A 1,140,253-nucleotide genomic window follows, 5' to 3' on the forward strand; every position below is an offset into this window, starting at 1 on the left:
TGAGTCCACACCAGCGACAAATCAGGCAAGGATCCTGGGCCCTGAGACACAGCCAACATTTATTGAGCGCTACTGTGTGCTCGGGACCCGAGCTCAGCATTTTCCTTGCGTGGCCTCATTTAACCCCTGAACGGCCTGCGGTGCAGGTACCACCTGCCAGCTTGTTTATCTGTTGAGGAAACAGAGACCCCAAATGAAGAAACGAGTTATTCCTTTTCTTCTTGCTCTTCACCTGTCGCGGGACAGCCACCTGTGGGGCTTCTCTCCGTCACGGGGAGAGATGGGGACACAGCTCGTCACTTGCAGGGTTGGGGCAATGTCCAAGGAGGTGATCTGCGCTGAGCGCCTGGCACAGCGTGGGAAACAGAGGAGGCGCTGAGGGAATGGTGGTCTGAAGGGACTGTCCCCAGTGTGGGCTGTAAAATGGGACCGCTCTCCTCCTGTGGCCCTGACTTTTCAGAGCCGAAGCCATGTGGATGAAGGGAGACAGGTCCCTGGGTGCGGACCTCCCCTTGAGCAGACAACCAGGCCAAGGTGGGCCCCGATGCGGAGGGTCTCCCAGGACCACGGCCAAGGCTGAGGCCAAGCCCGAGGGTCCCTTGGGATCCCAGGGAAGTGTCTGTGTGTTAATGATTAACCCACGATCGACACCTGGCTGCCAGCCCTCTTGCCCGCTGACTCATTTTGCAAACCCTGCTCACCCTTGGGAGTGGCTTCTGCCACCTTGCCTGAGATCCCAGCCCAGAGGGGCCATGCAGCCCTGGCGTCCCCACCCGCCGCCGGGATCGGCACCCATGAGAGGCGAGCACGTGGAGGGCGCTCAGATGGAGGAGACAGCGCTGGACCCTCTGCTGACAAGTAAGGAGTGGTGGGATTTGCAGGGGTGTCGAAGGGATGGGGGTCCGGGCACCTGGTCTGCGCTCCAAATCCCCATGCGTGTGGCTTCTGGGCAGTGCCCAAGCCAGCCAGCGAGGAAAGCACCCCCAGGACAGCAGGCCCGACCTAGGTAGGTGGGTAGGTGATGCAAGGTGCCCTCCGGAGGCAGGCCCCTCCTGAGAGTAATAATGAGCACCCCAGTTTCTCCACTTGGGCACTGCTGACATTTGGGGCTGTATTGTTGCTCGTCGTGGGGGCTGTCCCGTGCACGGTGCGATGTTTGCCAGCATCCCTGGCCCCCACCCACCAGAGGCCAGTAGCACCCCACCCTTGCTTGTGACAACCCAGCTACGTCTCCAGACGCTGCCCTGCGTCCCCTGAGGGCAAGTCTCCCCGTCCCTTGGGAACCCCCGTACTGCCTGGACGGAGTGCTGAGTCAGGACGTCTAGTGAGGCCTTCAGGCTGTGATGTGCTGGAGCCTCAAGGGCCCCAAGACGGCGTCTCTGATGCCAAGGCTTTGGAGCCAGACCCCAGCGTTCGACTGGACTCTCGTTCACCCACTGGGCCACCCAGAGGAAGCTGCCTCACCTTTCTGTGCCCTGGTACCCTCATTGGTAAAGTGGGACAAGTAACAGTGTCCAGCCCAAAGGACGGGTAGGGAAGCACCTAGTGGGGGTGTATGGAGGGCTCTCGGCTCGGGGTCTGGTTTCCATCCCACTTTATGCACAGCCAAGGCCGGCTAGAGGAAGCCACCCACCAGGGGCTCTGGCGGCTGGTAGGGGCAGGGCTGTTGGGGAGCCTCCTCGCCCAACCCCTGAGCCACTCGCCGCCACCGCTGCCACCGCAGGAAGAGGGGACGTTGTGCCCGGGCTGAGAATTAGGAGGCCAGCCCGCCCCTGCCTCCAGGCCTGGCCCCCTGTACCACAGGGAGTTTCCGTCCTGAGCAACAGCACTGAGCAATCCCCTCTGCCTCACGAGACAAGCAGGGACCCTCATGGGGGTCCTGGCCTCCTGGCCGGCTGGCCCAGACCCCAGACGCTCAGGGACGGTGAATAACTAGCTCCATGTTCCTAGATCATGCGCGTCCTGCCTGTGATTCCTAGAGGGGGCCTACGGGGGGTGGGGGAGCGGGGCCCTCTGAGGGCCTTCCTGGCAGCGGGGCCGGCTGGGGACGCTGGGGGCAGGGCAGAGGTCCTTTCTGGGGCAGAGTCGACCTCTTGACTCACAGGAATTCAGCCACCAAGTCTGACTTGGATCCGTCTGCCAGCCCCACCCTCTGTCCTCTGTTTAGTACACGAATGAATGAATGAATGAATGAATGAATGAATGAATGACATCACTCCATCGGCAGTGAATGGGTGGGTGGGTGAATGAGGGACAAAGCTGAAAAGCGTCCCCTGGCTCCCGGAGGAAGCTCCAGGACAGGAACACAGGCGTCCTCCCCTGCGTGACAGGAGGGGGCCCCATGCCATGCTTCCCCTTAGGGGTCAGAGGTCAGAGCCCACTGGGGTCAGCCTTGGTCCAAGCCAGAACACCCCCAGGACTGACCCTCCATCTTCAGGGTCCCCTGGGGCTCCCTTCAGGAGGTAACCTCCAAGGGCAGAGGGGGACAGAGTGAGCATTTTGCAAAAGTGAGTAAATTAGCTGGAAAAGGACTAATTTTTATTTTTGGTTTGTTCTCAAAGTGTCTGAGATTCAAGGCAGAGGGAGGAGGCATGTGAATTAGGCAATCAGATGTTTGCAGAAAAGTTCTCACTCAGCTACACGGTGTTGCCAAGTGTTTGAGATCCCCACGAGACCGGCCGAGGACCTATCTCCCGTGAGGTAGCCCTCGGGCGGCCAGGCCGGGGACACGGGGACAGTGCTTGTCACGGGGAGGCAGCCTCCCCGGAGGTCAGAGAACGGGCGGCTCCATGCACACAGAGGAGGAGGGTGGATTCCAGGAAGCACTGATTCTCAGGGCAAAGGCACGAATGCACGAGCCGTTTCACCAGGACGGTGAAGGCTGAAGGGGGGGCGACCAGAGAGGCTGCCCGGAGGAGGGGTCACGCTGGGGAAGGCCCGGGGCGCCGCTGGCTGCACCATGTACATCTGCAGGGGAGGAGCATGCAGACCTCTAGTTCAGCTCTGGGGGTTCAGACAGCAGCCTCCAGCTCTCCCGGGAGCACTCTTCAGGAGTGGGATTTCTGTCCAGCAGCTGCATAGTGAGCGATACTCCTCTGCTCACTGCACAGCCCGTGGGCTTCCATCCTGGCCCGAAGTGCCTCCCTGGCATGGCCCGGGGCTGTAATTTGAGGGATCCCCTGGGAAGACCCCTGCTTGCTGTTGGCAGCTGTACCCTTCACTAAACTCTAGGAACAGTCCCCTTGATTGTGACACTGACATCTGCAGTGGGGGAGCCGTTAGACAGACAAGGGTCAGTCACACTCTCGTGTAAATGAGGTTACACCACCCTTTGCTGGTGACTCCAGGATGAATGGAAACCAGCTCCTCTGCAGGATGTCGGACAGCTGTGGTACAGCAAGGGCTGTGGGTCCAGGGGGAGGGCCCCTGACCAGGGGTAGGGGTGCATAGCTGGCAGTGGGAGGCCACTCCCCTTCTCCAGCTGTTACCCTTTCAGGGTCAGTGTGTGGAGACTGCCTCCTAAGGTGGAGGCTGGGAAGGGGGTAGAGGGGCCGTGGGGTCTGTCCGGGGCAGGGGCTAGATCCCGGTGCTGGGTCTGCCTAGCTGGAGTGGCCTGGGACACATCAACCTTTCAACTCCGGCTTCCACTTCTGTAAAATGGGCATGTCCCCCCCACAGAGAACCGGAAGGACAGGTGCACATGCCGTGTCTTCCCGGTGAGGCTCATTGTCTGACGTCGGGCTGGGAAGGGTCTCTCTCTGGCTACAGCCCTATTTTGTCATCAGGGTGACATCCGACTCTCTACTGAGAAATTGTCTCTCTTGTAGCCAAGAGAAGTCCATGAAATGCCACCGCAGGCTCTCAGGACAAGGAGGAAGGGGCAGCTAGGAGTCTGGGGAGACCCAATGGCAAGGCGGTAGCCAGAATAAGCTGTGTCACCCCTCATCAATCAGAGGAGGGGTCCCCGACAGGAGGTTGCGGGGGCAGGGCTGCCATGGTCTCTGCCAACAGGAAATGCAGACAAATAGGAGCAGGGGTGCGGAGAGCCTGTGGGAGCTTCTATCTGCCGAGAGGAACCCAGCACAGGGGTGTCACATCAAAAAGTGTGACGAGACACGATGGATCCACACACCCAACTGTCCCAGAGCCTCAGGGGAGCGATTTCTCTGAGTCAGATGGAGGAACCAGGTTCTGCACGCGGCGTCGGGGAAGATGGGGCAAACCTGGGCTGATGGCCACCATGGTGGTGGGTGGCGGGTGGCGAAGGCCTTCAAAGTGTCCCCAGCCCCATCGATTAGTCCTCCCGTGAACTTGCCGAGCCACGGTCTTGGCTGGCCCTTGAGAGGCAAGCGCTGTTTGCTCCGACAATTATTTCATGCAGGCTTGAAATGAAATGCTTATGTAAGAGGAGCTCTGCGACCTTGGGCAGATCACGCCCCCTCTCTGGGGCTCTTTCTTCATCTCTGTCGTGATGAGGGACTTGCACAAACAGCCACAGTGAAGGGAAAGCCTCTGTTGGTTCAGCAGCAAGGGACAGAAAAGTTATCTTTGAAAAGGTGAAAGTGATTTTCTCTCACATAAGACAAATCCAGAGGTAGGCATGTCAGGATCCCAGGACTGGTCGGGGGCTTCGTGAAGTCGTCAGAGACCCGGGGTCCTTCTCTCAGGCTGCTCTGCTGTGCTCAGCAAAGGCATCCACCTCGTGACCCAAGATGGTTGCATGAGCTCAAGCCATCAGAACGGCATTCCAGCACCGGAGAGAGGAAAGGCATAGAAAGGCACTCTTCTCCCCTGGAGGTTGTTCACATACTTTCATTTGTTCCCACTGGCCCGAGTCTAGTTCCCCGGCCACAATGAGCTGCAAAGGAAGCCGGAAACATGCAGTCTTTGTTCTGGGTGGTTACATGCCAGCTAAAAATTAGGTTTTTTTTTAAAGGAAAGGCAAAGAAGAAATACTGGGGGACAACTGGCAGTCTGTGGCACAGGTACAGGAGGTTCCCCAGCCCTCGTCCCGCCAGGCTACCAACCGGGCAGGTGCAGGAGCACCGTGCCACTGTGGTCTAACACAGACAGAGAGAGCCACTGCACCCAGACTTTTCTGTTAGGCGTGTGCATGGTCATGTGGGTACAAATCTGGCAGCCCCCACAGAACGTGGGTGTCACCGCGGGTGCATTCGGTTACCCGGCAAGTGCCTCACAGACAGCTGAACGGCCTCCTCTCCTGGCGAGACCCTGCACGCACCCCCGTGAAGCCCACCCTCCCCGCCTGCAGAGTCTGTGAAACCCTGCGATTCCCATGACATGTGTCATTTTCCTGGAGCCGTAAAACAATTCCTGACCAACTGGCTCTCATCGCTTTCACACTGCATCCTGATAAGATATTTCTGTGCAAATATGCTGTATCAACATTTACCCGCAATTATGCCTCCAGGCACGGTTCATAAATCCAAGAGGATTCCCTACCCCTCACCGGCATCCCTGAGAGCGCTGTGCATGGTGCCGACGCAACAGCCGGCTGTCCTCAGGGCCTTTGCATGGCTGCCCCCTGGGCCCAGAACGTTCCTCCCCGGATGCCTGCACTACGCCCTGCCCTCCCTCCCTAAGCCTATGCACACACGTCCCTTCCTGACCTCTGTCTGTGGGAGCCCACTCTGTGTCCTCGCAGGCTGCTTCGTTCTTCCTCAAAAATCCTTGCTCTCCAACACGGTATTGCCGCCTATCTTCTTCCTCCCGTGCAGGAATATCATTTCCACTGTGGCAAAGATTTTTACAAAGCCCTGCGCCCTCAGTATCTGAACCGGTGCCAGGGCGGTGCTCAATAAATATTTATTGCCTGAAGTCTTCCATGTTTCTAAGTATTTTCTATTGGTCCTTAAAGACTCTCTTAAAGATGAAAAATACTTTTAATTCTCTGATCTAACAGCTCCAGGGAGATGTTCCCGAGGGGTGTAGGGCATCGGTGCGCGTGTTCTACTGGAGAGGCTGCTTTCTGGATTCCACCTCGTTCCAACAGGGTTTTAGGGTAGCTTGTTGAGATTTTTTTTTTAAGACTTACTTATTTACTTTAGGGGCTGGGGAGAAAGAAAGAGAGAGCATGGGAGAGCAGGGGTGGGTGGGCAGAAGGAGAGAGAGAATCCCAAGCAGATCCCACACTGAGCATGGAGCCCCATGTGGGGCTCAATCTCACGATGCTGAGATCATGACCTGAGCTGAAACCAAGAGTTGGACGCCCAACTGACTGAGCCATGCGGGTGTCCCCATAGCTTGCTAAGATATTTTAAATTCCACAAGAAGCATAATAATTTGGGAGGTCATACAAACAATAAGGCACAGGAAAAAATAAGATTCTGGAAGTGGGGTGGCTGCAGGTAACACCCAGCGCCCACAGAATGGCTGCTGCGGGACAGACATGGAGGGTTTGACCTCATTGTGCTCACTGCCCTCCAGGACAATGTGGGGGGAGGTGCTACGTGGATCTCCATCCCACAAGAGGAGACAGAAAAGAGCAGTGGCCCAAGATCGCCGAGTGGGCAAAGGACAAGCGGGAGCGAGTCAGCAATTTCTCTTAGCAGGTGGACCCTCCACCCCCCATGCATTTGGCCAGGCACTGGATCAAAGAATGTAGGGCTCACCTGGGGGGCACGTCATCCTGACCACCTGCCCCAGGCACCACCCCAGAGTTGTCCCTGAGACTCCCGGCAGCCAATCCCAAGAGGGAAAGAAGAATTGCTATGTGTCATCCACAAAATGAGACCACACCAGTGGCTCAGAAGGAAGATGCCTGAGACCAGTGGGCTCCTGGGCCTGACGGCAGAGGTCGCTTTCCCTGAGTTGGGATCCCTGGCTGCAAGCAACAGAAATCCACTGTGGTTCCCCCTCTGGAAAAGAACGGGATGGATGGCCCTATGAGAGGCAGGAATGAAGGAAAGGTGAGCGTCCTCTCTCCTACTATCCCAAGATCTCAGCCGCTGCGCACGGCTGCCCTGCTGTCCTGAGACCATCCTCCCGCTGCCCTCCCTGGACCCAAGGCCCGGTGCTCAAGGGCCAAGCAGAATCACATGTCCTTGGCCCGACTGCCCGGGAGTCAGAGCTTCCCACCACCTCATGGAAGAGTGGGCTCTGCACCCACCAGGATCACACCCAGGGGGACCCCCAAGTGGGAAAAGGAGCTAGTCTTGAGGCAGCCCTCTTCCCAAAATGTCCAAAGCCCAGTCCTGAGGCCCCCTGGGAGCCGCGGGCTGTCTACCAGGGGGGGTAACTTGCATCGCAGAACGGTTCGCTCGAAACCTACTGGCTGGAGGAGCATAGTGGCCGATCAGTTTGTTTGTTTTAGTTTGTTCTCTGTTTAGTTTATCAATTAGTCCTCATGGATGAGTCCAAGCAGTGATCTGCTGTGCGGTGCTTGGAGCCTCCACCTTCCCCAGCTCTCTCACCCCCTGCTCTGCTCTGCGCCCCAGGGAGATGGCCTTTGTGGACTGTGCCTACTTGTCACTCTCTGGATTCCAACACCTGTGGCTATCAGAACAGAGGACTGGGGGGGTCTGTCCTCTGGTCTCCCCTGTAAGCAGGGGTCCCTGCCCCAAAGGCCACAGCCATCTCCTCCAGCCCAGCCTCCAGGGGTCCTGGCCTGACTCCCCCTGTTACTAGCACAGGGCCGCCTTATCTCCCCCTGCTGATCCTGCAGCCAGATCCAAGCCTCCATAAACTGTCCTTTCATTAAAACCAGTAGGGGGTGAATCATGCCCCCAAATTCCTGTGTTTGGGTCCTACCCCCCAGTACCTGGGTCAGAATGTGGCTGTGTCTGGAGCTGGGCCTTTACGGAGGTGATCAAGGTAACATGAGGTCTCTGGGGAGGCCCTGATCCCATGTGACCGGAGTCCTTATAAAGAGAGGGGAGGTCAGGACACAGACACACATGGAGGGATGACCCCGTGAGGACCCAGGGAGAGCACAGCCGTCCACACACAGGCAGAGAGGCCCCAGGGGGACCCCACCTGCCTGTGCCTGGACCTCAAGCTTCAGCCTCCAGGATGGGGGAACCATGAGTCTCAGCTGTGGGAGCCCTGCCTATGGTGTTTGCTAGAGCAGCCTGAGCAGACTCATACAAGCCCCTGTCCTAGGAGCCATCTGCTTGCTGCCAGGCCCCACGGCACCGACCACAGTAATCTCACAGCTCAAGATGGAAAGACGCTGGGCCAGGTGCTCCCTGCGTGGGCCCACCTCATCCTCATCCCCGCCCCAGAGATGGGCGCTTTGGGGCTGCTGCTTCTCCCAGGCCGTGGATGAGACAGGGAGGCTGTGCTGGAGAAGGCCGCAGAGGTGCCATCGTGAACCGCCACACCCACTATGCCAGCCAGCCCCATCTGCAGCCCACTCTCCCCTGCTTCTCCAGGTCTGAGCAGAGCCATCATCCAGAGCAAGAAGGCAGCCTCCCAGCTCACTCAAAATGCTATTAAATCCTTCGGGTTGAAGATCCAGGAGGGGGCTTGGGTGTCACCTGAACTGTCGAACTGACCCGGGCACAGGTGATGATGCCAGAGCCCTTCCCTGTGCACATGCCCCATGTGCCAAGACCACAGATGTAGTAAACATGCAGCAGAGGCCGAGCCGTGGCTGGGAGGAGCTTGTTGTGCAGGAGCCTCCCCATGCCCAGTTCTGAGGGCCCAGGCTTGTGCTAGCAGCAGGATGCCCACCCAATGGCAAGCAGGGGGTGGCAGAGTTACCATTGCAGACTGGGATCTGCCACAGCCCTCCGGCCTGCACAGGACCAGCAGCAGGCCTGCCCACCGCCCCCAGCCCCCGGCCAGCACAGCCCCCAGGCCTCAGGCCAGGGTTGCCTGATTCTCTGAGCAGGAGACTTTTAAAGCAAATGCATCACAGGGGAAGCTGAAGGGTGACCTGGGGATATGCACTTACCCTCCGCTTTTCAGGGATGCTGGAAGCCGACTCCTCATCAGAAGAGTCCCCTGAGACGACGGTGGCTTTGTGTACTGCACTGCCCAGGGCACGGTGGGCACAATGTCCTCCCAGCACTGAGCCCTTTGGAGATAACTGAGCCAGACTTTAAGTTCTCAGATTCCCTCCGAATGTCTGGGAATGCCTTATCGCGAGCGCCAGGGAGAGGAGGCTTTGTCAACAGTCCTGTCTCAGAACGCTTGTCATTTGCATTCTGTGGCCCAAGGAGGGAGGGAAGGTCGCCCAGGGAGGCTCAAAGAGCTCAGCTGAGGACATTGGGAGGGAGGGCCGGGCAGGCAGGTGTCCCCAAGGGCCGTGTGACCTGGTGTTCTCTTTCCCTGGGAATTCTGATCCCCCAACCATACCGCAGAAGAGAGTGAGGCCTGAGGACAAAACCACTCTCCCCAGCAAAAGACCCTGAGGGCCCTGGGGCCTGCCTGCCCGTTCGGAGGGCCTGGCGCTCCAAGCCTTCTGATGGGCCGGGCCATCGGGCAGGGCAAGCACCCTGATCAGATGGCGACGTCTCAAGTTTTTGTTGGCAAAACACCTGAAAAACGCCCCAGCCTGGAGAAGCACAGGCTCCCCCAGTGACGGCAGCCTGCCTTCTTGACTGTTCTGTCTTCATGCTACCCCCAGGTGAAGAGGCATTTCGCCATCAACTCCTGAGTGGAAGCCTAATCATTCCACCAAGGAAAGCCTGCTCACCTTTCGCCTTTTGGGGAGGGGGAGGAAGAGCCACCAGATGTGTTGAATTAGGGTCTTTGTATATAAATCTACCATCTTTGAACCGATTGAAAACATACCTGGAGCCCATAATCTCACCCCTGATTTATGGCCAAGAGCCTTGGCATCAGTGTTATTTACTCTGAAAGAAAAAAAAAAAAAAAAAAAACCAGGCTGTGTATCCTTTGATGGGGCATCGAGCGTAAATATTTGCACCATTAATTAGAGTCTGTTTAATTCAAAAAATTCAAGCAATATGAGCAGCCTCTGAGGGTAAACAGGCCGCAGGATGTTAGTCATACCTGGAAGGCTGTGAGATGAGCGTCTCCCTGAGGCCCTCCGCCTACCTCATCCCGCAAACAAACAGGCAGAAGGTTGAGGAGAGGCCACGGAGCCCCAGCCGGATTCTGGACACAGCACATCAAAAGGCCTAAATAGGATGCTTCCTCTGTTGTTTCCATAGCCTTCTTATTGTTCTGGTAACAACCTGTTGAGTGAAAACAGAAGGTTGGCATGGGGTGGTGGAAAGCATTCTGGAATCAACTAGAAAGTTCTAGAATCCAATGGACTGGATTTGACAGCAGCTGTGTGGACTCGGCGAGCAGTTCGCCCAACCCTGGTATCAGTTCCTCAGCTGTAAGCGGGGACAGGATCCCATGCCTCATATGGTTGAGGTCGTACAGATGACAAATAGAGCAGATGTGTGGGTCTGGCGTGGCTGTGGTGCCCAAGAGCTCTGTGCCCGCTGCTGCCCCCCTGCAGCTGGAAGAGAGCACAGCCAACAGGCTGGGTCCACGGTGGCAGCTCACAGAACCCCATCGTGCGCAGAAGCGGTGGCTGCTATTTCTGGCATCTCCCTGGATGCAGCATGCCACCACTGGTGTTCTGCAAACCTACTTTCCGCTCAAAGGGAACCAGTTTTAGGTGGCACGAGGACTTGGGCAGCAGGGCCATGCAGCACACGGTGCAGACACGGCTCAGGCTTCTCCTCTCTTGGTCTTTTGGAGTGTGCCAAAGAGGACGTCTCGGCTTGGTGCCAGGAGGCCTGTCACCTCCACCGGGGGCAGGGTGGGGGGCACCACTGGTGGGGTTTAGGGTCCCCAAAACATCCAGGTCCACCTGAACATCACTGCATTTCTATTATGCTTTACTGAAGTGCCACCTTCTGCTCACGGCCAATGCTTCATCCACAGGAGCGATACTGATGAGGCTTAGGATGGGAGGACATTCTGACACATGTGGCACAAATGGCTGAACCTTGAGGACATGCTGCCAAGTGAAGTCGGTCCATCACAAAAGGACAAAACCTGTGTGATTCTGCTCGTTGGAGGTCCCTAGGGTTGTCCCAGAGGCGCAGGGCAGATGGAGGGTGCTGGGCAGGAGGCGGTGGGGATGGGAAGAGTTGGTGTCTGATGGGCAGAGAGGTTCGGCTTGGGAGGATGGAAAGTTCTGGAGATAGACGGTGGTGATGGCCACACAACAGTGTGCACGCACTTAACGCCACTGAACTGCGCGCTCAAACACGGCCGATGGTAGATGTCATGTGTATTTGACTAGAATTAAAAAATAAAAGCAACAGTGAAAAGGTTGCTGAAATGTGAAATGTGAGCTGGGTTAAAGAGAAATAGGAAGGAAATCTCCGTCTAGGAGGATCACGGCTCGGGTTCATATCGGGACGTGGGTCGTGGACGGAGGAGGTCTGGGAACATGGGGTTTCCAGCCCAGAGCGCAGGGCTCAGCAGAGGCTGCAAGTCCCCGGTCCCCACTCACTACAGTGTGGCTTCTCCTCTCTGAGCGTCAGGCTCCTCATCTGTAAGGTGGGGATGCAGTGCCGAGGGCTGATATTTATTAAGTACTTGGAACAGGGCCTGGCACCCAGTAAGTGCTTCTTAGTGCTAGTTAAATAAACAGACTCCCGAGGGGAGCAGAGGCAGGCGGCTCGCCCAGTCTGGGGGCCCCTCTGCTAGTCAAGCCCGAGGACATAGACCCCCTTCGGGTGCAGGCCCTCTGTGTCCACTGTCGGGAGCCCCTGCTGTCCACAGTGAGCAGCTGCTGGGAAGGCTGCGCTTGGGTTGCCCCAGCTCACGCTGCTTCCTCCTGGGCCGCTGAGCTCTCTGCCCAGCTTTGCTGGGGACCCTCGGACATCGTGAGAGCCTCTGCGCCCACAGGAGCTTTGGGGGGCCCCCTGGAAGCAGCCCAAATGTCCATCATTAGGTGCACTAAACAACTGTGGCGGAGCCATCCCGTAGAATAGTTATTCCATCACAAAAGGAAACAACGTTCTGATCTGCAACACAGAGGAACCTCAGAAACATTACCAAAAAAATCATGTATGAAGAGGACCAAGAAAAAAGGAACAGTGTAAGAGGAGCAGTCACAAAAGACCATATACTGTGTGGCTGCATGGATATGAAGTGTCCAGGTCAGGACAATCCAGAGAGGGAGAGCCCCAGACAGGCGGTTGCTGGGGCTGGGGGACCCGAAGCCGGGAGAGCTTTCATGGGGCGTGGGGCTTTACTTGGACCAATGGAAATGTTCTGGAACCTGATGGTGGCAAAGGTCTCATGACATCAAGAATGTACTAAATTGTCCGCTTTGAAATAGTTAATTTTGTGTTATGTGAATTTCGCCTTCATACAATTGTATTTTTTTCTTTATATTTTATGGGAAGATACTCTGTCCTGCTGAGAGCAGCAGCCCAGAGTCTGGTCTGATCTGGCCATGCCTTCTGGCTCAACCCCCACTGGACCCCCGATACCTGCCACCCTGGCCTGTTTCCACTCGCTCCCCCAGCTCCCTGTCTCCTCCCAGCCTCTGCCCAAAAGCCACCCCCCCGCCCCTCTGCTGGCGTACAGGTCAGGGGCCACGGCCGGCCCTGTGCTCTGTTGGGAGCGGACTCCCTGCGTGTCAGCGTCCCACTACACAACCCTGCCTTCCTCACCTAAGGATGGTACGAATAGCAACGCCCCTCTAAACCAGCCCTACGACTCGCTAGGTTCTGGGCTGGAAGTTGGAGTCTCTTTCAAGGTTTGCAAAACCCAGAGAAGCAGCCTCTGCCGAGGCCCTTGGTACAGATGCACAGACTGAGATGCCAAGAAGTAATTATCTGAGGCTGGGCCCCAGCCCCTTCGCGACCCACTGCCAGGCCCCAGGCTTGTCTCTCCAGCCTCTCACTGACTCTGGGGGACTGGGGCCTCCTCTTGCTCATTCTGCACCCCACTCCCTCCCAATGCTGAGTCGGGACCTACCCACAGCAGGTGCTCCAAGAACCAGGTTGAATTGAAAACAGACTTCCTGAGATTACAAGAAGCATTGAAACATCCCACGACCATGTAGGTGTTCAGCGGATGAATGACGGTGGGGGCAGAGTGTATGTGACCTTTGGGCATCTCCTGGCTTATCTGAGGGTCCTCCTGGGTAACTGCAGGGGGTACACGGAGGTCTGCAGAGGGAGTGGCTTTAGGTACCGTGACACTCAGCTGGTCGAGTGAGTTCTGGCCTCTGAACCACTCCTGAGCAGCGTTTGGGAGCAATGGAGACCCCAAGTGCTATTGACTCATGCATGAGGTTGTTTAGAGTCTCTATCTATGGAGGCCTCCAGCAGCTCTAGGAGGCCCCCAGAGTCTCTAAGGGGGCCCCAGAGTCTTAAAGAGGCCCCAGAGTCTCTAGGAGGCCCCCATGTGTGATAAGCCCCAGGCGTCAGGGAGAATGAGCCTGTCCCAGCGGGCTGAGCCTCACCCTGCAAAGCCTATTTTAAAAGCAGGCCAACCCCAGGGCATGAGCACTGGCCCCAGCCTCGCCAGGGTCAGCCTTCTCTCCCTCCCTCGCCACCTCACTGAAAAGGGAAACCATGTCCCATAATTACAAGGATGGTGTGGCATGATTACCACCGTATCCTGTAATGATGGCTGTGACAAAGGCGTGCCACCTCCCCAAGCCAGTCCACTTGCCCAGCTCTGCTTTTGACATAAACATCTTCCTGACACATGGAGGGGGCTCCTGACTGCTGCATGGGGCTCCCACAAAATGGGCTGGGGAGGGGCCCTCGGTGCCCCTTCTTCCGGGACACGCTCTCCCCGCTCAGGCCACACGGGAGTCCCCCTCTCCCCAGCCTGCCATCCTTCTGGCGCAGCAACATTTACCAAAATCCCAGCCAAAGTCATTCTTTGTAAAAATGAGCTGGTTCAGGTATTTACTAAAATATCTTTTTAAACTGGGTTGGCTTAAACATCATTTTAAACAGTCTGGATCTACGACCGGCTCTTCTGCATATGTTGGACTCGGCTGAAGGGTTTCACATCAGAACACAACTTAACTGGAGCCAAGGGGATGAAAAGAAGAAAAATAGCCTCAATTGGAATGAATCAACATCTATTAATGGCTGTTTAACATATTTCTGCTAATAATAATGCATTAAATAATGTGCATTTTAAGGCTGGCTAAATATATAATAGCCCATCCCTGCCCCCCAAAAGGTAAACAATGATGGTTAAAAATAGCCCTGGTACCTATTTACATTTTTTTTCCCCTGAGCCTTTTTGGTTTATAGTTCATCCTTCCAGGGGTTAGAACTCTAACATTTTCTCTGTGTATTTATACAACTGAGCTATTGCTATGTATCACATTGGCTATCAGAGTCTTCCAAGAAAAATGAGTTTTTATCTCCACTCCTGCACAACCATGGTTTGGGTCAGATGGAAAAGCTCTGTGAAATTCATGTGGCCCCAGCGAGGGCCCACAGTTCACTTGATTTCCATCCAGTTTCCTCCGCCCTCCAGGGGCAGGCATCTGGGGCACACAGCCCATGCCCCGCGGGCCTTCTGCAGACTCTTCACAGGGTGAGCCTTCGTCCACCTTGAAGAAGAAACCCCACTGGGTGCCTCCTCTCCCTAGTCCTTAGTCCAGACTGAAAACAAGATAAACACTAAAGATGACAGCAGGTGACCTTTCTCCCTCCCTGGCTGGGAGGAGGAAGGCTTGAATCTCCACTCTGGGCATTGCACTCTGGGTAGGGGGCAGGGAAGAATGTTTGGCTGGAGACATTTCTTTGTGCTTTTGCTGCTACTACCAGTGAGCATCACGCATGGGTACCAATTGCTAGCAGGCTGCCGGGGCTCAGGGAGGGCCAGTCATCCTCAAGGATGCATAGATTCCTTTCCTGTGCACAAAGTCTGGCCCCAGGGGGTGGCTGAGTCTGTCTCCACCTGGGGCAAGCACAGCCGGTGGCTTGTGGGGCATTGTGGGCCAGGTCCCTGGCACACAGGGGAGGTCCTGGCACCAGCCTTGCTCCTCCTCTAGGTTGCACAAAGTATGAGGTGACCTTCAAAAGGCCAGGCAGGCTGCCCCTGTCCCCCCAGCACCCAGGCCGTGGTCAGGGAGCAGCTTTAGCCTTTTGCCTGGGGCAGTTCTGTCTCAGGGTTTATTGTGTTTACCCGGAGGTGTCAGGGATGTGGGGTTTGTAGCCGCAGGAGGCGCCTTGCCTGCCTCTCCTGGCTCTCCCTGGTGCCTGCATCCATGCGGCCGGCGGGAGGACACTGAAGTGCTCAGACCTTGCTTTCTAAACAGGAGCAGGGCTGGAGAGTGGCCCCCTCCAGCCCCCCAGCCCTGAGCTGGCCTGGGGCCGCGGGTCAGAGGCCCCCTGGCATTTGCCTCTGGCCAGCTTCTCTTTGCCTAACAGGAGTCCTCAACTGTCCTTCCTACTGGGAACAGTTCACACTTTCCCGGGAGATGTCTAATCTGCAGAGGCTGGAGTTCAGGTTCAGGCCAGGCACTTGCCGGGCAACCTCGTACCTCCTTCCCACCCCTGGGCTTCCCTCCTCCTCTTGGGACAATGGCTAGAGCGCGGCACTAGGGTCCCCCTGGGGAGGGAGCTGAGCCCTGTCCCCGACGCGGGACCCGGGCCACCCAGCCATCCGGGGCGCGGTGCCCCCCGCCCCTCCCGGCCGGGTCCCTGGCCCTCCCCCCGCGCCCTTCCCGGGGTGGCTGGGGCCCCCCGCTGGCCGCCCCGACTGATAAGGCGGCCGGGCGGGTGGAGGCGGCCCCGCGGAGCCGAGGCGGGGGCGGGCCGGGCCCTCCGTCTCCAGCGTCCCGCGCCCGCGGTGTCCGGGGTGTCCGGGCCGGGGCGTCGCGCGGGGCGGCGCGGGGCGGGGCGGGGCGAGGGCGGCGTCGGCAGGTACCCCGGGGGCGGGAGGCCGGCCGGGACCCCAGCCCTAAAGGCCCAGGGGGAGGAGCGGCGCGGCGGAGCGCGAGGGCGGCCGAGCTGGGCTCCGCGCGCGGCTTCGCGTCCTGCGCCTGGAGCAGGCGGCGGGGCTGGTCCCCTCCCCGGCTGGGCTCGACCCCGGCCCCGACCCGGCCCCGCAGACGACCTCGGGGTGGCCGCGTCGCCCCTCGCCTGGACGCCGCCGGGGGCGCCCCGAGCCGGGCAGCGAGCCACGCCATGCTGGAGGGCGACATCGACCTCGAGGGGCTGTCGCCCAGGGAAGCCCCTGCGGCCCGTGAGTACCGGGGGCCCTGAACGCGGGGCCCTGAGCGCGGGGCGCGGGGCGCGGGGCGCGGGCGCCGGGGACAGCCGCCTGCCCTGCCCTGCCCGGGACCGAGGGGCGCGCGAGGCGCAGGGGACCGGGACCCGTGTGTCCGGTGGCGGGGACCTGGCCCCGGGCTGCGCCCCGCTGAGGGACGAGGGGGCGGCTTGGGCGGCGGCAGGTCGCCGGGGTCACCCGCAGACAAACAGACGGCAGACAGACCACCGGGGGCCGGGCCGGCAGCGCGTCCCCAGTCCCGGGAGAGCATCTCCCAGCCGCGCGGCGTCCGTGGCCCGGCGGATGGAAGCTTTTCGGATGTTTTTACAGGCGCTATTAATACACATAATATTTCCGTGCTATTCTGGAGATTTATTTGCGATATAAAGTAACTCCTAGGACTTGAAGTCATCATGGAAACTGCGGAGGGACTGTGGGGGGTGGGCAGGGAGGGGGGAGACATTTGATTGGAGTTGGGAGGGGGAGTCCCTGACTTCCTGGGCCCCTCCCTGCACATAAATCACGACCCTGGATATTTTTATACCAATAATTTTAAAATAAATGACCCAAGCAGTGTTTCCTGGATGCTTTTCCCTCCCAGTTCAGAGGTTATTAAATAAAGCCCAGAGCCAGCAGGACAGCGGCAGGGGCTGCAGCGCGCTCAGTTTTATTTAATTATACAGCTCAGCTCCACCCTCCCCGAGCGCCCTGGGTAGGATTGTGTGCCCTGCAATCAGAATGCCACCTCGGAACTGGGAGCTGCTAACTATAGCATGGGAAGCTCTCCTTCTTACTCCTTCTCCCTGCCTCTCCTCCCCCACCCTCGGTTTTTTCTTTTCGGATTCCCATGGAGAAACTTATCCTGACGTCTGCTCCTTAAACAGCCCAATCTGGTTTCTCTCTAGAAGTGACACTGTATACTCATCAAAGTAAGGGCTCACGAGGAAGAGAGAGGGGCTCTGCAGGGTGCAGGAGAGGGGTGCAGGGGTGCAGGAGAGGGGGGGGAAGGGGTGCCTGGCCGGGCTGGCCTGCCTTCTGGAGCAGCCTCCTTGAGCTGGCGTGGAGGCAGCTGGTCACATGAGCCCCAAACTCAGCATTTGTAGACATCTAACCGAGTTCTTACCTCCACCTGGGCACAGAATTCAGCACTTCACACATTTACTCCTCCATCCGACCCTGTAAGGTGGGCACAGAATTGTCCTCATGATATAGATAAGGAAACTGAGACCACAGAGTCCGTGCCTGGTGGTTCCAAGCCCAGAGCCCGCTCCTGGGAGGCTTTGGCTGGCCCCTTCCCCATCGCAGGCAGATGCACCCACGAGAGGGTACTAGCTGAGGGCCTGCACTTTGGTCTTTATAGTTGTTAAATGGGGGAATGGGCTGCATCTCAGATGTGAGGCTGGGGGGAGCGCTGATGGATCAGCTCTGAGGCAAAACGATGGACACGTGGACTCAACAGACTCCTCCCCTGCATCGGGGCTAGTTGTGGAGAGGGGGTCTCCCTGCTTCCTCTGTGCTGTGCTCCAGGGCTCACAGGTGTAAGACTTTATTAGGACTGCTGCCCCAACCTCCACTCCCGGATTGGTCCCAGGGTGCTTTGTCAAGAAATCCCGTGTAGGGATCCCTGGGTGGCGCAGCGGTTTAGCGCCTGCCTTTGGCCCAGGGCGCGATCCTGGAGACCCGGGATCAAATCCCACGTCGGGCTCCCGGTGCTTGGAGCCTGCTTCTCCCTCTGCCTGTGTCTCTGCCTCTCTCACTCTCTCTCTCTCTGTGACTATCATGAATAAATAAAAATTTAAAAAAAAAAAAAAGAAATTCCGTGTAAACCCTTCTAGCAGCATGCCACTCTTTAGCTCTTCCGGTGTGATGAAGACCCAGAGGCCGCCACTGGCACTTGCAGGTAAACCCCACTTTGGCCTGGAAGCTCTTGCAGTGAGTGCGGTGCAGCCAGAGTGCCCAACCCCGAGCCCCTGCTCTGCTCCCTGCAGCTGTGTGACTTTGGCCAATGTACATAGCCACTCTGGGCCTTATCTGTAAATCCAGAGGGCTGTTGTGAGGATGACTTTGAGCCTGTAGCCTTTCTGCCAGGTGTCTCCACTCCAAATGAGTACTGGCTCATTGTTGCACTCCTGCTCACCACCATCATCATTGCTATAAGCTCCAGTCCCTACAAGCCAGGTGTGAAGTCGTACCTGGCATTCTGTGACTTATCCTGGGACCTGCTCGTTCACACTTCCCTGGAGCGATTGATTGTTACAGATGCCACTTCCCACTCTGCCTTCTTTAGCAGCTCCCTCATTACTTATTCATACACTATTTATTCATAAGCCCCTGGTCTGCAAGTCCCGCAAGGGCAGGTGGAGTTAAGGTGAGGTGGAAGGGGGGCATCCCTCCATGAGGGCCTGTCTACCCAGCTCACTCCTGGGCATACCTCAGAACTCTGCTGGGATGTCCCATGAGCCTGTCTACACTGGTAAAGGGAGCAAGGGAGGAAAGAAGGAGAGGAGGAAGGAAAAGTGGAGGGAGGACAAAGATCGTTAAGGTTTGCTGAGCAATCTGTGGGTGCCAGGTACGTGGAAGTCCTGTTACAGCATCTTCACTGCATCACTCTTTATGTGCACTGGACCCACTTATGGAAGAGGAAACTGAGGCACAGAGAGACTGCTGGAGGGTAAATGGCTGATACATGCCAGAGGCAGGATCTGAATCCCAGGCAGCCCGGCTGTGCGCCAAATCTCTACTCGGATGGGGAGAGTTGTCTCCTTCAGCTTGCACTCCCTTGCTCAATAGACAGTTGTAGAGCACCTCCTGGGTGCCGAGCACTGTGTCCTGGGGATTTGGGGGATGGAGGAGACAAAGACATCGCCCTTGTGAAGTTTTCTTGATCATGGAGGAGAATTAAATATCCACCGTGTTGGCTGGCAATACGTCTCATGAAGACAAGTAGAGTAGGAAAGAGCCAGATGAGGGGGCAGTGGGGGGTTGGGGGGGACATGGTTGGATAAACAGGGCAGCCAGGGAAGCCCTCATTGATGAACACGTGGGAACATCTACCCGAAGGAGGTGGGGGAAGAGCATTTTGGCAGTGGGAACAGCAGGTGCAAAGTCTCTGGAGCTGCCAGGGTCCCTGGAGGGAGAGACAATCCAGACTGTGATGGGCCTCTGGCCACCCTGACCCCAAGGAGTCTTAAGCAGGGTGGGCGGAGGACAGGGGATGACTTAGGTGTAGGCAGGGTCCCTCTGGCTGCCCCGTGGAGAACAGGCCTGGGGGGTTGGGGAGGGGGCAAGGGCAGACGCTGGTCCCGAGGCTCTTGCAGTAACATGGGTACCAGGTGCTGGAGACATGGGCTGGGAAAGAGCTGAGGATCAGACTCTGGTGTACATTGTACACAGAGCTAACTGGAATCGCTCACACGTCACATCAGATGGGGCTGAGGGTGAGAGAAGCTCCATGATTTTTGGAACAGGAAAAACAGGAGGTTTTTTTTCCGGGGTAGGGGAGGAGTAGGTGAGGGAATTGCATTTGGGTTTTTTTTGTTTGTTTGTTTTTGTTCTTTTAAACTGAGGCTAAATGTACATAAGGTAACATTTTAATCATCCTAAGTGTACAGTTCAGTGGCATCAAATTGCATTCAGTGTTGTGCAAGCATCGCCACCACTTCTAAAACTTGGCTCTCTCTCATCCCAAACAGAAACTGAGTACCCGTTCAACAAGAGGTCCCATCTTCCCCCAACCCAGCCCCTAGTCACCTCTAGTCTCATCTGGCCTCTGTGAATTTGACTATTCTAGATTCTTCCTGGGTGAAATGATGCCATATTTTTGCCCTTCAGTATCTGGCATGTTATACTTTGCGTGTATTTCAAGGTTTGTCCAGGTCATAGCAGGTGTCAGAGCTGTAATATTCCGTTGTGTGGAAGCACCACAGTTTGTATATCCATTTGTCTGTCCATCGTGGACACTTGAATTATTTCCACCATTTGGTTGTTTTGAATGGTACCGCAGTGAGAATTTGCATGCAAGTCCCTGTTTGTGTCCCTGTTTTCAGTTCTTTTGGAGATATACCTAGAAGTGGGAGAGCTGGATCATGTCTTTAGCTATTTGAGGAACCCCTTATCGATTTCCTCGGGGGCTGTACCATTTTACATTCCCACCAGCAATGCACGAGGAAGTCCAATTTCTCCACATCCTCACCAACACTTGTTATTTCGCATTTTTAAAATTTTTTAAAAATTTAAAAAAGATTTTATTTATTTATTTGAGAGAGAGAGAGAGCAGGGGCAGGAGGAAGGGTGGTGGTGGTGGGGAATCAGATTCCCTGCTAAGCAGGGAGCCTGACCTGGGGCTCAATCCCGGGACCCCAGGATCATGACCTGAGCCGAAGGCAGACACTTAACTGAGCCACCCAGGTGCCCCTTGCATTTCTTTAAAATTGCAGCCATCCTAGTAGGTATGAAATGGTATCTCATTGTACTTTTGATTTGCATTGGCCTAATGACTAATGATGTTGTGTATCTTTTTGTTGGTTATTTAGTATATATTCTTCGTTTATTCAGTTCCCTTGCTTGTTTTTTTATGGGTTGTCATTTTTGTTGTTGAATTGTAGGAACTTTTTATATAGCCTGGATGTTAAACCCTTACCAGTTACATAATCTGCAAATATTTTCTCACATCCTATAGATTGTCTCTACTTTCTCAGTAATGTCCTCTGATTCATTTGTACATAGTTTCTTTTCTGTGTTGTGATGTGGCTAATTAAGGAAACTGTCTTGTGCCACTGCAATTTGATGCATAGTTCACTTTGATTTGACAGACATAGATGATCCTCCTTTGGGCTAGTTACAGTGCCAGAGGCTGGATAGCAGAATAGCCAGTACTCCCTTCCATAGAGTTTACAGCCCATGTAGGTTTACATTGTGATTTACATTGTGGAAGCTTTTTGTCTAAGTAAGCTGTGTGTGCAGAGAATGGTCCATACTGGCAGCTCTCCCCACTTCACCTCTGAGCTGCTGCCTTGAGGGGTAGGAAAGATTCAGCTCTCATTTCCCTTAGAGCACATACTAGATCAGGCTCGATGGATGATTAGGTGTGTGGATACATGGATAGATTGATGTATGGATGGGTGGATGGATGGATGGATGGATGGGTGGATGGATGGATGGGTGGATGGGTGGGTCAATGGGTGGATAGATGAATGAGTGGGTGGATGGGTGGATGGGTAGGTGGATGGGTGGGTGGATGAATGGTTGGATGGACATGTGTGTGGGTAGATGGATGGATGGTTGGGTAGGTAGGTGGGTGGATGGGTGAGTGGATAGATGGTAGCTGACAGGTTTTGCCGGCATGTCTTCTTTGAGGCACTATTGCAAGTCCTTTATGCATGTCACCTCCTTACATACTCATTAAGATGGGAATAATAGTATGAGTCCCTTTTGAAAGATGAGGGGACTAAGGGAAGGGAGAGCAAGTAATGTGCCCACACATGGCCAAGAATGCCCGGCTGTGCAGGAAGAACCCTGAGACTCAGACAAAGTTAGGGGCAGCTGGTTGAAGACTGGACCCGGGTCCCACCCATCGGAGCTGCTCCTCCCCAGTTCACAGGGGAGAAGGCATTCCTCTGTGGGAGCCATGCTGTACGGCTCGAGAGATCTTCATCTCTCCAGCCTGCCATGCACCACTCAGCGGCTGTCTCAGCCCTCAGCCTTCCACACTAGGAGCATTGTCAAGGTTGTCATGCTGCGTGATGAAGTATTATAAAAGCCTTCCAACCCTCAAAAATCCATTTGACAAGGGTCACATGGCTATTAGGTAGACAAATTACTAGTTTCATGCATTTAGCCCTTGGAGGGGCCTGTGTGTGCTGCTCAAGATTTGCCTGGTGATTCAGCTTGCTTTCTTGTCACAGCCCGGGGGACACCTCGCTCCCCTTGGGGCCTGTCATCGCCCTTTGGCAGGGCTCTGGGTTCCTACACATGGCCATACCCACTAGGCCCCAGTGGGTCAGAATAGGTGGGTGGATGGATGGATCCCTCCTCCACCCCCACAGGTCAGCAGAGAAAGCCCCTGTCTCCAGTTGCACCCCTGTTTGCCTCTGGGTGTGGTGTGCAAACATTACCCTCGACACTCAAGATTTAATCCTTTCCCTTTTACTCTCAACCGGAATTATTTCTGCCCACGTACAGCCTCTGGTGTCTAATGACTTTTAATGCTTTTACGTGGCACTTTAGTGTGAACGTCTGAACGCCCCAGTGGTGGTGGTGGAAATGGAGCTTTTGACATGAGCTGTTGGAGAGGAGGCGTGATTGGGCATAATTTTGATCGCATTGTGTTTCCTGGACAGTGAGCGACAGAGCCAGAGCTGAGCAGCGGTGCAGGGTGAGGCTCCGGGGGGAGGCTTGGGCTGTGCTCCACCGGCTGCAGACGCTGTAGCCTCAGCCCAAGCCCGATGTTGGCGCCCGGACCCTGGCTCTGCCCCACATCCAGGCTCAGGTCCGTTCCCGCCTACATGCCTGCGGAGGTTGCAAAGCTGGACGTGGTGTCTCACCCCCATGTCGGCTCTTTGCCTGGGCCACTCTGTGCCAGTTCTTACACACATCTCAGAGCTACCCACGGCTCTCTGGGCCCAGGCCACCCTCCCCTGTTCCACTGTGGCCTCCACGCCCCCTGGCCAGATCCATCTCACCCCTTTGGGTGGCCTCCCCACCCAGGCCCCGTGGTGGGACCCACATGCCTCCGGAGCCCTGCTCACACCTAGCTTTTGACCCGCAGCCTCACTGGCCTTCCTGTGGTGCTTTATCCCCTACTCCCTGTGGTCTTGGCACACACAACCTCTGGGACTGGAGCACCCTCTCCCCCTTCATGCTCTGCTTTGAGGAGGACTATGCAGTTCTTTTGTGGAATGTGCTTTAATTGTTTTTTTTTTTTTTTTTCTCGTGCTCAGACTGGGGTTGTGTGTTTGGGAGGAAGGCCATAGGGAGAAGTGTATGCCGTGGCTTCGGGGCACCTGCTATCCACATGCCCTGTCTCTGGGACATCGACCTGGCTCGTGGGGCCCAGATGAGTATTGTCAGGCTTCTCCACTGTACAGTCCCTGGCTTCTCCTTTAACATTGGTGTTAGAAGCACCAGAGACATATTCGTGGGCCACAGTGGGTTTTAGATCAGAACCTCAGCCTGTGAAGCCATCCTGGCTGGATTTCCTGAATTATCCTACGTGGGTTCTTCTCTAACGAGCGTTCCCACATCAACATGCCTTGCCCTGCCAGCACCACCAACAGTTTGCTGTGGCTGTAAATTCAACAATCTATGACTAAGAATACAAACAATTTAAACTTTCACTTGGCCAAACCTCCAGGACTGGTTAGAAGTGGAGCAATAAATTGAGTCTTGACCTCAACTGACCACCTACCTCATTTATACACAGAGACTCCCCAACTTCTGCAGCAAAGGGGAAGTCGTTAAGAAATTATATCATTGATTTAATAAGTGGGCATTGGAACAGGTGTTTTCTGCCCTTAATAAATGTCCCAGATCCCCTCCAGAGATCCCTGCATGAGGAAGCCAGGGTCAACACCCCCACTTTCCTGGTGACAGAAGGAAACTGGCTCAGAGAGGTTGAGCGATATTCCTAAGGTCACATAGCAGGTTGTGGCAGAGGAGGGACCAGAGCTCATGTGCGCTTTTACTCCAAGCCCACCTCTCTCCCTTCCTCCTGAATATAAGGAGGAAGTTAGCATCAAAGGTTGATGAGCCTTGAAAGTCCCTGCAGAAGGCCCTGTGGGAGACCAAACTTTAAGACTAGTCTAGCGCCACCCATGTTTCCTACCACCTTGGAAGAGACCCGTCTCTTCAGCAGACTGTCTGATGAAGTTCTTGGCTGGGGGTTAGAGGGTAGCTAGTGCGGAAAACACTCAGCTCCTCGAAGCCTGGGGTCCAGGGGAGATGGTGGTGCCCACGTGCTGGCAGGCAGATGAGGCATGAGACTCAAACCAGGAACAGTGGGTTCACCCCCCTCTGCACCCCGGGAGGAGGGCGGGAAGTGGAACCACGTGCAGAGTTTAAGTGTTTGTTCTTATCAGGGGCCCTTCCTTGGAGGGAGAGGCCGACCATGTGGTTGAATCTACGTGACTTCGCTGTGCCCACGAGAACGTGGAACGTCTCCAAAGCACACCCGGGCTGGCTCCCATGTCATACTTAATTCGCTTTTTATTGTTAAAAAATACCATGCTTTGTCCTCCCATTCCCCAAATAAGAGATTACAGTCCATTTATATGTGTACATAAAAATAAGAAAAATAGCATAAATGAACACCAGGGTACAAGAATAAAATAAAGGAAACCAAGAATGGAGCCAGGGAGGAGCCAGAGGTGAGCCTAGGGCCTGGCACGCAGAGAAGCCAGACCTGCTGGTCACCCAGACCACAGGGCTATGAAATGGAAACTGGCTCAGGAGAGGCTCTCCCCAGACACCCCTAGAGAGCAGCCACAGTGCCTTTGCACAGGCAGTGCCCTGCCCTAGAGCACTCTCCCTCTGCCTGCTTCTCATCTTCTTACCTTAGATGTCCTCCAACAGAAAAACCATCCTAATCCACCCCCCCCTCACTGGGAGTGCCCACTCCCCACACTCCCCATGTGGGTCCCTGTCCTTTGCAGCTCCGTTATACTTCCTAATCTGGTGTTTGAAATGGAGGTATAATTGAAATACAGTAAAATGCCCAGGTTTAGGGCAGCCTTCCACCAGTTTTCACACAGATTTATATATCTCACAAAGGTATGGGATGTTCCTGTCACCCCCAGAAGGTGACCGCATGCCTGACCCCCCTCAATCCCCCACCCCGTCACCATGGAATAATTCTAAATGTCTTATCGTGAAAACATATGGCGTGAACTCTTCCTGAGTGCAGCTTCTGGTGCTGGGCAGAAGGTTTTGTGCATGCCAGCAGTGGGTGTGTGGCTGAGTCTATCCCATTGTGTGGCTGGGCCACAGTCTGTGTATCCATCCTCCAGGAAAGATTGGCTGTTTCCAGTTTGGGGCGTTGTGAAGGAAGCTGCAAGAAACAAAGCTTTTTGTGGATGTCTGGAATAGTGGGTCATAGGATAGAAGTGTGTTTGTTTAGGAAACTGCCAAGCAGTTGGCGCAAGTGTTCCCACATTTTCCATCTGCCACCAACAGTGTCTGAGCATCGTCGTGGGGCTTTTCTTTATTGGGCTTATTTGCTGTGTGCGCATCCCCCACTGATGAAACGCCAGGTGGTCAAGGATCATGTCTCTCGTGTATCGTGAATCCTTAGCACCTGGCACAGGGCACAGAGGAGGGCCCAGGAAACATTTGATTTCTTTTCTGCGGCCGATTGGCCAGGGGTCCGCGTGCCTCACTGAGCATCACGTGGCTGGAGTCCTTGCCCTGCTGTGACAGTGGTACACAGCGATCCCATGTCTGCTCGGAGACAGCCTAGCGGGTGTCTGATAAGAAGGGCCAAGGGTTCCGTTGAGGACAGGGCAAGGAGCCCCACGTGCCCTCCATACAACATAACCTGTATTGCTGCCTTCTGGAAAGATTCTGAGCCAGCTGTCACCAGACACTCACCTCTGCCAAAATAAAGTCCCAGGAAGGCACTTACGGAGAAACCTCTCCCTGCTCCCCGGGAGGTGGGAATCTTCAAGGGAAAACCTGTAAATATAACTCCAGGAACTGACTGTTTGGATGGGGTTATTAAAGCGGGTTGTAGCCATGCAAAGTGCTCCTGTGGAGAAGCAATCAACCTGTAGGTCTTCTGTCTACTTATAATTAGCTAGAAGTTTCATTTGTGTGTTTGGACTCCTCTCAGAGGAAGGAAATGAAATGTCACCTGCTTGTTGGAGGCAGCTCATCAGTGTATCCTCAAGAGAGAGAGGCCTCTCCCATTAGTCTAAAAGCATTTTATTTCATTTCTTAAAAGATTTTCTTTGTTTGAGGGAGAGAGCACATGCACACAAACGGGAGGGGCAGAGGGAGAAGCAGACTCCCTGCTGAGCAGGGAGCCCGCCAGGCCAGCCCGATGTGGGGCTCGATCCCAGGACGCTGAGATCATGACCTGAGCTAAAGGCAGACGCTTCACCAACTGAGCCACCCAGGTGCCCCCATCCAAAAACATTTTGAAAGAAGGAGCCCAGTAAATGTATGAAAAGGCACTCATTCATTCCCTATTGGGAAATGCGAGGTGAAACCTTGGTTCACAGCTCTCACACACACACCCAAGGGGCAAAATTCTTAAAATACCAAGCGCTGGCAAGAGCAGAGAACCTGGAACCCTCCTCCACTGCTCCTGGGGGTGTGAGCTGGTCCTCTGGGGAGTCGATGGGTGGTAGTTACTATTGTTGAACAAATGTGCACCTGGTAGCCCAGCAAAGCCCCTCGACTGAATACCTCTGCTTGTTCATCCAGCCATGCATGGGCATTCCCGGGTCATACTAGCCCCGGACTGGAAGCTCCCCACCAGCCCAGCCCACCAGCACGGCCACTGTGGAGCTCTGCACGACATGGGGGGTGTCACCTGTACCTACTCCCAGGGCCAGGGAGAAATCGCAAAGACTATGATGAACAAGGAAGGCCGGACACAAAAGGGCGCACACTATATGATCCCGTTTATAGAACAGACAAAAATGCACCTCATGCATCTGTGGAGACAGGAATCCAGAGAATTCCTTTACCCCTTTGGGGTAAGAAAGAGGGTGGGGCCTGGCCACATGCATATTCAGTTAGAGGAAACTAATGGAACTGCTCACATATCCTGTGTGTGTGTTGGGAGGATGTATTTAGGAAGCCAGGAGGGGGCGGAGCCAGCACCCACCCCTGCTCAAAACCACCTGAGCAGTCCTGTGGGAAAGCATCCCTGATGATGCCGATGCCCACTGTGGAATTAGGACGTGGCCTCTTCTCCCCTGGGGCCCCAGGCTCCCTGTTGAGCTTTGCCTATTGCCAACCCCTGCCCAAGGGTGAGGGGCCAGTGCAAGGGTGGTTGGAATGGATATTGGGCATCTTCTGGGGAGCTTCTCCCACAGTAGTCTGCAGGAGGACGTGGTCAGAGACCTCCTGCTTTTCACGCACAACCCTGGTCTGCGGAACCCAGGTTTGCTCCCAGACAAGGGACTCGCTGGCGTACATTTTAAGCAGGGTGTCCAGGAAACAAAGAAATCTGGACTAGCGAGAGATGGGAATTCATGAAAGACAGCAATTCGGAAGGATGAGCTCTCACTGTAACACATGTATTAGTTATCTTGTGCTGTGTAACAAATTATCTCAAAATCTAGTCGCTTAAAAAAAAAGCCACATTTATTATGTGAGTTTCCTTCTGTGATATTCTGGAATGGCTAGCTGGGTGGTCCTGAAGTGGGGTCTCTCATGAGGTTGAGGCTGAGGCGTGAAGGCTTGCCCGGGACGAGAGGATCCACGCCACGCTGGCGCATTTGCATGGCTGCTGGTGGGAGGCCCCCATTCCTCGCCCTGTGGCCCTCTCTGCCAGGTGGACTGGCTTCCTCTGGAGCGGGTGGTCTGGGAGAAAATGGAGAAGACCCTGGAAAGCCTTTTACAACCTAGCTTCAATCATCACACACCGGCATGTCCATCCACTCTACTTGTCAGAAGTGAGGACAGAATCCAGCCCACATCCTTTCTGAAGAGCAGAGTCTCGAAGAATCTGTGGGCATATTCTGAAACCACAGAGAAAAGCTCCAGAGACAGCAGTGTCCTGGGGCGGGGGGTGGGGGTGGGCTTCATTCGGCTCAGATTCTGTGAGCAGCTGTAGAGTGGAACCCACTGTCCCTGGGCCCCACCTGGTCACAAAGTGGCTTCAGCTGGCCTGTGGGGCCCTGAGACCCCTGGGGCATCAGCCACCATGTCCGTACTCAGAACATTATGCTCATTCTCCTCCAACCATTGCATACCCACAACGCAGGCAGACAGAGATCACACCCATCCTCTCCCACAAGTTATCGTGGTATCTTTTTTTGAGGCAATCAGACATTTATAAGCAAGCCTTGAATTTTATAAGGCCTCAGGTAGCTCTCTTTGACAGAACCCTAGTCACATCTGAGATTTTGGCAACTGAGCAGGATGGCAGAAGGATTGGCCACTAATGTGGGCTCATTCTGTGATTGTCAGGGTGGCTCTGTAAGAACCGACTCGTGTTCAATAGGAGAAACGAGAGAAGCCTTCGTGTTGTTACCTATTGCTGCACAATACACCACCCAGAACTTGGTGGCTTTAAATCACAACCATCTGTTATTGCTCATCAGGCTGGGGGTCAGGGGGCTGACTTGGGCCAGCTTTGACTCATCTCAATGGGTCTACAGCCTGCTGGCAGCTCAGCTGGGTTTGGCTGGTGGAGGGTGGCCATACTTAATGGCAGTAAGCAGGCTATGGGCAGGGGCGATCGCAGTGAGGTGCTTCTTGTCCTCCAGCAGGCTGGGCCAGGCTTGTTCCCAGACCAGTGAGGTCCGCAAAGGAGAGCTGAAGTATGCAAGGCCTCATGAGGTCTCTCACTTTGCCACATTCTATTGACCAACTCAAGTGTGAGGCCAGTCCAGACAGACTCAAGGCATGAAAGTACCTTCTACCTGTCAGTGGGAAGTGCTGCAGAGTGACCTGGCAAAGTACATATAGGCAGGGGTGAGTGAATCGTGGCCTTTCTGGGATCCACAACATGTATGATTTTTTTGACTTGATGCTAAAATATGCATTTGATAACCCTCAACATCTCTGTCTACTCAAACATATATATATATAAAAGGACACCTTTGTAACAGGATTAAAATATCTGCTTTGAGGGACACCTGGGTGGCTCAGTGGTTGAGCATCTGCCTTCGGCTCAGGGCATGATCCCGGAGTCCTGGGATCGAGTCCCACATTGGGCTCCCCACAGGGAGCCTGCTTCTCCCTCTGCCTGTATCTCTCCCTCTCTCTCTGTGTGTGTCTCTCATTAATAAATAAATAAAATCTTTTTTTAAAAAATAAAATATCTGCTTTGAGCCAAGAGCCAACATTACCATGTTAAAGAGTGATGCATTAAAAGTGGTGTCACTAAAATTGGGGATAAGTCAAGAGCGCCATGATCAGCTCACCAATATGCTGATAAGAAAACTGGCTGAGACCAAAATAGGTAATTTACCCCAAAAAAGGCTAAATACCTAGAAAAGACACCTTTATTTTATTAGTAATCAGAGAAATATAGACCACAGCATCATGAGATGCCATTTTCCCCATCAAATCAACCATGGTGATCAACACTCTAATGGCTGAGCCCGTGGAAGGTAAGCTCTTTCACAAACAGGTCTTGACTCTAACACATCCTGGCCACCTGCACCTCGGGGAAGCTTGGCCGCATGTGATCATTCATTCTCCATAGATTTATTGTGAACCTATTGTGTGCATGGTACTCTTGTATGAAAAGCCTTCCCGTCTGTAGCCCTCCCCAGGCTTGCTACACACTGGAAGGGCAGTGGCCAGTTTCTCTCTCTCTCTCACCTTCTTTCTCCGGAGTTTACAGAATGGAGGCTTAATAAGTAGATGGTGGGTGGATGGATGGATGCTTGGATGAGTAGATGGATAAATATTTAGATGAATGGATGCTTGGATGAGTAGATGGATGAATGGATGAATGAATGGATGGATGAACAATGGATGGATGGATAGATGGACGATATTAGGATGAATGGATGGATCATGGATGATGGATTTACAGGTAATAGAGTGAATGAAACAGATATTTACATGTGATCCAATCACTCCAATTCCAGAAACATATCCTAAGCAAAGGTGATCATGAGAGGGAAAGAAAGCGAGGTTGGCAACTGGGCCATGTGCATGGGTGGGAGGAAGTTCAGGAACCTGCTGCATGCTAGGCTAGGGGTACAGGTGGGAAGTTAGCTGCAGGGAGAGGCGAGATGGCTCAGGGACTGGTGGACATGGTTAGGGCCCACAGCTTGCCCCCATGTAAGAAACGAAAATGCCAAGTGTAAATCACCTCAAGAGGGTTCTCCTCCCATAAACATCACCTTTGGCTTCCTGTTTGGTGGCAGTGCCAGCCAAGAGCTACTGGAAATGTCCCCACTAACATGCATTGGGAGTTTACACAGGGTCTTCCGTGGTTGAAGTTTCAAGGGGGCTTGAGTGCCCGGCATGGGAGGGGAAGGTGTTCTGGGCCAGAGGCCAGAAGCAGAAATCTTGGGGTAGGGGAGGGGGGCGCTTTATGGCCCTGCCTTGGTGCAAACCATTTTACGAACTGAAAGATGGAAATGGGGTTGCCCCTCAGTTTACAACTGTCTCCAATTCAGAAAATGGATTGCTTGGCACTAGAAGAGAAACAGTCCTTAACTGGTAGCCCCTTCACATAAGTATCATTAAAAACGATCAAAATGAGCTCCGGGAAAGGACGGATGCGTGTAAAGCCTCCTGCAGGTGCTGCAGATGGAGAGGCTCTTTAAAGACACAGACTGTCCTTCCTCTCACTCACGGGAACTTTCCATTGTGAAGTTTTTGGAGCTGGTAAACTCATTTGATTGGTCAACTCACTTGTGAATCGTGCACAAAATGAGAGGGGGAAAAAGCCATGGCTTTATTTATAGAAACCTCATGTTTGCTATTCATCAAAAAAATAAACACAACCCACCTCACACTAAAAATATGCATCTGAAGATCAACAATGAGGCCATGTTTGGCTGACTCCATAGAGAAGTAGAGATTTCAAACCATAGGAATTTCTCACAGACGTTCTTAGAATAATCCAGGACGCTGTGCCAACAAGCATTTTTTTCATTAACATTTTAAGCAACATGCCATCTCCCCCTTGACTCTCAAACTGGTAAAGAAAAGCTTCATGCTCTGATATATTAGTACAAGCTGTGTGACCTTTGCCAAGTCACCTACCTTCTCTGAACTGCAGTTTCTTTATCGAATGAGCATCTACTTTCAGGGATGCTGTGAGGAGTAGATGAGGCAATAAATGCACGATAAAGTTCTGAATACAAAAGAGATGCTCAGTAACCAGCAGTAGCAATGATTATAGTGCACCCAGAGTGAGAATCTTTCTGTCACTGATACTAATTCCATAAGTCAAGGGCTGTTCACAGATGTGCTGGTAAAAATCTGCCTCACTTGGGACCACCAGGTTGAACCTCTTCTAGTAGCACTAAAAGATTGTTTGCCAAGATTAAAAGAAAGCCAGAGCAGAGACACCTGGGTGGCTCAGTGGTTAAGCATCTGCCTTTGGGTCAGGCCGTGATCCCGGGATCCTGGGATCGAGTCCTGCATCGGGCTCCCCACAGGGAGCCTGCTTCTCCCTCTGCCTATGTCTCTGCCCCTCTCTCTCTCTCTGTCTATGTCTCTCATGAATAAATAAATAAAATCTTAAAAATAAAAATAAAAGAAGCCAGGGCAGTCACGAAAAGGAGGGCCCTGTTGCTCCATGATGTGTTTTAGAGGCAAATCCTAGCCAGTATAATTATCAATAGTGATTGTATTTTATAATCCGTTCCTTTCTCTCCTTCCACTTAGCTGTGTTCCCAGACCACGTCTGTTTTATTTACCACCGCCAACTTATTCCCACTCTTGGAAGAGCCTTCAGCTCTTCTTATTATGGTAAAAAACACATAACGTGGAATCCGCCATCTCGGCCGCTGTTATTATGTGTGTGGTAGCAGCAACCGTGTGCACATTACTGTGCACCACGTTTCTAGAACTTTTCATCTTGCAAAACAAAGTCTGCACCCACTGAACAGTGACACTCCCTCTCTCTCCTGCCTCCCAACCCCTGGAACCACGATTCTAATTTTTTGTTTCTAATAGTTTGCTAACTTTAGGTACCGCCTATAAGTGGAATCCTGTCATATTTGTCTTTTTGCGTCTGGCTCCTTTCACTGAGCATCACGCCCTCAAGGCTCACCTGTGTGGTAGCAAGGTGTCAGAATGTCCTTCCTCTTCAAGGCTGAATAATATTCCATTATATGGATAGGCCACATATTCTTTATCCGTTCCACCAGTGGTCACTGGGATGACATCCAGTATCCTTGGCTTGGCTATTGTGAATCATGCTGCAATGAGAGTGGGTGTGCGAATATGTCTTTGGGATCCTGCTCTCAGTTCTCTTGGGGATATCCCACAAGTGGATCATAGGGCAATTCTATTTTTAACTTTTTGAGGAACTGCTGTGCTGTGTTCCCCAGCGGGTGCACCATTCTGCATCCCCACCAACCGTGCACCAGGACTCTATTTTGTCCACATCCTCACCAACACTTGATATTTTCTGGTGTCTTGACAATAGCCATCCTCATGGATGTGAGGTGGTATTTGGCTGTGCTCCCATATGATATGTGAGATGATATATAAATGCTTGCTGGCCATTTGGATCGCTAGTGTGGAGAAATGTCTAATCAAGTCTTTTGTCTATTTTTAAGCAGATTTTTTTAGTTTTTTTTTATTGACTTGTAGGTGTTCTTTATATAACCTGGATACTAATCCTCTGTCAGACACTTGGGGTGCACACACTTTCCCCCATCATGTAGCTTGCCTTTCACTCTGTCGATGGTTTCTTTGGTTACACAAAAGCTTTTAAATTTTGATGTAGTTCCACGTGTTTATTTCGCACTTGTAGCCTCTGCTTTTGGTGTCATGTCCTAGAAATCATTACAAATTCTGCATCATGAAGTTTTGCCCCTACATTTTCTTCCAGGAGATTTATAGTTTCAAGTCTTGCATTTAGGTCTTTGATCCAGTTTGAGTTAATCTTTGTATATGGTGGTAAAGTTAGAGTCCGAGTTTACTCTGTCAGGTCAGGATGTTTAGTTTTCCGACCCATTTGTTGGAAATGCTGTCCTTGCCCTGCTGACTGGTCTCGGCTCCACTGTCAAAGTTCGTTTGACTGCCTACATGAGGGTCATTTCTGGGCTCTCTGTTGTCTCAGTGGCCCACGTGTCCAACTTTCTGCCATTACCACGCTGCTTGTGAGCTTTAGCTGTTTCTAAAAGGTGTGGAATTTGGCTTCATGTTTGGCAATATGCACCTTAAGCTGCTTCCACTTGTTCTCCAACCTTGGGCGAAGCCAGTGCCCTTTAGATTTGGTGGCAGGTGGTGGCCACAGAGACCTGAGGAAGGGAGACAGTGCCAGTTCCAAGTGCTGTCGTAAGCACTGTCTGGGTTGCTGTTCGTGGTGGAACCTGTCCCAGCCACCCACCCTTTGGGAGCAGAGACACCGCCTCTAGGAAGCCCACGTGGTTGCAGCACTTGGCAGCCCATGTCCCACACATCTCAGTGGGGGAATGTCAAGGAACTGAGGAATGAGCGTGGCCCAGCCAGCATCCATGGTGAGACAAAGTCACGTTCCACAGGAGATTAGCCATGGGTGCAGGCGCCCAGACAGTCCCCTTGGGGCCAGATGCCACAGGCGTGCCCCACACGTGCCCCCACGCGTCTGGAAATGATGACGCAGCCTTGGCAGGTTTTATTAGTTCCTTCTCTTAACACCCAGCAGAATTCATGCCAGCTGGGGACCAAAGGGCAGACAGCACGGTGGAACGGCTTCCCTGTGTCACTGAGTAGGAGTTGTGTCAAGCTGGGAGCCTGCTTGTGGGTAGGTGGGTGGGGTCAGGGTGTGCTAGGGCCCTTGAGGGCAGGGATGCCATCGCAGTGAACTCCAAGCAGCCCTGGACATAGTGATGATGCCCAGCGGCCCTCTCTCAGGACATAGTAACGTCTCTGCACCTGCCAGCAGAGCTCTAGGAGGGACACAGATGACGCGTAGGAAAGTGGCAGCATCCGAGGTGGAGACATGCGAGGATGGGCAATCATGCAGCCTCCTCGGCATGAGGCAGGGCCAGGGAGTGCCCCTCTTGGGGGGACTTTCTGAGGAAGCCTGTGTAGGTGTGCCAACCCCATAAATCCCAGCACAGAGGAGAGCCCTGCTTGCCTGCAAGCCATCTGGAAGATCCAGGAACAATGACCACAGCTTGTGTCCCCAAAGGTTCAAGTGTTAAGAGTCTTCCTCAGAATGGCAGCCATTTGGGAGCACCACCTCATGCACCTGCTTTTCCTTTAGAGGGAAATGTGTGTTTGCTGGGGCTGCCATAGCAGGCACCACAGACGGGGCTCTCAGGAGGGATGCTCATGGTCCCCCTGTCCTGGAGGCTGAAGCCTGAAGTCCAGGCGTGGGCAGGCAGGGTCCTCCTGAGGCCTTGCTGCATGTGTGTGGATGGCTGCGCTCTCCCTGGGTCCTCTTGGGGTCCGTCCTTCATGTGTGTCTGTGTCCTGATCCCCTCTTCTTGTAAGGACTCCATTTTAACTAGTTTCCTTCTGCAGAGACCTTATCTCTAAACATCATGTTCCAAGGTTCTGGGGGTCTGGACTCCAATACAAGAGTTTGAGGGACACAGTTCAGCCATAGCAAGGAGCTGCCATGTCATCTGTGTCACCTGGGCACCCCGACTGCTCACCTGCTAACCCAGCGTCCTCACACCCACTCACCAGGGACTGCTTCTTGATGCGCGTGGGTTCAAGAAGGCTGCAGAGCTCATTGCACGTTGCACATCCTCAGACGCTGTGCAGCCTCTGCTTCTCTGTGTCCCAGGCCTGTTTGACTGTTGCCTGCATTTCTAATGGGTGTCCATGTTCCCCCCGCTTAGGGTGAAAGATCCCCCTGGGGGCACAGGCAGTCAGTCCTGCTCACAGCCACACCCCCAGTGCCTCGACGTGCATCTGCATGCAGTAGGTGCTCTGTGAGTGTGGACTGTATGTACAGGGAAGGTCCCAGGTGCCACAGAGCCATGTTAGCAGCATCTGGTGTGATATGATGAATCTCAGGAAGACCTCCTGGAGGGAGTGACCTTTCTGCTGACAGCTCACAGGATAAGCAGGAGTTAGTCGGGCAGAAATGTACGGGAAGGGTATTTCAAGCAGAGGGAACAGCATGTGCAGAGGCCTGGAGTAAGGAGACCAGATGGAGAAGCTGAAAGGTATGAAGTCTGGCTGGAAGACAGCCAATGAGGGAGGGTAGCCGGATGGAACATGACCTTCAGGAGTCGCTCGGGGTCAGAACGTTCAGAGCCTAGTAAGCTAGGGGTGCTGTCCAGGTCCCACCGCTGCTTCTGCCTGTCTGACCTCAGAGCTTACAGAGGAGCAAGTGCTGGCTGCCCACACACCCATGATCCCAATCCCCCACCCCCCTGGTGCTGGGGACATGTCCTTCATCCATTTCCAAAAAGTTCTTTTTTTTCCCCTTTTCATGTAGCTGGAAGACCTCGAGTAGGCCTTCTAAGGCAATGCATCACGGTTAGCAGTATTTTTTAGGTGTTTCCAAACTTTAGCACTTTAAAAACATAAATATTTAAAGAAGTCCACCATTTGCCTCATCGATGAAAGCCTCAGAAATGTATTCTTAGATCATTTCCTAAAAATCAGCAGACCACAGAATGCTGACTCATTCCTGCAGTGTTCACACACCTCAAAGTTTCAGTAGATGGCTACAATAACACGGTTGTAAGCAGAATTGTTGCTGTGGGAGATATTTTTACTAGGGATTGATATCCAGACATCCATCCATTTGTTCATAAATTTATCCATTTATCTGTCATTTGTCTATTCACCCATCCACTGATTTGCCCACACACACATCCATCCAACTGTCCATCAACTATCCATCTCTCGAACCATCCACCCATCTATCCATCCATCCTTTCATTCACAATAGGCACTGTGGTCCCACTGAAGAACAAGACAAGCCCTTGCCCTCAGGAAGTTCACAATCTAGTGGGGAAGATAGATGGTAGGCAGCAATATTTCATTTATTTCAATATTTCATTTATGGGTGTAGGGAAGGAAGAGAAAGGTGCTTTGAGTTTACCAGCTTGGGATTAGGAAAACCTTTGCAAGGAAAAAAACATGGCTAAGCTGGAACCTGAAGGACCGGTAGAAGTTTCCAGGCAAAAAGGTGAGAAGGTATTTTAGGCAGAGGGACCAACAAATGCAAAGGCCCTGAGGCAGAAAGGTGTTTGGTGTGTTCAAGCAGCTGAAACAAAGTATCTGTGGCCATGTGGTCTAAGGCCGGTGAGGCCAACGGGGGCTCCATCGTGCTGGGTCTTCAAGACCACACTGTGAATTTGATCTTAAGAGCAGATGGGGAGCCAGAGAAGAATTGCAAACAGAAGAGGACTGTAACCAGATTTGCCTTTTTAAATCAAGTTTGAATCAAATGTGCCACACATGGAGAAAAGTACACATGACCAGGTGCACGCAGTGGGTCAGCTTGAGCCGCCATAACAAAACACCGTCAACCAGGCCCCCTGAACAACACACGTTTTTTTGTCTCTGAGTCCTGGAGGCTGGAGGCTGAGATCCAGGTCCACAGGGTCCTGTGTCTGGTGAGGCCAATCTGGCGGAGGGCTGCCTTCCTGGGGGGTCCTCACATGTCTCCCTCCACGCATGAGTGGACAGGGAACTCTGGCGTTGGTCTCTCTTCCTAAAAGGACGGCTGTGCTTAGGACAAGGGCCCAATGCTATTCACTCATTCAGACTTAACTTCTTCCCCAAACACTTTTATCTCCAAATGCAGTCCCCTTGGCGTCGGCGCTTCGGCATGTGAATCTGGGGGTCCACGATTCAGTCCATAGCAGTACCACGCAGTGGATTTTCACAAAGTGAACAGGCCCCTGTAACTAGTGTGAAACCTTTCTGGCAGGTGCATGCCCTGGGGTAGAACAGCCGGGTCACAGGTGAGCCCAGAGATCTAGTGGATCACGCTTTTCTGCTTGCCAAAGTCGTGGCATCGGGTGATGCTCTGACCTAAGCGAGTTCCGGGCACTCTACGTTCTCACCACCTATTTACCTTCTTAAGGATCACTCTGGCTACCATGCGGAGAACAGGTGGCCAGGGTGGGGAGGCCAGAGTCCGAGCTGATCTGGGAATCCAGAGGAGAGGGGTGGTGGCCGAGGGGTCCCAGACATGTGGGCCGCTGGCAGTTTGCAAGCCCCGCGTCCCGGCTCTGTGTGCCTGATTGCATGAGCAGCCCCGCTGCCACGGAGGACACGTGAGCTTCTCTCTGTTTCTTGTACATTTTCGCTGTGTGCTCCTGGGGGAGCCGTTTGTGCGGTTTTTGTCGTTGTTGTTGAGACTATTTTCCGAAAAGTCTTAAAAATCCTCAAGCCAAGGAGAAAAAGCAGGATAAATGCCAGTGAGTTAGTTTCTTGGAAATTTTTTCCTGTCCTGTTTGGCCCAATTGCTAGATACTGGTTTATTGAGGATTTACAAAGTGCAGGGCTTTTTTCTGCGAATCCAGGGAACTAAAATGTGCTCCCTGCCCTTAGGGGCCCTACGATCTGGGGTGGGAAGGTGCTCCAGGACGTGGCCCCTCACAAGTTCAGAAGCATTTCTGCCTGTGCTTACCTACTGACCCGAGGAGAAGACTGTGTTCTCGGTGCCTGCGAGGATGGATGGGACCTCCCTCTGTGCCCCTTGTGCTGAGCTCCCCGCGACTCTGGCTCCTGGCAGGGCCTGGCCGCAGCTCCCCCACGCGGCTCACCGGGCCACCCATACGGCAATCGTCCTCGCTCAAGCCCGTCTCCCCAGCTCTGCTGACCTGCATCAGCCCTCACGACCTCCACCACTGGCTTTAGCACCAGGGAAGGTTGGAGCGTCAGTGGCTTACGATGCTCCTGAGCAGCAGGACGCAGAAGGACATGGCAAGGGAATGAGGCAGGGGCCACACAACCCCACATAGCTCAGGAGGTGGGTCCACAGCTGCACCGCTGTGAGGACCCTTCGAGGACAGTTCTTGTGAGGTGGCAGGAGGGTGACAGGATGTCACCTTGGAGCTATCTGCTCCGATCATAACGGTGCAGAGGATGCATGGCTCTATTTCACAGCCTCTCCAATTTGCATTTCGGCCAAAACCAGATGAGGTTGAGGAGAGAGCGCTCCGGGGGGAGCAATGAGTGATGGAAAATTGTAATCGTCTGGATTTGGAGCCCCCCTGGATTGGGAGATGGGGAGAGGAGGAGGTGGTCTGAGTCCCGCCCCGCTGCCCTACTTCGGTGACTTGATTTCACATGAAGGGTGGAGGCGGGCCCAGGATGCTGAGGACGGAAAGTGGTGCGAGAGGAAACTAGGACGCTCTCAGGCCCCAGCCTGCTACCTGCGCCCGGAACTCCGGGGGGGAGCAGAGGGGCCTGTAGACGGCAGCCTCGTTTGTCTTCCTGGACGATTTTCTGCCTATGTGGCTGGTCCTACAGAAGAATTGAGGGTGGGGGGAGGCTGGCTGAGCCAGGACACCCAGGCAAAGGAGAAATGGAAGGAGCCGGCCTCTGGCTTCTGGCATGTTCTCTTAGCAATCAGGGCACGTCCTGGCCGCCCACCCCGGCCGCCCTGCATCCCCGAAGCACCGGCCCTGCTTTCTTGCTGCCCCTCACACTCCTACATCTTACTCCCCGCCTTTCTCCCCCGCTGGGAGGCAAGCCACTGTGCCTTGGGTTCACTGCCTGCTTCCCCAGAAAGATGCCTGGCCCGTGGAAGAGCTCACCCGGCCCACCTCCAACGCGAGCCCACGTATCCACACTGCGTCCTGGGCCCTGACGGAGGCCGAAGGGGCCTCGCCGGCCGTCCCAAGGCCAAGTCCTCTCTGCTGTTCTTCTCCCCTGCCCCCGCCGCACAGCTCGGCGCCCACACGCTGAACCATGAGAGCAAACCCCCGGGGCCGAAGGACGTTCTCTGAGAGCTCCGAGTCTGTTCCATTTTAATGAAAGCTTTTCCACCTACGAGTGCATGCCTGTGCCCAGCGGCCCCGGTGCTCGCCAGGCGCCCTCCTCCGCTTCCCTCCTGAGACGCCAGCTCCAGGACCCAGGCCCCGCTCCAGCGCCAGCCACACAGTGTGTGGGTCCGTTCCAAAGTGAGGATGCGGGGTACTGCCCGCAGAATTGTTCGGTGCTGTTGCGTGAAGTGCTGCTTCTGCGGCATGGTGCGAGTGTGTGGCGGGGAGCCCTGGTCACCTCCCTGGGAGCCGGGAGGGCTTCCTGGAGGAGGTGTGTCACTGCCATTCACGCATTGATTCATTCACGTGACAAATACTGAGACCCTGTTCAGAGACAGACCTATGCAGGCTTGTGCAACAGACGTTAAGCAGGGATTGAGACAGTGTGCCCGTTCTCATGCACCTTGAGGTGCAGAGGACAAGAAGACTCCTCCCCACCCACCTGCCCACATGCATGAAATGCGAGGAGTGCCTTGAGGGAAGATAAAGCACGGAGGCCATTACGTTCAAGGAGCAGAACTCCAGCAAGTCCAGCGGGAAAGGGCTCATACTATCCTGCTGCTGCTGCTTTAGACCTGCTCTGGGTGTGCTGCAGCCAGCTCACACCTGCTCACATCCCCTCATACCCCTCGCACCTGCTCACAGCTGCTCACATCCCCTCATACCTCTCACAGCTGCTCACATCCCCTCATACCTCTCACAGCTGCTCACATCCCCTCATACCCCTCACACCTGCTCACAGCTGCTTACATCCCCTCATACCCACTGACATTCCTCACACCTGCCCACACCTGCTCACACTCCTATATCCCCTTACACCTGCTCCTACCCATATATCCCCTTACACCTGCTCACACAGCCCCATACCCACTCACCTCCCTCACACCTGCTCACACCGGGTCACTTGAGCCAGAGGTGTGTATCTCTTTCTGATTCGTGTTCGGCGAATTGCAGTCAGCCGTGGTGGGTGGGAGTATGTGCCCCACAGCAAGCAGCAAACACTGTAGATTCAGTCTGATTTGTTGTGTCCAAGAGCCGGTTCCCGCAGCCTCCACTAGCCGGAGCTGGTGCCTCCCAGCCCCCTGGGTAATTGTAGAGCAGGCCCCATGACTTTCTGGTCATTGTCATAATAAAAGCTTTCCCAGCCACGTTTAGTCACAAAAACCAGTCTCATGAGGATAACTCAAATGTCCAGTCCCATGTAAACTTCGCTTAAAGGCATGTTTTTCTTCCATGGGCCAGCCAGCCTCGGGCTGGAGGCCTGGGTGTGGGGAGGCGGTGCAGCTGCCTCTCTCCCTTCCTTGCCCTGCTTCTCCCCCTCTCCCCACAGCACCCTCCAGGGGTCCCGGGACCCTCTAGGGCTGGGGCAAGTGGCGGGGCGTCACCCAGCTGAGTTTGTATCTCCAGGCCAGGGTGTGTGTTTGAAGCTGATTCTTTTGAAGAGACTTTTGTGGGTTTTTTTAGACTCAGTTGTAATGAAAACATTCCACTTGGACCCCCACCCCTCCCCCTGCCCCGAGCATCTGCAGCTGATGGTAACACACAGGATCCCTTCACCCCGGGCAGGCTCCCTCCCAAGGGTCCATTCCCATCCCCGGGAACCTGACCCCTTGTCCCCTCCACTCCCGTGTTCCCACTATTAGTGGGGGATGGTCCTCACTTAGCAAAGCCAATTTCGAAGTACAAGTTGGTCACCCCAACCCCCCGCCCCCAGAATCCTTGAGTCTCCCCTGAGCCTCAGGCCAGGAGAGGCAGCCCTCACTGGGACAACTTTCTCCCAAGAAACGTTCTCTCCTTGTTCACTGTTAGTTCATGCCTGTTACAGCCTGTGGTTGGTGTCCAGCTCAGGGTCACCAGACTGGTGCCAGTCACCCTCTCAGCAGGTGCTGTCTGAGCAAGGGTCATTAGCCTACACCAGAACTAGCCACCAAAGCAAATGATTCTCCACACAGAAAAGGCAAGAGCTGCCTCTACTAGAAAAACATGCTAGCTCATTAATACTCTTGGGGCACAATTCTTGCGAATGATAATAGCTGCTCTTTTTTTAAAATTTTTAAAAGATTTTATTTATTTGAGAGAGAGCACAAGGGGGTAAGGAGCAGAGGGAGAAGCAGGCTTCCCACTGAGCAGGGAGCCCAATGTGGGACTCAATCCCAGGACCCTAGGATCATGACCTGAGCCGAAAGCAGATGCTTCATCAACTGAGCCACCCAGGTGTCCCCTGGTAATAGCTGTTCTTTTTAAGAGTTATTCCCCCAAGTGGGGCATCGCACTGAGTGCGCCCATTACAAACATGCCATGCATTAGCACCAGGGGATCCACACCCGTGGGAATTAGTATTTATTTTTCAGAGAAGTAAGATGACTCATCCAAGCTCACTCAGCTGCTAAGAGGGAACAGGATTCGAACCCTGATCTTTCTGATTCCAAGTCAGTGCTTACCCTCACTGCATCACCATAGAATTAGGTAGAAAAGAGAGAAAAACCACCAATCTGGGAAAAAGGTCAGGAAAGATGATGGCACTTTCAAGTGTGCCAAATGCTATTGTCCCACTTGGAGCCAGGGCTCTGGGCTTCCTTGGGCATTTCAAGTGTCCATGTGGCTTATCAGGCACAGCCATGGGCCAGGCTCTGCCAGGTGCTATTTTGACCTATATTTTAGCTCCCCCCCCCCATTTCTTTTTTAAGCTGTAAATAAATTTCAGTTTTGAGAATAAGGAGGGTTATTATTTTTTTTTAGCTCTATCAGAAGAGATTAAACAGAGGCAGAATGGAAAATAAAGTATATTTTAAAATAAACCAAAAGCTCAGTTCACATTCTCCTCCGGAACCTCTGTCCATTTAAAGCAGCCTCATTATTTTTAATGCGTCCACTTCCTTCACCCGCTCCCTTGGTTTTCCCATGTTAATCAGCTGAGAAATCCCAGTGGTGAGATTTATTAAGTGTGGGCCAGTGGCTGGGTGAGGCCTCAGGAGCAGGGCTCTTGCCCAGGAAGGCTCCAGGGACGCAGGGTGAGAGCCCTTAAAATCGTGACCCTGTGCCCTGCGGGCCGTCCTGCACCGGCCGAGTAGTGGAGCCCCACTGCTTCCCACCGTGTTGACATGGAAAGGCAGGAGCGTGTGAACTGAATCCCAAAGAATGCTGGGAGTGTTTTAAAACCGAGCTGCCATCACATGAGAGCTTATTGCCCCAAAGACGGGAATGTCAAATAACAACGAAACAGACCAAGAGCAGGTGTGCTGCTCTGTGTTCTTAACCCAAACTGAGAGCGCTGCTGCTCCCCAGAAAAAAATCTCCTCCCCCTCCTCCTTCTCCTCCTCCTCCTCCTCCGCCTCTGTCCACTTCCTGGCCCTTTGACATTTCGTTTCACAGCAGAACATCCAGAGAAAAACAAGATTTGCGGAGAGTGGCTGTGGATAGTCTGGTGAGGAGTGGGGGCGAGACACCAGCTTGCCCTTTGGGACCCATGCAGATGGGCTCATCATCTACTTTTAGCTTGTTTTACCTAAAAGACTATTCTTCAGTTATAAAACAAAACAAAACAATAAACCCCAGGAGGGTAAGGGACTTCGTCTGGCCTCCTAGGAGGCTGCTCCTGTGTCCCCGGCACCCATAACACAGCCTGGCACAGAGTAGGTGCTCAATAAACATTGAGTGAGTGCCCAAATGTGTGAGTGCATGAATGGCAGGATCCTTTCTCCAATCCTTTGCCCCCACACTGGGACCCGTTCACACTTAGAGGGTACAGCGGGCAGAAGAGTGGCCTCCCAAAGAGGCCCACGTCCTAATCTGTAGAACCTGTGAAAGTCCTGTGTCTACATGTCAAGGAGAAATTAAGGTTGCAAATGGAATAAAGGTAGCTCACAGCTGACCTTGAGAGGAAGAGATTATTCTGGATGATGCAGGTGGCCTCGTAGGGTCCTTAACTGTGGAAAAGGGAGGCAGGGAGGTCTAAGCCAGAGAAGACAGGAGGCAGAGGTGGCAGTGGCCACGGGGAAGGGGCCCCAAGCAGAGAGCTGCAGGAGGCCTCTAGAAGCTGGAAAAGGCAAGGCGACAGTTTCCCTAGAGCCCCCAGAAAGAACACGGCCCTGCCACCACCTTGACTTTGCCCAGCGAGACCCGTTGTGCACTTGTGACTTCCAGAATTGTAAGATATTAAATGTGTGTTTTTTTTGGCCATGCAGTTTCTGGTGACTTCTTAGAGCAGTCCCAGGAAACTCAGTGGGGTGGGGAAAGGTGTTTCAAGCTCTGTAGTCCTGCGTCTTTGGCACTGATTTCCTGCATGAAGAATACAGCAGCCCCAGCCCCTGGCCTCTGGAGCCCCCGGCTTGGGGGGCCTGGATTAAACCAAGTGGGAGTCAGTTTCTTCATAACCCGTCTTCCTGGATGCTGTGATATGTGAGGGGTGCCCAGACGGAAGGGGCACAGTGCAGCCTTTCCCAAACTTCGGATTGCGAGGAGCAGGGGTCACTTTGCTTTCCCCCGGGTGCGGGACTGGACCCAGCCCTGAGACAGCCCCGTCACTGCCAGCATCCAGGCTTAGGGAGGTTGGCTTTTGTTCTGTTCCGGTTTCAGAGTCACAGACTCACACCCAGACTGCAAGACGACCCATCTGGGAAGATCTGTTTATTTTAAGAAATGCCAAATATTTAAACCATCACTAAATGGCTTAAAATAATAAAGGCTCTGTTAATGAACTCATGTAGAACTTTCCTTCCCAGAATCTGCATAGGAGTATGTGTCTATCCCAGACCATCCAGAGGGCATCTGAGAGGAAGACAAGGAAGAGAACTGGCCTGCAATGAAAACTTGTGCTTTAAATTTGTGAGACAGACTCTGAACAAGAGAATGCAGGTGGTTCAGTGTAACCCATTCAGGAGCATTTGGGTTATAAGTGACAGAAAACCCAACCAGCTTCAGGCATAGCTGGATCCAGGCTTAATGTCTCCAGAGTTCCATCTTTCTCCATCTCGTAGCTCAGACAAAGTCTCTCTTAATGACCAGATGGCAGGTATACCATCTAGTCTCCAACCACTGCAGCCCCTGAGGATGGAGAGTACTTGTCCCCTGGGCTCTCCAACCAAGAGTTCCAAGGTTAGCTCTGATTGTCCTGACATGGGTTTGTGACCTTCTGAAGTGAGTCTCTATGGCCTAGGGCATGCTAAGCTGTGACCTACCACCAGCAGACCCTGTGGCCACTTCTAGAGCCAAGAGGGATCCAATGCTCCTGAACCATGTGGCCTAAGAGAGGATGCTTGGTCGTTCCTTAAGGAAAACTGATGTGTGAGGACAAACGTCAGGAATAGAAGCTGGGCAGAGGATCTTCATGCTATGGGCTGGCCCAGGCCCATAGAGAGTAGCTCCTCTTCAAGGGGTTCCTCAGACATAATGAAAAAAACACAGTGGCCAAGACTTGTCACACCTGACAGGTTTGGCACTGTGCCGAAAGCAGCATCTGCTTTCATTCTTGCAACACTGCTGGGAAGTCAGGGCTCATGGCCCTCTTCCCAGTTCATGGAAGAGGAAACTGAGGCTCAGAAACCTTAGTTCTGACCCAGGGCCCCAAGTTCTTAGCCACCACCACTGCCAGCATCTCGTTGGAGCTGCATCTGTCCAGGATGGAGTGCAGAAACCCAGGCTGAGCTGACAGCAGTGTCAGGGTTGGGTGTGTCCATGGCCAGAGCTGCTTCCACTGGCGAGGAGGACCTAAAATGAGCAGGTTCTCAGATTCACATATGGTGGGACCTGTCTGCTTTTCCCGCTGACTATGAGCTCTCGAAGCAGAGACCATGAGCCACCGGCAGCAACTTACACAGTGCACACAGCACTGCAACGCTTGGCTCCCATGACAGTGAAAAAGCATCAGACAGTCTTGTTGGAGGGAAAGAGACAGATAGCTGAAATAAAGTATTCTTCAGGGCTGGCCAGGGAACCAGACAGGCCAGAGTGGTATTTCAGAGCCCAGCTTTGACTTCAGATTGGAATAACAAGCCCAGCTCTTTTCCTCCTCAGCTGGATGGCCTTAAGCAAGTGACTCCATCTCTCTGAGTCTCAGGCTCTTCATCCAAACAAGGGCATGTGATAGAATATGCAGCCTGTAAGGTGGTGGCAAGGATTAAACAACATCCAAAATCTTAGCACCGTTTCTTTTTTTTTCTTTTATTTATCATTTATGATAGTCACAGAGAGAGAGAGAGAGAGGCAGAGACATAGGCAGAGGGAGAAGCAGGCTCCAAGCACCGGGAGCCCGATGTGGGATTCGATCCCGGGTCTCCAGGATCGCGCCCTGGGCCAAAAGCAGGCGCCAAACCGCTGTGCCACCCAGGGATCCCAGCACCGTTTCTGACATGCAGGAAGGACGTAATATCCACTGGGGTGATGGTACAGGTTATGGTGTTGGTGCTGATGGTGGTAATGATGGTGCTGATGGTGATGGTGATGATGATAGTGAGGACAGTGGTGATGTGATGATGATGGTGATAAAGATGGTGATGGTGGTGATGATAGTGGGATGATGGTGATGATGGTGGTGATGATGGTGAGGATAGTGATGGTGATAGTGAAGGTGGGACACCCTGACATCCCCACGTGTGATAGCAACACCCCTGATTGCACCCCCATTGGACACTGTCTATGTGCTTTTCCTGCTTTATATTTCTCCACAGTATTCATCATTCCCAGACAAATCATATAGTGAGTGGTTTACTGTATGTCTCCACCACTGACTCATAAGCCACAAGGATGTGGGAACTCTTTCTTCAGCACATAGAATGGCGCTTTGCACATAGTAGGACCACAGCTTATACTGAATAAATAGGAGTTGCCATTTCTGTGTCTGGAAGTAATGATGTAGACAGATCTGGGCAGGATGTACTAGAAAGGCCAACCTGCAGGGGATGGGCCATTCCTAGGGAGCCTTTGGTTGCAGATGAACTTCTCATTAGTGAAAGATGTGAATGAATGCTCACCTTTAATTGAAAATGGTGAATTTTTAAAGTGTTGTTGTAAGTGCACCATGAAAATCTTCATCTCTGAGTAATGTCATTTTGGCATTTGTGTTATTTTAGGTCATCTGTGTTTGAACCTCTGTGTTTTTCATTTATGTTTAAAATAATTAAGTTAAACACACCCATGGAGTTTTAAAAAAAAAGGTAGAAAGTATTTTTGCTTTCTTAAAAAAATAGATTATTTAATTATAAGTTAGGGTACTACCAATTGCCCTCAGAAGAAACGTGTCTAAATCAACAACAACCCCGTTTACCAAAGGCAGACTGGTATGTTTTAAAACCTGTTGGGTGTAAAAATGAAGTGTCTTTAAAAGACAGATCTGTCACATTTAAACTGTAATGACCTTTGAAAACTAACAGGCTGTGCCTGCAATTTTAGTGTTTATCTTATGGGTGCCTTGTAGGTCCTTTCTCCTCCCACTCCAGCCATGATCCTTCTCTTTTCTCATTTTCAAAATGCTGAGCTAAGGTTAAGGGCAGGTGTGTGTGCCCAGAGTCCACATGCATGTGGGGGTGTGTGTGCAGGTGGCACATGTGTATGCAGAGGTTCCGTGTCTCCGGGCCACTGGAACCCAGCAGGGTGTCCCCACTCCTCGGCCTTAGTTTAGATTGTTCTGAAAGTTTGCAAGACACACTAGGACCCAGAATTTCATCAAGTTGAAAATCCTTAATTGGTACGTGATGTTTAAAGAAGAGGTTGGTTGTGGGGCATTTCATTTCATTTCCCCACCAAAGGAGCAAATGCTGAGGGCCAGGGGCTTCCTGTCCCTGCAGGCTCTGAGTTTTGCAAACGCAGGCAGATGCTGCCTCTCCCGTCAGCCCCTCGGGTTGCCGTACTATGGGGCATAGACAGCAGCGGTGCCAGATCCTGCAGCTGGGTGTGAGCCAGAGGAGCACATCTTGTGAGGTTTGCGTCCCCTCCAAATTCAAAGGTGGGGTGCTCCTCCCGCTGCACGCAGACTGCTGGCTCATAAAGTTAAGTCAACACCATGAGCTGCACCCAGGTGGTCAGCCTCCACTTGAAGGTAGGAAGAGGGATCACCCAGTGGCCCGTGAATGGGGAAAAGTGCATATCCGCAGCCCTCAGCATCCCCTTCCATGGCTCAGCACCTGTGGCTGGCTTCCTAGAGCCAAGAACGTGCTGGAGCTGTGGCCGGGCAGGGCTTCCAGTGCAGACGGCCTCCCCCATCTCTCCCAGCACACTGTCCCAACCGTCCCAACCGTGTCAGTGACCTGTGACTCGGCTGACAAGGGGCAAAGCTGTGAAGATCACAGCTTATGGCACAGGCTTCTGAGAGTGTCTCCTGGTGCTCTTGCTGGGACTACGTCCTGGCTTCCTGTGGCCACCAGGAAAAATGACCACAAATGGATGGCTTCAGCCATCAGAAAACTATTCTCTCACTGATTTAGAGCCCGGAGTCCAAAATCAAGGTGTCTGCTCCCTCGGGGCCTCAGAGCGCAGAGAAGTCCCTCCTCGCTGAAGGACCCAGAAAGTTTCATGGGCCCTTTGGTGTCTGTGGCGTCCAGAGGCTGGCTGGGGGAGGCAGGCGTGCACAGAACCCAGGGTCAGCTCGGGCACCACCATGCCAGGAGGGAGAGTCCACTTTCCTCCTCTCCTGATCAATGCAATGTACAAAACCAGCATAAATTATTCATCGTAAAAGGAAAGGGGAGGAATCATGCTGTGGGATCTGCCCACCCTGCCTGGCATTTATTTTGTCGTCTCAGCCACAAGATGGGGTGGCCTCCGCTGCAGGAGTGGGGCTGCCAAAGCACTGCTTTTAAGTCCAGACCTGGACAAAGGTTGCACATCAGAAGGAGAGAAACCTTGAGAAGATGAGCTGGGGCAAAGGGATTCTTTCTGAACTGTATGCAGAAAAATGTCGAGTTTTGGCACAGCAACTGTTTCAAATATTGCAGCTTTTGCCTCTAACAGGGTATACATTCAAAGAGGTGGAGATAGAGGCAGGGAAGTCCAAGCAGTGGGTGGTGGCTCCAGGTCGCAGCAGAGAATGGGACCGCTGGGGTCAGTACCTGCTGACTCAGCAACTGGATCATTCTCACCGTATCCCAAAGCAGAAGGGCCAGGGCAGCACCTTTCTTTCTCACCTGGGTGGCCTGATGTGGGGCCTCTGGGGGACTCGGATGCTCTCAGAAGTTCTGATGGCCAGGGATCCGGCAGGGCTGGACCTCATGGGTGAGGCTCCCCACTCTCCCTGTTCCTGAGCAAGCCGTGGATGGAGTGGTCCCGCTTATCAGGCAGCAGGGCTGTGCCTGCTGCGGAGCTGCTTGGCAAAGGGATGGGAGCAAGCATGTTAGGTCCAGGAAAATGTGAGGCCGTGTCCGCTTCCTGTAGACTTTGTCACCGGCTAACGGCCGACCCAAAGTTATAACACCCAAGGGCTGAGTGTGGGAAGGGAAGAACGAGGACTCAAGTCCTTCTGCCACTTGGGACATATGTATGGATTATGACCCTGCTGTGTGTCCTGGTGCCCATGACAAAAGACCAACAGAGATTTGTTCTCTTGTGGTTCTGGAGGCCAGAAGTCCAAAATCAGGGTATTGATAGAGACAGGTTGTCTCCAAAGGCTCCAGGAGAGGATCCTTCCTGCCTCTTCCAGTTTCTGGGGGCTCCAAGCATCCTTGAGCTGGTGGGCTCACCCCCCCCCCCACCGCTGACCTCTGCCTCTGTGGCCACATGGCCTTCTCTTCTTCTGGCTCTGTCCTCTGGGTTTCCCTTATATGGACACCTGTCACTGGATTAGAGCACACCTGAATAATCCAAGATGATATTATCTAGAGATCTGTCACTTAATTATATCCCTAAATTGTATCCCTTGTTTCAAATACATCCAGATTCACAAGTTGCAGGGGTTAGGATGTGGACATAGCTTTTTGAACCACCATACAAGTCCCCGCCCCTGCCTGCTGGTATATGATGCGCCATTGATGACTCTTCCTCTTGGGGATGAACACAGAAAGGGCTGAGGACCCAGCCCAGCTGGGCTTCTGCACCAGCTCTGACATTTGAATGCATTTCATGTCTGACATGTTTTCTTTCCTGGAGGCTGGGAGCCATGTCTTAGGCATGTTTGTGTCCCAGCTTCTAAGATAGCAATTGGTGATTTGCTGGCATTAAATAAATGTCTCTTCAGTGAATAAGTGAATGAGCCAATGAACAGCTCGTAAGACTCCTTCTCTCCCTCATCCTTCACCTTTCATCCTGCCACCACAGGTGTCCTGAGGATGGCACTGGGCATCCTATCATGACTTCCATCCAGTGTAGGCATCTGGGCGTATGTGGCTCCCACTGATGGATATGTGCATGACTAGGGCAGGGGGTGGGGGAGGAAGGCTGGGAGAGGTGCCTGTGGGACACTTGGGTGGAGCTGTTGGGGGAGGTCTTGGGAAGGAGAGGTGTGGAGCTGGACAAGGATTTGGATGTAGGGGTGATTAACATACAGGGGTGTTTATGAGAATGGGTGAGACATGGTTACTCAGAAAGAACGTGCAAAATGAGGGGGTAGAGGGCCCGTCCTGGGAACACCCACACTTGGAAAACAGGCAGGAGAGAAGGAGCCACGCTCGTTTGACCGGGTGGCCCAGTGGAAACAGTATGTCTTCCAGGATCGCACAAGCGTGGGTGAAACGTGCCTCCACTGCATGTTAGCCGTGGGACTTCGGAAAGTTACCCAGCCTCTCTGAGCCTCAGTTTTGACTTCTGAAAAGGCTTTTTAAAGACTTGGAATAATATACCCAAAGCGTGTAGTAAAGCAGTTGCCAGATAGCACAGCAATACTAACTAATGTCTGCTGAGTACTCATGAGGACCTGGGCGCCGTGCATGGTAATTTGACACTCACATCACATTGACCCTGGGGTGAACACATTCCTTCCACTGACTGGTGAGGAAACTGGGAAGTTAAGAGTGGTTAAGAAACTTGTCTACAGCCACAGAGCTCATTCTGTGGCAAAGCGTCAGATGCCAGCCTTGGGAGAAAGCAGGGGGCTGTTCTCGTGTGCAAAAGCAGAAGCAGGTAAGAACAAGGACTTAAATGCACCTGCTGGTACAGCTGCTCAGAGTCTGGCTAAAGGCCTTCCACTGTGGGAGCATTTTCTGGTGACAGCGAGACATGCAAGGACTCAGAACCATGTTCCGTCCAGGCCAGTCAGTGAAGTGAGCAGAGCCACCTTGAAAAGCTGTGAACAGGGCTAAGAACAAGTTGTGAGATTTTACAGGGTCGCAGAGAGCAGAACACAACAGAGCAGGCAAGAGCTATAAAGAAGCAGTCAGCAAATATTTAATTGTACAGAGAAAGAACTTTCTAAACGCCACACGCCAGGGGCTCTGTTGGTGGAGGAGGGACATCTACAGAGTACATGCGAGTCTCCCAAGTGCTGATCTGCCCAGACACAAGATAAAACTACCCAAGGCTGGTGCAAAAACTACCAGAAAGTCCTTCTGAGCACTCACAGGTGTTGGGAATAGCTCACATTCCCACCAGCTGAAGTGGGGGATCCCATGATACACGGGGCATCACATAGCAGGGTCATCTGAAGGGTGTCACCTGGGTTCAAGGCTGCTTTGCACCTGGGGTATCAAAGCATAGGAGCAAACCTTGAAAATATTAAAGTGATTCTGAGCAACTTAACTACATGCCAGGACAGAGTCTAACACTAACAAAAGGAATAAACAACAAAATCCAGCATCCAATAACATACAAATGCAAAGTTACCAAGCAAGCAGAGAAGCAGGAAAAGACCCCATAACTAGGAGGAAAAAAGTCGATCAACAGAAAAGACCCAGGAATGGTAAAATGATGGGGTAAGAGTATTGGAATGTTAAAACAGCAATGAACAATATGCTGTGTGTACTCAAGAAAGTAGACAGAATCATCAATAGATGAGGAATAGAACGAAAGATTTTTAAAAAACCCCAGTGGAACTTCTGTGGTCGAAAAACACAGAGAATGGGATTAACAATAATTAAGATACCATGGAAGAAAAGATCAGTGATGTTGAAGATATACCAACAGGAGCTCTTTAAAGCACAGAGGGAAAAGATGGAGAAAAATACAGGGAACATCCATGACTCGGGGGGGGTGTGTGAGATCAGGTAATTCCCACACACATGTAATAGAAGTCCAAGAAATAGAGTATTAGAGAAAAAGTGTTTGAAGAAATAATGACCAGGAAGTTCCCACTATGGGTGTAAACTCCAAGCCAGCAGATCTACAAAGTTAATACACCTCAAGCAGAAAAAGCATGAAGGAAGTACACAAAGGCATATCATCATCAAACCTCTGAAGACAAGTAGTAAAGAGAAAATCTTAAAAGCAGCCAGAGAAGGAGATGGTGTATGTAAAGAGGAACAAAGTTAAGAGTTAGTAGACATGTCACCAAAACATATGCTTTCAGGAGACAGTGGAGCAGCATCTTTAAAGTATTGAAAGTAATTACCAACCTACAACCTATACCCTGCACCAGTATATTTCAAAATGAAGTTAAAGACATTTTCAGAGTAACAAAAGCAGAGAGTGTTTACTAACAAAACCTGTACTGCAAGAAATGGTAGAGAAAGTTCTTTGAGCAAAAGGAGAGTGAACATGGATGAAGTTCAGAAGCACATGCAGGGATGAAGAGCATCATGATTTACAAATAATAACCAGTATGTGGATTAATATAAGGAAATCTTCTTATTTTTAAAATCTCCTTGGGAGATAATTGACTATTATAGTAATGGATTATCGGGTTTGTGATATACACAGGAGTAGAGTTGGACAAAGAAGCACAAAGGATGAGGGGAAGATGTGGAAGGATGTTGCTAAGAGTTTTTTTTTAATTTTTTTTTTTTGAGACACAGAGACATAGGCAGAGGGAGAAACAGGCTCCCTGTGCGGAGCCCAATGTGGGATTCAATCCCAGGACCTCGGGATCATGCCCTGAGCCAAGGGCAGATGTCCAACCACTGAGCCACCCAGGTGCCCCGCTAAGAGGTTCTTTTTTTTTTTTTTATTCATGAGAGAGAGAGAGAGAGAGAGAGAAAGAGAGAGAGAGAGAGAGAGGCAGAGACACAGGAGGAGGAAGAGGCAGGCTCCATGCCGGGAGCCCGATGTGGGACTCAATCCTGGGATTCCAGGATTGCGCCCTGGGCCAAAGGCAGGTGCTAAACCGCTGAGCCACCCAGGGATCCCCTGCTAAGAGGTTCTTAAACTGTACATGAAGTGGCAAAATAGTATTGAGGGGAGACTATTCTGATTAAAATGCATATTGTGAACCTAAGAACAACCACTAGAAAAAGTGAAATAAAGTGATATGAATAGTAATTCACTAGTAGAGGTAAAATGGCATTATACAGACACCCAATTAATCTGGAAGAAAGTGTACGCATGCAAACATGTAACAAGACGGTAGATTTGTACCCCACTTTGATAATTAACGCTGAATATAAATAAATGATCTATGCCCTCCATTTAAAAGGCAGAGATTATTTGAGTCAAAAACAAGACCTAATTAAATGTAATCACTGAAGGGACAGAGACGTAGCTTGAATTGCAGGGTTCTCACTGGCTAAGTCCAGAGTGACTGGAGCATCAAATAAATAGTATAGTAACATCATAATTCATTGAGTGACGGAAAGAGCCATCCATCCATGGAGAGGGAAGAGAGAAAGGGAAAGAGAGAGAGACCTTCTTTGCAATTGAATACCAAACCCTTAATACAGAAGTAGCTAATGCTAGTGTTGATAGAGTTTAATGAGGAACGGAGCATTTACACAGTCATAGATATCTTCCCACAAATTTCCCACTGATGAGCGAGAAAAAGTAGTGGCTGCTCTGTATTCTTCAGAACTGTAAAGATCAAGAATGCCAAAGAAAGGCTGGGGAACAGTCTCAGATCAGAAGAGGCTAAAGAGGGCCTCCTGGGTGGCTCAGTCGGTTAGGCGTCTGACTCTTGGTTTCGGCTTGGGTCATGATCTCAAAGTCGTGGGATTGAGCCCTGCATTGGACTCTGCACTCTGCGTGGTTCTGCTTGTTCTGCTTGAGATTCTCTCTTTCTCTCTCTCTCTCTCTCTCTCTCTCTCTCTCTCTCAGATAGATGGATGGATGGATGGATGGATGGATGGATGGATGGATGGATGAAAGAGAAGTGGCATCTCAGTGCAGTGCTTGGTTGGGAATTGATTCTGGCTCTGCGGGGAAGGCCCTAGAGACGGGCATGGAACGGGACGGACTAGGTAGCGATGTCATCCGTGTAGAGTGCCTGAATTCGGGAAGAGCATCGTGGTGATCTAAGAGCGTGTCTTTATTCTTAGGAAATACACACGTAAGCATTTGGTTCCCAATTTACTTTCACATGGTTCGGGAAAGAAGTCATTTGCAGACATGTATGGATGGAAATAGATGTAGGAATGGACGCTAGTGGAGGTGGGATGACAGAGCAAATGGGGAGACGTTAATGACCAGTGACTCTGGCTAAAGGGTGGACAGGTGACCCTTGTGCCAGCCTTGCAGCTTCTCTGTGTCTTTGAAATTACTCAGTATTAGTATTTTCATAGTGAAAAAGGTAAAAAAAAAAAAAAAAAAAACTCCAACACTTTGGAACAGACCCTTCCTTTCTCATAAGTGACCATTCCTCCCAAATGTGCTTTGAAAGCAGAATTTCTGGAACTGGCTGGATGTTAAGAACCTGTGTTCCTGTAGAAAGAAAGCAAATTTGAGGAATGAGGCTATTTTTAGAGCGAAGGGTTCAATAGTGCTCCCCCGGTCCTAAAATTTTGTGATGGGGACACTAAAGAACACCAGCAAAAAGAACCGCAAACATTGGGCACCTGGGTGGCTCAGCAGTTGAGCTTCTGCTTTTGGCTCACGGTGATCCCGGGGTCCTGGGATCGAGTCCCACATCAGGCTCCCAGTGGAGCTGCCTCTGCCTATGTCTCTGCCTCTCTGTGTTTCTCATGAATAAATAAATAAAATCTTAAAAAAAAAAAAAAAAAGAACCACAAACATTCCAGGCTAGGCTGTCAGGGCAGATGTTCAAATGCTGGTTAATTGAAGGGGCTTCTAATTCACCTGGATGTGAGGGTGAACAGGATTCACACAATGGATTTTTTTTTTCAATATCATGAGTGGTATTTTCAAGAGAAGATCGTTGCTGTCCACATTGCTCTCCCTTCCCACTCCCATCGATGCAATAAGCTCTCTGCAGCAGTAGAGGTGCAGAGCCAGACACCACTGGCTTCAGATGGGGAGGAGGACTCCTACGGAGGTGCTACAGCAATCTGGACATACAGGGTTCCGAGATGGCAAGGCTTTGTTCATTTAGGGATTGGCCTTTGGAGAGAAAGGAATACTCCTTACCTCGCCATCCAGTCTTTTCTTGCTCTGAACGTTGTGATGTCTACTGAGATGACTTTTCGGAGACCAGGTTCAGGAGAGGCAGGATGAGTTCAGTTCCCAGATCACTGAGATCTGATCTTTGAGTGAGATTGGCCATGATGCCAGCTAATGCGGCCATGCAGGGAAGAGCAAAAAAAAGCTGAATGCATGAGAAAAGTGTGGTGAACAACCATGAAAACAAGGTGGTGCTCACTGGGTTCTACAGACAAAGCCCAGCACTGGCCAGGCTGCTATGCCAGCTTTCTTTTAAATGAGATGTGAAAGCACCTGGGGTACCCTGGGGTGCCCTGGGGTCCCTTGTGGAGCAGTTTACAAGGTGCTGCTTTTTTTTTTTTTTTAAGATTTTATTTATTCATGAGAGAGAGAGAGAGGCAGAGACACAGGCAGAGGGAGAAGCAGGCTCCATGCAGGGAGCCTGACGTGAGACTTGATCCCAGGTCTCCAGGATCACACCCCTGGCCGAAGGCGGCACCAAACCGCTGGGCCAATCGGGGCTGCCCCAAGCTGCTGCTTTTTGGTTCAAGCACTGGTATACAAAGTGTCAGTGTGGCACACACAATAGCTGGTTGTCACCTGACATCCACCCCAGAGGCCATCACCAGGAGCACTTTAACAAAATGTGCAGCTTGGGACCTCTGGATTCCAGAGAGCCTAGCAGAACCTACCTGGGCAAAAGAACACAAAGGGAAGGCTATGAATATTACAAAAGCGGGTCAGACATTTGGAAGATAGAAACACAAGGTGACTTATTGTGATTTCCAGCTTTTCCAGGAATATGGCAAATTAAGGTGAAGGAGGCCACCTGGGATCCTGTAAGAAATGGTTGACTCCAGGGCCTAGGGTAGGAAAGGACCAAACTGAACCTGGAGCATCCGGCTGTGCAGTGGCGGAGAAGTGCTCAGAGCTCAGTGGGCCTGCCAGCAAGACACAGGGGCTGCCACTGGCCACAGATGACGCCACTAGAGCCTCCAAAAGAGTGATGATGTCATGCAGTGTCCTGGATGGTATTCTGGAACAGAAAACGGACATTAAGTGAAAACTAAGAAAATCTGAATCAAGTGTGGACTCTGTTTAATAATAATGTATCAAAATGGGTTCATTAATTGTAACAAAATGTATCTGCTAGTATAAGATGTGCCTAAGTGGGGAGACTAGGTGCTGGGCTTCTGGGAACTCTGTGCTACCTTCTCGATTTTTCTGTGAATCTGAAGCTATCCTAGAAACAATGACAACAACAAATTAATATGTGGAAACACAAGAATGCTGGCCTCAGTAGGTTGAGACACGTCAAAGATGCGAGAATCCCTGAGTGGTGAGAAAGGGAGAGAAAGCTAGCGGGGGAGGCCGGGCTGTCACGGCAGATAAAGGCAGAAAAACAGACCAAAGGACTCCTTCTCTGCGCTCGGGGCAGAGGAAGTGGACCAAGGATGGACTTTCTGCTAAGAATAACTTCTGTTTGCCTTTTGGGGTCTCTGAAGACGTTCTTCTCCCCTAAAAACGAAGAGAGAAGACATTTCCTGTCCAATAGTTTGAATTATAACGACCCTTCTTTGTAATTCAGCATTCCCGTGACACCCTAAAATAATTTTGATGATTGAGTGTGAAATCGTCATAAGTAAATAAAAGCCCCAGAAAAAGCCCGGGCCATGGAGGAGTGGGTGCGATTAGAGCTGCACCCTAGGTGTGAGGACTCAGAAGGGTTGCACTTCTTCACCTGAGCCGCAGCCAGCTGAAAGCGAGGGAGCAGGGATTTGCCCCTGGAGTTGCTGGGATTTTACAAGCTGTGCGTTTACAGGCGGTTTCTGGCTGGTATGACACTTTCTGAAATAAACTGTATCTTTGTGGAATGAACGTTTTAAATAATAACCAAAGCCAATCTCCAGATACTCCAGCTCACAGGATTCAACTGAAAACCTCCCCAGCAGAAGTTACATTGACTCTAGGTATCCACATTAAAAATAAAATAACTTTTCCAAATATTTTGGTGAAAATAGAAACTTTCCGTTTTATGAGCTATTATTTTTGCCTTCCATCTGTACTCAAAGTAAAACAAAATATTAGCGCTTAATTCCATTTTATTTCAACTGTTTAACTTTGCCCCTGAACTTTTAAATAAACATTTACCCAATGGATGAACTGGTGGATTTGGATTTTTGAAACATAGTAAACATTTTCCTATTTAATAATCTATCTAGTTTCTATAAACTGTATCAATTTATTAGATGTTTTAGCTTCTTTTAAGGTTGGATAAAGTTTAAGGTCGGTGCAGAATGGTTTTTTTTTTTTTTTTTTAAGATGCTCGTTTCTATTCTATTTTTCCCCATCTTGCTTCCAAAGTGGTTATGGGAGTGTTATCTTGCATTAAAAAAAAAAAAAAAAAAAAACACAACTTGTGTATAATCAAGTTTTTGAGATGAGGCAATGAGCTGGGTGTGGCTTATTGATTACATGTAAGATTGAAGGTCAGGAAATCCAAGCCTTGAAATAAACTTTGCCCTGGGCTCTCGTCCCCTCCCACTCCTGCCCTTCCCCCCCACCCCCACCCCCACCCCCACCCCCAGAGGTGGGCACAGACAGACGCAGTTGCCTCTCCGACCACTAGGGGCTGTGCTGCACCTGCTGGAGATCTCCAAATTGGCAGCTGTTTCTGCTCATCAGGAAATGATATACCTGGGGGCCTTGCTGCCACCAGAAAGTGGACAGACGGGATTCTGGGCACCAGGTTTGCCAGCGGAAACAGGTTCTACTTGAATGTCGAGGGCTATGCCTTGTTTCTTCGTGTTTTTGTGTGTGTCCTGTGAACACCCGGGCATATGCTTCCCGGACAAGCAGGATGTTTTCTTCCTGAACCATGACTATTCTTCACAGCAATCGCCACTGGTGATGGCTCCTGATTGATTCCCGGTGGCTCATGTTGAGAGTTGGCTGCGATACCTGGGAGGTGGAAATGCAAGGTCCAAAATGTGCCAAAAGCCCAGCTCAGCAGTAAGCCATGACCCGGCATGAAATAAGATCAGGACCTCGGCTTGTACTGCCTACACCTTCCCGGTGCTCCCTGTGTCACCAGCGGAGGCAGCGGGCATCCTGGGGGCCTCACACCTTGGAACTCAGGCTTGGCAGTTTCGAGCTCTGATGACTCGGCTCTTTACAGCCAGGTGAACCTGGTCAAGTCACTTCGCCTGTCTGCCTTGGTTTCCTCATCCATCAAATGGGGATAATAGTCCCTGTCTAAAGGTTTTCTTGAAGATGACCAAAATAGTTGGTGTAACGTGCAACACCTGCACATAGTTGATGTTGAATGAATGGGGACCTTCTCTCCCCCATCTGGAACATTAGGAATGGTGCACCTCGAAGGTACCTTATAGATGATAAGTGCTTAAGTGAACATAATGCCTGAGGTTCACAGCTCTGCTTCCCCTCGGGGGTGGCTAACTGTGGAAAGGCAGGAAGGGCATGGTGTTTGTAGGTAGGAGACCTGGGCTCGAATCCTCCTCCACCATTCACTGCTGGGTGACCCCCAGTGAGTTCATTCACTTCTCTGATCTCCAGCAGGATCTCTTTTGGCTTTAATTTGCATTTCTCTGAGGAGCGGTGGTGGCTATCACCATGTCCTGTGCATACGGACCATTGGGAGTAACTCTCTTACGGAAGTGGCTTTGAATTGTGTTGTCTTTTTCTATTCGTTCATGAGAGTACTGTATGTGTTTTGGATACAAGTCCTTTGGGGTAATATATGCATTCCAAGTGTCTCCCCACGCTGAGGTCCACCATGTCACCAGCTTTGTGATGTCTTTTCACCAACATGAGTTCTCAGTTGTAATGGAACTCAACATGTCCATCCTTTCATTCTGGGGGACAGTTTTCTGGGTCTCATCTAAGAAACGTGTTTCCACCCTGAAGTCATGAAGATCACCTCTCACGGTACCTTCTAGGAGCCTTGTTTTACTTTCCACATCTGGAGTTGGCCCCGTGTGAGGCCGGAGATCATGGCCCACCTCTCTTCCTGCGGTGGTCCACACCCTTTGTTGGCTCCATACCATTTACTGGAAAAATGCCGCTTTCTCCCAGCGGCGACAGTCAATCAAATAACTGTGTATTTGTAGGTCTGTCCCTAGACCCCTGTTTGTCCCATGTGTCTGTTTATCTCTCCTTGAATAATCCCCTGCTGTGCCCATGGTTGTAGTTTGAGGCCTTCTTATCATATAGAATACATCCCCTCACCTGAACTCCAAACGGTCATTACCGTTTTCAGCTCTTTGCATTTGCAGGTAAATTTTAGTATCAGCTTCCAGTCTTCTCTGCCATACACACCCACCTCCTGACCACTGATTGGGATCACACTGAACCTTCAGATCCATCGGAGAAGAACCAACAGGTGTACCCTAGGGAGCCTTCCAATCCCTAGGGTACACTGAATGTTACTCCACTCACATACTCGTCCATGGTTTTCTTTGTCCAAAACATGCACATCTTTTGTTTGTTCCTAGCTATCTAACTTTTTGATGCTATTTCATCTTTTTAAAGATTTTATTTATTCATTCATGAGAGACACACAGAGAGAGAGAAGCAGAGACACAGGCAGAGGGAGAAGCAAGCTCCGTGCAGGGAGCCCGACATGGGACTCGATCCCGGGACTCCAGGATCGCGCCCTGGGCCGAAGGCAGGCGCTAAACCACTGAGCCACCCAGGGATCCCCCTTGATGCTATTTCAAAAGGCATAAGTTTTTCAGCTTCTGTTTGTTCCTAGATTGTAGAAGAGTGTATGACTTTTGAATGTTAATCTTGTGTTCAGTGACCTTGCCAGATCTACTTATTAATTCTGATCATCTTCATGTTGATACTTCGGGATTTTCTCCGTGCCAAGTTACACTGCGTGGGTAAGGTCAATCCAATTTCATCCTTTCCATAGCTTCTTACCTATTGTTCTAGCCTCCCTGCATTCCCGGGACCTCCAGGAGGAGGTTGAATAGGAGGGGGATGCAGACATCCATGCTTCCATACCAGTGTCCGTGTTTCACCTGTTTGCACGCAATTCAGAGTAGGTTCAGCCGTTTACCTAGAGTTTGCTAAGAGCCTTTCTCATAAACAGGTGTTACGTTTTACCAAAGGCTTTTCCAACACCTTTGGAGATGATCACTTGTTTTTTTCTTTTTTTTTTCTTTATTTCATTAACTTTAAAATATTTCACCAAACTTACATCCCTGCAATATTGGTTGTAATATATGAGCTTTGTGAGTGGAATTAATGTGATATTCAATTAGGGTTTTGTGTTTGGGTTTAGGAGGATTAGAGTCCCTTCCGGTAATGTCTTTTTTCCAGTTAAAATGAATTGGACAGAAGTCCCTCTTTATTCTTGGAAGAGTTTGTGGTGTTATTTCTTCCTGAAATGTTTAGAAAGATTCACCAGTGGAGCCCTATGGATCTAGAATTATCTTTGTGGAAAGGATTATAATCACGCATCAAGTTTATTTTACAGAGGACTATTTGGATTATTTCTTCTTAGGACAATTTTGGGAAGTCGTGTTCCTCTAGAAAACTATTTCATCTAAAGGTTTCCATTTATTTGCATAAAATTATTCATGATGTGCTCATGTTATCTTTCTAACATTGATGGGAACAGAAATGTCGCCTCCGTATTCCTGCTGCTGACCATTTGTGTCTTCTTTCTCTTCCCCCAAAAGAGGAGCCCTGCTCACAACCCTGCCCTGGCCTTCCTCCTTCTCATCCCTCATCATGGGTGAGATCTGTGGGGCCTTGGGACTGTTCACCTGAGACCTCTCTCAAAGGCAGACTATGGGCACGCTTCCTGGGCCCCATGGGCAGCTGCAGGGCAGCTGTGGGTGGTGTGGTCAGGGCTTGGATGTACAGGCTGCTCATGGTATGGGGTGGTGCCGAGGTGGTGGACAGGCACTATGTTCCCATTACCCCATCTTCTGGCACAGATGTGCATGGAGTTTGTGACTTCTAAATTTGAACCTCACCTTCTTTCTTGTGAAAAGTTACATTTTTCTAAGTAGAAGGATAGAGTATCCTTATTTAATAGTTTGTTAGCTTGATTTGTAACATAAATATTAGATATATGGTGCACAGTCTACTCTTGTTAGGGGCAGGCCAGCGTCTTGATAGAGGTTCATCGAAATTATTAGTCTTTTCAAAGAGCTGACTTTTAGGTTTGTTAATTTCTTGATGACACATTAGTTTTCTAAATCACTGATGTCCATGCTTATCTGTATTATTCACCTCCTTTTACATTATGTTGATTTGCTGGGGGGGGGGTTCTAGCTTCTTGGTATGGGCACTCAGATCATGGATTTTCAAACTTCTTTCTGATTATGTGCATTTTAGGGCTGTCCAGATGCCTTCACGCGCAGGCTCAGCTGCATATGATGGTACAGCAAGATGGTGTGGGACATCGTATCTTCATATCCCAGTCTTCCCCGGGATGTCGTCTTTGGTTGCAGATTATCTAGAAGAGTATCACTAAATTTCCAAACATTGGGGCATTGTTTTTTAGCTGTGTTTTTATTGGTTTCTATTTGCTTCCACTGCCCTCAGAGTACAAGAGCTCAGTACTCCAGAACGTGTGGAGACTGTCTTTATGGCCCAGCATGGGCCACCGAGGCACAAGGTCTGTGTGCAAGTTGACATTCTCATAGACTCTTCTGTCTGCAGTCCTACCATTTGACGAAAGCGTTTAAGTTTCACAATGATTGAGGATTTATTTCTTATTTCAGGTCTGTCAGGTTTGGTTTCATGAAGTGTGAGATAAATATGATGTACAACTACTCTATCTTTCTGCTGAGTTGATGCGCCATTACAAAACTCCCCTTTCCATCTCTTGGGAAGTTTCTTGCTTAGAAATCTACCTTATTCCGTATTAGGACAGCTGCACCAGCTTTCTTTAATTGTACTTACATGATCTATGCTTCATCCATCTTTCAACCTGTGAGCATTTGGAGGTCTTTATATTAAAGTGTGTCCCCTGTAAATAGCTGAAGTTGTGTTTTTTTTTTTTTTTTAAGATCTTACCTGGTAATGGAGTATTTAGCCCATTTATACTTAATATAATCATTAGTAAACATCTGAATTTACACCTGCCACTTATTCTTTGTTTTTTATTTGTCCCATTTGGCTTTCACACATTTTTTTTTTACCACCTTCTCTTTGATTAATAGATTCTTATTTAATTCCAGTTGCTCTTCGATTAGCTAGTTTGCTGTACATTCTTTATCCTTCTTCTAATGGTTGCATCAGAAATTATGAAATGCATCCCTGGCTTTTTAGACTCTGTCTTAAAATCGTGTTTTTACCACTTTTGAACATGATAGAACATTAAATGCCTTCCACTTCATTTACCCCTCTTCCCTTTTGTTTCATTTTTATCATGTATTAAATCTATTTATATCTTAATCCCACAGGACGTCGTTATTGCTGGTTTAAGCAATGGTTTGCCCACATGTTTGCTCTTTCCAGCATCCGTCCATACTGCTTCCATTTGGGGTTCTCTCCTGTCTGAAAAAAATCCCTTTGCCATCATTTCTTTTAGTGTAGGCCTGCCGGCTGTAAATCCTCTTAGATGTTCATCTGAAAACACCTTTATTTCACCTTCAGTTTTGAAAGATATTTTCTCTCCACACAGAATTCTAAGGGGGTGGTTGTTTTTTCCAGTGATTTAAATATGCCCTTTTATTGTCTTTGGCTTCCACTGTTTCTTGGGAAAGTCAGCCATTAGCCTTATGATTGATCTTTTGAAAACATGCTTTTTTTTTTTCCTCTGGCTGCTTTTAAGCATTTTTTCCCCTGTCCTTCATTTTCACCAGTTTCCCTGTGAAGTGCCTGCATGTGGTTGTCTCTGTACCTCCCCACTTGAGGATGGGAGAGCTCCTGGTATCCATGAGGAATGAGTCCTCCCCTCCCTCTCTTCCTCCAGAACTCTGCCTGCACCTACAGGAGACATGGTCCCCAAAACTTGAGTCTTCTCTGTGCCCCAACTCAAGGATTTTTTCCTGGCCTCTCACCCACTCTCCAGTTTGCTGCCCTGTCCACCTTCCAAATTCTCATATGGGGCTCTGGAATTTCCATCTGACACCCTCTGCAGAGTCCAGCTCTCCTACTGAAATTCTCCTTGTTTTCATTTAGATTCTCCAGCAGGTTCATGTACGAGTCTTATAACCCCCAACACCTGGGCCTGCTGTTGGTCTGTTTCTCTTGTCATTTGTTTGTGTGTTTGTTTTGCTTGAGTGTTAATTATTAGACTCTGCTTCCTGCCACTTGCTGTAATTTTTCATGGAAACTTGGATGTTCTGTGTGTTAAAGAGGATGCTCACCTCTTCCAGAGAGGATTTTCATGTCTGCGGCAGGCAGAAAGGTCCACGTGTTTCTCTAGGGACTAGAGACAAGTTGAGGCTAGACTTCAAATCTGGGGAGGCTGGGCTCCTGAAATGGAGCCTCTCAGGGCTCTCAATTGAGAGCTGGCAAGTTTACAAGGACTCCAGCTTCCCAGTGGCCCCAGACTCCGGACTTGGCGTCGCCAGCATCAGAGGGCTGCTGGCGTCTCTGAGAGCCACATATCCACCTGGCTGCTGGATCTACTCTTCTCAGCCCATCCGTCTCTGCATAAGTAGCTGTACGACCAGCTCAGCTGAGTGTTGAACCCATTTCTCTGTGGGTCTCTCTGGGGTCTCAGCCGCTGAGTCCTATCTGCCTTGGCCATCCTTTAAGTCTACCCAACACCTAGGTTCTTCTGTTTTTGTCTTTGCTTTTATAGTTGCTGTCGGCAGAAAGACTTCTCCTATGTAGTCATGCTCTGCCATGGCCCAAGCGGGCCTCCCCGCTCTGCACCGTAGCAGCTAGCTCCTGCAAACCCTGTGCGCCTTCACGGGGTGTATGCACACAGCGGCTGGCAGAGGTGGGACTACAGACCATCAGCACAGGAAAAGCCTGCCTAGGGTCAGGTAGTTAGGGGAGGGCCCTACCTCCGTTGCTTCTGACTACATGACCCCAAGCAAGGCCCTGCATCTGTCCTGGCTTTGGTTTTCTTACCTGAAAAATGGTCTACTGATGCTTCTGCTGAGTATGTCCTAGATTCTGTGGGAAGATGAGCCATAGGGAATGCAGCCACAGATACTTTGAGAATAGAGGAATATTTTTTTTCCCCCTTCATAAGGAAGATGCAATGGGCACCAAATACGGGCACAAAGTCAGGACAAGGGCTCTTTGCTGTGTGAGGACATCTACAGAGCCTGCAAGGGATGCTGTGCTCTCCAGGGAGCCCTACCCTGGAGCCGACTGCCACCCAGCAGAAGCAGAGCGCCCGAGAGCTACATACGATGTACATACTCTGGTGCCATGCGCCCTGGGAGGACCAGGCCAGGGTGAGGCGGGGTGGACGGTCCAGAAGTGGCCGTCTCTCTGCAGCCTCATCCAGCATTCCTTCCTCGAGGCTTCCCAGGACCCTATGCCAGGATTGATTGGGGTTCACCAGTCCAGCGTCATCACAGTCACCTGTGCACATGTCTGCCCTCCTGAGATCAGGGGACCCCAAACCCAGCTGCCCTCCAAGCCCCTCATGGTTGAAATAAATCTCTTAACGTGAAGGCCTACATCGGTGTTGTGTAAGAGCTCCCCAGGGAAGGCAGGGACTATCTCAACCTTTACTTTATGAATATTGGCCAAGACACTGAACGTTGCTGGGGTAGGAACGTGCCATGCGCTCAAGGGCACCTGGTATGGACCCTGCACTGGATGACAGAAGGCAGGAGGGAGGGAGGCGTTCTGCAGGAAAGCGGATCCCAGCTCCTGGGGCCCAAGCCCTGACCCCATGCGAGGCAGCCCAGCTCCCGCCACGCTCCGATGACCAGCGGCCTTGCAGCAAGAGCGGGCATTTTAGCTGAATGCTGTCTGCCTTTCCTCAAGATAAGAGTAAATTTATGTTAATGCAGGTCTTATCTCTGGGGCATTACCCTTTGCCTGGAAGCCCGGCCTTGCCTTGCCGATGCCTCACACTGTTTTCCTGGTGTCTCATTACACTCGATAAGGAGAATGCCTTCACCCCATTGTGACTCCGCACCCCACCCACCCACTTCCCCAGAACCCTGTTTGTTCTGGGGAAATATGACCTGGTCGTATCAGGTCACTTTCCCCTCTTTAGGTCATTTTTGGTTGAATCAGAATCGGGCCACCGCGGGGATGAAGGTGTGACCTCGCCTGGCTCTGGGCCGGCCCTTGGGTTTTCCCAGCCTCTGTTCCCCCTGTGAGCAGGCTCTGATTACTCTCCTCCCTCTCTGGTTTCTTTCTCTTCTCTTCCCTTCTTGGATTCCTCTTTTTTCTCAATCTGGAAGCAAAAGCCTTCCCACTTAGGAAGAGGATAGATGAATACAGTGGGGGCATCACCTTTTTTCACCCCTGCCCTGTGCAGAGGCTGTTTCTACGGTGAGCATGGCTGGGGGGTGGTGGTGGGGTCTCCTGCCACACAACAGGTTCATGGCTCATCTGCAAGGGGCACTTAAGATATAGCACCCAGAGTCCCCCCTGCTGCCTTGCAGGCTCCCCACATCAGGTTGATGGGGCTGGAGCCCCAGCCACAGGGGCAGGTCTGGGCACTCTATGGAGCTGGGGCAGGGCCGGGGTTGGGGGAGAGGTTATACTCAGGCTCCGACTGCCCAGGAGAACCCCACGACCCCCCACCCCCCAGGGCTGGCTCCCCGGCCTCAGCACATGAGAAGCAAATCTTCTCCAGAGGCCAGATGCTTATCTGAGAAACAGGTTTCTCCATCCCCATGTCTCCAGTTGTTGCTCTAAACCATTCTTCCTCCTTTGTTCTTGGTTCTATTTTTGCATTGGGTGAATTTTTCACATGGACAGCCTGGACTGGGATGAACTTTAAAATTGCCCCCAGGGATCAGACAGATGTTGGTCCCCTTCCCTGGCTGTGTGGCAGCCAAAACCAAGGCATTGGGCAGTGAAGGGTTGGCCCCATCCCACCCGGCCCAGCAGGAAATAAAGGTTTTCCTTGTCCTCTTCCCTCCAACCCCTTCCTCCTTCCCTTTGCCTTTGCTGTGGAAAGTTCTTTCCATTTCTCTACATCCCTCATCCCCTCAAGTCTGTAGGCTCGATGCCAGTTGCCCTGTTTGCCTATTGAAATTATTTGGGAAAGAAAAGTCCTTTACACCATAGTATGAATTTGATCTGTAGTTTGCCTTTTCTCAGGATGTTTGCTTTCTGGGTCAGTGAAAAGCTTAGCGCCACAGTGTAGACATTCGGGGTAGTTACAGGAAACAGGGGTTAGTGGTGGAGGGCCTCCCCAGAGCCCAGACACTCATGCTCGCGAGCTGTCAACCCTGAGTCCCGGCCAAGTCTGCATACTGCCCGTGCTCCAGAATGAAGGACGTGGTGGAGAGTGATCTGTGGCATGACCAGGACAGGGCGTGGAGAGGGCGACGCGCAGAGCTTCCCAGGACAGCTGACTCTAGTCTGCGATGTGGTTGCTGCGAAGGGGTCACCGTGTGGGGCCCAAGCCTGGAAATGGCTGGTTTTGTGGAGCAGGTTCCCTCTGACACGGGCAGGGCTGCCCCAGGGACAGTCAGCAGCCCCTGGAGTCCTCGAGAGCTCTGTGCTCAGCATCATTCAAGGAGGCTTTGCACGTTGGGGGGCCCTGGCTGAAACAGCCTGAACCCCTCCTTCTAAGCTTCTCTCCAACTGCAGGCTTAGACCCCCTGCAGCTGGCCCACCCCTCAGAGCTCCTCCCAGCCTCAGGGCTGCCACCTGGCCATGGCCTCCACTGGAATGTTCCTCCTTGGACCTTCTCAGGGCTGCCTCTTCTCATCATATGGACCTCTGCTCACTTGTCCTCTCTGCAGAGGGGCCTTCACAATCACCCCTACCCCCCATCCCTTGTCATTGCCACCACTGCCCACTGATAGTCTTGTTTGTTCTCTGTCTGCCTCCCCCACTGGCATATACGTCCCGTGGGAGCAGGGGCTTGTTTGCCTGCACCTGGCACTCAGAGAAGCTCGGTGAATGAACGAAGGTGCGTGGTGCAAATGAATGCACAGCCCAGAGGCCAGTTGCAGGCCCAGATGGTGGGACGCTCTAGGAAGAGCATGGGTGAAGCCGTGACAATCATGATGATAAGCAGCTATCAGAAGCAGATAGCCAGGTGCTGAGCTCCACCCAGGCCGTCACAGCGGTGATCAGTGGGGTCCCGGCACTGAGCTTGCGTTCCGTGTGGGACCCATGCTGTGTGTCCTGGGTCCACTCCCACCACCCCAGCAGCCTGTCTGATGTGTCCAACATCCAAGGCCCCCCTGCAGGTGTACAGGAACTTGGAAGGAAGTATCCTCTGGAAAGTTCCATTCCAGTAGATGAGTTAATAACACTTTTAAAAGTCTTCTGGGACAGTCTCTCCCACAGGCCTTTATTGAGCACCTGCTATGCGTCAGACACGTTGTATCTTCCTGTCCTTGGTGACTCAGGCGGGGCAGGCAGGGGTGTCCTGACATTGCCCGTTCCCCTGGTTGTAGCATACAGACTTCTGCCCTCCTGGGGAGATTAAAATTCCTCCAGATGCAGAGACGCAGGCCACCATTGTGATATTCCACTCCACAGAGGGTCAAGGGACCCTGGAGCCCCCCCGTGGCACAGCCTCACCACAGTCAGCCGTGAGGAGGCACTGACCTGCAGTGGCCGGGTCAGCCCTGTAGTCAAGCAGGCAAACACCCCCTCACTCCACTGAACATGCAAAAGAGCCCAGAAGCAAGGAAAGGCCATCCGATACCCAAGCAAGTCTCTCTGCTGCTGGTGCTCGGGCTAACAACCAGCACTGCCCACATCGGCCACCCTGGTCTGCCAGGAGGTTGCTATGCAGGGATGCCCCTTACTCGTGAAAAGAAAGCCCCAATGCACATCATTACAGACCCTTGTGTTTGTATAAAATGGAGACCCCAGTGCCAGCACCGCCGCCCCCCCCACCCTGCACCACCACAAGGTCTCTCCTGAATGGCTGTGAATGCCCCCTCGCAGTGAGGCTCACCCTGGCCACCTGTGGGAAAGTGCCCACCCTACTCTCTGGGCACTCTTGAGCCCCCCACGGCCTGCTCTGGGCACCTGTTGTGACCTCCCTGCCCCCACCAGCTCTGGGTCGGGGGCGCCAGAGGCAGCCATCTGAAGGATGAACCAGCAGCCCGGCCCTCCCCACTCCTCTGGCCACCCCACTCACACCTCCTCTGGCTCCTGCGAGTCTTCCCCTGCTTGGAGCAGCTGCCCCCTCCCCTGCAAGACTTCCCCTGCTTGGAGCAGCTGCCCCCTCCCCTGCAGCTTCCTGGCTCCCCAGGACTTCCTAGGGCTCAGCTGAGAAGCCACGCCCTCTGCAGAACCTTCCCGACTTTCCTTTCCCAGACCCACCCCTACCTCTGTAGCCCATAGTTTTTTGGGTTTGTTTGTTGTTTGTTTTCTACCTTGTCTGTGTCCCTTTCTGTCTGTGGCTCACAGCTGAGTGGCAGCTCTTAGTAGGACTATCGTGAAGCTGCTGATGGCTCCAGCCCACGGGGGAGGGTGTGCTGTCCTGCCCCAAGAGCCCAGCCCTGCACCTCCCCTGCCCAGGGCTTGTCAATGGTGCTTTTGTGACAGTTGGACCAGTGGCCTCCAGAACTTTCCCTCACTGCTCCATCAGCTTGAAAATGTTAAGACAACAAGTCTGTCCCACTGGCGCCCAGGAAGCAGCTGCGTGTGGAGCTCTCGCTCATGTGACAAAGTCAGGCTGCACAGGGTTGGGTCAGTACCGTTCCTGCCCCACCTGCCACTGGAATCTGTGGACCCCGGTGCAGTACACGTTATTCATTCATTTATGCTTTTGACAAATATTTTTGCCACCTGCCAAGTGCCAGGCTCCATGTGGTGCTGAGAATATGGCAGAGGAAGCCAGACAAAAGCCCCCTCTCCTGGTGCAGGGAGGAGATACTCAGCCAGGTGACAAGGGACAGAAACAAAAGGAGGGGCTCGGGAGCAAGGGCCGGGGGGCTCTCTGGAAAGGCGATCTGGCCTCCCTCCTGCGAGGCCGTTAGCAGGTGTCTGCTCCATGCTGAGGGGTCCCAGCAGCCCCCTTTGTCTGGTGCCCAGGGCTGTGACCTCGAGCCCTAGGAAGGGAAGCGCCGTGGCTCCACTTGGAAGCTGGCCCACGTGTCACAGACAGCGGTCCAGCTCTGGGGCCCAGAGGCCATGCTTGTCCTTTCTGTGGTGGGGCAGGGCCTGCCCTGGGTCCGCGGGACAGCAAAATGTCCCCCGACAGACTTGCCTTATGAAATGATTTAAGTGCATCTGCTCACACAGGACCCACTCCATCTCTGGGCACGATCCAGAGTTTCTCTTTCCCTTTGCCTTCCTTCTGGAAGGAACAGGGCACTCCAGATTAGTATGGGCTTTCTTCTCTGAAAGGTGGCAGGAAGGAGCCTGGGTTTTAAACCCAGTGTTGGGGTCAAAGGTCAGGCTTCCACCAAATGGGGAGGAAGGCAGAGACTAGGAGCAATGCTTAAGAAAATCTCAAGGATGGGGCACCTGGGGGGCTCAGGTCATGATCTCAGGGTCCTGGGATCGAGCCCCACATCAGGCTCCCTGCTCAGCGAGGAGTCTGCTTTTCCCTCTTCCTCTGCTGTTGCCCCAGCTTGTGTTCTCTCTCTCTCAAATAAAGAGATGAAATCTTAAAAAAGAAAAAAAGGAAAAAATAGGAAAATCTCAAGGTGCTTGCACTGAGAATCAAATCATGGAATAAAAAATAAATATATTTCCCATCCAAGGGCTTCCCTTGCTGCTTAGGGGTGAGTGGAAGGGGCAAGGGAAAGAAAAACAAAACAGAGACATTGGGTTTTCCAGAAAGCCTGATTTCAGAAGTAGCTGTCCACACACAGGAGCAGGGGAGCTGAACTGCACTGGAGACAGGTCCGTGGGCACCTCAGAGGGGGTGGCCCTGGGATGACCGCAGATCCTGGGGGGTCTGGGCAGTGCCGGGGTGTGGCCACTCATCAAGTCCACATGAGGGAGGAGGTCACACACTTTGGGTCCGTCTTTAACCCTGTAGGGAACACTTGGTCCCTGCTTGTCCATGTATGAGTGTGAGTGCACATGTGAGTGCATGTGTGCGCACGTGTGTGTCCTTACTGACTCCACAGGATGCAGAACCTAGAGCAGAAGGATCGATTGCCAGTATGAATGCATTTCACCAGACAGACCTCCGTCCAGAGGGGACTCTTGCTCTCTGCTCCAGCTTAAGAAGTAAAATGCTTGGACGCCCAGACTCCTCAAATAGCTGGCTCCAGTCTGTGCCTTTTCCTGAGGTCCCTACAGCTACTTCTGGTGTTATTTTCAGGCAGGAAAATCTAGAGCCGGTGACTCATGACAAGGTAGCCTGGCACTGACACCCTAGCCAGGGGGTGGGGGGGACAGACAGCATATAAGATAATGGGGTGAATTGTGCAGTTGATAGAAGCGATAAAATCTGGGGAGGGAAACAAAGCTGGGAAAGGCAAGAGCAGGGTGGAGGTAACAGGAGATGGGGGTGGGAGGATACATGAACACATGACGAGCAAAAGTGCACATGAGAGAATGAATGAAGACAAATGAATGAGTAAATGAGTGAATAAATTAATGTTTACCCTAAAAATCATGGGTAAACAAATGAATGAACCCCCCACTCCCCAAGCAGCTGACGAACGTGGTGCTGGCACAGGAGCCGCAGGAACGAGCCTGGGACACCTCCTCCAGGGCGCCCACCTCCTGGAGCGCTGGTCTGTGTCCAGGAGTCCTGAGGGGAGGCAGCTGGGTCGGACACCCCTGTCCCCAAGCACAAGGCCCAGCCTGCAGCCTGTCTCTCCCTGTGCGCCGCGGTGAGGCTGACACGGAGGACCCTGGGAGGTTGCCCTTGGGTGGGCCAAGTGGACTTCTTTTGGGTCAAAGTAGAGAGCTCTCCCCTCCCTGCACGTAAAGCCTGCGTGACCAGCTGTTCAGCAGGTACATTTTGTAAGTAAAGACTCCCTGTCAAGACCTTTAGGAATATACCTCCCACTGGCTGGTAGGTAAGGGTGGCCTTCCCTAAACTGGTGCCGGAGGGATAAAGATCCAAGAAGTCAACCACTTTTCCTTAAACATTAGAGGAGCCCTACCTAAGCCTGTAGGCCACAGGGTGGGTCAGTGTCCTCTGTAATAGTTATGCTTTTCCTGCTGTAGAAATTCATTCGGGTACATTGCAGAAACCTCAGAAAACACAGAAAAACGTAGAGCAGAAAGGAACAGCCATGCAACACAGTTGTTCCTAAGCAGGAATAACAGGCTTTGTAGCTAGGTGTCCAGAACATTGTCCCCAACCCGGCGCAGCTCTGAGCCCTGGGAAATGCACCCCAGATTTCAAACACTTAGGGGGGGAAATATCTCGTTAGTAATTTTTGTACTGATTATGTGCTGAAAACATAATTTTTTTGTATAATGGACTATGTTAAATCTGTTATTCACACTACCTCATTATTTTACTCTTGCGATGTGGCTACTAAGATGTCTCAGGTTACCTGTGTGGCTCACGTGGGGCTCCTACTGGCCAACACTGTTCTGTAGGGCCCAGGACCTCCCTTCTTTCAAACAGAGAAGTTCCTTCAGGACTATGAGCTCTGAAGTCCAAACCTGGGGGAGATTTAGGCTCTGATCCCCAGTGTTGGGTCCGGGAGACCTGTTGACCTCTTGGTGAGGGCCCTGCCTCATGTGCTCATTTGTGTGTCCCACATCAGGCCATCGCGCCCAGCCGGGCAGACCCTGTCCACCCGAGAGAAGCTTGCAGCCCAGCAGCCCCGCTGCAGGATGGAGACCCAGGCTTAGGAGAGGCCCAGACCCAAATAGAAGCTGGCATCGAGTCATGCACACACGAAGGCACAACCAAACAGCAAACTTCCCAAGGAAAGGCCATTCACAGAGACACAAAAACCTGCAAGATCTTTTATTCCTGCTGGAGATGCAGTCTCGCAGGAAAGCCTCAGGATCATCCCAGAGAGATACCTAAGCCTTGTCATCTGTCCAGGGAGCTCCAGCTCTGCTTGATCCTTGGGGGAACCGTGTGAAGCCACGTTGTGTCCAAGAGGCTTCTCTCCAGCCATAGCCAGGGCTGTGACATCAGACTCCAGCCTCCCTGGAGATGGGTCTTTGGGGAAATTATGGGCAGCGTGTGGTCACTGACCCCAGGGGAGCAGCAGGGCAGATGTGATGTGCTCACACTCCCAACACCCACACACACCCACACACACAGAGGATGCAGGGCCGTTGAGCTGCATGGGGGAGACATTCACACACTCTCAACAGGGCAGGGACCCCAACTCCCATCCCAGCTCCGCAGCCTGCGGCCTTGCCGCCTTCACCCCCAGCACTGCATCCTCGTCTGTCAGAGGCGCCCTCCACACAGTCAGGAGGAAACCAGCAGTTCAGTTCAGCTCAGGGAGACAGGCATCCTCTGTCCTCGCGGGGAGCTTGGATGCAAGGGAATCACTACTTCTCTGGGCAGGGCGGCCTGAAGCTCGTTTCTTCTCTCGAGCCCCTGGAAGAGGAGTGAAAGCAGCAAAGGAGGTTTCGAGGCTTTCCTTTTGAGAAGCAGGAGCCATGACGTGGACTTTCCACACTGCTGGGCAGGGTGGTCTGGCGGCTGGCTCGGCCTGGCCTGCGGCAGGGGCGGGGTGGGGGGCTGTCTCTGTTCCAACCCCCACCCCCAGCTGGGTTTCTGCTGCCCAGGCATCTATCATGGGGGTTCATGTGGTGATTCCCAAAGGGGCGCTGGGGAGGAGGGAGCGAGCCTTTTGAGACTCAGGCGAGACTCCCCACCCCAACACTTTCGAAGAAAGGACCCTGGGACTGGGGGACATCTGTGTGAATCCGCTTGCAGGCTTGCAGACGGTTGGTCGTTGGTCGTAATCACCATAAGAACTCGAGTTAATATTTGTAGAGACTTAGCACGGTGCTGGCTCTGGCTCGTAGCAAGCGCTGTACCACTGCTCCTTAAATAAATAAACACAAACAGGGAAATCTGTGGTGTGCCAAGGACCGGAAGGGGGTGAAGGGTAGAAATAAGGCAGAAGACAGGACCACGGAGCAGAAATGAGCCTGAGTGCCGGGTCGGAGCCAGGAGCGGGGCCCCCAGAACAGAGCCGAGGAACGCCAACCGAGCCGGGCCAGAGAGGCTTCCGGGAGGAGGTGACGAGCGGCTGAGCTGGCCCGGGGGTGCGCTTCGGCTTCTTAGGAATTCTCAGAAGGCAAGCAGGGGTTAGCAAAACACATGAAGCGTCTGAAAATGCTCTGAAGGAAATAACGTCCAGGGATTCCGTTTGGGGGAAAAAAAAATCCCCCAGACAGAACTTCATGCTTTGGCTGCGCTCCAGAAGGTCGGGCTGGTGGTTTCCATGCCCACGGAGTCTCCCTGTCCGCTGCTCTGGGTTCTGACATCATGCGACGGAAGGAAGTAACAGTAGTCCTGTCTCCCGCCCACCCTATCTCAGTTACAAACTGCCCCCCAGGCACGTCTTCCCCCGGGGGAAGTTACACCCCAAGGCGCTTTTAGCACATTAGGTCATATACCTGTTTGGCATCGTGGCTTTCCCACACGGGATCCCCACCAGACACTCAAAGGGGTGCAGAGCCAGCACGGGAGCAGGACGGGGCCGTTGAGCTCACAATAGCCCTGACTCATGAGCGGCTCACTCCTTCCATGCTGCCTTCCCCACCCGGCTGCCTGTGTGAGTCAACAGCGTTACTTAGCATCTCGTTACTTAGCATCCCGGAGTGCAGAGATGTGTGTTGGGGAGAAAGCAGCCCTGTTGTAGGGATGGCCAGAGTCCGGGGACAGCAGCCTAGTTGTGCCCAGTATGAGCCTCTCCACCAACAGAGGACAGCCAGGGACAGGGGCATCTGTGCTTTTTATTATTATTTTTTTAAGATTTAATTTATTTATTCATGAGAGATGGAGAGAGAGGCAGAGATACAGGCAGAGGGAGAAGCAGGCTCCCTCTGGGGAGCCCGATGTGGGACTCGATCCTAGGACCCCAGGATCACGATCTGGGCCGAAGGCAGACAGACACTCAACCACTGAGCCACCCAGGTGCCCCTGTGCATTTTGTAAAAACCGATCTCCTACCTTGTATCCCTCCAGTTCCCTGTGTGTGTGTGTGTGTGTGTGTGCATGCATGTGCATGCCTGCATGTGTGTGCTCAACTCATGGACTGAGCCTTGGAAGGGACAGTCAGGAGACCCAGATCTGCCTCTTGGCTGTGGCCTGAAGCCAAGCACATCACCTCTCTGGGCCTCTGCCCTCCCATCTGAGGACTTGGGTGATAAGATCAGCCTCCCAGGTCTTCCCTGAGAACAGTGGTTCTCAACTGGGGGTGATTTTGCCACCCGCCCCAGGGACATCTGACGATGTCCGGAGACATTTGTAACTGTCACATCGGGAGGGACAGATGCTACTGGCATCGAGTGGGTAGACACCAGCGATGCTGCTAACCATCCTACAGGGTACAGCCTGGCCCCCAGGACAAACAGTGATCCAGCCCCAAACATCAGCAGTGTCCTGGAAGAAGCCCAGCTCCAGGGCACCAGATTAGAAAAGGCCATTGCTTGAATGATCCCTGACCCGGGGCTCACCACGGCCTGACCAGGTGGAGGGCCTCGTCCTGCCTCGGTGTCTAAAGCTTGGTTTGTTCACTTCTTCACTAGGCTGCTGACAACCCCAGGGAGGGCTCAGGCACACACAGCTGGGCAGGGCACAGAGCAAGACGTTCCTCCTCGTGGGCAAGGGCAAGGAGGGCAAATTGTTGTGTGGGAAAGAGCCCTCAGAGCCTCTTACAAGGGACACTTTCTTGTAGCTCAGTCCCCTGTCCCAGCATCCCTTGTCACCCCATGCTTGTACTCCTGGCGATTATTAAAATGTCAGCAAAGAGGAAGGGCCTGACGGTGGCTGACATCACAACAGCACGAGAGGACTGCACAGTGGCAAAGTAGGGTGAGCTGTGAAGCCCAGAACTTCCCATAATCAAATGCCCCATTTAGACTAATGAGACTGGTTTTTACTAATTCACGAGCGCAGAATTAATCCTGCTGCTGAGATCTGTCCCTTTGGGTTTTTAATGATGAGATTCCCTGAGTCAAAAAGCAGAAAGTGCAGAGCTAATGCAACACTATTTCTAGAGGGCCAGTTTAGAAGCAATTAGCGGCTCCGAGTAGAGACGCAGTCCCAACAGGGTGATCCGCGTGAGACAGCGTGAGGCAGGAAACCAGTGGCTGAAACCATCACCAGAAGAGGGAGGCTTTAAAGTCCCAACTTGGAGGGGAGCCTGACATAGAAGAATCCCATTGTCCTCCCTGGTTCAGGGGAATGTTGTTTTTACTTTTTTAGTCTCTGTAATCCCAAGACCCATGCAGCCTCAGCCCAGGCCACAAGTGACCCCAGGGACAGAGTCGATCCCTGCTGCCCTGTCCTTTCTGCTCTGCACAGAGGCCACCCTGCATGTCCCCTCTGCCTGCCTAAGCATTTCCATGCTGTACACCTGGGAGCCTGGGGGAGCCAGGAGGATGCAGAATGGGGAGCGGGACAGAGCAAAGAAATGTACTGACACGTAGCAGGGGAAATGATGCTTTACAAGCAGGCAGGACTCGGCTAAGTCATCAATCACAGAAGCAGGTGAAAGCAGGCTTCTTGGGGAAAGCCATAGTGGGGAGCTGGGCACCGCCCTGCCTGCGAGGTTGTCCCTCACCCTGAAGCAGCTCCCAGTAGGGCTCAGGCACCGCACCCCAGAGCCCTCTCCATCAGCAGTCCAGAGTCACCTCCCAGGAGTTCAGGGATGTCAGTGTACCCAGAATTGAGGAATTACAGTTTTGCTCCTTCTTCCAGAAACCATACCTTGTAGACTCTTCTGTAAGATCCTTCACCACTTGAAAATAAATTTAGAAAGTCAGTATGTTAAGGTTACACAATCTTGGTTGTTTACCAACAAGGATAAGAGAATGAAGTTACATAATCCTGTGTGTGTGTGTGTGTGTATGTGTGTGTGTGTGTGTGTGAAAGAGAGAGAGAGAGAGAGATTCTTCCCAGCATTGAAAGCTCAAACTGGCCTCGGCGTGGCGAGGCCATGGAGGGCTATTCGTGATGAGCACTTGGCCAGCCTGGCACACTTCTCCAAGTCTGGGCTCGCTGCCTGAGATGCAGACAAAGGGCCCTGGAGGGCCACTCAGCGCCCCCAACAAGGCTCGCCTGAGGACAGAGGAACCTTCCTCCACCTCTCCAAGTTGAGCCTATGTGGGGGTGACACATGGTGGGGAGAAGGGAAGGTCATGACAATGACAAGATGACGGCAGTAGTAACAGTGGCTCCCACTGCCCAGCCTCCCCCTGTGCCAGGTGCCGCGCCACAGCCTCACACACACTTGATGCTCAACTGGGGGTGATTTTGCCAGGAGGAGGCAGTGGGGAGGAGACGCAGGCTCTGTGGGGCTAAGGAGGCCTGACCAAGGTCACAGGGCTGGAAGATGCCAGAGCTGGAGCCAGACCCCACCCTATCTCCCTGGCCCCAACCTGTCTGATTCCAGAATCCACCCTTGGACCCAAGGTGTGCCTCGATGGCATTAGCACCTTGGAAGAGAGCTTTATGATCACTTCTGTAGGCCCAGAATGTTCCTCAGTGGCCTTTTGACAAGCAGCCATTGGGCATCAAGTGTATGAACCCAGTGGAATATGAGGTGGGGGAAAGGAAGTGCTATAGTCGAGGTACAGACCGGTTCTTGGGCTTGAGTGCTTGGGTGACGGGCAATCTCAGATCACTTCCTGGAGGAGGTAGCATCCCATGTACACCCTGAAGAACTAACAAGATGTAGGGAGGCAGAGGAAAAGGAGAGTCTATTCCCATTGGGCAGGGTTGCCAGGGTGGCCCCTGGGAGCTAAACCTGAGCATGGCTGCTCCTGGAGGACCTGGGTCATCCTCCTGCTGGGTCGGTGGATTCAAAGCACATCCTGGGAAGCTCCTACCATGTAGGTCCCTGCCGATCTGGGATGAAAGTGATCAAAGTCACTGTCCCTCCTTCGGGGAGGCAGTAAAGCCTCCTGCAAGGAGTGCGGGCAACTCTGCAGGAACCCCAGTCCCCAGTGTCAGCCTTCTGAAGCCCTCCTGCACCTCTGCAAAGAGGCCCGGGCTGTGGGGTAAAATGGGTCGAGCCCCGGTGAGGGACTGCTAGTGCCTGGTCACCGAAGGGTAAGCCTTCCCTAAAGGGTGGCTCGGAGAGATGCTTACCATGGGCGGGGAGAGGGGGGTGACGCCAGTGAGCAGGGCCAGGAGGAGAAGAAGCAGGGGAGGCAGGGGAGGCTCCCCGGAGGGAGAAGTCTCTAGGAGCCTCTCTCCCTTGCAAGGTGCCCCGACGCCAAGCGCCAGGTTTGGAGGCTTTGATTAAAGGTGAGGGGCTGTTGGAAGTTTCCTCCCGGGTCTGAGCGCTCAGCCACCCTCAGAAACTCCAAGGGGCACGTCCGGGGGTAAAAATAAACTTGGAGGGGCCGCCGGAGTGAGCGCTGCCCCCCCCACCCCCCCACCCCCGGGGCTCCGCGTCTTCGGAAAGTCTGAGCGCAGAGCAGCGCGGGCGCCCCGGGACCGCAGGGGGGCGGCCGCAGCGCCCTGGGCCGGGCGGGGCGGGGCGGGGCGGGAGGGGCGGGAGGGGCGGCGGGAGGGGCGGCAGGCCCGGCCCCCAGCGAGCGCGCCAACGCCGCCCGGTCCGCCCGCAGAGGCCGCCGCGGCCGTGGATGCGGAGGGCGCGCCGCCCTGCCGGCCCGGCGCCCAGGCGGCCGCGATGAGGGTCAACGAGAAGTACTCGACGCTCCCGGCCGAGGACCGCAGCGTCCACATCATCAACATCTGCGCCATCGAGGACATCGGCTACCTGCCGTCCGAGGGCACGGTGAGTGCGGGCGGCCGCGCGGGGGCGGGGGGGGGGCTCACCTGTGCCGCGCGGACGGCGGGGCGGGGGGCGCGGGGCGCGGGGCGCGGGGGGACACCTGCGGCCGCAGCGCCCCCCCAGCCCACTAGCCGAGCGAAGCGCATGGCTGGGCCCCGCGGGGGACACCCCTGGGGGGGTTGCCGGACGGCCCGGACAGTGGGGGTGGGAGGAGCCGCGACAGAGTGGCCGCCTCCGCCCCCCCCCCAAGGCAGCCTCCTGAGGTTGGACCCTCGGGCGACTCCCTCACCTGCCCGGTGCCCGGGGCGCACGGAGTCCGGGGACTCGGTGTCCCGCAGGGGAGCGCCCAACGCCCCCGGCAGCGGGGAGGCGCTGCTGGGTCCAGACTTCTTTCTTCACTGGTCCCGTCTCCAACGTGTGCCCGCTGCTAGTGGAAGCCAGTGCCCGTTGGCCAGGTGCTTGGGGACCTCCATGCAGGTCTGCTATCCCACCATTCCCTATGGGGCCAGATCCAGAGGTCGGAGGGATCCTTGGAGGGCAGACCTCACCAGTGAGGGATTTGGCTTAAAGTTAGAACAAAGTCTACCCCAAGAGGGAAGGGCTGAGAAGGGCCCTGGGCTGCAGAAGCAGAGGGGACCCCAGGGTGCTCACTCTGGACCACAGAACAGACTCCCCTTCCTTCCCTCCCCTCCCCTTAAGCAGCTGTCTGAGGCCCCAGCCTTCTTTCTTTGCTCTAACCTCACCAGGATCCAGGCCTGCCTCTAGCGTCAGGACTGGAGAGCTAGGCCTTTAGGGGAGGTGCCTGGAGGATGGGATCCTGGCAGGGCCGTGGCGGTGTTCCAGGGAAGGCAGAGACCCTCAGGTCTTGCACTGTTTTGCAGCTGAGCTTGCGCAGAGATGCAGGAGGGCATTGGGCATGTGCATGGGTTGAGAGGGGAGTCTGTCTGTGATAAATACCATTGGCCTTAGGAGCTCAGAGCCATCATTTCAACAAACACCGTGTGCCTGCTGTGGGCCAGGCCATGGGCACCCACAGCAAATGAGACAGGGAAGCATGCCCATCTGGGGCTTGAGGAGTGGTGATGGAACGTGGCCCAGGACAGCCGCAGAAGGACACTTGTGTAGCAGCAGGCCTGCAGCTGAAGATTAGCTCATTTAATTTTCACAACTCTATGGGGCCAGTGCTCTTACTACCAGTGAGGATACTGAGGCCAAGAGGGGAGTCATGCGCCCACCAGCTGGGAGGAGGAGGAGAGCTAGCAAGAGCCAAGACACAGAAGCAGGTGGCCATGGGCAGCCTGTAGAGGAGCAGACATCCTGGAGGAGAAGGCTGGTTATACCCGTAATGGGGGTGGGTGGGGCCTGTCAGACAAAGAAATCTCACATGGGAAGACCCAGAGTTGGGAATGTGGGGCCACTAGTTAGAAGCCACGGGAGGCGGTGACACCCAAAGAGATGGAGAGGAGTGGCCATTCCAGAGGTAGACCGCATTCGTCTTGAGGATGGGTTAGATCTGAAATGAACCCTAGAGCCCTATCAATGGCCCTGGGTTCTCGACTTGTAGTTCAGGGACCTGTTGCTTATGTGGATCCAGATATCCTCTGTCTTCCACTTACCGTGGCGAGGGCCATGAGGTCTGTAAACACTTGGCCCTCCATTCAAGGTCTTCATGGTCTAGAAACAACATAGACAAGCCCCGATGAGGCGGTTGACTCTTATTCTGCACGCAACTCTTACGGCAGGCAGGTTTCCGGTATTGTGGGCCTGGAGTGCTATGAATCGGGGTTGGGGCGGGGGGTCCCTGACCACAAGAAGGAGAGGTGGCCAAGTGCTGTCCTGCTGGTGACATGTCTACAGGCAGGCTGCAAGCAGCAGCTCTAGGAGCGGGAGGCCTACGGGGGATCAGGAGAGCCTCCACGGGCATCCTCGGCACCTCTCAGGCCAATAATTGTTGCTCAGTCATCACCCTGAGTCACCCAAGGAAGGCAGCTCTGTGCAGGCAGAGGCCAGAGGGCGTGGGCTGCATTTCAAAGAGTTCCCAGACAGGTGGCCATACGTGCGACGTAGTGTCAACGGAGTTTAAGTTGGCCGTCAGAACTCCCATCCCATGCATGCTGCACTTCCAGCCAGTGCCCGGGGGCCTCTCCTCTCCCTGTCATTCCCAAGTTCAAGGATAAAAATCACCTCATTGTTTCTATACAAAAAAAAGGTAGAAGAAATGACTCAAAAGCCAGATGCCAGGTTGATTGCAATGTATTTCACTAAGTTTTCTTTGTGTTTATCTTTGAGAGTTTCTTCTTTCTTCCTGCTGGCTGCCAGTGGCCCTAGATCTCTATGCCCCAACAAGCCCAGACACCCCAGGGAGATGTACCTAGTGTTGGCATCGCCTGCCTGCAAAATAAGAGTGCTGCTCTGTTTATCAGCGTTGAGAGATGACCTGTTTATAGATTGTGGGGTGTGCTTGACAATCCTAAATTGATTTGTAGAGCTGGTGATTTAATTTTGAAAATTTGGGGAATGAGAGCAAAGTTCAAAAGTGAATTCAAAGAGTCCCCAGAACTGAAAGAAATTTTGCAGGTTACTGGTTTCATTTTAGGAACAAGGGAATGTGGCAGGTTCTCCTAGCATGATCGTGTAGACTTGTCCCGGCTTTGGCTATTCCACACCAACGTGTGACCTCAGCTCCTAGAGCTCCATCTCCGAGTGAGAAGCCAAATAAACAAATTCTGGTCCCAGTCCAGGATCCGTGGTGTGGACTCAGGCTTCCACACTCCTCTTCTGCCTTCTTCTCAGAGTTTGGGAAGGGAGTCTGGGGAGGCAGATGTGGGCCAGATGTCGACCACCCTCTTGATGCCCGTGGTTCTGGGGGCAGTCCCGCTGTGGAGGGGACCTCCGTCCCCTGATGTCCTCCGATGTGACCTCAGGAAGACATTTCTCTTCCACCATGTTTACCGTCTTCCTCGGGGAAGCTCCTTCTGGGATCACTTCCTGCCAAATACCCCCGAGGATGATCTTCAAAATACTTTGCGATCTCCCATGACTCGCGTCCACACAGGAATTCTGCGACCTAAGTGGTGGAGATGATTTGGTCTCCACCCTACAGATGGAACACCTGAGACCCACTCAGAGCCAGGGAGCGTGTGTTTCAGCTGCCGGCTTGGCTGGGTCTGGGCTTCGGTGTCCTTGATCTGCTGGCCCCTGCCGGTCACTGTGCAGAGCCCAAGCTTCTGTCATTCATTTATTTGTGGATTCATCTGTTCCATAACCACGTCAGAAAGATGACTGGAGGTCCCCTACCTTCAAGAAAGGTGTGCCGAGGGGCCACCTGCCCCTTTCTTATGGGGAATGGAGAGGAGAACATTGTGAAGCTTTTCCCAAGCTTTTGAATGGGAAAGTTATGCAAAGAGCCTAACCTGAACCTTCCTGCTGTAAGTTAAATCTTTACCTCTTTGTCCCGTCCTACACAAGAAGAGCACCCACTCTGCTGCTCCGTGGAAGGGCCCTGGAGAGACCCACAGCCACCACGGCAGGCTCTGTGGCCCTCGCTCTATGGCTACACCTCCAGCTCCCTCGAAACCCAGCTCAGAATCATCCTGCAGACCCTGGAGTCGGCCTCGCCCATGTACAGTGTAGTAGAAAGGGAACCCACTCTCTGTCTAAAGGTTGCTAACCCCTGACACTTACTTAGATAGGATCACCCTTCCCCACCCCAGTTTTTATAAAATTAAGACCCAAACAGAGAAGTAACTTGTCCAGAATCACACAACCACATCAGTGACAGGACCAGGCCTGGGAGGACCATCTGGGACTCTCACACCAGTGCACTGGTGCTTTCATGCTGCCTCCTGCTGGTCCCAGCAGCACATCCAGCTCCCTTGGTAACAAAGCAGTCTGGATTTGGCACTGCCACCATCTTCGACTTGTGGTCCACTCTGACCATGAGATTGGTTTGCCCTGTCCTCCCCTAGTCCTTTATTTGTGCTTGTCTGAATTCCCAGTTACAGCAGGTTTCTGTTGGGGGTTCATCATAGACCAGGCCCTCTTGTAAACTCTTTACACGCAGAACATGTTTTATCCTTCCAATAACCCTTGGAGGGAAGTCTTGTTGTATAAGGGGGGTCTGGTTTACTCCCCTGACCCTCGTTTTACAAGGACAGCTTGTAAAGGACAGGATGAAGAGAGGACAGTGCGTCCTGCCACTGTTCCCCCAGGGGGGAAGGAGATGTCTAGGGGATATTTCTGTTCTCCCCCAGGCTGTCAGGCCCTAAAGGTTCTCGATCATCATCGATCGGGCCCCAGCAGACAGTTATTGTTTAGGTTTAGAACCTGGTAACCTTTCCCTGCGTTCTGATGGTGGGGAGTCTCTGGCTATCCTGCTCTCTGATCTGATGGGCTCCCTCCAGATTTCCTTCCCTCCGCTATGGGGTTTTTGTCCACTCTGTTCCTATTAGCTATGATTCCAGCCAGCCAGGGGCATGTATGGGCCCCCCACCAGGTGCCAAACCCTCCCTCCATGTGTCACAGGTTCTACATGGAGGTGTGCTAGGGCCAATCCCTGGCCCGGCTTTGGGGATCCCGCCACCCTGCTTAGGGGCCCCTGTGAGTGAAGAGCTTGTGAATAGATGTTTTCAAGGTGGCCCTGGCCCAAGAGATCCTGCCTGACTGACGGGGGGGTCAGGGTTGTCCAGAGCACTGAGCAGGGAATCTGCCCCCTGCCTGGGAAGCTAGGTAGATTTACAAAGCACAGAGAAGGGAGGCAGGGCATGCAGGTAGGGAGCACAGCATGTGCATGTGAGGAGCAGGGAGTGAGGATGTCCTGACTCCAGGTGGCCTCCAGGGGAGTGGGGAGAGGAAGCTGAGAAGGAGGTCCAGGCAGGAGCCGTGTACGGGCACCAGGCTCATCCTAGAAGATCGAAGTTCCTGTTTGGAAATAGAGGTGAGCCCCTCGCAGAGGCACTGAGACCAGAGTGCCCGGATGCTGACAGCAGACAGGTGTGTCCTTGCACGCTGCCTGCCTAGACACCACGCATCCATCTTGGTGTGACCGCCTCCCAAGCCTGAGCCCTGCCCAGCAGCGGCTTCTTTCCATGAGTGCTGGCAGCATCTTCCACAGGCACCCTCCCATCCCAAACCCCCGGTCCTGCATTTCTGCCCACTACCCACCTCAAGGAGGGAAACCATTCTTAGCCACGGGCTCACAGGGCGCCCTTTCTCTGGCCTTCCTGTGGTATTGAGGAGAGTCAGCGTTTGTTGGCACTGGGATTGAAGGGAGGTGTTGGTCCTGGGAATTAATTAGAGGGAGAGTCCAGCCAGTGTGGGCCAGTGCTGCTGGCTGCCAGCAGGTGCAGCCCGTAGTGCCCTCCCACCTTACAGGGGCGGACACGTGGACAGAGCAGATAGACAGTCGGTCCCAGGGTGCATGTGTGGAGCAGGACCAACCCAGACTTCTCTGAGGCCTCCCACTGCCCCACACGTCCCTGCTACCCTGACCTGACCTCCTGGCTCCAGGGACAGGCAGGGCAGGACCCAGGCCCGGCTGATGGTGGCACCCTCCCTGGCTGTGTCCCTGGGCACAGGGTTGCAGAGGGCTCTTGGGGTCCTCTGGGGGGAATTTGGCCCTGGCAGCAGGGGCTGACTGCCTCAGATGTGTGAGCTCCACTCTCCCCAGGTCAAGTAGACCTGACCATAGTAAAGCCCCCTTGGCAGGTCAGGACTCAGGGAGAGGACGTGCCCCATGCTGAGGAAGAATGTTGCCTACGTCCCTGTTACTACACGGCGCGGGGTGGGCAGCACCCTGGGTATGCAGACCAGGCTCAGGGCTGGGCCCAGCCTCCTCCCGTGCTGGCACCTGCCTCACCTCACCTCCGTTTCCTCCCTGACAAGCTGAGAAGAACTGCTCTTTCCCACCTCTCCTGCATCATGACCTGCGAAAGGCAGGGGTCACTGTCCTGGGCTGGGCGGGGCCTCCTCTCCCCTTCCCGCACCCTGCCTGCGCAGGTGTGGTCCTGGCCCTCACACACCCGGGGTCTCTGGATGGACACCTGTCAGAGCAGGCCAACTGGGCGTCTACACTACGGGTCCCGTGAAGGCCGCCAGGGCGGCCCTGGATTCCGTGCTACCGCGGACGGGGGTTGATGCCAGATACTGGCCTTACCCCGTCAGGCTGGGCATGTCCTGGGACCTCCCCAGGGAGACTGAGATTCAGGGGTGTGACTCCCCACTCCCCAGCATGGGGTGAAGGGGTCCAGACCCCACAGAAGGCCCTTCCAGAACACCCCTCTCCCTCCTTCCCTGTGTAGCTGCCACACTGCAGGCACCCCTCACTCTGATTCTTCCCCTCTCTCTCCCCCCGCCCCTGAGCCGGACATTGGGAAAGAAACCTGTTGACACGGGGCCCCCCACCCTCTAGATGACCTTGGTCCTAACGCAGATGGCCAGTCCCAGGGTGAGGGACTCTTGCTGTTTCTCCTGACCATGTGCAGCCGCCCCAGGGCTCCAGGCCATCCTGGGGGGAGACCTTCTGGGCACAGCTCTGTCCTCCAGCCCCGGAGCTCGGGGGCCCTTCAGTCGCAGGCCGGCCTGGCGCTCCTTTGGGGAGGGCCTCACTCTGATGACGGTGCGTCTCTGGGGCTGAGAGCAGGAGCAGGCGGGAGCCAGATCAGGTGCAGGACATGAGGCTCGGCCCTGAAGCCCATCGGTGGTGTGGGGTTGCTCTTGAGGATTCTTCCAACATGATGTTATTTATTTTCTCTTATTTCTGAAGACCAGCTAGCTGATTAACCTCTTTGCCCTCGGTAACCAGCAAAATCCCACAGGAGTTCTAGAAATTTGGGTTACGCGTTAGCAGCAGCCATGCATGATTGCAGCTGCGCAGAGGTTCCAGTTTCTATTCTGCAGTGCCACATTTCTGTCTCATTGGCCCCCTGGAGCCCCTCAGGCAGATAAGGAAACTGGGGCCCTGCCCCCACCTCTCAGCCCACGCCCCATGGCACCCTCTGGGCATCAGCAGGTGGGAGCCCAGCTGCCCAAGGCAGTGGCCCTCTCTGCAGCCCAGCTCCGTCGGCCCCTCCCTCCGTGCCTACCCATCCCCCACCCTCACTCTGGCCCCTGGGACCACCTCTCAGGTAAACCATTGAACCCAAACACTCAACTCAGGATCTGCTTTTGGGGGAACCCAAACTAACACGCACCTAGCTAGTGGCAGAGCTGCTGGCGGGCACTAGGCCAGCTGAGGGCCATCATGCGGTCATAGCTGCTTTGACATGAACTTGCTGTGCACGCTGGCCACCCGAGGTTGAGATTTGCAGGTGCAGAAACTGCGCTCGGCTCTGCACTGCCCACGACCCTGTGGAAGTGGGTAGGAGCACTTCTAGGAGGGCATGAGGGGGCCTTGCAGCTTTTCCCACTGTCTTTGCAAGCAGCCTGGTCCACCCCAGCAAGCCTGCTCTAGCTCCACAGAACCAGGGGTCCTTCCAAGCACTGAGGGTCCACTTTGGCCTTCATGCGTGATTACGGCACGTGTCTCCTGCTCACGTGTCAGCTCCACAGAGACAGGGCCACTGCGTGCACAGTTGTCCCGGCCACAGGACAGTGCTCACTCGGGTGGGCATTGGGCACAGCTCTGCTGGGTGCAGGAGGGGTGGGCGGACGAAGCGGTCCAGTTTGGACCTGGCTCCCCCACCGTGCCCCTGGGCCCATCCCCAAGACCTGACAGCCGGCGATCTCTCTCTCTCACCCCAGTTGCTGAACTCACTGTCCGTGGACCCTGACGCCGAGTGCAAGCATGGCCTGTACTTCCGGGACGGCAGGCGCAAGGTGGACTACATCCTGGTGTACCACCCCAAGAGGCCCTCGGGCAGCAGGACCCTGGCCCGGAGGGTGCAGCATAGCGACGCCGCCCCGGCCGCCCGCGGCGCCCGGCAGGATCAGCCCCTGCCCGGCAAGGGGAGTGTGGGGGCGGTGGGCAGCCCCGAGCCCCCGATGGACTACCACGAGGACGACAAGCGTTTCCGCCGGGAGGAGTACGAGGGGAACCTCCTGGAGGCCGGCCTGGAGCTGGAGCGAGATGAAGACGTAACTATCCCGCTTCTTGTGGGCTTGTGGGGTGGGCGCGCCGGCCGGGCCCGTGCACTGTTTCCAGAAGGCGGTGTGGGGAAGGGCCCTCTGGCTTTAGCTGGTACCCCGAGAAGTGCTGATGTAAAGGCTGCTCCTGTTAAGCTTGGGTACCAATCACTTGTTAAGGTTTGGGGTTTGGGGGAGCCCCAAACCAGCACCCCCCGACCACACCTGCTCTTGGGGAGGGGCTGGCCTTCTCGGTGATGATCCTTGGGGTCTCTGCACTTCCTGCTCTGGTCAGTTCCTTTCCCGGGAAGATGTGCCCCTCCAGAGGGACGGAGGACCAAGGACTCCTCGGAGTCCTCCTAGGGGCTGACCTTGGTCTCCTTCTCCGGGCCTCAGTTCTTCAATCTGGCAAGTGGGGAGGTTGGTCTGGTTTGATGCCTAGGGGGACCTGGTGCTCTGAAATCCCTGGACTATCACTCACACTGTTCTGGAGCACCTGTCCCTGGCCAAACCAGAGAATCTTTTGAAGGAAAGTTTTCTGGGGAGAGTAAAAGGTTGGCTCCCCCAGAACTGAGTGCTGCACTGGTGGCAGGAGGCGGGGCAGCGCAGGAGAGGTACCTGGGCATCCGGGGGGACGAGGGTGCTTCTCTCAGCATCTCAGCAAGTTTGCTGCGTGCTTCCCTGCCAGCAACTAAGCCTCTGTGCACAGGGGCAGGGGCAAGCATTGCAGGACAGGGGAGCCCGCCACGCTGTCCCTGTACAGACTGAGAACCGGGGAGTCTCTGCACCATCGCAGGAGTGGCAGGAGGGGCCGGCAGGCTGCCTGGGGGAGCCATGAGCCAACTGCAGGCATTTAAAGTGAAAATTGACTTCAGTTTGCCGTTTCCTTAAATAATGAACACTTTGGTTCCCGCGATAATGATGCCTCTGTGGTGGTTTGACCAGCGAGCTCGTAGATGAAGGAGCTGATGGGAGCTCTTTCTCATGCCAAGTGGATAGTACTGACCCAAAAATGCCCAGTGGAGCCTCCTTCTCCCCAGAGCTAGCGGTGGAGGGATCTTGTGTTGCACACGGAGTGTTTCCCTGCGTGGCCTTCCCCTTCCAAGGCTGGGCTACCCGGCAGGTGTGGATTTCTGCCGCGGGAGTGGTTCCATTCCCATGAGAGTCTTGAGGGCGTGTGAGCTTCAAGGGTCAGGCCACAGAGATTCGGGCCTGGTGAGGTTGCAGTGTTTCTCCTGGGAGAGACAGAGGTGCCGGTCCTTCAGCGTTTCCTGTGACCTGAGCCCGGGGCCTCTCAGTTCTCTGATTTCGAGCATCATTCCTCCCCACCAGCCCCCTGCTGTTTGTGCACACAGTGTGGCCACAGTGCAGACCCTGCCCGGTCACGGCAGCTCCTGGCTGGAGGAGTCAGGACAGGCAGCAGCGGGCCGCGTGCGGAGCTGGGCCTTTGGGCCCCGGTCTGCATGTACCTGGTCCCTTCCCAGGACCGAGTGCACTCTGTGCTCCCCTCGTCCTTTCCCCACGACAGCTTCAGAGCCTTCTGCTCAGAAGGAACCCCTCCCCCGCAAAGTCTGTAGCATCCACCAACCCTGGACAGATCCCAGAGCCTCTCTGCCTGTCATTCCCGAGACCCACTGGCTACTTGGGCCTCAGTTTCCCCATCTATAAAATGGAGATAACAGTAGTATTTCCATCACTGGATGATCTTTGAACAGAAGGCAAGGTGCTTAGCTCAGGTCTGGCATGCAGCAGATTCTCACGGGGCAGTATTAACGTCAAATCGTGTATTCCGGTTCCTGCAGAGGGGGAGAGAGAAGCTTTTCCAAGCCAACTGCTACATCACACGTACCTTTCTCGAAACTCCATATTCTCAATCATGACTTTGAAATAAAAAGCAAACATAGAGACCGTGGTTACTGTCACCAGAAAAAAGATTCAGTTTTCCCAATAAGTGACCCATGAATGTCATTGAGAGTTTGGCTCTGTAGCTAAAAGAGGCTTTTCCAGCAGTGGATTGGGGCCATTTTAAAAAGGAAAGTGGTACCATGCACAGTTCCCGTCTCCAAGGTGGCTGAAGCCAGGGCCATGCCGTCTGGCTGCTGGAGTCTCTCGAGTCATAAACTATATTTTACGAGGACCCCATAATCCCTGAGCTTTCGTCCAAGATGAACGAGGCCCAAGGCTGTTGGAAAAACCCTCCGTCCGCTGCATCCTGGTGCTCTCCCCCACCCTCCGCAAGACAGGCCACATCAGAACCTGTCTGGAGGCGGCCTCCGAGGTGTGCAAGGGCCGCTGCCAGCGTGATTAACAGCTAGTGGCTATCGTCTTTATTTTGGGGAGATGCCCTGGCTCGTGAATCATTCCCGAGGGCATGCTCCGATTACAAGGAGTGAAGGGTTTGCAGTTTTGGAAATAGAATAGCCCCCAGGAGAACCCAGTTGCATCATCTTACCCGATTTGAAGCAGAATTGGGGCTTGTGTGCACTTTCTGGGGAGAGAAGCCCATGCGTTCCATCAGATACTCAAACCCTGGATGAAGGTGAAGACTCTTGCTTGAGAGCAGATGTCTCTGCCTTGGCACTGTTGTCGCTTGAAATGTCACAGCACCCCCAGGTCATGATAACCAGAAATGCTCCCAGACATTGCCAAATGTCCCTGGGAGCCAATACGCTCCTGGTGGAGAAAGCCTGCTTCAGAGGCTGGCCAGGGAGGCAGGGGCAAAGAGGGGGAGACAACTGGGGGAGAACAGATAAACCATAAGGCCTCCTGGGTGGACGGGGGCCCCTCTTGAACTCTGCTGGCCCAGCCTTCTGCGGCCTTGACCAGGCAGTTGCCCGCAGGTCACAGGGGCACAGAGGTGACCTGCCTTTGCTCCTCAAGAGGCCAGCAGGTGTGTGGGGCTGCGCTGCTCCTGGGCAGAGCCAGCCACCAGCCCCATATAGACAGGGCTCCTCTGTGCTTGCCTTTCCCCCATGTCAGGAGGTTTATTGTTGTGAAGACATCCTGTGATGACATGTGGGAGACCCACCGGGCACTGGGCGCACAGTGGGCCGGCTCCTAGGGACACGTAGCAGGTAGTGCCCTGGGGCAGACGTAACGAGTGACAAGTCAGGAGCTTAAAGCAACTCAAACTGGGTCTCTCACAGTTCAGGAGACCAGAAGTCCAAAATCAAGGTGTTGGCAGGGCTGTGTTCCCTCTGACAGTTTCTAGACCAAAGTCCTTCCTATGTCTCTGTTTCTGGGGGCTTCAGGGGTCTCGGGGCTGTGGCCACGCCCCTCCAGCCTCTGTCTCCATGCAGGTGCCTTCCGTATGGACTTCTGTGTCTCCCCTCTTCTTGTGAGGACCCCAGATGTTGGACTCAGAGCCTGCCCTATTCCCGTGTGACCACGTCTTAACTTGGTTACACCTACAAAGTCCTATATCCAAATAAAGTCCCGTTCTGAGGTTGTGGGGTTAGGACATGGATGTCTCTTTAGGGGAACACCATTCCCCCCACCACAGCAGCTGAGAGTGCACCAGAGTGGTTCTCTCGGGGGCAGAGTGGCTCACGCCGGGGCCCCTGGAGATGCCAGCAGTGGTGCAAGTGGTGACTCGTGGTTGGGGGCAGATCGGCGCAGGTGGTCTGGACTGTGGGGTCCAGCCTTGGGCAGGCTGCTCCGCTGCAGGGCCCGGATATGCATAGGAAGCCACAGGGGGCAGTGGGGTCCTGCCAAAATGCAGGCTCTGACCTAGCAGGCCTGGGGTGGGCTCGACCCAACTTGGGTTCCTAACCAGCTCTCCAGGGGTGTGGTGGCTGCTGAGCCTGAACCATCCTTGGAGGGGTGAAGAACGTGCAGGCCCTTCTGCCCACGAGCCAGCAGAAGCGTCCACACAGATGGGCCCCCCAAGATCCACACAAGCCCTGATCAACTGTTTGGTACCCTAGAGGCAGTCCCAGACAGAGACCCCACCACTGGCTGTGCTGGACCAAGAGCCCACGGAACAGGGGAGACACACTCTCACTCATAATCCCCCGGTACAGGACATGTAGAGGCTGACGTGTGACCATGGGTCCCCCATCCCGCCTCCTCTCCCCTCCCCTTCCCAGGGACTGTGGGGTCAGAGGAACCCAATCTGAAAACTGCTTCCCAGTCTCCCTGAGGAGAGAGACGCTGGGGTGTCAAGACTGGCTCCGTGCCTCCATCCAGAGGGCAGCCCTGAACATCGATTTCATGCATGAGGGTCCCCGAGGGTCCCGTGTCCGAGACCCCAGGACAGCATAACAGGAAGTGGCAGGAAGGGTGGGGGCGTCTCTCCGACACAGTGGAGTCAGCTTCCAGGCTTCCCATTAGAAGGAGGAGAACTTGTTTCCTTGCAACTGAAACCCATCAGCATTCTTCAAGTCTGGCCTCAAAGCCTGCTGGACATTATTTATGTGCGTGGGTCACTGCCGAGAAGGCCACACACCAGAATCCCGGCTGTGTGCTGGGGTGGCCTGGCCCACCCTGCCCCAGGGTTGAACTCGACCCTGGCTTTGTTGGGGCCGTGGACTCTGGAGCCCCATAAAGTCTGCATTCCTGCTGCTGCTCTGGGCTCACCTGGGCGGCCAGGTTGGCTAGCTGGCGTTTCTCTGCCTTCCTGCCCCGTAGCCGGGAGGTCCTTCTGTGGCAAGCGTTCCTAACTTTGTTAGTGTGGATGTTGCTTTTCAAAAGCCAGGGAGGAGGAGCAGCTGCTGTTCCAGACCTGGGTTCGGGGCTCGCAGCAGGGCTGTGAGGTCGGCCTCAGACCCCCTCAGCCACCTCCTAGCGGGACAGCCCAGGAATGAGTGGCTTCCCCTCTCTGGGCCTCAGTTTTCCCACCTGTGAAATGGGCGTGATGGTACGTCCCTCCTCCTGGAGTGCTGGGCAGATCTAGGAAAGTGACTGCCTCCCTGCCTGCAGCCGTCGGCTGCGCACAGGCTGCGGTTCCCAGCTTACCTCCTGCCGGACGGGAATCAGAAAGCACATTGAGCAGGGCAGGGTCCCCCAGTGTGTGAGACCCCCCGCACACCACCCTGACGCCACATGACCGTGGCCGATGGTGGGAAGGGGTGCCACAGTCATGAGGGGGAGAGGGAGGGAGCCAGGCTTCTTGCAGATTCCAGCAGGTGTCCAAGGTGGGTGTCTGAGATGGCTCTGAGGCTTGGCTAACCGGGGCGAGAGGCACGGCCCTCAGCACTGGGGGGACTGGGGACAGACCCCCCTCACTGCCATGGGGATTAGGTGTGGAGGTCCTCCACTTGAGAACCCTGAGATCCCCAATCCTGGCTTCTCCATGTGTCAGAACAGATGGCAGGTGGCCCTCAGGGGACCTGTTGGTTTGGAGGCAAATGCCCACCCCACGCTGCGTGGGCCCCCTGCCCCCTCCATGGGAGGTGGTCCAGCCGTGACGCCCCCTGCCTAAGTGGGAAGAATGGGCCTGAGGCTCTGAGCAGTGGAGCAAGGAGACCAAGGCCACAGGACCCAGCAGGGGCGGGTACTGGCCCCTGACCCCAGGTCCTGCCTCGTGTTCTTTGCCCTGAACCACGTGCTGTGAGCCAGCCCCCACCCTGGGACTGAGCGCCCCCCCTGGGGCCCGGCCGTTCACAGCCTGGGATGTTAGGGATCCTCGTCTAGTCCTGAAGCTATTATTTCTCTGTTCATAATTTCATAATTACGCATTCACATCTTTGGTCTTAAAGGTTTTATGCCTCGTACATCTTCTCTTAAGGCTTGTCTTGGTTTTGTGGAAGCAGACTTTTAAAGTGAATTCTGGACATTCTTCTCAAAGCCACGTCTTTGGGACTCCTGGGTGGCTCAGTGGTTGAGCGTCTACCTTCGGCCCAGGGTGTGATCCTGGAGACCCGGGATCGAGTCCCACATTGGGCTCCCTGCAAGGAGCCTGCTTCTCTCTGCCTGTGTCTCTGCCTCTCTCTCTCCGTGTCTCTCATGAATAAATAAATAAAATCTTTTAAAAAAAAAAAAGCCAGGTCTTTAAGCACCCCAAAGACCTTTGCATGGCCCGGGTGCCAGGGGGCCGGGGGGGCCGGTGGAAGGTCTGCCACTCAGGCTGCAGGTGTGATGTCCCGGGTCTCCTGGCCTGTGGTGTGTCTGAGCCGGCTCGTCCTGGCACCTCGGGGAACCCTGCTGGCTGGTTGTGAACCCTTCGGTGACTTGAAACAAGCCCCGGCAGACTGTGCCACGGAGGTCGGCAGATGCTCCAACCGCAGTTCAGGCCAGATTTGACCCTTCCCGGGGGGCCCGGGGCAGATCTTGCCAGCATCCGGGCTCCTGCCCTCAGAGGGGCGGAGGATCCTCAAACACACTCGTTGAGTTTTTAATTACGACAGTTTTTTATTTCTGGAAGTCCTGTTTGGTTCTTTTCCAGATTGGCTGTGTCATTTTTTTTTTTTTTTAGTGGCTTCCTGTCCTTTGCGGGACCTTTCCGTCCTGACATTTATTTCTCTAAACAAGGTGAGCATGGCTGGTTGTGATCCGTGCCATCTGTCCAGAGTCCACAGGCTGGTGGGGGCCCTTTGTGCTGGTTTTCCCCCTGGTGGGCCTGGCCCTGCTGCCCTATTTGTTGTGGAGACCATGAGCCCTCCCATAGAGCAGCCCCGACATCCCCAGGTCAGGGTCCAGAGGGGGCCCCATGCCGTCCTCCTCATGACACCTGCCGGGGGTGGTGGGGTCCTTGTCAGAAGTTGAGGCCTGGTGATGTCAGGGGCGGGGCCCAAGCCCCTCCTGGGCTTCCCCTTCTGGACTGAGCTCAGGGAGGGTCCTTGTGTCCCTGTGACGCTCAGGACCTGGAGCCGGGCAGGGTCATTCACACGAGGCAGGGCTGCGGAGGCCCTCATGGTGGTACCACACCAGGGGACACCTGCTTCCCTCCATCAGGACATCGCAGTGACCGAGAGGTGCCCCGGGGCATGAGGCGGCCTGTGGGTCAGGTGGGCTCAGGGGACAGTGCTGCCAGGAGCTCTCTGGGGAGCCAGGGGCAACCAGAGATGGCTCGTGGGTGGTCCTCACCAAAGCCAACCTTGCAGCAATCCCCAGCCCATGCCTCAACCACCACAAGTGAGCCGTGGCCAGGTGGTGGAAGCACGTGGTCCAGCCTAGGGGTGGCCTCAGAAGGTCCAAGGCGGCCGTGGGGAGGCGGAGGGGAGCCCCAGGGGTGCTCAGCCACCACGAATCCCCTTTGGGGATGTAAGGGTTGTTTCGTTTGTGACTTTCTTCTTCCTTCTGAAATGAAAATGCCAGAAACAGTTCTGGTCAGGTCACAGATTTTATGAGTTGGGCTCAGAATGGAGGCTTGAACACACTCGGTTTGCCCCAGGAGAAGCTTCTGGCCAGGTGAGCATGGTGTCCATCTGGGGGGCGCCCGGGGGCCCTGCCCCTGCCCTTGCCCACACTCCCGCCTGTCACCCCATCGGGTCTGCGGCCTCCCAGGTGATTCCACGTCAGGAGGGTAGCAGTCGGCCAGACTCGCTGCTCTGGGTGCCTGGCTGGGGAAGGGGGGACCCGGCTGTCTCACGCTTTCTTCCCACTGGGGGCGGGCCACGGTCAGGCCGGGCACCACATTTGAGAACATCCCATGTGTGTGTTTTCCAAACTGGTCCCACGACCCCTTTCCCAAATCCCGCCAGATGTTTCCTGGGAGAGACCTCGTTGCTCACGTAAACAGAGGAGCGTGTTTTCCCAGGGAGGCCGGCCGCAGGCACCAGCTCCGTGACCACTGGCGAGAGAAATCTCCATGAGACTAGGAAGAATATATTTTGGGTCTTTGTGTGTGGGTGAGCAGTGCCCAGAAATAGACCCGGGTCTGTAACGGGGAGAGACGGGCTCTGCGGTCAGCGGTCATTTCTCCCTGCTCCGGGGCACCCCCTGAGATCGGCCTGGCACCCATGAGTCACCTGGGTGGGGCGCTGCTGCCTCTCAGATTGTGGTCCCTTCCAGGGCTTCCCCGAGCTGGGGAGGCGGCCTCAAGCTTGTTGGCCAAGGGTGTTCATGCACATAAGCCTGCGTGGCCTCAACTGCCCAGTGGCCAAGGAGAGGTGATCCGGAGCGGGAGCCACACATCCCTTCTTTGCACTGACGCCTCCTGCCAGCTGGGGGGCTGGGCAGGGATGCTAAGAGCACCAAGGCCTCCCCTGAGTATGAAGCAAGTCTTAACACTGCAGAGAACTCCAAGTGAGGAAATGGGCTCAGAGAGGTTGAATCACTTGCCAGAGATACACAGGGGTGGGGTGCAATGCTGACTCAGGCCACTCGATCTCAAGGCCTTATCTTGGTGCTTCCTGGACATGCCCCTGGAGGGCAGCAGGAGATCTGGACTCCCCTCCCTGCAACCCCCAGGCTGGGTCCTCCAGCTCTTGCTGGCATATGTCCGTTCACGGGTCTGTGTGCTGTGGGCCCAGCCTGGGCCATGCCAGGACTCCAGGCTCCCTGCAGGCTGCCCCGCGCTGGCACACCTCTGAGCCCTCACCCATCGGGTCTCTGTGCTGAGTGCCCTGGTCCTGGTGTGTTCCTCTGAGGCGGCCTCAGGCCCCAGCTCCTGGGCCCATGCTTCTTGGAAGCTCTCTCACCATATAGACAGGTTCACTGTGCAAAGCCCTACAGGGCTCTGGGCTGCAGATTCATGGCAAGCATGGCGGCAAAGCTGTGTCCACCTGGCATCTGCAAACATGACCTTATTTGGAAGACCCACATCAAGGATATCTGGGTGAGATCACCTGGGATTTAAGGTGAGCCTTCAATCCAGTGATAGGCGGCCTTAGAAGAGAAAGGAGACAGAGATTTGAAACAGAGACCCACAGGGGAGAGGCCATGTGGTGGCAGAGGTGTGTGAGGTGCGTGGCCACAGCCCAGGGACCTCCTGGAGCCTCCAGCAGCTGGATGAGCCCGGAAGGACCCTCCCTCTTGAGCCTCCAGAGGGAGTGTGACCTAAGGACACCTTGATTTAGGACTCCCAGCCCCAGACCATGAGACAGCGAATCTGCATCATTTTAAGCCATGTACTGTGTGGTCACTTGTTACAGCTGAACTAGGACACGGAGCCAGGATGCTGATGTTGCATGTGCCTCGTATTACCTCAGTACTGCTCTTCGCTCCATCCAGGGAATCTCCTAAACATGAAATTTGGCTGGGGGCGGGGGGCATGCAGAGAAGAGTAGAGGGTCATTGGGGCGTTGTGCATTGTTGCGCTTGAACGCGGGCCCCACACCTGCCAGTGCAAGCTGCTGGCCCGCGCCGCCCCAACTTTGTGCAGGAGTAATTGAACACCGAGGGCGCCTGTGCAAGTGTGACTTGATGTGCCCATATGTCCTGAAACGGTTACCCGGATGAGGTCACGAATGTGGCCACCAGGCCTGAGTCAGCTTTTCTTTTGTTGCTGATATATCAGAAACATTTATATCTGTGAAATCGGTCTTTTTAAACAGATGTACAAGGTTCCACCTATAAGGGATGCCGCATGGTCTTTGTCTTTCTTTCCTTTTTTTTTTTTTTTTTTTGGTCTTTGTCTTTCTATGTCTGGCTTATTTCGTGTGGCGGAAGCCCCAGGTCCACCACGTTGCGGCTTTTCGTCCTTTAGCGCAGCTGGGTGCTCCTCCATCGTGTGCACACACCACGTCTTTATCCGTCCTTCCGTCAATGGACGCGGGCTGTTGCTGTCTTGGTGGGTGCGAGTGGCATTGCATGAACAGTGGACACACATGTCTCTCCAGGGTCCAGACTTCCTGTGGATACAGACCCAGGGCTGGGAATGCTGTGTCATGTACTGCTTTTAATTCTGGGGAGAACTTGGGCTGTGACTCAATCTCCCCAAGGCCAGTGAGCCCGTTGGTGAAGCCAGGGCACAGCCACTGGCTGTGAAAGGCCGTGGCATCCATACTGATGAAGCCCGTGGCCACACAGCTCGCAGCCAACCAGTGCCCAGCAGCCCCAAGCCGTTTGTCACTGTCATCCAACACACTGGCCCAGGGGGAAGCACCTCATCCAAGCTCTCAGCTGTTCAGGGGGTGTCAGGCTTGAACAGGCCCACCCCTGAGCCCCTACGCTGGGGCTGCCCACTCATGTGAGTATGAAGACAGTGCCGACATCAGGGCCCCAGGGATCAGCCGGGTGCAGGTGCAGGTGCAGGTGCAGGTGTGGTCTGACCCCACAGAGGGAATGTCCAGAGGGAGTTGCCTCCCTTCTTCCTCTCTGCTAAGGGACGGGGGGCACCCACCTGCAGCCAGGAGTCAAAGGGACCTTTCTCTACTGTGAAAGGTCCTCTTTTTTTGGCCGAGCTGCTCGCAGTCCCTGAAAATTCCCCAGGCATCTTAGATTATGGGACCCCATCCAGGCCCTTCCGGCTCCACACCCCCTCTGGGTGGTGCCGGGAGGAGTGAGTGAGGGGCTGCTGATAGCAGCCACGCAGAGCCGCAGCCCCGTAAACCTCAGGTGTGCGATGGTTTCCAACCCGGAGCTTCCCACGCTGATCGAAGACTTCTCTCCTTTCTAGACTAAAATTCACGGGGTCGGATTTGTAAAGATCCACGCGCCCTGGAACGTGCTATGCAGAGAGGCCGAGTTCTTGAAACTGAAGATGCCCACGAAGAAGGTGGGTGCTGATGTTTGTACTCCGAGGCCTGTGTTGGCGCCGGTGCTGGGTGGGAGAAGGTTGCCGGGAGGGGCTCGGTGGTGAGAGGCCAAGTGAGTGTCCGTGCCACCCCCGGGGAGGGCAGCGGGCTCCCGGGTCTTGATTATGGAGGATACGGCACAGCCCTGGGAGGGTCTTCGGAGACCCCAGACCAAACCCAGCAAGAGACGGCACAGAGAGAGCAGTTGGGAGCCTGTTGCAAATACCCACTTAGACTTCCCGCCCCTGCTTTTCCTACTTGTGGTGTCTTGGCTAATTCATCAGACTCCTTCTAATTACATTTCCTAGCTTGCTGGGCTTTTGCTTTTTAATCTCTGCACATTTCTGGCTGAGAAGCAATCTAACAGTATGTTCCTGGAGTTTAGTGAGGCGTCGGGATTTTATTTCGTGCTTGGAAAGGAAAGCAGGGGGCAGGGGGAGCTATTCTGGGGGCAGATCGGCCCCTGGCTCCTGAAATCCGCTGAGACCCTGTGGGTTACCTCTTGAAACAAAGCAAAGTTCAGAGGCAGGTTTTCTGGAATGTGTTGCAATTGTACTTTGGTGGGGTCTCTCTTCAAACTTGGAGTTTGCAGGGTTTATCTGGAAACCGAGCGTGGCTGGGGTGGGGGGGGAGGCACTCGGCCCCATCCTAGAGCTCGGTTCCCAGGACATGCATCGCGGTGGGGTGGGACAGTCCTGGGACCTTCTGAGAATAGATTCCAAGGGTCACAGCTCAGCAGATGACGCGGGCTCCCCCCTCCCGATCTGGTCTGCAGCTCTACCACATTAACGAGACCCGTGGCCTCCTGAAAAAGATCAACTCGGTGCTCCAGAAAATCACGGACCCCATCCAGCCCAAGGTGGCAGAGCACAGACCCCAGACCACAAAGAGACTCTCCTACCCCTTCTCCCGGGAGAAGCAGCACTTGTAAGTGAGGACACCCCGCCCCTAACCCCACCCGTTTGCCCGTTCCCCAAGGCCCTGATGGGCAGACCCCACAGCCTGGTACATGACACGAGAGATACAAGCTGTAGGGCAGTCCCCTAAGGCCAGAGAAGTGGGGAGTTTCCGCCCCTGCAGCACATTCTCAGAAGAGCTTTGGTTCTTGAGAAACAGAAAAGGTTCAAGAATGATTTCCAAAATGACCATTAATTAAGGAATTAAGGGACCAAGAGTCCTGTTCTGCTGAGGGACACTTAGGAACACTGCACAGGCCTGGGTGAGGGTGTGCACATGCCTTGGCTTACAGCCCCACAGCAGTGACTTGGGCATCTCCTCCCTTATGCCCGGCGCCGCCCCTCTGGGGCTGTGTTCCAGTGAGAGGGTCTGGTTAACCTGCCACCTGAAGCCTGCCCAGCTCTGCGAGGCAGGAACTAAAGAGCAGCCCCAGCTGGAGTCCTGAGGCCCCAGGGACTCGCAGCCAGCATGGTTGCCTGGCAGTTCTGTACCTGTTCTGGAACCTTCCCTCCTGCCCTGCTCCCAGGGGACAGTGGGGCAGAGCCCTCTGGGCCCGTGGTGGCCTCGCTGGATAGATCCGGAGTGTGGGCAGTGGTGGGAACAGAGAGGGCTTGGGCTCTGGGGCCCAGAGGGACATTGATGACAAGCAGGGGGAGAGGGGGGGTCTCCAGGATGCCACTGGTCTCACGGGACGTGGAGAACGGTTTCTCAGCTCAGCACTGGGGCTTCTGCTCTGGCAAACATATTAGTCACAGGGCAGGGGCCATGTACTGCACTCCACTGCGATTTCTTGATCCTCCTGGGGATTAGAAATAAGACATTTTTACAAAGCAGCCCCTAGCCCGGCTCCTTACACCAGCCCCAGGATGGGGGTGCCCTCCTTCTAGGACCTCCCAGCACCCCGGCCTGCCTTGGCTCTGCCCTGGCTGACTCCCTGGGCACCCCTTTGCCAGGCCTGGCTTGCCTCCAGGCCCATGGGTTGGAGCCCCCTCCCCGGCTGTACCCCAAGTACCTTGGGGAGTGGTAGCACTCCCGGAGGGATCCCTCTGCCCTCAGGAAGCCTTAGGAAACCTCTGCGGGAGCCAAGACCTCAGGACCGGTTGTGAAGTATAGGGACACTGTCTTCAGTATTGGCAGTGTCTGATGGGAGGGGCGGCATGGTCCCCACCCCCGGCAGCGTTGAAGAAGAGACCCAGGGCATCATCAGAGGAAAGCCCATGCTTGGGAGGGAGGCGTGGGTGTCCAAGCCTCCCGGAGGGGCCAGGGGAATGACACGGACCGCTGCAGATGCCCAGGGTCAGGGCACACCTGGTCTTTACAGGGAGTTTGCCCAATTTCACAGTCACGGCTCATGGGCACAGCATGCTTTCCCAGGGCCTTGGAGACCAGGAGGGCCGACTCCGATGAACTGTGTCTTTTCCTTCCCAATTTTTCAACAGATTTGACCTGTCTGACAAGGATTCCTTTTTCGACAGCAAAACCCGGAGCACGATAGTGAGTATTGCTCGTGGGAGTCGCTGGCTCCCCAGCAAGGTGGCCCCGGGGAGAAGCGGATGATAATTTCATTTCAGCAGAACTCCTCCAGGTGGAAGCGGGCTCTAATTGCCTGTGACAGCAATAATGAGAATAATAGAACAGAGAGGCTGCGGGAGCCCAGGGGGAGCCCCCACCCCTCCGCCCCGCGTGGGAGGAGGAGAGCCAGGTGGAGCAGCAGAAAGGGGGCAGAGGGACTCCAGACCCCTCAGTGCCTGTACCCCAGCCCCCCTGCCCTGGCCCTTCACCGAGTTACCGGGGCCCCGGACCCAGCGCTTCCAAGCGGGCAGGCCTGGCAGGAGTGATGGGGCGGTGCAGGCAAAGCTGCGTGGTTGGGGTAGGCTGCCAGGCCTGTGCCAGAGGAGCAAATTCAAGTCTGAAACCTGCCCAGGCCACCCTGCCCCCTTCAAGGTATTGGTTCAGTGTGTCTCCTTCAGCCGCCAACTTGTCCACCAGCCAGGCTGGACCACGCACGGCTCAGGACCCAACATTTATCTGCACAAGAAATTAACCTCGCAGCAGACAGCCTGCTGCTCTGTCTCCCTCCCTCCCCTCCTAGAAAGCCCAGCCTGGAGGGGAGAGATGCAGGGTGGGGTGGGGGGAAGCCACCTGACTTTGAGCAGGTAACTGCCCCTCACGGCCACATCCCCAGGCTGGCAGGAGGCCAGATGCAGGGACGGTGGTACAGGTCGCATTGGTGAGGGGCCTTGGGCCGCTGCCAGTGGGAAGGCAGATCCGGGTCCCACCTGCCTGCCCTCTGACCGCTCCCAGCCTCGTGACCTCAGGAGGCACCGAGCCTGCACCAGAACAAGAATGGCTCTGGCTTCCTGCTCAGCGGGCAGTGGTGCCTGTCCACACAGGGTGACCTGGACACAGCACCATGATTTATATTAACCGTGTTACTGACTGATCTTAGCAATTGCATCTCATTATAGTAAATGAGAAGGAACTCGTGTGTGTGCAAACATTGGCCAGCTGGTGTAGCTCGGGGCTGACAGGTGTCCGTGAGGGGGAACACCTCGGACATCGGCCACTTGGGAGAACCAGCCAGTCTTACTTTTTCTTCATCGTTAGGAAATAGAGAATTGGAGGAATGGCCAGCTAAGGAAACCGAGTCACGTGTCGGTTTCAACATGCATGTGTGCCCCAGCCTTTTACGATGTCCGGGGCTGCCACCGTGCTCCCTAGAAGCACAGGGCAGAGTGCAAAGTCACGAATTCGCTCTTGCTGTTGGGGCTGGGGGGCATATGTGAATGGGAAGCTCTAGACCCCATCTCGTTGGGAATCTGCCAAAAGAATAGAGTTCAGTCTGTGACCCCAAGTCACAGAAAGGGGCTCTGTCTATAGGTACTAACTGAACAATCTGCTTTACCTCTGGGATGCGGGGTGCTCTCTCCCAAAGACCTCGAAGGCCAGTTTGTAAAGTGCCGCTGCTCCAGAGACACTGGCAGCTCAGAACTTGGCCCTTGGTTAGCCAGGCCCCATGGTCTTTGAGATCTGATAGTATCCGGTGTTGGGGAGACATCATCCTAGGCGAAGGTGTGGAGATGGACAGCCCTTCCTGCCTCCTTCCCCCTGCTCCTGGCATCAGGGTCACCCAGTGTGCAGGGGGGTAGGAGTCAGGATCAGCGGGAAGGGCTGGATGTGCTGGTCTTGGGACTCAGATCTTCAGCCTGTGGAGACTAGGGAGCCATAGAAGGTTGCAGGGCAAGGTTTATGATGTGGTCAGATCTGTTCTAAAAAGATCATGGCCGGGTGTTTGGATGACAGGCACTGAGGGGGCACTTGACGGGATGAGCACTGGGTGTTATACTATATGTTGGCAAATCTAACTCCAATAAAAAATATACAAAAAAATAATAATAAATAAAAATTTAAAAAAGACCATGGCCAGTGGCCAGCTGCGGGATGGCAGGTGCAGGCAGATGTGGGCTTGCAGGTGGCCATGAATGGGGCCGTCACCACAGCTGAGTGGGAGGCTGTATTTATAGATGGTTCAGCAAGGTCAGGATGGGGCCAGCAGTTAAATTCGGCGGTAAGCGGGACAGGGCCAGCTGACTGAGTGGTTCGTTCGTGCAATTATTGGCAGTTATTGAGCACCTACTGTGGGTGGGAGGGAGGTGGCATGTTTAGGGCAGGTGGAAGGGAGCACTCCAGGACACGAGCAGAGCAAGAAGGCAGAGCCGTGGCCCTCGCAGCCACTTAGATCTCAGGGACCACATGCTTCTGGCAGAAGGGAGAGCACAGGTGAAGGCCCCGGGCCTCGGGGGAGGGTTTGTGAGTGAGAGGACAGCCGGAGGCCGGGTCCCTGGGCGAGGGCCGGGACAGATGGGGGTGTGCAGGAGGAGGTTCAGGACCTGGGGGCCACTGGCAGCCTGTGGGGGAGCCCTGGGCTTGGAGGAAGGATGGCTGCTTTCACTGTCACGTCTGTGGCAGAGGACCAGTCATGTTCACCCCATTTTGCAAGCGGGGACACTAAGGCACAGGGTGGTAAGGTAGTTTGCCCAGGACCACACACCTGTGTGTGGTGCAGCCAGGGCCAGAGGCAAGCAGACGCCCAGGCCTAGGCCCCTGAGGCCACCAAGTGAGATGTTTTGTTAGTAAAGGGGGCACGGGGCTGGGATGGTATGCAACCTTTCGGGTGGTCTGTCATCTCCTGACGCAGGGTAGGATGAATTCCCAAGACCCGCCCCCACCTCAGGCTCCCAGAACATCCAGGGCTACACCCGGGAGGGATCCCATTGGTGGGGTCCCCGTGGCTCTGAACCCCAACTCCCTTCCCAGCCAAAAGGGAGAGTGGCCTGTCCCACAGGGCATAGGGGACAGCGCTCAACCCTGAACAGCACAACGTGCACTGTGCCTCCTGGAGGGACGTGAAAAATGCAGAACAGCACACCCTTGGCGCTGGTGATGCGCATCCTTAGGAAGGCTTGCCATCTGTCCTTAGAGAAAAGTGGGTGGCTGTCGCTGGTAACGCTCGACCACGTCGCTTCTTGGCCGTCCTGTGACAGCTTCTGCGTGCCAGTGCTGCGTCAAGTAACTGTCCGCCCCTCCTCCTTGTCTCTGCAACAGGTCTACGAGATCCTGAAAAGAACAACGTGTACCAAGGCCAAATACAGCATGGGTGAGGACATTGCTGGGGCCTGAGCTCAGCACTCCCCTCCCAGCCCTAATCTTGCCTCCAATCATCTCCGTGGGAGGCGGGGAGCTGTTTGGGGGGTTTTAGAAGGTTTTGATTTAAGCCGGTGTAAGCGTTTCAGACAGGAGAGCTGTTCCAGGAGCACAGGGCTGGTTTATGACCTGGTGCTCTAGGCACCAGGGTGCCCTTCCCTCCTGCCTGTGGCCTTCATGGCGGTGTACGGAGCCTCTCCCTGCAGAGGTGGTAAATCCTGGCTGCTGGAAGCTGTAGGGGTGACCAAGGTGCCGTCACCCTCTGTTGACCTTCACAGCCCAGGGGCGAACATAATTGGGGTTCCGGGGGGGGTGATGGCCCAAAGCAGCACCCCATGGCTGGAAGCAGCCAGACATGCACCCAGCGTGGAGAGGAAGGCACCCCACCTGGGACCCACACGGCTCCACCCTGGGCCTTGCTGAAAGGCACGTCCTCGACATACATCCCGATTCTAGAACCTACCACGAAACCATCCCAGCTGGGCACCTTGCATACCGTACGGCTTATAGTTCACCCCAAGCCACAGATGCAGAATTGTCCAGACCCAAGTGTGTAGAGTCGAACCCCCACCCCCACCCCAGCATGGGTCCCTCACCCACAGCTGCAGGCTGAGGTCACCAAAACCAGACACTTCAGAGCAAAGGAATGCCTCTGGCCAGCATTCCTCCTTCCTCTTCAGCCCTTGTCCACCCCGCTGAGAGCTGTACGTCACACACGCCCTCCAGGGGCACAGGGCTGCGCTGGTAGGCGCAGGGTCTCTGCATCCAGGACAGAGAATCCTTGCACACTTGGCTCCCTGAAGAGGAAGGGATGCCGGGAAGTAAGCAGAGAATCGCATGGGGACAGGGGGGCAGGGGTGAGCTGCAGGCCCGGCCCAGGACACAGGAGGAGAGGAGGGACCCTAGGGTCAGGTGGGCTGCGTGTGCTGTGGCCAGGATGGCCAGTCACAGGGCCGCTTTCTCTGAGCCCATGTCCTAGGTCAATGGAATGGGGGTCCTGTCCAGGGGTCGAGAGGAGCCCAGGAAAACTGTCTACTGTAGGCCTGCCCACAGACGGAGCGAGAGCCTCTAGAGTGGCCAGGTCACCAGAGGTGGGAGGAAGTATGGCTCCCGTACGGCACAGTGTCCCAGACCTTAATGTGCCTACGAGGCCCCTGTAGGGTCCCTTCCAGGGCAAACCTGCATGGCTGCCGAGGAGGTCTGCCAAGAGCCCAGGGCCGGCCCCAGGGGCAGCCATCTGTGAGTGGCCCCACCAGCCTGTCCCTGGCAAACCTGCTGACAGAGTGGATAGACCAAGGGCCCTCATCTGCACCCCATTTCACTCGGTGCCTTGTCTGAAAGCCCTCCTGACCTCCAAACTCAGTTGTTCAACTTGAGCAAGTACTGATGTCTGTCACCGTCGGGGGATCTATATTCTGGAGGAGGAAAGAGATAATCATCAGAAAAGCCAGAATGTCATCTTGTGGGGGCTGGGAGGGCTGGGAGGATTTAGAAACAATGATCAGAAAAGTCCTTTCTGATGAGATGACACGTGAGCAGAGGTCTGAAGAAAATGAGGGGTCCAGACAGAGGGAGCCACCTGTGCAAAGGCCCTGTGGCCATGCCATGCTGAGAGAGCCAATGAAGCTGAATCAAACCCATGTCCACTATTATTACAGATTAATTTTCACGCATGTGGGTTTTCGCTGTGTGCTTCCACTTCTCTCTGGTTTGAATTTCTAAGCATCCCTGGGGTTCCCTGATCATTCCAGATCACTAACAGAGGAGATGGTCTATTTTTAAATGGATTTCAGGAAGACACTTTCCCACCGTTTCCCAGTGGAGTAGTAAAGGTCCAGCCGGCTGGGCCACTGAAAAAGCCGACCCACTTATCACCTACAAAGCCCCCCTGGCCATGCCGAGGGTTCTGTGACCAGCAAAGGACTTCTGGAGACTCTCGAGCAGCACTGCCCACCCGCCCCCGGGTGTGAGCAAGATCAGATTTCCCAGGAGCCCCCCTCCCCTCTCTGCCTTTCCCTCCGCAGCACCATCTCCTGGGGCCGGGCACTGAAGGCACACCTGCGGGCTGCGGAGGTGCAGGTGTGGTGACTTGTGTAAGGCGCCCAGCGCAGGGCCCCGGGCCGCCGTCGAGGCCTGGCCCCCGCCCCACTGCCCCACCGCCCCCAGGTGTGCGGACCGCCGCAAGCGAACGCTTTCTCCCCCAAATGCAGTTTTGGTCCTTTCAGTCGTTTTCATGTAACTAATAGCCCGATGTACAAACAGGGCAAGGAGAGGGAAGAAAGAAGGACTCTGCCCTTTTAAGTAAAAGGCGAAAATGTAGTAAATACGGTAAGTGCCTCCGCCCCCCTGTGGGGCCCGCAGGCCTCCCCTTCGGCTTTCCCAATCAACCTCAAATCTAATTCCAAATTGTATGTGTGTTTTCCAACACCATCAATTTTCCCATCCGTATTTTTCTCGTGATTCAGCTTTTCTAACCACTTAAAATCCACCTTTCTCATCTGTAGGCTTGCCCTCCAGCAGGTGTGGGTAGTTGGTGAATTGCAGGTTCGGGGGTACCTTCTTCCTCCCAGGCGTAACTGTCTCTTGGGGTTTCCTCTGTGTCTTCCTAATTCTGCCGATAGAGCATGTTTTTACCGTCTCCTAGTTGAACCCGGGGAGGAAACACCAGAAAAGTGGCCTGGCTCTGTGTAGCCAGCTGGCTTTGAGAACATTCTGGGCGACTGAGACAGTCCTGGGACTGCTCTGTTTGCAAAGAGAGCGGCGGGAGACGTACCTGGGTCCGTAATCCTCTCTCTGCCTTTATTTTTAAGGTATCACAAGCCTCCTGGCCAACGGCGTTTACTCGGCCGCCTACCCCCTGCACGACGTGAGTAACCTTGACAAAGGGTTTGCGTCTGCGTCATCGGACGCCCCAAATCCCTGCGGGCCACACCCCCAGGGAGCTCTAATTATCCTGCGGTCTGGGCTTCCTGCTTTGGCTCTCCTGTAAATGTCAGCCGCACACAGGCCTTGCCCGCTACGCCGGTGGGGACCGAGCACTTACACCCAGGACATCGTTTCTTGCAGAACGAGCCCACCGAGGCAGGGGCGTTGGTGGCATGAGCCCTTCGGCCAGCTGGTTCAGGAAATGTTTCCCTGCCCGAGTCTCCCCGGCCGCCCTGCCCCCGCTCTGGCAGAGTGACCGGGGCTCTGTATCTATTTCTGCAGAGCCAGTGGCCCGGCTTCCTGAGCTGGATCCACAAATCCCTCTGGTATCCCCCGACAAATATAGCCTGTGGCCACTGCCGCGCGCTGGCTCGGGGGCTGGGGTGGAGAGGGATGATTCTCCTCTTGTCGTCTCCATGGCAGCAGGGGCTAGGGTTCAGCGGGGCACCGTGAATGCGCTGTGGGGCCCGAGCAGTGTGGGAACCCTGGACAGAGGGCCCTAGAACTTTCCACATGTGTGTTGCCACAAGGACTGGGAGCCACGAAGCAGGAGAGAGCAGTGAAGGGCGGGGCTGGGAGTCAGGGAGCCCAGAGTCTAGTCCTGGCCCCCTTCCTCCAAGGCCCTGGGTGGGGGCAGCCCCTGTCCTCTCTGGGCCTCATGTCCCCATCTGCAAGCGGGGGATCATTCCCAGCGGGCATCAGAGGGAACACGGAAGCGAGAGGGCTTCCCGTAAGAGTCTGGATTGGGCAAACCCAATCGCCAGAAGAGCAAAGGGCCATCCCCCGCCCCGGACCCCTGACTCAGGGTCAGATGCTCAGCTGACCTGCTGCCCCTCATCATTCACGGCAGGAGATGGGGTCGACTGACTGAGCTTCCTGTCTTTGTACCTTCGTGCAAGCTGTTCCTTCTGCCTGCATGCTCTTCCCCACCTCCTCTGCCGGCAGCTCCTCCCCTGCTTCCCAGGGAGGGCAAAGCATCCACACAAAGCTGTCCTTTTCTCCCCCACCCCTGCACCTGCACGGCTGGTCTCTCCCTACCCCCTGGCTTCTGATGCTCCCTATCCCACAAAAATACCACCGTTTGGCCATCATTCCTTGGGCACATGTCTCATGAAAGCCCTGGCACTGGGCACTTTGTAGGTGCTCACTGAACGCAGCACTGATTTGGGTTGGTGTGGAGGAAGTTGCCTTGGCCGGTGACCTGCTGCATGTTTCAGGGGCAGGGCTCAGACCCCACAGGTCCCGGCCAAAGGGGCCTTGGTCACCACCCATCATGGTCCCAGCAGCAGGTGCTCACCTGCCCCACTGCCTCCAGGAAAACGGTGCCTCCCCATCCCAAACTGGGTCTTTCAGCTGCTAAGCCCTGCTGAGCTATTAGGGCCCTTCTGGCCTCCTGCCTGTTTGGAGTCAGCCCTTTAAGGCTTGAAAGGGAAAAAGGGAGAAATTGACATTTCTGAACACCTGTTGCAGGCAAAAAGCTATGTTTCCTAGGAGCTATTTCTCATCTGACCTGGTGTAGACGGAGCCGCAGGGAGGTCTAATAACTGGCTCCAGGTCACACGGCCGCTGTAGGGGAGCTGGGGCGAGAGCCGGCCCTGGTGGACACGAGGCTACTCCATCCCCTGGCTGTGCCACTGCCTCTTCCTTCCCTGGGGGCCACATGCACCCTCTTCCTGGTCTCCGCCGCCACATTTGTCTGGGGAATCGATTCTTCCAGGAGCCTGACCCATTGGGCCTGTCTGTGTCCAACAGTTTATCCCAGGAAAAGCAGCTCCGAGATCCACATCCCAGAAACTCCTCCTGTACCATCAGCCTTGAACCTTATACAGCAGTGGAGAGGCCCTCTGTGTGGGGTCTGGTTCCACCCAACCGACAGGGAAACTGAGGCTGCAGTTGCCCCAGAGGCTTGCCCGGGGTGGGGAGCACACGGCCAGCATCACTCCCAGATTCTTTCCAGCCAGAGTCAGGCCTTTGGGCGTCTAGAGAGAATGCAGAATTTTACCCCTCTGCAGCCGAAGGGTACCTGCCCCGTTCAGTACAAAGCTGATGTTCAAACCTTCGGGAAGATAAGTGGCCCCAAAGCGGTCAGAGTGCAGTTGCACAGCCAGGCTCTGGCACCGAGCTCTTCACTGCCTGCTGTGTGATTCTTGCTTTCAGTCTGTCCTCATCCATCTCATGGCTGAGCTGTCCTACGTTGGGGCTTGCTGCCCTCAGTGCGTGGCCCATGGCATCCCTCCCCCTTCCATGGCCGTGCTTACTGTGTCTAATCGTCCTCCGAGAACATCCGTGAGGCACGGTGCTGGGTGCCGTGTGCGGAGTAGGAGTCTGCCCCTAAGGAGTTTCCTGGAATTAGTGCATCGAGCACAGGGAAAGGACTGACATTTCAGCGGACCGCTTGGCGGCTTGGGAGCCTCCATCCTGGTTGGCGTCTGCCACCCTCGAGGTCCCGGGTAGACCAGGTACTGCAGGAATGGTGTGGCTGCCCCGGCCGGGGGAGGACTCGCCAGGAAGGCCTCAGAGGTTGTGCTGGGGGTGGGGGAATCGTAGTGACCCTGGTCTCAGAGCACCTGTGTTCAGAGAGCACGGGGGGCTGGCCTGGTGGCCAAGTGCTCCTGCCTGGAGAAGGCGGAGGGTCCTAGAACGAGCCGGGGGCTGGAACATGCCCCTGCTGGACTCCAGGGGCCCCAAGAGCTATTGGTGCCCAGTGATCCTCGAGGCCGTTGGCCAGGCCAGGCCAGCACCCCCGGGGCCACACGGGGCCTCTCTGTGGCTGCTCCCACTGGGCCCTCAGTACCAGCTGTTGGCCGGACTGGGTGGACTTCTGACTTTCAGGCCCTCCTTCTCTTCCACTGGATTCGAAGACTTGGATCCAAGTCCCAGGTCTGACCAGTTTAGCTGTCTGTCCCAGAAAAGCCGCTTTGCTCCTCTGAACCTCAGTGTTGCCCTAAGTGGGGTTCTCTAGGCACAGTGACTGTCAAACTTCCTGCCCTGTTGGAGCCCTTGGGAGTAAAAGGGCGCACTGGCTGGCAGGGAGAGCCTCAAGGACCTCCTGACGGGGGGATGCACATTCACCCTATTGAAACAATCCTAACAGCCCCCTGGGACCCCCGTCTTTCGTGCTGCCAGTTTCTGGAAGAGCCAGGGGGGTCCTTTCCCGGACGTGGTGGCTGCCCAGCCATGGGGGTGGTGGTGGGTGGGCGCTGGGCTGGGGCCGTGACACCTGCGGAGCCTCCCCGCCAGCCTTCCCTGCCTGGCCTGCGACCTGCTGCCCGGGGTTCTATGTGCGTGAGTGCAGCTGGTGCTTATGTTTGGAAGCCTTGTGGATTTGAGCTCCTCGCCAGCTCCATCAGGCAGTGACGGTTTTCCTTTTCTCCTTTCTCCTGAACAGGGAGACTACGAAGGTGAAAACGTGGATTTCAACGACAGAAAGGTGAGTGGATGCGGAGCGGAGGGCCGCGGGCGGCACAGGGCTACAAGGTGGCCCGTGGGCAGCAGCACTGCCAGTGCCGTCTGGGGGACTGGGCTGAAGTCCGGCCCACCAGGTTGTGTCCCTCTCTGGGTCTAAGAGGTATGGGGGCAGGTTACGGGGCATGTGTGAGGGAGAGGGTGTGCTCCCCGCCAGCCCCAAAACCTGTGTGTCCCTGGGGTGATCGACCTGCTGCACCCACGCCTGCGGACACCCGGCCTGATCCTGCGTGGCCCCCACAGTGGCCAGCCACATGGAGCCACGGCCCCTCCGCACGCCGGGGAGACCTGTGGACGGGGTTCAACGTGGTGTTTCTCAGCTCATTTGACCTGGAACTTTTTCTAATGACCGTGGTGTTCCTGGGGTTACTCTTTGGAGACACAGAGCGAACTGTTTATTCTTCCGTGTTCTGGCTGTTTCTGCATGCCCGGGCTCCCTGCGTCCCCGCCGCCAGCGCGACCACTTCCCCTCCGTCCTCCACGGTGGGTGGAGATGCTTCCCCGAGGACCTCACAATGGTGGCCTTGTCCCAGGTCTCGGGGTGGGAACCTCTGTGTATGGAATGTTCTCCGTCCCTGCCTCCCTCCAGCCCCCCATACGTGTTTTTAAACCTTTGGTACTGGATGCAACTTGCCCGCCCAGGAATCCAGCTGAAGATACTATCAGATTTAGCTCGAAAATGACATATTTGGTTATTTTTAGTGGAACATCTGGCATTCATCTGAGACCCAGCGACTTGCAGAACCCCCATAGAAAGATCCTGCTGGAGAAGCACCGTCCCCTCCCCAGGCCTGTCTGGGCCAACTCTGGCCTCAGAGTCCATCCTCTTCCATCCCTTTGTGGCCACGTGTCTGGCCTCCTTCACCTACATATGCTTCCTCCTTGGGCACCAGCAACCCCCTTTCAGGCCTAATTCAGTCCTCCTGGTCACAGGCCACTGAGGCCTTCTCCTCACCTGCCTCCCTGGCCACCTGACTAACCTGAGACGACTCAGCCAGTAGTCACCTGCTGCCAAAACTATCTCTGATTCAGTTGCTTATTCAGGAGCTACTTACTGAGCACCACTGGGCTCCAGACCCAGCAAACATGACTCTGGGTTTATCCAGACCCACCTGTTCCCTCTGCCTGGAACGCTGCCCACCCTCCACCACCCCCACCCCCAGCCCCACTGAATTTAATGTCCCAGCTGTGTGTACCAGGCCTGGTCCATGGGGGAAGTCCAGGAATATTGGATGGATGGATGGATGGATGGATGGATGGATGGATGGATAGTTGGATGGGTAGTTGGATGGATAGATGATGAGTGGGAATAGATGGGTGGATGGATGGATGATGGGTGGATGGGTGGATAGATGGATGGATGGATGGTTGGATGATGGATGATAGATGGGTGGTGGACAGATGGACGCATGGATGAGTAGTTGGATAGATGGATGAGTGGGGATGAATAGGTGGATGGTTGGATGATGGGTAGATGATTTGATGATGGGTAGATAATGGGTTGGTGGATAAGATAGAACAGATGGAGAAGGGAGGAAGGAGGAATGTCCCAGATAGGTGTTTGGGTCCTAACTCAGAGCTTTGGAGAACTTCTCATTCTCTCATGTGGCTCCATCTTAAGTGACCTGGTTCTGAGTACTTTGTTTTTCCCAGGGACAAAATCCATGGCTCCCCCATGATTGGTCCCATCAGTGGTGGGGTTCCCTCAAGTGCCTGGTCCTGCATACATCACAGAATGGAAAGAGGGCTGCAGCCGAGCCAACGCCACTTTCCTGTGCTGAGCGGGAGGAACAAGGGCATAAGTGGGAAGGCTTAAGCAAGAGGCAGGCCGAGGCCAAGGCTGAGCCCTGGTCACAATAGTCAGCTTGGTCCTTGGGTCATAGACACTCGGGGCCCTTGGGAGTGAGCATTCCATCGTCCAGGGACGTGGAGCGGGGGAGTTACTCCAGATGTGGATTGTCTCCCTCCCTGTGGGGACCCTGACCTGTCATTACTTCTTCCCTTTCCTCTCTCCCTCCTTCCTCCCATAGTTATGTACTGGGGCCCTGTTTGAGGCTCTGGGGATAACACGGACCAGGTGAACCTGGGCCTCCATTCCAGAGGGAGACGGCAAGGGGCACATACACACATAGTAATTCATGATGCCGTCCGTGCCGTAGCGGGCCTGCCCAGCCGTGTGGGCTCAGCTGGGAGGTTTGGGCCAGAGAAACCCCAGTGGACCCCTCTGCGGTCCAGGGTCACTGTGGCTGGAGCCACCAGCCCCCCGTTGGCCACCTCCCACCCTGCTTGCGAGGCTGAGGTGCACCCTCGGAGCTCTGCCAACCGTAACAGGGAAATCTTAAGTTTGATTTCTTTACACTGCCAGCTGCAGGGTGATTGATGTTTCCTTCTTGGCAGGAGGAACCTTCCACGGATGTAAAGCAGTTGTGTAGAAAGCCAGGGTGTACCCCCAGCTGTCACATCTCCCCCGTGAATGGTGGCCGGCCCGCCGCAGGCCTGGGAACACAGGGACCAGTGTGACGTGGCTGTGCCTTTGAGGGGGCCTTCCATCCCCCGGCACTGCCTCTGTCTCCCTCTTTCCCTCCCTCCTCCGCCCCCACCTCTGGTGCGCCTCCCAGCCTGTGTGTGGTCTGCACCAGCAGCTTGATTTCAGCAGCGGGGAGGAAGCTGCCCAGGTCAGCGATGGCCGCTCTGCTTTTCCAGAGGTGCTGTGCATGCTCATCAAAGCTTGCCGCTTACAGAGTGAAACGGGAGGGGGAGGGGGGCTTTTCATTGTCCTCTGCATAACCAGGCCTGACCAGATGTGGCAAGCTCCAGCTCTGTGGCTTTCTCAAGGGCATGAGCCCTGGGGACCCCCCCCTTGGATCTGGGAGGAGGGACAGCTTCCACCAGAGTAATGGAAGCCACGGGCTCAGAGGGAAGGGTCTGCCCTGAATGCCCAGCAGGGCTCAGAGGCAGGGGGCCTGACCAGACCCCACCCAGGACCCCCACTAGAGGCCCAGTAGAGCCCACATCCCTGCACAGGAGTGGCACCTTGAACTCCTGTCTGTCTCCTCCAAGACGGGGCGGGGCAGGGGGCATGCTCCCTGCTTCCTCAGGAGGCCGCAGAGGCCACCTACCAGCAGCCAGCCTTGCTGTTCATCCTTCAGAATGTGGGCCTTGCTCAGTAATCCTATCGTAGCACTTGCAGAAAGACCTAAAACCTAGAGAACTCCTCTTACCGCGATCAGAGCAGGGAACACCCAGGCTCCTGATAGCAAGGTACACTTACACTCTCCTAAGGATGTGTCTTGCTTCTCTAACGCTTCCCTCCTTTGCTGAAGACACGTTGTGTGTTGGCTTTTAAGGAAGCACAGCACTTGTGTTTTCCTGCGTGTTATTTCTCAGAGCTGACAGCCTGGTCTGCGAAAGCAGGACCCCTCCCGGTGAGCCTCTTGTTAATTTTCAGAGAATTATGTAAAGATCTCTGTGTGCACATAATGCCACGCCATCGGCTCCGGACCGTGGAGAGGTGGGGGGCAGGTGCATCCGTCAGCGCAGGCTGCTACAACAGAAGACGCAGGCCAGGGCTGAAGCCTCAGACGTTCATTGTCTCCCGCTTCTGGAGGTTGGAAATCTATGGGTCAGCAGGGTTGCGTTCAGGGAAGGGCCCTCTCCCTGGCTTGCAGACGGCTGCCTTCTTGCCTTCTTGCTGGGTCCTCCGTGGATACGTGGAAAAGAAGCGCTAGCATCTCTCATTTTATAAGGACCCCTGTCCTGTCAGGTCAAAACCTCACCTATGCATCTTCATTCAGCTGTAATTGTGTCTGCAAAGACCCCGTCTCCAAATACAGTCCCATTAGGATTAGGACTTCATGGTGATGAATTCTGGGGGGATACACACATTCAGTCCAGAGTGTAGATCGTTTGGGGTGATGATATGAAACGGTGTGTTGTCAGGGGGCCAGAGCAGAACATGAGTATAGGAGATGCCCCCCCCCCCACCGCCCCAAGTTTTAAGTTTAAGTGTTAAGAGAAAAGAAGAGGATGCAAGGCAGGCTGCAGGACACCTGCAGCCCAGGGAGCCCGTGGGGCCTTCTCTCACCTGCCTCCCACCCATTCCCAGTCTGATGCCAGCAGGGCCGGGTGGCCAGGCACAGGGGGTCCTAGCTGTGTGGCTTAGGCTTTGAGTTAAGGCTGGTAGAGCACCAGCAACCCACACAGGTGGGGTTTCTTTTTTAACACCCCCAATCCCAACGTGCCGTCTTACTTAGGATACTACTCTCTGCGTGTTCATACAAGGCTTTCCATCCATCAGGCTCATTACCATCCCTGCCCAGAGCCTGGGGGGTAATGGGGTGTGTGTCGACTTCATTTATTTCACTAAGCCGTGTTAATCAGACAGCCCATCTCAGGAGAGAAACGTCAAGCTCTCTTTGCACCCCATGAGAGCTTTTAAAATTCTAGCCCCTGGTAATTCTCTGCTGCAGAGCCTGGTGGTCTCTGTCCTTTATAAAGAATGCCATGGCATCTGACAGGGACAACCGGGATCCCTAAGTGGAAAAGTCTCACAGAGTCAGGCCATTTTAGATCAATTCCAGATCAGATCATGAAGAGTGGGGCTTCCATAATGATTCCAGAAGCTTCTGTCCCATGTAGCCTGTTCTTGCTCAGGGAGCCTCCCGCCGGCCTCCAGCCCCAGCTCAGCTGCCCCGTGGGTGGGTTCTTTGAGACCCTTACTGGAGCTGAAAGTTTCATGTGGGTTTGTCCTGCCAGGCAGGGTGGGAGCCCCGGAGCTCCAGGCCGTGTCACCATGCTCCCCTCTGAAAGCCCAGTGCCCAGCACGGTACCAGGCACACGGCCGGCTCTCAAGAAGTGTTTGTTGACTAAATGGGTGCTGTAGCCGGGAGCTGACCACACCAGCCCTGGGAGGCTCAGCCCCATCTTCACGAGCTCTTACCACTTGCTCTCCCCCAGCTCCTGTACCAAGAGTGGGCGAGCTACGGGGTCTTCTATAAGTACCAGCCCATCGACCTGGTCAGGTAAGAGGGGATGCCAGGTAAGAGGGAGTGGGCCTGGCTGCTCAGAGGCTGTGGGAGGCAAGTCCCTGGTTTGGCGTCTGTTGGTTTTGACCTCACTGAATACTTGGCACCTGGGAACCTGTCTGAGGTTAAGGAGCCCTGGTCACCCATAGATTTGCTGGAGAAAGGGCTCTGGGTGGCCGATGGGGCTTGAGAGGAAGGAGAAAGCTGTCCTCTCTCCAGGGGCAGGAAGAGGAGCAGATGTGTGTCCTGTAGGGACTTGTAAACCCGAGTCCAGCCCATGAAAATTATTAAGCTCCTGAAGGCACCAGAGGCACGTAATGTGAGGAGGGTTGGTTCTCATGGCACCTCCAGGCCAGAGTTCTTTCCCACTCCTACGCTGAGTGGGGTTTGGGACGGAGCCCTCCACGCCCCCAGCCTGCATGTCACACATGGGATGGCCCACCTTCCCAAGGACGCCGAGGACAGGGGCACCCCGCACCTGCCGGCAGGGCCCAGAGCCCCCACCCACACCCTCTGAGCCCTGCTCTGAAGAACCCTGGGCCCTGTTGGAGCTGTTCCTTGCTGGGCAGGGGGGTGCTGTGCTTCCCACACTGGTGTGCAGTGAGCATCAGCTTGTCTCTCTTTGGCTTTGGCCTGTGGTGCAGGAAGTACTTTGGGGAGAAGATTGGTCTATACTTCGCCTGGCTGGGTGTGTACACCCAGATGCTCATCCCTGCGTCTGTTGTCGGCATCATCGTCTTCCTGTACGGATGCGCCACCGTCGATGACAACATCCCCAGGTAGGCACATCCCTCCTGCACACACGTTCTGCTCTCGGAGAAGCTGCATTCCCCTTTGCGGGCCCTGTGTCCCTACACTGGGCCCCCAGCAACCCCCAGACCCCCAGGAGAGTGTGGGGGCCTTTCTGAGCACAGACGCCCCCGGAGACTCTCTCTCGTCTGGGGGAAGATGTAAAATAACCGTCCAACTGCTTTTCCTCCTTGGAAGGTTTTTTTGCCCTCTTTTAAGAGGTTTTAGTTAAGTGACAGGGAAATGTGCTGCTTCCTAGTGAGCCCAGGCGATGAGACAAAGGGCTCTGCCCAGGTCCCTCCGTGGACTCAGCCCCCTGGGTCCCCCATCTCAGCGCTGGCTTCCCTCATCCCTGGGGAAGGGTGGGGGGGCCCGGGAGGTTTTGCATGGACAGAACTAGAACTGACTCTCCTGCTGCTGCTCACCACAGGTTACGTCAGGCATGGGGAGCTCCTGGAGGAAGGCCGGGGGCCCCCAGACGGCCTGGCCTTGTGCTGGGGTGTGGTTCTCCCAAAGTGGCAGCCAGAACATGAGTCAAGCGGTGGGAGGCCGGGGGCCACGGTCCCCCGTGTGCAGGGGAGTGTCCTGTCTCCCAGCTGTGTGCCCGAGCCCGAGCCCTGAACCAGAGGCGACTGCATGGTGTGTCCAGCACGACAGCCCCCCCACCTCCATCAGGGACCCTGCTGACAGGCCCTGCCTTCCAGGCGCGTGCATCTCTCAGGGACCAAGTCCGAGGACTTCAGTCCCATTGTATTTCTTACAACTCAGCCCAGCGTCTCCAAAGCAGCGCTGTGGCTTGGAAAATTCATCTGTGGTTCCAGTCTGTAAAGATCAAACGGGTCCCTTACCTGGCCAAGAGACTGGCTCATTATGGCTCAGCGGCACAGAAGGGCCATATCCGGCAAATTTTTGTGTAAATGATGCTTTGATGCATGAGTAACACCTAAAATATTCCACCCACCCAGGATCAAAACGTCAAAGGAATCTGGCTTCCGTCCCCTCCAGGGCTATTTTGGGCATAGACAGGCCAGAGGAAGCCTGTCCCTCTGTTGGCTAATGTGACATGAGGCCGCGGCACTTGGGTCGGACAGTGACTATAGGTGTGATGGGTCTTCAGCTCCAAAGCTCCAAGGGACATGGCCCGTAGAAGGGCCCCTGGGGGCTTCACCAGCCCCCCTGCCTCCCTTCCCTGGAGGCTCCACGCAGCCAGCGGGGCCTCGGCCAGGAGGCTCTGCCCGGGCAGGCCTGCCCTCCCCAACCAGGGCTCCGAGGTCCCCTAGGCCAGGCCGTCGCCACCTCCCGACACACGGCCAGGGATGCAGACCACCTTGGCCACTGCCTCGTTGGTGCCTCGGGCGAAGTGGGAGGTGTGCGTCCCCTTTGGAGTCTGATCCACCGGGTCTGCAGGGAAGCCAGCAGCCGGCCACCCCCGCCCTGCCCATCCCCTCCACAGCAGACCTTCCCGTTCCTTGTCTTTATTTTGGCTGTGGGTCGTGAAGGGCGAGGCGGAGGGTGTCAAACCAGCCGAAAAAGGCTTTTTGTCTGGCTAGCCTTGTTTATGCCAACAGGGAGGAGGGCTGGGCGGCGGGCAGTACCCCCCGCAGGCAGAGCTGCAGGGCCTGGCCCCCGCCCCCTCTGGGCTCTGGGCCCTGCACACATACACCCTGGCCAGGTCACCAGGGCCCCAGGAGGCCCAGCGACAGTGGGGGCTTTTGTCAGCACCTCCCCCCGCCCCACAGCAGCTGTGCTCGGTTACCCCCGGGATAGTAACGGTGAGCACCACTGTTCCGGGGGCTTCCTGTGTGTTCCCTGGTTTAATCCTCCCGACAGCATGGATGTTCTTCATTCCCAGCACCCCCATTCTACAGATGAGCAAACCGAGGCCCGAGGAGTCTGTATGACCTGCCCTAAGCCACACAGATCACACAGGGTAGAGCCCAGCACTGAACCCAGAGCTGGCTGGCGCCCCCGCCCGTGTGTGCCGGCCCCTCTTCCACGCATGCACACACTCCCACATGCATGCACATGCACGCTCACTTCCCCAGGCGCTCCGAGGCAGCAGCCTCCTCACCATGATCATCTTTCCATCTCCATGCCTGACACAGTGCCTGGTACACACGCATGTACACAGTGTTTTCACAGCGTAACTGAGAAGTGAGCCCGAATGCCCACCGCGCCGGCATGGGGGTCCCCGAGAGCCTTTCAGCAGGTGTTCCGCTATGGGCCAGGTCTGATCGTGTGTGTAAGTTCACCGTGCATCCAGAAATAAGGAACAAAAACACCCCCTGCTTCAGCCCCCGGGAACGAGCACTCCTGCCTTGTGTCTATTATAGCTCGGTGTCTTATCCAAGTCAGCAGACAGGAGGAAGTTCAGGGCAGGCCAGAGCTGGAAGGGCCTTACTCTGGTCCCTCTCCTCATCTTCCAGAAGGAGAAACTGAGTCTGAGGCTCAGGGGCCTGGCCAGGGGCACAGAGGGCAGGAATAGCCACAGAAGGACCCAGGAGCAGTGTGTGAGAGCCATGCAGGGCTTGGGCTTTACAGATAGAGAACAGGGCCCAGTCCCCACTCTGCTGTATGACCCTAAGCACGTTACTTCCCCTCTCTGGGCTTATTTCTTCATTGATGAATATGGGGTCATAGTAGCCCCCAAAGCTGGTCTGGGCCAGGTGGATGCTCTTGCAGGCTCCTGCTCACACAGCTGATGGCCTTTGAGTGTTGGTATCTTTGAGTATCAACAAGAGAGGGCCTGTGTGCCAGGGTGCTGGTGGAGGAGGGAAGCCACTGGGCATCGTACAGCCCCCCTCTCGTCTCTCTGCAGCAGCTGGGCTCTGGCCCCAGACTTTATGTTTGCCCAGCAGGCTAACAACCTGTGTTGAATGGGACCCACCATCCCAGCCAGGCACCCCTTGGCTCCTGAGCGAGCCCTGCACAGTGGTGTCCCTTGCCTGGACCACCCGTCGGTGCATTCCTTCCAACCCAGCTATCTGTCTCCTCTGTGCATCCCAAGCGTCCCCTGAGGCAGATGCCCGGGCCTCACCCGAGGCCAGCTGCCCCATGGCATCCCTGCCAGGACGACTGAGCCTATATGAACGGCAGTCTGCATAGTGCCTGAGATGTGCAGGGACACGGGAGGGGCACAGCGTGTCTATGGCTTCACCTGTTCCTCTTGCTATCCTCCGGGGCCTTACAGCATGAGCACCCAGACAGCACCCGCTGTTAGCACAAGCCCGGACAGTGCCCAGCTAAGAGAGGATGCTGGCCATGGGCCCCTGGCTTCTCCTAGAGGTGGCTCCCATACAGGCTGTGGGTCCTGCTGCCTCAGGTTCCCCCATGAAGTGAGCACTCAGCAAGTCCGGACAGGCCCACACCCAGAGTCAGCTGCAGAAATTGCAGGCCTCATGCAAAATGAAAATGCAAGAGCCTTGTTCAAAATCATTAAGAATTTTAAGGTGGTAACAGAGACAGGAAGTCAAGCTCAGGCCCTTCTGAGCTCAGGGATCCTTGGGATTGCATGTGTCACCTGTGTCCGAAGCTGGTCCTGGAGAGAGAAGGGACATGGACACCAGCTGCAGCTGGCCGGCGTGCCTTATCGGTGTCACCTCACCAACCCGCTGCTCAGGACCGGCACTCTGTCCCACCCCCGCGTGGCTCCCAGCACAGAGTTCCTACGTGTCCTCACCTGGGGACTTACAGGCTGATCCCTGTCTTGCAGCATGGAGATGTGTGACCAGAGACACAACATCACCATGTGCCCGCTGTGTGACAAGACCTGTAGCTACTGGAAGATGAGCTCAGCGTGCGCCACGGCCCGGGCCAGCCACCTCTTCGACAACCCCGCCACTGTCTTCTTCTCCGTATTCATGGCCCTCTGGGGTAAGCAGAGCACGGCTGCCCCGGGTCTGTGGGCAGAAAGCAACTTCGGATGGGTTCCTACATTCCCTTCCTTCCTCCTTGTTTGCACAGGCAGCAAACATTCACCAGGAACGAACGCGGGAGGGAGGGTCGGGGGAAAGGACACCCTGTTGTATCTGCAGGTGAGCAGGTCTGTGCTGTGTTCCAGATGCAGACTGGTCCTTCTGACCCACGTCTTATGAACAGCAGAGAAGGGTGCTTTGCTCTGAGAAATGGGCCCTCTTTCCTGGGACAAGGATCATTGCCCAGGAAGGCAGCTGCTTGAGCGCCGAGAGGGCCTGGTGGTGCTGGGAAGGCCCTGGGGCACATCTCTCATTGGGTCTGCGCAGCCCCCCTGCAGGCTCCACATGCCCACTTTACGGGGAAGGACGTGGAGGCACAGAGATAGTTGATGTGAGTTTCCCAGGGTCACTCGGCTCCTGGGTGTCCAAGACCAGGATCAAACGTGCGGTTTCCAGAGCCCATAGCCTTAAACCCTAGACTCCACTGCCGCCCCAAGTCCAAGGCACCCAGCTCCTCCTCTGGGGACGCTTCCCTACTTCCGTACCTGACTCAGACTCTGGGGGCCTGGGAGGCTGGTGATGGAGGTGGCTAGATGCATTTCTGCAGGTGTTTTTTGATCAGGAGACTGGTCCGTTCCCTCCTCTGTAGCCCTGTTAGAGCTTTGCCAAGGGGGCATTCAGGGTTCGGCCCCCCAGCAGCAGCGTGCTGAGCTGTCCCCTGGATGCCAGAGTCTGATCCTTGCCTCCAGAGACTCCCATCTAGAGGAGATGGAGCTGGACACAGAGAGGCCAAGATGCCTGCAGGAGTAAGTCAGGACAGCCTTCCTGGAAGAGGTGTGAGCCCCTCCAGCATGTTCTGAAGATGTCGAGGGCAGAGGTGCTGGGCATGTGAGGTGCGGGGACTCAGTGTAGAAACAGAGGGGCCTGGCAGCAGCCGGGCTGGCACCTCATGGAGCCTCACTTCGCTGCCGAGGGGCCTGTGCCTGGCTCTGCACACTCAGCATCGTCCCCGTGCACGGTGGGTGTGCCAGGGGCGGCGGCGGCGGGCTCAGGAGCCAGTCACAGAGGCTTTGGTTCAGGTACTCCATTGCTGAGTGCAGTGGGTCGTCAGTGACATGCCAAAGCCCTGGACTGGGGAGAATTTTTCAGAATCTCGGAATCCTCGAGGTTAGGACATGAGCTTCTCACCTCGGCAGCCACCCCAGGGAGGCTGGCAGCTCGGGGAGTCTCACTGCAGGAAAGGAGGGACCGTGGAGGCAGAACCAGCTTCCCTGCGCCGCTGGCAGCCTCCCTCCCCGCCCAAGAGGGTCTGTTCAGCCCGAGGTATCAGCAGGGGACATGTCAGCGAGGAAGGGAGCTGCAGGCGTCCCAGGGCCCGAGGGTGCCGCCTGGCCCCGTCTCCCTGGAGCGGGGAGGCTCAGGGTTGGCTGAGCCTGAGGTCTGGAGGTAGAGAGTGCAGGCAGAGGAGGGGAGGGCTGAGCAGCCAGGCTGGCTCCTCGGTCACATGTCCACACTCACTGGAAGCTGAGTGGGGGGTGACTGGCAGTGGCCGCCAGCTCTGGGACGGGTCCTGGCGAAACTGTGAGCTGGAGCATCTCGCCTCGCATGCTGGGCACCCACCTCCCCACCTGGGATCTAGAGCACAGCCTGGTGTCCTTAGCAGGAGCGCCCACCCAGGAGTCTCCCTCCCCGAAGCCTCGGCTGCGACCCCATCCTTGCTGCTTGGGTGGGGGTGGTTCCCCACAAGCACCCTCCGGTGGGCCCCTGAGCCCATGTGGCTGCCAAGCCAACATCCACCAGTGGTCCATGGGGTGACCGTGACCTGACCTGCTAAATGGTTCGGTGCCCCTCTGACTGTCCAGGCCACCCAGTGGGCATTTATACCCTTGGGACTCAGGCTTCAACTATGCCCCCTCCCTGCCTCATCCCTGGAAATGTCAGCCTCCTCGTCTGTGAAGCAGCATGGCAGGGATCAGAGGTCCTGGCCGCAGAGCATCCACCAAGCTGAGCACGTGGCTGACTCACTAGGGGTCCTGTGCCATCATCACACCCACGGTGGCACTGCCTACACGTGGGGCGATGTGAGAAGTAAAGATGTTCGTGACAGTGCCTGGCTGGAAGAGGGTTGATCAGTTTTATGAGGTGCCTGTGTTTGGGGAAGCCAGGAGGCAAAACTGATGTGTCTGCTGTCCTTGGAAGATGACAATCCAGGATTCAAGCAGGAGCAGCATGTGCAAAGGCCTGGTGGTAGGGGTGCAGGGCCTGGTGAGGCAGCCTCTGGGGGCAGAGAGCAAGGGGAAGGGTGCAGGGGGAATCCCAGAGTCCCAGCAAGGGCCTACCGTAAAGAGCTCAGTGTTCTCACTGAGGAATCAAGAGCCAGTTGGCCTGCAGTATTGAAGGTGTTTTTGTGTCTTATCCTTGAGTCAAAGACAGCAAATGTAAGGAGCAGCTTGGGAAGAAGTGGAAGGAGGGCTGACCCAGCTCCGACAGGGACAGTGGCCAGCGCTCTTCCTCAAGACCAGAGGGAGCTCCTTGGCAGGTGCTTGGGCCAATGGTGAGAAGCCAGGTTATCCCCAGGGGCCACAGTGTGGCCGGTCGGGGAAGGGGGCCCATGGGAAGGACTAGAGCAGCAGTCAGGAGACCTTGTCAGCCCCTCCCCAGCCCCAGGCTCCCCAGTTTTGTCCCACCTATCCCCACATTCCCCATGGGAAACCCTAAAAGGAACCCAGCCCCCAAGCCCCAGGTGATTGTCTTTCCAAAGGTTTCCCCGACAGAGAAGGACACTTTGGTCGTGGCAAAGGTGCTTTGTTTCCGCTCTCCTGCGGGCCTTTCCCGGGGTTGAGGAGAAGGTGGCAGGCATGGCTGGGCCAGCTTCGTGTGAAGCACGTGGGGTACAGTTGCAGCCCCCACCCCACGACGAATGGGGCATCGGCCTCAGGGGTCCTGCCTGTCCGGCTGTAGCCTCAGGGTGGGGAGGAAACTGGCCCCCTGAGTCCCCGCACACACACGTCCTCCTGGGGACAGAACATAAGTCGCAGGTGCACAGGTGCAAGGCACCGCTGTGGGCCACTTCCTCGCTGTGGTGAGAGGCCAAGGGAGGCCGGGAACGGGGCACAGGCTGGGATCCCGAGCTTTCAGCTGAAAGACATCAGTCGCAAGCGTTCCGCGCCAGGCGCCAGGCCAGCTCGTGCTGCAGGAGCCCTGAGAGCTCCATTGGCTTCTGGCCATCGCAAGCTTCATCTCAGAAGTACGAGCACCCTCTTCGTCACCTGCAGAAACACACACGGGACGTACGTGGGGGGCTGCACTTCCTTCTTGGGCCATCGTCATCCCCGTGCGGATGCGGGTTGTGCCCGAGCCTCAGAAAGGTGGGTCCGTGACCCCCCAGCTGTCAGGAGGAGGCTGGCCAGTCTTGTCCCTCTCCCCCCAGGCTCAGAATGGCTCTGAGCGCCCGCAGCCTGCGCACACTCGGATGATAGAGAGTATCCAGGACTATGTCCCCACCCCAGCTCCCAGAAGCTCCTGCCCCGACCCGGCCCAGCCCTGCCTCCCGACTAGGCTGGGGCTCTGGGCTCATCGGTCCCACTTGTTGGAGCGAACAGCCTGGACCTAAATGCATAAAATCCCACAGTCTCCCTGTAGTTCTCACCCTGGGGCCCCCACAAGACAGGATGGTTACCCCAGGATGAGGGCGCAGCGAGGGAGGTGCCTGGACACAGCACCCTTGCTGGAGGACCCTCCCTCGGGTGCCCACCCCACGCTTGCCTGGCCCTGAGCCGGTCTGCAGGTTTTGCACAGTGCACGCCTCCCCTGCCTCCCTTAGGCTTGCCTTAGCTTTAAAAAGACAGCAGGTCTTTTACAGATTTTTACATTTGGAGATTCATCTGTGGGATTTGGGGAACACGGGAGTTCTGCTGGAAAGATTTGACACTTGTTTTGTGCAGTGAGGACTGGGGAGCCAAGAGAGGGACTTTCCAGCCAGCACCACGGGTGTGTGACCGGCATCAGCAGGCTCGTGTTGGCAAAGACAGGCGCTTGGGAGCACGGACTGTGCTAGACTCTGCCTTGCAAGGTACAGGCACAGAGCAATGAGGTGGCGCCTGCGTCCCAGGACGTCTGCTCAGAGTGGGAGCCAGGAATGTGCAGAAATAAGCATAGCCTCATGATAAATCCCATCACGTCTCTTGGTGGACAAAGGCAGTCTTCCAAACAAGACCATCAATAAAATCCTAGGTCACCAGCTCAGCACAGGGAGAGATTTCCAGCGGTGAGCACTGTGTGAGCCAGCCAGGGAGGTAGTGAGCACCCTGCTCCAGGAGGCATTCAAGCTGTGTTGGAAGACCCTTTGCTGTGGTTATTGCAGAGCTTGGGGAGGTGGTAGCTATGTGTGGTTCCGCTGCCCACCCTCGTCTCTCTGGACCCTGGGTCCGCCGGGAAACACCTCCGAGCCACCCCCACACCACCCTCTGCTCCTCATTTTCAGCCTCCCTGGCCTTCCTCAAGACCTCAGCACTGGTGTGCGCTCTCCTCCCCACTGCCTCTCTGGTCTGGGCCTGGGAAGCTCCAGGCGGAAGCTGGAACACCTGCTGGCCGGGCGCACAGGCCTGGGTCCCTGCCCTGAGCTGGGAAGGTTCACTGGGCAGCGCATTCGAGCCCCCGGGGGAGCTCAGCTTGCACAGACTGTCAGCTTGACGCTTGGGTCCGATCGATACCCAGCAGGGTGGGCTCTCTCCCAGGAAGATGCAGTGAAGTGGTTAATGGTGCCGCAGATCCCAGGCCAGACTCAGGTTCGGATCTTTTAGCTCTGTCACCTAGCAGCTGTGTGACCTCAGGCAAGTTGCTTCTGCTCTCTGAATCCCCAGGCGTAAAATGGGGGTAATAATATAAGCCACTCTGAGGGGTGTTGGGAGCCTCAAATTTGTCATTCCTTGTGACATCCTCGGGGCTGTGCCTGGTGCCAGGTGTCATATTGTGTTCACTGGTACGTGGGTTCGGTGAACACTTGCTTATTGAATATGAGAGAAGAGCCTGGACCCTGGGAGGCTGGAGCCCAATATAACCCTGTGCTTGGGGATGTCTGTCCGTGATGTGGCTTCACCCCATCCAAAGGAGAAGACCCACTTCCATTAGGCTCTCTGCCAGGCACCGTGCTGAGCATCGTGCGTGGGGTGACTCACTGATGCCCTGGTTGCCATAGGAGGTGGGTAGCTTTATTGCCCCATTTGACAGATGAGCAAATGGAGGCAGCTTTCCCAGGCTTACACCAGAGATGAGAGGCAGAGGCAAGAGTGGAGTCCAGCACTCTGGTTCCCCGGCCCCGGGCATGGGCACCTGTCCCTCCTCCCTCTGCCTGTGGGGTTAACCTGCTCTCGCCGACATGCCCGCTCGACACAGGCCTTCCTCCTCCTGACGAGATTATCTCAGATTTATCCTCACCTGGACAGCTCCCCCATCTGTCCCCAGACGCGCCTCCGTCCCCCTGAGAACCTGCATTGAGGGCTGACTGTGTGCCAGACCCTGGGCAGGAGCCCTGCATACAGTGACCTCAGTGGTGACCCAGGAGCCCTGGAGGGAGGGTCAGTTGTTATCCTCGGATGAGGACCCCGCAGCCCAGAGAGGGAGCGCGGCTGCCCGAGACCACACAGCTAACAGCTCTAACGGACATAACACGCCCCGCCAGGCCCGTCGGCTCTCCAGCTCTAAACCAGTGCCCGGTCACCTGTCTCCATGCAGACCTGCTCCAGGCTCCGTCCTGTGCCCTCCTGGGGGAGCAGAGGGTCTCCCAGAGGCGGCCGTGAGGGGTGGGCAGGCAGGGAGGCTCACCCGGCCAGGACCGAGCGATCTCGTCCGATTCTGGGCACCTGCTCAGGGCAGCCAGCGTGCGGGGTTCACACTTCTTTATCGAGCACCTGCTGTGTGCAGAGCAGGGCCACGTAATGGCCTCAACGGTGTTGGCCGGCCCTTACCAGCTCCCCATCCTTGAGAGCAAAACGTGATTCCCTCCCCGCAGGTTGTAGGGAAGGGGGCGAATCTGTGCTTCTGCTGGTTGCCTCTCCCCGTACACACACACACACACACACACACACACACACACACACACACGCCTCTTCAGCTTCACCTCCACCTCGGGACACAGCAACGTGCCCGTCTGTCAAGTGCATGTTCGGTCTGCATGCTCTCTTTGGGGGGAAAAGATAACAAAAAAGCCACACCACTCCTGGGAAGCGCTCACTTTAGGAAGAAAGGAGCTTATTATAAATCAAGACAGAAGTAACAGGAAAGAGCCTGCGGGCTTGGGAGGTGGTGGTGCCATCAGCCCCAGCCAGAGGTGGAGGGAGAGGGAGCGGGAGACGCCCCCCATCAGTTCCCCGCCCCCCCCCCCCCCCCCCCCCCGCCTGCACAATCACTGTCTAGCGTAATTAGCAGAGACCTCGAGGTTAGTTCCCTTTTAAATCCCTTATTCAATTATTTGTTTGTTGCCCTCCAGGGGCTCGTCTTCCCATTGGTGTGTCTGCTTCCCTGTGTCCTTTCTTCTCCTGTCCTCCAGCTGCTAACATTTCTGCTGGCTCGATGACAGATCCCGGACCTGCCGCTGCCCGCAGCAGGAGCCGGCCGTGTCGCCGTCCCCTGCACAGTGGGGCCCGCTGGCCCAGGCGCTGAAGCACCGGTCCTAGAGACGCCAGCTTGCTGCCGCCTGGGATTTATGACATTTCAAAGCCTCCAAGAAGGTGTCACACAAAGCAACTTTGAGCCCCATTTAGCTATTTGCTAGGATCAATTTTCTGAAATTATGGCATAATAATGGGGTTTTAACTGCTTGTCAGTTCCACGCAGAACAAAGGAGGTTGTTTGGTTTGAGTCCGGCTGCAAGAAGCTGCAGGAGGGTAGCCCCCATCTTAATGAAATGGTGGAGGTGTGGTTGAAACCCCTCCAGGGCTGTGCCCAGCCAAGCACCCCGAGCCAGATGGGGGTGTAGACACAGCTCCTTTGTGATTCTTGCTGGAATTAAATGGCCAGAGGGGACTCGGGAGTTAATTAAGTCTCTTTGGGGGGCGGGTAAATAAATGGGGTGCCTGGTGGCTCAGGGAGCCCCGTCTCTACTGCTTGCTCAGAGAGCTCCTGCTGGTCCTGCAGCTCCCAGGGGAGGCATCTCTGGTCCCCACCCGGAGGAGGAGAGGTGTGCGGCTAGCAGACACTTGGGGCATTGGGAGCCAGAGGTTCACAAAGCCGGTCTCTGCCCTTGGGGGTCACATTGTAAGGAGGACGCCCCCTGGCCTGTGGAGCGAGCATCTGAGCCCTGCCTGTCCCCAGGGGTAGTAGAGATGAGACAAGAGGTGGATGGAGGAAAGTAGGCCAGACGACCGGGAGGTCAGGGCTTCAGACCCTTGCGTGCTTACCACTGGCCTGCCCGGGAATCTGAATTTTGGCAAGCTCCCCGTCTACTGCCTCTTGTCCCCGGCCCTTGGCAACCATCAGTCTGCTTTCCTTCTCAGTGGGTTTACTAATAACCATCCTGGGTGTTTCACGTCAACGGAACCATACCAAGCGTGGCCTTTTATCCCGTGGTCACCCTCTTAGCCAGACACAGTGGGGCTCCTTCCTCATGGGCCAGGTCGGAAGATGTGTAGATGGGGGTGGGGGGGGTGGCTGGGGCAGGGCGGGCAGTAACGCACCAGGCTCCCAGCTGGTTGTGGTCCAGGGCAGACCAGGCCCTGCGCTCACCTGCTGCCTCTGGGCTGCCCTGCAAGAATGTTTGTCTAACATTGTATCATTATGGCAGATGTTTAAAGAAAGAAGAATTATAGCGCAGCCACCTGCTGCCACCCTGCCCGGGACTCCCCCTTGGGTTGTCTGTGTCTTTGTGCTCTGCTGCCCTCGGGGCTCTGGATTTCGGGGACCTTGTCTTGTCTCTTGGGCCCCCTGTGTGGTCACTGAGGCCACTTATTTTGGACACTGACCAGGCTCGGCACACAGCTTGCCCTCAGACAGGTGCCAAGCCACCCCCACACCCTGGCCCCAGCCCCAGCCCTGGCCAATCTTGGCATCAGAAGTTCCCAGTCCAGGTTTCTGCCACCTGTTAACCGATCACAAGATTGCTCAGAGCCTCACTTTATGCATCTGTAAAAAGGAGTGTGTTACCCCTGCATGGAGGGCCTGAGGGCGGGGTGGAAAGAGGTGGGGCGTGCGGAAGCAGTACGCTGGCAAGACCTCCCCGGGGAGCAGGGAACCCGGCAGGACCCTCCACTGTCCACGAGGTTGGGATGGGGGCGGGGGCGCAGGAGCACAGTTGGGGAGAACAGACACTCGGGCTTCTTCCTGCCGTTACCCAGCCCCCTTCTAACAATGCCTTTTGAGCTGAGAGGCCGGGCCTGCCCCCTGGGCTCCGTGTGAGCCTTCACGTCACCCCTCCTGCCAGTCAAGCCTGAGCTCCGCACCTGTACCCCTTTGCTTCAGGGCAGGTGTGCAAACTCTGCCACGGGGTCCAGCACCGGGGAGTGGCGGGGTCTGTGGCCAAGAGGAGAAGGTACACCTGAACTTTGACAAACGGATGGTCTCACCTTGGCTCTAGCCTTTTGGTGCCAATGCTTCCAATTTTTAAAGAAGCTGAAAAGTAATTATTCTATAGAACGTGTCTTTATTTCTTCAACATAACCAAGCCCACCAAGGCTTAACTAGGTACCACTGCCACCCCTGGCTACCAGGCTCCAGCCTTGGTCCTGGGCACAGGGACCTCTGGAAGAGGGTCCTCGTATCTGTCTTAAGATCTCACAGCACAGGTCCTAAGCTAGAGTGCCTGGGGTCAAGTACCAGCTGCCTCGCTGTGCGACCTTGGACAAAGTAGTTAAGCTCTCTGAGCCCTCATCTCCTGGTCCATAAAATGGCAATGCAGTTTGCTCTAATAATCAGGCTACTTATTATGACTGTGGTTATTATTCCCTTAAAGAATATCAGGTGTCCAGAGGACCAGTCAGGTAGGGTGGTTAAGTATAGACTCTGGGGTCAAATGGAATTAGATTCAAATCCCAGTCCTGCTGTGAACCTGCAGTTGACCTCAGGCCTGGCGTTCAACCCTCTGCATCTCTGGGGTCGCTTGTAAATCCATGAATGGAAATAGCATCGTGGCAAGGGTCGGGTTACCGGCAACCGTGAATCCCCTACATACACAGAGAGTCCTCCTTACAAGGTAGTTGTGTTATGACACTGTGGCCAGGGGAGGGGAGGGCAGGTGGCCGGGGAGGTGGTGGTGGAGATGGGCCAACCGGCAATAGGGAGGATACAGGAAGCCTGGATGGAGCCCTCGGTGTGAGCACCAGCGCTCCTGCATTGTCACACTCCCGCTCAGCACCAGGACAGAGAGAAGAGGCAAGGTGCCTTTCAGAACAGGTGTCATGGGTGTGAGGCAGGCTGGACCCCCTCCACTGCAGAGGCTGGAGGACGTGTGGGAAGAGGCAGAGGAAAGCCCCTTGTGTCCTCCTCGTTGGCCAGATGCCTGCAGGGAGCATCCATCCTGCAGGAGGCATCTGGCCCCCACTCCCCCTGCCGTGCTCCCCACGATGCTGCTGCTCAGTGTCTGCATCCCATGGAGCTGCCTGCTCAGCCCAGTGCTTTCCCGATTCCCTGTGGGTCCTGCCCATGGGAGGTCAGAGGGCAGCTGAAGGGAGGGCCCGGGCACCTCTCCCTACTTCCCCTGCCTCCCCAGTGTCGCTGGCTGGAGGAGGCAGCTCTGACACCCACGGGAAGGCCCTCCCTCTGTGACCGGACTCTGGCTGCTTCTGGCTCCACAGCAGCAGCGCCTCCCCCTGTCCCCAATCCCTGCCCGCTCTCCATCCACTCTCTCTATCCCCTGCTTGTCTTCTCTCCTCCGCTGCCTGCCTGGCCAGTGCCCAGGATTAAGTCATCCCCATTCGAAAGACCTAGAGAGGTTGCTGTTTCCTGGCCAGCCCGGCTGGTCGGGCGACTCAGACTTCAGGGGTGCCAGCTACACACAAAATCGGGTGATCTCGGGGCCCTGTGGCCACCTCTCCTTCACGTGGAGGAGCAATTTGGACAGGCAAAAGCTCTCTAGCCTGGAGATGAGCCAGACTCAAACCCACTTCTTGCCAGTTCTAAAGCTGCACCCTCTCCTGGCCACGGACCTCGCTGCCAGGCGGGCGCCAGACCTCACTTATTTCCATCTTGATGCCACCGCTTGTCAGACAAGCGTTGGATTTCTCCTCAGGGAAACTGGGGGAAAGGCTAGTCTACACACCCAGGGGCCTGAGCTCTCGCTAATGATACAACCGCACTTGTCCTTGCTCCCTTCCTCCTCCTCCGCCGATTGTCCCACGAGGAGGGGGAGCTTTAATAACTAGCAATTCAGCCAGTTGCATCTCTATGGCTGTGTGCTCACGAGAGCCATTCGTTCATCCATTGAGCCCTCCTGAGCACCTGTCTGTGCCGGGAATCCAGATGGACGAGGCGGCGTCCCCGCCCCACACACCAGAAAGGCCCCTGAACCGGGATGAGAGTCAGAGTAGAAGACGGTGTGGTCACCGTGAGCGAGAGAGTTCCCAAGAGGAGTTGGGGTCTTTTCCCGACACGGAGGGGGATGACCAGGGGCTTCCTGGAGGAGGCAGCATTTGAACTATGCTGAGTCTACTAGGACAAATACAAAGTAGGACATAGCAGCTAAGAGGGCAGCTAAGCAGCCAGAGTGTGGAGGTTTGAATCTTGAGTGAGTGGCCTTGGCCCACACCTCACCCTGGTGACCTCAGGACCCCCACCTGTGACCTGGGGTCCTCAAGAATGCTGGAGCAGGATGTTAGGAGCATAGGCTCTGGGGCCAGCCGGCCTGGCCCTTCCCTGGCTGGCTGAGGAACCTTGGCCGGGACTCAATGTCCTTTTGCCTCAGTTTCTTCATCTGTAAAACAGGGAAGTGAGTGCCCCTGTCCCGTGGGGAACAGAGGACACCAGCTCACCTGTCCTTGGTCCAGCCTGTCGGTACCTCGCTGACCACACTGTGTGGGTGACCAGAGTGCCCTCTGTCCTGGATGACCTTGTTCTTCCTCCCACCCACAGCCGCCACCTTCATGGAGCACTGGAAGCGAAAACAGATGCGGCTCAGGTACCACTGGGACCTCACGGGCTTCGAGGAGGAGGAGGTGAGCAGTCTGGCCCCCGTGCCCCCTGCGCCCCTCCCTGCCCCCGCCGCATCTCCCCGGCACCAAGTCAGCCGCCAATGTGACCTTTTGGGGTCTGCTGGAGTCTCAGATCTCAGAGCTCCCGTGGACGTGCACCCAGGCTCCCATGCCGACCCAGCACAACTGGGTCCACCGCTCCTCCCCATGAACCCAAGGCCCAAGGGGACTGTCAGCCTTTGCCCGGGTGCCACACTCACGCCCCTTGGAGCCCCCTCTCCACCTGCAGTCGGGCCTGGCTGGGGAGTGGGAATGAGGACTTCCCAGAGGAGGGACCAGCAAAAAATGCCCCCCTCCCACAGCCACAGCACAGAGCAGAGCCTTCAGGGCTGGCCCCCCAGTGACCAGTACTTTTATAAAGTACATGCTTATTTTTTATTAATTTTTAAAAGCAAACCCTACCCCCAACATGGGACTCAAACCCACAACCTCAAGATCGAGAGTCGCACACTGTGCTGATGGAGCCAGCCAGGCGCCCCTCCGTGCTTTTAGTTTATTTTTCAAGAAAGCTCTGGTGCACTTATGTCGTGACCTGTAAATCTCTTCCACTGACTTTTTTCACATTCCTCACGTGTGCCCCTGCACAACACGCTCCTTCCCAGGACGGAAGGGCCGGGTACTCGTCAGCCAGGGAAGCCCCGTAGACGGTAGAGTCTGCAGGAGAGGCACAGCGGCTGCAGAGTCCCATTCCAAGCTCCTACTACCCTTGCCATGTGACCCGGGGCGAGCCTCTGTGCCTCAGCGTCCTTGCCTCTCCTGGGCCTCACTCGATGGACTTTGCAGGGGTCGTAAAGTGTCTGTAGGTCTGGAGCAGGGCACAGAGCAGTAAATGCTCCAGAATGGGTCACCTGACTTGCCGTCTCCAGGCACAACCTCTTCCACGGCAGGTCCCATTATCCCACGTCACAAGTGGCTGCATCTGTCCCAGTCCCCAGCAGGCAGCTCTTTAGCACACAGCCACGCCCGGACCCTGGTGCTCTGCCCCCACAGCCCACTCAGCCATCCACCTGGCGAGGCACCTTCCCTGCAACTGTTTCTATTAGAAAGACTCGAGTAGGACAAAAAACTGTCACATCTTCTTATTATTTTAGATTTAGGATGTTCTTTCCAGGATGTGCCTGTGGTTGGGAGAAGGAAAGGGCGGTCCCCATTGTTCAACCCCTTGGGGATCCATCTGTGATCCCCTCACCCTGATGGCTTGGGCACTTGGTTCTGGGGTGGCGATCAGAACCATTGGACAGGGGTCCCAGCGGGCCCCAGTGAGTCCCCCAAGTGAGTGTCCCATCCCCTGTGGCTGCTCAGGGCCTCCTCGGGGAGGTGGTGATGGAAGGGAAGCCTGTGTCGAGTTGACTGGCCTGCGGGCCCTTTCCCGGAGTCTCACACATACAGCCCTTGGGGGCTTCCGCAACCCCATGAGCCGCAGATGTGACCGGGCAGCAGTGGCTTGCTGGCCCCGGTTCCCCGCACCCCTCTTGTCCCGTGTGTCCATCCACCTTCTTTCTGGTTCTCAAGAAAATGATCTCTAGAGGATGCGGCCTATTTCTTAAAAAACAAAACAAAACAAAACACAAAGTAATGAAATCTTTTTGTTTTTGTTTTTACGTCCTGGTTCCCCGAAGGAGGCTGTCAAGGTTTGGATTTTTTGTCACTCCTCTGTCTTCCCCGTAGCCTGTCTCCTTGGGAGTGGGACCTCCCTGCACACTGATCCGTCTGTCTGTGCCGCGCGGCTCTCCGCAGCTCTTCCACCGCGGGCAGGGGTCTCTGCTTCCTCCCCCACTCTGCGGCTCTCATACCCCTCATTCTTCTGTTCCAGCGCCCTTTGCTGACCTGCTCTGGGCTCCCCCGAGGCCTGGCGCCTCCGGTCTGCCCGCGCTCGCTGACACTTCCTGCAGTCTCTTCGACCCCCACAGCTCCTGATAGAACATTCTCGGGGGCCAGTTCATGGCTGGGTGTTCACGATGAGCAAGTGGGCGGCAGGGGGGGCGGCAGCACAGACCACCTGCCTCCAGGACACGGACGCCGGTGGGCTGGGGTTCCCAACCAGGGGGAGAATCCTGGTCGGGCCATGGGTGGGGCAGTCTAAATTGGATATGGTGCAAGCAGCCAGCTACGAACTGCCCCCAGAGGGTGCCCGAGACCAATGTAAGGACTGAATTTGTCATGTGTGCTCATGTTGAAGGTCTCAAACTCAGTTAACAGGCTTCTCGTTGATTTGGTTTCTTCCACAGGACCATCCCAGAGCCGAATATGAAGCCAGAGTCTTGGAAAAGTCACTTAGGAAAGAATCCAAAAGCAAAGAGGTACGGTGGCCACCGCTGTTTGGCTTTCCTGGCCATAACACAGTGTACGCCCACAGCAGCATAGACCAGGGCTCAGCAAACACTGCGTGCACATCAACAGACCCGGGGCCGGCCCCCAGACATGGGCCAGATCATAAATATCTGACCCCACAAGGCCTCTGTCACAACTACTCAATGCTTTCCGTAGCTCGAGAGCAGCCACAGACATAAAACGAGTAAGGGGCCCGATCTGGTCCACAGGCCGATGTTTGTCAGCCTCTGCTCTGGGTCTCTCTTCTTGACCTGTCCTGAGGGTATCTCAAACCTCAGCCAACATTTCAACGTGAAGAACCAGGCAGCTTTGCAGCTTTTTCACAGGACACTTGACATTTTATTATGTCTGCTTCTTGTGCTCGATGTTGAATTATGAAACAGGACGGTTTGCCCCAGCAGGTCCCTGAGCAGACAGCCAATTCCTTGTTTCCCTCAGAGACGTGGGAATGAGAGGGAAGTGTTTCATGATGTTCTGAAGATCACCATCTTTTTACAAGTGACTTTTTCCCCCCTAAACATCTCATTCAAATTGGCTGTCATGTTCACAGCCTAAATTCTAGCAAACCTCTAGAGCAGTGTGGCTGGTTTTTAACGAAGGTGTTTTGTATGCCTGGGGACAAGTGGGGAGCACCCTGGCCCCTGGCACCCCCTGCCTGTGGCTGGGGAAGTGTGTGTCCGTCCTTGATGGGTGGGAAACAGACGCTCCCCAAGCACCCCCCTGCCCCCTGCGTTCACATCCACACCACAAGCCCCTGGGTTCATCTTCCCTTATTACTGTGGTGCATGGACAAGGTTTGCTGGTTCCAAGTGTCCAGCGGTTGCAATTGCCAAAATCTCATCTGGGGGGTAAAGTGGGTGCACCAAAAACCCCCTCTCGGGCCCCAGCTCCTGGAACACGGCAAAAATCCAGCTTCATCCTGTTTCAGCCAGGAAGTGGGTGCAGCTCCCTGAACACTGTCTTGGAGTCCTAGCAAGGCTGCAGATAACCATAAAGCACGAATGTGTGCACATCTCCATGCACACTGCCTCCAGAGCCTGCCTTGCCCGGCCTTGACTGGCCCCCTTAGACCCTCTGGACTTTATGTTGTCCTCCGGAAGGGAGCAGCCTGGACACCACAGCCTCGGAAGCCCCATAGGCCTCCACTACAGGCCCCAAAGACCTGTGTTCTATGTGGCACCCTTTGCCCTCAGCTAGGGTCAGGACTGTTCACCCCGTGCCTTTACGGTGGCACCTTTTAGCATGAGCACAGATGAGTATTTGGTTCTTCCCTAAGGAGAAAAAGGCTCTATGGCTCACGTCAATCCATGTAAAGTCAAGGGACATAACCAAATCCAAACGGTGGACCTGGGCAGCCGTGCCAGGTGTGCCTCTCAGCTGTGATCTCCAGAGCAACAAGTGTACAGGGTTCCTTTTCACCAGGGCTCTGGGGGCCTCCCGGGCCCTGTATGCTTCTGGCGGGCCGTACCCCTCATTTTCCCCTCTGTGTCTCATGGCTCCCAGCAGCTCCTTTATGGTTGTCATTCCCGCCCCCCCCCCCCCCCCCAGCTATGGCACCAAATCCAGCTGCGAATAAAAGAGACCTACCTGTTAACTGGCACATGAACCTATGCTCCTGGGCGTGGCTCTGTGGAAATCATGGTGACCCCCTCACGGAGGGCGGCTCAGAGCCCCACCAGGTCTTTCCTGGGGAGTCCATCTCCAAAGCCCCATCTCCCATTCCCAGAGCTTTGCTGCCCCCCTGCCCTTAGAACATGGGGATCTGCCATCTGTTACTGGTTTCAAACGCTCGGGCCCCGCGTCAGCCTTGGCAGCCAGCACACCCCGCAGGCAAGGGGACGCTAGGCCCTGTGCCCTGCGGCTCCAGAGCCTCATCACACTTCACCCCACGGTGCTCTCTTGTTCCCTCCACCACCCTCAGAAGCGCCGGCATATTCCAGAGGAGTCAACAAACAAATGGAAGCAGAGGGTTAAGACAGCCATGGCGGGGGTGAAATTGGTACTCTTCTGTTTCGGGGGCAACGCAAGTCTTGACTGTTTTGCAGACGATCAAAGTCTGTTGTGTTGTCCTCAACAAACTCTGTATTTTTTTTTTCTTTAACATCCACACCCACATTTCTGTGCCTTCCCTCCACACCCATCGGGCTGTGATGTGTGTCGAGATGTCACTGCATGGCTACCATGGGTCTGTGTTGGGGGGAGTCCTGGCTTCTCTTGGAGCCCATGGAGCGCGCTCGTCACGGATGCTTGTGCCTGCTTCCTGCACTGCCCGCCAACACGCATGCCACCCGCCCCTGGAATGAGTGGCATTCCCTGTCCTAATACATGCATTCCCCCCCGACCAGGCCCCCATCATTTAAAAATCCACCCCCGTTCTCGAAAGATCGCGGGTTGACATCAAGCTGCTAGTCAAGGGCCCACCAGCCCAGGCCATCCCGGAGCCAGAGAGCCTTCAGGGCCCCATGTCACCACGGTGCCCCGTTGCTACGCGGCAATCGGCGTTTCAACTCGTAATGCTAGTTACCTGTTTTAGCTTGCCCTGCGCAGGAAAAATAACTATTATGGTCTGGGTGGCAGAGGGCAAGACATCCTTAAGATCTTCTAGCCTTAAAGTGAGGCTTCAGCCAGACTCAGGCTGCTCCCAGACACGGGGCTGACAGTCTAATTTAGAAAAGCATGTGGCGCTGTGATGCCCCGGACGCAGAGGAGTCACGTTTCCCAACACTAGTATTGCTGCTCTTACGTGGCATCATTCGGTAGATAATGAGACCCCAGACCCTTCCTTGGATGCTACTGTTTGCTTTCACTTGTCACCTGTGGGCGTGTTTCCGTAAAGATGTTTATGAGTATTTCCGTTGTCCGTGTTCACCCACACACCCGCGCGCGCGCGCACAGAGTTCTCTCCACCGCGGCAGGCCCCACACCAGATGACCAAGCATTGTTTCATGTTGCAGACGGACAAGGTGAAGCTGACCTGGAGAGACCGGTTCCCAGCCTACTTCACCAACTTGGTCTCCATTGTCTTCATGGTGAGTTCCGGAAGGCTGAGGTGGGGAGAGATCTGGGAAGCCCATGGGGAGATGGCGTGGGGCTCACCTGGACCAGAGTCAGGCCTCAACATGACATTTGCTCTCATCCTGGGATGTGGTGTGGGGTCAGGTTTCCATAAAACAGGAAGGGGCTTGGGTTCCATGGGGACCCCAAGGGGACCCGTGTGCTCTCAGGTACGGGAGGTAACTTCGCCTGGTCCCTGAGTTACAGCTTTCACTCTGAGAGGGACTCGTTGTTCAAACCTGAAACTTCATACATGTTATTTCAGACAAAACTGAAGAGTTTTGGGGTGGTTTGGTGGTTTTTTTTGTTGCTGTTGTTGTTGTTGTTGTTAAAGAAAACCATGAAATAAAAATGCACAGGCAGGACACAAGTCAGGACAGTGCTACTCAGGTGGCTAAGGGCCCGTGACTCTAGTCTTGTCGATGCTGCTGGTGTAATCAGCCAACACCCTGGCTCTCTGTGGGGATTTTAATCCCAGATTGACTGGATCTCAGCCCTGGAAGGCCTTGGCCATGTGCTAGCTGCGCTTCTGTCCTCCTCAAGAGGGCAGGGCACTGGCGGACACTGTGAAAATCACCAGCCCCTTGTCCAGCCCAAGTTAGAGTCCTGCATGGCTCCCAGCCCGGGGCCTGGTACCCAGGGGCCTGACACCTGGGGGCCTGGTGTCAGCCACCGTGAGCCAGGGCTTGAGCCGTGTCCAGCGGCCTGGGGGCCTTGCAGGGAGTCTCCCTGAGGTCTCATAATCCCGATGCCACCCCTCCTGCTGATGAGGAAACAGGCCACAGGTCAAGCCCTTCTCTCCAGGCCACCAGCCCAGACATGCTGGGCCCCGGTGGCAGTCGGCACTCTGCCCCCGGAGCCCCGCTGCTCCGTGCAAACTCCACGGGAGGTGGGGGCTTGTCTTTCTTTGCCCTCATGGATGAATGGGCCACAGCTCTGTCTTCCACCCACCCCAGGAGGTTCATTCACTGAGCACATATTGGTTGAGCACCTGCTATGCGCTGTCCCCTCCGTGGTCCTGGTCTTGGGACCACCAGGTGAACCCACCAGCCAGAGCCCCACAGCCCTTTTAACCCAGAAGGGGCTTTGCCCGCAGGAGACAGGACTGCCAGAGGTCTTGCCCCTCGTGGGGACCCACCCGCCCTCTGGCAGGAGGCAGGGGTCACCCTCCTCCCTGAGTCACCCTGCGGGCCGGCCGCCCGTCTGCACCTCCACGCGCTGGCACAAGGCTGCCTTGGAGGCCAGGGCGGTGCCTTCCCCTGGGAGGGGCCACTTGGCAGCAGCGAGGGAGTTTCCAAGGAAAGCCCTCATTCCCGGAGCTGGCCAGGGAGTGTGGTCAGGGTGTGGCGTGGGCTGCCGGAGCTTCCTGAGCGGGGTGTGGTCCCCGTCGGGCACCCACAGATGTGTGCAGAAGTGGAACTACCAGCCCAAAGTAGAAAATAGGAGCTTTCCTAGATTTCTGACAGCTGCAGACTCCCCAGGGGCTGAGCCAGCCACAGCCTTTCCAAGCTGTGACCTGAGACATACAGCGCAGCCCGCGCCACTGCAGGAGTGTCCTGGGAGCCGTGAGGGACCATCCTAGCAGGGCACGGCCTGCCCTCCGCACCCCGAGTGGGAGGAAGGGACATGGGTCACACAGGGGAATGGAAGGGCACGGAGCGTGGCCCGCAGGTGGAGTCAGGCGTGGGTGACAGCCGGGCACAGCCCCCCTCCCTCCTCAGTGCATCCTGGGGGTTGGGATCTCCCTACATCCACACGCAGTGCAGGACAGCGTGAGGACAGGGTCGTCTCCGGTGAGTTAGGGCCTTTGAGGAAAAGGAAGAGAAACCCAAGCAGACAGACCACCCCACACAGAATAAACTCACTATCCTAGCCAGCGCCCACCCCAGTCTCCCAGGCAGCCAGCGGCCCGAGTTTTATGGAATGTTCTGGTCCCTCAGAGGGTTTGCCCAGATGACCCACAAGCCAGGTGTGTGAGTGGCTCATGGAGATGTTGAGAGAAGCATCCCAAACTGTCCCAGCCAGGCCTGCAGCACTGCCCGCCCGTGGGTCGGACTGCCCCCCGCCCACCCTCCTCTGGGCAGCACTGCTTCCACTCAGGCCACCCACGTTATGGGGAGAAGCCCTCTCCCCCAGAGTTGGCCTGGCTCACACCAGCCAGGCCAGCCCTTTGGGTTTCAGCCCCCTTGTGCCCTGTTGGGGTCAATGGGCAGGAAAGAAGGTGTGGTGCCCTGGGGCAGGTGGCAGCAGAGATCTCCTGAGTGTCAGGCTCAGTGGGCTCACCTGGACAATCTCAGCTCCTGAGCTGGGTGACCTGGCCTGGTGAGTTAACCTCTCTGAACTTCAGCGTCCTCTTCCATAAAACAGAAACCAACCTCTCATTCATCCATCTATGAGGATTTAGCACCACAGATCCCTGACGTTGAGGGAGTGACAAGAGCTCAGCTGTGTTGAAGCCAAACTGCTGCAGGCTGGGCAGGAGCTGGGCTGGGGAGATGGAGGGGCTGGGGTCTGATGGGACCTGACGGCCCTCCTCGCTCTGCAGATTGCAGTGACCTTTGCCATCGTCCTGGGAGTCATCATCTACAGGATCTCCACGGCCGCTGCCTTAGCCATGAACTCCTCCCCGTCCGTGCGGTCCAACATCCGGGTCACTGTCACAGCCACTGCTGTCATCATCAACCTGGTGGTCATCATCCTGCTGGACGAGGTCTACGGGTGCATAGCCCGGTGGCTCACCAAGATCGGTGAGTGCGCATCCCAGGGAGACCATGGCCACCTTCCTGCTGCAGGGCCCTGGGCTGGTCACTTACCTCCTCTGAGCTTCATCCCATGAGAGTGGAGTAAAGGGTCACGTGCATCTTGCTCTTCTAGAGGTTCCAAAGACGGAGAAGAGCTTCGAGGAGAGGCTGATCTTCAAAGCTTTCCTGCTAAAGTTCGTGAATTCCTACACTCCTATCTTTTACGTGGCTTTCTTCAAAGGCAGGTAGGGATGTCAGTTACTGAAACTCACTGCCTTTCCCACCGTGTTCCTTCGGTTCCATAGAAGGCTCTCCACCCGTCTCCCTGCAGGTGGGAGGCCCTGGGCCCAGGGCAGAGCTTGTGGTATGGATCCCACTGCCCCTGAGTTCATGGAGAGGCCTGGCATCTATGGTGGGACCAGAGCAATGGGGACCCCGGACAGTGGGGACCCAGGGCAGCAGGACTTCAAACAGTGGGGACCCAAGGCAGCAGGGCCCCTGACTGTGGGGACCCCAGGGCAGCAGGACCCAGGGCAGCAGGACCCCGGACAGTGGGAACGCAGAGCAGCAGGACCCTGGACAATGGAGACCTCAGACAATAGGACCTCAGACAGCAGGACCCTAGACAACAAGGACTCCAGACAGCAGGGCCACAGGCAGAAGGGACCCCAGACAGCAAGGACCCCAAACAGCAAGGTTCCGGGCAGCAGGGGCCCCAGAAGCAGGGACCCCAGGCAACAGGGACCCCAGACAGCAGGGACCCCAGACAGCAGGGCCCCAGGCAGTAGGGCCCCAGACAACAGGGACCCCAGACAGCAGGGCCCCAGGCAGCAGGGGCCTCAGGCAGCAGGGACCCCAGACAGCAGGGCCTCAGGGCAGCAGGGACCCCAGACAGCAGGGCCTCAGGGCAGCAGGGACCCCAGACAGCAGGGCCCCAGGCAGCAGGGACCCCAGACAGCAGGGCCCCAGGCAGTAGGGCCCCAGACAGCAGGGACCCCAGACAGCAGGGCCTCAGGGCAGCAGGGACCCCAGACAGCAAGGACCTCAGACAGCAGGGACCCAGACAGCAGGGACCCCAGACAGCAGGGCCCCAGGCAGTAGGGCCCCAGACAGCAAGGACCTCAGACAGCAGGGACCCAGACAGCAGGGACCCCAGACAGCAGGGCCCCGGGCAGCAGGGCCCCAGACAGCAGGGACCCCAGACAGCAAGGCCCCGGGCAGCAGGGGCCCCAGAAGCAGGGACCCCAGGCAACAGGGACCCCAGACAGCAGGGACCCCAGACCGCAGGGCCCCAGGCAGTAGGGCCACAGGGCAGCAGGGACCCCAGACAGCAGGGCCCCGGGCAGCAGGGCCCCAGACAGCAGAGACCCCAGACAGCAGGGCCCCAGGCAGCGAGCTCCAGGAGCTCCCACAGTAGGGCAAGGTGGCTCACGGGGGTCGGGGCCACAGGTGCAGGTGGAAAGAGCACAGCCACAGCCAGCTTGGTGCTTCCCGGCTGGTGCAGGGGTACACTCCACGCCTGGACCTCCTATAACGCCTCTGGAGTTTGAGAGTCTGTGGAAGGTGCTACCACAGCACACCCCAGGGGTCGTGGCTCAGCTGCCAGAGCCTGTGGGCCACTCGAGGCGGGCTGCAGCCCTGCCCCAGTCTCCCCGCGCCGACCCTTCCCTGCCACTGCCCCCACTCGTTGCAGGTTCGTCGGGCGCCCAGGCGACTATGTCTACATTTTCCGTTCTTTCCGGATGGAGGAGGTAAGCGCGTGTCCTGTGCTGCTTTCCCAGTCCGTCCACACAGCAGACCCGGTGCAAGCAGATGTTATTGAGCAGCATTTCCCTCCTTTTCTGCTGCCCCGCCGCTGGGGCTCTGATCTTATTTGATGCATCCACATAGGGTCAACCTAAAAGAAGAAAGTCTTTTCAGAGTCCCCAAAGCAAAAGAATAATACCCGTTTGGAGTTTTTTCCTTTTTCTATGAGATGCCGAATGTTTTTCTCTTTGGTTAACGTGGATTAATGAGGACTAAACAGAGCTCAGCTTCATTCTGTGACCTTAACGTAGAAATGCCCACCTCTCTCCCCCTGAATCGGTGCTGGTGAGTTTTGGCTTCTGCTCAGCTCCTCCAGCCACTGTGGGGCTGGTGAGCGTGCCGGCCCCTGGACCTGCTCCAGCAGCTCCGTTGGAGCAAGCGGAGCTTCAAGGCTGCCGGGGGCTCAGGTCTCAGGAGCAGGGACCCTGGTCAGCGTTTCCAACAGCCAGGATGAATCAGCTTACTAGAAAACAAGGGGTGGGTCTTCTGATAAAGACCATGTGAAATGGGGTAGAGAGGATTGGAGTGGGCTTCAGGTACAAGGTGATCTGGCTGCCTGGAGCACAGCCAAGGGGTTCAAGCCCCTGAGTACCGGCCCCCGAACATCCCAAGTCATGGGCCTCACCCACAGTGACAGATGTTTGCAAAAAGCCCATGAAGTGCTCTTGCGTTGTAGGATTTTGGCCTTTCCGTAAATGATGCCATGCCAAATTCTTTAATGGTTGGAGAAATTGGAGAAATGCCTTTGTAAAAAGGAATAAAGCAAAGGAAATCATTTTTTTTTAATGAAATGATGGCCCTCCGACATATGACCTGTGATAACAGTATAAAAAGTCTTGTTCTGGGCCCGTAGAGGGGTCAGCTATGCCCCAGAGGGTCACCTGGAGCCCCTTGAGCTCCCTTCATTTGGGCAGGTTACACTTCTGGTCTATCACATGCCTGCCCATCACCAGCCTCAGGCAGGGGGTGCAAGCCCACTGAGGACAGGGACATTAGGCCTCAGAGGGGTGGCCAGCTGCCTCACCACGTGTTTTCCCCAACAGCACAGGCCACAGGCTGCCACGGCCGTGCAGGGCCTGCAGATAGGCAGCAGTGCATGGGAACGGTCCTGGCCCTGGGGGATGAGGAGGTGGAGGAGGAGGAGCCCCTAAGTCCAGCCCCATCAGTGCCCACTCCCTGACAGTGCGTCCCTCCCCACGCCATATTCCAGCCCTGACAGCCTGGAGACAAGGTGCATTAGCTTCCTGGGCCCGCTGTAACAAAATAGTCTAGAGACAGGTATCCTGGGATGGTTCTGAGGCCAGAAGTCCAAAACCAAGAAGCCAGCAGGGCTGTGCTCCCCTCGAAGTCTCAGGGGAGGGTCCTTCAGGCCTGGCTCCTGGCTTCTGGGGGCTCCCGGCATCCTGGTGTGCCTTGCTTCTGACCGGATCCCTCCAGCCTCTGCCTCTGTCCTTATATGGCCTCCTCTCCTCTGTGTCTTGTGTGTCTTCTCTTCTTATGAGGACATCGGCCACTCCCTCGGGGCCCACCCTGTTCCAATATGACCTCAGCTTAACTTGGCCACACCTGCAAAGACCCTTTTCCGACTAAGGTCATGTCCTGTAGTACCGGGGGTTAGGATGGAGATGTGTCTTTGTGGGGGACGCATTCAGCCCACAGCACAAGGGCTGAGCTCCCCTTGCCAGGGGCTAGGGTCACCTCTCCAGACGTCCACAATGGGCGGGGCAGGGGTTTGATATACCTGTTGTCTATCCCACAGTGCGCCCCGGGGGGCTGCCTGATGGAGCTCTGTATCCAGCTCAGCATCATCATGCTGGGCAAGCAGCTCATCCAGAACAACCTGTTTGAGATTGGCATCCCGTGAGTAACGTCCGGCCTGGGGGCCAAGGGGAGCAAGGGGGAGATGGGGCCCTGGGGCGCCCGGAGAGTGGTACTCTGGGTGACAGGTGTTGTGGGACCTGGGCCAGATGGGGCACAGGAGCAGAGACGGGGTGAGGACAGAGGGGAAGGCAGGGCATAGCCACCCCATGGTGGACAAGGAGAGGATGGGGGCCCAGATGTGGCCCTGCTCCGCCACAGGCTGAGGCCTCGGGGTGCTGACAGGTACCCTCGAACACGCATGCCGGCCCCTGTGGCCAGTAGATGGAGCATCTAGAGGTTCAGCGTCCTTACCTTGTGCCCTTTGAGGTCCATGTCATGTTCCCCCTGCAAGGCAGCCCTCCCTCTGGAATCAGGGACGTGTGGGATGATTTTCTGTGATCTGCTCCCTGCCTCCTGCCCACAGCGTCTGCTGGGGCACAGCTCAGCCCTGACCCTGTTTGCCCTCCCTGCACCTGTCTCCTTGTGTCAAAAACCAAGATAACACTTGACCCCTGACCCTGCAGGGGAAGGGCTCAGGCAATCAGTGACAGAGAAGCCCTGGCTTGGCTCAGAGAATTAGAAACACCAGTTTGGGGATCCCTGGGTGGCGCAGCGGTTTGGCGCCTGCCTTTGGCCCAGGGCGCGATCCTGGAGACCCGGGATCGAATCCCACGTCGGGCTCCCGGTGCTTGGAGCCTGCTTCTCCCTCTGCCTGTGTCTCTGCCTCTCTCTCTCTCTCCGTGTGACTATCATGAATAAATAAATTTAAAAAAAAAAAAAAAAAAAAAGAAACACCAGTTTGGAGGTGACAGTCCTTAGCGCCCAAACCCATCTTCCCGACACCTAACTGAAGCGACCTCATGTTTCCCTCAGGAAAATGAAGAAGTTCATCCGCTATCTGAGGCTGAGGCGCCAGAGTCCCTCTGACCATGATGAGTACGTGAAGCGGAAGCAGCGCTACGAGGTGGACTACACGCTGGAGCCCTTTGCGGGCCTCACCCCAGAGTACATGGAGATGAGTGAGTGGTGGTCGGTGGGGTCCCGTCCTCGGGGCTGGTGCACAGGGCAGGTGCTCGGGAGGTACCCAGGAATGGAGCCTTGTCTCCAGCAGCTGTGTCACTGGGCAGGAGGATGCCCAGAGGTGGCATGTGACTCTCAGTGGGGTGCACTAGTGAAGCAGAGGAAAAAACAGGTGCAGCTCACACGGCCCCCTGGAGCCCCCCAACCCCACCTCCTCCCTCTCCTCACCTCCTCCTGCCATTCCAGCCACACTGGCCTCCGTGCTGTTACCCAAACACCCAGAGTTCATACCTGCCACAGGGCCTTTGCACTAGCTGTGCCCTGCCTGGAATGCTCTCCTCCTAATACCTGCATGACTCACTCTCTCCCTTTCTCCAGAGCTGTGCTCAGGATGTCCTCCACCGCGGGGTCTCCCTGACCACAGCGTTTCAAAGGAGCAGCCCCTCCCCTGTACCACTGTGACCCTCTGCTCTTCCCCCTGCTCCGATTCTCATCACCAGCCACCATCTATAGAACGTAGAATAGATCCAAGTGTATCGTGGGTTCTCAGTACATGTTTGCAGAGTGAACAGACACGTGAATAGACACGTGCAGAGGGATCCCAACATGTAGGGCTCCCCAGCCTCCAGGGACAGCGCATTTTAAATGCCAGCTCTGGAGCCCACTCCTGGTCTGTGCAGGGTGGGACCTGGGACCTTGCACTTTTAGCAAACACTTGAGCAAACCACGGACAGCTCTGAGTGTCGAGGGGCAGGGTGGCCCCATGAGCACGTCCCTCCTGCTGGCCCAGCAGGTCCGTAGAAGTCACAGCGTCCCAGATAATTGTTCCAGAGCACCTTGCTGTTGACTCAGGAGGAAAAAACTCTTAAGGCCTTGAGAAATGGAAACAGTGCTGTGTTCAGATGACATTGTTTTCTCCTGGGATAAAATCCAAGGTGAATGGGAGGTGGGCGGGTAGCCCCCTCACCCCCGTGGACCCCCGAGGACCTGCTCCCTCCCAGGCTGTGTGGTGTCACCCTGGGATCCAGGAGGAGGGCCCCCCCACCCCGCCTGCCTGAGGCCAGTGGGACGACAGGCACCCAGATGGATGCTTCCCCAGACGACCATTTCTGCAGCAGCTGGAGGCTGTGCCCACATTCCTGCTGGGCGTGGTGAGACCCCTGGGACAGGCCCCTGCCCACGCAGGGCATAGCCCACCCTGTGATGCACGCTGCACCCTGCCGCTAGCACGTTCTCCGCCGCGCCCACTGCTGGTCTCCTCCTTGAGGACCGACTCTACTGGGCGCCTGGAGCACACAGTGCCTGAGACTGAAGAGGAGGGTAGCTGTGGAGCCCCCCGCCCTGCCTCTGAGCCTGTCCACACAAGAGTCAGCGTCACTCGATGTGAGGACCCCACAGCCTCAGGCCTCAGTGGCCCCCGAGGAGCCCACAGCCGAGCTTATCCGAATCTCCGTCCCCCCACAAAGCCGTCTTCAGACAAGACTGTGTCCATGGAAGCAGCCCCCGGAGGCCCACGAGGCCCGCGGGGCGAGCGGGAAGCCAGCATCCCCGCTCCCACATGGAGGCTCCCACGGAGCCCCACTGGCGGCTCTAACAATGGCCACACTCAGCCTGCCAGGCACACGGTGACATTCTGTCCGCTTCCTTGTTTACCACCTGGCAGCGGGAGCCCCGGGACAGACTGTACGGTTCCTGAACCAGCCTCCCCCATGTGGTTCTGCTCAGCAACCTTTACCTGACCTCTCCCGGGAGCCGGCTCTGTGCTTCCCGCAGCATCCAAGGCCCGAGCCCCGGTGCCAGCCTGGTGATGATGAGAATTGTCCAAGAGGGGACAGGTTGTTCTGGACAGTGGGCCCCGCATGGCTCCGAGGAGCCCGACAGAAGGGGTCGATGGGGGCTCTTGGACACCCAGTGAGGCTGGCGGGATCCCTGCATCCCAGGAACCTCCAACTGCTCGGGCACAGGAGCCCCACCCAGGGCCCTTGCCGGCCCCACGTGGGGTCGCCGAGGCTGAGGCTTCGTGCTCACGGGGGCCGTCTCCCCACCTCTGATGATGGTCTAAGATTAGATGTATGATAAGTGACTACATGCTCATTGTTCAGGAGTCAATGCTGGGGTTGAGAACAAAATTTGGAACCTTCCCCACAGCCCCCCTTTGGCCCTGGGTCACCTGGTGTCTCGGCAGGTGCATCCCGGGGCTACTCTTATAAAGGTGCAGAGGGCGTGTCAGATGCAGGAAGCCAGCCAGACCCCACCCGGCTCGTGTGTTCAGCTTATGGTGGGGTGTGGGGTCCCCGCCATGGGGTCTCGCCCTGGGTCCTACTGTGGGGCCTCGCCCTGGGGCACAGCGGCGTCCTGACCATCCCACTCTCCTTGCAGTCATCCAGTTTGGCTTTGTCACCTTGTTCGTCGCGTCCTTCCCCCTGGCCCCGCTGTTCGCACTGCTGAATAACATCATCGAGATCCGCCTGGACGCCAAAAAGTTCATCACCGAGCTCCGAAGGCCAGTGGCTGTCAGAGCCAAAGACATCGGTGAGTGAGTCTCAGGAACGGGCTCTGAGCACACACTGGGTTCGATGGGGGTGTCCTGCTCCCCAGAAGCTCAATCCAGAGCCAGCAGACTGAGATCGGGCACGGGATCCCCACGGGCTCCTTCACACCCCCACCCCAACATCTCCATCCTGAGAGAACATTCTGGAAAGCATCAGTGTCATAGGTATCTGAATATCTCAACAGCCACCTACACGAGGGGTCCCCGAGGTGCACGTGCTCTCAGAGGTCCTCAGCACCCCACCCCGGCCTGTCCGGGTGGCCCAAGAGCTCTCAGAGCTGACGTCTGGGAGGCCAGTGTTCGAGACTGAGCGGGTTCCTTTCCATGCGCATATCACGCAGTCATTCAACGTCCATGAACAGGAAAGGGAGGAGAAAGGAGCCCTCCCAGCAGCGCAGGATGAGCGCAGTGTGGCTTGGCCGGAGGGTCGGGGCCAAGGGGGTTCCAGCCCCCATGAGTGAGGGCTTCCTCATCATCCCGCAGGTGAGGTGGGGATGAGGGTCAGTGCACTCACGGGGAGCGTGACCGCTAACCTTCTGGTAGTCAGAGGTGTCCCCAGAGAGGATGAGCATCTCAAAGTGAGTCCACTTACTTAAACCAGGACCCAGTTTTCCAGGTGAAAGCAAAAAAGTTTCTATTTTATCCCGAAATGAGATGGGGAAATACGTCGGTTTGAAGTCCTACTTGACACGATTTTAGTTAGAACAGCCCATCCCCACTCGTCGGTGGAAGAAACAAAGATGGAATGACGTGTTAGGCGCATTATTTGTCCTCCTCCCAAGACGCGGACAGGATGCCAGGGTGATAGGGCGTCAGCAGGGCAGATGTCATCTGGCTGAGAGGTGGGGGCTTCTCCCACCCTTGGCGCTGGCTCCTCCTCATCAGAAATGCCCCTCGGCCATCCCTCCCCGCCTGTGATCGTGGGGCTGCTCAGGCCATGCCTGCCCTGGCCCCTGGTGGCCCTGGTGGCCCGGCCCTGCTCACCACCCTCCAGCGCCGCCTCCAGAGAGCATGGGCTCCAGTGTCTCCCAGTTGTGCACTCTCCAGGGTTAAAACTGTCTGAAAGTGTCATTGGCCACGTGTCGCACGTGTCTGTGCTTCTCTCTGGCTCCCTGCAGCCAGGGTTTGCATCGTGGCATCTGTGGGGACTCCTTCAGGGCCTGGCTTTAGGGCGGGCCAGAAACCTTGGGGCTCCCTAGGGAGAGGTCAGAGCTGGGGCTCAAATATACAGGTCCGTCTGTCTCCTGTCTGTCACCCGTCTGGACAGCCCAGACAGTCGGCAGAGACTCAGCCAACAGATGCCCTCCCAGCTGAACATCCCCGTAAGATTTTGCTTGTGATAAAGCCCCCGAACTAATTGGCCTCTGATATCCCTTCTAGCCGGGTCCTACTCAGCCCTGGCTGTGGGGTGAGCCCCTTGCCCCGCACACCACACTCCAGGGTTTGCTGCTGTCCCAGGTCAGAGCTCAGCTCGGGGTCTCTGTGCAGGACCGTAATAAACATCATGGTTTCCGTGGGCCGGGAGGATCCTTCTCACCATCACTCTCAGGCTGAGTGTCCTGAGTTTGGGCCACAGGCCACATTCACAAATCCTCTCTCCAGGTGAAGATGGCATTGCACGCAGCTCCTGTAAGCTTGTCACTCCCTGCTCTCAGGGTGAACCCCAGAGGACCGTGGCTGGCCTCAGTCACTTCCTGGGACTTTCAAAGTCAAGCCCTCCGAAGTCCTCCGAAGAAGGAGGAGGAGGACTTGACTCTAGAGGAGGTTTAGGCAAATCCTCGCTCCCATTTTCCCAATGGGAAGACCGAGGCCCGGTGGTGACCAGGGCTGAGCTGGACCCGGAGACCCCAAGCAGCCCCCCACCGCCCACTCGGGGTCACCCATTCCTGCAACACCTCCACGACGAGAGGGTTTGCCCAGAAAAGCTTACAGTGCACACCAGAGACCCGACAGGAAGCGGGTGGCCGGGGCAGCCGGCCAGGCACTCCCCGGACAGCCCTTGGGGATTCTGGAACCCCGTGCCCAGTGGCAGTAAAGACGAGAGTGTGTCACTTCTCCTTGACAAAGGCCTGATTCTCCGGCGCCCAGAGGCCCTAGGCGAGTCCGCCGTGGGTGGGTGTTTGCTTTGGCATCCTTTGCTTGGCAGAGACCTGCTTCCCCTGCGCCTCGTCCTGAAACCAGCAAACGCCCCCCCAGGGCAGAGGGGAGCGCCCCAGGCACCTCCCAGCCCCCTGCACCTGTCACGGGCGTCGTCCTTCCTAACCCGGTGAGGCCGGGACGCGCATCTGCCCGCATCTGCCTTCTTCTGCCCATGGCGCCCCTTCTTTCCCGGTTCTTGTGGGTCAGCTGCATGCTTCCTGGTTCCTGTCTGGTTGGTTGGAGGCATAATCTGCCTTTCTTTCACTGTAACCTTTCCTTGAACAGGCCTTTGTATTGCTCCCATGATCCGTGTGGCCCCAAGGGGACACAGGGCCCCCGTGGCTGCACCCAGGGCGCCAGGGGCAGCTGGGAGGGGAGGAGTGGCGGGTCACAGCGGGGACCCAGCTCCTTGCCAGTGGGAACCGGGCTGCCGCTTCCCAGCCCTGACCTCTGACAGCAGATGAACCTGCTTCCTGCTCTCAGGCCTACGCTTCTGAGCCTTCACGGTGAGCTGCCTCTGCCTGCGTGCAGCTCCTGCACATTGCGGTGGTCGGGCGAGATGAAATACCTTCCTGTCTCGTTCTTGGAAATGGAGCTTGGCATCCCCTGGGACAGCAGGGATGTCTTGAAGAGGAACACAGGTCCCCCTGCCTTCAAGATTCTCCTAAAGGAAGCCTGAAGGTTTTCCTCTTGTACCTGGGGTTCATCGGCACATGACGTGCTCTGCAGTGTGCATCCTAACAACCCAGCGAGAGTCAAGACCCCGAAAGAGGCTGAGCCTGTGGGCTGGGGCTGGGGTCCTGGTTTTGCATTTTTCGAACAAGACCCCATGATTCTGGGGTGCAGTGCCACAGGGGATCTCGGGCCCTGGACATATGGACCTCCTGGGACCTGTATGTTGGGCTCCGTCCACGGCTCTGGAAAGCTCTCCAGCCCAGACCCCTTCCCGACCTGGTCCTCTCACTTCACAGGCTCACCTCCCTCAACCCATTGGCCTGTTACCTGGGCAGGCTGAAGACCCGTTTTATTTCCTCGAGCTGTGCTCAAGGGGGCACTGCCTCCCCCAGAGCTCCCTCTGCCCTGACACTTGACCTTCAGTGGGCTTACCCATTCCTTGGGCCCCAACTCGGAGATGTCACACTCAGACCCCGCAGGGCCAGGCAGGCCAGGTGATGAGTGAGTGGGATGCCCAAGGACTGCTCTCATGCCACAGGCCATGTGGACCCCCCATCCTCCTGGACACATCCTCCCCTGTGTGCAGGGATCTGGACTGGGATCTTTCTCTAGTGGCTCCATCCCAGTTGCAGAGAACAGAACTGCAGTGCACAGCACGGCCTGGAGAGGGTATCACCATAGCCATGGAGTCACGCCAGCCCTGTCAACGGGAGTGAGGCTCTTTCTGAAGCACCAAGTCCAGATTTTAAAAAATACATCATCCTGATTTGTAGACCAGTCAGTATTTCTAAGCAGCAAGCAGCCAAGCTCTACAAACACCCAGGACCTCGGATGTGGCCCAAGGGCTGTCATCTTGCAACCCCTGCTCTGGTGCAAACAGTCTGGTTGGAAAGGGCTTTTTACGCTCTCACAGTAGCTTAGCAAATGTCGACCCAGCAGTGCCAAGCCCCAGGGGCCAGACCACACAAGACCCAGGAGAGAAGCAAGGATGTGCAGTTCACAGCCTTCCAGGGAGCTTGGAGGCCGCAGAGAGGCTCCCAGCCCTGAGCAGCCCAATAGGAAGCGCAGAAAAGCCGACCTTGTAAGGAAGCATCCCCCCTGCTAGGGCCATCGCCAACTCTCTTGCATCCCCAATGGCTCTCTTGAGGGGAGCCAGACGGAGTGAGTGGACCCGGTGCCAGAGTGACTGCCCACACTCTTGCAGCAGGATAGAGGATTGAGAACCACTGCTCTTGTGGGGAAGGTCGAACAGAACCGGTGGCTCAGGTCCTGGCTCCATCGGGTGGCAGGGCTGCCCATGGGAGGAGGCAGGGAGGCCACTCTTGCTTCCTGCACATCCTGGCAGAGATGGGGAGGCTGCGGCCTCCACTTTCGGGCCTCGTGGGCCTGTACTCTTGCTGTCTTTGCAGATTCAGTCCCCAGTAGCTCCCCAGGGCTCCCTGCCAGGGCAGAAGTGCCCATATGTAGCCCCCCCTCCCCTGCGGTGGTCTCCATCCTGATAGAGGAACCCCACCCTGCCACACTCTTCCATAAAGACACTAATAACAGGCCTTTGTTGCTGCCCACCCTTTCTGGGAAGTGCTGGTTATCCCCACCTCAGATGGGCCCAGGGCAGAGAGAGACCACCCAGGGCAGGGCTCTGAGCCCAACTACTGCCCAGGACATGTGGCTGGCCTGATAGGGCCCAGCCAGGCTGGACGGGGTCAGGCAGGGGCCCTAACAGGCCAGGCCTGCTCTGGACCTCAGATAAGGCACTTCCTCCCTGGGCCCTGCTACCCTCGTTCTGCTGGGGAGGCCAGGGGAGGGCCACACATTTGTCTGGGTGCCGTGTGGTGAGCCTTCTGCTCATGGTAATTAGGTGCAGTGCTAGACCTCGGGGCAGCATACATGGGGTCACCCCATAGGAAGTGTTTTGCACCTCATCACTGTCAGGTCATTATACTCAGGTTGTGACCTCAGCCTCACAGCCAGGCATCCTGGCAATGCTCTTTGACCCCAACCCTACATTTTAGGGCCTGTCCTTCTGGCACCGGAGCTATGTAGCAGGTTATAAGACACGGAAACTTCATGGGTTTGGTCTCCATTTACCCTTACGTGGACCCTCTTGGTTAGGAGCTGCATCCAAATTGAATCTTTGTCTCTCCAGAGGGAAAGGTTCCATCTAAGCCAGCTAGTAGCGCGAACAGGTTCACGGGAGAGGGTTCAGGACCACTCAGGGAGCCGCTGATGTAAAACACCTCCTTTAGAAGCTACAGTTTGCCTACAAACTGCTGCTGAGCTGGTACAAGCCGAGGCCCTGTCATCACCCAGGACCCACCCACCCCCAACCCCGAGCTCCAGAACATCTCCTTATTACCTTGTATCTGACCCCCAGGGAGGGGACCAAACTGGCCCTGCTCACCTGAGAGCCAGGTGCAAGAGCCGTCTTGAAACTGTGCTTCTCTTCTCCCCCAGGAATCTGGTACAATATTCTCAGAGGCGTCGGGAAGCTCGCGGTCATCATCAACGTAAGTGACATCGGGGGAGTGGGCCTCTGCTGGATGGATGTGCTGGCTGGGCTGCCACATGGTTGGGCTGCGCCTTCCAGGGAAGCTTCTGTGCAGCCCCAGGCTGGTGGAAGCATCCCCTGTTCAGACATGTCCCTTGGTCCTATGGAAGGGTTGGGACGAGCTGTGGGTGGGAACAGCAAATTCTCCTTGACCTTCTGTAACCTTGAGTAAAATTCTCCACCACACCGGCCCTGGGCCCTAAGTCCACTTCCTCTCTAGAGTCCTGAGAATATACAAGAAAGAGCAAGAGAGAGGGAAAGAGACAGAAACTCCCCCCTTGCAATCATTCTGCTGTTATTTTTTAAAAGTTAGCTTTCTCCCTTTATATAAAATGCACACCTATTCCTTAAAGGTTCAGGAAGTGCAGAAACAGAGACAAGAGAGGGGAGTCTGCCAGCCTCCTCCTACGCACACGCACACGCACACGTAGCTTCCCCCACCTGCCTCCTGCCCCGGCAGCCCTCCTCCCCAGCACCTCATCCACACCTTCCTGCCACGTGGTGCCACTCTCCTGGCCTCTCCTACCCCTGAGCCTGCAGGTTTAGAGGGCAGTGGTCCCTCCGTCAGGAGAACTACCCTCTGGCTCCCTTGCAGCCCCCATCCAGGCCCATGTGACTCATCCAGGGCCTGGATCGCCCTGGGCTTAGCTGTCTAGTGGTCCCCAACACATGTTTCAAAGCCAAGGCTGAACTGCAGGCATGCGAACATTAGACAGCCCCGGAGGGCCGCAGCGCCACCGCCCTGTGACCCTCTCCCCTCCACCTGCAGGCCTTCAGGGAAGGAACTGTCATTGCCCATCGTACAGGTGAGACCACCAAGGCACAGGGAGGTTGGGTGACCTGCCCCACACCACAGGCTGCTGGGCTCCCAGTCCCAGCTCCGGTATTGACACCACACCGACTGTCCCCAAAGATGGCTCTGGAATAGGATGAGCGGAGTCAGAGCATCACCATTTACAAAGCTCTTTCCATTCCCACATTCTCTTTCAAGTACACCAGGCACACAAAGAGGTTAAGTGACTTGCCCAAGGCAACGCAGCCAGTGAGAGACAGCATTTGTCCCGTGCCTTCCTGCCCAGGGTGTCCTGTTCCCTGTACCCAGAGAACCCTCGGGCTGCCAGGAGTATCTCCACCTTTCATTTCTTCACTCAGCATTCTGCTCACCTTGGCAACTCGTGTGCAGAGTATCACATAGCCAGGGCTGCCCTGGCTCACTCGGGGTGTGTCGCCCCACCCACCCAGTTGGGGGTCTGCACTCACCCCACTGTCCCCTGATCCAGGCATTTGTCATCTCCTTCACATCCGACTTCATCCCTCGCCTGGTGTACCTCTACATGTACAGCGAGAACGGGACCATGCATGGCTTCGTCAACCACACCCTCTCCTCCTTCAACGTCAGCGACTTCCAGAATGGCACGGCCCCCAATGACCCCCTGGACCTGGGCTACGAGGTACAGATCTGCAGGTATGGCTCTCAGTTTCTCTTTTTGGAAGACACATTTGGTGGGTTCCTGGGAACACCCCAGTTCACACAAGGATTCTTTCAGGGGCAAGTCAGAGAATAGCTCAGTCTTGCTTCAAGAAAAAAAAAGTTGGGGTGGCAGTAGGACATGATTTAATAGTTCTTTTAATTAAGAAGCCATGATAGCTTCAGGCATGGCTGGACCAGGGGCCACAGTTTGCCATCAGGCCCCCGTCTGGTGCTGCCTCCCAGCCCTGAATTCCTCCGTGGTGGCATTGCGTTCTGACAGGCAGTGAGGGAATGTCTTTCTCAAGAGTCAGCCAAAGTCGGGTTGACTCTCCCTGGCCTGTCATGGCCCATGTGCCCATCCCTAAATGAAGCACTGTTACCACGGTGTAAAGGCTAGACCTGGGTCATGTGCCAGGTTGTGGGGTCATGGTCAGAAAACTAAGAGGTTCTAAGGGAGACTGGGTGCTCTGACTCGGGGAAGGGGTACTAGACGCTGGGCAGACCAACTGAGATGGTCAGATGCTCAGGGTATGCAAGGAGCACCCCAGGAAAGATGGAGGCAGAGCTGTGACCTGGCCGTTCCCTATGCATCCTCCACATATGCCAGCCTGGGTCGGGGTCTAGGAACCCAGGAGTGGCATGGTCCCTGCTGTCCAGGGCCCTGGGTGCAGATCAGTGTAAAGGGGTGATAGTAGTGGAGGGTGGGCCCCATGGGGCCGCTGAGGGGGCGGGACGAGGTAGGCAAGAGCACAGAAGTGGGAATCAGCGTGAGCTGCCCCCATCCGGCTGAGATTCAGGACACAAAGACCCCAGAGCCCGGGCAGTAACGCCCTGTGTGCGGGGAGGCCTGGTTGCTCCTACTTTACACATAGTTCCCTTAGACTTGCTTGTATGCAGCTGTCACCTTGACCAAGTAATGGGGAGTGGGGGCACCTGCTAGTGTCTGGGGTGCCACGGCAACAACAAGCAGCTTGTGGTGACAAAACAGGCCCAAAAAGTGGGGGAACGGGCCACCCAGAGCCGCTGGAAAAGTGGAGCAGACCTGCCTGGCTCAGGTGCCCCTGACACCACCGCTGGCCCTGAGTGACCCCAGCATGGTCACATGATGTTCTGTTCTGCACCAGGGCAGGGACAGCACCTGCTCTGGGACCAGGTACGGTGGGGGAAGGAATGGGTTAGAGCAGGTGCTGCAGGTAGACAGGGCGCATAACGCGGCAGGGCCTGCACCACAACCGGTTTTCCAGATCCCGCCCACCCACACGCTTCAACACGCACTTCAGTGGGCCCCCAAATCCCAGGGGAGGCCCGGAGTGATCTGCTCCCAGCTTCCATGTGGTCACCTCAGAGAGGGGACAGTGTGGGGAGCTGGAAGCGCAGGGAGGGAGCTCCAGACACCCTCCCCTGTCCTTCAGCAGATGCACTCACACCCCAAGCTGACGCAGACAGGCAGCCCCCCCCCCCCACCGCTGGGCGCCCTCCCAGGACCCTCTTTCCTGCCACAGCGCCAATGCTTTCCTGCATTGTCTCCACGGTCCACGCGGAGTGCACAGGCTTGACCTACTTTGCTAAAGGTCCATTTTAGAGGAAGAATAATTACAAACAAGGCAGGAGATATGTGGTCATTTGATTATAAATTCCCTCTGAAACGTCAGTGTTGGTAGTTACAGGGTCAGCCTCAGTTTCCAAGAACTGTTCGTTGGCTAAGGAAGCGGCTCCATCTCATGCATCAGCCCAGGGTCCTGGCCACTCATGGGGAGAGGCCAGGGAGACAGGGCCGACATTTTTAAAAACATTTTTAAAGTGTCTACTCGCTCCCCCCACCCCTGCCCTGGAGTCAGCAGACTGTGGGTCAGACCACTCCGCTCCCTGGGATCCGGGCTCCAGCCAGGCAAGATCCTGCAGGGCAGGTCTGGGAGCTCCAGGCCCTCGACAGCCGCACCCACACGAGCTGCCTCTCTCAGGAATTGGCGGCGGGAGGTGCAGCACCCAGCCCAGCCTGCGGCTGTGGGTGTGGGGAGATGCAAAACTGAGAGCTGCCGTGGCTGCTGGCTACCATTTATGCTCGTGCTGAGACGGGCACCCTCTCATCTGATCCCCAGAGCTGCCCCCAGGCAGGCGTTATCCCCAGGAGAGCTGGCAGGCTGGGTACCAGGGATAAGCAAGGAAAGAGTGAGATCATCTCTAACAGAGGTTAGTGCAGATGGTAGGAGTGGCCTCTGGGCAGGTCTGTAAGTGGGCTTTGAGGGATGCCTAGGAGTTTGCCAGCTGACCCAAACATATCTAGCATCCCAACACAGCTGGGTGTGAGCAGAGAGAAAAGGGAGGAGCCAGCGTGAATGCCCGTTTGATGCTGGGAGAACAGGGGCTGCTTGTTCCCATCAGAGAGCAGGTTGTACAAGTCCTGTGTCACTCTGCAGCTGGCACCCAAGCATGTGTCCCCAGCCCGATCCTATCTCTGGGTCTGGCAGCATAGCACCCAGTGGCTCCCTGGAGACTCCCATGCAGCTCTCTCCAGAAGTAAAGCTCTGTGGGTGAGGGGTCCTGTCTGTTGTGTGTTCCTGAGTGACCGCCCCTGAAATGGGAGCTGGAATGTAGTAGCTGCTCATTAAATGCCGCTAAAAGGACTGAGGGGATGCCAGACTGAGGCCCAGAGGGGCCAAACCACTGCACGAGAACACACAGCAGTGGTCACTGGTGCTGGGGCCAGGCCAGGGCTGTGCCCCCAGAGCCAGGTGCCTCCTCTTCTGGTCCCTGGCACTGGACCTCGGCTTCCCAGTGAACAGAAGGGGTGTGCTTACAGCCCTGCACCCGGAAACTGCCCCCACCTCAGGCTTTCTCTGACGGCTTTGGGGAAGCTTTTCCCACACATAGCATAGACCAGCCCCATTAATGCCAACAGCATACCCTGAATTTGGGGAGCAGTCAGAGGGCCTAGGTGGAGACAGGACCCTGGCTTGTCATCCTCATCCCGCTCCCACAGACTGGGCGTATCAGGACCTCTGAGAAGGAGAGGACGGGATCGGGTACACTGAGGCAGGGCAGTGGATGGGCGAGCAGTGAGGACCATGTTCCATAGAAGCAGGGTTGGTAGGAGGGCCTTGGGGGAAGGTGTCTGTCTCGGTAGGAGGTCAGGGGGCATCGTCTATGACTGATAACTAGGGCAGGGGGGATGAGTGTGGTGTACAGATCAGGAGGGAAGAACCAAGAAGCTGGAAGACAGGAAGGAGGTGCCTCGAGGCGCCAGGTTCCATGGGGCAGGGCAGGCAGGGGGACAGGTGACTGGTGGGCCCTGTCCTCACCGATTGTATGTGTAACCCTCATACTTGGGCTACTTTCAGAGAGTGCATTGTTTTGTTTTGTTTCCAAAAGTCTCCTCCAAAAAGAGAAGAGAGGTGGTTTTCAAACCTGGGCTTCATGGAACCCCGCTGGGGGTCTGTGGACAGTGGACATCAGGTTAAGGTTAGAGGGATCTAGGCCTAGGACACCAGGGAGTCCCCGCTTGCTTTGTCACCCCACTAGGGTCTCAGGTGACATTCCTTTTTGAAAAAAAGCTCCACTGCCTTTAAAAGTCTGGAACCCCAGGACCAGATGGTTCCAAAGCTGACTTCAGTGAGCTCATGGTTGGGCCTGTAGGGACACTCCTGGTGCCTGCATTTTCCACGAAGCTGCTCAGGCCCTGCGCAGACCTCAGGGGTCCTGCCACCCCCTCCAACATGGATGGAGACTCAGCAGCCTGTGGACGGCAGGTGCCCGCCAGGAGGTGGCACAGCAGCCAGTGGAGGCTTTCCTGATGCCTGCTCAGAGCTGCGGGGCGCCGGCCAGAATCCCCAGTTCTGCTGGAAGACCGTGGTTGATCCCTGTCCGTCTCTGCAGGTACAAAGATTACCGGGAGCCGCCGTGGTCAGAGCACAAGTACGACATCTCCAAGGACTTTTGGGCAGTGCTGGCAGCCCGGCTGGCTTTCGTCATTGTCTTCCAGGTGCGGCAGGCTCTCGTTTCTGGAAGGTTTGAGAATTGGGTCCTGAGGAGGCACTCCGAGCCCAGCACAGGGTCAGAAGGCAGCAGCTGGCCCACGTCAGGGGCATTTGGAGGGCTGGAGGCCTGGCCACCCCAGGCCCTGTGCAGGAACAGGCCCCAGGAAGGCAAAGGGAGGCCCCGGGGCCAGCACAGATGGTGGGATTTGGACATCCTCAGGAAGGCAGAATTAATTCCATACAAGTGGTCTTTTTGGAAGGAGACAGGGTAGGAGACCCAGCTCGGTTTCTCACTATCTCTGTGTAGCAGGAAACGTCCCCAGAGGACAGGACCAGTACAGGCAGGAGGGCAGGGGATTCCCAGCAGATCCAGCCCCCAGCCAGGAGCCAGAGGACCCAGTCTTGCCTGGTCTCTGCAGAAGGGACAGGCTGTGAAGCCAGAGTGATTCCCAGTGAACAGGACCCGAGACTGGGGACTGCATGCAGCAGCTATGGTCTCAGAGATGAGGAGAATCCTTAGCCACATGAGCCCAGCCAAAGTCCCATTCACTGAGTTCAAGCCCCAGCTGGGTCCAAGCCCTAGCTCTACCCTTTACAGAGAGTGTGGCAGCTGCAGGCAGGACTTCCACCCCCCTTGAGGCTCTGCTGCCAGGTCAGCTGTCCATAACACTCCGCAGTGGGAACAAGTATCTGGGGCCAAATTTACTGGAAGCAGAGCCTGAGACAAGGATTCTGTGCAAGTGGGTTATTGAAGGAAGCTCCCCAGGAAAGGGGAGGGAGTGCAGCAGAGGAGTCTCAGCTGGAGGCAGCCTCGCCTGATCCTGCGGGGAGCTCCAGAGCATGAATCCCAGCACACACGGGCCTGCCTTTTGTCTGCCTGTGTTGGCTGGTCCTTGGCTGTAGTCAGAACCAGGAAGAGGCAGATGGGAGGGGCAGTTCCCTGGAAAGGAGGCAGGTGTGATCATCAGCAGCCAGCACTGACTACAGCTGGGGAGCACCAACCAGGAAAGGCAGCCTGTGGGTCACCGGCACTGTCTACAAGGTGACTGACAGCCAGATGTGCTAACAAGTGATCACTGGACAGAAGTTTTAAAAACAGATTTCAGTGTTTCTATAAAAGCCGATCATTTGCTTTCTACACACCAGAAGTTTCTCCAGGGAGAGAGCAGACTTTCAGGGTGGCCTTGGGAGGCTTTGTGAACTGCAGAAGGCCTGTGGAGCATCAGACGCTAAATTCCATCCGGTTTTTGTGCTACTTCTATTTTCCTTAAAGCCTGATACTTGTTATATTTGGTGATACATGACCGATCAGATCGTTTAAGTGTCCCACCCTAGGGATTCAGAATTATTCAGAAACTTGCTATTTACTGAGCTCAGATTCTTTATAGAAGTCAGCAAACATTTCTGGAGTGAAACCAGTCTGCTGGCTGATTCCCTGCCTCATTTATACCTTGGGGGAAACCGAGGCCAAGGGAGGCCAAAGTATGTGTCTCATGTCATGGGCTGGGAGTGACAGGGTGTGGGGTAGAGGCAGATGCAGGGGAGGTGGGTGGGGGTGGAGGCCAGTGGGGGGTAGAAGCAGGTGCAGGGGAGGTGATTGGGGGTGGAGGTGGGTGTGGGTGGAGGTGGGTGCAGGTAGAGGTGGGTAGGGCAGAGGCAGGTGCAGGGGGAGGTGATAGAGGGGATAGAGATTGGTGTAGGTAGAGATGGGTGCAGGTGGAGGTGGGTGGGGGCAGAGGTGGGTACGGCGTGGCCGGGAGCATCTCCTGCCATCCTCCTCCCCACCCTCACACACTGGCTCTCCTTCCAGAACCTGGTCATGTTCATGAGCGACTTTGTGGACTGGGTCATCCCAGACATCCCCAAGGACATCAGCCAGCAGGTGCACAAGGAGAAAGTACTCATGGTAGAGCTGTTCATGCGGGAGGAGCAGGGCAAGCAGCAGCTGCTGGACACGTGGATGGAAAAGGACCGGCAGCAGGACGAGCCATGCAACAACCATGGCCCCAAGGCCTGCCTGGACAGCCCCGAGTACCCTGGGGGTGCCCTGTAGCTGCCCTGGGCCTCCTGGCCGATGGGCACCCTCTCCTGGGGCAGGTGCACTCCCCAGCGAGGCCCGGTGGCGAACCTGAAAGACCACCTTCTGATAGGACATTTTTCTGTCTTTTTTCTGTTGTTGTTGTTTTTTTTCCTCCTTGTTTTTGCACAAAACCATATGCAGGGAATTTTTTTATCTTTAGTATTCAAGGTTAATCAAAACGATTGCTGGGGATAGGGTGATAACACACGGGAATGCGGGCGCTTTGCAGAAACAGTTCTTGGGAACCGTGGGTCTCCTTTGCGGTGAAAGGCAAGCAGAGGCCTCCAGAAAGCGTCTTTTCTAATCCGCCTGGTGCCTTCGGAGAGATTCGAGATGCTGTTCCGGAGCATTGGGCAAACGTCGTCGTGCAGTATTGGAGAGAGAATGGAGAAACAAGGTTGACGCCGGTTCCAGGCCTCACCTGCCGCCAGGTCGGGGAAAGTCAGACGGCTTTTCATCTCCTGTTTTCTGATACTTCAGAAACCGAGACACCCTGGCCAGAGAGGTGCTCTGGCCCTGTCCACTCAGAGGGCCTGTGAGCTTAGAATTTGCTCTTGGAGAACCACAGGGCCGCAGGTGTCCCTGGGGCGGCAGGTGACCCCACTGGTGGGATCCCCACCATCAGCCACACAGCTGCCCCTCCCGCCGTTAGCCGGCCTCAGAATTGTTTATCTTCTGGCGGGCCAGGAAAACAAAAGAAAAGAAAACCAAGTGGACAGAAATGAGACAGGACCTCGGAGGCATTTCTAAAGATGGCTTCAGGTTCCAAGGAGTCTTAAGGCATCAGGAGAACATTGACAGCTTTAGAATATTTATTGGGTTTTTTTTTACAAAATCAACTCTATGGTGGATTTGAGGGGTTTTCTCTGTAGCTCAAAGGTGGAAGGAGTTTATTAGTTAACCAAATATCATCACGAGGAATTTAAAACACTGTTACTACCAAAGATTTTTATTAATAAAGGCTTCTATTTTGGTACTACTTCTCTATATTTTTACTTAGAGGAATGTGACTTTAGGACAGTTACCATTTTAAAGCTTGTAAACAACAAGTCTCCTAGATGGCAGGCGTGATCTAAATTTGCAGCCGTTATACTAACCAATTATCTGACATTTCTCAAGCCCCAAGAGAAACATAAAGAGAAATGTTTCATCGGAGGGAGGGAAGAAAACAAATGTGTTTGCCCTGAACGTGTGGTCGGTGAGGGTGTGAGGTCATCCCCTGCAGCTGCCAGCTCTGACCCACGTCCCTAAGTGTCGTCCGTTTCCGCTGTTTGCTACGGCCGCACAGTCCGGCGCTTCTAGTTTCTCTTGTACAGTAAGTAGTTTGAGATGGGGTTTTTGTATATAAATATTGTATTAAACATTAGGTGATTACCAAAAATCCTTTTATGGACACCATTTTTTTTTTAAAAAGTGAATGTATGCAAATTCACAGAGGACCGTGGCTGAACATTCATTCAACTAAATAAATTTGGATACACAACCACTTTCTTCACTGGAACGCTGTCCGTGTGAGCTTCACCCCAGGAGGCTGGAGAGGTCCCCAGAGCGCCCTGGCTGAGTTGCAAGTTCGGGAGGGAGGATAGGCATCCACTTGCTCCAGTGCCAGACACACAGATTGTTCTAGATGCTCCTGGGACTTCATCTCTTTCTGAGTGTGTGTGTGTGTGTGTGTGTGCAGTTTTGTATGTGCTCGTGTCTGTGTGTGCACATGGACACGTGTGTTCGTGCATGTGCTAGTTTCCTGCTGGTGTGCTTGTGTGTTTGCATGAGCTGTGTGCACACATGTGTGCATCCATATATTTTGCATTAGGTGTGTGTGAGTGCGTATGTGCATCTATGTGTTTTCATGGGCACGTGTGTGCAGTTTTATACGTGCTTGTGTCTGTGTGCACACGTGGACACGTATTTGTGGTTTCATGCGTGTGTGCTTGTATGTTTGCATGGGCTGTGCACACACATGCATGCACAGTATGTATCTGTGTGTTTGCATGGGAACATGTGTGTGCACACACACGTGCCTGCGTTTATTTTTTTTTTAAGATTTTATTTATCCATGAGAGACACAGAGAGAGGCAGAGGGAGAAGCAGGCTCCATGCAGGGAGCCCGACACGGGACTTGATCCAGGATCTCCAGGATCATGCCCTGGGCTGCAGGCAGTGCTAAACTGCTAACCCACTGGGGCTGCCCGTACCTGTGTTTATGCTGGGATGGGAGTCATGCTCACACCTTCCCAGCATCCTCTTCCATGATCCTCAAATTCCCACCCCTGGTCCCGCCAATCCAACACAGTAGCACTTAGGATTCCTTGCACGTAAAATGTCCCCGGCCCTCTGGGGGACCCACCTGGGGTTGCCAGTGTTTTCATTTGGGCAAGTGGGGTCGCTTTTTCAAACTACCACCTCTATCACCACCATTTCATGGAAGAAAGATACTTTTCACAACGCCAGCAAAGCCACAGCCCCCCTACCTGGGGACATTCCTTAGGAGCCTCCCAGCCTGGCGTCCACCGCACACCTCCGGGGCCAGGGAGAGCTTCAGGCGCCCCCTAGTGCTCGTCTTCCTGCGTCCCCAAGAAAATCTCAGCAAAGCACAAGCTCCCAATGGCCGGCTACCTGCCTTCAAGACAGTCCTTCCAAAGTTTTGAGACCACTTCCCTAGTTCAGACATGAAGGCAACACCCAGGGACAGCATCGCAGGGACCCTGCCCTCTCAGTGGGTCCTCCCAGAAGCCTCAAGGACCCATCTGACAGATGAGGAGCAGCTCAGAGTCATAGGGCTCTTAGCACGTAAGCCAAGACTGGAACCCAGACCTTGTAGACATTCATTCATGCAACGTTTAAGCAGAAGCAGTGGACAAAGCAGACCCGTCCCTCCCCTCAGGCAAAGACTTTTTGTAGAGGGTGTGAGATGCTTAACCAGAAAATGGACCCCAGAACCAGATAGTTTCAGAGAAAGAAAAAGATGCTGAAAAATAGACCAGGGAGTGACAGGGTTGGTCAGCGAAGCCCCTGAAGGCTTGAGCAACAAGGATCCAGAATGGAGGAAGGCAGGACAGTTCAGGCAGCAGAAGGGCCTGAGGTAGCAGCGTGCAGACAACTGACCGAAGGGGAGGGGCTTGGAAGTGGCAGGAGACACAGAAGCCAGGACCAACTCACACAGGGCTCCCTGCACACGTGAGGACTGCGAGCTTGGTAGATGCCACAGCGGGGGGCTGAGTGGTTTTAACTAGCCCAGTGATGGGATCTGATTCACATTCTGAAGTCATGGCAGCTGTGTGTGTGTGGGGGGGGGGGGGGATCGCAGTGGGATGGGAAGCCAGAGAGAGGTGTTGTGGAAATTCAGAAGGGTGATGTTAGGGCTTAGATGAGGGTGGTAGAGGTGGGTGGGGAAAACCAGGAGATGGTGTCACAAAGGCCTAGAATCTAGCCGTGGAAGGACACCCAGAGATCAGCTGGTACTGTTCTTTCAAACAGGAGCAAGGAGGCCCAGAGAGGGTCAGGGCTCTGCTGCAGTACACAGCAAACCAGCAGCATAGCCATCTCTCGAAGCCAGACCCCTGGCCCCCAATACTGAACCTTGTCTGCTGGAGACAAGGTCCTGGAGTGAGGTCTGGGGTTGGGGGGCACTCATGCTGGCATCTGCTTTGGGGATCCTGCTTCCCTCCCCAGGTGGAGGCTGCCTTGAGCTGCATCCAGCCAAACATAATCTCCATTTGATAGGTTCAGTGTTTGCTAATTTTTTTAGTTGACTTACTATATAAAAAATGGTAAATCTACATAAAAACCCAGATTTGAATGTTCTCTTAAAATTCAAGCCATCTGACAACACAGCCCCATTTTTTTAAATAAATTTATTTTTTATTGGTGTTCAATTTACCAACATACAGAATAACCCCATTTTTCAGTATGTCACATTCTCACACGTGACAGGAACCAGTGGTGACTGCTCTGCTTTAGATGGTGCATGTACTCTACAGCCTACCGTATGCCCCCACTGCTCCCCCCAGTGTGCCTACCCACTGGCTAAGGGGACTGTGACAACTGTGGCTCATAGGGTCACTTGCCTCAAGCCAGGTCCAGTCCTGGGATTCAGAACCAGCTGTGACATTCCCCGGACCAGAGTTTAGCCAGGGTGTGTGCCTGAGACAGGCCTGTCCCCACCCTAAGGCCAGATTCAGAGCCCCTACTCCAGGATGCCCACATCCCCGATCCCCACACATGTTTGTGTACAGGTTCCCAGGAGTCATTCGTGTGCCCCTTAAAATAATTCTCTACCACAGGTGGTGTGTGTCTCCATACTCAGGCAACACTCATTTACCTGTTCATGTTTTGTAAGAGCCACAGCAAAGTAAAGGAGTGCTAACTCTTGCCAGAAAACAGATTGGCAAAAAGCACTGGTACAGTGTCAGGCACAGAGGAGGCACCAGAAAGTGCTGAGTGAATGAATAAATGAATGATGGAGAGATGGATGAGTGGATGATGGGTGGGTGGGTGGGTGGGTGGGTGGTTGGGTATGTGGATGAATGGGTGGGATGGATGGATGAATGGATGAGTAGTAAATGGATAGATGGATGATGGGTGGATGTGTGGATGTGTAAATGGATGGATGGATGGATGGATGGGTGGAATGCATAGATGGATGGGTGGATGGGTAGGGTGGATGGATGGATGGATGGATGGGTGGATGATGGATGGCTGCAGAAGGATGGATAGTTGGATGGAATCACGGATATCTGGATGCATGGCTGGATGGACAGATGGATGGGGATGGCAAATAGACTGACAACTTGACAACTGGGCCTTCCTGCCTTTGAGCTGAGTGGATCGTGGAATCAAAGTGGCAGGGATTGGTGGAGGAGGTAAGGGGGTGTGTGGAAGGTGAGCTCTGTTGTCTCTGGACCACAGATACGTCCATGGCAAGCAGCCCACCCACTGCTCACTCATGCAGCTCTTGGCACCCGAAGCACTAACTTGGACCAGCCCAGGCATTTTAACATGGTTTCCTCAGATGGGCTGGTGTCTGCTGCCCCCACCAGGAGCCTGCCAGGGATGCACCCTGGGGAAAAGGCAACCCTGTAGACACTGAGGTCTGCTTTCCTCCTCCTGATTTCCTCTGCCAAGTAATTGATCTGCTGTGTTCCATCCTCATCCCCCTCCCTCCACATCCCTATCCCTCCCCCCCCTTGGCTCCCCCTCCCATTTTGACTACAGTACCACATACAGAAAACTATCCATCTTATATGTGCAATCAACTTCCACACGCAGCTGTACCCAGGAATCAGGATGTCACGACAGCTCAGCAGCCTCTGGTCATTCCTCCTCATTAGGTGGTGACGGGTCATGACCTGCGGTCCTGGCTTCCAGCCTCAGAAAGAGGAGCCTGGTTCTGCCTGTCAGTGGCTGCTGCCCTCTTCTGGCTGCCTGTGGGAGCTGCATCGGGGAAAGAAAGCCACCCGTGGGGTCTGTGCTAGTGTTCCCGTTGCTTCCGGGCAAAGAACCACAAACTCAAGGATTGAAAACAACACAAATCTATTATCTTACATTTCCATAAATTGAACATCCAACACAGGCCTCACTGGGCTGACAGCGAGGTGTTCTCAGGGCTGGACTCCTCCACCACCTTTAAGCCAGTCGTAAGGGTGAGTCCTTCCCTATTTATGAGGACTCATGGTTAGACTGGGTCCCCAGGATAATCCTCCACCCCAAGATCTCAATCTTTACCACGTCTTCTGCTGTGTAAACTAGCGTATTCACAGGGCTGGGAATTAGAATGTGGACATCGTGGGGGGTATTCTTTGCCCTACCACGTGCCCCTTTCCCATCATCAGCAAAGGGTCTTTTTCTTCAGAAAAGACTAAGTACACCAAGCAAAGCCCACAGTCCCTGGATATTTGAGGAAAGGCTTCATCATAAATAATAAATCATAAATAAGATCAAAACAAGAATACCCAGAAGAAACCAGAGTAATACAAGGAGACAGGGAAAGGAAGTGATCCTTTCACTGTCCTCACAAAGATGAGGTTGCATCCGTGAAACCAACAAAGGCTTTTTCTTTAGGAAAAAAGAAAAAGGACACAACGTTAAGTGAAACAAAATACATTAAATAGCCTTGATCAAAATTTTAAACTTTTGTGCATGGATCAACAGAGCATCAACTCACAAAATGGGAGAAAATATTTGCAAATTGTATTTCTGATAAGGGACTCATATCCAGGGACGCCTGGATGGCTCAGTGGTTGAGTGTCTGCCTTTAGCTCAGGGCGTGATCCCAAGGTCACGGGATGGAGCCCCGCATTGGGCTCCCCACATGGAGCCTGCTTCTCCCTCTGCCTGTGTCTCTGCTTCTCTCTGTGTCTCTCATGAATAAATAAAATATTTTTAAAGGGATTCATATCTAGAATATATAAAGAGTCTCCTCAACTCAACAACAAAAATACAAGCAACTCAGTGGAAAATGGGAAGAGAACTTGAACAGACATTTCCCCAGAGAAGATATACGAATGGCCAATGGCACATGAAAAGATGCTCAGCAACATGAGTCATCAGAGAAATGCAAATCAAAACCACAATGAGATACCACCTCACACCCATCCCATTAGGATGTCTATTATCCAAAAACAGAAAATAATCAGAGTTAGCAAGGATGTGGAAGATGGAACCCTCGTGCATTTCTGGTGAGACTGTAAAATGGTGCAGCCACAGTGGAAAACACCTGGTGGTTTCTCAAACACTTAAAAATAGAATTACCATATGACCCAGCAACTCCACTTCTAGATGGATACACAGAAGAATTGGAATCAGGGACTCAAAGAGATATTTGTACAACCATGTACACCTGTGGACTCCATGGGGCGTCCCCACCGGCCAGCTGACAGGGCAAGAGGGGTTGGGCCGGGTTTCCAGATGGAGCTGCCCGGTGCCCAGGAGCCGCCACCCAGCGTGGACAGCTGCCACACTACAGCCCCCTCCCCGGGACGTCCCTGAAGGACATGAAGGACAATCCTCCAGGGGCAGAACTCTGGGCAGGGCACCTGCCTGGGCCCTGGGCTCCAAAGGAGAAACAGCCAGACATGAGATTACACGCTGATTCCCAGGCTGCGGCCAGTGCTCCGGCTGGATGGTCAGGGACTTGGAAGGACCATGACCGGGAAACTGATGACAAGGGAGTTCGGGGAAGAGGTGTGTGCACAGGCAAGAACTGGGTATTTGTGCCCTGTGTGAACGCCCACCAAAGGGAGAGTCGGCAGAGGACTTCTATCATCCGGCAGGCAGGATGGCCCGTCCCGTGGGTACCAGGCAGCCCCCGCTCCAGGCACCCGGCCATCGCCCACGGGGCTCAGGCACAAAGTGGCCATGGAGGCAGGGTGGGGGTCATGCGTGGCTCAGCTCGTGGACTTCACGCACCGAGGCCGACCCAGCTGTGACCACCGCCGTGTGCCCCATCTGCCCGCAGCAGAGACCCGCAAGGAGCCCTCACCCAGCGCCCTTCTTGAGGCGACCGGCAGCCACCTGCTAGCAGGTGACCACGCTGGAAGCTTCCGCCATCGAGGGCCGGGCTCAGTTCCTACTGGAATAGACACTTACTCAGGATATAGATTTGCCGTCCCCACACACCGCATTTCCACCAAAACACCACCATGGACTTCCAGAATGCCTCATCCGCCGTCAGATGTCCCACTGGCAGGCCTTTGGCGCAGGAGCTCGCTGCACAGCAAATGAAGGCAGCCGTGGGTCATGCTCACGAACTCCCTGGTCTCACCGCAGTCCCCACCCTCCTGTAGCAGCTGCTCCAGAGGACAGTGGAGGCTGGGTTTCAGTCCTAGCGAGGTGGTGGTACCCTGCAGGGCTGGGACAGGGGCTCCTGAAGGCCGTACACACTCTGAGGCAGCGTCTGACATTCTGTGCCGCATTCCCCCAAGCCAGGATTCGGGGGCCCAGGAATCAGGGGCTGGAAATGGCAGGGGCACCTCCGGTATTACCTCTACTGCCCTGCTAGCAAAGCGTTTGCCTCCCATCCCCACGACCTTATGGTCTGCTGCCCTGAAGTCTCAGGTACAGAGGGAGGGATGCTTCTGTCAGAAGACACAGCAGTGACTCCCCTGAACTGGAAGTTCGACCTGCCATCTGGTTACTCTGGGCCTTTAGGGCCCCTCGATCCACAGGCAGAGGGAGGTACAGTGTTGGCGGGAAACTGGTCCTGACTGCCCAGGGGACGTGGGACCGCTGCTGCACAGTGGGTTAAGGGAGGAAGAGTGTCTGGAATGCAGCGGGTCCATAGGGCGTCTTGCAGTTGTACCATCCTGGGTTGATGGGAAACCACAATGACCTAAGCCAGGCAGGACTATGAATGGCCCAGACCCTCCAGGAAAGAAGGGTTTAAGTCACTCCATCAGGTGAGGAACCACAAGCTGCTGGGGTGCTCCCTGAGGCCCAAGGGGCTGGCTGGCAGGGCAGGTGTGCTAGTGGGGAGAAGAAGAAGGTGATTATAAACACCAGCTCCGATCGCAGGACCTAGTGCCCAGATACAAAAATGAGGGCTGTATTTGTGTCATGAGTATTTCCTCCTGATTTTCCTATGAATCTACATGTGTGTGTGTGTCTGTTTTCTTTCCTCTCTTATCCCCTTATCATGTAACCTAAGATATATTGACTTTATATCATGAGAGCTAAATACTATTAATTTTACATCATAGTGTTTAAGTTACGTGGTATCAGGAGAAGAGTAAACATCCCTCCAGGCCTTTATTTCCTGTTCTGAGGAAGGTGTTAACGTGTTTCAGGTGTATGCAGGGTACATTTTATCACGTTAGGTGAAATGAGGACCTTGTCATTGTCTCTATTTGGAGACTCAAGTATGATTTAAGTAAATGTGTATGGCTGCCCAAACTAAGGCACATAACAAGGGAATAATACAAATAACTTTATGCTCATAAATGTCTGCAGCTTAGGCTAAAAAGAACCTAGCTTTCAAAAGCTATACCAACTACTAAAACTCAAAGTAAAATAGACAATTTCTAAAAGGATTTTATTTATTTATTTGACATAGAGAGCACAAGCAGGGGGAGCAGCAGGCAGAGGGAGAGAGAGAGAATCAGGCTCCCCAGTGAGCAGGGAGCCTGATATGTGGCTCTATCTCAGGACCCTGGGACCATGACCTGAGCCGAAAGCAGACGCTTAGTCAACTGAGCCACCCAGGTGCCTGGAAATAGACAATTGCCCTATAAGCATCAAATAAATTAAATTCATAATTTAAAAGTTTCCAAAAAAGGAATCTCCAGGCCCAGATACTTTTGCTGGAAAAATCTGCCAAACATCTGAAGAAGAATTAACAATAATTTTTCATAATCTCTTCCAGAAAAGAGGGAACACTTCTCAAATTATTTTATGAGGCCAGTACTACTCTGATACCAGAAATAAACCAAAACAGTTGGAGGACGGGGGAAACTATTCTCATGACCTGAAATGCAAAAATCCACAACAAAATATTAGCAAGCAAATCCAACAACATTTATAAAAAGAATTATACAGGGCAGCCCCGGTGGCTCAGCGGTTTAGTGCCACCTGCAGCCCAGGGTGTGATCCTGGAGACCCTGGATCGAGTCCCACGTCAGGATCCCTGCATGGGGCCTGCTTCTCCCTCTGCCTGTGTCTCTGCCTCTCTCTCCTCTCTGTGTATTCTCATGAATAAATAAATAAAATCTTTAAAAAAAAGTATACATCTTGAACAAATGGGATTTATTCCAGGTATAAGAGGATGGTTAGACATGCAAAGATAAATCCATGCAGGGGCACCTGGGTGGCTCAGTTGGTTAAACATCTGACTCTTGATTTTGGCTCAGGTCTTGATCTCAGGGTCATGAGATAGAGCCTCATGTCAGGCTCTGTGCTCAGTGAGGAGTCTGCTGGAGATTCTCTCCTTCTCTCTCTGCCCCTCCCCTGCTCGAGCTCTCTCTCTCTGCCTCTTTCTCTATCTCTCTCTAATAAGTAAATGAATCTTTAAAAAGAGAGAAAGAAACAAAGAAAGAAAGATTCATGCAATCCACCACATCAGTAAGCTGAAGAAGGAAAATCATGTGATCATATCAATTGCTGCAGAAAAAGCATTTGACAAAATTCTGCAACCATTTATGATTTCAACAGCAACAACTAAAGCTCTGAGCAAGTTAGGAGTAAAGGAGCATTACCTAAATTTGATAAAGAGAGAAAGAGAGAAAGAAAGAGAGAAAGAAAGAGAGAAAGAAAGAAAGAAAGAAAGAAAGCAAGCCCACAGCTAATATCCCGTATAATCCTGAAAGACAAAATGCTACCCGCCCCCCACCGCAATCAAGAACAAGACAAGGATGTCTGTTCCCTTTGTGTTTATTCAACATAGTATGGGAAGTTCCAGCCCCTGCAATATGGTAAGGGAGAGAAATAGAAGGCGTACAGATTGGAGAGTTAAAAAAAACTGTCCTTGTTTGCAGATGACATGATTGTCTGCATAGAAAAATCCCAAAGACACAAACAAACACAAAAAACACTTCTGAACTAACAAATGAACTCAGCAAGGCAGAAGGATATAAAATCAACATACAAAAATCAATCACATTTCTATATACTAAGAATGAACATGCAGGAATCAAAACTTAAAATAGAATAGCAAAAAAAAAAAAAAAAAAAAAAAAAAATAAAATAGAATAGCATTTATTTTTTTAAGATTTCATTTATTTATTCATGAGAGAGGCAGAGACATAGCCACAGGGAGAACCAGGCTCCCTGCAGGGAGTCTTGATGCCAGACTCAATCCCAGGATCCCAGGTTTAAGACCTGAGTTGAAGACAGCTGCTCAACCACTGAGCCACCCAGGCGTCCCAAAATAGAATACCATTTAAAATGACTCCAAAGGAAACCAAATGCTTATTCTATGCATTTAACAAACCATGCACAGGATCTCAAAGCTGAAAATTATAATTTGCTGATGAAAGCAATCAAAGAAGGACCCAAATAAATAGACATATCGGTGTCACAGATTGGAGGATTCACTGTGGTAAAGATGTTGATTCTCCCCAAATTGATCTAGATTTAATGCAATTCCTATTAAAAATCCCAGCAAGCTTTTCTGGACATAGACAAGCTTATTTTTGAGTTTATGTGGAAAGACAGAGCCTAGAACAGCTAAGACAGTCTTAACAATGCAGAATAAAGTCAGAGGAGATGCTCTACACAAAATTAAGTTTTCCTATATAGCATCAACAAAAGGTGGTGTGTGGGGATGGATAGACTCATAGATCAATGGAGCAGAATAGGGAACATAGAAGAAAGTCAAATGTGTGCAACAAATTTTTGGCAAAGGCGTAAAAGCATTCCACTAGGAGAAGGATGGCTTTCCAACACATAGTGCTGGAGTGAGTAGACACCTATGGGCAAGACAAAGCAAAACTCCACCTAAACCTTACACTTTGTACAAAAATTAACCCCAAACAGATCACAGAATGAAACAGAAAACTATAAAACTTTTAGATAAAAATACAGGAGAAAATCTTTGGGACTCAGAGGTAGGCAAAAGGATCTTACACTCTATACTAAAAGCATAAACTATAAAAGGAAAATTGGATAAAAGTGAAAACTTGCTTTGTGAAAGATCACGTAGAGAAGATAAATGGACAAGGTACTTGCGTGGTGCCGTCGGTTAGATGTCTGACTCTTGGTTTTGGCTCATGTCATGATCTCGAGGTCCTGAGATGGAGCCCCATACCAAGCTCTGCACTCAGGTTGGAGTCTGCTTGAGATTCTCTCTCCCTCTCCCTCTCCCTCTGCCCATCCTGCTCTCTATCTCTATCTCTCTCACAAATAAATAAATAAATCTTTAAAAAAAAAAAAGATGGTTAAATACACAAACCTCAGACAGCAAGGCAGTAGGTCAGACTTGGGTACAGTTATGTCAGCGGAGGTCCAAATTAACCACACCTTATATAAGATTTGTCCATTCAGAAACATTTTGTGAGTACCTATTACGCACTGGCTAGTGTTCTGGGTGCTCGGCATCCCTGCCTCAAAGTATCACATTCTGGCAGGAGAAATGGATGAAAAATGCAGAGCAGGAAGCCAAGTATATGATGACTCAGGAGACAAGGGATGTGCAAGAGACAAAGAAGCAGGGTCTACCAGCAAGGGTGAGGTCTGACAATCCTTGGTTGAACTCCTGCTGCGAGGGGCTCTTTCTCAGCCTTCCTCATGGGCTTCCCCACTTCTCCCGCACAGCTGGACCCGCAGGGCTCAATTCTTGACCTTCTTTTCTGTCTTCTCTCTCCACATGGTTGACTTCATCTTGCAAGTGCTCCAAATACTAGACCAGTGAGGACTCTCCAGAGAAACAGATCAACAGGATATACAGAGATCCATACAAGAGATGATTTAGAATAGGAATTGGCTCGAGCGGTCATGGAGGCCAATGTGCAAGCCAGAGACTTAGGAGAGCCAGGGGTGTAGTTCAGTCTGAATGTGAACCCCTGAAAATGGGGTGGGTATGGTGCTCTAGCACAGAGGGTAAATTCTCCCTTCCTCTGCCTTTTTGTTCTATCTGGACCCGTAACGGATTGGATGATGCTGACCCGCACTGGGGACAGCCATCTGCTTCACTCAGTGCACCGATTCAAATGCTCCTCTCTTGCAGAAGCACCCTCAGACACACCTAAGATCTGTCTGACCAGCTACCGGGCAGGCCTTAGTCCAATCAAGTTGACACATAAAATTAACCATCACAAACACCATCTAGCTGCCGAATTCTCCCCAATTCACATCTCCTGCCCTGGTCTCTGCTCCAAACCCTTGTCCTCAGCATATCACTGTCCAATTAACATCTCTAGCAGGTCCTACCCAACTCCCCCACCCACCCAACCCAAACCTCACCTGGATCAATCAAGGAACCTCCTCCATCCCTTAAACTTTACAAGCATCCTTGGTCTCCCTCCATTATGTACACCCCCAAATCGAAAGAAAGCTGTCCCCTTCTCATCGCCACCCTTGCTCTTCATTCAAATACCCTCATTTGCCATCAGGCTTATTCAGCTTCTACCCAGTGGCAGAGGGACCTCTAAAAATGTAACTCCAAGTTAATAGCAGCATTATTCATAACACCCAAAAAGTGCTGTTAAAAAAAGAACAACAGGGGGTGGGGGGCACCTGAGTGGCGCAGTGGTTGAGCATCTGCCTTTGGCTCAGGTTGTGATCCCAGGGTCCTGGGATGGAGTCCCACATTGGGCTCCATGTAGGGAGCCTGCTTCTCCCTCTGCGCCTCTCTCTGTCTCTCACGAATAAATAAAATCTTAAAAGAAAAACTATCTTTAAAAAGGGGGGGAGGGAAATGGACCCAAAATTGAGTCACTTTTCCCCACAACAGCAAACCAAGACTCAACTGCCAGGACCAGCTTCTCCCAGGCATGTAACCTCAAACCAGACAATCTGGGATTCCCTGTTGAGCATTTGTGAGGTGATCTGCATGATGGACCCTCATCTTCCCCCACAGAATATGACTTTGCCAGAATAATCCATACTTCCTTAGAAAACTTCCTTTTCTTCCCCTCCTGCCTATACAAACCTCATTTTGTACACTCAGCTCCCCGGAACTCCTTTCTACTTGCGACATGGGACGCTGTCTGGTTCGTGAACTATTGAATACAGCAATTGGATGTTCAAATTTACTCAGCTGAATTTTGATTTTTAACAGTGGAAACAATGGAAATGTTCATCAGCAGATGACAGGACATATTCAAATGTCATCTTTCGGTACAATGGAGTTCTACTGACCAGTTCAAAATGGGCAGAGCCACATCATATGCTACAACACGCACGAACCCTGGAAACATTTTGCCCAGTGAAAGAAACGAGGCAGAAAAGGCCACATCGTATATGGTTTCATTGATGTGAAATGTCCAGAAGAGTCATATCCGAAGAGGCAGAAAATAAAGTAGTCATCAGGGGCTGAGCAGAGGAGGAAGGAAAGGAAGTAATTGCTAAGAGGTAGCAGGTTTCTACTGCCAGTGATGGCAATGTTCTAAAATTACCTAATGGCGGGGCTTGCCCAACCTTATGAATGAATATAGTAAAATCCACTGAAAGGTACACTTTAAACAGGTAATTTATATGGGTTGCAAATTCTGTCTCAATTATATATATATATATATATATATATAAATATATACATAAATGTATAGAAGTATATATAAATACTATATATATATATATATATATATATATTTTTTTTTTTTTTTTTAAGCTAACTTGGAAGGCCTCACTTCCCTGCTCACCCTCTGCAGACGCTCCATCTCAAGGGCAGTAAAGCCGGGTCTGCACCTGGCCCGGACTGCACCCTCCTAATTCACCCCTGCCCTCTCTTCTGTGGCTCCCTCTGCACCCCCGGCTCTGCTCCAGACCCTTCGGTCCGCGAGCTGTTCCCGGAAGCTCCGCTTTCACGTGCCTCTGCTGTGGCTTGCCCCCGGCCCGCACCCTTCCCCCCACGCCCACACACGGGGGCCCCTGGAGCCCGCGCCTGCACCTGCCGCGCACCTGCACCTGCCGCGCACCTGCACCTGCGCGCTGAAGCCCGCTCTGATCGCCCCTCTAACCGCGCCCCCACCTCCACACCCCGCATCCCCTCATCCTCTCTGCCCGGGCTCCCGTTCATTGGGGCATACTGTAGGACTTACTTATCTGCATTACGTAAGCTTAGGTACTGATGACGTAACTCCCGGCAGGCGGGCACTTCTGCTCTTGGCGCCCAAATGTGTCCCCAGCACCTACGGCCTGGCACGCAGTAGGCGCTCCATAAATACTAAAAGCATTCAAACGCATAAGTGACTACGACTTTAAAGATGAAATAATGAAATCAAACTTCAAAACCTCAATAAACCTCTGAACAGATTTTTCCGCACAGAGAGATACGGGCCGTGAGCGTTAAAACACCTTCTGCACTTTCACAAATGGTAATAACAGACGCACTTGTTTGCGGCGTCCGCAGGGCGAGGCGGCCCGGGAGCCGCAGCCCACGCTCTGGGCCCGCCCGCGCGTCTCGGGACTGGGGGGGCGGAGGTCCGCAGGGCGCAGGCGCGGAGGCCCTGCAGGCGGGGGCCGCACGCTCTCCGGGGACGCTCCCTGGTGGCGGCCGCGCGCCTTCCGGGCGGAAACGGCTACAGTCGAGCCGGGGACGCATGCGCGGGTCCCGGAGTTCTCGCGAGATCCGGAGCTGGGGCATGAGTGCAGGCGTGGTCTTCCGGTAGTGGGGCCCGGGCCGGAGGCCGGAGGCCGGGGCCGGGGACGGGGACGGGGCGCGGGGCGCGGGGCGCGGCCGGGGCCGGTGGCGCAGCCGCGTGACGGGGAAGCTGGGCCTCCGGGGGCCGCGGGGCCGCCGAGCGGAGGGCCGGGCCGCGCTGGGCTGGGCTGGGCTGGGCCGGGCTGGGCCCCGCCGCCATGGACCCGTTCCTGGTGCTGCTGCACTCGGTGTCGACCGGCCTGTCAAGCGACGAGCTGACGGAGCTCAAGTTCCTGTGCCAGGGCCGCGTGGGCAAGAGGAAGCTGGAGCGCGTGCACAGCGGCCTCGACCTCTTCAACGTGCTGCTCGAGCAGAACGAGCTGGACGCCGAGCGCACCGGGCTGCTTCGCGAGCTGCTGGCCTCGCTGCGGCGCCAGGACCTGCTGCGGCTCCTGGACGACTTCGAGGCGGGCGCGGCGGGCGGGGCCCCTCCGGAGGAGCGAGGTAGGCGGGGGGGGGGGGGGGGCACGGGGAGGTGGGAGCGGGGGTGGGTGGGGGAGGGGCACGGGGAGGTGGGAGCGCGGGGACCCGGGGGCTAGGGGACCGACCGAGCCAGCCCGGGGCGGGGACACGGCCCCTTCGCCCAGCTGTCGTTGTGACCCGCCAGCAGCGCGCTAACCTTTCCCGGGTCTGATTGGAGCAGGTTTTCTCCTAGACGCTCCTGGGAGGCGGGTGAGCTGCCCCCTTTGCAGACGGGAGAGCCAAAACTCCTAAAAGTTAACTTACTTTGGGTTGGAAAACATGAACACACACGCGCGCACACACACACCCAGTTCAGTGTTTTCTCGGTGACTCCGCTTCTTCCGGCTGCGGTGGAAGCTACTCCACAGGACAGGGCGTGGCTCCCCTCTGGGCGGAGCTGGGTGGGCCTGCCCCGCCGCTTCCCTGGGCTTTCTGCCTCTGGGAATACCCGCTGGCGCCCTTGACCCCGAGCAGTACTGAAACCAGCTCCGCCGCCGCGTTCTGGTTTTCACTAGCCCCGTCGTAGGTTCTGCAGTCCCCCTCCCCTCTGACCGAGTCCGAGCTGTGTGGCTTCCTACCCCGTGCTCTCCACCCTTCTCTAGGGTTTGCAGAGGCTTCGAGGGGTAAATGAGACCTGAGTAGAGCAGGGCTTCTCAGCGGGGCCTGTGTTCTCAGAGCCCGGGAAGGGGGACGGGGAGGGGGAGCGCTTTGGGGAAACCCCATGTAGTCCCGAAGCTCTGCCCTGGCATCAGTCCTTCCATCACCAAATCAAACAGGACAGACCTGTCGCAGCACAGGTGTTACTCCGTAAAGACTTGTGCTTCCTGGTGCAGATTGGGGCAAATTCAGATTTCTTGTCTGACACACACACGCACCCATATATGTACATAAACTCTCGGCTGTGCAAACAAAACAGGACTTATAAGAGTTACATCTTAAAGGACACTCAACGGAGGGGAGATTGTGGACGTAATACGTTTAAAAGGTAGTCCACAAAACACAGATAATAACATTTTAGATTTACATGTGTGTAGATCCTGTATGATGCAGGAGAGTACACCAGAGGTGAGCAGGTGTGGGTGGGGTGATGAGGGCCCGTCCTGTATGACTCTCGCACAGAAGACAGGATAGCATCATGGTTAAGAGTGGACCCGCATGAGACAGTCAACGGTTTCACTCCCTGGCTGTGCCATTGTCTAGCTGTATGACATCAGGAAAATCACTTGGCTTCTCTGTGCCTCGGCTTCCCCCTCTGCACCAATGATCACAGTAAGACAAGTGCCCACCTGCCTACCTCCAGGGGCTGGAACGCAGAGTTGTCACACTGGCTGACGGTGTCGTGGGGGTTTGTAACTGAAGATGCACATCTGCTGGGGCCTCTAAGCAGCATTTTGTCCTCTGCTCGCCCACCATTCTAGACATAGCCTGTTAGGGTCTGTAGTGCCCCACCTGCTGATCTCAGGGGTGGCTTTTCAGGAAGTGAGGACGTCCTAGCCCCGGACCAAAGACTGATGGTCAGTCCAGGCAGCTTCCAAAATAAGAATTGGGTTATTTTAGCACCCTGGGGCTGCCATACAGAGGACCCCCAACATGGGGCCTTGGAGCAACATGGACTTGACTCTTTCCCAATCCTGGAGCCAGAAGCCAGAAGTCAAACTGTCAGCAGAGCCAGGCTTTGTTTGGAGGCTCTAGGACAGCATCCTTCCCCCACCTCCAGATTCTGGGGGCTCCAGGCATTTTGCCACATCCTTCCAGTTTCTGGCTCTGTGGTCATGTGGCCTCTTCTGTGTGTCCTATAAGGCTGCTGGTCACTGTGTTTAGGGCCCACCTGGACAGTCCAGGATGATCTCATCCCAGATCCTCCACTTCGTCACATCTGCAAAGACCCTTTTCCAGATAAATTAATGTGCATAGTTCCAGGGATATGAGGTGGACATAACTTCTTAGAGGCCACCATTTAACCCACTACAGGGTGGGATGGGGGAGCAATTCCATTTCCTTCCTTTAGACATCTCACAGGCCCTCCCTCAGTTTCCCCCATCTAAGTGGTTACCTGCACTACCACCCACCCCAGCCCAGTCACGTCTTCAGCAGGCCACACCTTTTGGATAGTGTTTTGAGAGTGGGCTTAGGGCAGGACGGGAGGCCATCCTTGGGCTTTCTATGACCTCCTGACGTCTCTACTGCTGGGTGACTCCAGCCTCTGCAAGTGGACCTCCTATATACCCAGCATTTAGGTCAGCCCTGAGAAGCCCACTGGGAATGTGGGATTACTTGTCTCTGAAGAGCTCCTCAAGCTTCTGGTAAATCCTTTTCTTTCCGCAGATCTGCGTGCAGCATTTGACATCATATGTGATAACGTGGGGAAGGACTGGAGGAGACTGGCTCGTTACCTTAAAGTGACCGATGCTAAGATTGATGCCATCGAGGAGAAGTACCCCCGCAACCTGACTGAGCAGGTGAGGGAGTCGCTGAGAGTCTGGAAGAGCTCCAGGAGGGAGGACGCAGCAGTGTCCCACCTGGTGAGGGCGCTCAGGGCCTGCCAGCTGAACCTGGTGGCCGACCTCATTGAGGAGGAACAGCAGGCCCGAGGCCTGGAGAATGAGAGCAAGAGCAGTAGAGGTGGCGGTGGTGGCACTACTATGTCCTTGAGGTCATGGGACTCAGACAGGCCTGCCTTGGGGACCCCTTGGTGACCCAGGGGCCCCTCCAAGGGCCCAAAGGCATCCACACAGCTTGAACTTTGGTTCCCCCACCAAGGTTAACTAAGTACTTCCATACCAGTGCCTCGAAGACCTGGCAGTGAGCTATGACAAGACACCTCGGCACTCGAGCCACAAGCCACAGCTGGCTTCTCAATCAGTGGGCATCCATCGAGTGCATACTTTGTGCCAGCTGGGGCTTGGGGCACCGTGCAGATGCCTTCATTTATTCCTCATGATCGCTCTTGAAACAGCCTCTTGTGCCATTAAATCAGTGCCTGCAGGAGGACGTTTTGGATCTATGTCCAGCACAGAAAGAGTGTAAAAATCAGCAGTTATCTGTGTCATTTATCTGGGAGTGGAGCCAAAGCTGTCAGGCTCCGGAGTCCACACTGTGACCACCGGGCTATTCTGCTGCTGCCACAGTTGGTCAGAGGCTTGGAGGCCATCAGTATAGCCCCATACGCCAGAGCCAGTGGCATAGGGAGACCTGTTGGGGTCATGGCCCTTGAGGGTGTTAGGAGACAGGAAGGTTTGTGAGGACGGCCTGCTGTAGGACCGTTAAGTGCCTGAGGTGATTGAAACACAGTCAGTGCCCTATAAATGTGAGTCCTTAGAAATATTGTGCCTTCTGTGATGCTATAGTGTGTTAACTATTTTGTATCAAAATCAGTGTTCTGATAACAGATTTATAAAGGGAGCTGGCTCCTGTCATTTTAAAAATGTCCCTACTTGGTCTTCTTGCTTCTAAGATAATTCTATTGAGGCATAAACAGGTCTGCTAGAGGCCCACTTTTCACCAGCTTCGGACCCACCTGTCTCTGAGATGCATCAGAGAGCCACGTGGCCATCCCTGGTTCAGGCCTTTTGGCTATTAACTTGGGAAAGCCTCATGTGATGTCATGCCACACCATCTTGGCCTTAGGTTGTTGAGATCCTGAGCACACTGTCCTGCTAAGCCATGGACCAGCCTTTGAGCCCCTGCACACCTTCAGCAAGGACGTAATGATGCCAGGCACTGAGGGTCTGGGGCCACGGCAGGAAATGAGAGAGAAGTGGCCTTGCTCTGTAGACCCCAATTGCCTGTGTTCCTGGCCGGCTCACAAGCAGGGTGCTACCGAGGAGCTGAGCCAGTCTCGGGCGCATTCCAGTGTGCCTGGCCCTGTGTCATGCACTGTTATGTTTCCACCACCTGCCCGCGCACCTGCCTCTTCAGGCCTTTGGTCAGAGCGAGTTCTGTGGATGATAGACACGTCAGCACTGTCAATAAATGTCAGCGGCTTGGCTAATGGGTAGCTTTTGGAAGTAGGTTTGTTGAAAAATGTGTCCCTGTTTCTTGAACAGAAGCTGATTTCATAGGTTTTAACATTCATGATTTATGAGATAAGCTGCTGAAAGGGTAAATGCCAAACATCCTGACCTCTGCCCTATATCCCCCTGCATGCCTCTCACACCCGAGAGGAGCCCCAACCTTCCATCATACCATGTGTTTGATAGAAACTTCAAAGACCTGTGATTTCTGCACTTGAAATTTTCCCCAGCCACAAGCAGACAGGCCTTGGTCCCCAGCTCTGTCATGGCTCTGTCACTGGCTTGCTCCTGTAGCCCATCTCTCAGTCCCACATGCTGTGAAGGCACTGGATTTTTCCCACCACTCATACCCCAAGACCTCCATGGAGAGCAGCTCCAGTCCATGTGGTGAGAAGAAGGAGCATGCTCTGGAGCAGCCTGACCTCTTGAGGATGAGATCTGAGTTCTGAGGCTCGGAAAAAATGGTGGGCGAAGAGTCTCCATCCTGCACCACTGGGCCGTGCAGTGCAGAGCTGTACAGCCTGGTGACACCGGGTGGACTTGCCCAGGAAGCTGCCCCCAGAAGACAGTGGCTCAGAGCCCCCATTTGTTCAACCGGTTTACACGTGAACAGTCAGGAGGCTTCTGCCATAAGGAGCACCGTGGCCGGCATTGATGCGAGCCGACAGGACAAGCAGCCTGCCCTCGGGAAGCATACAGGTTCCCCTACCTTGTGAGGTAAAAGGACAGATGCTTACTTAAGCACTGGAAATGGAAAGATAAGCAAGCACCAAGCGTTTGAAATTGATGATTTTTTGAATGATAATATTTATACTTTCTGTAATGTGTTTTAATTGTCTACCACATATAAGAATGAATGTAAGCTGGACTATTTGGTGGGAGTGTCCCCAGAGACCACTAGAGTCAGACCCTCTGCCCCTGGTGGCTTCCCCCTAGAAAGGGGCAATTAGATAAATACCAAGTGCTTGCCCAAATCTGTAGCCACTTGTTCATCAGGTATCTTGGAAATAAGCAGTAACATTTCACCCAGAGCCCCAGAGGTTCTATTCCTTATGATTTCACTTCACTTGAACCCAGCTCATGGCCGCAGGTCCTGAGGTGTCACTTGTCACCTTCACGTCTGAGCCTGTCCCCACCATGGATTTCAACCACCACTTTGAAGTGGAAGGTGTTCTGGGACAGGTCTACCGACGTCTGGCTAGAACTATCACCTTTGTGACAGGACCAATTACACATTCACAGGTCCAGGGATTAGGCCACAGGCATCAGGGGCTCAGGCATTCCGCCCATTGCACACAGACTCTGCAGCTCCCCCTGCTTGTGTCTCTAGGCCTGGCACCACAATCTACCCTGTTGCCCAAGGTACAGATGGGGTCCCCTACCCCCCCCCACACACACACACACACCGAGCCCCATCCCTTCTCTCCAGAGCCCTGCCTCTCCTCTTCCCCACCCTCCGTCAGCCCCCAGACACAGCAGTACCATACTCCAGAACCTTGACCTAGCAACGGCAAGCTCTCCATGCATCTTATCTTTTACTTTTGTATTTGTACTTCCGTGATAAGGCCCCTGACTCATCTTGCGGACTGCTTTCTAACCACGTGATTCTGTGCGTTATGTTTGGAGCCAGCCAACAAGCATGACTTGGAGCAGCATGTGCTCACGTGACGATGGCTAGTCACTGGACATATTTCAACAGAAAGGCAGAACTTCCCTTCCATGGGGAAAACTTGCAGCTGAGATCCTCTTTCATCAAAGAAGCCCTGTTTCTTAAGTCACCGACCGAGTGACAGTATGGCAAGAGTCACACGTGTATGCCAACTACGTTCATGTCAACAAGGAACAGAATCCCATTTCACTGAGCCAGAGCACGTGACCTGTGGATGAAGCTTTCGTGGTATGGCTTGAATAGAAAAACATTGTGGGCCTTTGGGTCACCCCAAGCATCAGGCAGGCATGAGGCCTCCCGATCTCCCAAACCTGCCTGTCAACAGTCTAGACACCAGGTGACAATATTTTGTTTCAGCAAAATGTGTTTCATGGCGCAGAGCCGTTTAGGATGGCAAAGTTCTGGACTGGGGTGGTGGGAATGTTTGTACAACACTGTGAATGTGCTCGGTGGCACTTTAAAAATGGTTCAAAGGGGCCCCTGGTGGCTCAGTGGTTGAGCATCTCCCTTCTGCTCAGGTTGTGATCCCGGGGTCCTGGAATTGAGTCCCACATCAGGCTCCCCGCAGGGAGCCTGCTTCTCTTGCCTCTCTCTCCGTCTCTCATGAATAAATGAAATCTGTAAAACAACAAAAATTAAAATTAAATAAAAATGGTTCAAAGGATAGATTTTTTATCTACATTTTACCACACACAAAAAAATCCTACATCATATTAACTATGCATTTAACTGTGATATTAACCTAAATTGTGTCTTGAGGGTTTTCTCTCCTTGGTTTGTAGTTTTACTGGCATTTTATAATTCATGAGGGCCAGAAGCATAAGCTTCTATCTGACCTTGTGTTTGTAGGTATTGAAGTAACATGATCAATAAAACCTTGCTCATCACTGGGAGACTGGGTCCCTGTTATCTGCCCAAAGGGGTTTCTAGCTGGAGAAACCCAGCTCCAAGGGTCCCCAGACCCCTTGGGATCAGCCTGACAGGCAGCATCATGATGCACAGTAGGGCCGCCCAGCCCTGCACACCTCGTCCCTGAACTCCCACCCTGCTGTTCTCTCCGTCCGGACCCCCGGTCCCTACTGGACCTACAGCCCTGCTCAGACAGCCAGTCTTAGGGCAGCCTTGTCTGACCGCCCCCCGCCCCCCCTCACCTGGGTGCACACAGGGGCGGTCAGGCTGTGACTGCCTGCTTGGGCAGATGCAGGCAGGCCACCCCTCCATCCGTCACCAATGCCAGTGCCCCTGGCCATTGTGTCCTCATGGTACCTAGTCCCAGCAAGGTCCCTCCAGGGACCCCAGGAGGGTGTCTCTCACCCCCTGAATCCCCGCAGGCCATCCCAAGGGTCCCTCTCTCCAGGCAGGGTTGATGCCATGTGCATTTAAGAGTGTACACCCCTTTGCTGTGGGCTGCCCATGAATTCATGAAGCAACTTGACCTGGCTGGGTGACCCCCCACAGCAGAACACAACCTCCAACCCCCCTTGCTCACCTGATGAGACCCTCTCAGTGGGTTATTGTGGGGTTCAAAGAGATGAGGTGTGTCTGGGAATGATTGGCACGTTGTAAAGGTCGCTAAATGTCCTCATTTTAATGGTTTCTGAGTGACGGTTTTAAAAGGACTTGGCTTTACACTGGCTTGGCTAAGTCCTAACACTCAAATCACAGTTTCAATTCCAGAGGTCTTTGGAGGCAGTGATGCCACCTGGGGAAGCAGTCCCAGTGCCTCTTAGATGACCACCGAATCCTGTGGAGGAGTGGGGGGGAGGAAGCCTATGTCGTCCAGCCCCACTAACACCCCAGATTGTAAACCAGAGACTTGTAGGAAATAGATACATGTGTGTAGATGGGCAAGACTAGGAGGCTACATCATCTTTCACCTTTCAGGGAGGCTGGCCTCCGAGTCCACTGCCCAGGTTCGAGTGCCCACTGTGCTATGTGGCCGGGGCACAGGGCAAGCCCTGAAGGAGGGTCCTGGACCCCAGCCACAGCATGGCACAGAGACAGCACAGACACGCAGCCCACAAAGCCCCTGAACCCACTGGCTCTGCCCCGAGCTCCTTGTCTGCAGAGCCAACACTTGGTTTTCAAAAATTTTAAGATTTGCTTGGATCTGGTATTTGCAGCGAAGATGGTCGCGTGGGAATTTAGAATATGATAAAGATAGTGTTTCAGATTGGGTTGGGGGGAAGGGGGTACTGAGCCATCGCAGGGGGGTCACTTGCCTCGCCCCTCCCATGCAGAGGTCCTGGGCCTGCTGGGTGTGCAGGAGGAAGCCAGGAGGCCAGATGGGAGCAGGAAGGAGAGTGCTGTCAGATTAAAGACTGGGCTCTGACCACTTCGAGAACTGGCTACGTCTGCTTGTAGGGACAACACGACCGTCACCCCCCACCCCTAACCCGCAGGCTCACTTCCCGCTGGCCCAGTTACTCCTCACCAGCAGCTGGCCTGCCCAGGTGATCCCTGATCCTGGTGATGGCACAACACATAGCAGCAGCTGCTGCCCCGTCCCCCTCATCCGCATTGCCCGAGGAGCAGGGTGAGGTTAGTGCAAGGTATTCTGAGAGAGGGGCTGTGCTCACCTAACTTCCACCCACCCTACATTGTTGTAATCATCCCTTTTCATTTGTAGTGTCATCCATCTCTGCACCGCATTTAGAAATGAAAATGTATCCTAGGCGCATGTGTATGGGAAACAGTATGTGGGGTTCAGTACCGTCCACAGTCTCAGGCACCCACGGAGCATCTTAGACGGTCCCCTCACCCCTCTCCTGCCAGATCGATAGACAGGTTTGAAAGGCAGGCAGGCGTTCATAGGTGAAAGAATGCAAGTTTAGGGTTAAAGAGCCTGTTGGTTTTTCAACAAGCGTATGCTGAACACTTAGGTGCGGCAGACACTGCAAGGACAGGGGCTTTCAGGGAACTTTCTGTTCCAGACAGACATCGGCAATCACAAGAACAGACATGGGATCCCTGACGGAAGGCCCAGGGAGCTCTGGGGGACTGCCCAGGGCTGGGTGGACCAGGCAGCCTCTGTGAGGGACGAGGGACAGGTAGCAGTGAAGCAGCTGGGAAGGGCAGGGCAAGGCAGTCTCTTGGGGCGCATGGTGCAGACTAAGCAGCATGACAAAGGTCTGGTGATGGTTTTGGTGGCAGTGCCAGCTCCACGATCCCCTGGAGCGGCTCCGCAAGAGACCCGGGCCCCCCACCCCCAACTGCCCTTGAACGCCTAGCTGGGTGGCGTCAACCACTCCGAGCTCTGTTCCCTTTTGTTTGCCATTTCTGTGTTGCAGCGACAGCCTCCCTTGAGTTTGACTTACGCCCTGAGAGCCCAGGAAGGCCAGTAGAGGCCGTGTGATCAGATTTGCATTTTTCCAGCCTTGGCTGTCGACTGGACTGGAGGGCGCTAGAGGGACCATGGGAGCCCTGTTCGAAGGCCACTGGATGGGGGCTTGGGGTCGCAGGTGCTGCTGGAGGGACCGGCAGGAGCAGTTTCCAATCTGGGGTCTGGCATCTGTGTGGGGCATGAGAGAGGGAGGTGCCCTGGAGGTTCGAGGGGGCGTCCAGCGGGCAAGGTAGTGAGGACTTGGTGAGGGCGGGAGCCGACTTCCAGACGGGCAGAGCCCAGACCCTGGAAAGGGAGGACAGGGAGAAGCCAGGGCCGAGGTGGCAGGTGGGAGGGAACTCCGCACCTGCCCACCACCCCCCACGCCTCCAAGAATCTTCTGAAAGTGTGTTCCAACTCTGATGCCAGGGCCCCACCCCCAGAGAGTCTGACTCAGCCCTGGGTGGGGCCGTGCATTGCCTCACCACTGCCTGGGGCACAGTGATGGTTTCATCACCCTGAAGAGTAGCAGGAACTGCCCTAGCTCTAACCTCTGCCCAGGCCAGGACCCCCAGGGCCACGGGGGGGTTGGGGGGCATCCGCCGCAAGCCCCAAGCCAGAGCCAGAGCTGCAGGGGACAGGGAGGGGGTGTGTCCCCGGGAGGCAGGCGGTCACCTCCGGGCGCCCGGGCTGCTGAGTCTGGAGTTTCAGGTCCGCTGTCCACCCAGCTGGCAATGGCACTCACGGATTTGGTTTTGGTTTGGGTTTCAGGTGAATCTGCGAGGCTCTGCCACCCAATGTGCCAAACAAACGGGGTGATTCACCCTCTTCCCTCCCTGCCTGGGCTCCAGCCTCCTCCAGGGGGCAGGGGGAGGGGGCACTGGATGCTTCTGACACCCACAGAGTCCCCTGCAGCTGGGCCCTCCAGTCCCCATGACGTTGCATTCAGTGCTGGGCCCCACTGGGGGAGGGAGCGGGCCTTTGCCTGTAAGCACCTACCATCTCCTGCTGTTGAGCCCCCAACCCTGCACTTCCTGTGAGTAAAGTTGGGGCACTCCCACCTTCCCCTAGGGCTGCTGTGGGGCAACACTGAGTTGTGATCATCAAGAGGTGGTGACTGCCTTAGGCACTGGGGATGGAGGCGAGGACTCAGGGATGAACAAAGTGTGGGGCCCAATGTTGAGGGCTTCCAGGTATAACGGGAGACACAGAAACAATGACAAGATGCCAGTCCCAAGAGCTGAAGTGATTTGTCAGGTCACAAGGTGAAGCTCAGACTGGAACCCGAGGCTCATGCCAGTTCCAAGCCCCTAAGTGTGTTTCCAGGAAGGGGCTTTTGGAGTTGGGTTTCATAGGATACATAGGAGTTCTCCAGATGGTGAGCAGGTCAGGCATGGGGAAAACAAGAAGTGCAAAGGCCAGGAGGTGAGAAATTGGAGGGCTCCTTGTGGAGGCAGCCAGAGGATGGAGTCATGGGGCTGGTTCCTGGCAGGCTGAGGGGGCTGTTTGCAGCCCAAGAGCAAAGGAAAGGCCTGAATTTAGCTTCTAGACAAAAAGGAGCCGGTAGCATCTTTGAAGCAGGACAATGACATGATTGTGAGCCTCAGTTTCCCAGCGATCCGGGGAGTGCATTTGTTCATCAGAAAATGAGAAGACAAAACAACAACTAGATGGCCAAGCGCTGTACTGCAGCGTGGGCTGAGTCAGGAGGGGAAACAGCACACGCAGAAAGAGAGGTACAGTCGCTTCTAAAGGACTCAGTGCCTTCCTTACGGCCGTCTAGCAGCTTCGGCTGCTTTTGAGGTGCTTGGAGGGCTTGCCTCTGGCTTCAGCTTCACGGGTGCCTGGGGCTGTGGTTGAGGGAGGCAGTTTTCCCCCTGAGACAGGTGAGCAGTGCAGGTGCATGGGTGGGGGGGTTGTGGCAGTAGGAGGTGGGAGAGTGGGGGCTTCCCGGGCTCTGCCACACCAAGCACCTTCCTGCCCTGCAGCACTTTCTAGCTCCCTGAGCAGCCCTGCAGGCCCAGAAAGCGCCGGGTCCAGGGTGGGGGCGAAGCCCATCCCAGCCTGTGTCCTGTCCGGGGCTTCCCTGGGCGGTGTCACCGCAGGCTGTCACTGGGGAGCATCTCTGCCCCGCGTGGGAGCACCCACAAAACTGAAACAAGGCTGGTGTGTGCTCCAGAAACACTCTGCTGAAAGCGCAGCCAGCCAGCCCTGGAAATAACCCCGTCGACTGGCTTCCCGCCCAGAGAAGTCAGGGTGGAGACAGGGAGCCACACTTCCGGTCCCCACACCCTTTTATTTTGGGAAAGTCAAGGCTCCCCAACAGAGGCTGCCTGCCTGCCACAGAGTCCAGGGCAGCTTCTGCTGGAGAGCCCTGGGGCTGGAGGCAGGAGACTGGCCCTCCCTCCCCCGACTCGCTCCTTGACCAGCGCGTGTGCTCAGTCACCCTCACACTGGGCACTGTTGTGGGCCTTGGGAGCAGCTGGGCCCCGGACCCCAGACCCTGGACCTGCATGCTGTGACGCCACAGGCACCAGCGTCCTTTGCTGTGCAACAGGGACAGAACAGTGGCAAGTCTACTGTGCCCTGAGGACACAAGGGGACAATGCAGACAAGGTCGGTGCCGTGCACACATGCACCTGGCCCCACGTACTGCCCCCACTGGGCTCTGGTCACACACTTCTTCCTGACCGCGAGGAACCAGCTTACCAGGCCCCTGGGCTCCTCTCAGCAGCCTCCCACCTGCTGACCCCTGACCTATCCCCCTGTAGGGTCCAGAGGCCTGCTCCAAGTTACACCGCCCCGCCCCCACCGCACCAACAGCCTTGGCTCCTATTTCCAGAGTGAAGAGAGGCAGGCCTCCCCACCCCTGCGGGCAGGGGCCCCTTCTTCCCCCTGACCCCCACTTCTGGCCTCCCAGCTCCTGTGCCTGGCTCGATGCTTGATGCTCAGATGCTCTCTGCCTCTCCTGGAACAGGCACCTGCCTCCTCCCCATGCCCCTGCCTCCATCTCTTCTGCGCCAGGCCCCTCCTCCTGAGCATGGAACCTGACCCCCTTGTATTTCCGGGGTCCCAGCACCTTCCCGCCTTTCCCGAGGCACAGTGCCCCCAGGGCCAGCTTGGCTGTTTTTACCTTAGCCTCGTAACCACCTGCTCTTCTGCTTCCTTAGCTTTTTTCTTTAAGGTGACTCTCAGGACACCGGGGTGGCTCAGTGACTGAGCGTCGCCTTTGGCTCGGGTCATGATCCTGCGGTCCTGGGATGGAGTCCCATGTCGAGCTCCCCGAAGAGAGCTTGCCTCTCCCTCTGCCTGTGTCTCTGCCCCTCTCTCTGTGTCTCTCACGAATAAATAAATAAAATCTTTACAAAAAAAAAAGAAATCAAGATGTCTTTAAAAAATAAAATAAAAAAATAAGTTGACTCTTTTGCACAAATGGGGCGCATGGCTCACAGATCTTAATTATAAATTAAAGAGAGAGCTTGATGTCTCCATCACAAAAGGAAAGCCTTCTGCAGGCGGGCAGTGCTAGGGTCTGTTCACACCTTCCTTACGAGAGGCCCCTGATGTTCAGCTGAGGCACAGCTGCCCAGAACTCAGGCTCATTTCCCAGCTCACCTTGCAGTGAAGTGCAGACATCCTCCGGAGTTCTGCATGTGAGCAGGAGCAGCAGGTGGATGCATGCTGCAGCATCCCCTTCTTCCTTCTGGAACACAGGCGTAATAACTGGAGCACTGGCAGCTCCGTTGGGCCATGAGAGGAAACACAAGAAGACAGAAGGAGCCAGGGCCCCTGGTGAAACTTGGAGCCTCTCCACCAGCTCTCGAGGTTTTATCTCAGGCCTGCATTTGTTTGAGAGAAATAAACTTCTCTCCCTGAAGCCGCTGTGGTTTGGGGATTTCAGAAACACAGTATCGGTTGGGTTAAGCAGACAGTGACTGTAAAAAGGAATGAAGAAATAATATTCTGAAATTGTCAATAAAACCGGCTGCCCTTTCAGGCTCTGGACGCGAGGGCTACTGTTTTTGTTAAAGAAGACATTAGTCATCATTGGCCCAAGACTGTCTCCATGCATTCAGGACTGGCCAGTCACTGACATGGGAGCGACTTTCTTACCACGTGACTCAGAGCAAGTTAGTGCCAGGTCCCTTACCTCACTGCTCCCTAAAATCAGCGGGCTGGACATGCCCTGTGGGCCCAAAGCGCAGCTTGGCAGGAGAGAGCGTGCTTCCCGCAGCACCCCATCGACCGCCCCCACTTGTGGCCTGGGACCACCTGGCCATCCACGCTCCCCGGGGCCCCGTGCACTCGGCCACAATGAGCAGCCCAGCTCCAAGCAGCCGGCGTGTTCATCGCCCTCCGGAGCTCCATGTCCCGAATCTCCCGCAGCTGCATGCCTCCTCCTCACACTCCACTCAGAGATGACACTGGCTCATCATCTCACACCCACTTCTCATGCATCTTGTTGTGGTTATGAGCACCGGCTCCAGAGCCAGACCACCAGGCCTGCACCTGCTGAGTGGGACACGGGGGAGTTACATTGCTTTTCTCTGCCTCGTCCTGCTGGTCTGTAAAATGGTCGTGAAGGGTTAGATCACTCAATACCTATCAAGCCCTTAGAAAAAGAGCCCAGTACCAGCCCCCAGGACATGCTAGCTGTCACTGTTAGACCGCAAGAGAGGGGAGCATGGCAACATGCCAGGAGCCAGGCATACAGCAGGTGCTCAGAAACAGGATCAACAAAGCGGTGAGCCACCCCCGCGCCCACCATGAGACATAGGTGTGCCAAGAGAGCGAGGCTGAGGGCAAGGTGGCCCAGACCCTCAGCAGCCAGGTCCCCAACCTGAGCCCAGCACTGTTCCTTCCGTACCTGCAAGAAAGACTTCCAGCGGCATTCTTCCCGGCCAGGCAACAGCGCCACAGACCCATACTGGTGGGTAAGTTGGCCATGCAGCCGGGGCCTGGAGGTCTGACCCCACCCCGACTTTGGGTTCAGACTCTCCCTTCTGTTTGCTGTACAGCCCTGGGCAAGTTTGTCTCCACTCTCGGGCCTCATTTTCCTCACCTCACCTCAGAGAAGTGGGCTGATGGCCCCATGATCTGTTCGTGCAAACAAACCACTGTAAGACTCCGTGGCTTGAGACACCCATCGCGCTCCAGTCTCCTGGGTTCTGGCTGCGGGTCTCCAGCCCAGGCCTCCTCCCAACCTGGCAAGCCTAGTATGAGTCACTCGGGCTCCAGGCAAGGGCGGGGGTCAAGGAGAGGGAAATGAGAGTCCGCTCTTCGATGGAGCCGTGGGAACATTCCAGAAGAGCGTGTGGGAAAGTACACTCATGCTGGCCTCCGAGGGCTCGTGGGTGGAAAACACCTGAACGTCTTGCCACCTGCCCACTAAGTGGTGTCTGCGGCAAAGGCAGCCCCGTTATTATCAGCTCACTCCTGGAACCTGCCCCGCTCCTCCTCCCCCTGCCTGGTCAGGCTGCATCCTGCTTGCAGCCCACAGGAATCAGGTTCTCGGGAGACAGACACCTGTTGGCTCACTCGGGGTGGCCGTCCCCAGGGCAGAGGCTGGCGTGGGGCACCTCACTCAGGCCAGGCGAGCAGCTGAGGCCCCTCATGGGAGCCGGGCATTCCCATCAGGTGGGCAGGTGAGCTCACCCAACACCCCCAGTGTGGCAGCCTCTCCCCGGGCAGATCCTGGCAGAGCCTGGCAGCATGAATCACCTGCCCACCAGCAGAGCGGCACGGAGGTAAGAATTCCTGCCGAAGGTAAAGCGAGCAGCGTTCCTGGCGTCCACCTGGCCCATCCTCTCGGTCCCTGATCACAGAGAATGTGAACGGCCACAGAGGCAGGGAACCCAACTTGGGGTCCCTTCCACGTCCCCCCCTCATTGGGTTGAACAGTGTTCCACCAAAATTCATCCCCTGCACCGTGACCTGGGAACCAAATTTGGAAATAGGGTCTATGCAGCGTAACCGAGATGAGGTCACAGTGGATTCGAGTGGACCCTAAACCCGGTGACCAGAGTCCTCATAAGAAGATGAAATTTGGACAGATCAACACGCAGGGGAGGATGTCATAGGATGACGGAGGCAGAGGCCAGGTCCACGCAGCCACACGCCAAGGAACGCCAAGGATTTTCAGCACCCGCCAGAAGCTGGGACAGAGGAGCCTCCCCAAGAGCCTCCGGAAGGAGCCAGCCCAGCTGACGCGCGGTTTTGAGGACCCCTGGCCTGCAGACCAGGGGAGGATACACTTCCGTTGCTCTAAGCAGCCAAGTCTGGGGGCCACGTGCTCCAGCGACCAGAGGACACCACACAGCCCGCCCAGGCTTCCATCCCCTGCGAGGGAGACCACCTGCTCAGCTGCTCCCTCAGCTCGCCAACCCCGGCAGGAAGAAAGAAAAAGCCTTTAGTCTTTTTATAAAAAGCACTTGGAAGACCAGATGCCTACCAAGTGTGACTGTGTCCAGCACGTGATGGTCTACGTAGGTCACAACTGCATTTGCTCGCACAGCCAGGAAGACTTGCCTCGTGCATTGCCTGTCTACGCTGCCTCGTGCAGTGGGATCACCCCCAGGAAAGCGCCCGGGGGCACGCACTCCACATCTGTCCCCGTCTTTAGTGACCCACGCCTGGGAGGAAATCGGTGGTCTTCTCACCGACAAAGTGGGACCCTTTGCAGGACATATTCCAAGATGGATTCACTGTTGGGGGGTCAGTGAGCCCTGGGTCGCTGGTTCACCTCCACCTTCTCAGGGAACAAGAATCGGGGCACAGATTCCTCCTTTGAGCATAAAGGGGAGGGACAGGTACGGGGGGGGATACCTCGCTGTCCACCTCCCCACCCTACCCCCCAGCCATCTGGACCCACCAGACATTTCTTTACGGTCCTGTCGCCCAGAACCACGAGGTTCTCCACGTTCTCCTGCAGGCTCTGGCATGTGGGTCAGGAGCAGTGGCTCTGAACCTATGCCCCCCTTTTGTATTCTGGGAAAATGCGCAGGACGTAGAATGTACCATCTAAACCATTTCCAGGGACGCCTGGATGGCTCAGTGGTTGAGCATCTGCCTTTGGCTCAGGTTGTGATCCTGGGGTCCTGGGATCGAGTCCCACATCGGGCTCCCCGCAGGGATCCTACTTCTCCCTCTGTCTGTGTCTCTGCCTCTCTCTGTGTGTCTCTCATGAATAAATAAATACAATCTTAAAAAAAAAACAAAACATTTCCAGGTGGCCTTAAGCACGCTCACACTGTTGTGCGGCCACCGCACCATCTGTCTTCAGAATCATGTCTCCCCACCCAGAGACTCTGTCCCCATTACACACTAACCCCTGGCCCCTGGCGCCCACCATCCCAACCCTGTGTCCACGAGTCCAACTGCTCCAGGGACCAGGGACCCCTGTGATGGATCCTACAGCATGTTCTGGCATCTGGCCCGTTTCCCAGCCCGGTGTCCTCGGGGTCCACCCGTGCTGCCGCGGGGGCCAGAATCCCAGTGCCTCCCTTTTATGACAGTCATCCTGTGCCACCCTTTCTACCCTCCTGAAATGGGATACTGGTGTCATCTAGCACGCTGCCCCAACCTACCCACTAAATGTCAAGTAGCAACCACGCTCTCCTCAACAACCAACCCCCACTCCGCATTTCCAAATGCCCCCCCAGGGACGGACGCCCCCCAGCAGCCACCCTGGGCACTGCTGTCCTGTATGGCCTTTCCTGAGGGGCCAGGGCTCCTTGCTCATCTCCTCCCCAGGTCTCAGGCCCCTGACACCCCCATAAAGTCTCCTCCTTGGGGACTTCTTCCCTGTAAGCAAATCCCATGTGCAAAAGGCTGCAGAGGGCAGAAGCAGGCCCTCATCCCATCTCAGCAGAGGATCAACCTGGAGCACCCCATGGATTTCCCACCACCCTTAGCAATCACCTTTACTTCTGAGGTGTGGGAATTGAGGCCCAGAGAAAAGGAGGCAATGGGGCTAGTGTTCACTGCATGCTTCCCGGGTGCCACAAACAGTGTGTCCTCATTGCTCCCAGCGTCCCTGAAGAGACACGTTATCCCATTTTACAGAAGGAAACACTGAGGCTCAGAGAGGCAGGCTCACATCACAGAGCTCCTTGGTGGCCAAGCCAAATCAGGAGCGAGGACTGCTAATTCTAAGTCGCTACAGCCCCCCAACCTTTGGGAGGAAGAACCCCGGGGCTCAGATGCCCCTCGCTCCCGCCAGCAGCTGCAGGGCCCCCGCCAGCCTCAGACACCGAGCTCTGCGCCCTGGTCCCACGCTAGAGCTGGCAGAGGCGGCGGCCCTGTCTGGCCCAGCTGGCGGCTGTGTGGGCAGGACGGCGGGTTAATAAGACACCCTCCATGGGGAAGCACAGGGAGCACCAGGTGCAGACATCCCCGCCGAGGCCTCGAGACCATGTCCGGCTCTGCAGCTCCTGCCTTCACCCCACTTTGGAACGTCGGCCTCCCAGTCTCATCCAGGACTCCCCACTTCCTAACACCAAAAAGATTGCACTTGCCCCTTTCCTCTGCCCGGCTCTGCTCCTGCCCCCAGCACTGCTCTTCAGAGCCCGGCAGGGCAGTGCCCCCTCTCCAGCCTTGATGCCAATGTCAGCATCCCCTCCGGGGTTGTGTTTTTTTTTTAAGATTTATTTATTCATTCATGAGAGACAGACTGAGAAGAGAGAGGCAGAGACACAGGCGGAAGGAGAAGCAGGCTCCACGCGGGGAGTCGATGTGGGACTTGATCCCGGGACTCCAGGGTCACTACCTGAGTCGAAGGCAGGCGCCCAACCACTGAGCCACCCAGGTGTCGCATCCTCCCTGTTTCTTACACAACCCTCTGCTCTGGCGAAATTCCTCTCTACCCCTGGAACGTGCCATGGCTTTGCTGACTCTGAGCCTCTGTCTCTGACCCGCACCATACCCATGCTCCCTACCCCATTTGTCCTCCTGGGCAGACAAGGCAGGTCCGGAGTTGGAGGAACCTCACTACAAATCCTAATCACGCACCCTGAGGTTGCTGACTTAGCAAGCTGCGGGATGTTGGGCAAGCTCCTGAACTTCTCTGAGCTTCAATTTCTTTCACGTGTAAAACGTCATTCTATTCAATACGTGCTTATCAAGGTCTACTATGCCCACAACATTCGGGGGATTCAGCAGTGGGGACAGTGCGTTTTTTTACCGTCTATCCCTTTCTACCTTTTAAATGCTGTGTCAGATGCTAGTGATCCTTATTTAAATTTTTATTAAAATAGCAATAACCAATGAAAAGGGACCTAAGAGAAGGGAACACATCTCACTCCAAGGGAGGGCTGCCATGAGGTTGAAGGGAGGTATCACCCATACAGTGCCAGGAGGAAATGGTCATTAAATTGTAGCTGTCACCAAAATGCTGCCCTCAAGTCCTCTAGTCTGCCTCCTCCAGTTAGATCTGACCCCCACCTCCTCTGAGGACTCCTGGCACCTTTGTACTATTTCATCCACCCACCCACCCATCCAACCATTCACCCATCTGCTCATTCAGCCACTTATTCATCCATCCATCCATCCACTCATTCACCCACCTATCCACCCACCTATCCATCTATATCCATCATCCATCCATCCATCCATCCACCCAGCCCCACTACATTCACCCACTCATTAGTTATTTATGACATACAGTGTGCCAAGTCCTCTGCCTGGTGGGTAGAAGATAAAGACAATATAGTCTCAGCCCTTCCCCTCATGGAGATAGCTGTCAAGTGGAAAAGAAATACCATCAGAAAGTATTGACAGCATTTGAGCTTTGATCAATCATGTACAGAGTAAATGTGTCTCATAGAGCACAGGGTGCAGACACATGACTTGCAGAAAGGGGGCATCTTAGTTGACACCTGGAGGTTACAGGCAGGTGAAATTGGGGCGGGAGGGGGGATGAGGACATCCCTGTGAAGGGTAGGAGGTGAGAAGGTAGCTGGAGAATAGTGCGGGTCTGGAGAGGTAACATAGGACCTTGTAGGCCATTTAAGGAATTTGAATCTTGTCCCAAGAGCAGGCTTGGAGGTCTGCAAGCAAGGAAGGGCATGATAGACTCTGGTTTTGGAGAGATCGGTGCTGCAATGTGAACAATGGGTTAGAATGGCTGGGAGGGAGGGCCAGCAGGAATGGTGCAAGGGAGCCAGCTGGAAGGCTGGGGCAGAGATGGCCCAGGCAGCGAGGGGTGGGAATCTGGAGCAGGGCATGGGCAGTGGGGTCAGGAGAACAAGCTGAGCTCTCCCGTCCTACTTTTTATTACATAGATTATCACCCTCTGCTGCAAGATGAAAGAACAGTTGACAGGGACACCTGGGCGGCTCAGTGGTTGAGCATCTGTCTTTGGCTCAGGGCGTGATCCTGGGGTCGTGGGATCGAGTCCCACATTGGGCTGCCCACAGGGTCCTGCTTCTCCCTCTGCCTGTGTCTCTGCCTCTCCCTCTGTGTCTCTCATGAATAAATAAATAAAATCTTAAAGAGAAAAAAGAACAGTTGACAAACGCAGTCTCCACTTAGATTCAGCAATCATTAACATGTTTCCTGTTCTTTTGCTTTCTCTCAATAAGCAACTGGCAGGACAGGCAGATTTCCTTTTTCTGAACATTTGAAAGTAAGTTGTAGCATGATGATGCTCTGTCCCCAGGCCCTTTGGCTGCGGCTCCTGGTGTAAGGGCACTTTCCTCCTTAACCACAGACCAGTGTCACGCTGGAAATTCAACAGCAACAGCATCCACTGTCCGGTCTGTGGCAGCCCGGTCACTTCAGAGATGTCGTTTACAGTTGGGTTTTGTTTTGAAAGCCAAGCACCATCCAGTTTCCAGGGTTGCATTTGATCACATCTCTCTGATCTCCAAGAAAGATTTGATGAGTCACGGGAGGTCAGGAGGAGGGCAAGGTGGGGTCTGACGATGGCTGGGCTCTGGCGTGGGTGGTCGGTGGTGCCAACTCCCAGAGGAGGAGTTCCAGATAGGGAACAGATCTCCAGAGAGAGGAATTGTCTGGCAGGCAAGTGGGAATGCAGGTGTGAAGTTCAGGAGACAGGTTGGGTGGTGCCGGGGTACAGACTGGGGGCTGCTTTAGTGTCCCAGGGTGGCTGTAACAAATGGCCACAAACTAGGTGCCGTAAGATGACTTCTGGAGACCAGAAGTCCTAAAGCAAAGTGACGGCAGGACTGTGCTTCCCTCTAAAGGCTCCAAGGAGGAATCCTTCCTTGCCTCTTCGAGCTCCTGCTGGCTTTGGGAAATCCGGGGTGTTCCCTGGCTTGCAGCTGCGTCCCTCGGGCCTCTGCCTCTGCAGGGGCACGTGGCCTTCCTCCCTGTGTGTCTTCGCATGGTCCTCTTGCGAGGACATAAGTCACAGATCTAGAACACGCCCTCCCGCAGCGTGACCTCGTCTTAACCAATTACATCTGTAAACAACTATTTCTAAATAAGCTCGTATCCTGAGGTTCCCTGTGGGTATGAACTTGGGCAGTGGAGAGTGGGGGGGACGGCGGACGCTGTTCAATCCTGTACAGAGACCACTGGCATCTAAATGGTAACCGAAGCCCCAGGAAAGATGCCATTGCCCAGGAGTACGGAGGACAGGCGAGGTGGCTCAGGACCCGGAGCAGACACGGAGTGCATGTGTGTGAACAAGCAGGTGCTGGACTGTCATCTGTCCCAGGTGCCCATCGTGGGCACCCATCATCCGTTCCTGCCCATCACTCACCCTGTTACTTACCACCTTCACTCTGTCCCCGGGACAGGGCCACATGTGCAGAGTACTCAGGGGACACTTCACTACAGGGACCCTCCTCTTAGGACCTGGCCCTGTAGTGTCGCCCAAAGGGTGCCACCCACTCCTCTCCTGTCCCCAAGGCCCCCCTTTGACTTCGGCAACTCCCAGGCCAGGCCTGTGGGGCGTGAAGCCTCTGGAGATGTCTGTGCTCGCAGCCCTGGCAGCCCAAGAGCACCCTCCTCAGCAAGGGCTGGAAGGAGCCACCTTCAATGGGCCACTGTGGACTCCTGGCCGCGGGCGGGGCACCACGTGCCCACTTCCCTTGCATGGGTTGGCTCATCAAATCCCGACGGGACCTCTAAGCGCATTGGAGTGCTGTAGCCCTAACAGTGCTGTGGGAGTGCCACTGCGACTCCTGCACAGCCACGGAGGAGACCAAGGCACAGAGAGGCAGAGTCACCACCCACGGTCACACAGGAGGAGGGATAAGCTGGGATCCAGGCTCAGACCCAGTGCCTCCCGGAGCCACAGAGAACATGGCCTTGGACTGACCCCGGCACGCGTCCTCATCTAATGGGCTGGAACATCATCGGCCCGTCTCAGGGGGACCGAGGAAGCAGTCTTGCCCCAGGCTGTGGACCTGCTCCGAGGCTCCTCGGGGCTGTCAGGGCCTGGCCTGACCTGGGGCTCTGCCCTGTGCCCGACACAGGGGGACAGGACAGGGGCCTGGGCTCTGGGCTCTGAAGGGCAGGTGCAGACCTGAAGCCAGGTGGTTCCCGGCCTCCGTGTGGCTGCAATTTGGGGATCCAGGACTTGAGCCCTGCCGCTCTGCCTACTTTTCTCTTCCTTCCTTCACCTTCTGCGCTAGATGAGCTTCGTCCAGTGAAGGTCCTGGAGGAACCTCTCCTGGCTTTTCCCGGTTTACCTGTGCCGTAGCGGTGAGGGTTTCTGATCTGGGTTTCTCAGTCTTTATTAGAGGGCTTTGGTGTCTTTCCCACGAGTGACTGAAGCCGGTTATCCCCAGCAAGTTGCTGCAGGGCCAGCGGGAGGGAGCCCTCCCACATCCCCGGGGGCGAGCTGGCAGCTGGGGTGGGGTGGGGCCCGCGCGGGCCGTGGGAAAGGGGGCCCCAGAGGGGGGCTGGCTGGAAGGAGCCCCTTCTCCCTCTTGTGGGATTTCTCTTCCCCAGATCTTTGGGAAGAGGAGACGGAGGGTGGAGTAGACTCCGCAGCCTGGGAGAATGCTGGCCTCCCAGTCTTCGGGCTGGCTTCTCTCTCCGCCCAGACCGCATGTCTCCCTTCCTCACAGGACTAAGTCTTACTCATCCGTCCTGTCCTGCCTTCAGTGTTGCTTCTTCCAGGAAGACCGCCCTGCTTCCCTGGACCTGAGGTGGTACCTTCCCCTCTGCTCCTGGAATACCCTCTACCCCTGCCTCCCGACCCTGCTGTCTATCTCTGCCAATGGGATTTAGGTTCCCTAAGGGCTGGGGTCATGTCTTCTTGCCCACCTGGTGTCCTCGGCACCTGGCCTCACAGAACATCATAGGCTTGCGATAGATGGGACAGGAGTCAGCCTGTTATCTCTCTGTCTCCTTCCCCTGTGTGGACAGAGCTCACCGCCTCACCGCCTGAGGCTCTCGGCCTCTCCCTCCCCCTCTGGGACCACATCCAGCCAGGAGCAGAGGCAGGGTGGACCAAGGGGCTCCATGGCAGGGCAGGAGGACCTCCTGAAGGAGGTGACCTTACAGTGTGGGCACTCAGTGACTAGAAGTTGTCAGTCATGCAAAGGGCCCACTCAGAGTGTTCTGGGCAAGGAGGAGCAACAAGTGCAAAGGCCCTGGGGCAGGAACCAGCTTGGCAGGTTTGAGGGCCCCACAGGCCAGTAGGAGTGGAGCTGAATGAGCTACGGGTTTTAGTCCAAATGTGTCGGAAGCCAGGGAAGAACATGCTGTGACTCGGACAGCATTGCCGTGGGCAGGCTTTCCTGGCACCAGGGTGGCTTGTCAAGCTAAGGCTGAGCGACAGGGCTTGGGGGATTCCCGAGGGTCCCAGGGTCTCCCCTGCCCCAGTCACTTTTGCCAGCCTGCAGGTGCTGGCCATTGTTTGGAAATATACACGGAAGGCACAGGAGGAGGGGAGCCTCCTGCAGGGGCGGTGGACGGGGGCCTTCCGGTTCCCAGAGTTGATACCAACTGACCTGGCAAGAAATAGGTCAGGGGCAGAGAGAACCTGTTTTGCAGCCACCCACAGGGATGCAGACGTGGCTCAATGAGCATTTTAGCCTTTAAGCAAAAGCAAGTGGGGAGGCCGTCTCTAAGTTCCTATTTACACAAAGGTATGAGTTCTATGGTGAAAAGGCATTAAGTTATAAGGACTAAGAGGGCCTTTCATGTTTCTTCTCATTAGGAAGAATCTACCCCTCCCCACAGGGGTCTCATCCTGACCCTGGGGGACCCACAAGGCACACCCGCCTCTCCACATCCCCCACATGACCTGTGACCTGCAAGAAAAGAACATGAGGCTCAGAAGGTGCTGGAGGCCTCCCCAAGGCATGGGCCAGAACCTGCAGAGACTGAGCTTAGTACCTGACTCCACCACGTCCTGCACCGTTGAAAATAATCACTCATGATATAGTTAGTGGTTCATCCGCACAGGAGAACAGAGAGGAATTGATCATCAGGTGCACAGGCAGCACACATCACCTGATACCTGACACAGAAGTGAGATGCACCAGGACCAAGCGCCCCTGCTGCTGCTGCTCTGCCCCCCCAGGAACCACCACCCAGATTTTACATTTATCTTCCCCTCCTTTCTTGTTGTTTTTTTTTTTTTTTTAAGATTTTTATTTATTCACGAGAGACCCAGAGAGAGAGGCAGAGACACAGGCAGAGAGAGAAGCAGGCTCCCTGTGGGAAACCTGATGTGGGAAACCCAATGTGGGACTTGATCCCAGGACCCTGAGATCACAACCTAAGCCAAAGGCAGATGCTTAACCACTGAGTCACCCAGGCGGCCCATCTCCCCCCGACCTGTGCCCCTGTCCCTTCTGCTTTCTGGTTTCACAGTGCGTGGGATATTATTAATGTACAAACACACAAATAGACCCATATTCGGGTGTTTTACTCCCTCTAATGAACCACCACACCCTGGACAGCTTGAAATAGCACAGACTGTGAGGCCAGGGGCCTGAAATCCAGGTGTGGACAGGCTTGGCTCCCTGTGGAGGTGCTGGGGGAGAGTGTGTCCCGGCCTCCCTCCCGGCTGCTTGGGCTGGCCAGCTACCCCTGCGCTCCTGGGCTGTGGCCTTGCGGCTCTGGCCTCTGCTTCTGTCCTCGTGTGACCTTCCTGCCATGTCTCTGTTCTCTCTCTCTCTTTTTTTTTTTTTAAGATTCATTTCTTTATTTGAGAGAGCAAGCAGAGGAAGAGGGAGAGGGAGAAAGTTCAGCAGACTTGGTACTGAGCACGAAGCCCGACTTGGGGCTCCATCTCTCCACCCTGAGATCACGACCTGAACTGAAATCAAGAGTCAGATGTTCAGCCAACTGAGCCACCCACCTAGGCATCCCTCTTGTCTTTTTCTAAGGGCACAGCCATTCCAGGTAGGACCTACTCTAAGTCCAGGATGGTCTCACCTTGACATCCTTAACTCCATCACCTCTGCAAAGACCTGTATTCTAAATAAGATTACATTCACAGGGACTAGGACTAAATAAGACTGCACTCAGGACATGGACGTATCTTCAAGGGGCCTCTGTTCACCTGCTACATAGCGGAGGGCACTCAAAAGGTCCTTAGTTATTGGGGTGCTTGATCAGTTTAGGGCCCCTAGGAAGTGAGATGATCCTGGCACTGCCTTCCTCAGGGCGGGGGCCACATCTTGTACCCCTCCATCCCCTGGCTGCTCAGTGAGGGGGAGGAGGAGAGATGTGGTCCAGGCTACTGAGAGGTTCCTCGAGAGCTGCTCAGGTTTAGGATGTGGAGGAGCATGGAGAGGTCTGCACCTGCCGTCCATAACACCCTGTTCTGCCAACCACTCTCTCCCCTCAGACTAGCCCAGAGCATCCAGTGCAGTTTGCCACTGCCATCGGTTCTCCTTGCACCCTGTCCTGGCCTCTGGGGCGAGTCTCTCCTTGTAGCTAAAGAAACAAGGAGGATAATTACTTGTTTAGGGCTTGTCTCCTCTGGGATCCTGACTGTTCGATTCTTTCCTGCCTGTAAGGCTCTCCAGAGGTCACTGTAGACAGAATGCATGAGATCCAGTATGGATGATTGAGACCCTTCTTAATCTGCTCCAAAGGAGACCTCATGGTGGGCAGGGTGGGGTGCCCCACCAGCACAGGAGGAAGGGATTACTCCAGATGGTCTTGCTGGGACCTCCTATACAGCAGCCGAGAGCACCAGGCTAGCCACCATCACTGTCATCCACCCTACCCCTTAGACTGGGCGGCCACGAAGCTTCCACAGGCACCAACGACACCACAAATTAGCACCTGCTCCATACTGGGGATCGAGATGGAGGGACATAGGGACAGAGGGACAGACTGCTGCCTGGCCTTGCCTGCAGCTGGGGTTAGGGACCCTGCCCCTTGGACCCTTCCCTGCCTGCTAGAGTCTTCTCTATGTTCAGACTTGGAGAAGGGCCTTCTGTGGGGAGTGCAAACGCTCCTCTGCTCTTCAGCCTCCCACGTTCAGAAAAGTCCTGCAAATCCTCATAGAGACCCCTTCTGTCTCTATGTAGGTCCTCCTTCTGTCTAATGCAAAAAGCCCAAGCCAGTGAGTGCTGTGAATTTTCGTGAACGGATCCTTGGGAGCGAAGCTGCTGTAACGCTGGGGAGGCAGTGCCCAGCCTGTGCATTCCCAGGCCCCGGGCGGCCAGCCTGCCTGCTTCTCTGGGAATCTGGGAGTCCGCTCATGGAAATCCATTGGCATGCCCCCTCCCCCGCCCCGCCCCGCACAACCCTGGGGTTGTTTGTGTTGAGTTGGAGCCATCTAGGTGTCAGCTGGTTGATTGGGAAGATGAGGCCCTCACTTCTTCCAGGAGCTCGGCAGCCCCTTCCCTCAGCCCTGCTTCCCACAGCTGCTCCTGGTGCCAGTGCCAGGTTCATCAGGACCCCCGGGGCCTCTGTCGCCTCCTCTGGCTCAGGGGTAGCACTCCAAAGAGGTGGAGATTTCCATCCTAATAACAATAATAATAATAATAATAATACATCCCCACCCCCACTCCTTCCCTTCCTGTGTTCTGAACCCCAGCCAGCGGGTTCTGAGAATGTTCTCCGTCAGCCTCAGCCAAGGTGGGGGCCCTCACTTCCTCCTCCTGGGGCCAGGAGAAGGTGGGGGAGCAGCAGGCAGCAGGAAAGGCTGGAATCCAAGGCAGGGGCAGGGGCGGGGGCAGCAGGGAGAGGCACCTGTGTGGGGTGGCTGGACCAGGCTGTCGAAGCTCCATTCCTGGGAAACACATCTGCCTCACTCGTGAGGACATTCTTCTTCTCACATCCGACCTGACCCACCAACTATTTGGATCTGAAGTCACGTGCTACCCAAAGAGGTGGTGTGGAGTAAACAACAGATGTGGGAACATCTATAAAGCACAAGAAAATCACAGGATCCTCCCTAAACAGGTTGTGAAGGTGCACAGTAGCCAGGATAAAGACGTCACCTGCCCGCTACATGTTAAAGCAAATGGTTACTAACTTCCCTCTCCACAGTGTTGTGTAAAGAACATAGAGGGGCGCCTGGGTGACTCAGTGGATTGAGCGTCCGACTCTTGATTTCGGCTCAGGTCATGATCCCGGGGTCCTGGGATCCAGCCCCACATTGGGCTCCAAGCTCGGTGGAGTCTACTTGGAATTCTGCTTCTCTCTCTGCCTCTGCCCTTCCCCCTGTTAGCTCTCTGTCTCTCTCTCCAGAATCAATCAATAAATCTAATTTGAAAAAATTAATGACTAGATATTCTTCAGGGGTGAGACTGAAAAATACAATTTACTAATGAGGATTCAAGAATCTGGTCCCAGGGGCACCTGGGTGGCTCAATGGTTGAGCATCTGCCTTTGGCTCAGGGCGTGATCCTGGGGTTCTGAGATGGAGTCTCACATCAGGCTCCCTGTAGGGAGCCTGCTTCTCTTTCTGCCTATGTCTCTGCCGCTCTCTGTGTCTCTCATGAATAAATAAATAAAATCTTAAAAAGAAAAAAAAGAATCTGCCTCCAGCTTGAGTGTTTCTAGATCCATCTTTACAGCTCTCTGGAAGCAGGAGAGTGCATCCTGCAGCCCTCGAGTGCCACCCTGGTTGGTCCAGTTCACACTAGCCAGCTGTCACCCAATGACAAAGGGAGAGTGAGGGGCAAGAAGGCAGGGCTGCAGGTGCATGAAGGTTACCAGCCTGTCTGCACTGTTCATAGCCAAGGGCATTGGGGAAGCAGGCTGTTGGGGGCTGAACTGTGTCCCCCAAAATTCCTATGTTGGAGTCCTCTAGCACTTCATAATGCAACTATATTTGAAATTGGGGTCTTTAAAGAGATGGTTTAAGGTAAGATGATCTAAGGTCACTGGGGTGGACCCTGTCCACCATTACTAGGGTCCTTAGAAAAAGAGGGGTCAGGACACAGACATGCATGGAGGAATCACCCTATGAGGCCCCAGGGAGAGCATGGCCATCTACACACATGCAGAGAGGCCACAGGAGGACCCCACCTGCCTGCCCCTGGACCTTGGGCTTCGGCCTCCAGGCGGGGGGCAGTGAGCATCTGTTGTGTAAAGTGCCCAGACCGAGGGAGTTTGACTAACACACAGGAGTCAATCTAAAGCAAAAAGTTTTTCAACTTTTCCCATTTGTTGTTACATAAAATGCTAAGTCTTTGGTTCTAAATTAACTTGGTATTAGTGGTGAAGATTGACAAGCAGGCTCTCCAAGACCAAGATCCAAGATGCACAGAAGAGCTCTTAGCTTGACAGATGGATTCATGGGTCAATCGACCGAGTTCACGTCTGTCTGCCACTCTGGCTTCTCCCCGGAAGCCCATTTACTCCTCCACATAATGGGAGATGCAGAGGCTGCCAAGCCGCTAGGCAGCCTCAGCTCCACTTCTTTGACTTGGGTTCTGCGGATGTGAGCCTGTCTCTAGAGCTGTCACTGGCCCAAACACACACTATTTTCAAAGCAGATGAAGATTTTTTCTTTTTTTTTTTTTTTCTCATTCATCCCTTTCTCCACCTAGACACTGAGTTCTGACGTCTTGATTCATTGATGTATTTCCAGTGCCTGGCCTGATGCCCGGCATAAAGTGGCTCAACATGATCATGTCTGCCAAGTAAATGAGTGAAATGTATAAATGCCACAATGTCTGGTGGTTCACAGCATCTATAAAAGTTAAAGTGATTTTTTTTTAAGGAAAGGTTTTATTTTTAAGCTATCTCTGCACCCAACGTGGGGCTTGAACTCATAACCCTCAGATCAAGAGTAACTCGCTCCACTGACAGAGCCGGCCAGGTGCCCCAAAAGTTGAAGTGATCTTGAGGAAGTGTCCGGGAGAAAGGGATAAAAGCTGGTTGTACTGCTGATGCCTTCATGCACCAGATCATTCTCCTGAAGGTGCTGGAAGGTCATGCTCAGTTACTGTTTCACCAAGTGAGGCCAGGGCAGGGTGGGTGCCACATGGCACAGGCTCTCAGAGTGCTCTTCTTTCCCTGGTATGGCAACAATCATGGTTTCCAAATCCCCAACACGTACTCACCTATAAGGTTGGAAACCTTAGTTATTCTGTAGTTTTCAGAACATTATATTTACGTGCTTTTAAGTGATGAGTGACCAGAATGCACAGGTTCGGAGGTTTTCAAAAAAAAAAAAAATCATAAACATACAGCTTTTTTTACAAAAAGATTTTATTTATTTATTTGACAGAGGGTGAGAGAGCAGAAGCAAGGAGAGCTCCGGCAGACAAAGGGAGAGGGAGAAGCAGGCTCCCCCACTGAGCAGGGAGCCCGATGTGGGGCTCGATCCCAAGATTGTGACCTGAGCTGAAGGCAGACACTCAACCATTGAGCCCTCCAGACACCCCCATATGGCTTCTTGCTTGTACAATCCATTATTTTGACAATATTACATATTTTAATAACATGTGCAAATGACCTCCATCTGATACAGACATTTGATAATAGCAAACATTTAAAGAAAGAATTAACAAAAAAATAATAATAATTGCCCAATACTGGGCAATTGCCAAATCACTAAATAAACACTTAAAGATAATTCTACAAATATCTAATATTTAAAAGGTTAGTTGTTGCCCTATCTTATAATTTTGATCCTTCGTTTCATGACAAATATTTCAGTCGTGAAAAGATTTCCTTCATTGGGCATCAATACTGGTCAAATCTTTAGGCATCTGCACAAAGGATCATCAAAGTGAGCGAGAGGAGGCGTACTGATTGTTTTTGTTTTATTGCTGTAAAAATATATATAACACAAAATTTACCATCTCAACTATTTTTAACTGTGGAGCTCAGCGGCCCTAAGCATATTCACTTTGCATAACCGTCTCCACCACCCACCTTAAGAACTTTCCGTCATCCCAAACTGAACCTCTGTCCTGTGAGACACTGACTCTGTCTGTCCCCCAGCCCTGTGACCACTGTCCACTCTCTGTCCTCAGGAGACACTGACCCCTTCCCTCCCCTGGCCCTGTGACCACCATTCACTCTCTGACCCTGTGAAGCTGACCACACCAGGGACCTCTTCTGGGTGAAATGTGTCCTTTTGAGAAAGGCATATTTTACTCAGTGTAATGTCCTCAACTCTTACCCACAAGGTGATTTCTTTAGTGATAAAACTATTTAGGGTCACCTGGGTGGCTCAGTCAGTTAGGTGTATGCCTTTGGCTCAGGTCATGATCTCAGGGTCCTGGGATCAAGTCCCATGTTGGGCTCCCTGCTCAGCAGGGAGTCTGTTTCCCCCTCTCCCTTGGCCTGCTGCCCCACCCTCTTGTGGGCTCGCTCTCTCACGCGCGCTCTCTCTCTCTCATAAATAAATAAAATCTTAAAAAAAAATACATACAACTATTTCATCTGCTTGACCAGAAACCATAGCATACGGTAAATATTCAAACACTGGGAAATGCCAGCAAGTACTATCCAGAGGGATGCAGATCCTGTACCGTTTGGATCCTCAGCAAGCTCACAGAAACAGGCACCGACGTTGCCAATTGAAGTACTTGATCTGCTTATTCCTGAAAACACCATCATGGCTTTGTTTGAAGTAGACTGTATGTATAAACTCATTAATATTTATTTTATTTGCAAGAATGAGTCACCAGTGGCAGAGGCCAGGCCGAGCAACGGCACTCACCCTGTGCCGCACTCCCAAGCAAAAGAGACTGGAGCCGGCTCACGTGCCAGGAACCCCACTTCTCTGCGGCTCCCAGGCTCCCACCTCGTCCTGCCAGGTGACTCCATGTGGCAGCATTTCCTGTCCTCGCTTTTTTTTTTTTTTTTTCCTGTCCTCGCTTTGATGGGATCAACCACTAGCCCCTTTTTGGTGATCAAGTTTAACTCTACAAAGAGACTTACCATACTATTCCCTTTATCTGGATTTCTTTTCCTTCTTTCTTTTTTAAAAAAGATTTTATTTATTTATTCATGAGAGACACAGAGAGCAGCAGAGACATAGACAGAGAGAGAAGCAAGCTCCCTCCAGGGAGCCCGATGTGAGACTTGATCCCAGGACCCCAGGATCATGCCCTGAGCCAAAGGCAGACACTCAATCACTGAGCCACCAAAGTGCCCCTTTTTCTTTCTTTCTCTTTCTTTCTTTCTTTCTTTCTTTCTTTCTTTCTTAAACCAGGCTATATGCCCAGCATAGAGCCCGACGTGGGGCTTGAACTCACAACCCTGATATCAAGACCTGAGCTGAGATCAGGAGTCTGATGCCCAGCTGACCAAGTCACCCAGGTGCCCCCTCTCTTTATAGATTTTTTTGACCAGTCTTCCTGGCTATTTGGGGTCTGGAAATACATAATCCTCCTCAGAGATGGTGGGAAGAAATTCCTGTCTGGAAACACGCTGGGCAGTGTCTCAGGATATCTCATGGCCTCAAGATGGCTGTCACAGGGCATGCTGCAAACAGGAGAGGGTGGTGACCTTGAGGCTTTCTCATTTACCATGGAGGGAAGCCCCAGAAGACCCTGCACACTGTCCTTTATGTGGCACTGGTGAGAACAGGTGCCCAGGCCCTCTGTCAGCCTATCTGGGACAAGGGGGAATGAGAGGCCAGTGGATGCAGACCGATCCTGCTTCCCTCCAGGGGGTGCCGGCAAGACCCAGATACAAGGGACTTCCGCTGATGATGATCTCCCAGAGAGCCTATCCAGACTCACGTCCCCCTCACAGCCACCCTCCGAGACGGCGTTATCATCATCACTTTAGGAATGAGGAAACTGAGCCCAGAGAGGTCAAGCAACTTATCTATGAGAACACAGCCAAGGCAAAAAGAATCAGAGCCAAGGTTTGAACCAGACACCGGGCTCCGGAGTCTATGTTTATAACTGCTGTGTGAAAGCATCGTTCAAAGAGGGAAAAGGTGACCAGACAGGGAGGTCACCCCTGATGGGGGTCCAGGGCCGTCAGCTCTTATTTCCAGCCATGAGTCTCCCAAAGTCCCATCGTGGTGGTTCCTGTGACTGTTATCATCCCTGTCTGACAGATGAGGATATTGAAGCTTAGTACAGGTTACAACGTACATTGCCTGAGGTCAAGATAAAGGTAAGGAAGGGCTGGGGCTCCATCCTGGCCCTGGGGGATTTTGAACTACCTCTCTGGGCCCTTCTCCCTACGATAGCCGGACATCGTTATGAATGGCTCCATTTGAGGAGCACAATGAAGTTGTCAAGAGAAACAAGTTGCAAGAGCTTTATGACTTGATTTAAAAACATAATTATAAAGAAGGAGGGCACAGAAGTCTTCATGCCTGTGTGTGGGAAGTCTTGGGATGCTCCCTGAGCTGGTGACTCCCTGTGCCTGGCACTCTGCTGGGATGAGGCGGCTGAGAGGCCCATAGACCCTCAGTGGCACTGGGGTCGGTGTCTTGGTGGCCCAGCACATGGGGTTTGTCCCCTGCTTTGGGGGCCTGGGGACACTTTTTGATGTAGCTTCAAGAAAACTGTCTTTGTTTTTGTTTTGTTTTTAAGATTTTATTTATTTATTTATGAGAGACACAGAGAGAGAGGCAGAGACATAGGCAGAGGGAAAAGCAGGCTCCATACAAGGAGCCCGATGTGAGACTGAGTCCTGGAAATCCGGATCACGCCTTGAGCAAAGGCAGATGCTCAACCACTGAGCCACCCAGGCGTCCCAGGAAAACTGTCTTTGGAGCCAGTCTTAGGTTCAAACCCAGCTTCAGTGAAATGAGAAACACCCCACATCTGTGGGGTCTCAGTGTGTTCATGGTAAACGGATATATAAAACACCTATGAAGGTCAAGTGAGTTTACATGAAGAGGTCTCCACAAATGTTCTGCAAGTGTGATTTTCCCATCTGTGCTCTCAGAGATGGACACTCATCAACCCACCTCCCAGTTGCCTCACCCATGGATCAAAATTCCAGTGTTGCCTCACAATGAGAATTAGAACTGCCATGGCAACTAAAACAGTTGGTTGGTGAGCTCCCCAGCTTACTGACCACTTGGATCTCCATTTCCTTCCCGGATCGTAGGTAGGATACAGGAACAGCCAAGTGGTACGAATTTCTTTGAATAGGAAATTGGAAATGTAAGTACTCTTTCAAAGGTTCTCGTTCTTTCCCTCTCTCCTTCTTTACTGATTGCTTACCTTCTCGGGGACACACAGGAAACTTCAACAGGGTTGACGCTAGTGGCTGAAGTCACCCAGTCCAGGGCCCCCACCTCTTTCCTCAGGGGACCGACCGGACTACTTGGGCAGCCCTGGAGCCTCACTGATAGAAATCTTACTCTTTGGTTGTCCCTTAAAGAGACAACTCCTTGGTCACAACAGCATAGTGACTGGGTCAGGGATCAAAAGCTCCCATTCATTCGTGGCTCCAGTTCCAACGCTAAACTAACTGGGTGCCTGTGGGCAAGTCCTTTTGGGGATTCGAAAGGAAATGAGGCCTTAGTTTCTCCTTTTGAACAGAGGAGGAAGAGGGCCACATCTTCTGCCACCCACCCCCAGCTCAGGCCTTCCCCGAACTGTACGGTCACACTATTCATTAGGTTGTTTTCCATAGTCTTGATAGACCTGGGACACATCCAGATCTCTAGGACAGAGGCTAGGTCACACTCCGATCTTAGAGGAACACTCCTCCCTAGCTGCTTAGAAAGGAGCTCTAGAAAGCCATCTCTAGAAACTAGGAGAGGTGGCTCGGCCCATGCTTATGGTTGACAACCAACCACATCATGAGAGAGCTGAGGCTGGTGGGCACATTTGTAAAAACACGACCCTGGCCATAGTACTGGTCTATCTATCCCCTCCCCTCCCACATTCCTGGGTTTTCTTTATCAAGCCTTCGACGGGAGAGTTGGAGCAAAACCATTTTAGGGAAAATGGCTCGTTTTCTTGACTAAGCCTTACAAGGGTGCCACTCCATCTCTAAAACAGGTTTTGGATAAATACTTTGGGGAAATAGTTTAGTTGGGTGGTATAGGTACACAGAAAAGGCATTTTAGCTTCCCAAAAGCTATTTTCCATGATTTATGTTTGCCTAGGTTTTACTAAAGGAACATTTATTGGGGGGGTGGGGGAGGGAGGGGGCTTCCCTAATGATAAAAATAATGTGCATTCATGATGTAGTACCTGGAAAGCACAAAGTAGCCCAAAGAAGGAAATGAATGAGTGAGTATGAATAAGGACGTGAATGGAGCCGCCCCCCGTGGGATCCCACTTGCTCTAGCAGCCCAGGAGTAAGGCCGTGTCGTTTTCACATCATACAGGTGGGGCGCTGAGCGCCGCGGGCTCCGCTGACCTGCCCAGGCCACCGCGCAGGGGCGAGCCTGCACTCCCCACGCCGCGCCCAGGAATCTCCGCATCAAACGGTGCCCACTGGGCATCCGCAGGAATCGCAGGTAAGGGCCCCGCGTAGACGCCGCGACCTTCTGAGTCCTGGAACGGTCGGTCCCGAGGAGGGTCCGACCCCGAGGAGGCAGCCAGCAGGTGTCTCGCGCCGGGGCGCACCCGCCTCGAGGAAGGCGCTGGCTCAGAACCCGACGCACGGTAGCCGTTGCCAACGGCCTCTGGGCGGCCGGAGCCGCGGTAGGTGAGCTCCGGCTCGGTGGAGAAGGCCCCTACCTGGGGGGCGGGGCCGGGGGCGGGGCTCCGCCCGCACCTGGCCAATGGGCGCCGGGGGGCCCGCCCCGCCCCTCGAGTGGGCGGGGCTTGCGCGCCCGGCCTCCGCGGCGCTCCCCAACCCCCGGGGGGCGGGGCCGGCCGGCGGCGCTCGGCGCTGACGCTGCGCCGACGCGCCCGACGTCGGGCACGTTGACGCCGGCGACGCGCAGCCGGGCCCGCTCCTCCTGCGCTCAGGCAGTGTCCGGCCGCGGGCCGGCCTTGGTGACTGGGGGCTGCGGGCCCGGGGCCGGCGGGCGCGGGCGCGGGCCGCTTTCGTCGGGCCCCGAGCTCGCCCGGAGCGAGCAGCCGCCCGCACGGCGCCGCGGAGCCTCCTCGCCCGCTCCCGCCGGCGAGCAAGGTAAGGAGCGGGAGACTGAGGCAGGCTGGGGCGGAGCGGGGCGGAGCGGGGCGGAGCGGGGCCGCGGGCGCCCGGGCGCCGGCCCCTCCCCGCGGCGGCCCCCTCCCCGCGGCGGCGCTCGCTGTCAGCCCCCGGGCGCGGAGGCGGTGGGCCCCGGCGGGGCGCCCCGAGGCCGGGCTCCTGGGGCCGCGGCGCCCCGGGGGCCCCGGGTCAGCCCCGGGTCAGCCCCGGGTCAGCCCCGCGCCGGGCTCGGGGGCCGAGGACCTGTGGCCGGGGAAGCCGCGGCCCGGGCTGCGCTCCAGCTGTCAGCGGTGCCCCGCGGTCCGGGGTCCGGGGTCCGGGGCCCGGGGCCCTGCAGCGCGGCGCTGGGCGAGGGGCGAGGAGGTCGCGGCGGTCGCGGCGTCGCCGCCCCCGGGGCTCCAGCCTCCTCCCGCGGCGCCCGCCTGCTGTGGGCCTCGCTGGCGGCGTCTCCTTCTCCCCTTTCCCTTCTCCTCCGTCCTCCTCCCTGTCCTTTCTTCCGTCTTGCTTCCTCCTCCGCTCCCTCCTAGCCGTCCGCGGCCGCACCGACCTGCTCCATGCCCGGTGTGCAAGTTTCCTTTCTAATACTCTTTTCTTTTTTTCCCTCCGGCCGTAAACTTACGTAAGTTGGGTTGCCTGACCGTCACACCTTTTGCAGCCACTGACAAACACCTTTCCCGGCCCTTAACGAATCCGGTGCCTTTGAGCGCTCACCCAGTCCGGCCCGAAGCCGAGGGAGCCGCCAGTCCTCCTCGGGAGCTGACTGCACACATTCCTCCAAGATGCCTGATGCATTTTGTACTTGTCAGTTTTACTGGCTGTATGCTCCTTCTGTGCTTTTCCCGAAACATGATTGGGTGGCATGTGTTTTGACTTTCTCTCCCCGAACCGGGAAATAAAGGGGAAAAAGTAAGTTGCAGAAGCACACTTGTTTTCAACAACCAGAAAGTACAGCTTTGCAGACAAAACGCCCCAGGGTTGGTTCTGTACTCCAGGGGTAGTCTGTGAGGTCTCTACCCTGCCCTGCACTATCCCACGTATTAATCTGTTCCCACACTCAGGATTCGCCTGTGTATGTTTTTTTCCGCTTACTTATACTCAGAGTGTAACAGTCGGATCTGAGAATAACGAGGCTGTCAACCTTCATTTTATGAGCAGCACGGAGAGCTAATAAAGTTGCAGGTTTGTGGGAGCCTTTATTTTGCACTTAATGACTGGAGTCTGGGTGTTTTATTTCAAGATGATGTGCGAGGTGATGCCGACCATCAGTGAAGCAGAAGGCCTGCCAGGAGGAAGTGGGAGCCGTGGGTCCAGCTCTCCTTCGCAGCCAGATGCAGATTCACATTTCGAACAGTTGATGGTGTCCATGCTGGAGGAGAGGGACCGTCTTCTGGACACGCTGAGAGAGACTCAGGAAACGCTGGCATTAACCCAGGGGAAGTTACATGAGGTCGGGCATGAAAGAGATTCCTTGCAGAGGCAGCTCAATACTGCACTTCCACAGGTATGGATGCCTTTCACCTGGAACTTTACAGATCTTTCTTTCCCCTTCTAAATTATGGTGTCACCTTTCATGGTGTTCATGTTTTACATGAGTCTGTGAAATGGTGGTTCTGGTTTTTTTTTTTAATTATTAAAGATTTAATTTCTTTATTCATGAGAGACAGAGAGAAAGAGAGAGAGAGAGAGAGAAGCAGGCTCCATGCAGGGAGCCCGAAGTGGGACTCGATCCCAGGTCTCCAGGATCACACCCTGGGCCGAAGGTGGCACTGAACTGCTGAGCCACCTGGGCTGCTTGTGGTTCTGGTGTCTGTAAGTCATGTGCAGAGAGGGTTCCCGAGGGTTGAACCTCTGAGGGAAGACAAGCTGTGGTGCACTATACTTAAACACCTCGTAACTCTTGTTCCTTTCTTCTGCCTTAATTTGGGACAGTGCTCCGAAGTTTTTGGACAAGGGCCATGAGGCATCCAAGCTGCGTGCTGCCTTCCATTCTGTCGTCTTAGGCCTTTCTTGCTCAACCTGTGTTTCTTATGGATTTTATCGCATTTCCCATTTTCTAATGAAATTTAATGGATAGATAGGATTGATTTCACAGGAAAGATAAAGATATTTTTACAGTCCACTTTTCTAAGAACACCTGTGTTTTATAAATGAAGTTTGTTGTGGAGGATATGAGACAGAGATTAATTCCTTCGGAACTTTCTTCTTGGCCGATGAGAATTGTAAGCTTGAAGTGACGCCGAAGCCATTAATCTTAGTATATGACATTTGGACTAGTTTCAAAGCCTCTTCTTGTGGAGCTGAGTGAGGACGTCATGATAGGTGAGGGTAGAGGGTAGAGGAAAGTGTAAGGCGAGTGGCACAGAGCATGCCGGAGACACAGAGGTTACTTGGGTGTTCACAGCCGCCTAGGTGCCACTTGAGTTACCCGTAATAGGCGCCTTTGTGGTCCTTTCAGGTAGGCCTGCATAAGCACATGCTTGTGCTCCCACCGTCGGTCTGCAGTGCTAAATTAGTAAATGAGTAATTGCCAGCCTGAATGCATTTCTTGGCTGTAGCTGGTTCTCCTGAAAGATTGATAAGCCAGACGTTTGCATTTCCTTTTTAGCAATAATAATCTGCCGTTAGTGCTGTAGTGCTCCTTTTCTGTTGGATCGGGGAGCCATCACGGTTTTTCTCGGGCAAGCGTCACGAATTGTGTACTTTGTGTAGGTCTGGTTTTATTACCACGAGCTCGAAAGCATGGGCCAAATGATGCTCCACCAGGATTTTAGTGTACTTGTAAATTTTTCAGTAGTTTTTGTTTTTTTGATTTGTGATTGTATTTGTTTTAATGTAATTTGAGACAGTGCATTGAAGCGCATGTCAAATACTTATGTATTTGATCAGGTGGACTTTTGAAAGAATGAGCACACACAACAGCCTAACAGAAGGGACAGCAGTTTTGTGCAGTACAGTCTAGTGCAGTGAAGGTTGTCCCACCAGCGGGGTGGCACAGTCGCTCAGTGATTTGTTTTTAGCTACTGCTTAGTATTGTGGAAGCTCTTCGTTGAGTGGAGAGTACAATGCTGGCCACACCCGCCTCCCTGCCTTCCTGGGCTCCCTGACTCGCCTCTTCCCCACCTGAGCACCTCCCTGCCTCCCCACCAGAGTGCCTTCTTGCCTTCTCTCCTCTCTGCCTCCCCTTTTCCCTGCCTCCCAGCCTGAGCACCTGAGATTTGTATTTCGGAAACATTTCAGAACAATTAAGTAAACTGTTTTTGGACCTTTCCTTTCCCCAATATTTGACTCATGTTTGGTGGCTGGTAGTGTGGCCAGATAGGTATATGAATAAATGCATTTGTACTACTAGCACACTGTGTAAGCAAGTAATGATCTACATTAACAAATTTTAACTCTCATCAGAAAAATTCACAATCGTAAGTGTATATTTCAGTGACTTTTTTCACTCAGTGAACACATACTTTTAACTACCACCTAGATGAAGAAATAGAACATTACCAAACTTCCCAGAAGCCCCCTCCTACCCATTCCCAGTAATTGTGCCCCAAAGCTACCCATGGTCTTGATTTTTTACCATTGATTGCTTTGGTATGTTCTTTTTTTTTTTAATATTTTATTTATTTATTCATGAGAAACACACACACAGAGAGAGAGAGAGAGAGAGGTAGAGACACAGGCAGAGGGAGAAGCAGGCTCCGTTCAGGGAGACGGAGTGTAGGACTCGATCCCAGGTCTCTAGGATCAGACCCTGGGCTGAAGGCGGTGCTAAACCGCTGAACCACCTGGGCTGTCCGTTTTGGTGTATTCTTGACTTCATATAAATGAAATAGTCATTCAGCATTGTTTGTGGGTCACATCTATTTCACCTCAAGTCATTTTGTCCATTTTCATTGCTGTCTATTACTCAGTGTGTGAATATACGGTAGTTTATTCTTTGTACTGAGCATAAGTATTTATAAATGCTGCCCCTGACTATTCTTGCTTATTTTAGTACAGATACATATATATTTCTTTTGGGTGTGCTCAAAGGAGCAGCATTGCTGAGTGATAGTGTGTGTGTTTGTTCACCCACCACCCACAGTATGTGAACACTCAGTGGCTGTCTGATGCTTGGTATTGTCGGTTCTTGGATTTTAGCTATCTGGTGGGTGTCAAGTGGTAGGAAGCCTAGTGTGGTGTGAGCTTGCTGCTCCCTGATGACCAGTAAGCAGGGGTGGAATGTCTCTGTGTGTGTTTATTTGCCACTTGGATGACTTCTTTCATGAAATTATTGTCTCGTCCGTTTTTTTTATTGGGTGTCTGTTTTGGTTTTTATTGATTTGAAGGAGTTCTTTTTATGTATTTTGAATACATATATAAATGGCAGATGTTTTTTACATTCTTGTGTGTGTTTGCCTTTCTCTAAGTGGTGTCTTTAGATAAGTTTCTCTTTTTCCTTTCCAAGTGCAATAACCATTTTCATTTTTCCTGCTTTGTTGTACTGTCTAGGATCTTTAGTACAGTGTTGAGTAGAAGTGGTGAAAATAGGTGTCCTTTTTCACTCCCAATACCAGAAAGACAACTTTCAGTATTTTACCATTTTACCATCACATATGATACCAGCTGTGGCTTTATTGGTGGATATTTTTTAATCAAAATATAAAAATTCTATTTTTAGTTTGCCAAGAGTTTTTGTTTTGTTTTTTTTTTTATCATGAATTAAATTATTAAATTTTCTTAAATGTATTTTTTGTATCTCTTGGGACAAGTGATTTTTTTTTTCTTAATGTGGTGATTTAACTGTAAAAAAATTTTGCCATGCTACAGTAATCCCAAACTTGATATCTGTGTATTCTCTTTTCACAGGATTTTATTTGTTAATATTTTGGTTAGGATTCTTGCATCTGTATTCATGAGAGAGGTTGGTCTGTGATTGTACTTTTTTGTATTGTCCTTGTTGGGTTTTTGGTATTAAAGTTGTGTTGACCTCATAAAACAAGGTAGGAAGTGTTCCTTGTGTATTCCCAGAAGAGTTTGTGTGAGCCTTATGTTCCCTTCCTTCAATTTTTGGAAGAATTGATTGGCAAAACCAGCTGGTTGTAGGGTTTTCCTTGTGGGAAGATTTTTAGTTTCAGATTCATTTTTTTCTACATGGAAATAGGATTTTTCTGATTTTTTATTTCTTCTTGTGTTTATTTAGATAAGGCATTGTTTTTCCTAGGAATTTGTTCAGACCACTCAAACTTTCCAAGTAATAAGTGTAAAGTGGTTCATAATATCCTTGTCATCTGCAGGATCAATTGTGATACCTCCTTTAAAAAATCTTGATATGATAATTTGTGCTTTGTCTCTTTTTCTTAATCAGTCTTGCTAGGGGATTATTTTATTAGTCTTTCCAAAGAACCAACTTTGGGCTTTATTGATTTTTTTTTTCTATTTAGTATTTGTTTCCTATTTCATTAATTTCTGCTCTTTTTTTTTCTTCCATCTATTTTGTGTTTTGTTTGTTCTTTTTTCTAGTTTTTGAGCTAAATACTTAATTTGATTTTTAGCCTTTCTTCTTTTCCAGTATATGTATTTTAAAGCTGTAAGTTCCCTTGAGCACATCTTTATTGATCCCACAAGCTTTGTGTTTTTTTAAAGATTTATTTATTTATTCATGAGAGACAGAGAGAGAGGCAGAGGCAGAGACATAGGCAGAGGGAGAAGCAAGGCTCCTCACAGGGAGCCTGATGTGGGACTCGATCCTGGATCCTAGGATCCCACAAGTTTTGGTAAGCCAAATTTTCATTTTCTTTTTTTTTTTTTTTTTTTTTTTTTTCATTTTCTTTTATGTAAAAATATTTCATAGTTTTCATTGTGGTAACTTTTTTTTTTTTTAATTCACAAAGTTTTTTATAAGTAAACTTCTTAATGTTTAGGGGGATTTTCTAGTTACCTTTTTGCTGATTTGTAGCTTAATTCCATGAAGGTATCTGTCTTAGTCTTTTGAGGTTGCTATCACAAAATACCATAAACTGGCTGGCTAATAGGCAGCAGATGTTTATTTCTCATAGTTCTGAAGACTAGAAGTCCTCAAGATCAAGGCATGGGTAGATTCAGTGTCTAGTGAGAGTCCATATCCTGGCTCATAGACAGCCCGCTTCTCACTGTCCTCAGTGCAGCAGCAGGGGTGAGGGAGTTCTCTCTACTCATGACCTGGTCACTTCCTGAGTCTCCATGTCCTGGTACTATCACCTTGGAGGTGATGAACTTGAGGAAAGGGAGGCTATAAACTGTTCATCTATTGCAGTCCCTAAATATGCCCTGCATTGTTTCAATCCTTTGAAATGAATCGAGTTTTCCTAACAGCTCAGCGTATGTTCATTTTCTTTTTTTTTTTTTTTTTTAAGATTTTATTTATTTATTCATGAGACACACACACAGAGAGAGAGAGGCAGAGACACGGGGAGAGGGAGAAGCAGGCTCCATGCAGGGAGCCTGATGTGGGACTCGATGCCGGGTCTGCAGGATCACGCCCTGGGCCGAAGGGAGGTGCCAAACTGCTCAGCCACCCAGGGATCCCACATACGTTCATTTTCATTAAGTGTTCCTTGGGCTCTGAAAATAATGTGTATTGGCAGGAATGCAGTGTTCTGTGTTTATCAGTTAGGTAAAGTTTGTTAGTCATGTAATTCAGATTCTAGTAGCCACATTAAAGTAAGAGAGGTATAAATAATTTCAAGAATATATTTTATCTAACACAAATATTCAAAATATCATTTCAGTGTATAATCAACATGAGAAGAACATAATGAAATATTTTTCATTCTTTTTTATCATATTAAGTCTTTAAAAACCTGGTGTGTGTTTTATACTTTGAGCACATCTCAATTTGGAGTAGCCACATTTCAGGTACTTAACTAGCCATGTGTGAATACAGATTGGGCAGCCCAGCCCTCCACCCTGGCTTTGTTGTTGTCCTTGTTGTCTGTTCTGTCAGTTACTCAGAGCTGTATCTGAGGTCTTCCTCTATGATTGTGGCATTGGCTCTTTCTCCACTTCTATATTCATCATTTTTCATGTATTTTGAGACTGTGTTATTAGGTCTATTCAAATTTAGAACTCTTGTTTTCTTGGTAGATAAAACTTAATCATGAAACATTCCTCTTTGTCTCTAGTAATGGTTTTGGCTCTAGAGGTTACTTTATTTGATAGTTGTGTTTGCCATGTCAGTTTTCTGTTCATTAGAGTTTACCTGGGAATCTTTTACTTTCCCTTGTCTTTGAGCTTACATTTTAAGCTTATCAGATTGTGAATATAATTTTATAAATGCCAGTCCATCTTCTTTTGGCTTCCTTTCTTTTTTTTGAAAAGTCAGCCTGCAGTGTTACTGTTATCCCATTGAAGGCAGGCAGTATCTTTTTTCCTCTCATTACTTTTAACATTTTCTTTTTGCCTGAGACATTCTTTCTGAGTCAATAGCTTGGCTAATCAGTTTCGGGAAAGTTTTGACTGTTATCTTTGTAGATGTTCATTATTCCTCATTCTGTCTTTTCTCTACTTTGAGGATCCCCATTGGAACTTTTTACCATGTCCCATGTGTCTTTTGGGCTCCTCTGTTTCCTAGACTTTCCTCCAACTTTTATCTAGATGTATATATATTTTTTATCAACCTGTCTTCCAGGTCACTGATTCTCTCTTCATCTGTGTCTGTCTATTCTGATGTGAAGCCCACAGATTGGGTTAATTTTAGCTACTATGTTTTTCAGTTTTAGGATTTGTTTTGATTATCTGAAAATTTCCTATCTGTCAAGTAGGTTTTCAAAAAGTAGATGTGTGCATCTGGTAACTCCAGTGGGTCGCCTCTTGGTCTGTTTCTGTTCTTTTTTCTTTTGGTCTATATGTTGTTACGTCTGTTTTTTCTTTCTTTCCTCTTTTTTTCTTTTTTCTTTTTTTAATTGAGTGTTGGACACTGTATATGAAGAGCTGTAGAGGCTCTTTGTGAGACTGTCTTCCTTTAGTATCTCCTCCAACACACCCCATGTGGGGCAGTTCCTTGGCCTAGTCAGGTGTGATTGACTTAACACTGGGGTTCAAGCTTTGTAAGCTGCCTTCCCAGGGCCCTTCCATCTTGGCAGGTCCTGAAGCCCAGTTCTTGTCTGCTGAGCACCAGGAGATCATTGAAGGGTCAGCTCTCAGGGAGTGCTTGCAGAATGCTGGGCTCATTTTCTATGTCTCCCTGCTCTGAGGGATCTTGGCCTTTTAAGACCTGGCTGGTTCATCAGGCCTGCACTTAAATTTTGTCTTCCTGTACCCATGGAGCTGTCCAGAGTTCTGTTAGCCAGGACTTTCTTCTTGACTTTCTGCTATGTTTTCTTTCTGACTTATTGGTATATTGCACCCCCATCCCTGAGGAAAATGAGAATTGTCCAATGCCATGAGTGAGAGGTGGCACTCTGAATATGAGTCATCTCAGTGGGCTCCCTTTTGTTTGGAACCTCCCTGCAGTTACGGCTGCCTCAGTGTCTCTTTGATGCCTTCAGACAGACTTAAAATTGTCTTCACTTTTTCTGGTTCTTGGTGGGTTGACTTAGAGACTATTTATGTATGTAACTGGAAGTGGGGAGACATTGGTATGTTCTGTGTATAAGTCATGGTAAATATGTCAGTTGTCATTATTTGGTCCAGGAGAAAACAAATCCCACTAGTCCTTGTGTAGTACCCATTGTTCTTTTCCTAATCTGTCTCCAGTTTGCTCATGCTCAGCCACCGTGCATGGAAAGATGTGGGGTTGGTGGCCCAGCCCACTGGGTACCGTCCTCCTCCCTTGCTTGGTGCCCACCGAGGGCAGGCTTTGTAATGACAGGCTGGCTGTGGCAGAGAAGGCTGATCTCAGCGAAGAGGGGGTGCATGGAATGGATTGAGTGACACTTATCATGTGACTTGATCACAGTGTTTGATCAGCATTTTTAGAAATTATTGCTCATTTAGTCTTCCCTCCAATTTCATATAAAGTTGAAAATGCAGATTTTATTCTTCCAAGTTGAGTGCAGTGATTTCACACTCTTCTTGTAAGCAGCAAATGAGTTCCTTAAAAGACATCTCACCCAGAGAATTCCAAGAAAAGAGAATATGTTTGGCTTGAATCATGAGTGGGACCCAAGTTTTGCCCATGTCTCTCCCAGAGTCTGTGAATCCCTGGGAGAGCTTTCATGTAGGACTCAGTATCCTGAAGGATGAGGTCTGGAAAGCACAACTTGGTGGCAAATAAACCAATCTTGTGGGTGCATTGATTGTCACCACATCGATATCAGTGAGCTGGCAGCAGTGTGAAGCGTGCTGGGCGGGTTGGCAAGACAGGAAGGTAGAAGCAGAGCCTGGTCGGGGGGATGAGGGAGGGGAGAGGATGAGCCAGGGCCAGGCTCTGTAGCTGGGGGAATATTGGAAGATGCTGACACTGGCTGTCATACTAGGGGAGGGATGCCCCTACATACTCCTTCCTGCAGCCCCCACGACAAAGATTTGCCTGACGACCAGGTGCCGAACTTGAGAAGCTCTGGGGTAAAGAATCTCAGACTTTTCTCAAGCACTGCTGTAATGCATAGTGGGGTGCAACACTCCATTATAATTTGTTAGTGCTCTAACAAATTATTATATAATATATATAATATAATTAGAGCTAACAAAGCTCAAGCTTCGATGACTTGCCGAGCTTAAGTTAGTACATTAGCGAGACTTGACCTCATAATCCAAATGAGGTGAAATTAGCTAAAAGACTCTTCAGTAAGGGTAGATTCTAGTGATAACCTTGAGTTTCGGTAGTGACTGCCAGGATACCTTCCACCTGAAATAGGAGTGGTTGGCAAAACCCCTCTTGGAAGGCTGTGCTTACTTCCATTGTTTCTGGTTTATGAAACAGATCAGCAGATCCTTCAGAATATTTGGCCATTCGCCTCTTGTCAGTGGCACAACTCAGTTTGCCCTTTTTTGCAAGCACCCCTGTCTTGTCTTTCTGTGTTGCTGCACCTGTGATCCTCTGCGCAAGACAGGGCCGTCCACTCTTGTTGGGCGCCTCCATGACTGCACCGTTCTGGGCTCTGGGTTCCGTGCCCCTTCTCAAGATGAGCACTGGCTGTCAGATGTGACTGAAAGCATGAAGTCATCGAAAGGAAGAGCTGTCTACTGGCACAGTGTGATCTAGGAGGGGCCTCAAGAGGAGGGGTCACGTCTGTACTAAGGCTGAGAGTACTCTCCCAGCACTGTGACTGCAGGGGCAGGAATAAACTTGGCCTTTGAGCCAAGGTGATGTGCTTGTCAGCTGGTGGTTGGACAGAGCCTGGCCATGGCAAGAGATGGGTTTCTGTTCTATTTTTTAAGTTTGTTGAGGGCCCAGGGGTATTATAGCCTCAGGAGGTGGAGGGTTGGCATGATTTTGTTGAATTTTTTAAGTAGGTTTCACACCCAGTGTAGAGCCCAACATGGGTCTTGAACTCACGACCCTGAGATCAAGCCCTGAGCTTACATTAAGGGTCAGACAGTTAGCCCACTAAGCCACCCAGGCACCCCAGTTTGAATTTTTTAAAAGCATGTGCTGATGCTGCATGGATAGCAGACTGGGGGATGGAGATAAGAGTGGACACAGGGTAGACCCCATTGGTTAGAGTAGTCCTTTCTAATGCATGGATTGAGCTGTAAGGTTAGTGTGTTAGGCAAAAATTAAAACCTTTTAATGTCACCCATCTCTTAAAGCTCAGAACAGTGGATGTTTTTATATAATATACAGAAATAGGCAATGTTTAGACGTAGCATGCATGATATTTACTTGTGTGTAAGGTATACATTAAAGTTTTCAGGTATGAGGACGCCTGGGTGGCTCAGTGGTTGATGTCTGCCTTTGGCTCAGGACTTGATCCCAAAGTACTGGGATTGAGTCCCACATTGGGCTCCCTGCATGGAGCCTACTTCTCCCTCTGCCTGTGTCTCTGTCTCTCTCTCTCCATGTCTCTCATGAAAAAATAAATAAAATCTTTAAAAAAAAAAAAAAAGGTTTTCAGGTATGTATTGGGTGCCTGCCAGGCACTGTTCCAGATGCTGAATATTCAGTACGTAGTAAACGTTACCTAGCCCAAATATTCTTGTGGTTGCACCAAGAAATATAGGAGAGCTTGAGAATATAGAGCTCTGTTTGAGCAAATTAAACTCGTGGATGGTGCAGCTACAGGATGGCCATTTTTTCATGTGTCCGTGTGGCCAGACTTGGGGAGGTGGTTTTCTCTGGGAGGTTCAGCTGTACTCTGTTCTCCTGCAGCTCCCCACCCTGTGCTTTATTTAGATGCCTTGCTTGAGTGCCTGTGGTCTACCTCCATTTGGATGAACTTTGGGCTCCTTCAGTTCAGTGTCGACCAGAACCATCTCTTCCAACATGTGCACCTCTTCCCCTGAACAAAACTGTTTTCTACCTGGTCGGGCAGTCTGAAACTAGGGGGATGGCTTTGCCTCTTTCCTACCCCTCCCTTCCCTCCCGGTCCCCAGGTCCCATGGCTGGAGTGTACATCTCCTGGGGTTCTGGACCCTGTCTTCCATTGGGTGGAGTCAACCAGGGGCCAACTTAGATGCTCCATCCCTGTGGCTCCTGGCCCTGTGGCCGCCCTGGCCCCGTGCCAGCCAGGCTGCATCAGGGGTGGCTCGTCATGCACAGATCAGTGTTCTGCACCTTCTCTATAAATCCTGCTATTCTCTCCCAGAGGAAGGCCTTTCTTACCCTGTCTTCTGCTGGATACCACTAAGTCATTTGGTAACCGACTCTTTTGGGGAACCAGTTTTGCCCTCTGTGTATGAAGATCCTCAGAAATGCTCGTATTCTGACTGAGCAGCTTTCCTTGTGCTAAGGAAAGGGTTCTTACCTGGAAGAAACCATGCTTACTTACAATATTTACATTTCTGATCAGTTAGGACATTGTAAGAGTGACATGTGAGTTATAGACTCACATGTGAAAGTGTAACACTGTAACCTCCTTCCATGGGGGCTTTATACCTCTCACTTTGCTCCCAGCCTTCCATCATTCCCCCTGTGCTTGGCACTACTTGGGGAGGCTCATGGTTTCTGGTGGCCCGTTCTTGTGTCCAGAGATAGGAGTGGGCTGCAGGGTGACCACGGACCCCTCTGACCTGTGGGGAGCCACAGGGAGCCGAGCCCCCAGGGGACTTCCTGGAGGCTGCATCGTCCATCACATCCTGCCCAGAGCCATTCCTGTGTAGAAGCTGCAGAGGGGATTGCCCAGCCCTCAGTCCTCCTTCCTGAACTGACTGACCCTCTTCCATGAAGAGCACTCCTTGTCGTCCTTCTCTCCTGTGTAATCGCTGTGCACACTTGCATTTGTGTTTATTCAGTGATCACACTCAATTATCATCATCATTCCTTAGATGCTGTGTTGTCCCCTAAGATTGGCTCCTGTGTCCTTTTGCCAAGGCCCTATTATTAGTCTTTGAACATTTCACTGTTTTCTGGCACAAGAATTTGTCCCAGGCTCACTTTGTGTTTTTCCTGCCTCGGATCTGAAATCATTCCTCTGAGGAGCCCTGGTTCCTTTTAGTGGGTGAAATGATGTTCAGAAATCTAAATGAGCTAGGTGTGCTCATTGTTGCTGGGGTCATTCTTTTAGGTCCTTTTTGGAGACAGAGCTAGACAAAAATCTTTATAAAAAGAGAAACCTGGATTTCATACTGATTTTCTGTTCTCAAAACTTAATTTTCCCCTTGATCATTTTATATTTATGTCTCTTGTCTTATACTAACAATTTTGATTTCTAGTGATGTCAGCATTATTTTCTTTATTCTATGATGTACATGAAGCAGTTTCAGCCTTCTAATGCCGTATTGGTATAATCCTTGAGTGAAATTTTAGAATGTCTTTGCAGTTCTTCTGGGTCAAAGAATAAATGTCATTTAAAAAAAAAAGAATAGGGATCCCTGGGTGGCGCAGCGGTTTGGCGCCTGCCTTTGGCCCAGGGTGCGATCCTGGAGACCCGGGATCGAATCCCACGTCGGGCTCCCGGTGCATGGAACCTGCTTCTCCCTCTGTCTGTGTCTCTGCCTCTCTCTCTCTCTCTCTGTGACTATCATAAATAAATAAAAATTGAAAAAAAAATTAAAAAAAAAGGAATAAATATGTTTTAAAATTATATAGTTAGAATAACGGATTCTAAAGCAATGTGATTGGTCACATAACCGTACAAAATTTGATATACCATTAGGTTAATTTGTTTCTGCTTATTTCTAATTTTAGGGCTTGAATTTTTTTTTTAAGTTGTTTTCAAATACCTAAAGCATTTACATGGTTTAACAGGACTATAGAAACAGGTGGTCTCAGGAGTCTTGATCCCCCTGTCCCTGAGTCACCCACTTCTAACTGGTGGGGTGCCACATAACCTGGTTTGCATGAGCTAGTCCTGGGTTTTGCCTGTTCTCTTGGAGCCATTAGTAATTGTGCCCGTTTCACCCTCAGAAATGAGGCACAGCTAAAGCTTTGTTGGCACTTGCTAATGCTCATTTAGAGATGTGGACAGAATGTTTCCACTTTGTAGGTTTTTTCCCCCTGTAGCTAGAAGCAAGCTCTTGGCTGAATTCTGCAGACTGGGATTGTGGTTCACTTGGCAGGCAAGGTCCACCCATGGAGTTTTTACTCTGGCTGTCAGGGTCTCATTCTTATTCTGAGGAGGAAATGTCATTTTGCTCTGAAAATAAATTTGGGAGCTTGAAATATATCTTGCATTTCCAAGTTTTTCTGCTTTGCAAATGGGCTAATTATCCCTCCTGCTTATGTAGTTTGAAACTTTTGCCAACAGTAATATAAAAATTGATTTCGCAAATCGTGTGCAAGAAGAAAGTTAAGGTTCTCCTTGAGGATCATCAATATTTCTGAGCCATTGATCTCTCTTGAAATCTTAAGGTGCTGTTACGAAGCTAGGGCACACTCTTCCCTGTCTGCAAAATACTTTATGGGGAAACGTGGATGACAGATCAGGTCATGGTATCCTGTGTGCCCTGAAATAGAAAAATGGCAAGGAAGGAAGATGGTTTTGATGAGTCTCAGTGTAATTTGAGCAGTCTGATGTGCTGCAAAGGGCTTCATTGGTGACATCTGTGGATGGGAAAGGTTGAGAAACTGCAGTTTCTCCTGCTGTCCATGGCTCCGCCCCCTTACCTCACCGCCCACACGCACTGCAGGGAGGCTATGGGCAAGCTGGCATTCCAGTCTTCCTGCTGTTGGGTGGCATTTTAGAGGAGCAAGTGCATCTCTCTCCTTAAGCAGACAGTTGAAAGCAGGCATGCAAGTTCGCACCACCGATCTCTTTCAGTGTGGCCTGAGTCTGCGGGCTGATCCCACATGTTCCCCCCACACATTGTGAGCTCAGGGTGGCTCAGCAGTGTGTTCAGCAGAGCCCAGGACTCACGTGCAGTCTTTCCCTCATTACCTCATCCCCAAACCTCCAGTGTCCTTATCAGTACTGGAGAGGCAACAGCTTTTTATTTTTATTTTAATTTTTTTTACTTTTTTATGATTATTTAAGAGAGCATGAGGGGGAGAGAGAGAAGGAGCAAGGGGGGAGGAACAGAAACAGAATGCCTGCCCAGCAGGGAGCCCCATATGGGGGCTCTGGGGCTCAATCCTGGGACTCTGGGATTATAACCTGAGCCGAAGGCAGGCACTTCACCGACTGAGCCACCCAGGTGCCAGCTTCATTTTTATTTAGCAGACATTTATGAGTATCTGCCACGTGCCAGGCACTGTCCAAGGGCCGGGTAAATGGGTGTCTGGGAGATTCAGTGGGATGATAGCCCACTTTGATGGCCTTGAAGCCTCTGGATAGGGATCACCTCACTGGAGCCTCTCCGCAATCCTGTAAAGTATACTTCAGACTGTAAACAATACTGGGAGGCAGGGCACTGTAAGGGCATAGAGAGGCTTCAGCATCTCGCATGCTTTACCCTGGCTTTTTTTTTTTTTTAATTTTTATTTATTTTTGATAGTCACAGAGAGAGAGAGAGAGAGGCAGAGACATAGGCAGAGGGAGAAGCAGGCTCCATGCACCGGGAGCCCTATGTGGGATTCGATCCCGGGTCTCCAGGATCGCGCCCTGGGCCAAAGGCAGGCGCTAAACTGCTGCGCCACCCAGGGATCCCCCTACCCTGGCTTTGAGGTGGTCCTGGGCTAGGGTGTCTACACTGCGGGAGGGCACCAGCCTCATGAGCTTCTGGCACCCCCTGCACATGGGGCTGGGGTGCCTGGAGTGCAGCCTGCTTCTGGCCTGCTCCTCCTTGGCCTTGGTCTTGAGTGGAGGTTTTGGGGGAAGGGAAAGGGCAGGGATTTTTGTCAGGTACACCTGCATTTGCGATGCACACAGAACTGCTCTCGTGTGCTGTGATCTATAGGTTGTGCTCAGAGCCCGGGCTCTGGCGAGGCTCTCCCTCTGCCCCTTGCCATCAGAACAGCCTCGTGGGCTATGGGGATGGTGACGTGAGTTCCCCTGTGATGGCCTCACTGCAGTGAAGGTGAGCCCCTGTTGTGCTAGTCACCCCTGAGCCACAGAAGGACGTTTGATTATGAGAAGTACTTCTCTTCCTGATTCCCAAAGGTGGCTGTGACCAGGAGGGGAGAGAGTGCACACACTAGGGACAAGTGCGGTGTATGCAATTGTCTGCCTCCCCCCGTGCCCACAGTGTGGGCTCCTGTTATAGATGCAGTGTGTGCTGATGCACTTGACACATCAACTGAGAGCCTTGAGTGAAGTTCCACGTTGTGAAGATAGAAAGCATAGTAGAACAAGCATGCTGAGTCGGGGTCAGTGTGATGGAGAGGAGAGGAGAGCACTGTGAGGACTGAGTAGCTGACCGTGTTTCTGGGAAGGTGGGAGAGCCCAGTCCTGCCATGGGAGGCTCTGGTAAAGCTACATGGCCGCCCTGTGCATGTTCCCTCCAATTCGCAGGTGGGCTCTGAGTGTGGAACTGGGGGCCTGGGGCTGCCCTGCACTCTTCCTGCCTTCAGGAGAGGCTGGGTGAGTCAGAGCCAGGTGCTCCGAGCTGCCCTGGGTCATGTGCAGCTCCTGAAGGGCTGGAAAGGGCATGGAGGCTGGGGTGCCCAAGTTGGTGACAGGTGGCATCAGCAAGACTAATGGTATTGATGGCTGTGCCAGTAAAGCTGAAGGATGTGGCTGAAGGATGCGGTTACCCGTGTGGCGAGTGTTCATGTGTTCCCTGGCTGGGAGCATCAGGGACAAGTGCCGTGGCCATCTCCCTTCTGCCCCAACTGCCTGCAGGAAGAAAGAGAAGACATTTCTCAAATAAGGACTGGAATTGGCAGTTTGGAGTTTCTTCCTTTATCATCTCTTCTGTTCCATCTCTGCCCTTTGTTATCTTTTACTCCCCTTCCCCATGACCTTCACAGCACTTGGAGGAGAAAGTACAAGAAAGATTTGCAGATGGCAGTGCTGCCTCTGTGGTGTAGGTGTGTAGGACCTGACGCAGTGAGGCCCACGAAGGCCAGAGTAGGCAGTGCTCAGGATGGGGCGGCCAGATCAGAAGGAATTTCTTTCCATGGTGGTTTTCTTGTGCAAGCTATAGAAATACCTGATCCCAACAAGGTCTGGCGGTGAGTTGAGAGATTGCTGAAAGCACATTCCCGAGGACAGGCTCGTGCGTGTTGCCTGAATTGTGAGTGGCCAGCGCTGTCCTCCCTGTGTGTCACTACAGGGTCACTGTGTCGTCACCGTGTGGGACTGCTGCTTTAAGGGCAAGGTGCTCTCAGGAGGTGAGGCGTGTCCCAGCGAGCCTGCAGGTGTCAGCAAGACAGCCTGTGGAGGAAGCTGCCCCCAGGCTGCTGCAGCCATGGAGCTGGCCCAGAGGCCTCAGCTGGCCGCTCCCAGGGCTGCGGGGCGACTTCACTCCCCATGGTGCCTCATCCTCTGTTCTCCTGGAGGTTCTCTTCTTGCCAGTTTTCAGTTTCAGGTCAGGATCTCGGTCGTGGGATCAAGCCTCACGTTGGGCTCCCGGCTCAGTGAGGAGTCTGCTTCCCTCACCCCGCTTGTGCTCACTTTCTCTGAAACAATGAATAAATGTATATATACACACACATTTTTATTAAAAGAACCTGCTCATCGTTTAGAGGGAGCTCAGATTGCCTGGTGCTTGTGTCTACTCTTTGTGGGCTTACTGTGCCTACACGGTTTTCATGTTAGGGGGCCTCTGTGGAAAGAATTGAGGGAGAGGAAGCACTTGCTGTGCAGAGACATTTGGAGAATTGTTTTCATTTGACAAGAGTATCGCACCCAGGACTAGGAAATACATATTATCCCTTCCACTCTCTTCTGTAGCTGTTACCTTGGAAATATGTCCACTTTGTGAAGTCAGCCTCCCTTTTGGAAGAGGAAACTTCATCTGTGCCTTCAGCCCCATGTTTATGATGTTCCTTCTACACTCCAGCCCCGCCTTTGTCATGGCCTCTGCACACAGCCTGGAGGTGCCCTGCTGCGTGTCGTCATATTGTTCAGAGCTGGGATCCTCGTCCTTCCTCTCAGCACCCTACATAGCCCCCCGGCCCCCCACAGCACGATTTCTGTCCCTCTTTTCTTTTCCAGTGTTATTTTTAGTTCCTTTTGTATTCCAGTATCCCAGCTTGGGTCCTCTGTGCCTCAGGCTAATATGGTAAGGCTCTGCTTGCACCTTCTTCCTTCTCCAGTCCACCCAGCACACTTTCTGCTGCCCTGACTGAACCTAGACCTTGCCCTGCAGTGTCCATCCGTGGCTGCAGGGACAAGATCCAGACTCTTTAAATTTGTCACTCACAGCTCCATGTTCTGCTGCAACTCAACTTTCTCACCCCATTTCTTCTCCAGAACCTCTTGTTCTGGCCAAACCAGTCTGTTCTCTGTGTGTCGTGTCCCCCCTGCCCTGGGCCTACACATTTCCTTCTCTGGAAGTGCCTCTCCACCTTCCCTGTGGCACTCCCCACCTGTCTCTCCAGTCTTGTTGTGAGCACTCATGCTGAGATTCAGGGTCTGTTGTACCTCGTGGAGAGGATAAGATACGATGCCCGGGGCTGCCTTTACTCTCTGTATTCTTTTATTTTTTTCTCCATTGGTTAAAAATGCCATCAGTTTTAAGAAAAACACAGATGAAATAGTATTGAGCGTGGGACTCCTGGGTAGCTGTTGATTAAGCGTCTGCCTTCAGCTCAGGTTATGATCTCAGGGTCCTGGGATCAAGGTCCTGGGATCAGGGTCCTGGATCAACCCCATGTTGGGTTCCTGGCTCAGCTGGGAGCCTGCTTCTCCCTCTCCCTACTGCTCGTGTTCTGTCTCTCATTATCTCTCTCTCTCAAATAAATAAGATTTTCAAAAAGAAAAAAAAGCAAAAGTATTGTGTATCCAGGTCATCCTTGAAGGGCTGAAGAAGTCACAGAGAGCTCTCTGGAGTCTATGGCCACCTATTTGTTTCTGAGTGAGGATGGTGGTGGGTCATAGTGGGGGATCACAACTGGCCCTTCTGTACCCCTCACTACTGAGTGTGCTTTCCTCCTCACCCCCACTTCTTGCGTACTGACCTTTTGATCTTGGCCACAGTGTTTTACTTCTGAGACTGTTTCGTCATGTGTAAACTAGAGAATACTATTGATTTTTCAGTAGCAAATGCAGATTTAGTGAGAGCTAAAATGACCCGACCACAAAACCCTGCAACACTTGGGCACTCAAGTGTGAGGCGTCTGTGTGCAAACCCCTTAGCAAACCCCTTAGCACCGCACACACAGTCGGGGCTGGGGTGACTTGGCCTGCATGAGGTCTTGGTTAGGGTGCCTACCATCCTCTCATCCCCTGAAAATAACATCTGTATTAGATTCTGAATCCCAAGCCACTTATTAACCCAGTGACCTTTGCTCATCACTGACTTGCCTGGGCCTGTGTTCTGATTTGTAAAATGAGATAATTATGTGTGCCTTACAGGGTGACTGAGAATAACATGTGGTAAAAGATCAGAAACAGTTTTGAAAACCATAAAACATTAAGCAAGTATAAAGTTATTAAAATGAATATTTGTATCTTATAAGGACTTGGCATAGTACTTGAGACATCTTGATTTTGTTCAGTAAGTTATTTGTCCAGGTTAAAAGGGCTGCTCATTCATAAGCTTATGTATTTCTATCTACTAAGCTTAACAGAGCCACAGAGAAATTCCCCAGTAAGGTACCCTCAGTTATAGTTTTGTGCCTAGATGTTTGATTCACTCCAAGAGACCTTCTTGATAAATTAGAGAGTAAAGCTGTTTATAACAGAGGCTTTTGTCAGACTGGTTTGCAGGATGTGAGTGTACAGGACCATGGAAGTCCAAGAAGCTTGACAAGAAGTAATGTCTGCTGTCAAAGGTGTAGTATATTACTGACTCAGTCCGTGTGTACCTGTTGTTGGGACACCTACAACAGGCTGCTGGCTGCTTTGCCAGGGTGTGGGGAGCAGATCTTTCCCCTGAGCAGACGTAGGTAGGTGCAGTGAGGGGCGCTGGGGAAACTGAGCATGCTGTAGCACTGTGGTGTGCAGGGATTGCAGAGCCTGGGGAGCCTTTCTGTACAGGAGGGGTGGCTGAGCTCAGCCTGGGATGTTGCAGTCCATGCTCAGGAGGCCGTGGGGCCACAGCGTGCGGGAGCGGGTGTGCACTCAGGTGTGAGCTCAGTGGAGAGTGGCTGCCGCGTGCTGGAGTTGGTGCTCTGATAGTTCTGGTTGAGGGGGATTGTGGTGGGCCAAGTGCAGCTGGGATGGGGACAGGTGTGGAGGGGCAGGTGCCACAAGCGGCAGAGAGGCTTCTTTCTTTGACCGTAAACCCTTCTTTTTGATCATTTCCAGCCGTCCAGCTATGTGGTTTTCTTGGAAACAGTGTCATTCTTATGAAAACTGCACACGAGAGTCAGACAGAAACTGGTTTCAGGCTCAGTTGTGCTTGTTACCGCCACCTGGGCTCCTGCCCTGAACCCCTCAGCACTTGTCCCTCCAGCATGCCAGCTGGGTCTGGGGCGCTGCTGCTAGCATTGCAGAGTCGCAGGAGAAGGTCCCTGGGAAGCCCTCACAGTTAAAGTTTTGCGCCCGGGCCTCGCTGTGTCTGCAGAGTCCGTCTTCCATGGGCGGACTCAGAAACCGCGGCTGGGACAGAGAGGGGAGCAGGCAGCTTGCCTGGCTGCCCTGGGCCTTCTGCACATGCTGGGGTCGGGCTTTCTGCCGTCACCTCCCACTCCTGTGGGATGCTTGCCAGGAGTCTATCTGGTCTATCTCTTGACTTCTTTCAGAAGGGCCCCCGCAGTCATGTGCAGTGTTAGGTGACCCTGTCACATGCAGAGTGCTTGCTGCCTGCTCCAGTGGGTCAGAATTCCTGATCCCATCAACTGCAGCCTCAGGGCGCCACTACGTGGGTCCTGTCTTACGGCCCTTCCTGGGCAGCTGTGCCTGCCTATCCCTTGAGGGCCTGGAAGGCCGTGTCCGAACATTCCCACTCACCTAGGATGTTCTAATTTAATGAAGGTCGCCAAGTCACGTCAGAGTGCCCGATCACATGTAGGAGAGTTGGTTATGGCTTTCTTCGCAGAACTGAAGTACTTATGGGAACTGATGGCATGCCTGCAGTGTGCTGGGAGTATAGCTAACTAACTAAGTATAGCAGGCACCCTGTGCACACACTAACCCTCCTCGGACGACTAGCGTGTACACCGTAAGGCAGTCCCTGAGTGGCGCGGGGGGCCACCGTGACACCATGTGACTGGAAGAGGAGGGGAAGGGCCCTTCCCATCCCTTCCATACATTTATTTGGTCCATGTTTTGATGGTGCTGCTGTAGCCAGGAGAGGAATGTCCAGCATCTGTGGGCAGACCCTAGTGGTTCTAGAGCCTGGCTACATGAGGCCAGGATCTCCTGGTGTCCTGTAGTGAGGGTACTCAGTAGGCATGAGAGGATGCCCACATGGTGCTTGGTGTCCTAAGGTTCCCAGTTGGCTCAACAAAAGGTGAACAACTGTTGTCAGAGCAAAGAAGAGTGGAGAACATAGTTGAAGGATCTCTTGAAGATGTTTTAAATCCATGTGCTGTAAGTGGAGATAGAAAATAAACATATTAGATGTAGAAACTTAGCCTGCAACTAGAATAAACAGTTTCACCTGTTTATTTTAATAAATATATAGGGTTGAGTCTGAGTAAGAGCTGCCTGTTTAATTCCACATTCCTAGTAGCATATATTAAAGTAGCTAAGATTTTGGCAGTTGTCCTTTTTTTTTTTTTTTAAGATTTATTTATTTATTTTAGAGAGACGGGCCACAGGAGGCCATTCTTTTTTTTTTTTTTTTTTAAAGATTTTATTTATTTATTCATGATAATCACAGAGAGAGAGAGAGAGAGGCAGAGACATGGGCAGAGGGAGAAGCAGGCTCCATGCAGGGAGCCCGACGTGGGATCCGATCCCAGGTCTCCAGGATCACGCCCCGGGCCAAAGGCAGGTGCCAAACCGCTGCACCACCCAGGGATCCCAACACAAGAGGCCATTCTAAGATTTTGTCTGGCAGATAGAATAAGCTCAGGTTCAAAATGATACATAAACAGAGTTACTTGTTGCTATGTTGTTGTAAGAGTAGAAAATGGACAGCATAAACATAGGTATCCCTCAGCAGGGGAGAATAAATGAGACTTTGTATTCATTCATATATGCCATCAAAGCAGCTGTAAACAGGAGGGCAGCCTTATGAACCAACTCAAAATATCTTCAGTTATGTATATCCTTAACTGAAGAAAAGCAAGGGGAAGGGAATATATGCATAAAAAAACCCTGAATAAGCAAGGAACCCATAACTTTAGCACCTGCTTTGTGGGAGAGAGGACAGGGCTGGAAGAGAGACTCTGTGTGGCTGTTTCTTATTGGATCCAAAGACAGTAGTTTTAAAAACTCTGTGTAAAAAAAGCTCTGTCCCAAGCCCCCTCCCAGTGCTGCTGCTGTGACTGGTCTTTCAGAAGTTTATTATGACCAAAATATCTCTTTGGATACTGTTCCTAATTTTGGCTTTAGACGTCGAGGTCAGACAGGCCATTTCTGGTCTCATACTTTAAAGACAGTTGCTTTATGTAACTAATTTCTTGGCATGTGCATAGATCTATGAAATTAAATATCTGATGCTGAAAACTATTTCATACTCCATTGAGCAAAAGCAGGACCAAAAAGCACATACTCATTTGTTGGGAAGTTTGAAACATAACATAAATATAGTGGACATTAATGTACTACATATTGTTTTCATTTTATTATTTTTGGGTGTTTTTAATTTTTTTAAAGATTTTATTTCAGAGAGAGAGCTCCAGCATGCACGAGTGGGGGGAGGGGCAGAGGGAGAAGCAGACTCCCTGCTGAGCAGGAGCGGATCTCAGGACTCTGGGATCATGACCTGAGCTAAAGTCAGATGGACTGAGCCACCAAGGTGCTCTTTGGGTGTTTTTAATTTATCTGAAACTCTTTTAAGCTAATAATGTAATGTTAAAAAAGAAAAAAAAAAACCTACCTAGAATTTCCGGAAGGCGCTCATTCCTATTTGAATGAAGGATTTCTGTGCTAGCTTTTTTATTTCATGGATTTGATTCCCGCCACCCCCCTGCTCAGTTTTTAAAATGTAATTGTAATGTTTTTGCTCATGAATAATTCACTAATGTTATATACTTGTTTCTAAAATACATGAAGAATACATTTATAGTACTACATGTGTGCATTCATATTTCAAATCGTCCTAATATAAGAAATTTTTTTGTGTTCAAATATAGAAATGCTAACAACCAAAAATAGTTTGGTTTGCTCTTTAGCAGAAAGATTAAAATATGTGAAGCAAGACTTATACCTACTGCCCGTGAGGAGATAGCACCTTTTGCCTAAAAGACCTGCCTTCCAGGGCACCTGGGTGGCTCAGTGGTTGAGTGTCTGCCTTCAGCTCAGGGTGTGATTCCAGGGTCCTGGGATCAAGTCCTGCATTGGGCTCCCTACAGGGAGCCTGCTTCCCCTCTGTATATGTCTCTGCCTCTCTCTGTGTGTCTCTCATGAATAAATAAATAAAATCTTAAAAAAAAAAAAAAAAAAAGACATGCCTTCCAAAGAAGAAAGGAGCAGTGGCTTATACAGCTGGAAGTCCAAGACAGAAATGGAGAATGCACTCAGTTACCTTGTGAGGAGATGTCTCTCCTCCTAGGTGCAACCGAGAGGAAAGAAAGCTTAAGTCCACATAAAACCTCATACAAGAGGGTTCACAGCAGTCAGTGTTCTACATGACAGCTAGAAAGTGGAAGGGACCTAGATGTCCTTCAGCAGGCGAAGGGATGAGCAAATGTTCTCTGTCCACACAGCCATAAACATGAATGGAGCACTGACACACACTGCATCATGGACAAACCTGGAAAGTGTACTGCTGAGTGAAAAAAGCCAGACAGGTTATTGAACATGATCAAATTTAAGTGCAGGCAAGCCAGATGAGCTGGCAGGTATGTTTATGTTCTCACCGCCCGGCATTGCCTCTGTAGCCAGTGAACTGACTCCAGCAAGATTTTCAAGTTAGGCCTTACACGAAGGCTGTTTGGAATTAGTGACTGCAGCATGCACCCTCCCTAGTTGCTAGGCCAAAGGTAGAAAAACAGGCACATGTTATTAGTTCTTAAACAGACTTTTTTGGAGCAGCTTTAGGTTCACAGCAAAATTGAGGGGAAGGTACAAAGATTGCCCATATGCCCCTTCCCCCTTCTAGCCCCCCCCAACTGTGCAAATCCCCAGCAGGGTGCCCCACCTGTCACAGTTGTGAATGTACACGGACAAGACATGTTATCATCACCCACAGTCAATAGTTTACTCTGGGGTGCACTCTTAGGTAGTGCACATTCTGTGGGTGTAGACCATTACAGAGTCATACAGGATAGTTTCACTGCCCTAAAAATCCTTGGGCTCCTCCCATTCATTCTTCCTGACCCATGGTCGTCCCTGATCTCTTCACTGTCTCCATAGTGTTGCCTTTTCCAGAATGTCATAGAGTTGGAATCCTACAGTATGGAGGCTTACTGTAGGATTATTTCTTTCACTTAGTAAGGTGCATTTTAGGTTCCTCCATGTCTTTTCTGGCTCGACAGCTCATTTCTCTTCACCGAATACTACTCCATCGTCTGGATGTCCCACAGCTTCTTCATCCTTCTACCTGCAGAAGGATATCTCGGTTGCCTCCGGGTTTCAGCAATTTTGGTTAAAGCTGCTGTTAACATTTGATACAGTGTGTTTTTAACCCAGTCAGTCCACAAATTTGAAAAACCACTACGGTGGTGGTTTGTATTTTGTTTTGCTTTTCTCTCTCTCTCTCTCTCTTTCTCTCAATCTTTCTTTCAGATTTTATTTGAGAGAGAGAGAGAGCACAAGCAGGGGGAACAGCAGAGGAAGAGGGAGAAACAGATTCCTTACTGAGCAGGGAACCTGACTTGGGGCTTGATCCTAGGACCTTGAGATCATGACCTGAGCCTAAGGCAGACACTTAACCAACAGCCACCCCAGCGCCCCTATATTTTGTTTTTCTTCTCCAAATGAAAATCACACTCACTTTTTTGACAGAACAAGTTCCAGCTGCCATTGGTAGCAGTGGCGTCTCAGTATTCAGCAAAGACTAGTTCGGGAAGACAAGACCAGGCCCAGGGCCTAATGCTGGCCTAATGACCAGGCACAGGATCCAGCGTTGTCCAAGCCAGATACCTGGGTACACACTGCCTTCCTCTCGCCCATGTTAACTGACTGCTGGGTACTGCTAACTCTACTTCACACCAGTATCTTCTGAAATGTCTCTGCTGCCTCCTCCTTTGCCTAGGCCACCATGTCTCCTTCGTCTGGAAGGCTGATTCTGGGAGTCAGCTCTGCAACTCCTCCCCTACTTCTCTCTCCACCCTCCTTATCACTTTGTGCCTCATGCACAACGTATGGTCCTACCTCATCCATAGTTCCTTGAACACATTTTGTCCTGTGCTGCTCCTTTATACATTATTGACTCCTCTGCCTCAGACCTATGAATCGGCCAGTCTTCCTGTGACCAGCTCCCCCAGCTACCCTCATTGTGGCCCAGAGGCCGTTTATAAACAGACATCTGCCATGGAGCTTTTGAGATCAGGCAGGCACAGTGTGTATGGAGGACAGGGGACCTCAGAGGAGCTGTGGGAGCATCAGCAGGTACGGGATGAGCAGAGAGCATGGGAACAGGATGAGGTGGAGAGAGTGGGAGAGAGGAGGCCAGGGGCTCCCCGATCAGGCAGAGTGTTGGGGGTGTCCTGAAACGGGCCTGGGATCAGCAAAGATGAAGACATTGCTGGGGTCTCAGTGACTGGTGAGAGAACAGGAAAAAGAATTGGTGACTTCAGGGGAAAGCTGTGTGTCCACAACAGGCTGTGAGCATCATGCTAGTGTCCTGTAGTTTTGACATCTTTAGGAAGAACAAGGAAAGGAGGATTGGTATATTTTTTTAAAATACAAAGAAAATGCATACTTAGAATTGAATTTAAAAGGAGTATAGACTGAGAGGCTCATTTCCAGCCGTCTTTCCCAGCTACAGTGAGTATCCTTCATTAGCTGTTTGGTGGGTGTCTGCCTGCATTCTGTCTCATGTGCACCCAGAGAGAGTACGGGTGTGTGTTTGCTTTTACGCAAAGGAAGATCACCTTGAAATACTGCCCTGCACCATATATTTTTGGATTCAGATTATACAATCTTGGTTATTTTATCTCTAAATACTCAGTGTGAGCACACATTTTGTCAGTGTCAGTTGCTTAACGAAAGTGACAAGAAAAATAAATTATATATATTGAAATTTCTTAACAGTTTATGAATTTTACTTTGATGCTTACAAATACTAGTCAGTGTTTGAAAACCCAGAGCCACTGCATTCACAGCAGCTGTCAGTAAGTCCAGAGACCCTTTGGATAGGTGTGCTGTTTTCTCTGGATGTCCCCCACCATCTCCTCCTATGAGTGAGTTATATTAACATATCCATAGATAGCTGTGCATGACCTTCCTTTTTTTTAAGATTTATTTTAGAGAGAGAGAGTGAGCAAGAGAAGGGGCAGAGGAATAAGGAGAAGCAGACTCCCCACTGAGCATGGAGCCTGACTCAGGGCTCGGTCTCGTGACCCTGAGTTGAGTTCATGACCTGAGCCAAAATCAAGGGTTGGATGCTCAACCAACTGAGCCACCAGGGTGCCCCTATACATGACCTTTCTGAGCATACTTTTAATCAAGACACTGGGGCTTCAGAACTTAATGATGTGCTCATTCATTTTGGTATATAAACTTCCAGTTTTCTTTTCAAAATTTGGCATGCTTTTAAACCTCAGGCTGAGACACATAACTTCTACTGACAGGAAGTAATCCAAGCCCATTCAGCAAGTCAGTTTTTCAGGTGTTCTTTCTGTTTGCTGAAAGCTAGAGTCTGTTTCTGTCTGTGGCACTCTGTGTCCCTACACGGAGAGGGCATATGTTATCTGCCTTCTGTGAAGCTTTATTCCTGTTTCAGCAGGTTAGCAGAATAGTAAAAAGTCAGTAAGAAATTAAATGGAGCCAATGATAGAGATTATCAAAACCAAAAGCTGTGGAAATGTAACCCCGGGGTGATCAGGGGACCAGGGCAGGAGAAGGGAGGGGTCAGAACCTTGTGGGGTGGGGCAAGGCACCACGCCTGCTTTCCACCCAGAGTCCTCCTGCTGGAACCACTGGGACAATTGTGTTCGTCACTTTGGGAGCTGAGTGTTGCATCAGAGCCATGGGACTTAATTTAAAATTGGCCCGAGTGTGGATTTTAATCAATAGTGCCTGGTTTGTATGGTCTGAACCTGTTACCCAGATCTGAGCCTCTTGTCCAGAAATGATAAATATCAACCATTTCAAGCACTATGTGAAACTGAGTTCTTAAAACTGATTTTAATGGTTAAGTATTGCTTTTCTTGTTCTAAGTCCTAGGAATATCAAACAGAAACACAAATCTGCTCTGTTCAGACTTATGTTTTATTAAAATGAGAATATGCCAGTGATTGTTGTATCTATTCAGTTTCAAAAAGTACTTCAAACTTTGATTACAGTAAATAGAATGTCACTACTAGTATGTTTGGCTTACCGTGTTTCTTAAACATTTTTTATCTAAAGAAGAGAAAGTGTAGTTGTGCTGGCTCTTCAGTGCTGACCTGGTTGGTCCCTCATTGCACGTATTTGGGGCTGGTTCCACTGCATTCAGTTTTCTCTGCAGCAAGAATACAAACACAGTGCACATTCGTGAACATGCCTTGGAATCTTAAACTTTGGAATTTCCTGTCGAATGTTTATCTGAACTCATAAGTTTAAATTTGTTTTTTTCTTTTTCACTTGAATTCTTTTGTCCAAAGAGAACAGTTTTTCTTTAAGGAATAAGCATAATTGTCAAGTTTTAGAAATTCATCTTCTATCATAGCCAAAGCAGTGTATCAGAATGGTTTGGGCTGTTGAATTTATTGAAGAAATACTTCTATTTAACCAAAATGATGGGAAGTAAATATATTCTCTTCATAGATGAACAGAGATAGCTTGGGCTTTATGAAAAACGTAAGGGACTTTAGACTCAGACTTGCTTTGATGATGGAAGAATTACAAGAAAAGTGAGCCGATGAGGGGTGGAGTGAGGGGCTTGTAGCTGAGTGCAGATGGGGCAAGGCAGTGATCCATCCATTGCCAGGAACCCCTTGCCATGATCCAGGAGGCTGTGCGGTAACGGGATCCTCCTAACTGGGAGACATGGGAGTGATCGACTCCTCCCAGCTTGGGGGTGTGGGACTGACCAAGCTCCTCCTAGTTAGGGGAGGACACAGGAGTGACCTGGGAGACTTTGCAGTGGCCAGCTCCTTGCAGCTGGAGCTTACTGGAATTTTGGAGCATCATCTTATTCCTTCCAAGTTCCTGATGTCCACTTGTTATGTTTTGAATAGTTTTTCTTTTAAAGCCAATGAGATTTGTTTATAATAGAAAGTAAGACTTAAAAATAAAACACTAATACCCAACCCTCCTGGACCTACAGATACCCCTACCAGGGTATCTATGTTGTGGCCCTTTGCTTTTCTCATGGCTCCCCTTTCTTCACCACCTGAAATCCAACAGCGCATTTTCACCACAGCCTGGTCACCCCTCACTGCGTTTATTTCATTGTCCTCGGTGGGCAGAATGCTGTTCCATCCATGCTGTGCCTTCCCCGTGCACATCCATGGCTAGTGGCCTGGGCCCCTCTCACATAGGGCAGCTCTCCTCCTCCCCAGTACTCCTCACCCATCTTTAGGCTCCATGCAGAGCTGTTTGCATTTCACTTCTGGTGAGGCTGGGAGAAATCAGAGGAGGACTCCCATAAATACCTGCCACATGTCTCCCGATTGGTCTGGGTCTGTGCCCCACTCTGGATAGCCTTTCCTCTCCCAGTGGATGAGCTGTGTGCCCTCAGCACAGGCCGCCCGCTGTGCCGCCCCAGGGCTCTGCTCTCAGCTGCTCCAAGTGGTCAGTCGGTCAGTCCCCTCTGCCCTGGGTTCTCCCCACCAGTGTGCAGGCATCTGGCTCAGCATAGAGGGTGTTTCTCCATCCTGGATGTTCCTCTTTCTCTTCTCCTTGTGCATGGCTTGTTGCTCCTCCTCCCATGCTCTGCTGGACAGCCAGGCCTCCAGCAGCACTGCTGCTCCAGAACTGCTATGCCCATGGCCCCCCTCTCAGTGATCAGTCAGCTGACTTGTCTGCCAGCATCAGCTGACCCGGGTGACTGTCCTCCTGGGAGCATTTGACTCCCGAGATGGTCCCTTCCTGCTTTCCTCCTGCTTGCTGACCACTCCCACTTTGTTCCTCATTCCCCAACTGTTCGGTGTCGAATAGGCACACGCTTGAACCTCACCTCTTCTTATCTGCAGCACTCAGTGCCTTGTGATTTTCTTGAAATGAGATTGCTCTTCCACCTCTGCTGACATTTCCAAGAAGTCTGGGCTGGGAGCCGCGCTCCCCACTTGATTACTGCCTCTGACTATCCTATAATATCCCACACGGAGCACATCCCAGACTGAACTGTTAGAATTCCCTTCCAGACATGCTCTGCCCAGAGTCCCTCCTTTCTCAGAAAATGCTGACTCCGTCCTTCAGTCGCTCCTGACAGAACCCTTGGAGTCGTCCTGGGCCTTGCTCTCTCAGATCTGTTAAATGGCGCTAAGTAAAACCTGTCGGGAACCTGCCCACCTCCTACGGCCCAGCCTGCCTGCATCATGGCAGCTCCTGACTGGTCTCCTGACTCCTGCCCCCCTCTCCCATACAGGGGATCCTTTAAAAGTGATGAAGGGCACAGCAAGTGGTATGTTGGTTACATGTGTTCCATTCTGAGCATTCTCTCTTGGTCTCAGGCTAACACGGATCTTGATTCAGACCCTCGTGTCTCCTGGGTCATGACAGTTCTCCAGCTGTGGGTTCTGAGCTGGCCTCTCACCTGTTCCTCCGGCTCCGCTGTAAGCACTGCTCCCAGGGGCTTCTGTTGACTCAGCAAACCCTTCTGAGCATGCCCTTTGTGTCAGGCACCTCCAAGTCCATAGATGGATGACTCCTTGAGCCTTGGGGATAAAATCCAGACTTCTCACTGTAATGTGCCGGGGCCTTCAGTCCAGCCTCTGGCCACGCCCAGCTACCCTCACCCCTTCCTGCACACTGCCCAGGCCACAGCCCACCAATGCCCTTCTCCTCTACCAGGTGCCTTCATGCTTTTGTGCACCTACCAGATCACTGTTTCCTCTTCTGAATTCAGCTGCAGCACCTCTCCTTCCTCAGACCTTAGGAGCAGCATGTCTGGCCTCCCATTATAGATGATCTCCGCCCTGGCCCCATGGTAGCCTGAGTCTTTCTCCCTTGGAGCACTGACCACACTGGGGTTTCTGCTAGCTGATTTGTGTGTCCTGCGGCAGCTCCCTGATCTGAGGAGGGGCCAGGCTCGCCTGTCTGGTGTTCAGCTGGAGTGGGTGTGCAGTTGTCTCTGGAGTGAACTGAAACTTCCAGTCAGGATGGCAGCATAAACTCACGCTTTGACATAGCTCGTCTCCAAACAGCAGTCCAGAGGTAAAATTTAAGTAGAGAAACAAATAAACCAAAATAGCCAGGCCCCCACAAGAGAAAAATACCCTTCAGTATAGAAACAGAATAGAAACCCAGTGTGGTAAGTGTGAGTTGGCTAGGTTCCCTGGCCTGCCATGCTCCAAGCGCCAAGCCTGCTGCAGCAGTAGGAAACTTGGCTCCTGCAAGGTGGGGTAACAGGGACTAACGTGTCCAGAGGAATTAGAACTAAAATCAGACTCACTGTTTGGAGCTGGATTTAGATGAAGCTTCCCTACATAAGGTCACTGTCCCTGGCACACTGGGGCTTTATAGGAAGTTGTGGGCCTCAGGAGGATGGGGAGCCATGCCTGGGCTGGGCTATACTGTCCCCCGGTGACTCACCCTGGATCCGCACCATCCGTAAAGAAGAGGCAGCAGGAACCCTCAGTCACCATGTAAAAACCTAGTTCTGGCCTGAGACCCTGAGAGGCTTGGAGGGGCAGTTGTTGGACACTAGGCAGGGAGGGAAGTGCCAGCAAGAGATCCTCCCCAGACTGAGCTGGAACCCAGGTTCTACAGCTCCCAGGGTCAGCACCTTCCCCAAGTATGCATTTAGTCCGTCTGCAGTGTGGCAAAACTGTCAAAGCAAGTCTGTTTAAATGCTTAAAAAGAGAAATTAGCATCCCTGAAGAGAAACAAGAAATTATAAAACAGAAGTGAAACAAGGGAAGGAGGGCACAACAGAAAATGATTTAGAATCTAGTAATTGAGGAAGGTATCAGCTAGCATGATAAAATTCAGAGACCGAACTAGGAAATTGACCCAGATTGCTGCACCGGGGGTGAAGTGATCAAATAAAAATCTGTGGCTCTGGACCAGCAAGCCGGCAGCCAGCCCCCTGGGATTTGCCCGCCATATGAGTGTTTGTGGATCTCACCTTGGCTAGTTTGGGTCAGGTTCTCTTTCACCTGCATCACAAACAGTATTTTCTGATAGAAGATCTCGATGATTAGATGCAAATCTCTCAATGTTAGGCATTGAATGACCTGATGGTCAGCTTGCTAGTTATTTACCAGAGGAGATGAAAACCAGAGTATTTGGTCCCATTACTTAGGCACATAGAAAAGGGGTCTCTGCAGTTCAAGAAAGAGCAGGACCCTGCTGGGAGAATGGGGCTCCCTGCCCCACGGCTTCCCTGCCACAAGCCCTCTTCCCAGTGTTTCCTGCTGGGTTTCTGAGATGTCCCAGCACCAGACAGGACCTTTGTCAGGTTTGAGGACACATTTGGATTATTCTTATTTTGTTTTCCTATACTTTCTTTGTGTTTGCAGCTCTGCCTTGGCAATACACCGGAGTTGTCTGTGTTCTGTAGCAGGAGCAGCCTTGTCTGCAGAGAGCTGTGTGTGTGTGTGTGTGTGTGTGTGTGTGTGTGTGTGTGTGTGTGTGGACTTGGGGGCCGGAAGACATGGGAGTGTCAGGGAATCGTGAAATATATCTAAAATAAATTTCACATTGTAACCAGTTAATTGAATAGTTGGATGATTTCAGTGAAGGCCCCCTTGCTCCCTCACTTGGTCTCCCTCAGTGACAGTGGCCCAATAGGGCTGTCCTGCTCATTCCCAGACTACACTCAGCTATGAGATGCTCCCTCGTTGCCAGCCAATTGCTTCGTTGTTCTCAACAACGATCTGGGGTATAAATGTCTCTACAAACTAAACCAGTCAAATTCTGGCTCCTTCCTAGGAATTGTACCTGAAGTTAGTGTTTGGTGTGTGTCCTGATCCTGAGAGGGCTTCTCCTGCAGCCTTCACCTTCTCTTCTTTCCTACACATGTGCCAGCCTGCCCTCTAGGCTGGCTCTCTGCCCACTTGCCTTACAGGAGTACCTCTGCTCTCCAGAGCACCTGCGTTTAAGCTTGGCCTGTGAAGTCCGTTTCCTTTGGGAAGAGATTAGGAGCCATCTCTTTTGCTTCCTCCCTCCCCCAAATCTCTAAACCAGGCCTAGGGACAGCTGCAGGCTTGTCTGAGTGACACCCCTGCTCCAGAAGGTGAGCACTTGATGAAGGGTGGGCAGTAGCCCAGGGTCCTTTCCAGCCTTGAAACCACCATCTCTGAGACCAGGGGCAAAAATGAACAGGACCCAGGCTTCTCAGGCTGCCCCTTCCAGCCAGGGTTCCAACCTCTATTTCCTGAGTGGGGCTGAGCAGAACCAGGGAGCCCAGCATGTGGCCTTTGTACCAGACAGGCAGCTAGGGCACAATGAGAAATGCTGAGGTCCCCTGAAAGCCCTTGAACTTGGGGGCTGGATGACATGGGAGCCCTGTGATCTTGTTCCTGGGTGTGTGTGTGTGTGTGTGAGTCCCATGCTCTTCTTCCTGTGGTGGTATGTGTGTGTGAGGGAGCCTCATGTTCTTGTTCCTGGAGGGCAGGTGAGGGGATATCATTCTTTTGTTCATGGGGCATGTGAGGGAGCCTCATGCTCTTGGCTACAGCCTCTGGAGGGGAATCAACACCTTCCTGAGCTGGGAGGAAGTTGTTGGGAGCTCAATTTGGGTTTACATATTGCAGACTCGTCTTTCTTACTAAATCTTTGTAGATTTTTTTGGGAATAGATGTTTCTTCATTTGTTTTGTGCCATTGAATGGTTTTGGAGACTTTGAATAGTTGTTTTTATGTATAATTCTTCCCAGGTTTCCTGGGGAGTAGGTATGTAAGGTTTCTCATGCTGTGAGGCTGGAAGCTGATCACCCACAGATGTGGGTTCTTGAAGAAGAAACAAGTTTAGAAGGGAAATTAGATAAAATGGCCATTAGCTTATGATACCCATGAAAACGCCCACAGTCTCTCTAAATTACCCACCTCCCCACCGCCTTCCATTTGTCGCCCTAAAATAACCGCATCCAAGAGAAAATATTTCAGTTTTACTCATCTGTTTTGATTATAACAGTACTGCTTGGTTCTTTTCATTTGCTGTGGATGAGTACAGGTGACCCTTGAACAGCTTAGGTGAGGGATGCCCACCTGCCCACGATCGAAAATCTGAGTAACTTCTTGGTAACATGAACAGTCATTTAACACTTACATTCTATGTCATATGTATTGTGTACTGTATTCTAAGAGTGAAGTACGTTAGAGGAAAATCTGAAGAAGACTGTAAGGAAAATAAATTGATAGCACTGAGCTGCATTGACACCAAAGTGTGTTGTCCGTTTACAAGATGACTTGTCAGTGCCTGCATCAGCAATATCTTTTGTGACATGAAGCACTGCAGATGTTATAGTATTACTAACACCAAACCCCAGAAATGAGAAGGTGGTATGAAAGGTTCATATTTACTTACAGGTGTAATGATCATACGTTCACACTGAGGAGGCCCCAGTGCAGTTGCTTTAGGGTGGCCTAGTGTCTTCAGTACAGTTGCTTCATCATAGCCTAGCCTATACACTGACAAATTCTTTTTGTTGTTGTTGTTAAAGATTTTATTTAGGGCAGCCCAGGTGGCTCAGTGGTTTAGCACCGCCTTCAGCCCAGGGCCTGATCCTGGAGACCCGAGATCAAGTCCCACATCAGGCTCCCTGCATGGAGCCTGCTTCTCCCTCTGCCTGTGTCTCTGTCTCTCTCTCTCTCTCTCTCTGTGTGTGTGTGTGTGTGTGTGTGTGTGTCTCCGTCACATCTTCCTCTGCTAACTCTTCTGGGGTGTCTGTGAGCCCTTGAATTTTTCCAAGATACACCTATCAAAACCCTTCATTCCCAGGGGTTTTTTTTTGCCATATCCACCATCTCTTTCATGATTTCCCTCATTGGCTGTGTTGTAAGTCCCGTGAGATCATGCGCAACATTTGGACAATTTTCTCCAGGAATTTATTGTTCTGGGTGTGATGGCTTTCACAGCATTTTCTATCACATCAGCGGCATCTTCAGTGATGTGACCCTTCCAGATTTCCCAGGTGTTCTCTCTGTTGTGGTTTGCTTTCATAGCACTGACCATCCTTTTTCATGAAGTATCGTGTGTCATGAGCCTTGCAGGTCCTCATGTCCCCTGATCCACAGCCTGCATTAGAGACATTGTGCTCCAGGGCACATGGACCACTTTGACACGTTCAGTATCGAGCTCACGGGGTTCTGGGTGGCCAGGATATCATCCAATATCAGAAGAACATTAAAAGGCAGTCCTTTATTGTCAGGGTACTTCCTGAATTGAGGGATAAAGTGTCAATGGAACTAATCCAGAAAAAAGGTTCTACTCATTCAGGCCTTCTTGTTATACATCCAAAGGACAGACTGCTGGTGCTTGTCTCTTCCCATCAAGCCCTGGGGCTTAGCTCCATAGATACGGCTGGCCTGATCATAAACCCAACTGCCCCACACAACTACTAGCTAGTTTACCCCTTCCTGCCTTAGGTCTTGGCACTCACTTTTCTTCCTCACGAATAAATGTCCTTTGTGGCATTTCCCCCAAAAAAATCTGCTTGAAAAACCTGTGCAGGCAGATGTCCTGTCCTCAATGATACTCTTTTCTCTTCTCGGTTGAAGTATATTTGGTGCAGTGTTATGTTGGTTCCAGCATCCCGGTGATTCTCTCAGTGGTGTCTAGGGGATCGTCTGCTTCCTCTTGGTGACAGAAGCTGCTTCTCCTGTTACCTCAACATGTTTTAAAGCCAAACTTCTTTCTAAAATTACCAAACCATCTTTCGCTGGCATTGAAATTCTCCAGCTTTAGATCTGTCACTCTCCTTTGGCTTTAAGATGTCATGTAATGACTTCCCCTTTTTTTAATATTCATACTGGAGTCAGTAGGTATACCTTTCTATAGCCATCCTGCATCCACATAAAGGCTGCATCTTCAACACGAGACGAAAGGTAACTCACAAGAAGTGCAAGGTTTTTGTGTCTGCCAGTATAGCTGCAATGACAACTTCATGAATTTCCTTTCTTTTTGTATCATGGTCCTCACCTGGATTCATTTGTCTTGAGATCGTGGGCAGGTGCAGCTGCAGACCTCACTCTACGGTCCATGACAAACAGTTCACCTTGTTCTTGGAATGCCTTGACTTTTTTCTGCTTCTTGGGAATGCTCCCAGCAGCCTAGTGAGTGGCACTTCATAAGGGTCCCAAGGTGTTATTCAGGGTTTACAGTGTTGCAGTAAACACAACAGAAAATATGTAAGAACTGCAAGAAATCACTTTTTACTGTAGATACATGGTTTACTGGAGATAGGAACTGCTTACGGGAAATGATTAGCACCACAGTGTTTTTAGTGGATTCTTGCCACATTTGAGTACACCGCAATAGCAAAAGGAGGTGGCACAAAATTGTCACAGTAGTACAGCATGTACCACAGGTAATTTTGTGCAGTATAATTTAATACTGCATCTTCACATTTGTTTACGTTTCTATTGGCTGCAAATGGCACCATGTATGGGTCTGTGTTTGCATGTATATATTTTGATAAATTTTAACTTTTTATATTAGATTTGTATGTTTTATGGCAGCAAATGATAAAATAGGCTAGTACCTATATATATTTTGTGCATTCATGACATGCCTTTTTTCTTACTTTTTTTGACATTCCTAGACTACTCCATTCATCTGCCAGTTTTTTCAAAATGTTGCAAATCTCCAGGAAATTTTCCAGCGTATTTATTGAAAAAATCCAGATAGAACTGGACCTGCACAATTCAAGCCTGTATTGTTCATGGGTCAGCTCTGTTTCAGCTCTGTGTCATGGCTCAGTAGGCTTCTGTGGGCCAGCCTGTGAAGTCCAGTTGCAGGAATGCTGTACATTCTGTGGTCAAGTTCCTTTTGAGTTGCATAGGGTTAATTTATGAGTGAACTTTAAGTAGCCACTTGTTTGTAAATTGATTTTTAGAATTGCTTAAGTCAACCACTTTCTGTATTTTGAATTTCAGATTAAGTGAATCTTTATCTCCTTCTTTGTCCTTTAAGGAGAAAACTCTTAAAATACTGAGATTCATTGGCAGAAGATGTTACTTATTTCAGAGGAGTTTTGCTTGTTGAAAAACTGACCAGAATGTGTGTCCACTTCTTCGGACCCTGCCCATGTGTCATGTCCCAGCGCAGTGTCCAGTATTGCGGGGAGAGCGACCACACAGCAGGGTGGGGGGGCCCTGGCGTCACAGTGTCACTTCCTCTGGAATGTTCTTTGACTACAGAAAGAAATCTTCAGCTGTCCCTTTCCTCAAGAGGCCTACCAACATTTGTGAAAAGTCCATTTTATATGGTTGATGTTGGGCAAGTTATTTGGGCTAACAGACCAGCTTTTGGGTGCTATCAGCCTCTTGCCAGGGCTGCTCTAAGCCCTGTGGTCCTCACAGGCAGGAGCTGGCTTAGGCAGGAGGCTGGGGGTGGGCGGGGACCTTCTTGATCTGGTGTTCCCTGCTCAGCAGAGATTCTGAGTTGCATATTTGCAAGGCCCCTGAAAATGTGTCCCCTTGGATGTCAGGCCCCTTGCTTAGAAAAACACCTGGGGCTCAGGTGGGTCGTGAGGAGGGGGTCTGTGTGTGAGGGGCTCTGGAGCGGTGGTTGAATGTGGTGGCAGGGCCGTCTGTGTGGTCTGGGGAGGACCATGGAGGCTAAAGACCCCCCCTGTCTCCCTCTGTTTATATTGTACTCCCTCCTCCCCCCCCCGCCCCCAGGAGTTTGCAGCACTGACTAAGGAGCTGAACGTCTGCAGGGAGCAGCTCCTGGAGAGAGAGGAAGAGATCGCAGAACTGAAGGCAGAAAGAAACAACACCAGGGTGAGTGAGTAGGTGCCTCCTCATGCTGGAACACTGGGGGTCGTCCAAGGAGCAGGGTGCCATCCGCTCCATCTGCTTTTAGACACCTTGTTGACATTTCCCGTGGAGTCAACCCTGACTAAGGAGCTCAGCGTTCTCACACCTTGTCTGATTCCTGCCAGGAATTAATGCTATTTTAACTCATTCAAGGAGGGTGGCTCTCTAATGTTACACTGAATTGAAGAGATTCAAACCTGGTCTACCATGCGATTAAAACGTTTTGCCCCAAATTGAGGTATGAAATTTAAACGCTCTTTGAACATGGTTTTGCCTTGGCCTGTCTCGCCAGCTGCTGCTTGAGCATTTGGAGTGCCTAGTGTCCAGGCACGAGAGGTCTCTGCGGATGACAGTGGTGAAGCGACAGGCGCAATCCCCAGCGGGTGTGTCCAGCGAAGTGGAGGTGCTCAAAGCTCTGAAGTCCTTGTTTGAGCACCACAAAGCCCTGGATGAAAAGGTGCCTTCAGCCACAGCAGTTCTGGGTGTGCACATGTGATGTGTTAGCAGGCATGCACCATGTGTTTATGTGACTGTGGTTCACTTTTAGCTTCTCGAGTTCCTGTAAACATTTTTTCTGCAAGAAGACACACTTCTGTATGGTTAAAAAGGAGCAGTTGGTGTAAATGTCTTAAGCTTTATTGTATTATGTATATTGATTTGCCTTAAGGATTGGGTAATGTAACTTACTTAGGGGAAGACTCTTCTGAATTAAAATTTAAAGCTGTTAAGTTTTTTAAAAAATTGTTTATTTATTTGAGAGAGTGAGCGAGCAAGTATGTGGGGAGGGAGAGCAGAGGGAGAGGGAGAAACAGACTGCGCACTGAACAGGGAGCCCAGAGCAGGGCTCAATCCCAGGACTCTGAGATCATGACCTGAGCCAAAGACAGATGCTTCACCGACTGAGCCACCCAGGTGCCCCAACAAGCCAGTTTTCTTGACATTAACATCAGTGAGAGACGTTGAAGCCATTCTGTCATGTTACCTTACACTAATGGGACCCGAGGGTGACTGTACATTAAGAAGCAACTAAACAAACACTCAACCCCTGTGTCTCCAGGTGAGGGAGCGGCTCCGAGTTGCACTGGAAAGGTGTAGTTTATTAGAAGAAGAACTGGGAGCCACTCACAAAGAGGTAAGCTCTGTAAATCACCAGAGGATTTCATTTGAGGGGTTCTGATTTTTATCCCTTGTTTTTGTAAAGAGTATGAAGCCTACAGTGCCAGCCATCAGGCATCACTGGTCTTTCTGACCAGTGAGCCACCCTCCAGGTCACTCCAGTGACCAACGCACTGGGGTCTTACTGCCAGGTCGCACAGTCCTTTATGTTCCCATCATCCAGTTGATAGCACTGATCTAGCTGTTGTGACCTAGTTGTATTCAGGCTGGACGGCATCGACGTGTATACTTCCCTGTCTTGTGTTTACAGTTTATAGTTGCGTCTTTCTGAGAGACATTTCTCTTTATCTCCTCACCCTCATATTCCATTCTTTGGTTTTAGCTAATGATTCTCAAAGAACAAAATAATCAGAAAAAAACACTAACAGATGGAGTGCTTGACGTAAACCACGAGCAAGAAAATACACCGAGCACGAATGGAAAGGCAAGTCCTTAGGCTTTCCCTCTGCCCTTTCCTGATGTCTCCCACCCATGGATGTGGGGGCACTCACAGAAACATTGGCAGAGCTGTGGGGAAGGTGCTGTGGTGGCTGCACACTCCTGAAAGTGGTGGGAGCCGACAGCCGGCATAGATCATGGGACTTGACTCCTTCCCGGAAGTGCTCTGTTCCCTAGCTCACCAAACAAGGCTATTTAAGGATTTTTCCCCCACCAGAGATCTTCTGATGGTTCTCTAAGCCATGAGGAAGACCTTGCCAAAGTCATCGAGCTCCAGGAAATCATTGATAAGCAATCAAAGGAGCAGAGCCAGATGAAGGAGCGCCTGGTCGCCCTCTCCAGTCATGTGGCAGAGCTGGAGGAGGACCTGGACACTGCCAGGAAGGACCTCATCAAGTCTGAGGAAGTGAACACAAAACTGCAGCGGGATGTTCGTGAAGTGAGTGACAGTAGATGTCATCGCGCTGTCACCAAGCTGAGTGTGGCATATTTGGCATCACCATTGCCCATTGTGTCCTTTCTCTCCCACATAGTTTGAACCTTTGGATTTTTATATAAGTAGTGACGAGACAGAACCATGCTCCAAGCCTGTGATGGGCTGCCTCCCTGATGGGTGGTAGGATCCCCTCTCCCCGGGGGTGCCCTGCGCAGCCCCATCACAGGCGCTGGTGTGTGCACGCCCCCCTCTGCAGGGTATATTCTTCGTCACGCTCATGTTTCGTTCTGGTGCACACGTAAGCAGGTAAATGTCGCTGTCTTTTGTGCTGCTCATTCACGTACAGTGATGTGGGCCTCTCCTGTCGGCTCCACTAAGGGAGCATCTTCTAGTTTTCTGACCTCCTGCTTCCAGGAGGGTTATGTGCTGTTAAACACCAGTGGTCAGGCACATACATAGTGAGAGTGGAACTTGTTCACACTTGGCTCATCAGGGTCATGCTGTAAAAACATGTAGACGTATACTCATTTCTGACAAATGTTTCTGCATGTGCAGTGATTTATGAGAATCTAATCATGTTTACAAACACAAGGGCAGGATACTTTGTCTGGCGGCCCTCCTGTCACTCACTGTACACTGTCCTTTGTAGACAGTCTCCCGTCTCCCGCCCGCCTGCCACCACCCCCCCCCCCCCCACCGCCCCAGGAAGAGACTCTTTCTATGAGTGTAGATGTATAGGTTTACTTTCTGTGGAGTAGCATAGTGTGGCTAATTTCATCTAAGAGTTTAAAATAAAAAATTTGCAGGAATTAATCTATTTAGTTATATCCTTTTTTGGCAAGGGTCGGAGATTCTGTAGCAGAGTTTAATATGCAGAGAATTTTGAAATTCTTTTTTAAAAAACTCATCATTTTTAATATTAAGACTTTGCTGACATAAGTTCCTTAGTAAACAGGGAGGAATGTAAGATGAATCTTTAGGGCAGGGGACAGGCAGGACAGAGCAGAGTTCTGGGCCCACTTTAGCGTTAGATACCATGTAATATAATTTTGCTACAGAATTAGGCTTCAGAAGGTTCCAATTATATGAAACTTTGGGTTTTGTTTCCATTTGTTAATAGTATTGCTTTAATTTTGTGGTGATTGGATGAGATTCCATCCAGCTTTTTCCCAGGGAGATAAGAGTTGTGTCTCACTGTTAGGTCTATTGAGAGGTGACCCCCTGCTCTATAGAAAGCCTGCTCTCGTATTAGGGGCCAACGGAGGTTATGCCTTCATTGCCCACACCTTTAATTCCAAACATTCTTGCAGTGTTGGGATGTTTTATTCCTTGTTTCTTTGTAACATCTTGTAGGAAAGAGTAAGCTTGCTAAACTGAGTGGCCAGTCATAGTATTAAGACAGGTGAGTCTTTGTTGGTCACGTAGGGGAATACTTAGGATATTTGAGGTAAGTATATTTTCATTCATATTGGAGACAGTTGGCATCTCTCTCAATTTTGAGGACACTAATTTTATATTTGATGTGAAAATTAGGATTTAGTCCAATTTTTGTGTCTGGAGTATATTAATGTGTCATACGTTAATAATTTGCCTTTCTTCCCTCTGCAATCACCTGATGTAGGCCATGGCCCAGAAGGAAGATATGGAAGAGAGAATCACTACTCTTGAGAAACGCTACCTCGCGGCACAGCGCGAAGCCACCTCTGTGCATGACCTTAACGATAAACTTGAAAATGAGATTGCAAATAAAGACTCTATGCATCGACAGGTAGTAGCTTTAGTTGAACTTCATTTGGCTTTTTTTTTTTTTTTTTTTTTTAAGATTTATTTATTTATGATAGAGAGAGAGGCAGAGGCACAGGAGGAGGTAGAAGCAGGCTCCATGCCGGGAGCCCAACGTGGGACTCGATCCCAGGACTCCAGGTTCGCGCCGTGGGCCAAAGGCAGGCGCTAAACCACTGAGCCACCCAGGGATCCCTTCCTTTGGCTTTTATTAGCTACTAATGAAATTTAAAGGCCTTTTCCCTGAGACTTTCATGTTAGAAATCAAGTCTCAAAAGTAAAGTTTTTATGGTCTTAGAAAATGATGTTCAGGAATGTGAGTTACTTCAACTTACAAGTTTTAATTATTTGAGGTTTTATGTAACCACTTGATTCTTTCTTCTGTTTTGTTTTCATTGTACACTAATCTGTTGCCTGTTGAGATTTTTAACAAAGGAGGAGGGAGTGGCCAGGAATGTGAAGGCGGTTGGCTACTTTGTTGGTACCTGAGATGAGGGTGAATGGCAGGTGCAGAACCACAGTCTGTCCTGTGGATGGGAGTCTCCTGTGGTCTGGGAAGCCACGTTGGCTTCTCTGCCTAGGTAGTCTCAGGTCATCCAGAGTTAAATAGGAAAACCAAATCCAGCCTCTTGGAAACAAAGCAAGTTTGGTATGTTATAAAGTGTATTAGGCCCAAGATAATAATAAAAAGTAAAAATCTAGGAAAATTAATAATTACGTTGTGGAATGCTATTTAAGAGCATGAAGAAGAAGAAGAAGAAGAAGAAGAGAAAAAAAAGAGCATTAAGATGTTCCAAATAATGACCGTAAAAGGCAGATCACAAAATACCATGTATAGGGTGATGTATTTTCTGAGGGTTTTAAGGTGTAACATGTGGTGTGTGCACATGGAGGTAGGTGCACACAGAAGAACATGCGGATGTTCTTCTGTGTGCACCGCATTCTTAACATCTGTTAACCTCTTGAAAACTTCAACTGATACACGACTTTAGAATTTCTTTTAAAAAAATCAGTCTTGGGCAGCCCCCGTGGCGCAGCGGTTTAGCGCCGCCTGCAGCCTGGGATGTGATCCTGGAGACCAGGGATCGAGTCCCACGTCAGCCTTCCTGCATGGAGCCTGCTTCTCCCTCTGCCTGTGTCTCTGCCTCTCTCTCTCTGTGTCTCCATGAATAAATAAATAAAATCTTTAAAAAAACTCTCTTAATTTTCTTCATTCAAAAAAATTTTTTATAGAGAAGTTGTTTTTAAAGAATAATTACACATTTACAGAAATAAGTTGACTAGCATTTCATTAAGTGTACTCTCAGAAGGTCTGTATTTCAGAGGAAGTGTGAGCTCTATTGTGACACCAATGCCCATGGACTATGAGGGTAGTTCCCTCACTCAAACAAGGAGTCTGATTGTTTTTCAGGCATTAGGACTGAACCCTTCTTTCCTTAACTTGTCAAGAAGAATGAGTGAGCTTCTACAGACTATGGTTTTCTTTAATGCATAGGAACTTTTTTCTTTCTAAAGACTTCTTAGAAGATATTTAAGAAGAGCAGTACTTTGGCAAGAGGTGTTTGGTACGTTGAAATCAAGCCCAAGAAAGTGGGTGTATATTCCTTACAGAAAGAAAAATTTTACTCTCAAGCAGCTACCAAAACAGTTGGCTTCTATCAGAACTAATTTAGTAGATCTCTGCATTTAGATTTTGTTTCATTTTATTAAAAATAGAAACAGAAGATTTGCTACATTTTGATGCTATGCCTTCTTTTCCTAGACTGAGGATAAAAATCGCCAGTTACAGGAACGCCTGGAGTTGGCAGAGCAAAAGCTGCAGCAGACTTTGAGGAAGGCAGAGACACTCCCCGAGGTGGAAGCAGAGCTGGCCCAGAGAGTGGCGGCACTCTCCAAGGTGGTGCCTGGGTTTCATTCTGGGTTGGGTGGCAGGACCTTGTGGTGGTGGTGGTGGTGGTTGGTTCATGCGCCTTATTTATCATGGTTCTTAGTGTCAATGTGTCTAAATCTGTGATAGAGGTCAGATCTGGTTTTAGTGCTGTTTTGTCTGAGATTGGAATGCTTTTTAAGTGTCAGGAATCATCCTCTTTTTTGTTATCCCTGAATTAATTCCCTTCCAGTTTTGTCAGATGTGTACTGTCTGTTTCCATTGTGCTTGATCTCAGATTCACTACTTCAAAGAGTTATTTTTCTTTTTAAGATTTTATTTACTTATTCATGAGAGACAGAGAGAGAAAGAGGCAGAGACACAGGCAGAGGGAGTAGCAGGCTCCATGCAGGGAGCCCGATGTGGGACTTCATCCCAGGTCTCCAGGTTCAGGCCCTGGGCTGAAGGCAGGCATTAAACCGCTGAGCCACCCAGGCTGCCCTCAAAGAGTTATTTAAGTCAACAACTCAAAGCTCAAGACAGAAGCTTTGGATGAAATAAGGTTAAGGGCGTCTGGCTGACTCAGCCCATGGAGTTTATGACCCTTGATCTCACTGCTGCGAGGTGAAGACCCATGTTGGGCGTGAGGATTACTTTAAAAAAAAAAAGAGAGAGAAAGGATAGAATTTTCCCAGAAATAGGAAAATCCTATTCTCTTTTAAAGATAATCAAATTTTATTTATTTATTTTTAAAGATTTTATTTATTTATTCATGAGAGACAGAGAAAGAGAGATAGAGATACAGGCAGACGGAGAAGGGGGCTGTGGGACTGGATCCCTGGACTCAGGATCAGGCCCTGAGCCGAAGGCAGACATTCAACTACTGAGCCACCCAGGTGTCCGTCCCCAAAATAAATTTGTAATACACAAATTTTTAAGTAATTCATTCATTGATTCAACAAATACGGGCTAAGCATGTGGACTACACAGCCCCTGCCTTCATAGTCCTCACATCCAATGTGGAGGGTGGGGGGTGAGAGCCAGCAGGTGAAGAGGCAGTTTCAAGATGTGACGTGGTAGGTGCTGGGTCCACATGGGGGGAGGAAACACACAACCCAGCCAACAGGCCAGCCTTCCGGGTCCAGGCACCCAGCAGGCTGGGAGAGGTGGCGTATGTCCCACTGAGGGAGCCTGTAGGGGAGCACCCCCGTCAGTACTTCCACCTCACTTGGCTCTAGTGTAGTGAGGGCGCCAGTGGGGGGAGGGGGGGACAGGCATGGGTGCTGTTCTTGAAGGCTGCTGGGGCGTTGGTCAGATGGTTATTGGGTACTCACAGACCATTCGTAAAGCGAGTCCTTTGCTAACATTTGTAACAGAGCCTCTCCTCTCCTTTGTGATCTGCGTGTAAAGTCTCCATTTCTTTTCTCCCCTGTCATCTCTCCTGTCCCTGGTCGGCCTTGTAGTCTGACCTTTTGTCTTCTGGAAACTCTGCAGCTAAGGAAGCTAAACTGTTCGAACTCACTTCCCAGCTTAGGAAGGTAGCATGTGTGCATTGCTCTGTTGTGCTTGCTGCTTCCCGCTGTCTCTGCCGACTGAGTGCTGGCTGCCTGAGGGTAGGGACAGAGCCCCACCCCCAGAGCAGGGCTCGGGCCGGGGAGAAGCACATCTTCTCTGTCAGCATCTGGCACCAGCGCCAGCCGGGCCGCAGTCACTGGCACGAGGAGGCCGGCTGCTTCACACCTGCCGCACGAGGCCGCGCAGGGTGTGTTTGGGGCGGGAGGAAGTGAGCCCCACACACCCCAGTGGGAGAGGCCCACACAGCATGCTGTGCTTGTCGCTCCTGTAGTTGTGCCCAGTGTGCCGGTGCTGAGAGGGCCTCCCGCTGAAACTAAGAGTGTTTTTGCCAACAGGCCGAGGAGAGGCATGGCAACATCGAGGAGCGTCTCCGCCAGATGGAGGCACAGCTGGAGGAGAAGAACCAGGAGCTGCAGCGGGTATGTGTCCCAGGAAAACAGCTGCGTGGGGTGGAGCCTGAGGACGGGGCGCAGGCAGGGGGAGCTGGTGCCTCATTCCCCACTGGGCCCCTTCCCGACTGTCAGGTGTAGTTAGTGGCCTCATCTGCGAGCTGTCTGCTGCTGAGTGTGCCCCCCCCACATAGACGATGTTGTCAACATCAGTAGCAGGGGGGGAAGATACAGGTGCCCCATGGTCAGTGCTGCTGGGGAGGAGGGACCCCCACATCTCACTGCTCTGCCAACAGAACTGCTCTGTGTACAAGAGGATCTCACAGGTACCCCTCAGCCAGGCTGGTGCTGCCTGGGGTCCCCTGAAACTTAGAGTAAGGCACATTGTCCTGGAGAATTAGTCTGTTTCCTGAGGACACAAGATTTAGGTCTTGAATTCAGGTCATGGGCCTGGCCTCTATCCCAAAATACCAAATTATAACTCAAGACATAAAGGCATAGGTCAAAATGGTTATTCCTAAGAAGAGGACAACCATAATTGAGCTATGATAAAGAGGTTTGTGTCAGTTGAATCCCCAGAGAGTTTTCCTTGGAGGACTCAAATGTCAATGTGGAACAAATAGGAAACAGACTGGGCAGTGGCCCCAGGGAGCTAGCACCCAGCTTTACTACATCAATTCAAGGCCATCAGATTTTGTTTTCACCAGAAACTGATGTGCTTGGCCATGGGCTGCAGAGTATCACACTCTAGCTCTATCCAATCCTTGCAAATGGCAAGATTTCATTCTTTTTGATGGCTGAGTGATACTCCGTTATATGTGTATATATCCCCCCACATCTTTATCCATTCATCTGTCGATGTTGGGAATGCAAACTGGTGTAGCCATTCTGGAAAACAGTTTGGAGGTTCCTCAGAAATTGAAAATGGAGCTACCCTATGACCCAGCAATTGCACTACTAGGGACTTACCCCAAAGGATACAAACATAGTGATTCAAAGGGGCACATGTACCCCAATACTTAAGCATTATCTAGGATAGCCAAAATATGGATCATCCCTTTTCTTAGAGTTTATAAGCTTTTGGTTCTTCTATTTCAGGCAAGGCAAAGAGAAAAAATGAATGAAGAACATAACAAGCGTTTATCAGACACTGTTGACAAGCTTCTCTCTGAATCCAATGAGAGGCTTCAGCTTCATCTTAAAGAGAGAATGGCTGCTCTGGAAGACAAGGTGGGACATTGCGGACATCCTTGGGGGACTCCAACCCTCTACAAAGAGAGCTTCAAGCGCTCTGCCCCTGAGGACTAATGCAGAACAGCGGGTGACAAGCATGGCAAAAAGTAGAAATTATTCTTTGATGTGGAAGCAGGACAGACTGTTACCCATTCACCCAGTGGATAATTACCAGTGTCCTGTCCTTGCCCAATGTGTGTGAATTACTCTCACTCTAGAGTAGGAGTCTATAAACTGGGTCTATAAAGGGCCAGACATAAGTATTGTAGGCTTTTTACTAATTGTGAATAGTTGTGTAGAATAACTTCATGCTAGTCAGTAATTAGCACAAAAGCGGATATAGACCATAAATAACATGTGGGCAATGGCCCTTGATTTACAGCACGGAGCAGTGGCTGGATGTGCCCGGAGGGCCTCATTTGCCAGTCTGGCAGGAGACTGTGTGTTAGGTCCAGCCCTCAGGTGTGGTGCCCTTGCTTCAGGGCCTACTTTCTGTCCTGCTTATGAAGATGACACTGTAGGAGCATGGTGTTACTTAACGGATTTAATCAGCTGAAAAAAGACATTCTCCTATTGCATCTCCTGCCGTCTCTCTTTTCATCTGGTTTGGAAAAAGTCTGAGCCTAGGCTCTTAATGCTATCATCATGGAAATACTTCAGCTGTAACCGGAGTGAAGGAGTGTCCTAGAATCTGTGTCGGAGAAGCTCTGACAGCGATAGTTGGATTCAGGCTTGATAAAACCTATTCTGGCTACACCTGTATCCCTTAAGATGAGCCCAGAATCTTCCCTAAGATTGGCACTTGGGGTCATGCTCATTTCAGAGACACCAGTGATCACTGCTGATTATATGACACATTTGTTTGTTGTTGTTGTTTTTTTTTTTTTTGTAATTTTATTTATTCATGAGAAACACAGAGAGAGGCAGAGACACAGGCAGAGGGAGAAGCAGGCTCTATGCATGAACCCCGATGTGAGACTCAATCCCAGAACTCCACGATGAAACCCTGAGCCAAAGGCAGATACTCAACCGCTGAGCCACCCAAGTGTCCCCTGACACATTTGTTTTACATAAAACCCACTATGATATGCATTATTACAGACCACATAGGGTGGTTACCTCGCTTCCTCCTTGATCAGTGGGACAAGCTTTAATGTAGTAGTATTTTTATCTTAGATTTGAATTATACATTTGAAACTTATGTCTAGATTTCCAAGTGACTGATGAATTACAGTCTGAAAGCTAGTACAAACCATTTTAACTGATTAAAATAAACTTACACCATGAACCTGTCAAACTTGTTTAAAAAATCAGTGAGGAAATTTTACATGGATATGTCATTAACAGCTATTACATGATGTCGTTGTTACCATTCACTACATGGACGTGTGGTGTGGTCCTTGTGGTCCATTCCTCTTCTGTGGTACCATATTATTCTACACAGAAGTGTAGCTGTACTGTATTGTGCAGAACATTTTCAAGAGTCAACACTAACGTACCATCTCTGTCTTTTTCAGAATTCTCTGTTGCGAGAAGTTGAAACTGCGAAAAAGCAGTTGGAAGAAGCGCAACATGATAAGGTACCGATGTCTAAATCCTTCAGAGATCCGCTGAGACATGAGTAGTGTAGAGTTCAGGACTGTTAGAGTTGCTGCAGAGGTTTGCTTGGGGTCACACTTCCCCCAAGGTAGTCTGCTGCCATGAGCTTTACTGTGGCCCTACACTCGTTTGTCCACTGTGCTCGCATCGGATGGAGCTGGAGCTGAGCAGTGAGCTTGGTTATGAATTCAAGTCCTTTCTGGTTCATTCAAAAGCTGAAATGATCCCATAAACCTGTCATCTAATGTAGTGTTGTCCAGTAGGAGGTTAATATAGACACACGTGTAATGTCAAGTATTCTTGCAGCCGCATTTAAAAGGGTAAAGAGAAGCAGGTGAAGTTAATGCTTATTTAACACGATACATTCATGCACATATGGCTGCTGCATGGGACAGCTCCGGCTCCAGGCTATTGAGTGACCTAAGAGTTTTGTCAGTTTTGCTTACTGTTTTGCTATACAGAAGTGAAGCTGGGCTATGGATGCTCAGTGCAAGACAAACAAAACAAGTTCTTGCAGTAGAGCGTGAGCACTGTTCACCCTACTACCCAGAAAGTTCTGCTTCTGGCTACAAAATCAATACTTGTTAATGGCTTGGTGTCTATCCTCTAAAAGCTGGCTGTGACTGAGATATAATAACTCTTTGTCCACTAGGGTGTATGAAGTTAATTCGGTGATCTGAGTGTTTAAGTTTACTGTAGGACTCTTAGAGAAAACTTGCTTGACATTAAATGTTGGGTATTTGTAACTGCTGAATTTATCCTGTTGTGGTGATGGTCAACATTAGAGCACATGTGGCACAAATAATTTTTCCGTATTTTTTAATTGACTCATAATTAACCTACAGCGTTCTACCAGTTTTGGGTATACAGCATGCTGACCCACAAATCTGTACATAACTCAGTGCTCACCACCACTGTGGTGATCGTCTGTCCCCACATGGCATTGCTGCAGTGTTGTTGGCTCTGTGTCCTATGCCACACTTTTCATGCCTATGACTCACTGCTTTACAACTGGAAACTTACACGCCTTTGTCCCCTTCATCTCTACCGCCTACCCGCAACCGCCTCCCCTCTGGCGGCCACCAGTGTGTGCTATGTGTTTAAGAGTCTGTGGATGCAAATCATTGTGAATCTTGAAAGAGAAAGCCACAGTGGATGTCCTTTACTGTTTTATAGGATCAGCTCGTACTAAGCATGGAAGCACTGAGAGCTGAGTTAGACCAGACGAGACCAAGAGGCACTTCCCTTCACCATGGGTATGACATTTACCAGTTTATAGATATGTTGCAGAGGAGGCTGAGGGTTGCTTCTGTTTGCCATGTGTATGACCAGAACCCGTTCATGGATACAGACTAGACGGATCATGAGTCTGGTGTGAACCAGCTCACACATACATGTTTTAGCACCTGATGTATATCTACAAGAGTCCAGGGCAGTAGCTCAAGGAACCTGTAACTAGCTTAGTGACAGGCAAGAGGAAAAGGCTGGATTTGGGCACCTAGGGGACTGGGAGTCCTGTCACTGACAGAGCTCACAGCTGCAGGAAGAGGTTTGGAAGATAGGAAATGGTCAGTTCGTGTGGGCTCCAGAGTGTGGCACTGATGGTGTGGGGCCAGAAGAATGGAGCCCGGCATGCCAGGTGAGGAGCAGTGGTCGAGACCACAAGGCCAGAGAGGTCGCCAAGGAGTGGCTGCACAGCCAGAATTGTGAAGGATCCATTGACATTCGTGGGGTTAGCACAGTGTTTTTTGTGTTTTACATGTTTTAAGAGACTAGAGGAGAATGACATGTAGTCGCCTTAAATCTCTTGGGACAGCTCTGGGTCAGGTGCTGTGGAAGTGGCTCAGCCGGCCTGTGAGCCTGGCAGGTCGCCCTGCATCCTGCAGGCAATAATTCTCATGAAGGTGTTGAAAGCTTTCTTTGCCCCATTGTAGGAAGTAATCATTGTGTGAGTCACACTTGTGAGAGTCATTGGAGTAGCTGATTGACTGTCCCAGGTCTGCAGGAAGCAGGCTCCTCAGAATGCAGGCCGACCTGGTTGCACAGGTGTCTCTGCGATTGCACCCAGAGACTCTTGGGAAGGTGGAGGGTGTCTTGCAGCTGACCCTGTTGAGCCTGCTGGTAGGAAGGAGGAGAGCTTCAGGGAAGGCCAAGTTACAGAGAGAGCCAGGAGTGTTCCTGTATGTGGAACCACCCGAGGGAGAATTTGGGAGGAGACTGTGTGTGTCCAGAACGGGAAGAGTGCAAGAGGAGCAGGACATTGAGCATTCTCTTTGTGCTGATCGAGAGCCTCGCTGGTGAGAGGCCAGGATTGTGAGTGCCACTGCTTAAGGGCTTGAAGACCTGTGTGAGGAGGTCTGAGTGACCAAACAGGGTGAGGAAGTAGACATGATGCACAGCACTCTTGTGGAAGCTTAAGTGATGACAGGAAGGGGCCATGCCACAACCTGGAGGGGTGACAGAGAAGTCTGCATACATCTGCTTGTCCTGAGTATGCTAGCAATGTGACGGAGAGAGGGGGCGGGTGGAGCAGCCATGGTCATGGGTGGCTGTGTGGTCTAAAGTCCGTGGGCAGGAGCAGGCATAAAGGAGGGGGTTTGTTTCAAGCAGTTTCATGTGGAGGTCTCACATCCAGTGGCAGAAGAATGGCTGGTAGGAGCTGTAGGACAGAAGAAGAAGTGTCTTGGTCAGCACAGGCGGGTCATGGGGGATGAGACTTGAAAGATGGCCAGCAGGCCAGCAACTCAGCCCACTTGACATGACCCCATGGCACAGTCGTGACCTCCAGCAGGAAGAGATGGTCCAGGTTGTACAGTAGAAGAGAGATGACAGACGGGCTTCCACACACAGGGCAGATAGGATGGAGCTTGGGACACGACTGGATGCAGGGTGGTGGGTTGGGGAGGGGTCAGAATTAAGTGATGCTTGTGACCTTCAGAGGATCTGTGAACCTTCCCACATCATGTGCAGGGGTTCGTGTGTGTAGCTCTCACTGATTGTGTGGTGTGCTGCGGCCCCAAAGTGGTTGTGCTAGAACTCCTGCTGAGTACAGGTGGGCGGTTTCATCAGGATGTGAGAAGAGGAAGGGAAGGCAGTTATGGCCGGCAGCACCCGCAAGCAGCACTAAACAAAGATGTTCTTTTAAAAAACGTAGAGAGGTGTGTGAAGCACAAGTAGAAGAGGCAGTCTGTCAGACGGGCTCCATCTGCAGAACGTTGTGGAGGGGCACAACAGGCCCCCTATTTAATTACCCTAATCAGAGGAGTGGAATCTGCCTCCCAAGATCCTAAGGATTTCTGAAAACAAAGGCAGCCACTCAGGGTCAGGGCACAGGGCTGGAGCCTGCAGCCGAGCCGGGCATGTGGGCTGGTGGCTGCCGTGCTCCTTCATCTCTGCAAAGTGGTTCCTCTCTGGAGCCTCTGCTGAAGGAAGCAGCTAATGGCCGACTTCAGCATCTCCATCCTAGGTGCCCAGGGCTCCATGTACCTTTTCTGGGGACTTCTCCAGCCAAGAGTATCAGTTGCCTGTCTAACTACACACGGGTCTGTGCTTTTGACCTGGAAACACGTTAAGTGGGCTGCCAGACCCCGTTCACAAGAGATGAGAGCTATGGTTCAGAAGGCTTCTGCTGCCAGGGCTCCTAAGGCACCTGTTGGTGGCAGGTAGAAGAATATCTGTGGTCGCTAGGCCTTGCACCGTGGGCCTTGGCACAAGTGGGACGTTGGCAGTTGAAGGCTAGCGTGATGTGTCAGTGTACTTCCTGGTCATTCGGGGAGAAGGGAGCACAGAAATGCAGGACAGCTGCCCTGGGGGTGGTTTCTGAGCTGAAGAGCATATCCCTCCTCTGGATCCCAGACAGCCGGGTCATGGTGTGTTCACCTTCCTGTGCAGCGCATCTGCCCTGCTTTTCCTGGGTATCCAGGTGTTGCACCTGCTGGGGCAGAAAGACTCCACAGGGCATGGGCAGTAGACTGTTATAAGAGCAAGGGGAACAGGTGCCCTCCTTGAAGACCTTTTCTGTGAAATCATTTTCCAAATTGACCAGTTCTGGCTTGGCTAACAAAGCTCACAGTTCACTTTTCTTCTAGTAACAACCTTTTCTTTTTTTCCCCCCATGTTTCAGCCGACCACACTTGGGCAGTGTCCCGGATTTCCGGTTCCCTGTGGCAGATGGTCCCACAGACTCCTACAGCAGCAGTGCGGTGTTGCGGCGCCCCCAGAAGGGCCGTCTGGCTGCTCTGCGAGATGAGCCATCTAAGGCAAGGGCCTCTGTCCTCTGGGCTCTCGGGGGATCCCCCTCACTCCCACCTCCTTGAAAGTCACCTGACTTTGAGGCTGTTCTGGAGTTACACTGCCAATAGGTCACTTTCTCTCTCCCCTCCCCCCATTCTTCTTTTGCTGCCTAAGAATTTACTTTTAGGACCTTCTTTCTTTTTAAAGAGTAGAAATGTGGATGAAACATGACCTACCATTACATACAGCCCAGTGCTATTAGTAGTTTTGAAATATTAAGACTAAACAAATACGTGTTCATCCTTAAGCAAAAAGAATTTACATTTAGAAGTTGACATATGTTCATATGTTTGGTTGACAGCTTGTGTCTTTTTTTTTTTTTTTTTTTTTTTAAGATTTTATTTATTTATTCATGAGAGACAGAGCGAGAGGCAGAGACACAGGCAGGGAGCCCGACGTGGGACTTGATCCCAGGTCTCCAGGATCACACCCCGGGCTGAAGGCAGCGCTAAACCCCTGGGCCACCAGGGCTGCCCGACAGCTTGTGTCTTTATAGACTTATCTGTACTCTGAGTGTCCATTCTCATTGAATGAGTCTGGCCAGGCATCACCATAGACCCAGGGCTGCAGCCTTGAGTGAGAATAGACAAGAGGCTGAGCCCTCTATGTACACAATGTAGGAGGAGAGACCAGCAGTCCATGGAAAGTCAGTTATCTGTTGCTGTTCAAATTGCTGTGAAGCTTAGTGGCTTAGGATGAACATGTCGTAGGTCACAGTGTCTGTGAACTTAGGAGGGTCTTAGCATGATGCTTATGGCTCAGGGTCTCCTGAGGCAGTACCACCAGAAGGCCCACCTGGTGCTGGAGGGTGCATTCCTGCTCCCTTGCGTGGCTGTGAGGGAAGGCCTCACTTCTTCACCACGTGACCTCTGCACAAGCCTCTTGGTTGTCCTCACAACATGGCAGACGCCTTCCCCCAGGACTCATGCTGAGAGAAGCAGGGTGAGAGCCCTAGAGCTTTTTCCACCCTAGTCTTGGAAGCTGCACACCTTCACTTCTCCTGCATTGGGTTTGTTAGAGGGAGGTACAAGTCCTACGGACATGTGGGGTTGGAGGGGAGAATTGCCCTCCATCTCCTGAAGGAAGGAAGTGTTAAAGAATTTGTAGAGGTATTTTTAAACCACTACAGTGTCAGATGATAGTACATAAGGAAAGGAAATCGGATACCCTGAGTTGTGGAATGAGGAAGGGAATAATATTTTAAGTGGACTGGCCAGGGAGGTATCACCAGGAGGTGACATTTGAGCAAAAACCTGAAGGAGGGAGAGAAGTAGCTGTGTGGATATTTCACAAGGTCATGCCAGTAAGATACGGTGATGGATTGGATAGAAAGCACGAGAGAAAGTGACAGGCATGGGGCTCCTAAGGGTTGGGCCTGAGCATCTGAGGGAAGAAGCCTGTCTCCTGAATTGAGGAAGACTGCAGCGTTGTGGAGGTCGGCGCGGGGCCTCTGCCCAGCACACAGGTCAGCAGGCCCATCAGACCCCCAAGGGAACATGCCGGGTGGGCAGTTGGATATTCCAACGTAGGCCTGAGGAGGCCTTGACTAGAGAGAAAGATTGGAGCCGGGATACACTTGTATATCTAGAGGCACGGGCAGGATAAAGTCACCAGGTGGGCTCCTATGAAGAAACTCAAGGTCCAAGGATAGAGCTCCAGGCACTCTCCACTGCGTAGGCTGGGAAGATTGAGACTGAATGGCGGAGCGGAGCAGTGACAGTGAAGCAGGAGGAACCCAGGGACCAAGGTGCTCCGGGGAGGGGGAGCAGCAGCCCTGGTCCCGCTGCTGGGTCGGGCAAGGTGGAGGTCAAGGACAATTGTGTATGAATGGTGAAGGGCTTGCTGTTGTGCCAGGGAGCAGTTGTGGGGGAGCCCACTTGTGACAAGTTTCAGAATCTGGGATGAACAGATGTCTAAACAGAAGAGGGGCAGTGTTCTGGAGAGCCTATACTCTGGTTGGTAGCTGAGTCCTGGAGTAAAAGTTCTGTGGTTTCTGTTTTCTTATTTTGGAGGGAGAAGGGAGAAAACATTTTTAGGGTGATGTGAATGAACTGGTAGAAAGTTGATTATGCAGAGAGAGGGCAGAAAGATGTTCCTGAGTATGCAGAGGGCCAGCCCTCATGCCTACAGGTGGGGCTGTAGGGGGTGGGGTGGGGGTGGGCAGTGCCCCACTGAGAGTGAGAAAGGGGAATGGGAATGGGTTGTTGAGGGGGGAGGGCAGGAAAGGCCTGGGGAGCCTTTGCTCCCACACACAGTTCCGTGTGCGGTCCCATGTGCGATGTTGGCGAGCGCCCACTTGCTCTGGGGGGAGAGTTTGGGCTCAGCACAGAGGTGCCTCTCAGCCTCAGGAGGGAAGTGCAGGAACTTTGGCAGCTCCAGGGCCTTGGAGGTGTACTCACCTGCCATGGATTTCTTGGGTTTTTTACTTCTTATTAGGGTGGCTGACTGGCACCAAGGAATTGTTTTAAATTTCAGATTTTGTTTTGGAGCTATCATCCCACCCTCTGAAAGATGTCACGGAAATGCCCCATGTCCACGTAGTGTGTGAGCATTGCAGGCACTCTCGGCGCTAGGCCACCCACCTCGCCCCGCACCTTGTATACTGCTTGTTGCTTCACGAAGTGTCAGCCACTTGGAAGGACAGCTCATTTTCGGTTTCTTTGAGGCTTCCGTTTGGAAACTTTGAAAGTTTCTGTCACCGCTATTGTTACTTTCGTCCTTTGCTGAGATCCAGGTTTCTTATTTACAGGTACAGACTCTTAATGAACAAGATTGGGAACGTGCCCAGCAAGCTAGTGTCCTGGCAAACGTGGCACAAGCGTTCGAGAGTGATGTTGACATGTCTGATGGCGAAGATGACAGGGACACTCTCTTCAGTTCAGCTGCTCTGCTGTCACCCAGTGGGCAGGCAGATGCTCAGACACTAGCCATGATGCTTCAGGAACAGCTGGACGCCATCAATAAAGAGATCAGGTACCCAAGATTGTACACAGCACTGCAGAGACATGAGTGTCTCTGAGGAGTGGTGTCATACTCAGGAAAGTCTGGAACAAATACTGTGAACACTTTGTAAGTGTCCCATTCTAACAATTCTACGTTAAGAATTAAGTTTTGAGATTATGCTTGATTATAAAATGCATTTAACCAGGGCGTTCTCTCCACAACTGTGGTATTGGTGTGTTTGTGTAAGATGTGGGGGAAGAGCGAAAGGTGTTGAATCCTTTCTCCCAAAAGCTGACCGCACAGCCAGAGAGGACCGCAGGGGTGCAAGTGTGTGCCTGCAATGCTCCTCAGTGCCAGACAGGGCTCCAGGGTTGGCTAGGGTGCTGAGAGCTGAGGACGGATCAGGGAGGCCTCCCTAATCCAGGATGCAGAGGGATGCTGTGTGGCAGGGCACCATCCAGAGTGGGAAGAAGTGGACTGGCCTGGTGCACTTGGGGATAAGAAGAAGCCGAGGTCTTTGACGGGGCAGAAGACAGGGTGACTTAGGAGGAGAAATGTCAGCTCAGTGCAGACAATGGAAGGGGAAGCATGCAGCATCAGGGGAGGAGGGAGCTGCTCATCCACCCCCTTCTAGCCAAGTGTCCCCTTAGGTTTTATGAGTACATGTGGGCAAGGTGCCGAGGTGATGTCTGCCCACTGCTCGTGCATTCCCAGCCCCGGAGAGGGCCAGCTGTGTTGAGTGACACAGAAAAGAGAAAAGCTCAAGTGTTTGAGTTGGCAGGTTCCCACTCATGGTTACGTTTTGCTACGTTAAATTAACATGATATGTCAAAATTGGTCCATCGTAGAACAGTGAGAGGTCAGAGGATGGATGTGACTCTTAGTCTCATCAGTATTTCAAAGATATTTTCTTTAGAAATCCTCTTCCCAGTTACAGTAATGACTTTACAAAGCACGAGGCCCATGGGGGAAGGGAAACCAGAGACTGACCCCTGTAATGATGGAGGCCGGGGTGGGTGGAAGGCATGGCAGTGTGCCCAGGCAGCCCTGAGAGCCACTCTGTCTGTGTGTCCTGCAGTCACATACTAGGGACCCTGCAGTGACTCTGGGTAGAGTTGCTGCCTGGATTTTCTTCTTATAAAGTCAGCATGGGCAGACACGCTTGTTCCTTCCTGCAGAGAGCAGGAGGGTAGAGACAAACATTAGCAGGAGAAACAGGGAAGGCCTTGTGCCAGCTCAGTGCAGATGCCTCAGCTCCGAAGACTTTCACCATCTGCATGGGACGTGAGAGAGGGTCACATAGCTTTTTGTATTTTGTAGCGTGGGGCTACAAAATATAGTTGACTGGATATCAGTTGACTGGATGCTAATGGTCAAGTCTGTCCACTGACTTGTTATCCAAGTAGAACTGTAATTGGATCCATGGTTACTACATGGATCCTGTGTGTTAATGTTAGAATAATATTCACATAGTCAAATATTGAAACTGCTGCTTACTGATGCACTGTACATTAGGGGAGAAGAGTGTTCACCTTAAATTCCAAATTAGTGGAGAATGGTTGATGTGATTCCAGAAATTCAGAGGAAGCTGGTCGAAAATCCCATCAATTAAGACTTTTGTTTGAATTCAGCCTTTAAAAAAGAAAAATCAATTCAACCTTTTCATCTAATCCAGACACTTTAGTGTTTGGGAACTTTCAATTGCTTTATGGATCAGTTCTTCAGTTATATCAAAGTTCCTGATTTCCAGTTGAAAATTTGATCCATGAACTTGCAGCTTTGCTCTAAGAATTATAAGGTTCATGTAGCCCATTGCACAGGAAAAGAGTTGCCAGCAAGCCCCCATCAGAATTTTAGTGTGCATAAGTAAAACCAGACACAAGTGATAGGAAGCAACTTTGTAGGACTCAGTAGAAGATTCACTTTGTGGTAGTCTAAAATTGATTATACTGAAAAGATAAAAAGTAGGACTTGTTTGCTAAAGTATTGTTGGAGCAACTGTTAACTGGCGTCTGATCGTAATACAGGTGGAAGCAAGCACAGGTTTGTTGGGCAGAGGCCTTCATCTGTTTGCTGGTGAAGCAAAGCTGACTATGTGCTTTTGTTTTAGGCTGATACAAGAAGAAAAGGAGAGCACGGAGCAGCGGGCAGAGGAGATTGAGAGCCGAGTGGGCAGTGGCAGTTTAGACAGCCCGGGTCGGTTCAGATCCCTGGGCGATGCCCCCCCACACCCCACATCTGTGCTCACGGGCCCCTCCCCTCCGCACAGTGGGCGCTCCACCCCACGAAGGGGCCCGCACAGCCCAGCCAGGGAGGTGGACAGACTGGGGGTCATGACTCTAGTAAGTATTTGCCTCTTGTGCCTGCTGCACCCCTCACCCCCAGCCCCTGATTTCAGTCTCAGGCTTGAAGAGTATGGTTTATTTTGGTTTTTTACTCAGAAGGAAATCAGGTTCATTTGTTATGTTTAGAGGTTCAAGATTTATTAAACCAGCTAGCATTTAATCACTCAGCAATAGCACAGGGACAAATTAATCATGGCATTTGAATGACTGGTTTACCATGTCATCATGGACTCATCAAAGTTTTTATTGGTGGGACTTTTGATGACACGGGCCTGTGCCAGGCACAGCAGTGATGGTGCCACAGAATTGAACACAGATAGTCTTCCTAGTGGGTGGAAGACATACAGAGGGAGCCAGTGCTGTCCTTCTTTGCATTAGGGCTGCCTAACTAGGGGTACAAGACATGCAGTCAAAAACATGAAGCGTCGATCTGTTTTATCTGTGATGTGCTTGACTGCATGCTTGATGCTAGTTCTGTGTGTGAGGCCAGGATGGCACCAGCACAAGCCACTCGCCTGCATGGCTTCCTGGGGGAGGTACAGGGGCATCTTCGCTTGTCTGGGTCTGGAAACACAGTGACCATGTGGTTTTTCGGGATAAGTATGCAGTTCTAAAGAATGTTTTATAAACTTCTTGTGTATGTAGCTTGGGTTTGATGAGCACTTTGCCGATTTCCTACGTTAAAATCATGTTTACAGCATTCTGCTTTTCAACCACACTTCTGTCGGTTAGAATCTCTTCTGTCCATTTTTATTTTTAGCTACATTGTGAGCTTGTAATTAAATGAGCTCTGAATCATTGTAGTGGCATATGGAGTGGTAACAAGTCCATTTTGTGGTATTTTGACATACTATTTTTATAATTCATATCATTAGCTAATTAGCTAATATTTTAAACTCTTTGATGGTTTTATTTGTGGTTTCATGCTTACTTCCTTTCAGAGAATTTGTAAGAGTGGTTATAAAAAATAGTTCTATTTGTTTTTTCCCCTATTTTTGTAATTCTTTACGCTGGCTGACAGTGTGTCTGCTTCCATGGCTGGTTTCGATTTCCTGTCTCATCCTTTTGTGTGGTTTATCACAGTTCATACAGGCCTCAACCTCCCGCCCCCAGCTGGTGTTTTGATCATCAGCCCCACGCCGTAACATCCTCTGCAGCATGCTCAGAGGGCAGTGACTCTGTGGTCCATAGTATGTGTGTGCTCAGTTATGGCTCATTAGTGTGGTTTCCACTTTATATTCATTTCTCATCAAGTAGTGAGGCTTTTCTTTCCTGCAATAGTGATACATTTTAATTTGTGTGTTACTATATCATGGATGTGGATAGGGGCATGATACAGATGAATCAGGAGTGTTTTTACTGAGAACCATGTGTAGGAGATATGTAATTCATAAATGAAGTGTTTTTTATATAAAAAAATAAGGTACTGAGCATAGAATTAATGGAAGCCTGACACGGACAGCATGCTTTCTGGTCTTGATGCTTATATTTAACTGTAAATCTCATTAACTTACTGAACTTGTATAATTACTGCCTTCATAGACTGAATCATAGAAGGTAAATGTGCCACCTGCTGTTATGCCAGTTTTTATTCGTACAAATCATCACAGGGCACCCTGCTTTAAATAATGCATTTATTTTTTAGAAGTTTCAAACATTAATGTCCAGTGGGTCATTAACCAGAGTTGGTTTGTTGGATGTCACAGTGGGTGTCCAGGAATTTCTGCATCATGAGATTGATATTGTAAAAGTGCAATGTGGTTTTCAATAAGGAAAGCGGACTCATAGAAGAATTTCAAACAGACAGCTGTCTGGTCCCTGTGTCACACACAATGCCGTGTTTTAATATGTTTTGTTTGTTTATGTTATAATAGAATTTTATCTTCCTGAGTCATAATTTATATAGCCTTTCTGTAGTAAATCTCGAATAACCTATTATATTTCAATTTGTGGAAAAAATTTCCAGTTACATTGTTTCTAAGTCTTACCTTGCTTACATCTGTCCTGTTACTCTCTTTTTAATAATTTGCTTCTTCTGGACCTTGAATTTTTTACTTCAGAGTGTGCAGTAAATCTGATTTTTCTTCATTTCTTTGCATGCCTCTATCAGCCTAGTGATTTAAGGAAACATCGTAGAAAGGTAAAAATTTTTAGCAGTTGAACATACGTCTGTTTGTCTGTGACCCATTGAAGAGAGTGCCCCTCACTCCACAAGAGCGTTGCACCCTCAACATGTGCCCGTGAGTGGTGGGCGCATCCAAGGAAGGACTGGGGCCCACAGCACTCTAGCAGGGTGGTCATGCTCCTGCAGCAGAGCCACTGGTTTTTACAGAGCACCACAATGGGTGGGAGAGCTTGCCTTTCTCTCATATTTGTCTTCTGCTCATGGCATACCTCATTATACTGGACATAATAGTTCGGGGTTTTTTTTTTTAAAGGTTTTTGTTTGTTTACTTTAGAGAGACACAGCGCAAGCACAAGCTGGGAAAAGGCAGAGGGAGCAAGAAGCCTGACATGGGTCTCGAACCCAGGACTCTGGGATCTGAAGGGTCCTGAACTGAAGGCAGATGCTTAACCAACTGAGCCACCCAGGCGCCCTGGACATAATAGTTTTTAAAACGAGAAATTTCTGAAGCAGAGCCATAGATTTTAGACGTGGGCACAACCAGCTTGGGTAATCATGGCTAGCAGCATTCGTTGAGCCCTTGCTGTTTGCCAGGCATTGTGCTGAGTGTTTTATGAGCCTGTTACTGACCCTCACACACATCCCTGCAAGGCACAAGTTGTGTTGTGACCCTATTTCCAAGATGCGAAGACCAGGGCTGAGCACCAGGTGCTGTGCCAGGGGCCAAGGTGTGGTACAGATTTGTCTGCTCACCACCCAGCCCGCCTCTGCTCAGGTGCTCTCATCTCCTTTATAGCATCCCGCACAGGGCTCAGGGCTCCTCCTCTGTATAGATGACCATGAGGTGGGTCTCCCCATTTTCAGAGGAACTACAGCATATCAGGGGCCATATCTCTTGACCAGAGTGTCTTGTAACTGTCAGGCTTTGCTCCCTGGACCATAGGTACCCCCCCCCCCAGACCTGCCTGGTCAGGCAGTCCGGTGGTGCTGGGAGTGGGGTGGTAGCTGCGGGAGCCCCTCCATTATGCAGACCAGAATCCTGTTCATCGGGGTGACCACAATTTGTACCTGTCTGTGCACAGTCTGCAGACAGCTTGGGCACCTGCACCAGCAGCCAGGTGCGTAGCACGCCCTGAGTCTGCTGGCTTGCATTTACATTTTTCTTGGTAGCAAGACTTTCCCAGTGAAGGAAGAGATGTGCTAACAAACACCCAGGCAGGATGGCTGCTCTTGTTGCTTGTGGTCATTTGAGCTCCCTGATTGCTTCTTGGAGGGCCTTGTTCTGAGGTTTGGGGATGTGAAACCAGGTGTGTGTGCAGCGCTGGGCGGGGTACTCTTCCCTGGCAGTGCAGAGGCGGGGCAGGCCGAGCTAGGGCTTGTCATGCGGACCAGGCTTACACTTGGAGCTGTGTCTCCACTGACCTCATGGTCAGCACAGTCCCGCGTATCACTCCCCCATCCTGTTTTTTTGTTTTCTGTTTTTCTTACAAATCATTGAATCATTGCTTTAACCTGAATTTGAAATCTATCCCTGTCATTGAAATCTGTCCCTGTGAAGTTTTATGTTGGTAATTTCTAGCCAGTTAAGATAGCCTTTCATTGTCTGATGATTATGCTGGGATGTCAGAAGAGGATGTAGGACTTATCCAGCTGTCGGTTACGGTTGTGTCTTACCTGAGCTCAGCTCCACCTGGCACTGATGCATGTGGCTGTCACCGAGCCCCTGCACGGCTGCAGCAGTCCTGTTACAAAGCACAGCCAGCTGCCCAGTCTCGCTGTTTATACAGATGCTTGCCATGCGTGTCTCCTAGACCCACCCCTGTCTTAGCCAGCCGCAAAGCCTAGGTCTGTAAGCAAGACCTGCCAGGACCCTGTGAGGGGTTAAAGCGCTGGTTAGACAGTGGCCCCACCTTCCTTCCATGGCCGCAGAGACGCAGCACAGACTCAAGCTCCATGACAGAAACACGGGGAGTCTGAAGGGGGTCATCATGTTACGATGGCAGCCTAGGGTCACTTTGTCCATGAGGTATGGAACAACAGGCTCTCTAAGCCGCACAAGTCCTCAGGTTATAACATTACTGAGAAACATGAGCCAGACACGTGTGTGGGATGGAGGGGGCATGCCTGTTCACTTTGAACTTGTCCTTAGGGACTCCATGGTTTCATCATTACTAGAAATGATGGATTATGGTTACAGGCTATTTCCTCCCCTGCCCTAAACAAAAAACTCTAGAGAGTTTTGCATGGAAGGGTTCTGTGCTTGCCAGTGCTTGTTGTGAATGGCATGTTCCTCCTGAGCAGTCTACCAGGAAAAGCTCATGCCATCCGTGGTTTCTAGTGACATGGTTTGAGGTGTGGCCCTGATCTCTGTCATCCCCTTCAGTGGCCATCCTCATGGCAGCACAGAGTTCCAGGAAGAGTTACCCATGGGCTGTGTGGAGGCTCCGGGAGGGGAGTGCTCCAGGTCGTGCGCCAGGCCCTACACTCATGTGCAGGCAGCAGGGAGTCTCCTCCAGCTGCTTCTCGTAAACAGGACCACTCCTCCGTAGCATGGCCTTAGGCTAAACCCAAGGCATTTTATAGCCCCCTGAGTTTTTAAGTAAGTGTATGGCTACAATTTAAAGCCTACCCAATTGTTCTGTGGTGACATCTCACTAGCTGCTCTCACTCTGTCTCCCTCACAGTTGCCGGCTTCCCGGGAAGAGGTACGAGATGACAAGGCAACGATAAAATGTGAAACATCCCCCCCTTCCTCCCCAAGATCGCTCCGCTTAGACAGGCTGCACAAAGGAGCACTGCACACAGTCAGCCACGAAGACATCAGGGATGTCAGAAAGTAAGGCGCGTGCGGGCACTGCTCACCCTCCTGGGAAACACTATCAGATGTTAGTGTGCAGTTTTAAGAAATCTTTTATCTTTTTTGGGGGCAGGAAAAAAGGTCAGAACGATGACTTTAAAGAAAGACCAGTGAATCAAGTTGAATTTATTTAAATGATGTTGTCGGGATGCCTGTGGGAGCTCAGGGAGCTGCATGGCAATCTGGCAAGAGACGAGTAGCTATTTGCACAAAAGTCAGTTTGGAAAGAAGGGGGCTAAATGGTGTCGGCACTTTTAGGACAACTTCATTTCTTGAGTCTGCATATTGACTATAGAGAACTTTCTATTCCTGCTGGAGCCTGTGCCAGCACATGGCACGCTCCTGAGGGTTCCTTCTGGTGGCCGCACTGTGTGCCCTTCTGGGCTGTCCAGAGCCCCTCACCGTCTGCACCCCCAGGCCTCTCCAGTAGTCACTCTGTTGCTTGTGCACCCCATTCCCGACTAGCACTGGTTGTTTTGCTGTTCACACCAGGCGGTGCTCAGTGAGGGCTGTGTGCACCCCTGTGCAGTGGCTCTACCACCAGCTCCCCCTGCTCCCAATTTGCTGCCAGGAAGGGCTTACTTGAGGAGGTGCTCAGGGCTCCTGAGGGACGGCAGGACCAGCATCTTAGTGACCACTTTCCCAAGTGGTTGGCTACCTGGGGCTTTTTTGTCGCAGCCTTCCAGGGAAGGAGAGAGGGGCAACCCTCCCGGGGAATGTTGCTGGGAGCTTGAGCTTCTCACGCACTTTGTGAGGGTGACAACTTAAGTGCTAGCTCTGAAGTTTGAAGGCATATTAAAAACTCCAAGTGTTCCAGGTCATGTGCATGGGACGGTGTGCTGTGCTGAATACTTGTTAAAGATCCTTTCCTCTCCCCAAGCTCCACAGGCTCACAGGATGGCCCCGTGAGCAACCCCAGCAGCAGTAACAGTAGCCAGGACTCGCTGCACAAAGCCCCCAAGAAGAAGGGCATCAAGTCCTCCATCGGCCGCTTATTCGGCAAGAAAGAGAAAGGTCGTCCCGGCCACACTGGCAAGGAGCCCGCAGGACCAGGTTGGTGTCCCGTGTGCGTGCTGTGGCCCAGGTGCTCTGTGTGGCCCCTGTCACAGGAGCTGACTGCTGTCGTGCGGCACGATCCCCGACAGTGTAGGTGCATCCGTGTACTGGCCATCCCCTTGGAGGTGCCCTCAGAACTCTAATGCTCTGCCTGCAGACACACTTCCACCTGTCAGGAGGACCCCACGCATGGCCCTGTCAGTGCATCTCATTATTTCAGTCTCTGTGCTTCCCCACAGCTGCTGCTTCAGAGACAGAAAACTCCTCTCAGGATGCCCTGGGACTCAGCAAATTGGGAGGACAGGCTGAAAAAAATCGTAAACTTCAAAAAAAGTAAGCTATTTTTAATTTGCCATCTCACTGAGCAGCTTTCGCTTGTACCTGATTTTTAACCAACAGTTATTTATAAGTGTACTATGTAACTGTGTAGATGTATTCTGTCCAGAAAGATGAAGCCAAGGCCTTTATTAAATGATACTTCTTGGAGATTTTAGAGCATTTACAAAATTTTGAAAGGACTCACGTGGATTCCAGCCAACCTTGTAAAGTTGGCTAGGGAGGACGTGTCAGGGTTTGCACGTGGGGCTCGGCCTCACAGCACTTGACTCTGAATCCTGGCTCTGGCTCAGATTGGCTCTGGACCTCTGGGAGAGCTTTGTCCTAGCACTCCTGTGCTCCCACTTGGTCATCTGTACGTGGGAACAAGGGGCACACTTACATCATGTGGTTTTTAGCAGTATGAAATATATGTCTCTGTAAATACACATGAGGTGGTTTGAATATAAGATGCACATAACCATATGTATGACTACAGCCACTGTGATGACTCAGCTGCCAGCATTCAGAGTTTGCTCTTCATACTGGGGATCTGTCAAGAAATCTTCTACTATGTTGTCCTTCTTTCCTTCCCAAGGAAATTCTGAATTTGTACCTTCACAGACCCTCAGTTTTGTAGACTATTTATTACATTTTAATTGTAAACTGTCTCAATTCTGAAGATGACCAATAATAGTGGGAATAGCTTCTTGGGGAGCAGCTTGGGCATCATGATGCCTCAGGAGAGGGTGCAGGTGGGCACGTTTCTCTGGGACTTTCCAACCCAGAGCAGGTTGTGTGCTGATTCACCATATTCCAAACCAGAGTTACATGGATGAATTGGAGAGGTTGGCACCATGTCCCAGTGATCTGACAGCTGAAAGACAAAATTGATGTTCTCAAACAGAAGAGGCAGCATGTAGTGTAGTGGGGAGGAGCAAGATGTGAGCCCAGGGAGGAAGATGGAGCCCGTAGTGAGAGGCAGGAGTCGGCAGGCTCTGAGAGAAACCCGACAATGGGAAAGTCATCCTGCCGCCCTCGGGTTCCCTGAGAGCCAGCACTGTCCTGGAGCCTGGGGCCGCAGGTCTCACCGGAGCCCACAGGGACCCCCTCCACTAGAGGCTGGCTTCCCTTTAGTCCCAGGAGCTGCCAGTTGGTTTCTTTTTGGTGAAATGTGCCTCCTTTTAGTTTTCTTCTCAGGAGTCATAATGATGATTTTGACTGACATACCATAGATTCTATTTCAGGTGAAATGCTCTTATTTCTGTTATTGTCACAATACCATAGGCATCCTCAGTCTTTTGGTTCTCTGGGAATGGAGATTTGTAGAAACTGCTTCACAGTGGTCTGAATGTTGCTGTCTTTGAACTGTATAAAAATGTTTTAAAATAACTTGGGTAGTTGCCATTTGGCTGTGTGAAATTTAATATTGAAACTAGGCCTTTTGCTCCTGGAACCATGCTAGGAAAATTCTGTCCCTTGGATTTTGCTGATGTGTTTTATTTCATATCCTTACATTCCGTAATGAAAACAGTAGATTTGTGGCAGTGCCCGCTGGCTCTCCCACCCCACTGCTCCCATAAATGTGCATTTCACATAGGATCAAAAGTAGCATAAATTGGCCAAAACGTTTCCTGTTTCCTACATTTATTTTGTCACTCTTAGGAGGTATGCTTAAGCACTTGGCCATATGAGGACAGCCTTTATTGAGTTATTTGCCCCAGCATGTGATTAAATTTCATACTGCGTGTGTGTGTGTGTGTGTGTGGTGTATGTGCGTTCATGCACATGTAAGTTTCTCTACAGCTGAGATGTTCAAATTGATGGCTTTAGTTCTGTGTCACCATAGCTATAACTGAGTATCTAAGAGCATGTAATTCTCTGTACTCTATTGTCATGCATGGCAAGTTCTAGAACATACAGTTGACACTTGAACAACATGGGTTTGAATCGTGCAGGTCTACTTATATGCATTTTTTATAACTACAATGTAGCGCTGTAGATGTGTTTTTCTCTTTATGATTTTCTTAACCTTTTCTTTAGCTTAGTTTATTAAAGAATGCAGCCTATAAATGCATATAACGTGTAAAATATGTGTTACTGGTAAGCCTTCTGGTTAGAAGTAGGTTATGAGTAGTTTTTAGGGAGTCAGAAGTTATCCTCGGATTTTCAAGAGTATGCATTCCGTGGCTGGCAGAGCTGTGATTTGTGAGATAGAGTCCTATACACCTGCATACGAGGTGCCATAGTGTTAGGGTGCAGGTCTCAGAAAGATGAGGCACGATGCCTGTTGTCATAGTATTGCATGAGCAAAGGCTCACACACATTTTGTTGCAAAAAGGCGACTTTCCCATCAGTCACAGGTTGCATCACCTCTTTCATATGCATGCCTGCTCTCTGTATAATTTAGCAAATTTTGAAATGTCTTTTACCTGCAACTCTCATTGTAAGGCTGGGATGCATCCCACATCTGTGTACTATTAGAGCAGGTGTTTGGAAAATTAGGCATAGGTCTAGAATTTGGTCCCTAACGGAACTCAGGTCCGTGGCTTCTGTCTTCTTAGCAGAGGGTGCAGCCCCTTTGGTGGGGTCCCCGAGCAGTAAACAGAAGGCACAGCCATGGCAGGGAATGCAGTGTCCAAAAGCAGAGGAAGAAGTCAGTGCCAGCAAAAGCCAGACAGGTCTTCTCACTCCTCCAGGAGACTGGCTAGTAACTGAGGTTCTTCAGGACAGAGTTAGGTGCTGGGGGCTGGTTTAAGGTGCAGAGAAGCACTGGGCATTTCAGAGTCCTAACCACCTCAAGTGTCAAGTTTGAGGCTTTGGAACTCATGGCAGAAGAGTTCTGTTTTCTGGGAAATTAACCTGTGTAAGAATACCTCATTTTGTTACAGTAAACTGTTATCTGCCATGCTTATTATCATCTTAGTAAAGGAGAAAACTGAATGGTTCTGTTGCTTGTTAGAGCAACTATATGAGTAAATGAGCAAGTTCGTAAGTTCTACATAGCCGCTTAACAGCCGTCACAAATGAAGGAAACTGGCCGTGTTCAGCCGGCCATCCTCCATGGCCTAGATCAGGCAGGAGTGTGTGCTTGTTTGCGGAGACAAGTGACAGGGTGGGAGTGGGGCTGGCCTGGGTGGCTGGGGCGTGCCCTCCCTGGTGGCATAGTGTCCATGTGCCCTGTGTCGTCATCCTGCAGGTGGGAGGCCTACTTCACATGATGGGCCTTCTACTCCCTGGTAGAAGGAAGGGATGCAAGTGTTCCCACCTGGATCCAGTTGGTGTTTAGTCTCCTGGGCTCTGCACCAGCCTGATCAGGGAGGCAGTTGAGTGCAGAGACTTGGCCCAGCCACCGGCTGGGCCTCTACCTTCCTGCTGGCTCCTGCACTTCTTTGCATCATGGTCCTGTCTCTACCGCCTCATCTCAGTTTCAGCAGGACCGTGGGCCTGAGCTTGAAACCCACGAGCACATCCATACCAGAAAAGGCTTTGCATGCACAAATGGGCGCTGCCAAGAGGAAGCTGCCAGTAAAGTCAGAATCATGTGTCATGAGGTTAATGGACTATCTTTAACCCTATATTCCTTGTTTATAATGAATATCTACTTCAGATTTTTTTTTTCTGAAGTGGGCTCCACGTCCAGTATGGGGCTTGAACTCACCACCCTGAGCTCAAGGGTCGCAGGCTGTACCGTATGAACCAACCAGATGCTCCCAAATATCCATTTCATATTAAAAGTTGAAGTATGGCAGCAATTCAGTTGCTGTTTGGCACACTTTGAGAGTCCAGCATCTGAAAGCTCTCCTAGTCTAGCGGCACAGCTCCTCCTCGGCTGGGCTGAGCCATGTAGAACTTAGCACCTGACCACACTTCCGCAGCTTAGGCCTTTCCCCAGCCTGTCAGCTAAGGGATTGTTTGTACTATTCATAAGGTTCAAGGGGCTTAGGTAAGTGTTCCCGTAAAACATAGCCACTGTCTTTGAGAATTTGTCCTTAGGACACAGAAATCGGCATTTCATTGATCACATTCATGATTTATTCCACCTGGTGAAGACTTCACCTTCCTATTCCCTCCAGTATTGCTGCCCCGTGGCAGGACGACCACAACCCTGGGGGGGACTCCCTTTCTTTTTCATTTATGAAAAGCTTTGCTTATTTTAATGAGGAAAATTTGCCCTTTTTTCCCCTCAGGCTATTAAGATTTGTTGCATTTTGGGGCGCCAGGCTGTCTTAGTAGATCTCAGGGTGGTGAGTTCAAACCCCACACTGGGCATAGAGCTTACTTTAAAGAAAGAAAAAAAAGATTTGTTGCATTCTCTGGTATAATCATATCTGCATAATTAAAATATTTATTACTCAAGGAAACCTAAGATTGATTTAAGAAACACTTGAAATTTTATGTGAAACATTTTGAGCTTTAATTTTACATAGATTTCACAGTCTCAGGAAAAATCTAATACCACTTAAATATATTAAAGAGCCCATGTGTATCTGATGTGTTCTGCAGAAATTATTAAAGAAAAATAACACTAAAACATAACCTAAGGATTGAAAAATGCCTCGGTATGCCCAGGCACTCAAGGTACACCTCCCCCAGTACAACCCCATCTTCTCTGCAAGCTTTTTCATAGTCAGGAAGAATTAGTGTCTTTCAGAAAGCCTTGAAGTACAACACAAAAAAGTAAGATAAGATTCATAAAAATTGTTATGTTGTCTCTTACCTGTTATTTGTAGACAGTCATTTTTAAAAGATGTTAATACGGTAAAATCATGGTTTGGGAATTTTAGAACCAGGCATATAGAATATTTCTGATCCTATAAGGATGCCAGGACTGTTTCCTGCTTGCCGCTCAACGGGTGTTGGCTTGTGATAACATTGGAGTTTCACGGTCTGTCCTGTGTGCAGTGATACAAGCGGTCAGGATGAACCCTGTGGGTTAAACCATAGGATGACCCAGTGTCTTAATTTACACATACCTAATGAGGCTAAATAGCAGTGTAGACTAGAAGTAGCTAGCACCCGGTCCATGACTTACTGGCCACATTAAACCATTACTGGTACAAAACTCTGATGTTGTCAATGCTAGATGCTTGAGGCCCTCCCAGAGGCTCCTTCACTCAGACCCAGCTGCAGCTTCTTCTACCTGGTTTTCCTAGATACTCAGGTATTCCCTTGACTATCCTTCCTTGGACATAAAGACTGCTGAGATTGTTAATGTTGGCAATTAAGTCTTTAATTCTGCCAGGAGATGACTCAAGGATACTTTTAGAAATGTCTAAAGAGAATAGCTCTGTTCAACTTGCTTAATACATGCATGCACTGGTGATTCTTTCACACTAAATCTCTTGTTATTTGTAGGCATGAATTGCTCGAGGAAGCCCGGAGACAAGGTTTGCCTTTTGCACAGTGGGATGGGCCGACCGTTGTTGTTTGGCTAGAGGTATATCTTTCTTTTAATCTTGGGTGGAGTACATTCCATATGTGGCAGTGTATTCATCCAACTGTATGCAGTGCATAACCTTGAGGCCTTCTTGTCTCCAGCTGTGGGTTGGGATGCCTGCCTGGTACGTGGCTGCCTGCCGAGCCAATGTGAAGAGTGGGGCCATCATGTCTGCCCTGTCAGACACAGAGATCCAGCGTGAGATTGGCATCAGCAACCCTCTGCATCGGCTGAAGCTGAGGCTGGCGATTCAGGAGATCATGTCTCTGACAAGTCCATCAGCCCCTCCAACTTCAAGAACGGTACGTGTCTGTAAAACCCATATACCTGCTGATTTTTCTTGACTATCTAGTGCTTGCACACACATCCGGTGTTCCAACTTAAAGTTCTGGCATTCATAAACATTATGACTTTTAAGTGGTGACGGTTGGGTGGTTCACGGGTCCCTTACTGAATGTTCTTACAACTGCTTGGCTGCAGTGGCTTTGCAGTATAGAAGTGAGAGTTTTTAAAGGCATAGAAAAGTAATAAATATCTCTAATTTAATAATGTATTTATCAAAAGCAAAGGGGGAAAGGCTTACATTCCCCACTTGCACTGTGACCAGTGTTTTCCTGTTCAACTTGTTCTGCTTAGCAGTCCTTACAGAAGATCCTGGAGGATCTGATGTTGAACGGTAAACACGAACCTAATGAAAACATGGTTATTGGGAGACAGAGCAGGCCAACTCCTCATGCGTAAAGTGTGGGTTCTTTACGTTGGCTCAGTCCCTGCTCTACTCTTGGTCTGCTCTGAGGGAAAACCTGACGGAGAGACCTAAGAGCCTCACAGATGGACTTCTCTGAGTAGCAGGTTAGGGGGTCAGGGCCCAATCCGGGGCTTGTGGTTACTCGACACAAGGAGGAGTTGCCTGCTGGCTTGTCTTACTTTGTTTCTTAGGGAAGGGGTCGTAATGAGCAGTCAGCCTGTGCTCTGACCCATGGCCCAGAGAGCTGTGCCAGGAATATTCTGACCGGGTCCCCATTGCCCAGCTGTTTCCAGTTAGAGTGGCCTTTCTAGAAATGAAGGTGTAGAGTGGTTTTCCCAAAGTCTTTATGAACTGTCCAGTGAAGGCTGCTCAGGAGCTGAGTTGGTGCACAGTGATGATGAGCCATCTCAATTGGGAACCTTCCTAAGAGGACAGGGTGCAATCTATTCCCAAAGGGGCCCAGGGGCCTGCAGGTTACTTTTTGGGCCTTGGGTCTGCCGTGGTACTCCCGTGGTGCTGGTATTTTGGCTCCTCGAAGTCACTGGACATTCTCTTGGACACACTCAGACCTGTGCCCTGCCTCTTGGGTTCCCCAGGCAAGGTGGTCTATCCCCATGGCCCAGTCACTGTGGAGCACCTGCTGGGACCTTGTCTCATAGCCCAAAGCTAGACCTGGGGACTGTGCGCTTCATGGTGCTTGGTTCGGGTTACGACTGTAAGCCTTTTGAATAAGTTACTTGAGAATCACTCATAATAGTCAGAAGTACAGAACGTGTTGTTTTTATATTTCACCTACTCAGGTGATAAGCATGGCAAATAGAGCTCTAGGGATTGCGGGCTGCTCATGGGTTACTGACAGCAGTGTTAGTCAGATGTGGTTATTCTTTGTAAAGGGGGGGAGCTTGTTTTAATGTTCTGTCGTTTTCCACACGGGCATCTAAAATGAAAAGGTGAGAAGAATGGCCTCGGCCTCCACCTGCTCCTTTTATTTGCCTGAGGCTTACGTGTCTGCCACCTTTCCTCTTTGTCACTGCTTCCCTTGCCCTGGATGTGCTTGGTCACTGGGGTCACCCTAGACCACAGGAAATGTCTGGTTAACGCATGAAGAGATGGAAACACTCACGGCCACGCCACAAACGGTCAGTCACAGCCCCGGGCTCACCTTCCCCCGTGCTCCCCACCCAAGAGCGGCACGATTCTTGGCTTTTCCTTGGGAAACAAAAATGTCATTTCACATTAAATTGTTCCGATAAGTATTTCCATTAGGTATTAGTTAAATGTGTGAAATGGAATTCTATTTTAGATTTTTCTTTGGGACCTTAAAATTGGTAGACTCGCTCTACTTAGAATAGATTTAACTCCTATCTCCTTCTGGAGAGACCTCAGTTTGGTGCTTGGTTTTCATGTTCTGGCCTTAGTTTTCTCCTTATATGGACATGCTTGCCATGGGAAATTGGCTCTTTGCATGAGAAATTGGAATTGTTGGTTTTGCATGAGTTTTGCATGATGCATTCTTTTATTTATTTATTTTTACTCTTTCACTCAATCACTGCACCTTCCCTACAACATTAATTTGCTTGCATCACTCAGCTCACCAATACTAATAGTTATGTTCTTTTGCATTCCTAACCTCGTAACACCAGGAGGATGAGGAGGGAAGCTGGGCTCAGGTTGGAGACTCTCTATAATATACTCTTCACTATATGTACCGCAGCAAAAGAGCTGGAGTATGAAAGCTTGTAATTGACTTTTCTTGACATTTTTAACATCTTAATTTGTGCAGAATATTGTTGATGATTTAAAGCATTAGTCAGAGCGAAGCATAGGATTAAAGAGTACGTCTCATGGACAATTTTGAACCTTTCTCACGTGGCACCATGGCGGTTTATTCTGTTTAACATAGATTACTTCTTTAGCACACGACTGTCCTGCAGAGTGCCATGGCTTTGGCAGCTCTCAGGATAAGGACCCAGCACAATAGTTGGCACAGGGGCTTTCCCTCCCTGTCTGCGTATCAGGGTGTGACTAAGTGCTGCCCTGGTGCTGTGTTGATCGAGACGTTTTCTCACTCATGGGATTCTCAGGAATCAAGCCTCTCTCCTTAAAAACGTACATTCAAATTTTCAGCTTCCGGGTTCTTCAACTCACCAAAAGCTCTGTCATGACTGTTTTGCAGCCGTGATTTGAGACAGCTTGATTAAAAGGAGTGGTTTCCTACTTGTGATTCTAGCAACCTTGCTGCCTGACTTGCTATTCTGTTTTAGTGCCAAGTCGGAGGCTGTGAGGGCGCGGCCAGGCGGTTCGTCCTGAGGCTGTTACTAATGGCATCATGTTCAAGGATCTCAAAAGGATATGGTATATCTGAAAAAAATCAAACTAATCTTAAATCTGATGTTCCTCATTTCTGGTCAGTGGTGGAAACAGCTCTTCTCCTCTATCTGTACTCCTAAATTATAGCCAATATTATCACTTTTTTAAAAAGCAGAAGAGGAGAGTGGCTGTAACATTCTGTGAGCACCCTCTCAACCCCTTTGATTTCAGCACTCTGTGCCACTACTCCAGATACATATCCTCATTGATCATTTCGCCTGCTCAGAATCAGGGCCTAACCATCAGTGAATCAAAAAGGGTGCATTTTGTAATTGCTTAAACATCAGTGTGTTGGACGCTAAGAAGGAGAACTTTGGCAGCACCTCCATATGAAACTCCTTATATTGGGGCGAGACTTGTAAACTAAACAAGCTGAATGTTTGCTCTTTGCAGTGGAAACATAAACAAGGACGAGCTGTGCCAATGACGTCAGAATTAGCTTGCATTGATGGTTTCCACTCCATCCCTCTTCTAGAGGAGAGGAGAATGAAGAGGCATCATGGTCTCTGTGCAGCTGCTAACCTGCTGCCAAGGGTGGAAGTCCTACAGTGCACCTTCCATGTGCTGTTACATAGTGACCAGCTCTTAAGCCAAGGGAGAGTTTGAGATGCCCTTGGGCACTCAGGGGAGGAAAACATCAAGGTGTGGTCAATTCATGGATGCCTTCACTTAGCAGGTAGCATCAGTGTGTTCTTTGCAAAACGGAGCTGCCTGTTGGTGCCACCTACCATCATCCCTCACATTTCACAGAGGTTACAAAGCTGAATTGTATTTGTGTTCTCATTTCATTGCTGGAAAAAATAGAGCCCATGCAGTGGCAGTCTCTTGCAGTCCAGGTGTTCTCTGACCATGAGATATCCCTGTTGTGTCCTCCCTTCAGAAGGCTGTGACCATAGTCCAGGAGGTGTGGATCTCCCTGGCTTTGAGCCTGGTTCCCCTGGAGCTCACATTACAGATCACTTAAGAAGTGGGACTAGAGTATGTAATGAATAAACAACATTAAGGAGAGCTCTGCTCCCATGGAATTGTCTGTTGAGAAATTTCTTTGCATTTTATGTTCAAGGATACATAAACAGAGGGAAGAAAGCAGTGACATATTCACACACTTAAGTGTCTGTCAGGTCTATGATATTGAGAGTGAGGTTTGAAAGAGTGAAAAAACATGACCCTGTGACAATTTTCCAAAAATGTTTGCTGCTTTTCTCACTCATGGTTATTTAGAGAAAGTAGTGAAACAGTTTCTTTTTCTATTGAATTTGAGCATTCTTGTTGAAATTTTGACTCATTTCTTTTAGCTTGTTTGGTGTAAATAGTAGATCAGAGGCTGTGTTTTCAACCCTCACCTTGTGGCTAGCTGAGAGTTACTGTTTCCAAGGATTCCGCAAGGCAACTACAGAATTCCTGTGACTATAGCTTAGGCTTCTTGGACTGAAGAACATCCAGTACCTTTGTTTGATGCTATTCATTTACTTCTCATCGCAGAAATCTTGCACATATTCTGTCAGATTTATCCCCAAGGATTTCATGGTTTTTGATGATATTACAAATGGTATTTTTTTAAATCTCCATTTCAGGCTCATTTCTAAAAGTATTTAGAAATACAGTTCACTTTTGTTTGTATATAGACCTTGTATCCTGCTACCAGGTTAAACTCACTTGAGTCCGGACAGCTGCTCTATATCCCATTTTCTAATAATGATGATCAGGTCATCTGCAAACAAAGAGAGTTTTACTTCTTTTCCAACCTATACGGATTTGACTTCTTTTTCTTGCCTTGTTACAATGGCTGGGGATTCCAGTCAGGGTTGAATGAAAGTGGTGGGAGCAGACATCCTTCATTTTCTTTGTTCCTGAGTTTAGGAAAAATGCATTCAGTCTTTCACCACAAAGTGTGCCATCAGCGCTACATTTTTTTGTAGACCCTTTATCAGGCTGAGGCAGTTGTCTTCTGTGTCTAGATTGCCCAGATTTCCATGAATGAGTGATGATTTGATCACACACCTTTTTCACATGTCTGTCATTTTTCTTTTTTAGTCCTTTGATACAGGGAATTTCTCTGATTTTCAAATATTGACCCAACTTATGTTCCTGGAGTAAACCCCACTTGTCATGATATCTTACTCTTAATTTATTACTGATTTGATTTGCTAATATTTTGTTAAGGAAAATTTGCATCTGTGTCTATGAGAGCTGCTCATTGGTCTGTAGTTTTCTTGTAATATGTCCAGTTTTCTTATCAGGATAATGATGCTCTTGGAGAATGAGTAAGATATTTCTTCTGCTTCATTTTTTTTGTAATAGTTTGCATAGAATTGGTACTTTTTAAATAAACGTTTGGTAGAGTTCAACAGTGAAGGCATGCAGTGTAGAGTTTGCACCTCTGTGTGTGTGTGTGTGTGTGTGTGTGTGTGTGTGTGGTTTACAGCTACAAATTCAAGTTCAGGTATGGGTAATCTGAGTGGTTCTCATACATTATGTCTATCATGAAATTTACCCATTTTATCCAGGTTGCTTATAGCTGTCCACAGTTTTCCCATATTACCCTTTCAGTGTCTGTAGGGTCTGTGCCAATGCCCCCTCTTTCATTCTTGATGTTGGTGTTTTGTATCTTTCTTCTTGATCACTCTGGGTAGGGGTCTGTCGAGTTTAGTGATGTTTATGAAAATCCAGGTTTTACTTTCATCGTTTTATTTTCTACCATTTTTCTGGTTTCTGTTTCACAGATTTCTGCTCTTTTATTTCCTTCCTTCTACTTGCTGTGAATTTCATTTTTTTTCAAGTTTTTAAAGGTAAAATCTTAGATTATTGACTTACAATCTTTCCTCATTTATAACATAAGCACTTAATACTGTAAACTGCCCTCAGGACACTGCTCCAGCTGTGTCTCACAATTTTATGAATGTATTGTTTGTGCACTTACTTTTTTTTTTAAGGTTTTATTTATAAGTAATCTCTGCACTAGTGTGGGGCTCAAACTCAACCCCGTGATCAAGTCACACACTCCACTGACTGAGCCAGCCAGGTGTCGCTTGCATATTCACTTTCATTCAGTTCCAAATGTTTTCCCATTTCCCTTGTGATTCCTTTTTTTTGACACATAGGTTATTTGGAAGTGTGCTAATTCCAAATACTTGGGAGTTTTCTGAATGTCTTTTTATTATGAGTTTCTAATTTAATTTCTCTTAAGGTTAGAGGAGATATACTTGGTATGATTTCAGTCTCTTTAAATACATGGAGATTTGTCTGTGTTGGAGAATGTTCTGTGTGCACTCCTTTTGGGTGGAGTGCTGTCTCGTATCAGTTGGGTCGGGTTGGTTGACACTGCGGCTTCAGTGCTTCTCCATCTGTGCAAGCCTGTTGTTTGGCCCAGTTGCTCAGTCAGTTACCAAACTATGGATGGTGGTGGGGAGGGATGTCTCCTGTGTCCTCTCCATCTTACCATGTTCATCTCTTCTTTTAAATCTGTGTTTTAACTCACTTTTTTAAAATCTGATTTTGAAATTAACAGATGTTTTATTAATGAAATATAGAAAACAAAGTGTTAAAAATAAAATGAAAGCCAGCCAGAGGTATTTTTAATGAGTAGACTTGGATGATTCTTCAAACTTGTTCATGAGCCGTGATTGTTCTTTGTTGATCATTATACATGAAAACTAGCTCAGAAAGACAGTGCATAACCAGTCAGTTTTACTGTGCTTTGTTTGGTAAATACGTTAAATTCATAAGCACAAATGAGTCGTAAATTTGTAATGGTATAATTCCTTTTGTGCAAAATTTTACTGACAATATAAGAGTAAATGGGAGATCAAATTATTTTGAAATTATAAAAAATGATGTTATTAATTTAGCCTTTGAGAATATGGAACAGATTGAAAATCTAGTTTAAAGATAATTTAAATGACCCTTGTGACCTCTTCCATGACTTTTCTTCTGAACTGATGTGCTTAATTATTGCAACCAGACCCTTGCCTATGGGGACATGAACCATGAGTGGATTGGCAATGAGTGGCTGCCCAGCCTGGGCCTGGCGCAGTACCGCAGCTACTTCATGGAGTGCCTGGTAGACGCACGCATGCTGGACCACCTGACCAAAAAGGATCTGCGGGGCCAGCTGAAGATGGTCGACAGTTTCCACAGGTACGCCCTGCATGGTGCCCCTTGTTGGTTCACTCCAGGGGCTCACACCGCTGCCATGGCTAACTGGGTTTTTTTTTTTTTTTTTTGGTTTGTTGGTTTTATTAATAGAAACAGTTTCCAGTGTGGAATTATGTGCCTACGGAGATTAAATTATGACCGAAAAGAACTGGAGAGAAAGAGAGAAGAAAGCCAGAATGAAATCAAAGGCAAGTACATTATGTGCCATGGATGCACTATGTTTCTGCTTCCCATGATGCTGACAGCTCAGTGACTGCCTCCTTTTAAAAAAATCAGGAGGAGGGACGCCTGGGTGGCTCAGCGGTTGAGCGTCTGCCTTTGGCTCAGGGTGTGATCCCGGGATCCTGGGATCAAGTCCCACATCGGGCTCCCTGCAGGGAGCCTGCTTCTCCCTCTGCCTGTGTCTCTGTCTCTGTCTCTCTTTCTCTCTGTTTCTCTCATGAATAAATAAATAAAATCTTTAATAAAAATTTAAGAAAAAGTTAAAAATCAAGAGGAAAAAAAAAGAAGCTAAATAAATTTAAAATAAATTTAAAAATCACAAGGGGTGCCCACCTGGCTCTATCCATGGAGCACGTGACTCATGATCTTGGGGTTGTGGATTTGAGCCCCGTGTTGGGTGTAGAGATGACTTCAAAATAAAATTTTAAAAAATTAAAATTAAACAAACACGATAAAATAATGAGGAAAGGCTTTAGTGGAGAAAACCAGTCTGGCATCATTACAGAGGAGAGAGGGATTGGGTGCCTCTCAGACCCTCTTCTGTGACTGGAGACCCTGTGCCTGGTTGTCTGTGCTTGTGGCAGTCTGTAGGGTCTGGGTCTCAGGGTGAGCATTTTCCTGTGACCTCAGACACTTCCTGTTGTAAGGATACATGTCCTCTTTTGTTGAGAATTGCTGCCACACGCCACTAGATAGCAACAGAGCAGAGCTGAACAGGCCCCTGCATTCTTGGCATCAGCATGAAAAATACTGCTCTCTATCCAAGGCCCTGAGCCCACAGTAAAAGAGTGTGGCTCTGCTCCCATGGCTGAGGGAATGGCACAGGGTTAACGTGGCAGCTGGGCCCTGAAGGTGATGGGAGCCTCTTATTGGGGTGGGGGTGCCAGCAGAGGCATTTTAGGTAAAGGGATGAGGGTGCTCAGCCAGGAGATGGCAGATGCTTCTCTCTGTTGGGAGCTACCCACCCAGGGCACATCTGAGTGAGCGGGTGTAGTAGTTTGCTTTGAAATAAGACATTAACAATTAAGCTCAAAGTACAGTCTCCCCCAATTTTCAGTATAAAGAAATCACTAAGAATGGTTATAGCAAACGAGGCCTATTGACCAACTCTAAGCATATAGGTTAATTTATGGAATCCTTACTACCATGGTCCTGTATGTGCTATTTTCATACCTTATCCTTACGAGGCCAGAAGTTAAAGATAAAAATATGGTTGGGGAGACGGCCCACTTGAAGGATAGTCTAATCATGATTGAGTTAGTGTGAATCACAAGAAAAACCATAAGCAAACATTTGTGATATGTATTCTATACACATATAAAATAATACATTTAACATATAAATATGGTAACAATCTCTAAATATTTTATGTGTGTGTGCACCCGTGTCTGTACATCTCTTCTTTTTTTTTTTCTAGAAAAGGACGTGGGAAATGAGATACATAAATCTGTTTCATTTGTTTTGTATTTCTGTCTTAAATCTTTCACAGTTGACAAAAGCTGTTTTTGAAAGTAACTGGCGATCATCTGGATATATTTTTACAGGGTGGCTATTTTTAGATCTCTACTAAAGCAAATTTAATAATTTATTAGTTTGCATAAATATAAGATCTTCCCCTACCGTGTCTAATACACTGGAGAATATATTCAAGTTTTTCTGTTTTTAAAATGCAACAACAGAAAAGTCCTTGGGATTGTAAGGGAGGGGTTTGTGTTTAATTGACAACATGCCCAGCTACGGTGCCAGCGCCTCTCTTTAAGGGGAAGAAGGTATTTCAGAAGAGCTGAAGTCATACCCGGTGTGTCCCTGGTGTGTCCTTATGGCTTCTGAAGCCGGGTCCCCCTCGCTTTCTCTTTCCTAGAAACTCGGTGTGTGGTAACTTCCTTGCTCCAGGCTTTGCTGGGAGAGTGAGTTCCAATAGGACGGTCTCCATCAGACAAAAAAGAGCCAGGGCGGCAGTGTGCACGTGCCCTAGAGGTCATCTGCCCACTGGGCCTTTGCCCCCTGTGCCTGTGCGGCTCATGTCAGGAACTGGAGGTTCAGGCCTGCGGAAGGAATCTTTATCCTGCATTACAAGGCGTACGTGATGAAAAGAGCTGTCTGCAGCCACTCTGAGATTGTTTTCCTTCATCTGCAGATGTACTGGTTTGGAGCAACGATCGAGTGATTAACTGGATCCTATCAATCGGCCTTAAAGATTATGCCAGCAATCTCATCGAGAGCGGCGTTCACGGCGCGCTCATGGCCTTAGATGAAACCTTCGATGCCAACGCCCTGGCACTTCTGCTGCAGATCCCGACACAGAACACGCAGGTGATGCCAGCTGCGCCTGCACCCCACCGTCTGGCCAGACACGGCACCCCATGCTTGAATGGAGGCAGAGAGAGCATAACTAGACCCTAGCCAGCCAGCCCTCTCTTCCCTTCCCCACCCACTGTGCAGTGGCTCAGAGCCCACAGTGCTTATCAACTCCTCCTCTTCGCTGCCTGTCATCTTTGTATCTCCTGGTAAATGCAAAAGTCATGGAATTAGCAGTATGGGAGACTTGCGTCCACATCAGGTGCTCCTAGAGTGGCGCATAAGAGAGAACACTCTTACTTAGGGGTGCCAGACGGGGGTCTCATGAAGTTTGTGCTTTTCCCTGTGTCATTCTTTTTGACTCATGGGCTCATTGGAGAATCAGGAATTTCTTTATTCTTCTATGAAACACTGTATATCTTTTTCCAGTACCTTCAACCTCCCACCAGCAGCGACCCACAGGCACACCTATTATACAGTGTCCAAGAGCTTGTGGACCCCTACTCCAAAAGCCCAGTAATGGACTCCATGCTAAAACTCCCGACTTAAAATACACCGTGAAGGTTGAAGGCATTTGTCCCTTACATTTCTGGTTTTTATTCTTTTTTTAAAGTCTTGGTTTAAAAACAATTGTGATATGCTAACATCCTTCAGATTTGATTGATGGAGGTTCTGGGGGGGATGTTTTGTTATGATTTCAGGCTCGTGCTGTCTTGGAAAGAGAGTTTAACAGCCTTTTGGTCATGGGGACTGACAGAAGGTTCGATGAAGTAAGTTTTCAACCTCAGGATTTGTAAATTTGTGTAAAATGTGAAGTATTTTATTTGGGAGCGCCTGGCAGGCTTAGTTTGGTGGAGCAAGTGACTCTTGACTTCAAGGTTGTGGATTTAAGCCCTACATTAGATTTATAGATGACTTAAGTGTAAAGCCTTTTAAAAAAAGAAAAAGTAAATTGGTATATTTGTAGGAGCCATGTAGTCTGGATAAACTCTTCCAAGTGTGAAGATAATTTTACTTTACAAGTCCAGCTTTGCTCTGAATTTATGAACAAATGAACTTTTAAGAAAGCAGTATTTTTACTAAGATTTTTTTTTTTTTTTTTTTTTTTTTTTTTTTGCTATGTAGCTTTTGATATCCATCAAAAATGTTTTTCATGTCATAAAGCGTTGGTTGCAGCCTAGGAGTAGAGTCTGTAAGTTGTGTTTGGGGGATGGCTGGATACCTCACCCCCATCCGAGGCCTTTACTTGTTTAAAAACATGACATGTTCATTTCTTCTCTCACAAAACCATAACTCATTTACTCCCACTCCATTACATATTACTGTCTCCTGTACGAGTACCTGAGTGTGGCAGAAACAGGACACATGACAAAGCACTGCTGGCCTATCCAGGCATGCAGAATATTGTTCAGGCCTGAAGATAGAAACATAGTATCTTATATAGCAGGAAGATAATTTCTGCAGGATAAGAAGCAGCTGTGATGGCAGGCAGCGGGGCACAGCCACGTGCCCCGGGACTGTCGATGTGTGCCCAGTTGGGTCCCAGCACAAGGGTGGCCCTGCCTCCTTTGCTCCCACAAATTCCCAGTCTGGGCAGTAAGTCCGATGGTTACCAAGAGCAGGGTTAGATACACGTGAATAAAAATGCAGTGACAAGGTCATTTTAAAGGGGTGGGAACTTTATATTTCTGTCCTTTATTTAAAAATGTCTTGTTTTCTGTCCTTTAATTTACCAGGACGATGACAAAAGCTTCAGGAGGGCACCTTCTTGGAGAAAAAAGTTTAGACCAAAGGACATCCGTGGCTTAGCTGCTGGGTCAGCAGAGACTCTCCCTGCGAACTTCCGGGTCACTTCCTCTCTGTCCTCACCCTCTATGCAGCCAAAGAAAATGCAGCTGGATGGTATGTGAGGCATAGCACTGCCCCGGGCACTTGTTGACACAAACAGCTCTCTGGCTGGCATGTTAATAATGGTCTAAGATAGCCTCTTTAATATATAACAAGGCATTTGGGTGCTGCTGCATGCCCAGGTTTAAATGCTTTAAAATTAATCCTAACATCTGTATAAAAGTTTAACAATTATACAGATAGGTTTGAAGTTCTTATCTGGTTGAATATTAGCATATTCTTCCAACTAATAAAGCTAAGCAGCGTGAGTGTCCTCAGAGTGTTGGACTGACACCCACGCTTGCAAAGATGTGGATGTGGCAGGCGGCACTCGGATGCTCTTCCCTAGGATGGCAGCGCCAGAGCTCTCAGCACGGTGTGTGCTGCTGGGACCTCTCCCCTCGCAAGAGGAGGGACTGAGTCCATTTTCATTAGCACAGTTTCCACCTCTATCCTCACTGTTACTTGTCTGTGTCATTGCACGTTGTAAGAGGACGGGAGAAGGCAGAAGGTGAGCCTGGGACGTCCTCACAGAGTGCAGCCGGTTGGGTGCAGTAGTCTAGCCACATAGTCGCTGTGTCAGATGCAGCTCGCAATTACCCCTAGATAGTCCCTCTGCCTCGAGAGCACAGCTAGTTCAGAGTTGGCCATAGTGGGCAGAGGGACCTCTCCGCTCCGACTGTGTCCCACTCAGTGGCAGGGCCAGGGGCCAGACTGCCTGGGTTGGAATCTGGATCTGCCATGTAGGAGGTGCATGATCTTGAGCACTGTGCCTCAGTGTCCCCATCTGTAGAATGGTTGTCACACTAGTGTCTTCCTCACTGATGGGCTGTGACGGCTAAGTGAGTCCTTCATGAGAAGCTGTTGGAAAGTGTCGGGCATGTCCTGAGTGCCATGTGGTAGCAGCTCAGGCCCCTGCAGCTGTAGGGCCGTGATGGATGACTGTGTGCTTGCTCTCGATAGAGACATGTTGTAGGGAAGGGTGTGCTGGTAGAAATCGTATGGTGTGGTCTTCACAGTTTTCCTGCTGTTAGCTCTGCCCATAGATAGGATTGTGAGTTTTGCTCTCACTTATCTGTATAAAAACCAGAGAAAAGTAAGTTCCATGAAGCCCTGGCTGAGCTTTGAGTGAGAGCAGCTTATGGGGCAGCTTTTTAATTTAAAAACTGCATTTCTTTGCCAGACTTCAATAATATGCTTAGTGAGGGAAGACCCCAACTTTTAAAAAATAGCATTTTTCCTCAAGAAGTCAGTGGGTAATTTTTATAGATTTTAGTTATAACTCGGCCTTTGACTTCTTGGGCAGTCTGCTCTCCTCACAGCTTCCATTTCACAAATCACATTTTCCTTGTTAAATGTTAACAGCAATGTTTGGATTAGGTTCAGGTAAATGAAACGTAACCCTAGAAGAAAGTAAAGGGAGTGCATCTCACAGAAGGTGACTTTTCACTCATGTTGATAATGGAGGCATAAACCCAGCCCAGTGGGTGTTCTCCTGGCTTCTCCAACATGAGGTGTATGGGAGCAGCGCGGGCCTCTTGGGCCCCTGGCGCTGGCCACTCTTGCCAGCAGCATCTGCTCCCCAGAACCTGTGCTCCCGGAGTACCTATGGGGAAACAAAACATCATGGGGAGCAGAGGACTAATACTACAGATTTTGGAATGCCTGCTGAGCCATGCAGTGGCAGGGAGGGACCAGTGTTCCTCGATAGAACAGAAGCGTCTGTGGTACGCACTGTTTCTGGCAGGAAGGGAGGCCGGGCTTTGATTTCCTTAGCTCATCGTCCCGCACCCACTGCCAAGAAGATAAGGCCGTCCTATCTCTCAGACAGACAGCAAGCGCCGGGACAGGTCCTGGACTCCTCTCAGCAGGCTGCGAGCTCTTCACATCCTATTCGGAAAAATAGATGGTCAAGGCTGAAACAAATGTTTACAAATCCAAAGGCTTTAAGGAGAGGCAGAGCTGTCAAAGTCACAGTTACTACTAATGCAGGTGTGTGTAGCAAAGTTAAGGTGTCACCTGCTGCCCCCTGGCTGTTTTAGAATGAAGCCCCAGGGACCCCCGGCTGCTTGGGGGATGGGGACAACCCACTCAGTGACTCTCAACTCCCGTCCTCCAGCTCCTCCAGTCCCATTTGGAAGCCCCCCCCCCGGGGCCCCTCAGTAGGTGCTGCCATGGGCGTGTGTGTGTGTGTGTGTGTGTCTGTCTGTCTGTCTGTCTGTAATTGTGCTGTCAGGTGATGTTCTGAGACTAACCGCACGCTGTATTTGCACGCCTCCCTGTGGTTGTCGGAGCAGGCAGCGTGTCAGGACCGCAGAGGCTGGATTCTGCTACAGTCAGGACTTACTCCTGCTGACGTCTCCTGTAGGTGAGTAGCCAGGAGAGCCAGCTCCAGTTAACTCAGCAGCTATACAGAGTAGACACGCACGAGCCTCTCTGCACCCAGGGAGACTGTTCTGGTGTTCCGTGTGCTCATGCTTCATACATAGAAGCTACTGTGTCCCTGATCTTTAAGGGGAAAAATGTATTTCTGTTCTTAACATAAACAGAACGATGCTGGCTTACCCGTCTGCTACTGTCTTCCTGGCGTGGAGAGGCAGGAGGGAGCGTCACCCAGCTCCTAGCTGCCTGCCCCCAGCGTCCAGGAGCGCGGTGCACGGTCTCCTGCGCCTCAGTGTCTGCCTGTACCCTGGCGTCACTCCCAAGTCAGCTGCCACTAGCCAGCTTGGTGTTAAAGACACATTCCTGAATGAAACAGGCCCCAAAGTATAAATTTTATGAGGCAGTACCACCACGTGACCCTGATAGCCCTTCAGTGGAGAGATGGGCTTTTTTTTTTTTTTAAGATGTATTTATTTGAAAGAGAGAGAGAAAGCACATGTGCACACCTGTGCTAGCAGTAGGGGAGGGTGGGGGGAGAATCTCAAGCACACTGAGCACCAAGCTCCGAGCCCCATGCAGGGTTTGATCTCATGACACTGAGATAACGACCTGAGCCGAAACCCAGAGTCAGATACTCAACTCACTGAGCCACCCAGGCGCCCTGAGAGGTTGGCTTAAAAACAAACAACCCCCCCACCCCCCCAAAAAAAAAAAAAAAAAAAAAACCTGCATTGCCATGAGAAGGGCTAGACTTGTGGATTAAGATTTTGGGTCCTGGCCCAGGAGCCAGGCCCTCTCCTGCCTGCTCTGAGGGCCCTGGGGGAGCTTTGTTTGCTCTTACTCTGCTTTCCTGTCTCGGCCAGAATATTGGCCTGGTGGGGGCGCTTGGGCTTAGTCGGAGGAGCATCCGACTCTGGACCTCAGGCTTGTGAGTTCCAGCCCCACGCTGGGTATAGAGATTACTTAAAAATAAAATTTAAAAAAAAATTTTGGTTTCTTTATTATTTATTAAAATTGGTAACTTTTAGACATAGGCCAAGATGAACTCAATCAAAGAATTATCATTAATAAGCAAAATGCTGGATGTTTTCTCTAAACCCACAAGGGGCTGAAGCCTCCTGGGCCTGGGAGTCCCCATTCAGCTGGCTCGTCTGGAGACTAACTCTTTTGTTCGCTTCTGTTTTCCAGTTTACCCACACTACTTCTACAGATGAGTGTGCAGCATTTTGAACCCAACAAAGACTACGTTTTAAAATTCAACGGAATCTTTAATCTGTTAATACTTGTTATATGGACCCTGAGATATTTTATTACAGAGTTTTTAATTAGCAAAAAATTCATGAATACCATAGAGAAAATATTTTAGAATTTAATGTTTCTTATATTTATGTAAACTTATGACTTCATTTATATAGTTACTTACTTTTTCATGTATATCCAGGCTATAAATATCCTTTGAAATCCATGTTCTTATATCTAATTTTAGTCTTTCAAATGAATGTACTGTAATGCTTGTATGTATAAATCTTATGAACAGATATAGGGCTTTTGTAAATTGTGCATTTATTGTAATTATCATTACTTAATTTGTTAATAATATAATCTGTCAGAGAAGGATTTTACGATTGTAAAATCATAAATACATGATACAGCGTGTATTATCCTTTACAAACAAAATCTAGCTCTACAACAATCATTTTGAAATAAGCAGACTTAATTTTGAGCAATTGTTGTATTTTAATGACTGACCTTAACTATACTTTTTCTAGCAAGAAATGCTTTATTCTGCAGTGTGAACAGATTAAAAACACTTGGTGTTAAATATCAGCTTATAAAAATTTGGACTGGAAAGATTATCAGAACACTATGAAAATCCCTTAGGACTGGTGAACTCTTTCACAGCCTCATCCCGGTGGGCTCAGGCAACTTGTCTTTAGTGACTGGCAGACGCCGGAGCTGAGGACCCGAAAGCCCGGGCGGGGGGCCTGGGCGCCCTCCTGGTGCGGAGCTCGCTGGCGAGAACTCTCAGAGGACCAATTAGGAAGCTGTCTGCGCACCGAAGGGTGGGCGCCGCCTTGGAAATAATGTGCGACTCTAACAAAGGCCTTACTGTTCTCCTGTAAATCCTCTTTTTACATTTGTTTGTAAACTTGTTTAAAGAATGGACCTAGTCGTACATTTTTAGATTTTGATGAGATAGCCATTTTGGATTGTATAAGTAGCAAATGTAACTCTTCCTTTTTACTTGGCATATTAAAAAGCCAGCAAGAAATGTGTTCAGTTCATGGTGCGTTATTTATTATGCAGCTGATACATAGATAGAAACGGCACGGCATGTCTTTTTACGTTTGGTTTCTGCTTTTAATTTACTTGTACAATTCACTGTACCATTCTGTTTTTCTATTAATCTTTTGTGAACTTCCTGATTGTGTAACAAAGTATGTACAGTCTACTTTTGAACTATTTTTATCACAGTATTATTTATTGCTGTCTTTCAATACAGTACTGAAGCATTTTCCACTGCCAATAAAGAATACTGAAAACAAGCTGCTTTGGCTCCTCTGTGCTGTGGGGGCCCCATCTGTGGGGGGAGCGGCTAGTGTGGAAATCAGCTGATGCCCCAAGCAGCTGGGAGGTAGAAGGATGACCCAGGGTCTATGCCCTCCGTTCTGGAGGCCCAGAGACTCCATCTCCCTCTCTCTGCCTAAGAGAAGCCAGCCCTTCCTCCCTGGCCCAGGTGAGGAAGCCTGTACGTGTACACACGTGTGTGTGCACGTGTGCCTGTGTGCCACTGTGTCTCATCTCTGCGTCCACCCTCCGTGTAGGCTGTACGCTCCTGCCCCTCTGCTCACATAGTCATAAGACAGTGCCCAGGGCTGCATCCTTCCACGTGATCTTGGCCCCTGGCAACCAGTGAGGCTGCTCCTCCGAGAGCTCAGACCAGTCCTGAGTGGCAGAGGGGAGGGGACAGGCGCACCTGCTCAGGCGGGGCCCAGCCGGACCTCAGGCCTCCAAACAGTTTCCCTAGGGGAGGGGGGGGCAGCCCACAGGTGGCCACTGCCAGCAGCTCTAGCACGAGAGCTCCTCCCCCAGCACCCCAGGAGACCGTCCTGTCGGGGTGGGGGTGGCTGACACCACCCTGGGCCCTGGGGTGCGGGTGCCGAGGAAGAGGGCCTGGCCCTCGCGGCCCCGTGGAGGTGGGCACAACCCGCTGACCCGCTGCCGCCCTGAGAGAGGCGGGTTTGCTTTACTTGGATGAACACGTTCCCGGGTCGCTTCTGTCAGCGCACAGTTGGGTGGTTCTGTGTCTTCCCGTTCAGAACCGGTACCGGCTGATCTTCTAAGCCTTTTTTCTCTGCATCTCCGAGTTCTTCCTTGCTTTTCTAGTCTCACACGGTGTTTTCCCTGACCACGGCCAGGCAAGCCTTGGGCCTCTGAAAGTTTCCGGAAACAAACCCAAATCATCACAGATTCATGAAGGTGCAGGTGTTTTATTAAAACTTGCTGATTCCAGGGGTTCTGGGGGGGCTCCATCGGTGAAGCGTTCGCCTTGGGCTCAGGCGATGATCCCGGGGTCCTGGGATCGAGTCCCACATCGGGCTCCCTGCTCGGTGGGTGGCTGCTTCTCCCTCTCCTCCCCCTGCTTATGCTTTCTCTCTCTGTCAAATACAGATAAATAAAATCTTCAAAACAAAACAAAACAGAACCTTGCTGATGCCATTTATGCCTAAAAAACAAATGTCAGTTGAGAAAGAGCAGCAAGCAGATGTTTGAGAAGCTGTGCACGTCTCGGGTCTGCGCATCCCACGCTGAGTGTCCCAGGGCTGGCCTGCCACTCCCAGCCCCGTGGGATCCCACCGAGGACGCTTGGCTCTCCCCACCGCTCCCGCCGTGCCTCCCAGCTGCTGTCCTGAACTCCCAGTGTGTGTGCTCACAGTGATCGTGGGTTTGGGTTTTACTCCTCCCTCTGCGCCAAGTCCTGTGGGTGTGGATGGCTTCTCCGGGGAGCAGGGGGCCGTCGGCCTGATGCTTGGGCCTCGGGCAGACAGCGGGACGCGCCAGTGCCGAAGTGCTGCTCTCCGGACCCCCGCACTGCATCTACGGCATTTCTACGTATCTCAGACACTCTTGTTCCTCTAACGTCAGCTTAATTCCGGTGATTCTGCTATTTTCCGTCCGTGTCTTGGTGATGCTGCTCCTCCAGCCCTGTTGCTCGAGGCCAGCGCTGTGTGCACCCACCTGGCACGGGGGGAGTGGAGGCGGAGGGGGGGGTGTCCCTGGGAGAGGGGGCTCCAGGGGAGGCTGCACCTTGAGCCCCTGCCCGCCTTTGCCGCTGCCCCCTCAGTGAATCTTACCCTCTCCCTCTGCACCTGTCGGTGGCCCACCCGGCTCATCCGGGGCGCTCTCAGGATCCCTCACATAGTTGCATCTACAAAGACCCCTTTTCCCAGTGAAGTCACATTCACAGGCTCCAGAGGTCTGGACATCAGTGGATCTGTGGGGAGTGGGGTGGGGACACGGTCGACCTCACCCTTGGACGTTTCTTCTGCAGAAGACCCGCCCTGCCTTGTCCTGCCCTGGGGACATCGGGGTGGGGAGGGTGGGCCCCAGGGTCCCCGGGAACAGGATTCTGCGGTCACAGAAAGGGCACTGTGGGTGGATGGCTCAGAGAGTGGCCAGGAAGGAACGGAGGCCTGTGAAACAATCCAGAGCACCTGGGGTGGCACAGTGTGCTTCTGCTTGATCTTTGAGCGTGAGTGTGCCTCGCAGCGCCTGCCCACGAACGGCGGGGGGCGGGGGGACTGGGGTAAGGGGAGGGCTCGGCTCCATTAAAAAGCAATTCCAGTAACCGCTAGTTGAGGACCTGATCTGGACAGGCCCTTGGAGGTGCCGGTGACACAGTGATGCGACAGCTAAGGGCCCCCAGACAGGTTTGGGGGCACAGCCGTGCAGACACAGCTGCACGAGGGCACCCTGACTTCTTCCCCGTGGCCGCTGTCCTGAGGCCCGGCCCGAGGTGTGGCTCATCTAGAATATTTTAAGTGGGTCTCCACGGCCGTCTGCGGAGGAAGCCAACAGAGCACAGCTCTCCCCTCGCAATGAGGGGAGGCCAACAGCCGTGCCTTCCCGGCTTTGGCTCCATCGTCCAGGATGCTCTCCTGAAATCAAACAAAAGCAATTTTAAATTTTTAAAATTAAAATAAAAACAACCTAAACTAATTTGAAATTTTTTTGTTGTTGTTAAACAAAAGCAATGTCACCGAGGAATTGTGACATGACATAACCTATAGGGCTGAAGAGATTTGAGTCATCAGCTCTCCAACACCCTATTTCCCTTTTAATTTTTATTTTTTTAAGATGTTAAGCAATGTCTACCCCCAACGTGGTGCTGGAACTCACGACCCCGAGACTGAGCAGTCACGTTACCCCAATGGAACCTGCCGGCCAGGTGCTCCTCTTTCTTTAATGTTTTCATCAAAGTAACAGCATGCACATTGTTTCAAGGAAAACAGCAGTGGCCGCTGTCCCTGCTCCCCCAGGATTTACGAATGAAATAGTACAGTGCCTGGGACTTGCTTTAAAATAACACTGGGATAGGGCAGCCCGGGTGGCTCAGCGGTTTAGTGCCTGCCTTCAGCCCAGGGTGTGATCCTGGAGACCCGGGAGTCCCACGTCAGGCTCCCTGCATGGAGCCTACTCCTCCCTCTGCCTGTGTCTCTGCCTCTCTCTCTCTCTCAATAATAAATAAAATCTTTTTTAAAAATTAAATAAAATAACACTGGGATAAAAAGAAAAAAAAATTTTAATTAAAATTAATTAAAAGGGCAGCCCAGGTGGCTCAGCGGTTTGGCGCCTGCCTTCAGCCCAGGGCCTGATCCTGGGGTCTCGGGATCGAGTCCCACATTGGGCTCCCTGCATGGAGCCTGCTTCTCCCTCTGTATCTCTGCCTCTCTCTCTCTCTCTCTCTCTCTCTTTCTCTCTCTCTCTCTCTCTCTCTCTGTGTCTCTCATGAATAAATAAATAAAATCTTTTAAAAATACAATTAATTAAATTAAATTAAAACCAGAAAAATAAATAAATAAAATAAAATAACACTGAGGGGGCAGCCCAGGTGGCTCAGTGGTTTAGCACCACCTTCAGCCCAGGGCCTGATCCTGAAGACCTTGGATCTAGTCCCACATCAGGCTCCCTGCATGGATCCTGCTTCTCCTCTGCCTGTGTCTCAGAGCCTCTCTCTCTCTGTGTCTCTCGTGAATAAATAAAATCTTTTTAAAAAAATAAAATAAAATAACACTGGGCAAGGGGCACCTGGGAGGCTCCATCAGAGAAGCGTCTGCCTTTAGTTCAGGTCATGATCTCAGGGTCCTGGAATCAATCCCACATCGAGCTCCGTGCTCCGTGGGGAGCTGCTTCTCCCTCTCCCTCTGCCTGCTGCTCCCCCTGCTCGTGCGCTCTTGCTCGCTCTCTCAAATAAATTCAAGCTTTAAAAATATAATATCGGGGAAGGGTTGGATCAGGGTATAGATCAAACAAAATTGACCTTGACCCCGTGGGTTAATAACTGTTGAAAATGGGTGAGGGGTTTGTGAGGGTTTGGTGTATGTTCTACTTTTGCATTTGTGTGCAATATTCTGGAATAAACGCTGTTAGCAGTTATGTAGGGAGCCCCTGCAGGTGACAGACTGTCTCGGTCTGCAGATGTCTGGAAGGATTCCTTCCTGACCTTCGTTTGCAATGTAATTCAGGCCGGGTTTGAACTTCCAGCTGCACCCACAGCAGAAAGATCTCTCACACCACGACTCCGCATGCATGCGCACACAGACGTTCAGCCAATCCCATCTCCACCGTGCCTTCGCATGCCAATAGGCGTGAGGTCAGGATGCGTCCTCAAAGCAGTGACATCTTAGACTTGGGGAAACGCAGCATCTGACAGTGTCACAGTTAACGATGGCTGCAGATCCTTTGCTACAACTCCCATCGGGAGGTAGAGTCTAAGTCCTCCCCTGAAGCCAGCCCGGTCTCACTGGTGTGGTTAACCACATGGACGTGCAGATGTGACACTCGGGGACCCCTGAAGTGAGGCCATCAGAAGTCAGCCTTACAGAAACCAGCCCCCAAGTAAGAAGCCCAACTCCCCAGAGACCACCATGCTGTAAGGGAGCCCAACTGAGCCACCTGGGGGGCGGGCGGGGAGAGCGAGACCCCAGAGGTTCCTCCCATCCTGTCGCATGTGGCCAGCACGTGAGTGAAGACACCACATGTGTCCCCTAAGACAGGCCAGGGAGAAGAAATGAGACTCTCCCCCAACAGTGAGAACTGGGCACCTGACTTATGGCCCCAAACACTTCATGGCCTTGGCCAACCACCTGAGCCACCCCAGCGGAGGTCCACTGGAAACAGAATGAGCCCTTGCCCTGTGCCCTGTCCAAACTGGCGGTCTGTGACACTTGAGCATGGTGAAATGGTTGTTTTTTTTATTGTGGACTTCTGGGGTGGCTCCTTACATGGCAGCAGATGATTGGAACTCGTGTCTGACATGAACTGTTATATTTTCTATTCTGCTGTCTTCTATTTTGTGTGCTGTCATTTCCCCCCCAAAATTGATTTCATAATCCACTAAAAGATCACCATCTGCTGTGGTTTCTTATCTGCTATGTAAAAATCCACCCCAAAACTTAGTGGTAAAAAACAATGGGTTCTTGTTTCTCATGATTTGGTGGATTGCCAACCTGGGTGGACCTTATGCTGGTCTTTCCTGAGTTCTTGTTCATGTGGTTTACACTCCCCTGGGCTGCTGCTTCTTTTGTTTCTTTTTTTCTTTTTAAGATTTTATTTATTTATTTAAGAGAGAGAGCACACAAGCAGAGGAAGAGGGAGAAGCAGACTCCCTGCTGAGCAGGGTGCACGATGTGGGGCTCAATCCCAGGACTCTGGGATCATGACCTGAGCCACAGGCAGATGCTCAACCACTGAGCCCCCCAGGGGCCCCTCCCCTGGGCTTTTTCACAGCAGCCTCAGGCTCCGGAGGAGCAAGATCAAAGATGGTGTTCTGGGAAAAAAAAAAAAAAAGATGGTGTTCTGGGACACCTGGATGGCTCAGCGGTTGAGCCTGTGTCTCCCTCTGCCTATGTCTCTGCCTCTCTCTGTGTGTCTCTCATGAATAAAGAAATAAAACCTTTAAAAAGAAAGAGAGAGAGATGAAGGTGTCCTAAGTGCTCTAGACCTGTTGACGTTGTCCACAGAACTCACACAATGTCATTTCTGCCACATTGGTCAGAAGCCACAAACAAGCCCAACCAAGATTCAAGAGGTTGAAGAAATTGAGTAGGGATCTCAGGGTGGTGCAGCGGTTTGGCGCCTGCCTTTGGCCCAGGGCGTGATCCTGGAGACCCGGGATCGAATCCCACGTCGGGCTCCCGGTGCATGGAGCCCGCTTCTCCCTCTGCCTGTGTCTCTGCCTCTCTCTCTCTCTCTGTGTGACTATCATAAATAAATAAATAATTTAAAAAAAAGAAATGGAGTACACCCATCTATGGACAGGAGGCACAGTGAGGTCACTGCTATGGACCAGGTGCTTGCATCTTCCCCAAATTCATATATTGAACCTAATGCTAGATGTGATGGATTTTGGTGGTAGGACTTTTGGGAGGTGTTTAGGTCCTGCAGGTGGAGAACTCATGCAAGTGCCCTCTTAAAAGGGACCCCAGAGAGCTCCCTTGCTCCTTCTGCCATGTGAGGACACAACGGGAAGGTGGCCATCTATGAATGAGGAAGCCGGCTCTCCCCTGACACCAATTCTGCTGTCGCCTTGATCTTGGGCTTCCAGCCTCTAGAACTGTTGAGAAGTTTGTATTGTTTATAACTCGGCCCTTCTGTGCTTTTCTGTCACAGCGACCCAGACACATTAGGACAGTCCCATTGCAAAGAGGTGTGGACACAGATGCATGGTTCCCAGGGGGCTACAGTAGTCAGCTTCAGCTGTTAACCAGCTGGGTCCTAAATGTGATCACAGCTGTCCCTGGAACAGGGGGACCTCAACACGAGGAGGGACCTTACCACGAGGAGGTAAATGTCACAGAAAAGACATAGACCTGAGTGAGGCAAGGAGTGCATGTGGCCTTCAGAGAGTAAGAGGGCCCTAAATGGGCTCTTCCCTGCTCGGGTCTCCAGAAGGAACCAGCTCCATTAGCACCTTGGCCCAGTGAAATGGATTTCAGACCTCTGGCCTCCAGGACTCTGGGAAGAAATTGGTGTTTTTTTGTTTGTTTGTTTTAGCTGCTACATTTGTGGTAATTTATTACAGCAGCAACAAGAAACTGACCCACCTTTGTGGTCACTTCGACCCACAAGAAAGGGGAATGTATAGGGATCTTTAGGGGCCAGGCTCAGAAAGCTCTGCACACCATCTCCTCTTATTGTCCCAACCAGTGAGCAGCTGCTTACATGGCTGCACCCACTCCAAGCGAAGCTGAGAGCCGTCCTGTAGCTGGGCGGCCACAGGCCCTGTGAGTAGAGAAGACAAGCAGGGGACCCGGGGACAGCTCAGCCTCCGCTACACGCTCCAGCATTCAGCGTGGGTGGTGATGCAGTCACTGGGTGCTCTTCCCCTTTGGCTGAGTGACCCTGTAGCCTTCTTGTGCAGGCCTGGGGGGCCTGGGCCCAGCAGGTACATGGCTCTGGCTCAGCACTTCACACTCCTCACTACAGAGATACTCAACTTGTTCTTGAGCACAGCTGTACATTCTGCTTTTAAGTTGTATCTGTCACTGCCACGTGGCCAGCTAGTCCCTGCCACACATGCTCCTGAGAGATGGTAACTGCATCAGAGGGGGAATGTGCCACATCTTTTCACCCAGAGCTCTCCTGGAAGCATGCTCTGTTCTCCATCTAGCAACCAGAGTTGGCTTTGAGCGTCACAAACGCTCATGCCGCCTTCCTCCTGAGAAGTCTCCAGGAAGCTCTGGTTGTCCTCATTGGAAAAATGGAAGCAATAGTATCTACCTCACTGGAGAAAGAAGTAAGTAGTTGCTTAAGGGGATGGTGGCAGGGGAATAGGGAATGACTAATGAGTAGAGTTTCTTTTGGGGGATGAAAACGTTCTAAAATTCTGGTGTGGTCATGGTTGTACCACTCTGTGACTATATTAAAAAGCACTGAATGATAGCAAAACTAAAGTGTTGGGACTTCATCAGAATAAAAAGCTTCTGCACCGCAAAGGAAACAAAACTAAAAGGCAACTTACAGAATGGGAGAAGATATTTGCAAATGACATATGATAAAGGGTTAGAATGCAAAATACATAAAGAACATATACAACTCAACATCCAAAAAGCAACCCAATTAAAAAATGGACAGAAGACATGAACAGACATTTCTCCAAAGAAGACATCCAGATGGCTCAACATCACTCATTATCAGGGAAATGCAAATCAAAACCACCATGAGATACCACCTCTGACCTGTCAGAATGATGTAAGTTAAATCAGGAAACAACAGGTGTTAGCGAGGATGCGGAGAAAGGGGAACCCCCTGACTCTGGTGGGAATGCAAGCTGGTGCAGCCACTCTGGAAAACAGTATGGAGTTTCCTAAAAAATACAGAGCTGCCCTATGACCCAGCAATTGCACTATGAGGTATTCACCCAAAGGATACAAAAATACAGATCCAAAAGGGAACGTACACCCCTATATTTATAGCAATATTATCAACAATAGCCAAACTATGGAAAGAGCCCAAATGTCCACCAACTTATGACTGGATAAAGATGTTAGATATATACCATGGAATATTACTCAGCCATCAAAAAGAATGAGATCTTGCCATTTGCAGCAACATGGATGGAACCAGAGGGTATTATGCCAAGTGAAATGAGTCAGAGAAAGACAAAAACCATATGATCTCACTCAAATGTGGGATTTAAGAAACAAAACAGATGAGCAAAGGGGGAAAAAAGAGAGGCAAAGAAGCAGAATCTTAATTATAGAGAACAGACTAATGGTTACCAGAGGGGAGGTGGACGGGAGATGGGGATGAAGATGTGTACCTGTTGTGATGAGCACCAGGTGATGTCTGGATTACTGAGTCACTCTCTCATACACCTGAAACTAATATTATGCTGTATGTTAACTAATTGGAATTTAAATAAAAAAGTAAAATAAAAAAATCTCATCATACATTTTAAGTATTTTATGCAATCGTCTATCAATAAAACTGCTCTTGGGGCATTTGGGTGTCTCAGTCAATTAATCCTCCAATGCTTGATTTTGGCTCAGGTCATGACCTCAGGGTGCTGAGATCCAGCCCTGTGTTGGCGTCAAGCTGGGCAGGGAGTCTGCTTAAGATTCTCTTTCTTGGTGTCCTTTGTGGACTGAGCTGGGGACCACGTGGCGATGCCATAGGAAGACGGGACCCTGGCATCCCTCCCAGGGCCTCTCCATGGGTCATCCCACCAGCCACCCAGGGGCAGGAGCAGGAACCCCACAGGTGCCACCCCGGAGCCTCAAGAAGAGGCCATTGCCGGCGGCTCCAGGTCCCTGGCCACCAGCTGGGGTAGGGCCCCTGGCCGTGTCCCCTCTGGGGTGGGAGCAAGGTAAGGAAGGGGCTGTCGGGTGGGGTGGCTCCCGGAGCAGGCCCTGGAGGTCACACCTGGCCGGTCCCTTGCTGCCCCCTCCTCACTGAGCCCCCGGAGGAAGATTCTCTTTCTCCTGCCTCAATTTAATTAAAGAACTCTCTTCTTAAAAAATAATTTTCAGCTCAGAAAGCTCTTCTGAGGGAAAAAGATGAAACACTCTATATTTTTAAAATCTCACAATGGTGCCTGATAAAGCCAGGCTGTTGCCAAATGGCAGGCCCCTACTGCCAGTTCCGACTTCCTACTTAGCCTACAATACCCTTCTCCTTCCAAGTTACTCAGACAAGATATCTCCTACCGGATCCTTCAATTATCTGGCTTTTTAATCTTTTTAATCACCTGGCTGTCGGATTTGGGCTCCTTGTGAGCTAGTTGGAACTCTGATTTCCAGAGGCCCTGTGCACTTTATGGGCTCCTTCCTCTGGGAAAAAGTTACATTTTTACTAGTATCAAGATGAACACAGTAATTACGTATATTCAATCTCAACATTCCTTTTTTATTCCTTCTGATTTTAAAATAAAACATTTTCAGCACGCCTGCGTGGCTCAGTGGGTTAAGCCTCTGACTTGCTTTCAGCTCAGGTCATGACCTTCGAGATCCTGAGATGGGAGCTCTGCTAGGGCTCTGGCTCAGCTTCTCTCCCTCTGAGTCTCCACATACTCTCTCTTCAATACCTAAATCTTTAAAATAAAATGTTTTCGTGCGCCTTTGTGGTGAGCTGAATGGTGGCCTCCAAAAACCTAAGCCCGGGGGCGGCTGGGCGGCTCCGCCGTTGAGCACGCGCCTCTGGATCTGAGGGTTGTGAGTTCAAGCCCCACCTGAGGCACAGAGATCACTTAAAACCTTCAGAAGAAAGAAAAATGTAAGTCCAAATCGCAATCCCCTATACCTGGATATTCCCTCATAGGGCAAAGACGGGATTCGGTAAGGGCTGGAAGGGCTTACCCCGGGCTGCAATTAATCCCAGGCCTCCCTGCAAGAGACGGCAGCTCGGGGACAGCTCGGGGACAGGTCTCGTGGAGCCGTGGGAAGCCAAGGGCGCCCTGCAGCCACGGGGCTGGCAGCTGCAAGGAGGGCTTCTCCTCCAGCGCCGCCACGAGGGGTGCGGGCGGGTTCCCACCTCGCCTCCCCTCGTGGCCGAGAGGGGCAGCGAGGTCCTGGGTCCTGGCGCAGCAGCCGCAGCAGGTGCACGGGCTCCGGGCTTCCCGCGCCTCCTCGGCCCCGCTCGGCCCCGCGACAGGAGGCCGGGAGCCCGTGGGCTCGCAACGCCGCGGGACGAGGGGGCCCGGCCGCCGGAGGGCCGCCCCCGCCCGGGTACCAGGCTGCCCGCGTCTGCACCTCACTAGCGCAGGAACGGCGCCCGGATGCTTCCTTCCCATCGGGCCAGGTGAGAGCACCTGCCCACGCCTGAGCCAATCAGCGCCAGAGGATTGCGGCGTGCTGATTGGCCGGGGCCTGGGCGGTGGGCGGCACCGGGCGCTAGGTGAGCTGGCGTGCGAGGTCGGTCGGACTACCCGTAGGAGCAGGACAGGTACGGGGAGCCTGGGCGCAGAGTCCAGGTATCTGCGCTAGGGAACGAGGGTGCCCCGAGTAGTCTCCGCAGGCCCCGCAGGCGCCCACGGTTGTGTGGCTCAGGAGGCGGGGTGCTCGGCAGCCCCTCGCAGCTCCATCTCTGCCTAAGGAAAACGGAGCTATCCGACCTGGCCTGCCTGCGCCACCAGCTTTCTCCCCCCCGTCACTGCACTCCCTGCGTGCCCGGCCTGCGGCTAATAAAACGACATTCGGTCTTCACATCACCACCCCATCCCGGGATGCAGGTGTTAGCTGCACGGGAGACAGGCATGGGAATGCACGCACCTGGGACTGTCCACTGTCATACCGCTCGTAGGCGGTGGAGCTAGGATTGTGATCGGGGCTGCACACCCCCTGCACCGTCCGTGGTAACGGTGGGCGGGAAAACACGTTCTTTTTCTCCAAACTCCCCACCCCCACCCCGCTGTTCCCCATGCATACCTGGTTCTTTACCACCTCTATGTCTCTGCTTGAATTTCTCCCTGCTCCAGGGACCCCTTTCCTACCTTTTACATCCTTTTCCTGCTTACTTTTTTTTTTTTTTAAGATTTTATTTATTTATTCATAAGAGACACACAGAGAGAGGCAGAGACACAGACAGAGGGAGAAGCAGGCTCCATGCAGGGACTCTGATGTGGGACTTGATCCCAGGACCCGGGGATCACGACCTGATCTCAAGGCAGATGGTCCACCACTGAGCCACCCAGGTGCCCCCTTCTCCTGTTTACTTTGAAAGTTCCAGCTGGAAACCCATCTGACTGGCTTCACCTCTTGAGCCCCTCACTTTGTGCCTCAAATGTACCAAGTCCAAAACTGTATTCTCACGCTGACCCCTCAATCTGGGTGCTTCTCTCTCCCCTTTTCCCCCCTCCCCACCTCCCTCCATTTTCCTTGTCTGAGCATCTTCACAGGGGCGAGGGTCATCTCTTTGTAAGGAGAGATTTCAGATTTTAGAATGACAAAAGTGATTATTGGATATTCTTTAAGCAGAATTCAGGGGACCTTGATAATCATTTGATTCCATGGGATGTGTGTCTTTGCACCATATCCTACTTCTGAAGAAGACAGACAGCAGGGAGCATCTGGGTGGCTCAGTGGTTGAGCGTCTGTCTGCCTTTGGCTCAGGGCGTGATCCCGGGGCCCTGGGATTGAGTCCCACGTCAGGCTCCCTCCAGGGAGCCTGCTTCTCCCTCTGCTTATGTCTCTGCCACTCTCTGTGTGTCTCTCATGAATAAATAAATAAATCTTTAAAAAGAAAAAGAAAACAGACAGCAGTGCAAATAATTCTTGTCCGTAAATAATGCAAATTAGCTGAGTTTTGTGAAATACAGTTGACTATTGCCCGATGGATAGACTGGTTTTTGCAAACTCATGTCAGCATTCCCCTGGCTTCTCCTTTGAAAAGCTGGAACATCTTATTGCTTCATTCATTATTAAGTTATATAAAATCTTTGACATGCATTCATTTTACAGGTAGATGTTTATGAAAATCACTTTATTCAAAAAAATTATCCTTTAACACCTGACATCTCCTTCCCCACTCGTAATCCATCCTTGAACCTGTAATCTAAGTTTCTAAATGTCTCTTGTATCTGCTCACGTCTCTCCATCTTACCTACTGTCACCAATTTGCTTGCACTGGCTGTCCTAGGCTCCTACTTGGCTGTCTTCCCATCTATTCCCCACACAGCAGCCAGAAGAATCTCATTGCAATCCAAACTTTATGATGTCTCTTCTCTGCTCGACTTCCTCTAAAGACTCCCCATTTAGTATTTATTTAGATCAAAGTCCTTGCTGTGTTCTGCTGACCTCTACATGACCCGGCCCCATCTTACCCCGCTGCCCTGCTTCATCACCATGCTTCTGCTACACTGATCTTTTTTTCAGTTCCCCTGCCTCAGGACCTTTGCACGCTATTTCCGCTGCCTGGAAAATTCTTCCCTCCTGACCTCCTTACTTCTACTTGGCTTTTAGATCTCGGTGCAGATGTTAATTGCCCAGAGAATCCGTCTCTGATCTCCTTGGTGAGGCAAGGCCCCACCTCCTTCCCAGTACAATTCCAGAATTGACTTCCTTATAACATTTATCTTGTTTCCTACTTATATGTCTGTGTGATTATGCCTGACTTCCCTTCTAAGCTGGAAGGTCCCTGAGGATAAGGTGCATGTTAATTTGCTTTCTGTTCTTGATACATATACGGTCTTCTCTGGATGAGTAAATGGGTGGGTGGGTGTATTATGTACGCTGGTTGGGTAGAGGAGTGGAGAGCGGATGGATGGCCGGAGAGGGTGGGTGGAAGAAGAGAGGATGCGTAGATGGAAGACGTGGGTGAAGATGGGGGTGGGCGGACAGATGGGTAGAGGAGTGGAGAGCGGATGGATGGCCGGGGAGGGTGGAGGATGCGTGGATGGGGGAAGAACGGGGGGTGGGAGGGTGGACGATGAAGCTGCTGGGCCCCCCCCCCGGGCCCCCCCCCCGGGCAGCGTCCGCCCCGCGCGGCCTCCATCTCGGGTGGGCTCCGCGGCCGCTCCGAGCGGGGCTCGCGCCTGCGCGGACCGAGGGCGCGGCGGTGCCACGTGGGCGCGGGAGCAGCTGGGGCGCGGGCGGGGCGGGGCGGGGCCTCGCGGGGACCCGGATGGAGCCCCGCCCCCGCCGCGGAACCGGAAGTGCAGGGGGCGCCGGAGCCGCAGGCGCGGCGGGGCCGGGCGGCGGGAGCGAGTCGGGGCGGCGGTGAGCGAGCGCGGCGTCCTCTCGGGGAGGGAGGGGAAGGGAGGGGAGGGGGGAGGGGGCGGCTCCCCGCGGGGCCCTGGGCGCCGCCGGCCTCGGAACGGGAAGGAAGCCGCGGTCGCTGCGGTCTCGCCGCTCTTCCGCTCGCGGTTGCGGGCGCGGGGGGCGGGGGGCGGGGCGCGAGCGGGGGCTGGGCTCGGGGGGGAGGGGCGGCCGGGGTCTCGGGGTCTGGGGGCGCACCTGCCGGAGGTCCTGCATCGGGGCGGCGGGAAGGAGACCAGGGCTCTGGATCTGGAGCAGCCCGTCCTCCGGGCGTGTGGGAAGTCAGCAGGAAGGTCTTTCTGGGCTGTTTTACGTGTTTGCGTGTCCGGACTATCACGGGAGCTTAACCCCCCCCGGGGGGTCGGGAGGAGAGGGGACGGGGCCTCCGGGGGAGGAATCCCATCTCCCGCTGACCGCAGCGCCGGAGCAGCCGAGGCGCCCCCCCCCCGCCCCCCTTCCCCCGCCCCCCCCCCCCCCCCCCGTTTGGGCTGAGTCGACTTGGCCCCGCGGCGCTGGGTCCGGGGTAACCCCTTGGGTTCTGGCGGCGGGTCCGGCCCAGGGAAGGGCTGCCCTGCCGGGTCTGGCCGCCCCGCGGGTCAGGGCCCGGTGCGGTGCGGGGAGGCAGCCTCTCTTACAGGAGCACGCCCAGAGCCCCGAGCAGCAGGAAGAGCCCTAAAGGTCACTCCCCAAGGCCCCGGAATGAGAGTAGAGGCAGGGGCTGCAGACTGGTCCCCCGTACCCTGTGTCCCAGTGGTACAGCTGGCTTCTGGCCGGACCGTTGTGATAGGCAGATCTCTCAAGCACTTGGAAGTGGTTATAATCTGTGATTCTGATTTGTTGGGCGCCCGCAGCACAGGTAGGTGCTCAGAAAGGGTGTGGTGGAGCGCCTGAGTCACTGGGCGCGCCCGGACAGCCTGGCGTTGCAGGATGGCAGTGTGTCCCAGCACCCACCTGTCACACGCTCACACTGCGTGTATGTGACTGTGCAGCCTGGTGCTCAGAGCCCGCCCAGCTGCACGCCCAAGCTTGGGGTGGGGGCTCTCCCCTGTGGAAGGGTGGTGTGAGGGGTGGGCCTCGGGGCAGCTGTTTGGCTGCTCCAAAGCCGCCTTTTTCTGCCTGCGTCTCTGCTGCACTGGAGATAGTGACTTTAATGGGAAGCTACAACTATCCTGTAGAGTTTTCTACTCGGTTTCTGTGGCTGTACCCGGTGACATCACACTCGTGCAGACTCGAAGAATATGTGTGCCGTTTGCAAGGAAGGTCTCTTGATGGTGAGAAGTAGTTTTTGGTAATGGTTTCATTGAGATGCAATTCACACACTGTATAATTCACCCATTTAAAGGATATGGGGGGATCCCTGGGTGGCCCAGCGGTTTAGCGCCTGCCTTTGGCCCAGGGCGCGATCTTGGAGACCCGGGATCGAGTCCCATGTCGGGCTCCTGGTGCATGGAGCCTGCTTCTCCCTCTGCCTATGTCTCTGCCTCTCTCTCTCTCTCTCTCTCTCTCTGTGACTATCATAAATAAAAAAAAAAATAAAATAAAAAAAAATTAAAGGATATGGGTAAGTAGTTTTGTAGTATACTTGCGGAATTGCGCAACCATCATCACAATCAATTTGAGAATGATTTTATCACCTCAGAGGGAGGGAATCCCTATTACCTCTCCTTCCAACACGAGGCAACCAGTAATCTCTTTGTCTCTCTAGGTTTGCCAGTTCTGGATACTTCATGTAAATGATGCTGTAATATTTGAGTTTTTGTGTCTGGCTTCTTTCCCTTAGTTTGTTTTCTAGAGTCATTCATGTTGTAGAGTCTGTCAGGCCTTCACTCCTATTTATGGCCAAATAATATTTCATTGCATGAATGGATCACATGTACCCACGTGGTGTGGGCATCTGCGTTGGTTTTGCTTTCTGGCTATTATGACTAATATTGCTGTGAGCATTCCTGGGCAAGGTTTCGTGTGCACATAAATTTTCCTTTCTCTTGGGTGAGTCTCTGTGGTTGGAGATTGGTTGGGGATTGGGATCCCCGGGCCAAGTGGTAACTGTGTTTAACCTTTTGAGGACCTGCCACACTGTTAACTCATTCTTTGGTCCCACCAGCACTGTGGTTGGGATTTCTGGTACCCTCCTCCAAGACTTGTTACAGTCTGATTTTTTATTTTAGCCATCCTGGGATGAGTGCTGTGGTAGCTCACTTGTGGCTTTGATTTGCATTTCTTTCATGCTTCATGATACTGAGTGTCTTTTCATGAGCTTAGTAGCCATTATTTATCTTCCGAGAAATGTCTACTCAGAGGCCTGCCCCCCCCGCCCCCAGATCCCTGTTCTTAAGTTTTCTGGCTTGTGCTTTTGGAGGCCTAGCTAAGAACTGTTGGCAGATTGAAGGTGATGAAAATCTATACTTAGGTTTTCTTGTGAGAGTTTAATGGTTTAAGTTTAGCTTTGAGATCTTTGACCTGTTTTTCTGAGTTAATTTTTGTGTGTGGTGTGAGGTAGGGTGCCAAAGGCCTTATCTTTAGGTCCAAGAAAATCCCAACTATTTACATTTTCAGTTATTTCTGTGATTTTTTTTTTAAATTTAAAACTTTGGGGGGGGCAATAAAATTTTGGGGGGGTAATACATTGTAGATTTGAGGCTCTCACTAGCTGCCCTTGGATAGACTTCTGTAGATGCTTGCTGTTTACAACACTAATCTCAGTACCTAGCATAAGCGGAGCAGCCTACAGAAGTTAGAGTTCTCAGGGGACTGAGGAGAGAGGAGTGATATAGTAGGGTCAGGAAATTGAGTGTAGGGAAGGCTAGCAGAGCACCAATCCTCCAGTTCCTAACGTGTGATGAGGCTGCATGCTGACGTAAGCGGCTTGGGCTTGTGTCTGGCTTGTTCCTAGGGAACGAGGGGACTATTCGTCTGCTCTGTAATGTCTAGCAGTACAGTGCCGGTGGAGGCTGTTATCTCGAGTTGGGGGTGGGGAGGTGGTCGTCGGTGCCTTGGGGGAATTGGGAGTCTGGATCTCTGTGTGATAACCGTGTCTGCTCATTAGAGGCGCTACTCGCTTCTGCCCTGCTCCCCGAGTCGGGCCACTTCTCATCTAGATAGCCATCACTGTGCTGCTTTTGTCTCCTGGCCACTTCATGATCCCATCAGTTTTCCTTTTATTTTTTTTAGGCTCACAGTAATATAATTTTATTATTTTTAGCAAAGTCATAATTTAGAATGAGCAAAAAATGGAGACATGTAAGAATCATAGCCAACAGAAGACGGCTGCTAACGATTGCAGCAATAATTTCCGTTTGCACGAAGAAGAAAGTTTATACAGCTATAAATCTTCTGAAACTTATTATTTTCCGTAGTTCCTCAATGTGTCTGAAAATCGTTTGAGTTTTTAGGTTAGTAAAATGCAAATCTTGTCATTCTCCCTTCAGATTTCTTTACAAAGCCTTGTGAAGCGTAGGAGGATGTCGGTTTCCTGAAAGGACCTGCACACAGAAGCATTTGCCCAGAGTGTCTGTCAATAGACTTCCTTCTGAGCTTTTTATTCTTCATTTTTTTTACAGACAGAATCACTCCCAAATGCCTGGAAATTCCTCACCGGATCCCTGGGCTTTACACAGAAATTCGTGAGCAGCCTTTCGTCTTCACCGGAAAGAAAGGTTTGTGCATTTGGAGCGTTCTAATCTTCTCTCCCCTCAGACTGTGAGGGTAGGTCCCTGAGGAAGGAGAGGAGTGAGTGTCTTCCCTCTGGGTCTGCGGAGCTAGGGACAGTAATTTTCTGGGAGGAAATTTCATGGTTTAAAAAGTAAAATCAAGGGGCACCTGGCTGGGTCAGTCAGAAGAGCATGCGACTGTTGATCTTGGGATTGTGAGTTTGACCACTACGCTGGGTGTAGAGATTACTTAGAAATAAGTGAGTCAGTCCCGTTTGCAGTGTTGCCTGTGGTTTAAAAAGAGAAAGGGATCCCAGAAAACTCTGGAGTGAGGGAATAGGAAGCATCTCTGTCCTGGGAGGAACCACCTGGTCCCTTGTGCGTGTGCTGTGGAAGGTGGGAGGAGCTGCCAGTCATGATGGTAGGAAGCAGGTGCCAATGCTCACCCTGTCCTCTGAGGAGGCTGGCTTCCAGAAGGACCAGTGAAAATCGGCTCTGCTGTGTCCTAATGAGTCTACGAAAGCAACAGGCAACGATCTCTTTCACCTTTGCCTTCGGGGGACACATAGCCTCTCTGGCCCTCCCCAGAGACCCTGTTCTCAGCAGTTGGGACCTCAGTGGCTTGATGTGTGGGCAGCCGAAGTCGTGCAGTTGGGTGGCCTCATTCTAGTGTGGTGCCAGGGACAGACTTGACTCCGAGAGGCAGGGACTGTGGGCAAATCACTTGACTTTCTAGCAGCTGTTTGTTCTTTTTTTTTTTAAGATTTATTTTTTTATTTTATTCATGAAAGACACAGAGAGGCAGAGTCACAGGCAGAGGGAGAAGCAGACTCATGGAGGCAGCCTGATGTGGAACTCAATCCCAGGACTCCAGGATCATGCCTGGGTCAAAGGCAGGCGCTAAATCGCTGAGCCACCTAGGTGTCCCGGTTATTTCATTTGTAAATGGGCATGTGCTCCTCCCAGGGCTGAGAGTTTAGTCTGTTTGCTCTTTAAAATTGTGTCAAAAGCGGATTACACCTGGGAAATTCTTGCTGTGCTTGGGACAGCTGCACAGAGGGAAGCAAGGTTTGAGGTGGCCTTGGAGAGACAGTTGATGCTGCCTTACACCCTGGCAAACTGCTCCTGCCCAGGTGACAGTGGCAGGAGTCACATCTGGGAACTTGAGAATGCTGTGCACTGATTCACTCCTCGCTACCACCTGGAATCTGGACTTGAGGCCCAGCAGAGCTGGAGGCGGCGGGGGGGGGGGGGGGGGGGGGGGGGCAGTGCGCATATCTAGATAGGTTCTTGGGCTCATGGGGTCTTTTGTCCTGTGTGATTTCAAGCCACGGAAGCACCAGTGTGGCACCACAGAAAGCATCCATTGGATGTTCTCAGTTCACACACATGGACAGAGCTTCGGAGTTAGAATAATTTTCCAATTGCTTCCTGGCCTAGGTGAAATTGTATTAATACTTCTGGGGAAAAGAAGTCCATTCTCATAGTCTAGTTCTCTTAGGAGAAGGCTTGTGGTGTTCAGCTGTGAAGCAACTGTCCTTGTTCTGCGTGCCAGGTAAAACCTTCTAGCCGGGGCAGAAAGGCACAGCCCGTCCTCAGGGCTGCCTGGTATGGGGAAAAGTTTGCATTTCATGTACTGGGTTCTTCCCTGGATAGATGGTGAAGCGAATCTCTAATATCTAATATCTAATATCTAATATCTAATATCACATCACTTGAAACATTTATTCAGTTGTCAGAGTCTAAGTTAAGGAAGTCACTGTTACATGTCCAGTAAGTACTTGAATTCAGAATGGGTACCTTTTGTTTTTTTAAAGTTGTGGTAAGTTAGGTTTTACACTCACAATGTTGGGTGCTTTCAACTGTTTGGACAAAGCTGTTTTCGTGACTCAGTGAAGGAGGGATGTATTCTTAATGAAGTAAGCGCGCATGTGGCTTTTTTATTTTCCAGAAAATTTTCTCATTTGAATTGAAGCCAGGGTCGGTCTGTCCTCTTTTCTTTTCTTTTCTTTTCTTTTCTTTCCTTTCCTTTCCTTTCCTTTTCTTTTTCTTTTTCTTTTTCTTTTTCTTTTTCTTTTTCTTTCTTTTTCTTTTTCTTTTCTTTCTTTTCTTTTCTTTCTTTTTTTCTTTCTTTCTTTTTAAGATTTTATTTATTTGACATAGAGATAGAGCACAAGCAGGGGGAGTGGCAGGGAGAGGAAAAAGCATACAGGGGCTGAGCAGGGAGCCCAATGGGGGGCTCAACCCCAGGACCCTGAGATCGTGACCTGAGCCGAAGGCAGATGCTTCTTCACCAACTGGGCCACCAGGTGCCTGAAGCTGGAGTGTTTCTCACACACGTTTTGCATGCCATTTGAAAACAGTGTTAGAAATGCAATCTTCTGTTTCTTTTTTTTGTGCTTTTGTGGTCGGCGTGGGGATGATGCATGCTCCCTCGCTGGCCTAGCTACACGGCCCCCGAGCTGGGTCGAAGTTGGGGAGCCAGGGGCTGGGAGCCATTGGGTCAGCCTCCGTGACCCTGTACTCTGCTCTTTCAGATGTGGAAGGCTTCGGCAGGCCATGCTGTGTCCATCACCCAGGACGACGGCGGCGCCGATGACTGGGAGACTGACCCTGACTTTGTGGTACGAGTCACCAGCCCACCCTTGCTGTACTTGTCCTGAAAGTGGCTTTCCTCTGGTGCTCATGTGGGCTGTGTGGACTCTGCTGATTGTTCTTCTTTTCAGAACGATGTGAGCGAGAAGGAGCAGAGGTGGGGAGCGAAAACCGTGACGGGGTCTGGGCACCAGGAGCACATCAAGTAAGACTCTCTCCATGACGATGTGAAAATGGTGCCCTGAAAGGCAGAGGGCTGGTTGGGTGGGGTGCTGGCCCATGTTGCTCACGTGGTCCCCTGCTTGCCACGGGTATGTCATTGTGTCCAGTGCAGTGCCGCTGCCACACAAGGCGAGTGAGACGCAGTGACCTCCACCTGCACATGCATGTGCTCATGTGCGCAGTGACATCTGAGTCCCTGTTGCAGACGAGTCTCGTGGTTACCGTTCTAGGGTCCATTCTATGGGTAGTGGAGGTCTCCTCATGGGTTGTTGTTCCCTGCACTTGCCGTGCTGGGGGCACGTTCCTAACACACACCATGTCTCTGAATGCCTGAGACCTGAAACATCCTCCTCCTGTTATTTTGTTATAATTTTACTGTTTTATCTCTGTCCTCTGGGTCCTGGGAGCCAGATTCTAAGCGCCGTGTTCCTGCAGAAAGCCCCAGAGAACTGGATGATAGCCCTTGTAGGGGAACGTGGCCTTGCTCTCGACTTGGTCCTATCATGAGCTGTCACATCTGCGGGTGGTGTTTCCTTGTCTGGAAGTGTAGATAAAAGCTCAGACTTATGTTTAGGTCGCACTGGCAGCAGAAGGTATCCTTCCGTCCCTGCTTATGAAGGACTGTCCCTGACCCATTGGCCTGTTGGGGCTGTTGGCAGAGTCTGTCTTACTTGGCCCCACTGTCTTTCAGGAAAGTGAAGCTGTTCTTGGCTGAGAAAGAGTCAGTAAATCATGAAAGAGGGTGAGGTCTGGAGTGTGAGCATTTTAGACTCCAGAGTCCGTTCCTCCCTGACTTGCTGAGCCCACACCCTCCACAGAAGCCCCCAGAGGATGTAGAGAGAGGGCCTTGGGCCTGCCAGGAGGGGAGCTAGCCTCATTGTGGCTCAGGCTGCCTCCCAAACGGGTTAAGTCACCTATTCCTCTCCTCATTTCCTCCATTTCCGTGGCTTTGAGACATGTCGTGTTGTGCAAGCTCTGGTAGAGCAGCCTTTGGGAATGTTCCAGGTGCCCTGTGGTCCTTCCGGGTGTCCTTCCTCCTCCTGCTCCAAAGAGGGTCCGGCAGTGGCCAAGCCTGGTTTGCTTTCTCGCTACTCTTCTGAGATTGTTGTCCAGATGTTGAAGGTGCGGATGTGGTGTCCCCTGGACATCCCAGAAGGGTGACCTTGTGCTACTCTGGCCTCCTGATGGTAACAGCTGTAGAGGCTCCCTCACCGGTCAGGTTGTGACCACGCCTTGTGATCTCTTTGACAGTTCCCAGTGTTTGAAGTAAAAAACGGCTTTGAATGATAAATTCTGAAAGTCTTTGATTTCACCTTTGAATATTCAGAAAGTTGGGGTAGTTGAAGTAAAGGGACACTGTCTAAGTGTTTGGCTTCGCTGCCCTCCACCAGTGTCCCCAGGGTGTCTGGGGTAAGGAGCTGCTGACTTGGTTTCCCCTTCTGCTTTGGGGTGGCGCTCACAGAACTGGTTCTTCTAGTCCCATTACCTAATGATTGATCACCTTTTCTCCGTTTGAGAGAATGTCCACATTTCAGGTTAATGCCTGCAGGGGGTTGGGATGTGTCCCTGGGATATGCAGATTAGTTTCTTTTTCCCCTTGAACGTGACTGGTTGCTGTTGGAGTAGGTGGGCCAGCTGGCAGAGGGGTCAGGAGAGCGTGATGAGGGCGGGGACTTGGGAGCACGGAGTCACAAGCCCTGCAGGCTTACAGGGATGGCCCTGGTCCTCTTGTGTCCTCCTGAAGGCGAGGGTGCGCTTCTGTTCTGTCAGTTTTGTTTTTCTCTCTTCCCTTCAAGCATACACAAGCTTAGAGAGAATGTTTTTCAAGAACACCAGACCCTCAAGGAAAAGGAGCTTGAAACGGGACCAAAGGCCTCTCATGGTTATGGCGGGAAGTTTGGCGTGGAGCAGGACAGGATGGACAAGGTGAGTGGGCGGCAGCGCCAGCTCTTGACGTGCACGTGGTTGGCAGAGTCGGTGCTCAGACCTCCTCGGACTAAACCTTTTTGGTCATTTGGGGGAGATGAGATTTGCCAAAAGGAGTCCTGTGTTGACCTCACTCATAAAGTGCTCCCGCTTTTAGAAGCTCTGAGGATTCTCACGGCTGCCGGGGTGTGGGTGACGCATAGGGAGGCCAGCTCTGTGATCAGGACGGAAGCCCTGCAGCCTCTTGACCATAGGCGTGGACAAGACCACTGCCTATAGCTGAGCTTGAAGCCTAACCTGGGCCAGTCTGTGGATTGGAACCAAATCCAGGGGCTCCCTGGAGCTCCCTGGAGCTGGATGTCACAGCTGAACATTGAGCCAGCAGATGTGCTGGCGTCCTTCATACATTAATGACCTTCAGACAGGAGTCTGGCACAATGGATGACACAGTCTCCACGCACAAGACAGGAGAGAGCCCTCACTCGGAGGACTCGGCTCCCATGAGCCGTTACCAGTAGAGTTTAGACATCTTGCTGCACAGCGGCAACATTGTTGACCGGATGCTTCGGCCTTTCATGGCACAGCATTGTGTGTCTTCTCCGTCCGGAGAGACAGGGAGCAGATGAGCTCTGGAGGGCTGATCCCTGCCCCCTGCAAGAGAATACAGAGTAGGGGGCAGTGTGTTGAGTGCTTCTCCATTAAGGCAATTTTCTGTCTTTTTTTGTTTTTCTTAAAGATTTACTTATTTATTTATTCATGATAGAGAGAGAGAGAGAGGCAGAGACAGGCAGAGGGAGAAGCAGGCTCCATGCCGGGAGCCCAACGCGGGACTCATCCCGGGACTCCAGGATTGCACCCTGGGCCAAAGGCAGGCGCCAAACCGCTGAGCCACCCAGGGTTCCCCTCCTTTTTTTTTTTTTTAAATCTTATTTATTTATTTGAGAGAGAGTAAGGGAGATAGTGACAGAGATAGCAAGAGAGGGCAGGAACCCAGAGGAGAGGAGGAAGCAGACCCCCTGCTGAGCAGGGAGCCCAATGTGGGACTCAATCCCAGGACCCATGACCATGACCCTGAGTTGAGCCCAGCTCAACCACTGAGCCACCCAGGCACCCCTCCACTAAGGCAGTTCTTTATGTTCTCCAGACATCCTTGTAGACATGAATTTCCCAGTCTGACCCAGCAGATGCCTGCCTTTATTCTTTGTAGAAGGAAAACTGTCAGCTGATACTGAGTTCTGGTTTGTAATTCCAGACCTGTACCCCGACTCCCCGCCCGCATGCACAGATCGGATTCAGTGTCTGAGTGTAGAATGGCACTGCCGTGTCACAGTTTGCCATGCTGCACTGTGTTACTGCTGAGTGGATTGGGAGGGGTGCTATGGGCACCCCAAACCAGGTCTGCAATTTGCCTAAGCTGGAATTGGACCAGGGAAAGACACAGCTACAGGAAAGACACAGGGACATTTCCTCGTGGGACTGTCATTCCCAAAGAGGTCTTGACAGGGAAAGTGGGGAGCAGAATAATCTTTGGATTCTTAAAAAAAAAAAAAAAAAAAAAAAAGCCTGGTAGCTTTTCACAGTGCAAACAGACAAAAACACCCATGTGCTCAGGACAGTGAAAGAATCAAGTAGGTAGAAGCTTTTCCCATCCCAAACAGCCTGTGGGACTGTGGGCAAGTAAAGCAGAAAGAAGTTGGTTTTCAGTCTGGGTCCCCAGGTCTGGGTTGGACATATGACATATTGGGGAAAATAGTATCGAGGAGGAGCCTGATGACAGTAAGATCTGGTGTTGACTTCTGGCTTCCCTGCTGCTCATGGGACTGCCCCTCTCACCCTCCTAGCACCTTGGCTCAGGCCTTTCTAGTCCCAGAAGCTGCTCTGAGGAGCCCCTTCCTGTTAGCCCACTTGCAGCGTGCATATGTGCGTGCACACGTACACCCACAGACACACACACGTGCCTTCTCCCTGTTGTCCTCCGTTCGGTGTCCACGTTGCTGCCTCTCCATGCAGGCTCTTCGGGGTCGGGGCTGGAACTGTCGTCCTCACCTGTGCCTGGCCAGACACCGCGAAGGTGCTTAGTGACGTCTTATGAGGGCCCAGGCTGCACATCTGGCTGATGCATCCACAAAGGCCAGGCGACTCAGCAAAGCGCTCTCATGCCTCTTGGGCTGATGGAGTGGATAGCGTCCCTTCTAGAAGAATCTAGGGATGCTGATGTGGGCTCGTGGTTCCACCCTCTGTGCTTTCACTAGCTCACAGTTCCTGGGGACACAATTGGACCAGCTATCAGAAATAACTGTGATTCCCAGACCATGTAACTTTGAAGTTATTATTCCAGTTCTTCCCGGAAGTTGGAAAAAGCCCTGAGATCTCTGTGTTAAGACTTGAGGACAGTGTGATGGAGACTTTCACAAGACCTGTGTCTCAGGCAGACACATACCATCCAGAGGAGTGTGGTCTGGGCAGGCGTGACAGCTGCGGCCCCTGTCTGCATGGTTGTCAGGCTCCCTGCCTTTCGGCTTAGGCTCCAGCGGGCCATGGCCTAGGAAGTCGGCCTCGTTCCTGGTCTCAGCCGCACCCGGAACTGGAGCGTGCATCCAGGCCTCAGATGATGCTCTGCCCAGGGCTGACCTTTGGTTACAAACATAACTTTGTCAATCAGGTAGATCTGTTTTGATTAAAAAAAAAAAAAAATCTAGAAAATTGCGAAGCTGTCATTCTGGCTACATTTTTAGAAAAGTTTTCTTAAAACTTTTCTGTTGAGATTGATGTTGGGGGGCTCCTTGGGCAGGCTGCCCCTCAGGGTTGCTCTGTCACACTTTCTGGGTGGAACCCTGGAGGCCATGGGTGCTCCATCAATCCTGACATGGAGCAGACTCGGGGAGAAGAGGGAGTAATGCAGCCCCGGAGTTCCCAGTAAAACTCCACTGCTTTTTTCCCTGGAGTATGATGAGAATAGACTCCTGGGTTGCTTGCGGAGGGTTGACAGTGACACTCACCCTGCTTTAATTGAGCCGGAACCCCGGTGTCCCGTGAAGCTCTGGAGAGACAAGTGGTGGGGCATTTGTCGGGTGCTTTCCAGGACGTGTGACTGTTGGGAGCAAGAAGGAGGGTTTGGAGGTGCCATCCCCATGCCCACACTGTCATAGGGCCCCACCGTCTGTGGTCGCTGTCCACTCTGGGGGCAGAGCTGGCTGCTGGGAGGCTGGACAGGGCTGGGGGCTGCTCAGAGTTTGGTAGTAAACATGTTCAGGTTCATGGGCTGTGGGATCTCTGGCACTTTCCTGAATTTGGTGGCTGTATCTCAGAGGCGGTCTTGCTGGGTGTGTGATGACTGAAGGATACCCCGTCTGTGCCTCTGTTAGGAAGGGATTTCTGGAGAAAAAAAAAAAAAAAAAAAAAAGGAAGGGATTTCTGGTACTTGTTTCCAAGTCACAAACATGCCTCCCTTTAGCAGAGCAGTAACTGTGTTGTCACCAGTCTCTGAGGGCAGGCCAGGTGTCAAGGGCCGGGTTCAGGCAGTAATTGGCCTCGGGGTTCTTGACTTATGTCCATCATGTCCAAAGTCCCGGCTGGCAGGGTTTCTGGCAGCTCTAGGGACCCCATCTGTCAGCGTTCACACTGCCTGTGTCGTGGGGAGGAGCCAAGCCTGGGCCACTGGGGGCCAGTGTCGTGGGGTCTCTGCCTGGGGGTGGCGGGTACAGCTGTGGCACCAGCACCTAACACATTCACTCCTCACCATTTCAGTCAGCTGTCGGCCATGAGTATCAGTCGAAGCTCTCCAAGCACTGCTCCCAGGTGGACTCCGTCCGGGGCTTTGGAGGCAAGTTTGGTGTCCAGGTGGACAGAGTTGATCAGGTGAGTGAGGAGTCGTGGGAGCCAGTGCCCGGGCGATCAGGCTGCTCTCTCCAGACTAGGCAGTCTGCGGAGACTCTCATCTCAAGGTAGCTAGAGGTGCCTCAGACATGGCACTGCAGGGTGGGCGTCCTGACCTCGGAACTCCTAGAAGCCCCCCGACGGGGCTCAGGTGATGGACTGGCTGTTCTAGGAGTGGAGACAGGAACGTGGAAGGATCTTTTTTTGCTATTTGCTGTAGAAAGCCTTTGTGTTGGTATCTACTCATCAGGTGGACCAGGGACAGTCTTAGATTTGCCTGAGAATGTGCCCCTGGGGACCACTTCTAGCCACCCTCCCTGACAGATGTCCCTGCGACAGGGCAGTGTTCTGGGCAAATTCAGCAGAGTGCCATCCCCATTCCCGTTTCCAGGACCAGGATCTGGTGTCCAGTTGCTCTTTGGCACCTCTGGGCCTCAGCCTTTCCTCTGATTCACTGATGGAGGGCTGTCAGCACCTTTGTTTTCTGTCCTAGCAGTTGAGGACCTGGACTGTGCAGTTGCAGCCCAGTCTACATTCAGGCTTTGCTATTTATTAGTTGTGGTTTTCTATTAGCGTCTGTTAAACAGGGTGGTGAAGCCCTGTCTCCCCGGGCTGAGCACGCAGAGGCCCCCACTGCACCTGTTCTCATTCCTGATGTCAGCATTGCTCTTGGAAGAGCTCATGTGAAAAGGTTGCCTGTGGCCGTGGGGAGTCGTCCCAGGCTGGCATCGTGGGGCTAAAACCCATAAACAGAACTTGCTGTGCAGCTTGGCCTGCGCAGCCCATGGGGCTCTGGCGAATGTTTTATGGCCCGAAAGTGTCAGATGCTGGAGCTTGGGGCATCAGTTAGACTTGCAGCTGCCTTAGGAAATCAGAGATCAAAAAATAACGTGGCTGGTGTTCTTAAAAATGTCTCATGTATTGTGGGCTCAGATGAACTGATTTGGAGGCACTTAACATGTTTCCTTTTTTTGGTAACTACAGTCTGCTGTAGGCTTTGAATACCAGGGGAAGACCGAGAAGCACGCCTCACAGAGAGGTAAGCTGTGCTGCAGACAGGAGGGCAGCCCTGCCCCGCTGCGCCGGGCCAGAGAGAACACTGTCATCAGAGGCGGTTTCCTGGGGAGGACCATATCACTATGGGGCTCCCCAGGCTGTGGCAGAGGCTGCCTTTTCTTCCTCTGAGCATCGTTGTACCAGGAGAGTCCACTCTCGGGTTCGGCTGGCAACAAGCTCACTTTCCCCCCAGCCTTGGAAACCAGAGCCTGAGATCACTGTTGCTTTACTGTGCGTGTGGTCCTCACATGGTGCTGGCTAACCTTCAAGTCGTGCCAGTCTTTTAAAGCCTTTTTTTTTCTTTCTTTCTTTCTTTCTTTTTTTTTTTTTTTTAAATGGAAGCATGTTATTTTTTCAAAGTGCTTGGTGTACTTTTTGTGAGCTGGTTTACGCCTGTGTCTTGCGTGTCATCGGATGCCCTGGGGGTGGGCGCTCTGTCCATCTGGCCTGGCATGGACCTCTCTAGTCCCTTCGGCAAGGGGTTTGAGCTGCACAACTTGCTTTATTTGGACAGTTAATTTCTGCAGTGGGACCACAGCTTCTTGTGCCATTGTGAGAGGCTCCCCTCTTGGGGTTGCAAGGGATTGCGCTCTGAATGGAGTCTGGGTTCACTCCTGTATGACCATGGGGGGACTTTTAAACTATGCGCTTGATCTCTTGCTGTGTCCTGACTCCAAAATGTTTTTGTCTTGCTCAGTCGAAGAACCGAGGTGACAGTTGAGCCTGTCATCGAGCTTCTTTACTGACTGCCGCCCTGTCTCCTCAGACTACTCAAGTGGGTTCGGTGGCAAGTATGGCGTGCAGGCTGACCGGGTGGACAAGAGTGCCGTGGGCTTCGACTACCAGGGCAAGACGGAAAAGCACGAGTCACAGAAAGGTCAGGCCACTGGGAGCACCACTTCTCCCTGTGTGGGGCCTGCCTCCTCCCTGCTGCGCACTCACAGGTCCACACCAGGGATTTCTCTCCCCATGCCAGCTGGCTTGTGTGGCATTTCTGCTGTTTTTGTTTTGTTTTGTTTTTTTAACATTTTATTTATTTATTCATGAGAGAGAGAGGCAGAGACACGGGCAGAGGGAGAAGAAGCAGGCTCCTCACTGGGAGCCCAATGGAGGAGTCGATCCCAGGACCCCAGGATCATGACCTGGGCTATTAATCCACCCAAGCGTCCCTTCTGCAGTCTTTTTAACTGAAATTGTCAGAGGGCTCTTGTTCTGTTCAGGTCAGCATACATCTGCCTTTTCTGTCCCCATCTTGCAAGGAGGCTGTCAACATTTAACCATTCCTCTTTGGAATGTGAAATTTTGGTTATTTGCAATCTTTGAAGCTAAAAATCAACTACAGTGAATATTCTTGTTCCCTGAGTCTCATAGATTTTTAAAAAATGATTTTTTAGAAGAGTAAATTTCCAGAAGTAGAACTGTTAGGTCAAAGGACGTTGAGTTTGAAATTTTGGTGGCTACTGCAGATTGTCCTCACCAGCTGTGCTGATTTTTCCCTCCATCATTGGAAACCCTGCCTGGCGAGGGATGTCTCCATGAAGGGTTTATAGATGTGGTCCCCTCTTGCAGTGGCCCTGGATTGTTGGTTCTTCTGCATTATTTGTTTCATATGGGCTTCACGTTTAAATTTTTTTTTTTTAAATACCTCTACACCCAACATGGGGCTTGAGCTTACAACCCTGAGATCCGCTGACTGAGCCAGCCAAGCGCCCTTGTGCATTTACATTTTTAAAAATAGTTGCCAACATATAAAAACAGAATTCACATCTTGTTTAAAAACCCAGATTTCTTTAAAAGACAAATATAGGGATGCCTGGGTGGCTCAGTGGTTGAGTGTCTGTCTTCGGCTTAGGTCATGATCCTTGGGTCCCGGGATCAAGTCCCACAGTGGGCTCCCTGCAGGGAGCCTGCTTCTTCATCTGCCTATGTCTCTGTCTCTCTGTCTGTCGTGAATAAATAAGTAAATCTTTAAAAATACATAAATAAAAGACAAAAATGAAAATGCCCATTGGAAACACCATGGGCGTGTCAGTTGCCTGGGAAGTGGCAGTGAGGCCTTTGGGGCAGCTGACTTGGCTGTGGGTGTCACTTCCTGTCATACCTGGCCTGCCCACCCACCCTGAGGCCACAGTCCTGGCACACAGTGTGCCCCACAGGGTCTCTTTAGACTGCCTCTTCTACTTGGAGCAAACTTGTGCTCCTCTGCCCAGTATGGTACGCACGGTGCTCATCCGGGCCTGCACTTAGATCCTGCACACTGCTATTCAGATTTTCTCCTGGACATGCCATTGAGGAGGAATGAAAACCGTTTCTGAGAAGTCAGAGAGCAGAAGCCAAAGGGCATGGGGCAGACAGGGTTTCTCTGCAGCCTTGGGCCTTCCCCCAAAGGGTTTGATCTTTGTGGTCTGCTCTGGGAATGTGGCCCTGGTAGAGCCATGCTTTAGTATGGAGGTATGTCGGTGACTTAGCTCTGGGTGGAAGTGATGGTTTCTGGAAGATGCTCCACATCTGTCCTCTTTCTTTGAGGGTACTCCCAGCACACCTCTGCGGCTTTTGTTTATGAAGCAGAGTGACCTTTTATGTATTTATTTATATTTTTTTAAAGCTTTATTTAAGGACATAGCAAGAGAGAGCACAAGCAGGGGCAGAGGCAGTGGGAGAGGGAGAAGCAGACTCTGCTGAGTAGGGAGCCTGATGTGGGGCTCGATCCTAGGACCCTGAGATTATGACTTGAGCCAAGGGCAGACACTTAACCGACTGAGCCACACAAGTGCCCATAGTGTGACCTTTTAAAAGCTTGCCTCTATGGCTCTGGTGGCTCCTCTCAGTCCCAGAAGCTTTATTTATTTTTATTTTATTATTTTTTAAAGATTTGATTTATTTATTTATGAGAGACAGGCAGAGGGAGAAGCAGGCTTCCTGTGGGAAGCCTGATGTGAGACTCGATCTCAGGACCCTGGGATCACGCCCTGAGCGGAAGGCAGACAGTTAACCACTGAGTCACCCAGATGCCCCTCCCAAAAGCTTTATAACATGCTTGTTTTGTGATCTCTTTTGGAATGAAGGAAAGATAGTACAGTTGTGAAAATCTGCTGCACTTGCTATTCTTCGTGTTTTTGTTGCTACACACACAATAACACTCTGGAGCGCTCTGTATTAGTGATCTTACAGTGTACCTGAAAGAGTTTTGGCCTGTGTGTTTTGTTTTTAACTGGGTGATAAAAGTACTTTCTCAAAGAATCCACGGCCTGCTCACTGGTTTTGTTGCTGGTGTGTAAACAGTACTTTTCTCGTTTGCAGATTACTCGAAGGGTTTTGGTGGCAAGTACGGCATTGACAAGGATAAGGTAGACAAGAGTGCTGTCGGCTTTGAATACCAGGGCAAGACAGAGAAACACGAGTCCCAGAAAGGTGCCTCCCGTTCTCTCCTCTTCTCTCACCCGCAGCTGGTAATGGGATGATTGTTGGCCGCAACAGAAATGGAAAGCGTAACCAGGAACCCCTAAAGTAGATGCCTCTTTTTAATTACGTTCCAAACTTTGAAATAGCAAGTCCAGAAACACAGCCACCAGATTAAGAAACCGTATCTTGACATGGCTCTGTCCTCAGTACCCCAGCGATGGCTTGTCATAAATAATGGCCATGTGTTGTGCGTCTGTGTTGCAGATAAATTGTGGTGGCTCACTGGCTGCTTTAGGCCGTGTGCCTTGGAGCTTCTCAGGTGAGGTCCAGTCTGTGTTCACAGTCCTGAGGCTGTAGATCAGGCTGTGGTCCAGATGTTTTCATGGAGGTGCTCTTCGTGAAGGATGAGAGAGGGTGGATTCAGTGAGCCGTGTGTGTGTGACTACATGGGGAACATGCCCACTCCCTGCCACCTGAGCTCCCCACTGACGTACGGTTGTGGCCTTTTCTTGTGCACATAGACTACGTGAAAGGATTTGGAGGAAAATTTGGTGTACAGACAGACAGACAAGACAAATGTGCTCTTGGCTGGGATCACCAGGAGAAATTGCAGCTGCACGAATCCCAAAAAGGTACATTTGTTTTGCTTACTCCTACCAGAAATCGTTCTGAATTTTGTCTGTTCTCGTCCACAGGCCTATCAATGTGCTGTGTTTTTGCTACCTTTCTGTAGTGTGTCGTTTTCTCTCCACCGTTTGGGGTTGTCCTGTGCCTGCCATGTTTTTGAATAACTCCTCAGCCAATGTAGCGATTAGCCCCCTCCGGGAGCTGCTGGCCCAGAGGCTCTGTGCTCCCCTGTGCTCCTGAAACACCTGGTGGTGCCCAGGCATCCTGGGGAGCGCTGCTTTCAGCCCACTGATGAATTCTTGTTGATGAAGTGTGCAGGACGCTGCCTCCACTCAGAAGCGTGTTTGTGACAGGATGGATACCGTCCAGGGGACATAGGCTCTGCGGGGTTGGGTGGGGGGCACCACCAGGGTTGACCCGGGCTTGTACCTGCCCTTGTAGCTGGCACACTGGGAAGTGGGGCTGACCCGCAGGGCCCCCATGATACTGGTGTACAACATGTCTCTTTCTTCACACGCACAGAGATGCCTTCTCGTGTCTGCAGCACGGGTAGGACCCCAGAAGGAAACTTCAAAGCATGGAGTGCTTTATCTGAACTATTTCAGATGCAGTTCCTAACCTGTTTCCAGGTTTTGGCTGAAGTATTAAGAGTTTCAGTTTGTCCTGTAACCTCGGAACTGACTTTGGACTGTCCACAAGCCCGGGAGCTGGCTCCAGCCCCTGAGCTCAGCAGGGCTCTGCTTTCTTTAAATGATGTGTTTGATTCTTGCCCTTGCTCACACGATTCTAACCAAACTGTGTTTCCTTTCTTGGTTTTCTCCACTGTTGCTTGTGGATTTTCAGATTATAAGGCTGGTTTCGGAGGCAGATTTGGTGTTCAGTCCGAGAGGCAGGACTCCTGTGCTGTGGGGTTTGATTACAAGGAGAGACTGGCCAAGCACGAGTCCCAGCAAGGCATAGTCGCTCATCAGCCCCGCCCCCTGCCCCCTGCCTCCCCTCCCGGTGCAGCCACTTCTAGCACAGACTTCATGGGCTCAGCCTTCTCAGTTGCCCGCGCTCACTTGTCAGGGCACGTGGGTGTTTTAAACCCATTTTTATGAGGCAGTGGTGCTAACTTGCACCCCTTCTCGCTCCCTTCCCCTTTTTGCCCCTATGCCCTTTAGAACTTGTGTTTGGTAAGCTGAGGCGGCAGTTTGCAGGTTAATGTCAGTCTGACCCCGTAATGTGACTCGTTTCTGGGGTGAGGTGTCTTTGGTCTCCCAGCAACCTTGTCCAGGAGCTCTTGCTGCTGACCTTGACCACTGTGAGTCACTGAGTGAGCTGCCCCATTGCCCCCGGGACAGGGGAGCATCTTTGGTTCAGCCTGGCCACGGGCCGTAGACCCAAGGTGAGGTGGCAGTGAGAGGCCCGAGGCAGGTGTGGTCTGTGTGGTTTCTGTGTTTCCCTGTAGTGGTGTCTTTTCCCTGGGGTGGGGATGTTTTTTGTTTTTCTTTTTTGGGTGACACCATCTATGTGTAACTTATTCACACAGAGCCAACAGTATGTGCGCAAAGCTGAAAAGAGGGCATTTCTAGGTGTATGATATATTGGGACTCTGGCAGATGCCTTTTTCCTTCTTTAATTACCGTCAAAATTTGGACTGAGTTGGTAGAATGGGGAGCACAGCTGGAAAAGGAGTGATGATGGCCTGAGTTCCTCGGCAGAGTTCAGGCTCCTAGTGCCAGCAGTAGCCACACATGCCAGGATCCCGGTGGGGCAGGAGCACCCACTTGGGTCGATCCAGCAGACTGCATGGACACGGCCTTGCTCTACGTGGCATCAGTGCTGCATGGCGGTGTGACTGTCACGTAGATCTGTGTTGCTGTGACATAAGTGTTTGGCTGGTAGAATTTTCCCATGGAATTGTTTTTTCTCTTAAAAAGCAAGAGAAGCCTGCGGTTGAGCCTCCTTTTAGCGCTCAGTAGAGCAGGACGTGGGAAGGGATGCGGATGGTCAGCTGTTGCTGGGCGGAAGACTGTGCTCTTGAAGCGGTGCATTCCCCGGCCCATGCTGTGGCCTCCTCGCCCTCACCGCCTGCCAGCCCGTGCCCGGCACCCTTTCTGTCCCTCGGGAGAATGCGGAAAGCATGCACACGCCTCTTTCCTGCCTCACGCCTGCCTGTCTACTGAATACCATTGGTAGAAACAAAACTCACCTTGCAAGTAAAGACCCATTGTGTGGCGGTTCTTGTTTCTTTTTGCGCTGGGTGCATTTTCTTGGGCTGTTTCTGGATCTGTCTGCATGCCTCTGCTGGCGGTACTGTGCTGGTCCTTGACCTAAGAGTAAGTGTTGTGTTGTGCCATATTTCAGACTACTCTAAAGGATTCGGTGGAAAATATGGGGTGCAGAAGGATCGGATGGATAAGGTGAGTATTTCTGACCCAGGGATGAATGTTTTTTCCTGAAAGGTTTGGGGATTTACAGAGCTCTTGGTATGTGCTGCTGCTCTGTGGGTGGCCTCGGGGCTGTTGGCTCATGTTTTCAGTAGTATGGGCACTTGGATGGTGCTTCCTGTGTGCCAGGGCTGTCCTCTCCCAGTATCTGCTGTGAGGCAGATACTATCCCTGCCTGTTTTCTAGTTGGGCCCCGGCCAGGCAGGCTCCGTGCTTAGCCACAACACCAAGGCATGTGGCTGGTCCACCGTTGGAACCGGGGCATTTAGCCTTTAGGCCAGCACAACAGCCCAAGAATGTGTGTTTGTCTGAATTCAAATTAGTAGTAAACCAGATTGGAAATTGAGTTCCTTGGTAGCAGAGGCCATGGTAGGAGAACTCATTGGCCACATTTGGGTGGTGGCTCCCATGTTGGAGCATGCAGATCCAGAACATCTGCCTTGCTGCAGAAGGCCCATGGGACGGGTTGTCTAGGGCTAGAGCTTAACTGCTGGGCTTTTCTTACTGCCTTCCCCTGGGGATACATTTATTCCTCTCCCCAGGGACTTTGTCCATTCCAGTGGCTTCAGAGTCTCAGCAAGTCAGTCTTAAACATCTGTTGGATGATGGTTCGCATTTATAGTCCAGCTCTGTCAAGAGTGTTGGGTTTATGGGCAGTGTGCAGCTGCTCCACTTGGAACTGGGAGGCCTCTATCCCTTCAGTTCAGCTCAGCAAAGGCCATCCCACCCAGGCCTGTGCCTGGCTCACGGTCACCGATGACAGGGCTGGTCCTTCTGGAGTCCTTCCATTGGGCTCACAGCTGACCATATAGATGTTGACACCCGGGGGGCTCCATTACGTGACTACATATAGGCCCTGGGAGCTTGTGGCAGGGTACAGGCTTGGAAAGGTATGGTGACTACCCAGGTTCTGATAAATGTGTACAGGAGATTCACAGTCAGGCGGTGACTTGAGGTCATACCTGAGAGAGGTGGGGTTGCTGGGACTTGTGTCTACATAGTTACTGGGACTGATGGAAATGGGTGAGGGGTGCCTGGCAGGCTGGACTGAGGAATGGGGAGCAGAATCTGCGCTGAGGAGGAGCAGCAGAGGGAGAGAGTTCTGGTCAGTAAGGAGGAGGTAGGGGTGTTGGAGAGACAGCACAACTAGGACAGAAGCCCCCAGGGACGATTCCAGGGAGTATGCTGGAGAATTGGAGACAAGGCAGGCTGTGGTGCAGCTGGAGCCTGGCAGTCACCCCTGAGAGCAGCAGGGATGGCTTGGTGACCCCCGGACTGGGGCACAGCTGGGTTGGAAGGGCTTGTGTATGTGGAGGGTGGGGGGCAGGTAGGGTCTCGTACCCTCGTGCCACCTGTGCTGCACTCCAGGGAGGCACGCACTCCTCAGAGCACTGCTTACCCTCAGCTTCATGCAGCCAGGTGAGCTTCAGCTACTTGCCTCCTCCAGGCCCTTTTCCTTCTCATGTTGTGAGTCCGAAAAGCAGCAGTGTCCTGAGCCCCTGTTGTGTTTTTCCAGGAGGTGTTTACTCACAGGGAAACTGAGGATGGCCGGTGGGGCCTGTGAACCTGTCTGTGTGCATCTGGGTGGACAGTCTGCTTTGCTCTGGCAGTTGGATCCCCTGCAGGACGGGAATAGGGGATCTCCCACATTGGGAAATGTGGACGGTTGGGCCCCGTGAGGCTCCAGCATGGCCCAGGGTGTCGTCCCCAGCAGAGTGGAGGCATTGGGGCTCCCTGCAAACACTCAAGCCTCTCTTGGTGGCCAGGGAGAGGGGGTTTGAGAAGAGTACATACTTGGGTCATGATTGCACGAATGCCAACCTGCATTTTTGGGGTGGGGGGGTTTGTTGACCGCCTTTCAGAGCAGGTTTAGCAAATACGGGACGAAGTGACTGGTTTCCCGTACACCCATGCTTTCGCCCATGCACAAACTCCCACAACCAGTTACCAGCATCCCCTAGGGTGATGTGCTTGTTACAGCCCACAAGTCTGTGTACACATGTTTGTTGCCCAGAGTCCTTAGCTGACATCGGGGTTTGCTCTTGGCATTGTACCTTGTGTGCGTCAGGACAGATGCTTGTACCCTCCCGTGCAGTGTCATATAGGGTAGTCTTACTGCCCTAGCCCTTCCATGCAACGGCAGAGAGGTGGATATGAGACGCTGGGCTCCCTCCATGATTCTTTTGGAAGCTCTGGGGGAGGCAGAAACCCTTTCAGGGTATGGAGAGTAAGAAAAGTGCTCCCCTGATTTCTTGCTTCTGTCTTGGTAGAATGCTTCCACATTCGAGGATGTCGCCCAGGTGGCCCCTGCTTATCAGAAGACTGTCCCTGTCGAGGCAGGTAAGTTGTGGCAGACACCAGGACGAGCTCCTATGCCATGTAGTGTTACCATGGTGGGTACCATGCAAGCTGGGAGCAGCTGGAGAGCACCCTCGTTCTGTTCACTTTGAGGAAGGGATTTTGCTACACCTTGATGAAAGGCCTGGGTGTCCCTGCAGATGCAGCATGTTGCAGCGCTCTGGCAGCGGGGGATTGGTTTGGTGGGGTGCCTCCCAAAGCAGAGCTGGGCTAAGCGCCCATCCACAATGGCCCTCCTCACTGCTGGGGACAAGGTTCTGGGAGGTTCTTGAGGCCACAGACCCCCCCTGCCCCCAGCTGGCCAGTTGGGCCAGTCAGCTATGGCTGTGATGTGAGGAGTGTGTTACTCACCTGTGTGGAAGCTGAAGTAGATGCTCTTGCCTTTTCTCTCTGCGGGCCCTGTGCAAGGCTGCTGCCATGAGAGAACGCGCCCTATACCTGCTTCAGCCCATGAGCCACACTCTAGGAGTATTCCTGAGTCGGGGGAAACATAGAAAGTGGTAAACGGACAATGGGCAGGGCATGCTTTTTGTTTCCTGTGGACGCCCTGGGTCAGTGGTTCCCAGACTTGGGGGTGTCAGAACACTTCAGCACTCATAGGGATCGTTTGTGGGGCTTGTGTCTCCTGATCGTTGTTGTAGTGAGATTAAAACAGAAGAATTTGAGATGTTATTAATTCGCTTAAAAACAACGAAACATCACATGTTAACGGTAATACTATTAATGGAAGAAGTAACTACATTCTCAAAACAAAACCCTTGCAGAAGCGTGGCATTGCTTTGCTGTCCATAAATCTCCTTAGTAAAAGATCTTTGTTGTTAGAGCTGGTTCTGCATCTGATCTGTTACGGTGAATTATGTTTTGGAAGAAAATCTGGACTCCCCCAGACACGCTGTTGGAAAAGAGAAGGGCATTACTGTAGCTTCTCCGGTCACCACGGATGTGCCTATGTGATCCTGCACTGGGACAGGCAGTGCTTTCCTGCTTCTCTTAGAGGGTAGACTCCCTTATAAACTGCGTGGTTCTCGAACACGCACTGGACATTTGCAAAGTACTAGACTGTTGAGCTACGCCAAACTTCCAAATGTGTCTTTTCAGTCTTTGGTACCCCCAATTACATTCATTAATGTTATCAGTCGTATTTAAGTCCTCAAGTGAAACTAGGAAATTGTCAAGTTTTCCACAATTCTGACTTTTCTTGAAAACTTGATTTTTTTTCCCCCATGACAACAGATACTGCCGTTTTCTTGACATGATAGATTGAGTTTATTCATTTTAGAGAGAGTGTCTGCCAAGTACCAAAAGGCACATACCCATAGTTTGTCAGTTACTTGTGTTCCATGAAAAATCAGCATAACTTGCAGCTCAGCACACAAATGGTTTTCCTCAAGCCACCACAGAACTTGTGTGTATGCCCCCCTCCCGTCCACCACAGGAGATTGGCAGGTGTATGCTCAGGGCTTGAGATTTATAGAATATCAATGCTTCGTACAGTGTCCTCAAAGGGCATTGTTAGGGAAAATGTCCTTTTTCCCCTCCTAAATATGTGCTGGTGAAGTACTGTTTGGAATATAACAGTATTCCAGATACCAGACTTCGATGTCCGGCAGTCCTGCAGAGTGTGCAGTAGATGGAGGCACAGCGGCCAGTCTGGGACTTGGGGAGGTGACCAAGCTGGGGGACGCCTCCCTGCCAGGCTGGACCCCGAGGGGCAGGCCACCCTGGTGCAGGGTTTTGGTTGTGGGAGAGACAGTGCCACTCTGACACCAGGCGTGCATCTTTCCTCCCCGCTGCAGTGAACAGCAGAACAAGTAACATCAGAGCCAACTTTGAAAACCTGGCTAAGGAGAAGGAGCAGGAGGACAGACGGAAGGCAGAAGCGGAGAAGGCCCAGAGGATGGCAAAGGAGAGACAGGAGCAGGAGGAGGCCCGGAGGCAGCTGCATGTGAGTGTGTGTCGTCCTGGGCCTGTGGTCTAGAAGGTTCTCAGTGGAAAACGTTTTGAAGCCTCGTTCGAGGCTTGGCTCCTAGGAACTGTAACTCTCAGCCACATGTACTAGCTGGTCAGCCTTGCTGCTCCAGTGCCCTGGTGACCTGCAAGCCCACTGGCCTCTGAAATTCTCCCTCCTCTGAGACCCAGGCCAGATGTGTCCCTGACAGTCTCTCTTCTGTCCTGTCACCCTCTGGAGCCCCTGTCTTGTGGAGAGAAGGCTGAGATACAGAAGGAACTCTGTGTAGGGCATCAGACCCGCTTTCTGCTTTCTTTTTCAACTCTTGGTGCTTTCTGTACCTGGGTCTCTTGCATTTATTTGTGTGTGCTTCTTTGCCCTGCCTGTCTGCCGGAGGGGGTTGGCGCGGGGGCTGCGGGCGGTGAGCGGGAGGGCCTGTGCGCCTGCCTTCCCCAGGCTTCTCTCTGAGCCTGGGTGTCCACATTACCCCCTGCGGACCAGGCAGCCTGCGCCCAGCAGCTCCCCGTGCTGTGGCCTCGGGTTCTGGAGCAGGATGAACTCCCACCTGCTCTCAGATAGTTACGAAGTGAATCAGAGAAGAAAGCCCATGGAGTTCTTTCATACCCAGAAAGCTTTGTTCCACCCTATAGACCTCTCCTCCCCAAAATCAGTAGTTAGGGCTCGGAGAACCCCCGTCGGGCGGAAGGGGGGAATGGATGGTTGAGGTGGATGGTGCGGTGGGCACCAGAGATGTGAATTAAATACGCCCTGATGGTTGTTTCATCACACACAGAAGAAGAACAAATTTGTAGAATTACCTCTTTTTACCGTTCCATAATCACTAGAAACTTTGGAAGAAGCCTAGAAGTTTGGTTTTCTTTATTCAACACATGAGTATTTACTCTAGAAGGCGCTTTTCTTGATGTGTCTCGGTCTTTTCAAATGATTAACAACGCCTTGCTCATGTTATGTCTTCAGGTTGTAACTGCTGGGTCCCGTCAGCAGGAGCAGGCGGCTTGCAGAGGGGGAGGGCATCGCCGCGGTTCTGTCCTCGCACCTTTCTCTGGCGCTTGCCTCGGCAGCACATGTACTGGCGCCTTTTCCTGCCCTGTCTTACTGTCCCTTCTGTGGCGTTGTCCTCCGCTTCCAGCCCCCGCCCTTGCCTGCTTGTCCCTGTGAACCAGTACCCCCTCAGTCCTCACTCCAGAGTCCTCTTGGCTGGGGGTGGGGCTCCCTCCGTTGGCGGGTGGGGCTCCCTCCGTTGGCGGGTGGGCAGGACGTCCGCGTGGGTCCAGGTGTGCTGGACTCTCATGTCTTGGCTCCTGGTGAGAAGGAACTCTTTGTAGCCAGCCAGCTATGAGAGGGGCCGTCACAGACCTCTGTACGGTGATTCAGGTGTGAACAGCAGCCCGGGTCTCCCCAGACCTGGGTGTTTTGGGCTGTGGGTGGGTCTAAGTAGTGTGTGAACTGGACTGTCTGGCTGGTGCAGTCGGGGCCAAGGATGGTCCGTTCCTGCTTCTGTGGCTCCCCGGCACGTGCCCCTCATGGTCCTCCCTCTTCTGCTGTCTGCAGGGGTTTTCTGGGGCTACCATCCCACATGCCCCTAGGCTCTGGCTTAGAGAACACTTGTGTACCCTCTCAGTTCTGGAGGCTCCAGAGGAGACCTGTCTCGTGGCCTTTCCCAGCTTCTGGAGGCGCCCGCGTTTTCCTTGGCTTGGGACCCTTCTCAGCCTTTGCTTTCGTGGTCATATCTTCTGATGTGTCTCTCTTGTGCCTCCCTCCCTCTGAGAGGGAAGGGCCTGTGGTTACGTTGGGACCACCAAGAACCTGAGACGTCTCCTGCCTCCTGTCCGTGACTCCTTCCAGCCTCAGTCCCTTTGACCCTGATGCCACCTCTTCCCAGGACCTGGGGTCTGGGGTGTCTACGTCTTTGAGCTGCCATTATTCTGTCTACTACAGCCCACTACCTGGCCCCTAATGATTCCTATCTGTCCTACATGCAGCACACACCCATTCGTAGGTCCCCAGAAATCTGTCACTACAGCAGCAGCTCAGCCTCCAGGTCCTCATCTGGTTACTGTGCGGTCTGGGCGGCTCACGGGGCAGCAGCCTGCCTGTTGCCACATAGCTGCATGTACCCTGTGGTTTATGTGGTGGCAGCAGGAGGACAGGGGCCCCTGAGGTCCTGTGTTCTGTTCTTGTGGTCATGGGTGCTGAGTCTCCATGCTTAGTACCCCCCCCCGCACTCTGCTCCAGCAGTGATCTGCTGTAATGTGAGCCCGGGTGGACCTTTTTCTGAAACTGTGTTGTTGAGGCAACCTGGTAACATTCTGCCACCTGTCTTTGTTTTCAGGAGCAAGCCCAAGCCCAGGCCCAAAAGCCAACGCCCCCTGCATCCCCGACTCCTCAGCCAGCTCAGGAGAAGCCGCCTCCAAGCCCTGTCTATGAGGTTGGTGTTTTCGTTCAGTTTGCAAATGAGTCTGACTCCCCATAGACTCCCTTCCCAGGTCGATGCCATTGTGCATGGGGCAGCAACCCTACCCCACTCTGCCCAGTGCCACAGCTGGGAGGGCGGCCTAAGGAGTAGCCCTCCTGAGCACTAGAGGGTGCATGCCACATGCTCAGTCTCTCCCCGTGTGCAGGGGCCCCTCCTCACCCAGCCTGCTGCCTCCCAGTCGGGTCTCTTATTGCCATGTAGACCATTTCTAGTCTTTATCTTACTCTCTGTTACGTTTGATATTGACGATACTCCATCCTGGAAACCCATTTCCTGGCACCCGGCTGCCGTCCTCCTACATGACCTGACTTCTCCAGTCGCCCTCACCAGCTGTCCTTCCCTCAGCCCCTCCTGAGTATTCCCCAGCGACTGTCCTTGGCCCTTACCCTCATTCCCATCATCAGTGCCTTGTGACTACCTGCCTGTGTTCCTAGGACCTGTATCCTCTCCTGGGCTCTGAGTTACTGGGCTGCCTGCCTCACCATTCCTCGCTTGCTCTCAGGAGCACCTCCTAGGTGTGGTCACTGCCTCCGTGACCACACCTAGCTGAGCCCTGCATCCTGTCCCCTCTGTCCCCATGGCCACTGTCCTGGTTCCCATGCCCTTCCTCTCTCACCGGGACATCCTCAGAGGCCATTGGGTTGTAAGGAATAGAACCTACCTCTGCTTTGCTGACACTGAAAGGGGTGAGCCCTCTGGGTAGCTCATGATCCAGGAGAGCTCTGGGCAGCAAGCCTGGGTCTCTGGGGTTGTCCAGGGTCCCATTGGCACCAGGGCCCTCTCCGAGCTGCCGCTCCCTATGCATGGTGGCTGTGTCCTCCTGGACTCGTAGACATTGTGGCACGGCCTTGTGGCTCATACCTAGTGGCAGGAGGAGCCTTGAGCCATCTCCCCTTGTCCTGTTCCACTGCTAGGCCAGTCACTGAGGAGTTGGTCCTTTGAAAAGGTTGGCATGATGTGCTGTCCTTAACGGGAGTACAGGTGGGTCCGTTGACCAGAAGCTCTGCCAGAACCGTGTGGTACACCAGGGGCAGAGGTACTTAGGCCAGAATACAGGGAAAAGGGACCCCACACACACACCCCCAACTTGCTCAGGATCCGCTAGGCAGCCAGCATGGTGCCCCCACACTCATCACCCAGCCTCTAACCCTCTAGGGCACCACCTGCACATCCACGGAGACACACCCAGAGGAGGCTCTGGGTCTGTCCCTCCCTTGCAGTGTGACCCTTGTGTGGCTCCATGCCTGTCCTGGATGCTGAGTCCCCTCTCCGTGGCCTCCCTAGTAGCTCTCACGGGCTGCCTGAGCCACGATAGTCATCTGCCGTTGAAAGCCAGTGCCTGACCCTGCTGGTTCTTCTGTATGTCCCTTGCTCATCTGACCCCCAAGGGTGCCTTTAGATGGAGCCTGTTTGGAATCACAGACTAAAGCCACTTCTGTTAGGGTTACAAGTCATGATGACTGAACAGCCTGGTGTTGATTCTCTGAGCATATGTGCTAGCTCGTGGCTTGCTGATTACTCTTCCCTTCCCTTCCCCCAGAGGATTTGGGGAGACTTGAACCCCACTGGCTGGGGATGGGGCTGCTCTGGGCGGTGCAGTGGGTGACATTGTGACATTGCCATTAGAGGCATGGCTGGCTGGCTGGTCCTCGGGCACATCAGGCAGCCTCCACGGCCTGGGCCTTTACACATGGGCCAGACCTGCCCCGAGTCAGCCACAGGCCGTGTGGTTTAATCACTGTAGGACTTTAGAGTGACAGTGGGGTTACTCAGCAGGAAATGGCACGTGGTCCTCCTATTGGTGCCATGGCATGATTAGAACCCGAGCATTCTCAAAATGTTAGCAGGTAATGCCTCCTTATCCACATATCCACGTTGCGGATCCCCTGGAACTAAGAAGTAGTCGCGTATTGGTGACCTGGCATGGGCCACAGGAAATGTCTCCTGACCCTTCCCTTCCCCAGGACGCAGCTTCATTCAAGGCTGAGCCTGAGCCCGTGTACAGCATGGAAGCCGCCGACTACCAAGATGCCAGCAGCCAGCAGGGCCTGGCCTATGCCCCTGATGCAGTCTATGAGGCCACAGAGACCTCGGGCCACTATCAAGCAGGTAGGGGGCAGGGCATCCCACCAAATCCCCCTCTGCTCCTCTGTGCGAGTGACATCCAGCTCTCTGACGTGCCCTGCCTTGCCTGTGCTTGATGCGGGGTCCTCACCTCTCTGCTGAGAGGGTGCCAGACGCCCTGGGGCTTGGCATGGACTCCCATGGAGGCTCCAGGAAGGCCCTGGCTGCTCTGGGGTGGCGGGTGGGGTGACTGAAGGAAGGGGCCTCCACTGCTCCTCAAAGTAGGAGCTTGGGGCAAGCCCAGCTCCATGAAGACAGCAACTTGATGTTCTTAGAGATGATTTCTGTAAACTTAGAAAATTCCATAGATGTTTCAGTGGGACAAACACTGAAATCAGTTTCTTATCTTTAAAGATAAGGTTTCCTTCAACATATTTGGGCAGATTTAACCTTAATTCATTAGAGAACACAGCTCAGGACAGTGTCTTAGCTTTTCCCTGAGTGTGATGTGAGGCATTTGGGCAGTGCAGCCTCCTTGCCCCGCTGGCCATGGTCTTGCCACCATGTGATCCCTCCTTGAAGTACTAAACCTGTAAAATTTAAGAACCCGTCCTCTGAAGCTGCCCCAGTACCCACTCAGATTGTCCTACTCACCGGCTGGTGTCGGCGTTGGAAGCAAGGGGTTTGCTCCCTAAACCTGGGGTCCCTCTTCCTGGTTTGCTCACGGCCCCATCCCCCTCCCTCCCCAGCAGCTTTTCTTCTGTCCCAGGAGGGCTGGCTGACAATGTTGAGATGGCTCAGTGCACCTGTGGCACTTTGGCTGACCCTCAGCTCATCTTGTTTTATTTTTAGAGGAAAACACCTATGACGAATATGAAAATGACCTTGGGATCACGGCCGTCGCCCTATATGACTACCAGGCTGGTGAGACTACCCGCGTTCCATTTTGGTGTTCATTTTCTAGTGGTTCCACTCAGGAATTAGACTCCTAGAGCTTTATTACAACTTTTAAGAAGTAACTTATTTTGAAATAATCTCAGAGTTACAGAAATTCCGTTTTTCTCTCCATTTTTACACATCCCTGAACCTCATGGGTGCCCCAATCCCCCTAGGGATCCCAGTGTGAGCTCTCCAAAACCAAGGACACTGGCCACCCTCAAAGCCCCAAGTGGGAAAGTTAGCCCTGAAACGTCATGATGTCTGCAGGCTGCTCACGTGTTTGCCAGCTGTCCCAAGCCCCCCTTGTTTGGTTGGGCCAGGTCCCTCCAATCCGCCTGTGGCCTCCCATCCTGGGAGGCCCTGCAGTTCCCCTGAGGCTGTGCTGTGAGGACAGGGCGGACCCGGGAGAGCTTCCTTCTCTTTACCATGTACCCTGTTGGGCACACAACATGTTCCCCTGTGTGTCTCACAGCGGTGTCCCCACCACCTCTGGTCCAGTGTGGGACAGTCTCCACCGCAAAGCCATTTCTCCCTTTGCTACTAGAGGGCCGTTTTGTGGACCTTCCAAGATCATACTCCTCATCCTCAGGCTGCCAGCCGTAGCACCGGACAGGAGCTTTCACCTCCTATTTACTTACATATATTCCACGTATTTGTTTACACGGGTGTGGAATTTGTGAAATTTGGCATCTGTAATTATTACAATGTAGTGAGTTTATCTTTGTACCTGCTGCCCCAGTCCGTGTCCTTGGGCTCCTTCCTAGGCTCCCCTTTGAGCTTCATAGGTACCCTCTCCAGTGGGAGAATGGGGGAAGCCTGGTGTTGGGGAGCCTGGGTACATTCTGTGTGTCAGGTGCTCAGGGCAGGTGTGTGGAGCGGGGGGAGGGCAGGGCAGGTGGAAAGAAAGTTGTGCTCTGCCTCCCGGCTAGGGGCCACCAGTCCCTCCAGCAGCTGCCAGAGCACGCTCCTTCCAGCAGATCGGCCACACCGAGTGTCAGGGTGTCACCGTCCTCTTTTCCTGTCCTCTCTCCTAGCGGGTGATGACGAAATCTCCTTTGACCCTGACGACATCATCACCAACATAGAGATGATCGATGATGGCTGGTGGCGCGGGTTGTGCAAGGGCAGGTATGGGCTCTTCCCAGCCAACTATGTGGAGCTGCGGCCGTAGGGCTCTCGGGGACGGAGGCCGGAGTGCAGAGCCCAGGCAGGAGGCCGCTGTACATACTGCTTTTATACGTCATGCTTCTGCTGACGCTTTGGAAATGCTCATGCCACAGAATTTGCTAATATATTGTAATCATGCTCCTTAGGAGGACTCCGGTAATCGATTTTATGCGTTTAAGGCATTGTCTTTGTTTTTGCCAAATGGATTGTCGTGTGGAGTCACTTGAGGGACCCTTAGGTGTCCTGAGTGCATGCTGGCCTTGCCCCCGTTGGCAGCAGGCGGGACCCTGACACATGCTGCCTGTCCTCGGACCGGCTGTGTGGTGTTGGGTGGAGTCCCCGTCCTTGGAAGAGGGAAGCCTGATGGGAGGTTAGGACGATGGGCAGGGGTGCAACGGGCGGCAGCTTTAACTCCAGGTGGGACAGCCTTCATGTTTTCCCAGACCGCTCTCCCCTCCCTCTTCACCCTCCCGGTCGCCTGATGCCAGGAGGGCTCGCTCCTGTCCCTGCTCCCACCTCCGAAGTGGTGTCACCCAGTGCCACACACACTGCCCTCCCGGCGTGGCCCGTTGTGTGGGTTTGAGGACCTCGGGTCGCCTGCACGTGGCCCCCTGCAGCTGGGCCCTGTGTTTGCTGTGTGAGAAGTGGCCCTTTGTTGCGGGCAGGCAGGTGCCTTCTTTGCCGTAAACGCCAGAAACATTTTTCCATCAAGGCAGTCATGTTCTCTGTGCTAAAATACCACGTCAGGTGAGAGGAAAATGTGCCTGATTGACTGGGCTGAAGCGTGAAGCAGAGAGTGATTCTCCCCCCAGGATGCACCCTGTGGATGCTGCATGGGAGTGCATTGCCTTCCTGAGAGCTGGGGAGGCCAGGTCGGCACCTGCGACAGTCAGGGGTGGTGTCTTTCTGGAAGATTCTGTGTCTCGGGTGTCTGGGACATTAGCGTCTACTTCCTGAAGCGCATTTCTGCATAATCCTTGCTTTATCACAATTAGGTTGGGTTTTATATGCAATTACTGTATCTAAGTTTCTGTAGCACACATCATAGGTATGATTTTTTTTAAATTAAATATTCAAAATAAACTTTTTTTGATCCACTTGCTTCGTGATGTCCCTTTGGTATTGGTCACTTTGTTCTACGTGGAAGATGGCTTCCTGACTCTTGACTTTTATCAGCTTCAGACAAACTAAAGATTCCATTTGGAGGAGGCATGCTCCTTAAAAGACACTTTTTATGAGGAGAAATGTATTTATGCTCTGATAGTACTGATTTTTTATTTTTTATTTTTTATTTTTTTTAAAGATTTTATTTATTTATTCATAAGAGACACAGAGAGAGAGAGAGGCAGAGACACAGGCAGAGGGAGAAGCAGGCTCCATGCAGGGAGCCCGACGTGGGCTGGATCCCAGGTCTCCAGGATCACGCCCCAGGCTGAAGGGGGCACTAAACTGCTGAGCCACCCAGGCTGCCCTGATAGTACTGATTTTTTGGACAAGGATTCCAAGTAAAATAGAAAACGGTCTATTTAAAAATTATTTGGAATTACGATTCTCAGCATAAATCCAGAGGTGATTGTGGGGTGACAAAGGGCAGTGTTCTCCCTTGGGCTGCGGGAAACAGCTCTGAGGGGGAGCAAGCAGCATTCATGAGCAGAGGAGCTGGCAGGGGTGCAGCTGACCACTGGACAGGTTCGCCTAGAAGCAGCCCGCGAACATAGGGCGTGCGGAGGCTGGCGTGGGTGTGAGGGGATGGACAGCTGAGCTGCCACCCCTCCTGGTCCTGCCAGTCCTGCTTCACCCCACCCCCGCCACCGTGGTGGTGGAGGAGCCACGGGCGCAGTCCCAGCTCCCCAGAGGCTGTGGCAATGGGCGGGCCTCTCCTCGTGGACGTCCGTCTGCTGTGGCAGAGCAGGGCTTGGATGCGTGGGAGTGCCGCCCTCACCGTCCCTGGAGGACTTGGGGGAATCCAAAGTGATGCCATCTTCGGTTCCCGGGAGCTGGGGGTCACTGCACGGACCTCATACAGGTGGAATCCTGCAGGATCTGTTTGACTCGACGTCACGTCCTCCAGGTCCGTCCCTGCCGTGGTAGGCGTCTGCCTGTCCCAGTTCATGGCTGCGTGACAGTCCACGGTGCAGGTGGACCCGCCTCATCCATTCATCTGTCGACGGGCAGTCGACTTGCTCCACCTTCCGCCATCATGTCTCTCGCTTCCTCTTGTACCTGCCCGATCCAGCTGCCCACCCCGCTGCCCCACCGCAGCCCCTCGGGGCTGCTGTGGATGGAGCTGCCCTCATACCTGCCTTCGTGCCCCCTATGCTTCCACCACACCTGTCCTAGGAATGTCCTCAGCAGCCACTCCCAGGACCCCTTGGTGCCCGTCCCTTCTTGAGGTCTTGGTGCCCTCTCCTCCTGACCTCCAAATGTCAGGGTGCCCAGGGCTTTGTCCTCAGACATGTTCCTGGTCTACAGGCACCCATGCTCGAAGATGGCCTCATAGACTCTGATGTTGCCCCAAGCCTGCACCTCCCGCGGACCCTAGTCGCCACAAAAAGGCAGCTTCATCCTTCCCTTGCTGATGCCCACAGCCTTCGAGTCACCTGGTTCCTTCCTCTCTGCTCTGTCCGTCTGCTAGCAAGTCCTGATGGCCAAGTCAGTGAAGCATGGCCCACCTTCGTGCCCTCATGCTGTACCTCAGCTCTTGCCTGGGTTGTCCAGGTAGCTCCCAACTGGGTTTCCTACCTCCTCTGTCCTCTCAGGATGTTTCTGACACGAATCTCGGCCCCTCCTGGGCTGTGAACTATGAAGCAGCTCCTGTTTCCCTGGGAGCCAGGCTGTGTTACCACCATGCTCCCTGACTCAGGGCCTTTGCACTGAGTCTTCCTTCTGCCCAGAGGCCTACAGGCTTAACTCCCTCACCGCCAGCCAGTGTTCTCCCAAGGTCTACCCTGACCTCTCCTTAAAGCTGTGGATCTCCCCCGAACCTAGCCCCCATCTCTTTTATCTTGTTCTCTTTCCTGTAGTGCACATCACTTACATCACGTTGCATGATTTTTATTTTATGTTTTAAAGATTTTGTTTATTTATTCATGAGAGACACACAGAGAGGCAGAGACACAGGCAGAGGGAGAAGCAGGCTCCATGCAGGGAGCCCAACGCGGGACTCGACCCCGGGTCCCTGGGGTCATGCCCTGGGCTGAAGGTGGCGCTAAACTGCTGAGCCACCTGGGCTGCCCTTGTTTTATGATTTTTAAAACTGCTTTATTGAGATATGATTCACACATCACACAAGCGACCCATGTGAAGCGTATAATTCACTGGTTTCCGGTGCGTTCAGAGGCGTGCACCGTCACCACATCTCAGAAACCCTGTGTTCCTTGGCTGTCACTCCCCGGCCCCCTGCTGCCAGCCCCAGGCTCTCGATCACCTGCCCTCTGGATGTGCCGACTCTGGACACCCTGAGTAAATGGAACATGGGCCGTATTTTCTGAAGGGGATCCGCGAGCTGCCTCCTGTCTGGACTGTGAGCTCTGTGAGGACAGAGTCCTGTGTCGTGGACACAGCGGCTGGCGCCCCCCAGGTCCTCGTGCGTTCTGTGCGGAGGCCGTTCGCGGAAGGCTGCCGGCTGCTGCCCACAAAGCAGCGCCCCTTCCCTGCAAAGAGCGTCCTGAACCTCAGCGGAAGCTCGGGACTCCGTCTCTCAGAAGCGACGTCACAGAGTGCGGCTCGGTTTCCAGACTGACTCACTGAGACCTGTTTAACTCGTTGTTCAGGGACGCCTGGGTGGCCCTGTGGTCTAGTTCAGGTGGTGACCCCGGGGTCCTGGGATCGAGTCCTGCATCGGCCTCCCAGCAAGGAGCCTGCTTCTCCCTCTGCCTCTCTCTCTCTGTGTCTTTCATGAAGAAATAAAATCAGTCTTAAAAAAAAGATTCATTGTTCAATACGGGCACCATACATTTTTAATCCAAAATATTTTTTAAATACATCTTTCTAGCTCTCCCCTGCCCCTCCAAATCCATCACTTTTATCTTGAGTATTGTCGCCTGAGAAGCGGGTTCCTGTGGATCAGGGTGGAGGGACGGGGAGCTGGAGGGTCCTAAGAGGCCTGCACCCAAATGCCGGGCCTTTGCAGTATTTGACTGTTACTATGTTTGACTTACATACCTTGTATTACAAAAGCATTGAGTTCACATCGAAAACAATGCAGATGACGCCACAAGGCCCGCCGTGAAGAGGGAAACCTCTACCCTTGTGTCCTCCCCCTCAGTCCCCGATGATGACTTTGCCGATGATTTATGGGGCTTTTAAGGAAAAATGTCTCTACGTACAAGCATATGACACATCAGTCTTTTTTATACACAGAGGTTCGTACAGTGCTTTGCCTTTTGCAACCTTCTAAAAGATGGATTTTGTCCATCTTTATCACATCCTTTTTGTGTCCTCTGTGCAAAATTTCACTTGGAAGTGTGACGATGAGTTGAACCCCATGGATAGACGCTGGTTTTGCTGTCGCGGATGGCGCCCCGTCTCGCTGCACGTTCAGGCACAAACATGTGGAGAGGACCACTCAGAAGGGGACAGCTGAGTGCGCAGAGGCTACTGGTCGTCTTTCCCTACCTCCCGCGTAGTTAGTGACCTCAGTTGTCCTCGGAGTTGCAGCCCAGCTGTGGCTGTGTGACTGGGTCGGAAGCGAAACTCCATCGTGGAGGATTTCCAGCTCTTTTGGAATATGAGGCACTTTGTGATGGTACCTTCTGAGGATAGTGGAACAGCAAGATAGGGCCTGGGTTTGTGACAACGTCAAGGAGCTGACACGCTAGTCTTCTGTGCTTCAGTATTTTTTTTTTTTAATGAGGCAGAGACAGACACTTATCCTATCTAAGCCTTTGTTATTTCTAGTGTCTGCTCTAAGTACAGTTTCCAACTGATTGACCGTGTCAGTGAGTATTCCAGCATTAGATACAGGTGGTGGTTGTAGGACATCGTGAAGGCATAGAATGTTGTTGGGTCGTACACTAAAATGATAAATGGTTTGAAGAACAGGAGAGGGTCCCAATCCTGCGGTTTGTGGGTGTAGGGACAATCTTGATACCATGAAAGGCAGGGGTACCACGGGCAACCAGAGGAAGGCAGCAGGGCAGAGTCAGGGACAGATTCTGGGACGAGGTGAGGCTTGGGCTGAGTCTTGGACAAGTACAAGACAGCCAGGGGAGGCACGGCGTCCTGAGCAGGAGCCGCCGGGCTGACGGTGTGCGAGCAAGGGCCTTGATGTTGCTGAAAGCTCAGGGGCAGGTGCGTAAGGATAGACACCAGAGCTAGTGACTCAGGCAGGGCAGGGCCTTTAAAGGGCTTTATAGGACAATTAAGAGGATTGGACTTTATTCTGAGTACACACGGGAATTATTGAAGACTTTTAAGCTCTGAAGTGATCCCATCTGTTTTCTGGAAGGATCATTTCAGTATCTGATATGTCAGCATGATACTCCATAGCATCAAAGTCCTTGAAGATAAATGTCATAAATAAAACTAAAGTTTTATAATTTAACCCTTTGTATTTCTGGGTTATTGTTACCTTTTGCCCTGTGTACTTGCAAAGAAAAAAAAAAGCCTCATTTAATTTACTGAAAAACAAAGAAAATGCAGTATTACTTAGTATTTGTTTAAATTTTCTTTTTCATCCTGTGAGAATGTGGGATTAGAGTTGATGCCGGGTTCTCTACTCTGTTCCATTGGTCTATTTATCATTCCACCACACAGTCTTGATGACTGTGGCTACGCAAGTGAGTCTTGAAATTGGGTAGACTGATTTCTCTCCCTTTATTCTTCTTTTCAAAATTGCCTTAGCTATTATAGTTCTTTGCTTTTCCATATAAATTTAGAATAATCTTGTTTATAGCTATGAAAAGTCTTGCTGGGATTTTGATGGGAATTATATTACCCTTACGTGTCATCTGCCATGTAGAGAGACTTCCAATATAGAAACATGGTATTTCCACCCATTTATTTACATCTTCTTTCACTTATTGCATTAGCATTTTGTGGTTTTTAGTATGTAGATCTTTTTTTTTTTAATTTTTATTTATTTATGATAGTCACAGAGAGAGAGAGAGGCAGAGACACAGGCAGAGGGAGAAGCAGGCTCCATGCACCGGGAGCCCGACGTGGGATTCGATCCCGGGTCTCCAGGATCGCGCCCTGGGCCAAAGGCAGGCGCCAAACCACTGCGCCACCCAGGGATCCCTTAGTATGTAGATCTTATGTATTTTATCAGATCTACATCTAAGTATTTCATCTATTTTTGGCAGCTATGAACTGTATTTCTGTTTTCAGCATACACACATCCATTGCTAGTCTGCGGAAGTTCAATGGATTTTTGTATGTTTATCCTGTATCTTGTAACCTTGCTGAGTTACCTTATAAATTCTAGAAAGGTGTTGTTTTTTTTTGTTTTGTTTTGTTTTTAGATTCCTTGGGATTTTCTTTATTGACAGTCCTATCACCTGCAAGATGAGAGCATTTTCTCTCTTCTTTCCAATCTATTTGCCTTTTCTGGCCGTATTGCCTTGGCTAGAGGTCCAGCACTGTGTTGAGAGTGGTGACAGGAGACATCCTTGTTCACGGTCTTTGAAGGAAAGCGCTCAATCCTTCCCCATTAGGTGGGGTGTTACCTGTGGGATTTTTGTAGGTGCTCTTTACTCCTTTTTAAGAGTATTGACTACGTGTATCTTCTGGTCCTACCTTCATCCATAAACTGCAATGATGCCGTCACAGCCAGCCACCAGGGTGGCCCCTGTGCAGCCCCTCCCCATGGAACGATAGGACGTTGTGAAGCTCAGACAGCCCTCTGGAGAGGTCAGGCTGGCAAAGAGCTACGGCCTCCTGGCCTCCTGCCCACAGACACGGGAGTGCATCACCTTGGAAACGAATCCTCTGTCCCCAGAAAATCTCGGTCAACACCCCAGCTGAAGCGTCACAAGAGCTGCTGAACCACAACCACCTCACTAAGCTGCTCCCAAGTTCCTGGCCTGCAGAAACAGTAGGAGATAATCAATGTTTACTGCTGCTGAAGCAACATGTAGCCAGGGGGACTTTGGAGTTTCTTACTTGAATCCGGCAAAGGACAGGAATGGGCTCCTCCTAGAATATGCTGCTCTGCTGAGGGGCAGACCCTGTACCCTCTGTGAGGGGGCAGCAGTCAGGCCCTTCCAGGACTTAGGGAAATGTATGACACCCTCTCTGCCCCCACAGAATCCTGGCTGTATGTGCTCCTGTGCATGAAGGAGACACCCTGCAGGCCTGTCCGCAGGGCTGGTGAGAGTGGAACATCTGTGCTGAGGCGCTGGGCAGCTGAGAAAAAGCAGCCACCTTGGGGAACCGTCAGCAACACGCATGTGCACTGACAGAGTGTCTCTCCTGGGTGCAGCGGGTTGGTGACTTCCAGTAGTTTGGAGATGCCAGCAAGTCCAGTCCTCAGGGAGCACCCAAGAGACGCTCCCACACGAGCACTGGGTATATTCACAGCAGTGCTGCTTGTTTGGGTTCATTTTTGGTTATTTAAAAAAATATTTATGGATATTTGGTGGGAGGAGGCACAGAGGGAGGGGCAAGGAGAGTCTTTTTTTTTAAGATTTTATTTATTTACTCATGAGAGAGGCAGAAACACAGGCAGAGGGAGAAGCAGGCTCCCTGCGGGGAGCCCAATGCAGGACTCGATCCCAGCATCACAACCTGAGCCAAAGGCAGACGCTCTACCACTGAGCCACCCAGGTGTCTGTTTAAAATACACTTCATTTTGGAATAATTATATATTTAGAGAAAAGTTGTAAATTTAATGTGGGGCACTTCTTATGTACTCCCTACCAATTTCCCTCACAATTAACCTCTTACTCAACCATGGTCCATCCACTTATTCAAACTAAGAAATTAATGTTGAGACAGCACCGTTAACTAAATGACAGACTTTTTTTTTTCAGACTTTGTATTTTAAACTTTTTCCTTGAATGTCCTTTTCCTGTTCTAAGATCCAATGTAGGATCCCACATTACATTTAGAAAAGCATTTTTTTTTCTTGAAAAGATTTATTGAGACATAGTTTGCTTACCATATAATTCACCTAGCTAGTGTACCGTTTAACGGCTCTGAGTGTATTCACAGAGTTATGGAAATACCACCACTGTCTAATTCCGGAAAGTTTTCATCACCTGAAAAACAACCCCATGCCTCACCCCCCAGTCCCCTCCCCTACCCCTGCTCCTACTCATCTGCTACCTTTGTCTGTGGATCTGCCTTTTCCAGACATTTCATGGAAACGGAATCACACGATAGGTGGTAATTTGTGACAGGATTCTTTCACTTAGCATGATGTTGGAAAGCTTTGTTTTCATAGCAAAGAGAAAAAAAAAAAGAATATCTAAAGATCAACAGATGAATGGATAAATCAAATTCAATATATTCATGTAATGAAATGTATTCCACTGTGAACATGAATGATTTAGAGCTACATCTGTCATGTTTAATGAGTCTCAAAAGTCATATTGAGTAAGCCAGCTGCAGGATTCATGATTGCCAATAATTATAATATCGATGATGATGGCGGCCACAGCTTAAGTGAGTCGTGGCTAGGCGCCAGGCACTGTTCTCTTTATGAGGAGGATTGCTAATTGTGCATGATGTAGAGATCATTTCTACAAGCTTTTAAAATGTACATAAGAGGGGCACCTGGGTGGGGTGGTACCATCGCTTGAGCATCTGACTCTTGGTTTTGGCCTAGGTTGTGATCTCGGGGTCATGAACTCGAGGCCCACATTGGGCTCTGCTCACAGCTCGGAGTCTGCTTGGGATTCTCTCTCCTTCTCTCTGACCCTCCCACTCGTGCTTGTTCTCTCTCTCTCTCTAAAATAAATCAATAAATCTTAAATAAAAATGCGTGTTACTACTACATATTGTTTATGGACACACACATAAGTGATAAACATGACAACATGCATAGAGACGATCAACACCAAGTTCAGGGCAGTGGTTACCTCTGAGGTAGAGGGAAGGAGGCACAATCAGGAGGGGATGAGAGGCTTCGAGCCTCTCTGCAATGTTTGCTGTTGTCAGGCTGGGTGGTAGATATGGGTGTTCATTATTCCCTATCCTTTCAATGTGCCTGGCATACTTAATAACTTTTTTTTTAATATTTATTTATTTATTTATTTATTTATTTATTTATTTATTTATTTATGATAGTCACAGAGAGAGAGAGAAAGAAGCAGAGACATAGGCAGAGGGAGAAGCAGGCTCCATGCACCGGGAGCCCGACGTGGGATTCGATCCCGGGTCTCCAGGATCGCGCCCTGGGCCAAAGGCAGGTGCCAAACCGCTGCGCTACCCAGGGATCCCCTTAATAACTTTTTAAAAAAGATTTTTATTTATTCATGAGCGACAGAGAGAGAGAGAGGCAGAGATGTAGGCAGAGGGAGAAGCAGGCTCCATGCAGGGAGCCCGATGCAGGACTCGATCCTGGGACCCTGGGATCATGACCTGAGCAGAAGGCAGATGTTCAACCACTGAGCCACCCAAGTGCCCCATGCTTAATAATTTTAAAAAGAGCAAGACTAGTACAGAGCAGCGTGTAGAGTGAGCTATTTTAGGTTTTAAAAATGATTCATACGCATATGCTCGCAGATGTATGCACCAGGCCAGGAAAGAATCACAAGGATTCCTTAATAGGCACAAGCCTTGGGGAGGTACCCCGGGGTCTAGGGAGCCAGTGGAGAAGGGAGAGATGCTTTCTCCTAACGACTTTTTGAATTTCATATCATATGTATTTTTACCGCTTGATTAAAAAGATAACCCAGCCTGTATCATTTATTCCCTTTGGCTTGGGCAAGCCATTCCCATGGAAGACCTCATTTGCCCCCATGAGTCTTAGGGCCAAGGGATTGTCAAACTGCATTTCAGATGAGGATACTGAGGAGCCCAGAGGTTGTGTGGTTCTTGGTCTGGTGGTTGTTGCAGGGGGGGCCTGGGTGGCTGGTTCCCAGGGGAGGTCATCCAGGGAAAGTGTGCCCAGCTCTTTGGTACAGGACAGAAATGGCCTCAGGCCCATGCTGCCCTCCCGGGCATTCACTGCTAGATGAGCTGTTCTCAGAGGTGTCCCCATGCAGATCTCGGCGACCCGAGGCCCACAGCCCTTGGGAGAGTGGGGCATGTTACACACACAGTGCCACACAGCCACATGGGACATGGCAGAGCATCAGCAGTCCCCTGGTGTTGCATCACTGGAGGGTTTGGGGCAGCAGGTTTATGTTGCAGGGGTTGCTTTGGAGAAGGGGCTCTCAAACTCTAGCAGGCACGGGGGTCACCTGAAGGGCTTGTTAACCGGGGTTGCTGGGCCCTGCTTCTGATTCTGCAGATGGGGGAGGAGCAAGAATTTGCATTTCTATCCAGGTCCCAGGTGACCCTGCTGCTGCATGTCCAGGGACCAGATCTTGAGAACCACCACCTTAGAGCCTCCTCTGTGTACATTGTAGACAATAGAGCCATGGACAGTTCAGGTGCTGGCAATTCCAGATAGCAGGTGTACAAACTCCCCATCCTACAGAGGTCACCTGTGCAGCAGGCTAGACTCCAGAGAGCTGCAGCTTCTGCACCAACATCTCTCACTGAATGTGGGTAGCAGATGCAAGGGGCAGTTTCTCACACTTCCCTTAAGGCCCACCCAAGGAGAACATCAACCACCCAGATTCTGGGGCTTCCTCTTGTTTAAAATACAAAGATCCAGAGCAGACAGAGCCAGTTAACCTTATGTGAGCCAAACTTAATCTATACCTAATCTCAGGAATAAGAAAGCAGGTTATTTATTACGAATGCCTCTGATAATCATAAATGAAACCTAAGTTGTCTTCCCCAACTGGTGTAAGATACCCATATTTAACCAATTCCCTGCCATCTGGAAACCCCCCTCCTAGCAGCCATTCTGGCGTTATAAGCTATCCTGTAACGACCTGCCCCTGAGCTTCCTACCACTTTCAAATTTGAAATCTCCCTGTTTGAGAACAGTTTGTTTTTCCCTCAAAGAAGTATTCATAGAGTAAAAGCTCTCTGAATTTTGACACTTCCTACTGAAACCGGATGCCTGGGAGGAGGCCTGGTAATCTTCTGCTCACAGATACTCCCTGGGAGCCGCAGATCAGTCTCCCCCAGCAGTGCCTGGTGCTTGCTGGAAATGCAGAGTCTTTGTGGCCCAACCTGTTCCTGGGGCCTGGGCTGTATCTGGAAGCCTGAGATGGAGCTCAGCCTCCATGAGGTACGGCCTCAGAAGTCTCCAGGGAGGAGCCCTCACCCACCGCCGGTGGGAATGGAAGTGGTTTGACCTTTGCAGGAAACAGTCTGGCAGTTCCTCAACAGGTTCAACCTGGAGTGACCACACGACCAAGCAATTCCAGCTTCCAGCACGTAGGCCCCTAAAGAACAGAAAATAAACGTACATGCATGTTCACAGCAGCACTATTCGCAACAGCCAGAAGGTGGAGACAACCCACATGTCCATCAACTGACGAAGGGGAAAAACCTGAGTGCCGTCTATCCCTCCGATGGAATACTCTTTAGCCAAAAGAGGTATGAAGCGGTCTCACACGCGACACCATGGATGACCCTTGGAAAAAATCATGCTCAGTGGGAGAAACCAGACCCCAAAGACTACATATTGTGTGATTCCATTTACATGAAATGTCCAGAAAAGGCAAATCCAGAGACAGAAAGATAACCAGTTGCGTGGGCCAGTGACCCTGGGGCCAAGGGGATCAACAGGCAGAGGCTTTCTCTTTGGCAGGATGGAACTGGACAGTGCTGATGGCCATACGGCGTTGCCAATGTATTTAATGCCACTGGGCTGTTTTCTTTCTTCTTTTCTTTTCTCTTTTCTTTTTTTTCTTTTCTTTCTCTCTCCCTCCCTCCCTTCCTTTCTTTCTTTTTTTTCTTTCTCTCTTTCTTCTTTCTGTAGGTTCCAGGCCCAGTGTGGAGCCCAATGCCGGGCTCAAACTCATGACCCTGAGATCAAGACCTGAGCTGAGATCAAGACTTAGATGCTTAACCAACTGAGCCAGCCAGGCGCCCCTGGATTTCATACTTTCAAATGCTCAGTGAGGAAAACCTACCCGGCCACTCTTGCAACCCCATCTAGCACCTGTCCACACATTCTCCATTCAGTCTTCTGCCTTTTAAGACAGCTCTGTTCCTGGCAGCGCTGTGCCATGCTGAGTACTCCCTTTCCCCATCTGCCTGGCTTCCGGGGATGGCTTTAGATGACATGGGGGAGGCACTTCTGGGAAAGCACTGGCTCCCCTGGTAGCGGGGAGCAGATACAGTTGACATGGTCTTCCCCTCTTCTTCCTGACTTGGGATGGAAAGTGATGTGTAGAGCGGCAGCGCCTTTTGTTGTTGTGAGGCTGCGAAGTTAGAGGGAGAGGCTCACTCAGTCTGACTTGGCCATGTTGAGCTGTCTGACCAAATCCAGGGATCACCAAGGACTGTCCATGCCTCCAACACACCCTTATTGGGAACATCCTGCTGTCCACATAGGGCAGTGAAAAAGACTTAAGATTCCTGCCCTCGTGGAGCTTACATTTTTGTGCCCTATGGAAAGAATGAAGCACTTTTGGTATAAGCCACTTTTAATGCAAGTTTCTGTTATTTGCAGCCAAATGTTGTCTCTTATCATTACTGATCTGCTTGTAGGGACAGGGGTGAAGCTGCTCCCAGCTGCGCAGCATCGCCCTGAGCCTCCCAGGCAGTGCCAGCCCAGTCCCCGACCCCTGTGGGCGGGGCGCCTCGCCCACAGCCCGCCTCCTGGCCCCTGGGATTGGCCGAAAGTCGTCCCTCCTCCAGCTGGGCCAATCACAATCCCCTTCCTTTGCCGATCCTGGTTGGTCCTCGTAGGCACGTGCTCAGCGGTCCCTCTGCGAGTCTCGATTGGCCCATGCAGAGCACGTGACTGGCAGGGCACGTGACTTCCGGGCCCAGTGTCCCTTGCGGCGGAAGCGGCGCCCCGGGGCGGTGGGCGGGAGGCGGGAGGCGGCTCGGTGTCCCGGTCGTTGGGGGGGTGAGGGCCGAGCAGGTGCGCCCCCCTCGTGCCGTGTGTGCGCGCTCGGCCCGCCCGAGGTGTGGCAGAGGCGCCCCGGGCCCGCGCAGCTGCCCCCTCCAGAAGCCGGAGCTGAGGTAGGCGCCCCGGAGCCCCGTGCTGGGAGCTTGGCAGGTCCGCGGCTGAGCCCCTGCTCCCCGCCCGGCCGCCCGCCCCCCGCCCCCCGCCGCCCCGCGCGGCTCCCCCTGCTTCTCCCGCAGCGGCCCGCCCCCGGGAGCTAGGTGCCCTAGAGAGCGCGGGTGCCTCGCGTCGCGGGGCGGGGCGGGGCGGGGGTCAGAGGTCATGGTGGGTGCGGGGCGCCGGGCCCCGCCCTGTAGTCCCTGGGGGCCCGCGGGGGGTGCGTCTTCCGCACGCGGTCGGAGCTGCAGGCTGGGGCGCAGCTGCCGGGGGCAGCAGTGGCCGCTGGGACAGGGCGGTCGGCGCCCTCCTGGGGCATCTCCTGCAGCGGGGGGCGTGTGGCGGCCGGCGGAGGGGGAGCAGCAAGCGCATCAACAGGCCCGCCGGAGGTGGTGACAGGGGCGGCAGGTGGGATTGGCACGAGCCTTTCTCGAGTCTGGTGGTCCGGGAAGCTGTGCAGACCCGGGGAAGAGTATTCCAGCTGCCAGGAGGATCCAGGGCCCAGCAGAGAGGAGGCCCTGCTGTGGGAGCCTGGCGGAGCAGCTGGGGCGGGTGTCAGGTGGCCCGGAGGACGTGGGCCCCCGACTGGACGGCGGAGTCGGGGCCACGTGGCTGTTTCTCTGTCGCTGCTGTGAGTCCATGGCAGCCTGCGCTTCAGGCTGTATGCAGCCCCCTCTTCTCATGGCTTCCCTCCCTCCCAGCCAGAGAGAGCCATCACACCCTCTGCTCTCCCTCCTGGCTGCTGCCAGGAGACGCTGGCCCCCGGCCTGTGGGGGAGGCGGGGGCTGGGCCTTCCTGGCCATCCTGCGGCGCTAAAGGTTTCAGGCCATGCGGTTCCCCTAGAGCCTTGATGTCTTTACCAGGACCTCTGTAGTCACATGTATAAACTCTTGCTTCAAAACGGAGCCTTTATTTTTAGCTTGCCCAGATGGCAGGCTCCAAGACCAAGGGAGGAAGCTGCTGCTCCGCGCCGTTGGCTTTATGTAAAGCTTCAAAGCCGTGTGGGCCTGTCGGACTCATTTTCAAACTCATTCCGTAGCCATGTGACTGACTCCTTGTCTGTCATCCGCTTGGCCTTTCTCCTCTGCCAGTGAGGGTGATGGTGAAAGGGGAGGAAGGGGCTGCCCCAGTTCTAACTGGCGGAGGGAGGCCATGGGGTGTGGAAAAGAGCACCCTGGCATCAGGATGGGAGCTGTGTCTGCAAGCAGTCTGCGGTTGTAAGCAACAGAAACAGGCTCTCGTGGCTGTAGGCCACAAAGGAACATGTTTGGAGGATGCTGGGTGGCTCAGGGCCGTGGGAGGAAGAGTTGCGGGGGGAGGGCCTGGGAAGGACGGGACCCAGGGCAGCTCTGCTCCCTTGATAGGACTGTCAGTCTTCAGGATGAATCATCCCACCTGCCTGTAGACTGTGGCTGAGAACATCCGTTTCCTTACAAGTAGAAGAGACGGTCATCTTTTTCCTCACTGGCCTCATGGGTTCTTGAGATAATTAAAGCAGATGCCACATGTCACACATCTCCAAGCTGTGGGCCTTTTACAAATATCAAGTCTTTGAGAAAGCTTGTGATCCCGAGGTCCTGGCTTCCCCAATCTTAGTCGAGGGCAGTGGCATAAGCAGAATCAAATCTCCTTTTTTCACATCCCTGAGGTGATTGAATAGGAAGGAACCCCCATCTTGCCCACCCTCCTGGACCCCTGGCCCTGCACAAATGACTTTGTAGGAGCAGAAAGGAAAGTTTGTTCATGTCATCCGTGGTAGACCCCGACACGGCCAGGAGTTCTCTGGGTGCCTGATGGGGGTTCTTTTTCTTAGAGTTGGACTTAGTCATGGAGGTTCTATAGCAAATCCTGGTTCTGTCCTTACCTCACCATGGACCTTGGCAAGACTTTGTTTCCTCATCTGTAAAATGGGGCTATTGGCTGCTGGACACCCAATGGGTGCAGCACTCTGGATGGTGCCTGGTGCAGAGTGCACCCAGGAGACTTACTATTATTTCCAGCCTATGCCTACCTCTTGGGACCATACTTGAAAATAAACTGAGCTCTGCCTTGTGCTGTGGTCGCTTCTCTAGCAGTTCAAAGGCTCTGTTCTCCTCCTCTCTGGGCCCTGGGATTTGAAGAACACATTTAAGTCTGTGTAAGCCCCTTGGCAAGAAAGACTGAGTAGGCAGGAAGGCTTGATGGCTAGAACACAGAACAGGTATGCTGCCACCAGATGCAGCTGGGATCAGCTGTCTTCACACCCAGACCTGCTCACCTGGCTGCCCTGAAGGCCAACCTGAGATTTCTCTGACCCTCATCTCCTATGGGGCCTAGGGCTTGCCTGTCTGTCCACCTTGCCTGGTGGCTGTGGCACACCCCTTTGACGTGGGATACATACATGCTTCTGGTGGAGGCAGCAGCAGCATGTGGAATGGGAATCCCTAAGAAACCCCATCTCTCCCAAACCACCTCTTTCAGATTCTCAGACTACATTTGTGGCCTAAAATGAATAAATTTGGATCTCCATTTGACTTTGGCCTGGTAAACAGCAGCACTGATGCTAGTTTCGTGAGATAAACAGGCACAGCCTGTGGAGGTCCTTGCTCCCTTCCTTGAGACACGTGTTTGGCGGAGAGCCCAAAGACATGGCGGTGGACACAGCACGTGGTGTGTACCTGCCTCTGACCTGGCTGGGCCACCCTCCGTGCGCTCTGGCAATGAGGACTATAGCCCCACAGGCAGGACGGCGGCTCCCGACACTCTCACTACACCCAGACAACTTCTAGGATGACAGGCCCTCGAGTGTAGTGCCATTAGACCAGAATTCGTGTACTTCCTACGTCATTTTTTTTTTTTAAAGAAAAACAGACCATGTACTGCCACTTCTTTTGCTTGTGAACATTAGTAGTAGTTCTGTGATGAGTGGCCTGTCACTATCAACAAATATTTTGTTAATTTTTAACAAAATCTGAAAACAATCAATACTGATAACTTCGATAAGCCGCCAACAAAGTGCTGCCGGGGTGACACGCCACCGGGGAAGGCGGGCGGGAGTCCAGGACTCCTGCCAGGACACCTTTCTCTTCCATGGGGACTCTCATACATGCTCTTTTGTGTGTTAAGTAAGTGAAAATACTGAAAGTGATAGAGCAGAGAGCACTTTTAATGGAAAATTAACTGATAACACGATCTTATTTCAATTTTCTTTTTATTTTTTAATTTAAATGACTGTGTATATTCCACAGTCTTAGGTTGAAGGCTCCAGAATCACGTCTACGTCTTCTCAACATTTCAGTTCTCGAATCGGTTTTTACTTTACGTTGTGCATTGATATGGGCTTCTCAGTTCAGAAAACAAGGCACTAGAACTATTTTATCAGCTACATTAATACAGTGAAGATATATTTATCCTTTCATTTAATATACAGCATTTGAATACAATATGGTTTTATGCAGATCAGGTTCAAAACACCCAAGGCACACACTTTATTTTTTTCCTTTTTTTTTCTCGTTTCTGTATTTATTTGAAGGCTCATATTAAGTTTCAGAATTGCTATAAACAGAGTTCCCGAGTAGAAGCAATGGACAGTGATTGTTGTAATTTTAAACACAGAACGGTAAAGACTGAAATGCAGAGACATGTTAAACAGGAACAGTAAAGAAAGAAAATCACTGATACAGCGCGGATTGGAAACTGAAGCGGTCAGGCCTGCTGGCATCGGAGGGACAGGTTGAGTCCCCATGGAGCGTGGCTGCCCTGATGCAGCTTGGGCTCTGTTCCCCAGGCGCTGTGGGATTTCCACCTTCTCGGAGTGAACGCGGAGACCTACAAGCACAGACACTCCAGTGCCCTGGTTGGTAAAATGCCTCAAATAAAGTACAAGTAAAAGAAAGTCTTCCAATTTTTTTTTTCCTTAAGACAAACTGATACATTTACCTAAAAGAGGTTTGGAAGAAACCATTGGAGGTGAAGGGGGTGGTTAAGGTGTGGGAGAAACCACCAGACAGTGAAGTGGAAGGCTTAATGGAGGGTGAACTGCGAAAGATAAGAGGATTCGAATTTTTCATAAACATAGAAACATAGTGGCTGCTGTTCAAATGGAGAAATGTGCCAACATAGAAGAAACTGTCCAGGAACTAAAGACACCAGGTATTCATTGATGAGGCCAAAGATGAGGTTCAGTGTTTAAAACATACTTCCCTACAGACAAAGGGACAGCCCATGTCTTCCCAGCTCCGTTCTTCACCAAAAGACACAAATTCTCTTGCCCCAAGCGTCAGTGCCTGCTTGCTTACCGCTGAAACATGGCTGGCTTCACGTTAACCAGAGAGGCCACCTGGTTCTGCAACCCCACGGCCTGGAGGGAAGAAGATGAGCAGGTGGGGGCGCGGGGGACCCCCTCGGCGCCACCCCCCACTTCCGTCCCCGACCAAAGGAAGGCCAGGCCTCAGCTGGGCTTCTAAGCAGAGCTTACAGATGTGCCCGCCAATACGCACATGGCTCTGAGATCCTGTGTGTCTCCGTCTGTGCCGTGAGGGTACTGTCAGGGGATGGAGCCCAGGCAGATTAGCTCTGTGCAGGGACGGCTCTTACTCTTTGAAGAAACATGGCACCTGGTCAATCTTACGGAGGAACAGTGGCGATGATGTTCAAAGAGCCTATGCTAGATTGCAAGTTGGCAACTCCTGGTTCACCCAGACAGCTTTCACTGTGTGCAATCAGAGCCACAACCTTAGTGCAATCGTATATTTATTTCTCTTACAGTAATTTTGGTTGCCATACAAGAGATTGAAGGATTGGGAGGAAGTGCAAATTACAGGAGCTTGTTTTTTGTTTTGTTTTGTTTTTTTTTTTAAAATAAAGTTTAAAAGGAATAAAAGCACAAAAGTAACAGCAACACAGATAATGCGAACACAAGTTACACAAACCATAGTGTGAAACATAATTAGTTTCTAAAAAAAACAAAAAAAATTCGTTAATGGGAAAAATCAATATTTGTGGCCCACACACACAAAGTCATTGCCAGATCACCTGGGTAATGCTTGCTTGTTCAGTAACTCAGAAAAAAATAAAATAAAATCACCATTTTACTAACTAAAGTACCACAAATAATCCACTTTGTGATATGTAAAGTTCAGCAAATCAACAGTCACATTGAGTCATTTTATATTATATGAATTAACTTAAAATGTGCACAGACACCCTGGAGCAGCAGGTGTCTTGGCAGGTATACATAATTTACATCTTGAGAGATTTTGGTTTTGTATACACAATGTTACAGAGACTAGGCATGTAAATGCAATTTATTTAAATTACAGTAGATAACAAAAGTTGATCTTAAAACCCAGAATAGTATTAACATGATTCTTATATGAGCAGTTTGACTTGTGTCCCACCATTGAAGAGGTCATGGAATAGGGCCTGGTCCTAACGTGTCCAAGGGGCAGGGGGAGAACAGTGGGCGGCGATTTCAGTGAGGAACTATTGCTTTCTGTAGCAAAACCATCGAATAGGGCTAGAGATGGATTCACCTTGGCCACATGGGTTACTCAGTGCAGGTTCTGCGGGGTCCTGTGATTTTTTTTTTTTTTTTTAGAATAAGACAAGGCAAAAATAAATGACTGCCCAGCTCTTTTGTTTCTTGCAGTCTGCTTGCTTCTGGTTAGTTGCCCATGGGTCGAAGTCTCTCTAAGAAAGGGAGTGGCAGCCAAAGTCCAGTGAACCTCAAGCCACCAGGTGGCAACCTAGCAGCGCCTTCCCTTCCTGTCCTCTCTCGTTCTGGCGTGTCGCCTGGCACTGAGCATGGAGGTAAATGCCAACAGTAGACAGAGGAGGGAAGAGCCAGGGTGAAGCAGTGCACTGACTGAATTTTGCCAATATCACCAAATGGAAGACAGTGGCCCAACCACCACCTTTATGTTTTCTGAACACTCGCAGGTGGCCTCAGCAGGCCACCTGTAGCGTCCCGGCACACCCCACGACGGAGAGACAGAAGGTGGGCGGGACAGAAGCGCCTTCATGTTCAATTGATTTCAAGTCAGATCGGGGCATTCAGATACAGATTGCCCTGCGGAAGGGTTCAGAACAGAGGAAGGTCCAAAACTCAGTTTCCAATTCAGGGGCATTGTGGTTGGAAAAATTGTGTGTGTGCGCGCATGTGTGTGTGTGTGGTGCGTGTTTGTTTTTGGAGAAACTGCTGCATTGTGAATTGTAACCACTTTTGAAGAAATAATTGTCCTTCGATGACGAAGTTCTAGCAAAGATAGAAAATATAACACAGCTCTGCTGGTTCAGATGCATCCAAATAAGGTTGATTTAAAAAGGTCATACTTTTATAATTCCACAGAAATAGTATTATTAAATCACAAAAGTTTTTTTTTTTCTTTAACTTTCTAGCACTGAAGTGGCACAAAGGCTGCCTAGTAGACCAGCCACTTTTTTTTTCTTAAAATATTGTGCTTATAAACTATCTGTACAACTATTTAAACTTGCAGTAAAGAAAGAGATTTTAAATTGCTAAATTTTATGTGTTCATTCTAGAGCTGTTCCAGACCTAATCAGACACTTGATTGTGAGCGTAAAGAAAAGAAAGGAAAAAAAAATCATGTTTTTATAATTAGAGATGGGCTAAGCTAGTTCTGAAATCATAAGAAAAGCCAAAACCTGCTGTTCGAATTTCTTCCAAGTGTGGGCGAATGTGCTGGAAGCCTGGCTGGGTGTCCGGTGGCTCCTGTGCAGGTGGCAACCTCCCTTGGAAACTGGAGGTATTGTTACAGGGGAGGGGACTCCAGGGAGGAGGAGATCGGGCAGGCTCAAGAAAGCCTTGCGAGAGGGGCCTGGTGCAGCCCGGGAAACCTCCCTGTCTCTCTTCGTTTGTCTGCCTCTACCCTCACCCTGTGGCCCACCTTGTGTTCTCAACCCTGGGTCCGGCCTAGATGCCATACCCACTGGGTTCTCAAGAAACCTGTTGTCCTTGTAAGATAAACTGGTGGGGGTGCCCGGACAGTTGGAGACAAAGGGGGAAAGCCCCCAAGTACCATCTCCTAGGCCTCAGAGAGCAGAGGGGCTGTCTCAGCAGAGATGCTTAGCCTTGGCCGGGTTCAGAACTGACGTCACGGCACCTGCTGGCTCCCGGGGAAGATGCTGTCTCCCTGGCAGCAGCATATGCCCACCAATGACCTTGTGTCCCACCCTCGTGTTAAAGTGGACGCTCACCTGCTCTGATTTTTGCAGAATACAACACTTTCAATTAAAAAAAAAAATTGCGAAAGGCAGAGAATCCCCTTCTCACCGTCCTGGAGACACTCCTGGCAGATGACTAAATGCTTTTCCCCTGGAGGAGACTTTGGACCTGGGCAGCTGCACACTGGCTGGTTCCCATGGCCAGGTCTCCCCTCCTCCTTGGAATCGTGACTTTGTGCTTTGACTAACTCCATGTGACATCTGTTTGGCCACTCTGGAATTATGCTAATAGATTTGCAGAAAGAAAGAAAGAAAGCTAAGCAAAGCTGGGCACGATCCCATTCAGACTCCCCACCACTGCCAAGAACTTCATGGCCAAAGAACCACGGATGCACATCGCAGGAGGAGATGGGATAAAGAATCCAGAGGAAAAAAAAGATTCTCTACCTTTCGGGCCCAAGAAGGGGCACCAGACAAACAGGTCTGAGGTGTCTTACCACAAGCAAAGTAGAGGAAAGAAAGGAGCAAGTGAGCATTGAGTGCCCTCCCGGAGGCCACAGACTGAGGCGGGCCTGGGGTGGTGAGAGCTGCCCAGAAAGCAGAGGAGGGAGGTCTCAGGAGGTATCTAGAGTACACTGGTGTCTGCCTGCAAGAGCAAGGGTCCCGTACTCAATCGACGGGGGCGTCCCTGGGACCTGGCAAAGTGAGGTCACCTGCATGCTGGGAGGCAAGCTGAGCCTCTCTCTCCGTGGTGGCAGGACTCCCTCCCCGTGTCCCCTGCTGCACAGAAACAGCCTGTGAAGCCCACGTGGAGAGGGGGAGTTGCAAGGCCTTCGCTCAGCCACACCTGGACACACTCGGCATCTCTTTGGGTACCAGGAGACAAACCCATGGAATGGGGTTGGTGCTCACAGACCGTGCTTGGCCGCACAAATATTTCAGTAGAAGCCCATCTCTACTTATAACAAGAAGTCTGTAAAGGTAAAGAGCAGCCACCCTTATCTGTCCAGCAGCTGTTTCAAAGCCCTTTCTATGTTCATCCTGTGCCCGACCCGAGTCACCCCAAGATCTATTAGGTCTTCCTTCTGAAGGTTTGGTAGGTGACTGCCATCAATCTCATTGTCCATGAAGGTCTCTTTATGCTCACCCAAGTTTAGACTTTCCAGCCAATCTGCCACATCTGGTTTAGTCCACAGGTGCACAGGCTTAGTCGTAAAAGGCTTATTTGAGATTGGCTGTTGCAGTATCGAGGGGGACGGCGACCTGCTGCGTCCCGCCGGGTTCAAGCCAAACAGGTCCCCAGATGGGGGCTGGCTTGGAAGGCTAAAGACCTCTGAGAGAGTGGGAGAAGGAGCGGCGGCGGCGGCAGCAGCGGAGAGGGGGGCAGGCAGGATCTCTTTGTTCATCTCTGTTGGCGACACCACCGGGCTCGGGGCACGTCTCGTTCCTGAGGTCCTACTCTCAAAGTCTGCGGGCCGGCTCTGCAGAGTGATGGGCTGCGAGGTCCCCGGACGAACCGTGAAGGTGACCGTCGTGCTCCGCGTACCTGAGACGGTGCTCATGACCTCTGGACTTCTGAAATGGCAACAACAGAGACAAGCATCACAAGCTGGGTCGCTGTGTGGGTCAGCAGGACGTAGACCGCCAAGGGGGTGGGGTGTGGGAGACACTCTTGACGGCAGCCGCGCTGGCAGTGAGCAGATGACTTGCCATGCCAGGGCCGGGGCAGGGAGGAAAGAACCAGGAAGCAGAGTTCTGAGAAGACACCACAGCACACCAAGGCTGCCCACTCACCTGGCCCCACGCGGCGGTGGCTGCCGGGTGGGTACACCTGCACCTGCGCCGTGTGAGCAGGGAGGCCCAGACCAGCACGGCTAGGGAGATGCTTTTAAGGGCTCACTCGAAGACATGAGGATGGGGCCTGAACGGGGTCTTGCTCCCTTGGTGGGATGTGTCTGGTGATACGTCACCAGAACGTCACCGATAAGAAAAGACCTCTTTTGCCTCCATTTCGGCACGTAGAAGGAAGCGTGCCCTTGGGGAGAGACCCTCCCTCTTCACTGCCTGTCAGGCCTTCAGCTTTTTTGGCTTCAAGGGACAAGTGCCGCGAAGGGCCCCTTGCAGGCTGGCCCTGCTGCAGTGAGTGGGAAGCCCCACGCCTATTTGGGGGCACGCAGGGTTTGAAGAAACCATCCATGGACCCTGAGAACAAGGAGTAATTTGCCAAGTGCAGTCTGTACTGATCCAGAGGGCTAAAACAGGGCTGCTTCGACTTTGTCCAGTGTCGACGGGGCCATTTTATTGTGGAGTGGAGTGGGTGCGATCATGTGTTTTCAGCCCCACAGGAAGGCAGTGTGGGAAGCTCACTAGTGGTATATATGATCCTTACCAAAAAGCAGAAATCTGAAAGGAACCCCATTCTCCCAAGTGGCCAGGGGAGTCTCTGAGAGTCCCCTGTGTCCTCCTTGCCCTGGCCGGGGGGTTGGAGTGGAGTACACTGGCGTCTCTGAGGTTCGGCCTTTACTGGCCCCGAGGAGATGTCCAGATGACTCGAGGGGAGGAGCCTGCATCTGAGTCTGGTCTTTGTGCTCACCTGCACGTGGCCTTCTTAGGTACGGCCCCCTCACTGGTTCTGGCCAAGGCCCACAGTGGGCTTTCCAGCCACACATGGAGGAGGACAGCGGAGGACAAGCCATGCCTGTCCCCTGCTGTCCCCAAACTGAAGGCGCATCCATGCTACCACCCTGACAAAGCTACATCCAACTGGGGAGGTAGCAAGAGTAGGTGAGTGTTCTTGCCTTTTGGACTCATTCACGTGACTGTGGATCGACCGCCCACCCCCTTCTGTAAGGATCCCTCCTACCATGGATTCTTCCTCAGGATTTGGACTTGAGATGTACGAACCCTGGCTTGGCCAAACACCAGTGTAGGCACATTTTAGCCTATGAGCCTCCATGTCTAAATATGGGAGATGGGCTCCTCTCCCTCCCAAGTGGTCAGAGTTGGGGGTAGCATGTGCTCAGGAGCACATGAGAAGCCACATGGTTGCTGACATGGTGGCGATGAAAACGGAGGACAGGGATGGAGGGGCCTCTAAATGGAGGGGTGAACTGGGCATGAGGCCAATCTGCCCATTCTCTGCCCTAGCTTTTCTTTGCTATTTTCTCTGCCACTGGTATTTGGGTGAAACCAATCGGCTGTCTAGGTGTCTCCAGGCTTGTGACACTTCCTAACCTGATGGTAGTCTCTGCTGCTTCGAGGATGGAATGCTGAAGCAGCAATGGAGACGAACCTGGGTGGACTCAAGTTTTGATCCTGCCTCACTCCCAGGGGCAGGTGGATACAAACGGGGCCAGGGCCAGCCACCCCCAGAGTTTTCCCATGTGGCTTTCTGAGGGGCTGGGTGCCCCAGATGAGATCTGGTATAAACAGGAGACCTGGGCCAGGAACCTCCAGGGGCTGTGGGTGCTGGTTGCTGGTGTACTGGCTCTACTGCAGGTAAAGGCAGCCCCTCCATTACTGCCAGGCTGTTACTCAAAATCAGAACATCCGCATGTAGGGAGAGAGAGCTAGCACCTCGGTGTCTAGATCCAGGTTCCTGAGAGAGAGGGGTGGACACAGCAAGGATTTAAGGAGAGACCTGCCAAGTTCTGCTGCTCACGTAGGATTGAAAGACCCACTTGAGTTCCAGCTTGGGCTGAAGTGAACGCTGGCAGGGAGTGCCGTGGGAGGTCTTTCAAGGTGGCCCTGGCCCATGTCCTCTCTGAGCCTGCCCCACAGCGGTGGGTAGATTCATTTGTTCTGCTTTGATACAATTAGGCTCAGGTGGTTGAACTAAGATCCTGAGTAGGCGCCAAGCCACGCCATCCGGAGGGGATCTGAGTTGTTAATTAGGACCCAGGAAGGACCCTTGGGAAAGAGACGAGATTTTTGCTCAGTGCTGCCTTGAGGTCACAGTCTGGAGGGGACACTGTCCAGCGACAGTGCCCAGCCCCTGCTCTGGGGAGACCTGCCATGGCAGTACCGTCGGGGAGGAGATCCCCCCAGGCCTGGGCTGTCAGCTCTGTGCTCCCACTGCAAACATCCCAACGGTTCCCAGGTAGCGGTTTTTTTTTTTTTTTTTTAAGGAAAGCCTTGCAGGCAGCTGTGTTTATTGTCAGAAACAAAGAAAAGGCTCTCCAAACAGACGGTGGGCAGTGGGGAGGGGCAGCACACAGCAGAGATCAAGGCATTTTTGCAGGTGGCACTTACTTTTGTTCAGCATGACCCTCTTCTGTGAACACCCATCACGAGAGCACATGAAAATGACAGAACGGAATGGCTTGAGACAACACTGCAAAATTAATTAAAATTAAAAAAGAAGCTTTTGTCGATGGATGAAGTGAAAGCAGCGGTACAGACGTCAGCTGAGAATCTACTGGTGCTGTTCCCTTTTTGGCCGAGGAGACAGGCAGAGTGGGCAGTCCACTTAGCTGGACTGAAGAACGAAGCTGAATATGGGCCTCGGTTTCATATTTCATATTTAGAATGGGAAATTCACGACCCTGCCTCCTCTGGCTTGGTATAGTACGAATATGGAGAAAGGAAACTATCCAGGGAAAGCCTGCTAAGAAAGAGGAGAGCAGAATCAGAGTGACATGAGCCTGAGCCTGATGTCCTCCCAGGACCAGCTCGTTGCTGGGACCCTGACGAGGGCTCCTGAGCTGTTCTTTGTCTTCTGCAATGTGGCAAGTCTCAGTCAACATTCCTGGTGCGGGGAGGCACCCCATGGGTACCTGTGCCCTGCTTCAAGTCTGTGCCATGAGACTGGAGCCCGGCAGCTCATAATGGGGGAATGCCACATCCAGCCGTGTGCTTGGGGCTGGCGGAAAGTCGCTGTGGAAAAGAGTAACCCAGAGAGGCTGAGAAACGGAGCAAAAGGCCCTCCCTGGGCCGGCCCATCCTGCCCTTCTCAGCAGCTTGATTACTCGAGGTTCATCACGCTGACATTATTCACTGGATCCTCCTGGTTGCAGAGATCGTTGTGTTGCTAAGCAACCACTGGGTTCCCGGGTTGAACACGCAGGAATCTGTCGCCCTGATTTAGAACACAGACACATGCACGCGCACACACCCTCTCTTGGATCAGTGCTCTCTATGCTGCCTTTTAAATCAAATCCATATGGAAACAGAATTAAAACAAGAATTGAGAGCTAACTGACACTCTCAGAGACGCGCTGTTATTTCATTAGCCAGAACCAGTTAACCAGGGTGGGGGAAGGCAGATTCAAGGGGCTTTTTCAGTGTGTTTACAGATTCCATCTGGCTCTTGGACAATCACTGAATGTGGGCCAGAGGCTGCTCAGTGACGCCAGTAGGTGTGTCTGTTGTTCTGCTCATGAGCTGGGGCAGCGGCTCTGGACCCGTTTGGCACCAGACTGTCCCAGTGTGCCCGGTCACACTTCTGCATTTCAGTTACCAGAGGCTTCTCGTGAGGAACCTGTCTCATGTGGATGTGGCACTTATTTCCGGAGTGCTGTAATGAAGTGGCCCTGGGCCAGGGGAGGTGGGAAGGGAGCCATGTCATTCCCACGCCTGCCCCAGGCCCGAGTGCTGTGTGTCTCCCTGGCTCCACGGCTGGGGTGTTGTGTCTCTGATACCCAGTCCTCATGGCCCCCAGTCAGTGTGCAATATCATTGTTGTCTGGATGGTGGGTGGATGCTGTTTAGCTCGTGGCCCAACCAGCATATTAAATAACTGGGTGTGTAGGTGGGGACCTTGGGTCATCCATCAGGAACCCAGGTCCTCCTGCCAGAATGTGCACATCCAAGCAGGTCAGGAAGGTGCCCCGTTTTCAGGGAGCAGCATTCACCCCCTGATGTGCTCCTGCCAACCTAATGTCCAGACCAGGAAGTGAGAACCTAAGAACCACACTTGCGATTGGCTGTTGGGTGAGCACAGGGAAAGGCTGGCTGGACTGGAATAACCCTCCTCAAATACAGTCTACGAGAAAACACACCAAGAGCAAATTTCACATCCCCTGTGCTTAGCACTCACCCAATTACCTACACTTCCATTCACTGACATCCCCTTCCCATTTCAGCCAGGGGCTGGGAAACCCCCCACTGTGACGGATGAGGTTACAGACATGCTCTTTGGCAGCTTCTATTACTGAGTCGGCTTTGAAGTCCATGCTCTGGGACCAGCTGGGTGGAGGTAATTTTTTAACAACCCAAATTGATTTATTTTAAAGCCAGGAGGCTCTCAGGATAATACTGCAGAGCTGGTGAGAAGCTGGAGGCAGTGGCCAGGCCAGGGCAGGTGCAGGGGGCCAGCAGTGTGGGGCCTCGGGAGGATGGCTTTCTTCCCTGGAGCCAGTTTGTGCCTTGGGGAGGTGGAGGCCAGACCCATTTTACCCCCGGACCCGCTGAGAAGAGCTGGGTGACCTAGGGGGGCCTTGGGATCCAGCTGATGCCACACCCTCTGGACAGAAGCCGAAGGGGGACCCCCCCCATAAGCTTACATCTCCTGCTTTCTACTTGCCCGGCCCCCACCACTCACCACCACTCTGGGACACACAAGACGGACTCTGTGGCCACAGAGAGCAGCATGTCTGTTTTGCTTTGAAAAAGATGTCTAGGTTGTCGGAATCAGGCAAACGGAGCTGCCATCCTGGGTTCCCAAGGCCCTTTGTCTGCAGAGCGCTGGCCCCCTGGCCTCGCATGTGGACCTACCACAGCCAGTGAAGGGCACCTGTGCCATGGTGAGAGCTACCTCCCTGGTTGGGCGGCTGGTAACCATGACATGGAGGTCAGGTCATGCTAAACCTGGGATGGCCACTGTCACTCAGGACACATGCAGTCCTGCTTTCCCCCAAGGCCCCCAGCCCTCCCTCGGTGGGCCTCTGTTTCCTTGGCACTGAAAGTACTTTCTGGCCTCCAGGCTTTGTGCCCGCTGTCCCGTGCCTGGGATGCTCTGCTCCTTGGTTTCCACACAGCTGGCTCCTATTCCTATTTCAGGTCACTCAAAGGTCACATCCGTAAGGACCATCAGCTCCTTCCTGCCTGTGCTCACTCAGACTTGTGAATACACTCCCGTTCCTTTGTAGCACTTGGTACAAGTGCTTTGGGTTGTGTTTCTTTACTTTTTGCCCATTTTTCCCCTTGAGAGTGCAGCTCCCCCAGGGGGAATACTTGGAATGGCTTCCGGTTTGGGATGAGTCCCGAGGCTCCCAGTCCTCTCTGGCGCCTAGCGCAGGAGAGGTCGTCCGTAACTCTGTGTCTGCTGCCCAGCTTCCAAGGGCCCAGGTCACTGCGGGTGTATATTCCACTACTGTCCACCCACAGGCCTGCCACTGGGCTCCTACAAAACAGCAGCTCGGGGAGTCCCGGCCAATGGACTCAGGAGGCCTGAGTGGGATGGAGTATGCCGTCAGCTTCCCAGCTCTGCCCTGGGGGAGCCTGCACTTGGCCATGTGACTTCGAGCAAAACACCAAATGCCCCAGAATGGGGAGACTACCACTCCAGTGGAGCCTTCCATCGCCAGGAAATCCTCGTGGGTCGTACACCACCAAAGCACCTTGAAAAGGAAAAAGGATGCACAGGGGAAGCATATCCTTGCTGCCATTGGCAATGCTCTCGCCTCTGCCCGAGGGGAGAGTGGCCAGCCGTCTCGGGACTGAGCTTCCTGGGAAGGGCTGGGGCTTTGCACACTGCTTGCAGATTCTCTCAAACCACAGCTTCCTTCACATTGGTCCAGGTCAACACTCTCTTCAAAGATGGTTACTTCCTGGAAAAATCAGGCTGGGCCTTGGAAGGAACAGTTCTCCAGAACTGCCTGGTTGCTCCATCCTTAGTAGGGTGTTTGCAAATCGGGCCGAGGAGGCGCCTCCGACCTTGGTACTAAGGAAAGCTACTTGATCGTGTTTTCGCCAGCATATTTGTGATCAAGATATCTCCAGATCCTGTATCCTCTCTGGTTTTGGGGAACAGACATGAGCTGCGTGGCTCAGGTCAAATCTCATGTTCCTGGATGAGCTAGGGCCTCAACCCACCCTGGGCTCTAGCAAGAAGTGAAGGGTCTCACCTCAGTCGCTAAGAGGCAGGTAGCCCCAAAAGGGTGAGCTCCAAAACTCCATCCTCTCTCAGGCAATGGAATCCATTTCTGTGGAGATGGGATTTGTGCACGTGGTCGCTTTTCAGCCTCCCTAGAAAAACCTCTTTGCTTCTTAGGAGGACCCCTGAGTGCAGGTCCACGCCTCATACTGCCCAGGGCCACTCCTAGCCTGAGTTTCTAGATGCACTTAAAAATGGCAGGGAGCCACTCTTGCACGTGATCTCTAAATGGGCAAATACCCAGGCTTTTCAACCAAGGCAAAACCCAGGAAAGGAGAGGTTTACCTCTAGGGCATATGCATATACGAGGGGGCAGCCCGGCCTCACCTCTCCTCGTTGCCCAGCAGCTGTCACCCACCTCACCCTTGTCGGCAGCCTCATAGCTGCAGCTCACATCCACTCAGGGCTTTGTCCAGTGAGGCTGTGAGATCAGCCGAGTATCTGGTGGAGTGCCCAGTGTAGCGCCTGAAGGCGATGACCTTCCTCTTTGTCCTTGGGCCTCAGGGCCATCTGGTGCTCAGTGCAACTCAGTGTCACCCTTGGCTGAGAGCAGAGAATAGATGCTGCCTCTGGGTGCTCAGCAGTGCTGGGGCCGCCTGGTGACTGGCCTGGCCTGGCCTGCTGTCAGTCACCAGGTAACTGAGGAAAAGGGCTCAGGCAGGCAGCTGGGCTCAGGTTCCTGCGAGGGGCTGGGAACGGCCCGCCTTTGGTGACCTCAGCTCTTTGGACAGCTTGGGCATCCACCCCTTCCTTCCCGGCTGTTCCCTGGCTCCAGCAGCAGCTCAGGAGTGGAACCCTGAGCTGCTCCCTGGCTCAGAGGTTGGGGCTTTGCCTTCTGGCGGGGTACCCCTAAGTGCAGGCCCTGCATCAGCTGTGCCCATGGGGCAGGATGCCCAGCCTTTGGGGAGGCCTTGGTAGATGTCGGCTGATGTTCTCATTGTAAGTGAATTGGGTTATAAATAACAGAACAGACCGGAGGTGGCTGTTCTTGGCATCTGAGCATCGCTTGGAGGTGGTCCTGCAGCTGCTCTTGAGAAATCCAGCATGATTCTGCCAAGTGACGTCTGCTCTGAGGCCCCTCCCACGGAGGGCAATGCAGGTGGGGAAGCCCGAGGGACACTGCGCAGCTTGACACATGCTTTCGCTATGCCCCCAGGAGCTCACCTGGTTGGTAAGGGAGTGGAAATGGTGAACAATCTAGAGGCCCCTGGACCGGGGTAGCAGAGCCCAGGTGCTGAGCAGCCCTGGAGTCATTCCTTCAGACTCTCCTGAGCTCAGACTCTGCTGACGAGGGGAAGTGCCAGGCTAGGACCTCAGCCTGAGTTCTGGCTCCGTGTCCTGCTGCGCAGGGGGGCAGGGGGAAGGGGCAGCCACTCAGCGTCGCACTTCTGGTTTCTCCTGGAGAATGGGTACAATCACTACCTGCTTCCCTGCACTCAGGTGCCAGTATTCTGGAAGATGTGAACACTGGGATAAAGCATCTAATTCTTGTGCTTTCATGTAATGTAGCAACAAAGGACTGTATTACCACATAACAGGGAAAGGATGAAACTGGCCAATTTTAAGATTTTTCTTTCAGATTTTCAAGGAGATGATATTTGTAGTTATGTATGTATGGATGTCCACCAGAGATGGGGATGTTTCGCAGCGTTTCTCTTCGACTGGAGGTAGTATTTGAACATCATAGTTAGTGGTAGATTCTTTATTAAAAGACCGTGTCACCCTGCTTCTCTCTACCAAGGCTGGCCAATCAGTATTTCTCCGAGCGTAATGGGACCCATCCGAACAATTTATTTACGTCCACACTGAAGGATAACTGGGAAAATTGTGGCTCTCAGCCCGCCTCTGCAGGCCCAACTGTAGGGGTTTCACTGGTTAACGGGCTGAGACGTTGGAGTCAAATGCCTGTCCGGAGGCAGCACGAAGAAAGACTTGTTAGTCAAAGTGATGAGATCTGGGAGCGGACGTCGGTGGGGGAAGCCAAGGAACAGTGGCCCGGAACAGTGAACGGAGGATGTCACGGGGAACGCCCAGCACCGTGAGGGCCCGGGGGAGCTAACCGCTCTAGTTGAGAATCACCCCAAAGCTCTAGGCAGAGAGCCAGGGGCCCTCTAGAGCATGGCGTGCCTTGGCAGAGCCTCATGGCTGCGTTTAGAAGTGACCCCTCATATTCTAACCCCGCACCGCAAAGCAGCACCTTGAACTGTGTGTGAAACCATGCATGGCCACCCTGGGGGAAGCATGGATGCCTTCTTCTGTGGTCCCTGCCTCGTGGGCTGGGCTGGTGGGGTGTTTCCCTCTGTGCTCACTAGTGAAGCCACAACCCGGCACCTCCCCAGCTCTCCAACCAACCTATCAGTGACGGGAGGAAGCGAGGAGCATCCACTCACACTTAATCACACGTGCACGCACGCCACCCCGCCCGCTCTCCTTTGGCATGGCTACTCCCCTGCAGCCAGCTTGGCGGAGCTCGGTTCTGGCTTCTGATCTTACGGGGGTCCTGGCAAAGATGTGGAAGACATAGAACGACAGGGACCAGAGCCCTGTCTGGAAGCCACGGTGGGGATGGCCTTGTGCGGCTGCATTTTATTACAGGTCTGTACTTGGGGGTGCCACATTCTGCCAGGATGGCTGCGGTGTGCACTCTGCTGTGCCGGAGTCCAGGAGAGTGGGGTGAGCGGTGTGTAACACATGCGGCCAGCACAGTGGCGTTATGGATTCCCCTCTTGACGTCCGCTCTGGCTGCTCCCGGAGGGCCCTTCCTGGTCGGCAGTGACTGGACGAGACAGGAAGGCCGGCACGGGGCAGTCTGTGTCTAAGCCAACTGTAGGACTTACCTTGGAGCGAGGCTGGCAGGCTTGGTTCCTGTGGGTGAATCCAATCCTTCCCCCGGCTTTGCCGATTTCTCTCGGTTCATTTGCTGCAGGATTGAGTTCAATTCACTGATAACGTTTGCCTTTGGGCCTGAGCGAATCGGGCTCCTGACCTCTGAGACGTCCCCCCACAGCTTGGAGGTCCTTGGTGGTGTCACCTTGGTGGCAGGCTGGGCACTGCCTGGCGGTGGTGGGGGGGCCGGGGGAGGAATGACGAAGCTATCCACGTCCTCCTCCACGAGCGCGTCCTGATAAAGTGCATTGCTTTTGGGAATTATGGGCTTCACTTTTGGCTTCGGAGGTACTGGGGGCTTGTCCACCGTAAATGCTTGCCCATCTGCATAGACTGTGCAGGTGTCCACGTTCTCCCCGCCCTCAGAGGACAGGGTGGACATGCTGGACACCGTGGAGATGGTGCTGGTCGTCTCGAGATGGTGGTCGCTGCTGCTCCGGCTGTCCACCTCCTCGATCCCAGAGTCCGTGACTGCGTCAAAGTTCTCAGGGGGCGGCAGGAAGGAGGCAGGCAGGCAGTTGGAAAGGCCAGCCGGCTTCTTACTGTCTGCACAGTTGGCTGGTTGGCTGGGGTTCAACGAGGGGGACTGGGAGGCGTCGTGTTTCTTCTGCTTGACCAGGTCCGTGAGAGCGGGGACAGAAGCAATGCGGTCGTCGGGAATATCAAAACTATTTGCGAATTCCAGGGGGGGAGGCAATGGCTCTGTAAAAATAAAATCCTCATCCAGATCCACGGATGCCAGAGGGGGAGGAGGGATGCGGAATGGCAAAATCACCGCCTCTTCCACGGAGCCCGCTGCCACAATGGTCCTGCCGGGCGCGGCGGCGGCGGGCTCGGGGCTGGCGGAGATCTGTAAAGCACCTTCGGTTTCGGGAGCGCCTTCTGGCACCTCGGACAGCGAGTGGTCTGGCTTCGCCTCCATGTCGGCTTTCTCTTCCTCTTCCTGCAGCAGGTGGTCGGTCGTGGCAGCGTCCACGGTGTGGACCATCAGCAGGCCGGCCGACCGCTGCTGGGACGTGTCCACGATGTTGATGAGCATGTGCTTCTTGTCCTCGCCCTTGCGGTCCTTGCCCAGCTCCGTCTCATACTTGTTCTCTGTCTCCTGCCGCCTCAGGGGTCCCCGCGTGTTCTGCCTGGTGACCGGGGGGAAGCCTGCCTCCACGCTGGGCCGCATTTTGGTATCAATGTAGAGAGGTTTGTGGAGGTCGGCCTTGGGGGCCTCCCCCTTGGGGCCCTGCTGGGACTCCTTCATGGCTCGGTCCCTTGCGGACAGCGCCAGGGCCAGCGGGGAGCTGGGGTCCAGCAGCCTGCCCGTGAGCGGGTGGACGTAATTCTCAGGGCTGGCTGCGCTGCCGCTCTTGGGGGGCACCGCGGGGCTGCTCTCGGGGCCCTTGGCTTTGGATGTGGAATTCAGCGGCCTGCCGGCTTCCCCCTGAGCTGCGGCCTCACCACCACCCACAAAGTGGTTCTCGGGCTCCCTGGGCACTGCCCCCGGCGTGGGCAACGACAGTGGCTCGGCGCTGTCCTCCTCGCCGAAGCCGGCCTCCTCGGGGAAGTTGGAGGAATGCACCCGGGGGGCGGGCGGCCCCAGGCCCACGTCCTCGTCTCCCAGGTCTGTGGAGAGGAAGGCCGGGGAGTTCCTCCTGGCTTCCAGCCGCTTCTCCCGGTCACGGACGGCCCCGGCGATGGCGGCGGCAAAGGGGCTGCTGACGGTCAGGCTGTCGTCGGGCCGCAACTGGCCTGGCTGCTCGGGGGCCTGCGGGTCGATCTCCGTGCTGCTGCCCTGGCTGCTCTTCCCGCTGCTGCTGGTGGAGGGCTCCTTCACGATGATGGTCGGGATGGGAATGGAGCACGTCTTCTCGGGGCTGTCCTCCACGTTGGACTGCTTCACCAGCATGCCCTTCCGCCGGGCGGGCTTGGCGGGGACGTACACGGCTTTGCTCGCGATCCTCCCCACCTCCGAGTAGGGGTTTTCGGGCATCTGGCCTCTCTTGTTGCGGAAGTTGGCCTGGGCGGCGGCGCTGCGGTTGTAGAGGTCCTCGGAGTCCAGGGAGTAGCGGTCCAGCTCCCGCCGGTAGTACAGCCCCTTGTCCCTCATCACCGTGGCCACCGTGTCCGAGCGAGCCGCGGGCGGCACCTTGGCAACAGCGTTCTGATTGAACGCCGGCTTGATGGTCCCGTAGACTCTCGGGGTTGGGGACTTGGGGCAGTTGTAGGTGGTGGGGGACGGGGGCGGTGGGGATGGGGGCACGGACTGCGGTGGGGGAGGGATGTCCTCGGAGGTGTCCGGCATGGACAGGCTTCTGGTGAACTTCAGCATCGGAGGGGCCAGAAATTGCCGCTCTTCCTCCGTTATTCCTGCAAGGAGAAGGCAGGCTAAGTTTTAAACCGTGACAGTGACGCCCCACCAAACTCCTAGGTTTGTGCAACACACTACATCTGCACACTCACAAGGAACCAGGGTGCACACTTGTTCACAGAACAGAGCACAAGCCACAACGCCAAGAGCTTACGTGGCCCATCTGAGCCCCCCAAGGAAAAGAAAGGATACAGGGAAAGAAAAGAAAAAAGAGAAGGGTGCTGGGAGGCATCGAGTGCGTGCTGTTGAGGTGTTCTGTGTGCAGTGCCCAGAGCAGGGGGAGGGAAGGATGTGCGAGGCCGGGGCGGGTGCCCAGGGCCACGAGCTGCGTGCGAGCATGTGGGTGTGCATGAACACGCGCTGGGGATGGCTGGGTCCGGATGCAGCTGTCCTGTTGGTGTGGCCAGGCTCCGGGGCAGTCTGTGGGTCGAGACTGTTGTGCTGCCCATCGGAGGCCAGACCCGTGTGATGTGGTGCCACTGCTGGGGGGTGTCAGAGCTGGCCTTGCCCTCGTGACAGGAGCCCGTTTTGTTGCCTGACTTCTCTGGGCCACCTGAGGACTCGAAGGCATTGGCACTCCCTTGGGAGGATGGCTGTGAGGTGAAGAAGGCCCTTCAGCTCCTCAACACGTCCTTGAGGGGAGGGGGCCCAGACCCCTCCTGAAGCATCCAGAGCAAACCCTGGGCCACTGGCCTCAGAGCCCCTCTGGGTCCTCCTGAGACCCTCTGGGCCGGGCTAGCTGGTGGGCGTCCGGCCTCACTGGGCCTGGGTCCTTTGTGTGGGCTTTAAAGACTCTCTTTCCAATAGTCCGAGATATTGAAACATCAACAGAATGCACTCCAGGAGACGGGGGCAGAACACAGACACAGACACCCACGGATGGGAGGTTCCAGGGTCTCACGCGGGGGGCATGCAGGTGCTCAGAGAGGTCACGAAATGAATTACTTCAAATCAAAACAACTTTTAGGACAAACTACAATAACTTATTCCAATGAAGATTTCCATTCGATAAGGGTATTCCCAATTTAAGGTACTCCTGTGGGAGGGTATTTTGGCATCAAACAGACGAATTGCTAAAAGGCCTTCTAGACCATTGGCTAGGTGGGTTGCCTGACAGTGATGTTCCCAAGGAGTAATAATTTAAGAATACACCTTATGAAGTCAGTATAGGGGTTGCATTCAGATCACAGATTGCAAACTGTAAGGTTCACTAACCTGATAGAAAGATTCTGCTGTCTGACAGGAGGAAATCGATTGTTATTAGCCAGGTACAGAGCTGGGGCACAAGATGCCATCTATGCTACTCTGTGGTGGCCTGCGCTCCTGGGAAGGGCGGGTTTAAGGAGCGCCAGACGCCACCTCCACCATGCTCACTACTGTCATTGCCAGTGTGAGCCACCTTGCACTAGTGACAAAGGAGTCAGGCCCCCAAACAGCAGCGCAGGAGACATCGCCCCACGGTGTCCCCAAGGGCTGGCCCGGGCTGGCCGGATCCACCAGTGTCCGGCAGTGGCCCGGCCTCTCTGAGAATTTACATGGTAAGGACAGTGCTAGATTATCTCACAGAGGAGCTGTCTGGCAGGGCCACATTCACTTTGCCTGGAAGTGTCTGGGGGTGTCACTGGGACATTAACAAGGAGGTATGCGGCTTTCTACGACACACAGTACGTTAAGTCTGTCAGAGTTCCGGAACCTGGCCCAACCACCCCTGGAAAGTGTGTCCACCGCGCTCACCCTGTGAAACATGGCAGTTTCATTCTGGGCGATGCAGGGAACGTGGGGATCGCACGGAGCATGGGACCCCCTCCACTGGCCATTCTGATCCCCACAGGGCAATGGAGGGGGCTTGCTGGTCACCCCGGCCTGCCCTCTGCCTCCATCCTGACACGTGTTCCCTCACTCTGTGGGTAGTAGCGCAGATAATGTGGCTTGCAAGGCTGCATTTTGTTCCAGCAGGAGTTTCAGTCTGCGGGGGCATTCAGGGGTGAGTCTTGCGGGGGGGGGGGGGGCGGTAGGGCGGGCCCAGTGGGCATCTCTGTCCAGGGGCTCTGAGGGCTTCTCTGAGAGCCAGGGGCAACGTCTGTGCGTGTAGGCCGTGCTTCTTACCTATTGATTTCTGCCTTCGCATCGTACCTCGGGGGAGGCCCAAAAATGGGCCTTTTGGGCTCCCGGGAACAGTGGGCGTCATCACGGCGATCCCCTGTCGTTCGTACACAGACTGCAAACCAGAGAGCCCGGAGTAAGATAGGCCCCGTCCAGCCCCACCATGGCCACCAGGCCCAGAGGGTGACACAGCAGCCCTGGGCAGTGGGCCCATAACATGGCTTCCCATAATGCTCCCAGGAGCAAGCTGTATGCAGCCGAGCCTGACAGGACGCAGCAGCCTCAGGGACCCTGGAAAGGTTCTCCCTGAACACTGCACCCTGAGCGCCGGTGTGCTTGGTGGAGCTGTGGTCTGGCCAACAAGCCTGGGAGAAGGGGTCGGGGCGGATGCTGTAGGGAGTGCGCACCCGGCAGGAGCCTCTGTCTCCCTCCACAGCATGGGACAGGGCAGGCCAGGTGCCAGTGTCAGGGAGCCGGCCGCTGGACTGCTCACAGCGCCAAGGCTGCCCAGCCACAGAGCCCGCAGCAGGTGTGCTGGCCCGCCAGGAGCCTAGAGCTTACCTCCTTCACTTGGGAAGCAGATTCCCTGTCTGTAAAGCCAGGGCTGCCAGGGGCCCCCCACCCTGTGCCTCGGAGGGTGACTTGGAGCCTGGTGGAAACATGTGCAAGCTCCTGTGCATCTTGTACTCAGGCCCCCAGACAGTCTTCCTACCAGAACAGTCTCCCTTGGGCTCAGGGCATATGCCTGGCTTTCTGGGGCCAGAGGCTGGGCTGGAAAGCTTTGGGGCCGCTGTGGGTGAGGGGTACTTGAAGTGCAGCCAGAGGCTGCAAACTGGGCAGGCAGTGAGGATGGGGAGGCGGGACCTGGGGGAGGGCTAACTGCAGGGGGAGGTTGTCCGGAGCTTGTGGAAGCCCCCCCCTGGAGTTCTGGAGATGATGGGGGGTCCAGAGTGAGAATGTCCCCGTGGTCATTGCTAGCCGCTCTGTGTTCTAATGTGCAGCACACCAAGCTATCCTGTCCGGTGGGCGACGCTTATGGGTGTTACCGTCTAAGGTAAAACCAGGGGAAACCAAGCGTGTTAGTCTAAGCCGGATTCTACGAAGGTACTATGTAGTCGTGACAGGGGGCACTCAGACCTGCCACCAGGAGACAGAACACGGGTGGCCCAATTTGGGCGATGGTGAGGAGCACCCTGTCCACATGGCCCGCCCATCACCCCACAGGGCATGGCCAATGACTCACGTTCATGTCCGAGACGGACGGGAAGCACCGGCTGGTGGGCCGCTGCTTGATGGTGGCCACCCTGGACTCCATGGCCACGTTATCAGCAGCACGGGATGGCTTGGAGGCCGGGACGATCTCCTCGGGTTTATCTGCAATGTGAACACGATGGTGGGAACAGGTGTCAGTGGCTGAAGCCCCTGAAACACAACCAGGGGCCTGCCTTTGGCAAGATGCCCTCCACACGTGTGCAGCTATTTGCCTGCTCCGGCCTCGACCATGCAAGCGGGTGCACGGCACTGCAGAATGGAGCAGGCATGCATGTCTCTGCCACATGCATTCACAAGGACACCAGTCTATTCCCACCCTGTCACCCCGGGGAGGCGCACGTAGACAAGACAGGGAACAAGGCCCTGGGTGACACAGCCTGGGCCCTGGCAGCCCCAAACTCTCCAAAAGTCAGATCTACCCTGTAGCCATTTGATTTGTGCTGATGGGACTTACTCCACTGTGTTAACTAAACCAACGTTTGTTCTTTATAAGAGCTCAGAGGCTCCTTTGTAATGACGTACAGTTGCCAGGGTATAAGGCCCTAAGGCCCAGGGCTGGGGGCAGTGGGTGCAGCCAGCCGGGGAGCCAGCTGGGAGCCAGCTCCGGAGGCCAGACCCATGCTGCCTGGGCAATTTCCCAACAGTTCTACAGTCTCATTTCTTTGTGAAAAGGAAATCGAGGGTTAGTTATAAGTGATTCTTACAAATTAAAAACTTAAAAAAAATTTAACTGAAACATTAAATTTGTTGGAAAACTCAAAAACTTCAGCACATCCCAGAATTGCCCTGATGCCTTGGCTTTGGAGGATTCCCGAGACCCTGTAGAGCAAGGGTCCTTGGTGGGGCACACCTGAGTCCCCTTCCAGAAAGACTGTGGCCAAGTTAGCACGAAGCCAGCGTGAGGCTGGTGAGGCACAGCACCCTCCTTGCTCCCCAACGGCCATCTGGCCCAGGCCCTGAGCTGTGAGGTCAGCATGTGAGGGTTGGAGCAGATGGGAGCTCTGGATGTCAAGTCATTCCCACTGGGTGGGACAGCCATTTGTACTGGGGCTTCCCAAGAACAGTTAGCCCCCTGGAAAAGCTCCCCAGGAACCCGACACCCTCAGAGCCACCCAGACCAGAGGTGCCAAGGAGAAGACCCGCAGGAGGGAGGGTGTGTGTGGGCAGGGAGACTGGAGGACCTGGCAGGCAGCCACCTGGGCCACTCCAGCCCCCCAGAGCACCCAGAGCACCCAGGTAGGACTCTGACATGTGCAAGTATTTGCTTACAAGGCTCCTGCTCCGAGCTGTGTCCTGGGCCAGGGGTCGGCCAACCATAGCCCTGGGGTCAAGTCCTACCTGCCATTCTCCATCTACACAGACTGTTCACATTTCCCAGAGGCTGTTGAAAGCAGGGGAAGGAGAATGTGCCAGAGAGCCTGTGGCCTGCAAAGCCTGAAACTGTCTGGAAGATGCCTGCCGTGGCCTGGACCCTGTCCCAGTTCACCTGCCAGCGAGCTAAGGTCAAGGGGTTCAGGCAGAGGAGCCTCAGGGAGGCCCTCTCTCATGACACACATGCTCTCCCATCTCTCTCGTGAAGAGAAGACCCGCTCTTCCCCCTGCCCAGAAAGCTGCTTCCTCTGGGCTGGGGTTCCTTCCGTGGCTGGAGTCTAATTTGCTTCTGTGCAATACTCCCAAGCCTGTCCTACCAGCCAGGCCGCACCCTTGATGTGGCTTAGAGTTCTCTCGTGGTGGTGCTTCAGGGGCACTTGCTTAGCCTCCCTGGTCCTCGTGGCCTATGCCTGGAAGCCCGGCCCCTCACGGTGGTGGTCGGTTTGCTTCCGCTTAGGTGTGGAGAGAGTCTAGTGTCCTCGGAGCTGGGAGCCTCTGTGGGCTCTGGCTCTTTCCAGGTCCCACTCTAGCTGTGGCAGCTCAGTGAGGCTTCCCCCCGTGGCTCCGGGATGCAGAGAGTAGTGAGTGGAGCCCAGCACCTGTCCTGTGGGAGTCACCGCAGGTGGAGCACTGTCTGTGCTGCCGGCCACGTCGGGCATGGTTTGGGGCAGGGACCCCAGGGCAGGACACTGTCCTGTGATGCAGAGCTAACCTGTAGCATCTTGGAGAGCCTCCTGTTTCTAGCTGTTGCTTTGGTTTCAACCCCCTTCCCCCTGGCATGCCCCGGGTCTGCAGCCTGGCATCGGATACCGCCTGGGGTCTTCACGTGCCTGTAATAAGCAATGGCAGACTGGGATTGGAGCCCCTGAGAAGATGGCCGGCACCCTAAAAATACGCCTTGAATGCTGGGAGTGCACAGGTGAGGTGAAGGTCCCGTGTTAGGAGCAGCAGTTCCTGGTGGAAATTCTAAATGCCTTCCTTCTCCCCCTGATGAGAACCTGGAACAGTCCGGATCTGAGATGCTGAAGGTCATGAACGCAAAACCGGGCCCCAGTCGGGGTCATCCAGCCTCAGCACCCCACGTCGGGCCAGAGATTGAGGATTGCCATCAGAACGGTCTGCCTAGTCCAGCTGGTTGAGAAGCCAGGGCACTGTCCACACCACACTCACCCTGCATCGAGAGGGTACGTGGCCTGGAGCCATAGCCACCTTGAGGGATAACCTCGTCTTCGTCTTACACCTCGGCCCTCCTGCCTCCACCCAAATGTTTGAGCCAGAATAGCAGAGCTCTTGGGTTGTGGGGGGTGAGGTTGGGAGTTACCACTGCTCCGGTGACAGCCACTTAGCGTGGTTTGTGTGATTCGCATGGAGACGCTTCCCTGGGGGCCTGGGTCCCCTCCTGGCTGCTGTCTCAGAGGGAGCCTACCGGCCTCACCCAGGACCATGAAGCCCCGGTCTCTGAGGGCTGCTTTGCCAGAACATGAGCCATGGCTGCGAGGCTCTAAGGATTATAGTGCTTCATGTACGAAAGCTGGGGCTTGGGTCTCTATTAAGGGGCTCTGGGTGAAGAGTCCAGCCCTCTGCAGTCCTAAAACCACGTCCTCAGTGGCTGAAAGCAGTCCTGCAGACACAGCTGAAAACTAGCAATTCATAAAAAACCTGCTAGTAGAGACTTGATGAGGGGGCTCCAGAAGCAGCCCTGTATTTTAATTTTCTAAGCAAACTGGCCATCTCCCAGACAGGTGTGATGCTCACTGTCCTTCAAGTGCAAGCTTTCTGGTGATACTCTAGGCAGGAAGGTGGCAGATTTGGCAGCTCGGCGAGGTAACCCATGGGAATCAGAGCAGTGAGGACGGAGCATCAGGAGTCCCCACCACCCCACCCAGGGGCACACCCTTGGCCACAGGCAGGCTTCAACATGAGTCATCCAGTGTGCCCTGAGCCCTCCTGCTGCGGAAACCCATGCCCTACGAACCAGACCTCAGGGTGAGGCCTGGACAGGAGTTTCCCCACAAGATGACAACACAACCACCAGCCCCCGAGGCTAAGACCAGCGGCAGGCTCTGGGAGCAGCGGGTGCGGCCAGAAGGGTCCCTCTGGCTCAGTCTCCCCAGGAGGTGTGGACACATGGGGACGTCCGCTTGGACTCCAGTGGGCTGTTCCTGGCCTGAGAAGTCTCCCACCTTCCAAGGAACAGGCCTGTGGGTGTGGCCGGATGGCCCGTTGTCCCCCGAGGTGCCTGGGGCCAGTGGCTCTCCCAGGAACCCATTCACCCTTGTGCCCATGAACATGCTGTCTAGGGACTAGGGCAGGTCCTAGAAAGAAAGACTGGAAGATGAGGAGCTGTAAACCCACTGCCTGTAGCCAGAGCAGGTGTCAGCGCAGAGGGGCCGGGGCTGGGGTCCTCTCACTGCTGTGACAGTTTCCTAAAACCGCCATGGCAGGTTCAGGACAAAGAAGCTTATTCTCCATCAGTCTGGAAGCCAGAATGCCCAAATCAAGGTGTTGGCAGGATGGTTCCTCCTGGAGGCTCCCGGGGAGGATCCTTCTCACCTCTTCCAGGTTCAGGGGCGCCAAGCATTCATTCCTGGCCCCTTGCACCCCTCCCTATGTGGCCTCTTCTGTGCGTGTCTGACTCTTTCCCTGCTCCCTGCTGCGTGATGAAGCTGGACTCCTCCCTCACTGCAGCGAGGGGCTGGGCCTCTCTGCTGGCACGGGCCACTGGAGCCCTGCACTGCACCCCACGGCTGCTGGGTGGGCCATGGCTGCTGGGCCCTTTGGGGTCTTGGCCGCACACTTGCCTCCTGCTCTCGCTGGGCGTCAGGAAATATGAGGGAGGGGCCTTCAGTCTCAAATCGCATCCAGGCTTCTCGGCTGTTCAGAGCAAGGTGGGTCTCTTGCCTGTCCTCTGTGTAGATTCTGCTCTGGGCCATGCCAGCCATAGGACTGTGACTTGTCTTTTCCCACAGGCTGGGGTGTCTGGCTGATGGAGGTGCCAGTAAGGGAGGAGGGCGGAGTGGATGGGGCCTGGGGGTGCAGCCCACGGGACTTCTTTGGCCCGCTCTGTTAGGCAGTGCACCTCCTGGGTGCTGGCTTGGATTGAAGGCATGTTCAGGCCCGGGAAGCGGTGTCCTGGGTACCCACCACATGGCTGACTCGGTGGCCGACCCTGGAGAGGCCACTGGGAGTTTCCCGGGCAGCCCCCGGGGTTGGGGGTGGAGGCCGGGGATGGGGAGAAAGGAGGCACTCTGTCCTGGTGCTCCAGGACCGTGATCCTGTCCTTGCTGCCTTGCCAGATTCGAAGACCTACCGCCCGATTTCAGCATTCAGGATTCTGCTTTGCGCCTTCCCCTCAGTGCCTGGGGTCACATGGTGGGGTCCACTCCATGCTCCTCCCACCCCCAAAAGCAGCTTTGAAGTCACTATGCTTCTTCTTTCAGTTGTTGGGGTTAGCTGTCTCCAGCAGCTAACTGAGAAACACCCCGGAATGTGGATGCTGGGGAAGGAGGGACATGTGTCTTTGTTCACGGCATGGCGACCATCCTCCCTGCCAGCTCAGAGGCAGCAGGCATGTACAGGCCTCTGGGAGAGCCAGGGGCCTTCCAGGAGCTCACGGGCAGGGTGGGGGGGAGCAGCCCCTGGCCCCATGGCAAAGGTGGCCAGCAGTCAGAGCTCCAGCCCTCCATCCAGTGCCAGGGGCTCTGCTGGCCTGCACCCTGACCACCTGCTGCATGTGGCCTGGACATGGGTAGAGGCCGTCCCCTGGTAGGGCAGGCCTGGCTGTGACAGCCCGAGGGTCCTGGGCCTTAACAGTCATGACAATGAGGACACAATTCTGGGGGGATGCACAACAGGTTGGGGGGGACCACGATGGGAAAACCAAAGCAGACGGGACAGACTGACAGGACGTGGTCTGGAGGGGGCCCTCCGCAGGCCTCAGAACAGGGAGGAGACAACGCAAGGTCATGGCATCTGGACGCCACGCCGACAGCCACAGAGGGTGTGCGGGCGGGGGCTAGGAACAGACACAGGCTCGCCCCTTACCCTTCTTCTTCCGGATGGAGGCTTGCAAACAGAAAGGGGAGCGTGAGTCCCATGAGGGCAGCGCTCCCCCAGGGCCTGGCTCGGGGGCCGGGACGCCTAACCCTCCCTGCAGCTCTTGGGGGTTTCCCAGGAACCTGGCTTTCCCAGGAACCCAATGACCCACACGTCCAGCTGGTAAACCTGCTTCCTGGCTATGGATGAGGCACTGTCCCGGAGCGTCCTTCCTGCTGAGCCCCTGCCCCCCCAGCACTGTGCCAACGTGGTGAGAATGGAAGCCAACTCCAGGAGGAGCCCCGAGACCCCACACGCGGGAGAGATGGGCCACAGCTAAGTCAGGGTGGCACATGCCGTCCATTCTGTCGTCATCCCCACCTGGTGCCAGGCCAGGTGTGCGGGGATGGTCAGGCTTTCCTGGCCAGCCTTGCGTGGAGGGACAGGATGCGGTCAGAGAGGGGGCCAGAAGAGGGGCTTGTGGGAGCTACAGGTTCTGGGTGGGGGGTGGGCAGTGCTGCAGCAGGGGTGCCGACTTCTAGAAGGCTAGGCCTGGGTGCTAGAACACAGTGAGTGGTGAGGGTTGCTAGCTGGGAGGTGGCTAGGTCCTGGAGAAGGACCCTCTGGTTGCAGCAGTGGAGACCCTCTGCAGTTGCAGAGGAGACCCTCCCTCCCCAGAGGAGCTGCAAGGAAGAAGGGCTGCTCTGTGCTTTCTGGGGAGAGGGTCCAGATGCTCTCACAGTGAAGGCTGGGATCAAGTGGGAGTGACGTCCAGTTAAACATGAGTGAGGGGTGCTCAGACGTTCCCCCGCTGGGCCAGCTGGGTGACATCCTTCACTCTCCATCACCTAGTGAACCCCTCTCCATGTTCTCCGCAGAGTGAGCATGTCAGCCTGCTCCCCACTTCTGTGTGGTCAGAGCCAGCTTCCTTCCAAATATGTCCCTAGGCTGCAGGGTGACGCCCCAGCATGATGTTGAACCAGCATCCGGGTGGCCCGCACAGCTCTGGGGTCCTCCCTCCCCAACAGTCCCCAGTGCTGCTGGACCCAGGGCCCCTGTTGTTCTGCAAGCTCTTCCCTGTCTATCTGGGGGGTGGGGGGTGGGAGCAAGGGCTAGAGCCCTTTGGTTCCTTGCAGACCTTCTAGAAGACACCAGGAGTCCTTAGTGTGCAGCCTGCTGGGCCTGCCAGCCCCGCCCCTATCTACACCAAACCCCAGGGACAGAGTTTTCTGGTCTGAGGTGTGCACAGAGCACCAGTGAGGCGGACTTTGGGGGGCCCTAGACAGCAGGGGAGCTGTTTAGGGGACACTGTGGGGCAACTTACCTTTATCCACTAGTGAGAGGCCCAAAAATTCAAAACAAAACAATGTTAGATGAGCCGAAAAGAGGAAAAGGCAAAACTAGTAACCACCCCCGAAGCCAGCAGGATTCCCACAGAGATGCCAATGTGGGTGCCGCCCGCACGCAGGGTTCCCGGCACCATTCCTGGGGTTCGGGGGCAGGGACTGGGGCAAGCAAGCGAGCAAAGGCCATGCATGGCCTGAGGCTGCACCGAGGCGGGTCCCACTGCATCACAGGTGCTGGCGACAGCGCGGGGCTGGGCGGGCCAGACGGGCGACTCTTACCGAGCTCCTCCAGCTCTGAGGTCATGGACTTGGAGCGCAGCGTGAGGGCCGTGGTCGGAGCGCGCTTCGGAGGCGGGGGAGCTTGAGGAGCAGACGGGAAAGACAGGTGTGGGAACGTGGCCAATATGTCACCCCCCCCCACCGCCCTGTGCTTCCAGAACAAGCTGGGAGCAGGTGGCCCTGAGCCCACAGGGAAGGTGGACAGGTGGGCGTCCCCCAAGGGGGAGGAGCAGCAGTGGTCACCCACCTCCACTGGGGCCGTGATGGGTTGGACCACCCTGTCCTCTGTGCTGAGCCCCGAAGCACACCTGGCACTCGGGAGCCCTGCCCTCCCTGAGCAGAAATCTGCAGAGGGGAGTCTGGTCCAGCTGTATCTGAGCTGTGTGGGCCGGTGACTAAGGGGACCCCTGGCTGCCACCCACATCAGAGCAAGGTCCTCTCACGTGGACCTCGGGGCTGCCTGGCAGCCAGGCCCGCATCCTCTCCCAACCTCCTTTTGTGGTTTATTTTCCTCCTATTGGGGGACCACCCCCCACCCCAGTGGAGGAGATGTGGGCGGGAGACTGGAGGGCATGGGTGGGGCGGGGTGGGCACCTTTCTTCCTGGCGGTGTCGTCCGGGTCGAGATTCCTGGTCACGGTGACCACCTTGAGGACCAGGTGGTTCCCTCCCTGGCGGATCATGTTCACCACCTGCCGATGGCCAACTTTCACGACGTTCTCATTGTTGACCTGCGGGAAGACGGGCTGTGGTGAGGGGGCCCACATGGGCGGGAGGGATCAGCACCCTCCCGGGGCAGCGAGAGCCCAGGGATCAGCACCCTCCTGGGGCAGCGAGAGCCCAGCCTCCGACAGACGAACGGACGGGCAGATGGGGGTCTGCAGGCCCCTTGCTCGCAGCCGGGGCGGCCAGGTCGGACTCCCAGCTCATCCCGGCGCCCAGGTGCTCACTGCGGCAGGCCTAGGGCCAAGTCCCTGGCCACCAGCCACGTGGGAAAAGCCAGACAGGAGACTTCCAGGGTCCCGGGGTGTAGCCCTAACACCTTCCATTTTCACACTTAAGAGGAAAGACTAATTGCTTCTCACATATTCTGGGAACACACATCACACGGAAGCAGCCCATTTCCTCTAGGCGATCCCTGGTTTTTCCTCTCCTGCTGGGAGGCTGGAAAAGGCATCAAACTTGGCTGACAAGGTGCTAAGGGCCACAGGTCCGCCGGCCTGCTCATCCAGGTACCCTAGGCAAGGTCCCCTCACCGCGGCCACTCTGGTGTTGGCTGAGCTCCTGGCAGCCTCCTGGTGGCTCCTGGCCGCGGCCTGTCCCTGACTTCCGTCTGTCCCCGTGGCACTGGCACGCAGGCAGGGGCGGGACTGCATCTCCTGGGGCTCAGCTCACGGCCGACCTGCTCTGACCACCCCCACCACCACTGCTGGGTCAGGGAACGAAGACAGGATGGACTGGGTGTGTGAGAGCCCAGGAAGTGGGGGGATCTTGGGTGCTGGGGCTCCATGCCTCCAGCCCACTGAATGGGACCTCGCTGGGGGGGGCTCTGGCACCTACCATCCCCACCGCTCCAGGGGTGAGCACCCCGCACTGAGGGGCGGCAGAGGGAGTGAACCCACAGATGGTGGAGTCCATAACCACCCCTGTGCCCTGTTGAAAAGCCCCAGGTTGTAAAGAACAAGTGAGAAGCACCCAAGCTCTGCCCACCCCACAGCCCACATCCCTATTTGCTGTACTTTGTCCTGCTCTGGATTCCCTAGAAACCTTTCTGTGCAAGGTGGCCTTGAACAGAGAAGCTGACAGGCTTGGTGACTTCTCAGTTCCCATGGCCGAGCAACCAGGTCCCCACACTGACTACAGGCACACTCTCCCAGGAGAGCCTCGGAGTGCCGGCGGGGTACTCCGTGTGGGACCCATGGTGGGAGATGTCGCAGCTGCCCCGGGAAATGACATCCCGTTCGTGCACCAGAGAAGTAACTCTTGCTCAAAGATTCACTCTTCCATGGGGCGCCTGGTGGCTCAGCCGGTTAAGGGTCTGACTTTTGGTTTTGGTTCAGGTCACAGTCTGAGGGTCCTGGGATCGAGCCCCACATTGGGCTCTCTGCTCAGCGGGGAGTTCACTTCTCCCTCTATCCCTGCCCTTTCCCCTGCTCTCCCCCGCCTCTCAAATAAATACATCTTTTTTAAAAAAAGAATTCACTCATTCATGCACTCATCCACCACTTTTGCTCAGAGCACCCACTAAAAGCCAGGACATCAGGAGTGCTCCTGCTGGGCGGTCCATCTGTGCCCTTTGGAGCTCATGTTCTCATGGGCGGCAGCGGGGGGGGGGGGGTGGTTTGACCACACACAAGTCAGTGCACAAATGTAACTCCAGGTGTGCTGAGTGCCACCTGAGACAACAGGCCCAGGCAGGAGGGGCCAGGGAAGCTCGGGCCCAGGCACGGGCCGAGGGAGCCCCTCTGTAGGAGGATGGGTGGTGGCGGTGCCCCGGGCCTGGCCTCCTTCCACCTGCAGGGGGGCAGCTTCACCTCTGGCAGTCCCAGCTGGCAAGTCCCAGGGGTTCCTCCTCGGGCTAGGCACCCAAAGGTGGGAACTGCACTCCCAGCTGCCTCTGCTCCCCAGTGAGGACAAGTGTGATGGCTGCTCCTGGACAGAAGGACCAGCTTCTCAAATCTGCTCTGACTGTGGGACCCTCATGCTCTCCTTTCCCTGTGCATGCTCCCCTTCACCAGCCCCATCTCAAATTCTCATCCTGCTCTGGATGGAGTCCTCTCCTCAGAGTGAGACACACACCAAGGTCAGAGCCGTGGGCTGGGTGGCTCTGGCTTTTGTGGATCAGCCACCAGTGTGCAGGTGAGCACTCTGACAGCGAGGGCACAGGGGTGCCACATGGCATGTGCTGTGATGCCTACAAATACCCTCCTGTGAGAAGAGCAGGCAAAGGTGCAAGGCAGCACCGTTCAACTTGGAAGCCACAGACCAGGACCGAAGGCAGGACGGGACACTCAGCTACATTCTCTTGCCCAGCACCAGGCACCCAGAAGAGCAAGTGCAGAGCCTTGCTTTAGGATTTCCCAGCCTTTAAACAAACTCAAAATTCACTGTAACCCACAACAGGACTTTGGAACCAGCTACTGGCCCTAAAACAGATGCTCTGAACTATGTCTATGGTGACAGAGCCTCAGAGACTGAGCGTGTGAAATGCTTGCTGTTTCCTCAGATGCTCTGGTTGGTGTGTTGAGCTTCCACGGCTCCAGTGTCCCTCAAAAACACCCGGGCCTGCGATCCTGGCACACTGTCACCAGGAGGAGGTGTGTGCCACAGTCACCTGCCACACGTGTAGAAGGTTAACCCAAATCCGGAGGCTCCTGGGATTACAGCCTCTAAGAAAGAAATGGATTACAAGTCATGCATCCAGTTAACCGGAGGGAAGAGCAGCACACCTCTCCATTCATTGTTCTCGTGTACGGACATGGAGCCACCTGAGGAGGGAGTACACCGTGGCTGCATCCTGATGGAGGGCAGGAACCCGAGTCTGGCACCCACCACAGTGCAGAGAACCTCTGTGAAGAACAGGAAGACAGGCCTTCCTCTGCACTTTGATACTTCTCTTCTTTCACTCAAATTGTCACTCAAAATATAAGACTCACACGCATATGCAGTTTAAAGAGACAGAGCTCTACAAGGCTTGTTACAAAACTCAGAGGACGCCCCACCCAGGGCCCACTTCTCACTATCCCTGTGTCTCTAAACATGCTTACGTAGTTGCTACTTGATGTTTGTTTAGATGTTGTCTGCTGACACACCACTATGGCAAATGATGGTTCAGCTCAGGGTTTCTGAATGGTGGCACAGTTGCAATCATGGACGACCAACGAATTCTCTGTTGCGTGTGTACAGGAGACAGTGTCGAACAGCATCCCTGGATTCTATACTCTAGCTGCTAGCAACATCCCCTTCTCCCCAAATGTGACAGCTGAAAGTGTTTCCAGACATGGCCACATGTCCATGGGAGGTCAGAGTCGCCCTCAGTTGAGAATCACTAGTATTCAGGTCTTTTCTCTCATACCCCGCAGCCCCCTCCCAGGACTTCCACCCTAAGGTTAGAGTTCTATCATCATTCCAACTAGATCGACACTCAGGATTTAACATCACGACTGCATAATATCTACTCATAGCTAAGCCATAGAGTATATTATGATTACTTTGTCTTTTCCCATACATTATGTTTTCCCTGCGGTGAAATAATTTTCTATTGTTTGTTTGTTGGTTTAATTTTCTATGTACTTAACAGTAATTCTAATCCAAATGCTTCCTAATTATGTAAATCTCTTTTCAAAATCTTCAAATATGCTGAGTATTTTGCTAAGTTTATCTTGTTGAAGAAATTGCTCCCGAAGACTTCTGCTCTTCTCTGCGAATTGTGGGCTCAGTGTTCTCTATGCCTGTGTTCCCAGGATTCCTTTCAATTTGTTCTTGTGTTGGGTCACCTGAATCCCAGACCTCTTGTACATATTGGTTGTTCTTTGGCATAAAGCCTAATTTTTGGTAAAGGACCTTTTCTAATAGCTTCCCGAGAAAAGGAGTTTGGGAGAAGTTTGTTTGTTTGTTTTTGAAACATTGTTTATCAGAAAATGACTTTTTAAAAAATATTTATTTGAGAGGGAAAGAGAGAGAGAGAGAGAGTGAGCCAGTGGGGGGGAGTGAGAGAGAGAGAGAGAATCTTAAGCAGACTCCATGTCCAGGATGGAGCCCAATGTGAGGCTCAATCTCATGACCCTGAGATCATGACCTGAGCTGAAACCAAGAGTCAGATGCTTAACTGACTGAGCCACCTAGGCACCTCCAACAAAATGGTTTTATCTGAACACTTAACTGGTATTCTGACTGGGTAGAAAATTCAAGGTTGGTGGGTAAGGTAAAGAAAGTTCCTAAGATCATCTCCTCTACAGGTAACACAAAGTCTGGACAAAATAATCCCCCTACCCCCAAACTCAAATAAGAACAACTCCTTAAAAGCTCTGCAGTGTGAACCAAGGTAGGCAGATTTTTGGGTCATGGACAGCGTGATGCAGGTCATCAGAAACTCTAATGTAAAACTGCAGCCTTTCTGGCTTAGGAGATCAGAGGACAGAACTTGGAGTGTCCACAGCTGCCAAAATGAGGACAGAATCCCAGAAAAGAGAGAGCAAGAGAATGGCAGCTCCATGTTCTGTGTGTAAACTTTCCTCAGATCTCTGATGAATGTATGAACTGTGCCTGCATAGGCCTGACCAATGCAGCTTGCAGATGAGGCCAAAGTGCCTGAACCTGAATTTGAGCTGCTGATACTGTAGGCTAGACACTTTGCAGTTTGAGACTAACAAGAGAATTACCAGCTAGAGCGCAAATATCAACACTCATCCAAGGAATGTAACAGAATCGATTGTCACAACATAACCTTCACAAAATTCAGGATACAATGAAAACTTACTTGAGGAACCCAGACATGACTAAGACAAGGACTTTAAAGCAGCTATTATAATAATACTCATCTTGGTATGGGAAAACATATTGCATAAAATGCAGAATATATCATTAAAGAAATAAAAACTGTAAAAAGTGAGAATGTTAAAGCTGAAAGATACAACATTGTAAGTTAAAAAAAATGGCACTGGGTGGGCTTAATAGAGAGATGGGTATGGCAGGACAAAGTGAACCTGAAGAAACATCTGTAGGATTTATCTAATGTGAAGAAAAGAGGGAAAGGATTTTCAAAGGTGAACAGAATCTTAAGGACTGTGGGACAGTGTCAAGAGGTCTAATATTTTGAGTGCAAGAAGGGGAGAAAATTGGAATCCAGGAACAAAGAGAAAATATTGTCAGAAAAAATATTTTTAAAAAATGATGACTGAAAACTTCCCCAATCAATTGAAGGACATAAATCTACAGATTTAAGAAACTCTGTAAGTCCCAAACAGGATAAATATAAAGAGAATCATGCCCAGGAACATTATAGCCAATTGGTTGAAAGCCAAAGGTAAAATGAGAGAATCTAAAGCAGCCAGAGAAGCATAACATATTCCTTATAAAAGAACAATAATGTCAATGACTGTGGACTTCACATCAGAAACTGTGGAGGCAAGAATGTGGATCATTTTTAAACTGTGGAAGTAAAATAACTGCCAATCTAGAATTCTATATCCAGTGAACATATCTTTAAAGAATGAAGATAAAATGAAAAGAAAAAAAAAGAATGAAGGTAAAATAAAAATATTTGTAGATAAATGAAAACCATGAGAATTTGTTGACAGCAGACCTGCCGTTAAAGGCAGTTCTTCAAGCTAGAGGGGAATCATACTAGGTCTTAGAGGCATGAGGATATCAGAAATGGTAAAATATTAAAGATTATTTTCCCTCTTATTTAAAAAATAGGTGTGACTGAGGAAAAATAATATTTTCTTGTGGGCTTTACAATGTCAGTAGATGTGATGCCTGTGACACTGTAGTGTACACGAAAGCAGGGGCAAGGCAGACATACCTATATGGTTGTAAGGTTATTATATTTTCATGTGAATTGTGCAGTATGAATTCTAAGTGCACTGAAAAGTCAAGGATATATACTATAATCCCAGAGTCCACTAGTAAAAAGAATGTAAAGTACAGCAAAAAGCCAGTATATTAAAATGGAGTTCCAAAAGTAGTCAAATAGGGGTGGTATCTGGGTGGCTCAGTCGGTGGAAAGTCTCCCTTTGGCTCAGAGCATAATCTCAGGGTCCTGGGATCAGGTCCTGCACTGTGCTCCCTGCTCAGCAGGGAGTCTGCTTCTTCCTCTCCCTCTGCCCGCCCCCTGCCCTCTCGCACTCTCAAATAAGTAAATAAACAAAAGTAGTCAAATAATACAAGAAAAGCAGAAAAGGGAGAGCAGAGGAAAAGAGAACAGATAGAAACAAATAAACTGGTGGACCTACACTGAATGGCACCAATAAGTACATTAAATGTTAATGGGATAAAACTCCAGGAAAAAGGCAGATATTACAAAAATATCTGATTATAGAGAAAGACCTACTATGCTGTGTGTGCACAAAGACATAGAGCAGTTGAAAGCAAATTAACACAAGATTTCCCATGGGTGGAATGGCTATATTAATATCAGAAAAGAGAGACCAACCACTTTGAACAACAGTTTGGAAATTCCTCAAAAAGTTCAACAGAGAGATATGAGATGATCCAGAAACTCCACTCCCAGGCGCATTCCCAAGAGAACTGAAGTCAGGTTCACACAAGTACCTGCACACAAAATTTCATGGTGGGATTAGTTATAGCAGCAAAGAGAAGGGGATGGGTGATGGGACATGACTGTCAATGGGCGTGAGATCTCTTTCTGTGACAATTGTTCTAAAATAAACTCCTCATGGTTTTAAAGTTCTGTAAATACACTGAAATCCACTGGATTGGGTGCCTTAAAGGGCTGAATTTTATGCATATGAATTATATCTCAATAAAACTGTTATTAAAAAGATAGACTCCAGGCAGAGTATTATCAGAAACAAAGAGGGATGCTTTGTAATTCTATAAGTGCTACAGGAGGGAATTCATAACGGGGACATAACAGTCAAACATTTATGCACCTGTTCACAGGCCCTCAATATACTGAAGCAAAATTTGACAGAATAAAAGAAACTCAAGGGGGAAAGCAATGTGTTTCTTGGAAGAATAGCACCTTCTTACAATGTTGTATCAGAGCATCCCTGCAAATACAACAGAAACACCAAATACCCCTTTGTCAAACTGATAGAACAGCTGAACAAGAAAATCAGTAGAGACGTAGATGATCTGAACAAACATCTTGAACTGATATTTATGGAATAGTAACTACAGAATGCACATTCCTGTCGGGCGTGTTTGGAACATTCACCAAGCCAGATGAGGTGCTGGGCCACACAGTTCTAGTCTGGAAATAGTTTTCCTTCAGGAGTCTGAAGGGTATGCTTCACTTGCTTTAGTTTCCAGGTTTGTTCTGGAGGGTTCTGAGACCAATCATGTCCGTGTAACCTGTGTCTGCTCCCTGCCACCCCCACCCCCAGGCTGGGGAGCCCTGAAAGATCGCCTCTCTGCTCCACTCCAGGCTGTCTGAGGTGCACTGACGGGTGCCATGTGTGCCCCCCTCCCATGCTGAGTCCTTTGTGTGTGTGGGGGGGGTCTCTTCCACTGGGACACTCAAGCCCTTCAGTTCTGGAATACTTCCTCCGACTAAGTCCTGGCCATTCGTTTCCTTGCTTTCCTTTTCTCTTTGAGGCAACCTGATGCCTTCTGGACACATCCTCCAATTTGACTATCTTTCCTCTTTAATTTCCCACATCTTCTCTTTCTGGAAGATTCCTGTCAGTTTTATCTTGTCATCCACCTGTCAGAACTTTCATATCTCCTAGAGTACTTTTAAATTCAAAAGCTCTGATTTTGTTTTGTGAATGTGATTTTAAAATATTTTTTGTTCTAACTTCAAAGATGCAATACCTCCTCTTATCTCAATGAGTTCACTCATAATACTTTTCATACACCTCCCTGTGTGATCTGTGTCCCCATCTCTTCCATGGCATGTTTATTTGGGGCTCTGTCTTTCATATTAATTCTATTTTTTTTTCTTAGGAGGCAGGAAAATACTTTATTCCAAAAGATGGCAGAAATAAGAAAGTTTTCCTGAAAATACACTTTGGTGTAATTCCATTGGGACAGATATTCCCTGCAAACATGCCCTTCTACTGACAGTGCCTCTGGAGTCTCACAGACTCCTGACTGTTTTTAGATACTTTGCCAATTCCTGTGTTGTGGGCAGGCTGGAGTCATCTATAAAGCCCCAGGTCTCAAGGGGGAAAGCAATGTGTTTCTTGGAAGAATAGCACCTTCTTACAATGTTGTATCAGAAGAGCACACAAACATTTTACAGAGTCAGCACACTTTGGGTTAAGCAGGCGCATAATTCATCAAAATATAAAAAAGGTGACAGGAAGAAATACTATGTTGTAGAATAAGATATCCGAAAAGTGGTGTGGATGTTTAAGGCAGCTGATGGCCAGAAGAGGTGAGTCAAAGAAGGTGTTCTGGGTTTGGAGGTGACTTTGCAACTTGAAGAATTCTTTGTGGCCCCAATGAGCAAGTGCTGGGGAGTGGGACTTCCTCCTTAGGGCTGGTGATACCAGAAGGTCCAAAGGGGTGGAGTTGGGCCAGTACTGCAATCAGCCGAAGGAGCCGAAGCAGCCCCCCTTCTCTCAAATAAATAATAAAATGAAATCTTTAAAAAAAAGCGGGGGTGGGGAGCCTAAGGGGCTCAGCTGGTTAAGTATCTGACTCTTGATTTCAGCTCAAGTCATGATCTCAGGGTGGTGGGATCAAATCCTGTGTTGGGCCCTGTGCTCAGTGTGGAATCTGCTTGAGATTCTCTCTCCTTCTGCCCCTCCCTCCCTCCCTCCCTCCCTCCCTCCCTCCCTCCCTCCCTCTCTCTTTCAATAAATAATAAAGTAAATCTTAAAAAAAAACAAAACAAAGAGAGATCAGCAAATGAAACAGGTCACCAGCGTGGTGATAACTCCCCGGGTGGGACTCTTAGTGATGAACCAAGACACCAAGAAACCGACAAGGCCCCAGAACACATTCATCATGACAGGAGACACTGCGAGGCCCTTTACATCACCACAGGTGCCACTGGAGCTGCCGGTCTTGCCCTGCCGTCTCACTTTCTGTAGTAATTCCTTCATCAGTGCACGATACTCCCTGTCAGGCAATGCATATTTAAGAGCGGCCCCTAAGGAGCGGATTTGTGTCCCAGCCAGTTATTTTGTGGATACTGACCAGCTAACCCTAAAGTTTCTATGGAGGCAAAAGACCCAGAAAAGCCAACTCAATATTGAAGGAGAAGAGGACTGGCACCACCCGACGTTAATACTTAGTTATAAAACTATGATAATCAGGTACTGGTGCAGGAACAGGCAAGTCGATCAGCAGAACAGAAGACAAAGCCCAGGAACAGATCCACAGACATACAGTCATTCGATCTTTGACAGATGAGCAAAAGCCATTCAGTGGACAAGAGACAGACTTTTCAACAAAGGCTGCTGGAACAATGGGACACCTGCCTGAAAAAAAAAAAAAAATCTAGACCTGGACCTTACACCCTTTTGTAAAAACTTAACCCCAAATGGTCACTGACCTAAGTGTGAGACGCAAAACTATGAACCTCCCAGGCGATAATGTGAGGGTATCTGCGTGACTTGAGCCTGGCAAGGACTACCCATTGAAGAAAACATTGTAAGTAAGACTTCAGTAAAATGAAAGCCTCAGCTCTGCAAGACACTAAGACCAGCCACAGAGTGGGAGATGTTCTTTGCAGCACACCTATCAGATAAAGGACTGGCAGCCAAACACGAAAGAACTCTTAAAAGTCAACAATAAGGAAATAGGCAATCCAATTAAAGAATAGGCAAAGCATCTGGACACCTCCCCAAAGAAGACACGTAGATGGGAAATAAGCACATAAAAAGATGCTCCACATCATATGTCATTAGGGAATCGCCAATTAAAATGATGACATACCAGTGCACATCTATCAGAGTGGCCCAAATCTGGAACCCTGATGCCAAATGCTGGCGAGGATGTGGAGCACCGAGAACTCTCGCTCAGTGTTGCCGGGAATGCAAGATGGTGTGGTCACTCTGGAAGACGGACGGGCCATTTCTTACCAAATGAAACGTGGTCTTACCCACACAGTCCAGCCATCGCACATCTTCATATTTACCCCAAATAAGCTAAAAACATACATCCCCACAAAAACCTGCACACATATGTTTATAGAGGCTTTATCCCCAATTGCCAAAACCTGAACACAACCAAGGTGTCCTTCAGCGGGTAGATGGGTTAACAAGACGTGGGACATCCAGCCCAAAAAATATGATTTGGGATAAAAGAAAGAGGCTCCCAAGCCACAAAAAGACACAAAGGAGCCTTACATGCATCTTGCAGAGTGAAAGAAGCCAATCTGAAAAGGCTCCATACTGGGTGATGCCAACTACAGGAAATGCTGGAAAAGTCAAAACCGTGGAGACAGTCTGGATCAGGGGCTGCCAGAGGATGCGGGAGGGAGGGATGACCAGGTGGGGCATGGAGGAATTTGAGGGCAGTGAACTTGTCATTCTGGCAGTGCTGTCATACAGTGGTGCTGGACATACGTCATTTGTCCAAACCCAGATTGTACAAAGCAGAGTGAACCCAAAGGTCAGCTGCGGACTTTACTTAATAATAACGTATCCATACTGGTTCATTAATTGCCCCCGGTGCATCACACCAGAACAAGGTGTCACAGGTAGAGGAAATGGGTGGGTGGGTGGGTGGGTGGGGTAACGGGGGCTCTCGGCTTTTCACTCTATTCTTTTCTGTAAATTAAAGCTGCCAACACAAAGTTTCTCCCATTTCTTTTTAAAAAAATTTTATTTGAGAGCGAGCGAGCGAGAGTGAGCACAAGCAGGGGTAGAAGCAGAGGGAGAGGGAGAAGCTGACTCCCCACCGAACAGGGAGCCTGATGTGGGGCTTGATCCCAGGACCCCAGGATCATGACCTGAGCTGCAGGCAGACGCTTCGTCGACTGAGCCACCCAGGTGCCCTCTCCCATTTCTATTATGGAAAAACGTCCCTCAGATTCGCAAAAGCAGTTACACTGGACCACTGACCGCCGCCGTCTCGTCCTCCAGCGCCAGCAAGGATGAGCTCGTGATGTGCGGTGCCTCCCTCGCCCACACGCCCCCGCCTTCCGCAGATTCTTGTGCAGCGAATGCCAGCTTCCTATCCCCTCACCTGAGCATGCTTTTTATTTAAAGACCCAGCCCTGGTTAAGAACACAGCCCCAATACCACGGTCACCCCAAAAGGCAACTCAGATTGCTCGGATCATCACATAAATGCCCTCTCGTGGTTGAGGTCATCTCATGCCTGCACCTGCGTGAGCAGCGGCTTAGGGGAGTCATGACATGCATCTGGCCGGCATGTCACTTGTCTCATCTAATCCACGGGCTTCCCAGGCCTCTCTTGGTCCCTTGGGACTCATATGCTAGAGGAACGAAGACGTCGTGCCCTCTGTCCTGCCCATCACGCTCCTGTGTCCTCTGTGGCCGTCGGCCGGAGGCTGGATGCTGGACCACGTCCAGGTTTGGTCAGGGTGGGTGGACATCTCGGGTGGTGCCGTGCACCCGAGCGTGTTTTGTGTGATGTTAATATTTAGTGGGGGCTTCGGGTCAGGAGTGGCCAGCCAGATCCGTCGCCCGTTTGTAGCAGCCCGTGATGCCCGCTGCCTGGAATGATGCCTCTGGGGGCCATGGAACGGTGGTACTCTTCTTCTGCTGTTCCTTCTCCAGGTATTAGCTGGAATGATTTTAAAAGAGAAACTTGCCTTTCTCGACAGTTTGACTGCCCCCAGGTACCGTCTGTGTAAGAAGGGCGAGACACATGCTTGCTTTTTTAAAAACCAGCTTTCAGATTAATGAATTGGTTCCTTCCAAAGCGGCCGTTCTTTTAAGAAGCGTCATTATGAATTCAGGGATGTTTGAAAACTGTTTTTGATATATTGGAATCCACCGCAATTGCTGTACTTTGTTTTTAAACAAGGCTTCTTATTTTAGAACAGCTTCAGATGCACACAGAACTTGTCGGGAAGGCAGCAGGGAGGGGCTCCACGGACCCCACACGCGGTTTCCCCTGCGTGTACACCTTACACTAGTGTGACGTCTGTCACAACCAACAACCCAGTATCAATGTGTTACTTTATTAACGGAAGCCCACATTTATTCAGATCTCTTTAATTGTTACCCAGCGTGCCTTTTCTGTAGAGGACCCCATCCGGGACCCCATCCGGGACCCCACATTACCATCAGTCACATCTCCTTAGACTCCTCTTGGCAGTGGCAGTTCTCGACTTTCTTTGGTTTTGAGGACCTTGATGGTTCTGAGTGCCCGTCAGGAATTCTGTGGACGACCTCTTAACCACGGCTTCCCCCTCACGGTCAGATGGGCTTGGGGTTGTGGGCTTGGGAGGAGGGCCCCAGGGTGAAGCGCCCTCCCACCCCATCACGTCCAGGCCCGTGCTCCCCACCTGACTGGTCTCCGCGATGCGGGCTCCGCTCACCTGGCTCTTTCCTCTTCCCACGCTGTCCCCTACGGAAGGAAGTCACTGTGCTCAGCCACACCTCGGGGTGGGCGGTGAAGGCCTGTGTCGCTGAGAACACAGTAGTCTCATAAAGTTTGGGGATTCTTCTGCAGGGAAGAATCTGTCTCTCCTCTGCTTTCCTTTACGCATTCAGCTGTCTATTCAGATCAGCAGGACTCACGGATATTCCTCGTGCTTTGGGTTATAACCCAGAACTACTGGGTTTATTCCGTTGCTCACAGCTTTGGCCCTGGCGTGCCGGGTCCCAGGGCCCTGCCCTATGCTCCGTCTTTACCACTTTCCTCCTGGCCCCCACCCTGGGTGCGCGGGGCTACTCTTGCCTTTATGCCCCATTGTCCCGTGTTTGCTCGGGCAGCCTCTTCACGGGACTTCGTGCGGCGTCCGTCCCTTCCTGCTTGCTGGTGAGACCGGGTGCTGGGGCTCTCCGCGTGCGGATGCCAACAACCTCAACTGCAATTTAGAACAGCAGGATTCAGAGGTCTCTGATTTTATACACTTTTCTCTCTTTACTAAAAATCTGGGTTCCTAATGACTGACGTGCCAGTAACAGTTTGTTTGCTTGCCGTGCACACTCAGTGTGCACATCGTCTATTAATCGGCCACCCGTCATTACGATCGTTAGTGTCAGGATAACCACACGGCGCCAGGACCAACGGTCTCATTACTGAACACAGCTGAAGACTTCGTGTCTTTCTTTCACAGCCGGATGCAAACTGTCACTTGAAATCGTTTCTTCTGAATGTCGTTAGTTTGACTAGCAGTTATGTTCGTTTTTACTGTTTTGTTTTTGACTTTTAAAACATTGACTTGTGTTCTAGAATCAGGTGCAAACTTTACCCAATTCCATAACCTAATCTGTAGAACAATTCGTACTCAGGACGCTTGGTCTTTCTCACCCCGCCTCAGAGGCAGCACGAAATTGGAAAACACTGTGTGTGTGGATTATCCTTCCAGTAAAAAGAAGGAAGGAGCAGATACCTGTGTATGCATCTGTATGTGTGAGTGTGTGCGTGTGTGTGTGTGTGTGTGTGGCTGTATGAGTGTGTGGGCGTGTGGGCACATATGCCTGGGTTTGAATGTGTGCAGGGCATGTGCATGTCTGTTCCCAATCTTCCCTGCACAGGTGTAGCACCCTGGTCACACTTTCCTCACCCTTGCCTTTTCCACCTAAACAGCACATCCTGGAGACAGCACCAGGGCAGCACCCAGAGACCTCCCCCTCTCCTGATGACACGAGGCGTGTCTGTGGTGTGTGAGCCGTGCGCCGTATCAGCATGTCCCTGGGATGTCTGTGCGGGGTCTGGGGTTGCAGGCTTGAAGGGCTCCATAGGCAGGTGTCCTGTCGGCCCTTCTGTGCTGGGCCCCCGCTCGCCCTGCACCGCCAGAGGAACCTGGTGCTGTGAGTCCAAAGCCTGTTGGGAGCTTCCCCTCCTGCAGCCTCAGCTCCAACTTGACATCAGGCCTCCAGAAACCGTGTTGCTGCTGTGTCCCGCTCTTTGGGGTGGTTGATGCCCCTTAGCGATGGCTCTCCCGGGGCCTTGGTCAGTGGGCTCTGGGGGAGAGTCGACCCAAACATGTGGCTGCAAACCGCTGTCTCACTGGATGCCTCTAATCAAATCTGAAAACTCTCATATGGGAAACAGTGCACGGGGGAGGTGATTTACAAGGTACCGAATGGCCAGACTCCCACCCTGCTACCCAGTCACTCCTGCCTTCCCAGGAAACCATGGCGGGTGCATTCTTGTGGGCACTTTACGAATTGTGTGAATGGATGCAGGACTTCAGGTTGTGATGCTCAGCCTGTTTGTGAGGGACGTGCGGCCCTCTGGACACAGATCTTTGACCAGTCCAAACCCCTCACCCAGCTCAGGCTCCAGGCCCAACCCAGCCTCGGACATGGGCTGGCCGGCCACCTGCTCACACTAAGTGCTTCGAGGATGCTCTCAGCCCACCCTGTCTTGTGAGCATGTTATTCCCTCAGCTAGGACAGCATTGGAGGAGGGAGGAGAGAGGAGAAAGTCACCATCCCCTTTTCCCAAGTTACCCGCCTCTGCTTGAGCCCAGCCAGGCAACCTCAACCCTGGGGCTGGTGCGGAGGAAGCGAAGCCGCCCCGGGGTTGGCCAGGCGTTCTGGCCCCAAATGCCACACTCCTCTCTGGGCAGCCAGTGTGCAGCCATGGGTGGGCTGCCTTGCCCGGGACTTCCTCAGCCCGGAGCTCCACTGGACACCCCCCCACCCACAGAGGCTTCCGTGCACCCGCCAGCCGTGGGCACACCTCCCTGGTGTGGGCTCAGAGTGTGGCCGCCTTCTTCCTGGGCCGCCTGACCTGTGGGGCCCGTGCAGGCACCGTGGGATGCGTTTCTGCATTCAGTCGGTTTAGTCGTGTAGCCGTGTGCGTGCACGGGTGACGGGTCCCGTGCTCAGCACATGGTGGCTGGCCTCACATGTCAGCATGTATCATGATGCCATGATGCCGGGGCCCATTGCAGATGCAGATTTCAGATCCCGAACAACAGCAGGTGCTCAATAAATATTTGGGAATGTGGAAACACGCTGGGTTCAGGGCCAGGCTCCCTGTTCCCCAAGGGAGCAAGTGACCTGGGACCCAGGCTTTGAGACCCAGGGGCTCCATCTGCAGGACGGATGGTCTCCACCAATCCCGCAGCCAAACATGAGGATGAGTGAGAGACGTCCATGCAGGCAAAACTAGAGACCCCCAACCCCGCTTCCCCGTAAGCTTTGTTGCAGGCAGGCCGGCCTCTCTGACTTTCTGACTTGAGTGGGCTTTGGGGGCTCTCAGCCCTTTACCCTGTCATTCTCCAGGTGAATACCTATTATTTCGGTTCACAGCAGCTTACAAGTGTCACATGGACGCCGCCTGAGTGTCACCCGGCCTGGCTGACCTGGAAAGCTGGGTGACCTTCCACGACAGCATCCCCCTCCCGCACCCACCCCTGTCTCCTAGAGCTGCACCCCCCGCATTGCTCCCGCTCAGCATGGCTGCTGTGGCCAGCTCCAAGGCCCCATGTGGGGTCTTAGGGTCCAGAGGCGCAGGCTCACCACTGGAATAGTGCAGGGGGCCTGGCCATGTCTGCAGCGTGACTAACAAAGCAAGACCAAGAGGGAACATTACGTGAGCAGCTCCAATGTGTCCTTGTGCTTATGTCATCAAATCCTACAACTGGCCAGCAGGACTCCCGCACGGCCTGGAAATCTCCGGCTGCAAATCTCCGGCTCTGCCAAGAGATATGCTGCTGACATGGGCCGGCCTGACTGCCCATGGAACGCCTCGCTGGTGCCCTACACCAATGACACCGGTGCCTGTGTCTGACGGGCAGGAAGCACGTGTATGACAGGCCTCTTCTACGTAAGGGAGGGAGGTCAGTGAGGCTTCTGGGGGCTCAGGGCCTAGAACGTGTCAGGGGGTCCCCTCCACCGTGAAGACAAGCGGCTGCCCCCACCCCACCCCACTCCACCACACAGGCATGTGTGCACCTGGCACAGTGCTCGCTGGGCCCTCGTGGGACTTGGAGGCAACACGTGCCACATCCGAGCACATTCTTCCAGCCGCCCTCAAGGCCTCTGTGAAGCTGCCCCCGCAGCTTGGGGACCACGCGCAGCCACTCGCCGTGCAGCAGACCCAACGGTGATAAAGGTGTCCAGGGTGGACAGGGTGCCGTGTGGAGCCGCTGGCCAGCACCACGGGCAGTCGAGGTGCAGACCTCTGGGATTCTGGAACACACCTATGCCCTTCTCCGCGGGTCACTGCCCGTCTCTGAGAGCCACCTGCTACGGGCCACGGTGGTGGACAACCTGCCGACACGCAGCCAGCGACATTCGCCCACAATGGTCTGCCCTGGCTAGCCCCGCACGCCGGCCCCTCAGGCACTGAAGGCACGGACCGCGGACGCGGCCGGATGCCCCAAGACACCTGGAACAGCCTGCCCCCCTCCATGACCCCCAAGCTGGCAGGTATTTCACCTCCTCTTTTCCACTTTCTGCCGGGAGCATCCGAGGTACCGAGACGAGGCAAGAACACAGCCTTTGGTGAAATGAAGGAGCAAAAGCAAAAAGGCTCTGGGAGGGAGACAGGGCCTGTTGCAGGACACACATGCGCCAAGGCCAGGGCAGGACAAGGCGGGGGGCTCCTCTGCTCCCCAGCACCCCTCCCCGGCCCCGGGGAGGCTCCTTTAGTTTTGTTGAGGTGGAAGTGGGACGCCACCCTCCCAGCCGCCCCCAAGGGCTCCCTGTCCCCCCTGATGGAGCCCCCACCTCACCTCGTGGCCTGGGCAGTGGGCCCACTGGTCCCTCAGGAAGGGGCCCAGCCACCCTGGTTCTTGTGCTCAGTGCTTCCCTATCTGTCCAACTCGGGGGCTTTATGGAATCAATGTCCATGCTCTGAGCCTCAGTAGCTGCTGGCCTCAGGTGGGGCACTGCAGGGGGGAGGTGGGGAGAAATAGGGGCGAGTGGACAGGTAGCTGCCCAGGTACTGGCTGCGGCCCCCCGGGGAGGCAGACCCTCAGAGGGCAGCTGGTGCAGCCTGGGGTGGGCAGAGGGGCCAAGGCACCGGGTGTGTGTGTGGCACAACAGCCCCCAGGTCTGCGGAGGGGACAGTCCTAAAAGAGCAGGTTCTGGGGTCAACTGGTGGAGCCTGCCTTCCCACTGATGGAGGAGATGCATCGGTTAGGAACCTGGTTTCAGGGCTAATATTTGTGGGGTTGGCAGTGCCATTCCTGCTGAGACTTGGGGGAACTCTGAGATGACAGGAGCCACGTGTTTAGCTACCGGGACCCTGTGGTACACCCTGTGGCTGAGGTGGTCCTGCATTTCTTTTCTTTTCTTTTTTTTTTTAAGATTCTATTTATTTTTTCATGAGAGACACAGAGAGAGAGGGAGGCAGAGACATAGGCAGAGACATAGGCTCCATGCAGGGAGCCCGACGTGGGACTCGATCCGGGACCCAGGATCACACCCTGAGCCGATGCAGATGCTCAACCGCTGAGCCACCCAGGGGTCCCTGGCCCTGCATTTCTGGCAGGAATTAGTGGCCTGGGGCCTGGACTGGGCTCAGTTGTGGGCGGGGCTCAGGGTGGGAGGCGGTTTGCTCACGAAGGGTGACAGGCCCCACAGGAGGAGCCGCAGGAGGCTCACCGGGCATCTGGCCTCCTCCCCAGGGAAGACTCACCAGCCACGTTTCTTGATGCTCGCCCTCACCTAATAGCAGGGAGACCCCTTCCCTCCTCCCTGTGATGGGGATTTCATCCTTCCTGGGGCATGGTGTCTGTGGGAGCCCAACCATTTCCCAGGTCACCGTTGTGCACCTGCTGGTTCCGCTCTCTACCCTGGGAGCACCCTGACCCCTCCCAGGATATGCCTGCCACCCAGTCTCCTCGCTGCAGACACGATGCCCCCATGCTTCTCTGCATGATGTTCTGGACCCTTCCTCCTGCCTGGCCTGGCTCCTCCACCACAGCCTTGGACTCTGCAGGTTGGGGTGGGTAGGCCCCATGCAGGGCAGAGTGCCCCTGAGGTCTGGTCTTGGACATAAGCACTGCCTTGCCCAGACCACATTCTCCGGAAAGTTCTGCTGCTCCCAGGACCCCTTGATTTAAGCCCTCTCAAGAGGGTGTTGGTGGTGGCCCGTGGAGTGATGAGGGCCTGCGGGCTGGATGGAGGCTGGCGGGGTGGACGGGGGCCTGCGGACAGAGAGGGCTGCCCTCTTCCTCTGGGGCAGAGCCTAGACCATTCTGGAACAGCCCCCAAGGGCCTGGGGAGTGGTGTGAGCTCAGGCAGGCCTGATTCGGGCCGGGGAGTCCTAAAGCAGCTGACTTCCTAGTATGTTTAAAGTAGTTGTTTGCTCTTCACTCAGAAGGCCAGTCACTAAAACAGGATTCCAGGAGCTTCGCCCGACCACAGCACTAATGCATGTGGTTACAGTCAGCCCGGGCTCGCGAGGGGGCATCTCCTTGCTGGAGACCCTACGCGGCTGTGAAAGGAGCAGGGGCCCCTGGGCCAGAACCTCGTGGCCTCCTGAGTCCCCACCACCAGCCAGGCCACCTCACCAGGGAGAGGCAGCCCCGTTCTGGGCCCTCGGTGACCCAGACCCGGACACCGTGGGGGGAGCCCTGGGGCAGTGTGGACATGCCTGGCCCCTCCTGCTGGTGGCACCCAGGGACGGACAGTGGCTGCGCAGTGCAGAGCGTAGGCTGTTGGGGCAAGGCCAGGCGGCCATCCTGGGGTCCTGTCCTGCTCCATCCTGAGCATGGAGCCCCCCGGAGCTTCACCTCTGAGCCTCAGGCTCCTTGTCTCCAAAATGGGAAAGTCATGGAACTGCAGGGGTCAGAGACCTCAGCCTGGTGCCGGACATGCCACACACATACATGACCGTCACCTCTTAGCAAACTAGCTGGACAGTCTGACGCAGGAGGGGACAGACACACAGAGACAGCGGCAGGACACTGTTGCGGTGTCTGTGTGTGTGGAACCCAGTCTCAGCAGAGGGTTCCAGAGGCAGCCCCTGCTGCCCCCCAGAACCCGTCTCCCAGGGGGACCCCGTGCCCTGGGTACTGGAGGGCCAGACCGCCAGTGGGGAGGAGCATGGCAGGGGCAGGGGTGCTGCAGGAGCAGGGAGGGGCCGTCTGTCCCCTCCAGGTGGTCACAGAGGGCCTGGCAGGGGCTGGGAGCCGGCACAGGGCCCGTGTGTCACGTGTGGCACCTCCCATCACCCAGACGGGAGACCAGGCCCCAGGGAAGGTGAGCAGTTCGCCGACGGCCACACAGCCTACCACGGTGGCCATGCGCACGGGGGGACCGGGCAGTCAGGACACGCCCGAGAGTGGAACGGTTGGGTCACACCGTAACGGAGTCCCGAGCTCCCGCCAAGTTCTCCCGGCTTACGTTCCCACCGGCCGGGTATGAGGCTCCGGTTTCTGTGTGTCCTCCCCAACCCTGGCCACCGTCCTCTCCTCAGAGCTGTCCTGTTGGGTGTGAGGTGGCATTGCACTGTGGCTTCGGTTTGCGTTTCCCTGATGACTACAGATGTGGAGCATAGTATACAGGCCTTGCTCTTAATATTTGTGTCAGAAGTGGTGGCCTTTGGGGGTGAAAGTTCACACCAACATTCCCAGGTCCCAGGCCAGAGATACACCTTCAGGGCATGTCCCCCTGTCCTTCCGTGGATGACTCGCCCTGCACCCAGTCCTCGTGAAAACGTGCGCTTTCAACACCTCCAGATCTGGCCGTGAACATGGGACTTCGGTACCGTAAGGGACAGGCTTGGTGGGAAGGCCCACGGTGCAGCGCTGTGGGGAACAGCATGGTGTGTGCCCAACAAGCACACCCGGAGTGACCATGTGATGTGGGGCTTCCCGCTCTGGGTGCATCCCTCGGGGACCCAAGAGCAGACACTAGTACTGGTTCTCGCACCCCTGCGTCCCCAAAAGCCAGAAGGTGGAAACAATCCGTGTTCACGGACTGGTCGGTAGACAGGACGTGGCCCATCCATATGATGGGACAGTGTCCAGTCTTAAAAAGGACATTCTGACACCTGCCACGACATGACGTCACGCAGAGTGAAGACGCCAGTCACCAAAGGACGATCCTGTAGGATTCCACTTATACGAGGTCCCCGGAGTCACCAAATTCATAGAGACGGAGCGTAGGTGGTGGGCGTGGGGCACTGGGCAAGGCGACGGGGGACAGAGTTCCCATCGGGAAGGCGAGGCCGAGCACCTGAACGTGGCCAACACGGTCAATTTCACATCAGGTGTATTTGCCACAATTAAAAAAAATATATACATATTAAAAAAAACCCCAGAAAGTTGTGGCTCGAGGGCCGGCCTGGGCGGGGGGGCAGACCGTGGGCTGCCCTGGGGGGTTCCTTCTCCCACACGCGGAGACCCCAGAAGGGGCACCCGCTCCCTGACTCGGCCGCCGGGCACCGACGGGAACGTGCCATGGAACTGTTCGCTTTAAAATGGTGAATTTTATCCGATGTGAATTTCACCTCAACTTAAGAAAAAAGTATCCTTGACACCGGAGGGGCGGCCTGTCTTCTGCGAGGCTCACTGGTGGGGAGGCCCCGGGGGGGCAGGCGTAGCTTCGGGCCCGTGAGGATCTCACCCCGGAAGCCGCCAGGAAGACGCGGCCCGTTGGCAGGTGGTTGCCACGGCCTCCCTCAAACCCCGCTGTATCACCGTGACTTCACACCGTGTGTGGACGTGGAGGGGGCTCGGCGACAGCGAGGGCACAGGGACGCTCCCCCGTGGGTCCTTCCGTGAGGCCCAGGAAACCAGAGCCGGCTCGCCGGGGTGGTCAGGGCCCCGGGCCGACACAGGGGCTGGGCTAGCCTCCTTTCTGGGACTCGCGTCAGAAGTTGGGGTTCCAGGCCTTTGCGTGAGTCAGTGCGGGTGGCCATGACACAGTCCCACAGACGGGGCTCCCACAGCAGAGGCTCACCGCGTCCCCCGTCCTGGAGGCTGAGGCCCGAGGACCAGGCGCGGGCAGGTGAGGTCCTCCTGGGGCCTCTCTGCGTGTGTGTGGACGGCCGTGCTCTCCCTGGGACTCATGGGGTCATCCCTCTGTGTGTGTCTGTGTCCTGATCCCCTTTTCTCGTGAGGACCCCGGCCACATGGGATCAGGGCCACCCCGGTGACCCTGTGTTACCTTGATCACCTATTGAGAGACCCCATCTCCAGATACAGCCACATTCAGGGGGTCAGGCCTTCAACATTTTTTGGGGACACAGCTTGCCCCATAAGAACCTGTTTTTAGGGGATCCCTGGGTGGCTCAGTGGTTTGGCGCCTGCCTTCAGCCCAGGGCGCGATCCTGGAGTCCTGGGATCGAGTCCCGCATCGGGCTCCCTGCATGGAGCCTGCTTCTCCCTCTGCCTGTGTCTCTGCCTCTCTCTCTCTCTCTCTCTCTCTGTTTATCATAAATAAATAAATAAATCTTTTTTTTTAAAAAAAAAGAACCCGTTTTTATCCCATTCTCCCTAGGTCTCTGAAAGTGCCCGCTGGGTGGGATTTTGTGTGCCGACCTGCACTTGGCGGTCCCGTGACCCCTTCGCAGGGCGTCTGGGCAGGTGCTCTGCAGCTGAGAGGTGCAGAACCAACGCGAGGCCCCGTGAGCGCGGGCAGCGGCGGTGCACCTGCTGTGGCCGGGCCCCCCCGAGGGCACTTGGAGGGCCTTGGCCGGAGGGCACCAGGCCCGCCTTCCTGGAGCGTCCCGAGGAGTCTTCGCAGACAATGAAAAAGAAAGACAAACTGCATTGAAATGAGCAAGCTCCCCGGAGCTCTGCAAGTGCTTTCTTGGGCGCTTTTTTTTTTTTTTTTTTTTAAATAAAACGTGCGCTTTCAACACCTCCAGATCTGGCCGCCTCCATCAGGTGGTAGGAGGGGGCGCTCCTGGTCCCCAGAGCCGCAGCAGCTGGCCACCGCATCTCGGCCACGGCCACCTGCTGTCATCTGCTGCCCCCCAAGGCAGGCCTGGACCCCACAGGGCAGCCACCACCAACCCAAACGCCTTTTACACCAGCACGTGGCCTGGGGCGGCCCGCGGGGGGCCAGTGTGGCCGGGGAGCAGCCTGCCAGGGACTGGTCCACGTGCCGCCGTCACACACGGGACGAGCTGCCCGGGGGAGACCTTGAGAGAAGAAGCCACCTTCTCCACGAAGCCAGACTGAACGGAAGGAATGGCCCGGGGCACGCCGCCCCCCCACCCGCCCCCTCTCCCAGCATTCTCTGCCTCAGCCATGCTGGCGCCTTCCTGTTCCCAACGACCTGCTCCCACAAGCTAGTTTTTTGGTTCATGTGTATTTTTTTTTTCATGTGTATTTTTTTAAAAATTAAGGTGAAATTCACATAATGAAAAACGTAGCCTTTTCAAGTGCACAGTCAGTGGCATTTAGCACCTCACAGTGCCATGCAACCACCACCTCCATCTAGCTCCAGAACATTCTCACTGTCCCAGAGGAAACCTTGATCCCACTGGCTGCCACTCCCCGTCCCCTTCCCTCCCCGAGCTCTGGCAGCTGCTCCACTTTCCATCCCTGTGGACTTGGGTGTTCTGGGCAATGACGTCATGCAACATGTGGTCTCCTTTTCACTCAGCATCATGTTTTCGAGGCCGCTCCATGTGGCGCGGGTCAGTGGCTCGCTCCTCTATGGGTCGGTACTGGTCCCTTGCATGGCTTCCCTCGGGCTTTCTGAGGGAGTCCCAGGGCGGGCCTGCTCTGCCTCCGGACTTGTGGGAAGGAAGAGGAAGGGCCAGCATCTGTCGGGCGCCGCACCAGGAGGGCAGCAGCTCAGTGAATCCTCATGGGACTGGGAGGCAGGTCCTGTCACCGGCCCCCTGCACGTACTGGAGCCACATGGAGGGGCCAGGGCAGGACTGGACCTGGCCTCCGGCTGCGGGGCCCACGCTCCTCCTGCCTCTGTGCCGGTTGGACAAGAGAAGGACCACGTCCTGGGGTTCTGGGGGTCCCGGGTTTGTGGTGGCCGCTCTGTGTGTCATCTGCCCCCCCCGCCCCCCCCCCCCCCGCCACTGTACATTAGAGCAGCAGGTGGCTCGGCAGTGCGCCGATGCTCCGACCACTCCCCAGACTCAGGCTGAGTCGGGTGAACTGGGGGCTGGAGCTCCCTAGCTGCTCTGAGCTCACCCGGGCCGGGCTGCCAGGTTCGCACCTGTCCAGAGGGGTGCTGGCCCGTGCGCCAGGGAGCACAGCGGCATGCAGATGCCAGCCTTGGCTGGGACACGGACTCGCTGAACAGGGCAGGGCTGACACTGGGGGCGGGGGGAGATCGGCTTCCCAGCACAAATGGCAGGCACACAGGCCATGCTTGTGTCAGAGGAAGTCCCTACAAATATGATTCCTGCCTTCCTCACACCCATTATCCATCCGTCGTCCATCCATCCTCCATTGGTTGACCTGTCCATCCATCCAACCCATTATCCACCATCCATCCGCCCATCCTTTGCTCCCAGCTCCCCACCTATTCATCAACCCCAGCTCTCATCCATCCATCCATCCATCCACTCGTCCATCCATCCATCCACCCATCCATCCATCCACCCGTCCATCCATCCACCCGCCCATCCATCCTTCCACCCTTCCTACCATCCACTGGTTTCTCCCTTGTCTGTTAGGCCATCTCTGTTAAATCAAGCACTGTGTAACGTAAGCACCCTGCCTTTGACCGTCATGCAGTTCAGCACGAGGATGGCCAGCGGGGGGAGCCTGGGCCAGTACTGTGACAGAGTGGCCCACCCAGCCGGGGTCAGGGAGCCTGAGCAGCGGGTCAGAGGCCTCAGGCCATGGGGCACCATGGGAGGACGTGGGGACAGCCTGGGGATCCGGGGAAAGGGGTGTGGCCCTGCATGATGGAGATGGGCAGGGTGGGGCCTGGGCCGACTGCGCACACACTCTCTCTAGGGCCACGGGGCCACGCCTGGCACCCCCAGGTTCAGGCCATCAGACGTCACCATGCCCGCCCCCTCCCAGGGCGGTCCCCCTAGGCTGTGTCGTGCCCACGCCGGCTGGAGCTGGAGGACAGCGGCTCAGGAGACCCCTGTGGTCGGTCATCCCCCCTCCGCCCTGTGCCTCTGCCCGGCTCCCTGCAGAGATGTCCCCACGTGGCCGGAAGCCAGGGGGCTGGGCCAGCTGTAAATGACAGGGTGCGGCTGGGCTTGTCATGCTTCTTCTTTTTTTGTTAAAGTTCAAGTCTGTTGGACTGCGCTGAGCATGAGGTTTGGTCTAAAATAAACCCGGAGGTGCGTCAGTGTGTGGGCTGGCTCTGCAGGCTGGAGGCCGGCTCCACAGCGGGTGGGGGTGGGGGCCGGGGGCCACCTGCTGCTGTGTGGTCCCTGGACTGTCACCTCCCAGGACCCGAGGGCAGAGAGGCCGGCCCTGCTCAGAGGCACCGTGCCCGGGGGGGGCTGCAGGACCCCTGCCTGGCACGGGGTGGCCGTCCGTTTCCCCCACAAGCACTGGGGGTTCTCAGCTTGGCTGGGGAGTCAGGCACCCCCGATTTGGCTCTGACTTCTTGTGCCAGGGAACTGTGGGGGCAGCACACAGCAGAGGAGCTTTCTCCCCCAGCATTTCCTGAGCGCCTTTGAGTGGCTGGCGGGCTCCGTACTGCACCCAGCTAGAAGAGGCACTACCCAGGGAGGCCGGGGAGGCGCGGGAGCATGGCCTGCTCATTCTCTTCTCTTCTCTTCTCCTTCCCTGGGGGCCCCCAGGCACAGGGGTTCCAGGTTCTGGTTTGACCATGTCTGGCCTGCGGGGGCCTGGTGGGGCAGAGACTGCCAGGATCCCGGCCGATAGCCATCCTCCCATTCTTCCGTGCTGCTGTCATCCTGAGATTGTTTGGGGCAGCAACACCCCCGGGTTCTAAAATGAATAATTTCCTGGCTTCCCTTGAAGCTGTGGGGAGATGCATAGCACAGTTCTAGCCAATAAGATGCAGGTGCAGATCTGCTGGGAATTTCCAGGAAAGTTTGGCTTTTCTAATATAGGTGCCAATCTGTCACTTCCTTTGGCCTTCCTGCCTGGAATGTGGATGTTATGGCTGGACCTTCAGCAGCCGTCTTTTGACAGTGAGGTAATGGTCAAGAGAATTTAAGCTATTAAATCCGTGACCTGTTGAATTAATGCCTTTAGCTATCGACCTCCAGATTTAAAGACCAAATAATCTCCAATTTGTTTCGCTACCGCTGTTTACTTTTGATTATCTTTACTCCCTGATAAAATTGGCAAAGTGATTGTCCAACTCAGAGGTTCCATAACCCTATTGGGTGCTGCTGTCTTGTATCGTTATGCTCACAGCCCTGATAAGAAATTGGAAGGATCAATCACTAACAAACCCCAGCTCCTCAGGAAGGTTGGGCCCTCTCCCATCCTTAGCCAAGAGAAGAAACCCAGGCCTCTCCGTCCAAATCTCTCCCATGCCAGCAGGTGGCAGAGCCTGCCCTGTGTGTTCCCTGAGCACCCCTCCCTGGAGCCCCTGCAGGGGCCTCCCCAGGGACACCCACAATCTAGGTCTGATGGACTGGGGAGGGCTCAAATCCATGTCCATGCCCTAACCCTGGAACCTGTAAATATGACCTCATTTGGAAGAACAGTCTTTGCAGATGTGACTTAGGTAAGGATCTCGACACGAGAGGACCCAGGATTTAGGGTGTGCCCCGAATCCAAAGACGAGTGCCCTAACGAGAAACGGAAGAGGAGGGGACGCACAGAGGGCGGAGGCCACGTGAAGGTGGGTGCAGAGACCTGAGGGACACGCCGCCAGCCAGGAATGAACGCTCGGAGCCCCAGCGCGCGGCCCTGCTCACACTCTGATTTCAGCCTGGCGATGCCAGGTCTGGACTTCCGACTTCCGGAACCACAAGAGAATAAATTTGTGTTGTTCTAAGCCCCCCGGTCTGCGGTGCTGTCGTGGCCACCCCAGGACACTCTCACGCTCCTACTGCTGAATGCGGTGAAGCGCCAGGCGCCTGGCTGGCCTGGCCTCTCTCCCCAGGAGCCCCTCGGCAGCCGGGACTGGGTGGGCGCAGAGCTGGGTGGGCATCCTCAGCCCTGCCTCTAGGATCCACTGCAGGGGGCACCCAGATCCGTCGCCTGCCCGGCTGGATTGTGAATTTATGGGCACTGGACGGCTCAGGGAGGCCCTGAGGACGGGTTCTCAGTCTCCAACTCACCTTGGATTGCACCGAACCCAACCTCACTCAGCTACCCGGTCCTGGTCAGTGCACCCACGTCAGGAGAGCAAGGACCCTGAGTGTGGGGGTCATGCAGCCAGCAGGCCCCATGGGGCCCCTGGGAACGTGCATCGTCCAGACAGCCTCTCCGCTCCTTCCCCAGACAGCTTGGCTGCTTCCTGTTTGTCCCGAGGGGCTGACCCAGCAGAGCAGAGCCACCCACCCAGGCCCCTGTGGGTGGCATGTGGGGGCCTGTGCCGGGCTCAGGACAGGGCAGGTCAGAGTGGACAGCTCACGTGGGGTTCTGGGGGAGCTGTCCTGGCCCTGAGCTGATGCTAGGGAAGTGGCCCCTTTACTGTCCCACAAAATGATCAGGGTCCCGGCCTTGGTCAGCACGGAGTCAGGATAGAAGATGGGAGCTAGGGTGACTTTTCTTTTCCTTTCTTTCTTTCTGATTTTATTTATTCATGAGAGACACAAAGAGAGGCAGAGACACAGGCAGAGGGACAAGCAGGCTCCATGCAGGGAGCCCTATGCAGGACTCACACCCTGAGCCAAAGGCAGATGCTCAACCGCTGAGCCACCCAGGTGCCCCTGGAGTGACATTTCTAAAACAAGAAACAAACAGGGGAGCAGAAAGCCGGGTCACTTGTGTTCTGTTGATGGAGAGGCCCCTTGTGGATGAGACCCAGCAGCCCCTCGTCAGAACCACCCCACAGGCAGAACCAGTCTCCAGGGAAAAGCCCAACTCTGGAGCAGAAAGGCGGAGCTCAGGACGGCAGTGACCATCTGTCCAAGGGTGGGGGCGACCCAGGGTGCCGTCTCAGGGACCCCTCCCCCTGCAGCAAACCATTCGTCCCTCAGTCAAGACGAGCCCATCCGTGAGGAAGTTCCTGAGCCAGCCGGCCGGTGCCACAGACCGGGCACCATAGCTGTGCCAGCAGGACAACCTGTCTCTCCCTCGGAGCCTCTGTGCTCTTGTTCTACACACAGTGTTAACAGCGTGGCTGCCGGGGTCCCTCCCAGCTCACAGGGGACAGAGGCAGGAGTCAGGGCGGAGGAGCGGCTGCACAGACAAGCACACGGATGGCAGACAGAGGGGCAAGGACAGAGACGACCTGGCGACATGGAGCACGGAATGGGGGAGCCACAGAGGGCTGAGCCCCCACCACGGCTGGAGCCAGAACCTCGCGAGTGTGGCCCCGAGGCAGGGCCCTGTTCTGGCTCCAGGCGTTGAGCCCTGGCCCAGCAGGCCAGTTTCCAGGGAGCACCGGCTTTCCTGGGGCCACTGTAACAGATGCACTGTCTCAGTCTGCAGGCCAGGTGACCAAAATCCGGGTGTCGGCAGGGCTGGCTCTCCTGGCGGCGGAGGGAAATCCTGCTCCAGGTCCTCCCCCGGCCTCCTCTGCGGGGCTCTCTGGTTTGTGGACGCCTCCCCCATCTCTGCCTCGGTGTTCACACGCGTCTCCCTGCCTGCACGACTGTGTCCAAACTCTGTTTCACAGGAACACCGGTCACAGCCTCGGGCCCTACCCTGCTCCCAGGTGACCTCACCTTCACTGTCACACCTGCAGAGACCCCACTTCCAAATAAGGCCATGTTCTGAGGTCCTGGGGCGTTAGGACTTCAAGGTACAAATCTTGGGGGAACACGATTCAGCTCACAACGGTGCGTGGTTTGTCTCACAGCCGCCCCTGCGGGGACAGGGCCGTCTCCTGTGCCTTGGCCCTCGGGGAAGGGCTGTGCCAGGTGGGGTTCTGGCACCGGAGGGGCCGACTCAGATCCCGCCCTGTGGCTTTCGGACCGTGCACCCCACTCTCCAGTGAAGTTGGGGTGAGGAGGAGGATGCCAATCCGCATGCCCCATCATCCCTCTGGAAACACTTCGGGGCTGGCCCTTTGACATCTTTTATTTTTAATGGTGGCAAAATGCACGTAACATAAAATTGCCCACCGAAGACATTTTTAAACATATCATTCCAAGGCGTTAAGTATATTCACATTGTGGGGAAACTGGTCTCCAAAATGCTCCATCTTCCCAACCTGACACCCTAAGAAACACTAATGACCCCCCATCCCCTGGCCCTAGTGCTGCCATCCGGCTGTCTGTGGAAGGGTCCCCCTCCAGGGACCTCACGAAAGTGGGATTGTGCAGGACGTGTCCCTTTGTGTCCGGCCTGTGTCACTCAGCATCATGTCCTGCAGGTCCACCCACGAGGAAGCAGGTGCCAGCGCGCCCTTCCTCTTACAGGCTGAATAATATTCCGAGGTGTGTGGATGGATGGCCTTTTGTTTAGCCGCCCACCCTCCGCGGGGGCTGGCTCCTCATCGGAGAGCATCTCTCCTCCCGTTCCGCAGCCTCTACGTCTCCTGTGCTGCATTGGCCGAGGGCAAAGGGCAGATTCAGCGTCCACTTGTCCCAGACCAACCATCCTCAGCTTCATGAAAAGCAAAACCCCAAAACAGGTGGCCGCCGGGGTCAGCCTGGTGACTCCCTGGAGGGCCCCCCTGCCCTGGCTGCCTCTGCACTCAGGGGTGGGGGGAGGGTGGGCCTGAGGGCGAGCAGTAATGGGGTCAGCAGGCGGGTCTGCGGGGTGGATGGGCCCTGGTGGCTGTAGCCAGGCTTTGGGTTTGCCGTGCAGAGTGGCTCCGAGAGCCCAGTTCACAGTCCACGGTACTGGTTTTCAGCGGGTGATGCGCCTCCACCCCCAGAGCCATCGAGCGGCGTCTGGGGACCTTCTGGTCGTCACAGCTGGAGGGGACCTACTGGCCTCCAGTGGGTAGTGGCCAGGGATGTGGCTTAACATCCCACGGTGCACGCGGCAGCCCCACAACACAGAACGGCCTGGCCCCAGCGGTCACCGTGCTGAGGCTGACCGTGCTCGAGGTCAAGGGCGGCGCGGTGGAAGCCACCAACAGTCCCCCCAGGGGATGCCACCAGCAGTCCCCCCCGGGGGACGCGCTTCTCCCTCACTCAGAGGCCCTCGCACCCCCGGGGTGACAGTGGCTAGAGGGGATTTACTGCCCAGGAGCCGTCCATCCCTCTCCTCTGGGCAAAGGCCACTGAGTCCCCATCAGTGTCACAGGAGCCTACTGGATGAATGTGAGCACCGACTGTATGCCTTGTCTGGGGTCAGTGGCGGAGGCAGGGAGGTTAGGAACTGGACCCGGCAGTCAGCTCAACTGTGGACTGGGGAAGCGCGTCCTAACCCCTGTGACCCTGTGACCTGTGGATGTGACCTGACCTGGAAACGGGGTCTCTGCAGATGTGATCATGTTCAAAATCTCAAGATAAGATCATTCTGGCTCATCCGGGTGGGCCCTGTTCCACTGGCAGGTGTCGCCGTAGGGGACAAGAGAAGAAGACAGCGGGAGGGGGCTGTGTGAGGACAGAGGAGCCCTCGGGGGTCAGAGGGGGCGAGGCCAGGTCCTCCTGCAGAGCCTCTGGAGGGACGGACACCTTGGTCTCAGACTTCCAGCTCCACAACTGGGAGAGAAGGCGTTTCTGGTCTGTAAAGCTGCCCAGGTGGTGGCCCCTTGTCATAGCAGCCCCAGGAGACTCAGGCAGACTGCCCGCTGCCCTGTCTCTGGGGTCACCATGGCTTCCGGGGCCTCAGGCCACCAGGGCTCCTGACCCTCCCCCTCTGCCAGCGTCTGGACAGCCTCTCCATGGCCAGGGCGAGCCCGAGATGCTCCCTGGGGCCTCTCCGGAATCTCCCCAGGAGGAGGATCAATTCATTCCCAGAACAGGAGCCATGCTAGTGGATGGGGCGGCAGGGAGGGCAGGGCAGCCTGTGCCGGAGGTGACCCGAGCAGAGCTTCCAGAACCCACGGCATCCCAGCCGGGGTGCCAGCTGGGCCGCTGTTAGGTCACAGGCTGCCCTGTTTGGGAAAGGCACGAACTGCACGCCCAGTCGAGTGTCAACGGGAGGTGATTACCAGACAAGTCTCTGCTTGGCAGGACCACTCCCTGGAAGGGGCCAAGAAGCAAGCCCGTCGGGAGCGCTGGCTCGCCACCCACACCCACTCTGTACCTCTTCCAGGTGGGGCGCCCGGGCTGGGGACGACAGTACTGTCCAGTGCCTCAGTGTCCTCATCTGTAAAATGGGGCGATCCAGGTGCCCAGCTCAGAGCTGCATGAGGATAAAAGGCCCCTAGAGGTGGGGTCCTCATGTGTGGGACCCTCTTGTGCCAGCCCGGAGCGACTGCCGTTTGTTATGCGCTGAATGTCTGTGACCCCTCAAATTCCAATGTTGAGGCCTAATACCCCAATGGGATGGTATTTAGAGGAGTAGCTTTGGGAGGTGGTGGGGGTCAGATGAGGTCATGGGGTGGGGGCCCCCACCTGATGGGATGGACATCCTTGTAGAGAGACACCGGAGGGCTTGCTGCCTCTCTGCCGCGTGGACACACAGCCCGAGGCCGCCGTCTGCAAGCCCGGAGGGGCTCTGAGCAGAGCAAGGGCAGGAGGGAGCCTCTGTGTGCAGGGCGATCCTGGGAGCAGGAGCAGGGCCGCCACTCCCCGGTGACCTGGAACCCTGTCTCCCCAGCACGGGACAGGACAACCTCGACCTGCCCTTAGCTTGTCTGGCAATAAAGGCATGAATGTGCCAGAGGCCACCCCAAGACTCTACCAGATTCTGAGTAGAGAGGGGAGCCCACAAGGTGCAAGGTGGGGGGGCACCAGCTTGGGCCCCCTTGTCCGTGTCCCTGCCCCAGAGCTTTCAGGGACTGGGTCCTTTGAAGCCAGTGGACACCCAGGAACAAGGTCACGGTGCTGCAGACACTGTGGGGCCTTCCGTGCGGAGGGAAGGAGGCCCCTGCCCTGGGGAGGCTTCTCCTGCACACGCTCAGTGCAAGCAGGGCCTGCGAGCGACGGGTGCCACCGCGCCTGCCGCACTGTGCTCTGGTTCCAGCCCGGGCTGCCGCATCTCTCTGCCCCGGACAAGGATGAAAGTGGCCTCCGAGGCCCCGGAGCGCCCACCGTCTGAACCTCGAGTCTGGCTGGTGTCAGGTCGCCTGGCGTGGCTGACCAGCTTCCGTGTGTGTGCGGCTCCCACTGCCCGGTCCCCCGCCGCTCACCCACAGCCTACGCACCCCGCGCCCCCTGCCCCCCCGGCCCCGCAGAAACGAGAGTCTGACCGCGGTGCCTCAGCTTCTGACCTGAGCGTGGTCTAGTGACTGGGTGAACTTCTCAGGGCTGTCGCCGTGATTAGGTGGGTGGCCCACACGCCCCGTTAGCACGGTGCCTGGCGTGCAGCAGGTGCTCCAGAACAGTGGGCATTAGGTCGGTTGTGAATACGTCATTCCGACACTGGCCTTGGGTCCTACAGTCCACTCTGTAGCGAGCCCTGGAGGGGCCCCGCGCAGTGAGACGAGGTTGGTTTAAGCGCAGACCCACAGGGCAGGGGCTTGGCGTCATGCGATGCACCCCCCTCCCCAGGCTTCTGCTGCCCAGAGTCCAGGCCACCCGTACTTCTGACCAGCTATGAATCACAGGTTCCTATGATCCCCTTCTCCGGCTGGGTAATTTGCCAGAAGGGCTCACAAAACTCAGCAAAGTGCTTTCCTTATGCTTATCAGCTTATTACCAAGGGTACAGCTCACGAGCAGCCCAAGGGAAGCGGGGGCAGAGCATGGGGGAGCAGAGGCCTCCTGCCCTCGGTAGCCATACCCCCTCCCCATACCTTATTTCCCGCCTTCAGGAACGGACAGAGCCCTTGGGAAAAGAAAACTCCCAGGGGACCCCAGTGTCCACAACTGACTTGAAAGACTGAGTGCTGTGTCCATCGAAAGATGAATGGATGAAGAAGCTGTGGTCTACGTACACGATGGGACATCGCTCAGCCATTAGAAATGACAAATACCCACCATTTGCTTCGACGTGGATGGACCTGGAGGGTATTATGCCGAGTGAAGTAAGTCAATCAGAGAAGGACAAACATTATATGGTCTCATTCATTTGGGGAATATAAAAAATAGTGAAGGGGAATAAAGGGGAAAGGAGAGAAAATGAGTGAAAATATCAGTGAGGGAGACAGAACATGAGAGAATCCTAACTCTGGGAAACGAACAAGGGGGAGTGGAAGGGGAGGTGGGTGACGGGCACTGAGGGGGGCACTTAATGGGATGAGCACTGGGTGTTATGCTATATGTTGGCAAATTGAACTTCAATTAAAAATTTAAAAAAATTTAAAAAAAATAGTAAAAAAAAAAAAAAAGACTGAGCGCTTGCTGCAGGCAGCTGGTCCGCAGCGCAGATTCCTCTGCGGATGGCAGGGGTGTTGTTCCCATAAGGGTGTCGGCAGACAATCAGACGAAGGTCATTCAGAAGGGAGAGCCCTAGGATGGGTGTCCTTATAAACAGAGGCACTTTGTGTAGATGGAGGCGGAGACGGCAGGGGTGCAGCTGCCTGCCCAGGAGCACTGGGGGCCAGTAGCCGGAGAAGGCAGGAGGGGGCCCCCATGCCCCCCAGTACCTTCAAGGGAGCACAGCCCTGCCCATGCCCTGACTGATGACTCTGGGCCTCCAGATGTTGGGAGGATAAATTTCTGTGTTAGTGGTGCTTCATCGCAGTCGGCCCCAGAGTGGAACAGTGGTCCCCCTGTGCACCAGGAGACACCCCGATGGGTGAACATCCACACCTACCCAACAGGCGTCGGGGGCCACCGCCCGACTTACAGAAATACTTATCTCGGACCTTAAACCAGCGAGCCCTGGAGGGGCCCCGCGCAGTGAGACGAGCAACTTGGTTTAAGGCATCGACACAGGGATCCCTGAGTGGCGCAGCGGTTTGGCGCCTGCCTTTGGCCCAGGGCGCGATCCTGGAGACCCGGGATCGAGTCCCACGTCGGGCTCCCGGTGCATGGAGCCTGCTTCTCCCTCCTCCTGTGTCTCTGCCTCTCTCTCTCTCTCACTCTCTGTGTGACTATCATAAATAAATAAAATTAAAAAAAAAAAAAAAAGGCATCGACACAAAGGTGGGGCAGGCCTGGCAGCTTCGGGGGCAGTGGCTGGTGGATGCCGGAGCCACACCCCTTATTTCTCCTTTATTGGGGTTCTCTTGTACCCCGTCAGGTGCAAGCTTGGGGACCTGATGGCTGTGATTCACTTAGGAAATGGAAGTTGCCCACCCACGCTGAGATGACCAGCGGCAGGTGACAGAGAGCCCTGCCGACGTTTCAAAGCCAATCCACTGCCGTGGCCTCGTTGGGTGCTCGGGGCTGGGGGGTGAGGGCACCATGGGGTCGTTGCCCCCTCTCAGGGCTGGAGGCCCAGTGGGGACACGATCTGCCCGAGGGTAGTGGCCGTGGCGAAGGGGAGCCCAGGGTGGGGGTACTCCAAGGCTGCGGACTCTGGCACGGGGCTCTGTCCCCAAGCTGGGGCTGCTGCTCAGGCCAGTGAAGAGGAGAGGACACTCTCAGCATGGACAGGGACTCTCAGAAGGCCACTTCACACCGACATGTACGGGTCGGGGAAGCAGAACGGCACGTCCTGTGCCGCCCTAGGGACGGGTCTGCGGACACAGAAGCCCGATCCACCCCTCAGCCAGTTCTGGCCTAGCGGCAGAGCCTGCCACCTCCCAATGGGGCCCGCAGGTGACACAGGCTGGCAACCTGCCACCAAGACTCCAGGACACAGGTTCATGAAATCGCACAGGATCGTGGCCAGGGAGGCGGTGGACGATCACAGACAGGAGCTGCAGCAGTGGAAGGACCCCACCAAGGCGTGGAAAAATGGGCATCACCGATGGGAAGTGCATCCTGCCCAAGGCCGAGGCTCCCCCCGGCCCCCCTGCCGGGCGGTGCCACCTCCTACAGCTCACCCTCCCCACCTCAGAGGGTCTCGGGCCACCCCACTTCTCTGGGCCTTCTTCAGTTTAAGTGGCACGGGTGGGGGTTCTAGGAAGGGCTCATATGTTCCCAGAGGCACTGCGTGGAGAGGCTCCATGGTGGGGCGGCCTGGCTGTGGGGAGGTGGGGGTTAGGGGGGCTGCTCCATCACCCCCATCCCGTCCCTCACCAAGAGGGACCCCGGGAGAGCAGTGCAATTCCTGTGTGGCTGGTCCAGGGCCCAGGGTGGCTATAGGACAGAGCACTTATGGAGGCCTTGCTGGTGGGACAGAGACCCCGGCGGACCTGGCGGGGGGGTTCCCAGGGAAACAGGCCCCACAAAGAAGACTGTGACCTGCCTCAGGTGTTCTGGAGAGGCCCAGCAGGTGCCATGGGGCAAAACCCATTCAGTCCTGTGCACTTGGCTGACCCAGGTGCTCTGAACACTGTCCTCAGGCCCAAAGGGGATACAGATGGGGGGGCCTGGCACCAGCACCCGCCCCCATGACCCAGCCCTAATGGGCAGAGCCGCTGTGGGCAGGACCTGGCAGGCCGGCGGTACCCGGGGAACATCTGTGGAGTGGACGGTGAATGAGAGTCGGGTCAGTACTTAGTCCCATAAGGACATGCACGTGGACACAGATCAGTGCACTGGGGGGCCCTGGGAAGGGTGACACTGCCCGGGAGGGTCCTGGAGGGCCTGGGGCCCAGGGAGGAGAGGGCCGCAGCGCCAGCTCCTCCTCCTGCCACCCCCCCCCCCCCCCCCGACCTCAGCCTCCAAGGGCATCACAGTGTCTCCAAATGCCTCATTAGCTGGGGGCTCCAGCTGCAGACCGGCGGAGCAGCTGGTGGCCCTTCTGACTCGTACCAAGCCTGGTGTTGGCCAGACCAAGTGTTGTCACGGGGAGAAGCCCATGAAGAAACCTTCCCTCCCGAGGGGGCCGTGCCTCTTCCTTTGCTGGTGTTCTCAAGTGCACGAGCCCCAGTCGGCTCCCTCATTCGAGCGTGTGGTTCACATTCAAGCCTGAGTCCATTGTCACCTTCAGCCCCTCCCCACCCTCACCAGACAGCCAGTGTGACCCCAAGGAACACGGATGATCCCATGGGGGCATGGCCTCTTATTTTAGACTAGGAGACAGAGTTCTCAAAAAATCATAACCCACCCAGATATTGTGCCCAAAATTTGTTCCAAACACCTGGGTCCTGATGGTAATCACGTCTGCACAATATAACTTCCCCAACCCTTCTCATTTGGGTATGATCGTGGTTCTGACCCCGTCACTTGGGTTCCATAAATGGGATTATTTCTTTAGGTTGACTCAGGGTTTCTGTACTCAATACTTTCCCCAAAGTGCCAGGAGAAATAGAGCCACAGCTGTGTGATGACGTGTGAAGGTGAACCTGTGCCATCAAAGTGGAGAAGTGGCCCCTTCCCTTCCTGCATCACCTGCCAGCCGCAGGGGCATGTGGGCCCCACCAGGGCATGTCAACTTTGCTCCTCCCCATGACCTCTGGCATGAGGGGATGTGAGGTCCCCAGGGGGCACTGGACTCCTGCTAAAAAATGTGAACGCGTGGGAGCACAGGCCTGGGGCCTGGGGGTTGGTGCTGCCTGGAGGCTGGCGGGGTGACCCTCCACTCGCCACACCTGCGCTGCACACCTTCCCAGTGGGTAGCTGAGGGTGTGTGGGCTTCTTCACCCAGGGTCTGCAGGCTTTATCAGAGAGGGCGTGCACACCTAGAGAGCACTGACTGTTCCCACGAAGCGTCTGAGGTCATATGAGCCGCTGAAGGCCCACGACAGGGAGACTGCGGGGTGGGGGGGTCCTCTGAGGCGGGCCTTGACTTGGGTTTTGAAGGATATCATAACCTGGATGCGTGACTGTGGGGGGACAGAAGGCCTTTCCAGGGTGCAGCGCTTCTGGCTGGAAAAGACACACAGACAAGCAAGCAGTGGGCTGGCCTTGCTGGGAGGAGGGAACGCAGGAGAACCCGCTGGGGAGTCTCCGATCCAGGCCAGGCCCAGGCAGCCCTGAGAAGGCAACACGATGGGCCAGTCTCCAGCCGAGCGCACGTGTGAGGCCCTCCTGGAGGCAGCGTGGCTTGAGGCTCAGGCTTTAACACCCAGCTTCGGAGATTTATAGCTGCATTTAGCTCCAGTGCGTCCCACATCATGAAGAGTGATTTACGGAGTGCTTTAACTCAAATACAGCAACTGAAAAATTAATCCCCAAGGCAAATGATTAAGTCTCAAAGGGGGATAAGATGCCTCATTTCTGAGGCCCTGGCTGCCCCCCAGGTTCTCCTCCTGGCAGGTGGTCTGCTACTCTCTGCCTGGGCCCCTGCAGGTGGAGGCTGCCCTTGGGCAGGCGGTGCGTCACCTTGGACAGCCATCAGGGCTCATCCTAGTTGTTAACGAAGCCTGTGGCCCAAAGGTTCTCCCCTGGAAGGGGGCCCAGAGACTGGACGCTGCCCATAATACAGTATGAGCAAGGGGCCAGCCAAGACCGGCGGGACTGCGACGTCCCTCTCCTGGGACCCAGGTCCAACGACCTCTATGTGAGTCTGCTCTGGCAGCTGTAACAAAGTCCCACAGATGGGGCTTAAACACACACACTCGCTGTCCCCTGGTCCTGGAGGATGAAGCCTGAGATGCAGACGTGGGCAGGGCAGGTCCTCCTGGGGCCTCTCTGCATGTGTATGGACGGCCGTGCTCTCCTTGGGTCCTCATGGGGTCATCCCTCCATGCAGGTCTGTGTCCCGATCCCCTCTTCTTTTAAGGACCCTGGTCACACTGGATCAGGGCCACCCCAGTGACCTCCTGTTACCTTAATCACCAAAGGCCCCATCTCCAGATACAGCCACATTCTGAGGTGCTGGGGGGTCAGGACTCCAATATATGAATTCTGGGCCCCAACTCAGCCCATAACAGTCTGCAACACTTTCTCATCCTAGATGTTTGCCCAAACTCCTCTCCTGACTTTTTTTTGCTCGACATGATGTGTAGGGAGGGGCAGTGAGCCAAGGTCAGGACCCCCAGTGCCCCAGTCCTTTTATAAATCGCTTTGGGATCTTTGGCAAGACACGTCTCCTCTCTGTGCTGCCCCAGGCACTGTCAAAGGTCCCTTCTGCCCCTACACTCTTGGGTTTCAAGTCATCAGGTGGCTTTTGTGGGGTCCAAAGTTAGCATATGTGATGTGTCCCTGTGTTAGTGAAACAGACGCCTAGAACTGATGCCCCTAATGAGTGGGAGCTCAGCCCCAGGGGAGGTTATTTCTCATCCAGGAGAGATCCTGAGAAGTGGCAGCTCGCTTCCATGGGCTGATTCAGGGTCCCAGGTGCTGCCTTTTTCAACACGGAGCTTTCCAGTTTGGGCTCATCTGGTTTGGGCTCATCTGCATGCAAGTGCTGGATGGATGGAGGATGTGGATGCGGCTCTTGAAGGTTTAGAATGGGCCACGCTCCCTTCCGCGGCCAGAGCTCAGGCACACGGGCCAACGTGACCGGAGGGCATAGGCACCCGGGCCACGGTGTCCCGCTGTGTGCTGCAGAAGTGGAGGCAGCAGGCCTGGTGGACAGCAAGCCGGTGTGTGCAGGGAAGGTGCAATCTGAATAATGTGAAGGTGGCCCCTGAGAGGTTGGGGACACCGGCAGTGCAAAGTCCCCAGTTGGGTGACGGCCTCAACATGACCTCTCTGGGGCAGAAGCAGAGGGCATTAGTGGTCCGGGCTTGGACGCCACGACTCCTGGGTCCACGGGTGCCCCCCAGATGTGCGGCAGGAGGACAGAGCACCACGTCCACGACCGTCCCCTCAAGTCCTCCCAATCAGAGTCGCTCCTCCCCAACCCACCAGCCACTTGTGTGACACCTCCCATTCCTCCCGGGACCTCATCTCTGATGGCGTCCAAAGGGATTCCTCCTCACGCAGGCTCAAAGGTCAGCAGCCCAATCTCACAGCTACTTGCGTGTGGGTTTACAGAAGGTTCTAGAGCTGCTTCTCTCCTGTACTCTTTGGGTGCCGGGTTCCCTAAGACTCCCACTCTTGGCAATGAGTAAGAACTTTATTTTAATTAAGACTTTATATTTTGGAACGTTTTTAGGTTGACAGACAGAACAACAGGGCAGACAGTAGAGCGGATTCCCATATACACCCCCCCCCCCCCCCCGCCCCGACCACGATTACCATTTCGCATTGCTGAGCTGCGTGTGGCGCAAGGGATGAGCCAGTGCTGATACGTCATCACGAACCGAAGGCCGCAGTTTACCCCAGGGTAACTGATGGTCACGCATTGAGCTGTACCTTCTGTAGGTTTTGCCTCACGCGTGACGACACATATCCAACATTACAGAGACACACAGAATAGCCTCACTGCCCTTAAACAGCCCCTGCGCTCCACCCGTTCATCCCTCCCTCCCCGCCCCCACCCTGACAACCGCTGATCATTTTACTATTTCTGTGCTTTTGCCTTTTCCAGAATGTCAGAGATGGAATCACACAGCTTTCTCAGATTGGCTTCTTGCACTAAGCAATACGCGTTTAGGGTTACTTCGTGTCTTTTTGTGGGTTGCTAGCTCATTTCCTTTTATAGCTGAATAATATTCTATTGAATGGATGTACCACAGTTTGTTTGAGGGGCATCTTGGTTGCTCCCAAGTTTTAGCAATTATGAATAAAAGCCGCCATAAACACGTATGGGGAACTGATCGTATCTTTACCGAGCCACGGCCATAAACATCTTGGCACCTGTTATGACTCATAAAGACCTAACAGCTTCTGTATTTCAAGGGCTCAGCTCAGTAGATACCAGGCAAGGCACCAAAAGCTTTATTCATTCACTCTACGTTTACGGAGTGCCTCCTGCATGCAGGTCCGTCCCAGGGGCTGCAGACAGAGCAGCTGATTGGTCTCAGGCTTGCATGAATTACATATTATCATAGAGTGAGTCCCTAGATAAGGGTTAAACCCAGGCCCATCCACCCTAAAATCCTTGCTACTAATGCCGAGAGGGGAGATTGGGTATAGGGGCTCCACATGGAGACTTCTGGAAGCATGGCAGAGCAGTGGAGAGGGAGCCTTGGGTCCAATTAGCAGCCCTGCCTTTGTGGCCCAACGTGGCACCAGGAGGGTCCTCAAGCCCATCCAGAGAAGCCAGGCCAGTAGCACTGAGGGTGAGGGCAGGGTGGCAATGAGGAACCTCTGCTTTCATGGTCATGCCTCCCCAAGATCCCATGTGCTTGGCCACCTCGCATTCATAGTCCCAAAAGATAAGAAGAAAGCCCCAATTGGCTCGAAGCACGGGTCCCTCTGGTCCCTAGATCCCAAAGGGGGCTGAGCCCGGGCCTGAGTCACTGCTACTATTTGAACATTCTCCCCCTTCAAAATGACAGTCTTGGCAAATATATTAAATGCCAATTGAGAATAAATGCCACCAGGAAATCTGATCATACTTCATCTTTTAAGCAAAGAAATGCTCCATGGAGCCAGGAATAAGGTGAAAGCAGGAGGGCAGACTCTGGGTCCAGTCTCTCTGGAACTCATATTGTTAGGGCACAGCTGTCCACCAAGAAGGCAAACGTCTTTCTGGGGGTTGGTTCAGAGGCATCTTCCATCCAGAGACGTGTTGAGGAGCAGCCCCTCTGGCCCCAGCAGGAGGCTCCCGAGGGTGGCTCCTCACTGCACACCTGGGCCTGCCAGCTTGGTACCACGGGGGATGCTCATATCTGCCCTCTGGATGGTGGCACAGGGGGCTCCCGGCCAGCAGGTGCGGCAGGCGCCCCCTGTAGATGCCCAGCCCAGCGCGGTGGAGGCCTGGCACTGTTGCAGAGATGCTGACTGGGCAGGGTTCAGAGCTCAGGCTTGAGCGGGAATATCTGCGGGAATATCTGAGTTCAAATCCCAGCCCTGCCACCCTCAGCTGGGAAACCTTAAACAAATGACTCTCCCTCTCTGTGCCTTGGGTCCCTCATCTGTAGCATGTGGACAGTATCAAGTGCCCCACTCAGGGGGATTTGAGGAGGGTCCACAAGAACATTCCAGGAAGAAGGCAGCCCAGGGCTGGGTGCTCTGTGTGTCTCTCAGTCCACGGCCTCCCTCCCGGAGACCCCTGTAGTTCTGCAGAGAGACGGGCTCGATGCTAGGCCTGGAGTAAGCAAGCCGGATGAAATGGCTTGTCTGTCACTGTCCTGAGCAGGAAGTGAACAATAAGTCACAAGGTCAACAGGGAGGCACATGGTTTCATGGAGGACGTGAAAGAAACAGTAACATGGGTACACAGCCTCCCCTCCAAACTTGGCCTCCACGGTGGGTCTGCCCATCTCAGCACAGATGAGATGAGCCCGGGCATGCCTCTTGTGTCCCTTCCGTAAATTTCATGGGCTCTGTTTTTAAAATCAGGTTTAAGTTCACAGCCCACAGAGAAGCTGAACAAGTAGAGATCCCATACTCAGCACCTCTTTTTTCTTTTTTTTTTTTTTTTTAAATTTTTTATTTATTCATGATAATCACAGAGAGAGAGACAGAGGCAGAGACACAGGCAGAGGGAGAAGCAGGCTCCATGCACCAGGAGCCCAATGTGGGATTCGATCCTGGGTCTCCAGGATCGCGCCCTGGGCCAAAGACAGGCGCCAAACCGCTGCGCCACCCAGGGATCCCATCACCTCTTTTTTCTTATACTGAGAGTAACACAATCAACCTACTGCTCTGCTTCTGGCTCCTTCCACTTAGAAGCACTTACATGCGATCGTCCCCTAGCAGGACACCAGAGCCACCTCATCTCTGCCACAGAGCCCCTGCACATGCCGGCATGGATGCTCCAGGGTTTATTGGACTCATGTCCTCCTGGGGGTGCGTGGGCTGTTTCCACGAGCTTGAACCTAGGCAAGCAGAGCTGCTGGGTGCAGTCCTGGCAGGGCAGAGGCTGGGGCAAAGGGCACTCACATAATGTTCAGTAGGAAGTGATGAGTTGTCCTCCAAAAAAGATGCGTCAGGACAGCCTCTCCCCAAAACGTAAGGGAGCCCCCACTGCCCACTCCACTTCTGCCCAAAAACAGACAGTCAGATGGAAAAAAGGAGAGATACTTGAGACAAAAGGGCCCTTCCTCGGGCCATCCACATGGCAGGATTTCACACCAAGTGGACTGGAACATCCAGCATCCTCATGGAGACCACTGGCCCCACCTCCCTTGTCGTTCTGTGTTAACAGCAACAGACGATCACAAACAGAAAAATTTAAATACCTTCACTGTATCTTCAAAAAATATGAAATAGCTAGGGATAAGTTTGACAAAAGACTGGCAAGACATGTACACAGAAAACATCCAAACATGGTTGAGATGAGTGGATGAGCCAACGCCACGGAATGATTCCCATGACTTTGGGGCAATGGCTCTTTCCTGGCTGGGTCAGATGTCCATCCTCTTGCACATCACCTATGGACTCAGTGTGATCCCAGCAGGCTCTTTACAGAACATGACAAGCTGAACTGTTAAGTTCATCGGGAAATGTAAGCTATCTTGAATAGTTAAAATTTTTATTTTGACAAAGAACAAAGTTGGGGGACTGCCTCAAATTGTTTCTAGAACAATCATGGAGATGCAGCAATCAAGACAGTGGATGATAGGACAGAAAAGCAAGCTCAGGACTAGAGCTACATGCACCTGTGAACAACTGGTTTTTGACAGAGCGCAAAGGCAACTGACTGGTGGTGATGTCAGGGCTCTCACTTCCCCTGGGGGAGGCTGTGCCTGCCCCACCCCACTGTGACTCCTGGAGAAGCCTGGTTAGAAGTTTATCAATTTTATTGCTGCTCTCACAAACCAGATTTAGATGTCATTAAGTCTCTATTATTACTATTTTTTTTTTTTACTTTCTATTTCATCAGTTGCTGTGATCTTCATTATTTTGTTCTGCTTATGTTGGATTTGCTCTTTTTCTTCCAGCTTCTCCAAGTGGAAGCTGAGGCCATTGATTTGAGCAATTTCTCTTCTAAGCCAGGCATTCAGTGCTATAAATTTCCCTTAAGGACTACTTTTGTGGTGCTCTACACATGTTGGTGGGTTGTGTTTTCATTTTCATTCAGTTCAAATACTACTAATTTCCCATTTGATTTTTAGTTTGACCCATGAATTATTTAGAGAGTATTATTTAGTTTCCCAGTACTTGGAGGATTTTCCAGAGTTCTTTCTTTTATTGGTTTCTAATACAATTCTACCAGGGAACAAATTTGTAGGACTTGAGTACTTTTGAGTTTACTGACACTTATTTTATGACTCAAAACACGGTCTATCTTGATAATTGTGCCAAGTGCACTTATAAACAAAGTGCAGAGTTCTATAAATGCCAGTTAAGTCAAATTGGTTGATGGTGGTGTTCACATTTTCTATATCTTAACTGATTTTCTGTGTACTTGCTCTATTGGTTATTGAAAGAGGGATGTTGAAGTAGCTGATTATAATTGTGGATCTGTTTCTCCTTATAGGTCTACCAATTTTTGCTTTGTGTATTTTGAAGCTCTGTTATTAGATGCATACATGTTTATGGTTCTTATGTCCTTCTATAGAACTCTTATAACTCTGTTAACATTTTATTCTGAAATACACTTTAATACTAATATGCCCATTGTAGTTTTCTTTTGACTAGTGTTGATGTGGTACAACCTTTCCACACTCTGGCTTTTAACATATCTGTGTCTTTATAATTAAGGTGTGTTCCTTGGAGGCAAGCATCTTGCTTTTTCATCCAACCTGATAATTCTGCCTTTTAGTTAGGGCGTGTTTGTACCATTTACATTTAATGTGATTACTGATATGGGTAGGTTTCACTCCATCTTCTATTTATTTTTAATTTGTCCTTTATGTGTTTTGCCTCCCTTTTAAAAAGAGTTTATTTATTTGACAAAGAGAGAGGAAGAGAGAGCATACAAGTAGGCAGAATGTCAGAGGGAGAGGGAGAAGCAGACTCCTCACTGAGCAGGGAGCCCAACGCGGCACTTGATCCTAGGACCCTGGAATCATGACCTGAGCCAAAGGCAGACACTTAACCAACTGAGCCACTCAGGTGCCCTTTGCCTCCCTTTCTTTCCCTCTTTTCCTGCCTGTGTTTGGGCTGAGTTTTTTCACAATTTCATTTTATCTCCTCTGTCCCCTTATCAGCTATATTTTTAAAAAGATTAACTTATTTGAGAGAGAGAGAGAGAGAGAGAGAGAGAGAAGCAATCATTGGAGGAGGGGCAGAGAGAGAGAAGAATCTCAGACTCCCCACTCAGTGAAGAGCACAACTTGGGCCTTGATCCCATGACCCCGAGATCATGAAAATCATGACCTGAGCCAAAACCAAGAGTCAGATGCTCAATCGATGAGCCACCAAGGTGCCCCATTAGCTATATTTTTTTGTTCTGTTATTTTAGTAGTTGCTCTAGGAGTACACATCCTTAACTTATAATCAAGTGATGGTCTATTGCCTCTTACATAGTATAAGAATCTCACAGTAGGATATGTTCATCCCTCTCCTCCCAGCTTTTGTGCTATGGTTAGCATGCACATTACCTTCTCCTACATTATGATTCCCAAACTACATTGTTATTTCTCTTTAAAGCAAATCACTTTTAAAGAGATTTAAACAGTAAGAAATGTCTTTACACAGTCTTGTAGCTACCATTTATGATGCCCTCCTTCCTCTGAGTATTTCCATCTGGTGTCATTCTCCTTTTAGCTGAAGGAAGCCCTTTGACGTTTCTTATAGTGCGGCCTGCCAGTGATGAAGTCTTCCAACTTTTGCATTTCGAAGAAGTCTTTATTTTACCTTTGTTTCTGAAGTAGCTCTGTTTTTCTTCCCTGTTAGTACTTTAAAGACACGTCTCTGTGCCTTCCCACTTGCACTGTTTCTAACGCTGGATCTGCTGTCATTCTTGTCTTTGTTCTTCAAATGGAATGTGTCTTTTCCCTCTCTGGTGGCTTTTAAGATTTTTATCCTTATCACGGATTTTGAGCAACTTGAAAACTGTGTGCCTTGGTGTATTTTTTTCCTTCTAATATGTCTTGAGTTTCTTGCATCTGTGAGTTCATAGTTCACTTGCAGTTTGGAAATACTGTCATTATTTCTTTAAATATTTTGTCTTTCTCCCTACATGATTATCTCCACTTTAGGAACTTATACTTACATGTTAGGCTGCCTGAAGTCCTACAGCTTGCTGATGCTGTTCTTTTTTTATTTTCTTAAGAAATGATTCTTTTTTTCTGTGTCTCCCTTAGATAATTAGTGTTTGTTTTCTTAAGACTTGTTTATTTGAGAGAGTATGTACAAGCAGACAGAGGGACAGAGGGAGAGCAAGAAAAAGAATCCTCAAGCAGATTTCCTACTGAGTGCAGAGCCTGACATGGGGCCTGATCTCACAATTGTGAGATCATGACCTGAACCAAAACCAAGAGTTGGACATTCAAATGATCGAGCCACCCAGGCACCCCTCCCTTGGGATAGTTTCTGATATTACTTCTTTAAGTTCATTGTCCTGTTCTTCTGCCAATGTCTGATCTGTCATCAATCTCATGGTGTGTATTTTTCATTTCACTGTAGTTTACATTTCTGGAAGTTTGAGTTTTAAAATTAAACATTTTTAAATTGCGGTAAAATACACATAACAAAATTTCTCATCTTAATCATTGTAAGTGTGTTAGTTCAGTGAGTTTTTTAAAAAAATTCATGTCTCTATTCACCAATGGAATACAGTTATAATGATTATTTAATATCTTTATTTGCTAACTCTAATGTCTGTGTCAATCCCTGGTCAGTTTTCATTCATGATTTCACTCCTGACTACGAGTTGTGTTTTCTGCTTCTTTGCATCCCCGGGAATTTCTGAATGGATGCCAGACATTGCAAATTCCACTTTCTGGGTACTGGATATTTTTGTAATTTCATAAATATTCCTGAGCTTTGTTTTGGGTGCAGTTAAGTTACCTGGAAATGATTAGATGTTTCATGTCTTGCTTTTAAGATCTGTAAGGTGAGATCAGAGCTATGATTAGTCTAAGACTGAAGGCTCCCAAGTGAAGGCAAGGCCCTTCTGAGTACCCTTCCCAAACTGCATGAATCACAAGGTTTTTTTTGGTCTGGTTAGGTAGGAAGAGGCACTACCTATCCATCTTGTATGGACACTGAGTGAGGAAGGCTGGGGCAATCACAGGGCTTGTCTCCTCTGTCTTTCACTGTTATTGTCACCCAATGCCGAGTCTTCACATTCTTGCTTTTAAAGATTTACTTACTTATTTCAGAGAGAGAGAATTCGTGCATGCATGTGATCAAGCAGAGGGAGGGGCAGAAGGATAGAGAGAGAGCGTATCCTGAAACAGACTCCACGCCCAGCACAAAGCCAACACAGGGCTCGATCTCACAACCTGAGCTGAAATCAAGAGCTGGACACTTAATCAACTGAGCCACTCAGGCACCCCTACTTTTACAAGTTCACACATTTTGTCTGACTTTTGGTTGTTTCCTGTGGAAAGGCAAATGCAGCCTCTGTTTTCCCATTATGGCCACAAGCAGAAGTAGGCATTCTTTTTAATTTTTAATTTTATTTTTTATGGAAAATTTCAAACATAAACAAAAGTAAAGAGAAGCACCATCACCATAAACCCCATGGCCCTTCCTGAAATTTCCACTATCATCCATTTTGTGGCATTATTCTTCTTAGACCAAAATCACACTTCCTTATTTTTAATTCACACTACCTTGTTTCTCATGGTGCTGACCCCAGATGGGAATAGAGAAGCACCACCATCCCAGGAGAGTGACGATTCACTCCTGCGTGCCCTCCAACCCTGCCTCAGGATCACTGGGAGTGAGGTGGCCCCTACAGCCTGAATGCCAAGACTGTTCACTTGGACTTATTGTGAAGTCTGTAATCACAGTTCACAAAGACACAGGTGATCACTGATCTTGAAAAAGGAAGAAGAAATGATTGTTATTCTCGACAGACTGAGCCTTGCCCCACCCCCTCCTCCCACTCCTGCATTCATGGACAGCATGTACCTGGCGAGACACCAGCTCACGTGGATGCTGTGAGATCAGATGTGGGCCATTAACAAGTAATTCATTTACTCTCCATCATACCCACTTAGCAATCTCTTCTCTATTTCCTGTTTGGAGACCTTTGGCTCCATCAATCTGAATAATTGATTTGAGCAGAAAACCTTAAACTTTCGAAGCTTTTGAAGTCCCTCATTAATTACCTGGACAGAAAGAATCTTTACTCGGCTACACGGCTGCTGAACACGATCAAAGAAACCCAGTAGAGGTGCTCCTTGGTTAGCCAGATGTACCATTTTCCTTCACGGATGGCAGTATGCTTCTGGAACTTTCTCAGAAGCTGCTGAGTACCACTACCATTTTCAAGGGGGAGGGAGGGTGCTGCCCTCCCACCCATCAAGCACACTTGGCTACAACTGATGGAAAGTTGTCTGTGAAGCATCTTTTATTGGGACGCTGTTATGGGCTGGACCTTGTGCCTCCACCTTGCCTCACTGAAATCATGCTGATGCCCTACCTTCAGCACCTCAGAATGTGACTGTATTTGGGCCAAAGCCTTCAAAGAGGTTGTCTAAAGCCTAACATGAGGCTGGGCCCTAACCCAGTCTGACTGGTGTCCTTACAAGAGGAAATTGAGACGCTCATGGAGACAGTAGGGGTGCGCATGCACAAGAGAAGACCACCTGCAAGACAAGGGAGAGAAGCCTTGGAGGAAACCCTCCAGCCTCCAGGACTGTGAGAAATGACTTTCAGCCACATAGTCTGGGATGTTTAGCTATAGCAGCCTGAGCTGATAGGACAGGGGCTAAGCTCCGTGCCCACCGTGGGGATGGCAACAAGGCTACAGTCACTGGGTGTGTATCTTCCTGCCAAGCATTTTAAAACGAGCCAAACTATTCAAACCAAAACACTGTGAGGAGACAGGCCAGTGAAAAGTGAGCAATGACTCTAGACTAGTGAGATGGGTCCAGGTAGTTCATTCCTGGGAACGGAAGCACATGCATGAGGGCCTGTGAGGCCAGGGGGAGGCGGCTGCAGTAGGATATCCATCCTGGCTGGGATGGTTTCTGCTAAGGGGTCCGAGAGATCTCCCAGCAGGAAAAACCTAGAAATCAGCTCCCCCCCACCCCCTGCAGCTGTGGCCTCTTGCTGGGAGGTTTGCAACCCCGGAGGCTGGAGGTGGGGATCCTCCGGATGGAGATGCTGTCTCCAGCCCCAGGGCAGACCCTACTCCCTCTTTGAAAACCCCGACCCTGAGGTTAAGGAGAGGAGTCAGGAAAAGGCAGGGCTGTGAAAGAAACTGAGAGCTGAACTTCCTTCCCTCTGCCTCATCTCCCTGAAAGTGCCGTGCAAGGAACTCCTGTTTAATAACCTAGGAAAAACACTAAAGGCGATTTACTGGGTCCTGGGAGGTGGCTGCGATCCCGAGCTCCGCGCAGTCGGGAGAGCGCCTCATTACCGGGAGCCCCTCCAGCGACGGAGGAAGCTCCTGCGTTTGCCCAGAGCCGGCTCGGGTGGGGGTGGGGGCGGGGACGGGGTGGGGGCTCGGGTGGGGGCGGGGTGGGGGCTCGGGTGGGGGCTCGGGTGGGGGCGGGGGTGGGGGCCACCACGGCTCCTTCCAGGGCGACCCTCGCAGCCCCGCCTGCCCGCTTCCCCCGGGTGTGACCTCCAGGGCCTGCTCCGGGCACCACCCCACCAGACAGCCCCTCCTTACCTTGCTCCCGCCCCGGAGGGGACACGGCCAGGGGCCCTACCCCAGCTGGTGGCCAGGGACCCGGAGCCGCGGGCGAGGGCCTCTTCTCGGGGCTCCGGGTGGCGCCTGTGGGGTTCCTGCTCCTCCCCTGGGTGGCTGCCGGGATGACCCACGGAGGGGCCCCGGGTCCAGCAGCGCCGCGGCTCGGGGGCTCCGGCTTCCTAGGGCCTCGCCACGTGGTCCCCGGCTCGGTGCGCAAAGGACACGCCCTCTCTGGCCACAGGACTCCCACGTGACCGAGCCCCGACCAGTCAGAGCTCCCCATTTCCCAGACCACAAGGACACGCCTTCTCCAGTCACGGGAACGCCCACGTGACACAGCCCTGGCCCATCCGAGGCTCCGGTTTCCCAGGCCACAGTGATTGGTTTGCGGTGCTCATGTGACCCACGCCAGGCCAATCAGGACGCTGCCTGGCTTTTTTGGCTAGATCCCGGGACAGGTGGTCCTGGTTTTTGGGGGAGTTGGGGTGTGGGATGCCACGTGGACGCCGGGCAGGGTCCCGGCTCTGGGGGGGGGGGTCGGGCTGCGTCTGGAAGGGGAGCCAGTCAATGAAAGGAGGGACAGAGCCACACTCCGGGACCCCCTGCAACCAGCCTGCCCCCCCACCCCCCGGACCCCTGCAACCAGCCTGCCCCCCCCACTCCCCGGACCGCTGCAACCAGCCTGCCCTCGGGGACCCACCCCTAATTGTTGGGTCCCCGGCATGTTACCCACTAATTAAGCGTCGGCTGTTGAGTCGGCCCTGACAGCCGTGCTGTTTCCTGACCTATAAAAGTAGCAGCGTCATGTGGCTTCCTTGAATGCTGAGGGGACTTCTGTCACTGGCTGCTGAAAGGCCTGATCGAAAGCAGATCCCGTGGGATGCTGCGCTGAGCCGCTGTGCCCCCAGACTTTGAAGCCCTTCCTTCCTTTAGATCTTGACGGGGTTTGCCAGAGGCTCGGTGCTCCTGTCCTAAAATTATGTCAGCTCCCTGACAGGGAGGCTGAGGCCCCAGCACCACCCCCAGGTGGGCAGCTGCCTGGCTCTCTGTAGGAGAGGAGGTCATGGGCACCCTGTGTCTGCTCCCATCAGCGCGCCCCCCCCCCCCCTCCCCGGAGCGGTCCTGAGCAGCCTGCACCTGCATTTCTCTGAGCTGTGCCGAAGGCCGCAGGCTGTGCGGCGTCCTTCCCAGCCACTGCAGCTGGCCGGCTTCTCAACGGGGAGCCCCAAGGGGTGTCCCTCCAAAAGGGCCAGAGAGCACTGGAGACCCCCACAACTGGTGCTCACTCACTCACTCTCCCCACCCAGGGCCTCCAGTGTGGTCCTCTTTCGGAGCTATCAGTGTGGTCCCAGGGATGCAGACCCTGTTTGTGGCACATAACCGAAGACAGAGACCAGTGACTGGATCCCAAGTAGGGGATGGGGGGGTGGGAGGGAGGGAGAGACTGCAGGACAAGACACCCCCCCCACCCCGCGAACCGTGTGTTCCCCACAACTCTCTAGTTCTGCACGCAGGAAGACATGCCGATGGCCAATAAGCACAGGGGTAGGTATTCTGAATACTGAGTTGTAAGATAAATCCACATTAGAGTCCCAGGAGACACCACTGCACGGTGGTCAGCATGCCCACAGTGAAAAGATGGACCATATGGGGCATTGTAGGGGTGTGGGGGAGCTGGAACCAGGGACACCCCACTGGGGAAATGCAACATGGTGCAGCTGCTTTGGAAGACATGGTTGCAGCGCGTTAAAAAGTTACACATTTATCGGGCAGCCCGGGTGGCTCAGCGGTTTAGTGCCGCCTTCGGCCCAGGGTGTGATCCTGAGGATCCGGGATCGAGTCCCGTGTCCGGCTCCTTGTGTGGAGCCTGCTTCTCCCTCTGCCTGTGTCTCTGCCTCTCTCTCTCTCTCTGTGTCTCTCATGAATAAATAAATAAAATCTTAAAAAAGAAAGTTACACATTTATCTACCATATGACCCAGTTCCCCTTTGAAATATTTATCCAAGAGAGACAAAAACATATGAGCTGAACACGGGCATTTACAGCACCTTTCCGCAGCGCCCCGAGGGGACACTGTCGAATGCCCATCAGCGGGAGGGTAGTTAACCAAATCGTGGCACGTCCATGCAATGGAACATTGCTCCGAAATACCGAGGAATGATCAGAATACTCAATTCTCAAAACAATTACTCTGAGTGAAAGAAATCAAATCAAAACAAAGCCTAGACCATATGATTCCGTTTATGTAAAATTCCTGAAAATGTAGACTATAGTCCCAGAAAGCTGAAGAATGGTTGCCAAGGAAACGGGGAGGGGGGGAGCAGGAGGTGGTGTCACAGGAGTGCAGCAAACCTTTGGGGCAGTGGATTTATTACCTTGAACTTGGTGATGGTTTCGTGAGGGCACGTGTATGTCAAAACTTTTAATATTGTACAATTTAAATATGTGAAGTTTATTGTATGTCGATTATACTTCAATAATGTCTTTGAAAAAAATACATCCTCACACTGGGTCACAGAAGCCACTGGAGAGGCAGCCCCACGTGGGGGCAGGTGGTGTGAGTATGAAGAGGATACAAGAGAGTGGGACCAGGATATGGAGAATGACCTCTCAGTGGCCCCTCCAGTGTTGACCAGATCACATTTCAAAGTTCCACGTCCCCTGCCAGCCCCCTACTCCTGGGGGAGGGAGGACGGGAAGCATTGCTGCTCCTGCCCTACACCCATCACACAAGAAGAACCCATTCTGCGTTCCATCTTAGCATCTGCAAAGTGCTTCTTACTCCGGGGACTTGGGGGCATGCCCTCTCCCCTGCTAGCAGCACTCCCCACCACTCTGCAGTGCCTGGGCCGACATCCTAGGGCATCCCGCTCAAGCCCTGATCTCTGCACCCTCCCTGGGGCTGACCCCACTGTGCCAGGCTTGCTCTCACCACCAACTGTAACACGTTTCTTGGCTCCAAGGTCTGCCTTGTCTTGTACCTCTGCTCTCAACCCAGATTTCCAAATTCCCACGTCTGGTCTCCTAAAGCCGGGACCCAGGTGCAGCCGAACCCCCCCTCCCCCTGCCCACTCCAGATTAGCACTGATGGAGACCTCAGGCAGCACCTTCTTGTCCATGACCCCACGGCCCACAGTGCTCATGGGGGCTCCCTGCCCAATCCCGCTAGATCCTGCCTCAGTTTACCGCGGCTGACCAGTCTCCACCACACACTTTGTCTGGGGTCTTCTCACTGGCCCCAGGCTGTTCTGGTCCTTAGGAATGCCTTGGTGTACAGTGCTGGGCACTCCACACCCATCATGCTAGGGAGCTAATGTCACAGGCTATAAATCCCTATTTCCCCACATGGGGTGGCATGTGGGGGGCGCAGGGGGCTTTGGAGGCAGGAGAACAGGCCAGCTTCATGCCCACCTCTGCCCCATTCCTGAAACTGCAGCTTTGACTCCTGGCCCCTAGTTCCTCCCACATTCACAGGTTTTCAGTCTGAGAGGGGACTTCTGACCATCATTCCTCTGCTTACGAGGGGCGCCTGGCTCTCTTCAATAAATGGTGCTGCGAAAATTGGACAGCCACGTGCAGAAGAATGAAACTAGAATTCTCCTACACCATACACAAAGATAAACTCAAAATGGATGAAAGATCTAAATGTGAAGCAAGATTCCATCAAAATCCTAGAGGAGAACACAGGCAACACCCTTTTTGAACTTGGCCACAGCAACTTCTTGCAAGATACATCTATGAAGGGAAACAAAAGCAAAAATGAACTATTGGGACTCAGTCAAGATAAAAAGCTTCTGCACAGCAAAAGAAACAGTCAACAAAACTAAAAGACAACCCACAGAAAGGGAGAAGATATTTGCAAATGACATATCAGATAAAGGGCTAGTATCCAAGATCTACAAAGAATTTATTAAACTCAACACCCAAGAAACAAACCATCCAATCATGAAGTGGGCACAAGACATGAACAGAAATTTCACCAAAGAAGACACAGACATGGCCAACAAGCACATGAGGAAATGCTCCGCATCACTTGCCATCAGGGAAATACAAATCAAAGCCACAATGAGATCCCACCTCACACCAGTGAGAATGGGGAAAATTAACAAGGCAGGAAACAACAAATGTGGGAGAGGATGTGGAGAGAGGGGAACCCTCTTACACTGTTGGTGGGAATGTGAACTGGTGCAGCCACTCTGGAAAACTGAGTGGAGGTTCCTCAAAGAGTTAAAAATAGATCTACCCTAGACCCAGCAATTGCACTGCTGAGAATTTACTCCAAAGATACAGATGCAGTGAAACGCCGGGACACCTGCACCCCGATGTTTCTAGCAACAATGTCCACAATAGCCAAACTGTGGAAGGAGCCTCAGTGTCCATCAAAAGATGCTGAAGAAGCTGTGGTCTATGTATACAATGGGACATCGCTCAGCCATTAGAAATGATGAATACCCACCATTTGCTTCAAGGTGGATGGAACCGGAGGGTATTATGCTGAGTGAAGTAAGTCAGTTGGAGGAGGACAAACATCATATGGTCTCATTCATTCGGAGAATATAAAAAATAGTGAAAGGGATTAAAGGAAAGGAGAGAAAATGAATGGGAAATATCAGAGAGGGAGACAATATGAGACACTCCTAACTCTGGGAAACAAACAAGGGGTAGTGGAAGGGGAGGTGGGTGGGAGGATGGGGTGACTGGGTGACGGGCACTGAGGGGGGCACTTGACGGGATGAGCACTGGGTGTTATACTATATGTTGGCAAATCAAACTCCAATAAAAAATATACAAAAACAAAAACAACCCAAGGGGGGGCCTGGCTTGAAGGGTTTCTGAGCCCCTCCCCCACTCGGTAGGCAGACCTGCCCCCACCCCAGGGCAGGGAGGAGGGGCTTTATCGAGCTGGGTTTTAGAACATGAGCACATGTTACAGTACATAAATATACACAGATGTTGGAGGGCGGGTGAGATCAGAGAAGGGCAGACACTCTGGGGGGCTGCACCTTGTTTCCTGACCTGTGCCCCGGGGTGCTACGGCCGGGGCTGGGCAGGGTGAAGGGAGGGGAGTTCCTGCAGGTTCCTCGGAGCTGGGCCTGAGGCTGGCTTCTCAGCATCTACGGTGAGTCCCTGGGGCTTTGCTGCCCGCGGCCGGGTAACCACTGCCCGAGTCAGCGGAGCACTGAGTCGTTGAGAGCCAACGCGGGACCTGTGCTCCGTCAGCTCGTGAACGCAGCCGTGCGGCAGAGGGGCCTGTGGGGCGGTTCTGGAAAAGACTCACGGAGCTGTGTGCCCTGAAGAGCCTGCCGGCGCCCCTGGGGCCCTTTGTTACCCTAAGTGCTTTGACCGCAAGGGGCGGGTGGGACGGCGCAGCATCAGGCACGTCTGGGAGGAGGGCGGCCAGCGCAAGAGCTGTGACCTGGGAGCCCGGAACCCACACTCCCTGCCCCAGCTCTGCCCCCAGAACTCACCACCATGGTCCTGAGACACTGTGTGGGGCACATCGGGTGCCTGGGACGCGCGTCCTGCACCTGTCAGGCAGAGGCCCCGGACCCCAGCCCCACCTACCCCCTTCTTTCCCAGGGGCGAGCATGGGCTGCGAGTGTACCCCCTGCCCAGCCCTGTTCCCCTTCCCACATTACCAAGAACCCTCTTACCTCAGTCTGGGAAACCAAGACCCTGGTGTGACCCCGCAGAGCCCAGAAACCTCTAGAAGACTTGCAGTCCCCACTCTGTTGGTCAAGAGAGTGACACAAAAGCACGCCTTTGGGGAATGCCGACTCTTGGAGCAGAACAAGGGTGTCATCACCACCTGAGACCCCAGAGCTCCGGGCTGTGTGGTGAAGGTCTAGCACATGGAGGACTACGGGAGGGAGGAATCTGAGCGTGCTGAGTGAGGGGACCTTGGTGGCCCGTGTTGCCAGCAGGACAGTCCCCGGTGGCCCGCTACAGGCTGAGTCTCTGGGGTGGCACTGCTGGGGTCAGGGGAGGGGGTGTCACACCAGTGCCTTAGTTTCACCATAAATAGGCCCCCAGGAGCACAGGCTACAGCCAGGTAAAGGTATGGGGCACCGGAAGTGATGCTCAGCAAACACAGGCCACCCCGACATCCAGGAAACGTGAGGCAGCAGCAGCCCCTGGCCCCTGGTTCCCCGCCCGTCAGATGAGGTGGCACCGAGCACGCAGAAACCAGAACCTGTGCTCCTCACCCTGTTGTGATCCCCCTGCAGCCCAGCTGGTCCCCTACCCTGCCCACTTGCAGCCTCCAAGGGGCCTTGGCCAATGTCCACAGCATGTGGCGGTAGCTTGTGAGGACAGTGATGTGGCCCCGGGGCCCAGCTCCCCTCAGTGGCCTTGCTCATCACCTCTCTGCTCTGGAACATTCCATTTCTCAGAATGCTCTCTTTACAACCCACAGCCTAAAGCTTTGTGGGATCTGCTGCTTTAGTGGCCACCCCAGACACAGCTGAGGCTGTGTCACCGGGATCCTCCCCATGACGCCAGCAAAGACCCAGACCAAAAGGAAGAGAAATGCAGAGCGTGGCGGGAAACAGAGCACTCACCACAGTGCCCATTTAATCAACCACTGGGACTGAGCCTCGAGCTGCGCCAGGCCTACAGGGTGCTGGGGGTGGACGCCGGGGGTGGACGGCACACACCAGGTACTGGTAAGTGGGGGTCGAAAGCAGCCGCTATTAGGGGATTAGAATTCTGAGCTCCAGCAAGGGTCACAATTGTTCGTGTGGGTCCCAAGGCCGGCAGATGTAACCACATTGGGGCGTCCAGTCCAGGGGTGGGGAAGATATGGGGGGATTAGAGGAAATGTCTCAGGGCACAAAGGGACGAGATCGTTAGGAGGGTGAATGTGCTCAGGATGGTGTGGGAAAGACCAGGCGGTGGGTTCAGGACCGGCCCCTCCCAGTGGGAGGAGAGTGAACAGGTGTAGGGGTCTGGTCCAGGAATTCGATGAGAAGAGGTCAGAGGGGATCAGCTGTCCAGGGCCTTCGCTACTGCCACAGGGTTCACCCTGCTGGGGGGGGTGGGGCGGGGGCAGGGGTTCAAGGCCAGTATAGGGAGTGCTTGAATGGCGCCCAGGACACAGTCACATGCTGTGCCATGTCCCTGAAGGTCATGTGTTGACACCTGACCCCCTGCACCTCAGAATGTGATCGTATCTGGAAATGGGGCCTTTACAGAGGTGACTAAAGTAACAGGAGGTCACTGGGGAGGCCCTGATCCATGTGACGGGGGTCCTTCTATGGAGAGGGGATCAGGACACAGACACACATGGAGGGCCGACCCCACGAGGACCCAGGGAGAGCATGGCCTTCCACACACAGGCAGAGAGGCCTCAGGAGGACCCCGCCTGCCTGTGCCTGGACCTCGGGCTTCCAGCCTCCAGGATGGGGGGAGGATGAATGTTTAAGCCCCCCTGGCTGTGGGACTTTGCAGCTGGCAGCCTGAGTGAGCACGCGCGCGTGCACACACACAAACACACAAGTACAGCATCACGTCAGCTCCTATACAACACATTCCCATTTCACAGACAAGGAAATGGGTGCACACAGGTGTGTGGCACCTGGCCAAGGTGGGCAGGCTGACGCCCCAGAGTCCCTGCTGGCTCCCCAGTCTCTGCTGGCCCACAGGGCTCTTCCTCTCTTGGCCCGCGGGGTGTGCTGGTGCTTCCAGAACTGCAACAGGACGAAGAAGCCGGGACCCCTCCCTCCCGAAGGAAGTAGGTGGGAATCGATACTGCTTTTGAACTTTTATTCTAGCAGCACTGGAAGTGGTTTCAGGAAGGACACGGTGCCTGCTCACCTGAGGACGGTGAGGTGTCCGGTAGGATGCTCCCATCCTCTTCTGCAGAGGGCGGGGGAGACTCACAGCTTGGACCTTCCCAAAGGGCTACGGAGACCAGACGGGGGCGGGATGGCAATGCGTGCGGATGGGTGCGTGTGGGGCCACAGCCAGAGGGCCCAGGATAGGGCAGAGGAGGAACCTTCACTCCTCGCACCATCGCTTATCAGCCAAGGGGCGGCCTTGGGCCCAAAGGCAAGTGATGTGGTCACAAACATCCAGCTGCTAATTTACGGGACAGGGAGCCATCGCAGGAGCCAGGGGGAGGATTCTCATCCAGCTCAGGGATAACTAAGGAGTTGATTTCACAAGAATGTTCCTCATCTGTGATGCTTTAGATCTCTGGGACGCCATGAGCTCAGAGGTCAACTGCTGGGGTGATGCTTAGCCCTTTTCTTGCCTCAACACAGGACAGGCAACTTTCCCATCTGCCCTTGAACGCGGGTGAGCGTGACCCTAAATGCAGGTGAGTATGAACACAAGACTAAATTTCCCTCTTATTCTGATTTATTAAAAGTAGATTCCTCTCACACTTCCACACCCGCCCGTTCCCGGTGGGTGAGGACTCTCGGGGTCCTTGGTCACCCAACCCGACCCCGCTCTGTGCTGGTCGTGGTGGACTCCTCATACCTGTGAGTGTCATTTCCAACACGTGAACTCAATCAGTGTGACTGAGCGAATGAATGAAGAACAGAAGTCCACTGGGAAACACAAGGGTAGGGCTTCTTGCTAACGTGGAGGGAGGGCCTGGTGTGGGGTCCCTGGGACTGGGCAGGTGCTGGGACCCGGGCTCAGGGCGGCCCCCATCAGTGGCAGGGGCTGCTAGGACAGGCCTGGAGAGGACAGACTGGCAGGACCCACTGCCCGCGTGTGTCCATGGCTGGGGTCAGGGTGCAAAGAGCTTTTACTTAAAAGAGGCCCCAAAAGACCCAGGCCCAAGCACAATGACAGGAAACGCCCCTGGGCGGAGGCCTGGGGGGAAGAGGCTTGTCCGTAGGGGTCGCCCACAGGGTGCAGCCTCGGCGCTGGGCCTGGGGCCGTAAACTCAAACATGACTAGTCCTGCTCGCTGCCTAGAAATGGGCCATCTGTGGGGGCAGACCCACCTCTGCTATAGGGCTGCGGAACTGCCTGGGCCAGGCCTTAGCTGGTGGGTGGCTGTGACCAGAGACCACCTGCTGAGCCAATGGTCCTGTGGAGGGCGGCATGTGGGTGACCCCTCGCGTTCTGCGGGCAAAGGTTTGCACCTGGGTACCTGGCTCTGTCAGCAAAATCTTACAATAAGCTCCAGACTGGGCCAGGTAGAGGAGACCCCAAGGGTTGTCTGAAGTGCGACACAGTCTCCCCAGTCTCCCCAGCCTGTCCTGTGGCCCAGGACCCTCTGACATCGACCTGCATCGCACACCTTTTCCATGAGCCCCTCTGTACCAGCCTTGTACCCAAGCTGGAGAAGGAGACAGACTGCCACACTGGTGCAGGAAGGACAGCCATGTGCACATGGTGATGAACAGTGGGTGTCCAGGGATGGACACAGGGCCCAGAGCAGAGGAGCCTGCCCTGGAGAGTGGGAGGTGGGGGCCTCGGCGCTAATGAAGGAGGAGAAGATGCACCAGGCTGGAGGAACAGCCCAGGCAAAGGCCTGGTGGCAGGTGGGAGCCAGAGTCATGGGGAGGCTCCCCTTGGTTTTTGTGGGCAGCATCTGGGGTTGGAAGAGCAATCTTCCCCTGATGAAACCTACCGGGTGTGGCCTATGCTGATGGTCCCCTCCACATGTCCCCTCTCCAGAGACATGAAGGTTTCCCTGGACAGGAGGAGAAATGCCTCATCGAGGTTTGACTTGGCCACTGGGAGAGCTCTAGCCCAGCAGTGTCTCCAGGGCCTGTGCTGGACCCCAGGACCACAGGCGGTCACCCCCAGATCCTGCCCTCTTCCAGGTCAGTACAACAAGGGCCCCCAAAGACGTCCACATCCTCACCCCTGGCAGGTGTGACTGAGTAAAGGGTGTGAGGTGGCCGGTGATCCTGGATGACCCAGGTGGGCTCACCGTGACCACAGAGTCCTTTGGAGAAGACAGGCCGGAGGGTCAGAGTCAGAGAGGGAGATGTGACGAGGGAAGTGGGGACTAAGGCCACAGGCCAGGGAGTATAGGCACCTCTAGAAGGTGAAGGCCAGGAATGGATGCTTCCCTGGAGCCTCCAGAAGGAAGGCAGCCCTGCCAAAGCCTTGATTTTAGTCCCTTGAGACCCATTCTGGGCTCCTGACCTTCAGAGCTCCAAGCTAACACCTGTGTGCTGTTTTATTTTTTTATTTTTATTTTTAAAGGTTTTATTTATTTATTCATGAAAGACACAGAGAGAGAGGCAGAAACACAAGGCAGAGGGAGAAGCAGGCTCCATGCAGGGAGCCTGACGTGGGACTCGATCCGGGGTCTCCAGGATCACACCCTGGGCTGAAGGTGGCGCTAAACTGCTGAGCCCCTGCGTGCTATTTTAAGCCACTACACGTGTGGTCGTCTGTCACAGCAGCCATAGGGAAGTCCTACGCTGGCTTTACAAAGGCCAAGAGGAGAGCCAACGCGGGGAGGCACAGCTGAGGGCCTTCGTGGACCAGCTCCTCCCCTAGCAAACGGTGAATCAATAGGCTCCCTTTGTGCTTGAAAACCTCCCCATGGGCACAAGGCGGCACACAGCCCTGCACCCAGAAAGGGACCAGGTGCCCAAGCAGCCACCAGCACATCCTTTCTGAGTGCCCCCTAGTTTTCACAGAACCCATGGCCTCCAGAACACTCAACCACATCCACTGTCCAACCGGGGTGCCTGCTGAGAGAGGAGGGAGCCCGAGCTCTGCCAAGACCAAGGATGTCTCCTGGGTGGTGGCGCGGTGGGGCCTGACCCAAAGCCCCTCTGTCTGCTTCCATCTTTGTGGGGATGAGAGGCTGCGGGGCCTGTGCTCCCTTGGAGGACCTGGGGATGGTCTCCTGGCCCCCTTGTCACAGAGCCCACCATGTCCAGGGGACCCTCAGAGCTCCAGCCCTTGCAGCCATCAACATGCACCTGTCCTGCGGGAGGCTGTCTCTGTGATGTAACTGGGGACGGAACATGCTCCACTGGAGGCAAGAGAGGCTGGAATTAAGGATCAACAGGCTCCTAATGTTCGCTTCCCACAGAGGAGTCATCCATGGGGACCTGGTGGGGAAAAGCAATTCTTTTTTGGAGGGTGTGGGAAGAAAAGCTTTTGTGGTCACTGAATTAAAACCACAAACAGGATTGGTTATCCCGCTAAATTGAGAAAGGCCCGTTGTCTTCCCCAGAGAGGTCAGCATATCCTGCATTACTTAGAGTTGTTTGCTTTATTTTTATTTTCATTTCTCACTTCTAACCGATACTATCTGCAGTGTTTTTACACTAATTGAGAACAGACGTGAGGACTGGCGCCCAGGGCCATACTTGGGATATAAAGGTGGGTTCACGGGAGGAACCTGCCTCAATGTCCACTCTCCCATCTCTCAGCTGTGTGACTCTGGGAAGCCACTCGACCTCTCTGGGCTTCTGTTTAACCTCCAGTACAGAGAAGGTCCTAAAACCATCTGTCAGGCTAAGGCAGGCATGTCTTGTCTTCCCCAGATGCCCACAAAGATCCGCCCTGCCTCTCCCTGGGAGCTGCTGGTCAGGGAGTAGCGAGTAGAGAGAGCTCCCTGGCCAGGCCTGGCCTCACCTCCCAGCTGAGGGCCGGGATGGGGAGGGCTCGGCCTTAGCGAGAGCAGAGGGAGACGGGATGTGGGGTCAAGGGTGGCCAGTGCCTGCTTTGTGAGATGTCCGGAGAGCTTCAGCAGAACACAAAGGAGACACCACCAGAGCAGTGTGATGGGAACGGGCCTGGGGGAGAGGCCAGCGGGGAGGAGCACCTACCTCCCCCAGTGGCGTCGTCAACATCCCGTCCCTCCAAGCCCCTTAACTCCATTAGCGCCTACTGAGCACGTGGAGCCCGCCAAGTCTGGCCCCAGATCCAATTAGCTTAGGAACGTATGTCTGAACATGATGACGAGCGTTGGGTGAGACCGTGTCTGCTCAGAATGTCCAGCACGGGGGACCCATTCAGCTTCTCATTCCCCTTGTCTTGGATTCCCATGTGCCCTGGGGTAAGCAGCAGATAACACAGAGACACTATATATAGGAACCCACTTTGGTCTGAGGGGCAGGGGGGTTGGAGGCTTGGCTTGGTTGTCTCTGAGTTCCTAGGTAGTCAGGGGGCGGGGAGCAGCCCTGAGAGACGCTGGTCGCACTGGACACCAGCCTGGTGTTGGATGCAGCATGGGTCCCCGAAGAGGCTTCGCTTACACCTGCCACTGTGTATTCTGTGCAGGACTCTGGTGGATCTTCAGAGCCAGCTGGGGGGCTTTGGAAAAATGTGGAGCCCTGGCCCTATCCCCAGACAAGCTGAGTGGGTGGGTCTGGGCTGCCTGAGTGGGGTCTGCATGTTGAATGAGCAGAAGATGCCCCAGGAACCATTTACAGAGCTCGCTCACAGGAGAGCGTACTCTTCCCATTGTCAATGGCAGTCCTGTGAGGCTCAAGGTGCTGCCATATTGATGGAGGGACACTGAACACCGAGAAATGACCTGCTGCTGGGTGTGAAACCAAGTGGCTGGCTGATGGGGAGAGAGCAGGAGATTTGGGGTGGGTTCAGATACTGCCTGGTCCTGGAGGAGGGGTGTATGGGAGCTGTAGAGGCTCCATGGAGGAGGGGATCCCCAGGTGGGCTCCAGGTGGCCTGAAGGTCAGCAGAGAGGAGGAGGTTGGAGGGTTGGAGGACGAACCCCCCAAGCCACACTGCCATAACCCCGAGGGGCAGCATCAAAGCCTGAGGCTTGAGCTGGGTGTTGCGGACGTTGTACTGGATTTTGTCCGGGAGGCATGGCGAATGCCACCTCGTAGCCCCTCCATGCTGGAACTGCCCAGGCCACAGCCAGCCCCTCCCAGCTTGGAAAAACGCAGCACGCTTTGTGCTCTGGCAGCCCGACCGACCCACAAGTGGGCACCTGATTCAGAGGCAGGGCATCCATTGGCTGGTCAGTGGCCAGTGCTGGGATCTGATGCAAAGGGCATTGCCCCATAAGCAGGGATGATTGGTAGAGCCAGATGGACTGGCTGCTTCTAGAATCAGAGAATTAGGAGCCAGTCATAATAGAACAATTAGCAGAGAGGAGCTGGCACAGCCTTAGGGAGGGACAGAGACAGTAGCCAGTCTATAGGGCTGCCCTGAGTCCTCATAGCTCTGATTCTCAGGCCACAGTCCCCAACTCCAACTGTCATTTTTAAAAAATTGGCCAGAATTTGTCCTTGTTTTTTGTTCCTAGTAAGTGCAGGCTTGCATCCATCCCGCCTTCCCTCCATCCACTAACTTGCCCATCCATCAATCCCTCTCTCTCTCCATCCATTATGGATCCATTCATCCATTCATGCATCCCTCCTTCCTTTCCTCCATCCATCCCTCCATCCATTTACCTGCCCATCCATCAATCCCTTTCTCCATCCATCATAGATGCATGCATGCATGCATGCATCCATCCATCCATCCATCCATGCATCTATGCATCCATCTATCCATCTAACGGCAATTTGAACTATCAAGTGAGCCCTCCCCCCATCTCAGGAGATAGCAAGGAACAAAAGATTTTACCCTGGGCCCATAGAAGGCCCAGCCTGTGGAAACAATGACTAGACAAGTAACTCCAGTGTGGTGAAAGTTCTTGGAGGATCACACAGTGGGTAAGGAAGTGGGGGTATTCTAATAAAGGGGGGAGGTCAGGGAAGGCTTCTCTGAGCACATGACTATCAGGCCTGGCCAGTGCCCACATCAGCCAGGAAAGGCAGGATCCCAAAGGCAAGAGAGCTAAGGGGTGGCGGTGGCACCCATCCTCAGGGTGAGCCTCGGGGCATATTTGAAAGCCAGGATATACTGTAAGTTTTGCATCTTAGAGAGATCCCTGCAGTAGTGGGGTGCTGGGTGGGTGTGAGGGAGGCACCTGGGGGTGGGGGACCCCTTAGGAGGCCACCGTGTTCCTCTATTGCTTTTGCTTCTTTTAAGGCAGAGCTGGAACCAACAGCACAGGTGGTCCAGGGCTCAGCCGGTCACCCAGAGCTGCACAGTGTGGGTACACACATCTCCACGGGGATCCTGGTGGCTACCTCTGAGGCAGCACCTGTTTGGCTGACAGAGCAGCAAATAGAGGGGACATGCATCTCCACAGAAACCAGGGGGTAAGACTAGTTATAAAGACCTAAAAAAGTGGAAAAAATGATTTCCTTCCTCAAATTTATTTCTCTAGACCCCTTTTTTCCAGGAGAAAGGCTATCGAAGCACAGCTTTCAGGCAGCGCCAAGTATGAGAAAAAGGCGTCCTGCAGGTGGCTGCTCCCTGGGACAGGTGAGAGCCTTGCCTTCCAGAGTGGGTGGTGCTTACAGAGCCTTCCCAGAATGCACTGCTGCTGATGCATAAAGAATACGGGAAGGTAAAAGTCCCTTTTTCCCTCCTCCAGTGTCACCCTCCTTCCCAGAGGCAACTGCAAACATCAGCTTGAGGGGTATTGTTCCAGACTTTTTTCTTTTCTTTTTTTAAAAAAGATTTTATCTATTTATTCATGAGAGACACACACACAGAGGCAGAGACACAGGTAGAGGGAGAAGCAGGTTCCCTGCAGGGAGCCCGATGGAGGACTCGATCCCAGGACCCCGGGATCATGACCTGAGCCAAGACAGATGCTCAACCACTGAGCCACCCAGGTGCCCCTATTCCAGACTTTTCTTTATGTATCTTTGAGTATATGGATAAACACGGAAACATGTAGGTGTTCTTTCTGATAAAATGAGGTCACTCTGGAGTCTCTGACTCCTTCTGTCGCTTGCTCTTGTCACCCAGGACCTACCTTGGCTGTCTTGGCCTGGACACCTGGATTTCTAGCATCTTTTACAGCAGCCACACAGTATTCCATGCAGAACCATACTGGGGTTTCTGAAGGCCATTCTGCCTGGGGACACCCTGCCACACATCACCGAGAAAGTAAAACAACAGGCTCCTGGTCCCTCCTCTACACTCTCTCTCTGAAGGTAGCCTGGCCACTGAGAACTCCAATTAGGCAGGCCCAGCAGAGCCAGAGCCACAGGGCGAGGAGGGGACCCAGGGTAAGGGCTGTGAACAGCAGCCACACCGAGGAACCGAGGGTAAGGGTAGAGCCAGGGAGAGACCAGATTCAATCTGGGAATTCTGTACAGCGATCAAATCACGGGCAGCAGCACTAACTGATAAAAAATGGTCTCCACGTGTTGTTTCAAAGAAAGCAGGTTATGAAAGAACACAAGACAATAAGTCTGATTTTCAGAGAGAAAAGGTGTTTATAGGAAAGATCTTCAGAAAAAACTTTTTCCTGGGGCGCCCGGGGGCTGGTGGGCTTCTCCCCAGGGCAAGACTGGTGCCCTCTGCAGACTCACTGCCGTGGTAAGTGGTGTGCCTGCCCCGACAGATGTTAGTTTTTGGAAAGGGAAAGACGAAGAGACAGAGAGAGGGGGTCCAGGGCTTGGTGGGATGGAAGAAGGAAACCGGGAGAAGAAAAAGGAGGAAGCCCAGATGGGCAAAGGGGCCCCGGCCCCCAGGGCAGGCAGGCACGGGCGAGTTACAGTGATGCGCTCAGCATCCTCCACGATTCCGGAGATGCGAGTCCGGAGATGCGTTTGCTTTTCTTTCCCGCAAACAAACAGGATCTCAGAGCTCTGCAGTTGTCTTCTCAAAGGAAGTGTTAATGTTTGAACACCTTACAAAAGAGGAGGAAGATCCTGCTAAGACTCCCTGTGACGGTCCTTTCTCTGGAGGGCAGACCTGGGCAGCAGCAATCTCCCCAGAATTTTTCTTTTAAATCCAGAGATAATGAGACTAAATTTATACAGGAGAAGGAGGAAGGCCCCTTTCCCTGTAAAGGGTCAGATATTCTCAAAGTATCTCCTGCTGAGTGATGGTGTGTTGCCTCAGTTTCCCCTGTGATGAAGCTGACAGCTTTGCCCCGGGCTCCGTCTTCCCTCTGCCACCTGCCCCCCAGGGGAGGGGTGATCACGGGTTCCTGTCCTGGAAGGTGGGAGCTCTGGGTCCATTGGAGAGGGTGCACTGTGCCCAGTTCCCACCCACAGTGAGGTGGCTCTCAGCTGCCTCGGGGCTTCCGTGGGGGATTCGGGGCCTGAGGTGGTTGGCCATCTGTGGAGCCAACACAGAGTCAGAGACAGGCCAACTCCACACCCCGGAGGCCACAGGGCACACAGCCGTAGTTTAGAGTCTCTGAAGGCCACTCCATCCCTTGGCACTTGTGCCACTGTCCCCTTCCTCTGGACTCCCACCTGCCTAAGGGGGTCAGGACCTAGCAGAGCTGGGATTTGAACCTGGTTCTGCTAAGCCATGCATCAGTCAGCTCGGGGCCATGGGAAAGTGACAGACCAGAGGCCGGAAGTCCAGCAGTGAGGGCCCTCTTCCGGACTCGCAGGTGGTCACCGTCTCCCTATGTCCTCATACGGCAGAGACAGGGCTCCAGTGCCTCTTCTTCTAAGGGCACTGATCCCACCACAGGGGCCCCCACCCTCAGGACCTCATCTGACCTTGGTTACGTCCCAAAGGCCCACCCCTACCTGCCGTCCCATCAAGAGCTAGGGCTTCAGCACAGGAATCCCAGGGGATACAATGCAACTCATAGAGACCTCGAAGCTCGCCTCCCAACACCTCACACATTCTCTCCCAAAGACACTGGCCTGTGCTCATTGGCTCGTCTCTCTGCGCCCCTGCTGGCAGTGAGCTGCAGCTCTGGGCACTGACCTGGCCACCGGACAGCAATCAACACCTGCTAAGAAGTCACTGGGCAACCTCCCTGGTTATCCCCACACCACCCGGCTCTGCTGATGCCTTGGGAAGGCTGGGCTGTGGGGCCTTGGTCTCTGCCTGCCTCAAACTGGGGTAAGGCCTGAGGTGGACAACGATGCGGGGGGGGGAGTATCTGTGCTCCGTGGGGGGGTGACCAAGTCCTGTGGGCACAGCCCAAATCGGCCACCAAGTGGTGGCAGCCAGGGTGACTGGGAATCGATTCTGTGCAGCAGAAAGCGATGTGCTGTCGGACGAGGCTGCTGGACAAGCTCCTCACACTGTTCCTCTGGGCCCCAGAGCTCCCTCCACATACCCTCCAACACTCCCACCCAGTGCCTCATGTCTGCCAAATGCTCCCTATGAGCCTGCAGGGACGACATGGAGGTCACACACGTGGTCGCTCAGTCCTGTGGCCACACCTTCTGAAACCTTCTGGGCCCCCGCGTCCCCCTAGGTGAAGCCCAGACATCTCTGCCCTGTGTGTGCTAACGATCAAGGGATCAAGGCTCCCAGCCACTGCCTACCCACGCCGCCAAGAGTAGGTGCTCAGTAAATCCTCATGGTGCAGGGAAGGGGGCTCACACCAGAAGCCAGGGGGCGATCTTGGGCGTGGACGTGCGTGGGGCTGGGGGCTCTCACCCCATAGCTGGGGGAGGGGGCGCAGAGGCACCTCGGCTGACTTTTCAAGGCTCTCTCATGCCTCTTCAAACACAAACATACACGTCCCAGCAGGTATACTTGTTTGGCTGTATGATATTTGGAAGACATTTGTACACTTTTGCTTCTGCAATTGTTTGGCCAGATGTGGTCCCTTCTCCTGGGATGGACTGTCCCTTCCTGGTCATCAGCCTGCAGACAAGTGGGAAAACCTAACCTGCAAATGGTTGGTTTTTAAAATTTTATTTCTTTTAGAGAGAGAGCGAGAGTGCGTGTGCACTCATGTGTGGGCGTGTGCACGAGCTGGGGGAGGGGCAGAAAGAGACAGAGAATCTCATGCAGACTCCCTGATGGGGAGTGGGGCTCGATCCCAGGACCCTGAGTTCATGACCTGAGCCAAAATCAAGAGCCAGATGTTTAATGGACTGGGCACCCCGGGCGCTCCAACCTAATCTGTCAACGGTGCTACAATGAACACTCGGTTGAGCAGTGGATGAAGTCGGGACATGGTAATTAAATGTTTACTAATTTAGATGGTCCATTACCTTTTCTTATTTTGGATGCTTAAAATGTCCTTTCTAGATCTCTTTGGCTCTTGGGAAGTTTATGAGCTCTTAGCCCAGAAGGGTTCTGCAAGGCGGGGTGTCGTTTTGACAACCTGGCCTGTTTCCCTCCCACCCTGGACTGGGGTCGTGGGGGCTTGTCCCCCCTGCCTGCCCCTTGGGACTTCCAAGGAGGAAAGTCGGCAAAGACCCATGGGCTCCAGGATGGCCCGTGCACAGCCTCACAGCCCCCTGGTGGTGTCAAGCGGGACTGGGATCTGTGCCCGAAGCTGAAGGAGGCTGTCACGACTACTGCTCATATTGCTCATTCATTCATTCATTCATTCATTCATGTACATGCCAGACACGCATCTGACACAATGATGAGCGGCAAGTGCACGGGGCCTATAGTGTCAGGTGTCGTGTGGACCCACGCAGTAGAGTGAGGAATGGCAGTCACCAGGCCCAGGGCTTCCAGGCAAGGAGAGGTCGGGACATGGGTGACACCTTCCAGGGCTCCCAGGGGGGCATAGGCCACACCCTGGCCTACCTGGGCCACCCTGGCCACATCCACAGACCCAGCACATACACCCACACCCAGCCCCAGGCGGTCAGCAGGTCAAGATGTGGTGGGGAGGCCCTGTGACCTCGTCCCACTCGAATCCCTTTGTCCTCATAGGCCTGGTCCCACCTCCTTTTCCACCAAGAGAGGAAGAAGGCTTCAGGGCCATAGGCAGTTTGTGTCAATAGGATATCAGTCCTTTAAAAAAAAGTGAGCGTGATGTGCACCCGATGCCCATCGACAGACAAGTGAATGAACACATACTCCATCCACACCATGGAATATCACGCGGCCACGAACAGCAGCGGGGCACTGAGCCCGGCCACAGCACGCTGGCTCTCCACCTGCTGCTGAGCCAAGGAGGCCAGCCTGAACAGACCACAGGTCCCATGATCCTGTCGATGTGAAGTATCCAGGAGAGGCGACTCCATGGAGAAGGAGAACAGATAGGTGGTTGCCAGGAGGCGCAGCGGGGAAAGGAGTGACTACTAATGGGCACAGGGTTTCCTGAGGGGTGGCAAGAACATTCTAGAACTACACAGAGGCAGCAGTTGTACAGAACCGTGGACGCACAAAAGGCCACTGCACCGCATCATAAAATGGGTTACTCTTTGCCTCACTAGAATCTTAAAGTCAATTGAGCACATGATGAGCCAGGAAAGGGCTTCAGGCCTGGGGAGGTGGTTGTCATTGGGGGCCCATTTCCTGTGGGTCTCACACTTCCCATTCCCTGGGCGGCTGGGGAAGCGGCCAGCAGCCCCACGGCCCCCCAGGAGGAGCTGTGTGCTTGGGAGCAGCGAGATGTGAGCGGGAGGGAGGCCCCTAGCCAAGCTGCCACCGCCCAACCCCACCCTCTGCTCGCCCAGGCCGTCCAGACACCGGCTCTTGGGTGCCTGCCACAGGCCACACTGCAGGCCAGTCCTCGTGCCCCCTCCTGGGGCCCAGGGGGCCGGGCCTGAAGCCTCCCCCTCCCTGCGCTCCCTAGCAGCCAGCTGAGTCTGCCCGCGTTTGTTAAAAATACACGGCACCATCTGCAGCAACATGTAATTTAATAAATTTATTTATAATGTGACTGAGCTTGTTTTAAAGACGAGCTTTTATCTCTGAGATGGGGCTTTGGGGGCCGCCGCTCACCTGGCACGGAGCGGTCTCGGCCCGAGGCCACTTGCTCTGGAGACCAACAGCCCTGGAATGACCCCCCGGGAAGGCGGAGCAGAAGCGCCGGGGCCCTGGGCGCAGCCTACACCCTGTCCAAGGAGAGGTGGGACCCAGAGGCTCATCCAGGTCAAGGATCCTCACCGGGCTAGGTTACCTGGTAGCCCTCCCCCACTTCATGCCCCCCAGATCCTCAGAATGTGACCTTATTTGGAAACAGGTCTCTGCAGAAGTGAAGGTTAGGATGAGATCATAGTGGAGTCGGTGGGTGCCAATCTGATGACCGGCATCCTGTACGAAGGTGGGAGGTGGCCGGGGGAGTGGAGGCTGGAGGGGTGAGGGGTGAGGGGCACAGCCACAGCCCAGGGGCGCCTGGTGTTACCGGAGCCTGAAGAGGCTGATGGATCGTCCCCTGACCCCGGGGGAGAAACCAACCCTCCTGACACCTTCATTTTGGAATTCTGGCCTCCAGAAATGTGAGAGCATAAATCTGTGTTGTTTTGGGCTGCCCCAGGGCACTGACCACCCCCCTCCATACGGTGAGCTTTTGTCCTGTGCAGAAACACCTGGCACATAGTAGGTACTTGTGCAAAGGTGTGGAAGCCTGGGGGGGTGCATGACTGTGCCCGGACCCTTTGCTGTCATGAGGGCCGGTCATTCTCATTGCATCCCCCTGGTGTCTGGGACTGGTCGACCTGGTGTCTGGGAATCAAAGGGAAGGGGCGCGTCTGGGTGGTGGTTCCAGAAGAATCCACACGCCACAGAGCGGGATACTGTCCAGTGCTTCTGAGGGGCAGGCTGGGGCTGGGCAGCACGAGGGGTTCCCGGGCCTGGGGGCAGGAGCAACATCCAGAGACCGGGCCCTGTCCCGGCCTAGGACCCCAGGCCCTGCTCTGCCCAGGACTGTGGGACTTAATGGAAATGAAAAATGCCAGGAGCAGAATCCGGGGGGTCCCACAGGCGCTGCCTGGGACGGGGGAGGGGTGTCGGAGGGCCGGCTGCTGCTGTCCCTCTACTGCTCTCTTTTGTCATTCCCTCAGCCTGTGTTTGCTGAGTGCCTCCTGCCACGGTGCGGCTGTTAACAGGAGAGATGCGGCCCCCTGCCCACACCCCACGGTTTGCTTTTACTCGGGGTCGTGGGTGCTCTGATGGGGCATGTGTGGGGACTGGGGTGTCCGGACCTGAGGCCTTACTCGAGCTCATGAAATCATGGGGGCTTCTCGGAGGAGGCAGTGGTGTGCATGCAGCAACCTGAAGGCTGAGGGAAGCACTCTGGCGAGACCCGGGGCAGTGTGGCCGAGAGAAGACCAGGGAATAGATGTGGGGCAGGCACGGGCTCACGGGGGCAGGGGGCAGGGCGTGTTGCCCCCACAGGCGGGCAGGCTGAGCAGCCAGTGCCCATGCCCCACTCCCCACCCCGCCCGGGCCTGGCCACAACCGACACCTGACCGCTGACCTCTGCTCTTTGCTGAGGCTGCCACAGACGGACGGTGTGACTTAGGAGTGAGTGACAAGAGGTCTGACCAGGACAGGGGGCTCAGAAGTCACCATGACCCTGGTGCCATTACCCCGGCTGCTCCAGGAATCCCGCCACGATCAGACTGCCTTGGATTCAAATCCTCGCCCCACCACTGCCTCGCCACAACTCTGCTCACCTAAAAGTGCTCTGAGCTTCAGTTTCCTCACCTGTAAAATTGGGGAAAGCACAGCACCCCGCCCCGCCCTGAGGAAGGCTGATCATAAGCCTCATGGGAACACCCGGCAGTCTCCTGGGCAGTGGTAGTCCTGCTTCACAGGACAGGAACCCAAGTCACATAATCCCAGCACCATGCCTGCACTGCAGCGACCCAGGGTGGCCCTAACAAAGTACTCTAAGCTGGTGGCTTTACAACAGGACGTCCAGAATCAAGGTGCGGGCAGAGCTGCGTGCCCCCTGAAGGCACTGGGGGAGGCCCCTTCCCACGACTCCCCATTCCCGGGGCTCTAGGCGTCCCCCAGCCTCTGCCTCCATGGTCATACACCCCATCCCTCCGTGTCTGTGCCTCTCTCTTCCATGTCTTACAAGGACACCGAGGACTGAATCAGGGCCTCAGCCACGGAGTCCAGTTTGGCCTTGTCTTAAGATCTTGACACATGTGCAAAGACTTTTTTTCCAAATAAGGTCCTATTCGCAGGTTCCGAGTGGACAGGAGCCGTAGGGACGTGACTCTTCAGCCACCATGCCCTGCTCAGAGGCCCTGGGAAGAAAGCTGATGACCACATGCACCAAGTAGTCAGGAGTGTGCGTTCCCGCCAGGCTTAGGTGGGCAGCAGCGGTGGCCTCAGGGATGGGCGTGTCCCCTGCCCTGTCTCCTGATCTGTCACTATGGTCTGAGCTTGCTTCTTTCCACAGCATAAGTGCCCTCAAGTCCCCACAACTCCAGAGACTGCAGCCTAAAAAATGAGGCACTTGCACATCCTCAGCAGACACAGGAAGCAGGCGGCCGAGGACCCGTTCTCTATCAATGACACCGTGTGTTTGGAGCTTATTGGAAAAGTCACGCGAGTGGCAGCCTGTGCGGCTGGTCACAGTCAGGACGAGTGACCTTCCTTTACCTGGGAAGGTCCCACCTGAGATGCCGCCTCCCGAGAGAGGCCCTCCTGGCACCCCATCTGGGAGGGCCTGGGACCATGTCTCCCAGAACCCCATGCTTTCCCTCTGCACAACACATGCCCTTCCAGACTCCTGAATCCCTCTGCTGCTGGTGGAGATGTGCTGTGTACGGGGTCCTGGGGAGGGTCCAGCAGAGCCCACTTCCAGCTGTGGGTGTCAGAGCGGGCAGGCTGTGTCGGGCATCCACGTGGGCATGACGGGTGAGTGAGGAGCACACATGTAGAAATCTGTGTAATTTTGTTAGGCCAGGGTGTAGGGTGTGTGATGGTGGAGAGGCACAGAAGAGTCTGGAAATGCAGGCGTTGAATGCCTGGGGAAAGAGGTGTCCAGGACGGATCCACATTTAGCACAAACGAGTCAAGAAGAAATAAAGACCCAAACAGTCCCATAACCATGAAAGAAACGGCACCAGAAGCTACAAATCTTTTCAGAAGGCAAATATGAGGCCCAGATGGCTTTCAGAGTAGGGCCGACCCATCGTGGGGGGAGCAAATAATTCCAATCTGAGCTATGTATTCAAAGGAAAGAAAGAGATACTCTCCAGTTTTGGTGAGCCTGGCATAAGCTTGATCCTAAAATCAAGAGAAGGAAAGTATTATATGGGAAATTTATAGCAAATCCTACTCATGACCTTGGATGCAAAACCCCTAACTGAAACGTTCATGTTAGTATTAAAAAGCTTCATGCGTCGTGACAGGTGAGGTTGTCCTGGGAACCTGAAGCTTGTCTACTAGAAAATCAGTTAATGTAATTAATTAGCAAAGGAGAAAAGCCACACAATTTTTTTAAGTGATGCACAAAAGCCCTTGATAAAATTCAATATTCATTTGCAATTAAACTGAAATCTCTTGGCACGCTAGGAAGGGAATGAAATGCTTTAACCTGATACACTGCATGTCCAAAAAAATCTAGAGTCAACAGAAATTTTGAAAGCATTTCTTTTAAGATCAGGAATGAGACACATACTCCTGCTATCATTGCTTCTAGTGAACGCTTTATTAGCAGGTCCTACCCAGCAGAGAGAGAAAGGCGTAAGAGATACAACCAACAGATAAAAGATGGGAATTAATAAGAGAATTCTGCAAGCTGGCTGAATAAAAAAAAAAAAATCGATATGTCGAAGTCAGCTGCATTTCTAGCCACGATCAGCAGATGTAATGTTGAAAAATACACCACGAAACGACAAAAATTCAACCACCTAGGAACGAATCTAAAAACGTCGCAGAAGCTCTTTATGGAGACAATTATAAAATCCGTTTGAAAGACATTAAAGATGACCCAAATAAGGGGAGAGATAGATCACGTTCTTGGGTGGGAAGACTACTGTAAAGAAGTCAGATCTCGGGCTGCCCGGGTGGCTCAGTGGTGGAGCATCTGCCTTTGGCTCAGGTCATGATCCTGGGGTCCTGGAATTTAGTCCTGCATCGGGCCCCCCGCAGGGAGCCTGCTTCTCCCTCTACCTATGTCTCTGGCTCTCTCTGTGTCTCTTATGAATAAATTAGAAAAAAAAAAAAAAAGAAAAGAAGTCAGATCTCTCCAGTTTGGTCTATTCTGGGTCAATGCACGTCTAATAAAAATCCCAACAGGGTTTATGTGTGTGCATGTGTGTAACTTGGTAAACTGAATGAAAAAATATATACGGAAGAGTAAAGATCTTAGAATTGCTAAAACAACCCTGAAGAGGCAGAGGGGGGATGGGACGATGGGACTTATTCAAACAAACTTGAGGCAGTGCTGGGATACACAAAGGCACCCATGACCGCCCAGGACCAGGCTGCACCCATGTGCACGAACAGCTCATGACTGCGCCAGCACTGTAGGTCTCGGAGACGTGCGTCTTATCCCACAAATGATGCCGGGAGAACAGGCTCTCCACATGGGGACAGAGAGACTGGATCCCAACCTCACACCGTACACATACACAGAAATGAATTCCTGGATTAAAGACCGACATGTGCGAAAGGCAAGCTGATTAGGTTCCCACAAAGTGAGGCTGGAACATATCTTTATGAACTCTTGGGAGAAAATAATTTTTTAAAAAGATCTTATTTATTTGAGAGAGAGTGAGAGAGCGTTAAGAGTATGTGCAAGTAGGGGGAGGGTCAGAGGGCGACAGAGGGCGAGAAATCCTCAAGCAGACTCTCCACTGAGTGCAGAGCCTGATGCAGGGATTGATCCTGCGACCCTGAGATCGCGACCTGAGCCAAAATCAAGAGTCGGACGCTCACCTGACTGGGCCACCCGGGTGCTCCTGTAGTTCCTTAAATATGGCACAACAGGTGTATAATTTTCCCCAGAGGAAAAATTTGATAGATTTATCTACCAAGGACTTCTCGTCATGAACAGAGTGAAAGGGCAAGCTGACGGAAGTAAACAGCACATATAATAAGCACAAATCACCAAGAAAACGATAAACAACCTACAGAAAACTAAGGCAAAACATGAGAGCAAGCACTACAACGAAAAGGGGCTCTGAGGGATCCACGTTTGGAAAGATGCTCGAGTGCACGAATCCTCAGGCAACGCAAACCGTGGCACCCCCAGTGGATGGCCACACGGTGCCCCCGGCCTGGCCTCAAAGCAGAAGGGCGCCTGGAGGGACTGTCGGGACAGCTGTCTGCCACCACCTGGGAAAGCGGGACGCGCAGACCCCCCGTGATGCAGCAGCATTCTAGCAGGTGGACACCCGCACACACGTGCAGGAGTGCTCGGGGCTGCCCCGTCTGTGGCCACAATGCCCCGGAGGCCGCCGACCGTCCGCCAGCAGGAGAACGGACACTCGCAACGGTCGACATCCACAGTACCAAGCCCCAAACTCCCAAATCACAAAAGCTCGGAAAACAAAATGCATTTTTGTGGGTAATTCGATTGGCGGCACAACGTGGTGTGAACAGACCAGGGGGCACCGCTCATCTGTGTTTATCCCAGGTAGCGTGAACACCCACGCGGCTGGGATTGCACAAAATACACAGCCTCTTATATTTTTATGAAATTTACTTTCTAGCGTAAAATGAATATATGCATGATGTTATCATCTTTGTTCTGAAATGCACTGGGCCCCGCGGGCTCTGGGTGAGGGACTAAGGACCTGTCTCTTCCCACGGTGGAGCCTTCTGTGGCTGGGAAAACAAACACACACCAACTACACACACCTATGAGAACAGACCTCAAAAGAATAACGACGAGCCGCAGGGGCAAGCAAGCTGCCGCAGAATCCAGATGGCAAAATCCCATCTGTATGACGTCGGGAGCAGGCAAAGGTGGGCTCTGTGTGGTGATGGAGACACAGGTAGGAGAGGCAGCGGCGGGGGGGTAACCCACAGGCAAGGGCCCTGCTGTCTCCCCAGCGTGGCCCTTGGGACAGAACCCGTCACCGACCAGCAACGACCACTCAACCTCCACCAGTCCAGGCCTGGTCAGCCGGTGAACCCCAGCTGTCAGCTAGGAGCAAGCAGGGGGCTGTGGAGGTCACCCCGGGGTCGCTCCTGAGGCCCACCCTGCACTGCTCCTCAGCTGCTTCTCCCAGCACAGGTGCAGGGTCCCCCCGACTGCCCCGTGCACGAGGCCAGGCCCCCAGATCCACTCCGGTGGCTGGTCGGCCCATCCATGGCTGCGGTGCCTCCTGACCCAACACCTTCCTTCCGTCCCCTCTCCCCATGGCAGCCACGGGGTCTCTCAGGACCGAGGGCCAGCCCAAGGCACAGGGGCCCAGGCCCTTCCCTCATCCCTGCAGGCTCCTCTTCTGGGGCTCACGCCTTCTCAGACCTTTCCCGGGTCACGGAGGAAGTGTCACCTCCTCCAGGAAGCTCCCTAGGCTCACCTCCCCAAATCGCCCAGGGCCCCCCATTACCGTCTCCATGCCCTGTCTGCTGCCTTCCTGGCCTTCTCACAATGCGTGCTGTTTTCCTTCCTTATTTGTTTTCTGCCTCCTTAATCGACGAGCTAACTTTTTGAGAACTATTTCTGTTTTTGTCACTGCTGTAAACCCAGAGCGCACCAAAGCCTTCACTTAGTAGGAACGCATATGACTCTTGAGCAGACGAACCACTAATGATGAGAACGACACCAAGGAACAGAGAGGTTGTATGTTGCCTAAGGTCACACAGCTCGTACGGTCCTAGAAGTGGGATCCAGGGCAGGCGCTTCCTCCATGCTGTGCAGCATGTCCTGGGCGAGTCCTGCCCCCACCTGCACCCCCAAAGTTTTGTGTTTTCACAAAAGTCCAAGAGGCACTGGGAAAACAGGGCAGCTGGGGGGGTTCCCTGGAATGTCCACCCCATCTTCCGTCCTCACAGCCTGCCTGGCAGGTGAGGACACATGCTCAGGGCCTTCTGCTCATAGGGAGGCCTCCTCCATCCCCGGGGAGATGCCATGCCCACCCCCAAGACGCTGGCGGCTGCAGAAATGCCGAGCAGATGGTCGTCAGTGCCCCATGGAGAGGGTCAGAGAAGCACATCAACCCAGTAATATTACTTATGCAAATATTTAAGCTGCGACGCACAAGTAAAATCGAAGGGCACGGGAGGGATGCTCGCTGCTGCTGGCCAGCTGGGGTGTGCAGGGAGGAGGGGGAAGGCGGCCAGCAGGGAGGCTGCCCCTGCAGCTGCCACCGCAGCTGGATGGACCTCCCGCCATCTCCCCGCTGCGATGAGCACCACGGAGCGGCAGTCCCACTCAGGCGGGGGCCTGGGTGCTGATGGACTTGAAACTGGACCCCCGTGAAGCCGGCGAGTGCACACCTGTGACCTCGGCCACCAAGCACTGGGGAGGCGGGTGCGGTGCCCTGGGCACTCACGACAGGGCTGTTGGCCCGACCCCAGGGCAGCAGTTACCTCCCAAGAAGGAACAGGGCTGACGGACACGCAGGGGAGGGGATGCTGCTCCCAGGGCGGAGAGCAGGTGGCCTGACGTGGCCTGGTGAGCACGGTCCACAGGCTGGTGTCAACCCCCAGCCCCACCTACGTACCCCCTGGCCCCTGGAGGCTTCCCATGCTTGCCTGCACATAGACACGGGGGATCCCTGGCAGGCACAACTGCCAGAGGGGTCTGGGGACCCTCTGCCCTCTGAACAGTTTGGACAGCGAATCCAGTAGTGTCTTTGGGTCCGGGGTCACCTGGAAGAGGTGTTGCTGGCATTCTGGGGCGGGGTGGGCACCCAGATCACAGCCGCTTCATGGACGGGGCCATTCAGCTCGGGAGGTGGAGGCGATGGGCTTGAGGGCCCGGGCGGCGGTCGCTGTGTACGGTGAGGATGAAGGTGCCGGAGGCGGTGGCGAGAGCTTCTCCTACACCGTGTGTGACGTACTAGCTGCTACATGTGCGTATCTACATGGATGCTGAATACATCAACGTCCGTGCGCCTCTATGGCCAGGCCCCCTGGATTCTCTCAACAGCCGCCCGCTGGGCCATCATCCCCATTCCACAGATGACAAACTGAGGCCGAGATGTGCCGGCACGGGTCGAGGAGGGATTCAAAGCCCAGAGGTCTAGCTCTGGCCGCTCGCCTCATCCCTGCCTGCCTGCAGGGTGGCGGGCCCGGGGAGGCACGTGTGTGTACACATGCACACGCGCGTGGCAGGCACGAGGGCGACGGGGCGGGCCCGGCGGGGGCGGCTCCCAGTGGGGGTGCGTGCTGGAGGGCCCGCGGGATGAAGAACGGCGCTCTGCCCGGAGGCCCCTTCCAACCAGCCACACCCTCATGGACACGCCAAGTCCCAAAGTAAGAGCAATTATTATTCCGGAAGGTGTTCGTGCTCCGAGAGGCGGGGTCACAGTCCCGTGTGCCATGGGGTGGGGACAGCCCCGTGGGCGAGCTGTGTGCGCGCCAGGCTCGGGGCTCGGATGTGGCCTGAAAGCTCCCGCTCGGGATGCACCCCCCTCCTGGGGCCACTTATTTTTAGGTCAGACAGTCGACACCTGAGCTTCCCTAACGCCGCCAGCCTGTCACCTCCTGGCGCTGGGCGAGCACGCGGGGACCAAAGAGCGGTGCCGGGCGGAGCTCCCGCGGAGCTGTTCGTGGCCGGCAGCCTCCGGCGACTTTATTTTTAGCAATTTCCACTCCAGCGACTGCTCGGGGAAAGCGCAGACGTATCGGGAACCCTTCCACATCATACTTTCTTCCAAGGAGGCGGACGGAGGCGCAGAATACAGAGTGGCTCCCCGGCCCCCCGGGTGCAGGGCACGAGCACCAGTTACGGACGCAGGTTTTCTGACCCATCCTGGAGCCAGAGCAGGGGGAGCCCGGCTAACGGGATGGCGCTGGGCCCAGGCCGGCAGGCAGGCTGGCTCCGGCCCGCGGTCCCCGGGGCGGCCAGGCTGTGAGCCTGGCACCAAAGTGACGCTCCTGTCTGGACCGGATCCCCGAGAAATGTGGCACTTGCTCTGGTGACGTCCCCCCGCCCACTCCCTCTGCAGGAAGCACGGAGCCGTCAGGAGGGATCGCAAGATCTAAGCCGTCCCTCTGAGACAATCCACGGTCTCCTCCCTCCCTGGGAGAGATGGGGCGGTGAAATGTCATCACTCAGGAACTCGGGGGGAAAGAACCGCCGGTGGGCTGGGGGTCCCCGAACGGGCTGCTTCTGAGGGCCCCAGTGAGAAGGGGGATGGCTGGCCCGGGGAGCCACCCCGATGCCCTCACGCACCCAGCGGGAAACCGGCCCATCCCATGTTGGAAACCGCCTCCCTCTCCTCTCTAGGCACCGGCACTGAGGACGGCCTCGGAAGCCCAGTGCCGAGCTGCCACAGTGCTTTTGCAGGTGCTGTTCTGACTCCTCTGAACACCCTTCCCCCACCGCTCCCATCGAAGATACTCCTGCCCACTGTCTACAAATCCTAGCTTGCATGTACGACCTTCATGTGCAAGTTGCCTGGGATCTTGTTAGAATCCAGAGTCTGACTCAGCAGGTGCTGGGTGCAGCCAAGCCTGCATTTCTAACAGGTTCCTGGGCCACATCTGGAGTTCAAGGTTCTGGAGCCCTGGCTACGTCATTCTTCCAGCACCCTGCCTGCAGACATCCTCATGCATCGTGGGTCACACTGCCCCATACTGACCCCCGGCCATGCAGGACCTCCTGGACTCCCGTGCCCCTGGGGGCCAGACCCGAGTCCTGGCCATCTCCATGGCCCCCAGGACCCAGCCCAGGGCTGAGTGGCGCCCAGGTGCAGCGCCAGGAGGAGGGGGGAGCAGACCTCATCTGTTCGCAGCACCCGGAGTGCCCCCCTCCCAGCCCTGTCCCCATTACTGGGTCAGGCAGCAGCAGGAAGATGCTGGAGGGGAGGAGGGACGGGCAGCATCTCGCAGTGGCTTTGTTCCTGGAATATTCTCATTCCCGGTCTCGGCCCTGGAAAGGGGGAGGCTCAGCCTCTGGCTCACTACGTCTCGTGCCATGCCCATGATACCCACACTGCCATGCACAGGTGAGGCGTCCAGGTGGGGCTGGGGCCAGCGGGGCCACGTGTTCCTGCTCTCACCTCCCCACAGAACTGGGGTCACTGGGAATCTGATCCACACGAAGATCTGAGGCATCTCAGAGGAAGGTCACCTGCCAGGAAATATGGGGTCTCATCTCCCAGCACCAACGGGACATGTGCCCAATTTGAACCAGAAAAGAAGTAACCTCAGCCTCTGGGCACTGGCAACTTGCCCAGGACACAGACCATGGGCCCCGCAGAGGTTTTATTGAATGAACTCGTTTCTGGGCTACACTCTGTACTGGGCCCCTCTGGAAGGTCAGAGGCGGTCAACTGGCAGAGGCCCAGGACCCGTGGGCCTGTTCGCTCGGGTACCCCTCTGGGGCCTGGCTCCCCCACACCCAGTTCCAGGACCTGCTGGCCAGGGTTTGCTCCCTGTACCCACTGGTTCAAGGACTTCTCAGAAGAAGCCTGCGGCCACCAGGGGACCCAGTGGATGGGCCTAGGGAGGGGCTGGTATCCTTGCACACTCCTGGCCTGTTCAAGGGGAACAGGGCAACCACTGACCCCCTGTGCCACGGGCTTGTGGGCCCACACCACTGACCCCCTGCCCCATGGGCCTGCAGATCGGACCACCGACCCCCTGTGCCACGAGTCTCCACCACTGACCCCCTGCACCATAGGCCTGCAGATTGGACCACTAACCCCCTGCGCCACAGACCTGTGGGGCTGCACCACTGACTCCCTGCGCCATGGGCCTGCAGATCGGACCACTGACCCCTGTACCACGAACCTGCAGATCGGACCATTGACCCCTTGTGTCATGGGCTGGCACCACTGACCCACCCTGAGCCACTGGTTGCACCACTGACCCCCTGCACCATAGGCCTGAAGATCGGACCACTGACCCCCTGCGTCACAGGCTGGCACCACTGACCCCCTGCACCATGGGCCTGGACCACTGACCCCCTGCAGCCAGGTGGTGGCCAGTTTGCTTTGTTTTGAAGCAGCAGCACTGCCTGACCCCAGGCTGCCTGGGTGTGTGGTCGTGGAGATCGAGGGTCAGGATAGGGATGAGAGGTCCCCCCCATCCCCGCCCCTCCAGCCATACTCAGTGGCCAGGAGGAGGTTGTGGGGCATTCTTTGTGCTGGCAGCATTTTAACACTTCCCACTCCCCCCCCGCTTTGAAAGAAGAGCCTATTTCTAGTTCTGTCCTTGTGGCGGGGGGTGAGCAGCTGCTTGCTCTCCAGTTAACTCTGAACCAGAGAGGCTGACTGACTAGCCCAGGGTCATACAGGAAAGGCAGTGCCAGGGCTCCTGAACCTCCTGCCCTGTTTTCTGTAGAAACAAAGGTAAACTTCCTCACATGCTGGCACTGGAAATCATGCTAACACGGGAGGGCCTTTCTTTTGCCTCTCTGTGAAAGGGGCCAGTTTTTCAGCCACTGGTTGGGCTGCATGAGGAGCTCCTTGGTTGGACAGGTAGGGGGCCTCTCAAGGCCATCTTGGGATGCTGACCCTTGGAGAGCTGAGCTCCTGGGGAAGGGTCCCTGGGCCTGAGAGACAGGCTGGGTTCAAGCACAGCTCTGCATGCTTGGCCCTGGGAGCTTGGGCAAGCCATCCAGCCTTCCTCTGAGCCCCACTTCCTTGTCTGCACAAGGGGGTAGCGTAGGGCCCCTTGTGATGGGTGCCTGGCCCATACCTGGCAGCAGGGAGCCCCCGAGGGCTGCTCTCAGAGGCATCACTCTGCCCCCGTCCCTCTCTGCAGGACTCGGCTTCCCACACAACCCACCTGGCCACAGGCCACGGCGCGCAGACACCCATTCATAGCGGAAGGCCGATCCTACTTCGTATGGTCTATTTACAGCAGATGATAAAACTTGATCTCAAATTACAAACCTCTCAGCTAAAAGCGGTCTATTACCCAAAACCTCACTCCCATGGCTATAAATAACCCTCACAATGCAGTCCCCAGGAATTCTCTGGAAGGATGCTGCATGGTTTGAATAACAAGAGAACGGAAACGCAAACTGATGCTAATTAATTTCAGTACTCCGGAGAGAGTACAATCCTTGCTAGGCAGGGTCAGTGGGGGCTCGGGGTGTGGGGGGACTGTCCGGGAAAGAGGGGCCCCTGCTGGCGTGAAGTCTTGGCACACTGAGGCCACGAGGTGTGGAAAACCCAGCTGCTGGCCATGGAAATAGCCTGGTGGCCCCTCGGTAAGGCAGCTGGAGTGACCTCATGGCCTGTGATTCTACTTCCAGGGTACAGACCCCAAAGCACCGAAAATGGGCATCCAAATACTTAGATTTCCTAGATGCCCTGTTCACAACAGCCCAAAGGGGGAGACAGCCCAGTGCCATCAGCGGAAAGGATGGCACCGTGGAACGGATCTGGTGCAACAGGGAGGGAGGAGGCACCACTAATTGCTACAAGCGCAGAGAAACCCCGGAGAGCATTGTGCTCGGTGACAGACCAGACGCAAGGGGGCACACACGACATGACCCCATTCCTATGTCTAGAATAGGGCAGCCCACAGAGATGAAGCAGAGAGGAGGCAGCCAGCGGCTGGGGAAGGGGGCCAGCGTGACTGCTTGAGGGGTATGGGATTCCCTTTCCGGGGACGAAGGTGTTCTGGAACTAAAACGTGGTGGACGTTGCACGGCACTGAGACATACTTTGTACCACTGGGCTGTTTGTGTTGTATGTATTTTATCAGGATTGAAAAAGATAGTGATGGGACCAGCAGAGGGGACTCCGGGGCGGTGGAGGGGAGGGCTGCGGTTCTGACACTCATGTCCTTCTTACTCCCTGATTTTGAAAACTAAACAGCCCTTTAAAGATAAACACCGCTCCCGCCCAGCTCTGGCACCCCAAGAAGGGTGCTGACCCCGGTGCCATAGTGACTACGAGGCAAGCGTAGAGCTTGCAGGCTCCTACAGCCCAAGACCTGGCCTCCCGCAAATGCCGAGGCTTCAGAAGGTGGGAGAAGAAACATCTTCTGAGAAAGGGCTCCGGGGTTCTCAGGTGAAAGCAGAAATGCTGCTTTCCGGGCTGGTGCTCCAGCGGCTCAGGTGGTGCCGCCCCAGGCCTGGATGGGAGTCCGCTCACCGATGGTGCAAAGCGCAGGTTCACAGGAGCTGCTGTGCTTTGGTCCTGCTTTCCCTGGGGACAGTGAGGCAGGCCAGGGGGGGTCCTCCATGCCCATGCCCATGCCTCCCCAGTCCCTGGCCCACCGCCCCACCACCTACATCCTGTCCTTCACGGACCCCTTCAACCCTGTGCTGTATCCCAGGGCAGAGTGACGCGAGAGAGGGACAGAGGGCGTCCTGTCCCAGAGTCATTTCTGCACAAGCTTATATTCTTGCTCTTTCCTTCGGCTCCACATCACATCATGGTTTGGAGAAGGCTAAAAACACATGGGGGGGGGCGGATCCCTGGGTGGCCCAGCAGTTTAGTGCCTGCCTTTGCCCCAGGGCATGATCCTGGAGACCCAGGATCGAGTCCCACATCAGGCTCCCTGCATGGAGCCTGCTTCTCCCTCAGCTTGTGTTTCTGCCTCTCTCTCTGTGCATCTGTCATGAATAAATAAATAAAATCTTTTTAAAAAAAAAACCACACAGGGGGAGCAGGCAATCCTGGAGGGCACCCTGGGGAGGTGTCATATATGAGCATCCTTCATTCCTTTAGCCACTGATGGAGAACTTCTAGGTAGCTGGGCCCTTAGGATGGGCCTTCCAGGAGGAAGAGGGGAGTGGAGAAAGTTGTCTTCATTTCTACTGGAAATGGGAGAAAAAAAAAAAAAAAAAGCCCAGTTCTTCTCCTGGGCATTTAAGGAGCATGAACCCAGGCTGCTGGTAATAGATGACCAAAAACTTTGCTCCAAATTGACCTGCGCGCTGCTAACGACGGCAGCGCACCGTGAACTCTGCATTGTAGACAGAGAGCATCCTGCTCAAACTCTGAGGACCCGGGCGTGGGGCAGACTGAGTGTCACCTGTGTGGTGTTTGGGGGGTGTTTTCTTGGCGAGCCCGCAGGTAAGGGCCACGGAGGCGCCCTGCTCCCAGCTCTGAGTGAGGGAACACGCAAGCCCAGGCTGATGGAGAGACCGTGGCTGCGTCTCCAGCTGGGGCTTGGGTGGGGGCAGGAGGCTTGCGCGATGTGCCTCCTCATCCACCGGGGTGGCAGCAAGGAGAGCGCAGTGGAGAGCAGCCCAGGGCAGCGGGTCATAGAGCGCACCCCGCTCCCCCCATGCCTCGGAGCGCACCCCGCCCCCCCCATGCCTCGCAGCAGGACGGGTACCCTCTATGGATGTTACCAAGTAATCGTGCCAAGTGGGTTCAGGACCCCGGCTCCCGGGCCCCTGCTGGCCTCCTCACCACCGGGGACAGGCCCATCCACTCCGCTCCTGGGTACGCAGGGGCAGGCCAGCCTGGCCTTTGTTCTGGGCCCTGCAGGCCACTGAATTTTCTCCTTTCGCCCACACGTGCACCTGTACTCTGGGAGACCCTTCCTCTTCGTGTGATTATACGTGTACTTACACAAATGCATGCTTTGAACAAGGCATCACTCCAGGAGTATATAGTTCACACCCAGGAGATGACACCAAAGTCTGTTGCAGGGACGTCTCCACGGAAACAGCCGAGACCCTGGCCGCCCCTCTGCACCCCCCACCCAGGAGGCTGGGATTCTGCATTTGGTCCCTTCATGCTCTGGCTTTTCTTTCTAGTGTCAGTACCTGTTCATTTCCCAAAACAATAAATGAATTCGCCTGCCTTCTTTTTTTTTGGGGTGGGGGGTGATCTTTACATAGATGGTTTCATCCTTTATTATGTCCTTCTCCATGGCTCACATTTTTCATTCCACTGCTTCCGAGATTTATCTGCATTACTGTGTGTGGCTGCCATTCATTCATCTTTCCGTGGCTGGCTCGTATTCCTCGTGTGAACACGTCGCAATTTCCTGATCATTTGTCTTGTTAATAGATAACTTGCATCGCTTCCAATTTCTTGCTCCCATGAACAGAGCCGCCCAGAACCTTCCTGCTTGTGTCTGCTGTTTGGTGCACGTGTGTGACAGCCTATCTGCGGGGCGTGTGCTTCAATTTTCTTGAACGGGGACAAATGCTTTCCAAAGAGGTTGCAATTCTGGGTTGTTTTCATGTATCTTTTCTTTCTTAAAAACAAAGCGTACCAATCCGGGGCTGCTCTGACAGGCCTGGTTACGTGTGGGCGTGTTAGGGGTTGAGATGCGTCCCTGAGAAGGTATGCTGAAGTCCTAACCCTAGGACCTGTGAACGTGACCTTGCTCGGAAACAGGGTCACTGCAGGTGTAATTAAGGCATAAATTAGGGTGAGGTCATGCTGGTTTAGGATGGGCCCTTAATCCAACACGCCCGTATTTGTGTAAGAAGGAAACAGGGACACAGACAGACGGTGAGAAATACCACGTGACGACAGGCAGAGACAGTAGGGACGTGGCTACAAGCCAAGGATCACCAACAGCCACCAGGACCTGGAGGGGCAAAGAAGGATCCCCTGCTGGAGCCTTGGAGGGAGGCGGGTCCCAGGACTCCTTAATCTCAGATCCCAGCTTCCAGAACAAGGACGCCACAAATCTCTGCTGTTTTGAGGCTCCTGGTGTGTGGTCCTTTGTGACAGCCGCCTTGACAAATGAATACAGCAGCATCCCTGGGCCCTCCCCTGGCCCGGCCCCCGGCACAGGCTTTGTCTGGGTGCCCAGGCGGGTGTCGGGTCGGCTGCCACGAGCGCACGGGTGACCAAACCCTTCCGCACGTGCCAACCCCTCCAGGCTCTGCACGCCCCCCTGAGCGCGGGGTGAGCGTCAGAACCCTCCCCAACGCAGAAGGGCAGGCTTCCTACGCTCCGCGTTTAACTTGAGCAGGAGAGAGCTTGCATTTCGCATCCCTGTGTCGGAGGCTCCGAGAGCGGAGGCAGAATGGGCAGCTGTTCTGCCCCCGGCCGGGCACTGAGCTCCGGAGGTGGAAGGAAGGAAGGGGAAGCAACCTGCTTCCTTTCCCCCGGGCACGGCGCCCGACCGCGGATGTGCCACCGGCAGCGCATCACGGAAGAGGTCTTCAGCCGGTGGAGGTGGAGAGGCTCACCCCTGGGTGGGCCTGGGGGGGAAACAGCCCGAGTGGCTCTGCCTCGGGCACCCCCTTCTCTCCCCGCAGGCTCCGTGCTGGGGGCCAGCTCCACTGGTGGCAGCTGCCCGCCCGCCCGCCCTCGGGTCGAGCTACCTGGACGGCGCCGGCTGCGTCCGCAGGGAGGGAGGTGTCTGCCCTCTGCCCCCCGGCCCCTCGCGCTGTCTCCCTGTCTGGTGGCGAGGGGACGGTGAGCGAACCTTAGCGGTGCCTCCTCAGGCCCCAACACACACCTCAGGGCCGAGGAGGAATAAAGGACAGGTGAGAAGGTGCCAGGACCCGTCCACAGGGAGCACCGTGCCGCCACCTCTGGTCCCCTCCCCGGTCGGCCCCAGCCGCGAGCCCGTCAGCTTCTCACTGGGTGCAGCCACATGAAAACACCATGTTTGCAGGTTTAAGTGTTGGCAATTTGCTGAGCGTCACACTAACGTCTTGCTCCTCCTCCAGGAAGTATTTCCTGGGGGCCCTGGGAGGCTGCACCCTGGCCTGCTGGTAGGCCGGCCCTCGGTGACCCCACAGGGGGCTAAGCACTGCCAGAGGCTCGGCGAACCTGAGAGGCCGTCCCAGCCAGGGAAGGGGGAGCCAACTGGAGGCCAAGGAGAGGCTGGGAGGTGCCCGGGAGGCAGAGGTGCTTCCAAGGGGCCAAGATGGGGGTGGGAGGGTGAGGGGGAAGGGGACGGGGAGCAGGCCCAGGCCACCAGGGTGGTGCAGGGGTGCTGGGTCCCACAGGCCCAGGACCGGAGCCCTGCATTCAGCCCGGGTCCTGAAAATCCTTCTAGACATTACAGTTCACCAGAGGAGGCGGGTGGGACTGGCAGGAGGGGCAGAGGCTGCGGGACGAGGCTGGCATATACTTCCAGGACGGGGAGGCCCAGAGTCACCTAGCAGGGTCCCCAGGTGAGTGCCCTTGTCCAGGGAAACGGGAGGCCACACCCGGAGAGCAGGCTGGCAGGTGTCCCCTGCTCAGAGGACCACGAGGTCCGCGCTCATGAACCCAGCAACACCCAGAGCAACATCAAATTGTGGGTCAGATTAGCCGACACCGAGATGCTGGCGTCACAAGGCACCTTATAATGGCCCACGGTGGAAATAAACCCAGCCCAGAAAACCAGCAGGTGACCCTCGGGAAGGCCCGGAAGGCCCGGGGGCCCCTCTCAGGCCTTCCAGTGAAAACACACCAGAAGTGCTCCATCCCCAGAGGTTCACCAGGACCGGTGAGCTTCGTGGGGACCAGGGACCTGCAGCACACAACCGTGGCGTGGACGGGGGCGCGCCTCTGCCACCTGCTGTCGGCCATCCTGCCCGAGGCCCATTCCCCCTGGATCCCCGGGGCTGTCCTAAGTGTCCCTGCACATCAGTCACTTAAGTCTCGCAACCCGAATGGGAGGGAACTAGATCATCCCAGGTGCAGTGGCTTAAAACAACACGAGGTTACTCCTGTGAGGTGGTTCGTCAGGCTCGGGTCTCGCTGGGCTGACATGAGGGTGTGGGCAGGGCTGGCTCCCCCCGGAGGCTGAGGGGAAGCTTCTTGCTCTCTCAGCATCCCTGGGCTCGTGGCTGCGTCACCCCAGTATCTGCCTGCAGCTCGTTCCCATTCGCTCGTTCCCTCTCCTCTGCTTACAAGGTCACCTGTGATGACACGGGGCACTCGGATAATCCTAAAGCCACCTCGTCACAGGTCTGCGGAGACCAGGGCAGGAATGGGGATCGTTATTCAGCTGACGGCAGGGAGGCACTAAGCTTGGCGGGGGACATAGCACGGGGACCCCACAGGCTGGCACAGCCAGGCCTCGGGGCCTCTCCATGCACACGGCCCCCCTCATCTTTTAGGCACTCCCCTCCTGTCCAGTACAGCCTCAAATGCCCTCATTGTAAGTTTTGGGTCATTTCTATGCTCTTCATTTTTATTTATTATTATTATTATTACTTTTTAAAAAAGATTTTATTCATTCACTAGAGATGTAGAGAAAGAGGCAGAGACACAGGCAGAGGGAGAAGCAGGCTCCATGCAGGGAGCCTGATGCGGAACTCGATCCCAGGACCCTGTGATCATGACCTGAGCCAAAGGCAGATGCTCAACCACTGAGCCACCCAGGTGCCCCTTTTATTACTTTTTTTAAAGAGAGAGAGAGAATGAGGACATGAGCGGGGAAGGGGAGAGGAAGAGAGATCTTAAGCAGACTCCATACTCAGCCTGGAGCCTGACCTGGGGGCTCAGTCCCACGATCCTGAGGTCAGGACCTGAGCTGAAATCCAGAGTCTGATGCTTAACCAATTGAGCCACCCCAGCGCTCCTTGTGGCTCTTTAAAAATTCTCCCCTCCAATCCCCTCGGCCTGAGTGAGCAGGGCTAAACCCTGGGTACAACCCCAAACTAGGGCTTGTCCCAACACTGCAGCAGCCAGGACCAGCCCTGAGCCAGCATGTCTGGGCCTCTCTCCTGCCTGTTGTCACCATGGGACCTGGCCTCGTCACTCTCGCAGGAAGGCTGCTCTCCCTAAAGATGCCGGCACTCATTCACACTCAAATGTGAGTGACTGAATGGCAGATGGTGCATCCTCTCACGTTTGCCACTCAGGTTTGCCAGGGTCCAGGGGTCAGGGCCTTCGGCTAACCAGGACGGGCAATCCATGCATCTGCTCTCAAGCCTGGGTGGTCACCTGGTTTGTCCACTTGTAAAGCCACCCTGGGCACTGCTTGACCTCAGGGCACCTTCAGGTCTCAGAGCGATGGGAACGCTGTGGTTAAAATGGAGCTATCTGGGGGCCTGGGGGCAGCAGGAATGCCTGATGGTTTGGATCTTCAGGAACCCGCTGCTCAGGGACTGGGGGAGGCGGCGGGGGTGGGGGGGGTCTGCTGGATCGGCTGGAATGTGGGCTCCAGGAGCCTGTGGCCCCACCTCCATTATCACTCCCCTACATGGCAGGGGAAGGAAGGATGCTGAAACCCTCTGGGCCACAGGGGGCTTTTGTGCTGATACCTCCTCCGGGGGCGCCAACATGCCCCACCCCAAACACCTGCCCCCGTGTGCCCCAAGCACGTCTGGCTTCACTGCCTTGTGCTCTGGTCTCCAGGCCTGGGTGGGAACAGGCCACAGCTCTGGCACTTACAGGCCATGGGGTCACAGGGGCACCCAGTCGGGATGTGTCTTGCCGTGCCTCAGTTTCTCCATATGTAAAATGGGGGGGTTGTTTGTGGGGTTTCAGGATGAGAAACAAGTTAAGCTCTTTGCATGTCCTAAGGCTGGGGCCCTGGTCCCACGGGGTTCACGTCCTTGTAAGAGGAGCCACCAGAGCCCTTGTTCTGTCTCCACCCTGTGGAGACATAGTGAGAAGGAAGGCGCCGTCTGCAAGCCAGGGGGAGGGCCCTCGCCCGGAGCCCAGTCCACCAGCACCTTCCTCCAGTGTCCAAGCCATGAGTGTAAATATGTGTTGGTGTTGCCCCCCATATGGGATTTCGCCAGACATCTGTGGGTGCAGGCATGTCACCCCCTGGGCCTCTGTGTCCCCACCTGTAAACAGATGACAGTAGCACCTGCCCCGAAGGCTGCGGGGGGTTAATGTCTGCTTCCCCTCAGGACATACAGAGGTGGTGGGGAGCTCGCCCCCATGACCTCTGGGGCTCCGTGCACCTGAGGGGCGTTCTGGATATCCTCCTACCCACACTGGGATGTCTACCCCTGCCACCGTCCCCTGTCCCAATCCCTGTTGTATGGGCGAGGAAACCGAGGCAGGAGCTTGCCCAAGGTCGAGGCAGAAATAAGGAGTGGAATTCGAACCCGGGCCCTCTGGCTCCAGACACCCTGCTGCCAGCTGGGCCGTCTCGGGGTTCGATGTCCTGGGATAGCCCAGGGGCCCTGACCGGCAGGGAGGGAGGATACTCAGCCAGAGCCCATGGGGTACGGGGACTGGAGAGGCACACGGATGGTGGGGACCCCGCCATGAATCTTTCCCAGCAGCAGCATCTGTAAAATACCCGAGAAACACCTGATTTATGGCTGACGGCACAATTGGACCAAGTGTGACTAGACAGACATCGCCAGCGGAGGTGAATTTGTGCCCCGCTGAACCCTTGTGCCTGGTGGGGAGGCTGCAGGTCCCCCGGGAGGGGAGATGGGACGGAAGGGGCGGGACACCATGTCCCAGGCCACCTGCTGCCCCACCCCTCAACACGAGAGAACAGGGACGTCAGAGCTCTGACTTGTGTGGGCCGCAACCCACGTCCTGGGCCTGTCCGGACCGTGTGGGAGCTTCCAGAGCTGAGCCTCGGGCCTGGGACCACCCTGCCGGGCTGCCCCGAGGTGTGAACGGGTGAAGGTGGGCCGCTGGGGCGGCAGGTGAGCCTCAGAGGAACGGCTGGCACTTTCTGGCACCACCCGGACCAGCACCACGTCTAATGGGCGTCTCCACCTGGCAGGGCACAGGGGGCCTGTCCACCTCCCACTGCCGACCCCGACTCCCCCAGCCTGGGTCCCCAAATAGGGCCCGACGGCCGCCCAGCTGTGTGTGAGGAAAACCAGGGGCTCCTTCTGTGGGTTCCACACTGAGAACGGACCCCAGCCCGACTCTCTCTCCACCCCAATGTGTGGTGTGGAAACAGCCCCCAGCGGGTCTCCCGCTCCCCTGCAGGAGGGTCCTGGCGCTGCCATAGCGAATCCCACAAGTCCCACCCGAGGTCGGCGGGGGGCTTTGAACCACAGAAACCCACTGTCTCACAGTTGAGGAGGCCAGAGGTCTGAGATTGAAGGCCCTGGTGGCTGTGGCGAGGGCCAGCGGGCCACGGCTCCTACATGCATCCCTGCTGCCTCCACGTGGTCTCCTGCCCTGTGTCTTCCTCTAAGGACACCTGTCCCTGGATTTAGGGACACCCCACTCTGGGATGATTTCACCCCAAGGTCCTTAACTGATTACATCTGCAAAGATTCTATTTCCAAACAAGGTTCCTGGTGGACATGAGTTTTGGGGGGATGCTCTCGAACCCACCACACCCTCTGATCCATCGTCCCCTGGGAAGCCAGCATGGAGACACGCACACCCACCCGTATGTTAGCGCCAACCCCACGGCCTCCTCTCCCTGGAAGGAAACCTGACTTCCTCAGCACAGCCCACCCGCGGGGTCTGTGCCTGCCTCTCCGTCCCCACCTCTGTCCTGTCCCTATAGTCCCTTTACCCAGACCTTCTGCCCCCACCCTCGGCCGCTAGTCTACACCCTGGGCCCCCCACAGCGGCGGCTGCAGGCTGGAAGGGCCTGCTGGCTCCAGGTTCCCGGCGACCCCCCAGACCTGCCCACGGGCCTCTGCCTCTCCTCTGGCCTTCCCAGAGCCTGCCTCCACCACCCGCCACCCAGACACCCCACCGCGGCCGGCCCAGGCGTGGGTGCTCAGGACGGGCTCTCGGGAGACGCCGTGGCTGCAGGGAAAGAAGGAAGGAGGTGCCTGGAATTCTTAGCACCTCTGGTACCTAAGTGGAAGGTGCCCTCCCCAAACAGGACGTCTGTGACCGTAGCCCTGGCCACCTGTGGCTACTCACATCTAGGTTACCCACACTTAGAGAAGATGAAAAATTCTGTACCTAGGTCACACCAGCCACGTTTTAAATGGTCAATAGCTACACATGGCCAGTGGTGCCAGATTGGGGCATTTCCAGAAAGTTCTACTGGACAGTGTTACTCCAGGTCAACAAACCAGAGAGAGTTAGAGGCTGTCAGTGTTACTGGGGGCCCGGGACCTCCCTCTACCCGTCCCCCCAACCCGGGAGTGTGGGAGCCAGGCTGGGTATGGGGAGATAGCCCTGGGCTGTGCTGGGGGGCCCCCTGCCTCGGTCCCGAGGGGCTGTGCAACAGGACCTGCTGCCAAGACAGGGCAAGACCCCTGGAAGGGGGGACCACCGGGGCCTTTGCCCCCCTGTGGGGAGGGGCAGTTTCCAGCAGGAAGCCCAGGGTGCCCTTGGGGGGTGGAGACGGGAAGGCCAGCCCTGTTTGCCCAGAGCCTCCAGGGCCATCCCTGGATCCCCCAGGATCAGCAGGTGCCATCGCCAGCGTCCTTCCAGGCCTCAGGAGGGGTGAAGCCGGGGGTGTCTGCAGGGGGATGGTAGGGGCAGGGACAGGCAACCACTCCTTCCCCCAGAGTCTCAGGGAGGCAGATGCGTATCCTACTGGGTTCTCAGTGGGACAGATGGGGGTGGAGCCCCACGCCCACCAGCCTTGCCCCCACCTGAGCACCCCCCCCCCCACAGAGAGCCACTGTGGTCCCCTCCCTCCTCGGCCAAGATGCGTCCCTTCTGCTTGCCCTGCTATCCCTTCCTGTCTTTCACATGAACGCTCCTACGGCCAGCGAGCCTCCTGGCAAAGAAAACAGGACATGGAGCCACCTTTCTCTTAATGCAGCAGGCCTCCACCCCAGGGGACGTTTGGCACGATCAGGGGACCTGTGGGCTGTCAGGACCGGGAGATGCTCCTGGCACCGGGTGGGTGGCGGCCAGGGCTGTGGCCCAAAGCCCCACAACGTGCAGGGCGGCCCATATATCGGGAGACCCACGCCGACTGTACCCCTCTTCCCAGAAGCTGCCCCGTCCAGCGGTGGCCCATCTCCTCGGCAGGCGGCCCTGCCCGCCTGGCTGCTCGAGGCCAAACCCCCACAACGCAGTCACCGGCAAATGCTGTGTTCTCCCGGCCAGCTGTCTCCCCGCCCACCAGCACCCCTCGCGGTCCGCCTGTCAGTGGCTCTCCACCCACAGCTAGCGTGGCCTGCCAGGACGTGGGGCCTCAGGCCACCCCTTCCCCTGTGCCACCGCCTTGGCCCAGCACGGCATGCTGGCTTCCTGGAGTTCCCTGGGCTCCAAGAACACGCCCAGTGCTTCGGGGCCTCGGGGCCTCTGCACTGGCTGTTCCCTCTGCCTGGGATGCCTTTCCTGCGCTGCAGGGGCTGCCCCATCCGGGCACCCACACCCAGTGGGTCAGTTACGGAAAATCTCACCACCTGGGGTATCATCTCTACTTGCTTGAGGCCTGGTGGCCTGCAGATCCCTGTGTCTTGATGGGGACTTCCTGTGCCGGCCCTGACACCAGGCCTTGTGGGAGTCTAGCTACTTGATGCTCAAACAGCACCTCACTTCTGCAACCAGCTGCACGTGTGAGGGCCCCCAAGGTATCGTCAGGCTCAATGATCCAACCAGGGCCCGTAGGACTCCCTGAGAGTGTCATCACAGTCATGCCAGGGAAAGGATACGGGTCTCAGTCACCAAGGGCCAGGTGTACGCAGCAGGGAGGGCCCCCACGTGGAGCACCGTGGTCTCTGTGGCATCGGGATGTGTTACCCCAGCATCAGTACGTGACGACACACAAGGTTACCCGTACCCCCAGGCAGGGAGGCCTGAGCCTCCTATTTGGGGTTTGTCCTGGGGCCCTGTCACAGCCCGCCTGGAGGCTGACCTTTAGTGTCCTGCCTCACCTGACGTTTGGGTGAATCCGGGTACCTCCAGGCCTTTCTGGAGGCCAGAACTGGCGTGGCGTGTCCCAAGCCCCCATCACAAACCACACTGCTACACTGTCTGGAGGCTGAAGCTCCAGGCAAATAGAGATGCTGTCCTTGGGCGGGATGTCCCACGACCCACAGATCCCCGCCCCCCACAGATCCCCGCCCTTGAGCTGAAGGCGAAGACCAGGCCCCCTCCTTGGGTCAGGTGAGCTCTCCCCCACATGGGCCTTCCTCCACTTTACAAACCAGGAAACGGAGGCCCTCTGGGGGACGTGGGCTGTGCTGGGCTCAGCCCCACTGCTGCTTCGCCCCGGGCCCCAAAGCTTCCAGAGGTCATTCGCACCCAAGCCGGGAGAGACACTGCCCCCCCCCCCCGCCCCCGCTTGCCAACAGATCCAGGAAGCGGAATAAAAGATCTCTGTACGAAAATGTAGAAGTAGGGCATGCTCATGTGTGAAATGCACACGATGGGGGGATGAGCAAGGGGGGGAAGAGCCGTCCGCACCCCGTCTCCCCCATGGAGACCATGGGGCGGCAGGGATTTGGCTCTTAGTGGACCCCTGCCCGCTCGTAGAGCAGAGACCTTCAGGCCTCATGGGCCTCCCCACCCTCCTGCTCCCCGACAGCCTCCGTCCCAGCTTCCCATCCAGGAGGAGCTTGGTACCCCGCACCCACGGTTGCTAGGAGACGGTTGCCGGGAGTCACAACTCAGCTGGCAACGGAAAACACACCCAGCAACAGTTTGCCAGGGCCCCTTTAGAGAGACCTGTTCTTGTCCCTTCGATGCCACAACCCCCCTGTAAACATTTCTCTTCTTTTTTCCACGGGTTCTGGAGAGCGCTAAGCATGCACTCTGCACCTAGCAGCGGTTACGAAGCAAGCGTATCAGCCACTATATCTGCATTGGATGTGGCACGAAGCCTGGGACCGAGGCCGGGAGAGCCCTGGGCTGAACACCTCGCTGCTCATCACAGGAAGCTGAGTGCTCCTGGCTGATTCAGGACTTTGTCTCATCTGGTCAAACCCCAAACCCCCAGGCAGCTGTCTTTATGCCACTAAGCCCAAGGCCCCACAGGTTCATGAACAAGCAGAAGTGGCTGACAGCTGCACCTCGGCAGGGGTCTCTGCTGCTGTGGTGGAGAAACATCACACCTCAGACCACGTCCTGGATGCCACAGGCCCAGAGTGGCCACAGACAGAGGGCTGAACCCTGCCAGCACGGACCAAGATGCTCATCCCCAGTATATCAGTCCACGCATGCTGTGTTTTGGGAACCCCCTGCCAGGGACCCCAGGAGGCTCTATGGTTGCCTCAGCACAGCTACTTGGGTCAGACAGCCACCTGGAAGGCAGGAGAGTAGCATGGCCGAGGGGAGGCACTTTGTCCCCATGCAACTCCTTACCAACCCTCCTCTGGTCAGGAATTCTAGCACTAAAAGCTCTTGCTTTTGGGTTCTGCAGTGTTAGGGCTGGACACCAGAACCCCAATTTTCCTGTCTGCAGGGTCGCAGTGACAGGGGAGCAGAGGTTGACAAGTGGCACTCCAGGCAGAGCTTAGGGAGCTATCCGCCATCCACCCTGTTCTCTTGCAGCCTGTCCTGGTCGCTGGTGACTGCTGACTGTCAGGGGAGGGGACTGATCCCTCCACCCAGGTTTGTAAGTGAGGATGACATGAGATAGAACACCACAGAGCCATGTGGATGTGGGAGCGAGCGGGGAATTCACCACTGAGACCTGGGGACTGTTTATCTCTGCACCTGACCTAGGCTGTGCTGACTGCTACAGGCTAGGCAGGTGGCACACTCCAAGATGCCATTTCAAATGCAAGGGGGTGAAGGTTTCACCATGTAAGCCCACGTTTAGGTGGGAGGCTCCACAGGCTGCGCTGACAGGAGCTAGATGAATGGAGCTCGGGGCCCGATGCTGATGGGGTCAGTGGGTGTCCCTGGGAGGAGGGGGCCCAGGCGGGGGCTGCATGAGGACTCTGGGGGTGTGTACATGGTTAGCCCAGGCTCTGGGCATGGGAGCTGAGGTTGGGGGTGTTTGCTCTGTGATGGGAGGAGGGTGGGGCGGGGTAGCAAATGCACACAGCCCCTCCTTCTCTTTCTGACCCAGGCCCATACCTGTCACACTTTTCTGGGCCTCAGTAGTCCTGGCATTCCTGCTCTGCACACAGCGTGGGAAGGCTCTTTGTACTGTAGGGTGCCATGGACGCAGCAGTGGGGTAGCGCCTTGCTTTATAGAACACTGCTACTGGGGTCTCGTTCAGCCCTGGGAGCAGCCCCGAGAGGCAGGTATCCAGCTCCGTATTTTGCAGAGGAGAGAATGGGGGTCAGGAGACTTGCCTGGTGCCAGCATAGCTCAGACTGCGCCCAGCCTCATGCTGCCGGCCCTGTACCGATTTCCTGAGCCACGGGCTACTCGGCCTTCCTGCTGGCTGTGGCTGCAGCCCACATCTTGGGCCCCTGCACCCCCAGGATGGGTTCTGGGGGGAGCCACTTGACCAGCAGGGTGAACAGGTGTGGAAGGAGCACTGGAGACTCCAGCCAGGTAGTAAATAGGCCCTGTTCCAGGGCTCCGGGCCCCCAGCATAACAAGGCAGAGTGTGCTCTGCGCCATCAGAGACAGGATGTTCTTGAGAGAGGCTGCACAATTGTTGTTGTGAAGCGGAAGAGAAATTAATTTTAATCCTGCAGTCGATTCCAGCCTGGGCGGGAAGTGCCAGGGCTCGGTGAGGGTTGGCTGCAGGCAGCCACTGTTGCCCACGTGCCCACCGCAGCCTGGATCAGGCAGGGGAACGCAGCCCCGTGGGCTCATCTGGGGGATGCATGGCCTTCCTGGGGACACTCCCCCATCCACATTCCAAACTCATGTCTACGTCCTGGCACAGCCAGAGATCCCTGCCCCTCATCCTGCCCAGGAGGCCTTGGACTGCTTCCCATCAGCCATTTCTTCTCCCTGGACCCCTCCCCCTGCGCCCCTGCAAAGGGGCAGGGAGATGGGCAACAGCCACACAGAAACCACCTGTTGCAAAAGTCCTGGACACTCTGATCTGTCATTGCATTCTGAAGGCGGTAACAGGGTGCAGAGTCGGGCGGCCACCTGACGGGTAAGCCCTGCCCCATCTCCAGGCCCGTTTCCCCAGATGAACCACAAGGGCCCTGGTGGTCAGCTCCCCGGCAGACCCAGTCTACTGACCCCCATTCTATTCCCCTCTTTCTCCTTACTATGGGGACTAGGCCTCACTGGTCGGAGGCTTATTGCTAATCAGAAAGGAGAGAGGCTCACCAGGGGCTTCTGGAAAGATGTCTACAAGGGGATGGCTCAGCCTGCACCCCCTCTTGTTCCTGGCACGGGCTCTGAATGGGAGCAACACAACTATGTGTCGGGATCACATGCATATCTGTTCATTGTCCCCGGGGTCACGCGCATACCTGTCATCATCCCACCCCACGATCTCACCCTGTGGCCATCAACTATTGTGTCCGTCCAAGTCATAGCCAGGCTCAGCAACAGTGAATAGATTGCCCCAATCTGGGGAGGGGGCTTCACGTGAGGGCAAAAGGCAACAACTCTAAGTGGAAGAAGCCAGACACAGAAGACTACAGATTGTATGATTCCATTCATGTGAAATGGGCACAAAAGGCACATGGGGCGGGGGGACGGGAGTGAATGCTAATGGGTACGGAGCTTCTTTTTGGAGTGATGGTTGCATGGCACTGTAAGGTGCTTTAAGAATAGAGCCCCCCAGGGGCGCCTGGGGGGCTCCGTTGGTTAACCAGGCCCTGATTTCCGAGTCCTAGGATTGTGTTCCACGTTGGCTCCCTGCTCAGTGAGCTCTGCTTCTCCCTCTGCCTCTCCCCCGTTCCTGCTCTCTCTCTCTCTCTCTCTCTCTCTCTCTCTTTCTGTTTCTCAAATAAATAAATAAAAAATCTTTACAAAGATTAGGGCCTCCTGGTCTCCACCCCCAGAGGGCAGGACGTGGGGTCCCTGGCTCTGCGGACCCCACCCTCAGGAGAAATGAAGCGCTGGCCCCAGCCTGGTGCAGTAGATGACGAGGGGACTGTGGTTGTCTCTCCAGGGAATGGGGTGATGGGGGGCGTAGGGGCGGACGAGCAGCCCTGAGGCCTCCCGAGGGATCCCTTAGGGTAGGGAATAGGCACTCACAATAAGGGTTTTACTTGTGTGGAGTTCATAAAAATTTCACAGTTGCTCAGGAAGAAAGGTGGAAGTTGTGTGTTATTTCAAGCAAAGTGGGTATAGTGGGTTGAAGAGTGTCCCCCCTCAGATTCACATCTACCCTGAACCTCAGAACATGACCTTATTTAGAAACGGGGTCTTTGCAGAGGTAGTTCATGAAGATGAGCTCACAGTGGAGTGGGGTGGGCCCTGCCCCAATCACTGGTGTCCCTGTAAGAAGAGGAGAGACACAGGGGAGGATGGGTGCCCAGGGAGGGATGCCTGGGGCCCCAGACGCTGCAAGAGGAGGAGGGACCCTCCCCTCGCACCTGGATTTGGGATTTCCAGCCTCTGGCCTGAGTGAACAGGCCTCTGCCCTTTGAACCCTGCAGCATGGCGTTTCCTAACAGCAGCCCTGCAAGCTACCACAGAGGGAAGGAAGCGCCCTGACAGGGCAGCACAGTGATCGCGCCTGTGTGTTGGGCACACGATGCTTCTCCAGCACTGGCTGTGCCTGGGGGGCTGCACGAGGTGGGGGTGGTGGCAGAGGGAGGCGGGGAGGCCTGAACTCCAGAGCGAGACCCTTACGGACCCTGTTGTGAATGGGAGAAGCAGCTGAGGACACGGGGCTAGATTTAGGAGCAGCTAAGCTTCAAATTCGCGGTGAGGGAGCAAACTGTAGGCACCCCAGCCGACCGTCAAGAGAGGCAGGTGGGTCTACTACTCTGGGACCTTTAGAAAGAGAAGAATTGATTTTTCTTTTTAAAAAGATTTTATTTAGTTATTCATGAGAGACATGGAGAGAGAGGCAGAGACACAGGCAGAGGGAGAAGCAGGCTCCTCAGAGGGCGCCTGATGTGGGACTCGATCCCGGAACCCCGGGATCACGCCCTGAGCCAAAGGCAGAGACTCAACCACTGAACCACCCAGAGGTCCTGATTTTTCTAGAATAAATTAAGGCCTGGTTGCCTACAAGGAGGAGGACACTCTACACCTTTCTTGGACTCTTAGATTTTTGTGCAAATGGCACCCGATTCGGGTGAAATCTGAGAGGAGCTGGTTGGTGCTGTGCCATCGAATGTTCCCAGGGTCATGTGTTCACACACCCTCTCCCCACAAACAAAACCGGGTCCTGGTCCATTTTCTCAGTGCTGACCTCTCCATCATGGGGAGGGCAACCCAAGGCCTTGGCTCCTAATCAACTCAGCAAAGTCTCTGGATGGACCTTGACTCAGGAGCCTTGAGAGCTAGGCATGTAGGCTGAGCTCTGGGCAAGAATGGCGACATAGTGACATAGGACGCGGTGGCGTGGGCGCCCCTAGCAGTGGACGGGTGGGTGGGCGTCTGTCCTGACCTGGAGGGTGGGACACTTCCTGCCTGGGCAGATGGGGCAGGTGGGGGGCAGTGTCCTCTGATCTGACCCACTGGGCCGGGCCCACTGTCCTGGATGCTAGGCCTCCCAAGCACGCATCTCAGGGGGCTGGCATCTGCAGTGTAATAACTGGATCACCCTCAGCTCGTTCTGTCCCCTGATTGCCTGCGGCCCCACTTGGCAAACACATCTCAGAAAAGGAGAGCATTTTCCAAAGGTTTCTCAGAACCACATGGGGAGATGAACTAATTAGATTTCCTCTTGTTTTTGAAAATAAATACATTATGACTTTGAAGACTTAACGTTTTCAAAGTACAATGACCATGCTTACTTACTCTTTTCCAAGAAATGCTACATTTAGGTGCTAGGCATAGTAATGTGATTTGTCCTTCCAGCCAAGCAAGTGGACCACACCAGATCCTGATGCAGCACCCACACAGGGTGTCCTGGGTCCGAACAGATGCAGGTGTGCGAAGGTAGTGGGTACAGAGCCTCTGAGCCAGACCCACGTTCTCTGTCCTTTCTTGATAAAAATCTAAATTTTGACTATTTCATAGAATCTCTTTTTATAGCAAAATACTCCCCCGACCCCCATTAACAGCTGATGCTGCCTGGAGACCCTTGTCTCCTGGGGTAGGTGGTGAACACATGCCAAGGGTCTGGTGTCATGCCAGCACATGGCGAGTGCTCAATAAATACAGTAAGTGTGATGATCATTCTACAAAAAGAAGAAAAAAAAGAAAGTGAAAGGAGTCTATTCAAAGTCCCCCCATCTCCACTACCACCCCTGCCAGCCAGGCTTACAGATAAAACTCACAGGTGTCTGCACTTGGCCCTAACTCTTTGGTTTTCTAGGTCATGGTGCCCTACATTCAGAAAGTAGACCCCAACTACAAAACATATTCTTCTCTAGCCTGAGCACAAACCACATCCCAGACAGAACCTCTTGAGAAACCTGCCACCTCTTGCTCTACCTGGCTGAGAGCTGGTCCCCTCCCCATACCCTCTGGCCCCCCTGACAGAGGGAAGGAAGGAGGAAGGGAAGAAGGGAAGAAAGGAGGGATGGGGGGGGGGAAGAAGGCGGGTAAAGTGTACAGTACGGCTTCAGGAAAAAATGACTGATTTTTAAATTTCTTGAAATAAGATACTGTTGATTTGGAAGGCAGCCCAGAGGGGCAGAGTGGACCGAGGTCCTGCAGTCCCCACACCCGGGCACCTGCACCATGAAATAATCTGGACATCAAATAGAATAATGTCTGCAACTGATTTTGACACACTGAATATATAAAATCCCCTGAGTCTGTCGTGATGTTAAGACAGAGTGACAGTGGGACGCCTGGGTGGCTCAGCAGTTGAGCGTCTGCCTTGGGCTCAGGTTGTGATCCTGGAGTCCTAGGGATCGAGTCCCACATTGGGCTCCCCTAGGGAGCCTACATCTCCCTCTGCCTATGTCTCTGCCTCTCTGTGTCTCTCATGAATAAATAAGAGAAAGAGACAATAGAGAGCTGGAGACAGAGAAAGATACACCTGCTGCTCTCCTAAAAAGAGCACTATCAAACCAATTCCTCGGACACGAGTGGAGTTCAGGAGCACCAGCTTCTTGCAGAAAAATTTGATAATGAAGAGGAAAGAATTGGGTGTTTATTTTGCCTTCTTATACAAATAGTGTTTCAGTCAAATAACTGTATTTGATAAGAGAATGCTCTTCATGATTGGGGAGCCCCTGCTAATGACTGTGGAGGGAGCGTCAGGATCAGGAAAGCACCATCTGCCAGCCTTGGTGAACTCATCAGTGCCTGCAGAGACCATCCTGAAGAGAGGTCCCTTGGGTGGAAGGCCAGAGAGGCTTCTGGGTGGAGAAGCCAGCCACTGCTGCCCCATCTCAGGGCCCCCAATGCTGTGAGGCATGGAGCACGTGGTCTCCTCACCCCTGTGCTGGGGGACCCAGCATATGGGTGCTGCTGGGCTCACCTCCTCTTACCAGAAGAAGGAGGGATTGAGCAACAGGAGAGTGACACACAAAGAGGCAGAGATACATCCAGGGTGTGGGCAGCCTAGCCCAGCCCCCTAACATGCCAATGGCAGGAGACAGAGGGGAGATGGAAGAGACCAAAGGAGAACAGGAGGCACCAAGCTAGCAAATGCCACACTGGGTCCCGAGACAGCCACTGCTATGACCAGACATTTCCGAAGGACTATGCTGGATGCTTAGGTGGGAGGGACAGTGGCATGGGGTCTCCTGAGAAAGAGGGAAGTGATGTGATATCTGGGATTTTCTGAGAAAAAAAAAAGAGAGAGAAAAGGAATAGCTAGATAGCCATTATTTCTTAGCTATGACACCAAAGGCACAGGCAACAAAAGAAAAAATAGATAAATCAGATTTCATCAAAATGAAAAATCAAAGGACATGATTGTATCAAAAGACACGGTTGACAGAAGTAAAAAGGACCCAGGGAACAGGAGAAAATACTTGCAAACCATGTGTCTGAGAAGGGATTAATATCCAACATAAATAAAGAACTCCTACAACTCAACAAAAACAGACTGTTCAATTAAAAAACAGCCAGAGGACTTGAATATATGTTTCTCCAAAGCTGACATACAAATGTCCAATAAGCACATGGAAAGCTGCCCAACGTCGCTAGTCATTGTACAAATCAACACCCTAATGAGACACGACCTCACACCCATTAGGATGGTTACTCTCAGAATAATAACATGACAAGAGTTGGCAAGGATGTGGAAATATTGGATCCTTATTCACCGCTGGCGGGGATGTAAATGGTACAGCTGCTGCCGAAATCAGTATGGCAGCTCCTCAAAAAATTAAACACAGAATTACCATTTGATCCAGCAGTCCCACTTCTGGGTATATATCCAAAAGAACTGAAAGCAGGGACTCCGACAGATATTTGCACACCCACGTTCACAGCAGCATTGTTCGAAATGGCGAAAGGGAGGAAAACCCAAGCGTCCGTGATAACTGGATCCAAGTGTTAATGGATTAAAAAAATGTGGCATATCCACACAATGCCATATTATTCAGCCTTAAAAAGGAGGGAAATCGTGACACCTGCTACAACATGGATGAGCTCTGACAACATGATTCTTGGCAAAATAAGCCAGACATACAGAGATGAATGTTGGAAAATTCCAGTGACATGAGGGACTAAGCATGGTCGGATTCACGGAGACAGTATATAGAGGGTGGGCACCAGGGCTGGGGGAGGGGCTGGGGGTCAGTTTGAGGACAGAGTTTCAATTTGGGATGATAGAAAGTTCTGGAGATGGATGGTGGGGATAGGTGCACAAAAATGCTGCAGAGCTATACATCTAAAAATGGTCAAGATTGAAATTTTGTTATATGTGCATTACCTCAATTTAAAAAGTGATTAAAAAGATGTCATTGTAAAAAAAGGAGAGAGAGGGGAGCAAACATAGGCTGCAACTTCCTGAAGCCCAGCTCTCCGTGTGGATCTTCCTAAATCCTTAAATTTGGCCCAATCTTGCCCCCAAATGCCAATGGCTCTCCATTGCCTTGGGCCCTCCTGCAGTTTAAAAGGCCCAGTAGGACCTGGGCGCCCCATTCCCCCCACCATCTCTGCCTTCCCCCACCCACCCCACCTCCACACAGGGTGCTCTAGAACAGGTGGAACCCATTCCTGGTCTGGGCAGGGCCTCGCACTTACCACCCTCTCTGCTTGGCCCACCGTTCCCCAAGCAGGCAGGTTTTAGCCTAGATCTCACCCCTCTGGGGCTCTGTCCTGACCCCCCCAGGGCTAAAAGCCCTGTCCCTGCTGTCACTCTCATAGCACCCTGGCAGGCACATGTGTGTGGAAGCGTCCTGGGGCAGCCCTGACAAATGACCACAGACTGGCCGGCTTAAAACAGCAATTTATTCTCTCTCAGTTCTGGAGACCAGAAGTCAGAAACCAAGGTGTAAGCGGGTCCACACTCCAGAAGGCTTGAGGGGAAGATCCTTCTGCCTCTTGCCACCTCTGGTGGCTGCCAGTACCCTGGGCTTGTGGCCACATCCCTCCACGTTCCACCCCTGACTTCCCAGGGCCTCTCCACCACGTCTGTGTGTGTTAAGCTTCCTTCCCAGTCTCTGATGATGACGTGCGTGTTAGCACTTAGGGTCTCCCTGGATAACCCAGGCTCGTCCCCATGTCACAATCCTTAACCATGTCTGCAAAGACCCTTTTTCCATATAAGGTGACAGATGGAAGTCCCAGGGGCTAGGATCTTCGGATGGCTGTTATTTGACCGCCTGCAGTGTGTGCATGTATGTGTGTGCACACGCGTGCATGCGTGCACCTGTTTCCCTCTACACCATCCCTTCCGTGTCACCCACCACAGTTCTTTGCTGACTTGTTTAGAGCATGCGGGCTCCAGGCGATGTCCCCATCCCTAAGCGAGCCCCAACAGCACTCAGATTTGATGCTCAATAGAAGTTTTCCACATGAACACACATCACTTGAACCTGGTAGCAAGAATCCTGCCCTTTCAGATAAACAAGAACATCCACAGTTAGCTGGACCAGATGCTGGTGTGCCTGCAGGGGAACAAGGCCCTCAGCCCTCATTTTTTATTCACAGACCAGAAGCAGGTGGGGTCTGGGCTTCCAGTTCAGTCCCACCTCTGAGGATCTAGCAGGCCTGGCCAGGTGAGTGGACAAGGCTTTCTGGGAGCAGAATCCTGGTTTGAAAGACAAAAGAGCAGCAGGGCAGCCAGAGCGGGAGAGTGGGAGGGAGGGAGGGAGGGAGGGAGGGAGAGAGAGTGCTCCTGAGCAAGTTCGGGCATGTCAAGCCTCCCTCCAGGCCAGCAAACACCACACAGAGGACACACACTCACATGGATGCCACTTCCACTCATAGGGCCAGGACAAAGAGGAAGACAGGGCGCTGGGAGTGCACTGTCACCCTAGTGAGGGGGCCTGCATCCCCAGAATGCTGGGAGCCCTGTAACCCAGGACCCTCACCCCTACCCCTCCAAACTCCAGGCACCCCAGGGAAATCCAAGGAGAGGCTGCCTTGGCACCCAGGACAGCCCTGAGAGTGTGACAGGCCCAGCTCTGCGTGGGGTCTGGGAGCCACCAGTGCACTTCAGCTGCAGAGCCAGTGCACCTGGGGTTCTCGGGGCCTCCCAGGAGGTCTGGGTGGGCAGGTCCATTTGCAGCAGCGCTCCCTGGCCAGCAAGCAAGAGGAAGCTGGAAGGCACCTGTGGTAGGCTCCGGTGGGCTGCAAGGCACGTGGTGATTTGGGGCTGAGGTTCTCCTGCAAAAAGGTTGACCCCATAGTCTGCCAAGTGCACTAATCATCGCTGCACTGCTGAGCTGGGTGTGCTGGGTGTGCGTGCTCCCGGGGCCAAGGGGAATGGACCGGTGCGGGGCTGGCCTGCTGGCTGCGGGTGTGACTGCCTGAAGGAAGCTCCCCAGGCAGAGGCCAGAGCAGAAACCCCTTGATCCCTAAGGATCCGCCAAGGACCCGTCTCTGCTGCAGACCTGCCATCGCGTGGTCACTGAGTCCTGCACCTGCACACTTGCCTAACCTCACTTAGAGATGAGGACACTGGGGTGGAATGTCCCCCCAGGGGGAGGAGCCTGACCCTCTCTTCCCTGACCTTGCCTCTTTCTACTGGAGTAAAGAAGGGGTCTTGGGGGGCTCAGAACAAAGGGCCACGCACCATGCTGGCAGAGGCTCCACGAGGAGGCCCGTTTTGTTAAGTCTGCTTAGACTTTCTCGTACAATAATAATAAAACCAGAATAATTACCAACATATGCAATGGGAACATTTACTAGAAAAATCTTGATTTCTGGCTGCTTTAGAGCACGTGTTCGTGGCCTCCCTACGTGATGGTATCGGAGATGGGGCCCAGGGGAGGTGATTAGGTCCGGAGATGGAGGCAGAACTTCTTTGCTCGGCCTGCTGAAATCACACAAGCTGCTGCTTGGCCCCCTTCCCTAATGGAGATAAGGACAGAAGGGGCACAGGAGTCATGGTAAGGTTTCTACGATGCGTTTCTCTTACAAGTCTCTAACTTTGTCCACCAGGATGAGAACAAGGGGCTTGTAGGTCAGTGGTGGGGACTGGCCATTTGCTCTCCTGGACTCACGGTGAGCCACAGCCCCTGCCACCCTCCACCCCGCAGTGAGGACGACCCTTCCACGACAAGTGGAAGTGACGTGAACGCTTCCGTGTGCTGCCCTTCTGCCCACTGGACGCGGCGGAGCTCATGACCTGGGCCTCCCCATGTAGACAGTGGAGGAGCCAGGGAAAGGGAATGTCTGGCTCTCTGAACCGCCACGTGGAGGGCAGCTGGCTGCCCGTTTGGAACTTGGGAATAGTGAGGAATAAACTTCCATCATTCAAAGTACAGTCACCATCCATCTTGGGGCCTGTTTGTTATGAAGCCTTTCCTGGGCTTGAAGTTCTACAGAGGAGACCCCAACACTGGCACGTGGCAGCTGAGGGGTGAGGAGCCCCTACCTTGGCCTGTGGCTTCACTGGCCAGGGTGGCAGGTGGTCCTGGGGGAGGGCCCAGGACCTGGGATGGTCATGGGTCTGCCTCTTCTGGGTGACTGAGCTGAGACCCATTCTTGGGAGTTCCTGGGCTGGGGAGAAAGTCACAGGGGACTGGGCACCAGGATGACACAGGGTGGCGGCTGCCCTCTGGTGCCAGTACTCCTCAGGGCGGGTTTACGAGGCTTTGCCATTAGGGCCTCTTTATTTTTTTTTTTTATTTCTATTTTTATTTTTTTAAAGATTTTATTTATTTATTAATGAGAGACACACAGAGAGAGGCAGAGACATAGAGAGAGAAGAAGGCTCCCTGTGGGCGCCTGATGTAGGACTCCATCCCAGGACCCCCGAGATCATGACCTAAGGAGAAGGCAGATGCTCAACCCCTGAGGCACCCAGTGCCCATCAGGGTGTCTTTAACAGGAGACCAGACAAAGCCATCCCAATGCTTCCTGGTGCAGGGCCACAAACCGCTCCAGGGAACAACAGGCCATCGGTCTGGCTTCCAGGTAGATTTTCATGGCTGGAAATGCCAGGGGCCTTAAAACTTTGATTTTCCATTTGCTTCAAATTTAAATCGCTAACTGCAGCGCTGGGGGAAGAGTCCAGGCCACAGGCAGTCAATAAGGCACAGAGGAGGTGACAAAGGAGCCACTTGGTGAGGAAGGTGACACACGGATCCTCACCTGTGAGCCACTTTGGGGAATGGAGTCCGTGTGACTTACGGGGACAGCCCTCTGACTGCAACCAAGGTGGGGCCGAGCAGAGCAGCGTCCCCTGGCACCCACGCCAGTTCCCTTCCCCAGCACTTCCCTGGGCCTTCTGGGAAATAGCAAGTGACACAAGCGGGACACGGATTTCCTGGAGATTTGTATCCGGCTTGGGAGCCACTGGCTGAGGGTGGTAGGAGTGACACGGGTCCTCTGAGAGACCAGGAATTATGCAGCGGCCGCTCCCCATGCGAGAGGCATAACCTCGCCCTTTATTCTGCTTTAATGAGGCAACCAATGCAAGTGTCAAAAAAAAGTTACATTCCAAAAGAGCCGAATCCCCTCTGACTCGCCCTCCCCGTGCTGTCTCCTCCTCTGAGGTCACCCCACTATCACGGAGGGATGCAGCCTTCCAGCTTTTGCACACATCTGTGCTCCCTGAGAAAATTTACAGCATGGAGAATAAACGGGATTTGGGGTGTTTTTAGAGAAGGCACATATATGACCTACTACTGCAATTGTTCTACATCCTGTGCTGGTCACTCAGGAACACGCTCTGGGATGGCTTTGTGTCCTGCATACACGCTTCCCTCTCTCTGACTCCTGTGCTTTTTGCTCCTGGACAAGGACTTCCTGAGCACCTGCCCTGCCAGGTGCCTCGGCTGCAGGTGAGCTTCGAGTCCCATGGGGGCAGGGGGGAATGACCAACAAGGACACAATGTGAGTATGACATGTGACCCCCGTGTGAGTGAGGGCCCCCAGTAAACAGGAAGCAGGTTGGGGGACTGGGGGTGGGGAAGGGACATCATCCAGCCTGTTTCAGGGCTAAGGAAAGAGGCCGAGACTAGCCCAAGCTCCAACGGTAAAGCCTTATTGTTCAAAAAGCTTTTTTTTTTTTTTTTTTTAAAGTCAGGAACATTGTTTTCCTTTAGAGAGTTTTTTAAAATTGTGGTAAAGATACAAATAATACAAAATTTGCATTTTAATCGTCTTTAAGCGTACAGGTCAGTGACATTAAGTATATTCACATTGTTGTGCAGCTGTCCCCACCATCCATGTCCAGAACTTCCCATGTTCCCAGGAGACACTGACCCTGTCCCTCTCCCAGCCCTGTGACACCGTCCACTCTCTGTCCCCAGGAGACATGGACCCTGTGCCTCCCCCGGCCCTGTGACCCCTGTCTACTCTCTGTCCCCAGGAGACACTGACCCCATCCCTCCCCCAGCCCTGTGACCACCATCCACTCTCTGTCCCCAGGAGACACTGGCCCCGTCCCTCCCCCGACACTGTGGTCATTGTCCACCCACTGTCTCTGTGAGTCTAATGACTCCAGAGCCCTTATCTACGTGGAATCATAGTGTCCTTTTTTCCCAGGGCTTCCCTGCTGTAAAAGTGCAAAGATGACCCTCCCTAAAGGGTGTCCCCAGACTGCCATAATGCAAGCAAAGCTGCAGAGAGGGTGGCATCAGAGTCCAGGCCCCGACCCGCTGGCCAGAGCTCACAGGGTCACAGAGCCCCACGGTCACCATATCGGTCACTGAACCCCTCCTCCATCCACAGAACAACAACCTGTACCTTGTGCCAAGACCTGCATCTGGACCAATGAGGGAGAGGTGACGCTCCCTACAGGCTGACCCCAGCCTAGCAGGGACAACAGGCAAGCAGGCAGTTAATTGGAAGGCTGTGCCAGGGCACCGTATGGGGAGGACACGGTGGACAAGCCTATTCCACTGGGCCCTGGATTTCCGGTGGTGCACCGAGGTGGGAGCGTGCAGAGAGGGCCACAGGCTGGGACAGGCCCAGCCAGGGGATGCTGCTGGGCACACAGCCTGTTCTCAAAACAAAAACAAAAACCAAACCAAACTGAAAAAACAAAAACCCCAAAACAAAACCCCATCAAACCAAATCAGGCCACTCTATCCAGAAGGCTCATTGAAAAGCACTCCTGGAAAATTAAATGACGACAGCAAACAAAATTTCTTCCTGGAACAGATGAGACCAGGCCAGATCCGGGGATGGAGACCAATCACCACTGTCCCCACGTGGGCGCTCAGGGGCCAGGCTGCTGTCTTCATGGCAAGGTCACAATGCGCGTGCTGCCACCAAGCCCCGGGCTGAGTCACCTCCTGCTCAGTGACCGCCACGTCCCAGGAAGAGGAAAGAGAGCCCTGGGGTGGGGGGCGGGGCTGGAGCCCAGGGCCAGGCGGCCACCTTCCCTGCGCCCAGAGAACAGTGTTCAAGAGCTACCCACTGAGCACCAGCCTTGGGTTCAAGTCCTGCCCCGACTCTCCCTCTTAATGCTGGCATGCGCAGTTGTCTAGTGTGCAAAAGGGCACTACTGCCACCTCTCTCGGGAGGCTGCTGCGTGTGCAAGGAGGTCCTGGCACACACGAGTGTTACTATCCCCAGGGCTGTGTGGCCCCCAGCACCACAGCTGGGATCCCACTGCCGAGATGGTAGCTCTCTGGTCACCTGTGCTGCTGTGCCCTCCTGGGCCACTCAGTGCAACCGGCCGAGGGTCTCAGGCAGGAAAGACTGCTTCCCTGCTGGCTGGCGAGGAGCCCATCAGGTTCTCCAGACACCCCTGGCCTTGCACGGGAGGCCAGGGGCCCCGGGGGCTCATTTCCCCAGCATGCCCTTGTGGACACTAACTGTCTGAGATCCCCTGACCCGTTGCCATGTTGAAGCCCTAACTCCCGGTGTGATGGCATCTGGGAGGCCCTCAGGGTCAGATGAAGTCAGGAGAAGCACCAGAGAGATGATGTCCTGCCCTCTCAGCCATGTGGGGATGTCAAGAACGCGGCCGTCTGCAAACCAGGAAGAGTCAGGACTCAAAGACCGTGCTCTGTACAGGAGCTGCGGCCCCAAGGCTCCCCGGGCAGAGGAGGGGCGTGCTCACCCCTGGACACGGGGACCCTGGGGAGGGGGGTGGTAGGGACCTGGAGGGCCTTACAAGGCACCAGATGGCCATGCAGCCCAGCCTGTGCTTGGGACCACAGAGCAGGAAATTCAGGGCTCCAGTGCCTCGACTTACCACAGAGTCTGTGCCACCTGCCGGGGGTATGAGAGGACCTGTGTGTCCACACACAACACACAGCCCTGCCTGAGGGTCAGGGCCGAATGGGCCCACGGACAACATGCATGGTGAGCTCAGGGAGGCAGAAACCTGCCGCAGGCGCCCTGCGCATCAGGCAGGGGGTGGCTGGCTGCTAAATCTGCCCCCCATACATTTGTCTTCCTCCTTCCCAGACCCGGGACTCACCCTTCCTTCGGGAGCCAGCCACCCCCACCGGGGAGGGCATGTGACCCCGCCTGGCCAGACAGCACCTCCCAGAGGTCCAGTGTCGCTGGCTCAGCGATGGTCATGTGACCCAAGGCGGGCCAGGGAGATACTCTTTTCTGCCGGGGCTCCTCCACCGATGGGATGAAAACCTGGAGCTCCTATGGACTGAGTCTGCCACCACCTCTGTAGGGAGAACCTGCTCGGGTATGAAGTCAACACCAAGGAACTCAGAGCTGGGAGAGAGAGCAAGATTCTGGGGACGCTGCTGAGCACCTGGATCCAGCTGGGCCTGAAGCCAAACATCTCTGGAATTTTCACTTACTCAAACTAGTCAATTCCCTCTATGTGCTGAGCCAGTCTGAATCCAGATCTGTCCGATGTACAGAAAGTTCTAGAATAACACAATTAGGGAGCATGGAGGAGATGGGGTGCTCTTGCTTTGCTTCCATCCTTAACCAATTCCCCTTGATGCTGAAGGACCCTGCTCCCCTCACCTCCTCCAGGAAGCCCTCCAGGGATCTTCCAATCGGTTATGACCTCCTCCTTCATGGACTTTCCATCTGCTTAGTCCGGGTCTCCCCTCAGGCCCTGAATTACTTTGCTGTCATCCCGGAAAGACATGGCAGGGCCCTGCAGCACTCTGGCCCCCTGAGCCTGGGCTTCCTTGCTGGTGAATGGGACTATCGCTGACCTGCCCTTCTGGGGATGCAGGGCTCCCACAAGAGGCACCCACACAGACTGTCAGGGAGCAGCAGACAGGGCGGCTCCTGTGGGCAACCACGGCATTGACCCTCGCAGCACATACGACTCTGGGCAGCTGGCTGTGAGTCATGGGGCTTGAGTGACCGTCCCTCCCCTGGAGCTGCTCCTGCCCCCACGGCCCCCCGTCCCTCTAGGATGCCGTGACCCACATCACCTGAGGTGTCCCGCCCAGGTGTCTCCATTCCTCACACCTCGAGCCCCCTTGGGAGCTACCCACCAACAGTCTCCGAACGGTCAGCCACCAAAACCCAGGTGTCTGCCCGTTGGCACATCCTGTCCTATAGTTCTTCTGGCCATGCCACCAGCGGTCACCTGGCTCCTCTGGTCTCACCCTCCTTGGCCCTACTTCTTCCTGCCTCAGCCTCTGCAAATCCAGGGTCAACGGGCCTAAGTGCCTCCTTAGCAAAAATCACCCCCTTGAGAAAGTGCACTGCGAGGCATGTCCTGTCCCCTCCAGACCAGCTCAGATGATACCATCGTCCTGGGGGATGCTCCCAGCCCACGTCTCAGGCCCTACCCCTTGGTCAGGTGCATGCTGGACACTGTGCAAGATGCTCCATGAGGACGTCTCATTTCATGCTCACACAGCACTGCTTCTGTTCTGTCCCCCACCTCAGGAATACTTCCCCACCCTCCAGCCCACCATGCTCCTTCCCTGGCCGGCCCCTGCATGCTGCCTCTTATTCCAGGCCTCGTGGCAGAGAAGCTCACAGCGTGGCCTCCGAAAGAGTCACCTGCCTGGACCACAGCCTGGCTCTGCCACTTGCTTGCTATGTGTCTGTGGGCAAGTGAATTCCCCTCTCAGTGCTCCAGGCTCCTCGTACAGAAAAATGACCTGACAGGAATATTCAAATGAAACTGAGCTCTAAGTGAGCTTGCGCATGTGAAATCCCCCCAAACGGAGCCTGGCACACAGGAAGTGCTCAAGAAATGGTACCATTTCCCAGGATTACTGTCATTGTCGTGGCTGAGGCTGCAAATAACACAAGCCACGGCGACGAGGGTAACAGTGGGACCTGCTCCCCGGTAGTGGAGTTGCTAGTGGCCTTGAGCTCTGTCTCCGTGGGCCGGGGCTGCCCTCCCTCTGCTCTCCCACTTCTCCTGCCAGGCCGAGCGCAAAGACGGCCACTTACCAGGGGCTCACTGAACGCCCGTTGCGTCCGCCCAAGGCTGGGTCAGCAGTTTCGATAAACACAGAGCTGCCATCTGACCCAGCAAGTCCACTCGGAGGTGTACACCCCAAAGAACTGAAAACACAGGTGACAGCCAAAGGTAGAAACGACCGGACTGTCCATCAGTGGACAAATGGATACACAAAATGTGGTTTTATCCACACACTGAAATGTTATTTGGCCGTAGAAGGAATGAAGTACGGACACACGCTCCCCCACGGGTGAACCTCGGAAACGTTCTCAGTGAGAGGAGCCGGTCGCAAACCGCCACGTGTCGTAGGTTCCACACCTAAGGAGTGTGTGGAGCAGACAAAGCCACTGAGACAGAAAGTGGATCGGTGGTTGCCTGAGGCGGAGGGTGGTGGGGGGATGGGAAGTGGCTGCTGGTGGGGACAGGGTGTGTTTTAGGGGATGAAAACATTCTGGAACTAGAGCCAGGTGATGGTGGCACAACACTGCGAGTGCACGAAATGCCATGGGGTTGTGCACTTAAAAATGCCTAATGGGTGAATCTTATGGTATGTGTGTTTTACCACAATGCCAGAGACCTGTACATTGAGAACAGTACGTGTGTATAGGGAGGAGACAAAATGTGTCTCTGACAGACACACATAACGAAATAAAAATCTGAGAAGATAAACATTACAACAACCCTGTCTCCTGGCAGCATCACCTGACTTTTCCCTTTGGCTCGTCCATATTCCTAATTTTACCTAAGTGGGCGTGACTTACGCCAACCGTAAAGGAATAACACGCATGTAAAAACCAGTCATCAGGCATACATGGGGGCAGAGTTTATTCCAAATCCCTAATGGTTTCTGAGAGCAGAGGCACACATCCCCCTAGAAAGTCTGTGGGATTTGAGTGGGCATTGGGAGAGGGTTCCGGAACTTCAGGAGAAGGACTGGCTTAGTGTGGTTCTCTCCGTCCCCTGTGTCTGTGCTTTTTGAGGTGCTGGCCCTGGCTGGGGGGTTGGGAGTATGAGGGAGGTGGTCTAGGAGAGACGAGCCACCCCTCCAGCATGGATGTTTCCTGCATGTGCTCTCAGGGCTTCTAGATGTCCTCAGTGGAGTCAGCTAGCCTCTGGGCCAGGCCCCAACTTCACCAGGAGCTCACTCATTCCATCAACATAAACCAGGCTCCTGCTCTGCACCAGACTGCTCTCCTGGGTGCTGGGAAGACCCCAGGCTCACGATGAGGGCTCTGCCCTCGGAGGGCACTCAGGCTCTGGAGGGGAGATGTTCAGCCAACACATCCCATATTACATAAACTTAACACATGGCAAAGCCGAGAAGAGAAACGTCCCTCAGCAGAGGCATGCAGTTTGTGGAGGTTTGTGCCATTCAGATGGGGTTGGTCAGGGAAGGTCTGGAAGAGGTGGTGTGGGCAAAGACCAGGCACAAGAGCAGGCATGGGCAGAGGGAGTGGAGAGGGAGAGAAGGGATGTGCAGGGGGCTGGAGATGGGAGGCTGGGGGCCACAGGGCCTCAGGGCCACAGTAAGAACTGGATTTTACTGAAGAGTGATGATGGGAAAGCCTCCCTAGAGATGTAAATGGAGCACAGGCTGGAGACTCAGGAGAGGACCTGGGACAGCAGTCCAGGCAGGGGCTGGACTCTCAAGTGACTTCTCACCTGAGCATGAGCATGAGCAGAAAAGCAGGGAGCTCGGGGTGTGGCCCTAGGCCACGTGGGGGCTTTGCGACTCTGAGCTGCTATTTGACTTCTCTGTGCTTCACCTTCTCCACCTAAGAAATGAGGATGGTGTTAGAACCCACCTCCCAGGGTTCTGGTGAGTCTTTGGGGAAGTAGCATGCACAGAGCACAGTGGTGTGGGTTTAGCTGTGGGAGGACGCTGGTAAAAGCACAGCAGGAATGGCACAGGGTTGGGGGAGGGGACGTCGGTCTAATGCCCTTGCCTGGGAGAAAACCAGAAACACTAGTTCTGTATCACGAGCTACAGGGCATTGGCCTATCCGGCACCACCCTGTTTGGGCCCAGGGGTAACTGTGAATGGCGCTGGTTCCTGGAGATTAGCACTCCCCTGCCTCCTCCCCCTCTTACCACACCCTGTCCCTCCTGAGCCCATACCGGGCACCAGGATCCTCATGGGGCTCACACCTGACCTCAGTGTGGCAGGTTCCATGGGGGAGAGGTTCCTGGGTGGGAACACACTGCCTTGGCAGGGAAGGGGGCCTGGCTGGGTTGGGAAGGCTCTGCATCCCTCCCAAGGGCAGCAAAAACAGCAACATAATAGTAATGGTCCTTCTTGCGTGTACTACTTAGCTTATGCCCCACATTTTCTATGTGTCTTACACTTACAAACTCACTTAACCCTCAGGAGGCTCTATGAGATAGATATTTTTCTTCTTTTTTTTTTTTTAAGAAATTTTATTTATTTATTCATGAGAGACCCAGAGAGAGGGACAGAGACACAGACAGAGGGAGAAGCAGGCTCCCTGAGGGGAGCCTGATGTGGGACTTGATCCCAGGACCCCAGGATCACGCCCCAAGCCAAAGGCAGAGGCTCAACCACTGAGCCACCCAGGGGTGCTCTTCTATTCCCATGATGCTCTACTTATTCCCATGTTGCAGATGAGAAAATCGAGGCACAGAGGGATTGTATGACTTGCCCGAGGCTACACAGTGTGTAGGTGGGGTAGTTGGATCCAGGAGGGCTGTCTCCTAGGACAATACCTCTAATCCCTGCTCTGACCTGCTTCTTGAGGACAGAGGCTTCCAGCCTGCCTCCATCTCCTGTCGCCAGCCACAGAGTCCCTGGTAAAACCCCCGAGTGAGCTTGCCTCCAGTGCAGAGTGAGGCCCCATGAGTCAGCTCTGCATTTAAGGCCCTTCCTGACTTGGAGGTCCCATCCTCTTCATCCTTCCTGGGTCTCCTGACACTTCCTACACATTGCTACGTGCTCCTGCCTCTGCGCCCTTTGTGGTCTCCCTCTGTAGTGCCTTCCATCACTTAACAGATTCTGACTATGTGCCTGCCATGAGCTGGGCTCTAGCTGGCCCTTTAGGTCAGGTCAGGCAGAGACAGTACATGTGTTGTGAACGGATGTCTCAGAGACTGTCTGGGAGGCTTCCCTTTGGAGGGGCCACTGAACAGAGATCTGAGGGTGAGCCAGTTATGCAGGTGGAGGAGGAGGAGGTAGGAGAGGGATAATGAAGAGCATGGGTGAGCAGCGTGAGCAAGTGCTGGGGGTGGGAGGAGGTGTGGCACGTTCAGCAGACCAGGGAGAGAGGGCCAGGGTCAAGCCCATTTGTCTTTCCAGGTTGGATGTGTGTGTCACAACCCCAACTCATCTGAATAACCCATCCCTTCCTCTCACATCCCTGATCTCACATCCACATCCCCAACTCATCTGAATAACTCACCCCTTCCTCTGTGTTCCAGCCCTAAGTCTCAACAGAGGTGTTCAGGCTTCTCTTTCCACTCCACTTTGCCTCTCAAGGGCAAAGATGGCCTCTATTCATCTCCAAAACTGAGGGCTGAGCACAGAGGAGGTGTGCTGAAAAGTCTTATATGAAACCAAAGGTCCCAGGTAAAGGGGACTGGAAACTCTCTGTGGCTGGTTGGTCTCACGGCACCAAAGCAAGGAGACCACTCAGGACTTTCCAGCATCAGATTGTAACCATGACCTTATACTCCTCCTTCTCTGGCCCTTCTCTTTTTAACTCTTCTTACTGTTGGCATGCACACACTCTAATTCTCAGGACTGACAAACTCCATCAATTAGAAGATCCGATAGGGCATTTAGCATGAGGCCTTCCTTCAGTTCATTTGCCAACCTAACCGCTTGTATCATGAAATGCCCCACAAAAGGGCGCGCAGACAGAGACAAATCAATGCTAACGAGAGCCCGCTGAGCATACTGGGAGGTAAGTGAGTGGGAGGAAGGGAGGGAGGGCAGGTGGAGAGGACCCAGGAGGGATTCTTTCAGGGGAGTGAAGAGGCCCATCAGAGAACTCTGAACCAGAAGCTTCCAGTGTGGAACTCTCTGCTCACCATGCCTCCTGCAGACCCCAAAGCATGTGGACTGAGGCTGGGTCTACAGCATCCTCCTCAGGTTGAGGAAGATAGTTATAAGATTATGTTTCAGTGACTTGAGACTTGAACAGTGCATCAAAGAGATGCAAGCTTGGGAGTCAGCACTCCTTGTGAGGCCCTTAGTATCCATCTAATCTCTCAGTTCTATCACCTGCAAAAAAGGCATAAATGCCTACTTCCCAGGAGTGTCCATCACCGAACACAGGTTTTGGGTCCTCTACTAAGCATAAGGCATGTACTGGGTGCTGGAAACACAGTAGGGACCAGGTCAGCAAGCTCTCCAGCCTGCAGGGAGCAGGTAGTTTTATGAGGGAGGTGGACAGTAAGTTGATCTCTCAACACATATAATGATTCTGATGGTGGAAGGAGCACACAGTGGAGTGACAGAGTCAGGGGCAATCAGAGGGTGCCCAGGGAGGCCCTCTGGGAAGGTGATGTGTAACCCCAGAGCTCAGTGATGAAGTGAAGGTTGGCTGAGAGCACAGGACGCTGCAGACACTCAACCCATATTGGTCCCTTCACCACCATCCCCCCTACCCCTGCCTCACGGGAGAGATTTCCCCACCAAGCAGACAAGTACACTCACTGAATAAGAAGCTGTGGCGCCCAGGAAGGCCAAGGACTCAGGATGCAGGGGTGGGAGGGGCCAGGGAATGAGAGAGGAAGCACCAAGGCCTCTCACCAGGCTGCTGCTTCTCCTTTGGCTGGGCCACCATCCTCCGAGCTCTCAGGTTCAGCACCGCGGAGAGCTCCCCCACATTGGGGAGAGATTCAGCACCGCGGAGAGCTCCTTCTGACTTTCTCCCCCTACTGCTCCCTGCCACTGCCCAGCCACACTGTTGCCCTCGTGTCAACTGACATTCCACACCCTCTGTGGACTGGACCCAGTCACTCCCAGCTCCAGAACACTTGGCCACTCCCCAAATCCACCTTGAATGTTCCTGAACCCTAAGCTTTCCCTGGGATCCTTCCTTCCTGAGTTCTGCCTATAGAAACCCCATGCACCCAACTAAGCATGGTGCCAACGCCATCTCTTTCACAAAGTCCTTTTTCAGATTTATCTTGGGGCCTTCACCATATTCTGCGTTTGCCCCCTTCCAGTTCCCAGAGGATCTGAATCTGATTCATATCTTTTCTCCCCACATACCAGTCCAGCACCTGAATGAATGAAATTGCAAAAGTGATTTGTACAATTGCTACCAATTTTTGAGATCTCACTCTGCCAGGAACCATGCTACATGCTTCAAATACATTTTTGTTTACACTTTAAGAAACTGAGGACAAGGGATGAGAGATGAGCCCAAGTTCGCATTCAAATAGTCAGGTGACAGAGGCTGGATTCAAACCCAGATCATACTGCACGGCCGGTGCCCTTGACCATGGCTCCTTTTTGTCTCTATCCAACCCAGTGCACTGCCATCTGCCAGGCCTACAGAGCCTTGAGCACAGCAGCCGTGGTCCCCTGAAGTGATTCTGAATCTTTTTTTAGCCTGAAATTGAAATCACTGATGCTTCAAATTAGAACCCCAAAATGAATGAGCCAAGATTTCAGATTTGCAATAGCTAAGATGCCCGCATCTACCTTCTCAGCAGGATTCTGGGCTGCTCCTCAGCCTGGACCACCTGTTCCCAGTCAATATGGAGGGTGAAGTGAACCATTCTCTGGGCACAGAAGGGACTATGGCTATGTGTAGGAAATGGTTCCAGGTTCCCAGGCTCTGCCAAGAGCCTTTAGAGTCTTGGAGAACAAGACCCCAGGGTTAAGAGGCCCAGATTATGAAGACCCCAATGCTATGAGCCTCAAAGGGCCAAGATTGTAATGACAATTATTTGCCATAGGCACTGGCATTGTCTGAAGGCAAGCAACAAAAGCAGCTGTGCCCCTCTGTGCTGACTTTTATTTGCTGCTAAAGGAATGTTTTTCAGTCCTCACTGAGAAATTAGAGCCCAGCAAGCTGGGCAGGGGAATAGAGAGACAGATCAAGATGGCCATGCTTACCCCCTGCATTGACCCAGGTGCTGGCAACCCAGAAGCAGGGGAGCTGGAGTGGAGGGTTGGCCGGGCGGCCCAGGCCTTTTCCAAAATGTGTACACAGACCTTCAGAAGAGAAATGCTTCACACTTGGAGAGATCACAGACAGCCACTGGGCCCTGCTTGCCTTTGACCTGAAATCAAACTTCAGGACTGAAGTATCAATGTGATTCAAAGTCAGGAGTTCACCAGTCTCCCTAGCTTCCTGATAATATCAGCTGGCATTTGGTCTTAACTTACTTACTGAATTAAATACTCATTTAAAATTACTTAAATAAGATGTTACAGAATTTGAGAGGTGGGGTGGGTAGAGTTCCCAGCTTGGCCATGTGGGCATTAGCGGGACATGTGATGAAGCCTTTCATGCTATCCTGAAAGGCAAAACAGAGAAATGTGAGCTGGGTATTGTGGCTGAACAGCTGGATGGAAGGGATGCTGGCACCGGGGAAACCGCAACAGGGCTCTGGCCTCAGCCCTGGGATTCGTGGCTAGAGGGCAAAATGGGAATCATGAAGAGAAATTCCAAGATTACCCAAAAGCCAGACTTGTGCCAGAACAGAACTGAGCAAGGCAATGAAGGAGTGTCCTGGGAGCAGAGGTTCAAGCCAAATCTGGAGGTGTGCCTGCCAGGGATACTTGGGGCCGGGGGGTGGGGTGGAGCAGGTGCCTGCATAGCTAATAAGTCATCCACAGAGAGGTACCAAGAAGGTATGGCCAATGCACTCTTGGCGACACTATGAGCTTGGCACAGGGCTCTGCAATGGCTCCATGCTTGAGATGGTAGTGGTAACAAGTCAGTGGTAAAGGCAGTGGTAACGAGTGCCATCTGTGACTTACTATTATTAATTGTTCAACTAACAGTCATTGGTTCCCTCTTCTCAGGCATCATGAATGACGATGAAGGGACAGGATAATCATCAACAGCAAATGCTGATGGAATGCCAACTCCGTGCCCAGCACTGCTGGCCCTCAGCCTTCTCCTAACTAACACGACCATCACTCACAGCAGCCCACATGTCCAGAGGTCATGGCACATAGCTCATCTTGGTGACTGAACAACCCCATTTTGCTGATGGGGACACTGAGACCCAGGAAGCATGTGCTGATCAATGACGTGTGAAGCCACCAATTGGGCCTAACCTGAACTCTGTCTCCTCTCGTTCCCACAAATTAATTTTGGAGCTGGGAGAGGCTGGCTGGTAACTGCCAGGCTTTACAACTGTTCATAGCTCCAGCCTAGTTAAAAGTAATGGTTTAGGCAAATGTGTGCTAGAACTTGTGTTATGTGTTTTAAGTCCCATTCTCAAGTGCCAGCCAAAGAAACATTTTATAAGATACTCAAACGGTCTCTCAGGAAAACACCGGGGCATCCCTCTTAGCGTCCTCACTTCAGTGCAAACTGAGATTATAAAACAGTTGTAGGCCATCACTAGTGCAAGCATTTAATACGAGGAAAAGTAATTAGCAAACTCAAGCATCACTTTTCAAGGATGAAGGATATTGCTGCCTGCTTTAATTGCAAGGGAAAACCTATTTAGGGAATTAACACAAAAACGAGATTGGCCACTTCAGGGCTAAGAAAACAATCACAAAAACCATAGGAGCCTCCAGCACGGCATCAGGTTGGTGAGCAATGGCCCCAGGAAAATAATTAATGCCCAGGAAAGTGTTCTCATCCCGAAAGCAAACAGCAACACCTTGGCCAGGGAGGCTGAGACACCACTCAGCTGTGTGCGACAGCTTTGCCTAAAGAATTACTTTATATTTATGAAATTAATACCTGTCAAAAAAATTAATGCTGTCATTCTGGAAAATCTGAGAAATAGACAAAAGTCTGAAAAAAGAGAAAATTACCACACATGATCCCATCACCCCATAGGTTAACATTTCCTTTCTTTTTTTTTTTTTTTTTTTTTTTACTTTCTAGGCCTATTTTGGGGAGAGGTGGTATAATTTAGATGGCATTGTGCAGATAATTTCGGTTCTGCCCTTTTCACCTAATACAAGGTGATCAGTTCTCATTAGTACCAGCACCTCCTTGCAAGCGTGATTTTTACTGCTTTCTTTCAAATCCACTACGGATGTGTGATGTCCCCTTCACAATTTCCTCACAGCCCCATCCCCTTATTTTGTTTTTGCTGGTCTGCACTCTGCCTGTTTTTAGATCATTCCCTTAGAATGGATTCCTAGATGTAAAATTCCTGATTCAGCTTTATGGCTCTTATTATATACTGTCACATTGACTTCTAAAAAGTTTATGGTAATTTATTCTTTCACATAGCAACATATGAGTGCTGTCACCAGCGATGGATATAGTAATAATAATAATAAAAAAAGCGTTTGCTAATTTGAAAATAAGAATTGGCAGCTCATCATCTGTTTTTCTTCTTACCCTCTGCCCATTTATACGTCAAGCACATCAAAGCATCTCTCACGAATCTCTGAGCTGTGGCATTATTGTGTGAGGCAGCCCTGGTCGGAATCCCAGTGTCTCCAGGCATCTGCTCTGTGACTGTGGGCAAGTGATTGAACATCTCTGTGTTCAGTTTCCTCTTCCGCAATGTGAGGATGACAACAGATGCCATGCTATGGGCTCATGGTGAGGGTCAGATGGGATTGTGGAGTGCCTGGCAGGTACAGCCACAGTGACTATAAATGAGGACATGGGGCTTGGTCGTGTTTGTCACAAATGTTGTTTGCCTCTTTGATGTTTACTGTTTAGTTGTATTATGAACAATTCTTGAGATAGAGGATGTTTAAGAAAGTGAGGCAAGAAACAAAACTTGGGTTTCCAAATGGGGAACTTGGGGAGGGAAGGCAGCCCTGGTGTCGCAGCAAGGAGATGAGTGCGGGACCCGCTGATATACTTGTTAGAAGGTTCAGAAAGCCAACATGATCAGGCCAGCTAGCCATCACTCTGCCTGACACCAGAACCCCTGGCAGCATCACCAAGTGTCCTAAAGATGTCACGCCCAAGCTCCTGCCTTGAGACACTGACTCTGAAGAGGTGTGGGCTGGCAACCAGGTCTCTCTAGAAATAAGGCCGGTGGCCCTGATGCCCAGCCAGGTGTGACTGGATGCGGCTGACCGACCATCCAGTGTGGGGAGTCCTTTGCAGGACACCAAAGGGACATCCCCAAACCTCTATGTCCCTTTAATTACTGCATGCAAACTGTCATGTGAGCCATCTATGTCTCTTTATGATTCCATCAAAGTGGCCTCTCCTGCCCCATCTCGTAGGGGTGGAGACACCTAACCAAGACAAGACAATCTCAAGGAAAAAGCAGATGAAGTCTTCAACAATCTGTGCCTGACGGCTGCTTCTACCTCTAAATACATTGCTTTCAGTTCTCTGGCAAGCTTCTCTCTTTTATTTTTTTTCTCTCTTTATTAAGCCCAGCTTGAACTGGTTTCCTATTGTAACCAAAAGGGATGCAGGCCTTTATCATTCCTGGCTGGTGGAGTCCCTATGGAAAGAAAACCTTGCCCTGACTCCCCTGCTCGTGTGTCTCCCTGGCCTGTCACTGCTGCCCGGACCCATTTCTCTGCAAGCATGGCTCCCCGGAAGGACTCCTCCTCCACTGCCCTGCCCACTCCCACTGCCTCCTAAAGCTCTCTGGGAAAGCTCCAGCAGCACCAGCAATCCAGAGGCTTCCAGCACATCAAGCTGATCTGAAAGTGATAAATACACATAGTCTATGGATCCCCCACATTCAAATGCCCCCTCAGTGGGGCCCATATTCCTCCTTCTCCACTTCCAAAATGAATTTGCCTGGCAACCCACTGGCACACTAGGACCCATATATCTCACTGTATTGCTTGGTTTCATGATGGCCTTTTACATGGAACTCTACTTGAAGCTTTTGCTTTTTGGCAGAAGGGTGGAGGGCATGGTCAGCAAAGAAACAGTCCCAGTGACAATGGAGCAAATTCCTCCCAAATGCTAAGGAAGGAGGGACATAAATTCTGGAGGATAATCACCCAAGAAAAGCACACACAATAGGAAACTCTTCATGACAGGCACTGGTGATGCCAGCAAGATGACCGAGTCCAAGAAGGAAGAAGGAAGTTCTGCAGATGCCTGGGACTTTGAAGAGGGAACATTCCTATCAAAAGTTGCCCCTTGGTCTCCACATTCAAACTGCGGCATGTGTTTTTAAAGAGAATATAAACAACTGACATGCCATGAGTTCCCTTCCAAGAGCAGAGAGATAAAGAAGCTGACCCAGGGGAATATGGGGCAAGAAGGACAATTTGCCCCCACTCGCAATCCTCGCACATGGGACCCTGAGCATCACCAAGGCTCAGAAACCCTATTGACTCTAGGAAGGGCTTCTGGCCAAAATCAAGATTCACCTGAGACATATGAATTCATTTAGAATGATCCCTCCAAGGTTGAAGCCTTTCAATGGAAAGTGTAGAAAACTGTTGGAAAACGCTCGTACCTATAAGGCTTTAAGTGATTTTACCATTCCAGGGGTGAAATCCAGTGGCTAGGAAAACACCTCAATGGATATTCTCAGTCTTTTTAATCTACCACCTAAAGGAGACTTTCTGAGTCCCATGAGTAGGTTGAAAATGCACTGGGTGGGGGCAAGTTTCCAAGAGTTCAGCCCCCTGATCCTTCCATTACCATATGACCCTCAAAGACCCTCCAGTTCCCCCCCACCATTAGCATATGACCCTTAGTAAGATCCCCTGGTCTTCCATTAGCATATGACCCTCAGAAAACCCTCTGGACCCCCATTAGCATATGACCCTCAGTAAGATCCCCTGGTCTCCCATTAGCATATGACCCTCATTAAGCATCCAGGTCCCCCTATTAACATATGACCCTTAGTAAGATCCCCTGGTCTTCCATTAGCATATGACCCTCAGAAGACCCTCTAGACCCCTACCCTGGTCTTCCATTAGCATATGACCCTCAGAAGACCCTCTGGACCCCTACCCTGGTCTTCCATTAGCATATGATCCTCAGAAGACCCTCTGGACCCCATTAGCATATGACCCTCAGTAAGATCTCCTGGTCTCCCATTAACATATGACCCTCATTAAGCCTCCTGGTCCCTCCATTAGCATATGACCCTTAGTAAGACCCCTTGGTCCTCCATTAGCATATGACCCTCAGTAAGACCTCTTGGTCCCCCTATTAGCATATGACTCTTAGTAAGACCCCCTGGAACCCCACTAGCATATGACCCTCAGTAAGACCCCCTGGTCTTCCATTAGCATATGACCCTCAGTAAGACCCCCTGGAACCCCACTAGCATATGACCCTCAGTAAGACCCCCTGGTCTCCCATTAGCATATGACCCTCAGTAAGACCCCCTGGTCTCCCATTAGCTCTGTGACCCTCAGTAAGACCCCCTGGTCTCCCATTAGCATATGACCCTCAGTGAGTAGGCCCTGGTGCTGTGGAGGGCTTACTCCTCCTTCAGGTCCTTGTGACATAATAACACCAACAAACATTAATGCACCACAGGGCCAGTCATTCCTAGAATCTTGGAATTCAGAGATTATCTAGAATATAAACCTATTTCAAAATGGCAAATATATGTCCTTATCAGAGGTTAAAAGAATGTCCAAGGAAGGGCTTTGACAACAGAAGTGCAGAAACCCTTCATGCCCCAACTTCCACGGAGGCTTCAATCTGACCAGGTGGCTTGCCTTCTCTGCCCAGGCTAGGCACACGCTGCAGATGCGTCGGCCAACCAGGTGCAGCTCTGCTTTACCCTGAAAGGGATGGGCCCTGCACATGCTCTGAGGCGCTCCCACGTTTCCTTTATTGACTAGTTTATCAAGGAAGCAGTCCAATGAGCCTAACAACGGGGCACACGCTTGTATCTGCAGCCTTCATTTATTATTTAAAACCAAGAACCAGCACTGGCTGTGTCAACCTATTGGAGCCTCTGTTTCCGGGTCTCTTTGTCACACACACACACACACACACACACGCACACGCACACGCGCGCGCACACACACACACACACACACGGTGAGGAGACTTACATCACAACTACATCCTACAGAAGATGATTCAACCAGTCTCTGCATTTTTGTGAGGTTACAAATCGAGTTAACCCATGAGAGCACAGCAGGATCCGGTCTCCACCATTCTGGATATGCACCCAAGGTCTCATCCAAGCTAGGTTCTGATTGGTCAACAATAATTTAAATTCATCTTTCAGCAAATAAAATGAGACCAACCCAAGATACCTGGAAGAAGGTAAAGCACCTTCTCCATTTTCCTTGGCTCTCTCTCCTCCACAGAATCTTTCCTTCTGGACTTCCTTCAGTTCACCAGCTTTGAGAAGTACTAAAGAGATCAGGAGCAAACCTGAGCTTGGAAGCACCCCAGAAAGCTCAGGCATAATGAGGAGAACTGCTCTTAGTGGCCATCTCGCCATGGTCTGGGTCTCCCTTGTACAACAAGCAAGTGTCTGGCTGGCCTGGTGTCAGGCCACCTGGTGTCAGGATACCAGGCCTGGTATCCACCCCTTCCACTTGCATGTGGATTTCCAGTGTGGATGAGACAGGGGTCAGGGTTAGCGCCGAGGAATGGTTTTTCAAGAAATGTGAACTCCCAAGGAGGGCCACTGAAGTGAACCCAACCCCTTAGAAATAATTTTCCCAAGGTACAACATACTCTTTTATTCTTTATATTTCGAAAGAGTAACACATTCCTTTGCACAACAAGATTGAAAGTAACACCTAAACCCGCAAAAGGCAAGGAGCTCAGATGTACTGGCAACTCGGACACCTCACACACAGCAAGGTGCTAGCTCCAGCAAGAGCCCTCAAACCATAGGCACTCTTGTCTAGTGAGACTCTTTAAATGAAGAGAATGTTCCCTCCTTTTACCTACTAGCAAAAGCTTGTTGTCCAAGCATCTGAATTTAAAAATTTCCTTTTTGTGGCAGCTACCCCTCTTGCTCATGCTCCCTGGTCTTTGAAGGCCATCATCTGACAGGCTAGTTGCTGCAACTTGAAATCAACGATCTCTCAGCCACTAAAGTTACAGACCTCAGGCACGCAAGAGCCACAGCACAGCACTCCCCATCCTGCCCTTAGGGCACAAGAATGGGCAATAGGCCCTCGTGGTGTGTATTCATACAGCTACAACTGGAGCATACATAGATCCATGAGCATCCCCAACATCATAGCAACCATGTGTATCTTCCTTCTATCTTCTCCTTCAAGACCAATGGCCAACTTCCACAAACATTTCCACCCTCCACAGAGTTATAGCCAAGGCCTTAAAGACAGTTCAAACACACAGGTCCACAGGAAATGGCATCCACAATGGATGGACCAGAAAATAACCAGTCAACATGAGTCCACGGCAGTCTCTACAAGTACTTCTAGATCTGGCCCAATGGCCATGCTGCCAACACCATGGGCCCCAATCCTAAGAGAGCCGGCGCTCTCCCCAAGCAGAAAGATACAAACACCTGTGTCCCTACCTCAATCAGGAAGTCTCCAGTCCTCAGTCCGGCTTGCCATGCCACCCCTCCTTCATCCACGGACTCCAGGTACTGCAGGGCTGGGAACGCCGGCGTTGGCGTGAATTCTTCAATGGGTGTATCCGCTGGGAAGACAAGGAATGCCTCAGTACAAGCCTGGGTGATGTTTCAGGTTGACAGCCCTGGCCCCTCAGGGGAGCCTGAGAGAAAGGGGTGTGCATGTCCCCCACTGGAAGGCCTTGACACTCACAGTCATGGGTCAACACCAACTTGAGCAACGAAGCGAACTGCATTTTGGTGCCACCACATCTCTTGGCCTTTCTGTTGAAAACACTGAACAATGTGCCCTGCTGTACATGTCTATATGTACATGCCTGTCATTTTCTTTAAAAGCATCAGTGACTAAACATTTTCAGTTCTAAAAATGGAAAAGTTCCCCCCCATAACCACACAGAGCTACAGAAACACCACACCAAACCATTTGCCAAATTTATATCTACGTAGACTCGCAACCAAGGGAATTCAAGTTGGAGCCTGGACGGATCATAATGCTGACCCAGTGGGTGGCTGTGGATTTGGAAACTGCTTATGAATTCTTTCTACAGGGAGCCTGGCTCTCTGTGACCACTCTGCGGCCAGCACCCACGGGAAGGCTGGGCCCCTGCTCCTCAGCAGAGTGAGCCTTGGTTTCTGGGCCCCACAGAGCTGCTGAGCAAAATTCCAGGGCAAGAGATGGACTTCCCTGGGTAGTTATGAGCGGCCGGGGGTGGGTGGGTGGGTGGGAAGATGAAGATGACCCCAGCAGGGAGAGGGGACACAATATCACTCAGTCATGGACACACACACACACACACACACACACACACACACTCACACACGGGGACACGGATTCGTCTTTTCTTTCACTCTCTGGACAGGCTGCTTCTGGGCAGCCAGAGCTTTGGGCGTGTGGGGCTGCCACCCGGGGAAGGAGGCCTTTCCCAGAACAGGTGCTGGACCCTGGCGCAGCCCAGAGGCTCTCAGATGAAACTTCCACATGGCTTACCCACACACGCGGTGGACAGATGTCTCCTCTCACGGGGAGCTGATGCCATTTTGTTTTCTTTTGAAAGGGAAGCCCCCATGTGAAGGGCTAGTGGGGGGTACCCTGCCATGGAATGCATCCCCAGAGCCCCCCACCCCAGGCCACATGGCGTGTATGCTGACGGTTCAGTCCACGACAGAGGGGGACCATCTTGCCACATTTCCTTTGCAAAGTCACCTTAGGGGCGGGCACACACAGACGCCTGCCGCACTTGGAGCTGAAGCCCACTCCCAGAATGGGGCAGTTTCTAGATATCCGAAACTCAGCGCTGGGTAATTTTGGATATCTGAGCCCAGGAGCACCAAATCCAGCCACCGTTGGGCTGAATGAAACCACAAAATATAAGATTAAACCCATGATTTTTTTTTTTCCTTAAAAGGGTGGGGGGAGGGAAGGAGGGAGGGCGAGCAAGCAAGAGCTCGTTCAGAGCAATATTGTGCACAGAAAATTGAAAATATTCCTAAAGGAAGCCCCGATGTTTTCTGAGTAAGGGAGAATGTTAAAGAACACGGTTGTCTAGCAACCAAGTGCCCCCAGGAAGAAGGCTTCTTTCTGAGCCGGGGAGAATTTTCATACGGCGTGCACACACACACACACACACACTCACACACTCACACACTCACACAACATGGGAATGCACCCAGGCTGGGAGCAGCTGCTCTTACCTTTTGCCCCTCGGAGCACGAATCCAAAACCCTCATTGTCCTTCTTCTGCAGGACCACCGTCTTCTCCTCGATGATGCAGTCACTGTAGAGAGAATTCCGGGGATAGCGACCATTATTGTAACCCGTCATCATCACCGTGGCTGATCCTCCGCCGGGGACGTTCATCATCATAGCCAATTAATCACCCAGCTCGCCGGATCCAGGCAGCATGGAGGAAACTGAGCGGCACAGGGCGCAGGAGGAGCGGAGGCAGCTGGGGGGCCGGCTAACGGGATAGGCGGGCACGGCACAATGGGGCTCGGAGGGGGGGCAGGCAGAGGCAGAGGCAGAGCCGGAGCGGAGCCGAGCGAGCGGGAGGAAGGAGTCAGGCATGGTGGGGAGGCCGCCGAGCCATGGCAGCGCGGGCTGGCTCCGGGCACCCAAAGGCAAAGAAAGTAAGTGGCCCGGAGGCAGCGAGGGCAGCGGCGCTAGGGCGTCCAGGCCGATGCATCTTCCAGGGGAGCTGAAATCAGCCAGAGGAGAAATGAGGCAGCAGGTTTTTTTTTTTTTTTCTTCTTCTTCTTCCTGAAGGGGTTTTCAAAAATCAAATTCTATTTGCTCTCCGCACGAGCCGGTGCCGAGACGCAGCGACCCCTCCCTCTCGGTCCAAATGAATGTGGTGTCCCCACAATCACCAAGGAGCCCACAATGCCACGGCGGCAGCTGCTCGGCGTCATCCCGCACAGAGAAACCGCAGGCTGGCGGAGGGGGCGGCCGGGGCGCTGCCGATGGGTGGGGGCTCCTAGCGGGAGGAGGCAGGTCACTCCAGCGACACTGAAGCCACTGATGGCATGGCCTCCTTTAGGGGACGATGAGTTGTGGGGATGGGGAGAACAGGGCTCATGGGCTTCCTCCTTTGAGAGACGACCTAAAGCCACACCGCCTGCCTCTTGGCACGGCATTTTTTTTTTTTTTTAAAGGAAAGAAACCCGAAAGCTTCAACTTTGCTTCAGCTGCCAAAGCCTCCCATCATTTACAGTAAGGGCACTTAGCCACATGATTGTCCACCCCCGGCAGCGCCCGGGGGCGCGGGACGGAAGTGAACTTCCTGGTGGGCCACACAGCCTGGGCTAAACAGTGGTCCCCCCTCCGCTCCACCTTCCAGGGGCTGCATTCCCCCCAGGACTCTGCTGCCCCGGAAGTAAGTCGGCAGCTGCAAGGCTAGGCCCACAGTGCAGGGAAGGAGGAGGGGCGGAGGCAACATGGAGAGGCTTTCTCCAGGGTCCTAAGGGGCTGGCCATGGAAGGGCTGCATGCCAGAGGTCCTGAAGAATCCAGCAGGCCCCTATCTCTGAGGGGAAGACGGCAAACAGTGGGAGCAGCGTGCTGACAGGCTCGGAGTCACAGACAAGTGAAGGTCAGCTTTGTCCGGCACTGGATTCAGGGCCGGCAGGAAGCAGGGGCCCCAGCATGCAGACCACTGGGAGCAGCTCGGCCAACCCAGATCAGGTGGCCCGGGGGGTAGGAGTGCTTGGTCGGAGGAGTGATGGGCTGCCGAGAGCTTCCCGTTGCATAGATGAGGCAGGGGAACTTCAGAGGGGCTGAGGGACACAGCTGGAGAATGCACACATGTCCCGAGCCACTCCCGAGCTCCTGCCCTTGCATCGGACAAGCCTGCAACAGAACTTGCCAGGGTGACCCTGCCTTCCAAAAAAGGGCTGGTATCCTGCAGACACTTACTTTCACACTGACAGACAGACCACGCAACTCAGGATGACTGGCCTAGGGTCTCATACTAGAGGAGGGGTTCTGTTCCTGTGCTCTTGCTCTGCCTCCTACCCTGGGCACAGAGAACCTCAGCTTTGGGAGCAGGGCCGTGACTATGAGCCCCCTGGCTCAGCCCCTGAAGCCCAGCTGATGCAGAGCCGGGAGTCCAGGGCCCTGGGAGCCCATGGGCAGGGTCACACGGCTGGCCTGGCCTTTCATAGATGATGGGGCTCCCTAAGCCTCTGAACTTTGCCCTCATGTTACAAGGCAATGAGAAGAAGCCATGGGCCTCCCAGGGTAACTGTGAGGTCAGATGGGCAATACCCACGATGGTGCGGGGGGTGGGGGTGCCCGGGGGACCCTAGGGAGCCATCAGTTGCCATCAGATATGGCAGCAGGCTGGGGCTTAGCTAGGACCCAGGAAACCACAGGAGTCAAGGCAGGAGAACCGGGCACGGGTGCAGGCTCCGTGGTAAGCAGACTCTCTGCCAGGCCCGGCTGCCCTTCTGTCTCCCTGGTGTCCCCCAACCAAGGCACAGACATGTCCTGCCTTCCCACCCACCTCACTTCTCGCTGAGCTCCTCAATGTGGCCCGGTGGCTACCTCAGGCGCCAGGCAGGTGCAAGCTCTGTGACCCGCTTCTCCAGGGAAAGGCTCACCAAGGCCCGGGCCGCTAAGCCACCGCATTGGCCCTACACTTCCCTCTGCATGAGGAACTGCTGGCAAGCAGCCCCCAGAAGCCCGGGAAAGACGGTGCCGGCCCTGCGAGTCCTCAGCCATACCTCCCCTGGGGACACAGGTGGCCCTCGACGCCTGCCTCTGCCCAGCTCTGAGGCGAACCTGTCTTGCAGTTCAGGCGGCGGCCCTACTGTGGGCCAACTCTGCCGGCAGGACCAAATGCTGCCTCGGGCTATGTGTGCCTCACAGCCGTCCCCCCTCACCCCACGATGGGGGACCTTGTTAGGGCCAGTGCAACACTTGTTGGCTACCCCAGTGACCGCACAGGGACGGTCTGCTGTGGTGGGTGAGGGGCAGCACTGGTATCATACACAACTCAGCTCAAGCCCCAGCTATGCTCTGGCTCAGGTCACTCTGAGCTTCACAGCTTCAGTGTCCTGCTCTGCAAAATGGGATTAAGAGCAAAACATGCCCTGTGGGCTGAGAAAGAGTTAATGAAATAACCCGCCGTGGCCCAGGGGTGCAGCATGTGTTGGTAACACAACCCTCCTGAGCAGGGTCACTGTTGCGTGTGCCGACCCCTCCTCCTCCCAGGGACCCCCTCCGGGCCTAAAGACGGAGCCCCTCTCCGAGCCCTCGGAGTCTTCTCAGCGATTCCTCATTCAATGAACTTTCTGACTCCCACTTATGGCCGCAACCGTCTTGCCCCTAAAACATGTGGCTCTGTCCTGCTTGCTGAGCAAGCATTAAACCCCTTTAGTCTCTGATATGAAGGACTCCTATCACTTCTGTCCTGCTTTACTTCAGGATCTAAATAGCCCCCAGCTCCTGCTCATCGTGACCCTGTCTTATTTTTATTCACAGACAGACCCGGGTTTGAATCCCAACCCAGGCATTTACCAGCTTAGCGGCTCAGAGCCTGTCCCGCCTACAAAGTGGTGGCAGTAATATTTGACTCATAGGCATTTTGAGGAGCCACTGAGATAAGGCCCCTGTTATGGCGCCTCAATCCCCCAGGAGATTTGGGTCCTGGACGGCCGACACCCACAGTACCCAGCCAAGGGCCACACACCCATCACGTCTGTAGGCTGCCGCAGAACGGGTGTGAACACAAGATAGGGGTGGATCTTGGGTGCGTCAGTGCAGGTGGGCAAAGGAACATTGAAGAGTCTTGAGTGAATAAGCCTCCAATTGGGACAATCCCTGGATCCTGGGTCGCACCCAGAGGGCAGGAGCAGCTCGGCGTGGTGGAGCGCCCAGGAAGCCCGAGATGCAAGTGGAAGGGAAGTCCCAGGCTGCTAGAAGTGTACAGTCTTTGTAGCAAACCGTGAAAAGCAGTGGGAGCTCTGAATGGAAGCATCGTTCCCTTAGAACAGTTCACGTCTAGTTTCCTCTGAATGGCACAACCATACAGCGTTCCCTCTACCCCCACGAATCAGACTGGGCATTTCCACCCCTGGGTCCTAAGGAGGAACCTGCCTGGAGATGAGAAACTCTCAGAGGGCTCCTTATCCTGGTTTATGAATCTAAAAGCTGCCTCAGGATGATGGCTGTGGCCACATGCGGAAGCTGCGGTATGCAGATGGGGCCTGTGCAAGATGCCTCGGGAGCTGTGCCGAAGCCCCAGAAAACAGAGGCCACCCGGCCTCCTCTGGCCGGCCTGGCCGTGCATCAGCAGACCTGCTCCCCAGATGCACCCCAAACGTACTGGCAGCTGCCTTCACGGGGACACTGCCCCAGCGCCCACGAGGGCCCCAGGCGGCCGACCTTGGTGTGGACCCAGAGGCCAACACCACCTGGGCCTGGGGACACGGTCTGGTGAAACCAGCAGCCCAGCCCTGCTGACTACACTGCACCCCTGCTTTGCATCTGCCCCCTGGCCTGGACCACAGTCACTGCCCTGCCTTCCTGCAGGGGCCCCTGGCTCGTTTTCACTCCTGAAACGCTCTATCATTGAGATATATCATGTCTCTCACCAAGCACTCACACACAGACCCTTCACACCTCACTGCCTTATGCTCTGTGTCCCCTCTGCCTGCCATGCCCTCCCCAACACTCCTTACCTCACAGGCTCCCGCACGGGGCGGAAGCCGTCCTAAACCCTCCCGATGATGGTCAATGTCACACATTCTCTCCTCAAGGATGCCTTTGAGCCTGGCCCAAGCCTGGTCCTTCTTCTCACCCACTAACCCATCAACTATGCAGCCCTTGGGAGCAAACATCAATGCCTTGTTCCTCTCTGATGCTCCCTAAGTGGCACAGTGTCTGTTCTTGGTAAGATTCTACTTGGGTGTGTTGGCTAAACCAAAAAAACGTAATCTAGCTGTGCTGTCTTCAAATGCGTTTTCTGAGTAGGGTGGGAAGGCTCTTCAATGAACACAAAATGTACCCTTCTTTGCCAGTTTCCTGTAGCAGGAGCTGTGGAAGGCAAAGGGGGCAGGCACCTAGCCCCACCCGTACAGCTGTGCAGATTGTACACAGTGCAACCACAGAGGATACTAGTCACATGATGGCCATCATAGAACCCTATATTTATGATGGTTATTTTGGCAGAGGTGGAAGTAAAGTGCCTTGAAGGGTCAGGCAACTTTTCCTAAGTGCATGCAAAGATGGAATACAGGCCATTGGCTTTCTCAGAGAATGTGAGAGGTGTCCATACAGAACCACATCAACACTGGGAGATGGCTTTGTGTTGAAACTCTCCCGGAAGCCACATGGTTGAGGTTTCCATGTTCCCATTCACCCAACAGTCCCAATGCACACCACAGTAAAGGGTTTACTCAGTGCACTTGGAACGAGACAAGAGGATCATGGAAATCAGGGCTCGCACAGAGGGCCCCAGAGACCCCATCCCACTGGCAGGCCTGAACACACTCCTGGCCCTGCCTCACAGCACCATAGGTGTCCAGGCATCAAGTGGCTTTTAACTAAGGCCCAAGGTCCCCTTTCTCCCAGCAAGGTCCCACAATGGGCCTACAGGGAAGGCTGCTGTTTAGCTGGTCTAGGAGGTAGCAGGTGCCAGTGATGACCATTGGCATTTAGGATTCGTTAGTTCTGAACAAGCTCCCGTGGCAGCGGGGCCTGATCCTGGAGGAGGTATACACATAGAGCCACAGGAAGAGGAGCCTGGAGTGACAGAGATGTGTGAGCATGCAGGGCCCTGGGTTGGCTCTGTCTGCCCTGTCTCACATGGGAAGGATCATAGTGGGCATTTTAACCTTGAACACAAGGACTGTTGGGGTAGACTAGATGGCTTCACCTGGAGCTCTCCAGATCTGGACTAGGATGGGACCATCAAGTCAAATAGCTGCATCTCTCCCTTGCTCCACTGGGACTGGGTTTTGGTGTAGGGCTGAAGTTCAGGGGCGGCTGGGACCAGTGGCTAAGCTATGTTCGTTAGCACATTAATGCAGCCATAGCACACTGAATACCTACTGAGTGCCAGAGAATGGACTAGTTACTTGGCACTTTGCAGAGATCAAACCAGGCCCAGTCTGGCCCTGATGGAGTTGTCAGGTGTGGTGTGTTGAATGGTGGCCCCACCGAAGATGAGCTCAAGTTGTAACTCCCTGGACCTGGGCATGTGCCCTTGTTTGGAAACAGGGCCTTTGCAGATGTGTTTAGTTAAGGATCTCAAGATGATAGCACCCTGGATTTAGTGAGGGCCCTAAAACCAACGACTGGTCCTCATCTGAGAAAAGAGAAGGAGATTTGGGGGCATAGAGGCACCTGGGTCAGAGAAGCCAGGTGAAGACAGAGGCAGAGACTAGAGGGACGGGGCTGTACACCAATGCACACCATGGATTTCCAGCAAACAGTGGAAGCTGGAAGAGCTGGGGAAGGACCCTTCCTGGAGCTCTTGGAGGGACGCAGCCCTGCTGACACCTTGTGCTCAGACCTCAAGCCTCCAGAACTGGGAATAACACACTTTTGTATTCTCAGCCCATGGTCATTTGATACAGGAACCTTGGGAAAAGCTTACACCGGGCAAGTGGAAAGCCAAGTACTATTCCGAGAGTCACACGAGTGCTGGATATGGTGCTGTGAGAACCAGAAGGGGGCTGGGGGGCTTCCTGTAGGAGGAGGGCTGATGCAGGAGCATGAGTGAAAGGATCAGGAGGCTGGAGAGGTAAGAGCAAGAGGAGAACATTCCAGAAGGAGGTGGAACCACAAGATAAAGGTTCTGAGGCATATCAGAGAAGCCAGAGGGGCCGATCACACAGGGCCCTGGTCTCAGCTGGGTGCACACCCAGGGCAAGGTCTAGGGGATGCAGCTGGGAGGTAAGAGGCTGGGGTGCAGGCCCAGGACATCCCTGCTCCGAGTCACCCAAGCAGACTAAGATGACAGAACACAACAGTTGCACCTGCTTCCACTAGCCAGGCTGGAATCTCACTCAACGACCCAGGGTTGACTCGCACACGTGGCAGGAACTTGTCCAACAACCACGTTCCATGGAAACAATTCACACAATGTCTGCTGCTGCTGGTGACAACTGTCCCAAGCCACCAGTGTGAAGGTAAGGTGGTACACAGGTGGACAAGATGCCTGGCACCGTGGCACGAGCCAGATGCCAGATGAGGCACCAACATGGGGAGGGTGCTATGCCCAGAGTCAGCAGGAGAGGCACACGCGCAGACGCAGGGAGGTGCCTTGAATCCGACAGGTTGACCCCCTTTGGGGTTGTAGAACTGCTGGGGTGGGGGGTGGGGGGAGGTGGGAGGCAGTGGGGACATCGAGGCCATCAGGCTCTACAACCCAGCCCCCAGTGGCCTCAAAGCTTTGTGGGGTCCCAGAGACATGCCTGTGACCTGAAAAACAAAATCCCCGGGCTGTGAAATCTGAAGAGCAAACAGCCACATGCAAACTGGTCTATGCTTAATTGTCTCTGAAATCTAACGTGGGGTCAGCCTCATTACTCACTAAATTTTGTATCCACAAACATATCATTGTATGCACAAAACCAAGGGCAAGTCGGATCTTCTCAGCTTGAAAGAATTTTTGGGTACGCGGCCAAGGGCAAGAACTCGCAGGAGCCTCGGGGGAATTCTCGCAGGGAGCTACTCACAGGCACATGGGTTCAAAGGCAAAATTCCCCAGATCATTGCAGAGCTTTTCCCTGGCGAGGTCCATGGAACATGGGCCGTGCATACAGGGGTGGGTCTGGGTGGGGGTCGCTGGGGGCGGGGGCGGCGGAGCCTGGGGGCCCCTCCTTGGAGGACTCCCATTAGGGAGGCTGGTGCGTTTATCCTAAGAAGAGGTGTGTGTGTGTGTGTGTGGGGGGGGGGTCTCCACCCTCCCCAGGGCAGCAAAACGCAAGCCTGAGAGAAGCCTCGTCTCGGTCACTCTCCTGGTGAACGCATTCCGGTGACAGGCGAACGCAGGCAGGAACTGGGACACTATTAGAAAGAGGGACCTCCAGGGATCGGGAATGACAGCGGCTGTCCTAGAAATTTCCGGGCTCTGCCAATCAGGAAGGACGAGGCTTCTCTGAGGGGGGTGCCGGTGGCCTCAACAGGTGTCCCAGCTGGGCAGAGATGCCAGGCGTGGGCAGGCGGCCCAGATCGCTGCGGCGGTGCTGGCTGTAGGGCGGCACAGAGGGCCACTCCACGGGCGGCCAGGGCAGGGCCCGGCCTCATCCTTGGGAAGCCTGGCAGCCGCGAGCAAGCAGGGAGGGGGAGGGTTCCCCTGTGTCATCTGTCACTGGCTGCTGAGCTGGAGCCTCCCAGCCCTGTCTACACACACCGCCACTCCCCGTATCCTGCTTCCTGCTTCCTGGTCGGGAAGTACTGGGTGATCGATCGGTGTGGCCCTCCTGCCCCCCTCCCCACCCTCGTCCCCGGCGAGATGCAGCCCTGCGTTCACTGCCATCTTGGTGTTCGGAGGCACAAGCTGTGCAGGAAGTCGGGGTGTGGGCAATTCATTCACAAATGACGCCGCTCCTGGCTCGGGGGAGCCCACCTTGCTCCCGGGCAGGGCGGCAGCGTCATCTCATGGCGCACCGGTGAGGATGCGGGCTCTGGCCCCCGGAGCCCGCTCGCCCACTCAGCAGAGGCGCGCTCTTACAGGTGGATCCGCGTCTCGGGTGGGCAATTGTGACAACACCCTGCCCGGTGCTCCTCCTCATCGCTAACGTGATAAGCAATACACGGTTTTCCTAATAGAAGCAATAATGTGCAAAGAACTTGATTCAAATTAAATTGTCTCATTACTTTGTAATAAATCACGCAAAAGCATTTCCTAAGTACTACCAGGCGTGTTACCTGCCAGCGGTGGCTGGTGGAGGAGACAAAGACACGGCCGGGATGCGTTCGAAATCCCGACGGGAGGCGAGCATCGCTCCCCGCGGAGAGCAAAGGATGTGAGGTCTGAAAGGGAAGACAGCCGCCTTGGAGCAGGAAAGGCTCGGGGTGGGGGGGACCCCCAGCCTCACCAAAAACCCTCACCCACAGGATACAGAGCTCCAGCGCGGCTGCAGGACCTCACAGGGTGTGGGCAGAGGTTTGGAGAGGTCCCCGGAGCAGGGCGCGGCGGGGTTGGAAGACTCGGCTGCCGCTGTGAATAAGTAGCGTGGACACCGAGTATCTGCAGTGCGGCCCCAGGCAAAGCACCCCCTGGTGACATCGGTCGGGTGCCCCAGTGTTTCCTGCCACTTGACGGAACGTCCTGCACCTGCACTTATGTACAGCAGGACGTGCCTGTGTGGGCAAAGCAGGAAGTACTGTCTGCTCAGTCTCCTGTGCACCTGGACCTGATGCCGGAGCCGTAAGCAGAAGGGAGGCCCACGAGGGACCGACGCCCTGGCACCCCGCTCTGCTTTCGGAGTTAGCAGGAGCCCCTGGGGTGCTCCCATTGTGAGCCACGGCTCAAAAAGGGTCACAGGAGGGGCCCTCAAGGCGCCGTGGGAAACGGTGTTCCCAGCTCCAGGAACAGAGGAGAAAACCTCGGTACTTGTGCCAACGGGACGCGGAACACCAAGGGGTAGCCCCAAAGGGAGGCGTCTTCCTGGCGCCCTCCATCCTCTCCCCAGCCGGCCTGCAAGTGCCCTCAGCTGGAGTCCCGAGACAGAGCCAGCATCCGCACATCTATCCACAGCCTCCCCCACTTAGGAGGCCCCGTCACTTTTCATCTGAGGACCACAAAAGGTTGCTGAAGAGTCTCTCCTGAATTCACCCTTTATTATAAAAATATTAAATCGGATCACATCTGCCAGTCAAAATACCACAGCTTCCCATTAGAACTGGGGATGAAAATCCAAGCTCCCCACCATGGCTGAGACCCTCTGTGAGCTGACCCAAGCCCCATCTCCTCATTCGACTTGCTCCAGCCAAGGGCTGTCTTCTCTTCCTCCAGCAGGCCAACCTCAGCTACCACAGTGCCCTTGCACTGCCTGGGCTCTCCCAGGATGCTGCTGCAGGTCTGCATGAGCCAGTCCCTGAGCTCACTGATGCAGAGGGGCCTCTGCTGCTGCTCAGAGATGCCCTCCATGTCCCAATTCTCAGCCCTTTCTTCTGCTTTATTTTCTTCCAGTTCCTCACTGTATTTGAATTTATGATTTGTTTGCACATTTGCTTACTGTCTGAGTCTCCCAGTAGCATCTGAGCGTCTCTAGAGCAGGCCCTGGTCTGCTCATGGAGCTTTTAGCTGGAGAAGGCCCACTTTGTAGTGTTGGCTCTGGCCAGAGTTGGAAGTGGGACCTTGGACAGGACTCACCCACACTGGGCTTGGGTTTTCCTGTCTGTAAGATGGAAAATTGGAACATTCCAGTAGGTTCTTGACTGATGCTTACTGACTCAGGATGAAGCCTGAACCAGGGACTCTCACATATGATCTGCAATGCAGATGGGCTGCACAGGACACAGGGGGCCTCTCAAGTTTTAAAACTGGGCTGGACCTGGGCAAGGCAGGAAGAAGGGTCACTGAGTGCAGAAAGGCACGGCACCCACAGCACCACGAAATCTTCTCCCATGGCTTCCACCTGCCATCCTCCTGGCCCTCCAGGCTGGTGGGGTCATTCATGTTGGATAGTCTATGAAGCCTGTGGGGAAGGTCTGCCCAGGGCCATATGGCTCAGCCAGTGGCAGGTCCAACTTGTAAACCTTTGCCTTTGATCCTGAACTGAATATTCTCTCTTTTTAAAAAAAGATTTTATTTACTTATTCATGAGACACACACAGAGAGAAGCAGAGATACAGGCAGAGGGAGAAGCAGGCTCCCTATGGGGAGCCCAATGTGGGACTCGATCCCAGGACCCCGGGATCATACCCTGAGCCAAAGGCAGATGCTCAACCACTGAGATACCCAGGAATCCATTGAACTGAATCTTCTTTAAAAAAAAAAAAAAAAAAAAAAAGCAAAAAATCAGAGGAACAGTATAACTGCTTGACATTTTGCTAGGAGTGTGGAAAGGGGCTGTCTGTGACTTTTCTTCCTGCAGTAATAGCAGCAAGAGGCTAGGCCTCCCCCATCTGTTGGTCTTGAAACTCACCCAGGAAGACCACGCTGAGTGGGTAGTGGGGCAGACCGTTCCCCAGTCTCTCGGGGAGCAGCAGCTGTGGTTCAAGCTGTAACACTGGAAGCTGTGTCCTTTCGTGAGAGCCAGACTGCACGCAGGCATCACCTGGTGCTCCTGGCTTTGGAGAGGGGGCCGGATGCGGCTGGGTACAGGCCTTGGGGGCTCACCCTGAAACCCCACAGAGCCCACCTAGCCCACCGATGGCACCGTCCTCTAAGGTGAGAGGTCATGAGAAACCCCGGCCAGGCCCCAGCTGGAGGGTAGGGTCTGGCCATTGTGACTGCCCACCCCTTGATCGCCAGCCTCTTCCCACAGAATATAGTTTCTGTTCCTGGTGCTAATGCTGTACAAGAGGTCGCCTTCACCAAACGGGCAGTTCTGAAAGTTGCTCAGAGCATGAAGTAGACACATTTTCATGTGGGGCACCTGGTGAAGTCCTTCAAAAGGGGGCTGCAAACATTTTAGATCAGGGGTTGTCAAACTCTTTCTGTAAAGGGCCAGAGAGTAAATATTTCAAGCTTTGCGGGCTATGTGGGTCCTGCTGCAGCTCCTTACTCTGCGTTACTTGTGGCTCTGCCGCAGCCATTACATTTACAGTATGTAAATGAATGTGTGGGGCTGTGTTCCAATAAAACTTTATTGACGCCAAGAGGCAGTGGGCCGGGTTTGGTCCTTGGGCCACAGGCTCTAAAGTCACGTTCCTGGTGTTCTAAAGACACTTGACACTAATATGTGTTATGTGAGTGCCTCAAAATAACTCCCCTGCAACCGCGTATCATAAAAGCGAGGAAATGTCTTAATCCTCCTACACAAGCAATACTTGCATTGCTGCACACGGGTACCTAGTTTGACACAACATCTGAGCTTCAGAAAAGACCCAAGGAAAACACTTTTTAGAAATGAGGTCATCTACCAGATGCCCTAGAAAGATTCAGAAAGATCCCAGGGAGAATCCTTCCTGAAACACAAAGAAACACGCCCGTCCTTTCGAGTAGAGCCAAAGGTAAGGAGGCCCAGCATCGAAGAGTCAGTGCAGGAACACGTGTGTCACCAAACAGTGTGTTTAGTTAGGTAAGTGCCATACTTTCCAATTCCCATTTCCACTAAGGGGCCATCTGCCAGATGAGGTGGTCTTCTGGGGCATGGCAGAGGGGTGCTGCTCTTGGGCTCAGACCGTACTTCGACCTGGAACACACTATGGATGCGTGCTATGTGCCAAACTCCTATTCATCTGTCAAAGCCCACTTCAGCAGCCACCACTTCTGGGAGAGCTGGGTCCCTGTCACAAGCCCAGCTCCTGGTGCTTCCCCTGTCACCTCCCACTGCAGAGGCAGGAAGACTCAGAGACTTGCTTTCTCAGCCTCCCCTGCAGTTATGGGTGGTCACAGGACATGGGTTAGGCCCAGGAAACTCGAAGGCAAGTCTCCAGGGCCCTCTGGGAAAGATTTTACTTGTGGGAGAGATTTAGACGGGGGGAGGGGGCTTCCTAGGGTCTCTCCTTCCCCTATTGAGTTCTGAGGGCATGGTACCTGGAGCTGTGGCCACTGTCTTGCAGCTGTGGGGGAGAGGCTAAGTGGCTTGTGGAGCCACTGCTGAGCCATGGAGCGGACCCTAGACGTGCCCTCCTTCAGGCTTGCTGCCTCCGCCTCCACCACTGGGAGTGGGTTTCTGTTCTTTGCAGCCAGAAGCTTCCTAATGGACAGCCAGAGGCAGGTGCAGGGAGGGTGAGGAGGTCATAAATGAGAAGACACGGGCAGATGACCACAATCTAGGTGCTAAGACTTTCCGATAAATCAAGTGACCTTCAAGCTCTGTTCTGGGTTGGGAAAGGCTCATCCAGACCCTGTCTTCTCCGAGGACTGCTCATTAAGCAGCGAGGACTCAGGAGCTCTGGTGACACAGACCTGGGGCCCCACACCAGCTTCTATTTCCTGGGAAAGATTTGATTAAAGCTCCTCCTCTCAAATCAACTCAGTCTGGAAAGTAGACTCTAAATATCAGTGGTTTTGTTGACTCTAGCCAAGACTGGTGTGCTGTCAACCATGCAAGGACTCCAGAAGCACCCCAGCTACTCCTAAGTCCTGCAGCAAAGCTAGTGTACCGTGTGGGAAGGGACAGACAGACACAGCGGAGGGGGGAAATTTTGGGAGCTCCAGCTAAAGTAAAGGATGTTAAGACAGGTAGGAACGTCGCCATGGTGTGGACCAGCTCCTCTGATCAACAGAAGGGAAAGCTGAGGCCTGTCCCTGCAATGGCAGGGCCAGGGCTCTGCATCTTCCGATGCATCATGCCTCTATGGTCAAAGTCACCAGGTGATGGGGTTTCGGTTCTGGAAAAGCGACAGAAGCGTGTGCAGTCCAGCTGGTCCAGTGGAGCGGCGTGCGTCCTCCTCTTGAAATCAGCAAGGGCCACCGAGCTTTCCCGCCCCTCCAAGTCCAAGGATGTTGGCTGCTTCCCATGGGACCGCTGTGCATGACCACGGGAGTCCATGTGGCTTCCATCCAGCCCCACATGCCCTCCGACCTCCAGGACTGGCCCGAGCTGGGCCCTCCTACCCTCACAAACACCCCGACTCAGGCCCTGTAAGTCGCTGTTGCTTGCACTCACTTCTGCCCGTGAGCTGCTCCCCAAGGAAGACGCTGTCTTACGGTGCAGGTGCTTGTCCCCAGCTGTGTGTCCCTCTTGTGTGCAGGACGGCCCCCTCCATCTGCTCCCTGCCATGCCTCCGCCTGAATTATCAGGGCCATTTCCCACGGCATCTGGATAGAGCTGTCGGAGCTGCACGCTGGCGAATCCTCCTGAGACGTAAGTCGGCCCGGCCGCCAGGCTGCAGATGGTCTGTGTTTGCAGGGGCTTCCCGGTGTCTTCCCTCAACTTTCCCTGTTGTTTGGGATTTCCTGGTTCCCCCACTGCTTTCCTCATTACTCTTCATTAAACCTGGAGTTGCAGCACATGGCCGGCCACCCCAGCCAGTCGTCTTGTCCTCCTTTGTGCTGGGGCTACCAAACTGCTCCTCGCGGCTCTGGCGATGGTTCGCTGCTTTCCAGCCGGCCCTGAACCAATCCTTTTCCAGCCACAATCTGTTCCAGGTGCCTGCCTACAAGGCCAGGCTACATCTGTATTTGTTTTCCTCCCTCCTTCCCTTCCTGTCTTCAGATAACCAGCCTGGCTTCCGTTCCCCATTTACTCTCCAGTTTTCCCCCAAATGCCCAAACGCTGACTCTCATCAGCCTGAGGATCTTACGATGTCTGAGCAACGTCCCATCACTGAGAAGAACGCCGTGGCAGTCCAGCAGCAGGTGCCGGCACACACTGATCAGCGCAAGCGTAGATCACACAATGGTCCCATGTTCACAACACGCCAGGCGCCGTGTGAAGCCCACAGCATCCTGTGTCTCACATAACAAACTTAGGAGGGAGGCACTGTCTTCTTCCCCACTTTACAGGTGAGCTCAGGGAGGTTCGGTGTCTAGCTAAGGTCACACAGCTGACACAGGGCACAGCTGGGAGTCCAGTTGAGGTGCTTGGCTGCAGAGTCCTGCCTTTGCCTGCAAGGAGCCACGCCTGTCCCTTGCTCATGGAGGGAGGACTTGGGGCTCCTCCTGGGCCTCAGCACCCACTTTTGAAATGCACACAGCCCGGAGCAGCTCCTCCATGCCCAACCACACTTGGAGCCTGAGGCCCACCTCCTGTCTTTGCACAAACTCATCTAACAACCCTTGTGCCTGGTGAGAAGTGGGACAGAGCCTTATTCCTGGAGCAAAGAGGGAGTTTGGATGGGATACCGCCTCCCCACCTGTTCCAGCCACCTGCCCCAGGCCATTAGCTGTTCATCCCACAGCATCAATGAGCAACTGAGATGATGTCCTTGTTTTTCCACACGTCCCTGAAGCACCCCCTTGCCCCCCCCACCACTGGAACTGGAGCCTTGGGAGGGCAAGGTGCTGTCTGTCCTGCTGGCCATGCACCCCTGCTGCTGCCTGGAGTGGTGCTGGCCCCTGGTGGGCACACAGATTTCTTCTGCTGGTGACCTCGATGAGACCCCTGTCAGAGCCCAGGCCTGGCCCCAGAGCTCCTCTCTGTGGCGGGTATCAGGTCCACTGCTGCCTGCCACCCCACCCTGCTGCCTTGTGCATATCAGAGCAGGTGCCCCAGGTACCCCTCCCGCAGGCACTGACCTCTGCCTGCCAATGTGCAGGAGATCCATTTCTGCATCCACAGGGACCAGGGTGTGCCCTGTGGGCCACACCCCCACCACCCTGCACCAGAGCCTTGTGGTTTAGGCCTTAGCTTGAGGCCTGCAGGTGAAGAGGCTGAAAGCATATGAGTGGGAGCAGTTGGCTGGTCTCAGCCCTGGGTGCTCTGGTGCCTGAATGAAGACACACGCGTCGGGAGCCATGGCTGGACAGCCTTCCCCCAGATGCATGTCCACTCTGAACGTGGAATGTAATTTCTTTGGAAATAGGTCTTTTAGATGTAGTTAAGGGAAGGATTGAGGACAGGTCACCCTGGATCTGGGGAGGGGGCCCTAAATCCAATGATAGGTGTCCTTACAAGAGACAGAAGAGGAGAGAGAGAAGAGGAGAAAATATGACGAAAAGCCAGAGGCAGAAGTGGAGGGACGTGGCCACAGCCCAGGGACACGGGAAGGACCCTCCCCCAAGGCCTCCAGGGTCAGGAGGGGACAAATCTGTGTTGTCCAAGCTGCCCAGTGTGGTCACGTGCAGGGCACCCTGGGCACTCATTAGACACTGTTGTAACGCTGAGGTCCTGAGCTCCATCTGCACAAACCTCTGTGCAGGTGTGGGGGGCCCTGTCCACAGAGAACGTCTCACAGACCGGGGCTGCGAGAGGTTCCCGGGGTGGCCAGCACCGTGGCCTGTTGTGGCCGACTCCCCCAGCAGGGCAGCCAGGAGGAGGGGCCCCTGCCTGAGCAAAGGGCAGGCGGGGCATCACCCTGACCTCAAGCTGGCCAAGGGAGACCTTGCTCCTGGCGCCATGTGGGTTCAGTCTCAGGGGGCCAGCGCTGCCCTCTGTGTCCTGGACATGCAATGGGCTCTGGGCTGCTCTGATGGCAGCAAACCCTTACCCTCCTTAGCTTCTCCATCTGGGGAGTGGGCTGTCACTCCCGACCCTGGGGGAAGGGCACGGGGGGTGATGCACTCAAGGCTGACCCTGATGAAAACTCCCTGTCCCAGCGTCTGTTCTCACGTCCCCAAGTCTCAGCACGTGTAAAGCTCACAAATGCCCTGTATTGGCTTTTGCTGTGGCAGCAACTGAATATGAGCCTGGTGGCTTCCACGGTGTACTTGCTCCCGCTGTGCACCAAGGGTTGTAGCCTCTCGGGCTAACTCAGGCTGTTGTAGGGAGGCCCTGGGTGTGAAGGGGGAGAACCTGTTCCTTGTCCTTCCAGGTTTCCGGGGCCGGCCTGCATTCCTTGGCTCATGGTCCCTCCTCCATCGCTCTGACCCCTGGTCCTTTATCACGTCTTCCCTTCCCCTGCTCCCAACCTTCCTTCATCCTAACGAGGGCCCTTGTGATCCTGTTGGGCCCACCCAATGTGCTAGGAGCATTTTACAATCTTTTTTTTTTTTTTCATTTTACAATCTTGAGGTCAGCTGATTCCCTGCAAGGTCCCCTGTGCAAACCTAAATCCCCTTGGGCATGCATCCTGTTCATATCCTGGGATTCAGATGTGGGCATCTACCAGGGGGACTGTTATTCGGCGACCACACCACCTAAGTCCCTCCATCCCGCCCAGCCCCCTGTGAGACAGCGAGATAGACCAGGCTTGTAGTGTAGGCTGGGGGTGTCTTCATCAAACCTCGCTGATGAGGGGGTGACTCATCACATCCCAGGCACTGCCCCGGTGGCGCTGCTGAGGGCGGAGGCCCCCGTTGGCATGGGTACCGCGGGCCGAGCAGACAGGTACGGCGGCGGGAATGTTCGTGCGCTCTCCGGTGCGTGGAGGAACAAAGCCTGGTCAATAAGGAGACCCCGCGCAACTCCCACCGACAGGCTGGGGCTCCGCCCACAGGTGCCCCGAGTGGAAGGGAACCGAGCGGTGGTGTCAGCTGCTCAGGGGCATTTTGGTTTTTCTCTCCTGGAGATGCCAGGGGCTCAGCCTATGCCCTGCGGGCACCCTCATGCTGGCGGCCTCCCCTCTCGGCAGACTTTGATCCCCGAAAGCCCCAAGTAAAAAACTTCGGCGTGGAGGCGTTTCTCTGCCTTCCCGGTTCGCGTGGAGGAGTCAGGGCACACTGTGTGTAAGGCCCGGCTCAAATCCAACGCGCGATGCTGACGAATCCAGCAGGGCTGGCAGGAGCCTCATCTTGCAAAGTTAGAGTCCATCAGATTCTCGGGGCAGAAACTAATCACATAAAGATGAAATTCGGACCCTGGGGAGTTATCTCCACGACGGCCGAGAGGGGCTCACGCTGCACGTCCATCCCGCGACCGTGCTGGGGCCGCACCTGCCGGCAGCCAGGCCAGGCTACGATGTGTCAGGCTCCACTGCGGCCCCACCGGCCTCTCCCGGGAGATGAGGTCATTACCTGGGAGCAGTGAAGGGGTTTCCAGGATCCTTCTATCTCTGCTGGTATAGACCTTTTTGGCTTAAGAAGTGGTCCCTAACACCATGACCTGGGTGGGGGCAGGAAGAGCAGACCTGTGCCCCTTAAGAAAACCCATCTTTCCTTGGTGTGTGTCTCCGGGTTCTTGGATTTCCTACAGAACCCCCTCTCGGTGTCCTGTGCACGCAGGGCTCTGCTGGCTGCAGGGTGCCGGTGCTGATGGCCAAACATCACCCTGATTTATAAAAACAGATTCTGGGCATGGTTGGGCTGACCCGTACAGGGCGTGCTCCTGGATATGGCAACACTGCCCCACGGGCGGTGGGGGGTAGGGGGGTGTGGTCACTTTTCCGTGTGGCAGAAAAGGGAAACAGCTCAATGACCTTGGGACGGTGTGAGCCCAAACCTCCCCAAGGGCGAATGAATGGGTGAGAGCATTTGGCCCAGCAACTATGGCTGCAGGACCCCAGCCGATGGTAGGACGCCCTCAAGGGCACTGCAAGGTGTCAGGGGATGGCCAAAGTATCCGGGGAAAAGGAAGGAGGGAGGAGGAGGTCATCCCCATACGCTGATGGGGCCTGGACACCACGTGGCAAGTGGGGAGGCAGGACCACACTTGTGGGATGGGTGGTGTGGGGTGTCCACTGTGGCCTCACATTCACAGGAAAGGTCACCAGGGCATTGTAAGAGGGCTGGCGGGCACACCCGGCCCCAGGAGAGGCCGCTTCTGGGCAGCAGGATGGTGGGAGATGTACTTCACACATTGCTGCTTTCTCTGAAGGTCTCAGGATGGTCACATGGGCACCAACAGTTTTCTAGAAAGTCCCTGACAGTAGGAGGAGAGGGCAAGAGGTGGGCAGGAGGAAGTGAGGAGCCCTTGTCCCACAGGTGGGACATTGGTCCGGAGAGGCGAAGGGTGGAAGAGGAAGGAGAAAAGGAGAGCTCTCAAGTCTCGGAAAGATGGGAGGACGTGCCTTTGCCGGAAGGCGGGGTCAGTCCAGGGGCTTGGCAGCCTCACCTGGCCTAAGGGTCAGGGGTCGGGGGTCGCAGCACAGGTGAGAACACAGAATTCCAGGCGGACACAACAGAGGGGGTGAGGCCAGGTGTCAGAAGATGAGGGAACGAGGCGGCCTCAGGCTTGGTCCTGACCCTCCACCCCAGTGCCCCTGCATCATGCCTTAGCTCCCCATCTTTGGTGAACCTTAGTGGGGTCCACTCGACGCAGCATCCTGCCCTCCCCACCGATCTGCCCCCACGTTTCTGCATCTGCCATCGAAACGGTCACCTGTCACCCTCCATCCGTGGTGTGTTTTCCTGCTCATCCACGCATGTGTGCTGCAGGGGTGGGTTGGCGGCTGGGGGGGCGGCCGGCGCGAACAACCACACACAGGGCGGCTCCAGACAACAGAATGATTTTCTCACAGTCCCAGGGCCAGAAGTCCGATACCCGTTGTCCCTGGACCCAAATCAAAGCAATGGCAGGCACTCCTTCCAGGAGCCCTGGGGAGGCTCCTCCCAGCCTCTCCGGGCCTCTGAGGCACAGGTACTCCTCCGCCTTCTCTGCCTCCACGATCACCACCGCCCCCCCCCACTCCCTCCCTTTGCCTCTCTCTTGTAAGGACAGCTGGGCTGGCAGGGAGGGCCCACCTGCTTGAGCCAAGATAATCTCCCTATCCTGAGATCTGTAACTTAATCATGTCTGCAAAGGTTTCCCCACTTTTTTTTTTTTTTTTTTTTTTTTACCATATAAGCTGATGCTCATGGGTTCCAGGGCATCTTTGGGAGCCTACCAGACATGCCAATCAATCACAACAGAATCTTCCAACACTTGACACATAGTTTCTGAATGAATGCTTGAGAAGAGAGGCGTGAAGTCCTGTCCTTGCTCCTCCTTCTTGGTACCCATGCCCCCTCTCCCAGGGTATTTACCCATCACCCCTGAAATGTGGCAAGTCCAGGAGCCTGAAGCCACATGTGGTCAAAGACCCGCACCCTGGTTTTCTGAGACAGTCTTACTCATTACGTCATACGGTCCCCTTCCTGGGAGGTGTAGACCGGGGCAGGAGACAGGCACATCCCAACCCCCGGTGCACGGCGAGTGCCTCCACAGGGTCCTTCCAGGAGGCCACATGTCCCCATCAAGACCAAGCAGCTCTAAATGCTCGGATGGGAAGAGGTGGGAAGAGGTAAGCATGTGTGCATTTCATGAGCGGTGACACTGTGTGGAAAGTGGAAGCCAAAGAGCCCAGCCCTTTCTTTTTTTTTTTTTTCCAGCCCTTTCTCAGTACGCAACTCGCACACCTGTCCTTGATCCTAGCCATGCCCCGAGGTGGTGCTGCCAAGGGATCCCCGCCTTCCTACACAAGAGGCCTGGACATTTGGCAAAAAAAAAATTTGAAAAGTGATTCATGCACAGAAAGAAGCCACACTTTTAAAGCACGGGGTGAGAAAGGCTGCCGACCTCCAGCAGGATCCCGGCTACACAAGCCCGCCGCCAACCTCTGGAGCTCACTTCCCCTGCCTCTGGGCCCTGCTCCAGAACAGAGCTCTGCCCACCCCAGCTCGTCCCTGGGCCCCTGCTCATCCCTCCTCCGTGGGCCAACTGCAGGCCAGGAACCTGGGGACATGATGGCACCATCTGTCATGCCAGGCTTCTGGCCGCCGCGCCAGCCTCCACCTTGACCTTGAGTAGTGGAGTCGGGCTGGAGTCAGCACATACCACGAGGGGCAGAGACCCGCGTGCTGGCTGGCAGCCACCCAGCAGTGCACCCAGGCCTGGAGCTGCCGTGACCACCTCCCAGGGTGGCAGGGAGTGCAGGCGCAGGTTTCTCTAAGCTGCACCTCCCTGAAGCCCCAGATGGGTCACGTCCATGCCGACCTATGGGCACCTGGCCTTCCCTTTTGTCCCTGTCCTCCTGCCCTGTGCCGCTGCCCCCAGCTGCCTGTGGCCTGCTTCTCAGACCAAATAGACCTTTAGGGAAAGGTGTGTTACTTCCTTTTTTAAGAACCTGAGTTACAATTGACATAGATAAAATTAACCATTTTCAAGTGAACGCTTCAGTGGCATTTAGTGCATTCATAGCGTTGTGCTACTACCCTGTCTACCTAGTTCCGGAACATTCTTCCCACCCCAGGAGGAGACCTCACAGCTCTTAAACAAGCACTCCCCAGCGGGATAATTCTTGAAGATGCAAAAGAAGAACAGGCCCTCACTGAATGTAATACATAAAACGTGGTCAGAATACGCCTCAAAATCAGGAGAGTCCCTTGAACCCCAGTAAGACAGAGGCTGAGAGCACCTGGCCTGGGTTCAAATCTCAACCCCCCCCCTCTCTGTATAGCTTTTTCTTCTGTAAAGTGGAGGTCATGAATATTCCCCTGCTCATAGGGCTGAGAAGAACATGTGGAACGGGTCATGGAGTACGATGATGTACCAGGCCTCAGTTTCCCCATCTCTGAATGGAGACAACAGTCACCTCACAGGAGGTATGAGGTCCAGAAGTAAGAGCCACTGCAAAGTGCTGTGCATGCAGTAGATGCTCAGTGTGTTGGTCCCGTGTGGGGGCAGGAGCTCAAGCAGAGGGTGCCCAGGTGCCACAGGGACTAGACAGGGGAGGGAGGACTCGAGAGATGGCCCACATCAACCGCTGTGATGTGGAGTCCAAGGGTGAGAGCCAGGAGGAAGGAGAGAGCTGCCACTGCAGACCTACTGTGTGCGGGGCCCTGACGGGTGCTTTGTGTGCGGCGATCACGGCACCCCCTGGCAGGGGCACTGCCTCGGCGCCCAGTATATGGATGAGGAGCCTGAGGTCAAGGCCGTGAGGTTGTCCACATCTCAAAGCCAGAGGAGCCAGCGGCACCAGAGCCCAGACCCGGGAAGCTCTCTGGGGCATCGTGGCCTGCTCTCTACCATGGTCTCCAGTCCATGCCCGCTCACAGGGTGACACAGGTGGAACCAGACCAGCGCCCCAGACAGGCCTTCCGACTTCCCGTCCAGGGCTTCCTCCTCCAGCCTGGCTCTTGCTGTGGGATTTCGCTGTGGGGCTGTGCTGTGGGTACAGGGGTGCCTCTCAAGACCCAGTGTTCATGAACTGCTGTCTTCTTGAGTGCTCCTGCGCTGGTGCCCTGGTAAGCCTGGTGCGGGCCTGGGGGCACCTGGCATAGGACAGGGGCTGGGGCAGGGGTGAATGCAGGGACACAGTGTGCTAGCAAATGACCCAGCATGGGCAGGGGCATGAGAGTGTGGTCACAGTGACAGGCGAACACTGGGGCCTGGACCCAGAAGGTGGGAGTGAGGGGAGGCTCGTACACCATGTACAAAGGCCTAGATTGTTCTGTGCCCAGGGCAGGTGGTGAGCACGAGAAATTCGTATTTCAGAAATGTCACTCGGTTGGGAGGACTGTGAAGAGATGAAGCCACTGGCAGCCGAGAGATGAGTCAGAGGGCTGAGCCCAGTCCAGGTGAGAAATATGGGAGCTTCTGCCTATGGCCTTGGCTGCAGTGATGGGGGAAGGTGTAATGAAGAGGAAGGGCAAAGGGAGCTCATGGCACTTGGGACTGACTGGCTGCCAGGAGAGGCTGCTGGCTGACATCTAATACCTGGCTGTGTCTGCTTTGGAAATGCCTATGATCCACATGAGGAGGTCAGAGTCCTGGCCTGCCTTACTCTTCTTTACCCTTCCCTCCCTTCCTCCCATCATCCACCCATCTATCCACCATTCACCTACCTATTCATTCACTCAGACAACCACCCATCCACCCATCTATGTATCCATCCACCCATCCATCCATCCATCCATCCATCCATCCATCCATCCATCCATCCACTCACTTACCTACCCGTTCACTCAAACAACCACCCATCCATCCACCCATCTATCTATCTATCTATCCATCCTCTATCCATTCCCCTCACCCATGACTCCCCAACCCTGTATTCTCTGAGGCTTGAGCATTTGCCAAGTTCATGACAGATGCCAAGGAAGAGGAGATAAGTCAGAGTCAGCTCTGTTCTACCCTGGAGGAGACAGACATAGGAAGTAAGGGGTAGAAGGGTCCACCCCTCTTGAACCAGGCAACATTGAGTTGGGGGATCTGCTCGCCTCTCCCTCTGGCTTCTCCCAAGTCAGGCACCAAACTGCCTTCCTGCTTTCTGGAGGAAGAGGAGGGCTCATAAGACCATGTCTTTGGCCAGAGGTGGGGAATCAGCATAAGCATCTTCTGAGAGTCCACTAACAGCCTTGGGAACACTTCCAGAACTGACCTCCTCATATTCTCCTGAAACAGTACCCCCTTGGCATGGCACTCAGTTGGGATCCTGAGCCTAAACTCTGAATTTCAGGGTCTACAGTTTTTTTGAAAGTATGTTCATTCACAGGTGAGCATAGGTTGGTGGTTTTGGTGGTTTTAAGCAGAACGTATATAATTCTGTAACCACAGGAGACCTTGGGGATGATATAGCCATTTTACAGGTGGGGAAACTGAGGCCCATGCAGGTGGCTCATGTCAGAACTGGGACAGGGCCCCTGGCATCTGAACTCACAGGCTTGGGCCTCATCAGGCTCAAAGCTGGTCCTGAGGACTTCAGATTAGTACACCTAATTACATATTTAGGACTGGCCCCATGTAGACTGAGCCAGTGCTGTGGAGTTGGGAGAAGGCAGGAGGAGGGGGCTGGGCTGGCTCAGGTCATCTCCTCCTGGCTCTGCATGCAGTGGCTCCTGCTGGCAACTTGAAATCAGCCATGGTGGGAATATTCACACTGTGGACCCTGGCAAAGGCTACGAGCCAAGTTGGAGATAAGCAAGGGTACGAGGGAGGGCAGACACAGAGTTGGGGGCATGAGGGCAGAGGTTGCTTTTGGCAGGTAGCATCATGGAAAATTTCATGGAGCCGTGTAAACCCTGTCCTTTGGCTGCAAGTGGCTAGGGCATTTGGGGAGACAGCAGACCCATGTGCAGCTCTGGTGATGCCGGCGCTCTCCTGGTGGGGTACGAGTCAGTCTGAGGGCCGTGCAGGGGCTCGGCTGGTCCCAACCTGGAGTGTGCCTGGAATGCCAGCCTCCTTGTGCTCCTCTGCTGCTTCATTGCCATCCCCACCCATCCGCCTGCACTCCCAGCAACCCACACACCCAGTCGCCACCTGGGCATATACTAAATGTGGTCTGAGGGCGCTCTGAGCCAGGATCCTCCCTTGTAGTGAGGGACTTTGCTCCCAGCCTCCAAGAAGGGGCCATTGGGTCCGAAAAAAGAAAAGCACCAGGGTCTCCTGCCTAGTCCCACCAAAAAGGGTGAAATGAGAGTGAGTGCTCTTTGAGAATTTCAGCTTCTGCCGTAGAGTCAGGTGGTCCTGGGGTGCCTCCACTAGCTAGGCTCAGCAGCTCCAGTAAAGAGCCCCTTCTCCAACCCAGAAGATCTAGGGCTCCCTATGCAGGGGTTTTGAGCTAGATCCCCAGGAGACTACTCCCATCTGTGAAACTCCCTGTGGTTTCATTGGGTCTAAGCTGACCTCCAGTTATAGTAATGTGCTCTAACTCCAGGGTGGGAACACCAGCAAGGTCCAAAGCCCCCTAGTCAATTGCTTCACACCATGAAAGTGCTGGGGAACAATGGCTGTGGTGAAGCCAGAGTACACTTAATGTCTCATTGACCAAGCCCTGGAGAAGGAGGAGCCCTCCCTTGACCCAGCCAAGCCAGCTGCCCCTGTGTCCTGAGGGGCTCAGAACCAGGGTATACCCACAAAGTGCCAGGAGTCTGCAAAATCATCTATTAAACCTGATTCTCAATGCTCCATGATGGAGGCTGAATCACAGATCTTGATTTTCAGATGACACCAGGGGCAGAGTGAATGATCTTGTCTGCATCCCCCTCACCCATTACTCCACCAGTCAGCATTCTCCATTTTCTCCACTCAAACTGGCTCTGGCATCCCTAGGAACTGTTCCTCTCACCATTGTTTCATCACCTCGTCATCTGTGCATACTCACCACAAAACAAGAACACCCGAACCCCTCAAGTTTCAATTTGGATCCTACAACTTGTCCTGTGATTTGAATAAGAACCTGCATCAGTCTGATATTGAATTTCTGGGATAAATGGGGCAGAAACATGACTCTGGGCTTCTCTTGTTTTGGCCTTTGACCTGAAGGAACATGCAATCAGCTTGGACTTTGCTTTGAGAGCATCTCTTTGCAGAGAACTGCCCATTCACAGCTGCCTGCTTATGACCAAAGATATCCAGAAACCACTTCTCAGCTTTAGAAGCTTACCCATCATTGAAAGGAAAGGCTCTTCGAACATAATGATGTGATTGTCAAAATAATAACTTACACAGACAGGTTGAAATTTGAGTGAATCTCCCAGAATACAGAGCAAAAAGGCAAAAAGACAGAGAACATGAGAAAGAATGGGGGCAGGTGGGATGAACTCACATGGGCTGATAGGAAATCTAGAAAGATGGAACTGAGACAGGAAGTGAGGGTGTTTTCAAGGGAATAATAAAAGCATATTCTTAAAGCCAAAGCTGCTTCACTTTGAAAGAGCCCCTGGGATAGTGAACACAATGAATAAAGAAGAGACTTATACCCAGACCCATCATCATGACATTTCAGAATATTCAAGAAAAGTAGATACAATGAAGTTCTTACAAAGTTTTGGAGAGGTAAACAAAGGATCACCTACATGCAGTGAGTATCCGACAGCATCATAACCTCTCAGCAGAATGAGCAGAAGCAAGATGACAATGAAGCAGTGCCTTCATAGATTAGAAGGAAAACTATTTTGAATCTAGAATTCTACAACACTGAGCACATTTCAAAACCAGAGCCTTTCAGACATGGAAGTTGACATTCTAGGTACCTTTTACTGAGGTTGTTACTTGAGTATGTATCCTAGTAGAACAAGGCTAAAGAAATACCTCAATTACCAAGTAGCTCAATGAAGCTAAATCTCAGAATGATAATTATACATTGGGAACTGGGGGATGGCGTCCAAATGGGAGGACAGAGAGCTCCAGTAAGAATGAGATGGGTTCCAGTGATATAGAAGAAACAGGAAGATATTTAGTAGCATACTAGAGAAATAATTTCTCTTCCACAAGAAAAAAAGAGAGGCAATCAGAAACTCCAGGAAAAAAATAAGAACTTCATGCGACAATCATGATCCTAATATTAAGCTACACTGCGGCATTACTTTGAACAACTGATGGAGTAGAAGAATAAAAAAATCCAGTGGGTTCTGGTTATTAGAAAGCTCCTTTTCACGGGTTTATAAAGAGGAACTGCAGTCCTAGCCTTATACTTGGAAATGATATAAACATTTATAGTATCAAGATTAATGCTTTCCACTGGTTTTTAACTTTTGAAACCAACTATAGACAGAACCTAGAAGACTTTCACAGCAAAGAATTAATGATGCTTTCTGTTGTTAAATTTAGAAATAAAGTGTTAGGGAGGTAACCATCAGAAGAACAAAGCAAAACAAATCAAAAGATACTACCTCACACCTGAATGAGTCTGGATGGCTACTGTCAAAATACATAAAAGATGATCTAACTAATCTAACAATAGATAATCTAGCTAGAGGTACTTCTAACAAGATAACTAGTTAGAATGGCTATTGTCGAGAACACAAGATAACTACTATTGGTAAGGACATGAAGAAATTGGAATCGGCACTGTTGGTGGGAATGTAGTGTTACTATAGAAAACAGAATGGAGGCTCCTCAAGAAACTAAAAATAGAGCTACCACAGGATACAACAATGGTACTCCTGGCATTAACCAAAGATAAATGAAAACACTAACTCAAAAAGATATCTGCACCCAATGTTCGATGCAGCATTATTGACAACAGCCAAGATATGGAAACAACCTAAGTGTCCACTGACAGATGAATGGATAAAGAAGAAGTGTTATACATACACAATGGAATATGATTCAGTCATAAAACGAAATAAAATCTCACCATTTACAGCAACATGAATAAACTTCGAAAGCATTCTATTAAATGAAATAAGTCAGGTAGAGAATGACAAATACTGTATGATTTCACTTAAATGTAGAAGAAAGCAGAATAAATAAACAAGAGAAAAAAAAACCCATAAATATAGAGAACGTAGATACAAAGATTGGTGGTTGCCAGGAGGTGGGGATGAGGGAGTGGATAAAATAGGGGAAGGTGTCAAGAGGTATAAGCTCTCAGGTATAAGATAAATAAATCCCAGGGATGTAATGGACAGCATGGTGCCCACGGTTAAAAATCCTGTGTCGTATATTTGAAAGTTGCTGGGATACCACATCTGAACAGTTCTCATCACAAGGCAAAAATTGTAACGATGTGAGGTGACAGATGTTAACTAGACTTCTCACGGTGATCATTTTGCAATTTGTACAAATATCAAATCATTATGTTCTATACCGGAAACTAATATAATGTCATATGTTAATTATGTCTCAATAAAAAAAAAAGAAAAAAGAGACATAAGGGGTAATCACAGAGGTAGGAAGGTAATCCTCAGGCGAATGAAGCAAGACAAGTAAAAAATGGTCCCTCCTCCGAGCAGAGTTGCATAGAGGAAGCTGGGTAGGGGTGGGAGATGAGGTTTCTTTCCATTCCTAGCCCCGTGTCATTGGTTAGATTAATAACTTATTTTATTCTGTAATGGATGCTGTATCTGTCTCAAAATTTGTGGAAGGAAGAAAACTCTTACCCTGAGAATGGAGGAGGGGCAGGTGCCCTGGGGCAGTCAGGGGAAGTGGATACTTCGCTGAGGGCTGATGTCAGGAAGCAGCAAGAGGATCGGCAGAGGGTGAGCAGAGGGGCAGGAGTCCTGGACCCTTGTGATGGGTCATGTGGGAGGGGAGCAGACCCAGGTCTCCCACTTGGGCACTGGATGTGCTGTTTATCACGATGGTGATGGCAGAGGAAAACATTTTTTAGGGGAAACCATTGGGATGCACTCTCTGGGGCCATGACTCATCCCACTGGAGACCTGGCTCCAGCTGCCATATGCGTGCATATGGTCCCACTGGGAGAGCCAGCTGGAAGAGCTGTTGTGGTGACTTCTTATGTTGCCTGTGCCCAGAGATTCACCCCTCTCCTTCTTGGTCTCAAGAAAGTTACAAATTGATATATACTTGTAAAAAAATAAAAATACAGATATGGGGGGGAGGAAGATATCACAAAATTGCCTCATTCCCTATCCCAAAGGAGCTGCCTTGAGAGCTTCATTATTCATCACTAGGCCTAGCCATAAATTAACAGAGAGGAAAAAAAAAAAAAGCCCAGAGTATACTTCCTGGTGAATCCAGCAAGTGAACATACTTTGGGGATTAATGCCTCTCTTTTAAGTCTAAGGAATAATAAAAAACATAGAAATATAAAATAATGATGGAGGGAGAGTGGGGGAAATCAGTGTTTCTTGTCATTCAGTTCTTACTACCTACACGCCGAGGCAGTCTTCTGGAACACAAAGTTAGGGTTTCAAAGGAAAGCCAGCTACCCACACACGCTGTCCACAATTCAGCATCCCTCTGGATTTATATAGCGCATGCCTCTAAGCTGCAAGCACTAAGCATACATTTCCCCATTCATCCTGTCAGGAACACCACCGCGGATGTGGCCTGAGCTGGAAGTATGATCTCTACTTTGCAAACAGGGCTAGGGATCAGGGAATGGCGCACAGAGAGGGACAGCGAGTTGTCCAAGGTCACGCAGCATGTTAGCTGGAAAGTCAGATGAAAAAAACAAAAAAAAAATTTTTTTCAAGGGCTTCACAAGGCTTCAGATAATGTGCACATATAGTTCCATATTCAGAGTCTGTCTCTGGGGAGATCCTCAGGAAACCAGCAGTGGGGGTTTTCTCTGGGGAGGAGTGGGGGCCGGGAGAGGTAAGGATGAGAGGGGACCTGCTCTGATGCTGCACCTGCACATTTTGAATTTTTTATTGGTGTGTCTATATTTCCAATCGCCAATTTAAAAAAACGCATAGGGATCCCTGGGTGGCGCAGCGGTTTGGCGCCTGCCTTTGGCCCAGGGCGCGATCCTGGAGACCCGGGATCGAATCCCACATCAGGCTCCCGGTGCATGGAGCCTGCTTCTCCCTCTGCCTGTGTCTCTGCCTCCCTCTCTCTCTCTGTGTGACTATCATAAATAAATAAATAAAAAAAAATTAAAAAAAAAATAAAAAAAAAATAAAAAAATAAAAAAACGCATAAAATTGGATGATGAGGTCAGAAAGCCATGAAAGCATGCAGCTATGGCTCGTGGACGTTCGCCTGGAGAGCAGGCACGATTTGCCACCCTTCTCATTCAACTGGTCTCACTAAGGAAGAGGAATGGCAGCCCGTCACATTCTTAGATGCTTTCCCCGCGTGGTACTTCTGAACGCAGCCCTTCCAGGCAGGTCCGAAGCTGCAAGTGCAGCTTTGAATGTGTAAGGAGAGGTTCCACGAGGGATTTGCTGACAACAGGGAGCAGGTCCAGTGCCCGCACGCACCTCTGGTGCTCCTCCCTGTAAGACCCCAAAGAAGGTGGAGAGTCCTCCTCACCCTGCACTCACCCCACGTGCAGTGCCGTGGCGGGTCCTGGCCCTTCTTGCTACACCTTGCACCTGGAAGCCATCCACCTGTCTATCCCTAACCCTCCACTGGCCCGAGCTGCCACCATCACCATCATCTGGCCACCATCACCATCGTCTGGCCAGGAAGACAGCAATGGACTCACAACTGGTCTCCGTTCTTCCTTCCGTCTGTTTAACTCCTGCAAAGTTACCTGGATCATGTCACTCTTTTGCATAAAGCCATCTAGCATCCCCATGGTGTGAGTGGGAAGAAATCCACTCGTCTTCCACAGAGCAAAAGTCCTTCTGTGGCATCGTCCTTTCTACTCCCTTCCAGGCCACTGCTGTTTCTGTATGGCAGCTTCTCTTTTCACCTCAGGACCTTTGTACATGCTGGGCTTTCTGAAGACGGCTGTTTCTCACCAACTGCCAGGTTTCAAATCAAAAGTCACTTTGTCACAGAAACTTCCCTTGGCCCCTTATATAAAGCTAGCTGGCTCCAACCTGCCCAAGAGACTACATGGTGAAACTGTTGATTTGGTGCATAGCATTAACCACTCTGTGGGATTCCCTAGTTTATTTATGTACAAACTTCGCTATTTTCACCAATTAAGTTTTAATCTACATGAGGTCAGAGACTGTGCTCATCTTATTTACCTTTATATCCTTAGCTCCCTGAATATTTGGCTTTTGATGAATATTGGTTAGACAGACAAGAGGAATGGATGGGTGCATGGGCAGATGGATGGGTACATATGGATGGGTGGATGGGTAGATGGATGGTTGGGCAGATGGTTAAATGGATAGATGGTTGGATGGATGAGTCGGTAGATGACTGAATGGCTGGCTGATGGATGAGTGGATAGGTAACTGGATGGCTGGATGAGTGGATAGATGGATGGGGTACATTCAGCCTACAGTGAGAGCCTAAGGTCTCCTTTTCCTCTCTCACGTAGACTTCTCCTGGGTGCCCCATGCTAATGAGGCTGGAGATCTGATTTAAAATGAATGGGAACCTGAGACTCCCAAACTCTGTATTGAGAAGTGTTTTTAAAAACAAGATTGAAATATCTGTAAGGTCCTGTGTAGAAATGGTCCCAGGTTCTCTGCTTTCTGATCTTGATCATGTGCCTGCATTTCTAGACACTTCTGCTGTGTGCAAATAGGGGGAGTGGAAGGGAATCCTCAGAAGAGAACTGGTCAGAGTAACTGTACACATTCAACAATGGATGGGGGTGTTTTTGTCAGACGACCCTTAAGCTCAAAAGAGGGGGTGAAGAGGGGAGAGCCACCTCCTGACTGATTCAGAAACCGTCTACGTTGAGTCTCGCTTCCTACAGCATTTTTCTTCAATTACATCTGCATCTGCAACGGGGCGGCCTCCGCCGTGACTGCCTGCCCAGACCGTCGCCCCGCCGCCTACGGTGGGTAATTGGCCCGGGTGCTGGCGCACCACCCAGATCTCTGTGGCTCACCAGGCCGTGTCTGACGGAATTTGGAAGAGCGCTAATGAACTGCTGGCTGGCCTGCCCAGTGACACGTACGCCCCTCAGACGCCTTCTGCCCGTTTAGCCAGGGCCCGGCCTCACCCCAGCACCCGCTGGAGAGCTACGCATGCTGCCGCTGGGGTTGGGATGGCCAGTGAGAGCCACGAGCTCCCTCGCCCCTGCCAAGAGTGCAGTCTGGAAGGGGTCAGTTCTGGGAGGCAGTGGCCCCCCCCTACACTAACCCCTACCGCCCGTGTGGAAATGTCCAGACCTGATAACCCGGGTGCTATCATCATTCCATCTGCCCCACACACTTCATCAAATGATGGTTCCGTGTCTGCCAATTTCTCTCAAGCCCAGGCCAGGTCTGTGGTCAGCTTTGGGCAGTAACATCTCCACCGTGGGACGGACGGGGCTGTGGGCGAGGGTCCCGGATTCCAGGCGCAGGAACCCGTGCAGCCCAGGGCCAGGTCCTGATGTGACCTTCCTTCCTGCACTTCAGTGTTCTCTGTGAAGTGTTACCCACTGACTTCCAAGGTCACTGGAGGGTGGGCAGCAGCAGCTGTGATCGAGGAAAGGCATGGGCATGCGGCAGGAGGTTAATAAATGGCACGATGATTACTCGTGTGTCTTTCTGGGCAACTGAGCCCACAGTGGGTCTGATGCCCCCTCCCTGGGAGAGTGGGGGCGGACTCCTGAAACATGGTCAAGGGCACAGCTTTCATCATTTGCTCAGAAGCTACCAGGTGGCCCGGGTGTGGCTGGATGTCTTTCTTCTCTATGGTTCCAGACCTCGGACAGTAACATGTAAGACAAAAGTCTTTATCTGGGCACCCAAGAACAGGGAGGCATAGCTGGCAGGGATCTCACAGTCACCTGGTCTAACCTTCTATGACATTCTGGCAAGAGAATGCCTACCCTGCTTGACTCCCTGCAATGGTGGGGGGCTCATCACCTCTTGACACTGCTCTGTTCTACCTCTGAACAGCTACGACGGTTCTGCACACCTGCTGTTGGCCACGTGGCAGGTAGTATGTGTCCCTGGTGCGTTCCAGTCCTGTTGTCAGCCACGTGACATGCTACCAGCCAGCCTGGCCCCAGAGTCTTCTCTTCCAGACTCAGCCAACTCAGGTCCTTTGATGGTTCCTCTGTGGGGACTCCGCCTGTTTCAAATGCAGAGTTTGTGCATATGCACCTTCATGCACACATATGCATCAGGGGTGGCCTCTTGGTGGTTCTCTGCCAGCAACAGGCCTTGGGGGGACCGGGCCCTGCAGAAGCCATTGCCTGCAGGCAAGTCATGGCTGTCACAGGCTCTTCCCCAAAGCTGCACTCCTGGGCTGGATGGCCCTCCACATAACCATGGCGACAGCTCTAGGCCTTTCTTGGAGCTTCAGGCACCCTCCTTCACAAAGCATGACAGGCACATGGGCTGTGACCATGTGTCCAGGCTCCATTTCAACAGGCAGTCTCTTGCTGCGGCAGAAAAAATTCATCTGACCCAAACAGAGACTCCTCAGGAGAAGCCGGGGTCAGGCGTAGCTCCCTGGAAGTCACCAGCCTGGAGCATTCTCTCCCTCGGCTGTGCTGTTGGCCAGGCCAGGATCGCAACTTGAACATTCAAGGTCAACAAGTAGGCAACATTAGCAGGATCTGGACAGTTGGCCAAGCCCCTTAGGAGGCGGATGACCCAGTTCCTCTGCTGGGCGTGGGATTCTTGTCCTAACACATTTTGTTTATGACGGAAAGGTGGTTGGGACAGGTCAGCATGAAAACCACGTCCTATCTGCAATTTCACTGCTAGATGCGAGCCCCAAAGAACTGGAAACAGGTGTTCAAACATACTTGTGTGAGAACGTCCACAGCGGCACCATTCACAAGAGCCAAAAGGTGGAAGCAACCCAGATGCCCAACCACAGAGGAATGGCAAGCAAAATATGGTGCACATGCACAATGGAATATTCTTTGGCCTCAAAAAGGCAGGACATTCTAACACCTGCTACAACACGGATGGGCCTGGAAGACGCTACATGGAGTAAAATATGCCAGCCATAAAAAAAAAAAAACAAATTCTGTATGATTCTACTCCTATAATGTCCTGGAGTTCAGAGAGGGTGGAGAGTGGTCACAGGGGGGAGGGACGGGGTCAGTGTCCCCTGGGGACAGAGAGTGGCCGGTGCTCACAGGGCTGGAGGAGGGACGGGGTCAGTGTCTCTTGGGGACAGAGAGTGGCCGGTGGTCACAGGGCTGGGGGAGGGACGGGGTCAGTGTCTCTTGGGGCAGAGATTCAGTCTGAGAAGATAGAAAGTCCTAGAGATGGATGGAGGGATGTCCACACAACAACGTGAATACACCTAATGCTTCTGAGCTGTGCATTTAAAAATTATTGAGATCATAAATTTTACATTATGTGTATTTTATCACAATGAAGAAGTTTAGAAAGAAGGATGTACTGATCCCTCTAAACATGGATGAATCTCGTGGACGTTATTCTAAGCAGGGAAGCCCCACAGGAAAGGTCACACAATGAATGCCTGCCTCCCTTTACATGAAACTCCCAGAGAGTAGGTCGGTGGGGGCTAGTGCTGTGGGCAGGGGGGGTCATGGCTAGGCGCTCCCTTTTGGGGGGATGGAAATGTTCTAGAACTAGATGGCATGGTGGTTGCAAGATACTATGAATGTACTAAGGCCACAACGTACGTTTGGAAATGGCAGTTAGATTATGTGAATTTTATCCCAGTGAAAGAGAAACAGATGAAAGTAGGTTTGATCCCTCATAGGATCATAGTCTATGCTGCTCATCACAGACCCACCGGGGGCCCCAGGGTATGAGGCAGGGCCCAGGGCAGGGTGTTCAGACTCTTCTGCAGCCTGGGCCTTCGGGAGGAGATGGTTTGGTGGGCTTCTCTGAGGGGGCCCCAGGGATGGCCTGTCGGGTCACACAGCCTGCATCCCCCACGTTCTCTGTGTCACATGCTAACTCTCATTGAGGCCACCGTCCACGAAAAGCCCTCTGTCTGGGTCAGGGGACAGGATTTATTCTCCACACCCTCCCGGCCCCCAATGTAGGGAGTCTGGTGTTTGTGACAGGAATGAGGGGTAGAGAGACGTGGTGCTTGGGGACAGTGAGAGCCGGAGAAGCAGAAGTGACAGCAGGGCAGTGGCTGTCGGTGAGGCTCACCTGGCAGGACCCCAGCCTGCCTCGGCCTCCCCCAGAGTTACAGGGAAGAGGCACACAGACACCCATGGACATCTCGTGCCTGTATCGTTTCTGTGGGGAAGTTCGAACCTGTGCCCCATGTTGCATCACCAAAGGTGCACTGCTCTCTGCATGAACCAAACACTGCCCCCAACCGGCCTTTTAACAGACGTCAGAAAGCAAACCTGCCAGGCTCCAAGGCTCTGCCTGCTTGGGGCCACACTGTTCAAGGGGGATGAGTCTTTCTTGTACAAAAACCTCAACTCAGAGGCAGAAAGAAGCGTAAAATGTATCTGAGGTGGAAGCCCAGAGTGATGGCATCCTAAAGATTCCTGGTGGCCAGTGCCTGTCATCTCTGACATCTGTGCTGATCCCCACGTAATGCTTAGTCTTCCTCCTCCTGGTTAGGCAGCCCTCTCCTCCTCTGAGCCACCCCACAGGTACACCCAGCCCCGACCCCAAACCTCGGGCAGTACCGAGACCACATCTTGGGGAGGTTCTCCAGAAGACAGTGGCTTCAATGCAGCCCATGTACAGGGGGTCACAGCAGACCCACTGAGGGAAAAAGCCAAGGGGGCGCGAGTGCCCCATGCAAGCTGGTCCAGCGTTTTCATGGCACAGGTGAGCATCTTTGACCAGAGTGGGCCTGGCAGAGAAAGAGCCACATCTTACCTGGTAGCATCGAAGCTGTCATAGGAACCGACCGTGTAGTGCCTGAAGAGTTTCTTGCTGCGGTCTGCACGAGTTTCTGCACAGAGAGGGAAGAGAAACACGGTTTAGAAAAGTCACAGTCCCTGGACGCAGAAATCAGGCCAGCTGGGCCTTTCATTTATCTGACCTACGAAGCGCCAAGACTTGCTCTCCTGTGGAAAGATCTGGGAGGAAGTGAAGGCCTCGTTCTGGGACCTGACTTTGCAAAATTGGAGGAGCCCATATGAACCCCAAGGTCGGCTTTTGCAGAGTCAATACTCTGCCTTGTGGTTTAAGCTGGAATAACAGTGCGCCTTGGGCTCACGGAGCCCGCCAGCATGGTTTTCTCAAGTGCTGCTGGGTCTTCCAGCAGATCCGAGGGTGACTGCCTTTTGGGAAGAGAATGCTTATTGTTACTTTTCTGGTGATAGATGCTCTTTCCTAAAAAACAAACAAACAAAACCACAACCGTGATTCACATTCCTCATTAAGTCCTCTGCTTGCTTTTCTGACTCAGCAGATTTCGACATAAACTTCGGGGGACGTGGTATGAGCGCTGTCATTAGATTTAACGCATAGCTCAAGGCGGGACGGAGAAAACCCACCACCACACAAAAACAAGATTTGGCGGCTCAGTGATTTGCTGTTCAGATATTTCCCCCACAAATAAAATCTCCTGCACAACCTCCTTCCTAAGCCCTGGGAAAAAAACACAGAGGAATTATGGGACTGACCTCAGGAAAACAGCTTAAAATCTCACGATAACTTCTGTAACCCTCTCTGTGGCCAATCCACATTCTAAGCTGAACCAGCACACATATTCAAACCCCAAACATATACCTTCAGTTAAAAAATGAGTGCACGGGGATCCCTGGGTGGCGCAGCGGTTTAGCGCCTGCCTTTGGCCCAGGGCGCGATCCTGGAGACCCAGGATCAAATCCCACGTCGGGCTCCCGGTGCATGGAGCCTGCTTCTCCCTTTGCCTGTGTCTCTGCCTCTCTCTCTCTCTCACTGTGTGCCTATCATAAATAAATAAAAATTTTAAAAAAAAATGAGTGCACGTAAGCGTACTGAGGAAATTCAGGTAGCATCATTTGGCTCCTTTTATGCGGGAGGCAGGTGGTTCAGCAAACACGCAGGCTCATTTTCTGTACAGAATGGAGTTGCCTTTGGGGGATGGGAGGAGCAGATGTCCAGTCCAGGACTACATTTCCCAGCTGCCCTTGCATCCTGGTAGGGCCACATGACCACTTTCCACCAATTGAATGTGAGCAACGGAATGGCATATTTCATTACAAGGATGGGGTGGTGGTGGTGGGGTGTCTCTTGTGCCTCCCTACCCTCTCTTGCCACTTTGCCCAGCTCAGAGTTAGGACTGCTGGGCCCTAAAGGATGGTAGACTCTTCTAGGGTCCCCACAAGATGCCTGGGTCTCTGTATGTTGAACTGTTGAAGTGAGCAACAATTAGACGTCTACCACATCATGCTACACGAGAAGGACTTACTTGGTACAGCAGCTAACACTGTCTTAACCAATGTGCAGGCCAGGTCCTCTGGGACTTGACTCCCACCTGCCTTTCCACCCCTTTCCCATCACTAACCCTGAGGCTCCAACAACACAAAATGTACGATTCCATGAACAACAACATCATTATCGTCGCCAACACTAATTGAGTACCTGCTGTATACCAGGTCCTGTTCCAAGTGCCATTCCTATATTCACTTCCTGGACCCTCATGACCCCTGCTGATGGGGCATGTTCTGCTTTGTAGGCCACCTTTCAAATCCTGCTCAGGACCTTGGGGGTCCTCCTCATGGAGTTGAGCCCTCTGTCTCTGCTTTATGTGTCCTTGCTGCATCATCACTGACAATTTTTGGAGTCCTTTCCCTGCACTTCGGTCTGGTCATCTGGGCTCAGCCATTCACTGGTCACAGCAGCCCAGCAAAGGAGATGGGACTGCAGCCATTTTATGGATGGAGATGGTAAAGCTGCCAAGGCAAAGTCACATGTTCACTAATGGCAAGGTCAGGATGAGTCTCTCGGCTGGTAAATGGGCCCCAGGCTCAGGCACAGACCACCAGACCACACTAACTGACCCCTGGAGGCGGTCCAAGTCCCCTTGCTCTCTACAGTGCTCAAGGGTGGGGACTGGCCTTTCTCTCTATCCCCCCACCCCCCGCCCATACCTAACCCCTGCTGGATACCCACTCCAAGTGCTTGTCCACCTCATCTAAGTGACCTATTGTGTAATTAGCAAAGAAAGCAAACCGCACACCATCGGAGTAGCTTGAGTACATGGGACCCTTGCTGGGCTGGGCACTGGTCCAGCTAAGCTGCATGTACCTCTTCTGTGTTTGGCACCTGGATGAAATGTGCCCACATGTTTTGTGTCTTCCTCCCCTCCTCTTTGGCTTCTGTAGCATGCATATGTGCAATCTGAGTCATTTATTAAGCCTACAGGGGAGACAGGTCCTGTGCCTCGCATGCAGGGACTAGGAGACTCACAGAGTGTGGGGCCTTAGCTCTGCCATCAGGGGCTCATAAACCTGAGGATGGGGTGAAGACAGAGCATGAGGACATGGACCTTCTGTGGTCTAGGCTAAGGGCACCAGCAATCAGATGACTGGAGGAAGTACATGGGCCAGGCAATACATCTGGCCAGCTCAGCCCTGTGACATCTGTGTGGGAGCCCCATATGTGCCAGGCCCTGAAGGGATATGTAGGATTTGAACCTCATTGTGTTAAGCAGAGTAGCTCACAAAGCCACTGAACAACCATGGGGAACTCTCTGTAAGCTGCTATTATTACTCATAATTACCTTGCTTGCTTAAGCCCTATGTAGGCAGCTCTAAGCTGGTCGTCTAGGGAAGTGTTGGGCACTGAGAGATGACTGGTGTAGGCCTTTGGCTAAAGTCAGAGGTTGTGGGTTCCAGCAGCAGAGAGAGTGTGCAGCAAATGTGTGTGTGTGTGTATGTGTGTGTATGTGTATGTGTTTTCTAGAAGAAACATTTCAGAAAGGGAGCCATTTCTAGCCTAGGTCAGTTAGCCAGTGGTTCCTAGACTTTGGGATTACACGGACCAATAAAATCTTAAACAAAAGAGGGAAGAATGTAGACTGACATAAAATTTACCAAGTTTTTATTTTGGTTCAGTAAGAACATTGAGAATAATAGGTTCCCTTCTGCTACCTCAATTATCTTATTAGAGAAAGGAGACCCATAGAAATGAGACCTGCCTGATGAAAACCTCCCACTGCAGAGGTCTTTCCTGTCCTCTGGCTCCTGGACACAGTCATACTTCTGCTTTGGATATGGCCCCAAAGATCAGTGAAGAGGTACTGAGGGAGACATCATTGCCACCATCAGGGTCATTACCATCGTCATCACCATAGTCATCATTGCTGCTGCCATCATCACCATTGCCACCATCACCGTCATCACCACCATCACCACCATTACCTCCATCATCACTACCATCAACTTCCTCACTTCATCATCACCATCACCACCATCACCACCACCATCTGCTGCATGGCACATTCCGATGAGAGACAAAATGATTTCGTAGAGTCCAATATCTTGGAACAAAGAGACCCGAAGGGGCTACACCATCAGGTGCTGCTGAGACATGAAGATGCTGAGGTGAAGCCCCAAGTCCGGGTTGGCTTTTGGTTCTATTATCGTAGAATGTAAAGTGTGTGGAAACAAGGAAGGAGAAACAACTCAAGAAACCAATCATGGGAGGCACAGCAGGAAACTGTGTATGTGACTGTCTGCATGGGTCTCAGGGGGGCATTAACTAGGGGGCTGTGGGGGATTGGAGAACTGACATCAGCAGGCTTGGCTGTCTGTCCACCATCATTGCTGTTTTCAGTATGGGCTGATGACAGGAATAACTGGCTTCTGCCACACGCATAAAGCTATTGCCATTCATCCGTGTCCCTGTTCTTATTGTTTCTTTTACTCTCTGAGATCTTGCTCTCCCATAATCATCACCATTACCTCCCTCATCACCATCACTGCCATCATCATTGTCCTCATCACCATCATCACTATCACCACCTCCCTCATCACCATCATCACCACCTCCCTCATCACCCATCGCTGTCACCACCTCCCTCATCATCATCATCATCATCATCATCATCATCATCATCACTGTCATCATCATCCCCATCACCACCCTGATCATTATTATCATCACAGGAGCTCTGCTAAGTCATCTCTTCACTTCATCAAAATGAAGTTTTCCACCTTATTTGGTCTTCACACAGAACTCGTGGTAAGTGGCTATCTTGCTCCTGTTTTCAGTTTCTGACCTGGGGAGAGAGAAGGTAGGCTAGATTGCTCTCAGGACACTTCCCCTCTGTCACCGTGTACACCTCATGTCACCACCAGGGTTGGCCTTTGTTGGCAGCCTGGGACCTGCTGTCATTGTGCAGAGAGCCGGGGGCTGCTGGCTGCCTGGGCTGACCGCTTCCCAGGACTCACTGATGCAAATGTGAATCACAGATAGAACACTTTGGACTGGGCAAAGGGGAGAAGCATGCATTTGAGGACAGGTGAGCATTCCTGTGGGTGGATGACAGCAAGACACAGAGCTTTTCAGAGAGGCATCTTGGCCTCAGCTGGAACCTCCACCACCAAGTCAACTTCCCAGGTCACTGGCCTCTGGGCCCCTGTTCAACCAGCAGTGGCTGCAGCCCCTGACACTCCTTACTTTATAACTAGGAGCAGGGGCATCTAGGCCTCTGCTGCAGCAGAGCCAATGATGCACACTGCTGCACCCAGCCCAGCAGGCCTTATGTGGGACACTGCATGGTGGAGGGATGCTGCACCTCTTCCCCACCATTTGCCTCTGGGTCTGCCCGGCACTTGCCCAGCACCGGGAGTAGGAAAGGAGGCATCACATGCCAAGCTGGGGGCTGAAATTCCTGTGCTGCTGTCACAAACCTCCCAGAATGTCTCAGACCTGCAGGATTGTGGTAAGTGAGGTCGGTCTTGAAACCCCAGCTACTGTCAAGGGCAGACACTGGGGGTTTCCTGTGCCCATCTCAATCCTGAACAAAAGGACAGACCTGGGGCTCTGAGTGGAGGCAAGGGGCACAGACCCCATGACTGTCAGCAGGTCCTGGGCAACTGTCTGTCATTCTGTTATTCAGATGTGGACACACACATTCGAAGACTGCAGTTGGCTGACTTGGTCACTTACACACCCAACACAGCCCACTCCAGGCTCTTGGGTGTGGTCAGAAATCCACGCGTCCTTCAGAGGGTCCTAACAAGAGCCCTCAGAGCCCCCATATCTGCCTCCACTCTCCATCCTGCACTATCACTCTTCATCTTCTATTTGCATCGAAATTACCGACCAGCCATACCTTTCACAGTCCCTGTGCAGAAGACATTCCCCTTCTCCTGGGCTGTGCCTCCCTTGTTCTTTGGGGTCAGTCCTTTCTAAGGCCAGCCTGGTGATCGAGTGAGGCTGCCCAGCCCCTCCCCATCCCCACTGCCCAGCCCCGGACTCCAGTGTTTGGCAAGGGAGCCTGGCAGGCTACGCTGTCCTTTGACCACAGCAGGTGCCTGGCACAGGGGCGGGGCATGTGACCCTGGTGGGGACAATGGATCCTACTCTTACTGCTGCTATTTCTACTTTTGAGGCCACTGTGGGGGAGACGCTGCCTGGGAATGAGTCACACCAAGGACAGTGGAGCAGCTGGCAGGGAGGAACTGACCAACTGCCCTGGTGACATGGTCTGAAGCCCGGCACACAATCCACAGCTATGCCTGACTGTTTAGTTACACACACCAAATACATTTCTTTTTCAGTTTAAGACAATGTCGTTTACGTTGTTTTTAGCCAAAAAAAGTTCAGAAGGATGCAGTAATGCACTTAATGGTTTGCAAGTTTGCACTGACAGCCAGGAAAACAGCCACCCAAGGTATGGTGCTCACACTGAGTCTGGGCGCCTGCATCCCTTCCTCGGGGAAAGGACTGCTCCCTTCACCACATGGGCATCCTGGAGGAGCTACCTCTCTAGAGGCTTGGCACCCTGATCACCACAAGCACAGCTGTGCCGCAGGCTGCTCCAGGCATCATGTGGGACTCTCCTGGACCCCATCATTAGTATTAAGGGACCATGACACACACAGGACCCAACTGGCATTTTCTGAGATGTCCTGAGGGCTTGATGCTGCAGGAGGTGACCTTGCCTCGGCTGGATATCCTTAAAACTAGTCTGGGTCAATGAGTTTTGAGAAGTGACTTATATAACTTCTTGGATGTTTGGAGCATTCAGTCCCCAGTGTGAGCCTGTCCCTTGGTCCCAGCATTGATCTTTGCCCAGGGGCATGGTGATCAAAATATGAGATGATGATTGCTCTGTCAGCCTGGGCCTCCCAAGAAGCCCCCTGGGGTACATGACAGACATGTGGCATGAGAAATAAACCTTTGTGGTTTATTAAGATTAGGGACCTGTTTTGTTACTGCAGCTTTACCTAAGCTGACTGATGCAGACCGTGCATGGTCTTCTCTCTCAAGGGAGCCAGAACATTCCACGTTTTGCTCAAGCCTGGCAGAGCTGACTTTCTGTCACCAGCAACCAAGAGTCCTGGTGAGTATAGGGGAAAAAAAAAAAAAAGACTAGACATGATCAAGGCAAGGTCAGAGCTTGGCCCCTTGTCTGGGAGGTTGTCCATACTTTCCAGAAGAAGGTGGAAAACCACCCAACAAACAACAGGAATGTATCTCAGTAAACATGGACGGAGCCCAGCACAGTAGCACATGCCTTTACGTGTCTTGGGGGAGCACAAGGACGCCTCTCTGCTTATGATCAAGGAAGCAGATAATCTAACCAACCCAGAGGGAACTATTTACTTTTTTGTTTCCCTAACACTGAAGAAGCTTCTCGAAGCCAAGAACCAAGTACTTTGTAACCAGGCTCATCTCCTTGGCCACCGCCAGGCCAGTGCTTCATGCAGCAGATACTCAGCAGCAATGTCCACAGTCCCACACAGCAGTCCCCTGCCCTCATCTGAGTGACCATCAGCTTTGCTTGGACTGGTGCAGTAGTCTCTGGTCTCCCTGCTTCCATGCTTGTCCCTCCCCTCACTGATCTACTCTCTGTAGAGCAGAGGGAGCTTGAAGAAATGTAAAAATTAAGTGGATGCCACTGTGCTGCTTACTATTTTTCCAACAACTTCCCATGGAATTAGAGGCACATCCAAGTGCCCTTGGGTGACACCAGCCTAACACGGTATGGCCTCAGCTCTCACTGCTCTCTCTTCTCAATCACCCCACTCCTGCCACATTAAGTGTCTCCTTGTTCCTTGCAAATGACGAGCTTGTCTGTACCTAAGGCCCCTGTACTTGCTGATCTCTCTGTGGGATGCACTCTCCTCAGCTTACATCCTACTGTTCCCCTGGAGCCCCGGCTCCTACAACATGGCCTGGGGCACAGAAGTGCACAGTGACTGCACATTCAGTGCATGAGGGGATGAAACCCCATGCATGTCCTTGGACTCTTTGCTGCTATTCACTGATGGCAGATTCGAGTCCTTGGGTCGGACTGTGACAGGTTGAGGCTAGAACACAGTGCACGGGACCTTGCTCTTCCTGGGGTCAGCTGGGGTGGAAGCAGCCCGCCCTGCAAATTGAGACACCAGATCTTGATGGTGAAGATGTGGGCCCTCCTCAGCGGCAGCTCTGGGCCTCAGCTTCTCACCTACAAAGCCAACCACTGGATGAAATGACCCGAGTCTCTGACTTCTTGACCTGACACCTCTCCTCTGCTAATGATGCGGCTGGGGGCTAACCCTTAGCCAGGAGATGGCCAAGTACCCGGTTCCCCACACAGGCAGCGTTTAAGTGGATGCACCCTGGAAGCTTCTTTCTGAGTGTGGCCTAGAAAAATCTACACTGAAAGAAAAAAAGTCTAGAAATCCCATTCCATATACCTCCTGCAACTCGTGAAAGGGAGTGACAGATTGCATGACAAGCCTCAGACCGTTTGCATTTAAAATAGCCCTTTACGCAGAGCTGCTGGGAAGAGGATCCCATGTAGCTCGGCAAGGAAGCCAGGAGGAGGCATCTAGGGAGATTCTAATGGCCTCAGGTCCTCAAGGGTGACTGGTTCCGGAAACAGAAACCAGGAAAATAAATGTTCTCAAAAAAAAAAAAAAAAAAAAAGTACAGTACTCTGATGGACCAACAAGGTAGTTCAGAGGACAGCGTGGCAGGCAGGAGGGCTCTCGGGTCAGGAGACACCCTCATGGGGAGGGTGAGGAAGCTGGGTGGGGTTCCTCCTGCCCAGCCAGGTCGGTGGAGTGGGGGGGAGCCCTCGCTCACAGCTGCCCATATGTGGGAGAGGCATGCAAGCAAGGGTGCAGAGGCCTGCATTTAACATGGCAACTGTAAGCCCACCCCCCGCCCGCTGCACAGCCGGGCTGGAAAGTGCTTCTCTGGGCCTTGGCTTCCTCATCTGATGGGGGCCAGTAGCAGGGTGCAACAGCCCTGTGGGGACACGAGTACTTGTAAAGGGACCCCATGTGGGCTATCTGGGACTCTGTGCACGTTTTGCCCCAGGAGTCCCCCTTGAGCTTGGGTTTTCCCGTCCGGCCTTCCCCGAAGGCATCCTGCCACCCCCAGGATGGAGGAAGACCCCAACCGTATCTGTCCAGGGGACCCCAGGAGCTGCCCTTCAGATCCCCTCTTGGCCTGGGAATCGGGAATGGGCATGAGATGGCCTTGGCTTCCTGTCTGAAGTGAGCACATCCCGATGCAGACACTGAGGCCATGGCCATGGGGAACAGAGGGGACCAGTGGCCAGAGCCCGTGCGGCCCTGCAGAGAGCTGGCTGAGCTGTCCTGGCTCCCGGCGAGGCCCACACTGCCTCCAGAACCAGGTGAGGCTGGGCCCTGCATTCTGCCCTTGGGGTCAAACAGAAGCCCTGCATCCCTGTAGTGGTATTTACAGTGATAGTCCCCCCTATGTGGCTCCAAATACCCTCAGGGACAGCGTGCCCCTTGACGGCCCTTGCTGCATGCCGACACCCTTCAATCCCCCTCAGCCAAAGAGCAGCTAAAATGGCCAAGTGGGGGACGCTGGACCCACCAGGGGAGGGGTTCCCTTCCCCTCTCCGTGAGAAAGCCTGGGACTGGCCACAGGCAGGAGACTAAGCGTAAGGATAAGAAACGCTTCTGGGCTGTGCTGCCTCAGTTCATCCGTCATGATGGGGGGTCACGCGGGATTATACACCGAGCTTTCCATCTTGTTCCCCACATGCGGTGCCCCAAATTTACTCGGTTTATCGACGACCAGCTCAGAAGCCAAGAAACGGCTGCGAGAGCACGTGCGCATCTTCAAGGGGAGATGAAAGGAAAGTTGCCTGCGGTTTTCTCCTTGGGGACAGAAGAAACACTGACTGACAGCTCCTTTGTGGATGGCCGGGGCAGGGATTTAAGATGAGAAAGACGAATTCAAATTCGTGTGAGTCCTGAACAGGCCAGTGCAGAGGTGGATGCGAAGAGCTGGACTGTGTCGGCAAGTGCAGCTCCAGCCCTGAGAACACAGGGCAGCTTGGTGCGCGGCTGACTTTCTAGACTAAGCCCTGAAGGCAAGGCTGAGCGATCGCCACTGGCCACTTAGGAACCAGGAAGGGTCACTCTGGAGGCTGCACAGAGCTGTCCCCTCCGGGCCGCAGAACGGAGCAGGAGAGGAGGCCACCGGAGAGAGCCCTGCTTGGAGGGAAATACTGCCAGGGGCACAGTGGGCTGCCGTGGTCCGCGACCTTCACCCTGGCCTTCCTCCCCGGGACACCATCAGGTTCTATGGCAAGGGGACACCATCCAGGTGTGGACTAACCCAATCCTAGGAGAAGACCATTTCCCCCTGTGGTTCGACCCCGAGAAGAACCAGAGGTGCCCTCACCAGTGTGAGATGGAGTAGCCACAGGAGCAGGGCTGTGGGTGACCCACGGGGGCCGAGAGTGGCCCCTGGAGGGCGGTCAGCAAGGACTTGAGGTCCCCCGTCTTGCGGCTGCCAACTCAGAGCACGGGGGGCAGAGTCTCTCCAGAGCGCCGGCTAATGCCCATCTGGGCCAACACCCCGACATGGGCCCAAGATTGGGCACAGAAGCCCGGCGAGCTCGCCTGCGCAGCTGACCCCTAGTGGGTTCATCGACAGGTGGTATCGGGAGCCGTGAAGCCTGCGGCCACTTATATCATCACAGAAATCAGACAGAGCTGGGGTTTTGTTTATTTAGCTGCTGTTTTCTATTTCTCTGAAGATTTAGTTTCAATCCCACCAAAAGGAGGGGGAGAGACAGAGAGATAAGAAGAAGGGACCGTGAAATCCCTGACGCTCCCCGTGTCCCTCCTTCCCCTGGAATCCAGGTCCTCTCTTGCCCTCATTCCTGGCCCCTCATCTAAAGAGGCAAAAGCTGCAGCAGTGGACACCTGGAGCCCCTGGCCCACCCCTCACTGCAGTTCTGGGTGCTGGGCACCTCCTCTGGGCCGGCACCGAGTCAGATGCGGCCCGGCAGCCTCCTGCCACGTTGCAGGGCCCCGGCCGCCCGGCGGTGTAAGGTGGCCGGGCCGTCCCACTCTGAGCCCCCTGCGCTGCGCAGCCACACGCCTCCCTCCCACAGCTCCTGTGATCTCCAGCGGGTTTTAAATCAGACACCACTCAGGCTACACCCCAGGCTGGCGAGCCAAATGCAGAATCAGAACCACAAGGAGGAGAGAGATTACCGATGAGGATGAAGACAGAAATAACTTTTCTTTTTTAAAACCAAAGATGCCGACGGGCTCCTTGCAGAGCAGAGAAGCAGGCGGACAGTAACACGGGGAGAAGCCGGAAGTGGGCACAAAGGCAGGCAGGGTGGGTGCTGGTGTGTGGGGCTGGGTCTGTGGGGCTGTCGGGGGGCTGGCAGGGGTCACCTCGCACCCTGGCTGGACTCCAGCTGGAGCAGGAGAGGCTGGCCGGGGCAGTGGGTGGGGCGGGGTGGGGGCGCACAGCCCACTCCCGGGCCCAGCCCCACCCTGTTCCCCGGCCCTTGGGGCTCTGCCAACAGGTCAATCCCACTGCGGGGCCTGGAGATCAGGCCCCACGCGTGAGACAGTCACGGGCGTGCAGACCGGTGATGTGAAAGTACACCTGCCCCACCCGGATCAGGGGCTAGCACAGCCGCAGATCATTTCCAGACCTCGCGTGCCGCGGTGTTGGCCGAGCCACGGACGGACGAGAAAGCAAGGACGCGGTTCTTAAAGCAGACCCTGTGCCACGGCGGAGCGTGTGCGCCTTTCCTGCGCCTGTTGCAATGAACTGCCACAAACCTAGTGGCCTGCCAGGGCAGACACGTGTTCCCGTAGAGGCCCGTGGGTTGGGAATCCGGCTCGGATCTGACCGGGCTGGGATACAAGTGTGGGCAGGGCTGTGTTCCCTCCGGGGGCGCTCCCGGGAGAGTCCGTCCCTTGGCCTCTTCCAGCTTCCAGAGGCGCGTGCACTCCTTGGCTCGGGGCCCCGTCCTCCATCTGCAAAACCAGCCAGCCGCGCCAGGTTGAGTCCTCAGATGCCACCACTCTCATTTGAACCGTGTGCCTCCCTCCTCCGCATAGAGGCGGCTGGGATTGCGTGGCGCCCTCCTGGATAATCCCGGATAATCTCCCGGTCCTAACGTCAGCAGCTAGCTTCACTCCATCTGTGACCTCACTTCCCCTCTGCCATGTATCCTAACATAGTCCCAGGTTCCAGGGATCAGGACGTCAACACGTTTGGGGGCCATGACGCTGCCCCCCCCCCACAACCAGGAAGAGACTGTACCTAGCACAGCTGGGCCAGACTTGCTCAGATTCTGTAAAGCTCTATTAGTTGAGGGACTCAGAATCTTGCTTCCAGGTCAGAAAACCCGAGCAACAGACATGGTTTGCCAGAAAGTGCATGTCTCTGCAGGAACAAAACGCAGTGCGTTCAGGTTGCGACTCTGAATCATGGCAAGAGCCGAGGCCAGGGCTCAGCTCCTGGGACGTCCTGCCTTCTCTGTGCAAGTTGGGGAAATGGTCCTCATCTCCATGTGAGGTGTTTGCTCTGTGCCTGGCAGCCTCCTGCATAAGTCCTCCTTCAGCTGGAGTCCTCCTTCAGAACTGAGCTCTGCCGGACTGGCCGGCCCTTCTCCCAGAGGCATGCTCTTCCCCTCCCCCACACCTGGTTTCCAGTAGCTGAAGCCACTTACATGGTGGGTTATGGCCAACAAGCAACTGAGTCATTGATTCTATTTATTCCCAGCTGCTCGAGCACTGGTCTGTCCATCCCTGGTGTGTGTGCACATGTGTACGACATATGTCACCCGCTCCACTCGCCCCTCCTGCCCAGGTCTGGGTGCGCCAGCCCAGTGCCCCTATGGTCGGGCAAGGACCCAGTGGCAAGAGGCCACACTAGGGTTTCTACAATACCCACATGCCTTGACTTCTCTTAAAGTTGGCACAGGTGTCCGTGGGTGTGGGGAATGCCAGCCACCTCCTACCCTCCAGGGCACACATCAATGGGTCCTGAACACTCAGGCACCGTGCGTTCACCAAATCCATGAACCCCAAAAGCCAGAGGCAGAAGGGGTGGATGGGGGCTGATTTTCCTTCCCTCATAAATTGCAGCCATGTCAGAAAGCTGGACCCCAGGGGACTCTTGGTCACACGTAGGCTCACAGAAGACATCGCAGGAATTATGCAGTGGTTGTGGCACTGGGTGAGCCCAGAGCTCCTTTTGTAATTGTAACTTTATGAGATGGTCTTTTTGTCCCATGGGGCCTGCTGAGGCCACAGGGTTTGTGCACCCACATGCCGAGGCCCGCTGGCGCTGGCTCCATCCACTAAGCCACAGGAGAGGGGGATTCCCTCTCCAGGCAGCCAAGGGTGCCCGAGGGTGAGGGCTGTGGCTTGGCTGAGAGGCTCAGCAAATGGTCAGAATGTGGAGGGCCTGAGTAGGGCTCCAGAAAGGGGAAAGGAGGGAGGTGACCTCAGGCATGGGCACATTGCACTGCCACCACTGTCCCCTCTATCAATGGCTGTCACCTGTCATTGCACTCTTGGGGATGTTTACTTGGCCTTTCCCAGGTGCCATGCGCTGGTTCTAAGCACAAAACACTTCCGCTCCTTCTGGTGGTCCCGGCCAGCCCGCGTGAGAAATAGTGTCCTCTACTACAGGTGAGGAAGTGAGAGACAGGGAGGCTGAGTTGGACGGGCGCTCCAGCACAGGTGGCCCAGCCCCGCCCGCCCTTCCCACCCAGGCATAGAGCGCTCACTCTGCCCCGTGCAGGGCACCTTCCTCCTCAGACACACCCCCAGAGCCGGCTCACTCAGCAGCACCTTCACAGGCACTGGGAGGCCAAGAACTCCGTCTTCCCAGCCTCCGTCCAGGACCGGACTTCCCCACCCCAACCAGCCCTCCCCAGGGCACGTCCCCCTTTCCATTCTGGATGTGGCATGTCAGCCTCACTGCCACCTTGGAATGGCAAAGAGATGGGGCAGGATAGAGTGGGCAGGCGTGTTTAGGCAACAGGCTCCGGGGTTTGTCTCTGGAAGCTGACCCAGTGCCACCCCAGCTACAAAGTCATGTCTCGTGTTTGGTTCCTGATAGCCCCACGAAGCAGGACACAGAGGAGGAAACCGAGGCACAGAAGAGTGAATGGAGTCCCCTAGGGCACAGCTCACGAGTGATGGAACTGTTTTTTTTAGGCGTTCCCTTAGCGCCTCTGCTACAACCACACAGCAGCACCACGAGGCGAGTCTGTTCTGCCCAGAACATCAGGTGCACCAGACACTTTCCAAGGTCGCCGGGCTGGCGGGCGGCGGAGCTGGTCCCAATCCTGGATCTGAGACTCAAGGTCAGGACACTGCACTTGACCACACCACCCCTGCAGCAGTTTTTAAAGGACAAATGTGAGGGAGGAAGGGTTCTCTGTGGACAATGCCTTTTATGATGCTATAGTCGAGAATCATTTGGGGATGCAGGACGCGCCTGGAATCTCAGGCTTTCTGGCTAAGGACCTCCATCTGAGGAGTGGCCAGGGCTTGCCATCACACGGTACGGACCCACCTCCAGACCCTCTGCTCCCCTGTGCTTGCAAGCTCAAGGTACCCCCCGCCAGCGCTCATGATGGGGGGTCTGCAGTCCTGTCTTGCCCACCTGATCCTGTCTTACAACCCCCCAGGCCAAGGGAGGCTGGGACACTGGATGGGAAGCTAAGCCCCGTTCCTGGCACTGTTGACTGATCCCCACCTCCCAAATTGGCTGTCAATGAGCTGGTTTCTACTCTGTAGTAATTAGAATGTTTGTGTGTGTGTGTGTGTGTGTGTGTGTGTGTGTGTGTGTGTGTGTGTGTTTAAATCGGCCCAGGCGGCTAAGTGGAAGCGTTTATACCCATACACAGAACCAGAGTGGCTTTTTCAGTGGAAATTACAGTAAATGAAGGACTGGGCGCCTGTGTGGCATGTTGTTGCCGAGCTCAGTCGGAGTGTCCATGCCAAGGACGTCCCGTTTCCCTCCCTTTCTGTTCAGACAAACCCTCGCTGGCCAGGGGAGGTTGGGGGAGGCCGATACACCTCTGGCCTCGGGGCTGTGGTGACCATGGCCGAGAGGCAGAGTGTCTGAACACAGGCAAGGATCTCCAAAAGACTTTTCTGGCATCACATCCACCGGTCAGGGCACAGAGGGCACAGAGGCCTGGTCTCTGTGTTCTGCCAGGATATGTGGATGGATGCTCAGCACAATCCTTTGAGTCTCTCGCTCACTGCCTCCACCCAGGACCTGACCCCACAGAATGCCTGGCTTTAGGCCCCACAGCACGGCTGGCCTCTCTGCCGAGCCCAGCACAGTGGCTGGGCTGCCACTTGTGGGAGGGTGACCCAGAGCGGGTCAGGACACCCCACCCCCACAGGCGGGGCCTTCCCAACCCCCCAGCGCCCCCGCCCCCTCATGTGGCCCAGGGAGGTGAAGTACAAGGCCAAGGGCACGGCACTGCAAGCTTGAGCAGCAGCAGAGCTGGATTTAAACCCAGGAACGGACTGGGGGCGGGAGGATTCTTTTTAGTTCTTTAAAATCTTTTTTGGGGATGCTGGCAGCTGAGGTTTAAGAATTAGGACACGGAGAAGAAAGACCTGTGGAGCTCAAGGAAACCGCCCTATCGTGCGGAAGGGCGGCTTGGGGCCTTGCTGGCTTGGCGCTGCGCTGCCAGGTGGGCAGACCGCAGCCCGAGGTCACAGGAACAAGCACATTCACCCCTGGAAGGGTCAGGGTGGATGGGGGAGAGGGACCCCAATGGCGCTAACAGACCACACAGAGAGGAGAGCCCCCCTGGGAAGGACCATACTATGGTGGCCAGCCCCTGGGGTCCACACACCCTGCTCAGAAGTAGGCTCGGCCCCTCCCAAGAGGCTACAGGTCCCCGACAGACACTAGGACTGGGAGGGGGAGTCCAACAGGTCATGGCTCAGTTTCTCCTGGCTCCTGTGCCAGTGCCACCTGGGAGGGGGCTCCATCAAGGAGAGGCGTCTTATCTGAGTAGGTGGCTGAGGCCCTGGCCGGACACTCGCAAGCTAAGCGGTCTCCCCTCTGCTCTGCTTCCATGAGCGACAGGGGAGCCATTGGCCTCGACTGTCTGTAGAAGTTGAAGAAAGGAATGCAATCTGTAAATACATATGGTGCCTTGTCCCCCATGCTACAATGCCGACGGAGCGCACAGTCCATTTGATTTAAACACACACACACACACACACACACACACACACACACACACACAAACTAAGACCCAAACTAGCCATGTTTCTTTGAAGGAGGGCAGGCAGGGCTGGTTGTGAGGCACCCTGCCCTGTGCCGGCTTGGGGGACTTCCCATACAGTATGTCGGGTCAGAAGAGACACAGGATTCCCGGAGCATCTATGCATTTAGGTTGAAACGACTCACAAAGCAGGTGCCCTCCCTCAGAGTTCACAGCACTGCTTCCGAGGCAGAGACGCCCGAATTGGTCTGAAAAACCCACCGGCCTCTCCACGGGGCTCTTGAGAACACGGGGAAGCCACGGGGACTCTAAGAGCATCCGAGACGCCTGAGCCCTCTGGCTTGATCTGACGGCTACTCTGATTTTTCCTGCTGCACCGGGAGCAGGAGACAGCCGTTTGGGAGACAATAGCCTTCTGCGGGAAAGCACAACCAGAGACACAGTCATTCTACAACACACCAAGTGCAGAGCGATCGCCTACACAGCAAGCCGCCCCGTCTGAGCAAGTGCCCGCGGGACTGCCAGCACCGCGATTCTGGCAGAGAACAAAGACTCAGCACACCAACCCGAAGCGGGTTCGGGAGGCGGCACCGTACCTCCGAAATGAACTTTCTTCTTGAATCGTGAATTCTCAGCCATCATCTGCAGCCTGGGTGTGACCATCTCACTCAGGCCGGTCCCGCTGCCGCGCTAGGTCCACGCGGGGACCGCGTCCCCGAGGCCGGCCTCATCTACTATTGTCTGGTAATCCAAGAGGGGGGAAAGGAAAAGTTGCGGCCCTCCGGGGTCGAAATTGCAGAAGAAAAGGAAAAATGACTCAGAAGGAGAAGAAAGATGGCTCCGGAGCGTTTAATCCACAGGGAGGCTCACAAAATTGACTTTTTGAGACCGCACATTGGATCGGCGGAAAATTCAGTTCTTTGACACAAGTTGTAAGCTCCAGATTGGAGCCTGCATCCTTCCACTTCCCACTGTACCAGGGATGGTTCTTTTTCCTAGTGCCGGTTTCCATGGCAATGCATCAGTCACTAGTCTAAATACGTACGGGTGAAGGACGCCAGGAAAGCCAGCGCAATTATGCATGCCATTAGCGGGTAGAAGAAAATGGTTCAACCCGGCTATTAGCACGGGGCCGAGGTAATACTTAGCGGCTTTGTCATCCTCATCCCGGGTAATTGCCTTCTCATTTATAACACTCGGTGTGTCCTCTGTCTCGGCACACCCAGAGCCCCGTGTGCCGTGGGGGACTGCGGGCAGCCAAGTCCATCTTGGCCACACGACCCCGCCGAGCCAGCGGCACGGGGAAGGGCCAGCATCGCAGGGAAGTGGGTCCTGGTCGTGCCTCCTGCCGGACCCTGCATCCCTGGGGATGGGGATGGGGAACTCGGGGCTTCAGGAGGTGTGGAGGGATGTGGGGAGAAATCCAGGGACACGCCGTGGATTGGGTTTGAAGGCTGTGAGCAGCTGCAGCAGGAGAGCCAGGGCCGCGTCCTGGGGCTGGGGGCTGAGCCCGCCTCCCTCCCGGCGAGGTCCTCCTCCTCTTCTGGCTTTCAAAGTGCTCCCCGGCCCCGTTACCCTGCTTAAGGGAGGTGTCAGTGTGGAGAACAGAGGCTCTCACTCCTTTTGGCCACTTGTCATCACTTTCTTTTCCTAAATGGCCACCATGGGCTTGCTGTGCGGCCTCGGATGAGACCCCTCATCTTTCTGAACCGGTTAGAAAAGGGTCTGAAGGGCGATAATTCTCAATGAATGTTCTCTATACCCCTGGGGACTGCCAGGAGCCAGATCCCGGCTTTGCTGCTCACTGGCCTCGCGACCTGGGACACATTCCAGTTCTGTTTGTCGGATGGAGATAACAATGAGTTATTGGTAAAACGGGATGCGATTTTCACTGCTCAGGGGAAGAGCACAGACACCCCGTTACCTGTGCACTTATGGTGGCGCGGTGGTTTGTGGTCTAACTTACCCATCACAACCTACACAACAATCCTCGCTGGAATAATTGCCCTGTGAAGAATCCGAGATGAGAAATCTGGGCCCAGAGAAGTTAAGTGACTGAGCCAAGGCCACACAGCCAGGTGAGGGTGGACCTGGCCCTGGACCCCAGGTCTCTGGGCCCAGCTCTGTGTCACCATCCCATACCTCCCTCCTCAGCACTCCTGGGAGTGCTCCTGAGAGCATAGAGGACCCAGGTCAGCTGTGCTTGTGTGAGACACTGGCTCCAACCCCGGGACATTGGACGTGGGTCTCTCCTGGGGCGTCCTAGCAAGTCTTGAACCATCCGTTCCTCCTGGTGGCTTGCAGCTCAGCGGGAGGCTATGGGCCCTTCGACCTAAGTGGGTGCCTGCCTTTCTGCAGCCTTTCCTTCCATCCTTGGTCTGATGGGTCTCTGGGCAAACCAGGAGGTCACAGAAACAGCCTGTGCCTGGCGCGAGAGGCCCAGGGGGCTGCTGCTGCCGCTCACCGGGAGGGATTTCAGTGGGAGGCAGAAGCGGAGAGACAGAGACGGAGGGTAAAAATAGCACGGGTTTTCCACAACAGCACCGGCCCCCTTTCTCCAGCACTCCATGCAGCGCGCACGAGCCCCGCTCAGCCCCACGTCCCACGTCCCTCTGCACTTGGCATCTCAGAGGCTCATGTCCTTGGAGGCACCCTGTGCCCCAGGACGGTGAGGAGCCCCTGGCTGCCCACGAGAGGGGACCTCCACCTGCTTTCACATCTCCACATCAGGCCGCGCTGCCAGGGGGTAAGGGGAGCGGCCACAGGCAAACAGAGTGTTGGTGGGGGACTCGCCTTCCTGATCTGTGACCTCGGCTTGTTTCTCACCCTCTTGTGGATGCGGCTTCACCATCGGGAACACTGGGCAGGCGAGCGAGCGCGTATTGCCTTGAGAGAACTAACCAAACCCACAGGATATTAGCCGGTCCACTGGCCAGGGGTGTGTGTGACCCGACATGTCATGGGGCCTGGTCCCCATATGTCCTCACAGCCGCAGGGTGTGCCAACGTGCCGTGTAAACTGTAAAGTACTGTGCAAATGCCATCACGTGGGGGTGACCGTCTGCCTAACTGGTCCATCACAAAGGTGGACGTGAAGTCACACACAGATGTGGGGTGTCATATTCTCCTTCCTGTCACCACCCCCAGAGATAGCAAAGGATTAGTGCCAGGTCGTGTAGTCATGGAGTCCCTGGTCTGTGTCCTGCCCTGATGCCCACTGGTTGTACTGAAACCCTGCGTCATGTTATGGATGGAATGGTGTCTCCTCTGTGCCCTGATCCATATCCTGAAGCCCTAACCCCCCATGGGACAGCATTTGGATGTGGGGACTTCAGGATGAGGTCAGGGTTAGATGAGGTCATGCAGGAGGGAGGGGCCCCGTGATGGGATTACTGTCCCTGTAGAAGCAGAGCACACCAGAGCTCATGTTCTCCGGCCTGTGAGGACAGCGAAACCAGGAACATGCCCTTCCCAGAAACAAACCCTGGATGCCCAGCCCCCAGAATCACAAGGACAAACGTCATCTGAGCCCCTGGTCTGTGGTGCTCTGTTACCTGGCCCACAATGATGGGGGATGAAGAAAGTGCCATGTCCGTGGGTTGCAGGGACAACCCAGGGGGCACAGGTGCAGCACCGAGGGCCACCAGTCTGCCGTTGACAGGACAGCCATCGGGCCTACGTCGCTTCCCAGGAGGGAAAGGACCACAGGGTGAGGGCCACACACCTGTGTCTAGCTACTGGGAAACCAGGCAGGACTGGCGTTTGCATGTGAGGCCTGTGGGCTTGCACGTCCCCGTATACACGCCACTGCGGGGGATGGACCGCAGGCTGAGATTTAGAATTCCCTTTGGAAAAAAAAAAAAAAGAATTCCCTTTGGAGGAAAACATCTCATATTTGAAGGTTCTTCCTTCCAGTGCCCATGGGAGCCCCATCCTCACTCTGACACTGCAGGCCCAGGCTTCTGCCCATGCCGCTTCTCTCAGCCACCCCCCTGAGCTCCAGGTCCCTGGGTTCCCCTCTCCCAGGCTCATGGAGACAGCTCCAGTGACAAAGGCCCAGGCATTCGCTGCTCTACCTCCCCAGGAGGCCAGCTCCCTCTCCCACCTCAGGTGCTTCCTCCCTGGTATCCAGCACGGGCGTCTAGAGGTCAGTTCTCAGGGACTGTTATTGGGATTTAATAGATGAACCAGAGTTACACATGGAAGTCACAGACCCACATGTCTCCAGGAGGCCGCGGATGAGGCAGCAGGCATAATAAGCAGGTGGGCAGCTGTGAGGTTGGGGTTGACCGGATCTTACACGCAGTGCAAATCTCACTTTGCAGGAAGGCTGTGCTCCCTTCGAGTGCAGCTGCAGGTGGAATTGGGTTCAGGGCCCGGCTCTGCGAGCAGCGACGCCTCCAGCGGGGTCTCCTGGGGCATCCTCAAGGGCCATGGGGCTGAGCAAGGTTGTCCCGTGCCAGGAGGGCACTGCTCTTGTGCCGAGGGGCGCACCATGCACCTCCCACCATGCACCTCCCAAGGTCCCCAGGCGCATCCCCTCCAGGGCATGGAAGGCCTCTTTAAAACAGTCTGAGCATGATCCTAAATCCTTGTCACATGTCCTTGCTGAAAAGCAGGACTCAGGACGTGTAAGAAGTGTCAGCAGGACACGGTGGGCTCTGGAGGAGTCTCAGCCTCCTGACAAAGAGGTTTGGAATAACCCAAGCATTCTGAAGGAAGCCACCAGCTAGATGAAGATCCCCATGGCCAACTGTGAGGAGGCTACGACTTCACTTTTCTGCCTTGTCCCTACTTTCCTTCCTGTTGTAGGACTTTTTACAAAATGCCATCAGACCCCATTTTGAATTAAAAAAAACCATGCCAATGGTCCCTGTGGAGGACAGACCTGGGAGTGCAGCTGCCTGGTAAGCTCCACGTGAGCATGACTTGCTTCTACCAACAGAATATAGCAAAGAGGATGGGACATACGTGGTGACACGACTGTGTCATACGTGAGATTTTAGCACCTTTCCTTCTGGAGGCTCTCTCTCACTGGCAGGTGCCCATCTTAGGAAATCCCACCAGGGAGCAACTATGGGCGGTGTCTGCTTGCTGAGGGTGGCTGCAGCCTCCAGCCAGCAAGAAACACAAGCCCTTGGGCCTGCAAACACAGAACTGAGTTCTGCTGACAGCCCGACACAGCTTTGAAGCAACCCCTGCCCAGTGGGGCTTCCTGACGGGAACGCAGTCCCGTGGCCACACAGAGTGAAGCTTGCAGAGGGCCCAGCCACACCATGCCCACTCTTACCCAGATAAACTGAGGTCATAGCACACATTCCCGTCACTGTGGCGATGCTGTCATGAAGCAGGAGGGGGCTCTGAGGGCCCAAATGGTTTAGCCTTAAGAGCCAGAGCAAGTATCCCTACCTGCTGTTACATGCTACAGCTATCTTGTGGGTCAGATGCACTCCTGCAGGCTCCAGGAGGTGCAGAGACAAAAAGGGTGTGGAGAGACAGTGTGAGAGACACAAATCTAGGAGAGACACACGGGGCAGGACCACCACCTTGAGATTCCCTGAGCCAGCATTCTCTAAGACACTATTGTGAGCACCCTGAGGGCAGATTAAGACACAGTGTCTTCTCACGGCTTAACCCCTGGCCCCACCAATGCATGAAAGGGAGAAAAGCCCTAAACCCACATCAAACCACGGACTCCTTGAGAGAGTTGTATCCTGGAGCCCCGAAGTTCATGCTTATATTTGATCAGGAAAGAACGAATGGTGGAGCAGTTTTCACTATGCATGTGTCTGTGTGCATGCACAGACATGCATGTGTGTGCACTGGAAGACACATGTGCATGGGCTCATGTGCATGGCTGTGAGCTAGAAAACACATGAGCGCATGGGCTCACAAGCACAGCTGTTGTGTATATATGTGGGCTAGAAAATGCATAGGCGCATGGGCCCATGTGCATGTATGTGAGCTAGAAAACGTGTGCATGGGTTCATGTGCATGTGTGTGAGCTAGAAAACATGTATGCCTTGGCTCATGTGTATACATGTGAGCTAGAAAATGGGTGTGGCCATGAGCCCATGTGCATGTGTGTGAGCTAGAAAACGTATGTGCATGGGCTCATGTGTAGACATATGAGCTATAAAACGTGTGTGTGTGCCCATGTGTGTACATGTGAGCTAGAAAATGCTTATGTGCATGGGCTCACGTGCATACATGTAAGCTAGACAATGTGTGCATGTGGGCTCATGTGCATGTGTATGAGCTAGAAAACACATGTGTGCGTGGGCTCATGTGTATACATGTGAGCTAGAAAATGCATGTAGGTGTGGGCCCATGTGAATACATGTGAGCTAGAAAACGTGTGCATGGGCTCATGTGTATACATGTGAGCTTTCTAGAAAATGTGTGTGTGCACGGGCTCATGTGCACATATGTATGCATATGTGCATGTGCGCACACTCACGTAGGAACAACTGTTCAAGGAAATTGCAGAGGCTGAGCAGAATCCTTTGGGGTCTCTGCAGGGCTGTTTTCTTCTTTGATCTTGTATCGTGTTGTGTTTTAGAAACAGCAGAGAACGTACCATGCAGAGGGTGTGGGAGGCCCCGAATTCTCTGAGAGATCCTGTTGACCCCACCTGCATGGAGTGGTGCCAGCGCACCTGTGCTCGGGTCGAGCCCGGGCAGGAATGCACACTACCCCTGTGCTCCAAGAGCGCCACGCACTCAGTGCTCGGGAATGGAGACTTCTCTCAAGATCTAAACAGCTGATGAGGTGGCGAACACCCGTCAGGAGGAGGTGGCTTTGTATTTATGCCCTGACTGACCCTACAGGGGGTGGGGGGCAGGCATTTGAAGATAACAGAGACAAGTCTTCAAGATGATAAATACCAAACCCAACCCAAATTTCAGAGGAAAAGGAAGGAAACCAAGGCTTGCTGAGTGCCTACTATGTGCCATGAGCTCTCATAGATTAAAAAAAGTAAAAAAAAAAGATTATTATGTGTTTGGAAAACGGTGCTTCAAAGCTCAATTCTTTGGGGGAAAATCCCGACAGTAAGACCATTATGAGACTGTCATTAGCCTAAATAACACAGGCAAAAACAAGCCTACTGCGGAGCGTACTAAAAGAGCTGGTGGGTTTTTTTTTTTTTTCTGTGAGGAATTTTAGTGAGTAAATGTTTTCCTACAATATTCATAAATGCCACTAACACCCTAACCGCACCGTTTAACTCATTTGCAGCTGGTTTTGTGTCATATTCAAAATGAATCATTTTTCGACATTTGGGGGCTATACCAAGTGGAGTGTGGGGGGGAAGAGCTTCCTTGGGTGTCAGGGTGGGGACACAGAGAGGAGGCTTGCCAGGGCCCTGGGCCCAGATGGTGCCCTCAAGGCTAGCTGCCTTGTCTCAGCTACCACCAGCTGGCTGGAGTGCCGGGCTGATGGGGTCCTCATGGACCAATTGCTCAGACCTGTGGGCATCACTCGCACAACCTCGCCCCGAATCGGGTCTCTGTCCCAGAGGGTTCAGAGAGAGGAGAAATGCCAGCATCAGCAACGCTGGGTGCAGCCAATCACATGGCTGGGGGCCCCCCTGTTGGCTAGTGCACGGTGGTGCTCACACTTCCAGTCTTCATGGACCCCCTGGTGCTGTCTGCAGACAGCTGAGAAGCCGTGCATGATGGATGGAAACGTCCTTTGGGAAGGGAAGCCTGGGGAGGAGTGAAGGACCTCCTCAGCGGCATCATCTGTGCCACCTTCACAAGCGCCCAAGGCAGGCGTGCTCTTGTAACCCATCCCGTCATCAGCAAGGCCACTTCCAAGGGCCACATGGCCAGTGGTCCTTGGGGCTGCAGCCCAGCTCGGCGGTGCCAATCTCAGCTCCACACTCAGCCAGCTCCTCAGACCTGCGCTGCTTTCAAGCCTTACAGGAGGCTTTTAAACCCCATTTCCCATTTCCACTTATAGTAATGGTGAGCCTGCTTCAGCGAAATCTCAAGTCTAACCAAAGAGTCCAATGCAAAAGGCAGGTGGAAGCAGAAGCCCCTCCCTCTTGCCTCCTCCCAGAATGTTGGAGGGACGTGGGCTCCCAGGGAGCTGGAGACACAGGGTCTTTGCTCCAAGCAGCTCCCTCCTGGCATCTGCATCCATGCCCCTTGCCACGTGGACTGAATTCCGCCCGCTGACACGAAGTTTGCTTGTCCAGCCTGGGAGTCTGGGTGGACCCAGCGATGCTGAACAGCAGGTACAGCGTTGATGACACTGTGGCAGCCCGAGTCTGGATTTCAGGAGGCCTCGCTCTGGAACAGTGCATGGCTGCCTTGTCCACAGGCCCCAACTAGACGATGTGAGGCCCAGGCATCCCCACCAACCTGAGGGTTGTTTGCCCACCAACCACCACTGGAGACAGAAGATGGAGTCTGGCTTTGAAGAACAGAGACTCCCAGTGGAGCCTGGCCCATCCCGCTCCTCTACACGATTGTGATACAGGTGGTTTCATGCCAGCCACGGAGAGGGGCCACTGGTCATGCAGCAAACTGTCCCATGAGTTCCATCAGTACCATGACTTTGGGGAGGTCACTTGACCCCGTGGCAGTGGTCTCACCATCTGTGAGATGCACACAATGGGACCTGCCCTTTCCCAGGGCTGTTGCAAGTGTCCTACGGGTGACCATGAACAAATGCATTGTGAACTTCATAGCACAAGGCAACGGGTGGAAATGTCAGGCTTGAAAGGCGGTCTGGAAAATGGGGTGTCTTTTCCCAGAAGACAGCAGAGCTTCCTGTGGGGTTCCCTGTGGGGACACGGAGTCTCCCCAGCTTCTGTGTACTTCTTGAGGTTCCTTGGGGCTGAGGTGGGGCCGTATGCTCTGTGATGTAAGAGGCACCACCGTCCGGCAGTGAGAATTGTGAGACCTGGCACCATAGAGAAGGTGCTGGAATTCTGGCTCTACAGTCGGGCCCAGGGCCATGATGCAGTGCCTACCCTCAGGCAAGACTTCTGTCCTCATAAGCTGCTTCCTTGTTTGTAAACTGGATGCTGCACCCCAGCTCTGGAGCTCATGAGGGAGGCAAGAAGCGGAAAGGAGTCAGAGAAGGTTGAACTTTGGAACCGCCCTGAGTTATGGCTCCGCATAAAACACCCCTTCCTCCTAGGGTGGTGGGCTGTGCCCAAAACCATTGAGCTGCAGGCTGGGCACAGGAAGTTCTTCTTTTGCACCACGACATCCTACGAGGGCCGTGGGCTGCGTACGTCTCTCTGTGCCCTGACGTTATTACAAGGGAACCGACAAAGCAACAGCGCAGTTCTCCTCTCGTAGGAAGTGGAGGCCGAGGGGTCTCCTGACCATTCTGTTGGCTGTATTCTTCCAAAGTTACTCACAGGGTTTGACAAAGGCATTTCTGTGTTTATCATTCTGCGCTGTGAATGCTTTAAATAAGGAGAATAAAGCAATCCACAAGTGCAGGTGCGGCAGGAGCCTGCCCCTCCCTCCCGCTCCCTGTTTACTATCACCATAGAGACTGAGTCACGGATAAAACCAGCCAGCAGGGAGGGCAGAGCCTGGTTCCTAATACAGGGGAGGTGCCTCCCCCTGTCAGGCACCCCCACCTGCCTGCTGAGGACATGGGGGCGTCCCACCCCTCCACGGAAGCAGAGGGGCTCTGGAGCATTCAGAGGTGGTGCAGGGCCTCCTCCGGTGATGAGCAGGGAGGCCATCCCCTCCCAGCCAGCGGGTGGCCCAGGATGCTGTGGTTCCAAATGACTGCACTCAGCCCATCTGGTGGACCGAAGCCCTCCTGACGGCCACTTAACTCATGACACCCTGGCAGCCGGCCCCTTCCTGTTTGCCAGGCAGACTTGGGACACATTAGAAGTAGGGCCAAATCCTAGAGCTCCAAGAAATCCGAAATGCAAACCACAGCTCCAGGGCGTCTGGGAGGAACAAGGCCAGGCTCCTTAGCTTGATGGGCCGAGAACATTTTTTGCCACCCAATCAACAACCAAACTCAGCTTTCTTCAAAGAACAACGAAAGGAAGTTCCAAACCACTTTTAATCACACTCACACACTCCCTTGTGCACAGCCCCTGCCCATGTAAGGGGGCTGCAGCCAGCCATGTCCCCAAGGGGCTTGGGAAGATGACCCTCCAGGTGTGGGATGGATGGGCAGGGGCTCAGTGCTGGTGCCACTGGAGGAACAGAGTACTGACATCTGCTGCGCCGTGGAAGGGTCCCCAAAACACTGCTCGGTGACAGAAGCCAGACCCAAGTGGCCTCAGATTGTGGGACTCCACTTGTACACAATGTCCAGAATGGGTAAACCCACAGAGGCAGAAAGTCGTGGCTGCTGGAGCTGGGTTGGGGGCAGGGGTGTGCCTGCTAATGGGGCAGCGTTTCCTGCAAGGGCAATGAGCCCACTCTGGAACCAGATAGCGGTGGTGGTTGCACAACTGTGTGAATGTGCCAAATGCCACTGATTGTGCACTTTCAACGGATGACTATTATGGTATTCAAATTATGTCTCAATACAGTGTTACAAAATAGCAACAAGGTGCGTGGGTGTGCCCGTGCCAGATGGCCTAGGTTCCAATCCCGCTCCACCACGTACGGCTTCGAGACTCCCGGGCGAGCCATGAGCCTCTCCGGGCCCTGGTTTCCTCGCTGGTCACGGCGTCCACTCCATGCACAGGTGCGGGGCCGCAGACGCGCAGGGAACCTACCGCCGGCTGCCATTGGCTTCATTACTTCTTACCTGCTGTTTGCAGCACGAGGCCCCTGGACCTGGGGTGAATGGTCTCCCTCCCCATGGAGCCTCCTAAACACTCCAGAGCCCACGCGCTGGGCGTGCACCTGTTCAACGAACCCCCATGCCCTGCATTTCTCGGCTCATAGTCGCCCCTTCCCTGCGCCTTGCCGAGCCCTCTCAGATCTCCCGTTTCACCAACTCTTCTTCCAAGAACGGCCTCTGTCTACTGCTGTGCCCAGGACCTCCCTTACTTCGGTTTGTTGTTTTATTGAGGTGAGAATCACAGAATATACAAAACTAGACATTTCAGAGTACAGTTCAGTGGCATGTGGTGCAATCACAGAATTGTGCAATGACCACCACTACCTGTGTCCGGAGTATTGTTATCCCCCCAAAAGGAGACTTTGGACCCATTAGCAGCCACTCTCTGCTGTGGATTGAATCGTATCCCCCTATATTCATGTCAAAACCCCCCACTCCCAGTGTGTCAGCGGCTGGAGATGAGCCTTTATGGAGGTTGAGTTAGTTAATTAATTTAATTAATTAAGTTAAATAATTGAATTAAGGTTAAATGAGTCATGAGGATGGGACCCTGGTCCTTATGAGGAGAGGAAGGGATATGGAGCTCTCTCCAGGTGCCCACAGAGGAAGGGCCACATGAAGACATAGTGACGGGGCCGCCTGAATGGGAAGAGGGTCCTCACCAGGACTGAATTTTCCGATACCTCGATCTTGGCCTCCCAACCTCCAGAACCGCGACAAAATTATTGTTTAGACCCATGGTCCGTGGTATTTTGTTATGCAGCCTGTGCTGACCATGATGCTCCCCACTCGCTCCTCCTCCCCAGCCCTGGCACCTCATGAGCTGTTTCCTGTCTCCATGGACCTGCCTGTTCTGGATGTTTCACATCAGTGGGCTCACACAATACATGGCTTTCTGTGTCTGGCTGCTTCCACTCTGTGTAATGATTTTGAGGGTCACCCACATTGTAGCAGGTGTCTATGCTTCGGTTCCCTTCATGGCTGAGTGCCACTCCATGGTCTATATGGACCACATTTGCGTATCCATCACCTGTTGGTGGACACTTGGATTATTTCTGCCTGTGGCTGTCATGAATAGTGCTGCTATGAGCATGGGCATCCATGTACCTATCTGAGCACCTGTCTTAAATCCTCCGGGGGTCTCTTCTTTCTTGAACCCTCCAAATGAGAATTCATGCCTCTCTCGTCAAGGTGCCCAGGGGTGTGCACACGGCAGGGCTGGGCAGCATGCAGTCTTGACTGAAGACTATCCCCCCACACCCTGCTATCCCTTCTTCCTCCTGGACGCATCCTCAGGGTACCCTCTGGCTTCACTCCAGTGGAAGCCTCGGAGCCTCCCTGGAAACCCTGACCCCTCACACCTCTTCTCTGCTGAAACCTTTGAAAGGCCCAGCGTCAGAACAGAGCCCAGAGTCTCACGGCAGCCCAGAGGCCCCCCTGACCGCTCCGCGATCTTCTCCGCAGCATGCTGCAGTCACAACGCCCCCTACCAGGGACGCCCTCGCCCCAAGTCCACACAGCTCGCTCCCTCATTTCCTTCAGGCTCCACACCACATACAGCCTACTCAGCCCTCCCCTCCCCAGTGCTCCCACCCCCGACTCCCTGCTTATCTCCCAGCAGTTCCCTGCAGGTCAGGCAGGTGCAGGTGGCAGGAGGGCAGGGCCTCTCCCTTCCGCTCACCACAGCTCCCTGCCATAACCCTGGCTCCAGGAACAGCGTCTGGCACACACAGCCTGCGCGAGCACATCTTTGCCGAATGAATGAATCTGAGTGAACGTCTTCTGCGTGTCAGATGCTGCCGATGGAGACATGACTAAGCCCAGATGAGGGCACGGGCTGGTGGAGAGACAGACGCGGAACAGATCATCACAACAGAGTGGGCTCGGCTGTGACAGAGAGACGTGTCACGCGCTACGGGAGCAGCCGAGAGAGAGCTGGCAGTGACGAGGGCTGGGCCGGAAGTGCACACAGGAGGGGCTAGCCCCACTGGGTCTTGCAGGATGAGTAGGAGTTTGGCAGACGGACAAGTAAGGGAAGGGCATCCCGGCAGGAGGAACAGCATGGAGACCCAGAGTATGAGAAAAGTTGGCATTTTTTCACAGAGGCAAGGCGTTGAAGGGCTGGTATTATTGACAATAACAATTCTTAGTTACAATGCTTCACACAGATGGTCTTGTCAAGTACTCGCTCTGGCCCTGTGGGATGGTCTAAGGATGGTCTTCAATTGAGGGACTGGGAGAGTGAGAACTTGAGAGGATCTACCCTTTTCCAGAAGCTTCACAACTATTTGAAGCAGAGCCAGGATTGGATCAGGGGCTCAAACTGGCCACTACAGGCTCCTGGGGAGTGGGTGGCTGTGTGGGCCCAGGGCAGGAGTCTGCACACTAGGGCTGCCACCTGCTTGGTCAGGAAGGTTATTGGGACATGGGCACCTCTGCTGGCGGCGAACTGTTTGGGGCTGCTTTTGTGTTTTAATGCAGCGGGGGGAAGGGGGGCTGTGGCAGAGAGTGCGATGCCCCAATAGACAGATTTGCTCTCTGGCCCATCAAGGCACTGTTTGTGGAGGCCTGGTCTAGGGGAAGGTGATGAAGCTGGGCAGGTAAGCCGGGGGCAGGTGGTGCCCACTGGGAGTGGGGCTCAGGAAATGGGCTGGTGTATGGCTGGGGAGGAGGGAGGTGCAGAAGGGGGTCAGGCAGCGCCAGGCTTGGCTCCCCTGCAGGAAATGATGAGGAGGGGAAACAGGGCGACCCCCCTAACAGTTGTACCCCCAGGCACCTCTGCTGGGTCCAGCTTGAGTCTGGCCAAGGGGACACCGAGAAACAGAGCAGAGCTGTGTCTCACCCTTGACAAGCTCCCGGCAGAAGGCAGGAGCATAGGGACGGGGGGCAGAGGAAGACCAGCCAGAGCCAGGAGGTCAGTCAGAAGGAGGAGGGCAGGAGGAGGACAGGCGCCATCCAAGCTGTTGGTAGGGAGGAATGCCAGGCAGGAGGCACAGCCCAGGCAAAGGTATGAAGGCCTGACCCCTCCGGGGCCCTAAGAATGCCATCTTCTCTAAGCAAGAAGGTAGCTGAGCTGGGCTGCTGGGAAGGTTTTACCTGACACTTCTGAGCAGGTGTTGAAGAATCACAATAATCAAAATCTGAGAGCTGTTGAAGGAACGGGTGAAGGCCGCACTTGAACGATGTGCCTAGAAGCAGCCCATGGCGAGATGAGTGGTGGGGAGCAAGGAAGGACTGCCTGGCTCTCCTTGCCCAGCGTGGCCATGTCTGAGGTTGGCTGGCCGGATCTGGTCAAGCTGAAGTCCATGTTCCCCAAGGACGGGGAGGCCTTCAGCCGTGTCCTTGCTAAGGAGCCGGTGGGCCAGGAACAAGCAGGGCTGGGGGGTTAGTGGGCACGCCCATGTGCCTGCCAGCCAGAGGCCCTGGGACTGTGGTCTGGGTCCCGGGGGCCAAAGGGGCAGCTGCCAGCCCTGCCTCTTGGAGGCCAGAGGCCAGCCTGAGACCCACTGGGTCAGACAGCAGAGAAGAGGGTTGGGCCTGGGCCTTCCCAGGGACCGCCTGGGAGAAGAGGACCCCTAGGGAAGGCCTTTCTGCCACCGCTCTCCTCAGGGCTCCCTGCCTCCCCAGGGGGCGGCCCTGACATGAACAGAGCGCATGCCCACCATGTGGCTGGGAATGGCAGGATATTTTAAGCAGTGCATGGGGAGTTCTGCGTTACCCTGGAGATGGGGTGGATGCAGGCTTCAGCGGCCATGGCGCATCTGTGCTCAGCAAGAGGCCTGTACCGAGTCTGGGCCAGAGGAGCCACCGGTCCCTTCCGTCATGGAGGCCAGCCTGAGTGTAGAAGTGGTTGTGGCCACCCCGGGGAGGGAAGCAGGACCCAAGCCTGGCCTGGGTCTGAGGCTCAGGGGTAAAGGACCCAGCTGAAGCCAACGGCAGAGGAATGGTGGCCGCCCCCCGGCCAGGATGGATGAATTCCAAAACCACACACCTGCGTTCACCTGCAGGCCCCGCGCGACCAGCTGGTGGCTGCAGGCAGGTGCAGAGGCTCATTCTTGCATCTGGGAAATAGCTCCTGGGGGCTTCTCCCTGAGCCAGTGAATGTGACATTATCTGGAGGAGGGATCTTTGCAAATGTGATTAATTTGAAGATCCTGGGTTACCCAGTTGGGCCCTAAATCTAATGACAAGTGTCCTTGCAAGAGAAAGAAGAGAGACACATAAACGGGGAAGCCATGGGGCCATGGAGGCAGAGGTTGGAGGGATAGGGCCATAAGCCCAGGGACGCCTAGGATCCCCAGAAGCTCAGGAGGCAGAAAGGGTCATCCCCTAGAGCCTCTGGAGGGACCTGGCCCTGCTGTCACTGGAGTCTAGACTTTTGGCCTCCAGACTATGTGGTAGGTGCCCCACATGCGGTCCTTTGTCATGGCTGCCCCAGGATGCTGATGGTAAGTAAGCAACGTTCATTGAGGACATCCTTGGTGCCAGGCACACTCCGGGGACTTTGCAGGAGGCCTGCTCGATGCCACAAAGCCCTCTGGGCTCAGGGGTTGTCTTTCCCACCCAGCCCATTCTACAGATGAAGACAGAGGCTCCGGGGCTCCAGTGACCAGGACACTCCCCTAGGAAGAAGGGGACCTGGGACCTGCAGCCTGACTGCAAGTTACGCCCAGATAGGCAAGACATGTGCTTGATGCCTGGATGTCATAAGACCCCTGTGCACACAGGGCTCTGGGGAGGGGAGGGGTGTTATCAGAGGATGTGGCCCGTTGATGGAGGTGTACCTGGGCAGGTGCGGCAGGAGCAGGCATGGGGCGGGCATCCCAGGGTGAGTCTCACAGAGGGACGGTGTAAGCTGCTGTACTGCCTCACCTTCCAGAAGGTTTCAAAACCTCCACCGGTTTTACTTCACACTGTCCTTAGGCCTCAGTGATTGAGGCCATAGAAGCTGCCACTCAACCTGATGCTGGTTCAGCCCCTCATTCTCCACCCATCCTGGTCCCACCTGTGCTCCTCTGAGAGCTCCTGCTCTTCCGCTCTCGTCTATGCTGTTCCCACTTGTGCTTTGGCACTCAGCTCCAAGGCTGCATCCCCGGAGACAACGGCCCTGGGCAGAGACCTGTGACACCCACGGTGTTCCCAGCTCCTCCCAACTCATCCTCGACACAGCCCCCACCCCACCCAGACCCCAATGATTTGTCACTGACTGCTAAGGGCCAAATGTCTCTGTCTCCCCAATTTTCTGTGAATACCCCTCAGAGTGGGGCCTCTGGGAGGTGCTCAAGGGTCAGATGAGGTCATGGCAAGGGGCAAGTGATGGGATTAGTGCCCTTATAAGAAGAGAAGACTTCAGAACTCTCACCCTCTGTCCTGCAGACACACAGTGAGACCCGGCTTCCCAGACACCCCAGCTGAAACCAGGTGTCTGCCAACATGGTCTCCCCTGCCCCCCTGCCCCATGCTGGGGGCTGCATCTCATGCTCCAGTGTTAACTTTTCTGTGCCTCCCAGCAGCCCTGTGAAGGAGATGGGAAGGTGCCCCCAATGCACAGATGGGAGGACCCCACTTAGGTGACTGGGGCACAGGTGGTGACCTACACATCACTGACCCTCAGTGAAGTCCTAGTGATGGCCACGGTACATCTGGGGGAGGGTGAGCCTAAGGGCTCTTCAGAAGGTGATCAGGGAGGACTAGGGTCCCTAAACTGTGGTTAGACACTTGCCCTCTCTGGGGTCTCGGGAACAGAGTGAACTTGCAGTGGAACCTCTCCCCTAGACCACACCTCTAGGCTTGGCTGCTTACAGGATGGTGGCCATGTCCCTGAAGGATGGGGTGGCGCCATGTGCCAGGGAGTGCCTAGGGCAGCCCCCAGAGCTGCCGACACCCATATATCAGAGGACGCCCCACCCTCCCTGCCACAACGGCTGCCTGAGCTGATTGGCCAGAGAGGCAGCCGGGCCCCAGATGGTGGGCCTGTGCGGGACAGCCAGCCCGGGTGGGGCCGTGGCCACTCCACCCACAGACTCGTACATCTCGAATGTTCAGAGGATGGATGCCTCCAGAATACAGGCTCCGTGGGGCCGGTCTTCCTGCACACAGATGGCGAGAAGGCCTATCATTTGCTCCTTGTCAGTAGAAAAGTTGGCACACGAATGAAAAAAACAACAAAAAAAAATACACTTGATAATACAGCTCCATGGGGGAAGTGTACAATAGAGACAGAGTGACAGCAAGGTGCGCGGGAGCCGAGGGCCGGCTCTGCTCTGGACGAAGTGGGGATGCCCAGGTGGAAGGGGGCTCCGGCCTCTCTGTGCCACGTGCCACATGCCACATGCCACATGCCAGATGCGGGGCTCAACGTGATACTTCCAGTTACAAAGTCCTGGAAGGACGGTGTGGTCCCTCCAACAGGATGGGTCCCTGAGGCCCAGAGGGGGAATGACCTGCCTGAGATCACATGAAGAGTGAGCTGCTGCTTCTCTAGGATCCTCCACTAGGCTGACTCTCAGAGCCATTGGCCTAGCTCCCTTTGACATGTTATGTCCAGATGGAGGATGAGGGACCATCTGGAGCCACCCAGAACCTTGGGCTCAGTCTGGAGGAGCGGCCGGGCCTCTGTAGAGAGCTCATGTCTCGGGCTCATTCCTCCCACCCATGGAGAAGAGCCCTATCTTCTTGTAAAATGAAGCCATGTGATCTAAGGGTACATGACAAAAGAAAGGGTTCCTTGTAATAGTGGATAAGAGCAATGCATGGCGGGCCTTGCCAGGCCACAGAAGCCTCGGTGGTGAGGGCGGCTTCACACATCATGTGGTTGGACGAAAGGTCTGAGTGTGTCTAGACTCCAGAGCAGCCATGGCATGCGTTCCTGGAGAGGCCTGGTGGAAATGCCACAGGCTTCAGAAATGCTGGGAGACTTGGCAGATCCTCAAATCGTATAACCACCAAAGCTTCGGAGGGACACAGAAAAATCCTGAGCCTGCTCTGAGTATTAACACTTGACCTGTTCAGTCTCTACAGTGGAGGTGCTTTCGTGCAGGTTAAGGGGCAGGGTGGGTATGCAGTGCAGGCTGGAGACCCAGGAAGAGGCGGCCTGTGTGGGGACTGGGATTGAGGGGAGCACCGGCTTTCCCAGGGACTCTCCATGGGGAAGGCCATGCAAGGCTCAACTGAAGGCCCAGGAATCTACAAACCTGCCTCTTTTGCTCTGCTCACTTTAGGTCTAAACTACTTCAAGTAATCGAGCCAGATGGAGGGACAGCTACCAGGTGTGCCGCCACATCTTCCCGCAGTGGGCTGCTTCACAAGCCCCCAATCCTGCCCACAGACCATCTCAAGACTGTGTGCATGGGGGACGGAGCTGAGGAACCAAATGCCCACCTTGCCAGAAAACACAGTGCTCACAGTCATGGTAAATCGTGGCGAAAGCTGTGGAAGAGCCACGACATGCCTTGCAGTGATGTCCAAGGTCACACAGCTGAGCTGATGGGAGGCTCCAAGGTACAGGCCCTTACTGTCCATCAGTCTGTTCCAGCCCCTGAGAGGGCCCCGCTGCCGCCCCAAATGGCGATCCAGAACCAAGGAGAAACAGAATAGACTCTACTTTCCAAGGGGTGTATGGCCTGATAGAAGGCATTTGGAGAAAGTAATGAGATCAAACAGTGTTGGACCAGCCCTCAGGATTCCCATGAACAAGGCTCTTGAGTTCCTCCAGCCAAGTCAGTGGCTTCTCTGCCATCTTGGTTCTGGAGCCTGGTGGTGGGCCATGTCCTACATGGCTTATTAGCCAATGACCTGGTGTGGCAGGTATGTCCATGTCTGTTAAAGGACCTGACTAACCAACGACTAAGCCTCGGGGCAAGTGATTCTGGGGCCCACTCAACCCCACACCTACAGCGGGCATGTCCTCCCACCCTCTTCTCTCTCCTTTCCAGAGGAGATTAGAAAGACAATAGGGCCAGCCTCTCTTCTCTCTTCACTTGCTCCTCACCTCGGGAGGAACTGCCATTAGGGCAAGGGTATAAACCCAAGCCTTTAACCACCTTGCACACACGCCCTTAACCCACTAGCCTTTGCGCCAACGTGGAGAAATGGAGTATTCTGTTCTGTTTTGGTTCTGCATTCTAAGCTCATGAGGGTGATGCCAGCCAGGGTTAAGTGGGTCTCATGGGGGCTGTGGTAGGATGAACTGAGTACCCCAAACCCCTATGTTGAAGCCCCAACTCCCGTATCCTAGAACCTAACTGCATCTGGAGACGGGGCCTTTACAGAAGTGGTTAAGGTAACACAAGGTCACTGGGGTGGCCCTGATCCAGTGTGACTGGTGTCCTTACAGGAGGAGGGATCAGGACATAGACATGTAAAGAGAGACGACCCTGTAAGGACCCAGGGTGAGCACGGCTGTCCACACACATGCAGACAGGCCCCAGGAGGACCCCGCCTGCCCGCGCCTGCATCTCAGATTTCCAGCCTCCAGGACCAGGACAGTGAGTGTCTGTCATTTACGGCCTCTGTCTGTGGTGTCTTGTTATAGTAGCCCAAGCCGACGGATGCAGAGCCCACTCAATGTAAAGATGCACCGTGCCTCAAAGTCCATTTACTTGATTTAATTTTTAATCTTTAGCTGTTATTGTAACTTGATTTGCACATACCACGTAGCAAGCATTTTACATACATCCCTTTATGCCTTCTGATACTTTTTCAAAGGAGCACGTCTGCATCTTACAGACGAAGAAGTGAACTCAGAGACCACAGAACAATGGAACCGAAATAGGAACCCAGGTGAATCCTACACGAGGGCCCCAACCTCTCGGCTTTCCCATAGTGATTCCCCAGAGCCTAGGGAAAGTCCCCTTTTGATCTTGGGCACTGTTGGTGGGAATGCAAACTGGTACAGCCACTCTGGAAAACAGTATGGAAGTTCCTCAAGAAGTTAAAAATAGAACTGCCATATGATCCAGCAATCCCACTTCTGGGAATATATCCAAAGGAAACGAAATCATTATGTCGTGGAGAAATTTTGCACTCCCCTGTTCACTGCAGCCTTATTCACAACAGCCAAGGTATGGAAACTATCTCAGTGTCAATGGATGGATGAAGAAGATGTGGCGTGTACACACAACGGAATATTACTCAGCCTTTGCAACAACATGGATGGACCTGGGGTGCTGTGTGAAATCAGCCAGACACAGAAAAAACAAATACCAAATGGTATCATTTATATGTTGAATCCAAAAAAAAAAAAAAAAAAGAAGTGGAGCTTGTAGAAACAGTAGAAAAGCAATTGGTTGCCGAGGGTGGTGGTGGGGTGGGGGTGGGGGGGTAGGTGGGAAGGGCTGGAAAATTGGGAGAGGCTGGCCCAAGGATACAAACCTTCAGTTATAAGATGAATAGGGTCTGCAGGTCTAAATGTAACAAGGTGACTATAGTTGATAACATTGTATTGAAATTTGCTGTATCCCTTTCCAGGAGACAACTGTCAAGGAGGGGAACAAGGATTCTGGAGCTGGGATTCCTACTACCCCTAGCGGCCCCATGAGAAGAAGTCCTTGTGGTGGTGGTCTCTGAAAAGTCTCAAAGACAGATGCAGCATCCAAAGTTCCAGATTCCCACGCTGCTTCCCACACTGTCCTAGCTGAGGGATGGACCTCACTAGGTCTCCTCTTCCTCCTCTGTAAGATGGGATAAGACTATTCCTCTCTTAGGGTCAAAGGTTGCCTGCTGCTACTTCACCATCCACTCAGGTAGCTGCACATTCTGACCACTTCCAGCCACTGGAGGCAATTGTGCCATCCCTAAGTCATGTCCTCTGTGGCCTCGTGGGCTGGGGAAGCAGACAGCTTCAGGTCTCCCTGCCGCCGAGTCCCTGTCCCCTTCTTCTAGAGGTCTGCTTATCCCTCCAAACCCCAGCTCTGAGGGGTCACAGCTCTCTGGGCTCTACTCCCTCCTGGGGTCCACAGTCAGGCCTTCAGCCCACAGGGCTGGAGGAGGGGACCAAGGGGGTCCCTGCCCCTTGAGTAAACGCACAAAGTAGAAGCTTTTCTAAGGGAGGAATATGGACTCTCTGCCCAAATCTGGGACTTTGTTTGGCAGATTTCTTTCACTAGGAACCACCTAAGACAACATGTGTATGGAGCCTGGGGTCCCAATCGCAGAGACTGCACTCCGCTCCAGGCCACGCAAGGGCTTTGTCACCCCACGTTGCAGAATGGCTAGCATGAGAGAGAGGCAGGGGGATGATGTTAGCACCGATCTGTTCTGGCTCAAAACTGGAGCAGTCCTGCCAGGGTCACCCCACTGGGCAGCACTGCTCACTGGCCACCAGAGATAAGCAGTGGGGGGAGCCAGCATGGAGAAGGCTCGACTCACGGCCACTCTCTGTCTCCTGGCACAGGTGTGACTGGTGCTGATAAGAGAAAAGAAGTTGGCCTCAGGCTGGAAGTGGAAAATTGGCACCTGATGACTTGCGTGTGTTTTATGAGTCCCATTCCCAACCTGGAGTCCCTGGCCTTCTGGCATCTGTGATTCTCCAGAAGCTTCAGGCACATTTTCCTGAATGTTCATTCATGGCTGCAGAACTGACCAGATGTGAGAGGGAATCAGAACCTGGGAGGGGGAGGAGAGACTCCCAGAAAGCCGTGTGCACCTGCCTGGCACAGCAGGGTACAGATACAAAAGGTGGGGCGGGCAGGGATGAGGGGGCCCCCAGAGCAACGGGTCACTCCACAAGACGAGGGACACAGACTGGGAGACAGATTTGTGGGGTGCTATGGAACGTGTAGGTCTGTGCTCCCTGAATTCATATGTGGAAACTCTAGTCCTCGGTGTGAGGACTAACCTCTAGTCCTGACAGTGTCAGGAGGTGGTGAGGTCCTGAGAGTGCGGCCCCCGGGGTGGATCAGGGCCCTCACAAGGAAGGACATGGAAGGGCTTTCTCTCTCTCTACCCCCTGACGACACAGCGAGAAGGCGGCTGTGTACACATTGGGAGCTACCCGGTAAGCCGGGTCTCATCAGAAACCACATCGGCCAGGGCTTTGATCTTGGATATCTGGCCTCCGAGGCCCTAAGAATAAATGTCCCCAGCCTGGTGTTTTGTTACGGCATCTGGGGCTGACTGATACAGAGGAGCTGTGACTAGGAGCCAGCGCCGCGTCTGTCAAACGTTGAACTCTGGGATAAGCACAGACCAGGGCGGAATCAGAGGCACGTGACTCTGGGCAGGCAGACAGCAGCCCGGCCCGCAGGAGCGGCAGGTGCCACTCCACCTTCTCCACCTCCTTCCAGGCGGGAAGCTCAGATCCCCACCGGTTCTGCCTAGTACCCCCTCCCCCGGCCACCAAGCCCAGTGGGTTCTGGCTCTGGAGTGTCTGTGTGTGCCTGCCTCCTGCCCTCCTTTCTGACAGGGCCATAGGCTGTTCTCCGTGGCTCCCCGAGGCCCTGCACAAGCCCTGCTCCACCTTCTCCTGAGTCATCCTCCTAAAACGCCCATCAGACCACCACCTTCTGCCAGGAGAGTGTTTGCGGAGCCCCCTGGCCCATAGCACCTGCAAGAGCCACACCAGCACCCACCAACGTGCTCCCTCGGAAGGGGAAAGAGATTGGAGAAGCCAAGAGTCATGGTCCCGGCCAGCCTCTCTCATGTAGCTGCCACATGCACCCCCTTCCATGCTGTCTGGGGGCCAGGCTCAGTGGAGCCATCTACCACCCCCAGGAAGGCCTTGCTCCCATGGACCCCCACATGGAGATTTCTGGACACTGGGACCCCTTGTCCAGGAAACCTGCTCAGCCTGGTCCCTTACCAAACTAGAAGCCACCTTCTATCTCTGTTCTGGGAGCCTGTGGCTGGCACCAGGCTCCTCACCCTCCTTGCAGGGTTCCTGCTAGGACCTCTGACAGGAGGTTGGGGAAGGGGAATAAAGCTCTTTCCCGTCTTCCTGCTCTTTTCCATGTCCCTAACATCCAAAGGGCCACAGCAGAAGGGCTGCAGCCCCTGGCACCCTTCAGCACCCAGCGCCCGTCTGGCCATACCCTGCAGGGGGGCCTGTGGTGGTGGTGTGGTTGTGATGGCTGGGGGAGGTGCTGGCTCAAATCTCATGGAGCCAGATGCCCCCACACCGTTGGAATACCTGCCAGGCCACATCCTTTCCTGCCAGGTCAGAGCTCCCTGGGCCACATGCCTGTAGGGAGTGCCAAGCACTACCATACACCCCATCCAGGCTGGGTTCTTGGTAGCCTGCTTCCCTCTGTACCCAAATCTCAGTGTGCTTCAGGGGCCTGAGGGAGAGACCAAGCACATGGGGGTGGGAGGCAGCCAGACCAGGTGTGACAACAGAACTCTGGCCAGAGATCTGCAGCACCCAGTCTGGGAAGCCAAACAGAAACTTCTGTACAGTGAGTCCCCACTTCTGTACACTGAGTCCCCACTCCGGGACTTAACCAATCATGAATTGCTAACTTTCCTAATGTTCACCCTGTTTCCAACTCAGGACCACCCAGAGAAGGTCCAGCATGCTCCTGAGTTGTCACCTGGGCCTGCTCCTAGACGTCCTCCATCAGCATGCATCTGGGCCTCTCTTTGCCCATAAAGCTCTCCTATTCCTCTGCCAGCCTTTGAGTCTCTGCAGACGAAGTGGCAGCGGCTGACCCCTTGCTAGCAAGCGCTGAGTACCCAGCGCTGCTTGCTCTCATCCAGGTGTTCTTCGTGTGTCTCCACACTAACCCTGGGTACTACTCCTGCCCCCTACTGAAGCACTTGGTTTCTGGTGCCCGATGGAATCTTGCCAGGGCACTGGCAGATGAGTCACCCCTTTGGGGGTGGGGGTGGAGGGAAGAAAGGTGAGCAGAAAGAGTGGCCTGCATGACAGACTGGGGCACCAGACAGGTCAGGACAGGGAGCTCCCTACAGAGGGCCACTGTCAGCTAGACCTGACGGATGAGTGTTTTGTAATGCTACCCCACTGTATCCTGAAAAAACCCCTCATAGGTCAAATACCCTTCCTGTATACATAATCCCGATATAACATCTTCCAACTGTAAGATGCCAGCAGACTAGAAAGAAGTAGTTCACAATAAAATCATCTGCATTTCAAACGAAATGCTTATACCTATATATAGATAGAGTCTCCATGAATGTGAAAGCCACAAATGAAGAAGAAGCAGGTGACTCCTGCCCTGCCAGCAATGAAGTGCAGGAAAGCTCTTGGTCAAGTTCCAGATCAAATCCCACCCGGGAAAGTTCTGCTCTCAGCTCGAAGGTGTCACCGGCCACAAGGCTGTCATCACACTGCTGACAATCATAACCCTCTGCATAAGAAGAACAATATCCATTCCTCCCAATAACCATCACCTTGGAATTATTCTGAAAACAAAACAGGAGTGGTCAGGTTGGCACAGGGTTGAATCTCCACCTCATGGGGCTTTGCCCCAAGGGCACGGGGCAGGCACAAAGCAGGGCAGCACAGCAGACAGAACCCCATGGAAGCTGTCCTTCTTCTGGCTGGAGAAATCTGGGAACAGAGCTCAGCAGGCATGTCTGGTACTAGAACATGCAAGGAGAGTTTGGAGAGTTTGGAGGGAAGACATCCAGAGAAAGGAAGTCCCTAATTCTGGGTATATCTGCAGAAGTTTGGGAAGTTTTGGGCTGACATTGAACCATGTGTGCGTGACACACTCAAGTAAGTGAAGCAAGAGGTTATTGACCTTGTCATGGACCCACCGAAGGTGAGACGCAGCTTATAGTTCAAATCCAACCAGAGCAACCATCAGCTGAAACGACACATGAAGATTCCTCAGAGAAATAGAACACAGCAGCATACTCACAAATGTCAAGCAAGCAATCCAAGACTGCTAGGAAAATGGGATTCATTCTTAAGTGAAAAAGACCAATAGGCACCAAACAAGATGATGCTGATGTTGGAATTAGTAGACAATGGCTTTAAAGCTGTTATTAATTATAACTATTATAACTATTTTGCGGAGGCAAGGGAGATATGGCTGACATGTTCATAACATAGAACGAAGTGGAAGTTTTAGAAATAAAACATATCTGAAAAAAGTTCAGCAGGTAGTCTTAATAGTAAAATGGAGGTGACAGAGAAGAGTCCAAAGAGTCCATAAACTTGAAGACAGATCAATGAATTTATCCAACCTGAAGAGAGAGGGAAAAAGATTGGGGAAAAAAAGAGCATCAGGGTTTCAAAGGACAATATAAAAAGATATGCAAGAATTGAGTAATCAGAGTCCCAGAGAATGAAGCAAAAAACAAACAAATAAACAAAACAAAACAAAACAAACAAAACAAACAAAACAAACAAAACAAAACAAAACAAAAAAACCAACTTTAAAGGAACAATGTTCTCATCACACATAAAATGTTTTTGGCTATGTGACGTGATGGATATTGATTAGACTTATTGTGGTGATCATTTCATGATATACACAAATATCAAATCATCATGCTGTACAGCTGAAACTAACATAATGTTATATGTCAATTACACCTCAATAAAAGAAAATGAAAAAAAAAATGGATGCAAACTTCCCAGATTTGATGAAAGAAATAAACGTATGGTTTCAGGAAGGCCAGCAAGGGATTCTGGTTCCTGGAAGCTACTGCAGTATGCACACTCCATTGCGTCTCTCCCATAAATGCAGTTATAAAGTGCAGACAGATGCAGGAACAATGATCTGAGGACTAAAGGGAACAGCAGGAAGCAGATTGGGGGGAGGAGAGCAGACTTCAAAGCACCATTGAACGAATGGTGAGCTTCCCACATATTTTTCTTCGGGTACAACTTGGCTGGACTCAGAGGCAGCCAGAAGACCAGGGATGCACACCAAGTGTGGATTAAAAGAGCTTCAAGAGGAGCCTTTGTTTTGCAATCTGAGGAGTGGAACAAGGGAATTCTCATGTTCAGAGTATGTGTGTGTGCGGGGGGGATGTCCTCCCTTATATTCTTTATTGTATTTCTTCCCAAATGCGGCCCCAGGACACCCTGCAGTGGCTTGGTGGCAATGGACAATAGCACCAAAGCTATGTGTAAGAGGAAACTTCTCCCTGGCCATAGGAGCTGTGGTCCCAAGGACACAGGACCAACCTCCACTGCTTTCTTCCCTTCTGTTCTCTTATCATTTGGCCTTTGGGTAAAGATGTGTGCTGTAAGTCATGCAAGGCAGGGGAGTTAAGGCCCCGGCTTTTCATCTGGAGGACTGTGACAGGGGTCCAGGGAACTGGAAAGTGGCAGGAGGACTGTGGTGAGGAGGGACAGGGAGTGTTCAGATAAAGTGGCACCTGCACTTCTGGGCTCAATTCCAACTGGTGTGTGTAATCAGACCTCACACAGAGTGCCAAGGATACTGAGGATGGCCACCCATCTGCAGGACTGGCTATGCTGGGTGCACAGGTGGGGCAGATCTGAATAGCAAGCAAAGGCTTTGAAAAATAAACTGACCTTGGAACCACAATCCATGGGAGGTTGGTTGGAACTTGGGGTCTTATCCTAACCCAGTCAACCTTTTCCACAGGATTCAAATAAGACTCAGAGTATTGTAATGAAATATTCAAAATGTCCAGGATACCAGTTGACCTCAGGTGGCATATGAAGGACTATAGATATGCAAACTCTCAAAGGAAATGATAAAAATAAAAATAATTACTGGATGGACTCAAAAGTAGAAGAAGACAAAGGAAAAAATTCATGAACTTGAAACTACATCAATAGAAAATTTTCAGAAGAGTATCACACAAATGGGCAGATTCAAGAAGCTCATTGCATCCCAACTGGAATAACACAAGAAATCCATGCCAAGATATGCCATCCTCAGACTGCTGAAAAGAAAAAACAAAGAAAATATCCTACAGACCAGCTAGAGGAACAGGAGTCACTTCATAGAAAGAACAACCATTTGAACAACTGCAGGCTTCTCACAGAAAGTGTGGAGGCAAGAAGGAAGTGGAACAACATTTTAGAAGCGCTGCTAACCCAGAATTCTATATCCAGTAAATAAACTCTTCAAGAACTAAGCTTAAATCCAGACAATCTCAGATGAAGAAAAACCAAGAGAATTTGTCATCAGCAAACCAGCTCTGATAGAAATCCTGAAAGAATTTCTCACAACGGGATAGAAGAGATACCAGACAGAAAGTTGAAAATCAGAAACAAAAAAGGCAGGACAGTAACAGAGCACTCTTCACCTCGTACGTTCTTTCAGGAATTTCTGATTGTCAAAAGTAAAAATTATTACATTGTATGATAGGGTTTTTAATACACGCAGATTTACTACATAGGACAACAGGGGAGGAGAAAAAAAGAACTAAACAATGGCCAGGCTTTCACACGTGCAATGAAATATTAACTATAAGTAAACAGAGGAAGCTAACTATGTGTGTTGCAACCCAGAGCAACAGTACACACACAAAAAGCTGGACAAGTAGAGGCACAACTGCAATAAAGTAAATAAGAGTGGAGAAATAAAATATTCAAATCATTTAAAAAAATCAGGAGAGAAAAAAAAAGAATGAGAGAGAATAAAAAACAGGAAGTAAGCTGGGGGCTACAAATACATATGCATTAAAAATTGGTTAGATCATCTAAACACGAATAAAAGGGACGGTCAGAATGGATGTGAAGAAAAACACCCAACGGTAGGCAGGCTGTCAGGAATCAGCCTAATGGGCAGTGACACAGCTAAGTGAAAACCAAGCGAAGAAGATTTATTGAGCAAACATGAGTGACTGGGGATAAACAGAAATGCTAAATCATTCAATAATGACAAGAATACCAGTTTACCAAGAGGACATGGCGTCCAGGGTGAGTGCGCACCCAATACCAGAACTTCAAAAATACGTCTGGCACAACCTGATGGGACAGAAAGGGGAAAACGGACAAGCAGAGTTACACTGACAATGCCAACATTCCCCTCTTAGCGATCAGCAGGACTGGTGGAGAGCAAGTCAGCAAAGCTATAAGTGCCCCAAAATACCATCAGGAGGATCTAGCCGACACTGAACAGAAGTCACACTGCTCTCAATGCACATGGAATATTCACCAGGGGAGACCAGAGTCTCCTGAGCCATAAAACCAGAAAAAGAGCAAAATAAATTCAAAGCACACAGAAGTAAGGAAATAAAACAAGAAGAGAAATCAATGAACTGGAAAACTGAAGGAGGAAGAAACACTGATGAAACCAAAGCTCGTTCTTTGAAAAGGTCAATAGAATTGATAATAGTTTAGCAGGACTAACAAAGGGAAAAAGAGAAGAGGACCCAAATTACCCACCTTGGGAACGAAGGAGGTGATATCACCACAGAAGAGACCGCAAAGAGATAATGGGGGATGACGGATGAGTCTCCGTAGATAAGATTGACAGTTGAAAGTGGATTGTTTGAACGTCACAAACTACCCAAACTCACCCAAGAACAAACAGGTAGTCTAACTTACATTGATTAAAAGTTTCGAATTGGTGGTTTAAAAGAGAAAAATATCCAAAAAAAAAAAAGCCACCTTCAGACGCAAATGGTCTCACTGGTGAATGGTACCCACCATTTCAGGAGGAAACAATACCGATTCTACACAATCTTTCAAAAACATTTTCTACAATAACTTATGTGGGCTGCATTACCCTGAAGCCCAGACTGGACAAAGACAGCACGAAAACCCAGACCAGCGTCACTCACAACATCCCCAGCAGCACGTCGCGAACCTGAGCCCAGCAATGCATAAAGGGAAGAACGCACCATGACCTGGGAATGCAAGGCTGGCTGGATATCTTCAAAGATCAGCTGACGTAAACGACCATGTAAACTAATCAAAGAAGAAAAACATAATCCAGATGACAAAACTCGGCGTGGCCCCAGGGAGAGGCGTGCCCCGCTGCAGGCCTCGCCGCGGGACGCAGGTACAGATGCAGGTACAGCGCCGCCACACCTGGGCTCCTGCAGGTGAGCAAGGGTGAGGCGGGACGTGGAAACGTGGGCTCTCTGGCTCCCCGTGGCCTCTGCTGTTGCTCGATCAGCGTGGACCAGCGAGGTTCCACGGAGACCTCGCTGGCAGGACAGGGAAAATAAAGATTAGAAAAATCAAGGTGCACCAGGCAACGCCGAACACCTCAGAGACACAGCATGTTCCTGTAAACGCGGACCGAACCGAGGGGCTGGCAGGGGCCGCGTCAAACACTCGGATTTAAGAGCGCCTGGAGCATCGAGGGACGCCAGTGGAGGCGGCCGGCCCCAAGAGGATGTTAACAACGGCTAGACAGCAATTACTGCTATGAAATAATAGTAACGATGAGCAGTAATAACGGCGACACACCTGAGGTACTTGGAAATGTCCTGCATGACCCCTCTTGCGGTGAAACCCTGGAGTCCAGCCCCTTTCACATATAAAAAATACACGATCACAATAATTAACAACAGCAATGGAGTGTCCAACAGTGGTAACAACACTCTCACCTGCCTGCCCTGTGCCAGGCACCTCGCGGACCCCACCAGCTAAATGGGGCGAGGTCTCTGGGAGTCAGAGCACCCACTGCGGCCCGGAGGGGCTGCATAACCGGCCTGCGTGACGTCGTGCGGCCAGGAGGGCTGGGGCTGGCGTCGGAGGGCCAGCTCTGGGCTCACCCACCCACGATGCCCATCTAGGATGAGAACCTGAGGCCGCTATGGTCCTGGCCTCACTGGCCGGAGATCGCAGGGTGTCTAGAATAAAGGGCACACCCACATGCAGCCTTCTGGTCGCGATGTCCACCCTGCCGTGGCCGCCTTGGGGACGAGTGTGTGCAGAGGGCTGCCCGTCCGTCCCTCCCCGTGGGGTCCTGGTGCTCAGGCCTCCGCAGGGCTGGGGACTCTCGCAGTGACCTCAGCCCCGCTGGCCCTGCCGAGGCTGCCCGGTGACTTCAGGCGTCCGAGTCAGCTGACAGGGCCAGGCGGGCTCTGCTCAGAGTCAACAGTGAGAACACGTTCCCCGCCAGGTTTCCAAGCAGAGGGGCATCCGCTTCCCTGGAAGACCTTCTCCCCAACACCCCGGCTGGAGACAGACTCCCATCAGCCCAGGCCCCGACCCGCGGCTTCTGCGCCCAGCGGCTGCCATCTAGTGGCCGACACGGGGAACGCAGGGCTGGAACTGCTCTCCGAAAGGCCCCGCAAGGGACACTGACCAGGAGGCCACACGCTGGGGCCTCCTGATGGGGTTCTGGGAGCGGAGGTGGCATCGCGGCAGCACAACATCGCATTGTGCTCCAGTTCTCGGAGACTGGACATTTATCTCCACCACAAAATGGCTTTCGTGATCCAGTTTAGAACAGCTCGCCATCCTGGGCCAGCGCAGAAGACAAAGGGCTGACCCGCCACCCTGGGGTGCGGCCTCGGTCCCCAGCTGACTTGGTGGGGGCCAAGGGTCCGTGTGACCTTGGGGAAGTGGCCTAACCTCTCGGAGCTCCGGATTCCTCACGGGTCACACCCATGTTGCTCCCAGGAGCCGGTTCAGGGCGGGGGCTGACAACCCTCCAGACCCCAGGCCGCCTGCTTCCCCTGCGGAGCAGCCCGAAGCCCGAAGCCGAGCGCGGACACTCTCCACCGGAAATGCTTGAGTGGCTGCCTGGGGTTCTGAGCTGCGAAAGCCCATTCGGTAAATCAGGGATGATGAGGCTCCCCAGAGCGCTCGGGGGCCATTCTGCAAAGACATGCTGAGCCCTCCCAGGGGCCAGGCGCCGTGCTGTGCCTGAGGAACGAAGGGGGCCTCGAAAGCAGGTAGCGCCCCCACCCCCCCATCCCTCACCCCCGACTGGCGGCTCCTTGTGAGCCTGTCTGTTGCAGAAGCAGGCTATCGCTCCTGCACGTGGGCAGGCCGCCACGGCTACCTCTCGATGCATCTCCCACCCCTGGGTCCGCTTTGAGGTCTGGGCAGAGTCCGTGGGGGCAGATGGGCCCCACCTCCCACTGCTAGGACAGGAAGGGGTGATGGCTCAGAGCTGCCGAGGGTAGGGCTGGGCTGCACACTCTCTTCATGGATCAGCGTGGCACATGCACAAGAGGTACAGTAGACCCTGGATCCGACCCAGGCTCCGGGCCCCCACGCTGCGTGTCAGGGGCAGATGCTCAGCCCTCTAGCCTCTGCGTCCCCATCTGTAGAACGAGACCCTAATAATAGCGGGGCATATGGGATGTCAGTGAGGGTTCAGAGTATCTGTGCAGCTGTAAGGCTGGCATATAAAAATGCCTAATAAACGTGATTGTCCTCATCTTTACCCTCCGTCCATCACTTTGTTGAACGAGCCGCCGTGCCCAAGGGACAGGAGGGGACGCCGGAGTTAAGATTCCCCAGCTTAGAATCCGGCTCTGCTACTTCTGAGCTGCGTGATCTTGAGCAAGTCCCTTTCTCTCCTGGGAGCCAGTTCCTGACCTGTGGCCACCCCTATCCACCCACGCAGGAAAGAATGAAGCCAGGGGGTCCCAGCTGCCGCCCCCAGAGGCCTGCTGGGCAGGCTGGACCCAGGACACCCAGGTTGCCACCCCACCCCCCAGGTCGTCTGTGCAAATGGCATGGCATGTGTGGCCCGTGCACCTGCTGTCTCCTGGCATTGGAGCTGTGGTGGTGCCAGGCGGAGCCGCCTACGTGACAGCACCTGATGAAGCCCTGGGCGCTGAGGGTCCCACGGGCTCCCCGCACACAAACATCTCCCAGAGGGGGTCGCCTGTTCTCTGGTGGGGGGACAGCGTGCTGCATGTCCCCTGTGCATGGAAGCCCCAGACGTGGCCCGAGCCTCCCCCGGTTGTGTCCCCGTGAGACCCCTTAGATGTGAGGACAACTCTACGCCGAGTGCCATGCACCCTTCCGGAGAATCACTGGCTGCGTGGGTGGTGCTGGGGACCCGACATCCCACCACGGGGACTGCATGAGTGTCCTGTGGCTGTCATCACAAGTGCTCACACACGGAGGGGCTTACACAGCAGACACTGACTCCCTCCCAGTCTGGAAGCTGGAACTCTGAAGTGAGGTCAGGGGCAGGGCACCCTCCTGAGTGCTCACAGGGTGCCAGGACCGTCAGCCTGCAGGTGCTCCTTCGGTATGTCCTGGACTACTTGGGATTCTGCATTCGTCTCAGGCAGGCGCCCTGACAGCCAGACTTATGCTGCTGGTCCAGGGATTTGGAGTAAAAAAGACCTTCACAGATGGCCTTGACGTTGTGACCCCTAGTGCAAGGTTCTCAGACTCTGGCTGTGCCGAGACCCCCACACGGCTGGTGTGGACAGGACTTCCTGATTCTGGAGCCTGAGCGTGGGTGACGAGTACCCAGGTGATGCTGCCACAGCTCTACCAGTACAGGGCACCCACGTGGACAGCCGTGGCCATCTGTGAGGGTCCCCACGGAGCTTCCCACAGTTAGAAGACCCCCACCCCGCAGGACAACTCAGTCAGAATCCAGGGGTGGGAGAGTCCCCGGGGGACTCTGAGAGCCTGGTTGTTGTCCTCCATCCTCCCAGGGCTGTTCTCACGAATAACTCTTCTTCGAAGCAGACAGACTAGAGCAAAACTCCAACAAAGTGAGACCCAAGCCATCACGTCAGTTATCAAGATGCTGCAACTTTACAAACACCACCTGACATCGGGGTATTTTTAAGGCGGGATTAAGGGAAGGCCCATAGTAATCACTGTCTTCCCAAGCGCCCGGGGGAGGTGGGAGCAGTTCTCTGCGCAGTTACTACTGGGGTCCCGGGGGCCCAGGGTCCCGTCAGATGTAGGTGCAGCGAAGGACACATGCAGACCACCCCAGGGCGCCCCCATTTTGGTTCAAGCAGTCACTGTACGGTAAGGCTGGTGGTCCCACTATGACCCCTGGCGCAGTCCATAGGCCCCAAGGAAGCAGAGGGCATGGCTTTGTGGAACCTGCCATTCTGGATGGCCTGGCACTCTGACCATTATGGGAGCAGGTGCCCCCGGGTCCTCCAGGTAAGCCTCACTCACTCAGAGAGGCAGGAGGTGAGGGCACTTGAGGTCGCCCTGGCCCTTCACACAGGTCACCTGAGTCTCACGCGCTCTCATTTTTGCCTGGAAGGAGGAACGAAGGACAGACAGGTGGTGGCCTCGTTCAGGAAGCTCAGACGGAGTTGGGAAAAACAGAATCTTTCCGAAGACATGGCCCATGGCCAGGCCACGTGACTGCCACCTGCATACCGCCAGGAGGCTCAGCCGGGCCACGTTTCCCCAGGTAAGGGAAGACTCCGCTCAGGTCAGGCGTGAGGCCCCAGGGCACATCCCGTCCCAACTACAACGAAGCCGAACAATCCAGCAGTGAAGCACCTTCCTCCCGGCCACCAATGCTGGGGGCAGGCGCAGGACCTGACAGGGCAGGTGCCGTGACATGGGAATTCTTTACCAAGCCCTGCCTCTGCCAGTCACTGGCTGTGTGGCCCGGGGCATGTCATCTAACCTCTCTGAGACTCTCTGAGTTTCTTTATGCAGAAAAGAGAGAGAAAACTGATGACCTTCAAGGAGGAGTCTAAGTTATAACAGTTGCAACCAAAATAATAAATCTTAACAGAGGCTCCTTCTCGAGCGCCTCTAGGTGCAGAGGCCATAAGAGCTTTATAGTTACTGGGTCATTAATCATCCTTGAAGAGAGGCTGTGTGATCGGACTGTTGTCCACATGGCACAGGAGAAACTGAGGCACAGAAGGTCAAGAGGCAGGGGTCAAGCCGGCACGGAGCCCGGCTGTCTGGACAGAGTCCCCTAAGCACTGGGTGAGGTGACATGGCCAAGCCCCCACCCCCGCCCTGACACATGGAGTAGAGGCCACACATTCTCACGACTCCACCTGCCTCCCGGTGCCCTGGGAGGTCCAGGTGAGGCTGAGTAGGGGATCTGAGTCAGGCCCAGGGAGCAGCAAAAGCACAGCCCAGCTCCAGTACATGCCTGCTTACTCAGCTGGCCTGGACTCCTGCCACTCTCTCCGAATGGGTGTGGCTTAGTGTCACCCACACACACTACTAAACTGCTTTGTAAAAGGGCTGGATGTATAAAAGTCCACACTGGCAGGAAATGGTATCCCCACATTAAACTGCACGTAGTTAATCAGGGCTGTGTGACCCGTAAGCACATTTTTCCATTCCTCAGTGAGCCATCTGGTTATTAACGCATGTTCACATCTACCCACCCACCCACCCACCCATCCATCCATTCATCCATCTACCCACCTACCCACCCATCCACCCATCCATTCATCCATCCATTCATCCCCCACCCACCCATCCATCCATCTACTCATCCATCCACCCACTCATGCATTTATCCATCTACCGAAACACACACACGTTTACCTACCCACCCACCCACCCATTCATCCATCTACCCATCCATTCATCCATCTACCCATTCATGTATTTATCCGTCTACCCAAACACACACATATCCATCTATCTACCCACCCACCCATCCATCCACCCATACATTCATCCATCCAACCATCCAACCACCCACTAACCTATCCATCCATTTATTCATCTATCTACTCACCTACCCACCCATCTACCCACTCATGCATTTATCCATCCACCCAAACACACACATCCATCCATCTACCCACCCATCCATCCATTTATCTATCCATCCACCCATCCTTCTTCTGTCCATCACTCTGGCCATCCATCTTTTCTTCCATCCAACTGGCCACCAGATCTTTTTGCACTGTTGTGGGCCGGGTTTTGTGCTGGGAGGTATTGAGGATTCAGTTCTCCTCCTTCCTAACAGATCCTGAAGTGCTGGGAAAAAGAGACTTACCATCTAAAGAAAAGCTCGTGAACAAGGCTCCCAGGGAATGAGGCCAGGGCAGCTCTGTTTGGTAGGGGAGAGGAGAGTCAGGGCAGGAATCCTGGGGCATTGGGGCAGTGGTGGGAGGTAAGTGTGCAGCCTGCCTAATGTCCACTTGCTGCTTCTGGGGCGCACCTTGGGCTATTTTGGTGTATGTTCTGTGACCAGTTCCCTCTGAGGATGGGTATGTGATCCAGGTCTGGTCGACGGTCCCCCCTGCTATCCTTGCCTACTGCAACTAGGTTAAGAATGGGCACACGATATAACTCAGTCCAGCAAAACTCAGTCCTGAGCCTTCTCTTATAATTTGGGAAAAAAGTACTCTCCTCTTTTCACAATTGCTAAACCTGGTGTTTAACCTGGAGCTTCTGTTGCCTTCCCCAAAGGGCACGGGGAGAACCTGCCTGAGAACAGAGTTCAAACAGAGGAAACACGAGAACCTCCCAATGCTCTCGGGGCACCTGGATCCAGCCATCCCTGAAGCTATCACTCTTGAGCTTTAAAGTCCTTAAATTCCCCCTTTGGCTTTAGCCAGTTTGACCTTGAATTTTATCATTTGTAACTCAGAGGTCAGATTGACACAGGTAATGTTCCTTGCTTCAGGACACAGGCTCTGATCCAGCGTAAGGTCCAGGAGCTCAGACGAAGGTGACAATTCTGATGGGACTCTGGAACCCCCTGTCTGCTGGTATCACCATGTGCAGGTGCAGATTCTCCTCGGGCAGGTCTCTTCCCCTCTACAGGGTTCGGTTTCTCCACGCAAGAAATAAATGACGTGCTTTTGCTTAAAGCATCCCAAACCTTTACCTGAAGGCCACCTCACACCTTACATCCCGAGCTGTCCTGGATGAGGTGGGGGCTGGGTGGGGGAAGCCTGTGCAGATGGGGTGGGCACCACGGAAATGAGAAGATGGTGCTGTGTTAGAGAGGCCACCTGCCCACCCCAACGTCTGTCCCCCAACCTCTCCTCCACAGCAGGTTGTCTGAAATGAAGGCTATATAGGCTTCCTTGAGATTGCATCACAGCCACGAGTTGGGAGCAGAGCGGACACACTGCTGTCCCTAAAAGGAGGGAGTGTGGTTTGTTTTCTTTCCCCCTTTTGCTACTGGAATGTGGATGCGATGGGTGGACTCTAAGCAGCTGCCTTGAGCCACCTGTCAAGGGACCACCTGTCAAGGGACCAGCAAGAAAGGCAAAGCTCAGATCCCTCCACCGAGAGCCTGGAGCCCCCATCCTGGCCCTGGGCTGCCTTCCTCTGCTTCCAACAAGGCACAGAAACCAACCTCCATCTCATCAACACCATGGCTCTTTGGTGTTTTTCCCGTTATGTGTGGCTGAAACAAACCTGAGCAGGTGCTAGCATTTTGGAGAAGCAAAGGAACAGAAAGTCTGAGATGCTCCAGCTGAGGTGAGGGAGATGGTAAAGGGAAGGACGGGTCTCTCCTCTCAAGACAGGAATATGCCTGGATTTTCATGCTAATGTGAAGGCAGCTTAGTTATCAGAATTTTCCAGCCAGGTTTTCCTGGCACAGGTCAACCCCTGGCTTCAGTCACTCCAACGGTAACCACTCCTAAGCAGCCACTCCATCTCAGATGGGCCTCATCCTGAGTGTAACCCGGCAGCGGAGCCACACGCGTGGCCGTGGATGCCCTTGGAGTGCGTGTGGGCACACTGCCAGGCGCCACTCCCACGGGTGGGGGCCGTCCTCACTGGTGAACATGTACCTGCCGATTTTCCTTTTGTTCCATAACAACTCCATTTTGTCACGCTAATTTTAGTGGCAATGTTTTTGTTCCAATCAGCAATCATTTTGGAAAAGTAGGCTGCTGGAAGAGTTCTTGGCATACAAAATGACAAGCAATTTTTAAACGGCATAAGACTGATGATTTTTAACCACATTGAATTCTAAATCTGTTTCGGGCTGGTTAACGCTTGTTACAAAATAACGAGCTGTCTTGAAGCGACGGCCGTGCCCCTAGCTCCGACACAGCAAGTGTCCACGGTGGGTGCACTGTGTGGCGGGCCAGGTCATGGGGAGGCGACAGGCAGGCAGGGTCGCTGCCCTGAGGAGCGCGTGGTTGGGGGACAGGGACACAGACGCAGGGAAGCATCGGGGTGATGCCCACCACAGATAGGTTTTGTGCATCGAATGCTGGCTGCAGAGCTGCCCACCTGCCCCTGATCCAGGAGGCAACTGGCCACATGGACCACACTCTGCAGCATCAGGATGCTCGAATGGGGAAAAGTCCAGCAGATGCTCACAAACAAAAACACAGAATCGCATATGACCCAGCGATCCATCTCCCAGTGCGTATCCTCAAGAACAACTGGTCAACTGATCCTTACGTGAGACTAGCGACAGCAGCACCATCCACAGCGGCCAACAGGGTGGAAACAACCCGAAAGTCCGAAAGTCCGTCAACAGACCAATGGATAAGCAGCATGTGGTCCATCCACAAACGAGATAGGAGTCGGCCTTAAAAGGGCTTGAGGCACTGACGCTCTACTACACAGATGGACCATGTAGATGGTTCCGCTCAGTGAAAGAAGCCACATGTTACATGATTCCCATTTATACGAGACGTACAGAAGAGGGGAATTTATAGAGGCAGGAGGTAGATCTGTGGTGGCTGCGTGCTGGCGGAGGGGATGAGGCTCCCGGGGACAGGGTCCCTTTTAGGGTGACAGAAACATTCTCAAGTTATACGGTGGTGGTGGCTGCATAACTATTATTTTTATTCATTTATTTTTAAAGATTGTATTTATTTATTCATGGGGGACACCAAGAGAGAGGCAGAGACACAGGCAGAGGCAGAAGCAGGCTCCCTGCGGGGAGCTCGATGTGGGACTTGATCCCAGGACCCCGGGATCATGCCCTGAGCCAAAGGCAGACGCTCAACCATTGAGCTACCCAAGTTCCCCGGTATTCTAAATTTAAGAGTGAACAATAAAATGATTACTTTTATGTTATATGAATTTCACCTCCGTTAAAAAAAAAATCTCAATTAAAAAAAGATTCCAGAACATTCTGTTGGGGGCTCCAATTGGCCACCATGGCCTTCCCTCCATGCCTCCACTCTTGGGGTCACTGCTGCCAGTCATGTGGGGCTCTCCTGCCCAACTGCACAGGGCTGAGACCCGGGGTGGGCCACCTTCTGGCGGGGGTCCCAGGAAAGCTGCTGAGCTTGAATCCTCAGTTCCCTCCTTAGTAAAATGGAGACAGTCACACATGCTGTGGCTTGTCACATCTGTCAGGCAGGGGCCACCCTACCAGGGACACTCATTCAGGGAGCTGGCCCTGCTCTAAAGCCTGGTCGATGGATGGAGGTGTGAGGCCCCTGGTACCTCTGGAGTCAGCGCTCCTGATTTCATCAACGTGCCAAGGAAAGGAGTGGCCACGGTTGGGGTGGCATCCTGGTCGGTTGGGCCCCTGGTGTCAGGAAAAACAAGGCAGCAGGAGGTCAGAGGTGTAGGGGGAAGCGCCCAGGGGCATTGTGATGGTGAGGTGGTGGGCTTGGGCTCACACCTACTTTCCAAGGATCTTGCCTCGTCCATGGGAGTGCCTGCTCCGAGCCTCCCCAGGGCACCGCTCGGCCTGGGAGGGCCTTCCCTTCCGCCTCCTTCGGCTTCTCTGAACTTGCCATCCTGGACTCATGAACATCTGTGCCTGGCCCTGCATACGGGGCTCCCAGACTGCAAAGAGCAGACAGCCAGATGCACTGTGAGTGTTGCTACAATGGAGACATGTCCAGTGGGTGCCAGGGAGGGGGGAAGGAGGAAGGGAGAGCTTCCAGGAGGTGGTGGCCCCTAGGCTGATGGTCAGTGGAGGAGCAGAGTTTGCCACGAGGAAGGGCATGCACGGAGGAGTGGAGCCCTTGACACCGGGCCCTGGTGTTGGCCGCACAGGTCTGGGGGAAGAACCGTTGCGTTCCCATATCACACACGATGCCAACCCGGCTGTAGGGCCATTGCTAGTCCCAGGCTGGCCGGCCCTGAGCTTTCCCAGGCCTGTAGCTTCTCTGAGGCCCTGGCCCCACTGTGGGGGATGCAGCGGGCACCCCACACTCTCAGCGGGTCACTCTGGCCCACGAGGCCACGCAACGGACTAGGACTGGTACTGTTCTTGCAGCAGGTGTGCTGGGGTCACCCACCCCATGAGGAGATGCCGGCTGCCTCTGTGGGGGTCATCTGAATTTGCACCAGAGGCCAGTGCAGTGGCTGGGAGCGCTGTCTGCAGGAGAGGGAACTGAATATGGAGAGGACAAATGCCTTCCCCGGTCCCTTGTCCCTTGTCCCATGCCAGGATCCCCGCCAGTGCAGAGGCATGGATATCTAAACAGCTCTATCTCTGTGAAGAGGCCCCTGTAAGTGGGCATCAGGGGTAGGGGCGTCACTGGCGTGGACCCTCAGGCGCAAAGGGTTCTTTGTCTAAATGTTATGGACCTGCCCACTGAGCTGAGGGAGGTCCCAGAATCTCAGCCTCATCAGGGGTCAGGCCCCTACCAGCCATCTCTGTCTTCAGGCAGGCCTCCAGGGGGGCCTCCCTCCCTCCACCGATGTGGGAGCTGAGAGCACCATGCTGAGCACCCACAGAGTGGGCCAAGGTATGGCCCGGAGATCTGCTCTGAGGACAAAGTGGGATCTCCCCTTTCCCCCAAAGCTGCTTCTGTACAGACAGCCAGAAGCTTCCCAAGCAGCCAGCCACCAGCATCCGGGGCTTCATTCGCAACGAGATAAGGCATTTCTCTTTCCTCACCCGTCACTCGGCAATGGGCTCTCCTCCATGGAACCCAGTTTCCTACTAATAAAAGGGCATCAGGGTGAAGGAAGGAGGGCTGGCCATGATGCCTCAGCCCTGGCCTCCTTACAGGGGAGCGTGAGCCAGCCCCGGCAGCAGGACCACCAGGCCCCGGCTGCTAGCGGTAAGTAGGGCAACCCTGACTCACCTGGCAGCCCAGCAGTGCTGCCAGCTGCCCTCCTTTGCTCTCAGAACTGTCCCCGTTTGGATGACAAATGAGACGGTCACCCTGGCAATCGGACTCCTTCTAGGAGCGTCCGCAAGCAAAGTGCGGAGCTTCAGGAACGGGAAGTAGGTCAGATCATCACTGGGGTTTTGTATCTGTGCCAGGGCTCGAGGGCGGCATATCCCAAAGCAACGCTGGAGCAGTACATTTACCTGAGCTAGTGCTCACAGGGCAGGGGCTCCCCGAAATAGCATGTGCACACGTGTGTGTGTGTATGTGTGCACCGTGTGCGCCTCTGTCCACATGTACACAGGTGTGTAGCCTGGCATGTGTCCGTGTGCACATGTGTACTCCTCAGGCCTCCATGGCTGCCTGTGTGTTCCTATGTCTGCATGAGTGCGTGCACAGCTTTCATGTGACCCTCAGTGTGGTCTGTGACTCTGTGTGCCAGTGGGAGGGGCCAACACGCACGGCGTTGTGCAGACACAGGAGACAGTATCTCCTCCTCCCCTCCATCTCCCACTCTGGTGCAGGCCAAGGAGGGGGATCGGCTGCGAGGGGGTGACTCTCAGCAGTGGCACAGCCACTGGATGGCAGGACGTGGGCCCCCCTGGCCCCATCCGGTCCTGGCTCATGGGAAGGAAGGTATGTGGGCCTTCTCGGATAGGCACTAGGGGAGGTAAATACTCCTCTTAGCCAGGTATCCGGGTCAGATAAAGCTCTGGTCAAAGGGAGGGAGAAAGTGTACTGGATGTATACTGTACTGGATGTGGACTCGGAGCCTGGTCGTCTGTCCTATTCTGCTCCTGGTGTCCTTCTGGGAGATGGACCTGCCAGCCCAGCCCCATCTTGAACAACAGAAATCTTGTAACACACAGCGTGGGCTCAGGGAGGCTGTGGGGCAGCTGCTGACATGGCTGGGAGCCTGTGCTCCTTAGGCCTCTGCTGAACATCTGGAGCCCGTCAAGGTCATGGTTAGTCATTTGAAGTTAGATGTCCAGCTACATGAGCCCTGAGGCCCCCGCTGGCCCTGTAAGACCCACTGGGACAGACATCACTGTGCACAAGAAGCCATGAGCCTGGGCCCCAGTGTGACAGCTTCCAGAGCTCTGATCTATGAAATGGACCCACGGGGGTGGGGTGCTTGTGCTGGGAAGATGACCCGGGACTTGGAGAAGCTGTAGTTGCTTGCAAACCGAAGCTCTGCAGTGATGATGGGGGACCCCAATTTCAGTTTCCGTAGAACCAATCAGAACGTGGGCCTTCTCTGCTTAGACAAAGGATTTGGCACTGTTCTCCCTGCTGGGACTCAGCTCCTTCTCTGTACGCAGTGAGCCAAGGCCAACAGGCTTGTTCTCTCCCACCATGAGACCCTCCACTGGTCGGAGGCTGGGAGCACGTTGCGGCCAGCTCACCCTCTGGGCGCCTGATGAAGGATGCGGCCAGTCGGGGAAATGTGGGCTCCATTGAGATGTGTGGGCTCAGTGAAGCCCAGCGGTGGCTCGATTGCACACATGTGGAATGCAATTTCCAGATTCGAGTGAAGGGCACATTTGCATCTTGGCTGAATAAACAGGGCGGCCAGGGGGACCTTCACAGTGGTTAGCAGCTGTGCCAGGATGGACCATGCTCCTGGGGGATCTGGCTGCATTCAGCAATTATTTCTCAAGCAAATCTGATCTCAACAACCCAGAGGAAGGGGGGCACAGGAGCCAGTGCTGAGGCCTGGACAGGGAGAGGAGAGGCAGCCCCCCACCAGTCCCTGCAGGTGGCCTGGGGTGCTGGCCAGGTGCAAGCCACGGCAGTTTAGACTCTGTCCTTGGGGTTTGCAGGTTGAATAAACAGTGTATACTCCCTGGAGACAAATCTTTGCTCCCCGCTAAGCTGTAGCAAGCACTCTGGACTCCACCAGTCTGTACCTGCACGGAGGGGGTGGCCATGGGACTTTTCAAAACAAAGCGCCTCTGATGAAAGGTTATACTCTGGAGATGAAGGTCTCCAAGTGCGAGCACAAGATGTAGGACTCCCAGGGCACGATGGAGGTTTGTGGGTACATTTCCAAGTGCACAGGGTGTGCCCGCCATGCAAGCCATGGGATCCAGAGTGTAAGGAAGCTGGGGGTCCCATGCAGCGGTGGGGTCACTGCCCCATGAACGAATCCCTGCTGATTTGAGAAAGAGCATATTCCAGGTGCCCGAGGCCTGGCCCTGAGGGCCTAGGTAGCCCTTATGCGTAGGAGGCCACGGTGGGGGGGGGGGGGGCTGAACCGTGAGAGGGAGGCTCGACCACTCTTGGAGAGAGAGAGAAGAGAGGCTGTCACGCTGCTGCCTGGGCCTCAGCACATTCCTAGGGTGGCCTCGTGCTGCACAGAGTCTCTGTGCTAGTGGATTCAGGGCGAGCACCCCAAGGAGAGGCACACAGCACTTCAACGGCTCATGGCAGTGCTACTTGCAAAAGCAATGCTTGTGGACAATGTCACGAAGCAGAAGAGGGCTAAACAGACAGCCACAGCCACGTCAACGACAGCAGGAGTGGATGGTGACTCGTCAATGCCCTTCCAACGACAATGTGGAAAGCCACCGGGAATGGTGTTTGGGAAGAATGTTTCCAACCCAGGACATGATGTCCTTGGTTGTTTGGGAAAGAAAGAAAGCAGGATCTATAATTTAAAAGGATGCGCTCGATTTGGTGTATTTGTTTAGACTCACTGAAGGAACAGCATCTCTGTGGTGATTATCAATGTGGCGTAGGGTTACGAGGGACTTTTATTTTTTCCTTGTATTCCTCTCTGTACTTTCCAGACTCGCTACAGGACCAGACACAATGTGGATCATAAGCCTTGGCTTAAAAAGTGAGTCTCGGGACTCCTGTGTGGCTCAGTGGTTGAGCATCTACCTTTGGCTCAGGTCATGATCCCAGGGTCCTGGGATCGAGTCCCACATGGGGCTCCCCATAGGGAGCCTGCTTCTCTCTCTGCCTGTGTCTCTGCTTTTTTCTCTGTCTCTCATGAATAAATAAATAAAATCTTAAAAAAAAAAAAGTGAGTCTCTCCAGAGAAGTTACATACGTGGCCAGTGAGTGCAGAGGAGTGCCTGGCATCCCTGGTATCAGGGAAACATGGGTGAAATCCACAGGGAGATGCTAGCTCATGCCCACCTGATGGCTATTATCCAGAAATGAAAAGGAAGAGCTGACAAGGGTGTGTGTGTGTGGGGGGGGGGGGGCGGTCAGAGCCCTTTCACAGTGCTGGTGGGAATGGACAGGCAAAACCGTCTGGGAGGCCCTTGAAAGGGTCAATGTGGCGTTTAGGTACGTGCCCACGAGAACCCAGAGCAGGTGTTTGGACAAAACGTCACATGAAAATGCTCACAGCAGCACTATTGACAGAAGCCCTCAAGTAGAAACTCAAATGTCCAAGTGATGAGCACATAAACAAAATGTGGGTCTATGTAAAGGAGTGTTATGCAGCCTCAGAAAGAAATGACGTTCTGATACATGCTCCCACTTGGAGGAAGCTCGAGAACCCAAACTGCTCAAATAAACCAGCCGCCAGAGAGTACACACTGTGAGGTTACATTCACATGAAGCATCCACGACAAGCAAACCCAAGTGGGCAGAAGGTGGAGCACGCTGGCCCAGGCTGGGGGCGCGGGACGGGAGTGACAGACATGCTCCGGGATGAGACGCTGGTGGTGATGTTTGCGAAACCTTGTGAATATGCTAAAAACCACGGAACCACCCACCCTCGCAGGGGAGATTTGATGGTATGGGAACTCTGTCTCAGTTTACAAGAACAGAAGGGTAGGTGCCATGTCTGAAGATCTTCAGATTTTACAGTTATGCAAAGCAAGGCAAGAGAGAGGTCGCCCCCAAGAACTGATCAGATGATTCGATTGGATTAGGCACACCGAAGCTGCGGGAAGCTGTTTGCCAGGCGTGAGCAGGGATTCTCGATCCATGCCTGGGTGCTGCCCAGGAGGCCACTTCCTGCTCGGTCTCCTAGGAGCCCAGGCTCCTCCTCACCCTGGTTCTCTCAGACCCCGACTGGCTGGGGACAGGGGACATACAGAGTGTCCTCCCAGATGCTCTCCTTGGCTACATGGCTTACTGGAGCAGGAGCCTGGCCCTTACATATCTACTTTACATATGCATGTCTTAAATTTCATCTGCCAGTGTGAGATTTCATCGTTCCCAGCATGCAGCCCCCATAAGCCAATGTTTATTCATTACCCCCGGATCTGTTTCCTATCGTCTATTTCAGAGGAGCCAAAAACAACATCTTAACTCAATACAGAGCACCATATGATGGCTTTCGTTTTCCAAAATGAGCCACGGTGCACTCTGGGTGGGGGCGGGAGGGCAGCCCTTGGTTTCTCCTGCACCCCAGCTAGAGGGGGGCTCCTGGCTCTGGTGAGCCATCCTCAAACTGGGTGCCCAGGTGTTGAGGGAGAGGCCTCAGGGTTGTCCTCACCAGCCTGCCTGACAGATGGAGGGTCCACAGCCTCCTGCACGTACTAGGAGGAGCTCATTCATTCTACTGTTTATAGGGCACAACAGCATCTGTCTTCTCACGTCCCCAAGAGCCCACCCATATCGTTCCTGGCAGGGCAAGAAGGATAGGTCAGCCACCTGGCCAAACCCCACCGTCCCAACCCCACTGCCTCTGCACTAGCTCTGAAAGGGCAGGGAGAGGCCCTGCTTGCTGAACTCAGGGGACAGAGCAGGCAGACAGAGTCCGATGCTACTGCACATCATGTTGGCTGAAGGGAACTTCTCCCCGAACAATCTCCAGTATCTGAAAACCCAAAGAAACCCTGACCTGAGATGCCAGCCAACATGCTGGCATGTTGCAGTGGGTCTCATAATAGCCCACTGCATTCCCTGCTGTTTAGATGCAACAGTTTTGAAGAAATCTCAGTGTTGGAGAGGTTTAAAGGTAGGAGGGCTACACAACCGAATTAGGTGAGATGTGAACGGGACACAGAACAGGTATCTAGAACCACCCCCAATGCACAGTGCAACCATCCACTCATTCATCCATCCTGCCACCCACCCACCCACCCACCCATCCACTCATCTATTCATCCATTATCCATCCCTCCATCTGCCAGTCTACCCACTCATCCATCCATCCAACTACCCACCCACCTACTCATCCATCCATCCATCCTTCCACCCACGCATTCACTCACTCATCCTCCCACGTGTCCATCCATCATCCATCATCTATCCTTCCACTCACCCACCTACTCATCCATCCATCATCTATCATTTATCCATCCATCCATCCTTCTACACACCCACTCAACCATCCACCCATCTATTCTTCCATTATCCATCCTTACACCCACCAGTCTACCCACTCATCCAACCACCCATCTACCTACCCACCTACTCATCCATCCTCCCACCTATCCATCTGTCATCCATCATCTGTCCTTCCACCCACCCACTCACCCACCCATCCAGGAAGTACTTTCTCAGCACGGCCTCCATTCCAGGCACCATGCTAGGTGTGGAGAACAGCAATGTGAGCATCTGTATTCTGAGATTTTTCCCTCGAGGAGGGTAATACACAGTGACCAACTCACCTGACAAACATGCATTTACATACTAACTTACAGGCCTTCTCCTTCCACCCCCTTAGCTCATACCATTTGCACCAACTAAACCCACTCCATCTTAGGGCTCAGATCCCAACTCATCTAACATCCCACCTGGAAAGCCACTGAAACATACAGATCTCCAGGTCCAACCCACACATTCTGGCCTCACTGGGCAGGGCTGGAGCCCAATTACTTTTTGAACCACTTGGTTTAGGGCCACAATCCATGGGTATGTGCAGATGTGTTATGCAGGATGATAAAGATCCAAGAGCCAATGTTCAATGAGCATGCCTGCAAGCCAGACCAGGCCAGGTGCTTTCCACCATGAACTCACCACCCCCTTCCAGCAATGCTGCAGTAAACACATTGCCGCCACCGCTATCTCACAGAGCAGGACCTTGAGGTCACAGAGGCCAAGTAACTTGCCCAAGGCCACACAGAAGCAAGTTGATGGTGAGGCTCTGGCTCTAGGCTCATGGCCTTAAGTCAGAGCCAGGGACTCTAATGTTTCTGTATTCTGTGGACCTGGCTCAAAGCCCTGTCTCCAGAACAGAGGATCCTAAGAGGCCTCTGAATGCTGGTGGATCAGCGTGCAGCCTGGTCAGATAGGAGCCTTGGGATAGAGAGGACAGCCATGGCCCTTTACTCATAAAATGCAATGGCCCCACTGGGGATGGGGCTGTGTGGTGGGAAGGGTACGGCAGGAAGTACCATAGGGGATTGGGCTCAGTTCACAGCTATCACTCTTCAGCATGTTGTAGTGTGAATTGTGTCCCCTTCCCAAACTCGTATGTTGAAGCCCTAACCCCAATATGACTGCATGCATGGGACTTTAGGAACATAGTGAGGGTTAAGTGAGGTCATAAAGGTGGGGCCCTAATCCCACAGGACTTATGTCCTCCTAAGAGAACAGGATATATAGATGTTCATGGTGGAAAGTCATGTGAGGACACCGCTTGCCATCTGCAAGCCAAGGAGAGAGTCCTCACCAGGAACTGACTCTGGTGACACCCCGACTTAGGACTCCTAGGATCCAGAATTGGGAGTAATAAACATCTCACTGTTTAAGCTTCCCTGGCTGTCGTATTTTGTCATGGCAGACCTGGCAGGATAATAGAGACCTCTTTCCTGCCCACACCATCCATACAGTCGTCCAGCATGGAAATAAGAAGGTCCCCCTGCCCTGTGAGAGCCTGTCCAGAACCCTGGCCCGGGGCAATGGCTGTGCAAGGTGACTTTTTGAGAGGAGCCGCAGACACACACCCCGTAGTGGCAGGAGGGCCGTGGGGAAGGAGGGCAGGGCTGGTACCAGCGTCACCAGGTTGCCATGGTAACCCAGGGCAGGCCACCACCACCGCTGGGAGGGAGGGAAGGAGGGCCTGGGACCCAGAGCGATGCCAAAGACCAAGTCCTCTCGACAGAACCGGAAACGACAGACAGACCTGGCAGGACCTTAGTTCGGGGGCGAGCCCGAACGTGGAAACTGGTATTTAAAACACAGAGCAGCTGCTCAGAGACAACAGCACGCACACACCAAGGAGGCGAGGCTCCAAGTGTATTTTAGTAAAATGGCGTAAAAGAAAGAAGAAGGGGGGAGCCGGCATGATTCCGCCACAGTTGTTTAACAAAAACATAATCATTAGCAACCAGGACAATGAGTCCTCATATTTATTTTATGTTCTGTTAGGGAACAGCTAGTAACTCCTTTGGAAGCTGGCTCTTTTGTTGCTTATTAATATTACAGATTACAATTGTGTTAATAGAGTCATTTGCCTATATTTTTAAATGTTCTAAAGATAACAAAATACAGTCTATTTTGGAAGAACCGACCATGCCTGTTGTGATATCTTGCAGAGGCTTCGTATGCACTGTGACAAACGGACCTTCTGTTTAATAGTGGGACTCCACGAGCTCCTGTCCCGATGGCTCTAACCGGAGCCACCCAGAGCCCGGGGTGACAGCTCCCACCCCTCCTTTGTCTCCCAGGGAACTTGCTCCCAGCTGGGTGAAAGCAGGTCACAGCAGTGGCCTCCTCTCCTGTTCAAAGAGCCCAGAGGTTCTGCTGATCCCTCCTTCTGCTGGACACAGCACCCCAACTGTCCTTAGGAGACTATCTGTGCATACTTACCTGCCCAAAGCCCAGCAAGTCACACTTCCGAAGCACATCCCCCTCACCCCCCTCACCCCGGTTTACCAATTGGTTCTGGGGTGCGCCTACAATGACTCAGGTCAACCCAACCTGAGCCAATCCCCGATGTTTGCCAAGCAGGCAGGAAAGACATGTTCTCTCTATGCTGGACTTGGGCTCAGGAGGATGTAAGCCCAGAGCCATGAGGGACCATCCTGAGAAGTGAGCTGGCCAAAGAATAAAGCTGTCATGGAGTAGTCAGTGCCTGAAGATGGAAAGTTAGTTGCCAGTGGGGGGGGGGGGGGCGCCATCGTTTGAACACCTGGATCCAGCTATGCCTGAAGTCAGAACCCTGGGCTTTTCAATTATGTAAGATAATAATTCCCTTTTTGGGGGGAAGAGGGTGTTAGAGGAAGCTCTGGGGTTTATCACCTCCAATTAAAAGAGTGATCTTGAACAGAGCATGCCCTGAGCTGGGATGGGACATGGAGAAGCCCTAGGTTACTAGTTCAAAATCAGGTTTCCACCCCAACTCTGCCACGAGCCCGGTGTTCAATTCTCAGCAACCAGGAGCCTAGACTTTCTTCTGCAGAGAGAGGTCTGAACCCTGAACCTGGGTTTTCCCAAACTGGGCCTAGAGACCCCAAGTCTTCCCGGGGGCAGCTCAAGTCTTAGAGGAACCTTTCATTCTGTCCTTCCATTTAGGTGATGCCCTAAAAATGACCCTATGCTTATTTCTGAGAACAAAGCTGCTCTACTCCAGTTGTCCACATTTTCATAGACAATTGCAGTTTTTATAATCTGATTTTTTTTTAATGTGAGATTCTCCCTCTTTTAAGTCACCCACACGTTGCTGAAGCAGGAGAGACCCTGGTCCAAAGCCTGTGGCTACAACTCATAGGCTGTGTGACCCTGGACACGTTGCTCAATGTCTCTGGGTCCATGTTCCCTTACGTGCTAACTAGGAATGATGGCATTTAGCTTGTGGGACTGTTTTGAGGTTAGAAATGTCCAGTCCAGGGGCTGGAGTAAGGTCAGTGTCACGGTGTTCCTTGGTGGACCTCCTGTATGGACCAAGCCCACAAACCCCATGATGCCCACCTCCAGCACACATGTGTGAAATCCCCCCACCCAGTCACCCTGAAGGAATTGGGTGACTTGGGCTTTTTAACTAGGTTAAGCTAGGTTAACTAAGTTAGGGGGATTATGCAGACAAAGGGTCACTGCTACCCCAAATCAGCAAGGCAGGGTTTTCCAAGTGTAGGTGTCCCTATACATTTATTTCTATAAGAAGCTCTTCAAATCACCCTTTAAATGGGAAGCCAGCATTCCCTGTCAGAGGCAGAAGGTGCATTTGCATTAAATAAGGCAGAAAGAGGGTGATGGGTCACAGTTGAGTTGGTGTGCTGCCTGCAGGAGGCCCTGTGCCCATGCCTGCCTTTTCCATGGTGAGGAGACGACTACTGACCAGGAGAGCCATGTGGAAAGGTCCCTGGCCTCCCAGGGAAAAGCTTGGCCATGGTCTAGGAACAGACACGGCAAATGTGTATTGCTGAGAATGCTTTCTTTTTTTTTAAATTTTTATTTATTTATGATAGTCACAGAGAGAGAGAGAGAGAGAGAGAGAGAGAGAGAGAGGCAGAGACACAGGAAGAGGGAGAAGCAGGCTCCATGCACCGGGAGCCCGACGTGGGATTTGATCCTGGATCTCCAGGATCACGCCCTGGGCCAAAGGCAGGCGTTAAACCGCTGCGCCACCCAGGGATCCCTGAGAATGCTTTCTTATAGAATATATAAAGAGTGACCACAAATCAATAAGAAACAAACAACCCTGAAGAAAAATAGGCAAAAGACCTAAGCTGACACTTGACCAAAGAATGCAAATAAATGGCCAATAAACATACAGAAAGGGTTCTCACACTCGGAATTAATGAGGGAAACACAAACTAAGTCCGGTGTTGATGGGGCATGGGCCCCAGACCCACAGCAGAAACAGTCTGCCATTAGCATCACCACCACCACCACCACCATCAACACAACACCACTGTCAGCAGATGTGGACACACCACTGCCAGGGACTAGAAGTCCATGCTCCCTAATGCATCTGTCAAAGCCCTACCCTCAATGGGATAGTATTTGGAGGTGGGGCATTTGGGAGGTAATTTGGGTCAGAGGAGGTCCTGAGGGTGGGGGCTCCATGATGGATTAATGCCCTCATGAGAAAGGAGACCAGAGAGCTCAACCATGTGAGGACACAGCAAGAAGGTGGCCATCTGCAAGCCAGGAGGCTAACCATGCGGCACCATGACCTCAGACTTCCAGCCTCCAGAACTGGAAGAAATTAATGTCTGCTGTTTAAGCTGCCCCATTTGTGGTACTTGTTACAGCAGCACACGCAGACTAATATGGCCACTTAGGACATGGCTGAAGCATCTAGAAAGACAGAGGACACACCTACGCCTAAGCACCATCCTTCCCGTGATACAAGGAAAAAAAGTGCAAACATGTTTAGCCCAGGGGACAGGGACTGCATCAACTCTGTTCATGACAGCCCCAGGCTGTAGATGACCCACGTGGCCACCCATGGCAGGACAGATGGACAAAACCAAATGAACAAACTAATAGTGAAATGGTACCCTGAGCTCCTCATACAACGCATACATCACAAACAGACGTTAGGAGAGAAACCAGACACCACACAACACACATATTGTTTGATTCCATTTATGAATGGTTCAAAAAAGGTCAAAACTAAGCTACAATATTTAGGGACGCAAGGTAAGCAAGAAGAACTATTACGAAATAAGGAATCGAATGGCATGCAAGTCAGGGTGGGGCTAGCAGTGGGGAGAGATGGTTCTGTTGAGAAGAGGCACATGGGGGGCTTCGGGGATGCTGGTTTCATGGGGTGGGGGTGTTGTTTTACAGCCATTTGCTAAGCGACACATTATGGTTTGTGAGCTCCTCTCTGTGTTTGCTATATTTCATGCACAAAAATTAGAAACACAAAGATCATGCAAGCACCAGACCGAAAACTGAGACATACAGAGGCGAAATAATTTTTCTCAAGGGTACCCAGTGTTAAGTGTCTCTGCACCAGGAGGAGAACTTGAGGAAAGAAGTGAAATCTCAGGAAATGGAAGAGGCAGTCCAGGAGCTTCCCAGGAAGGAGGGTGAAGCTGGGCAGTGGAGTAAGTGAGCACATTCCATCTGTGGCCAGAGCAGTAGGATTCATCAAGCCGGACCATCAGATCTGATGACTATCATTCCTTTGTCACTTCCTTACAGCTTCTATCACCACCACCATCAACTGCATCACCATTATCCTCATTGCTACCACCATCAGCAATGTCACTACCACTATCACCACCATCAACACAACACCAGCGTCAGCAGCATCACCACCACCACCACCACCACCACCACCATCAACAAACCACTTTCAGCAGGAGCAGCAGCACCACCACCAACACCACCATCAACAGCATCACCGCCACTATCACCACGAATACCAACATCAGTGTCAGCAACATCATCACCGTCACCACCACCAGCATTGCCATTATAACCACATCACCATCACCAGCATTGCTACCATTATCAGCAGTACCACCACCATCAGCAAGATCATCACCATTGGGAGGGAATATAATCGTCACTATGATCACTACTATCCCCACCACTACCATTACCATCATCACCACCACTACCACTAGCATCAACCTAAGGGCATCATCACCATGATCACCACAGCCACCAGCTTTACCACCACCCATGACCACCAAATCTCAACACCTCAGGGGGTGGCTGATACCTTGGAAACACTCCAGCCTGATGGATGAAGGGAACAGACTCTCAGGTCGGCCACTTAGTAACTGTGCACCTCTGAGCAAGTCACTCACCGTCTCCATCCTTCACCTGTAAAATGGGGGAGGGACACTAACATGTCCCCACTTCCTGAGTGTACTGTGAAGATCACATGCATTACCTGCAAAAGCTAAGCTGAGAGGTGAGGGGATGGTCCTGGGGACAGGGGTCAGGACATGTGCTCTCAAAGGCTGGAACAATGCTGCCTGGCTCTGCAGTGTACAGGTGTGACTAGCACCAGCACAGTCTCAGGAAATGCTGGGTGAGCTGAGCGCAGCTGCCCGAAGAATGCAGAGGGATCCTAGCAGTGGATTAGTGTTAGGCCTTAAGGATGCATCAGGAATTAAGAACACGCTGTCCTACACCCGAGGTATAGACCACCCAGCTCCGTGGCCTTCAGGTGACCAGAATCTAGCTCTCTCGAGAGGCTGGGGACAGTGGTTGTTCATGCCACTTTGTCATCTTATTCTAAATGAGTGGGCCTGTCAGACCATCCAGGCCTTTGAGCAGCTAGGACACCATTTGTTTGGTAGTGACTTGGTTTTGTCATTTTCACAAACAGGGGGTCCTGGCTTCACAGTTTCTGCTTACACATGAGTTGTGTCACTGAAAATTACACAAGCATGCATTTGCTTTCCATAAACTGACTCATCAAACAGCTCCAGGTGATGATTTTGAACACATCGGTTTCGTACTCGAGATCTGCCATGGGGGGCATGCCTTATCACCACTCATGTGTGGAATTCTGCGGAGAAAAGACCAGGCCACTGTCCAACCTGGCAGCCTGGATTTATGGATGGGGATGTGATGTGAGTGGAGGGGCAGCCATGGTCCCTGCTGTCCTTCCCTCCGTCCACAGTGTGGGTGGGTCATGGTGACGATCAGTGTTGACCTGGCCAGACTGCAGCACCCAGCTATCGTCATGCCCTCGCCCAGGTGTTGCTGGAAAGGTGTTCTATAGCCACGGCTCACAGAACTTAAACTAGCTGACTCTGAGTACAGGAGATTTTCCTGGACAGTGTGGGTGAGCCTCCTCCAATCAGTTGATGGCAAACAGGCTTCATGAAGAAATCCTGCCTCATGACTACAGCCTGAGCTCCTGCCCAAGGCTCCAGCCTGCCAGCCTGCCCTGGGGATCTCAGACGTGCCAGCACCCACAATCACTGGAGCCAATTCCTTACAAAGAATCTGTTAATATGTACATATATCTGTATCTGTGCCCACATCCATGTCCCTCTGTCCCTATCCTACTGAGGTGTCAGTCGCTAGCAGTGGCTCCTGGCCAGGGACCATAAGGCTGACGTGTCCAGGTCACAGGACTGGTCCTTGACACTGGGAACAGAGATGTAATGCTGTGTGTCCCTTCTGAGCCAGAGGCCCCTAAGGCCCTTGAAAATAGTGAAGTCACAGCAGGACGGAAAAGACATGTAGCTGGCATGAAGCTGCTGAAGTTATGGGCTTATTTGTTACAGCAGCTGACCTCACCCCAACTAACACATCTGGCTGGAAAGTCTCTATCCTTAAGAGGCCTGCATGCTAGGAGCACAAGGGAGGGACCTGCACATAATCCCGGAATCACCATGTCCATCACTCCAACAGGAAGGGTGGCACCGTGCACAGTGTTAGGAGTTCCAAAGAGCAGGTCACAGCCCAGCCTGGTGCACTCCTGGGTGCTGAGGTGGGGGCATTTGTGTGTAAATTGAAGAAGATGGCCCCAGGAAGGAAAGCCTATTGGAAACTGCGACGTCCCCAAAAACACATGGTCCTAAGACATGAGAACCAAGTTTCAAAGAGCAAGGATTTCCGGCACTGAAGACACAGCTCCCAACCTCTCCATGCCACTGAGTGAACCATGTCATCAGCAAACTTGTGACCCCGGGGCCACCATCTCATTCAACTGCCGGCTGCCTGTGGCCCCTAACGTTTGTCACTAGGTGATGGAAAATCACTTAGCAGTGCCCCGAGCTGCCTTCTGTGTGCTGTGAGCATCTTGAATCATTCACCTATTTCATTTAATGCACAAGAGTGGGATTTGCTGGCTAAATACTACTTTGCGATGTAGAGACCTGGGGCTCCCCAGAGAGAGGGAGTTTGCGAGGCCCACACCAGGCTGACTTTGTGCAGAGCGAGCTTCCTGGATGGAAATGCGTGGAATGGATTTTGTACCATCTCTGGATTCTAAGCATATTCTAGGTCTGCCAACTTCTGACCTTTAAAAATGGGGGGGGGGGGGGATGTGCTCTACAAAAAGTGCTGATCATGAAAACAAATAGGTAATAACTGGAAATTTATTTAAAACTTTAAAAACTGGGATGCCTGGGTGGCTCAGTGGTTGAGTGCTTGCGTTTGGCTCAGGGCATGATCCGGGGTCCTGGGTTTGAGTCCTGCTTCGGGATCCCTACTCAGGGGGGAGCCTGCTTCTCCCTCTGCCTGTGTCTCTGCCTCTCTCTCTATGTCTCTCATGAATAAATAAAATAAAATCTTAAAAAAAATTTTTTTTTAACTTCCTACTCGTTCAAGATGCGGTTGGAAAACGGAAAGTCAAGTCACAAGACTCGGGAAAGTAGCTGTAACCTGTAGCCGACAAAGGGCTGACAGCAGAGTGCACTGGGAACCCCCAAAACCAGGAGCAGCAAGAAAAGCAGCCCAAATAAAGATGGATAAAGATGTGCCCAGATACTCTGAGAGCCACTGACCACATGGAAGCCATGCACGATGATCCTCCTCAGAAGCACGCAGGTGACGCCCACAGGTGACGTCCACAGGGCGACATCGGCCACACCCACAGGGTGGCTGCCCATTAAGAGACTGGTGACAGCAGACATCGGCCAGGACGGGGGCCGCTAGAGTCCCCACACACCAGCAGAGCTCCCGGGATGGCCGAACGGATGCTTCCTACAAAATGAGACGCACTCCTCCTGCCCTGTGACTTTGCAGGCACGCACCCAGCAACGTCCCCAGGATGAATGAAACCACATTTTGCCAAAAATGCACTGAACTGTGCTCACAATGGGTGCATTTTACCGCATGTAAGTCATACCTCTACAAAAGATCTGTAAACACGGCCCCATGGTGCTAAGTCACAATCTGAGGATGCCCGAGGCAAGCAGAGCCTGGGAGCCAGGCCAGAATGTCTCTCACCCTAAAATCCAGCTCCAGGTCTGCTCCCTGCATCCCCCCACTGCCCTCTAGCATGGGTCACATGGATGCCACCTCCTCTGACCCGCAGCCTAAGTCATAGCAGAGCTATTGTGTTCATAATTTACCATCTCTGGTGGAGGGAGGATAGCCCCCCAAAAGGTACCCACATCTTAATGCCCAGCACCTCACAGAGAAAACGGGAATAAGGTGGTAAATCAGCCCACCTTTACCCGGCTTATCCAGGCGGCCCAGCCTGACACACGCATCCTAACATGTGGGGAAGGGGCGGGAGGCACTCCAAGAAATGCAGCATAACAGACCCAGCCCCCACTCTGACATTGGCCACAAGGGCCACAAGCCTAGCATGTTGTAGCATCCAAAACCCGGAGAAAAGAGCTTCCAGAAAGGACCGCAGCCCTGCAGACACTGGGACCCACGAGACCCACACCAGGGTCCTGATCTCAGGACCACAAGGTAATGATTTTGTGAGGTTGAAGCCACCGATTTTGTGGCCATTTGTTACAGCACAAGTAACTCCAGCTCCCAAGATCCTTACGGGCAGCACGAAACTATGCTGTCTCGGGCTCAGGCCCCGCGAGCTGCCAGGGGCCAGGAGGTACTCGGGAAACGTGCGCAGGGTGATCACACAGTGTGCCATGTTCTAGGGCCTGGCACAGTCGCTTGGGGTCAGGGACTGGCCTGCTTGTTCCCACGTCCCCCAGGACGCACGGGGAGCCCCCAGATCTGGCTGGGAGTGTTGAACTCTGGGCTGAGCACCACCCTGGGTAGCAGACGCCAACTTTATGAAAAGGACACCATCCTGCAGTGTTGCAGGAGCAAGGAGATCCTTCTAGGAATGTCTGACACAGCCGGCGGCTTCCCCAGGATAAACACACTCAAGCCGCTGCCCCTGGGAAGCCCCTCCAGAGGGGACCATCAGCCTGGATGAGATGCGCTGTGCCCACCTGCTGCCTGGAGGTCTTCCCTGGGTGAGTGGGGCAGCGCTGGCAGGTGGGTGGGGAGGGCCCGCAGCGGGAGACGGGAGGAGGGGGGCCAAGTGCTCCTGCCTTTTGCTACCTCTCTCCAGGAAGCCAGGACTTTCTGGAGGATGCAGGGAGCAGGAAGGCCCAGGTGACCCGTGCATGAAGTCACCCTGGGCTGCCGCAGCCAGGCATGACAATGCCTGCAATGCCTGGTACCCATGTGCCTGAGTCTTTCTAAGGAAAGAGTGTGTGTCAGGAAGCCAGGGGCACTGAAGCCATATAGCAGGGGAGGGAGGCAGGGATGGCGGGATTTCTCTCCCCATCAGGAGGACGGAGGATGAGGATGCGGGTGGGCCAGGCAGGCACTGCGGGCCAGCAGGTCCCGCTTGTACCAGGAGCTCAGGATATGCATCGCCACACCCAGGAAAGCACACTTCCACCTACCGGCTGCCCACTGACCCGCTCAGCCGCCTTCCCCAGAGGAGCACATTCCGACCTTCCCTTTCAAACCTAAGTTTACGACGTCTCTTACCTCAACGCCCCTACCATACAAGGAACGTCATGGTTTCCCTCTGGTGTTTGAAGCTGAGCCGAGATTGAACAGTGGGAAGCTTAGCACAAACTGACACCCCTCGGAAATCAAGTTCTCAGAAAGGGAACCAGCTGAGCATCCCTGATAGTCTGCAAAGTCAGCGGTGTGGGGGGGTGGGGGGTACCCAGCCGACTGGGAGACACTACCATGCTTTCCAGAGCACGTGTCTTCACGACACCTCATCTCCCGGCCGTGCTGACCCTGGCAGACCTGACCACGGGGCCATGGGGCCACCAGTCCGCACAGGCAGATGCAGCAAAGCCACGGGCTGCAAGTGAGCATGGCCGCTCCTGACATGGGCACCTCCTGTCTGGGGTCCTGCCCAACGCCGGCAGAGAGCACACACCGACCCGGTTCCTCGTGGAGGACAGTTAGTGCTTCGCTTTTCCCCGGGCGTCCTATTTTCTCTCAGTGCCATTTTGTATAAATGATCTCCTCTTAACATTTTAATCAATTCACTTTTTTGGCAATCAACTTTAAAGCGGTTTTCAGCAAAGGCTATATTTGGAGTTCTGAGAGACGCCGAAATGATTTTCCTTCGCGAACACCAACCTCTTCTGGGCAGTGTTTATCGACACATCGAACTGTGTGGTTCGGAGGGAGGGCACGGGAAGGCCCTCTGATGACCTCATGTATGACATCGCGATGGGCGATTGATAACCAGGCTTCCAGATTTAATCGGCCCACAAGAGGCCTTTTCTGATGGCTAGAACGAACGATCTGAGTTTTCTGGAACGTGTACTGAGCAGCCCCTTAACTAAAAGCTTCCGCACCGTCTTGCAACCTATTTCTGGTTTGGATAAGACCCAGAGGAACTGAATCAACCTGTTTCGATGACAGAGAGAAAGAAGTCCCTGCTTTGAAGCGTGGACTCTCTGCAGCCAGGCACACCGGGCCCGGAGGACATGGAGACGCGAGGCCCGCCTCTCCGCCTTACCTGCCTGGCTGTCCTTGGGCCTGCACTGCACCTCCTCCACGCACTCGGCCGGGAACCACCCGATGTGGCCGCGGGCACTGCCTTCCCAGAAGCCTCCTTCACCGATGCTCAGCACTAGAGAGAAGAAGGGAAGCTGTTAGCGGGCGGGCTCATGGGGTCCGGGGTTGAGCGTGAGGAGAGCAGGCCCGGCACTGTCCACCAAGCCTGCACAGCTGGAGGCTCTGGGCCGTCTGCCGGCTGTCCACGCTTCCTTCAGCTGTGGACGAGCAGACCTGGTACAGGGTCCCTTGGAGAGGACAGTGCCCAGGACGTGGACACCAGAATCGCCGGGTCCCTTCTCTCCTTACAATGCAAGTGCTGGCGTCCTGGCATCTTTCTCTGACACCACAAGCCATGCGACTACTTTGCCCCTCTCTTGGTGTCTCGGCTGAGACAGGAGAGGGGAACCCTAAGTCCCCACCGTCAATTATGTCAAGTGTCTACAAGTAGGGGACAGGTCACCTCTATGGACATAAGGAACGATGAGGTCATGTCTGCCTCCTCCAAGCTGGGGAAGGGGTCTGCACTGTCCCTAGTGAGAGGCTATCTGCTGAGCCCACAGTCTGTCTGGCCCTGAGGCCAGGAGCCCTGGAGAGAGGCCAGCAGCTGGAGCCCTGTGCCTTTGGTGAGTCAACCTACTGGTGAAGGGCCTATAGATCACTCAGGTGCTGGCAGGGGACAGGGGCTTGCCAATCCCCCGAGAGAGAAGGGTGGCAGCCTGTCTATGGGGCGGAGGGACACTGCAGAGTAGAAATGTGAAGACAGGCAGTTTCAAGCACGGCTGGCAGTATTTCCTCCAAAAACTGCTGTTGCCCCTTACACTCCAAGCAGCCCAGGTGGCAAGGATGCACCTCAGTTTCCCCAAAAGAATTGGGATCTGAGAGGGTCATCTCAGATGGAGCACTGCCTTGCAGCAAAAGGAGGCTGGGTACCTGCCCGTATGCTGGACAGGCCAAAGCCACACGTCTGGGTCACACCTCATCTATGGGACATGCAGGAAAGCTTCTGGTTCCCTCATATGTCAGAGATCGGTACTATTCACAGAGCTTCCATGTGTGAGGCAGAGGCACGCAGCTCCGTGTGGAGCTCTGCCCCTGCTCACGGCTTCTCTCCAGGTGGCCCACCAGGGAGTCAGAGAAGACACACTACAGTTTTGTGTGTAATGGGTACCAGGTGACACTTCTGAGCAAGTTCTTGTTATCCTAAGACCAGCAGAGGAGAGGAAAGGCTGAGAGGCCCTGCATGCTGGGGCAGTTTCACCTCTGTGAGGAGAGGGGGACACAGGAGGACATGCCCCGGATGCTGGGAAGAGGCCAGGGAGGGCCCGAGGACACCCTCTGTGCCTCGTGAGTGAGCGCTAGCTGGTGGTCCTCTTGGCACAGGTGGGAGGAGCAGGGGTGCACAGGAGGGGGTGCAGGGAGGACTCTGGGTCCCATTTGGGACATATTAGGCTGCCAGCAGGATAAGCCCCCTCTGCCCTTAAGGAGCTGCGAGCGAGTCCTGCAGCCATGTATGCCGGGGCCACTGGCTGCACATCTGGGCTTACATGCTTGGGTTTTTGTCTGCCCCCCTGCTCAGGGCACACCTGTGACCAGGTGAGAAAGGGTGTTCCTTGGGAGAGAAGGGGGAGCTAGGTTGGGCTTACTCATAAATTGCTGATTAAAGGCCCTGAGTAGTAGACATTCTGCACGGAGGATCTCGCCCTCTACAAGCCCACACACTTGCTGAGGCCACAACTGAGGCAAAGCGGTTGGAGAAGGTACCTGTCCAGCTGTCCACTAACTGGCCGCTATGCCAGGCCTCTCCCCTCCAGAGACACACGGCCCTGCCTTGTACGTGGGAACCCAGTAGCTGCTGGTGGCTGGATGAGCTGTGCAGTCACCAGGCTTGGGCTGGACGGTCACTGCAGAAGGCCCCACCCCCTGTGCCAAGCTCCGCCCCACCCCTATCTGGGTCACTGAGGAAGGACCCTACCCGAGTGCCCAGTGAGAGTTAGGGCCCACCCAGGGAGCTGGTGGTTATTGGCAGGACCCCAGGGCCTTCCTGCCTGCAGCCAGGACTCCACTCCCCTGGAAGAGGTGAGCTTGGGTTCCCCAGAAATCCTGCTAGATTTCCTGCCCCTACCAGCCAGGCACCCAGGCCTCCTGCTTCTGCTGTGCACCCTGTGAGGTCCAGGGGAGACAATTCCCTTAGCTCACAGCCGGCTGCTTGTCTCCAAGAGCCGCTGGCCAGGCAGCCAGGATGCCAGGGGCTGCACAGCACAGCCGGGAGGAAGGGGACACTGGCCAGTGTAATGGGCTGGACGGCAACTGCCAGGGGCCTGCATGGCCCACCCGGCAATCTTCAGGACAGAAGCCCTTTGCAGCCATCCTTTGAGGTGCAAGTCGGGGAGCTGGCCTCCATCATTTCTGCTCTCGGTGGGAGACAGGCCCAGCTCCCTGCAGTCCCGGCCCTCCTGCAGTGAGGGGTGGCTTTCAGGCTGGGGCGACACCTGGGGACAATAGTGGGAGGGGATCTGTCCCTCTCTGCATATGTCCACAGGCCCGATCCCTCCTTGGCCTGGGTCCACACTCCTGCCTTGAGCACTTGCTCCTGCCCCTGAGCTGTGGGGCCCCTCCCCTTCCCAGCCTCCCCTCATCCAGGCCGCAGACGTGGGGTCTCCTATGGTTCTGCCTTTCACTGGCCACCTCCGTGGCCCCCAAATCCCCTGGCCTGTAGCTCCCTGCTCTTCTTGCACTTGTTTCCCATCCACATCCAAGGAGACATGGGCTGGGAAGGAGAAGGCGGCCCAGGGCTTGGCTCGCAGTGTCCTTCTCTCCAAGAGTGGTCGATCTGTCTGCCTGTGTTGACTCCCATCAGAAACCTGCCCCTGCAGACTTGCTGGGGGGGGCCTGACAAGACCTCTGGGAGCCTTCTACCCCCACCCCCCACCCCAGAATACCCTCCTTGGGCCTCCAAGGAGCTCAGAAAGGGACTCTGTGCAGGTACAAATCACCAGTGCTGGCCGCCCTGGGCCTCTGGTTTCTGCTCTCCACCACAGGGACCTCAGTCCCAGCCACCTGGCCCTGTGGGCTCAGCTCATCACCCTACAGCTCAGGACCAGCCATGGCAGCCAGTCCATGGTCAGTCCCATGGGGCCCATGCTGGGCTTCTCTTCACTGGGCCAGGTGTGGCTGGAAGGAAGGGGGTGCATGTGGCATCTGTAGCCCAGATCACAGACCCTGATTGTGATACGGTCACATGGGAGGCAGGAATGCTGGTGCCTTGATGGAGACCCAGCCAGAGACCCCTACCTTTCAACTGTCTTGCAGTAGAGAGACCCATGCACTCACTCCCATGCAGGCAGATGCGCACACACGCGCACACACGCACTCACACCAGCACACCCCAGCAGTCTGGCTGCCTCTCTGAGTATGGACACTGAGATGACCCTTTCCACTTTCTGGTTTCTTCCTTGAGCAAGCCTGATCTGCGGACCCCCCAAAGCTCCTCTACCAGCAGCTCCCACAGTACACGTGGGCAGAAGTGGGGAGCATTAAGCATCGAATGACCCCACACTTGGAAGTTTTGAGTGCAGGCAGTGAGGGGCTGCGTGACTTGGCCCTCGCTCATCTGTCCCTTTCTCACGGCACCAGCGTAGGGGACACTGTTGGTACACCTACTTGGGATGCCTTTCCCAGGAGAGGCACATCCCTCAGTTGCTGTGGAAAAGGCTGCCAGTAGTGCCTCATTGCTCACACCTCTCTGCTGAACCTCCTTCCAGAATTGGGAGCCATCTAGCCGGGGAGGTTATGCCTCACCTCCCAGGGACCCAAGGACATGTGGCACCCTTGCTTCACACCTGGGTCTGTGCACCTGCTCATTTACCTGCCTCTGGTGCTGCTTTGGGAACACCCAATACTCCATGAGAGGGAGCTGGGGGGAATGAGTGATCTCCTCCTTCCAGAACAGAGCCCAGCAGGCTGGCCGACCACCAAGTGTCCAGGCTGGAACACGTTGGGGAGACAGTAAATCTGCATCTTGTCTCTCCAGCACATGTCAAGACCACAAATGTGGGCACAGCTGAATAAAGCTGGCAGCAAGCGGAATACAGAGAGAGTAGTTGGGACAAAGCGGGGAGAGGTGGGACCAGTGTGGGCTCGGGGTCCAGACCAACTAGATCTGTAGCCCCAAGCCCCCTGTAATCAGCTGTGGGAGACTGGGAGTTCTTCACCACAGGTATTGCATCTGCAAGACAGGTGCTCGGGCTGAATTATGGCCCAAATTCCTGTGTTGGAGCCCTGACCCTGAGCACCTCCGAATAGGGTTCTACTTGGAGATCAGGTCTTTGAAGAGGTGATTAAGGTAACACGAGGTCACCAAGGAGGTCCTGATCCAGTGTGACTGGGGTCCCTACAGGAAGAGAGCATCAGGACACAGACACACATGGAGAGACGACCCCGTGAGGACCCAGGGAGAGCACGGCTGTCCACACACATGCAGAGAGGCTCCAGGAGGACACGCCTGCCCACACCTGGACCTCGGGCATTGGCCTCCAGGACTGGTGGACGGTGAATCCTGTCATTCAAGCTGCCCAGACTAAGAGACTTTGTGACATCTGAGCAAACTGATGCCTTTGGCCCACAGTTTCTACGAAGGTCACACGTAAAACCATATATGACACACCCAGGAGTCTGCACAGTAAACAGTAGGTGCTCACTGATGGAGTTTCCACTCCTCTGTTACTGTCACTGACATATGGAGCTCCCATATATGAAGTGACCGGCCAGTGTCACTAGACAGGCTCCTCAGGTACCTGCCAGGCTGGCCTGAAGCCCCTCATGGGTCTGGGGATACAGGGCACAGTGGGCCTCCAAGGAATCAAAGTCCAGGGCTGTGGGCCGAGACTTAGCCCATTTCAGAGTTGGGCCATGCAGGGAGCCCCAGGTGGTGTGTTGGGGGCCACAGGGTGGGCCTCTGACTTCACATAAGCCACTGGCCTCCCTGGGCTTGGGCTGACTGCGCGTCACCACCCAGCGGTACTCATTCGAGAGCTCCTGGATGCAGCAGGTCTGGGGGGGCCTGCTCTTCCCAGCTTTCTCAGAATAGTGGCTGTTCCTAGAGGTGGGTCTCTTGGGGGGCTGGGGGAAGGTGGCCTGGCCCCTCAGCTCTGCCAGGAGCCAGGTGTCCCCGGGGCACCTCCAGCACGCCCTCCACAGCCATGGCACAGGGGATGCGCCAGGAAGATGCATGGCCGTGGCGGCAGCACAAGCACAGACCACAGCCCGGGGGCCCCAGGCTCTCAGCAACACATTTCTGTCGCCGGCTGCCTGGGGCCCTGTGTGAGGGCCAGGGCGAAGCCGCCAGCCAACCCGTCTGCAGAGGCAGCATCCTTGTCGCGGGGACACCTGGAAACCGCTCACATGCAGGGGAGAAAGCCTACCCTGTGATGCATTCTGGGGCTAAAATTAAAGTTGCAGGTCATGCGAATGTCTACATTTGTAACTTGAATGTTTATGATTTGAAAGTTGACAAGAATATCGCAGCAAAATAGGGACAGCACGGGGGCTTCTGCTTATAGGTGTGATGGGCATGGCCCCGCCGGACACCAGGGAAGGCAGCTGTGAACCCCGAGTGCAGTGGGAAACGGGCCGGAATGTGCGGAGGGGCGGACAGGCCTGGTGGGATGCCTGCTGGCCTGCAAGAGGGGAGGTGGGGCGGAGAACTCCTGTCCATGGCCTGGAACCAGCACTTGGTCCACAAAGCAGGGCTGCCGGTGGAGGGAGGGGCCCGCAGGGAAGACCATCAGTCTGAGCGGTTTGAGGGACAAAGTCGGGAACACATGTACCCTGGAGGGTGTCCCCACAGGGGGAAGGAGGCCGAGAGGGGCCAGCAGACAGCCTCACCACGTCCCTCATGGACCGTGTGCCTCTAGAGCAGACACGGAGCAGCTCAGCTGGGCTCCAGATCTCAGCTGGCCCGGAACTGTCACCCAGGCAACCCACCAAAATGGAAGAAAACTAACCGAGACCAGGATGGCCACAAAATAACCTGCCCAATGTCCAGGATGCAATAGAGGATCACCAGACACATGAAGACCCAGGAGGATGGAGCCCGTTCTCACAAGAGGGGAGAAAAACGAACAAGCCCAGTCCAAGGTGGCCCTGACAGTGGGCTAGCAGACGGGGGCCTCGGTGTGCTGACCCCACATGCCAGAGACCTAGCCCGGCACAGGCTCTCAGGGAGCAAGAAACCACAACAGACAAGTGGGAAGTCTAACCAAAAAGAGAAATGATTAAAAAGAAAAAAAAAAAAAACATGGAAACTCTTAAGAGTTTAAACACGTGACTTCTCGGATCCCTGGGTGGCTCAGCGGTTTAGCGCCTGCCTTCAGCTCAGGGAGTGATCCTGGAGTCCCGGGATCGAGTCCCACATCGGGCTCCCTGCGTGGAGCCTGCTTCTTCCTCTGCCTGTGTCTCTGCCTCTCTGTGTCTCTCATAAATAAATAAATAAAATCTTTTTAAAAATAAATAAGCAAACACATGACTTCTGAAATTAAAACATTTGCAAAATGGACTTAATAAGTGAAGGAAACATTGTGCAGGAAAGAGTATTGGAAATAGATCAATAGAGGTGATCTAAGGTGAAGACAAACACCAGAAAGAACAGGAACAGAGCCTCTGGGACTGGCGCATGCTACCAGATGGCCAAGTATGCGTGCGGCTGGACGACCAAGAGCAGCCGCGAGAGAACAGGGCTCCACTTGTCATCAGAAACTTGCAAAGCCCAGCAGGGTAGCACGGGGCACAGGGAAGGGCTCTGGGTTACACACCAGCCCAGGCCCGGTGGTGACAGGTGGGGCAGGCAGCATGTGGCCCTGGCCTGCCGACCTCCAAGGGGCATACCGTTCATCGCCTGCCATGCATCTTCTGGAAGCCTGTCCTCCAGGGACAGGGCCCTTGCATGGCCGATCACGCGTGCTGCGCGCTTTCTTGCCCTAGCTGGTGGGTTCAGATGCCCCCATGCCACCTGCAGCCCACGCCTGGGGCTCTCCTGTGTCCTCACAGGGCCTCAACACCACAGGGCCAGGCTACACCACTGCACACCTCCTGTACATGCCCTACCTACACCCATCTTCCCTAACGGCCTCGCATCCCTGAACTCCCTGCTCAGAAACCACCACTGGCTCCCCAGGACCCTGGGAACAAAGTCTAGCTCCGTGGCCTGGTGTGCACGGAGCCCTTCAAAGCTTTTCAAGCACATTTCCCACGATTCTGCTTTGGGAACCCTTCCATCCGACCCAGTGGACCTCCGTCCCAGGAGCGCTGCAGGCTCCAGGCTGTGCTGGACAGTCCACCCAGACACCCCTCCCGACTCCCAACAAGACAGGCCCAGATCCGACCTGTGTCAGGTGCCCTCCCCGTATCACTTCTTCCAGGGGCCCTCCATGCCTTCCTGGGGATAAAGGAGCTCCGCCTCTCTCCCCTGCACTTTCTGCGACGGACTCTCATTCCAGATGGGTGTGCTCCTTCCCTAGCAGACACGGCGATGGCTGCCGAGCCCAGTCTGCTCCCAGTTCTGCCCGCCTGGGCTCCGGGTGTCCCGCAGGGGCCCTGGGAAGCAGTGCCTCAGACGCCAACACCCCAACAGGGCTGGTCAACTGGGGCCCTGGCCCCAGAAGCAGAGTGGACACTGACCTTTGACCCTGTCACCACGGTGAAGGGGGATCTCGCCGTCGACCTGAGGGTGGTATGGCTTGACGACGACGAAGAGCCTCCCTGGCACCGCGCTGTACAACTTCCGCTTGGGCTCCGGGTACTCGAAGGCCGACAGCGCATCCCTGCTGGCGCCAGGCGGGAAAGCCGGCCTGAAAGGGAGGGGCAGACAGAGGGAGAGGGTCACAGCCTGAGACGGGGCACGTCACACCCCGGCCCGCAGCCCACCCCACCCCACCACACTGGGCTGCGAGCAGACCCCGTGGGAGCCCCTGATTCCAGACGGGGTAAGACATGAAGATGCGCCGGGACAGCGTCCAGGGATACGAGACTCAGGGAGCTCCAGCACCTCACTTCTGGGAGCCCTCCCGGGAGAACAGATAGAGCAGAGGCTCCAACACGTTCGCACACCCTGTCCACAGCAGCACTGCTCCCAACAGCCGAGACAGACACGACCCAAGGATCCAGCCAAGGACAAATGGATAAACACAGGGTGGTCCATCCCCACAGTGGACTACGATCCAGCCTTAAAGAGAAGGACATTCTGACACCTGCCATAACATGGATGAATCCTGAGGACATCAACTCAGTGAAAGAAGCCAGTCAGCCAAGGGAGGTGTTCCTGGTGTGATTCCACTGATGGCAGAGACCTGGAGTCACATTCCTAAGTAGGACGGTGTACGGTGGTCACAGGGCCGGGGGAGGGCTGGGGTCAGTGTCCCCTGGGGACAGAGAGTGGACGGTGGTCACAGGGGGAGGGACAGGGTCCATGTCTCAGGAGGATGGAGTCTCTGGGATGATGGACAGTACTGGAGATGCATGGTGGGGATGGCTGCACAACAGGGGGAATGTGCTTTAGTAACACAGAACTGTGTGCTCAAACACAGTCAAATTTATAATTGTATGCTATGTGTACTTTAGCACAACTCTTAGAAAAATAAAAATCAGTGGGCGCCTGGGTGGCTCAGTGGGTCGAGCGTCTGACTCTTGGTTTCGGCTCAGGTGGTGATCTCAGGGTCCTGGCATGGAGCCCCGCGTTGGGCTCTGTGCTGAGCAAGGAGCCTGCCTAGGACTCTCTCCCCTCTGCCTCTCTTCCCCGTGCACCTGCAGACCTGTGTGTATTCTCTCTCTAATAAATCTATTAATCTTTAAAAAAGACCCCAGTGATGCAGAAATTGGGGCATACCCCGGGTCTCTGGCATTTTACTGGCTCTGCTGTGCCTCCCAGCCCCTCTGGGTGAGAAAATTGCACCATCGTGAAGAGGTCTGGTGATCACAGGAGTGGCTGCCCCAGCCGCCCTGGCCTTGCTAACTTCTCACCAGAAGTGGGTCCGCCTTCTTGTTTTACGTTATTTCACAAAGAGCAAATGTCCCCATGCCAAGGTCCAAGACACACCCCAGCCGGCCCTACAAGGGCTATGCGTGCGCCAGGGCACATTCACAAAGGGGTCACGCGGTTTCCATGAGGACATCCCTGCACCATTGTGACAGGTGACCAGAGCCCGCCATGTCTGGGCAGGGGAAAGAGAGCACGCCCACCCTCGTCCTAACCAGGGACAGTCCCGGGTGTCACGCTGGCTTGTCTTCCTGTGTTGGGAGCTGCAGAGAAAGTACGTGGACGGCTCTGGCCATGGATTTCAATCTGGGGAATGACACCTGGGTCTCAGGAGGGGCCTGCTCGAGTCGGAAACTCATGTCCATGGAGGGTAGGGTCCCCAGGTAAGGCTCTCCTCTCGACCGCAGATACTGTGGCCCGGAAGTCTGCGGACGGGCCCTTGAGGTTTCTGTGAGGAAGAAGTTTTCACCTGTGGGCAGGGGCTGCTTCGGAACAGGCCTGTAGGGAGGATTTTGGAAGCTGACACAACCACTTGCTCGTGGGAGTTGATGTGAACGCTCCGTGTTCCCTTTGTCCCATGCTCTACCCATATCTGTACCCTCGGTAAATGATACCTGCTGTTGCCTGGGCTTGGACAAGCTCACAGAGTGTGACGGTGCCGTGTTGTGTACCTCCCACTTTCCAGTTCGCCGTCACGATTGTGGGAGTTAGCCAGGAGGGCCCGTGTCTACACATGTGGAGCTGGAGGCCATGACACGGGCCATGTCTACCCTGACCTCTACAAGCATGATGTGGACGAACACTGACCTGACCCCAGGGGCCAGAGCCCACCCTAATGCACATAGGACACTGGGTGGGCAGGACACTGGGCTGGTCACATGAGATTTTCTGGGTACCCACTTGGGCTCCAAAAGAGAGAGGTCATCTTCTGTCCTCATGCTCTGCTCTTTCCTCCCCCCCAGAGACTTCTACAACCATGTTCAAGCCACAGATGGAGGTCACAGGTGGCCTTGCTCAGTGGCCCTACATTACCTCCTTGCCCAGAAGCTACAAATCGATGTGCACAGACAAGAAAATCCACTTTGGGCCTCGTCCCAAAGAGCCAGATGTTCCCTGGGATGGATGTCATGCATCTTCAGGCAAGCCAGGATGACATCTGGAGCAGGTGACATCTGCCAGAGGCATGCTGTGTGACCGCTGTGGTCTAAGGTAACATCCTGGCAAGCCAGTGGACTCACAGAGAGGAAGGGCAGTCTGGGTCACCTGCCTGTCGTGGGAAAGAAGGCAGGAAAAGCAGAAGAGCCCGCCAGGTTCCCGCCTGAGAGGACACCGCCAGCCTCCTGTGGCACCTGCCTATGCTCAGGGATGATTCATTCATTCAATCTATCCCTCATTTCAGCCAAACTCAGGGCTGGTTTGGCCCAGGGTTGAGAGCTAAGAGGAGAGTAGTGGGTTGGGCATGGGGGCGGGGGGGCTCCTCTTTGACTTCTGGGCAGGGGAAGTGGGCCTTGAGGACCAAGGGGACCCAATTTCTCTGCAATAGGCAAACTGGCCCTGGGGCCACTCCACCTGGACCCACACAAAGTAAAAGAGGCTTGGGGTAGGCAGCAAGGAGTGGGCTTGGAAAAGATACCACACACCAGGGTCCTCAGTGGTGGAATAGTCCTTGATGCACGGGCCGTGTCTACAGTGTGTGATAGCGGGGTAGGACCCCAAGCTGGGGCTGCAGGAGGATATGAGGGGATAGAGGTGAAGAGCTCCCTGCAGGTACTCCTCCCTGGCTTTCTCCCCCTGTTCTGGATTCTTCCCAGAAAGCAGGTCCCCACCCGCTGCCCCTTTCTCTCCTGAATTGGTTCTGGTTTGGGCAGCATCGGAATGCTTGGGACCCGATGCAGAGCCACTACACCTCCTGCAGGGTCTTGGAGAATCCTGGTGGGGAGTCTCTTCCCGGGGACCCCACCTCCCATCAGGCGCACTGGGGAGGATTCAGATCACTCTGGGCTATACGCTCCCATTTCCCATCTGTGGTTCACATAGGGAGATGCTCATCTGGCCTCGGCTTTCCTGAATGCCAGCTCCCAGCACCTGCTCTTTGGAGTGAGCCAGGGTGAGGGCGTGAGAGGGAGCTCCAGTGGGGTCCCTGACGGGCCCTCCTCCCCTACTTAGAGAGGTCTCCGGGCTGTCCTCCCACAGCGCCCTGTCCTGGGGACTGGGGGACAGGACTGCCACCTGTGCTGTGTCCCCCTGTGCTGTGGGAGGGCCATGGTCCCAAGGACCACCTCTGAAAAGGTTTCCCTGAGGAAGCACCACTGGGTCCTTGCCAGGAACACATCCTGGCCCCACAGTGGGGTTAGCATCGAGGCCAGACTCCTGGCCTGTGAGATCCTGCATGACAGGCTCCGCCCAGCGCCCCACTTCATCTCCTGCTCTCCCCAAGCTGCTCTCTGAATTTCAGCTCTACTCATGTCCCTTCATCCAAACTGGACTCTGGCCAGTTCTTTGTGGCCACGGCTGCCTGTTGATCATGATTCTCTTCCAGAATAGATCATTCATGTAATGATCTATTACACGTGCTTATTTTATTATCTGATTTTAAGATAAGGACGGGGACCACATCCGGCTTGTTCCCTGCCAGGAATCCCGTGCCCAGCACACAGTAGGCCCTCAGCTGACTGCACCTGTGTTGCCACTCACAGACCTTTTTGCTTTGGGTCTCCACCTACTGGGTCACCATGGGGTGCGGCCCATGCCTTGCACCCAGCTGTAGGCATCCACGACTGGCACCCCTGCCCCCGAGCTCTGGAGCTGAGTTGACAATGTAGAAACGGCGCCTGGGTGCAGACACTCCCGGAACGGGCATCTGCCCAGGGTCCTCCTTAAACACCGGTTGCCATCTCAAAAGCCTGCTTTCCATCCAATAAGACCATTGATGAGAATGTTGGTTGAAATCCTCAGATGTTTGGACGTGAGTTCAGGGGCAGGTTGGGCTGGGAGTGTTTCCTTAGAAGGCACGACTGTACCACCTCCAGCTCCGGAGCCTTTCAACGTGGTACGCGGTGCAGGAAAACAGAAATTTCCATCTTAGCACGCTTTTGAGGCATCAGAGCCATTGAGATCTCGTGTTCAGATATTCTTAAAGCATTAGTCCTTCACAACCCATTTTGAAAGGCCAGTTGGAGGAGGAAAACCATTAGTAGGTTTGGTACCTATTTATTTTTGGGTGGAAACAAAGGCCGCCAGCAGAGCTGCTGTTAAACGCGACATTCCCACAGCAGGGCTGGAACGTTAAAAGGGTGAGCGGCAGGATTTATTAACCTGGGCCTGATTCGAATGCCTGGCGGTATTCACCACCTTAGCCTTGCGGTGCTTGTGGACTTAGCACATCAGCGCCTTCCCCTCCGTGCTGTGGACCTCGGGGGCCAGCACTTCCCTCCCATGTGCAGCCAGCAGGTTGAGGGACCGTGATGTGTCATCACCCTGGGACTTGGGGAGAGAGCGTCACCTGAGCCACACTTTGGGACCCTGGAGAAAAGGGAGTTTATAGTAGGATTTGTAGACCCTTTTTCTTCATTGGCTTTCACTCCCCATCCCCGACTTGAATACAAGCTCCTCAAAGGCTGTGTTGTTTGAGGCTTTATCCCAAGTGCCTAACGGTGCTTGACACAAACCAGGTGCTCATTCACCATCTGTTGGATGCATGAAGGAAAAGTTGGATGGGTAGGTGGGTGGCTGGGTTGATTGGGGGATGGAGTGAAGCATGGGTGGGTGAAGAAGGGGTGGATGGATGGATGGTTATATAGAAGGGATGAATGGATAGAAGGGATGGAGAGGGAGAGGAGGAAGGACGTGCTGTTGATATTTCAACTGGGTTGAAAAGTTGGGTTAGAGCACAGCTTCTTCTACCCAAAGTTATGATGACAGGAAGGAGACGAATGAGCTATGAAAAGTGAGAACAGTTAAAGCACCCGGCGAAGCACCTCCCCCCTCACATGTGTGCATACACTCGCACACACCACATACCACATATGCTTGTTCCTTGTCACGGAACAGAGTTATACACTCATGACCTTGTCTATATGCTGAGGACCTTGTATGTCCTCCTAAAACTATTATATATGATTTCATGTCAATTTTCTATTTTTAGCTTAACTTTGTGTTGGGGATAATGGTATCTATCCATCTACTGCTCCATTCACCCATCCATCCATTCATTAACGCACCCACCCACCTATACATCTATCCACCTAACCATCCACCCATCCACCTATCCACCCATCCACTCAATCACCTACTCTTATCCATCCATCCATTTAACCATCCTACATTTATCCATCTATCCACCCACATCCAGATACTCATCCATCCATCCATCCACCCATCTAGCCTCATCCACCTGCTTACCCACATCTATTTATCCATCTTTCCATTTATCCATCCATCTGTCCATCCATCCATCTATTAATTTTACCACTTATCCAAACTTCATATTCACTTATTCACCCAAATTTCACAAGGACCCCACCAGATGCCCAGCTAACCACTTACTACAGATGTTAGACAAGTGAATTAACCTCTTGCAGCCTATTTCTCCATCTTTTAAGAGGGGACGATCCACAGTGACTGGAGAATGAGTCAACAGGAACTACTCTTCGCAGGTGTTAAGTGGACATTAGCACCATTGCCAGTCCTTGCTTTTACTGGAACGGGTAACAGGCTGCCTGTGTGAGCCAGCTGTTTCCAGCTGGCACCAGAGTGTGTGTTACTGGGCAGAGAAGTCAAAGTGAACACAGCTCCAATCTGGGGAGCTGTGTTTCTTGAGACATTTTGCAGATGGTCAGTTCCCTAACCCATCAATCCATGCCTGGAAAGGCTTTGCCAAAGAACAGGAGAAAATTAGCTCCTGTAGACCAGAGCGCACGCATGGTTCTAAGCACCAGCAGTGATGTGCAATCCCCCACAACAGCTAAAGCATCTTCTCATTCTATGTTAATTTGAACCTCCCCAAAGCCCCATTTTACAGATGAGAAAATGGAGGTTCCACAAAGAGTGATCTAGACAGAAATACAGAGCTGATCTCATATCCCAGCTCCTTGACTCTAGCACTGGGCTCCCTGTGGGCTCCCTGCTCCATGCAGTGACGAGCCCTGAGAGGGAAGGTGTCTTATCCTCACAATGTCCTGTTTTATGCACTGTGTCCCATAGCACCAGGAGCCAGCACCCCACCATGGCTCAAGGTTGGGAGTGCCAACCCCTCTCGGGAAAGGAAGCACAGGGGGCCATGCTGGGGCGCCTCCATCCTGCCAGCACAGTGAGGATGGTCTGAAGTTCCCTACCCCAAACTGTCAACATTTCCCTTGTGTTCCATCCAAGAACAGCCAGATGGAATTCCAACCACGTTGTTTTGGTATGAGAGCTAAATCACTGAATTCTCAATATCAGAAAATTGGTGGCTGGTTGTGGGGTGACGTGGATGAGTGAACTGAGCCATTTCCTAGCTATTCTGGGTAGGCAGGAACCTGCCAGACCTGGGGACCTACTAAAATTGGGCTGTCCCCAGGTTCCTGGCTCACTCGGGATGGGTGGGAGGACAGTGTTGCCCGCTTGGTGCTCTGGTGAGGAGGGTAGCACGCCCAACCCAAGAGCTCCCAAGATCTTGTCATTCGCAGACTGTTGTCTCTTCAGTGTTAAAGCTCAGACCCTACCTCACCCCCAGTACTGTCAGCATCGTCCCTCTCTCTGCCCTGGAGCCAGGAAGATGGGCATGAAGCCACAGCGTCCACCGCTCTCTGCGCTGTGGCCCCAGCATGGACTCTGGGCTCTGTCCTGCTTCTGATGCTCCAGAAATAGCACCCCACACTCCACAGCTGCCCGCCCCCATGGGGTCCTGAGAAGAGATCTGGGAATGGATGGTCATCAGGATGTCCCCTCCCACTGGCCACAGTGACACTAGCTGGGGCACCAGCATGAGCCAGGACGTTTGTGGACTGGACAAGTGAGAGGTACCAAGCACCAGCTTCGTGCAGTTGCTCCAACACTCCCTATGGAGACCCAAAGAAACCAACTGGAGTTGGGTTTCTGCCCATTTGCAAGCCTAAGACCACCCCTGGCTCCAAGAGGAAGAAGGTGGGGATGGGGAAAACACCAGGAACTCCTGAGTGATGGGTAACAGCTCTGTGTCTCCTTGCTCATACTTCCCACTGTCCGCTCCAGTCACACGGGACCCCTTGACCCCACCCTGATGTCCAGCCAGCCCACCTCCTTCCCCACTTCGGAATCTTTGCTTCTCTATGGAAACCCCCACATGCCCTACGGAGGTTTAGAGGCTCTGTTGGGGGTGCCTGTGGCTCCGTGTCCCCAACTACACCAACCCTGGGAGCTCTCATCCCTCCTATCCTCACTTCTGGGTGGGGACATAGCATTTGCTTCCGCATGGTGAGCACCCAGCACACAGGAGACTGGTAATACATGACCTTGTGCAACCAATGAGAGAGCAGAGTCTGAATGTCCCCAAACATGGAAGGAGAGAGAGCGCCAGGTGAGGAGTGACCTGTGAAGTGCCAGGAGATTGATTCGTCAGCAGCCAAGATGCACCTGCTCCCCCAGGGTGGGTTCCCCTGGCCTGGCCCTACCTCCCCACCAGGTGACAAACATAAACCCAGGAGTCCCACTGCTCCTTGATCCCTACTCCTGACATCCTGGTGACCTGCCATTAGCTCCCCAGGTCAGGCAGCAGCAGGCCAGCCAGAGAACCACCCCGACTCTGAGCCTGGGCCTGGGCCTGGCAGTGCCCCCCTGACCCTGACTGTACCCCTGCCCTGCCCCCACTGTGAGCTGCAGCCCACCCTACTCCCTCTGGGTCATCACAGGCACAGGAAGGGATCAGCCATTGCACTGAGTTCTTACTGCGGAAACCAGTCCCTGCTCCTCTAGGAAAGCAAAGCTTTGGTTGGCATGTCCCCAGGAAGCAGGGAGAGCGCTTGCACAGGCGGGCAGAGACTCAAGCCAGAGTGCCCCACGGTGCCCCTTCACACCCACAACCTGAAAAGATGGGAGCTCTGTCCCCGGGAAGGGGTGTGCAGAGCCAGGTGGATTCCCACCACCCCAGAACCTCCCAGGACCCCCACCCGGAAGGGGGTGCGGTCTCTAATTTCTTAAGTTTGTGGCTCCATTCCAAAGGTTCCATTCTGTGAGCAAACCTGCTCCGGGATTTGAGGCCCTTGTCCCGGGCTGGCATTCCTCACCAGGGACTATTCAAGGGGCAGATTGGTCATACTGATGTCACCTTCCACCAGAGGGGCCATGGCACAGGCTTAAAGCTGGCCCACTGCCCCAACACCTGGAACCCCCTCAAATGTCTGAATCCCCCACGCGGGGGGCTGCTGGCCAATCTACCATCTTATCTACCAAACCCCCAGCACCTGCATCGCCTCAGCTTCCCGTGGCCAGGTTTAGGGAAATGAAGGTAACCTTCGTACAAGACATTGCCGAGCCCCCGCCAGGTTCTGCCCAACAGCTCAGGCTCAGGGGGACGCCGTCAGCCTGCCACGGGTTGCGTGAATCTCTCCTGCACCCAAAAGCACGGGTCTTCCCCATCAAGCTGAGCTAAATCCACCCAAGAGATGCACCCTTGATAAGAGGACGGCTAGAATGCTTTCTCGTGCTGGGGCCAGGGCAGCCTGCTGGGTCACTGGAGGGGTCCTGGCAAGACTCAGGCTTTCCTCTCTGCATTCAGCTGCTGGGCAGCAGGGCAGCGGGGCAGCGGTCCTGGGGTCCTTTGAGACCTGGACCAGCTACGCCAGTGGGCCACAAGGGGGTGCCATCGCAGGCAGGTGCTGCAAGTACCTGGGCTCTGACCTCTTCGGACCTTGCACCTCTTTGCCTGGCACTCGGGTCAGCTGGCGATGGCAGACCAGCTTCACGGAGGAGGCTGACCATGCCCACAGCACAGAGCCCAGCCAGGGAGGGAGCCAGGCAGGGACTTGGGCAGCTGGGGACCCCTGGTGCCCCCCAACCCCAGTCATCAAGTTGGCCACACTCATGTGCCCATCCTGTTCCTGGCTGGGGTTTCTGGGGCCTCAGCTCAGCACTTAGGTGAACAAGCTTTGCCTGATTGTGGTGCTAAGTGTCCAGCACTCCCTGCCAGGAGCGACAGGGAGAAGAGGGGTTGGGGTGGGTGTGTTGAGCCAGAGGACAAATCCTCCTTGTGTCAGGACGCTGAGTCTCCCTCTACTGCACCAACATGGCTCTGCTTCTCTTGCCTTCTTAGCTGGAGCTGTTGCCTGGACAGTGACACCTGACGCCCCACCATGGCCAAAGGGTCCTTCTCAGTGGTCCTGACAACCAAGGGCCGCTACTGGGAAGCCCACTGTGAGCCAGGCACAGCCTTAGAACCTGAGGTTGACGGTTATTGAATTCAACTCAATCCTCCTCCCAAACTATCCGCTCCATTCCACATAGGAGAAAACATGGCGCAGAATGGTCAGGTGTCTTGTGTAGCCACACTGCAGGTAGGAGTGGAGCTGAATACAACCTGGAGGTTTGGCATGGGGTCTACCTGGGTGCGGGGCTGTTGGGACAGCTATCTGCAGAGATAGCATCTGTAGGAGGAGGGGTGTGTGGGGGCAGGGCTGGGGCCTCCTAACCCTACCCCGGGTTCTGAGAAACCAAGGGAGGGCTCTCAGGGCACCCTGGGCCATACAGAGGCTGGCAGCCACTGTCATCCTTGCAAGGACCCCACACGTAGTGCCCAGCCAGGGTCCGTCTGCCTTGGGAAGGGGTTAAGCTCTGAGCTACAAAGACAAAGACAGCGTGGAAAGCTTTAGCCGCCTCCTTGAACCCATAGCAAGGCCCAGAGGCTATGCTGTGGGCCCTGTATCTGGTCTCTCCCACCCTCTGGGTTGGCTCATATGGTCAGTTCTATGGCTAGGCGTAGTTCGAAAGGCCAGACCATGGTCTCCCGGCCAAGAGGCATAGAGCCAGTGGTGACCATTCCCTCTCATCCCAGGAGTTGCCTGGTGTACCTGGTAGGTCCCTGTTAGGACTCTCCTGTCACAGAGTGGCTACTGTCACCAGCAAGGGAGCTGGATCCTGAGCAGATAGACCAGGAACAGGCAGGCTTGTTGGGGTGCGGTAGGGGAGGAAGGCTGGATGAGGCAGAGAAGGCATGGCTTCTATCAGGGGCACCGCTCGGCAAGGCGGGGTGGTGGCCAGGGAGGACCTAACAGCCCCACAGCTGAGGGCAATCCTGTGGTCCTGGGAAAACCTGGATGGTTGGTCACTCAGCCCACAACTCCAGGTGGCAAAGGCAACAGGCCTGGCCAAGCACCTGGTTTGGGATTGGACTTAGATCTGAGCTTCATCTAAGGGCCAGCATGGATTGAGCACTTACTGTGTGCAAGACACGAACACAAATTCATTCACTGAGTGTTAAAAACAATCCCAGGGAGCCAGTCTTTTCATGATCCCCACTGTGTAGACGAGGCATGAAGTGTTAAGTAAACTGGCCCAGGGAGGAGTCCAGAATATGCACCGTGAAGTCCCGGTAGCAAGCGTTCAGGACAGGCCGCAGTGATGACCTCACACACCCGCACAGGACACTGGGGACAGCCAGGCAGGGCCCTGGCAAGGCGCCCCAGTGGCATGTCTCCCTTCACAAGCACTATCTTGTTTGCCGTGTCGAGGTCCCTGGCCACACTGCCTCCAGTATCTTATTAGATTTCACATTGGAGGAAGGGGACGCACTCTTCTCAAAATTGTAGTCATAATTCTAGTGAACGGTGCAAAGTGGAATTTGCCGCCTCGGGGGAAGCCTTTAATTTAGTTTTAAACTGTTCTTAGCACCTGGGACTTCTCCCTTGAGGCGACTCAGAGTGAGAATGTAGACCAGAGCCAGAAACTGGATCTCACTGCTTGCAGCACGAGACTGGTGGGCAGTGGCTGGGGCCGAGGTGCTGATGTGGGCTCAGGGCGAGCTGGCCTGCAGAGCCTCAGCCCCGAGACCCCCACCCAGGGGCCAGGAGACCGGGTTCCCATAGGCATGTTCTCCCGATCCAGAAACCTGGTCCATGGCTGCTTATGCACACAGTGCTCCCCCCACCCCTAGGCTCCCTGCCTGCACCCCATTCTGAATGCACGGAACCTGCAGGACAGGGCCCCCAGGTAGCATGGCGCCTGCCTCCCCAGCCTTGCAGACCGTAGCCAGGGCCACATGGCAGGCTTGGTGCACCCAAGTGCCTTGGTGGAATGGAGAATGTGGTGACATGCTGGACCAAAGGGGACACCAGTACCTCACCAGAGCCCTGTGCCGGCCAGGAAAGCAGGCCATCCTGGGCCACCGTGGGCACGGACAGAGCTCAAGAGGACAAACAGCTGAGAACCCTACAGCACAGGCGCAGGAACCAGGAGGGAAGGTACCAGCAAGCAAGAGCCTGAGGACCAGGGCCTGGGCCCAGGTGGGAGGAGCACACGGTGTGGCTGGCAGGGCCAGATGCGTGGCTGCTTTGATTGCTCAAGCCACCCCAAGCCCAGCGCCCTGGGCCCCCCTCCTCGAAGTCCCATCCTCATGAGAACAATTCTGAAGGGGCATGTAGAGTGGGCCAGGTGGAACGTGTGACAAGCAGGGAGGGCCCAGAGCCCCATGTGTGAGCACGAATTCCAGATCAGGTGTGTCTGCATTAAGCGAGCAGGCTGCCGGCCTTGGCTCCCTCTCTGTGCACATTTCACTTTTAGAAGCCGGAATCCAACACACAGGGAAAGAAAACGCAGCCCCCGACGCCCGCCCCAGCCCCAAGCCACCTCAGGAGGCTCAGCCCCGCCTCCTACACCTGCCCCGGGCAGTCATCATGATCACACGTTCGTGCAGGTGACCCAACATCCAGGCTGGAATGGAACAGGTGTTCTGGCCGACCCCAGGGTGTGCCCTGTGCCCCACACACCAGGAGCCATGGTGCAGGGAGGGCTTCCAGTCGGGGCCCCCCGGGCTCCTCACCTCCCCACCCCGGCCACTCCTTACCCGACGTGCCAGGGCTGCTGGGGCCTCTTGCCATCCTCGCCAGCACCGCCCAGCCTGTTGAGCGACGGGGACCGGCTGCGGGGCCCGGGGGTGTAGCTCCCGAGGGTCCTGGCGGCCCCGTCGGGCTTGCCCGGCACCTGCTGCAGCAGCTGGGGTGACAGACTACGGTGGGAGGTGGCGGAGCAGACGGCCCAGTCGGGCGCGCTGGCGTTGAGGTTGTTGTCACTGTTGGAGCGCAGCAGGACCCGGGGGGCGGCCAGCGTGTTGGGGGGCCGCCGCCGGCGGTTGGAGTACGCCGGAGCCTCTCGGAAGGGCACTGGGTCAGAGAGAACAGGAGAGGTGGGTGAGTGCACGCACGGCACGGTCGGTGCGGGGTGGAGGGGTGCGCGGAGCCCCTGCCGGCCCCGTGTGCAGAGCCCCCGCTGCGTGTGCAGAGCCTGCCCCGACACAGAAGCAGAGACGAGGTGGACACCGAGAATGTCTCCATTTCATGGAGGCTCAAGCTCACGCTTGAGATGGAAGGGGCCCGGGGTCCGACTTCCATCCGGGCCAGCACCCGCTCTCTCAGCACCGAGACACACGTGGGGGCCTCAGGACACAGTCAGGACACAGAATTCCTCCTCGCCATGACCTGAATGTGGCCCCTGGTGGGGGCTGATCTGGGTCTCCCTGAATTCATGTGTCAGAGCCTAACCCTTGATGCCTGAAATCATATCTGGAGCTGGAGCTTTACAGAGGTGGCTAAGGTAACATGAGGTCACCGGGGTGGCCCTGATCCAGTGTGACCACGGTCTTTATGAAAAGAGAGGTCAGGACACAGACACACACGGAGGGATGACCCCGTGAAGACCCAGGGAGAGCACAGCCATCCACACACAAGCAGAGAGGCCTCAGGAGGACCCCACCTGCCTGCACCTGGACCTCGGGTATCATCCAGGACCCAGGGACAATGAGTCTCTGCCGTGTGAGCCCCCATCTCTGGGGCCTTGCTGCGGCTGCCCCAGGACACGCACACGGCCCTCTGAGTACAGTTTAGAGATGGTCTGCTTCAGGACAAAGTATGCTTCTTTCCCCACCCATCAAACCAGGGCCCAGCTGCATGAAACAGGAAGTGGTGAGCACGCCTCATCTGTCATCCTACAAAGTTCTAGACCACAGGCAAGGCCCTTACCCTGCCAAGTTCTGTGTGCCCAGGGACTCAGAATGAGGACACTGCCCACAGGGACCGTGAGGGCAGGCATCCACACAGCACCCACTCTGGGTTGCTCCAAGGGCTGGAGCCAGAAATAGAAAGTGTCCTTTCTAAGAAGACCCATGTGAAGAAGAGTAGCCTTCCAGGCTGTCAGAGAAGACACTGCTACCCCTAGAAGCAAGGGACGCGGGTTTCCTTCGAGTGCCTGACACCCAGGCAGCTTCCCGCTCACCATGGGATCTGCATGCTTTGGAATGAGGCTGAGCGAGCTCTCAGGTCCAAACTGCCTGAGGCCAGGGCTGCCACCGCACAGACCAGTGCTGTGGGGCAGCAGGAAGCAGGCGCCTTCCTGGGTGGGCTGGGCTGGAGGGAGAGTCTTAGTGCCTCGAAGGAAAAGAACGTCACAGTTAGTCCAAGACAGAGCCCTGGACGGTCCACTATCCCTCTGCCCAAGGTCAGAGGCTGTGGTGAATTATTACTTCATGAAACCTAAGGAGAGGTGTGCGCTTCACAGAGCCTGGGCCCAACATCAACCCCTGCTACCAGCCTATGACCATACTGGGCAGCAGAGTTCGCAAGGGACAGAGTAGCACAGGCAGAGATCCTGGGGACAGAGGTGGGCCAAAAGGGAGCACTGGGGAAGAGGTGGTGCAGGTGGAGATCCTGGGGACAGAAGTGTCCTGGCCTGGCTCACAAGGGACAGAGGTGGTCCTGGAAGAATGCCCAGGGGATAGTGGTGCTGGCAGGGCTCCTGGGGACGGAGGTGGTGCTGGCAGGGCCCCACTGAGACAGCTGTGACCCAGTGCACCCCTTCACCGCCCGGCCAGCATGCAGGCGGTCCTGGGAAGGCAGAGATGGAGCCAAGCGGGAGAAGCCGTGCAGAAATGGCACGAAGCTCAGGACGCACACTGGGAATCCACATTCTGAACAGTTGGTGAGATTTTGGAACTGGCATGTAGGGAGGTCATATTTTTCAACACGCGCAGCCTGTGCCCATTCTGACCAGCTCCCTCTGTGACGCCTCCCTGTTGGGGCAGGATGCAGCCAGGGCTCTTCAGCTGGGGCTGGCATCCTATTTTGAATTCCTCAAAGGACATGGACTCACAAGCGCCAGCCCAGCTGGGAAAGAGGCGGGTGACGGGAAAGGCCAGAGGCGTCCTCCGTGGAGCCCTGGCTCTAGAGCTCCAGAGGCTGCCCTCTTAAGGGGCTCAGCCCACTGGGGAAGCAGCATGGCCTGGCCCCACCTGCTAGGAAAAAAAAAATCTCACTTTGGGGAACATCCCTGGGTTTGCATTTTGCTGGTCGTGAGGGAGAACCACATTAGTCACTTCCTCTGGGCAGACGGAGGCCAGAAAGACCCCGGGGAGGGCTGAGCACTCATCCTTCAGGGTTTAAAAAATGCACCTGCTGGGTGGGTGCTCTGGGGGCACCCGATACCTGCCTGATGACAGGGTGGGGGGACTGAGAGACCTCACAGAGGGCAGACGGCCACACAGTCCAAGAGGGTGGATACCTTCCCTGCATAGAGACTGTCAGCCGGAGGACCAAATCACAGCAAGAAAGCCAACCCCTCCAGCAGACACATCAAGCACAATGGGTGATGGGGCCCTGGGCCTCGTGGGCCATCTTCACCGCCCCCCACCCCCCACATCCGAGGAGAGGTCAGGGCTCATGCTACGCACGGGGAGGGCACACCCCAGCTCCGTGGGGACACTCCCGGACAAGGAAACGCGTGCATTCTGTGACATGAACTCCTGCCGAGCCTCCAGCTTTCCCTGACAGTGCGGTTGGGTCTCCTTTTCTGACTGGAACAACTGTAAAGTACTCATGCCCTTAACAGAAATTGTGGGGGGTGGGGGGTGGGGAGTCCTGCCGATGCCTAAGACAGATGCAGAGGACAGAAAGGTCTGTGAAAGAACAGAACAGACACCGAACGATCCCCAACGAACCTTTCCCTGCTGTGTCCGGGTTACAGAAATTGAAATACCAGAACATGAATCTGGGTTAGTAATGCAAGAAAATGAGCATGGACAGAGGCTGATTTTTCACATAAATTCCCAAGACACAGGCTAAGGCCGGCTTTCCGAGTGGGGGCTTGGGCAGTGGCTGGAATGCAGAACTGCTGCCCTGGGAAGACAGAGGGACAGATGAGCCAGGGTGCTTCCATATACACCCTGCCCTGGGGACCGGGGAGGGTACTGAGCCGGGATCACACGGGTAACGTTAGGGCGAGCATTCCAATGGCAATTATCTCGCTGAATTATCAAGACTTGCATTCAATTAGTTCTCCGTGTAAGGTAATTGGACATTTTTTTCTGTGTTTGTTTTACGGCTTGGGCGGGCAAGTACCTTTCTAATTCCTCCAAAGTCACGTCCCCATAAACCCAATCATCTCACAAAGCGAGAGTTCTCTGTCTGACAAACGAACTGGAGCCATCCGTGGAAATGTTGATTTTTTTTTTTTTTTTTTTTTTTGGTGAAAAGGGTAAAAATAACTCTTTTCCTGTCTGAAAATGATTAATATTCCACCCAACTGTTTCCTTCTTTCAGGCAATCTGCAAACTCGAAGTGGGTGGATATTTTCTTAGCTGTCTTACATGTATTTATTTATACATTTTTTTTTCCACAATAGAAATCACACAAGGTATGACAAAAACACATGCACTCTCAAAGTCTGCCACACTGCATCTGCATCCACTCCAGGAAGCTGCCGCCCGGGCATGGCCAGCGAGAGCCGAGGAGGGGCTGCCAGAGCGCCCGCCCTGCCCTGCCCGCGCGGCCAGCAGCGTGTCCTGACCTTCCCCGCTCCCGAGCAAGTGCTCCCCAGTCTCCAGGTAGCGGCCAGACGAGTCAAAACTTCCTTTATTCTCGATAGGACTTAGTTCCCCACATGTCCTCTGGCACAGTCACCATGGATGCACGTTCCGGGAATGCAATTGTGCAAGGGGCTGGGGACTTGGGAGGACCGTAGAATAAAAACGCACCTTGGAGTGGGTGAAAATCCCAGACCAACTACAACAAAGCCCGATCGTGCACCAGAAGTAATTATCCCCTTCCGTGATGAGAAGGGACAACCGGCAATTTTGGGAGGGACTGGAGTCCCCCCTCCGGCCCGCTCCCCCGGAGAATCAGTAAGAAACTGCTAATTCCCATGCACCGCGCTCCCGACAGCTCTTTCTTACCTTCCTTCTTGGTGAAGGCATTTAACAAAGACTTCATTTTCCCTCCGACTTTGGCAGCAGTCCGCTCATTATATAACCTTCTCGGATGGGAGGAAGGAGAGGAGGGCTGCCCGGCCCCTCGGCGCTGGAGCGGCTCGGACCCGGGGAGCGGCGGCGGGCGTCTGGGCACTGCGTGCTTCCGAGCATAGCTGGGCATGCCAGACCCAGCGTGCTGGTGACAAAGCCCACCCCATATTCTGTCTGTCAGCTGGGAACCAACCGTGCGTAGACTGGGGCTGCTCTCAAACCCTGCTGCCTCTGCCGGCGCCCGTCATGTGAGCAGTGCTACTCTGCTTTTGTGATCAGTGCATCTGGGAGGAGGGTGAGCACCAGTCAGGCATCCTCGAGCCGGCGGCCGGGGAACACCAGAGGCATCCGCGAGCCCGAGCCCCCACCATCCGAGCCAACTCGGGCTCGGTGTGCTCCGGGCCACTTCTGCTCAGACGTGCCGGGCGCTAAATATAACGCTCCGTGCTTTCCCGATTTTATTTTTAAAGAAAAAAAAAATGCCAAGTTTTCTTTGACGCCGTTTGTTTGTCCGCTGGCGGATGCGGCGAGCAAGTCAAGATGAAACGCCCAGCTCCAGATAAGCCTCACACCAGACCCACATTAACTGGGCAGCCCTCGCCGGCATTGTGGAATTTCTGAGCGTGACCCAGATTTCCGTTGGAAGGAATCAGACACAAGTACCTATCCCTTCTCCGGCTCACCCCATCGTGGTAATTACCCTGGAGAAAACAGGATTTCCTCCCCCCCCCCTTTCTTTTTTAAAGAGAGAGCACACAAACTGCCACCAAGCTCTGGCTCGCCCTGATTCCAGGCGGCTGATCAAAATGAGTGTCTTCGGAGCCCCGTTACACGTGTCCCGATCATGTCCACCCCGAGAGAAGTCTGGGAGACTCCCGGAAAGTCCTATCTGAGGAGCGCCCAGAGAAGGGGCCCCATGCTCGCGTGCTCCGCGGCAGGTGCGCGGGGCTGTTTCTAGACAAGGACAGAGGGCTTCCTGAAAATGAAATGGAGCATCCCGGGGAGCCGGTTCTGTCGCCCGATGCACCTGCTGCTCGGCTGTAATTAAGTGTGCGTGTTCTCCGTTGCCAAGAGAACTGCTTCCGAAATTAAAGAGAGAGAGAGAGAGAGAGAGAGAGAGAGATGAGACGGGATGAGGAAAAAGCAACGGGGAAACGTGTAAGTGGAATGTGGTCGACATACTTTGGGTCGACAAAAACAGCAGCTTTAGGAGCGGCAGGCATCTGCCTTGGAAGGACAGGCCGAGGGGTCGGAGGCCTGGCCCAGTGCCCTCTCTGTGCGGCGGGAAAGGACGGCCAGGGCAAGACCTAAAGTAGCTGCTCATTTAACCGTTGTCTCCCACTTAACGCCCACAGCACCCCGGATCACTCGGTTGCACCCAAACTCAGTCCTAGGTAACACCCTGACACCCCACGCTGGGTTGTAAATCCATATGACAGAACATAAGCCATTTCTGAGATGTGTCCTAGGAAATGCATCTGCCGCTGGCACTTTTTATCATCAGAGACCCCCAGTAACTTGCTCTCGTAATTCATGTCCTTCGGGGCAGAGGGGTTGCTGGCAGAGCTCAGTGTCCGTAGACACGTGGGGTAAGATGCATCTTCCTTGGGTGCAGAGTGTCACCAAGAAGGACACACACGGGGAGACCACTGCCGTGCCCCTGGGGCGGATGCGCCAGGGTCTGCAAGGTGGCCGTGTCTGATTCATGGGGCTGGGCTGGCTGCTGGCCAGGTGTGCGCCCTGGCCAGGCCGGGAGGCCACGGGGAAGGCACAGCAAGGGAGCCCCTCTGCAGAGGCTGGGCCCTGCCACGTGAGCCCTGAGAGCTCGCCAAAGCTCAGGGAACCCTCTGGGAGAGTGGGAGGCTCGGCGCTGCTCAACCCTCCTCCATCTGTCTCTGGTCGATACCCTCCCAGAAGCACGGAGCCGCATCCTGAGCCAAGTTCCCTCGCCAATCCTCACTGCCAGCAGCAGAGCGGAGGGGCATGTGTGCCAGGGCCGGTGGAGGTGGAACCTCGCCCAAGACCAGGGCTGCCTCTGGAGACCTCCTCTGCACCCCTGATGTTGACCTTGGGTGAAGGGTGTGGGGAAGACGTAGCTTCCTGGGGCGTGAGTGTGAAAACCCACATCTCTTCTGCCTCGAGAAGGCAGGGAACAAGACAGAGCCCTTTCCCCGTGCTGGGGAGCAGAGCACGATCCCCAGATAACATGTGGCCAGACGGGGAAGCCCCAGTGGAGACTCCCTTAGTGCTTGCATATGGAACAACTGCTCCTCACAGACTCGGGGAACGGTACGGCCCTGGGGCCAGCGTCGAGAAGGGAGCCCCGCTCAGACGAGGCCCAGAGGCCTACGACAGGGACACAGCGGGTCAGCGGGGACACGGGGACAGATGGGTTCTCCAGACCATTGCTACCCCTGTCCCACCTGGGCTGGTGAATTGCAGGCTCTGTGTGACCATGGAGGGACACAGCAGTGCACAGGACTGCCTCCTTCTCACACTGCACAGGGGGCCAGTCAGGGGAGCAAGACCAGACTTTAGACATAACAGGACCTGAGGAACTGCAGGAAACACCCCTTTGCCCCAGGATTCCTTTCTACATGCCTCCCATTCCTTTAATGCACTGCCAGGAATCTGAGTAAAACCCTCACAGAAACGAGAAGTGGTAGCTGTCAGACTCACATGCAGGCCTGCTGGGTAGGCTTAGCTCTGCCCGACGGAAATCCTGCTTCCTGACCCCACCTACCCGGACTCTGTGAGGCCTCCTCAGCCCTGCAGGCATGCTCTCCTTGAATACTTCCAGCAATGGGAAGCTCACTACCTGTATGCAGTGGTTCTCTCAGACACAGGCTGCAGCAACCCCACCATGGTGGCGAATGCCAGCGCTAGGCCCACATGAATGAGTCTCCTTTCCCTTCACACAGGAACAGGCTCGTCCCTGCCACATACTCCCTAGGAGGAAAAGCCATGCCACTAAAGACACAGATGTTGCCCCGACAAACACAGGGCCATGTGCATCCTTAGTGGCAATTTTCATTCTACGCTCTGGGCCATGCTTTTCCATGCAAACCATTACTGGAGATTGACAAGCTGAGGCCACTGGATCCTTGACCCATCTTGTATTTGTATGAACACGCGTACCTAAAACCCGCCTGCCTGCAGGAATCGCGTGTAGTGGTCGTGCTTTGGGTCTGGACCCTCGCACTGTGACCCAGGGCAGTGTGAGAAGAGAGAGCACGGCCCCGCACGTCGCCTGCGTGGAGCACTCCTGCTGCCAGCCACATGCCTGTCCACATCAACGCTCCCTCCAGGAGTGACAGACGTCCCACCTTCCATGCCCAAACCACGAGGCCTCAACACCCAGCGCCGGCCCCAGCTGCTCTGGAAAGGTGGCGCAGCAGAGGTGGAGGGAGGCACACGCATTCTGTGTCTGCTGCAGGAATCCGCTAAGACTGTCTCCACCTCCCAACAAGCAGGTGGAGGGCATGTGAGCTGCAGGTCCAAGATTAAAAACTGAAAGGAAGATGGAGGATGGGATTTGAACCCTCATTTCTCCCTGAGGCTTCCAGAGATCCTGTGATGGGTCTCAGACACCTGGGACCTCTTTGTGGGGTCTGCCATCTTCCAGACAGCCTGGTCAGCCAGGCTTCCAGACACCAGCTGGTTGAGAAGTGTCCCCAGATGAGATGGGTGACGTCCCCAGGGCTCAGACGCCCCTGCTCCATGGCCTCAGCTGTACAGATGCCCCAAGATGGCTGAGCTTTCCCTCTGTGTATTCACAGACCCCTTGTTTCTGTACAGGGTCCCCCACGGAGGAGTGGAAGGACCACTAGAGCCTGTGCCCGACACATAACCTGCTCACTGAGCACAGGTGAGGCTTGGCTTCAGATGGACTTCATTCTAGATGCTCTGGAGGAGGCAGACACGGGAGAGCATGAGCTTCTGGGCAGGTGGCAGGGAGAGGGATGCTTCGTGGTGACTCCATCCACCTGCTTGCCCACCCACCCCAAACAGCAAGTGAGCGTCTTTTGAGTTGGGTGTGTTAGATCTCCATGGAAGGATGAAAAAGCATAAGAACATCATATGGAGGCCCTTGAACCATACAGATTCCTGGAGGAAGAGGGTCACCCCAAAATGAACCCCAAACTGTCTGCCTCCTAGCCAGGTCCGTCGGCCATCCTCCTGTCCCACCCAGCCCAACTCCAATCTACTAGCTCCTTGGTAAGAAGTACAAAATAATAAATACGTAAATAAATGATACCCCCCCCCAGCCAGTCCCCTCCAGACCCCAGACCCCTAGCCCCATGGGCCCTGCCTGGCTTCAGCCTCAGTACCCCCACAAACCCGCCTCGAGCTCTGATCCACCCTCCCAAACCCTCCTGCTCAAAGCCCTTTATTTGCCATGTCTTTTGACAACTGCCTGACAACAGGCTGAAAATAATTTCATTTCTTGTATAAAAAAAGGCTCTTCGCACATCAGAACATTTCAAGGCGCTCTGAAGTCCTGGCGGGGAGGACGCGCCAGGTGTGATAAACACGCCTCTCATGAAGAGGCTGGTGCGCCGGTGGGTCTTGGGAGCAGTGCCCGTCCGGCGCCCACAATAAGCCTGCCTCCCCTTGCCATGGTCCCACGCCGGGAGCAGGGAAGAGCCAGACATGGGGCCCTAGCCATCTGATGTAGGGGCTTAGCTCTGCATCTTAGCCCCTCGGCGGCTGTGGGTTGCCCGGGCACCCCTGGCCTCAGTTCCCCCATCGGTAGGTGGGAGTAACGCAACTTGTTCCCAGTGTTGGCTGTGATCAGCTGAGCTCACATCTGAAATGCACGGGCTGGGGGTGGTGCGGTTTGATCATCCAGGGGCGAGGCCCAGCCTGACCACTTCCCACCTTCCACGCGCCCGGGAAGGTCACCTCTCACGCGTCCAACGGGGTGTGCATGATGCCACCTCCCAGGGAGGTCATGAGGATCAAGCCATGTGGTATCTGTAACAGGGCCTGGACTTAAGGACCATCTGCAGTCACTAAATAAATGCATTTGACTTCGAAACTCCGCCTGCAGATAGGAAGGCCCTCTCCCCACCCCCACCCTCCCCGAGTTGGTAATGGGCCCTGATCCAGCTGTGGACAGACCCCTCCTTGGGGCACTCCCTGGTTTCCAGGGACCTCAAGCTCTCCGAATGCAGGCTCGATGTGCAGCTCCCCCATCACCCTGCAAACCGGAGGTGCTCCCTGCAGCTCCGGATGTGAATGAACAGATGCATGAATGAACCCACTGAGAGAGGTGGTGACTCCCAGCTTCTATTTTGTTCTGAGTGTCCTGAGGCGCGTTTACCAGGCTGGTCTCCTGGGTTGTGCCAAAGCCTCCTGGGGCCTGAAGCCATCTCTCCTCTGTGTCCCGTCCTGCCACCTGCTGCCTGCCCCTGCCCCCGGAGGCTGAGCTGCCCTGCCACAGCGCCTGGGCGCCAGAGGAGGCCTGCATTCGCCTGCACCCCAAGGGACAGGTCCACCGGGCATCGGTCAGGCCGGTGTGTCCTCAGTGTCCTCGCTGTGTCTGCACGTCCCTGCTCTGAGTCCTGCCTGCCTGGTGGGTTGTGGAGACCCCTGGCTCATTCCTTCAGCTTTCCCTGATGCCGGGGCCAGGGTACCCAGATGCACACATAGTGCTCTGGTTCAGGAGGACAGAGCCGGTGGGTGTGGATGAGCATCCCGTCGGGGAGATGCTGGCTCCCCAGAGCAGCCAGGGGCAGCTGGACACCAGGCTGGCCTTCTGGGTGTGCTGTGACCATCCTTCCCTGTATCAACAAGTCGGATTGGTCCCTTACTTGCCACCGAGACCCTGGCCGATGGAGCCTGCGAGGCTGGGGCCTGGGAGTGAGGTCTCTAAGACCCTCAAATTCCAGAGGGTGGGCGTTTCCCTTTCCTTTTCAAGTGGCCTGGCCTCACCTCTTATTTGGGGGGGCGGGGAGGAGGGAGAGGAGGCTGGTGTGGAGACGGGGCTGGGTAAACGGAGGGAGGAACGAAGTCTATTTCTCCTTAACAGAAACTCACGGAAGTGACTCTTACCTCTCTCCTTGGAGAGGGGGCCCATGGGGGGCTGAGATGGAAAAAACAGAAGCGCAGAGAATCTCGGGGGCCCACCAGCCACCCTCGCCATCTTACAGAAGCTAAAACCAAATGCCGACAGTGAGAGCGTGCGGCCGAGCCAGGAGCTGGGAGGCGGCGGGTCCGGGCAGGTGTGGGCTGGACCCGGATCTTCCTGCCCACCCCCACCTCATCCCCAACAGCAGACCCTGCTTCCTTCCCGAGTAGCTTTAGATAACTGCAACCTTTCTCCATCTCACAATAATTGTTAAATGAATCATACTTTTATAAATAACGCAAGATATAAAAAGGCATCTCGGCAATAATGCGGGGTTATCTTTGAACAAAGATGTAGGTGTCTGCAGTGTTTGTAGCATTCCCGGCAGCCGGGGCCATTGAGGGAAGCTGAGCTCCTGGAGGATCCATTGAGCCCCGTGCATAATCCGGGCAAAGGGCTCCCGATGCGGGGTCTACTCCCGGGGCCGGGTCAGGCTCAGGGCTGGTGGTGGCTGGGGTCAGGTGCTCAGCAGGTGCTACTCAGGGTCTGGACACAGTGACTCGGGCTAAGGTTCAGGGGGCAGGAGAAGGGCTTGGCAGTGCTGAATTGGGGCTGACCACAGCGGGGGGACAGTCCCTCTGCCCCAGGCAAGGGTCACCCATCCAAACGGTGCCCTCCTACCCTTCTGTCTATGCAGCTTGGCCTCCACCACGTGCCCAACAAGCTGCTCTGACCGGGAGGTGTAGGGACAAGGGCAGTGCTATGGATCAAGGGAAGCGCCAGCCACCTCTTAGGCAGCCCACTTGACAGTGGAACAGCTGAGGACCCTGGCTTCTCACAGGGGAAACTGAGGCTCAGAGCCCTGAGACAAGCCACCTTTGCCCACTCAGCCCTGTCTGTCCAGCAGAATCACCCTCAGCCCCCACGGCAGGTCACACAACCACCTTTCTCCTCCGCAGGGCTGCGAAAGACTTGGGTACATCTCTGAGACCTTGTGGCAGATCCGGGGAGGCTGCAATGGACCAGATGTATGAGCGTGCGAGCGGAGTGCAGGAACCCGGTATCCTCACCCCATCTCTGAAGACCCTGGCATAGTAGCTGCCGTGCCCCCGTCCCTCAGACGCAGCCCTGATCCCCATGAAGGACAATAAACTACCACCACCCCCCGATTGGCAGGACGTCCAAAGGCTCTAGTGAAAGTCTCAAAGTCTGCAGGGAAGATGCCAATCGCCATCAGAGCCAATTAGAAAGGCCACTGTCGCCGCTGTCATGAGGCTGGGCCACCCCCTTTCTGCAGGAGTTGACTCTGACCGGCTCATTTTTCCTAGCCTGTTACCAAATGATGGAATCTGAGGTGAGCCCTGGGTCAGCCTCTGACTCAAGGTGGGATTGTTTCCCATCTTTAAAATGGGGAGACTAGCCCCCACCTTGCTGGGCTCGTGAGGTATCTGAGAGCGCCCCACAGATGTGGGCTGCCTGCCAACTTCCCTCCACTACAGAAGGGTGGAGGAGGGACTCCCCAAGACTCAGGTAGGAGCTCTGCTTGATATCCTGCTGTAGAGTGAGGTGCCCAGGGTTCCAGAGGCTGTAGGCAAGCCCTGGGTGGCAGCAGGCGGCCCGTTCACAGATGGCCTGCTTGCCCAAAGGGGGCCCACAGGAAGCCTGGGTCTTAGTCCTTAGGGGAAGTGGTGGGGAACACAGCTGCCTCCTGAGGTACCACGAGGAGCGGCAGAGCTTAGGTCTAGGGTATCAGGACTGTGTCCTGTGTCTGCCCCCTACCACCTATGACCTCAGGCACATTGCCTTGCCTCTCTGGGCCCGAGCACCCACCCCGAAGGGAGCTAGAGCTGAGGAGCCCAGTGTTCACAGGTGTGCAGAGCAAAGTCCTTTCCGTGGAGGATCCAGTGGGTTCGAATCACAGGAGAGCCCAGGGACCTGACACTTCTACTGTGCTCCTGGCTTTCCCATGAGTCACTGGGGCAGGTACTGTCTGCAGGGTCCCTGCCTCCATCCCACCTGGCTGATCTGTACATTGGGGACTGGACTGCAGATGCCAGGTCCACACAGAGAGAGCCACTGCAGACACAGATCGCCCATGGGTCTTGGAACATGCTGGAGAGCTGGCCGCACACAGCAGTGCCCCCCAACACAGAGGGATCTGTTTAAAGGCAGCTCCTGAGATGGTCAGAGAGTGGCCAGAGTGACCACATGCCATGGACGGAGCATCTGTGTCCCCACCAAATCCCTAGGTTAAAGCCCTAACCCCAGGGGGGAGGCATTGGGAGGTGGGCCTTTCGGCCATGGGGGTGGAGCCCTCATGCTGGGATCAGTGCCCCTACAGGAAGAGCCACGGGGAGAGGATTTCTCCCTGCCACGAGAGGACACTGCGAGAAAGGGGCCATCCACAAACCAGGATAAGTCCCTACCAGGAACTGAATTGGCCAGGACCGTGACCTCCAGAAATGTGAAAATAAATGCCTGGTGGTTAAGCCACCAGCCTGTGGCGCCGTGTTAGAGCAGCCCAAACTGATAAGACATCACACAGGCAGGTCATGTCACTCTGCCCTGCGGGCCCCCAGGGGACCTGAGGACATCACAGATGCTGCCCCTGCCCCTCCCTGCTGCCCTCACCTGCACAGGACCCTGACAGTCCCTCCTGACACCCTGAACAAACCTTGCTGGGCCTCCACTGGATGGGGTCACTCACCCTTCCACGCTGGCTCCGTCCACCCCCCACCCCTCACTCTCCAGGTCACCTCATGAGAGGTGTGCCTCAGCCATCCTTCTTCTCATTCTCTGCCTTAGCCCCTCTGTATATTCCCTTCGTTGCATTGATCAAAACTTGAAATAACATTATTTATGAGTTTGCTTGAGTTGTCTTTTTCCCTCCAGTAAAATGTTGGCAGGAGCTGCATCTGTCATATCTGCCCTTCATCACCGGCACCAAGCTCAGACCCTTGCAAGTATGTTTGTTCCCTATCTTCATTCAACAGAGCAATAAAGAAACGGAGGCTAACTTCCCACCTCCCTCCCTCCCGGAGGGACTTGGTGGCTGAGTCATTCACTCGGCCACACTGCATGAAAGGTCTGCTTCTGGAACTCTTCCTACTGCCGACACCCTCTCTGCACAACTGGACCTTTCTAGAAGGCATATGACAGGAAAGGGGATTCACCTTTCTATCTTCAGCTCCAGCCCAAGACCTAGCACAGAGTGGGGGCTCATAAATACAGGTGCTAGCTATGGTAGGTCCCTGACTGGCCATTTCAATGCCCGGGTTGTCTGTGGGTCTGCTTCTGCTAACTGCGGTTTTCCCTGATTGCACATCACATTCTCCTGCTTCTTTGCATGTCTAGTAATCTTTGATTCTGTGTCAGCCATTGTCCTTGAAATGTTATAGAGGTTCCGGATTCTGTTACTTTTCTCTGAAGAGTGCTGAATTTTTCTAGCGGGGAATAAAATTACCGGCGGGACACTCAATTCTATGACAATGTGGCTTTAGATTTTTGGGGGGGCAATCCGTTGGTTTGGTCCTGGGATAAGATTCTGACATCACAAGCCCTTCTGGGTTTCTGGCAAAAAAAAAAAAAACCCCAAAGTATTTGCCAAGCTCTGCGAATGAGGCAGGGCTCATTTGACAGGCTCAACCCTCAGCTGTCTGAGATTTAAGCTGCTGTGTTTCACTAGGACCCTTGGACTCTCATCCTGCACATGCTGGTTCAGAAATCAGTGCAGGACTCGAGGTGAGTTTATATGCAGATTTTAGGCTCTTTCCTTTCTAGGATTTCTCCCCTCTATTTCCAGCTGCTCAGGCATCCCTAACCACTGAACCATCTCTAACCACTGAAATCTCCACTCCGTGAAACTCACTTTCTGTCAGGTGGATACCTCATTAATATGCATCTCATCCGGCAGACAAGGGCCCCAAGTTCTGTCTGCCTTTGGTTTCCCGCTAAAGCCTACAAACAGTAGTTTCTGTTTTGTTTCATCCAGAGTCTGCCACTGTTATCAGCAGGAGAGTATACCTGACATTGTTGGAAGGCAGAAGTCACAGGCCCATAAGCATATATTAAGCAAAGAAGTGTTCCCCTCAATTGCACTCCTGCGTGTGCACACACAGTATCTAGCAGTGAGCACCCAATCTCCATGTCTGGAGGCAGGAGGTGTGCCCAGTGGGGAGATGGTGCACGTGTCAAAGCAGAGAGAGGCCCAGAGTGAGGAGGCCTGGAGGTCGTGGCCATGGACCATATCAGCAGAGAGACCTGGGGCTGGTGTCCCTACAGCCTGACTGGGAGGCATCGTAGCCCCCAAGATGGTTTACTTCAGCACAACAATCTGACTTTTGCAAATTTTGAGCACCTCCAGCTGGCTGGAGGGACGGGCAGCTGCAAAAGCAGGTCCCCACCTTTTAGGTCAAGATGTTACCTGGTCGGCACCTGTACAGGTGCCAGGACTCCCTGGAAAGTAAAGTGCTAGTAACAATGCTGAGTGAGCGGTGGGTCGGTCCCCACCTGGTTCATCGCCTTGTTAGCAGATCCTGCTGCAGGTTTGTATTTTAGGAACTAATTAAGCCTTGGTGACCGATTTAACCTCCAAATGAATGCCTTCCAGGGCTGAGCTGGCAGCCGAGTTCCTATTAGGCACCATCATCAGGAAATCTCCAAATCCAGGAACGACCCCCAAAGGGCAGGAGCAGACCTTGGGCGGGCTGGCAAGTGGGCAAGTAGCCACAGAATACAGGGTGGGGAGGGCACAGATTCCCAGTGGCTTCCCGATACAAGCAATCAGGGATAGACACAGTGAGGGGCTCTGAGGACAAAGGCGGTGTGGTTGTTCCTCTGATGTGAACCCCAGGCCGTCACCATGGCCTCCAGTTGCTGAAATGCCCACCCACCACTGGGCCTCTTACACACATTTCTTTCTCTCTACATACAGCCCAGTGAGGTGGGTGCATTCACACTCACCTTACAGACTTGAAGGCTGAGAGTCAGAGAGATCCCAGAGCTCGCTCCCCTAGGCCTATCACTCCAGGGCAGTGCTGGCCTCACCATCATGTCACCTCAGCATCACAGCCAGCCAGAGGTCCAGAGGTGCCCCAACCCATGGGCAGAGGGCAGGTGGCTCACCTGGGAGCCCAGCACATGGCCCGGGGAGGGGGAGCGCAAGGGATGCTGAATGAACAGGCTGACACATCTGTCTGTGAGCCCCTGCCTCTCTGGACCATGGTTTCCCTATATGTGAAGTAGGGATCCAAGTAGAAAGCCCTTGAATGCTTCTGCTGGTGAAAAATCCTTGGACCTAGTCCAATCTGAGGACCATCCTTCTCTGAGAGGAGCAAAGGGTCCCCAGGGCTGACTGTCAGGTCTCAGGGGCACTGACATCCCCTGCCATACATGGTCTCTCCCTCCATGCTTCCTGCAGACAAGAGGCCCAGGAGGGCAACCCCTCCTGTGGCTGGATGGCCCACCAGGGCTCCTGGACCCTCAGCCATTAGGGCCGTCTCCTCAGGCAGAGGGGACGGAGCTAAGGATGGGAAGCTACCCAGGCAGGCTGAGGGCAGGGCCACAGGGTCTCCCCAGGGTCTCCCCCGGCCCCCCAGACACTGGAGCACTTCTGAGACTCAGGTCAGCCCAGTCCAGGCAGAGGGACTAGCGCGTGTTTCACTGGGGCCTCGCAAACTCCCTGGCTCACTCTGCTCTTGCTCGGGGATGCAGAAAAGACATGGGATCTAGGAATTAAACATGAAATGACCGCAACAGCCAGCAACACGGCAGGTAACGTCCACCTCTCTCCTCCGCAGCACAGTGGGCACCAACTCCTTCCCTTGTGAGGCTTGGGAGCACCGTGGGGCACAGAGCGGATCAGGGACTTGCCTGTGGTCACTCACCAGCCAGAGCAGGGCTGGCTCGGGAGCCACGGGGTCTGCCCTTGTGCCATCACCGACCAGTGCTGATGCCACACCCCGGGCCCTGCAAGAAGTGCTGGGGACTCCAGCCCTGCCCCTTGGTGCCTGCCTGGCCCCCTCTCCTCCCTCTTCCTGCGGACGCGGGGTCTGTGTGGCCCAGGGCGGTCTGTGTCACCTCCCCCCTTCCTCCTCGGTAGTGTCCAGCCCATGCATGGTGCAGCTTCTTGCACACCTTTCCATGCCTCAGCCTGACCAAGCCATGTGGGGTGAGGCCTCGGGTACTGTCACGGTCCGAGCCTGCGCCATCGCCAACCATTCGTCACCCCCAGAGGTGATGGCCACCCACCCTCATGAGGGGCCTTGTGCGTTTCCCGTGTCCTCCCTGGCATGGCACTGTCCCTGCACCATGCCACATGGTCTGCACATCTCCCCCATGACGCAGGAGCCCCTGGGGGACAGGGGGACCCCATTTGGCTCTCTGCCCTCTGCTCTGCAGCCCACTAGCACGGACACCACAGGTGGACAAGGAGTGATGCGCACGTCACTCTGGGTGACTCATACGCACGGCCCTGGCCCATCTCCGACAGCAACGTATATCCAGAAAAAACTTGGAACTCTCTCTCTCTCTTGTTCCTTTTTAACAACATTGGAAGACAGTCTTGCCCTCACTTGAGTTGGGGCCAAAACACAAGCTGGAAAGAGAAAGCCATTCTAGGGGCAAAAGCATAGTCCTGCATGGGGGCAGCCTGTGCTGTCCACTAGACCTTTCAGGGACACCGTGAGTGAGCCCGAGGTGGCCAAAATACAAGCCACGGAGCCCCGAGGTCACACTGGTTACCACAAGGGCCCTACAACCTGTCAGGCATGGGTTAGTCTGTGCCAAGGTTTGGATGTGCAACCTCGGACAGGCTGCACGACCTCTCTGGGCCTGTTAGTGAGGCTCCTGTGGTGCCCTTTGCACATGGCCCTTTCAGGGGCCTCTTCAGGGGGAGAGAAGAGGGCAGGGAGGGAGAGGGTCTGCGGCCCTGCCCCAGCAAGCACCTGCCTGCAGCCAGTGCGAGCCCAGGGCACCTCTGACACTCTGCTGAGCACAGTCCAAGATTCAAAGGCACACGGGCCTCTGTTCCATAGAACCTGTAGAACCTGGCTCCTCTAGGGGCTAAGGGCTCATTTCACACTCATGGAAGAAGTGCGTCCTGTCTGAAAGTGAAGGAGAGCTGCTGTGAGACTCACGGGGAGAGCAAGCAGGGCCCCGCTGCCCAGCTGACCCCAGAGGCCCCGGGTCCCTCCTCACGGCCCTCGCCCGAGGCTTTTCCTTCGCACCCTGGCCTGGGAACCATCCCTAGCCAGGATCGGGGCACTAGACAAGATGGGATGAGGGCCCATGGCTAATTAGCAGCAGGTCCAGGAGTCATGTTTTCGAGAAAGGTGGCGCCACAGGGAATGATTTCCAAATGCACACCAGCAGGGCGCTTCTCCCCTCAATGGGACATCTTCAGAGGAGTCCCTGGCCTGGGGCATGTGCGCACAAGTGAGGTCACCAGGTGAAGGGTCAGAGTACTCTGAGTCAGACTTACACCCAAAACCCCAGGACCAGATCTGGGAGCGGGGTCCTGTTTGTCTGCATCTGGGATGGTGAGAGGTGGCGAGACCCCCAGTGTCAAAGGGGAACAGTCACCATGCATGGAATCACACAGTCCCTCTGTGTCCCTCTGACCGAGCAATTTACACAAAGGCTGAGGAGAAGCCACAGAGGTGGGTGGAGGGGCAGGTGTAGCTCTGGAAGTTTCCGGCCCACCAGCGCAACCCCCCTCTGCTGTGCAGGCTCAGAGGGGCTGGCCAGGCTGGCAAACTGTCCCTGATGTCATATATGACTCAGAGGGTCAGCTCTTGCATCTGCACAGATGGGTGTGGTTGGCACAGGTGCTCGGGACCTCCGACCCTGTGTGCTTCCTCCTCCAGGACTGGGAGACGGCGGGTTTCTGCTGTGTGAGCCCCTGTCGGTGCTGTTTGTTACAGCAGCCGGGGCAGGCACACACGACCTCCACAAATCCTCATGGGGCCTGTGAGTCCATGCTTCTGGCGCAGAACTTCCCCAGCCACCCTGGTGGGTGCCTACGGACTTTACAAATTTCCCAGGCGCTGCACTCGAGTCTACAGGCTCTCCCTCCTCCTTGGATGAATGGCTGGTCTACCGTCATCATGCCCACAACTGGGAGAACCCTCCCTCAAAGACCCCTGAGCCTTCTCGGGGAGGGGCAGTGACGCAATGCACCTGAAGTCAGCCCAGGGAGCAGCACCGAGCCAGCAGCACCCACTACCGACCCTAACTCATGTCTCTGCACAGAGAGAATCTTCTAGCACCTTGGTCCCAATCACTGGAGGTGCCTGCATGGCACTGATTCAACTCATGAATACTCAGTTTAAAAAAACCCAGCCATGTCCTATTTCCTAACTGGGTCAGCAGAGCACTCCCTTGAATAAAAGTTGAGCTGTTTGGAGTTACCACCACGCTGCTCAGTTCATCCTGGAGACGGTCACACGGTTTTCCATCTGGGCAAGAAAAGTGGCTCTTCCAACACTCAGCCAAGCCCCCGCAGCCGACCTTCCCAACAGGGAGACCGTTTCAGGGGGCCACACACACGTCCCCACCTGGGCCCACAGTCCCAAGTCACAGGGATCCGGACACCCTCGGGAATCGACACCAGGCTTGTGCCCTTGCACTGTGCTTTTCCAGGCGTTTACACCACTGTCCCAGCTTTCTGAGCGCTCCTGCTCCGTGTTGGGGCGCTGGCAGAGCCAGCGTGCAGTTTGCGGGCACGCGTTTCATAAGTCACGTGTCCTAAGTTGCCGCCGCCAACATCTTTGCACACGTGGTGCCTTTCTTCTCGCTGATCGCTCCCTCGGCCTCTACTCCCGGGACCTGCCAGGTGGGAAGTTCTGAACATTTTTGGGGCTCATTTTAGAAATTGCTTTCCCCGAAGAGTTCTACCCATTTCTACGACCCGGCGATTGCAACCGAATTTTTTTCTTAAGAGAAAAAAATCCTATTCTGGAGTGAGAAACAAAGACAATGTGTTTCAACCAGGGAACAATACGTGCAGAATAGCGAGGATATCTGCTTGTGCACCGAATGGATTATTCAGGGGGATAGAATTCCACTTAAGACCCATCAAAACCAGAATGGCTCCTTGCAGAGGCAGCGAGCATACGGCAGCAACATCAGCCCCTTCCAGGCCTCCAAGCCGGTAGGGGATCGTTCTCGTGTCCCGCTGCGGGAGCCTCGGAGCGAGGCCACAGGCCACAGGCAGGTTTATCATCCCCAGGCACCAAGGTGGGACTGGGGGGGGGGGGAACCCATGAAATGTGATCCCCATGAGAAACGGGATGAATGTGACAGAGAGAGAAGGGCTCATTTCCATGAAATGAGGAATCGGACTAGGGCCTCAGTGAATAGGCACCTGCTATAATGACAGAGAGACAACACACGTCCCACTGGTTTGCAGTTGAAGGTGGACACCGTGCGAGGTGAGACAAACCTGCCAGAGTTTGTCTCAGGCTCCTTGCAGTCAGACAGCAGGCAGCGCGCAGTAGGGCAGGAAAGGGGACATGTCGTGGATGGTCCTCGTCTCCTTGGGAAAGTGTGTGGCCAAAGGCAGCCCCAGTGAGTCAGGAGGCTCATCTGTGGTAACAGCGAGATGACCGCTGGCCAGCACTGACCGGCTGGGGAGGAGGCCCGTGCCCTGCCTCAGCAAGCCTGCAAGAGTGGTGGTGAGTCTGACAGCCGCACGGCCCAACAAGGCATAGAACCCCCATCCCACGAGACCACGGAGGGGACTTCAGCTCAGAGAGATTCAGTAACCCACCCAAGGGCACACAGCTCGGATGCAGGCCAAGGCCCCGGAGTCTGTGTTCTAATTTAAACCAGCACTCTGCTGTCCCTGGAGGACCTGCCTCCAGTTGGTGCCACGAGGACTGAACAGGGTAATCCAAACGTGGAGCAGGCTTTGGCACATGGGACATGCTCAGTGTGCACGATGTCATTTGGGGATTTATCTGTGTTCACACAAGAACACCCTGCCATCCGGCCAGCTCTCCCTTCTCTGCTCTGACAAGAGAGGACAAGATAGCTGTACCCTTCATTTCCTAGATGAGGGGTGCAGGTCCATGCAGGGGGAAGGGCCCCCACCAGCGCAGCGTCCAGGAAGGGTCTTAGGGAGACTGAGGCACAGGCTTTTGCCCTGCCAAGTCGGGGCACCCTATGGGAGGCCGTTCCTCCTGCTGACTTGGTGGCAATGTGCACACCTGTGTTGGCACCATTCTGATGATGACGGGGTTCCCCAAATGCAGCATTATCATTTGGGGCAAGAAAGCAATGCCAAGAAGTATAGCGAGTGCCCAGCCCAGAAGCTGCTGTCAGTGTTAAAAATGGGGAGGGGGGAGGGCATGCTTGGCTTCCAGATCATTTACCATGGGGAGGGGATCACCCCCTGCCCCAACAAAGTGCCTTGGAAAGAGGAACGGCCCCAGAGCCTGCTCAGGCGTCTCTGAGCACTTAGCATCAGCCCCCAGCAGGCGTCGGTCTGGCCCCCAAGCCCCGAGTCCCAGTTCATCCGTTGCAGCCACAGGTTCATAGATGGAGCCTCGATGCCACAGAAACACATCGCAGCCTTCAGAGGGATGGACTGACTTGGCTCTGCCTGTGGGGGAGCCCCCACCCCCAAACCCCGAGAGCCAGGCCAGGGCCCACCAGGAGGGGTAAGAGGAGTGGGACTAGGGGGCTGTGCCCAGGGGCACCTGGGGACCCCAGGGCCGTGAGGCTGGGCAACCTAGGGGACCCAGCCAGCGTGGGGTATATGTTCTCTGCAGGGAGCTGGGAGGCCTGCACGCATGGGGTGGGGGCACCTATTCGTCCACTGTCAGCTGTTGGGAAGGGCGTGAGGCCCCCTGCTCTTCGCCTTACAGCCCACGGACCAGAAGGAGGGGTGCCTCTCCCAGGACGCAGTTCCTTCCCGAGGCTCAAGCTACAGCAGTATTATTCCTACTTCCCAAAAAAGAAGCCAGAACCCTGGATTTCTACATGAAATCTCCTGATTTTAAATGCCGACTAGTTGCTATTTTATCAAAATGTGTCTTACAGGATGGGTGAGAGCATCTGCCCGTGAGCCGCCTGGATTTGAGGGCTGGGGGTGGGAAAGAGCGGCTCCTTCTCTGAGCACCCCTGCAGGGGAGAGTGGGCACTGGCCACCCACCCCGGCCCCCGCCAGGCCCAGCAGTCCTCTGGCGGCCCTGGGCTCACTCAGTGTGGCTTTCCCAAACTGTTCCATGGGACCCTGGAGGCAGATGGGAGTACAGTCGAGTTTGGGAAACATCAGATCATACACAGTTAGGGGGCTCCTTTATTGCAGGATGTACCAGGGCCACTAATGTTCTAAAGTGCATCCTGAGGGTCCAAGAAGGGAATAAAGCATGTAGCATTTCCAATGGGATTGGCCCCCAGAGCAACCACGGAACCCACTAGAACCTAGCACCTGTGTGTGCCCAGCGTCCAAAGGCTGAGGGAAGCAATGCGGGCATGCATGCCATTGTGACGCAGGCCACCTGTGATAGTACCTTGGGTCGGAGCCCGTGTTCAGAATCAGCTCCAGTCTGGTGCCCCCAGTGGGAGCCTGACCCCAGCATGGTTCGGGCTGCCAGGGATGCACACTGTGACTCTGGGAGAGCAGCCAGGTGCAGGGACCCAGGGCACACAGACACTCAGGCCCTCCGACCCGTAGACCTGGTGCAGGGCTCGGTGTGTGTGTGGGGGGGTTAATGCCACGTCTTGAGGGCCTGAGCTGCATGCACAGGGCGGCTGCGGCAGGTGGTGGTGCCCAGAGCCCACTGGCACCCCTCTGGAGCCGTCTGCACAGGCCTGTGAGGTCATTCCCCATCCCGCCCCCAGGGCCGGAGCTGGAGGCAGGCCCTCCAGGGAGGGAAGGGGCTGGGCTGGGTGAACTGCAGCGTCCGTGGGAGATGACCCTGGGTGAGCAGCAGCCCCTGGGCTCAGGATCGTCCTCTGTCCAGTGAGACCCACACCCACCGCGCGAGGCTGCAGCGCTGACACAGCTGTCAGCTATCCCAGGCTGTTCCACGAGCATCTGGCGGAGAAGGAGACTCAGTGAACAACACACGGGCAGAGATGTCACGTCACACTCACCCTGACACTTATCAAGTCTTCCTGCCTAGTGATGGGGTGAATGTTCCCCTATATCATCTTCTTTTTTAAAGAACTATTTTTAATTATAGTAAAATACACATAACATAAAATTTGCTGTTTTAGCTCAAAGTACAGCTCAGGGGCATTACATACATTCACACTGTTGTGCAGCCATTCCCACCATCCGTCTCCAGAACAGTCCACTCTCTGTCCCCAGGAGACACTGCCCCCATCCCTCCCCCGGCCTTGTGACCACCATCCACTCTCTGTCCCCAGGAGACACGGACCCCGTCCCTCCCCTGGCCCTGTGACCACTGTCCACTCTCTGTCCCCAGGAGACACTGACCCTATCCCTCCCCCCACCCTGTGACCACCGTTGGCTTGCTGCCCCCAGGAGACACTGATCCTGGCCCCATGACCACCGTCCACTCTCTGTCTCCAGGAGACACTGATCCCATCCATCCCCCAGCCCTGTGACCACTGTCCACTCTGTCCCCAGGAAATATTGACCCTGTCCCTCCTCAGCCCCGGTACCCACCACCCTACTCCCTTGTCTCCATGAATCTGACGACTTCAAGGACCTCATGAGTAGAATCATATGGTCTCTGTCTTTAGTGTTTGCATTGTTCACTCAGCACCATGTCCCTAACCCCGCGCATGCTGTAGCAGGTGTCAGAATGTCCTCCCTTATCTCTTGGAGTACTCAGGACAGCATCAGGAGATTGACACTCAGATGGCCAGACAGACTCAGAGAAGTCAAGCAAGGCACCGAAGGTCACACACCTCCACCTGGACTTGGCCCTAGAGAGGTCTGCTTCCAAAGCCCCCAGTTCAGCATGCTGCAGCCCCAGGGACCAAGGAGGAGAAGGCAGGAGGTGAGGGTAGTGGTTGAGGTCCTTTCTGGATCAGTGATCTCTGAGTTTCTGGGGTGACCACGGCAGAAGACCACACACTGGGCCTCTCTAAACAGCAGAGATGCATTCTCCCACAGGGTGGAGGCCAGAAGGGCCTCGGCATCGGCAGGACTGTGCTCTCTCCAGGGCCTGAGTGTCCCTGGGCTGTGGCGGGTCCCTCTAGTGTCTGCCCTGCCTGCCCTCCTAGTATCTGTGGGTCTCTCTGCCTGCAGCTCCCACCCCCCATTTCCATGCAGACACCAGCCACTGGACTTAGAGCCCATCCTAATCCAGTATGACCTAATTTTAACTGAACTAATTAAATCTGCAAAGTCCTTATTTCCAAATAAGGTCATGTTTGGAGGTTCTGGATGGACGTGAATTTGGGGGGTGGGTAGGTGGGTGGGGACATTATTCAACCCAGAGATATCTCCCAGGAGGCAGACATCTCAACGTTAACAGCAGTTACCTCAGGGGGATTGGGGGGATGGGGTCTGGGCAATTTTCATACACGTGCACATTTCTCAGTTGCTTTTGTATAATTTCTGTGAAGATCAATTATTACCTCTCTGTTAAGAAAAATCAAATAAACAATAAATGAATAATATATTCTTGATAGAAAGCAAAATTATATAAAGTCCCAAAGGCCCTTCTGACCACCGTCAAGAATGTTGACATAAACCCCAGTGAGTCTACCTGGGAGAAGGTGACCAGCCGTGGTTTGAGAATGCTTGATGTCTTTTTACCGTGGCCACCACGGCTACCCAGATCACCCTACCTTGGCAAGCATAAAATAAGATCAATACAGAGGACTGCGGTGGCTCTCAGGGGCCCAAATCCAGCCTTACACCCCAAGTGTGCACACTTCTGGCTGGAGGAAGGGAGGGAGAGAGGCACAGACTCCAAGGTCACGGTTCGGGCATGGGTGAGGCAGGGCCCCTGCTGGGAAAGGAGCTGTGCAAGTGCACTGGACGGATCGACTCACACCCCAGATGGTTAAGCCACAGGCTGGTAACCACAGAAAGGTCAGGCTGAGACAGCTCTCATGCTCCCGAGTAGGGAGCCCAGGGGAACCCCCTCGGCCGAGAGCAGCTACGCAGGCAGCAAAACTGCCTCATGGGGGGCCCATTTTGGAAGGGGCCAGCAGCTCAGGCCACTCAGTTTTGGTTTTGTAGAACCGAGTCCTAGATGTTCTAATTATCTGGGCCTGGGCCTGACATACCAGAAATCTGGGTGTTCTTGGTGACCCGTTACAGAGAAAGAATGGCCATCTGGTTGGACACCAGCAGGCGTCCCTGTGGCCCCGGCCGTCTGCACAGCAGACTTGACCGCTTGCCACCAACTCCAGCATGAGGGATAATTAAAAGCTGCTTGCCCTGCTCAGTCCTCCTCCCTGATCCAAACTGGGTGCACCTGGACAGCTCACAGGAAACAGGCAGGTAGTGGGAGCCCATGGGACCAGGCCTCAGTGTTTGAGCAGGGGCACCAGGTCTCTGGATGCTGCAGGTGTGGGAGCTGGGACAACTAAGGGGTTCTGAGTAAGTCCCCCATGGCTGCAGCCTAACCTGGTCACAGAGGATTGCAGGGCCCTCCCCTCTGGCCCCTGTGTCCCTTGCTCAGCTCTTATCCTCTCCATAATCTGAACCACCTCTGGACACCTCTTCCTTTAGCCAGCCTCTCCTCCTCTCATCCAACCAAGGTCAGACAGATTCCCTGGAAACCAAGGCTCCCAAGAGGGCATCTGTTGGAAATCTTCTGTGACTCCCTCTGCCTGGAGGGACTCCAAGGCCCTGCAAGCCTGGCCCTGCCCACCTGCCAACTGTGCCACCCCCATGCCCAGCAGTCCTATCCTGTCCCCAGACCAGCCAGGACCAACAGACCCACCACCCAGGGCCTGCCCCTGACTCCTCCAGCTGCAGACAATCCCAGACTCCCGTGAGTGATGATGGCAAGAGAATGGTACTATGCACTTAGCACTGTGGTGGGTCAGATGCATTTCTAATTACCAGGCTTGTACTGACACTCATGAGGACCTATGAGATTGAGGATGTACCTTACCACTCCACGAGGCAGTCCAGGTAGATGGTACCTAACTATGTCCCCACAGGCCCTCCCTCTATGTACACAGGCTCAGCGGGCTTTTTGGTCGGCAGCCCTGAGAGGCCCAGGATGGGACTGCATTGGGTGCATCCTTGTGGCTCTGGCAGTGGGCACAGTGCCTGGCCCTCAGAACACACAGCCTGTGGAACTGACCAATAAAACCCAAGTGCCCTCATCCTGTGGGCTTCTCTTTCTGTCTTTCATGTCCACACTGATTTACTGGCGCAATGAACAGAACATTCTGATCACCAGGAATATTTCAGTCGTTAAAATGTTCTGGGAAATCATCTGCTTGACATCTCATCTGTGGATCAAATCAAAGACTGGCCAGAAGATGTGAGAGGGCTCAGCTTATGCAGAAAGCAGCGACTGTGGTTAAGGAGCTGTGGTCCCTGACCAGCCAGAGAACCCAGGGGCTTATCATCTTACTCCCTTGAGCATGGACACAGTGGTAACGAAAGGAAGAGTGAAGGAATCTCCAGGTTCAAATCCTCAGCCCTCAATTTCATAGGAGACAGTAGGGGAAGAATAATAGCAGGAAGTCTTCCTTCTGTGTACATGGCACATCCTCAGCATTGAGCACAGAGCCTGGCATGTGGTAAGCCTGCAATGAGTATGGAACGAATGCGTGGGTAGATGGATGTGTGGATGAGAGGAAAAATGAAGGAAAGAAGGAAAGGAAGATTGGGGGGATGAATGGATGGAAGGATGGATGGGTAGATGATACCTGGATGACGGATGGATGGATGGATGGATGGACGGATGAAAAGACAAATGGATGATGGATGAGTCGATAGATGGATGGATAGACAGGTAAACAGGTGTGTGGGTAGATGGATAGATGGATTATGGATAGATGATAGATGGATCGATGATGGACAGGTGAATGGATAAGTGATGGATGGATGGATAGATGGATGAGTGGATGAATTATAGATAGATATATGATTGGCCAGCTGGTTGGCTGGATAATGGATAAATGGATAAATGGATGATGGATGGATGGTAGATGGGTGGTATGAATGGTATGAATGGATGGGTGGTATGAATGGATGGGTGGTTGGGTAGATGGATGGATAATGGATGGATGACTGGTAGATAGATGGATGGGTAGATGAGTGAGTGGGCCAAAAATGGGTGGGTGTGTATATGAGAGGATAGAGGGATGAAATGGATAGACGGATGGGCAGCTGGACAGACGAGTACTTGAAAATGGCAGTGTTATTTATGTCAGGCTCTATGTTAATTTCTTTAAGAGAGGCTGCCAATAGGTGGCCTGAGGCCAAATCAAACAGCATTTTTTAATTAGTCACCAACATATACAAGTTTAAATATTTCATATACAAAGCCTGTACCTTTAGCCACACTTGCACAACTAGAGAACATGATGGCACCCTGCCCACATTCGTGCATGGCAAGTGCCAGCTACAGCTGAGCCCAGTTACCCTCCAAAAAGAGTGAGCTCTCCAGGTCCTCATGGCTCCCCTGAAATTTGTAGGGTGGAAGGAAGTATTCCTTTTTTCCATGTCTCTCTCAAAAGAGTAAAGATATAGAGTAGGTGTGTTTTAAAAGACAATACCACCCTCTGTGTGGCTGGCTTCACCCATATCCCTGCCTCTGCAGGGTGTGTCCGTGACCTTTCTTGATGTTTTATTTCTTTTAAAGCAATCTTACAAGGAGGTATCTGATTCCCATGCAGTTATATCGCAGAGCTTCAAAGAGTTTACAAAATCCCACCCGATAAGCCATGGGGGCACTGGGATCCAAACACTTACAACGTGTCTCTCTGTGCGCAGAGCCCCTGGCCCCAGCATTACTGGGACTTCCAGACACCCCCTGCTTCACTAGTGGTTGACTCATCACTCCTGTGACCCCCTCTGGCATCCCCAGCACACCAGTCCATGCCTTGGAGCCCGTGCTCGGTGCTCAGACTCCCAAGGAGCAGGACAGGGAGATAGGTGAGTCCCAGAGGCGTGGGACCTGCTGGAGGAACCCTAAGAGCCCAGGGCACACAATGGCCTCAGCACATGGCAGGAGTGAGGAATCTGAATCCTCGTGCTTCCCCAAAAAGATGCCAGGACATAGTTTCACAGCATGCTCAGAGGTCCTGTTACAATTCTGCTAAAGGTGGGGCAAGGGGTGCACCAGCAGGTGTCAGTGACTCGGCACTTCCATGGACCAGGCACCGTGTAACACGCATCAATCAGCTCATAGAGCTGCCACCCAGGGAGCCCTGTCTGACCCAACCCACCTGCTGCGGGGCTTCACTGCGGGCCCCAGCGGCCCCATCTTGGAATCTCTGCTCTGCAGCTTGAGTTCTCAGGGCTCGTGGCAAGTCGCAAGGCACCATGCGGAGACGGAATTATTCAAATCATAGCACACCCGTGACCTGTGCTTCTCAGCTTTCCTCCCAGCCCAAATGTGCTGGGAGCTAAAATTAGGGTAAGGCTTGTACCCAGGCTGTGCTCTGTCAAGAAAGAGTGGAGTTCTGCTCAGAAGCCACCCCAGAGCATCTGCTTCCCATCCTCTGCTCATAATGCATTTTAAATGGAACCATCAAAATTCACTGCCACATTCATGTAAAATAACGGCAGCAATGGCCACTACATTTGCATATGCTGTATAGTTGGGCTGCTTCTTCATTTAGTCCTTAACACAACCACGTCTGGTAGGCAGGGCAGCCAATATTGGACCTAAAACCATACACGTGACCATGGCTTTCCTCAGTGATCACTGGCCACCCAGCTGGTCTAGCCTGAAACCCAGGCATCACCCTGCATGCCCCATTCCAAACAGCAAGGTGGATTCCCAGCCAGGCTATGGCTCTCCATCTCCATGCTCACTGCTGTGTCTTTCTGGGCACTTCCCTGTGCTTCCATGCTTCCCTCATCTTCATAAAGGCAACTGTCCACACAGCAGTGAATGAGCTCTTCTTATAAATACAAATCACAGTGGCTCCTACTAAAACCCATCAAAGGTTTTTTAACCATGTTCAGAACAAAATCCAGACTGCTGATTTTGGATCATGAGGCCCTGGGGACCCAGCTCCTGTGTTCAGCATAACATTCCCACCACTTCCTTGGGACTATGCACTCATCCTGCTCACACTACCATCTAGGGAGCCCAGGATATTCCAAACAAGCTTTGCCCCACCACAGGGTGTTGGCAGACCTTCTTTTCAGTAATAAGCCACCTGCACACCTCTGCACAACTGAGCCTTCCATCACACACATTTAAGCCCAAATGCCACTCTCAATAAAGCTTTCCTTGAGAATTCTTTTTTTACTGGGGGGCAATCCATCTCCCCCTGTGATTTCAGTTGTCCTTTCCCCCACTGTAGCATCAATGCCAAGCAACAGGGTCAGGAAAATCTTAGTATATACTCCTGTGGATGGATGGATGGATAGATGGATGGATGGATGGAAGAAAGGATGAGTCAATGGATGAGTAGAGGATGGGAAATGCATTGGTGGATGGATGGATTGATACGTGGAGGATAGAAAAATGGATGAAGATGGATAAGAGGGTAGGTGGTTGAGTGGATAAATGGATGGATGGATGAAGGGATGAATGAGTAAATGGGTGGATGGATAAGAAGGTAGATGATTGAGTGGATGGATGTGTGAATGGATGGATGGATATGCAGGTGGGTGGATAAGAGGGTGGGTGCATTAGTGAATGGATGGATGGGTGAATGGAGCAGTAGATGGATAGATACCATTATCCCCAACACAAAGTTAAGCTAAAAATAGAAAATTGACATGAAATCATATATTACAGTTTTAGGAGGACATACAAGGTCCTCAGCATATAGACAAGATCGTGAGTGTATAACTCTGTTCCGTGACAAGGAACAAGCATATGTGGTATGTGGTGTGTGCGAGTGTATGCACACATGTGAGGGGGGAGGTGCTTCGCCGGGTGCTTTAACTGTTCTCACTTTTCATAGCTCATTCGTCTCCTTCCTGTCATCATAACTTTGGGTAGAAGAAGCTGTGCTCTAACCCAACTTTTCAACCCAGTTGAAATATCAACAGCACGTCCTTCCTCCTCTCCCTCTCCATCCCTTCTATCCATTCATCCCTTCTATATAACCATCCATCCATCCACCCCTTCTTCACCCACCCATGCTTCACTCCATCCCCCAATCAACCCAGCCACCCACCTACCCATCCAACTTTTCCTTCATGCATCCAACAGATGGTGAATGAGCACCTGGTTTGTGTCAAGCACCGTTAGGCACTTGGGATAAAGCCTCAAACAACACAGCCTTCGAGGAGCTTGTATTCAAGTCGGGGATGGGGAGTGAAAGCCAATGAAGAAAAAAGGTCTGTGAATCCTACTATAAACTCCTTTTTCTTCAGGAGCCCAAAGTGTGGCTCAGGTGATGCTCTCTCCCCCAAGTCCCAGGGTGATGACACATCATGGTTCTTCAACCTGCTGGCTGCACATGGGAGGGAAGTGCTGGCCCCCGAGGTCCACAGCACGGAGGGGAAGGCGCTGATGTGCTAAGTCCACAAGCACCGCAAGGCTAAGGTGGTGAATACCGCCAGGCATTCGAATCAGGCCCAGGTTAATAAATCCTGCCGCTCACCCTTTTAACGTTCCAGCCCTGCTGTGGGAATGTCGCGTTTAACAGCAGCTCTGCTGGCGGCCTTTGTTTCCACCCAAAAATAAATAGGTACCAAACCAACTAATGGTTTTCCTCCTCCAACTGGCCTTTCAAAATGGGTTGTGAAGGACTAATGCTTTAAGAATATCTGAACACGAGATCTCAATGGCTCTGATGCCTCAAAAGCGTGCTAAGATGGAAATTTCTGTTTTCCTGCACCACGTACCACGTTGAAAACAGGCTCCGGAGCTGGAGGTGGTACAGTCGTGCCTTCTAAGGAAACACTCCCAGCCCAACCTGCCCCTGAACTCACGTCCAAACATCTGAGGATTTCAACCAACATTCTCATCAATGGTCTTATTGGATGGAAAGCAGGCTTTTGAGATGACGACTGGTGTATAAGGAGCCTGGGCAGATGCCTGTTCTGGGAGCATCTGTACTGAGGCGCTGTTTCTATATTGTCAGCTCAACTCCAGAGCTTGGGGGCAGGGGTGTCAGTCGTGGATGCCTACACGTGGGTGCAAAGGCAGCAGCCACCATTGGAGCCGCACCCCATGGTGACCCAGTAGGTGGAGACCCGAAGCAAAAAGGTCTGTGAGTGGCAACACAGGTGCAGTCAGCTGAGGGCCTACTGTGTGCTGGGCACGGGATTCCTGGCAGGGAACAAGCCGGATGTAGTCCCTGTCCTTATCTTAGAATCAGATAATAAAATAAGCACGTGTAATAGATCATTACATGAATGATCTAATCTGGAGGAGAATCCTGATCAACAGGCAGCCGTGGCCACAAAGAACTGGCCAGAGTCCAGTTTGGATGAAGGGACATGGGTAGAGCTGAAATTCAGAGAGCAGCTTGGGGAGAGCAGGAGATGAAGTGGGGTGCTGGGTGGAGCCTCTCATGCAGGGTCTCATAGGCCAGGAGTCTGGCCTCGATGCTAACCCCACTGTGGGGCCAGGATATGTTCCAGGCATGAATAGGATAGGTAATAGGGGCAATAGGATTGATATTTGGGGTCTTTTGAAAGACCCGCTTCCATCTAGCTGCTGGGGTAGAAACGGAATTGTAGATGGAAGAAGCAGAAGCAAAGACGCCCACTGGGAGGCTACTGTACTAGTCCATGAACACGATGATGGAATGTGAGCCTGAGTGGAGACAGTGGAAATGGAGAGAAGTGGGGTAGAGATATCAGTTGGATTTTGGAAACTAGAGATTGGACATGACTGGCTGATGGCTTGGAAATGGGGTATCAGAATAGGAACAATTGCAGTTGACACTTGGTGTTTCTGGTTGGGACCCTGGGTAGATCATGGAAAAGGATAGAAATCCTGTGCTTGGGAAGTTGGGGGCTCTGGTATTAGACACACAGCATAAGAAGAGGCCTGTGGGACCCCCTGGGAGTGGCGGCTAGGCAGCTGGATGCAGAGGCTAGGGTCTAATGAATCAGAGGTAAGAATGTGGAGGTGAGCACACACAGCCTCACAGTCCAAGAGTAACAGGGCCAGCGGCCAGTCCCAGGTGTGGTACTCAGGTGAGAAACAGGAACATGGAACCGACTCTGCTGAGACCCCACCTATAGGACCCCAGATGCAGCAGGAGATGAGCCACCAGCCTGTGATCATGACGGGTGAGCAGAGGCTGCTCTGCAGGACTCACAGAGGTCGGGGACACATGTACAATGGACAGAGGCACTCGAGTGGGGCTTTTTCATCCCAGAACCCTGAATGCTATCACACCCCAGTGATAAATCTGACAAGAGCACACAAGGTAGATGTGAAAGGCAACACTTTTTACCCCAAAGCAAAAAGATCTTTTGGGGACATGCAGTAGTGATGAGGCCTTGGGTCAGGAGGGGATGGCCTGTGGTCACCGATGCCCTTCCTGGTCACTGTCTCAGCTGGCCCAGGCCCTGACTCCGCTGATGCCACTCACCCAGGTACCCCACACACAGTGTGGCCTCAGCCTGACCAATCAAGTGCCAGGAGGTCCTGCACCAGCCATGAGCATCCTCTACCTGGTCCCCTCAGATACCAGTGAACTCCCACCCCCACCAACATACGAGCTATAAAAGCATGTACTCTTGGGGGGTTTCCTTTTCTCTGAGGCTCAGCCACCTGCTCCTAGAACCACAGCTTCCTTTTCGGGATCCCAACAAGTCTTGAGTTTGACTGAAGCTGGTGTAAACACGTGGTGGCCTCCAGACACCAGCCTGCTCCGTCTCTGGCACTTCGGGCAGGAGACACAGGGAAAAGGCACCAAACACCCCATTTTAGCTTCTCAGTACCAACCATCAGGAGTTCTGTGGATCAAACTATGCTTCCCCAAATTTAAATGTTGGAGTCCTAACCCCCAGCACCTCAGGATGTGACCTTATCTGTAAATAGGGTCCCGTAGGGAGGCTATCAAGTTAAAATGCAGTCACAAAGGCGGGCCTTAGTCCAGCATGGCTGGTGCCCTTGCAAAGAAAGGAGACCTGGACATGGACAGATATACAGACAGAATGTCATGTGAACATGAGGACAGCCGTTGTAAGCCAAGGTAAAAAGTAAGCCAAGGACCAGCCTGGAAGAGGCCCTTCCCCACCAGCCTCAGAAGGACACATGCTGCCAACACCTGCATCATGGACTTCCAGCTTTCAAGACTGATGGACACTCAGTTTCTGCTGTTTAAAGACCTCGGTCTGCGGTACTTTGCTAGGGCAGCCCTAACAACTAACATAAGGAACCACAGGGAAGAGGTGCAGCCGCCTCCCTGCAACCTCAGCGCCCCATCCTGACACCCTGGCAAGGGTAAGATTATGCCCAGACATCACACTGTCCTCGAGCTTGCATCACAGAGATGGCTGAGGGAACAGGTGCTTCCAAATGGCCCACCCCGTGGGGAGAGCAAAACCCAGCTCTGTTGCTGTGGCAACCCCGCTGGGACTCCTGCCATTTGCACAATGGAACTGGGGGTGTGGGGTGTGGACAAAGAAAATGGGGAGGAAGATGAGGAAGATAGGCGCGTTGGGGCAAAAACCAAAAAAAGCAAAAAAGAAGGTTAAATAAAAACCCGGCTTCAGATTGTCTTGTGCCCATGCATGTCTGCAGAGCTCCGTGGACAGCCGCTGTGTGCTCAGCAACGTCCACAGTGAAGTGATGGTGGCTCAGGCCCTGGTCCCTCACGTCAGATGGGCCAGCTGAGGCCCCGACGAGACAGGTGTCCTGGGCAAGGTAGCCCGGTGACCTGGAGAAATCTCAGCATAAAGCCAGCTGCTCAGGAGAGGGCCTTAGTCCCTGCAATGAACTGAGTGTGCCCCCCTGAGTTCTTAGCTTGAAGCCCCAACCCCATTATGATGGTATTCAGAGGTGGGGTTTCTGGACGCGATTAGGTTGGGAGGGTAGAGCCCTAATGAATGGGCATAGCGCCCTTATAAAGAGGCCGGCTAGCCAGCTCACTTCCCTCCCGCCACGGGAGGCACTAGAAGTGGGCTCTGGGCACGTCAGGAAGCTGGCTGGACCATGCCCACACTCTGAGCCCGGACCCCCAGCCTCCAGAGCTAGAGAAGTACATTTCTGTTATTTATGAGCCACCTCGTCCGTGGTACTTTGTCATGGCAGCCGTTAAGACAACCTTCCTTTGAGGCCCCTGGAGGGCATTCGAGAGGTCCCTGAGAGGCTGGGGAGGGCTGGGGGAGTCAGACCACAGCCCCACCAAGGGCACCCCAACAGATGGAATTTCTAACCCCAGGTCTGGCTCACGGTACACGGAGAAACAATGATACGGGAACGATGGTGCAGAACTGGACATCTAAATTTAGCCTGACAAAGAGTCTCCCGCGTGTGAACATAGAATGTCCCTATTCTGAAGGGACACAGAGAAAGGACCACAGGCCTGCATGACTAATTTATCTGCAAGTACGTAAACTCAGGCAGTGAGTGATGAACTCAGGCACAGTTAAGTAGACTCAGGCAGCAGGTAAATGAACACAGGCGGCGGGTGAGTGAACTTGGGCAGTGGGTTAAGTGAACATAGGTAGCGGGTAAGTGAACTCGGGCAGGGAGTAATGAACTCAGCAGGTAAGTGAACTCAAGCAGCAGGTAATGTGAGCTCGGGCAGCAGCTAAGTGGGCTCGGCAGCACGTAAGTGAACTCAGGCCGCTGGTAAGTGAATTCGGGCAGGGGGTAATGAACACAGGCAGCAGGTAAGTGGGCTCGGTTGCGGGAAAGTGAACTTGGGCGCCGGGTAAATGAATTCGAGCAGTGGGTAAGTGGGCTTGGGCGGCGGGTAAGTGGGCTTGGGGAGCAGGTAACTGAACTCGGGCAGCTGGCAGGTGAACTCGAGCAGCAGGTAGGTGAACTCGAGCAGCGGGTAAGTGGGCTTGGGCAGTGGGTAAATGAGCTCGGGCAGTCCTCCCTGAGAAAGCACAAAAGTTGTCAGCAGGACACCTGCATCGAGCCCAGCATGATGAGAAGTGGCTTCCTCACCCCAGCAACCCTGCAGAGTTTGGATTTTCAACATTTAGAGAGACGTAGCACCTGGCCACCCAGCAAAGATGAGGCCTTCAGTGCGATCCCCACCTTTTCCTAAAGTCTGACATTTCTACCCCAACCTGCTTTCCCTGTCCATACATTCTCTATGATAATGTGATAACATCTCAGTTCACTCATCTGCAGACTTTCTGCTTTTTATTTTAAATTTCAATGAAAATAAATTTTCTTATTGAAATAATTCAAGCACACTTAACAGAAAAGATTAATTCATGTAAATACAATAAGTACATTCCAATTAACCTGCCATTTTAGTATGCACAAAATAGGAACCAGTAAGAAAATTAAAATACCACTTAAAAAAAGGACGTTCCACCCACACGTGGAGCTGTCCAAGCAGAAAGCACACCCGGAAGCTGCTGGAGCAGGAAACCCTGTGGCTTCTACTCAGCCTCATGTGTCTGCGGAATACGGGGCGCTCCCAAATGGCCTGGCGTGCCCAGGCCTGCGCCTCGCTGGCCACCTGCAACTTGGGGGGGCTTGCTGTTCCCCCATGGCTCCGCCTGCCTTGGCCACAGGTGGGGACCCCTGGGTGGGCAGGAGGCAGGCTCCAAAGACAGAAGCACGCGTCTTTGGGTTTGCCCTGGAGGCCCCTGGAGATGGCTGGCACGGCCCCAACACAGCGGGGCAAGAAGCGGTCTTCCGACACCGAGCCCTATCACAGTCTCTGGTGAGCCCGACTGTTCATTCCTTTGCTCACACATTCCCAGAACCTGAATACCTGCCCTGGGTCAGGTGCCACCCTGCCCCGAGTTTCTGTGGTCCCCATCTCAGCGTGGGCTTCACCCCGGCTCTGTCCCTATGGCTACAGTGATGTGGGATGCGGGACACAGGGTTGGAAGGGGGTGGTCCTCCACTGTCCTTGAGCCCCTGCAGCCATCAGCACGTCTGAGATGAATCCCCTGCCCTGTCTGAAAGGCCCGGGGTGGACTCCATTTCCTGGATGAGCCTCTCCCACCCCGAACACGAGGGATTGGTCTGGGCACACGAAGCTCTCAGGTCTACACCCTCCTGGTAAAACACTGGCACCAACGTCAGATGGCACAGCCGGTTGCTTCCTGCCAACTGGAGAGCCGGAGCAGACGACAACTCGGAGAACACATCCCGTTGCTTCATTTTGGCACCAAATGGGGAGAGATGGCTTTAGAGGAGTGGAGACACAGAGAAGGGAAGGCAGGAGCCCCAATGCACCTCTGGGTAACTGGGTAATTAGCCTTGAAGGCCGAGGCTGCGCCAGAGCCACCAGAGCCGAGGCCAAACCAAGACAGGAAACGGGACGAGCGAGCAGATGAGACCAGGAGTCATTTAGGGGGGAGCATTTGGCCACAAAGAGTTCTGAAGTGTTCCCGGCTGATTTCCCAGGAAGTCAAGATGACAACTGGTCACGTTCCCCAGCGCACGCACCCCTGGCTAGCCTTGGCTGCACCATGGATCTGGGGAGCCCAGCGGGCGCGCGGGGAGCAGAAACTCCTAAGTAGTAGCTCAGCAGGAATGTCTTTCTTTATCCGTTCATGAAAGGAACCAGAGACAAGCCAGCAAACCAGCAGGAGATTCGGGCCATCGCTAAAGGTCTGTCTGCGCTTAGGTTTTTCTGTGTCTAGCTGGCAAAGTATCAGCTCCACCACTGGGCACACCCAGCACCCGCTCTCACACGAGGACCCCTTACGAAGGGAGAACGGAGCCCCACTTCCACGTGGGCGTGCAGGCCGAGAGCAGGTCCAGGGGCCGGGCCAAGATTCCAGCAACGGAGGGACCAGAGGGCACCTGCCGGAGGGGTGCGGGCAGGCCGCTGAGGTCGGAACAGGACACGCAGCCACCCAGGCTGCTCATTCCTGGCCCACGGGCCATAAACGCCTCCGGAGGCCACTGGCCCAGGAGTGAGGGGCATACACAGCCACGTGGCCTCCGGAGAACAGAGCCTGGAGATCTGCGGTCACTGCCACCGAGCTCAGAGCCCACCGGACACCCACACCCGACATCTGCTCAGATGCAGGGTCACTGTTCCGTGACCCCTTCTCCCACTCGGACTTCATCGCCGACACCTCCGTGACATTTCCTGGGAAGGGCACTGAGTATCGAGCACCGGGCGCCCCAGGGACACAGCTGGTGGGCTTTGGGGCAGCGCCTGCCCCTCCTGCAATGGCTGGACCCCGTCCTGCCACCCCACCTGGTTTCCCGTACCACCAGCGGACATGTCACCACTGAGTTCCACAGCGACCACTGCCTCCCCTGGAACCGGTCGGTGTCACTGCTGGGCGGTCAGTGGGGTGGAATTAGCTCACGTGGGCCACCCTTGCTGCTCATGGGGGCCACCACACATGCCCTCTCCATCCTGGGCATCTGGCGGCCTCACTGAGAAGTCACACAGAAAGCAGGGTAGGGAGCGCTCTCCTTGCCTGGCAAACACTCTGGTTTCTCACTCTCAGCAGTGTATACGGTCAAGGGCTTCCAGATGAGGGGGTGCCTCACGCAAGGACCCCACCTGCTCAGGGTCAGGGCGATGCACACACATGACCAGAAGTTGTACAGTCAGCCCCCGCCCTGTACCGTCTACAATAATTCAGCCAAGTTATGGGAAAAAATCCCAAGACTCGGTTTCTCCATCTGTAAAGTGGGAGTAAAACTGTAACAATGATGAGTCTTTCCAGCACCACTACCTCAAGCCAGGCAGGAAATCCTCGCCTGTCTGCAACCGATTGACTGATTGTTATTTATCCCTGTGATACAGAAAAGGCAGCTACAACACAGAGAGGTTAAACAACTTGTCTAAGGTCACACAGCCCATAAATGGCAGGGTCAGGATGCAAACCGAGAGAATGGGCTCCAGGGTCCGTGCACGCAGCCTGTGTGTAGAGCTGTGCTATGCGCACTCCCAGCTGTGTGTACAATCAACGCATCAGAGGACAGGAACAACCTCACAGCAACCACCTGTGCCAGGTCTAGGTCGTCACATCAGGATGGGGACTCCAGGGCAGAAAGTCTTATCCTTAGCAGGCCCCTTCCACAGAGCTGCCCGACTCTTACCCGGGATGCCAGTGTCCAGGGACCGCGGGCAGGGGGCTCCCAAGGGCAGAGGCTGAGTCCAGGTGGGCATCAAGTATTATTGGCTGAGCTGTGTCCCCCTGTAATGGATCTGTTTAAGCCTGAATCCCCAGAAGCTACAAATGTGGCTGTATTTGGAGACGGGGCCTTTAAACAGGTGGTTAAGGTAACATGAGGTCACGGGGGAGGCCCTGAGCCAGTGTGAGTGGGGTCCTTAAAGGAAAAGGGGATCAGGACAAAGACACATACAGAGGGAAGACCCCGTGAGGACCCAGGGAGAGCATAGCCGTCCACACACACCGGCAGAGAGGCCCCAGGGGGACCCCGCCTGCCGCAGCTGGACCTCGGGCTTCAGCCTCCAGGACCAGGAGAAAGAATAAATGTCTGTGGTTTCAGTCTCTGCCCACCCCCCAGCCCCTCGGGTGTGGGATGGCAGCCCAAGCTACCAACACACTGCAGAACCCCACAACCTAGACCATCCTCCAGACCAGCAGCAATCCACAGGGACCTGTGCCTGCAGGTCAGGGGCAGGGGATGCATCAGCCTGCAATTATTCACCCTCCGGGGCTGCAGACTTCAGGGGGCTCACCGCAGAGACGATCAACGCTTCCAGACCACCCTGGCACTAGGAAGGGCTGCAGTGGGCCTGCCACCTGGGTGCCCAGCCCAGCCACAGGGTGCCTCGTGGTGCGTGGGCGTCCTGCCTGCCCTGCCCTCAGCCTGTCCCAGGGCGCCCTCCTCACACTAAGTCCACATGTCTCTCTAGTGGAGGCCATGAGTCCCAGCAGCCTCACCCTTGTGCCCCCAGCCTCACCCCACAGAGCGCCCAACACATTTGCTGAACAAGCTCCGGCATGAAAAGACAGGACACAGGGATCTAAGAGTAAATACAACAGTGTGCCCGATAGGAAGAGAAGAAACCCCAAAGATGGCAAAGTCCAGACACTCTCACCACTCTTGGGGTCCTGCGGGCCTTAGTAGGAACCGGGGAGCGTGGGGGACAGGAGAGGGCTGGGGAGGGTTGGGGATGCGCAGTCGGAGAGGCAAAGTCCTCACCTGAACTTGACTGGGAGATTCTTTGAAGGCACCTGTGATTCTATATAAGATTTCCATTAATATTTAAAGCGAAGATAGACCCCATCCTACATGGCAACACCATCTTGAAAGGAGCCTTCAAAACACTTAAAAGGTAGACACGGGGTTATTTTTAGATTAAGAGCCCCCCCCCCCTTTTTTTTTTAAAGATTTTATTTATTCATTCATGAGAGACACAGAGAGAGAGAGAGAGGCAGAGGCACAGGCAGAGGGAGAAGGAGGCTCCATGCAGGGAGCCCGATGTGGGACTCGATCCCGGGACTCCAGGACCACGCCCTGGGCCAAAGGCAGGCACTTAACTGCTGAGCCATCCAGGGATCCCCAAGAACCCTTTTGTTCATTCAACAAATGCAGATTCACAGCACCACCTCGGAAAGCCAAGGGGCCAGGGCTGTTTTGGTGTTTTGGAGTTGCGCGGCTTTGTACCCGGAACACGGGGCAGGGGCTGTACGTGATGTCCCACGGCTGGTGGGCCAGGGGCCCTGTAACTAGTGTTGGGAGCATTCCTGCTGCGGATGCACGCATGATCCTACTAAGTAGATAAATAAAGACTATAAATAGATTCAAATCGGTTCAGGTCACATCCGACTGCCAATGAATTATGAAAAAGCTTTCACTTTTGAAATCCTTTTTCGAATAAAGGGTATATGGATCCTGCATCTATCTGCTGGCCGTCAAGTTGGCTGATGTGCTTGGCATGCATGTGGGGAAAGGAGGGGACCAGGGGAGTGGTGACAGTTTGTGGCAGGGACGGGATATACAGAGGGAAGAACAAACCTGTGGGTGCTGAGGAGAGACATAGGGGAGAGGCTGTGAGGTGGGGGTCCATATGGGGGAGGAGAGGGGACCACAGTCCTTCTTGGAAGGGCATGCAGGCCACTGGTGTGCCACGTGGCTCCACGGAGAGAGGAGACACACCTGCACACATGGGTGCCCTCCACAGACCATGGTGCATGGGGCCACAAGCCACCTGGAATGATGACCTGTCCCCGGGCCACATCCACACCAACTTTGTGGTGTGTCTCCTCGGAGCCCTGACACCTGTGGACCACTTCTTCCATTCCCAGCTTGGCCAATTAAAGGTTGATGGGTAGCAACTCTCACCACTTGCTGTCCTAATAGTCATAGGGCTCCTTTGCTTGGTGCTGAAATCTGAGGCTATGCATGAACCTGGCAAAGTGCTTGGGATCTCACAGTTTACCCAAAAGAAGGGAGCAGTAGAAGACACCCTGAAGAACCCCATTCCTAAGGCCAGGATGGGCACGTTTCTACTGCTTATCCCCTCTCCATAGGCCTACTTCCATGACCCCATTCAGTCCAAGGCATTAGAAAGGTTGAAGGTGGTCACAGGCGTCTACAGAAAGGGGAGACATGGAGACCACCCTGCAGTCCATGGGGTACACCCGCCTTCCAGAATGCGGAGCCTCCAAGGAAGGTGAAACCTGCAGTGCGGACCAACCTCCTTTACAGGATAATGCCTGTGTCTCCCCCAAACAAAGAACCATTGCCATGACAACCGCGGCATCCCACAACTCCACCACTATTCTGAGACACTAAGCCACGAGCTTTACTTTTAAACGAATTTGATAAAATTTGCCTGGAAAATGTTAACATTCCCTGACAAAAGTGGTGAGCACCAGAAGGAGGAACGTGTTCCAACAGCTGACACAAAGCTCCCGGGGACGGTCTCTGCTCAGAGGCAAGAGGACGCGATGGCCGGAGACACTTCTAACGGGAGCAAAACACGGAAAGGGACATGCGGGGTTTGGGCCAGAAGCGGACAGGGTCCCCAGCCCCTTGGCCAGCGGTTCGGGGCAGGTGGAAGACGCTGCCAGCATCTGGGGCTCTTCCAGAGAGACGCCAGGCACATCCGCCCGGGGCACTTCTCTTCTCCGGAGTCACTGCCAAGAACCTGACGGAGGGCAGTGCCTCCAGCTGCCACCTGAACCAACCTCCTCGCTTTCTGTAAAGGAGAAAGCCCAACGCAGAGATGCTCTCAATTGCCCCCACCCTCTGCCGGTTCATGAGCAACTTCGCTGTTGTTCATCAGTATCTCACAGGATTAGGATGCTCCACGGTGACACCAGGGAGGAGACGGACTTGGGTTTGTTCCCAGGACAAGCGGCCTGAGCCAGCCTGCTCAGTGACAGGGGCCGGCCAGCCACTAGAGAGACGGCGTGGCCTAGGGAGGGGGCGGGAGGCGAGGCTTCCATACAAAGCTTGCTTTTGGCACAACGAGGAACATATATACACCTGTATGTCTCGCTCAGCCTGCAGCAAGCTCTGCTGGGCAGTTCGCACCCGGGACGCAGCCATCCCCACATCTGGGTGGCAGCAATGACATTCTGAGACAATCCAACAAAGGCTGTGTGTAGAGGCGGGCCATCCCATCCTGGAGGCCACCCCAACACCCTGACTGCCTCTTGGCCTGAGACACCTAGACGCTGACCAAGGCCCTCGCCACCCAGGCCTTGGAGGATCCCAGAAGGACTCAGCCCCCTCTGTGCCAGCTCCGGGGGCAAGAAGGAGGGTTGTCCACCTGCAAGCCATCCAGCCGGGTGAGCGGCTCAGAACCCCATGAGGTTCTAGCAGTTGGCACAAGCCTGGCCCCCAGGAGAAACCAGCAAATGCTGCGTGCCTGCCCCCCGCCACACAGTCTTGTCTTCTCTCTTCCTCAGCAATATTTTAATTCCTGTCACGCGCCCCAAAAGGAATACTGATAATTCATGACAAAAGGAGCAAAACATGGTGTCTTTACACTGTTTCCCCTCCTGGAGCACATCCCCATCAAATCTGTCCTCCATGAGCTGGATGGACGAGGAGAGGCAGAGGCAGGACACCTGTGCCTGAACCCCGACCTCACACCGGCGAGCAGTACGTGACCTTGGCTCAGCTGCTGAGACTCCCGAGCTGAATTTCTATAGTAACCGCCTACCGTGTCCGCCAGCGTGTGTCACCCGCCCTTCGGTTCCCTCCTGCCACCTGCAGGATGGCCAGAACTGAAGCAAGGCCCCACTGCAAAGGGGAGGGTCCGGCTGCTTGCCAGGCTCGGGCGTGGTTCTGCACCTCCGGGTCACGTGGTTTGCCCTGTTTTGTCTTTCCAGCTCTGCCTCGGAGGACCCCAAAGGACCCCCCCAAAGGCCTGGGGCTCTTCCCTGTGGTTCCCTTGGAGATGCCCCATCCTTGGTGGCCTCGCGGGTCCCAGCCGATGGCCTCAAGGACAGGAGCATACGTATATCGGAATCTACGTTTTGTGCCTGGACCCGGCTGGGGAGGACCTACACTCATCACCCCGTGAGCCCAGATGAGATAGATGGCTTCCTCTTCTTCTGCCTCATTTCTGCCACCCGCTGCTGCTTCATTAGCTCCCCGATGTGTCCCTTCTGGCTTGGCTAAAATCGGCAGCACTCGTGTGCACACATGTACGAATTCTCCTTCCTCTGACGAAAACCCTCCGAAAGTCTCTCCACGTATGCGTATTGGAAACCAGAATAGAAACCTTTTCTGCATTCCACTGAATTCCACCCTACAGAGTCTTCCAAGTCCTCAGCTCTGGTTATGAGGCTCAGACACTCAAACCCCGTGAAGAACTTCAGGTGGGGGAGGGGGTGCTGGCTTCCCTCTGGGCTCAGCCCCAATCAAAAAAGAATCCCAAATTCAGCAGCGGCTCACGTCTGTAGGGCTGCTGGGACCCGGACAGACGCTGGGCTGGCCCAAGATCACATAGGAGATTGGAACGCAGGGTCCTTCTGGCACTTGGTGAAATGTTTTTTTTGTTTTGTTTTGTTTTTTTGTTTTTTGGGGGGTTTTTTGTTTTTTTGTTTTTTTGTTTCTTTTTTTTCGAGGTTCTATGAGCCGGCTGCCTTTGCAAGTTAACGAAAATTAAGATTTCTACCACTATTCCTGGACACTGCTACTGTGGCTCTACGCAACAAAGACCAGAAATTCTGGGGTGAGTGACTTTCTCAGGCTCCCTGAGCAAATGGGGTCCTGAACAGGACTCCAGGGTCCAGGGGAGGGACCTCCCTCCTGGCGTTATGACGCTGGCCGAATCCAGGCCCTGTGTGGGGTCCTTCGACGGTACCAAGCCTGGTGGGTCAGAGACACTGCTGCGGAAGGTCATAGGTGGCAGGGTCATAGCTGAGCCCAAAGGCATCCCAGCACCATCGCCGTAATGTAAAGGACCCTTCTGGCATCCGAGAGTAGCCAGATGTTTGGGATGCTGCCGCCCACCGGAGTTTCACCGCGGGGCAGTCCATCTGCTCTATTCCTCATTAGTAAGTATTCATCACATAGCCCTCCAACAAAATTTAAGGCCCCAGAGCTGAGTGCGCCGGGTGCCAAGGACAGGGGACCCCAGAACCTGGTATCTGGAGCTCCCCATCCCGCCCAGGGGATAAAATCTGCACCCCCATTTCTGTGAAATGAGCCACTACTCTGATTGACAAAAGGTGCGTCCAGCAAATGGGTGTCAGGGCCCAGGGACAACTGCAGGTACCATGGGGGTGGGGGTGGGGGGAACCAGTGGACGAACTGCAAGGGTCTCTAAGGAAAGGTGGGGAGATGGGCAAAGCTGCTCTGGGAAGGGGGCAGCTTAAACACAAGATGGGTGAGCAGGTGGGACCGCGGCTGTCTGGCCCGCACGGAAGGGGCTGGAAAAAGAGAAAGCTGGCTGGACTGGTAAGTGGGGGCCCCAGAGGATCAGGGGCTTCTGTGGGCTCCACACTGGTCACCCGACATGGACATGGTCTCAGAGTGGCCCAGGGGCACACACCTGGGTGAACAGGGGCCATTCTGCTCTGGGTTTGGTTCTTTGCCCCCACGAGGTGGGAGGAACCGCCTAGGAAAAGCCCCTGCCTGCCCCTCTGGTGCATGGACTTCCCGCCCACCCAGCATGGGGACTCGATGACAGGCACCTGGCTCAGCAGCATGCTTCCCAGCACTGCTCTCACTCAGGCAGGTGCAGGATCCACAGGGGCAGCCTGGGTTTCCGGGGGATCTGGGAGGAAATGCTGGACTCTATCACATTGAGTCCATCACCCCTAGAAAACGACGACTCCTGAAAACACCTTCAGAGTCTATTGCTTTCACCGAGAAGACCGGGGCTGGGGGCACATCTTACAGACAGCAGCTAACGTCCACGGAGTGGACTGTCCTCTCCTGAGGAGGCCCCACCAGGCTCTCTGTCCAGAGCAGGGAGGTGGAAGGCGAGGAGAGTTCCAGAACTCTAGACCTTCAGCTCTACTGGGTCCTTTGTAAAAAATGCACCGAATTCCTCATGGCGAAGTAGAAGTTTAAAACCTCACACCAAACCCCTCACCCCCAGAGGGACATACCAAGGACCGGAGTTCAGGAACATGTCAGGGGCATGCAGGAGGGCGAGGAGGGGGAGGAAAGGCGAGCTCCAGTGCACATGGAAGAAGGGGCAGCTTCCATGGGCAGGTGGGAAGCCCAGGGGACAGGCCTGTGCAGGGGAGCCAGGGGAGCCCTCCTATTCACATCCTACAAGCAGCGGATTGCTCTCCTCTCGGAGCATAGGGACGCTGGTTTTCCTGGATGAAACAGCTCCGAGATAAAGACCACTGTGGCCGTGGCCCAGGGCTGCCCTCTTCAGAGGGTCCCGGTGCCACTGCTGCGGACTCAGATGGGAGCCGGAGATGGAGCATCAACGGGACGCAGAACAAGGCTGGGGCGACCGAGGTCGTCAGTGCGGATGTGGGTTTGGGCAGGTGGGCAGACCCCGGAACCTGCTGATGAAGTCAGCCGAGGGCGCTGGGGTGGACTGCGGACAGACACCCCCCAGGGCCTCGTACATGGCGGCGGTGGCTCATCCACAGAAGGGCCTCCTCTGGGCTGGGGGCCGATGGCCCAGTTCTGGGGAGCACGGGAGGGGAGCTGCCTGTCTGACCCCCACGAGGCGGAAGTGCAAACAGGTGGGGGAAGCCCACTCTGACCGCTCCGACAGGGACGGGAGACCTGGGGGGGACGGGCTGTTGGAGGCCTCGCGAGGACCTAGGAACTCGGGCAGCTGGTGGTGCACAGGGTTAAGGATGGCATCACACACAGCAAGGGTGGCTCTGAAGCCAGGGGCCTGGGTCCAAACCCCAGCCCTGTTACTGCCCTCTGACCCGACGTGTGACATGTGCCAGGGCTCTGGAAACCTCATTCGCCTCATCTGTAAACAGGGGACAGTGACCGTGCCACCCTCCTCTGGGGCTGGCACCGTGGGCCCGTAAGAGGCACGAGTGCAACATGGGCACGAACGGGCCCTGAACTGCATTAGCTGTTTTTGTTGTCTGGATCAAGATAGCCTGTTGCCTCCTCCTCCAGGAAGCCATCCAGACTCTTGGTCCATTGGGATTTGGGATCCCCATAACTTGGACTTCTGCCTCACCCCATCCGTCTCACAGTCACAGACCTTCTCCATCAGCAGGGAGCCAATGGCTGCAAGTCCAGCTCCTCAGCTAGGACAGTGTCCTGTCCCCGCTCACCCCAGGGCCTCCATCAGGAGTGTAGTCCGGGCAGGAGGAGAATGACATGGTGTGGTAAAAAGCTGAATCCAAGCCAAGAGGCCAAGGGGGCGGGAAGGGGGGCAGGAGGAGGGCTGCAGGAGGCAGGACGGAGCCACAAGGCCAGGGAACCCGGGACACACCTCACCTCCCCCTGGGACACATAGCAGCGGCACAGCTGCAGGTGGAGGATACAGTGGGCAACCGGAACCGCCTGGACGTGGGCTGAGGCGTGACCCTGGGTGGTGTGGTAAGGTCAGAGGGAGGACCGGGGGCCCCGAGAGGACAAGCAGGGCAGGTGCAGGACAGCGGGCACAGCGAGCAGAAGGGAGCCCACACCTGTCTTGGTGCACGGCTGGACCATGGTGGTCCTCATCACAGGCTAGGGCCCCGGCAGGAGTCAGAGGCACACGAGGCCAGAGGCGAGCAATCAGAAGCAAAACTCGGAGCCAGAGCCCTTGTATCGTGCCCAGTGAGTACTGGGGAGCCAGGGAGGGGCCTCCCACCTATGGCCAGGCACACCCCAGTTCCTACAGGAGGCCGCAGGGGCTCGTCAGGTCCGCAAGACGTTCACTCAGATGCAAGGCCTGTTTACCTTTGCGCGTGAGCTCTTCCAAGGGACTCCCATGCACAAACACTTCCGTGTGGCTTTCATACCTGCTGGATGTGGTGGGAGCAGAACCACCACCCAAACGGGAGAAAACATGCTTTGCATTTTCTCCAGAACTTTGTCCGGAGGCCTCCCCACTTCGGAAAACCTGGCTGCTGATGGCGGAGCACACTTCGTGCCGCAGCTGCCGGAGGGGCTCTCGGATTTGACGGGACCCAGCAGGACGCAGTGTGTCCTCCAGGCAGGACACCTGCTCACACTCACGGGAGCACAGACCACGGCATCACCCATTCTGCTCTCCCCACCACCCCGCTCCTTTACGGGATGACGAGGGGTGTCATGCCGATCTTTACAGACGATGTGGGCATGTGTTAGATCCCATGATCTACAAATTTCACACGACGCTACATGCTATTTTGTATCAAAAGAGCTGGGGGTCTGATGTGGTCGGAGGTCAGTGGACAAGGACATGCTCACACTGAAAGGGATTCTTCAGTGCCTATGTGGCTGAGGATCTGGGACAGACAGTGGGTCTCTGGGGCTTCCACCGTGCTGCTGGGGACAGAGTGGGGTAGGGCTCTTCCCTAGGGGCTCAAGCTGCCCCAAAACAGGAGGCAAAGAACCAGGAGAGGCTCAGGTTTGGGGAACGGTTCCACCCAGAGGATGGAAGGAGCAGACATGTGGGCAGGTGGGAGGATTTGCTGGGCATCTCTCATAGGACCCACTCTCCAGCAGCCACATGTGTCTACTGCATGCGGGACAGCGGGGCCAGGGCCTCTGTGGGCCCATTGCCAGCCCTAGCCTCCCTCGGGCACCATTCAGAGGCCCACAGCATGCCTGAGCGGGCCAAGAGGCTGCAGGGGGGCGGATGCCGGTGAACTCCAAGACAGAACACGGGAAAGGAAGACAGGACATGTGGAAACATGCAGGCCTGGGAGGTCAAGGCTTCGTGCCCCTGCCACAGCTCTTAGGACAAAGACTAGTGTCCCTGGGAGGGCACAGAACACAGCATTTGGAATGGGCCAGAGACCTCGGGGGATTCCCACGTCCACCTCCCTGGACAGCGGTGCCAGAAGACGGCCGCACGAGAAACCCCATCCCAACAGAACGCATGTGCAACTTGTGGCTGTCCCAAACAGGGTGTCACCTTAGCTCATGTCCCGGCAGGTCCACTCTGGGTTTGGATCTGGGGATAAAAGTGCTACAGCGATAGGTACACAGAAGGCGGTGGGGGGGGGTGGAGCAGGGGGGAGGTGCAGGGGGTACCACAGCCACAAGCACTCCACCAGCAGGCAGGAGAAGAGGGACGGGGATGAGCCCAGAGCAGGACGGACGCAGCCCACAGCTCCCGCGCAGGGAGGGCGTCCCGCTCGTGCAGGCGGGGACCTCGGAGCACAGCCCGCACATACTGCACGGCGCCTGCAGCCCGGCGGAGGCCAGAGACACGGGAACAGAGTCACCATGACGGGTGACGGCAGTGGGCTGCTCACATCCGCTCTGGCTGCAGTCCGCTGGGGCTTTATCATGTCTCCCTCCCCTGCAGCTTGCTCTGGGGATCCAGACAGCAGCTGTGTGATTGCCACCCCATATTCTAGCGAAAGCACCAGCCTGGCTTTCCTTGACCAGGCACCTCCTTAATGGCTCGTAAAGGGGAGACTCGGCACTGCCGACCCCAGCCGATCCGATCTGATGAAAAAGCTGGGAATGGGGGGGGGGTTCCCCAGGACCTGCTGGCCCCACATGAAAACACACAGGGTCCCCCGTGTCTCATGGTAAGTGGCACCTTTTACAGTCAAAATGCCAGGAAAACGGAATGCTGCTTTCAAATCAGATCTGGTTTATTTCACAGCAGGTGAGATCTACCGAACAGGTTATTTAAAAGAAAAAAAAAATAAGAATCGCCGCTCAAGATCAGCATGGGTCTTACTTACCTCCTCTCTCTCGCACACCGCCCCCCACCCACACACAAATATTACATTCAGAAATCTGTTTGAAAACACCACCCCCTATCCATCATCTGTACATACCGGACGCGCAATTATACGGGCACGCGGTCTCGAAACCTAGCAACGGTAACCACGTCGTCCTGAGTCGGCTACCCAGACACCCAGACTCACACATCAGCTCAATGTGCTTCATCTCGAAACACAAAACCCCCTCGCTCCTCTCTCCATAGCTGCGGAAGGACAAGATGTATGAAAACAAACCTTGTTCAGCTGAAGAAGAACAACCCATGCCATTCAGCGCATCTGACAGTGCATCTCCCCACCAAGCCGGGCAAAACACAAAAATAACAAACACTGGAAAAAATGGGTTATCCCAGTGCAAAGCTTATCAGCTTGCAACATGCTTAATGATTGCACGACTGTTTCGGACACAAGCTCCCCAGCCTCCCCGGCAGCCTTGCTACGGGGACCTCCGTCCTACAGAAGCCATCGCGAACGCCCCATGGCAAAGCCTGGAAGACCCCGTGGGCTCGTGGGCTCGGCCACAGCTAAACCCTGCAGGACAGCAAGCGGGGATTAACGTCGGTGCTGGCGGTGGCTTTTAAACCATCGCTTTCTCCGAGCTGGCAGATAAAATCACCAAATGGAAATCACATTTAATTTTTTAAAGAGGAAGGGAGTTCAGGAAAAAAAAAAAAAGAAAGAAAGAAAGAGCCACAGCATCACAGTAGCAGCATGCACGCCGGCCGGTTGTGAGCAGAACGTTTCACGACAAGATGTAATCTCCCTTTTAAAGGGATAGACTTGCATCCACACGGCACGCTGGATCCATTTCCTGATGCTGCAGACCTCGGAATACCCGTTAATCACCTTACTGCTTTTCAACATGATTCCTGTCTTCCCCGAGAGCCACATTGGAGCATCCTAAGTGCCCTGACTTCTTGGTGGTGTGCTTCTGTGTCCGGAAAATAAAGGACCTGTCGCTCTGAGTCGGGGTGGGGGGGGGGGGGTCCTGCTATTTGATGGTTTAAAGGAGCTTTTGAGAAAGGCATCGCCGACTAGGTAAGTCAGGAAAATGTTTTGTGCTGCAGTTTGCTCGCTCTGAAGCATCGACACCGACCCCACGTCCCCCCACTCCCAGCCTGGAATTTTGGGGATCCTTCCACCATATTTATATTCAGAAATGCAGACAAAGGGGAGTCTTACCCTCAGTTCTTCTGTCTGAAGTCCTGACCTGTGAGGCTTGTTCTCCAAAAGGGTGTCCCAGCCCCACTAAGTGTCTAAAAAACAAAACTCTGCGGCCTGGTCCTGATGCCTGGGAGGCAAGGGTCACCAGCCTCGAGTTCAGGACACACGTCCCCATCTCCCACATTTCTCCAATGCTATTGGAGAGCAGTAAGTCAAGATTTAATGTAGATCATAAAATAGAAACAGCCCCATCCCAGCCCCTCCAGCACCCTTGCCACGGTTCTGGAGGTGGACAGGAACAGACAAAGGACACATGGGGACAAGTTGAAGCCCTCCAGCAATCACACTGGACACCTACCACCCAAGAGTCCAGAGCAGATGGGAGAGTGGCCTTGATCTGGACAGATTGTGACAGCACCCTCACAGGTCTAGAGGATGAGGGTCAGGGAGCTGAGCCACAGGAGCTGGAATTGGAGAGCCATGTGGCCACGGAGCCTCACCAACAGCACCTGAGACACCTTCACTCTAACACGGCTCCAGAACTAGCTAGTGGAAAGGCCGAGAACACTGCCCCAGTGCAACCCACTGCCCACGCATCCTCTCCCCATGCCTCCGTGAGCTCTGTGCCCCCAGACTCGGAGCATGCTCGAGAGGGATAAGACATCACTACTCAGGCAAACACGTCCAATCCAGGGGCCCATCTGCCCATAACATGTGCTCTGCTCCTTGACAACTGTGACCAGGTGTGGGGAAAGCAGGTTGTTGTTTCAAGAAGAGAGGGGGAGAGGAGGAGCTTGGAGTGGGAACACAGGCAGTTCGTGTGCTCATTCACCCAACAGGCATTTACTGAGGGCCTACTATGTGCGGGCACTGCAGGGAAGGCAGACACCACCTGTCTTTGCAGAGATGACAGCCTCAGGAAGACAATCCTATGGCAACGTGAGTGTCCACAGTAGTGGTTGACGTGAACCCAAAAACACATGCCTGGATCCTAATCCCTGGATCAATTTAGGAATCCCAAGATGAGAGCATCCTGGATTTAGGGTAGGCGCTAAATACAAAGATGTGCATCCTTATCAGAGAAAGCAGAAGGCATCTGAGAATGGACGCAGAGAGCAGGCTATGCAGCCACGGCAGGGACAGGAGCCACACCAACAACCCCAGGCCACCATCAGAACCGGCGAGAGGCCATGATGGACCAACCCTGCCAACACCTCGCCTCTGCACATCTGACTTCCAGAATGGTGGCAGGATAAATCTTGCTTGTTTCGTGCCGCCTAGCTAGTGGCATCTCTCTACAGCAGCCCCAGGACACTAGCCGTGGCGTATCCTCACATTCTGAACCAGCCCGCTGGAGGTGAGGGGTTCTGAGAAGCAGAGATGGGGCTGGTACTTGGATGCCCAGCCTCAGAATGCGGGAAGGACATACAACGGTGGCCACAGATGCCACCCCAGGCTCCCAGGTCAGGGTCCCTCGGGGGCGGCCCTGGGTGTCTGTGCTCTAGGAAGTTTGGCACATGCTGCTGGGCAATGGGGAGGTTTGAGTGGACAACTCAGAGTCAGGAACAGGAATGGGGTCCCAAGCTCTGTCTTGGGGATCGACTGCCAGCAGCCCAGAATGAGCACCGGGGGACAGGTGAGGGTAGAAAAGCAGCCAAGGTGGCCGGGGGCCAGGACATGGGGAAACGGGTGGATGAAACAATCCAAGAGGAAAAGTGAAGGGAAGAGTGTACCCTTCTGAAGTCATGTGCCTTCTCCTGAAGGAGGCAACTGATCAGTAGCCTGTCCTGTCTGAGAGGGGCCACAGGGTCTGCAGGGGACTTTTGCTCTGGAACCCGGGGCAGGGCAACAAGGAGGGCATCGCCCCTGTGGTCCACACCTCCTAATGCGCCAGGCCTCGGATGCATGAAGGTCTCTCAATTCCAAAATTGGCACAGGGCCTGCACAGGAGAAGGTGCTCGATGAACAGTTGTCCTGAAAAGTGCTTATGGAGGGTGACAGCCCTGGCACCTGGTACCAGCTAGTTAAGGCAGCCCAAGGGCCTCTCTCAGGAGGTTCCAGCACATCAGACTGTGTTAAACCACAGAGCGAAGGAAAAGGATGTTCCCTCCGGTAGCCAGCAGCAGACGGCTTTGCTCAGGACGCGTGACTTCTCCAGATGGGAAGCACCGGAGCACCTCTGCTGGAGTCCTGGGCTGACAACGTCTCAGGTATCCGAGCCAGGACTTCCCCAGGGCGACCTCAGAGAGGGGACTCTGTACCCCATGTGTCCTCTTCCTTCCTGCTCTGGGTACCCCCCACGAGAGCCACACAGAGACGGCATCCTTGATCTGCAAGCTCCCTCCATGATCCTGGGGTGCAGGGGTGCAGCCAGGGGATGGCGTGAGGTGGTGGAGTGGAGTGTGGACATCAAGGAAGAGTCAGGATGTGGGGTGGACACCATCCTTAGGCGGGAGATCACCTGGGCTGAGGGTGAGGCCATGGGCCTTCAGGAACTCCGTCTAAAAGGGAACGCCCCCTGAATGAGGACGAGCAGCTGGCATGCCCCCTGCTGTAAGCCTTCTCAGGCACGGCGTGGGGGGCTGGCCCTCCTAGACTCTACCACACAGGGCATCCATCCTCCTGCATGGGATCCGCCCTCCTGCACAGGATCTGCTCTCCTGCACAGGATCACCATCATACACAGGACCCACCCTCCTGCATGGGATCCTCCCCTCCTGCACAGGATCCACTGTCATGCACAAGATCTACCCTCCTGCATGGAATCACCATCATATACAAGATCTACCCTCCTCACGGCACAGGGTGCTGTCCCTCCTAGACTCTACCACAGATGGAGAAGGGCATCTGTCCTTCTGCATGGGATCCACTCCCCTGCATGGGATCCACTCTCCTGCATAGGATCCACCCTCATGTACGGGATCTACCCTCCTGTCCAGCGCCGAGTGCCCAGGCTCCCCACCATACATGGCATCTGCCCTCCTGCCCAGGATGCGCCCTCCTGCCCAGTATGCACCCTCCTGCATGGGATCCTCCCCTCCTACACAGGATCTACTTTCATGCACAAGATCTACCTTCATGCACGGGATCTGCCCTCCTACATGGGATCCACCCTTGTGCACAGGATCCACTCTCCTCACGGCCCGGGGTGCCATCCTGCCCAGGCTCCCCACCACACATATGATATCTGCTCCCCTCCAGGAACGAGGGCAGATGCAGGTAACGGTGACCACAGGGCAAAGGTTCAGTGAGCACAGGGCTGAACAGGGGTTTTATGCTGGACTGACAGCTCCAGTGCATCAGTGCACCGAGGGATAACTCTGCCCACAAAGGACCCAGAGGCTCCGTGCGCCCTGGTGCCAATTTGCTAGTTCAGCCAGACCCTTCATCAGAAGACTCACAGGAAAGGAGAGGTCTCTTTTTTCCCTTCCTGGGAGATGCTGAAGGGAACCTGCAGGAAGCACAGATTTCCGTACCATCCCTGCCCTGGGGAGCACACAGTGGAAAGCCCATGGTGTAGGTAACAAGAGGTGCTGACTCCTGCCTCGGTTCATCGTAAAAGCAGGCCCTGTGTCTTCACGGAGCTCCCAGTAGGCTTGCAAAGGTACAGAGCCAAAGGTGTCAGGCCTTGTCCCCATGCCAAGAGACATGGAAGCTGCACCAGCCACGTGTCAGCAGGGGCTGCCCTTTGTAGTTTAAATAAGCCACGGGCCAGGATGGGTGAGTCGTGATGAAAACCTATTCACCCTACAGACAGGCACTCCTTTCGTAATAAGAAAAACAAGTGGCTCAACTAGTATGGAGCTGTCTGCATCCCTTACAGGGAAGCTCGGTACATCTCCAAATGGAGGAGACAGGAATCTCCCTCCTCTTTGTTTTAAAATCAACTTGGTACCTCAAGGCACTTGGCAGTTAGCAAGGATGACAGCGCAGTGGCTGGTGCTCATACTGGTAGTGGGGCAGGCAGGGTCCCAGGGGTCTCTCGGCCCCCTTCCCGGAGCCAGGGCAGGGTGCGGCCCCATCAAGGCCAGCGCTCAGAGCAGTCAGGAGGGCAACCCCGGGCTTGCTGCCCCCACAACCAGCTCCCCTCAGGAGGCGCTGCGGTGGTGGGTGGGGCCTGCACATGCTCCCTGCCCCTCCTGGGCGGCGTGCCCTGCTCTAGATTCCACTTCCCAGCACAGCAGCCGATCCCCTCAGACCTCAAGCTAACCCCATCCCACTGTGCTACTCTGTTGTGCTGGGGATATGGCAGGAAGGGAGCTGCTGGCACCCCATGGGCTCAGCCCATTCCCTAAATTGCGTGGCGGACACGAAGTCAGCAATCTTTAGGACGTGCTCACAGAGGTGCTGATGCAGCCTAGCTGGAGGCCCAGGTCTCAGAGCAATGCAGCCCTTTGCCTGGTTCACAGGAGGGACCCGTGTTGGCATCAGACGCGGCCCCCGGGAGGCCCTGATGTACTGCACAGGGTGCTGGATGACGCAAGCAAAGCATCTGCCTCCGCATCCTTGCACAATTCTCAGACCCAAGAAGGGTACCAGCCATACACTGAACATGGTAAAGACTCGATAAAGACTTGACAACCAGACAGGTAGTTTCCCTCACCCCCAACACCAAACACGGGGTGAGGGCCACAAGCAGTAAGACACAGATGCCATCCAGCCACCTTTCCAGGTGCATTCGAGCCTGCCGCCCACCCCATCAACGGATTGGCACCGACTTCGAAAGCTCACCACTGCTGGTCCACTGGGACTGCTCCCCGCTGCAGGTCCTGTGCAGGCCCGGGGCCGGAGGAAACAGGCCAGCGGGCTCTTCGGAGATGCAAGACTGGGCCCAGCCGCCCGCAGGGCGATGGGACAGAGGAGGAGCCCCAGACACGGTCCTCCTGGATGGCATAAGGGGTACTAGAAAGGGGAATGGTCATGAGCGCCACTGCGGGGGCAGAGGAATGGCCTCAGAGCCGGAGGTCAGGGGTCCCACCGGGTCTCTGCTCTGCCTCACATGGCCACCTCTTAGTTTAAATGAGAGTGTGTACTGTACAGAATCTTCCAACAGACCCGCCTAGGCTAGCCGCAGATTCGTCCCACACACCAGGTGGACGACAGTGACCGACATGCACCGCGTGCCATGAGTCACGGACACATGAGCACGAAGATGGAAACGCGGCTAGGACCACGCTTCCGTGAGGTTCTGTTAAACACGGGCCCCGGGCCAGTCTCGTGAGGATGCGAGGAGGCGGGGAGCGTCCGCCCACCCGACGGAGCCCTGCGTCCCCGAGCCCACTCACCAATGTCCGTCTCCTTGTGGTTCTTGATGTACTCCGCCAGTTCGAAGTTGCCGGCTATGATCGCCACCTGCAAGAGCGGACACGGCGTTAAGGTGGCAGCCACACGGCACGGCCGTTCGCACCCGTCCACACCCCCGATGGCCTCGCCGCAGCAGGGCACACTCACGGCCCCCTGGTTTTGAAGCAAGAGATGTTCGGTTTTATTCAGATACAAGGGACACACGACGCTGTGTGAGTTTCAAGAGCACGACATTAACGACTCAACATACAAAGAAGGCGGGAAGATCGCCGTGAGGTTACGCAACACGTCACCTCTTGTAGATACAAGAACCTTCTTTCCCTGTGATGACAACGTTTGGGATCAATCACCTCAGCAATTTCCCAGTGCACAGCAGGGTCCGCGCCAATCACCATCCGTGTTGCCTCAAATGGCAGGAACAGTCACGGCTCTTTAAACGGCAGCCACAGAATCCATCAGCCCTCAAACCCGCAGAGTCAAACACCACGTTGGACCCCCTGTGGCCCCCCCCGCTGTGTCATGAGAAGAACCTACAGGAGAACGTGCCTCTGCCCAGAAGCCCGCCGCAGGGGCCACCTGCACAGCAGCGGGGCGCTCAGTGACCTGTACGCCCACCAGGCACACCCGGGAGCCCCATCCTCCCCATAGCAAGAAGGGAATCCTCCAAAAAGTACCTAAAGCTCTTCATCAGATTTCAGTTCAGCGGGAAAGACTCCAGCCCTGCATGCGTGCAGAACACTAGGGCAACACTGTGGGAAATGGTCCCAACCCGGGCCCGACAGACCCATGAGCTAAAGCAATAAGGCCTGCCGGGGGACCCCAGGGAGACCGGTGCCAGAACCCACATGGGCAGGGCTCCCGGCACCATCAGTCTACACCCGCGGGGGAGTCAGCCTGCACACACACACACATCTATGGTCGGGTGACTTTCAGGGACAGTCGGGGCAGGGGAGGCCTTATTCGAAAAACCTGGTTTCCCAGAGAAGACATCCGGCCTCAAGCCTGCAGCCTCCCCTGCCAGTCTCCCCCCTGCCCTACAGATTTCAAACTTGCAGCCCCCATGGCCACGTGAGCCAGCTCCTCACAAGAAGCTGCTTGAATGTATGTCTCTGCCCATCTGGCCCACTGCCCTGGAGTGCCCTGGACCAATGCCACTCAGCGCAGAGGCCGGGGGGCCACACGGCTACAGGCACCACGGATCCCAGACCCTTGCCCTGGGGAGTGATGTTGGCTTCCACTCCTGGGCACCACCTCCTACTGCCCTCCAATGATGCCTCCCGACAGGAGCAGAAGCAGCCAAGGCTGGCCCCTGCCTGACTTGCTAGTGGAAGAGGAGCTGTGGCAGCCCGTCTACACCAGCTGGGGGTAGGGTGGGCAAAAGGTGGGAGGCAAAGACCATTTGGGGGGCAGCCGCTGGGTCTGCAAAGACAGAAGCAGAGCTGGAACCGTTGTCAGGTAGAATGATGCTCCTATGGGGACCGCCCACCTGGCGAGGACCCTGGAGACAGGACAGGGAGCCCAGCTGGGGGGTCCACGCAGCCCCCTGAGGAGCTGGAGACAGAGCTGCTGGCACATAGGGGCTCAGAAGGAAGGGTCTGCAGGGCTGATGTAGCATAGAACCCAGTGACACCGCTGCGGGGAATGCCAGTGGGTGCAGGCACAGTGGGAAACAGTTTGGAGGGCCTCAGAAAGCTTGACGGCATTACTGTACGATCCAGGAGTCCCACATCTGGCTTTAGACCCAAAGGGACCCAGAGCAAGTACAATGGTTAATTTTATGTGTCACCTTGACTGAGCCACAGGGGCGCCCAGGTGTGTGCGTCTGTGAGGGTGTTTCTGGATGAGATTAACGTGTGACTCAGCAGACTCAGTAAAGCATCTGTTCTCGAGCTACAAGACCTTGCGGAGCAGGCGGCCAGGTACGTGGCTGCCGGGGACCCAACGTCCTTCCCTTCTGCTCACTTTCTCCTTTGGAAGGGAAATGTCTCCCGCGCGCCTGTCTCGCTGCTGCACGCTGGAGCTCACACAGCTTGTCACGTTTCGCGGCTTTGCGGCTGGGGGATGAACCATACCTTGATTCTCACTCACACCCAAGCTGGATAATATTTAAATAGGACCTTGGACTTTAGAGATGGTGCTGGGATGACATGAGACATTTGGGGCTGTTAGGTGACATCAACATATTTCACATGCAAGAAGACCCAGGTTTGGGGGCTTCCGGGGTGGAGCGTTGCACACAGAATGTCTCTGTCCTCCCCCCACCCAAATTCCTACACTGAAGCCTAACCCCTGGGGTATATGGAGGTGGGGTCTTTGGGAGGTGGTTAGGATCAGGTGAGGTCATGAGGGTGGGGCCCCTGCCATGGGATTTGTGCCCTCATAAGGACAGGATACCAGAGATGCTCTCCCCATGCCCCCACCTCTGTGAGGATGCAACGGGAAGGCCAGTAAGAAAGGCCTCCCCAGAACCCAACCATGCTGGCACCCTGACCTTGGGATTCCAGCCGCCAGAACCGTGAGGAATAAATTGTTTGAGCCATCTGGTCTGTGGTATTTCATCACAGCAGCCCAAGCAGATGAAGACAGCGGGGACTCGAGGTATCTGCACACCCATGTTCTCGGCAGCCTGACTCACAACAGCCAAAGGTGGAACCACCCCTGTGCCCGTCAATAGAGGAACAGACGAGCAAAATGCTGTCATACGGTGGAACATTATCCAGCCTTAGAAAGGACGGGATTCCTGACACCTGCTACCACAGGGATGCACCTGCCCCGTGAAACAGGCCAGACACGAACGGACAGATCCTGTAGGCCCTCATTCACACGAGGTCCCTAGAACCATCAGATCTACAAAGACACGCGGCAGGACAGCAGGCGCTGGGGCTGGCAGAGGGGATGCGGGCTAGTGTTTCCTGGGGATGGAGTTTTGGTTTCTCAAGATGGAAAGAGTTCTAGAGATGGATGGTGGCGAGGATTTCAGAACAATGTATGGAATGCCACAAAACAGGTGAAGATAATAGAATTTAGGGTTTTTATATATTTTGCCACAATTAAATGAAAAAGGCAAAATGCACCTGTGTGGACCAGCTGGCCAGAAGGTCAAATAAATATGGAACATGATCCATCTGCAAGGGCCAGCAGGTGTTGGAGAGATGCCTGAAGTTTGGGATAGCCATCTCCCACCAAGGCATGGGGGAGCCGGGATGACGGGGGTTGGTGGGGGGAAGGGAAAGGCCTCAGACAACACACACAGGGGCAGGGCAGCCCTGGCATACGCACCCCTCTCTGACCTCTCACCTCTGGGTAACACCAGTCCCCAGAGCTCTGCCTCTGTCGGGGGGCAATGGAAGGCAGGGAGGTGTTGAAGGAGAAACTGTGTCCAGACAGTTTCAGTCAGGTAGTCGGCCACCCGAGGTGCCCCCTCCCGCGATGAGAATCAGCCCCCCCCGCCCCCCGCTCACCTATCCATCCAGGATAGCCCCAGCCCAGTGGCCCACATGCGACAGGCAGACAGGTGCTTAGAGGTGAAAGGCTCTGACCCCAGGCTGCCAGACCGATACTGTGTGACCTTTGGCATGACAGTTAATCCATGGGCCTCAGCTTTGTTATCTGCAAAGTGGGTTCGGTGAGAGGATTCGATAAGACACACATAAATAGGGCTACAGCAGGGCCTGGCAGGTGGGAAGCCCCTAAAAAGGCTCACCGTCACTACTGCCACTGATTACTACTGACTACTTTGGTGTGAGTGGCACACAGCTCCTTGCAAAGGCCCTCTGTGCACAATCAGACACACACAAGTGCACACCCACATCTGCCCCACATGGCACACCCGGGATGGCTGCTAAAAATAACTCTGGAAAGGACCAGAAACCAGCAAGTCCAAGTTTATACTTCCCTGAAAAAAGATTTAGGAGCTGCAAACTGAGGTACTGTGCAGCCATGAAGCCTGCTTGACCGTCCCTCCTGGATGACTTCAGGGCCAGGAAAGCCCTCTCCTGTAGGAAGGGGCCACCTGCCTGTCCTGCTCCATTGCAACATCCCTGCTACCCACCCCGGGCTTGGCATGGTAAATGCTTTACGGAAGGATGGAGAGGGGACCGGGTCTGATGGCAGTGTCTCAGGGCCATCCAGCCAGCGTGTCGCTGCTGGCTTGGTTGCATAAATAAAGTAAGATGTTGGGGTCAGTTTTCCTTAGTTACAGGTATACACATCATATTAATAATAAAAATCATAACACACAGATATCAAGTGCTTACACGGACACAGTTGGCTCCAAGGGCTTTATAAGGATAGCCCCCCTCTGATCCTAACTACTCTATGAAGTGGGCCCCCTTATCTCTACTTGACATTTAAGAACCCTGAGGCACAGAGAGGTTAAGTAACTTGCCTGACACCCCACAGCTGAAGCCTAGACGTTAACTCACATCGTTCAAGTCCAGAATCTTTACCTAATTATCATGGCACAGAGTAAGGCTATAAATATCTTTCACTGACTAAGGCATTTAAAAAGAAGTTGTAATGGAATCACACAGGTCAGTCACTTTAGCAGAATGCAGTAGCACAAGGACGAGGATATGACACATTGCCCCCAAGGGTGTATGACCAGCCACACTGGGCAGGCTGCCTCAGCTGGGGGGCCACAGAAAGCCATGCAGCAATAGTGTTCTGGGAGTGTAAACGCACTCTCCAGGAGGATGGATGCTGCCCTGCAGTCGGAGGGGACAGTGTGAAGACAGGAGAACCTTTGCCTTCTGACTCACCTGCCCCACCTCCTCCTCCCTCCCTGCACCTGCCCCCCCACCCTTGTCTCCCCCCTCCCCCCCACCCCGTCTGAAGAACAACTCAACAGCACAGAATAGGGCCAGCCATCTGGGAGCCTCCCTCGTGAGATGTAGGCATCCACCCTGTGGCAGGTGTTTGGATCTGGGGAGACCGGAGATGCAGGGGCTCCTCTGGACTCAGAGAGGCATGTACTGACCCCTCCTTTCTTAAGCCACAGACCTGCTTCCTTCCTCACTTGGGAACACACAGAGGGTGCTGGCAGGTGCACTGGGAGAAGGTGCCCTGGCAGGGGCTGCAGGGGATTTGGCGGACAGTTGGTGATGCAGTGTACATGCCAGTCTGGCCCCATAACAGGCAGGATGGAGATGGCAGAGGGGGAAGGCTGGAGCTGGGGCCCTTGCAGGGGTGAGGAAGAGAAAGTCCTGGAGCTGGGATGCCCATGTGTGTGGGAAGAGTCCTGAAGGCAGGTGGGCAGCCAGTTCTGGGCTGTGACCCGAGACTATCGGGCATCAGACAGCCACCTCTGGAGCACACCGGGCATTCACACCAGACCGGTCCCCTCCATTCTGGCCCCAGTTCCACACCCGCCGTTGGGAAGGAGTCAAGACCTTCTACAGACACGAGGCATAGGGGACTTTATTTCTCCCATTTAGGCTCCCAGGGAAGCCATAGGGAACACTTCCTGTCCCTGCTGGCATCAGTTATGACGTCCGAGATAGGGACCTCTGTCCATGCCAAGGAGGCCCTCCTGGAGCCTGGTGTTGAGACCAGTGTGGGGAAGAGAGCTCATCACACCCACTTCCCAGCGCCCCCAGGGGTCTCTGCCATGGGGACCAGGCCACTGGGGTCCCGAGGGTGCAGGAAGGCTGGCAGGTGCCGGTGGGGCTGGTTGGATGCATGAGGGGGTGGGTACATGGATGATGAGTGAGTGCATGGAAGGGTGGTGATTGAGTGGACGGGTGGATGGATGGCTTGAGCCCATAGAGGGTATTATGTACTTCCTGGGGTCTTCCAGGGAGCCCTTTAGAAGGGCTGCCTGATACAGACAAAGGTCTCCCCCTGCTGAGACTCCTAGGGTCTCCTTGCTCTGGGGGCTGCATGATGCCCCTGCTGCCACAGCTCAGACTGTTTGAAAGCAGGGCACTGATATCTGCAAGGTAACCCTCCGGGAGCTGAGATTCGCACCTCAATTATTCCCTGGTCATAAGGGAGACACTGAACCCTGTGGTAGGCTCTGAGAGCTCACACTTTGGAAGAAAAGCCATCTTCAACATCTAGAGGTTTGTGATCCAATCAACAGGCAAAGACAGACTACGATCCAGCTCATCTACTTTCATCATCTAAGTTGCTGAGCCCAGCTGTGCAAGGAAACCACCAACCGGGTGAGCGAGCCCCCAGCTCCACGGAGGGGCCATGACCCCCAGGCCCTCTTATGTAGGAGAGTCTTCTGCGCAGCATTATCCAGACCTCTGTTATATAAAATATTTATGGTAGTCGAGGTGAAAAGAAGTCATAAAAAACATCTGAGAGAGGCATAAAAGTTTAGCATTGCACACACACAGAAACGGGAGGTAATTATTTCACATCCACCAAGTACATCATCCCCCTCCCAGACCGATTTGCCAATAAAATGCAAATTTCCCCTCTGAAATAGCACCAGCTTTGAAGGACACTGTTTGCTCCCGGAAATCTTGTTAAAGAGCAAATGGTTCTTCTGTGTTTGCAGAGAAACAGCCTTCAAGAGAGCAGCTGGTGTGGGGACTCTCAGGTTGGAGAGGCATGAGCAGGCAGAGAAGCAGGGAGATGCCTCTAGAGCCTCTCAGTCCTGGAGGCCCAGGCTGGGGACGCAATCTCAGGGGTTAAGGCTGCTCCTGGGCTGGCTTCCAGGACACCGCGGTAACAACTATGGTGCTGCAGTTAACGGCGGGGACAGCGCAGTGCTTAGCACCTATGCTCCCCAGGCTCCTAACTGCAGCATCTGACTTAACCCTCACGCACCCCTAAGTAGCGCTGCTGTGATTCCTGCCTCACCAATGAGGAGGTGGGCTGTAGGACTCAAGGATACTGGATTTCTACCTTACATTTGGGTAGACCTCAAATGCTGGACCCCAAAGCCTGGGGGCTCACAGCCAGCGCGCTATGCACGTGTCCTCTGATCACAGGAGAGCTCTGGCTCCTCGGTTGGGGCAGAGCCACCTTGCTCACAAAGAGGTATATGAGAGAGATCAGTACGAGATGTGATTTGGGAGCAGAAATCCAGTGGCATTTTCTGCAGGACAGTAAGCAAAGAAAGAAGTGACAGCTGAGACCACCACACACATGCGGAGGAGCCAGCTCAGGCCAGCCACCACAACAAATATGACAGACGGGGCAACTTCAAGGGTATAAGTGTATATGGTCTCCTGGTCCTGGAGGCTGGAAGTCAGTAGGATGGGGTCCTCCTGAGGCCTCCCTGCATGTGTGTGGGCGGCTGTGCTCTCCCTGGGTCCTCATGGGGTCATTCCTCCATGCATGTCTGTGTCGGATCCCTTCTTCTTACAGAAACCCCAGGCACACTGGATCAGGGCCAGCCCAATGGCCCCATACCTCTTTGAAGACCCCATTTCCAGATATAGACCCATTCTGAGGTGCTGAGGGTCAGAGCTTCAACACAGGAATTTCAGGACACAGCTCAGCCCAAGACACCTTGCTTATTCACACAAGAGGAGAACGTCCTCATGTCCCTCTCGGACATGCCTTCTCCCAGCCCACATCCAGTCACACATGATGGCTTGAGAACCTGTCCCATCAACATCTTATCTGTCTACAGAGCTCATGAGGTGGGGGCCGGGAGCCACGGAGAGAGAATTGTCAGGGGGCGGAAACACAGGAGCAGAAATTGCTTCCTGAGTCTTATCTTTACACAGAGCCTTTATTTCTGCCACCCCCATGATTTATTATAAAAATTCTCAAATGCACCCCCAAAACTGAAAGAAGAGCGCAGTGAAAAGCAATACACTAGTCACCTTAGTCCCCTGGTCGTTTTCATGCTGCTTGGTGGGGTGCAGGCATGCACCTGCTCTTGCCAAACCACTGTGGTGCTTCCCTGTTTTAGCATCCAGAGAAAAGAAGGGCTTTCTCTGACATGTAATGACCCAACTGGACCAGCATTCATCCCCAAACAGCCTCTCATCAACTCTCCAAGTGCCTCTCCTGCCCCTCCCAGTCATTAGACTGTTTTTATTTAGGTGACAGTATATACAGTGACACGCACAGACTGGAACCCACCATCGGATGAGCATGCGGTATAGACCCATGCAGCACCACTCCAACCAAGAACCAGAGTGCTCCATCACCCCAAAAGGCTCCCGCACCCCTGCTGGACAATTTCCCCCTCCCTCTTCGGACAACCTCAGAATGCCCTAGCTCCTCTCACCATATATTAGTCATGTCTCTGTGTGGTGGAAGGTCATGCCTGGAATCACAAGCTACATGTGCTCGTGGGTCCGGCCTCTCTTAGTGCCATGTTTTGGAGGCTCATCTACATGGCGTCAGGGTTCCAGAATGTCCTCGTCTCTATAGCTGAGGAATATCCCATTGACGGACACACCAAATGGATGCACCTGTTCATGGGGACACTTGGCTGTGTATGGTGTATGAAGCTGCTGTGACATCTTCCTACATGGACTCTGGTGGCCACGTGTTTTTGGTTTCTTTTGGCCACTCTTGACGTGTGCAGTGGCTGAGTAATGGGGGCACATGTCTCACTGCCTGAGAAACTGCCTTCCTTCCAGACGGGAGCCGTTGTGCATTCCTGCCAGCTGCGAGCCGGGGTTCCAGCTGCTCCGTGTCCTCACTCACACTTGGTCCATCTTCTTAATTCTTGAGGGTGTGTGTGAAATGGGTGGGGTTTTTCTTAAGATTTAATCTATTTTATTTGAGAGAGAGAGAGAGAGAATGCAAGCAGAGGGAGGGCAGAGGGAGAAGGAGAGAGAAGTCTCTTCTCAAGAAGACTCCCCACTCAGCATGGAACCCCACACGGGCTTGAGCCCATGACCCCGAGATCATGACCTGCACTGAAACCAAGAGTCAGATACTTAACCTACCGAGCCACCCCGGCACCCCAAAATGGGCAGTTTTAAGTTACATTTGCTCCTAAAAACACTCACTCTTTTTTTTAACCTCATCATTGTTCTCTTTAAAATAAAATCAATTCTCTGCTTTCCCAGAAGTCTGAAAGAGCAAAGGTTGCAAAACTCGGACCAAGAACCAAATACACCACCTCACTGGAGCCCTTGCTGATGGACCCACAGTGGCAGTGTCCATGGAGCCACAGTCCAAGACTGCATTTACCCAAAAGTGCCATTTCTTATCCCAAAATCAGCAGAGCAAGAATGGCGGTGGTGGTGATTGCTCACAAAGGCGGCCACAGCAGATTCAGGCTTACCTTTCCACACACAAAAGACCTCACTTTATTCAGCGATGCAAAGACACTTAAGTAAAGTGAAAGATGTGCGTGAAAACCTGTTCACGTAGGGTCATAAAAGCGGGACCTGATTTGGTGCTTCCACCAAAGAATTTTCTTTGATGAGCTTCCATAAGAAACCAAATCCACAATTTCATTAAAACCACTGCCACATGTCACACTGGGGGATGATTTCTGACCTACAGACTGGAGCTATCGCATCAAAAAGCAAAGCTCCCCTGCAGAACTCACTGTGGCCCTGTGCCTGCTGCCCAGTGTCACCTCTTGGTCTTGGGGACAAGCTGTGAGCCATGGAGGCCTGAGCCTGGGGAGCTGACACCACTCACTGTCCCTGCTTCTCTGGGAGGAAAAAGAAGAGGAAATGCAAAACCCCCTCTCCTCCTCCCGTCCTGTCCTGGCACCAACCTCCTAAGTGTGCTTATTAAGAAATTCAGGCTAGGTTGTGTCCCTTAGAAAAAAAAGACATCCAGCTTGTAATTAATCCCAATGCCACAGAAGAAACTTATTACATAAAGAGATATTTCTTCCTTCTTTTCCCTTCATACACATAAAATCACAGATCCTATTGTGGGAACGCTGACCACTCAGGAAACATAATGAATACCCAGTGGGTTCTAGCTGCGAAAATGCAAGGGGAGGTTCGTGAATTACATTCAACACAACGAAATAACATAAAATTGCTTTTTAATACCTTTAGGAATAAAAAAAAAAATTCCAGAGGCATTTACTTTCTTAGGAAAAACCCGGGGAGAGTGCTTTGGCTCTCCGTAACCTGCTAGTAAACCTTGGCACGAAGAGGGGGCTGTTTTCCTAAACGAGTTTTTAAGATCCTTGAAAATAATTCAAACCGCTAAAACTATATGCCTTGGGCACAGAGGTCCCCTTTTGGGGCTTGGGGGCTGAAAGAGAAGATTTTGTGCTAAGATGCTGGCTCTAAATCGTGCCCCAGACCTGAACAAAAGATGCCGCAGAACGATCTTGTCCTGGGACGGGGGAGCTTCACGCACATGGGACCCTGGCCCAACTGGCGCATCTGTGCTCCGACAGAGCGTTCCCTACACCTCCATCCTGGAAACACGGCTCCGTGTACCTCCAATCCCCTAATTACTCAGGTAATGCTTATCACGCTTCATCAGGGAAAACAGCTGCCGTCAGGATGCGTTCATTAGAGCGGCTATGTGGATGTTTATTGCTCTTAAATTAATCCACTTTTTGATTTAGCGTATTTACCCTGGCACAGCCAGCAGGGGAAACCCTGGCTGTGGAGGATTTATGCTGGAGCCCTCAGGCCACCCAGGGAGTGACCACGCTTGCTCCGCTGCCCCCTCAACCCCAAGCAGGACCTTGAGAAGACACAGGCGCCTGCTTCTGATGGCAGCCAGGGCCGGGGGCGGGGGAGAGGGGGCTCACTGGGAGCTCAAAAGAACCAAGAGGAAGATTGGGAATTCCAAGCTGGCACAGAAAGGCACAACAACAACAATAAAAAAAACAATGCATCTTCGAAGCATGTGTGAGATGCCAAGTATACGAAGAGCAAGACAATTACAACCTTCAAAGCCTCTGACTGCAACCTCAGGAACCTTCTAGGTAATGGGAACTTTGGCAATGACCTCTACTCACTGCAAGGCTGCATTTGGGCTTCTGTCCCCCCTGGTCTCAGCAATGCCCCTTGGGGGTTAAGCTGACTGCTCTCGCCTACCAGCTTGTGATCATGATTATCACCCTACGGATGATTTCTGGGTACTGCCTGCTTGCATGACAAGTTTGTCCTTGGTCTCGATATTACAGATCAAAATACCGATGTCTTCTTTTAAACACAGAACTTGGTCCCTTTGAGGCACTCACTGCCACTGGGACTCTCCTCTCCGCTGTGAGTGGCAGCTGTTCCAAGATCCGCCGACGTGTGTTAGCGCACTGTACACCTCCCCCCTCCCCCCAAATTCCTTAGCAACTGCGTCCTGATGCCTAACATTTTAATTCTTCCAGTTATGATTCATGGTGCCGTCTGTAGACAGATAATGAGAGACAATAATCCCCAAAATAGCTATTGCTGAGCAGAGTAGCAGTGCTGTATCCCACTTATGGGAAGGCCCAGAGCCACACCAGGGGTGCCTCACACCTGCCTGGGCAACACTGGGACCCTGCTGACTGGATCAGAGACCTTCATCGCTGAGCCCACCCTGTGATGTCACTGCCCCAGCTGTCTGAGGATCCTTGAGCACCCCCAGGGTGTGACCTCTCTGTCGGGGAGGAAGAGGGAACTGGCCCCTGCAAGCCTAGGGATAGGCAGAGGCATGGCCCCCAGAAGGGAAGATGTATCTTTTAGCTGCAAAATCAAGGTCATGTTTTGAAGCTTTCTGGTTTTTGATGAAAATACAATCAACTAAAACCTTAATTTCTACAAATCAACTCCATTAACACACCTGGTCCAGCAGACACCTGAGTGTGTCTCTGTGTTTCGTGGGCCTCCCCACCACCCTCTCTCCCGGGCAGTAACCCGCTTCCTACTAGGAGTCAGGGAGTCCCCCTGTTCTCTGCAGCAGAGGATCAAAGAGGAGGCAACGCTGCCCACGCCCTCTGTCCTGGTTCCCCAAAGCCACTGTGATCCAGGTCGGGGATGTCCCGTGAGTCCTGCAGGGCAGGTGACCCCCTCAGCCACCAGTCACATCTTGGGCAGGGAGCAGACCAGAGCTAGTTGTCTAGCTTGCTCTGGAACATTCCTGGGGGAGGGGGCCAGCAGGTAGGACTCAGGGGTGCTGTTCTGGGTCAGGTCAGAGGGCATGGGAAACCCGGAAAGGATGATGGGAGTCTCAACAGAGGTGCCCTGCTGACCTGTCACGTGCTCAGAGTGGATGGAGGAAGAAAATCCCCTGGTGCTTCCAGAATGCAAAGCTGGCAGAGACCAGAAATGCTAAATCCTGCCTCAGCTGCGCACACACACACACACACACACACACACACTCACGGCTGCCCAGTCCCTCCCCAGCCAGCTTTCACGAGGTGGCACAGCAAGCGCAGACATCACCTCCAGAACCGTAATGGGGCCCGATCCACAGAGAAGAGGGTGATGGTATAATTGTCCCCCTGTGTCACTGAACCACCCCAAGGCCCCTGCCCTTCCTGCAGCAAGCACACCATGTGCTGTCTCCCAGGGTCTGAGCAGAGAACGGGGGGCTCCCTGCCGAGTGTGCCTGTGTGCACGGTGGGGCCAGCAGCAGGGGTGAGGTGAGCGGGACACCCTGAGTCCACAGGCAGGCTCCATGCGCACCTGCACACCTGCTCCCTGAGCAGCAGACACTCCCCTGCTACACCTCACAGGCCTGAGGTCCCAGGCATTGTGCCTGCGGTGTCGGGGCTCCGGACACCAGGGCTAAGTTCCTCGGGGTTGCTGTGCTTCATTGTTATTAGGAAACAGAACCTGGGAACCTGGGAAGGCAAGGGGAGGGGTGGGGACCCAGAAAGGTGGCCTGCGGTGGAGCCACCAGCAGGGTCCCGGGAGAGGGAACGGGTCCCTGTCCATCCGGCCCGGCTTGCTTCTCATGACACGTGGGCTAAGGCTGTACCTGGTGTCAGAAAGCGACCAGGGGAGCATCTCCAACCAGCCCACGTCTTACACTGTTTCACTGTCGGAGCCGGGAAAGAAAGGCAGTTGCTACAACGCGGGCACCCACTCACCTGCCGTGACAAGAGCTGAGGCAACAGGAGAACTCAATCCCCGGGGCCTGCTGCTCCGGGCGCCGGCTCGGGTCCGAGGACAGAAGTCATACGCCGCTCCTAACAAGCGCTCATGGCTCTCCCGCCCTGGGGACAGGGGCCAAAGGCTCCAGTCCCACGGAGACAACCGCGTCCTGAGTCACAGGCCACCGCCCACTCCCGGCTTCTTGTCCGAGCCACGCACAACCCGGGGGCTTGTCAGCTCAGGAGTAAAACGTGCAGAAGTCTATGTGGGTATTTTTAAAAATTATTCATCAAAAGCAACCAATCAGCACTTGGTACCTGATGGTTTCCAAAGCTACAGAGAACAGAGCAGAGTGGCCAGGCTTCTAGTGCCAGCGTAGAGCACACGCGCTGTGTGGCTTTGGCTGTGTCACTTCACATCTCTGAGCCTCAGCTTCCTCACCTGCGGCGGTAATAATGACCCTCCCTCACAGGTAACCTGCCAATCCCAGTGAGATCGTGTGTGCAGAGTAATTAGCACCGCCTGATACACAAGCACGTGATAAATGGCAGGTTCTACTATAATAATTATTATTTTTGAAAAGCATGTTCTATAAAGAATAGAAGAAAATGTTTAAAAACATTAGTCCTTATGGGAAAGAAAGAAGAGACTGAGGGGGCGCCTGGGTGGCTCAGTTGATTAAGCCTCTGACTCTTGGTTTCAGCTCAGGTCATGATCTCAAGGTCACGGGGTTGAGCCCCGCATCATGAGATCAAGCCCTGTGTTGGGCTTCACATTCAGCAGGGAGTCTGCCTGAGGATTCTCTCTCCCTCTGCTCTTCCTGCTGTGTGCACGAGCACGCACGCTCTCTCTAAAATAAATGAGTGAATATTAAAAAAAAAAAGAGAGAGAGAGAGAGAGACTATAAAGGAGAAGGAGAAATGGCGACTTCATGTTTCCCTTGTTATATAGATTTGACTTTGGAATGATGCAGATATTTTACATATCATTAAAATTTTAAAAACCTGAAAACCAGTTGTTAACAATCAAAAGTAAAATTAAACAAAACGAATCTAAATGCATATAGAGCTGGTGGCATAAACAAATAGAGAAAAATTATTCCAAATGACTTTCAAACACAGACTTCATTGCACATCCTGATGGGATCTATTCCGACGACAAACAGAACTTAAACCATCCCAGCATCACATTACTGGTGGAGGTGTCACCATTATTACCAGGAGATTTTTGCATGAGTATGATAGAATAAACCAGCACTGCTGATGGAGACCTGAGGGTTCAGCATGTTTGAAAGGGGACACAGATGCAGGATCAAGGTTAGGGGAAAAACCTTGTCCTGAATTACTAACAATACCGAGATGACTTATGATGTAAATAAGCACGCCCCTTACACTTAGAATGTGGCCCCTAAACACCACTTGGTGCTAAAAGGAATGAGGCTTCCCTGGAAAAATGACTGCTTCCAAGTCTGAGCAAGAAATTTGCTCCAGGAGCATGCAAATTCTTGTCACCGTCACTGATGGCAGTCATGCTCAAAAGGCTTAGGAAATGATCTGAAAAAGCCTCCATTTGAGCATGGATAGGCGTGAAGAAAGGGCTAGAGGCAGGTGATCCGCTAGAGGCAGGTGATCATGTCCCCAAGAAGAACAGAGTAGAATGAACAAAGACAACACAGCAGGCACCTCTGTTGAGCTACCACAACTGTCACTGTGCAGGGCCATAGTGAGGAGGGAAGCTCACATCCCACAGCTGCTTTTCCCTGGGGCCATATGCCCATTTCCAACTCTGGAAAAGGGCTGGGAATCCTAGGCTGACCCCTGCTGGGTGCAGGGAATTCAGTGCAGTGTTCAGCATTAGGCAGGGTTAGTGAACAGTCAAAACTGCAAACCCAAAGGGCCAAAGTCTAGGTGGGAAGGAAGAGCGGAAAACTGAATGAGAAACACTTAGCTGCTTTTCCTTTCAAGACAAATATTTTTAGGGGACTCTGAACCTCAGAGGGACAGAAGGCAAAGGAGCAAGGCATGAGCACTGGGGTGTAGGGCCTACCAGGCAGAAGGGAGCAGTGGGCACAGCAGGTGCTTAGCTGAGAGCATCTTAGGGCCCCACTCTGGGAGGAGGAGCAAGCTGGGCTTGAACGCATCATTGCAAAACCAACCCAGTCTTGCTTCAGCCCCATCTGGGACCAGATTAGGGTAAAAAGCCCCCATTCTGTCTACCTAGTGCAAGACAGGGTGATCCTCTTTGAAAGCAAAGAACATTATCTGGAGTCTCTATAATTTTTCAAATATACACAATGCCTGACATTCTATAAATAATTACTAATCATTCCCAGGGATAGTGACAGGGGTTAGAAATAAAGAGAAAACTCAGTCAACAGAAACAGATCCATGGATGGTGCAGACACTTGCATGAGTGGCTAAGAACTTTAAGATAATTAATATCTTACAGACAATAAAGGAAAAATATGAGAAAATAGCTGATGAATAATTTGAACGGAGAATTGGAACACCTAAAAAAAGAATTAATTAAAAACCTAAACATGAGGCCTGAAACCATAAAACTCCTAAGAGAAAATACAGCCAGTACTCTCTTGGACGTCAGTCTTAGCAACACATTCATGGATCTGTCCCCTGAGGCAAGGGAAACTAAAGCAAAAATAAACTGTTGGGACTACACTAAAATAAGAAGCTTTTTACAGGGAAGGAAACCATTAACAAAACAAAAAGACAATGTACTGAATGGGAGAAGATAGTTACTAGTATATAATCAATTAGGGATTAATGTTCAAAATATATGAAGAACTTAAACAAATAAACACCAACTCCCCCACCCCCCAATTGGAGCCACCCTCCAATTAAAATGGGCAGAGGACCTTGATAGACATTTCTGTAGAAAAGACATACAGACGGCCAACAGACACATGAGAAGATGCTCAACATCACTGATTATCAGGGAAATACAAATCAAAACTACCATGAGATACCATCTCACACTTGTCAGAATGGCTAAGCTCAACAACACAGGAAACAAAAGATGTTGGTGAGGATTTGGAGAAAACAGAACCCTCATTCACTGTTGGTGGAAATGCAAATTGATGCAGCCACTGTGGAAAACAGTATGGAGGTCCCCCCAAAAATTTACAATAGAAATACCCTATGAGCCAGTAATTGCACTACTGGGTATTTACCCAAAGAAAATGAAAACACTAATCCAAAAAGATATATGCACCCCTATGTTTATTATAGCAGTATTTAAAATAACCAAGATATGGAAGCAACTCAGTGTCCGTTGATGGATAAGTGAATATATATATTCACGTGTCAGTGTACGTAATGGAATATTACTCAGCCATAAAAAGGATGAGATCTTGCCATTTGCAACAACATGAATGGACCTAGTGAAACAAGTTAATCAGAGAAAAACAAATACTGTACGATTTTACCCATATGTGGAATCTATGAGACAGAACAGATGAACAAACAGCAACAACAAAAAAACAAACAAACTCAATATAGAAAACAACCTGGGGGCAGCCCGGGTGGCTCAGCGGTTTAGCGCCTTCGGCCCAGAGTGTGGTCCTAGAGACCCAGGATCAAGTCCCACGTCGGGCTCCCTGTGTGGAGCCTGCTTCTCCCTCTGTGGGAGGGAGTGTATCTCTGTGTCTCTGCCCCCCCCCCCCCGTGTGTGTGTGTGTGTGTGTGTGTGTGTGTGTGTCTCATGAATAAATAAATAAAATCTCTTAACAAAAAGAAAGAAAGAAGAAAGAAAGAGAAAGAGAAAGAGAAAGAAAGAAAGGAAGGAAGGAAGGAGGAAGGAAGGAAGGAAGGAAGGAAGGAAGGAAGGAAGGAAGGAAGAAAGAAAGAAAGAAAGAAAAGAAAGAAAACAACCTAGCAGTTGCCAGAGGGGAGCAAAATAGATACAGGGGATTAAGAGACACAGACTTCTAGCTCTAAGATAAATAAGTCACAAGGATGACAAGTGCCACAAAGGGACTACAGTCGGTAATACTGTAAGAGTGTATCGTGATAGATGAAGCCCATGCTTGCTGTGGTGAACAGTGGTCAAGTCGGTGTGCGGAACCCTTGAATCTCACATAACACTGTATGCCTATTATACTTCAAGAACTAAAAAAGAAAAGAATCAACCATGAACTCCAGACCTGAAAACACAGTATCTATAATTCAGGACCTAGAGGGTGAGTTGAGGATCTGATTGCAGAGAAGATGGGCAAGAACATTGCTAACAGGTCAGTAGAAAGCACACAAGCTAAAGCACAGAGGGAAGAAAGAAGAGACCCTGAAAGGGAGAGATGGAGACACAGTGCAAAGCGCTGACTTGTGTGACCGGATGCCTGTGAGAGAAGACCAGAAGTGCATGGACATGCTGTCTGGTGTCCAGCTCCAATGCATGAGACACGTGGCTCCAAATATTGAAAATGGCATGTGGACCTCAGACAAGCTAAATGCAGGAGACATCTAGGCAGACACACACTGAACACAGACCAAGGGATCCCTTGTAAGGTGGACCACCCTTTCCTAAGCTTACGTCAACTGCGTTGTGTTCAGAAGACAAAGGAGGAGTCGGAGCAGAAGGAAGGACCAACGGGAAGTCAGGCCAATCTAGAACCTGCACCTGACAAGGATATGCTGATAAGACTGAGTAAATTGTCTGCAGAAAAATCAAAGCAGATAATCCATCGCCAGCACAAAATCTTAAAGGGACTCTAGCAAAAGAAAAATGGTCCCATGGAGGAAAAATAAAAACAAGGAAATTTGGGATGGAATGTAAAGCAAACGAGAAACAGAGGAGCCAGGGATGGTTTGTACCCCGCTAAAATGTGTGGGTACAAATTTCTAAATGTGTCATCGAAGCTGGGGGAAAAAGAGGAGAAAGCTGAGCTAGTGGCGTAAAAATAAACAAATGACAATGAAGTCTTCTTACACTTTCAAGATTATAAGCAAAACTGAAAGGATGAATTTGAAAAAGAAATCTGAACTCTAGAGCTGCTAAGAGTTACAATAATTATTATATTAGTATAAACTGACACCAAGAGGCCCAAACGCAAACCCCAAAACAAGGCTAAACCTAACGGTCAATAATCTTCATACCAAGGAGTCAACAGGTGCCAGCAGGTGGTAAGAACCATCAGATGTCGGAAGGAGAAAGGTGGCAGGAGGAGTTGAGGGCTGAGGGTCCCCCGAGCTCCTAGGCTAAGTTTGTGTGTATGACAGTGAGGACATATCAGGTGTCAGAGTGTTTCTTCCATCCATTCGGTGACTGCCTGGACCCCAGGCGTGCACCCGCATCCTCGAGCTCCTGATCATCGTGTTTGAAACCTGACTGACTTCATTTGGTAGCTCCTCTTTCCTCTCAGCCTTGGGCACCCAGCCTATGAGGAGGAGCCAGACCCACCTGTCACTGGCTGGTGACCATTCAGCAGGTGCCTGGAGATGCAGCAAGGAGCCCTGTGTCCACCTGCAATGGGGCTGCTGGTTATCCAGACACCACAAACCACAGGGAAGGAACGCCATGTCCCACGTGCTGCTGGGAAATGCTTGCTTTCAGATGTGCTGGGCTCAGCATCCCTCCCATCCCCGCCTCTAGAACAGTGCAGCGGAGACCGCACTTCATGTTTGAAGGGTTTTCCATCCACCCAGAGGCTTCAATGAGCAGCCAGGCCAGAAAGTTATATCTGAGAAGGTGTCAGTACAGACCAGCTTTTCAGTGAGGTTCTGGTGAGGACCCTGGACATCACCCTCTCTTTCATGATCTTTCTACCCTTCTGGTCGGACCCTTCTATGTAGGACTGCCTTTCAGGGAGGCCAGTCTCCTTTGAAACATGGCACCTGTAACAAACAACACTGGAGTCGGGCTTATGTCTCCCCCAAACCTCAATGTTTTGAGGACACAGTGTCTTCTATGGCTCCTGCTCTCTGGCCATTGCTCACCCCCAATCGTACAAGGTCAGCTGGACCCTCCGCCCTATCACCATCCTGGCTCACAGGAGGGCAGCTTCTCGGCAAATGGGATCAGACACCCTGCCCACTCCAGTGGTTACTCCAAGTGTCGTTCCATCAACCGGCAAGGAAATGTACGAAGCCCGGTACAGTGTGACAGTTTGCGCCACGGAGGGAAGGTATGTGGGGTTTCGCAGTGGGCCACTATTTATATCTGCATGAATCAGCAGCTGAAGCTGTTTCTGTAAAAGAAGGCAATGGGTAAATACATGCCGCATTTCATCAGCGACTTTTTGGAATAAATATTTCAAAGGTATCCTGCTGCATGGACTGAGCTAAGAAACACATGCATTTTGTTAAAGACTGCCTGCCAAAGTGAAGAAAAGTCTTTTAGATGAGATGAGATGTAGATGAGATGCCTGATAGCTGTGGATACCACCTGGAAATTTTTAGGGTGCATAGTAAGGAAACTGGATGTTCATAGAACGTGTCCTTGAGTCTCTTCTAGGATCCGAGCCCCACCCCATGCACCTGCAGTCAACACAAGCAGAAACCTTGCAATGTGCCTTGCTAGGGCCAGATACTTAGAACCTAGTAGAAAAAAAAAAAAAACATCTAAGGGAGGTCATTTCTCCCTCAGAGCATCATGCCCATATTAGGGTTCACATGTAAAAGCAAACCTACCACCTGAGGGGCACCTGGGTGGTACAGTCAATGAGGCATTCAACTTTGAGTTTTGGCTCAGGTTTCAGGGTCATGAGATTGAGCCCCTTGTCAGGCTCTATGCTCAGTGAGGAGTCTGCTGTGGATTCTATCTCCCTTTCCCTCTGCCCTTCCTGCTCATGTGTCTGCTCTCTGTCTCTCTCTCTCTAAAAATAAACAAATCTTTAAAAAAAAAAAAAAGGCAAACCCACCATCCTCAGATGGGTCTGGCCTAGTAGGCAGACAGCCTGGTGGAGGTGTCGTCAGCATGAACCTGGGGGCACCTGGCTTGCCCTGCTTCCCCTGCAGTACACACACAGCACCAGCCTCTTGCCACCTGGTGTATATCTGGTCCACCCACCTGTCTGCAGAAGCTTTGTCCTATAAAGTCACTGGGAACGTTGATTTAGAGAATATGAAACAGGTGCTCCTAGGGGAGACAAGGGCTAGGACCCTGCAAGCCTCTGCTCACATTTTGACCAAGTGATCGACACACAGCTGGCTGGATGGGTGTTTCTGTGTAAGGACACCTGGTTTAATACATACAGTTTCCTCACCAACACCGACCTCACCGAAGCTGGGCTACAGCTTGTGCCTGGACGGAGCCTGGCAGACACACGCATTTTTTCCCCAAGGCATGTTCTTGTGCTCAGCATCACTATGCAGCTTTTCAGCACTATGCCTGAGGGCTGTTTTAAGCAATAAAACACCAACAAAGAACACAGAAATGCAAAAAAACAAAAACAAAAACAAAACAAAACAAAAAAACAAAATAAAAAATCCAAACAAAACAAAAGACAAAACAAATCTTGCTGTAAGATTTTACTTTGGGGTTACAGATTAACTTGTGAGCAGGCAAACTGACAAACATATACAGCACCTACAAATAATGAGATGGGCTACAGGGGTTCTCAGAATCCCCTGGTCTGGCCACATCAGCAAAAAAGAGGCAATTCTCACTTTCTACCACTAATCACTGGTCCCTCTTCTGTCTCCTGGCTGGTCCCTCCCCACCTGCTGGAGACAGAAAGGCGAGCCAGGGGTTAGAATCTTCTGCTGCCGGGTCCGGAGGCAGGGAGGACCGACCGCAGGCAGGCACACATCATATGCTTGTGAAGACATCTCAATATGTTAGCTTCTCCGTTTAAAAAAAATAAGAGCCCACACTCCGAAACAGACTCGGAGGAGACACATGGAGACAAAAGAGTCTTTGTCCCTATTTTATAAACAGTAATACTTCCCACAGTGTTAAAATGAGTAAGAATCCGGGAGCACTGACTCTGCATTCCATTTAAATATTCATGAAGATTCTGAACTCCATTGTCAGAAGAGATCTCACCCTGAAATGCCCCGGGTAGGCCTTCCCTCCTCCTCCATACCCTGGGTCATTCCACTGCCATTGCCGAGCTTGACAGTCGTCAGACCTGAAGGAGTGGGCGTGTCCTGTGGGGCTGATGGATTTGGGCCAAAGTGGGAGGGTGGGGGCCACAGGGTGGGTCGGGGGCATGCAAGTCAATGCATGGAAGGGAACCTCAGGAAGTGATGAGTTCCCCATCTCTGAAGGGGTTCAAGCAAGGGAAGCCAAGTTCATGAGGACATGATAATTGCCGTAAGACACAGGCAGGGTCCAGGTGGCCTTTGACACCTTTCAGCACCATGGATCACATGTCCAGATTCTCAGATGTTATGATACCTGTTGCCTCCTATGAAGATGGCTTAGATGCTACTATTCCTTAGTCACTTAGGAGAGACTCCACAGAATCACACAACTCTCCCTTCCACCCTGTGTCCCTCTGGAGATGTCTAGAAGGAAAGGCTGGTCTGTTTGAAGGGAGAACAGTTGAGGCTAGAGGTCTGAGACAGCTGGTCGACCCACCAGAAGCCTTATTCAGTGAAGAACCAGCTCTCAGGACTGACCAAGCATTGATCAAGGGCTTGTGCTTGGCAGTCCTTAGGTACTTTTGCTGAGATGGGAAGTGGAGTGTGGTTGTCAGGGCAACCTCACCCCCAAAAGGGCCTTCTTGCAGAATGATTCTGCAAAGTCTCCTGCTGGCTTTCATCTGGATCATGAGATGAGGTCCCAGGGCCTTGGAACAGAGAGACAGTGCATGGTGTAAAGTGAGGGCATTTGTTTCAAGGCTGACGGCCGTGATGGGGGGGGGGGGGTGTGTCAGAGGTGCTCTTTTCTCCGGGAGAATCAAATTCCCCCAAAAAGCACTCATGGAGCAGAACTGGGATCAAGGAAGGGAAACGTCACATGACTGGTAAGACAGGAACACTGCCAAAGGTGGGTGGTGCTGGCAGGTAAGCTTCAGCCCATGAACCTGAACCCAGATCGGCAGGAGGTCCGTCTGCCTGTGCCAGAGGAAGGAGGGGAAAGACATGCTGATGGACGGTGCGAGTGACCCAAGAGCGACAGCTGGTACCTCCTGGGTGGCTGGGGCTGGTGAAAGCATGAACAGTCAATTCTAACAAGATTCTGAGAATGACACAGGCCTGCAGAAGCTCACAGATGTCAAGCAGAGTGAGAGCTCAGGGTAAGAGTGACACCCATGAGAATGCAGTATGCCCAAGACCTGCCATTTCTGTAATCTTCTCTGTGTGCCTTCCAGCATTTGTACCCATGGTTGTCATTCATTAGCACATATCCTATTAAGGAAGTATGTTTTTGTGGAAAAGTCTAAGAACACGATGGAGGGCAGGACACTAGGCTCAGCCCCAAGGTGGGTGCTCAGCATTGCTGTGGCCTCATCTGTGATGCGGGGTAAAGCCAGGCTTTGTCTCAGGGGCTGCTGCGAGGATTCCGTGGCTGAGGAAGTACAAGTGTCCTATGGCCCCTGTAATGAGGGCCAGATGTGGCAGCTTAACACAACACACATTTAGTATCTGATGGTTCCAGAGCCAGAAGTCCTAAAATCAAGGTGACCTTGGCTGGTTCCTTGTGAAGCCTTGGGGGAGAAAATCGGTTTCCTAGCTTTCTCTGGTCTCCTGCAGCACTGTGTTCCTTGGCATGCAGCCCCTCCTTGGTCCAGGAGGCCGACAGCCCAGCACCTTCCATCATTCTGCCTGACTTACGCTTTCTTTGTCACGTCTCCTCTCCCTTTGCCCCTCCTGGCTCCTCTTTTAAGGCTGCCTCTGATGACACGAGACCACCTAGCGAGCCCAGGACCATCTCCCATTTCAAGACTCTCATCTGAGTCACACCTGCAAAGTGCCTGCTGCCACGTAAGGTAACATATTCATGGGTTTGGGCGATCGGGATGTAGACATCACCGGGGGACCCTCTCCTTGGGTTCCCACAACAAAGAAAGCAGTTGACCCTGCTCACTACAGAAAAGCAAGCTGTCCGTGCCACCTAACAGGCACTGTGATGATGACAGTGACAAGGATGGAGAGCGGAAGTGAGCGCCAGAGAGTAAAGATCTCCAGTGTCGTGGGCCACACAGTCTCTAAGGCATCTATTCATCTCTGCTACCCTGGCTGGAGAGCTACCACAGAGAAAATGCAAACAAACAGGTGCAGCTGTGTTCCAATAAAACTTTATTTACAGAGATAAGGCAATGGACCAGATGCGGTCCTAACCTGCCGGCCTCTGATGTAGTGTTTTCTGGGTATCAGTCATTCTACCTCTGCCTGGATGAGGCTTAGACAGCCCTGCCCATGGCCTGTGAGTAGTGGGGCCTCACAGTGGGAGGGAAGCCGGCCTTTCCCTGCCCCCACCCCCAACTCCGGCTCCACCTGTTCCCTGTCATCTCAGCCTAAAGAAGAGCTATGTCTCCTCAACCTGGATCCTGGGACAGAGACGAAACTGGGGCCAGTTTTTCTGGTGTTGCCACCAGATGGTTGGAAGCCACAGAGAGCGTGGGGATGTTTGTTACCACACAGAACCTAGTCTGGGCCGACTAATACACATAACAAGTGCTCATCATTATTATTTTATGTTATTTCAGCTCCTTTGCGGGGACCCCACCTGGCTAGTGTGGGATGCCACACTGGAAACACTCCCAAATGACCACCATGTGTGGAAAGAGATGATTGGCCACGGGGGCTGATTTCGCTGCTCTAAATGCATTCTGAAACAGCAAGGAAGCACAGGAGCCAACAACTGATTCCGCACGATAGAAAGGCAGGAAGTACTGCCACCTGCTACAAGGTAGATGAGCCTCAAAAACAGTGTGCTGAGAGAAGCCAGTCACTAAAGGCCACATGGTGTAGGACTCCATTTATACAAAATAGAGAAATCCACGGAGACAGGGAGTAGGGCCATGGGTGCCAGGTCCCGGGGGGGGCAAGACGATTGTGGAAGGGTTTCTCTTGGGGGATGAAAGGGTTCTAAGCTTGACTGTGGTGGTGGTTGCTCATATCTATGAATATACCCCAAACCAGCGAACTGTACATGTTCAATGGGGGAGTTGTATGGTAGGTGAATTATTTCTTGATAAAGCTGTTTTAAAAAAAATAATTAGGCACAGAGCCCTGGGAAATTGAGGCCAGGTGCCACTGCTGGTCTGTTCCCACTGCCCTGAGGGGCAGCATAAGGGCTGCGTGGATGGGATGCCAGTCAGAGCTGTTGGCTTGGCCACAGCAGGTCAAGACAAGGTGACAAGAGGCAGAATGATCATCTGGTTTGCAGGCTTTTTCCAGGTGGTGGCATTGTCACCAATCACCAGGGTCAGTGTCTTCTGAATCATCTTTAAGACCTCACCTAGCCCTTTTGAAGGAATAAGAGACGGTGCCCTGACATGTTCCTAAGTCAGGGGTCATCTGTTGGCCCGCAGAGCACGAGCAAGGATCTACAAGCTAACAGTGTCACTGCAACGAGTCCCTATTTTGACAGCCACCGTCTGTTGGTGGGCCCACCTCATCTGCCCAGCTACACACTCTCAACTACTCCGATTACTTTTCCAAAGTGAGAATCATCCTGCTAACATTTTAAAGGAAGAACGAAAAACATCATCCATTTTCGTTCAAGTCTGTAGAAATTCTGGCAAGTAACAATCAGCATAACAAATATTGCTTTTTTAAAAACTCTGAGTCTCTGTGTGCAATATTTATTAGCCATCTCCAAGAGCCCACTCTAAACTTAAAATTACCATGATCTCTGTATGACACCATATCTTCCCCCCGGAAATGTCTTTTTCTAGGGGAAACTGTAATGTTCTTGGGAGACAAGAAAACATCATGGGGACATGTGGTTCTCAGAAGCACTGGTTCTGCCTTGCTGATGGACATCTTCATGATGAAGACAAAGTTCCTTGAGGAAACAGAGTCGTTATCTCTCAGAAGGGCCACAGGAAATACTTAATTACAGATGTACACGTTCTTGTCTTAAACCCTGCCCTGTGGAAGGCAAAGCCCCATCTCAAACTCTCCAGAAACAGGATAAATAAGGTAGCATCAAACTCACTGAGTGACAGAAGCAACAGGGTCCTGCTGGGTCCCACACCTGTGCCGTCCTGGCCGGGGGGGACCACGGAAACAGAGAAATGTGCCACGTCAAGCAGGACCTCCCCCCATCGCTGACTCTGGGCCAATTTCCAGGAAACTGGTTCTGTTTTCCACTAGTTCGAGCCACTTTTCCAAGTAAGGCTACCAGCCACCCCTTCCCAAGGTGTGAGCAGGACCCTCTCCTGAGTGTTCAGTCTTGTGCTCAGTCAGAGGCAGCTGAGAGTCAGGCCCTCAAAGACCCCACAGGGTGCCCATGCCTCCTTAAAATGTTGTCCTGGTGGTTGCCACACAAATTAAACTATTCAAAAATACAGTGCGCCACCACCTCAGGCCCACTAGGTTGGCAACTATAGACACAAAAGCAGAAACAAGTGCCAGTGAGGACATGGAGAGCCCCGTACACGGCTCCCGGGAACATAACATAGTGTAGCCACTGTGGAAGACAGCACACGGGTCCTCAGGAAATGATCTACAGACTGTCCGGGGGCCCAGCAAGCCCACTGCCAGGTGTGTCCACAGAAAGGCAAAGGCAAGGAGAACCATTTGCTCACCCACGTTCCCAGCAGGGTTATTCAAAACAGCCAAAGGGTGGGAGCACCCAAGAGTCCATCCGTGGACAAACGGAAAAACAGGACGTGGTCCATCCACACACTGACAGTCACTCAGCCTTAGAAAGTATGGACATTTTGACAACTGCTACAACAGGGATGGACTCTGGGGACATGAAATAAGCCAGACATGAAAAGATAAATTTTGTAAGATTTCACTCATAAGAAGTGTCTAGGGTCTCCAGATTCACAGGGATAGAGACTGGATGGTGGTCATGGAGGGGGGAGGGCACGGAGGAATGGAGTTAGTGTCTCCAGGGGACAGAGAATGGACGGTGGTCACAGGGGGGAGGGACGGGGTCAGTGTCTCCTAGGGACAGAGAGTGGACGGTGGTCACAGCAGTAGGGAGGGATGGGGGTCAGAGCCTGGGGGTCTGTCGCCTGGGCACAGAGCCTCCATCTGGGATGATGGACAGTCCTGGAGATGGACAGTGGGGACAGCTGCAAAACAGTGTGAATCTATTTCATGCCACTGAACTCTGCACCTAAAGACAATTAAGGTAGTAATTTCTACATTATGCAAATTTTATGATGGAAAAAAAACCTGAATTTCTAAATTCTCTTGAGAAGCAAGAAGATCTGGCAACATTGGATATGTGTCTTTTACCACGATTTGCAAAAAGCAAACCTGAAACAACACACACCACATTAAAATCAGGTGCTCACTCCTTATTGCAGATCCAGAGCCTGCTGGTGGCCCCCCTGCCGCGTGTGGCCAGGACCCCGAGCATCGAGCATCAGGCCAGCCTCCCCTCCTGCTTCTCTTCCTGCTTCCCACATGGACTCACCTGCTCGCTGTGAGCCCTTCCAGCACACGGTGCCACCCGTCCACCCACCTTCATGCCTCTGAGTGAACTGACTCAGCATTCAGATGTCAGGTGAGGTGCTGCTCCCAGGGAAGCCTGGTGGGCTCCAGACGACATGACCCCCAAATAGCCTCACCTGGCGCTTAGCAGCACTGTTACAACCATATCTGATCAAATATAAGACAGCACGCGCTGCTGATGCTCGCTGTTTTATGTGCCCAATGACGGGAGAGGCTGCAGACACACTTTCCCCGACATGACGGGTTTCAAACACCATTGGTGACAACTGTGACAGGTGGGCAGGGAGCCCCTGAGAACAGGTGAGACACAGCCATAACTAAGTGGTCGGCAGAAAGACCCTTCTTACGGAGCCGCCGTGGGTGCCTAGTGAGAGCGGGGACTGGTCCCGCGGCGTGTCCTGTCCTTGGGACTCACAGACACCACGAAGGCTTGGGTAGGTAGGTAGTCACTGAATGACAAATGAACCTGGAATGTCAGGTAAGTGTCAGGGGCGAACAGGCCAGAAGGGGAACCCTCACACGTATCACCCGCATAAAAGTTGGCTCCCAGGAGTAAGAATCTCAGTGTGGGGCCGGCTGCCTGCCTGGGGACACACGGCATTTGCGGGAAGTCTGTGTTGCACAGGTGGGCCTAAGAGGTCACCTGTGCTTTCCAGAGAGCCCATGGGGGTCCCAGGAGAGCCCACTGCTCTAGAGAACCAGGAGCGGAGCAGGAGCTGAGCTCCCGGCCAAGCTGATTATACAGTAATCTACTCTCATCGCTGATGGGTAAGCTGTCAGCCGTGGTCTGTCCCCAGATAAGCGATGTGAGGCTTGGAGAGGCGACGTCACTAAGGAGACCAGGACCAGTCATTTTAACAAGTGGGCTTAACTTCTAGAACTTTCCATTCTTGAGCTGCCTGCATCGTGCCAGGGACTGAGCTATAAAATGAAGCAATGGGGTCACAGTGTGGACATGGGAGGAGGTCGGAGCAGCCTGTGCCAGCCACCTTGCTACCTGTCCCCTGTATTCTCCAGTCAAACGGTGGGACACATCCCAGTTCACAGATGGACAAAAAGAGTCTTAAATTAGTACGCAGCCCCTATTGCGTGGTTAGCTGGGAGTGAAAGCAAAAATCAGAGCCAGGCCCCTGGGCTCAGAGGCCCCAGAGAGCCATCCAGAACCCAGCCCAGAAGGTCACCCATGTTTCTAATACCCTAAAATCTATGGCCACGACTGGTTCTGTTCCGTCTCGCCATGAGGATGCCAACTCACTCTTTCTTTACTCTTTCATTTCATTAACAAGCACACCAACTTTGTGCCAGGCCCTGAGCTGGGTACCTAGCTTCAGGTGAGAGACGACTGACACACGGACTCTGCCCTAAAAGATAGTTTTCCAAGACAAGAAAGCGCGCCGAGAGGAGGAGACCTGAGGATGCTTGGGAAACTCCAGGTTCTGAAAAGCACAACAAAACGTGGTCCTGAGGTCTTCCTTTGTAATGCTAAGACGCATCTTATCCTGGACCCTGATGTGGATTGTTCCCAATAAAGCACAGATTTGGAGAGCCCGCCATGGAAAGCTTGGGGTGTCCACCCACTTGGGCCCACAACCCATCCCAGCAGCACTGGCTGACCCACCCGTGGCCTCACTCCTGGACCCCGAGGGGGGAAGTCTTGCACTGATTGAGACCAACATGGTCTTACTAATGTCACAGCAGGCTGAGACTTCTCTCTCATGAATAAATAGCATCTTAAAAAATGCCAAGTCTTTGGAGCTTATTCTTAAATGTTTAAAAAAAAAAAAAAAAAAAAAGGATGGAAAAGAATCCTGGTACTAACACCCACTTGAGAGCCTCCGACTACCTTTAAAGCAAGAGACAAAACCAGTACAACCATAACATGCTTATCTTTGCTATAGATTTCTCTATTTTGTTATCTTGTGGCTTCTAAGGACCACGTTGGCAGGTAAAAGCAACAGTGGAAACAGTTCTCAGCATGAGACAGAGAGAGAGAGAGAGAGAGAGAGAGAGAGCGCATACTGGCGAGGTCAGCAATGGCAGGGCAGGGACCTGTGTCTTATCCATCCCCACCTGCATGGACCCACCTGCCCTGCACATGTTCTCCTACAGAAAAGGGACCGAGACTGTGAGCAAGTGGACATAGTAAAGATCCCAAATGGTGGGAAAATTACACTGGCATCCACTGCAGGTCCCTGACATGACTCAAGTCAGCCCTGAACTTCCCAGAAGAAATGTCATTCCTCGGTAGAACCAGCTCCTCGGGGTCCCTGTCCTTCCCTGGGATTTCTCCATTGGCCTGACCTTTCTGGAAAAGCTGTTGGTAGCTACAGTATTTAAATTGGGAGCCTGGGGGATGCCTGGGTGGCTAAAGTGGTTAAAGCGTCAGCCTTTAGCTCAGGGCGTGATCCTGGAGTCCCAGGATCCAGTCCCACGTCGGGCTCCCTGCATGGAGCCTGCTTCTCCCTCTGCCTGTGTCTCTGCTTCTCTCTCTCTGTGTGTGTTTCATGAATAAAGAAATAAAACCTTAAAAAAAAATCAGGAGTCTGGGATGTGTAGCACAAGACATTCACCCATGCTGCCCAAACACCACTTCTCTGCTTGGCCCTGGAAGGTGACGCTTGTCAGCCCCGGACCACCTGAGACACTGTGAGGAGGGACTCTGGGCTTTAATAAAGTCATGGGATCAATGTTGCTTATGCCCGGAAGGAAAGCTGAAAGTCCCTCACCCAACAGCAGATACCTAGATGCATCCAAATTGAGAGGAGGTACCGCTTGGGAGAACGAGTGATGGAGAGCACATTGTACACAAGTCCCAAAGTCGAGCGGCAATTAGAAAACATGTCCAATAAATCAGAACCAAACAGAAACCCCAAAGCCTTTCACTGACTGAGATCTGCCCACTGGCTCTACTGAGGACCCACCCGAGCGGCCCCTGCTTGGCGCGTCAGCGCCTGAGTGAGGCGGGCCTCCCACCCAGATGGGCTTCGGATGGGGACAGGAGGCCGCGTCACCACCGGGCCTCTGCTGTGTCTCTGACCTACGACCTCCCCAGGGCCCAGGGAGCTAGGTCAACCTGCCTGCCAGGGACGACCGGGAACCGGCACCTTCTTGCAAACAGCTTCCTTTTGGTCATGCGGACTTGGGCCTGGGACTGGGTGTGACCCGAGCTCTGTCCCTGTGCTGTGGGTGGGGCCATTACTGACTGGCATCCACAGGGACCGGGTGGCGAGCTCAGCGAGCCTGATGCTGGGAGGGGCTCAGAGATTGTGGCACCAACAATGTCCGTGTGGAGAAGCGGGCAAGCATGATGGGGAAGGCAGGACTCGGGGAAACAAAGTCTGGGCCGAGACGCAGTGTTGTCCCCATTCCACTCAGGAATTGACTGTATTTGAGGCACACAAACCCACTTGTCGGTTCAACCAAAGAGGCAGTTTTTGTGGGGGATTCTCATGAAAACCTAGTGCAGGATGTAGGGCCACACCTCTCAGAAGCCAAGGGGTCTTTGGGAGCCACACTCTACGTGGGCAGGTGTGTGTGTGTACATGTGCATGCATGTGCATGTGTGCATCTGTGTGCACATGAACGTGTGTTCATGTGTGTTGCTGTGTGTGCATGTGCACATGTTTGCTTATGTATACATGCATGTGGGTGGGTGCATGTATGCGTGCCGTGTGTATGCATGTGCGTGTGTGCATACACACGCAGGTGTGTGCACGTGCATAGATGTGCATGTGTGTCCGTCCCTCTTCCTGTCTCCTGATTCACATCACTTCCTCACTCCTCTTCTCCATTCAGTGTGCCCTGCCCTGGCTCCCCGCTGCTCCCCTGGGGTCTGGTTGCCAGAGGGTTCCTCACGACCCTGCTGGAAGGCCTTGGCTCATTCCCAACTTCCTAGCGGGCACAGTCTAATTGGTCCAGAATCAGCCTTTCTATAGAGGCTCAGGTGGGACCATAGCTTGGGGGTGTTAGGACAGGGTCCCAGCATCACGGGGGGCTGTCCCAGGTATGTCTCTAACCCCTGTAAGCCTGGAGGGGAGGCTCAGAGGCTGAACCACACGGAGCGGGTGGTTGGAGGCAGGTGGATTTCATGAATGTCATCCGTGCAGTCACTGCTCTGAGGTTTGTGGGAACAGCATTCCCTCCCCAAGGAAGGGCACGTTTCTAAAACTAACACTCACATTAGCTCAAGGGGTCACAGAATCAAAGGCTTCGGGTGGGGGTGAGGGGAAATGGATGGAGACCACGGGAGACGATGATGACATGGGGTGAGGGTGTCCTCTGGGCACCCCCTTTAGGGTGGGGCAGGAGTGACGCTCCTGGCACAGGGGAGACGGCTCCAGACAGAGGGAACAGCACCTGCGAGCACTACCCAGAACCTTCTCTGCTTGGCTACTGTCTTGCCCTCTTGAGGTGGACAGAATAACTGCCCCAAAAAGACATCACGACTGAATCCCTGGAGCATGTGAATATGTGACCTTGTGTGGCAAAGAAGGTGTTTGCAGATGTGAAGTTAAGGATCTAGAGATGGGGACACTGTCCAGGAACAGGTGTTTGCAGAAGAAAGAGGGAGGGAGATTTAACCACAGAGCGGGGGCCACGCAACCGCGGAGGCTGGAGGGGCCACAGCCCAGGGCCCCCTGCAGCCCCAGAGGCTGGACGGGCAGGTCCTCCAGGAGGGGGTGCGGCCCTGCTCACACCTGGGTTTCAGGGTTGTGGCCTCCAGACCGCCAGGGGATACCTTTGTGTTGTTTTAAGCCACTGTTGGTTCTCCCCTGTGATGATCCCCGTAGAAGAGACTCGATTATGCAAAGGCTGGCTGCTTCCCACACACAGAAAGCTCAAATGCCTTACGTCTTTCCTAAGAGGGTGATACCACCCCACCCCTGGGGGAAGAGTTCCTGGGGAACAAAAACATCTCGCTGTTTTCATGCATAAAGCACAGAGACACAGGCCATTCCTGAAAAACTTCGGTGCATCTGCGGTATTCAAGGTTCTCAGAAAGAACAGTGAGAAAGGCCAGTTGGAGCAAACCAGCAGCAAGCAGGGGTCGCGGGGGCCAGGTCTGGGGAGGGCTGACAGGTGCCACCTGTGGGAGTGCCACGATGGCAGCAGGGGCCCTGTCTGTGCCCTCCCGGAGCCAGCTCACCCTGGCAGAGGGGGATGACCTGCAAATAGGGCGGGATCGCGGGAACCCAGCAGGCATAGGGGCTGAGATGGGATACAAGGTTGGACCATGTATCCATGTACAAGGTTGGACCCAAATTTCAGGTCGGCCTTCCTGGCTGATCTTAGTACAAATTCATGATGCTTAAACATCATCCTTGTCTCCTGCCATCTCCATCCGTCTCCCCTCACCCCAACTCAAAGCCTGGGTTTCTGGGACCCCTTGAGGTAACATAAGCATTAGTTTTAGGAACATGCCCTTCCTCGGGGAGAGAATGCTGTTCCCACAAAAACCTTTGTCTCCCTGGGTCCGAAACGCAGCTCCCTCCCCTGTCATCGGGGTTCGCTAAGGGAGGAATGTCTGGGTTCCCTGCAAGTGCCCATGTTGAAAGACCCCCACCCCCACCCCATGTGTGGCATTGGGAAGTGGGGCCTTTGGAAGGCAGGCAGGGTCGGACAAGGTCGTGAGGGTGGTCCTCACAATGGGATTCATGCCCCTGGAGGAGGAGGGTCAGAGCTCTCTGTCCCTACACCCACACGCAGAGGCAAGGCCCCAAGGGGACTCGGGGTGGGCTGTGGCACCTGCAAGCCAGGAGGAGGACCCTGGCTGGCCACTGAATGCCGGGCACCTGGGCCTTGGACCTCCAGCCTCCAGAACCATGAGTGTGAATGTCAAGGTGCCCGTCTGTGGGATTCTGGGTGGGCAGCCAGAGCCCCCGCCATGCCTCAAGTCTTCAGCTTGGGTTTCTAAGGAGCCCACCTCAGCTGATCCACCTTGATTTCTTTCTATTAAATATCACAGACAGGTGTCCTCTCCAGGGGCACACACATCGGGGGGACCATTTCCTTTGTTTCCAGGTAACACCCGGCCTGGTGCCGCCCCCAGCCCTGCGCCCACTGGGCTGCTGATCCAAGCTCGAGCTTGGAACTCAAGCTCGCCCCAGGGCCGGGGTCTTTCCGACCTTGCTGACCCCCCTGGGTGGAGCGCATCGCACCCTCGAGCTGGTTTCCTGGGACACAGGCTTGCAAGGCTCTTCGCTCGCAGTTTCAAAGGAAGAACTAAATTTGTGATCTTGGACAAGCATCCCATGCTGCTGCTGGAGTGTCTGACCCTCCCCTCATCTTTTATGCGGAAACTGGCTTTTCTCTCTTGAAACTTAAGGATCACATTTTTATTTTTATTCCCAAAGTTCTGGGTTCTCATGCCCCCTGTCTTGGCCATGGGCCTCTGCTCACGTGTCACCCTGGATGCTCAGGGGCCCTTTGTGTTGGGAATCTTGCGTCCTGGTGGGTGGCACGGTCTCAAATGGCCTCTCTGCTAATTTCTTCTTTTTCCTGCTTCTCCTGGAAATTCCATTATTCAGATGTTGGGCCCACATGCTGACTCCTTGAATTTTCTCACATCCCAATTCCCTTGCAATGTTTGCTGTCATGAATAACTTTCAAGAGCTCCTCGAACACCCCATGGCACCCATGCCATCTCCTCCCTTCTTGCACTGGGGATGTTAGGTGTATTTTTTCAGTTTCTTTCTGGGCTTTAAGATTCTCAGGTCCTGTCCAGCATCTCTATTAACGCTGGTTCAGTGTCTCCCTTTCACGTTGCGGTTTCCCTGAGCTGGCCCTATTTTCCACCTGAAGCACCTGCACACAGAGTGGAGGCTCTGGGTATGGGCTGCTCTGTCAGGAGGAGGGCAGGCATGGTGCTTTCCAGGAGGGATGGAACACAGCACACTCTGGGTAATGGTTCTGTTCCCAGTGGTGACCACAAGTGCAAAGGCCCTGGGGTAGGGATGTGTTTGGTGTGCTTAAGAAAAAGCAGGAGGTGTGGGTATCTGGAGCAGAGCGAGCAAGCCAAGAGAGGGATTCCAGAGGTGTAAGGTCAGCGAGGTCTCCATAAGTTGGGTCATACGGGCCCAGCAGGTCATGGCGCATTTAACCAGTGTTCCCAACTTCCAGCCCCATCTGCATCCTCAACACGGGAGCCTGGCCTCCATGACCCGGCTTTCTGGGGTCCTGACACGTGATCTGGTTGCCCCTCTCCTTCCCCTGAAGGCAGGCAGGGGGTTTCACTCATGCTGTCAGGGCAGTTGCCATGAGCCCACCTGGTTCTGGTTTCCCTAATTCTCTCGACCTCTTCCTTCTCTACTTCCCAGTCCTGAGGTCTGCTGACCACTGCTCCTTTGTGTTTACAAACTGGCTGGAGGAGGTCATGTACCTTCCTGACCCTCACCCATGTCAGCCTGGGGGTGACCGTGCCTTCCTCAGCTCACGGAGAGCAGCGCCTGCAGACAGACTGCTCTGGGTCCCACCCCGGCCTTGCCCCTCCCGCCAGGTGCCGGCAGTGTACTCTCGGGGGCATCCTTGGGGTTCCAGGAGTCTGACCTTCCCAGCCTTGCTCCACATCACAATCCCTTCTGCAATCTTGCTCAATTAACCAATGAATCAGGAAACTCTCCATCCTGACCCCAAGCTGCTCCCGTTCACGGGGCACCCCTCCCCTGCACTCCCACTGGTGTCATTTAAAGGGTAAAGGTCAGCCCTGTGGTGCAGGGACATAAAGAAATAGCGCTGCCCTTCCGGGCGGAGCACCCATCACTTCCAGAACAGCATAGTCCAACACGATGGGTGCTGAGCCCCTGGAGTACAAGAGACCAAACTTTAAATTTTATTTAATTGTAATTAAATTTATGGAGCCACATGCGCCCTGTGGCCACCATATTGGTCAATGCAGCTCTAGAATATTTTGCTGAATCCAGAATCCTCACTAATAATACCCGCAAGGGTTCATCCATGTTGCTCACCCCCCGGAAGGGCAACATCTGATTTTTACACAGCACCATGACCGTGGTTGGTTGGATGGGTTAGTTTGCATGTTAGAGTTTCCTTCTGCCCTGTTGGTCCTGTGCATATGACTCAGTCAAACCCGAAGTCCTTGCATGGCCTGTGGCTCCTCTTCAGCCTGACTTCCTGGCGTGGGTGGTGGTCTCTGCCCATCCCTGCTTCCTGGCCTGCTGGCTTTCTTGCTGCTGCTCAAATACACCAGGCACGCTCTGACTCCAGGACCTTTGCATGTGCTGGTTCTGGACCCTGGAAGGCTCCCCCCAGAGGTGTGCATGGCCCACTTCCTCCCTGCCTCTTCCCTGGTCCCTGCTCAGGGTCTGAGGCCAGGTGAGGTTCCCATCATGGGACGAGGTAGGATGGGGTGAGCAGGAAAGGGGTGTGGGAACCATGGCAGCTGGAAAGACCCTCCCCCATTTCTGTCCACGCGTCACTATTCTTCACGTCATGTACCAACCCTTCACGTCATGTACCAACCCTGACGTGTTACATGTTTCTCTTTCCTTGTTAATCATCAGCCTAGGGGTGTTTTGCTCAGTGACGTATTTCCCAGCACCCAGAAGACATGTGGCTCTCACTGGGAACTCAGTGTGTGCTGCTTGAAATAATGAACTTGAAACTCGGTTATTCTCATCACAGACACGCACACTGTTTCAGCCCAAATGTTTCCATTTACCCAGGTCTCTGGGCCCTAATCTGGAAATACAACTTCCATATCCTTGTTTCTGTGGAACAGAGTCTGAATCCCAGATCAGACTCTAAGAGAAAGTGTGTGTGAATGAACGGCTTGGCCAACTGCTCCTCCAATGCAGGCGTGACAGGCTGCGGGGCATTGGGGGCAGGGGGCAGCCAGGCCATAGAGTTCACAAGGTGGGCCGGGGTGAGCAGAGTGGGGTGTGGGGACCGCAGCCGCTGGGAAACACCCACCTTCCCCAAGGGGCAGGGTCCCGCAGCCCTGATCAGATGCCAACTCACACAAAGGCTGCCTTTCCTAATTTTTAAGGGAAGCTGGGAGTCTGAATTTTTTAATGAAATTCCGGGATATTTAAATGTTAGCAAAGCATTTAATTTTTTAAAAGCTCTGGGCAGGCCACAGTCAAACACTCTGGGGTCAGATCCACCCTCTGGATGGCACATGGTGAATAGGAAAACAGTAGCTTTAACCCATCCGTGGGGTAAAGTGAGAACGGGTGGAGAAATAAAAATATGAGCTGACTGGACAGAAATAAAAGTTGTTCATTGCTTCCTGTGGCCAGGGCTGAGATGAAAGCAACAAACCCTCCGTCCCCTGTGAGGGTCTCCCTGGTGCTTCTCCCAGAACACGCATGGTGGGGGTGAGGAATGAGAGGGGAGCCTCGAGCATCCCTAGGTGGGGCCCCCTGTCTCCCCGGAGGCCTCCGGAGGCATCCCCTGGGCAGGTCTCCCGGGAACCCTCAGAACCCCACGACCTGCTCCCCAGGCTCCCAAGGCCAGCCTGACCTTGATCCTGCACAGGGGGCCTCTGGTGACAGCAGGCTGCACCCACAGCACCATCAGACCTGCCTCATGGAGCCCTGCTCCCCACCATCCTGTGCCCTGTAACTGCTATAATTATCCCCATTTCAAAGGTGTAGAAAGGGGCTGCACGAGGGTCCTGAGGTGAGTGGCTCACACCAACTGGAGCTGAGTCTCTCCCCATCTGGAGGCTAGACGTCTAAAATCCAGGTGTGGGCAGGGCCACGCTGGCTCCAGAGGCCTGGGGGAGGGTCCTTCCTGTTCCTCCAGTACTGGGGACCCCAGGTGTATCGGGGCTGTGGCCGGGGGCCCTCAGTGCTGCCTCCATGGTCACATGGCCCCTCCGATGTGTGTTTGATGCCATCCTCTGCTAACTTTGCAATTTCCCACTGTCCACTCCTACCACCTGGAGCATAAAAGACAGCACAACAGGAAAAATAAATAATAAATAAAACAAAATAAAAGCACAATGGGAGAGACGCTGGGATCGTGCTCACGATGCTAGCACATGGTGTGAGGTCACGGAGCAACAAAACTGACCTTACTCTAAAACCCACGTGGATTTCAATGACCTGAGGCTCCAGCACATAGTTTGGGTTTGGAGGGAATAAGGAACAGAGGTGCCCACCGAGTGCATTTCCTCAGTTTCCTGGAAAATGTGCAAAACTAGACCAGACGTCCTAAAATGTCAGCCTGCCTCTGCTGCTGGCCTGGCCACCACCCCAGAGTGGCTGCCTCACTGGCTGCATGATCAGCACCGAGAGCACATGGTCTTCTGAAAAGTGCTCACCACACCATCGTGAATTGTGCACAACTGAAAGGAGGTGTCCACCCTTCTGTCTACACTGCTGAGTGAGCGAGCTCGGCAGGAGCTCCATGCAGAGTCCACGGGGGCGGGGTCTGAAGGGCAACAGCGGAGACACAAGGTCACTTTCCTGAGCGGAGTGCTCCCCCAGGGGATGTGCAAGGACACAGGCTGGGAGCCGTAGGGTGACTCATGGAGCAAAGAGCTTGAAGACACAGAGAACCGTCCCAAGACGGGACTTACGGGCATCCACCTGCGGGGCGGCCACAACCCAGCAGTTTAAAACTCATTCCTCCTTTTCTGCTTTGGCCTTCGTCCTGCTGGAATGTCCAGCGTGGTGACTAGGGAGGGGGAGTGGGGTCCAGAGGCCGTGGGAGGAGCCCCAGAAGGGAGGCTCTGAGGTGGGCAGGGCAAAGAGCTGCACCCCCTGAAAGGGAGCCCACCCACCACCACGCCCCAGCCTCACCAGGGGACTCCTGACCCCCACTCTGTCTCTGCCACCTACCCTGCCTTAGCTGGATGCCAGACCTTCAGAAGGCCTCACCCTCCAGACCCTCCACTCCTTATCCCCTCCATTCTCTCTACATTTGGCTGGATGTAGCCTGGGGACAAGGCACCCATGACACACATAGGGAGAAAGGCCGCCTCCCCAAATACGCATGCCAGGTTGGGGAAGCCCTGCCCACAGAGCCCCACGGGAGCCCCTTTCAGGAGGGAGCTGCCATCAGTTCTTCCCTGTGTCAGCCTGAGGTCTGCAGGGAACAGACCAAAAAGGAGATGTGTGTGCATGTGCATTTGTATGTGTACACACAATTAAGAGATTATTTTAAGGGACTGGCTTGTGCGATTGTGAGGACTGGCCAGTCACAATTTGTAGGACAGGCCAGCAAAGTGGAAACTCGGGCAGGTTTTCTGTTTCAGACTTGAGGTAGAATTTTGTCTTCTCTGATAAACCGTTTCTTTCTTTTTTTTTTTTCTTTAAAGGCTTCCCACTGATTAGATGTGGCCCACTCACATTACAGAGGATCAATCTCCTTTACTCTATCAACTGGCTGTAGATGTTAACACATCTGCACAACACCGTCCCCGCAACACCCACACTGGGGTTTGATTAGATAGCTGGGTGCGAGTGCCCAGCCAAGGTCAACAGCAAAGTAGCCACACAGCTGTTCTACTCTCCCTGGCTGCCTGCACTCCTTCACATCGACCTTCCACGTCTTCAGATTTCTTTCCATTTTGTTTTCAGAATCAAGATACACGGGGCACCTGGGTGGCTCAGTGGTTGAGCATCTGCCTTTGGCTCAGGGTGTGATCCTGGGGTTCCAGGATCGAGTCCCACATCAGGCTCCCCTCAGGGAAAAGCAGGGTCTCTCCCTCTGCCTATGTCTCTGCCTCTCTCTATCTCTCATGAATAAATAAAATCCTTAAGAAAAAAAAAAGTATCAAGATCCATTTGATTTTTTTCTTTGTTCCCTGGGGCTGAGCAATCCAAAGCGCAAAGGATACCTGGTGTTGTTCACTCTATGCCAGGATGCAAGATACGCTACGTGCCAAAGGGAAGTGTCTCCTTCACTCCAGATCTCAGAGGGGCTGGAAGTCAGGAGGCTGGAGATCACAGACTTGGCCACTAACTCATTTTGCATTCCCATACAACCATTTCTCCATAATTCCACTTTGACTATAAATTAGAAATAAAAATGCTGACCTCATAGGGTTTTTGAACATCAAATGAGAACATTCAGAAGAGCGTTTGTGGGCTTAAAAATTCTGTGCAACAGAGAAGATTCATCATCGCCACCATCATCAGTATTATCATCATCACCATCATCACCATCATCACCATCACCACTGCCATCATCACCATCACTATCATCATCACCATCATCATCTTCATCACTATCACCATCATCACTTTATAGGTTGAATTTTGTTCCCCCAAAATTCAAATGGTGAAATATTAACCGCTTATATGTTGGTATTTGGAGATACGGCTTTTAGGGAATAATTAAGGTTAAATGTGGTTATAAGAGTGGGGCCCCAACAGATGGAACTGTTGTTTCTACAAGGAGAGGATGAGACAGCAGAAACCGCCCCCTCTCTCCATGTATGCACAGAGGAAAGGCCAGTGAGTAGTTTGCCATCTATCAGCCAGGAAGAGAGGCCTCACCAGAAACTACATCTGTTGGTACCCTGACCTTAGACTTCTAGCCTCCAAAACTTTGAGAAATAAATGTCTGTTGTTTACATGGCTCAGCCCATGGTGTTCTGCTGTGGCTGTGCGAGCTGACCGAGGCAATCCCCACCATCAGCATCACTGTCACAATGTAAGTGCTTCTCCTCCTCCTCTTCCTTCCTCTCCTTAAAGAATCATCTCTCTTGGGATTCTCAAACCCACGCAGGCACCAGGATCTCAAGAGGGCTTCTCAGAACCCAGAGCGCCAAGCCCTGCCCTTGAGCTCCTGACAGTGGGTTAGGATGGGTGGGGGCTGTGTATCTGCATTTTCTCCCAAGCCTTCAAGTGTTGCTGTTGCTGCTGGTTCAGCATTTGGATGAAATCATTAAGCAAATGTTTGGCCAGATGAACTCATGAAACGGTCCAAGATTTCTTAGAACAGCAGCCGAGGATCATGAGCGTTTTGCATGGAGCACATCTGATCCTCTTAAACAACACAGCAAGCCACCCCCCCCCCACCCGCCCCACTCAACAGAAAGGGACTCCTCTTCCATAACTGGGAGGCGGGCGCTGTGAATGAGAAAGAGAGCCGGGCACTTTGCAGGCGGGGATCCGCCGGCTGACTCACATCTCCATTTCACCACAGCATGAGGAGGCGGGAGACACGAGGGAGGGAAACCAGCTCTGAAAAGCAGTGGAGCCCATCAGGGCATGCGGGGCAGGCACCCCAGCCTCTGATTCCGCCGGTTACATGAGCAACATTCACAGGGTGCACAGTCCTGTCATTCAACTGCATTCTGCATAGCTGTCTTCCAGAACCATGTGGGCACTTGATTGATCATCAAAATAGAGACAGATGGCCTTGCATTTGAGCTGGTACGGCACCTCTGCCAGGAGTGTGTATGAAGCATCCTGCCAGGACTCCCGTAGAAGGAGCGCCCCATGCCAGGGGAGTGCTGCCTGTGGGGATGGGTTAGCAGTGGGGACAGGCAGGGAGGCCACCTCCATGCCTTCTGTCCTGGATGCTGTGCACGGCTACTTCCCTGTAACACCAGTTACAAGGTGCTGCCCTGAAGAGTCAGACATTGCTCTTTTATATCCAGGGGCTTACCATGAATCAAAGGGCATTCGCTGTCATTTTCAAGCAATTTAAACAATGCTTTGACTTAAAAAGAATAAAAGGAACAAAGAAATGTATTATTTAATGACAAAAAAAAAATCTTTAAACCAAGACAAACACCGAGCCACAGCAGAGCCTAAAGGGGCAGAAGTGGCCACCAAGGAATGGAAGGTGCCAGAGCTCCCCCTAATCATCACTGGCATGAGGACGTCTCCCCAGATATTAACTACAGTCTTTACAGACCCATTAGCAAACCAGAAAGTCACATCCATGTCCATTTTGCTCTAAACGCCTGAAAGCCATGAGATGCGAAACCACAATCCAGGCCCACCACTATGAACGAAATAAGTGAACTTTTAATGGTGGTTATTAGACATACAGCTCAGTGTTTAGATTAAACTGGCTCATTTTCAAGACATCAAACCTGTACTTATTAGTAATGCCTAAGAGGAATATTAGTAAAACCATCCGTGCGCAGCAGTTCTAAATTAAAGGCCTCTCTTGGCTCAGTAAGATGTAAAAATTACTTCCAAATATAAATGACAGTCGCTTAGATTTTCAATCAACTGGAGATACCTGACAGTGTTTAGGGTCAAAAAGCATTGCCACAACTTAAAGCGTTAGCCAAAAAAAGAATTTGTTTCCACCCGAAACGACATGGTCAGCTGCATTGAAATCAAATGAGCCCCATCTCCACACAATAGGATTCACACGGAGCCTCGACCGGCATGTGCCACCCCCTGTTGACCCTTGACACCAGTCTGCTGCGAGAAGCCAGACAGAGAAGGTCACTATTGTGTGGTTCCTCTTCTATGAAATGTCTGGAACAGGCAAAGCCATGGACATAAAATAGATTAGTGGTTCCAGGGGGCCTGGGAATGGGGAGAGATAGTAGGGAGGGACTGCGGATGAGTGTGGGGGCACGGGGTTTTTTTTGGGGGTGATGAAATGCACACAGTACTGATGCTTGCCCAACATCGGGAACGTTCTATGGCCACTGAAATGCACCCTTGGAAGCGGTCAAAACGGTCCACATTGTGTGATACATACTCTACCACAGTTTAAACATAATTAGGCCAGCAGCTTTGCCCTCCATGTGGAGCACCACAGCCGACGCCAGGCCAGGTTACTGCCCTCCACTAGGGGACAGCAAGCCCCAGAGGGATGCCAGATGATGACAGGCCACCTCCGCAAGACAGAGACGGAAAGGACTTTCTGGAGCTGCCTCCTGCAACACCCTGTAAGGATGAATCACGGCAGGGTTCGTGTTGTTCAGGCCCCAGAAAGAAGGTCAGCAAACAGCAAACGAACGTGACCACAGCCCCAGCGCGAAGGGATGGATGGGGCCACGGGCGTGCAACGTCCCCCACCTCGTGTGGAACACATGGGTCTGTGCGGAAACCCACGTGGCCTCCCGCAAGCGTGCGCTCTGAGAACTCTTCTTACCTGGAATGGAGTCTGGCTGTGGTAGTTCTTCTGCTCCTTATTCCCGCCTCGGAAAAGCAGCACCCTGGCACAGCTGTCCTGCAGGTGGACAAAGAGAAGCCTGTTTGTGGCTCGGTGGCACACACGTGCTCCAAAGGACCTGCTCAGAGGCTAAGCTCACGGGAAATTGGGGATGTGCACATGTGAGGTTCCCAGGGGGCCACTCTGGGCATCAGGGTGGCGAGGGTGACGGGGAACAGCCTGCCCCCTATCAGGTGAGGCTTAACTTCTGCAAACACCTTGGATGACTTGTCAGAATCATTATAAATATTTAGTATGTGCACCCGGGGGCCAGACAACTGTACTTTTTAAGAATGCGTTCTGCAAGGCGTCTCACATGTGTGCATAACATACATAATAGGAAAAATACCGTAACAAAAACCCAAAAAGAAAGAGAAAACGTGAAGATACCTTAAATGTTCTAAAATAAGAGACGGAGGCGCCTAGACGGTTTAGTCAGTAAAGCATCTGCCTTTGGCTCAGGTCATGATCCCAGGGTCCTGGGATCAAGACCTGCGTTGGGCTTCCTGCTCAGTGGGGAGTCTGCTTCTCTCTCTCTCTCTCTCTCTCTCTCTCAAATAAATAAATAAATAAATAAATAAATATCTTTAAAAAATAAATAAAATGAGGGACAGTGAGAATGTATTCTAGAATATTCTTCGCCTAGAAAGTTGTAGGAAAAAACAAGGTAGACCCACAGAACCAATGGAGAAATACACCTAAGAACTTCCAAGTAGAAAATGCAAGTCCCAGAACTATAATAAAGCTTAATTTCTTTTATGTTTTAAAAGCCTCTACATTGTAGAAAAGAAAAGAGCATGTCTGGGAGTGAGCGTACCAGTGACCCGAATATGCTTTCCTGCAAAGGGGAAAGTGTTAGGGACTCAATGTGAGGACAGCATTGGTCATTATTTCTTATACTTCTGGGGGTTTTTTTATGCTTTTTAAAGACAGTATTCATTTTTTCTGTATTTTTACAGTGAAATTCAGACTGCCTCTGTCCATGTAGTGAGCACCTGCTATTTGCACACCAGTGTCCGTGCACCCTGCAGCAGGGGGCCCACCGGTGGCATGGGGGGTGGCGGCAACAGGTGCAGTGTACGTCGGCATCTCCAGCTCTCCCCGCGGAGCCCGGAGCAGACCCAGCAGGTGTGACCACCCCAGATGCAGCTATACCTGACCACTCGCAGTGCCCCTGCCCCAGACTGGAAGGGGACCATGACCCAGAGAAAGCTGGGCACAACCTGTGGGGTCACGGGCCCTCGAGAACAGGAGAGTAGAGATGAAGCTGGAACCCACAGACAGAATGGGGCCCTCTGCCTGGGGCTGGAGGGGCTCCACGGGGCTCTGTGTGGGGTGACTGAGGGTCCTAGTACTGAGTGCTGATGCCTGCAGGACCAGAGGTGGGTGGAAATCCACAGAATCCTCTATTTCAAATGGAAATCCCGCATCCTAGGGAATGTATGGTGTATGAACTCTGCCTCCATCAAGGTCCTGAATTAGAACAGTGGGACATGAGAACAAGGGACAGAGACAGAGACTGAGATGGAGAAAGAGTCATAGAGATAGACACACAGAGACAGATAGAGAGAAAGACAGAGATGGAAGACACAGACACAGAGACAGAGATAGAGAAACAAACAGAGGCAGAGAAAGAGACAGAGAAACAGAGATAGAGAGAGACAGAGGGACAGAGAGAGAGAAATAGAGGCGGAGAGACAGAGACACGGAGACTGAGAGACAGAGATGGAGAGACACAGAAACAGAAACAGAGAGAAGAGGACAGAGACTGAGGCAGAGAGACAGATATAGACACAGAGACAGAGAGAGACAGACACAGAGAGACACAGAGAGACAGGGCTCCACAGGGGGAAGGATCTCGTTCCAGGGCTCTGACACCAAGCCAAGAGCACGGCTGGGTCTGGAGGAGCAGCCCGAGCTCTGGGGAGCCAGCTGGGGCTCCGCCCACTCCATGACCTAGCCACGGGCCCCGGAGCCTCCACTGTGGACGTCAGGAGGAGGCCACCTGTGAACGGAGCAGACACGAGGGCATAGGGACCCCTGTTCCATGCTCCAGGCCGAGGGAGCAGTGGAGTGCGCAGGCCACTCCTTTAGCAGGGAGGGTGCACCTGAGGTCTGCAGGGAAGGGCTTCCCGGCTTCTCGGCCTCAGGCTGCTGGGGTCCCGGGGGCACCTTGGGGCTGACATCAGCAGCTCTGTGTTGAGCGCCTGTGTGCAGCGTGCACACTCTGCCACACTATTTGCATTTTATCCCCCGGCAGGTGCTCGTGTAATGCTTTGAAGAACTGAAAAAGCTTAAGAAAACTGGAAAAGATGTATCTGTGTTCAGGAAACAAAATCTTTCATAGGTGGGATGCGATTTCATCCAGGGTTAAAAGAAAAAAAAAAGAGAGCCGGCATTAGCTCAGGTGGTGACAAGCTCGGGACACCCTGCCTGAGGTCACAAGCCCAGGACAGACATAGGTCATAGCCCTGCCGGGCTCTTGCCATTTCATTCCAGAACCTCAAACTGCACCCTGGAGGCCAAATCCTGGCCAGCTGGCTTTGTACATGAAGTTTTATCCCCAGCTCCCGGGCTGCTCCTGCCAGGGCTGCCAGCGCTACCCGGCACCCACCTCTCCCCAAGTTCCCCTAGTTGGGTCCTCCTGCTTACAACCCAAAGGAAATCAGTTAAATCACTTCTACAAGAGCATCATCATGCCAGAGTGAGCAAAATGTCTGTGCTGAGAGAGAGGAGAGGGTATTTGAAGAGACTGAAGCTGAGAAAGGAGCTGGGACAGGAGAACAGGAGGCTACGACATTGGGGGTGGGGGGGTGGGGGATCGGGTGACCCAGGGGTCTCATCTGAACCGTGTCTGCACAGGGCCCCCGTGTGCCCAGGCCCAGCTCAAGGGGGTGAGTGAGCAGCCTGGGAGGCCCAGTGGCCGACAGTTCCGAGCCGGAGTGACCAGGCCTCCAGAGCCCGGCAGGACCCCCGAGTCTGCAATCCCTCACAAATGCCCCAGGGTGCCCAACAAGGATGCTCACTGAGAAGTCCCATCATAAACACTGAGAATAAATCCTCACCAGGCACTGCCTTTCACGCCCTCCCACGTGGGGCCCAGCCAGGGACCCCTCCCACCAAGGAAGACTGTGAGTCAGTATTAATCAACCTGACACACAGCCCATCACTCTCATATTTACCAGACTTCCGTGTGAGCTCACATCCCAGAGATACCTCAAAATTAAAGGGCAAATGGTTTGCTTGGCTTTGTAAGAATTACACTGTGTGTGTGCGTGCACACATGTACACACACACATGCCTGTGAGCATATGTATGTACATGTGTGTGCAGAAGTGTTGGGATGTGTGCACAACCCTACATGGATGTGTGGGAGGTGTGCATGGGTGCACAGGTGGGCAGGCTTTGAGTATGCACAGAGGGTGGGCACGTGTGCATGCACATGTGTGTTGGCATATGTGCATATACACATCTACATGGGCATGTGTGCAGGTGTGTGTGGGTGCAGATGTTTGTGCTGGCATGTGTGTGCATGCACGTCTGGGCGCACATGTATGCAGGCATGTGTGTAAACACATCTACATAGGCATGTATGCAGGTGTGTATGGGTGCACGTTTGTGCTGGATGTGTGTGCATGCACGTCTATGCAGGCGTGTGTGGGCGCACATGTATGCAGGCATGTGTACTGTGTCCACGCATGTGGCTTGAGTGCACGCCTGTGTGCTCTGTCATCCAGCATCCTTGCGAGGGGCCGACAGGAGGCCCGTTTCACAGACGAGGCAGCGGAGGCCCAGAAAGCTTAAATGAAAGGCCGCGGCTTCAGAAAGGGAGCAAAAGAGCAAGCTGTGACCCAGTGGAGTGGCTCTGGGGGCGCTGGCTGTCCCCCCAACCCCGCTCGGCAGCTGAGGTACCCCCTGAGGAACCTCTTATGGGATCTGCCGAGGTGCATCTCCATCCCCTTACACAAGTCAATCGTGTGTAGACGGAGAAGCAGTCTACATTTTTTTTCTTTGAGAGCCAAAGCATTGGGAAGAATATTGTTTCCACTGCCGATTATCTTCTTGGCAAGGCTTTCCATAGACACTGAACAAAACCACCCCAGCCTCCTCCCCTCCGCGAGGATCTCCAGGCTTGCCTGTCCCCAGCCAGGCGGGCCACCCCTCTGGGCCACCACCTCCTGCAGGAGCCCAGACGCCACCATGTTCATTTTGTGAAAACAACATGAAGAAGAAACAGACCCAGAAAGCACATTCACTCATGCACGCAACCAGTAGACACTGCCAGCCAGGCCAGGTACGGCTCCGGCCCCCAGCAGACACTGCACCAAGCAAACATGTGATGGAGTCAGTGAGGGCAGGTGGTCAGGGAGGCCCCCCCTCGCAGGAGTGGGTCCCTAAGCTAGCCCGAGACAAGGGAAGAGCCGGGTAACAATCAGGGAAGTGTTCCCAGCAGAGGGAGCAGCAAGTGCAAAGGCCCTGCTCTGGGCCGCAGGCAGCTGGAGTGAGGCGGCAGGAGACGAGCGCCCAGGAGCAGGGGCCTTCGGGGTGGTGTCAGGGGGCGCTCCCGTTCCCGGGACACCAGCTCGTCTGGGTGGGGCCACGTCACCCTGGTGTCTGCAGAAAGTGCATCAGAGAGATGCAAGCCCGGAGGGACGGCCAGTCGGGGGCAGGGGTGGCCATCTGGGGGAGGATGCCAGCGGCCTGGGCGAGGGTGGGAGGGGCCGCAGGGAGCTGAGGGTGCCCGGGATGTTAGGGGCTGCGGAGCAGGAGGGCAGCCTGGACCGCAGGAAGCCGCGGAGGGAAGGGGCTATTTACACAGTGGGGAGGAGCCACCTACGCGGTTTCCACAAGGCAGTGGACCGCGCCTGTGCCCTTGGGAGCCCCATCCCCAACCCAGGCAAGGGTCACAGGAATGCATCCCCATAACCTCAGGGCGAAGAAATACATGGGGTTTGGAAGCCCTGCTTTGCCGCTTACTGGCCGAGCTGCTGCGGGCCGAGCCTCCATCTCCTGTCCCGGATGAGAGGATGTCAACCAACAGCAGCCACCGAGGGCTCACTGGGGGATATAAAGGGAAAGACGATGTGGACGCCATCCTGCAGCAACATGCACCCCACCCCTGGGGTCCCCGAGGGTGACCACCCCCGCGATGGCCCTGAGGAGGCAGCCACCAGGCTGACAGGTGCTCCACTGCCACCAGAAGGGTCAAAGAGATGCGGCCCGTCTCTCCTCACTTGGCTCTCGCTGGAAGCAGAGGCAGGGTTTACCTCTCATGCTCCACACAAATTGGTCTGGCCCAGTCACCTTCGATATTTAAGACTCCCTCCCTTATTTCATTATCCAAGCCAGGAAAACAAACACCCTCCCTCTGGGTCTCCAGAAAAGCCAGCAAGAGGCTGAGGGACTTGGCAGATTAGACACAATTTGCTGCTTACAATCAAAGCCCTAATTAGCTGATTTCATAAGAGAAGAGAATATTCTGATCAGTGTGTTTTATTAGAAGTGTGCAGATGAGGCCTGCCTAAAATTGATAAAACACACACATCAAATCCATAAACCTGGACGCTTATAGATTTAATAAGGAGAGGCTTGGCAAGAGAATTAGCAGCAGCAGCAGGACTGTCAGCGCCAACACCACCATCACCATCACCATTGTCATCATCATCACCATCACCATCATCACCATCACCACCATCATCACCACCATCACCATTATCATCACCACCATCACCACCACCATCACGACCACCATCAACACCATCATGACCACCATCATCATCATCACCATCACCACTGTCACCATCATCACCATTACCACCGTTATCACCATCACCACCAACATCACCATCACCATTATCGTCACCTCCATCAACACCATCACCATCACCACCATCGTCACCATCATCACCATCACCACCATCATCACCATCATCACCATCATCACCATCACCACCATCATCACCATCACCACCATTACAGCTACCATTTACCAAGCATCCACTATGTGGCAGACACACCATATGTTTGTTTTCTATTTTAAGCCTCTTAGCAACCCTGACAGTTAGGTAGAATTATTCCCACATTACATTATGAGAATTCATTGCCCAAGAGAGACATGAGTTTGCCCCAGACAACACAGCAAGGTCATGGTCTAGGCCACACGGAGCCCAGACTGCCATGTCTCCTTGCACTGCAACTCCACTTCACTGTGGCTGCTTCTTAATTCCTCTCCCTGAACCCTATTCTAATGTTACCACACTGTGCCTCACCCCTGGAACAGTCTATTTCTCAGCATTATTTCCCCGACTGCTCTGTATGTGTGCCCTCTGACACCCCTTACTGCTTAAGGTTGCAAAGTGATTCCCCTTTGTCTGTACTGAGCCTGGCCTGATGCCACCATGTGAAGGACACACATGTAGAAAGGAGGAGCTCAAGACACTGGTGACACGGGAGGGCAGGGCTCTGGCCAGGTTCAGCGTGCGGTGCGCATCGGACGATGGCTAGGAGCCTCCACTGCTCCTGGCAGCTCACATTACAGATTCCTGGCAGACATGCAGATGGAGCTGTGCCTCTCTGAATCACACTGAGATCCAGTTTGGACCACTTCCTGCTGCATTTGTGAGACACTCTAATGGTTAGCGGAGGGACTAAAGGAGATTAAAGACCATGCTAACATCCCAGAAGGGTGTGAAGGATTCTTGAGGCTTGAGCCCAGAGCACTCACTGACTTCCCAACTGGACTCAATGTCCGGGGGCTGTGGAGCCACCGGGCTCCAAACCTGTGACCCTCCACAATAGCCTCTGGGAGGTAACTCAAGACAAGGGGTTCAATGCACCTCAGCATCTCTACCCATGCTGCAGAGGAGGATCACACAGCCCAGAGCAGCAGCAGGCTGACCCCAGGACCCTGGAGAGGAGACAGCTCTCACACCCAGGCTCCCTGGCACATTGGGAGGAAGTCGTTCAGCCCTGGAGCAGGAAGTCCATCCACACAGGTGTCTGGGGAGGGTGCAGATGCCGTCTTCCCCACCCAGGCTTAGCAAACGATGGCCCACAGCCCAACTCAGCTTACTGCCTGTTTTACAAATAAAGTTTGATTGGCACACAGCCACATTGTCACCTCTGCGTTGTCTGTGGCTGAGCTCACACTGCAATGGCAGAGTAGAGGACCGAGACAAAGTCCCTGTGGCCCACAAAGCCAAAAATATTTACTCAGCAGCCCTTTACAGGAAATGTTACCTCCTAAAAGAAAATACCTAAGAGAAAAACACTCCTAAGCTACATGGGGGAGAGTCTCCCTGAAGCCATCGGCCGAGGGGCAGGGACACCCGTGGGGCCTGTAGAGCAATGCCATTCACCCAGCCCATCAACAAGTCAGAACACAGATCACCACAATGTTTGAACCTTACCTAATAAAATACCACCAACGCTTTCAAAGACCATCTTGTCCACAATTATTTCAAGTGACAGAAAAAAAATTTCCTGTTTTTCTTTTTTTCATTCATGATAAATTATGCTTGAAATCTACTGGGGAATATTAAGGAACATTTTTTCCCTCTAAGGCAGCAATTAAGACGCACATGTCGGCACAGATGTTTTACCAGCCAAAGCCAAGCCTCACAATGTGTGTTTTCCTAACGTGGCCCAGCTAGGAATCTCCATGCTCACAAAGCCATCCCGACATCCCAACGCTGTGTAGCCCCTACTACCCCAGCTGCACGCAAATCCCACCGATATGTTTCCATGAAGGAGGAAGCCGGCAGCTCTGCAAAGTGCTCCTTGAAGCCCAGCTGAAACGCTACCCCAACTCCCTCTTGCTGAGCTGCTCTGCGTCCCAGACACAGGAGAGACCCAGAAAGGTGGCAATTTATGCTTCTGAGAAGGTGGGTCTGAGGGGGACGAGGTGTCAGTGGGGAAAACAGGCAAGGCAGGATAACAGCCTGGGCCGGGGCAGCTCCTTCTGGTTCTCTTGCAAAGGGCTGCAGGGCAGATAATACAACGAATGCTCTTGGGGGCTCATTAGGAGAAGGCTCGGCTAAGGGTGGGATATCTGAGTTGGGTCTAGAAGGATGCATAGGGGCTTTCCAGGGCAGAGAATCTAGGAGGGTTTCACAGTTGGAAGTAAAGTGGCTGGAGGGATCTGGTCTGGGAGGAGACAGGGAAAGGACGTAGGTGAAGATTTTACCCAAAAAGGTAGCGTTGGTACTTTGTTCTGTGAGGTTGATGACAGAGAAGATGAGCAAAGTACACACTGCCTGGGGGCCCCCAGAAGATCTCCCCTCTGCTCCTCCAGCTGGTGGAGCACCCCCACATTCTGCTCAGCTGCTCATTCTAGTGTCCAGGCCACACAACCCATCAGACTCACAGCTCCTCAACATCAGAGAGACAGGAAAGAAAAAAAGTTGGAGCAGAGAACATTTTCTATACTGGCGCTCAGGAGTTATCCTGATCTTGAGCCTCAAGGACACTGACCCTCACCCCCACCCCACCCCTGGTCCCGTGCATGTCCCTGAAGCAGTGGCTGCAACCCTTAGCTTCCTGGGAGCCTGGGCGCCTTCCCACCGTCTTCTGCCCACTGCCGTGTCTCTGGGTGGGATCAGCAAGGTGCTCACATGGTATAGGGCGCTGCTCTGAGCCATTCAAGATTCACATGCCTGGAGGGCGGGGGTCGTGTCCCACCCCTCAGGGCACTGAACAAGCTCATCTCCAGCTTCCCTTGGTTTTCGAACTACAGAAGAATAGGTGTTTTTTTTGTTCACATGAGGGATCCACTTACAGGTACAGCCCCCATAAGAATGAAAGCCACGTTCACGGCAGCATCATTCACAACAGCCGAGAGGTGGAAGCAACCCGAGAGCTCATCAAGGGGTGAGAGGATAAACCAAATGTGGTCCATCCACATAATGAAATATTACTGAGCCATAAAAAAGGACATTCTGACACCTGTGACACACGGATGAACCCTGGGAACACGACGCTCAGTGAAATACACCAGCATCAGAGGACAAATGCTGCAGGATTCCATTCATACGCAGTCCCCAGGGGAGTCAGAGTCACCGAGACAGAAGGTAGAGGGTGGGTGCCAGGGGCCAGAGTTTCCATGGAAAAGATGGAAAGTCCTAGAGATGGACAGTGCTGATGGTTGCACACCAACATGAATGCGCTTCATACCACCAGACGACATATTTACAAGTGGTTAAAATCGCCGATGCTTTCATCATGTACCTCTTACCACAGTTAAAAAGAAAAAGCGCATCAGGAGCGTGTTGTACACGCAAGGGTGGTAATTCACTTTGCTGTATGGGGGTCCCGGGGAGGTCTGGCGGGCTCCACAACTATCTCGGGAGCTCTATCAGCCACACCTTCCCCGGTGCACAGCTCCTCACCTCTGCATATCCCAGCAGACACCCACCCTGGGTGGGAGTTGGGGGGAGGTACGGGCAGACTTTACACCTTCAGCCAGGGAGGATGGAAACTAAGGATCCCCAGCTCCCCAGGTCTCTTTTGGAAAGAGGACAGTGTGGGGGCATGGCCTCTGGGGGGGGAGCAGACCTGTGCTTCAATCCCAGCTCTGGCTCTGTGACCACTCCCTCCTCTTCCCCACGACTCGGCTTCCTCTTTGCTATAACAGGGTAACCAACTCTCATGGCAGCCGGTGAAGACAGCACCTGTAGGGGCTGGTGGTGTCCCCCGCAATTCCTCTATGAAGCCATAACCCCAATGCGAGGGATTTGGGAAATGGGTGTTGGGGAGGTGTGGCGGGTTCGGGGAGGTCCTGACCTGACCAGATAGCCCCTGTCCGAAGAGACACCAGAGAGCTCCTGTTCTCTCCCCAGCAAATGAGGACACAGATAGATGGTGGCCGTCTGCACCCAAGAAAGAGCTCTCGGTAGGAACAGAATCTGCCGGCACCCTGATCTGGGACCTCCAGCCCCCAGGATGGTGAAAGTAACTGTTAGTTGATCCCCATCTGTGGGGCTGGGTTCTGGCACCTGTGCTGACCCGGACATCACCCTGCAGGGCACCCAGCATGCGGCCGTGCAGGGTGTATGGGGGAGAGTGTGCCCACGCGTGAGCCCCCACTGACCTGGTTGTAGAGGGCACAGATGTGCAGGGCCGTGTTTCCCGAGGCGTTCTGGGCCGCCATGTCCGCCCCGTAGAACAGCAGGTGCTCCAGGTGCTGCACGTGGCCATACCTGCAGGCCTGAAACAAGAGTCCACCTGTCAGTCGGAACAATACATTCGCATCTCTGAGGTCTGATACATGCTTGGCCACATCCCCCAAACCCCCAGGGTGGCCAAACACAGCCCACCCACCATTTTGGACCAGTGTCCCAAACACGGGGACACCCAGTGTCCTGAACCTCGTGGGGGGGCGTCCACCAGACCCCTGGCTGGGGATCAGGGTGGGGGAGCTCATCACAGGACCGAGGACTTATGCTGGGCTTCTGGCAGCAGGTCTGCGAGGATCCCTAATGCTCTTTTCACTTGGACCTGGGGACATGAAGCCCAGACACTCGGGGGGTCTTTCCCTGCCTTGGTGGCCAGCCCCACGAAATCCAAACCAGGATGCTCCATCCCTGGCCCTGCTCATCCCATCTACCTCACCCAGAGAGGGGGCATTGAAATAGTCAGAGAGGCACTGCTGTGTCCAGGGAGGGAGCTCATGCCGGCCTCCAGGCAACAGGCAGCCCCACTACTGCTCCAAATGTAATCCCACCCCATGGAACATTCAGGAGGAGGGGGCAGGCAGCCCAATAGTGAATTATCTCTCTCCCAGAGCCCTGCAAGGGGGTGACATGTGTTCTCCATGAACCAACACAGCTCTGGGATCAAACAGATCTGCACCCAAGTCATGGACTTTCCATTTTCTAGAACTTTTCCCCATGAGTCTATGTCATCACATGGAGACATAAACCCTACATTCTTACAAGAATGTTCCTATGAGAATCGCATAGGACAAGGGACCCCAAAGGGCCCCCACAATGCTCAGCACCAGGCAAGCCCCCGCCCATCGCAGCTCACGGGGCACCAGGAGGCCCTGAGCTGTGACCGCTCGGGCAGGGGGTTCAGGGCACGCTGCATGATACCAGGGCAGCCCATGACCCGGGGCGGGAAGTCAGTTCCAAGCAGCCCCCCGCCCCATCCACTCTACTTCCCAGCACCTCAAGAAAGGCCAGCATGTGGCCAGCGATGAGCAGCACTGAAGCACCCAGCACCACTGGGAGAGCCACTGTCCCTGTGAGCAGTGACAACGTGGATGGGAGACGAGAAGGCCAGGGAGCAGTGTATGACCTACACTTCCCAGGCCAACTGTGGCCACTGAGGCACACGGCAGGAAGGGCAGGAAGGAAACAGGCCTGGCGGGGTGGGGTGGGCAGCTCTCACCACTGCACATCCCGGATAACTGGGGCAGACTGCGAGGTCTGTACCGTGCAGGGTCGGCGGGAAAGAGCAACACCTCGCCAAGTAGCGGTGAGGAAAGGTGACGGAAAAGATGCTGGAAATCTTACTGGGATGAAGTTAAAGAGAAAACCCGAGAAACATCCACTTATGACACTACGCCTCCCGTGGAGCGAGCTCACCAGTGTTCATGAAGCAGGTGGTTCCCTGGATACCACTGCTTCGACCTGCCTGCCCTCCCCTCCTGTGGCAACAGCACCTGCACTTCTTGGGGGGGCCCACAGCCCCACTATCAGAGGTTGGGGGGCCTGCCCCGCCCCACTGCTGCCACAGGCATGGCCCATGGGCCTGGACAACCAGCACCAGGGATCCTGTCAGTATAAGGGATATTATTGGGACAATGGGCTGGGGGCGCACAGGGTTCCTGTGAGGACCCAAAGCTGGAACATGGGTCGGAATTCCTAGGAAGCTCCCATTCTTCTAGGAAGGCCAGCAGAAAACCTGTAGGACCCCAGAGCTACTGGGGGCCCCAGCAAAGAAACAGGGGTACAAGGGAGAGAAAGGGAGAAGGAAGGCCAGACGTGAAGCCAAGGACAGACACACAGCCCGTGACAGAGCCCTCCGAGCTCCAGCCACGCATGCACTTCTCAGGATATAAAGCTTGAGCAGAACTTTGATTTTCCCTTATACCAGTTTGAGCTGAGATTTCTGTTCTTTAAATCCAAGGAGCCCGGGCTCATTGGCTCTCCCCAGAGGATGAGTGGGGGAAACCCCCTTTAGTGGCCGTGACAGCGAAATACCAAAGGATGCTAAGACTATTCATGAATGGGGGAGGCGGAAGGGGACCCTACATAGTCTCACAGGCCCCACAAAATCCTAGATTACAGAAGGAAAGAGAGAAAACTGGCAAACTCCACCTGGGAGGGCGGTCAGATTGGACGTCGCCGGTAATGGACAGTGGTCACCACTGTCGTTCACCACGTGCCTCCCGTCATCCCCGCCAGCAGGATGAATGCCAGGAACATGATATCACTCCCATGACGTTCCTGCCAAAATGCACTCCCTGGACCTCATCGTGAAGAAACAGGAACTCAGCCCAAGTTGGGAGGCAATCTCCAAACTGACTGCCCTACAGTCTTCGCAGGGGTCCCAGAAGGAAGGCTTCCATGCGGGGTCCCCGACGGGATCCTTTCAGGATCAGGGACGTTATTGGGATGACCGGCAAAACTCAAACATGGTCTCTGCGTGAAGGTACGTGGGGTTCTCTAGAACTCTAGCACCTCTTTCCTGAGTTTGAAACTGATATAATCCTTTACAATTTAGAAAAAGAAACAGGCACTTGTTTGACAGAAGTACCTCAAAGCTCATCAAAGCAAGAAATTCATGCAGCCCCAAGATAAAGCTATGCTAACTCTTCCCCTCACCACCCCTTTTCTTTGAAAAGAGTGTTGTGGCCTCTGGCTTCAAGAGATGGCTTCCAAGGGTGCCAGGGACACCTGGGTGGCTCAGCTGTTGAGCGTCTGCCTTTGGCTCAGGGTGCAATCCTGGGGTCCTGGGATCGAGTCCCACGTCAGGCTCCCTGCATGGAGCCTGCTTCTCCCTCTGCCTGTGTCTCTGCCTGCCTCTCTCTCTCTCAGGAATGGATAAATAAAATCTTTAAAAAAAAAAAAAAAGACCTGGGGCTCATCCCAGCTACACCAAACACCTGCCCCATCAGTAGCCAACCACAGAATTTGGTGGAAGTTAAGAAACAGGGCGCTCCTTCCTTCAAGCGCTTTACTGCCATCTGCTGGACACCTGCTGTGACACATCCACCACCCCAAGGGCAACAGCAGATGCAGAGGCGCAGACCCCACCCCACCCCGCTCCCCAGTCTGAGTTGTGCAATGCACTTGGAACGCAGCAGAGTTCATTGCATTGCAGACGAGCAGCAAATGCTTCCGTTTGGTTCTGTGCCACCAACAAATTTATTTAAACCCACACCACACGTAGGCATTCCTCCTATCTGTAGCACGTGCCTATAACGTGAGCAGGAGACGTCACCACCAAACGGTTAGAAAACAATACTCCCATCCGTTCAGCCCATTTTTGGTCAGGAAGTGAGGTGCCCAGCAGGACAGACACATGCTCTTCCCCCAAACACATGCACGCATGGCTTGTGCAAATGAGTGTGTGGATTACAGGCCAACCAGAGAGTGGCCATTTCTGGGTTGGCCAGGTTAGGAGCTGAACTGTGTCCTCCCAGATGTCTATGTTGGAGCCCTGACTCCCAGCACCCCAGGATGTGACTGGATCTGGAGTTGGGGACTTTACAGAGGTGGTTAAGATTACATGAGGTCACTGGAGTGGCCCTGATCCAGTGTGACCAGGATCCTCACAGGTGGAGCCATCAGGACACAGACACGTATGGAGGGATGACCCTGTGAGGACCCAGGGAGAGCGCACACACACAGACCTCAGGAGGACCCTGCCTGCCTGCGCCTGCATGTCAGGCGCAGTGTCTGTTATATAAGCCTCTTGTGTGTGGTTCCTTGTTACAACTTCCCTAACAAACAAATGCAATCAGTTCAGATCAACTAATCTGTAAGTTTCAGCCTGAAATGATGACAGACAAAATGTGTCATGCTAAGAGTTCCAAAAGGAAAGAGGTATTTTGACATCTATGGTGCCTGTCCACTTGCCCCATGGAGTCCACTGCTCTTATAACATGATTTCTGGACATAAGACATTTCTTGCAGACTTACTTCCATCTGGGGTATAACACGGGATCTGACCAAGGGGAGAAGGTGGTGCCCCTGCCATCCTGGTCTGGGGTCTTCACCCATGCCTTCCCTCGTGGTGCCTTCTCTCCTCTCATCCCCAAGAATCAGGGCTGGTCGGAAAGACAATTGCTTAGTGGGCCACAATCCCTCTGCAGGTCGACGACAAACGGATGCATCGATCACTTCTCAGGAATCCTTGCTCATCTGGGTCAGGGTAGGGACATGAGATACGGATCTGATGCCCCAGGTCCATATGTAGCAGACCCCCAAAGCAAGGTGAGGCACCTTCCTGCAGCTCCATTTCTCAGGAATCCTTGCTCATCTGGGGCAGGGTAGGGACATGAGATACCGATCTGATGCCCCAGGTCCATATGTAGCAGACCCCCAAAGCAAGGTGAGGCACCTTCCTGCAGCTCCAATGGCTGAGGCCCTGGGGGCTCGGCCACTTGAAGTGTGGAGTGGGAGCTGGAGCAGCAGCCTGGGCCAAGTGGGTGTGCTATTAAGTTGATTCCTCCACCTAGCAGCTGGGGGACCCCACTCACTCATGCCCTCCTCCATAAAGATGCAGGTAACTGTGGCCTTCTGCATCCAGGAACAGGCTTCGATCAAGGTTCTGCAGTCCCCACCTCAATGGTTGGACATGGGTGTGCTAAGCCCAAGCATCATGGGAATGTCATTTCCAGGCCCACTTATGATGCAGCAACACCACCTCCCCAGGCCGCGGACAGCATGTGCCCATCACTGCAGCCGAGCTTGGATGCCCCCACTCGACATGAAGCCCTCCTATCTGCTCTGGTTAGAACTGGCCCCTCCCTGTGGGGGCTCCCTGTTTAGACCTGTTCTCACGTGAGTCCCAGGTGCCCCTGGACATGATAGTGCACAAATAAGGCCCCAACTTTAAAGATGACCAGAGTCCACGCCACCTAAAGGCTAACTCCTTCAGCCAACACATATTCAGTATGTGTGTGATGCACGGGTGCAGAGCCACCATGCATGGCTGGGAGCTGGTGACATGGCACCCTTACAAACAGACCTGGCACTCCAGCATGCCACGAGTGCCCTCGGGAACCTCCCCCGGGGCCTGTCCCCCTTCCATGGGGACTCCAAGGACTTGGAACGGAGAGCTGGGGAGGCGTGGGGATGAGCCTGGTGAGGGAGGGAAGCCATGGCTAAAAATAGTTAAATTTCTTTAAGATGAAAATTCCTAATTTAAAATGATGATAATAAACAGCAACCAATACAAAATTAGGATGACAAATACGTCCTTCAAATAACTACCGAGGACATCAGATGAGATCTAGAGCAAGGCCTGTGAGCAAAGTAGTTAAGTGCTCTCTGACACCTAGTTTTTCTTGTGACAACGGTGGGGGCGTGGCCAAGAGAGGATGACATCGGTGGGGGCGTGGCCGGGCAAGGGGGATGCTGATGAGGGCGTGGCCAGGTGAGGAGGACACTGGCAGGGGCGTGGCCAGGAGAGGGTGACAATGATGGGGGCGTGGCCGGGCAGGGTTGATGATGAGGATGAGGACAAGGATAGTGCACTTAGGGGACAGCAGGCACTGTAGGAAGTGCTTCAGGTGAATCTTTCCTTTAACTGTCTGGAGATGCTCAGGTGACCCAGGCAATGTTGAGGGGCTGCTAACTCGCAGGCTAGAATATGCAGGATTGCCTGCAGGAGAAGGGAACCCCCCTCCTCCCTGAACAGTCAGAGGACCTCAGGGAGGGAGGGCAGGAGGAACGGAGGACCCTTAGGGGCCAGTCACACAGCAAGGCCAGCGAGAAGGCGGGTGGAAGCCAGGGCAGCTCCTCCACGGAGCTGCTGTCCCTGTAATGGGGGCGGCCACCCTCTCCAGAGCCCCCAGCTTGCTATAACATCCTGGAGTCCCGACACAGCTTAACCCACAGGTGCAGGCCACGCCAGGGTGCGGGGAAGACGCACAGGGGGGCAGGAGCCAGCCCCACCCCACCCCAGACTCTTGATGTTCTTGGGTTCTGGAAATGCATTTGGGTGTTTTTCATTTTCTTCTTTCCGCTTCTTGGCACATTTTCCACTACTTTCGTGTTGAGCCCTTAGGATCCTCTGAGTAAGAACTCAAGAGTTTGCAGACGAGCCTTACACAAGAACTCACGCTTCCGGAGTAGGCCTGCAGAGGGCGGGCTCCCCAGGCGCGGCAGGTGCGGGATCCCACTGGCCTCCCTTCACAAGCAGGTCTGCCCCTGCCCTTGGCCACGGTGGCAGGCAGACAGCGTCACCACAGGGGACCCTGCATGGCCACAGCCAGTTATGCTGCAGGGTCCCCCACGGGTGCGGAGCCAGGCGGTGGGGAGGGAGCCGACCCCACTCCAGGGCACGAGGCAGACGGTCTTCAAACACAGGACCGGAGACCCCAGAACTCCAAGGTGCTGCTGCTCACTGTGCAACACTCGCCTCCTGTTTCCTCCAGCCATGAACACGCTGTCACATACAGGCAGTTCTGTGTGCAAGTCTAGAGGCTGTGACGAGAGAAGGGCCGGGAGTGGACTCAGCTCAGGAAACTGCTCACCCTGTGGCCTTGGGCAGGTTGCTCACGGTCTCTGGGCCTGTTACCTGGTCTGAGTAGTGGAGGCCAGCAGGTGTCTGCTGGGGCTGCTCCAGGGTGTGAAAGATGGGCCAGTAGAGCTGATCAGGACGGCGTGGGAGCCGACCAGGTGGTGAGGGTCTCCGAGGAGGACTGCCTGGGGTGCTGCTCTCTGCTTAGCCTCTGGCGTCCACCACCTCACTGCCAGTCCCGGCAGCGCAGATGAAGCATCAGGGCTCAGGAGGCAGGCCGTGACTTGGGTCACTTCACCCAGATAATTGAGAAGCTCTAGGAGCAAACTGTCCTTCCTGGATGGCATGGGAAAGAGCTCCCAGCCAGAGGGCAATGCTCGATCCTAGAGGTCTGGTGGCTTCCATGCTGGCCCGCTCTGAATCCACGGTCAGGGATGGACCCTGGCCCACGTGGGGGCCAGAAATCAGGGCTGCGGCCTGCACTGCAGGAAGCGACAGTCAGGAACCACCCCCCCCCCAACACAGTGATGCTTCATGAGGGCGGCTGGGGGCCAGACCATCACATGCACTGGAGAGGAAGTGGCCCTCAGACTTGTAGAGGGTGAACCCTCCAAAGTTGTGGCCCTGCCGCAGGGTTCAAGCTGTAGCGACTCCATTTTTGTATCCTCTGCATTTCTGATGCCCTGGCATCTGGGGCCTTGCTGACGCTGGCCGGCCTGTCCTCCCCAGGCAAGTGCATTCTGACAGCACAGGACTCGCCCAGAGGGCAACTCTCAGAGGCAAACCAGCCCACGCACAGCCCTGACCCCCACCTGCCCTACTGGGTGGTTGCCCGCAGGGCCAGAACTCACCTGCCCTGGTCAGCCCAGGGCGGGTCCCAGATGGCCAGGGTCGGCCCCGTGCACGAGAGCCCCTGAAGTTATCCAGACCAGCCAAGCCTCAGCCTGTTCATCCTGCCCCACCTGTTCTATCCTGCAGGCACCACAGTGAAGGCTCTTGGGCCCATTTCTCTCTGGCTCTTCCTGCCTCTTGACCCAGCTTGGGGCTTCCCCATGGCCTCCATCGCACGTCTGCCCCCCTCTCAGTATCTGTAAGGAACACACCCTCTTTCCAATGGCAGCCGAATGGTACATGAATGGTATTAAAGCTACATTTTTATTTTATTTTATTTTTAAAGATTTTATTTATTTATTCATGAGAGAAACAGAGAGGCAGAGACAGAGGCAGAGGGAGAAGCAGGCTCCATGCAGGGAGCCCGATGTGGGACTCGATCCCAGGTCTCCAGGATCAGGCCCTGGGCTGAAGGTGGCGCTAAACCACTGAACCACCCGGGCTGCCCCAAAGCTACATTTTTAAAACAGGGTTTGGGACAGGGCAGGAAATGACCCTAGAACTACCTGAAAGCACTCAGACGTGCTTTCTCACTCAGCCACGGGGGCCAGAGTGAGAATGGGGCAGGATGGGCAGAGAGAAGGCTCAGCACTCCACTTACATTATTAGATCCTTCCCATGGCCGAGGGCACGGTGGGCTCTGCTGACACCTACTTTACAGGTGAACTAATAGAGGGTGCTCATTGCTTCTCCCTCCTCCAAGGTCCCATCCTGGGTGTGGGCTGCCGGGGGCGGCTTCCCGGAGATGCAGCTCACACCACAGGAGGGAACTGGATGCCTCTCCAGGCTGCAAGGATGCTGAAGAGCCAGCGCTGGCACAGCACACAAAAGGCCAAGCAGGGTGGACCTGCCTGCACCCCACAGCCTGCATGTGATACCTCAGCACTCCTCAGCCCTGTGACACAGGGTAGTGGGCAGCGGGACATGGTCCCACCCAGACTGGGTCAGCGTGTAAGGCCCCGGTGGCTGAGAGAGGTGGACAGGTGGCCTGAAAGGTGATAAAAGTCTCTGCCCATCTGGAGAACAGTTCAGAGCCTCCCCTGTTCCAGCCCTTTCCCCTCGCCTTCCCGGCCCACGCTCCCTGTGTGCTCTCCCAGACCCACTGTCCACCCTCCTCTGCCCGGAGACTCTGACCGAGAGACTCTGACCTCTGGGCCCTCTGGTTGGCCGGCACACACAGGGCTCAGCCAATGGAGGGCAGGAGAAGAGGGCCAGGGCACCCCCTGCCTGCGTCCTCTCCACCACCTCGGCTGTCCCTGCTTCTGAGACCACAATTTCCTCCCCTGCCTTCCATCCATTAAAGACTCTTCATCCGAGCAATCAGGGGGATTCTGTTTCTTTAAAAGACTGCAGCTGACACAAGCCCTGGTCCCACTGTTGCGAGGTGGGATCAGGGACATTTGTGCCCTGTGCATGGAAATTGGGCATCGCACCAGATCACCTGTATCAGAAATCAGGCATCACACTGGTCTCCTGTATTAGAAATCACGTAGGGTAATCACACCGGGTTACCTGTACGCAGAAAGCACCTGGTGCCACACTCTATCGGGACACCCAAGATGCTAGACACGCAGAGAGCTCACAGCTCCTGTGAAGGGCATGTTCACCCCACAACACCAGATGACTCCTCCCCTACTGAATGCAAGATGGTTGCCTATCTTTCCAATTTCAATAAAGAGCTCAGCAATGTGTATTTCTAGGTAAATATCCCCATTTTTAAATGCTGGTGACTAACCCAAATATTTTAGAAACTGCATGGGTCAAACAAAATCCTGGGAGGGTGGGTGTGAGCTGCGGGCTGCCCTGCCAGATTTGGGGGGTAAAAGGTTAAGGGGAGGTCTGTTACGGGTCAGACAGGTGAAGAGCAACCGTGTACCCACCTGGTGGATCTCGTGCCAGCCATTCTCGTCCCTGCAGCACACGGCGGCGTGCTCATGGAGCAGGAGCTCACAGCAGTAGGGATCACCCCCAACGATGGCGGTGTGGTACAGGGGTGTGAGGCCATAGCTGTCTTTGTAATCTGGGGATGCTCCCAGCTCCAAAAGGGTCTAGGAGGAAAAAAAAGCATCAAATATAGGTATCATGACCATTTCTGCAGGAAGTGAGTCCAGAAAGAAGCATGAGGGTCACTGTCCCCCAGACCAAGGCGAAGGAGGGTCCTGGGTTCCGGCACTTTTCCCTGGCCTCCCAGAATCAAGCAGGTGCCAACGTCATATAGTGAGGTTTCTGGCCTCTGCAGGATGTGTGTGCATCCGGGAGGCCAGGAGACACTCTGCAGACACACACCTGTGGTGCCCCGCTGACCCCTTTGTACCAGCGGAGAGCAACACATGAGGTGGCCTTAGTAGAAAATAGAAAAGGTGTACTATACAAGCCAGAATTACAGCATAAAGGCATCCCCGCGTGCATCCTGAGGGCAGCAGCACTACGGAGGGCTGTCAGGAACGCTAGATTCCAGACAGAGCCAGCTGACAAGGTGCAGCCGACGTGAACTCAAGAAATCCGTGCCTTCCGAGAGAAGCGTCGGCTTGGGGGTCAGGCCCCAACAGTGGGTCCCCCTCCCTCCCTACTGGGGCTCTTAGAGGCCCTACACATGCAGGGCCAGGGCACGTAGAGGCACACAGGGCAGTGGGGCGGGATGGGGGTAAAACTACACCCCGATCGGCTTCCAGAGAAAGGCTTCCAGCAGCAAGGCTGGCTCGGGGCCCCTCGGGCTGGATGCACAGCCTCCTCCTTGGGATGGGGGGTGGCGTCAGTGCTGCCCTTCCTGGCTGAAAACACAAGCCTCTGTCTGAACCAGAGGGACAGGAAAACTTATATAAACACCAAATTCTAAACATCCCAAGAAGAGAGGGTAAGGGGCGCAGACTAAACTTCTCAACCCCAGTGGGGACACCACTCAGGGTCAGCTCGGTGGCCGTTGTGGGACGGGAACAGGGAACTGGTGGGGATGTGGGGGATCGGATGGTGAGGGGGCGTCCCTCGTGTGAGACGGGCTCCAGAATGTACCTTCAGGGCCACTTGATTCCTGGCTCGGGCGGCTTTGTGCAGGGCGGTCATCCCATCTCTGGCGCGGAAGTCCAGGTGAGCCCCGCCGTTTCGGAGAGCTTTGATCACCTCTGTGGGGTCATCCAGCTGAGCAGCTAAGGTCAGCGGGGTCTCTGTGGGGCCCAAACACACACACTTCAGCACCAGCATGAGAAGATGGCCAAGGCACCGGGCTCACCAAGCCACGTTGAAAGTTTGAGCTGGAAATACCCAGTGGGGCATTCGGGCTCCCACATGCCCGTTACCCCAGTATCTGCGCAGTTAGCCTGGCTCAGGCAACCCCGGTGACAATGGTGGTGACACCTGGGATCATGTACAAATCAAAATGAGGGCAGAGACAAGAGTTTCCACATTATTGCTTTGGGGGCAGTGAGTCAGAAGCTGCCCACTGCCCTCGCCCCCAGGACCCTGAATCCCGCAGCACCGGGCAGGTGCTTCTCTTTGGGACCGGTGACCTTCTTCCACCCAGGGATGTACTTAAAGGTCTGAAAGGCAGATGCCCGCCTTTCTTCGTCTCAATGTCACATTTATGGGCATCTTGGAGGACACTGAGACTCAAGCTGCAGGCACACGAAGGTAGGCGAGGTGCAGAGTCTGTGACCCGGGGAGGTGCGGGTCTGGGTGGGCAGAGACCTGAACGGGGTCAGCACAACAAACAACCAACGACCTGCAGGAGGACTGGGGCCGAAGACCTGGGGACAGAATGATGGAGCCCACCCCCATGGGAACAAAGTGAGGAAGGGTTCCCCGCCACCCGTGCAGCCAACCCTGGACCGTCTGTCACTGGCCGTGACGGGGATGTCAGTATCTCATTAAATCCACCTTCTCGGGGCACCTGGATGGCTCAGCGGTTGAGCATCTGCCTTTGGCTCAGGTCATGATCCTGGGGTCCTGGGATCGAGTCCCACATCGGGCTCCCCACACGGAGCCTGCCTCTCCCTCTGCCTGCGTCTCTGCCTCTCACTCTCTCTGTCTCTCATGAATAAATAAATAAAATCTTTTAAAAAATCCATCTTTCCTCCCACTTGGGCTCCCGAATGCCTGCCATCACCACTGCTAAGCAAGTCACACTGTCCTGATGGTGTTCATCTGAGAGGCTTTTACCTTCTAGAAAAGTGCCAAGAGCGCTACAACAACATGCATGTCCCAGGACCCAGAAACACTACTGGCTGATGATGAGTTGTTCTGACTTCAGGCTTTTGAGAATAAAATAACCAGGGCATCTGACCTGAAACTGAACTCCCTTCTGGTTGTACCTCTGTCATGTTCCTGCGGTCCCCAGGAAGGGCAACTGCGTTGTGAATTCAGCTCCACGACCCCCACCTAGCCTTAATTCCTGGGCTTATTATCCACAAATGAGCACTGTTTTGAATGCTCTTTAAACTCGCCATGGGAGAGGCACCTGGGTGGCACAGTGGTTGAGCAACTGCCTTTGGCTCAGGACACGATCCTGGGGTCCTGGGATCGAGTCCTGCACTGGGCACCATGCAGGGAGCCTGCTTCTCCCTCTGTCTACGTCTCTGTATCTCTCATGAAAAAATAAAGTGTAAAATAAAATAAAATAAAACTCGCCGTGAGAATCACCCTGCACCTGGATGTGCCATGGTGAGGGGCAGAGTATTGGGGGTCGAGAAGGCATGGAGTCAGGCAAGAGCTCCACGTGTGGGCACAGACATGGAAATGGGGCTGATGTGCAGACAGATGCAAATTTGTGTAGAGACTAGACTCCCACCCTCTAGAGAGGAGAGAGGGAACTGTTAGGCCTTCACCACTTTGGCCCAGGTGGCATCGCAGCCACAGGTGTTGGAGGGCAACAGTGAGGTCTTGGGTCCTGGGGTGGCTGGTAAAGGCGGTGAAGGCATGGAAGGCCTGATCCTTGGGAGCCACCAGCATCTATGCCTCAAAGTCAAATTTCTTACAGCAACGAGAGGAAGAAGTCAGCCCCTCAAGTGTAAGATACATTTAGGACTGATGCTCATCTGGCACAAGGTCAACCCTCAAAATGATTAGGATTCTTCTTTCTTATTTGGTCTTCCACACACGGCCAATGCAAAAGGTAGGTGCTCCAGAGGAGATTTTAACTTTATACCATGATGTTTCATAGCCAACAACCTCAGCATCATTTTATAACGGGGACATCGTCTCAGAGAGGGTGGTGGCAAACATAAAACTGGAACCAAGGCTGGGGTCATACCTCTGACTCCAAATTACAGACCCCTTGGGCAGAGCCACGCGCTGGGATGGTGCTAGGCACGTAAGTGCTGATGAGTAGATACACGGGTAAAGAACGAGGCACCCCACTAATGGTAATGTGTCTTAATGTCCAAGAGGGGGACCTCCAGCCCTTGGACAACACCCATGACAGGTGGTACCTTCCTCAAAGAGCTCTCCCCTAAGGACGTGTTGCAGACTTACCATGTTCAAACCTGACCAGGACCCACTCCAGGGAGGTGAGGAGATCCCTCCACCTTACATGCTCCTCAGGAAGGGGACATCGAATGAGACTCCACATGAGGCTGATGGAACCATCCCAAGAAGACGCTTATCCATCACCTGCAAACCTGTGACCATTAGGGGCTTACTCTGTGTGACTGATGACCATGTGACCACTCCTCTAAACCAGCCTGGGACCTGCATCATAATTCTTGGAAAACATTCCTCGGATTTAGCATTTTGAAATTACTTCTATTTTAATAAATATACTGGAACCTCAGCAAGTATAACCTCAAGATGGCCCCAGTCTCTCAACCTCAATGCCCAGTGGAGTAGAAACTACTCTGATCTTTTCAGAAAGTCTTGAACACATAATACTTTCTCCCCTAGAAATGGCCTGGTGGCATTTTTGCCCTAGGGAACAACCAGCCATGCTTTGAAAGGCACTAGCAGGAAGGTTTGCAGGTAGGAGATGTGGGAAATACCTGGACGCATAGCACAAGGACACCTGCTACTGGCTTCCAGTCTGTCCAGAGCGGGGAACAAGGTTCAGCAGCAAGAAGCACGCGGCAGGAGAGGTGTGGAAGCACAGAATGGCTGTCCACGCCTGCAGGCTCAGCGTGCTGCTGGCTGGAGTGTGCACACCCCATGCCCTCTTGTGTTCCTGGGAGCATCTAAGTGCCAGACAAAGACCTCAGAAACCAAATGTGTGGGTGGGCAGCTCCTCCTAGAGAGGCAGGGACTACAGGCAGCAAAACCCAGCTCTGCTCCTGGAAGGCTGGATGGCCTGAGCAGGTCTCCAAAACCCTCTGGGCCTGTTTCCTCCCCTGCAAGGTGAGGGTTAAAGCAGGACCCACACCTCACGGGACCTTGTGAAGACTGAATGCATGCATCCTGTGCAGGATGGCGCCCACCCCAGGGAGCACCCTCAGACTGGCAGCCAGAGCAGTTAGTCTCAGGAAGAGACACAAATTTTGCTCTCTTCGCTACATCTTTTTTCTCTATTTTGACAAGCCTGTGCAATGACTTGATTACTTTACAATAAAAAAAAGTAATTTCTAAAATGAACCATGAAGCCAATACTTATTAGCATTCCCACCCCCACTGCAACCTGGACCGGCACAATCCCATGTGACTTTCTCAGCAAGAGACAGTCCCGATTCTCCTAAAATGTGGAGCAAACGAGACAAATATTCACACACCTACTAAGTGCTCCACTCTGTACTGGGGACTGTGGCTGTCCCAGGAGGACAATAAGGTACAGTATTCTTGAGCTTTTATAAGATAATGGATAGGTAAATAGATTGCTGGATGAGGGGGTGGGTAGATGGTTGGATAAGTGGATGAGTGGACAGATGGTTAGAGGAGTAGGTAGATGGATGGATAGAATGTGTGGGTGGGTGGGTAGATGGTGAATGTAGGTGTATGGATGGATGAGATGGGTAGGTGGATAGATGGATGGATTGATGGACAGACAGATGGGTAGATGGGTGGATGGATGGATGGATAGATGGGCATATGGTGGGTGGATGACCGGATGGATGGAATGGGTGGGTGGGTGGGTGGGTGGATGGCTGGCTGGACAGACAGACAGATGGGTGGATAGATGGATGAGCATATGGTGGGCGGATGGCTAGCTGGCTGGGTGGGTGGATGGATGGTGAATGGGTAAGTGTATGGATGGATGAGTGAATGGATGAATGGATAGGTGGATGGATGGATGAGTGGGTGAATGGGTGGATTGATAGATAGATGGATGAGTAGGTGGGTAGATACAGGGTAGGAGAAACAGGGAAGGAGAAAGGGAGAAAGAAAATGAGATGTGTGAGTGAAAAGATGGACAAGAGGGTACGTAGATGGAGATCATACATACGCATAGATAATTAAAAATGAATAAAACGGAAGATTACTATTTGGACTCATAAGTGACAGAGAGAGCGCAAACTGTGCACTCAATTACCTTAGTGTTGTTTTCTAACATAAAATTCATCATTAAGTTATTCATAGTTGAGAGATGATAGACTCCATACCCTCTGCCTGAATGCCTCATGCAAAATATCGCAAGTGGGAAAAGCCTGGCCTTGCATCTGAACCTTCGAGCTTCAGTGTAGGCTCAGCTATGACTTTGACAGAGACTTCCAACCCCACAGGACCTGATTCCCCATCTGTGGTGCAAACACCACCCTGTCCAGCCCAAAGTGAGGGGAAACAGGGGGTCACGGCTTTGAAAGTGCGTCCTAATGAGAAAGCTCTCACCAGTGTGAGGACCAACAGGATCTACAGTGACAGCACAGGTAAGACTCACAGCACCAGCTTAACATGGAGATAGATACCCTCCCCCACCCCAAGACATAAAAGGGACAATATTCCGGTGGGGTCAGGCTTCTGCCATCACTCACATTAAGCTCACTTTCCTAACACGATCCATTTTATGAAAACCTGTATCTCTAAAAACATGAAACATCCCTTCTGCGTCAGACTGAAATTTTGCCATCCAAAATGCAAAACTGTGGACACATTCCTTGACCAGAAGTTTCAGGAAAAGCCATTCGTGGTTGTGTTTGCTAACCCTCTAGGGGAGAAGTGGCCTCCAGCTGGAATATTCTAAAAGTCCACATGATGGGGATGTCTCCTTCTAAGGGGACACTTGAGAAGTGGAAGCAAAGCTAGAGAGGTGAGGCTACATCCCTGTCCCATCTTCTGCCCTTCTCTCCTCTCGGTCAGCAGAAATCTGACATGTCCCCAAACACCATAGTCTCAACAGCAAGAAGCCTCACTACAGCACCATGGTGTGCTCATCCCCATCTGTGACAAATCCAGTGACCTGAGATCAAATCTCAACATTCGCAAGGACCAGAGAGAGAGGAGATTCAGAGATTCCTTCCTCATGACCTAGATCTGTGGTTCTCACATTTGGGCAGGAAATAAGAATCATCCAAAGAGCTGGTTAATACAAAGAATGTGGACTTCATTCCCAGAAGTGATTCAATGGGACTTATCACTCTGCACCTTTAATAGGCTGTGGTCCACAGGACGTGCTTGGCAGAAGAAGGCTAGTTCACAGTGGCATCACCTGGCCCTACGCCCAGATACTACTTTAATCAGTGTTGGTATGACCCAAGTATTAGGACTGGTAAAATCTCCTTATGTGGTTTTTAACATGAGAATCATGGCTCTGAACACCTGCTAACTCCAATGTTAGCAGCATGGACACGACCTGGGAGCTGGTTAGAAATGCAAAATCTCAGGGTGCTGGGTGGCTCAGTCAGTTAAGCGTCTGCCTTCAGCTCAGGTCACGATCCTGGGGTCCTGGGATCGAGCTGCATGTTGGGCTTCTTGCTTAGTAGGGAGTCTGCTTCTTCCTCTGCCCCTTCCCCAGCTCATGCTTTCTCTCATGTGCTCACTCTCTAAAATAAATAAAATCTTAAACAGAAATGCAAAATATCAAAAGGAAAGAACGAATGAATGAAAGAAAGGGAAGAAAGGAAAAGCAAAGTAAGGCAAGGCAAAATCTCAGGCCCCCTCCCGATTTTCGGAACCAGAATTGGCATTTTAGCAAGATTCCCAGGTCACAAATGGACATCAAGTCTGAGATACATGGGCTTAGGGCACAGTTCTCCCACCTGATCAGGTATGTGATGAGTAAACAAGCAAATCCCCCAAAATGGTGCTGTCCCTCATGTGAGTTTACCACTGTGTTTATAAATTATACGTGACCATGGGGAAGTAATGGTCTGTTTAACAAATGGTGCTGGGACCACTAGATTTCCACATGCAAATGAATGAAGCAGAGACCTACCTCACGCCATATACAAAACTCCACTCATTAATGGCTTATAAATGTAAGAACTACAACTATCAAATTGTAGGAAAGAACAGAGATTTACTCCTATCTCTGTAACCCCGAGTTAGGCATTATTTTTATTTACCTTAAAAAATATGACACCAAAAGCACAAGTGACAAAAAAAAAATAAACAAATTGGACTTTATAAAATTAAAAACTTTTGGCCATCAAAGGGCACCATCAAAGAAGTGAAAAGACAACCCAGAGAGTGGGAGAAGATACTAGCAAACCACATATCTGATTAGGGATTTGTATCCAGAATGTATAAAGATCTTTCATAACTCAACAAGAACAGACAAATAACCCAATCAAAACAGGAGCAAAGAACCAAACAGATATTTCCCCAAAGATATACATATGGCCAATAAGTGCATGAAAAGATGCTCAGTATCACTGGTCATTAGGAAATGCAAATAAAACCAGAGAGAGCAGTGACTTCATACTAAGACAGCTGTCATAAAAAGGAGAGGTGACGGCAAGTGTTGGCAAGGCCGTGGAGGACTTGGACCTCCCGCACACTGTTAGTGGGACGTCAAATGATGTAGAGACGTTGGAAAACAATCTGGCAGCTTCTCAAAAGGTTTAACAGAGTTACCATGCAGTCCAGCAGTTCCCCAGATATGTGCATGAGACGGATGAAAACACGTGTCCACATGCTCTGTACAAGGATGTCCACAGCAGCCAAGAAGTGTCAACGACCCAAATGGCCGCAACTGATGACTGGATAAGCAAAAGTGGCCCATTCAGAGGAATACCACTTGGCCACGAAAAGGAACACAGCACCATCACACACTACCACCTAAATAGAACTTGACACCGTGATGCTGAGTGAGAAACCAGTCACAAGGGACCTCGTAGTGTGTGACTCGATTTCTATACAACATCCAGAACAGGCAAATCTCTAGAGATATAAAGAAAAACTGGTGGCTTCCAAGGATGGTGATTGGGGATGCGGAGTGATGGCAGAAGGGCACAGCCTCTCCTGTTTGGGTGTTCTAAAGATCGTGGCGATCGTACAACTCTGAATATATTTTTAAAAACCACTGAACTGTACACTGTTAATGGCTAAATTTAATAGTATGTGAAATGTATCTCAATAAAGCCTTACAAAACACAAAAATTGAATTTAATTATATGTAAGTTATATCTTACTAAAATTTTTAATAAAAAATCATACATGGCGTATGTTACTAACATATTGAATGTGTTACAAAATACACACAGACAAATGTTTTTAAAAGGAAGACAAAGTTTGCTGTTTCTGCACCGCCTGATGGACCATCTGCACCTCCTTTGTGAGATAAAAGGACAGGAAGACAATCCCAGGGCATCCTCTGGGTTAAGAATCTTTGACTATTCAGAAGTTCACTGGTTGGCACATGTCCACAGCCACCCTGCCACCTGTCATATCTGCTGATGTGTCCATGTATGTGTTCCTGCAAATGCCAACCAGGGGCAGTAGCTCAGCCCTCTCCTTGTCCTAGCACCTGCCTATGGGGTGCACAGGACATGAACTACTCGGTGTCCAGTTACCAAAGACAGTGGGGCAGGTGGGGACTGTGGGCATGGAAGTCACTTTGCAGGATGGACAACCACTCCTGTTTGGATTCACCAGCGCCTCTGGCATTAATCTGCATTCAATGTTTCAGTGTTAAATTATGCGAAATCGCAGACTCTTCCAGTATGTTAGACTAGTCTAGTTAGACTAGAATATTTGATTAACGCCCCATCCCCACCATGAAAGAGAATGGGATCTGCAGCATCTTCTGTGGTACATGGTCCTCGACAAGGGGGACACATTCTCGTGATGTGATCCCAGGTGAGCACATGAGACTCATCCAAACAACCCACAGGCCTTGACATGAGCGAGCAAGTATGGAGGGTGGCAGCAGTTTTCCCCAAACTGTCGGCCTCTCTAAAGATTCTGGCAACTGCTTCTCACATGAGCCCACGAACCAGGGGGCTGGGGGGTGGAGGTGGGCATCATTCTTGTACTTCCTGCCACTTCCCACAAATGGAAGAATCACGATTGTCCTCACATTCTCTGGAGATGCTAGTTCCGGCGGCCAAATGTGCTAGAGAGGAGACAGTCCCAAGCAGGTGCTGGCAATGCAGATTTGTGAACAGAAGCAGGCACGAATCACTTTTGTGTGAGGACATCTTTGATAATGGGGAACACACAGGAGGGAGGCAGGTATAGAGAAGCCAAAAACAGAACTGTGGCCTGTGGCCTCCTATTCCAGACAAAATCCTGTTTCCAGAAGGAGGTGTGGCCAGTTTCAGGGAGAGCCATCAGACCTGGCCTGAGGGACCTAACAGCCAGGGCTTCCAAAGACACCAGGGAAAGTCTTGCAGCCAGGTTCCTGACTCCCATGCAAGGGTTATGTCATTCACACAGGCCTGTGGAGGCAGGAAGTCCATGGGCATTGCTTCAAGGTCAGACACTCTAAAAGTGCATGGTTCTTGCTCCCAGACAGTGGTGTGTGGCTGGGGATTCTCTCACAAGGAAGGCGTGGACTAATGTGGTCTGAAGCGGGCACACAGGACCAACCAGATCAGGAGCTGGAAAAGTATATGACCTTTTGAGCAAGCAAAACCTGAAGCCTCACAACAGGGAGAACAGGTTTGTAGCACTACAAACCTACTAGAAGGGATAAAATCCAGAACATTGGTAGCACCGATTTCTGGCAAGGATGGGCAGCCCAGGAGCCCCCAATCACCACTGGTGAGAATGCAAAACAGTGCACGACTTTGGAAGGCAGTTTGGCAGTTTCTTACAAAACTATAAAAATATTTTACCATATGTTCCAACAATTGCACGCCTTGGTATTCACCCAGCTGATTTGAAAACTTCTGTCCACACCACACCCTGCACACCAAAGTTTATAGCAGCTTAATTCATAATAGCCTCAAACTGGAAGCAACCAAGGTGCCCTTCCGCAGGGACGGGTAAACAAAACTGGAACATCCAATATAGTAGATGGCTATGAAGCAAGATAAAGAAAAGCCATGCAAAAAAATAAAAAATTATATATATATATATATATATATATATATATATATATATATACACATATATAGCCAAATCTTAAATACATATTGTTAAATGAAAGAAGCCACCCCAGGGGAGCCTGGGGGGCTCAGTTGCTTAAGTAGCCAACTCTCGATTTCAGCTCAGGCCATGATCTCAGGGTTGTGAGATGGAGCCCCACATCGGGCTCTGTGCTTAGTGTAGACTCTGCTTGTCCCTCTCCCTCTGCTCCTCCTCCTGCTCATGCATTCAGTCTCTCTCTCTCAAATGAATGAATGAATGAATGCATTCAGTCTCTCTCTCTCAAATGAATGAATGAATGAATGCCTGAATGAATAAGTAAAATCTTAAAAAAAAAAAAAAAAGCCAGTCTGAAAAACCAGTGCTTGATTCTAATTATATGACATTCCAGAAAAGGCAAAACTATGGAGGAAGTAAACAATCAGTGGTCCCAGGGGCTCCAGAGAGGGGCAGGGTGGAATAGGTAAAAAGCACAGAGGATTGTTTTAAGTGATGAAAGTATTCTGTATGACCCTGTAATGGTGAACACAAGACTCAAACATCTGTCAAAATCATAAACTCCGCAGCACACGGAGCGAACCTCAATGCATGCAAATTTTTAAATGAAGTTGAAAAATTCATAGAGGAGATGTGGTGGGGGCGTCCTGGTTTGGAATGCAGAATGTGACAAAAGAGTTGAACTGTATTACAAATGTAAAAAATAGCCTTGCCGGAGGGAGTTGGGGAACTACATGCCAGACCATAGAATAGGAACTCAAGGGAGTGGTTTGCAAGACGGACAGCAAAGCAAACCCAGGTAAGTGCCATGCTCAAGCAACTCACAAAGCTGCCTCCATTGTGGGGTGCAGGTCAGCAACTCAGAAACCACTATTCACGGATCCTGTGATTGAGCAATTAGATAAACAGATGGCAGAGGGAGGAAGCCCGGTTTCTCACTATTACTGGGCAGGTTATGGATGAGCAAAGGGAAGGGACTGCATTGATCCATGTGGCCACAGATCAGAGTCGGAGACATTAGCAAGAACTCATATTCAGCTTAATACATATACAGAAGCATTTATAGATATGCACATATTTGTGAGTTAGCATACACATACACACAGTTTGTTGCTCCACATTCGAGGGCCAGGAATCAAGTGCACCCCAGCAGCAGTGAGCACATTCAGCACCCAGATTTTGGTTCCTAAAACCATTCTCCAGTAAGAGGCAGCGGGCTCCTGGAAGACCAGCGGGCTCTAGGTCTGGGCAGGAAACATACAGGGTGAACCTGGGGCAAATAATAATGACCCACAGGGTCTGTCCAAGGGACACAGGAGCCAGCTGAAAGAGCTCCCAGTGCCCAGAGCTGGGAGCAATGAAATACAGCCCTGGGCCATAATCCAGATTATGAATTAAATACCCAAAAGGTAAATGAATGTAAGAGTAAATAAATAAATGGGGGAGAAAAGACAAACCTCCGTCAAACATGCAGATATTCCATCCTTGAGGACGTGGCACATAACTCCCCACTTGTCAGGTGGGGGCTTCGCTTAGTGGCTTCCTTCAGAAGAGGACAATCCGTAAATGAAAAAAAGAGGGACTGTATAGCCAGGACCTGATGTGCGCCTCACCCAGGTGAGCAGGGCTAGCATCACAGGGACAAGTCTGGTGGGGAAACGAGTCCAGACGTGATGGGGTAGGAGGATACTTCACCCTGGGGTCCTCCTCCCAAACCCACATCCCACTCTGACGATGATGCACACACACCAGACAAACCCCAATAAGGGGGACATTCCAAAATATGCCCGCCCAGGTCCCAAAAGAGCCAAGGTCAGTAAAAACAAGGAAAACGCAAGAAACGGTCACAACCAAAAGATGCCTACAGAGACAAGACAACTACGTGCCATGAGGACTCCTGGGGCAAAAAAGGGACGTTACCTACTAATAAGATATGAAGAAAGCATGCACTTTAGTTAATAGCAACATATCAGGATTGGCTCGTTGGTTATAAAATGCACCCTCCTCTGGTAGGATGGTAATCAGGGCAAATGGGCTCTGGGTACAGGTGGAACATTCTGTACCATCTTTATAACAATTCTGTAAACCCCAAACTTCTCTAACATAGTCACTGCTCTTATTTAGGTATTAAAGAACAGGTGATGGTGTGATGTGACAATGCTGCTGCTCACTCACCCCCAGCAGGCCCCGTAAGGAGACGCTCTGGACCACAGGGTCTTTGCCCCTGGCCATGTGTGCATGCCATGACATGGGTCACTGTGACAAGCGCCCAGACTGACCTCCTCTCCCCCTGGCCAGTTGTGGCAGATGGCCCAATGCCAAGGCCCCCTCCTGCAGCCCTCGTCCCTGCCCCCACCCAAACTCCTTACTTGCTTGACATACTGCATCTCTCCCTACCATACGCACCTTATAAGTCACCTGTCACCCTCGCTGAAACATAGTGTGGTGTACAAAAGAAAACCCTGAAGTAACTGCATGTTCTACTCGAGCTTGCATTTGAAGACAGGCTCCTTTGTACCAGGAAGTGCACCTGACCAGCCATATGCACCAGAACCCGATCCGTGGCGGCACAGTCTTCCAGCAGTATCTCCGACTCTCTGCAGATTGACATTTATGAGGTTCTGGAACCCTGTCTGCTCAAAATGCACCCCCCCTTCTGTGTACCCAGTGTTATTATTTCTGGAGAATCTAATTCCAGGATTCTCATAGGGGCTCCAGTGAGGCAACCACATGTGGACCATTGTTCATCATCTGCATCCAAGAAGCCCCTTCTGTCCTCAAAGGCAGCGCTGGGAGGAGGCACTGCTCGGCGTATGGGGAGCCAGAGTGTCCGAGAAAGCTTCTAATTGGGCCACGTGGGAGCCAGGAGGGACTCCCAGGAGCCGGGCTGTGGCGACACGTGGTGGAGCCAGGCACATCTCGGCACAGATGATGGACAACACCAGCCTGACAAACTGATGAGCTACTACCTCCCTGGAAACTAACTTAGTCATTGGATCTCAGAGGTGAAGTCCAGACCCATCACAGGTGACCGGAGAAAGCCACTCCATCAATGAAAATTCTATTTTTTTACTTCTCAATATGTTCCATGATTTGAAAGACTTTATTTTTGGCTTTATTAACACCCCACCTTTTGTCATGCCTGTGCTTCTTTCAAATTTGGGAACACAGTGTGAAATAAAAGCACTAAACTAATTTTTGCTCAAATTACTAGTTTTTGTTCCTTCCTTGGGACTCAGAACACCACGCGCCTTGTCCCACAGGTGCCAACCAAAGCAGGAGATGAGCCCAGAGACCCTGGTGGGTGCAGCTTTATTTCTTCACGTGACCTTTGCTGTTACTTATTAAAATTTCCACTAGAATAGGCACCAGACAGTTCGTTGTAATCACAGGCTGCTTTATTTTAATTGACAGGTCGTTCTATGGAGATTTCATTATCTCTTGCACATCCCTCATCCCAAAGGGCTGCTTCTCCAACCTGGGGCCCCCACATGCAGCCCAGAAGCGTCTGAAAACCACAAAGCCCACTACAGGGCCATGGCCTGAGTCAGAACATCGTGTTTCCTGCCATTTAGGAAGCAAGCTGCTTTCAACTCTCTACACCAGGGGCGAAGTCGGCTTTCCCGCAGATTCTGCTGCTCGCCAACTGGCTTTGAAAAAGTCACCCAACTCAGTGTGGAGCTGGTGCCTATTCTAGTGGAACAGGCGACAATTGTCAGAGCCCATGAGGACGACAGTGCAGCGTCTGGAGTAAGAGGGGAAACAAGCCAGCTCTTCCCTCCCACCAGGATGGCCTGGCGCTGCAGCACATGCTCCCATCCCAGGACGGTGAGGGGACCTGCTCCGAGACCACAGACCGTCCAGTCCTGGACCCTCTGCACCAGCCAGAGCCCTGGCCGTGTCTCGCCAGGCACACGCATGAGAAGAGAGACCCACCTCCTTTCCCCAGGGGTGAGAGCATAGACCCTGTGGTCCCAGGGCAGATGAGCCCAGGCTTTGCCTCCTCTGCTCTCAGAGGACACTGGCTAAACACAGAGGGCCAGCTTCATAGGACACACGATGATTAAGGGAAAAGAGGCTTCCCACGCCCTTGACACATCATTGGAACTTAATAGGCTGTCATGTAACTATGGCTGTGATTATTAAGTGCTCTGGTCACTGTTAGGGTGACTGGCAGTGCCAGAATGTCTGGGACCAAGGGGATCCCCAAGCATGGGACTTTCAATGTGAAAACCAGGGCCACCCCAGGAGAATGAGGACAAGTTGGTCACATTACCTGTTGTCTGGAGGCAGCCTGTGATAGTCAACTATGGGTTGTCTCCATAGCCAGGGCGCCTCCCTGGGCAGCACTCACCTCCCATGGGGGCTGCTCTGTGCCGTCATCCTGGGACTTATCCACAGCTTAGCTCCTTTACAGGGAACGTCCGTCCCACTCTTCACCTCGCTTGTTTCACTCCTCGTGCGTGGTCCCCACTTTCCCTGGCCCCCAGCTAGAATGGCTTCTTCTCGCCTAATTTGGGGGTGTGCATGAAAAATCTGAAGATGTTGAGGATGGCACGGTGGAGCTGGGGCACAGTGAGGGTCTGACGGCACTGTCTACAGCGGGGTCTCAGGTCTGCACATGGCCTCTGGTTCAAAACTTTCTATCTTAAATATCTCTTTTTTGTATCCTGTAAATATTTTTGTTTGGCCTCTAAAAATAAAACCCCGTATGTCTGATCATTGGTAATTATGTCTACACACAAGAATACCTGCATACAGATGTTTATAGTAGCTATTTTCACAAGTGCTAAAGACCTAGAAGCAGCCAAGATGTCCTTCAACAGGTGGATGGAAAAATTAACTGTGGTCCATCCAGTCACTGTAAGTGCCAGGCAGCATTAAAGAGAAGTGAGCTCCTGAGCTGAAAAGTCACGGAGGGACCGCACACGCATCTTACGAAGCGAAAGAAACCATTTTGAAAAGACCATACGTTATGATTTTAACTCTACAACATCCATGTAAAACCATGGAGACAGTGAAGAGATCAGTGGTTGCCAGGCGTTAGCAGGGATGGAGGGTGAAAGGTGGATCACAAATGACACTGAGGGCAAGGAAACTACTCCGTATGACCCTATGGTGATGGACACCTGTCATAACTGCTTATCAAAACCCACAAAACGGATGAAACCAAGAGTGGACCCCAAAGTAACCTGCGGACTCTAATTAGTAACGATGGGCTCATGGCTATAACAATCTGCCCCATTAACGCAAGATGCTGATAACAGGGGAGCTGGTGGTTATCGGGGACCCCCACAGAGCTTCCAGCTTTTCCAATCATTCTCCTGTAAACCTGAAACTGCTCTAACAAATAAAATCTACTAATTAAAAAAAAAAAAAAAAAAAAAAGCTGGGCCAAGAGAAGATGGAGAAGGGGGGAAGGTTCTGCTTTCTAGGGGAATGTTGACCACGACCAGGAGAGATCTGGACGTGGACCATCTGGCAGTCACTGCACGTCAATGACTCTGCTTTACAAGTTACACTTAAAAATAAATAACAGTTTTTAGTTTGTTTGGGCAAGAAAACAACAAAACAAACAGACAAACCCCAACGGCACACACAGCCTGATCACATAATCCACCGGCCGAAGGTAGAGACAGGGGCAGCCCAAGAGGAAACTCTCCCAGACAGCCAGGAGCATCCAGAAATGGGCACAGACCTGTATCTGGGTCTGTGCTGAGTGGTTTTGGAAGCTGGGTAGAGTCTGCCCTGGAAGGAGAGTCATTGCAAGCCCAGAATCTGGAAGATACCAGTTTCAGAGAAGGAGGCCACGTGTGAGAAGAAGAGCAGCCCAGAGCAGATCCCCTGACCTACCCCCTACTGCTGGCCCTCCTCCGTGGAATCATCTGGAAACAGCCACGTTCAAGGCCAGGCTGGTGGACGTCCAGGGCAAAGGCTGCCCAAGGAGGGAACTGCAGACACTGGAGATGCACGACCCCTCCAAGAGTGCCTTCCGTGTCCTCCCACCACCACGTGTCCCATCTCCTGGCATCTCAAACAGAAGTTAAATTTGGGAGACATACAAGTCCACAGTGATCACGGCTGTGATCCAGCAGCCTGTGCTGGGTGTGTGTGTGGGGGCGGGGGGTGTGCACAGCTGGATGGGCACAGGCAGGGGTCCTGCCCCAGCTGCAGCGGTCAGAGGAACCCCTAGAGATGATGAGAAAGCTCCATCCTTGAGCAGATACATGCATGTGCTGTGGGCTCAGTCACTGAGTGGCCAAGCGGGACATGTTTATGTGACAGTCCTCCGGAGGAGGGCTGGCAAGTCACCAGAAGAGAAGGAGGGGCCCCGCAGTGGCTGAGTCCAGGAGGAACCCTCTCTAGCCCCAGGGATGAACACCCCAAGGATGAACACCCCAAGCTGCCACAGAGACCACCTGAGCCCTCTCGGCCAGCCCAGCTCGGCGTGTCCCTGGCAGGGCTCCCACTAGGGTGACACGGGCAAGGTCTACAGACAGTCTGGTTGTCACAGGTGGGGTGGTGCTACTGGAGCCCAGGGTGAGGCTGGCGATGCTGTACATGTCCTACAACACATGACACAGCCCCCGCCACGAATCACCATCTGGCCCCAGGACAGAGTCCACCATAAGAAGGAAGGAAATCCTGCCACAAGGATTGGATCCTGTGGGGGCACTGACGATCCATGGATGGACCCTTGGGACACCAAGCTGAGTGCAATGAGTCAGGCAGATGCCCGTAGGATGTCACTTGCATGTCAAACCCCAAAATACCGACTCCCAAAGCAGAGAGCAGACGGCTGGCTGCCAGCGGCGGGGTGGGATCAGCGTGAAGGTAGTCAAAGGTACAAACTTCCAGTTACAAGATGTATGAGTCCCAAGTCCCAGAGACAGTGACTACAGTTAACATTACTGTTCTGTGTATCTGCTGAAAGAGCAGATCTTAAGGGTTCTCATTGCAAGAAAAGCAACTGTAGGGATCCCTGGGTGGCACAGCAGTTTGGCGCCTGCCTTTGGCCCAGGGCGCGATCCTGGAGACCCGGGATCGAATCCCATGTCGGGCTCCCGGTGCATGGAGCCTGCTTCTCCCTCTGCCTGTGTCTCTGCCTCTCTCTCTCTCTCTGTGTGTGACTATCATAAAAAAAATAAATAAATAAAATAAAATAATAAAAAATAAAAAAAATAAAAAAATAAAGAGACCTTATAAAAAAAATAAAATAAAATAAAATAAAATAAATAAAAAAGAAAAGCAACTGTAACTCTGCGTGGAGACACGTTAACCAGTCCTCAGAGGAGAGTATCGAAACACGATGCTAAATCTCAATAAAACTGGGGGCGGGGGCGGGGTAAGATTAAATAAATAAAGATCAATGCTCATTTGGAATTGTTTAAAGATGAAGAAATCACCCAGCCCCACAAGTCACAGGCACGGAGTTCGGGAACCCCTGGGCTGTTCGGATTTGCGAATGTAAATAAGGAGGCAGGTTTCAGCTGGAAGAGCAAGGTGTGCACGTGCCAGCGTGTCTGCCCTGACGGGCGCTCAACAGCACCACACGCCTCACCATCCCTCCTGTATTCATTCGCTTACCCAGCGGCTGTGGATGAGCACCTACTGTGCGCCAGGCGCCGTGCTCGGCTCCACGGCTCGGCCCTTCTCTGGAACTCACCCAGGAATGAGAAAGCACTTTCAAAAACCAAGAAAAGCCTAAGTGTTGCACGTGCGTGTGGGATCTGACGACAGAGGCACTTTTTCGGGCCGAGCCCGCACTTGTGCGAGGCTTACTGACGTCCTCCGCACCCAGGACCTACCTCCTGTCTCCGGGTCATGGAAATTTGGATCCAGGCCTCGTTCCAGCATTTTGACGACCTTCTCCACCAAACGGTGCTGAATATGGTCCATGAATTTTTTCAGATTGGTCTAAGGGGAAAAATAAGAAAACAGAAATGTCTTTACAGCCCCTGGGAAGGTTCCTTATTACGGGGCACGCTCCAGCCTCCTCTGGGGACAGGGAGCCACCCCGGACAGGGCGCTGCAGACCCGCCAGGTGGCAAGCTCACTGCACCCGGAACTCCAGCACCAAGCATGGAGTCCAGCGCGGGGCAGACGCAGCCAGCCTGTCCTGGATGGAGGTTTTAGAACTCTCCTGCTTTCACTGCCCGTGCCAGGAGCCACAGGGCGATCCTTCACTTTTGAAAGGACAAGCCACCTGGGCCACTTCAAAAAACTACTGCTTCCAGGGTCCACCCCAGAGCTTCAGCCTCCATCTCTGGGAAGCGAGGCCCAAGGATGGATAGTTATGCTTTGTAATCTCTAAAGCAGCAGCCGCAATGGAGAGCAGATAGGGCAGCTGTCACTCAGGGAATCCACTTGTTGGTGAACGTCTGTGACTACTTGCACAGAAACAAAGATGCCTGGTCATGGAGCAATTCAAGGTCAAAAGAGACAATCACATCCTGTGGGGTAAACGATCAGTGGGTCAACCCTGGTGGGGAGGGACGTCCCCCAGCTATGCCTGGCCTCGTCAGTAACTGGAATCATGATTTCCTGCCATGGAGCAGAAAGCCTGGGCCAGCTGAGGATAACCCCAATACACAATCTGCCTTCCTCTGAAGGAGCTAACTCTTGCCACAGGCCAGATTCCGTGCCCCCTCCACATGGCTCCCAGGACACACCACGTGGGCAGCACCGGGGGGGTGGGGGGCGGGGGCTGGGCCTCCAGCCCCCCAACACAGGCTGGATCTCCACCCACACACTTTAAGGACTTTCTAGGGCCAAAATTAGCAAATGCCCAAAGACACAAGATACACTCATTCTCACTTAACGTTTTCACTGTTATTTAGTAACTGACTTTTTTTTTTTTAATCCAAAAAGCACATTTTTATCTACATGTTAGAAGGTGAGAAAAAAAAAAAAAAGCTTCCAGACCTTGAGGTCTAAACACCACCATCCAGGTGGATTCTAGGGCTGGGCAGGGAACATGCATAAGGAGTCAGACCATTAGTTGTGCCACAAAGTTGTCAGTGCTCAGGGGACAGCAGCACAGGCCAGAGGGCAGACAGCCAGGCAGAAGGGCTGCCACCAGCCACATCTAGACAACTTGCGGACATTAATAAATAATGGCGTATCACACCCGTTGAGCACAATAAAAATCCATGCATCTGTTGTGATACAAATGGGGGTCAGAACAAAAACCAAGGGAACCTGCTGGTTGAGAACTCACAACCAATCTGTGTGGGCTCACAGCACCAGGCAGGCTCCCCGGGCAGCCCAGGACGGGCTAGGGACTGCATCCAGGCAGCTTCCCATCACTGCCTTTCTCTATGCTCCACACCCTCGAGCATCCTCAGATAACACATATCCTCCTCGATGCCATGGTGGGTGTGACCACGCACCCCAGTCCCAGCACCTGGTGGACACACACAGCAACGCCGACAAAGGGCAAAAGCACCCACCACACGTCCAGCCAGCAAGTGAGCGCTCACGGACCACAGCCCATGGCTCTCGGCCTCGACCCTCTCCTTCACACCCCTGCCGGCCTCCTGCTGCTCTCACCTCCATGCGTTTATGTAAACAGCTCTCTAATCAGCTCCGTGCTCAGTGTGTCCTCTCTGGTGGCAGCAGTGGCTCAGAGAGAATGGCTGCCTCTCCACCCAGAAACACCCAGGAGGTGATGTGCACAGAGCAGCCTCCCTTCTGGTCCTACTCCACGTGCAAGTTGTCACCCAGCATGCTTTCATCACACAGAAGAGGATGGCTGTGTTCAGGGGCTCTGGGGACCCGGGACGGCGTGTTCGTTCATGTGCTTAATTCAGGCCACGTGGGCCTCGCCCACAGCGTGTGCGGGCTCCCGGACATAGCATCACCTTCCCCACCGTGCATGCGTCTGAACCCACCCTGCTCAGAGCCCCGCCCTCGAGGTATCTTCCCGTTCCCCTGCCCGAGCCCCCACCAGCTTCACCAAGCACCCCTGCCCCCGGGGCAGCCAGTGCACCTGCACATCCTGGCCCCATCCCTCCACGACATGCACATGGCAGGTGCTTCCCAGGACAGGAAGCCGCTGCCCGAGGAACTGCCCTGATCTGCAGAGATGGTAACGCCACATATGCGACACAGGGCCAGCGTGTGAATGCCAGCCCTGCCCGCCTACCTTCGTGTGTAGCTTGGCCAACTGCTTCTCGTCCAGATTGGATTGCTTATACACCCGCTTCTTGTATCGAAACTGCATGGAAACAGAAAGAGGAAAAGAGAAGAGATGTGAATACGATATGATGATACGAAGAGATGATGAATACGTCATGCGGTGTTCGGGGAAGCATGGCTTTGTCCTCGGCCACGTCACGGGAGGCAGGGGCCCCACAGCAAACTCCTGTGTCAGGTCGACTAACCGTATTCCTCCTGCAGGCCCCTGACATTGCAGGAACAGCACCTGCGAAGATCCACGGCCATGTGGCCGAAAAGGCACAGAAAGCAAAGAGAGCAACCCAGGGGGACAAAGGAGTCATCCCCTCCTACGGGGAAGCCACGGCCAGGGCTCCTCTCATGAGCGGTGGTCACGGTCCTCACGACCGTGCTTGTGGCCCCGCTGACAAATCAGGATGTGTGTCTTCGACATCCACCCCTAGGACGCCCACCCTGGGGAAGCCAGCGTCCCTGCTGCAGCCTCTGCCAGGGACTCTCGATGGCGTCCGTCTCCTTGAACACGGCGCCTCCTCTGAGCTGGAAACTACACATTCTGTTCCGATGCAGCCAGTGCCCAAGAAGAACGTACTGGGGTCACTCCGCCCTGAACCCCAGCACCTCCACCTCCTGCTCCTCCCGGCCAGCCCGTCGCACTCGCAGAGATTGCCAGGTGAGGCACCTGCTCCGATCCCAGCCCCGCCAACGTGCCGTCAGCATTGGCCGACTCTCCGCATCCGGGACTGAGCTCCCTGGTGTGATGGCGGGGAGGCCCGAGGATGGCACGAGAGGGAGCACAGCGAGGGGCGGGGAGGTCGAGGCAGCAGGGAGCTCATCCTGGCACTGAGCTAATTTCACATGTAGGTCCACCTTGCTCTCCTCTCCTATCTCCTGCCAACAAAACAGCAGTTTGATGACACACAGAATTCCTCTGTCACACACACTGAAACTTGGTTTTTTTTTTTTAAGTGGTGAAATAAGACTGTAGTGAAATCAAAATGTTCCGTGAGACTCGGCTGTTCAAGGTTCCGGGATGAGCACTGGGGAAAGACTGCAGGTGTCCATCTTCCTGAACCAAACTGGGAGGCAGGGATCCAGGCCCATTTTAGGATTTTCACCCCCTGGTTCTAGATTCAAGGGGGACAGCATGTTCTGCATGCAGCGCCCTGGGCTGCAGTGAGCCCCTGCACACCCCGTCTTCACCCATCAGACCTCTGAGATTTCAGGTGCCGCTGGGAGTGACGTTGGGAGAGGTGATGACTCCCTAACTGACAAGTCTAAGGGAATTCAAGTCGGGGGGTGGTGGCTTCTGGGTATAGAAATACGCTAGGGTTCCCATCTTAGCCAGATGGGAACTGCTCGGAGGAGGGTGTTTCCAGGATCGCCAGCATTCCTGGCTCGTGGCCATGGAGGGATGCACTCTGGAATCCAAACCTTTTCCTGCTGTTTCCTCAATGTTTCATAAGCAGCCAACCATATTCTACCAAAATTCTCGGAGGCAAAGAGCTCACAGCCACGCGTGCCCCTCATGTGCAGAGCACCAGACACATCTCATTTCACACCGTGGATCACCTGGCAGGATACAGGCCCAAGGAGATGGATGGATACGTGGAGGTACAACTCCCTCATGGCAAGGAAATTGCCAGCTCGTCCACAGAGCACCTTGCTGGAGCCTCACAGCCCCCACCAAGAAAGCTGAACTAATGTTACCCCAATTTCAAAGCTGTTACCTGAGGCCCAGAGAGGCTGGGTGGTGGGCTTGGGCTGCACAGCTACCAGGATCGGACCAAGCCCCACCTGGGATGATGCACATGCAGGAGTAGAGATGCTTCCCCTGCAAACCTCTCAGTTTCAGCTCCCATGACACATGAGTCCCTGGACAGGAAGGACATGGGAGGGATACTACGTGTGCCTGCTGTTCTAGAAACAGTAGCACCTTCCTGCCCAGGTCACTGTGCATCCTCACGCCCTCCTCATGCCTTCTCATTTGCTTCTCAGGGGTGAGTGGTGGGCCAGCCAGAGTCACCTCCTCCAACTGCCTCTCTGATCAAGAGTAGGCTCTGGCCTTTTCCGTCTTCACCAGGTTTTATGTCATTATGAAAATTATATCAGTCCTGGAATGAACCATCCATTCACTGTTCCTGGTCTACCACCGCCCAGTCGAGTGTGAGCTCCATCAGATCAGAACCTTTAACACACCTACAAAGTGGTATTTAGCAGGCCCCCAACAAGCGGGTCCCCCCTCCACAATGGATACCCACTTTATGTATGAGCCAACTGAGGTCAGAACAGGGAACCACAGGATGCCAAGTGGCACCCCATCTTTTCCTCCACCGAAACCCCTCCCTCTGGTCTGACATATGCTTGTTTTAATGAGGATCCCAATAACCTCAGCCTCAAACTCACTATTAGGAGTAGAAATGTGTGGATGATGTCCAGCCTTGGGCCATGACCTCTTAGACCTCAGAGTGATCTAATCGCTGATAATATCATAGAACACACCAAGGTTGCTGAAGGCACAGCTTCAATTCCACACATACAGCGTCTCACTGTGTGATGGGGCTGAGGTGAGTATAATCTCTGGATACCAGAAGCACACTGTGCAACAGGACAAAGGCTGCTTGAATGACTATGAATGACTATCTTAGTACATCCCATGGAGGGACACCTGGGGTGACTCATTGGTTGAGCATCTGCTTTTGGCTCAGGTTGTGATCTCAGGGTCCTGGGATTGAGTGGCGCATTGGGCTCCCGGCAGGAAACACACCTCTCCCTCTCCCTGTGTCTCTACCTCTCTCTCTCTGACTCTCATGGATAAATAAATAAAATGTTTTTTAAAAAAATACGTCCCATGGAAATACTATGGGTAAACCTGGGGATGTGGCAAGCCGGGGGTCAGATCGCCGGAGGCTGGCGTCACACTTCACATGGAAGTGCATTCGGGTGACCTTTCATGAGGCAGGCCCACAGCCACAACAGCTCCGAGCCCCCTGGTCATTCCTCAGACAAGAAGCTGGAAGTCATGCTTCCAACTACAGCCAGATGGCCACTGGCCACTGTGCACCCAAGGGCAGGGAGACCCAGTCGGGAAGGCAGAAGCAAACCCATCCTGTACGCCAGGACCCGCAGGTCCTGGTGCCATGAGCCTGAGTCAGACTTATGGTTTGCTCATCCCAAGATTTCTCTGCAACAAATTCATCCCATCTACAGTAAGGAAACAAATCGATCAAAACTGTGCAGCTGTCTGAAATTCACCAAATTAATTGCAACCTCAAAGCCCCAAACTAACTTCTAATTTGGGGGTCTTGTCTGAATCCATATCAAATTTGGAGTTCCGTGAAGGTCCTCCCCTCCACCCCGTGTCCAGGCCATGGGGCAGCAGCAGTACCTCCAGGGACGGGATGCCCTTGCCCACGGGCTGCGGGTACTCGCGCAGAAGCCGCTCCTCGTCCAGGAACTTCCCATCACGCCCGTTGCTGGCCGGCTGGAAGAGCCCGTAGTTCAGGACGTCCTTCAGGCTCTGGTTCAAGGAACACAGGATCCGCTGCTTTGCAACCCACACGGTCGCATCCGGGTTAAACCGAATGCACTTCTGCAAGGAAGGACAAAGACACCTGGTCAGTGGTGCAGCCCAACCCGCACGTGGCCAGAGATGTCAAGGTGTTTCCATATAGGTTCTCGGAGCAGCAGACCCCCCAACTTTTCAGGATGAGAAATGATGGAGACACCGAGTAAATATAAAAGGAGAACAGTGAGGATTGAACCATGGGCTTCTGTGGCCTTGACTCAGAACCAGGTATCTGCAGGGTTCTTCTGGTCACCAACACCGCCTATTGCCTTGGGCTGCTCCCACACCTGCGTGGAGCTCCTCAAATCCCAGCGCTTGTGGAGACAGTGCAGACCCAGCACCGCAAAACACCACCACTCAACAGAGCATCTGGGGCCGCACGTCCAGGTGGGCCTCACAACCTGCCCTTCTCACAAGTGTGAAGGTGACACTGCTGCAGCCAGTCAGGGGAACACACCGTGAGGACCGCAGCTCAAGCAAATTATAGCATGATTAAATTTTCACATTGGCTGCACATTGACATCTCAGGTACGGACGGGGGTCTCGACTTGTAACTCCTCTGATGGGAACATCCACGGCAAGCATCTGTGTACCACCCCTGCGGACTCTGAACCTAACAGCCTTGGAACATTGACACCACCCCGCCCAAAGCAGAAAGGAAGGCAATGACGAAACACGGTGTGATTTAAAAATCGTTATCAGTTGCCAGGAGAGCTAATTTCTTAACATCTCTGTAGACAGTGTCTGCAAATCAATCACACTTTCCAAAAACCTAACAGTGCCACTAAGAACCCAAAGGTCACAGCTTGGCCACGCTCTCGGGCCCCTTGTGTGAGATTCACCAACAAGCCATGAAACACAAGTGCCAGGTCACATCTGCTTCTAACTGATCCTTCTCACTTTTTATTGAATTAAAATTATGTTCTGTTGAACAGCCATCAGCAGGAGCTCAAGAGTTTGCTTTATCACTGCAAAAAATGTTCAGAAAGGACAGGAGGCTGGGACCAATTGTCTCCTGGGGGTTCTGCATGGGATGCAGAGGCCCTCCTCCCTTGATCCGGAGCCTGAGCTTTGGGGAGAACCTCCCAGTGGGGTAAGATAAGCCAGCTACTCTCAACAATGAGGAACGTTCAGCAGGCAGCCAGAATCCCACCCCCCAGGAAACCTGACCTGGTAGGCCTGAATGCTCCATCTGTCCCTCCCCAGGGCCAAAGGCTGAATTCAAGGGTAACCTTGGAGCTCCTCTTGGGGCTATCAGGCTGAGTGGGGGCCCACTGTGCACTTCAGAGACACTTCATGATTGCCCACAGGTCCGCCCAGCCATGGCTGAGTGAGAAGAATATCTGGAAACTTTGGTACAAAAAACTAGATCTGCTTGATGTGATGAGGTGGGGCCGCAGATAACTTGCCCATTCCTGTGTCAGGAGTCCCCATCAGTCTCTGGTTCTAACCTCGCAGACGTCTAACTCAAGTTCCCTTGGATACCAGCACCCTAGGAAGGCCTGGGCCACCCCCCACACACGCACACACACACTGGCACAGCAAAGGTGGTGCCAACAGGTGAGTACAGAGCAGAGCATGGGCTGGGTCCTGCTCCCAAGGGACCCATGTGCTCACAAGTCATCACAGAGAGCACACTCCACTTTGGGCTGAGCTGGGGATGCAGAGCCTATGCCCTGGGCAGGCCAGCCTTGTACAATTAAAAATCATCCTGCTCTAAGAAACGTCAAGAGGGCCCCATTCAGAAACTTCCAGAAGGAGCAGGAGCCCAGAGGTCAGAAAGGCTTGGGCTTACAACCCAATCATTCACATTAACCCTTTGATCCTGGGCAAACCCACCCACCCAGCAGTCCCCATTCCCAGGATGAAAATCATGGCACCTACACCTACCTGACTCACGGGGCTGTTGTAAGGGTCAAGCAGAAGGTAAATAATACGTGACACTGGGGGTTGACTGTGTCCTGCAAAACATGCTGACGTCCTAACCCCCTTTATCTGTGCATGTGACTTATTTGGAAATAGAGTCTTGGCAGATGTCATCAAGGTAAGATGAAGTCATAACAGAGTAGGGTGGGCCCCGATCTGCTGTGACTGTGTCCTTACGAACAAGGGAAATTTGGACACAGATGTGCACGCGCCACATGAAGACAAAGGCAGAGACGAAGTGTGCATCTGTGAGTCAAGGAGCACCATGGAGCACCAGCAGACCCCAGCAGCTGGGGCAGAGGACTGGCCTGGACGCTCCCTCCCAGCCTCAGGGAGGACCCAGCGCTGCCCATACCTGGATGGGCAGACTCCAACCTCCAGGGCCAGGAGACAATAAATGTTTGTGGCTGAAGCCCCGTCTTTCAGAGCAGGTTATAGTGGCCCCAGGAATGAACACACAGAAAGGTATATCACGCCCGCCATCCTTTCTGGGGAGAGCTCCGAGGTCTGAGCACCGTGCTCCCTGGTAGCCCTTTTTCTTCCATGTGCAATGGGTGCTACCTGCGTGCTCACACTTGGCACCGGAAAAGCCATGGGGCAGCCAGTTCAGAAGACACTGGACAAATCTCGCTTCCCTTCCACACTTACCCCTCATCAACTCCCTTCCTTACCAAGCATCCCCATCAGGCAAAGCCTCACTGCAAGAAAAGCCCTGACATGGGTGACCCAATCAGTGAATGACAGCCGAGAGCCACAAAAAGTATAATGAGCAAACCAGCTCTAGACCATATTTGGGGCCATGAAAGAATAAACTACGAGACAGGATGGAGAACTGAAAGCAAATGCCCAACAACCCCCATGGACGCCCCAGGGGGAAGTAAGTACGCTGCCTGGGAGGGCATGCACACCATGGAGACGCTGCCCAGGAACAAAAAGGCACATGAGAGTCTGCATGGGAATTTCAGGTGGAGGGCTCAGCACAGGATTAGCAGGGGACAAATCTGGGAGAAGTGGCGAGCCTGGCAGGTGGAGCACTGACAATTTTTACCCTAAGTGACCTTTCTGCATCCTACTCTTAACCTGATGCAGTATTGAGAAGTACTGGTGCCATATTCCCATCTCCCTACAGCCCTGTGAGATGGGGAGTCTTCATAATCTGTTACCGGTGTTCCAGGGTAAGCAATTTGCTAGAGGACTCACAGCACAGGGAGGCTGCAAAGACAGCCTGTGGGTCAGGAATTCCAGCGCCCAACCACTGCCACGGAAGGGCTGCTTGAGGGAATACCTTTACTCCTCTAGCTTCTGTCTTCTGCATAAAGGGTCCTACACCAGCACCAGGGTGGGCATGGGTGGGGGGACAGGAAATGACTGAGACAGAGGTCTTGTCCCTTAAGAAGCTCAGAACCTGGAGGGAAAGGACAATGATAGTGATGGTGGTGATGGTGGTAGTGGTGATGGTGGTGATGGTGTTGGTAGTGGTGGTGATGGTGGTGATGGTGGTGATGGTGTTGGTAGTGGTGATGATGGTGGTGATAGTGGTGATGGTGGTGATGGTGGTGGTGGTGGCGATGGTGGTGGAGGGGATGGGGGGGATGGGGATGCAGGTGCTGGTGGTGATGATGGTGGTAATGGGGGTGGCTATGGATGATACAGCTGTGGTTAACATTTCTTGAATCCTAAAATGCCAGGAACTATACTAACTATATTTACCTTCACTGTAACCATGAGTGAATAGTATTATCATTATTATTGTTGTTGTAAATTATACATTTATGTATTTATACATGATAAATACAATCTATATAATATATATTTACATACAACAAATACGATAATTACTACTAGTATAAAAACAATCATTATTATTATTATTCCCGGATTGGGAAGCAGAGCCTCAGATTCTCAAATAACTACCTCAAAGCCACATGTCTAGAAAGTGGTGGAGGTTTAATGTGAACCCAAGTCGAGTCTGCCTGGCTCCTGAGTCCTCGCTATTTAACTTATGCATTATCTTTTCCCCAATATACACCTGGCCACCCTCAGATTATAAAATACTTGATAGTCCCTGAGAAAACCTATGTTCAGCTCTGTTGTAGATCAGGGAAATACTTACTGCCTTTGTTCCGAGTTTCCAATCATCTGTCGATTTGCCCCAATGTTGAATATTGACAATTACAAGGGAGAAACAGTTTAATCTCCATAACAAAGGACAACATTTGGGAAATTCTAAATAATTTTTTTCAAAGAAGTAAAATCTAGCCTCTGAGGTGCCAGTAGCTTTTAAAAATAGACAAAGTGACAAAGCGCTGGGCACACTGGCACTGGGGACGATGCATGGTGCGTGGTGCCACAGACATAAAACTATAGCTGCATCTCTGGAAAAAGCAGAGGAGAACTATGGTCTTCTTCCACTTAGAAGAACCCTGGCCGGGCTTTGGCCCTCAGAAGAGCAACAAAGCACATGCCACAAAGATTTTTACCCAGTATAAATTCACAACTGAAATACAACTCAGAACCAGCTCCTCAGCCTGACAATGGGGGAATGGTCACTCTACAGGGCATTTAATACAAAGGAACACACTGTCCATGAACCTAAGCACACAGGTCAGGTAAACACATGGGGAATCGGACACCAAGGACAAACAAATAACTCAAGTGTCAACTGTTGCTGACACCCAATCTAACAACCCAACTCATCCCAAACTGACCCCCCACCCCGACCTTCACCTTTGTCCTATTCCCCCCACGCCTTCTACCCTCATCTTCCTTCTGAATCTCAATGGTGGGACCACCTCCTATACCAGAACACCAGGAGATGCTCCTGACTCCTCTTTCTCTGTGCCTTCTGGATCAGCCTAGGTTCATCTGTGGCCTGGAATGCTTGAGTCCCCATCTGTGCTCCCAGCACTGCCCCACAGGCCCCCATCCTTTCCCACCTGGGCTACTCCAGTAGTCCCTACACAAAGCTCACCTGCATGCCCGTTAGGCCCATGTGACTTCACTCCAGTCCCATCACCTGTGTCCCCTCTTGATCCAATTACTCACACGCCTGGGCACTCAGGGCCCATGCTTCCACCCAAGGGACACAGTGAAGGAAGAACTTTGGCCTGGACCCTACCTCCTTTTCAGGACATCTGTCTATCAAAGCCTCCTCTGCCCTTGCCCCAACCCCTGCACCTGCACGTGCACGCGCGCACACACACACACACACACACACACACAAAGAAAGGCACAAACACATACACACTCCAGCACTGCCAAACCACTCTCAGTAATTCTCTGGCATGCCAGGCTCTGTACGTCCTTGCGCACTTGTGCCTCCAGCTAACCACCCCTTCCCCTCCTCAACTGCCAGCGGAAATCACACTCACTCTTCCCAGCTGGGTCCAGGACTCTCCCACTCTGGCCTCACCCCAGGTTGAGCTGATCAGGGAGTGTCCTGAACTGAACCCAGGGAGCTGGTCTACTGCCCATGGAGTACAGTCCAAGCTAATTGGCTGACCCCTGCTCCCTCCTGTCCAGCCTGTGGGTCACGGCTTCTCCATCTTGCGTTTTTTTCCTATAGGAGGGACACACCAGCATGTACTTTGCCTTATGACATTTCAGTAACTGTCACTTTTTGATCTCCTGGTGTGACACCCTAAATACCGAGACACCCAGATCCATCTGAAAACCTCCCTGTCAGGGCTGAGCTGGGTGGCTTAAGGTATGGTAAACTTACAAGTGGATGTAACGATACCTCCAAGCCCCCAATCAGAGTGGCTTCTCCCTTTGCTCCTGACAAGGAGTGCACTCACAGCAGATGGGAAGGGATGTGGGGCTGACAGGGCAGAGAACTGCAAAATCCAACAGGGAGAGCTGGTCTCTGTGACCAACATCAGCCTCGGTTTAAGGATCTGTCCAGGAAGCTCCTGGGGTTCCTTTGGGCCAACTCCAGTTCTCTTCAGGTTTTCTCAGCCCCCAGGGGCCCTGACTTCTTGGGGGAGGCACGTTCAAGCACAGGGAAACCAACTACAGCTTCTTCCAAGATGCCCACCCAATACCCAGCTGATCAGCACTCCTCCCTACTCTGGACTATGAGCTGCTCCGTGAGAACAAGGGTGTGTGTCTCTCTCTTGGCACAACAATACTTGAAGCCTTGTTAATACAGATGAAACTGAATTGCGCTGAACCCAACATTCCAGAAATGGAACACTTCCAGGTGATATAATCCAATGTAAAGTAGAGTCTGGTCTTGATCACAGTGAGGATGGTGGGAGATATCATGACCGAGGGCTTGCTTGGCACCCAGGTACTGTGAACTTATCATCTCATCAGAATACAGCAAAGGTCTGGAGAGGGCAGACTGCAGCCGTGTTTGCAGAGATGTAGGCAGCACAGCTACAGTCGGCTGGGTGGGTACCTATGTGAAACTCCACCCTCCACTTGTAAAACTCATGGCCAAATTCAAATCTAAAGTGAAGAGAGTGAGAGAAGCCTACTCTCCTACTTGGTCAATGTGAGTTGTAGCCACTCTGCAAGATGTGAGGCTGGCTAACAACCGAGAATACTAAGACACAAGGGAAAGAATACTGGCCTTGGAGACAGGTCAAGGCAGACGCTCAGTGTGGATGTGCCACATTTGCTGTGTGTATCAGTTTTCCAGCACTGTCTTAACAAAACATCACAGATGGGGGCTCAAAACACAGATCTTCATTGTCTCCTAGTCCTGGAAGCTGGAAGTCCAATATGCAAGTGTAGGCTGGCTCCCCCTGTGCATGTCTGTGTCCCAATCTCCTTTTAAGACACCATTCCCATTGGATTAGGTCCCACCCTAGTGACCTCATTTTACCTTGTCTTTAAAGACCCCACCTCCAAATATACTCACAGCCCAAGGTGCTAGGGGTTAGAACTTCTACATGGGGATTGAGGTGGGGGGACAACTCAGGCCATAACACTGTGACCACAGCCACGTCTTGGCCTCACATTAAGCAACACATGCTCCAGGTAGGCCACATCTATGTTGTCAACTAACTCACATGATCCACAGAGGATCAAGAACTTTGTGCTCTGGGGCCATGTACCCACCAATGCTCAAGTGGTCAGCCAGTCTCCTGGGGCAGAAGGAGGAGGAAGTTGGACAGGATTGTTTTTGATCTGCAACATCGTGACAAGAGAATTTTATGGAAAAGAGTAATCTGCTCTTCAAATCTGTTCTGGGTCCTGTACAATGGGGGTAATGGCAGCAGTCATTCTGGTGGTCTTACAAGGGTCAGGAAATGTCTAGACAAAGCTTGGAAGAATGGTAAATATTATACTACATAAAATATGCATTGTTATAGTGCACTGTCAAGGCAAGAACCATCAACAACACAAGGCTGGACTGCACAGATATATTCAGCCCACCACCTCCAACACATCTGTTCACTCACATTCCCCAGAGAGACTTTAATCCACATCATCCTTGACTTCCACCCAGAACAAGTTAAAAAAAAATATGGGGTGGGGGGCAGCTACCAAAGCATTTGGGGATGGTGGTACCAAAGGGACATTCCCTGCATCACCCTGGGCCAGCTCCCGGACCCAGAGCTGCAGACACAGACCCCCAAGGAGAATAAATATCCCAGCTCTGCCGGTGCTTACAGGCAGCTTTCAGCAAGAACTCAGGATGTTCTGAAAGAAATCCAAGCTTCTGAGCGCATCACTCATTGCAAAGAGGTGCATTTCACATGTAAAACTTCCTTTGGATCACACTTGATGCCATTATCAGTCCTGTTATGATGCATTTTCAAAAAACCATAATAAACAAAACTTGCCAGGAGCCATCTGAAGGTGCATTCAGGCATGTTTTGGCCCTTTAACAGCTGTTCGTGTGCAATCTGTAGATTTACACACCTCCAAAAATGAGCCAACACCAAGGCAACCCAACCCGGGACTGGGTGGTTTCCAAATGTACCTGTCCAAACGAAACAATGCTTTCTGCTATGGACAAAGACCTCTCAGGCTGGGGGCCTATCGCAGCAAACAGTTATTTCTCCCGGCTAACACAGGAAGCTTAAAATAAGGGATTTCTAGGGAAGCAGACATGCTGGGTAACCTTGACTGAGAAGGACAGCCTGATCTGAGGATGCTGAAGTCTAGGAGCCAGGCTGGTGCTTCTGGATGTTTAAACCCTAATGAAAGATAAAGTGGCTGTGGGCTGGTTTTTCCAATCAGAATAAGATTTCTCAAACAGTAAGAGCCGAATCGCTACCTGATGATGTGTTGAAGCGGTGGGAAACCCATGTGTTGTGGCTAATTTTTAAGGGGCTAACTGGCAGCCTCTGCTATTGTCAAGGTGACACTAAACAGAGGCACTGGCTCAGAATCCATCAGTGACTCACACCCTCCTTGGAGGTGAGTTAATTCTCTCCTCTTGATAGCCATTGTCAGGTGGGGCCCCGGAAATGGAGTGAAGGGAAGGACACTGGTGGGGGGGGGGGGTGGATCACATGGTCCTGACCTCCAACACATCTCATGTGCTCCTAGAGGTTGGGATTAGCGCTCCTTAGCCCAAAGAGGAACAAAGAGAGCTCAGAACAGTTCCCAGACCCACACAGCTCCGAGGGGCGGAGCTGCAAAGCCACAAGCCCAGAGGCTGATCCACTAGGTCCCAGCAGCACACAAGGAGCCATGGGTCACAGGGTTGGCCTGGCAGGACCATGAAATGGGTGGGAGATGGGCAGGGGGCTGGACACAGTCCTGGACACAGCATGGACACTGTAGGGTACGACCCCCCCCCCCCATCCATCCAGAGAGGAAATGTGTGAAGAGAAAGGTCAAAACTGAGCGGGCAGCAGTCAGACCCAGCAGGAGTCGTCACAGAGATCAGAAGGTGCCAGAAAAGAAGCACCTCATCCTTGGATTTAACACAGAAAATTAAATATTGATGGCTCAGGCTCTGGCACTGCTACCTTCTGGGTAATTCTTATCAGCCTGGGACACAGGGAGAGGAGGAGATATCTGTTCTTCACCAGGGTGGCCTTTGAACCACAATGTTCTCAACACAATGTGGGATTTACAAAGCTTTTTTTACAGAATGTGTAATAATTCCAGACCAAAGCTACTTCGCCAAATGTTATTTTCTCAGAGAGATTTAAGTGGGTATTAAGTCAAAGCTTAAGCAGAAGGGCACGGCTACTCGGACATTTGTCACACGGGCTATGGGGACTCCGGCAAGCCAGGCTGATGTCTCTCATATATAAAACATTAACCTAATACCCAACAGGAGATGCAGCATGGAACCTTTACAACACACAAAACTGATGCTGGTTAAATAGGGTTTTTAGGGGAGTTTTTTGTTTTTTTTTAATGGCATAAATGAAAATAAAGTCCTTCTCGGCCTTTAGCCAGCTACTATGTGAGATGAATAATAACTGACATGATCAAGACCTCCCCACTGGAGCCTTTGCCTGTGTACAACCCGCCAATTTCCTGATTAAAATTGTGAAGTGTAAACCACTCCTTTTGAGCACAGTGAGGTTGATTATCATCACCATATCACAGAGAAAACAGAGGCAAAGGGAAGTTGGGGACCAGGCAAGAGAGGCTCTCTTTGGCCTTAGCAAGCAATTAATGAAACCACAAAGAAAACCAGAGTCCATGTCTTCCATCCCCCCAAAAGTGATCCAAATGTGCACTACAAAGACATAACAGGTTCACTCAAGCTAGAGATCAACAATCCAGACCATCTGATTCTGTAATACAAAAGGGATGGATGGAGGGAGGGATGGAGGTACAGAATGAGAGATGGAGAACAGATGGATGGATCCATGGTGCATGGGTGGGTGGATGGATGGATGGATAGATAGAAGGATGAATAGATGGATGGATGGGAGGAGGGATGGGAGGATGGATGAGTGGATGGAAGGATGGGTGGATGGAAGGATGGGAGGATGGATGAGTGGATGGAAGGATGGGTGGATGGAAGGATGAATGGATGGATGGATGAAAGGATGGATGGATGGATGGATGGATGGATGGATGGATGGAGAAAAGGATGGATGGATGGATGGATGGATGGAGGGAAGGATGGGTGATAGGTGGATGGATGAGGGATGGAAGGATGATGGATGAGTGGACAAAGGAAGGGAGGGAAGAACAAAAGGATAAATGGATAACTGGTGGATGAATAACATCAAAGAAAAGTTTCAAAAATATACTGTCAAATGAAAAAAGTAAGTTACGAATGACATGCCCAGGATGATGCCAGCTATATATGCTCTTTTTTACACAACACAACACTATAGAGTGGTCACTAATACATAGGAACAGAGAGCAAGAGACAAGAGGAATTCACACTGAATTCATAATAGTGTTTGTCTCTGAGGAGAGGGGGCTGAGCAGGAGAACAAAAGAGACTTTATCAGGAATGTGTTAATCCATGGAATGTTACTCAGCCAGTAGAAACGACAAATACCCACCATTTGCTTCAACATGGATGGAACTGGAGGGTATTATGCTGAGTGAAATAAGTCAATCTGAGAAAGACATATGGTCTCATTCATTCAGGGAATATAAAAAATAGTGAAAGGAATTAAAGAGGAAAGGAGAGAAAACGAGTGGGAAATATCAGAGAGGGTGATGGAACATGAGAGACTCCTAACTCTGGGAAATGAACAAGGGGGAGTGGAAGGGGAGGTGGGCGGGGGAACGGGGTGACTGGGTGACAGGCACTGAGGGGGGCACTTGACGGGATGAGCACTGGGTGATAGGCTATATGTTGGCAAATTGAACTCCAATAAAAAATTAAAAATTAAAAAAAATTTTTTTAAAGGAATGTGTTAATCCTAAGATTAAAAAGTGATAAAATGTAGGGCACCTGGGTGGCTCTATCAGGTAAGCATCTGACTCTTGATTCTAGCTCAGGTCACAATCTCAGGATCATGAGATCAAACATTGGGCTCCAAACTCTCTCCCTCTCCCTCTGTCCCCCGCAACCTTTCTCACATGTGCTTGCTCACTCTCTAAAAAAAAAACCCAAAGTGACAAAATGCTAACTATCACTGTCAATTAGTCATAATAGATACACTAGTATTTATGATACTATTCTTTGACTTCTATATTTTCTATTTTCTTATATTAAAAAAAATAACAATAACAGCATCAAATCAAAATGTAAGGCATTTCTCAGCCTCTTAGGAGCCTCCTTGGCAGGACTGGAGTCAGCCCTGGACCATAATGCACAAACTCAAATTTCTTGAAAAAAGAGCATTAACACCATTCTCTCCTTCAGCCCACTGAATCCTCCTGACTTTTCTTTCAGGGCAGAAAACCTGCTCATGTCAGGATCATGTACAGCTAATTTTCTAATTAAGTATAAAACCCAAACAGGTTTCTTTTTGGTAGCAAACAAGCAAGTGGAATAAGTACCTTCCAAGACAGGAAGATCTAGAAACAAAATGGCAGCCTGAAACACCAATACATTTTTTAAAAAGATTTAATTTATTTATTCATGAGAGACAGAGAGAGAGAGAAAGGCAGAGACACAGGCAGAGGGAGAAGCAGGCGCCCTAGAGGGAGCCTGATGTGGGACTTGATCCAGGACCCTGGGATCACGCCCTGAGCCAAAGACAAATGCTCAACCACTGAGCCACCCAGGTGCTCCAAGTTTAATACATTTTTTGATGCAAGAGTTTTTTGTGTCTATGTTGCCTGGGCTACTGGATCACGTGTGAGGCTGTTTTGGGATGACATTCAAGGCACCAGTGCGGTAGTGTTGGTCTCAGGGGCAGACTTGAGGGGTGGACGTGTCTCCAAGAGAAGCAGCCAACTAAAGAAAACATGGCTGTCTCCCAGTCCACAGAGTGCGTGATTCCACTGAGACAGAATGGCTAGAAATGACAAATCCACAAGGATGGAAAACAGGTGAGTGGTTGTCAGGGGCTGGAGGCGGAGGGCTGGGGGGCTGGGGGGAGCTGGGGACTGATGGCTGCTGGGCAGGGGGGGTTTCCTTCGAGAGTGATGATAATGTTCTAAGATGGCAGTGATGGATACGCTCATCTGGGAATCTATGAAATCTATTGAATTGTACACTTTTCATGGGCACATTGTATGTAAGGTAAATTATATCTCAATTTTTAAAAGAAATATTTTTCCCCCTGTGCTGAGAAGCTATCAAGACGCAGGCATCACATGTTAAAATTTGTGGACCCATGTCACAAGTAAGTCCTCTTCAAACAGCCAAAGCACGCTCTCGTGCTAGAGCCACACCTGCTCTGATCTCACGGACTGTCATCAGGAACCCGTCCTTGGGTCTCTGCCTCCATCCACACCACCCTGGATTCTTGCAGGAGCCTCCTACCTGCTTCTCCTTCCTTCCCTCCTCATGGACCCCACCACCCAGAGAAGCCAAGATCCCCCTTTCTCCAATATTTATGAGGTCATGCACTCTGCACCAAACCTTTCCACAGCAAACTCACTACCCCCACGTCAGCCCCATCACCTCCTTCTGCCATGAGCACCCTCCACCTTCTCTGCTGCGTCAACACACCAAGTTCACTTCCACTTCAGATTTCTGCTCCTGCGTACCTGTTGTTGGGGAAGGTCTGCACAAAGGTCTTCACTGTGCTAACCTGTCATCCTCCAGGGTTCCACTCAGATGTTACCCCTTCACCCGCCAGAGGAGAGGGTTCAGATGACTTCATTCACTGTTTTACAAGACATTGTTCATCCAGTCGCACCAGGCGCTGGGGCACAAGGAAGCCCAGGCCATGAAGCACCTCACACAGGATCAGTGGGGCAGGGGAGGTGCACCGTGTGAGTAGTTGATCTTTATCCTTGAAACAGTATGAGCTCCTAGGGGAGGATGACCAGACATGGATGCAGGGAACTGTGTTTACACTGCACGCAGTCACCTGAGGTGCTGTGTGGGCTGTCCTGGTCCAAGGATACGGGAATAGTAAGGAGTGAGTCCTGGAACTCCTGAGCTTCGTGTGAAAGGTGAGTAGAAGGCAGAGACGTCCCAAGGAAGAGGAGGGATTCTGGGAAAAGGAACCTGGTTGGGATGGAAGACAAGCCCCCCCGCCGATGGAGGCCTACCCGCACCTTCCCCAGCCCCGCCTCCACACCCCTCATCCACCTGGGGCCAGGACACTGCAGAGGACAAGGCAGGAGGATACCTGACCCACAGGCCCCCTCTGGAAAGACAGTCCTAAGACAAACCTTGATGGAGGGAAGCTGGAAGGAAGCTCATTCCCAGAAGTCTGGACCCCATGAACTCCTACAAGAAGACACACGGTGCTCACCTCCAGAGGGGCCAAGGAGTTAGCATGTGCCCACCAATCCACTCAAATGGAGCTTTTCAAGATATCAAGCTGTTCCTGCCCAGGCCTTCCAGAATCTTCTATCATGAGGTAGAATGAGAGGCCAAAAGGGAGCACTAGGGGCTCGATTCTCAGCAACCAAATGAGGATAGGGGCTCAAAGATTGCCAAGATGGGCGAAGAAGTCCTAACATTCAAAATCACAGAAGACCTCAGATAGGACCAAATACAGTGACGTGTCTGTGACAAAGGGTGAGGGAGGGATTAAAACCCAGAGAAGGAAGACGTGGGACCTCTCTGCTGCTGGCATTCTATTTTGATCCTCAATGATAAGCGGAAGGCCAAGGTCACTTGGAAAGCAAGCATGTCTGACAGTCCATTTGGAAGGAAGTGATAGATGATGGAGCGTCCACGTCAGCTGATGTGTGGCAGGGAGACAGTCACGGCGGGGACACGAGGGGCTGCCGCTTTGAGGGAAAAGTTAGAGTGTGTGTATGTGTGTGGGAGAGACAGAAGATGAATGAGCAACAATAAACGTCTTTGAGGGGATCAGGATCACAGCTTAGATGCTTTTTCCTAAATGAAATACCAAAGCTGAAGATACGCTTACATAATAAATGGAAGCATCAGCAAAGCAAAGGAGAGACTCACTGTCCTGAAGCATCTTCCAGGAGGTAGCTGGTCCCTGCACCTCCCTGGACCCATTCAGATAGGTCATGGGGACAGACATGGGGCTGGCAGCTGCCGTGGAGCCCCTGGGGACCGAGCCCTAGGCAGGGGTGGGTGCAGGGGTTGGTGCGTTGCGTACCCAGAAGGCCCCATTCCGTGCTCCTCCTGCCCTCCTCCATGTGCTCAGTGCCAGCTCTGTTCCCACATCCCTCAAAACCATAAATAACAGAAGAACTGTAGCTGGTATTGATTTTGGCACATGCTACTTGCTTCAAAGGCCAAGCCTGCTGACGGGTGCTGCACTTGACCCCACAGGGAGCCCTTCATGCACATGCAGTGACCCAGGGCCCACCTCACTGCGGGGTTCCCCACATGGCCCGTGAACCCTCACTGGGACTGCTCCTCAGGTTTCGAGAGGCCTGGGAAAATGCTCTTGGAAGGATGGTGAGCCCTGCCAAAGGCTTCTCCCAGAGAAGGGAAATTTCACCCTCTGGAGGTGAGACTCAGAGCAGCAGTCACTTTGAGAGAAAACCAGACCTCACCTGGCTGCGTGGGGGGGAGAGGGGGGGCAGGGAACAGGACACACCAGGGGCACAAGAGACACAGCCTCAGGGCTCCTCGAGACATTGCCTCCCCTTGGGCAGGAGGACATGGGGGTGACAACTGGCACAGCAGCTCCCACGGCTCTTCTGGGCAGGATTCCAGGGCCTGTCTCGCATCCCCGGCTCCAGGACTCGACCTGGCAAGGACTCGCACACAGAAACAACGGCTGCTTTGTTACTGGGGTTCATGCCCGTGAGAGTTCTGGTCTCAGCCTCCAGGGGCTTTGTTTGTCTTAACAAAGTGAAGAGAGGTGATCCTTAGAAGGTTCCGGAAACAATTACGCTCCTGGGAGTAGAGACCAAACCCCCGGCGGGCCTTCATAACTGTGGGTCTGAAGAGCAGGTGTCTCTCCATCAGTAATTCTCGACAGGTCCCCGAAGCCTCTGGCATAGTGGACACAATCGCTGCAGGGACGTGAGCCCACCATGCCACCCGCCAGGAAGCGGTCACAGCAGGCAGGGGCAGGACACAGGCTTCCAGGCTGCCTCCTGCTTGCTTCCCTGTGCCCGCCAGACCCAGCGTCATGTCGACCTCTCCCATGTCCCACACCCTTGCTCGCTATCCGTGGAACATCTCAATAGCCATGACGGCAGAAAGGCCTCTCTCTCCACTGTCACTGGTGAGTGCCTCCTGGGTGTGGGCAGTGCCAGCTCCGACCACAGAGACCGATCAAGGTAACAGATGCTCAATGGGCATTTGCTGTCCTCTGGTCCCAGCTGTATGCCCAGCCTGCACCGGCTCACTTCACACCTGCAGGTGGGCCCCAGGCTTGAGACCTTCAGTGTGGTGCCCCAAACACACAGCGGACAGTGGCAGGTGTGACTCTGAGCCATCTCAGACGCACCCGAGCCCGTGCCATACGTTCTGCAAGGCTGCCCGCTGGCTACCTTCCCCGGTGACTATTGGCTGCAGAAGTAGCGAGTGAGTACATGCCACACCAGCATCTGGCAGGTTTGGAGACTCCGGGCCATGTGTCCCAGGCTACCTGCTTCTCACCTGGCCACTGGGACTAGGAGGCCATTGGTGGGGCCCTTAGGGGTGGGTGATGTTCCTTTAAAAAAAAAAAAAGATTTTATTTATTTATTCATGAGAGACACAGAGAGAGAGGCAGAGACACAGGCAGAGGGAGAAGCAGGCTCCATGCAGGGAGCCCGATGTGGGACTCGATCCCGGGACTCTGGGATCAGGCCCTGAGCTGAAGGCAGACACTCAACTGCTAAGCCACCCAGGTGTCCCGATGTTCCGTCTTTTCATCCGATGCTTGTTACACATTGTACCCACTCTGCAGGCTTTCTTTCCACGTGTGTGTGATACAACACCCAGACTGACAATGCTCACAAGTGCTGTCTAGCTCGGGCTGTCTCACAAAGAGAAGTAACACATATGAAGACTTTAACCCGGGGTCTGACCCATGGTGAGTGTTCAGGAAGTGACCAAAGGACGCACTGGCACCGCTCCAGGACCCGGGGATCTCCCACAGAGGGAATGGGTCTACAGGACGCTCCAGGAAGGGAGGGGGATGAGGAAAGCTCGCCCACACACGGTCAGAGCAACAGAGAGACAGCACGTTGCTGACAGCGGCACAGGCTGGGCAGAGACAGCCTGGAGATGATGAAGACGTGTTATTGGAAGAGAGAAGGCTCGCAGAAACCAGGCACACATGCATCCGGAAAGAATGTATCCCAGTTAAAAGAAGGAAGATCTACAAGAGGAAAAGAAGCAGCCATAAAACCTAGGAAAAACAAACAAACAAACAAAAACCAATGACTCAAAAGAATATTTTTCAAGATGAGTCAGTGCAAGGCTATAAAATCAAACAGAAAGCCAGAATCTCAACCACAATCAATCGGGAATTCTGAGGGACAAAGCTGAAGGGGTCCAAGTGAGGACAGCATAAGAGAAGGCTCAAGAACATCGTGGAGGCTACGAGGAGAGGCACCGGTGCTGAAGGCAGATACAAAGATGCCCAAGGGTGCGTGGCCACTTTCCCTGAAACAGAACCCAACCCGCAAGCCAGTAGGAGGCACAGCATGTGAGAAAACCTCCCAGGAATGACGGGAAACAGAGTCTGCAGATGGGAGGTCCTTCCGGGAGAAGCTGGAAGCCAGCACCACCAGCAAGGACCCACAGGCACCAAGCAAGTGCCCAGCAGGCCACACGCCAGGGCCGTGGGCAACGAGAAGCCCAGAGAGCTACCAGGGGCCAACACAGGAAACAGCATGGGGCCCAGGCCTTGAGAGGCACCAGGGAGCCAGCGGTGGGCAGCACGGGCAAGGTGGGCCACACAGAGCTTACACAGCCCGGCAGGTGGGAAAGAGCTCCGTGTACCACCGAGCCCAGAGCATCGAGGGAAGAGGCAGGGCCCACATGGGTGCCAGACGCCCCACTTGCTAATGCGTCCACTGTGTGCATCTCCTCTGTGAGGCTGGTCCCTGTGCCCTCGAGGCCTGGCCTCCGTCCAGCACAAAATAAGTGCTCGGTAAGTGGACCGAGGTGCCGGCAGCACGCTGGGAGGCAGGCAAAGGCAGAGCCGAGGGGAAGGAGGGAAGCGTGGGGCAGGTGCACGATGTGCGGGATGCCCCGAGGACAGGCCGTGCACAAGGCACCCTCGAGCTGAAGCCACACTTAGAATTGACCAGAAACGAGCAACGGGACTTACCGTCTGCTGCAAGTCCTGGATGAGGATCCGGATCACCAGCGTGTTGCCCTGGCTCTCCTCCGTCCTGGCGACACTTGGTTTCTCCGCTGTGGCCCGGATGGTGTCATAGATGGTTTCTTCCTTGGAGCTGTCCGACTCTGACCCCACGGAGTAGTCGGAGAAGCTCTGGGCCATCTCGTCCTCGCTGGATGTCGGGCTGCGCGGCATGGCTGCCCTACGTCTGGAAGGAGGGGAAGAAGGAACACAACAGAGGGATGAATACGGCCCCCAGAAACCCAGGCTCGGTGGAGACTGGTGTCTCAGGTTCACGGTCCTGAACAGCCAGGTGTGATGCATGGACCTTTAAAGGTGGGGAGAACACGGCACCCCAGCTGCTGCCTGGGGCCTGGACCAGGACGCAGCCAGGGCCAGGATGGGGGGCCCACAGGCTCTGCCCCAGAGCTGGGAAACCCGGCACGCAAAAGGAGCCCTAACTAGTGGTGGCCATGGCCACAGCTCACAGGGATGCACCAAAAAGCCATGGGGGAAGTTTGAAACCTTCCAAGGTAATAAAAAAGGGCTACCTTTTGTTTTTCTTTGAAGACAGAGCAGCAGGAAAGGAAGAAATGCAAACTTCAGGACAGAACAGTACCAAGTTCCTGCTTTAATAACCCCTCTGCCTCAGACACAGAGCAGTGATAGGTAACGTGTAAAAATAGACCAGAGCTGGGGGTGCAGCTTCCTCACCATCCAGTATAGTGGAGGTTCCCCGGCAAAGACCAGGTCAGTGAACTCTGTAAAGGAGCTCAAGGCTCTGTGCATATGGCAAGTGGACAGGATCACTCCCTGCAGAAAAGGGGCTGTCCTGAGCAAGCAGGGATGTAGGCCACCCGGATCGTTCAGGGATTGCCCAGCCAAGGCCTGGCGTCTTCCCACCGAGGGCACAGCTGCCAGTGGAGGGCCCGTTTACCTGGGGAGGACCCCAAAGAGAAGATCCAGTGATTAACGGGAGGGAAGGGGGAGGGAGGAGCTCACCTGTGCATCTGCCCCAGGCTCCAGGCCCAGCAGGTGCTTGGGTGAGCAGCCCCTGCTCTCGTGTTTCATGGTCAGGGGAGGCTCAGAAAAGTCCCAGGAGGGGCACAGTTCACCCTGTGCCAATTCTGTGCTCATCGTGGGAAAACTGACACCCACTGTGTTATTTCCAGAGTTCATGTAACGACAGCAAACAGGCCCTGGAGGCATTCCACCGCTCTGCCTGCGGGGTCAGTCCTGGGATGCAGGGAGCCACCACGGGCACTTTCATCTCCACCCCAGACTTTCCTGGGGTCACCAGACATCCAGGTGTGCACAAATTCTAACAGAGCAAAGAAGCTGCACCCCCTCCCCAGACCATGACCGGGGTCAGGGGCTCCCCTCATAGCCAAGAGGATCTGCACTGTCCTTGGGGTAGGGGCCAAGATTCATGCAGCCAAGACTGTTTTGTTTTGCCAGCACAGGGTTTGTTTGTTTTTTTTTAAAGAAAATTTATTTATTCATGGAAGACACAGAGAGAGGCAGAGACACAGGCAGAGGGAGAAGCAGGCTCCATGCAAGAAGCCTGACATGGGACTCAATCCTGGGGATCCAGGATCATGCCCTGAGCCAAAAGCAGATGCTGAACCACTGAGCCACCCAGGTCCCACCTGCACAGGGTTTTAAATGTTGGCTAACTTGAAGATTTCATATGAAAACCCAGACTTGGGGGTACCTGGGTGGCTCAGCAGTTGAGCATCTGCCTTTGGCTCAGGTCCTAATCCCAGGGATAAGGAAGGAAGGAAGGAAGGAAGGAAGGAAGGAAGGAAGGAAGGAAGGAAGGAAGGAAGGAAGGAAGGAAGGAAGGAAGGAAGGAAGGCCCAGATTTCTGATTTATGGTGACCAATAGGAGGCTCTGAAGATTCTGGGGTCTGCCCTGTGGCACCCAGGAGCTGGGACAAACTGCAATAACACCCTCCCCACCCAGCCTGCCCCCCTCCCTCCGGGTCTGCCTCAGGATCTCCTCATTAACACCCTTACCTTCCCGGCCCTCTCCGATGAGTTTGAGAGCCTGACAACAGAGCCATCCATTTTCACACTGGCCCCCATCTCCTCTAGAACACCCATGACCCCCGGGGCCAATCGAACAGCAGATCATCCAAATCACCCAGGAAGATTTTATTTTTCTTGATTAAAATTTCCAAAGCTAACCCCACTGTGATTCTGAATTAAAATTTCAGAGCAAATTCACTGCCAGATGCCTTTGTGATCTCGGCTTCATGCTTTCCCAGCCAGGGGAGGGCAAAATCTGGTGACAGGCAAGAGAGCTGTGGCTGGGGACAGGATCTGGGTGTTCCCGGCTCCACCTTAGCAGGGACCCCACTGCCTGGCTCCTTTCTGCCTTCAGCATTTACCCATGGAAAAATAAGTGCCTGGCATAATTACACAGCATACTGTGTGTACGGATCTTGTGATATATAATACAGTAACAACTATAATGTAGGAATAATATAACCATGTGCAATTATTTCTATATTGTGCCTAATTATAACAGTATAATAAATAACATAAACATCCATGTGTACATATATTATAGAATTGCATGTATATGTAATTATTTGCAACTATGTCCCAGGTCCCCATGAAGCATATTTTCTAGAACAATATTTCTTCATCCTGGCCACAGAAGTTACTTGGGGGAGCTTTAAAAAAACACAAGCGCCTGAACTTCTGAATGAACTGGTCTGGGATGGGGTCTCTGAAAGCTCCCCAGGGGTAAGGAGAAGCACCTGCAGCCAGCCTGGGGCTGTCCCTTAAAGAGCTAGGCAGGAGCGCCAGGGTGCAGAGACCCAGGCCTGCCCTTTCCTGGGGGTGAGGGGCAGTGGGAGAGGCGCGGTGCTCACCGCCTCCACAGTCGAATGGACACAGGTGTGTGCGTCCATCCTGTGGGGCTTCCAGTGGTTTCTTTCTGCCCTGAGGGTTGTAAGTTAGCCCAGAACACCTTCTGCTCCCATGAAGAACTGCATAGTCCCCTCCTAAGCCCGTGCGTGGGCCTCTTCCAAACCCAGAAGGAACCAGGGGACACAGAGGGGACACCGTAGCTAGTAAAGTGACCCATTTAGGGGTGGCCTAAAGGTGACCTTGCATGCGCAGGAGGGGGTCCCTGCCTAAGGACCAGTGACACCGTGCGGCTTAGGGGAAGTGGGACACAGGTGGAAGCTGGAGCGGCCATTCCAGGCACAAGGGGTGCACCAGCTTTTCCCACAAAGGATGGCTGCTGGCCCCAGAAAGCTCATGGTCAGGGCAGCACGGTCCTCAGTGTCTGCATGTGGAAGGCAGGCACGTGGACAGCCCCCAGCGGAACGGGGCACAGAGCAGACATAGCGCCCACCACCCCACGTCCTGGCCTCGTGCGTCTGAGACAGTTCAAGTGCCCACTACTAAGAGCAAGCAGGATGCTGAGCCCCCGGTTACCTCCTCGGGGGCACACACAGGCCACTCCCCCGCTGCATTCCGTCCCTGCTTCCTGAAACAGCACCCAGGCCTGAAATCTGAGAACCCCACTGCTCCCCATCTATGCTCCCATGGCCCTTTTTCTCCAAAGTCCTCCACCGCCTCGATGTGATCGTTCCCAGGGTCACCTCGCTCAGGCAGTCTTTCGGTGTCCGTGCACACAGGGGCTCTGTTTATTCACTGCCACCCTCCGCCCCAGCAGTGGGGACACGGTGGGCTGGGCGCTCAGTGCACGGGGGGAAGTGGGCAGAGGGGCCAAAGCACAGGCCCCAAAGCGTCCGGACAGGACAGTGACCTCTGCCGCCGCCGGGATGCAGGAGCACCTGCCGTGTTCCCAGATCTGCAGGTAGCCTCGGGGGCGGAGGGGTGGGGGGCAGATTCCAGGCAGGCACTTGAGAATTCGTTGTCTTTAATGGGTCACTTTACTAGCTACACAACATGTCTGCTGCTGCTGGAACCACGGGGCTGGTGACCCGTCGTGGACACACAGGTCTGAACTGTGAAATGCACACTACCCCCAGGGGGGTTAATTCCCAGAAAATCAAAGGGTGTGGGATGGAATTTGAGGACGTTTATACCCAACTAAAATCAGAGTCAAGTCCAGAAAGAGACCTGACAACCCAGAGAGGAAGGGCTCCCGTGCCCTGACCTCCTCGTGGGGGCCCTGCCACTGGACACCACCACAGCCCCTCACATTGGCCTGGGGGTGACGGTCGCAAAGGGACGTGTCTGCCACCAAAGTGCAGGTACAGATGGTGCCCCTGGATGGGTCCAAAGAGGAAAAGGCAGCCACCTGCACCCTGGTCCTTTGCAGGACGGCCCAGGAGCTCGAGGCAGAGACCTGAGCAGAAGGTCCTGAGCAATGAGATCAGCACACCCATGGGAAAGGCAAAGGCCTGGGAAAACATTTAATTATTAACTCCCAGGCAGGACTGTCAGGGCCAGGGCCAGGAAAGAGAGAGGGCACCTGGCCACGTCTGCATTTTGGGTAAACCACGAATGTGTTTTATTTTAAGTATTTCCCAAATGTTGCATGGGACATACTTACACTAAAAAACTATTCATTGTTCATCTGAAATTCGAACAGAACTGGGTGTCCTGCATTTTGTTCAGGGGACACCGCGGGGGACACAGGGGCCGCATGGATTCCTCACCCCACAGTGAGGGGGGGCTCCAAAGACAGCAGTGCCTCGAAACCCAGCCTCCCGCAGAAAAGTCAGCGCCAGGTCAGAGGAGGGAAGGTCACCTGCCACCCCTGCTCAACACTTCGGCATCACTGGCCTCCGGGAGGGGGGGGGGGGTGCTATGAACACACAGGTCGGGAAAGTGCAATGACCCCCAGACGTGCTTGTCTCTCACGGGCCCCATCAGGGTGCCTCCAAACACAGAAAAACAGAAGTAATGACAGTAAAGGCCATTTTGACAAAGGCTCCATATTTCACTGCTACAGCGTTCCGGGGAAACACAGAGTGGTTCTAAGAAAACATAAAATCTTAAACTGGCTCCTGAGGCCCCTAACACCTCGGATGGGCGGGCAGCTAGTGTTCCCACTCACCGCTTCCACCGCCACGGTGAGCACACCACAGCTGACCAGGGACACAAGACGTGTTAATAAAAAAACAAACAAACAAACAAACAAACAAAAAACATACCACCTCCCGGCTGGAACTGACTTTATCAGGTTGGAACTGCAGGCTTGTAAAGAGTGCAGGTAAAAATGCAGAGGTCCCACTGGCTTAATGCACACACGCACACACACATGCACACACACACACACAGAGGGGAGCAGAAGAGGGTTTTTATTTTTACTCAAGTGGAATATCAAGTAGCACCCCCCACCCCGTCTGTGACACCCTGGTGACTGCTTGCTCACATCGTGCACTCGAATGTTGACAATTTGCTCGTCCTCAAGGCAGTGAGACCCCCAGAGGGCTACACGGGGACCACGCTGAGACTTGGAGCCAGGGCAGCCCCCACCAGAACTGGAGAAACTGGCACTGAGCACTGGAGACACCCGCGCTGTCACACGCACCGCCTGAGCGACGGCCACAGGAGGACGGGGTGGCAGTGAGCGAGGGCCAGGGGGCCGGAGAGGTGCAGCCAGGAAGGCGAGGAGAGAATCGCCGCCCACCCGGGCTCTCCTGGCATCTCTGTGAGCAGCGTGACGGACAGATCCCACTTCCACGCCCGCCGCGTCCTGCTTACACGAGGTCTGTCTTCTTGCTCCTGCCACCTGTCTGCACCCCCATCCCCGCTGCTCCCACTGAGCTCCTCGCATCTACCGGTTCCGGGGGGTCCTCCCATCAAGCCTGGGCTTCAGCCCGGGTCAAGCCCCAAGCCCCCAGCTACACAGAATCGCCGTCCTCTTGACTCGGAGCCGGGGCCGCACCTGCCCGTGAACACACATCCGCGCGGCCCAGCCGGGGCTCTGAGAACTAATCACACGCACACACACGCCACAGAACAGATGAGACACCAAGCTTGTACACCAAGCTTCTCATGCACAGAGTAATAACACAGGTGGCTGTGGCGACACAGGGACCGCAGCTCACGCCCGTGGACGGGGACAGAACGCTGCTGGTAGCCACGGTGAGCAACCTCAGCAAAATGGTATTTGAATAAAGAGAGGTGGATGCCAAATGCAAAAATATGGCAAAATCATAAGATGTTTCATTCTGATGGTGGACATAGAGTTGTTATAATGCTTTTCTACCTTTCTATATGGTTATAATGCTTTTAAGTAAAAATAACTTTTAAAAAATCCAATGACTATGACCTAAGGTCTGTCTGTGATGGTCTTTCCAACACAAGCACCAGATCAATCAGGACTACTCCAGATTCTGAAAGGAGATGGGGACTAGGGAAGGCCGAGGGATGCCCAGTGGGCACCGGGGCACAGCTGATGCTTCTGGAAGTGCCATGCTCCCAGTGTTACCGAGAGGCCTTCTCAAGAATGTGGGTAAAGGGGGTCATTATTGTTCCTGACTTAAGAGATAGAGGGCAGCCAGTAGGGGACAAGGCCTCCAGTCCTTCCCGACGCTTCAAGGGAGGGATGGGGAGGCCCTCCACCAGCAGGACGGACTGCAGACATGCCCCTGGAGCTCCTCCCAGGAAACCTCTGAGACAGCCCACCCCACGTGGTGAGGAGCTTCAAAGTGGAGCTGCCCGAGAAGGGAAAAGCAGTGTGTGGCCCGGGGAACGGGAACTGGGGTCCATGCATCCCCAACTGGGTGCCAAGCATACTCCTCTCTAACAAGGAGGCTGACCGAGTCCCCACTGAGGGCTGGCGGAGAGGCCAGCTACTCCAGGCAGCTCCAGCTTGGGCAGCAATGTCTGTGGGGCTTTGCATGGGGCAGACACACCTTCGAGACGATGGGTTACCAGCGGCCAAGTCCAATTACTGAGTCTGGGAACTGGGCGCATCAGACAAAATTACAGAGCTCTGAGATTTCTAGAGAGAAACGAAATGTCATTGAGATCTGAAAACTAGCAGGTGTCTGGTATGGAAATGCCTTTACAATTTCCGTTGGGGTCTCACCAGCGTTCAGGGCCACTCCTCAGCATCAGACACTTGGGCAGGGTGGGCCATGTCACTGGCTCAGGACACCTGCTGCCCGTGGGTGGGGCTGCAGCTGCCCCAGTCCTACTATCACCTGTAATGACAGTGTTTAAGTTGAGGATGGGTTGTCTTTAATTCCTATTTTTGCAACGGTTGTGGGAATCCGGGTGTCCTCTGCACCCCTGACTTTGATTTTCCTAAGGGAGGGTCTGAAGGAATCAACTTTTCCCACTGGGGAGTTTAAAACTGCTGTGCCAACCTCCTGGCAGGAGATGCTGCTGTAGACTCCCTGTAAGATGCCCTTCCCACACTCTGTCCTCAGGACGCCAGGCTGCCCTGTGGCCCGGCTCCACCACCTGTGATGCCCCTCACGGTGTGGACGATGCCATGCAAACATCAAGCATGAGAGCCAGTCCTAAGAAGCCTAGCCAAACCCTACAGCGTGACCCGAGGGTCCAGAGATTTCCATCCCGGGGACTCCTAAGTTCAGGCTGTCCTGGGGCTCCCAGCCCCGCCGTGGACCTGGGTCAGGAGGCTGCCCTTCAAGTGCTCCAGGAGGCAGGGGTGCTCGGCCAGAGCTGGGAATGGGTGACAGCTCTGACACTGCCATCTGGCTTTTCTCAGGGACAGAGACTTCTAATCTGTGAGCAGCCCCCCTGGGCTGCCCTCCCCGGACCACCTCACCACCCGGCTCTCAGGGACCAGGGCAAGCCCCAAGCACAGAGTGTCTCCAGTGACCACTGCAGGGAGCCACCTTCCTTTGGTGCCCGCTGACCTGTCTCCAATGTTGCAGGGATGGATGGACAGATGGACAGATGGACAGGCAGGACAGTGTGAGCCAGGGAAGTGCTCAGATAAGACACCGGCCAACCAGGGTAAGCAACACTCACTGCCACAAGGGCTTCCCTTACTTCACTTCCCAATCCCCGGTACCAGAAGTCAATACAGGCACAACCTCCTTTCATCACATTTTGCCTTATGGTACTTCAGAGATACTCTAAATTTTATACGTGGGAGGTTGCGGGGACCCTGCACTGACCAAGTCTACCTGCACCATCTTTCCAACTTTTGTGTCTCTCTATCACATTGTGGTAATTCTTGCAACATTTCCAAACATTCGTTATGATTCTGTTCAGGTGATTTGTGATCACTGATTAGGACTCACCAAGTGCTCAGGTGATGGTCACCATTTTTTTTGCAACAAATGTTTTCTAATTAAGGTATGCACACTGTTTCTTAGACATAATGCTACATTGCACACTTAACAAACCACGGTGGTAGTGCAAATCTAACATGTACAGGCACCAGGAAACCGAAACAGTCACCTGCCTCTTGCAATTGCAGCATCTCTAAGATGGGCCTATGGCCAGAGGCCCATGGTGCCTCAGGAACATCTGACACCACCATGTGCCCCCAAATGTGTGTCTACATGTCTCTAACACTTGTGCAAGGACAAGATGCTTCTTCACACTGACATTGGAGCAGCAGAATTGTGGCTTGTTTTAAGTTCATAGAAAGTCAATGAAATTAATTTTTCAGAAAACTGAATTTAAATGGTTCTCTTAATTGTGATTTGAAATTACAATGTTCATGAATTTTAATACGTATATTGCCTTTTAATGGATAATTTGGGATATTTCAGTCACTATCGTTTTTGGAATCTTTTGAAAAATGTTTATTTTGATGGCCATTTTATTTTATTTTATTTTTTTTTTTGATGGCCATTTTAATGAAAAATCCATCCACATTCTGTACAGGTTAATATATTAAGTTTTTAATTATTTAGATTTTCTCAATGGAACATAAATTATGTGAAAACCTGTATTACTATAACATGCATATTAATTTTGCCAAACAGAAGGCAAGACAAATACATTTTACAGAATCTATAATAATTAACAAAGTGTTTATCTTATTATTTCCCAGAGATTGTTGGGCATCAACACAATACTCAAGTCTGTGATATAATAAAAATTCAGTCGCATTAGGAATAATGCTAGCTGTCAGTCACCTGAAATGGTAAACCTCCACACCTTTAAAATTTTGTTTTTATGAGGGTTTATCTGTGAAAACATATCTAACAGCCTGCTAGCTTGATGTATCACTTTAAACAGGAAGCACATAGCTCGTACACAGGGCCCCTAGGTGGACTCCTGCCCAGCCGCAAACATCAGGACAGTTGTGCCGAGGAGAGGCACTGACCGCTCCCCACACCCGACAGACTGCGGCCGGGACCTTCACTGAGCATACATCATGGTGAAGCCACAGGGGAGCAGGTGCCCAATAACACCAAGAGGTTCTGCTGGCCCAGTGTGGGGTGAAGCCCAGGGTCTTTGCCCAGAGTCATAGCAAGATACCTGGGACTGGAAGCTTACTTACGCAATAGACGTTTATCTCCCACAGCCCCGGAAGCCAAAATCAGAGATCAGGGGACAGGATGGTGTGGTCTGCTCCTGGTGAGGACCCCCTTCTAGACTGCCCTCTTACTGTGTCCTCACATGGAGGGAGGGAGGGCTCAGGTGTCTCTTCCTACAAGGACACTGATCTTCCAGGATCAGCCTCCCCCCGCCCCATGATGATGTCATTTTACCATAATCACCTGCTTAGTGGTGCCGTCTCCTAATATAGCCTCACTGGGACTGGGGTCAGGGCATCAACACAGGAACTGGGGTGGACATAAGCATTCAGTCTCTACTACCAGGGAAGGCCCGCCTCCACTCTGGAGACCTCTGGCAATGCTGGGGGGCCTGGTCGGGGCTGTAGTAATGGGTGTGAGGGAGCATCCCCGGTGGGCACCTGAGGTTCCAGTAAAAGGAGCATCATGTGCTCAGTGCCACCTGAGCTGTGCTGTGTTACCCCAAGGGGCAGATGGCTGTCAGGATTCCCAATACAGCCATACGCACCGGCACACAGGAAGCTCCCCAAAATACAATAGCAGCTGCTGCCACCATCATCCATATCAGCCTGCCAGCCCCCTCCCTGACCTCACACAGCAAGAAGGGTGCCCAAGAAAGGTCTCAACACCAATAAGGGGAGGCAAAAGCTATGGGTTTGGAAAGCGTGCTTTCTCATGGAACGTAGTTTAAAAGAAGTAGCCTTTTAAGCATCTTCACAGCATTTCTAGGCCATTGTGAGAGAAAGGGCCACCTGGTGAAGCTGGGGGAGTTCCTGGTGGAGCAGTGGGGCTAGGGATGCAGGGAAGCCAGAGCAGCAATCTACAGGGCAGGGAACAGTGAAGTAAGACTGGACACGAAGGCCTTGGGAGATGTGCAGAAGGTCCCTCAGAGTATTCTGGAGCATGGGATCAATGCATGCATGTGACAGACCTATCCAGGGCCAGGGAACAAGGCATCTGAAGGGTTAGAGGTAATAATACCCACCAACCACATAGGTCCTGGAATATGCAGTTCCCACCAGCCAACCTGGAAAACCTCACAAATCAGGGGCACTAAGCACACAGAGTTTGGCCTCTAGAGTGGGAAATATTCAGGCCAAGACTAAATGCTACCACGATCCCAATGGACACATGCTGAAGCCAAGATCTGAAAGACCCAAACTGTTTTTAAGTGACTTAATGGAATCCCACAACAAAGGTCAAGAATACATATACATATTCAAAAACATACAGACTCAAGGTAAAATTCACAATTCACGAAGTTTAGCAATAAAAAGGTACAAACTTAATCAAACAATAAAAAGTTACCAGGCATGTAATGAAGCAAGAAAACATGACCCATGATGAGGAATGAAATCAATTAATCAAAACTAACCCAAAACTGACACAGGTATTAAAATTAGCAGGCAAGGCATTAAGAAGTATATTAACTGTATTCTTTATGTTCATGAAAGACAAAAATTAAATAAATCAAATTTCCAAAGATGAAAACTCTAATACCTAAAATGAAAAATACACCGAATGAGATTAGGGGCAAATTAGACATCAGATAAAAAGACTTGTGAAACTGAAGACATAGCAAAATAAAATACACAGAGAAAATAGCAACAAATTATAATAAAAGAACAGATTATCAGTAAGCTATGAAACAGCCTCAAGCAGTGTAATGTATATATAAGTGGAGTCCCTGACAAAAGGGAGGGGTACAGAAAAGCTGTTTGAAACTCTGGCCAAAAATTTAAGCCAGTAATAACACAAATTTAAGAGAAGCTATAAAGCCAAAGACTCAAAAGCTCAGTGAAACCCAAGAACCATAAAGTGGGGGCACCCGGGTGGCTCAGTTGGTTAAGCATCCAACCCTTGGTTTTGGCTCATGTCATGATCTCAGGGTCGTAAGATGAGTCCCCACATCAGGCTCTGTGCTCAGTGGAGCGTCTGCTTAAGATGCTCTCTCCCTCTTCCTCTGTCCCTCCATGCTTGCTCTCACTCTCGCTCTCTCTAAGAATAAACAATCTTAAAAAAAATCATAAAGAATACTACACCAAACTGCATCATAATAAATCAAAACTAAAGCTAAAAAGAAAAATCTTAAAAACAGACAAAGGGTTAAAAAAAAAATAAAGATCTTTTATATCCAAAAATCAAATTTAAGAATGACAGCAGATTTCTGGTTGGAAACAATATAAGTGAGTGGGCGATGGAAGAACATCTTTCGCCAACTGATATGAGAAAAGGCAATACTAGAATTTTATGACCAATGAAAACATCTTTCAAAGATGAAGACTTTCCATACATGTCAAAGTGCAAGACCACATGACCAGTGAGGCTTCCCTATAGGAAATGTTAAAGGAGAGACGTCAGGCAAAGGAAAGAATAACCAGAAAAATATGAAACGACACAAGAGAATGGAGACAATTGGATGTGATGACCATAGGGGTAAATACGTGCTTTTCTCTATTTCCTTACTTATTTGGGGGAAAGGGCAGGGGGACAGGGGAGGAGAGAATCTCAAGCAGGCTGCACACTCAGCACAGAGCCAGACGCAGGACTCATTCTCATGACCCTGAGATCATGACCTAAGCCAAAATCAAGAGTCAGATGCTTAACCACCTGAGCCACCCAGGCACTCCATTCGCTTTCTCTTATTGAAACCTCTCTAAAAGACAACTGACTCTTAAAAAAAAAATAAAAAAGAGTGTAGGATTTATAAAATAAGCAGAAAAAAAAAAGCACATGACAGTGGCAGAGAACTAAACCAGATGCAAGAAGTATGTCACTGGGAGGTTCTCAACAGCCAGTGTGATAGCCCTCCAAGGCAGGCTGGAATGAGATAAGGCTTTATTAGAAGCCCTTAATCAACCAATGAAATAACAAAACAAAGAGTTACAGGTATCAGGCCAACAAAGTAGAGAAAATGAATCACAAAATTCTCAGTCTTAAACAAAGACAGAAAAAGGTGAACAGAGACCAGATGAGACAAGCAGAAAACACATAGCAAGGTGATACGTTTAAACCAAACCATTACCATTTTCACATTAAACATGACCCAACTCTGAGCTTTCTACAAGAAATGCACCTGAAGGGGCACCTAGGTGGCTAAGTAGTTGAGTGTCTACTTTTAGCTTAGGAGGTGATCCCGGGATCCTGGGATCAAGTCCTGTATCAAGCTCCCTGCAGGGACCCTGCTTCTCCCTCTGTCTAAGTCTCTCTCTCTGTGTCTCCCATGAATAAATAAATAAATATTTTTTAAAAAGAAATGCACATTAAAAATAAAAATGGCTGAGGGGCGCTTGGCTGGCTCCAACAGTGGAGTGTGCAACTCTTGATCATGAGTTCAAGCCCCACGTTGGGAGATCACTAAAAAAATAAATAAAGTTTTTTAAAAAGGAGGAGGGTTTTAAAAAATAGGCAACAAGTAAAAGGATAGGAGAAGACATGGCACATTAATACAAATCAAAGGAAAGCCAGAGTAGTTACACTATTTTTATCAGAAAATTGAAGAGAAGGAAAATTCTCAGCTCATCCTATGAGGCCAATGTCACTCTGTTCCTAAGACACACACACACACATACACACACACACACACACACACAATATCTTTCGTGACTATAGAGGCAAAAGATCTAAACAAAATTTTAGACAGTGAAATCCAACAGAATGTATTTCATGACCGTGGGTGATTTATCTCAGGAATGGGAGGTTGATTTAACATTTGAAAATCAATGTAGTTCACCATAGTCACAAACTAAAACTAAAAACCATAACGACCATCTCAAGAGCTGCAAACAAGCTTTTGACAAAACGCAACACTGATCCGTGGCACAAATGCTCAGCAGACAAGGACCAGAGAGAAACTCTCTCGACCTGAGAAAAGGCGTCTCTGGAGAGCACACAGCCAACCTCACACTGTCAGTAAAAGCCTGAGAGTGTTCCCTCAAGAACGGGGACAAGACAAGGACGGTTGTTCTCACAGGTTCTGTTCAACAGGGACAAGACAGGGACGCCTGGGGGGTTCAGTGGTTGAGCATCTGCCTTTGGCTCAGGTCGTGACCCCGGGGTTCTGGGATCGAGTCCCACATCGGGCTCCCTGCGGGAAGCCTCCTTCTCCCTCTACCGTGTCTCTGCCTCTCTCTGTCTCTCTCATGAATAAATAAATAGATAAAATCTTTGGGGAAAAAAATGGGGACAAGACAGGGATGGTTTTCTCACAGGTCCTGTTCAATAAGACAGCAAAAAGCAACACATCCTGATCGGAAAGGAAGAAATAAAACCGTCTCTGCAGACGATGTGATTGTCCGTGTAGGAGATTCTCTGGAATCCTTGAATGAGCTACTAGAGCCAGAAGTGGTTTTGAGCAGGATTGGAGGATGCAAGATGATTAAGACGCGATCCACTGTTTCGCCACAGCTGCGGTGAACCCCTGGAAATTGGCATTTAAAAGCAAAACCACTTAGAATATCAACTAAAAAATACAACAGGCTTAGGGGAACCCTGACGAAAGATGTGTAAAGCCTACACGTGGAACACAGCAAAACGCTGCGGAGGGAAATAAGGGTGTCAGTGAGGAGAGACCGCCTTCCCTCGCGGGCCCCCAAAATTCAAGCTCGGCAGGCCCATCAAGCCATCAGCCCAGGACTTCCCAGAGCTGACAACCGGCATCCGAGCTGACAGCGGCCGGCTGTGTGGGCATGACAAGGCATTCTGCTGACTTTCCTGGGGACAAATGTTATGATTTCCATTTTGCACGTGCAAAAAAAAAAAAAAAAAAAAAAAAAAAAGTGACCTGGGAGCAAAGAGCTCCGGGTATCCCTCCTGCAGATGTCCCTGGGACCAGGCGTGCCCCCACCCCACCAACACCGTGTTAGTTATAAGACAAAGCCGCAGGGTACAGAAAACGTGCTTTTCTTTATTTAAACGGACTCTCCCTGCTGGTGCGCTGTATCGATAGGTACAGGATGTTAGCAAAGAGGACGGAGGAAGCCGTTTCCACGCAGAAATGTGGAGGCGGTGACAAGCGTTGCTAATTTATGGCCAGGGCAGTTAAAATAGCTTTTCCTAACAGGGCAGGAACAGAAGAAATGCGAGAAAACACCAAGCTCCTTACCTAAACCCACCAAACAATGCTTCACACAAGAAGTCCGCAGCTCAAGTCCGAGTTGCAAAAACTAACCAAACCCCACCCCCTCCAATGCTCAGTTCCTAATTAAAATAGACACAGGCTTCTGGAGAACACCTACAGACGGCATGTTTGAGAAAGCCTGTCAATCCACAGCAGTAAACCACACCACACCAGCCCACACGCCTACGCGGATGGGCTTCATATCAGCCCAGAAAATGGAAGCTTCTAGAAAATACTAGAACCACAACCGGACAGAATTGACACCCTGGGCAGCCACCACCTGTAACACTCAAGCAGAGCCCTGCAGAGACATGGAAACACCAGGGGGGTAGGACAGCACCCTATACAGCACCCCCTTCCTGCCATGGAGGCCCCGAATGCATCTGGCTACCTAGTGTATTTTTTACTACGAAGCAAACTTCCTTATCCTCACAGCAGACAGGCCACATCCCTGCTCCCTCCTGAAATCCCACAAAAAAGAAAGGCAGCAAAGGGATGTATTTTAAACACACATGGACACAGAGACAAACAGAAACAGAGAAGCTAGGAAAGCCAACAAGAGTGGCGAACACAGTGCCTCCAGGGGCCGAGCAGCAGAGCCAGCCACCAGAGCTGGCCACCAGCAGCACAGAATGCCAGAAAGGCTCAGGGATTTTACTGCAGGTCCCCCAGGATGGGCTGAAGGCAACAAGACCCATTCCAAGTTTGTCCAGGTCACAGGTGGATTCCCAGGTGCAGTCCTCCCACCCGGCAGCCAGGTGACCGACTATACTTGTCCCAGTCAAACAAAACAGCGGATGTCGACATTCTGGGAAGGACACGCCAGGACATGGGGGTGTGGAAGCACGCAGATAACAAAACGGGATGAGAATCCGTACGTGGGTGCAGGGATTCCCCTTATATGGATCCCAGGACTCAGGACGTCCCTGGGGAACGTGATAAAGCCAAGAGATGAGATGCACAGACACCAGCATTTGGGGTCCTCAGGGACATGACCAAACCCCACCCCATGACCCCCTGTGGGATACCCAGCAGCCTGTGAGGCCTCACCGTGCCCACCTATATCACACAGCCAATGGCCCTGGAAATATAAACAGCCAAAGGTCCTGACCCCAACCAAATTCAGAGCATGACAGAGAAGGCCAGGGAGGTAAAGTTGAGGGAATCTACTAGAAACCACAACAAAAAAGGCAGAGAGATGGGAAAAAAAAAAAAAAAAAAAAAAAAAAACAGGAGAAAAGAGGTAACAATATAACAGGCTCAGAACTTTTAGGGCATAACTAAAATCAGTTCTAGAGAAGGAAGAACAGAAAACGGGGGGGGTGGGGAACCCATCCATAAGCATTTTTAGATGCAATCGAGGAACAGCACATTGACCGTGAAACAGCACTTGTGCCTGAAAGTGGGCAAAGGTTTAGGATGTTATTGTAAAAACATGGTGCTGGTTTTTTCAAAGCATGGTCCACCCTCAGGGGGAAAAAAGCCTCCACTAGCAAGCAGCATGTGCCCTTGAAGCATGGCAATCGCCAATGCAGGATGTCTCGCGGCGGACAGGCCAGCATGCCCACGGGCAAGAGGGGCTGCCATGGGACAGGTGTCCACTACGGGGGACGTGCCGGAAGGTTCCATGGTGAGGGCGACTTCCCATGCCTTCCAAATTAATGGAATTGGTGCAAAACAGAAACCAGAGCTGTGAGGTTGCATATGGACCACTGGCCTCAGATCTGGACCCCTCCCGGGAGGCTTCAAGAGGCTCAGATCTGGGGTGTCTGGGTGGCTCAGTTGGTTAAGCATCTCCCATCAGCTCAGGTCACGGTCCCAGGGTCCTGGGATCAAGCCCTGCATGGGGTTCCCTGCTTCTCCCTCTGCTCCCTGTTCGTGCTCTATCTCTGCTATCTCGGTCCTCTCTCTCTCAAATAAAGAAATAAAATCTTTAAAAAAAAATTAAAATAAAAGGTTCAGATCACAATGTCCACCAGAGTGGGATCTGCTGAATCAGACTCTCTGGTGACGGTGTCGGTGAGGAAGAACTGGAATTTTAGGAAGAAATCGACCCCAAGGAGTCCCATGTGCAGCCATCTCAGCACTACGGCTGTGTTCCAACCTGCCACTAGGATTAGGGACCCCCTGCAGCCACCCCCCCCCCATCACCACCCCCAGCAGCCCCAGCTGCCATGCCCTCCCGTTTACAGGGGGCACTTGTGAAGGCAAAAAGGGTTTTGTCTTCATGAAGGGGAAAAAAAAATCTACTTTCCTGCAATTTCCAGGGACTGGAGCTGGTTCTGCAGCCTTCTGGGGGCTGAGGGCTTCTTCTCCCCGTGGGAAAGCCTTCTTTCAGGGAAAAAAGGAAACATTCCCGCGCAGGCTGGTTCCATCCCAGGCTCCCCACGCCTGCTGGGGGCTGGTCCTCTGGGGGCCTCCGGCATTTCTGCACATCTGGCGAGGAGGGGCACTGACTCTGCCTCGGAGATGTCCCGGTCCCCAGGGCTGCTGAACACAGCTCCTGCTTGTGGCAGAGAAAGCAGCAGGTGTCCGTTCTCTCACAGCCCCGGGGGCCAGAAGTCCAAAGTCAGGCTGTGAGCGGGTTCCTTCTGGAAGCTCTGCCAGAACACCTGTCAGAGCCTTTCTCCTGCTTCCTGTAGGCAGACTCCGGGGCGGGCTGGCTGGAGACAGCTGTCTTCTCCCTGTGCCTTCACATCATCTTCCCTCTGTGTCTGTGTCCAAATTTTCTTTTTTCATAAGGACACTGGTCATATTGGGTCAGGGCACCCTAATGACCTCATCTTAACTTGGCCACCTGCAAACACCCTACTTCCAAGGAAGGTCACATCCACAGTTCTGGCCACCTGCAAAGACCCTACTTATCCAAGGAAAGTCACGTCCACAGTTCTGGCCACCTGCAAAGACCCTACTTCCAAGGGAGGTCACATTCTAGTCCTGGCACGCTGACTGTCCAGAGCACCAGCCTCAGTTTCCCCAAGTCCAGTGCTTCCCTTTCATGATGCAGCCCACCGTGTGTAGTACCTTGAGGCCCTGTCTGCATCACTGTGTGGGAATCTGGGCTCAGGGAGCCAGGATAGAAAGCTCATGTTCTGCCTCCCATTGCTGCTGTGAGTGATAAACTGATCTTTCTCTCCTGACCCGGGGACTTCTGCCAGCATCACAAAACTGTGGCAGACTAACAGGTTCTTGACACCATATCCATTTGCTCCGGTTACAAATTAAGGCACCATCCTTAGTATTTCAAAGCCCGGTCTCCCTAGCCATCCCTGAGACCTGGCAACTTCACCTCCTCAATCGCTCTCCAAACCTGCCCGCTGCCTCTCACCTTCCCTGCTGCCAGCACTGTGTGCACCATCCTGCCCACATCCAGTCAGCTGCCTCCCCGTCATACACCTGACAACAGCCTCGATCACCTTCGGCAGCCATGCCCCCATCACAGCGTCAATCGGACATGCCCCACAGTCAAGTCAGGTCAGGCTCCTTTACTCTATATCATCAGTAGATGCCTGGCTTCCCATCAAAGTAGCAGAAGCCAATCATCGTGAACACTAATTGAGGACTACATGCTGTACGTGCATCATCTCATCTAATCTAGACAACAATCCAACGGGGGCAAGTAGCACCCCCCAGCTTACAGACCTTGCGTGGAAGTGAAGGCACAGCAAGATTTAACTGCTTCCCAAAATCACACAGCTACTGGCTGATGTCAGAGACCATGAGGTTAAATCGCAACCCACTGCTCCCTCCCACTGACAGTCTGTATTAGGCAGACATTAGGGTAGGATCCTAAGGTGGATTCAAGGTGGCCACACACTCTGCAAACTCCTCCTGTCAAGAGGAGAGCCGTACTTCCCATCTCCTTGAACTTGGTTTAGGTTGGTCCAGCGGCAGAACTTGGCAGAAACGAAGCCACGAAACTCGTGCAGCTGAGCCTTCAGAGCGCTGGCCTCCATCCTCCCTGCTCGGAACGCTCCACCTCTTGCAAGGCAGCTCCCATGTGAGGAGTCCACCGACCCTGAGCACATCCTAGACAGAGGGAGCGCATGGGAGAGCACCAGCCCGGACTCCCGGTGCCGGCTGATTTCTGACTGAAGGCCCGACCCACAGAACCAGAAGCAGGTAAAGGGCTGTTGTTTCCCATCCCTGTAGGTGACATTCTAGGCCAGCTTCTTGGCTAGACTGGTGTTCACTCCAAGTGAGAGGGGCAGATACGTCTCTGCTATCTGCTGCACGGTGCTGGGCACCGAGCACACAGTCTCCACACGCCCTCAGCTCTGATGTACGTCCCGGCACCTGGGGAAGCTGCCATAGGGACCACCAGCACCCAGGCTGAGGACTCCTCAGTGTATCTAAAGAACAGGAGGAAAGCAGCCCCCACCCCACATCCAGGCCGTGAGTGCAAGGACACTCCCTCCTGAGTCCTGAACCAGCGGGAAGGACCAGAAAAGCCCACGAAGCTCTCCATCCCCCAGAACACACCACCCCTCTGCAGGCTGAGGATTTCCAACCAGGACCTGCATGGGTCCTTCCAGAAACAGAATTCTCTCCCTCTAGGGAGGGGGGACTGCAAGGTAACCAGAAAACACAGCTGATATTTATTTATAGCTGATGTCTGGGAAGGCACAGGTATGGGAATAATTGACAGAAAGAACAGACCAGATGAATCGCCCTAGCAACCAGGTAGAGCGGTAAAGACAATGAAATTAATTGTGTGCAAAAGTCAAGATGGAACAGGGCAGGGCGTGAGCGCACGCTGGTGCCCTGGGACCCTGTCCGTCCATCCATCTGTCCATCTGCCTGTCCATCCATCCATCCATCCACCCCACCTCAGTGGCCCAGGGCCCACCATATTCCCACACCCTGCCTGGTGCTGAGGTCACCAGGAAGTGAAACCAACTGGGTGGAGCCCGGGTCCCTGTGGTCTGCCAGGAGCCTGACCTTTCCCGCTTGTGCTATGGGAGGGCACCCAGGACCCAGTGACCACAGGTGGAGAGAGAACAGACAGGGCTCTCCTGACTGCAGGATGGACACATCCAACGCTCTGGCTTGAAACCATCAACCACTCATTTTCTCTACCACCTTTATTGCAGGTCCTTGCTCCCAAGCCTCCTCTTAACACTCCTTGGCCTCCCCCAGGCCACCAGCAGGCACCTTGCCACCCCCACGGGTTTCCTGTGTAACATCCACTTCCCTTGGCCCCATTCCAGATTTAGTGGCATTATCCCAGTGCCTGGTGCATCACAGATAATCAACCAGTGTCTGTGTTAGGCGTGAGCCCCACATACCTCAGAGAGTATCACCCCTTTAGCCCACAGATGCCCAAAGAGGATGCATTATGAGTCCAACATCGCACAGCTGGTGGGTCTCAGAGGCAGACTCTGGACCCAGACCTCCCTTCCCAAGCCTTGACCGCTGGGCCTGTGGCTTCTCTGGGTAGACACACAAGGCCAGAGCCTGGAAGCTAAAGCCTGGGGTTCCTCCACCACATAGATCTCAAAGCCCCCAGCCTGGGGCGGGGCTGACCGCCTGCTTACAATGATAGGAGCAGGTCATGTCTGAGCAGTCAGACCAACTCCAGATGCTAACCAGGCCTCCAGAGGGACGGCGCAGGGTGGTCCTGTCCAGGAGGGCAGCTCTCCCTACCAGCCTGGCACAGACCACATCTTCGAAGATGCTGCAAGAGGTCAATACGGAAGCCAAGCAGCATCAGGTGCATCCCGGTGCAGCCCCACCCAGAGCACCACCTGCACACGAGGAGAAATCCAGCTACCACCACCGGAGCCACCTTAAAGCTCTGTGCTATTTCTCTAGCATGCTCTCATCCAAGCTGGGGATAAATGCTCTATAAACTCCTGGGAAGACATTGGTCACGGCTCCAAAAGGCTGTGTTCTTGCAGTTAGTCAACAACTGGGCCCTGGTGATGTGGGATCAGTACTTGGTGAAGGGGGAAGGGAAGGAGCTCTGCTCCTGAGGTCCTGGGGGCCAGAAACCCCGTAAGGATGTCTGTGCCACTTCTCAGAGAAAGGGTCAATGGGTCACCACTGCTTACAAGCTGATGTGTTGGGACCAGTTAGGAGTCAATGGTTACAAGACAGAGTGCTAACAATGAGGGCACAGGAATCCTTCTCAGGGAGGATGGGGGTGGTTCTATGTTGGTTATATTGAGTTTGCGGGGTGTATTAGTCAGCTCTGGCTGCTGTAACAAACACCAGACGCTCACTGTCCCCTGGTCCTGGAAGCCAAAGCCTGAGGTCTAGACGCAGGCAGGGTGGGTCCCCCTGAGGCCTCTCTGAGTGTGTGTGGATGCCCATGCTCTCCCTGGATCCTCCCGGGGTCATCCCTCCATGTGTGTCTGTGTCCTGATCCCCTCTTCTCATGAGGACCCTGGTCACACGGGATCAGGGCCACCCCAGTGACCTCATCTTAACTGAATCACCTCTTCAAAGCACCATCTCCAGATACAGCCACATTCTGGGATTTGGGGTTTAGTGCTGCACCATACACATGTTGGGGAGACATGACTCGGCCTGCTGCAGTGCTCCCCCTGGTGTCTCATACTGGGCCCATGCTGATAGCGCCACTCGTAAATGATGGGGTTGCATAGACGAGCCGGTACTGACGCGTCAAACAGAACAGCTGTTCATGCCATAACTCACACACATGATGCCACACCCTGATCACTGGGAACCCAGTCTCCCTGAATTTCGGAACAAGATGACACTGTGACCTCCCAAGCTGTCCCCACGACGAGCAGAAGGACCAGAATCCGAACCTTCACGGAGATGCCTTCACAGCCAAAAATCGCAAGGCACGGGTTAACAGAACAGTGTGTACCTGCCTACCCATGGAAGTATCAGGAAAATTACTTAATCAACCCAATTTTATACTTTCTGCGTTCAGTTATTACTAGAATATTCACTCACAAATGCAAATTGCAAGGAAATCTATATTCATTAAGGCTTTCTCTTTCCTAGAGTTTTTTATCAAGCCATCAGGAGGCTATCAGCTCATAAAGGTGACAGGAAAAAGCCAGACCCCAAGAACGCAATCAAGCCTGCTTAATTAAGTCATATGCAGGGCGCCCGAGGAAATAATGAAGTGCCTTTTGCAAAATGTTATAGCTTTACTGGGGGAATGTTCTTCAGCAAACATAAACATCCAGTTCCAACAAAAGCTCACTCCTCCTTACTACCTTAGAGAAGTCTGCGGAACCGCACCTGGTTATCTGGAAAGTACTAGGGAAAAGGGGCAGTAAAATCCTTCCTCTCTTTGCGTTGGTTTTATTGCATGGTGTATTAGCTCACACAGGCCGCAGCCACACCTGCTGGATCATACCTGCCTCCCTCCCGCCGGGCGCTGGGGCCCACGGTGGCAGCAGCTCCCACAGGAGCCGGGCTTCCAGGCTGGCACCCCGGCCCATGGGCTCTGTGCCCATCTCACCACAGCCTTGCAGTGATTCTAAGTCAAAAGGGACTTTTTTCTTTTTGCCAGACAGCCATACCCACTCCCCGGGTCACCTGCCGTCGGCAGAACTACCCCGTATCCCAGGGCTGGACGTCGAGCAAGGCATCCCAACCCCTCCTGATGGCACACACAGGAGGAGGCTCTGGGCTCACACAGAACACGGCCTTGGGACTGCTGGCCACGTGTCCCAGGGCCCTTGCCACTTGCCGCAGGCCCCGGTGTGGCAGCCAGGGCGGGAGTCCGTGGGGCTGGATGGCTGTCAGCACTGCCTCCTGCTCTGAGCTCTCTGCCTAAGGCCTCCACCTAACCTGGCTCTGTGGTGCCTGATTCCTTTGCTAGAGATGCTGTAACAAAGCACCACAAACAGGTGACAACAGACTCTTATCATCTCTTGGCTCTGGAAGCTAGGTGTTCCAGATGGATAGGTCGACAGGGCAGGTTCCCTGGTAGACCTGCTCCAGCCTCACTCCTTACCCTGTAGAGGACCTTATTCATCTGCACATGATGCTCTTCCTGCGGGAGCTGGTCTCCAAGCTCCGCCGTTTAGAACCCCAGACACACGGGAACCCTGCTGACCTCAGTTTATCTTAATCACCTCTTTGAAGGTCCTGTCTCCAGATACAGTCACATTCTGAGGCACCAGGGATGCCAACACACAGATGCAGGGACACAACTCAGCCCATGACAGCATCATGGGCTGGAGCCCGCATTCCCAGGAAAGGATAGCACAGAAAGAACCCCAACACCAACACCAACCACAGGGCCAGGGCAATGGTGACAGGGAGGTGTCCAGATAGCGCAAGGGAAACGCTTTTTTTCCAGGTGATCGTTCAGACTCTGTCTGAAGAGGAGAGTCCACAGGTGGCTGAGCCTCTGGTGTGACTAAGAACTGGGCACTGGTTGAGCCAATGTGGTATCAGCGCCGGGGGCTGGGGCAGGTGCAGGACCCCGCAGGGGTGTGCAGGGCAACTGGCACCCTCTACCTTCAGCTACTCCCAACCCACCTTCACTGACCACTCCTCCTACCTCGAGATTGCTAACCTGCTACTCTTCTTAAGCCACTTAACATGTTTATTTTTTTAAAGATTTTATTTATTTATTCACGAGAGATGTAGAGAGACAGAGACACAAGCAGAGGGACAAGCAGAGAGCCCGATGCGGGACTTGATCCCAGGACCCTGGGATCATGCCCTGAGCCAAAGGCAGATGCTCAACCACATGAAGGTGCCCCTCACCTAACATGTTGAAACTTGAGTTTTATTTAGAGGAAAAGCAGAAGTGCTCCAGACCCAGATGGGACACAGGTGATTTCAAGGCACCAAGAGAAGTGCTGCAGAAGAGAAGATTCCAGGACCAATGAAGCCTCAAGAAGTCACCCTCACCGGGGATCCCTGGGTGGCTCAGTGGTTTAGCGCCTGCCTTTGACCCAGAATGTGGTCCTGGAGACCCGGGATTAAGTCCCACATCGGGCTCCTTGCATGGAGCCTGCTTCTCCCCCTGCCTCTGTCTCTCTCTTTGTGTCTCTCCTGAATAAATAAAATCTTAAAAAAAGAAAAAAAACAAAAAAACAAAGAAGTCACCCTCACCTGTATGAAGACTCTGATGCCATGGCCCTAAAGTATCAGGGCATTAAACATCTCAGGAGAACCGAATAAATGAAAAATCGAACCAAGCAATTGAGGAACTTAGCTTCAAACTTCCTTACAAACTATGAGTGCAGGTTCAACACGGGCAGGATAATCCAGATCTGGGGAGGAGGGCATGACCCAGGAGCTGCATGCAGGCAGGGGATCCCCAGCCCTGACCACAGGACTGGTCTGTGCCCTTCGTGGGTCAATGCTCCAGGACTCCGAGTAGGCTTAACCTAAGGAAAGACGCGAGGGAAGAAGCCAGAGGCGCCTAACCTGTTTTGTTTGTGAAATCCAGAAATGAGGTGTCGTTTTACACTCTGCACCTGTTCATGCATGGTACAGAAGAGGGCCTGACAAAAATCTTCATATTTTCCCACCAAACTGTGCAATGGAACAGTGACAGTGTAAGATTTCACACGTGAGGCATTAAGATAATCCGAAGAAAGTTGAAAACGTTTCTGGAATGTATCAGAGAACTTAAGATTGCCTCTATTTTCAGTATAATTAGATTGGTAAGAATTGCTTGCATACTTGAAACAGAATTTTGACGAGAATTTAGGGGAACTCATGTTGCGAGATCATGCTATCCTCAAAGGCTCACTCCTCGGGGACCATAACATCAATGAGGTTCATAAACAGCATAACAGTTGTAAATTAAATTCCCGAGCTTTAACAAAGTTCTTGTGCGTCTCTAATAAATGAAGTATCAACTCTAAACTCGTAAGTAACCGGATAGTCTCTTTCCTGGGTAGGAAACCTGCCCTTGGGGATGGAGAAGAGGCTGGTGGCAGCATGCTGCTTGCCCTTAAGACAAGCCGGTCATAGGGGTACCCGACTCTTGGTTTTGGCTCTGGTCATGATCTCAGGGTCTTTAGATCAAGCCCCGCATCAGGCTCCATGCTCAGCGGAGTCTGCTTGGGATTTTCTCTCTCCCTCCAAACCTCCCCCATATACACAATCAATCAAAATCTTAAAAAAAAAAAAAAAAAAAAGATTATCCAGCCATAAAGAGAGAGATGCAGCTCTGTAAATTCCAGCTCGTACACTTGTCTAGCCCGCCTCTGGCTCCTTCTGTTGAAAGGAGGATCTGCAGGAACCTGAGAAGTCCCCCAGCCCCACCACCACACCAGGCCTCTCCACCCCTCACCCTTGCTCAGGCGGATCCGTGCATCTGCCCTGCTCCTACTTGCTGTGTGTCCTCAGCACGTCTCCCTCTCTCCTTAGGTTCATGGGGACACGGTGAGCAAAGCCAACAAAACTCGCTTCCAGAGAGCTCCCATTCCCCCGGAAATCAGAACAGGACTGAACGGAGGGCACTTTCTCATCTCACAACTTGGTGTTACCCAACACCATGTGCTCAAAGCCCCGGAAGCATCTCGTGCGCCTGAGCAAACTGCCCGACCTTCCCAGGCCGGAGAGTGTGAGGTGGGGACAGGTTCCAGGAGCCAAGATTCCCCCACACAACTCGCCCCCCAGACCACCTGCTTCTCTGCCCCCACATCCGGCTAACCTTGCCTCAATCGGACTATAAGTCCTGAGGCCAGGGCCCCTGCCCGTCAAAAGCTTGGTCCCCAAGCCACCCTCGTGGTGTCTCATTAATCACTTGATCAACTGGAAAGGACCTTGTGAGCCTCATCTCCTACCCACAATCTGCCAGAGGAAAGGGCACTGAAAGCAGAACCCCGGCCACGAAGTGGGGCCCCTGCTGTGAACTCCAAAGGGAAGAACTCCAGAGGGAAGAAGTCCATGTTCGAACACAGGGAAATGACTGCTAAGGACCTCTAGAGTTACAGCCCACAGAACGAGTCCAGCCGCCTCTCACCAGCCTCACAGCAAGCCCTCCAAATGGGGATGTGAGTTCGTGTTGTCGCCTGGCTGTTAGGAATCCCCAGGGGTGATGCAAGTAGAGTGGACAGTGCGGCACCCTTCCCAGTGGGACTGTAGGCCTGGTGAGGATCTCACCTGGGGGCCCCCTCCCTCCCCTTACCTGCAGGGGGCCTGCAGCCCTCAGGTAAACTCCCCCCCCCCATTCTCCCAGCCAGACACCGGCCAAGGAAGCCTGTGTGGCACTGCAAGCCTCTTGTGGGGCTTCCAAGAGAGGTCTCTGCACCCCCCGGAAGCAAGAAGAGAGCCAGGTCCTTCCTCCCTCTGGCGATCCTTCCCAAGCTCCCAAGAGAAAAGTGCCCCAGGCCTCCCTCCCCCAGAACCACACTGGGGTGCAGCGAAGTCCTTGCAGGAAACCCGAAATGCAGAAGGGAGAAGCCTGGTGCCCACGAGCAAGCAGAGCCAGCGGAGGCTGGGTTTTCCAGGCAGAGCTGACTCTGAGATTGTGGCCGTGGGGTCTGACCCCCACAGCACCCTGTGGCAGGTTGTCCTGCTGGGCCCAGGGTTATCTGTGATACTCCACCCAACACTGATGATGGCACACCTGCCCAGCTCCTCGGATCCCAGCCGTTCTGTCTCGGCCACCTGCCACCCCACCAGACAGACACAGGGCCCAGGCATCGCCAGCACAGGAGCTGTCACCAGAGCCCACCATGCGAGTGGGGCACTCGGGCCCGGGTGTGAGGAAGCACCCAAAGTCATACCAGCGACCAGTGACGGTGGAAGGAGGGGTGTCGCTCGCCCTCAGGGCCATAATCCAGTCTTGGCCCTGCCCCTCGCTCTGTGACTTCGAGAATGTCCCTAGACCTCTCTGAACCTTAGCCCCCGCACCTGTCACGTGGAGCTTTGATTCTCACTTTGCAGCATCAGTACCGTTAAATCAGACGATGTCTCCGCCCCGTGTTTCTGGTTGAAACACAAACACAACAGAAGTCAGGCTCCAAGCCATGTAAAGGCTGGTGCAAACCTGCAGGTCGGAAATCACAAGACTTAGAAGTGCGTCGGCGTCACCATGTAAAAGCAGCTCCCTGCATACAGGCGGGAAGCCTGGAGCCCAGACCCCAGATGGGTCCCCAGATGTGATGGGACCACAAGGACAGCAGCAGGCTGCGCGGGTCCCCCACCACCATGACAGCAGGTCACGGCCATCTCCTTCCTCAGCCACGCCCCAAGAGAGGCACTTCACGGACGCAGGGAGGCAGCAAAAGGTGACCTGGCTCTCAAGGCCTTTGGTAGAAAATTCAGTCCCCGAGTCGCAGCCTGCCCTAGTGGGAGAGGACAGACGTGACCATCTGCCCACTGCCCTGAGCGCCAGCCCCCCGTGTCTATGGGCACGTCGGTCACCAGGGGCCCAGGAAGTAGACACATGTCACCTGTGGCTGGCAGAGACAGCGTGCCCTGCCCAGGACGAGCAGACCCGGGGCTGCCAGGCAGGAAAGCCCCTGGCAGAGAGACACAATTCACTCTGAAACAGATTATTCTTTCTAAAGGCCCGGCTTTGCACTCTTGTGTGTGGGTCTGTTTTTTCGGACTATTTTTTCTGAATCACAAAAAAAATTTGTTGTGATTTTAGAATCACAGCAAAACTGAGGAGAAGGCTGACATGCCCCTGCCCCCCATAGGCACGGCCTCCCCACTATCAGCACCCCCACCAGAAGGGGATATCTGTTTACAACTAATGAGCCTACATGACGCGTTGTGGTCACCCAGGGTCACAGGTGACAGCAGGGGTCACTCTCGGTGCTGTCTGTCCTGTCATCACGCGGAGCGGGGGTCCCTGCCCTAAAACCCTCCGTGCTCCTCCTGTCTATCCCTCCCCACCTCCAAACCCTGGCAGTCACTGACGTTGCCTTTTCCAGAACATCACAGAGCGCGTGGCCTTTCCAGACTGGCATCTCTCACTCAGTAGAACTCACCCACGTTCCCTTTGTGACTTTTCAAGGCTTCACAGCTCATTCTGTTTTAGTGCGGAACGCCATCCCATTATCTGCGTGTCCCACAGCTTGTTTATCCATCCACCTGCCGAAGGACATCCCGGCAGCCACCAAGTTTTGCCAACTGTGAAGAAAGCTGCTATAAACCTCCGTGTGCGGGTTTTCATGTGGACATAGGTTCTCAATTCCTGTGGGCAAATACCATGGGGTGTGGCCGTGGGATCCTCCAGGAAGGCTGCCTCGTCCTGCGCGCCTGGCCACAGGGAGCCAGACGTCCTGCTGCCGCCCAGCACTGCACCTCGGTGACCCGGATGTTGGCCATTCTCATGGGTGTGCAGTGGCATTTGATGTTTGTGGGTTTTTCAAATGTATAGCTCAGTGGTTTCTAGCTGTGCTGTGCAGCCACCAGCACCTCCTAACCGCAGACCACTACATCCCCTCAAAGGGAAACCCCAGCAGTCACTGCCCATTCCTGCCTCCTCCCCCAACCCCTCCACCCCATGGCGCCCACTGGCTGTTGTCCGTATGGGCCGCCTATGCTGTGCACCCCACGTAAAGTGTGCACTTCGTTTCATGCCACGTGTGACCTTCTGCGTCTGGCTTCTCTCACTTGGCCTCTGTTTCTGAGATTCACTCACGTTGTAGCAGGTGACAGTACTTTATCCCTTCTAATGTGTGGATGATACTTCTTCGGATGGATGGACCACATCTGTCCATCCATTAATCTTTTTTTTTAAAAGACTTATTTCTGTATTTGAGGAGGGGAGGGGTAGAGGGAGAGGGAGAATCAGATTCCCTGCTGAGTGCAGATCCCAATGCGGGGCTCGATCACACAACCCTGAGATCATGACCTGAACTGAAATCAAGCATCGAACCCTCCACCAACTGAGCCACCCAGGCGCCCCAATCCACTCACCTCTTGATGCCCATTTGGGTTATTTCCACTTTGGGGCTATTGTGAATAATGCCATGAGCATTCACATACATGTGTACTCAATTCTTCCTGATGTACCTATGTGAACCTGCTTTCCTTCTCGTGGGTGCAGGCCTAGGAGTGGGCCTGCCGGGTCCTGTGGTGGCTCCACACTGAGCCCTGAGGAGCTGCCAGACTGACTGCCTTCCCCAGGCCAGACAGGCATTAGCCACCCGCGTCGCCATGGACAGTGGTTGTCCCTCATCCGCTGTCACATGTGCTTTACTCAGGACGCCCACCCTGTGCTCACACGCACCCACCCTCCGCCAGACCACCCAGGGGCATTGTGGCTCAACTACTCTATTTTTTATTTTTTTAGATCTTTCTTTCAGATATAGAGGTGAATCTGTGCTCAATGTTTCGATCGCCCCTCTCTTAACAAATATGTGCTGAGCATCTAAGAGGTGGACAGGCCCATTACAGGCCCTGAGGACACGTCATCAGTGGGCAAGACCAAGATCCCTGCCGAGAGCCACCCCACAGAAAGGCACGACCCTAACAGCTTTGAAGAAAACAAATGGTCCTTAAGCATTTCTATCAAGATTAAAGTCAGTTCCCAGATCTTCGCGAGGACAGCCTGTAGACTCGCAGGTGTTATTACTCTTCCCCACACCTCCCTTTCCAGCACCAGCCGCAGGACACCCACGAGACCATGGCACGCTGAGACCACGCAGAAGGAAGCACCACGTGCACGAAGTCATGGTCCCGGAAGGAGCGGCGTGTGTCCCCCCCACCCCATGCTCCAAGCACGCACACCTCACAGCTTTACTGAAAGCCCAGTGACCACCCCTGTTCTGCAGATAAGAAACAGCCTGGGGAAAAGCCCTGGAGTCCAAAGGAAAGAGTTATCGCCTGACGGGTAGAAATGAATTTGGGGGTGGGCTGGGGCTGCAACTCAAAACTCTTTCCAGCCACCCTGGACTGAGGAACCTTCTGGAAGCTGCCGAGTGCCTTCTGCCAACGCCACATTTCAGTGGGACTTCTAGGAAGGGAGTAGGAGCCCTGAGTTATAGGACAGGCCCACAATTAGGATTATTTATACAAGCACTGGTTTATCTGGTTGCCTGACCACGGCTACGGGAGCAGCAAGCAGCGGCCCAGGGTGGGGGCGGCCTCTGGAATCAGTCGGGCCTGGCGCGGGTCCCTGGGCCCGTGAACATGGTATGTGACATCACTGCCCCCCTCCTGCGGGGCTCGGGGAACATCTTGCTTGCAGAGGATGGGATCAGTGAGTTATTAATCACTTTGCTTTTAAACGGCCAACGGCCACATCAGACGTTTTGTACTAAATGGTCTCCATGGCCCCAGACCAAATGCTTTGTCCCTCATCCAAATCACCCTGGCTCTTGCCAACTGCCTCCTGGCCGTCGCAGGCTGTCAGTGGAGAAATCACAGACTGAGGAGGCGCAGATCACTCTCTGTTCCAGGGACCTCTGTCTAAGCGGACGGTGGGGACGCAGGAGAGTGGCGGCAACGTGTCTCTGCAGGAAAAAGGCCAACAAAGAGCCCAGCTCCTGGGTTTAAGTAACAACAGAAAGGGAGGGCTGGTCATGCCCCCACCCAGACCCCACCCAGACCCCACCCAGGCCCTGCATGGTGCTCATGTGTCTGGACCTCTCCTCAAGATACAATCAGTCCTCCCTGACTCCTTGGAAGGAATCCTTTGTACTTTGCGACATCTGCTCCGTGGAGTGTTCAGGGCTGGTACTTGTCACCCCAAGAGCTCCGATGGGGCTCCTTCCCATCCCGCTGAGTGATTCTTTCAGGTCTCCATGGGGACCGGGACATGGCCAGGGCCTCCTGGACCCACCAGCCCCTGGATTGAGCAGGTCATGAGGGGAGCCTGGGCCCCCACGGCACGAGCTGGTAGGAGACCCTCAAGGAGGTGGTGTGTGCGTTCCAAAATAAGAAACTAAATCCAAAGAGGACTAGCCCCTGGGCTCTCCCTTAGGGACTCCCCACTCAGCGCCCGAGTCTGCGGGCCAAAGCCCTCCCTGGGCTCCGTGCTGGGACGAGGAGGAGGCCACATCTGCTCTTCAAGAAAAACCTTGGGAAGGGATTAGGGTGAGGACAGAGGAAACAGGACTCCCATTCCCACCAGCACCAGGCGGACACACCAGGGACCCTTCCTCCCACACTGGTGACTCCAGATAATGAGGGTAACGGGGCAGCAGGTGTGCGTGGGCAGAGTGTCCATGAAGGCAAACCCAACTGTCTGCGGGGAACGGCGACGAGACAGCAAACCTCCAGGAGTCAGAGCTCGGCGCCTGCTAACAAGCCAACCTCCCAAGACCCTGCCAGGCAGGGACCGAGGCCAGCCCTGCGTCACCAACGAGGAAAGAGAGCCTCAAAGAGAAATACAAACCACCTAAACTGAGGAGTTGATACGTGGTAGCACCAGGATGTGGTCCCGCATGGCGTGGACGAGGCACCCGGGCCCTTGCAGGCTGGGGAGCAGTGGCGGGCTAACTCGGCTGGCCTGAGCTGACCAAACCCGGCCCATCCCAATGACAGCCAAGCCCCTGCCTGGCTCCTGGGAATGATCTGCCCATACAGCGTCTTTGCTCACGCGAGGCCTTGGGCCACATCACATCGCTTATGCCAACAGTGTGATTTGTGGTTGGGGGTCTCAGCCCACGTGACATCAGTGTAACCTCTGGAGGGGCTGGACGCCGAGGTCAGCTCTGCCTGGGTGACCACCCCCCAATAAAATCCTGGGCTCGAGGCTCCAGTGAGCCTCCCCAGGTGGCAACAGTTCACACGCCTTGTCACACCTGGCTGCTAGAAAAATCATATACCATCCATTAGACCCTACCCGGACAGCTGGACGCTGGCGCCTGGTCTCTCCTGGACGGCCGTGCACCTCTGCCAATTTGAATCTAGATTCTTCTGCTGTGTGAACCGTCACTGAGTTCCATGGCACCTTCTAGAGACTCGACGATCCCAAGGGCAATCTTGGGGACCCTGAACGCAACTGTCCTGTCCGCGGCCGTAACGTAAATCTGAGGAGCAGACTTCATGGCAAGAGTGACGAAACTAAGGGCTGGATTAATTTATAAGAATACAAGTTGCTTTTCAAAGCTGTCAAAAATGTTAAGTCCAAACAAACAGCACGGAGCTGATCCCAGGGACATCTGCTACCAGGGTGACCAGAGGACCAGGGCCAAGCGCAGGCAACTTCTCCTGGAACAGAGGCCGCTCCTGCAGGAGGAATCCCGCAGGCAGGTAACAGGATCCGGTGCGTGTCCCACCTGGGCAGCCCAGACAGCTGCGAGGCGAGGCTGTGCAGGGAGGGGCCTGAGTCCCCACAGACAAATTCCCAGGTGGCGAGGCACAGAGGTCTCTCCTCCCCACGGCAGAAGCAGCTGCAGCAGGACAGCAGAGGCCGGGGTACTTCGCACAGACGCCCCGCATCCATCCTGGGCCAGCCGCCCCTGCACTGCTGGGAGTCAGCAGGACTCCCGAGGCCTCCCCTGGGCCATGATCTCCTTTCGAGATGGCTCCCATTTAAGCCGGATCAGACTTATAGAGGAGAGGCCGAGGGTGTGCTTCACGTTACCACCTACAGAGCCATGCAGCCCAGGGTCCTGGGAAGGGGGCTGGAGGCAGATGCCCTAGAAACACCACCTCCCCACTGGCCCATCCACGGGATGCTGACGGGGATGCCAGGTAGAGGATGATCGCCTGGACCCCGGGCTGAGGGCATGAGACCCCGTCCCTCTGAGCACAGAGCTAAGGGCACAGGAGACAGCCAGCCTCATGTCTGCACCCCACTCTGCTCCCTTTCCCATGAAGGGAGGCCCAGTGAGGTGCAAAAGGAAGATGCCAGAGAAAGGAAGGCCCAGTGTCCCCAGGGCTCTTGGCAATCCTGCTCCAGGAGGCCACATGCCCACCGGGAACCCGGAGTCTGTGCCAGGTGCAGGTGGAAGCATCCCAGGTCCTGGCCTCTCACTGGTGCAGCCCATCCTACAGGCTCTCACCTCGTCTTCCAGACCCTGGCTGGGACCCCAGCCGTGGGCCGTCTGGATTCCACAATCACAGCCTGTCAGAGGATGCTGACCCAGGCGTCTCCAGGTTAGCCTCCCTGGCCCCCACTGGGGACAAACCAGCCCTCCCTGGACTTGGCCCTCGTCATGGCCCCAGCCATGGCCCACATTCCTCCCAGAGTCTCTGACTTCCAGCCTTTTTACTCCATCCTGGGACCCAGCAAAGGTGGCATGGACCTGTGGGAGGCGAGAAGGAGAGCTCAGCCACAGCGTCCCCACAGTGCCCTGGCCCTGGGGTGACCATCCCACTGGGGAGGGCCTGGCCTGCACCTCTAGGACAGAATTCTCCCACCAGGTCCTCTCATACCTGCTTGCTGGGATTAAATTTAAGGAGAACCCATCTGACACCTGTCAGATGTCCACGGGTTCCTGAAACAGCAGTGGGAAACCTTTGGATGATGTCTGCATTCCAGCAGGAGGAAAGGTCCAGAAAGGGGCAGGTCTGCCAATGCTGCCCCCCCAACCCACTGGGTCACCCCTACACATGCCTGGAATTCTGGACAAGGGACGGCCATCCCTCAGCTGGCCGGCGGCTGGGGAGCAGCTCCCGCCAGCACGAGGGTCTCACCAGCCCCAAGCCCCATCCTGGGGGACCCACATCTGACTTCTGTCCTCGTGCCCCGAGCCGGCCCATTTAGGACTCTCCGTGTCTCCTCATGTACGAGCTCCACAAACACAAGAGGGGCAAGGAACCGATGGGCTCTCCAAACCAGCGTGGGCCACTCCTGCAGAGGTGCGGAGGGACCTGCCTGTGCAGTCTTCTGTGCTTTCCTTAAACCCCGCTGGTGCATTCAGATTCTCCTATGTCCCTATAATTCCGATCCTGTTTGAAAGACATCGCTGCAGGCACACCTGAGTAGCTCAGTGGTTGAGCATCTGCCTTCGGCTCAGGGCGTGATCCCGGGGTCCTAGGATGGAGCCTGCTTCTCCCTCTGCCTGTGTCTCTGCCTCTCTCTCTGTGTCTCTCATGAATAAACAAAAATCTTAAAAAAAAAAAAAAGACACGGCTGCAGACAGGTGCACTCAGGAGAAACACCTGATGGACCTGAACCACATCTCCACATGGTGCTGGCTGGGTTCTCCTGTGTGTCTAATTAAACATGACTGAATCCATTCCAGGAGCATTCAGCGCGCTTGTTAGCTAACTGCCTTCTCTACAAACACCCAGGGAGGATTCGCATGGAAGGCGAACGGACGTGCACGTGGGTGGAATGGCCACTCAGGTGGGAGAAATAAACAGAAAAAAGGGAAGGAGCAGAAATATTCAGAGAAGGTGGGAGCCCGCAGCTGATCCTCTCATCCCTGGCCGGGCTTATGACCAACAGGCAAACTGCATTACTTTCCTGGGCCCAGGTGTGGAACCACAGGGACACTCCACACTCCCCTCCCTGCGCTTCCTGGGGACCAGCTCACTACCTAGGCGCATGGTAAGTTTGTAATGATTACAAAACAACAACAACAACACCACAGGGAGGAAGGAGGGAGGAAGCAAAAGCAGGACAGTATGGATTCCACCAAACTGAACACTGCAGAAAAGGACCATCCCAGCGGCCAGGACCAGCTGCCCCAGACCCCATGGGCCTGATTCCTCCCAAGCCAGGTGCTGCTCATCCCTGGCTCCCAAACCCAAACAGCTCTGGCTAATCCTCAAGGTGGCACCTCTCTGGGAGCCAGAGCCCTGGACGGACCAGGGCTTGAAGCGGCTGTCGCTGGGGGGCAGTGAGACGTGCCGGGAAGCGGGAAATAGCCGTCAGGGAAGGAGGGAGCCCCCAGAAGAGGTGAGAGCAGAGAGGACGTGGAGATGGCCCGGGAGAGGCTCAAGTGCAAGGACAGGAGGGGGACCCCTCCAATCCCCTGTAAAGCCTACCCCAGGGCTGCTTTCCAAATCCCAGGGCACGTCCAGCTGCCAGGCAGGGCCTGCCCATGCATGCCCCCACCTCCCCCCTGCAGAGTCCTGGGCAGGTGCCTCGGGCATCGCAGCCGGCAGCACACAGCCCGCCGTGAAGGAGCTCTGGGGACAGCGCGACCAACACAGCAGAGGAGCCGAGGGTGTCTGGTGGGGGGCTCGTAAGACGCCAGCAGGAACCCCAGACGTGATGATGTGGAAGAGCCAGAGCCCGGGGGGCACACGTGCACACCCCCTACAGTCCAGACAAGAGCCTACTACATCTTGGCATATCCCGGGCCAGAGATTATGGAAAAGAAAGCTCATCATGCATTCGGGATGCCAGACGTTTTATGTCCCCAGGGAGAGAGATTTTAGGAAGCGAGATGTACCATCGGCACCATCCCTAACCGGAGGGCACTCGGCCACTGTCGGCGGGGAGGACAACACACAACGCGGCCTGGCCTTCGAATTGAAACCTCCAAGCTTCATGTAAGACTTGCCGTCGGGGGCCGAGCGTCTGCACGTCACCCAGTGCTGGGGGGACGCTGCTTAGGAGCCCTGGCCGCGGGGTGGAGCCCGGACGCCAAGCCCATCCCCGGGGCACGAGGGTGGTCCCCACAGGCGGGGGTAAAGTACACGGAGCCGTGGGGCGTGGGGGTGCTGCCAAAGGATGTTCTCACCCAGAAGCCACAGGGCAGTGCAGGGGGGCCTCCAGCCAGGCCAATCAGGACACACGGCTGACATACCCAACAGGAGGCACAGGTGCCCCGAGCTGTGTGCGCGGCTGACCCAGACACCGATTTGCTCTGCAATGACCCTGGAGAGGGTGCTCAGGCTCGGACACCCAAAGCGTGGCATATGTCAGGCCTCCCACGTCACGTGGCCCCTCCTGTATGCCCGGCCTTTACCAGGTCACGGGGCCCCCTCGGGGAGAGCGTGTTTGGGGGTACACACACACCCAGTGCCTCAACCCTAGGACGCACAATTCCTGGAATTCCCAAACTCCCCTGGGAGCTATGAAGTCACAGCAGCTCCCTCTTTCCATGGCAGGACAGTCACCAGTTCCAGCCCAGCATCCACTCACCCGCCTGGGTGTGTCCCTGGGGCTCTTGGGCAGCAAATGCTCTGGATGCGAGGTTCTTACTTGGGGTCCCCCCACAGAGCCGCAGCCTCCAGCTGCTCAGGGAGACACACTGGGGGCACCCCCATCCCGGCATCAGAGCCCACGGGTGGGCAGTAACCCGCCAAACACCGTCGCTGATCACGGGCGCCTGTTTAGACACCTTCTCACAAAGACTCCGCAGATCCTCGGGTGAGTCTACGATCCCCAAATGTGAACACCAGCTGGCTTGGGTAACTTCCAAGGCCCCGGGCCTAAGGGCGTCCCAGGCCATTCTGTAAATCCGCCCTTGATAATCCTTGCTTAACACCCAGTGTCACCCCCCGGGGAAAAAATCCCGGGTTTGGCTGCACGGCTCTTCTCGTCTGAAAGACACTCATACATTCATATTCACAGGAATATTACTTCATTTACTTGCAGCCTCACCTGACTTCCTCCTCACCGGCAGGCTGCATCTCCGAGCTCAGGAAATCAGCCTCACACAGGAGACCAGGTCATAACTGCACCCAGTTACTGCCCCCCCACTTCCTTCCAGAGGAACCACATTCCACGTGCGCACCCGGACCCTCCCAGCTCCAGAGAAGCTCTCTGCGGCCGCAGCCACATCTCTGGCAGCAGAGACGGCGGCCGGCTGCTCTTTCCTCCCCTGCCCGGGGGAGCCTGGGTCATATGACCCTGGGAGTCTGCTGGCAGGCCGCCCCCTGCCCCGCTCCCCCAGGGTCACTGCAGCCCTAGAAGCTTCCCTACCCCTGGCTCGCAGTAAAAGCTCCCAGACAACACAGGCCGGGTGGCCTCTCCAGGACCCCTGGCACTCCTGTCCCAGACACCTGCCAGCTGGGACATTTCACAGAAACGGAGTCACACAGGAGGTGCTCAAATCGATTCTCCCTCTTCTTCAACCCACTGTTGAGGAAAGCTTTGTGCTTGCCCAACGGTCCCTCTGCCCCCGGTTCTGAATCCCTCCAAAATGTTAAGGAGCCAACACACCTGAGCCATCACTGCTCGTGTCCACCTCAAAGCTGCTTCTGTTACATCCTCAGCTTTCACTGAGGCCAGACAATACTTGAAAACCATATTGGTTCTTTTTGGTTTTGTTTTTCTTCAAAACCCCAACTGAAAACACCATGTCACATGAAAAACATTCCTTAGGCTGGAATGCCAAAGAAAGTCTGCTCTCTGGATGAAGTAATAGCAGACAACTGACTTCTGGTGTCTCAACTTTCCCTTTTCACCCTGGCTTCCAGGAAGCTCAGGGATAGGTACCACAGGTAACTATAAAAATGCTCCTTGTCCCAGTGGTTGGTCTTAAGGTCTTTTAACCCTGTAAGGGTTAAAGTGGGGTTCTACCAGCATGGCCCACAGCAGGATCGTGTGGGAAGCAGGCTAAGACAGATCCCTACTGAGATAGATTTTTTTTAAAGATTTTATTTATTTATTTGAGAGAGAGAGAGAATGTGCACACGGGCAAGGGGAGGAGTGAACGGAGAGGGAGAAGCAGACTCCACACTGAGCAGGGAGCCTGACGCCAGACTTGATCCCAGGACCCCGAGATCATGACCTGAGCTGAAGGCAGATGCTTCACTGACTGAGCCCGCCAAGCACCCTGAAATGGATTTCTTGTGGGCACAGTCTTAGAATCTCCAAGAATTCTTGGTCCTCAGGTCAGGTCTGCGGTCAGAGTGAAATGACACAGCCCATCTCCTGGGACAAAGAAGGCCTTTCTGGAGAAACTGATCTAGTTCTTCCTCCCGTCGTCTCCGTCCCTGGGGAGGAGCAGGTGCGCGGCCTGGGGGCCGTCTGCAGGGGCCGCGGAGAACACGGCAGACACGCCGACTGGGCACGGACAGGCCGGTACTGTTGGGAGATGGCGACGCGGTGGGTCCTTGGCTGGGATGACCAGGGGGAGCCACACGAGGAGCACGGTGGACGCCAGCCCTGTCCCCGGACCTCGTAAACCCAGTCCTCACGGGGCTTCCCCAATCTCCAGAATGACCCAGCCAACTGTGGAAGCAGGCAGCCTCCCTGATGGAGACACCAGCCCCTGCTCCCTGGGTCCCCGGGGTCCCCACTCCGACGGGGCTGGAGAGGTTTCTTTCCCTCCCCAGGCCTCACTGGTAACCAAGTCTGAACCAGCGGGAGGGGGCGAGGGGAGGTCCCGGAGGGAAAGCCAGGGGATGGTGGCCTTGTTCCCACGACAGCCTCGATGCCCTGGGCTGCAGCTGTGACCCACACAGGCCCAGGGAGCACGGCAGCCACGGTGCTTCACAATGTGGGGTGGGACGGGAGATCCCCCACATCATGGGACGTGGGAACACGGCGGGGGTGTGGAGAGAGCAGGGGCAAAGCCCAGGGTCGGGGACGGAACCATCGGGGACGTGGGACGCACCCGAGGACACCCTCATGAGTGTCCCACCGCCTCCTGCCCCCTCGCCGCCTGCTGTAGTGAGAACCACCCATCGCCGTGTCAGGACAGGGAGGGGGCTACGACGTGCCCCACTGGGCTCACACGTGAGGGTCCAGGAGTGCAGAGCCGGGGCGGCTGAGCCGAGGCAGACAACGGGAGAGCAGCTGTGGCAGGAACACAGAAGGCAGGAGGAGGCAGCGGTGAGGAGCATCTTGCTCCAGAGGCGGCAGCGCTGGCGTGCCTCATGTCTGTGGAAGGAATCTTCAAATGCATGGAATGCTCTGGGGCATTTCGGGGGGAGGATCCGGCCCTGGCATGGAGACAGGAGCCAGCACGTCCGGGGCAGGCGGTGCTGAGAGGACAGAGACGCTCACTGCCCTCGGTGGTGCCCGGGCCACGGTGTGGGGAGCAGCTTGCACCTGCTGGGCCCTGTGTCCTCAGCCCACTCCCTCCACAGGCTCAACGGGAGGGCCCTTCCCATTTCATCTCCTGCAGCTCCTGGGGGGCCAGGCGTCCCTCCATCTCTGCCTTCTGCACCACAGGGCTCCTCCTCTCCTCTATGCCTCCCTCCTGTGATGGTTTCATTAGCGGCCCAATGAGACAATCCGGGGTAATCTCACACAGCCTGAACTTAATCACACCTGCAAAAACTTCACTGGATAAAGTCATAGCCCAGGTCCCTGGGGCTGGGACCTGATAGGTCTGGGAGGCACTTTCGACCCCCCCACACGGTCACCTCTGGCTTCTTCTGGTGGTTCCTGGGCTCTGGGGGAACCACAGTAACTGAGGGTCACCTCCTTTACACAAGCCCAGAGGGGACATGAATCTAGGGAGGGGACAGTCACACTCCCCTCCCCGTTTATCTAAGGACCACAGACCCCGAGGCTCTGGGATGGAGAGGCGACAAGCTGGCGTGCTTTCCTTCACTGTGCAAAGTGCATGATGACACAGCAGACATCCATCCCGTCACTGCCCCCAGCAGAGCCAGGCTCCCCGCCCACGGCAAGCTGGCCTGCTCTCTGGGGCTCAGATGCAGAGGGACTGGCGGAAACCCCTCTGCCAGCAGCCCAGGCACAGCATCGCCCCTGCCTTGTAGATGGAGCTGCCATGTGTGCACACAGCCCCACAACCTCACAGTGCACAGCCAATTCCTCCCCAGTGCCCCCTGGGGTGGCACTAGGCTGGCCTCCCAGTCAGCATCCCCCATGGCCCCGCTCCAAGCCCAAGGGCCCCCCAGCTGCAAATCTCTGGAAACTCATAATAGGAGCAGAAGGAAAAGGAGAAAAGCTGGCCCTTAAGAGTTCTACCGTGGAGGGGTGTCCCAAAGGTGGCCCTGGGGCTCCCCTCACTGTGGATAGGAACACAGGCCCCCCTGGTCTCTGCACCGAACCTCTGGGTCTACCCAGCACCAGGGCTTCTGGGGTCCCCTGCAAGTGCCAGCCAAGGAAGGCCTGGTTGTGGGCAGGGGGGAGGGGGGCAGGAGGAATAGTGAAGGGGCCTCCCCTGCTCTCACTCACTCATCAAAGGCTGCCTGGCCCCGCTCCCTCCTGCTCGCTCGGGTGAATCCCCCCCCCACACACACTACAGCTTCTGTTCCAAGTGCTTGCTGGTCATCACCTGTCCTTGCTGGTCATCACCTGCCGCCAGAGCTGCCAGGTGGTCTGCACAACTGTTCATTTCTTTTTTTAATTTTTTTTGAGATTTTATTTATTCATGAGAGAGAGAGAGAGAGGCAGAGACCCAGGAAGAGGGAGAAGCAGGCTCTACGCAGGGAGCCCGACGTGGGACTCGATCCCGGGTCTCCAGGATCACACCCCGGGCCGAATGCTGCACTAAACTGCTGAGCCACCCGGGCTGCCCCAACTGTTCATTTCTAATGACGTTTCAGTTTTGTTCCATTACGACACCAAGATTCCCTTAGTCCCCATATTCCTCTTTTCTGGAAATCATAGTTTGTTCCAATTTTTCACTCTCTTAAATTGCGACAAGTTGAACATCCTTAGGTTTGCAGATACACGTCACTCATCCATCAGGTTAATCCCCAAGGCAGGATCTAGGGACCAAGGAGGGGGGCCACCTGCCTGTTAAGCCGAGATGTCTACACTACGCGAACAAAGGAAAGCGCTGGCTCTTTGCCGTGGAGTACTTGATCATCATGTGGGCCATTTGGGGCATCAGACCCAAACAGCGTTTCTGAAATGGGAGAGTCTCAGAATCCTGTCTGGACATCCCCACGACAGGCCACCAATGGGGGTAAAGGGCTAGCAGGGGCACTTAGGGAGCCCTCTGCTCATCTTAAGCAGGTGTGATCTTCCCTTTCTGGCAACATGTTTTTCATTTTCTGTATCTTCTGTTTTGGCATCTCCAGGGTGGAGGGGTGCTTACAGACCCAGAGGGAGACTGCCCCACCCAGGCCAAGGCCACCGGGGACACGTGGCTTATGATCAAAATGCACGCTGCGAAACCACCGGGAGACACCACCATGCCCCCAGCAGGCCAGCAGGGACCCACCAGAGGCAGCCAGTAACAGGCGCTGGCAGGGATGGGGAGAAAGAGGAGCCCTCGCATGATGGTGCCTAGAAGGCGAAAGGGTTTTCCCACTTGGGAGAACGGTCTGGAGGCTTCTTGAAAGGTTAAACCCAGAGCTGCCTCGTGACGCGGCAAAGCTTTCCTAGGTATGGCCTCGGAAGAAATGAAAACATACATCCATGTGAGGCCCGTACGAGCAGCCTGATGCATCATGGCCTTTTTAGCAAGAATAGCTGATGAGCAGATGCGGAACGTGAGGTCCATCCATCAACGAGAAACAGAAACAAAGCCATGATACCTGCTACAACGTGGACGACTGTGAAGACACAGAAGGCCACGCAGTGTGCAACTGCACGTAGGTGAAATGTCCGGAAGGGATATTCCCTCCTTCTCTCCAGACTGCTGGCTGCTAGGGACAGGGGAGGGGGGTGACTGCCAATGGGCTGCAGAGGGAAGGGGGGTGGGGGGTCAGGGTGATGAACGCATTTTAAAGTTGGTTTTGGTGACGACTGCAGAACTCCACAAATACACTAAAAAGAACTGAATGGTATTCTGTTTGAACAGAGGAACTGGGGGCACCTGGGTGGCTCAGTGTTTGAGCATCTGCCTTCGGCTCAGTTCATGATCTCAGGGTCCTGGGATCGAGTCTCCACATTGGGCTCCCCGCTCAGTGGGGAGCCTGCTTCTCCCTCTCCCTCTGCCTGCTGCTCTGCTTGTGTTCTTGCTCTCTGATAAATAAATAAATAATAAATAAATAAATAAATAAATAAATAATAAATAAATAAATAAAGTCTTTTTTAAAAAGGGAACCATATGGTAGGTGAATTCTATCTCAATAAAGCTATTTCCTAAATTTTCTGGATTGAATCCACAGTGCCCAGAGATGAGTGGGTGGCCGCAGGGTCTGCCTCCTATTCAGGAAGTGCTGCTCTGCCCAGCACAAGGCACCACTGCTCCTGAGCTCCCTGACCTCCAAGACCGCTTGATGACTAAGAGTCATGTGAAGAGCCATTGACCCTGTGAGCAGAGATACGTTACAGAGAAGACAAACAGCTAACAGGGAGGAAAGCCTTGAACCAACTCTGCCCTACCACCAACCCAGCCCTGCATCATGAACCTGGTTCTTCCAGCACCAGTGGACATGGGCCTAAACGCCTCCCTGCCCAGCATCCCAGCAAGATGGAGCCCCCCAGTCTAGTGTCAGCACTCCACAGATGAAAGAAAGCCATGTAACTTAACCAAGCCCCTGTGGGCTTCAGACCAGGAGGCCACCAGATGCCACCATGCTGGGCACCCACGCCCCTGGGATTTGTGGAGAGTGAGCTTGTCACAGGATGCCATCAGAGACACACTGCAGGTTCTCAGCACTCATGTGCTCAGATCATTTAGAACAGGGCTGGCAAACGTTTCTGTAAAGAGCCAGAGAGGATGTATTTTCACCTCTGCAGACCACCTGGTCTGTCACATCAAGGATGCTGCTGGAAGGTGAAAGCAGCCCGAGACAGCATTCAAGGGAATGGATGTGGCTGTGTGACAATAAAACTTCATTTACAGGAGCACCCGGGTGGCTCAGTGGTTGAACGTCTGCCTTTGGCTCAGGGTGTGATTCCAGGGTCCTGGGATCAGGTTCCACATTGGGCCTGCTTCTCCCTCCACGTATGTTTCTGCCTCTCTCCGTGTGTCTCTAATGAATAAATACATTTTTTAAAAATCTAAAAAAAAAAAATCCCAAAAACTTTATTTACAAAAGGCAACCTGGAGACTGTGAGAAAAGATTTGCAAATCACACACCCGGCAAGGGATTAATAGCCATCATACATAAAGACTTCCTATAACTTAATAACAAAAATCAAACAACCCAATTCAAAAATGGGCAAAGGACTTGAATGGCTATTTCTCCAAGGATATACAGATGGAGAATAAGCCCAGAAACAGATGCCCAGCATCACAAGTCATCAGGGAAACGCAAATCAAACCACAGTGAGGGACACCTGGGTGGCTCAGCAGTTGAGCATCTGCCTTTGGCTCAGGGCGTGATCCTGGGGTCAAGGATGGAGTCTCACATCAGGCTCCCTGTGAGGAGCCTGCTTCTTCCTCTGCCTATGTCTCTGCCTCTCTCTCTGTGTCTCTCATGAATAAATAAAATAATAAAATAAAATAACCTACAGTGACATACCACTTCACACCTGCTACGATGACTATTAGTAAAAAGACAAGAAACATGCTGGAGAGGATTTGCAGAAACTGGAAGCCTTGTGTATTGCTTCTGTACAAGGGTGTACAAGGGTACAGCTGCCCTGGAAAGCAGGTTGGCGGATCCTCTAAAGTGAAGCAGAGTACCCTGTGACCCGGCCAGTCCACTTCCAGGTGCAAAGCAGGGACCTGAACAGATATTTGTGCACCAGTTCCCTGAGTAGCATTATTCACAGCAGCCAGAAGGTGAAAGAAAGCAACCCATGTGTCCACGGACAGATGAGTGGGTAGACAAGATGTGGGCCATCCACACACTGGACAGTCACTCAGCCTGATCAAGGAGGGACACGCTCACACCTGCCATGGCGTAGACAGACTTGGGAACATGAGGCTGAGTGAAATAAGCCAGTCACAAAAGGACAAATACTGCAGGGTTCCACTCACACAGCGTCCCTAGAATCACCAGATCCAGGGAGATGGAGAATGGATGATGGTCCGGGGCTCTAGAGGGGTGGGGGGGGCACTGCCTCGTGTCTCATAGGGACAGAGTTTCTGTTTGGAAAGATGGAAAGTTCTGGACACAGATAATGGGGACAGCTGCACAACAGTGTGAATCCACTTAATGCCCCTGAGCTGTGCATTTAAACACGGCTAAGTGGTCAATTTTATGTTATGTGTAATTTACCACCATAGGAAAAAAAAAAAACATTTTAACAAAAGCAGATGATGGGCAGGATTTGGCATGTGAGCCAGGGGTTGCTGAGTCCTGACTCAGAACCACACGCCCAGGCCCCCAGTTTTGGAGCAAACACTTGAGCATCACTGCAGAAAACAGAGCTCTGGCCCCAGCCCCGTGCTCGCAATTCTTGCCTGATGTCTTGCTTCACCACCCAGGACGGATCACCTGGAGCATCAGAAACCCTCTCTCTGCCATCTGATTAATCACTAGGGGTTGTCTGATTACACCCACAAGCAGGAAGGATAATTTGAGGCAATAACAAAGAACACTTGAGGCAAACCAAATCCTTGAATTCATAAACTAACGCCTTGAATTGGCTGTGAGAATTCGCAATAGAAAGTAAATTAATTGTCACTCTGAAGTGGAACCCCTCTGCCACTAATTACGTGACATCCTGGCTACTAAGTAAATTGCTACTCAAGGGTAATGTCCCGTTCTTTCTGCGCGGCGGCAGGAGGTGATCACGGACAAAAGTCTGAAGCCCAGAATCCATGTAGATTTATGAGGTGATAAATGTCTCCACGCAGATGCTGCTGAGCCCAAGCAGCCCAGGCATGGGGGGCGTCAGGTGCCCTCACGCCATCGGAAGACCACTAAGGAGCAGGGTCCCTTTGTGGCTTCCAATGAGGCAGAACTGCAGGATGGGAGGATGCAGGATGGGCAACTGAGGGGGGCCGGGGTGAGGGGGAAGGAGCCTGACCGATAATTCTGTCCCTGCTCTGCCTCCAGTCCGGGACCCAGCACAGCCTGACCCGCAGAAGGGCAGTGTCCCAGTGATGGCAAGCCCTCTTCGTCCATGGCATAAGGGCCTCCATCCATCCTTCCTCCAGCCAAGAGGCCCTGGGATGCTCGTTTTGGGCTAGTCTCTCAGTGAACAGCCACCCCCATATCCTAGAGATGGCCAACTGTCACTGCAGATCCACTCCTAGCCTTCCTGAGGGGCCCCGACAAACTCTTCTTCTTCTTTCCCCTTGTGTGGCAATGACCACCATCGCAGGGGCGGATACTCTGACTTCAAGTGCTCCCCACCATCAGGGAACCAACAGAAGTTCCCTAAGAACAGACTCAAGGTCCGGCCCTGACAAAGGCTTTCTAGAGAAATGTCCACAGGGCAGCCCACAATCACAGACCCCGAATGGTGATGGGCCAGAGCTCCAATCAACTGGCCACGTGTCCTTTTCTCACAAAGAAACACAGAAGTAAGAAGGCCTTGAGCTGAAGCTCAAAGATGCTCACCCTGGTCATGAACCAACACAGCTCAGCTGGCCTAAGGCCAATGCTCCCCAAGGCAAGAACAGTGAATGAGCAGCTACTGTTTGCAGGCCAGGGTTCAAAGCCAGGTGGTTCCCAACAAGGGAACAGCATCGGGCATCGGCGAGAGAGAGAGAGGGAGGGGAATCCTGGTTCTGCCCACTCAGCCAGGACAGCTGGGGCTGGCCTGTTCCTCCACGGAGCCCCCCAGTACCCCCAAGCCAGGAGAACGCCCATCTTCCCCCAGGGGAGAGGGGTGACGCAGCTCAGAGCATGCAGAGAACAGCGTGGAAGGCCTGGACAGGGGAATGAGAAGGTCAGACTGGATTCCAGGCAGGGCTGAGAGTCCACCCTCACCCCCACCCTCAAAGCTGGTGCTGACCAGCGGGGCAGGGCTCTGGCCCTGGGCTCTTGCCTGCCATATCTATATCCCCAGGACACGCCTTCCCATGGGGGGCCTAGAGGGTCAAAGAGATCTTAGGGTTTTTAACTGAAAGATATAGATGTAGAAGACACACAAGGACCAGATATACAGCATTTTGTAGGATTAAGATTTCACTGGGGTTCATAGTCAGAAAAAAATGTCTAAAATATCTTCTCAATTGAAAAAGAGAAGTTTGAGAAACTCGTCCAAAGGGGTTTGGACTCCCACCTTCCTCAGTGGACTACACAATGAGCTCAGGGCATGTCTTGACTCTGCAGAAACACAAATCATGGGATTCCCTCCATTGTTCACTGCCCCCAGGCACAAAAGGGGTCCCCCAGTCCATGGTGCAGAGACACTCATAGCACTGCCCTCGTTCACCATCAACACTCAGCCATACTGGCTGGGCCTAGCATGGGCTCAACAGCAGAGAGGAAAAGGCAAAGCCGGGGATCTGAAGCTGTGGTCCTGTTATGTCCCCTCAAAGTTACATCAGCTGGTGACCAGGGGGCAGGCTTTGTATCCCCAGTATTGAGGACAACTCCGCTTATCCTCTACCCATCCTAACACAAAAATAGGAGCCTGGGCTGCAAGACACTGACCATCTTCCAGCCATGGTGCAGAAGGGGTGAGGTAGTCTACCCCATGACAGCCGTGACTGGCTTGCAGGTGAAAAGACAAGGAGAAAATGCGCTAACTCACCAGAGGCGTTTGTGGACTGGGCCCTGTAGAAAAGCTTCTTAGAACAGGAACTGTCCGTGCTCCAGTGGGCCAAGGCACGGACACTGGAGGGCCTTCCAGAGCTGGGAAAAACAAGAAGACAGGATATGGTCAAACAGAAGCTGTCAAGAGGCAGAATGTTAAAACCCCAAGTGGTTCCTGATATCTCTGAGCTAAAAACCAGGCACTCCACTTAGGCTTCCAGAAAGATGGTGTAGGTGTACTTTTCCCTATGCTTCCTACAAAGTGTAATTAAAACACCAGGATGCTGCACAGAAAACAAACATGCGACTCTGAAGGGGGAGAGAAGGAGGAAGATGGGCAAGGGACTGGGGGACCCAACAAAAGGCACGGTGGTCAGCTCTCTGGGTTGGGTTTTTGCCTTATTTATCCCAGACGTGGAGCTAGCTGAAGAGCCAGAAACCCATACACACCAGTAGAAGCACACAAAAGGCAACCAAGAATGACTGTTCTTTAGCCAAGGGACCAGGAAAGTGGCAGCCTAATGAGACAATGTGTTTAGACGATAACCACTGAACAGACAACACAGATAAACTGGCACCCACTCAGACTGACAGCAGCAAAGGCTGAGCAGGGAGCCGAGATTTCCAGACTGTGTAGCTGTAATAGGCACCCCAAACCCCCATGGGGGTGATGTCAGATAAGCCAAAGTAAGGAGCTGGGATTTTCTTCCCCGAAGGGGAGTAATAAATCCTCCTTGCATTCCACTGTATTGGCACAGGCACCTAGGGGAGCCTGGGTTTCCACACCCACCTGGCAGTAGCAAGGCACCCCTCCCTTACCCCACCGCACTGGGGTCAGGAAATTGCTGATGGAGAGTCAGGACTTTTCTGCATCACCAACTGAAATGGTATTGGTGGGGACCACATAAGGAGCAGAAGCCCCAAATGCTATAGCAATAACCAGGAGCCTCACTGGAATATCAACAGAGGCCAACTAGAGAACTAGACTTCTATACCCACTTGGCAGTGATGGAGCAGCACCCCTCCTCCCCTGCAAGAACGGTGTCAGAGAACACTAACTGAAATGGAGGTTCAAGACCCATAGTCATGCAGCATGTGAAAATGTACACATTTCCACTGAAAATCATTCATTGGTCCAAGAACCAGGGAGATGTCAAACAGAACAAGTCAGACAGGACAAGGACAGCCAACAGCTGACACTAAGATGTTAGAGTTACCTGACAAAGAGTTTAAAGCAGTTATGATAAGAAAGCTTTAATAAGAAAGTATGGATATACTAGAAACAGATGAAAAAAGTTTCATCAAACAAACAAAATCTCAGTAAGAAGTAGAGGCAAATAAGAACCAAGTAGAGGGGTGCCTGGGTAGCTCAGTGGTTGAGCATCTGCCTTTGGTTCAGGGTGTGATCCCAGGGTCCTGGGATCAACTCCCGCATCAGGCTCCCCACAAGGAGTCTGCTTCTACCTCTGCCTATGTCTCTGCCTCTCTCTGTGTGTCTCTTGTGAATAAATAAAATCTTAAAAAAATAAAGAACCAGGTAAAAATGTTAGAAATGAAAAATGCAGTAGGAACCAAGCAGCTCAATGGATGGACTCAACAGCAGGGAGGGGATGGAAATAACCTATGACTTGGAAGATGGACCAATAGAAATTATCTAAATTGCACAAGAGAGAAAGCAGACTAAATATTAAAAACTAAACAGAGCCTCAGGGACCAGTGTACCTATAACCTCATCAGAATCCCCGAGGGGGGCTGGGGGGCAGACTTGAAAAAATACTCAAAAAGTTAACAGTTGAAAACATCCCAAATTTGGCAAGATACATAAACCTACAGATTCCATAAAGTTTAACAAACCCCAAATGGAATAAACCAAGGAAATTCACACAAAGATACATCATAATTAAACTTCTGAAACCTAATAACAAAGAAAAATCTTGAAAGCAGACAGTAAAAAATGATACCTTATGTATATTGGGGAAACAACTGGAGGCTACACACAATATATCTGGAGTAATGAAAGAGAAGAATTATCAGTCTAAAATTCTATATCCAGTAAAAACATCCTGTAAGAATAAACAGAAAATCAAGACCTTCTCAGATGAAAGGAAACCAAGAGAATTTACCATCAGCAACCCATCCTAAAAGAATGCCTAAAGAAAGCTTTTTAAACAGAAACAATAAAAGAAGGAAACTTGGAACACTGGGAAGTAAAAAAGAACACAGTAAGCTAAAATATGAGTAAATACGATAGGCTTTCCTTTTCTCAAGTTTCCTAAATAATGGTTAACAATTGAAGCAAAAACTGCAATGCAATATTTAAGACAGTTATATTATTAAGTGGGGATGGGTAAAAGGACATAAAAGTAAGGTTTATATGTTTCACTCAAGCTTGTATCACAGTAGGTGGTGGTAAAGTTATGTGTACAGAATATAACGCCTAGAGCAACCACTTAGAAAGCTATGGAAAGCTCAAAAACAATTACAGATAAATCCAAGTGGAATTCTAAAAATAGTCAAATAACCCACAAAAAGGCAGAAAAAAGATAACAGATATGAAAAACAGAGAAAACAAACAAAACAAAATGGTAGACATAAGCCTTAACATATCAATTATTGCATTAAAGCCAAATGGTCAAAATATGCCAATTAAATGACAGGGATTGGTCAAATGGACTAAAAAGATTTTAAAAGACTCAATTATATGAGGTCTACAAAAATTCACTTCAAATAGTAACATAATCAGGATGAAAAAAGATATGCAAACATTAACCACAGGAAGGTAGGCATAACTATATTGACACTAGATAAAGCAGACTTCAGAACAAAGAAACTTACCACAAAGAGGAACATTATATAGTGACAAAAGGTCAATCCAACAAGAAGAATGGCAACCTTAAATGTGTACGCACCAAACAACAGAGGAGGAAAATGTGTAAAGCAAAAATGCATAGAACTGAAAGGAAAAAGAGACAAATCCCCAACTACAGTTATAAATTTCAATACCCCCATTTCAACAACAACTAACAGAACAACTAGACAGAAAAGCCACCAAGGATGTGGAAGCAATCAACCAACAGATTCTAAGTGATATCCATAGAACGTTCCACTCAATAACAGCAGAATTTACACTCTTTCCAAAGTGCTCATCAACATATACCAATACAGATCATAACCTAGGCCACAAAATAACCTCAACACATTTAAAAGTGAAATCATACATAATGTGTCTCTGACCACAACAGATTCAAATTAGAAATCCATAACTGAAAGGTAACAGAAATCTCTAAATATTTTAAAACTAAAAAAGCATACTTCTCAATAATCCATACATTAAAGTTTCAAAGGAAAATTTTGTAAATACATGAAACTGAATGAAAACAAAAAAGCAAAGCATACCGAACTTTGTGGCACACAGCTAAAGCAGTGATAAGACAAATATTTATTGCACTAAATGCATACATCAGAAATAAAGGAATAATCTCAAATCAAATTCTAAGGACATATCTCAAAAAGTGAGCAAAAGGAGAGGAAAATAAATCCAAAGCAAGTAAGCAAAAGGAAGGAAATAATAATCATAAGACTGGGGAACACATAAAACTGAAAACAGAAAAATAGAGAAAAACAATGAAACAATGACCTGATTCTTTATTAAAAAAAAAAAATCAATAAAATTGATAAAACTCGGGCAGCCCAGTGGCTCAGCAGTTTAGTGCTGCCTTCAGCCCAGGGTGTGATCCTGGAGACTCGGAATCGAGTCCTGCATTGGGCTCTCTGCATGGAGCCTGCTTCTCCCTCTGCCTGTGTCTCTGCCTCTCTCTCTCTCTCTCTCTCTCTCTGTCTCTCATGAATAAACAAATAAAATATTTTTAAAAAATAAAATAAATAAAATAAAATTGACAAAACTCTAGCAAACTGAAGAAGGAAAAAACAGACACAAATTACCAATACCAAAAATGAAATGAAGACCATTACAGACCCTGCAGTCTTTATTATCAAAAAGATAGCAAAGGAGTACTATGAATACCTCTACACACATAAATTTGACAATGCAGACAAAAGAAACCAATTCTTAAAGAAATACAAACCATCTCAACTCATCCAAAATGAAATAGGTAATTTGAATAGCCCTTATAACTATAAAGAAAATCGAATTCTTAATTTTGAAGCTCTCCGTTTTGGGGAAAAAAATAAATCTCCAAATGATTTCATTAGTAAATTCTGTGAAGAATTAATATCAATTCTACACACTCTCTTGCAGAAAACAGAATAGGAGAAAATACTTTCCAATATATTTTATGGAACAAGTACTACCCTGATACCAAACTCCTGTAAAAAGAATACAAAAGAAAACCATAGGTTAATATCCCTTACGAATAACAAAATAAAAATCTTAAAATTTGGGGGATTCCTAGATGGCTCAGTGGTTTAGTGCCTGCCTTCGGCCCAGAGCATAGTCCTGGAGTCCCAGGATCAAGTCCCACATCAGGCTTCCTGCATGGAGCCTGCTTCTCTCTCTGCCTATGTCTCTGCCTCTCTCTCTCTGTCTCTCATGAATAAATAAATAAAATCTTTATTAAAAAAATCTTAAAATTTTATCAATCAGCAATATATGAAAAGAATTATATTCCATGACCAGTTGGGGTTTATTCCAGGAATGCAAGGCTGGTGTTCAATATACATATATGTGTGTGTATATATATATATATATATATATATATATATATATATATATTTTTTTTTTTTTTTTTTTTTAACCCCATCTATGGGATGCCTGGGTAGCTCAGTCCAACTCTTAATTTCAGCTCAGGTCATGATCTCAGGATCCTGAGAACAAGCCCTCCATTGGGTTCCATGCTCAGCAGGGAGTCTGCTTGAGGATTCTCTCACTCTGCCCCACCCCCCACTCATGCACTCATGTGCATGTGTGCACTCTCTCTCTCTAAAATAAATCTTTTTTAAAAATCAATCTATATAATACACTCTATCAACAGGCTAAAGAAGAAAAATCACACAATCCTATCAATCAATGTAGAAAAGCCTATGACAAATTTCAACATCCATCTATGACTAACTCTCCCCAAAATAGGAGGAGGGGAACTTCTTCAGCTTGATAAAGTGCTGTCTGCAAAAGCAAGGACGTTTTTTCTCATCACTCTTACTGAACTTAGTGGTAGACCTTCTATGAAATGCAACAAGGCAAGAAAAAGAAATAAAAAGCAAGCAGATTGGGAAGAAAGAAATAAAACTGTCCCCATTTGTAGATGACATCCCTGTAGAAAACCCCAGGGAATCTACAAAGAAAAGCCTCCTAAAAATAAAAAGTGAGTTGAATGAAGTCCCAAGATATAGTCAACATATAAATGTCAACTGCATTCCCATATGCTAGCCATGAACACCCAAATTTAAAATACAACACCATCTATAAATGCTCAAAACTAATGAAATACTGAAGTGTAAATCTAACAGAACACGTACAAGACTTGTGTGCTGAAACCTACACAAAATTGAGGAAAGAAAACAGAGAAGATCTAAAGAAGTGGAGAGACATACCACGTTCATGGATTGGATAACTCAACGTAGTCAAGATGTCACTCCTCCCAAGTCGACACACAGGTAGAATGCAATTCCAAACAAAAGCTCAGTAAGCTGGTGGGTTTTTTTGGTTTGGGGTTTGTTTTTTGTTTTTGTTTTGTTTCGTTTTTGTAGATAGAGACAGTATTATTTTAAAACATATGGAAAGGCAAAGGAACTAGAATAACTAAAACCTGAAGAGGAATCAAGTGAGAGGAGTCCATCTGCCTAATTTCAAGACTTACCGTGCAGTGACAGTGATCAGGCTGTGTGGTTCTGGTGGAAGGATGGCCACGCGGATCACCAGAACTCAGTGGAGAGCCCAGAAACAGACCCACAGACATGCCCAACTCATTCTGGACAAAGGTCTAGAAAGAATTGAGTGGAGGAAGGACAGCCTTCGCACAAATGGTGGTGAAATAATTAGACATCAATAAGCAAAATCATGACCATACCTTAGTTACACAAAAATAATTCAAAATGGATCAGCAATGTAAACATAAAATGAAACTATCAAATTTTCAGAAAAACAACATTTTCTCATAGGAGGAAAATCTTCTGGATCTAGGATGAGGCGACGAGTTCTCAGACTGAATATCAGATATTCAAGCCACACAGAGGAAAACAGATAAACTGGACAAGCTTCTGTCTGTGAAAGACCCATCACAAAGATGAAAATAGAAATCAGAGATGGGGAAACATACTTGCAAACCACACAGCTAACAAAGGACTAGAGGCTCTCATGGAAAGAACTCCCAAAACTTAACGGTAAAGCGCCAACCAATTCAGTTAAAACATGAACAGAAGACGTGAAGAGACACTTCATGAGGGACACAGCCAGACGGCGGATTGGCACAGGGAAAGATAACTCAACATCGTCACCACTAACGGAATGCACGTCAAGGCAGCGAGGCTCACTACACACCTAGGAAAATGCCTAAAATAACACCAAACGCTGGTGTGAGAACGAAGAAACCAGATTGCTCACATGTTGCTGGCAGGGATGTCAAACAGTACAGGCTTTGGGGGGAAATGTGGCGGTTTCTTAAAAATCTAACTGTGCAACAATCCTACAGCCCAGCGTTTGCACGCAGGGCATTTATCCTAAAGAAATAAAGGTTCATATTCACACAAAAACCTATATACACTAACATCTGCAGTGGCTTTATTCACAACAGCCAAAAACTACCAACAAACCAGGTGTCCCTCAAAGGCCAAGCAGTTAAACACACTGATGCATACATACCACGGAATACCATTCAGCAAGACAAGGTCCATGGACACACAACAACCGGTACAGCTACACCAGAGAGGAAAGCCAGTCCTGAAAGGTGTGCTATGGGATTCTACCTTGCACAAGTGTCACAATGACAAAATGGCAGAGGTGGACAGCAGATCAGAGGTCCAGGTGGGGAGATCCACAGCTTTGAAAGCCCAGCACAAGGGATGCTCCTCGTGCTAACGGAAATACTTATAACTCCTCCCCTGCATCCTTGACAGCACCCCAGTCATAAGAAGGCAGTGCAGTTGTGCAGGATTTTGCCGCTGAGGATAAACTAGGTAAAAGGTACAGGGGGTCCCGGGGGACTTATTATCTTGGCATTATTTCTCACAATTGCAATTATTTAAAGTGGAAAAGATTCATTATTTTTAAAAGTACAAGTGGAAGGATGCCTGGGTGGCTCAGTGGTTGAGTGTCTGCCTTCGGCTCAATGCGTGATCCCAGGATCCAGGATCGAGTCCCGCATCAGGCTCCCTGCGAGGAGCCTGCTTCTCCCTCTGCCTATGTCTCTGCCTCTCTCTCTCTCTCTCTCTCTCTCTCTGTCTCTCTCTGTCTCTCTCTCTCTCTGTCTGTGCCTCTCATGAATAAATAAATCCTTAAAAAAAAAAGTACACGTGGAAAACAAAACAAAAAAGCAGTTAAACAGAGTTACCAGGTGACCCAGGACGTGAAATTCCACTCCCTGGCTAAGCCTCAACCCGACAAAAACCACACGTCCACACAAAAACTTGCACACCCGTGTTCACACCTCGAAGTAGCACAACTGTCCACCACGTGATGAAGGGATAAATAAATTGTGGTCCAGGCACGCATGGCAACACTGCTCAGCTGTGATAAGGCACGAAGCTCGGGCACACACTACAGCACACATGAACGCATGATGCCCGGCAAAGGCAGCAAGTAAGAAATGACCCCGTGTTGCAAGTTTCCATTTACACAAGATGCTCAGAACAGGCAAATCCATGGACACAAAAGCTTCATGGTTTTGGGAACTGGGGAGAGGCAGGGGATGCAAATGGGGAGCAGCAGCAAACAGGCACGGGGTTTGTTTTGGGTGGACACGAAAATGTTCCAAAATTGATTGCGATGATGGCTGCACAATCCTGTGAATATACTAAAAAGAAGCTGCACCGTACACTTCGAATGGGAATCGTATGGTCTACGAAGTGCCATCCCCCATAAATTGTTGGAAACACAAAAGCACTGACCGGGTTCCAGGAAATTTTAAAAGCATCCATTTTAGAGTGATCCTCCCTATGCCCCACAGAGAATAAGGAAATTATTGAACTATTTAAAAATGTTAGCCTTCTGCCATCGGCGTCTATTTTTAGAAGCGCTCATCATTTCCAGGGAGATTGAAATCGTCACTGTGCAGCGTTCTGTAGGAGCTCTGCAGCCCCAAGGAAGAGCCTGGGCACAGAGTGGCCCCATGTCCTAGGCCGGGGGGGTGGGGTGTGCAGGGGGCAGCCCAGGCCCCAGGGAGCCGACACCAGCCGTGCACCTGGACAGACCCAGCCTGGCCCAGCCCTGGGGACCTCTTCTGCAAGGCACAGAAAGGTAACAGTTTCTGGAATGGCACAGGAGCACAGGGCCCCTGCAAAATGGAGAGATGCCAACACCCTCCTGTTGTCTAAAGTAGCATCTGGAATAGCCCCACACGGCAGCTCCTTCCAGAGTGGGGAATCGGACGGTCCCCAGGTGAAAGCAGGTGTTCAAACCAAAGCCTGTCCCTGCAGGCTCACGGCAGCCACGAGGTAGAAACAACCAAAGGTCCGTCAACAGATGAACGGATAACAAGATGTGGGCTACGACTCGACTGTAAGAAGGAAGGGGGCCTGACCCACGTGGCTGTGGATGAACCGCGCCAACCTGCTGCCACCAGAGCAGCCAAACAATCTCATGTCACATAATCTGTTTACGTGAGTGTCCAGAAGAGGCACCTCCAGAGACAGAAAGCAGACTGCTGGCTGCCAGGGGAGGGGACGCGGTGTGTGACAGCTGACGGGCACAGGGCTCCCGGCAACACGGGGCTGGTGGCTGCACACTCTGTCAACGTATGAACTGCCACTGAACTGCCCCCTGTGAATGGGTTATGTGACTTCCACCTCCATCATTAAAAAGAACCTCTAGGGACACCTGGGTGGCTCAGTGGCTGGGCATCTGCCTTTGGCTCAGGGCGTGATCCTGGGTTCAAGTCCCGCATTGGTCCCCCTGCAGGGAGCCTACTTCCCCCTCTGCCTGTCTCTCTGCCTCTCTCTGTTTCTCATGAATAAATAAATAAAATCTAAAAAAAAAAAAGAGCCTCTGATTCCAAACAGGTTCAGAATCTACTTCCTTGGAGTCCGGGAATAGAGGGTAAAGTGGGGAGCAGAGGCGAGCACTGGAACCAGGGCAGAAGGCCAACCTTTCTTGGATGAGAACAGAGAAGAAAAGTTCTCATCTTCAGCATCTGTCACAGGTAGCCTTCCAAAGGGGACTTCACACCCTGCAGGGAGTGGCCGGGGTGTAGCCGGGGTGTAGCCGGGCAAACACCTCCCTCATGTAGATGGACACCACCTCTCTATGGTCGACAAGTGGCTGAAGCCCAGCTGGCAGAAATGTGACTTTATCTGATGGCCTGTTCCTCTGATAAGGAAACTGAGGCCCAGTGTCACAGCCAGGAGTAGAGACAGGGCCCCGCCGTGGGCCGAGTGTCACGCATGCACGGCTAGGCTCCTAAAATGCTCCACAAAATGCTCCTAAATCTCCTGGGCCTTCAGCTCGGTCACCAGACAACAGTGCAGGGCACATCAGCTGACTCTAATAGTTCCCGTGTAAAATTATTCAGGAGCAAAGCTAAAATATTAATCACGCCTGCACCGTGAACAGTCAAAGCACGAAACCCAACCTGGCAGCTCTGCGGAGCATGCATGAGCCTGCTGTGACCCGAGGGCAAGAATGAGGAGCAGCTGGGAGGCACAACACAGACCGGCTTCCACAAACCCGCTCGGGGGTTCCCTCTCAGCGAATCAGCTCCTCCTCCCTGGCCCTTCCATCTAGCAAAGTCGTCTCCCAAGGACTCTGGACTTGGCCATCCTGCTCACTTGAGCCAAATCAGCAAGAGCAAAGGACAACAGAAATGTGATGCAGGAGGACACAGGAGCTTGCCCTCTCCTGCTGCCCTTGGGAACCCTGCGGCCAAGAGGAGACCGAGCCAGGCTAGGCTGCCTGGTGATGAAATAGAACAACAGCCAGTCGGCCCCCCGACAGGGAGTGAGGCCTGACCTCAGCACAGGGGGACTCAGCAGGTCCCAAGAACGGTCCAGCTGAGCCCTCCTCAAATGATCCACCTGCAGGTTCATGAGATAAAATCACCTGAGGTCAGCAAATGACTGCCTGTGGGGCAAATCCGGCCCACAGCTTGTTTTTATACATAAAGTTTTATTGGAGCACAGTGGTGCCCATTCATTACATATTGCCTTTGACTGCTCTTTCACTGGGGCAGCAAGGTTGTAGAGACTGAATGGCATGCAAGTGTCAAATATTTACCATCAGGCCCTGAAATAGTTTTACCCCATGGTTTACAGGGCTCAGTTAACTAATACAGCCCTCCACTTAATTGTTACTTATGAGCTGAGTGTTACTTTCTCTAGCCCCCAGATCAGGAAACAGGGGGCACAGTGGTTAAAAACCAAGCAACACCAAGGTCACCAGTGATATGCAGGCAGCATGGAGCAAAGCGGATTTCACCCTGGTTGGTCCAACAGCAGAGGCCCCACTGCACCCCAACGCAGGCTTCCTGGAAAGGACTCCCAGGTGAATTACTTAGTGAACATTCTCTCTCCTCCCAGGCCCTCCCCTTCTTCCGCCTCAGCAAAAGATGGCCGGTTAAAGTGAGGGTGAAGAGGGGCACCTGGGTGGCTCAGGGCTCAGTGTCTGCCTTTGGCTCAGGTCGTGATCCTGGGGGTCCTGGAATCGAGTCCCACATCAGCTCCCTGCAGGGAGCCTGCTTCTCCCTCTGCCTGTGTCTCTGCCTCTCTGTGTCTCTTATGAATGAATAAATAAAATCTTTTTAAAAATGAATAAATAAAATCTAGAGCGAAGAAAAGCACATCTGTGTCCAGAAAACCCATGTGAGGGTGAAGGCCCACACCAAAGCGCACACTCCACCACCCCCCAGCCCACTGTCCAGCGCTCCAGGGGGATGGATGTGGGAGGGGCACCTGCCCCTCTGAGAACAACCCCCCAGGACCCTCCCTGTGACAGACTGCCACCTGTCACCGCTCCTTGCGCACACAGGTGATGGGGCTCTGGAGGCCCCAAGGTTGCCCGGGTCCCCAGGGAGGACGGAGGTGCCCTGGAGGAAGGGGTGCCAAGTGAAATGAGCCAGACAGAGAAAGGCAAATACTGTAGGATCTCACTCACATGTGGAATCTAAATACAAAACCAAACTTAACTCATAGATACAGACAGCACTCGGGTGGTTGCCAGGAGCAGGGGGTGGGTGGTAGGCAAGGTGGGTGAAGAGGGTCAAGAGGTACAAATGCCCACTCACATGGTAAGTATGTCCTGGGTATGTGATGCACAGCAAAAAATAAAATGGTTAAGCTATAAAGACACAGTTTATTCTATGTGACAGTCCTGTTAATAGAAAATACTTAACAAGGGGCAGCCCTGGTGGCTCAGTGGTTTAGCACCGCCTTCAGCCCAGGGCCTGATCCTGGAGACCGGGATCGGGTCCCGCGTCGGGCTCCCTGCACGGAGCCTGCTTCTCCCTCTGCCTGTGTCTGTGTTTCTTTCTCTGTGTCTCTCATGAATAAATAAAAATTTATAAAACAAAAAAAGAAAGAAAATACTTAACAAAACTTTATTTATTATGATGTAATTAAGTAAGTCAGCCCTGTAAAGAAATCGTTTTTGCCTCAAAATGTAGACCATCACGTTATCTGGCCAGATGGCCTGTTAGCTCGGAGGCATTTTCTTTCTCCCAGGAAAGCGCTAAGCCCACCCCGGGCCACTGACCACGCAGCCGGGCACAGGGAGTCCCGCGGCTTCCCAGCCACCACACACCCCGACAGCCTCAGGACAGCAAGGACACCCCAGCACAGTGCAGAGAGCTGTCTGAGCATCTAGGACCAGCAATGAGTGTTAAATAACCAGACTACTATTCCTGGACTTCAGTAAGAACCTAATTCTTTTTTTTTTTTTTTTTAAGATTTTATTTATTAGAGAGAGAGGACGCGCAAGTGTGTGCAGTGGGCAGAGGGAGAGGGAAAGGGAGAAGCAGACTCCCCGCCGAGCAGGGAGCCCGATGTGGGGCTCGATCCCAGGACCCTAAGATCATGACGTTAGCCCCGACCTGCTAAGGCAGACCCTTCACCAACTAAGCCATCCAGGAGCCCCAAGAACCTAATTCTTTAGGAGATTAAACACCGCTGAAACTGTCTCCCTCGGCTTGGTCTAGAATGAGAGTCTGAGCCCAGGGCTGGGGTGAGCCTCGGTCCCAGGAGTCTGGGGTCCAGTATGAGACCCACAGAGATGCCAGCCAGGGCTCTTTGTCTTCCTGAGGCCCAGCATTTCCAGAAAGGGCCGGACCCCAGCCTCCTGAGCCTCTGAGCACCAACGCTCCTGACCCCCTGCCCTCTCGGGGCTGGGAGAGATGCTGAGCCTGCCCTGGGGTAGAGGGTGCAGGGATGGAGGTTCTCATGCCTCCCTCCTCGCCTCCAGTGAAGACTCTTGGCGGCTAAATCACAGGAAACTCAGCTGCAGGAAAGGGGGCTCTGTCTGAGAACAGACGGGGAAGTGGAGGGGGTCACGGTAGAAGCGGGGGGACTAGAGGGGCAGGGGACAAGAAACAAGGAAGCCGATCTCACCCCCATTAAGGAATGCTACAAACCACCCCTGCCACCTGACAGCAATGTAACTCGAGCTCCAAATGTCATTTTACAGTGTGGGTACATTTCTAAAATCAAAGAAAAAGAAACCGTTGAAATCAATATTCATGATATATTCTGTTTAACCTAATAGGTGCACGATATTATTATTTCAACATGTGGCACTGGCCACGTTTCAAGGGCTCAGTGGCCACGTGAGGCTGGCAGCTGCCATACTGAGCAGCACAGGTAGGGACAGGACTGCCCAGCGCTATCCAGGGTCCCCGCATCAGGGACACATGTGTGTCCCAGACACTGAAGACCAGGCAACGCTCAGCACCTTGGCACCGGCCAGCACGGACTAAGCACTAAGTCCAGGGCGCAGGAGTCAGCAGATCTGCTCGGCCACCCACTGGCTGAGACCTTGTGCCAAGCGCAGCCGACCAATCCACGCGGCTGGACCAGCTTTTCTTGACCACAAAATGAGTAATCTGCAACGTGGCTAAGCTCTAGAGCAGAGAATACAGCCAAGGATCTAAGTTGCTTTTAAAGCACTGGTGAGGGCACCTGGGTGGCTCAGTGGTTGAGCATCTGCCTTTGGCTCAGGGCGTGATCCCAGGATCCTGGGATCGAGTCCTGTGTCAGGCTCCCCACAGGGAGCCTGCTTCTCCCTCTCCCCCCCACCCCTCTCTCTCTCTCTCATCAATAAATAAATAAAATCTTAAAAAAAGAAAATAAATAAAGCACTCATGAACGCACAGTGTGGACTTCAAGCTGGGATCAAGAATCCACCGGGAGAGAAGGGTGAGTCCGAAACCAGTCCCCCAAACAAGCCTGGGAGCTACACCCATGACAAGAGGGAGAACAATGCAATCGGCAGCTGGGGCAGATCACTACAGGGAAAGAGAAAGATGGGGGGATCACAACAAGCAAAACATGACAATCTGAGAAGAGATCACAGGAGCTGAGAATGATCCAGAAGAGAGAACGCACATGGGAAGAGAAGGCCTCTGACCACACCTGAGCGTAGAGCCTCTCAGCACCCCAAGCCAAGCGAAAGCACAAGCCAAACCCGATGGAGGGTATATCCAGAATATACAAAGAGCACCTACAAATCAGCAAAAAGCAAAGGACCCAATGTAAAGAAAATGGAATTCCGGAAAGCTGGGTGACCCATGAACTGGGAGGTATTTGCTGCATCCAGGGGAAGGCAAACGAAGGGAAAGCCGGTTCCTGCCCAACAGGTCTGCACGGATCAGAGGGCACCAAGGTCTGTGAGGACGAGGGCGGCTCTTGCACCACGAGGGTGGGACCGCAGCCTGGCACAGCCCCCTTGGACAGACAGCAATTGGGGGCATATCCGTGAAAGCGGGACCCGTGCCCCGCCAGGCCGCAGATGCTGCCCCTTGTCCTATAAGGACAGACCCTGGGAGGAGCTGCCCTGGTGGAGGACGTTCCCTGTAGGAGAGGCTAAAAGAGAAACAGAAAACAGCCTCCGAGCCACCGGGAGAACAGAACGTGGGTTAGCCACTCCGGAGACGGACGAACTCGAGCTACACGAGATGGGACTTTTTTCTAAGTAGCTATTAATCACGGTGCCGCCAAGACAGAGCTTCCAGGAAGCAGGCGGTGCCCCACTCACCTGCCACCCCACACACGGGCTGCCCCGGGTCCTGCTGGCCCAGCAAACACACCTCAACGTTGGCGGCTCCTCAGATGGGTAAACAGCAGGTTGCTCAACCAGCCGGGTTTCAGGTCTTGAGGCAATCCATCAGAAAGCACCCGCTGAGTTAATGAGCCACATTTTGCAGGAGAGATTCTGTCCCCCTTCTGCCTCTGACACAGCACCATCCTCGGTCCCACCCCAAACCCGGGCTGAACCCAAAATGGTGAGACACCAGGTTCCCAGGAAGCAGCACCTTTCCTCCTTAGAGCATGGGAACATTGGCAGGAGGGGAATCCTACTCCACAATTTCTCCAACATACGGGGTCACCCCTGCTTTGTCCCTAGGCCTGAGAAGAAAGGTAGGCCTCTTTCCATGGGGTGAGCCAAGACCAGGTGGTCACTGCTTTCAAATGCACATTTTGAAGGCAGGGACTGGAACAGGACCTTGCACACTGGTGTTCACAGCGGCACTATTCACGATGGCCAAAAGGTGGGAGCACCCACATGTCTGTCCACAGAGAAATGGATAAACAAGACGTAGTCCGTCCACACAATGGAGGATTACCCAGCCTTAAAAAGGACAGTCTGACACCCGCTGCACCATGGATGGACCTGGAGGACATCGTGCTGAGCGAAGCAAGCTAGACTCACAAGGATAAATACTGTGGGAGTCCACGCACATGAGGTCCCTAGAGGAGCCAAACTTACAGATGGAGCAAAGGGGCACTGGGGCTGGGGGAAGGGGAGTTAGTGTTTAATGGGACAGTTTCAGTCTGGGAAGATGGAAAGTTCTGGAGACACACAGTGGGGATGTTGCATAATCACATAAATGTGCTTAAAGCCACTGAACTGCACACTTTAAAAAATGGTTAAACTGATACATTTTATGTTATGCATATTTTATCACAACTTAAAAAGTGTTAAGCACAAAATAGTGTTTTCACATCAATTTTCATGAAATTCTTCTCTTATCAGGTACCGCTTCCCTGACCTCCCTCAAGTCTTTGCTCAAGTGCCACCTTCTCAATGAGGCCCACCCTGACTACCCTCTGAAAAACTGCAGCCACCTCTCCCTCCAGCCCCCCTAAGCAAGTGCTCCTTATCTCCCAGGCAGCACAGAGGCTCCTGTAGTATCTCCCTTCCTCAGTGTTCATTTCCCCTGGCTTGAGTGCTGGCCCTCCAGGGCAGGAATATTTGTGTCTCTGGTTTACTGTTGGATCCGGAGAGTCCAGAACAACCAGACACCTGCAGGACACTCCACCCCAGGACAGAACGCACATTCTTCTCAAGTGCACGTGGAACATTCTTGAGGACAGACCACAGGCTAAGCCATAAAGAAGGCTCCATAAATGTAAAAAGGATTGAAATCATACAAAGAATGTTCAACCACAACAGAATGAAATTACAAGTCAATAAGAGGAGAAAAAATTAGAAATTCACAAACATATGGAAATTGAACAATACATGTCTGAATGACCCATGGGTCAGAGAATATATCACAGGGCAACTGGAAAATACTGAGAAGGGGGAAAAAGAAAAAAGAAATCACAAAATATTTGAAGTAAGTAAAAAAGAAAACAAAACATAGCAAAATTTATGATAGAGTGAAAACAGGCCTTAGAAGATTTTCAGCTATAAATGTCTATAATCAAAAGAACAAAGACCTCAAATTAATAACTTATCTTCCCAAACTGGAAAATGAACTGAAAATGAACAACAAACTAAAGTGAGCAGAGGGAGGAAGGAATAAAAAATTGGGATGAAATGAATGTAAAAGAGAAGACAAAATTCAATGAAACCACAATCAGGTTCTTTGAAAAGATGGATAAAACTGGCAAACTTTTAGCTAGACTGATCAGGAAATAAAAGCAGGGACACCTGGGTGGCTCAGCAGTTGAGCTTCGGCTTTTGGCTTACGATCTGGGAATGGAGTCCGGCATTGGGCTCCCTGCAGGGAGCCTGCTTCTCCCTCTGCCTCTCTCTGTGTGTCTCTCATGAATAAATAAATAAAATCTTTAAAAAACAAGAAAAAAAGAAAAAAACACTCAATTTACCAAACTCAGAAACGAAAGAGAGGACACTTCTACCAACCTTACAGAAAAAAAAAAAAAAAAAAAGGACAAGGCAGCATTATGAACAACAACACACAGAAATGGTCAGATTTCAGGGAGACACAGAAGTGACTCAGGAAGACACATACCTATAACAAGTAGAGACTGAGTTAAAACCACACACACACACAAAAAAGCAACAGGCCCAGATGGCTTTACTGGTGAATTCTACCAAAACTTTAAGGAAGAATTAAATACCAGTTCATCACAAATGTTCCCAAAAAGTATAAGAGAACACTTTCCAACTCATTTTGTGAACCCAGTATTACCATGACAGCCTCACAAGAACACTGCAGACCAATATATCATATGCATATACATGCAAAATGCTTAACAAAATAATAGCAAACTGAATCCAGCAGCATATGAAAAAGATTATAAACCATGACTAAGTTGGATCAATCCTAAGAATGCAAAGTTGGTGTAACATCCAAAAATCAATTAATGCAATGCACCATATTAACAATAAAGGGCAAAAGGGAGCTGATCATCTCAACAGACGTAGAAAAAGCACTTGGCAAAATCTAGCACCGCTTCATGATAAAAACACTCAACAAGCTAACAACACAAGTACCTTCCCCAACTTGATAATAGGCATCTATAAGATACCCACAGCTGACATCACAAGTAACGTTGATAGACACTTCCTCGTCAAATCAGCAGCAAGACACTGATGTCCTTTCTTGACACTTCTACTCAACATTGTGCTGGAGGTTCCAGGCAGGACAACTAAGCAAGACAATAAAATAAAGGCATCCAGGTTGGAGAAGAAGAAATAAAATTTTCACTGCTTGTAAATGACATAATCTTGTATGTAGAAAATCCTGAAGAATCCACTAAAAAATCGTTAGCACTAACAAACATGATTAGCAAGATTATAGAGTATATGATCGATACACAAAAAGTGAATTGCATCTCTACACACAAATTATGAACTATTGAAAATGAAATTAAGAACAAAATTTCATTTACAATAGTACTAAAAAGGATTAAAGCTTAAGGCATACATCTAACCAAAAAAAGGGGGGAAATTTATAACCTGAAAACTAGAAAACATCTCTGAAAGAAATAAAAGACCTAATAAATGGAAAAGCATCTTATGCTCATGGGTCAGAAGACTCTGTATTATTAAAATGGCAATACTTACCAAAGTGAGCTATAGACTCAACACAATCCCTATCAAATACCAGCTGGCTTCTTTGCAGAAGTTGATAAGCTGATCCTAAAATACATATAAAAATTAAAGGGACCCAGAATAGCCAAAGCTATTGAGAAAATGTTGAGAAAAGAAAAAACTAGGTTGGAAGACTCACTCTTCCAGATTTTAAATCTTACTACAAAGCAATAATAAGCAACACAATGTGGCACTGGCATAAGAATGGACATATAGATCAAATCAAGAGACCTGAAAGTCCAGAAGTGATGCTATGTTTTTATGGCCAACTGATTTTCAACCAGAATGCCCAGCCAATTCAATTGGAAAGTACCATCTTTTCAGCAAATGGTGCTGGGGCAACTGGACGTCCATAGGCAAAAGAATGAAGTTGGACCCCTCCCTCACACCATATACAAAACTTAATTCAAAATGGATCATATAAAAAAATGGATCATATACCTAAATATAAGAGTTAATAGTACAGAACTCTTAGAAGAAAACACAGGCATATATCATCAGGACCTCAGATTAGGCAAATCCTTCTCAGATATGACACTAAAAGCACAAGTAACAAAATAAAAAACAGATGGTCTCCATCAAAATGTAAAATGTTCATACTTTCAAGAACACTACCATCAAAATGAAAAAGACAACCCAGAGACTGAGACAAATTATCATCAAAGTATATATCTGATAAAAATTTATACCTAAATTATAAGTTAATAATAAAAGTTCTCCCCTCCCTTCAAAAAAAATTAAAAATAAGCAAAAGACCTGAAGACATTTCAGGTATACAAATGGCCAACAAGCACACGAGAAGCTGCTCAGATCATTCATCATGGAAGAATTGCAAATTTAAAAACCAGGAAGATGCCACCTCATACTCTCCCTCCAGGATTACTACAATCAAGAAGACAGATGGACTGATAAGGAGGTGTGCAAAGTGGAACCTGGAATGTGGAGTGGTCCACCCACTATGGGAACAGTCTGGCAGGTCTTCAGAAGGTGAAACATCTGGTTACCACGTGACCCAGCACTCCCACTTCTGGGTAAAGACCCAAGAGTGATGAAGACATATGCCTACATGAAAATTCATATGCTGATTTGAAAAAGCCAAAAAGTGGAAACCACCAATTACGTCCATCAAATGCCAAAGGGATGAATAAAATGGGATGTATCCATATAACAGAATATTATTCGGTCATGAAAAATGAAGTGCTGATATGTGCTAGAACACAGATCACAGATGAACCTGGAAAGCAGTATGCTAAATGAATGAAGCGGTCACAAAAGACCACACATTGCAGGATTTCATACCTATGAAATGTTCAGAATAGGCAAATCCGGAGGCAGAAAGGAGATGAGTGGTTGCCAGGGCCAGGGAATGTATGCCGGAAATGGGGAGCAAAGACAAATGGGTTTGAGATGTGGAGTGGGAGGTAGATGATGAAAATGTTCTAAAAGTAAGAGTGATGATCATGGTTGCACAACTCTGTAAATACCCATTAATGACCATCAAATGGTATACTTTAGATGGGTGATTTGCTGGACATATAAATTATATCTTCATAAAAATATTTTCCTTCCATCGAAAGATGAATGGATAAAGAAGCTGTGGTCTATGTATACAATGGAATATTCCTCAGCCATTAGAAACGACAAATACCCACCATTTGCTTCAACATGGATGGAACTGGAGGGTATTATGCTGAGTGAGAGTCAATCGGAGAAGGACAAACATTATATGGTCTCATTCATTTGGGGAATATAAAAATTAGTGAAAGGGAATTAAGGGGAAAGGAGAGAAAATGAGTGAAATATCAGTGAGGGTGACAAAACATGAGAGAGTCTTAACTCTGGGAAACGAACAAGGGATAGTGGAAGGGGAGGTGGGCAGGGGGTTGGGGTGACTGGGTGATGGGCACTGATGGGGACACTTGGCAGGATGAGCACTGGGTGTTGTATGTTGGCAGATTGAACTCCAATAAAAAAATAAAATAAAATAAAAATATTTTTCTTTAAGATTTTATTTATGTTTATATCTGAGAGAGAGAGAGAGCACGCAGAGGGAGAGAATCTCAAGCAGACACTGTTAAGCATGGAGCCCAACTCACTTAATCTCATGACCCTGAGCCAAAATCAAGAGTCAGATTCTTAACTAACTGGGCCACCCAACCTCCCCAATACTTTCCTTTTTTTTAAACAAGTGGAGGACAGTTTATGGTGGCATGGTGGCACCCGTCAACAGTGGCATCCATCAGCAGTGCATGCCAGGCATTGCTCTAGGCCCTGAACGCACCGACACACAGGACAGACAAAAGGCCTGCCCTCTTGGACTTTCTTCCAGTGAAGGGAGGAGGGTGACAAGCATGCAAACCAACACACAAAAGCATGAATTTCGGTCTAGGTGCATGAGAGAGAACCAAGGTGGGGACACATGTCCACACGTGTGTGGACTCTCCTACCTTCCATTGCCTCCTACCAGCCCTGGGTCCCCTTTCCACGGAGGCAGCAGCAAAGAGGTCTACTAGAGGGTTAACAACAATCCTATCCCCCAGAGGTGTCCCCCCTCAGCTGAAGCCCGGGGAACCTCCATTCTCCCCAGGGCTGGGCAGGGCGGGGGACCACTGAAGCATCGACCCTTGCTCTGCGGGCCTTGTGCATTCATGCTCCTCAAGAACCAAAGCCTGACACTGAGGGGGGGCACTTGATGGGTGAGCACTGGGTGTTATTCTATATGTTGGCAAATTGAACACTAATAAAAAATAAAAAACAAAATTTAAAAAAAAAAAAGAACCAAAGCCCAAGGGGATCCCTGGGTGGCTCAGCGGGTTAGTGCCTGTCTTTGGCCCAGGGCATGATCCTGGCGTCCCAGGACCAAGTCCCACATCAGGCTCCCTGCATAGAGCCTACTTCTCCCTCTGCCTGTGTCTCTGCCTCTTTCTCTCTCTGTGTCTCTCATGAATAATAATCTTAAAAAAAAAAAAGAAAAGAAAAGAAAAGAAAAGAAAAGAAAAGAAAAGAAAAGAAAAGAAAAGAAAAGAACCAAAGCCCGAACCACAAATAATCAGCCATCCTGCGGGACAGTGCCTCCCACCTCCATCCCAGCTGTGGGGGGATGAGCAGGAGACAGCTGCTCAAGATATGTTCAGACACCATGACAAGTTCAGCTGAAAAGGTCTACCTGTTACTTACAGTGTAAAGGAGCTACTGAAGTTTGCAAAGAAGGTATGAGGCGCCTGCCATCCTGGCCAAGGACCGTCCAACAACAAAGCGTCGTAGGGTTTAAATGGGAACAAACCAAAATCCAACACCCGAACTTAAACCACACTTAACCACAGGGCACGGTCCCCAGTTTGCCTCCTTGGATGGGAGGCTGGGATGGCAGATGGCTGAATGCCTGGCAGGCTCTGCTCCCCATCTGCGGCCTGGGAGTCACGTGGGGGGGGCTGTCTGTGGCCCCCTCTGCCCACCCAAGGACACCCACTCCATCATTGCTTCAGAAGCCACCACAAGTTCTCTCCTGCATTAGGTAAACGCTGCCTCCTGCGGGCAGTTCTTTCCATTGGTTCCGAGCACATGTGGACACCCTCCCGGGGATCTGAAGACAGCCTCTGGCCTGGCCAGTGTAGGCAAAGGAACGGCCTTTGGGGGATCCCCAGCTGTCAACCCCCTACAGCTGAGCCTTTGGTGACCTTCTGCAAGTTACATGTTTAAGAGTAAAAGGCCCTGCCCCTATCAGACCCCAGCAGTGGACAGAGCCAGCTGCCTGCCTCCCCTGAGCCTGAATCCCACCACCATAAACTCTGCATCAGTAGGCCTGTCCCTCAGGGTGAGGCCCTCCCCCAATGGTCCCCTGCAGCCCCCAACTAAACTTCACAGGTGCATCCTAAATGATAAGAAAAGAGACAGGTGTTGCTAGCAACGTCCACCCAACTACAAGGCAAAGCCAATCTTCAAACCCACACCCTGTCCAAGTGGCTGGCCCCAGGGCCTCCCCCAGGAGTCCTCAATGTGTGATCCAGGGAGCTCTGGGAGTTCCCCAAAGCCCTTACAGGCCTCTGTGAAGTCAAATCATTCTCATGGAAATATTAAGGCATAAGTTGTTTTTTAACTCACACCCCGCCCCCATCAAGTGTGTTGTGGGGTTTTCCAGAAGCTGCACACACGGGATGTGGCAACAGCTCAGTGCAGAGGCAGACACGAGAATCCAGTCGCCGTCTGCTAAACCAGACACTAAAGGGACTTTGCAAACATGTAAGTCACGCCATGCTTCTTACCAAAGATTTTCTTGTTTTGGAAGATAACTGTTTTTCACAGCTATCTTCTACATGTATTGATTGTAACATGCATGGATTTATTATCGTCATTTTTAAAGACATTACTATTTAAATATCTTTACTTTTCTCTTTAAGTGTCTAAATAGGATAAATATCAGGATACAATGCACATGAACGAAAAGCTCTCTGGGGTCCATAAGGAGGGTAAAGGCATCCTTAGACCAAAAATTTGAGAACCCCTGTGCCCTGATCCATTTGTGCACTCCCCATGGTGGGGAGGGCACGGACAGGAGCAATTCTGCCCCATGCAGTGTTCTGGCTCAGCCACGTGACCTTCAGCAGTTAGCTCAACGCCCTCTGCCTTGGGTGCCTCCCCTGGAGTGCAGGGGTGACATTCTGAGTGCCCATTTCTCAGGGCTGCAGTAAGGATGACATCTTCATCTGGAGAGCACTTAGGGACCAAGTGCCCCACACTCACTACCACCAATATTTTCATGATCTAGTCACTGAGATGGTCCACCGACAAAGAGACAGAGGGTCCAGGGCTGAGGGTCCAATGTCCCCACAATGTAACATAGTCCGAGTGGGTGGCCATGCCCCGCAACCAAAGAAACAGGCAAATCGAACAGAATAGAAGAGCATCCGTCCAGCAGGAATCTTGCCAGACTCCACACAGAAACCCCTGCTGGTCACTCCCTGGGAGCCTGACCGACATCCCCAAGATCAGGCCTGAGAGCAGCCCGTTGGCCCAAGTCTGAAAACCTCAGAGTGAGGCCAAGAAAGACAGGCCCGGCTGCTTGCGCCTTCGTGGAGCTGAACGTGCAAGGAGGAGGGAAAGTCTGGAGCCACCAGGGGCTGGCTGTAGCTTCTGCACCAGGGATGCCTTCCCGTCAATATGTTCTTTTCAACAAACAATCCCCCCAGGCTGACTCCACATCTGGTGCCCCTCAGGACCCTGAGACCTGGGCCCTTCCCTGGGGACTGGTCTGCCTGGGGCCCCACTCGAAGTAGGGTCAAATGCCTACAGTTGGCCAGGCCCCCTGTATGAGATGGTGGCAGCACAGAACACCATGGAAATCAGGAAGGAGACAAATTAGGGGGTGAGGGGGTGGCAGGAAAAGCCCTGAGTGGTGGCAGCTGTGCTCTGTGTTCTTAGAGGTACAACTGAGACAGCAGACATGCCCCCTCTACCCCCACAGGGTGCGCCTGTTCCCCACTGTCCCCGGCTGGCCCTCAGCTTTGCTCAGGATGTGTGACCATCTCCCTGGGCCCAGGCCCTCCGGACCCACCCGGCAGGCACCTCCTGCCCTTCCGGGAGCGCCCCAGAAAGCACCTGGCCAGCTCCTTGGTCCAGGCTCCCTGCCTCTCCCCACCCCACCCAGGAATCTAGGCACGGTTTCAAGATCTCTCAGCCCAGCAACAAAGGGAGACTCTGGAGTAGGACCTGGCTCCCGGGGAGCATTCAGGTCGTCACCTCGGTATCCACACCGTCCCCAGGGTGGGACTCCTCTGCAGGAACCCTGAGCGTGGGGCAGGATCTGGCCCATTTCTCTCCCCCCAGCCCAGGGGCCTCGGAAAGGAAGCAGACCCTTCTGAAGCTGCTAGGTGCAGAAAGGCCTGGGGATCCCCACCCCAGCAGCCCCTCCTACCTTTTCCATATGAAAGGCCTCAGTCCCCTCCAAACCCAAGGGCTCCTGATACCAAACACAGGAAGGTGGTTGAACCAAGTCTTTAATTAAAACACCAAAAACACCCACCCGCCGCCAAGAGGCACGTTTCCAGTGGAACACTTAGAGTGTTAGAGCTTACTGTGTGCTCTGGATCCGCACTGATTTTTTTTCTAGATACTTAGCAACTTGAGGTCATAGGAAAAAAATTTTAAAGTCAATTTCTGTACGTTTTCCTTGTAGAGAAATATGCTAGATCGATGAATAAGAGACCTGCCAGCATGAAAGTCTATTCAGTTAGGATAATGCTCTGGGGGGGAGGGGTAGTAGACCCTCAAGAAGGCAAAGGAAGGATGAACAGGCCCCACAGCTGCTCCACCTGTTTGCCAAGGAAAGGAGGTGTCATGTCACCGGTGCTTTATACAGCAGGGAGCACAGTTCAAGTTGGCCAACAGTCACTTTTAAAATGCCAATATTTATCTCCTGGACGAGGTTCTCCATTCTCTGCAAATATTGCGGCCTAGGATGAATAATTTTAGATGTTGACTTAAAAATGCATGGGAAGGCTCATTCGACGGGTGTGGCCAGAACTGGGGGTAGGTGGGCAAGAAGGCGTCCAGGGTGAGATGTGGTCAGTTTTGGGGCATATTTCAAGGTTTCACACAAAATGGTGCAGGAAACATGTAATAGGACACACGGTTTTTAAAGGCAATGCTTTTAGGGAGCTGAGAGACAAAAGCATTTCTTTGAAGAAACTTGCCCAGCCAGGTGCCCCCTCTGCAGGTCTGCAATGATTATCCACCTAATGGATGCCTCCTGGTGAGTGTCCTCAGCTACCAGCTCAGGACCTGCCAACCATCGACCTGCCGGCCGAAACCTTGAGCATCACTCAAAGGGTGCTCCCAGGACTCCTGAGGGTGAAGACCCTCTGGGAGCTCCAGTCCTGCCACTCTGGCCTCAACTGAAATTTCGGGGGGGTCGGCCAGGAGCCCCCCCCCCACCCCTGAGGTCCAGCATTTGAGATCTGCAGCTTTAACATCAGGAGCTCGTGGCCTAATTCAAGGCGCACACCCCTCACCAAGCCACCCTGAGAGTCAGTCCTTGGCAAACCCCACAAGGACAATTTCCCAACACTGTCCGACCAGTCACTGGGCGCAGGCCCCACCCCCTCCCTGCACCGACATCTGGCAGCCAATCACCAGGAGCCCTGCTCTCCACTGCAGCTGCCAGCAAACTCCTAGCAGCCCCACAGGCTTTTATGGGCTTAATCTCCCAGAAAGAGACACGGGCCTCAGCTGCACACCAGGGTCCCGACCCTGAGCTTCAGGCAGGCTCTGGGATTGGCCCCAGGACTGAGCTGGCCTCCCCCCTACCCTGTGAAGACTAGAAACCCCTTGAGGGCTAGGAAGGCTCATGCCAGGTACAAACTTATCCCCCAAAGCCTGCCTCAGTGTCCCCCCAGAGACAAAGGCAGCAACATTCCCTAGCCACTTCTAAACATTCCTGGAATCTGCTTCCAAAGAAAATAAAAAGGGCCTATGGCATCAAGAAGTCTGATCAGAAACTCTTGTTTTCATTCTCCGGCTATAGCTCTTTTCACAAGCAGTTAGAAGAATAATGGTCTAACCAGACGAATCTTCCTGCTGGGTCACCGGCTCCCTCGCCCTGTGTGTGGTTGTGCATGGTTGTGTGGTGCAGGGGCCTGAGGGCTGGGCTAGCTCTCCCAGGCTGCTTGCAGTCCCAGCTGCCCCACTCCCTAGCTGTGTGACCTCAGGTTAGTGGTTTCCCTCCTCTGAGCTTCAGGCTCCAAATCTGTGAAATGAGAAGAATCAATCTCTCTCTCTCTTTCTTTCTCTTTCTCTTTCTCTCTCTCTGGAGTTCTCTGAGGCCCGAATGAGGTCATCCAGAACAAGAGTGTCAACGCAAGCCCTGCCAGGAGGGAAATACTGAGCGAGTGGGAATACTGGCCATCCCCTGTGGTGGCTGCTGGCATTGTCAGGGGTTCCCTGCTCTTGGGACAAGAAGGAGACAGACCATTTCGGCCAAGGTCCCAGTGCAGTGCAGGCAAAGAAATGATGAGACATGCCAGACCTCCTCCAGGTGGTTCTATATCCGCCACTCCCCACCTACTCCACAGTGGGCTGAGGACCCTCTATCTGCCCTACAGCACCCGAAGGTCACCTCTATCACAACCCATGTGCCACTATGCAGGAACTGGCCCACCCCTGCTCTTCCCCCCACTAGCCTGGAAGCTCCCAGGGTGAGGGTGGGCCAGCCCCTGGGGCCAGCTCCCAGTCTGGTGCTCGGCGGTGGCAGGCCCTCAGATGCAACACGCAGAGAAAATCTGATATACCCTAGATCACCTCAGACCATTGGAGAAGGCAGGCCCCTCGCTGGGTGGGAGGGTCAGGTGCAAGAGCCAGGTCACCAGGGTCAGGCTGCTTGGGACGCTAGGCTAGAAGTCTTTCACCCAATCAGTTTGCAGTCTTTCAACAAGTGGGAGGAGTGGGGGGTGAGGGGTGGGGTGTGATAGATAGGGGGTGGTGGTGCTGGGGCCTCCAAAGATTTTTTTAAAAAACTGGCTTTTGTTCAAGGCGATTACCTCCCCCACCTCTTCGAAAACTTCCCTAGATCAAAGCAGAGAGAATCCAGGTGGTTCACAGAGATCACTTTGAGGAAGAGGATCCCAAATGTCCCCTCCCCGGGGGCTCGGGACAAAGGGAGACTCCAGGGGAGGCTGGAACTAGACGGTCCCCCGGGGCTCTTCTGGCCACACCCCTGCCTCCCAGGGAGCGGTTGTCCGCGGTTTACACTGCAGGAGGGGGAGCTCTTGAGAAGTGGGCGTTCAGGGGTCTCTGGGCTAGGACGCAGATGGGAGCTTCACTGCCAGGATTCCCTTGGGGGGGGAGGGGCAGATCTTGACCTTCCTGGCAACTAAACTCCCAAAATGATGTTCCATTTTGGAAAACCCCCATTACTACCCCAAGGTGACAAGGACACCAGAACTCTATACATTAGGACTCTGACATAGTCACGAATAATGCCGGTAGAAGAAAGAATTACTTTCCTATAAAAATCCGTCTCTACTAGTGTTTTCCTGTACATTGGTCAACTCCTGGCGTGTTTTTCTTAGTTTCAAGCTTTTTCTTCCACCTCGCTCCCCACCACTGACGGAATAAAATGTGATACTATCTGAGAACTGCTTTATCTCTTCCTGGAGGCATTCCTCACAGCTGACCCTTGACCCCAGAAGGCCAGGGCTCCCTCTACACAGGACCCTGCAGGGGCCCCGCCCAAGTCACCAGCAGAGGGGGGCCCTGCACACAGGCCCAAGAACCTGCCCCGAGAAATGAATGAAAGCCCCCTTGGAAACGCTCCTGAATACAAATGGAGCTTTCTCAAGCAAATTACACTTGTGGGGACAGTCTTTAGAAGATCCCCTACCGCCGTCCCCTAAGTGACTGGATTTGTTCAAAGCAGCCAAGCGCTGTCAACAATGCCTGCTGGGAGCTGCCTTGATAGGCAAAATGACCTTATTCATGAAGCACTCCTGTTGATACTTGAGCAGTTGCTCCTTCAATACCGACCCAAAGGAGACCCCAGCTTTCCACTCAATTCCTCCTTTCTGGAAAACCAGAAATCCCAAAGCCCCTAGGATGGCCCCCACTTCCTTGAGAGTGCTGCTGCCCGGCCGACTTACATCCAGCCACTGTCAAGGCAGCCTAACTCCTATGGAGACAGGGGTCTCCCTCCGGCCTCCTTAAGGATACCAGGGCTTCCCAGGGAAAACTCCACCTACCGCTTCCCAACAGCCCCTTTCCCCCTAGGATGACCGTGGAACCCCCCAGTAGGAGCAAATCTCCAGGAGTGGTGTGAAAACTGAGGCGTGGATCGCACTCTCCCCAAGGGGTTGTTCTGGACACTCCGGAACCCCCAACGCCCGCAGGTCCTCACTGACTCTCACTAGCATCAGGGCGCAGGCATGGAGGCTGACTCCAGGGGCCACACACACTCCCGGTGGCCCGGGCAGCAGGGTCGAGGGCCGAGTCCCAGGTAGAGATCAAAGCGCAGCCCCAACGGAGGGCTTCCGAAGTTACCGCTCTGATTCTTGGAGCTTAATTTAATTAGAGGACTGACCTCATTAATTGGAACTTGAATTTCGCACAAAAAGAGGTCACGAAACCATCCAATTTACTACCTCCAATTTCCAGATGGAAGCCACTTCGTTTCTGGAGGCCTCTGAGGACTCCCGGGGCTGTGCCCACAGCTGCCGGCGGCCAGGCCCCGAGTACCGCGACCTAAGCGGCCCAAGCGCCTTCCTTCCAGCCGCCCAGGGTCGCTTTAAAAGCTCCTCCACGAACTCCATGGCCAAGAGCACCGATCTCGCCCCGTTGGGGCGCCCCCAGCCCCAGAGAAACCCAAACCTCGCCTAGACCCGCGCGACGAGGTCCAGAGGGGCCGCGCCTTCCGACCCGGGTGCTGAGGTCCACCCGGGCCCGACGCTCTCCGAACCCGGACAGGGAGGTCCACCCGGCCCCCGCGCGCTCCGAACCCAGGCGGCGAGGTCTACCTGCTGCGGAGCGCACCCTCCGAACCCGGGCGGCGAGGGCCACGCCGACCCCCGCGCCCTCCGATCCCGGCCGAGGCCCTCCACGGGGGTCGCACCTGCTTGCGCAATCCGGCGGCCCCAGCTCTGTGGCGAGGGAGCGGTCGGTGTCTCCAGGCGCGCCCCGCGCCCCGGCAGCCCTGCGGAGGCGCCTGGGCCGCGGGCTGCGCGGGCGGAGCTGCCCGGCCGCGGGGAGGAGGGATGCCCGGGCGAAAGTTGCCAGGGAAACTTGATCAACTCGAGCGCGCCGGTGCCAGCCTCCTGCATAATTCACGGGCGGCGGCGGCGGGCCGCCGGGGGCCCCTCACCTGCACCGGCCGGGTCCTCCCCCCCAATCCGGCTGGGGCGCGCAGCGGGCAGAGGCCCGGCACCAGGCGCCGGCGCTGCGCGACCCCGGGACTGGGGGGACCGACCCGCGACCCCCCGGGCCTGCGCCGGCCGCAGCCTCCCGGAGCCCGCTGCTCCAGACGCGCGCACCTGCATGGGGGCTCTGTGCGCCGGCTCCGCGCTGGGTGACCGCTGCGGGGTCTCTGGGGACCCTGCGCCCGCGGCTTGGGTCCCCGCCCCCCGCGCGCCCCCTGGCGGCCCCGAGCCCGCTCCTCGGCCAAGCCTACGGACCCAAGTCCCCAGGCCGGCGGGTGGCGACCGAGGGTAGCCAGACCCCGGGCGGACCCTGGAGGTAGGTCCGGGCTGCCCCAGCGGGAGGCGCGGGACGCGGCAGAGGTGAGGAGGCGAGGGCGCCCGGGGGGACAGAAAAAGGGCTCCTGCGCTCCGCGCCCACGCCTCTTCCAAAGCGCCTTAAACCGGCCCCTTCCCCGAAGGAAGCCAGGCGGAGGTGTCTTCACAGAGAAGCGACCCCCACCCGCACGCGCGGAACCCTCTTCCCCACCCCCACCCCCACCCCCACCCCCACCGCAGCTCCCACGGGCTCAGGGCTGCGCCTACCCGGTAGTTGGTGCCCGGGGAAGCCCGACGCACCCACCGCACAGCTGGCGAGCAAGACCGGGCGCCCGGGGCCACCTCCCGCGGTCCCCGGCCACCGCGCCCCGCGCCCGCAGCGCCCCGCGCCCCCGCCGCCGCTTACCTCGCTCGGCGGCCGCCCGGGAGTCAGGCCACGGAGAGCCCCGGGGCGGGGGGGGGGGGGCGAGGTCCGCGCGCACCTGGCTCCGCCGCGGGGACCCGAGCGGCGCCGCGCCCAGCCCGGCCGGAGCGCCCGAGTCGCCGGAGCCGCCGCGCGCAGGTGTCGGGGGGCGGGGTGGGGGGCGCCGCGGCCCCGCCCCGCGCTGCAGCCGGGGCCGGGGGGCTCGCGGCGGGGGTGCTCAGCGGCCGGGGCCCGAGGCGGTGGGGGAGGGGTCCTCTCGTCGCCGAAGGGCGCGCGCCGCCGGGACCCGCGTGCGCGGCCCCCGCCCCCTCCCGCGCCGCGGCCCCCGCCCCCGGCACCTGCCCCGGCCGCTCGGGCGCGGCGCGCGGGGTCTGTTGTGGCAACCCCGGGGCCGCCTCCGCCCGCCCCCCGCCCCCCGCCCCGCCCCGCCCCGGGCTGCGCCGCCCGCCGCCCCCTTCCCCGGAGCGAGCCCCGACACCGCCAAGTCCTTTAATTTTGTGAAGCCGGGTTCGCGGTGCGCGGTTGTCCGGAACGCAGCCGGCTCCCGCCCGGGAGTGTCTTGCTAATAGGATTCGGGAGCACAGAGGCCCTCGGCACAGCGGCGCGTTTGCAGAGCCGGTGAAAACTTTGTGCCTGGGCGACACGCCGCCCTCCGCCTCCCAGGCCACCCTCCACCTGGGCGCCTGCCCTCCGGGGGCCGCTGTCCTCTCGCCTCGGAGCCGTTCAGGGGAAGGGGAGGGGAGTAAAAGCCAAGCGCTCGGATGAGAGGCAAAGGGCAGTCTCCGGGGACGCCCAGGAATCCTGCTATTCTCCAGGCTGGGGAATTGCCAGGTTTACCAAAACCCGGGGCGGGTTCTCGGAGCCCTGGCCCCCGGCTCCCAGCTGCGACTCGGTGGATTTACTCCTCCCAACCTGATGCATGAGCAATTGTCTAATAATCTCTCAAGCCCCTAATAATTCACTGCTAATTACACCAGCCACGGAGGTTTCTATGTCCCGAGTTTTCCAATGTTCTGGAAGGGAAAGCAGTTCCTGCCCAAGATTTGCAATGTGAATTGGGGGTGGGGGTGGGGCGGCACATGGGGAGTCCTTGGGGTCACAAACCCTCCAGGCTGTGATGTGGAACATGCTTCCAGGACAGGAAGCCTTCCATTTTTCAAAACCCACCCTTGTGTCTCCCCAGGAAAAGTATACAGACTATAAATACATTTCTATTTTTATGTATTTCTAATGTATTACAATATACATACTTTTAAAACTCAATCTTATAGAACATGCCTGAGAGATTTGCATGGGCCAGTGACTTCAACACACCAAAGGCAAAGTTAAATATTTGCTCTAGATACTTTTTTTTTTGTCCTCTGCTTGCATAATTGTCCCACATTTCAAAGAAGTCTTTAAAAGCACTTAGGTTAAAAAAAAAAAAAAAAAAAAAAAGGTTGTATTTGGGGCCTAAATATTTCAGGACACATGTGGAGCAAATACTGTAACTCCTCGAGGGCAACTGCCAGATGCAAACCTCTTTTCTGTCCTCTGCTTCCTTAAGCATGAGACTTAATAAAATGTTTGTTGAGTGAATAAAGGAGGCAATCAATCAAATAATAATAATCCTCAAGCAGAAAGCATGAGGCCTGGCAGGATCCAACAGGCATAATTTCTTTGACATGGAAGCAGGTGATCCTGCAGCACAGGGAGAGGATAGGTCAGCAGAATGTTCCGATGTTCTTTGGGTTGGTCAGTGGCAGATCCAATATGTGGCTTCTGGTGGGCTTGGGGTCGCTTTATCTTCCCATAACTTACATCAGACCCTGTGACCCCAAACAAAACCTCTCATCTAAACAAAGCCATGTGTTTGCCTACAATTCCAACTCAAAGAGAAGTCCCCAACATGTCACTGCCTCCAACCAGATTCCTACCGTCCCCCCCACACACACACACACTCCTCCCCAGGTTTCTGGGACTACCTGGAACACAGCAGAGGAAGCTGCTGGCCACAGTGCAGCTGTGGACACATTTCTGTTGTCCCCACAGAGGACTCCAGTGTCAAAGTCACTCTGCTATCTTCAAGAAACACTTCCCCAGGGACCCAGGCCCCCACAAGCCTGTCTACCCCACGGGACACCCCTTGGCCACCCCTTCGCCACTCCTCCAGTCCCCCATCTGTTTGTTGCCCTCAAGTGAAGAGCCCCTTGTGAAAGGCTGCCAACCAAGGACCCTGCAACAGCGCCTTTTCAAACCCCTTCTTGCTCACCACGAGTGACTTTGGTTTTCGGGGTGCATCTTCACCCCTGACAGCCCATCCCTGCTGTGGTTTGAGGCTTCATACTGCTCGAAGCTTTTCAGCCGTCTCATGTGCAATGGGCCCAGGGTGGTACGTGTCATAAGGCACCTTGCTTTCGTTTTGGTGTAGGAACAGGGAAATCATCTTTTTTGCTTCCGAATTTCAGACCTCTCTATTTTCATTTCTGTAAGCGGCCTTTTCGTGGGTCCCCACCCCACAAACATGTACGATGATGTTGAAATGAGCTTGCCGGAAGGTATACGGTTTTTGCTTTGCTTTCCATAGAACTTGAAGCAATCAGCCACCAGTCACAGCATTTATGGGCTGCCCACTGAGCACAGAGCACCCCAGGACTTCCCGGAAAAAGTAGCTATTTTACAGAGTACTCAAAACTGGGACACTGCACTGTTAAGAGAGGTAAAACATAACCAACTTCTCTGTCCTGGGAGAAACATTATAAATATTTTGTAGCTTAGATTAACCCAGATGCTCATTGCTTTCCGCAGCAGGCCTATCTCCAGAGCAGCATGCTTGGGCTGCCGAAGTGGGAGTAACCCAACCCAACCCTCCAGCTACCCGGTGGGAAGCTGGGGTACAAGGAGGGACAGGACATGGGGTCAGAGCCAGGTCAAGGCAGGTGTGCGCAGGTCAAGGCAGGTAAAGGCAGGTGTGCACAGGTGAAGTCAGGTGAAGGCAGATAAAGGTAGACACTCCAGCCAACAAGTTTGCCTCATTCCCCCATTCCTGCCAGATCCCCATCTTTTTGCAATTTTTTTCTATATGTTTTCCACTACAGAAAGAGTCCTACTTCCCTCACATTACCCCGCACCTCAAATATTGGACAATTCACTCATTTCTCCATAATTTCATGGCAAATTCTAGCTCAGGCACAAACTTGATACTATAAATACTCCCAGATCTTCCAAATCCCTCAACTCCTCTGCAGACGCCTCCCTCATTGCCCTTCTGTATCTCAACAAGGAGTTTTACTACTCCCCATTAATTTCCATGAGTTTATTTTCCATGGATTTGTTTCAAAAGCTTCCTGAGACAGACATCTGGTCCTAAGAGACAAGGCTGCTAACACTGCAAGAGCAGAAGGCGAGACCAGTTTGCCCCTCCTGGGATCTGAGACCACAAGAGGGGCTGGTCAGGAGCTTTCCTTGCTGGGCTGGAGGGGCAGGCGGCAGGGGGCAGGAGGCAAGGGCCCAGGCTCTGCCCTTGAGGCCAGCTTCCAAGCTTCCTGTTCAGAGACTTCTCCAGGCCTCCTGCCCTGACTAGGTCAGCCTGAGGAGGGAAGGAGTCAGATCCTGGGGCAGTTCTCAGTTCTGGTGGAAGCAGCATGGGAGGCTGGGAGGGGTGAAGCTCAGTGCCACCAGCTGGCCTCCAGTCCACGGACACCTCTCTTGCTTACAGCAGAGACTTTGACAAAAACACTTTTATTTGGAAGCTTCCCCCTCTGGGACTCCCCTTCCCTCCCCCCTCGCTCCTGCCCCCAGGGTCACCTCTGAAATATTGCAGGCAGCCTGTACCCAAGTCCTTGTTTCAGGCACAGCTTTCTGGGGAATCCCAAAATAACATGTGATTCTGTGTGACAGTGATGAAGATGAAGCCTTGCCCCATCAGGGATTGCCCTGGAGATGAGGGGAAGTGAGGCCAGAGTGAAGTCATGCTAAGGAGGGAGAGTGTTTGCTGATGCACAGCTACACTAGCAACTTAGTGCACAACAAAACCTATCGGAAGATCCCATTAAAACTGGCTCAAAGACTCTTGGGGTTTGCTTGGCAAGCAAACAAAGAAGTAAACCTTTAAGATCACCAACAGACAGAAACAGCAGAGCTTTGAGAAAACAACATGCATGATAGAGTGAGGGTTATCCCAACAACACTAGAATGCTTCCACATTAGCAAATCTATCAGGAGATACGTATGACCCCAAAAACATCCTAGTTAAAAAAAAAAAGTGGCTTGAGAATATTTTAAAATTGCTCAGTTTTAAATATGAAACCCAAGCCAGCATCATGTTCCATGTGAAACACTAAATCCTTCTTATCCAATCCAGGAATAAGACAGGAGAGCTGGCTAACATCACCAATACTGAATAGTTCTCTGGGAGTGCCTGCCAATGCAATTGAATAAGAAAATTCAATAAGAAAGGTTACGTATTTTAAAAAGAAGGCAAAAGTATCATTTGGGGAGGCACTGTGATATTCTAACTGGCTGAATTTAGGCAAGTGTCCTGTTCTATCTCTTTCCCAGTTTCCATTCCTGTAATTTCCATACCTGTAATTTCCATTCCTATAAAGTAGGGAGAGAAGCCGCAAAGAGTTGCTAAAAAGGTGAAGGCAGTGAATGTATATAATCTACTCAGAAGCATGCCTTGCAGGCTGTCAGCACAGCTTACTTTCTGGAGGATCATTGCCTCTGCTGCTCTTAGACAGGGACTGTTGATACTGAAGAGCTGCAATTCTCCCCCTAAACAGCATTAAATTCAAGCCCCATGCTGGCATGCAGTTTATCTGAAAGAAAAAACATGCACAAAAAAAAAAAAAGTAAAGCCACTTATATCTAGAACATAGAAAAGACCAAATTAAGAAGGCAATCCAATAAAAGAATGGGCAAAAGATTTGCATAGGCCTCACCCAAGAGGCCATCAAAATGGCAGGCAAGCACATGGAAAGGTGCCTGATTGTATTTGTCGACAGAAAGAAAAAAAAAGCCCACTGTGAGATCACTTCCCATTGGCTAACCTGAGGAAAGCAGGCTGTCCCCGGCACTGGAAGGTCTCGGGTCCTTGTCCAGCAGGTGCTGCTGGTGGTGGTACATGGAAACAGCCACCTCAGGAAGTGCTTCTGAAGTGTGTGCTAGGACCCGCTGCTCTACTCAGAGGCACACACCCGGGAGCAATGAGTGTGTCTGTGCACCAGAAGATGTGTGCAAGAAGGCTCACAGCACTCAGCAGAGAGGGGTAGGAACAGCGGTGCCACATTCGTGCAAGGAAAGCCCATCCACAGCAGCAGTGAATGAACCCTTGCCTCCTGCAAAAGCATGAACTAATCTCGTAATTGGCATGTTCCATGAAAGGGGTGTAATTCCATCTATATAAGGTTGGAAAGCAGGCAGGAATGATCTATGGTGTTGGACGCTGGCACTCGGAGGGAGATGCGGGGGACTTCTGGGTGCTGGGAACATGCTGTCCCTTCGTCTGGGAGCTGCTCACACGGGTGGGTTTGTGCTAGGAAAGTTCCTTGGGCTGTGCAGTTATGATTTACACCTTTTCTAAAAATCTGCTAGTCTGTGATAAAAGTTGACTTCGGAATAGCAAGAAAAACCTCCAGGAAGAAAACAAGTGAAGGAGGCCCAAAATTAAATATACTGAAAAGCTACAGTAATTACAAGGAGTTCACTGATGGCGCCGTCGGCTGACGCAGAAATGAAAGCAGCCTCACTGTGGCCTCCTGTCTGGCTCTGACTCCAATGTTCTCCCCTTCCCTCCAGATTTCATTGCCACCAGGCCTCGTTGACGGCCTGCTCCTGTGGAAGCCAGAGTGCAGTATGGGCATCGGCATTGTGCGCTTCTGGAGGGTCTGGGGTCTCCTCGTTCACCTGGACCTGTGGCTCCCACGCACAGCCTGGCACATGGTAGACACCCAGCACGCACCCAGCACATGCCCAGCGTGTGCCCAGCATGCACCAGCATGCACCCAGCTCACTTTCAGAGGAGAAACGGAGGGAGGGAAGGAAGGTAGGAGGTATGGCATGGGGGGATGGGGGGGGGCCAGGACAGAATTCAGTCTGTCATAAATGTGCTTTTAAAAATGTGTAAAAAAATAAATAAATAAATAAATAAATAAATAAATAAATAAATAAATAAAATAAAAATGTGTAAAGGGGGATCCTTGAGTGGCTCAGGGGTTTAGCACCTGCCTTCAGCCCAGGGTGTGATCCTGGGGACCCGGGATCAAGTCCCACATCAGGCTCCTGCATGGAGCCTGCTTCTCCCTCTGCCTGTGTCTCTGCTTCTCTCTTTGTGTCTCTTATGAATAAATAAATAAAATCTTTTTTAAAAAAGAAGTAGCCATTAAATGCAAAATAATAAAACAGAGAAAGTCACAGATGATTATTCTTAGAATCTCAAGGCAGAGATAGCTGGAAAGCCTTTCTAAACATGTCAGCTATTCCAAGGGGAAAGTTGAAACCAGGCCACATGAGAGGTAGGGCCTCTCACGAGACAACAGCCCGGGAAACAAAATCAAGTGAAATGAAGGGTGAACAACCAGAGAACATATTTAAACCTATGCATTAACAAGTTAATGTATATCCTAAATATAAAAAGGATCTTTACAAAGTAGACAACTATTTAGAAAGTAATAGAAATCATCATAAAGCCTAATTGAAGAATGGATAAATGACAGAAAAGTTACTCTAAAATATTAAAGGGTGGTAAATCTTTTCAACAAATGGTACTAGAATAGCTGAACATTCACGTGGGAAACAAATAAACCTCATACTTGATTTAAAAAATTACATCAGCATGGATCATGAATCAATATAACAGATCAAAGCTACAGAACTCTTAGAGGAAAAGTAGGAGAAAACAGTGTTGGTATGGGGTCAGGCACCAAGATCTTAGCGACCATAGAAAAAGCATGCACCATAAAAGGAAAAAAGGTTAAGCTGAATCTCATCAAAGTTTAGACCTTCCACTCTTTGAAAGACATGCTATAAAGAGAATGAAAAGTCACGTCGCAGACCAAGAAAAAATCCTTGCAAATCTCGGGTCTGACAAAGGACTTGCGTCCAGAATACTCCAAACAATGGTTCTTGAAACTCAGCACTGATCTTACAGGTGGCTCAGGACAGACATAGCAGAGGGTTCGGACAGCCCCTTCCACAAAGAAGAGGTGCAGGTGGCCAGCAGTGCACGAAAAGGGGCTCCAGGTCATTAATCATCAGAGAAACTACACGCCTCTTAAAATGATTTCAAGGCTGGGTGCCTGGGTGGCTCCGTCAGTGAAGCATCTGCCTTGGGCTCAGGTCATGATCCCTGGGTCCTGGGGTTGAGCCCCTCATCCGGATCCCTGCTCAGCAGGAAGCCTGCTCTTCCCTCTCCTGCTCCCCCTGCTTGTGCATTCTCACTGTGTATCACACAAATAAATGAAATCTTAAAAAAAAAAAAAAAAAAGGAATGACTTCAAGGAAAATAGTTTCCACCAGGACATGGAGCAACTGGATCCTCCTCTGTGGCTGGTGGCAATGTGTGAGCACACCACCACCTTGGGAAGCAGCTTGGCAATTCCTCATGAAATTAACCTATTTGTAATGCATGCTTGTGTGTGTTTGTGTGTGTAACCTAGGTGTTTATCCGAAAGAAATCACACACTTATGTTCACACCACAACCTGTGTAACTATTTGTGGCTCCATGCCAGGGTCCCATAGACATCCAGGACCCAGCTCCAGGAGCCCTCACACCTTTCCTCCCCTGTCTTGCATCCGACCTATCCCGATTCCCAGCAGGTGCATGAATCCCGCCCTCCATCCATCCCCGCTAGGCCCTGCTGCCTCACTCGCAGTCCGTGGGGCCAGGCCACCCTGCAGGAACTCATGGGCTCCCCATCCCCCATCCCCCAGGCCAGATCCAAACTCCTCTTGAGGCCCTCAGGGGTCCCCACCTTCTCACTTTCCCCTGATTGTCCTCACCTCTCTCAGGAGTGTCCCCCCATCCCTTCCCTTCAGGGAAACCTCCCATCCTGCTCTTGCCCCTTCTCTGTTCCAGTCCTATCCTGCTTGGTGGGAGGGGCCTCTGATCCTTACTGAGCCCCCTACCCAGCTCTCCTTCCTCTGGCTGGAAACCCTGGGGGCTGTCTTGACCAGCTTGGGCTCCTCACATCTGCAGAGGGCCCAGTGGATGTCGCAGCAGGTGTTGGAGGCCCAAACGTCGGGGACAGGCAGAGACGTAGAACAGAAGAGGAATGGCAGGTATGAGGTTAGAGTTCACAGAGGTCTTAACAGGGCTCAGCGGCTGCACCAGCGAGGTGGCTCAAGCCCACGTCACTCTCTCAAGGCTGTGCCCTTGGGAACGGCTCCCCCCATGACACTTTCCAAGGACTGGAGGGCATGAGGAGCCTCGGATTGCCCAGGACCACTCACGTGCTCTTGGTGACCTCCTCCAAACCAGGTCTCTGAATTAATTTAATGGAAGAAACAGCCATGAAGGGCCACAGCGTGCCAGGGACAAATCCGACATACATTCGGAAGGAATAGCTCAGAAACAATCGCAGAAAGGAGGCCAGCATTCACCACCTTCCCCTCCAGAGAGGACATTCCTAAATACACACACGGTCCACGCAGCGTGGTGCCCTTGGGAGAGATGCGTGTTCACAAGACGGATATGGGGCCACAACGCTCCAGCAGAAACCCCACATCAATTCTGTATGTGCACGTAGAGAGAGTTGATTTTTGTAAGGAGAATTGACGTGTTGGCATCCACTGCTCTGAAGACAATGTTTTTAAAGGGAGTGACATTTTCTCAAGTTAGAGAAGGAAGGGATCGATAGAGCAATGCATCTTGTCCGTGGCCACTGCCTGGCAAGTGGATGGGGCCACTTGGTAGATTTCCCACTTTGAAAAAAAAAAAAAAAAGCCTGCTGGCTTTGCCCTTCCCTAAGTCAGAGCTAAGGAAATTAATTCTAGATGGAAGAGGTAATATAAAAGTCAAAAGAAAATGTCAAACAGTAAATTATTTGACTTTCTCCTACCCGAGTCTCTGCCGGCAGCCTGGAGCAATAGGGGGGTGCAGTGAGCTACTCACTCCACAGGGGAGGGTGCCCCTCATTGGACACACGTGAAGCAAATGATGGGATCATGTCATGAAAGGTGATTTAACTTCCCTCTCTTCCCTCTTCCCTGCAGGGCCTATACATAACCACAGGGCGTGGGACAGGATCTGTGTTAGGGAAACAAGGTGCTGCTCCTGCTGAGCACCTGCAGGTGGGGCTGGGGGTGGGGTCCTGGGACAGGAGGCCATTTTGGGGGCTGCTCGGCCTGCAGTCCAGGGGAGCCCCAGAATCCCTGCCTTTGGGGGGGAGGGTCTGGGGCTCTGCTGCTGGCCTGTGTCTCCCTCCAGGGCTGTAGACTGCCACCCTGCCCCAGGAAGGCCCCTGGTGATGGGTGAGCCAGGCCCACCGCAGTGCTCACCACTGGGGAGTCCAGGGAAGCCAGCCAGGCTGATGCAAACCAGCCCGCAGACTGCTGGGCAGCGTCCTGCCGGTGTCCTCCCTGCCTGTCCCCTGCCATCATGCGGCAGTCCCTACTATTATCTAGGTGGCCTGGGCTCCCTCGAGAACCAGCCTGTGCACTCCAAAGCAGCCATGCCCTGGGGACACTGCTACACCAGCTCACAGATCCCACTGTTTGTCAAATTCCTCCTACAAATTGACTTCAGAAGTGGGAACATTGGGGCCAATAGCCACTTGAGGAGCAGAAGTGGGGAGCCTGCAGGACCGTGAGAGGACACGCGCCCCACACCATGCATCCCCTCCTTCATCCAACATCCACCCGGTGCCCCAAGGGCAGAGTGGAGATGCCAAGAGTATAGGTGCAAAGGGAGATACTCTATGGTCAAACCTCTTAGAGTCATGAATATCATGTAATTATTATTGTATAACTACATTATTATTTACGATTGTTACATTATTATACATTGCTATTCACAGTGTGACATTATTATTTATTGTGATTATTAAAATAAGAGAGTAAAAGGATACCAAATTTTTGAAAGGCAGACAATAAAGATAAAAGCACAAGCACCCTCTCACAGCGAAAACCACCTCTCCCTGTCAGCATGTGCCACCACCCCACCCCCGACTAGTCTTATTCCCAGCATATTTCTAAGGTGGAAGGAGACCTGGGTTTGGGAGAAAGAGGAGGAGGAGGAAGGGGAGAAGGGAGAGTGATGGGGGCAGGGGGTGGGGGCGCTGAGCCAAGCTTCTTTGATCCCAGAATTTCTCTGATTTGTGTTATGGACAATGCCAGCTGACGCTAATTGGGTCCCTGCAAGTGTTTGGACCTCAAAACCACCCCACCCACAACCCCCTCAACAAAACAAACATGAAACTGTGTTGTTGTTGTGTGTTTGGCAAAACGGGCCAGGGGAAGAATGCATTTCAAAAGTCTTGAACACAGAGAATGGGAACTGTTGTGAAGGAGGCGGGCTGGCCCCGTGGGTGGGTCCAGCTCGGAGCTGGCGCCCACTGCATGAACTGGCACCCAAGCCCTGGTTCCATTTGTACCCGCTGTATGATGCTGGGGGGCTGGCTTGGGCACGCTGGGCCCCAGATTCGTTGTTTGTCAAATGGGGACAATACTAGTATGTATTTCATTGGGTTTTATCAGGGTAAATGAAATGATGCATAGAAAGTGGCTTAGCACAGAGCCGCCGCTTAATAGATGTGCAGTAAGCGCTAGCGATTGCCATTAGGAAGACTGGCTGAGAGAATCAGATATTTAATCTAGAAATAGAAGCCGTGAGTTGGCAGGGGGGCTGCCACTGAGCCCCTGAAGAAATGGCATATGGAAGCCAGTTAGGCTTTGCCCAGCTGCCGTTGGCCACGTACCATCCGTGGAACTGCAAGGTGGCAACGGGGGTTCAACCCTCTGAACTTTCAATGACGTGGGGCCAGAGGCCCTCGACTGTACTGCATTCGGAGCACATCCTCAAATTCAAGAATCTGGGGGTTGGCGCAGGCAAAAATGGGAAACACTGACTTTAAAACAAATTTCAGAATTCTGAGAATACACATTTTTTTTTTACAATAGTAAAATGAATTGATTTTTCCATTACATTTTCAATTAAAGTTAATTGAATTTTCTTAAAGATAGTAAAACCTGCCCCCTCCTCTCTTGCTGATGGATCTGTTTCTGCCCTGAGCAGATGTCTGGATATACGCCGGAAAGCACCTGGGAACAGTCTGGGAACGCTGGTCACCCTCGGCGCCCACCGGGCAATCCGGCTACAGCGAGCTGTGCCTGTCCTCTACCTGCGGACCCCCTATGAGCCGACATAGCACCTGGTAGGGGAGGTGTGTGGGCCGACCCCTGGGACCTCGTTCAGGCTTGCTTGGGAATGCTGGACTGTGTCATAGGGACACACCAATGGGGCTGGGCCGGTGATCGGTATGCAGACTGGCAGCAGGGATCCCGTGGGGCTGGAGTGGTGAGCAAGAGCTGCTAAGTAAGCTCTCGCTGCCCCAAAGAGGGGGGTGCCTGAGGACAGAGAAGGCTTTCAGCTGGACCCTCGCCCTACCCAGAGATCCTCCTAAGCCCCCTTCATTAGCAGTGATTAATGCTGTTGCTGAGCAAGTGTTTGCCTTATAGGCCCCAGCACTGAAGGTTCATTGGCTCGCTAATAACTTAATGGTGACATGTGCATGACAAGGAATTATAACCATCCTTCACTTAACGGCTCCCTCTCAGCTTCTTTCCATGGATTCCCTGAGTGCCTTTCAACTCAGACTCTGCAGAGGGTTTACCCAGAGAGCCCCGCAGGCCGGGAGGGGACCCTGTTTTGCCGCTGTGAGAGGCACAAAGGAAAAACGAGCACGGAGCCTTCATGGTGACAGGCTGAAAACGCAGACAATTGTGCAGTATGTAATTAATTATTTTAATCATCACAACTAAATATAGATTACTTCCATACCTGATCTTCTTCTTTTTTTTTTTTTTGGATTCTATAAGGAGCTAGCGGAGCTTCACAAGTATGAGATTTTGTTGCCACATGTGTTGCGAAAAATAACAAATTAAACAGAACACACCTTTAAAGAAATCAAGGATTCTGCACAAAGTTGAGGGGTGTGTGTGCCCACCAGTGGCGGCGTGAGGTCAGGACCGAAATACCATCCCACTGGGAGCTCTGACTTCCTCCCAAGACTTCATTTCAGTACTTTGTGTTTTTTTTTTAATTTATTATTATTCATGAGAGAGACAGAGATAGAGAGAGAGAGAGAGAGAGAGAGAGAGAGAGAGGCAGAGACACAGGCAGAGGGAGAAGCAGGCTCCATGCAGGGAGCCCGACGTGGGACTTGATCCAGGGTCCAGGATCACGCACCGGGCTGAAGGCAGCACCAAACCACTGAGCCACCGGGGCTGCCCTGTTGCTTTGTTTTTAACGTGACCCATCTGAGTCCTGGGAGTAATAACCACCGACGCTGCAATAAAACAGCCCGCCCGGGCAGACGGTAGGGAAGGTCTGATGATCCTTGTATGGGGGGCTGAGAGCTGAAGGGGCTGCTGAGGCCTAAAGCTGGAGCATCGCCCTGCACATTCCTGTACGGGGCTAGGAACGAGGGTCCGAAACATGCCAGCTGCGCAAAGGGACAAGCCGGCCTATGAGCCAGCTGTGTGCCCAGTCTGGGGACAGCAATGTTGTCAAGGGGTCTCTCTGGCACAAAAGAAGAACAGCTGGGCTGCCAGCAGGGAGCGAGGTTGCTCATAGATCAGAGCATGAAGAATATTGCAAGCTAGGCTCTACTTTTCTTCCTTAACGTGACAGATGAGGAAATGTGTGTGTGTGTGTGTGTGTGTGTGTGTGTGTGTGTGTGTGTGTGTGTTTAAAGATCTGGCTGGTGGGGCACCTGGGTGGCTCAGTGGTTGAGCATGTGCCTTTGGCTCTGGTTGTGATCCAGGGGTCCTGGGATGGAGTCCTGCATCAGGCTCCCTGCATAGAGCCTGCTTCTCCCTCTGCCTGTGTCTCTGCCTCTCTCTATCTCTCATGAATAAATAAAATTGAAAGAAGGAAAGGAAAGGAGAGGAGAGGAGAGGAGAGGAGAGGAGAGGAGAGGAGAGGAGAGGAGACCTGGCCAGAGAGTAAACCTTCAAGGGAGCGGGGGCTGTGGTGCTGGGGCCAAGTGAAAAGAACTGTAGCAGCCTCCACAGGCTGAGTTACTCTATGACAACAAATATCCCCCCATTCTGGGAGGCTCAGTGCAATAATGGTCTGTTTCTTGCCCATCATTGTGAGTCTGGGTGACTCCAGAACAGCTGTCCTCCACTTGCCTCCAAAATTGTCACAGCAAAGGACGAGAGCTAGGGGATGTCCCCACCAGCTCTTGTGTGTCTTCACATTCTGTTTCCACTCAGACCTTACTGGCCAAGGAACGTCCCGCAGCCACGTGTAACCTCAAGGGGAAATGAGATATTCCCTCTGTGTTCCAGAAGGCGGGGAGAACCAGAAATGGGATTGACTGGCCCCTGGCCCCATCAGGCTTGTAGTGAGACCACGTTCCCTATGAACATGCAGGGTCAGCATTCCTGGGGACTAGGCCTTGCACCATGAGTGAATTGTTCTGATATTGGTTATTTCTCCTCCCTGGGAGCAACCTATTCCTCTCCTGTTATCAATCAGAGTGTAAAAATCGCAGGGTGCACGTACACATACACACACTCCTAAGCCAGTGGCATAGGAGTCTCCAGCGTGGAAACTTTGGTCTTAGGGTCAAGCGGACCTGAATCTGAGTCCTGCCTGGACTAAACCTCAGTCCTGACATTTCTCAAATGAGATGGCGATGACCACCTCATCCAGTAATATAATTTAAGTAAAATGCTCCCAATAAGTGCTCAGAGGTGAGATTTCATCAGCTATTACCATTGTTGGTACTGATAGCATAAGTCACATCCCGCTCACTAACATGCACACAATTCAAGTCCAGAAAACAACATCCAAGATCTCAAAAGCTGTTGCACCAGCTACTGAATATCAGCACAAGCGGTTGGTCTGACGTCTTGCTCGTGGTTGCTTAGCAGAACCCCAGCAGCCTTTGTCATTTCTTTCCGTGCAGCGCCCAGGTGATATTCTTGTTCTGAAAATAGCTACTCTACTCCATCCCCCACCCCACCCAGCCACCCCTCCAGGGGCCAAGGATTTGGGGGTTGTTTGTTACTGTAGCAAAAGCTGACTATACACTTAGTATATGAAAGGTCTCAGCCCTTGGCCAGATCACAGACCTACATTCACCTTTAGCATTAAATGAGATTTAAATGACATACATTTGTTAACGCAGAGCAATGTCTCCAATGTTGTAGATTGAAAATGGCTAGTTTGAAACTATTTTTGTTGTTATATATGTATTCAAAACCTCCCGTGCTTGCATACATCCATAAATACACAAACATATGTGAACACACATACTGCATACTAAAAAGTTAATGATATCTGTCTCTTTATTTGGAGTTATTATGGTGATTCTTCAGAAATATGGTTTTGCATTCTTTTTAAATTATAACATTACATAGAGGTTAAAAAAAAAAAAAGCCCAAGCCTGATAAACAGGATATCCATGAGAAAAGCTTTCTTCCTACTGTGACCCACAGTTTCATGTATCAGAGGTAATAGTTCCATGGTGTCGTTCTAGAAATATTCCCCATATTTTCAAATGACTGTAATTCAACAAGTAGCCAACAAACTACAGTTTAATCAGTCTCTCAGAGAACAGACATAGTGTTCTAAAATAATATTAGATTTAGGACTAATTCTTAGTGTACTGCATGGAACTAATCTGTTTCTCATTAAAATTATGGATTAAATTGTAATCCCCACATTTCTAGAAGTAAGAAAAATAAAGCCTTTGTACCCTTGTTTACCTAATCGAAAGGTTTGTATTTAGCTTTGAGAAAAGAAATCTTATTTATTGCAAGAATTCAGGGCTATTCATTCTGTCATTAGATCCATTTTTTTTAAATCTTTATTAAAGGATTTTAGAGAAAGGAAAACATTCCTTCCAGGTCTGGTTGGTTCTCCGGCACTTCTGGGCCTGCCCCACAGATTACAGATCCTTCTGTTTCTAGTGGGTTTTGCCATTTAAAGCTGAAGCCACGTGAGTGGAAAGAAAATAAATGCCCATATTAGGTTTTCTGGAAGTTTATTGTGCGTTCGTTTCTATGACACAGATATGTTATTCATGGAGGCAACCAAGGGGAAAAGCAGAATCTGGCACAGTCGGTATATGAACCAGTATATGTGAGGGGCGCATTCCCAGAACGCGGGTGTCCTTTCTCTGGTGTAGTATCTCTCCTGGTTTGAAAGAGTTAAGTTGTTGAAATCTGCTAATTTGTTGGTGGAATGTGACCTTTCCTGAGCCAGGGGAGCACACACACCCCCACCCACCCCCACCCCTGCTCCCAGGAAGGCAGTTTCCCCTGGGATGTAAAAGGTAAGACCCAGAGAGGAAGGTGTGGCGGCCCAGCCTTGGCGGCTACTGCCCATGAGGGTCTGCTCAGGCCCCTCCAGCAGGTGAAGTCTTTGAGTCCTGACATCTGCCTTCAGTGGCCCCTTTATGGCTCTTTCTTGATCCATAATCAATCCATAATCTCCCTCAGGCCTCCCCTTTCCTAGAAGCCTCACCCCGCACCCCGGGCTCCGCATTGCCCTGGATCTGGAAAACCAAGGGGAGGGGAAGAAAGACAACAGAGATGGGAAACTGGAGTCCAAGCCTTGACTGCACTGGGAAACAGTGTGGCAGGTCTTTAAGAATCGAAGCACCCCCCACCCCATCCTGCATGGTCGGGCCCTTCCACTGCTGGTGCTCACCCCAGAGAAACAAGAGCTCACGTCCACACAAAGACTTCTGCGTGGATGTTCGTAACAGCGTGACCTGTAACAGCCAAACACTGGAGGCAACCCAGTTGTCCACCAACAGGTGAACGGACAGGCAAAGTGCACTACATCTACGCCACAGACGAAACTCAGGAATACAGAGGAGTGAGCTGTCTATATGTGAGTATCTGGATCTATTTCAAAATAACAAAGCCTAGTGAAAGCTAGCTCGAAAGAAAAAAAAAAGAAGCTGTACTGCAGGACTCCATTTATTAAAAAAGTCTAGAAAGTACCAGCCAGATCTACAGTGACAGGCAGTGGCCTGGGATCGGGGTCATGTGTGAAGGAGGGACCCGCAGGGGCATGCGGGAACCTTGGAGTGAGAGGTGTGCTCACCATCCTGATTGCCGTGAGGGTTGTGGGGGAGCACCCTCGTGCTCACGTGGAGACGACTTTGCCCCTCATGTCGGAGACATTTTTGATGCCACACCTGGGGGTCTGCTGGCATCTAGAAGGTAGAGGCCAAGGATGGCGCTGAATACCCTACAAGGCACAGGCCAGCCCCACTAGCAAGGTCTCCAGCTCAAACCCTGGCATGCAGATGTGTTGAAACATACCCAATGGTACATTCACAAATGGCCGGTTTATTGTACCTCAATTCTACGGCAATCAAGCTGTAAAACAATGACGTCGCAGCCCTGCCACTTCTAGCTGGGTGATGTTGGGTTTGTTGCGCTGCCTCTCTGAGCCGATTTCTGCTCTGCAGTGTGGGGAACAGCTTTACCTCCCAGTGCTGTTCAGCATGACATGAGCTCTTGGGATGAGCGGACTGCAGCCATCAGGGGAAGAACGGCATAAATCACCCACAGAAATGACATTTCAACTGGGCTCTAGTCCTTAGAAAATCAACGGACCAAGTAAAAACAACCTCTGAGTTTTGGGGTCATGCTCCTCTACCTGGGGGCAGGCAATCTCACCACCTGTCAGGCACAAGGACTTCGGGATGACCTTGAGGCCTGGCTCTCAACCTGACCCCCACAGGAAATAGGACCCTGATATGATTTACATAAAAGTACATATACTCTGGGTTTTTTTGTTTTTAATTTTTGGCCACGGTTGTTGTTCACTGGGCTCCAGCCACGAAAACACTCAAGGAAATTGAAGAGGCTTGCAGGTCGAAGGAAGCCCACCTCTCCCAGGCCAGCCCCGGGCCTGGGCTGTGTGCCTGGCGGAGCCGTGTGTGGATTACTGATGCTGGAGACCCAGTCCTTATGGCCTCACCCCTGCTCGGCCCCCCTTGCTTAGACGCGGTTGCACCTTGAGGAGAGAGCAGCTTAGGAGACAGGAGTGCGGAGCCCTCAATCAGCTCTTTGTTGGCAGGGGAGGTGGGTGAGAAAAACAGAGGCGCTGGCAGCCCGAACACAACGCCTTTGTCTCGAGGCTGTGCCTGTTCCAGGTCCCATCAGAACCCAGTGGTTGGGGAAGCGGGGTTACTTCTCCACCCCCCCATGCCCTGTGGCACCCTCAAGCACCCTCGGGTCTCATGTGCAAAAGGCTGTCTGTCCTTGGGAGGTGGCAGGTGGAACCAGGTAGGAGGAGGAGCACAGGCAGCTGCTGGGCTCCTCGATGGGGTCCCTTATCCCGACGACACGCAGCAGGCTCTGGTCGACATGGGATAGGCCCCCTGAGAACCCCAGGACCCTCTGCTGTGCTCCTCTGGAAACATGGAGCCACATCGGGTCCACCGGGTGATGTGAAAAGCTCTCCCTTCTGACCATGCCTCAGCCCTGTCCCGGGGCCTTCGCTGTCTGCAGGATAAATCCCCAACGCTGCAGAATAAGGGTGGAGGCCGTCAGCCCGGGGCCTACCCCCAGGATTCATGACCCTCCAGGCTTAGATTTGACGGTCCAGGCGAAGCAAATCGCCCTGGAGCATCCTGTCTTTGCCCATGGTGTTCCCTCCACTGACAATGCCGTTCCCATTTCTCCTGTGCGGTCCTCGGGGCTCCTGTGGGATGGTAGCCCCTCCTGGCACACCGCCCGGATGCCTGAGGCTGGGTGACACCCCTGGGCACCATGTAGCCCTCATTCTCCCATCATCGCCTTTTTTTTTTTTTTTTTAAGATTGTATTTATTTATTCATGAGAGACACACAGAGAGAAGCAGAGACACAGGCAGAGGGAGAAGCAGGCTTCTCGCAGGGAACCAGATGCGGGACTCGATCCCCAGACCCGTGATCAGGACCTGAGCTGAAAGCAGACGCTCAACCGCTGAGCCACCCAGGTGTCCCCTAAGGAGCTGGCCTTAACTGGCAGGTGTCCCTCTCCCCAGTTAGACCGAGATAGAGGCCATATCTGGGTCACTCTGAATCCTCAGCTCCTCAGTGTGGCGTTCAGAGACTGATGCAGAGAAGTCCTCATCTGCTGTGTGTTGAATAAGTGTGCTCAGTAAGAGTTGAATGAAACTGGCTTTCTTAAGAGGATTTTATAACCTCAAGTATCAGGCAGAAAGAAGGGACAGCTGGTGGCCGGCCAGCCGCCCGTGGAGAGGAGATGCCAGCTTCTCAGAGCTCTACCCGGCCATCGGTGTCTCCAGGCCCTTTTAGGACAAGAGGTGCCATTGAAGCTGACGGGGTGCCAGCTGCCTGGTTCGGAACAGGCCAGGCTGGTTGGGTTGGTTGTGTGGGGCAAGAATCAGGAAGAAGGGGTTCCTCATAATCCAGCTTGTTTATCCAACAAACAATAAAACAGGGCAGGATTGTTCGGAGAAGCAGGATGGAGTCCGTGAGAGAGACCCCACTGGACTGAGAGGTCTGTTCAAGAATGTGCAGAGCCTGGGAAACAGAGAGGCATGGAAGCCAGCTGTGAGGACGCGGGGCTGGGGCCCAGGGCTGTGGTGTGCCTGAGCAGCTGGCATCGGTTCCAAAGGGAAAATTGTGTGCATTTTGTCCCAGCTCTGTGGTCACTGATGTCACCGTATGTGAGGGTCAATTTTCTGTGCCAAAGAGACTGGGTTACGGGCGGGGGGGCGGGGGGCAGATATTTAGTTAAACATGATTCTGGGTGTATTTGTGTTGATGTTTCTGGATGAGATTAGCAGATTAGTATTTGAATAGGTAGACTGAGGCAAGCAGATTGTCCTCCGGTGTGGGTGGGCCTCGTCCAATCAGTTGAGGGGAGGGTCTAACTAGAAGAAGAGGCTGAAAGGGCACCTGGGTGGCTCAGTGGGCTAAGCGTCTGCCTTTGGCTCAGGTCACGATCCTGGAGTCCAGGAATCGGGCCTTATGTCGGGCTCCCTGCTCGGCAGGGAGTCTGCTTCTCCTTCTGCCTCTCTCCCTGCTCAGTGCTCTCACATTTCTCAAATAGATAAATAACATCTTTAAAAAAAAAAAAAAAAAAGCACAAGAGGCCAAGGAAGGGAAAATTCTTTTTCTCTACCTGCCTGTCTTTGAGCTGGGACTTTGGTCCCCTGACTTTGAAGTCAGATTCAGACTGGGAACTTGAACTTTAGACTGGCTCTCTTGGGTCAGGACCCAATCACCCACCAAATTCCTATAGGAATTACCTCTTATAGGTCATATCTCCAAATGCAGTCACACGGGGGGTTAGGAACTCAACATATCAGCGTGAGGGGGCACAGCTCAGTCCGTGATGATCTCACAGTGTAACATACCCCCTGTGGAAAGGGCACCTCTCTCTGCCAGCACTTTGGATGAGATCTTTGAACTCGAGGCCCACATGTGCACTTGACCGCAATCAGCTCCAGGGCTTGTGCATCTCTGAACCGATCGCTGTCAGGATGCTCAGACACCCACCAGGCCAAGCTGGGGCCCCCTGCCTACCTCTGCTGCCAGGAGGCCAGCCCACAGGAAGCGGAGGTACGCAGCATCCAGCCCAGTTGATTCTCTAGGAAGGACCATGGTGATCCTTCTGGGGAGAAAACTGGATTCTGGGCAGCCAGAGCCGACACACGTCTGTCACACATTGATGTTTTCTGAGCCCTGAGTAGGAACTCCTGGGTGCCTGACAGTGGACAAGACATAGGCCCTGCTCCTCCCTCCAGGCCCCCTGCCCAGGGTGGTTGTAAAACCCGGAGACCAAGCAGTGAGCCTGAGCTCCAGGAGCTCCAGCTGCCCAGGGAAGGGAGTGCTCAGCCTGGGATCGTCCCCAGTCCCCATCACTCTCCACCATCCGACGGTGGGTGATTCCCCACTTTTCCTTTATGTTGGGACCCCGGGTGCCAGGGCTGTACTAAGTTCCCTCCCCCTCACTTAGGCCATGGGCCCTGCTCTCCACCCCCGTCCCATTCAGTGGGTCAGATGCACATGTGTGATACTTTCTCCACTCACTCACTGCTGTTTTTGTTGTTGGTGGTTTTTAAAAAAATTATAGTAAAATAACACATAATTTACCATGTTACCTATTTTTAAATATGGTTCTACGGCATTCATTACATTGTTATATGTTCACATTGTCATGCAGGTGTCACTCCACTTGTCTGCAGAACTTTCCATCTTCCCAGATGGATGCTCTGTCCCCGTGAGACCCTGATGTCATCCTACCCCCTCTCCTGTGACCACCATCCACTCTCTGTCCCCAGGAGACCCTGATCCTGTACCGTCCTGCTGACTGCCCCACACCCTGACTTCCAAAGGCAGAGCGGGGTGGACCCTGGACACACGTCCTGCTGGGGAGGATGCAGGGAGAGTCTCTCCGCAGGCCTTTGTGAGCCCGATTCCTGGATAGCAGAGCCACAGGCTCCCCACTCAGTCTGCGGTCATTGGTCACGGCAGCCCCAGGACGCCGGCACAGCCTTGCCTCGGATGGGGCGTCAATCAACATGTAACGTGCAGGTCAGGGGAGGTCCCCCTTGCAAGCTGACCTCGATTGTGACCCACCCAAAACCACTGGCAGAGGGTAGATCTGGGGACGCAGCCCACGCGGCCTGGTTCATCACAACTGGAAAACTCAAGAGCCGGGAGGGAGACGTGGCCACACAGCGCCAGTAAAAATGCAAGAAACTCTGTTTCACCATTTCCCCAGTTCTCCCACCCAGACTCCGCGATCGATGGAGATTTTTCTTTTTTCTACCCAAAAGCAACGTGTTGTGCAAGCTCAGGTTTTTAGGGACCAGGGAAAGGCAGAAACCTCAGTCTTGCGCGCCCCCAGCCAGCGACGCGAGCGGCCCGGCTCCCCCGCGGCATCAGCAGCGTCCAGGGCCGCGCTGGTGCTAACCCAGGAGGGAAGCTTCTGGAGAAAATGCAGGCAGGTGTGAGCACGGGCGTGGAATTTATCTGCATCGATGGTCTTTCCTGGAGATAAGCCTTTTTCAGAACTGCGTTTTCTTAAAGAGCATAAAGAAGACTTGTAAGGACACATAGGCTTCTGCTCTCAGCCTTTCGGAAAGGTTCCCTTCACCAAGGCCAGTGCGGGGCCCACCTCTGTGGGCCAGCGGCTGTCCCCCTGGGGTCCCCTGGTGGCAAGGGCAGGGGCAGGGAGGGAGTGGTGTTGGGGCCCCTGACAGTGACCAAGGGCCCTCCGGGCTCTGGACACCTGGTCTGGACTGCCATCCTGGGTGCTCCAGCAGCTGCAGGATAGCCTGAGCTGCAGGGAGCCCAGGGGTGGTGGGCAGGGGGGCTCCAGGGCGGTCAGCAGATGGGGGCACTGCTGGCCCAATGGGCCACGCCAGGATGAGATCCCTGACCTGAGACGGCCCTCTCTCCCTTGCGTGCCCTGAAGCCCAGTTCCTCCACCCTTCTCCCCATACACAGGCCATGGCCATGACAAGTCCGGGCAGGAGACAGACACCAAGCAGCTGACCTGGAGGAGGCTGTACCCCCTGGGCACCCCTACCCATGCCTATCTTGTGGAGGTCTGAGAGCTCCGCGGCATGGCAAGGAGGCCACACATGGAGCAGCTACTCCTGCAAAGAGAAGCAGTAGAGCAGGAAGGTGCGGGAGCCACAGTTCCGACTCCCACCTCCGAGCTGGAAACACTGGTGAGCCGCTGTGTGGGCGCCTCTGGGGGCCCAGTGTCACTGGTTCTGTAAGTGGTGGGCACTCTGCAGACTGGCAGCTGAGCTATGCGAAGGAGCGCCAATAACAGGAGGTGCCTGGAGCACCCACTACGGCAGAGCCTCCCAGAACGGCTGGTGGGGTTTGCAGAGTGGCCCACAGGTGCCTGGGGTGCCCCCTATGGGCAGAGCCTCCTGGAGCAGCTGGCAGAGTTTGCAGAAACTCTCTGGGTAGCTGGCAGGGTTTGCAGAGTGAGCTAGGAGACGCCTGGAGAACTCCCTATGGGCAGAGCCTCCCGGAGCAGCTGGCAGAGTTTGCAGAGCCTCCCAAGGTAGCTGGCAGGGTTTGCAGAGCACCAGCCCCGAAGCACCAAGCAGAGCCGGGAGGCACTGGTAGCTCCTGGCTTCACGACTGGCACAGTCCTCTCCTTCAGCTACGCAGCCCCCACACACACCCTTGTAGGCCTATTTGAATTTGAACTTCCCTACAAAGCACCACCTTTTGCTCTTGCCCAGCAAGCCTCGTGTAGTTAATACCCTTCTTACAAATGAAGATTTTCTCACGCTCTCTCCAAAATGAGGAGCTGCGGGAGCCCCCACTCACTGTGTCCATCTGGGGGAGGTGGTCACAGTGTACCATGGGCCATGCCAGACATTTCCCAGACCCCGTCACAGTCTGTGCTCCGTCCCTGGGGCTGCCATAATCAGGTGCAAACCAACACAGATTTATATCTGCAATTCGGAAGCGTGGAAGTCCAACGAAGATCATAGGGGGCTATAAAGCCAGCAGGGCCTGTTCTTTCTGGAGGCTTGAAGGGAAAATGTATTTCCTCACTTTCCAGCTTCTAGAGGCTGCCCCATCTCCTAGCTCCTGGGCCCTTCCTCCAGCTCTAAAGCCAGAAATTTGGCATCTTCCTTCTATTCTCTTCGAATCCCCCAGGTCTTGTCCAAAGTCTGATGCAGCAAGATGCTCAGTAAATACAAGGCAATGAATTATACATGCAGGTATGCACAGGTCTGACTTTCCTAGGCAATTATAAGCATCGGGGAGGCGGCGCTGTGTCTACATCACCTAGCAGGCTGCCCCGATCAAATCCACGCATGATAAGATCTACGTGCCCAGAAACCTGCATATCAAAGATCAAAACATATTTTCCAATTGGATACAATTTCTTTGATAAAGCCATCAGAACGTTAACATGTTACTTTGTTAACTAACGGTCCAGAATGCACACTCTAGTATGAATTAGTCCATAAATTATGAAGGAGAAGAATGGGAAGGAGGGGTTGTGCTCATAAAACATGTTAAAGGAGGCCCACTGGTGCCTGCCGCCCCAATATATCCTAAGCCCTAACCCCAGGACCTGTGAGTGTGACCTTATTTGGAAATAGTATCTTTGCAGAGGTAATTAAGTTCAGGATTGAAAGAGGACAAGTGTGCTAATGGGAACTGGGGTCCACCCAGGGTCACGGAGCAGAGGGCAATGGGAAGGCAGGTGGAGCCTGGAGTGACAGGTTGAAAGCCACGGTCCTCCCCAGAGCGTCCAGAAGGAGCACAGCCCTGCGCACCCTGTAGTTTGGACTTCTGCTCAGAGGTTGAGAGAATCAACTTTCCACGTCTTTAAGCCACGCAGTGTAGCCTCAGAAAAGTAACACACGTGCCGGTGGGACACAGATCAGATGAGACGGCAGAGTGAGGGACCCTCCTGGGGCCAGAGGTCAGTAGGGACAAGTGTGGGGAGTGGTGGGCTCAGGAAGGGGGGTAGGTGCCCGCAGGAAACACCTGCCCTTCCAGACCGTGAGCTTCCGCACAGCATCCCGGCGGTGTTAGAAACGGACTTCTGAAGAAAGACCTCGCCTGGGCTTCCTGGCGGCAGGCCGGCCGGGAAGGGGTCTGTCCTGCAGGGACCCTGCCTCTAAGCAGCACCCCCACGCACCAGTTGGGTGGCAAGCACATTTTTTTTTAACGTGACCACCTTTCGAATAAAACACTTAAGGTCACATGTTGGCAGGTGCATGAAAAGCTGTCGTGGGGTAAGTGGGAAAGCCAAGGGCCGCCTGTCTGTGCGTCATTCCACCCGTGCACTGAAGAAGACAAAGGGTGACCCCTTTCTCATAGGTCTGCCCCCCGTGTCTCCAAGGGCTGCAGGATCTTGAACCTCACCCCAGAGTCTCATTGGGTCCTAGTAACCTGTTGCTGGGTGAGAACCCACCCCTGAAATTTGCAGCTAACACAGCACCATGGACTCTTCTCTTTACTGCATGACGGGGTGACCGGCTCAGCTTGGGGTCCCTGGTGGGTTTGCAGCCAGCTACTGGCTGCGGCGGGGCCACTGGAGGCTCCCTTCCTCCCTCCCAGGGCTGGTGGCTGGCGTCTCCTCTGGATGCCCCGAGCTTCCTCCGGGGGAGGCAGGGCCCCGGTGCTGCTTCCCTAGAGCCTCAGAGTCCTGCAGACCCATTCTCCACATTCTTGTCTTAATAAGCCACTAAGACCACCATCATTCAGGGGACGGAAATGAGACTCCCGCTCCCGAAGGCAGTGTTGAAGGATGCGCAGGCACATTTTGAAGCCACCCACCCCTCTTTCATTCTGGCTTCAGTAGAAGGACGTGAGGCAGATGGGCTCCGGCTCCACAGAACTTACTGTTGCAGACAGTAGCTCTCTCCTCTTGGAGAGGGGACCCCACAGGGATGGCCTGTGACCTGGATCCCAAGCCTCAGTCTCCCCATCGGAGGGGTGGGCTGAGCTGGCAAGCAGTGGTCCTCCCCAAAGCCCGGTCCTCTCTGCTGGGGGCCCATGCTCGTAGCCGCCTCCACCACCACAAAAATCTTCCGCAACATGAGCACACTTCCACACTCCTAGAGGTTTAGACAAATGTACCTGAGAGTTTCGCTCACGATTAGATTTGTACTTAAGTAAACTAAGCTCTTGGTCATCCGCTCTGCGTGCAGGACGGCCAGAAGCCACCCCTGCCTAGTTGACGGGAGGTGCCCGGACACATCGTCGCAGGGGTGTTCGCAGGAGGGGGGGGAGCAGGGGGTGGCCCAGCCATGCCATGTCCTGCTGAGAGCCACCGGGCTGGGGGCCGAGGGGACCTCACGGCCGCACCTTCCCCTCTAGTTAATGAGCAGTTTGCTTCCCCTCTTGGCGCTGGCCCATGACCCGGCAAATGCGTGCCCTTCGATCATTACTGACTGATTTCTGAAACAGCCCATTTGAGGGCTTGGTTGTGCCATGCTTATCCAGTCTGCCGCTTGTCGTCCACAGCCTTCTGCTGCAAACTCGACTTTCTCGGGCCTTCAGAGCACCTGCCCGCGGAGGTCGTAATCCCGCCTCCCCGCGTACCCACGCGAGTCAGATAAAGGACACCACTGCCGAGGACTTACTTGACACACTCACTTGGAAGGGGAATGAGGCCTCCTGGTGGAATCAGCTAGAAGGAAAAGGGGAAGCCCGCTAAGCCCTGCAATCCCACACCTCTCCGTGCCTCGGGGTCCACTGCAGTGAGCAACGGAGTGAGGCCCAGGCTGCACCCACGGGATAGGCAGCTGCAGTTCTGATCTGGAAGGTGGTTCCTGACCTTTGACTCCCATGGGAGGGATGTTTGGAAGAATGCATGCCCCGCTGCTGGCCAGGAGCCTGGGCTTTGGCCCATGGCGTGACCTCGAGTGAGTGTCTTAATCTCTGCCGTCCATCGTCCATCCGTTCGTACATTCCGGGTCCAGAAGCCAGCAGGAAAGCTTCCAGTTCAGCAGGCGTCACTCCCTGCCCTGCGGCCGTGGCATGGCTCTGTCCTCACGCATCTCTCTGCGGGGAGGGACCCTCACAAATGATTGGATGCATAAATACTTGAAGTTGAGGTGCATCCTCTGCGGCAGCCCACGGGTCTTAGAAGAGCACACATGCCACAGACATTCGCTGGCTGCCCACGCCCATCTGCCCGCACTCGTAGCCACAGCTGGATGTTCCCTGGGGTGGCCCTGCGGTTGACTGGGACTTACCCTGCTGTTAGTTGGGAGGGGACACCCACGGGGACCGTTCGTGTGATTGGACAGCCGTGGGCATGTCACCAGACCTAAGGCAAGCAGTGCTGAGGTGTCCCCTCTGCGGTGGCAAGTGGCATGGAGATGATCCAATCAGGATGGACGTAGGGGTATTGCTCTGAGGTTGGGAGCAGCACCCGTGCTTGCTGGAAAGCTTCATAATTTCTGCCCAGTACGAAATGAAAATGCAGGGCCCCTGGTTCAAAGCCAAATAAAGTTACCATTCAGGCACTGAAATACCAATTTCCTCTTATTTCCACAGCATTTCTGTTGACTTGACTCTTGATGGTATTTTTTATTTTTATTATTTATTTATTTTATTTATTAAAGTTTTTTTATTCATTCATGAGAGACAGAGAGAGAGAGAGGCAGAGACACAGGCAGAGGGAGAAGCAGGCTCCATGCGGGGAGCCCAATGCAGGACTTGATTCCAGGACCCCGGGATCACGACCTGAGCCGAAGGCAGACGCTCAACCACTGAGTCACCCAGGTGCCCCAATGGTATTTTTTAAATCACAACTTAATATTGTTGTAAGCAAAAAAAAAAAAAAAAAAAAAAAAAAAAAAAAAAAAATTACATTTAAATTGGTAGCATGGATTTTTTTTAAGATTGATTGATTGATTGATTGATTGATTGATTCATGAAAGAGGCAGAGACACAGGCAGAGGGAGAAGCAGGCTCCCTGCAGGGAACCCAATGCAGGACTTGATCCCAGGACCCCAGGATTACAACCTGAGCCAAAGGCAGATGCTCAACCACGGAGCCACCCGGGCATTCCAAATTGTTAGCATGGATGTTAAGGTTCACCTTTCTACCGCGTGATGCCAGTTTTAAAAGCAAATATGAGAGCATTTGACTTGAACACGGAATCACAGAAATCACAGTTTGCATCTTGCAGCTCATGCTTGCATGTGCGTTTCGCTCCTACAGCACAAAACGAACTCAACACTGCTACTTCACTCCTCGCTCTGTGCACGGTCTGCCAACACTCTGCCCTCAGCTGCCGAATGAGCCAGGATGCCTAGCAGGGGAGCAGCTCTGTGATCGCTAATCTCTCCTCCTTCTACCTCATCAGTGCGGCATCAACTAATACAGGGAAGTCCTGTGAGTAGAGAAGATGGGAGAGCAGATGCAATGGACTGAATCGTGGCCCCTAAATTCTTATGTGGAAGCCCCAATCCCCAGGGTGACCATCTGTGCAGATCCAGTCTTGGAGACGTAACTGAGGTGACACGGGGTCACCGGGGTGGCTCTGATCCCATATGACCTCCTTACCGGAGGAGGGATCAGACACAGACACGCACGGAGGGATGACCCTGTGTGGACCCAGGGAGAGCATGACTGTCCTCAACACACACGCAGGGAGAGAGCAGGGAGAGCACGGCTGTCCTCACACACACGCAGAGAGGTCTCAGGAGGGCCCCACGGGCCCGAACCTGGACCTTGGACTTCAGCCTCCGGGATGGGGGCAACAGTGAGCATGAGCTGTGTGACCCCCAGGCTGTGGTGTTTGTTCTGGCGGCCACAGGAGACTCATACAGATTTCTGGTTGTTCTGTCTTAGAATGACATGTTTTCCTTCCTCATCTGAAGCAAAGTGTGGCCACTCAGGGTGGAGCCACACTTGCTCGTCTGCAGATGTGACACACTGACCTTGCACTCGCAGTGAGTCCAGTTTGATGCCCATGTGTCACCATAGGTCCCCCCGAATTCTGAGCTCGGGTCATCATACATGCCGTTCAAGGGCTGACACGGGTGATGGACGTCACCTGCAAACACAGCTCAGAGACAAATAATTCAGGATTTCAAGTGACAACAGCTCTGAACTGAGACGGGAACCCTTGTAGACATGGGCCCAGTGGGATCATGTGGGTCGCACACCTGTGAAGTCAGACCTGAGTCCAGGGTAAAAAGCCAGAGGCTCAGCCACCCCGTCCACGGGGAGGGATGTTGGAGCTCCAGGACCAGGCTGCAAAGTGAGGCAGGGCAGGGGGATCCAGGGAGACAGCCACAGGGCGACCTCCTCCAGCGTGCTGCTCTGTGCTGCTCTGTGCTTCCTGCCACGGGAGCCACTTGCTTTGAAGCGCTCTGAGTCCGGCCTCCTGCTTCCTGCAGCATGAAATTGCCAAAGGACAGACCTGGCTCCCAGGCCTCAGTCTCCTCATCTGTGGAGTGGGGATGCCAGGTGCCCACTCTACCTGATGGCATAAGGCTGTGGGATTTTTTGTGAAAAGCCAGAATGTGGCGAAGAGCCCAGGAATCGCTTGTACGGATTCATCAGATCATCACAGTGACAGGTGACCATTACCTAAGGAGCAGGGAAGGGCGTCCCCTAAAACATCCCTTCTGTCATCTTGTCCCGTCTTTTCAGCCCCACAGTGGACTCCCGGGCAGGCTGATCTGGAACACTGACCGCCGTCTTGTGCAGGGAGAGGGACTCCTGGCTGCTCCCAGCTACGGCCCAGGCTCATTCTGGGGCAACACTCAGACCACCAGCAGGTGAACGCAGGGATCTGGGACCTGGGACCCAGGACCAACATTCTCATTAACGCTTCTGAGTTTCACGTCGCCCTGGGCAGTTTCCTTGAAAGGACTTGAAACCAAAAGGCAAAAACTGTTTTACTTGTTTTCTGGGGCTGACCACTTACCATCTTTTAAGCTGGGGGCTTAAGAGACATTCTCTTACAGCCTGGAGGAAGAAGTATGAGGCCAAGGTGTCGGCAGGGCGCTCCCTCTGGAGGCTCTGGGGGGATCCTTCCTGCCTCTTCCAGCTTCTGGGGGCTCCAGGCATCCCTGGGCTCGTGGCCACATCCCTGTGTCTCTGCCTCAGTGGTCACGTGGCCCCTCCTCTGTGTCTGAATCTCCCTCTTCTGTCTCTTTGAAAGATGCTAGTCATCGGATTCAGGGCCCAGCCAGGTGATGTAAGATGGGTCATAACAAGATCCTTAACTTGATGGCATCTGCCAAAACCCTTTCCCCAAACCAGGCCACATCCACAGGTTCCAGGATCTGGACATGGGTTTTGAGGGGGCACCATGCAGCCACCACCGCACTGACTCACAGGTGATGGCCACGGAAGCCCTGGCAGGAGCCCTCTCTGGCCCAGCGCGGGTCTTGACCTCTCGGATACTGCCAGAAACACCTGTTCGGAGGCTCTCGGGCCTGCGTGGTGGGGCAACACTGTGAACGGAGCTTCCTGAGAACGGCTGCCTGCTTCAGAGAGGCCTTGCTTTGCCTTCTCCATTCTGAACGCTGCTCATCGGCCCTCGGGCTGCAAAGTGGTTCCTCCACTGGGCCCTCTTGCCATTTGGGACCGGGTCATTCTCTGTGGTGGGGGTTGTCCTTTGTGTTGAAGGATGCTCAGCAGCTTCCCTGACCCACCAGATGCCTCCCAATCACGACAATCAACAGCGTCCTCAGATATTGCCAAATGTCCCCTGCGGGGACAGAGTCACATCCATTGGCTGTATAAGGAAAGGTGGAGACAGCCCGACATTCTGGAATCTGAAGGAGGGACCTGCACTGACTAGCCGTGGGACCCTGGCATGTTCTGGAATGTTCTGAACCTTAGGTTTCCATAATAGGGGTCTGAATGCTCAATGGTGTTATTGTGATAGGAGCGGGCACTGTGTTTAAGAGGCTGTCATAGAAGAAGTAGGTATTCAACACACGGCATGATACATTTTGATTTGGCCTATTTTCCAAAGGACAGCATGCTCGGGGGCCTCATGCACCCTACGCCATGCACAGTGCCAGGCACACAGAAGGGGGTCCCTGGGACACAGCAGCCCATTAGCATCCTCTTGTTGAGAGGCCCTAGACTCACTGGCCCAGGACTCTGGAGGCCTAGCCCCTAGCTCCAGCTGCTGGCACCCATGATGTCCCTCTCTCCGTGGGACATGAGGGAGACTACACACAACGCTGAGGACGCCCCCTCCCCCAGGGGACTGGGGCTTCCTTACCATCCCCAGGTTGCCTGAGGACCCCCCTCCCTGAACTTTCCCTCCATTTGTATTTTGACAAGATGTTTCTGGAATGCTGCGGCTGGCTGGGAGCCATTGTCCCCAGCACAAATAACCATAGCAGTCGTGGGAACTGGCCTCCACCCAAACAGCACCCTAGTCAGGCAGATGGCCTCTGACCGGGCCATTCAGGATGACATTGGACGAGGGCCACGCCTGTCTTAAGTGTCCTCATGCCACCCCAGATGTGTGGGAGAGCGTGGACTCCACATCTCCACTTCGTTCACTCTGTGGCAGGGTCAAGACAGGAGATAAAATCATAGAGGATTTCAGGATTCCTTTAAAAAATCCACTACATTTGTATATCATGGGTATTTTCTTCCTTCTTTTTCTTGAACAGATGGCACAGGGTCTATCCTCTTAACAGAATTTTAAGCGCACGATCTAGTATTGTCTCCAGGCACAATTTTGTAGGGCAGGTCTCCAGAGCTGATTCGTCATGTTCAACTGGGACGGAGCGTCCCCTGAACAACAGCTCCCATTGCCCTGTTCCCCCCACCCCTGCAGACAGCCACCTACTCTTTGTCTCTAAGAATTTGACTATTGTAGATATATAAGCAGGATAATGCGGGATTTGTCCTTCGGTGACTAACTTATTTCATTCAGCATGCTCTCAAGGCTCATCCACGCCATTGCAAATGGCAGGATTTCCTTTTTCATAGCTGAGTAATATTGTCTAATAGGCACCAACCACTTTTTTAAAAATCTATTTATCTGCAGGCAGACATTTAGGTTGTTTTCATATCTTCTATCGTAAATAATGCTGCTTTGAACATGGGGCCTGTAAATGCCCCTTCAAGATCCTGATTTTAATTTTTTTTTTTTTGCACAAATACCCAGAAATGGGATTGCTGGATCACACAGAAATTTAAAGTTTGAGTTGTTGAGGAACCTCTGTACTGTTTCCCACTACAGTGGCTCCAGTTTGCATCCCCACCAATGGGGCGCAAGGTTCACAGTTTCTCCACATCCTTCACCAACGCTAATTTTTAATTTTTTTTTTTGTAGTGGCCATCCCAGCAGGGGTGCAGTGGTATCTCCCTGTGCTTTTTTTTCCCCCTGTGCTTTTAATTTGCATTTCTCTGATAATTAGTGAGATGAGCATTTTATATACACCTGTTGGCCATTGTATGTTTCCTTTGGAGAAAAATCTGTTCAAGTCCTTTGCTCATTGTTTAATCAGGTTTGTAGGGTTTGTTATTGAGTGGAGGACTTTTTCTTTATATATACTTGGGGTATTAACTTCTTTTCAGACATACGGCTTACAAATATTTTCTCCCATTCTGTACTTTGTCTTCCACCTTATTGATGATTCCCTCTGCCATGAAGAAAGTATTTTTTTCCATCTTTATATTCTTATCTTTGACTCACCAATATGCACTTGAGATTCCTCTGTGTCTTTTCATGGCTTGATGGAGCATTCCTTTTCGTTCCTGGAAAGCATTCTTTGGTACTGATGTGTTCTAATTTCTTTATCCACCACCTATTGAGAAATGTCTCAATTGCTTCCAGGTTTCCTCATGATTATGAATAGAGCTGCTATAAACATTCATGTGCAGGTTTTTTTTTTTTTGGTATAGACGTAAGTTTTTTAATCACTTGGGTACATGCAAGGAGTGCAATTGCAGGATTGAATGGTGAGACCATGTTTAGCTTTGTGAGAAACTGCCAAACTGTCCTTCAGGGTGGCTGCAGCACTTGCATTCCCACCAGCAAAGAATAAAACTTCCCGTTGTTCCAAGTCCTCACCCGCATTTGGGTGTTGTCAGTTCTTTGGACTTTAGCCATTCCAAAAATTGTGACATGGTATGTCATTGTTTTAATTTGCATCTCCCTGCTGGGAAATGATATTGAGCATCTTCTCATGTGCTTAGATAAGGACTGAATGTTTGTGTTGCATAAAATTTCATACATTGAAGCCCCACCCCCCAATGCAATGGGGATGGGGCCATTGGGAGGTGATTGGAGACAGATGAGGTCGTGAGGGTGGGGCCCTCTCAATGGGGTTAGCACCCTTACAAGAAAGATGTGGATAGATAGAGCTTGCTCCTCCTGCATGAAGGAAAGTCTATGTGAGGTCTGAGCTAGACCTGGTCTCTATCTACCGGCCTGGAAGACAGGTCCCACCAGAACCCAATCATGTGGGGACCCTGACCTTGGAACTGTGAGAAATCACTGTTGTGGAAGCCCCTCATCTATGGTATTTCATTATAGCAGCCTGAGCTGACTAAGGTAAGTTTGTTTGCTATCAATGTATCTCTTTTGTTGAGATGTCTTTCCAGATCTTTCACCCATTTTTGTCACCCATTGTTAAATAGGGTTATTGTTTTCTTATTATTATGTTTTTAAGATTCTTTGTGTATTTTAGATCCAAGTTCTTTATCAAAAATGTTTTGCAAATTTTTTTTTCCAATCTGTGGTTTGTCTTTTCATTCTTTGCAGAACAAACCTTTCTAATTTTAAGAATATTCAACTTATCTAGGAGCATCTGGGTGGCTCAGTTGGTGAAGTGTCTGCCTTTGGCTGAGGTCATGATCTCAGGGTCCTGGGATGGCGCCCCGCATCTGGGCTCCTCCTCAGGGGGGAGCCTGCTTCTTCCTCTCTCTTTGCCCCTCCTCCTGTTCAAGCTCTCTCTTTTGTGCTCTCTCATTCTCTCTCTCTCTCCAATAAATAAGTAAAATCCTTAAAAAAAAAGAATATTCAACTTATCTATTTTTTCTTCCATGGATTGTGTTTTTGGTGCCATGTCTAAAAACTCATCCTCAAATCTAAAATCATGTAGATTTTATCTATGCATTGTTCTAGAAGTTTCATAGCATATTTTATATTTAGGTCATAACCCATTTTGAGTTAATTTTGCATAAGGGTTTGTGTCTAGATTCTTTTTTTATGCATATAGATGTCTAATTGTCCCAGCACAATTTGCTGAAAAGACTATCCTTTCTCCATGAATTGCCTTTGTATCATTATTAAAAATCAGTGGACTGTATTTGTGTGGGTCTCCTTCTGTCCTCTTTGCTTTGTTAACCTTTTTATTTTTTTCTTCTACCAAGGCCATACTGTTTTACTTTCTTTTTTTCTGTTTTACTTTCTATAGTTTTTAGTAAGTCTTAGCAGTAGAAGTCCTCTTATGTGACTCTTCTTCAGACTTATGTTAGCGATTCCAAGTTCTTTGTCCTTCTGTATAAAGTTTTGAATTGGTTTGTTGACATTTACAGAATAGTTTGCCCAGATTTTGATAGGAACTGCACTGAATCTACAGATCAAACTGAAAAGAGCCAATGTCTTAATGATATTGTCTTTCAACCCATTAGCACAAAATATCTTTCTGTTTATCTCTCCACCTAGGTTTTGCCATTTTCTGCAAATAGAATCCAAATGGAGTTTGTTAGATTTATCTCTCAGTACTTCATTTTCAGGGTGCTGTTTTAAATGATATTACTATTATTTTTTTAAAGATTGTATTTACTTATTCATGAGAGACACACAGGGAGGCAGAGGGAGAAGCAGGGTCCCTGTGGGGAGCCTAATGAGGGACTCGATCCCGGGACCCCAGGATCACACCCTGAGCCAATGGCAGATGCTCAACCACTAAGCCACACAGGCATCCCAAATGATATTATTTTTTTAATGTCAAATTCCAATCACTCATTGTTGTTATAAAAGAAATTAATTGACTTCTGCATATTGACCTTACATTCTCTGATTTTGCTTATCAGTTCTAGGAATTATTTTTGTATATTCTTTGGGGTTTTCTACATAGACAATCATATTACCTGAAAATAAAGTTTTATTTTTTCTTTTCAATCTGTATATCTTTTTATTTCTTTTTCTTGTCTTATTTCATTAGGTAGAACTTCCAGTATGACATTGAATAAGGGTTGTAGGAGAAGAATACTTTCTTGCTTTAGTCTCAGTTTTAAGGGGAAAATATTCAGGCTCATACCATTAAAAGTGACACCAGGGGCACCTGGGTAGCTCAGTTGTTTAAGTTTCCCACTGAATCTCAGCTCAGGTCTTGATCTCAGGGTCATGAGTTCAAGCCCCACATTGGGCTCCATGCTAGGTGTGGAGCCTAGTTAAAAAAAAAAATTAAAGTAATGCCAATGTGTTGTTATTGTAGGTTTTCTGCCATATATTTCCTTAATTAGATTAAGATAGCTCCTCTCTATTCCTAGTTTTTTTGGAGGCTTTTTATCATGAAAGATTTCTGAATTTTGTTGAATGTTTTTTCAGCATCTATTAATGTGAGCATAGAGCTTTCCTTATTATTAGACAATGTTAATATGATAGATTGGACTGACTGATTTATGGATGTTGAAATGGTCTTGGATTCCTAAAATGAATCTCATGTAATTGTGATGTATTATCCTTTCTACAAGTTGTTGGATTTGGTTTGCTAATATTTCGTTAAGGATTTCTGTGTCTATGTTCATGGAAAATATTTATTTCTAGTTTTCTTTTCTTGTAATGACTTTATTTAGTTTGGGCATCTAGATAATGCTGACCTCGTAGAATGAGTTAGGAAGTCTCCTCTCTGTTTTTATTTTCCGGAAAATAAAAAACGGAAAAACGTGTGAAGAATTGGCATTATTATCTTCCTTAGTTATTTCATGGAATTCACTAATAAAATTGCCTAGGTCTTATGCTTTCTTTTTTGGAAGATGTTAAAATATTGATTCAATTTCTTTAGTAGATATAGGTCTGTTCAGGTTATTTATTTCCTCTTGTATTTTGGTAGCTTGTGTCTTTTAAGGAATCAGTCCATTTCATCTCAGTCATCAGATTTAGGGGAATAGAGTTCTTTATAGAATTCCTTGATTATCCTTTAATGTCTATTCAAGAGTAATGACGCCTTTTCATTTCTGATACTGGTAATTTGGTCTTCTCTTTTCTCTCAGTTAACCTAGCTAGAGGGTTATCAATTTTACAGATATTTTCAAAGAACCAGATTTTTATTTCATTGATTTTTCTTTGTTATTTTCCTGGTTTCAATTTCATTGATTTCTGCTCTAATTTTTATTAGAATTTGTTAATAAATTTTCCTTAGGCTTATTTTGCCTTTTTCCTCCCATTTCTTCAGGTGGACATAAAGATTATTGGTTTTTTATCTTTCTTCCTTTTAATAGATGCGTTTAATTTCCCCCAAGCACTCTTTCCATGCCTCTCGCATGTTTCAATAAGTTACTTTTTCATTTTCAGTTAGTTCAAAATATTTTCAATTCCCATTGAAGCTTTTTTTAACAAAAATATTTTATTTATTAATTCCTGTGAGACACAGAGAAAGAGGCAGAGAGAGAAGCAGGCTCTATGCAGGGAGCCCAATGTGGGACTCGATCCCGGGACTCTGGGATCACACCCTAAGCCAAAGGCAGACGCTCGATCACTGAGCCACCCAGGCATCCCCCCACTGAAGCTTTTTTTTTTTTTTTTTTTTTTTTTGCCTACAGGTTATTTAGAAGTGTGTTATATAATTACCAAACAGTTGAGAATTTTCCAGCTATCTTTTTGTTATTGGTAGCTATGTTAATTCCACTGTGGTCTACTAGCATACTTGATATGACTTCTATTATTTTAAACATGTTTAGGTGTGATTTACAGCCCAGAATGTAGTCTAATTTGGTATACGTTCCATGTAGACATGTAGTCTGCTCTTGTTGAATGGAATATTCCATAAATTTCAATGTGATCAAGTTGATTCATAGTATTATTCGGATCATCAATATCCTTACTGATTTCCCTGTCTGCTTGATCCATCAGTTACTGACAGGCGGACAATGAAGTCTCCAACTATAGAGGACATTCATCCATTTTCTCTCTCCGTGCCATCAGGTTTTGCCTTATTTTTTTTAAATTTATTTTTTATTGGTGTTCAATTTACTAACATACAGAATAACCCCCAGTGCCCGTCACCCATTCACTCCCACCCCCCGCCCTTCTCCCCTTCCACCACCCCTAGTTCGTTTCCCAGAGTTAGCAGTCTTTACGTTCTGTCTCCCTTTCTGATATTTCCCACACATTTCTTCTCCCTTCCCTTCTATTCCCTTTCACTATTATTTATATTCCCCAAATGAATGAGAACATATAATGTTTGTCCTTCACCGACTGACTTACTTCACTCAGCGTAATACCCTCCAGTTCCATCCACGTTGAAGCAAATGGTGGGTATTTGTCATTTCTAATAGCTGAGTAATATTCCATTGTCTACATAAACCACATCTTCTTGATCCATTCATCTTTCGTTGGACACCGAGGCTCCTTCCACAGTTTGGCTATCGTGGCCATCGCTGCTATAAACATCGGGGTGCAGGTGTCCCGGCGGTTCATTGCATCTGTATCTTTGGGGTAAATCCCCAGCAGTGCAATTGCTGGGTCGTAGGGCAGGTCTATTTTTAACTGTTTGAGGAACCTCCACACAGTTTTCCAGAGTGGCTGCACCAGTTCACATTCCCACCAACAGTGCAGGAGGGTTCCCCTTTCTCCGCATCCTCTCCAACATTTGTTGTTTCCTGCCTTGTTAATTTTCCCCATTCTCACTGGTGTGAGGTGGTATCTCATTGTGGTTTTGATTTGTATTTCCCTGATGGCAAGTGATGCGGAGCATTTTCTCATATGCATGTTGGCCATGTCTATGTCTTCCTCTGTGAGATTTCTGTTCATGTCTTTTGCCCATTTCATGATTGGATTGTTTGTTTCTTTGGTGTTGAGTTTAATAAGTTCTTTATAGATCTTGGAAACTAGCCCTTTATCTGATATGTCATTTGCAAATATCTTCTCCCATTCTGTAGGTTGTCTTTGAGTTTTGTTGACTGTATCCTTTGCTGTGCAAAAGCTTCTTATCTTGATGAAGTCCCAATAGTTCATTTTTGCTTTTGTTTCTTTTGCCTTCGTGGATGTATCTTGCAAGAAGTTACTATGGCCGAGTTCAAAAAGGGTGTTGCCTGTGTTCTTCTCTAGGATTTTGCAGCCTTATTTTTTTAAAGTAATCTCTACCCTCAACACGGGATTTGAACTCACAACCGTGAGATCAAGAGTTGCACGCTCTTCTTCTGAGCCATCCAGGCACCCCAATTTTGCCTTATTTTTAAAGCTCTTTTGTTCAGTATATACTCAAGTAGGATTGGCACTTTTTCTTGTGAAATCACTCCTTTTATCATTATGTTGTACTCTTTATCGCTGATCAATATCCATGTTCTGAAGTCTGCTTTGTAAGAAATTAACAGAGCTTCTTCAGCTTTCTTCTGATTGATGTCGTCATGATATTTCTTCCCCATTCCTTCACGTTTTTCCTATCTGCGTCTTTATATTTAAAGTAGATTTATTGGGCAGCCCGGGTGGCTCAGCGGTTTAGCGCCGCCTTCAGCCCAGGTTTTGGCAATTATGGATAAACTTAACATCCAGGTGCAGATTATGATGTAGATGTCAGTTTTTAATTCCTTTGGGAAAATTCCAAGGCACACAATTGCTGGATCATGTGGTAAAATTACACTTGGCTTTTCAAGAAACTGCCAGTCTGTCTTCCAGAGTGGCTGCACCATTCTGCATTCCTGTCAGCAGTGAGCAAGATTTCCTGATTCTCCACATCCCCACCAGTATTTGATGTTGTCACTGTCCTAGAGTTTGGGGCATTCTAATAGGGATGGAATGGTACCTTGTTGTTGTGGTTTCCATTTCCCTGACAACATAGGATATGGAGCATCTTTTCATGTGCTTATTTGCCATCTGTGTATCTTCTTTGGTGAGGTGGCTGTTAAGGTCTTTGGGCTATTTTTTTTTAAGATTTTATTTATTTATTCATCACACACACACACACACACACACACACACACACACACAGGCAGAGGGAGAAGCAGGCTCCATGCAGAGAACTTGATCTCGGGACTCCAGGATCACGCTCTGAGCCGAAGGCAGACAGACACTCAACTGCTGAGCCACCCAGGCATCCCTTTGGCCTATTTTTTAAATCAGATTGTTTGTTTTCTTATTGTTGAGTTTTAAGAGTTCTTGGTATATTCCAGAATACAGTCCTCTATTAGATGTGTCTTTGGCAAATATTTTCTCCCAGTCTGTGGCTTGTCTTTTCATTCTGTTGATATTGTCTTTCACAGAATATTTTAATTTTAGCAAAATCCCACTTGTCTGTTATTTCTTTCATGGACAGTGTCTTTGGCATCGTGTCACCACACCTATGATCATGTAGGTTCTCTCCTATGTGATCTTTTAGAAGTTTTGTGGTCTTGCATTTTATGTTTAAGTCTGTGGTTCACTTTGAATACGTTTTTGTAAGAAATGTAAGGGCTGTGTCTAGATTCATCTTGCATGTGGATGTCCACTTGTTCCAGCCCTATATGTTGGAAAGACTGATTTTGCTCCATTGTACTGCCTTTCCTTTTTCCCTTCATCTATTTGCCTATTATTTCAACAACACCACACTGTCTTGATCACTGTAGATTCACAGTAATTTTTGAAATCAGATGGTGTCAGTCCTCCAAATTTGTTCTCCTCAATACTGAGTTGGCTCTTCTGGATCTTCTCTCTTTTTTTTTTTTTTTTTTTTGCCTCCATATAAATTCTAGAATCATTTCATCAATATACACAAGATAACTTTCTGGAATTTGGTTTGAGATTGTGTTGAATCTATAGATCAAGTTGTGAAGAAATGACATCTTGACAGTGTTGAGTCTTCCTATCCATGAACATGCAATTTCTCTCCGTTTATTTAGTTCTTTTATTTTGTTCATCAGAGTTTGGTGGTTTCCTTGTATAGATCTTGTACATATTTTCTTAGATTTATACCTAAGGATTTCTTTTTTTTTTTGGATGCTAATGTAATGATATTACTTTTTTTAAAAATTTTAAATTCTACTTGTTCATTGCTGCTGCATAAGAGGGCAATTGACTTTTCATGGCTTGTATGTAATAATTGTACTATAATCACTTCTTAGTTCCGGGAGGGTTTTTTGTCAGTTCTTTTGAATTTTCTCTCCTTTACTCTCCTTTACTTTTAAAGGATAATTTTGCTGGATAGTCTTTTGGTAGAATTCCTCTTTAAAATGTCAGTGTATTAAATATCTCACTATATTCTTGTATGATTATTAATGAGTTCACTGTAATTTTTATCCTTATTCCTCTATAGATATGATGTCTTATTCCTCTGGCTTCTTTTAAGAATTGTTCCCTCCTTTAGATTTCTGTAGTTTGAATATGATATGCCTGTGTGTGTGTGTGTGTGTGTGTGTGTGTGTGTGTGTGGTATTCATCCTGTTTGGTGTTCTCTGCACTTTTTGCATGTGTGTGGTGTCTGATGTCTCATTGATTTTGGAAATTTTTCTGCTGTTATTACTTCAAATATTTCTCTATTCTGTTCTCTCTGCTCTTTCTAGTAGTCCAGTTACACAGTTTTTATGTGTTCTGTTCTTTCTACATTTCCTTTTTACCTCTGATTTTCATTTTTTTAAGATTTTATTTATTTATTCATGAGAAACACACACAGAGAGAGGCAGAGACACAGGCAGGGGGAGAAGCAGGCTCCCTGCTGGGATCCTGATGTGGGACTCGATTCCGGGACCCCAGGATCATGCCCTGGGCCGAAGGCAGGTGCTCAACCACTGAGCCACCCAGGGGTCCCTCTTTGCTTTTCATTTGGGGAGGTTTCTATTGCCTTATCTCCACATTCAGATTCTTTCCTAGGCTTTGGTGCATCTACTGATGAGCCCATGGAAGGCATTCTTCATTTTTACTACTGTGGTTTTTCCTTCTAGAACTTCCTTTTGATTGGTTTAGAGTTGGCATTAGCCATCTGCTTTTACATGTTGTCTACTCTTTCCATCAAAGCCTTTAACATATTAATCATAGTTAGTTATTTAAAATTCCTTGTCAGGTGATTCTGTGTCATAACTGAGTCTTGCTCTGACAATTGCTCTGTCTTTTCAGATTGTGCTTTTTCTTGCTTCTCGCCCAAGCCTACAACTCTGCTCTTTTCTTTCAGACCTAGCTTACCATCCCATGCCCTCCTGAGAACTTCTGCCTGCATTCTAGAAAATTGACCAAGATCCCTGGCCCAACAAACACAGTGCTGATGTGGTTTATTTTGTTTTCTTTTCTAGAAACACCCCTCCCCCCCCCATCAAATAAATAAAAAGCTCCAGCCTCTTCTACTTTAAAGAGAGTGAGTTTGACATCACTTCTTTCAACTGCAGCAAATTCAAAGGGATCATAGTCTGCATACAAACATGCAGACAGTACTGTGTGCCAGGCATCTGCATCGAGTAGTTCACTCCACACAGCTATCCCAGGAAGCAATCCCCACCACTGCCTCCTTTCTCCCAAACTAGAGCACAGCACAGGTCACCTTGACTAACTTGCTCAAGTCCCACAGCCGGTGCTGAGTTGAGCTTTGATGAGAGGGGAGGAAGTGACTGGCAAGAGGGCAGCTGGGAGGAAGCCCAGGTCCTTCTGAATTGTCACCTCACCCTTATCTCATAATTCATCACAGCTCTGGCCATCAAGCAAGAAACCAGGGAGTCTCCAATCATCTGAAATCACACAGTTGCTCACTCAGCCCTGGAACAGCACTGAAAGAAAAACATCTCACGACCTAATTCCCTAAGCCTGATTCTGTGCATGGAGGTGCTCAACACATTAATATTCAAAAACTGTGCCTCAACATATGTTGGGAAGTATGCAATAAGTGCCAGTGACAATACTGTTAATCATAGGAAGGCTGGATGCTCAGTACAAGCCAGCCACACATTAACCCATGATGCAACTAGACTGACATGTGAGTCCCTCTCTCTATGTGGGATCTGAGTTCCCCAAGGGCAGGGATGGTCTCAGAGGGCAGGGACAGTCCCCAAGGACAGGTGGTCCCTGAGAACAGGGATAGTCTCCAAGGGTAGGGTTGGTCCCCAAGGGCAGGAACAGTCCCTGAAAGCAAGGTCGGTTCCCAACATCAAGGACAGTCTGAGATGGCAGGGACCATCCATGTGTCCTTGGCTGTTTGTCTGGCACAGCCCTCCTTTATTCTATAGAAGTGATCCCCAAACAAGAGATGTGAGGAGAACCATGGAATCGCCAGGCATCATTAGGCCAGTTTTGAGAGTGGTCGTGCTGGAAACTAACACTGGAAACCAGGATTTCAGGAGTTTGGGGTTTTGTGCCTGCACGCCCGTTCTCCTGGTCTGAGGTGCCCCAATGTGGCAGGGCCTCCTTGCCCTCTCACGGCCTCCATCACCCTTTGCTTACACAGGTTCTTGAAGAAGATGGTGACTCAGAAACCCCATTCAGCTCAGGTCACTGTAACAAAACACCATGTGCTGGGGGCTCGTATTTATTATCAGACATTGTTTTGTCATGCTTCTGGGGGTGGAAGTCCCAGGTCTAGGTGTCGGCTGATCTGGTTTCTAGTGAAGGCCCTCTTCCTGGCTTGCAGACGGCCACTTTCTTGCTTCAGCCTCACGTGGTCTTTCTCTGAGCATGCATGGGGTTGGGGAAGAGAGACAGAGGGACAGAGACACACAGAGAGAGTTAGCAGCATCTTTCCAAGGACACTCACCCTGTCTGATCAGGGCCCTACCCCAAACCTCATCTAACCTACTACTTCCTTACCCTGAAAGTAGCCACGCTGAAGGTCAGGGTGTTAACATATGAATCTGGGGGATGCAGGCAACCTGACCCTTTGACACTTAATAGCGTGTACGCGGTGGCTCAAGCGCTGATGACCAGCGGGCTGGTGGGTGGAGGGAGGTCTTGCCCTGCAGGGGTCAGTGTGCAGAGCAGCACAAGAAGCATGGGCTTGGAAATCTGAATCTCCTGCTCTCCACCTGGTTTGGGAAAGTCAGAAACCTCCCTGCCGCAGTTCCTCTAACCTCAAAGCAGAGATTATACCGTGTCCTGGGTACAGGAGCTGCTGCGGGGAGGCCGGTGCCCAGTGGCCATCAGTGCCCATGTCAGGTCCTCTTGAGCACCAGCGACAGTGCTGGACAAGAGTGGTGGCGTGCACAGGGAGGCGTAGGGCCTGAGGGCTCTCACGTCTGTCGTCCAGTGGGACTGCCGTGGGGTGACCTGGCTGCCATTGATTATTTCTGGAAGGAAACTTTCCCCCTTCTCATCGATGGACCACCTGCTGCAGCAAATTACAATGGCTCTGAGAGAAATGACACGTCTACTGGGAAGCACATCACAGCGATGGGGCCAAAAGCACTGAACGACCTCTAGGTTACCAAGCTTGTGATCAGTTGTCACATGAGCCAGGCAGCTGATTGGATGGGTGACGTGGGTGATGGCTGTTGAATTAGGCTCTGGAGCAATGCATTTGGGACAATGTACCTGTTTCTGGGCCTACATAGCTGCTTTGCTGGTGTGCTGGCACTCACCTGCTGGAGGAGACGCCCAGGCTGGGAAGGTGGGCTGCTGGGCCTGCTCCCCGAGCTCTGTGTCTGCTCCCACTGCTTGGCCCAACCCCCCTGCCCCCACCCAGAGCCTCTCCATCCCCCAAGGCCTGGGTCCCTACCCAAAGCGAGAGTACTCGCTCCTGCTTTCCCAGGGCAGTGCCTTTGGATGCAGAACTGTCCTGAAGCCACCAGCTCCCGGGGAAGGACTCCTGGCCCAGGGATCTGAGGAGGGAGCATGAACTTGGATTCTTCCGACTTCTGGACCAGCTTCCATCAGACCTTCCCCAGGCAGATGGAGGAGCAGAAATATGACCCTTTTTATGACCCGTCCCTCCGTCCACTTATAGAGAATCCGAATCTGAACCCAAAAGCATGGAAGACATCATGTCTTAGAGCCTGACCTCCTGTCTGGGGTGCAGGTAGACAGGGCAATCCCTGTCACTGTTGAGGCGCCTCCCTCCCCCTGTCACACCCTCCACCCCACTCTTCCCCGGCCATGCCACTGGGGGTGCCGTGGCCCCCACTGCTGCTCTGGCGGTACTGGGGGGGTGTCTGGGAGGCGTAGAATGGAGGGTCCGACCACTCCCACCCCAGCTTCTTCTCCATCCGGGGAGCTGTGTCCCTCCCCTCTTGCCCCACCCCTGCAAGGGACACCTGACCTTATCTCCTTAGGTACAAAACAGCTTCCTGTGGCACTGCCCACCCTGATTCCACCCTGAGCTGGGAATGCAAAGGGTCTGGGCTGCTCGGGGCTGAGGGGAGGGTGGACAGGTAAAGAAGCAGACAGACAGACGCTGGGACGCATGTTGTGCAGGAACAGCATGTGAGCATTCTCTTTCTCTGGTTATCGGTCTCCCCATCCTTCCGTTGATGGCAGCACACGATGTTCTGGGAGAATGAAGACGCCCCATTCTCAGCCCAGCCTGGCCCAGACCCTGCCCCAGGTGTCCACGAAAGCGGTCAGTACGACCCAGATGCGTGGCTGGAGTGCAGGCTTCGGGAGGTGGATCCTGGGGGCCCCAAGGCCGAGAAGAGTGAATGAGGGGCTGGTGGCCGGGGGTGGGGGGAGGCACGGGCAGGGATGCACCTGCCCAGCATCCCGGAGGCGGCATCTGAAGGGCCAAGGCCAGGGCTGCCCAGTCCAGCCCCCCTCAACCTCTGGCGGACACAACCTGAGGGACGAGGGGGCCGGGGCAAGGTCAGAGAGGTCTGCGGGAAGGGCTGCTTGGCTGGAATGTGGAATCGACCTCCCTAATCCTCGAATGGCCCTGCAGGGAGAGCTGTGCAGAGCTGAGTGCGAACCTGCCGTGCAGGGGTGTGCCGCCCGCCGGGGGGGAAGCAAGCATCACAGCTGATTTCCAGCCCCAGGGCCTGAGGCTGCCCCCTGCAGCCCTGCGCGGGTCTGTGAGCCTCCTGCCCCCGGCTCTGGGCGCCCTCCATTGCCAGGACTCAGCCGGATGCCCGCACCACTCACCTTCTGGAACATTCACCCTGGGCCATGTGCTGCCCAAGGGCAGCAGATACCGGGCAGGGCCAGCCTCCGTCTTCTGCCTCCTGGTGGGAGCACAGAGAAGCAGCCACCTTCTGGGTCCCAGGCTGAGCCTCGGGGACACAGAGGGCCGGTGTGGCCCGCCTGTGCCGGGGTCTGCTCTGTGCTGGGCAAGAGGGGGACAGGCAGGGGGACATAGTGTAGAGCTGCCTGGGGAGGCCCCACAAAGGACCATGAACCGAGCAGCTTAAAACAACAGAAAGTGACTCTTTTATGGTTCTGCTGGCCAGAGTCTGAGATCGAGGCGTCACGGGGCCGTGCTCCCGCTGGAGGGTCTGGAGGAGACTGCTTCCTGCATCTTCCAGCTCCTGGGGGCTGTGACTGCGTTCCCCCCGCCTCTGCCTCCGGAATCACGAGGCCCCTCCGTGTCTGTGCCTCAGACCTCCCCCTCTTTCTCTTGCAAGCACACAGTCATTGGATGTAGGGCCCTCACCCCTCACCCCTGGACAATCCATGATGGCCTGTAGGATATAGAGATGTCCTAGGTGTAATCACACCTGCAAAGATGCTTCTCCAATCCGGCCTCACTCCCAGGATCTGGAGGGCAGGACATGGACACATCCCCTGCCTCTGTTGGGTTGTCTTTCCCCATGCCCCCTCCCCAGCCCCTGAATGCTTCTCAGACCTGGCCCGTGCCCTGCTCCCATCTGCTAGAAAGGATGCCGCGTGCTGACTCTGCATGCTCCTCCCCACCCTGCCCCTCCACCGTACATGGAGTTTCCAGATGTTTCCACATCTGTGTACCTGATGAGGCTGTGCTCAGGGCTCTCCCAGATTTTCCCCAAATGGAGCTCTAGGCTCAGCCCGTGGCCTCTCTGCCCACCGAGGGCCACCTTCTACATCCGGTTTCCTCAGTCCCCACCAAATCCCAGACAGACCCAGCCAGGGACCTCTCCTTCCGTTTCATCATCTGTACAGTGTGTCCTCTGCAGAGCGGCTGCCGTGATCTGCTTAATACCCAGATTAGAATCACTGCATTCCAGGGCACCTGGGTGGCTCAGTGGTTGAGTGTTTGCCTTTGGTGCAGGTCGTGATCCCGGGGTCCTAGGATTGAGTTCCACATCAGGCTCCCCACAGGGAGCCCGCTTCTCCCTCTGCCTGTGTCTCTGCCTCTCTCTGTGTCTCTCATGAATAAATAAATAAATACAACCTTTAAAGTAAATAAATCAATCATAAAAATAAATGCTAATGAGAAATCGAATCTCCAAAACAGCCACAAATGCCCAAAGGAATATTCCATTTGTCAACAAAACAGATTATCTGTGAAGCTGCATACCATGGTGCTGAACGTAACTGAATATGCAAGGATGGGGTGCTTTCTCAGTAGTTGTTCATCAGGAAGTCAGATCACATAAGGTTCTGGGTATTTAAATGAGAAGCAGGGTATGTGCAGGTGGGTGAAGAGTTCCAAAACCCACGGGGCACAACGCCTCCCAGGGAGAGTTGTCCTCCCGGCCTGACATGGGAGCACCTGGTGATGTCATGCCAGGAGCCAGGGGCATCAGGCCATGTACTCTCCCCAAGCACCTGCTCTCCAAAGCCTGCTGCCCACCCTGGCTCCAGCTCTGGCCTCCACCAAGTGGGACCCAGGGTCACTGGGGTGCCCACGGGAGCCTGGAGGCTCCACCAGAGCACTACCTGGACTCTCTGTAGCTCCCCAAGCAAAGAAGGATAGAACCCCTGACCTGGGATCCCTGGGTGGCGCAGCGGTTTGGCGCCTGCCTTTGGCCCAGGGCGCGATCCTGGAGACTCGGGATCGAATCCCACGTCGGGCTCCCGGTGCATGGAGCCTGCTTCTCCCTCTGCCTGTGTCTCTGCCTCTTTCTCTCTCTCTGTGACTATCATAAATAAAAAAAAAAAAAAAAAAAAAAAAAAGAACCCCTGACCTGGGATCTGATTTTATGCTAACGCTCAGTTTCTTTTTCCTGGGAACGGGGTCCATTCCTTCTATCAGGTTTTCCCTAACCCCTCAGAGGCTCAAACACTGAAACAATTGCAGAGAGAAGTTCATGAGCACCTGCTCTGCGCCAGGCCAGAGCTGTGAGATTCCCATAATAGAGTCCTGTTTCCTCTTTAATTTCTCTGATGTTCAGGGACTCCTGAGTGGCTCAGCAGTTGAGCGTCTGCCTTTGGCTCAGGTTGTGATCCTGGAGTCCTGGGATCGAGTCCCACATTGGGCTCCCCGCAGGGAGCCTGCTTCTCCCTTTGCCTATGTTTTTGCCTCTCTCTGTGTGTGTCTCTCATGAATGAATAAATAAAATCTTTTTTAAAAAAACTTCTCTGGCATTCAGAAAGCTGTGTGTAATTAACATGACCAAGCCCCTGGGTTTGGAGGTTAGCGTACGCCCACAAGACCATCATCACAACCTACCCCATAAAGCTGCCCACCACCTTCAGAGTCACCTGCAGCCCTCTTAGTAATTATTATTGCTATTGCTATTATTCTGTGATAAGAACACTTTTTAAAAATTTTTTTAAAATAAATTTATTGGGACGCCTGGGTGGCTCAGTAGTTTAGCGCCTGCCTTCGGCCCAGGGCATGATCCTGGCTTTCCAGGATCAAGTCCTGCATCAGTCTCCATGCAGGGAGTCTGCTTCTCCCTCTGCCTGTGTCTCTGCCTTTCTCCGTGTGTCTCTCATGAATAAATAAAAAATGAGAGACACAGAGAGAGAGACAGAGGCAGAGTACAGGCACAGGGAGAAGCAGACTCCCTGCGGGAAGCCTGATGAAGGATTCAATCCCAGGACCCTGAGATCATGACCTGAGCTGAAGGCAGATGCTCAATCACTGAGCCACCCAGGTGCCCCTGTGATAAGAACACTTCACATGAGATCTACCCCCTTAGCAGCTTTGGAAGGACAGAAGTCTTGGCCCTATGCTGGATAGCATGTCTTCGGGATTCACTTACCTTGCAGAACTGACACTGTCTGCCTTTTGACTAATTCCTCCTGGTTCCCCTCATCTCCTGGATGCAGGGATTAACCCATCCATGGTAAAGATGTCGCCTGTGGATGCTCAGGGGCAGGCGTGGGGCCAGCAGTCTAGGATAGCTAAAGAGAGTTCCCAGCTCAGGAGCTAGGCCAGGCTCCCTAGGACCAGGAGCCCTGTGGTGTTTGTTCTTCCTCAGAGCTGGGCTGGGGAGGCCAGGAAAGGGTTTGAAGGTAGCGGACACAGGAGTGAAGGGAAACGGCAAGCCTGCCAGGGCCGGCCACGCACCAGGCTGCAGGGAAGGTGGGTAGCACTTATTTTGGAGCACCAGAAGCTGGGGGCCCAAGGTGGTGACAGAGAGGAAAGCACCTGCCGGGCAGCACCAGCTGAGCCTGTGCACCTTGCAGGCTGCCTCCCTCTGACCTGACTGCCCACCTGCAGAAGAAGCAACCAAGCCCTCTTATCCATTCTAAGTCCTGAAAGGAGGCCTTGGGTGTCCTCGGAAGCCCTTTCTGGAAAATAGGTGGAAGGTGGGGCTCCAGGGCTAAACTCCTGGCCACCCTGTGGCCAGGCTCATCAGTTCTCTCCTGCAACCAATTTAGGCCCTACTTCAGCCCCAAGGAGCAGGGAGCTGTGTCTTTGCCACCTGTTCCCTGGGAGGACCCAGCAGGCCCAATGCAGTGCAAATCCTGGAGCTCCCCTCCAGCCGTAATGCCAGGCAGCCCCCACACTGGAAGCCCACTGAAGCAATGGTGTGGAGGGGCTCTCCACTCCCCAGGGGTTCACTGCCCTGAGGGGCCCTGTGCAGGTCGGGGGCCTGATGGCACCTGCAGTCAGAGCTGTGGCCACGGCAGCAAATGGGACCATCTAGCGTTTCCCTGGACTCTCAGCCCGCATTAAGGACATTAAAAGCACTGCGGGCTTGATCCAGAAGATAGATCCACAAAATTGCAGCTGAAATGAGATGGGGAAAGATGTGCCAGTGCTTCCCTTTTCTCTAATCTCCTTAGTCAAGCTCAATTTGGTGTCCACACACGCCCCAGGCAAACGCTGCATTTTGCCGAAGAGATTTACAAGGGCAAGGTACAAGATTATGCAATTTCATATTTGGAAGCATTTGCATAAATCTGCATATAATATGCATTATTACAATGGATCACAAGTTGTATAATCAACTCAAAACCATCGGTTTTTGTCCTACTGTGGTTTTTATGTGTCTTCCTACAGATGACACGAATCCCATTACCTGGTAGCTCCACCACAGGCTTACCCTGATGACCAGCCGCCAAACTCCTTTGGGACGGAAAGAGTCCCTTAAACCTGGGAATTCAGGGTGGCAGGGCTCCCAACGCTTACATACGTCCGTTTTACCAGGGTCCGCACTGTGCCCCTTTCTTGCCGGGAGTGAAGAGTTATCCCCTTGGTGCTGGGACCTGAATCTGCAAAATGGGCACAATGTCAACATGCGCCTCCATTCTACCTCGGGCTGCTGTGCAAATTACCAGGGTCATCGGCCAAGATTTCCTTGCAGGAAATAAGTACCACTCTAGATTTAGTTTTTAGCTTTCTGACCTCTGTAAATGCAGGAATCCTCCCCCAGAAGGCAGCTGGAACAGCAAGTGCTGATGCACCAGGCCAACCACCCTGCCTGGTGAGTGGGGCACTGCGAGGACCTGGTACCCCACCTGCTGTCTGGTACTGGAGTGACCCTGTGCGGGGGGATAGGCAAGCTGGGCTCCGAAGTCAGACCTGGGCTCATGTTTGGCCCTCACCTTTGCTGGGCCTGTGCCGGGGCAAGTTACCTGAGCCCCTCCAGTCTGATGGGGCACAGCTGGCAGTGTCTCTCCTTAGGGCTGTCTAGCAGGAGGCCAGGAGGAGGTGATGCTGAAGTTGCCTCTCCCAGGGTTTTCTACTCGGAATGATGGAGAACGGAGGGAGACAAGGGCCTGGGGGTCAGCGTAGCACTGGACTAAGGCATTGGGAATCAAAAAGCCTGCAGTTTGGGTCTTTCAGAGTCGTTCTGAAAGAAGTTTCTTCCCCATTCCTCCCTGCTGTGAGACGGCCACTGGATCCCACTGCTAAAAGCCCTCCCAGCAGGACGGCCCTTGAGCCAGGCAGAGAGGTGGAGAGCCAGGCCTGGCCCCCTGGAGCGTCTCGTCCATCTCTGCCAAGCTGGCCTGAGTGGGGAGGATGGCCAGTTCCGGCCCCAGCGGGGCTGCCTGGCTGAGCAGGCCCGGATGCTGGTGATCTCCTGCCAGCTGGGCTGGGCCGTGGCCCCCGGAGTCCCCTCCCAGCTGCTGATCTCCGAGTCGGCCCATCAGCCAGCCCTCCCTTGTGGTCCTGTCTCCCTCCCCACCTCACCTTCCCTGCCCACAGGACAAACGCAGGCAGGTCCCAGGGAGGGTTGGGGGGCTGAGCTCCCACCTGGAGCCTTCACAGCCTTCCAGAAGCTCGTCAGAGGGCCCTCCTGTGGGAGTGCCTGGGGGAAGCCGCCTGTACGAAGGCCCAGCCGAGGTATGAATTGCCATGCCCAGCCCCGTCACCTGCAGCAGCAGGAGCATCTCCCGCCTATTGCCCACCCTCACCTCGGGGGGACTCGCTGCTTCCCTAGGCCCCTCATTCTGTCGCAGCCCGAACACTGGCAGGGCAGGGCCACCTCCTCAGTCACAAGGACTGTGCACACATGGAGGGTGAGCTGCACAGACTGTCAGCTGCCTCTTGATTTACAGGCCACCTCAGTCCTGGGAGGGTCTTCACACAGAGAGGCCCTGGGGGTCTGAGTGGGACCAGAGCCCAAGCGAGGTTACACAACCAGTGCTGGCTGCACACTATGGACACGTCTGGACAGTCTCCACTCAGTGGGGAGGATGGGATCAGGGAGGATGGGACCAGCAGGGGGGCGACCAGCCTTCCAGCGTAAGGGGCGCCTGACCGTCCTCCCACAGCCGGTGCCCAGCAGGTCCTCATCCGCCTGAGTTAGTGTGACGCTGAACTGAACCTCCAGCCTGTGCTTGGCCATCGTGGAGCACAGAGGACAGGCCCGCTCCCTCTTCTGTGACTGGGGCCCACTCTCCAGAGAACCACGTTTTCCTGCTGCCCTGAGGCGATTTTTCCAGGCTCAAGGGTGCCTGCCTTTCCTTGCTCCAGAGGCCACTTTTTCTGCGGCCTCCCTCCAGGATCTGGTGCTGGGAAGCGAACTTCTCCCTGTGTTTGGAACTCTAAACCCAGATCGAGCTGGGCCCTCATCTCCCTTGTGCTGGGCTTAATACTCCTGTTAATGGGGCCCAGCTTTGGGGTGGACTCCTGCCGTGGCTGATGGCCCAAAACAAGCACAGAAAGGTGACAGCTCAGCCTCCACGGAGGGATGGATGCGGGGTCACTGCCTGCCGGTGCAGGCTTCTGTCAGCAGTCCTCTGGGGTGTGTGGCTGCAGCACCCACCCTTTGGTCCTCCTGAGCTGGGGGTCTCTGGCCGCGGGGAGCCCGCCACCCCGGTCACCCGGTCAGCTGGCTGTCCTGCTGGTCCTGGGCAGAGCTCAGGCTGAGCAAGGGCTCCAGGGAGGCAGGGGAATGAGGGACAGGTGAGGTGCAGGGTGAGGGTGCATCTGGCTTTACGGCTGCCTTCTGGGCGGCGGGTGGGGGGGTATGCGGTGAGCAGGTGAATGTTCACCTGCAAGGCAGGTTCTCTGCGAGGCAGGGACTCCGTTGATTTTAACACAGTAGACATTGCAAACCCTCGCTGCTCCATACCCTAAATAGGACGGGAAGTTGGAGGACAGGCCTGGAACCTTCTGTTCTGTGGCCAGGAACCACCAGCAGCAGCTGGAAGACAGCTCCAGGGACAACATGACTGTTTGCCGTGTTAAAGAGCTGGCTGCATTTGCCGAGTGCAGGTGATAGGGGAGCGTCGCTGTCTGTGGAAACGTGCGGACAGGTCCCGAACTGGTGCTGAGCTACAGGGACGCAGCTGAGATGTGAGGATGTGAGCTGCGGCCCGGAGGAGGTCTTTCTCGCCTTCTCTCTCATTTATATTTCTGGGGAAACGAACAGGAAATCCCAGACATCCAAATGGGAAAGGTGTGCATGTGGGGACACGATGGTGCCACAGCAGAGCACGGTGACAAACCCCTCTGTAGGTGTTTCGCCGAGGAGTTTCCCTCTGTGGGGTGAGCATCTGCCATCCAGGCTGGACGGTCTGGGCAATGGGGTTGGTGCCATCCATAGGGAGGCCCGGGCGACAGGTGTACAACGGGGATGTCCCGGCAGACGGGAACATATGGGCGCCGGCTCATCTGTGCGGTCCATCGGTTTGCAGGGATGATGAGACACCGGACCAGAAGGCAGGGTGGGGGGTGCCTGTGATGTCGCCGTGGGGCTGACGCCTCTTTGCGGCCCACTTACTCATCCCACAGACCGCGCTGATGCAGGCACGCTCTGCAGTCAGAGCTCTGGCTGTGCGGCACTGAGGGGGGGCTACGGGGAGCAGACCCCATGGCCCCCAGGCACCCAGGAGCCAGGTTTGCCGAGGAACAGCAGGTGAAAGGGAGAGCTGGGGGTCGGGTTCACTTGAGATTTCCACCCCACAGCTCCCAGCTGGTGGTGCACCTTTTCTCCACTCCAGCACCTACACGACAGAAGCTGAAAGCGCAAGACCCCAGTCTCCCTGCCTTCCTGGGAGCTGGGCATGGGAAGAACGTGGCCTGATCCAGCCGATCCAGTGATCTCAGCAAGAACCACTGCCCGGAATCACGCAGCCCATCAGATGTGACAGTCCCGACCTTTTTAACCAACGTGAGGCACCTCCCAGCCAATCAAATGCATCTGCCCTGAATTATTTGGCCAATCGGTGTGTTCCGAACCGGGCCAGCCTACGGGTGCTCTGGTTGGGACAGCAGGGTCCTGTGGCAGCCCCCTCACCTGACCAGTTCTGCAACTCTGGCCTACAGGGCTTTGGAGCAGCATTGCCCAACCTTCTGACAGTGTGTGCTGCCCTTTATTTGTATTTTTTTTCTTTTATAGATCTAATTTATTTATTTGAGAGAAAAGGAAAGGGAGGGAGAAGGAGAGAGAACCTGAAGCAGACTCAGGCTGATGCAGGGCTCGAGCCCATGACAGGGGAGCTGCACCTGAACCAAAACCAAGAGTCAGATGCTTACCTGACTGGGCCTCCCAGGCGCCTGCCCTTTATTTTTCTGATAAATTTCTATTCTGCGCACACCGGTCAGAAGCTGTTTTTCTCTTGCTTACGACTGAAGAAACTTGGGTGGTTTGCTGTTTGAGCTTGAGCAACTCTGGCCATTCTCGGAGCCTTACGCAGTGATCTTCAAAGCGGAACAAGTGTCCCCGCCCTGCAGGGTTTGGTGAAGATGTGTGTGAGCAGAAGCACCGCCGCCCACAGCCCCGCTGCCTCTGACAGAAGCGCTGAGAGCCGAAGCTACCCCGCTACACACGAGCTTGTTAGGCTACTTATTAAATTGGTCTCCTCCTTTCTGTGAGGAGCTTAACATTTCCAGAAACAAAAAGTCAACCTTCAGAAACAATATGTCAAGTGCGCTTAAGCTCCCAGGTGGGGAGAGCTTTGCTCTCCAGGCAGGATTGCCCGGTAAAGCACAGGACAGCCAATTACACTAGCATCTCTCTCTCTTTTTTTTTTTTTTTAAAAAAAAAAAAAAGGGCATTAAGTATGTCCCATGCAATATTCAGGACATGCTTATACTAAAAAAATATTAGTTGTTTTTCTGAGATTCCAAAGCACCCCGTGTCCTGTTCTTCTGGTTGCCACCTCGCACCTTGGCCTCCTCTGGGAGCCCATCTCCCAAATCCTCACAAGGATATATTTGCTTCGCTTTGGGGGAGATCTGCTGACAGCCAAATGGCTTTTCTGCAGTGCCTCCCTGAAAGCCTATTGCCTTTGCTCCAGAGCTTATTAAGACAAGCCATCTTTCCAGCGGCGAGGAGCACGCACACACAGCCATGTCCCAGAATCGATGCGGTCTCAATAACGAGATTGCAAACGTTGTCACGTACTCCATCATCAGGCGCCCAGTATGAAACATAAACACCCTCCTGGGTCATTAGGGCTCATTTTCACGTTCCAAAGAGGCTGTTTCTCGGTGCCTCTGATCTTCCGTGCCTGTGACCCAGCACCACTCAGCCCAGAACCATTACGCACTTACCTGCTCTGTCCAAGCAAGCTGCTGCCGAGAGCAGTCATTTTCCAAAGAGGAAACACATTTGCCTGATAAGTCTCAACATCCTACTTTCAGACAGACATGGAAGCTTCTTATTAGTTCTTTTTCTTTTTCTTAAAAAATATTATTTATTTATTTATTTGAGAGAGAGAGAGCAGGAGGGGAGTGGGGGACAGAAGCAGAGCCCACACTGAGCAGGGGGCTTGATGCAGGGCTGGATCCCCGGACCCTGACATCATGACCTGAGCCGAAGGCAGATGCTTCACCGACTGAGCCACTCAGATGTCCTGCTCCTTCTTACTGCTAATGCATCACCCAGAGAGCGGGAGGAAGACCATTTCCCAAACCGTGCGGCCTGAACACACTCTCCCTTGGGTAATGTGACACAAAGCAGGTGCAGCCTGGTGGCTGCCAAGTGGGTAACCTGTAGCCAAGTGGAGTCAGAAAGTACCCCAGCCTGCGCTTCCTCCTGACTCACAGAAGGATCCCCAGCTGTGACCTTAGACGCTCCTGGAACATGTATTGGGAGTGTTAGGGAGTCCACGTCCTCTTCCTTGGGATCTCTGAGGAAGCACTGTGGCTGTCCCATTGGCTAAAAAGGCAGAATGGCAACATATCAAGACAATGCCAGGGACTGAGGCTGTCCCGGAGCACCATTTGGGCTCACGACACTAATTGCCCCCTGGGCTCTGTGAATAAAATCCTACAATTCCTACATTCTGTGGATGGTCATTCCAAAAACCAGTCCCCACTGTAGCTGAATTTAAAGCTGCCAGAAAGGCTGCTGGCTTCCCAGTAGGAACCATTCTTTCACTGGTCCCCTAAGGGACATTTGCTGGACACCTGCCAAGCCTTCGATGCTGGGTGCTGGGACTGCCGCCGAGACTGAGCATGGGACAGAAGGGACCCTCGCCAAGCAGCTGGCAGCCTGGTGGAGGACAGATGCCAGACAGGACACTGTAAGTGACCTGTGGCGGATGTGGCCACCGTTGGGGACAGGAAGCAGCAGGGTGTATATGACAGGTTTTCTGGTCAGAACCCTGAGTCGTCTGTGTGTTCCATCCTCCTGTCCCCTTTGTGCAGCCTCCACAGGGCCCCCTAAACCTCTCCTTGAAGCATAGTCTGTCCATGCTTCTCCATGTCCACTGTCAAGTCTCTCCTGAGCACCAGCAATAGCGTCCTGACAGGTCCTCTCACTTCCTCTTCACCAGACACTCTCCTTACAGTGTCATCTTTTAACATGAGACCCAGATCGTGTCCCATCTCTACGTAAAGCTCACCATGGAGGGGCGCCTGTGTGGCTCAGGCGGTTGAGCATCCAGCTCTTGGTTTCAGCTCAGGTCATGGTCTCAGGGTTGTGGGATCCAGCCCCACATGGGGCTCCATGCTCAGCAAGGAGTCTGCTTGGGATTCTCTCTCTCCTTCTCTCCCTCCTTTGAATCTCTCTCTCTCTCTCTCTCTTAAATAAGTAAATAAATCATTAAAAAAAAAAAACTCACTAGTGGCTTCCCGTTTCATGCAGATAAAATCCAGACTCCTTGCCTGGGCGTATGAGCCCTACAGCCTACAGCCTCAGTCTGGCCTCTTGTCCTCCCCTCAAGGGTACTCTTCTCACCATGTCTCCACGGCTCCAGCCATTCTTCTGTCCTGCAAAGAAACCATGCTCATCCCTACCTCAGGGCCTTTGCACAAGCTGCTCTCCCCACCTGATACTCTCTCCTGGCCGTCTGGTGGAAGTTGTGTCTAATCCGACACCAGCAGGTGGGGAGGAGTTGGCCAAATGACAGGATGGGGGTTACAATCCAGGAGGAAGCAACAGTATTTGCCAAATTGCCAGTGAGGGAAATGTCTTTGGGACATTCAGGAAAGGGGAAGAAAGCTGACATGAGGGCATAGAACACATGGTCAGTCATTCATATGTGGCCTGAGAGGCGGATGGGCCACACCAGGCAGGACCTGACGCCACACTCCAAATGTTAGCCTTTGTCCAAAAAGTGATGGAGAAGCACCGAAGGCTTATGGGAAGGGCTATTCCCCACTTTGCACTTTACAGAGGATGGCTGTGCCGAGGATGGAGGGGAGGGAGTGAAAGTGGCGGCCAGCAGACCCACTGGGGGTGGGTGCTCGCACGAGACATGCTGGACTCAGGGTCTGCCCTGGAGAGGGCAGCGGCCAGCCCAGGGGCACCTGGGGAGCGCGGGAAGTCAAGGTGAACTCCTGGTCCTGGTCATCCACAGCTGGGAGAGTGTGCCCCAACTTCTGCTGGGAATGGGAGCTGCTGGGGGTGAATGTGAGGGGTGTATGCCAGGAAGCATACCCTGGGGCACGTTGACTCAGAGATGCCCCTGAGAAGTCACAGTGGAGACTGGAGGCTTTGGTTGACTATCGTGATGACGTCACAAGGAATCTCAGAGCCGGAAGGGTCCAGGGTGTTCAGGCTGACGGCCGAGTTGGAGCGCAGAGCCAAGCTGCTGTTGACTGCTGTGGGCGAGCTGTGTCCCCCAAATCCCTATGTTAAAGCCCCAACCCTCAGGACCTCAGGGTGTGCCTGTGTCTGGAGCTGGGCCTTTACAGAAGTGATTAAGGGAAAATGGGGTCACCAGGGAGGCCCTAATCCTGTGTGACTGGGGTCCTTATAGGAAGAGGGGATCAGGATCAGGACAGACACACATGGAGGGCCGACCCCATGAGGACCCAGGGAGAGCATGGCCATCCACACACAGGAGAGAGGCCCCGGGGGACCCCGCCTGCCCACGCCTGGACTTTGGGCTTTGGCCTCCAGGACCAGGGGACAGTGAGCCTCTGCTGTGGGAGCCCATCTGCGGAACAGTGTCCCAGCTGCCCCAGCTGGTTGATACACTCACCCTGAACCATAGGAGACAGACAAGGATAGGGAGCAAGAGAGAGAGGGGCAGAGAAGCCCCAACCACCGTCTCTCAGCCAGGCTTCTTGAAGAACTGACCCCATTCTCCCCATTCCCATTTCCCCACAACCTCTCTTCCCATCCTTTGGCTTTTCCATTGGGATTCTGTCCCTGGCCTTCCTTCCTGGCCTGGTGTGCTCACCTGCCCCCCATCCTCAGGCTCTGCTGCGTGCTCCTGGCCCCATCAGCTGTCACATGCTGCTGCTCCTGATGCTACCCTCTGCTCTGGACACTCCCGGGGCAGGGACCTCATGCACATGCGGAGGCTCAAGGGGCCCGTCTCCAGCCAGGGTCTCCCTTCAAACCCAGAGTCCAGCCCCCCACAGCCCAAGGCCCCTGAACCGACACGCTCGCACTCAACCTGGCATGTCCTCTCCCCCAGCGCTCTGCACAGCTCCCTATTTCAGGGACAGTATCACTGTCCACCCCATCTGCCCCCCCTCCCCGGCCTCCCAGGACCCACAATGGAACTCGGAGAGGCCATTCTCTTCTCTCCAGTTGACCTCTGAGTGCTCTGATCCACTTGCTCCTCCGCAGAGCTGGGGTTGTCATCCTGTCCTGTGTTGAGCTACAGACCTTGAGTCTGCCCCTGAGTCCTGTATCTCAGCCACACGTGCTCCCTGTACCTGACCCCACCCCTGAGCCCTGTACTCAACTAGTACCTGCAGCACCCCACCGGGTTGCCTTCCAGGGGCTTTGGCTTGGGATCTGGGGGGTACCCTGAGTTTGAAAGCTGCCATTAGGAGTCCTGTGGCTTTGGGCCGCTCAGCCCCAGCCTGCTGTTCTGTAGGACACGCAGGAGATACTGTCCTGCTCACAGAACACGATGAGCCCAGTGCAGTGCCTGGTGCTTGCTGCTCTATTGAGAGCTGCTTCCCCGTCCCCCACCCTCCTCCTTCTCCCCTGCTACTACCCCCTGGACCCTCTCCACCTTTTTTTTTAAGATTTTATTTTTTATTTATTCATGAGAGACACAGAGAGGGAGAGAGAGAGAGAGGCAGAGACACAGGCAGGGGGAGAAGCAGGCTCCATGCAGGGAGCCTGACGTGGGACTTGATCCTGAGTCTCCAGGATCACGCCCTGGGCTGAAGATGGCACCAAACCGCTGAGCCACCTGGGCTGCCCCCTCCCCACCCTTGATTGGGAGGCTCACTCTGTCCAGATATGCAGAGGCTCCAGCCCTTGCTGGGCTCAGTGCTGCAGGCACATTTTTCTGGAGGAAACCACAACTCGCTCCAGGCCAGGATGAAGGAGACCAGTGTCCACTCATCCTTGATGCCAAACCCGCACACTGTCCCCCTCCCCCACCCGAGGGCCCCTTCCCCTGAGTGCTCCCCAGGGGATGATGAGCCGTTTTCAGAGGATGCATAGGGTCCCGAACCTCTGCTCTCAGAGAAAAGGCTCTGCACCGTCTTCCCAATCCGGGAGCTGAGGCTGAAAAGTCCAGTTAACAGAGAGTAGCCGGCAACCATGGCCCCACAGCTGGGTGGCCACCCTCCTCTGCAGCCTCCTAATCGGGGCACCCACACAGGGCACAAAGATGCTATGATTTCAAGAAGGGACCCGGGTGGCCTTGAGCTGTTTGCTCTGAGAAATTAACTCAGGAAACTGCCATGAGTCATCACAGCAGAGTGGACAGGTGCTGTCTGCTGTGACCCAGGGACAGGGAGCCGGGGCTGCGGGGGGTGCTTCCCCCCTTGGCCAGCAGAAAGGGGCACACGCTGGGCTCAGTCCCCACACGCATCCCGAGAGCTGGGGGGGGGACCCCCGGTTCTGTGACTCAGCACTGCCCAGAGCTGGCCCCACAGGCCAAACATCAGGCCCTGCCCGGGGAACAGCACACGGGGCCCGGCCAGCGTGCCATCCAAAATGAACAGCAGAGCGAATGACGTCATTCCGCTCATCAAGCAGTGAGTATTCGGATGGACTACAAGGCGGGCCGGATACAGGGGTGCAGACGGAGGAAAGGTTCATCCGGCCAGCGTGTCGATGAATAGAATACGGCCCCTGCCGTGGGAGGGCTCCCGGGTTAATTGGCTTATGTCTGTGACTTCCACGATTTCCCCGCCGCCTCTATCTCCCTCTCCTGCCCACAGTTTTGTTCCTGCTTCCTCCACCTCATCCGTTTGCTACTCACAGTGTGGCCCATGGTCAGCCGTCACCAGGGAGCTTATTAGGGAAGAAAATTAATGGACCCATGAATCAGAAGCTCTGGGTGTTGGGTCCAGGCACCTGGGTTTTAATAGGCTTTCCAGGCAATTCTTACGCACGCTGGTTTAGGGAGCCTCGGCTCGGACAGGGGAGGGACCTTTCTCCTCACATAGCAACATGCTAGGGACATGTGGCAATCCATGGCATGTTCCAGCAATCTGCGCAGCCATCGGAGGATGCAGGTGTGCCCCTCAGGCTGGCCACTGTGTGTCTTCACGACGGCCACGTCACCCGTGGCTCCGATGTGCACTTCAGGCGGGCAGGGGAGATGCCAGCTGGCCTGCCCCGTGCAGCACCTGTCCCAGAAGCTCCGTGCGGCACATCTACTTATATGCAGCTCACTGTTCCTGTCACGTGGCTCTACCTAGCAGGGGTGGCAGCAGGGAGACTGAGCTTTTGAGCTGGCTGAAGGCCAACGCCGGCCCCGCTGAGCTTCGGTTACAGAAGAAGGAAAGGATGGGGTGGAAAGGCCACCACCAGAGGCGCCACAGCCCTGTGAATACCCACGAATGCCAGGCCTTGGTGCTGTCCGCTCTGTCCTTGGCAGGATTGCTCTTCGGTCTTCTTTGGGGAGCAGGGAGTGTGGCACAAGGTCTGACCCATGACTTCAGGATAGAAGCAGGTCAAGCATGTAGAGTGTGGGCATATGGCCCCCAGGGCTCCATCTCCCTTTGTCTGGCAACCGGCAGTGCTCGACGACACAGCTGCTCCAGAGCCTGGGCCCCCGAGGGGGGACGGGGAGCAAAGCCTCATGCTCATTGTCTCTGACCCCTGTCGCCAGGTGACAGATAGGCAACCTGAGCAAGAAATGACCTGGCATTGTCTGAAAGCACTGGGATCCGGGAGATGTTTGTTACTTCAGTGTAACCTTGATTATCCTGACTGAGACAATTTCTCTTAGCAAATATTACAGTCCCACTAAAAGACTTCTTTTTTTTTTAAAACGGTTTCCTTTTCTGCCTTCAAGTTCTTGTCTACTCTTCAAAACTCAAGCTGTGGCATACCAGTGGGTGGCTCAGTGGTGGAGTGTCTGCCTTTGGCTTAGAGCGTGATTCCAGGGTCCTGGGATCGAGTCCCACATTGGGCTCCCTGCAAGGAGGCTGCTTCTCCCTCTGCCTGGGTCTCCGCCTCTCTCTGTGTGTCTCTCATGAATAGATAAATAGAATTAAAAAAAAAGAAACCTCAAGCTGCTCCTCCCCTGGGCATCCTGACCTTCACGGGTTGGATTGGCCTGGTCTCTGCTCTTCTTTGCAGGGAGCCTCTGCCAGAAAAATGTCTCCCAGTTGCCTCCATCCCCACACTAAGTTTCTCAAGGGCTAGACTAGGTATTAGTCATGTTTGTCTTAGCTCCAAAGCAGTACCTGGCACATAGTAGGGCCTCAAAAGAGGTTTGTTGAATTGAAATGAAAGGTAGACACCTAGGGATAGACAAGCACATCTAACAGTAGGCTCTTCTTGCCCATGTGACTTTGCTCATGGCTCTTCCTCTCTTGTACACTCATATTTCATTCCTGAGCCCCCACCTGTGCCTATTATACTTCCATCCACCTGTAAGAGAGCTGTCTCTTCTAGAGAAAGCAAGTAACCATCCAATGCTTATTTATTGACAACCTACTATGTGCCACGTACTCTTCCAGATTCTGGATATATGGTGGTGCACAACAGACAAAAGTATTTATATTCTGGCACAAGACGGCAATGAAAGTACATCAAGATGTCATATAATGGGAGACTATGACTATTGATGAACAAAAGCTCATCAGCAGAAGGGTGGGAGAGAGATAGGGGTGCTATTTATTTATTTATTTAGAGAAAGAGAGAGAAAGAGCACAAGCCGGGGGCAGAGGGAAAGGGAGAGAGAATTGCAAGCAGATTCCTCGTTGAGCACAGGGCCTGACTCAGAGCTCAATCTCATGACCCTGAGATCATGACCCGAGCCGAAATTAAGAGTTGGATGCTTGACCTACTGGGCCACCCAGGTGCCCCAGCAGTGCTGCCTCTAAGGGAAGCTGAAGAAAAGCCTCTTTGGCACTTTGACATCTGAGCTGACACCTGAAGAGAGTGAGCAACTCGCGACAGACATCTGAGGGCAGATCGTGTCTGGAACAGAAATGGCCTGAGGTTGGGAAGGTGTGTGTAGGTTGGGTGCCAGGAGCACAGTGAGTGCAGGGGAGAAACAGGGGCACAAGGTGGAGAAGCAGGTGGGGACGCAGCTGGAGAGTAGATTGGGCTGCAGTGATGGCGACTGGGGCTGGGGCACTGTCACAGGAGGCCCTGCCACCAGGTCATGTGGGGGCCTATTTAAAGGGAAAGCTCACAGGATTAGTTGATACATGAATAAAATGTGGGGTGTGGGAGAATGAGGAATTAGGGGCTACTCTGAGATTTATGCCTTGAGCCCCTAGGCACACTGGGGAGCCCTTGGAAGAACAGGTCTGAGGGGTGAGGAGCGTGAACCCCACTCTCTCTTGGATGCCTGTGAGGTGGCCCAGTGGCTATGCCGAGGAGCCTGGATTCACTAGCCTGGGGCCCCTGGTGGATGGTGGAGCTGGGGATGGAGGTTAGTCCTGGACACCTATGGTCATGAGGCTGGTGGCTGGTGGGCAGAGAGGGTCAGGGACCAGAAGACATGTCTGTGGCTGCAGTGATGGAGAAGGTCAACAGCAGAAGACGAAGCCAGGCCAGAAGCCCAGGAGCAAGGATGCACACTGAAGAATGATGCTTTAAAAAGGCAAAATTGTGACTCTGGAGAATGTAAAATGAATAGTGAAGATCCTGTTTAACTCATGAATGACTGAGGGGCCAATCAGATGTCACAACAAGTCCCCAGGAGATTCCCAGGAGTATCACTGACACGCTTCCCTGTGCCTCCGACAGTTGTATGTGCAAGACAAGACCCTTCCACTCCGGCAGGCACCATGTATCTGTATTTCTGTGGAAGGGGATCCTCTAAGCTATTCTGTTTTCTGCAAGAATTCTCTGCCCCTCTTCTCTGCAGCTTATTAACTACTCAGTGGGGCGGGTGGGGCAGAAAGGTGCCCTGGACAGCACTCTCTGGGACGTGGTGACATCATTGCTGTCGGTGGCCCCTCCTGAATTCATCCCCAATTTTCCTTATGTGGAACTTTGGTGTCTCAGAAGCCACACGGGAGAGCATTTCCAGAAGGGGGTGACCGGGGCATCCAGCGGGTAGAGGAGAGATGGGAGCTGGCGGGTGGGTGTGTGGTGTGGGGCCGGTGACATTGGCAAGGACTTCCACGCACAGGCAGGGAAGAAAGCCTGCAGGTGGCAGAGGAGCAGGGACAGCGGGATAGACACCTTCTGGGAGGAGAATCGTGTCCTCTGTCCACACTGGGAGCCCACGAAGCTCGGAAGGAACGGCTCTCAGGGCCCAGGGCTGCTCTGGAGGTTCTTGTCGTGGCCTGAGGGCGCCTTCAGGGACATACGTGCTCCTTCTCTCAGAAAACTCAGATCTCAAGCCGCCAGAGGCCACCTGCCCCGTAAGGGGGAGACTGGCACCACAGCTAAGCCCTGACCACCCTGCACAAAGAACATGAAGACTGTCCCCTCCGCATGGGCGCCCTGGAGGCCGGGGTTCAGGCTCCCGCTCCCCAAGGCTGAGACAGATCTGGGGGCTCCGGGCCAGGTGTCTCCTGTCCCCCGGCTGCCCGCAGCTGCAGCTCCAGGTCCCCCTCCTGCCCTGTCCCCACTGCTCCGCGCCGGCGCGGCACCGGGGCCCCAGGGCTCACAGCTATTAAGAGGCTCGGCAGGATCGCTGTCTGCAGTCTCAGCTCCAAACTCGCCCCTTGGAGCTGCTCTGGGCTGGGCTGTTCTGTCAAGAGAAAAATGTGCTAGAACACTGCCACGCCTGCCCCGGCTGAAGCTTGGGGCTTTCTACATGTGTGATTGTGTGTGCGCTCACCTCAGAGAATCGGCTGTTACCTGGAGGGGCAGTGGGGAGGGAAGGTGGAAAAGCCAGAGGATGGAGGCGAGGCAGCCTGACGGGGGAGCAAGGAGGCTTCGTCCCCTTGTCCCGGGCAGGGACCTCGGCTCCTGGCAGATTCTCTCCCCTGGAAGCCCTTCTCAGAACAAGCATTTGGGGGCTGGATTTTCAAACCAGTCCATGGAGGAAACTGAGGCCGGGGTCTGGGGATTGGCCTCCTGACCGGCTGAGTGCACGACCCCGGCTTTCATCCCATCACTGCCTCCCAGGAGAGCCGTGGCTCTGCTGCTGTCGCCTTGAACCTGGGGCAGGGTGGGACTTCCAGGGAAAGTGACACTTCAGACAGGTGGGAAGAAAGTGTTGTTTTTGCTTTAGGAGAAGAGCCGAGAGTGTGGAGGCTGCGTCCCCCGGTGGCCATCCTGCGGGGGGTGGGGGGGTCTCCAGCTCACTGCCTGTGTCTGAGTGTCACTGTGCCCAGGCTGCAGTCCTTCTGTGGCCCCAACCCAGCTGGGACTCAGGGCCCCAGTTCCTGCCACAGTGAGACCCACAGCCCTCAGCCGACCTGAAACTGGTTCCCAGCCATGACTCACAAGTGTCCCCGCAACGGGCAGCCTTGTCCAGGAAGCCCCTGGCTCAGGATGACAGGCCTAGGCCTAAGAGGGGCTAAGGGACCTCAGAGGAGTGGAGGGGACGATCCCCAGGACCTCCCTCTCTCTACTGCATGGGGCCCACAGTCACCCCAGGCCACCTGTGTGGGTGACAGCAAGCTACCTCAGCTCCAAGTGGCAGGTGATGAGGGCCAACGTTGGAGCCACTCAGGCAAGCCAGACGCAGGGCCTGGGGGAGGCTCAGTCACCCCCAGGGGCGAGCTCAGGACCTGTTGGAGGTTATTCAGCCGGATGGTCACATATCACCCTTCTCCTGATGGGACATGTGAGCAGCCCTGGTAGCAGCACGACAGCAGGACAGCAGGACAGCAGACATGTCAGGGGGTGAAGAGGCTGGACTCTGGCTTCCCAGCTAAGAAGGCAACACGGAGGCAAAAATGTGAGCCTAGATTCCCAGCGGCATCTGGGTCCCACACCCTGGCCCAGGGGCCTCGGGGCTTCTTCTTGGTTCTGCAAAGTTTAGAGGAAAAATGAGAGTTTAAAATGGCACGTTCGCCTGGTGATGGGAAGATCTGGGCTTTCCCAGGGACGCCCTGTCAGCATCTCCTCCCCGCGTCAGGCCCCCTCACCTGCCGTCACACTCCCGTCGGGGAGGGCAAGGACCGATGCCTTTCCTTCCTTCCCTTTTATGTTTTTGTGAGGCAAAGTAGGACACGTGTGTGTGTGTGTGAGATACTTGTGGGGGGGGCATGTCGTGTGTGCACACCTGTGTGCCATGCATGCACATCTGTGTCATGTGTGCATGCACGTGTGTGTCATGTGTGTGTCTTGTGTTGTGTGACACGTATGCCTGTTGTGTGCGCCATATGTGCTCATCTGTGACATGTGTGCGTGCACGTGAGTCATGTGTGTACACACACGTCACATGTCGTGTGCTTATATGCCTGTCACATGTGCATAACTGTGTAGCATGTGCATGCACGCGTGTCATGTGTGCAAGCATGCATGTCATGTGCTGTGTGTGTGCCCGTGTGCCTGTCATATGCGCACACACTCAATAACATACACACCAACCGGTGCTGAGCGGCCTGTAAGGACAGACAATGGTCCCCACCCCCCCCCAACTCCTCAGACGCATCTGCTTTCAGAAAAGTCTGCATCAGACTTTTAGGTCTTCACACATCCACGTCATCTATACTTTTGAGCTAAAACACTGCTGTCTTCACAGCCCCTTGACCCATCGGTTTTAGGCGATATCTAGGGAATAGTTATGCGTCCGCCTCCCTTCCTGCCAGCGATTCCTCTCCGAGTGGCGGCCTCCCAGATTCTGGACAAATCATCTGTCAGGATGTGTCATTGCAACTAGGTAAACATCATTTGCTTTTGGAGTCAAGCGTAATCATGTTGTATTTTTCCGTCCCTGCCCTGACATCCCCGTCCCCTCGCTCGGGGGCTGAGGCCACCTCTGCCTCTTGTCTGTTGGCGGGGCTTTGTGTCCAGCCGCTGGCTCCCTTGTCGCTTTTCCGTGGAGGGCTGCCCACTGCAGTGGTGCGTGCCATCCTCCCTCCCAGGTGTGCAATGCCCCAAACCCAGGTGACATCTGCCACCGGTCTTGCCCAAAGCCCGGGTGTGACCAATGTTTCATGAACGATGGTGGACAGCCTCCCGGGGTGTTGTAGCCAAGCGTCTCCAGAACAGTCTCCACTCAGGTAGTGCTCTTAGAAACCCAGACAACAGGAGAAAGGAGGCTCCTTATTGTCGTGGGTTTTGGCGAACACCTTTCCCTTGGTGTAGCCTCTGTGCACGCGTGGCCTGGCCCGAACCCAGACTCCCGGGAGACGTCTGGAACGAGGAAGAATAATCACCGAAGCAGCCCGAGTTCTAGGACTCCTAGACCTCCTGCCTTTCTGGATATCGATTGTTTGTCTGGAGCAAGAGACTCCGCCTGGGTTTGGGGCATTATCGACCAAGCACGAGTACAAACATATGTGATTTCAGCTGTTCCTACCAGAATCTCCCCAGACAACGTCGTCCCCTGCCAGCGGGTTCATTGGCCGCCACGTCAAGCCCGGTAGGACCCCTTTGGGCCGGGAGATGCCCGCCTGCCGCGGAAGTGCGAACGGGGCCGTCCTTCATGACTGCCCCACGGGCAGTACCACGGCGCTGGTAACTTCTGTTCTGTCTTTAAAGACCATTTAGCCAATTTTTTTCCCCTCTCAAAGAGTTTGAAGTACTTAAAAAAGATCCCATTGTGGAAATGTCACAGGATCGGGAGTTATTGTCTTAGCTTATTACCAGCTCTCTGGATGAGAGTTTCAGGCTATGGAATTAGGGCCTTTCTATTTCTGATGCCCCCGTTTCTCAAAATAGGTGGCGGGTGAGCAGATCTGCCGGCCCAGATTGCCCACCTGGGCCCTTGGGTCTGAGAGCTGCTGCCGCGCGAGACTGCCAACCCCCGGCTTTGCCGGAGTCCGTGCAAGGGGCATGGGGTGCCCCCAGTGTTTACCGGACCCTGAGGGGCCCGATGCAAGGCAGAGACTCCTCCCAGGATCGCAGAAGAAAGAAACTGGTTGGCTTTCTTGACTCGCCCATAGAATGACATAGAAAGGGAGTTTTCGGAGGAAGGTATAGGCATGCTCAGAAAGATACGAAGTGTGAGTGTTTCCTATGTAATGAGGACTCTCTGTCCCACCCCCAGAACACTGTGCTGCCTTCACTCGGGGCTCCCGCCTTCTCCCAGGCTGGCGGGGCTGCCCTGGGAATCCGAGAGTGGCCTGGGGATGGAGGTAATCAAGCGGCACTTGGATGGTCACATGGAAGATGTGACCAAAGTCCAAAGCTTTGGTCCCAAGCACTCGGATCGAATGGCCCCTACGTTCCTGTCCAGCCGAAGGCCTGAGGCTGACGGGGTCAAAGGCAGCGTTTACTCAGGCTCAGCCACCCCTCCACCCCCTCCCCCGCCCCCCACCCCATCCGTGCTCCGACTCCCTGATGCCAGCAGGGGGCCCCTCAGGGCAGGTGCTTGGTACCGCCTCCTACTCTGGTCCTGCAGCCCTTCCCTCAGGTGACCACGGCCCAGGCACAGGGACTCGTTCAGTGACATTATAGTGCCCCAAGCATCTACCAGAACTAGGCCATGTGCAAGGGGCATAAAATCTAAAGCAGAAATAGGACATGTGGATGACCCTGAGGGCACCCCCTCTTCCCCTGCCTGAACCAACCCTGAGTTCATGCCAGTGGAGCTTCCGAGGGGATCCTTGCCCCCTGGAGGTGCTCGGCCTCATGGAGAGTCAACGCTCCCCGAAGCACCAGGCAGGGAGAGGGCAAGTGTTTATACAGAGGATGGACCACACACGGAGGGGAGTGTTCACTGGCTCATCCTCCCTCACTCCCTGGCCACCTTAGGAGGTCCTTGCTTCCTTGACAGAACACGGCACGCCTGTAATTATTTTATTTATCTGCTGATGTGCTTTCATCTGAGTCCCCGGCTTGGAAGCCCCATGGGAGCTGGAGGACCGTGGTGGTTGTATTCCGTGGGGGCTGAGGAGAGTTCTAACCTTGCATGCACTGAGCAGAGGGGTGAGCAGATGATTGCAGCCTTAAACAAAGAGAGGGATTTAAGAGAAGGCAACGTTTGGCCTAAGATGTTTCTGTAGAGTATCAGCCACTGCATGACAGTGCCAACTCCAGGAATCTTGCCCTGTGTTCTGGGGGGCATGTGGCTGGCCTCCAGGAGACTGAGGGGATGGGGGGGGATGGAGGGTATGAATGTGAGGGGGCATGTGGGGCAGGAGAGGTAGGGACAGGGATAGAGGGTGGGGGATGGGAGGGCAGGGATGGATGATGGGGGATGGAAAGGCAGGGTTGGAGGGCAGGGTGGAGGGCGGGAAGCGGAGTTGGGGAGGCCCCCACTCGGCCTGGCCACAACTACACCCCAGGTGATGTCGAGGAGTCTCTTCCCTAGTCCAATCTCCCTCGTCATTCCCTCTTCGACCCACAGGTCATTTAGAAATGTGTTGCTGAACATTCAAACCCCGGGATGGTCCAGGTGTCTTCCAGCTACAGAAGTTGTAGGCTAATTCCAAGGTGGCTGCAGAGAAGGCAGTTGGGATGAGCTGGGACAGCGAGATATCTGTCTGGAAGCAGTGAAACTTGACCTTTATCTCCCATGATCCACAAATATAAATTCAAGACTGATCTAATACAAACAAAAGCTGTAAACCTTCCCAAGGTTTCCTATGAGGGGCCCGATGCAAGGCAGAGACCCTTCCCGAGGAGATACCTGGAGGGTGTCTTTGCGACTTCGAGATAAGCAAGACACTTCTCAGACGGGACATAGAAAGTGATACCAACAAGACAGTTAAAAAAAAAAAAAAAAAAAAAAAAACAAGACAGTTAAATGGTTAGACTTTGTCCAAACCAAAAACTCTCTTCATCAAATCAAAAGACCTCACTAAGAAAACTAAGGGAAAGCTGCCAACATGGAAAAGATATTCAGAAAATATTTGTCTGACAACAGACTTGTATCCAGCATACATAAAGAACTCCTACAACTCAATAGTAAAAAGACAAACAACCCAAATAAAAACAGGCAAAGTACATGAAGAGACACTGCATGTGGTGTCTGGCACTCTATGGGTGTCTGCTGTCCTTTGCCTACGGAGCGTCCTCCGGCTTCTGGGGTTGGCACCTGGTTTTCTTGGCCAACCAAGAAATGTATAGGCATGCTCTCCTCCTCCGTCCAAGTGGCTGGGGGGAGCTGTCTCTCCCTTCTGTCCCTGGAGGAGGCCACCAGAAGTGTACATTCCTCTAACTCAAAGTCAGCTCAGAAGTGGGCATACAACTCAAGCAGAGCCAGGGGCAACTCCAGGATTTTCTTCAGAACCTTGGGAGAGATAATCTTTCATCCCACAGTCCCAGAGCTGTTGGTGGCCAGCTTGCTATGCCACGGACGGAGCCAGCCTGAGTGCATCTGACAAAGAAACCAGCAGAGCCCATATGGGGAGGAAAGCAAATTCCCAAAGATGTTGTTTGAATCCCTGGATCCAGCCTAGGCTGAAGCACGAATGGCCACACATTCTTCCCTTCTCTGTAAGCACGCCTCTTTGCATTGTGACCTTAGGGCCCTCCCCCAATCCGGGGACCGAGTCTACTCCACCTGCCTGGATCTGGGCTTGGCCTTGTGACTTACTCTGGCCAGTGCAAGGGTAGCAAATATGACACAAGCAGAGACAGGGAAAGTGCTTGTGTGTAGGGCTGCTCTTTCCTGTTGCTCCTGGGCCAGCTTGCCAGAGGGCAAGACACATGGCCCTGTGGCCCCCATTACCCTCCATTGCCCCCCAATCTCTAGCACCAAAAGATAGCCAGAGCCAACTGGCCATCTCATGAGTCAGGTCCCCAATTTAATGGCCCCAGCTTTTGGCCAGACTGCCGAGCCGACTCAGCCTCCCAAGCAAAAATGCAATCAATGGTGGTTGTTCTAAGGCACCAGGTTTGGGCAAAGGCAAACAGATACACAAGATCAACGCCTGGAATTTTCGGTTACACGAGGCAAAGGAAATCCCTTTTTTCCCTTTGGCCTCATTTAGCTGGGTTTATATCTTGTTCAGGGAACAAACTCAAAGTCTGAGCTGCCCCTGCTTCTCCATGTCACCTTGGCAACAACGGCTCAAGGGTCTCACGCAAACATTTATCTAAAACCGTTTTGTGGGCAGCCTGGGTGGCTCAGTGGTTTGGCGCATGCCTTTGGCCCAGGATGTAATCTTGGGGTCCTGGGATCGAGTCCCACATCGGCTCCATGCATGGAGCCTGCTTCTCCCTCCACCTATGTTTCTGCCTCTCTCTCTCTCTCTCTGTGTATGTCTCATAAATAAATAAATAAAATCCTTAAAAAAAATAAAACCGTTTTTGTAATCTACGTATATTTGTGAGTCTCTCTACATGTATTTGAATTGACAAACACATTTCGGTTAACCCAACTCTGAGTCAAGGTGTGGGTGGCTGTGGACAGAGTAAACAAAAGAGAATATTCTTTATCTCTAATGCCAACTGTAATCACATCTGGTCTTTTCTTTCACCTGCCATCCACTACCATCTTGTGCTTTCAGGACAACTTCTGCTTCCTGCCACCTTCTAAAAGTTTCTCCCCGTTGGCTGGTGATGTGTGCAGACTCAGAGGTGACATGTGCACGTTCTTGCCCAGGTCCTCTGAGATGACCCATTTCCTCTTCAGTTCTGGGACAAGCTGGCCTCACCCATTAATCATGGTGACCTCACTCAGTACCTAACCTTCCTCCACCTTGAGGTAGAGGGAGCGCCAGGTCATGCTGGCCCTGAGAGGCTAGGAGTCTTCCAGGAGCGTGATTGATGGTCCCACTTGGTAGGGGCTTCACCTTCTGGGGGAGACTCCAGGCCCGACTGGGTGGGGACCGGGCCTCAGACACTTCCAGCCAGTTGTTGTGCTTCCCTCTCAAAGGCAGATCCCGAGGCTGGGAATGGGAAGGACAGGGACTCTCTCCTAGTGCCCACTGGTCTTGAGGGATCAAAATGAGGGACCAACCAGGACAGCCAGACAACCCAGCTGAGACTGGAGCTGGACACTGGAAGGGAACAAGACAGTAGCCAAAGCAAGTGAGCTGGGTTTCAAGGCTGAGGCTGTTCTCATCAGGAGATGCCCAGGGGTGTCCACCAGGGGAGGTGCAGCCTGGGTCACAGAGCTGAGGCTGTACTCAGCGGGAGCTCATTGGAGGCCACCAGCTTCAGAGCCGGAAGGACCACCTGCACCCTGGGCCATGGTAGTGTGTCGCTTTGGGGGTCTGCACCTACCCCCCCATCTCCAAATGGCCCTTCTCTGGTAGCTGCCTGCTCTGAGTGGGCGTCCACAGCATCATCCCCGAGGACTGGCTCACCAGGGCCAATGTGACCGGCCAGCAGGGCAGTGGTGGTGCCAGGCCCTTCAGGAGGAGGAAGTGATGGGGAGCATCTCTAAGCGATGGCTGACATGGGGCACTCACTGCTGTGAGAGAAGACTTGCCACCTTAGGTGCTGGGAAAGCCAGAAATTTAAGAAGAAGGATGCTCTGGTGTGGATTAGACCAATTCTCAGTGAGGGTTGTCCAGTCCCGTCACCTTCGGCAAGGCCAGGCTCCCCACCAACGGCTCCCTGTCCCTAGGGGACTCTCCTCTGCCTCCCAGCCCACCGGCGCCCTGGTCTGTCTGGCTCCTGAGCTGGACTCACGTCTGCTCTCTGTGGATCCGTGTCTGTCTGGTCTGGTCCAAATGGGAACATTCTCATCTCAGGCTTGGCTGCCCCCCCCCCCAGCAGAGCTCTGGGGCTCCACATCTGGGGGAGCAGCCAGACCTGAGAGATGTGCTAGCCTCTCCCCGAGGAGGACTCCTGAGCCGGAAGACAGGGCAGAACCGGGGCCATAACCCAAGGTGCCTGAGACACTGGAGGGCGAAGCCACATAGTCACACCCAGGACATAGTGGGTCCCCCACCTGCAGCCTGCACCCCAGTCGTCTGGGGAGGGGGAGCATTTCTAACGGTGGGATGGGATAGTAGAGCCCTACAGGCTTGGCTAGACGGGGACGGGCCTTTCCTGCAGCTAAAATCCTGGGGCTGACCTCAGGATGCTTTGGGGACATGGGACCATTGAGACAGGAAGATAGGGGGTTGTAGTGACCCAGAACCAGGGACTGGAGACCAGAGACTTTAGGGTCAACTTTCAGCCTTGATGCTGGCACCTGCACCCACAAATTCTCCTCTTGGAGGCTTGCTTTTCCCACCTGCACTACAGGATGGTATTGGTAGCTTCCTGTGGGGAGATGTGGGGGTAAAATGAAATGCATGGCAAGCACCCACTTGGGCACCCAAAGCATGATCAACAAGTGAGAGATAATACAGTTGTTCCTGACATCATCACCGCTCTCCCTGTTCCTACAACTGGTCTTGGGACCCCTTGGGCAGAGTAAAGATAGCCAACATGTCCTAATTTGCAAAATACTGTACAATTGGCAGAGCACTTGGTTTCGTTTGTTGCTGACATCACGCTGAGGGAGCACAGAGGGTGTAGCCTCAGCATTTAGATGGGAGGACTGAGGCTCAGAGAGGTTGGGCTGCTGGCCCCAGGTCACACAGCTGGTCAGCAGTAGAGTCAGGACCTGAGGAGCTGGTGTCATCCAGATGTAATCTGTCTTGGACTTGGGCCCTGCTCAGCCTGGACTCGGCAGGGCAGCAGCTGCAGACTTGTCTGCTTCACTCTGCTTACTGTGAGCTCCTGGCCTGGGCATGATGAAGTACATCATTACTGAGCACAATTACCTTTATTAGTGCACACCACAAGCCTTGTCATCACATTCACAAAGGGGAGCCTTCTGGTGAGAACATCCTGAGTCTGCAGAAAGGCAGTGAGGAGGGTCTCTGGGGGCAGGGGTGGGAGGGTGTCTGAACCGAGGGGAGTGGTTTCCTTCACAGCATCCATCTGCCTGTCTGCATCTAGCTCTACTCTATCCCTCACCCACCTACCTACCTATTTACCACCCCCCATCCATCCATCTATCCAACCATTCATCTATCCACCCATCACCCATCCATTATCCATCCATCCATCTATCCATCCATCCATCCATCCATCCATCCACTCATCCATCCATCTATCCATCCATCCATCATCCATCCACCCATTATCCATCCATCCATCCACCCACCCATCCACCCAGTCTATCCCTCCATCCCAGGTGCCTCTACATGGGTTTGGGGAAGAGAACAAAAGTGAGGCTATCCGCGCAAAGGGTAAGAGAGCCATGACCTGACCCCTCAATCTGAAGAGGGCTGTGACATTGGTGAAGGAGAAGCAAACCCCCTGAGCTGCTCAGTTTGCAGGGATATGTGCTTAGAGAGCCTTGGATGTGTGGTTCTCACAGGGTTCCTTCTGGGGAACCTAAGTTAAACCTGGAGCACAGAAAGGGGAAGCCTGGATTCTGCACTCAGATTTGGACCCTCATCCTCCAAGATTAGGCGAGCTTGCAGAGACCTTCCCCTGCCTCAGACTTCCTCACCAGTTCACCTGCATCACCCACCTGGAGGGACCACCTGAGCCAATTGCAGTGAAGGTGACTCCTAAGCCAAAAGGGGCTTCTGGGTCCCAACCAGCAGCACTGGTTCAAGGGCTGCAAGGGCTGCAGAGAGCCCAGTCTGAGACCGTCCTCGGCTGGGGCCTTGCCTGAACCCGGGCAGGGGCTCAGCGGGAGGAGACAGAGGGGACTGTGTGCACATCTTTTAATGTTTAAGTTATTTGTCCTTTAAGACAAAGAGCATTCTGACACCTGCAGGTCCTCTCAGAGGCCCCATGAGCCATTTGGGAAATTCCTCAAGGCGTGAACTTTGCCAGGTTGATGGGAGGCCATCTGTTGAGAGGCAGAGTGGTTGGACGCCCCCTTCACCTGCCGGCTGCCCCCGGACTCCCCAGCCAGTTTCCGCTGGCTGCTCAGAAGCACAAAGCAGCCTCTGGCTTGGAGCAGCAAGCGGCTGCTGGGCCAGGAGAAGGGACTCAGACATCTGCCCCCCATGTCCTTGGTGACTGAGTGATCTCGGGGACCTGAGCCCTGTGTCCTCATGGGGTTGAAGTGGTCTGAAAAGCACTTGACACATTTCCCGGCACAGGGCAAGCCCTTGGGAAGTGTCACTTCCTGCTCTGGCTCAGGTCTGAGTGGGCCGAGCCCTGGTGTGGCCTGTGGGGCTTCAGGAATCCTCTGGACCAGCCGGCTGAGCCCAAGGGGACTGCGGTTGGGAGGAAGCCAGGGCGCCATCAAATCTGGGGGCCCTCCCATAGTAACCGTGAGAGGAACTGCTGGCCCAGTGTCACCAGGGCACACATTTCATATGTGACCCTCATTCTCATTTCATTTCATATGTGACCCTCACTGCAAAGGCCATCTCGTTGTCCCCGGTTCACTGATGAGAATGCAGTTCCAGTAGCTAAGCCCAAGGCCATGCCGTGCTGCCTGGAAGTGACAGCCGAGTGCTGGCCACCGAGGGCTGGCAGGGGCCCTCTCAGGGCCTGGGTCTGGGCATCAACCCCCGTGGAGGGGGTCAGCCTGGAAGCCAGCCCCTGAGAACCAGCAAGGAAGCTTGGTTCTGAGTTCCCCGGCTGAGGCCAGATAGACAGCGGCCCCACTTCTGGCTGGCCCTGGCCTGCTGAGACATGTGGGGACACTGGGTCCCTCCTCTGTGCCTGCCCCCACCTCATCCAGCCTTCCCACCTTTTGGGGGAAGGACAGGCCTGGTAACCTGAGAACCACTCCAGGAGGAAGAGGCTGCCTGAAGGTAACCTGGCAGCGTGCCCATTGCACAATGGCATCGCCGTCCCCGTGGCTCCGTGCATCTCCTGGGACACTTGCCCAGCAGGTGGACTTCCTTGGGGCTCTGTTTTCTAACCCCGCTGTGGCACCGTGCAGGCGGGCAGCCGTGTGAGTGGCCCTCTCCTCACTCCAGACCTGCCTGCCTGCAGAAGAGGTGGGCGGGGGGCCGCTGTCGGGGGCCAGACTGGGGACATCCTGGGGAGAGGCCGCTGGCAGCGATGTGGGCTCCTGGGTACATTACTCCCTCCACGGGGCACGGCCCTCCTTACACCTGTCCTCATGATTGCTCCCTCTGACACGGCGCCCTCGGACACTCTGGCTCTGCTCGCCCCCCTTCCGGGTGGGACTGGAAAGCTGGCACCTCACACCAAGGGGAGGGCTTACTTCCACCTGCCAGACGGAGCCCGGTGGCCTTTCGGTGTTTGTACTTGAATCTAAAATGTCACGGAGATGCCATGAAAGTGGAACTAGTCTGGGAGACGGCCTGCCAGCCTTGTATGCACCTGGGAAACTGAGTCTCAGGGAAGCCCAGGGCCTGCCCGGTTGCCCAGGGAGCCTGAGGTGGGCCCAGACTTGTGCCCAGTTCAGCCGGGCCTCCCCCTGGTGCCTTTACTTCCCCACATATTGCTGTCTCTGTGGCTTCGCTGGCAGCTCAGGGAGGGTTATAGGTGGAGGCGGTGCCACCAGCACACGCGTGAGGATTCATCTCCTGGCCAGTTTGTAATCACACAATAGGTGATTCAGTGATAATGTTGCCAAGCTTTTCTAGTGTCACCACAGGCAGCCTGTACCTGGGGGTGTCCTCGGGGGCCAGGCCTGTGAGGATCTGTGATTGCTGCCTGGAACTGGGGACAGCCACTGGCCCACAGAGAGGGGAGAGGAAATTCAAGCACTTACTAGGCAGCCTCGGACCTGGGGGCTGGATGTTGTGCTGGGCATCTGACAGGCTGCATCTCCTAGAACTGCCCCGGGGCTGACACTGTCCCCCACCTGCAGAGGGGAACATGCCTCGGTGGGACTGGGATGTCGGAGTCCCCCGGCCAGCAGCACATGAAGCCAGAATTCAGATGCAGGATGGCTGGTTTCAGCCGTTTCCCCACCTGGGACGACAGAGAGGTGCCTTCTCTCAGCCCCCAGCTCTTGGTGGAAAAGGCTCTGACTTCGGTCGCAACGGATGGAGGTATCTGCACTTCAGGTCACCAGCGTGTCCAGACTTGGCATCTGGACGGCCTGAGATGGATCCCACGCCACCCCCCAGGCCTGCCAGGCTCACCACCCAGGGGAGCAGAGGGGTGGGTGATGGGACGTGCCACTTGACCAGGATACCGGGAGGCAGGGGCGACTGGGCAAAGCGGTGGGACCTGGACGTGAGGAGGCCCCCGGCTGTCTTGGAATTTCCTGTCAGAAAATGAATCAGGCCCAGCTGCCCACGGGGGCCTGGCCTGGGTCTCTGGACGCCGCATCCCACCTTGGCTTTCTTCCCGGAGCATCCTCCAAGCTGCCCGCAAATTGCTCTGAAATGCAAATCTCACCATTGGTCAGGGTCCTGGCAAGATTTTACCCTGAAAAGGAGACTTTAATGGAGCTCGGGGTAGGGCTAAGGGACAGGTTGGGACGCACCTGCTGGAGGCTGCTGGCCCCGCACTGGTGGGCGGCGGGTGGCATCAGTGGCCTCAACACCACGGAAGGAGCTCCATCCAGAGCCTGTCCCCCTCCCCTCGCTGACTGGTTGTTTCCCAGAGACACAGGCTATGTGAGGGGGGCCAGCGGGTCCCCTGGCCCCAGCCCAGCTCCCGGCCTGGCCCCTGACAGGCTTGGGAAGTTTGCCACCTGCCAGAGAGCCACACACCACACCAAGAATGACAACTGACATTCACAGAGGGACAGGTGTCCCCTACCCACACCTTTTCTGGCAGTCCTCACCCTGTGCTGTGCTGGGGCCATCGCCCTCGATGACAGCTGGGGAAACTGAGTCCCTGGGGAGGGTCCTGGCCGGAGACGTCCCTGGGTGCTCCATCCTCAGGATGTTTGTTGGGAACGTGATTAAATGCACGGAGACACCAACACACTCACACTCACACACTCACATGGGCACACGGGCACCCCTCCTCCAGGGCCACACCAGCATGCGGGCGGTGCCTTGGTGCCTTCTTGCACAGTCCAGGAGACAATGGCCCTGCGACCTTCACTGGGTTTGCAAAGTCAGGCTGGAGCGCCACCTGCCAGCCTATGTCAGGGTGACACCTACCGGCCGCCCGAGCACAGGGACCTGGTGGCCTCCTCACTTGTGCAGACCCTGCATCCCTGTCCTGCCCAGGAGCCTGAGCCCCGGCCTGCCGGGCCCTGAGAGTCTGCACCTCCGCTGGGCCCGAGATGCTGGCCCCCGTGGCACGGATCTGGGTGGAAATTCTCCAGCACCGACTCTCCACGGACAGACGGCAGAGTCCAGGCTGCCGGGCCAGCCACTGGGAGTGGGGTCAGGGGGAGCGGGTGGCGGGCAGGTGCTCAGTCCTCACCGTGTGCCAGGGGAGCATCCCCCTGTATGCTCTGCAGCCTTGCGTCCTTCTTGTGCTATATGGACCAGGTCTGGGGGACATGGAGTCTGTCCCGTGTCTTGGGTCCACAAGGAGGAAGTGCAAGAAGCTCAGAGTCGGAACCGCAGGCACCTGGGCTCCTGCTCTGGAGGCCTGGCCTCATGGCTTCCCCGGGACAAGGGCTTGGAGACTGACGTGTGAGTTTCTGAGGGCAGGCTCTGCGGCCCTGCATGGGACCCGTGAGGGTCACTCAGGATAGTAGTGAATGAGGCTCCTGGGCAGGGCAGCCAAAGAGCCTCGGCACGGCTCCCCGGGGACCCCGGGGTGGCTGCTTCTCCTTCTCCAGGGCTCGCTGTCTGGTGAGCGAGCATCTTCAGAAGGTGAGCTGAACACTGCCTTTCACTGGGTCCCCAGGTGGTTTGCGTGCACAGATCGATGGGCCAGTGTCCTCAGATGTGACCAGCAAACAGGCGAGGGCCCCCTCAGGTGAAAGAATTGACCACCAGACCCCTCACGAGGCTTTGCTCAAGCAGGAGGGACTGATTTTAGAAGTGGACTCTAGTCAGGGTCTCATTGCTATGGGACCAGATCCCCTGCAAGGGTGCAGGTGCCCAGAGGATGATGGGCATAGCTTCCAGAGGCAGGATCCAGGTGTGGACTCTGCTCCCTCATGCCTGTGTCCACAGCGCTGGGCAGACGGCAGAGCACCTCTCACATCCATCGCCCCAGGAACCCTCACTGAAGCCCTGAGGGCGGGTGGGCCTGGCGTTGCCACGCCCATTTTACAGATGGGGAAACTGAATCTCATAGGACCAGCACAGGATAGAGCTGGGACATGAACCCAGGCTGGCAGATGCCAAAGCAGGTGCTGGGTTGTTGATAGTCCCAAAGAGGGGCCACCGCAAGACACTGCTGGGCAGTGACCCCCCCGGTGCCTGCCAGGCACACTGACAAAGGACAGGGGGCTTCCCAGCCCAGGTCCCCCAAGTGGGGTAGGCCCACAGCCTCCTGCAGGCAGGTGGACACTGCAACGAGCAGCCCCAAGCCTCAAAGCTCAGAGCTCTCTCTCTCTCTCTCTCTCTCTCTCTCTCTCTCTCGGGTCAGGCTGCCCTCTGCCTGCTGATTCAGGCTCCAAACGTCAGGGTCTCAGGATCCTCCTCGTGAGATGTCTGCTTGCAGAAAGCGGTGGGAAGTGCCCGGGCAGGCAGCAAGCTGGCCGCTTGCAGCTAATTCTCTTGATAAAATGTGTCCAGCTATGAATCGGCCTCCTGGCAGGCTGCTGGCCAGCCCCTCGCCCAAGGAACCGGCTTCCGCTGGGCCCGCTGGCCCTCGTCGCCCTCCGGCCCTGCCCCACCACCGGCCCTCACTGCCCCCCCTCAGGCCCTCGCCCCCTCTCCCCCACCCCGGGGCCGGGGTGCCAGCCAGCGCTCAGATAGTGTCCCCCCCACCCCAGCACAAGCAGCCCTCGTCACCACCAGGGGAGCCGCAGCTGGGTCAGAGGAACTATGGGCCCCCGAGGGGGGACTCTGGGAACCCCCTCCGCAGTGGCCTGGACTCGCGTAGGCCAGTCAGTCTCCTCGATGGAGAGGGGCCTGAGGAGAAATACAGTGACCCCGACACTCTGGGCCGCCAGAGTCCTCCCCTAAACTCTCAGAAAGCCCCCGCAATTCCCGACGGCGCTGTCCAGTCTCCCTCTGACACCTGCACCAACGCAAAAATCACTGCCTGGTTTGGGTTTGGAAAACAGTCGATCGGCATACTTGACGTCAGCCGGTGGCCACTCGGGGGTCCCCGTGTCTGCTGCACTCGGGTGGGGGCGTGTCTGCCTTGGGGGAACCCGGCAGAGGCCAGGGGACCAGAACCCCGGGACAGGGCTCCAGCTGGAACCTGCACAGCTTCCCAGACGTGCATTTTCCTCCGACGCGTCTTCGGAGGGAGAGCTGAGTAACTTAATTGGTAAGCAATTTCAAATGTTTTACCTTAAAACAAACAGCTGGAGAGAAGTACTAACTGCGCACGTTTGAAAGAGAAGACACAAGGTTTTAAAGACGCTTCTGTGTTGTAGCAGCTGCTCTGCACTCCGCTCTCAGATCCTTGGGGGGACAGCCTTGTCCCCTCCGCCATTCAAGTATTCGGTACAGAATGGCTAACTCCAGCCACCTGGGACCATCAGGTCCTGCACGAGTGACACCCTACCCTCTGACTGTCACCTCCTCAACCCCAGCCTCTGGCAGCCACACCAGCTCTCTGCTTCCACAAGTTGGAATTTTTAGATTCGACATGTGAGATCGTGCGACGCCTGTCCTTTGGGGTGTCTGGATTGGTTCACTCAGCACGGCATACCCCTGGGCCCATCTGTGGTGTCACCCAGGTTGTCACCGCTGTTACCAAGGTCAAGGTTACTAAGGTGACCTTGAGCCTTGAGCCAGCTGGGAGCAGAGGATGCCGGCACGCGTGTACCGAGCCCCGAGCCCTTGGCTCCCACCTCCTGATTACCTGGGAGCTAGTATTGTCAGTCCAGCAAGTGGGGGCTCTGACCGGTGACCCGGCTTGCTCAAGGTCATGTCCACACTGAGTGGCAGGGCTGGAACTCAAAGCCGGGTCTGCCTAAGGAGACCCAGTGAGTGTCCTTTTGGATTGGCCAGCCTCGGGGCCACGCTGGCAGGTCGGCAGCAGGGGAGCCTTGCCGCCAGCACCCATTGCCAGCCGCCCATCCTCGACCGTGATGGAGTGCCTGCCAGACACGGCTGCCTCTCAGTTCGCTTGGAGCATGGCTTTTATACCAAAGGACTGAATCTGGCCCGCACTTGGGCCATCAGACATTGTTCTCTGCTTTCAGACTGAGAAGAAGTTTCCAGAAGACTAATCATGCAGGTGGTGGGGGCCCTACTCCAAATGCAAATTTCATTTTAGGTGTGATGTCTTAGTTACCTGAAAGCAGAGAATATTCGCCCATTATTGTTACAATTCTGGGCACAGAACAGGGGTAGCGGCCCCACAGCTTGGTGGTTTAAAAGAACAACCATTTATCAGCTCATGAATACGTGCCCCACCTGCAGGCTGGGCCCGCTGGGTGGTTCTTCTGCTGGGCTCGGCTGGGTTCGCTCCCCGTCCACCGCCAGCTGGTGGTTGGGGGATCCACACCCTGCACGGCAGTGGCTGCAGCATCTCCAAGGGCAAGCTGATGCACAACTGCCTTTCCAGCCCTGGCTGGCCTCACTTTTGCCATGGTCGCGGGCTCGACACAGGACCAACCCATACTCGAGGGATGGAGAAGCGGACTCTACCTCCTGGGGCAGGGGCAGAATTTGTGGCCATTTTTGCCACCTGCTACTGTGGGTGTTCACAGGCATTTTCGGGGGTGCTTTGTCGCCCTGTGCACGCTCCACAGGGGGCTGCACACGTCTCTGTGTTCTTCATGGCCCCGTAGAGCAATGGCTCATTTTGTGGGGTTTCTCTTCCATAGGCAGTGGCTGAGCCGCCCCACCTCCCCCGGCAGGAGTTGAGGCAGATGCGTCTGCTTCCCCAGCAACTAGCGCGGGGCCTGGCGAAAGCTCATTCTGTGCATATTTATTAAACAACTCATTGAACATGTTGAATTGAATTGGATATGAAATGGCTGCAGGTGAGTGCGTTAATTAGACCCAGGATCTGAAATTCCAGATGGGTAGAATGTAAATTAGCAGCGCTTTTTAGAAGCATTCCCCCAAGCCTCCCCGGACACCCACCTTGACCCAGCAGATCTTCCCGCGAATCACCAATGGGTGAGGCTTTCAGCCTTTCTTGGGTCACAGCCCCATTGAGAAGCTGATGAAAATAAAAGCCCTTCTCCCAGAAGAGAAGGCTCCTTGCATCGGCTCTGTCGGGGCTCAGTTGCGGAGAATAGAGTCCACGCCAACTGGGTAAAATAGGAAGGAATTCACCAGGGGTTAGCACAGGGCGGGCCAGTGGGAGCCCTAGCGAGGCTGAGGAAATGGATTCTGAGCTGCAAATTCAAGAACAACTTTGAAAGCAAAACTGAGCCAACAAAGAAAGCTCTTGGCTCTTTGCTAACGGGATGTCAGCTGGGAAGCTGCTGCTATATCCTCGGGCTCTGGAGCCAGGGCCCCACTGCCACCATCAGAGCGTCTGAAGACCGCTCCCAGAAGCCACCCACTTGGGTGCTTGCCTGTGAGAGCTTCAGCAGTGGTAGACCCCTGCCTTACATGTACTTCCTTTTTAAAAAATTTTATTTATTTATTCATGAGAGACAGAGAGAGAGAGGCAGAGACACAGGCAGAGGGAGAAGCAGGCTCCACGCAGGGAGCCTGACATGGGACTCGATCCCGGGTCTCCAGGATCACCCCTTGGCTGAAGGCAGCACTAAACTGCTGAGCCACCCCGGCTGCCCCATGCACTTTGAATTAGATGCAAGTGTACCCATTACTAGCACCTGACGACTTCCTGCAAGGCCTTCTGGGATAGACGGACCATGGTGGATGGAGGGAGGGAGCGATAGTGGGATGGGTGGACAGATGGATGATGATGAACAGGTGGATGGATGAAAATAAAAAATAGGACACAGTACCCTTGGGTCATCCCTAGCCCAGCCTCTCTATTCATGAGTAGCAAGCACCGAAGTGCAGAGACCTAGGCTGGGCTGGGCCCGCAACTGCACCCCCAGCTGCAGCGGCATCCTGCATCAGTTGAGTGAGGGGTGCTACACTTGAAATCACAAATTGGGCCAGGAAGCCCTGGGAGTCACAGAATGGCCCCTGTTGAGACTTCCTACCGCCCTCCCTCTTGGCTGCTGTGCAGGCAGGAGCATCAGGAGACCCGAAGTCCAGCTGACCTCCCGGGGAGTGACGGGCCTGGGGTCTGAGCTGCCCGTAGTGAGTCACACCTCGGGCTGGGACTGAAAACCCAGCTGAGGGCGACGACCAATTCTCCAGGAACAGGAAAGTCATCTGGAGGCTGAATTGACAGTTACTTACCCCAACCCCTCAAATGGCTTTTAACAAAGCAATTTTCAGCATCCAATTAAGTCGTTATGGACTATTAGGATCACTAATTGTTGTGTATTTAATAGGAGAAACTCGCGCTCGAGTAGCTATTATAAATCCGCTTGCTGGGTGCTGATGGTTACACTGCTCTGGAGAGCCCAGGCAAGCCCGATTTCTGGGTACGTGTGTATGGAGCCCATCATTGAGGACTCTTGACTCATTGGGATATAAATGTGGATAGTTTTCTCAGTAATTGCTTCTGACTGTGCTGTCAGGCCCTGTCTCGCCCCTGCTTTTTCCTGCTGAACAGCAGGAAATCTGGGTGAGAGCTCACCCCGATTCTATTGCTGTTACTGTGGGAAGGATACCAGTCAACTGCCTGGGTTTGAATCTTAGCCGTGTGACCTCAGGTGTGTCCTCGAACTAGGGATCATTGTAGCTCCTCCTTCTTCCATGTGTGCAGCGCAGACCGAGGGAGATAATGTGTGGAGGGCTGGGATAAAGCAAGTTATGCTTGTAGAACTGCTGAGGCAGCCTCATTATTTTTTCTGCAAGTTGGTCCTGTTTGTTTTAAAATGTTATTGTTCTATTTGATTCAGACCCTTCTCCCTTAGTACCCCTCTCCCATTGCTTTGGCCATGACTTTTGTTCAGGCAAAGTAAGAAATGGATAAATGGATGTTTGGATGGGTGAGTGAATGGAGAGAATGGAGTTGGTTGGTTGGTTGGTTGGATGGATAGGTAGGTGGGTAGGCGGATGGATGAGTGGGTGGATGAATGGATGGGTTGGTGGATGGATGGGTGAGTGAGTGGAGAGATGGATGGTTGGACTGATGTGTGGTTGGGTGGGTGAGTGGATAGATGGATAAGTGGGTGGATGAGTGGATGGTGGGTGGATGGATGGTGGATGGATGGGTGGTTGAATGGATAGATGGATGTGTGGAGGATGGGTGAGTGGGTGGATAGATGGATGGGTGGATGGTAAATGGATGGGTTGGTGAGAGGGGGATGGGTGACTAAGTGGATAGATGGATGGATGGGTGGATGGGTGGATGGATGGTGGGTGAATAAATGTCATATTTGATTCAAGGTCTTCCTTTCTCCATGTCCCCCTCCCACTGTGCCAGCCCTGACTTCTGCCAGGGGAGCAGCCAAGTGAGGAGAGTGGAAGGGTCTGTTTACATCATGCCCCACCCTCTTGGCTGCCCTAGGTGCTCCAGTGTGTGTGGGGTGGGAAGAGGGAGAAGAGATGGCTCCTTACCTGACTGTCTGGGGGTGAGGACACCATCCCATCCTTGGTCAATGCCACTGCTGTGGTTTGAGCTCCCCCCGCTACCCTCAAGGGACCCCCTTGGTCCAGAGGGCCAGGCTGGTCCTCTGGGAAAGGAGACCCCTAGTGAGCATCCATGTTCCATCGCCCTCATTCCTGGCTGTGAAGGGCTCCCTGACCCTTCCCTCACTTTGTGGTCCCCAGGAAGCCTGAATTCCCATCTCACCCAGCCTCTAAGACCACTTGGGCCCCCCAGTCAGGCATGCCCTGTCACTTGTACTGCTCAGAATAGTCCATGTCTGACCACCCTGGACACACAGCAGGCGGGAGCTGAGGGACACCCAACTGGAGAATGACACACCCATCTGCCCTTTCAGACACGTCCACACCCTGTGTGAGTTCTGAGCACCAGGGTTCCTGCCTCAGGGAGGGGAAGGGGACCCTGCCCACCACGGCCATGGCCGGGCGGGGGAGGGCGGGGTGGGTGTGCTGGTGGTCTTAGACTTTCTCCCAAGCCCCACCCCCAGGTGGTGCCCAGCAGCCCAGGTTCTCTAAGCCCGGAGAGCTTGGCTCCTTTCCTTCTCAGCCTGTTGGGCTGGAAGCCCCCAATGCCATTCTGCAGAAAGTCTAGGAGCCATTGTGTGGGCTTAGGGAATAAAATCATCTACCATCCTGCAGAGCCTCCTGGAAGATTCTAGTAGTGCCCTCTCGAACTATGCCGGGAAGAACAGGAATGGACAGTCTCTCCGGGGGGCCAGGCTGGGAACTTCTTGAGGAGGTCCCCCCCCGGGCTCCACAGGCCACGTAACACTGTCCACACCTCCCCTTCTGTCCAGGTGCACATTCTGTCCTCAGAAAGCAAGCTCCGAGCAGGCTTTGGGGGACGCGCGTGGAGGCTGTAAGCCGACAACAACTCAGGGGTTCTGACCTAGGGGGAGACCCCCACGTGAAGAAGACTGGAAACAGAGACAGACAGGGGGCAGACGCTAGCCCTCCTTGGTGATCCCTGTCCCCAGCCTCGGGGCACTGGCCCTCTCTGCCACCTGCAGCCGCCTGGCTGCCCCGGGAAGGGCTGGCCCAGTGACCCTGCCCCTCCTTGAATTCTGGGGGGGGCTCTATTCCTTGGCTCACGCCTCCCCAGGAGGACTTGCCAGCACTCAGGTGAGATGCGCCCTTACAGTGGACGCTTTGGTTGTGATTCCACATGGAACACAGGGTGGGAATCCACTCACCTCCCCCGAGCCTCCTGCCAGCACCCTTGCACCCCAGAACCTCTCTCATACATTCACTGACTTCTGAGGAGGCAGGAACGATGCTTTTTCATCTCTTCCTCAAGAGCATCCAGTGTGGCACCTGCTACAAGTCGGTGCTTGCAAACTTTTGCCAGAAGGTCGGGAGAGCAGATAGAGGAAAGGGACCCCGGGAGCACAGAACGTTCCTTCCGTCCAAGCCTGCTGCTCGTTCTGGCGGCTGAGACGTGGGGTAGAGACGGCCACACAGCCAGCGGGAGGGGCTCTCGGCCAGGCTGGTTCCAACTCGGGGGGCGGGGTGGGGGGGCAGCATGGGCTTGCGGTGCTGACGGTGAAGATGTCAAGACCCTGGCACCACCAGGGGCCTCACACTGGGCCCTTCCTTAGCAAAACCCACTAACTGTGTGACACCCCCTTTCACAGATGGCAGAACAGAGGCTTGAGGAGGGGACACGAGTTGTTCTAGAACTCACAACTGGAGTGCGCCTGAGTTAGAACTCCAACATAGGTCCTCCTGACTTGATCCTCCCCGGCCCATGAACCCTCGTGGAATGGGGCTTTTTGGAAGGAGGAGAGACCGAATGAATGAATGAATCCAATCCTCAAGAAGGTACATGCTCTAAACTGGGTGTTTAGAGAAGAACATCCGAGGCTAAGTCAAAGTGCAAAATTAAGGTTCAAATATACAGACAAAGAAAATGTTAAATATCCCCCACAGGTCATGAGATTGTGTTCAAGACCTTGTCTGCTTTAAAGAATCATCTTTAGTTGCAATCTAGGTTAAATAAAAGTGAGATTTACTGGCTTCTCAACTAATGAGTCCTCGGATGGAGTTCAAGTTCAGCTGGTTCAAGCGGTGGGACGAGGTAGGGAATTCCCTGCAGCTTCTTATCTTCCGACACCATCTTTGCAGGTAGGAGTTCTGATGCAGTAGGACCTCTTTATTTTAGAGTAGTTGCCAGATTTAGCAAACAAAAACCCAGGCAATGTTTGGGATGGGCTTCTTCTAAAAGTTTTTTGCTCTATTTCTGAAATTCAGGTTTAACTGGCATTCTGGATTTTTCCTAGTAGCCCTACTTTAGAGTTTACCTGTTTGCTGTTGTCGTCTCTCACTGTGTCTAGAATTTATTCGTCACCTTTGATGCTCAGAAATGTCATCAGAGGGCATCTGTGTATGGGACTCTCCCAGGGCTCTGTTGACAGGGAAACCTTGTGCTCGGTGGGGGAGCTGCTCCCCCACTGTTTTGGTCCTTCTCTCCTATGTTGCTCACCCTCTGCACCCCTATGAGGTTTATGCACAGACTTGAATTCCCCATCATTGTCTCAATGACCTTCACCAAGTTAATTAGCCTCTCTTAGTTTCAGTTCCTGAATCATGAAATCGGTTTTAATAAACCAATCTCACAGCTGGGCGCATGAGGATTAAACCCCTGGCATCATGTGTGCCCTGGCTGCCGCCCTAATGGTGTCCTCCTGACCAGAGCATCTGCGCTGTCCTCCCCATTTGGGACGGCGTGTCTGTAGCAGGATGGCACTTCCCAGTCCCTGTGGTGGTTTGGGGCCATGTGACTCGTCCTGCCCAATTAACCGTGAGCAGATGTGCCCAGTGTCCCGGTCGGGCTGGAGACTTTCGTTGCCGATGAAAGGCCCACCAGGGGGATCTTATGCTCACCCACAGTAAATGACAATGTTCCAGACAGTGTCCGCTCTGTCGGCCAGATTCTGGAGCGAGGATGATGCAGGAGAGAGCCCCTCTGGCCTACAATGAACCAGCAGCACAAGTGGGGATCAGGCTGGTTTACGGCTGTGAGCCTAGGGGATGTTCGTTACTGCCACGCACCTGACCATGCTGACCATCCACAGGGGTTAGCAGAAGTTCCCTCCCCGGGGCGCCTGAGCATCTGCCTTCAGCTCAGGTTGTGATCCTGGGGTCCTGGGATCGAGTCCTGCATCAGGTTCCCTGCATGGAGCCTGCTTCTCCCTCTGCCTGTGTCTCTGCCTCTCTCTGTGTGTCTCTCATGAATAAATAAATAGAATCTAAAAAAAAAAAAAAAAGGAAAGAAAGAAATCCCCCCTCCCTGCTTCGTTGCCCTGTGTTAGTGAAGTGAGTGCCCTGTGAGCATTTCCCAAGACGCTGCAAACCGTGCCCAGAGAGAGGGTGTCTGTCCTTTATTGGCCACATCTACAGAAGTATGGGGAGGAAGGACCACCCTCATGTTCAAGTTGGTCCTGAGCTCTGATTGATCCAGCCAAGTTGGGGCTCAGCCTGGAGCTGGTATTGATAGGACAGGTCCACACAGATCCACACAGCTGCAGATCAGAAGGTTCTCCTACTGACGATAGAGGCACCGATGTCCTTATACTCTTTGCTAGTGACCCACATGTCCTTGAAGGTGGAGAGTGAGCACAGGATGGAGCCGCCCACCCAGGCACTGTAAGTGGAGTAGGGGCAGGTGGACACCTGGAAGGGTGGAGGCAGGGAAGGGGTGTGGGAGGGGGGGATTGCAGGGGAGGAGCGGGGGGCGGGGGAGAGGGGAAGAAACCAGAATCAAAATACTTTTCTAAATTTGGACATAAGGGCAGCCTGGGTGGCTTAGTGGCTTAGCGCCGCCTTCAGCCCAGCGAGGGATCCTGGAGACCGGGGATCGAGTCCCACGTTGGGCTCCCCGCAGGGAGCCTGCTTCTCCCTCTGCCTCTCTCTCTCTCTCTCTCTCTCTCTCATGAATAAATAAATAAAATCTTTTTTTAAAAATTTAATTAATTAATTAATTAACTTGGGACATAAAACAGCCATCCCTGAACGAAGCTCACGGGCAATTGTTTCTACCCTCCAGGCAAATACTATTTATTCTGACCTTTGAAGAAGCGTGTCGGTCCACACGCTGTCTGCCTGTGGCTTTAAACTACAGGATAAAAGGAGCAGGAGCAGAAAGGACTCCCCTTGGCTCTTAGGATCCCTCTAGAATGCATGATACGTCAAGTTCTACAAAGTCTACGTGGAAGGCATATGTGTTTTGCAGAAAAATGAGAAAATACAGAGGAGCAAAGCAAAAATCACAGGGGATTGAACAACCTGGAGAAATCCCTGTCGTTTCACACTCACGCTCGAGACTTTCACTGTGCTCAGCCCTGACTCGCACCAACAGCTGCCCTGTGCACATTCGCCCTCGATTCTGGGAGAGAACAGAGCGTCTGCCCCAGGTCGGAGGCACCTCTGCGCCTGGAGGAGCCAGACATCACCACGCCCACCACCAGGTGGGACCTCTATGGCTCAAGGTTAGATTCACTTGCTCAAGGTCAGACAGTGGCCGTCCTCATGTGTCCACGGACCTTCCTAAAGGCATGTGGATACACCACACAATAGAACAGGCTTGTTGTTTTAACGCAGGAAGGCAGATGCTTTGCCACAGGGATTAGCAGGGAAAAGGGATTTGGAGCGAGGATTCAGAACACCCAAGGTCCAGGGAGACGTGGGATGACTCTAGAGGATGATTCTCTAACTCGGCTACTGTTGCTCGCCAGCTCTGTGGCCCCACAGAATCCTGCCTGGCTGGGAAGCATTTGTTCCTATTGGTTAAGAAAAGAAATAGTGCACAAATTTTAAAGAAAAAAAAGGAAGAGTCAGAGGTAGGGGAAAGAGCACATTCAGGGTCAGGCATCCGGCAGAGGAGAGAGCAGTCTCGGCCACCCAGAGACCCACTGGTCTTTGCTGCCACCAACAGGCTGTCACTCAGACGAGTCACCTACCCCGTCTGTGTCTTCTCAGATCCCACAGAGCATGCACAAAACTGGGATATTTATGCATTCAGAAGAATGCAAAACCACCAACAGAAAAATGGCCAAAGGGTTGAAATAGGAAAAACATGCTAAAAGAAAGAAAAGAAAAAGAGGAAAAACCACAGACCACTGGGCAACGTTTGCAGAACTAGTCACCTTCGGGAGCCCTGTAAACCTAATATTTCCCTAAAAAATAAAAGCCATTACTTAATTTTTTTTTAAGCCATTACTTTAAAACTGAATACATACATAACAATTTTACGTGGTGGCAGGACGAGGGCAAGAAGCCCAAGCAAGAGCAGAGCCGGGCAGATGACTGATTTCCTTTGGGCCTTTGGCACTGGCCCTGAACGCATGGTCCATGTCTGCACTGTCACCCCCCTCACCTCTCGTCCACCTGAGCCAGTCCTCCTCCCCGTCTACCCCTCTCTGGGGTCCCTCTGGCCTTAGAGCACCTTGCCTCCGCAGAAGCCTCCAACGGGTGCACCTGGAGCCCCTGTTCCACCTCCAAACTCTGTAACTGTCCTTGACCAGCTCTCAGGCGCCAGAGAGACACCTGACGTCTCCCCCAGCTAGTCTCCCAGTGGTCTTCCCGCCTGCAGGGATGGCAGCCACATCGCTCAAGCTGCTCAGGCGGGAACACTGGGGGACATGCTACCTCCTCCCTGTGGACCTTCCACCCTCATCTGGAGCACTGGCCCACCCTGCACCGCACCTGACAGTCCGTGCCCCACCCCCAAAGTCAGCCCTCCCCAGAGCAGCTGGAGTCATCCTCTGGGCTGGCTCTGCTCAGGGTCGAAGCCCCACACGCTTCTCTGACCTCACTGCCCTTCTCCTGGCTCAGCCCCCGCCAACCCGGCCTTTCCTTCTGAAGCCCCCGCCAACCCAGCCTTTCCTTTCCCCCGCCACAGGGGCTGCTCCCTCTGCCTGACCGTGCTTCCACAGACATCCCTATGGCTCCCCTGCTCCTCCGAGCATCTCCCCCGAGCATCTCCCCCAAGCATCTTCCCCAAGTATCTCCCCAGAGCATCTCCCCCGAGCATCTTCCCCAAGCATCTCCTCCAAGTATCTCCTCTGAGCATCTCCCCCAAGCATCTCCTCTGAGCATCTTCCCTGAGCATCTCCCCCGAGCATCTTCCCCAAGCATCTCCCCCAAGCGTCTCCTTCGAGCATGTCCTCTGAGCATCTCCTCAGATGTCGCCTTCCTGAGGAGACCCACCCTGACCACTCAAGCCTCCTTCCTTGGCTGCTTCCCCCGTGGCTCACAGCCCCTCCTAACACCTGTATTCCCTGGCATGTTGGTTTGTATTGTACGGCTTCCTTCACTGACTAGCATGTGAGCCATTAATGTTCCTGACTTTTGTTTACTGATCACTCCTCAAGCACCTGACCACGTGCCTGGCACACCTGGTATTCTAGAATTTTCTGTGCAATGAATGCAGGAAGTCCCCGAAGGGTGGGTTGGGGCACCGTACCTTCACGTTAATCGTAGGGGAAACCAGGGCAGATATCTCTTTCTGCAACCGGAAGCACAAGCCAGAACAGGAGCCAGTTCCTCCAGACAATACGATGTGGCTGAAGAGAATCTTCCAGAGGGCAGAATTGCAGGAGCTGATGCTCTGGAAGGCCTTCATGTGGATGCCTGGCTCACGTCTCCCTGTCAAGATGGGCGGAGGAAGGCAGAGGTTTGGGGGCTGCAGCCTCGGGCTCTTTCCTCCCAGTTGGAGGCCCTGGGGAGGCGCGGACTCCCCCCCAACCAAACCTCAGCTCCGAGTGTGGTGGCAAACATCAGCACCACTGACCCCAGGGCCCTTACAGATTTCAACAAGATAATGTGTGCGACTACGTGGGACTGACTAGCCAATGGCTGAATAAACAAACATTAATTTCTTCTCTCATCTGAGATGATTTATACCCAAATGTTAACTGACAATTATTAAAATTTAATGCCACGGTATCAATTGCTCTTATAAACGGGTTTCTGCAGAGGCGGTGTCCTTGCTCAGGTGGCCTTTGAAAACTATACTAATTCCTCCTTTTTGAAAAAAAAATATTTATTTTTTAATGGAAGTATAATTGACACACCACATTATATTAGTTTCAGGTGCACAACTTCACGATTCGGTATGTGTATATATTGCAAAATGATCACCACAATACGTCTATTTAACATCCTTCCTAGACTCATCATTAGTCCAAACACATAAACACATATATGGGGGAAGAGCCCTTCATGACAGCGACAGGATGTCTTGTTGTCCTCATCTGGGATAGCATGGACCACACAGCCTCGGGATAAAGTCTGAAAAGGCTGATCTTCTGGAATCGTCCAGGACGTGCCAGACCCAATGAGCATGAGCTGCAAACGCTTCACTCTCATCACGGTGTTGGCTGTGTGCTCCTGCTCATAGAGGCCTACCCAGACTCAGAGGAGAATGTTCACATTGTCAGTGAGGAACTTCATTCAGGGATGGTTTCACGTGTCCACCTAATATTTTGGGGGCACATGCTATGATTGAAGCCATTTTCCACTGCACAGTCCAATGGGGAAAGCGGAGGTAAAGCCAACCCACTCACACTAGATGTAACAGCCATGTCCTTACTAGGCACTAATTGTGGGGAAGTGGCTCCGTCCTTTTTATTCCCCTCTGCCCCTTGTAACCAATTATTTTTTTTTTAATTTTTAAAAATATTTTTAAATTTTCTAAAATTTTTAAAAATTGATTCCAGGAAATAGTTGGTCTTCCATGACTACCTGGAAATCTTCCCTGTCAATGGGGATTTTACAAGCCATCATTTTTTTTCCTGTTCTGCACGCCTGCCAGGGAGCTTAGCCAACTCAGTGCTCGTGTAAGACCTCTAGATCACTGGGGCTGCTTCCAGCATCTGGCCATTGTAAACAATGCTGCAAGGAAGAGGTGGTGTGTATACACAATGGAATATGATTCAGCCAGAAAGAAAGAATGAAATCTTGCAATGAAATCATTGCAATTTGCAATGACATGGTTGGAGTTAGAGGGTATGATAGTAGGTGAAATAAGTTAATCAGAGGAAGACATGTACCATATGATTTCACTCGTATGTGGAATTTAAGGAACAAAACAAATGAACAAAGGGGAAAAAAACAAACCAGAGAGACAAACCAAGAAACAGACTCTGAACTACAGAGAACATGCTGCTGGCCGCCAGAAGGAGGTGAGTGGGGGCTAGGGGAGCAGGTGCTGGGGATGAAGGAGCGCACATGTCATGATGAGCCCTGGGTGATGAAGTATAGAACTGTCGAATCAGTATATTGTACACCCCAAGCTAATAAAACACTGGATGTTAACTATACCAGAATTTTAAAAAGAACCTCTGAATCAGCCAAACATTTAGTTTCTTCCAAACCTATGGTTTTAGCTGCTTTGTCTCCATTTGTATATTTCAAATTATTTTGTGAGTAGACGGAGTATGAATAATATATAATGGGAGAGAAAAATATGGTCCCATGTAGAATTCAGTCACACCTGGCAAATATTTAGTGCTCTGCACTGGATTTCTTCATCTGTAACATGGAGCAGTGTCAGATGGGGGAGGATTGTAGGCTATAGCCCGTGTACGGTGGTCGCCAAAGTCACAGGCATACAGTACGGGTTTAACAAGTGATAGTTAATATCACAGGAACTTTTGAAATGGGTGCCAACTTGCCACTCAAAGCAGTACCCCCTCCTGGCTACAGGGCTCCATTCCCTTTATAGCAATCCTGCTATCCAGGTTTGGACTCACCCCTGGCCCCTTCCCTCCCCTTACCTATGAGATCTGCCTGAAAAAGCCCTTCAGGGCAGAAGAACTTCTCCCGCCCAAGGGTGATCTCCTGGCCATCGGGCAGCTGATACTTCTGTGCGTAGGAAGGACAGTCAGCTTTCACTTTCTCCTTGTCGAAGTCCAGAGCCACATAGCAACATTTTTCTTTTACGTTCCGGATATATTCCCGATCACCTATGGAGGAAGGGAAAAAATGTGACCCAAGATGGTTCACAGGAGCATTCTGTCCCCAGAGAGCAACTTTTTGAAAACTCAGCTCCTTGTGGTGGGTACATGGTGACCATCATCCTCATCATCACCACCATCACCATCATCACCACCGTCACTATTGTCATCATCATCATCATCACCATGATTCTCATTGTCATTATCGACCACTACCAATCACTAAATGTCCCTAAATATAGATGGGCCTGTTTGTAAAACTTGAATCATAGTCAAGTAGTCTTAGCTTTCTTTACAAATTGAAGGCCGCAGGTTGAGCAAGCCAAGCAGGATATTACACCCCAGAGACTGGTTCACTTGGCCAATAATAGCAATTTCCTACCTGTGCTCACCAACGAGTGCCCACTGTTTGTCAATAGTTTCAGGAGGTACAATGTTAGGTCTTGGCCTGCCATGTCCACCTGGATGGTCGACTGATGTAAAGCACAGCCGTCAATGATGGGCACAAAGTATGTCATTCCTTCTCCAGATTCAATGGTTGTTCCTAGACAAGAGAACATGCTGGCATCATCATGCAGGGTGCATGACATCCCTTATCAATTGTCAAGTCTGCAGGAAGAGATGGTAAATGGGAAATAATTGGAGGAGAAGGCAAAGATCTGAGGAGCAAACTTTCTTCTGTAGGAGTGTGCTAGGGTAAAACCTATCCAGGTCACACCAAAGTTTTGGTCAGAAAACCTGCAAATTTTCTTATTAAACAAGACATATAGGCATTAGCAGCAGTTGCCAAAGGATAAAAGAGAAAGAAGAATATTCTGCTCCTAACAGCTTTTTCCCTAAAAAACTGTCCATCAGTGTAGGCACTGGGAATCTCTGGGTGGCGCTTGATTGTCGGAAGAGGCTAGATGCAGTGAAGGATGTGTACGTTTTAGATAGCAAGGCAAACTACATCTCTCTGTGTTAGTCCAAAATTTGTGATGTGGGTTTGGAAACACAGGCTTCACTCTGTGTGAAATGGTGACTTGTAGAGCCATCCAGAGTGGATCAGTGGTCTGGACGATTGCCTTCTTTCACATGTTGGCTCTGGTAACCAAGGACTTCACATTTAAAATGAAGACCTCCACATCTAGCTAAGGTAGGGAACAAGGAGTGTGTTCCCTCCACACACCTGAAACACCTAAAACAGAAATACAGGAAACAACAGTTTTTAAGATGTTGGACATCAAGCAACAAAGGACGATCTCAGTGGTCCCTGAGAGAGGGGACGTCACAAGAAAAGAACATGGCAGACCATGATCCTTCATGAACACAGACACGAAACTCCTAAACAAATTTTAGCAAATATATGCAAAGGATAGCAAGTCATGACCAAATTGATTTTATCTCAGGAATGCAAGATTGGTTAACATTCAAAAATCAATTAATGTAATTCACCATGTTAAAGAACTAAAAGAGAAATTCTACATGATCTTATCAGTAAAGGCAGAGAGTGCACTTGACAAAATCCAACATCCATTCATGATTAAAAAAAAAACCACTCATCAAACTAGGAATACTGGATAATTTCCTCAAACTGATAAAGGATGTCAATGAAAAACCTATAGCTAACAATGCACTTAATCATTCAGTAAGACTGAATGATTTCCCTTTGAGGTCTGGAACAAGATAAGGATGTCTGTTTCCACCATTTCCATTTAGTATTGAGTGAAGATTCTAGCCAGAGCAACGAGGCAAGAAAAAAAAAAAAAACAATAAGAAGCACTCAGTTTGGAAATAAAGAAATTAAACTATAGACAACATGGTTGCCTAAGTAGAAAATCCTATCAGCACTAATAAATTAGTTTAGTTAGGGTGCCAGGATACAATATCAGCATACAAGAGCTACTTGTATTTCTATATACTTGTGCAGAACTATCAGAAATTGAACTAGAGATAGAGTTTATAATAGAATCAAAATATATGAAATACTTAGAGATAAATCTGATGACTGGTTTGCGCAGATTTTACACTGTGAACCACGAACCACTGCCAAGAGAAATTAGAGAACATTTAGGAGATATACCATATTTATTAGTCAGGAGACATGACTGTTGTTAAGAGACCAATTTTCTCCAGATTGATCTATAAATTCAATGAAATTCTGATCAAAACTCAAAGATACTTTTTTTGGTAGAAATTGAGAACATGATTCTAAAATTTATATGAAAATGAAAAGAACCTGGAATGGCCAAAATGTTATTTAAAAAAAATAAGAGTCCGAAGGTGTAGCACTAACATCATATTTCAAGATTTATAAAGCTCCTGTAATCAAGACAATGTGGTATCATCCTAGAGGTAGACAAACAGATCGCTGGGACAGAACACAGACTATAGAAATAGACTCACACAAATACGGACAACTGGTTTTCCAAAAAAATGCATAGGGTAATTCGATGAAGAATGTCTTCACTCTTCAGTTGTCTTTTCAACAAATAGTGTGGGAACAACTGGACATCTATACACATACCAAGAAAAAAACTTCATGCGTACTAGAAGCCACACACAAAACCGCGCTCCACATGGATCACAGAACTAAGTGTAACACTGAAAATTATACAACTTCTAGGAGGAATCACAGCAGAAAAGCTTTGGGTTCAGCATGTGTTTCTTAGATTTTACACCAGAAGCATGAGACACACACACACACACACACACACACACACACACACACACAAAGGATAAATAGATTTCACTGAAATTAAAAACTTTTGCTCTTCGAAGCACATGGTGAGGAAACTGAAAAGCCAAGCCAGAGACTGGGAGCAAATCTTTGCAAAACATGTACCCAATGAGAGGCTGATATAGAGAACAAAAAGCATTCCCAAAACTCAAAGATGAACAACTCAGGGGTACCTGAGTGGCTCAGTTGGCTGAGCATCTGACTCTTGGTTTCGGCTCAGGTCATGATCTCAGGGTTATGGGATCAAGCCCCACAACAGGCTCAGCACTCAGCATGGAGTCTATTTTTCCCTCTCCCTGCCCTCGCACTCTTTCACTCTCTCCTAAATAAATAAATAAATAAATAAATAAATAAATAAATCTTTTTACTTAATTAATTTTTAAAGATTTTATTTATTCATTCATGAAAGACACAGAGAGAGAGGCAGAGACACAGGCAGAAGCAGGCTCCATGCAGGGACCCCGATATGGGACTCGATCCCGGGTCTCCAGGATCATGCCCTGGGCCAAAGGCCGGCGCTAAACCGCTGAGCCACCCAGAGATCCCCAATAAAATCTTTTTTTATAAAAAAGATGCAGTCAGTGAAAAATTGACAGGACATTTGAACAGACACTTCACCAAAGTTCCATATAATGGAATGCTCACCACTACTGCTTGTTAGGGAACCTACGAGTCAAAACCACAGCGAGGTGCCACTGTGCACCTGCTAGAAGGGCTGCATGATGAAGAGCGGCCGTGCCAGTCTGTGGAGGAACGGGCACTCTCATGTGGCTGGCAAGCAAGGCATGAAGGCATGCAGCCATGCTGGGAGCTAGTTTGGCGGATTTTTAAAAAATTAAAATACTCTTACCATCCGACCCAATCATGTCACTTGTAGGTATTTTTATGCAAGTAAAACGAAAGTGTATGTCCACACAAAGACTTGTAGACAAATGTTCACAGTAGCTTTATTTATAATAGCTCCCGACTGGAAACAACCCAAATATCCATCCACAGGTAAATAAATCAGCAAAGTATGGTGCATTCACACAATGGAATACCACTTGGCAATAAAAAGAAATGAACTATTAATACAAACAGCAGCACGAATGAATCTCCAAATAATTATGTTGAGGAGGAAAAAGCCACAGGAAAAAGAGCGCATACCCAACAACATTCACGCAAAATTCCAGAAAATGCAAATGCATGTGAGGACAGCCTGGAGGGGGCAGCGTGGGGCGGCGTGGGGCCGGGGGAGGGGGGAGGTTTAGAAGTCTCGGATCCGTCCCTTATCTTGACTGTGCTGGTGGCTACATGAGTGTATCTACACGTCAAAACTTCTTAAATTGCATGCCTTAGGCACCCTGGCTTCATCATGCGCCAGTGACACCTCGATAAAGCTGTCAAGGAGCTAAGTGAGCCGAGTGGAAGCAAATTGCTTACCCAGGAGGACGGGAGGGAATTAGGAGGAGGGCTGTCCAGTGTGTTTCTCACGTCCCGTGGATCCTTCCCTTCATTCATTCATTATTTGGCAGGGAGGAAGAGGACAGGCGTGGGCTCACGGGGCTCCGAGGGGGCCACTCACCCGAGGTCTGGCCAGAGGCGTATAGAGAAAGGACTCCCTGGTTGGCTAAGTACAGGGCCGGCACGTTGAAGGTCTCAAACAGGATCTGCGGAGAAGCAATGGGAAGCGCTGGACGCCAGGCCAGTGGACGGAAGAGCAGGCGGGTCTTCCCTTAGTCCTCGGGCGCATGAAGCCCACCTGCGGGGGCACCTGGCTCCCCAGAGATCCAGCCTACGGAGTCAGGGAGCGTGCCACTCTTCAGCCCAGCTCTGCCCACGAGCTCCGCAACACTGCCTCCCAGTAACGCAGGCTCGAATCCTTCCCAGGGACCTGACGGGGCAGACGTAACACGCTGCCACAAGACCGAGGGGATCGCATCATCTTCTGAGCCACCCCGTTTTCATGATGGGGGTGATGCTGAACCCCCAATGCCTCTGTGAAGCCAACATTGTCCTCTCCACGCTTTTGTTCTTTCGACTCTTGGAGGCTAGGCAGGCTTTACACAATACTTTGATTTGGGATGTTTTACTTGTTTTATAACAATTGCAACAACGAAAGCCGTCAGTTACTATGTGTTAACTGCGCCCCAGACACTTAGTCCAGGCACAGTGCGTCCAGGATGCTCTCCTGGGTACTGACTGTACACAGGGTGCAAGGCGCGGACAGGGGAGGCACAGCCCTGCTTTTGTTGCCCATGGCGTCCCCCCTGGGGTATGTACATTGTCTCCGCCTCGTCCACATGAGAGACTGGTGGACGAGAATGTTAGGGAACAGGTGGCAGGGGTGGGAGGCTGGGCACCGTCACTGTGAGGTTGGCTGAGCAAGTGAATGATTCTCCTGCAAGATAGTGACACTGGGGTTTAAGATTTCAAGGTTCTTTTGATGGTGGGACCAACACGCAGTCACTTGGACCACTGATCGGCAAACTTTGTGAGGTACAGCTCCAAACCTGCCAACAGGGCCACAGGAGGGTAGCACCTGGGGACAGGGTGACAGCCAGCTAGAGCCGTCGGGGCATCTTACGGACGGCCAGTCGGTAGTTAGCTAAGTTTGGGAGGATCCCTGTGATTTGGCTCAACTGAATGATTTCACAGGCTCCTGGGCAGAGGGGCTGTCCTTAGTTTGGTACCTGGCTCAGGGGCAAGTAGGGCAGGTGTACAGTGGCCCTGGAGTGGTATAAGACCGTAAGGGAAGTGACTGGGGTGTGGGCTGCTCAAGAAGTGAACCAACTGGCCTCTGGCAAAGACCTCAAAACCCAGTAGACAGCATTTTAGAAAACAATATTTGCACACAGTGTGCAACACCACTGAGTGTGTTGGGGGTCACTAAGCATGTGTCTGAGGGCAGCTGTCAGTGGGGGCTTGGGGATTTACCCAAGACAAGCAACAGCACGTGTCCATGCAAAGACTGGCTCATGCCCATTTGCACCTGGCTCTTTCACAACAGCCCCCAAGTGGAAACCACCCAGATGTGCATTTGTAACATGATGCGTGGAAGGTGAGGCACCCAGATGCAGGCACCCCATTTAAGGACACAGAGATGGGCACGGCAGTGGCGGTGAGTCTGTGTCACTCTCCGGCGTCCCCAGAGTCTGCATCCTGGTGGAGGAGGCAGGGCATGGACTCTAGGTGGGAGAGCAGCTTTTGTGATCCCACTAGAAACCCCACCTCCTAAAAATGCAAGGACAAAAACCAACCTCAGCTCCCCCGGTCTGGCATGAGGCCAGAGGTCACAGAGCTTGGAAGGGTCTTCCAGGATCCTGGGGTCAAACTCCCATCCTACAGATGAGAACACTGAGGCAGCATTTGAGGAATGCTCAACAGGTGCTAAGCACGGTGACACACACGTCACGGCTTCGACCCATCTCGTTTCCGTGACATCCCCAGTGTGATGCCATTACCATCCTGATAGGGAAATCAAGACACCTCGACGACAAGCAATCCACCCCAGGTCCCACATGTGGGGAGAGCCAGGGCCAGAATCAGGCTCCCCACTGCTCCCTGCACCTGCTGTTCCACTGGGACGCAGCCCCAGACATCCTGCTAACAGGCAGACTTATTCTGGGAGAACCAGCCCTGTGCTCCTCAGTTTGTTCCAGCCTCTGGGAGGGGCCGGGGAGTCTGGCACCTGGACAGAAGGAGCTCGCAGGGGAGAGTCCACAGATGGGGGGACTCCATTCTCCCGCAGTGACGTGCTGCTCCCTGAGTCCCCACAGAGGCCACCGTTGCAGGCTGCCCCCCATCTGCCTACAGAAGCTTCCACCTTCCTCGGCCACTCTCTGCCCTGGGCAGTAGCCAAAAGTTCCCCTTCCCTGGGTGACCCGCTGGCTGGGTTCTGCCCACGGCAACGCTGGAAGGAGGGGACGTCCCTGCTCCCTCCCTGCTGGTCCCTGCTGGTCCATCCTCCTGGCAGAGACCCTCTCTGGGCTGCTGGCCACCTGTGCCCTGTCAGGTTTAGGGGCCCGGCTCCCCATCACTAGCCTAGAACTCCACACTGGCTCACGTCACTGTTCTAAAACTCATACTCACCTTTGTGCATAATCTCTCCAGTAAAGAATCACCAAAATTACCCCACGTGTGTGTCCCTTTGTTTTTATGCTGAAATCTCAGTATAATCAAAGGGTAGATTCAGAGAGAGCCGGGGCAGAAAGGCAGGCGGTGAGCCCAGGGGAGGTGGGCAAGTGCCAGCACAGTGGCTTGTGTGAGGGTAAATTTTTTCCTTCAATTTGACTGGGCCATGGGGATCGCAGACACTTGGTCAATCATTATTCTGAGGGTGTGTATATGAGGGTGTTTGGGGATAATATCAACGTTTAAATCTATAGATCAAGTAATGCCAATTACCCTTCCCCATGGAGGGTGGGCCTCATCCAAGCAGTTGAAGATCCAAACAGAGCAAAAGGCTCCAGCCTGCCGACTCTACCCCTGCAGATCCTGGGGTTTGTCAGTCTCCATAATCACATGAACCAATTCCTTAAAGCAGATCTGTGTGTGTGTGTGTGTGTGTGTGTGTGTGTGTGTCCCACCGTTCTGATTCTCTGGAGGCCCCTACAACAGTTTGGCAATGGCATATTCCCCTTGAATGCGGGACAACCCTGCTTCTCTCTCTCTCTCTCTCCAGCTCACTGGGTCCATGATGGGCACACGCTGTTCTCAGCCCGGTTACCTGCTGTTTCCAGGCCGTGGGCCTTGTGCCCGGTCCACGCAGAGCCCAGCTGTGGCCCACTTCTGTGGGCCTGACCACGTGCGGGCGAAGATTCATCAGCTTCCTCGGGGCTTGGTTTGAAATGAGGCAGCAGCTCACGCCTGTGCTCCGATTGCTGGTGCTCTATTTCTGGGCCATGGAGCAAGCCTCCTCCACGGGCAGGTGGTACCGCGGGCTGCCGGCCTGCCCTGGGTCACTGCTCACTGCAGGAGACGCCCCTGGGCTCCAGGGGTGCTGGGCCAGGTGGTAGAGCCTTGCTGCTTGCTTAATTAGTCCCTGGACATCCTCATTAGGTGTGCCTAGAACCTGGCAGCCCCTGCGGCCCCCTCCCACCTGGACCCCCCTCGGGCCCTAAGGGAGACTCTGCAGTCTACTGGAGGATACCCTCCTTTCTCCACCAATCTGTCCTTGACAGCCTCCGAGAACCAGTTCAATCCAGTTCATCCAGGTCAGTCCTATCCACACGTACCACGAACTCCTTCCTGGGGGACATTGGGAGCTCTTGGGTCAGGTTGGGAGCTCTAAGCTGGCCCCATGACCCAGCAGGACTGAGAAGGACCCAGCGGACCTCCTAACCCCCTGCCCTGCAGCCTCAGCCAAACCCCTTCTGCTCCTGCACACCCCCACTCCTTCACCTGTGCAAAGGGACAACTGCCCTGCCCACAGACCTGCTGTCGGGTCCACCTGAAATGAGTCACAGTAAACATTTCACCCATGCCCGGTCCCTTGGGGAGCTTTCCCGTGGTAGCTGCCTTGCTTGCCACCAGCGTCAAAGGGGACAGATGTCTCCTGTGTCTTCATCTCGCTGAGCAAAGAGGCGATGCCCTGAGGGCATCCCCCAGGGTCAAGGCTCGAAAAGTGGCCAGAGCTGCTGCCCCATGACCTGCTCCCTGACCCATTGCCCACCACCTGGCCTCTTACCTGTGACATCTTCTCTTTGCTGGGCATTGTGTTTAAAGGCGGCTCTGTCATCATCAGAGGATGCTGCTCCGGGGCGATGCGGAGCACCTGGTAGAAGGAGTGATGCCAAATCTGTGGCGAGAGAGGGTAATACGGAGGCACAGTGAGCCACAGCCAATCTGCTGCAAGGGGGATGGAGCCTGTCTACACCACAAAGTGGCTTTCTGTAGATGCAACTGTGATTCACAGCAGGACAGACAGTGAGTGTGGCTATGACAGGACACAAATCCTCCATCTGTTGCCGGCCTTGAGTCGGGGCAAGAGGAGTGAACAAAGATGCGTGAGGCATAGTCCTCATCTGATGGGGGCAGACGTGAGCCCCGAGACACAGCACCGGGAAGCATGGCACCAGGCATGTGCCAGACAAGCTCTCTCCTTATCTGTAGAGTGGAACATTTTCCTTCCTCATAGGGGACCCTGAGGACATGAGTGAGGACCAAATACGACATTTGAAGAAAGCCTAGTGGCCACCTTGACCAATACCACAGCCTGAGCGGCTTAAACCATAGGACTTATTGTCTCCCAGTCCCAGAGGCTTGCAGTCAGCCAGGTGGGGTCCTCCTGAGGCCTCTCTGCCTGTGTGTAGATGGCTGTCCTCTCCCTGTGTCCTCACGGGGTCACCCCTCTGAGCGTGTCTATGTGTCCTGATCCCCTTATTGTAAGGACCCGGATCACACTGGAACAGGTCACCCCTAGTGAACTCATGTTACCTTGATTGCCTCTTTTAAGACCCCATCTCCAAATATGGTCATATTCTGAGGTTCTGGGGGCCAAGACTCCAACACAGGAGATTGGGGGACACAGTTCAGGCCACAGCACCCAGCAGAGTGCTTGGTGCACAGTAGGTACTCAATAAGTAATGGTTACTTACTTTGAATAAAGGTCCCGCCTGCCTCTGTGGGGGGAGGCTCCATGGAGGATGAAAACAGATGTGAAGGATGGACTCCCTGGGGGAGCTAAGTGAAGGGAGTGCCTCTGGAAAGAGGGCCCATGTGCAAAGACGTGGAAACACAAAGCAACATGGCACCCATGAAACAGCAAAAGCCAGACATGGGCTCATGGCTGGATGTGCAGCCACTGATGCATTGGAACAGGGAAGGGGCATGACCCAACATAGAAGAAGTGCTCAGCAGGCTGCGTGAGGGTGAGCTGGAGGGGTGACGTAGGAGGATGGGTACCACAGGGTAGGATCATTGTAATGATCCTGGTATTCAGGAAAGACTTGAACCAAGAGTCAGAACCAGCTAAAGACCCACCATTAGTCAGCTCCACTAGGGCTCAGCTCCTGGACAGGGGAGGTAAGGGGTGGGTGGAAGCCACAGCCCAAGTAGTCTGGATTCTGCAAGCTCCTGGATCCTGCAAGTGGGCTGCACATTCCAGAGACCTATCTACACTGCTTCAGTTTCTGCATCCCCTATGATGCCCTGGTAGAGGGCTATGGACAGAACCAGAGCTGACACCCCAGCTGTGCAGATAGGAAGAGTGTCTGCAAGTGATGCTTCCACAACCACCCTCCGAGACAGCCTTCAGGGATGCACACCTCCTGGCCTCAAAGCCCCGTGCATATCTTTCTTGCATGGAACCAGGACTGGCTCATGCCACCTGCAGAATATGGCAGCTGTGAAGGTGTGTGGCTTTCAAGGCTACATCATATAGCCGTTGCAGCCTTCACATTGGCCCCTTCAATTGTTCACTCTGAGGGAAGCCAACCACCATGCTGGGAGGACTTTCGAAGGGCCCTGCAACAAGTTCCCAAGAAGCACCACCCTACCAGCCACATGGAGCACCACCTAGGAGATGTCTCCTCCAGCCCCAGTCGAGCCTTCAGATGGTACAGCCCTGGTTGACACCTGACTGCTGCCTCATGAGACACCTTGAGCCAGAACCACCCAGCTGAGCCACTCTCAAATTCCTGACCCACACAAACTGGGAGATGTAGTAGGAGGCCATCAGTATTTTAGCCTCTAAGATTTGGGACGGGTTGTTATGCAGCAGAGATAATTAATATATCTTCCCAGGCAGCATGTAAACTTCAGCCACATATGGAAGCTCTGATCAGAACCTCCAGCTACTAAGACGTAAAGTGGTTCAAATAGCCATATTCATTACATCTTTACCCTGCTGGACTAAGGAATTTTATTCTGAAAGTAAAATATACATATTGTAACATTTACCAACTTAACCTTTTTAAAAACTGCACAGTTTAGTGGCATTAAGTATAGTCACACTGCTGTACAACCATCACCATCACCCATCTCCAGAAATTGCTTGTTGTCCTCAACTAGAACTCTGTCCTCCTTCCACACTGACTCCCCATCCCCTTTCCCCAGCCTGTTTTTCTAAATCTGCCAACTAAGGGTGGAACCCCACAGTTCCTATCTGGCTTATTTCACTGAGCATAATGTCCTGCAGGTCCAGCCGTGTTGTGGCAGGTGTCAGAATGTCCTTCCTTTTCAAGGCTGGGTAATATTCCACCGGACTATACAGCATGGTTTCTTTACCCATTCATCTGTTGATGGACACCTGGCTTGTTTCTACACCTTGGCTATTGTGCATAATGCTGCGCTGAGCATGGGGGTGCAGACGTCTCTTCCTGTCCTTGTTTTCAATTCTTTAACTTTTTGAGGAACCTCCATGCTGTGTTCCACAGCGACTGCACCATTTTACACTTCCACCAGCCATGCACGAGGTCCTGATGACAATGCTTGTCATTTTCTATTGTGGTTGCTGTTTTTAAATGGCCGTCCTAAGCATGGGGAGTAGGGACTTTTTATCCATCATCCCTTTAACCTTCACACCAGCGTTATGTGCAAAGACAGTTATACTCTTTTCTTACAGATAAGGAAACAGAGGGCCAGGGAGGTGGGTTACTTTCCCAAAATGACATAGATTGGAGCACTGGGTGGCTCAGTGGTTGAGTGTCTGCCTTCGGCTCAGGTTGTGATCCTGGGGTCCCGGGATCGAGTTCTGCATCAGGGGATCCTGCTTCTCCCTCTGCCTGTGTCTCTGTCTCTCTCTGTGTGTCTCTCGTGAATAAATTTTTTTTTAATTTAAATTTTTTTAAAAAATTTTTTTAATGACATAGATATTAAGTGGTGGAGAGAGGATTCAGGCTCAGGTCTCTGACTCCATGACCCATGTGGTTAGTAGCTCGATGTAGTGTCTACAGGGACTGAGGGCTAAGAGATGCCCAGAGAGCCCTGGATGCCAAGGCACCTCCCTCCCCAGGTGCTGGGGCAGGAGGTATGCCACCTAATATCGGTAGTGGATACCATGACCAGGTCCCACCCCAGCAGAAGCTGAGCCTACCTTCTCCATGTTGTCCCAGTTAGTGACGGTTGCCCGGGAGATGGGATATTGCAGATTAAGCTCCCCTCGCTTTTCCTGAGCCTCATCTCCGATGAACCAGTCTTCCTCTTCCATCCCCACCAACAGATTCTGAAAGACATGGGCCAGGATAGATCTGCTCCCAAGAGTAACTCCCCCTCACTTGGCATCCACGTGTGGGTACACGATAAGCAGTGACTGGGAGCTGTGGTGTGCAGCTGGGAGACCACTCCAGGTCACGGCACTGGCAGCGATGGCCTCCTCAAACCTACACAATTTCAAGATGCCACTAAGAGGTTTCAGCAAAGGACTCGCAAGGTAAAAGTGCTCCTAAGTACACTCACCTTGTCCACCTGTGGATGAGTCACCTGGGGGCAAGAGAGAGAAGCGGTGGATGAGGCGAAGGTGTCAGGGAGGGGCACCAGCTTCTACACATGCTCAGGAAAATTAGCAGGGGAAGGGTCTGCAGTTTAATGTAATTTGTTATTCTTTAGGAAGATGGACCTCGCTACTTTTGTGACAGAGTAAACCAGTTATTCCGTCATTCAGAAGGGATTCGACAGTTGATCCATGTGTAAATCTGTGTCTAACAAGAAGCAAACATCAATACAGAATGAAGTGTGAGAAGAAACAGAGAGGGTGCCTGATGGGGCTAGGACAGGCCATAGGATGTCGTCCAGCTGAGAGCCTGGATGTAGGAGAGAGGGCTGGGCGGGTGTCCTAGAATGCTGGGCAGTCGGCATGGCAGCTGGGAACTTCCTGAACCAGTCATTCATGAAAGGAGTCCAGTCCCATGTTTCCCAGAAATGGGTCTGTCTGGGTGTCCATCCTGTTCTCACTTGTTGGGAAAGAGCAGTCTGTAGGAAGCATGGCCTTGGGATCATGCTGCAGTGCTGCCATGCTGCAGTGGTGCAGGGAGGTGCTGTGCTGTGATGGAGCAATGGATTCCAGAGAGAAGCCCCATTCTTGAGGCCACCACAGCTCATGCGCACAGAGCTCCATACATTAGGAATTTGTCTTTGAGGCAAAGGGGCTTGGGCTGGGGGGAAGCACTAGCCGTGAGACCCCCAGCAAGCTGCCTGCCTCCTCTGAGCTCCATCTCCACTCTTGGATGGGAACAACATCTTCCATCCCACATTCCTCTTGAGGCTGCTGTCAGGGGAGCAAGGGCTGTCAATGGGAACACATTTCATAACCTGAAAGGATGTGCTGACATGAATGACTGTCCAGGCCACCCTGCCTCTGACATTTTTTGGCTTAGCCAAATCTTGATGCATGAGGGTGGGGGGACTAAAGGGCTCCACGGGCAGGGAGGAGCAGTGTCACCCTGCCGAGATGGACAAAGCTCCGGCCAAGCGGCTGCTCTGGTTGGGGTGGACTGAGGGCCTGCCTCTCCATGGCCACGGGGCCTCCCATGAGGGGTCTCGCTGTCGGCTTACCACCAGACTGAGAGGCAGCTGAGGGGCCGTGGTGATGTGAGTCCACGCAGAGCACCCCGTCCTGTGCTGACTCCCCCTTAGAGGCAGAAGCTCACTTCCTGCTGCCCTGGGGCAGCCCCCAGGCCTGGGAGGGAGCAGCCGAGTACCTCACAGGACACAAGCAGAGAACCCCGTGCGCTGAGGTTCAGGTGGGCCACTTACTGAGCAGCTAATTCATCGTGGTCACTCGTTTCTATTTGGGTGAGAAATTTGATCTTCCTCACTGTGATTTTATGCTATTTTATATATAATCTTGCTTCCTACTAGGCCACTCTTTGTACAGTTAACAGGATTTTTCCCTTCCCTGGGGCTGTGGACTATCCCTGTGGTGCGACATCGAGCTTTCCCCTGGCAGGACACGTCACTGCACCTGCTGGCACAAGATGCCATGCCAGGATTTCAAACAGTGAATGGAATACAGGGCACAGGTTACACCATGTTGGGAAGCTGAAAGAGCCAGCGGGGAACACCGAGGCGCCCAGAGAGTGGAGCACCAGGATCGCTGGGCAGAGAATGAGGCGCTGCAGGGAGCTCAGAGGAGGCCGTGGGAGCTGGAAGAGGACGCTGCCTGGACAGGGAGGGAGGCTGGTGAGGAGCGGGAGCACGCAGGCCCTTGCCACTGCCCATGGATGTGAATAGGGCAGCAAAACAGTGAGGAGACCTGCCCGCTCGGCCCCAGATTGACAACATCTGTCAGGGAGCAGTTGACAGGGGTGTCCCAGCCCCCAGGGGGCACAGAGCTGCAGGAAGGTGGGGCTTAGGGGCAATAGGCAGAAGCCACCTGTAGTGGGTTGAAGATATGTCTACACCCAACCCCCCAGAACCTATGTAGAGGTGACTGTATTTGGAAAAAAGGTCTTTGCAGATGTAATTTATTTATAGATATTGAGATTGAACATCCTGGATTGTTGGGATGGGGGCTGAAGCCTGTGACAAGTGTCCTTGTAAGAGCCAAGAGAGGGAGACCCGAGACAGAGACGGGAAGAGGAGGGACCGCGTGGAGGCCTAGCAGGGGCTGCAGGGGCAAGGCTGGGAGCCCCCAGCCGCTGAAGGAGCAGGAAGGATCGTCCCCTGGCGCCGCTGGAGGGATCCAGCCCTGCCCACACCTGGATTTAGGGCTTCCAGCCTCCAGAACCAAGTCAGAATAAGTTTCTGCTGTTTTAAGCCATCAGTCTGTGGTCACCCGTTACTGCCATCCCGGGACACTCACACTCATCATGGTCGCCACCCTTAGCGTCATCTCTGTCACCGCTACATACTTCCTACAGGCCGGACGCCACGCTAAGCATGCACGCACCACCTCACTTAAGGTTCGGCCAAATGTGGCGTTTATGCTTTCATTAACTGAGCTCTCAAGGCAACTTGCCCAAAGTCACATGAGGGCTGAGGCAGGGCCAATGTTCAGATGTGGGTCTCCTGACCCCGCAGCCCCCACTCTTCACCGCTAAGCTCTGCAGTCTTGAAGAAACAGGCCTGTCAGCTAGCAAAGGGGCAGGCACCTGCTGCCACCCACTTAGAGAGGGGCTTCCTGCCACCCAGCACGCCCCAGGTAGGAAAGTCCATCTTAACTTCAGCTGCATGATTACAAACATTGTCATTAATTTGCTCCAAGTGGTGTAGAGCCTGGGACCCCATGATATTTGGGATGCCCCGCGTGACCGTGCCGCTCCTTCTCACAGATGGGTAAACTCCCCAAGGAGGAGCACAGGGACTCAGCACCGGGCGCTGAGCTCTGACAGGCCCTGCCTCTCTCACTTGCTCACCCGGGGATATGCTGGTTGCTCTTCAGCGAGAAGGGCCGTCGTGGCACCTACCTGGTAACAAGTTACTGTCATTATGTGAGCTCAGGGCCTCCCGGCTGCTTTGGCCAGAGAGGCCCTAGCACTTGGCAGGACCCTCCAGAGGAAAGCAGGTGGCCACCTTTAAAGGGCGCGCAAGTCTGGACGGCAGAGTTGGAGCCAATCCTACCTGCTGCTCGCAGGGAAGGCCCAGACGAGGAGCACAGCCTCCGGCCCGCAGACGTGCTTTGTCTCATCCCCTCATTCTTCCATTTGTAGAAGAATGAGCTATCCTTAAAATCTTGACATGAACATCGGAATTTCCACATGAGCCAGCAATTCCACCCCCCGAGGACACCCCCCCCCCAAAGAGCCGAGAGCGGACCTCAAACAGACATGGGCCCACCCACGATCACAGCAACATGGTTCACAATAGAGGTTGAAGCAACTCACGTCGTGTCGAAGTTTCCCGAGGATGGTGGGGAACATGGCCAGGGGAGCTTCTGTGCCCGAAAAGCCCACCTTGCTGAAGCCTGAGCCATAGTCACAGACGACGGGCACATTCATCATGTTGTCTGTGACCTGGACGGGGCTGCGGGAGACACAACATGGTTATTCGTGCCATTTGCAAGGTGTTGACTGAGGGCGGGTGCTATGCCAGGGAGGACGCAGGCTCTGCACTCACAGCAGTGTGGGTGGCTCCCAGAACCTAGGCTGGGGCCCTGCCTGGGGTCAAGCCGCTGCCTGGGTGCTGAGGGCAGTGCTCTGGAACAAGTGTGTTTTCTTTCTTTCTTTTCTTTTTTTTTTTTTTTAAGATTTTATTTATTTATTCGTAAGAGACACAGACAGAGAGACAGAGGCAGAGGCAGAAGAAGCAGGCTCCTTGCAGGGAGCCCGATGTGGGACTTGATCCTGGGACCGCAAGATGAAGCCCTGAGCTGAAGGCAGACGCTCAACCACCGAGCCACCCAGGCGTCCCAAGGAGTGGGCTTTCAATGACCAAGTGCATTTGGCTGCCCTGGAGAAGGCAGGCCTGGGGACCCGCTTCTGGGCTAGAATGCTCCTGCTGTGACTGTGCTTCTACTGGTTTCTGGCACAATCCATGACTTGCATCACAGGGGGGTCATCTTTCCCATTCACTGAACCAGAGGCGTTGGGCAGCGAGACCCCAGTAGGAGCTAGTGGCCTGGTGGTCACTGCCAGGCTCCCCCTGGACCCCACTCAAATACCACCTCTCCCGGAGACGGAGACACTGCTGGCCTCCTGGCCTCGGGGTGAAACCCACCCCCCACTCCCTTTGCTTTCAGGCATCTCCTTTATGTATCTGCAGGTTTGGAAAACATGAGAAAATACATAGAAGAGAGTCGTGATCACCCACAGCTCCACCACCTACAGCTGCCCTGTTGTATTTTGCTAATTAGTGCAAATCTATAATAGATGATTTTTTAAAAATTATTTACCCTCAGAACAAATGAATTCATTTTCTCTTTTGAACACTGTATTTTAACTAAATCTGTATCATCACAAATGTTTTCATCCCGTTAAGGCGATCTTCATCACTTTCTGGGTAGAGAAGGTCTATATATATTAATTATGGAAAATAGAGTGCATTCTGGGGAAAGAGGAAGCCCTCCGCAGACCCTACTAGCCACAGACGGCTCTCGTTAGTTCGGGGTATTTACCCTCGCAGTCCTTACAAGCCACACGGTGGTCACTTTCTCTCCAGCCGTGTGGGTACGATTCCAGGGGCACAGAGTGCAGTGGAGCTGAGTGCTCATTGTGCACACACATTACGTCTGCTACAGAGGATACATTTTCTCTGCAGTTTTGTATTGGACTCTTTCCTGGACATGATCCGCATTTCTGAGTCACCAGGTACCACATGGATGCTTTCTGAGAGTGCAGAGCCCCACACTAGCCTACCAGGATTTAACCATCCCTAACTGGGGAAGGCTCAGATCTTGGCCGCCTTTCCTCCCCTTTCCATGGGACCCCCATGGTTGCACAAATGTAGGTGCGGTATGGGCAGCTGGGCCTGCGCACGCTGTTCACCAGGTGCTGGTCGGTCATAAACCACTGAGGACCTGGAGGCTGATGGCACGAGACTAGGTGCTTGACATCTGCAAACCCCATGCAGCAACAGTACTCAAATGTAGGGCAGTCATGGGGAAGAAGGACATGAGGGATGGTGTGGGTTAGTGTCCCGCCAAAAGAAGGAGTGTTGACAATCCTGACCCCCAGCACCTGTGACATGACCTTATTTGGAAGTAAGGTCTTTACAGATGTAATCGGGTTAAAAGGAGGGCATGAGGAGCCCTCATCCAATGCTTGGGCTCTTTTTTAAGAGGAAGAAACTAGACACAGATAGAAGGTCAGGTGGAGACAGAGCAGAGACTGGAGTGATGTGTCCATGAGTCAGGGGATGCCAAAAATTGCCAACCACAGCCAGAAGCTGGGAGGGAAGCCTGGGACTGACTCCTCTTCGCCCCCTGCCACACCTTCATCTTGGAATGCCACCCCCGGGACTAGGACAGAGTGACATTCTGCTGTTTTGAGTCCCCCCAGCATGTGGTGATTGATTCCTGCAGCCACAGGAGACCACCAGAAAGGGCAGAGGCACTGACCCCCAGCACTGTGAGATGACTTGTATCCCCATCTTTCCAGTCCCTTTTGGTCCTCAAGCTTCAGTGCAGATGTGGCCCCCAGCTCCGAGAGGGCTTTCCAAAGTGGTCACGGCCAATCCCTCCACTCTTTCTTGTTTTCCTACCACTTGTTATTTTGCACTGTTGGAATGAACACCATCCCTTTTCATTTAATTGAGCATTTTCTTTTAACTTTGCTTGAAGATTTTAGCTCTGTCTACAGGAGACCCAGCAGAGAGGCTCAAACACATGCGTTCGGGGGTGGGGGGCATCCTTTCCTTCCTCCCTCCTTCTGTCCCTCCCTTCCTTCCTTTTTCCTTTACATTTATTTTATTTGACTCTTCTCAATGAACTAAGCCATGCATTTGTAAGTCCAGACACAGCTCAGGTCACCAGCGTGGGAGATTCAGTGCCTGTAGGCCTCATGGGATCAGAGAGGCCCCGGGTCCAGGTGGCACAGTGGGGGCGGATATGGATAGCAGGCTGGGATCTGGTCCTGTGATCTCCACAAGACCCTCCTCGGAGTTTCAGTATTTGCAGATTAAAAGTGAGACATCAGGATGACCCGGATGAATGTGGATCTCCTGGACAGGACCGCTGCTGGGCACATGGTTGGCTGGGGACCCAGTGATGTTCTGGTGAAGACCAGAGTCAGCACACGCACCTGCAGAGCTCCCTCACCTGGGAGCAGCGCGCTGGACTGACAGTGGCGCCGGTCACAAGTGCACAGGCGCTCAGGGCAGGCGGTTGTGGGTTAAATTCCTGAACATTTATTGGGGAGCTGGGTCTTCTGTGTGGCACTTGTCAACAGGGATGCACTCCTCGCAGGTGCTGAGTTAAACAAGCGCCATGTCTGGCCCATAGGACTTGTTCAACCCATAATACCAATTATTATTACATAATTGCTGTGATCTAGAAACCAAAATGTCACCTCAAGCTATTGCACATTAAATTTGTAAATAATAGGGCAGCCCTGGTGGCGCAGCAGTTTAGCACTGCCTGCAGCCTACAGTGTGATCCTGGAGACCCTAGATCGAGTCCCACGTCAGGCTCCCTGCATGGGGCCTGCTTCTCCCTCTGTCTGTATCTCTGCCTCTGTGTGTGTGTGTGTGTCTCTATGAATAAATAAATAAAAAATCTTTTTTAAAAATTTCTAAACAATAGTCCCCACAAGCCAGTTTCCCGGGGGTGAGGTGTTTTACGCGGTTACCGGGGAATGTGTGGAGCTGCCCGAGGGGGTCCACCTGCAGTGGACATTGGGGAGCATGTGCTATTGCCGCCAGAGGAGATTTAACATATTCTGACCCCGGGGCTCACCAGGAGAGCCCAGCCGCTCAAGTAAAACAAACCCTGTGAGCAGAGAACGTGGGCAGCCTGCCAGGACGGGGCCTGGAGACCCATCAGTGTGGATCTGATTCTTGGAGGTGACTCTCTGAACCGTTATGTTGATTATAATGTCCAACTCCCTGTGATCAGTAATTTGGGCTCTGAGTCGAGCAATGGACTTCCTCGATCAAGTCAGATTGATGTGGTTCATAAACCAAAATGTGGGGCACACCCATCAGGCACCCTGGGCCTGACCACCCGCCTCCCTCCACCGTGGACTTAAAAGCTCATGTTTTGTAAACTGCAAAGTGCTATGCACACCTAAACAGTGACCGTGATTATAACATCAAGGACTTGAGTTTATGATTTTTTGAGTAATTTAAATTTCCCAGATGGGAGAGGATGGGATGGATGAGCATGTGCACTGTGTGAGCGTGTACACTGTGTGTGCATGTGCACATATGTGAGAGAGAGTGGTCTAGGATGAAGAAAAGTCAGTAGGTTGAAGTATTTGCCGCAGGATGGAGGGATATATGGATGTGCACACAGACACACAGATACATGGAAAAATTCACAGACAAACATACATGCAATCATTTCTATCCTCATGTTCCTTACACATCTGAGTTCAGATAACCCTGTCTTCATCTAATCCATTTGTTAAAATGGAATCCGTCTCAAAATGGTCCTTACTGAAGAGAAGTGAAGGGCCTGCTGCTCTGCACAGTTTCTAGAATCTCGGCTCTCTTTTATAATAAAACACAATTCAATCCCATGTGCGTGTATGGGATCCTGACTCACAACATTACATTAGCAAGTGCAGGAGAAACTCCTGTGGAGTCTTCCCTCCTCCCCACCCTGCATCGAGCCAAATCATCCCTGAGGCCTCAGGACGGGATTCGTTCTCATGGGAAACAGGACCGGCAGGATGTGGCTACTGTCTGTTTTTCTTAAGAAAATGACACCTCCATGTGTCCCAGCAGAGGGGCACACAGAGCCGGAAGGGAACAGAACATGCCGTGTTTACAAACTTCCTGTTACAAGTCCTCCCTTTAGAGGGAAAGCACTCTGGCTGGCTTCCAACGTGTCTAACAAAAAGTGGGGAGAAACATGCCCCAAATGACTTAACGGGGCTGCAATTGGATGTTTTCGAAGACACTCCTTCAGGCATGGAGCCAGACACCAGTTCCACTCTCAAGGAGTTCCCAGCCTACAGCAGAAACACATACCTTTTTTTTTTTTTTTTTTTTTTTTTTAAAAATCACTTTAACTCATCATGATAAGGGCTATAAATAGGAGGCAATCTTGCGAGTTGGCTTCGGAAGACCCGGACAGATTCCAGACAGGGGACCAGATAAACAAAAGCCCAGAGTCCGAGGTGAGCGGGGCAGTCCTTGGAGAGATATGGGGATGGCGCATTCCAGACAGTCTTGAGTGTTTTCAGTTCCTTACGCCCGCCCGCTGTTACATCTGTGAGGTTCGTCGAGACGTTAATACCAGCCACCACACAGAGAGGACTTTCCTGAGCAGGACACAGGCCTAATGGGCTCATGTCAGCCTCCCAGCAACCTTATTGGGCTGGGGGTCATCACTCCAACTTTTTGATGAGGAGTCGGGCACAGGGGAGTAAGGTAAGGTCTCCAGCTGCTGAGAGCTGCAGAGAAACTCAGTCCCAGGCAGCCTGAATCCCTATCCCACCTCTCTACCTGAGCAGTGAACTGCACATAGCCATCAATTCTCTGCAGCTTCCCTTGTTACAAAGGTGCCTCTTTTCCCCACTCTGAAATCTGGGCTGGATTTGTAACTCCTGTGATCAACAACATGTGATGGTGGCTTCACGCAAGCTCTGCAGGTAGCATCCATCAGGAGGAATGCGACCCCCTCTTGCTGTCCTAAGATTACCATGTGCAAGAGACTGAGGCAGCCAGCCAACCACCAAGCACCTGCCGACATGTGCAGGAGGCCATCTTCTATCACCCAGCAACAGGTGACCTAGTAGGTGGCCTGCAATGCACCAGCAAACCCAGACCAGAACACTCACTCAGCCGACCCACAGACTACCGACTAACGAGACAGTTGTCTTGGCACAGTTGTTATGCAGCAACAACTGATCGATACACTCTGCTGCACTGCCTGTACTCTAAACAAATGGCCCTTCCCACAGCCTCTATGACCTGCTGTCAATGCGCTCAAAGTCATCTGCTTATCAATGGACAGCCCATGAGAACACAGAGAAGCTAGGGATATTATCAAAAGTCACACAGAAGTGGTCTAACCCAGGGGTTGGCAAACTATAGCCCATGAGCTGAATCTGGCCCACTGGCTGTTTTGTAAATAAAGTTTTATTGGCCCACAGCCATACTTATTCACTTACGTACCACCTACAGCTGCATTTATGGACACCACAGCAGAGCTAAGTAGTTGAGATCAAGTGGCCACAAAGCCTAAAATATTTACCATGTGACAACGTATGGAAAAAGTTTGACAACCCCTAGTCAAGACTTAATTCCCTCTACATTATGACAATAGATCTCAAAGTGTGGCCCCCAGATCAGCAGAATTTACTTCACTTGTTAGAAAGCAATCCTGGGACACCTGGGTGGTTCAGTGGTTGGCTCAGGTCGTGATCCCAGGGTCCCGGGATCGAGTCCCACATCAGGCTCCCTATAGGGAGCCTGCTTCTCCCTCTGCCTGTGTCTCTGCCTCTATGTGTGTGTCTCTCATGAATAAACAAATAATATCTTTAAAGAAATGGAAAACAATTCTCAGTCCTCACCCCACATATATGGAATCAGAAATGCTGGGGCGGAGATCAGCAATCTTGTTTTAAGAATCCTTATGGGTGATTCTGATTCCCACAGCTTCAAGATGAGACAATGAAGCACAATCATCTTTAATTACAGAAATGGGGTGTGATTGTCGACTCCTCAGCTTAAAAAGACTTTTCTTTTATTCTCACCCCCAGTCTCTTGGGAAGCAACCATTGCTTCGCAGCCTTATTCCTCTCATTTAACCTGCCCTCAGCAAGATTTGGGACTAGCTCAGAGTCACCCCCCCAAAAAAACCCAAAAGCCCCTACAGCCTCTGGGAGCCTTGACTGAACAGAGGTGTCATGGGAGCGAGTTGGTGGCAGTGGGAAATGAAGTCAGACCCTCCCCAGACCCCTCCGGAATAAATGGAGCATTGATGAAAGGCATACAAGATGTTTGGAGTGCTCTTGTGGTACAAAATCAGAACAAAAACAAGCCCTCAATTTGAGTAACAAAGTCCGGGTGAAATAAACCAACTTGTATCACTTTGGATTTTCCCAGTTTTCATATTGAAAGAACCATGTCCCCAGAAACCTCTGGGTCCTGGGCAAACTGGGACGGTTGGTCTCTCTCGGTCTGGGATTCAGAAGGCCTGAGAAAGCCGTGTGCGTGCAGGTGCCACAGTGGCCAGCCCGGGCAATGGGCAGGTGCTGCCGCTGTGTAGGCGCTGCGGGCAGGGGCTCAAGAGTGGGCTCAGAGGCTCGAGGGCTCAGGGGCCCAGGGGCTCGGGGGTCTGAGGTTGGTGGTCCAACAGGTCCAAAGGCAGTCACCAGCCAGTGTGGGGAAGCCAGTGGGGTTTGTGCCAGCCTGAGGCCCCAGCACGTGGGAGCTGGCCAGTGTGGGGGCATGGCGCCCAATCAAGTACACCTCGAGGAGTCTTCTGCTTTACCCCATTGTGTTCCTGGACCCCATCTCCATCATCAGACCTCCCATCCGAACCATGAAGCCTGATTCCCATGTGGGGCTCAATCCCACAACCCGGAGATCAGACCTGAGCCGAAACCAAGAGTCAGATGCTCAACCAAGTGAGCCACCAAGGCGCCCCTGTGGTTAGTTTTTAACCACTATCTAGTATTCCTCTGTAGGGGTATATGTTAATCTGAGCCAAGGGGTGTGTCTGAATAACAACAGATGGCTGTTAAGCTGCCCTCTGAGGAGGAGGAGGATGCCCCCTTTCACCCCTTCATGGGGTGTGCAGGTTGGGATTGGAGCTGAATTTAGGGGAGCCCAGAGTGAGCCTCAGCCCCGCCCTGTGTCCCTCCCATCATGCATACTCTCCCCTATACAAATGTTGGTCAATTTTTTAAATGACGTGGCCCAAAGTGTCATCAGCTTTTCCCCTAGGATGTCGTGCTTCTTGGTCCGGTCCACAGGACCTCATGCTGACATTTAAAATTACGTGTTTATTGGCAGGAGTGAGACAGGTCAGCTCCACAGCCTTCCACAGAGTGAGGCATCAGAAGAAAGCTTCTGGCTCAGTCTCTTCCACCCAGGACCCCAGGTCCCGTGCCCCAGAGTGCACACGACCCAACCCAGGACAGTGCACGCCTTTGAGACTCTAGATTTTACTCCTCCATCTTTGCACCAAGCAGCTTGATTTCCCATGTGCCCTGGGTGTCCCCTGGTGGCTGTTCACCAGACCACAGTTCCTACGGATCTGGCTCTCAAGTCTGAGATCCAGAAAAGTAATGGGTTCACATGCTGTTCCTTCTGAAGCAAGGTTTGTAGTCTCAGTCTTTCAATTTAGTCCTAAAACAATACATAGTAAGGTGATGAATATTGTAAAAGTCATTTTAAGTACAGTGGTCCAAGGCAGGGGCAGTTTTAATACAGTTTAATACAGTTGTAGTTAACTAAAAGATCCAATTCTGGGTCCTAAGGATTGCAAAGATGTGGTCTCCGCCCTGCAGAATTGATGAGGCCGTGTCCACACACTGTGGCCCACGAGCCAAATCAGGCCCACTCTCTGTTTCAATAAATAAAGTTTTATTGGGACACAGCCATGTCTGCATGTTGACATATTGTCAGTGGCTGCTTTCTCACTAGGACGGCAGAGTTGGGTCGCTGACAGAGGCTCTACAACACACAAGGCCGAAAGGATTTTTTTATTTTTTTTTTCAAAAGGATTTTTTAAAAATATTTTATTTATTTATTCATTAGAGACACAGAGAAAGGCAGAGACACAGGCAGAGGGAGAAGCAGGCTCCCTGCAGGGAGCCGGATGCAGGACTCAGTCCCAGGACCCCGGGATCATGACCTGAGCCAAAGACAGATGCTCAACCGCTGAGCCACCTTGGAAAGGTGTCCTTGGAAAGGATTTTCTGATTGCCTTTTTCGTAAAAAGTCTACCTGTTCCTGGCTGAGTGAGTGGGCAGAGACACCTGTAACAGTGAACTGTTGTTACCTGGAAAGAAGCCTCCCGTGTGGATGTCACTGTCCATCAACTCATTTATTCAAAAAATTGCTGCAGACCTACTGATGTGCTGGACGTTATTTCTGGCCATGAAAGACTCTCAGTATTTTCAAATTTGGAGAGCCCTAGTTTTCCAGTTTGAACAAGAGTCGTATCAGTTCCCAACATTTTCCACCCAAAGCAGCACCTCACTTGCTGTTTCAGGGCTTCTACGCCTGAGCCCGGGGTCCAGACCAAAGGGTCACCTTGGCACAGACACCCCCTCCCTGCTGGCCTGGGGTATGTCATGGGCCCTGCATCCACCGACCCTGGTATGTCCGGATGATGTGGGAGGCAAAATTCATCTTCTGTCGGGTGTATCAACAGTGAAGTTTCAACTCCAGCCTGACCAGGGCCCATAGGAGTCGAGAGAGAAGCACGCATTGGCCAGATCTGCCTCGTCGAGGGCTGAGACCTGAAGGGATCGCCTGGCTTTCGGAGGGCTGGCCTGACTGTGTCCCTGGCTCAAATGCAAATGCTTGGAATTTCAAATATGTTTGAAATTTTAGGAGGAAATTCCAACATATTTTCATTCTCCAGGGGCCATTGCAGAGTGGATCTGTGTCTGTGACACAACCTCAGAGTCGGTGTGGACTTGTCTGTCTCTGTTACACACGTGGACAGAAGCCCAGGTCTCTTTCCTACATGTCCTGCCTGGAGCTCCCGACTCTGGGACTCGGCGCCTGCACACTACACACACCCAAAGGAATTTCCAATCTCCGATGATTTTAGAACTGAATGGGGCTGCAGAAGTGCAGAAGTAATTTGGCTCAATCCCCACCCGGAAAGAAGTCTTTTCTTTTTTTCTTTTTCTTTTCTTTTTTTTTTTTTAAATAGGCTCCATACTCAGCACAGAGGCCAACGTGGGGCTTGAACTCATGACCCAGAGATCAAGACCTGAACTGAGATCAAGAGTCGGATGTTTACCCGACTGGACCACCCAAGTGTCCCAAGGAGTCTTTTTTTATTTTTTTTTATTTTTTTTTATTATTTTTTTTAAGAAGTCTTTTTTTAAAAGTTGGAGGAAGAAGGCAAAAGGAACCAACAGGAGAAGACAGAAAACTGCTCATTTTTAGACAAGAGAAACAAAACTCCCAAAGTAGGCGCAGCTTAGGATCTTCTAACGCCGTAGGAGCGACCTTCCTCCCTCTTACCTCTGTGTTCCCTGGGAAGAGATGTGGCATCTGTGGGCCCAAGTCTCATGGGGGTTTCGTATTTATTCAGCAATGGTTGGTTGTTCTCAGTGACATTTTCTCTTCCTATTTAAAAATGAAGTGTCCAGCAGTGACTGCTTAATTAAGCAGCGAAGGCATCTTGGCCAAAGCAAAGCTGCTGAAACCAAGACCTGCACGAAAGCCACCTCCTGTGCACCCACCACGGGCCTCCCTGCCAGTCCTCACTGGGGATCAGGTGTTCCACCCAACGGGGCTTCCCAGTGGGCTGTAACCTCCTAAACCACACGGCTAAGAAACACACAAGTAGCTCTCGGGCAAGCTATGAACCTGCCTGGCTTGTTACCCACGGATGCCAGTGTAAGGGAACCTTGCCCTGGCAGCCAGGGCCATCATGACGCACCACAATGGTACAGTACTGTGATGCAGTCCTGGCCCTGGGGCCCTGCGCGCAACAGCATCCCAGCCTGAAAGGCCCCGCGTGCCATCTTCAGCTGTTAGGTTTGCTTTCCCACTCTTCCTGCGTCCTCTCCTGGTTGCTCTGGAGCTCGTGGCCTCCATGAAGCCACCCTGCCGCAGGACAGCAGGGATCCCAGTCCCTAGCCTCACATCTAGAGGCCTGCGCTGAGGATGGAGAACCTTGGAGCTGGACGGAGAGCTTGACTGCTGGGCGGAGCTGCCCTTGGCCCCGGGCAGGGATGGGTGACACGCTGGAGGAGGGCCCACTGTCCCGGCCTGGACAAGCCAAGGACAGAAGAGGCTATAGGCCACCTTGGTGAGCACCCTGATGGAAAGGACTGTGCACACGAGGTGCAGAGGGAGCAGGCATGATCCAGCACGGAGGCCGCGTGCGTCCCATCCCGGCCGTGCAGTTGAACAAATGAGGTGCCTGAGACTTCCAGAATCCGAACTTACTTGGTGACGCTGCTTCTGCTGTCGGCACGAGGGCCCCAGTGGGATGGGGGCAGCTTAACAGCCTTGCTTCTGGGTGTTGAGGATCCCATGGCCACATCCACAGACGCCCCAGACTGGCCACCAGGATGCCAACTCCCATCACCGGGGCCCAGAACCCACCAGAAATCCCCTTTGCCTTCAGATTTGCTGCTCTGAGCGCTGAGGGCTGGGAAACAGAACTCTGTGTACAGAAAGAGATAAAAGGTCTTACACAGGGGCCTGCAAGGAGGGAGAACTCGGGTGCGGCGCTTCAGCCCAGGGTCTGGAGCAGGTGGCGTGGCTCCCTGACGCCCCTCACCTTTGCTCTCACCCCCCACTGAAGCCTGAGAAAAGCACAGACTCGGAGCTGCGCTTCCTCCCACGGGAGGGGCAGGAAGGGGAACACCAGGCGGCTCTCCTGGGGTTGGGGCGAGAACCCTGTGAGCCAGCGCATGGGGAAGGACTTGGAGGACAGCCTGCTCCGCACTTACCGACAGTGCGCAGGCTCCGGGCCATCCTTCCGCCCGCCTGCCCCACCGCCAGCTCCCCCTGCACCCAGAGGGTCCCTACAGAAGGAGCGGCGGCAGCTGCCCCTGCCCAGCCTTTCTCCAGGGGCTCAACCACACAGCGTCACCCTCCTCTGTTGGCTCACGTGGATGCGCGCCTGCCTTTCCCCTTTCTTCGTGCAAAGATGTAACGCACATAGGATAAAGTGCATTCACTTGAAGGGCGCCCTGGCACATGCTCTACATTCGCCTGCACCTGTGTGATCGGATCTGACCACAGGGTATCCCCAGTCCCCGGAAGGAGCTGCCCGCCCCCTTTCACATCCCCCCATCAGCCCCCGCTGCCAGGCCCCGGAGGTCACCGCTCTTCTGCTGCTAGTGCAGTGAGTCTTGCCTGCCCTTGGAGCTGCTACAGATGGAATCACATGGGGTAGGATCCAGGGTCTGGCTTCCTTCACGTGAGAGCATGACGTCGAGGCAGGCGTGTGGCTGTGCTGGCTTCTCTCCACGGCTGCGCACTCTTCGGTTGCCTGGCTGCGCCGCAATTCATCCCTTCTGTTTTTGACAGACACTTGAGTCGTTTCCGATTTTATGTTTCCTATGTTTGAACAGTGCTGCTGGGAACGCTGTTGTGAGTGTCTTTGGGGGAACATAAATGTTTTGTCCCCGGGAGAGCCATCTGGGCTGCAGTGCACGGATGGCCCATAGGACACACGACGCTTGGTGCTGAGGGATGCTTCCCCCAGGGGTCGGACCACCAGCACCCCATCCCACGTGAGCACGTGCCTACTGCTTCACCTGCACATCAGCATGTCATCTCTCAGCCCCTGGAATCTTTGCTCCTGGGGGAGGTGTCCTGGCTCATGGGGGGTTGTATCTGCATTTTTCTGATGACTAATGATGTTGGGCACATTCTCACAGGTCCATTGGTCACGCTGCTCAAGTCCCCTTGGTCAGTCATTATCCTGATGGGTTTGTGAGTGTCCCTCACATACTGTGTCGTCGTGAATGTCTTCTCCCTCATGGGAGTAGCTACTTCACTCTCTTGGTTCCCTGGGATAGGAAGAAATGCTTAATTTCATTGGAGCCCAATTTCTTTTTTATTTGTGCTAGGAGCCTCCTTTGTCTTGTTTAAGAAATCTTTGCCTTAACCAAGATCATTCCGTTACTTTAAAAAAAAAAAAAAAGATTCTATTTATTTATTCATGAGAGACACAGAGAGAGAGAGGCAGAGACAGGCAGAGGGAGAAGCAGGCTCCCTGTGGGGAGCTGATGTGAGACTGGATCCCAAGACCCTGGGTCATGACCTGAGACGAAGGCAGACGCTCAACCACTGAGCCACCCAGGTGGCCCATTCTGTTACTTTTTAAAAGGATTGTATTGGTTTTCATCGTACATCTCATTTTTTGGTATGAGGTGAGTGGGAGTTGATTTATTTTTTCCCCATGTGGGTATTCGTATAACCCAAAGACTTTTGTCTATTACTTAATTTATTAAAAATTTTTTATTGAAAAAGCCCCTGTCCTTTCTTGACCACCTTATCACCTTACAGTTCACCTAGACATGATAAATCCCTTTATTGTTAAGACTCTTTATCTCAGAAATATTTCGTAGTTTTCAGTATACAGAAAGTGTTATATGTTCTTAAATTTTATTCTGAGTGTTTTGTGGTTTTATATGCTTTACTAATTTGTATAAAAATCTTTATTTCCCTTTTTTTGGCTAGGATAGGAATATACCAGGTTTTTGCATATGGACCTGGTGACCTGTAATCTGGCTAAAGTCATTTAATAGTTCTTGTAGCTGTTTTGCAGATTCTGTTGGATTTTCTACATACACGGTTGTGTCATGGGTGTTCCCAGATCACCCTCAGGTTCCAGGACTCCCCAGGAGGACTCACGGGGGTTGGCACATAGCAGTCAATGGATATAAATCAAAGTCAGTGAAAGAAGAGGCACACGGAATGTGGGAGAGACCAGGGGAGACCAGATGTGAGCTACCTCCTGGTGAACAGGAAGAACAAGCTGAGCCCTGCCAGCAACGGGTCATGGCGACACCACGAAGGCGGCCACCCAGGGAAGCTCGTGAGGGACTCAGTGTCCAGTGTTTTTGTTGAAGGCTGGTGACATACACAGCTTTTGCTTGGCACGTAAGCAGAGTCCCAGACTTCTAGGAGGAAATGTGTCCAGCAAAACCCATATTTCATTCTACCAACAGTTTAGGTGCAGCCACTCTTATCAGAGCGCTGGGAGCCCTGCCCAAAGCTAAGATGTCACTCTCAGGCCATATCTGCAGCAGGCTTTCCAGAAGGAGCCGTCCAGGCTACTGTCGTAACTCTCTTCTGCACAACAATCTTAGGAGTTGTGCTAATCTACTTAACTTTCTCCAATCTGTGTATTTATTTTTGTTCTTGTCTTATTTTAATCTCTAGGATCTCTAGTATAATGATAAATAGAAGTGACAGTGGCCGGGACACCTGGGTGGCTCAGTGGTTGAGCATCTGCCTTCAGCTCAGGTGTAATTCTGGAGACCGGGGATCGAGTCCCATATCGGCTCCCAGCAGGGAGCCTGCTTCTCCCTCTGCCTGTGACTCTGCCTCTCTCTCTCTCTCTCTCTCTGTGTGTGTCTCTCATGAATAAATAAATACAATCTTAAAAAAAAATAGTGACAGTGGCCATTTTGACCTTCTCCCTGATCTTATGGGGAAAGAATTTAATATCACACCATTAATCCTGATGCTGGATGTAGGGCCTTCCTAGATGTATTTTATCTATTCCCAGTTTGCCAAGAGTTTTTGTCATGAACTGGTGCTTTATTTTGTCTATTTTTTATCTGTATATTGATATGATCAAATGCTTTTTCTTCTTTATTCTGTTAATGTGATTGGTTTTCAAATGTTAAAACGCTTTAGTGATCCTGGAATAAAACCTAATTTGTTGGGATGCCTTAGCTATTGCTGGGCTCAATTTGTTAACCTCATGCAAGGGGCACATTGTATCAGGTGCTATAATTTTCTTTGTTGCTGTTGTCATACCCTCATCAAGTTTTTTTCCTGAGAGTTACACTGACCTCCGAAAACGAGTTGTGAAGCGTGCTCTCAGTCCCTGTGGTGTGAGAGATTTGGTGTAATAGAGGTATAATTCCTTTAAAAGTTTGATAGAATTCACCAATCAACCTCATCTCGGGTCTGCTGGTTTTTTTGTGGGAATATTTTAAAATTAAGAATCCAATTTCTTTAACAGATAGAGAAGCTAGTCAAATTTTTGGTTTCCTCTTGTGTCCGCTTTGGTAAATTGTGTTTCTCCAAGAACATCTACTTTTTCTTCTAAGTCACCAGCACTGCTGACAGTGAGCCAGGGCACCCAGAAGGCTTCCCACACATGCGTCCTTTCTCTTGGAGACTTCTGTCCTCTCTGCTCCATCCAGTGTCTGAAAACCACTGACTTATATATATTGTAAAGTTTCAACTCAATCAGAACTGAATTTTTTTTAAGTATTTATGTATCTATTTATTTATTTATTTGACAGAGAGAGAGAGATCATGAGCATGTGGAGCAGCAGAGGGAGAGGGAGACTGAGCTACCCAGGTGACCCTAAAAATTTATTTTTGCTCTTTTTTTCCTGACCTAATAAGAACTCCTGGAGAGGCAGGAGATCCTTCTGGAAGCAAGGGAAGCACTCTGGGGCTCCCTGTGCCAGGATCCTCCACCTTGCAGACCTCCCCCTCCTCAAAGGGTGCTTGTGACCAAGTGTGTGCTGCTGGCTGCAAACCACCGTGCCGCACTCTCAATCCGCGTGCTCTTTTGTCACCTGCAAGTGCAGGGCACCAGGCTGTGAACATTTCTCATTTGCTACAACTTTGAGTTCCTGGAAAATGGGCTTCCTCCTCCTGCCACCTGCTGCCAGGCTTCTCGCGGCTTGATTGTTGGAGCAGGACGGGGTCTTTCTGGCTCCCTTTCCTGATTTCCTGCCATGTGGATTCCAGTAGCCAATCACTAAACATTCCCCAGCCCATTGATTAAGGGCCAGGGACTGAGCCGGTGCTTCACCCACATCAGCTCACCAGGGTAAGGTGTGCGTTCCTTCCATGGGGGAACGGAGAACGTGAGGTCACTGTCTCACGGTCGGAGGCCAGGGTTGGGAGAGCCCATCAGAAGTTGTTCCTCAAAAAAAAAAAAAAAGAAGTGGTTCCTCATCTGGAAAAACAAGCCTTTCATAGTCCAGAGCTTAGCTCCACTGAGCCCATGTCCCTCCTGTGGGAGAGGCCTAGAAGCCTCGGAGCATGCAGGCCAGGCAACCCTGGATCCGGTAACAGGCTTCTGCCAGGGGAGGCTGAGTGCTGTGCTGTCAGGTGCTTCTCCAGCGCAGTGACCCTGACCCAGTGTCTCCACTCTGCCCCTAGCCTATTCCAGGAAGGCCAGGAGTTTCTCGGTGAGACCTGTGTGCATGCCCTGGGGTCCCCAGCCCGCCCCCCTACCACCCCTGTGTCTCCTCTCGTGCTCTGGGGGCCACCCACACTGCCCACACAGAGCTCCCCGTCAAGGCCTGCAGCACCGCAGCAGCAGCCTCCTACACCCCAAGCAGCCCAGTCCATGGAAGCCCAGTTAGCATTGTCGACAGGGGCATTTCCAAAGCCAGAGCCATCAGGGCCTTGGCCTCCAGGCTTGGCCAGAGAGGGTCCGGTAGCAGAATTGCCACCACACAGCTGTCGTAGCAGCTCTGGTTCTGGCCACGCTGTCCTCCAGGGCTCCCGTGGGCCTTCCCTTCAGACTCGGGCGTGAGAGGGTCCCTGTCTTTTCTCTAACTCTGCATTCACAGACACAACTGCAGATTTGGAGCGGGAGTTGGGATGAAAACAGCTGTTTTTACCCTAAGTCTTGGAGGAAGGGCAGCAAAGGTGTTTTCAGGAGCCCTATGCTGTGTCTTCCTGGTCCCAGGGGCAGTGAGCTGCACCAGGGGGCACGACCCTCTGCGCCTCAGAGCACCCCCCAAGTGCCAGAGGAGCCCAGGACCTGACGGAACGGTGCCCCCCCACACATACACACACCATGCACACGGCTGCAAGTTCAAGGCTGTGCAGCAGATGGAAAACACTGGGGACAGCTCAGTGCGAATCCAAGCGTGGCGCAGAACAGAGGGTCTGGTAAGCTTTCATGTGTTTTTCCAAAAACGGATCCAATCCATGTGTTTGAACACACCCAGAATATCTCCGGGAGGGCCACACAGCAGAGGGGCACCAGGTGGCGGGGACCAGGGGCAGCCATGTGACATATTGCCTATTTTTTTAAATCAGCTTTTTGCTTTGAGATAATTGCACATCCACATACAATTGTAAGAAATCGTACAGAAGGACTTTAGCCAGTTTCTCCCATGGAAGCACCTTGCAGATCGGAGGACAGAGTCCCGGCCAGGGTTTGACACTGACACAACCCGCCAGGCTGGCCCAGATTCCTGGTGTGCACGTGCATGTGCGTGTGTAATCCTAAAAGATTGTGTCACAGTGCAGGCTCGTGTGTCCACCCCCACCCACAGGTGGGCTACGGAACCCTCACTATCTCCTCTAATCCCAACTCCCTCCAACCCCCGCCCCCCCACATGCCATCCCATTGAGGGTTAGGGTTTTAACATACACATTTGGGGCGACAAAGACATTCAGTCCTTGGCCCTGGAGTATGGACGGACCCGCTAGTTCAACTGTTCGCCAGGGAAAGACTTCTGAGTTATTTCTGATTTTCAACAAGTATGAATAAAGTTGTAGTGAACATTCATGTACATATTTTATGCAAACATAATTTTTTATTTCTCTGGGATAAATGTCCAAGTGTGAGCATATTGCCTATTTTAAAGCATTAATAATGGAAAATAGTGCTGTTCAGAAACGAACAAGGTGCCCCCATGGATCCTGCCTGGAGTAGGTGCTCTGTGCAGCGGGGTGCTGCAATACCGCCTCCCTTCCCCTGGCATCCAGCCTGCCTTCCGTGGAGCCTCTTCCACAAACATTATCATGATCATCTCTGACCTTGATTTATGTTTTAGGATTTGCAATGTTCCTTCTCCTGCAATTGCCTGTGTCTGGCAGGGGTGGGGCCCAGGCTTGCCTGCAGTCTCTGTGGCCTCCCACATTCTTACTTCACTGGCCCGTTGCTTGTCCCTAGGCTGCTTCCTTCTCTTAGCTCATCAAGCAACACACCTTCACAAATACCTCGCTGTCAGGCCAAAAGGCAGAAGCCAGGCGGGGGCCACCAGCAATAATGCATCTGGACCCGACACAAAGGACTTTGGTCAGCGGAAGGTCTGCTCTTGCCTTGTAGCAGAACTCTACCACCAGCCAGATCCCCCAGTTTTGGTGGATCCCTCCTCCCCACGGGCCTCTAGGTGTCCTGCTGCTCGTGTCCTGTGTAGCTCCCTCCCACATGGACTGTGTAACCAGAGGGAGGTCACAGGAATGATGAAGCACGGCTCCCGAGACTCTGCTATATGTCTCCTGGGTCGCTCACCCAGGAGGGGTGAGAGGAGGCCGACCATCCTGCAGCAAGGATGCTCATGCAGCCCCATGGAGTGGTCCATGTGGGGAGACAGCCAAAACCACCCAGCTGAGCTGTCTCTGTGTCCCTGAGCCTCCAAAATTGTCTGAGATCATGTTTATTATTGGTTTACGCCAAGCAGTTTGGGGGTAACTTGTAACACCCTTCCCTTCTGGGAGGATTTCATGACCCACAGGTGGGCTGCCATCCATCGTGTGGAAAGCACTGTTGGAAAGCTTTCCATCTGCCCACCCCGGTGTCAGGACACGGCCTTCCTGGTTATTTCAGCGTCCCCTGAGCAACCACCTGACCAAGCTCCACAGAAAGGTGGTTAAGGGCAGATATTGAATCCCGGCTCTGCAGTTGATTAGCTTAGAACCTCGGGCAAGTCCCACTATTGATCTTTGCCTCAGTTTCTCCACCTCTAAAGCAGGGGTGGTAACAATAGTGCTTGCCACTGGGATTATTGTGAGGATCTGCTGGCACACGTCACGTCCTTGCGACAGTGCCCCACGCATTTTGGGAGTGTAGAGCTGGGGACTGATGCGTGGCAGACTGTGTTCCGAGGCTGGGGATGCACCAAAGAGCAGAGTCATTAGAGGGTGGGCCTGCCTGAGGTTGTGTCTACGTCTTTCCTGCTTGCATTTCATTGAAAACTTTATTAACCATACGTGTCGGTTCCGGGCTGAATGGGAAGGCTGTGGAGGAGGAAGATGCTGAGCTCACCTCCTCCCACGGACACACTAGGGCTGCATATAGCTACGTATAGAGTACTCCTTTCCAGGAAGAACCTGGCAGCCAGCAAAACAGGTCAGCTGCAGTTGAAGAAATGCAGAGGAAACCACATCCATAAGGGTAGCAAGGGCAGAGACGCAGGCCCTCGGGAACCAAACCCCCAGCATGGGGACCTGCATGTACGGGTGATGCCTCAGCATTGAGGTCCTCCCTAGAAGGGTTCAAGCCCCAACCTGAGGTACCCCTCTAGGTATCTGTACTGGAAAGATGAGCCCCCATAATGTCTCACTTTGAAAATCAGCAGGACTTAACTCTGGGAGAGCCAGAGGTCTGCAGGAATCGAAGACCCCAGGCCTATAAGGCCAGCGTGCTATGTCACTGGGTTCAAGACCCAGCACCGGAATGCCTGGGTGGCTCAGTGGTTGAGCATCTGCCTTTGGTCCAGGGCATGATCCTGGAGTTTCAGGATCAAGTCCCGGGTCGGGTTCCCTGCATGGAGCCTGCTTCTCCCTCTGCCTGTGTCTCTGCCTCTCTCTGTGTGTGTGTCTTTCATGAATAAATAAAATCTTAAAAAAAAAAAAAAAAAAAAAAAAAAGACCCAGCACGGAGGCAGCAGTCTGAAAAGCACCTAGGGCTGTTCACGAAGGGCATCGATATATTGAGTGATTTTAGGACGTGTGCTGGAGGAGCAGGGATCTACAGGAACTTTCTCCAGGAACGAAGCAGGGGCAGTCACCATATCCCTTGCTGGCCCTGCCCGCCCTGCCCTACCGTCCCTCTGCAGACCTGTCCCATCCAACTTGCTCACCCCTGCCACCCTCCCTGCAAAAAGCAGCTCTGCCCTGGAGGATGGGCATCCCCACCCACCTAGTAGGCCTGCTAGGTGGCAGCCAGCCCCACCCATCAGCACACCTGCAGCACCTGAGGACTCAGTCACAAAAGGAGGACTTGAGAGCCCACACAGGGGACAGTTCCGGAACACCTGCTACTGGCGACAACACTTGAGACCCATGGGACACCTTCATGGCACACCTTCCACGGCAGGCCACGACCTGCAGGGAGATGTGGCTACCTTCCTGATAACAGAAGCAAGCAAGTCGGCCACAATGGGGAGACGGGAGGTTATGTTCCAAACTGAAAAAGAAGACACCACCATAAAAAGGGACTTGAGGAATCTGTGGAGCTGACTTCACGAGTCAAACAGTATTTATCTCTTCAAGTTCCTGCACATGCATGTCGAAACCGCCCTCCAGAACGCTCACGTTGTTTGTGCGGAGAGTGCTGGCCTCCTCCTGACCTTGACGGCACTCGGACCGGCATTTTGCTGACATCTGCCTGTGGGGTTAGCTTTTATTCCTTGAATCGATAAAAACACCAGTTTCTCAGATCCTCCTTGGTCACCTGCAGTTTTTATTAGCTGCCAGGCATGCTGTGTGCTTATCCGTGTCTCTGAGAACATCCTGGTCATTTCACCTGTTATAGACAGCAAGCCGTGGTCGGACGGCCGCATTGCAGATTTCTTCCTTAGAAATCGAGGTCTTAACTCAGCACCTGGGGTTTAGTTTAACAACAGGATTATTGCCTTAGTAGTGAATACAGAAGAAAAAGTGAGCAAGGCTTGATGGAGCATGTGGTGCCTGAGGTGGGGGGGGCCAAAGACATCCCCAGCCTAATCTGCAGAACCTGGGAATGTCGCCGGCCCAAGGCACTGCCTGCGTGATTAGACCAATTACCTTGGGGCCAGGGATTCTCCAGGTGGCCCCGTGTAATCACAGGTGGCCACGTGAGGCAGGGCCCACGTGGCTGCAGGATGGGAAGCAGGGGCTGGAGGGACCGGGCCACCAGCCTGGGGATGCCAGGAGCCGAGAGCTGGAAGACGGGGTAGGACCCTCCCCAACAGCCTCCAGAGGAGCGTGGCTTTGCCGACCGATGCCTTCATTTTAGTCTTATAAGACTCATTTTGGATTCTTAAATCCAGAACTGTGAGAAAATAAATTGATGTTGATTGGTCACAGGACTGGAAGCAAACGCCCCTGGGTTTGAATGCGGCCTCTGCCTCTTGCTGGTTGCATCACTGGGGATGAGTTGCCTCAACCCCTGAGCCTGTTTCTTGGCAGGATCAGCCTCTGGAAACTGGGCCAGCAGCCTGCCAGCCCTCAGAGGGTGAAGGTGAGTGCCCACAGAGGGCGATCTCTGACTAGAGGTCAGAACGCAGGCTGGGCTAACATTTCATGGCACGCTGCCGGAGCCAGTAGGATGGGCTCTGGGAGAGGGGCCGCTGCCTCCCAAGGCCCAGCGGGGAATGGGATGTGCTACGTTTAAGCTCCTTGTGGGCAAGGACCTATCTGAATGTGGCCACGCAAGTTCCTGTGCCAGCCCTGTCCCAGGGGCTGCTGACAACTGGCGAGGCCCAGAGGACAGAAGGAGCCTTTCCCAGAGTGGCACCACCTTCCCGCCCCCCACTGGCCACGAGGCTTCACCATCTCTGCTGTGCTGTCCCTCCTGGCTCTGGGGGTCCAAGCAGCCCCTCTCTCTTGGGGAGGAGGGAAAAGGCAGGCCGTTTGCCCAGAGGCCCAGGGTCTGTGGCTTCACCCTGCCCTGAGAATTTCTAGAACTTTGTAACCAGCACCTCACAGAGGCCTCAAAGGTCCTAATCTCACTGTGCCCGGAGCTAGGGCTCTTGGGCTCATCTTGGTCTTGCCAGAAGTGAGCCTCTCCTGCACAAAGTGGGGGCAAGCCTGGCTTGCATTTGCTGAGCACGCTGCATACAAGTGTCAACCTGCAGCCCTGCCCAGAAGTGCTAACACACACATACACATACAACTGGGCTCGTGGACAGACAGATCCCAGGTGTGGACACACAGCTCTTCTACAAATTCAGCCTGAGGAAGCCCTCTCAAAGCAAGGCAGGAAAATAATAATTGCCCTTCCTTTTCAAATGGGAAAAGCCAAGGCACAGAGAAGGCAAGTCACCGGATCTAGGTCCACAGCTGTTTGGTGGAGCCGGGGCCGGAGCTCACAAGCAGCACCCTCCAGTGTCCTTGAAATGAATTCACTTGGTGTCAGAGAAGGAGAGGTGCACTCTACTCAAGGCCATCCAGGGCAGTGGCTCTCCAGGCTGGTCAGTATTCCAGTCACGTGACTTGTGACAAACACAGATGCCTGGGACACCCTCAGCATGGGGGCTGGAATGAATGGGCAAGAGAGCAGCAGCCTGGGTGAGGCCCGTGTTCTCATCCCACTGGGCTGTACAGCCAGTTCCTTCTGGAAGCAGGGGAGGTGCTGCCCGGCACCGCCCTCCCTGCCCACAGCTCGCTCCTCCCCAGTCTCTGCAAGCAGAAGGCAAGGCTCACTGCTACCCAGCATCTCTGTTCACTGCCGCAGGCAGGCAGCCAGGCAGCCAGGCTGGGATTTCTTCCTTTGGTGAATGTGATCGACGTCCACTCCCAACCCAAGAATAGCCCCAAGAGCGGGCAAATGGTGGGGGAAGGCTGGCACCGGTCCCCTAAGTCCCCTGGGGAGCATTCACAGCTTTGAAGCAGTACCCAAGCAGCTCTTCAAACGCATCTTGGGCACCCCCTCTATGTACCAGAAACCGAGCCCTTACGTGCAATCAGGCCCAATCGAGAAAGAGAAGTTTGATCAGGGCAAGTTTAATATAAAGAATTATCAAGTCTACTAAGGCAATAATGTTCAAAGAGAACTCTCAAGAAAACCCTAGGGTTAACGGCAAATGCCCAGGGTAAAAAAAAGTTCACTTGAAAGGTACCCCCTCCTGGAGGCTGGGATTCACATCTTGCTGGAGAAGGCTCCCTGGACAGCACACAGGTTTGCTGGGCTGCCTGAGCCAATGTGTGCAGTCACCAGGCAAGCGGGATGCACCCCACAGAGGGGTGGCAGGCGAGGCTGGCGGCCGGACGCTCAGAGGGTCAGACCCTGGGAGCTGCGGCCCATGCTGGGACCTCTGCATGCTCTGGGCAGGCACCTTGGCTGTCTCCTCACTGCAGCCCTGCAGACGTGAGCAACAGGGAAGGAGATGTCACTGAAACCAGAAAGAGAAGCCCCCTCGTCCGTGCAGTGTCCCTCATATATAACATCGTGCATACAGCAAAGAAGAGATGTCCACAGGGTCCGGCTCAGGATCACAGAGCAGGTAAGGAAAGCACATCTGGGGCCGAAAGGCAATAAATTGGTAATTGGAGCACCTGCTATATCCACGTCCCCCCTTTATTTCATGAGGATGAGTGATAGCAAGCAGGTGTCTGCTCCAGGTTGGACACCAGCATGTCTGGTTCCCAACACACAGGAGAGACACAGTCATCGTTGGGGGGGGGGGGGGTCAAAGGTGAGCAGGCCCTCCACCTGCCCGCGGATCACTGCATAGAGGAATCTGCTCGCTTCTGCTGCCAGGGAGGCAGGTGGCACGAGCCCTAAGGACTCCCCTGGGGCCAAGGGGGAGCAGCGCATCCTGAGCACCAGGCTCATTCCATTTCAGATGAGGGACTGGAAGCTCCTGGGTGGGGGAGGGCTGCCAGGAGCCCCAGCAGACCAGCCTCATGTGCTCTTCACCGCCCCTCACGGCTCCTCCTACCAGGGGACGGTGCTTCAGAAGATCCCGGGCAGCAGGCGGTGGGGCACGGCAGCCGTGTAGCGCTTCCAGTCACTGCCGTACTTGTTGGCGCAGCGGTGCTCATCCCGGAGGCAGCGGTGGGTCAGCAGGATGGTCATGTAGATGATGTAGAAGTACGGCAGCAGGTGGCCCCCGCCGCAGGCCAGGCAGTAGGCCAGGCTGCCCATCAGGTCGCCCGTGTAGTTGAGGTGGCGGGCCACGCCCCAGAAGCCCGACACCAGGAGCTTGCTGTGATGCTTTTGCCCATCTGCCGACGTGTACATGCACTCGATGACCTTGGGCTTCCTGCCCCAGATGAGGCAGCGGCCGTCCGTGCGGCGGAACAGATCCTTCTGATGGTTGGCCATCCGGAAGATGTAGTAGCCGAGCAGACCCAGCAGCAGGATGCCGGTGGCATGCAGGGTGGACAGCTGCACGGGGTGGTAGACCAGGTACAGGCCCTGCAGGGCGACAGGGAGCACGGCCGGGGTTCCGATCCCACTCTGCCCCAAACAGCTGCCTACCCATCCCGTGTGTCTGCAGGGCGACAGGGAGCACGGCCAGGGTTCTGATCCCGCTCTGCCCAACTAGCTGCCTACCCATCCTGTGTACCTGTTTCCTCCTTGTAAGCAAAAGCACCTGTGTCAGAGGGTGGTTGTGGGGGTCAAGTGTGCACAAGAGACAAATCTTTGTATCTACCTGCCTTCCTCCCTTTCCATGTACCTATATACATGTGTCCACATACACACATGTATGTCATATGTGTAGCGTAACTGTAACTTACAACACAAAAAAAATATCATCTGAACACAATTTCATAAAAAAAAAAACCCACAATTTTATGATGGTTGACTTTATGTCACCTTGGCTAGGTCACATACCCAGACATTTGGTTGAACAGTGGTCTTGCTGTCAAGGCATTTTTTTAAGATAAAAGTAACACTTAAATTGGTACTTATGAGAAAAGCAGTGTATCCTCCACCATGTAGGTGGGCCTCATCCAATCAGTTGAGGCTTAAAAAAAAAAAGGTCAACCTCCCTTCAGAATGAGAGTGGATTATACCAGCAGATGGCCTTCAGACTCCAGCAGACCCTGACATCAACTCCTTGGACCTCCAGCGTGCTGGCTGCCCTAAAGATTTCAGACTTGCTGGGCCCCCCTGATCACATAAGCCAGTTAATATTTCTCTCCTCTGTGCATGTGTGTATGTGAATATGTATGTATATATATACAGATATATACACACATGTGTACGTAGGTTTATATGAGGCCTGGAACACAGTAAGAGACACGTGGGTATGATCCCACGTGTGATCTACTGTGTAGGCGTGTAGCTATATACCGACAATCCACTGCTATTGGCTCATGTGCCTGGAGCATGGAGCTCACAGAACCAGGGAACCCAGGGCGAGCAACCAGCCAGGTGGAGAAGCAGGTGCAGGTAGACCATGGCGGGACTGGGTCCCAGAGCCCCAGGCTAGGGCTCTCTCCCACACTTGCTCTGCTGTGACTTTCCTGCTTGGGGACACTAGGCGGGGCTCCACCAGCCCAAGTCAGCCCCTGTCACTGCCTCATGCAGGACTGGCTGCCACCACTTGGCCCCCATGCAGGTGACCAGGCCTTCCTACACAACTGCCCAGGCAGCCGCCCTGCTCACTGCCAGCGAGGCCAGAGCCCTGGACTATGCTCTCTTCCCTGTCCCCAGCCTCCTTGCTCACTCACGGAATGAACAGGTGGCGTCTGGCCAACGCCTTCCAAGCTGCCACACTCAGCACGTCACGGAGCAGGGGTTCTTGTAGGAGTTGGGAGAGCATGGGAGCCCAATGACGAGGCCTCCCCTAATCCCCTACTGCCTCAGACACCCCGAGGCAGCTCTGCATGGAGTGCAGGGTGGGTGGGCAGCAGCAACCGGCCACCTGGCCACATCAGTCAGATGCCCCTCCACGGCTTCGTCCAGCCCTGCTGAGGGGGAGCTGCCCTAGTTTTCCAGAGGGGTCTGGGGCTGTGCTCAAGGCTGCCTCCCCTAACTGGTGTGAACCCAGGTCCCTGTGGCTCCTTCAGCCAACTCTGTGACACCTGAATTCTGTGGGGCAGGCCAGGGCTCTCCTGAGGACCCCAAGCCCCTTCCAAGCTGCCTCCTCTGAGCCCTGAATTCTCTCACTAGTAAGACTTAGCAGGGGCCGGTCCACCTGTCTGGAATATTCTCAGACCCAGCATCAGCACTGCTCTCAGCCCAGCTGTAATGGGATCTCTCAATGCGTCTGCCCACCACCCTAGGCAAGTCAGGGGCTCCTCCTGGGCCCTCTCTCGGAAGCCAGCACCCCTCCCTGCACCAGGCTGCCTTTCCCACTGACTGTGAGCCCTGAGGGGCACAGCCCACGCCCATCTCCTTTGCTTCTGCATCTCCAGCACGTGCTGGCACTACACAGATGCTCATCACGAGTTTATGGAACAAACAAAGGTGAGAAGGAAAACCTCTCATCCTTCAACCACTAAGATTTGATATGAATATAAATACCCCCCTCCATCCACCCAGCTCAGCCAAATTATTCCTTTTAACCCAAAGTCTATACCATGTCATCTTTAAGTGTCACACGCTGTGTCCCCCAAATTCATAACTGGAGCCCTAACCCTGAGGAACCCAGAATGGATCTATACCTGGAGATGGGGTCTTTAGAGTGTATTCAAGGTAAAATGGGGTCACCAGCATGGGCCTGAGCCAGTGTGACTGGGGTCCGTATGAGAAGAGGGGATCAGGACACAGACACACATGAAGGGACAACCCCTTGATGACCCAGGGAGAGCATGGCTGTCTACATACACACAGAGAGGCCTCAGGAGGACCCCACCTGCCCACACCTGCATCTCAGGCTTCTAGCCTCCAGGACAGGGGGACAGTGAGCATCTGTGGCCCAAGCTCCCCTCCCAGTCTATGGTATTTGTCATGGAGCCCAAGCTGACTAATACACCAAGCCTTCCCTTCCTCCTGGAAACAGGGAGTGGCTCCCCTGTCCTGTCTCTGCTGTCTCCCAAGCACAGCCCATGTGTGGGAGTGGAGCTCAGCATGTGCTCAGCCGTGTCTCCGAGGGCAGCCCTGGGCATGCCTAGGGCCCTAACAACTGAGTGTTCCCCTGGGCCGCGCACCACATGGCTCCTCACCTGCAGTGTGTAAAGGTACGGCAGCCAGACACAATCCCCCCAGCCCAAGTACCACCCAAAGTGGTCGTGGCAGATGTCGATGGTCTTCAGGTACCACGTTTCATTCCAGAAAAAGTCCAACACGTAGATGGCCTGCAAAACAAGGAGAGCCGTGGACTGACCCAGGGGCACCAAGGGGCCCTCAGGAAGACCACATTTTCATAGATGAGGAGGTGGCACCTGGGGTGTTTCTGAGCTCCTCGGTCATGCACTCCACTGGGCTGCTTCCATGTTTCCACCATGCCTGGGACACAGGGGGCAGCTGGAGAACAGGTCAGGGGGCCCTATACGCAGAGAATCTGCACAAGTGGGGCACCCAGCAATGCCCTAGGAGACGCCACCTGGGCTGCGGAGCTCAGAGAAGACCAAGGTCACTCCAGCAGAAGAGCTTGGGACAGCCCACAAGGAAGGAGCACTGTATGCCAGAATCCATGTCAGCTTGGAAGCCCTTCACCCATGGGTACCCCAGGACATGCCCTGCCAGCTGCCCCTGCAGCTGCCCCAGCACCTGCCCCAGCCAGGTGACCTGTGTCCTTCCACGCAGATGGAGAAAAGGTGGAAATGGATTACCGTCCCTCCTCCCAACCTGAGACCCACGGGGAGACCCGTATGGGAACACACTTCACAGACCATAAACTGTGAATACAGCCAGGACCAAGGAGGTTAACAGCTGGAGCTGTTAACAAGTGTCCCCTGGGAAAGAGGCCCTGCACCAAAGGAGTCCCCAGGGCCAGCGTGACACCTGATACACTGTGATTGAATCTGTCCCCATGTGCTCCCTCACCCGCTCCCCAGAGATGCCCAGAAAGGGGCCGACTCCCTTCTAAATGCAGTGGGTTAAGGTTTTGCAAAAACTATCTGGCTTCCAGGTTTCCCTGCACCCAGCAAGCATCAGTTCTTCCACCCCTGTGGCTGCAGACAGGCTACCTGCAGGATGTTGACCAGGACCATGGCGTTGGTCACTTGGCCGTGGAGCTCCCGCTGCTTGGCCGCAAAGGACAGGTTGATGAGGGTCCAGGCAACGATCCCGGGGCGTCCGTTGAAGAACAGCTTGAAGTCAAACCACTTCCCAATCCGGGGGTTAAACTCAATGCCCATCATGTAGTTGTAAAAGAAATTGCCTGTGAATTTGCTTGAAAATAGAAAAAACACATACATTTAGCCAAAGAGCGTGTCTCACGCACAGGGCCTGTGTGTGCGCATGGACACAAACACCCCGCCTAACCCTGGCATCAGCTGCTGAGGTGCAAGCAGATGACACACCGGTCCCTTCATGTCCCACCGGCTCTCACTGGACACTCAGCTCCAGCTTGGCAGAGTCATCATGAGAAACAGGCACCTGGGCTGCCTGCTGCCTCCCTGGGAAGGTGGGCGGGGGGGGGGTGTCTTCCCTTGAGCTGCCAGGTTTCTCCCCACCCTCCTCCAGGCCCCCCTTGAGGCACGGCCCGCTGAGCTGCATAACTGGCTGCATAACTACATGAAGATCTTATTTTGCAGTCAAGCATAGTTGGAAAGTTGCAGTCAAGGTTGGAAGTGACTCACAGGGTGCTCGGGCCCCCACGGGCAAGTCAAATGACAAATCATGCCCAGATCTCTACCTGGGTAAAAGCAGCATGCTCAGAACCAGGTGCCTGGCTCCAGCTTCCCGACCCCAACCCTTGCTAGTCATTTGTTGCCCTGGTTCCTGACCCCACAGCCCTCTCCAGGGGTGACGCAGAATCAGCCAAGATGAGTGATATGGAGACCTTCCTCAGATATAACTTGTAGACACATAAGGATTTCTGTGTTAGTGAGATAAAACATTTTCATGTTTGTTTCCCTCAGGATAAGTATTAAAAAAAAAAAAGCAAAATATATAAAGTCTACAACAGGTGATTAATTAGAAAGCACTGAAAATGACTCACAGAAGACTAGCCTCATTACCTAATTACCACACAAGTCACAAAGCACCATCATCCAAAGATGTTTCCCAAGAGCAAGAGTTAAAAGAAACATATTTTGGGTTTTTTTGGGTCCCTAAATGTACGGGGGACTAAAATGTAGGCACCCAAGCACAAGGGTCTCATTCATGACTGCTTACATCCATCTATTGGAGGAACCCAACCAACATCTATTGGTGGAGGTAGAGATGGATGGAGGGATTGAGGGAGGCAAGGATGAAGGACGGGGGTTGGACAGGTAGATGAGTGGGTGGGATGAATGGAATAGGGTTGAATGGGTAGATGGGAAGATGGGTGGATGGGTGGGTTAAATGGAGGGATGGATGGGTAGATAGGTAAATGGGTGGGTTAAACAAATGAGTTGGTAGGTAAGTGGATGGATAGATGAATGGATGGAAGGATGCAGGGGTGGGTGGGTGGATGGATACATGGAAGGACGGGTGGGTGGGTGGGTACATGGATGTATGGATGGAGAAAGAGCTAGATGAGGAGATGGCTAGCTGGAGGGCTCACAACTCTCCAACCCAAAGCTTCCATGAGAAGGCACCAACCAGTAGGGCTCTCCCTGGGAGGCTCTCACATTAAAACTACTGAGATAACAATACTCCTCACTAAGGTTGTTTCAGGCCAGACTTATGTTCCAGAGATGGAGGCAATGGGCTGCCTTTTCCACTTTCCTGCTCCCATGATAGCCCTATAGGTGATGACTTGGCTAAAGATGGACTTGGCCATCTTCCACTGCATTCTTCCTAAGGCAGAAGAAGACCTCTGGACATTCAGAAAGGATGTTTCCCAGAATCAAACAAGATCTGTTAGGCATCTCCTTCAAGGATTCTCCTTCTTCAGGGCTTTACAACCTCCTATCCCAAGGTCGTAGAGAAAGGCAAGGGGTGGAAAGGCCACATTCCACTTTAGGCCTGACCAGCTGCTAAAGAACGTACCAGTCTTTGGCACTGGTGGGGAAGAAATAACCCTTGATCATGGCAAAGGTGGAAACCGCATAGCCGAGGATGTTGGCGCACCACAGCAGTGGTATCCAGTTGTCGAAGATGATGGTGGGAGAGAACCAGGACAGGACGTGAGAGTTTGCAAACCAGAGAAGGTGTGTAATGAGCCACGCTTGCAGGCCATTGATTTCATACTTGTTGATAATCCCTGCAGACAGAAGATTCAACAGTCAAAGTGTTTTCCTGACTGAAACAGCAGCTGGTGCAGACCCTCCCTGCTTTGTGGGCCTCGGCTGCTCCGGGCCTGTCTGGGACACCCAGGTCACAGCCCTGAAGCTGCACAGCTTCTGCTATAACATGGGACCCCAGGTCAAAATGCCAGTAGCACACATCACACAGTTAGTCCAGGAATTAACTGCTTGTGCTTTCAGAGTCCTGGGAAGAGGCAAAGGGCTCAGACTAGTCCTCTGGTTCTGATTCTCCTTAGCCAAGCACAGGCTGGGTCACCGGCCTGTAGTTTGCTGGAGGGAGAGGATGCCTCCAAGGTATTTGTCGGGAAGCACCACAGCCTCCCTGCTGCCCTGGGAGCCCCATGCAGGCAGGGACAGGGCGGATTCCACCTGTGTTCTCCCTGCGGGGCTCCCCGGGTTCTCAGTGACGGTGGGGAATGCACGGACCAGGCAGCTCTGCAGGCCCCTAGTCCCCCTGCCTGGATGCCAGGGGCCAAAGCAGTGCTCTGGGTCGGGAGACGCTTCAGGAGCCCCAATTATGTCAACCAATTGTGAGGGCCAGGGCCAGTCAGTTTCCTGTCCGCTAAAGAATGGGATCTCCAACCTCGGGCCGGGTCAGCCCTAGGCTGTGGCAATGTCCCAGCAAAGTTCACTTTTATTTTGTCAGTGAGCACACTCCGGAGTGGAAGCAGCAGGGGGTGGACAGGCCCCATGAGACAAAGAGGCAGGGAGAGAAGAAGGACCCACGGGCTCAGCTTACCTGCGGGGGTCACGGCACCCTCTTGAACACCTCCCACGTAGCCCGGCAGAAACTTATGGCAGAAGTCAGGAAGTGCCATGTACAAAAGCACCTGCGGCAGAGATTTTAGGCTGTGTCACTGGTGGCCTGGAGGGTCTGGCTGTTTCCATACAACCTTGCTTTCATTCACTAACATGACCCACGCAAAAGCACCGCATGAACGGCAGAAATGCTGATTTGGGTCGGTCATTCCTTCCAGAAGAGTCCGTGGCCCTGGGAGGGAGTGGAGGCCGCAGGCCTGGTGGGGCTCTGAAGGGAGCACAGCCCTGAGTGGGAAGCTCATTACCACATAAAGCTGTAGAGCAGTCTCCCCCCAGCAGAGCCCACGAGTCCTCCCCACTCACATTTCTGGGGCCATTTAAGAGAGTGAAAGAATTCACATGCCATGCAATTCACCCTTTCAGACCTTTTCAGGCTCATTTCGTACATTCATAGGGGTGTGTAACCACTGCCACCATCCAGTTCCAGAACATGTCCATCACCCCAAGACAGAACCCCAGCCTCGCCATAGCACACATGAGTGCCCCACTCCTTCTCCCGGCTGGGTAATGTTCTGCTGCATGGAGGGACTATGTTTGGTTTTATCCACTTGTCCACTGGCATTTCTACTTTTAGGTCTACTCATGCTGCCCCTTCTTGTTTTTCACCCAAAGGGACCAAGAGACCGGAAATAAGGGTGAGCCTGAAGCCCAAAAGTTGGGACCCTGAGGAAAATCTACTACAAAGGGTTGGAGCTATCCTCAAGGGAAGAAGCCTGGGATGTGAGGGGGGAGCCTTTTCCCGGCTCCATTTCCCTGGATTCAGATAATAAACAACCCTGCCTGTTCACCAGGTTGTTTGTGCCCAACAGCGCCTTCCTGGTGAATGCCTCCTGGTCTCAAAGGCCAGTGTGGTCACAACAGAGGTGAGGCTGTCATTGGCCAGGACTGTGAAGCCACCTACTGGGAACACAGGCTTTGGCTTTGCTGAGTGGTGTCTCTTGTAACAAAGAATATCCTTCTGGGGTCTGGAATGTTCCTTCCCATGAGCTACCTTTTTTTTTTTTTTAAGATTTTATTTATTTATTCATGAGAGACACAGACAGAGACAGAGAGAATCAGAGACGCAGGCAGAGGGAGAAGCAGGCTCCAAGCAGGGAGCCTGATGTGGAAACTTGATCCCATGACCCCAGGATCATGTCCTGGGCAGAAGACAGGCACCAAATCACTGAGCCACCCAGGGATCCCCCCATCCCATGGGCTACTGATGAGAGAAGCTTCCTGTTGTGCACTGGGCTTCCCTAGGCCAGCCCTGCCTCACACCCTCCCACACGGTCTTGTTCCATACGAGTATGCATGTCCCTGCAGGGCTGCACGTGTTCCTGAACTGTGGGGAGGCTCCCACCCCACGTGTGTTAGACACCGTGATGCCACCAGGTGCATTCTATTAGAAAACAAAGCTAAGTGGGTCAGGCTCCAGGTAATGCCCTGCTGGGGCCTGAGAACAATGCCAACCTAAGCCAGGGTCCCGTTTCCCAGAAAAGTAGCCATCCCAGCAGAGGTACACTTGGCACTCACTGTGCCCTGACGACAGTAGCCAGGGAGGGCTGACCTGGAACGTGACCCATAAGGCATACAGCTGGGCTGCTTTCTTTGTCACAGGTGGTGTCTTGGCCCAGATGTCTGAGAGATGAGCACGCCCAGTGGCGACATCCATCACGGGGGCAGTCAGAGAGCAGCTGTACTGGTCACACGCCATGATGAAGTAGTACACAATGAAAGGTGCAAAGAGCAGCAGAAAGATGACGCTCGCTAGCGAAAACCAGTCCACCTCCCTGCAATGGCAGACAACAGACAGTCATGCAGGGCCTGGCTGGCCCCATGACCTTGCAGACAATGTTTTGCGTGTCTGTATGGGTTGCCTTGTTCAAACCGGCCAGTGTCTCAGACAGCTGTTCGCTCTCTGTGCGGAGGCCTCCCTGTTGCCTGGAAGAGCCATTTAACGTGTGTGCTCTACCGTGAGCAGCAGAGAAGTTGATGGCTCTGTGGGCACCCAAAGAAAGCCCAGAGCCCAAAGACCTTTTGCAACCCACAAGGCCAGAGGCTTCCTGGTTCCTGGCAAGGGGGCTGCTCACCCACTCCCAGGTTTCAGGAGAACAGAGACAACAGCGAGCTGCACAGCCAGGGTCAGCCTGTTTTGGGCAGTTTTTCATTTCTTCTTCAACTCCTTACTTTCTAAAAGGGAAAACTGCTTACTTTTCATTAGTCTGGATGATAAAAATTGTATTTAATATAGCCCCTAAAATCCCAGAGGCTGGCCACCTCTCACTAAGACCTCCTTTTGTTTTCTAGCTGGGAAGACTGGCAAGATCCTTACCAGGCACGACCCCACTGCCCTTGAGTCTCGTCCCTGCTGTTGGCGATGCTGCCCGGACTCTTGGTTTTGGGAACGCTGGGTGGAGATTTTGCAGCCATTGAGCCCTGAGAGAAGAAGACATATCCCGCTCAGATCATCCCATGAACAACCACCACATTTCCCTGCCACATCTGTCACTGCTCAGACTCCGCAGGACTCGCCTCTTTCACTTGCCTACTCACTACCTTGTCCTCAATGGCAGATTCCAGGCAGAGGAGAGATCATGGATTGTTCTGCAGCATTTCCTTCCTAAAATCTGCAATAACTTCCCACGTGGCCCTCCTACTTCTCTTGATTCAGGCTCAGATGGAGGCAGAATGCCCTCTTGCCATGTGAACTAACCCAAGGCTCAGAGCTCTCTTGCAATCTGCTCCTGTCTCCTGTCCTCCCCACTCTCTACTCATACCTTCTAAACCAGACACATTGGGTCTTTAATGATCCTTGAATATGGTTCATCTCATTCATGATTGCTGCAACTTCTGCTTAGAACATGCTTTGCAGGTCTCCTCATTCAAGTCTTTTGTAAAATGTCCCCTCCTTAGTATGACCTTTTATTTTTCCTGGAATTAATTATCACTAATTTTTTTTCTGATTGCTTTTATAGAGGTATCATACGCATTGGCCATTTTTTTACACACTTGAACACAATAAAATTTATCATTTTCATTCTCCCTCTTCCCTATAGCCATTCATCTTGAACCAATCTACAAGCCAATCAGCCAAACCATATCGCCTGCACCCCAAACCCCCTGCCAAGGCACTCTACCTGTTACTTTATTTTCTTAATAACTCTTCACATCATGTAGACTGCTTTTTAAAATTTGAGTGCATGTCTATTGCCTGTCTCCCTCCATTAGAATGCTGGCTCCCCAAGTTCAGGAAACATATGTCCTATTCATTGCTCTACTACCAAATCCTAGAATGTAGTCTGGTTCATACAGTGCATTCAATACATTATCACTCTACAAAAAAAAAAAAAAAAAAAAAAAAAAAGGTAGAATAACTGAACTTGTCTATGGGGGAAGCAGTGATATCTACACTTCCAGAATAAGTTCTAATTATAAAGTTTCAAAATATCAGGGATAAGAAAAAATTACTTTAAAAGTTTTTACAGAAAAATCCTGAATTAAGAATCCTACCAGCAGCAAGTTGGATTCTAGAAGACAATGACGGAAAACTTTAAAAACTCTGAGGGAAACTTTTTTGCAACCTAGAATTCTATCCCTGGATTAACTATTATTCAGAGAATACACAGGATCCAAGAGAGCTGCTTAAAGGAAAGCCCAATGAAAGGACAAAGGGCTGAGAGCTGTGCAGTGCACCAGACAGTAACCAGGCTACACTGGTACAAAATGAATAGCTATAATGGGAAGGAGAATGGAAATGATGAATTTTATTGTGTTAGAGCATGAAAGATTACTGATATGTATGACAGCTCTGTTAGAGTATTCAGAAATAATAGAGATAGATGCATAGAAACTTTATTAAATGGGAAGGAAGGAAGGAAGGAAGGAAGGAAGGAAGGAAGGAAGGAAGGAAGGAGAAAGAGAGAGAGAGAAAAAAAAAAGTCATATAAGGGGGAAAAAAAACCCAAACCATAATTATAGTACATTATTTGGCCTAACAGTAAATAATAGCAACTTTGTTATAACAACGTAAAATCTGGTTATAGACTGAATACTGGATGTATAGAAGGATACATAAAGTTAGGAATGGCAAAAGCAAATTATTTAAAAATAAGCAGGTAAAAATAAAATAAAATAAAATAAAAATAAAAATAAAAATAAGCAGGTAAAAACAACAACACAAAAGTAACTAAAAGAATGAAAAGTAAAAAAGAAAAAAGAATGAAAAGTATTTGCTTCTGGGAGCTGAGACTATAGGATGAATTGGGGAACTGTTTATTCTATAGATAAGCCTTAAAACCCATTAATTTGTTTAAAAATGTAAACACGAGTTACTTTAACACAAATGTACATTAAAAAAAGTTTCAGTGACAAAACAATTTTCACTTGTGGTGTGGGAACCGTAGCAACATCACTTAATTTTCACAGGTTAGTTAGTTGGAACATCTATCCATGATGTACAAAGTAGGATGAGCAGTTCTTTATAGACCATCCATCTTTACAGCCCCGAAACAGAATACAGAGCTTGGTGTGTGGCAGTCACTTTGACTGAACATGGTAGAAAACTGTAAAAGGGCCAGAAACATACAGGCTCAAAGCCAAACGGAGAGTGCTGCCAAAAGGAAAAAGTGTATCTTCTACAGATTAAAACAAGCCCAAGTAAATATTTTGAGATTACAGAGTTCATTCACCCAGGAGTCCCCTCTGTCATAAGCATTGAATCTTATAATAAATGTGTAAGTTATATCCTTGGCACTAGGCAGCCGGAAACCTGAGAGAGGGAGGTGCTTAGGGTATATTTCATTTTGTTCCTAAGACTCACAGACAGGAGTAGATGTACCAGCTGTCTTTACCTGTTCAAAGTTAGAAAGTCACTGTCTATGCCCATGAACAACCGTGCTAAGACATGCTTACCTCCAACGTCTTGTCTAAGGGTTTCACAGCAGAATGGAAGTGTTCCTTCTGGAATGGGCCACTCTAAAATCTCTAGGCTCTCTTGATTCAAAAGGCCCACTTTATCCTTCTCAACCCACTGAGCAAAGTCCTGTAGGGACACAAAGATGATGAAGACACTCAGGGAGCTGACATTTCAGGATTGAGGGCAGATAAGGACCTAAATGGCATTTATTCAAGGCTCACTGTTGGAACCAAGTGAGAAGTGCAAGCTCAGCATTCGGGGTTCAAAAGCAGAAGATATGGGAAGCATGGGAGAGGAGGGAGAAGGCACTATTACCACCCAGCTTCTTTGCCTGGCACACACAGCACCAGGCAAATAGTAAGTACTTAATGATACCGGGGGGATTGAATGGAAGTCTTCATGGAGGCGTCACTTGGGCATGAGCCTTGGCACACGAAGATGCAGACCTGACCAGTAGCGATGAACAGAAAGGCGTTTTCTTTGAAGACTTACACCAAGCAGCCACATAGGCATCTGAAACATTCCCTGAAGCTTTATAGTACCACAAGCCTGAATCAAGCCCCTAGAGTTATCACATTCCATTGATACATTCTAGAAGCCAGTAAGAGCCTAAGGACATGAAACAGCAGTGAGAGTGATATGGGCTTGGAGCCTGGCTCTCTGCAGACTTGTGGGACCCAGTGACCTTCCTCCGTGTCTTGGGTCATGAGTGTGTACGCATGGGAGGGTCTGCAGCAGTTGTTAAAGCTGGGTGAGGGAGAGTTAGTGTCCCACATCTGGGAATAAAGACCAGCCAGGGAAGTGGATGGGACTTTCTGGAACCCTGGTCAGGTCCTCTGACTGGTCTTTGAGTACCCCAGGCCAAAGCTAAAGGGACAAGGCCCCTGAGGGTTTGAGGACGACGTAGGAGAAATGCCTGACCCTAAGCTTCTGATTGCCAAGGCATCCCTAGCAAAGACATCCATCTCAAATAAACATATTACCAGCTGCTTGACCTGGCTAACAGCCAAACAACCAGAGAAGGATCAGGCCACTCCTTTCCACAAAAGTCTGCTTTCAGAAAGCCCTCGGTGACCAAGGTAGTTGATCGCTGCAGTGATCCCACTTCTTCCTATGCCCTAATTCCCACTCTATGCTTTAAACTGGCCAATAAAGAGTGAACCCATGAAACCCCAGGCTCCCAACCCTGACCCTAATGAAGACAGAGCACCAAGCCCATACACTCTCTTTCTCCATGACCCACTGTGGCTCTGGGCATTCTGTGTACCCTCCAGGACCTGTGAGTAATAAGCCTTGCTCATTGGACCTCCCCAATGGTTGTTGCTGAGGAGCATCCTGCAATCATCCAGACCATAAAGGCTAGGCCAGCCCTGATGGACCTGGGTGAGGGGAACTGGGGGTGGGAGGGTAGGGGTGGTTTGCCACAGTAATAGGAGCCCAGAAGGGTGCCTCAGGCATTCCCAGCCCACAGTATCACCATCTATAGGCTGAGACCCATACAACAGATGACTTACACCCCTTGGTAGCTTTTTAACATCCTGAAAGTTTAGAAGTTTGGGGATGCACTAGATGCCCAGGAGCACAGCAGAGAAATCTGGGGGCTGGCACAGGGACTACCCCACAGGTCCCATAGTCCCCATCAAGGCTCCAAGTTCTCAGCAGGACCAATTCCTGCTGCCTGCATGGAATCCAAGTTGTGGAACCACCTGCTAGGCCTCAGCTTTCTCATCCATAAAGCAGCTATCACCTGCTTCCTCGAGGACACAAGGTCATGGCACCAAGCGCTCAGAGCCCTCCCTGACCACAACAGAGTTCACCTGAAAGAGCCAGCTATCACCAAAATGACTATCAGCACCATCAAGTCTCAGGAAAGCCCAGCTGGGCTCATGCAGGGCATCAGGGCAAGGCTCAGGCTAGCAGAGGTCTAAGGGCCATGCATCTGCAGTGCCCAGGCGCAAGTATTCTGGTTATGCCCTGCAGCTAACCGTGCTGCCACCTGGTGTCTTAAAACAACAGCCTCTTCATCCTCTCTCTCTGCTTCTGTGGTCAGGAATCTAGCTGGCTAGGCAGCTACGGATTGGGATATGCCAGAGCGCCTACCTTCACATAGCCTGTGTGGGCCAGCCTGGGCGTCTTCACAGCCTGGTGGCCTCAGTGCAATGGGAAGAAGTTCAGGAAACCAGTAAGGGTTCCGACAGACCTGACAGAGTTGTAGCGCCCTGTCTGCGGGCCTGAGAAGACTAGTGACAGCACTCCCCGCACAGTCTGTAGGTTACAGGGAGTTCCACACCCACCTCCTTTCCAGGGGAAAGGAGTCAGGCTCCACTCCTTGAAGGGAGGATCGCCAGATACTAGATGAACAGGAGATAGTGTTGGGGCCGTCCTTGGATGATGCAACCTTTACAGACAGTGGCTATTTACTGAGCCTCCACGGAGTTCCAAGTGCACAATATCTTCCTGAGTTCTTGCACCGGCCCTGGAAAGTGGACATTACGATGTCCGTTTTACAGATGAGGTTGACGTGAGGAAGGTGGAGTGCCTTCTCTGCTCACACACCGACCGGCCTGTGGAGATGGAGGTTAATGACTCCTGGGAGTGGGCTGGAGGAAGAAGATAGGCAAGGACCTCCACATTTGACATCTAAACTCGTGTTACAGCGAGCATCTATTTGCAGCTTTTGGAAGGTAGATTCCCCGGAGCCACAAAGATGCAGCTTACTCTTTAGAATCAAGGCTGTGTGAATTGAGGGAGCGACCACCACCGCAAAGGGCCCAGGGGCAGCAGGCGGGGCTGGGGGTGTGTTGTAAAGAAGCGGCAAGTAAACCAAGAATTACCCCAAAGGTCAGTCTCATCACGCCTTGGGGTAATTGGGGTGAGGTAATTGGGGTGAGGGGAGGCACAGATAACTTCCCTGACCCCCATTCGAACCACAAATGTTCCCACGATTGTGGGTCTTAGGATTCCAAGAGTTGTTTAAAAACTCTTTCCGTTGTTGCTAAATTATTTTATGTTTTCTGGAAAATAGGAAAAGAACACCTGTATTCCCGTCACTGGGTAGGGTTCCGGCGTAGAGCTTTTCAGTCTTTTTGACGGCAGACTATCTCTTACTGCCCCTTTTGCCGTGCCACGCTTGGGAACGTGTTTCCAGGCTGAGTCGATTTGTTTTCACCTTCTTCACCGTCGCCGCGTATCTCACTGTAGAAGTGTGTCAGTATTTACCCGATCTTCTTACTGATAGTCAGCAGTGGTTTCTGGTGTTTTGCAAGTATATACAGGAAATCACAATGAGAGTTCTTGCATCTGCCTGTTTACACAGCCGTTGGAATATGTCTCAGGATACACTCCTCCAGGTACATGCCTGGTGGGTAGGTAGGTCTACCTGGCTTCTAGGACTGTCTTCATCCCCTCGCTGATTCCGACGGTTAACATTCTTTCTCACCTTGGGTTCAGGTCGACAGGTCTGTACTCTTCCGTTCCTACTACTCTTATATTATCGAACTCCCAAACCAGACCTGAGCCGTTCGGATAAGGTTCCAAGAAAGGTTTCTGCAGTCGAATACTGCTACCTGGCATCGCCCTCGGAAAGATTAGCTGTTCTCATCATAGTTATCTGAATTTTACCACCAGACTTCTCCATGCCCGGTGGTGCTCAGCTCCCCCACCCCAGGCATCCATATATTTTTTGAGAAAATACACAAGCCTACTCGACATTTCATTAAAAAGAAATCCTTCAAATTGCGCTCAGGAGGAGCGGGTCATTTTCTGCTCCCACCAAGAGCACGCAAAAGGTTTTCTTTTCACTCCACTGTGCAGGCCCTGGCTGCCCGCGTCTCGAACCTGGGCACCCATTGCGGCGCCCGGGGTGGGGGTGGGGGTGGGGGTGGGGGTGGGGGTGTCTCTTCACCTAAGGAGCTGCAGGAAGAGCTCAGGTGGGCCCCCGCCGTCAGCCCGGGGCGCCGGGGACCAGGCGCTTCTGAGAGCGGACCACCCGCGACCGCGCACCTGCGCGCCCAGCACCGACGCGCCCCGCGCCCACTCACCTGCACCTCCGGCTCCGCACCCGCCGAGCCCGCCCGTCCCGCCCGCTGCGCGCCCCGCTGCCTGGAGGGGCCGCCCCAAGCCCCGCCCCCGGGGCCCGGCTCCGACATGACGTGATGCCACAGACGACCAATCGGAGGCGGGCCCTGCGTGGCCGGCGTCCCTGCGCCCTGCGATTGGTCGCCCGCTTCGCCCCACCCCCTGAGCTGACTCCGGGCCACGGAACGGGCCACTCGGCGCCGCTGGGGCGCGGGATTGACGGCCGAGGGCCCGCCCCGCGCGTGGCTGGCGCAGCTGCTGGGGGTCCCCGCACCCACCAGAGCGCAGAACGCAGAGCACGCGCGAGGCCGGGAGCTCCATCCACCCGGTGGCCGCATGCAAGCCTCTTCCCCTGAGCCTCAGTTTCCTCTTTGTGCAAATGGGGCTTCCTGAGCATCTGGTACATCAGGCGCTGGGTCCTAAGCAACTCAAAACGGACATCATCCCTGCTCCTAGGGCTCACGTCAGGCGGGAGATGGGGGGAGGCGGGGGAGGCGGAGGGACAAGTAATCAATAAACGATAATCAGATAAGTGGAGTGTCACATAGTGTGCAGAGGAGCAGAGCAGGGTGGAAGAGGTTGAGCGTGAGTGCTGCTTTACTGGGGGGAGGAGATGGGAGTTTCGCGTTGGGATCACACCTGTGCAGAGATAGGAGGGGAAGAAGCAGCAGGGTTGGAAAGAGGTTGTTCTACTGCCTTGCAAGCCCTGCTGGGGCCAATGGCATGGGGCAGATTTGGTGATAAAAACTCACAACAGTTGTCCCGCTTGGCAAGAACGTCCAAGCCTACATACTCCTGCCTCAGCCATCAGCCCCTGGACAGGACCACCCTTGCAAGGACACACCTTGGACAGGGCAGCTGTGCTACCCAAGCAGCCCCTGGAGGAGGGGTGATTGAAGGTGTCTGCTGGCCCCACTCCCAACATTTGGGACAAAGGCCTTGTTTGCAGAAGGATCTGGTTGGCACATCTCTGTGTCCCTCAGAGAGATATTTTCCTGCAGTTTTTTGTTTTGAAAGACGTCAAACATAGAAACCTGTTGAATATATACTAAAGTGGGCGCTCAGCGACTGCCAACAGTTGGCCACGTCGAGTTTCTCTTTCCTGCTTTCTCTCTGTATCCACCCTCCACTTTTTTTTTCCTGAACCATTAATTGGCAGCAGGTAATGTCTTCTTCCTAAATACTTCAGTAACCACCTCTTACATTAGCAAAATAAAACACATTATAGTCTGAAAATTTTGCATCAATCCAATGCTATTATCAAATATATTGTTCACATTTGGTTTTCCCCAATCATCCCGTTTATGTCCTTTATAGCTGTTTATTAAAAGCCAAGATCCAATCAGGGAACCACACACACCATGCATTAGGTGTCATGGCTCCTTAGCCTTAATCTAGAGCACTGCTGCTCCAGCCTTCCTTTCTTATCTTCCTCTTTTTTTTTTTTTTTTTTTAAGTTTGTGTTTTTGGCCTTTTGTGACATGACAATTTTGAAAAGTCAAGACTAACTTTTCACAGCTTTTCTCTCAACCTGGATATGACTGTTTACCTCACTTTTGCATTTAGGTAATGCATTCAGGGCAGGATAATGTACTACAGAGATGATGTGATGTCTTTATGCACCATGTCAGAAGGAACATGATGCCCCTTGGTCACATGCTGATGATGAGTTTGATCGAGGGACTTTTGCCAAAGGTCTTCCATTTTTCCTTTGGTAATTAAAAAGTAGTCAGTGGACTGGAACTTTGAGACTGTGTAAATATGCTGTTCCCAGATAACCTTTCAGCCAGTCATCTTGCATTTAACGATGACTCCTGCCTGAATCACTGACTTCTTCGTGCAAAGGGGTGATTTTTCTAATTTTATCTCTCCTTCCACATTTATTAGTGGGCATTTTTCTGAAAAGAATTTCTCTTTCTTGCAGCACCTGGGTGGCTCAGTGGTTGAGCATCTGCTTTTCAGGTTGTGATCCCTGCTGATCAGACTGTGATCCCAGGGTCTTGGGATGGAGCCCGCTTCTCTCTTTGCCTATGTCTCTGCTGTCTCTGTGTGTCTCTCGTGAATAAATATTTTTTTTAAAGAATTTCCCTCTTTTAATTTTTTTGTCAGTATGGATTAATGGATTTTTTTTTTACTCATTGACTTGTGTTCTATCTGTGCTATTAATCTTTTTTTAAAAGAAGTTAGTATCTTTGCATATTATCCCATATTTAGCCAGTGGGAGCCCCTTTGGCATGATTCCTTTTTAAAAATAACGTATCTCCATCCTTCTTTGAGCACTTCCTTATTTCCTGCGACAACCAGATGTCCCAGGTGTCTTTCTTTCCTGCCCTGGGCCTAGACTCAGCCGTTTGGAGCAGGAGGTCTTTGAGCAGAGACCTGAAAGAACTGAGGGGTCTCTGGGAATGAAACCTACCAGAAGGAACAGTTGAAGCGAGGAGTAATTCAATTAGCACGTGCTGTTCCCAAGTTTCAAACTGTCCATCACGCACAAGTATTACTTTAGAGGCTGGGGGAAATGTCTTTTAAATGTGAGCACGTGTATGTAGCACAAAAGCAGTATCCCAAGTCGGGAGAAAAATACGGACTATTCAAACAAGGACAGTGTGAGTTCCTTATTCGTACAGGAAAAAAATTGGATTCCTACGCCAAATGGACTACAGAATGAACTGTTAAGAAAAAGTGAACACTCGCCTGCAGCAGTTCTCTCCAAGCAAGAAACGTGGCACCAGGGCAGTTGCACACTCGCCTCCTACTGCTCCACTAGACACCTGCAAGGCCTAGGGAACCGCCAGGCGGCCCCACAGGAGACACCTGGTGGCGAGGAAACGGCAGCGAGCGCCCGCGCGTCCGCACTGGGCTGCTCCAAGCCCCCCCGCACTGAACCGGCAGCTCCTGCTCTATTCCCACAGCGCAGCCCTAAACTGCAGGAAAAAGAAATGAAAACAACGTGTGTGACATTACGAGGTATAGAGCCGAGGTGCGGAGCAAACCGGGTGCGGTGTGTGGGGAGCGCTGGAATGAATCAGAGGCGCCCCGCCCCACCTTCCTCCTCCTGCTGCTTCCACCGCGCTGCGGGAGCTCCCGCGGCTTCTCGGCGGCGCGGAGGGGCGCCTCCTTCCTGCGCAGGCGCGGCCGCGAGCTCGGGGGGAGGGGCGGGGGCGGGGCGGGGGCGGGGCCTGCCGCCGCGGCTCTGCGGCCCGGACCCGGCGGACCCGCGCGGCGACCCGGAAGGGCCCGAGCTGCCGCCGCCGCGATGGGCCGGAAGGTGACGGTGGCCGCCTGCGCGCTCAACCAGTGGGCCCTGGACTTCCAGGGCAATCTGCAGCGGATCTTAAAGAGTGAGTCTGGGGCGGCGAGGTGGGGGCAGTGGTCGGACGGGGTGGGACGGGGCAGGGGGTCGGGCGGGGGGACGGGGGTGCAAGGGGGACGGGGTGTGGGGGAGCGGGGGTGCAAGGGGGACGGGGTGCAAGGGGGACGGGGTGCGGGGGTGCAAGGGGGACAGGGTGTAGGGGAGCAGGGGTGCAAGGGGGACGGATCCAAGGGGGACGGGGTGTAGGGGGGACGGGGTGTAAGGGGGATGGGGTGTAGGGGGGATGGGGTGTAGGGGAGCGAGGGTGCAAGGGGGCCGGGGTGTAGGGGAGCGAGGGTTGGGACGGGATGCAAGGGGGACAGGGTGCAAGGCGGACGGGGTGTAGGGGAGCGGGGGTGCAAGGGGGATGGGGTGCAGGGGAGCGAGGGTTGGGGGGACGGGGTGCAAGGGGGACGGGGTGTAGGGGAGCGAGGGTTGAGGGGACAGGTGCAAGGGGGATGGGGTGTAGGGGAGCAGGGGTGCAAGGGGGACTGGGTGTAGGGGAGTGGGGGTGCAAGGGGGACGGGGTGTAGGGGAGCGAGGGTGCAACGGGGACGGGGTGTAGGGGAGCGAGGGTTGGGGGGATGGGGTGCAAGGAGGACGGGGTGTAGGGGAGCTTGGGACGGGGTGCAAGGGGGACGGGGTGTAGGAGCGAGGGTGGGGGGGATGGGGTGCAAGGGGGCGGGGTATAAGGGAGCAAGGGTCCAGGGGATGGGGTATAGGGGAGCGAGGGTTGGGGGATGGGGTGCAAGGGGGACAGGGTGTAGGGGAGCGAGGGTTGAAGTACAGGATGCAAGGGGGGACCCGGTGTTCAAGGGGAGGGGTTGTGCGGGGGACTACGGAGGGGGGCAGGTGAAGGTCCTTGTGATTCACACACTTACCTGCTCTATGGAAAGTCACAGCCCTGGGTTTGGAGACAAATAAGATGATGCATAATGACCACTCCCTGCCCCCTCAAGTGCTCAGGGCCCCTCCTGATTGCCTGGTGAGGACACTGGAGGTAGGACAAGGATGCTGCAGAGACAGAGATGGAGGTGAGAGGCTGAGGCTTACCTGTCTTCAGATGCCCTTGGGGTCCAGTGTGGCTTAGCTAGCGCTGAGCTGCCTGAGAGTTGCTGAGTTGCCCTTGTTTAGAGGCGCTTAAGGGGAGGGTTGGCCAGCCACTGGCGAGGAGGTTGTGAAGAAGTGTCCCACGAAAGGTGGTCTTGTGACCAGACAGAGAACTGGTTCCTAATGCAGGTTCGGCAGCTTGCCATCAACACTTGAGAGACACATGATGAGGGGTAAGGAAAGGTGGCTCTATTCAGGAACCAGGCAACCAGAGAAGATGGTGGACTGACCTGTCAAAGGCCATCTTCCCCACGGGGGTGGGGGGGGGGTGGGGGGGGGCAAGTTTTCAAAGAGGAAGTTGCAGGAAGAGGGAGGGTGGCCTTATGCAGGAGCAGCAGGTTTCCAGGCAGGAGGCAGTGGGGCAGGAGGCATTCGGATGTGACCCTGAGCACACTCACTGGTGCGTCCCCCCAGCTGTTTTCAGATGTAGTGAGGCTCATCTGGGAGAGTTTGGTCCTTCAGTCCTCAACGCCAGTGGTCTGCAGATCTTGGGGAAAGTAGGTTTGTTCTGCTACAGATCCAGGGATTTAGGTCAGCAAGCAAGGAGCGTGTGAGCTTGAAGCAAGTCAGACTTTAAGACAGTGGGAGTGCTGTTAATAGCATCTGTTGCCTAGAGAAAGGCCTGATGGGGAGAAGCCGGCCCCAAGAGGGAAGCAGAGTAAGGGGTGAGCCTGCAAGCTTAGAGACTAGGGTGAGGTTCTAGCGGGACCACCATATAGTGAGCCTTGGCACCAGCTCATCTGTAAGCATGAAAGACCTGACTACTTATACCTCCAGCTACAGCGGGGCTGTCCTGGGCAACCCTGCAGGTGTGCTCACCCCAGGCCATCTTGTTCGGAGCTGCTCCCCGCAAGAGGGTTTGCTAAAAGCAGGAAGAACAGGATGATGCAGGGGAGGGCATGTGCCCCAGACCTCCAACCTCTTTTTTTTGTGACATAAACCTGCTTTCATCTCATCAGAGCGCAAAGTGTATGTAGTTAGAGCAAGGCGGTCAGTGGCCAGAGCTCGGTCTCCTTTCGGGTGGCCTCTTCTCTGCAGATGCACACTGGGGCACTGCTGGCCCAAACCAGAGGTCGCTGGTGCCACTGAAGGCTGTGGTCCTCTGAGTCCTGCTTTCTCTCTGCACTTGTTCTTTCACATCTGCCTGTTAATGAACTACCAGGGTGTGGCTTCCTCCTCCTGCCCGGTGCTAAGGGTCAGCCCTGCAGGCTCTGTGTCTTATTGCCTGCAGGGTAAGCAGGGCCTGTGGGAGTGCCTGTCCTTGGCTGCATGGGGTCAGGGAGACCACTGAGTGCTTTTGTTTGTGGTTTAGCTTTTTATCACACCTATTACAGCAGTGTTTTATCTGCCTTTGACTATGTTATAGATGCTGAAATTGCTCTCTGTCTCTCTCTCCCTCCCTCCCCCTGGACCTGTAGGTATTGAAATTGCCAAACGCAAAGGAGCAAGATACAGGCTGGGACCAGAACTGGAAATATGGTGAGAGCAGAACGCACAGACCCCGCAGGGAAGGCAGGTGGAGGGATCCGTGTCAGCTCCCCATCATGGAAAGGCAGGGAAGGGGGTCGGTATGGAGAGGTGCGGATGTGCGGGACTGTTGAGGGGCATCAGAAGCCCCTGTGTGGGCCTGCTTTATGCCTCTGAGCGAGAGTGCCCAGCCAGGCTGGGCAAGCCTGGAGTCCCGTGTTGGGTCACTAAAGTTGCTGAGACTTGCCAGCCGGGGCTGACGTCAAAGCCGTTCTGCTGGCTACCACCCCCCCCAGGTCCTCCCTTTCATGTTTGGCCCACAGCAGGTCTCTCTGGTTGTGGCCTCTCCCCACTCTGCCTTTTCACAATGATAGGGAAGCCAGTTCCTCCTTGTCCCTTATTCAGAATTAAGCAAGAGGCCACCACAGGCAAGTCCCTTACAAGCTATGATTCTTTTGTCACACGTGTCAGCTGCCCTCTGTGCCCTTCTGGGTCCCCATGTGTGCACAGTCCTGGTCATTGGTGGAATCAGAAGTCCCTCCTCAGGCTGTGATCCTGCCTCAGTTTCTGGGCTTCATGTAGACAGAATGTCTCCTCCCAGTGGTCCTCGAGGCTACTCCTGTCATTTTCTTCACTAGCTAGACTTCTGTTCTTGGAATCCTGACTTTTCTTGGGCTGTGTCTCCTGTAATTCCAACAGCATTTGTCCCCTCACTTAAACTGGTCTTCAAGACACTCCTCGGCTAGCTGCCAGGGCCCTGGGGTGTCTCAGTGATCTCTACCATCAACAGCCCAGTCCCCCTGGCATAATCGCTGCTCAGGCCCCTCTAGGTTAGGTCTTTGCTCCTTGTCCTGTTCTCTCCCCACACCTGGCCCCCAAATCCGGACCAGTCACTTTAGCTACAGGATCCCAGGATGGTACTTTTGTATCTGTTGATAATCTAAGGAGGAGGCTCACGTTTATTATTGGTGACTGTTTGCAGAGAGGAAGCTGGGGCAGGAGGGAGCCAGGCCCATTCGCTGAGCACACCTACTCCCTGTCTCTGGCGGCCAGGTCTCCAGCTCACACCCCAGAGGGGGCACTTGGAAAGGGAATGAGAGGCCAGTGCCACCGGGGATCTAGAGGTCCTTTGCTAGAAAGCCTGGCTGTGTCCTTTGAGCCAGTTCTGTAGACTTTGCAGATGGAAGGCTGCTACCTAAAATGGGCCGGGGGCGCTTACAGTCCCTGTTACAAAATGCCCCTCCAGTTGTTGGCCAGCCAAGGGAGCAAGGTGTCAGCTGATGGCCAGATGTCAGGCATGGGACATGTGGCATCCATTGCCATTAGGTATCGTGGGTGGACTGGGAGCTGCCAGGGCATAAAACCTCCAGAACAAGACTCTCAAGACTCTGCCCGTTGGAGAGGAAAGGCTAGCCCAGGTCTTGAGCCCTCAAGGGCGCATCTCCTTGACCTCCTTTGCATCTGAGAACCTGGGCTTTCCTTCTCAGAACTGAAGGCTGAGAGTCATGCTTTCCAGACATTAAACATGCAAATGCCAATTGGGGGTGGGGGGCGGTGGTGCTCTATGTCCGTGTGCACAAAGTTTGCTCAGGACTTGCAGCATTGCTCCTAGGCCGCCGCACAGGAGGAAGGGAACATTTTTGAAGATTTAGAAGTAGTTTACAGTCACTGTGCGTTGTTCCTGGCACACCTGTGCCTGCAGACTGCTGGCAAGCTCGTCTTCACACTTTACAACATCCCAGAGCACTGTATGAGTTTTCTGGGGCTGCTATAACACAATTCCACAAGCTCAGTGGTTTCAAACCGGTGGAATTAACTCACAGTTCAGGAGTCCAGAAGCCCAAAATCAGGGTGTGGGCAGTGCCCTGCTTCCTCCAAAAGCTCCAGGGGAGGATCCATCCTGCCTCCTCCAGTTATCTCTCCCAGTCCCTCATCCTGTGGCCACATCCCTCTGTGATCTCCCTCTTCACACGCCCCCTCACTGGGTCTTCTCATCCTTCTGTTAGATTCAGGACCTGCCCTCATCATTTGGGCTCATTTCCTCTTTAGATCCTTAATTCCCTATGTAAAGAAAGACCCTTTGCCCAAATATGGTCATATTCATGCATTCTGGGGGTTGGGATGTAGACACACATTTTGGGAGGACACCATCCTGCCTGCTCCCAGCACAAGCATGTGTAGCAAGAACTAAGAGTCGCTCTGTGAGTGGTAATGGAGTGATATTAATGATCATCCTTGCCTGAGGAATGCAGTCTGTGGGTCTAGTTTTGCAGATCTGTGTGATTTTGGCTCCATTAAAAGTTTAAAAAAAATCCACAGCCAGACACACAGACAAGAGAGAATTTTTCATAGTAACTGAAAGCTTGGAGAAAGAGCCTGGGGCTGGGGGTTTCTTAATTTCCAGGGAAATGCATCCTCTTCTGTAACAGTGATCCTAACTCTGGTTGCGTGGTGAAATCACCCAGGAAGTTTTGAAAAGACACCAGTGCCTGGTTGCACCCCTGCACATTCTGACCCCATTAGCTCATCGGCCCCTGCTGACCTTCCCCAGGGCTCCTCTCCTCCCCAACTCTGATGTGTCTCTGGGGTTCCCCTAGTACGTATCCAGGGCTCACCTGTCTGCTCCCTTCCTCTGCAGTGGCTATGGATGTTGGGATCATTATTATGAGTCGGACACCCTCTTGCACTCGCTCCAAGTCCTGGCTGCCCTTCTTGAATCTCCAGTCACTCAGGATATCATCTGTGATGTGGGAATGTAAGTGCCAACGCAGGCATTGGGAAGGCAAGCTCAGAAGATAAGGCTCGAGTGTGAGCTCTCTGGCACCATCTGACCCTCAGGGACCTGGAATCCGCACATTCCAAATAGGAAAGACCTGATGTTGAAAGCGGATTTTGTACCCCACCCCCCACCCCCACCAGCCTGTAGACCCTTGAGTCTCCCAGGAGAGGCAGCTCTGGGACACAGTTTTTGCAGGTTCCCCCAGAAGCTTCTGCATGTGTGGGAGCACACTGCACAGGTGGGAGGGCAGTGTTCACCTTGTCACACAGATGGCACTTTCTTCCCTTAATGCTAACTCCTGGGACCATATGGTTCTGGATGGTACAGCTTCCACAGGTGCAGGTATATACAGCTTGAGTAAGTGGGGAGGGTGTCCACAGGAGCAGGTATATCTGGTGTGGGTATGTAGGGGATGGGGTCCCCAGGTGCAGGTGTATATGGTGCACGTATGTAGGGGGCAGGTCCCCAGGCATAGGTGTATACAGTGCAGTTACACAGGGGGCAGGTCCCCAGCCACAAGTATGTACAGTGCAGGTATGTAGGGGTCAGGTCCCAGACGCACGTGTATATACTGCAGGTGTGTACAGTGCAGATACATAGGGGGCAGGTCCTCAGGCACAAGTATGTATGGTACAGATACATGGGGGGCAGGTCCCCAGGTGCAGGTGTGTACAGTGCAGGTACATAGGGGGTATGTCCCCAGGCACAGGTGTGTATAGTGCAGGTACATAGGGGGCAGGTCTCCAGGTATAGGTGCGTATAGTGCAGGTAAATAGGGGGAGGGTCCACAGGCGCACATGTGTATAGTGCAGGTACATAGAGGCAGGTCCCTAGGTGCAGGTGTGTACAGTGCAGGTACTTAGGGGCAGGTCCCCAAGGGCAGATGTGTATGGTACAGGGATGTAGGGCCAGGTCCCTAGACACAGGTGTGTGTGGTGCAGATGTGTACAGTGCAGGTACATAGGGGGGCAGATCCCCAGGCGCAGGTGTGTATAGTGCAAGTGGGTACAATGCAGGTACGTAGGGGCAGGTCCCCAGGTGCAGGTGTGTATAGTGCAGGTACATCTGGGGCAGGTCCCCAAGGACAAGTATGTACGGTGCATGTATGTAGGGACAGGTCCCCAAGGGCAGGTGTGTACAGTACAGGTACATAGGGAGCAGGTCCCCAGGCACAGATGTGTACAGTGCAGGTACATAGGGGCAGATCCCCAGGTGCAGGTGTGTATAGTGCAAGCACATAGAGGCTGGTCCCCAGGGGCAGGTGTGTATGGTGCAGGTATATAGGGACAGGTCCCCAGGCACGGGTGTGTATACTGTAGGTACCTAGGGGGCAGGTCCCCAAGGGCAGGTATGTACAGTGGAGGTACGTAGGGGTAGGTCCCCAGGTGTAGGTGTGTACGGTGCAGGTACATAGGGACAGGTCCCCAAGGGCAGGTGTGTATGGTGCAGGTATGTAGAGACAGGTCCCCAGGCGTAGCCCCTGGGTGGGGTTCCATCACTGCTCCTGTGCGTCTGTGCCATCCCTACGGAGTGACAGCGCATCAGTGGGCTTGTGTATGTTTCCTGTTTGTGTCTTCAGGTCAATTCTACCTGGTGGGAATAGAGCCAGGTGTGCCTTCTCTACCTTAGCACGGCCTTGCGTGGGCCCAGCCCTCTTTCCCACCTCACTGTGACTTGCGTTGATTGGGGCCTCATTCAACAGCACACATACGGGATTTTTAACCCACTTTGTTCACGTTTATCGTGATTCTGACATGTTTCCATCCTATTGCTGCTGTGAGAAATTATTACAAATGTAAGGCACGAAAACACCACCAATTTTTTGTCTTATATTTCTGCACATCAGACGTGAAAACTGGGTCAGCCAGGCTGGCTCCTGGAAGTTCTTGGGGGGATCCCGCTTCAAGAGGCTCCTGCATCCCTCGACCTGTCACCCACCTTCAGAGCCAGCAGTGCTCCCCTGCAGTTCCGCTCCACACTCTTGGCTCCTGCTCTGACCCCCTCTTCCCACATGGAAGACCTTGTGATTACATTGGGCGTCCCCAGGTCGCCCAGGATAATGTCCCTGTCTCAGGGTCTGTAACTCAGTTATCACATCTGCAAAGCCCCTCTTGCCATGTGAGGTAATATATTCACAGGCTCCAGGGGTTAGGACGTGGATGTCCCTGGGCGTCCTGGTGTAGCCACCACGGCCGCTCATTCCGGCTCTTGTCCTCCCCTGCTTCCTTTCTGTGCTCTGCGTTCTTCTCTTGGCTTGGAGTTTATAATCCTATTTTTAAAAATATTTATTTATTTTAGAGAGAGAGAGAGAGCAGGGAAGGGGCAGAGGGAGAGAGAGAAGCAGATGCCTCCCTGAGCGGGGAGGCCGATGTGGGGCCCAGTCTCACAACCCCAGGATTGTTTCCCAAGCTGAAATCAAGAGTCAGGCACTCAACGTTCTGAGCCACCCAGGCGCCCCTATAATCCTATTTTTATTTTTCTACTTCTCACTCTTAGAATGTAAACAACCTGGGGCAGCCCAGGTGGCTCAGTGGTTTAGCACCGCCTTCAGCCCAGGGCCTGGTCCTGGAGACCCAGGATCAAGTCCCACGTCAGGCTCCCTGCCTGGAGGCTGCTTCTCCCTCTGCTTGTGTCTCTGCCCCTCTCTCTCTCTCTCTGTCTCTGTCTCATGAATAAATAAATAAAATCTAAAAAAAAAAAAAAAAAAAAAGAATGTAAACAGTCATATTTATAAAGGTATTTTGTTTTCAAATCTAGCATTTATGTGGACCTCTAAGCTTCTGAATGAAACAGCAATTATGTCATGATGTCCTTGGTACCTGCCCAGCTCTGCCCTGGCAGAGGGCCTGGCTTCCTGCAGACGGGGGGACACGTGAAGTACCATGTGGGAGGGGTCCAGACACAGTGCTGGACTAATGTATTCAGCTCCCCCGCCCCACCCCCAGCCCCAAGACCTGCCTCCTAGAAGGGGTGCGGGTCACAGGTCAGGAGGCGCTCTGAAGGGGAACCTGGAACCAGCACAGGGGCTGGTGCTAGAGGTCACTGGGGATGGAGAGGTGATACAGTGACGGGGCTGTGTGCAGAGGCAGGGGCGGCCCCTGCGAGGTATGAGAATGGTGCAGGAGGAAAGGAAGAGCCCTGAGAGGGAGCGATTGCGCTCCATTTACAAGGGTCTCTCCTGTTTAGAACTTATATCATGGCGGAGGCCCTTTGAGAAAGCCCCAGAGGAACCTTCTGACTCTCTTACAGGCCCGAGGGTGCTTTGTACTAAAACAGACATGTGATTTTGCTGCTCACAGACACACGTGCATGTCCCCTCTCTTCACAGGCCAGTGTTGCACCGGAATGTCCGCTACAACTGCAGGGTGATATTCCTCAATAGGTAGGTGGCTGCTGGGAGGGAGTGCCCAGGTGACACAGGCGTCCCTCCTCCTCCTGGGCTCTGCCCACCACGGACGCCTGCAGGTGTTAGAAGGAGAGAGACCATAGCATAGGGCTGCTGCCCAGAAGCCGCTCGAGGCAGTCTTCACGTTCCCTGGGGTCCCTGGACCTCAGCCACCCACATAGCACACTTGCTGGGTCTAGTGGCTCTGTCATCATCCACTGGCAGGGGAGGGTGGTCCTGTGGGCTGCTCCTTGTGACCAGGTGTTCATCTCAGGAGCCATCCTGTTTTTCTGCCTGTAGGAGGATCTTGCTCATCAGGCCCAAAATGGCCTTGGCCAACGAAGGCAACTACCGGGAGCTGCGCTGGTTCACCCCGTGGTCAAGGAGCCGGTAAGACCCTGTGCCTGGCGCAGGGAAGCAGTTTGAGACTACTGCGTGGATGTTCCGTTCATGTCTTTCCCACGCAGCCTCGGTCCACATCATTGGGGGGATTTGTAAGCATTTGGGACAAGTTCCGGCCATTTAGGTGCAGCTGTCTTGAGGCAACTGGTTACAGTACAGCCAATATATCACAGAAAATTTATCAACCACTGGGCATCTTGTGTCTGGAGCCATCCTGCAGCCCATTGCTTTGGGCTGTCGTCTGCACGTCCTCTGCGTGGCAGCCTCCCTGGCACCTCCCATAGGTAGTCCATGTGTGACAGCCTCGGATGTCTCCAGACTTTGCCAAGCATCGCCTGGGGGCATGATCACCCTTGGGCAAGAAACCCTGCCTTGTTCTGTTGTGGGGTTACTGGGGCTTATGTACCACTGCTGCTACTACAGGTAGAACTTTCAACATTTTACCTTCAAATGGTCCATATTTTTGCGTCGGAGAACTTTGGGGTTTTCTGTATGCCCGCTTCCTGCACAGTTCTTGGGACTTCTTCTCCCAGTCCTGAGCCAAGCAGCCGCCTGCCTCTCTTTCTCTGACGAGTTGCTCATTCCCTGGAACACGGCTTCCAGTAAATTCCAGAGGTTCCCACCATGCCCTCCTGAGGCTGATTTCTAAATAATGGCATACTCCTCAAGGATATAATCAGGACAGCCAGGTGGGAGAGAGGCACGGGGCAGGCCATGGGGGTGTACCACTCTCCCCAGGTCTCCGTGTGGTCGCCAAACCAAGAGCTCCCCGAACCTCGTTCTTTGCAGTTTTCTGGAAGCTTCATTATAGGGCACGAATGATTAAATCACTGGCCTTTGGCCACTAACTTAACCCCCAGCCTGGCTCTCTCCCCAGGTCTGGAGGATCTTCAACTGCCAGACTCGTGGCTTGGCTGCCCTGGCAACCGTGAGAGCTTTCCCTACCAACATGTATTAATGTAACAACACCTTTGTGGCTTTTATCTCTGGAAAATCCCAAGGGCTTTGGGAGCTCAGTGCCAGGAAGACCAAATGTTTCTTATGATAAATCATAATTTCACACTTTGTAAGCAGCGACCCAAGGAAACTGAATTTTTGGACACCTTCCCTGCCTTCAGATGTCTTTATTGGACCCTTACATGTGATGAATAGTTTTACAGAATTTAAAAAAACAAACAAACAAAAAACCTAGCTTCAAAATAACTTTTGTGCATAGTTTTAAACATATCATTTGAAGGATTGCCTTTGGCTCACGCCCTTGCTGGGGAGAAGCCTGGTACTACTCCATCTTCTTTGCTCTCATCTCATTATTTTCTTTTCCCCAGGGCACATGGAGAAACTTCTCGGTATCCTTAGTGTTTTTCAATTTTGTTATATGGGCCTTGGGTGAGGTCTTCTGTGGCCCGTAACCCGGAGACCCCAATCCTGTAGTTTTGAGAAAGGTCGTCCGTCCTTTCTAGGAAGTTTCTGTTCTGTTTTCTGTTTCTGAAACACCTCTTGTTGGGGGATTGGACTTTGTAGACTGTCTTCTCTGCTCTTATCTTTTCTTTCCCACATTCTAGAAGATTTTATCATCTTTCTATCTCTACTAAAATTTAAGTTTAGTTCTCTTATTTTTCATTTGAGAGCTCTTTCTCATTTTCTCATATTTTCTTACGTAAAGCACCTTTTTTGAAGACCCTCGTTGATCCGGGCCGCACAGTGGGGTCTGTAGCGCTTAAAGAGCAGGTGGTCACTTGGAGGTGGGAGGTCGAACCCTGACTCTACTGTTTGGCTGGGCCACTTCAGGCCAGCAAAGCAACCTGACTTTCTGCACCTTGGGGACGGTCATGGCAATGATCCCATGGGGTTGTGGTCATGAATGACATGAGGATGACATGAATCTGTGTGTAAAGCGCTGAGCACAGCATCTGATGGATGTTAACATGGCACCCATGTACTTGTGGTCTCTTTAGTTCTGAGAAGAGAGCTGGCAGGTGGTGGGGACCCAGCAAATATTTGTCAAATGCCCAAAGGTTACTGCTTAGGTGTATAAAGGACTCACAAATCAATAAAAACCAGAAAAAATATTCAATCAGAGAAACTCAAGCAAAAAATAAAGGTACAAAGAACAATAGAAATTGGATAGAAGTGAAAAACAAATGTGTGAATAGATGCTGAATGTCACTAGAACTCAGGTTGATATAACCTGGCACCACAGCGAGATTTCTTTCTGCGCCACCAGAGTGACAAAATTAAACGGTCGGAGAGCGCCAGGTCCCGGCAAGGATCCCAGGCCAACTGGGACTTTGGAAAAGTTGGGTGTTGCCTTGTGAGGGGCAGCAGTGTCCCCCGTGCACCAGCAGAGTGGGGACAGAGGGGGTCACAGTGAGGCCAAGTGACGGGGGTCACTGGCTGTTGGGGAGCGCAGCCAGTGGCACGGCCGTTCCTCCGCGGGTAGAGCTTCAGCCAAGTGTGGCCTCTACCTTCCTTGTCACGTACACCCAGTGGTTTTGACCTACCAGAGGGACTTGAGTTTTGTGAACATTTCTCTTATTTCCCAGTTTCAGAGGCTTTTGTTATTTTGCTGTTGTTGTCCAGGAGCCTTTGCATTCGGGCATCAAGGGTCCGTGGTCTTATGGGTCTTTCCTCTGCTCTCTGCCCACTTACCGCATCTTCTCCTGTGGTTTGTTGCCAACCTGACCTCTGTGCCATGCTCCCCGGGAGACTCTGTCCTGCAGATCTGTGCCCGTCCGGTGTTTCAGACCCTTCTCATCCTATGCAAGCTCCCTTTCTGTCTTTTTATATTCTCTGATCATCTCTTCTTTGAGATCTCCTACTGAGATGTGTTATCTCTGAATTTCCTGGGAGCATTGCATCTCTTGTCTCTGCCATGTGGATGTGTGGGTCTCACGGTGGCTCCTTCAGACTGTGGCTTGTGTGATTATGCCTGTGGAAGGGGTGGCTGCAGACACCAAGCTGGAGCAGCCACCTCATGCTCTGGCACCGTTGAAACGACAGAGATTTTTCCTTCTGAGCGCTGTGCCAAAATGGTCACAATAGTTGGGCATGTTACCATGTCCCTGCCTTAGTAGTAACCACATGACTCGTTCAGGCCTCTTAAGATATTAGAAAAAAATAACCCAGTTCTTGACTGCAGATAATTTAAGAATCTACTCATTTTCATTATGTTCTTAGATGCACCCTGAGATTTAAGCATGGTAAGACGGGGGGCACAGGGGACTCTCGTAGCTCCTAGGGGGCAGAGAAGGCTTTTGATCGACATGGCCAAAACTGGTTTCTTGGCAGGAGTACGCATCTAGAATTTTTCCCAAGGATGTTGGCTGGGAAGAAAGGGCATCCAGCCAGAGAAGGGCACAGGCCATTCAGAGGAGGCGGGTATGGGAACCATGGGAAGAGGTCGGGCCAGCCTGAGGCAAGCGTTGGATGAGAAGGTACAGGGCGGACTTTTACTCATGCTATTCTGGCTCTTGGCGAGCCCTGGCAAAGCTCACCTGCCACATGCAAGGTGACCGCCGGCCTTGGAGCAGAGACTGAGAGCAAAGGTGAGCACATGCTGTCTCCTGGCGTTCTTGCTTTGGCCTGGTGCTCAGTGGGTCTTGGTGGGGGTGGAGGGCAAGGAAAGGAAGGGGCCTTGGGTGGGGGGGGCTCTTCTCTTTAAAGTGAATTTTGACGCAGTGATGTCGCCATCGGCAAACCTGCAATTGATGGATTTGAGGGCTTCCTGTGGGGTGGTGGGGTGGCTTAGAAGTCAGCAGAGTGTCCACATGTCCCCATCCCTGTTCTTAGTGTGGGCAAGAAGGCAGCGTCCTCCAACGGCCCAGCCTTATAGTTATACCTAAGTAAAAGCACTGAAGTCATCCTGGAAGGCTCTTGTGAATTCTGTTTGTTTCTTGAAAAAACAAACATACACAATTAAACATCTCAGCAGTATGTCTTGTAATGGCCTACATGCGGACGGGTCTGTGAACCTTCGATCACCTTCTATCTCTCTGTGCGGCCCCTTGGGAGGCCTTGTACTGTGTGTTCTACTCTGTCCATCTTGTACACTTTGGAGCATAATTCAACCATTTCAGGGATAACGTAGGTTTGTAATTGTGCATCAGGCTAAGGCGGTGTGGTGTGATCCTTTGGACCCAGACATTCCACCTAGATTTCCCCCTGGGGAAGTGTAACCACTGTTGAGAGAATGCCCATGACACATGTCTCAGGAGCCCTGGACACCAGGGCGTGGGGAAGCTGAGGCGGTTGAGCTCCTGGGCACTGTGGTGTCACTGAGTAAGATGCCCCAGAGCTTCATCTGTCCGTCCTGTACGCCTGTTTCCCTGACGTCGATCGCAGTGGCTGGTGTGAGTGCCTGACAGCCCTCACCGAATCATGAGCTTGCAGCCCCCAGTGTGCTCATCCTTAGATCTGTGGTGTTTCCCTCCCCAGGCAAACAGAGGAGTATTTTCTCCCCCGGATGATACAGGACGTGACAAAGCAGGTGAGTGTCTGGATGAATCTTGTCTTCCAGCCAAACGTCACTGCTCTAGGCTAATGGTGTGGCACGTGGAGGAGGACCCTTTGGGGCAAGGCTACCAGAACTGCCCCGGCTGCCAAACAAACAAAACCAAACACAGGGAGAGATTCCTGCACACGGAGGGAGGATGGAACCCCCAGTGGTGGGGGCGCCTCCATTCTCTTGCATTGCAGGCGCTCTGCTTGTTCGTGCCTCGCCCTCTCCTCTGGCTCACCCTGCCAGGGTTCCCAGGGGGGCTGGGACTCCCAGGGAGCTGGGGAGGAGTCCCCACCTTGCCTTAGTGGGCTGTTTCTTGCTGGGGCTGCAGCTTGGGCCCAGGGGCCACCCTAGAAGCCAAATTAGCGGGGGCAGGACAGTTCAAGGAAGACTTTACCCCACGGCCTATTCATTCTGTGAAGACCCAGCATCAGAAATCTGTCTTGTCCATTGGACCTGCCGGCCAGGCCTTCAGAGCTTTGATCATCCAGCCTTGTCTGGCGGCCTCGTCCACCATCTTCCTACTGGAAGCTGCAGGGCTGATGGCTGGAACCTTGTTCGACCCACTTCTCATGGGTGCTTGGAAGCTGGGGGCACAGAAGGGGTGTTTTAGCAGGGCTGTGACTTCTCTAGTTTCTGCCTGAGTGCCCATTCTGGTTGCCAAGTGTATTAATTTCATAAGAAAGCACCACAGATGGAGGAGACGTAGTGGAATAACAGATACTTACCTCTTAGTCCTGGAGGCTAAAGCCCGAGGTCCAGGCACAGGCAGGCGGGGTCCCCCTGAGGCCTCTCTGCGTGTGTGTGGATGGCTGTGCTCTCCCTGGGTCCTCATGCGGTCGGCCTCCGGGCATGTCTGTGTGCTTCTCCTGGTAGGGAACCTGGTTGTATGGGATCAGGGCCACCCTGGTGACTCCATTCTTACCGTAACCACCTCTTTGAAGGACCCAGCTCCAGATACGGTCACAAGTCTGAGGTGCTGGTGTTCAGGGCTCCAACATCGGAATTTGAGTGGGATGCAGCTCAGTCCACAACACCAAGTTCTCTCTACCCCTAATTACTACACTACCAGGATTTATAGAATCTCTCCAGTGGCGGAGCTGGCAGGGATTCAGCCGATCATAGGGAGGACTGAGCTGAAACACGGTCCCACTCCCCTGCTTCCCACCGGATTCCGGCTCCATTTGCCTCTTGGCTGTCAGCATCTTCCTCTGTCTCTTCCCTGGAGGACAGTGGCTGCCCTGGCCCCTGGACAGAGGTTACCTCCTCTCAAGAGCCAGACTGTGTCTCTGGCATGGGCTTTGATTTGTGAGCGAGGCTCTTCCAGGGGCCAGCTTGGGCTCAGCACCTTCTCCATGGATAGTCAGGGTCAGGCAGGCTGAAGCTTGGGCAGGGACTCGCAGCCAGGTCTGGTCACCTCCAAGGTGACCTGGAAACTCATCTGACCATGAACTGCAACAGCGAGCACATTTTAATATGGTCCTGACCCAGGATAGACTATGTCTGTGTGTGGATTTCCGTGTGTCTGTGTCTCTGGGGTGGGGGTCAGGGGGCGCTGTCTCTGGAACAGACCTGTCTGCAGTAGTCCTGAGTGAGATGCTCCCCATTTCATTCCGGGATTGTAGCATCCTACAGACCATCCCAACAGAGACGCACTAAGCTGGTGTGGGACATAGTCTGTGGTTGGAAGGATTTTGCTTGGTAGTTGGTTGAAGCTGGCTGTGTGAATTGGTCCCAGAAACTGGATTAAAGTGTGTCCAGGAACAAGGGACGGACAGCCCAGGACCTGCCATGCGTGTACACTTTAGGCCGGGGGTGGGGTGCGGTCAGTGAGCATGCATTTGGGTCTGTGCTTTACCAGCCTGTTGCTCCAAGCCCTGGCCTTGTCACGGCAAGATGGTGTGTGGAATCCAGCCGTGCCAACGTGCTCAGATTTGCAAGGTGCCAGGCAACCCCACGGTCCCACAGCGGCCAGTGGGGGTCCTGGGTGAGGGCTTTCCTCACAGCCACAGTGAACCGTGAGCTTGTCCTTGGCAGGAGGCATCAGAGAAGAAAGAGCCAGGTTTACACAGTGGTTCTTGCCCTCAGCAGTAAAGGGTGTTGAACTCACACATTCCTGCAGTCAGGGAGCCTGACCAAGTGCCCTGGGACACGCGCGTTCCAAGCCTCAGGATTATTTCTTGTCTCATTGTAACTTTGGGTTTAAGAGAGGTGGCCAAGTTGGGCCTAGGACAGCGTGTACCAGAGAGGTCAGCATGCCTGTCAGAGCATTCCACGCCCGCACAGCCAGTCAGCACACGGTTGTCTCAGGGCCTCATCACACCTGTCTGGCAGCCTAGGGAGGGTCCACCCCTGACCCCTGAGCTCCTGCCACTTCTGGCCCTGCCACCCAGGAACTGGTGGATTTTCCTCAGGTTTCTTGAATGAGACTCAGGTCATGGCAGACCTGGGGCAAGGGGTGGGGACCGAACCAGTCAGACTGTCAAAAGCGTGGGTGATGCAGAAAAGTCCATAGTGCCACAGCCAGCGTGGAGTGGCCCTCATGAAATGAAGCCTTTTACTCTTTTTTTTTTCTTTTTTTTTAGATTTTATTTATTTGAGAGAGAGTATGTGTGCATGAATGGGGGGAGCAGCAGAGGGACAGGGAGAAGCAGGCTCCCCAGTGAGCAGGGAGGACCCCAGGGAGGACCCCAGGACCCTAAGATCATAACCTGAGCCAAAGACAGATGCTCCACCCACTGAGCCACCCAAGCTTCCCAAGACTCTTTACTCTTAATAACAATGACTATAGGAATGTATGCTGATGGAAACTTCAAGAGTGGAGTGCCATTTGTCACAGCCATAGTGAGCCCTGTGGCCACGCCAGAGCACAGCCACCAGCTAGTGAACGCTGTGACCACAGGCCATTCGTGTTAGCAGAGATGTCAACTGGTGCTGGGCCACCTGGGCTAGGAATGCTCCCAAGCTAAGGAGGGACTCACTAGGGCTGGAAGCAAAAGGGCAGCAAGGTTAGAACACATCCCAGATGGGGCATGACTAAGGGATCTCATGCACCCTATCCTCTGCAGGAAACTGTGCCCTTTGGAGACGCAGTGCTGGCCACCCGGGATACCTGCATTGGGAGTGAGATCTGCGAGGAGCTCTGGACACCCCACAGGTCAGCCCAGCCCCATGCACACAGCAGCACTGTCGGCGTGGCCATGAGCTATGGAGATAACGGGGCTGGGAGGGCGGGTCAGGGCACACAGCCCTCTTCTTCCTGTCAACTGCCTCTGCCCACAGCCCACACGTGGACATGGGTCTGGATGGCGTGGAGATCTTTACCAACGCCTCGGGCAGCCACCACGTGCTGCGCAAAGCCCACGCCAGAGTAGACCTGGTGACCATGGCCACCACCAAGGTAGGCATGGGGCTGCAAGGTGGCCGCTCTTGCTGGACAGCACGACTCAGCGAGGTGCTGTGTCGTCTGGTCACTCACAGGATGGGTTTGGGTTCAGCAAAGCCAGGTTTGGGTCTTGGCTTTGTCGTGTGGGGTTTGTGTTCCATGAACCCCCCACCTTCTCCAGTCGTATAAGGCTGCTGGGAGGCGATAATGGACATTGGGCCTGATGCCTGGTGCTTTGGAAGGCCCGGGGGTCCCAGCCCTAGGCCTCCGGCTGTGTGCATGCGGTTTCCCTGCAGGGTGCTATTTATGGCATGGTGGGAGGTGACACCTCTGCTACCGCTCACATTTTCCAGAATGGTGGGATCTACTTGCTGGCCAATCAGAAGGGCTGTGATGGGGACCGGCTCTACTATGACGGGTGCGCCCTGATAGCGATGAACGGCCACATTTTCGCACAAGGGTCTCAGTTCTCTCTGGACGACGTGGTAAGAGCGGACTCGCATGCCTAAGGGAGCGTCTACTCGGTTCTGTGACTGTGCTCTTGCTCAGGACTGTTTCCTCGAGGACCCCCAGAGCCGGGGGGCTCATGCGGCTCATAGCAAGTCCTGCCTGCTGTGATGGCTCCACCTTGGCCACAGTCAGGAGATGGGCCCCCACATAGCATGCAGCCCAACCTGGACAGATGAGACCACTGCAGCCTGTGAGTCACCCATGTGCAGCACATGAGGGACCCTAGCCTCACAGAGTCACCGTTGGGGACAAGCCAACAGGCAGGCGATGTGGCGGGCAGGCTGTGTCGTGAGAGCAGAGTGGGTGACCCCCGGATCCCCCCAGGAAGATGTGGGGTTGGAACCCTCCTTGGGAATAAGCAGGAGCAGGTCCTAGTATGTGCACAAAGAGGGTCCTCATTCACAAGAGTGGAGCGGAGGAGAGCTCAGTGAGGCCCCTTGGGACCCACTCACTCTTCCCACACATCCAGGCACATGCGTGTTAACTGTAGGCTCAGTGCTACCGTGGCCTGAGTCCTGGGAGCCCCATGCTCCTCAGGGGGAGGCCTTGCTCCGAGGGGCCATGTGGTCTCACTGGACACAGCCAGCTGGCTGGGGTTGGTCGTGTCTGCACAGATTGCTGTGGGATGCACTCAGAAGAGGCGTCACTGCAGCCCCGGGGCACAGGGACACGGCAGGGGCAAGGTCACAGTCAAGAGGGCAAGCTGAGAAGCCTGGCCTGTCTTCCCCTTGCTGGGGCACAGGCCTCTGCGAAGCTGATGGAAACTCGCCCCCCTACAGAGAACATGGGTGTGGGCGCCGTCTGTCCAGTTGTCCGTCTGTCCAGTCGTCCGTCTGACCATGTTTGACACGAATGTCCCAGTGTCCCTCCCGGGGAAGGCACCTGAGGAGAAAGTCCTCGGGGAGAATTGTTTGCTCTCCCTTTTGTTTTGGTTTTTGCTTTTAAATTCAAAACAAAAGGATACTGCTGTTATTGCCAGAAATGGACATGCAGGCCAGCCCCACCGCAGGTTCAGATCATCAGCCCCAGCTTCACGGTGGGCCCTCACGCGGCATTAGCCCCCTATCACTGAATCCACCTGAATTGGGGGGCAGACGGGTAGAAATGCTAATTCATTTTTTTTTTTATTTTTATTTATTTATGATAGTCACAGAGAGAGAGAGAGAGGCAGAGACACAGGCAGAGGGAGAAGCAGGCTCCATGCACTGGAAGCCCGATGTGGGATTCGATCCCGGGTCTCCAGGATCGCGCCCTGGGCCAAAGGCAGGCGCCAAACCGCTGCACCACCCAGGGATCCCCAGAAATGCTAATTCAGAGGCAGCTAGTAGCAGTGCAAGCTCACAGCGTGTTGTAAATTCTCCGTAACTCTAACATCATTCACTTTTTTGTGCTCACGTCAGCAAGGCCAGGTGACGCCTGGTTCCTTCACAGCCTTGCTGGGGTTGTCGTCAGGGACCTGGTTATAAAACCAAACTTGGTTTCAAAGTGGAGCAAGTGAATTCCATGATGATTTCTTACCCGATGGGCAGGAGTTTGGCGGCAGGGACACCCCTGCCATGGTCGCCCAGGCCCTGCTTGCCACTTGATGGCATCCCCAAAGGCCTCCAAGTATTCAGCATTAGCCACAATGAAGACGGAAGGGTTTGACTGGAAAGGTCAAGTTCGTGCAAAAGGCAGTGAGTGTGTCTTCCTCACCCCAGTGGACTGCCGGCCGTCCTTAGGCCCGGTCTGTGTGGCCAGACCCTGGGCTGGGTGTCAGAGACGTGTGCACCTTGCCAGGGATTGACTGGCATGGGTTGAGGGTCAGCTGCACCAGGAGAGCAGGTTCCGGGCCCAGCAGGCCTCACAGCTGGACCCTCGCAGACCTGCATTTGAAGCACACACCCAGGTGTTGGCAAGCACGTCTCCCATTGGGGCCCCTCAGGCTAGAATTCTCTGATCTCGTCCGAGTGTTCGGGGAGGGACGTGGCATCCCTGCCCTGCCACTTCCTACATGATCCAAAAGAATTGTGTGGCACACGGAGCCATCGCACAGAGCCACAGGTCCGTGGACCCTTCCCTAGGACGCGCTTCTTGGGCTCTTTGAACCTCACAGGCTCTCTGACACCGAGGGACACCTCGGTCGGGCGTTCGGGGAAGAATGGAATGGGGCCATCTGCTCATGAAAAGATTCACACCATCTCTGTCTTTTTATCTTTTGTGGCCTCACACTTCCCTTGGTTTTGTCTCGTGGGAAGCACCATGGCTTTGGTGGTCCGTCACTCTGGGAAATGATGAGAGAACTGGAGGACAGATAAGCTCCTTTTTCTCTTTCTCTCTGGATGTGTCCAGCTTGGGTTGGGCCCAGTGCTGACAACGGCAGCTGCCCACAGGCCTCTTGGTGGGAGGGGGTGGCTGCAGCTGCCTCGCATCATGCGGTGCTGCACAGGACCAGCTCTCACTGCCCCCGACTTGCATGCAATGACACAATGTTTTCGTGACATAACTAACGGAGTTTTTTGTTTGTTTTTTTTTCATAAAGAAAGGGATCATGTATATGAATTAGAACCTTCTCTTTTTTGCTCTCTATTGAGATTTTATTCTTTTTCTATATTGTGGTATACTTGGACTCTTAATACTCCTGTCTGAGGTTTGAAGACAGTGAAGTGTCACCCGCGGTCACACAGGCAGCACATCCAGGCCCTCACGTGGATTGCCGGGGCTCTGGCTCCACCCACCTCTCAGTTGTACCCCGGCTTGGCCTTCCCCTGCGTGGGCTTGGATTTGGGGTTGCCTCTCCTCCTGATCACAGGGTGGCTGCAACACCTCCAGCTATCTCATCTCCATATAACCACGCATAAAGCAGAAAAGTGGCCCTCCCATGCTTCTTTTTAAGAGGGAGACACTAAAAAAAAAAAGAGGGAGACACTGTCTCAGAAGTCTGTGGCAGATATGGATTGGTGGAATCGGGTCCTGTGCCGGGATTAAGGTCCCACTGCCCCGTGTCTGAGTTCACTGGAGGCTCTGGTGGCAACAAGGAGAGGGAAGGGCTTTGGGTCAGTAATGCTGGCTGGACCCCTGGGAACCCACAGGTCCCTAGTCCCTGCCTTAGAAGGTGTGACTTGCATGTGCAACTTGGGACACCTGTGAAAACAGCCAAATCACACGTGTGAGTGGGAAAAACAGGAAATCACACTTTCTCTCTGAAACCTCTTCCCCAGGAAGTCCTCACCGCAACTTTGGATTTGGAGGATGTCCGAAGCTACAGGGCGGAGATTTCATCTCGAAACCTGGCGGTGAGTTCGTAAAGACATATGCGGGTGCTCGAATGCCCTGGGGGCTCTTTAAAAAAAATTTTTTTAAGAGAGAGAGCAGGACAGAGGGGTAAAGGGAGAGGGAGAAGCAGACTCCCCGCTGAGCAGGGAGCCTAATGCGGGGCTCGATCCCAGGACCCCGGGATCATGATCTGAGCTGCAGGCAGACACTTCACCGGCCACCCAGGTGCCCCTAAAATGGTTTTTAATGACCACATTGTGGAGCTGTTGTTCCCATGCCCCCCTGGGATTCGGTGGTTTTTGACACACTCATGGGGTTGTGCAGCCACCAGTACGTCAGCACAGAAGGAACCCAGACCCCGCATCCCCCTCCTGGCCCGGGAACCACGAGCCTGCCTTCCGTGTCTGAAAATCACCTGTTCTGCATCTTGCACAGAGACGAAATCAGGTTGGCATCTGGCTTCTGTCGCTGAGCAGAACATTTACGTGGTCCAGGTTGTAGCAGCTGTCAGGGCTTCATGCCTTTTTACAGCCAAAGAATATTCCATGAGAAGGGTACACCGCAGGGTGACCATCCACCCGTACACCGCAGGGTGACCATCCACCCGTCCACTCAGGACACGTGGACGTGTCCACTTGCTCTCTGATGGATGATGCTCTGGAACGTTGTGCAAGTTCTCATGAGGACATTTCCTCTTTGTCTTGGGGGCGCACCTGGGAGGGGAACCTTCTGTGCTTTCATCTTGAAGGGACTCCTGACTGTCCACAGCAGCTGCCCCTACCATGTATGAGGGTTCCAACACCGGTACCATCTGTCTGTCTGACTCCAGCCATCCCGCTGGGAGCGAGGGCACCGCTGTGGCCTCGATGTGCGTTCCTGCTGGCTGACAGAGCAGCAGCCCCCGAGGGCTTGGGGTGCAGGGGCGTCATGTCCTGAATCTCCATCAGGCCAGCCGGGTGAGCCCCTACCCCCGAGTGAAGGTGGACTTTGCTCTCTCATGCCGCGAGGACTTGCTGGAGCCGCCGTCTGAGCCCGTCGAGTGGATGTACCACAGTCCGGCTGAGGAGATCAGGTGGGCTGCCTCTTCGTGCCCGTGGGGGTGGTGCTGCTCCTGGGGCCACAGGGGCCGCAGCAGTGCGGGCAGCTGGTGCCTAGGACCTGCCCGGGATGGGCGCCCAGTTAGGAGGAAGCCGTGCGGCCTCGGGGTTGAAGGCATGGGTCGGTGCAGCCAGACTGCCTGGCTTCCTCAGCCTGGGGACTTGGGTACAAAGGCTCTGCCCCTCCTTTCCTTTTTGTATCTCAGTTTTTCTGTTTTAAAATGGGGCCAAAGAGATCACCTACCTCCCAGGGCTGTTTGGAGACCAAAATGCATTTATTCACATAAAATGCTTAAAACAGAGACTTGGTGTATTGGGAGGGCCCCCACCACTGGCAGGTGTCCCCAGCGCTGCTCCTACCTTGGCACCTGCCCCCAGGTAAACTGCTGACCAGGTCAGCAACTACCAGACCTCACACTTCCCCTTGCTCCCCAGCCTGGGACCCGCCTGCTGGCTCTGGGACTTTTTAAGACGCAGCCGACAGGTAAGGTTTCCTGCGTTTGTGTCTGATTCTGTGGCAGACTGGTGATTTTTTTTTTTTTTAATGCAAGCATTTCTTCAAGCTGCCTCAGTCAGAAGCTTAGTCTACATTAGCCAGAGGCCAAGGGGCACACAGGGGCTTGACTCCGTCTTTGGAGTCTTGTCTGATGACACTCAGAGTGACGAGACACCATCTCCCACTGGTTCTGTGGTCATGACATCTGTAACTTATTGTGGAGAACTAGTCCTAAGTGCTCTTCACAGTGAGAGGTTTCTTTTCCCTCTAGAAAGTCCTTCTGAAACATGCAGGGCATCTTTCTTCCTCCCCATGTTGTGGCTGGAGCTGGGCTAAGTTTGGGGCACACAGCTCCTCCGAGGCTCAGGAGGAACCTCACACCCGCACTTGGTTGGCCCATTCCAGGCCGGGTTTTTCTTGCCCCTGAGTGGTGGGGTGGACAGCGCAGCCACCGCCTGCCTCGTCTACTCCATGTGCCGCCAGGTCTGCGAGGCCGTGAGGAACGGAAGTAGGTGGCATCCGTTGGTCTGAGCGAGGCTCCAGGGGGTGAGGACTGGGCTGGGGGACCCCAGGGTATGGCCATCGTGGGTGAAGGAGGCTGTGCAGATGCGCTCAGATGTCACAGCAGGACCTGGGGCAGCAGGCCATCAAAGTCCTTTCATGGGGCTTTGGGCCAGTGTGGCTGAGTCCATTGAATCAGATGCCCACTGCCGCTGTGTGCTGGCAGTGTGGCCCAGTGGGAAGACCCGGGTCAAAATCCTCCCCGTGCACTGTGTGTTGACCATCCCCTTGGTGTGCACTCCAGGAAAGTGAAGGGGATGCTACGTACATGGAGATGTTGCCGGGACGCAGGGGGAGGGACTAGGCGCTGAGCACGGCGCACAGTGCACAGCAGCTGGCCACTACCTTTTACTCGCCATCTGGTGGTTTTCAGACCAGGAAGTGCTGGCTGATGTCCGGGCCATCGTGGACCAGCTCAGCTACACACCCCAGGACCCCCGAGACCTCTGCGGGCGCCTGCTGACGACCTGCTACATGGCCAGCGAGAACTCGTCCCAGGAGACATGTGACAGAGCCAAGGAGCTGGCCCGGCAGATCGGAAGGTAGAGGAGGCTGCCGGTGTGGGGCATGGGCAGGCCCCGGCAACGGGATCAGAGCCCACACCCGTGGTTAGATGTGCATGTGGGGGTTGAACAGATTGCTGCAGCCCATCGTGAGCCAGGTTTTAGGGAAACGGCTTCAGGTCCCCCCAGACCCTGGCTCTATTGGATTATCACCCCTCCTCCCTGTCTTCCTTGTGTCCCAGGCAGCGGCCACCAGGGTCATGGGCTCCCCCAGTGTGGGAGCCAAGACCCCACTCACAGCTCAAGGGGGGTGGTGGCGCTGGCTCTGTGACAGCCTGCTACTCTCTCTACCCAGCTGGTTCCCTGTACCTGAGGAAGGTGGAGACGGGGAGACTCAGTCCATTCGGGGTCTTCCATTTGTTCTTCTGCTGGGGGAAAAAATGAGGAGTTGCCTGTCTATGCACTGAGGTCAGCTAAAGCCTGCCCCCTCCCCAGCAGCACTGCTCCTGGGTATGTCCCCAAGGGAACAGAAAGCAGGGGCTCAGATATTTGTGCCCACATTCATGGTGATGCCATACACAGCAGTCTGAGTGTAGAAGCAGCTCGAGTGTCCGGCAATAGATGGATGAGGTCTGTGCACAGAATGGGGTATCAATTGGCTTCAGAAAGGAGAGATGCTCAGATACCTTGTACCTTGTGATAAACCTGGAAAAGTGTTGCTCAGTGAAATATGCCAGGCATCAAGAGGCACAGAGAGCAGGAATGTCCCCATGGGCAACCCTGCAGACAGAGAGTGGGGTCATGGTCAGGGGCTGGGACGGGGGCTGCAGGGCAGGTTCTGGAACTAGACAGAGGGACGGGCTGCATAGCACCTTGAGTGCACTCACTGAGTATGCACTTTCACATGGTAGAAATGGTGTATTTGGGGCTTTGTGTGTTTTACCACACATGCACGCACACACCTTGAACACACCGACCCTGTCCCCTACAGCCACCACATTGGTCTCAACATCGACCCAGCAGTGACAGCCGTCGTGGGGATCTTCAGCCTGGTGACGGGTAAGAGGCCTCTGTTCGCGGCTCACGGTGGAAGCAGCAGGGAGAACCTGGCGCTACAGAACGTGCAGGTGAGCCTCCCAGCCGGGCCGCGGTCACCGCATGGGGCCTCGTGGGCAATGCCGCGGGAGTGCATGCACACGTGTGTGGTTGTGCATGAGCATGAGTGCATACGCGTGTGAGTGTGCGAGAATTGGTGGGTGAGATGTGATACGCAGGTGTGCGTGTGGGGTTTCTGCATCTTCCGGGAGTGGCTCCATATGCCCGCCCTCCCTCCCAGGTTGCTGAGGAGCTGGAGCCCGGCCGGTCAGTGCGGAGAAAGAGGACCCTGGGATCCAGCCGCTGGGCTCTGGCCCATCTCTGTCCCTTTTCTTCCAGCCAGAGTGGCTGTCCATCCTCCGGGGGACAGCCAGCTGTGAAGAGGGTGGAACAAGGGGCCGGGATTTCCTTGCAGCCCCGTCCCATGACTGGAGCTCTTGGCTCCCCAGCTCTGGATCACCCCATCTTTGATACAGGCGCCACTCGCTGAGCAGCTCTTAGGCCAGGAGGACCCTGTTTTCTCTGGATGCTAGAAAGCTCCTACACCACTTGGGCTCCCTTTCTCTGGAGCTGTGCGAGGAGCGGGTTGTCAGTGGGCATGTGCCCCCCTGTGTCCAGCACAGGGTGACATTTCCTGTTGTGTCCCCTAGGCTCGGCTAAGGATGGTCCTGGCATATCTGTTTGCTCAGCTGAGCCTCTGGGCCCGGGGCGCTCGTGGTGGACTGCTGGTGCTGGGGTCAGCCAACGTGGACGAGAGGTGCGTGTATCCGACTCCTAGCACCCAGATCTCCAAGGGTGTGTGCTCCCTGACGGTGTTTCCAGGCCCCAGCCAGTTCTCACTGCGTCTGCAAGACATGGTGTGGGGGTCACATCACCCCACGGCTCAGGCCACGTCTAGCACCCATGGGACATCATTGCTCCAGACCTTCATGATGACTCGGTGTGGAGACAAGTCAACACCACTTCCCTCTGGCGCCCCGCCCACCAGCCCGGCTCAGACCAGCTGCACCTGCTAGGAGCTCTTCCATTGTGCTGGGTCTGGAATCTATCTCCCTACCCCACCTCAGGCAGTTTTGCCCATTTCTTTCTCCTGGGCAATCCCACCACATCCTACATCTAGTTTTCACTCCTAACCAGACAGCTCACCTCTGATGTGGACCAGAAATACTTTGTCATGAATTCGCCAGTGAAAAAAAACTCAGAGCCTCCCTGTTGTTCCCCAGGTAAATTTCAGCTGACCTTTAGGGTGAACAGTGGAGGCTGGGAGGCTTCTCCAGCCTTGACATCTCCAATTCTCTTAGGCAGGCCCCGCTCAGGTGTTCTCACTGCTCCTTGTTAGCGGAGGGGGGGCAAGAACTTAATCTGTCATTTGTTTATCTGTTCATCTCTACATCAGTCCATCCATCTACCCCTCCATTCATCTGTCTACCAATCCATCCATCCATCCATCTGTCCATCCATCCGTCCACCTATCCATCCATCCATCCATCCGTCCATCTGCCCATCCACCTATCATTCATCTGCCCATCCATCTATCAGCCTATCCATCCACTTGTCCATCCATCTGTCCACCCATCCATTGGTCTGTCCATCCATCCATCCATCCACCCATCCATCTGTCCACCCATCCATCCATCCATCCATCCATCCATCCATCCGTCCACCTATCCATTCATCTGTCCACTAATCTATTCATCTCTCTGTCCATCCATCCATCCATCCACCCACCCACCCATCCGTGCACCCATCCCTCCATCTGTCCATCCATCTTTCTATTTGTAGCTTGAATATCTTGGATCCTGCATGTCTCTCTCTCTCTCTTTTTTTTTTAATATTTTATTTATTCGTGAAAGACACAGAGAGAGGCAGAGACATAGGCAGAGAGAGAAGCAGGCTCCCTGTGGGGAGCCTGATGCGGAACTTGACCCCAGAGCCCAGGATCACACCCTGAACCAAAGGCAGACGCTCAACCATTGAACTACACAGGCGTCCCTCAAATGTCTTCTCTGTTAAATATTACTTTGGACTTTTGGTATTTCCTAATTATGATAATTTGAAATCAGCGCCCTGTAGCTGAGAGAAAATTCTCATGGTTCTCATGCACATCCTGTCAGTTTTCATTCTCTTCTATTGCCTGCGGGGCTTCCATAAGGCAGTGATACGTCAGGAAGGATGTGACGGCTGGTGCATATCCTGAGCCTGATGCCATTGAGAATATGGGTGTGTTTTGTTTTGTTGCTTTGAACAAGAGGTGGACTTGTCATGTGATTATTTCATTGCAACATTTCCCCTCACAACTCTTGTCCGTTGTCTTCTGGGATTTAACATTTTAGCAAAAAATAACGATGATTTTGTCCAGCGTGGGAGTGGGCTTCTGGGTGCTGAAAGGTTTCTAGTTGTCACTTCAGAAAGTAAGTAGTTCTCTCTGCCATTTCTTCACGTACTCACGTCTTTTCATCACTTTTAGCTGCCCACCTTTCCTCATGGGTATTTAGAAGTCTGTCTGCAGCAGCATAAACCTTGCAGTCATGCTTCCTCTGCCGTGTTTGTTTCCTGTTCCCGTAGGAACGGTGGTCACATACTGCACCCCCGTTGCTCACATGCTGAGGTAGAGCCTCAGGTCTACGCACTCTGCCCTGCTGGTTCTTGTGAACAGGTTAACCTCTCATTCTAACTTTGGTCCTGTTGCACTCTGATGTGCTCACCCCTCAAGGAACAGTTGGCTGGGTACCACGTGTCAGCATTGCTCTCGGTGCCATGAACAAAACAGAAAAGCAATTCCTGTTTTACTCTAGTGGGAGGGGGCTGGTAATAGGAAACTAATCATGTGTGTAGGGTGTGGAAAGTCTACGGAGAAAACCAGGGCAAGCACGGGGAGAGTTGGAGAATGTGGGCTTGTAACTGGAATGGCCAGGGACAGCCTTTTTGAGAAGTTGGTTTATAAGGGCCTGAGGAGTCCAGAGAACAGTCTGTGCAAATGTCCTGTGGTGAGAGCTGACTAGGACAGGGAGCCATAGTCATCTGTCTGAAAAGCCCAGTCTTGTCCGAGGGAGATAACTGGGAGCCCAGCTAGGACAGGTTGGAGGAGAGTGGGTGGTGGCTGAGAGGACTGGGGGTCAGCTCTTTCTGGAAGTTTGACACTGCAAGAGAGGGGAGGTACAGCATGGTAGCTCGCAAGAGCAATGGGACAAGGGCAGGTGTTTTAAGGGGCGATGAGAGAGGTCTAGTGGGGCGGGAACAGAGTCGCCAATGAGGCAGGAAGACGTGGCTGAAGAGCTGGTGTCACGGGGAGGTGAGAGCAAGTGGCCAGGCAAGCAGTCGGCTTTACTGGGAGTCCAGCCAACATGTCCATGGCAACAGGAGGCCGCAGAGTAGACGGCACAGATGCCGTCAGGGGTGGTGTAGGGTCAGGGCAGTGACTGTCCTCGGTGAAGCAGGAAGCAGGGTCACCAGCCGAGCAAGGGTGGGGGGCAGGCATTGGATGTTTGAGGGGCGTGGTGACGAGCGAGAAAGATCAGGGAACTAGTCGGGCAGCGCAGATGCTAAGGACACCCTGGGGGTGGGGCCACGCTCTGTCACTCACACGTGTAGTGCAGGGGAGCCAGGCAAGGGTGCTGGAGATAGAGGGGCCCGGGAGCTGAGGAGCTGTGAGGAGAGGTGATCGGGGTGAGCACGAGGCAGGGGACAGGTGGCCCACAGATGCCAGGTCCTGGTGCAGTGGGGGCTGTGGGAATGAGGTGCCCCCCGTATCCTGTGATCTGCTGGGATACAGGACCCAGCATCGGGTGGCACTCATGGCTGCGGTTGACTACAGCTGAACAATGCAGAGCGGGGGCATTCGGTTAGGGGGTGATGGGAATGCCCCCCCAGATCCCTGCTGCCAGCTGAGCCCCAGTCGTGCAACAGGCCTTTCTGGGGTCACTGTGCTCCCTCCTTCCTGCACAGAGCCTGCCATACAGGAGGCCCTGAGGTGTCTGGGAGGGGCCCCCAGCCCCTGGTCACCTACAGCAAGAGGTCAGGGCAAGGTTGGAACCCTGATTGGCCAGGGGCATGTTGGTGGTCAGTGCTGAGTGCAGAGGGGCTGGAGGAGCCATGAGGCCAAGCACTGTACCTCGAGCCGTACCAGGAGGGCAGCCTGTCCCGTCGGAGGGGCTGGTAAGCTGGGAATGCACCATGAGGGGGCACGGAGCATCCCCTCCCCATCTGCAGGCTCCTGCTTGCTAGCTGACCTCCTGCCCCCGCGGGCAGCAAGGTGGCCGGTCCCTGATTCTCCGGTGGCTTGTAAGGTCCAGTCGGGGAGTGTGATGGGGGACCCGCAGCGGGGCCTCAGCTGGTATCCTAAGGACTTCGCCTTTCCCTACATGAGGGGGGACATCCCTGGAGGGTTTTGAAGAGTGGTGCAGCAAGTTCACCTCCTATCAGTCCAGGTCTGGCCTGGCGGGGGCGGCCTGGCAGGGTGGGGCGGGGTAAGGCTGGGGACAGCGAGGCGTGCTTGGCTCCTGGTATTGGCAGGAGAAGCGACAGGATGTGCTGGTGGACCAGACGTGGGGTGAGGACGCCTGGCCAACCCAAGCAACCGAAAGGATGGGCTGGCCTTTGGTGGGGTGTGGGGTCAGGGCCCAGTGTTGGGAGTGTTGGCTCTGACACATCTTCCAGACACCCCCGTGGAGGTGCATAGTAGTAGGCAGTTACACGGGGCCCTGGAGTCTAGCCGTGAGTCACACGCCTGAATCTGGAAGTCCCCAGGTGACACAATGCCCTTTAAAGCTGCGAGACCAGCTGGGACCAGCACGGGACTGAACATGGACAGAGAAGGGAGAGCCACAGACGAGGCGGGGCAGCCAGCGGTGGGAGTGACACTGAGAGTAGAGGCCCCTGGAGCCAGGCAGAGAGGCTGTTCTGGGGCTGCTGGTGCTTGTGCTCAGGTATAGGGGGCCTTGGGGCTGGCCACGGGGCTAGGGGACTCTACAGGAGGGGCCAGGGCAGGAACCTGGTGGCAATGGCTGGAGAGAGAGCAGGAGGGGAATGGGCATGTCCCTGAGAGATTTGGCTTGGGGGGCACGGGGGCATGGGACAGGAGGATGGGGGCCTGGGGCATACTTAGCTCCCGGGAGTGGGAGGGCTGGGGTGGTGGAGTTTGTGAACACGCCTGCTAGCTGACCGTCCCAGTCCATGGGCACCACAGCAGGACAACTCAGAGCCTGGCTCTGGGGGTGCAGCTGGCTGTCCACCCCACCACGGGGTTCCTGGCAGGCCCCCCCCTCCTCGCCTGCAGACGTGCCTTGTCCCAGCGCCCTCCCTCGGCAGATGTGGAGAGCCCTGGGGTCTCCTCTTCTAGTGAAGATGCCAGGCCTATGGGATCAGGGCCCCACCCCAGTGACCTCAGTTAGCCCTACGACCTCCTGAAGACCTACCTCCAAACAGTCGCCTTGGGGGTTGGGGCTTCAACATGTGAATTTGGGGGACACACGGACATTCGGCCCAGGACATGACTCCTTCAGCGCAGCTGTCCTTTGAGTCCGGCCAGCGCACTACCTGGGGCTGACATCTGAGCAGAAGTCTATCCGTCTTTCATGCGTACACGTGGCCGGCCATCTCGAGGCGGCCACCTCCCTTCTGGACTTCTGCACCAAGTGGGTCTCCTAGCTGACCAGGGTGCCGCACCTGTCTGTCCCCAACACCATCAGCTCCTGATGCGTCTCAGTGGCAGGAGGAGGCCTGTGGTAGAACGGAGATGTCGTCTCTCTGGCCGGTAGATCGCTGTCTCCCGGAGCTGCCCCTCCCAACAGGACGGAGCGGCGGGGCGCCCACCCCGGGGTGCAGGAGAGGGGCTCCCGCTCAAGGCAGCGACCAGGTGTTCTCTGCCCCTCTGTTGGTGCCCTGGGGCTCTTAGACCCAAGGCCTTGCTCCCTGGCAGGAGTCTGAAGGGACGAGCGGTTAGTCTTTCTCTTGAACGGAAGGCTGGTTGTGTGGGTGGAGGTTGGATGGGGCCCATGCTGTCGGGGCAGGTGCATCTTCAGCCAGACCAGGCGTAGGACAGCCTGGCGGAGTGAGCAGGTGTTTTGCCGCTGGTGTGGAAGTGTGATCTTGGGAGCAGTGACACATGTGCCTGGCGACACCAGCAGATGCCAGGCCCTGAAGGCCAACACCGAGGAGGTTCAGGGGTGGAGGGCAGGGTTGGGAGTCACCCCGTGGGGGCCAGGGCTTGGGATGTGAGTGGAGACCTGCCATCACCCAGAGGTCCAGCGAGAGAACACGGTGGGTGGAGAGGGATGCGTCCCCTGGAGGGTGTGTGTAATGAGTGCCCAGGAGTTGGTGTCAAGGGCACCGTGCCCGCTGGCAGGTCGGTAGGATATGACTTCGGTATGAATCTCACTGGGCTGAACTCCAGGTGTCGACAGGGCTGGCTCCTTCTGGAGGCGCCACATCCCTCGGCTCAGGACAAAGCCAGTGGGGCCACATCTGCGCCCCTCCCCTGCTCGCAGCTCCTCTGGCTCTGGCCCCCTGCCTCCCTGCTGTACCTCTAAGGACGCTTGTGACTGCATCAGGGGCCCACCTGAGGTCCAGGATAAAAACCTCACCTCAACGACCTTAGCTTAATCGCATCCACAAAATCCCTTTTGCCCTCAGAGTCACCTGTTCACAGGTTCTGGGTAGAGGCTGTGGTATGTTTGGGGCCACTCTCTGCCCACCACAGGACATCTCTGGGAGGGGGAGTCAACAGGCCCGGAGAGGTGGCCCTGCTGCTGCTGACTCAGCATCCACGTGCTCGGAAGTCCGGCCCCCCCTCCTAGGGACCCCACCCCTCGGCCCCACATTCTGCTGTCCCCGGCCCACCCTGCAGACACGCCGCTCCCAGCTGGATGCGGGTCCTTCCCAGATCTGTGTGCTGGTCCCATTGCCTTCTCGGGTATACTGAGTACCTGCCCTTGGTCCGCAGCCTCTGCCTCTTTGCGGACGGCTCCAGTGTGCCAGGCTTCTCCGAAACCCTCCAGCTTGCCAAGCTCTGGCCCCGCACCCTGAGGACTGGGGACTGGGCCACAGGCAGGATCTGTAGCCCTGGGCTCAGCCTCGTTGAAACCACACGCTCTTTCCCTGCAGTCTCCTGGGCTACCTGACCAAGTACGACTGCTCCAGTGCAGACATCAACCCCATAGGTGGGATCAGCAAGACGGACCTCAAGGCCTTCGTCCACTTCTGCATGGAACACTTCCAGCTTCCCGCCCTGCAGCGGTGAGTGCTGCCCGCCAGCCGGTGGCTGCACCCTCATAGCCCCTGCCACAGCTCCCTTCTGGCTGATGAAAACCATCCTGCCCTTTAGTGGGCACATGGGGTCCTGTGACCAGGCTGCCCCCTTCATGCCGGGGCTCCACCAGGCCCCCCAGGAACACTGGGCGACATCTCACAGCAGAGTGTGCTCAGCGCCTCTCAGGTAGGTGCTCTTGGTGGCCCACATGCCCAGGATGGTAGATGCTCCCGGGTGGCCCGCACACCCAGGATGGTAGGTGCCCCTGATGGCCTGCACGCCCAGGATGGTAGGTGCTCCTGGTGGCCCGCATGCCCAGGATGGTAGGTGCTCCTGGTGGCCCGCATGCCCAGAATGGTAGGTGCTCCTGGGTGTCCTGCATGCCCAGGATGGCCCCACAGAAAGCACCACCGGCCCTGAATGTGGGTGGTGCTTTGGTGGAAAAGCCCCGTGTGGTGGCTCCCAGCCATCACCTCCTGCCCCTGGTCCTGAAGTCCCCTGGACATCCAGGTCCCTCTCCCCGAGAAAGCCCAGCACCACTAGCCCTGGCTCGGCAGTGCTGATAGAAGTGTGTTGACAGGGGCGTTGCTGGAGACTGGGACAGTTGGGTTGGGGATTTTCTCCCCAGGCTCATGGGCACTGTGGCAGCCATCATGACTAGCCTCTGTGTGTCTTGGCCACAGCATCCTGGCAGCACCGGCCACCGCAGAGCTGGAGCCCTTGACCGACGGACAGGTGTCCCAGACTGACGAGGTAGTGGTGGTGGCTTCGTCACCATGCTTCTTCCCCGTCCCCTCCTCGTCGCGTCTGTGCTGGGCTCTCCTGCTGCTTCCTTTCTGTCCCGAGCACCTGTGCTCTATCTCCAGGCTCCTGGCCGGGGACCCCAGGGCTCAGTGCCAGTCACAATGCTTTGACATTTCAATTCAGCCTTCTCGAGGCTGATGCGTAGGAGGCGGGGTGAGTGGGGCAAGTCCCTTGCAGGTGGCAGGGGTGTGGCCTCAGAAGAATCGCTCTTGATTCCCCCATCCCATCCCACATTGGCCTACAGCACTGAGGGCTGCTCGGGACCATAGGCTGTGGTGTGCAGCTCTGTGGACCAGGTGGGGTGGCCGTGAGCTGTTGCAGTCTGTGAGCTCCTTTGGTCACAGAGGTTTACCTGTGCTCTTTCCAGGAGTTTATAGTTTTACTCTTAGATTTAAGTCTGTGACCTGGTTGAGTTAGTTGTGGTGTATGATGTGAGGAAGGGATCTAGCCTCGTCCTCTTGCATGCAGAGAAACAGATGTCTCAGCACCATTTTGTCAAAGAGGCGATTCTTTCTCCCACTGAGTGTCTTGGTATCCTGGTGGGAATCACCTGGCTGTAGGTGTGTAGATCCTCTCCTGGACTCTGTCCCGCTGACCCGTGTGTCTGACCCTGTGTCTGTGCCTCACTACCTTGGTCACCACAGCCTGGTAGTAAGTTTGGTTATCGACAAATGTGACTCTTCCAACTTCATCATCCTTTCCAACATAATTTTGGCTGTGCTGGGCCCTCTGAATTTCCATCTGAATTTTGAGACCAGGGAGTCATTTTCTGCTGCACCTGCACCGCCAGCTTGGATTTCCACAGCAGGTGCACTGAGTCCTTAGCTCAGATTGGCAGGTGTTGCCACCTGAGAGCATGAGGTATTCTGAGGCCTGGACATGGCGTGTCTTCCTCCCTCCTCACTCCAGGCTTCTTACCATCTTCCAGTGTTTTGTTGTTTTCAGGGTGTGAGCATGCACTTGTCTTGTGAATTTATTTCTAAGCGCAGATAATAATCTGCGTCCAACTGTAAACGGAACTGTTTTCTGAGTTTCCATTTGGGGTGGCTCGTTGGCAGTGTCTGGGAGCACTAGGCTCTCTGCAGCCCCTTCCTGTCCTCTCTTTTCCTGTCCTGCTGCGTGCTTGAGGGTCGGTTTGCGCTTCTCCCCATGTGGCATAAGGTGGAAAGTGAGGTCTTCTTTCTGAATGCAGGGGTTCCCAACTATAAATTCCTCCCCTACTGCCATGCCCCCTGCCCCACACTGTAGGCTGCATCTGCATCCTGCTTCTCCAGGCATGCTCTCCTTTTCCTCGTGGTTTCTCCTTCACCCATTGGTGACTCGAGAGTCTGCAGTTTGATTCTCACACATTTGTGAGCTTCTGAAATTTCTGTCTGTTACTGAATTTGTAATCCTGGTCCTTGGTGGTTGGAGAGCAGATGCTATCGGTGTTTAAAAATTCACGGAGGCCAGTTTCATGGCCCAGCAGTTGGTCTGTCCTGTGCAACGTTCTGGGTGCCTCGAGGAGAATGTGCGCTCTGTAGGTGTGGGCAGAAGTTCTAGAGAGATGTGTTAGATCTAGTTGGTTTGTACGGTTCGCGTTTTCCATCCCCTTGTTGGGGGGATGCATTATTGAAAGTGGGCTATTAAAGCCTCCAAGTATTATTGTTGAATATAGGGAATCAAGATGTCACCCTGGAAAATATCCACCTCATGCAGAAGAAAGCATGAAGGAGGTCCTAGGCAGGACCCACTAGGCACTAGGGCATGGCCATTTATGTGAGTCCCAGGGACAAACAAGCGGGAAGTAACCATGAGGTCCCCAGGTGGCTCAGAGTGCTGCCCACACGATCCACCCAGGTGACCTGATGATGGCAGTGTCCCTCCGATAAGGGTCAGGACAGGCCTCCTCAAGCTGAGGAGTGAAGCAGGGAAGGCCAGGGTGAGCAGTGGGGAGCAGGAGGGAGGGCCTGGTCACTGGTCACAGGGGGTCCTGCAGACCCTGGTTGGAGGTGAGGGCTGTCCTGTTGTGCCACAAAATGCCAGTGTCACCATCTGTCTCTCTCATCAGGCTCTGACTATATATATATATCCCGGGGCACAGCAGGAGTTGAGCAGGGGTTAGACCAAACACTAGAAATGCACAAAGGGCTGGCTCGTGGGAGCCTCGGTGTGAGGCTGGCATCCTGTGGCCAGCGTGGCTCAGGTGCCTGTGCTGAGCTGTCCACCCTTGAGGATAGCGGGCTCCCTGGGACAGGGCACAGGGCCAGTCTGAGGGGGTGTCGTGCCTGACACTGGTCCTGGCATCCTGGGGCTGCCAGAGCCAAACACTACTGGCCAGCAACTTAAATGAGAGAACCATACCCTGTCATCGTTCTGGAGGCTGGGAAGCCGAAATCAGGTCATCTGCAGGGCCACGCTTCCCCGGGGGGCTCCAGGAGAGGGTCCTTCATCTAGCTGCTGGGGCTTCCTGGTCCGCGGCCACGTCCCCCTACCTCTCTTCACGTGGGTTCTCCTCCCCATGTGTTCCATTCCGTCTCATATAAAGGCACCCCACATCCAGGGCCATCTCATCTAAAGACCCTTGGCTTCGTTATATCTACAGAGATCTTTGTTTTCCCAAATAAGCCCACAGCTTGCAGGTTCTGGGCTTGGAACCTGGAGAGATATCCTGTCGGGTCCACATCGCAGTCCATCACAGCCCTTGAAGCCAGGCTGGTCCCTTTCTCCTGCTGCTGGCTCCATGTCGCCAGGCAGTGACGGGGAGCATGCCCGTGTACCTGCTCCTGGTCCCAAGGGGGGACCTGTCCCTCTCCCAGGTGTCAGGCCCCAGCAGCACTGGGGGCCACAAGCATCCTCCAGCACCATCCCGCTGCCTCTCCTGCAGGAAGACATGGGCATGACGTACGCGGAGCTCTCTGTCTACGGCAGGCTCCGGAAGATTGCCAAGGCTGGGCCCTACAGCATGTTCTGCAAGCTCGTCAACATGTGGAAAGACGTGTGTTCCCCAAGGCAGGTAGGACGGGAACCGGCAGGCACGGTCCCTTTATGGGGAGAGTTTGGCTGGGAGCGAGTCTGCATGACATGGCCTTGAACATGGCCCTCTGTCCCCCGTGACACTACTGCCCAGTGGTCAGCTCCTCTGAGTGGGGCCTGGCACCTGTCACACCGGCCCTGCCCACTGTCCAGCTCCAGTCAGGCCCACTGGGGCTCACCTGGTGGCCCCCAGAGAACCACCTGGAAGCCTCAGGTCTGCAACCACGGCGTCCTAAAGCACTGGGGTCAGGAACCCATGTGTGACAGCCCAGCCGACTGCCCTTGGGGAGGTTCACACACAGTGCGGCGGCGTACAGGCGAGAGCCCTGCCCTGGGTCCTGGCAGCTTCACCAGCTTCCAGCCCATGTGTCCCTTGCCCACCAGGTGGCTGACAAAGTGAGGCAGTTTTTCTCGAAATACGCCATGAACAGACACAAGATGACCACGCTCACGCCCGCCTACCACGCAGAGAGCTACAGCCCCGACGACAACAGGTTTGACCTGCGGCCGTTTCTATACAACAGCAGCTGGCCTTGGCAGTTTCGGTGCATAGAAGATCAGGTGAGTTAGGCGCAAGTGGCTTTTTGCCACGTCCAGCGTCTATCGGGGAATCACCGGGTCTCTTCTGTTGAGGACAAAAAGCTTTCCGTTCACGGCCATGTTTTTTACTGGCAATTTCCGCAAAGGGATGAGTGTGTTTAAAGCCTGTCGACGGGGCGTGTGTGTCTTTATGCCGTGGTACTCACACAAGCAGCCATGTGGCTGCGGGGCCACCTGCTGTCGCTTCCAGACAACCCGTGTATCCGGACGGTGTTGCATGTCTAAAGCACCTGCCTTGCCTTGCCTTTTCTCATAAATAATAGTAGGATGAAGGAAGGGTTAGTAAAATCAGTTTGAAGAGCAAGTCCAGGCCCTTCCCGCCTTCCCTCTCCAGGGCCAAGCACTGGAGCCAGGGCACAGGGCACATGGGACGCGTCGTAATAGCCCGTGGGAGGGAAGGTGCCGGCAGGGAGCCCTCGGTACACTGGCCGTGCTGGGCTGTGATGACCACAGCGTTGCACCAGTGAACATGGCAGGCCAGACGGACGCGCACTCTGTCTGGTAGCTGAGAGAGGCGTCTCTGTAGAGGACATGGATCTGGAGGACAGACACCGAGTCATACTGCGCATCCGGGTCACAGTTCTCGGGGTGGGGGGCAGGTCACCTCAGGGTGACAGGGCAGGCCTGTCTGAGACGTTCCCCACTATGGCACCTCGGGTAGGGTCTGCACCTCTAGCATCTGGTGGGCAGAGGGCTGGGACGCTACCGCACCTGCCATGCCCAGGCAGCCCGGGTCCAGACAAGGTGTAAGTGAGAGGCGGGACTCGGCTGGCCCACATGCACTCAGTGGTGGGTCCCCCCGCATCAGGAGTGGGGTTTGGAGGCCATGCAGCCAAATACAGACAGGTGCGGACCCCTCAGCCGGCCCACGCAGGCAGAGATACAACCCGCCATGGTCTCCTCGGACAGCCAGGATCGCCACGATGTACTGAGGCATGTCCTCCCAGACTTGTCCAGTGCACGTGCTTGTCATCCTTCCCACACCCTCACACACCGTGGGGACTGCTTCCTGGGCTGCTTGTCCAGTCCCGTGACCTCCACTCTTATTTGGTGCAAACCAGTGTGTTTGGACTGTGTGGCTGTTAGCATCTGTCCATGGACATTCGTGTGACTTCCCATCTAGGTTCATCAGCTGGAGAGCAGAGGCCCTCAGGACCTGGATGGCGTGGACTGATGCCGGCTCCTGCACGGGAGGGCCCCCCACCGCCAGGGTCCCTGGTGTTACGTCGGCCTCGCCAGTAATCTGCCCAGAGAGTGCACCAGCATCCTGTTTCACGTCTGATGGGAGAGGGGTCTTTTCATTCTAGTTCATTAAAAAAGACTCAAATAAAGAGCATGTGATTTCTGGGAGCGGAGTCGGTTTATGTGGTGGGGGAGAGGAGCCGCCTCTTCCATCTGCTCCTAAACCCCCTCAGTTCCCAGAATCCTCTCTCTGAGGCTAAGCCCCAGGGGACTGCAGCCTCCCTGGAGCAGAATGAAGTTAAGAGGGGGGTGGCCACTCACACCCACAGGGTGGGATCTGTGCAGCTCCCTCTGCCCAGAGCCTTACCCGAGAAAAGAAACTTGTAAACAAGAAAAGGAGTTTATTGGCTAACATATGGAATGGTGCAGGGCTTGTGGCGACTTCAGGTCTGGCTGGATCCAGGGTGTGCACATGTCCTTAGAACTTGACTCTTGCCCCCCCCCCCCCCGCCCTGCTCAGCTCCCCTGCCTCTGCTGGCTTTCCTCATGCTCCACATCGGGGTGCTATGGCCCCAGCCTTGCAAACCCCCAGGTTTAAACCCAGCAGGAAATTAGGGCTTGTGTTTTCCTGCTGGGTCATAACGCCCATCCCTGAACCAGTTATCTATAGTGCAGGGGTCCCCACTAGGACCAGGAGGGTGTGAGAGAAGCAGGAAGAGTGGATGGTGAGTGGCCAGACAGCCCACGGCCCTCCCATACGTCCTGGTCCAGGCAGGGGTCTGGGCCTGCGAAGCCTCGCCTTCCCACAGTGACGGCAGGGCTGCTAACTAGGGATCAGGCTGCACTAAAGCCATGCCCCAAGCAGGGGGACTGACACATTTCTCTCCTTCCCCAAAGGCTGCCACCATGAGATGGTGTCCGTTCCTGAAACCCAGGACCCCCTGTGGACACAGGAGCAAAACAACCCCTTGTCCCCCTGCCCCCAGGAACAGGTTAGTGGCCTTCTAAGGAGGCGCAGAGAGCCCCTCACCTGCCAACATGTGCGGACACAGCAGGAAGGCTGCAGCCTGGCCAGGGGTCCTCACCTGAGCATGCTGGCACCCCGACTTCCGGCTTCCCAGCCCCATGACAGGTTCCTGGCGTCCCCGAGACACCGATATGGTGCTTTTCCTAAAGCCAAGAAACAGTTGACTCCTTGAGCGGGGTTCAGTCCTCCCCCAGGAGGATGCAGAAGTAAAGACCCAGCAGTACCAGCTGCTCCTTGAGCAGACAGGCCCCGGGGGCACCTCCGGCTGTGCTCCTCCTCCAAGGATGGTTCCCGCGGAGTGGGCGGAGCAGGCGAGCCTGCTGTGTGCACCCCTGGCAGCTCTCCTGACCCTGTTGGCCTGGCAGGCGGTGGTGGCAGGACAACATCCAGGAGATGTGAATGTGGGATCTGGCAGCTGAGGTGGAAACCCTGATGTCACCCCACCACCCTCTAGATGACTGTCAGCAAGGGGGATGCCCTAGTGCAGGCCTTGTCACCCCACAGGCATCCCAGGCAGGATGGCCACCTCGCTGACACCCTGGGGAGGGAGTGAGCACACCACGTGACATCTTCAGGCCCCCCCCAGGTACAGGGCAGTGTCCCTCCAGTTATAGGGCAGTGTCCCCCCCCCCCAGTTATAGGCAGTGTCCCCTCTAGTTATAGGCATGTACCCCTAGCTACAGGGCAGTGTCCCCTCCTGTTATAGGCAGTATCCCCCTAGCTATGGGACAGTGTCCCCCTAGTTAAAGGGCAGTGTCTCCCAGTTATAGGGCAGTGTCTCCCAGTTATAGGGCAGTGTCTCCCCAGCTATGGGACAGTATCCCCCTAGGTATAGGGCAGTGTCCGCCAGCTATGGGGCAGTGTCCCCCCCCCAGGCACAAGGCGGTGTCCCCCCACTATGGATCAGTGTCCCCCCAGGTATAAGGCAGTATCTCCCCAGTTATAGGCAGTGTCCCCCCAACTATAGTTGGTGACCCCCAGCTACAGGGTGGTGACCCCCAGTTATAGGGTTGTCACCAGAGCTCAGCGTGAGAAGCTGGCAGTTTCTCCCCGCAGCCAAAAGCATGTCTGTAAGGGGTCCTAGCCCTGCAGACATGCTGCACACAGGACCCAGTCTGCTTCCTCGGGGAGAGAACGAGGCCCCATGGTAAACACAGAGCTGGCTTCAGATCCCAGGGACCTCCTGGCATCCAGGAGTCTGTCCTGAACACCGAGACCCCTTGAGCCTTTCTCCTCCCTGCTGGACGGTGCTGCAACCTTGGACAACAAAAGCAACGTGAGGCTTTATTGAAGCAGCCCCAACCCATGACCGGCTTTATGTTGTCCTTCCAAACAGAACTCTGTCAACAAAAATTCATTTCACTGGAATTCTAAAGATAAAAATAAGGTTTTGGAAGACATTGCACCCAACAGGATGAATCCCTCAGAAGTCTAGGAAGAGACCTTGGAACATGCCAGAAAAATGGTCAAAGTCACTGGGCACCCCATTTCCAAGGGACCCACCTACACCCAGAAGAGTTTTAGCAGCATTACATATGCCGGATGCAAACCAACAGAATTTTAAGGCAAAAGTAGAAACCATCGACTCTGCATGGGTGACCACCGGCATGACTCTATCAGCCTCCTTGACGAGCCTTCCAAAGGATAAGTTGACGATAGGCTGAAAAGGCCCAAAGAGGTGCATTTCACATGGAAAGTCGGCTCCAGTGATTTATCCTCAGTATCTATGTAAAGAGGCTGTGACAGGATTTATTCTGCAGGTGCTTGACTTGGAGGCGCTGCCTCTTGCTGCCCGGAAGGCGTGACTTCCGCCAGCTAATCACCCGTCCCACTTGGGAACCCACCACCCGGCAGGGGGCCGTCCCCACTGTTCGGCTGGGTGGGTGCCTCTCCCTGGCTCTGGGTCCTCACCTGGGGCCCTCTGGAGACCCCCGCCAAGGGCTCCCCCGGCTGCCGCCTCCCACTGCCTCTGATGAAGAAGTAAATGGCAGGGTTCATAGTGCTGTTGATGGAAGACAGGAGAATGCAGATGTCGTCAAAGGTCTGGTTTCCCACTTCCGATACCAGGAACCTGATGATGCTGAGGGGTACGCCGCACAGAAAGAAGGCCAGGGTGGTGAACAGAATGACCATGAAGAGCTTTCTGGGCAGATGCAGCTGCGTGTTCTCCCGGACCCGGAGGAGTAACAGCAGGCTGGACGTGCCCATGACAGAGAAGAGGAAGAGAATCCACACGTCGGTGATGGTGACAAGTGCAGGGCAGAAGCTAGTTGTCTGGATGGACAACTGACCGCAGGCGTAGCCTCTCAGGATATTCATCAAAAAGTTCAGGAGCCAGAGGCAGACACTCACGCAGGCTGGCAGGTGCTTAGGACAGTGGCACCGGTACCATACAGGGAAGAGGACAGAGAGACAGCGCTGGAAGCTGATGGCCGTCATGATACCCAGTCCAGTGAAATAGGAGAAGAACCTCAAGATCATCAATATACTGGGAAGCTGAAAGCAGGACCAGAGGAAAATTCTCAGGATCCGTCGCACACAGAACACAATTTGCAAACCCAGGTGCATGAAATCCGCCACAGCAAGACTGAGGGTGTAGACCCGGAAGGAGTTCTTCCTGATGGATGAATGGACAAGCTGGATTACGACCCCATTTCCCACCAACCCACAAAGGGCCACGACCACTGTGATGGACCGGAAGAGCACGTGGCCAGCAATCTCCACCTTCAAGTTCATCCCTGTGATGTCATTGCTGGAATCGTTGATGGCTTTGCGGTACTGGTCCATGCTGGGGAGGACTGGGCTCAGGAGGGTCAGGCCGTGCTCCCTTGGCCAGCAGGTCCTGCGCACCCCTGGGCAGGCAAAGACAAATGCAGAGTCTCAGGCAGGTTAGCAGGTGCCTCACACCTCCTCCCTCCCTTTGTCTCTGTCTTCCCCTTCCCTCTATCCTCCCCCATACACACCCCTGGACACAAATGTCCTGAGTGAGAGGCCTTCCTGCTGTTCTTGGCTCTCCCTAGGGGAGAGAGCTGAGATAACCTCTCAGCTTCACCTTCATGAGCAGGGCCCCCGGAGCATCAGCGTGGCTCACTCCCATCAGTTTGCTGGGTGTCGCCTCCAGATGAGGCTCCAAGCTGAATGCAGAGGCAGGGGCAGCGGGAGTTGGGGAGACCCAGTCTCTGCCCTCAAGGAACCTCACGCGACAACCATTTAGAGGACAGCGTGATAGTGTTCTGGGACTCATCTAGGAGAAAGATGGAGCCACAACTTAAGTGATCTAAAGACAGTAGAAGTCATCAGAAGAAGGGAAGCATGACACAGAGAAACCATCCCAGGAAGGGCCTGAGGCATGAGTGAGCAAGTCCCCCGGGATACGAGGGAAAGGACGGTGGTGTAAGGGTGGGTGGAGACATCTGGTCTACCTCATTCCTTGGGTGCAGATGGTGAGTTGGGTGAGCCCCTGGGGGGTCTCATGCACTGCCTCTCCTCCAGTACCACCCATATGCTGATGACCCCAAAAAGACAGCCAGCCCCCCAAACGTGCTCTGTGGGCTCTCTGTGGGCTCTACTCTGTGAGTTTGAGTATCCCAGGAGCTGTGGTAGACAGAAGATGGGCTCCTCCCAGAGACACCCATGACCTGATCCCCAGAATCTGTGACTATGTTAGGTTGGCAAGAGGGAATGAAGGTGACAACCAGGTGACAAACACACATGGTTTGAGGCAGCTAAATTTGTTGGGAACCTGCTTCAGGGCAGTCGGGACCCTCATGGTGACCCATTCTGCCACTGGAGGGCTCAGGCTCCTGCAATTTGGGGCTGTTTGTAGCACGTCCAGGTAAAGATGTCCAGATGGCTGCTGGACACATAGGCTGGGATTTGGGAAGAGTCATGGTCCGGAGGCATGGGTTTGGCCAACATCATGATGTGAGGGTTGGCCGACGCCTCTGAAGAGGGTGATATCTATCACAGAGCAGAAAGGATAGAGCTGGGGGAGAACGTGTCCAGCGTGTAGGTGGACAGGGGCCAATGGAGGTACGTTCAAGAGGGGAGGGTGCAGGCGAAGAGAACTGGAGAGCTAAGGGCAGAGCCCGGACGCCAAGCGGACCACGGCTGCAGTCACAATTCCTTGGAAGTTTGAACTTGTGAGATAGATTGATGGCATGAAGGATTTAGCATATTTCAGGTTGTCTGTCTGAGATGATAGGTCTCTAATGCGCTAAAGAAACATTCTAATAAAGTGGAGGATGGATCACTAGGGGAGTGATGTCATCAAAGAAAACTGACTTAGCTCACCAAAACGTCCCGGGGCGCTGCCTGCGAGGGGACCTGGTCCCGGAGGCCGGTCGGCAGGTCTGGTGGCTGGAGGAGGTCAGGACATCAAGGCCACATCCACTGCCACATGCTTCTCCTGGGTCCAGGCCTCCCCTCTCAGGAGCCAAGCAGCTGTCGGGCTCACGTGGTGTAAGGTCTCCTGGCGCTGCGGGTCCGGACGTGGCAATGGCGCACGTCACTCCATCGAGTGATGGGGAGAGAATGCCGGGATGCTGTGGCTGGACGGGGAAGAGACACAGATTGGTAAAATCTAAGGAAATACACATTGGAGAACTGTCCGGAAGGTTTACAGCTGAGGCATCAGTGCTGCCCACGGAGGCATGGGGCCCAAGCCCAGACGCAGGGAGCACGGTGGGGTCAAGGACACAGTGATGGTGGGTGGGAAGACACCACAGACACAGGAGGGATGCGGAGGAGACACTGGGGCCCACCACATCCCGGCCCGACTTTCTAGGGGGACACACACGACAAGGAGAAAGTGCCCGACGACTGACTCTCACCTGGATGCGGGTGCGGGAGCCGGTCGGTGAGGGTAGGAAGGGCCTCCCCGAGTTCTGGGGAGGCAGCAGGGCCTCGGGCTTATCAAGGTGCCTCAGGTCCTGCCTGTCTTCCTGTGTCGCGGCCACAGCCAATCAGAGTCCAGGCACCGTCCCAGGAGGGTATCTCGGTATCTGTCCCCGCATTTCCTCCCGTGTGCTCAGCGCCGTTGCCTCCCCACCGTGACGTCCTCAACAAGTTTCCACCACGTGTTTACAGGGCGCCAGCAGCGCTGCCGGTTTGCGCCATGACCTGGGATGACGTTGGAGACTTTGCAATATTGCGTGTGTTCTGGAGGCGAAGCCTTCATTGAGGGTCCCTTGCAATGGGCTTGGTGAGATGTCCCTGCAGGCCCCCACGCCGCGTTCGGGGTCTTCCCCCCGAGTCACCCCCAGACCTTCCCCGATGCTCTGCCCCGTCAGCTCCTGCGGGTCCTGCCTCTCACACAGACGCCCCGCACACGGGCACCCCAGGTTCGACATCAACGGGGTGGGCCCCAGGGTGCAGAACGGCTGCGAGCCGCGTCGGGGGCGCCAAGGCCACACACACGTTTGTGCTGCGGACGGGCCAGCCCTCGGGAGGGACAGCGGAATGGCGAAGGAGAGAGGACCATGTGGCCCAGCTTGCTGGGGAGGAGAGGTTGGACATTGAGGATGAAAGTCGGCCCTGGGCAGGGTCAGCAGGATCCCGCCAGGGCTCCCGAGCCCCCAAGGGACAGACGCACCCAGAAATCACTCCATCGTCGTGTTCCCCAGACTCCCCAGGGTTTTTCCACGGTGCTCAGTTTTGCTGAACAATCCGATATCAGGGAAGCCTGGTGAGAAAAGAGGACAAAAGTGAGTGTCTTGCTGGCCACGGGAGAGGACGTCTGTCAGGCCTGCCCAGGACATAGTTGCATTTCCTCCACATGGGGGCCTGTGTCAGCTGCCTCCAGCCTCTCAACCGAATACCGCTCACAAAAAAGTCACCCACTTTCCTTTTTTTCCTTCCTTTCCAAGCCTTTTAGATCTCTATGGCAGTGAGGTGCAAACAGCTCCATGCTAAGACCCCAACGAGTCTTCGTGGAAGCAATTTATAGCTATAGATTTTTACCATCCTAGAAATTTAAAAATACATTTATTTCGTGAAGTCATTTAAAAAAAAATAATAAACTCATTGCATGTTAGCATGAATAGCATTTTTCAATTAAAAAATAAATGACTTTATTTATTCATGAGACACAGAGAGAGAGAAAGACAGAGACACAGGCAGAGGGAGAGGCAGGAGCCATGCAGGGAGCCCGACGTGGGACTCGATCCTGGGACCCCGGGATCAACGCCCTGAGCCAAAGGCAGGTGCTCAACTACTGAGTCACTCACACATCCCTAAATGATTTTTTTAAAAACAAAAGCTTCCAGAGAGAAGAGTGGCATTGTTGTGCTTGTCATGCACATCTTTCTAGTGTCTGGTTTGGGGGAGGCTGCTGGACTCCTGCGTCCGTTTCCGTGTGCACCCTGTTGCGCAATGTTCTTTTGGTTGACGTAGAGGACAATCTAGCCTCACACCAATATGCTACAGGAACAAGAAAGAGGATTTTGAAAGATCTTTTATTTTTTTTAAAGATTTTATTTATTTATAAGAGAGAACGGCACAAGCAGGGGGGAGGGGCAGAGGCAGAGGGAGAAGCAGGCTCCCCACTGAGCAGGGAGCCCAACCTGGGCCTTGATCCCAGGACCCTGGAATCACAATCCAAGCCCAAGGCGGAGGCCTCACCGACGGAGCCACCCAGGCACCCCCTTAAAGCCCTTTAAGACACTGTCCTGTGAAATGGAAAATATTCTTTCCCTAAAGTACACCAAAGCCCTAGAAGTGTTAGCCTCTGAAAGGTTAGTCACAACGTGGAATCTGAAACTAAATCAATACAGTTTTCATACTCTGTTTGATTAAAATCTATCGTCTAAACTGCACTCTGATGGGATCTTTGATTCATGTGTGATTTTGTAACATCACACGTTGGTTACTTGGAAACACCGGTTCGCTGAGTTATAAGCTGTCGGTACATCTGTGTGTTGCTCACATTTGTTAGCCACAAATTTGACATCCACGAATGTCCTCAGAGAGCTCTGGAAGCCTTGGGAAGCTCTGACTGCCAGCACAGTGGGCATGTGCGTTTTCAGAACTGTGATGTTTTTCTTTTCCCTTGAAAGCCCACGTGGCATCATTGGTGATAAAAACTGCCAGTCATTGGGGCCCTGGGGTGGCTCAGCGGTTGAGCATCTGCCTTCGGCTCAGGTCATGATCCCATGGTCCTGGGATCGAGTCCCACATCGGGCTCCCCACAGGGAGCCTGCTCCTCCCTCTGCCTGTATCTCTGCCTCTCTCTGTGTCTCTCATGAATAAATAAAATCTTGAAAACAACAAAAAAAAACAAAACCTGCCAGTCGTTTTCCTTGAAATGACAAGGTCACTTTGTTCTGTTTGAGAAAATGTCTCCCAGACCTCCAACTCCGAAGGCCCACAGCATGTCAGTCAGAAAGTCTTTCAAGACGGTGATCCGTGGAATAAACAGGCTAGTTGGGTCATCGACTTGAAGCCACCACGCGGCGCTTCCATGCGACAAAGCCGCTGCGCTCGGACATGGAATAAAAGTACACACGTGTGCATGTGTGCTCCATGTAATCAGTCAGAAAGTCATGAACTCCACGTCCGTGAAATTAAGAGTTCCTGCTTCATCGGAGACCCAGGACATCCCTAGGTGAGGCTGGCTTCTCCAACAATCCCTGTGCCCCCGAGCCGATGGCACAGAACACATTCCACTGGAGCGTGTCCTCACAGCCTGGACTCGAGCCGCGGCGTCGGCTGTGTTATCCAGCACCGCACAGGCATCCACTCGTGCAGAGCTCGACCGAGCTGTTCCAGAAGCAGCCATGAGACCCAAACGAAGTGTTCGATGCTTTAAATATTTCAGCAATTTTTTAAAAGATTTTATTTATTCATGAGAGACATACAGAGAGGCAGAGGGAGAAGCAGGCTCCCTGCAGGGGGCCCAATGCGGGACTCGATCCCAGGACCACGGGATCATGACCTGAGCCAAAGGCAGATGCTCAACCGCTGAGCCTCCCAGGTGCCCCTATTTCAGCCCTTGTGTTTGCTGCCAAGCATTCACATAAAGATGACATGCTTCGGTGATTGGATTAATGCTGGGCGTTCAGCAGCATCTGCACCTTTGTCCAAGTGTAGGTGAAGATTGTGTATTAACTCGGTTTCTATGCTGAAGCTGAGTCTTCAGTAGGTCACTATGTCACCGCTGGCCCTCCCGCTCCAGTCAAGCCCTGCTCAAGGGCTGCCCAGCTTCTGAGCTGCCCACTGCGGTGGCCTCCATTGAGACTGCAGAATATTCCTGCTCTCCCGCTGCCAACCCCCCCTTCCTTCCCCAGGAGCACCCCCTGACGAGCTCCCTACACACTTCCCTGGGTCACAGAGACTGCTTCCCCAGGGCCCCTGGTTGGTCAGGGCCGGTACCAGGAGGGTGACGGAGGGATAGGGTTTGGGGCGGGGTCACCCACTGTCTGCTGGCACAGAGTCAGAGGCCCCGGCCAGACAGGGAGCATGACAGGGAGACCTCCCGGCAGCGGGTGGGATGCGGCGGATGCGCTGCTGATGCAGCGTGTTGGGTGTCTGAGAAATGCGGGGAGGCAGAGTGCCTATGCAGGGGGGCAGCGGGGACCTGACCTACAGCAAGTCCAGGCTGTGTCTCTCATGAATAAATACATAAAATCCTCTAAAAAAAAGATTTTTATTTTATTTACTATTTTAATTTATTTTTAATCCATTTCACACGGGCAGTTCTGCCAGCTTCCCAAACATGACCCACACACCAAGCTTCTATAGCAAAAGCGAGAACTACTTCTAGAAACTTCACTTTGCTTTGTCGGGGACAGAAAACACGCAAAGTTCTGTCTGGCACGACCTTCGCGTCAATTCTCCGCACCACTCCGCGGCCACACATGTTCTCACGTGTCTTCAGCTTATGCCTCTGAAAACGATACGCTTCAACCTGATGCCAAAACCATCAACTTCCGTTTCTCGTTGCCTGAAGGCTCCCTGTTTATGCTCAGCAAACCCCTTGTTAAGGGGCTGAGTTGCATCTCCTCAAACTTCACGTGCCGATGTCCTAACCGTCCCCCAGCATCTCAGCACGTGGCCTGGAGTCGGGACCTCCACAGAGGTGGCCCGGGCCCTGACCTGGGATGGCGGGGTCCTCACAAAAAGCGGGGTCAGCGCCCCAGACGTGCCCAGAGGGACAGCCTGTGACGACACATGCTATTGAGGGAGGTCCCCAACAACGGCCTGCATCCCCCGCGGAGGCACTGTCGTGGCAGGTAGACTGACCCATGCAAGCAAGGCAGCTGCCAGGGGACAGGATAGTGAGAGAGCAGGGCTCAGGGTAGGGGTACCTGTGAGGACCTGTTGGGACCTATGGAGCAGGAGGGGAAACTGAGGCTGCATCCCTGCGACTTATTCCTCCTGCAGCCGCGAGTGTCGGGCTCTTGGTCTCTGCCGTCCTGCCCATCCTGGTAACCACCAGTGCGGTAATGCGCCCTGTGGCTCACCCCATAATGTACAGAAATATCGAATCATGGGACGCCTGGGTGGCTCAGTGGATGAGCGTGATCCCAGGATCCTGGGATCGAGTCCCATATTGAGCTCCTTGCAGGGAGCCTGCTTCTCCCTCTGCCTGTGTCTCTGCCTCTCTCTCTCTCTCTGTGTCTCTCATGGATAAATAAATAAAATCTTAAATATATCAAATCACTCTGATTGCATAGTGGAAAACGACAGGACTTTGTATGCCAACACTTCAATTTTTTAAAATAAATAAAAAGGGAAGTGTGACAAATGTCTCAGGCCACCAGACCGCAGGTGGGCCGGACGCCAGGAAGCCAGGCTGGGTGGTCATCGTGGCACTGTGAACGGAGTCCGGTGCGCTGGCGCTGCGGCCCCGCCCTCGTGGGCAAGCTGTCTGCGGACTTAGCACCCTGACCCCACGGCCCCTGCCCGGTGGGCTCTCAGGTTTTATCACAGTGTTCCGTCTGTGTGCGTGCACGGGAAAGAACTCTCAGATTAGATTTTAGGAATTTAGATGAGATTAGATTTAGGAACTTAGATTTTAAAGTGCTGACGGATTTCTGCCAGGTGTCACACGGTGTACAGGACACCGGGCTTTCAAAGTCGAGCCCCGCCCTCAGTGGCCTGGTAGGGGACATGCAGGGACACTGCAATTTTAACGCTATATGAGAGTGTTTTCCAAACCGCAGACTGTAACTCGTTGGGGGATCATGGAATCAATTCATTGGATCAAGAGCAGCGTTGGAAAATGGGAAACAAAATAGGCATGAGACAGTAGGCGTGACTCTGAGTGCAGGGCGGTGGCGCAGGAAGGGTGGGGTCGGGGAGGCCGAATGTGTCTGAATTACCGGGCTGAGCTGTTCCAACGACGTCAAAGTGCTGGTGGTCAGATTTTAAGACCCAGTCGATGAAGTCAAACCCTGAGGTGGACACACGTGTACCACCTGGATCGTCCCGGATGAAGGGATGTCTCCCGCAGGGAGCACCCCCTGCTGGAGGCCCCTAGCTGTCAGCCCCTCGCACACAGACCCGGCCGGAGAGAGTGTCGCCCCCGGGTCAGGGCCATCGCCAGCAGCCTGCATGGGACCCTGGGCGTAAACTGGGTTTTCTGTCTGTCTCTGTCTCATCCCTGCCCCCAGTATGTCCCCAGTTCATCAAACCGTGGGTCAGGGTCAGCAGGTGCTCTCAGGGGCACGTTGGTGACGATGGTGTCCAGACCCAGGATGCACACACCTTGTAGGAGGCAGAGGATGCGAACAGACATGCACCTCTGAGTTCTGAGTTTTCACTCACGTCTCTTCCAACGTCACTTCTTCCTGACTCTACGCAAGCACGGAACCCTTCTCTGCCGGGCTGAGCACGTCGCAGCCGCTGGAGGCCGCGGTCAGCTCACGCCAGGCGTTTCCCCCTCCCGCTGTCACACCTTGCTCCTTACCGAAATCCCCAACAAATGAAGGCAGATTCCTTCCACACGTGTCTGAGTTGTGGGATTAGGTTGATGTGTTTTGCTCTCACGTGTAAGGGAGACATTGTGGGTTAAGGTGTTTCTGATAGGGTGAGATGGGAGGAAGAGAAAATCCTCAAGAAGGCGGTCTGCCTGCCCTTGGCCGTTGAAGTTGGCTGGGGTGGAGAACCCACATCTCGCCTGGGGGAGGCCTTGCTTAGTGCAGGTGCCTTGGGTGCTACAGAAGGCAGCAGGCCGCTGGAGCCTCAGTTTCCCCTCCTGCTCCATAGGTCCCAACAGGTCCTCTCAGGTACCCCTACCCTGAGCCCTGCTCTCTCACCATCCTGTCCCCTGGCATCTGCCTTGCTTGCATGGGTCAGTCTACCTGCCACGACAGTGCCTCCGCGGGGGATGCAGGCCGTTGTTGGGGACCTCCCTCAATAGCATGTGATCTCTTCAGGTCAGTCCCGTTCACTGCATGGCACTCCCTGAGGACAGCACAGTGAGAAAGGAGCCAGGTTGTCTAGAGAGGCCAGGACTCTGCTCCCTGGCCCTCCGTCCGTCTGTCCATCCATCTCAGAGCTGCCAGGACACAATGAACAACTGGAAAACCATACTCCGAATTATGCTCCTGGTGAAAGGAATAGCCCAGAGGGTCTCACTCTCAAGTCACCCTGCTTGAGGTCTGCACGGTGTTCTGGGCTCCATGGTGGGACATGTAGGGTCATCAAGAGCTGGTTCTCAGAGCCCAGCCGGCTCACCAGAGATGTCCAAGCTCAGGCTGCGAGGTCTGGAGGAAGTGGTGGCTCCTCCCAGCAAAGGGCTCCATACATCTTGTGGAGACTCGGAGAGGCCACGATGACCCCCGGGGAACACGGGTGAAGTGGCCCCTGGTCTGTAGCCATGGTCTGGCGACCGTGTCATGTTAGCCCTGCTCTGCTTGGCATGTACTGTCGAGGATTTCCTCCCAGCCACGCTCCTGGCATCTCTCAGAGCCCTGAAACAAGGAGCAGAGCTCTCCTGCCTCTGGCACGCACCTGCTGTCCAGCAGGATCTTCATTCCAGCAGCTCTTGGCCTCACACATGGGGCTCCCACCACATGAGCAGCTTACCTCTGAGGCTCCATCTTCAATAAAATGTCGATAAGGAGTCAAGGTGGAAAGAGGAGGCTGTGCTCAGACTCAGCACCCCTGGAGTACCAGCTCGGCGCCGTGCCATGGGCTGCCCAGCTACCCCTCTGTCTGCAGTGACTGTTTGCTAAGACCAGAACATTCTCCAGACCGGATGGTGCTTCTGAGCTCTCACCACCCTGGAGTTCCAGGGACCTCCGCGGGGTTCACTAACTCTCTGGTTAGAAAAAAAAAATCAATCAAGCTCAAATTGTATGGAAGGCTGTCTGTGGACACAGGCCTCAGAGATGAGCCACAGACAGAGCCGTCTGCACCCCGGCCAGCAAAGCTACCAGACGCCTCCCCCTCACCCCAGCCCCACTTGCTCCATCGGGCCCCTCAGATCTGTTCCACCTCCTTTTGTTTTCTTTCTTAGCAGTTACCACCACGTAAACTCAAACGGAGCAGAGACAGGTCCTGATCTACTCACTGTTCCATCCTCTTGCACCAAAAAGTTTATGTGACAAGTGGTGCTTACTGAGCATCTCAGGCCGCTTCCATAGGGTGGAGAGAACTGAACATCTGTGGACAAGCTTCAATGGAGGGAGACGGCTCGCAGGACCCCCCTGAGCCTCTAGGTCCAGGCCCGGAGGGAAGCAACAGGGCATGAGGGCTTCTGAAGGCATCTGTCCACGGCTCTTGCTTCAGTTACTGTATTATTAGTAGTAGGGCTATTCCTCTGCCCTCTGCCCATGGGTTGAGAGAACAGCAGTCAAGGACGCCTGCGTGCATGCTACCAGAGTCTCCTGCACCTGGAGAGAGGCACATCTCTCTACTTCTCTTCTGTAAAACTTCAGCATGAAGGGAAAATAGTGTATAAAATTTGTGGGTTTTTTCTAATGATTCTTAAGTCTTCAGTTTTAATTTTTTTCCTTTTCAGCTAATTTCTTATTTTATAAACTCTCTTTTTTAAGTCGTTTCATTTTTACATTTACATTGCATATATACATATATATATGCACACATATATATTCATTTTTGGCTTCCTTTCGTTATATACAACTTTATATTTGTATACATATGGTTTTCTCTCTTTATAATTTTGGGATCTAGTTTCTTCGAATAAACCAAAGCACACCCAAGATCTAGTGTATTGTCCTGTTCTGTTTATCTGTTTGATTTTATTCTCTTTTTTTTCTTTTCTTTCTTGGTTTCTGGTCTCTTTTGATTTGTTTAGTGTCTACCTTTCTGGAGTTATTGTTGCTATTTTTGTACTTTGTTCTCCTATTCATCTATTCTTCTTTGGACATAATGAAAAGGTGGAAGAGCTTACCCTAAGAAAGAGAACAAGAGGCAGTACTCACTGCCAGGGACTTAATCAATATGGATATAAGTTAGATATCAGAACTAGAATTCAGAAAAAATGATTATAAAGATACTAGCTGGGCTTGAAAAAAGCATAGAAAACACCAGAGAATCCCTTTCTGGAGAAATAAAAGAACTAAAATCTAATCTAATACAAAAGGCTATTACTGGGATGCAATGAAAAATGGAGGCTCTAACACTAGGATAAATGAAGCAAAAGAGAGAGTCAGCGATCTAGAAGACAAAATGATAAAGAAACAGAAAAAGAGGGATAAACAACTACTGGGCCATGAGGGGAGAATTTGAGATATAAGTGATTCCATAGAGCAAAACAATATTAGAATAATTGGGATCCCAGAGGAAGAGGAAAGAGAGAGGGGGAAGAAGTTTCTTTGAGCAAATTATAGCTGAGAAGTTCCCTGATCTGGGGAAGGAAACAGGCATTCAAAATCAAAATCCCTCCTGGGAGGCACAGAGAACCCCTCTCAAAATCAATAAAAATATGTCAACACCCCAACAAATAATAGTGAAACTTGCAAATCTTAAAGACAAAGAGAAAATCCTGAAAGCAGCTCAGGACAAGTGGTCGGTAACTTACAAGGGTAGAAACATTAGACTGGAAGTAGACCTGTCCACAGAGACCAGGCAGGGCAGAAAGACTGACATGATATATTCAGGGTGCTAAATGAAAAAAAAATATGCAACCAAGAATACTTTGTCCAGCAAGACTGTCATTCAAAATAGAAGGAGAGATAAAGAGCATCCAGGACAAATAGAAAATAAGAGAATTTGTGATCACTAACCCAGCCCCACAAGGAATATTAAAGGGGGATCCTTTAAATGAAGAGAAGGCCCAAAAGTAACAAAGACCAGGAAGGAACACAGGCAATATACAGAGATAGGGACTTTACAGGTAATACAATGGCATTAAATTCATATCTTTCAAGAATTACTCTGAATGTAAATGCACTAAATGCCCCAATAAGGCTAGGGTATCAGATTGGATTTAAAAAAAAAAGACCCATCAATATGCTGTCTATAAGAGATTCGTTTTAACCCAAAGACACCTCCAGATTTAAAGTGAGGGGCTGGAGAACCATTTATCATGCTAGAGGATGTAAAAAGAAAGCTGGAATAGCAATCCTGATATCAGAAAAATTAGATTTTAAAGCAAAGACTTTAAGAAGAGATGAAGAAGGACACTCTATCATAATGAAAGGGTCAATCCAACAAGATCTAATGATTATAAATATTTATGCCCCTAACTTGTGAGCAGCCAATTATATAACCAATTAATAACCAAGAAACACTTTGATAATAATACAATAATAGTAAGGGATTTAACACCTCACTCATAGCAATGGACAGATCATCTAAGCAGAAGATCAATAAGAAAACAGGGGCTTTGAATAACACACTGGACCAGAAAGACTTCATCAATATAGTCAGAGCATTCCATCCTAAAGCCACAGGATGCACATTATTCCTGAGTGCATGTGGAACATTCTCCAGAAGAGATCGTTTGAAACCTATACGGTGTCACAAATCAGATCTCAACTGGTACCAAAAGATTGAGATTATTCCCTTCATATTACCAGGCCACAATGCTTTGAAACTTGAATTCAGTCACAAGAGAAAATTTGGGAAGAGCTCAAATACTGGGAGGTTAAAGAACATCCTACTAAAGAATGAATGGTTCAATCAGGAAATTGAAGAATTTCAAAAATTCATGGAAACAAAAATGGAAGCACAACTCTTCAAAACTTTTGAGGGGCAACAAAGGAGGTCTGAAGAGGGAAATATATAGCACTAGAAGCATTTCTCGAGAAATAAGAAGAGTCTCAAATACACACCCTAACCTTACACCGAAAGGAGTTACAGAAAGAACAGTAAATAAAGCATAAATCCAGCAGAAGAGAATTAGAAGATTAGAGCAGATACCAATAAAATAGAAACCAAAAGAACAGTAGAAAAGACCAACAAAACTAAGACCAGACTCTTTGAAAGAATGAATAAGATTGATAAAACCCTAGCACCAAGTATTAAAAAGAAAAGACAAAGGACCCAAATAAATGAAAATATGAATAAAAGAGGAGAGATCACAACCAACACTGAAGAAATACAAACGATTATAAGAATATATTATGAGCAACTATATACCAACAAATAAGGCAATCTGGAAGAAACGGATGCATTTCTAGAAACATATAAAATACCAAAATTCAATTAGGAGAAAACCTGAACAGACCCATGACCAGCAAGGAAATTGAAGCAGTAATCAAAAAATCTCACAACAATCCAGGGCTGGATTGGTTCCCAGGGGAATTCTAACAAATATTTTTTTAAAAAGAATGAATACCCATTCTTCTGACACTTTATTAAAAAATAGAAATGGAGGGAAAACTTACAGACTCATTCTGTGAGGGCCGTCATTCCCCCAGGGATCTTCAATCACATACATACACATTCCTAAACACACAAAGTGCTATTCCCTGCATTGTGTAATATGTACAAATAGTGCACTGGGTTGATCCTTCCACACGTTGCTTTTTATCAGCACATTGATAAAACTCTAGCAAGACAGAATAAAAGAAGAAAGACCTAATTTCCCAATATTAGGAGAGATCTCAATAATATTCAGGAACAACTGAGAAGGGTAAGAAGGGAACCACAAACAACGCTACACACGGAAGAAATGGAACAATTCTCAAAACCACACACTTGCAAACTCCCTCAAGATGAAACAGAGAACCAGAAGAGTCCTTACAGTGTGTGTATGTCTGTGTGTGCCATGCACACGTGTTTCCACATCACCCAGGAATTAACAGTTCTCACAGACACGAGGGGAGCCACCAAATGAACTCGGTTCTGACTCCACCTGCCTGAAGAGAGCACCACCGGGGAGGACACACTCCCGCATGACAGCCCCCAGTGTTGGCACCACCCAGGTTGTCTCCTATACTTCTGACTGACCAGCTATTAGTCAGAGGTCCCCACGATCATGTCCTCTGGTTCCATTCATTTGCTAGAGCAGCTCACAGAACTAGGGAGGCCAGGTGACTTAGTAGGTTACAGGTTTATGACAAAGGATGTGAAGGGACACAAATGAATGGCCTGATGGAGAGACACATGGGGTGAGGTCTGCAGGGGTCCTTGGGCCCTTCTACCGGATGGAGTTTGGGGCCAGGGGCCTGGCACGTGGTTCACCCACCTGGAAGCCCTCTGACGGCCCTTCCTTTTGAGTTTTGATGGAGGCGCCAACCCTCAGGTCACATTTGGGTCCCCCTGGCCCCAGCCCCTAACCTTAGGGCTTTCCCGTAGTCCCCTCATGAATGTAAACCCAGCTGTGGTGGAGTGGGGCTGGGAATGCAGAACAAGACACCACCTCACCTTCACGGCTCTGAAGGGATTTCAGCCACTGTGGACAAGAGACCAAGCTATGCAACAGAAGACGGGCCCTTTGCTCTCAGAAATTCCAATGTGTCTTGTGAGCTGTGAGCCAGGAACCTGGATGAACATACTTATTATAAAGCACAATATCACAACCCTATAACAATTTTTTAAATGGAATTTGTAGTTCCCCAACTGAAAAATCCCCAGATGCTTTCAAAGGAAAATTCTACCAGACATTTAGAGAAGAAAGACCACCAGTTATATGCATCTCTTCCAGAAAAAGAGGACAGGAGGGAAGAGGTCCCAACTCACGAGGACAGTATTACCTGATACCCACACCTAAGAGCAAAAGGAAATAGAGAGGGAAACAGAGTGTGAGAGAGAGACAGAGAGGAAGAGAAGGACAGGAGCAGGGATGAGAGGAGGGAGGGAATTAGAGAAGGAAGGAAGAAGGAAAGAAAGAAAAAGAGAAAGAGAAATAAAAGTGTTCAACAGACAAACATCCTACGAGCCACGTGAATATCCTCAGAGGGTGCCTGCGTGGCTCACGCAGCTAAGCGTCTGCCCTCGGCTCAGGTCATGATCCCAGGGTCCTGGGATCGAGCCCTGCATCAGGGTATTTGCTCAGCTAGAGCCTGTTTCTCTGTCTCCTTATGCCTCTCCCCAGCTCTTGTTGTTTCTTGCTCTCTCTCTCTCTCTCAAATAAACACATTTTTAAAATCTTAAAAAAAGAAATACAGTGAATTCAAATGCTATAATATATATTTAAACACACACCTCACCCAAGAGGCATTTATCCTGAACACGCAGTTGAACGTGTATCATTATATCCTGTCATGCTAATAATCTAAAGAAAAAGGTCACAGGGGCACTGGGTGGCTCAGTGGATGAGCATCTATCTGCCTTTGGCTCAGGTCATGATCCTGGGGTCCTGGGATCGAGTCCCGCATAGGGCTCCCCACAGAGAGCCTGCTTCTTCCTCTGCCTGTGTCTCTGCCTCTTTCTCTGTCTCTAATGAATTAATAAATAAAGGAATCTTTAAAAAAAAGAAAAAGATCACAGATCATCTCACTTGATAAGAAAGAGCACTTGGTAAAACTCAACAGCCATTCATGATAAAAATATCCCAGAAAGTTAGAATAAAGGGAACACCCTCAACCAGTCAGGGGCATCCATAATAACAGACAGAAGCACACACCATGGGTAAAGGAGAAGCCCGGGATGTTCTCCTTAACACCAGCAACAAGAGAGAAATCTCTTCTGTGTCTCATTCAACACCATACTGGAAGCCAAGCCTCTCCAATGAAAAATTTAAAACTGGACCCAGGTGGGAAAGATAGAAAAGTGTCTGTGTTCACAGAGGACATGATTAGAAAATCCCAAAGAAACTATAAGAAAAACTTGTAGACTAATACGTAAGTTTGGTGAGGTCCTGGGATGCAAGAATGCAATAGAAAAACCACATTTAGAAGGAAGAAATGGTAAAAATATTATCTACAATAGCTCCAAGAAAAATCAAATACTCTGGAGACATCTACACAAAGCTTGCATGGAATGCATAGGTTGAAAACTGCAACATTTTGAAGAAAGACCCCTGGAAAGACCGAAACGGATGGGGACACATACCATGCTCAGGGATCGACAGGTCTGCTGCAGTAAAGCCATCGGTTGTCTTTAAACGGTGTTCGGGTCAACAGAGTCCAAATCAAAATCCCAGGGAGACTTTTTGTAGGTAGAGACAAGCTGATTCTCAAACTTGCATGCAAAGATGGAAAGCGTAGGACAGCTTAAGGATTCGGGAAAAGGAGAATAACTGTGTGAGCCCCACGTCACCTGATCGCAAGTCCAACGATGAAGTATTAGCAGTGGAGCCCCTGCAGGGTCAGTGACGGATACACACACCGATCAATGGAACAGAAGAGAGAGCCCAGAGGAGACCCTGGCCGGTCAGGGGCATTGATTCTTTTACAGAGGAAGAGAGGTCACTTCCTAGAGAATGGGTCTTTTCAACAAAGAGTGTTGGAATAACTGGACAATCTTATGCCAAAAAACGGGAAGAATCTTGTTCTGAATTGCAAAGATTAGCTCAACATAGACCAGAGGAGTCAATATAAAAATGTGAACCTTTTCAATAAAAACTGGGGCATCTACCTTGGCCCAGTCAGTGGCGCATGCCACTCTTGACTCGGGGTTGTAAGTTCGAACCCCATGTTGGGGGTAGAGATTACATAAACAAACTCTGGGAAACAGGAGGGAATTTGCATTACGGGTATACATCAAAAGGGGATCCGCGTTTTCGAAGTCAAGTCCAGAGACCACTACAGGTAAAGCAGACCCGAGGTTTCAAGTGTGCTGTGACACACTTGCTTGCGGGGAAGGGTGTGGTGAGCGGAGACCCTGGGGTGGACCTGGGTGATCGCATATGGGGGTTCGTCATACTCTTTATCTTTACAAACAATATTACAAATTCTCGTCAAAATTACAATTACACGTTACAAAACAGTCAAGAACCCTAAACACGGTAGCTCTGACCAGCGTGTGACGTCCTGATGCCGCCCCAGGGAGACTGTCCCTCAGGGGGAAAAGCCATGCACAAGAAGGCGATTTACATGCGTGATGTCCTTCTCAGGCTCCCCATAGCAGACACACAAGGTAACCGTTGAAAAGCAGCCACCATTGTAAGGCCAATGGGACAGCGACCCTCCAAAGGCGGACTGTGGGAAAATGGGATCTGGAACTTGCTCAGCGTGAAAGAAGGCAGAAGAGTAGAAAATTCTTGAGCATAGGAAAGCAAGGGGGAAGGTTTCCTCTGCCTTTTCTTCTCAGGGATTTACAGGTTCAGGACTTAGAGTCAAGCATGGTGTCCGTTCTGAGTCGATTTACAGTGTGGGTGGTGTCAGATGAGGGTCCAATTTCCTTCTTCAGCAGGTGGATGTGGGGATGTCAGGCTTGCCCAAGAGCATTCTGGGAAGTTGCATCTTGTCTCCACTGTGTGTTCCTGGCACCTGTGTCGGTGGGTTTCCTTCTGGGCTCTCTATTCTGTTCCATGGGCTTATGCCAGAAACACACCACCGTGGGCTGGTTTTGTGTTTTGTTTAGTTTTTAAATAGGCTACATGGCCCCGTGGAGCCCAGCCTGGGGCTTGAACTCAGGACCTGGTGATCGAGACCTGAACTGAGATCAGGGGTTGCATCTTTAACCCACTGAGCCACCGAGGTGCCCCAGAACTACACGGTTACTTCTGTAGCTTTGTAACATGGTTTGAGCTCCGGAGGGTGCTGCGTCCAGCTGTGCTCTTCACCTCTGTCCTGTGTTTGCTGTGCAGGGTCATCTGTGGGGGCGTGGGAACGTGAGGGTTGGTTTCTCTACTTTGAACAACTGCCATCGTGATTCTGGCAGGAATCGCAGTGACGGTGAGGCTGGCTACGGGTACTATGGACATTTCAACAGTATGGAAACCTTCCAACCATTGGGCACAGGGTGTCTCCCCAAGGTTGGGTAGTTTTTGGTGCACAAATCTTTCACTTCCTTGGTTACCTTTCTTTCCTTTTGATGCTACTGAGAGTTTGTTTTCTTAAATTCTTTCTGGATAGCTTTTTGTAGGTACATAGAAAGGCTAATGATTTTTGTATGTTGATTATATATCCTGCAACCTTGCTGAATTCGCTCAGGAGTCGTAAAAGTTTTGGAGCAATTTCTAGGGTTTCCTATTTATAGTACAACGTCTCAGCGAATAAGGACAGTTTGACATCCCCCTTAGCAGCGGGATGCCTTTTACTATTCTTGTCTGATTGCTGCGGCTAGGACTCCCAGTGCTGAGAAGGGACTGGCTGGCTTGTCTTATTCCTGCTCCAAGGCGAAACAATTTCAGGCTTTTACTACACTCTGATGTTAGTATGGGCTTTCATACATGGTCACTTTCTGTTGATGTGTCGTCTAAACCCATTTGTGTTTTAAGGTGTACTTGGTCAGATGCTCTTTCTGCAACGATGCAGATGACCATACGGGTTTTTGCTTTGTCTTCTTAATGTGAAGTATCACCTTGGTTGAATTGCCAGAGGGGAAGTGGGTGGGAGATGGGCAACAGAGATGAGTATTATGAGGTATAATCTTAAGTTTATAAAACAAGTCACAGATATTTAAAAAGTAACCATAGGGAATACAGTCAATAGCATTATAATAAATCTGTACGGGGATATATGGTGGTTACACTTCTATACGGGGAGCGCTGAATGATGGACAGAATCATCGAGTCCCTACGTCGTACTCCTGAAACGAATGTAACATTGCATCTCAACTCTACTTCAATAAATATTAAACAACAGGGGCTTCTAATAGAAATGAGAGTGGATCCATGAAAGGCGGTAAAACAGCCACACAAATAAGAAGGCACCTTTGCAGAAATGATAGGATAAAGATTTCTCAAATGTTCTTAAATTTAAATGTTTTTTTTTTTAATTATTTTTTATTTATTTATGATAGTCACACAGAGAGAGAGAGAGAGAGAGGCAGAGATATAGGCAGAGGGAGAAGCAGGCTCCATGCACCGGGAGCCCGACGTGGGATTCGATCCCGGGTCTCCAGGATCGCGCCCTGGGCCAAAGGCAGGCGCTAAACCGCTGCACCACCCAGGGATCCCTTAAATTTAAATGTTAAAGTTTTTATTTGATGAGGGCTCACAAGCAGTGGGGCGGGGGGTGGGCAGAGGGAGAGAGGAATCTCAGGCAGACTCTCACCCAAGCCCAGGGCCCCCGAAATGGGACTCAAGCTTTAGAATCTGAGATCTCGATCTGAGCCGAAATCAAGAGTCAGATACTCAACCAACTGAACCACCCAGGTCCCCTCAAATGTTCTTAGTGCAATAGGCAAGCTGTGAATGCTTAGGAGCTGTAGGACGTGTGTGACACCCAGGATACCTAGAGGGCAGGAGGCCTGGAGGACCTGAGGGTGGGAGGGAAGGATGCTGGGAGGGTGCCAAGACCCTTCCCACCCTGTGTGGTGCCAGGACACTCTCATGGGACCGTTGACCTTCACTGTGTAGGGCAAAGGGCAAAGTGACCCAGTGACTGCACGGATGATGCCGGACCCCACCATGGGCGGATATGTGGTGACCCATGGTTACCACTGCCTGGCACACTCTGTGCTCTGTGTCCTCAGGCCTTTGGAGGCACTTCTGCTCTCTGTACCTGCCTCTACCACACTCCCTCCCCACTCTCCCCAAGATCCCAGGCTTAGACAATAGGTGCAACTCACACATCGACAGGTCACAAGTGAGTAGAAGTGGCTCCCTGCTCCCCTCCAACATGTGGGGACTATGGGTGCCAGGTGGGGGCGCTGGCCTCCCAGACTGGGGTCCAGACACCCCGAACCTCAATAGAGTAGCCTGAGGCAGCTACAGCAGCCCTTTCACAGTCACCCTCCACCCCCCTCTCATTCATGAACCCTGTGCTGTGCAGGGGAGACCCAAGCCATGACCTCTCCAGTCCTTCCTAGACCCATGGACAATGACAGGTGATGAACCCACATCCCACTGGCCCGTGTGGGCCAGAGCAGGGCTTCCTGGGACCTCCTGGCTCCTAAATGGGCACACTCCTCACAGGCAGGGAACACAGAGTCCCTCCAGCTGCCCCCAGAGCCATCCCCAGGCCATTCACATCTCGTTGCATTCATGGCGGGTTGTATTTTCACCCTCTTGCAGGCATCAGTTTTTAATTTTGATGAAGTCCAGTTCATTGCTTTTTCCCTTTGGTGCTTGGGCTTGTGGCATCGAAGGGAGACCATGCACGGAGGAGCACTAGCTCAGTGGCTATGCCACCAGCTCCCGGTGCTGCATCGGGCTGGGAGTCGTCACCCCAGGCATCAGGTCAAGAGTTCCCCGGAGACTCATGGGCCCCTGGTGCTCCGAGGTCTCAGCATGACAGCGTGTCCTGGGACAGGGGCTGGGAAGGTGACCTGTAGGTGGGCGAGCTACAGAGAGCGAGTGCCTGCGTGTGATGTGCCAGCCCAGCATGTCCCCCTCGGAGCTAGAGGGTTGTGTCCACACTCTGGGCAGACAGATGGGGATCTCAACAGGGAGCAGTGACACCTATGTGTTCTCTGAAGGGTTTCCTGGAGTCACACTTGGATGCATTTTGCAGCACCATGAAGGAGGACCTGGAGACCCTGCTGGCCTCGGAACAGGCCAATATAATAGCCAAGTACGATCAAGGTGAGGCCCAGAGAGAGCGCAGAGACGCTGGAGCGCCCACTAGAGGTGAGGACCAATACCTGCAAGAGCAAGTGAGGCCTAGCTGGGCATCAGAGCCAAGGATGAGCCAGGTCAGCCGGGACAAGGACCACAGTCATCTGGAACAAGTGAGACCCGGGGGACATTCTGGAGCATCAGGAGGAAGTGATGGGATCGTAGTGATCGGCAGCGGTAGAGTCCAGGTGGGATCACAGGCAGAGTAGCAGGTGAAGCCCAGGTGGGGATCATAGTCACCAGGTGCAGGTGAGGCCCAGGCAGGCTTCACAGCCAGGGATGAGGTGTAGGGCCCAGTGGGAATGATCAGCGGCAAAGGCAGTTATGTACCAGGCGGGGATCATAGCCAGAGTCCTGCAGATGAGACCCAAGTGGGTTTTGTGGCCAGTAGGAGCAGGTGAAGGCCAGACGGGGATCATGGTCCACAGGAGTGCCTGATGTCCAGGTGGGTGTTTTAGCTGCCAAGTATAGGTGGGACCCACTCAGGGATCCTAGTCTAAGCCGAGCAGGTAGGGCCCAGGCAGGAATGAAGACAAGAGGATGGGCTCAGGCAGGGTGTGTAGGCATCAGGGGCAAATGAAGCACGACAGTGATCACACAGCAGGTGCAGGGGAGGCCGGGGGGGGGATCGTCGCTGGTCGAAGCAGGGGAGGCTGTCAGGCTGCTCCCATTGGACAGACAGGCCCTTCCTGTCGTGGGGGGCCAATCTCAGAGGGTTCTGGGAGCCCGCGGTACTCCGGGAAGAGAGGAGCCACTCAGCTTCCAGCCCCATGTTCCTGGATCTGATTGGTCCCCACCACGGGGCCCCTCTGGTGCAGGCACGCCAAGCAGGGTCTCCACGGGGCCCTTGGGACGACGCTGACCTCTCGCTGTGCAGAGTCACGGACCATCACGGCTCTCTGCACAGTGCCCTGGACACGCCTTCATCCCTCTCAGGGGTGGTTTGCGTTTGCAGGAACGTCTTTCTGGAGGCTGACCCATCCCCCAGGTCAGGGTCTCGGCCTTGAGGCCTCTGAGAGCCATGTCTGCGCTTGGCTGGTGCTGAGACACCAGGAGACACAGCGGGGACGTGGGCAAGAAGGAGCTGACCTTGGGGCAGGCCACAGGGCCCTCAGAGGAGTGGCGTCCAGCCTGTTTCGGGGAGAGCCTCGTGGCTGCATTCATCGGGGCGTCCAGTCAGGTCAGCGGGGGCTGCAGGGGGTGAGGAGCTCGGGAGAGCGTTGTCCTTTCTGTCGGAGGCTGGTCCGGTAGGGCTGAGGACAGAGGGTGCTCCTCACTGACCCCCAGGCCAGGGCCCCAAGGCCCACAGGGTCAAGGCCGGTTCAGGGAGTGACGGTGGGTAGCAGAGGCAGGCACCAGCCTCCATGTGGGGCCAGCAGGGCAGCTCGCAGGCCCCCGAGTCCCTCTCACCACCCAGTGACAAGGGACCCTTCGGATGGGTCACGGTGGGGCTGGTCAGGGGCTCCAACAGGACAAGAGGGAAAATGGGCCCAAGTGACAGAGTGACAGCGGGGGGTGGGGGGGGAGTCAGGGGCCAGCAGGGGGCACGGCCAGGGTGCGGGAGAGGCAGGCTGGACGCTGGGCAGTCAGGCCCCGGGAGGCGGGGGGACCTCAGCCAGACGGTCACGGGGGTACTCGGGTGGTGCTGACAGCTCTCAGGCGGGTCCCCCCAGGACAGTGGCACCCCTCAGGGGGTGCCGGGGCCCCCACCCAGCCACCATCTACACCAACCCTCTCAACCCCAGAACGCCTACCCCTCCCGACCTCAGCACTGGCAGCCCCTGCCCTCCCTGGGGGAGCCCTCCCCCCACCGAGACCCCCGGGCCGAGACGTGGGGGCTGTAGGGCCGGGGCCCGGTCCTCGGGGCTCTGCTTCCCTCACCTTCCAGGGAGAAGGAGCTGCCCGGGCCCGGGCCCGGCCCCCACGGGGCCAAGGTGAGAGCCTGTCCTGGGCACCGTGCAGGCCGGGGTTTGGGGGTGTGGGGCCAACTGTCTGCAGACCCCATCCCCCAGGCCGTCCCCAGGGGTGTCTCCTCACCCCCCTGTCCCAGCACTACATGTGCTGCCGTTAATGTGCCACAGCCCCGGAGGCGGGGTCAGTGTGAGGGGCCCTGCGTCCCCCTGGCTCCTCTGGGCCCCGCAGGGCGCATGGACGTGGCACCAGGCACCCACCTCCCACGGCTGGGTGCTCCTCTGCCCCACACGTGTCCTTTCCAGCAACATTGCTGGGAGATCTAGTGAGCAGACAAGTGGAGACCCAAGGAGGGCAGTGAGGGGTGCGTCAGGTCAGGGTCACGGTGTCCTGCTCCTTGTGGGGACACAGCCCCTCCGGAGACACCGGGGAGCTCAAGCTGGAATCTTCTAGATCCTTCTTGCTCCCCGGGATCCATGGTACCGCCTGGGGCCCGTCTCACCAGCACTGCTTCCTCCTGCAGCTGGGTTGTTGTCGGGGCTATAAGGGGTCCCTCCCCAGGTGCGGGGACAGGTGTGGTTGCGTCTACTAGACATCGAGAAGGTGAAATCCAGGAACCCAGGGAAACACCAGGTCGGGCCCTTAGTGGAGGCCTGGGCAGGAGCTGAGGGGAACCTGTGGGGAGGGCTGAGGCCACCTGCCTGGGGACCCAGGGTGGCCCCAACATCTCCCAGAGCCTCTCAGACCTGAAGGCCCCCCCACCTCCCTGCTGCCCCCAGCTCATCTCCTCTGTCCATGGAGCAGTGTAGGCCCAGGTTCCAGAGAAGGACAGGACTGCAGGGCTCTGAGCTCCTCGTGGACAGAGTTAGCGTCAGGCTGATGGGAGCTGGCACCCTGGACAGGCCTGGAGCCCAGAGTGGGGCCGAGCAGGTGGCTGGTGCCAGGTTCCCGCTGGACGAAGTAGAATGAGCTCTCAGGTGGGGACAGGGAGTGGAGGACAGCGGGCCGGGCCATGCCCCACCTGGGGGGAGGGTATCAGGACTCAGGAAGGCACCAGGACAGAGACACCGACTCTCCAGGCACTCAGGTGCCCTGAGATGGGACCGCGCCCTGGGAGCAGAGTCCAGGGAGCAGCCTCCCCTGCAGGCAAGGTCAGGGCCGAGCCTGGTGTTCAGTCTTGGAGAGGCCTCTGTGCTGGGGGAAGAGGAGAGCCTCAGCGTGACCCGTGGTGTCCCCTCCCTGCCCGGGCTGACCCCCGTGTCCCTTCTCGCCCAGGGCTGACCCCCAGGAGAACCTTCCCTGCTCACAGCACCTGGGCAGGAGCCGTGACCCGGTCCCCGGGCTGGTGGGCACCTGTGCCCGTTCCTGGAATCACAGGGAACAAGGAAGGCCTGTGAGACACCCTCACTTGGTGGTCAGCAGTGCTCCCTGCTAGGATGGCAGTTGGTGACAGTTAGGGTTCTGAGTCCCTCACAATGTCCCCCCCCCCCGGGTTCTCCCCACAGGAAATGAAGGAGGAGCCTGAGGTCTCTTCCCCAAAACCAAACAGATCGCCCTGGACGTGAACAAGACCTTCCGCAGCCACATGGTGTTCTGGGACCGCTGTGGGGTCAGGTGAGGCTGCCGGCCAAGCTGGGTTCTGGGGGCTCCAGGGACACTCCGGGGTCCAGGGGATGCCCAGGGGCTTCTGGGTGGGGAACACGGGGCTCTGAGGAGAGGGGGAGGGAGGGCAGCAAAACATACTGTCTCGTGGTAAAGTGATTAGGACGACCCCTTATCCCCTCGGGGTCTGTTGATGACGAGGGCGCAGGACAGGCCTCCCGGTGTCACTGTGTGAGCTGAACCCCACCGGGTGACATAGAACTTCCCTGTGAAGAGCAGGGCTCAGGGTCGGGGGCCATAGGGGAGCAGTGAGGGACCCTGGGGCGGGCAGCACAGCTGCAGAGGGACCAGGACACAGGTGGACCAAATGAGGTCAGACAGGTAAACGTGACCACATTTGGTGTTTCTATGTATTTTGAATTTTTTAATTTTATTTTAGACAATCTGCATTGTCTGTTAGCGTGAATAGTGTGATGACCCCCCGATGCCGTCCCTGTCCACCTGGGGACCTGCGCTCACCACATGGGTCCCCAGTTGCAAGTGTGTTACAGAAACCCCAGACCTGGGGGGATGTACCTATGGTCGTTCTCGGATGTATCTTAGAAAACAGGGATACCCTGTGTGTGCATCCTCCCAACATCCCCACCACGCCATCCCCCCATACCATCCCCCCTCTCCCTCCCCCCCACCTCCCCCATGATATCCCCCTCCATCCCTGCAAACCATCACCTCCATACCTCCTCCCCACACCATCTCCCCACCATCCCCCCAAACCTTCCTCTCCACGTCATCCCCCCGCCATCCCCCACGCCACATCTCCCCATGTGTTCCCCCCTACTCCACCCACGCTATCCACCCCCATTCCCTCCAAACCATCCCCTCCACAGTATCCCTCACAGCATCCCCCAGAGCATTCCCCCCACCATCCCCCCACGCCATCCCCCCACGCCATCCCCCCACATCATTACCTGCCCCCTCAAACAATGTGGTGCAGCTGCTTAGTGTGGGGCATGTTCGCGCCTCCCTGGCCACCTTACAGCCTCTGAGGACCTGTCCCATCAGAAGCCCGGGTGTCCTGCTAGTCTCCAGGGACCCAGTAGGAGGGAGAGGACAGCAGTGGCGCCCGGACAGGGTGGGTGCAGGTGCACGGAGCGGAGGCTGGAGCTCCGTGTGTGCAGCGTGCGGAGGCCGGCGGTGCGTGTCAGAGGGGCGCGGGGACGGGCTGAGGAGCCGCCGGCAGGGGTGCCTGAGCTTCCCGGGGGGCCGCTTGGACCTCTCACTGAGAGACACCGAGGCTCCTCCACTGAGGGGGTGTGTTGTACCCCTGACCTGGTGACCCTGTGTCGCCCTTGGGCCTCAGAGTGCGGCGGGGTCAGGCTGACCTGTGACCCCTGGTCCCCGGTGAGGCAGCCTCCAGCAGGCCTGGCAGGGGGGCAGTGGGAGTTGGGGGTACAGACTCGTGCAGGCGGGGGTCAGGAAATGCTGAAACGGGACCTCACCGCTCACCCATATTGCTCAGAGATAGTGACCCAACTGCTTCGAATCTTTTATCTGTGTCAAACCTGCATGAACGCTCCCGGCATTCTCACCACGGCTGCAACCCGGAGGCACCCGAGATGCTCCTGGATGAGCGGCACGAGGTCCTTAACACAGAGGCCAGGTCAGGACACAGGCAAGGCGCTGTGGATGCGCTCAGGGCCCGAATGCACCTGCTGCAGTTGTTCAAGGCAGGTGGCCAGATGGTGGCCGGTGGTGTTCACAGGAGGCGGGAACACGCCAGGGCAGGGGGAAGAAGGCATGAGGGGAGCAGGGGCCAGGGGAGCACCTGGCTCCCAGGGGGACATCGAGCGTGGGGGGCTGCTCTGGTGCTGGAGGGGGAGCTGTCCACTTGGGAGAGCCCAGGAGCTGCATTCTGGGGTTGTCTCCTGGAGGCAAACGGAAAACCCCAGAACGCAGATAACCGCCCAGCAGGCTGTGTCTGAGGTCGCTGCTGTCACCGGGTGCAGACCTGACCCCAGAGACCAATCCCCACTGACGTGCCCTGAGGACCGCAGGGCCTGTGAGGCTGGGGTCCGCACCTCTTGGGACTTGCTGGGCGAGGGCCACACTGAGCAGACCACCCTGCCGGCCGCCTCCTGGGCTGCAAGCCCTTCTCCACGTGCTGTCGGCCTATTCCGCGTACAACACCGTGAGTGTTCTGCCCCCAGGCCTCCTGCCCCACACGTGTCCTTTTCTGAATGTTGGTGACCCGACAGGACACACGGTTAGGACCCCAGCTTCCGCTGTCCCAAGATGCAACGGATGGGCTCTCTCCTCTGGGACTCGGGCAGGGGGCTGGGGGGAGACCCCACTGTGGGAGGAGGGTACCCCGGGTGCCTGAGTGCTCGGCTGCCTGGGCTCTTGCGACACCGCTGCTCCTAAACCTCGGGTCTGGATCCTGGAGAGACCAGAGCCCTAATCACAACCTGGGCGGGAGGAAGCCCCCATCCCCCAACTCCACCACCTGTAGGTGGACACCTTCCCTGGGGGTGTAAGGGGGGGCTGGCTCCGCAGGAGGTGGGCTGCTGCCAGCGCATGAGCCATTGGTGGGCATCCCGCTGATGTACCTGAGCGAGGAGGAAGCCTTCTGGCCGCTGGCCCAGCTGCACGCCATGCACGGGAGGGGCTGGACTGGCCGCTGGATGGATTGGAGCTCAGGAGAGCCTCCCTGCAGGGCTGCTGCAGCCGTGGGACAGGAGGGACCCCACCCAGCCCACCTCCCCACCTGCAAGGGCTCCACCTCCCCAGGTGCCCCTCAGGGTCCTGGAGCTATGGCCACCCACTCCACTCCACTATTTGTAGCCAGTCTAGCCCTCCCGCTGCCCCTTGAGCCTCCTGTCTGGCTGCCTGCATGCCCCCAGGCCCGTGCCACCCCAGCCAGACAAAGCCCAGGCGGCAGGGTCTCCCCACACCTAGCTCTGCCCCCAGCCTGACTCCCAAGCCCAGAGATGGCCCCGCACACCCATCACCCTCCGCATGGCCTGCACTCCCTGCCCCTGGGTGCCTGAGACCCGCCTGCCCCCGCAGAGGCCATAGCAGGAAAGAGGGTGCTGGTCAGACAGGCCTGGTCCTCAGCCCAGGGCCCCCACCTAGCGGGTCTCTGTGAGGATGAGGGCCCTGGGGGCCTGACCCCAGGCCTGGAAGTCAGTCCTGCTCTCTGGGAAGTGCAGGTCCAGTCAGGGCTTGGAGGGCTGTGGGCACACATGGGATCAGGGGTGTGGGGGAGGAGGCACCTGCCAGGACACCCCCCTCCCATGCCTGGTTGGGGGAGGAGGCCCTGATTGTTGGGGGCCTGCGGCCTGCTCAGGCTCCTTCATTCCAGGGTTACCCAAACTGCTGAGGTTTCAGGCCCATCATGAGTATATTCTTGACAGAGCTCTCCCCAAGCAGAAGCACATGGCGAGTAGAAGCTCCCTGGAGGCTCCGTCCCAAGACCCGGGGCAGGGTGGGGGCAGCGGCCTTCTGAGCTGGCCAGAGTTTGGTGTCATGTTCCTGCTCCTGGGGGACTCAGGGTGCCCTCGGGGCTGGGCGGGGCCGTGGGGAGTGTGTCCACCTGGCTCTATGGGGCCGCTGGGTGGGTCCTGAGCACCTGCTGCCCTTCCACCAGGACAAGGAATAGATGTGCACTGGCATTTACACCCCCAGGGAGTTCCTTCAGTGTTTCATCGACCAGGTAAGGCCACCCAAGGACCCCTACTCCCTGACCAACTGTCTGACCCCAGGAAGGGCCGAGCTCAGCCCCAGCCTCCAGACAAGTCAGGTCCGACCCCTGAACCCTGGAGTCTGAGGCTCACAGCCCAGACCCACCCTGGAGAAGCCCAGAGGGTCCCTTGAGGAGTTTCCTGGGGGCCAGACTATCTCTGCCTCAGCTTCCCCAGGGAAGGCCAGGTCAGCCTGGGGTGTGGATGAGCCCTTGGCCCATTGCACCCAGCCTGGGGTCCACCTGGGGTATGTGGTCACCAAGCGGGGGCCTTGTCTGATGCAGCCAGGGCGGCGGCAGGGGATGTGGGCCAATGGGAGCCCCTAACCCTTGCTGAGACCCCTCGAGTCCTACTCAGGCAGCTTCTCCCACCCTTTTCCCTAGAGTCCCTTCTCCCTCACCCTGAAGCTCTGGGACGCCTACATCCTGGACGGGGAACGCATGCTTACAGCCATGGCTTACAGAATCCTGAAGGTGCACAGTGGTAAGTGAGCCCCTGGGAGCCCAGGTGTGTCTGGGGGAACCCAGGGGTGATGGCTCACTGCTCTGAATTGCACCCAGGCCTGGGAGGGGGTCGGCCAGGCAGGTGGGTTGAGCAGGGGCCCCTGAGTGGAGCAGCAGGCATGAGGCCTCTCCAGTCATGGCACTGCCTGTGGCACTCCTGGTCACAGCTGGACCCTGAGCTGCTGCCTTTGGGGGGCACCTGCCACAGGAGGGCCCCTCTGGGTCTGACTCACACCCACTGCCCAGAAGGCCTCCTGAAGCTACTCCTGGAAGGTCTTGGGCAGTTTCTGCAGGACTCGTGGCCCAGCCCTGGCCTTGGAGGATGAGGGGGTGCTCAGACACTTTTGGGCCTCCATGGCCCGGCTCTGATGGATGAAGTGTGTCCTGCCCCTCGGGTGGGCTCAGGGCCCCTTCCCCTCCCGATTCAGCCTCCTGGGGCAGCCACAGTGGACACAGCCCCCAGGGCCTTCCTCCTCATCTCTGGACCTCTCCTCTTCTCCTAATTCAGGGAACCCTGAATTAGGCCAGGGCTGGGCATGCGGGCACTCACTGCAGGGGCTGGGCATCCCTGGGGTGAAGGGCTTTGGACAAGGTCAACCAGGGGAGCCACGCAGGGGCCATGAGGACCCCTGGGTCCCCCAGCTGGGGACACACAGCCTGCCTGAGACGCTAACCTTGTCTGCATCTTTCCAGAGGGACGTGAAGGGCTCCCCACAAGGCCCCTGTGCCTGGAGCAAGTGTCCCCGGCGCCCAGGCCTCTCCTCCATTTTCCTAGCATTGAGATGCTGCCCAGGGTGGATGAACTGACCTCCCAGTCCCAGCCACCTAACCTGAGCGGCCTGGACCCTTTCCGGCCAGGCCATCCTCAAGGCCGAGGAACTGTTGCAGGAGGGAAATTCCTTAGAGCCCATGTCTGTACATCTGCCCGGGAAGTCCAGGGGCTCGGGTTTTGAGCCAGCTGCCCCCAGCCCGGGGCTCCTCGCTGGCCCGGCTGCCCCCACAGCGATGGAACTCCCTCCTCACCCTCCAGTGAACCAGGAGGGTACAGGCAGGTGGCCCTAGGACATGGGCTTGAAGCCAGAACACTGAGTCCTGTTCCCTTCAGGATCTGCCTGGGCCTCCCCAGAGGGGCGTCCCCCATCACGGGGCCTACCCATCCCACTAATGATGATGCTGTAGGGATCAGGACACCTTTCCTGGCCTGGGGCCACTGCAGCCCATGCCCCCATTGGGCAGTGACTGGCACAGCCAGGCCAAGGCAGGACAGCGCTGAGCCGCCTGCCCCACGGGCCCGCTCACGCCTGGGACCCTCTGACCTCTGTGTCAACAGGGGAGCTGAATGCTCGTGGGCCTCTGGGGCAGAGCGTGATGGTGAGTGTGGGGGTCTTGAGGCTCTGGCCAGCCGGCACCGTGCCCTGCCTCACCTCACTGTCTCTCCTGGAGGGAGGCACCCTCCACACAGGACACAAGCCCTGGACCCAAAGGGACCTGCGCTGGTCTGGTCCTGGACTCTGTGGGGGCAGAGATGACATGCACCCCCCAGGGCCAGAATGAAGTTGAGGTCCAGCCCCCTGTGGCCCTGGCCAGTCCTAGATTCTGCTCCAAGGCTAGGTGAGCCATCCCAGAGCAGTATGTGGCCTCCTGGGACCTGGGCGTGCCCCACAGATCCAGGTCTCTGACCTAGGGCCACACTTGGAATAACAGGACAGCCCGGTACCGGGGCAGCAGGGGACTCGAGGGACCCCACCCTCACCCAACTAGGAGGCAGACTCCCCAGTGCTGGGTCTCCAGCAGTCAGTTACCTGGCACCAGTGGGCCACGGGCCGGGGTCCAGCAGACATGCTGGGACCCAGCCCAGGAACCCAAACACGGCAGGTCCAGGTCAGGTCCGCTGTCCTCAGAACTGCCTCTCAGGCCCCAACCCCAGGAAATGTGCCCCCACCTGGAGTCAGCACAGGCTCCAGGATGGGGGACCCCAGCACCCGCACCTCCATGTGATTTCGGCATTCTCCAGGAGACAGGAAGGTCTCCCTCCCCAGTGGAAGATCACACCCTCGGCTCCGAGCCCGTTTGCTGTTGAAAGTTCAATAAGGTGTTGTGGTGTCAAAATGCACAGCCAGCCTGTTTCTGGGGCTCCTGGAGCTCTGTGCAAGCAGGGGACAGAGCCCAGCAAGGAAGAGGGGGCGCTCCCAGGCTCCCACCAGCCCGTGGCAGGTGTCCGCCAGGCAGACAAAGCTGAGGTTCCACGTGCCAATGTCGACCAGACGCCGGGGTCAAGACCAGAAGGGAGGGAAAAGTAGAATCAGAAAAATCAGACTGAGAGACAAAGCACAAGAGAGTCTGCTCTAGGGAAGTGAGGTTTGCTGGAGGGGGCGGGGGAAGGGAGGATGGGGACGAGGGCCGTGATGGGACGAGCACCGGGTGTTCTGTGCAACTGCCGAATCCCTGACTGTACCTCTGAAACTCATAATACACTATATGTTACTGACTTGAATTTAAATTGAAAACGAAATCAATGCAGAGGCAGATATGAAACGTCTTCTGTCCTCTGACAATCCAGAATTTTTAAAAAGATTTTATTTATTGATGAGAGACACACAGAGAGAGGCAGAGACACAGGCAGAAGCAGAAGCAGAGTCTGTGCGGGGAGCCCGATGTGGGACTCGATCTCACGACCCCAGGATCACGACCTGAGCCAAAGGCAGACGCCCAGCCACTGAGCCACCCAGGCGTCCCTGTGAATCCAGATATTAAAGAGATCTGCCAAATTGTAAATCAGTGCCACACTTGTCACTTTACTCTTTTTGCGTGTTTGTTTTGGAAAATATCATTCTTTTAAAGAAAGATATATTTTTCTGTGTTAAAAAAAAAAAACGATTCCGTTTGGTTTATCCTTGTTCATTTGTTTTGTTTTTTTCAGATCCCACATATGAGTGAAAGCACCCAGTATTCATCTTTCTCCTGTACCTTCTCTCACTGGGCATCACACCCTTGGGTGTGGGGACACATGGTCACAGGCGGCAGGATTTTGTTCCTTCTCATGGCTGACTCCTATTCACGGTGTAGATATATCAGCTCTTGGTAATCTGTTCATCAGCGTAAGGGATCCCGGGCTGCTTCGTTTTTAATTTTTTAATTTTTTAATTTTTCGAGGAACCTCCATGATGGCTTCACATTGGCTGCACCAACTTGCCTTCCCATCAACCGTGCGTCTGGCTTCCTTTGTCTCCACATCCTCACCCCCACTTGATATTTCTTGTCTTTTTGATACCAGAGATTCTGATAGGCATGAGGTGGCAACTCCTAGGGACTTTGATTTGCAAACCCTGATGATCGGTGATGTAGGGCATCTTTTCCTGTGCCTGTTGGCCATGTGTCAGTCTTTTGGGAAAAAGGTCTGTCTAGATCTTCTGCCCATTTTTAATCTGGTGCTTTTTGTCTTCTGGTCCTTTGTGATGTGAGTTCTTGTATTTTAAATATCCATCTCATCACATTATGATTTGCAGCTATTTTCTCCCATTCAGTGGCTTCCCTGGCTGTGCAGAAGCTTTCCCGTTGGGTATAGCCTTGCTGGTTTACTTTTGTTTCTATTGCCTTTGCTTCTGCTGCCAAACCCAGCAAACATCACCAAGGCCAGGGTCAGGGACCTTACCGCCTGTGTTTCCTCCCGGGACTTGTAGGGTTTCAGGTCGGACATTCCCACTTGAATCCATTCTGAGTTGACGTGTGTGTGGTGTGAGGAAGGGGTTCAGACTCTTTCTGCACGTGGCTGTCCAGTGTTACCAGCACCATTTGTTGAAGAAACTGTCCTCTCCCCATTGGGTGTTCTTGGTTCCTTCACTATAATTGAATTGACCTTGTACACGTGGGTTTATTTCTGGGCTCTCTGGTCTGTTCCAGCTTTCTCCGCTTGAAGATTGAGTTACTTGAGGACAATTTGATCCATTCACGTCTTACTCTTACACTTTGTTGGGTGAAGGAGAGCAGCACTTTGTCCAGGCTTAATTTTTCCCCACTGTCAGGGGAACCCCCTCCTGAATGTTCCGTCTGCCACCCCATGGGGTGAGGCCCCCTGAAGCTGTTGGGAACAGGCAGTATTGCCAGCACCTTGTGAGGGTTTCCTGGGGACTGTTCCCTCTGGTTCTTCTGGAGGGTTCTCTCTGCCCTGCTGGGTAGTTCCTGCACATGCGAGTGCTCACTAGTATCTGCTGGACAGTCAAGGGGCTCCTGTGGGCCTGGACTCCTTAATTTGAGCAGACCCTTTCCTGTCTGGTACTCTAGCTTTCTAGCCTCCTGGCCTCTGGCCTCCAGGCTCTGTCCTCTTCACCAGGAAGGCCTCCGGGCGTTGTGTGGGTTTTCTTCCCTCTGCTGTGGTTTGGAAACTTTGTCTAGGAAGGACCCGGGCTGTCATAGGTCTTACCTCAAAGGCTGCTGGTCTCTCAGGGTCAAAGTCCTTCGTCTTCTAGTGTCCCATGTCTCAAGAACAATTGTTTTATGTATTCTGTAAGGTTTTTTGAAGTAATGTGATAGTAGCAGCCTGTGCTCTTACAACACGAAGGGAGACATATTAGAACCACTCTTTCTAGATGAGCTGCTACCCTGGAGAAATACGGTTGGAGCCACAGCTAGTGCTCAAGCCACGAGGGTTGTGGCCACCCTATTGGACAGTGCAGTGTAGGCATTTCCCAGATGGCTGTGTGTGTGCCCACGTGCACCCATAACATTAGATGTAGGGACTTCTACTCTCATAATAGAAGGGTGCAAGTGGGGATCAAAGGTTCGATCTAGAAATGAAATGAAGCAGTTGCGTATTCCAACTGCGGAAGCTGGAGCAGTGGGTGGCTGGGGCCCCTGAGGGCTGCCTCCTGCACAAGCACATCTGACTTGCCAGGGCTTTCTCCTGGCCACAAGCTGGCAGCCTCCTTGTGGACAGGAGGCTCAGCACAGAAGCACACACATCCTTGTGTGCGCTCCCCCCAGCTCCAGGTTTTGGGGGAACACTTGGAACATTTCCCCAAGTTCATCTGATCCTGGAAAGAGAAAAAAAAACTCACTATAACACCTTATTTCCCACAACCTAATGGGCCAGTGGAGTGGTGGGAAGAGGAACTTTGATGAGCTGGCTGAGCTATTGTCCAGTCCTGGGTGATGATTTGAGTCCAGGGTCCTGGTGTAAGAACAGGAAGTGCGGGAGACTTGGAGCGGCAATGTCTGCCTGGGACAGGACACTCCTGTAACCAAAATACATTTTTTAAGATAATAATATACTCTCTAGAAGAAACACTTAGGAAGCATATACATACAACAAAAGGAAATCACCTGCAATCCTATGGCTCAGCAGCAAACATTCCTAGATTTTGGTGTTTCCATACATATATGGAATGTAGATGTGCAGATATGCTTTAGTATCGAGTCTTTCAACACATACACAGTGATCTTTAGATAATGAACACCCAGGCTGAGCCCAACCTCAGGAGATATGATGGGAGCCCCTGGGGTACCTTCTCCAATCCCACCTGCAGTGGGATTACCAGGAAGGTCATTTCCAGCCTGATCTGTGTCCGGTACCCCACATGGATCTTTGGTCACACACGTACACGTTCCAGAGAACACAGATCCTGTTCTGTATGTTGTAAACCAGGAAAATGGTATGTGATGCTCATCCTGCCACTCGTGGCTTTTTATCAGCACATTGATAAACCTCTAGCAAGACAGAATAAAAGAAGGAAGACCTAATTTCCCAATATTAGGAAAGAGATCTCAATAATATCCAAAAACACCCGAGAAGGGTAAGAAGGGAACCACAAACAACAGACGAAATGGAACAATTCTCAAAAACACATACTTGCAAACTCCCTCAAGATGAAACAGAGAACCAGAAGAGTCCTTACAGTGTGTGTGTGTGTATGTGTGTGCCCGTGCACACGTGTTTCCACATCACCGAAGAATTACCACAGTTCTCACAGACACTGACGAGGGGAGCCACCAAATGAACTCGGTTCTGACTCCACCTGCCTGAAGAGAGCACCACCAGGGAGGACACATCCCGCATGACAGCCCCCAGTGTTGGCACCACCCAGGTTGTCTCCTATACTTCTGACTGACCAGCTATTAGTCAGAGGTCCCCACGATCATGTCCTCTGGTTCCATTCATTTGCTAGAGCAGCTCACAGAACTAGGGAGGCTAGGTGACTTAGTAGGTTACAGGTTTATGACAAAGGATGTGAAGGGACACAAATGAATGGCCAGATGGAGAGATACATGGGGTGAGGTCTGCAGGGGTCCTTGGGCCCTTCTACCGGATGGAGTTTGGGGCCAGGGGCCTGGCACGTGGTTCACCCACCTGGAAGCCCTCTGACTGCCCTTCCTTTTGAGTTTTGATGGAGGCGCCAACCCTCAGGTCACATTTGGGTCCCCCTGACCCCAGCCCCCATCCTTAGGGCTTTCCCGTAGTCCCCTCATGAATGTAAACTCAGCTGTGGTGGAGTGGGGCTGGGAATGCAGAACAAGACACCACCTCACCTTCGTGGCTCTGAAGGGATTTCAGCCACTGTGGACAAGAGACCAAGCTATGCAACAGAAGACGGGCCCTTTGCTCTCAGAAATTCCAATGTGTCTTGTGAGCTGTGAGCCAGGAACCTGGATGAACATACTTATTATAAAGCACAATATCACAACCCTATAACAATTTTTTAAATGGAATTTGTAGTTCCCCAACTGAAAAATCCCCAGATGCTTTCAAAGGAAAATTCTACCAGACATTTAGAGAAGAAAGACCACCAGTTATATGCATCTCTTCCAGAAAAAGAGGACAGGAGGGAAGAGGTCCCAACTCACAAGGACAGTATTACCTGATACCCACACCTAAGAGCAAAAGGAAATAGAGAGGGAAACAGAGTGTGAGAGAGAGACAGAGAGGAAGAGAAGGACAGGAGCAGGGATGAGAGGAGCGAGGGAATTAGAGAAGGAAGGAAGAAGGAAAGAAAGAAAAAGAGAAAGAGAAATAAAAGTGTCCAACAGACAAACATCCTACGAGCCACGTGAATATCCTCAGAGGGTGCCTGCGTGGCTCACGCGGCTAAGGGTCTGCCCTCGGCTCAGGTCATGATCCCAGGGTCCTGGGATCGAGCCCTGCATCAGGGTATTTGCTCAGCTAGAGCCTGTTTCTCTGTCTCCCTATGCCTCTCCCCAGCTCTTGTTGTTTCTTGCTCTCTCTCTCTCTCTCTCAAATAAACACATTTTTAAAATCTTAAAAAAAGAAATACAGTGAATTCAAATGCTATAATATATATTTAAACACACACCTCACCCAAGAGGCATTTATCCTGAACACGCAGTTGAACATGTATCATTATATCCTGTCATGCTAATAATCTAAAGAAAAAGGTCACAGGGGCACTGGGTGGCTCAGTGGATGAGCATCTATCTGCCTTTGGCTCAGGTCATGATCCTGGGGTCCTGGGATCGAGTCCCGCATAGGGCTCCCCACAGAGAGCCTGCTTCTTCCTCTGCCTGTGTCTCTGCCTCTTTCTCTGTCTCTAATGAATTAATAAATAAAGGAATCTTTAAAAAAAAGAAAAAGATCACAGATCATCTCACTTGATAAGAAAGAGCACTTGGTAAAACTCAACAGCCATTCATGATAAAAATATCCCAGAAAGTTAGAATAAGGGGAACACCAGTCAGGGGCATCCATAATAACAGACAGAAGCACACACCGTGGGTAAAGGAGAAGCCCGGGATGTTCTCCTTAACACCAGCAACAAGAGAGAAATCTCTTCTGTGTCTCATTCAACACCATACTGGAAGCCAAGCCTCTCCAACGAAAAATTTAAAACTGGACCCAGGTGGGAAAGATAGAAAAGTGTCTGTGTTCACAGAGGACATGATTAGAAAATCCCAAAGAAACTATAAGAAAAACTTGTAGACTAATACGTAAGTTTGGTGAGGTCCTGGGATGCAAGAATGCAATAGAAAAACCACATTTAGAAGGAAGAAATGGTAAAAATATCATCTACAATAGCTCCAAGAAAAATCAAATACTCTGGAGACATCTACACAAAGCTTGCATGGAATGCATAGGTTGAAAACTGCAACATTTTGAAGAAAGACCCCTGGAAAGACCGAAACGGATGGGGACACATACCATGCTCAGGGATCGACAGGTCTGCTGCAGTAAAGCCATCGGTTGTCTTTAAACGGTGTTCGGGTCAACAGAGTCCAAATCAAAATCCCAGGGAGACTTTTTGTAGGTAGAGACAAGCTGATTCTCAAACTTGCATGCAAAGATGGAAAGCGTAGGACAGCTTAAGGATTCGGGAAAAGGAGAATAACTGTGTGAGCCCCACGTCACCTGATCGCAAGTCCAACGATGAAGTATTAGCAGTGGAGCCCCTGCAGGGTCAGTGACGGATACACACACCGATCAATGGAACAGAAGAGAGAGCCCAGAGGAGACCCTGGCCGGTCAGGGGCATTGATTCTTTTACAGAGGAAGAGAGGTCACTTCCTAGAGAATGGGTCTTTTCAACAAAGAGTGTTGGAATAACTGGACAATCTTATGCCAAAAAACGGGAAGAATCTTGTTCTGAATTGCAAAGATTAGCTCAACATAGACCAGAGGAGTCAATATAAAAATGTGAACCTTTTCAATAAAAACTGGGGCATCTACCTTGGCCCAGTCAGTGGCGCATGCCACTCTTGACTCGGGGTTGTAAGTTCGAACCCCATGTTGGGGGTAGAGATTACATAAACAAACTCTGGGAAACAGGAGGGAATTTGCATTACGGGTATACATCAAAAGGGGATCCGCGTTTTCGAAATCAAGTCCGCATGGACGCAGAACCAAGCACCCACCTCCCACGGCTGGGTGCCCCTCTGTCCCACACGTGTCCTTTCCAGCAACATTGCTGGGAGATCTTCAAGCAGAAAAGTGGAGATTTGCTGAGGAAACTGGGCCACTACCCTCAGAGCGAGAGGGGTGCTGTGTGTTCCTCAGGGCTCTAAGTCCCAACTTAGGGGGGGCACCAACAGTCTCCCCCTTTCTCCTCCCCAGGAGGGTTTCCAGCCTAGGGAGAATCTGCTGCCAGAGAAGCGGACTCCTGGGAGCTCCCCCCAACCTCCCTCATCCATCAGGAAGCCCCTGTCCTTCTGGAGCCCCACCACACCCCAGGAACCCCCACAACCTCCCTAGAGCTTCATGACACTGATCCCCTCTAATAACTGAACTGCTCAGCTCAAAGTCACCCAAAATCTCTTGTTTCTGGGAGCCCTAGGGCCCAGCAAGGGGAGACGTGGCGCCGTCAGACCTACAAACTGTGCAGACTGTCCCTCGGGCCCTGATTTCCAGGGGGCTCTCAGAGCAGGGGCATCCCTCGCGTGTGAAGGGCATGGAGGTTTGGCCCAGGACGTCCAGGGGCGTTTGGAGGCACAGAGAGTGGTGGTGGGGATGGCTTGGCTCTCAGGGGAGAGCGAGGGAGATGCAGGTGTCAGCTCCAGGGGCTGAGGACGTCCTTGGGCTGCTCACCAGGTGACAGGACCGAGCAGAACCACCCCGAGGCGGGTAGACGAACTGGTGGTGACCTGGGGCTGCCCCCGAGACACCCGGGACTGAGCTGCCGCCTGAGTGAGCAGGATCACACCCGGGGCACATTGACCACCCTGCAGAGGGGGTCCAGAGCCGACCCCCGGGCTCACCTGGGCTTCACTGACAACCCGGGCAGGGCCTGCTCCTCACGGGTCAGGCCAGTGGCTGGGGGCCCACATAGCACTGCCAGGGCCCGCTCGCCATCACCAGACCCGGGGGACACAGGGTCGTCCCAATCACTTTACCACGAGACAGTATGGTTTGCTGCCCTCCCTCCCCCTCTCCTCAGAGCCCCGTGTTCCTCACCCAGAACCCCCTGGGCATCCCCTGGACCCCGGAGTGTCCCTGGAGCCCCCAGAACCCAGCTTGGCCGGCAGCCTCACCTGACCCCACAGCGGTCCCAGAACACCATGTGGCTGCGGAAGGTCTTGTTCACGTCCAGGGCGATCTGTTTGGTTTTGGGGAAGAGACCTCAGGCTCCTCCTTCATTTCCTGTGGGGAGAACCCGGGGGGGGGGGGACATTGTGAGGGACTCAGAACCCTAACTGTCACCAACTGCCATCCTAGCAGGGAGCACTGCTGACCACCAAGTGAGGGTGTCTCACAGGCCTTCCTTGTTCCCTGTGATTCCAGGAACGGGCACAGGTGCCCACCAGCCCGGGGACCGGGTCACGGCTCCTGCCCAGGTGCTGTGAGCAGGGAAGGTTCTCCTGGGGGTCAGCCCTGGGCGAGAAGGGACACGGGGGTCAGCCCGGGCAGGGAGGGGACACCACGGGTCACGCTGAGGCTCTCCTCTTCCCCCAGCACAGAGGCCTCTCCAAGACTGAACACCAGGCTCGGCCCTGACCTTGCCTGCAGGGGAGGCTGCTCCCTGGACTCTGCTCCCAGGGCGCGGTCCCATCTCAGGGCACCTGAGTGCCTGGAGAGTCGGTGTCTCTGTCCTGGTGCCTTCCTGAGTCCTGATACCCTCCCCCCAGGTGGGGCATGGCCCGGCCCGCTGTCCTCCACTCCCTGTCCCCACCTGAGAGCTCATTCTACTTCGTCCAGCGGGAACCTGGCACCAGCCACCTGCTCGGCCCCACTCTGGGCTCCAGGCCTGTCCAGGGTGCCAGCTCCCATCAGCCTGACGCTAACTCTGTCCACGAGGAGCTCAGAGCCCTGCAGTCCTGTCCTTCTCTGGAACCTGGGCCTACACTGCTCCATGGACAGAGGAGATGAGCTGGGGGCAGCAGGGAGGTGGGGGGGCCTTCAGGTCTGAGAGGCTCTGGGAGATGTTGGGGCCACCCTGGGTCCCCAGGCAGGTGGCCTCAGCCCTCCCCACAGGTTCCCCTCAGCTCCTGCCCAGGCCTCCACTAAGGGCCCGACCTGGTGTTTCCCTGGGTTCCTGGATTTCACCTTCTCGATGTCTAGTAGACGCAACCACACCTGTCCCCGCACCTGGGGAGGGACCCCTTATAGCCCCGACAACAACCCAGCTGCAGGAGGAAGCAGTGCTGGTGAGACGGGCCCCAGGCGGTACCATGGATCCCGGGGAGCAAGAAGGATCTAGAAGATTCCAGCTTGAGCTCCCCGGTGTCTCCGGAGGGGCTGTGTCCCCACAAGGAGCAGGACACCGTGACCCTGACCTGACGCACCCCTCACTGCCCTCCTTGGGTCTCCACTTGTCTGCTCACTAGATCTCCCAGCAATGTTGCTGGAAAGGACACGTGTGGGGCAGAGGAGCACCCAGCCGTGGGAGGTGGGTGCCTGGTGCCACGTCCATGCGCCCTGCGGGGCCCAGAGGAGCCAGGGGGACGCAGGGCCCCTCACACTGACCCCGCCTCCGGGGCTGTGGCACATTAACGGCAGCACATGTAGTGCTGGGACAGGGGGGTGAGGAGACACCCCTGGGGACGGCCTGGGGGATGGGGTCTGCAGACAGTTGGCCCCACACCCCCAAACCCCGGCCTGCACGGTGCCCAGGACAGGCTCTCACCTTGGCCCCGTGGGGGCCGGGCCCGGGCCCGGGCAGCTCCTTCTCCCTGGAAGGTGAGGGAAGCAGAGCCCCGAGGACCGGGCCCCGGCCCTACAGCCCCCACGTCTCGGCCCGGGGGTCTCGGTGGGGGGAGGGCTCCCCCAGGGAGGGCAGGGGCTGCCAGTGCTGAGGTCGGGAGGGGTAGGCGTTCTGGGGTTGAGAGGGTTGGTGTAGATGGTGGCTGGGTGGGGGCCCCGGCACCCCCTGAGGGGTGCCACTGTCCTGGGGGGACCCGCCTGAGAGCTGTCAGCACCACCCGAGTACCCCCGTGACCGTCTGGCTGAGGTCCCCCCGCCTCCCGGGGCCTGACTGCCCAGCGTCCAGCCTGCCTCTCCCGCACCCTGGCCGTGCCCCCTGCTGGCCCCTGACTCCCCCCCCACCCCCCGCTGTCACTCTGTCACTTGGGCCCATTTTCCCTCTTGTCCTGTTGGAGCCCCTGACCAGCCCCACCGTGACCCATCCGAAGGGTCCCTTGTCACTGGGTGGTGAGAGGGACTCGGGGGCCTGCGAGCTGCCCTGCTGGCCCCACATGGAGGCTGGTGCCTGCCTCTGCTACCCACCGTCACTCCCTGAACCGGCCTTGACCCTGTGGGCCTTGGGGCCCTGGCCTGGGGGTCAGTGAGGAGCACCCTCTGTCCTCAGCCCTACCGGACCAGCCTCCGACAGAAAGGACAACGCTCTCCCGAGCTCCTCACCCCCTGCAGCCCCCGCTGACCTGACTGGACGCCCCGATGAATGCAGCCACGAGGCTCTCCCCGAAACAGGCTGGACGCCACTCCTCTGAGGGCCCTGTGGCCTGCCCCAAGGTCAGCTCCTTCTTGCCCACGTCCCCGCTGTGTCTCCTGGTGTCTCAGCACCAGCCAAGCGCAGACATGGCTCTCAGAGGCCTCAAGGCCGAGACCCTGACCTGGGGGATGGGTCAGCCTCCAGAAAGACGTTCCTGCAAACGCAAACCACCCCTGAGAGGGATGAAGGCGTGTCCAGGGCACTGTGCAGAGAGCCGTGATGGTCCGTGACTCTGCACAGCGAGAGGTCAGCGTCGTCCCAAGGGCCCCGTGGAGACCCTGCTTGGCGTGCCTGCACCAGAGGGGCCCCGTGGTGGGGACCAATCAGATCCAGGAACATGGGGCTGGAAGCTGAGTGGCTCCTCTCTTCCCGGAGTACCGCGGGCTCCCAGAACCCTCTGAGATTGGCCCCCCACGACAGGAAGGGCCTGTCTGTCCAATGGGAGCAGCCCGACAGCCTCCCCTGCTTCGACCAGCGACGATCCCCCCCCGGCCTCCCCTGCACCCGCTGTGTGATCACTGTCGTGCTTCATTTGCCCCTGATGCCTACACACCCTGCCTGAGCCCATCCTCTTGTCTTCATTCCTGCCTGGGCCCTACCTGCTCGGCTTAGACTAGGATCCCTGAGTGGGTCCCACCTATACTTGGCAGCTAAAACACCCACCTGGACATCAGGCGCTCCTGTGGACTATGATCCCCGTCTGGCCTTCACCTGCTCCTACTGGCCACAAAACCCACTTGGGTCTCATCTGCAGGACTCTGGCTATGATCCCCGCCTGGTACATAACTGCCTTTGCCGCTGATCATTCCCACTGGGCCCTACACGTCATCCCTGGCTGTGAAGCCTGCCTGGGCCTCACCTGGACCTGGTGACTATGATCCCCACCTGGGCTTCACCTGCTACTCTGACTGTGAGCCCACCTGGACTCTACCGCTGCCGATGACTACGATCCCATCACTTCCTCCTGATGCCCCAGAATGTCCCCCGGGTCTCACTTGTTCCAGATGACTGTGGTCCTTGTCCCGGCTGACCTGGCTCATCCTTGGCTCTGATGCCCAGCTAGGCCTCACTTGCTCTTGCAGGTATTGGTCCTCACCTCTAGTGGGCGCTCCAGCGTCTCTGCGCTCTCTCTGGGCCTCACCTTGATGGTACTTGGCTATTATATTGGCCTGTTACGAGGCCAGCAGGGTCTCCAGGTCCTCCTTCATGGTGCTGCAAAATGCATCCAAGTGTGACTCCAGGAAACCCTTCAGAGAACACACGGGTCTCACTGCTCCCTGTTGAGATCCCCATCTGTCTGCCCAGAGCGTGGACACAACCCTCTAGCTCCGAGGGGGACATGCTGGGCTGGCGCATCACACGCAGGCACTCGCTCTCTGTAGCTCGCCCACCTACAGGTCACCTTCCCAGCCCCTGTCCCAGGACACGCTGTCATGCTGAGACCTCGGAGCACCAGGGGCCCATGAGTCTCCGGGGAACTCTTGACCTGATGCCTGGGGTGACGACTCCCAGCCCGATGCAGCACCGGGAGCCGGTGGCATAGCCACTGAGCTAGTGCTCCTCCGTGCATGGTCTCCCTTCGATGCCACAAGCCCAAGCACCAAAGGGAAAAAGCAATGAACTGGACTTCATCAAAATTAAAAACTGATGCCTGCAAGAGGGTGAAAATACAACCCGCCATGAATGCAACGAGATGTGAATGGCCTGGGGATGGCTCTGGGGGCAGCTGGAGGGACTCTGTGTTCCCTGCATGTGAGGAGTGTGCCCATTTAGGAGCCAGGAGGTCCTAGGAAGCCCTGCTCTGGCCTACCCGGGCCACTGGGTTGCGGGGTCATCACTGTCATTTTCCATGGGTCTAGGAAGGACTGGAAAGGTCATGGCTGGGTCTCCGCTGCACAGCACATCACTTACAGGGGAGTGGGGTTCCCGGTCGCACACCCTGTCTCTTCCCTTGGACTCAAGCAGCATGTGACAGCCCTCTTCCCATGGTGTTGTGGAAGGACTGCAGGAGCTGCCTCAATATCAGATATGGGTGTCAGTGCGGTCTTTACCCCAGCTTTGAGGCCAACACCCACACCTGGCACCCACAGATTCCACAATGCCCTGTGAGGAGCCGGGAGTTGCTCCCACTCACTTGTGACCTGTTGCTGTGTGAGACGCACCTAATGTCTACACTAGGTTTGGAGGAAAGTGGGAGTGTGGTGATCCAGGTAGAGTAAAAAAGCCACCAACTGCCTGCGGACACAAAACAGAGTGGGCCATGCAGTGGTGGTATCCATGGGGCACCACAGTTCTGCCCACAGTGGGGTCTCGCATCATCAGTGCAGGTTAATGTGGTCCAGTCAGCACTTAGCCCTTCACCTTGAAGGTCAAAGGTCCATGGGAGGGCCCTTGTACCACACACGGTGGGAGGGGTTATCAGGACCCTCCCAGCATCCTACCTCCCATCCTCAGGTCCTCCCGGCCTCCTGCCCTCTAGATATCCTGGGTGTCACAGATGTCCTCCTGCACCCAAGGATTCTCAGCATGTGTTTGGCACTAAGAACTTTTGAGGGGCACTTAAGGGCTGAGTAGGTTAAGTGTCTGACTTGATTTGGGCTCAGGTCCTGATGTCATGGTTCATGGGACTGAGCCCTATGCTGGGCTCTCAGCTCAGCTGGGAGTCTTCCTGAGATTCTCCTTCTCCCTCTGCTTCTCTCTCTCTCTCTCTCTCTCTCTCTCTCTCTCTCTCAGTTAAATCTTTTAATGGGCAGCCACAGTGGTGCAGCGGTTTAGCACCGCCTTCAGCCCAGGGTGTGATCCTGGAGTCCCGGGATCGAGTCCCATGTCAGGCTCCCTGCATGGAGTCTGCTTCTCCCTCTGCCTGTGTCTCTGCCTCTCTCTCTCTCTCTCCCTGTGTGTCTCTCATGAATAAATAAAATCTTTAAAAAATAAATCTTTTAAAAATTTAACCTTTAAGAACATTTGAGAAATCTTTATCTCTGCAGACCTGTCTTCATATTTGTAATGACTGTAGAATTGCCTTCGTGAATCTGCCATGATTTCTATCAGAAGCCCCTATTCTTTAATATTTATTAAGGTATAGTTGACACAACATATATTAGTTTCAGGAGTACAACCAGTGATTTGACAATTGTGTACGTTACTCAGCGCTCCCCACGAGAAGTGTAGTCACGGTCTGTCCCCATACAAAGTTATTACAATACTGTTGACTGTATTCTCTATGCTTACTTTTTCAATTTCCTTGACTTAATCATTTTATAACCAGAAGTTTACAGATCTTCATATTCTTCATCTATATTCCCCATCTCTCACCCACATCCCCTCCGGCAAATCATCAAAGGGATACAGGACACAAGACAAAGGACAAGAATCACATGATCCTCTTAATAGGTATAGAAAAGCATTTGACAAAGTGCAGCATCCTTTGTTGATGAAAACTCTTCACAATGTAGGGGAGGAAACATACCTCAATATCATAAAAACCATATATGAAAAGCCCACAGCAAATACCATTCTCAATCAGGAAACCTGAGAACTTTTTTCCCTAAGGTTAGAAACACAAAAGATGCCCACTCTCACCACTGTTGTTCAGCTTAGTACTAGAAGTCCCAGCCTCAGCAATCAGACAACAAAAAGATATAAAAGTCGTGTGAGTTGACAATGAAGTGAAACTTTCACTCTCCCAGGTGATATGATGCTGTATATAGAGAACTCAAAAGGCTCCACCCCAAAGTTACTAAAATTCATACAAGAATTCAGCAATGTGGCAGGATATAAAACTCAATGCACAGAAATCAGTTGCATTTCTATACCCTACCAACAAGACAGAAGAAAGAGAAATCAGGAACTGATCCTATTTACAATTACACCAAAAGCAATGGATATCTAGGGAAAAAACCTAACCAAAGAGGTCAAGGATAAGTATTCTGAAACTATAGAACACTCATGAAGGAAATTGAGGAAGACACAAAGAAATGGAAAAACATTCCATGCTCATGGAGTGGAAGAACAAATATTGTTAAAATGTCAATGTTGCCCAGAGCAATCTATACAATTCAATGCAACCCCTATCAAAATACCATCAATGTTTTTCACGGAGTTCGAACAAACAATCCTAAAATTTATATGGAACCAGAAAAGACCCTGGATAGCCAGAAGAATGTTGAAAAAGAAAACCAAAGCTGGGTGCATCTCTGCAATGGATGAATCCCTGACCTCTACCTCTGAAACTAGTAATACACTATATGTTAATTAATTGAATTTAAATTAAATAAAATAATTTTTTAAAGACCTATAAAGAAGTAACTCGGGTTAAATGAGGTCATAGAGTGGGGTCCTAATTCATTCTGACTGGTGTCCTAATGAGAAGACAGACACCAGCAGTGTGTGTGCTCAGAGGGCTGACCCCGTGGGGACCCAGGGAGAGGATGGCCGTCTACACTCAACACTTGATCTTAGCCAAAAGGCTGAGAAGTGATGGCTTTCCACACTCAAGCAGAGAGGACTCACAAGGAGCCTGCACTGCCTGCGCCTAGACCTCAGGCACCGGAGCAGATGAACACACAGGGTCATTGCAAGGGCTCCAGGGCAAGAAGGTTAACTCCTGAGACTGGCACTTGTAGTGTGTGTGCCTGTCTTTGAGGGTCACACGTGGTTCTGGCCCTTCTGTAGATGCTTGATATGCACCACATGATACGGAATAGAGTCTTCACTAGCTCACAGGTCCCTCTCCTTCATAATCATCCTCCAAAGCAAACAACACAGAGATGGCAGAGGTTTGTTTTTTGTTTTGTTTTTTTGTTTTTTTGTTTTTAATGATTCTTGGTAAATTTTATTTGGAAATGGGTTCCAAAGAGCCACAGACATTAGGTGAAGCTCTATCAAGCTGGATAGAGAGCTTTAAATTGCAAACATTCATACATTCCCTGTGCCATCAGGAGGGGCTCCTCCAGCCAGCGTCAGCCACGATGACTTGCCAAGGCATGTGCTGGGAAGAAGGGCCTGGGCTCCGACGTGCTGTGGCTTCTGCCCCCTGCTCTTTGGAATCTGACTGCCTGCTGGGCCCGTATTCCCGGCTCTCTCCCCTAAGTGATAAACCACAAGGACACATCTGGCCCATGTGTGCCGTGCCTGCAGTTTGAGGATCGAATCCACTCCTGGGGAGAAGGGCGCACCCACAAGCACTGTGAGCGACACCAGAGCACCGGCAGGTCGTCAGTAAGTAAAGCACGAAAGTGCTCTTTTAGTGGCCTCTGTTCTGATCCCTGAGTAGATCTCTCACTTGGCTTAGAAAGACTTACTCGAAATTAATTAACCAACTGCATGATCTATTGAAATTGATGGGAAGAGAGAGCGATGCCTTTTACTCGCCGCCTCTGGGGGCACCGCGGCAGGCAGACCAGAATCGAGAACGTCAGCCCCAGCCACACACAGCGGAATCACCCCAGCCTCATTGAATCCAGTGTGAGCATCTCAGATTTGCAAGAACTTCCACATCTTTACTTCAAAAAAAGTCCAGCTCTGTTCTCGGCAGGAAAAACAGGAGCGTGTGGGAGCCCGCAGGAGAGCCCTGCTGCACAGCCCCCTCCCCACTGCAGCCAGCTGGGGCCCCCCACAGACCCCCCACCTGGAGATGGATGCGGGAGAGGCGGTGGCTTCTCTCAGAGGTCCTCCTTTATTCAGGGGTCCTGCCACTGGGAGCGGAGTGCCAGAGGGTCCAGCAGGCTGAGGCATCACGAGAGGTGGAGATAGGAAGTCTCAGATAAAGCCCCACATCGGGATTTGCAAGTGGCCTCCCCACAGGAAGACCCAGGGGTCACAGGGACCTTGATCACTCTCCGGCAGGACCCTGGGCCTAGAGCACTCCCCAGCTCCAGGGCAGGACTGTGACCTCTCGGGATACCGGCCACCAAGGCTCTGGCACCAGGTGAAGGGAAAGATCTACCTGCCTGCTTCCATCTCAAGTCCTCTTGAGATGCCTGGAGTGTCGGGAAGGTGTCCCCGAAGACGGAAGGACAGGACAGGGGGGGTCCAGACTTTCCCCCAAGCGCTGGAAGCCTCCCGCTTCTCCCACACCCTCGGACCGGCCAGCGGGTGTTCAGGGTCATCCCGTTAGAAGCAGTGTTTGAGGTCCCACACACCCAGGCTTGGGTTGGACCTCCTCGGGCCAGGGTCTTGGCTCCTCTGATTTTACTTCACGTGACTTCATCTGTTATGTTCTTATCACAACTGTGTCCACTAGTGCTGGCTGTCCTAACACAGATCCACGGACGGGGCTCCCACAGCAGAAGCTCACTGTCCCCTGGTCCTGGAGGCCGAGGCCCAAGGTCCAGGCACAGGCAGGTGGGGTCCTCCTGGGGCCTCTCTGCATGTGTGCTCTCCCTGGGTCCTCACAGGGTCATGCCTCTGTGTGTCTGTCCTGATCCCCCTTCCTGTAGGCCTCCCCGGTGACCCCATGTTACCTTAACCACCTCTGTAAAGGCCCAGCTCCAGGTACAGGCACATTCTGAGGTGCTGGGTACTGGGGTCTCTGCTCTCCAGACAGGCCCAGCGTCCTGCCACAGCCTCAGACTGGCTCAGACCACCCGGTCCAACCGGATGTCAGCTTCCGAAGGAAACACTGGTCCTCACTCAGATTCACAGGGTGGCTGGTCTTCCTGGGGCTGCAGGGCCTCCCAGGACGTGGGATGTTCAGAACCACACGTGAGGACGCACCAGGCAAGACAGGACAGATTGCTCACTCTCCCCACAAGATCCAACAGAGACTCACACCTGGCAGTTTTGAGCCGGGTCTATGGAGGTTGCTCTCTCTGGTGTGGGGCTCAGGTGTGTGTCTTTCTGGGGACCCAGTATGCAGAGACCCCCCCCCGCCTGCCCCCCAGTGAGTGTGACCCACAGTGCCTGCAGCAGGTACCAGACTTGCTAAGGTACCACACCTTTGTCTTCTCAGGGTGCATCCAGCCCTCCATGAACCAACTCAGCACCACCCCCTCCTAGGACCTGGATCCCCACGGGGAGGCCCCAACTGCTGTCTCCAGAGCTGCAGATGAGACAGGGAGCAGATGTTTCTTGTCCTCAGAGTTCGTCCTCCCCATCGCGGCGCTGGCAGTCCTCTGCGGGTTGGTGGTAATGGCATGCTGTGCTGGCTTCTGCGCCCACATGTCCCCAGCAGCCCCTAAGCCACCTACTGCCTTCACCTGGCCATTGCCAATAGCCTGGGCCTCTGCTGCTTGGCTTTCGTCCCATCGGAGAAAACCCTGGAGCAGCACCCCCAGGGGACATGGCCCACGGCCATGGTGCTGGACACGGTCACCAGTTTCTCCAACCCGGCGGGCCTATCTCCTGGCGGCCATGGGCAGCGAGCGCAACGTGGACACCCACTTTCCCCCATGGGGCCGCCGCCCGCAGTGCACCTCAGAGGCCACGAGCACCCTGAGCTGGGCCCCGGCCCTCTGTCTGCACACCGGGATCAAGGCCTGTGACCACCTGGACAGAGGCGCCGTGTGCACCCAGCTCTGTGCAGCACTGCTGGCACTTCACCTGCTCCTGGGCCTGGGGACATGTTTGTCCAGCCTGACTCTGGCCTGCTGGTGCCCCAGTGCTCCCTTACCAGGGCCAACTAGCCATCTACACGGTGGTCATCACCATCTTCCTCGCGGGTCCACCCCGAGGTCGTGATACTCCTGCCACAAGAGTCCCTGGCCCTGGTCTTTGACCTCCTCTTGCTCCTGCCCAGTGTGGCCATTACGGCTCACCTGGCCCTTTATTTCCTGGCTCTGCACCTCTGCAAGAGGCAGCGCCCAGGCTCCCTGAGAACCCTCCTCCAGTGGGCCCTGCTGAGTGGGATGCAGATGTAAGGTGGGGGGACCCTCAGGGCTCCGGTCTGCCAGCTGCAGGGTCAGCCCCATCACGAAGCTATGGGGTGGACGCTCTTCTGACCAACCACACCTGTGTGTGCCCTCAGAGCCACCAGGTCACAGCCGCCTCATCTCTGGATGATCCCTGTCCCAGGTCCCGCTGGAGGATCCTCTGAGAATGGACAAGGGTCCTGCATCCTCCTCCCTCTGTCCACACTTCTGGCCTCCATTGCTCCTGCTTGTCACTCCTGTCCCCCAGATGACCCACCTCCACATCTCCCCGACACTCCAAGCCTCCCCTCCCATATTCCCCCTCCCTGGAAATTTGGGGATAGTCCCAAGACAGCATCTGAAGGAAGCTGATCCTGGTTTAGGGGGCTGAAATCCAGGCCCGAGCAGTGTGCTCAGTAGCCGCCCCCACCTTGTCTGGGCTCCAGACACAGGCAGCTCTGTGGTCCCTCCACCTCCCCTCCCCGGCTCTCCGTCCACCACACTCACTGCCCTGGAGCCTTCCCAGGTTTGCCTACTTCTTCCATCGTGACCACTAGCAGCATGTCATCAGCCCGTCCCTGTGACCTGCCTCGGGCTCCATCCTTGCCACGGTCCCCCCACCAGTCCTCTGTCTCTAACTCAGCCGGATGCCCCAGCCCCCAGCCCCAGCCGTGGCTCAATTGCCCAGGTCCCAGGGGAGCCTATAATCTTCAGGGTGGTGTCAGTGCCCCAAGCGTGGCCCCGGGTGTGCCTCCGACCTTGTCCCCTTGGCCACAGTGAACCCCTTCCCTGCTTGAGCCCTGCAACCCCCTGCCCTGTCCCTCGGCGCTGGGTGCAAACCTCACTCTGTTCACCATTCCCTCCTCAGAGACGCTTCTTTGGAGCATTGCACCTAGTGCCCGCTCCTGTTGCGCCCCGCCTTGTCACCTGATTCCTTAATACAATTATCTTACTTTTATTATGTATTGTGTATTAGGATCTGTTTAGGTCATGGTTCTTCACCACATGGACTTGAAGCCACAGCAGGCAGGGACCACCGGGCAGGGACCACCGGGCAGGGACCACCAGGCAGCGCAATGCCCCCACCTGTGAGGTCTCAGGCCACATTGGCCGGCGGGGTGAGTGAGCCTCTAACCCACCACGCAGGGCTCAGAATCTGCGTCCCTGCCGCAGGACATCCACCTTAGAGCCGGAATTTCACCATCGTGTCCTCGGGGACACCGCCCGAGCTTCTGTCATGGATCTACAGTATCTGTAAAACCTGGTGGGAAAACGTAACACACGCCACGCAGGCACGTGAATTCCAGTTTTCCTGGTTGCCCGAAAGTCAGCCCGTTTGTAAACTGTGCGGATCTCGCCAGCGAGCCATGTGCCCTCCGTCCCCTCTTTCCTAGGATGGATCCGTGCACCGAGGCAGCTCTGGGGATGTTTGGATCACAACAAGCCCTGCGGTTCTCAGCCGTTCGCAGACCCAGACAGAGCAGGGCAGGGCAGCGTGTCCTACTCATGAGCTTTCTGTGAGCCCAACGCGTGTGACAGATCTGGACTCACACGTGGTGGTGCTGCTGTTGGATGACCGCACAGCAGAATCCCCGATCCACTGCCACTGTCACTGACAAGTCCCACAGATGTGAGACTTCCACCAGAGATTGATTTTCTCAAGGTTCTGGAGGCAGGAGATCCTACATCCGGGAGCCAGCCCACATTCCTGCTGAGGGCCCCTCCCTGGCACACAGGCAGCTGCTCTCTTACTGTGGCCCCTCAGCCTGTGAGGCTCCCCGACAGGGGCACCGGTCTCATCACGGGCCCCACACCCTTGACCTCCTCCAAGCCCAATCATGTCCCCAAGGGCCCCACCTCCAAACACCACTGCCTGGGGGACGGCAAGCTGCCACAGCCAAACACCACCAACCGGGGACTCAAATGCAAAGATGAGACTCCCGTTGCCCTTCCAGCCTCCAGAAGCTCCGGGGCAAGGGGTCGGCAAGGCTGGTTTCCTGCAAAGCCCCTGCCCGCGCTGTGCAGAACCTGAGTCCTCTCGCTGTGTCCTCATACTGTCATCCTTCTGTCCAAGTGTCCATCCCTGGTCACATTGGACCAGGGTCCACCCCAAGCATCTCATTTAACTCTAGTCATTGCCTTTTGGACCACATCCCCAAATACAGTCACCCTGGGGGGTTAGGGTGTCAACTATGAAGGGGAGACGTGCACGTCCTGAGTCTGCCTTCCCATCAGCGATCTAAGTCTATGCTGCTGCTGATCCTTGGTGGAGGGGACAGCTGGGTGCCCTCGGGGTGGGGATGAGATGTCCCACAGCCCATTCCATATTAACATATAATGTGTTTTTATAAAAATGCTTAAAACAGAATTTAGTGAGAAGACAGTCTCATTTTACATCTTTGCGAATGTCTTCACTGCCTGGTATAACAGGAGAGACCTGGGCTCTCACACCTGTGTCTGCATTCAGTGGAAAGGAGGGCTGGGCGGGTCCCCCAGTTCCCTAGTTTGGGGTTCCAAATAGAGATTCTCAACTGTGAACCCTGTGACCACCCAGGGAAGGGATCAGCTGACTACTTGAGCTCACCTGGACAAGTAGAGACAGTGTGGTCCTTCCCTCTCCTCTTTTCTGGAATGTAGTGAAGAGAGAACAGTTTAAATATTAAAAGATATAAAAAAATAGAGGATAGAGAAATAGATATACATGTAAATGTGTGTCCTGCATGTGTGTATACACACACAAACCACATACACACACATATATATACACTCTGTCCACTGACACAGTCTGGATGGAGAATTTAGGTGGAGGAAGGGAACAGGGAATATTCCAGAAGCTTTATAAGCACACCCAGAACCCAGGTCTTGGCTTCTAAATATCATTTTCCATGAAAAGAAAGCAGAGTCCTCCTAGGAGAAACGGCTAATACCAGAGGTAGAGCCTGGAAAATTACAAGGGGGATCTGGACCACCTGGTCATGCCAGAAAGTAAGAAAGCACTTAAAGAATTTGAAAACATGCGAAGTGGACCCATGAGCCAGCTTGAAGGGCCTCCCAATGGACAAATCAGGAATAATCAGATCACGAAACTAAATAATCATAGAGGGATGCCTGGGTGGCTCAGCAGTTGAGCATCTACCTTTGGTTCAGGGCGTGATCCCAGAGTCCCAGGATCAAGTCCCATATTGGGCTCCCGGCATGGCACCTGCTTCTCCCTCTGCCTCTATCTCTGCCTCTGTGTTGTGTGTGTGTGTGTCTCTCATGAATAAATAAAATCTTTTCAAAATAAATAAATAAATACATAAATAATCATAGTAAGATTATAACCCACTGAGCAAAATAGGAAAATGTGAGTACATGCTAACATAAATAAATGACCAACTCAGTGGAATGCTAATAAGGAAGAAGATAATTAGCCTCAAAATACTCTCCAGCAAAATATTTATTAATTACAAAAGGTAGAAGAGTATCTTGACACTGAGGGCCCGGCAGACACCACTTCGATCAAGCAACCAGAGAAGAATCCGGCCTCCCTTCTGTGCTGTGCCTACCAAAAACACAAAACCGGAGCCTGGTCATGAGCAAACACCACACAACACAACCTGGAGGACATCTCATAGGATAACTCACCTATATCCTTCAAAACATCAAGGTCATGGAAGCTAAAGAAGACTGAAAAGTTTCCAGAGCCAGGAAGACTAAAAGAAAGTAGTAACTCAAATCCGCACCAACTCTGGTCCCTTTGACATAACACGTGTGTTTGGGACATTTGGCATAAACTTCATGGGATCTGGCCAAAGAGGACAGTGGAGAGCAACGTTAACTTCCTGCTTTCGAAGTCTGGCAGATCTTCACTCGTGTGTGTCCCCATGTGGCCCAGCGGTTCCTGTCCTGGGGACACACCCAGGGTGATTAAAAGCCAGTGTCCACACAGAAGCACAGAAGGGAATGCTCAAAGTGGCACTATTCATAATTGCCAAAAGATGGAAACAACCTAAATGTCCATCAATGGATGAATGGATAAAAAAAAAAAAAGGTGGTAAATCCCACAGTGACATATCCCCAGCCATAAAGAGAAAGGAAGCCCTGACACCTGCTAGAGCTAGGATGGATCTTGAAAACATTCTGGTCAATGAAAGAAGCCAGACACAGAAGGCCACATACTATGTAATCGCATTTCTATGAACTGTCCAAAGCAGGCAAATCTCTAGAAACAGAACGTAGATTAGTTGATGCTTGAGGCTGGGGGTGGCGAGAGACCAAGATTTGGGGTAACAGTTAAAGGGTCCATGTTTCTTTCTGGAGTGACACAAATGCTCTACAACTGATTGTGGTCATTGTCGCATAACTCTGTGACTATACTAAAAACCCCTGAATTGTACTCTCTGAGTGGGTAAATTATATGGTATGAAAATTATATCTCAATAATGATGCTCCAAAAAAATATTAATGACACAAACAGAATAAAATACAAAATCATAGGATGATCTCAACAGATACAGAAAACGCATTTGATAAAATTCACTATCAGTTGATGATAAAAACCCTCAGCAAACTAGAAATCGAATGGAACTTTCTTCATCTGATATGAAAACCTATAGCGAACATACTTAATCAAAACCCTTTGAGTTTATTAACAAGGCAAGAATGTTGCATTCAGCAATTAGAGAGGCTAGTAGGTCCAGGTGAGAACAAGAAATAAAGATGCAGGGATCCTTGGGTGGCACAGCGGTTTGGCGCCTGCCTTTGGCCCAGGGCGCGATCTTGGAGACCCGGGATCGAATCCCACGTCGGGCTCCTGGTGCATGGAGCCTGCTTCTCCCTCTGCCTGTGTCTCTGCCTCTCTCTCTCTCTCTCTCTATGACTATCATAAATAAATTTAAAAAATTAAAAAAAAAAGAAATAAAGATATAAAGATTGCAACGGGAGAAGCAAAATCGTCATCATGTGAAGAAGACCTGACCATATGAACAAAAGCCCCAAACCTCCATAAAGAACCTATTAATGTCAACGTGTAAACGTAGCAAAGTCCCTGGATACTCTCCGTAGATAATTGCGAAGTGAAGTTGAGAAGTAACATTATTTATAATACGAAGGAATAAATTCTAAAATAATCAAATACTTCGGAATAAACCTATGGGAAGACATGAAGGACCTGGACACTGACCATACAAAACGTTGCTGTGGGAAATCATGGGGGAGCTTGGCCCACGGGGGAGCACGCCACTGTTGGGTTTGGTTGGCTGGGTTTGGGGAGGGGACTGGTCCTGACAAGCCGCAGTCTTGGTGTGGCTAAGAGGCCATCGTTTTATGGTGGAGTCTTGCTCAAGGGTTTCTCAAATTCCCATGGAATAAGAGCCTCCCTTCAGGAAGCTCACAGTGAATGGGAGCAAGAGATGGAAAGGGAGGGGCGTATACACAAGAAAGGATAGTTCATTTTTTTCAGCAGTCATTTTTTTCACTGAGTTTGTAGCCTCTAATGACACCCAGAAGCTACTCATGCCACATTGGGGTTTTGTGACGTCACAGTGAGAATGCACCTGCTCCTAACGCACTGGCTTTCCCTCACACACAAGATACTCCAGGAGGCCCTGCGGCGGGGTCTCCAGGGTGACCCATTTGGTGGCTGATGACAGAAAAGCCAGACGCACTGGCTGGAGGACAGAGCCAGCTGCAGCGATGGCTTCACATTCAGGCCCTAGAGAATTTTCTGGAGGGACAGTGAGCCAGGGGAGTCCCAAGACATAGAGAGGTCTCCCCAGGGAGAACCCAAGTGGATATGAAACCAAACTTGTCTTGGTTTTCTTGGAAAGCTCCAAACAGTGAAACGAGAGGAGTGGCCCTTCCTGGCCCAGCTCCCAGATCCAAAGTCACCCGCCCCAGCACCCTGTCCCGGCACACAGAACCCACGGGCGGGCCAGCCTTTCACAGAGTGGGCAGCAACCCATGTCCCAGCTTTGCGCCTCCCCTTAAACCTGAGTCTCCAAGCTCCTGAAAGTGGCACATCCATCCCTCAGGGCCATCCCCTCCTGTGATGCTTCCCCTTTGCTTCCCATGTCCTTGGAATTCCCCCAAAGTTACAGGAAGCACAGTGACTCACTCAAAAGGATGTTTATTTTTTTACCAAGAATTTTCAATTGTTTTATAACCAGGACTTTTTTCAACATAACTGGCTCACCAGATTGTTGTGTCCGGAAGTGAAAGTCCACCCCAGCATTTGGGAGAGACTTCAGAAAATTTTAGCATAAAGTCTCCACTGGCAAATTCTCTTACATTTACAGCAACTTGCCCAAATGCGAGGAGTGAACCAGTTGTGTGGAGACCAGAGTCTGGGAGTGCACACTACTTATTCCTCCTCTGAGGTCACATCTGTGGCCCACCCCCCACCCCCCACACCCCCGCCGCTGGCTCCTCGACACACTGGAAGGCAGCAGGGCTGAGGATGGACATCAAACCAAGGTCACCACAAGCCAGCAGTGTCTGAATTTCATACCAGGGTACAAAAGGGAAATGACTCCTGAAGACACAGGAAATACTTGGCTGCGCGACTGGAATGTTCTCAGGAGCAGGTTCCCATGCCTGGCACAGAGAACTCACATTTGTGTGAAAGATGTCTTAACCTGGGTCCCCCCTGAGAGCAAACCCTGAAAGCAGGATTTGGGTGGAAGTGGTTTATCTGGGAGGTGGTCCTCGGAGGCAGGAATGGGAACCCTGGAAAAGTAAACAAGATCGCAGCACAGGGGAGCATTGAGTTGGCCACGGTGTGGGGCAGCTGGCATAGATCCACCAGAACCTTTGAAAGCCTCTCAGAATTATTCACCCCAGGCCTGACACAGACGAGTACTCGCCCACTGACTCCAATTGTCCATCGCTCGAGGACCACGCCAGGGTGTGTTAGCCCTCCCATCCCATTGGGCTGCCCCTGTGCCAAGCGAGCTCCTTCCTGCTTCTCACATCTTGGTGCCAGAGAAGCACAAAATGAAAGGTGTGAAGCTCTCATGTAGGCACTGTTCGCACCTGGAATCAGATTGACGGCGGGAAGATGTTGGGTAAGGCATAAGAGGCATCTGAGCCAGTGGGCCCCTTGCACTGTTCAGACCCACTTGAACCCTATATTAACTCCAACCCATTACGGAGCCTTCATGGTAGTGACCAACTGGACTCTTCACTGAAGACCGTTCACGGGGCTCAGTGCCTGCTCCCCAAGGCTGTAAGTACTATTCATCATCTCTGTCATCCACCACTCATGCGGCATTTCTCTATCTAGTGGCTGCTTCCCTAGGAGGGTGACCCAAAACTTCATTCTTGGGAACTCTGAGCCCTTACCAACCACGACTGCTGGGTTGCCCATTCGCGGTCTTCCAATCATGCTATTTGCCGCTGCTTGAGAGTACGCGTACCTCCTTATTTCAGACCACTTCTCCTTCCACACAACGTGGACCCGATGCCCACAGCTCCATCCACTGTGAGGATGACCCCTCCCCTCTCTCCTCTGCAGGTACCCCTTGGTAAGGGCTATGCTGTGGAAGCCATTCATGCTATGCTTAGACCAACATCTCAACCTACCCATGAATAAGACCCATGTCTTCTCCCACACACACACCCCCATCTGGCCCAGGGGACCACCTTCAAGTCCTTAAGAGAGAGCTAAAGTAGAGGCTTTGGTGACACGGTGGTCTGATCCACCTGTTCCTAAAACTTCCTGGACCCGCTGGACCTGCTCATACCCAACCCCAAAGCACCACATTGGCTAAGGATGGATTGCTGCCTGCCTGGCTGATTTGGACTCAGAGAGTCTAGCAAACCCCAGCTCAGGGTGGGTGGCCCCATGCACATGGTCACCTGCTAGCCTACAGCCAGGCTCTCAGCCTCTACTACTGACCCAGGACACCCTGGGAGCTTCTTCCTGAATTTTGATACTCTCTACCACAGAAGGCCTGTCCTTGCCCCAGAACCTCAGAGATCTGCCCACAACTTCCTACCTGGACCCACGTGGTAGAAGGAAAGAAGAAATTTCCAGGTCCCCGGGCACCACATCTTGGGCTGTGCTAGGTATGGGCCCTCCAAAACAGCCAGGCTCCTGTCACTCTGCTACCAGCAGTCAGTGCTCCTGCTGATCCATGTCTTCACTAGTACTTGGATTCGAGACATTTTGTTACCGAAACACAGGAACACGAGGTGGTGCCTCCCTGGGGTTGTCATCTTCAGTTACCAGCTTGCTAGGGAGGCTGAGCACCTTTTCCACTCATATAGACTATGTGGGTTTCCTCTTCTGTGGACGTTTTGAATATCATGGCCCATTTTCGTGCTCTCCATCCTTTTCTTTACAGGGCTACTCATAATCCTTTGTTAATCATACTTATTGTAAGTCTCTTCCCAGCCTGCAGCTTGCCTTATTTCTTTTTGGCGGCTTTTGATAAACAAAAGTGTGGATATTTACTGTAGTTGCTATTATTGCTCTTTCCGTATATTTTGCCATTTCTTTGTGATTTGCCTAATACCTCTTCCTACCCTGAGGCCACTAGGATATTCTTCTGTGTAATTTCTTCTAAAAACGTTTAAGTTAAAAAATAAATAATAAAATAAAATAAAATAAAATAAAATAAAATAAAATAAAATAAAATAAAAACATTTAAGTTATATCCTTCACGTAGGTCTCCATGGAGCACGTATGGAGTAAGGTACAGATCAAGGGGAGTAAAGTATAGATCAAGGCCACTTTTTCCAAATAGATAACCAAGAGTCCCACTGGGTTCATTGGACAGCCCCTCCTTGGCCCACTGGCTGGCCATCCCACCCACCACGTATCTATCACTGCTTTACATGAGGGTCTGCCCCTCAGCTGTCCTTAGGCCTTTTGTCTGTTTCTGCTGTGGCCACGCTTCTAATGGATACAGCCTTGGAATGAGTCTTGTAGGAGTGCTGGGTCCTGGATCTGCAGGCTGAGATGAAGTACCCACTGGACTCCTGTGACAGCCAGATGTGGACAGGACATTAATAATACCATCACTTGTGCCTACAATCACTGAAAAATCCTCCCCTGTAACCCCCACTGCCCCACTGAGACAACTGGCCACCGTTCACTTGTGGACGAGAGTGAAGAATTAAGGCCAATCCTCCAGTTCTGGTTTGTTACTGTATAGCAAATACCCCTTAAAATGGCCCCAAACACCTGAACCATTTTGTTATGCTCATGGATTCTCTTTTTTAGGAAAATAGAGCACAGGAGAGATGATGGTCTCTAATTCACTGCATCGCAGCCTCCGCTGGAAAGACTCAGGTGCTTTCACAATGAACCGGCACCCCTGGAGAAAGCTCAAGCCAGCAGTGAATGAAGAGGCCTCCAGATGGGGGCTGCAGACACCTGGAAGCCTCTTCGCTCACTGACGGGCACCTTGACTGGGACACATGAAAGGTTTGGCTCACTGGGGACAGTCAAGCAGCATGCCTGCATATGGCCTCTCCACGTGGCTCGGTCTTCCCCACCACGTGGAAGCCTCAGAAAAGGTTAACTTTGTACGTGAGGTTCAAGATTCCAACAGTAGGTGTCCCAGCAAACAAGGAGGGAGCTTCCTGGCCCTTTTGGACCTGGCCTCATAAGTCACAGGGTGCCACTTTGGCCATGCCCTATTGGACAAAGCCAGCTAGATTCAAGAAAGGAGGTACATGCCTTGCCTCTTGATAGGAAAGCTGGCAAAAACACTTGCAGTAGGTTTTAAAACCACCATGCCTCCATGTAACATCTTCAGATTAGTAGTGGACACTCATAATAATCCACAAGGTATTTCTCTATCCAGAAGAAAAAAACAAATCCACCAGAAGCACCTCCTAGATGCTCCTTCCAGGAGCATGCCTCACCTTGTCGAATCGAATCAACATATCACCTTCAATTCCCTACAGTGAATAAAGAGTAGAAAAGAGGAAAAGAACTGACCATTGCATTTGTGTCCATTCCTCAATCTTCCAAGAAAACAGAGCAAATGAATCAGACCTTCAGAGAAAAATTTTTCTCTTGTACTAAATCAGATCTAATCAGCCCAAGATCCTACATCTCATGATGTAGTAACCACAAAAGGGGAAGTCACCAAACTCCTATTTCCTTCTATATGATGTAACAGCCACCAGCACAGCAACACAACCCTGGGAGAAACACTCACAGGACACTCACAGTGAGTGGGAGTCCCAGCAGCTGGCAGGAAAGGGAGAGTCCCTGAGATTAGTCTTTGGAGAAGGGCAAAGTCCACACTTCCCTGAGTAGTGAGTGAACAAAGCACGTCCAGAGCTCATGGACGGGAGGCACCGTGCTCCCCAGACCGGGGGAGGCAGCACTTATGTGAGGTACCAAGTGGAAATGGTGAGTCAGGTCAAGCAGAAGAACAGAACCCGGTGGCTGGCCCCGTGCGAGTCAGGATGTTCAAAGTTGAGGATAACTTCCATCCGTGCAGGGTCAGGTTGCCAAGCTCAGCCAATAAATTATTCTTTTTAAACTTTTTTTTTTAAGATTTTATTTCTTCATTCATGAGAGACACAGAGAGAGCGAGGCAGAGAGAAAAGCAGGGAGCCTGATGTGGGACTCGATCCCGGGACTCCAGGATCACACCCTGGGCCGAAGGCAGGTGTGCCAAACCACTGAGCCACTCAGGGATCCCCGCAAGTGAGCACTCAAAGACACGGCTCAAACCCGCTCCTCCTTTCTGGGATTCTTGTATCACGGCCAGTCTCCCCACTGCAGAAACCTGACCCCAGACAGCCACATGATACTTGTCATCAGCCACATGATACTTGCATTTAATATTTTGGCCCAATTATGGGTCGTTAGAATTCCCTGTCCAGGGAGAGCAAGTACTATAATTGATAAATTTGCACCAGGTGGGTTTGTCACATGTAACACAAGTAGGAGATCACACTAATTTGATTTTTGCAACACATCTAATTTGATTGTGGAATACTTAATTTTACTGCTTATATTTCCCCGGGAAAGGTCACTGAAAAGCAGGAACTTCCACTGCTGGGAAGCAAATTAACCACTTGAGGGTCACTGGAGATGGTGCCAGAAACAAGGGGGAACTGCTGTACGGACACAGGGCACGCCAAGGTGTCGGGCACAGAGTAGGGCCATGCTTCCCCGGGGACAGTCCAGCTCCGCCAGATGGGGGATGGGCAGCCCGGCCTCCGGTGCTGCACACGGTGACACTGGAGGGAAGGTGGGAGTGTGGGGGGCAGAGCGCAGCCCACCCCCGGCCCGCACAGCCCCTGACAGTCTCAAAGTTCAGCTGTCAGGGGCCACCCTCAGGAGGCGGAGTGGGACCCGAGTCCCACCCCATATGGGATCCGCAAGGGTGGGACCCGGCGTGGCTGGCGTGCTGAGATCGTGCCCCCACAGTCGGCAACCCGGAAGCCTGGGCAGGAAGGAGGCGAGCGAGGCAGAAACACGATGGACAGACCCTAGGAAAGAAGGCAGACTGCGCGGGACGTACGCGTTGTTTACCTTTTAAATGAACAGAGGGCACGTTCCTGAGAGACCTCTGTGTCTATAACCGTTCCAAATGGTGGAACCCAGTGATGCTTCCACAAGCTTCTGTGGTGCTGCGAGGAGCTCGGTGTTGGAGAAGCAGCTCCGTCCCCAGGGAGCGAGTCACCAGGAGCCCCGGCCCCTCAGGGCCCAGACGCAGTGCCCTGGACAGTAGATGTCACTGCCTCTATTTTATCTTTGAGAAGCAATAAAACAAATTTTCTTATTAAGTCGAGATTGATTTTTCCTCATTTTCCTGCCAGCCAATGGCCACATGGTGCTAATAAAGGAGCCCCGGGACAATTTATCCCAACTGTTTATGCTGACAATTTTCAAACCCACAGAATTAAAAGAACAGTATAGGGAACACACCTGAGTGTTCTTTTCTAGACTTGCTATTAATGTTTTGCTCGCTTGCTCTCTCCCTACACTTGGAGAGTAGGTGGCAGGCCTCCTGACACCTGACACAAATCTAAGAACTGCAGCGTTTGTCCCCTGCCACAGACCATCCCCTGCCACGGCCTTCCCTCCACCATACACCGTCCCCTGCCATGGCCCTCCCTCCACTACACACCGTCCGCTGCCATGGCCCTCCTTCTACCCCACACCATCCGCTGCCATGGCCCTCCCTCCCCCCAAACCGTCCCCTGCCATGCCATCCCCCTGCCACAGCTGCGCGGCTTTCACAGTCAGGGTGGTAACTTGAGCTAGAAAGTCTGGGGTGTAGCCTCCCTCCACTTAGCTCTGGGCCGGCCTCCTGAACAATAACACCTGGTCGAAGTGACATTTGGGACACCCAAGATGAGGTCGAAGTGACATTCGGGACACCCAAGATGAGGTCGTGGGAAGCCTTAAAGCATCCCATGCTTGGAGCCCTCCCTCGGCTGGGAGGGGCCCACTCTACAGATGCTGCAGGTGGGAGGTCCTGTCGCAGTCCCCGGGGCTCCCACACAGCCAGCGTTAGCGGGAGAGCAAACTCTCCTGGACCTCCGGCCCCATGGCGCCTCCAGACGGCTCCAGGCCAGCGGCCCTCCTGTCTGCAACTGCAGAGAGAGCCCGAGGGGGAGCCACCCAGCTGGTCCAGCCAACTCGCAGATCAGAAGACACCAGAGAGTCTACGATTTGGGATGGTTTTGCGAAGCAGGAACATGTCGTTGAACATTTCCTAGTGGGTCCCGGAGAGAAGTTATGGAGGAGACACAGCAGGCCGGGAAGCCGTGTCCCAAGAGCTGGCCTCTAGACGGCCAGGCGAGGGGGCAGCTCCAGGACCACACTCTGTGGACGTGAACGCTGGCAGGGTGGGCAGTGACCTGGAGAGTGACCTGTGGACACTGTGCGTATGCGCAGAGGTCACGTCTGTGAGCCCACCGGCAAGCTCCCTAGTGAATCCACGTTGACTACCAATGCCTTCTGGATCAGTGCTACCAGGGCGAATGGAACTCCAATCCCCCCAAAAAGATGCTCACATTCCAGAACCTACAGATGTGATCCCATAAAATCAGGGCTAAATGGCTTGAACTATGAGCATGAAGCCGTAGGGCTAGAAATTAAGAGCACAGTGCAAACTGGAAAAGATTCTCCTCGTGAACATTTGTAGACCCTATTAAAGACAACTCTTGAATGATACGGGAAGTGAAACCCGAAAGTTCAGAATTTCCCAAACACAACGATGATGAAAGCACAAGGATCCACGGAATGCATTTGAAGGAATGCAGACAAGAAAATCTATAGTTTTTTAATATTCATTTCGGTGGGAAAAAATTCTCAGCTGAGTTAGGAAACAGAGCAAGAAAGGAAGGAACAAAGTAATCAAATCAGGAAGGAAACTCCCTGAAAACAGAAAGCGGTCGGCAGGGCCCCCCGGCACCCCCGGCAGGAACCACCCCGGGTCAGCTCGGTCGCACTCTGCACACCGTCCACACTGGGACAAGCTCTGGAGGCTCTCTGGTGAGGGGTGTGCTTGATCCTCCTCCTCCACCACCGGCCTGCGCCCGCACCCACCCCCCGTGCCCCTCCCCACGGTGCAGACTGAATCCCCTGTCCTTCTGGCCCAGCTAAGTCTGACACTGCCCCCTGCCCTGGGGCACTGACCACTGGGTCCTGGGCAGAGGCTGACATTGACCTTTAACTCCAGAGGGAGCTGGCCTGGGGCCGGTTGGCCCTCCCTGGCCCAGGAGGGAGCAGAGCTTCCAGCTCCACCAGCAAGCACAGCCTGCACTTGCCGCCTCCCTGCCCTACCTGCACCCTCTCTGACCTCAGCCAGTGTCCTGACACAGGCCAGGGAGGGAGGCAGGTCAGGGTCCGAGGAGGCCGGACCCCAGGCCCAGAGCCAGTGCCCTCCACTCCCAGGACCCCAGGAGCCCCCAGACCTGCTCTGCTCAGGACAGTGTTCCCGGGAACAGGCCCCTCACTGGGCCCCGATCAGGCAACCAGGCCTTCCCAGGAAGCGTATGGGAGCCTGCCCCCTTCTGCGGGGGCCGTGGAGAGGGCGGCTGGCCCCACGCCTGCGCATTTAGGGCCACAGGGCAGCCTGTCAGCCAGGGGCCCAGGGAGCCGCCCGCCCTCCCCACCCACCCCAACTTGGATGAAGCCTGAGGGTTACTGTCTCGCAGGGGTGTGTCCTGGTTGTGTGAGGCTGGCTCAGGGCTCAGCTATTTAATTACCTCAGAAGGGGGAAAAACAACAAAAATATTCAACCCCAAACACGAGATCTGCTGGACCTACTTGGTCTTTTCTTAATGAAAATGCACCCCACTTCCTTCTGGAAGGCCTCACCCTCCCCCCCGAAACCTGCTCCCACCCACCCCTCCAGGGTGCCTGGGACGGTTCTGGGGCCTCGGGGGTCTGCACCCAGCCGTCCCCCTGCACCTGCTCCCTGCAGCCGTGATGGGGGCTGCGCTTGGTTCTTAGAAGGAAACGGTGTGTTGAGAGAAGCCTAGCTCATCCAGACTCTTTTTACTACAGGCTGCTATAATCTTCAAGTATGGATCTTTGTCTAGACATAATTTTTTTTATTTCCCTTGGGTAAACTCCAAGGAACAGGTTCTGGGCCACATAGTGAGTGTAGATTTAATTCAATAAGAAAACGTCGAACTGACTTGCAGGAAGGCTGTGCCATCTGGGTCCCGGCCAGCAGAGCAGGAGTCCCCATCTCACCGCCAGCACCTGCAGGTGATTCCTCCCGTCTGGCCTCTCTGTGGACGGGCGATCGCACCGCATGGGCTGCAGCACGTGTGCTCCATGCTGAGCATCTCTTCATCCTTGATGCTTCTTCTATCTTTTGAACAGAAGTGTCTGCTCGATTTTTGTCCGTTTCTTATCAGGCTGGGTGCTGTTCTCCCATCAGGTTTCATTCTCTGTATGTCCTGGACCCGAGTCCTCCGTCAGACACACATACTGGGAATACCACCTCCTAGACTGGGGCCTGCTGTTTCACCTCCTCCGCGGTGTCTCTCAAGGAGCAAAACGTTCTCGTTTTGTTGAGGTTCAACGTATCCATGGGTTCATTCATGGTTCGTGTTTTTTTGTGTCACGAAGATCTTCTTCCCAGTTTTCTTCTAGAAGTATGACGGTTTTAGATCTTATACACAGGCCTGGGACCCATTTGGGTTAGGTTTCGTGTCAATGGAGTAGGGGTTAAACTGCTTCCCATGTGGACATGCTGTGGTTCGTAAGCATTCAGTTATTCAACTGATCAAAACCCAGTTGGCCTCATGTATATGGATATATTTTTGGACTCTGTTGTGTTTCACTGATCTGCATGTTGACTCTAGGTTACTATAACTTTATAATAAGTCTTGAAACCCAGTTATAGAATTCCTCCAACTTTGTTCTTTCCCAAAATTATTTGGGTTCCTCTAGCTTCTTTTGTCTGCCATAGACATTTTAGAAACAGTTTAACAATTTGTACCCAAAAAAAGCCTGAACGATGTTTTTATCAGGAATGCACTGTGTCTATAGGAAATTTTAGAACAGACACCTTAACACTGGCTCTTCTGCTGTGTACATTGTACATAGTAGAAGGACCCTCTACATTGATTTCATCCGTTTTTTAAAAGATTTTATTTATTCATGAGAGATACAGAGAGAGAAACAGAGACATAGACAGAGGGAGAGGCAGGCTCCCTGCGGGGAACCTGATGCGGGACTCCAGCCCAGACTCTTGGATCATGACCTGAGGCAAAGGTAGACACTCAACTACTGAGCCACCCAGGTGTCCCAGCATTGATTTCATCTTTAACTCCTCAGCAATATTTTCCAGTTTTCAGTGTATAGAATTGCAAATCTTGTGTTGAATTTAAATCCCAAAGTATTTCATGATTTTGATGCCATTGTAAATGGTATTTTCCTTTCTATGTCCACTTGCTCATTGCTAATATACAATTGATGTTGTATATTGATCTTGTCTCCTGGGAACTTGCAAACTAACTTCTGGGTTTTGACAGCCCGTTTATAGCCTCTTTGGGGTCTTGTATGTAAATAATCATGCTCTCTGTGAATACAGGCAGTTTATTCCTATATGTATGTGACTTATTTCTTTTTCTTGCCTTATTACATTTGCAAGAACCTGCAGAGCCAGAGTGCAGCAGAATAATGAGAGGAGATTTTCTTGCCTTGTTCTCAATTCTTGTTGAGACAGAATTTTGCTTTTCACTAACAAGTAAGATGAGGGTTCCTGAGTGTAAGCTGAATCATCACGGACTCAGACTCAGACAAGCCTGCATCAAACTGTGGCTCTTGCACTTGAACCTATGTGACTTGGGGCAAGCTGCTTCCCCCTCCAAGCTTCCTCACCCAATGAGAAATATGATGCTGCCAGAATTAATGAAACAATAAACTGGAAATGGTTTGAAAACTCTAAAGCTCTTTACAAACTGTAAAGTGCTAAAAGCCTGTGCATGACCCAGTAGAATCCTTACATGGGTGGTGGTTTGTAAAGTCAGGAAATGCAATGAAATGAGCACATTGTCTAAACTCCACCAACGATCCCACAAAATCACAGCTAAACGGCTTGAACTGTGATTATAAGCCAGGTCTGTGCAGGGCTACAGTGAAGGCCACCTTTCTCCTGGGATCCCCCCCAGGGCCACTTTCAATGCCAGCAGGGATGCGGTCAGGAAGCAAAGTCTCCCCCCACATTATTTTCACCACGAGAATTTAATATCAGGGATGGCCCACTGTGTACTGAAGAACCAAAAAGCAGAGAGGGAAGTTGCCTCCCCCAACTGCAAGACCTGCAGCCCCAGGTATTGGGGAACATGAGCCCGAGACCAGAGTTATTACAATCTAGAAGCCAGGCTGCTGCCCGGTGTTCCTGCGGGGGCTGCCTGGTGCCTTCTCCTCGAGGGCAGGGACCACCTTCTTCGGTCAAGTGTGCAATCACTGGGGCAGGCCTGGGGTGCAAGAAACCAAATCCAGGAACAGGGAACAGACCTGGAAGTTGGAAGACCCCGTGCCCCAGCCCTGCAGCGTCCGCCCCAGCCCAGCCCATCCACTGGCACAGCCTGAGCCACAGGAAGGATGGGTTTGGGGCTAAGACAAAACCATCACAAATGGCAGCACGGTGTGTCGGCATGCTGTGTCGGACAGTGTTGCAGGGGTCCAGCCTTCCGAGGGTGGCCGCTCTGTCCGTCCAAAAGGAGGACACCAGAGCTCACAGATGTGCACCAGCTCTCCAGGGGAAGGGCCATGAGTCCCAAACTTGAGCTCCCCCACCCAGGCTCAGAGAGAGCACTGGAAAGACCACATGAGGGGAATGTAAACATGTAGTAAACCTGATGCCACTCTTGTAAGAGTTTAGGTTGGACATTTTTCAACACACAAAGATGAGGACAGAGTCTCCAGGACCCAGACTCTTGGAAGATCAGAAGCCAAAAATTGAACTTCCTTCCTCTTTGCATATTAGTTGTGCTTCCCCTTCACTGTAAGACCCCGGGAGGGACAGGAGGGGATGGGAGGGAGAGAGGAGGGGAGGGGAGGGGAGAGGAGAGGGAAAGGGGAAGGGGAATGGAGAGGGGAAGGAGGAGGAAGGAGGGAAGAGGAGGGAGGAGGGAAAGGGGAGGGGGTGGAGGAAGGGGAGGGGGTGGAGGAAGGGGAGGTAGTGGAGGGAAGGGGGAGAGAGAGGGGAAGTGGAGGGGAGGAGGATGGAGGGGAGGAGGGTGGAGAGTGGCACTGCTGTGGCTCCTTCCCCATGGGACCCATTGCCATCACAGGCCCAATGACCCCAGAGGCTGGTAAACCCAGAGCAGGAGCAGCCAGGGCTCTGGGGACGGCTCCCAGGGTCGGGGAGCAGCAGGACTGGTGGCAGTGCTCAGGCAGGGTCCTGGGGACAGCCCAGGAGCAAGGCTTCCTCTGGGCATCTGAGCTCATCTCCTGTCCAGATGGGGGAGGCAGCCGGAGCAGGCTGTAGTCTGATGCCGCCAACAGTGGACCCTCTGGCTCTGGCCTCCACCCTCTGACGGGCTGTGCCCTGGCCTCTGACCGGCTCTGCACTGATTCCAGAGGGAATGCCTGGATGAATGCTGCTTCCCCCACTGCTGGTCTGGATTGTGGGTTCAATGCTGGCGGGAGGAGAATCTTGGGCCAGGTTCTCAAGGACGTTCAAGGAGACAGCACAGGGCCAGGAGCCCAGGCACCGGAGGCTCAGGACTGATGGCTCCTCTGTCCTGACTGTAGCCAGGCCCAGCCTACCCCCACCTGCAGGCAGATCCACCCCTGCACCCACCACACCTCCTGGAGTCCCATGCTTGCCTTCACGCCTGCTCTCTGAAGGACCTTGTTGGGTCTTCCACCCCCAGGACCCTGTAACCCTACTATAAGTGCTCCACCTGTTGAGGACGCCTCCTGCTCAAGCCACAGCTGGAAGCCGGGCCTAGAGGCAGAACCCTGCTCCAGGGTCCCAGGCCCCCACGCAGAGTGAGCACAGGCTGGCTGAGCCCAGCCTTCCCCACTGCTGACTCCGCAGGCACAGTGTGGCTGGCTGCCTCTGCTCCCTGTCCTTCCCTCTTGTGGGCATGTGCCCTCCCTCCAGTCTGCTCCCCTTTGTTCACCTCTACTGAGCCTCTCAGCACTGCAGGGTCCCCAGGAGACAGGCTGAGCCCTGTGTGTGAACCACAGGGCCAGAGAGACCCCACCTGCCACTTTGGGGCTGGGAGCTTCCCTGTGGGTCCCGGAGATGACTCCTGCACACACACTGCACAGCTGGGGTAGGGGTCTGGGTTGGTGGACTCGGGAGCTCCCAAAACTCATGTGCAGCTCTCTTTGGGCCCAAGTGTTGGGGCCTCAGCTAGGCTCTTCTGAACAGGAGGACATGTGTCTCTGTTTCGGGTCTCTTCCCCCGGGGGCTGGCACAAGCCAGGCCATGCTGAGCTCCGGGATGCCAGAGGATGCTGGAGTTCAGCAGGACTCAGCCTCACATACAGAAATCCCGTCCACACCATACCCCCTGCCTGGCCCTAAGCCCTGCCTTCCAGGGGCCTCAGGTACTGCGGGTATGGAGCACGTGGGCATGATGAAGAGCCTTCATCTCCCACTAGGGCTAGAGCCCAGCCCCTGGAGGACCCTGCTGGCCGGAGACTGGCCCACGGGCAGGACTCAGCATCCGGGAGTCACGGGGTGGCCCCACATCCGCCTCTGCCAGCAGGCCAGCGCCCACCTGGGTGCCCGCTCTTCTCTCCACCTGAAGACTCCAGGAGATTCTGTCCAAAGCCCGACTCCCTGCAGACCCTGTACAAGTGGCTGGCAGCCTTCCTCTCCTCAGCTAATTACGTTGTCATTGGGAGTTAAAGTGGGAAATGTGCGTGTCACGAACCCACTCGTTACATCACAGAGCAAGGTGGTTCGCAGACCTACACCATGGTGCCCCTCTACCAGCACAGAAGCCCACATTCTTCCCTGGTTATTGTTTCTGTGTAGAAGACGAAATGTAGGGGCAGAATTTGGGGCTCAAAGATGAGCTTCCAGAAGGCCCCAGGGGCAGTCGTTATAATCAGCCCAATGCTCAAGGCTCTGAGGCTCGATTGCCTGACAGAGCTGCTTCCACGGGCCCACTCATGCCTCGGGAGCCCCCCCAACTCTCTCTCTCTCTCTCTCTCTCTCTCTCTCTCTTTCCCTGGGTCTGTGCAATGCACAGCTCACCCAGAGCTCCAGGGAAGCTGACTGCCCCGGGAGTCAAGGGGGAAGCACCCTGGGTGGGTGGAAAAGCCACAACCCACTGCCATGGTGCCCTGCCCCAGGCTCCCAAGTGCCATGGCACACTCGGTCTAGGAGTCCCAGGAGATGAGAAGCCCCCAGGCCGGCCCATTTCCCCAGGAGCACCTCGAAGCCCCCGCGGCGTGGTGCCTGCCACCTCCTGGCATGACAGGAGCCAGGCGTGGCCCTGGGGTACAGAGTGTCCTCATCACCTCCAGGACAGGATTATCCAACTCCATCACTCAGTTTGCAGAAACAAGATCCAGAAGAGGAAGTGGCCTCAAATTCTGCTTTCAGCCCCGGGTGTAAACTTCCCCCAGGCAAGGGAGAGCCCAGGAGAAAAAGCACAACTCAGAACCTTGCTGTGGACACTACTCCAGGGGATCCATGCACAAGGGCACAGCGCTCCCATCCTACAGATAAGATCCCCCCTTGAGGGTTCAGACACTGACCCTCAAGACCAACAAGACAGCCGCAGATCCCTCCGAGGACTCCTCGGACCACGCCCTCTACCTTACCGGACCCGAGGCAGCCAGCCAGGCTTTCAGCCCCACACTGGCCGTCCTTGACCCCCCCTTTGCCTTGTCTGGGGAAGACCCAGGTCAGTGACCCTCTGTGCTCAGCCCTTCCCAAAGAGCCCACCCCCAGTGTCCAAGGGCTTGGGGAGACTAAATGCCTCCTTATCAGGGGTGAGCAGAGGTACCTCCCCTGAAGAATCATAGAAACACGTGCTCTGGGGTTTCTATGGAGACTGGGCTCAACCTCATCGCTGGTCATCGGTTGTGACAGCAGGTGTGTGGCCTGATGGGCCAGGCAGTTGGTGAGGTGTTCTTGAGGCCAGCTGGGGTTGGCCTGTTAGGCCTGTCCCGGGGTTCAAAGATCCCAGGACACTGGCCTCGGGCGGGCCGGCCCTCCAGCTGGAACCACTGGCCAACCAGGGAGCAGAGCTTCCAGCTCCACCAGCAAGCACAGCCTGCACTTGCCGCCTCCCTGCCCTACCTGCACCCTCTCTGACCTCAGCCAGTGTCCTGACACAGACCAGGGAGGGAGGCAGGTCAGGGTCCGAGGAGGCCGGACCCCAGGCCCAGAGCCAGTGCCCCCCACTCCCAGGACCCCAGGAGCCCCCAGACCTGCTCTGCTCAGGACAGTGTTCCTGGGAACAGGCCCCTCACTGGGCCCCGATCAGGCAACCAGGCCTTCCCAGGAAGGGTATGGGAGCCTGCCCCCCTCTGCGGGGGCCGTGGGGAGGGCAGCTGGCCCCACGCCTGCGCATTTAGGGCCACAGGGCAGCCTGTCAGCCAGGGGCCCAGGGAGCCGCCCGCCCTCCCCACCCACCCCAACTTGGATGAAGCCTGAGGGTTACTGTCTCGCAGGGGTGTGTCCTGGTTGTGTGAGGCTGGCTCAGGGCTCAGCTATTTAATTACCTCAGAAGGGGGAAAAACAACAAAAATATTCAACCCCAAACACGAGATCTGCTGGACCTACTTGGCCTTTTCTTCGTGAAAATGCACCCCACTTCCTTCTGGAAGGCCTCACCCTCCCCCCCAAACCTGCTCCCATCCACCCCTCCAGGGTGCCTGGGACGGCTCTGGGGCCTCGGGGGTCTGCACCCAGCCGTCTCCCCTGCACCTGCTCCCTGCAGCCGTGATGGGGGCTGCGCTTGGTTCTTAGAAGGAAACGGTGTGTTGAGAGAAGCCTCGGCTGCTCCCTGCAGCCGTGAGAGCTACCATCAAGGTAGAAAAAGCCGCCACGTGTTAAGGGTTCGCGTTGGACAAAGGATCAAACTTTAACGTGCACGACGGCCCGCCAACGGCACAGGGAAGCTGTGGGGAGCCAAGGTTTCAGAACATGGACACCCCAGGCCAGGATCCACACCGGAGGCAGCAGGGCCCAGTGCAGGCCCAGAGGTCTGGTTTCCGGGCAGGCGTGGGGCGCTCCCAGCCCAGCAGCTGCCTCCCCCTCGGGAGCCCGGGAGCCTGAGGCAGAACCAACAGGGCCTCAGACCCAGATCTGCTCTCCCTCCGCAGCATCTCCCTTTATTCTATGTATTTCTGAAGCTCTGGCTTCCCAGGCTCTGGGGAATCCTGCAGGGACTGTCCCTCCCAGAGACAGGAAACCAAGGCCTGGGAGGGAAGTGCTTTCAAATGCAGAGCAGCCACACGGAGCCCACAGGCCACCTTCTCCTGCCCTAACCAGCCCCCCCGGGACAGGTGTCCCACGGCAGGGATGGCCCCTGCGCCCTGGAGCCCCTGAGTTACGCAGACCGGCCCATCCTCAGCCTTCTCACCCGGCCTTGCCCATCCCAACCAAAACCACAGAAAACACTCCTGCCCACACATCCCCCTCCCGCTGCATCCTGACCGCAGGCGGCCTCTGGCAGGGGTCCCCAGCGACCTGCCTCTCCACTGACAATCGTCCTCTGATGTGTCTGGAGAACAGTAATGCCCACATTAAGGCATGCGCTCACCACCTCTGTAGGCCAGCCAGTGGCTTGGGTGCGGCACTGGGATGCCCCATAGCCAAAGAGTAGGGCTGCCTCCCTCTGCCCCCTATTGCCATCTGCCCCCAGGGGTCTGAGTCTCAGAAGGGGGTGATTTTGTCCTGAGGCTGAGATGGGAGGGTGACTGTAGAACCCCCACCTCGTTTCTCCCAGCATGGGCTCCTCACTGCGTCTCTGAGACATGTCCCTAAGAGGTGGCCAAGCCCACACCTGCAGACCCAGACCCGGAGACAGGGAGGCATGCTGGCCCACCCGCAGCTTCAGAGCTGAGTTGGGCTTGAACAGTGTGAAGTGGCCTGTTTTGTATGTCAAAGTGGTTTAACTCCAGCCACTGGACACAGTGGAGACTTCAGGTGGCAGGGTCAGGATTGGGGACAGGACACAGGGTACCAGCTGTGAAAGAAGCTCGGGAAAGACGAGTCCAAACAACACGTGATGTTTCTGGTTTCCACCCCAAGTCTGAGGGTCTGAGAACGTGGAGGCTTCCAGACCTGAGCGCCCCGGATGCTCCTGGGGAGAGACGCACAGACACAGCCGCTCGGCCACCGCCCTGCTGCCCCATGAGGTCCACACCACCTCAGATAACCCGTCGCTGCTTCCCCAGCCCCAGTGTGCTCATCCGCAGCTCGGGGGACCCAACGCATTGGAGGCAGCACCGGGAGTGAAGTGAGATGCCCCATGGGAGCGCACAGCAGAGAGGCCTCCTGCCCCTGTCCCAGGGCAGCCACAACAGGGGACCACAGATGGCCGCTTGCCGCAGACTTGATGGTCTCCCAGCCTGGAGGCCGCAAGCCTGAATCAAGGTGTCACGGGGCCTGGCTCCCCTGGAGGCTCCAGGGATGGTCCTTCCGGCCTCTTCCAGCTCCTGGGACCACTGGGCTGTGGCCGTGTCCCTCACCCTACTCACGCCCCTAGCCTCTACCTCTGTGGTCACATGGCCTCTCCTTTCTCTGTGTCTGCGTCTCCTTTCTCTTCTAAGAACACCTGTCACTGGGTTTAGAGTCCACCCAGATAATCCAGGATGCTCTCCTCTCAAAACCCTCACTCACTTCTGCAAAGACCCTTTGCTCCAGGAAGGCCACCTCCATAACTGGCAGGGATTGGACGCGGATGGATCTCCCACGGCCCCATTCAGACCACAGCAGACATCACGCAGGTGTTTGCTGCTGTCAGCACTGCCACCACCTGAGGGCCTGGCACGTATGAGGCCTCGCTAGTGGCAGTGGATAGAAAACACCAGGTAGGACCTACCCATGGGGTGGGGACAAGACAATCAGCATGGTAGGGAGACAGGGACATGCTGGGGACAGCTCCCAGGGAGGGTGACCTTTGAGGAAAACTTGCAGGTGTGTGGGGGGAAAGGGGGCATCCGGAGACACTGAGGAGGGTCCCAAGGCACCAGCCCGGTGCAGGGGGAGCAGGCAAGGCGGGTGGCTGGCTGCGTCCTGCAGAAGGACACCCAGCCACTGGGCCTGCGGGTTGCACACACTGCTCACAGCCTTAGGCACGGTGCAGAAATGCCAGGAGCTGGGGAATCAGCGACCTCAGGCCGGGCTCTCAGGCTGTGCTGAAGGACTGGCCCTCCAGGGCAGGACACTCGTGTTGTGGAAATGAGCTCGCAGCCATCTGAGAAACAGCAGCTCTGCGACATCACTTCTGACGCTGAGCCACGGTGAGCTCGGAGAGTTCCAGCAGCTAGAACACAGTCCACGGAAAAGGAAGTTCCTCGTCAGGAATGTGTTGGGCTACGTGGCTCTGCAGAACAAAACTGGGGAAAGTATTTTAACCCCAAAGAATCTGTTGATGGCCAGGACCCCAGCCAGGGTCTAAAGTGGGCGTGTGGGTGGGAACGGGGTTGGGGCGCCCTTGTGAAGGAGGCCCAACCTCTATGGACCACCCTCAGCAACACCCACCCATCATGAGGTCCAGCCCCAAGCCAGGCACTACGCTGGACACAAATGGTCCGTCCGAGAAGCAGAGAAACTGAGGCACAAGGTCACACTGCCGGAGAGGGTCAGGACTCGCCCACAGCTCCTGCCTCACATGCATCTCTGCACTAAACCAAAGGACCCTGGGAGGAAGCACCACCTCAGTGGAACCGCCCAGAAGGTGAGGCCCCTCCTGGCTGGACTTGGGGTGCCCAGTGCCGCTTCCTCCCCTCCAGGCAGCGGGCAGGGGCGCAGGGCACCCTCTCGTGCAGGATGGGCCAAGGAGGAAGGCATGGGCCAGCCCACACTGAGGACATCTCTGAGCTCATGCCTCTGAACGGGCAGCACACTCCTCCCATTTCCAGGGAACTGGCTCGGACGCCCTCGGTCCAGCCAGCTGGGCCCCAGAGGACACGAGAGGACTTAGGGCCCGGGCGGGTGGTGAGTGCAGCTGCCCCCGTGGATCGCAGAGAGGCTCCCAACAGCAGGTGAGAAGGCTCAGGGCCCCTGCACCTGCTCCCCCCAGGGAGGAGACACTTCCCCGAGGACTCTGGGAGGCGGGCACAGGGATGGGGAAGCAGACGACGTAGCATTATTTAAAAGCTGGCGCTCTGGGTCCCCATGTAGGTGAATGGGCAGGTGTACTGCTCTGAGTTCAAAAGGCGGCCCATCCCAGCACCACAGCCTCCCACCTCCTTCCAGGCAGGGCCCCTCCGCCCTCCCGGGCACAGCCCGGCCTCACTACCACTTCCCTCTGAGCAGCAAAGTCTGGGCAGTCCCCTGGGTGTACCTTGGGGACCTCGCAGCCCAGAGAGGGGAGGGTCACTGCAGTCACCCCAGGACACCAAAGGCCGACCCGGGTTGCTGGCTCTAAGGAGGAGCTGCCCTAAGCCCCGATCTGGGACAAGGCTCGAAGGGACAAAGGCGAGACCCCACTGGGCACAAGGGCAACCACAGAGGGTGCTGACGATGATGCTTGGGGTGCCGGGTGGGGAACAGGAGGTGCTCAGAGCAGGGACAGAAAGAGGAGCTGGTCCCTAAGGGAGATGGGTCACAGGAAGGTGGGGATGGGGTCAGGGTGCCCAGGACAGGGACACAGTGCAGCAAAGGTGTGTGGGGGAACCCCAAGGGCACTGGGGGGCCCATCCCTGCCTCTGTCCTCCCTCCATCACTCTCGCACCCTACACCCCTAACCTGGAGCCAGGGTCTACATCTCTGGGCTGCAAACTAGGACCCTGTGGGTCCTGGGGGAGGGGCACGGGACAGGGAAGGGCTTCGCAAGAGCTCTCCCTGCCCTGGAGCCTGTCCTGTCCCCACAGGGTCCCCACAGGGCCCCGGGCCTGGGTTGGGACAGGACTGGGGGCCTCCGGCTCCCGAGAGCAGCTGGTGGCAAACACTTGTATTAGCTTCTCCCCAGAGGACCCGGGACCCTGCAACCTGTCACCACGGTCCCCACGGTCACCCCAAGCCTTCTGAGCAGCACCACATTCAAGCCACCTGCAACAGGAGTACCAGTGGTTTAACCTCTATCCAGGGGAGGCCAGGGGCTCCCTCCACCCCCTAGCCACCTGCTGTCCCCACCACCACGTCCTTTTTCCTCCCTAACCAGCACAGCACGTGTCCCTGTGGCCATCAGTGGACACCACCTCGCAGACCCTCCAGGGTGAGGGACCTGGCAGGAGTGCAGGTCAGGCCCTCCTGTGGGAAGCCTGAGGCAGTGTCTCTGACGAAGGAGGCGGGAAGCCCCCAAGTGGGCCACATGGGGGTCCCTTCACCTGCAGGGATTTGTCCCGCCCAATGCTGACCGCTGCCACCGTGCAGGGTCCTATAAATCTTCTGTGCTTTCACTGGGTCCAGCTAGCCAGGGCGAGGCCAGGGTCCGCACCCCCAGCACCCTGCCAGCCATCGTCACCTCAGGCACCCTGCACCACGCACGCCTTATGATCAAGTCTCCTCCTGCAGAGGTCACTGAGGCCTGCAGGGCTAGGTGTGGGCCAGGGAGGGTGGCCCCCGGGGCTGGCACCCCGCGACCTGGGGCGATGCTTCCTGCCCACCCACCTCCCGACTCCCCCACGCCCCCTCCTCCCAGGGCCCGCCCCCCGCCGAGCCAGCCAGGATGTTCGGGTTCTGGAGAGCCTTCACCAACGTGCTCTTCTACCTCACTCTGGCCATCGGCCTCGGAGGGCTGCTGGGCAACGGGCTGGTCCTCTGGCATCTGGGCTTCCACATCAAGAAGGGCCCCTTCTCCGTGTATGTCCTCCACCTGGCCGCCGCGGACTTCCTGTTCCTCGGCTTCCAGGTGGGCTTCTCCATCGCCCAGGCCGCCCTGGGCTCCAAGGACAACCTCTACTTCGCTGTCACCTTCGTGGGCTTCGCCGTGGGGCTCTGGCTGCTGGCGGCCCTGAACGCCGAGCGCTGCCTCTCTCTCCTCTTCCCCACCTGCTACCAGGGCCACCGCCCCAGGCACACCTCGGGCCTCATCTGCGGCCTGGTCTGGGCCCTGACCCCGCCGGCCGTGCTGCTGCCGGCCCACACCTGCGGCCTGCTGCGGGCCAGCAAGCGCCCGCTCACCTGCCTGCGGTACCACGCGGCCAGCGTCACGTGGCTGCTGTCCCTGGCCTGCGTGGCCTGCGTGGCCGGACTGGTCCTCTTCATCTGGGTGGCCTGCTGCTCACAGCGCCCGCGGCCCCAGTTCTTCGGCGTCACCGTGGGCTCCGCGCTCCTGCTCTGCTTCTGCGGCCTGCCCCTGGTCCTCTACTGGAGCCTGCAGCCCCTCCTCAGCTTCCCGCTGCCCGCCTTCTTCCCGCTGGCCGTGCTCCTGGCCTGCGTCCACGGCAGCGCCAAGCCGCTCCTCCACTTCATGGCCGGCCGGCGGCCGGGCCCGCGCCAGCCCCTGCGGGCCCTGCTGCAGAGGTCCCTGGGGGAGCAGGCCCAGCGGGGGGCCCGCGGGCTGTCCCTGCCCATGAGCCTCATGTAGGGGCTGCCCTGGCCCGGCCCGCCCCCCCCATCCTTCCCAGGTGACCCCCAGCCCCAGCTCACCGGCCCAGGGGACCTAAGGGCTGATCAGGGACAGAGGGAGGGTGGGGGTCCTGACCCCTGCAGCCCCTGGAGCCTGAGGAGGTCGGGGAGGCCTGGGAGTGGGGACGAAGGGAGGGCGGGGGCCCGGCAGGCTGCAGGCAGAGTCCACGGGCCCAGCGCCTGCCTCCCCCCACCCTGCAGGCACCGGGGCTGAGGAGGGGTGGCCCCGTAGGGCCCACGAAGGGGCTGGAGGGGTGGCTGCTTGTGCTGGGATGTCCGTGCTCCACGCCCACTAGGGCCACGCTGTTGAGGCTTCCTCCGCGCAGGGTGATAGAACCCAGCCAGCCTCGGCCTTTGCGCCCCACCGACGTCCCCCGCCCCCTGGGAGTTCCTCGCCGCCGCCAGAAGGCGCTGTGTCCTCACCTAAGCCACCCCTCCCCCCCCAAAGTGCGCAGCAGGGAGCTAGCTCTCTGCAGGGGTGGGTGTGCGGAGCTTGGACTCCTGCCCTTCCGGCCCCAGCCCCGCCCCGGCCCCACCCTCACCAAGGGCCCCGGACACCCTGCTACCCGCAGGGGTGCTCCAGCCCCCAGCCCCCGACTTCATCCTCATCCTCATCCTCCCCACCTCCCCGGTATCCTTAGCTCTCCCACCCATTGCCACATCCCTGCCTGCTTCCTGCAGACCCTGCCCGGCGGGATTCACCCTGAGGCTTTCCCTGTGAGGGAAGGGAGAGAGAGACGGGGAGGGACGGGGCGGGACTGGGAGGACAGAGGGAGGGACACAAAGCCATGCTTTTTAGCTTTCAAAGTGCAAATCACTTTATGTCTTTTCTATTAAGAAAAAAGGATAGTCCATGGTCATTGTCAAAATGTTGAAGCCCTACAGAAAATATTGAAAAGATGAATCACCGAATCTCTTTGGAGCCAAAGGGAGACGTTTTGGGCGAGAACCCTCTGGCTACGTCTGTCTCCAGTAGAGAGAGACCCACAGAAACAGCAGCTGTTACCCAGAGGACACCGAATTCACGCTAATTCTGTACCTGTCACAACAAAGCTTTTTACAAGCACAGATTTGTTTTAGAAAGTTATAAATGTTTTTCACCAGAAAAATGATGTGTTGCTTGCTTTGGGGACTTCGGAGGGCTTTAAGAAGTGGAAAGGAGGGTCACCTGTCAGCACCCACAACCCACAGACACCGGCTTTTGCAGGTTTTCTGTGCCTCCTGGGAAGGGCGAGCGGGCTCTGGTCTCCCCAAGACCCTGCCTGCCCGTGACGCCAGCAGAGGACATCAGGGTCTGACGTGAGGCGGGGCCGGGAGCGAACCGTCAAGAATTCTTGAGATGATTTCAGTGCGAAAAGGTGGTTTTATTAAAGCCGGGGGACAGGACCCGCGGGCTGGAAGGGCTGGAAGAGCTGCACGGAGGTTGGGCGGGAAGGTGATCCTGTACTTTCAAGTTGGGAGGAGCAGGGTGTGGGGAGTTTCCAAGAGGATTTTCATATGTTAAAGAAGACCCCCGGGATCCTGCAGGTCCGGCCATTGTCGGGCTAAGAAGCTTTTTGCCGCTAGCAAAGCAGTAACGTTAGGCAGCTGGGAGTTCTCGGAGGAAGGTCACTCTGCCTGGCTCTAGTGTTTGTCCATGGGCTGCAGGTTGTAAGGACATTTAATTTTATCTACACGTCTTTTCCTTTTGTTCTCCTCAGCAAGTCTAAAGGCCATCTTGCTGCTTGGGGAGGGTGGGTGCAGTTCCCGGGGCCCCAGTAGGTGAGGGAGTCTGCTTTAGGGATGGGATGGGGTGGGGTGCAGAGGGGCTGTCCATTCTTGTGACGTTGCTTGTCGTACCCCGAAGAGGGGTGTGGCCTCCTTCTTGGAAGGCCCCAGAATGGGATGAGGGTTAGGGGCGTGGTTTCAGAGTTGAGGTGCCCCATCCTCCCAGCCCTAGGAAATAGCTGTGGGGCCCCCTGTGGGGCCTTCCATCTGTGTGCCGGCAGGGACAGGTGGGGGGACAGGCTGGGACAGGCGGCTAGCAGTGTCTGGGGCGAGTGATAAACAGCCCAATCTAGACAGATGGGGAGCGCAGGGACCTCTGGCCAGGAACCCGCTGCTGCGTCGTGGGGACGCCAGCCTGAGCCCAAACAAGCCGGTAGGTGTCCTCCATCCTGGAGAGATGAGGCTGTCACGGCGCTGGGCTCCCATCCTGCTGGCACCTCTCTAGCTGTGTGACCTCCAGCAAGTCACCTGACAGCCCAGAGCCCAGGCTGCATCGGGGGCGGAGCAGTGTCTCCTTGCAGGTCTGATCCAGAGCAACAAAGGCAAAGCAGCTTGTCCTGAGGAGAGGCGACCTCAGGTGCTGTCCGCCTGTCCTGACCTTCAAGGCCAACTGCATTGCCTCCCAGATCCAGCAGAGCTGCAGATGTCCCCAGCCAGCCCTGACCTTGACACCCCACCCCACCCTGCAGCTCTCGGCACATCCCACCCAGCCGTCAGTGGGCACCATGTTCTCTGGTGCACACCTGCCCTGGCTGAGCACTTAAGGTGACCGCCTGGCCCAGAGAGGCCTCCCACCTTGTGTCCTGCATCCTTACTTGCTCACCTGTCCTTGTCCATGTACCTGGCTAGAAGGTGAGCTCCGGAGGTCAGGGAGCAGGTGGCTTCATCCACTGCATCCACTGCTGCCTCCCCTGTGCTGGGAGCTCAGACAGACAGAAGGAGGGGCTCAGGGAGCACTGACTGAACGATGGACAGGCAGAAGGGCGAATGGGTGATCACATATATGATACAGTCAAAGGATCAATGATCTGAAGTGCAACTCAGTGGAATCAGACTAGGCTGGTCCTGGGTTCTAGAACTTTCCTGGCCAGCCTGAATACTGACCGGGGCCTGAACTCTGAGCTGGATGTTGGTTACAGGAGGGCCCGGGCTGCCCCCTGCAGGGTCCAGCTACCCCAGCCCCTCATGCCCTCTCAGCCACACTCTCCCCTTCCAGCCAACAGACATCATTAGAGCCAACCCCGAGGTGAGTGCTGGATGGGAACTCAAGATGCAGATGCACCGGGATCCCTGGGTGGCGCAGCGGTTTAGCGCCTGCCTTTGGCCCAGGGTGTGATCCTGGAGACCCGGGATCGAATCCCACGTCGGGCTCCCGGTGCATGGAGCCTGCTTCTCCCTCTGCCTGTGTCTCTGCCTCTCTCTCTCTCTCTGTGTGTGACTATCATAAATAAAAAAAATAAAAAATAAAAAGATGCAGATGCACCATGGTGTGGTCCCTGGCCCCATGGACTTTGGGGTCTGGAGAAGGGATGGGCATGAACACTGTTCAAAGACAGCATGTGAGTGAGGGTTGTGCACTGAAGTGTCCAGAGGCTGAGGGAGGGCCCCAGTTTGCCCTTGACACTCTCAGCTTACCAACATTGCCCTGGTGCCAATAGAGTGTTCCTTTGTACTCCCAAGTGTCCCAGTGTGGATGACAAATCTCCTGGGTGCCCTAGTGTGAGGGAAGTGAGGAGGAGGGTCACATATCCTCACTCAGAAGGCTGGGGGGCTTCCCAGAGGAGGGGGTATCTGCCTAAGCTTCCCAAAGGTAATGTGGAGTGAGGAGGAAAGGGCTGCCATGGATGGGGGGGTCCTGAAGCACGGCACCTGCTGTGGAGAAGAGAAAGATGGGGACCTCACTGAAGCACGCTGGCACCGTTAGTGTAAATCAAGTGGCTGTACGTGGTGGGTCTATCTCTGGACTCCGTTTCCCTGCTCCACTTGCCTAGCCTTATGCCAACACCACCCGAGTCCGCCACTGTAGTGTGATAACCTGTCATAAAATCACATGGTCCACGTCCTACAATGACAAGACTTGCGCTTCTGTATAAATTTTAGGACCAGCCTGACAATGTCTTCAAAAGTCTACTGAAAATTTTACTGAGATTGTGTTGAATCCATTCAATCATTCTCCAAAATTCATGGAGAACGGGCATCTTCACAGTAGGGAGATTTCCAATTAACGCGCGTGGTTTACTCCACACACGCCATTTATTTCAGTATTGGGTGTCTGCTGGTTCTCTTTTGTAGCGGGTACCTTGTTCATGCTTTGTAAAATCTGGTCCCACGTACCTGAGGTTTCGTGATGCTGCATGGACTAACCTTTAGAGTTCGTTTTCCAATTGTTTGTTGACAGTTTGTTGGATATTTTTTTTTAGGTTGATCTCGATTGGTTATATGATCTAACAGCTGTCCTGACAAATTGCTAAACGTACTAATTACTTCTAGTTGTCTCTCTGAAGATGATGTAGGAGTTCCTATGCAATGATCACACCATTTGCAAATCGAGATAGTCTTTGGACTTTCTCTCTGTGTTGTGCCCAAGATTGCGAATCCGAGAAACCACCAAGGAGTCGACACCGATGCAAGCGCACGAGGGTTTATTAGCAAGCTCGAGCTTGGGTCCAAGTGTGCCCGACACAGTGGAGCAGGGACTTGGACCCCGAAGGGGGTTACAGCTGGGTTTTTTATAGGCTGGTCTAGGGGATTTTCAGAAGGGGTGGAAGAATTTCTCCAAGTTCTGTTTACATTCTGATGTGGGGCTTTCAAGGGCATTGAGCTCTGTTCTCTTCTAATATGAGACTTTCTACCATGGGCGAGGGCTCTGTTGTCTTTCTGATATGGGATTACCTGCCGAGGACATTGAGGACATTCTGCAGTTCCCACTCCCCCTACTTCCCCCCCCCCCTTAAAGTTCAGCTCTTATTCACAGGGACCTAAGATGGCTGTACTTGTGCTAATGCTAAACTTTAGGTGGGATGGCCTTGATTTTTCTTGGCCTCCACATCTGTTTTGGCCAAGACCTGTCACACCACGTTGAATAGAAATGGTAGACACAGACATCCTTTGCTTTACTCCGATCTTATAGGGAAGGTGTTTATTGTTTTACCATTAAACACAATGTTATCTGTAAGCTTTTTTGCTTATGTCCTTTGTCTTATTGATGTAATTCCCATCTATTCCTAGTTTTCTGAGAGTTTGGGTTTTCATAAGTCATGCACGGGTATTGAATTTTATCAAATACCTTGCTTCATTTATGAAGACAGCAATATAGGGACGCCTGGGTGGCTCAGTCAGTTAAGCAACCAATACTTGATTTTCAGCTCAGGTCATGATCTCAGGGTTGTGAGATTGAGCCCCTCGTTGGGCTCCATCCTGGGTGTGGAGTCCGCTTGAGGATTCTCTCTCTCTCTCCCCCGCAAAGAAAAAACTAGAAACCTGATGCATGAAGACAACGATAAGGTTTTTCACCTGAATTACACCGATTCATTTCTCAAGGCTGACCCCGTGTTCCTTGGATAAAACCCACTTGGCCATACTGTTATCCTCTTTACGTATCAATGGACTTGATCTGCCAATATTGTGATGAGAGGACCTGCATTTATGTTCCTGAGAGCTGGTCTCTCACTCAGTTTCTGGGTAACGTCCTTGTCAGTTTGGGGGATCAGAGTTATCCCGTCTTGCTCCGTTCTCTGTAACAGGGTGGCTGAGGCCAGGACTACTTCTCCAGGGTTGTGCCATCCAGGTCTGCAGTGTCTGTGAACAGGTTTTAGAACACAATTTCAATTTCTTTAACATATAGAGGGCTATTCAGGTTTCCTTTCTTTTGCTCCCTTAGTTTCAGAAAGTCTTCTTTTTCAAGGAATGCTTCCGTTTAAGATTGTATTTATTTATTCACGAGAGACACACAGAGAGAGGCAGAGACATAGGGAGAGGGAGAAACAGGCTCCCTGTAGGGAGCGCAATGGGGGACTCAATCCCAGGACCCCAGGATCATGACTTGAGCCAAAGGCAGACACTCTACCACTGAACCACTCAGGCGCCCCAGTTTTCCTACATTCTTACTGAGTGATTTTACTGCTTGTCCAACCAATTACTGAGGGGGGGAGTGCTAAGATTTCCAACAGTGAGCGAAGATCTGAATTTTTCCATTTATTTCTAACCAGGTTTTGCTTTTAGTATTTTGAACCTGTGTCATTAGACCCACACTCATTTAGAATTATTAGGTGCTTCTTGTAACTGACCACGTTTTCATGCGAGGATCTTAAAATAAATCCAGAGATTATTATTAGCCCCTCCCACCTGAGCATGGAGACTTGTTTCCCTGCCTGGAGGGAGGCACTGCTAATCCCTTGGAAGAATGGGCCGAAGCAGACATGATGATGTGTGGTGTAGACACCAGGTCACAAGAGACACTGTGGCTCTCTCCTTGCCCTTTCTGGTCACTGGTGCTGGGGGAGATCATCCACCATGTCACACAGCCTGTGAAGATGCCCATGTGGCCAGGAACTAAGGCTAGGAGCTAGCGGCCAAGTGAGTGTGCCATCTTGGAAGTGGATGCTCCAGCTCCAGTGGAGACGTCATGTGACCACAGACTTGGTCCACAGCTTGATGGCAGCCACGTGACAGATCCTGAACCAGAGCCACTCACTTAAGTCCCACTCAAATTCCTGACCTACAGAAGCAGTGAGATTATTAAAGTTTTAAGATGCAAAATTTTAGAGTAAATTGTTATGAAGCCATTGATTACTAGTACAATCATAATGAAATGCCCTTCTGTCTCTGGGAATATGCCTGTTGGGCTGGCTGAGACACAGGGGCACCCAAAATTGAAGACATCTCAAATTGGGTCAAAGTGGCTGATCTTCCCGCCAAAGCACCCATGACCACCACATCATCTCCAGCAAATCGAAGCCTAGACGGGAAACCGAAACTTTCCATCCAGGACTTTCCAGCCAGGGACCACCCCCCATGGTCTGTACTATCCCCACCCCCAGCCAATCACCTAGGGACCTAATATGGCAAGGGACCCACCCGGATCCAGACCCGGAACCAATAAGGCTTAAAAACCCCCACACTCCCCAACCCCGGTGCGACTTCCCTGACTCGGGGCACCTCTCCGGGTCATGGAACCTCACCCGGGAGTGCTCCCCATTAAAGCACTCTCGAACCTACTGCCTGGCTCTGCTGGGTTTTTTTGTTTTGTTTTGTTTTGTTTTGTTTTTTTCTCCGCTGTTCATTTTGGAAAAAAACTAACAATGCCGTGCCTGAAAGTCTGCTCAGGTTGAAATTAATACAGTGACTCTGGCTGTCTTGTGATTAGTGCCAACACGGCACACTTTTCATTCTTCTCTCTTAATCTACCTGCATCTTTATAGCTACAGTGTGTCTCTTGTAAACAGCATATCGTTGGGTAATATTTTCTTTATCCAACGTGAAAATCTCTGCTTTTTAATCAAAGCACATAGTCCCTTTACATTTAACATAATTATTGACAAGGTGAAGTGCAGGCTGCCACCTTGTCATGTGCTTCCTATTTATCCTCATGTTCATTATCCTGTTGTTCTTCCTTTCTTGCCTTCTTTTGGGTTATAAAAAAAAAATATTTGGTGTTCTGTTTCATGTTCTCTATTGGCTTTCTGTTTTTATTCTGGCAGATTTCTCCAGAGACTGTGACCCGCCCCTTTAATTTATTCACAAATAATAGTTGAGCACTTCACCAACAATACAAGGACCCTGCAGCAGTGATCAAGTCCACCTGCCCCAGGGACGCCTGGGTGGCTCAGTGGTTGAGTGTCTGCCTTTGGCTCAGGTCATGGTCCCCAGGTCCTGGGATCAAGTCCTGCATCAGGCTCCCCGCTGGGAGCCTGCTTCTCCCTCTGCCTGTGTCTCTGCCTCTCTCTCTGTCCCTCATGAATAAATAAATAAAATCTTCAAAACAAAACATTTCACCTGCCCTTCTCCAGACCTTTGGCCTATTGCTATATATGTTATTTCTATATATGTAATAAACCTCAGCTTACATTTTTATTGCTCTTGCTTTAAATGGTCAGCAGAATTCTAAATAAATTAAGTAGTGTCCATTTATAGTCATCACATATTTATCCCCAGAGCTCTCCATTTCTTTTATCTGCATTATTCCTCTTCAGCCTTGAAAATTTCCTTTTGTACTTAATGTCTAATGACCATAATTTCTCTCAGCTTTTGTCTGTCTGAAAGTGTCTTTATTTCCCTTTATCTTCTAGGATATTTTTATTGAATATAAAACTTAGATTAATAGGATTTTCTCTCTCTCAGCATTTAAAAAATGTCATTCCATGGCATTTGGCTCCCATTATTTCAGAGGATAAGTCAGATTTAATTATTATCATTCATTCTCTCAATGTAGTATGTCTTTTTTCTCTGGGTCCTTTTGAATTTTTTACCTCTGCATTTCAGCAGCTTGACCACAAAGTGCTTAGAAGGGGTTGCTTTAATATTCGTTCTACTTGGTGGGATTCACTGAGCCTCTCCAATAATGCCTCCCCAACAATGTCTACGCCCTTTGTAATGTAAATACTCCACATGTGGGCATGGATGACCAGAATAGATGTTTTTTAATCATACAACTATATGCTATCTATAGAAGACACACTTTAGATTCAATGGCACAAATAGGTTGAATGCAAAATGATTTGTCATGCAAACAATAACCCAAAGAGAGCTAGAGTGGCTAGGCTAATAGCAGACAAAATCGACTTTAAGTAAAAAATTGAAAAAAAAAAAAAAAGTAAAAAATTGTTACTAGAAAGGAACCAGGACTTATCTTTGATGCTGAAGGGATCTGTCCATCAAAAAGACACAACTATAAACACATGTGCTTGTGGTGTGCTGAAGTGTGCTCCCAAAAGACCTCCAGATCCTAATCCATGTAACCTGTGGATGTTTCCTTACATGGCAAAAGGGACTTTGCTGATGTGATTCAATTAAGGATCTTGGGATGAGGGGTTACCTTGGGTGATCTGGGGGTCCCAATGTATTAAAGACCAGGGTCCTTATAAAAGGAGACAGGAGGGCCAGAGAAAGGAAGCAGCAGGAAGAAGATGGTAGAAGCAGAGTTGGAGAGAGAAAACACCAACGGTTGTGTGATGGAGTGGCCGCCTTCTCACTGTCCTCCCACAGTGGAGACAGTTCAATCGTCTTCTAGTGGTTCTTCTTACAACAGCACTGAGTGCATCACAGAAGCTCCACACTCACAACCTCATCACCTCTTGGAGGGCCACCTCCAAATACTGCCGCCCTGGGGGTTAGAGCTTCGCCATATGAATTCAGTCCATAGCAGCTGGTTATGGCCAGAAGGAGGGAAAGGGGAGGGACAGGCCTATGACTTTCGGGTAAATCAGCAGGACTTAGTGATAGAACAATTAGGCTGGAGAGCTGGTGTCTTCCTTCCGTAGGTGCCTGTTGGTGAACATACCCCCTCCCAGAGAAGGGGCCCCAAGGGTTGCCATCACTCCTCCCAACATGCGTCTTTGTGCCTTTGGGTGTTGAGTCTCCACACTCAGCCCTGTGCTCCTCTCGGAGTACAGACCTGACCCCAGGCAGGAACT

At 53.3% G+C, this 1,140,253-nt stretch overlaps 10 protein-coding genes and 8 long non-coding RNA genes across 71 annotated transcripts in view; 8 read left to right on the forward strand and 10 right to left on the reverse strand.

The window, feature by feature from the left end:
- LOC140612589 (uncharacterized) overlaps positions 1 to 10,160 on the reverse strand; it is a 10,190-nt gene extending 30 nt beyond the window's left edge. The window contains exons 1-5 of one of the 4 annotated variants that reach the window (XR_012013745.1): positions 9,982 to 10,160; positions 8,918 to 9,821; positions 5,631 to 6,071; positions 4,224 to 4,858; positions 1 to 169 (exon numbers count right to left, since the gene is read on the reverse strand). The exon at positions 1 to 169 is cut by the window's left edge and continues 30 nt beyond it. This is a non-coding gene — a long non-coding RNA (uncharacterized lncRNA). Of the gene's footprint in view, positions 170 to 1,795; positions 4,859 to 5,630; positions 6,072 to 8,917; positions 9,822 to 9,981 lie in introns of those variants that run through there. The other 3 variants (XR_012013744.1, XR_012013743.1, XR_012013742.1) reach the window with 3 other exon arrangements.
- A 66,978-nt stretch (positions 10,161 to 77,138) lies between these two features.
- Positions 77,139 to 158,694, forward strand: ANO1 (anoctamin 1). 8 transcript variants are annotated; one of them, XM_072790289.1, is made up of 27 exons: positions 77,139 to 77,311; positions 85,049 to 85,381; positions 95,871 to 95,969; positions 96,764 to 96,915; positions 98,385 to 98,439; positions 101,551 to 101,602; positions 103,912 to 103,977; positions 104,460 to 104,515; positions 107,963 to 108,004; positions 112,996 to 113,060; positions 113,708 to 113,842; positions 117,565 to 117,725; positions 128,825 to 128,907; positions 130,563 to 130,574; positions 131,172 to 131,243; positions 133,196 to 133,273; positions 134,229 to 134,303; positions 136,874 to 137,075; positions 137,203 to 137,314; positions 138,763 to 138,820; positions 140,635 to 140,735; positions 141,609 to 141,754; positions 144,135 to 144,287; positions 149,575 to 149,627; positions 150,949 to 151,133; positions 155,013 to 155,118; positions 156,924 to 158,694. In XM_072790289.1, the coding sequence occupies exons 1-27, from the start codon at positions 77,204 to 77,206 to the stop codon at positions 157,164 to 157,166; spliced, it is 3,003 nt and encodes a 1,000-aa protein (XP_072646390.1). In that variant the 5' UTR covers positions 77,139 to 77,203; the 3' UTR covers positions 157,167 to 158,694. The 8 variants fall into 8 exon arrangements, with proteins under 8 accessions (XP_072646390.1, XP_072646394.1, XP_072646392.1 ...); XM_072790293.1 differs by lacking the exon at positions 133,196 to 133,273; XM_072790291.1 differs by lacking the exon at positions 130,563 to 130,574.
- LOC140612591 (uncharacterized) lies at positions 96,959 to 101,881 on the reverse strand. Its single transcript, XR_012013746.1, has 3 exons — positions 101,375 to 101,881; positions 97,958 to 100,160; positions 96,959 to 97,744 (listed from the first exon to the last, which is right to left on the reverse strand). It is a non-coding gene; the product is annotated as an uncharacterized lncRNA (long non-coding RNA).
- Positions 158,695 to 162,405: 3,711 nt separating the features above from the next.
- LOC140612592 (uncharacterized) lies at positions 162,406 to 172,459 on the reverse strand. Its single transcript, XR_012013747.1, has 3 exons — positions 171,881 to 172,459; positions 164,781 to 164,900; positions 162,406 to 162,626 (listed from the first exon to the last, which is right to left on the reverse strand). It is a non-coding gene; the product is annotated as an uncharacterized lncRNA (long non-coding RNA).
- Positions 172,460 to 172,550: 91 nt separating this feature from the next.
- Positions 172,551 to 185,282, forward strand: FADD (Fas associated via death domain). 3 transcript variants are annotated; one of them, XM_072790301.1, is made up of 3 exons: positions 172,575 to 172,926; positions 175,270 to 175,403; positions 185,119 to 185,282. In XM_072790301.1, exons 1-3 carry the CDS (start codon positions 172,641 to 172,643, stop codon positions 185,134 to 185,136), a joined length of 438 nt encoding a protein of 145 aa, XP_072646402.1. In that variant the 5' UTR covers positions 172,575 to 172,640; the 3' UTR covers positions 185,137 to 185,282. The 3 variants fall into 3 exon arrangements, with proteins under 3 accessions (XP_072646399.1, XP_072646402.1, XP_072646401.1); XM_072790300.1 differs by lacking the exon at positions 185,119 to 185,282 and adding an exon at positions 178,523 to 179,292 and having other exon boundaries at positions 172,578 to 172,926; XM_072790298.1 differs by lacking the exon at positions 185,119 to 185,282 and having other exon boundaries at positions 172,551 to 172,926; positions 175,270 to 179,292.
- A 21,928-nt stretch (positions 185,283 to 207,210) lies between these two features.
- Positions 207,211 to 292,754, forward strand: PPFIA1 (PTPRF interacting protein alpha 1). Of its 17 annotated transcripts, XM_072790302.1 has the most exons (33): positions 207,211 to 207,364; positions 208,623 to 208,886; positions 244,140 to 244,241; positions 244,570 to 244,734; positions 245,335 to 245,409; positions 245,776 to 245,877; positions 246,109 to 246,330; positions 247,949 to 248,095; positions 249,872 to 250,006; positions 251,440 to 251,514; positions 251,887 to 251,970; positions 253,039 to 253,170; positions 254,691 to 254,753; positions 255,949 to 256,028; positions 258,896 to 259,031; positions 261,815 to 262,038; positions 264,119 to 264,350; positions 266,464 to 266,493; positions 269,163 to 269,314; positions 270,216 to 270,388; positions 270,631 to 270,724; positions 276,065 to 276,146; positions 276,248 to 276,448; positions 277,971 to 278,033; positions 278,538 to 278,564; positions 283,226 to 283,401; positions 283,510 to 283,607; positions 285,779 to 285,954; positions 286,641 to 286,709; positions 287,676 to 287,841; positions 289,654 to 289,818; positions 290,124 to 290,194; positions 291,397 to 292,754. In XM_072790302.1, exons 2-32 carry the CDS (start codon positions 208,623 to 208,625, stop codon positions 290,180 to 290,182), a joined length of 3,969 nt encoding a protein of 1,322 aa, XP_072646403.1. In that variant the 5' UTR covers positions 207,211 to 207,364; the 3' UTR covers positions 290,183 to 290,194; positions 291,397 to 292,754. The 17 variants fall into 17 exon arrangements, 16 of the variants coding, with proteins under 16 accessions (XP_072646403.1, XP_072646411.1, XP_072646404.1 ...); XR_012013748.1 differs by lacking the exon at positions 291,397 to 292,754 and having other exon boundaries at positions 289,658 to 289,818; XM_072790310.1 differs by lacking the exon at positions 289,654 to 289,818.
- LOC140612597 (uncharacterized) lies at positions 291,984 to 303,173 on the reverse strand. The gene is made up of 2 exons (XR_012013749.1): positions 302,787 to 303,173; positions 291,984 to 295,367 (listed from the first exon to the last, which is right to left on the reverse strand). It is a non-coding gene; the product is annotated as an uncharacterized lncRNA (long non-coding RNA).
- Positions 303,174 to 306,028: 2,855 nt separating this feature from the next.
- CTTN (cortactin) lies at positions 306,029 to 338,038 on the forward strand. 7 transcript variants are annotated; one of them, XM_072790325.1, is made up of 18 exons: positions 306,029 to 306,143; positions 309,743 to 309,838; positions 312,370 to 312,456; positions 312,559 to 312,632; positions 314,446 to 314,575; positions 318,323 to 318,433; positions 319,436 to 319,490; positions 320,274 to 320,384; positions 322,808 to 322,918; positions 323,431 to 323,541; positions 324,059 to 324,085; positions 325,886 to 325,941; positions 328,239 to 328,308; positions 330,123 to 330,271; positions 332,628 to 332,723; positions 334,736 to 334,880; positions 335,688 to 335,759; positions 336,809 to 338,038. In XM_072790325.1, the coding sequence occupies exons 3-18, from the start codon at positions 312,370 to 312,372 to the stop codon at positions 336,943 to 336,945; spliced, it is 1,542 nt and encodes a 513-aa protein (XP_072646426.1). In that variant the 5' UTR covers positions 306,029 to 306,143; positions 309,743 to 309,838; the 3' UTR covers positions 336,946 to 338,038. The 7 variants fall into 7 exon arrangements, with proteins under 7 accessions (XP_072646426.1, XP_072646424.1, XP_072646427.1 ...); XM_072790323.1 differs by lacking the exon at positions 324,059 to 324,085 and adding an exon at positions 324,380 to 324,490; XM_072790324.1 differs by lacking the exon at positions 324,059 to 324,085 and adding an exon at positions 324,380 to 324,490 and having other exon boundaries at positions 306,034 to 306,143; positions 309,747 to 309,838.
- Positions 338,039 to 349,970: 11,932 nt separating this feature from the next.
- LOC140612599 (uncharacterized) lies at positions 349,971 to 356,288 on the forward strand. The gene is made up of 2 exons (XR_012013750.1): positions 349,971 to 350,144; positions 353,779 to 356,288. It is a non-coding gene; the product is annotated as an uncharacterized lncRNA (long non-coding RNA).
- On the reverse strand, positions 354,899 to 865,274 carry SHANK2 (SH3 and multiple ankyrin repeat domains 2). 7 transcript variants are annotated; one of them, XM_072790333.1, is made up of 26 exons: positions 865,227 to 865,274; positions 835,950 to 836,050; positions 790,187 to 790,406; positions 772,869 to 773,072; positions 769,452 to 769,523; positions 767,113 to 767,221; positions 749,939 to 750,090; positions 748,810 to 748,977; positions 739,431 to 739,547; positions 729,284 to 729,361; positions 687,759 to 687,825; positions 633,338 to 633,653; positions 620,973 to 621,142; positions 613,258 to 613,371; positions 540,666 to 540,741; positions 506,240 to 506,322; positions 504,491 to 504,615; positions 381,688 to 381,823; positions 381,094 to 381,174; positions 380,793 to 380,801; positions 379,478 to 379,498; positions 374,034 to 374,164; positions 372,794 to 372,905; positions 371,903 to 371,923; positions 368,280 to 370,686; positions 354,899 to 358,923 (listed from the first exon to the last, which is right to left on the reverse strand). In XM_072790333.1, the coding sequence occupies exons 3-26, from the start codon at positions 790,391 to 790,393 to the stop codon at positions 358,347 to 358,349; spliced, it is 5,553 nt and encodes a 1,850-aa protein (XP_072646434.1). In that variant the 5' UTR covers positions 790,394 to 790,406; positions 835,950 to 836,050; positions 865,227 to 865,274; the 3' UTR covers positions 354,899 to 358,346. The 7 variants fall into 7 exon arrangements, with proteins under 7 accessions (XP_072646434.1, XP_072646428.1, XP_072646429.1 ...); XM_072790327.1 differs by lacking the exons at positions 379,478 to 379,498; positions 380,793 to 380,801; XM_072790328.1 differs by lacking the exons at positions 379,478 to 379,498; positions 380,793 to 380,801; positions 865,227 to 865,274 and adding an exon at positions 864,202 to 864,297.
- An 83,875-nt stretch (positions 865,275 to 949,149) lies between these two features.
- LOC140612601 (actin, alpha skeletal muscle 2-like) lies at positions 949,150 to 981,861 on the reverse strand. 5 transcript variants are annotated; one of them, XM_072790342.1, is made up of 11 exons: positions 981,715 to 981,861; positions 981,469 to 981,573; positions 971,538 to 971,676; positions 968,173 to 968,196; positions 967,811 to 967,939; positions 964,463 to 964,573; positions 960,359 to 960,443; positions 956,458 to 956,619; positions 955,896 to 956,084; positions 953,582 to 953,763; positions 949,150 to 950,088 (listed from the first exon to the last, which is right to left on the reverse strand). In XM_072790342.1, the coding sequence occupies exons 3-11, from the start codon at positions 971,652 to 971,654 to the stop codon at positions 949,789 to 949,791; spliced, it is 1,299 nt and encodes a 432-aa protein (XP_072646443.1). In that variant the 5' UTR covers positions 971,655 to 971,676; positions 981,469 to 981,573; positions 981,715 to 981,861; the 3' UTR covers positions 949,150 to 949,788. The 5 variants fall into 5 exon arrangements, with proteins under 5 accessions (XP_072646443.1, XP_072646442.1, XP_072646444.1 ...); XM_072790341.1 differs by having other exon boundaries at positions 981,690 to 981,845; XM_072790345.1 differs by lacking the exon at positions 949,150 to 950,088 and adding an exon at positions 950,474 to 950,761 and having other exon boundaries at positions 981,469 to 981,851.
- Positions 981,862 to 993,821: 11,960 nt separating this feature from the next.
- DHCR7 (7-dehydrocholesterol reductase) lies at positions 993,822 to 1,013,977 on the reverse strand. Of its 5 annotated transcripts, XM_072790340.1 has the most exons (10): positions 1,010,887 to 1,010,968; positions 1,006,843 to 1,006,972; positions 1,004,264 to 1,004,367; positions 1,003,499 to 1,003,721; positions 1,001,870 to 1,001,960; positions 1,000,874 to 1,001,087; positions 998,920 to 999,124; positions 997,954 to 998,085; positions 994,776 to 995,254; positions 993,822 to 994,193 (listed from the first exon to the last, which is right to left on the reverse strand). In XM_072790340.1, the coding sequence occupies exons 3-9, from the start codon at positions 1,004,359 to 1,004,361 to the stop codon at positions 994,790 to 994,792; spliced, it is 1,428 nt and encodes a 475-aa protein (XP_072646441.1). In that variant the 5' UTR covers positions 1,004,362 to 1,004,367; positions 1,006,843 to 1,006,972; positions 1,010,887 to 1,010,968; the 3' UTR covers positions 993,822 to 994,193; positions 994,776 to 994,789. The 5 variants fall into 5 exon arrangements, with proteins under 5 accessions (XP_072646441.1, XP_072646440.1, XP_072646436.1 ...); XM_072790339.1 differs by lacking the exon at positions 1,010,887 to 1,010,968 and adding an exon at positions 1,013,618 to 1,013,977 and having other exon boundaries at positions 993,822 to 995,254; XM_072790335.1 differs by having other exon boundaries at positions 993,822 to 995,254.
- Positions 1,013,978 to 1,014,116: 139 nt separating this feature from the next.
- On the forward strand, positions 1,014,117 to 1,051,833 carry NADSYN1 (NAD synthetase 1). The gene is made up of 21 exons (XM_072790346.1): positions 1,014,117 to 1,014,264; positions 1,016,804 to 1,016,864; positions 1,019,491 to 1,019,607; positions 1,022,960 to 1,023,013; positions 1,023,317 to 1,023,406; positions 1,027,853 to 1,027,904; positions 1,030,985 to 1,031,073; positions 1,031,199 to 1,031,316; positions 1,031,655 to 1,031,786; positions 1,035,012 to 1,035,086; positions 1,036,014 to 1,036,138; positions 1,036,599 to 1,036,647; positions 1,037,065 to 1,037,167; positions 1,037,594 to 1,037,762; positions 1,038,715 to 1,038,850; positions 1,039,469 to 1,039,575; positions 1,045,920 to 1,046,051; positions 1,046,748 to 1,046,817; positions 1,049,735 to 1,049,863; positions 1,050,268 to 1,050,444; positions 1,051,607 to 1,051,833. Exons 1-21 carry the CDS (start codon positions 1,014,180 to 1,014,182, stop codon positions 1,051,655 to 1,051,657), a joined length of 2,121 nt encoding a protein of 706 aa, XP_072646447.1. The 5' UTR covers positions 1,014,117 to 1,014,179; the 3' UTR covers positions 1,051,658 to 1,051,833.
- A 1,352-nt stretch (positions 1,051,834 to 1,053,185) lies between these two features.
- LOC140613592 (mas-related G-protein coupled receptor member X2-like) lies at positions 1,053,186 to 1,055,479 on the reverse strand. Its single transcript, XM_072792028.1, has 2 exons — positions 1,054,604 to 1,055,479; positions 1,053,186 to 1,053,230 (listed from the first exon to the last, which is right to left on the reverse strand). The coding sequence occupies exons 1-2, from the start codon at positions 1,055,477 to 1,055,479 to the stop codon at positions 1,053,186 to 1,053,188; spliced, it is 921 nt and encodes a 306-aa protein (XP_072648129.1).
- Positions 1,055,480 to 1,086,249: 30,770 nt separating this feature from the next.
- LOC140612604 (uncharacterized) lies at positions 1,086,250 to 1,094,579 on the reverse strand. Of its 5 annotated transcripts, none has more exons than XR_012013753.1 (5): positions 1,093,908 to 1,094,579; positions 1,093,444 to 1,093,552; positions 1,091,621 to 1,091,780; positions 1,089,997 to 1,090,113; positions 1,086,250 to 1,088,504 (listed from the first exon to the last, which is right to left on the reverse strand). It is a non-coding gene; the product is annotated as an uncharacterized lncRNA (long non-coding RNA). The 5 variants fall into 5 exon arrangements; XR_012013756.1 differs by having other exon boundaries at positions 1,093,001 to 1,093,552; XR_012013755.1 differs by lacking the exon at positions 1,086,250 to 1,088,504 and adding an exon at positions 1,088,511 to 1,088,705.
- On the forward strand, positions 1,092,580 to 1,098,811 carry LOC140612603 (uncharacterized). 2 transcript variants are annotated; one of them, XR_012013752.1, is made up of 2 exons: positions 1,092,580 to 1,093,485; positions 1,093,628 to 1,098,811. It is a non-coding gene; the product is annotated as an uncharacterized lncRNA (long non-coding RNA). The 2 variants fall into 2 exon arrangements; XR_012013751.1 differs by having other exon boundaries at positions 1,093,631 to 1,098,811.
- A 31,122-nt stretch (positions 1,098,812 to 1,129,933) lies between these two features.
- MRGPRG (MAS related GPR family member G) lies at positions 1,129,934 to 1,130,814 on the forward strand. The gene has a single exon (XM_072791847.1). It carries the CDS (start codon positions 1,129,954 to 1,129,956, stop codon positions 1,130,812 to 1,130,814), a length of 861 nt encoding a protein of 286 aa, XP_072647948.1. The 5' UTR covers positions 1,129,934 to 1,129,953.
- Positions 1,130,815 to 1,135,247: 4,433 nt separating this feature from the next.
- Positions 1,135,248 to 1,140,253, reverse strand: part of LOC140612605 (uncharacterized) — a 7,806-nt gene continuing 2,800 nt past the window's right edge. The window contains exon 2 of the long non-coding RNA XR_012013758.1: positions 1,135,248 to 1,136,420. This is a non-coding gene — a long non-coding RNA (uncharacterized lncRNA). The remainder of the gene's footprint in view (positions 1,136,421 to 1,140,253) is intronic.

The sequence above is a fragment of the Canis lupus genome, chromosome 21 (genome assembly GCF_048164855.1).
Source record: "Canis lupus baileyi chromosome 21, mCanLup2.hap1, whole genome shotgun sequence".
Taxonomy (NCBI): domain Eukaryota; kingdom Metazoa; phylum Chordata; class Mammalia; order Carnivora; family Canidae; genus Canis; species Canis lupus.

Bases quoted from the DNA above. Each gene is read 5' to 3' on its own strand.
- SHANK2 (XM_072790333.1), bottom strand. From the start codon at position 790,393: ATGCCGCGCAGCCCGACATCCAGCGAGGACGAGATGGCCCAGAGCTTC. The intron at 381,824-504,490 runs GTAGGGACACAG...GTCTTCCCGCAG, and splicing joins CTGGAGACTTCCTGATTGAG to GTCAACAATGAGAACGTCGT. The intron at 374,165-379,477 runs GTAAGGGGCGAG...TTCACATTGCAG, and splicing joins CTCCATCCGGAAGAAGAAGG to ATAAACCCGAGGAGATCGTC.
- FADD (XM_072790298.1), top strand. From the start codon at position 172,641: ATGGACCCGTTCCTGGTGCTGCTGCACTCGGTGTCGACCGGCCTGTCA. The intron at 172,927-175,269 runs GTAGGCGGGGGG...TTCTTTCCGCAG, and splicing joins GGCCCCTCCGGAGGAGCGAG to ATCTGCGTGCAGCATTTGAC.
- ANO1 (XM_072790289.1), top strand. From the start codon at position 77,204: ATGAGGGTCAACGAGAAGTACTCGACGCTCCCGGCCGAGGACCGCAGC. The intron at 103,978-104,459 runs GTAAGTGCCTCC...TTTATTTTTAAG, and splicing joins GCGAAAATGTAGTAAATACG to GTATCACAAGCCTCCTGGCC. The intron at 108,005-112,995 runs GTGAGTGGATGC...GCTCTCCCCCAG, and splicing joins TGGATTTCAACGACAGAAAG to CTCCTGTACCAAGAGTGGGC.
- LOC140613592 (XM_072792028.1), bottom strand. From the start codon at position 1,055,479: ATGGACCAGTACCGCAAAGCCATCAACGATTCCAGCAATGACATCACA. The intron at 1,053,231-1,054,603 runs GTGAGGACCCAG...CTCCCTCCCCAG, and splicing joins GGGTCTCCAGAGGGCCCCAG to GGTGTCAGCGAGGTGGCCAT.
- PPFIA1 (XM_072790302.1), top strand. From the start codon at position 208,623: ATGATGTGCGAGGTGATGCCGACCATCAGTGAAGCAGAAGGCCTGCCA. The intron at 244,242-244,569 runs GTGAGTGAGTAG...CTGTCTCGCCAG, and splicing joins CAGAAAGAAACAACACCAGG to CTGCTGCTTGAGCATTTGGA. The intron at 262,039-264,118 runs GTACCCAAGATT...CTTTTGTTTTAG, and splicing joins GCCATCAATAAAGAGATCAG to GCTGATACAAGAAGAAAAGG.
- LOC140612601 (XM_072790342.1), bottom strand. From the start codon at position 971,654: ATGATGAATGTGCCCGTCGTCTGTGACTATGGCTCAGGCTTCAGCAAG. The intron at 960,444-964,462 runs GTAAGAGGCCAG...GCTTCTCCGCAG, and splicing joins GCAAAGAGAAGATGTCACAG to ATCCTGTTTGAGACCTTCAA. The intron at 956,085-956,457 runs GTAGGAAATTGC...CTTCCTCCATAG, and splicing joins GCACTCGTTGGTGAGCACAG to GTGATCGGGAATATATCCGG.
- DHCR7 (XM_072790339.1), bottom strand. From the start codon at position 1,004,361: ATGGCTGCAAAATCTCCACCCAGCGTTCCCAAAACCAAGAGTCCGGGC. The intron at 998,086-998,919 runs GTAGCCTGTCTG...CTTGTTTTGCAG, and splicing joins TCCTGGTCAACATCCTGCAG to GCCATCTACGTGTTGGACTT. The intron at 995,255-997,953 runs GTGAGGAGCCAT...GTCGCCCTGCAG, and splicing joins CGTACCTTTACACACTGCAG to GGCCTGTACCTGGTCTACCA.
- CTTN (XM_072790320.1), top strand. From the start codon at position 307,421: ATGTGTGCCGTTTGCAAGGAAGGTCTCTTGATG. The intron at 309,839-312,369 runs GTTTGTGCATTT...CTGCTCTTTCAG, and splicing joins CGTCTTCACCGGAAAGAAAG to ATGTGGAAGGCTTCGGCAGG. The intron at 319,491-320,273 runs GTAAGCTGTGCT...CTGTCTCCTCAG, and splicing joins GAAGCACGCCTCACAGAGAG to ACTACTCAAGTGGGTTCGGT.
- MRGPRG (XM_072791847.1), top strand. From the start codon at position 1,129,954: ATGTTCGGGTTCTGGAGAGCCTTCACCAACGTGCTCTTCTACCTCACT.
- NADSYN1 (XM_072790346.1), top strand. From the start codon at position 1,014,180: ATGGGCCGGAAGGTGACGGTGGCCGCCTGCGCGCTCAACCAGTGGGCC. The intron at 1,014,265-1,016,803 runs GTGAGTCTGGGG...CTGGACCTGTAG, and splicing joins TCTGCAGCGGATCTTAAAGA to GTATTGAAATTGCCAAACGC. The intron at 1,023,014-1,023,316 runs GTAGGTGGCTGC...TTCTGCCTGTAG, and splicing joins AGGGTGATATTCCTCAATAG to GAGGATCTTGCTCATCAGGC.